At 46.0% G+C, this 1153433-nt stretch overlaps 5 protein-coding genes, 1 long non-coding RNA gene, 3 other non-coding genes and 1 pseudogene across 26 annotated transcripts; 6 read left to right on the top strand and 4 right to left on the bottom strand.

Moving 5' to 3' along the window:
- Positions 1–48188: 48188 nt before the first annotated feature.
- MRGPRX2 (MAS related GPR family member X2) lies at positions 48189–54871 on the bottom strand. The gene is made up of 2 exons (XM_043452169.1): positions 54665–54871; positions 48189–50397 (listed from the first exon to the last, which is right to left on the bottom strand). The coding sequence occupies exons 1-2, from the start codon at positions 54673–54675 to the stop codon at positions 49332–49334; spliced, it is 1077 nt and encodes a 358-aa protein (XP_043308104.1). The 5' UTR covers positions 54676–54871; the 3' UTR covers positions 48189–49331.
- A 68132-nt stretch (positions 54872–123003) lies between these two features.
- ZDHHC13 (zinc finger DHHC-type palmitoyltransferase 13) lies at positions 123004–174205 on the top strand. Of its 2 annotated transcripts, none has more exons than XM_043451138.1 (17): positions 123004–123115; positions 137894–138034; positions 140937–141059; positions 143568–143645; positions 144832–144976; positions 146388–146452; positions 147863–148025; positions 148430–148555; positions 151466–151599; positions 154715–154815; positions 159735–159859; positions 160933–160995; positions 161699–161792; positions 163532–163615; positions 167931–168088; positions 171204–171301; positions 173592–174205. In XM_043451138.1, the coding sequence occupies exons 5-17, from the start codon at positions 144848–144850 to the stop codon at positions 173728–173730; spliced, it is 1479 nt and encodes a 492-aa protein (XP_043307073.1). In that variant the 5' UTR covers positions 123004–123115; positions 137894–138034; positions 140937–141059; positions 143568–143645; positions 144832–144847; the 3' UTR covers positions 173731–174205. The 2 variants fall into 2 exon arrangements, with proteins under 2 accessions (XP_043307073.1, XP_043307072.1); XM_043451137.1 differs by having other exon boundaries at positions 123010–123115; positions 137889–138034.
- A 9054-nt stretch (positions 174206–183259) lies between these two features.
- Positions 183260–203610, bottom strand: CSRP3 (cysteine and glycine rich protein 3). The gene is made up of 6 exons (XM_043451139.1): positions 203493–203610; positions 193267–193406; positions 188982–189150; positions 187111–187243; positions 185122–185215; positions 183260–183595 (listed from the first exon to the last, which is right to left on the bottom strand). The coding sequence occupies exons 2-6, from the start codon at positions 193376–193378 to the stop codon at positions 183519–183521; spliced, it is 585 nt and encodes a 194-aa protein (XP_043307074.1). The 5' UTR covers positions 193379–193406; positions 203493–203610; the 3' UTR covers positions 183260–183518.
- Positions 203611–220955: 17345 nt separating this feature from the next.
- On the top strand, positions 220956–221060 carry LOC122431522. The gene has a single exon (XR_006266542.1). It is a non-coding gene; the product is annotated as a small nucleolar RNA U13 (small nucleolar RNA).
- Positions 221061–228292: 7232 nt separating this feature from the next.
- On the bottom strand, positions 228293–246121 carry E2F8 (E2F transcription factor 8). Of its 3 annotated transcripts, none has more exons than XM_043451136.1 (13): positions 245998–246121; positions 244696–244816; positions 242770–243048; positions 242269–242425; positions 239887–240201; positions 239501–239662; positions 237448–237585; positions 235562–235765; positions 235157–235244; positions 234368–234899; positions 229928–230060; positions 229416–229810; positions 228293–229044 (listed from the first exon to the last, which is right to left on the bottom strand). In XM_043451136.1, the coding sequence occupies exons 2-13, from the start codon at positions 244708–244710 to the stop codon at positions 228862–228864; spliced, it is 2601 nt and encodes an 866-aa protein (XP_043307071.1). In that variant the 5' UTR covers positions 244711–244816; positions 245998–246121; the 3' UTR covers positions 228293–228861. The 3 variants fall into 3 exon arrangements, with proteins under 3 accessions (XP_043307071.1, XP_043307069.1, XP_043307070.1); XM_043451134.1 differs by having other exon boundaries at positions 245986–246115; XM_043451135.1 differs by lacking the exon at positions 245998–246121 and adding an exon at positions 245147–245569.
- Positions 245987–1120710, top strand: NAV2 (neuron navigator 2). Of its 14 annotated transcripts, none has more exons than XM_043451122.1 (40): positions 701686–703625; positions 834362–834479; positions 843878–843930; positions 870388–870460; positions 882037–882304; positions 886919–886987; positions 895806–895966; positions 943722–944823; positions 949720–949832; positions 955786–955894; positions 958271–958660; positions 992741–992863; positions 1043506–1043644; positions 1050178–1050445; positions 1051196–1051898; positions 1054864–1055331; positions 1055991–1056056; positions 1057417–1057461; positions 1059795–1059955; positions 1061296–1061484; positions 1067566–1067618; positions 1072741–1072764; positions 1072880–1072954; positions 1077516–1077599; positions 1077976–1078087; positions 1081210–1081355; positions 1083669–1083677; positions 1084076–1084248; positions 1091464–1091617; positions 1092484–1092646; positions 1093379–1093479; positions 1095519–1095614; positions 1097327–1097495; positions 1101694–1101929; positions 1104129–1104283; positions 1104435–1104506; positions 1106571–1106767; positions 1107668–1107786; positions 1114117–1114320; positions 1117228–1120710. In XM_043451122.1, the coding sequence occupies exons 1-40, from the start codon at positions 703368–703370 to the stop codon at positions 1117351–1117353; spliced, it is 7344 nt and encodes a 2447-aa protein (XP_043307057.1). In that variant the 5' UTR covers positions 701686–703367; the 3' UTR covers positions 1117354–1120710. The 14 variants fall into 14 exon arrangements, with proteins under 14 accessions (XP_043307066.1, XP_043307057.1, XP_043307054.1 ...); XM_043451119.1 differs by having other exon boundaries at positions 1050154–1050445; positions 1104129–1104280; XM_043451118.1 differs by having other exon boundaries at positions 701687–703625; positions 1050154–1050445.
- Positions 511750–517022, top strand: LOC122430529. Of its 2 annotated transcripts, none has more exons than XR_006266340.1 (3): positions 511750–512250; positions 515439–515553; positions 516217–517022. It is a non-coding gene; the product is annotated as an uncharacterized LOC122430529 (long non-coding RNA). The 2 variants fall into 2 exon arrangements; XR_006266341.1 differs by lacking the exon at positions 511750–512250 and adding an exon at positions 514538–514574.
- Positions 592571–592704, bottom strand: LOC122431507. The gene has a single exon (XR_006266531.1). It is a non-coding gene; the product is annotated as a small nucleolar RNA SNORA1 (small nucleolar RNA).
- On the top strand, positions 835992–836064 carry TRNAY-GUA. Its single transcript has one exon. It is a non-coding gene; the product is annotated as a tRNA-Tyr (tRNA).
- Positions 1120711–1126997: 6287 nt separating the features above from the next.
- LOC122431467 lies at positions 1126998–1127311 on the top strand (annotated as a pseudogene).
- The last annotated feature ends 26122 nt before the right edge of the window (positions 1127312–1153433 follow it).

Below are 1153433 nucleotides of genomic sequence, written 5' to 3'. Positions count from 1 at the left end.
TAAGCCAACTTTTTCACTCTCCTCTTTCACTTTCATCAAGAGGCTTTTTAGTTCCTCTTCACTTTCTGCCATAAGGGTGGTGTTATCTGCATATCTGAGTTTATTGATATTTCTCCCGGCAATCTTGATTCCAGCTTGTACTTCATCCAGCCCAGTGTTTCTCGTGATGTACTCTGATGCTGGGAGGGGTTGGGGGCAGGAGAAGAAGGGGACGACAGAGGATGAGATGGCTGGATGGCATCACCGACTCGATGGACATAAGTTTGGGTAAACTCCGGGAGTTGGTGATGGACAGGGAGGCCTGGCATGCTGTGATTCATGGGGTCGCAAAGAGTCGGACATGACTGAGCGACTGAAATGAAAAATATGATTAGAAAAATATGGAAAGGACAAACTAAGGATAAAAGTTGTCCTTTAAATGGACTAAATACAGTTTTATTTAATAACAGAAAATAATATCACAAATATATAACTCATTCATTTTATACTAGCTCAGATAGTTGTTAGGGAATTAAATGTCTTCATTTATATGGTGTTTAGAACACTACTAGTGATACATAGATGTTAGCTGCGATTATTATCACCATGATAATCGTCATCGTCAACATCAATTTATTGATACAACTTAGCTGTTTGCTACCTGATGAATAATGGGACAAACCCCCAGAGACACCGAAACTAAAGTTTGTTACACTAAGCAAAATTTTGTAATAGCTTATTACACATGTGAGCTGATGTGTGAAAGCCAGGGGAAAAAAATTGGAAGCAAGTGCTCACAGGACAATATAATCATGAGAACAAAAGCCCAGTGTGACTCAGAAATTGAAAGTACAGTAAAAGAGGCAGAACACCACTTAATCGATACACAGGTCTATTCCATCATCAGAAAGGTCCCTTGTACTATCCTTGTAGTCACAACTCTCCCCTTCACTTCCCCCTACCTTGTTCTAAGTAACCACAGATCTATTATCCACCTGTATAATTTTGTCATTCCAAGAACATTATATAGATGGCATCATAAATAGCCTTCTGAGATTGGCTTTAAAAATTTTATAACTAAAGTATAGTTGATGTCCAATATTATATGTTACAGGTTTACAATATAGTGGTTCACAATTTTTAAAGGTTATACTCCATTTATAGCTGTTATAGAATATTGGCTGTATTCCCTGTGTTTTACAGTATATCTTTGTAGGTTACTTTATACATAATAGTTTGTACCTCTTACCCCCTACCTCTATATTGCCCCTCCCCCTTCCCTCTCCCTTCTGATAACCATAGTTTGTTCTCTATATCGCTGTATTCATTAGTTTGTTGTTATTTTTTAGATTCCACATATAAGTGACTTCATGTAGTATTTGTCTTTCTCTGTCTGACTTATTTCACTTATCATAATATCATCCAAGTCAATCCATGTTGCTGCAGTTAGCAAAACTTCTTTCTTTTATATGGCTGAATAATATTCCATGATATATCAGATCTTCTTTATCCAATCATCTGTTGATGGGCACTTAGGTTGCTTCTCTATCTTGGCAATTATAATTAATGCTGCTAGGGACTTTGGGGTCAATGCATCTTTTTGAATTAATGTTTCTGTTTTTTTTCTGATATATACCCAGGAGTGGAATTGCTGAGTCTTATGGATAGTACTGTTTTTAGTTTTCTGAGAAACCTTCATGCTGGTTTTCACAGTGGCTGCACCAGTTTATATTCCCACCAGCAGTGTCCACGGGTTCCCTTTGTTGCACATCCTTGCCAGCATTTGTTATGTACGTTCTTTTTGAAGGTAGCCATTCTGCTAGGTGTGGAATGATATCTCATTGTGGTTTTGATTTGCAATTCCCTGATAATTAGTGATGTTGAGCATCTTCTCTTGTGCCTGTTGACTGTCTACCTTTCTTCTTTGGAAAAATGTCTATTCAGTTCTTCTACCCAATTTTTAATCCAGGTGTGTGTTTTTTTGATGTTGAGTTGTAAGAGCTGTTTATATATGTTGGCTATTAACCCTTTAATGGTCATATCATTTGCAAATATTTTTTCCCATTCAGTAGGTTGTTTTTTCATTTTTTGATGGTTTACTCTGCTGTGCAAAAGCTTTTGAGTTTACTTAGGTCCCATTTGTTTATATTTGCTTTTATTTCCTTTGCTTTAGTAGACAGGTCCAAAAAAAAAAAGTTGCTATGGTTTTTGTCAAAGTGTTCTGCCTATGTTTTCCTCTAGGAGTTTTATGCAATCCCTATCAAAATACCAATGGAATTTTTCACAGAACTAGAACAAATAATTTAAAATTTTGTGTGGAAATACAGAAGATCCTGAATAGCCAAAACAATCTTGAGGAAGAGGGATAAAGCTGGAGGAATCACATTCCCTGACTTCAGACTATAGTACAAGCTGCAGTAATCCAAACGGTATGGTTCTGACACAAAAAAGCTCCATACAGATCAGTAGAATAGAATAGAGAACCCAGAAATAACTCCAGGCACTAATGGTCAATTAGTCTATGACACAGGAGGCAAGAATATACAATGAAGAAAAGACAGTCTCTGTGATAAGTGGTGCTGGGGAAACTGGACAGCTACATAATTAGGACATTCTCTAACACTGTATACAAAAGTAAGCTCACAATAGATTAAAGACTTAAATGTAAGACTGGATACCATAAAACTGCTTGAGATTGGCTTTTCCCCCCCCAGTATAATCACATTGAAATCCATTCAAATTGTGTATATCAGTACTTTATTCTTTTTACTTCAGAGTATGGATGTACTATAGTTTGTCTAACTATTCACCCACTGAAAGACATTTGGGTTATTTCCAGTTTTTGGCTGTTATAAATATGTTGTATACATGTTCTTGTATGGTCAGAGTTTTAATTTTTGTAGGATAAATCCCCAAATGTGAAATTGCTGGATTATGTGGTAAAAGTATGCTTAGTTTATTAAGAAACTGCAACACTTTTTTCCCCTGAGTGTCAATGTATGAGAGAATGGCATTATATTTTAATTTCATATTCCAGCTGTTTGTTGATGGAATATAGAAAGGCAGTTGACTTTTTTTCTCTTTGGCCATATAGCATGTTATTTTACTGAACTCAGTTATCTCCTAATTCTGGTAGCTTGTTGGAGCTTTCTTAGGAATTTCTACCTAAATAGTCACATTGTAATAAAGAGAACTTTACTTCTTCCTTTACATTTGTATGCTATTCATTTATTTTTTCCCCCTTTCACTGGCTAGGGTCTCCAGAACATTGTTAAATTAGTCACAAGAGGGGATATTCTTGTCCCTTAAATTAGAAGTAAAAATTCATTCGGTATATCACCACAAAGTCTAGTGTTAGCTGTAGATTTTGTGTAATTGCCCTTTATTAGATTTCTTTAGTCATTTATTTATTTATGGCTGTGCTGTGTCTTTTTTGCTGTGTGAGCTCTCTCTAGTTGCAGCAAGTGGGGGCTACTCTCTAATTGTGATGCATGGGCTGCTTATTGCAGTGGCTTCTCTTGTGGAGCAGGGGCTCTAGGCTCAGTAGTTGCAGTAAACAGGCTTAGTTGCTCTGAGGCATGTGGGATTTTCCTGGACCAGGGATCAAACCTATGTTCCCTACATTGGAAGGCAGATTCTTTAACCACTGGACCACCAGGGAAACCCCCTTTATCAGATTTAGATGTTTTATTCCATTACTGTTTCTATATGCTTAATAATAAGTATATAATTATTATTATCATGAGAGGGCATTAAATTTTGTCAACTGCTCTTTCTGTATTAAGACATTTATGTGATTTTTCTCCTTTAATTTGTTAATTTGAAAATTATATTGATTAACTTAAAAGTGATTAAAATTTTAAAGACATCTTTTATATTTAATCTGCCATTTCTAATACCCTTCATCTCTCTAGATCAAAATTTCCATTTAGTGTCATAGGACTTTTATATGGACTCTGCCTGTTGACAGTGAATCATCTCAGCTTTCAATTGTTTGAGAAAAATCTTTATGTTATCTTCCTTCTTGAAAGCTGTTGTCAAAGGATGTAGAATTCACAGTTGGCTTTAAAAAGAAACTCAGTCCTTTAAAAGTGTCACTCCATTGTCTCCTGGTTCTCATAGTTTCTGAGAAGGAGTCTTATAAATTTACCTTTTGTTTTGTTTCTCTCTATATAATCTTTGTGTATTCCCTGGATGTCTTGAAGATTTTCTCTTTGTCTTTGATGTTCAACATAGTAGGTATTGGGGCTTCCCAGGTGGCTCAAGCAGTAAAGAATCCGTTTGCCGATGCAGGAGACACTGGTTGGGAAGATCCCCTGGAGAAGGATATGACAACCCACTCCAGTATTCTTGCATGGAAAATCCCATAGCCAGAGAAGCCTGGTGGCCTATAGTCCATGGGGCCCCAAAGAGTCAGACATGACTGAGCACACATGCAAACAAAAAATAGTAGGTATGAATCTGATGTCCATATGCATAAGTTGATGTCCTAACTTCCAAGGTGATTGTATTTGGAGATAGGGCTTTTTGGAGGTAATTCAAGTTAAGAGGTAAAGAGGTCATGAGAGGTGAGGGGTCTTAAGCTTAAGCCTCTGGGTTCTGCCATTCTCAAAAAGTTCTTCCCTATCAGCATGGTCTGCTCACCCTCTCTGGTGGCAAGAATGGAGGATATATAAGAATTTGCTTAAGAGTGATCTTATTTTCAAAGCTAGTGATAGTTTTTGCAATTAGTCCACATCTTTATGGCTCCACCTTGGGGTGCTGTATGTGGGGGATCATGGTGCACCCTCAGGAAGAGACAGGGAACAGGAAGCTTCCCCTCAAAAGCTTTGGGTGCTTGCAACCTTGAAACCTTGACTGGCATCAATGTCTCGATGGACATGAGTTCTGAGTAAGATCTGGGAGTTGGTGATGGCCAGGGAAGCCTGGCATGCTGCATTCCTTGGGGTCGCAAAGAGTCAGACACGACTGAGTGACTAAATTGAACCTTAACTGTGGGAGATTTGATCAGGGTTGACAGTACCTTTCTTGATTCTGGTCCCCTCTTCTATATGGTTTTGTCCTCCCCCAAGCACTCAAATCTGTGAAATGGGAACAGTGATAGACAATATTTCATACAGCAGATAACCAACTATTATTTGTGCTCATCGGGACATCAGAACATTTCTGAGCATGTGTACAACACTCTCAGGCTGGCTGACCGAATTCACATGGTGGAATGTAGGTGAGCAGGGCAGGCCTCTAAGAAGTGAGCTTGTTTCACCAAGAGAGCTCATAAAGCGCCCTTCATTGTCTCTGCCAACTGTTGGCCCTCAAGTTCTGTGATGTTCTTTCCACCCAAGGCTTCCTTCCTGTGATTGCCTTCCTGGCGGCATTTCTAGAGAGATGAGAGTCCTGGACACTGTTTTCTTTTCCCGATCACTTGCATTCACCTATTTCTGTTTCTAGCTCGAGAATTTATTGACCATTCTTCTGTGATGCATCTGAAATTTACCTTTTGGTAGATTCAACATCCTCCCTCCACTCTCTTACCCTCCCCCATGTGCTTACATACTCACACACAGACACTCATAAATACTCCAATACATACACACCATGTAACTTTTGGTTGTCTATTTTGTTTTATTGTGGACTAGAAATGATAACTTTTTCCCCTTTATGTGTAGCCTAGCTGAAGGGTTGTTGGGGAAGCAACAGAGATTCATACTGACCATCAGGGATTCTGAAGATAGGCTATTTGGCAATAAATCTGGGGTCTGAACTTAGAGCAGATCTTTTAAAATGTAATTATTTTGGGGTCTTCATTGCTGTACATGGGCTTTCTCTACTTGTGATGAGCAGGGCCTACTCTGTGTGGGCTTCTCATTGCGGTGGCTTCTTTTGTTTCGGAGCACAGGCTCTGGGTGTGCGGGCTCAGTAGTTGTGGTGTGCAGGCTTAGTTGCTCTGTAGTTTGTGGGATCTTAGTTCCCAGACCAGGGATTGAACCCATGTCCGCTGTATTGGCAGGTAGATTCTTAAGCACTGGACCACCAGGGAAGTCCCTGGGTTTTGAATTTAAAGCTTTATGACCTCAGTTAATGCTTTGTGCCTTAGTTCTTTGTCTAGAAAGAGAAGTGTTAGAAACCACCTCTTAGGATAATTGTGGACGTGAAATGAGAACCATGTACCTAGTGCCCGGCACACATTGGATGCACAGCCGTTGTTATCTATCATTATCAGCTGTGCCTTTGCCCTCTGGCTCTTGGATCTCCCTGTATTCATGATTTTCACTCATACCAACCTGGCAGTAGAGCTCAAGGCCTCGTCTAGTTGCATCACTTATTTCTCTGGGTGATGATGCGGATGAAATGTGATGACACATAGGATTCAGCTGAGAGGTAACTGTTACCATTATTTCCCCTTAAACAGATGTGTGTTCCATGATCCTTGGAGAACCTGCTTCACTAAAGCAGGGGCTGGCAAATGACAACCTGATCCAGCCCACTATCTGTATTTGTAAATAAAGTTTTATTGGAACACAGCCCCATTCCCTTTGCTTAGGTGTGGTCTGTGGCTGCTTCCATGATGTAGCGGCAGAGTTGAGTCATTTCAACAAAGATCCTGTGTCCCACAAAGCCCAAGACATTTTCTATCTGACCGTCTACAGAAAATGTTGATTCCTGCACTAGAATTAAGGATGAAGACAGGTTAAATTTAGTTTGAGGTAGAGGTGAGGGCGGAAGATTAGCTGTTACAGGTCACACCTGGCTGAACTGAGTCACGGATGCAGTGACTGCAGCTGGGAGGTTAAGGTCGGGGAAGCTGGGGAGACCAGACAAAGGAGGCTTTCAGTGGCATTCTGAGTGTGCTTTATTTGCAGTCCAGCTTGACCTTGCAAATAAAACCCATAACCAGGGGGAACCACCAAGAAAGAAAATTATGCTCAACAACAAGAGAAGTAAGTGAAGTGTATGTTCAGGAAGGGGGCTGCCTTGAGTGGAGAACAATAAGAGGAAATCTAATCTGACTTCTTGTGAGGTGGGAAGTAGTTGCCCCCTTTCCCCGGGTAAAGTGATGGGAGATTCGTTCCTTGTGGACCAAAACTCCGAGATGAGAATAGTGGGACAATTAAGCGAGGAGGCCGGGCCCTGCCCAGACCATGTATTTCTCGTTCTCGAAGTCAGGGACCCTCCCAACCACACATGTGCAGAAAGGCTCCTAGGAGGTTAAAGACGAGCGATATCAAGAGATGCTCTACCCATGTGCCTCTTCAGTACGATCCATCTTGGCTAAGAGATGCGTGGGCACACATGGGAGGATCCAGATATACCAGATGTGGACTGTGAACCAGGCAAATCTAAATGATTGGCTAGGAAACCCGGAAGAAATGCCCCATACAAGTAATTCAGACTGCCACGAGGGTGTGACTCAGAGACTGTCTCTCTGTCCGAGCCTGCCCATGTGTCTTTCCACACGTACTGTACTCTTTTTCTTCTTAGTAAATACTGCATTGGTTTCACTGCTTTCTGTCTCTGTGGAAATTCTTTTCTGCAAAGCCGCAGGGCCAGGGCCCTTGTCACTGACCACTGGTGTGGTGGTCAGGATTTGGTACTCTTACTGCCAGCTGGGAACCCAAGCCCTGCTTCAAGCCATTGCAGGCTGAGGACACTTGGATGGTAGGCAAAGAGACAGAAGGCCATAGCTGTCAACGTAAACTGAGATCTCGCTCACAGCACAGAAAACACAGAGCCATTTAATCCCCGAGTGGAAGGTACGTGGAGGCTCTGTGTTCCAAACCCCTACTTCTATGGAAGGTGATGCTGATGCCAAAGAGAGAAGGGGTGAACCCAAGTTTACACAAAGAGTTAATGTACAAGGGGCCAATATCTGATCTTTTTTCCTTTAATTCAAGTATGGTAGAATTAATGTACAATATAGTGATTCACAATTTTTACAGGCTTGCTCCATTTATAGTTATTATAACATATTGGCTATGTTTCCCAGGTTTTACAATATACCCTTGTAGCTTATTTTATATGTAAAAGAGTTTGTTCCTCTTAATCCCCTACCCTTATAGCCAATATTTGATCTTACTGCGTTTCCACTGAGCTAACCTTGAACCCTGCTCCTACTTTACCTTCGAGATGCTATTCTGGGGCTGGGCTGAGATCTTCTCCCCAGAATTTAAAGAGAGAGGCTTTAAGTTGTTCCAGCATAAACAGACAGCTGCAGTTCTCCATTGAGAAAATATATTTTTTTCTGATTTGTACTTTGGTCTGGTCCTAGTACTCTAGATTCCAGAGAGCTGTTGTTAGAAGTAACCAGTCAGTCAGTGAAAGTTGCTCAGTCATGTCTGACTCTTTGTGACCCCATGGACTATACAGTCCATGCAATTCTCTGGGCCAGAATATTGGAGTGAGTAGCCATTCCCTTCTCCAGGGGAACTTCCCAACCCAGGAATAGAACTGGGCTCTTGTGCATTGCAGGTGGATTCTTTACCAGCTGAGCTATCACAAAAGCCCCAAGTAATCAGTGAGAGGTGTGAAAAAGAATCTGACTGGCCTTTGCCTCTGGTTCCTAGGAGGCAGCATTTAAATGCTTGGAATTTCTAGTGTGATGAGAGTGAATTTACTATTCATGGTGGATCTTTCAGACTAAACTTGATAGTTTATGGTAATGAGGTGATTCATGGTAAGCCCTGGATAATTTATGCTAATTCAATGATTCAGGATAGGGGCTGGCCAAGCTAGAAAGACCCAACCATGTTATTAGAGGGTTGGGGTTTTGAGTCCTGGGGAGTGGGAGGGGTCTGGGGATTGAGTTCAACCACATAGCCAATGAGTCAATTGTTGTTGTTTAGTCCCTAAGTCGTATCCAACTCTTTGCAACCACATGGCCTGTAGCACGCCATGCTTCCCCGTCCTTCACTATTTCCTGGAGTTTGCTCAAACTCATGTCAGTTGAGTCAGTGATGCCATCCAACCATCTCATCCTCTGTCGCCCCCTTCTCCTCTTGCTCTTAATCTTTCCCAGCATCAGGGGCTTTTCTAGTGAGTCAACTCTTCGCATCAGGTGGCCAAAGTATTAGAGCTTCAGTATCAGTCCTTCCAGTGAATATTCAGGGTTGATTTCCTTTAGGACTGACTGGTTTGATTTCCTTGTTGCCCAAGGGACTCTCAAGAGCCTTCTCCAACACCACAGTTCAAAAGCATCAGTTCATCAGCCCTCAGCCTTCTTTATGGCCCAACTTTCACATGCGCACATGACTACTAGATTGACTATTTGGACCTCTGTCTGCAAAGTGATATCTCTGCTTTTTAAATGCTGTCTAGGTTTGTGATAGCTTTTCTTCCACAGAGCAAGCATCTTTTAATTTCATGCCTGCCATCACTGTCCACAGTGGTTTTGGAGCCCAAGAAAATAAAATTAATCCTGCCTACATAATGTAGCTCCAGTTAACGACTCTGCATACTGGAGCTCATGTGAGTTTCCCTAGTTGGCAACACTCTGCATATTACCACCCATTGGTGTGCCAGGATGGTGACGCATTCTTGAGGGGGATGGAAGCTTCATGTTTGAAACTGTCCCAAATGTCCTGCTACATGCTTCTCCTTTTGGCCAATTCTGATTTGTTTCCTTTTGCTATGAAAAATGTGATCATAAACATAGTATTTTCCTGAGTTTTGTGAATTATTCCAGAGAATAATCGAAGCTGAAGGGAGAGTCCAAACCACTGAATTTCTAGCCAGCTGCCTAGAAGTGAGGCTGGCCAGGGGTCCCCTGAACTTGTGGCTGGTGTCAGAAGTGAGGGCAGTCTTGTGAGGATTGTGTCCTTCACCTGTGGGGTCTGGCCTAACTCCAGATAGTTGGTGTCAGAAGTCATTGCAGAAGTTCACGTGTGTGTCTTTTGTCAAGATGCAGTTGAGAATGTTCAGTTAGGAGAGCGTCCTTGGGGCTGAGTACATCTGATCTTGGTACTAAGTACAGTTGCAGTTCCCCTGGGATGATGACCTGTATGGTATCATGAATGTGTGACGGACAAGACTTTGGTCCTGTGGGATTGGCCCAAGAGATTTGCATGATCGGCACTTCAGCCTCATTTCTGGCGTCACTTTGTTCCCAACTCTGAATGTCTTTTTTCCCCCCACATATTTCATTCATACTGCCGTGGATGAACCAGATTCATCTTGGGTCTTAAAAACCTCTGTTTCCAGATCTGGTTTATAGCTGATCTCTTTTTTCTCTAGTGTGTCTTCTTAGAGGGAGGTTCATCTAACTTGATTTACACACTCACACACACATACACACACACTACTCCCCTCTCCACCTACAACCCTACCCAAATTTATATTTGTAAGTGTGGTATAGACATCATTGAGATTTGAGGTCATGGAAAGAGGCCATACGTTATTAATATATCACACAAACAAATCATCTATGTGTAAATGTTAAAGTATCCTTTTAGCCCTCCACACTAGAGGTTTCTCACTGGTGTTTTATGCTTCCTGGTACCCAGCCAGGCATCTGCCATCTTTGTAGCCCTCCTCACCTTCCTTTCCTTTTTCTTTCCTTTTTTCTCATAAGCAAAAATAAATTCTTCACATTTTCTCAGTTGCCTGATGTGTAGGAGTCACTGAACTCACCTCTGGATTTCTCTCAGAGGGACTAGATCCTCTGTGGGAGGAGCCAGTCAGGGGCCTCCCATCTAGCTGTTTTGCCCTCAGTTGTATTTCTGTATTCTAGCAGTGGACAATCAGAAAGATGAAGTTTAAACGTTGTGTATATAATAGCATCAGGAAGCATAAACTACTAATTTGATAAAAGGTATGCAAGACTTGTATGGTAGAAACTACAAAAAGTTGGGGAGAAAAATTAAGAAAGATATATCAGATATGCCTTGTTTATGAATTTACATAATATATACCATGTTTATGAATTCAAAGACTTTATTCTGATATCATTTATGTCCAAATTAACAGATTAAACACAATCAAAATCCCATCAGGATCTTTATAGCAATTGAGTAGTTCTTCTAAAATTTATATGCAAATGCAAAGGCTGAAATAACCATCCTCCATTTCCATGGTGGCTCAAATGGTAAAGAGTCTGCCTGTGGTGTGGGAGACCAGGGTTTGATCCCTGGGTCAGGAAGATCCTCTGGAGAAGGAAATGTCAACCCACTCCAGTATTCTTGCCTGGAAAATCCCATGGGTGGAGGAGCCTGGCAGGCTACTGTCCATGGGGTCACAAAGAGTCAGATATGACTGAGCAACTTCGCTTTCACTTTCAACTTGAAGGACATATGCTACCTGATATTAAGACTTACCGCAAAGCTACAGTCATCAGAACAGTGGATGTTGGTTTAAAAATAGACCAAAAATCAGCAAATTTATTTTGGAAAGGACTAGATGGTAAATGTTTTAGTGTTTGAAGCCATATAGTCTCTCACAGTTATTCAACCCTGCTGTTTAACAGAAAAGCAGCCACAGGAAGTATGTAAATGAATAGGCATAGTTATGTTCCAATGAAACTTTATTTACAAGAAACAGAACTCAGTTGGGTTTGGCACATAGGCTGTAGTTTGCTGACTGCTGGAATAGACTAATAGAATAGATCAGAATGTCCAGAGATAGACCCTTACTTATAAGTATAATTTTTGACAGAGGAGCTAAATAATTAAATGGGGAGAGAAGAAGGTCTTTTTAAGAAACAAGTAGAACACCTGGATAACTGATGGGGAAAAATGAACCTTGATCCCTTCCTCAATCTCTGCACAGAAATTAGAATATGGAAGAGCAAAAATTATAACACCCTTAGAAGAAAACAGAATATGTGGAGAATATTTTTGTTTCCTTTGGAGTAGGCAAAGGTGTCTTAGAAAGCATAAAGCACTAAACATAAAAAGTAAAAACTGATAACTTAGATTTCATGAAAAACAAAATCCACTGCCCAATAAAAGATATTTAAAAAATAAATAGGTAAGTCCCAGACTGAGCAAAAATATTTGCAAGACATAAATTTAACAAAGGAGTTTATTTAGACTATGTGAAGAACTTGAAAAAATCAATATAAAGAGCTAAACAACCTAATAAAAATGGATAGAAAAGATACTTCGAAAGAAAAGAGAGAGAAACAAGTGATTGACAGCCATGAAAAGATGTATCCTCTTTTGGAGAAAAGGTTAGTATGTTTCAGGTATCATGGGATAGGTCTTTCCTGTTGCAGGGAAGCTTGATTTTTCTTTATTGTCTTTATTTGGAATTAACTATAGCTTAGGGAGGTGGTTATGGGTGCTGCATTGATAGCAGGTAGAGCTTGTTGGGTTTGAAGTTCAAGTGTCAGCTTGGCTAGGCTGAACAATGTTTCCCACAACTCCTTTCTCTTTATGCTTCTACTTAAAGTGGGCATCAGGAACCAGTTTGCCCAAGATGTGGTGGTTGGAAAGGAAGCAGCAGTCCTGCTGTTTGTGTGTGTGGAAGGTCGGGGCTGGGGGACCAGGACGGTCATGCGCGTTGTGGCTTCTCTCTCGGCTCATCTCATTGGCACGAGGCAGCCGCTGGGCCTCCAGCCGCTCCGCCTTCCCCTGACGCTGCTGCAGCTGCTCTGACTCCTGGACCACGTGTGTGGTTAGCTCCATAGGAAGGGAGCCAGCTTCTGCAGACTTCAGCAAAACCGCAGGTGCTGGGAGAGACGGACCCAAGTTCTGCTTGGTTCTCATGGGCTTTAGCGCATGCTCCTGAGGTCCAGCTTGTCCTGTGGGCCTCAAGCTCTAGCATCAGACAAACAGGCAACAGCCTTGTAGAAACAGTCTAACCAGAACCTACAACTGTGTCTGATCAAATACAGGTACATATTTATACAATGATATAGAGAATCTTCTCTAAGTACTACTCCTCTGACTGAACCCTGGTTAATACAGAATCACTACATGAAGCTACTGACACCTCCCTGGTTTCCTGAGGAAGGCTTCCTCCGCTTTTCTTCACCTCAGCTGTGTCATCGAAAACCCTCAGAAGAGCCAACTCGAGGGCCAGCCGCCCTGCCTCTCACGCAGGAGCCAACAAAAAAGCAAATGATGGGGTTGGCACTGCTCTGGAGGACCATCCCCAGCCTAAAACAAGGACGTACTGAAATCCTCCTGAAGCCAGTGCAGCAGAAGCCTTCGGATGCCTGAGGGGAGGCTGCCGAGGAGGACGACCAGCACCATGAACAGGGTGCAGAGCCTGGTCAGCCGCCCCTGCTGGGACCCACAGAGGATCCGGACCGGCAGGGCCAGGCTGGAACTAACAAGAGCCACCAATAAGGACATCCGTCACCCAGCGATGATGAAATCAAACATCCAACACCAAACACGGTCAAAATCCCTAACCTGGAAGCCACAGGAATTCCCTGCCGGGATACTCAGCAGCAGGGACAGGGCCCAGAGCAGGACATCCGTGACAGCTGACACGTGTTTGGGCCAGTGGCAGCCGTGCCAGATGGGGGTGCAAGGCAGACATGTAGCACTTGGGGCTCATGGCACTGAGGAAGCTCCTCTGTGTGTGTGTGTGTGTGTGTGTGTGTGTGTGTGTGTGTGTTAGTTGCTCTGTCGTGTCCAACTCTTTGCGACCCCATGGACTGTAGCCTGCCATGCTACCCTGTCCATGGGATTCTCCAGGCAAGAATACTGGAGTGGGTTGCCATTTCCTTCTCCAGAAAGCTCCTGAGAGATAGGCAAAGATAGGCTCAAAGTTGAGAACAATGGGGTTGTGACTGTGGCAGGAAGTGATGAGTGTCTCCAGGGGACTTGTAATCTGGCAGCAGAGAAAGAAAAAGTTGGCTTTCGGCCAGGCTGAGGATGTAGATGGTGAAGATAGATCATTGCGCATGTGGAAGCCCAGGAGCCAGAGCACAACCGCGTTTCCTGCCAGGCCTCCCGTGGCAGAGAGGATATTCAGCAAGAGCAGGGGCAGGGTCAGTATGTCACATTCAGAAAGGGTCTTGTCACTTCGACTCATGAGTATGAGTTCAGTCTCCCTGGCTGGGGTGATTGGATCCAAGCTCAGAAACCCTCCCCTGGTGCTCCTGGGCACACAAACAAAACGTGAGCATCTGCTGTGTGATTATCCGTTCTCACAGCCACCCTGCTAGGCGGAAGTTACTGTCCCCCTGTTACAGAGCAGGGAACTGGAGGCTTGCAGAGATTAAGATACTTACCGAGGTCCACATGGCTCAGAATCTGCCTGTGATGCAGGAGACTCAGGTTCGATCCCTGTGTTAGGAAGATTCCTCGGAGCAGGGAATGGCCACCCACTCCAATATTCTTGCCTGAAAAACCCCATGGACAGAGAGGAGCCTGGCAGGCTACAATCCATAAGGTTCACAAAAAGTCAAACACCACTGAGCAACTAACACTTTCACACCAAAGTCCACACAGCCCTGGAGACCTGGAACTTGGATTTAAAGCCAGTTCTCTCTGACTCAAATGCCTGTGTTCTCTACTACAACACGGACCCTCTGCTGACATGGGGGTGTTATGGAGGCCCACCCCCACCAGAACTCACTGTGCAGAGGTTACGCCAAGTCCCCAGAATTTCCTGAAAAGAGAAAGTAAATGGGACAGAATCTGAGAGCCCAGGAGAGGGCGAAGGGCCAGATCGTGACTTCTGTTCTGGGCCAGGAATTTCCTCCCAGGTGCGCTATGTCAGGAAGACGCAGAGATGACTGCAGGCCGCCCTCATGGCTAAGCGCGGCCCATCCACTGGGGAGAAAGAAGGCTGTGCTTTAGGGACATGTCAGCTAGGATGGGTGCGAGGGTGGCCGGGCCAGGTGGGTTAGCAGTGGCTCTGTGTCAGCTCCATGAAGACAGGAAGCTTTTCATGTCCCCGTAGTGTGTTCTTAGTAAGTATCCATTCAGTGTGTGAATGAATGAGTGAATGGAAGAGCCCAGTGAAATTGAGAATTTGGAATAAAAGTTAGTATAGATGTACAATTAAAGGCATTAGGACACACATTTGTAACACAATGAAGATCTCATTCTTGTGGAGAGTTGTGTGTTTAGAATGACATATTTCTGCCCAAATAACCTACATTGACCACTGAGGTGCCTTTGAAGTGAGGACTCCACAAGGCTTTGCTGAGCGCCTAGAATCATTTCGGTGCACAAGTTAGGGGTAGGATTTAGGGCTGAGCTGCATACAGTGGAGGAAGAATAAGTGAGGGGAGGTCAGAGGGCCCCTGAAAAGAGAAATTTGAAGTTTGTTAATTGTCTAGGGGGGACTGTGAAATGGGGTGCAGGGTGTGAGCAGCAGAAACCCACTCCATTCTCTCTCCTGGGGGAACGTTGGGAGAGTTTGCTTTGCGGGGTGAGTTTTTGTGCAGGATGAGTCTGTGAGTCTATGAGGGTAAGTGGCTTGAAATGTAGAGATGCTGCTGCAAATTTACCTGGGGAAAGAGCACTAGCTCACCTCCGGTGGGCCGCGGTGGGGGTGGGGGTAGAGTTTATCAGGTATTGTCCTTTAATCCTCACAAGAGCCCTATGAAGTAAGAGCTAGTATTGTTCCCATTGTACAGAGGATGGACTGGAGCACAGGGATGATGAGTGTTTTGCTCCTGGTCTCACACAGGGTGAATCTGAACCTGGCAGGACCCAATGCAGCCAAATAAATAAATAAAATATTTTAAAACAGTAATAAATAAAAGATCTTAAAAAAAGAAGAAATAATAGAAAACAAATCCCAGGGCTTCCCTCGTGGCTCAAACGGTAAAGAATTCGCCTGCAGTGTGGGAGACCTGGGTTCATTCCCTGGGTCGGGAAGATCCCCTGGAGGAGGAAGTGGCAACCCACTCCAGTATTCTTGCCTGGGAAATCCCATGGACAGAGGAGCCTGGTGGGCTACAGTCCATGGGGTTACAAAGAGTCAAACATGACTAAGTGACTAAGCGTGCACACAAACACACACAAATACATCTTCTGAAAAGAAGGACAGAGGGCGATTGAAACATCATATTAATACAAAACCTGAATGAGGACAACATTGTAGTACTGATCCATACATAGAACAACTTACAGTGGAAAAAGCTCAGAATTGGACACAAATGCATATGGAAATTTACTGTATGACAAAGGGTGTATGTTAAAGTAGTGGGTAAAACATACACTATTCAACGAATGGGATTGAGGCAACTGATAATCATGTGAAAATAAAGTTGACAACATACTTTGTATACCATGTTAGCATAAATCCAAGTATACAAAATACTTAAAAATAAAGAAAATGTAAAAACAGTAGATTGGGAGACTAGAGATCTCTTCAAGAAAATTAGAGATATCAAGGGAACATTTCGTGCAGAGATGGGCACAATAAGGATTGAAATGGTATGGACCTAACAGAAGCAGAAGATATTAAGAAGAGGTGGCAAGACTACACAGAAGAACTGTACAAGAAAGATCTTCACAACCCAGATAATCAAGATGGTGTGATCACTCACCTAGAGCCAGACATCCTGGAATGCGAAGTCAAGGGGGCCTTGGGAAGCATCACTATGAACAAAGCTGATGGAGGTGATGGAATTGCAGTTGAGCTATTTCAAGTTCTAAAAGATGATGCTGTGAAAGTGCTGCACTCAACCACCAAATTTGGAAAACTCAGCAGTGGCCATAGGACTGGAAAAGGTCAGTTTTCATTTCAATCCCAAGGAAAGGCAATGCCAAAGAATGCTCAAACTACCGCACAGTTGCACTCATGTCACACGCTAGCAAAGTAATGCTCAAAATTCTCTAAGTCAGGCTTCAACAGTATGTGAACTGAGAACTTCCAGATGTTCAAGCTAGATTTAGAAAAGGCAGAGGAACCAGAGATCAAACTGCCAACATGCATTGGATCATGGATAAAGCGAGAGAGCTCCAGAAAAGCATCTACTTCTGACTTATTATTGACTATGCCAAAGCCTTTGTGTGGATTGCAAAAAACTGTGGGAAATTCTTCAAGAGCTGGGAATACCAGACCGCCTGACCTGCCTCCTGAGAAATCTGTATGCAGGTCAAGAAGCAACAGTTAGAACTGGACATGGAACAACAAGTGGTTCCAAATCGAGAACGGAGTACGTCAAGGCTGTACATTGTTACCCTGCTTATTTAATTTATATGCAGAGTACATCATGAGAAATGCTGGATTGGATGAAGCACAAGCTAGAATCAAGATTTCCAGGAGAAATATCAATAACCTCAGATAGGCAGATGGCACCATCCTTATGGCATAAAGCGAAGAGGAACTAAAGAGCCTCTTAATGAAAGTGAAAGAGGAGGGTAAGAAAGTTGGCTTAAAACTCAACATTCAGAAAACTAAGATCATGGCATCTGGTTCCATCACTTCATGGCAAATAGATGGGGAAACAATGGAAACTGACAGATTTTATTTATTTATTTTCAGGCTCCAAAATCACTGTGGATGGTGACTGCAGCCATGAAATTAAAAGATGCTTGTTCCTTGGAAGAAAAGCTACTCTATCAGCTTTCACTCCCACCAGAAGCACGTGAGAGTGCCTTGTCCCCACACTATCTCTCACACGCACACTACCAAACTGTGCGGTCTTTCATATTTCAATGAGTAAAATACAACTGTGTAATTTTAATTTGCATGTTTCATTATATGTTTGATTCCTCATTCTTCTGTATGTTTAAGAGCCATTTTTATTTTCTAGATGTTGTGAATTTGCGACCCATAGTCATTTTATTATTGGGTTATCAGACCTAGAATTATAACTTTATAGAAACTTTTGCAATTAGGAGAAATTAGTTCTTCATCTTTGATATGAGTAATTAATATTTTCTCAACTTATTACTTATCTCTTGATTATGGTGGTCCATGCCATGCCAAAATTTTTCATTATGTTGTCTTCATTAATCTTTTCTTTAATATCTTCTGAATTTTCTGCCATACTTTGAAAATCTTTTCCATTTTGAGTAAAAAGGAATTTTCTGAGAGTTTATCCAGATACTATTCAGTTCAGTTTAGTCGCTCAGTCGTGTCTGACTCTGCGACCCCATGAACCGCAGCACGCCAGGCCTCCCTGTCCATCACCAACTCCCAGAGCTTGCTCAAACTCATGTCCATTGAGTCGGTGATGCCATCCAACCATCTCATCCTCTGTCATCCCCTTCTCCTCCTGCCCCCAGTCTTTCCCAGCATCAGGGTCTTTTCAAATGAGTCAGCTCTTCAAATCAGGTGGCCAAACTATTGGAGTTTCAGCTTCAGCATCAGTTCCTCCAATGAACACCCAGGACTGATCTCCTTTAGGATGGACTGGTTGGATCTCCTTGCAGTCCAGGGGACTCTCAAGAGTCTTCTCCAACACCACAGTTCAAAAGCAGCAATTCTTCTGCGCTCAGCTTTCTTTATAGTCCAACTCTCACATCCATACATGACCACTGGAAAAACCATAGCTTTGACTAGACAGACCTTTGTTGGCAAAGTAATGTCTCTGTTTTTTAATATGCTGTCTAGATTGGTCATATCTTTGCTTCCAAGGAGCAAGAGTCTTTTAATTTCATGGCTGCAGTCACCATCTGCAGTGATTTTGGAGCCCAGAAAAATAAAGTCAGCCATTGTTTCCACTGTTTCCCCATCTATTTGCCATGAAGTGATGGGATGGGATGCCATGATCTTAGTTTTCTGAATGTTGAGCTTTAAGCCAACTTTCTCACTCTCCTCTTTCACTTTCATCAAGAGGCTCTTTAGTTCCTTTGCTTTATGCCATAAGGGTGGTGTCATCTGCCTATCTGAGGTTATTGATATTTCTCCTGGCAATCTTGATTCCAGCTTGTGCTTCCTCCAGCCCAGCGTTCCTCATGATGTACTCTGTATATAAGTTAAATAAGAAGAGTGACAATATATAGCCTTGATGTACTCCTTTTCCTATTTGGAACCAGTCTTTTGTTCCATGTCCAGTTCTAACTGTTGCTTCCTGACCTGTATACAGTTTCTCAAGAGGCAGGTCAGGTGGTCTGGTATTCCCATCTCTTTCAGAATTTTCCACTAATAACCACTAATTTACACAGTATTGATGGCCATTTTGGCTGTTGCCCATCTTTTTTATTGCTTAAAGATGGGAAACAGCCAAAACGGCCATTAGTACTGTGTAAATTAGTGGTTATTAGTCCATCCATACAATGGAATACTGTATAGCTGTATAAAAAGAACAAAGCTGATATGGAAGGACTTCCAAGAAATATCAAGTTACAAAAAAAGACAGTGTGCAGAACAATATGTATATGTATGAAAAGGAAGAAGTACATATATTATACATATATGTACATATAATGCATGTATTATATATACTATTCCTTCTCATAAAAATATATACACTTGTTTTAACATTAAATATCTATGGAAAGATTGAAAAGACTAATGACCATAATAACCATATTTGTCTTCTCCATTTGGGGAAGACACAGATGCCTAAAGGCCTGGAATGGAATGACTGATTTCAATGAATGCTTTAAAAAAATTTTAAGCTACAAATGTATTGCTATTTCAAAAATAAAATTTTAGAACAAGGAAAATAAATAATATAGCCAAGAGGGTGAGACAGAGATGTGAAGAGGGAGGTAAGAGAAGAAGAGGAAATGGAGGAGGAGAAGGAGGAGAGAGAGGAGGAGAGAGACTGAGAAATAGATTGAGAAAAGAGATTCGCCATAAAGGTAAGCAGAGAGAGCAAGCTGTGGATGGAGGGGGAATGGAGACCTGGTGGTCTTTAAGTTAGGAGATGGAAGACCATATTTGTGGTTGTGGAGATGATCCAGGAGAGAAGGATCATTGCAGAAGCAGGTGGAGAGGTAACCACTGTCTACACTGTTTCTGTGTAGGGGAGGGGTGGGAGCTAGCACACTAGTAGAAAAGATGGCTTAGGATAGGAGTGTGTAGAACTATTCCCTGGCATGGCAGGAAAGGCAGAGAAATGAGCTCAGAGGCAGACTGGCTGGTAGATTTGGTGTGAGGAAATGGAGAAGTTTTCAGCAGAGCATCATCTATGAGTGTTAGAAGAGTGAAGAGGAGGTTTCAGGGCAGAGATGGTGTGAAATGTTTCCCTTGGAGAAAGGTGATTATGGAAACGTTACATAATCACTCAGCAGAGCCAAGTGGATACCTGAGGTGAGTGGACCCACATTGAAAGTGAAACCTCTGGGTGTAGTTGGATGTTGTTCTTCATCCATACTCAGCTCCCTGGCAACAGGCATGGTGTTAGTGGGAGTCAGATTCAGCCAGGGCAAAAGACTTGGCACATCACATGGAAGGCAGGTAAATACATGAAAAGATGTTCAGCATTTCTCACCATTAGGAAATGCAAATTAAAACCATAATGCCACCACACACTACACACTTCTTAGAATGGCTAAAATAAAAAAAAAAACAGTGATAGTTTCAGATATTGATAAAGATTTGAGAAACTGAATCTTTCATATCATATGTTGCTGATGGGAATGTAAAATGGTACAGTCTCACTGGAAAACTCTTTTGCGTTTTCTTAAAAAATTGAACATACACTTAACCATATAACCCAGCAATCTATTCCTGGCATTTGTCCTAGAAAATGCAAAACTTATGTTCACATAGAAACCTATATACAAATGTTCATGACAGGTTTATTTATAATAGGAAACTGAAAACAAACTAGATATCCTTCCACTTGTGAATACTTAAACCAAATGTAGTACATCCATACCATGGAATACTATTCAAAAATGAAAAAAAACAACATCAAACTATTGAAACATGCAACCACTTGGGTTGAGGACATATGCTTAGTGAAAAAAACCCAAATCAAATGGTTTGACATTGTACAATTCCATTTATATAACATTTCTGAAATGACAGAACTATCAAGATGGGGAATGGATCAGTGGTTGCTGGTTGCTAGGGGTTTGAGAAGGGGGATGGAGTGGGTGTGACTATAAATATAGAGCTGAAGGGAGTTTTTTGGTGGTGAAGACTTTCATATCATGAAAGTGTTGGTGGTTATACAATAGAAGATGTGATAAAATGCCCTAGAATTATATATATTGGCATGAAAAATGAGTGCATGCAAAAGTGGGTGAAATCTAAGTGAGATCTGTAATGTTGATAGTTGTATCATACTATGATCAATTTCTTGGTTTTGATAATATACTTTATGAGGATGTTACTGTTGGCAGAGACTTGGTGATGGATAAAAAGGACTCTTTGTACTATTTTTTTGCAACTCATTAGTCGATAATTAATTCAGAAAAGTGAAAAAACTAAAAGGTTAGTTTGTTGGATTGACTCCCTACGTGGATGCTGAAGACACAGTGAGGCCAGGGTTATGCTCCAGAGAAGTCTATAAACCAAGTGTACAGCTAGAAGATGATGTAATAAGCATTCACATACCCACTGTTAAAATTAAGCATATATTTAAAATTTTGTCATATTTTTTCCAATTTCTTCTTAAAAATGAATAAAATGTTACAGATACAACTAGAGGTTCAAACCTGTATCTCTTCTTTCATTGATCTCTTCAGAACTTCCGAAGATGACATACGTTATTCTTTCGTGTGTGTAACAGGATATTAAAACAGAAGTTTTGCTCTAAATATCAAGATACTATGTTGTTGTTGTTCAGTCACCCAGTCGTGTCCGACTCTGCAACCCCATGGACTGCAGCACACCAGGCCTCACCATCTCCTGGAGTTTGCCCAAGTTTATGTCCATTGCATTGGTGATGCCATCCAGTTATCTCATCCTCCGATGCCCTCTTCTTCTGCCCTCAATCTTTCCTGGCATCAGGGTCTTTTCCAATGAGTTGGCTGTTCACATCAGGTGGTCAAAATACTGAAGCTTCAGATTCAGCATCAGTCTTTCCAATGAGTATTCAGGGTTGATTTCCCGTAAGATTGACTGGTTTGATCTCCTTGCAGTCCAAGGGACTCTCAAGAGTCTTCTCCAACACCACAGTTCAAAGGCATCAATTCTTTGACGCTCTGCCTTCTTTACGGTTCAGCTCTCACAACCGTACATGACCTCTGGGAAGACCATAGTGTTGACTATACAGACCTTTGTTGACAGAGTAATGTCTCTGCTTTTCAACACACTGTCTAGGTTTGTCATAGCTTTCCTGCCAAAAAGCAATCATCTTCTGATTTCATAGTTGCAATCACCATCCATAGTGATTTTAGAGCCCAAGAAGAGGAAATCCCTTCACAGATCACTGCCTTGTCATGGTGAAGGGGCTGCATAACTCAATGAAGCTATGAGCCATGCTATGTAGGGCCACCCAAGACAAGTCATAGTGGAGAGTTCTAGCAAAATATGATCCACTGGAGGAGAGAATGGCAAGCCACCTGAATATACTTGCTGTGAGAACTCATGAACTGTATAAAAAGACAAGATATACTACATTTTGAAAAATGGGGCTTCCCTGTGGCTCAGATAGTAAAGCATCTGCCTATAATGCAGGAGACCTGGGTTCGATCCCTGGGTCTGGAAGATCCCCTGGAGAAGGAAATGGCAACCCACTCCAGTATTCTTGCTAGGAAAATTCCATGGACGGAGGAGCCTGGTATGTTACAGTCCATGGGGTTGCAAAGAGTTGGACACGACTAAGCAACTTCACTTGCTTGCACAGGATAATATGCAGAATTTAGGTAGAAATTTTCTGATAATTGCTTACCAACTCATACATCATCATCCATGTCAAAGTTGTTAAAATTTTTAGCGTTGAATTTTTATGTGAGGAATAAAACATCAAATTCAATTTAAAAATGAACCATCTCTCCTGCTCCCAATTTGATTTTTGCTGGTGAAAAGACTGCAGCAGAGAAACGGGTACTCTCTTTCCCTCCCCCACTTTCTCCTTGTTTTACCTTCCTACTGTTTCTAGTTGTGATTTCTGACCCTGGAGGATTGGACATATTCCAGGGAGGAAGATCAGGAGAGGAGGACTCGCTTTTTATGATTTATCCTGTTGGGGTAACTTTGTTGGCTCTTTCTGGACTTGACAATATTATAGAGTTGATTCCAACTGATTGTGAAAAACTTATGCCAACCTTTATCCCTTCAGGATCATGAGAAGCACTGCTCATTGCTCATAGCAGTCTGGTGTTAAGAGGGATCTAGCAACCAAGACCAAATACTTGGGGTGTCACAGGGAATAAAACTTGTTTACATACTGACCACCATTCTCTAAACAACCTCTGTGCTTTTATTAGTAATGCCACTATGAACTGCTTTTTCTCCCATTTTCATCTGTCTAGATCCTATTGATCTTTCCTTCCCAACCTTAAAGATTGGTGTGGTTGGCAAAAGTGACACAGGTTACTTGCTTGGTAAGTTGTAGAATCATCAACTGTAACTCCAAGTATTTTAAGAAGCCTTCCCTGATCTGCTTACCACCATGTACATACTTATTAATGAGATCATATCTCTCTCTGTGTTCATATCCTGGAAGAATTCAGAGCCAGTCATAACAATATGTTAGGTATGTATAGGAGCCCTTCTTCCACATTCTAAGCTCCCGGAGAACAAGAATCAAATCTCATCTGTTTGTATAGCTAGCATTGGTAAACACTGACAATATTGGTGCCTAATACCCACCCTACCATCATACAGAAAGAGCATCAGGCAACCTTCCTGAATTCCAAAAAGTGAAATCACTCAGTCGTGTCCGACTCTGTGACCCCATGGACTGTAGCCTACCAGGCTCTTCTGTCCATGGGATTTTCCAGGCAAGAGTACTGGAGTGGGTTGCATTTCCTTCTCCAGGGGATCTTCCCAACCTAGGGATCGAACCCAGGGTTTCCCTCATTGCAGGCAGGCAGATGCTTTACTGTCTGGTCCACCAGGGAAGCCCACCAGGTAGCTGCCAAATACAGCTTCAGATGAGAATGTATGTGCTCATGATTATAGTCAGAGTACAGAGACGTGAACTTCTGAGGCCAGCTGACTTGTAACTGAAGTTACCTTCCTGTCTATGGTGAAGTCAAACCCTACTGCCTTATTCTGAAGACAGGTGCCCAACAACAAATGGCATAAAACTCAGACTGGTGCAATCCTGTTACCTCACTATCTGCTTGAGTTGCCTTGTGACCCAAGTTGCTCATGAGAATCTGGATTCCCTGACCCTAGGTCCAGTGCTTTTCCCAGCCTAGCACTTGCAGGTTCTATATTCCTGCATTTTCTTTGTTGTTTAGTTGCTAGGTCATGTCTGACTCTTTTGCAATCCCATGGACTATAGTCTGCCAGGCTTCTCTGTCCATAGATTTCCAAGGCAAGAGTACTGGAGTGGGTTGCCATTTCCTTCTCCAGGGGATCTTCCCAACCCAGGGATGGAATCCCTTGGCAGGAGGATTCTTTACCACTGAAGCCCATATTCCTGCATATCCCGGGATATTTGGATGCTGAGGTGGGCTTGGCTGGAGGCAAGGACTTCCTCTGCTGGAATATAAGGTAATGAGAATAAGTAGAGGTGCAATGCCTATGCCTTAGTACCTGCAGGGACCCTTCTTAAAAATGCTTTCTTGAATAGTGCCTGGATGTGATGTCAGAGTGTGGACTAAAGACTGCTAGAAGATTCAGCATAGTGAGTCTAGTGATTTAATCAATCGTAGACCTTTTCCTGAGGATGTTGTCAAGCATGGGAGCCACCTGGATTCATATAGCCATGCTTCACCTGGGTGGTTGGGTATGACATTCTCCTTCAGGATTGAAGCAATTTATAATGTTTTGTTATTGTATTTGCACAGTATATTTTGAAGTTAGGAAGTGTGTTGCCTCCAGATTTGTTCTACTTTCTAAATATTGCTTTGACTATTCAGAGTCTTTTTGGACCTACATGGATTTAAGAAGATTGTTTTCCTATTTCTGCAAGAAAATGCTATTTGTATTTTGATGGAGAGTGAATTGAATCTATAGATCTCCTTGAATACCATGGACATTTTAACAATATTAACTTATCTAATTCCTGAGCATAAAATGTCTTTCCTTTTATTTGGGTACTTTTAAATTTCTTCATCAATGCTTTGTAGTTTTAAGTGTACACATCTTTTACTGTCTTGATTAAGTTCATTCCTAAGTATTTTATTATTTTTGATAATAAATTATAAGTGAGAAAAAATAGAATTTTTAAGTGATCCTCTCTCTGGGGACCCTTGACTCCCAAACAACTCTGTAATAGCATGGATCACATTGTGTGACAGTCTGTCCCACACTAGGCTCCTTCCTTCCACAGACTGTAAGTTCCTTGAAGATGAATATGTTGTCTTTGAACCTCTAGTGCCTGGCACGGGGACTGGAACATTGAAGATGTTCAGTTATTATTTATGGAAAGAACAGAGGAATACTGAGTGACTCTGCTATGAGAAGCCTGTTTAGTGATATCGTTAAGAGTAGTAGTAGATGGGCTAATTGCAACAGTCTGTTAAAGGGCAATTATAAAAAAGGATACATTTGTAGTAGAAATATTTTATTTTAACCCAGAATTCATTCACCAAAATAAAGGAGCAAGAAGGACTTTCCTTTGACTATGGGTCATAAAATATAGTTCTAGTCTTCCTTGCAGAGAGCACATCCATTCAGCCTTGTCTATGATTTGCAGTTTGGATTTATTAGAGATCTTAAAACCATGTGTATAGAATTCTGCTTGATGATATTTTTCAATATTGCTAAATTTTTTTCAGTTTTGTATAGTTGTCAGGCTCATTCCTAATTAAATTACAATAATCTCGAGACTAGCTTTTATTGCCCTTTCTAAGCACTCATTAATTTTCATCAAAAATTCCCTTTCTATATTCATATTTCATTGATTTATAATGTGTTTTGATAAACTTGATAAATTAGGTAATTACATGAACAAGTCTAACTGGCATAAGAAAGGATGGAAATCGGCCCAACTGTTTCCTATGAACCAGCTAACTCAGTGCTGGAGTGTCCGGGTGTACTAGATATTCAGTGAATGGTCCGAGGACTCAGGGTTTAACTGGACATCAACCAATATATTTTCTTAGTGGAATGGACAGGCTTGGTTCAACAGATAAGAGTCTATTAACCAGAGATTTACATAAAAAGTGTTTGCTCCATAAAGAAATAGCACAGTGCTTTATCAAGTAGGTTTAGATAACGTTTGTTAAATTCATGCATGAATAAACAGTCGTAGGTGACAGCTCCCAAAAGGTGCCACGAGGGACTTTCATATCTTTTTTCTCTTCCTGAAGAAAACTCCTGAATATCAAGCATGATCCACCCTAATTACTGGTTTTGAAAAGAAGGCAGCTCATGAGCAAACCCTTTCCTTTTCCTACATTGTTCTCCCCAGCGGCAGCAAGCAGACCTGCAATGAAAGGGAAGCACCTTCTTCAGACTGACCAGCTCCAGGGGACACTCTCTGTCCTCTTGAGTGGGAGATGCCTGAAGGATACCTGGTGACTGAGCCAGTCTTTTCAAGATGCTAGACAGCCATGAGTTTCAGATGGGGAGCTGTTAATAACTGAGAATAGTCATTGGTCCAGCCCCATACATTATGGACTCAAAGGCATACTTTTTTTCCTTGAAGACCTCACAGTGTGATAAAGAAGGGACACATGCCAATGAATCATTACAGTTTATAGTATCATAAGTGCTATAATAGAGGAATGTTGGGACTGAGTGAATTCTGTGAGTTCAGGGCTGCAGGGACTGAGCTTAAGCATCCATCTCTAAGTTATCTTGCAGCCAACATGAAGAGGAAAGCCAATGGCTTCAAAATAACCAGTTGCCCACATGCAGCCCAACAGTCTTTGGTTTAAACACTACATGACATTTCTCTACAGGGTTCCTCATAATGGACATTTTCAGCCAAAACTGTACATTTGGTGAAACCACAGCTCACAGCTCACAGAGTTAGGAAGTCTAACTCTCCTCAGAACTGTCTGTCTAAATTTGTCTCATCACATCAAAGCACCCTGCTTGGTGCTTAGGCGACAAGCGCTGTCTTTCTGCTGCTTCCATCACCCTGCATCCTAGCTTGAGTAAGACCTCACATACAACCTAACCCTACTACAGCATTTGGGAAATCAAGGGACGCATCTAGGATATAGAATCAGAGGAGTGCTGGATTGGGAGACCACTGGATCTGGAGTTAGGGTACCTGAGTTCTGAGTACTGAACTGTGCTATAGAAACAAAAGATGAATCTATAAGTAAACTTGGGGGAGAACTGACATCTTAATATTAAGTCATGAACAGAGACTATCTCTCCATTTATTTAGTTCTTTGATTTCTTTCATCAGAGTTTTGTAGTTTTTCTTATATAGATCTTGTATAGATTTTATAAAATCTTATATAGATTTTACAGATAAAATAATAAAGCAGATTTTATTAGATTTATACTTAGAAATTTCATTTTGAGGGATGCTAATATAAATGTATGTAGTTGCTTAGTCATGTCCAACTCTTTGCAACCCCATGGACTGTAGCCCAACAGGCTCTTCTGTCCATGGGGATTCTCCAGGCAAGAATACTGGAGTGGATTGCCATGCCCTCCTCTAGGGGATCTTCCTGACCCAGGGATTAAACCCAGGTCTCCTGCACTGCAGGCAGATTCTTTACCATCTGAGCCACCAGGGAATATAAATAAATACTGTGTTTTTAACTTCAAGTTCCACTTGTTCATTGTTGGTATATAGGAAAACAGTTGACATTTGTATATTAACTTTGTATCCTGTAACCTTGCTATAATTGCTTCTAAGTTCCAGAGGACTTTTTTAAAAGTTCTTTTAGATTTTCTGTGTAGACATGTCTATCTGCAAACAAAGTCAGTTTTATATCTTCCTTCCTGATCTATATACATTTTACTTACTTTTCTTATTGGATTAGCAAGAACTTCAAGTGTAATGTTGAAAAGAAATGGTGAGAGGGGACATTCTTGCCTCCTACCTGATTTTAGTGGGACAGCTTCAAGTTTCTTTGTGGGAAAGTTTCAAGTATGTGTTAGTTACAGAATTTTTGTACATCTTAACAAGTTGAGAAAGTTCTCTGTTTCTAGTTTACTGAGTTTTTATCATGAATGACTGTTGTTTCATCAAATGCTTTTTCTGCATCTACAGAAATGATCATGATTTTTCTTTTTTAACTCTACTCATGTTATGAATTACATTAACTGATTTTCAAATGCTGAACCAGCCTTGCATATCTGGAATAAATTCCACATGGACATGGTACATAATTTTTAATCCCTTTTTAAGATTCTTTTTGCTAACATTTTGTTGAGGGTTTTTCATTTATGCTCATGAGAGATATCGGTCTGTAGTTTCCTTTTCTTGTAACGTCTTTGTCTGGTTTTGGTATTAGAGCAATGCTGACGTGATAGAATGAGTTAGGAAGTAGTCCCTCTTCTATCTTCTGAATAAGATTGTAGAGAATTGGTATAATTTCTTCCTTAAATGTTTGGTAGAATTCCACCAGTTAACTCATTGGAGCCTGGCGCTTTCTGTTTTGAAAGGTTATTATTACTGATATAATTTTGTTAAAAATATATATTCAGTATATATATTCACATTGTCTCTTTCTTCTGTGAGTTTTGGTAGATTGTGTATTTCAAGGAATCCATCCATTTCAGGTAGGCTATCAAATTTGTGGGCATAGGGTTGTATGGTATTCCTTTATTGTCCTGTTAATATCCATGGAGTCTGTAGTGCTATCCCTTCCTTTATTTTTGATATTAGTAATTTGTGTCCTCCTTTTGTTGCTAGTTAGCTTGACTAGAGACTTATTAATTTTATGAATCTTTTCAAAGAAACAGCTTTTAAAAATTATTTTATTCAAGTATAGTTGATTTACAATGTTATTTTCTGCTGTACGCAGAGTGATTTAGTTATACATATATATATTCATTTTCATATTCTTTTCCATTTTTGTTTACCACAGGGTATTGAACATAGTTCCTTGTGCTATGCAGTAGGACCTTGTTGTTTATCCATTCTCTATATGATAGTTTGCATCTGCTAATCTCACGCTCCCGGTCCATCTCTCCCGCTTCCCTGCTAAAGCTGGTAACCATAAGTTTGTTCTCTATGTCTGTGAGTCTGAGAAACAGCTTTTGGCTTCATTGATTTTCTCTATTGATTCTCTATTTTCAATTTCATTGATATATGCTTTAATTTTTATTACTCCTTTTCTTCTGCTTACTTTATTTTGCTTTTTTCCCCCTTCTCCAATATATGCATTCAGCATTTTAAGTTTCCCTTTAAGCACTGCTCTTTCTGAATCCTGCAAATTTTGATAAATTATATTTTCATTGAAAATATTTCAGAATTTATCTTGAGTTCTCTTCTTTGACCCATGTGTTATTTAGAAGTATATTATTTACTCTCTATGTATATTGGGATTTTCCAGTTATCTTTCTGTTAATTGATCTAGCTGAATTCCATTGTGGTCTCAGAACAGACACTGAAAGATTTTTCTTCTTTTACCTTTGTTAAGGTGTGTTTCATGGCCCAGTATGTGACCTGTCTTGATGAATATTCCATGTGAGCATGAAAAGAAGGTGTATTCTGTTATTGTTGGATGAAGTAGCCTATAGATGTCCATGATAGCAAGTTGATTTATGATGTTGTTGAGTTCAGCTATGTCTTTACTGATTTTCTGCCCACTGAATCTTTCCATTTCTGATAGAGGGGTGTGAAAGTATCCAACTGTAATAATGGTTTCTGCTATTTATCCTTCAAGTTCTATCAGTTTTTGCCTCATGTAGTTTGATGCAGTTTTTAGGCATATAGATACTAAGAATTTTTATGTCTTCTTGGAGAATTCATCCCTTTATAATAATTATGTAATGCCCTTCTTTATCTCTGAAACTTTCCTTGCTTTAAAGTCTGCTTGATCTGAAACTAATATAGCTACTCCTGCTTTTAAAAATGTGTGTTAGCATGGCATATTTTTCTCCATTTCTTTACTTTGAATCTGCATGTATCTGCATTTAAAGTGGATTTCTTACGGACAACAGATATTTGGGTCTTGTTTTTGATACAATATGAAAATCTCTTTTAATTGTGCATTTGGATCATTGATGTTCAGAGTGATAATTGATATAGTTTGATTAATATCTACCATATTTGTTACTATTTTCTATTTGTTGCCCTTATTTTTCATTCCTATTTTTGTTAACTACTTTTTCAACCTTTTATGGTTTCAGTTGAGCATTTATATGATTCTGCTTTCTTAGCATGTCAGTTAGCCTTTCTTAGCATTTTCTCTCCTTTCTTAGCATAGCAGTCATACTTTTTTCTTTCCTTTTTTAAAAAACCTTTTTAGCAGTTGCTACAGAGTTTACAATACACACTCCCAACTAATCCAAGTCCACTTTATAAAAACACTATACCACTTCACAGCTAGTTTGAATAGCTTATAATAACAAAATAATTCCAGTTCTTTAGTCCTGTCCTTGTATCATTGCTGCCATTCACTTCACTTATTTATAAGCATATATAAACATGTATGCATGATGACATATACTTATGCATACAAAATTGAACATAATGTTGTATTATTGTTTTGAATAAACTGTGATGTGTTAGAGCAATCCAGAAAAAAAAAAATAAAAGATTTTATTTTGCCTTCACTTACTCCTCTTTTTTTTTTTTTTTTTTTTTTTTATTAGTTGGAGGCTAATTACTTCACAACATTTCAGTGGGTTTTGTCATACATTGATATGAATCAGCCATAGATTTACACTTATTCCCCATCCCGATCCCCCCTCCCACCTCCCTCTCCACCCGATTCCTCTGGGTCTTCCCAGTGTACCAGGCCCGAGCACTTGTCTCATGCATCCCACCTGGGCTGGTGATCTGTTTCACCATAGATAGTATACATGCTGTTCTTTTGAAACATCCCACCCTCACCTTCTCCCACAGAGTTCAAAAGTCTGTTCTGTATTTCTGTGTCTCTTTTTCTGTTTTGCATATAGGGTTATCGTTACCATCTTTCTAAATTCCATATATATGTGTTAGTATGCTGTAATGTTCTTTATCTTTCTGGCTTACTTCACTCTGTATAATGGGCTCCAGTTTCATCCATCTCATTAGAACTGATTCAAATGAATTCCTTTTAATGGCTGAGTAATATTCCATGGTGTATATGTACCACAGCTTCCTTATCCATTCATCTGCTGATGGCATCTAGGTTGCTTCCATGTCCTGGCTATTATAAACAGTGCTGCGATGAACATTGGGGTGCACGTGTCTCTTTCAGATCTGGTTTCCTCAGTGTGTATGCCCAGAAGTGGGATTGCTGGGTCATATGGCAGTTCTATTTCCAGTTTTTTTGGGACACTGTAAAAGCAGTGCTAAGGGGAAGGTTCATAGCATTACAGGCTTACATCAAAAACAAGAAAAAAGCCAAATAAATAACCTAACTCTACACCTAAAGCAATTAGAGAAGGAAGAAATGAAGAACCCCAGGGTTAGCAGAAGGAAAGAAATCTTAAAAATTAAGGCAGAAATAAATGCAATAGAAACTAAAGAGACCATAGCAAAAATCAACAAAGCTAAAAGCTGGTTTTTTGAAAAAATAAACAAAATTGACAAACCATTAGCAAGACTCATTAAGAAACAAAGAGAGAAGAACCAAATTAACAAAATTAGAAATGAAAATGGAGAGATCACAACAGACAACACTGAAATACAAAGGATCATAAGAGACTACTACCAGCAGCTCTATGCCAATAAAATGGACAACTTGGATGAAATGGACAAATTCTTAGAAAAGTATCACTTACTCCTCTTAAGTGCTCTCCCTTTCTTTATGAAGATCCACATTTCTGACCTATATTGTTTTTCTTCTCTCCCAATAATTTCTTTTAACAAGTTAGGTTTATGGGTAAGAAACTTCCTCAGTCTCTGTTTGTCTGAGAAAGTCTATTTCTCCTTCACTTTAAAAAGATAATTTCAGAGGATGAAGAGTTCTAAGCTAGTGGTTTTTGAGGAGAAGTCAGATGTGATTGTTATCCTTGTTCTTCTGTGGTAAAGTTCTTTGTTCCTCTAGCTTCTGTCGAGATATTTATCTTTGCCTTTGATTTTTCTACAGTTTGGAAATAATATTCGCACATGTACGTTTTTGGGACATTTGTCCTGCTTACTGCTCTCTGATCTTCTTGGATCTGTGTTTTGGTGTCTGACACTAATTTGGGAGAAGTTTTCATTATTGTTTCAACGATTTCTTCTGTTCAATTCTTTATTCAACTTCTGGTATTCCCATTATGTGTGTGTTACACTTTTGCAGTTGTCCCAGAGTCTTTGGATATTCTCTCTGTGTGTATTTTGTCTTATTTCTCTTTGCTTTTTAGTTTTGGAGATTTCTATTGCTATATCAAGGGAACCCTTCGTGCAGGGATAGGCATGTTAAAGGACAGAAAGAGTAAGCACCTAACAGAAGCAGAAGATATTAAGAAGACTTGGCAAGAATACACAGAAGAACTATACAAAAAAGATCTTCATGACCCAGATAATCACGATGATGTGGTCACTCGCCTATAGCCAGACATCCTGGAATGCAAAGTCAAGTGGGCCTTAGGGAGCATCACTATGAACATAGCTAGTGGAGGTGATGGAATTCCAGCTGAGCTATTTCAAATCCTAAAAGATGATGCTGTGAAAGTGGTGTACTCAATATGTCAGGAAACTTGGAAAGCTCAGCAGTGGCCACAGGACTGGAAGAGGTTAGTTTTCATTCTAATCCCAAAGAAGGGCAAAGCCAAAGAATGTTCAAACTGCCATACAGTTGTGCTCATTTCACATGTTAGTAAGTTTATGCTCAAAATCCTTCAAGCTAGGTTTAAGCAGTATGTAAATTGAGAACTTCCAAATGTACAAGCTGGGTTTAGAAAAGGCAGAGACATCTGTTGGATTATAGAGAAAGCAAGGGAATTCCAGAAAAACATCTACTTCTGCTTCATTCACTATGCTAAAGCCTGTGACTATGAGGATCACAACAAACTGCAGAAAATTCTTAAAGAGATGGGAATACCAGACCACCTTACCTGTCTCCTGAAAAACCTGTATGCAGGTCAAGAAGCAACAGTTAGAACTAGACATGGAACAGATGACTGGTTCAAATGGGAAAAAGAGTGCATCTTGTCATCTTGCTTATTTAACTTCTATGCAGAATACATCATGTGAAATGCTGAGCTGGATGAAGCACAAGCTGGAATCAAGATTGCTGGGAGAAATATCAATAGTTTCAGATATGCAAATGATACCACTCGAATGGCGAAAAGTGAAGAGGAACTAAAGAGTCTCTTGATGAGGGTGAAAGAGGAGAGTGAGAAAGTTGGCTTAAAACTCAACATTTGAAAAACTAAGATCATGACATCTGATCCCATCATTTCATGGCAAACAGAAAGGGAAAAAGTGGAAGCAGTGACAGATTTTCTTTTCTCAGGTTCCAAAATCACTGTGGATGGTGACTGCAGCCATGAAATTAAAAGACGCTTGCTTCTTGGAAGGAAAGCTATGACAACCTAGAGAGCATAATAAAAAGCAGAGATATCACTTTGCTGACAAAGGTCAAAGCTATGGTTTCTCCAGTAGTTGTGCATGTATGTGATAACTGGGCCATAAAGAAGGCTGAGTGCTGAAGAGTTGATACTTTCAAATTGTGGTGTTGGAGAAAACTCTTGAGGGTCCTTTGGACTGCAAGGAGGGAGATCACACCAGTCAATCCTAAAGGAAATAAACCCTGAATATTCACTGGAAGGTTTGATACTGAAGCTCCAATACTTTGGCCACCTGATGCAAAGAACCAACTCATTGGAAAAGACCCTGATGCTGGGAAAGACTGAAGGCAAAAGAAGAGGGCCACAGTGGATGAGATGGTTAGATACGATACCCTCCCCGACTCAATAAACATGAATTCAAGCAAACTTCAGGAGATAGTGAAGGACAGGGAAGTCTGGTATGTTGCAGTCCATCACGTTGCAGAGTCAGACATGACTTAGTGACTGAGCAACAAGAACAAATTAATATATTCTCAAGAATCAGAGAATTTTTTCCCTCAACCATGTTCAGTGTACTAATAAACTTATCAGAGGCATTCTTCATTTCTGTTACAGTGTTTTTGATCTTGAGCATTTCTTTTTAGTTCCTTCTTAGAACTTCTGCCTCTCTGCTTACATTGTCCATCTGTTCTTATATGCTGTCTACTTTATCCATTAGAGCCCTTAGCTTATTAATCATTGTTGTTTTAAATGCCCAATTTGATAATGCCAACCTCCCTGCCATGTCTGGTTCTGATGCTTGCTTCGTCTTTTCAATTATGTTTTTTCTTTTTTCCTTTTAGTATACATTATAACTCATTTACTTTTTGGTTGCCTGACATGTTGTGCTGTAGTTCAGGTTTTTCTACCTTGGCACTGGATCTTGTGGTGTTTTTTATCCATTATTCTCTGCTCCAGGAATTCGTGACTCCCTGTATTTGCCTGTCTGTCTCTCTAATCTTGGGGGTGACTCTTTGCCCTGTGTCTGCCCGCCTCTTACTGATCAAAACAGTTGTTGATTTTTCAATTTGTTCAATGTTTACTTGTTTTTAGGATGGAGTGGTGACTTCTAAGCTCCTTATAGCCAAAACTGGAAAGTGGATGTTCTCTGGAATATCTTTTTTCATCCTTTTACTTTCAACCTATTTGTGTCTTTTGATCTGAAATGAATTTCTTATAGAAAGTGTAAAGCTGGAAAATAGCTTTTTAAAAATCCACTCTGTCAATCTCTGTCTTTTGATTGGACAGTTTAATTCATTTAAATTTAATATAGTTACTGCTAAGGAAGGGCTTGTTTCTGTCATTTTGCGTCTCTTTGCCAGCTGGAATGCAGATGTGGCAATAAAGATTGAGGCCATTAAGGACTATTAAGATGAGAGAACCTCTTGAGGGATGGAGGAGCAGCAAACTGGAAGGAGCCCTCATGTCTAAAACTGCCAAACCACCATTTATAGACTATTTTAGGGCAAATAAACTTTTCTCTTTTCACTGTTTTATTTTTATTTTTTCACTGTTTTAATGAGTTTCTGTTAGAGCAGCCAAAATAAAAAATTAGCTCATAAACCAAAAAATACCTAGAAGAACATATTTCTCTTTCCTTAATGGTTCATTTTTAAAGGTATGCATATTGATAGTGTGATCATTCCAATAAAATTATACTAAAGAGAGAAGGTGCAAAGAGATATAAATAAGACACTGGAGAGATAAAATTAGAGATTGAACATTGAGATAGAGAAAGTCCCAGGAAATACAGGCTGTGTGGTGGGTATAGGGTGATGGATGTTCTCCACTTGCCATCAAGGTCTACTTTCCATCCTTCTCTACCCTAATTTGCACTCCAGTAGGATACATCTCTCTTCCTTAACAATGAGCTCCTTTTCCCTGTGGCTGCTTGTAGATATCAGTCAAAGGTCAACACTGACAAGAAACTGGAAAAAGTCTCTTGAGAGATAAGGGGTTTTTTAATCCACCCCAGCTCTCTGCCCGCTAGACTGTGAGTTGGCAATAGCAGTTTCACTCTACTTAAGGACACAGTCCGTTTGGAGGCCCATTCCTACAGTCACAGTTACAACTAGTTATTAATACAATTTCAGCCCTCTCTGAGTTATGGTAACTCATCCTTCCCCTTGTCCTTTCAGCCTAGGATTAGTAAAAGCTCCTTTTAGTTGATCACTTTTGGAGGTCTCATCATTCCTTTAAAACTTCCCTTAACTTACCCATCATAAATAGTTCTTTAATTAAGCTCTCCTCATTTCTTCCATCTAGTTGGGCCATTTATTTTCTGCGAGGACACTGACAGATAACACAAAGGGGGAAACTTTTGAAAAGCAAAGAAATGAGTGAAATCTGGGTTGTTAACAGCACTTTAGCATTGAGATGCATAAGCATTCCCTGTCTTGCTTCTTAAATTAAGGAGGGCAGAAGATTCCTCACTATGATCGCAAATGTGAATGGTTGGGATGGAGAGGAGGACAGGAAGAGGACCCAGGAAGGGGGAGCAGCGTTGTTTTCCCAATTCAGGTCTTTCCTAGGGGAGGCTGCCAGGACTCAAAGTTGCCAGGGGGAATCTTATGTCTTTTTTCCCTGTTTCTTCTTGCTGGACCCTTTATGGTTCCCTGAATACCCCACCACTAGCTGGAATTGCATGAATGGATACAAAGAGAAAAACTCAACAGTGGAAATAAATACTTGATAAGTGTATGTTTCCTCCATTCTTCTTGCTGGAATTGACAAACTGATCTGTGATGAAGGGAAGAGCTTCCTGGGATTGATGGTCACTAGAGGGTACTTCTCTGCACCAGCAGGAGGCAGGGTGAAGCCTGGTGCCCAAGCAGGTCTTATCACGATGCTGCACAGGCCCCGTGATTTCCTGTAAAGCGACCTGCTGGCAGACGAGTGTGTGGAGTTCTCTGAGGCATGACCCCTCCTGAGATGTTCCGCAACATTTGATCCAGCTCTTCTCCTGTGTCTCAACCTCTGTCCATCCCCACCCCATTCAGTTCCAGTCCCTGCAAAGGATTGTTCTTGTGGAGCCTTATGCTGCCTGCCTGGGCAGCAAAGCCAAGCAAAATAAGCCTGCACTGGAAGGCTTTATAACTAAGAATAAAGCATACCCTACTTATCATTCAAGGGCCTCCATGGCCTGTCCTCCCCTTTTTCTTTATCATAGTTGTAATGTGTGCACATTTACAATTTCTTTCCAAACAGCACAGGAGGGTATCAAATAAAAAATGAAAGTCTTTCTGCATCTAGTTCTCCAAAAACAATACTTTGTGAGAGCTTTCATTCTTTAATCTTTCATTAGTTAGGATGATAGCTTTGAACGATAAACTTTGGTTTCTATTTTTAAAATTGATCTTTGCTCAGTCAGTTCAGTTCAGTTGCTCAGTCATGTCCGACTCTTTGCAACCCCATGGACTGCAGCACTCCAGGCTTCCCTGTCCATCACCAGCTCCTGGAGCTTGCTCAAACTCATGTCCATTGAGTCAGTGATGCCATCCAACCATCTCGTCCTCTGTTGTCTCCTTCTCCTCCCGCCTTCAATCTTTCCCAGCATCAGAGTCTTTTCCAACGAGTCAGTTCTTCATATCAGGTGGCCAAAGGATTGGAGCTTCAGCTTCAGCATCAGTCCTTCAGTGATTGTTCAGGACTGATTTCCTTTCAGATGGGCTGGTTTGATCTCCTTGCTGTCCAGGAGTCTTTTGCAACACCACAGTTCAAAAGCATCAGTTCTTTGGTGCTCGGTTTTCTTTATGATCCAACTCTTACATCCATACAATACTACTGGAAAAACCATAGCTTTGACTAGATGGACCTTTTTTGGCAAACTAATGTCTCTGATTTTTAATATGCAGTCTGGATTTGTCATAGCTTTTCTTCCAAGGAGCAAGCCTCTTTTAATTTCAAGGCTGCTGTCACCATCTGCAGTGATTTTGGAGCCCAAGAAAATAAAGTCTGTTACTCTTTCCATTGTTTCCCCATCTATTTGCCATGAAGTGATGGAACCAGATTTTATGATTTTTGTTTTTTGAATGTTGAGTTTTAAGCTAGCTTTTTCACTCTCCTCTTTCACTTTCATCAAGAGGCTCTTTACTTTTTCGCTTTCAACCGTAAGTGTGGTGTCATCTGCACATTTGAGGTTATTTATATTTCTCCCGGCAATCTTGATTCCAGCTTGTGCTTCATCCAGCCTGGGACTTCACGTGATGTACTCTGCATATAAGTTAAATAAGCAGGGTGACAATATATAGCCTTGACATACTCCTTTCCCAATTTTGAACCAGTACATCGTTCCATGTCTGGTTCTAACTGTTGCTTCTTGACCTACATGCAGATTTCTCAGGAGGCAGGTCAGGTGGTCTGGTATTCCCATCTCTTTAAGAATTATCCAGTTTGTTGTGATCCACATAGTCAAAGGTTTTGGTGTAGTCAATAAAGCAGAAGTAGATTTTTTTTGGAACTTTCTTGGTTTTTTGATGATCCAACAGATGTTGGCAGTTTGATCTTTGGTTCCTCTGCCTTTTCTAAATCCAGCTTAAACATATGTAAGTTCTTGGTTCACATATTGTTGAAGCTTGGCTTGAAGAATTTTGAGCATTACGTTGCTAGTGTGTGAGAGGAGTGCAGTTGTTCAGTAGTTTGAACATTCTTTGGCACTGTCTTTCTTTGGGATTGATTTGTGCTAAGTTGGATAAATTTAATTTCCTTTCAAATGTAAAGAAGTTAGCCCATATACCAACCATACTTAGGTCTCTAGGAGAAGATCTCTATGGAGTGAGTGAGAGATGGATTTAACCAGAATCGGGTTTTGTCTGACAGGTGTGGCCAAGGGAAGTGTGACAAGGACCAGGGGGGTGTGTGCAAAGTAGTGATTGTAGCAACAGGTCATGGAATCTCAACATGGCAAGAATGGAAGTGAGGGCCTGAGGACACGGTGGGCAATGATATGTTTTGAGTCAACTGACGGAAGGTCAGGGTAGTATTTGCCAGTCGTTGGATTTGGGGTATTAGGGAAAATAAACAGGGCAGATCAGAAGTGAGGGGTAAGCAGTGCAAACTTGAAACGTATTTTGGAGGTAATGCTATTGTGGGTGATGGCAAGATCCAGGACTGGATGATTAAAAAGCATAGGAGACAAGATTAAATGAAGGATGTGTTTAGAAAACTGAGAGGTTATAATGTTGGATTGACCCTATTCAAATCTCCAGGAGTGAGGATGAAGTGGTACTGGAGATGACTATAAACCAGGCACTTAAACCAGAAAATGATAAACATACCCACCTCAACAGTCAAGCGTTTATTGAAATTTTATTATATTTGCCAATCTCTTTAAAAATGAATAAATAAAACTAAAGATACAACTATGGCTCAACACTGCAGCTCACTTTGATCTGTCACCCTTCAGTTCTTCTGAAATTGATGTGTGTTATTCTCTCATATGCATAATAGGATGTCAAAATTGAAGGTTATATCTAAATATTCAGATACTGCACAAAATACATTTTAAAAGGGATGCAGCATGAATTATGGTTACTTTCAAATTCTGATAGCTGGTTACACAGCTCTTAAGCTGTCATCCATATCAGGGTATATAAAAATGTTTACATTTTATGTAAGGCTTAAAATGTGGAATTTAGAGGTGAGCCATCTTTCCCCCTCCCATCTTTGGCTCTCTCCACAGGGCTCTTCATGATGAGTGGAATCCTTAGCCAAAGCTGTACAGTTGATAAAGTCTCCGGACTCACAGAGCTGCCTCTGATAAGAGCCCCAGTCTAAGTTGCTGACCTGGCATCAAGGCATCCTGCCTGGTGCATAGGCTGCCAGTGCTGTCTCCCTATCTCTCCCCACCGCCCTGTGCCCCAGCCCAGGAAGCCCTCACCTACAGCCAAACCTTAATACGGTACTTGGAAATCAAGGGTTGCATGTAGAATATAGAATCACTTGGATCTGAGTTCCTAGTATTGAACTGTATTCTAGGAATAATCAATATATTTGATTGGAAAAACCGAAAACTCTGAATGGTGTTATTTTCATAGTTTCTTTGTATTGTCTCCTGCGTATCAGGAGTTTATTTGTCAACCCTCCTCTGGGGGGTAAGCCAGTCTGAGGGGGAGCCTGTTGTGTTGTCATGCCGTCTGTTGGCAGCCTGTTCCTGTCTGTCTGAGTGCCATGGGGAATGAGTAACCACTGACAGAATAGTTGAGAATTCTGTACCAAACCTAAAGTGTTTATCAGTATGATTGACCTGAATATAGAAAGTTCAGATGTTTTCAATCCTGCTCCTCCTAGGGACTGACCATGAAACTGACTAAAAGTCACAGCCAGAACGATCGGTACCAAATCTTGAGGCTACAGAGTGTTCCAAAAACAAATATCTGTAAGCTAATAATAAATGGTTTCCAGGGTAATTTCTATTTTGAAGTCTACAATGAAGTTGCAGTGGCCAAATTGGAACTGGCGGGCATATTTTTTGACTCTCCATTAATTGGAACAAAAGCTAAATAACTACTCATAAGTTCTCAAAGGTCGTGCTTTTCATTCCTAGAAACCATTGGCAAACTTGTCACCATGTCAGGGACAAATACCTCCAGAGGGCCTTTCCTAAACTTGATTTCCTGGACTGTTCTCATGCAGGCAGAATCTAACTCTAAGGATATTATTTTCCCAAAGACCAAAAAACCCAGGGAGCTCTAGACACTCATTTGTATGTTAGTTGCTCAGTCGTGTCCGACTCTTTGCAACCTCATGGTCTGTCCATGGAATTCTCTAGGCAAGAATATGGGAGTGGGTAGCCATTTCCTTCTCTAGAGGATCTTCCCGACCCAGGGGTTGAACCTGGGTCTCCTGCATTGCAGGAGGATTCTTCACCATCTGCACTAAATCATTTTGTGTGCAGAAGGCTTCCAAACGCAAGCCTAAACATGAATCTTAGGGGAACAGAGTCTCAGAGAAAAATAAGGATTCTTCTTTTTCTATATCATCAAGTAGAAAATGATTATGAACAGGGTTTTGTTATTTTAGGCAAATATTTTTTCCTATTGAAAAGAAAGTAGAAGTATAAAGCATAGAGAAGATTCAAAGAAGATAACATGAGAAATTTATTTCTAATGTACAGAGAGATACAGATATTCTGCTTTCAGCTGAGAAAAACAGAAAAGCCAGATTTAAAAAAACTTCATTTGAACACACTGGGGAGTCACTGAGACATTTCAGAGGCACGAGGCTGAGAGAAGAGTGGATGATTGCCAGGTCTGGCAGGGCAGCATCACTTCTCAGAGTCACTTCTGACTGACCAGGGAAGAGGTTCTTCACTGCCTCAGTCTGCTTCCGGACCTCTCCAGGGTTTCCTGGGGAAAGCTTCCTCCTGTTCATCCATCTCAGAAATATCCTGGAGAGCCCTTGGTAGAACCAACTTGAGGGTTTCCCATTACCGCCTCTACCTAAAGATGCCAGTGAGGAAATAAACGATGAGGTTGGCACAGCCATTAGCACAGGGCAGCACAATACCAGGGGAGGAACAAGAGAAGGAATTGTAACCAGTTTCAACCCCCCACCCAAGGAATGAGTGGATGCCAGCAAGCAGGCCACCAAAAGGTGGCGACCATTGTGCTCAGGATGGTCACATACAGCCTATTACCCCTGCATCCAGTGGGAGCCACACAGGAATATGATTAGCAGGATCAGGATGGCCCTGGAGAGAGCCACAGATAAGAATATCAGAGTGACGTCAGTACCTGTTGGCATAGGTGTGTGTCTATGTGCCTCTCTGTTTTTTTTTTTAAGTCTTTACCATTTTTATGTCTGTCAATCTACTGATTACTTTACAGTGAATGAAGCATCATATTTAATGGCAGTTTGGATGCATGAGATGGGTGCTCAGGGCTGGTGCATTGGGAAGACCCAGAGGGATGGGATGGAGAGGGAGGCGGGAGTGGGGATCGGGATGGGGAACACATGTAAATCCATGGCTGATTCATGTCAATATACAGCAAAAAGCACTACAATATTGTAAAGTAATTAGCCCCCAACGAATAAAAATAAATGGAAAAAAAAATTTTAAGTTTACTTTCCACTTCCAGTTTCTACAAAATATTTGCTATATTCCTCATGTTTACAATACATCCTTGAACCTGTCTTAGACCCATTACTTTGTACCTCCCACTCCCCCATGCCTACACTGCTTCTCCCAACCTCCCTGCTGGTAACCACTAGTTGGTTCTCTGTATCTGTGAGTCTGCTTCTTTTATGTTATATTTACTAGTTTGTTGTACTTTTAGATTCCACATCTAAGCGATATCATATAGTATTTATCTTTCTCTGTCTGACTTATTTCTCCCAGCATAATGCTCTCCAAGTCTATCCATGTTGGTGAAAATGGCAAAATTTTCATTCTTTCTTATGGGCTGAGTAATATTCCAATATACATATGCATATACACACACCACATCTTCTTTATCAGTTCATCTGCTGATGGACACATACACTGTTTCCATATCTTGGCAATTATAAATAACACTAAGAATACTGAATTGTATATATCTTTTTGACTTAGTGCTTTTGGATTTTTTTGTTTTGTTTTTTCAGATATATACCCAGGAGTGAAATTTTTTGGATATATATCCAGGAGTGGGTCATATGGTAGCTCTAGTTTTGGTTTTTGAGAAACCTCCATACTGTTTTTCACAGTGGCTGCACCAATTTATATTCCTACCAACAACATTTGAGGGTTCACTCTTCTCCACATCTTTGCCAACATTTGTTATTTGTAGACTTTTTGATTGATAGTCATTCTGACAGGTGTGAGGTGACAATACCTCATTGTGGTTTTGATTTGCGTTTTCCTGGTGATTAGTGATATTGGGCATATTTTCATGTGCCTGTTGGCTGTCTGCATTTTCTCTTGGAAAAATATCTGTTCAGTTCTTGTGCCAATTTAAAAAATCAAGTTGTTTTTTCCGTGTTGAATTGTATGAGATGTTTATGTATGTTGGATATTAACCCCTTTTTGGTCATATCATTTACAAATATTTCTCCTATTCAGTAGGTTGGATTTTCATTTTTTTCAACATTTTCCTTTGGCATGCAAATTTGCTTATGTTTGCTTTCATTTCCTTTGCTTTAGGAGGTGGGTCAGAAAATATTACTTTTATATTAAGTATTTATGTCAAAGAGTGTTCTTCCTGTGTTTTCCTCTAGAAGTTTGATAGTATCCAGTCTTACTTACTTTAGGTCTTAGGTCTTTTAGGATGTTTTGAGTTTATTTTTGTATATGGTATTAGAGAATATACTAATTTTATTTTTTTATCTGTAGCTGTCCAGTTTTGCCAGTACCACTTATTAAAGAGACAGTTTTTTTGTTGTAGATTAATTGATCATAAGTGCATGGGTTTATTTCTGGGCTTTCTGTCCTGTCCCACTGATCTTTGTGTCAGTTTTTATGTCATTATCATTCTGTTTTGATGACTGTAGCTTTGTAGTGTAGTCTGAAGTCAGGGAGTGTGATTCCTCTTTCTTTGTTCTTTTTTTTCAAGATTATTTTGGCTATTCAGGGTCTCTTGTATTTCCATACAAATTTAAAACTTTTTATTCTAGTTCTATGAAAAATGCCATTGGTATTTTGATAGGAATTGCATTGACTCTATAGATTGCCTTGGGTAGTATGGTAATTTTAACAATATTAATTCTTTTAATTCAAGATCATGATATATCTTTCCATCTATTTGTGTCATCTTCGATTTCTTTCATCAGTGTTTTCAGAGTACATGTGTTTTGCCTCCGTGGGTAAGTTTATTCCTAGGTATTTTTTTCTTCTTTTTGATGTGATGTGATGGTAAATGGGATTGCTCCTTAGTTTCTCTAATAGTTTGTTATTAATATATATAAATGCAACAGATTTCCATATATTAATTTTGTATCATACAGCTTTACCAAATTAATTGACCAACTCTAATAGTTTTCAGGTGGAATCTTTAGGATTTTCTATGTAAAGTATCATGTCATTTGCAAACAGTAGCAGTTTTATTTCTTCATTTCCAAATTGGATTTCTTTTATTTTTCTTCTCTGATTGCTGTGGCTAGGATTTCTAAAACTATGTTGAATAAAAGTGGTGAGAGTAGAAATCCCTCTTTTGTTCCTGATCTTAGAGGAAATGCTTTCAGCTTTTCAACAGTGAGTATGATGTTAGCAGTGGATTTATTATATATGGCCTTTATTATTTTGAGGTAGATTCCTTCCATGCCAACTTTCTGGAGAGTTTTTTGTTGTAAATGGATGTTGAACTTTATTAAAAGCTTTTTTTCTGTATCTATTGAGATGATCATATGATTTTTATTGTTCAATTTGTATCATTTTTTTAGATTCTGTATATAAGTGATATCATATGGTATTTGTCTGTCTGACTTACTTCCCTTAGTATGATAATCTCTAAGTCCCTCCATGTGGCTGTAGGTGGCATTATTTCATTCTTTTTAATGGCCAAGTAATATTCTATTGTATGTATGTACTTTATCTTCTTTATCCACTCATCTGTCAATGGACATTTAGGTTGCTTCCAAGTCTTGACTACTGAAAACAGTTAAGCATGCAATTAAGCCCTGCTGGCCGTCAAAGCCAAAGACTGCGAAGACTTGCCTTTCCAATGCCAGACCCCCAGACTAGGGAGCCTGACATGGGCTCAGAACTCTCACTCCTGTGCGAGAACTTCTGCAGTATAATTATTCTTCAGTTTGCGGGTCATTCACCATGGGATTAGGTTAGATCATGAGTCTACCCATCCTACACATCTCATTGTGGTCGCTTCTTTATGTCTTTAGTGGTAGAAGATCTTTTCTGGTAGGTTCCAGTCATTTTCTTTGATGGTTGTTCTGCAGACAGTTATACTTTTGGTATACCTGTGAGAGGAAGTGAACTCAGGGTCTTTCTATTTTGCCATCTTGTCCGCTCTTCACCATGTGCTTTTTATTCATGGCACTGAACAGGTAGGTTGCAGTTCTAACTTTTAAGTGTATCTCTTTTGGTTTCTTTTGTCTCCCTGTTATCAAGGCTAAATAATGCTTAGACGTGTCTGGGCTTTTTTGGTTATTATTGTTCACTAATGTATCCCCAGCATGTAGCACATGTCCCTTAGAGACTACATATTGTAATGCCCCCATTTAACACAGGACGAGGCCAAGGCTTCAAGAGTCAAAGGGTTTCTCTGAGATGACATCGTGAATAGCACGCCCAGTGCCAGTTCTGGGCTCCTCAAACCCTGCCTGAGGCTTTCCCACTCTTCTCCACCACATCATTTATTATGGGAGGAGCCCCAAGAAAAATCTTCATGTGAGCTTGCCATGTGAGAGATTCAGAGGTGCAGAAACTGAGAGTTGCTCCAAATATCCATTACTTCTATCACATAACTCTGAGAGTTTTAGGCAAGAAAAAGGATCCTTGCCCCAGCCTCCCTTAATGCTGTATGGCAGGATGTGATTAGACATTGGCCAGTGGGAGGTGAGCAGAAGTGATGTAACCAACTCCTGGGTTATGCATTTCCTCCTCCTCTTCTCTGGATGGAATGCTCATGTGTCCGGGAGCCATTCAGAACCTCAAGGATGAAGTCATCTCTCTAGGGATGGGGAGCAGCAATTTAAAAGGTATCTAACTCCTTGAAGGCATCAGTCTAGTCCTATTAATAGTAACTTCTTTCTTATTTAAGTCACTCTTTTTTTTTTTTTTGCTGCAGTGTGTGGCATGCAGTATCTTAATTCCCAGACCAGGGATTGAACCCATGTCCCTGTATTGGAAGTTCAGAGTCTTAACCACTGGACCACCAGGGAAGTCCCTGAGTCACTTTTATAATGACTTTCTTTCTAGAGAAGCCCAAATCGCAAACTTAAAATACTTTAAAAATCCTTTTTAAAAAATCTGCATTTCGTGCTTAAGGAGTTCATGATGATAGTGAGAGATTATTCTAAAGAAGTGATACCAGATAGGGATGCAAACAGGAAAGCAGTCAAAGAAACAAACCGTGTGAGATACAATGAGAGATTGATCTAGTCATGCTGAGATAGAGAAGGTTCCAGGAAATAGCAACTGTGAGGAGGCTGTAAGACTTGTCATCAAATCTCATTTCCATCTTTTGTACCCTTCTCTCTGTCCTGGGAGAAGACATCTCTGTGTTTCATGATGGCCTCCCTCTCCTTCTGGCTCCTAGATACTTTCAGTGAAAGGGAGACATTGACATGTGATTGGAGGGAAGAAAGAAAACAATCTGGGGATTTTTTTTAGCACCCTGGCTTTCTCTTGCCAGGCTGAGTCGGCAGTGGTGATGTAACTCTACTTTCAGGGATGGAGCCTCTGTCTGGTGGCCCTTTCAGACAGTCACAATGACAGCTATAGCTAGAGCCCTCCCTGAGTTCTGGTAACTTCTTCTTCCCTTGTCTTTCAAGGATAGTAAAAGCCTATTTCAAGCCTATTACTTTCCCCAGTGGAAAAAGGTCAGCGTCCCATGTAAGTTTCTCTAACCTACTCAGGTTAGTAAACTATCCCTTAATTAAGCTCTTTTTAACCATCACATATTAGGCCATCTATTGTCTGCTGAAAGCCCGGGAGCTACAGAAAGGAAAAGCATATTTGAAAGGAAGTAAAACAAATGCCTGGATTTTCCTCATAACTTTAGTTTGGGGATGCATCCATATGCTCTATCTTGCTCCCCGAATTGAGGACAGAAGCAGATTTCTCATGATGATGGCACATTTGAGTGGTTGAAAAGGAGAGGAGAATGGGGATAAGGTCTTGATTCATCAAGGGGAAGCATATTGATTCATCAGTTCAGATCTTCAAGGTCAAGACTGACAGTCTCCAAAGTGGCCAGGAGGAGGCTTCCTGTCTTCTGCCTTTTGCTGTTGACCCCACCCGCCCTGTGGCTTCCTGAATACTGCACCCCAGGTAGAGTTATGTGAATGGGCACTAAGAGGAAAAACCCAACAGTGGCTCTCGAAATAAATACTCGATAAATGTACCTTTCCTCTGTTATTCTTGCTGGAATTGCCAAGCTGGTCTGTGCTGATGGGAAAAGTCTCATGGGACTGACAGTCTCTAGAGGATGCTTCTCTGCCTTGGCGAGGTGCCAGCATGAGGAAGGGTGAAGCCTCGTACCCGAGTGAGACTTATCAAGGATGCTGCACGATCCCATGATTTCCTGTGTCGGGACCTGCTGGCAAACGAGAGTGTGGAGTTTTCTGAGTCATGACCCCTCATGAAATGTCACTCAACATTTGGTTCAATCCTTCTCCTGTCTCACAGTAATGGTTATACATTTGAAGAGTAAACTTATATTTCTAATTTTTAATTTATCAGTATTAACAATAGAATCAATTGATTCCACATATGATACCCCATATAAGATTCTCTATATAAGAATTTAGAATCTGGCTGAGATACAAGCAATTGTCAGAATGAGAGTTTAAAATAACTGTGATAAATGTTCTATGTGTTCATTTTGGAGACTGAAAAGGCATTCTGTATGATACTAAAATGGTAGATGCATGATATTCTGCATTTGTCAAACCCATTGAACTTTATAACACAAAGATTGAACCCTAATGTAAACTATGGAATTCAGTTAATACTATTGACTCATCAGTTTCAATAAATGTGCCTCATTAATGGAAAATGTTGGTAATAGGAGAAACTGTGTGGGGGAGTGGGGTAGGGAGAGGGAGTATATGGGAACCCCCTTTGCTTTCTGCAAAATTCTTCCATAAATTTAAATGTACTTTGAAATATAAAATCTATTATAGGCAAAACCACCAACTGGATAAATATTTATAATATGCATAACTCACAAAGGACTCATATTCAGCACATAGAAGCTCCTACGAATATTGAAAAAGGGAAACACTTTATGAAAATGGGCAAAAGGTAAACAGACACTTCAAAGAAAAACAAGTAGTCAATATGCACATGAAAAGATGTTCAATTTCTTAAGTCATTTGGGAAATGCAAATGAAAACATAATGAGATACCACTTCATACTCATCCGAAGGGCTGAAACTCCAAAGACTGGTAGCACCATGCTTGTGAGGAAATGTGTACAAGAACTGGAACTTCCATACATCGCTGAGGGGGAGGGGAAATAGCATAGCCACTTAAGAAGAGTTCGACAGTTTCTATAAAGTTGCTCCATGAGACCCAGCAATTTCAGTTCAGGTTATTTACCCAAGAGAAATGAAAACTTATGTCCCAAAAAGATTTGAATAAGGATGTTCACAGCAGCTTTATTCACAATAGTCAAGAGTGTAATACTCCACATGTATCTATCAATATGAAAATAAACTGTAGACACCCATCCAATGAAGGAGACAAGCTACTGGTATGGGCAATGCAATGTCGTAAGTACATCCCCCAAATGTTATGCTGAGTGAAGGAAGGCAGGAACAAGAAAGTGCATTGTATGAGTCCAAGTTCAGGCAAAAGTAATCTTTGGTGACAGAAGTAGATATGATGTTTGCCTCTGGGGCAGGAGGAATGGCTGGGAGGGACACGAGGGATCTTTCAGAGGTGATGAAAATGTGTTATGTTTTGATGGGAGCTTTTTGTTACATGGGTGCATATTTATTTATTTAAAAAAATTTTTTATTGGAGTATAGTTCATTTACAATATTGTGTTAGTTTCTGCTGTACAGAAAAGTGAATCAGTTATGCATGTATGTATAGCCCCTCTTTTTTAGATTCTTTTCACATATAGATCATTGCAGAGTATTGAGTAGAGTTTCCTATACTTATTAGTTATCTATTTTATATATATTGAAGTGTGTCTATGTCAATCACATGGGTGTGTATTTATTGCCAAAACTCATTGAACTGTATCCACTAATGATCTGTGCAATCACTCTGTCTTAATTATACTTCAGTTAAAAATTATTGAAAGATGCAACATTTAAGCTTAATATTTTATTTTTATAGAACAAGTAACAAAAATATTTTGTGTGTAACTAGCTTACTGAAGTCAGTGCTGTGAGCTCTTTGAAATAGAAGGTAAATCTGACACAGATCCTGTTCTCGGAGAACAGAGTCTAGTAAGACACGCTGGAAACGTGCATGAAGGATCAGTGAGCTCCAGGGCAATGATGAAGGAGTAGGAGTGAGAAGGTGTGCATGTCGGATTCTACTGGAGGGTATGCAGAAGGAAATCACAGGAAGATGACCCACTACAAACCTCAGATATGCTTTACTATTGATTTATCTGGTTATAAAACGTCATGCTTGAAAAAGTTGAAAATGGTGAAAGCAACAGACTTAAAGATGGGATTCAAATCTGGTAAATGGAGATTTAGCACAGGCTGGACTTAAAAATTCATCATTTTTTTTTCATTCATTAAGTCATTTATTCAATAAACATTTATTCAGTTTAGGAGTCATTCTGAGGCCTGGCAAAATCAAAGACTACTCTTTGGGGCTCAATGGAAATTGAATTCTTTTCCTTGTATAAAAACTGATAGTAAGAAAGTAACAGATTGTAATAAACTGGTCAAAAATGTCATGTTTAATCCCTAGCAAGTGCAGTGACCAAAGAAACTTAAGACCTTTTGTGCATGTGTTCAACTTCTGCTGAAGGTGGGATTCTTCATAAGTGGAAGTAGTCCTGGAACCCAGAGTTGGCGAAGCTCCCATGGGGTGGGGTGAAGACCCCTGGGTAAGACAGTCCTGAAGACAACACGCAGCGCTTGTGCGACAGGCACTGTCTCCCTTAATCCTCAGCACCCAGATGGTTTGTTTAACCGTTTTACAGTCAGGGTGGGTCCAGAGGCTGAGAGAACCTAAGAAATCCTCCCGAAGTGATAGAGAGGAAGTTGTCGCTCAAGGCCACAGTGTGTCTGACCAAGGCAGAGACCCTGAATCAGGACACCAGACCGCTTCCCGACACCAGACCGCTTCCCGACACCAGACTGCTCCCCGACCCCAGGGTTGCCCGAGGAAAGGAGCTTTCGCTTTCACCCAGTTCTGATACGTCCTCCAAGGCCTGCTGGAGCACCGCCTTGAGGGTCCGCCGCCCTCGCCCTCGCCCTCGCCTCTTTGCCTGCCTTTGCCTGAAGGAGCCCACGAAGAAGTAAATGATGGGGTTGACGGAGCTGTTGACGCAGGACAAGCCAAAGACAACCAGGCAGTGGTGACAGGGGCTGGCAAACAGATCATCCTGAATCCAGATTAAGAGGAACCAGAGGATGCCGTAGGGCAGGCCGCAGAGCAGGAAGGCCAGCACTGTGAGCACGACGGTCACATAGAGCCTGGTCAGCTGCATGCGCTGGGACTTTCGGAGGATCCTGAGCAGCAGGGCCAGGGTGGACCCCGCCAGGAGCCCACATAAGAAGATCAGCCACCCGGCAGCGATGAAATCGAACACCCGACACCAATGATGGCTGAAACTCGTTAAGAGTAAGCCACAGTACTTCCCTTCCAGGGTGCTCAGCAGCAGGGCCAGGGCCCAGAGCACCGCACACACGATGGCTGATAAGTGTGTGGGGCGGCGGCAGCGGTACCAGACGGGGCACCGGACGGACATGCAGCGCTCGGTGCTAATGGCGCTGAGCAAGCTTAGGCCTGCCAGGTAGGCGAAGGTCATCACCGTGGCGAGAAAGGCGGGGCTGGAACTGTGGCTGCAGCAGGTGATGAGGGCCTCCACGGAATCGATAACTTGGCAGCAGAGGCACAAGAAGTCGGCTGCCGCCAGGTTGAGGATGTAGACGGTGAAGGCGTTCCTGCGCGAGTGGAAGCCCAGGAGCCAGAGCACCACCGCGTTTCCTGCCAGTACCCCCAGGGCGATGACGGCCGTCAGCAGGTACAGGGTCACGGTCACCGCGTTGAAAGTTTGAGGATGGGCCTGGCCAGTGTGATTCATGGATGTGAATGCTGTCTCCCAGGCTGCGGTGGTTGGATCCAAGCTCAGAAACCCTCCGCTGGTGTTCCTGGGAACACAGAGATGTGAAAGCACCTGCTGTGTGATCATCCATTCTCAGGGCCACCCTGCTAGGTGGGAGTTACTGTCCCCCTGTCACAGAGGAGGGAACTGGGGGCTTGCAGAGATTTAGATGCTTCCTGCAGTCCACACAGCCCTGGAGACCTGGAATATTTAAACCCACTTCTCTCTGACTCAGAAACAATACCTGGAGCTATGGCTTAGATCATGAGCTCTTCATTGCAAAATTTCAGGCTTAAACTAAAGAAAGCAAAGCAAACCACTAGACCATTCAGATACGACCTAAATCAAATCCCATATCATTATTCAGTGGAGGTGATGAATAGATTCAAGGGGTCAGATCTGATAGACTGAGTGCCTGAAGAACTGTGGACGGAGGTTCGTAACAATGTACAGGAAGCAGTGACCGAAACCATCCCAAAGAAAAAGAAATGCAAGAAGGCAAAATGGTTGTCTGGAAAGGCCTTGCAAGTATCTGAGGAAAGAAGAGAAGTGAAAGGCAAGAGAGAAAGGAAGAGATATACCCAACTGAATGCAGAATTCCAGAGACTAGAAAGGAGAGATAAGGAGGCCTTCTTAAATAACATGCAAAGAAATAGAGAAAAACAATAGGATGGAAGAGATTACAGATCTCTTCAAGAAAATTAGAGTCATCAAGGGAAATTTCATGCAGGAATGGGCATGATGAAGGACAGAAACAGTAAGGACCTAACAGAAGCAGGAGAGACTAAGAAGACATGGCAGGAATACACAGAAGAACTATACAAAAAAGGACTTAATAACCTGGATAACCATGCTGGTGTGGTCACTCACCTAGAGCCAGATATCCTGGAGTGCGAAGTCAAGTGGTGCTTAGGAAGCATTACTACAAACAAAGCTAGTGGAGGTGATGGAACTCCAGCTGAGCTATTTCAAATCCTAAAAGATGATGCTGTTAAAGTGCTGCACTTAATATGCCAGCAAGTTTGGAAAACTCAGCAGTGGCCACAGGACTGGAAAATATCAGTTTTGATTCCAATCCCAAAGAAGGGCATGCCAAAGAGTGGTCAAACTACTGTACAATTGTGCTCATTTCACATGCTAGTTAGGTTATGCTCAAAATCCTTCAAGCTAGGCTTCAACAGTACATAACCGAGAACTTTCAGATGTACAAGGTTTAGAAAACACAGAGGAACCAGAGACCAAATCACCAACATTCACTGGATCATAAAGAAAACAAGGGAATTTGAGAAAAACATCTATTTCTGCTTCATTGACTACACGAAAGCATTTGACTGTGTGGATCACAACAAACTGTGGAAAATTCTTAGAGATGGGAATACCAGACTACCTTACCTGCCTCCTGAGAAACTTGTACGCAGGTCAAGAAGCAATAATTAGAACCAGACATGGAACAAGTGATTGGTTTAAAATTGAGAAAGGAGTACAATATTGTCACCTTGCTTATTTAACTTAAGCAAAGTACATCATGTGAAATGCTGGGCTGGATGAAGCACAAGCTGGAATCAAGATTGTCAGGAGAAATATCAACAACCTCAGATATGCAAATGATACCACTCTAATGGCAGAAGGTGAAGAGGACCTAAAAAACCTCTTGATGAGGGTAAAGAAGGAGAGTGAAAAAGCTGACTTAAAACTCAGCATTCAACAAACTAAGATAATAGCATCTGACCCCATCACTTCATGGCAAACAGAAGGGGAAAAAGTGGAAGCAGTAACAGAGTTTTCTTTTCTTGGGCTCCAAAATCACTGCAGATGGTGACTTCAGCCATGAAACTAAAAGATATTTGCTCCTTGGGAAAAAGCTATGACCAACCTAGTCAGCATATTAAGAAACAGAGACATCAATTTTCTGACAGAGGTCCATATACTCAAAGCTATGGTCTTTCCAGTAGTCACGTATGGATGTGAGAGTTGGACCATAAAGAAGAACTGATGCCAAAAAATTGATGCTTTTGAACTGTGGTGTTGGAGAAGACTCTTGAGAGTCTCTTGGACAGCAAGGAGATCAAACCAGTCAATCCTAAAGGAAATCAACCCTGAATATTTATTGGAAGGACTGATGCTGAAGCTGAAGCTCCAGTACTTTGGCCACCTGATGTGAAGAACTGACTCACTGGAAAGACCCTGATGCTGGGAAAGGTTGAAGACAAAAGAAGAAAGGGGTGACAGAGGATGAGCTGGTTAGATAGCAATCACCAACTCAATGGGCATGAGTTTGAGCAAACTCAGGGAGATAGTGAAGGGCAGGGAACCCTGGTGTGCTGCAGTCAATGGGGTCGCAAAGAGTTGGACACAACTTAGTGATTGAACAACAACAGCAACTCTCTGACTCGGCTCTCTCTACTGCAACACGACCCTCTAATGACATGAGAATGTCACCTCCAGTCAGCCTCCCGGGCCATGTCATGTCCTCAGAGAGGCAGGAGGAGAAAAATATGGACAAATTATGAGAGGGTGACCAAAGGACTCTAAGCTCAGCATTCCTTCTGCCTGGGACTGAGATAACCTTCTAGGGCCAGGAGGTCATGCTGTGGGGGCCATCTTTGTGACCAAGAGGACTGCACCCCTTAGGAAGAAAGGAGATCATGATTTAGGGTCATGAAGAGCTCTTGCTATGACAGGTGTGAGTGGGTCAGGAGGCCTCTTGAGCTAGAAATGGCCCCATGTGTGAGCTTTATAAGGACAGACGATGCTTTTCTCCATGCATTGGTAGGTTCCCAGAGCCTGGCTCTGTGTGGTGGACACAGTTTAAGTCATTCTTATTATGGATTTTTCTCTAGAGAAACCAAAATCGCAAACTGAAAATATTGGGTTGGCCAAAAGGTTCGTTAAGAGTTTTCCCATAAGATGGTATGGAAAACCTGAATGAGTATTTTGGTCAACTCAATACTTTTAAGTACCTGGGCTACATCAAAATTAAAACCCAATGAATACATTCTCAAGGCATTTCTGATGATGTGTGCATGCTAAGTCACTTACTCATGTCTGACTGTTTGTGACCCTGTGGATTGTAACCTGCCAGGCTCCTCTGTCTATGGAATTTTCCAGGCAAGAATCCTGGAGTGGGTTGCTGTGCCCTCCTTCCCGACCCAGGGATCAAACCCGTGTCTCTTGTGTCTCCTGCATTGGCAGGTGGATTCCTTACCGATAGCGCCACCTGGGAAGCCCATCTCTGATGACGGTGAAAGATTATTCCAAAGAAGTGACACTAGATAGAGGTGCAAGCCAACAGTCAAAGAAACAAGCTGAGGAGATACAATGAGAAACTGACCCAGTCCCAGGACTGTGAGGAGGCCTTGGAAGAGAGAGGGTTTCACCGTTGGCCGTCGTCTCCCTTCCTTCCTCTGTGCCCATCTCTGTGTTCCGGGAGGAGATGCATCAGTGCCTAGCTGATGGCCTCCCTCTCCCCCTGCCTCCCGTTTGCTTCCAGTGAAAGGGCGGCGCTAACAGGAGGCTGAAGGGTGAGGAGGCGGAAGAGAGTGATTGGGGTTTTGAGCTCCCTGGCTGCCTCCCTGCCAGGCTGTGAGTTGGTAGTTGGCAGTGTTATGCTACTTGAGGACATAGCCCCTGTCTGATGGCCCTTGCCTAAAACCACAGTGACAACTACAGCTCCAGCCAGAGCGCCCCCTGGGTTCTGGTAACTTCTTCCTTTTCCCCATCAGGCCCAGCAATAGTAACAGTTCCCTATGGAGACTTGGTCTTGGTTGGGGGTGGGGGAGGGTCGGGGTCCAACATCCTTTAGAGATTCCCCTTAGCTGTGCCCACCTGCGCTAAATTCTCCTAAATTACCATCTTAGATTATGCCCTGTATTTTCTGCTGGGACAAGGCCAGATACAAGGATACAAGAAACAAAACAAACAAAATAAAATAACATTGACTAGCAAGCAAATCGGTGACGCCTGAGGTTATCAACAGCAATTTAGCTTTTCAATGCCCGCATACCATCTCCCTCCCTAAATTAGAATTCACAAAATATTTGTCTTCATAAGCAGATTTGAATATTTGAAGAGAAGAAGAGCATATAGGGAAGTGGAACAGAAGCAGAAAGAACCTGCTTGACCCTGCTGGGCTCTCCCATAGTCCAAGCTACCAGCAGCCAAAGCTTCCATTGGGAGCTTCCTGTCTCCTGACTGTTGCTGACGAGTGCCTGCGCCCCCTGCCTGCCCTACCCCGACATGAACTCATGAGAGTGTGGACTCAAGAGGAGACAAATCTGCCTTTGATCAGAGATGGTTCTTGAGCAGACTCTTACCTTGACACCATTCTTCTTGCTGGAGGTGGTGAGTAGAAACGAAAAGAGCTTTCCTGGGATTGACAAACGGCAGAGAATGCTTTTCACCCTCTGGATGGGTGGCTGCCTGCAGGAGCAGGAGGGCAGCCTGGTGACCCAGGGAGGCTTATCGAGATGCTGAAAGGCCCTGCGATTTCCTGCAGGAGGGGGACTGGCCAATGAGAGGTCCTGGAGATGAGAGAGACAAGAAAGCTCACGAGATGGTTTTTTATGTGCCCTGACTCCAGTCACTCATCTCTGCCTCCGTACCCATCCTACCCTCTTCGGTCCCCCCTCCCTGTGAGGAAGGGCTGTCCTAAAGCCTTTTGCTGCCTGCCGTGAGCCTGTGCAGGACGCCGACCCACCAAGTAACATGAGCTTCTGTAGCTAAAGAACGGTTTGCTTGGCATTCAAGGCCCTGCATGGCCTGGCTCTCTTGATCTTTTAAAATTTGATCACAGAAGTAGTGAATGCACATTCATTTTATTTGCAATGATACCAAGGTGCATAAAATGACTAGTTTGGGTGCATTTAGGATTGTGTGGCCATAGACTAAGGTGCAAAAATGAAAAGTAACATCTCTCCTAATCTCATTTCCCAGTAGCAACCAAGGTCCAGTTGCCATTCTTAATTCTTTTAGATGTTAATATTATAGCTTTATATAGTAAAAAAAAAACCCTACATTTATATTTTTGATTTATGAATATCAGCAACAGGGTATATTGAGTTCCCTTATAAAAGATAAGGAATTTAGCATACCACCAGTACACTGTGGCACCTTTCTCCTTCTGCGTCATGATATTTGTTAGCTAGATTGTATTTCTTTTTTTATTAAAGACTTTTAAAAAAAAGCTTTCCTTATCTTTTTAGTTCTATATAGTTTATATATTTAAAAGAAATCGTTTATTTAATTTTGGCTGTGCTGTACAGGCTTTTCTCTAGTTGCGGTAAGCAGGGGCTGCTCTCGAGTTGCAGAGTGGAGGCTTCTCATCGTGGTGGTTTCTTCTGTTGCAGAGCACGGGCTCTAGGGCATGTGGGCTCCCGTAGTTGCAGCTCCCAGGCTCTAGATCTCAGGCTCAATAGCTGTGGCATGTGGGCTTAGTTGCTCCATGGCATGCAAGATCTTCCCGGACCAGGGATCGAACTCATGTCCCCGGGTTGGCAGGCAGATTCTTATCTACTGCACCACCAAGGAAATCCAGCTAGATTTTTTTAGATTGTCTAGAGCCCAAGCAGTATTTTCAGTCTTAGCTCCTATGACTTCCTTTCATGTGCCTATCCTTGCGACCATATTGAGTTACTTGTCCTTTGAAAACTTAACTATGAAGCATTTAAAGCAACCAGAGAAGTGTATTCACTCATTCATTCATTGACCCAGGACTGTTGTGTGCCAGGGCACCGTTTCAGGCATGAAGATGTGATGATGGTGACACAAGAGACTGTGCCTCTTACTTTCCAGAGGAGCTGGGGAGCTCATCCTTGGGAGTGAGTGTTCGTGGGGAAGAGGTTTGAGACTCAACACTGGGGCCTCCAGCCTCCAGAGACCCAGAAGAAGAGGAGGACTCGGCCAACACAGTAGTGAAAAGCAGCTACTGAAGGAGTAGTAAACTAGGAAAGTATCCCAGAGACAGAACAGGAAGCCGTTCTAGAAGATGTGAGTGAGCCACAGCATCAGTCCTACCCAAGAGACTGACTAAGATGAGGACTAAGAACTGACATAGGAAGTCCTGGCCGATCCTCATAGGCATGGTTCCAGTGGATGTTGAGGCTGGAAAATTGGAAGAATGTGGGTTTTGGAGAGAATGGTGTGATAGCAGACCTGGACATCCCCAGAGAGTCATTTTGAGATGCTGCCACAAAGACAGGTCACTCAGAAAGGTGACTGGTGACAAAATTACTCTACAGAAAACAGTAGCTTTCCTAGGTATGAAAAAAAGTGAGGGGGGAAAAAAAAAAAGAAAATGAAACCTTAACTACTTCTGGAGAGAAAAAGGAAGAAATGAGGACTGGTCAGCCCTACCAGATATTAGAACATGCTCGAAAGCCTCAGTGAATATAGTGAGGTGCTAACATGAAAACAGGCAGAGATAGAGGCAGCAGGACCAAGAGTCTCAGGAATACATACATGCATGTGTAATCCAGTGTATGATACAGGGGCCATTTCAAATGGGAGCGGGTAGAGATAAAATAATAAAAATAATAAATCAGTAAAGGTTATTGGGCAACTGAGAAGCTATCTAGAGTAAAATGCCTTAGGGATCATAGCTCATATTTACACCTTGTTAACTTCTTTTTTAACTGAAGGATAATTGCTTTAAAGAATTTTGCTGTTTTCTGTCAAACCTCGTCATGAATCAGCCATAGGTATACATATATCCCCTCCCTTCTGAGCCTCCCTCCCATCTCCCTCTCCATCCCACCCCTCTAGGTTGATACAGAGCTCCTATTTGAGTTCCCTGAGTTAACTTTAAAATGGATTGTGTATTTAAATATAAATAAGAGAAGCAAAAAGAGTCAGAAGAAAACATGGGAAATTCTTTTTTTTTTTTTTTTTCTGTGTTCAAAGAGTTTTATTTTAACTATAAATACTCTGGTATTCTCTGATTGGTAGGGGAGGAATAGTAATCATTTAAAAAAAATTGAATTATAGTTGATTTACAATGTTGTGCCAATCTCTTCTGTACAACAAAGTGACTCAGTTTCTTTATTTTCTTTTCCACTATGGTTTTAAACAAGGTATTGAATATAGTTCCCTATGCTGTACATTAGGACCTTGTTGTTTATCCATTCTAAATGTAATATTTTGCATCTATCAATCCCAAATTCCCAGTCCATCCCTCTCCCTTCTCCCCTCCCCCTTGGCGACCACAAGGAAATTCTTTTATAACCTTGGATTGGGGAAGATTTTCCTAAACATGACACACAAAACTCAGAAATCATAAATAAAAACATTTAACAAAAATAATTGAAAATTAAAAATAATTTTTCTTCATGGAAAAGGCCACAGTAAGCAAGTCAAACAGCAAACTGGGGAAAAGTATTTATAATGCATATTTTGGACAAAATTATCTATTGTGTATGTCTATATTTCTGACATATTACTAAGAGAGAATTTTAACAGCCTAGTAAGAAAACGACCAACTCAGTTCCTACAAAACCCATGTTTCTTCATCAAGCATGAGAAAAAATGTCACACTCATGATGAGGAAGGTTCACTGAAACTGCCGGTATATCTTCACCTTCAGATTTTCAAATATTCTGAAGTTTGATACTGAATGTTCGAGAGTGGGTAAGGAAAAGTGGCACTCCTGTGTGCTTGGCACTCCCAGGCAAAACTTGGCCCCCAAAGGGAAGCTGCTTCTAAGACTTTACAAATCCATGCTGGCTAATGGTGTGGCTGAAACCCTGGGAGCCTGGCCAACAGTCATCACAGTCACCAGCTTTGCAGGAACAGGTCTCTAAACCTTCCCATTGAAAAATATTTCTCAAAAGATGGGAGCAGAAGATGAAGTTGTTTGGTACTGCCTAGAATGTCACTGGCTTTACAGAAGATGTTTTTTTTTTTTTTTTCCTAATTTGTCTGAAAGTTTTATGCTCTATTTTCCAGGCAATTACTGTGGCTACTTAACATACTTATGCAGACTCTAAAGGCAGCCTTTAGGGTTCTGTGTCTGCAGTCACAGCCCTGCACCTGGACACAAGGGTTGACCAGCAGGTTCTGTCTTAACACTCATTCCCTCCTTTGCCCTGTTCTTTGTCTGGTGCCGTGGACAAACTGTGCAACTGTCTTTCCTCGTGAACAACACCAGGACCTTAAAAGCTTTAACCTCTATCCCCTTCCTCCCAATCAACAGTGCTCCAGTATTCCTCCCCTCCAAGACATTAAATATTTAATAAGAGTTTTAATTAGTGAGTGTTTGTTCAAATGGATCCCCATAAAACTAGTGTGTTTTTGCTCAACTTCTGAGCAAAAGAACTTCTGAGCCCTGCTGGCTCAGCAGTGAAGAATCTGCAATGCAGGAGCCCCGGGTTTGATCCCTGGGTCGGGAAGATCCCCTGTAGAACGGAATGGCTACTCACTCCAGTATTCTTGCCTGGAAAATCCCATGGACAGAATAGCTTGACGGGCTACAGACCATGAGGATGCGAAGCGTTGGACATGACTGAGTGACTCTTTCTTTCCAGTTTTGCATCTCTTATCTTCCATTCCTTGAAATACATTCTTCAGAAGTTCCTTTCGTGAGAGTCTTTGTGGGGTTAATGCCCTGGTTTTTTTCTGTCTGCAGATGTCATTTGTTTCACCCTCATTTTCTGGAGGTGGTTTTTTCAGGCTGGCATCACAGGGTGGCAGTTACTGTTCTCCAGCGCATTGGAGATCCGCTGTCTTTGGCTGCCAATGTTGTTCTTGTGAGATTGGCCATCAGTCAAGTTAACAGTCACTTTCAGTGATCTGCCTTTTTCCTTCCTAAGGGCTTTTCTTTTTTCTCTGATGTGGTTCACTGTCATCAAAATGTGTCTAGTGGCTTTCTCTTTATATCACATTTGGGGTTTATGATGTTTCCAGGATCTTAAGATTACTGTCATTTAGTATTTCTGGGTGGTTTTCTGCTATTATTTCTTCATATGTTGCATAGTGGTTGAGACCACAAACCCTGGAGCCAAGCTACTTGGCGTCTCTATGAGACCTTGGACAAATGTTGTAACTTCTCTGGGTTTCAATTTCCTCATCTGTAAAGTGGGGATGATATTACTCCTCATCTGTAAAGTGGGGATGACATTATTACCTACCTATTGGTTTTCTCGTGAACATTAGTGAGTTATTTACACAATAGTTTAGAACAGGGACACATGGTAAACACTATATACTTGCTAGCTCCTATAATCATGTTTATTATTACCTCTCTCTGGAAGTTTCATCCAACATATGTTAGTGTTTCTCTTTCTAGTCTCCACATCCCTTAACATCTCTTTCTTGTTTTCTGTCTGTCTGGCTCCTAGGTAGCTTTCTTGATAATTTCTACAGATGGATCTTCTAGGTTTCTAGTCTCTTTTCCTCTGTGTCTAATCGTCTGTTTAATTCATCCACTGAATTTTAAATGTAATTTTTATGTTATTAGTTTCTAGATAATCTGCTTGAGACTTTGTTTTGATATTTGCTTGATCAGTTTCTCGCTTTCAATGCTGATTCACATTGTCAATTCTCTTTTATGTCTTTAACCCTATTAAGCACAGCGATCTTAAAGTTCTCTATCTGAAAATTCCAATGCTGAAGTCAGTGTATGCCTGATGTTACTGTCTATTGTTTTCTCTGTCATTTTGTGATAAGCTTTGCTTCTTTGTGTATTTGTAATTTTAAACTGTTTGCTGCTTACTTCCCTTGGGACTTTATCTGTGGGAATTCTTTCAGGTCTGAATTATCATTGAGTTCCTCCAGAAAAGAACTTGTGTTTTCTCTTGCTGATGGACTGGGGGAACTTCCCAGCATGGCTCTCATCTCTCACGATGTCCCCAGAAACCTCACCTGTTGTTTGTAGCTTTAGCGAGACCACAGGTTATATGAGTTTGGACCACAGCCCTTCTTGTGGCAACAAGTTCTCCAGAGAAAATTTCTGTTTGCCTAGATCCAAGCTTGGTCAAACAAACAATTTCTTGGTGGTTTTATTTCTTACTAATGAGAAATACACTAAGGTTTAGTCTTTTGAGGTCCCAGTTTTTCATGGGGGCACCCTTGTTAAACTTCCCAACTTTGGGTTGTCTAAAAACTCTATTTTCTAGCCCTGCTGCATCATGCAGAGCTTAAAGTAGCCATAATAGGAAATATGAGTTTCCTTTTGAGAGCCAAGGGGGTTGACTTAAAGAATTTAAAGGAGGAAGTAACTTGATCAGCTCTGTGCTTCAGAAAATCCTCTCAGGCTACTGAGAGGAGAATATACAGAATATAGATGAAAGTACAAATCTCTAGTCAGACCTCTACATGGAAACAACTGCATGAATACTTTGATTCATGCACACAAAGTATCCAACTATTTATGCTGTTTTGTAACATGTAATATATTTCTAGTTTGATTCTTTTAATTGTGGAATCTGTTTTGTCCTAATCCCTTATCTGTAAAAGGAGATGCTTTCTATCTGTGATGAATCTAAAATGAAAATCTTTGGTACCTGTGGAGGTTTCTTTATGTACCCTCCTCTCTCCTTGGATTTGTTTTGTACCAGGGAAAGTGGAGGCCTCAGATGGGGATCTCGGAGAGGCCAAGCTTCATCCCGGGATGACTTGCATCCGTTAGGGCCTTAGTGTTCCTAGAAGCGCCCCTTTCCTTAACTGTGATATGCTCAGCAATCTAGGCCTCTTGCCACGGCCCCGGAGTTTGTGTTAGAATTCTTTCCGTTAGAACTGAGAATGCAGGGCAGTGTCATTTGGAGAGTCCCTATAAAGGACGGTTTTGTTGGGGAGTATGTGTTGGGGGGAGGGGTGTGTGTGTGTATGTTTGTAGCTGATTTTAGTACATGAACTTGCACAGATATACATTTTGGAAGAGGGGGGCTCTTCCCTGGATCTCATTCCACGCCATGCAGTTATTACCAGCCACTGAAAGCCAAACAGATGCAATGAAACCAGGAGAAGGGAAATATCCTGATGATGTCATTTGGACTCTGGATCCCACTGTTCCTGGAGCCAGCCTCTCTTGCCAGCTCCAGGAATAGTTATTTGAACCAATAATGTCCCATAATGAATTTCATTTGAGTCTGCCCTCTGCTCACATAGCCACAAATATGTCCATATCAAAGCTTTTATCGCAATGTACTTTAAGCATCTGGGGACATGATTCTCTCCTGTTGTACTATGAGGTCTTTGAGAAGAATGAACACAGCTTTGAGTCCCAGGGCCTGCGATAGTGCCTGACTCAACGCTCAGCAATTTTTTTTTACTAGAAGTGCATACATTTGTGCCTACAGGCATGAGTGAATTAGTGATTGAATAGACAAGTTGGAGAGATGAGAGTTGGAAAGTGATTCTGGGCAGAGACCTTTAAAGGCTTCACTGTGAGAAACATCTTACAGTGGAAGAGCAAACGAAAATGAAGGCAAAGAATATTTGACAGGCTAAACTCCACTTTAAAATGCACCCAACATGAGACTTCCCTGGTGGTCCAGTGGCTAAAACTTGCATTCCTGATACAGGCGGCCAGGGTTTGATCCCTGGTCAGGGAACTAGATCTCACATGCTGCAACTAAGACCCGGTGCTGCCAAATAAATAAATATATTAAAAATAATAAAATGTACCCAACAGTTAAGAAAAAGCCCAGCCCTGTGGGAAGTAGAATGTACCTGGAGTTGACTTAGATCAGTTTCCAAGTCCTGTACTGTTTGGGAAGCAGTGTATTGAGAGTGGAGGACCAGGCCGCCGTGAACACAGAGGATCCCAGGGACGTCCAAGAAAGTGGAAGCAGAATGTGCTGGACTTGGGGGTGGGGACAGTTTCTGGGTCCTTTCTATAAAAACCTTTTTGGAGGGTGGGCTTCGCCAGTCTTGGCTGTTTTTGACCAGGGATGGAGGACCACGAGTGCATAATCAGAATGACCCTTGATCTCTGGTGGCCCTGCCTTGGGATGCTGGATCAAGGTTGGTCTGAACTGGTTGGATCGAGGGAGAAAGAGTTGCAAGCCTTCAGCAAATGAAAGAGGCTTCGGCAAGCTGGGGAGAGCTTGAGGAGGGCAGGAGATCTGGGACTCCCTCATGAAACTGCCGTGATCCTTACATAGAGAATCACACAGCGTCTTAGACTCTTGGTAACACCAGGTAAGGCAGCCGGTGTGAAGAGCCCTTCTCCTGGGCTATCCCAGCCAGAGGACCAGAAGTCTCCTACAGAGTCAGGGGCTCCAGGAAGGGCCTCCTGCTTCAAGGCAGCTCTGAGCTGACTTTCTACTGGAGCAGAGGAGAAAGAAGGGTAACCGAATTCTTTTCTTCCCATTCCTTTGTCTTTTATGTCCTTCTGTTCTTGCTCATTCAAGGGTTAGGCTCCTCTGAAAGTCAGCAGATCATGGCTACAGGAGTCCCAGGGCTTCTGAGCAGCTGTGTGGTCAGGGAAGCCTGTGGCCAAGATCATCTGAGTGGGGAGAGCCAGTTTCTGGTTGGCTCCTTCATTCATGTCTGGTCCTTCATTCCATGTCCTTCCAGCCGTCAGCCATTCAGATCTGCTGTCAGGGAACATCGCCTGGGGACTCTAGAAATGAAAAAGCTGGGACAATCAGTGCTCTAGTTTTCCTAATTTGGAATATCTTTTTCCTCCAAGCATCATGTAAATTCATTCTCAGATATTTATTGAATTGCTGTTTTGTGCAGGGCATTGTCATGAACCCTGCTTATAAGGAGTGAGCATCACAGAGTAAAGTCCTCAGTTGTGTTCAGTTCAGTGGCTCAGTCGTGTCCAGCTCTTTGTGACCCCATGGACTGCAGCACGCCAGGCCTCCCTGTCCATCACCAACTCCTAGAGCTTGCTCAAACTCATGTCCATTGAGTCAGTGATGCCATCCAACCATCACATCCTCTGTCGTCCCCTTTTCTTCCTGCCATCAGTCTTTCCCATCAGGGTCTTCTCCAGTGAGTCACTTCTTCGCATCAAGTGGCAAAAGTATTGGAGTTTCAGCTTCAGCATCAGTCCTTCCAATGAATATTCAGGACTGATTTCCTTTCAGATTGACTGGTTTGATCTCCTTGCAGTCTGAGGAACTCTCAAGAGTCTTCTCCAACACCACAGTTCAATAGCATCAATTCTTTGGTGCTCAACTTTCTTTATGGTCCAACTCTCACATCCATACATGACTACTGGAAAAACCATAGCTTTGACTAGACTGACCTTTGTTGGCAAAGTAATGTCTCTGTTTTTTAGTATGCTGTCTAGGTTGGTCATAGCTTTTCTTCCAAGGAGTAAGTGTCTTTTAATTTATGACTGTCATGGCTGCAGTCACCATCTGCAGTGATTTTGGAGCCCAAAAAATAGTCTGTCATGGTTTCCACTGTTTCCCCATCTATTTGCCATGAATTGATGGGACCAGATGATATGATCTTTGTTTTCTGAATGTTGAGCTTTAAGCCAACTTTTTCACTCTCCTCTTTCACTTTTATCAAGAGCCTCTTTAGTTCTTCACTTTCTGCCATAAGGGTGGTATCATCAGCATATCTGAGGTCATTGATATTCCTCCCAGCAATCTTGATTCCAACTTGTGCTTCATCCAGCCCAGCATTTCACATGATGTACTCTGCATATAAGTTAAATAATCAGGGTGACAATAGACAGCCTTGACGTGCTCCTTTCCTGATTTGGAACCAGTCTGTTGTTCCATGTCCAGTTCTAATTGTTGCTTCTTGACCTGCATACAGATTTCTCAGGAGGCAGGTCAGGTGGTCTGGTATTCCCATCTCTTGAAGAATTTTCCACAGTTTGTTGTGATCCACACAGTCAAAGGCTTTGGCATGGTCAATAAAGCAGAAGTAGATGTTTTTCTGGAACTCTCTTGCTTTTTCAATGATCCAACGGATGTTGGCAATTTGATCTCTGGTTCCTCTGCCTTTTCTAAATCCAGCTTGAACATCTGAAGTTCATGGTTCACATACTTTTGAAGCCTGGCTTGGAGAATTTTGAGCATTACTTTGCTAGTGTGTGAGATGAGTGCAATTGTGCAGTAGTTTGAACATCCTTTGGCATTGCCTTTCTTTGGGATTGGAATGAAAACTGACCTTTTCCAGTCCTAGTGGCCACTGCTGAATTTCCCAAATTTTCTGGCATATTGAGTGCATCACTTTCACAGCATCATCTTTCAGGATTTGAAATAGCTCAACTGGAATTCCATCACCTCCACTAGCTTTGTTCATAGTGATGCTTCCTAAGGCCCACTTGACTTCATATTCCAGGATGTCTGGCTCTAGGTGAGTGATCACACTATCATGATTATCTGGGTCATGAAGATCCTTTTAGTATAGTTCTTCTGTGTATTCTTGCCACCTCTTCTTAATATCTTTTGCTTCTACTAGGTGCATACCATTTTTGTCCTTTATTGTGCCTAACTTTTCATGAAATGTTCCATTGGTATCTCTGATTTGCTTGAAGAGATCTCTAGTCTTCCCATTCTCTTGTTGTCCTAGTGCCTGGTATATTATGGAGACATGTGCATGCCTAGTCAGTAGGCTTGGGTTAACTCAGTGCTACTCTGGTTGATTTTTCCTGTTTGATCTGATCGTATTCAGTCGGTGACAAGAAGATTCCAATGCAGTTGTACATTTTTTGTGTGTTCTGTAGGATGCCCAGGAATGGTTAGAAGGGCCCTGACTGTGGACCCAGCCCCTCTGGGCTGCCTGAGCACTCTGGCCCTAGAGGAGTTCTCTGATGCCTTCTGCTCTAACCCCTGGGAGCTCTATAATGAGGGTTCTGTCTGATGGCTTTCCAGGGGACCTGAGCCTGGGTTCTGCTGACCAGCTCATCGTCTTAGTGGTCGAGTGGCAGATGCAGTGTGCTTCTCCATCACTGTCCTCTGCTGACGGCCTCCTCCTTTCCCATAAACCTCTCCGAGCCTTTAACCATGAAGTCTTGGATGAAAAATGTGCTCCTAGAGCTTCGCCTTGTCATCCGTGACACCTTCTTCTGCACTCTGGCCCCTGGCAGCCTCAAGCGCTGCCTCTCTGTGGTCCTCCTCTTCTGGTTACCCTGTCACTCAAGCCCGGGACTCGTTGCTGTCGCGGGTCCTGAGTGTCTGTTTCTGCTGGTGGCTGTTTTCAGTGCGGAGCAGCTGTAGTCTGCACAGCTCCCTCGCTTCTGGGTGCCCAGAGCCAGAGCTTGTGTGTGTGCGTGCGCACGTGTGTGCACGCGTGTGTGCGTGTCCAGCCTCAGCCTGATCTCTGGGGTACAGCCCAGCTCCCAGTTGTGGCTGCCTGGCAAGCTCTCTGTGGCCACGTGGCTGTGTCCCCATCTTACCTCTGTGGCCCACCCCTAGGCATGGCTGTGTTCCTTGTGTGGTGGGTGGATATTTACTGTGGTGAGAGCAGAATCTATCTTGTCTTGGGATCTTCTGTCCTGAGTAAACAAGCAGTGCCCCCTACTTCATCACGGGCTGTCTTACACCATCAATGCGGTCTATGAGATCCAATAATATGCTGTTTATGAGATATTAATTTAAAACCTAAGGATACGAAGATATTAAAAGTAAAGGAGTGGAAAAAGATTCACCGGGTAAACAATAACTGAGAGATAATGTAGTTATATTAGTCTTTATGGTTATAAGGAGCTTTTTATTATAAAATGATTATTACATTTTTATATTAGTAGAAAAATATTTAAAACATAACTTTTAAAAAGAACCGTTTATAATATAAAAAAATGTTATTAGGAATAAATATAAAGCAATGCATATACAACGCTATATGTAGAAACAAAAAAAAATTTTTTTTGAATGATGTTAAAGATTATCCAAGTAAATAAAGTTCGTGTTCATGGACAGGAAAATCTAACATTATAAAGATATGAATTCTCTTTATTTTCTCTACTATATATTCAATGCAACTCCAATAAAAAAATCTCAATAGAATTATGTGAAGCTTGATAAACTGATTTTTAAATTTAAAAAGAAACATCAAAAATAGATAATATGCTTCTGAAAAAGAAGCTTGAGGAGAGTGGACCTGCACTTTAGTATTATGAAGCTGTAGCAGTTAAGACTATATGGTACAGACCTAGAGAGAGACAGATTGATCCGTAGATTGCAAAAGACAGCCCAGAAAGATTCACTCAAATACCAAACTGAAATATAGTAGCGCTAGCATGGGAACTTAATGGGTAAAGGAGGAACTTTTTATTAAATAAAGTCAAGATAAATTGTTATTGTAGCAGAGGGGTTTTTTTGGTGTCCACCAAAAATAAATAAAAATATCTTATTCAAGGTCACACTTTACCCTTTACTTCTGTATAATCCTCATCATGTGATCTTCAAGAAGCTACTTAACTCCCTTGGGTCTGTATCTTATCATTCATAAAATCGGAATAACATGTGCCTGCAGTTATTCTTAGGGATGTTGAAGCAAGGAGAAGCAAAAAGCAATTTTTAGCATTTTGGTTTTTGAAGGATCGCATCTGATGAAGTGAAAGAAATGTGACATTCCTCACGGCGCCACTAGGTGGCAGTCGATGATTATTGTGGGGCGCGTGTTACCCCGGACCGGCCAGCAGGGGGCTCACGTCCATGAAGTCTGGAAAGAGGTCCAGATTAAATAGGATGGCAAAGGGGCTCATGTTGCTTCGGGATGGTTATTCATGGATGGCAGTGAGGACAGCTATTCCTGCCAGTTTAGGGCAGTGTCTATGAAATCAACCTCTGGAATGGTTATTCCTGGTCTCAAATCCTGGATCTAAGGATTACTGACTTAAATTTGCTACCAGTTCAGTTGCTTAACCTCACTGACCCTCAGTTTCCTCACATGTGAGATGCTTGTGTCCCCTTATAGGCTTGTTGCAAGGTCCTCAAACACAAGCGGGTGCTCAGCACAGGAGAAAAGCCCTAGGATTGTCAGGAACGTGCTCGTCTTCGTCCTCATCATCTTTATTATCCCATTCCTTTCCCACACTTCAGAGCCTCTGAAGCTTGGCCTGAAATTCAATTCCCCAAGGCCAGCAGGGTCTGGAGCTGCTTAGGCCATGTCTGCCACTGTGAGTCCTTTGGGGCAGAGCAGTGGGCCAGACCCGGCTCTTCAGGCAGAGTGTGTCTCCACCGCTGTTGCTGCGTCTCCGTTAGAGTAGATACCTCACATAAACATGGGCTGTAAAGATGTAAAGCATTGTTCTACGCTGTGCTGGGCTTAGTCGCTCAGTTGTGTCCGACTCTTTGCGACCCAATGCACTGTAGACTGCAGGGCTCCTCTGTCCACGGGGATTCTCTGGCAAGAATACAGGAGTGGGTTGCCATGCCCTCCTCCAGGGGCTCTTCCCTACCCAGGGATTGAACCCAGGTCTCCTGTATTGCAGGCAGATTCTTTACCATCTGAGCCACCAGGGAATCCCCCAAAAGGACTGTTATAGTTGATGAAATTCTCTTAGCTCTCACAGGGTCATTGGGTGAGGCACATGGCCCTTGGGTCCCCGCAGAGCTCCCTTCCATGGCTTTCTAGCTCCAGAGAACCCAAATGACTCCCCAGTCACCCTCTCCTCCCCGCATTGCTGCTGAGGCCTGGCTGCCTGCCAGTCTAGTTTTCTCTGGCTTTCCTCTGCCTCTGCTTGGACAGGGCAGGGCAGGAGAGGTACACAGTGGGATTTGTCCAGGGCGGGGTGGGTAGGGTGTGTGTGAACCCTGTGATAACAGTTTGGGCAGCCGGCCGAGGAGGAGCAGGAGGGCAAGGTGCAGGCCCGGCCTGGGCTCAGCGTCAGCCTGCAGCCCCCTGAGGGGCGGGGTTGCTGGGTGGAGGACACCTGTGGGCCCTGAACCTACAGTTCTCTGTCCTCGGCCAGCTCCTTGGATGGGGCTGGAGTTGAGAAAACCGGGGCTGCGGGGCTGGGCCCAGTTCTAGATAACTGTGCCCTTTGGGAGAATGGCGGGCAGGGCCTTGCTGGAGCAGAGTATGTTCTCGAATACAGAGATCTGTCCAGCATCAGACCTCCTTCTCGTGTGCCTTCCAAATGCTGAACCGGTGCTGCCTCTGAGACTCTGGGCCTGCAGGCCTCCTAGTGCTCTGCGCTCAGCCCTCTTCTCTGCCTCCCCAAATCACCTTTATCCTTTAGGACCGTCAAGCTCCCTTCTTGGAACATATCCCGGCTCACGGGGCGCTTTCTTTGGCTGACTCCTGCAGCTCCTGAGCACTGCCCCTAGATTGGAGAGAGTGCACCCCACTCTGCAGTAACATTCATGGTCTGTCCTCCAGGCTGGAAACCCCCCGAGAGCAGGGACGATGTCTTGCAGCCATGGGTTCATTCATCCACAAATACAGGATTGAGCACCCGTTACTTTGAGGGCCTTGTTCTGGGTGCTGGCGTTGGCACAAGGAGCCAGGCCTGAAATCCGCCCCTGACTCCCGCCTGGCCTAGTGCTCTTTCCAACAGACCCTCCCTCTTCCCACCTCCCTCAGAGCCCAGGCCCCCAGGGTGTACTTTGGGTGGGAGAGGGGCAGTGTTCAGCACCCACCATCCTCTCAGCCCCAGCAGGCAAGCCCCTGTGTTGGGGGGCTCTGGGAGGCCCCACTCCACCTTCTCTGGACACTCCCAATCAGAGAGCAATAGGGCTACATCTTTTTCCTTTTTTTTTTAAACTGTGATTTAATGTACATTTATTCTTAACATGAGGAACATGTAGTGTAAAGATTTCCTACTGAATAAGTGATACTTATTAAGCCAAAAAAGGAAAAAAAAGGAATTTTAAAATCAAGTTTTAGCTGTATTGTTTGAAATACAAATATGCAGATTTTAATCAGTGAAGAAAAAAATCTCAGTTGTGTTTCTTCACCAGGAACTTCAACTGAACCTAGAACTTTTTCACACCTTGATTAGAAAGAAAATAAAACAGAAACTCAGAAAAAAAAAATAAACTATAAGGTTGGCTGCTGAGAGAGCAAAGACTTTTTACAGAGACCTGTACAGCGTCATGCCAAGAGGGGCGATGTCTGGCAAGAGTTGAAATAGCAGTGTAAAAAGCAAGACCTGCACGGCGTGTGAACTTGTTAGCTGTAGCTGGGAGGGGGACGCACCTCTGGGGGCCCCAGGGTATACGCAGTGCATGGTGGCATATATACACGCACGTGGCAGGGCAGCCGCTGCAGCTGAAGGTTAAAACCAGTTCTGAGAGACGATCTCGGGGTTACTCATACAGGGGGACGCACATGTCCTTCCCCTTTTGGCCTCTGCAGCCTCCCGCGGTGGCCATGGAGACGGGGCCCAGGCTCGCGGGCCTGGCTGGAGCCCTGCTCGGCCGCTCCTGGCCACATGACCTCCGGCAACTCTCACCGCCTCCCTAAGCCTTGGTCGCCTCACCTCTAAAGAGGAGATAGCAAGCATATCTCCTCCCTGAGATGTTAGAATCTTCAGAGATTCCACACCTTTGAGAAATGGAAGTTCTTGTCCTCCCCGCCCCGCTCTCACCCGAGGGCTGCAGTCAGCTCCCATCCATAGCAAGTCAGGCCTCCGCTCAGCAGGCTTGGAGTGAGGAGGTCCATCTCCTTCCTCTAGCCAGGAGCCCCAGCCCCAGATGGATTAATCATAATAATAGTGGTAGTAGCAATGTCTCTCTTTTTGGTAGTCCTCACTCTGTATCAGACACTGGTATAAGCACTTCACATGTTTTAACTCACCTAATCTTCACGGCCACCATATGAAGTGAGTACCTTTATCACCCACCTTTTCCAGATGATAAATGTGAGAGAGAGAGGTTAAGCAACTTGCCCGAGATCACACAGCTAACAAGGAGCCATCAGAAAGCAAAAGATATTCCGTGCAGCTGTTATAGCCCTGATCACCTCAGCAATGCCCAAGGTAAAACAGTGAGCCTAGAATATGTGAAGCGGAGCATAAAAGGCGTCTAACATGCCTGGGCACCTTCCCAGGACACCCAGCCACCCTGTGAGCTGGGCCTATGCTGTCTCATGCTCCATTTGGGCCCACTGGGCTGTGCGGCCTGGTTTCAGAAGGGGGTGGTCTGTGACCCCTCTTTTGCATACACAGGGCTGCTGGGGGAATTCTCCCAATTTGCCTGAGCCCACAATCACTTGCTGGTCTTTGAAGTAAAAACCACAGCACTGACACACACCCCAGGGGTATATCATCAGATTCCCAAATATGTTTCCATGTGTAAATTTCCTCCAAAACATTTAACTCTAACCTCTTCCTAAACTGCTTAGGACCATTCAGAATGCCATGTCCCATCCTGCTTCTGTTCTGAGGGTCAAAGCAGAGGCAAGGTAAAAAAAAAAACAGAGGCAAGCAGCCAGAGAAATGGAGGGGCTGGGGGGGCAGTTGAGGACTACTCAGCCGCCTGGGGGGATTTCTCAAGAGCCCACAGCATCACTCCGGGCTCTTGGTCGTACAAACATAGAACCTGAAGGGCAAGGCTCATGTCTGCTGTCTCAGTGCTGAGACTCTGCGTAGGATTCCATTTGGAAGGAGGCTCTGTGTCCTAAAAATAAAATTTTGAAAGGTACTGGGCTAGGTTATTGCTAAGATCGTCATGGGCTCCCATCTTCTGGGGCTCATTTGTTCATTCTGCAAACATCTCTTAAATGACAGGAGCTCAGAGACACCGAAGATCCAGTGGTAGATAAAAATGTTATGGTCTTTGCCCTCGTGGAGGTCCAAACCCACTTGGAAAAAGACAGCAAGAAAACAATGACTACATAAAATAATTATAAAGGGTGGTGGGTACTGTGAAGGAAATCTATAGGCTGCTGGGATCTGAAGTAACCTGGGGGCTTCTTTAGGAAGTTTAAGCTGAACCCTGGAGGATAAAAGGGAACCAGACCTGGTAAGAAGCAGGGGGAAAGCATTCCTGGTGTAGGGAACCACAGGTGCCAAGGCCCTGTGGCAGAAAAGTTTAGCTTCTACTATGGCTGCAGCTGAGACAGGGAGAAGGACGGCCTGAGTGGAGTTTATGCTAAGCACACAGTCATTGAAGAGCTTAAGCAAGGGGGAGACCCTATCCATTGAAAAGATCACTTTTCTGCAGAGAGAAAAATGCCTTGCAGGAGGCAAGGAGATCCATTAGGAGCCTGCCGTAGGAGTAGAGGTGGATGGTCTGCGTCAACGCTGGCTGGATTTGCTGAAGGACCTGCCATGTGAGCAGGTGCGGGAGTGAGAATCATGTTCTGAAAGTGTACGAGGGACCTCGTTTTCCCACCTGCACGATATGGGTGTTCCCAGAGGTGTCTTCCCTGGTGGCTCAGACGGTAAAGAATCCACCTGCAATGCAGGAAACCTAGGTTCGATCCCTGTGTTGGGAAGATCCCCTGGAGGAGGGAATGGCAGCCCACTCCGGTATTCTTGCCTGGAGAATCCCCATGGATAGAGGAGCCTGGCGGTCTGCAGTCCATGGGGTGGCAAAGAGCCGGATGCGACTGAGCGACTGGGCACAGAGGTGTCTGCTCCTTCAGTCTTACCGCCTGGAGTTCTCTCTGCTCTGCATGACCTGCATTCTGGTTTCTTGTGCTCTGTGCTCAGGCGTGCCCGCAGACCTGTGCAGTGCAAGGCACACTGGCCTCCGATCTCCGCGTGGTTAGTACCTTCTTTTCATGTGGGCTTAGCTCAGCCGTCCCACCCCCTATTGTACCCCTACCCAGACCCGCTCCACCCAGACAGTGTCACCTCACCCTATTTTATGTTCTTTACTTTCATTCTCTGAGAGGAGCTTGCCCATTTATCTGCTCGTTCCTTGCCTCGCCTGCCTCCCCTGGAATGTACACTTCATGAAGGCAGCCGTCTTACCCGAGGTGCCCAGGTGGCAGCGGGCGGCCCTGCAGTGCTAGATCTCCCCACAAGAGGGCGCCTGTAAATTTCCTTTTCCCTTTCTGGCTGGAAAACTCTCCCAGGAGTGAAACTAACAGAACCTTAACTCAAATTTCAGTTTGCCTAGGATTTGTCGCATTTATGCCTACTGTCATGTATCGTGGTCTTTCGTGTCTCTGAGAGTAAAAAATAATAAAAAGTTTTTCTGTGGGATTTTGAGATATTGCCTTGAGACGGAGAAGGGAAGTGGCATGGGACCCTGTCTCCCTCCCACACCTCTTCTTGTCTGCTAAGCTTACACCAACTCTTGCTTAGGGTGTATTCTTCATATGTCTCCATTGACTGAAGCCAGAGACAGATTATCTTCAGACAGATGGTATATAAATTAACATTTTCTTGATCATAAATATGTATTTGGCTATTCCCCAGAGATTTCCTAACCGACTGGGTAAGACTAAGGAGATGTCTGTTCAGATCGATGAAGGCTGGGAAGGGTTTGACATAACAAGGGAACAGAGAGTGTTGCCTGGTAACTGATCATTGCTGTCATTAGAGGCAGCCGAGAACGTGCGCGGGGCCAAGGCAGGGTCACGGGGGTGAGCCCTGTTTTGAATCCTGGTTCTGTTGGCTTCTAGCCACTCTGTGATGGCTCTGAGCCTACTCTGTCTGTGAGAATGACAGTGCTTTGGCAGACAACGAGAGGCGCTTTGTAAACACATAGGCAGGTGATGCTGGTCGAAGGAGGCGGGATTATTAACTGCTGCTAGCACAGTCATATTTGAGACCCCTCCCCTGGGAAAGAGGGTCCCACTATGAAAGAAGGGCTCCTGTGGAGCTGAGAAGGGATGCAAGGGATGAGAGGAATGTCTGGATGTGTCACTTAAATAAGGAGGAGGGCCCAAAACAGGAACTGGGAGCTGGGGAAGGAAGGTGGGGAATCCCAGAGCTGGGAGGAGTAACCCAAGACAGGATGGGCCAGGTGGAGAGATGATTCTGGAAAAATATTTTCAATAACATTCTTTGCTGCTGACACAGGGCAGGTGTGAGCAGGCTGCATTTAATGGCCAGGGAGGGGGTGGACACGTTTCAAACGTTTTTGTATTGGAAAACACGTTGTTGGCTTCAATACAGGAAGCTGGGGAAACTTGTTCATCACAAGTTTAGAAAAAGCACTTTAGAAAAAAAAAATCTGCCTGGTCACTTTTATAGTCTCTTACTCTTTACTCACTTTTTATTTTCTTTTTACTTCTTTAAGCATGTTTAGCATAATTGTTCACTCATCTCTGTCCCAATATCTGAAGTCTCTATGGGCCAGACTCTGCAGTCCGCTGTTTCCGATGTCTCTCGCTCATGGTGGTCTGTCTCCTTGGATGCACTGAGATTTGGATGGTGAGGCCCTTTTGGAGGTGGTTTCCTACGATAACTCTGTGTGGTTTGGCTCGCGATGCATTCCTGCAGGAGGACTGTTTCCTGGCATCAGGACACACAGGAGTGACTGTTTCCTGGCATCTGGACACACAATAGACCACGGCCCACTTGAAATTTAAAGGATCATTGGAGAGGTCTTAAGGGCAGGCTGCCTTGTCATTTCAGACTCCTGCATCAAGCAAGGGGCAGCCTGTAGCTCTCAAATCTCAGAGGACAATTTTTTTTCTCCAGCTCCCCCAAATCAAGACTGACCCAGACACTCTTCCTAGGTTTTGTTCCATTTTGTTGTTGCTGCAATTCTTATCTCTCCCCAGTGTTCCTTAGGGTAGCCCTTCCTGGATCCTGGCTTTATGTGGAAGGGTCTCCAGCGTGACTCCCCAGCCTGCACGGGTACAGAATGAAGGCTGTGTATCACCCTCCTGTCTTCCTAGCACAGTTCTGTGTGTGGCAGTTCTAGGCCACGAGGTCGTGCCGGGACGCCCTGAGAATGTGACCATTTTTTCACAAGCATCCACTCAGACTTGGGTTTGGCTTCACTCCTGGCCTTAGGTTCCCCTTCCTTGATTTAAAGATGTGTTTTAAAATATTTTCTCTAACATTTTGACATGGTTCATGGGCAGGGAGTTTCAGGGAGGCCTCAGCATTACCTGGGAACTCATTAGAGGTGCAGAATTTCAGGCTCCACGCAGACCCACAGACTCAGAATCTGCGTTTTTATATAACCCTGGGATACTGGGTTGAGAAGCATGACTTTCCTCTACTCTATTACCTGAAACAGGGAGGTCAGGCACTTTGTACGGATATTCCAGGATAGGGAGAAAATGAAACTATTCTTTTCCCTCCCCCCAGCTTCTCCCTGGATCAGTGGCTCAAATGAAGAAAGGCTATGATTTGTGTGATGTCTCTGTCAGCGGCTGCCTTTCTCAGGCCCGCAGAAACCCTGGTTGGATGGACTCAGCCCTGAGCAGTTCCTGAGCTGGGTGTGACTCCTGGGGGTGGGCTCAGAGGTCCCAGAGCTGTCCCTGCCCCGTATCTGCAGGGCCAGGCAGCCCTTATGCCTACCGAGTTTTCTCCATCTGTCCCCCCGAACCCCCACTCCGGCTCCCCTCCCTGTTGTCCCATCTATACCATTGATCTTCTGCCTTGGTTTCCCCACTCTGAACAGTAGCCGGATGGAGCTGGCCCTGCACCCCAGCCTTGACCCCCTTCTACTCTTAAAGACAACACAGTGAATCTAAAGGGACAGGACTTTCCCCCTCTAGGTTCAAGGGTCTATTTCCCTGGGAAAATAAGTGGACAAAGGAAATAGCCCATGGAATCCAGGGTGAGAAACCATAGCCTTAAATAAGGTTACTTGAAATTCTGCATAATAAAATGTCCACTGAACTGCCTGAACTTGGCCTGGCGCTAACTTCTTCACATATTCAGCATCCCTAACTGTTGCAGTGTGGCTCCCACTTACTCAGAATTCATGCTGAGCGAGGCCCTGGGCTCAGCACGGTGTGCATCATCTCATTTAACCCCCACACCATCCCCGTGCAGAGGTGAGATGAGGGAGGCTCAGCCCGCCCACTGTCCAGGGACACCAGGTTGGTAAACATTTGGATTAGAACCCAGATCTTTGAGATCAAAGCCCACTTTCTCTCTCTTTTTTTAAATACTTATTTTTATTCATTTATTTATTTGGCAGCACCTGGTCTTAGTTACAGCACACGAAATCTTCCATTGTGGCAACATGGAATCTTTAAGTTGGAGCATGTGGGATCTAGTTCCCTGACTAGGGATTGAACCCAAACCCCCTGCATTGGGAATGCCATCTTAGCCACTTGACCACCTTAGCCACAAGCCCCCCCTTGCTCTTTCTAGACCTCTATTCTGCTCTCCTATGTGCAGCACCCAGCAGGGCAACTGACCCAAAGGAAGCCCTCAATACGTGTTTCTAAAATGACTGAATCTTGCCATGTAGAGACTACTGATATTGAATGCCTACTCTGTGCAAGCACGTTCTCTATGTTAGTTTGGATCTTTACAACAATCCAGAAAGGTACTGATGATTATTATCTGTTTTAAAGGTAAGTGCACAGAGGTTCAGAGAGGTCAATTAAATTTCCCAAAGTCACACAGCTGATTAGTTTTTGATCTAGGTTTTGTTCTTGAATTTTGGAAATCAAGCCTTTCTCTTTGATACCTAAAGCTATGTCCTCTTTCTTATATCATTTCATCCCCCTAATATGGGGGATTTAGTCTTGGGAAGGGGTGTCTTGGAGTTGACACAAAACCAGTGGTGCTGGAGACCCTTGAGCAGTCAGTGAGAAGCACCTGGAGGCAGACGGTGCTTGGAGGGTGTCTAACAACGTGAGGGAGTGAGTGTCCCATATCTGGAGTATTAGATGGCTCTCCCTCCAAGAGGCCCGGAGGCTGACAGAGGGCAACCTGGGTGTTCCCTTATCTCTGACAGTCTGAGGCACAGTCATCCTCTTGGTCTGCCCTGGAAATCCCTGGAGAGGATGACTCTGAGCCATCCATCTGGAGCAGGGTAATTCAGAACACAGTCCTGGTTATTCTAGTTTCTAGGAGGTATTTGGGAAAGTCTTGATTGATGAGGAAATCACCCAGAATAATTAATGACGCTTGGGTCATCTTCTTCCTCCTTTGCCGGCCTCACCCAGTGAGTGACCTTTCACAGGGGCTGTTTTTTCCCCACATGTAGAAGCAAAGAATGTGACACAGCAGGTTCTGACCTTGGGTCTCAGCTGGGAAAAAGTTGAAACCTGAAATAAATGGAACCCATTATGTTTACAGTTGAATTTCAAAGGGCTGGTCCCCTAAAGTGCCCTCTTCTAGCCAAATAATACGAGCTCAGCGCTCTGAATGCACTGAACCATCCTTCAAAGGCAGGTAATATATATTGTCCCCTGCCTGCCCTGGGTGCTAAGTTAGTCTTCCTGGAGTCTACCACCAGCCTGGGACTTCCACCCACTGCCTTTATCACACTGAAAATCTTCAAAGCTATCAGTAGGAGCAGTAATGATTTGTATTTGTATAGAAAGTGGTAGTGACAAAGTACTTCCATGTCCATTCCCATTTGAATCTCCAAAGACCCCTTTTGCAGTAAAGGGGTAAAGTGGGAAGTGTCATCTCTGTTATCGAGAACACGGGGATATCCAGGAACATGGGGCCCTGAAGGCAGAGAGCTTAAGGGACTTGAGCAAAGGTACTTGGATTCTAAGAAGCAGATCCAGGACCCCAATCTAGATTTCTTGATTCGAGATTCAGCTACAGCTATTGACCTTGCATTCTTGGGGGAGATCCATGTGCCTTGCATCAGTATAGCCTCTCAGAATAAATAATCTTACACAAGGAGAAGAGTGTAACCCTCATAACCTCGAAGGTAAAAGTCCTTCAGTGCATCATCTTAGGCTATGACTGTCCCCACCCTCTCCGTCATTCCTTCCCTGTATCACAGCAAAGCCTGCACTGGGGTTGTAGCAACATTCACGTCTCTTTTCACAAGAGAAAGCAGTGTCTCATAGTGACTGGGAGCGCGGGGTTCAAGTCTCACCTCCTCTTCAGCTGTGTGACCTTGGACAAGTTAGCTAACCTCTCTGAAACTCGATTCCTCATGGCTGACCTCACGGGCATGGTGATGATGATTGAATGAGATAAATCCTGGAGAGCTTAGCATAGTGTTCAGCACGTAAGAGGTGCTCATTAAATACAGACTGAAGATACCAGTATAAAGCAAGGACTGTCGGTCAGACCCTGGCACTGCCAGGCTCATTCTTGGATCATGTCTTCCAGCAGCATTGACTGAGCACATGCTCCATGCCAGGCGCTTCTGTGTGCATTGCTCACTGGCTCCTTACAGCACCTCTGTGAAGCAGGCATTGTTATTCCCATTTTATGCATCAGGCAACTGAGGCCTACTTGCCAGCTACTGTCTTTCATATGTGTCAGAGCTAAGATTTATACTCAGCTCTCTCTGACTCATTCCACGGCTCCTCTGTGCAATAGAAAGTGATCAGTATACAGAGATGAGAAAAGGTGCTTTATTGATTAGGAGTAGGGTGACAGGAATCCCCTAATCGGGGTCTACAGGGACTGGACCTCCTGGGCTGTGGATCTCATACTCTCTGTGCAACTTTGAGGTGGTCACCTTGCCACCCTGGGCCTCCCTGTCTTCATCTGCATACCAAGGGGGTTGGACAGATCATCTCAAAGATACTTTCCAGCCCTGGATGGCTACGATGTGCCTCAGATTTCAGAAAAATTCTAGTCTATGATCCTAGAATGGAAGAAGCATAACAATGGCCCCTGAAATCTCAGATCAGTTTAGCCTTGTGAACCCGTGTGTTTCTGCGTGAATTCAGAATCTGCCCGAGGAAAACTCTCTAATTATCCCACAGGGACTAGGCCAGCTGGTAATTACCCCTATTATTTTTAATTGTATTTTATAAGGTGCCTTTCATCCACTATCTCAAAGGGCTTCTCAAACATTCATTAGTGGAGCCCCGCCCCCTCCTCTGTGGATATGAAAGGCAGAGACAGATTTTAATGTCAGAAAGAAGAGATGGGGGAGAGAGAAGCGGACTGGGATCCCAGGATTAATTCCGCCTCTGAGTTCAAAGGAGACAAGAGCAGAAATTTTCCAGATAAAGTCCCATCTTCAGAATTTCAAGAGATACTCAGTGAAGAGTGGATGGATCAGGAAATATTCCTTATTTAAAAAAAAAAATCAGTTCCTGTGTGCCTAGGAGAGATCATTCCGTTTGGCTCAGTTCAGTTTGGCTGCTTCATTTCAGTGTAGACTTGTCCACCAGTTGTCCTTTGAGCTGGTCTACAGCAATCAGGCCTAAGCTGATGTGAAAGATAGAAGGGATGCACAGGTTTCCGAGTGCACCCACTGCAGACCTGGGCACACAGGAGTAAGCAGTAGGCCACAGGAGCCTCCCAGGAAAGTCCTGATGGATGCTTTAAACAAACGGCCAAGGCCAAAGCCAAGGTGCACCAGCATGTGGCCAGTGGCTACCCCAACACCTCCTGGGCAGTAGGAGAGGGAGAGAGGAGTTTGGGTCCATAGGCTAAGTCCAGGGACCTGATTGACAAATGACAGATGACCACTGTGAGCAGTGCATCGTGAGGCCACTCTGTTCCTTTCCTCCCCACTCCCCTGCTCCATAACCAAGACACTTGGGTACTTTTACCAAGTCTATCCCCATCCCATTGACTGGATAGAAGGGAACATGAGGGAGCATGAAAAACTCTCCCAGGGTTGGGGGAGGGGCCAGTGGTCTTTCCTGCTGGTGTGTGAGCTCCTGGAGGACAGACTGCCAGGACTGCCATTCACCACTTTCCCCATACATGTTCTGGGCTCCGAGTGGTAGACGCTCAGAACATATCTGTTGACTGTAGGCATAGATCATGAAGCTGCCACTCCGTTTCTGGCCTTGCAAGATGGTCCGATAGAGAACAGAGAAGGAGCCTTCCTCTCTTTGGCTTGGAAATGGTTGGATCCAAGGGACAGCCAGGGTCACACAGTTCCAGTGACTTCAGAATGAAGGACGTAAGTCACCGTTAAGCTAGGGGTGATGGTGCATATGGTGTGGTGACCAAGGGCCCAGGGGGAGGTGTGTGGGAAGCAGGGCCCGCAGTGCGAGGTGACAAAGAGGAGGGCTGTCCTGCCTGCTGGGAGCTTGTGCATCCTTTAGCAAGAAGGCTGGGACCCGTGGGGTAAGGCTGCCAATGCTTCTGCTGATGGGGGCTCCCAGGCCCCGAGACTGGTCCACTGGAGATGATGCAGCTTGGAAGGATGCAGAGACAGGGGGAAAGGATGAGGCCTGGCCTCGCCCACAGGGAACTGGTAGTTCTGTTTCGGAGATTAGATTTACAGACAGGGCAGTTCAGAGAACAATGCAGGGTTCGTCACTGCCTAGATTGCAAGTTTCCTGTGTGGGAAGAAAGGGTCTTATTCAGGGCAGTCTTTCTTGTTGAGTCAGACAAAGGTCTAGGTACTCTTTCTGCTCCAGATACACCAAATGATTGGCTGTCATGTCAGATGACAGGAACGTTATATGGCCGAGGTCAGAAACAGGGAGGAGTCTGGAGGTCAGGATGTTGGGGAAAGCTTCAGGTGGGAGAAGGAGCCGTGGTGGTTACTATTAAGTGACCAGTGAAAAGAATTACTGCCCCCCCCACCTTGTAAGAGGGTGAAGTCTGTGTGGTAGGGGTGATGGGGAGAAAAGTGAGAGGTTCTGAGAGGCAGAGGCACTGCCTTAGAGCTCCCCAAAAGTGAAGTTGCTCAGTCGTGTCTGACTCTTTGCGACCCCATGAACTGTAGCCTACCAGGCTCCTCCACCCATGGGATTTTCCAGGCAAGATTACTGGAGTGGGTAAACATTCCCTCCTCTAGGGGATCTTCCTGACCCAGGATCGAACCCGGGTCTCCCGCATTGTAGGCAGATGCTTTACCGTCTGAGCCACCGGGAAGTCACAGAGCTCCCCAGTGAGAGGGCATTTGAGGACTTGCCTGCTGGGGATCCGTTCTCTTTCTCCCTGCCCTCACTCTCTGTCTTTGGGGATTCTCCGGGGCTGCCATCACCTCTAGACTTTGTGGGTGGCCCAGAACTCAGACTCAGTGCTGGACCCTTCTGGCCACAGGACCTGTCCAGGAGTGGGCACCGGACCCCTGCTGAGCCAGTGAGAATCCCCGCAAGGGCTTCTTCTAGAACTCCTGGGGATAAGGCACTCTCCTCTTTGCAGCTGCCAAGCTAGAAGAATGTAAGCCAGGGGTGAGCCTGGTCACTGGATGTTGAAAGATGAAGCCAACACAGAAGAAACCAGAGCTTCAAGATAAAAAGGGACTTTTGCAAACTCTTGATAAGTTTTCAGATACAGAAATCAATGTACTTCTTTTTTTCTCTCTCTTAAGCTGTTAGATTTAAGTTTCTGTTACTTGTTAGAGAGAAAATCCTACCTCATATGCCCAGCTGATCAGTGAACCAGATCCTCAGTCTCATGATCCATCCATCCATTCACACACGTACATTTAATAAGTAAGGCAGTTGCTCAATGCATTTTTTTGGATGAATTAACAAATGACTAATTTGTCATGATGTGTTTGATGACAAAGATACATCCAGCTCCGTTTAATCCTGGTGGAGATTTGTCAACAAAGGGCAAACCTAGTTCTGAACTCAGAACTTGGAAATCAGTCAGGAATTCAGTCCCCCAGGGCAGTACTGACTTTCATCAGTGTCTTCAGCAACGCAGCCGGACATGATCTTTCCTTTGCTAAACATGATTTGGTCGTGCTGGTGCCACCGCCCACGTGGAAGGGCCCAGGATGTCACTGACCAGCGTGTGGGTTTTCCTGTTGGAGCTGATGCCAGCACTATGAGATCTGCGGTGACACCAGTGTGAATTGCCAGGGACGACTGATTTGCTTTGCCTGATGGGACCTGTTTTGCTTGTTGTACATGGTGATCACACCAAGGGCAGAACTGCCCAAGAACCTCAGAGATGGTGCCAACTCTTTTGGGATGACTGTAAAAAGAACTTGAGTCAGAGGACATAGAAGTAAACGGGTCACAGATCTCAAAACTCCTGTTTTTCCAAGGAAAACTAACTTGCAGAGAAGAAGGGGAGTGGCCAAGTGCACTAAGAGAATAAGGAGAGACCAGCTCTGGACTCCAGACTCCCAGTCTGCTGCTTTTCCTACTAAACCACTTTCCTTCCTTGGGCCACAGCCCCAAGCAAGTCCCTGCTTTGAACAGTCTCCTGTTCTCCCTGTCCTCATCCCCCTAGGAAGGGCTTCTGGAAAAATCACCTGAAAGGGAGCCAAAACTAGGCCAACTGGATGCTCCCCTCGGTTCCCTGGATGACCTCCTGAAAGGGTTTTCCCTCCCTGGGCATCCTAGAGTCCTGTTCTCCTTGGCCACAGCAGAGCTCAGGATTCATTATTAGTTTTGACAGACCCACTCCCCAAACACTCACCACTTTAATCATCTCCATCTTTGGTTCAAGAGCCCTTGGCCCCTCCCTACCTGGAGGAGAGTCTAGCCCGATATGGTTCCAGCCTACCTTTAGAGCATTTTATCTCGATGTTCACATGCAGAGAGTCTCTGCTGTGACCACAGAGTCTTCTTTTCCTTCCCTGAGTCCACCTTTAGTACTCTGGAGTTCCACATCTTTCTTTGCCCTCCTAATGCATGGCCTTACTCTTCTCACCGCCAGACATTCCCCCACCCTTCAAGGTCTAGCTGTAGCCCTGACTCTTCTGTGAAGACCCACCTCTGACCACCCATTCTATATCCTCTCTTCCAATAAGGCTCCACGGGTTCTAAAGATGGAGCCAGAGTCCCACCTCTATTTTCCGCGCCAAGCCACACACCCACCATGGGCCTGGTGCTTGATTCTCACCAGAGGTGAAAAGGCAGGTGATCCATTTGCTGGTGAAGCTGGGTCACTTGCTCCCAGACACAGCTTGTTTGTGATTGGAGGCAAGTCAGCGAGGGCCTCATCAAACCTGTTTCCCTAGCTGAGGCTCTGGCCCAGGCTTGTCCCCGTTGCCCAGGGCACCCCAGATGCCACTAGCGGGTGTTGCCTCAAATATTCAGGGAAGAGAGACAATTTCCTGACAAGACAGAAGAGTATGGGCATGCTCGGAGTAAACTGTCAGGCCCGTGAAGGGGATGCTAACTGTCTTCTGGCTGATCAGACACTCTCCAGAGTTCAGGCATTGTGTGGTTAAATGTGGGAGGGGGCTTCTCTGGTGGTCCAGTAGTTAAGACTCTGAGCTCCCTCTGCAGGGTTCAATCCCTGGTTGGGGAACTAAGATCCCACATGCTGCAAAGTAGAGCCAAAATATTTTCTTAAAAATAAAAAATAAATAAGTTAAAGGTGGGAGGTGGAGGGACTACCTGGAAGAGGAACCCATGCCAAGAGGGAAGTGGTTGTAGGAACTAGGGTGGAGTAAATTGAAGAAAAAGCTTAAGAGAATGTGACCTGTGTCTTTAAAATGGTCAAAAGGTTACTGAGACCAGCAGAGGTGGACCCATCCAGTGTGGTCCCTCAGGGCCGAAGTTGGACCAGGGCAGGGAAGTTACAGGGGAGCAGGCTTCTGCTCAGGCAGGACTGTCAATCATGGAAAGATCACAACGGGGAAGGAATAAGCGGGCTCCTCCTCAGCAGGAGTGTCCAAGCAAAGGCTCCAACCTCAGCTGACCCCTCAACTCACCTCTGTTTCTCTGCAACACTTATCTCTCCATTTCTCAAAGTGATCTTTCAAACCTCATCATGAGGGTGGGCTGCATGGAGAGTAGCATGGAAAGATATACACCCCCATATGTAAAATAGATAGTGGGAATTTTCTGTTTGACACAGGGAGCTCAACCTGGTGCTCTGTGACAATCTAGAGGGGTGGGATGGGGTGGGAGGGGAGAGGGAGGGCCAAGAGGGAGGGGACATGTATATACCTATGGCTGATTCATGCTGATGCATGGCAGAAACCAACACAGTATTGTAAAGCAGTTATCCTCCAATTAAATTAATGGAAAAAAACAAAAACAAAAACAAACACCTCATCTTCTCCTTAAGCCTCAGCACCTACTCTGGTGTAAATGTGTCAGCCCATCTCTGCTTTCCCCATTCTGGTTCCCACAGCTCTTGCAACAGTCTCATAACTAGTGCCCCAGCCAGCTGCTTAGGTTCCCACCAACCTGCCTCCATGTTGCCAGAGTGAGATTTCTAAAATGCAGATGCAAACCTTGAGGCTCCTACCCAGAGCCCTGCAGGGAATTCCTGGTGTCCTTAAGAAATGGCCAAAATTTCAAGGCCCCTCTTGGTCTGATCTTGGTAGCCTCATCCCTTGTTTTTTCCCTTAAGCACCAGCAGTTTTGGATGATTAGATCCCTGCTTCACCACACTCACTTCCACCTCTGGGCTTTTGCACATGCTATTCTCCCTCACCTGGAAGCGTTTCCTTTCTTATTACTGTGCCTAGCTCACCCACTCCACACCACCTGGCTTTCTGCAACTCATCTACTAGGGTCTCAGGTTCAGTGTCACGTCTTCCAGGAAGCACTACTTGGCTTCCAAAGTCTGGGTTAGATGTGCCTGCCATGTATTCCCTCAGCATCCTATTGGATCCTCAGCTTTTGGCATATGGTAGTGCATGTGTGAGCGCACATGTGTGTGTGTGTGTGTGTGTGTGTGTGTGTGTGTGTGTGTGTACTCCACCCCCTCCCCCAGCAGAGGGCAGAGACCATGTCTGTTTTTGTCTGTTTTGTATCAGAGACCTAGTTCCTACTCAGAATATATTGGTTGAATGAAAGAGTGTCCTTCTTTGCAAAGAGGCTGTAGAATGGATTCTTGCTTTGGGCCCTTTCCACCTCTGGGACCACCTTTCCATAAAACACACCCTCTCCTACCCTTAAGTGGTATGTTATTATGTTAACAGAAATTTTCAACATTCAATTCCTGTTTCAAACAGAAATTCACTCTAGGTGATGGTGCAAGGGGCAACAGGAGACTCCTCAGAGATCCAACATGACCAGTATTGGGTTGCATAATATGATTGCAGAAGGAAGTCTCAGTGGTGAAATGTTTGTTTCCATAGCTTCAAACTCATTCTTGGTAGCCAGGGGAGGGTGATTAATTTTCTGGAGGGACTGTTTAGACAGCCTGCCCCCCTGCATAGGATCTTACTTCCGTGGCTCCCGTAGAACTCGCTGCTGTATGTCACTTGGCAGAAACAAATAAACAGGACATTGATAGCCAACAACATCCACCTTGATCTACACCTCACACCTTCTACAAAAATAAACTAAAAATGGACCATGGAGCTAAGTGTAAAGTGTAAAACCATAAAACATTTAGAGGAAAATGTAGGAGAAAAGCTTTGTGATCTAAAATTAGGACAAGAATTCTTAGACATGGCACCAAAAGCACAATCTATGAAAGGAAAGACTAAACTATTTAGACTTCATTAAAATTGAAAACTTTTGCTCTGTGGGCGACTCAGTGAAAAAGATAAAATAATAAGTACCAGTTGGGAGAAGACATTTGAAAACTACTTGACAAAAGGCTTGTTTTCAAAATAAAGAAGTCTATACTCAACATTAAGACAAATAATGCAATGAGAAACTGAACGAAGAACTTGGACACTTTACTAAAGATACGCAGATGACAAATAAACACATGGAAAGTTGTTCACCATTGCTAGCTATTAGGGTATCACAATGAGATACCACTACACACCTATTAGAATGACTAAGATAAAAAATACTGATGAAACAAATGCTGGCAAGGAAGCAGAGAGTTTAAACTGGGTCTTACATCTGCTCTTGGTGAGCATGTGAAATGATAACAGCCGTTCTGGAAATCTGCTTAGGAATTTCATAAAGCATTAAACATATATTTGCTGTTTAATCCATGAATCACAATCTTGGGCACTTATTTTAGAGAAATGAAAACATGCTCACATAAAAATGATCATGGCACATGCTCACATAAAGTGTCCTAGATGCAAAAGTTCAGAGAAGCTCTATTTGTAGTAGCTTCAAACTGGGAAACAACTCAACTGTCCTTCAATATGTGAAGATCAGACAAACTGCAGTACATCCATCTCATGGAACACTACCCAGCAAGAAAAAGGAGTGAATTATTATTGATAAATGCAACAACTGAGATGTATCATGAGGCTATTATGGTGAGTGAAAAAATGGCAGTCTTGAAAGGTTAAATACTGTATTATTTCATTTATAAAACATCCTCAAATTGACAAAGGGGAGATGGAGAAGAGAGAAGTGCTTATGGGGGCTTGGGAAGGGGAGGGGGGTTTGATTATAAAATGGCAGCACTATAAGCTGCTTTGTGGTTCTGGGCAGTTCTGTGTCTTGATGTGGCAGTGATTATTACAGATAAATACATATACAAGCTTTATAAAAAGAGTGAGTGCATGCAGACACTGGTCAGACTGTTGTGCTGGTCAATCAGTAATGCACTGTAGGTGTATAAAATGTCACAGCTGCAGGTGGCTAGATGTCCAGTACGTGGGACATTTCTGCATTTTTTTTCTGCATTATTTTTGCATCTCCCTGTGGCTCTAAATTATTTCAAAATTAGAAGTTAAAAAGTGGACTGGAAAAAAGGAGGCAAAGGAGCCTCATACTTATTAATATTAAACATCTAACTTGTGCTAGGTGCCCTTTTGAAGGAGGTTGCCATTATCTTCATTACCTCCACCATAGGCCTCAGATCAAGCAACAGGGAGGGAACACAGCCCCATCCATCAGAACAAAACCCAGTTTCCCCCTCAGTCAGTCTCTCCCATCAGGAAGCTTCCATAAGCCCCTTGTCCTTATCCATCAGAGGGCAGACAGAATGAAAACCACGATCACAGAAAACTAACCAAACTGATCTCATGAGCCTTGTCTAGCTCAATGAAACTATGAGCCATGCTGTGTAGGGCCACCCAAGACAGACAGGTTATGGCAGAGAGTTCTGAGAAAACGTGGTCCACTGGAGAAGGGAATGGCAAACCACTCCAGTATTCTTCCCTTGAGAACCCCATGAACAGTATGAAAAGGCAAAAAGGTATGACATTGAAAGATGAACTCCCACAACATGCTATTGGAGAAGAGTTGAGCAATAACTCCAGAAAGAATGAAGAGACGGAGCCAAAGCAAAAACAATGCCCAGATGTGGATGTGACTGGTGATGGAAGTAAAGTCTGATGCTGTAAGGAGCAATATTGCGTAGGAATGTTAGGCCCGTGAATCAAAGTAAATTGGAAGTGGTCAAACAGGAGATGGCAAGAGTGAACATCAACATTTTAGGAATCAGTGAATGGAAATGGACTGCAGTGGGTGAATTTAACTCAGATGACCATAGTATCTACTACTGTGGAAAAGAATCCCGTAGAAGAAATGGAGTAGCCATCACAGTCAACAAAAGAGTCCAAAATGCAGTACTTTGATGCAATCTCAAAAATGACAGAATGATCTCTACTCATTTCCGAGGCAAACCATTCAATATCACAGTAATCCAAGTCTATGCCCCAACCAGTAATGCTGAAGAAGCTGAAGTTGAATGGTTCTATGAAGCCTTTCTAGAACTAACACCCGAAAAAGAGGTCCTCTTCATTATAGCAGACTGGAATGCAAAAGTTGGAAGTCAAGAGCTACCTGAGTAACAGGCAAATTTGGCCTTGGAGTACAAAATGAAGCAGGGCAAAGGCAAACAGAGTTTTGCCAAGAGAACGCACTGGTCATAGCTAACATCCTCTTGCAGCAACACAAGAGAAGACTCTACACATGGACATCACCAGATGGTCAATACCAAAATCAGATTGATTATATTCTTTGCAGCCAAAGATAGAGAAGCTCTATACAGTCAGCAAAAACAAGACCGGGAGCTGACCGTGGCTCAGATCATGAACTCCTTATTGCCAAATTAAGACTTAAATTGAAGAAAGTAGGGATAATCACTAGGCCATTCAGGTATGACCTAAACCAAATCCCTTATGATTATACAGTGGAAGTGAGAAATAGATTTAAGGGACTAGATCTGATAGACAGGGTGCCTGAAGAACTATGGACAGAGGTTTGTGACATTGGACAGGAGGCAGTAATAAAGACCATCCCCAAGAAAAAGAAATGCAAAAAGGAAAAATTGCTGTCTGAGGAGGCCTTACAAATAGCTGAGAAAAGAAGAGAAGTTAAAGGCAAAGGGGAAAAGGAACGATATATCTATTTGAATGCAGAGTTCCAAAGAATAGCATGGAGAGATAAGAAAGCCTTCCTCAGTAATCAATGCAAAGAAATAGAGGAACACAACAGAGTGGGAAAGACTAGAGATCTCTTGAAGAAAATTAGAGATACCAGGGGAACATTTCATGCAAAGATGAGCACAATAAAGGACAGAAATGGTATGGACTTAACAGAAGTAGAAGATATTAAGACGAGGTGGCAAGAATACACAGAAGATAGCAAAAATCAATAAAGCCAAAAGCTGGTTCTTTGAGAAGATAAATAAAATTGACAAACCATTAGCCAGATTCATCAAGAAACAAAGGGAGAAAAATCAAATCAACAAAATTAGAAATGAAAATGGAGTGATCACAACAGACAATACTGAAATACAAGGGATCATAAGAGACTACTATCAGCAACTAAATGCCAATAAAATGGGCAACTTGGAAGAAATGAACAAATTCTGATAAAAGTACAACTTTCCAAAACTGAACCAGGAAGAAATGGAAAATCTTAACAGACCCATCACAAGCATGGAAATTGAAACTGTAATCAGAAATTTTCCATCAAACAAAATCCCAGGACCAGACAGCTTCACAGCTGAATTCTACCAAAAATTTAGAGAAGAGCTAACACCTATCCTACTCAAACTCTTCCAGAAAATTGCAGAGGAAGGTAAACTTCCAAACTCGTTCTATGGGGCCACCCATCACCCTAATACCAAAACCTGACAGAGATGCCACAAAAAAAAGAAAATGACAGGCCAATATCACTGATGAACATAGATGCAAAAATCCTTAACAAAACTCTAGCAAACAGAATCCAACAACATATTTAAAAAATCATACATCATGACCAAGTGGGCTTTATCCCAGGGACGCAAGGATTCTTCAATATCCACAAATCAATCAATGTAATACACCACATTAACAAATTGAAAAATAAAACCCATATGATTATCTCAATAGATGCAGAGAAAGCCTTTGACAAAATTCAACATCTATTTATGATAAAAACCCTCCAGAAAGCAGGAATAGAAGGAACATACCTCAACATAATAAAAGCTATATATGATGAACCCACAGCAAACATTATCCTCAATGGTGAAAAATTGAAAGCATTTTCCCTAAAGTCAGGAACAAGACAAGGGTGCACACTCTCACCACTGCTGTTCAATATAGTTTCGGAAGTTTTGGCCACAGCAATCAGAGCAGAAAAAGAAATAAAAGGAATCCAGATAGGAAAAGAAGTAAAACTCTCACTGTTTGTAGATGACATGATCCTCTACATCAGTTCAGTCGCTCAGTCGTGTCCGACTCTTTGCGACCCCATGAACTGCAGCATGCCAGGCCTCCCTGTCCATCACAAACTTCCAGAGTTGACTCAGACTCATGCCCATCGAGTTGGTGATGCCATCCAGCCATCTCATCCTCTGTCATCCCCTTCTCCTCCTGGCCCCAACCCCTCCCAGCATCAGGGTCTTTTCCATAGACAACCCTAAAGACTCCACCAGAAAATTACTAGAGCTAATCAATGAATATAGTAAAGTTGTAGGATATAAAATCAACACACAGAAATCCCTTGCATTCCTATACACTAACAATGAGAAAACAGAGAAGTTAAGGAAACAATTCCATTCATCATTGCAACGAAAAGAATAAAATACTTAGGCATATATCTACCTAAAAGAAACAAAAGACCTATATATAGAAAACTATAAAACACTGGTGAAAGAAATTAAAGAGGACACAAATAGATGGTGTTCATAGATCAGAAGATTCAATATAGTGAAAATGAGTATACTACCCCAAACAATCTATAGATTCAATGCAATCTCTATCAAGCTACCAATGGTATTTTTTCACAGAACTAGAACAAATAATTTCACAATTTGTATGGAAATACAAAAAACCTCAAATAGCTGAAGCAATCTTGAGAAAGAAAAATGGAACTGGAGGAATCAACCTGCCTGACTTCAGGCTCTACTACAAAGCCACAGTCATCAAGACAGTATGGTACTGGCACAAAGACAGAAATATAGATCAATGGAACAGAATAGAAAGCCCAGAGATAAATCCACACACCTATGGTCACCTTATCTTCGACAAAGGAGGCAAGAATATGCAATGGAGAAAAGACAATCTCTTTAACAAGTGGTGCTGGGAAAACTGGTCAACCACTTGTAAAAGAATGAAACTAGAACACTTTCTAACAGCATACACAAAAATAAACTCAAAATGGATTAAAGATCTAAACTTAAGACCAGAAACTATAAAACTCCTAGAGGAAAAGATAGGCAAAACACTCTACGACATAAATCACAGAAGGATCCTCTATGACCCACCTCCAAGAATATTGGAAATAAAAACAAAAATAAACAAATGGGACCTAATTAAACTTAAAAGCTTTTGCACAACAAAGGAAACTATAAATAAGGTGAAAAGATAGCCTTCAGAATGGGAGAAAATAATAGCAAACAAAGCAACTGACAAAAAATTAATCTCAAAAATATACAAGCAACTCCTGCAGCTCAATTCCAGAAAAATAAACAACCCAATCAAAAAATAGGCCCAAGAACTAAACAGACATTTCTCCAAAGAAGACATACAGATGGCTAACAAACACATGAAAAGATGCTCAACATCACTCATTATTAGAGAAATGCAAATGAAAACCACAATGAGGTACCATTTCACGCCAGTCAGAATGGCTGCTATCCAAAAGTCTACAAGCAATAAATGCTGGAGAGGGTGTGGAGAAAAGGGAACCCTCTTACACTGTTGGTGGGAATGCAAACTAGTACAGCCACTATGGAGAACAGTGTGAAGATTCCTTACAAAACTGGAAATAGAACTGCCATATGACCCAGCAATCCCGCTGCTGGGCATACACACCGAGGAAACCAGAATTGAAAGGGACACGTGTACCCCAGTGTTCATCGCAGCACTGTTTATAATAGCCAGGACATGGAAGCAACCTAGATGTCCACCAGTAGATGAATGGATAAGAAAGCTGTGGTACATATACATAATGGAATATTACTCAACCTTTAAAAAGAATACATTTGAATCAGTTCTAATGAGGTGGATGAAACTAGAGCCTCTTATACAGACTGAAGTAAGCCAGAAGGAAAAACACCAATACAGTATACTAACGCATATATATGGAATTTAGAAAGATGATAACGATAACCCTATATGCGAGACAGCAAAAGAGACACAGATGTATAGAACAGTCTTTTGGACTCTGTGGGAGAGAGCGAGGGTGGGATGGTTTGGGAGAATGGCATTGAAACATGTGTATTATTATATGTTAAAAGAATCGCCAGTCCAGGTTTGATGCATGATACAGGGTGCTCGGGGCTTGTGCACTGGGATGACCCAGAGGGATGGGATGGGGAGGGAGGTGGGAGGGGGGTTCAGGATGGGGAACACATGTACACCTGTGGCGGATTCATGTCAATATATGGCAAAATCAGTTAGAAAGGGGGGGGGGGGGAGAATACACAGAAGAACTAGACAAAAAGAGATCTTCAGGACCGAGATAACCTTGATGGAGTTATCACTCACCTAGGATGAGTGATCACTTCCAGGATGATCAGACTTCCTGGAATTCGAAGTCAAGTGGGCCTTAGAAAACATCCCTATGAACAAAACTGGTGGAGGTGATGGAATTGCAGTTGAGCTCTTTCAAATCCTAAACGATGATTCTGTAAAAGTGCTGCACTCAATATGCCAGCAAAGCTGGAAAACTCAGCAATGGCCACAGGACTGGAAAAGGTCAGTTTTCATTCCAATTCCAAAGAAATTCGATGCCAAAGAATACTCAAACTACTGCACAATTGCACTCATCTCACATGCTAGTATAGTAATGCTCAAAATTCTCCAAGTCAGGCTTCAACAGTACATGAACCATGAACTTCGAGATGTTCAAGCTGGTTTTAGAAAAGGCAGAGGAACCAGAGATCAAATTGCCAACATCTGCTGGATCATCGAAAAAGCAAGAGAGTTCCAGAAAAACATCTACTTTTGCTTTATTGACTATGCCAAAGCCTTTGACTGTGTGGATCACAACAAACTGTGGAAAATTCTTCAAGAGATTGGAATACCAGATCACCTGACCTGCCTCCTGAGAAATCTGTATGCAGGTCAAGAGGCAACAGTTAGAACTGGACATGGAACAACAGACTGGTTCCAAATCGGAAAGTAGTACATCAAGGCTGTATATTGTCATACCCTGCTTATTTAACTTATGTGCAGAATACATCATGTAAAATGCCAGGCTGGATAAAGCACAAGCTGGAATCAAGATTGCCGGGAGAAATATCAATAACTTCAGATATTCAGATGACACCACCCTTGTGGCAGAAAGCGAAGAAGAACTAAAGAGCCTCTTGATGAAAGTGAAAGAGGAGAGTGAAAAAGCTGACTTAAAACTCAACATTCAGAAAACTAAGATCATAGCATCTGGTCCTATCACTTCAAGGCAAATAGATGGGGAAACAGAGGCAACAGTGCCAGATTTTATTTTGGGGGGCTCCAAAATCACTGCAGATAGTGACTGCAACCATGAAATTAAAAGACTCTTGCTCCTTGGAAGAAAAGCTATGACCAACCTAGACAGCATATTAAAAAGCAGAGACATTACTTTGCCAACAAAGGTCCATCTAACCAAAGCTATGGTTTTTCCATTAGGCATGTATGGATGTGAGAGTTGTACTATAAAGAAAGCTGAGCACCGAAGAATTGATGCTATTGCACTGTGGTGTTGGAGAAGACTCCTGGGAGTCCCTTGGACTGCAAGGAGATCAAACCAGTCAATCCTAAATGAAATCAGTCATGAATATTTCATTGAAAGGACTGATGCTGAATCTGAGACTCCAATACTTTGCCCACCTGATCAAAGAACCGACTCATTGGAAAAGACCTTGATGCTGGGAAAAATTGAAGGTGGGGGGAGAAGGGGATGACAGAGGATGAGATGGTTAGATGGCATCACTGACACTATGGACATGAGTTTGAGTAGGCTCCAGTAGTTGGTGATGGACAGGGAAGCCTGGCATGCTGCAGTCCATGGGGTTGCAAAGAGTCGGACACGACTGAGCAACTGAACTAAGGAGACCTTAATTTGTCCATTCATTCAATATATTTATAGGATGTCTTCTGTATACCACACGCTATGCCTGAAAATTAAAGTAAACTGCCTTTCTGATAATTACAGTCTAGCTCAGAAAGACTAAATAAATTGCCCAAGGTCACACAATGGTAATAGATGGAATTGGATTCAAAGCCAAGGCTGCCTCTAGAGTTTTTTAAGTACCATGTGGCCATAATATATTTATGCTATTGGTTTTGTCACTTAAAAAAAAAAAACTACCTGCAAAGCAATTATTTTGGGAGGTGATTTTTCATCAAATCTCTAGAGGGTATGTTTTTACTCTATTAGAGGATTTACTACAGGGTTCTTTATTTAAAAGGCATTGAGTTATTGGGAAGTTAATCAATGTGTCATACTTTTCTTAAATTATGGACTCAAAAAACACAGAGGAGAAAGGAAATGAAAAAAGGAAACTTTCTCCTCTCTGTAAATTCACTTGCTGCTGCTGCTGCTGCTGCTAAGTCGCATCAGTCGTGTCTGACTCTGTGCGACCCCATAGACAGCAGCCCACCAGGCTCCCCCGTCCCTGGGATTCTCCAGGCAAGAACACTGGAGTGGTTGCCATTTCCTTCTGCAATGCATGAAAGGAAAAGTGAAAGTGAAATTGCTCAGTCGTGTCCGACTCTTAGCGACCCCATGAACTGCATCCTACCAGGCTCCTCTGTCCATGGGATTTTCCAGGCAAGAGTACTGGAGTGGGGGTGCCATTGCCTTGGGTATCCAGTTATTTTCTGGGCTCCCCTGACCTGGATGGTTATGGGAGGATTGGTCTCTCCATTTCAGCCCCAAGAGGGTATTGCGAGGCCCCTGTACCCACTTCTGCCCACTCCCCTGGAGGTAGCAGGATTTCCAAAGGGGCAGTAGGGCTGTGGGGCTGCCTGGGGGCTAAGCACAAAGCACCAAGCCTTTGGAGCCATGTGAAGGCCCAAGGTATGCCTGGGGTGGTGTGGGGGTCACCACCTTAAAACAGATCACACACACGCTGGCCTCCCCATCAGCATCTGCAGGCTCCCTGAGGATCTACATCTCTCCTCTGAGTTCCTGGATCATGCAAGATCCAAATTTATGCACCATCACAGCAGATGGGGAGCAGCCCTCAAAATGATCAAGATTGTACCTCCTGGCCTTGCCAACCAGGCAGATGGAAGCCAAGCAGGATTTGTGTCAATTTAGAAAATTGTAAGAAGTGATGCTTCTTCCGTTTAAGTCTTGTGGTTTACACTGACTTTATGTGTGTAAATATGTGAGAGAGACAGAGAGAGAGAGAAGGAAGAAATGTGCCCCTCATGCATTTAATCCAGCACTTGCTGTACATGTCACCTTGCTGGGTCATATCAATTATGCAAAATGAGGGAACCATTGATTAGATTTTAGCACAAGTGCCCTTCTTGTGCTAAATGCTAAAATCCATACCCTCTATTTTGAATCTGTTTTTAAAATATCTGTGTTTGAGAACTTGTAGGTGGTGGAGCCAGCTTGTGCTTCAGGTCTGGCTGACCCCAGAGCCCATCACTAAGCATTAGAGTGAAGTTAATTCTCGGGGTTCTAATCCCACACTGAGAGATGCCTGCCTTTGCTCCTGATGGCAAAGGGAAGGGAAGATAGACTCTTCCTCATCCCTGCTCCATTGCACACGCCTGGGCTCCAACCTGACTCTGTTCCTTAAGCCCAGGATCCCTGTATCAGTCCCAGCTAGACTGAGTACAGTGGCTTCCGTTTGCTTTCCTTCCTTCCTTTTTTTTTTTTTTTAAAGAAAGTCTTTTTGTCTTTTTTTTTTTTTTTAGTTGGAGGCTAATTACTTCACAACATTTCAGTGGGTTTTGTCATACATTGACATGAATCAGCCATGGAGTTACATGTATTCCCCATCCCGATCCCCCCTCCCACCTCCCTCTCCACCCAATTCCTCTGGGTCTTCCCAGTGCACCAGGCCGGAGCACTTGTCTCATGCATCCCACCTGGGCTGGTGATCTGTTTCACTATAGATAATATACATGCTGTTCTTTCGAAACATCCCACCCTCACCTTCTCCCACAGAGTTCAAAAGTCTGTTCTGTACTTCTGTGAGAAAGTCTTTGTTTTTATTTTACTTCTTTATTTACCCTGGAGGAGGGCATGGCAATACCCATGTCCTGAGAAGTCCCTTGGACAGAGGCTTCACTGGGTCTCCAGTGCTGCACACAGGCTTTTCTCCAGGGGCAGCGAGAGGCAGCTACTCTCTAGTTGTGGTGTGCAGGCTTCTCTTTCGGGTGGCGTCTCTTGTTGCGGAGCAGGGACCCCCGAGTTTAGGCTCAGTAGTTGTGGTGCATGAACTTAGTTGCCCTCTGGCATGTGATATCTTCCCAGACCAGGGATCGAAACTGTGATAAGGGATTCTTATCCACTGGACCACCAGGAAGTCCCCTGTGTTTTCATATATGACCGCCTCCCTTGACAACCATTCCATAAAGAGCCCTAAGTCTTTGCCCTTTGAACTGCTGTTAAACTCCATCTCCCCAGAACATCCTGGCACAATTAATAATGCTATTGCCAAAGGCAGGACTTCAACACTGTCAGGGGTGCCTTTTCTCTGACCAACTGTCCCAGCCTTTCTAGCACTGACATAGAGTGTATTGTGGAAGGATGTTGGAATAAGAACAGATTTTTGTTTCCATTTTTTTATGCAGGACTTTGAACCACTTGATTATAATTTTAGAATTGTTATTGTAGTTGGAAGTTGGTTTTCAACAAATAGTTCTGTAAGTCAAGAATGAATAATTATTTTACAGTTTCTATGAGAACAATGTATTTATTTAAAAAATGAAGATTGTGAGGTTTTTTATGCAGGGATGTTGCCCATCTTCATGCAAGTCTGCATCTGCTGGTGTGTGACCTTTAGCAACTTGCTGTAACCTATATGAACGAGAGTAACCCGAGGTGCTCAGAATTGCTTCCCTCTATTTGCATCCTGATCTGGCTTATTCATGGAGCCCTCAACTTGCATCATCTGGGAAGGTCCACTTCTCCTCCTGAGACCTGCCTGCCTGAGCCTTGAACTTCCTTTCCCTGATAATTAAGTGTGTTGAGATGTCTGAGTGCTGACGTCAACCTGACACTCAGGATGGGGCAAAACCAAGGCGGTAAACTCATCAACACCATTAGGATTTATAACAAAATAACTCAAACAGTTCCAGTCATCAGGGGAGACAGAAAGGGTCTCCCGGGCCACCTGCCAGCATCAGCACGTTGTTTCCTTCATCCTGAAGCTTCTCTTTCCGTTTTCCTTTCCCAAGATGGTGATAGCTTTGTGGTATTTCCTGATTATAATGCAATAGACATTCTTATTTTTAAAAATGTAGAAAGGCACAAAGAAGAGATAAAAGCAACCATAATTTCACTATTGGAGTAGGAAATGGCAACCCACTGCAGTATTCTTGCCTGGAAAATTCCATGGACAGAGGAGCCTGGTGAGCTACAGTCCATAGTGTTGCAAAGTGTTGGACATGACTGAGCACACATGCAATCTCACTGTATCTTTCCTGATATTATCACTATATCCTTCCTTTTTCTAGACCTCTGTAGCAGAAGGCTTTGTATCTGATCGTATTGGGACTGTGCTTAGTGAGTTAAGGAAAAAAGAGTTGAAATAAGAAATGATAACAATAACAGGGAGAACAAGATGGCGGAGGAGTTGGTGGACGTGGAGTACGTCTCTCTCCACGGATACATCAGGAATACACCTTCAGACACAGAAGTGCATGCAGAACACCAGCTGAGAGCGGACCGGAGTATCTGACCAGTGGAAAAGAATATATAGACCCAGGCAAAACTCTGTACGAGGAAGGAACTAGGGGGAAAAATAGGTGTGTTAGTAAGACTGGATCTGCCCTTGGCAGGTGGGGGAACTGAAGCAGGGGTCCGATCCCCACATCGGGGCAATTTTCTGAGTCAGAGGAGAAACATTTAAGACTGAGAGTGAAACAGCTGATCTATGGCAGCCTAAATGGAATGAGAATCAGACAGTCCTTGCTGCAGCCATACATACCCTGGCCAGGGACACAAGGCCCCTGGAAGGCGCAGCAGCTGGGAGTTGGAGTTTAGGGAGTATAGAGCAATCCCAGGGCAAGGGCTGCTGTTGACTGTGGAGCGATGGATCGAGGTGGTGTGAGGGAGGAGATTGTCATGGGAAATGCCTGTGGAGGAAAGCAGGGCAGCCACGGAAGCAAGGTGATACTGATGAGTCATGTGTAGGGGGTGGAGCCATCACCATGCCTCTCTCCCCCTACATGCCAGCACTGGAAGCTGAACAATAGAGAGGCTGGTCCATCAAATGCCTGATGCACTTAATTACAGAGCAGGACCCCACCCAGGGTGCCCCTTTAAGTGCCTGATGTGCTGAATTACAGAGTAGAACCCCAACCAGGGGGGCCCCTCTATGTACCTGACCCACCGAGCAACAGAGAAGGACCCCAGGCAAGGGAGCCCTCTAAGTGCCTGAACAGGTGGAGCTATGGAGAAAGACTGGCCAAAATGGCTTTCTGATCACCAACTACAAGAGGGTCGAAAAAAGAATCTGATAGGGCCATAACTCCTGCAGCGGAAGCAGTCCCTGGACACTTGGCACCGCCGGGGTCCCTGCAACCCAAGCAGCTGCGCTGTCTGCATGCTCAACTCTCACTGGGGCAGAGCTGCCACAGGCAAAAATGTCTTGCGTCTATGCATGCAGGGTCGCTTTGGTAGTGTCCAACTCTTTGTGATTCTGTAGACTGTGGCCAGAAATGGTATGGGCCTAACAGAAGCAGAAGATATTAAGAAGAGGTGGCAAGAATACACAGAAGAACTAAACAAAAAAGATCTTCACGACCCAGATAATCACAGTGGTGTAATCACTCACCTAGAGTCAGACATCCTGGAATATGAAGTCAAGTGGGCCTTAGGAAGCATCACTATCTACAAAGCTACTGGAAGTGATGGAATTCCAGTTGAGCTATGTCAAATCCTGAAAGATGATGCTGTGAACGTGTTGCACTCAATATGCCAGAAAATTTGGAAAACTCAGCAGTGGCCACTAGGACTGGAAAAGGTCAGTTTTCGTTCCAGTCCCAAAGAAAGGCAATCCCAAAGAATGCTCAAACTACCACACAATTGCACTCATCTCACATGCTAGTAAAGTAATGCTCAAAATTCTCCAAGCCAGGCTTCAACAGTACATGAACCATGGACTTCCAGGTGTTCAAGCTGGATTTAGAAAAGGCAGAGGAACCAGAGATCAAATTGCCAACATCCGCTGGATCATCAAAAAAGCAAGAGAGTTCCAGAAAAACATCTGCTTTATTGACTACTCCAAATCCTTTTACTGTGTGGATCACAGCAAACTGTGGAAAATTCTGAAAGAGATGGGAGTATCAGACCACCTGACCTTCCTCTTGAGAAATCTGTATGCAGGTCAGAAGCAACAATTAGAACTGGAGATGAAACAACAGACTGGTTCCAAATCACTTGCATTTCTATATACCAACAATGAAAAATCAGAAAGAGAAATTAAGGAATCAATCCCATTCACCATTGCAACAATAAGAATTAAATATCTAGGAATAAACTTACCTAAGGAGACAAAAGAACTGTACACAGAAGATTATAAGACACTGATGAAAAAAATCAAAGATGACATAAACAGATGGAGAGATATTCCATGTTCCTGGGTAGGAAGAATAAATATTGTGAAAATGACTATAATACCAAATGCAATCTACAGATTCAGTGTGATCCCTATCAAATTAACAATAGCATTTTTCACAGAACTAGAACAAAAAAAAATTTCACAATTCATATGGAAACACAAAAGACCCTGAATAGCTAAAGAAGTCTTGAGAAAGAAGAATGGAGCTGGAGGAATTAACCTTCCTGGCTTCAGATTATACTACAAAGCTACAGTCATCAAGACAGTATGGTACTGGCACAAAAACAGAAATATAGACCAATGGAACAAAATAGAAAGCCCAGAAATATACCCATTCACCTATGGGTACCTTATTTTTGACAAAGGAGGCAAGAATATACCATGGGGCAAAGACCACCTCTTTAGTAAATGGTGCTGGGAAAACTGGACAGCAACGTGTAAAAGAATGAAATTAGAACACTTCCTAACACCATACACAAAGATAAACTCAAAATGGTAAAGACCTAAATGTAAAACCAGAAACTATAAAACTCTTAGAGGAAAACCTAGGCAGAACACTCAGTGACATAAATCAAAGCAAGATCCTCTATGACCCACCTCCTAGAGTAATAGAAATAAAAACAAGAGTAAACAAGTGGGACCTGAATAAACTAAAAGCTTTTGGACAGCAAAGGAAATTGTAAGCAAGCTGAAAAGATAACCCTCAGAATGGGGGGAAATAATAGCAAATGAAACAACTGACAAAGGATTAAGTTCCAAAATATACAAGCTGTTCATACAACTCAATGCCAGAAAACAAACAACCCAATCAGAAAGTGGGAAAAAGACCTAAACAGACGTTGCTCCAAAGAAGACATACAGATGGCTAACAAGCACATGAAAAGATGCTCAACGTAGTTCATTATTAGAGAAATGCAAATCAAAACTACAATGAGATATCACCTCACACCAGTCAGAATAGCCATCATCAAAATTCTACAAACAATAAATGCTGGAGAGGGTGTCAAGAAAAGGGAACACTCTTGCACTGTTGGTGGGAATGTAAATTGATACAGCCACTATAGAAGATGGTATGGAGATTCCTTAAAAAACTAGGAATAAAACCACCATATGACCCAGCAATCCCACTCCTAGGCATATATTCTGAGGAAACCAAAATTTAAAAAGACACATGTATCCCATTGTTTGTTGCAGCACTGTTTACAGTAGCTAGAACATGGAAGCAACCTAGATGTCCATCGACAGATGAATGGATAAAGAAGTTGTGGTACATATACACAATGGAATATTACTCAGCCATAAAAAGGAACCCATTTGAGTCAGTTCTGATGTGGTGGATGAACCTAGAACCTATTACACAGAATGAAGTGAGTCAGAAAGAGAAAGATAAATATCATATTCTAATGCACATATAAAGAATCTAGAAAAATGGTACTGAAGAATTTATTTACAGGGCAGCAATGGAAAAACAGACATAGAGAATAGACTTATGGACATGGGGAGAGGGGAGGAGAGGGTGAGATGTGTGGAAAGAGTAACATGGAAACTTACATTGCCATGTGTAAAGTAGCCAATGGGAATTTGCTGTATGTCTCAGGAAACTCAAGCAGGGGCTCTGTATCAACCTAGAGGAGTGGAATGGGAGGGAGATGGGAGGGAGGCTCAAAAGGGAGGGGGTATATGTTTACCTATGGCTGATTCATGTTGAGGTTTGACAGAAAACAGCAAAATTCTATAAAGCAGTTATCCTTCAATAAAAACATAAAAAAATAACAATAACAAATGATGTATATTCTTTAACTTTTCTATTTCACTTAAAATATATCAATGTTTTACAATAGCTTTTTATGTTACTGTTACTCTGCTAAAGGGAGTTCACCTTTGTCTTTCTTATATAGACACCAAAATATTTTACCTCCTAATTCTTGTTTTGGCTTCTTTGAAGAAGAAAGAAAAGTTAAGAATATTTGGAAGCATTCTGAGAGCAGACTTTGGAACCTTGACCATTATCCCCCTCCCCTAACCCATTATAGCTACCTCACTACAATAACACTTGCGTTCTTCAGTGCTCTCAACTTAATTTTTAAAATACATATCTCTGTGTTCACTCATTTTTCTGACTTATGTAACATTTAACTATTAATAGACTAACAAGTAAATTGGAATAAAGAGGCTAGAGAACTATAAAACTGACTCCTGCTAAACACATGAGCTGTCTGGTGGGAACACAAGTGGGTGGGCACAAAGGCACACAGCCTTCCATCCAGAACCATCAGTGGGCCTGAGCATCAGTCCTGGAGGTTTTCCAGGTAGAAGGGGTGGACTGACTCAACTGATGAGTCAGCTAGATGGTTGGATATCAATTAGGAGAGTTGACGCTGTAAGGAAATACACAAAAACACACAATACACATTAATATGATATGTTTACAAAATTTGAAATAATACTGTCCATATGGCCCATTTTTTTGTTTGTTTGTTTGCCATGTTGTTTATTTAGATGGTAATAAATATAGTCTGACATTGTCACTTTGGGTGGTTGCATAGTACTCCATTGTATGGATATGCATCTTTACCCAACCCCTTACTAAGACCTTTTAGACTTTGTTTTCTTTTTCCTTTTTCTTTTGCACTTATTTGTATTTTTATATGCTCGTTTGATTATTTCCTCAGGATAAATTTCTGGGAGTGAGACTGCTGCATCAAAGCATATCCATATTATTAAGATTTTGATACACATTGCTACCAACACTCCAGAAAATGTATACCAACATACATACCTCCAATTATATCACCCCCAGATTTTCCTATTGGCCCCGTCGCTGCTCCCCTCTTCACCCAGTCTCGGTGAGCAATGAGGACTCTCAGGAGGAAAAGGTTTGACAGATGTGAGATGAGGCTTCTCCATAGAGATGCCCAGTGGGCTGAACAGTGGTACCAAAGTGGTGAATCCATCAGAGACAGAAAATGCTCAAGGAGGGGAGGAAGTGGTGTGTGGGACTACCACTTCATTTCATGGAATCTCAGGACAGCATCGTGTATCAGAGAGCGCCAAGGATGAGACCTCCCCAAGGACCTGGTTCTGATGGATATCTTTGTCACAGGTTGTGAGATCTTTAGGCAAGTCATTTAACCTCTCTGAGCCTCAGTTTCTTCATCTATACAATAGCATTATCCTCGATTAGAGCATTTATCTCAGTCTGCCTTGCCTTACATATGGCTGGACAGGTTGCAGCCTCACTCTCACCAGGGAATTGCTGCCTTAGTGCAAGGAAGGAGATGACCTCGGACTTCCATGCTTACAACCTGGGATTTGTTTAGCTTCTAAGAGCAAGTCCTTGCTTGCTACCATGCTTAGGGTCTTCGCCTTGAATTTGATAACCACATTGCCCATATTCTTGATTCCTGTGAAGCTAGGTCCAGAAACAGCTGGAGACTGAAGTGGGGGTGAGGGGAACAGGAAGAGGGATACAAAGGCTTAGGACAATTTCATCCTGTGTGTCAATGATTACCATTAGGTTTATTTCAACACAACCTGCCTGATCTTGAACCGCAGACTGCAAGATCGCCCTTCCTGAACCTGCCTGCTCTTGGACTCCCCGTCTGGTCTCATCTGTCTCTGTCCTGCGTAGTGCACCTCATTTGACAATCCCATTTCTTTCAACTAAAGCAGTTCCTTTAAAATAACAACTCCCACTCACAGGTTGTGAGTATATATTAGATGTCAGGTACTGTGCTAACAGTTGTACGTGTATTATCCCTACTGACAGTTCCAGAAGGTAGGCATTCCCATTTTACAGGTGAAAAAACCATCTCAGCAAATTTAGCAGTTTTGCCACAATCACACAGCTAGACTGTGAATGAGCTGAGATCTAAACCCATTTATGTGGTAACCAAGCCTGTGTTGTTAGTCATTGCCAACAACCGGGAGAGGCAGGGAGGACAGTGTTCAACTCTCTTCCCATTTTATAGAGGAGCAAGTTGAGTCTCAGAGCATGTCAGAATCACACGGCTGGTCTGTAGCAGCGCCAAGCCTAAAGCCAGATCCCAGTAAAGACAACCCGGATGGAGCTGTTACTCAGAGAGGTCACTGAAATCCTGAGGGATGGTCTTCTGGTTCCTCAAGTGGGAAAAAACAGGAGATACTTTGAAATCTTGCAGAGGGATTTAAAATATTCACTTAAAGGCTTTTTGGCAGAACCCAAGAAGCATCTGTGTTGACAAGGATGAGTCGTCCCTGTCCCTGTCTACGGGAACCTTGAAATGCAAATGCAGCATGACAGAGTTGCAGATGGAGTTGGCAAGGAGCACTTCCTATTATATCGGGGAAGACTTCCTAGAGGGATGCATTTTCATTAGTCCTTGAAGGGTTGTAATTGGAACAGAGTCAGTAGTGCCCGCATACCTGGTGAGCATATAGTCCTGACTTCAGACTGACATGTACCAGATGGCTCTTGTGAGCCAAGCAAACAGTAGAGCAAATTTTACATGCTTCATAATGTTATTTTTAAAGTTATCCTTACTAATGTGTAGGCTGTGTTTGCTTGTTATGTTACTGGATGAAATAAAGAGAAGAATGATCTATGTTGGAGACTACCCTGAGCTTAAGTTTCATCATCTCCTCGCTTTAAGAGCCCTCTACATAGCTTTTTAGGCGGGGGTCTCTTCAACAGTCTTCCCATGAGTTCCTGTTGAGGACATACCTTCTTTAGTCACCTGCGTTAAGTGTTCATTAGTGCTTTCCCATCCATTATGTCATTTAATCCTTACACGGTCCTCAGGAGGAAGATGTGCAGAAAGTATTCCCATTTTACTGAAGAGGAAATTGAGGACTCAACATAGGGGTGACAAGTAGGCTTCAATTCACCTTGACTTTCTGGACCACTGCATTGAGGGTTCTGAGGGGAGATCTAGGTGTTCACTGAAAACTAATGCTGTGATCAATTAGTGATAGCTTACCGTGAACAGTGTCGGATTCCTAATCTCTGAAGAAGAAGATTTAACTTTGGGACCAGGGACCAGGATTGATCACTCAAGAGCTTTTGTATAGCAGAGTTTTATTAAAATATAAAAAGGGAGAAATCTTCTGACACAGACATCAGAAGGGGGACGGAGCGTGCCCCTCTAGTGTTAGCAAGGGAGTTATATATTTTTAAATTAGTTATTACAATAAATCAAAAGAATGTCTCAAGGTTGTAAAGATCTTACTAGATCCGCTCCCATAATTTACATTTTAAGATAACAGGATTAGCCAGAAGGTTTTCAGGAAGAAGACACTGTCCTCAAGCAGGATACATTGTTGTTATATAATCCTTAGAACAGAGTTTAACCGAGTTGTTTGTTGTGTAATCATCAGTTCTAGGCTTAAAGAAAAAAATGTTTTATGAGACTAAGACTAAGGAATGTAGAGAAAAAATTATATATATATATATTTGTCCTTTGCTCCTCCTTGAGAATTCCAGACTCGTATCTCCTCCTTGAGAGGCCCGATCCCTTTCTCCTCCTCAGGGACCCTGGACTTATCAACTTACCTAGGAATTGACTCTCTGATTAGCAATGTCTGCCCTGGACACAGATGAGGAGGCAGGCACCTATGCTGGTGAGTTAAAGGTCTTCAATTCAGTTCAGTCACTCAGTTGTGTCTGACTCTTTGTGACACCATGAATCGCAGCACGCCAGGCCTCCCTGTCCATCACAAACACCCGGAGATTACTCAAACTCATGTCCATCGAATCGGTGATGCCATCCAGCCATCTCATCCTCTGTCGTCCCCTTCTCCTCCTGCCCCCAATCCCTCCCAGCATCAGGGTCTTTTCCAATGAGTCAACTCTTCGCATCAGGTGGCCAAAGTATTGGAGTTTCAGCTTCAGCATCAGTCCCTCCAATGAACACCCAGGACTGATCTCCTTTAGGATGGACTGGTTGGATCTCTTTCAGTCCAAGGGACTCTCAAGAGTCTTCTCCAACACCGCAGTTCAAAAGCATCAATTCTTTGGCCCTCAGCTTTCTTCATAGTCCAACTCTCACATCCACACATGACCACTGGAAAAAACATAACCATGACTAGACGGACCTTTGTTGGCAAAGTAATGTCTCTGCTTTTTACTATGCTATCCAGGTTGGTCATAACTTTCCTTCCAAGGAGTAAGTGTCTTTTAATTTCATGGCTGCAGTCACCATCTGCAGTGATTTTGGAACCCAAAAAAATAAAGTCAGCTACTGTTTCCACTGTTTCCACATCTATTTGCCATGAAGTGATGGGACCAGATGCCATGATCTTAGTTTTCTGAATGTTGAACTTTAAGCCAACTTGTTCACTCTCCTCTTTCACTTTCATCAAGAGCCTCTTTAGTTCCTCTTCACTTTCTGCCATAAGGGTGGTGTTATCTGCATACCTGAGGTTATTGATATTTCTCCTGGCAATCTTGATTCCAACTTGTGCTTCTTCCAGCCCAGCATTTCTCATGGTGTACTCTGCATATAAATTAAATAAGCAGGGTGACAATATACAGCCTTGACGCACTCCTTTTCCTGTTTGGAACCCGTCTGTTGTTCCATGTCCAGTTCTAACTGTTGCTTCCTGACCTGCATATAGGTTTCTCAAGAGGCAGGTCAGGTGATCTGGTATTCCAATCTCTTGAAGAATTTTCCACAGTTTATTGTGATCCACACAGTCAAAGGCTTTGGCATAGTCAATAAAGCAGAAATGGATGTTTTTTTTGGAACTCTCTTGCTTTTTTGATGATCCAGTGGATATTGGCAATTTGATCTCTGGTTCCTCTGCCTTTTCTAAAACCAGCTTGAACATCTGGAAGTTCATGGTTCACATATTGCTGAAGCCTGGCTTGGAGAATTTTGAGCATTACTTTACTAGTGTGTGAGATGAGTGCAATTGTGCAGTAGTTTGAGCATTCTTTGGGATTGCCTTTCTTTGGGATTGGAATGAAAACTGACCTTTTCCAGTCCTGTGGCCACTGCTGAGTTTTCCAAATTTGCTGGCATACTGAATGCAGCACTTTCACAGCATCATCTTTCAGGATTTGAAATAGCTCAACTGGAATTCTATCACCTCCACTAGCTTTTGTTTGTAGTGATGCTTTCTAAGGCCCACTTGACTTCGAATTCCAGGATGTCTGACTCTAGGTGAGTGATTACACCACTGTGATTATCTGGGTCGTGAAGATCTTTTTTGTTTAGTTCTTCTGTGTATTCTTGCCACCTCTTCTTAATGTCTTCTGCTTCTGTTAGATCCATACCATTTCTGTCCTTTGTTGAACCCATCTTTGCATGAAATTTTCCCTTGGTATCTCTAATTTTCTTGAAGAGATCTCTAGTCTTTCCCATTCTGTTGTTTTCCTCTATTTCTTTGCATTGATCCCTGAGGAAGGCTTTCTTATCTCTCCTTGCTATTCTTTGGAACTCTGCTTTCAAATGGGAATATCTTTCCTTCTCTCCTTTGCTTTTAGCTTCTCTTCTTTTTACAGCTATTTGTAAGGCCTTCTCAGGCAGCCATTTTGCTTTTTTGCTTTTCTTTTTCATGGGGATGATCTTAATCCCTGTCTCCTGTACAATGTCATGAACCTCCATCCATAGTTCATCAGGCACTCTGTCTATCAGATCTAGTCCCTTAAATCTATTTCTCACTTCCACTGTATAATCATAAGGGATTTGAACAGTATGAAAAGGCAAAATGATAGGATACTGAAAGAGGAACTCCCCAGGTCGGTAGGTGCCCAATATGCTATTGGAGATCACTGGAGAAATAACTCCAGAAAGAATGAAGGGATGGAGCCACAGCAAAAACAATACCCAGTTGTGAATGTGACTGGTGATAGAAGCAAAGTCCGATGCTGTAAAGAGCAATATTGCATAGGAACCTGGAATTTTAGGTCCATGAATCAAGGCAAATTGGAAGTGGTCAAACAAGAGATGGCAAGAGTGAAGGTCAACATTCTAGGAATCAGCAAACTAAGATGGACTGGCATGGGTGAATTTAACTCAGATGACCATTATATCTACTACTGTGGACAGGAATCCCTTAGAAGAAATGAAGTGGCCATCATGGTCAACAAAAGAGTCTGAAATGCAGTACTTGGATGCAATCTCAAAAACAACAGAATGATCTCTGTTTGTTTCCAAGGCAAACCATTCAGTATCATGGTAATCCAAGCTTATGCCCCAACCAGTAATGCTGAAGAAGCTGAAGTTGAATGGTTCTATGAAGACCTACAAGACCTTTTAGAACTAACACCCAAGATGGATGTTCTTTTCATTATAGGGGACTGGAATGCAAAAGTTGGAAGTCAAGAAACACCTGCAGTAAAAGAAAAATTTGGCCTTGGAGTACAAAATGAAGCAGGGCAAAGGCTAATAGAGTTTTGCCAAGAGAACACACTGGTCATAGCAAACACCCTCTTCCAACAACACAAGAGAAGACTCTACACATGGACATCACCAGATGGTCAACACTGAAATCAGATTGATTATATTCTTTGCAGCCAAAGATGGAGAAGCTCTATACAGTCAGCAAAAATAAGACCGGGAGCTGACTATGGCTCAGATCATGAACTCCTTATTGCCAAATTCAGACTTAAATTGAAGAAAGTAGGGAAAACCACTAGATCATTCAGGTATGACCTAAAGGTCTTAGATTTCTTAATTCCTAACTGGGGGTTTTTCCCACTACATGTTCCTCATAGAGGGCTTGTTGGAGGAGATACAGGTATATACATACAGGTAGGAAATGGTACAGTGTAGATGCTCAATGTGGTAGACTAAAAATGGTCTTCCAAAAGATATCCATGTCCTAATCCCTGAAATCTATGTTACCTTATATAGCAAAAAAAAAAAAAGTGTGTGTTGGGGGTCCTTTGTGAATGTGATTAAGGATTTTGAGGTAGGGAGAGCATTCTGGATTATCCAAGTGGGCCCTAAATGCAATCATGTGTATATTCATAAGAATGGGCTAGAGAGAGATTTCACAGAGGAGAAGGCGAAGATAAGGCAAAGAGAGTTTTAGATGTTTCCACAAGCCAAGGAATGCTGATGAGAAGTTGGAAGTGACAAGGAATGGATTCTTCCTTAGGGCCTTTACAGGTTGTGCAGCCCTGCCAACACCTTGATTTTGGCCCAGTGGTGCTGACTTCAGATTTCTGGCCTCCAGAACCATGAGAGAATATATTTCTGTTTTTCAAAGCCACCAGTTTTGTGGCATATTTTTACAACAGCCACAGAAAATGGACATACTCAGTTATACATTTTTATTGAGGTATAGTTGATATGCAATACTATATGTTTCAGGTATGCAACAGTGAGTCACCATTTTTAAAGGTTATACTCTGTTTATAATCATAATAAAACATTGGCTATATTCCCTGTGATGTGTAATATACCCCTGCAACTTACTCATTTGGTACATAGGAGTTTGTACTTCTTAATTCCCTACCTCTCTCCTGCTCCTCCCCTACTCTCTCCCTGCTGGTGACCAGTGGTTTGTTTTCTATCTGTAAGTCTGTTTCTTTTTGTTACATTCACTAGTTTTAGTTTTTAGATTCCACATGTAAGTGATATCATACCACATTTGTCCTTGACTTACTTCATTAAGCATAATACCCTCCAGGTCTACCTATGATGTTGCAAATGGTAAAATTTCATTCTTTTTCTTACAGCTGAGTAATATTCCATTGTGTGTGTGTGTACCCTACATTTTCTTTATCTACTAATCCACTCATGCGCACTTAGGTTCCTCCATAGTTTGCCTTTTGTAAATAATGCTGCTATGAACTTTGTACACTCAAAGCAGTATAATTTTCCCTCTCTGCAATTTTTCTGAGTTCTGGAAAATAAAGTGCACATGTGTTGTGCAGCAAATAATATATATTTCCATATAAATCTCATTATCAATAGAAGAGACCTCTGCTATGAGTAGATATGTTTAAAGCAGAATCTAATGTCTATAAGGGTCATGCTTAGATGTTTACTGTATAAGGATATTTATTCTACATGGATACTAATTAAAAGTTAATCAGTCTGCTCCATTTTCTACTGGAACAATTATTTGTCCGACATTTTCTGCAGTTTATCTTCAATAGCCCATGGTTGGGATAATAGCTTTGTGAACAAGTGTGAGCCTTTCATTCTAAGAAAAAGGTTTGCCTCTGTATTTTAAGGGTGTTTTTTGATTGTTTTGAAGGTGTTAGGGATTTTCCTCCTTCAGGAAGAGTCTGGTAAAGAAGCAAAAATTCAGTGTGCCATGAAATTAGCACACAGGCAGGCTGAATATCCAAGGTCAGCAAACTGGAGGCAATAAATCATGTCATCTCAGCACATAGCCCATGGAGCCTAAATTAGAAAAAAACATCCATTATGAGAAATGAAATTCTTAATAATGAAATCCTATTCATGAATGGATATATGTTGGGGAGGTTATGAAATGTGACTTGGAAGAGGTTTGGAATGTTAATATCTGAGATTTCAGAAGATGACTGTCATAGATAATTGCAGTGCAAATAACAAATTGTGAGTCACTGTGCCACTTTTTTTTAAATATTCTACTCATGTCACACTCAGGAGAAAACACCTGCTACAGGAAGATGTAGAAGACATGGAGCTATCAGGAAAATCACTGTCAAAAGAGCCTCAGTGAAGATTTCCCCCAGGCTGGACATCCTGGATGGGTTCTGGGTGCTTCGTTGGGCTGACAGTATTTAATCCCATCCCACCTCCATCCCCTTTCAGAGGAGCCTGAGGCGCTGAGTTCTTGTGCAGTAAAATCCTTGTCCTTGTCCTCTGCTCTTTCTTAGTGACCACACTGCTTCCCGGGACACACACCGCTGCCTTGTCAGAGCCCAGCATGGGCCTCATCTTCAGCCTCCCTTAGGCACGTGCTGAGTCAAGTTAGTCTATAACTGGTATTTATTAAGCGGAATTAGGAAACGGGTTGCTTTACCCTTGGCTGGGTAAGAACAAAGCTGTGTTTGGAGTGTGTTGATCTGGTTTCTTAGGCCCTACCTGAGTTACCCCAGGGAAACCAGGTTCAGGTTGCCTTGGGACCAGAACAGACTGGACTGAGCAGGATTTCAGCAGCCCTTTAGTTAAGCCAAATCTTCTCTGGCCTAGAGTAACCTCAAATCACTGTTGTCTTTATTTACAGAAAGCCTGGAGGAGTCCCACGTGAGCTAATCACGTAGGTTTAATCACGTAGCTATCACATCACACACTTTTCATTACTATCCAGCACCACCGAACTCTATCCTAAGGAAGTGCAATATTTAATCCCATAAACAAAACAGGTGGGTTTCCTGTTTTTGAGACTGGGTAATTTATTTTAGTAGCTGCAAAGTCCTTAAAAAAAAAGATTCCTTTCTCAGTATGGCTGTGAGAAGCCCCGTGGAAGTATAGCTGGTGAAATCCCTGCCTGCCAGCACAGCTGGTGCTGTGGTAAAGAGCCCAACTGCCAATGAAGGGTTCGATCCCTGGGTCGGGAAGATCCTCTGGAGGAGGGCATGGCAACCCACTCCAGTGTTCTGGAGCATCCCCATGGACAGAGGAGCCCCATGGGCTACAGTCCATGCGGTTGCACAGAGTCAGACATGACTCAAGTGACTTAGCACACGCAGGCAGACTAAAACCTACTGAGCTTCCATGTCTCGTCAGAGGCAATTCAGCTAGTGATTGGCAAGTAAAGACTTGAAAGCTGTACCTCTTGACTCTTCATCCAGCTCCTCACACTGTCTGTCCCACATGTCCCCTTCAAGGCTGCCCCGCGTCAGCGCTGGTGGAGGAGGAAGCTGAAACAGGGAGCGATGGGGCTCTTGCCTCAGACCCTCTGTGGGGCTGATCACAGCTGGAGGCCTGGCCTCTGGTGCCCTGGATCCAGTCACAGGTCTCAATTCTCCTTTCTGAATGAGCCCCACCCTGGGGGTATCCCAGTCCTGCGGGCAGTTTCTGCTTGAGTTATGTGCGGCCTCCGCGGCCTGAGGATAGCTGTTGGGGCCCATGCCACGGGCTACACCACTGCTCTCCACAGCAAAGGCGACCTGGGATGTGTGCTCCTAATCCCGTCCTGAGGGAGGCAGGGCACCTGTGGAATGTGGACACGAGTCATGTGATTAGCTGAAATTAGGAACCGTGGTGCCCCGGGTTAGCCTCCGATGTATCGCCTCTTCTCCTCGGTTCCTCCTTAGCCTTGTCGGCCCAGGCCTTAGGCTGGGGCTCCTGCGTGGAATCATCAAGGGGAACTGCGCGCCTGCGTGTTGTATGTTCTGTGCTGGCGCCGGGGTTGCAGCAGAGAGCAAAAATGACATGGCCCCTTCGCTCAGAGAATCGCAGACTGGAGATACGGGCAGTTACAATACGGTAAGGGAAGCGCCAACCTGTAAAGCTGTGGGGTGCGGGCAAGGACGGTCCCCCCAGCCCCGGGGTGGGAGGCGGTGTGCCGGGAGACTTTGCGGCACATGCCATCTTGCTCCTCCCATCCCCCACCTCCTCTCTCACTGAAATCCCCTGAGTGCCTGTTATTTAAGAGATGTTGTCCCAGGTGTTATGGGGAATTGCCTCCAGATTTCTGTGACCCTCGGTTCTGGACTATTTAAAACAAGTAAATCTTTTCTTCTCCCATTTCCTGATATATTTGTTTCCCCACCACCCAGGAACCCAGGTCCCTTCACTGCCTCCAGGTAGTCCAAAGTCCCTTATGATCCCACCTCCCTGGCCTCTCCCTCCAAGAAGTGCCCCCGATCTCAGCATTTCCTCCAGCTCATGTCTGCCTGTTCCCAAACCCAAACTGCTGTTTTCTCAGACAGAGGCACGGGGGTTAGATGAATTCTCTTTATTTTCCTTCTGCTGTGGGTTGAATGTGTCCCCCTGTAAGGTATGTTGAAGTCTGAACTCCTGGCACCTGTGAATGTGACTTTATTTGGAAATGGGGTCTTTGTAGATACAATCAAGTTAAGATGAGCTCATAGAATCAGGGTAAAACCTAATTCAGTGTCTTTATAAGAGGAGGGACGTTTGGACACACAAAGAGACACAGGGAGAGAATGCCATGGAGAGGCAGAGATTTATGTGCTCACAAACCAAGGAATAAGAATTGCCAGCAACCACCAGAAGCTAGGAGGAGGCAGGAAAGAATCCTCCTAGAATGCTCAGGGAGAGCATGGCCCTGCGTACACCTTGATTTAGGACTTCCTCAAAGTCCTAAATTAGGACCAGTTCTGATTTAAGACTTGCCTCTAGAATTAAATCAGACAGAGGATGAGATGGTTGGATGGCATCACCGACTCAATGGACATGAATCTGAGCAAACTCCGGGAGATGGTGAAGGGCAGGGAAGCCTGGTGTGCTGCAGTCCCTGGCGTTGCCAAGAGTCAGACACGACTGAGCAACTGAACAACAACTAGAATTAAGTCACCCAGGCTGGTGTTTTGTTATGGCAGCCCTAGGAAACCAATGCATCCTGCTGAATCTGTTTACTTGTAAGGACAAAGGCATCTCTAATTCATGGAATTTCAGGTGGTGTATGTCCCCTCCTCTGTGAATTGTCCCCACATACAGTCCTTGCTAAATCCCTTCTTGATCATGGCAAAAACAAGCTACTCCATCACCACCAACTGGTCAGAGTAGATAAGCAACCCAGAGCCATCTAAGCCCTTGAACAAGAACAACCAAATGGATTCTGTTTTTCAAAGTTCTGAAGGAAGAGGCACAGAGACGATGATAAGCAGGTAGTGGGTGCTGGGACTGTAAACTCTTAGAGAGTCAGGGCTGGAGTCAATGTCACATGCAAGCAGAAGTAGTGGGGAAGCAGGAACCATGAGAAAGCAGAGGGCCCTGCTCTACAGAGAGAAGAGAACCAATGTCCAGAGGCACAAACATGAGACAGAAAATAGTGACCATGGTTACTTTAGTTTTTGAGAGTATCTCAGTGCTTAACTCTAGTCCCACAAGACTGCAGCAGGCAGTAGGGAGCCACAGAAGATTCCAGGGAGTGGCAGGGTTTCTGTCCCTCATTTTATTTGGTATTCTGTCTCTTCTACCATGTCACCCACTGCTGCCCTAGCCAACTATCTCTACTGGTCAGATTCATCAGAAACTCAGTGGCCTTGGGAATGAACTCAGTCCCTCTTGCTTAGGAAATCCAGATTTTGTCTGGATTTACCATCCAATCAAAGCACAGTGTGGAATTTTTTCATTTAGAAACTGAGATGACAACCAGTTCAGCCTCTTATGGTCCCTTCTTCTGTATTCTTGAACAACTTGCACCAGAGCAAGCCAGCTTAGCCAGTTACCATGGACACCACTCTGTCACTATAATCAGAGCCGACAGGCAGCAGCTAACAGCAGATTTAACTAGTGTCTTGTCCTCTAGGGAAGGCACAGCTGAGGGAAATGTAGCTTTTCTCTCTAACATAAATAGTTTAGTGTGCAGAACAGGGAAGTGAAATTCTATCAAATATCACAACCCATGTCCTTTTTGAAACAAGGAGTAAATACTGGCTGGGGGAACCTTGATTGTATTTGCTGTAAAGTCAGGAATATTCCAGAGTTGGGTCATGATCATTGTTTAGGTTTTCCCTAAGTTCCTGAGTTTTCCCTACGATCTCAGGCTTTCTCAGTTTCCTGTACCTAGTAACATCCAACATTTATACAGCACTTATTATATGCACATTCCATACATTTGTTCATTTAATCCCTACAACCACTCTGTGGCATAGGTTTTATTACCAGTCCCATTTTGCAGATGAGAGTGGTAAGGTCTCTTCCATAAAGCTCTAGCCTGATGCCCCTGGGGTCAACTGGCTTTCCTCATGAAGTGATGTTTAAGTGTATTCTAGGAGCACAGAGACTAGGGGAGATGGATATATAAACCAACAAATACAGAGCTCTGATGGATGGATATAGAAGGTAGAGAAGAGGTTCTTGCTACACTAGAGTCAAGGTAGATGTATTACCTAATCCTGAGTGTTGCTGTCATGATTTGGATACAACCAGAACATTTTCCTTAGGAGCAGGTATTTAAATGTGGGATGGCAATCAGGTGACTAAGACTCAAAACAGCAACCTGCAAAATATACTTCCTGCTTCACCTTCTTTCTCTTCCTCTCTCTACCCCTCCCACCCTCCACACCCATATGAATCTGGTTAATCTGGCAAGTAAAATATAAGACGTGTACCATGTCCTCCTAACCTGGATCATATTAGCTGAGGTTTTTATAGTACCTCATCACCAGATCTTGATAAATTGTACATAAAAGGAAGTGAAAGAATCACTTTCAGTTTTTAACTGTGAAGCTTTTTCACAGATAGAAGACACGTAATTGAGCAAGACTTCTAAGCAATCCCAGTCCTGTCCCTCAACCCCCAGTCCTGAAAATCTGTGAGATTGGTGGTATTTAGAAAGCTGAAACTGCCGATGGCTGGTGAGATAGCCGTGATAGATCAGAAGAGTTGCCTTAATCCTATTTCCATCAGTAGCTTGCAGGATGATCTTGCGTAAGTCACTTCCCTCCCAAGCCCGAGTCTCCCCATTTATAAACAGAGGAAGTTAGAAAAGTCCTTTGAGCTAGTTTATGAATTATGAAAACCACCCTCTACCCTACCCTATCCCCACCCCCCACCCCCGCCCAGGCTAAAGCAGGTCCCCAGGTTATATTCTTGCTACTTTTCCTTGTTAGCACTTATCATTTTACTTCTTCTTCTTTTTTTAAAAAAATTGATTTAATTGTCTCTATCAGTACTTGACCTCTCCAAAATACTTGAACTCCAGAGAAGCAGCGATTGTACTATTCACCACTATACTCATGTATTTTAGCCTGTCTCTGGCACATATTAGGAACTCAATAAACATTTGTTGCCTGAAGTGGTCCTAGCAAATACTCCTCCTCACCCCAGCCCTGCTGGCCTCAGTACCAGAGAGCACTGGGGATTCCTAACTGGTGTCTCTGGGAATCTCTGTGCTAACAAACGTGTGGGGTTTTCTGTTTTGTTTTTTTTCTCCCCCCTGTTGTTATTGACATTGCAAAGGGTCACTTTGGTGCCAACATTGAAATGACTACAATGAGCCCCTGTTTCAAAAAAATGGCCCCTGTCCTTCGCAGGGCTATGGAAGAAACGAGGAGGCCAGGTACAAAAGTTGAGTCAGAATGAAGTCAGTTGCTGCCTGTAGTGTGACAGTGAGGATCAGCAAACCATAATGTGGAAATTTTTTTCAAAGCTAAGAATTGTTAAGCATTGTGCAGTCAGCACTTCTTAGAGTGATGTATGAAGTTGAACAACTTTTGATTTCCTTTTGAAAACCATCAGTTGAGCTGTATTCATTCATCAGTTCGTTTGTTTGGACAACACTTCTTTTTTAGCCTTTAGCATGTGCCAGATCTGGCATGTGCTAGGTGTGCCAGAAGCCCATGGCCAAGTAAAGAGTCTACCCAAGGACTGCAAGGCTGACTCTAGAAGGGCAGTGTTTGTGAATCCATTTGGTTAAAGTCTGTCTCTTGCTGCTAGACAGTAAAGCCCCAGGAAGCCAGGGGATACATTTTGGTCTTGCTCCATACTGAATCCCCAGTGCTAAACGGTGCCTAGTCTGTAGTTGTTCAGTCGCTTAGTCGTGTTTGACTCTGCAATCCCATGGACTGCTGCACGCCAGGCTTCCCTGTCCTTCACCATCTCCCTGAATTTGCTCAAACTCACATCCACTGAGTTGGTGATGCCATTCAACCATCTCATCCTCTGTCACCCCTTCTCCTCCTTCCTTCAATCTTTCCCAGCATCAGGGTCTTTTCCACTGAGTTGGTTCTTTGCATCAGATGGCCAAAGTATTGGAGTTTCTGCTTTAGAATCAGTCCTTCCAATGAGTATTCAGGACTGATTTCCTTTAGGATGGACTGGTTGGATCTCCTTGCAGTCCAAGGGACTCTCAAGAGTCTTCTCCAACACCACAGTTCAAAAGCATCAATTCTTCAGCGCTCAGCTTTCTTTATAGTCCAACTCTCGCATCCATACAACACTACTGGAAAGATCATAGTTTTGACTAGATGGACCTTTGTCAGCAAAGTGATGTCTCTGCTTTTAATATACTGTCTAGGTTTGTTATAGCTTTTCTTCCAAGGAGCAAGTGTCTTTTAATTTCATAACTGTAATTACTGTCTGCAGTGATTTTGGAGCCCAAGAAAATAAAGTCTGTCACTGTTTCCATTGTTTCCCTATCTATTTGCCATGAAGTGATGGGACCGGATGCCATGATCTCAGTTTTTTGAATGTTGAATTTTAAGTCAGCATTTACACTCTCCTCTTTTGCTTTCATCATGAGGCTCTTTAGTTCCCCTTCACTTTCTGCCATGAGGGTGGTGTCATCTGCATATCTGAGGTTGTTGATAATTCTCCTGTCAATCTTGATTCCTGCTTGTGCTTCATCCAGCCCAGCATTTCTCATGACATACTCTGCATATAAGTTAAATAAGAAGGGTGACAATATACAGCCTTGACGCACTCTTTTCCCAGTTTTGAACCAGTTTGTTGCATGTCTGGTTCTAACTGTTGCTCCTTGACCTGCATACAGGTTTCTCAGGAGGTAAGTAAAGTAGTTTGGTATTCCTATTTCTTTACGAATTTTCTGCAGTTTGTTGTCATCCACAGGGTCAAAGGCTTTAGTGTAGTCAATAAAGCAGATGTTTTTCTGGAATTCCCTTGCTTTTTCTATGATCCAACTAATGGTGGCAATTTGATCTCTGGTTCCTCTGCCTTTTCTAAATCTAGCTTATACATCTGGAAGTTCTCAGTTCATGTACTATTAAAGCCTAGCTTGAAGGATTTTGAGCATTACCTTGCTAGTATGTGAAATGGGTGTAACTGTACAGTAGTTTGAACATTCTTTAGCATTGCTCTTCTTTGGGATTGGAATGAAAACTTAACTTTTCCAGTCCTGTGGCCACTGCTGAGTTTTCCAAATTTACTGGTCTGTAGTAGGCACCCAATATATATTTGCAGAATGAGAGAAGGAGTGTCATCAAAAAGAGATTAAAGGGACCTCCCTGGTGGTCCAGTGGTTAAGAATCCACCTTCCAATGCAGGGGACACTGATTTGATCCCTGGTTGGGGAACTAAAATTCCACATGCCCTGGGGCAACTAAGCCCACAGGCTGCAACTAGAGAGAAGCCATTGCCTTCTGCAATGAAGATCTGGTATGCTGCAACAAAAAACCAACACAGCCAAAAAAAGAGAGAAAGTATCTAGCCCAGAAGGTCCCATAAGGAAATTCTACCATATACTTAAAGGAGTATATTTTAAAAATGAAAGAGATTTTAAAAACATGTTATGGGGGTTGGAGAGGTAGAGCTTAGTCTCAGCTGGAGACATCACCTGATCAAAACCTTGCGGGGGAGGGGGGACTGTCAAAATTAGGGTTAATGTTCCCACTGTTGCTCTCAGACCCATTTTATAGATGAGAAAACTGTCACAGGGAGAGGGATTTGCCCAGGGTCACACAGTGTTATTCTGTCTGCCCTCTGACTGATAAGGATAAGAGGCTTATGGAAGCTTCCTGATGGGAGAGACTGACTGTGGGGGAAACTGGGTCTTGTTCTGATGGGTGGGGCCATTCTCAGTTAATCTTTAATCCAATTTTCTGTTGATGGGCAGGGCTGTGTTCCTTTCCTGTTGTTTGACTGGAGACCAGCTATGGTGGAGGTAATGAAGGTAATGGCGACCTCCTGTAAAAAGTCCTGTGCACGCTCTGCCGCACTCAGTTCTTCCGACCCTGAGGCAGGCCACCGCTGACCCAGGCCTCTGCCGGAGACTCCTGGACACTCACAGGCAAGTCTGTGTCAGTCTCTTGTGGGGTCACTGCACCTTTCTCCTGGGTCCTGGGGCGCACAAGGTTTTGTTTGTGCCCTCCAAAACTCTGTTTCGCCAGTCCTGTGCAAGTTCTGTAATCAAATCCCACTGGCCTCCAAAGTCAAATTCCCTGAGGGTTCTCCGTCCCTTTGCCAGATCCCCAGGTTGGGAAATCTGTTGTGGGTCCTAGAACTTCCTTAACAATGCGAGAATTTGTTTGGTATAATTGTTCTGCAGTTTGTGCATCATCTGCTTGGTGGCTCTATGGTGGGGTTAATGGCAACCTCCTCCAAGAGGGTTTATGCCACACCCAGGTCTGCTGCACCCAGAGCCCCTGCCCCTGTGGCAGGCCACTGCTGACCCTTACCTCTGCAGGAGACACTCAAACCCTCAAAGGCATGTCTGGTTCAATCTCTGTGGAGTCTCCTGGTACACACAAGGTTTTGTTTGAGTCCTCTGAGCATCTCTGGCGGGTATGGTGTTCGATTCTAAACGTGATTTTTGCCCCTCCTACCATCTTGCTGGGGCTTCTCCTTTGCCCTTGGACGTGGGGTATCTTTTTTTGGTGGGATCCAACACTCTCCTGTTGATGGTTGTTCAACAACGAGTTGTAATTTTGGAGTTCTTGCAGGAGAACGTGCCTTGTCTAATTCCATGAAATTATGAGCCATGCTATGTAGGGTCACCCAAGACGGACGGGTCATGGTGGAGAGTTCTGACAAAATGTGGTCCACTGGAGAAGGCACTGGAAAACCACTTCAGTATTCTTGCCTTAAGAACCCCATGAACAGTATGAAAAGGCACAAAGATATGACACTGAAAGCTGAATTCCCCAGATTGGTGGGTGCCCAGTATGCTACCAGAGAAGAGCGGAGAAATAACACCAGAAAGAATGCAGAGATGGAGCCAAAGTGAAAACAATGCCCAGCTGTGGATGTGATTGGTGATGGAAGTTAAGTCTGATGCTGTAAAGAACAATATTGCATAAGAACCTGGAATGTTAGGTCCATGAATCAAGGCAAATTGGAAGTGGTCATACAGGAGATGGCAACAGTGAACATTGACATTTTAGGAATCACCGAACTAAAATGGACTGGAATGGGCAAATTTAACTCAGATGACCATTATATCTACTACTGAGGGCAAGAATCCCTTAGAAGAAATGGAGTAGCCATCACAGTCAACAAAAGAGTCTGAAATGCAGTACTTGGGTGCAATCTCAAAAACGACAGAATGATCTCTCTTCGTTTCCAAGGCAAACCATTCAGTATCACAGTAATCCAAGTCTATGCCCCAACCAGTAATGCTGAAGAAACTAAAGTTGAATGGTTCTATGAAGACCTACAAGACCTTCTCAAACTAACACCCAAAAAAGATGTCTTTTTCATCATAGGGGCCTGGAATGCAAAAGTAGGAAGTCAAGAGATGCCTGGAGTAACAGGCAAATTTGGCCTTGGAATACAAAATGAAACAGGGTAAAGGCTAACAGAGTTTTGCCAAGAGAATGCACTGGTCATAGCAAACACCCTCTTCCAACAACACAAGAGAAGACTCTACACATGGACATCACCAGATGGTCAATACTGAAATCAGATTGATTATATTATTTGATTAGACCCTCTGGAGATGGGAAAGGATTACCCACTCCATTATTCTGGCCTGGAGAATTCCATGGACTGTAGAGTCCATGTGGTCACAAAGAGTTGGACACAACTGAGCTACTTTCACAACATATTGTTTGGAGCCAAAGATGGAGAAGCTCTATACGTCAGCAAAAACAAGACCAGGAGCTGACTGTGGCTCAGATCATGAACTCCTTATTGCCAAATTCAGACTTAAATTGAAGAAAGTAGGGAAAACCACTAGACCATTCAGGTATGACCTAAATAAAATCCCTTACAATTATACAGTGGAAGTGACAAATAGATTCAAGGGATTAGATCTGATAGAGTGCCTGAAGAACTATGGACAGAGGTTCTGACATTGTATAGGAGGCAGTGACCAAGACCATCCTCAAGAAGAAGAAATACCAAAAGGCAAAATGGCTGTCTGAGGAGGCCTTACAAATAGCTGAGAAAAGAAGGGAAGCTAAAGGCAAAGGAGAAAAGGAAACATATACCCATTTGAATGCAGAGTTCCAAAGAATAGCAAGGAGAGATAAGAAAGCCTTCCTCAGGGATCAATGCAAAGAAATAGAGGAAAACAACAGAATGGGAAAGACTAGAGATCTCTTCAAGAAAATTAGTGATACCAAGGGAATATTTCATGCAAGGATGGGCACAATAAAGGACAGAAACAGTGTGGACCTAACAGAGGCAGAAGATATTAAGAAGAGGTGGCAAGAATACACAGAAGAACTATACAAAAAAGATCTTCATGACCCAGATAATCACGATGGTGTGATCACTCACCTAGAGCCAGGCATCTTGGAATGCGAAATCAAGTGGGCCTTAAGAAGCATCACTATGAACAAAGCTAGTGGAGGTGATGGAATTCCAGTTGAGCTATTTCAAATCCTAAAAGATGATGCTGTGAAAGTATTGCACTCAATTTGCCAGCAAATTTGGAAAACTCAGCATCATCCGGTCCCATCAATCATGGCAAATACATGGGGAAACAATGGAATCAGTGACAGACTTTATTTTTGGGGGCTTGAAAATCATTGCAGATGGTGACTGTAGCCATGAAATTAAAAGACACTTGCTCCTTGGAAGAAAAGCTATGACCAACCTAGACAGCATAGTAAAAAAGCAGAGACATTACTTTGCCAACAAAGGTCCATCTAGTCAAATCTATGGTTTTTCTAGTAGTCATGTATGGATGTGAAAGTTGGACTATAAAGAAAGCTGAGCACTGAAGAATTGATGCTTTTGAACTGTGGTGTTGGAGAAGACTCTTGAGAGTTCCTTGGACTGCAAGGAGATCAAACCAGTCCATCATAAAGGAGATCAGTCCTGAGTATTCATTGGAAGGACTGATGCTGAAGGTGAAACTCCAATACTTTGGCCATCTGATGTGAAGAACTGACTCATTGGAAGAGACCCTGATGCTGGGAAAAATTGAAGGCAGAAGGAGAAGGGGACGACAGAGGATGAGATGATTGGATGGCATCACCGACTCAATGAACATGAGTTTGAGCAAGCTCTTGGAGTGGTAATGGACAGGGAGGCCTGGCATGCTGCAGTCCATGGGGTCACAAAGAATCAGACATAATTGAGCGACTGAACTGAAAAGAACTGAACTAAACTGAACACAGTGTTATGGGCAGCATTTTGCTCCTCCCCCCACTTCATATGTTGGAGTCTTAACTCCTAGCACCATATAATGTGACTGAATTTGGAAGTAGAGTCTTAAAGAGAGAAGTTCAAATGAGGTCATTTTAGGGCCCTAATCCATTATGACTAGTGTCCTTATAAGAAGAGGAGATAGAGTGCAGATAACACGCACAGAGGGAGTGTGAAGACACGGGAAGAAGATAGCCATCTGAATCCAAGGAGAGCAGCCTTAGAAGAAACAACCCCACTGACACTGTAATCTTGGATTCTTGCCTCTAGAATTGTGAGAAAAATAAATTTCTGCTGTTTAAACCAGTCAGCCTGTGGTACTTTGTTATGGCAGCTCTAAGCCAACTAATATAGACAGTAAATAATGGCAAAGTTTGGACTGGAAGCCAGGTCTGCTGAGTGTGTGTCCTCAGCCCTTTATATGGACACCTCCAGCTGGTCGATTTGGTACTCTCTCCACCACCCACTGCTGAGGAGGACAATAACAATGACAACAATAGCTAACCCACATACAGGGCCTATCAGGTTCCATGCACTCCTCTACGTACTTTACGTACAATGGCTCATTTAATTCTCCCAACAGCCCTGTGAAGTAAGTCCTATCATTTTACCATTTTTATATTTTACAGATTAGGAAACTGAAACACAAAGAGATTGAGCAACTTGCCTAAGATCGTATGACAACTCAGTGGGGATTTAGGCCCAGGCGGTCTGCTCTAGGAACATGCCCCCTACCATTAGGATATTCTCCAGTGCTATGTCAACATGCTAAGCCAGAGGCATTTTCAAAGATGACCAGTAAGGATGGCATTTCAAGGCCTCACTGGGTTTGCTTTCCTTCAGCCATTAGCTGCAGATATACCCATCCCAATCTGAAGTAGTTCAGTAGAGGCACTTAAAAAAAAAAAGAGCAGACTTGAAAGTGAAACAACCAAATCACTTCTGCCAAATCACTTTGCAGTAAGAGACATGGGTTAGAATCCTTTCTCCACCACTTACCAGCTGAGTGATTTGGGGTTTATGGAATCAGTCTGAACCACAGTTTCTCCTTCTGGAAACATAGCAAGTGATCAATAAACAGAGCTCTTGTTAAGTGAAATGACCATGACCAAAGGCTGTCTCCTCTGTGAAACCTTGTCCAATGTCTCATCCTAGGGTGTTCAGATTGATTGCTTGCTCCACTGACTTGTCTCAAGGAAAGTTGCTTGCACTTCTATTTGCCACTTAATTTATCCTTCCTTGTATCATAGAAGTTGATGACACACCTATCCACCCACCCGTCCACTCAGTAAAATTGTACCAAGCTTTCCATGTCCCAATGCTGTGCCAGGCACCAGGAGTTCACAGGTGGATATGATAAGGCCCCAGTCTTGAAGACCTTGGGCTTTTGGGGCAACTCAGAACTGCTGCTGCTGCTAAATCACTTCAGTGGTGTCCGACTCTGTGTGACCCCATAGACGGCAGACCGCCAGGCTCCCCTGTCCCTGGGATTCTCCAGGCAAGAATACTGGAGTGGGTTGCCATTTCCTCCTCCAATCAATGAAAGTGAAAAGTGAAAATGAATTGGCTCAATCGTGTCCGACTGGTAGCAACCCCGTGGACTGCAGCCTACCAAACTCCTCCATCCATGGGATTTTCCAGGCAAGAGTACTGGAGTGGGGTGCCATTGCCTTCTCGGGACTGGATGTTCCCAATAGGTAGTGGCACTATAATAATAATAATAATAACAGTAAAGCTTTACAATTATACTGTATTACAATATTTATCACAGGAAAAACCAGCACTTTGTTTACTTTCTAGACATTTATTTTATGGTTTAGAACCATTTTAGTAGAATAGAGGAGACATAATTCTTTCAATCCTTTTCCCATTTAACTTCCAAAGGTTTGGTTTGGCAACAGATACATTAAGGAATAATTGAAAAGACTGTATTAAATGCTGGGCTAGAAGAAGCCCTAGTGTTTTCTGGAGGCTGAAGTAGGAGAGCCCCATTGCCCCAGTGGACTCCCAAGGGCAGAAGCTAAGTCTTTACCTAGCTTCATATCTGTCCTTCAGGCTGAATAGAGGTTAGGTGTCAGCTACTTCAGTGCAGTTCACAAAAGGGCATGGGGAGCGCGGATGGGGGCTCTTCCCAATCCGCCTGAGCGATGGAACTCATATATATTTTTCTTTTGCTGAGGAAACATCCCCAGAGGTGAAAGAGACTTGCCCAGGATCACAGGAACAGAGAGTGGCAAATGTTTTAATAGTTAACATTTATTGGTTCCTTCTTATGTCAAACATTGGCTAAGGAGCTTTACATGCTTTATTTCGTTTAATCCTTATGACAATTCTGTGAAATAGGTACCCTCGTCTTCTCCATTTCACAGATGTGGAAATTGAGGTAAAGCTAAGAGACGATTTCACAGAAAGGCCATTTAACTATTAAACAGCTAAGTCCCGATTTGCACTCGGCAGATGGTGGTTGACTTTGGAATAACAGCCGGATCCTGGACCTGTACTAGCGGCAGGATGAGGCGTGCGGACAGGTGGACACCTACCTGGGCGAGCAGTGCACAGCCTTGGCCGGCGGCTCTTAGCACCGGCGTGGGCGGGGCGTGGGCGTGGCCTCCGACTCGCAGTTCTCCACTAGCCTCCCTGGCAGCGCGAGAGTCCCGCCCCCAGCCGAGAGGAGGACAGGGATTGGCTTTTTCGAGGCCGATTGACGGCGCAGCGCTCGAGCCAAGGAGGCGGTGGAGGCGGAGTCACAGGAGGAAGTGGGAGTAGAGAAGGCTCGAGGCGGGCTGGCCAGCGGGCCGCCGCCGCCACTTTGTCGAGTCGCCGCCGCCACTGGGGAGATGGAGGGGCCGGGACTGGGCTCGCAGGTGAGTGCGGTTGGGCGCAAGCGTCTCCGGGGCCCGGCGGGTAGCTGAGGCGATGAAGAGACGGAGAGCTTGGGTGTGAGGTAGCTCTCAGAGGGGCCTCAGGGAGCGGAGGGGCAGGGTCCAGGGAGGGGGAAGCCTGGAAACGCCGAGAATGATGCAGGGAATTCTCTCCGAGGCGACCGGGAAGAAACGGCGAAGACATAGGGATGAGTGCCATACCGGCTCTTGCTCATCCACCTCAGGGCCGGGACCGCTGTGGGCCTGGGAGGGGAGGGAAGCCGTTCCTGGGAGAGGTGTCAGGTGACACACCTGAGTTGGACCAGCCCTTCTTGACCTTGGCCTGAAGTCTGGGAGGTTTTATTCATTTCTTTTTCGGCCGAGGCGCCTGGGAACCTGCCTTCGCCCCACCCAGCCCTGTTCCAGCTCCCTATTTCCATATCCTTGCTTACTCCTTGGAGTATCTGAGGCTGTTTGTTTAGGCCGGAGAAAGCGGGGTGGAGAGGGAGGTGCGTGATAGCTATCTGCAGAATCCCAAAGGACTCTGTGTGTGGCGGAGGTCGTGCTGGAAGCCAAATGTAGTTTCAGAAAACAGGAGGTGCTAATGGGGAGTGACAGGAGGTACATGTTAGCTCCAGGAGAACTAGATTTTTATCCTTTTTGTTTGTGGTTCTGAGCATATTATAGATGGTTACTTAGTATTTGTTGAATATATGAAAAATACTCAGGTTCAGCCAGGGTCTAGTGAGTTCTTAGCGTATATATACACCAAATGCTTTTGTGTGCATTATTTAGTTACAGAATTGAAGCATCCTTAAGGTGATAGAATCCCCATTTACAGATGAGAAAACTGAAGCTGTCTCCAGCTGGAGTGAATTGGGTAGTAGATTTTTCTGTCCCTAAGTGGGATTCAAGCAGTTTGAAATGATTGGCTTAGTTGGCCTCTCTAAAAAACATCTTTGCCATCTTGAGACTGTTGCTCATGCTCACCCTTTCCCTCCATTCTTTCACCAAGCTGATGTAAGATTAAGTGAGGAGCAAAACAGGAGGGAAATTGTCAAATGTTCTTGCATTTTGATAGAATAAAAAAGGTTTGCAAGCAGACCAGATATTACAAAAGAGTGTAGAACCTTCACATGGAAATTGTCTTGTTTGTTTTCTTCCCCCTTAGAGTTTCAAGGAAAAGTTATTATCATATCTTAATTACTACCACTTATTTACAGAAGCCTTTAAGTGCTTAAACTTCATTACCTGGTGCTTCAGGAAAGATTGCCCTGCTTGAATTCCCTGCCACATGGAGGGAGAGCATGATTCAGAGGTTGAGATTAAATGGGACAGGGTAGAGATCATTGTTGTTGTTAATAATAATTGCTATTAACTTTTTCAATAATAATGTAAAGATCTTACCTGTATACGATGCTCTACAGTTTGCAAAATACTTCTGTATTCTTAATCCTCATTGTGACTCTGTGAGGTTGGGAGGGATTGTTACTACAGTTTTAAAGATTAGAATTGAGGCTCAAAAAGTTGGGAGTCATGGAATTTCCCTGGTGGTCCAGTGGTTAAGACTTAGTGCTTTCACTACCGTGGCTCAGGTTCATTCCCTGGTTGGGGAACTGAGGATCCTGCAGGCTTTGTGGTGAGGCAAAAAAAAAAAAAAGTCGTCATTTGTTAAAAGGCTAATAGCTGCTAAGTGACAGAGCCAAGACCTCATTCCTTTTACCAGGGGTTAAGCATTGTTACAGGTGCTGGAGATTAATTGGTGAACGAAACAGACAAGAACATTCCTGCTCTGATTGAATTTGGTTCCTCTGATTCCAGCTGAAAGGTTTTTTTTTTTTTTTTTTTTTTTTTTAACCAGAATTTGCCTTTACTTTCTGGCCCCCAGTTTCCTCTCTGACCTCATTTTTTATTAATACTGCTTTCTTGCTCAATCAACCAAAGCCACTCTGGCCCCAAGGCCTTTGTACTTACTATTCACTCTATCTAGAAAACTCTTTCCTCATATGTTCACATGGCTTACTCTCTCCACTTTTGTAAGGTCTTGACACAAATGTCACGGCAATGTTGGCAGGCCCTCCCCATCATAGCCACTATCAGCAACATTCCCTAACCTCCTTCCTTCCTTTATGTTTCTTCTCAGCATTTAATGTTATTAACATACTCTGTAAATAATTGCCCAGTGAATAAACTTGGATACTTAACTCTGTTAATACAGAGTATTTGTTAATGCCATGAGAAATATTAATGGCTATCTGTCTGATCTCTCTTTGTTTTATTTGATAATCGTCAGGATTTTGAGCCTCATGAGAGTTTAAATATGGTTTTCTAGATCTTGGTTTTCTATTTAGTTAATTAACTTTAATGGTACTTATATACTATATAGAAAAAGTAATTGGATTCAAGGTATCTCCACATGAAAAATACCTCTTATATCTTAACTGTGTTCCAGTCATCTACTACTGTGTAACAAATCATCCCAAATCATAGCAGTCAGGATTTTGGCCAGGGTAAAGCAGGGATGGTTTGTTTCTGTTCCACCATGTCTGGAGCCTCTGCTGGAAAGACTTGTCCCCTGGGATGACTCAGGCTGGTATCATTTGGTGGTACCCTCAGTCACATGTCATGATGATTTTGAGCAGGGACACCTGCACGTGGCCTGGGCCTCTGGAGAGCATGGCAGCTGGGTTCCAAGAGTGACTATTTCGAGAGACAGAAAGAGGAAGCTGCTGATTTCTGAGGCCTGAGCCTGCCGAGCATCGCTGGCCGAGTGTCACTTCTGTGGTATTTTATTATTGAAGTAGTCAGAGAGCTCAGATTTGAGAGGGAAGGATGTAGATTCTTTCCTCTTGATGGAGAAGTATCAAAGAACTTGGGGACTTTGTTATAATAGTCACCACAGATGTATTCATAGCTGTCTTATAGAATTTTATAATATCTTGTTCTGCTTTTTCTGCTCCTTGTGGAGGAGAGTATTCAGCTAGCTACAAGTCTTTTTTTTGGTATCCCTGCCCCTCCTTTTCTTTTTCTTATTTTGAACTGTGTCTATTGTGTTCAGGGCCATATCAAGGTGTTTCTTGAACAGTGACTGACACACAGGAGGCATTCAAGAAACACCTGGTGAATGAATGAATGAATGGATTGTAGCAAGAATTTTGTCTTATTCATCCTTTATCCCTAAGTACCTAGTACCCTGACTGGTATATAGTAGGTGTTCTTTACATTTCCCTAAGTGAATGATTAATGAAAACTCTTATGAGTTTGCTGGTGTCTATTGCTCGATCTATTCTATTACCCTAATATTGTAGGCAGCCATATATCAGTTAGGCTTCCACTGCCACGAAGGGTGTTTGCTTATGCGGTGATGCCTTTACCAGTATACATGTCAATAATAACTACTGTAACAGCTCTTCTTAGAACTGTAAACATGGATTTGGAAATAACTTTATAGCTACATTGATGTCCTATCATTTTACAAATGTAGAAACTGAAGCCCAAAATCAGGTAGATGATTAGCTACCATCATACAGCCAACCTGAATTCTGAGACTTGGACCTTGTTCTCACGGAGATTACCTTTCAACATGGTAAAAAGGAAATAACTAGAGAAAACTTAAAAAAAAACCAGCAAGTAATTTCTAAGAAGGATGTAGGATCGCGACAAACTTTGCTCTAACTTTTGTGTTGGGACTGCATGGTGGTTTTCTGTAAACATTTTATGTGACTGTCCTGAAGTTAACCTCCCCGCAAAGCAGGTCATTTCCTTTCTCACCTGTAGCTCTTACGGCAGAATGTTGAGAGTGAGTGATATCTAGAGCAAAGAACATAGCTTACAGCTGTGTCCTCTAAGCTTTTTGATCATGCAGTCCTATCAGTAAAGCAGCTTTGGGCTTGCACCCCTAGAGTAAACCACCTGCAATGTGAAAAGCAGGAATTAAAGTTTTCCTTATTGTACGATGACCTGTATTGTGAGATTAAGGGAATGATGAAAGGCACGTGCACTGCATGCTGGCTGGAAGCTGAGGCCTCCAGCTGCACAGTCAAGATCATCCAGATACTACTGACCACAGTTCGTTGTCCCTTGTTGGCCCCTGACCAGTTAACTTACGTGTTAACAGGGATGATCCTGGGGCATGTGGTGAGCTGGGACGTAAAAAGTTCAGCTCCTCTGATGTACCCGGGGCCTGGGAGAAGGAGCCAGTCTCCAAATCCATATCATCATGTTATTACCGGATTTGACAGTGTGTTTCTCAATTGTACCCGTAAGTGAATAGCTCAGTATATACTCATGGTAAGGTTTTGAGTTAAAAATACTGAATATAAGTCTGCTTCAGATCAGCCTTTTTGATAATTTGAACATTTGTTTGGAGGGAGGCTGGCCTTCTGTTAGATCAGATCAGACCTTCTCTGTTGCACTTGTGGCCAGTGAAGAGCACCCGTTACGACAAGTGTCAGCTCTGCCGTCTTCTTGTTTGCTTGACCTTGTATCAATACTACTGTTATTTCAGTTTATCGTTTCTTTGGAGTAATCAGTGTAAGCCACTTGCTTATTTTGGGAAGGATAGTTTTAAAATTAGTTAGTAGTTAAAATTAGGTAATATACCTTGAGAATTAGCCTGATGAATGCCGCAATATGGTGAAGGTCCCATTGTAACCCCTCTGGGTGTGGACCTTTACGCTGCCCCCAAGTTACCTTGTAAACAGACCATGAGGAGTGACCTGCTGGATATACAGATCGCATGAGTCCTCCAGGACTAAAAACTCATAAAGATTAAAGAAGACAAATTTATAAACTTTTGTGGCTTTCCCTCCCCCCTTTGTAAAACATACAGAAGTCATTATAACAGCAACTTTAACATTTTCTTCTGTTCCCGAATGGGTTACTGAGTGCTTGGCCTGGAGTGCACTTGCCTCGCTTTGGAGACTGTTGGCTTTGACGCCGGCTTTGAGTTTATGTAATCACTTTTAGCTTTTACTCTGATTTGGATTTAGGCAAAAACGACATGAACACAAGGTACCTCCTGTTGTCTACTCTTGATCACCAATTTTTGCCGTTCCATCACATACTGCTTCAGTTACCACTTGAAGTATCTCTTTGTCTCTGACTCAGCTGCCCTGGTAGACTTAGCTCCTAGAGGATATGCACTGATGTCTTGTGTTCTAGCATAATGCTTTGCATGTCATAAAAACACAGTAATTAATTGCTGAATAAACTGTTGATAATAAATAAATGCTCTTTATATTGAAATGTGTAATCCTCTTCAACTTTCTGCATGAAAAATGAAACTGATGTCCTTAAAGCCCTGAGGCATAATGAGAAGTAATACATTTTTTTTTTTTGAAGTAATACATTTTTATCTATATAATATACAACATTTATTTGTGATGAAAAATCTGTATATAAAGAAAGGCTTAATCTTCTTAATGTATAAATGGAAGAAAGATACATAATCCACTAGAAAAACAGACTATGAAAAGGCAACCCACAAAGAGAAAATATGAGACAATAAACAATAAACAACTAGGGGCCCGTGAAATGCAAAGCAGGATGCCATGTTTTTTAGCCATCAGATTGGAAAGATTGTAAAAAGATTGGTAATATTCAGTTATGGGGAGGTTTTGGGAAAAAGAACACTTATACTTGCTGCTGGGAATGTGAATTAGGGAAGATAATTGGTCAGTATCTGTTTATGTTTAAAATACATATATATTTTTTTGACCCAGCAGTTCTGTGTTGGTGAATCAATGTTAGAGAATGTATACGATGTTAATTATAGGGTTGTTTAGAGAGTGAATGCTAAAATCAGCTTGCATGTCTAACGTCTAATTATGCTAGATCTTTACAATGGAATAATATTCCATTGTAAACAACTAACAACTGTAAACAGTTGTTTATTTATTGTAGACAAACAAACAACTATTGTTTACTGACCCCAGGGCTGTACATGATATATTGTTAGGTGAGACAGGCAAGTTGATGAATAATTATATAATCAAATCCCATGTTTGAAGATGTTTTGTTAAATATAAGAAGAAAATCATAAAAACCTGTGTAAACTCTATGATGTTATATATATATTAAAGTATATACAGATAGTGAGGAAGGATATATACCAAACTGTTAATAATAGTATCTCTACTGGTACAAGATTGGGAGGGAAAGAGTACAGAATATCAGCTAAAGTGCTCAGGTCTGTAATTGCTGGAGCTTTAAAATGAGTGTGAATTACTTTATGATTTAAAAAATTTTAAGTTTTATATAAAAAGCAGACTGATTTCTCTGTTATCTATATCTGCTGTTTATTGAGACTGAAGAAATTCTGAGTAGAGTTTAACTCTTTCCTTGATCTCTGTCTTCTTTTAGTTGGAGGTAGTTATAATTACTGTGATGTGGTGAAGAGAATCCTGATGTCCTTTTGATGTTTTAATCTCATTACGTATATGTTTATATTTATCTATGTGAGGGTGTGCATGTAAATAAGAGTGTCATGCAGTGAGGTTGAATTTACCAGAGAAGTCAGAACTTGTGTATTCAAAAAACATTTGTGATTCTAGCTCTGGCTAAGGAGCAAAGAACCCTCCAACATGTCTGTCCCCTTGAATGGACTGGATAGAATAGAATGCTCTTTAAGGATTCGCAGAAGAAAATTGTAGCAGGCAGAGCAGGGGGAAAGACCAGAATTTGAAAAACCACTGAACCAGGAGCTAGTTTGCCTTTTTCCCATCTGAGTCCCCTCCTCTCCTCCACCCCCAACCCTGGGACTTGAACTCTGGCAGTGAGCATCCCTGCAGACAGGAGTGCTCGTGGAGAAGTCCTCTAGTTCAGGTTCAGGAAGCAGGAAAGTGGTCTCCTGGCAGCACAAGCACCTGAAACTCCGAGGGAGGAGAACTTCCTCTCTGAGCAGAGGAGTTGTGGTCCCAAGGCAGTGGTTGTTAGAAGTGACAGCAGAGGCATGATCCATGAAAGAAAAAAAAAATCGCTATATTATACTTCATTGAATTAAAAATGTTTGCTGTATGAAAGAGACTTAAGAAATGGGAAGATAAGCTACAGATGGGTAGAATATATTTACAAATCACATATCTGACAAAGGACTTACTTATGTCTAGCGTGTGTAATGTAAGGAACTCTCAAAACTTAGCAGTGAGAAAATAGCCCAATTGAAAAAATGAGTAAAAAGACAGTTCACCAAAGAAGATATACAGATAGCAAATAGCACATGAAATGACACTCAGCCCCCGTTAGCCATTAGGGATATTCAGTCTGAGGCCTGATGAAACACTACTACACATCTATTATACTGACGAGAGAGTATCCGTGCCAGAGGTTGCAGAGCAAGTGGAACTCTCGTAATTGCTAATGGCAATGCAAAGTGGTCCAGCCACTCCGGAAAACGATTTGGCAATTCCTTATAAATTTAACGTCTACTTACCAGATGGTCAAGTAAATTTCACTGTTAGAGAAGCAAAACATATGTTCGCACAAAATGTATGTTTATAGCAGCTCCATTTATAATTGCCAGAAGCTGGAAACAACCCAGGTGGGTTGTTTAAATGGATAAACTGTGATACATTCATGTAATGGAATACTATATAGCAGGAAAGGAACTATTAATAACATACAGTAACTTGGATGAGTCTCAGCATTATGCTGAGTGCAAGAAGCCAGTCTTAGAAGATTATATTCTGCATTATTCCATTGTTTGACAGTCTGGGAAAGAAAAAAGTGAGTAATGAAGAACATATCCATGGTTGCCAGGAGCTGAGGTAGTTGAGCTAGAGATGTGGCTTAAAAGGAATATCCCAAGGGTGTCTCTTGAGGTGTTGGACCTGTTCTGGATCCTGATTTTGGTAGTGATTACAAGACTCCACATGTGTTAAAACCCACAGAACTATACACCAAGAGGTCACTTTAACTGTAAGATAACTTAGAACAAAAGTACTGATCACTTAATGAGTAACCTCTTGAGGGATTGTGAACTTCTTTCAGTAAATCTATCATTTCTTTAATCTCTTTTGGAACTCCTGGAGAATTGATGTAAGCACATTTCACGTATCTTCAGTTTTCTGTTCCTGATGTGTATTCATCCTTTCAGAGTTGTTTTTAAACAATGAGACTTCCCTGGTAGCTCAGGTGGTAAAGCGTTCTACCTACAGTGCGGGAGACCTGGATTCGATCCCTGGCTCAGGAAGGTCTCCTGGAGAAGCGAATGGCAACCCACTCGGGTATTCTTGCCCACCCCCGCCCCCACCCCCCAAAAAAGGGGCTCAAGGGGACATGGACTTCCCTGGTGGCTCAGATGGTAAGGCGTCTGCCTACAATGCGGGAGACCCAGGTTTGATCCCTAGGTTGGGAAAGATCCTCTGGAGAAGGAAATGGCAGCCCACTCCAGTACTCTTGCCTGGAAAATCCCATGGACGGAGGAGCCTGGTGGGCTATACAGTCCATGGGGTCGCAAAGAGTCAGACACGACTGAGCGACTTCACTTTAAACAATGAGAAGTTGTTCAGAGACAGGTCTGGTGAGTAAGATGGATAAAAGTCTGGTAACAGCTTTATGGTATCTTTACCATAGATGAGATTATAAAATAAAAAGCCAGTTTGGATTTCCAGGAATGATTTGCTAGATATTTGGTGTGAACCTCTCCCTTAAATGCAACTAAACATGCTGGATACAGTAGAAAGTCTTTTTAAGTATTTTATATTGTATATGCTATTGTAAATTTTGAAAAAGATCCCTTCGGGTTTTCTGTGTGTATGATCATGTCTGCAGATAAAGGTGGATTTGCTTCTTTTCTAACCTGTATGCACTTTTTCTTTCCTTTGCTCTTGCTCTGGCCAGGACTTCATTACACTGTTGATGACAAGTGGTGATAGTGGGCATTCTTGTTTCGTCTCAGTCTTTACACTTAAAGCATTCAGTCTTTTACTGTTAAGTGTGTGGTAGCTGTAGATTTTTAAAAAATGATTCATTTATTTTTGGCTGTTCCGGGTCTTTGTTGCCGCGTGCGGGCCTTTCTCTAGTTGTGGAGGGCAGGGAACGGCTCTCTGTTGCAGCACGTGGGCTTCTTGTACGGTGACTTCTCATTGCATTTAGGCTTCAGTAGTCAGGCTGCATGGGCGCAGTAGCTGTGGTTCCTGGACTCGAGAGCACAGGCGCAGTAGCTGTGGTGCGTGGGCCTAGCTGCTGGCAGCATGTGGGATCTTCCCAGACCAGGGGTCGTACCCGTGTCTCCTGCATTGACATGTGCGTTCTTTACCATTGAGCTGCCAGGGAAGCCCTGTAGATTTCTTATAAATGCTCTTTATCAGGTTGAGGAAATCCCCTTCTTTCCCTAGTGTGGGAAGAGTGTTTGTCATGCATGGGTGTTGCATTCTGTCAAAGGCTTTTGTTCTGCTGAATTGAGTATCTTTATTTTGTGAAGATGATGGATTATACTGATTCCTTTTGAAATGTTTAAGCTTGGTTGTAATGTATATTATGCTTTTTATATTTGAATCACTGAATACAATTTTGCTGACATTTCATTAGGATCTTTACATGTATATTCATGAAGGGTATTAAGTCTGTAGTTTTTGTTACTGAGAATGTCTGTTGGTTTTTTTATTTTCGGGATCATGCTGCCTCCTAAAATGAGCTAGGAAGCAATCCCTCTGTATTCTGAAGGAGTTGGTATCATTTCTTCCCTGAATGTTTTCCTAATGTTTGCTGGTTAAAAGTTACGTGGGCCTGGAGTTGTTTTGTTTTTGTTCGATGGGAAGTTTTTGTTTGTTTAATACTTTTATTTATTTACTTGGCCACGCCAGGTCTTCACTGTGGGATGTGAACCCTTCGGTGTGGCGTGTGGGGTCTAGTTCCCTGACTAGGGATCAAACCTGGGCCCCCTGCATTGGGCGCACAGAGTCTTAGCCACTGGACTATGGGGAAGTCCCTACTGGGAAGTTTTACAATTATGAACTCAATTTCTTTAATAGATAGAGTGCTACTCATTTCTTTTTAATTCCATTTTGATAACTTGTGTGTTCTGAGAAAATTTTTTGCATTTCATTAGGTCATTGAATTTAATGGCATAAACATGATCACAAAAGTCCCTTATTACCCTTTTAGTGTTTGCAGAATCTTATAACAGTGTCCTCTTTTTTAAACCTACTATATGTCATTGACATCTTTATTTTTGGTCAGTCTGGAGGTTTATCAATTTTATTGATTTATTATTTCCAAAGAACCAGCTTTTTAAAGAAAAACTTTACACTCTATGTTTTTCTTTTCTTTTTTTAGTAATTTTTATTTATTTATTTATTTTCGTTGCCCTAGGTCGTCATTGCTTTGGCGGGCTTCTGAATTTCAGCAATCAGGGGCTACTCTTCATTGCAGTGTGTGGGCTTCTCATTACAGTGGCTTCTCTTGCTGTGGAACACAGGCTTAAGGTGTGTGGGCCTCAGTAGCTGTGGCTTGTGGGCTCTAGAGCGTGGGCTCAGTAGTTGTGTCACACAGGCCCAGCTGCGCTATGGCCCATGTAATCTCTCGACCACAGATGGAACCATGGGCAGATTCCCATCTACTGCACTACCAGGGAAGTCCCAAGAACAGCTTTTGGTTTCAGTGATTCTGCATTTTTTTTTCTTTTTTGTATTTCATGGATTTCCCTATCCTTATTGTTTCATTCATTCTACTTTGGGTTTACTTTCCTTCTCTAGATTCTTAAGGCAAAAACTTAGGTCATTTGTTTTAGTTTCTTCTTTTTTTCCCACTCAGTTCAGTTTAGTTGCTCAGTCATGTCTGACTCTTTGTGACCCCATGGACTGCAGCACACCAGCCTCCCTGTCCATCACCAACTCCTGGAGCTTACTCAAACTCATGATCATTGAGTCGATGATGCCATCCAACCATCTCATCCTCTATTGTCCCCTTCTCCTCCTGCCTTCAATCTTTCCCAGCATCAGGGTCTTTTCCAATGAGTTGGTTCCTCGAATCAGGTGGCCAAAGTATTGGAGTTTCAGCTTCAGCATCAGTCTTTCCAATGAATATTCAGGACTGATTTCCTTTAGGATGGACTGGTTGGATCTCCTTGCAGTCCAAAGGACTCTCAAGAGTCTTTTTCCCATTATAAGGATTTAAAGCTAAACATTTACTGTATTTACAACTGTGTTGTTTAGTTTCCAAATATTCTACATATCCTTTCATTATTTATTTTTAATTTAATTCCAGCTGTGGCCAGAGAACATACTCTGTGTGAATTCAACCCATATAAGTTTATTGAGACTTGTTTTATGGCCCAGTATATTATCTGTCTTGGTGAATAGTCCATGTGTACTTGGAACACATATCTATTCTGTTGTTGGGTGGGATTTTATGAAAACGTCAGTTGGATCCAATTGGTGGGTAGTGTTACGTCTTCTTGGTGGTGCAGCGGTAAAGAATTGCCTGCCAGTGCAGGAGACAGGGTAGACGCGAGTTTGATCCCTGGGTCAGGAAGATCCCCTGGAGTAGGAAATGGCAACCCACTCCAGTATTCTTACCTGGAGAATCCCATGGACAGAGGAGCCTGGTGGGCTACAGTTCATGGGGTCCCAAAGAGTCGGACACAGCTGAGCGACTGAACACACACACATGCATCTGTTTCTGATTTCTCTCCTTTTCTAGTAGCTGAAAGATGTACTAAAATACTCAACTCTAATAATGAATTTTCCTGTTTTTCTTTTTTGCCTCATGAATTTTGAAGTTCCTTTTGGGTGCACATGTGTTTAAGATTGTTATATCTTCTTGATAAATTGCCTTCTTTAATATTTTGAAATGTCCCTCCTTATCTCTGCTAATATTTCCTGTGCTGATGTCTACTTTGTCTTATATTAATAGAACCATTGAATTCCTTATGCTTATTTTGTTTTTGCATGGCATATCTCTTTCTATCCTTTATTTTTTTTTTTTCTATCCTTTATTTTTAACCTATGTATGTTTTTGTATTTAATGTGAGTTTCATGTAGAGGACGTGTAGTTTTCTTGGTGCTTGCTTTTTTAAAAATCCAGTCTAACAAACTGTCTTTCATTTGGTTTTCTTTAGACCATGAGTATTTAATGTGATTATAAACATAGTTTAGTATAAATGTATTACCTTATATGTTTTATTCCTTCTCTGTTCTTTGTTCATTTTCCCTCTACTTTTCCTGCAGTTTGAAAGATACTGAGTATGTTTTAAGTGTTTTATTTTATTTCTGCTATTGGCTTATTGCATGACTTTATTTATTTAGAAGTTGCTCTTGGGTTTACTTACAACTGTTTATCTGCAAATACTGTTTTAAGAATCTCCTGTAACAATATACTTCTGTTTATTGTCATCAAGAAATTTTAAAATGTGAAAAGTCTGTTATGTTGACCCAAGTAATTATACGTATTTACCCATGTAGTTCTGTCACTCTTTATTTCTTTGTATTGATTCAGATTTCTGTCTGGTATTATTTTCCTTTAGCCTGAAAAACATCCTTTTTTATTTCTTGTAAGATAGTGTCTGTTGGCAGTTTTCTTAGCTTTGATTTGTTTGAAAAAAGTGTTTCTTTCATTCCTATTTTTCAAGAATATTTTTGTTAGTGTTTGCAGGTTGTTTTTTCCTTTAGATTTTAAAGACTGTCTTGCTTTTGTCTTCTGGCTAGTACTTACTGCTAAGAAGTCTGAGTTCATTCTCATCTTTGTTTTTTTGAACATGATGTGTTTTTTTCCTTGGACTGCTATCTTTATCATTGATTTTGAGTGGTTTGATTATTATATGCCTTGGTGTAATATTATGAGCTTGGTGTTGCTTTGGTTTGTTGAGCTTGTAGGAGCCATGGGTTTATAATTTTCACCAAATTTGGAAGATTTTTGGCTGTTGTTTAGTCAAATATTTGAAAGTATTTCCTCTTCCTCTTCTGGGATTTCATTTATACATTGGGATATAGCCTTAGGGTGTATTCGCCGTGACTTCCTGAAGCAGACGCCTGGTGACCTTCCTGCTGTCAAGAACCATGACCCTCCACCTATTACAAGTAACAGGATACTTTGGTGTCTTTTGCAGATGGCCTTTGTTTTATGACAGAAATATTTGGTTGGTGCAAATGTTATTGCAGTTTCAGACCATGAGTGTTATATCATTATAACTAGGTTCAAGCACATCTTTATTAATCAAAATATGAACCATTATAGTCAACATGTTTTTGCCAACAAGAATAAGTTTGTTTATTCCTGTAGTATAAAAATCTGTGCTTTGCAATTCAACAAACTCTTGAAAAACATTTTCTGTCTCCTGCTGGTTTTGGAAGGGTTTTCCCTGCAAAAAGTTGTCGAGATGCTTGAAGAAGTGATAGTCATTTGGTGCAGGGCAGGTGACTATGAGGGCTTCCCTGGTGGCTCAGATGGTAAAGAATCTGCCTGCAATGCAGGAGACCCAGGTTCAATCCCTGGGTTGGGAAGATCCCCTGGAGAAGAGAATAGCTACCCACTCCAGTATTCTTGCCTGGAGAATTCCATGGACAGAGGAGCCTGGTGGACTAGAGTCCATGGAGTTGCAAAGAGTCAGACACAACTGAGCAACTAACACTTTCACTTCAGGTGAATATGGTGGATGAGGCAAAACTTTGTAGCCCACTTTGTTCAACTTTTGAAGCGTTGCTTGTGCAGCGTGTGGTCGGGCATTGTCATGGAGAAGAATTGGGCCCTTCGTGTTGACCAATGCCAGCTGCAGGGGTTGCAGTTTCCTGTTCATCTCATCAATTTGCTGAGCACACTTCTCCGATGTAATGGTTTCACAGGGGTTCAGAATGCTCTAGTGGATCAGACTGGCAGCAGACCACCAGACTGACCATGACCTTTTATTCTGATGCAAGTTTGGCTTTGGGAAGTGCTTTGGAGCTTTTTCTCAGTCCAACCACTGAGCTGATTGTCACCCTGGGTTGTATGGAATCCGCTTTTTGTCGCATATCACAATCACAATAAAAAAATGGTTTGTTGTTGTTGTGTAGAATAAGAGAAGATGACACTTCGAAACGATTTTTTTGATTTGCAGTCAGCTCATGAAACACCCACTTATTGAGCTTTTTCAGCTTTCCAGTTTGCTTCAAATGCTGGATGACCATAGACTGGTCGATGTTGGGTTCTTCAGCACCTTCTGTAGTTGTAAGAGGAGTAGCTTGATGATGGCTCTCTGTTGGTCGTTGTCAACTTTCAACAGCTGTCCACTGCACTCTTCGTCTTCAAGGCTCTCGTCTCCTTTGCAAAACTTCCTGAAGCACCACTGCACATACTGTTTGTTAGCAGTTTCTGAGCCAAGTGCGCTGTTGATGTTGCAAGTTGTCTCTGCTGCTTTATGATCCATTTTGAACTTGAATTAAAAAGTAACTGGAATTTACTTTTTGTCTAACATCATTTCATAGTCTAAGATAAATATAAACATCAGGTAATAAGTCATTAGCAACAAAACCAAGTGAGAAGTATGCATTAAAGTGATGTATAACATAACCACATTTATTTGAGAATGTATTCCAGTGTTGAAAGGTAGAGTTCAACAGTGCAAAACCACAATTACTTTTGCACCAACCTAATACCTAATTTGGAATTTTCTAATATTAAGCATCTAATCCTAGTGAATAGAATTAAAAGGAAAATCTTCTGTAGGCTATACCTCTAAGAATGAAAAACAAATCATTTAACTGATAGATATTGTTGATAGTACCAGATGCTTTATGATGCAGTTGATTGTGACATTGATTCTCTTGCTGTGCCTCGTCAAGTTACTCTTTCTCTTCAGTGCAGGAATCACAGCCATGGCCCCTACCCTCCAGGATTTGGCCGACATGGAGTCTGTGCGCATGAAAACAAAGAACTTGCCAAGGCGAGAGAAGCTCTTCCTCTTATAGAGGATTCTAGTAACTGTGACATTGTAAAAGCTACTCAGTAAGTCTGCCTAATGCTTTGCTTTATCCTTAGTTTCTGTTGAGTTACAATAACCTATGTGCAGTTCATGGCACTCCCGTGTACACCTTCCTCCCTTCATACTCCAGTGATATATGTTTGTCATACCAGCATCGGAGCATTTGATACAGTGCACCTTAGTTTTTTATTAATGGTCTCTTCCATTAGATTGTGAACTTCTGAGCAAAAGCATGTCTTTTCCATCTTTGTAACCCCAGTGCTTTTGCACAGTTTCTGTATTGTATTAGGTTCTCAATAAGTGTTCATTGAGTGAGCAGATGGTTTTAAATGACACTCATGCTAGACTCTGAGTTTGAAATACACATCTTAGGCTTTTAAACTATACTACAACCTAAATATGAAGATGAGATGAATACAACTCACACATTTATGGGTATTTTAAACATTTATTGATTACTTTCTATGTAGCTATTTTGTTGGGTGCACTAGAAGAAAGTCAGTAAAATAGAAACAGGTTTTCTGACCACTTGAAACTATAGTTTCGGACCACTTGAAACATAGTTGGTTGTTTTGCTTTCACTGAAAATGAAATAATGTTTCGAGTTTCTCCTTAAGATTTCCACCTGTGAGTATTTGCCTTAAATCATTTCCAACATTTTCACCCTCATGGATCTCACTGATTGTTAACATCTACCACATCTCTTGCCATTGAATATGTTTTGAAATATTTTGCCTGTCAGATTATGTTAACTAGTAGGCCACTTTATCAGTAATCAAATATAGGCCTGCCTGTCAGAGCTTCTAATCTGCATGAAAGAAACCAATGTTACTGCACAAACTTGATATAGTTTCTGTCAAAAGTGAAGATGTTTGGTGATTAGTTAACCTGTTTGGCTTTAAACAGACTAATATATTGCTTATGTTTGTTAAAAAGTAATTGACAATTATTTTAATATTCTAATTACTAATTTACATGAATTCTGGAGGCCCTGGGAACCACTACTTTAGTTGAATATTATTTGAGAATGTTTTTATTGTTATATTTATATGAAGATGACAGTGTTCTTAAGGTAAATAGATATTTGCTTTAATTAAAATGGAAACATTTATATGTTTCACTGCTTTCAGTAAAGCTCTGTTATAATAAGTGTGAAAAATTAGGCTACATCATAGGGAATCTCAATAAAAACTCATATCTTTCCTAAAATTTTCTTCAGGTCTTGGACTTTCTTAAGTGATTGTGAGAAGATATTTAGGTAGTATTTGGGAAGGGTGAAAAAAGCTAGTTAGGATAGGTATTTTTGTATTTTTTAAATCATAATGTCCTTAAATAATTTGTACTCTTTATGTTTCTCATGTAAAGGGAGTATCTCTCTTTTTTTGATTCCCAATTATTTTTTATTAATTAATTTTTTTTAATTGGTGGAAAATTGGTTTACAATTTTGTGTTGGCTTCTGCTATACAGCAAGACGAATCAATCATAATTATATATATATATATATATATATATATATATATCCCTTCTGTCCTGAACCTCCTTCCTCTCCCCATCCCACCCCTCTAGATCATCACAGAGGAGTATTTCTTTTCCAATAAAATGTTAAAGTTGATATTTAAAAGATGGAGAATGTAAATATATATATGTATCATTATCAACAACTCATTTTCTCTAATATCTTCACTTCTTGTTGTCAGATGGGTATCTATCTTTTAAAAAATGCCATAAAGACAGGCATGTACACATTTTGATGAGGTGGAAGTTATTTAATAGTGTGGGAAACAGACATTCTGCCATTTGTTTTGATTTTGACCCTTGAAGGCACAGTAAAACATTCAGGTCCCTCTAAATAAAAGTAAGTTTCAAAGAAACTGAATGGTCTAGTAGGACTTAATAGTTTCTATTGAAAAGAAATAGAGCTAATGAATGATTTTGAAAATTATTTTAGCATTAAAAAGAGATATTTCTCTCCTGCTTTTCATTCTGATAGTTAAATAGGTCTCTGAATTATCCCTTCAATCGTCCCCTCCTTTCCATTCTTTTCCCTGAGGCTCCCTTTGCTGATCACCTGTCCCTAATACAAGAGCCTCTAAACTGGTCTCTCAGTCTTCACCTCAAGTTAGCTTCCATATTGCACTAATGTGATCTTTCTTACAGCCCAAAGCCTGAGTGCTTTCTTCTTTAAAACCTGCACTGGCTTCCCCTTGAGCCATAAAGACTAAATTTCACAGCATGGCAGAGAAGGATCATGCAGGCTTTGCCTGCCTCTCCTAGCCTCATCTCCTGCCATTGCCTTTCTTATGCTTTATGCTTCTGCAGTGCTAAATTGCTTATTATTTTTCCAAACATCTGGGTAGTTTCATATCTCTGGTTTTCGTACATGCTGTTACCTCTGCCTGAAATGTCTTCCCTTCATAGCTTGTACATCATGTTCCATCTACTTCAGGAAGAGCTAATCATTCCTTCCTTTTCTGTACCTACACCATGTCCATGTTTTATTGTTGAATTTATCCTGTTCCAGTTTGCTTTTAGTCTCGCTCCCTTATTGTGAGATCATCGCTTGGGCTTTGTTTGATTTGGGGATAAGATTATTGTCCAAAATCAGCGCCATGTATTCCTGGTGCATAGTGGAAGATCCAGTGAAACTTATTGAAAGAGGAAAACTATGAATGTTAAAAGTTTATTTCAGAAAATCAGGTTCAAGTCCAAAAAGATTTATCTGTCTGATCAGCTAGTAGCCAGGTTTACTTCTGTTGTTTGGGTTTACATCCCATCCACTTTATGAATATCTTTGCTAATTGTTATATTTATGTGTTGGCTGAAAGACACACCGGATAAAGACATGGTAAAAGAAAAAGACATTTTGATAGCTGAAATTATGTTAATGGTATCAGTTATGCCTTTTATTTTCCATCTTGTTGCAGATACGGCATTTTTGAGCGATGTAAAGAGTTGGTAGAAGCAGGATATGATGTCAGGCAACCAGACAAAGAAAATGTGTCTCTTCTTCACTGGGCTGCCATTAATAACAGGCTGGATCTTGTAAAGTAAGATGGGATATATGTGTGTTAATTAAGTGTGTGTTTTATAATTCTAAACCTTTCCTTCATTTGTCTTTTCTCTTTTCAAGTGCAAGTGTGTATGTTGAGCCACCTCTAATCCTTTATTATAAATGAATCTTTGAACTTTGTGCCATGCACAGTGGTTATCATAGTACTGAAAAGGACCTCAGAGATCATCTGGACCAGGACTCTCGTTGGCCAGAAATAAAAATTAAAAATGAAGTCACAGTTCAGGCAATGAATTTGAACATTTTTGGACATGGAACAATGGGCTGATTCAAAACTGGGAAAGGAGTACATCAAAGCTATATATTGTCATTCTGCTTATTTAACTTATATGCAGAGTACATCATGCAAAATGCTGGGCTGGATGAAGCACAAGCTGGAGTCAACATTGCTGGTAGAAATATCAGTAACCTCAGATATGCAGATGATACCACCCTTACGGCAGAAAGCAAAGAGGAACTAAAGAGTCTCTTGATGAAGGTGAAAGAGGAGAGTGAAAAAGCTGACTTAAAACTCAGCATTCAAAAAACTAAGATCGTAGCATCTGTTCCCATCACTTCATGGCAAATAGATGGGGAAACAATGGAAACAGTGACAGACTTTATTTTCTTGGACTCCAAAATCACTGAGGATGGTGATGCAACCTTGAAAGTTTTAAAAGACACTTGCTCCTTGGAAGAAAAGCTATGACAAACCTAGACAGTGTATTAAAAAGTAGAGACATTACTTTGCTGACAAAGGTCCGTATAGTCCAAGCTATGTTTTTTGCAGTAGTCATGTATGGATGTGAGAGTTGGATCATAAAGAAGGCTGAGCACTGAAGAACTGATGCTTTTGAACTGTGGTGCTGGAGAAGACTCGAGAGTCCCTTGGATGGCAAGGAGATCAAAGCAGTCAGTTCTTAAGGAAATCAACCCTAAATATTCATTGGAAGGACTGGTGCTGAAGCTGAAACTCCAGTACTTTGGCCACCTGATGTGAAGAACTGTCTCAGTGGAAAAGACCCTGATGCTGGGAAAGATTGAAGGCAGGAGAAGGGGATGACAGAGGAAGAGATGGTTGGATGGTATCACCGATTCAATGAACATGAGTTTGAGCAAGCTCCAGGAGATGATGAAGGACAAGGAAGCCTGGCATGCTGCAGTCCATGGGGTCACACAGAGTAGGACATGATTGAGTGATTGAACAATAACAACACATTTTTCACAATAGAATGGATAGTTTCACCAAGTTTAAAAGAATCACTGAAATTGTTATATTGTAATGATGCCAGGAGGAATGGATGGGTAGGGGAATAATTTAATAGCAAAATTAAATATGGAATGCATTTTAGATTAGGCATGTATTGGATTGTATAAAATTATTTCCGTACATAAAGCGCTACTGTGTTTTGTTTGTTTTTATATCTTTAGCATGTAAAATGTGTATTGTGTACATGAATGTGTATATGTTTTGTATTATACACATTTAAAATCCTGTGGTTTAAGAAAGTAAAAATATACTGAAGGTTAGAATAATGAGATATACTCACAGCCATACTCCTTTTCTGTGGAAATAAACTGGTGTTTTTACATAATATATGTGAAGCACAACTTTAAAATAATGAGACTAATTCCTGTAAGCCACAGAAGAAAATAAGTCTCTTTACCTTATAGTTTAACTTTATACAATGTGTCCCATCTATGCCTCCAAAATAGAGTGAAATACTCAAAATGTCTAACTTCTCTGGAAAAATTTTGAATTATTTTTTTGCTAGCTGCTTTTAGCATCATTATTTCCACATAGTAATTCTAACTTTAAGCTGTTAATTGTGACATAGTTTCACCTTTCTTCTTGCAAGTTAAATAGATCATCTGTAATAGAAACCTTCCAACCAGTCCATCCTAAAGGAGATCAGTCCTGGGTGTTCACTGGAAGGACTGATACTGAAGCTGAAACTCCAGTACTTTGGCCACCTCATGCGAAGAGTTGACTCATTGGAAAAGACCCTGATGCTGGGAGGGATTGGGGGCAGGAGGAGAAGGGGACGACAGAGGATGAGATGGCTGGATGGCATCACCGACTCGATGGGCATGAGTTTGAGTAAACTCCAGGAGTTGGTGATGGACAGGGAGGCCTGGCGTACTGTGATTCATGGGGTCGCAAAACTGAGTGACTGAACTGAACTGAACTGAAATATAAACCATTTCAGGAGTTTTGTGGTTAGAATCAGCAGAGAGTAGTTATTATGTGTTTAGTGTATAGTTGTAAAGGGATACTCATGACAGCAGGAGTAATTACTTACATGATGAGAATATTTCACCAGGGATCTGTTTGATGCTGTTATGTGAGTCTTTCAGACTTCTGCAGATCTGAGTGTTTTAGAGAGGGGCATTATTATAATTTCTGTTTTCAAATACATTTATTACTAAGAAAAATGGATGTTTTATTTCTTAGTATGAATTTTAAGTTTTAAATCTTATTTTCATTTATGTCTGCTCTTAACAGGTTTTATATTTCAAAAGGCGCTGTGGTAGATCAGTTGGGTGGAGATTTAAACTCAACTCCTCTTCATTGGGCCATCAGGTAAAGGTTTCTTTAAATACTGAAATTGCTATTCAGAATCAAAACTGATTTACGTATGTTCTGAACATTACAGACCAGCACTTTGCCACAGAATTTTCTGTGAAGATGGAAATGTTTGTGCTGTCCCATAAGGTAGCGCCACTAGCCACATGTGAAATGTAAAGTGTGGCTAATGCCACTAAGGAATTGAGTTTTTAATTTTAGTTAATTTTAGCTAATTTGCATTTAAATAACTATATATGGCTAGTAGTTCATACTAGAATTGCAGTTACAGACCACTTAAAAGACTCTTTTGTTTTTACCGCTTCATTAAAAAAAAAATACCATTTTAAAGAGTTTGTGTAGATGATGTGTTTGTGTTTAATTGAGGGCCCAAACTAAGTTGTATGTATTATATTTTATAATTAAAGTAAATGTTTTTAATATTTGATCATATGGACAAATGTGGTAGTTTAGTGAGTGTAAACTCCATCAGTTCTTTTCCCTGGTATGTGTTGGCATCTGAAGCTGGAGTTAGTAAGTGTCTGCTTGGATACGTAGCAACTTCTTCATCTTTCAATTTAACTCCATTCTCTCTGATGGGTGGAACTGAAACAAACCTGAAAGTGAAGTGGATAATTGTTCATTTAAGGCAAGGAGTTCAGTCTTTTCTCTGGAGTCAAGAATTTTGAAGAATCTGGGGTTAGCTCATCCCCGTAAGCTACAGTGCTTTACATGGAAATGAGCTGTATTCAAAGAGAAATATGTAGCTCCTAAGAACAGTATTATCACCTGTGGTCTGGGAATTGTTACCCTACATTCAACATAACCTGTTTCATGATTATTTTTTGTTTTTAAAATAGCAATGGCAAAGTCCAAGTGATTTTTAATTTCCGTTTTTATTGTTAGTTATGTAAAATTATTTATACATGGTAGTAGTCTTACACATAAGATTTAAGGTAGATTGGGAGGTTATTACTAATAAGCTTATTACCTGCACTCAAGGACTGTCCAGATAGTTCTAAGTTTGGAATGTCTACGTAAAAGATATTTAGAGAAGCTCCAGTGTTTTAAAAATCTGTACACTGTTAAGAAATACTCTATATATAACCACAGTCCCTCATGTCTTAGGAATATTAGTTTCTCCCTGAATTTTTCTCTTTTGCACTATAGGGTACAGTATAATTTTTGTTCTCTCTTTTTCCAGACAAGGGCATTTACCTATGGTCATATTATTACTGCAGTATGGTGCAGACCCCGCTCTCATTGATGGAGAGGGATTCTGCGGCATCCACCTGGCCGTGTTATTTCAGCACATGCCCATTATAGCATATCTCATCTCTAAAGGACAGGTATGTTTTGAGACATATTTTGTATTCTAGCTGTTGTAAATCTGAAAGGACTCAGAGAGGATCATTAGTAATAGTCCTCATTTTTAAGGTATAAAAATCATTTTTACAGATACCTGAATGTTCAAATACTAGCCTCAGTAAGTCTAGCTATTGAATACTGCTTTTTCCAGCGTCACTGGAGCAAAAAGGATAGGTCATTTAGCTCAGTAACATATAATAGTTGTTTCTGAAACTGGTAAGCTTATAATAGTTTTTCTTGTGATCCCAGTAATTTGCAGAGTTTTTCAAAAACATGACTTCAATGCCTGTATTTTTCTTTTGGTTGAATGTGGAAATGGTAGTCAAATCACTAAATTAACCCATCTTTTGCTTTCATTATTTGAGTCCAAATGGAGATCAGTTTGAATGTATGTTTCTTATTGTTCCCTGAAGTAATCCCATGAAAAATGACTTGCCTTAAGAGACATTCATTTATGGCACTGGTTAAATTATGGGTTGTTGGCAGTGGGAGTTTCACTGTCAGTTCTGCTTTCCTGGGATATGCTTTCTGGTAGCAACTAGTTTATATATCAGTAGTTTCGTCTGTAGCAGGCATGGAAACATGTTTGCACGAATGCTGTTGGAATGACTGTATTCTCTTTAAATTAGCACTTTCTGTTAGACTTAGCAATTCAAGTAGAATAATTATAACCTCTTGGTTCTCATTTTGGAAAGCTGTATGAAGAGTCATCTTTTCTACTTCACTTTGGGCTTCTTCCTCCAAGGCCTGTAAGAATATTCAGTCACTGACTTTTTTGGGGGGTTGGGGGCCCTTGGTTGAGGTATTGTATACCTCAACTCTGGACCCATTTTTTTAAGTGGACCGTATCTTCTTGGAGCTATGATTTCCCTTTTATTTCCTATATTCTCAAAAATAGAAAAGAATTTTTCATGTTTTACTCTTTGAAACATAGTAAATTCAAAAATACAATTTATTTTGTATTCTTGCCTCAGAAGGTAGAGTTAACTCTTACTGAAAGTGTTTAAGTAGAGACTGGATGACTTTGTCCAAGAGGTGATAGTTTGAATTAATGTGTCTGTTAAAGTCTAAACTAGATAACTTCTAAGGTTTCTACTGTCTCATATTTGATGGTGATTATCAACATTTTTCTGTCCCTTTGTCTTCTTCCACTCACAACATACAACATTTAAAATCATATATTCAGATTTTTCCCTTTAAAAATATTTTGTAGGAATCAGTGGATTTTTACCCTATGGATGTGAAACAGAACATTATTTATTCAAATGATATCTGAACCCTTGTAGACACACTGGTGGTGTTGAATGTATTAAAGAGATACTTCTACTAAGAGAGGAAGCAGAAACTTGACTGTGTTTACAGTTAGGCTGATCAACTCTTCTTTTTTAACAGAGTGTGAACACGATAGATGTAAACGGGCAGACACCTCTCATGTTATCAGCTAACAAAGTACTTGGGTAAGTAAGTTTAATTGAATTGCCTTATTCTGACTCTTGATTCCAGCAATTTAAGTATCTTATTCTATGTGAGGTGACACAGCATTCTGAAGAAAGTAAGATTTTCCATCTTGTGTCTGTGACATGCACTTTTAATGTAGTTGTAGTTAGAAAAACAGCTTTGAAATAAATTTTCTCTTTTCTGATAGCTTTGTGGAAAAGTTTGAAAGCTACCAATAAGAAAAAAATTCTCTTACAGAACACCTGGAGATTCCAGAGCATATACTTAATTAACAGAATTTGCATTTCTTAGTTCACGTTTCTCAAGAATGGCTACAGGTTTAAATGCTCCCATAATTTGAAATCTAGATGATAAATATGCATTTCAAAAAACAATAAATTTGAGGGTTCTCTGACATTGTTGACTACTCTGAAAATATTAATTGTAATTGAAAATTGCAGTTATGAAGATAGCATGTTTATATGTTCATATCAGTTACTTAGATATTTAAGTTTTTGTGTGTTTTATCATTACTACTTGTGATTACTGGTCACCATATTGTCCAACTTCTGTTATTCTTCTGCTCAAATACATGCTATACTTTGTCCTTTATCAATTTTGTTTCCAGTGTTGTACTTAGTTTCTGAGTCTGCTCTTACTTAGGCTGTCACTCCTAGGAACTGAGTTAGTTCTGATGCTATTTCCTTTTAGTTCATAGACTGGTAGGGCTCGAATTTGGGGTAGAATTTTGTCAAAAAGCATTTTGTCATCTTTGCTGGTAACTCTGAGGTCATGTATAATGTTTTAAAATCTTGAATAGAATGAGTAAAATAAATTATTATTGTATTAAAGGAATCTCTTGAGTAGTCATGAAAGAAGTAAAAGTGTTGAACATGAAGTAAAAAAATAATTGAATTCTGCTTTCAAGTCCATAACTTTCTTTGATAAATGATTTAGGGCATTTTTATACCACTTTACGTAATAAGTGGTTGGAGGGAGAATGTGAAGTTAGCTTTTGGTTTGTCTCCTCAAATATGATATTGTATGTTTAATTTTTTTTTTGTATGTTTAATTTTTTAACTGGATAAATAACATAGCATTTAATGTTGGCCGAAGTAAAAAAAAAAAAAAAAGTTAATCATTAGAACAGTAACATGAAAATAAAAATTTGAAAAACAAAAGCAATTATTCCATTGTATTGTTGTTAAAATTACATTATGTAGCAGACAATTAATAGATTTCTCTCGGGGCAGCAACTTGGGCCTCACAGTATTAACACCTAGAGTAGAATTCTGCACAGAGAAGTTCTGCAGTTTTCGGAATACTTACTGATTGGTTCATTGATATATTATCAAACAGGTTCATTATTTACATTTACCCTTCAAATCATTCTAATAAATGATCCTTGGTGTTTTATTGTTTTGAGACAGGCCAGAACCAACTGGATTTCTTTTAAAGTTTAATCCTTCTCTCAATATAGTTGATAAAATACATCAAAACACTCCACTTCACTGGGCAGTTGCAGCAGGAAATGTTAATGCTGTTGATAAGCTCTTGGAAGCTGGTTCTAGCCTGGATGTCCGAAATGTTAAGGTATGGCCAGGTGTTTATCTCTCTTAGCTTATTACGTCTTCAGTTACCACACGATACATATAAACAATCATAGTTGGCTACCCTTGGAATAAATACATTGAATCTATGATTCTCATGAGTTTGTAAAACTTGTTTAGCATTGGGGCTTCCCTGGTGGCTCAGTGGCTAAGATTCCACGCTCCTAATGCAGGGAATCTGGGTTTAATCCCTGGTCAGGGAACTAGGCCCCACATACCCCAACTAAGAGTTCGCACACCACAGCTATAAAAGATCCTGCATGTGCAACTAAAGATCGCATGTGCCGCAACCATGATGTGGCTCAGTCAAATAAATAAATATTAAAAAAAAGTTTAGCACTTATGCTCTATCAAAAATAAAATTGAACTTTTTCTTTCTTTTTTTAGGGAGAAACCCCTCTTGACATGGCCCTGCAAAGCAAAAATCGGCTCATTATTCACATGCTAAAAACGGAGGCCAAAACTCGAGCCAACAAAAATTTCAGACTTTGGAGATGGCTGCAGAAATGCGAGGTATTTTCATACAGGGCCTATCCTGTGGGCTCAAAGAACTGTTTTGTCCATTTGTTTTTGCATTTGAAGGCATCAGGGAAAACCAAGGAGTTGGCCTACTGCTGCATTGTATCTGCAGGTTATATCTTTCCCATACATCCCATAACCCAAAGTTGGAAATTTGGCACTTTTACTGCCAATTTATTGTTGGTTCTCAGCTAGATGGCTCTACAGCTCCATGTTACCTTGTGAATACCATAGCATATTTCCATGTTTATTTCATGAGTGAATTGAAACACAAATGGTTTAGATTCTTAGAGAAGCAAAAGGAAAAATCATTGTTGCAAGGAATTTATTGGAGTTATTCTTAAAGAACTTGTTCCTCTTAAAATTTTTTTCAAAGGGGAAATAATAACATTCAAAATGTTTTCTTAGAATCAGGAAGAGTTAAACTTAAAAAATTACAATGTTGCAAGCTTCAGGCATTTGATGTCACTTCATAAAATCAAAAGCATTCACAATTTTGAGAGATGAAACTGAACCTTTATTCTTTTTTTAACTTGGCAGTTCTTCTGAGTGGTGGTCTTCTAAAGTTAAAAATGAACAACAATAATGAAAAAGTGAATGGAATGATAGAAAAAATTAGAATGGTCAGCTTGCTCTTATGTCCAGCAAAATCTAAGTTGTAATAGAGAATGTAATTAAGATTGTTAAAATGGATATTGAATTGATTTTACTGTTTAATGTCTTCACATACGATAGTGTTGTCTTCAGAATGTATAGAATTCCTTCATATTCTGGATTAACAGGCATGAGGTTTCTATGCAGAGGATCCCCACAAATACTACACCAATTTTGCATTTAAGTATGGGAAGGGAGAAAAAAAGAAATAACAGTTACTCCGTAGTCTCCTTTGCCATCTCCTCTGCTCCCTCCCCTGCTTTATTAGCAGAGTGTCCCAGGGTCTTGTCCTTGGACCTCTTTTCTGTCTAGTCATTCCCTTGGTGGTTTCATGTGCTTCCATGGTTTTAAATGCCGTCTACATGTTGACAACTCCCAAATGTATCTCTAATTCAGACCTATCCAGTTACCTACTTGATTAATCCATTCACCATCCAAAAGGCATCATCAGTATAACATCCAAAACTGAGCTTCTGATCTCTCCTCCCCACTGCCCCTAACTATTCAGTCTAGAGCTTCCCCATCTCAGCAGATGGCAACTTACTCTCCGGTTACCTTTGCCTCTTTTGTCATATCACGTAACCAGTCCATCAGAAAAGCATATTGGCTAGTTCAGCCCTCAGTGTATATCCAGCATCTGACCCTTCTCACCACTTTACCATGACATTTTGGTCCAGCCACCATTATTTTTTATATGAATTCCTGCAGCTCTCTGACATTTTTCTGCCTCCACTCACCTCTGGTCTCTTCTCCATAGAGCAATCAGATAAATTTTACAATGTAAGTCAGATCCTATCATTCATCTGCTCAGAATACTGTGATGTCTCCCCCTTTCTCCCCGAATAAAAGCCAAAAACCTTAAAAAGCTTCCATCCAGCTTTCTATATACTAAGAAATTCACTTAGTACATTTGTCTGTCTTCCCCTACTAGAATTTAGGCTTCATGAGAGAAGGACTTTAAATTCATTGATGTGTTCCCAAGTGCCTAGAACAGTGCCTAGCACATGATGTACACTGGGACATTTGCTGAGCAAGGAAATAGTGTGGCTCACCCGTGAGTGTTATATCTGCGATTAAAATTGTGAGATTCACATTTAATTGTTATTTCTGTTCTGAGATTATATTGCATGTAGATTCTAAGTTTACCTTAAAAAAAAACCCCTAGACTTGCTCATTATGTGTTATCATGCAAATTAGAATTGGAAGCATATTAAAGGCTTCTTATCATTTGAAATTATCCATCCCCAGAACATGGTTTAGAGGAATAAAGATTGAAGAAGATAGAGCAGAATATAAAGGTCATGCATACTGCAGTTAAGGGACTGCATTGCACAGATGTGGTGTCCGGCTTTAATACAGACAGCCACAGTGTTGCTTCCTTCTTTTAACTTTGTGGAATAAACTCATATTATTAGCATCCTGATGATGTGTTTCAGACTTTGACCTCCATGTGACATATAACACTGAGAACTACTCTCTTCTTGAAACTCCCTTCCCTGGCTTGACTGGAACATTTCTTGCGGTCCTCATCCTGCCTTTCTGGTCATACCGGTCATACTTCCCTACTTACCTTTTGGGACTTAGCTTTTTTCCCCTTGAATGTTTCTGTTGGCCAAGCTTCTGCCCTATTCACCTGCACACAGTCCTCAGGATGCTTTTCATTCCTGTCTTTCCACTCGGTGTACTGATTAAACACTAAGTTTTGTCCTGTATGGTAGATCTGCTTTTCTGACTGACTCCTGGCTGTCTCCTAGATGTCTACAATTCCACATGCCCTAAATGAAAGTCATCTTTTCTGCAAACTTGTTCCTTCTGACCTTCTTTATTAGGGCATGGCACCATGCAATGCCTAGATTGGAACTTTTGTACTTTCTTCATTGAATCTTGGGTATATTGATTTTTGTGTGGTCTTTTTGTCCAGCTTTATGCCTTCTGACATATAATACTGTTTGAAAATTATTTTTTTAAATGTCAGCTATCATTAACACATTTCTAGAAGATCAACATTTCTTGGAGTGGAAGACAGCAAAACTAAACATGTTTAAGCAACATTTTATTAACGCAAGGTTTTAAAAGATTGCTTTCAAGCAAGGTCAGATTTATCTATCAGCAATTTTGAAGAAAAACTGTTTTGTGCTGTTGTATTAACTTACTATATATTTAGGAAATAGTTTTTCTTTTGAACTAACTATTATTAGGTGCTTAGGAGGTAAAATCCATTAAATTCTAAAATTCTGAATCTCTTAATAGGTCTTCCTGCTACTGCTACTTTCTGTGATTACCATGTGGGCTGTTGGATACATATTGGACTTCGATTCAGATTCTTGGCTTCTAAAAGGATTTCTTTTAATAATATTGTTTTTTCTGATGTCTTTGTTTCCAAGGTGTGTATTAGTCTTTGCAAAGCTGGTTATTGCATTTCCAATTTGAGTACTCTTTTTTTTTACTGTTACTAGCTGGAGCCACAGATTTTTATTGAACTATCAATGTTACTTATCACATAGAATGATCCTCAAGGTGGGAGGGCAGGGCTTTGGTGGTATATGATTTGACTGATAGCAAATCAGTCAATCCAATAATTTAATTGCATTGACAATTGGCAGAAAATAAATATACTAGCTCACTTTTTTTGCCTAGGTCACTTTTTGAATTGTTAATGAATAATGGAAAGATTTTTGTAACTATTTTGCATCTTGAAGCATTTTTGCCCATTTTTCGGAAATCGTTTTTTTCTATTTTAAATCTAAATTTATTTTAAGCTAGTTGTTTTTAGTTCTTAATGTTTTTTAGGTAAGAAGCAACCTAAGTAAATTATAAGAAGTTATAAAATAGTAACTGTGGTATAGTTCTATTTTTAATAAAATATTCACGCATTATATATATGTATATATGTAGTCGCTAGTTAAGAGTCAGATTGCCTGGGTTCAAGTCACGCTTTACCACATGACAGTCTGACCTTGAGCAAGTTGGCTTCCCTCTCTGTGCCTCGATTTCTTCATCTCTAAGATGAGGGTGATGTTTATGGCGATGCCTGCCTTGTGGTTAACACAAATACAATGGTTAAAACCGTGACTGACGCCCAGTACTCAGTCATCAGTAGCCAGCGCTTCTTTTCGTCTCCCTTTCCCAGTGGAGTGGCATCCAGTTTCTCACAAGAATAATGGGCCCCGTCCTCGATTACTGCCCCCCACTGTTCTTCCCTGCTCCTCACCCCCCACACCCAGTGCCCTCCCAGTCCTCCCTGCCCTGCCCCAGCTGGCCTGCGCTCGCCCTCTCCTCAGCTGGCTTCTTAGGCCAGGCCTCCTCACTGACCTCCTGGCTCCAGCTCCTACCCCCCTGTAGTTCCTCCTCACTCAGCAATCAAGGGTGGGCTTTAAAAAAAAACCAGTTTCTGTCTTCTCTCCCTGCATAAAGCCCTCCCCGCATAAAGCATATCATTCCTCTCAGAATGATATCCAGACTCCTTGCTTGTGAGGTGCTATGTCATCACCCCTTCCCCTCTGGCATTATCTCTTACTTCCACTGCCCTCCAGCCTTCTTTCTGTTTCTAGAACACAACAAGCTCGTACCCACCTGGGGCCTTGGCTCTTGCTCGTGTGTCTTTCTGGAGGGCTCTGTTCTGTGCCGTGTTGTTAGTAGCGGGAGACGTCTCATGGACCTCAGCTCCCAGCGTCCCCTCCTTAGCCAAGCCGTGTCTGACTGGCTCTGCTGTATCCTCCCCTTGTATTTTCTTCATGGCGCTTAATTACTGTTTCCTGGAATGTAAGGCCCATACAAGCAGGACATTTGTCTCTCCTGTCGAACATTTTCAGTCACTGAAGGAAAGGAAAACGTAACGATGATGATCTATAGGAGAGAATCTAAAAGAAAGTGCATGTTGCTGTCTTCAGGGTGTGATTATGAGTGTTCCTATGTCCTTTGTCTGCTTACCAGCATTTTGTGGAATAAGCATGAGTTGCTTTTGTTATTTAAAAAGGAAAGCATTAGCACATTTTACCACTTAGTCATTCAAGAGCAGGACAGTAGGCTGGAAATGAATTTAAAAGCTCAAGTTTCTGAAAAATAGTAAAATGCCTGAAATTGCTTGCTATGCAGAAAATTTGTAAGTTAGAGATATTCATTCATTTCCCACTAATTGGATTGACTTGGTTTTCAAATAAATTTTAAGCCAAATTGCAATCACTGTTTTTCTTTTTTCCAGAGAGAAAGCAAAGGCTGGCAATATCTACTCACCTAGGATAGGGGCATTTGAGATTTTGTGTTAATAGAGACTCATGTTATAAAATATTTATATGGAAACTGTGAGTCGAGGGCTTCATATGCTATGCTTAGTTAGCATATGGACACTGTTCAAATGGGAGGCAAATGCATATGGCAGCTTTGTCCATTCTACTTTTATTTCTTCCACTCTTTAGAGTCCCAATTTCACGGAGTAAGAGGCTATAAACTTCCACTATTACTAGGCTCCACAGGAGGTTGTTTGTTGATCCAGGCTGCTATGTGATACCTGTCAGAAGTAGACAGGTCGTAGTAGCAGGCTGTTACAAATAAGATAGTTCGCTGCATCACTTAATTAGGTCAAACAAATTTTGCTGCAGACAAGCCATGCCATGAAGGTTATGTGGGCTCCAGTTGGCCTATTCTGGCAGCGTATTGGGGGCCTGAGGTGTGGGATCTTTATTTGTTGCCAAGTGTTATTTTATCATAGTTGTGCTTAGGATCTTGATAGCTTTTTAAAAACCCTTTAATATGTGTGTTCAATCATTGTTGTTTTATGATATAAATTTTAAAATAGATCTAGGTAAACTATATTCATGTCTAGATTTACTGTATTGAATATTTAATGTAAAAGATTTTTTCTTCTTTTGAAACTGTAATAGTAAACATTTGAGTAAGTTTTATGTGGATTTCCATTTTGCTTGTGATCCAAGCAAGATGGCTGGGGCTTGATGACTAGTGCCACCGTTAACCTGAATGTATCTTTTTGTGTTACGTGTCTGCTTCACAAGCTGATTATAGGATAGAAATGCTCAAGGTTGTGTGCCTCTGTGTGTTTCAAAAATACACTGCTAGCCTCGCATTTAGCTTGTTAAATGTGAAGATGACTCTCCAGGGATTTAAATTTTTGCATTTTGAAAATATAACGTGTATTTGAAAATACAACATGCCAAAAATACAAATATGTGTTTCAATAAAAAAGATTAATTGAAAATATAGTGTTATTGGGGGTGGAATAATGTGTAAGTTAGTTACAGGAACTAGAACATTTACTTTTTGAGAGTCCCAGTGTTTCAGTTTTCTCCCATGTAAAATGAAGCGATGGTGGTGTGTAGCTCTTATCACATGGAAAGTGGCACATAGCACTTAGTGAAAGCTGTTGTTATCTGAGGTCTTCTTTATTCTCACTATTATTATTATATAAGGGAATTTAGAACTGAAATGAATATGATTCATACTTACTTTCACTAATACCTTATGTTTACGCTTTTTTTCTTTTAGGTTCTTGCTCGGGTACAAGAGCCTTATATACTTACCAACAGTCTTTCTGCTGAGTTCCATATTTTGGATGTTTATGACTTGGTTCATCTTATTCTTTCCTGATATCCTTCAAGTTTACACTTAAATGCATATCTCATTTAGCTTTTAAAAATGACTAAAATTTAGATACTAGATGAGATCCAGGGAATGTAAATCAAATTTATATTAATTTAATGGTCCTGATTGAAGGTGTTTAATGTTGGAAATCTGCTGAATTCTGGACATGATCTCAGGGTACACTATGGAAACAGAAGGTGTTTAGTATTAATTACACATAGGAAGGAAACAGTTTAACAATATATTAAAACAGTGAATGAATTATAAATTATTTAGATCCATAAAAAGTACTGTATTGCCTTGAGGTTCTCTTTAAGGTCAGATGGTTCTTTTAACTTGGTCAGCAGTTATAATTGATTAATAAATCTGGGTACCAAGATTACCTGTATAGGTGGAACATTGAAGGAAATGTGTCCTCCTCAGCAGTGGTCAGTGCGGTGTTATTGTCCAAGGCAGTGATTTTCAGTGCACAGTAAAATTTGCATTGCCACCCAAAATATATGTGAGACAAAAGCACATCCTAATATGTGCTTTACTCTAACATTTTTGTATTTTATTCTATTTCCTTTTTTGAAAATGTGAGTCATAGGCCACTTAAATCTTTCATGACCTACTAGTGGATGGCAACTTGTAGTTTAAAAAAACAACAGGTCATCTAAGAGATTGGTTTATCACTTGAGGAGCAGGGCCCAGGCCAAATCCAGTCACCTGAAAGTGAGGATAGGGGTTACTTCTTAGTTTATAGCTATTTATAGCTCCCATCAGGAAGGATGCATTTTCTCCAATTTTCAGAGTTCCCACCTCTTTCCAGGCTCCTTTCTCTCCCTCAAAGGGCCCTAGGAAGCCATTAAAAGCCTTGCTTTCCTTACAGGCCAGAAGAAGAAGGGATGTGGTGGATAGACGTGTACCTTTAAGCATATTCCTTTAACTCTCTGTTATTCCTCTTTCTGGGAGTGATACACTTGAAAAGAAAGAATGCTGCTTATAAGAGAGATGCGTTCACTCATTTTTTTCATTGGAATAAATGTAAAGTGAGAGAGGCATATGAGTTCTGAGTACATTTGTCACCCTTCATTATAGCATGTTTTTACTTTAATGATGCTCTTTATTTCTGAGCGTTATCTCTAGTACTTTTCGGATTCCTTTAAATAAATGACACAGTATACCATGGGGGTCATTTTGACTTTTCAAAAGATTTTATTGCATTAACTTTCATCTCAATTATTGATTTGAGGGCAGCTTTTTAAGCACTGGCTTTATGACCACCGCTTAATAAAGGCTTGGGTGATGTCATTATGTGATACAAAAATACTTTATCACTTATAGAAGTCCCAAGGCTTGTAAAAGCTTTGGTAATTGACGTAGTACTGAAAGGGCTGGCTGATATTTTTATTTACCAATTCATATGCAGTGGAGTAAACATAGTTTAAAAATTGTGTTTCTTGATGCCTTTTTAAAATGTGGGTAACTCATGCTCTTTCAGATTTTGCACCAAAGAAGTTTGGTAGTTTTTACATTGAATTATTTCAAATTTGCAGTGTAAGTATTAACAAAAATGTTACTCCACCATAGCTTGAAAACCTCAATTACAGAGGTAGTTAGTTAGTATTCAGCTGGGTTTACTGCTGTTCAGTATTTGTGAAGATGTCATAACATGAGAAGGACTGATTCAATTTCCATAGCTGGGACAGTCTTAAAGGATGGTGGAGTTGACAGGAAGGGCCAGATCAGTCAGTAGGTGGCGCCATCAGATCAGTGTTTTCCAAGCTGAATGCTAAATGCTATCTGAACTGCCTTGAGTGTGAACCGAGGTGCTTCCCTGGAAAGACCCCATCCTGAGGGTGTAGACTAGTCGTGTTGCCGTGTCTGCATTGCATGGGGCCTCCACTCCCACAGCCACTTTGCCCATCACGGGAAGAGAGCCTGGGAACATTGTGGAAGGAGTGTGGTCTCTGGAATCAGACAGAGTGAATTGGAGTTCTGGCTTTTTTTTTTTTTTTCTTACTAGTTATTATGTGAAGTGAAGTGAAAGTTGTTCATTTGTGTCCGACTCTTTGGGACCCCATAGACTGTAGCCCACCAGGCTCCTCTGTCCATGGACTTCTCCAGGCAAGAATACTGGAGTTGTGTTGCCATTCCCTTCTCTAGGGGATCTTCCCAACCCAGGGATCGAACCCAGGCCTCCCACATTGCAGGCGGATTCTTTACCTGCTGAGCCATGGTACCAGTGGGCAAATAATTTCACTGAATATCAGTTTTCCTGTAAATTAGGGATAACAGTACCAAGTTCATCAGGTGGCTGCAAGTATTGCTATGTTAGGATGTCTATAAAATGCTGCCCCTAGTCCCCATTCTGTAAATAATAGCTATTATTATTATCAATTACTCTTATGAACAAAATCTGTGTGGAAGGTTTTACGTTGGAATTTTAAGAGCAGCTCTAGGTTAGCTCTTGAGAGGAACACTTTCTTTTAGTGCCTTTTGTGTGTACTTGTGGCTTTTATGAGGCAGGTTTGAGAGAAGGAGAGAAGGCCTTACTGATAAGTTTGGAAGTAAGATTAAGATTTAGCAAAGAGATGGTGAACCTCTGAACATGACGTTTCGGATTCCAGCTATAGCTAAGTTAAGTTTAAGAGGGATAAATATGTGAAGTCCTGATACTGAGTTTCAGAGAATCAGCGTGATACAAGTACACATCGTGGTGAGAATGACACAGCTTCAGAGCAAATGAAGAAGAACCAGGAGCTTTGACTAGAAGCCTGGTATGTGTAGTGATGCGACTTTCGAGGAAACCAGTGTATTGTCTAGTAGTATTAGGAGGATGTGAGTGTCCAAGCAAAAGACATCAGCATCTCACTGTCTACTGCACTGGTCAGAACACACCTGAGATGTGTTTGCTCTGTTTCAAATTCTGTTCTTTTGAAAAGAGACAGTGGCGAACAGAGGAACATATGCAGGAAAGCGTGTTGTACGAGCAGTGATATTGCTGCTTATCCTGGAGGTGTAAGCTCTGCCTTCCAATTTCAAGTGCCTGAAAGTCTGCCATTTGGAAGCCAGTGCATTGTACAGAATGAGCACTCAATAAAAATGTTGGAAGCAGCTCCTGTAGCATCTGCCTATAGGGCAACTATAGTGTGGATCTACAGTCTAGATATAAAGGAGCTAAAGAATGAAAACCAGTTAATCCAAGTTATAAAATGGCAGATCTCAGATTGATGTTGAGAAGTATTTTAGCTGCAAAAGGGTCACAAGCTAACTGGGGAGGCTAAATTGTCTACAGATAACTATAATCCAGGGCTGAGTGCCATAGAATTAACATTCTTGGGTTCAGGGAAGGGAGAGAATCCTTTTCCACAGGGAAAGACCTCAAGTGAAAGGAAGGCTATAAGTCAGGTCTTGAAGGCAGTTAGGACTTGGACATCCTAAAAGTATGATTTTAGAAGTAGATGGGGGAAGTGGGGAACACTTGAGAACAGTGAGCCATACAAAGCAAGGGCATGGGAACAAGGAATGCTTGGCTTTCATGTGAGGGAATAGTGAAGGGATCCTTTTATTTGGAAGGAGAGGATCCATCCATTTTTGCAGGATTTGTCTTTAAGATTATTCAGAACAGGAGCCCCATATTTGTTCCACTCAGTATGTGAGATTATCCTGTGATTCAGTTGGAGGTTTTTGAGACTGTGTCATGTATGTTGATCAGGATTTTAGGGGAATTCAATTTCAATTTCACACAGCTTTTTCTAAAAAAAATTTTTGGATCCTGTCTTTTTCATAAAGCCAGGCCCATCTGCAGATAAACTAATAAACTAAACCAACAAGATCCATTCCTGCCTACCAGAACCAGATGTGGTACTGCTTGTTTTTTGTGGGTAAGAGCAGTGCTTCTCAAACTATAATGTGCGTGTGCATCCCCTAGGGATCTTGGTAAACTCCAGAGTCTGCTTCTGCAGGTCTGGGGTGAGGTCTGGAGCTCAAGCGTTCTAATAAGCTCCCAGGTAAAGCCATTGCTATGGGTCCACAGACCACACTTTGAGAAGCAAGAGTTTAGAGTTTGTTCTATGGCTACGTTTTTCCACTCTGAAGTTTAGCACCAGGCAGCTTGGCAATACCTTGGAAGGCAGATACGGTTACCGTGTCAATATAATGATTTTAATTGGACAAGGAGAACTGGCTTACTGCTGGTTTATTGGTTCATTATTGCACATTCATTTATCCTTCCCTGGAGCAAAATTTTCCTTTTTGATACAAAGGATTTGAACCACTTTAAAAGCACTTGAAAGTGGGTAATGTCTATCTTTGAAACACTTTATCTTAACTTATCCATAGTATCTGCCTTTCCAAATAGTATCTAATTTGTAACCACTTTGCAAGGAGAGCAATTTGTTTGTTTCTGAATTAACTCAGCCTAATACTACTAGGAGAAGAATTACATTATTAAACTTCGGTGTAAGAAATGTTTGCTAGCATTAATCTAATATATAGAGGAATATTTTTAATTAGAAGCTCTGAATTCAGTGATTTGTTTCTTTGAATAGTTTTGTTAAAATTTATTGGATGATCAGAAAATACCATTTTAGATGCACACAAGAGAGCCACAGTTACACCATTAGATATTAATTTGTTTGGATCTGGAAGGTTTTTCAGTATTTAGGAGGTTCTTCATATACCGCAACTATTCCTCTCATGAATTTCACCTAATGAGAAGAGATAATTATTAGCCAACTATGAGCAAATTCGTATAGGAGTAGAACATAGGATGGGACCAGGTTTTAGGGTTAGTCTACATAGTGGTATGTGTGTGTAGGAAAGGTAAGGGTAGAGTGCAGAGTAAAGAGACTTTTGAGCACCAGTGATGAAATGTGCCTACATCACAGTTAGGCTCTTCTTCCTGGAAGTCTGATATGTTCCTTAACTCAGCTTTCACATGTCGCAGGCACACCTTTATATTTCCTTTTCATTATCAGCATAGTAGCCTTCCTCTATTTTTTCTACAAGACTTGGGCAACTGACCCAGGGTTCACTAAGGCTTCAGAAGAAGAAAAGAAAATGGTGAGTCTTCTCTGTAACGTTACTGATTTGTTTTACAGAAGGGCATGTAAACTATGTCAGTTTTTACTGTGATTGCATCTCTAATGCCTCGCAGCTAATCACTGTGTTAGTCGCTTCAGTCGTGACAAACTCTTTGTGACCCCATGGACTGTCGCCACCAGGCTTCTCTGCCCATGGGATTCTCCAGGCAAGATTACTGAAGTGAATTACCATTCCCTTCCCCAAGGGATCTTCCCAACCCAGGGATCGAACTCGAGTCTCCTCATTACAGCCGAATTGTTTACCATCTGAGCCACCAGGGAAGCCTGGCGCATAAAAGATACAGCGTAAATGTGGAATAATTAAATCAGCAAACAGATTTCTTCACTGTCATTTATTTATATGAAAGTTTAAAAAATGTTTTTATTTTCCATTACAGTAATACACCACCAAGACTTTTTCAGATATAATTTCTGTCAGTAGATATGAGCTCCTACTTCTTTATAATAATATTTAGGTAATGATAATACAACTTAAATTCCCCTATTAAATATATGGAGAGTATCTAGGATGGGGCCAAGGGGAGTCCTTCTTCTTACTGGCTGAGGAGATGCCCTTTCTTGTCCTCAGACTGAAATTGTCAGGAGTCATGGTATGTCTCCCATTGCTCGTGAGTGTTAGAAGTTGGGGAGACTGTTGTCTTCTTTGTTACCCAAAGCCAGTATTCCTGAAAGACTGCCTTTGACACTTATAACCATCAATTCTGATGTATAGGTGGTTTTTGTTCCTTTTTTATGAGTGTATAATGTGTGTGTTTATTTTTCTCTAGCATATTATAACTGAAAGATCATTGCCATTCATGGAATACAGGGAGGAGGTGCGGTTTTTATGCATTCTAATTTATTGACTGTGGTTGAAAATGCAGCCTTGAAAAGTCACATATTTCAGGCACAGAATGATATGGTGGCAGGTCTTCTAAATTGCTTTTCTAGCTATTGCAGTTTGGAGAGAGAACTGTGAGAATGGGATATAACCATGCATCATCCATTCCCCCAGTAAAAAGCAAACGTAAGGTCAAACTTAATGTCTTTCAGAGTATCATCACCCTTGCAGAGACCGGCTGCCTGGACTTCAGAACATTTTGTACATCCTGTCTTGTGAGTGAGTCTTTTCATCTATAATTCTTTTCCCATAGTAAAAGCAAATTCTTTGTTACAATGCCCATGTAAGCATTTTTCACATCTTCCTGGTATATTTATACACCTTTCTTTTTACCAGGTATAAAATTGGTTTTTATAAATTTCGCATTGCTGTCAGAAAAATTTTCTGCCTTGAACATATAAGAGAATGATGTTCATAATCTCTTGAAGTTGCCTATGGTTAAATCTCTTTATGTGTTTGGTTAGCTTTTTCCTGCCACGAAGCATATGTTAGAACTGACTTGGAGTCTCAGGATCATGGTGACCCTAGAAACCACCTAGTGAAACCTTTGATTTAGCAACTGAAGATTCATGGCCTAAAGGAGGAAGTAACTTTCCCCAAATTACTGACAGAGCCAGAAATGTAACTCGTGTTCGCTTTTTCTTAGTCCGATACTCATCCTGTGTGGTGCTGCCTCATTTGCCCTTTGTCAGTGTCAGAAGGCTCTGGACTTCGAATCCCCCTTAGTGATGGCCTAATTAAAGTAGACATCTGGAAGTAAGAGTAACAAGGCCTTCCAGAGCCTAAGTGAATTGATGATCAACATAGGATTATTTGTGCCAGTGTGTCTTTATAATTTAGAAAGAAGATTTTGCTTTTGGTTTGTTACCGCTTTGGGATTCTGATACCTGCTTTTCGCTCTCGTAATTGTCGCCTTAGATGAGGAAGCCCTTAAGGTCACTGCATTGCCACGTGTGCAACTCCTGTGTGGCTCGCTACGACCAACACTGCCTGTGGACCGGACGGTGCATAGGTGAGTGTCAGGTTTCCATCTGAAGTTCAGCTCTCTTTTCATCAATGCGTGTGGCTCAGAAAAAGCAGGAAGCATTAGAGGATCTAAGCATCTGTAGCTCTTGCTTGTCAGAGGATCAGCCCTGTGGTCTAATACTTTTGGAACACTGATTGTTGAGGTTGATAATAATTTATAAAGCACCTTTATAGATCGTATCCTATTTGATCATCAGAGGTTGGTATTACTATCTTCATTTTAGAGTTGGAAAAAATACTAAAGGTCAAATTATTTGCTTGAGTTCACTTTAGTAGTATCAGTTTTCCACTCCAGATAGCATGTTCTTTCCATAATTTGTATCTTATCCCTTTTATTCACCTTTTCTCCTTGCCTCCCAGGCTCAGGTAGGCACCAGAGCCAGAGATGGCAGAGTTCTGGGGTCTGCCTTCCCTGGGAGTATTCATTGTCCTGATCTGCAGCCCTGGGTTTCCTCTGAGCCATCACAGTAAAAGGCAGGGCTTTATTATGAGGAACTTCAGTCTCATGAGTCTTCAAGGGGAAGCTGTGCTTGTAGAATCTTGATGAACAAAAGACACCTTTCCGTGGTGCATTTTGATGTTCTCTACTATCAGGGAGATCCCCTGGAGAAGGAAATGGCAACCTACTCTAATATTCTCACCTGGAGAATCCCATGGACAGAGCCTGGTGGGGTACAGTCCATGGGGTCACAAAGAGTCGGACATGACTGAGTGACTTAACACTTCTGTGAGCTTTTGTGTCTACAGAACAGGTGAAGAGGTCATTTCTGTGTTCCCAGGCTTTGTGGACCCCATCCCACCATAGAGATGAGATGAATGGCATTAATGACAGGCAGCTTTGAATGGCAGTGGGAAAACAATAGTATAAGCCCACATGTTTATCACACCACGTTTGTGTAGTATTTTCATTTATATCATCCTCTTTGGTTGCCACAGGCTTATGAAGTAGACAGAAGAGATACTTTCCTCATGTTATGAGAACACTGAATCAGAAGTTAAATGACCTACCTATAGTTACACAACTTGTCATTTGTAAATCAGGGTCTCCTGATTCCAGTGGGTGTTGTTCCTTCTGCTGGGCTTTGAGAAGCTGGGAACATGATGGTGGCTAAGGAGCTTTGTTGTCATTAGCTGTCAAAATGCTGCCTTTTCCAGCATGGGGAGGGGGCCGCACATGCCACAGTGGGGCTGGGATACCTGGCACCCTCCCCCTTTTCTTGCCTCTGTAGACCTTTCTCAGGTATCACAGGTTGCCCCTCTTCTGCTGTATCCAGTTCCCTGCAAGATATCTGTTGCCCCTGTTTGTTTTCTGGGTTCCCCTGATTGAGTCAGCCCTTGATGTCCAGAAATTGTACTTGTGTAAACTCATTACATGGAAGGAAGGAAGAGACAGGATATGATTTGCCCCAAGTCCTGCCCACTCACCTGCCACCAGCACTGTAGAGGCCATCCTGGGGCTGTATAGGATTTACTTAGTAAGCTTTGTTCTGTCCAAAAAAAAGTATCTTCTTTAATGAATAAATATTAGTTCAGTTGATGTGGACATTTGAACAGGACATATCAAAGCTGTTTGGTTTGGGTTTAATGGCATTTAAAAGCAAAACAACAGCTTAGTTCTTTTTTACTTTAGTGAAAGCTTTTGACAGGAAAGTGTTTAATAAGACCTTGTTCTGGAAGATCATTGTAAGAAAGTGTTAAGTATGTTGTTTTTCTTTTTTGATGTAGGTTTTGGCAACCATCACTATTACATATTCTTCTTATTTTTCCTTTCCATCGTGTGTGACTGGATTATATATGAATCTTTCATCTGTAAGTATACATTTTTCTTATAGCAGACTTACACACCCACACTCAATACGCTGTTTCTCGTGAACTCTTTTATATCACATTGTGGCTGGATGACTATAAACCATACCCTAATAAAAGTGAAACAAATGCCCTTAAGACTCTCTCAGCATCGGGAATCTGTAAGAAATGCTAGGAGAGGTTAGTTGTCAGTAGTTTGGAAGAGATTGAACTCTGAAGTGACCTTGATAAGTTTGAGAAGTGGTCAAAAATAGACTCATTTAAGTGCAGATTTATCCCTCAGTGAGATGAGTAAAAATCAGTCGCTCAAATACAAAGCAAGGGGAAGTGATAAGTAAATAAAATAGGGGGGAAAGTTGGTGGTAGAGAGGCTGAGGGAGTGGGTTGGAGGTGGTCATGGTACTTAAGCCACAGGACTCTGAAAGCTTGTGCCATTTGATATAAATATCAAGTCAGGACTTAGAACTGATGGGAAAACAGTGACAGTGATTGAAAGGTTGGAAATAATAACTTGGAAGAAAACAGCAGATCACTTATTCTGCTTCCCTGAGAAAGGAAAACAACTTTTCAGTAGCCATGTAGGAGGTCATCGGGGGCTGGTGGGGGTGGGGGGGGGCTCGTGTAGGGAGTGACGTCCAGTTGTTCCAACGTGATCGAATAAGAAGAGGGTTTAAATTGAAGCAAGAAGGGTTTTGATTAGCTCTTAAGAATTGCATGACTATGCTTTTCAGACCTAAGAATAGGCTACCTAACTGGAAAAACTTACAGAGCTTATAGTTTATTTTGATTTTATTGGTTTAACTGTTTATTATTTATTTATTCTGAAGGTTTTAGGAGCATTTGGTTCTAGAGGCAGAGGCTTTACTGCTGATCTGTTTCCATCCACACTCCCATTATATTCATGCTCAAGTCTTGGATTTTGCCAGTAGGATACAAGTCTGTTGCTTGAGCTAAAATGTGGAATGATTCTAGCAGATGTGGAAAATTTATTCCTACATTTTTTCTTTTCCTCTTTAGAATCCCACGTTCTCCACTCCTTACTCTCCCCACCCCACTCACCAGCTGGCTTTCTCTAGGTTAAATTTTGTTTAGTTTTTGGAAGGTCATTTTTCAGTGTGCTGTCCGCAGCCTCTCAGATATCCTTCCAGAACCATCCAGTATTACAAGTTGTGTTCTGTTGTTGTTCAGTCACTCAGCCGTGTCAGTTGTTTGCGACCCCATGAACTGCAGCACACCTGGCTTCCCTGTCCTTCACTATCTCCTGGAGTTTGCTCAAACTCATGTCTATTGAGTCAGTGATGTTACCTAACGATCTGATCCTCTGCAACCCCTTTATCCTTTTGCCTTCAGTCTTTCCCAGCATCAGGGTCTTTTCCAATGAGTCAGTTCTTCACATATCATGTGGCCAAAGTATTGGAGCTTCATCTTCAGCTTCAGTCCTTCTAACGAATATTCAGGGCTGATTTCCTTTAGGATGGACTGGTTTGATCTCCTTGCAGTCCAAAGGACTCTCTAGAGTCCCTTTTGTTTTGTTTAGAGATTGTTAATTGATATTCATGAAATGGTCTGTTTTTAGCCCTGCCATAGGCATGGAGAAGACCTCAGTTGCCTTGACAGCCCTGTTTCTACCAGACATCTTTGGTGTCTCTGATCACTAGGGGATGCTTTTGGAGCTTAGCGTGACCGCCACCATCTCAAATGGAGCTGAGTCAGTAGGTTGTGATCCCTGACCTCAGTTCTTGTCAAAGACCATCAGTAATCCTGAGCATTAAAAGTATAAAACTGCATAGATTATTATGTCCTGTGGTATAAGAAATTAAAGATTTTTTTTTTAATGCTTCTTTCTGTTGAAAGAGCTGCCCTTTTAAAGGCCTGAAAATAAAGCATATTCCTGGAAAACCTTTTGTAGCTGGGCCCCTGGACCAGCTTGTCCCTTGGACTTGATCCTCAGGGAGAAGAGCCAGATTTTATGCCACACTTGTCTCTCTGCACTCTCTCTTGTCACTAAAAATAGTCCCCTTTGTGCGGTGGCTGTGTCCAGCATAAGACTGTATTGATAAGGACAGAAGTAATTTTCCATCACATTCATTCTTTCCAAGTTGCTTCCGTATTACATTCATTTGGTTCTTCCCTCCTCTTTGTCTTTATTCTCTGGCTCCAAACCAGTTTTTGTATTACATTTTTTGTTTCTTAGAAACAATCCCACCTTACATTCCCTAACAACTGTGTAGACTAGCTGAACGTGTTTTGTTACTTTAATTTATTGTTTTGCTATTTTGTGATGGTCACAGTATTTCTTTATACTGGATGAGAGCATCGTGTCCGTTTATTATTATTTCACAGACAGCAAAAGTGAACTTTCACTCCATTTTTCTAACAAGGCCTCATTGTCATCCCACCTTCTTTATCATTAACACTCCTGGTGCTAGAACATTGCTGTGTACCCTCCTCCTCATGGGATCCAGTTCTAGCTACTCTGGTTTTGAGCAATCTCCATGCGTTTTCCCTTTTGTGAGGTCTGTTTTCAGGGTGGACAGTAAGTCACTCAAAGTGTCAACATCCTATGAGCTACAGGGACAAAGATTTTTAGATCATTGTTAGAAAGAACACCATAACTGTCAGAACTATTTAAAGATGAAAATGATTGATCTGGAGCAATATGAGTTCCCTGTTATTAGCCAGTGGCCACCTGATAAAAATGTATTATTAGTACATATTAAAGTGTTGTACTGCATAACATAATGTATGTGGCTGTTTGCAGCCATATCTTTGATAAATCTGAAATCAGTCCTCTGAAAATTCCTGTTCAAAGTCATGCTGTGTTATCAAAAAATTCCCAGAAGGGAGCAGTAGACATTCATAAGCAGAAAGAGAGTAGATACTCTTTCCCGCTCAGCAGCTGTTTCCTAAGCCTGCTGTTGGAAATTATATACATATTTTTTTGTTCTTGTATCAGGTAAGTATGTGGAATGTATCTTTGTTTGCTGTCCTAATGAGCAGCTTTAAAGAGAGTGTAATTTGCCTTAAAGTTTTTTTTAACCTTGATTGTTGCTCTGTGATGATTGCCCTTAGAATGCTTCTGGCATATATTCATGAAAGATTGTTGGAAATCAAACTCAGAAAAGAAAAATTTTTTTTCAGGACTAAAATGGTCAGACAGTTGATAGTTAAGTCATGGACTCATTTGTTTATGTCCCAGGAGCTCTTAAGTGCTGCTTTGGGAAAATGTCTGAAACTACTTCTCAAATTATCAGAGGCATTTATAAAACCTCAGGGTGCACATCTACACAATTCTTATTTCCTTGTCCTTTGTGAATGCTCGTGATGCCTGTTTGAAGTCACTGGTTTTTACATTGGGCTTCCCCGGTGGCTCAGTAAAGGATTGCCTGCAATGTGGGAGACCTGGGTTTGATCCCTGGGTTGGGAAGATCCCCTGGAGAAGGGAACAGCTACTCATTCCAGTACCCTTGCCTGGAGAATCCCATGGACAGAGGAGCCTGGCAGGCTACAGTCCATGGGGTCGCAGAGTCGGACATGACTGAGTGACTTTCACTTTCACTACCTGGAAGATCTGTTCCTTTTTTTCTGCCTATTCCTGCCTGTGTTCTCCCTACTGATGCTCTTGGCTTCCTGGGTTAGGGGGTCAGTATCATGGAGACCTCACTTTTGATTGACATATGAATAGATGTTCCTGGGGAGAAACTGAGTTGCTGACTCGTGAGTTCTCTCACCTGGCTTTTCTCCCACTGTGGGATTAATTATGGTCCCAAAGCACAAGTACAGTCAGTAACTACATGCTCTAGGTTGTGTTACAGTGACACCCAGGTGCTTATAGGATTTTTTGTGTCCTCAACAATGGCCTGTTGAGCTGAGCCCTTAATAAGAATTTATGTTCAATTCTGTAACAGACCCTTGTCTTGCTGTAACACAGATAAGATAGAGAATTTTCTCAGACAAGTACTTATTGAATATATAATCATTCTCAGTTATCAAGTCCTTGAATAACTTCTGGCCAGTCTATTTCATGCTGAATATGCTGATTTCAGTGATGGTTTTGTAAAGGTTTTGGCTTTTATTCCTTCACTGCCAACTACCAATGCAGTATTGTCATAGCCTTAACAACACCATTTAAAAAAAAACTTTGTTAAGCTGACATTTATTTGGAAGATAAAATCTTTAAGTTGAGTTCTGATCTGTGCCATTATGTGTTACTTTCTCTTCTCCCTAAATAGAACTGCAGCGATTTTTTTCTTCTTGAAGAATGACCACTAGCTTGTTACCTTTTTAAATAATGGACCCCTCTTTTGTGAATTCACAGATTGGTCAAATCATTGTACCACAACTTTCAAAGAAGATGGACTGTGGACCTACCTCAATCAGACTGTGACCTGTTCCCCTTGGGTCATGTATATCTTCATGTTAGCAAGTTTTCATTTCTCATGGTCAATGTTTTTATTAATAAATCAACTTTTTCAGGTATTTATTTTCTTATAATGCATATCCAGTAACACATAGTGAGGTAGAAGGACTTAAATTTCAAGTCAGAAGACTTAGATTTGAGTTCTACCTCTGTCATTTATGCTGTGGGTCTGGGCATGTCATTTGACCCCTGAATTGCAATTTCCTGTAAAATGGGGGGGATAGTAATTGCTGTCAACTCTAACAGAATCGTTTAAAGGTTAGAGTAATAAGGTGTTAGTATAGTCATAAGAGTTATCTAAGCTGACCTCTTTAACAGATAGAGGTCAGGGAGGTGAACTGAACTGCTCAAGGTCACCCACTGAATGGCAAAAATCAGAACTGGTAACAGGTCTTCTGACAATTCCATTCGAGGGCTTTTTCCATCCTATAATTAAACTATGTGGTGTGTAAAAGCATGTTATAAACTGTAAAGCATTGGGCAGACGTGAGATGATTATGTTCCCTCCCTTTTCCTAGCCCTGTTTGTTATCCTTGTTATTATGTGGTCCTTAAGGGCATGGAAGTGGGGAAGAAATGAAAGATGGGCATGGTAATTATACTTGCAGAGAAGGTCATGACCATTAGAAAGGTCATGCTCCAGGGCAGTAGCCACCACCTTCAGCTTTCTGTGAAGCTTCTGTTTCTTCCCTGCTGCGTGCCTGCCTTTAAGAGCGTAACCTAATTCCCATTGTTGCTACGGCCTCCCTCATGGAATGGACAGCCATGATCAGTCTGAGCCGATTACTGCCAGACGTCAGATAATTGGAGCATTACTCAACAAAAGCAAAATGTATTCCATTTTTATGAGGAAGTAACCAATTCTGCAATAATAGTAAAAAGTAAAAGACGAAAAGGGGGGGAAATGCTGAAGAAAAGAATTAAGGTTATCATACTGACTGAATTGAGGTTTCTGAATATTTGTCCTAATCTCCTATCCACCATCTATAGACTCGGACAGTAGGAATGGATATTAGCAGGACTTCCCTGTTGGTCCAGTGGTTAAGACTCCTTGCTTCCACTACACGGGGTGTGGGTTCGATCCCTGGTATGGGAACTAAGATCCCGAATGCCATGTGGTGTGGCCAAAAAATAATTTAAAAAAAGAATGAATATTAGCATCAATGATTATTGATATTATAATAATCATTTATAATGTGTGTATGCTCAGTCATGTCCAACTCTTTGTGGCCCCATGGGCTGTAGCCCACCAGGTTCCTCTGTCCATGGAATTTTCCAGGCAAGAATACTGGAGTGGGTTGTCATTTTCTACTCCAGGGGATCTTCCTGAAAGGGATCAAACCCTTGTCTCTTGTGTCTCCTGCATTGGCAGGTGGATTCTTTACCACTCACACGACCTGGGAAGCCATAATCATTTATAAGTTTGTTCTAAGAGTCCAGGAAAGGAGAAAGAAAATTAGAACTGATGTCTCAAATCCTAGGTTCTGCCTCTAACTCCACCTCTGATTAAGTAAATGTGTTGGTCACTCAGTCATGTCTGATTCTTGGTGACCCCATGGACTTCAGCCCACCATGCTTCTCTGTCCATGGGATTTTCCAGGCAAGAATACTGGAGTGGGTTGCCATGCCTTCCTCCAGGGGCTCTTCCCAACCCAGAGATTGAACCTGGGTCTCCTGCATTACAGGCAGATTCTTTAACATCTGAGCCACCAGGGAAGCCCAGCCATAAGCAAGGCACTCAGCATCTCTTAGGCTTAGCTTTCTCATCCATAAAATGGACACACAACTTCGGCACAGTCTCCATCTCAAATGTTTGTGAGCCCATTGATGAGAAGGTGCTTTGGAATATGTAAAGCATATATAAATATTAGGAGCATATATAAATATTAGGTATTATTAATGCAAATTATTATTTATATATGTTTTCAGTATTCCAAAGCACTTTCCTGTCAGTGGCCTCACAAACATTTGAGATGGAGACTGTGCCAAAGTCATGTGTCCATTTTATGGATGAGAAAGATAAGCCTAAGAGATGTTGAGTACCTTACTTATGGCCATAGGGCTCAGTTAGAGGCAAAACCTAAGATTTTGAGACATCAGTTCTAATTTTCTTTCTTTCTGTCTGGGCTCTTAAAAGAAGTACAAGTATTTGAGGATATAATATCTTTGCTTTTTAAAAGAAAGTTTGTTTATACTCTCTAAGGCAGGAAAGTGGGCTCAAAGTTTTGGATAGTTTTCAAATACGAGAATTCAGAGTAAAGTTGTTTTCTTAATAAAGAAAATAGTCTAATTAGTTGAAGTCTTTCATTTCCTAAGTGCTCTGGTGAGTCATGGTTTTGACTGTAGCAAGTCAAACTGAGAGTGTAGACTGCTGACAGGGACCATGGACTTTATTCTCAGGCTGACTGAGGTGTCCATCCCAGTTCTGTCATTTTCTAAGCTGTGTGGCCTTGGACCAGTTGCTTCACCTCTATCAACCTCTGCACTAGATCATTTTAAACATACTATCGCAAGTCCTTAGACAAGCTGAAGTGGGTGCTGTGATAATCTGTGTTTTACAGATAAGGAACTTGATGTTTGAGTTGTTTTGAGGATTGGATGAGATATCTCAGTGAATAATATTGGTTTTAATGCTTCGAGAATTTTTAAAGTTTCTTTAATTCTTACCCTTCCCCAAATTTATGGCTGTCCTTATAAAGGATGATTTTAAAATATCCTTCATTTCAGATTAACTTTATTTGACCCTTTTCAAAGAGATACTGAGAAGCATATAGAGGTTGAGATAATTGCATTAATACTGATATTATGTTGTTTGATTCATCTGAAATTTGAATGCTGAATGTGTTGAGAATCTATAAACACGGCCATAAGCCACATCATTTCACGACTATCAGTCAATGCCCTCTGCTTTCTTGAAGGTTAATAAAAAGCAGACAATCCAAAAAAAAAAAGCCCAGCTACTAGATGTACATAGGTGAGTCTGGTGTCGAGCTGTCAAGTCCTTGCCCTTATCACGATCCTTGGTTAGAAGGCTTGGTGATGTTGTCTTTGGGGCGAAGAGCTGATTGTTTATCAGTGTGCTGTTGATGCTCTGCCAAGAGTGATGAGCCTCAGTGTGGTGGCGTGTTTTGTTTTTTTTTTTTTTTGCATACCTTCCAATATTCTTTTTCAGATTGCTTTTCTGGGCCTGACCTCCTATGAGAGAACCAGCCTGCTGAAGCAGAGCAAGCACATGAAACAGACGTTGTCCCTCAGGAGGACCCCGTACAAGTAAGTGAAACCTGTCCCTCCTGCCGGGCCTGTGGAAGGGGCCGGCCTCGCCATCACCACCCGTGGCCCTGCTGCCATGGCTTTCTGATGGAGTCGAACCTGTTCTTTCTTGGAAGCCTTAATGACAGCAGATGAGTGGTAAGGTCATGAGCCCCAAGGTGGTAAGAATTTGGGATTTAGTCTCCTGGACTGAGCACAAACGGTAAGTGACTTTGAAGTTTTGCCAAGCCGGGGGATCTTTTCAGTCAAGCCACATGGTCACAAGGTTGCATATTGCTGGCATGAAGTCAGTGTGAGATAAGTGAGCACGTGGCTGAGAAAGCCAGGCACAAGGCTCTCTGCCGAAAGCGTTAGATTGCAAGCTTTGCCAGGGTTTTCAACCTGACTTTCTATCACCAGTAATTCTTTTAGTCCTATGGTTTAATGAGCCCACCCGTGTCAAAGAAAAGCTACTTTTTCAGGTTTGGGATATGTTCTCCCCAGAGGACCAGCTGTATGGAACTCGTCCTCCGTCAAAAATGAGGGTGTCTGTAGGAAGGCCATCCTCTTATGATGTGAACGATCAGGCTTTGAAGCTTATCTCCTTGTCACATATATCGGGATCTGGAGGCTGGGAGCACTGCAGAGGTGACCCAGGGCCCTCCAGGGATTTGAACGCTTACTGCATATCTCATGAGCAGTCTATTTTAAAGCACACTCATGGTACAAGATGAAATTGTTAGGCTGTTAGACAGGGAAATCAGAGCCTGTAATATGACTGTGATGTGTGTTTAGAGGAGAGAAATTGACTTAATTGGGAAGAGGGGACCAAAGTGATGGAGAGTAGAGAGTGGTGTTAAGCTTGTGTTGATTGCTTGAGACTGGCAGTGGTAATAAATCCCTTTCTCAGGGATGTAACCAGAGGAATAAATATTTAGTCCACCGAAGTATGGACCTCTTTGTGATAGAGGTGGAATTTTAAGCTGAGCCTTGAAAGACATGGGGTTGGAGACAAGGAAGGAAGGGCATTCTAAGCCCCGGAGAAGAGTGAATAAAGGGCCAGAGGTGAACGAGCTGGAGCATGACAAGTAATGGCAGCATCCCTGGAGGAACTAATGGTAAAGCCTTGGAGCCACTTTGAATCTGGCTTCCAAATGCTGCTCAACCCAAAGATCTGTCTTAGTTGTCCTCCCTAAGTTAGTTTTACTCATAGCCAGCTCCTGAGCTGGGCCCTGTCGATCTCCAGCGTGCCTTCCCGCTTTTACCCCGTCAGTCCCACGTGGACAGTGCTCTGCCTGGGAAGCTGCCTGCTCAGCAGCCTTGGAACTCCTCCTGATGGCCCTCACTCATCCTCACTCGCTCGTCCTCACTCTCTCATCCTCACTCACAGAGGTGTTCTCACGTAAGACGGGGCACATGCATAAAAGTGAATATTCATGCTAACTGGAACAGATAGTAGCATTCAGGAATTTAGTGGAGGAAAATAAAGATGCTGAAGATATATGCAGTCAGGACAGCCCCAAAGGCGAACTGGGCCTTGCCCTGGGCCTTGAGAACTGGTAGGACTTACGAGGATGAGGGTGTTACCTGATACAAGATTAGGGAAATGTGGGTTCCAGGGCAGTAGAATGGCCCATGCAGTTGTGATCACGGGGAAAGTAAAGCCAGGGTAGCTATCACAAAATGTATGTTTGGAAGCATCGAAACCCAAGCAGTCCTGGGGCTTTATTGTGTAGGGCTGTGAGTACAAAGATGAGGAATTTGGATTTGAGCCTCTGGGCAGAGGAATGTCTTTAAAGGGTTTTGATTGGGAGGTGAGGAGCTATTATGTGTCATGTTTTTGGAGGCCCAGTCTCTAGTATGTAAGATGAATTAGAAGGGGAGTTGAGACAGAAACATTTAGAGAGTTCCTTAGAAGAATCCCATCTTATTTATTGTGTGTGTGTGTGTGGTGGTGTTGTTGTTGTTTTCTGGCCTGTCTGGCCTTTGAGATAGTCCAGGTCTGAATTAGAGCAGTGGGAATGAAAAAACAAAAACTTAATAGTGGTGGTGACTCTTCCAGTGAGTGAGGATCCAAAATGAACTTAAGTTGCCAGGAATCTCAAAATAGGGATTCACATTCAGAAATGGAGCCAGGCTTCAGTTTTAAGGGCTACAGATTCAAGGAACTGTCTGGTTCACCTCTGGATTTCTTTGGGATCTTAGAAGGATGTGTATTGTAAGTTCTCAGTGCACATTTAAGGTTTGAAGGAATGTTTATCGAGTGCTAACAGGAAATGTAGTAAGACATGTTCTGTTCCTTTCTTGGCAGCCTTGGGTTCACACAGAACCTCGCAGATTTCTTCCAGTGCGGCTGCTTTGGCTTGGTCAAGCCCTGTGCAGTAGACTGGACTTCACAGTACACCATGGTCTTTCACCCGGCTAAAGAGAAAGTTCTTCGCTCAGTATGAAGAAGAGCAGCCCGTAACTCTCACTTTGATTTGTTTGTACTTATGTCAATGCTCTGTGGTCTGCAAGTGAAATGAAGATTTAGAGTTCACCTAAGCCCAAAGGAAAGCACAGGTGGCTTTTAAAGCCATTTGGTAAAAACAGAAGTTATCAAGAAAGCATTTACAGTTTTTCAGGTTTAGTAAGACGGACTGCTCCTGAACAATCTTAGCCAACGTCTAAAAAGAACTTTTATATTTTTCACGAGAAAATGCAAGTTCCTTCTTTTTTTTTTGGCGATAATATTCACCAATTATGGAGAAAGTGTGGTATTTTCAGATACTTTATTGGCTGTTTCAAAGTAGTACTATTCTTTAAACTTGTAATTTTTGATAAATTATTTGTCTTTGTTTTATCTATAAATATGTAAAAAAATATTTAAATAGATGTACCTGTTTTGCTTTCACATGTAATAAAACAGTTTTTTTTTGTAGCTGAGACTTAGTTTCTGAAACTTGACACTTCTTGAATCTTAAATTAAGAAAAGGTGTATTTAGGACTGAAGAAACATTCCCAGTTCCAGGAATGAGGTGAGATCATTGTTAATACAAATAAGCAATTTTTTATTTTGTTTTCTGTTATACTTAGAAAATTGAACTTTGGAAGTATTAAAGACTAATTAGAATTTTTACTTAGTACCTTCAAAATATTAGATGGATGTGATTATAAATGCTAATTTCCCCCTTCTGGAGGAAATGCTAGTTCAACTTTAACTCTTGGTGTTATTTATATACATATATGTATACACACACACACACACACTTACATATATACACACACACACACAGATACATATACATCCCTGGACATGACACCTACCTGCTGAAAACCCTTCCTTAGCTTCCCGTTGCTCTGGGGGTAAAAGCTAAAATTCCCACCATGTCCTGCTGACCCTGTACTGTTGTTGTTGTTGTTTAGTCGCTAAGTCATGTCCAACAGCTTTGCACCCCATGGACTGTAGCCCACCAGTCTCCTCCATCTGTGGGATTTCCCAGGCAAGAATACTGGAGTGGGCTGCCATTTCCTTCTCAAGATAGCCTTGCATGATAGAGCCTTATTTTGTTTACCATCTTACTTTGGACCACACTTTATCCTCTAACCACATAGATCTTTCAGTTCCTCAACGATCTGTTCTCATTTTTTTCTACAGAGCCTTTGAGATAAGGAAAGTAAAGCCTAAAGAAGTTTGCATGTTCTCCAAGGTCACATGGATACTAACCAGGCTCCCCACTCTAGAGTGCTGGCCTCCTAGAATACTGCCTGACACGTATGTGTTCAGTAAATATTTGAGTTAACTTGTTAAATGTGTGGTTTTAAAGCAAGAAATGATGTGACCAGAATTGTGCCTGAAGGCTGATTCTCATTTGAGAGGCAGAATGACATTTTTCAGGCTATATCCTCTCTCCATTCCTTTCCTATCAACTCCTGCCAAGTAAATATTCTCAAATTGTGATCCATAGACCGTTTAGATCAGAACCACAGGGATAGGGCAGGGACCTGGAGCTCACTTGTTTATGATTCAGATTCCCAGAGCCACTGTAGTCTAGCACATCTAATTGATATGTAACATGGAAAGCACATTTCAAGATCAGACGAGATCGGGCGCGTTCAGGGTGGTATGGCCGTAGACGGAAAGCACATTTCATTCATTTTAAAATTACCCCCCCCACACACAAAAATAAAATAAAATAAAATTACCCCACAAATACTTATGAAGCACCATGGTAGGTATTCTAGGCCAGAAAACATTTAGTTGGGCATACTAATCTTGGCATTTACAGTCTAGAGGGGAAGCTAAGATAAATGAAACTATAGTATAATGTAGAAACTACTAAAAGCCATAAGAGGGATACAAATAAAATATTGTTAGAGTTTAGAGGTTAGGGAGAGCCTTAGTGGTGTGATCAGGGACGTGTTTATGGATGACAGGGCATTAGAAAGTATCACAGTCTTCTGTGATACTGAGTTTGAAAGTAGATGGTTGGAATTGAAAGGCATTCTCATGGAGAGAACTTTGAGTAAAGACAACAGAAAACTCTCTAGTCAGAATGATGACACCCTGGGCCCATAGAGTATTGGAAGTGGGGAGCTTGGTTAATAAGTTGGAAAGGTATACAGGAGCTATTAGGAGATCACCAGGGGTCTTGAATGTTAATTTAAGGAGTTATAAGATTAAAGTGAGCAATAAGGAGCTATTTCTTTATATATATACACACACACACATGTTTGTCTGCACAGGTCTTAGTTGTGACATGCAGGATGTTTAGTTGCAGCATCGGGGGTCTAGTTCCCTGACTAGGTATCGAACACGGGCCCCCTGCGTTGGGAGCTTGGACTTTTAGACACTGGACTACTAGGGAAGTCCCAAGGAGCTGTTTCTTTACTCTCATGTCAGTAAAAGTTCTTGAAAACCTTGTCACCATCTCCCGGTTCTCTCTCCCATCCTCCTCCTAACCCATCTGCAGGCAGGCTTTGACCTCCAGTACTTCATGGAAGCTGCTCTTGTCCAGTGCTCCGTGTTAATTCAGCGTTAGCTCCAAGCCCATCGTACAGAACCCACAGCAGCATCTGACAGCACCTCACCCAGCCTCCAGAAGCGAGCACTCCTGAGTTTCCTCCTCATCTCACTGGTTGCTCTCGAGAGCCTAACATCTCCTTGCTGTTTTTCCGCCCCTACCATTTCATGCTGGAATGTCCCAGAGGCGAGTCCTTGATCTCCTTGCTCTTTATCTAAACTCGCTTCCTCCTCCTTGATAATCTCATCTGATTTCGTGGTGACATACACCCCAGGTTATTAACTCCAGTTCAGACTTCCTTCTCAGACTCCAAACTGTGTACCTGATGTATCCACTTCAACATCTAATAGTAGACATATTAAAATTTACTTGTCCAAATTGAAACTCAACTTCTGATTTCTATCCTAGCTCCACCTGCACAACATAGATTTTTAAAAATAGATAAAAATAGAACATATTTTAAAATAAGTGAATAAAAAGTAAACAACCTTATTTCCTACCCTCAGTGTTCTTTGTACCCATTGATCAGAAATTTAATCCTTTCCATTACTGAGGCCAAAACTTCAGAATTTTTTCTTGATCACTTTTTCCCATAATACCGCATAGTCATTCCTTTGAGAAATCCTACTGGCTCTGTCTTCAGAATATATCCAGAAGTGACTTGTGGCCACCGAGTTACATCACTTCTTGCCTGCATTACTACAGCCCTCTTATTTGCTCTCCTGTTTTCCACCCTCACCCAGTTACAAGCAGTGGAGTAATCCCTGTACAAGGCAGATTGAATCACAGCACTCCTGGTCTCAGGAGTCCTCCAGTGTCTCAACATGTCACCAGGGGAAGAGGCGAAGCCCTGACTGGCCTGCAGGATCGGGCTGGCCGCTTGCCCTGCTTCCCCCTTGATCATCCCACACACCCTGCACACTTCTGCCTCAGGCCTTTCCCCGCCTGTTCTCTCTGCCGCGACTGCTGTAACCCCAGAAATCTACAGCGCCTTTCCTCCCAGCTTTCTTTGAAATGTCCACTTCTCAATGAGGCCTGCCTTCATCCACGTTTTGAAAGTTGTAACATCCTTTTCTTGCCCCTTTCCTCCTCTTTGCCCCACACTACATTTTTTCCCCCTAGCACTTACCGCCTTCAAACATACCATGTTATTTACTCATTGTGTCTACTGCATACTGCCTCCCTCTCCACCCCATTAGAATATAAGGTCCATGAGGGCTCTTTGTTCTGTTCACTGATGTATCCTAAGCACCTAGAATGCTGTCTAGCACGTAGTATATATTCAGTAAGTATTTGAATGAATCTGTTGAATGGAATTGAAGGGATTTTGAGTAGAACATGATATCATCCGAGTTGTGTTTGAGGACCGATTTTCAGTTTGGGGGTAGGTGGACTTTTTCAAGTTATATCCTCTCTGCTTCACTCACCAACCCCTGCCAAGTTCGTGTTCTCAAATGGTGGTCCACAGACTGTGTTCACATCAGAATAAGGGGCTGGGGTGGGAGGAAGGGTTAGCGTCCAGGGATAGTGTGTTGAAAATTCAGATTTCTCATCTCAGACCTTTTAAGTCAGTCTCTGAGAGAGTGTCCTGAAATCTGAATTTTTGTCAGGTTCCCCAGGCGATTCTCACATAGACATGCTACAGTTTGAGAATCATTTGCTTAAGGAATCTTACATCCATTATTCTATTTTGGCGTCTCCCTCAGGTATACATGGGTGTGAAAGTTACAAAAAAGCTTGGGCATCTGTTTTATACTGGGCGCCCTGGGTTTGTATCCTGAGTATGTCAGTTGTAAGTTACTTTCGTCTCTTTGGGCACATGTGTTCCTAGTGCCTCAGTTTCCTTGTTTGTATTCTGATTAGTTATAGTACAGTGCATACCTCCAAGTGTTACTATGAACACCTCCAAGTGTTATGGTGAGGATTATCGGAGTTGATCATATAAAGTGCTTAGAATTGTCATTGACACATAGTAAGGGCTCAATCAATGCTGGCTATTCAGAAATCCTTGTAAAGAGAGAAGCTATTGGTAAGGAAATGTGCCCAGTCTACCTCTCTCCTCTACATCATGCATCCACGTTTGGACTCTGAAAATGATCATCTCTTTGCCAGCCGACTTTGTGTTAAGTTCTGCCAGTAGGCTAGAAGGAGGAGGGGAGAAGGGACTGACTCCATTCTGCTCACCAGCTGTTCCCCTCAGTGTTGCTCAAACAATGGCCCTTCACCCCAGTGATGACAGCTGGAGGCAGTGTCTAACTTGAGCTCCGTGGTGCCCCTTGGAAGCAACAACCGTCTGCAGACCGAGCGCTCTCCTCAGAGATCTGACTCCAAGCCCCTGGGAGAGCTGTCCTTGAGGCGTGTAGATGAGGGTACCACCATCTCTTCTTTGTTTCCCAGCCCCAGGGTTGGTGGAGCTGTGTCCTGTATCTCTGTGTTAAGTCAGTGTGTACCTTGTTAATTTTTCAAATGTTTTAGCACCCGTTTAGCCAATTTCTGCTATTATTTTCTCTCTTTTTAAAAAAAATAGTGTGGTTTGTTTTTCTGACTGGACCCGGACAGATAAAAATTTTTAGAGAGAAACTTTTAATTGTGGTCTAGGCAACAAATAATAAAGGAGCAGGAGAGATCTGGCCAGCTGCATTACTGATTAAATGTGGGTAGAAGAGGAGGAGACAAAGATGGCTTTGCAGTGTTGAATCCAGTGAATGGGGGGGGGGGGGGGGGGTGCAATTTTGAGAAGTAAGGAAAACTGTGAAGAGACTGGGGGGTGAGTTTGGTAGTTGGGTCTGTTTGAGGTACTTGTAAACCATCCACTGGAAGAAGTAAAAGACAGCTGGAACTCAGCCAGGGCATGCATGGGAGTCACCAGTGCTGATGAGTGAGATTGTCACAGGAGAGACAGAAAAATGAGAGGAAAATAAAAAGAGAGTTGCCCTCCCAAAACGGGAAGGTCAGTTCTAAAAATGGACCAAAGATGAAAACCAACGAAAACAAAAAGAAAAGAGAAGGGCAGGACCTTGACCTTAGGGAATATGGATCTAGGGAGCTGGAGAAGAAGGGGTGGGCTGAGAGGAGGTTGGGTAGGAGGGTAATCAGGAGACAGTCATAGCATTCAAGGCGGGGGAACTACCTTCAAAGAGAGAGCAGTTGTCAGGAGCTAAGGCGAGGCTGAGAAGAACAATTGAGGCAAGACCAGAGAGTTTGTGATCAGTGCTGAGGGGAGTATTGGAAACCAAATACTGAGATGCTAAGGAATAAATGAGTCTTAGTCTTAATGGTTTGGCTCTGAAAATGAGGAGAAGGCGGTGGGTGAATAGCAAGGCTTTGTTTTTGTTTGGTTTTAACACCAAAGCAAGCCCAATCATGTGACTCTTATGCTATCTTCCCATAGCTTCATTCCTTTTCCCAAATGCCCGTATAGTCACATTGGAGATGACACATCTGAATCATTTTCACAAATGTTAGGCAAAATCCTGATGATGCTCCCTGTGACCTAAATGGATGAGATGGACACTTGACAGTGAATGTCTTGGATGCAGCACATCCAATATTTTAGGTACGTATTAGTCAAGGGAGTTAACACTATAATAAATATCCCCAAATCTCAGCGGCCTCACACAACATCAGGTTTGTGTCTCCCTCTTGTCACAGTATTTAGAACTAGCAGGTGTTCTATGCTGGGACCCACGCTGCTTCCCAGCTAATGGTGCCACCATCTCCTAGGGCCTCAGTGTCCACCAGACTTTCTGTATCCACAGATGTGCGAAGGGAGAGTGGAGACTGCCCTGGGGGTCTTGGGGGCTGGGCCTCCATTGGCCAACTCCGTCATGTGTCCTAGTCGCTGACTGGGAGCCTGGGAAATTCAGTAGAACCACATGCCCAGGAAGCAGAGGAGAAACACAAACGCTGCCTAACCACAATAAAGTTCTTGCTTTTTTTTTTCATTTCCAAGCTCCTTTGCTCCCATGTATAATGATACCTTCTTCTAAATTTTAGCAGAATTCACTTTTAGTTCAGCCTACAGTCTCTCACGCATCACTCACTCCATACATGTTTATTAAATGCCTGCTGTTTTTTAAGCACTGTGAATGCAAGTGTGTTACATTCTAACAAGAAGGCAGATCAAAGTTTAAAAATTCAAGGCAGTGAGACAAATGCTATGTTCATTATATACCGGCTGTGGGAACACAGAGGTGGATTAATTGACATTGGATCTGTGGCTTGATTTCTAGGAGTTCGGCAGGCTAAGGAGTTGGGAGTGGGTTCCATGTTCTTGGCATTCCAGAATAACATTTGCAAAAGCATGATGAGGTGCGGGAGTTGGTGTATTCAGAAAGCTTTGCATCTTTGAGTGTAGCTGGGCTCACATGGAAGAGATGGTCTAAAGCTAAGTTGAATGAGTTAAGTCCGAGGCAGTTTGTGTCCTTTCTATGACATACTGTTACAAACACAACTGTGCTCCCCACCCTGCCCCCCAAATTCTGTGTTCAGGTCCTAACCCTCAGTATCTCAGAATGTGATGTATTTGGAGTTGGAATCTTACAGAAATAAATTTAAATAGGATCATTCAGGTGGTCCCTAATTCGAAATGACTTGTGTCCTTATAAGAAGAGGTAGTTATGATAATTAGAAAACACACACACACAAAGGGAAGGCCATGTGAAGACACAGGGAGAAGATAGCCATCTACAAGCCAGGGAGAGAGACTTCAGAAGACAGCAACTCTGCTGACACCTTAATCTCAGACTTCTAGGCTCTGGAACTGCGAAAAACAATTTCTGTGATTTAAGCCATCTATTCCACGGTACTTTGCAACTGTAGCCCCAGCCGACTGATACACATATCAAAGAATGGGGATAGAGGGGGTATATTCTAGGGACATTTTGAAGTAGAATCAGGGAGGCTTGGGGAATGAGGCAAGGAAGGATGTCTGAGAGGGCAGAGCTAAGGATGACCGAAGTTTTTAGCTCTCAGTCTCCCAGGTGGATGGATAGTGACGCTGGTAGCTACACTGCAGTGGAGGAGAAGGTTGCATTCATTGTCTGGTGATCATTTCCTATGTGTGTCACCCCTCAGCAAACCTGGAAGTCCCTGGTATGGGGGACCTCCTAGTGAAGGGCCAAGTTAGTGTATAGCTTTTAAAGTCACTTCAGATTAAAGAGAACTTGGTTGAATTAATTCAGTTCACTACTGGCATTATTGTTTGATTGACAATGATAGGAACTCTGGAAAAAAGTTTACAAATCAAAAATACACTGTCCTGGGCTTCCTTCCCAGAGAATTTGGAATGTACAATATTTCTATCCTCAGGCTATTTGAGAGGAACTCAGTGGTTGAATCACCCCAGCAAGAATCTCTGGGTGAGTGAAGCATACTTGTATATTACTTGTTTGAAAGTGTAATGGGACACAACCCTGGCCAGCTGTTTTTCTTTTTTTCCTGAACCATTCTTTTTATGCCAATCAAACAAAATGGTTAAATGTATTTGCATTTTGAACATCAGAAAATAATAAATAGGTAAATAGTGAAGTCAGTATTATGAAAAGCTGGCTTAAAACTCAACGTTCAAAAAACTTAAGATCATGGCACCCAGTCCCGTCACTTCATAGATGGGGAAACAATGGAAATAGTGACAGACTTTATTTTTTGGACTCCAGAATCACTGCAGATGGTGACTTCAGCCATGAAATTAAAAGATGCCTACTCCTTGGAAGAAAAGCCATGACTAGCCTAGACAGCATAATAAAGAAGCAGAGACATTACTTTGTCAACAAAGGTCCATCTAGTCAAAGCTATGGTTTTTCCAGTAGTCATGTATGGATGTGAGAGTTGGCCTATAAAGAAAGCTGAGTGCTGAAGAATTGATGCTTTTGAACTGTGGTGTTGGAGAAGACTCTTGAGAGTCCCTTGGACTGCAAGGAGATCCAACCAGGTAATCCTAAAGGAAATCAGTCCTGAATATTATTGGAAGGACTGATGCTGAAGCTGAAACTCCAATACTTTGGCCCACCTGATGCGAAGAACTGACTCATTTGAAAAGACCCTGATGCTGGGAAAGATCGAAGGCAGGAGGAGAAGGAGACAACAGAGGATGAGATGGTTGGATGGCATCACCGACTCGATGGACATGAGTTTGAGCGAGCTCTGGGAGTTGGTGATGGACGTGCTGCAGTCCATGGGGTCGCAAAGAGTCGGACATGACTGAGCGACTGAACTGACCTGAATGAACTCGGTGCAGGGCCTTGTCTGTGACAGCAAGTATGCAGCCCCGGACAAATGCTCATTTTAAAAACATCTCCTTGGGTCTTGGAGCACAGAAAGCCCCACAGTTTAGTCTCGTGTTTCATAATTTTTGTCAATAGATTTTCATTTGCTGCAAAGAATTGAGAATTGCATGGTAGTGGGAGAAATGCTGTGATTGTTAGAAGCAGAGGTGAGAAAACACACCCTCTTGAGCCGCCAAGGTCTTGCTGAGGAGGCAGACCTCCTCAGCTGCATTTTCATTTGTGAGGCTGGCTTTCATTTGTGAGGCTGGCAGTTTGACAGAGAAGTTTTAAGAAAATTGCTAAACCTTAGGGAATCGCCCCGGAATGAAAGAAAATCATGCTCAGTTGTGTTTACCACAGAAGCAGACTTCACATTTTGTTGCCATGTCTGAGTCTTCACGAAATGTGTAATATTGCAAAGCCCGTGGTAAGGAGAAAAGGATGAGGTCTTCAGCAGTTTGATTAGTTTGATATTCCTTTTAGAATTTGCTGCCACGTTGTTTCCTCAGAGATCCCCTGCTTTCTTCTCCATTTGTGCTAAATAGAAAGAAGCTTAGCCGACAGATTCTAGAAGACTGCTTCCCTCTGCCTGTTGCCTCCTCCCCCTCCTCACCTCAGCTGACACCAAAATCCATTACGTGCTCTGCACAACTTGTTAAAAAACTTTTTTTTTTAATGTCCCCCTATTTGAAAGAAAAGATACAGAGACATACAAGGTGTCACTTAAATTTTATTTCTGGTCTGTCTCACCCCGGGTATCATAAATAATAAAGCATTTTGTTTTGGACTTGACTGTTAGTAATTTTCTTCCAAAGAGCTCTTCTAACTTCGGGTAAAGACTGTGATCACTTCTGAGGAGAGATACTGTTCAGCTCCCAATGAGAGGAGGTTGGGGAGGGGTTTCCATCTGGGCAGGATTACTTGGGAAATGCTTTAGGCTGGTGAGAGACCTGAGACACGGTGCTCGTTTCAATCTTTCTTTTCCACTTGGTGTGTGAGGCCCCCAAACCCAATACCTGTAGGGCCAAAGTTTTTGGCATAGCACACTGTGGATGAGAGAGAAGAGAACGGGGGAGAGGATGGGTTCAGTCAGCACCATTATCTCAGTTCCCTCCATCTGAGCACAGTTATTTTACCTGGGTCAAGCATCCTTTTTTTTTTTTTTTTTTCAGGCATCCTTTTGATAAATGTGTTTATAAGTTACCTTTTAAGTTGAACTGTATTTTATATCTGTCTATAAAACTGTTTAGGCTTCTTTGCACCCTCCTAAGTGTGTTCAGAGACGTTTTCTCTGAGTCACCATAATCTGGCTGCCAGTTGCTTGCCCAGCCCCATCCCTTCCTGCCTCCTGCCTCCCTCCCTGCCCTCCAGGTACACACAGCTACTTGCAGTGCTTAAAATGAGCCACGATGTCCCAGCTTCGGTGACTTGGCACTCACTGACCCCTGTTCCTGGGACACCCCCTCCCAAAGCCAGAGGAAGCTTCTCTTCTAAGAAAATTTTCTGAATCACTTTCCATGCCCTGCATTGTGTGGCATCCTCTACTAGAGCTTGCAGCACTTGGGAATGCAGTTATTAATACTTCCCTGCAGGTTGATCTCCCTACCAGCTGCCGCAGCAGCCTAGAGTCTTCTGGCCCGTGAATGCTGAGGACCCTCTGTATCCTCTCCTACCGGGAGCAGGCAGTCCCTGTCAGATACTGCATCAGCTTCCACCCGGTCCCAGCCTGGGAGCAGCTGGGCCACCTGCGGTCTTGGTTAGTAATATCCTCCCTCTCACTCCTCCCCGGCTCTAACACACACTTTCGGAGATCCTAAACACCATCACTGAGTGGAAAGGGTGGGAGGACCCTGCGGAGAAACAGAATAGGGCTGGGAGAGGCTCTGAGGATCAGACACACTGCCATGGCCCTAAAGCATCCCTTCTTCTCGGTGTCAGGAAGGAGCTAAGCCTCTCTTCCTCTCCGCAAGACAGAGGGATGATGGAGGCAGTTTGGGGCAGACCTGTGAGGACCAACCAGAAGGCAAACCAGCTTGTCAGTTCTGTGTGATCACTAAGTGACGTGCAACTTCAGAACCGGACATGTCAGGAAGGAAGGAGGGAGGGAGGAGACAGGTGTGTCTTGATAAATTCATCAGAGGCCAAACGGAGTTCATCCTCCCCAACCTCCCATCACCCCTATCTGCCAGTCACGTACACAGAGCATTCAGGTTTTTGGAAGGGACTGTGATGTTTTTGCCCAGACCTGAGGCCCCTTCCAAGGCCAGTCAGGACTCTGCTGCCTCCTTGGCCTCCCTCTCGCCAGGTGCCCAGCTGCCCTGAACTTCCCTGAGCATCTATTAAGTATCAGGTCCCTCCACGTGCTTCTATGGAGGGGGCCAGAAGTGGGTCAAGCAGGAGGTTACTTTCCCTTCGGTGGCTGGCTTTGCCCTGCATCCTGGGAGCCCAAACCCGGGTCAGGCTGAGAAGCTATGCCTCTAGGCAGGCACAGGCCTCTCAGCAGGGACACAGCTTTCCCTCCCAAAGACCCTCCCTGGGAAAACATCTCAGGAGAGTCTCTGGAACCACTCACCTTTGCAGTAAAGTTCCCCATCTTTGTCAGTGACGTTTGTGGACTCTAGACTCTTCCCACAGATGGCGCAGCGAAAACAGGTCTTGTGCCAAGGCTGTGGGGCACAGGAGAGCAGGGTAGTTGGATATTTAATAGGGCAGGCAGAACATTTGCTTCCTTGTTAAGTCCCCTGACCAGCAGCATATAAAGGAGTGCCCTTGTCCTAATCATTGACCCACCTGATTGGCTCCCAGAATCATTTTTCCAGGGGTTTGAGGAAAATGGCTTGACTAGCGATTCTTAGGACCCCTGAAACTGGATTTATCAAAGTGATTTCCATATATATCCCTTCAGAACAGACTAAATAGAAGAAGGATTCCTCTTTCTAGAAGATCAAGAAATAAACTGGAGAGAGGGGAACTTGGACTTGAGGCAGTGGGTAACATGTTGAATATAAAATGAAAAAAGAAAGGTGAAGAAACGGGCCATCATCTAGGGAATTCAGGCTCATTTTCAACTCTCTGTATCTCTTTGTTTTACTGAAGCAAGTTGATTTACAGTGTTGGGTTCACGTATGCAGCAAAGTGATACATGTATGTGTGTGTGTGTGTATTCTTTTTCAGATTCTTTTCCATTATAAGTTATGAGATATGGAATATAGTTCCTTTGTTTATACAGGTAGGTCCTTGTTATTTATCTGTTTTATATATAGTAGTGCGTGTCTGTTAACCACAAACTCCTAATTTATCCCTTCACACCCTTCCCCTTTGGTAACCAGAAGTTCCTTTTCTGTGTCTGTGAGTCTATTTCTGTTTTGTAAATAAGTTCGTTTGTGACATTGTTTTAGATTCCACATGTAAGTGATATCCTGTGATACTTGCCTGTCTCTTTCTGACTTAGTATGATAATCTCTAGGTCTATCCATGTTACTGCAAATGGCATCATTTCATTAGATGTCTGAGTAATATTCCATTGTGTATGTGTGTACATTTGTTATCCATTCCTGTGTTGGTAGACATTTATGTTGCTTCTGTGTCTTAGCTCTTATAAATAGTGCTGCAATAAACTTTGGGGTGGATGTATCTTTTCAAATTAAGAGTTTTCATCTTTTCTGACATATGCCCAGGAGTGGGATTGTGGGGTCATATGATAACTCTATTTTTAGTTTTTTACGGAACTTCCCTACAGTTTCCCTTAGTGGCTGTACCAATTTACATTCCCACCAACAGTGTTTGGGAGGGTTCCCTTCTCACCACACCCCCTCTAGCATTTGTTATTTGTAGTCTTTTTGGCACTCTCCTTGTATTTCTGATGGAAGAAAGTTGTGTGGCTTAAGATGATCCAGAAGATTGCCTGCCTTCTGGGTATCTGCATGTCCCCCATGCACAGCCCAGGGTCCTCACCTATATTTAAATGGCCCGTCCTGGGGTGGAGACAGTCCCTATATTTGGAGTAAGACACTCTCTGTGGCCTTCCTCCCCCTGTTTAGTATAAACAGGATCTTTGTCTGTCTTCAGGCGCAAATCCTTGGGTGAATCCCTGGCTTCAGGACTGGAACTGGAGCTTGTGGACAGGTGTGCGTTACTGTCTCAGAGGTCGAGGACTCTTCCCTGTTGCCACAGCGTTTCTGAGTGAGGATACTTCTAGCTGCTGTGGGGTGTTTGCTGTGTGCAGTGTGGTGCACAGGCTGAATTATGCAGTGGCCTCAGCTTCCAGAACTGACACTTTCTGAAACGATTGTGGACACTGAAGACAAGGGAGCTTGTGTATCTTTGTATCTCTAGAGCTCCTAGCTAGGTGCCTTCCCTTTAGTGAGTTAATGCATATTGCATCAAATTCCACTAGTTCCGGTTTCCTAGGGCACTGCAGGGTGACCGTCACAGTCCAGGAAGGCAGGTGAGGATGAGTGGCTCCTGGGACCTAAGAAGGGTCTGCCTCCTTCTATCATTCCTCCCAACCCAAGGGGTGGAGGTAGACACGTCCCCATCTGGCTCCTGTGGAAGTCCTTACCTTACCACCTCCCATCACCTTCTCAGCAGCATAGACTGACTTTCCGCATCGAGGGCACTTCTCTGATTCTCCAAACTTGGCGAACTTGGAAGGGTTGCTGCTGGTGGTGGCTGAACGTGCCTGCTTTGGGGACCTGGTCGAAATAGACAAATGAATGAAACCTAGAGACTTCCCTTGGCAAATAGTACTAGCTGTGTGACCTTGAGCCAGTCACTAAACTTCCCTGTGCCTTAGACTCCTCATCTGAGAGTGGGAATAGTTACAGTGCCTTCCCGGCTGTAACCTTCCTCACTGTTGAGAAGGTTAAATGAGGCCAGGTAACTAGAGGCACTTGGAGCAGCACCTGCCTGGCATGCTGTAAGGCCTAATGGATGTTAGCAGGAATTCATTTACGTCTTTCCTTTCCGTTGTAAAGCACTTAGCAAGTGTTCCATGTATGTAGCTTGTATTATTGCTGTTGTTGTGTTATTATCCTGATTGCACATTTAGGGTTTATCTGTACCATCTGGAAACCCACAGGTCTGCTTTCCAAAATGAGTAAAAATATTACGAGGCAAGATGGCATCTGGACAGTTGATACTGAACAAACCATAGTCCAGTGAGCTGATGCATGCCTCGTCACAATTCAGATCGTCACCCTGCATCCAAAGGTCACCTGCCCTCTTGAGAGCCATGTCTAAGATAGAGGCACAGTAATAACCCTGCGTTTCCTTATCTTTTGGTGTTTCCTTGTACATTTATCGTTTGAGTCTCATCATAACCCTCTAAAGTAGGTAGGAGTAGCTGGAGAGTAAGGGCCAGAGGGGTAACTGCCCAAGGTGTCAGCAGCTCATAACTGGTGGAGCTGGGATGAAAGCCAGGTCTCCAGACTCTCTTTCTGTCTGTGCAGCACCTCAGAAAAGTCCTAGCATAGAACAGTGAGCTTTGGGTAATGTGAAGCAGAGATTGCAGCTGGTAGCATCTTTCTTTTTTAAATAGCATCTCCAGTTGGAGTTGAGTGATGAGAAAAATTTAAATGACAAATCACACATCCCTGCACTTTTACAGGCTCTACCATGGGCTGTGCTCTTTGAAAGGGACCAGATGACTCTTCAGATGCTCTCATTGATCTCTGGGGGACGCTGCCTCCACTGGGTTGGGCCTTTCTGCCAGTCCCACTGCAGAGCTGAGCCCGGGTACCAGCTGGCCAGACAGCAGCTGCAGGCCAGTGACTTTCAGTCTGTATACTCAGTTTTGGGCTGGAGGTCAGCACGATCATCAAGTAGAACAGACTGGTAGATGGAGGTGGCACAGTGTGAAATCCCTGCTTCCCTAGGATAATGCTAGGGAAACCTCAACACTGTCCTGGTAACAGACAGGGCAGCCAGGAGACCCGAAGAACAGTCAGAATTGATTGTTTACTCAGCACAGTCCATCCCCCCGGACCCACTCCCCCCTACAATGTAGACATTAGTCATCTTACAATCCGAGGGGAGAGATCTTCCAGTGACACACACACAGAGAAGGGCCATTGCGTCCCTGCCGTCTATATGTAATTTACACAGAAATGCTCAAAGGGGAAGGAAAGAGACTCCATGTAGTTTTGCAAAGGTCAAACAATAGGACATCTGTACATTCTGGGTTTTCTCTTGACATGCAAACCAAGAGCCATGGTGTAAAAGTGATTGCCCTTTAGAAAGGCAGATAATTTAAAGAGAGTCTTCAGAGAGATGACACATTGTTAGAACTTGGTCAGACTGAGTATTCCTGTTGTTGGCAAGTCAACAATGGGGTCCATTCTCCCATCTCCAGAAGACGTTGCCATGGGAACAGAATGAACTACCCTGAGAGCTGGGGCTTTCCTGGCAGGGAGAAGCGGGGCAGTAACTCACTGTTGGAACTGGAGGCCCAGGTGTTCGCCTGTGTCCGTGCTGAGGCAGCCAGCGCCTTGTCCGTACCCGATCCCCTTGGGGCCGTACCTGCGCCCGTAGCAGACCTTACAGTAGATCTCTGACTCGTGAGCTGCCACCGTGGTGCTGTCCAGCGCCTTCCTGCAGGCCACTGCCGGGGAAGGGAGGGTCAGGGAGTTAGGGCTGCGGTTCTTTCCTCCTTCCGTGAACAACTAGTGCAAGGGCCCCCTTGCCAAGGACCAAGGGGCCCAGCACAAGGGCCCCCCAAGCCAAGCACACAACTTTGATTCCTGACCTGTGCATCTGTCTTGAGACAGATTTCCAAGACAGTCCTGTTTCACAGATGAGGAAATGAGGGCACAGAGAAGGGAAGTAGTGTTTTCAGCGGTGCCCAGCTGGAAAGAGGTGGCAACCAGGACTGGAACCCAGTGTGTGGTCTCAGACCGGCTAAGAATAGCTGTCCTTGAGCATGGACAACCTGCATTTCTGAGTGTCTCACCCCAAATGACTTCGGAAAGTGTGAGTGTATATGTGTGGGGGTAGGCAGGGGGTGAGGCAGGGGAGGAACTTTTTTTTTTTTTTTAATCACATCAGAATCAGCAGTGAGCAGTTTCTCTATTTAAAATGGACTTTGAAGAGCACTGTGATTATTCAGGGAGATAATTACTGCTGAGACTACTTTTGATCCAGTTCTGGAAGCAGGGGAAGTAATGAAAGGGTAGACCTGCTCTTAGGCTTCCATTGACTCAAGTCACTGTGTATCACCTAATGTAAAGTGTGGGTGATATTAGACATTAGTATAGTTATTACATAGATTATACATATTACATAAGACTATTTTTCCAAAAAGAAGTTTCATAGAAAATCTATTAAAATTTTCAATTGATAGAAAAAAATTTTTGCCAACTTGAATAAATAAATGTTTAAGGATAAAATGAAGGTGTCAAATACCCACTTATAATATCTAATAATATAAATAAAAAATATGTTGCTTTGGAGACATTACCTTTTTTCTAATCTAACACAAATTCAGGAAACAAATTGCATCCAAATTATTTCTCTGCAGCTTCAACTTCAACATCTCCCTTCTCAAGTGTCTTCCTGGGGCAGCTGACCCAGCTCCCCAGAGCAGCTCATCCCCATGTCTGTCTGTATCTGAGAGGCAACCCTGTCTCCTTGAGCAGGAGGCTGTCACCTTGAAATCTGTGTCTCAACGAGAAGTACCTAATAACAATAATATTAGGGCAGCTTTAAAAGTATGTAGGATTTCTACAGCTTAATACCTTGCTGTATCACATTGTAATGATGAGCCTTAAAGACTGTTTATGGTGATAAGCAGTGCTTATAATAGTGAGGTCATATTCCCAGGAATAATAATACATGTGCATTCAATTTGTTTGCCTCCATTTTAGAAAACCAGTTCCATTAAGTGACCTCTGTAAGCAATCCAACATTTAATGACATTGTTTCAAGCTAATATGCCTTTCTCAAATGGTAATTTATTTTTTTTCAAAAAGTAAGTAATTGAATACAAGAGAGAGAGAAGATAAGGTTGTAGAAGAGGTGGGGTTGGCCAGAGGTCAGTGTTTATGTGGCTGGAGAAACAGGCATATGGGAGTTCATTAAACAATCATGTCAATATTATGTGTGTTAAATTTTCTGATTAAAAAAGTTTAAATAAACTGAGAGACCATCCTGTAGCATGAAAGACTTTATAAGGCTTTGAAGCCAAGGTGAACCCTTTTTGTGAGGAATAATCTGGGGGGGGAAGTGCCTTATATTTCAGCGTATTAAGTATATACCTATCTCTGCCCTTCTTGTCACTGTCATTCCTAATCTCCAGAACAACTTGTTGAATATTTATTGATGTTATAGACTGAGTTCTTTGAGGGGAAAACTGTGTTAATATCCCCAGAACACAGCACAGAGCCTAGTCCAAAGTCAGTCCTCTGTAAACATTTGTTGAGTGAATGAGTGAGTGAATTGATGCATGCATGCATCAGTGACTTGTCCGTGATTTTACAGCAGTAAATTGCAGAGCCAGCCTCAGATCCCGTTGACCCTACACCAGTGCTCATTCCCATCACTCCGGGACTTCCTGGACCCTGTCTTGTCCTAAATAGTTCTGTAGCCACTCCCTGACTTCTGACCAACTTTCACACCCAGGCGCAGCAGAGCTGTGCTGTGTAATACCGTAGCCACTTGCCCACCACATGAGGTAATAATGTGTGTATTGGTGACACATTGAAATTATTATTTTTTATATGTTGGGTTGAATGTTTAAAATTTTCACCTGTTTCTTTTTATGTTTTTAAAAATAGAGTTACTGGAAAAATTTTCTATATGTGGCTTGCATTATATTTTTTTTGTACAGCGCTGGTAGGAAGGATTAAGATTTGTCTAGAAGTTTGGAGAACACTGGCCAAAAGACAAACTAAGGTATTCTGCCCCTATTTCCAGCAATTACAGGGTGACGTGTGGACAGATCAGTCTTGTGATGGAACTATAGAAAAGCATGCTCTGCTCCAGAATGCTTCTGTCCACCACTGCTGAAACCTGCTCAGACCCCCATCCCACCCGCGAGTTCTAAGAATATCCAAGGGTTGAAAGGGATGTAAATGCTCACATCCTTTCTACATGGTCCATTAAATAGGGCATCTTCCTGCTTCCTGGAAAAGACAAGACACCCCTCACCATGGAAAGCATTGCTATCATTGCCTGCTCCCACTCAGATATCCAAGTTGATGAAAGGAAAATAAAGGCCTAGAGAACTGGACTTCAGGCGAAGAACCCCAGCTTTCTTCTTATAACAACTAGTGTGGCAGGTATAACCATCTCTGTTTTATAAATGGGGAAATTGAGGCTCACCATGGTGAAATGACTTCCATGGTCACACAGTTATAGTGCATGGCAGGGTTCAAACTCAAACCCTAGTCATTTTTACTCCAATTCCAATGTTCTTTCCAGTATTTCTTATCCCTACTCTTTTAAAAGAACACTCGCTATTTTGGGACAGAAGTCAGAGGGTTATGGAATAAATCCTTTTGAGCAACAACTTCTGGATAATTGTGGTGATAATGGTGAATCTGATGGATGTATGATGACTTAAAATTAATTACCCATCATTAAAACCTAAAGCATTGGTAAATTCACCAATCCAATCACTCAAAGCAGCGTTTTCCCCTGTTGCTCGGTGAGAATTATATTTGTTGTGGGAGGTATCCTGGAAACAGGATAGTGGAAACTTCTGCAGCAGATAAAACATTACTGTTACCAGAGGATGAAGGGTCTCCATGCCCTAACAGATGGAGCCCGACCCTTGCAGTTCTGTTTGAAACAGTTTGAGGCAGCGTGATGCCTTGCGGCTGCTGGGTAAGACATGAGGGTGGATGGAGCACTAGGCAGGGAGAGCGTCTGCCAAATGTCCGGTAAGACTAACCCTTAAGCCAGACCTACTGGAGGGAAGCAAAGAAGGTAAGTGCCCAAAACAGAACTGCTCTGCTAAAATAGGAATAAGCTGCTAGGAGACTAGAAGGCAGTCGGGTTGAGGAGACTAGACTGGGAGTCTGAAGGTACAGACTCTGCTCCTGGCTCTGTTGCAGATGCCTGTGACCCAGGCTTAGAGATGAGAAATGACTTGTCCAGAGTCACATGAGTTGGGCAGAGCCTGGCTCCCGGGTGGACCACAGGGTCTTAAATGTCCCCCTAGTTTTGACATTTGTGAAACTGTGTCCAGCAGGGGACAGTAAAGATTCCCCTTGTCAAGTTGATGGTGCCCCAAACTCTTCCCTTTCTGACCCTTCCAGAATCGGCCCCTGCTGTCCCCTCGCCTGACACCGGCTTTTTCTTAGGAAAGACCCATTGCAGCTGGCTTCAGCGACCGCTGGCCTGTGGGAACAACCCACTGAGCCAAGTCCACCCTGGCTGCAGATAAGTGATGGCTTCCTTTCTCTGCCAAGTCACACTTTGTAAATGTCGCCACGGGGTCAAGGTTTTCACCACTGGGAGCTTGTTCTGATTCTGAGCTGCAGGGAAACTGCCTTTGAGCCGGGCACGTGGTTGGAGAGGGGGTGCTCAGGAGAGCACCGTCCCTTCTTTAGGCGGTGCCCCAGCGTGAAAGTCCTAACAAGGTCCCCGGGGATGCTGATGCCGTGGGTCCCGGGGCCATCTGCTGAGAACAGCTGATCATAGTATCTGTGGCTAAGGGTGAGCTTTGGTGTGCCCTTGGTACGCTCAGGGACTGTCATGGTGTTCACATCCAACTCACTGCAGTGGAAGCAGGTCTTGTGGAAACTCCTCCCGTTGCACTGGATTTCCTCCGCGTGGTAGACAGTCTTCTCACAGGCTCCGCATTTCGCTCCTCCACCCCAGTTAGGCATCTTGAAGACGCTCTGATCAAGGTCAAGTCTAGCAGGATATAAAGCAAATACCCTCAATTTAGGTGGCCTCCAGAGTGAACCAATCATGGTCGACATATACACAGTACTGTATATAAAATAGATAGCTAATAAGGACCTACTGAATAACACAGGGAACACCACTCGATACTCTGTAATGACCTGTATGGGAAAAGAATATTAAAAAGAGTGGATATATTTATAATGGATTCATTTTCCTGTGCAGAAGAAAGTAACACAACATTGTGAATCAACTATACTTCAATAAGAAAAAAAAAGAAAATGAACCAACCCTTGGTAATGCGATGGTCTGCAGACCAGGGGCAAGCCCCAGTTTGTTGGTGGCTCATTCATTCATTCAGCAAATGGTTACTGTGTGTAAGTCGACGGATAAGCTCAGACACTCAGAGCAAGCTCTGAGCCAGTCACTTTGCTACTGTGGGTCTCAGTTTCCTCTTTTGTTAAAAATTGATAGTCACTGCTCCTGTGTACCTCACAGGGTTTTCAGAAAGAATGGATAAACCGGTTTTGTGTATCTGAAATTGTATGCAAATATTCAGTATTGTTATTTTCTTCCATGTAGGTGTTTTTAAAACTGTTCCTTCAGAAGTGGAAAGAACCTATGATGATGGTATTCTTTTCTAGCTAAGTGTTTCCTGAGTCCCCTTGGATCTTGCTAAGATGCAGATTCTGCTTTGGTTGATTTGAGGAGGGGAGGAAGTTCTGCATGTCTCAGACTCCAGGATGGGCTGATGCTGCTAGGAGTGAACCATCCTTTGGTTAGCAAAGCCTTCGCCAATCTTGCGTGTGTGCTGAGTCACTTCAGTTGTATCCGACTCTGTGAGATCCCATGGACTGTAGCCTGCCAGGCTTCTCTGTCCATGGGATTCACCAGGCAAGAAGACTGGAGTGGGTTGCCCTCCTCCAGGGGATCTTCCCCACCCAGGGATTGAACCCACATCTCTTAGGTCTCCTGCACTGGTAAGCAGGTTCTTTATCACTAGTGCCACCTGGGAAGCCCTGATAAAAATATATATACATATGTAATATTTTAAAACTCTCTTCAGATTCATTTCATCTACCCATTAATTCCTTTTTAAGAAATATCATTGCCCAGGCAATGAGCTATGTTGGCATCATACTAGATCAGTGGTTTGGAAACCTACCTCCTGCCTTTAGGGCTACCGGCAACTTGCCGTGTGCATGGAAATGAACTTCATAGTGTCTCTTTACATCTGTTTTCCTACCTGTGCTATGAAGAGAGTCCTTCTTTTCTTTGCTGCTTCACAGAGTTGTTTAGAGGATGTGCAGGAAGGTGCTTATCACTGCTCTCAGGGACAGTGTGATTCCAGGAGCCAGGTGATGTTCCTGTGAGTCTGCCCACATCCTTTAAGCACCTTCTGTTGCCAGGAGCTGCTGACAGCCAGCCCCAGGCCACCCTTGTCCCCTTACTAGAGAACTGTGTTTAAGAGATATCAGGCTAGGAAAGGCATCATTCCTCTTTCCTTCTGTGTCTGTGTATAAGAATGAATCCAGTTTTCCATTTCCCCAGAGGAGCTCTAAAATAAGCTATCAATGCTCAGTGAAATCTCTGAAATCCTGTCACTCCCAGGGGGCTGAGTTTTCTCTGGGGTCCTTTGGTTTGTAAGAAGCCTGGTGTGTCATCTTGTCATTGGCACCAAGTGCTATCAGACCATTCCAAGTGGCTGCTTCGACTTTCTCCTTCCCTTCCAGGAAGCCAGTCACCTTCTTATAATAGTTGGCGATTAACACTAAGCCTCCTGGGTCACCTGGTATGGACTGTGTCTTCCAGCCTCATAACAGAGACAGGTTTTGCTAAGAAACAGAAGGTAAACAGCAAACAAATCATGGGACCCAACACTAGCACAAAAGGGAAACTCTCCATCTACATGCTTTACAAAGAGCTTTCCTTGCTTCCAAAAATGGGTTAGGTTGGCTGGAAACATCCTACCCTTCCTCTCAGAGAAACAGGCTCTTCTTTTCATCCAGTAAAATCTTAGAAAATATAACCACACCATGAGGCTTGTGGGATCTGAGTTCCCCAACCAAGGATTGAACCCTGAGCCCTTAGCAATGAAAGCGCCAAGTCCTAACCACTGGCATGCATGCGTGTTCAGTTGCTTTAGACGTGCCTGACTCTTTGTGACCCCATGGACTGGTAGCCCTGCCAGGCTCCTCTCTCCGTGGGATCCTCCAGGCAAGAATACTGGAGTGGGTTGCCTTGCCCTCCTCCAAGGGATCTTCCCAACCTGGGGACTGAACCCACATCTCCTTTGTCTCCTGCATTGCAGGTGGATTCTTTACCCACTGAGCCACCTGGGAAGCCCCCTAACCACTCCTCCAGGAAATTCCCTAAAACGTTTTTTTAAAAAGGAAACCTTTAGTGCTATTTCTATAGTTCAGGTTGTTTAATAGAGTGGCAAGAGTAATGGATTTTTAATTGAAAGGCTTGGGGTCAAGTCTGCATTCATTCATTCATTCATTTAATCACCATGCATTTAGGGCCACCTATCATGTGTCATGTATTGGGCTTCCCTAATAACTCAGTTGGTAAAGAATCCACCTGCGATGCAGGAGACCCGGTTCAATTCCTGGGTCGGGAAGATCCTCTGGAGAAGGATAGGCTACCCTCTCCAGTATTCTTGGGCTTCCCTTGTGGCTCAGCTGCTAAAGAATCCACCTGCGATGCAGGAGACCTGGGTTTGATCTCTGGGTTGGGATGATCCCTTGGAGAAGGGAAAGGCCACCCACTCCATTACTCTGGCCTGGAGAATTCCAAGGGCTGTATAGTCCATGGGGTCGCAAAGAGTCGGACCATGGGGTCGCAAAGAGTCGGACACGACTGAGCGACTTCACTTTTACCTTTCACGTTCTGTCGTGTGTCAGACACTGCTCTAATTTCTTGGTGAGAGAATCGAGGAGGAGAAAGCTTATAAAGATGGATACTTTGTGTCCCATCCCCTAGCCTTGAGAAGCCTACATTCTAGGAAGATATCTAGGAAGATAGGCAAGAACCAGAATACTCTGTACCAGAGAAGAGTCTTTGGGGATGTGCTATGCAAATTTAGAGGAGGAAATGACTTACCCAATTACCTACATTTAGATTGGGGAAGAAAGCAGTGAGTTGTTAGAGGATCACAGAAAACATCACGTCTAAATGGGGATTGGAAGGTGGATAAGAGTTTACAGGACAGAGAAAAGGAAAAAGAGCATTTCAGGCACAGAAAAGAGCACATAGAGAGGCTTGGTGATCTTAAAACACCCAGAAGAGCTCAAATTGTTTATATTTACTTTCAGGGGCAGATTAGATTTTTAATATTGTGACCTCATGTACACACAAGATGAAGCATGAAAAGTAGACATTTGGGGGTAATATTTTAGCCAACTTCTTTTTCGAAGATCCATCCTTCTCTAACTAAAGATGATACATTTTTGGAAAAGGGTAGAATCATGTAATTTTGCTCGTGTTCATTTTGATCCTGAGTTTCAACATAATATAAAATAGAGAAGAAATGTCACACATATCTAGAAATGTGACTTGTGAAATTAATGACATGAAAATTTTCAATGAAAACAACCCCAGGTCAAATTTCTCATTTCACGTCTTCAATGGAGATTTCATTGGCATGTCTTGCAATTTAATGGGAGACAGAGATGCCTCTTAGGGGGATTGTGCGTGTGTGTTCAGCAGTTGTCTACACATGGTACTTTTCAAAGTAAGTATAAGATTACAGATAATAGCTATTCACAAGGTAATGGAGCCTGCACAGGTTGTTTTTAAGTGATCATAAATATCTGACATACATTTATCAAGACATCAGGACACAAAATAGAAATCCATAAGCATTCAATTAAACAGGTGCTCTGTTCCACTTCTAAAGATGGCAGCATAGCTATGGGGGCTTAACGCAAGAGATGTCTCTGATTTCTTCTTTGGATGCTCAATGGCCAAAAGGCAGAGTGTGTTGTAAAGCAGCCTGAATGGGAAGACACAGGTTTTAATCTTGACCTTGCGGCCTTGAAAGTGGTTGAAAAATGACAAGGTTATGTCCTGCACTTTCCTCACAGGATCCTTGTGAAGGTCATGGAAAGATGATGGAATTTAAAGCAGCATTGAGAAGCTGTTCAACGGTAAGTCATTGTTAACTCACTTTATTTCAGGTTATTCAAATAGAACCCATTTGCTAATTAAGTCCCTATGATTTGAAAGAACCTTTAGGTCTTGGCTTACATACCTAACCTTCTCAGCCTCTCGCGTGGCTTTGGAATTCCTCCTGTGTCTCAACATTCCCCGAGCCAGGCCGGGAGTGCAAGTTTACTCTGGCAAGGTACAAGGGATGGGCCACTTGTTTATCAGCGTTGCCTGGCACAGGCAAGGGTCACTGAAGGTGGGACACCAAATATAGGCTTGCCCGTCACTCAGCTCCATCTGTCACCTGGATCAGAGTCTCCATCACATCACCTGGCGCTACTCCCTGGGCCAGGCCCAGAGATGGTCTTGTCTGTGAGTCAGGATTAAAACAGGGGACAGTCTGGGATTTAGGAGGATGAAAGAGAATGCCAGACCCTGCCGTGTCAACTAGGGAGAGGGTGGACTCCAGACTGCTGAACACCCAGGTCCCAGTGAGAGCTACCTGGGTGGATTTCTTAATGAATAATGCTGTGGAAGAGATTATACTGGGAATGCGCTATTGTGGGGACTGAAGACAGTAAACAAGATGTAGGAGGCCAGAGTTCTAGTTCTGCCTGGCCTTTTCGAAGCTGTGTGATCTGGGAAAACCATGCAGGCTCTCTGAACTTCAATCTCTCTCTCTAAAATAGGCATAAGAGTCTCATCTATTTCACTATTTTTGGGAGGATGGTAGTTGTTTGAGTGAGTGAAATTGCAGAGTATTATAAAATGTAAAAGCTGATGAGTCCTGCAATAACTCTAAGTTGTCACACATCTGTCTTAATTTTAAAAAATATTACTGTACTGTGTATTTTGGACACATTCTTCCTAATTCAATACTTTTTCTTTTTTAAACTACCAACTATAGAGCTGAAAGGTAATACCTTAGGGCAAAAGTGGGTGAGGTAGATAACATGGGTGCTCAGTGATTCTGCTTTTTCTTTATTAGGGGTCCATTAAAGACCCAGGGAGGGAATCCTTAGGCCATGGGCTTTGAGCAGACACCGCCAGCGACAATGCTGTTTTCATCTCAGTGTTGGTTGTTCTGTTAGAGGCCTGATTCCACATAGTGAGTTAAATTGTCTACACTGGCTGAAGCAAAGATTTTGGATCATAGAAACACATATCTGGAATCTAAGTGGTAATCAGTACTAATATAGTCATGTTGTTATTGAGTCAAATTGTCTGGAGCCTGGCCCTTGGACCAGGCCCTGTGGCAAATCTCATTTAATCTTCACAGCCACGCTTCAAGATAGGTGCTTACAACATTCACTTTAGAGACAGAAGCAAGGAATCTGAGGGAAATTACATTGCTCAGGTGGCTAGTGGTTCCGGCCATACTTGGATAGTTTGTGTCCTATGGCTAGGGTGGGACTTAGGTGGCTCTAAGTCCAAAGCTGTGTGCTTCTGTTAACCTTAGCTACTATTTATTGTTTACCGAGTGTCAGTTGCTCTATATACGCTACTTTTAATACAACAGCCCTGTAGAGCAAATGTTGTGATTCCCATTTTGTAGATGAGAAAACCGAGGCACAGAAAGCTAAAGCTAAAGTCTGAGGTCCCGTAGCCAGTAAGCAGCAGAACCATAATGCAAGCCCCAGTTAAGCTGGTTCTGTGTCCCACGTCCCTGGAGAGGGGTCCAGGGTTGGCAACTCCTTTAACCAACCTTCACAGGTGGCAGGAACTGGGGTCTTACTGACCTGTCATCTCTCCGTGGGGCGGAGAGAGTACTCACTGGTGGGAGTAATGGGGCAGCAGAATTCAATTCAGTAAAATAAAGGACTTTCTTAGAGTCAGTGCTCCTCACACATGGAAAGAGCTCCTTTAGGACTGGAGAGTTCTTTCTCCCTCTTGACTTAGCTTGGGATGGATGGCCAAGTGTCTGCAATGTAGTGAAGCCCTTTCAAGGGTGCTTCAAGCCCTGATACAGATTTAGGGATCTGATTGGTGATTGGAGCCTCACCTAGCAGAGAAGCTGCCCAGAGGTGTTTGTTCTTAAATACTGCCTCTTTAGTTTCTTCATCCAGGTAAAACAGATAATGTGGGAAAGCAAGGGCTTTGGAAAGAACCAAACCAGGGTTCAAGAAACACTATCTATTCAACTGTGGGCAAATTACTCAAAATCTTTGAGCTCAGTGTCATCATGTACATAAAGAGAGGATGAGAAGGCTTTTCTTAGAAGGTTGTTTTTGGTTAAATAAGACAGCAGTAATAGCGAAGATACTATATATAAATGCTTACACATAGCAGGTGTTTAATAATTTTAGTTGCTTTCATTATTACTGTTAGTGTTTTTAATCTCCAGTTTTAAAATCCATTTTCTTTTCTTTTTTAAAAATGTATTTACTAGGCTGAGCCAGATCTTCGATCTTTGTTGCAGCATGCAAAATCTTTAGTTATGGCATGTGGGATCTAGTTCCTCAACCAGGGGTTGAACCTGGGCCCCCTGCATTGGGAGCACAGAATCTTAGCCACTGGGCCACCAGGAAAGTCCCTAAAATCCATTTTCTTAAATAAATCTTTCCCACTCCTTCTCCATGGCTGTTCTGTTCAGACTGTGAACCCACTCTGTTTTTCAGCCTTCAGAGTGTGCTGTACCCAAGAACAGATGAAGCCTCCTTGGGGGGCAGGGGGATAGGGGTCAGGATGCCTGGCACCAGGGACAGCACATTGGCAGGGTCCTGAGCCTGTGCCCCGGGTCACCCACTTCCTCACTTTGGCAGTTCTGGTGCCTAATACCCGCTGACCTTGCTGGTGCTCTGGACTTGGAAGGGAAGCAGTGAACCCAAACAGCGTCCCTGTGGCCCAGGGAGACTGGGGCTCCCCCTGGGTAGGACATTCAAGGTCAGCAGCTTCCTGCTAAGCTTCTGAAGAAATACATGAAGTCCCCCTTCCAGAGGCCCTTTCTCAAAGCCCGGGGAGCATAGGTCACTTAATCCTAGTACAAAAATAAACCCAGCTCTTTTAAAATTCAGACAGAGTAGACACACCTGCCCCTCACACTAAGGCTGTAGCGCACGGGTCATATTCTATCTTTTCTGAAATCGTCTCTGAGATGTGGCTGACTGTTACTGACAGAAACTCACTTGGTTCTCTCTTGGCCCTTATAATTTGTTTTTAAAGACCATGTTGCACTCTAGTTTGCATGCTGATTCAGCCACTTCCTAGCCGTGTGCCCCTGAGTGATTACTTTGCTTCTTTGAACTTTCGTTACTTCCTCTGAAGAATGATGTCTTGCAGAACTTTTGGTGACACTTAAATAGGCTAACTTTGTTCACAGGGCAGTAAACAACCAACAATTCATGATCCTCCCCCTTTCCCATGATCAGGTCCCTGGTCAGGCTCAGGGAAGCTTCTGTCTTTTTTGGCCCCAATAAGAAGACAATGATTGTCTCTTCTCCTGCTTTCCTTCATTGTGATGAATAACTGTGATTCTTCACAGTTGAAGGCATCCCATTTCTCTTTGGCTGTGAAGTCCTGCTCTTGGATATAGTACTCCCAAAAATCTGAGCGGCACACTTCTAATTGGAAGTCTGCCTGTTTCCTGTCTGTGTCCTTCCTCTTGTAAAACAGGTTAATCATCTAACTCTTGGTCAGCTTGTTATTTGCTTCGACTTCTATCATCACACTTGTAGTGGCTCAGATGGTAAAGAATCTGCCTGCACATGCAGGAGACCCGGGTTCGATTTTGCCTTTTCTCTGAGGCCTTGACTATTTGTCCAGTTTTACTAAGCTTACAGACTAGTTTCTCATACTTTATTCCATTTGTTTCTAACAAATGCCCTTGGGATAGGTGTCCTAACTTTAATTTTTACTGTTCAGAAATGGAAACTCAGAGAAGTGACATTCAAAGCTAGAATTTGAACTGCCTCTATGGCTGAGGCTCTTCATTTGTTTCTATTTCCTTCCCAGAATTTCTTTCTTTTTTTTTTAAGCATGAACTTTTTTTTTTTTTTAGCTGCACTGGGTCTTCTTTGCAGTGTGCAGGCTGGTACAAAGTCTTAGTTGCCCTATGGCATGTGGGATCTTAGATCCCCAGTGAAAGAAAGTGAAAGTTGCTCAGTCGTGTCTGACTCTTTGCGACCCCATAGACTCTACAGTCCATGGGATTCTCCAGGCCAGAATACTGGAGTGGGTAGCCTATTCCTTCTCCAGGGGATCTTGCCCACCCAGGGATCAAACCCAGGTCTCCCGCATGGCAGGCGCGTTCTTTACCAGCTAAGCCACAAGGGAAGCCCAAGAATACTGGAGTGGGTAGCCTATCCCTTCTCCAGGGGATCTTGCCCACCCAGGAATTAAAGCAGGGTCTTTAGCATTGCAGGCAGATTCTTTACCAACTGAGAGATCAGGGAAGTCCAGCCAGGGATCAAACCCACATTCCCTGCATTGGAAAGTGGATTCTTAACCACTGGGCCACCAAGGAAGCCCCCCAGGATTTCTGAATTTGTATTCTCCCAAGAGTCTGTCTCCACTTTTTCCAAGAGGATGGTAGTGATTCGTCTGTTGAAAGATCCTGCTCACTCTTTCCTTCTCTTTCTCTGTCCCCCAACCCCCTACCTCCTCCATCTCCAGTGGATGGCTTGTGTGGGGGGCTGCGGAGCAGCTGTCTGCCCGTTTGAGAGGGTGCTGAGCCTGGGGGTCACCTGTGCCCCTACCAAAAGGCAGGGCTCATTTTAAGGACTGAGTTGTTCAGAATGGAACCGAAGTCAAGCCAGAAGAATCTCTAACATTTTCTGGGTCATAAAGAAGTTTTATATACATTGTGATGAATTGAATGTACCCAGCGTTGCAGTTCAGTCCCCAAAATATTATAAACTGAGGACACAGGTTTTCCCCATTTTCTTGCCCTTTTTGTATTGATGCCCATCCTTCCTTGCATTCAGGAGACAGTCAGTACAAGCTCATCGATGGCAATGAATTGTAAATTGTACTGCAGAGACAGGGGTCCTCAGACCTGTTCACCATCACCTTGGCTCAGTGAAGGGAACAGGAATTAGAGGCTCTGATCCTTGGGCAGCATTTTCACTTGTTTCTCATTCTCAGCCACACTCATGCCTGTCATTCCCTGGGATATAACAACAACAGCAACAGCAAAATCCTGTACTGAAATCTAGAGGAAACAATGGGAATCACCCCTCAAGCCCCAGCTAGGAATTATCTTCCCAGGAAACAGAAATTTTAATGGATTTTCAACAGAGCCATGTCTTTTTGGGGGAGTTTGTTTCAATTAGTTTCAAATGACTAAGAGCAAGCCTGTTGCTGAACATCCTTGGGATATAAAATCAGTTTTAAAATCAATGCCTCTTGAGTTTTACTGAAGTACAAGACAGGATAAGGTGAACTGTAGAAATCCGAGTCACTCACTCACACCTTTTGAAAAAGAACAAATCCTTGTATTTTAAGCATTGGAAAGGTGGCTTCTGCTGTATCATGTCTATTGTAACCACTTTGCGCAGTGCTTCACAGTTTAGGAAAATGTCAGCTCATTTATATTGATCCTGGCAGGGGGGACCAAGACCCTGAGGGCAGGAACTTTCTCAAAGTCACACATCATTCTTTACGTGATCCTAGGACTAGAATGCACGTCTTTTGACTAAGACAATAAGAAACATTATTCCATCAAAATAGTTTTAGACCAAAAATGATCCCAGACTCATTCTCTGTGAGCTTTCCTTGCACCCTCAAATTCTAATCACCCTTTTAGGAGTGTTCTAGACAACTGGGTCCACCCCAGAGTCGAGCATAACTTGAGCCTCCTCACACAGAACCAGAGTGGCTGGTGGCACTTGAAAGAAATACACACTTACTCTGTGAAACACACCCTTACTCTACAGGACCCCTCCTAGTCCCAACGGGCCCCCAGGCCAGCCCACCTCCAGGCCTGATGCCCTTCGCTCCACTCACCTGTCTGTGATCTCTGTCGGCTCAGCTGCATAAGGGGGCTCACGTCCTCTTTAAATAGGGGGGGCCGTCACCAGCCTTGGCCCGCGGTTCAGGGAAGGGGAGGGAGGCTGAGGGGAGGGGGTGAATGAGACATGAGTAACACAACTGCTATCAGAGGCTGAAAATAGCTTGTGACCAAAGCCCTGAGTGTCGTTCCCCCCACACCAGCTGCGAGGCCCTTGGAGAACTGTATCGCCTGGGTTTTGTTGTATTTGCCAATCACCTTTGGCATGCAGGGATCAATTTGTGGAGTATGCATTTCTGATCAAGTGGGGGGAACAGGAACAAAACCAAGGAAGGATATTACACCTAAAATCATTTTTCCAGGCTCCCACTCCCCTGACCTTCCTGGAAATCAATGCAAAGTACCTGCACATGAATCATGAACCATATCTGGGCACCCTCTGGAACTCTAAGACACAGGTCACTGTTCTTGTGAAGGAAACTCAGAGCTAAAAATAAGAGTGATGGGTGTCTGGAATGATACTTAGATAATCTCTTCAAAGCAGCTTGGGAAAATAAGGTCAGCTAATCATTAAAGTCCTGTCACTTCATGGCTTGCTATCCTATGAGGAAAAGTTTTGTCTCCAAAGTTTTCAGTTACTTTGTTATCTTTTTTGATTTAAGAATTTAACATGGCTGTGCATCCTATTAAAGTAAGTCTTGACAAATCTCTGTAAACCCACATTTTTTTTCTGAGGTCTAATTTCTCGCTGCCTGAAGTGCAAATGTGTTTTGATCAAGCACCAAGGACTTAATGAATTATAGAATTTGATAGCTGACAAGAAGTTCAGAGGTTTAATAGACAAATTACTTTCTTTTTTACAAATTTTATATACATATATATAATATATACATTTATTTATTTGGCTGTACCAGGTCTTAGTTGCAGCATATGGGATCTAGTTCCTTGTCCAGTGATTGAACCTGGGCCCCCTGCATTGGGAGCACAGAGTGTTAGCCAATTTGACCACCAAGGAAGTCCCAATAGACCAAGTCTTTATGTTATGGCTAAAGAAACAGGTGCCTAACTTGTTCAAGGCCAGACCATGAGGTCTGGCCATGAGGTCAAGGCCAGATCTAGGACTTGAGTTCAGCTCAGTTGTGTCTGACTCTTTGCGACTCCATGGACTGCAGCACGCCAGGCTTCCCTGTCCATCACCAACTCCCAGAGTTTACTCAAACTCATGTCCATTGAGTTGGTGATGCCATCCAACCATCTCATCCTCTGTCGTCCCCTTTTCCTCCCACCTTCAATCTTTCCCAGCATCAGGGTCTTTTCAAATGAGTCAGCTCTTCCCATCAAGTGGCCAAAGTATTGGAGTTTCAGCTTCAGCATCAGGCCTTCCAATGAATATTCAGGACTGATTTCCTTTAGGATGGACTGGTTGGATCTGCTTGCAGTCCAAGGGACTCTCAAGAGTCTTCTCCAACACCACAATTCAAAAGCATCAATTCTTCTGTGCTCAGCTTTCTTTATAGTCCAACTCTCACATCCATACATGACTATTGGAAAAACCATAGCCTTGATTAGACGGACCTTTGTTGGCAAAGTAATGTCTCTGCTTCTTTATTATGCTGTCTAGTTTGGTCATAACTTTCCTTCCAAGGAGTAAGCGACTTTTAATTTCATGGCTGCAATCACCATTTGCAGTGATTTTGGAGCCCAAAAAAATAAATTCTGCCACTGTTTCCACTGTTTCCCCATCTATTTGCCATAAAGTGATGGGACTGGATGCCATAATCTTAGTTTTCTGAATGGTAAGCTTTAAGCCAACTTTTTTGCTCTCCTCTTTCACTTTCATCAAGAGGCTCTTTAGTTCTTCTTCACTTTCTGCCGTAAGAGTGGTGTCATCTGCATATCTGAGATTATTGATATTTCTCCCAGCAATCTTGATTCCAGCTTGTGCTTCTTCCAGCCCAGCATTTCTCCTGATGTACTCTGCTTATAAGTTAAATAAGCAGGGTGACAATATACAGCCTTGACATGCTTCTTTCTCAATCTGGAACCAGTCTGTTGTTCCATGTCCAGTTCTAACTGTTGCTTCCTGACCTGCATATAGGTTTCTCAGGAGGCAGGTCTGGTATTCCTATCTCTTTCAGAATTTTCCACAGTTTACTGTGATCTACACAGTCAAAGGCTTTGGCATGGTCAATAAAGCAGAGGGAGATGTTTTTCTGGAACTCTCTTGCTTTTTCAATGATCCCCCAGATGTTGACAATTAGATCTCTGATTCCTCTGCCTTTTCTAAAACCAGCTTGAACATCTGGAAGTTCACAGTTCACATATTGTTGAAGCCTGGCTTGGAGAATTTTGAGCATTACTTGATTAGCGTGTGAGATGAGTATAGTTGTGCGGTAGTTTTGGCATTCTTTGGGATTTTAATGAAAACTGACCTTTTCCAGTCCTGTGGCCACTGCTGAGTTTTCCAAATTTGCTGGCATATTGAGTGCAGCACTTTCACACATCATCTTTTAGGATTTGAAATAGCTCAACTGGAATTCCATCACCTCCACTAGCTTTGTTCATAGTGATGCTTTGTAAGGCCCACTTGACTTCACATTCCAGGATGCCTGGCTCTAGGTGAGTGATCACACCATCGTGATTATCTGGGTTGTGAAGATCTTTTTTTGCACAGTTCTTCTGTGTATCTAGGACTTGGCAGGTCCTAGATCAAAATTCAAGTTATCTGTTTCTTAGGGAAAGGTACTTTCCACTAGTGTTGATCTGGATGTTGAGATTAGGTGTGGGTAATACCCAACCAAGAGTTGTGTGAAATCCAGCCCTCCAAATCAGTCGTATTAGCCTGTTAATCACATGACCCAAAGCTGTTGGTTAACTGATGGAATACCTCACTGTAAAGAAGCTTGCGATAATTTCACAAATATGAATACAGCAAAACCCAATATGAGATTTCCCTAGTCTGTGTTTTCATACAAAAATGTGTTTGTTATTGAAATGGTAAGTACTCTAGGATGTTCAAGTTAGAAGGAACTTAGAAGTCATCTAGGGAAAGCAGCTTCCAGACTTTGGTGTGTCTTTTTTAGAATTATAATACTATTTTCTATAAATAGTGTTAAATGGGACACAAATATAGCGAGTGAGTGAAAGTTGCTCAGTCGTATCTGACTCTTTGCAACCCCATAGACTGTATAGATCATAAAATTCTTTAGGCCAGAATACTGGACTGGGTAGCCTTTCCCTCCTCCAGGGGATCTTCCTAACCCAGGGATTGAACCCAGGTCTCCCACATTGCAGGCAGATTCTTTACCAACTGAGCCACAAGCAAAGCCCAAGAATACTGGAGTGGGTAACCTATTCCTTCTCCAGGGGATCTTCCCAACCCAGGGATTGAACCAGGGTCTCCCGTACTGCAGGCAGATTTTTTTTACCAACTAAGCTATCAGAGAAGCCTCATTGGGACATAAATATATAAATCAAATAAAATAGGAACTTCACTGCTCGAAAAACGTAGGTGATCTACTTACATAGCCTTTCTCTGAACCTTTAAAGTAGCTTCTAAAATATCTCTTTGAGACAAAATTTGAAAGTCACATATGTAGCCCACAACTTTCATTTTATCAGTCCAAATATTAAGGCCTAAAGAAGAGATTTAGTTTGCTCAAGGGGAAATGCAGTGTGTACAGTAGAGTAATTTCTGGAGCCAGAAAATCTAGGTTTGACTCTAATGTTTCTGATCTTAAAATAAAAATGTCTTCTAATGACACAAGTAACACAAGAATGTATTTTTATTGTGAAAGACTAAATGGTAAAGATGTACTTGGGATAAATCGTAAAAGTGCCCTCCCAGGACTTCTCTGGTGGTCCAGTGGTTCAAACCCTGTGTTTCCACTGCAGGGGGCACAGATTCTACCTCTGGTCCAGAAACTAAGATCCCACAAACTGTATTTGTGGGACAAAAGCCAAGAATGTGCCCTCCCACAATCCTACTCTCTTTCCCAGAGTTAACCCATGACAGTATTTTGGGTTTTACACATAATTGAAAATTATGTTTGCTAGAACTGCTGTAACAGACATACACTGGGTGGCTTAAACAACAGAAATTAATTTTCTCACAATTCTGGAGCTAGAAGTCCAAGATCAAGTTGTCAGTAGGGCTGGTTTCTTCTGAGGCCTTTCCGCTTGGCTTGTTGATGGCCATCTTTCTCACATGTTTGCAGATGGTCTTCCCCCTTGTGTGTCTATGTTCTAATCTTCTCTTTTTAAAAGGATACCAGTCATGTTGGATTTAGGGCCCAGTAGTCATAGGACCTCATTTTATTTTTAAATGCCTTATCTTCAAATACAGTCTCATTCTGAGGTTCCAGGGGTTAGGTCTTCGACAGAAATTTGGGAGGAACAATTCAGCCCATAACAGGGTCAATTTTGCCTGTACCTGAATGCTAGCTCAGCAGTCTCCAGAATTGTACTGTCCAATACAGTAGCCAATAGTCACCTGCAGCTGAATTGAAATTATTTAAAATTAAACAAAATGAAAAATTCAGTTCCGCAGTCACAGTAGCCATAGTCCAAGCCCTTACTGCCCACGTGTGGCTCCTGCCTACACCTTGGACAGTGCAGCTGTAGCGTGTTTCCATCAGCGCAGAAGTTCTATTAACTAGCACTGCTCTAGAGTTTCTTCTACTGAAAAATGAAGCAAATGCCTTTTGGATTCTACAAGGACTAGATAATATTAAGCATGCACTGGACACATGGCAGGGTGTCTAATCAATGCTAGCTGAGTGTTGACTCAACAGTGAGTAAATAGTAATACTAGGATCAGAACCCACTGTTCCCGCCCCATTGTTCCCCCAGAATAGTCACAAATGAGTCACTTGTGAAACATAGAACACAAATAAGATCAGGCAAGAGGGTGAGATGGGATGATGATTTTAAATACACGCCTGAAAACAGTCTTTATACCCAGATCAGAATAAGCTGTATTTTATTTAATTCTCTCAATGACTTTGTAAAGAAGATATTTCTGTACCCATTACTATACCCATGAGTGAGGAATGAAATAAATACAGCTCTTGAAAGCTAGGTAACTCCCTCAAGGCCATACAGCAGAGTCAACAGTGAGTCAGTAGCAATATCAGGACTAGAATCACTGTTTCCTCCCTTCCGTTCACCTAGGATAACCAAAAATTGAGAAGTCACTGGGAAACACAGATCTCTAAGGAGACAGGAAATTCAAACCCAGATAGAATTTCAAATCCCTTTTACAACATTGGTTCCCAGATTCATTGAATCATTGACCCCTCAGTAAACATTTTTGTTTATATCCTTACACACACATATATATGTAAATTATAGATGTATTACTATAATATACAATATAAAACACACTCCATGAAAAAGTGTTAATCAGTCAGTAACATCCTACTCTTTGAGACCCCATGGACTTTGGCCCACCAGGCTCCTCTGTTCCTGGAATTCATCAGGCAAGAATGCTGGAGTGGGTGGCCATTCCTGGTCTTCCTGATCCAGGGATCAAACCCAAGTCTCTTACCTTGCAGGCAGATTCTTTACCTTCTGAGCCACGGGGGAAGCCCCAACGTATTACTGTCATATATACTATAAAACACACTCCATACCATGCACTAAAAAGCATAAAAATAAATGTTCTAATTCTTTTTCTCATGCTCTAGTATTTCACATGCTGTCTAGGATGCTGGCCTCCCTTCCATTTTGAAAACCACTGTTCTAAACCATGTCAGACACAGAGAAAATGTGCAGTGGGAGAACTTACAGGCCTGGGAATCTTAGCTTCCATCCGCTCCTCCAAACCACTCTGAAAAGAAACATAATTGGACTATAATGTATTCAACGTCAGCTGCATTCTTAGAGTAAATAGGGCTTTTCACTATTTCTCCTGCACCAGTGGTCTGACATTTGTCATTGGCTCTTATTTCCAAGAGAGAGTTAATTTAAAACTACCATTCAAAGGTTGCCCCTGGCCATGTGGTTCTTTCATGAAAGGCAGAGAAATGGGCAAAGCAACAAGCACCAAAATGGTTCCTTTTCCCCAAGATATATATATATATATATATAGTCATCCTCACTGCAATGAAGTGAGACTTGGAGAAACAAATAATTGATGTACTTGCATCGTTCAGATTTTTTTTTTTTACTGGCCTCTTTGTTTTTATGACCATATATCCCTGCTGATTGTAGTGATGACAGGGTTCCTTACATAACCCCTTTATTTTAAAGGCATCATCGAGCGTTTGATTCTCTCTCAGATGTGATTCTCCTCTCTCTGTCCCTTTCTGTTTCTCAAGCAATGGGAGGGTATAGATAGGTGTTATTATTCCCTTTCTCTTTTTAAAAATATTTATTTTTATTTATTATTTGTGCTGTGTCTTAGTTGCGGCATGCAAGATTTTTGATCTTTGTGGCGGCATGCAAAGTCTTAGTTGCATCATGTGGAATCTAGTTCCGTGACCAGGGATTGAACCTGGGCCCCTGCATTGGGAGTGAAGACTTTTAACCACTGGATCACCAGAGAAGTCTGTATTATTTCCGCCCCCCCCCCCCTTTTATTTTTTTAACAGATGAAGAACCTGATTTGAGAGGTAAGGTCATATAGCCAGTAAATGGTAAAGTGAGAACCTGCTCCAGTTCTCTGCCTCAGAGCCAATGCCCTGAGGGAAGTTTCAGCTGATCTGATCTCACTGTGTAGTTGGGAGAGAGGACAGTGCAGGGGCAGGCCCCTGCAGGTCAGAACAACCCTGCCGTTAAAGCAGCAACTCAACTTCACCTTGCCCTGAGAGATTAGCAGGGCTTAATTTGCATCAATGTTCCCTGGGGTTCAGTAGAGGCTGTTTTTATATTCACTGTTCAGCCAGGGTAAAGCCTCTAGGAGGAGCCCGAAGCAGTGCAAACCCTTAGGTGGGTCTCACAGGGCCAGCAAATTGACAGATGGAGATTAACACAAGGAGGTTCAGAAGAGCATCAGTGGGATCATTTTAGGAGTGATTGCTATGGCTTGAGTGGCATCTATCACTGCTCACATATATCAACAATTTGCTGTTGCTAAGTCGTGTCCGACACTTTTGCAACCCTATGGACTGTAGCCCACCCAGGCTCCTCTGTCCATGGAATTCTCCAGGCAAGAATACTGGAGTGGGTTACCATTTCCTTCTCCAGGGGATCTTCCCGACCCAGGGATCAAACCTGCATCTCTAGCACTGTAGACAGATTCTTTACCACTGAGCCAGCAGCGAAGCCCTCATATCAACTATAGAAATGCTTTTGAATCCAGTCTTTCTTTTTATCCCTGCTTCTCTTACTGTCTTAGTTCAGATGTCTTGCCTAGATTTTTTTGGGAAGCTTCCTGCTCAGTTTTCCCCACCTCTCTTCCATCTCTCACGCTGCTACAAGAATGTCTGTCTTTGGAAACACATATCTGAGGATGGGAGCTTTCAAAAAGACCCCTGCCCCCATTAACACCCCATTAGTATGCAGTCATATTAAAAACTTTGACATAGCATTTTTGTTTCTTCTTCTAGCCGCAGATTAGCATTCCAACCTTTTCTCCCACCACCCTACTTTCCTTTATTCCTATCTTCCAGCCTCTCCAAGCTAATCACTATTCTCTAAAAATAGCCAGCCCTCTATCGTGCCTCTCTGCTCTGCTCACACTCCATCCTCTGCCTGGAATGTCCTCCCCTCCTTACCTACCCCCTCGGGTGAAATCTTCCTTGGCCTTCCATGAGCAGTTCAAATGCCACCTCTTCAGTGCAGGCCTCCTCACCTGCCCCTTTCCAGGTGGGATATGCCACTCTGTGTGCTGGCCCACAAACACTCCTTTCACATGCCTCCTTCAAGGAATTTTGGCTAATTTGTCATATGTCATTTTGGCTCATGAGATAGTGAACTCCTTAGGGGAACAGAGAGCATCATATTTATCTTTGTGTCCTCTGTGTTGGCACCTGCAGGCATTTGAAAAATTTTGGTTGAATTTATTCATCTAACTGAGTGGTTTTGAGAAGTCTTGAAAGGGCTAAATTCCTTCCAGATCTTAGATAAACAGCAAAAGAGACAGCACAAAATCAGCAAGAAGAAGTTCCTTATTTAAGCATGTAACCACTCCATACAGCCTGAAGTAGAAATAGCACCAGGTTGGAATGGACAGAAATGGGTTTCTAGTCTTACCTCTGCCATGAACTGAGCTGTGTGCCCTTTGGCAAGTCAGTCTCCCTTTCGGATTTCCTTATTTACAAAATGTTCATGCTGGGAATTCCCTGGCAATTCAGTGGTTGGGTCTCCATGCTTTCACTATCGAGGGCGAGTGTTCAATCTCTAGTCGGGGCACTAGGATCCTGAAAGTTGCACAGCACAGCCAAAAGTTCATGCTGGACCAAATGACTTTAAGGTGTCTTCTAGTTCTAAAATGTGAATATTGTTATTTTCTAGTTAGGGAAAGTAAGTCTCTATTTCCTTTTGTGTGTGATGGTCCCTTAGCAAAAAGAGCAGGCATTCTATATTGTCATAGAAACACCATTCTCCTACTGTGGCCCTATTACATAAAATGTATGTATTAGAGATAGTACCAAATATTTTATGAAGCAAGAGTTTTTGATATAGGGTAAAAAAAAAAAAGCAAAATTAACTAACAAGAAAACTCCTTACTGACAAAATGTTAGGGCTTTGGTCCTTTAAAGTTGAAAGGCCATGCATAAGGCCAAGAAAAAGACCTCAGAAAGATTAGTTGATCTGATGGTTTCAGAAAGATGGAGGAGAGAATAAAGGGGTCGGGTGGTACACGAAGATGGTTTGGAGGAGAAGGAGAAGATGCTTGGAGGTGGGGCTTTAAACTCAAGTCTTTGAGGAATGCAGTCTACAGTATGTCACAGGGGCAAAGAGAATTGGAAATCCTCAAGGTGTTGAGTGAAGTGATGTCACAGCACCTAACAATTTCCTTTTGTGTACAGGAAACTTGAAAGTCTTCTAGTATTCTGAAATGCTATTTTTTAAAACTAGGCTTTATTTCTTAGAGGAATTTTAGGTTCATGGTAATGTCGTGTGGAAGGTACTGAGAATTTTCATATACATGCACAGCCTCTTCTGATATGTGTCCTGCACAGAAGTGGTGCATTTGACTGAATCAATGGACCTGCGCTGCACATCATTATCATCCTAATTCCATAGTTTTACATTAGGGTTCACTCTGGGTGTTTTATAGTCTATGCGTTTTGACAAATGTGTAAGGACATGTTCCCACAGTCATATTTTCATACAGAATAGTTTCGATGTCCTATAAATTCTGTGTGCTGTGTCTATTCAATCTCTTTCACTCACTAACTTCTGGAGCTTTTTATTGCCTCCATGGTTTCGCCTTTTCTGGAATGTTATGTGGTTGGAATCACATAGTATGTAGCCTTTTCTGATTGGATTCTTTTACTTCATAATATGCATTTAAGCTTCCTTCATGTCTTTTCATGGCTTGATAGCTTTTTCTTTTTTTTTTTTAGTGTTTAGTATTATTCCATTGTCTGGATGTACCACAGTTTATTAGCCATTCTTCCACTGAAGGACATCTTGAGTGCTTCTAAGTTTTGGCAGTTATGAATAAAACCGCTATAAACATCCATGTGCAGGTTTTTAACGTCTTCAGTTCTTTTGGGTACATACTAAGGAGTGCAATTGCTGAAGCATATGGTAAAAATACGTTTAATTTTATAAGAAACTGCCAAACCATCTTCCAAAATGGCTGTATTATTTTGCATTCCCACCAGCAATTAATGAAAGTTCTTGTTGTTCTATATCCTTGTCAGCATTTGCTGTTGTCAGTTTTCTGGATTTTGGCCATTCTAAAAGGTGTATTGTGTTGATTTTCAGTTCCCTAATGACATATGATATTGAGCATCTGTTCATCTATTTATTTGCCATCTGCATGTCTTTATGGTGAGGTGTCTGATCAGGGCTTTTGCCCATCTTTTATTTGGGTTGTTCATTTTCTTCCTGTTAAGTTTTAAGAGTTCTTTGTATATTTTGGATAACAGTCCTTTATCAGATATGTCTTTTGCAAATGTTTTCTTCCATCTGTGACTTGTATCCTTATTCTGTTTTCACTGCATGAATTCCCAGCATGAACATTTTGTAAATAAAGAAATCCAAAAGGGGGACTGACTTGCCAAAGGGCACACAGCTCAGTTCATGGCAGAGGTAAGACTAGAAACCCATTTCTGTGGATCCGGTCTCATTTTTAATAGATCTTTTCAAGCAAAATTCTACTTTTAAATTGTTTAGCAGAAATCCTTGTTATCCAGAAATTTCTTTCTAACCTATAGAAATAGACTATTTTCATTTGTATTTCCTTGATTTAAGAGTTATAAATAGAAGTTGGGGAAATCATCTGTCATCAGATTTGAGTTATAACTTGCAGGATGTGTTTCAAAGATCCATTGAGGGGATGACTTGGGGTTGGGAGACTTCAAGCCAATTTCTTTTTCTAGAAGATTGTATTTATTTATTTTTAATTGATGATTGCTTTGTAATATTGGTTTGATTTCTGTCAGACATTAACATGAATTAGCAATAAATGTATTTATGTCCCCTGTCTCCCACCTCCTACACTTTCTGACATCTCTAGGTTATTACAGAGCCCTGGTTTCAGTTCAGTTCAGTTCAGTCGCTCAGTCGTGTCCGACTCTTTGCGACTCCGTGGACTGCAGCACACCAGGCCTCCCTGTCCATCACCAACTCCCCGGGTCCACCCAAACTCATGTCAATTGAGTCAGTGATGTCATCAAACCATCTCATCCTCTGTCGTCCCCTTCTCCGCCTGCCCTCAATCTTTCCCAGCATCAGGGTCTTTTCAAATGAGTCAGCTCTTCTCATCAGGTGGCCAAGCCAAAGTATTGGGGTTTCAGCTTCAACATCAGAGCCCTGGTTTGAGTTCCCTGAATCATATAGCAAATTTCCATTGACTATCTCTTTTACATACGTTAGTGTGTATGCTTCCATCCTACTCTCTCCATTCATCTCACCCTCTCCTTCCTCTCTCCTGCCCTTGTCCATAAGTCTGTTCTCTATGTTTGTGTCTCCATTGCTGCCCTGAGAATAGGTTTATCAGTGCCATCTTTCTAGATTCCATATATGTGTGTTAATATGCGATATTTGTTTTTCTCTTTTTTACTTACTCCACTCTGTATAATAGGCTCTAGGTTCATTCACCTCATTAGAACCGATTCAAATGTGTTCCTTTTTATGGCTGAGCAATATTCCATTGTATATATGTACAACAGCTTCTTTATCCACTCATCTGTCGATGGATAGCTAGATTGCTTCTATGTCCCGGCTATTGTAAATAATGCTGCAATGAACATTGGAGTACCTGTGTCTTTTTCAGTTTTGGCTTCCTCAGAATATATCCCTAGAAGTGGTATTGCTGGGTCATATGGTGGTTTTATTCCTATTTTTTTTAAAGAATATCCATACTGTCTTCCATAGTGGCTATAGCAATTTACATTTTCACCAGCAGTGCAAGAGGGTTCCCTTTTTCTCCATACCCTCTCCAGCACTAGTTGTTTGTGGACTTTTTGATGATGGCCATTCTGATCAGTGTGAGGTGATATCTCATTGTAGTTTTGACTTGCATTTCTCTAATAATGAGTGATGTTGAGCATCTTTTCATATATTTGTTAGCCATCTGTATGTCTTCTTTGGAGACATGTCTATTTAGGTCTCTTGCCCACTTTTTGATTGGGTTGTTTATTTTTCTGGTAATGAGTTGTATGAGCTGCTTGTGTATTTTGGAAATTAATCCTTTGTCAGTTGTTTTATTTGGTATTATTTTCTCCCATTCTGAGAGTTGTCTTTTCACCTTATTTATAGTTTCCTTTGCTATGCAAAAGCTTTTAAGTTTAATTAGGTTCCACTTGTTTATTTTTGTTTTTATTTCCATTATTCTAGGAGGTGGGTCATAAAGGATCTTGCTATGATTTATGTCATACAGTGTTCTGCTTGTGTTTTCTTCTAAGAATTTTAAAGTTTCTGGTCTTACATTTAGGTCTGTAATCCATTTTGAGCTTATCTTTTTGTATGGTGTTAGGAAGTGTTCTAATTTCATTCTTTTATGCTTAGTTGTCCAGTTCTCCCAGCAGCACTTATTGAAGAGACTGTCTTTTTCCCATTGTATATTCTTGCCCCCTTTGTCAAAAATAATCTGGTATCCATAGGTGTGTGAGTTAATTTCTTAAATCCATTTTTGTTATATCTGAGGTCATAGACCAAGGGATTTAAACTAATGTCCCCCAAACCCACAGTAGATAAAATTTATTTCTGACTACGTATATATAATATTATGGCAACGTCTGTCAGCTGGAATGTGGGTTAAGTAGACGGTGAGTTGATGTGAGTGAGGAACAGTTTCCTAAGAGGATTAGCTGGAACCCAAGAAAGGTCTGTTTCCTGGATGAGAGGAGAGCTTTGCCCCATGAGTATTTGAAAGAAAGGGGTCAGAGCAATAAGGAGCTCTAGTTACAGAATGCCACGGTGGTGGAGGGTGGCCAAGTATATGGTGTGACAACTGTGGATCTTTTTATAGATGTGGGTACTTTTATAGATGCTGAGATATGCTGCTGGTGGTTGTGCTGTAGTTATTGTTGACTTGCTTGGTGATATTTTGAGTCTATGAATTCCTTCTAGTGAGTTGTCTCCAAATGCTAGAATTTGAAAGTGCTCCAAGAACTCGTAGAGGCCACAGAGCCAGTACAGTTAAACCACAAAACTCGAACATCATGAGACACTGTAGTATTTTCAGTCTGCAAAGAAAGATTGCAGTTTTCACTTTCTGATGGATATGGGAAGGTAGATAGCAGGGGACCAACTTCAGTAAAAAATGTTTTCCTTATAGATCCTACGCTAGCTGAAAATTGAATACCATATTCTGGAGATTGGGAAGGAATACTGAAAATAAAAATCATGTTCCAGGAGGTAATAAAGAATCTTAGAATATGCCGTGTGAGGAACAGCCCAAGGAACCAGAAAAGAACTGGTGATGGTGGGAGCAGGAAAACCTATAGCAAATCTTCAAATACCTGATGAGCTTCAATATATATAAGGAAACAATACATTTGTTTCAAGGAAAAATTAGGACCAATAAGAATAGACATTATAGATAGGCTGATATTGTTTCAATGTATAAAAAATCCTTTTAACAGTGCATCCTTTTTAACTTTATGGCAATTATAGAAAATGAAAGAATTTTTACAGCTCATTGTAGAAAAGAGTGGTTCAGTGACTCCTGCCTGCCTGAGGGCTGAGATGTTTAATATCTTGACAATCTGTAATCCATTCACAGCATATTTATGGGGAAATTCTTTAATAATATGATCAGTGGTCTCTGAAAAAAGTAAATTCCTCATCATAGGCAACCTTCAGGCAGAGTTTGGAAACAATCTAGATGGGCTGCTATAATGGCAATTAAAAAAATTATTTAAAATGTATGAACTTTTCATTGTATTGTTTTATGAATTCTGACAAATGCATGGACCCCTACAACTACCACAACAATCAAGATACAGAATCATCACCATCCTCCAAAATTATTTTGTGCTTCCCCATTGTAGTCAAATCAACACCCATCCCTTAGCACTGGCAACCACTGACCTGTTCTCTACCGTAAAGTTTTTACTTTCCCAGTGAAAGTGGAAGCCGCTCAATTGTGTCCAACTCTTTGAGACCCCATGGACAAGACAGTCCATGGAATTCTCCAGGCCAGAATACTGGAGTGGGTAGCCTTTCTCTTCTCCAAGGGATCTTCCCAACACAAGGATTGTACCAGGGTCTCCTGTGTTACAGTTGGATTCTTCACCAACTGAGCTATCAGGAAAGCCTGGGACTTTCCTAGAATGCCATGTAAATGAATGTATATACTATCCAGCCTTTTGGAACATGTTTCTTTCACTCAGCATAGTATGTTTGAGATTCACCCATATCGTTGACTCATCCAGGGTTTGTTCCTTTTTACTGCTGAGTAGTACTCCGTTGTACAGATATAACACATTGTCCCTCCATTCACCAGTTGAAGAAAATCTAAGTGACTTCTGGTTTCTAGTGTGGCATGTAAGGAGCTTGGAAGTCATGTCTCCATCCTAACAACAATTTAAAAGCTGAACAAATTGAAAATCAACAACTTTTCTTATATTCATCAGAGAATTGCGATTACAGGAAAGACTACTGCTCCTGAAATTGAAGAGAGAGATAGGTGGATACAGAGAAGCACAATTTATTGGAACAGAAACCTACAAGTAGGTTCTGAGAATCTCATGAGAATGATTACTGGGTTTCTTTTATGCAGTACGTCATATCCCGCTTTCAACAAAAATTACAAAGTATGTCAACAGGCAACAAACAGAGTTTGAGGAGACAAAGCCAAACTTAGATATGGCAAGAATGTTAGAACTGTCAGTCCAGGAATTTAAAACAACTATGGCTCAGTGGCTCAGTGAGAAAGAATCTGCCTGCAATACAGGAGATGCAGGTTCAACCCCTGGGTTGGGAAGATCCCCTGTGGAGGAGAGCATGACAACCCACTCCAGTATTACTGCCTGGAGAACTCCATGGACAGAGAAGCCTGGTGGGGTTACAGTCCATAGGGATGCAAATATTAGGGCGTGACTAAAGTGACTGAGCACACGTGATTAATATGCTAAAAGTTTTAATGATAAAAGTAGACAACATGCAAGAACAGATAGGTGGAAATCCAGAGATGGAAATCCCAAGAAAGAATCGAGAAGAAATGCTAGAAATCAAAAATACCAAAATAGAAATGAAGAATGCCTTTAATGGGCTCATTACTAGACTGGACACAACTGAGGAAAGAATCAGTGAGCATGAGAACATGCTAACAGAAATTTCCAAAACTAAAGCAAAGAGAAAAAAGATGGAAAAAAGCTGGAACAGAATATCCAAGAACTGTGGGATAACTACAAAAGGTATAATGTACCAGAAGAGAGGAAGGAACAGAAAAAAATATATTTGAAGCAATAATAACTGAGAATTTCCCAAAATTAATGCCAGACACCAAACCATGGATCTAGGAATCTCAGAGAACACCAATTAGGATAAATTTCAAGAATGTTTGGGTTGTTTCCAGTTTAGAATGAATAAACTACTAATACTACAAACATTAGCAGCATATAGGTTTTTGTGTGAACGTAACTCTTCATTTTTTGAAGTAAATAAACCAAGGAGAATTTCTGGTCATAAAGTAACTCCATATTTAATTTTATAAGAAACTGCCCAATTGTTTCCCAAAATCTGTATGATTTTGCATTCCCATCAGCAATAAATGAGAACTCCATATTCTATATCCTTACCAGTATTTGGTATGATCAGTTTCTTGATTTTAAAATTTTAGTCATTCTAATAATGGTATTTTAATCAGTTATTCTAATAAGTGGTTTTAATTTGCATTTCCTCAGTGAATAATGATGTTGAAAATCTTTTCATGTGCCATCCATATATTTTCTTTGGTAAACTGTTCAAATCTTTTGCCTATTTAAAAAATTGGATTATTTTCTTGTTGTTGAGTTTTGAGAGTTCTTTATATATTCTGGATACAAGTTCCTTATCAGTTATGTGATTTTCAAATATTTTTGCCCAGTCTGTGATGTTCTTTTCATTTTAAAAACATTTTTAAAGCCTTTTATGAATGTGTGTGTGTGCTCATTTGCTCAATCGTGTCCAGCTCTTTGTGACACCATAGACTGTAGCTTCTCTGTCCATGGGACTGTCCAGGCAAGAATACTAGAGTGGGTTGCCATTTCCTCCTCCAGGAGATCTTCCTAACCCATGGATCAAACCCTCGTCTCCTGCATTGCAGGTGAATTCTTTACTGCTGAGCCATGGGGGAAAGACTTTTTTCTTTTTTTTTTGGTCTCGAAAGCCTTTTATGACTCCGTATTTTTCATTTTGATGGAGTCCAGGTTAATAATAATGTCTTTTGTTACTTATGGATGTTTTGGAGGTTGTATTTAAGAACTTTTCCTGACTCAAAATAACAAAGATTTTCTCCAATGGTTCCTTCAAGATGTTTGATAGGTTTATACTTTATATTTGGGCATATTACCCATAATGAGTTTATTTTTGTATATGGCATAGGGTGTATGTTGAGGTTGACTCTTGTGGGTATGGATGTCTAACTGTTCCGTCACTACTTGCTGAAATGACTATTCTTTCTCCATTAAAACTTTTTTGCACTTTTATAAAAAAATTATATTGAGTTAATTGACCATATTTGTATGGGTCTATTTCTGATCTCTGTTGATTCTGGGTACCTCTAAAATCTCTGGAGAATGTTAGTTTTTATTTGTGTTATTGAGCCACCCAGTGAATTTTCTGTTTCAGAAGCTCTATTTTAAGGGTCTAAAATTTCCACTTTGTTCTTATCTATAATTTCTGTTTTTTTTTTTTTTCTGGTGAAAACAGCTATATTTCCATTCATTTCAAGAGTGTCCAACATCATGGATCATGGTTATAGTCATCGCTTTAAAATCTTTATAATTCCAGCACCTGGATTGTCTTGGGTTTGGCATCTGATGATGCTCTTTTCCTTTGAGAATTGTGCAGATTTTCTCTTTTCTTTGTTGCATTTTTTGTGAGTCGAGTAATTTTGAATTGTATTCTGGAATTTTGAATATTAGGTTGTGAGATTCTGGGTTGTATTAAAATCCTCTGGAGATCATTAATTTTTGTTTGTTTATTTTAGTAGACAATGTACCTGGTTAGGCTCGTACCCCAAGCTGTGTCTTGCCTTCTGAGAGGGGTGGTTCCAACGTCAGTTCAGTTCTCAAAGCTTCTGCTGTGCTTGTGTGTCTGCCCAGCGCATGCACCATTCAGGTGTTTATCTGTTCCTTGGGCAGTGACTTACATCATAACTGAGTTTCCAAAACCTTCTCCATTATTCTCTGGGTCTGTGTTGCGCAGTGTGTAACCCAGGAGTGAGTCTGAGACTGGTAATAGTTCGTATTCGGAACTAATGGATTTCCTTCTCCAACTTTCTCATCCTTGGACTTTCCCTGACTCTCTCTGGCTCTCAAGGGCCCTTTTTGGCAGTCTTCTGGCTAGAAACCCACTGTTTCTCCCAGAATTTTAGCCCGTGCACTTTCTGAGCACCTGTGGTGCTTCCTAGGCAACATGAAGAGGAAGAAGAGAGAAAGATAACAGGAATCCTCCCACACTCTTCAGGCCATTGGGACTTCCTCTCCCAATTTTGTGTAAACTGAGAGATGGTTGTTTGAGTTTTAGGTGCCCACACCTCTGCGGCCACCATCATGACAGTGAAGCTTTAGGACTTTGGCTGGCATTGAGGTCTGGGAGGGAAAGAAAAAGAAAAAGAGATTCTCTCCCATCTTCTTTGCTTGGCAAGCCCACTTTCCTGATCCTCCAGTTAGAAAAGGGGGTTTCTGATCCTTTTGTAGTTCATGAGCATGATGACTGGGTGCTCACGCTGCTGCGTGACATGTGCCTCCCTCCAAACCTTGTTACGACATCGGCACATTACCTGTCTGACGTAAAAATAAAAAAATTAAAAAAAAAGAAAGAAAAGGGGGTTTCCTTTTGATTTGTTGTTGCAGTCTATACTTGGTGAACAGTTGCAGGCCTTAGCCCATCCTTGGATCAAAGCCAAGAGATACAGGAAAGAAAAACCAAGTCATCTCACTGCCACACCAGTTGCTCTTCAGATTTTGACTTCCCTTCTCAATCTACTTGCTACTGTTCATTTTTCAGAGTCCTCAGCTAGTTGCTATTGTGTTCTCTCCAGAGGTTTTAGTTATAATCAATGGGAGAGAGAGGCTATAATGGGCTCGCTCTGTCTTGATCAGCACCAGAAATTCTGTAATGACAAGTTAAATGCCAAATGATGGTTCTTGCAGAGAGTTATTCTCAAACCTAGCAACAAATTTGATTAGCTGGCAAGCTTAAGAAAAAGAAAATTCCAGAGACACAGACATAGAGAACAAATGTATGGATACCAAGGGGGAAACGGAAGATTGGGATTGATACTATTGCTACTATGTATAAAACTGATAACTTATGAGAACCTACTGTTCCGCACAGGGAACTCTACTGTGCTCTGTGGTGACCTAAATGGAAAGGAAATCCAAAAAGGAGGGACTATATGCAAACGTATAGCTGATTCACTTTGCTGTATAGTAGAAACTAACTCCAATAAAAATGAAAAAAAAAAAAAATTCCCAGACTCATCTCTTGAAGATGGAAATCTAAGAATTTGTAGAAGATGCTTCTCAGTTTCTGATATAGCCAACCTGGCACCAGTTTTGGGGGCGGGGCACTCAGACTTAAGATCTGAGCTGGAAGTGTGAGAAGCCCTGGATGAGATGATTTCTAAGGTCCTTTTCAACCATGAGTCCTCAGGCTCTATGTTGAGACTATTCCATTCAGAAAGCTGCTTGTTAAGGGAGGTGCCTGTCTATACATTTCCTTCAAATATGTAACTGTTGCTCTGGATCACATAGGTCGTCTCAAATAATGCCACAGAGCAGACCAAAAATATATAGAACTGATAGGCAAAATCAAATAGTAATACCAACAGGGAAACGAACAGAGTTTCAACCTGTAAGATGAGTTTCATTGGAAATGAGAACTTCTTGTAATAACAGCAGTGACAAATTCTCAATCTGCTTTATGTGGTGTTAGCCAGGAGGGGAGACTATGTATTTTCAGGTCTGAGGATTAGTGGTTTCATTAAGTGGCTCCTTTTCTCTCTAGGATTATCCCTTTCCCATATATTTGACAAACTTCTTTTGGTTGAGTGCAGTTTCTGCTATGTGCTAGGAATCACTAGGGACTTTAAATTTGCTTTTCATAACATGCTTTCAAAATTTATTTCTAAGGGACCTCAGAAATCATTTCCTTGGGCTTACACCTCTAATGATACAAGAGGAAACCAGGCCTGCACAGTTATGTGTCTTAATTAGGGGGTCAGAGCTGGGGCCAGAAGCCAGCCGTTGGCTCCCAAGCCACATATTTTCTGTCTGACTGAGCTGAGGCAGGTGAGATTTCGGATGCAAAGTCTCCTGGCATCGTAACTGAGCCGGGTCAGATGCTGCAGTGGGTGCGCAGTGACTAAGTTACATGCAGCGCATTTGTAAAGGACACGTTGACCTAAAAATGCTTTAGCTCCTGGATTTGCAGTTACGAAAATCTTGGCAACCAAAATGACCCACAACTTATAAAGTGCCAACATATTGGCACATCCTATTCTCTGCACACTGGGCACTAGACAGCCCTTGGTCACCTCTGGAGCTCCACCGACCCCATTTCCTTTTAAATGTGCTGCATAGTGTTTTATAGTCAGGGTTAAATCAGAGAAGCAGAACCTCGATAAGGGATATATTATATATATATACACACACACACACATATATATATATATATATTTTTTTTTTTACAGGAATTATACCTTGCACCATTGTAGGAGGAGCTGGGCGAGTAAAGGTTTGAAAGGGTGAAATGGAGAATCAGGGCTGGCACCAACCTGTCAGTCCAAGGAGCCAAGCACTCCTCTTTTGGTGAACTCAGAAGCACAGCCATTACACGAAGGGGTTTTTGTGAAATGGTGTTTTGGCTTAAGCAACTTGATACCACATTAATCACTATAGGTAGGGAGCCTAAAATAGAAATAGCTGTCATGCTTTGAGAGTAATGTTCCTGGCTCTGTTCTCATTTGTCATGAACAATCTGGAATCAGCCTGTTTCACCACAGTCTGAAAACGTGTGACAGCTTTAGTGTGACGGAGCTCTGGGATGTGGGATATTTTGGCATCAGAATAGCTTTGTTGCCAGGCTGATCTGCACATGCATGCTGGCTTTGTACACTTACTGTGGGATTGGAGCTATACTTTCTGAAAAGCTACATATTTGCTTTCTCATTCGTAAATGGGGCCAGTCGTAATCAGACCATAATACTGATTTGGAGTAGGTATACTAGTAGATGCTCTAATAAAAATGATTCCTTTTATTTATCTAGTTCCACCCTTTCTCCTAGTACATCTAAGACATGTACTATTTCTCAGAATATCTCCGTGTAGGAATGCTCTTATTGTCTAAGTATTGGATTTTGATCATGAGTCTAGGTATGTAATTTATATTCAGCAATCCTGGCACTCCATCATGTCCCAGATTCCTAGTATCAACAATTTTGGATTTGTATCGACAGTGAAAGGACCACTATTTGGCAAGAGAAACATCTGATGAAGCTCATGGACTTGACCCCACAGGAGAGAAATAGAGTGCTCTGTCAGTAGTTAGGAATCTATTGACTTGGCTTATTTATTTTTGAACTTTTTATTTTGTATTGGGGTATAGCCAGTTAACAATGTTGTGATAGTTTCAGGTGACCAACAAAGGAACTCAGACATACATATACATGTGTCCATTCTGCCCCAAACTCCCCTCCCGTCCAGGCTGCCTCATAACATTGAGCTGAGTTCCATGTGCTATATAATAGGTGCTTGTTGGTTATCTGTTTTAAATATAGTAGTGTGTACATGACCATTCCAAACTCCCTAACTATCCCTTCCCCCTGGCAACCATAAGTTCATTTTCTAAGTCCGTGAATCTCTTTCTGTTTTGTAAATTAGTTCATTTGTATCATTTCTTTTTAGATTCCACATATAAGGGATGTCATATGATATTTCTCTGTCTCTGTCTGACTTACATCATTCAGTATGACACTCAGTTCATCCATGTTGCTGCAAATGGCATTATTTCATTCTTTTTGATGGCTGAGTAATATTCCACTGTATATATGTGCCGCATCTTTATCCATCCCTCTGTATTGACTTGGTTTATAAAGGTGAGTGAGGTGACATCAGCTCTCCTGGAATCCTTCCATATTCCTAGGTTAGGAGAGAGATTCATTAATCATGAAGTTAGAAGAAAGAGGCAAGTTGAAGCTGATATCAAAATTGGAGAAAGAGAAGCAGAAGAACAGAACTTGAAAAGCATAATTATTCTGTAGCCATTAATTTTAGGAGGATACAGACCTATATATTTGATAGCCCTTGGGGACATTACTCTATTATAGATGCCCAAAATTGTTTGTTGAATTTGAATTTAATAAAATAATGCTCATGAACCTCTGAAACATGAAGAAAAGTTATATTTTATAAAAGTTATATTTTAGTTATATTCACAGTACTCTGTTTAGGAATCTGGAAAGCTATATTATCATTTTAGAAAGACTTTAATTAGTAGTAACTAAAATGAAAAATTTATGAAGGATAAACTTTTAGAAGAGTCACAGAGGATATTTTATTATCAAAAGTAGGATAATTGGCATTGTTTTACCATAACAATGCTGAGCATATGGTAAAAATTGAATAAATGCTTTTTTTTGGGGGGGGGAATGAAACCTGAGATTGAACTAAAATAATGCTTTTAAAATAGAAATCAGATTATGCAGGGCAGATTGGACTCTGAACTTAACTCATGGAATATGGAAGATTCTCTTGAAATCTCTCAGAAATGTAGTCAATTACCTGACTGTTGAAGGACACTGATAATATATTCTCTACCTACTTTTCTACAAATTGTTGACAATCACAATAAATCTAATTTAGTTACTGATCCAACTGAGCAAGTAATTGACCTGAATGCCCTCAACAGAACTTTGCGATATAAAATCACTCTAAGTTGATTAAAAGGTTGATACTTTTTTTTTTCAACCTAGAATAATGATAATTTTCTTTCCAGCTTATCTCTTCTTTTAGGTTCTCAAGATTTAAAAACTACCAGTCAGTGGTAAACACAGTAAAGAATCTGCAGTCAACCCACACTCTTCTGTATAATTAATAGGATTGCTCAGGCAGCTTATCTGCTTAAATTCTGAAAATCTCTTTATCCTTTATCTGCAGAAACACTAATCGCTTGAAAAGGACAAGGCTGAGGAAAACTTGTTTTAAAGCTGGGTTTAAACAATTTTTTTTTTTTTCTGCAGCAAATTCTGATGCTCTAATTCCCTGGGTTACTTGCATCTCTTCTTCGTACTATCACTACCCTTCTAGGTATTTTGAATAGCATGTTGCATTCATTTGAGCATATGTGAGTTGCTTACGTTTTCTGGTGAGATAAGCATTTCTTAAAGTGAAAGTGTAATTGCTCAGTTGTGTCCACCTCTTTGCACCCCTATGGACTGTTGCCTGCCAGGCTCCTCTGTCCATCAAATTCTCCAGGCAAGAATCCTAAAGTAGGTTGTCATTACTTTCTCCAGGGGATCTTCCCAACCTAGGGATTGAACCTGGGTTTCATGCATTGCAGGCAGATTCTTTACCCTCTGAGCCACCAGGGAAGCTCAAGCATTTCTTTCTTTTTTTTTTTTTAATTTTAATTTTTTTAAATTTTTAATTGGAGGATAATTGCTTTACAATATTGTGCTAGTTTCTGTTGTACAACAACATGAATCAGCTACTGCTGTTGTTTAGTAACTAAGTTGTGTCTCACTCTTTGCAATCCCTGAGACTGTAGCAAGCCAGGCTCCTTTGTCCTCCACAATCTCCCAGTTTGCTCAGATTCATGATCACTGAGTCAGTGATGCTATCTAACCATCTCATCCTGTTGCCCCCTTCTCCTTTAGCCTTTAGTCCTTCCCAGCCTCAGAGTCTTTTCTGATCAAAGTCAGCTCTTTGCATCAGATGGGCCAGAGTTTTAGAGCTTCAGCATCAGTCCTTCCAATGAACCTTCAGGGTTGATTTCCTTTAGGATTTACTGGTTTGATCTCCTTGCAGTCCAAGGGACTCTCAACAGTCTTCTCCAGTCATCTCAATTCGAAAGCATAAATTCTTCAGCGCTCAGACTTCTTTCTAGCCTGATTCTCACATCTGTACACAACTAGTGGAAAAACCATATCTTTGACTTTACAGACCTTTTGTCACCAAGCATTTCTTAAGGTCTCTTCTATTCAGCCTTTGGGTGGATTTCACCAGGCCCAGGGAACAGAGTCCGGGAGCTGGGAAACCTTGGCTCTGAGTTTCACTCTGTGATCTGGTAAGGGTCCTTTGTTTGCCAGTCACAGGTGTGATCAGCCGCTTGCCGCAAAGGACATTTCTTGGAAGGATAGCTAAGATGTGCAGCGTCAGCAGAGACTGAAAATCACGCTTGAACTCCGGCAGGTGTCATGGCTTTTCCAGAGGCTGGGAAGCAGGAACCCCAGCAAGTCTTGCCGTGGGGACAGAGTAGTAAGAATGCTACTGCAAGGATGAAATGAATATCAAATTCCAGGGAGGTTGGTTTAGACTGGATGACAAGCCCCCTTTTACTTGATATGGGTTGGGAACCCCAGTTACATTCCGCTGGGCTCCACCTAGTAATTCCTTAAGAGGAAATTCAGGAGGCAGTTTGAGGAAGAAATTTCGTGCTGGGCAGGTAACTTTGTCCACTCTACTATCTGGCATCTTTAAAGTTGCTTCCAGCTTTAAAAATGGAGTGATTCTCCCATGAAACCCTTTGGGGCTTCTGTGTCTCAGTGATGTTTGTTTCTATGAATGCCTATAAAACCAGTGAACAATAATAAGATAAACTGGAAAAAGACATCTATGAAGACCAGTGGGTTATGTAGCTGTGTTGGTTATTGCATGACAATATCACTGCAAACTTAGTGTCTTCAAACAGTGTGAATTTATTATCTCTTAGTTTCTGTGGGTCAGGAGTCTGCGAATGGCTTAGATGGGTTTTCTTATAAGGCTGTAGTCAAGGTGTCACGGCTGAATATTCATTGGAAGGAATGAAAGAGTTGGACATGACTTAGCAACTGAACAACAATGCGTATGTAAAACTGATACACTTTGCTATACACCTGAAACTAACACAACATTGGAGGTCAACTATACTTCAATAAAAATTTAAAAAAATGCAAGAAAATCTGCCCTCTTAGCTGTACTTGGTTGTTCAAACCAAATGTATTTGAAAGGGGTGAGTTTATAAACATTCAGATTACCCTGAAATGATGTGCCTGGTTCTCCTAGAGCTGCTGGGCACGCATCTGGAGACAGATGGGTAATAAATGGATAAAGACATGGGTTAAGTCCTTGCATAAACTCGCAGTGTGACCCTGGACTTGCTGCTTGAATCTCTGGAAGCCTCAGTGACCTTGTCATACTAGCTTGTAGAGGTAATGCCTTTAGAATGTGTAAGGTGATGCCTGGCACTTAGTAAACATGCAGGAAATAGATATTATGATGATCCTTTAAGAACCCCAACCAGAGAAGGCACGTGTCAATTCTTAAGGTACAATTCATCACATAACCAGAGGATCAAGAAAATGCATGCTGAACACATTGTAGCTCATTCCTTCTCTTGAAGCTCATGGAGGGTTTGATGCGGTAATTCCTTGTGTGTATAGGATTCGAAATCAGAATCCTATTTGCCCATCCCTGGAGCTGGGCCATTTGGAAGGAGGACTGTAACTGCAGCCCCTCTTCTATTGACAGTGGGAGGCCTGGGGTGGATGCTGGCCATGCTAGGGTAGGGCAGGGAGCACCCCGACCCCCACCTCTCATTTCCAACCTCCCAGGGTGTGGTGGAAAGCACACAGGACTAAGCTGGTTGTCCTTGGCCAAGCAGCGGCTTCTCTGAAGCCATTCTCACTTCTGTAAAAGTGGAGCCATATACAGGATCAAAAGAGGGGAAGAACATAGGTGATAAGCTTGGCATATCTAAGGGGAACCAGGATGCATGCTCCATACCAAGACTTTCTTCCAACAGGCCAAATGAAGATGTTAAATACATTTTAGAAAAGTTTTAATTTGAACAACTTATGATTAAAAATACATTTTATAAATAATTTTTCCATAGACTTGATTAAGGATTGTTGCGAACTTTACAAAAAGACATACTGCAACAACAGCGGAAAGAAATTACAAAAAAATATAGCTACAGTTCTCCCATTTAAAAATACATTATACATCACAGCGTTTTCTTTGTGCAAAGTTGAAGAGAGCGCTGTGTTAGGCCTGTCACAGGTTCACCCAAAGGGAAGTAACACAGTTACTTGGCATAATAGGATAGGCACAGCTGAAAAAAATGAACCCCTTCCCCCAGAAGTTAATATACCTTAGTTCAACATTTTATTTTGTAGGACTGATGGCTGAACTTAGCTTAATACAAATATATATTTATATGTCTGTGTGGATATATATATATTTAAGTATGAAAATAAGTGTCGGTTTTGCAATTAAGTAAACCCTCAACGTATTTACAGTATTTTCAGAGAACGTGTTCTCCAAATCAGTCTGAGGTCATCTTCTCTGTTAAACAACTCTTCAGAAGATTAAACGAAGCCAAATATGTCAATTAATGGACATCCTCCGTTGAGACTTCCAGTTTTCGCTGTGGGATGAAGAGAGTTCCTACAGAGGTGTGACTAGCACCATCAAAATCCATGCAGGTGGAGCCTGTTGGCTTTGTTGGTCCACCTGGAGTACGGAAGAAGCTTTCGGCCACTGGCTGGGACCCTTTGGGTGTCACAGGAACAGGCTGATTAGAAAGAAGAATGGGGAAAAGTCAGACCCAAACAGACAAGTACATGTCCCGGCAAACTCAGCAAAGTGGACTGGAAGGACGTGTCACATGATGGGAACCTCGAATGCTCCGAAATCTGCTAAGTGAGTCTGCCTGAGTTTCACACTCTCAACTATTTTTGTTAAGGGGGAAAAAAGCTCATGATAACCCCATAATCTGGACTCCTTGAGCATTCTCGCTGGATTTACAAGGAAGGCAGGCCTTTAAGCATTTCCTTCTCCCATCCTTTCCTTGTCCGAAAGCAAAAATGAGTCTCCCATGATACTGATATTTGGGACCTAATAACTGAAAGAGAAAAAAACATCAATGAATGGACACACTCTCACCTGTTGTGCCCCTGTCCCTACAGCTGATTGTCCATTTGGTTGGTTCTGGCTCAGGATGGATGAGTCATACTTGGTGGCCCTTCCTTGCTGAACGCCTGCATGTTCGGGTGTGACACTAACAGCCTCTATTCTTGGCGACACGGCAGAGGTTCCGGGTGCGGGGCTGGCAGACACCTGCACCCCGGGGGAGATGAGGCCCAAGTGCTGCAGGGTGAAGTTTACAATGGCTGAGCTTGGGTTCTGGATGGGAACTGGGTGGCTCGAAGAGAGAGCCGGGCTGTTCCCGACAGGGACGGCTGCCATGGAAGTTGGTGAGACCATTAGCTTCAAAGGTGTTACATGAAAAGAGGGAAAATTAACAGCAGTGAGTTCAGATGATGTCACTGGAATAACACCTGGAAAGAAAAGGCAGGAGAATATCTTAAAAGCACAGGCATTTTTCCAAGAAGTATATAAGGCTCAAGTTAGCTTGAGAATGACTGTGTTTGAAAGATGTTTTTAAGTACACTCACCTGCAATCGGGGAGCTGTAGATCCTGTGATTTGGGGAAAGTGTACCTGAGTTTTCATTACTAGACAGAATGGACTCTGCCCCCAGGGTTGAGCACTGGGTGAGAGGAATTAGGTATCCTGATGGGAACAGGGTCTAGAAAACAAAGAGGAAGGGTTTATTTTACACAGGAATACAGAAAGAAACAATGGAAAAAGTGACAGACCTTATTTTCTTGGGCTTCATAATCACTGTAGATGGTGACTGCAGACATGAAATTAAAAGACGCTTGCCCCTTGGAAGAAAAGCTATGAGAAACCTAGATAGCATATTAAAAAGCAGCGACATCACTTTGCAGACAAAGGTATGTCTAGTCAAAGCTATGGTTTTCCCAGTAGTCATGTATGGATGTGAGAGCTGGACCATAAAGGCTGAGCACCAAAGAATTGATGCTTTTGAACTTTTGGTGTTGGAGCAGACTCTTGAGAGTCCCTTGAGCAGTCTTCCTGGGTTTGCAAGGAAGGCAGGCCTTTAATCACTTCACTCTTTCATCCTTTCATTCTTCCAAAGAAGGCGCTTAGCCTTCTTTGTGGTGAGACAAACAAGTCAATCTTAAAGGAAATCAATCCTGAATATTCATTAGAAGGACTGATGCTGAAGCTGAAGCTCCAATACTTTGGCCACCTGATGCAAAGAACGGGCTCATTAGAAAAGACCCTAATACTAGGAAAGGTTGAAGGCAGGAGGAGAAAGGGACAACAGAGGATGAGATGGTTGGATGGCATCACCAACTCGATGGACATGAGTTTGAGCAAGCTCTGGGAGATGGTGAAGGACAGAGAATCCTGGCGTGGCAGTCCATGGGGTTGCAAAGAGTCGGACACAAGTAAGCGACCAAACAAAAACAACAGGAAGAAAAATGACCACGTGCCTCTTCTGGGACTAATATCCCTTGGTGGTTGGTTGTCTCATCAGACCAAAGCCTTCAGTGGTATGGGCCACGGCAGGCCAGCTCTATGGCTCTTTGAAGACAGTATCCGTCCTTCCCATCCCAACGGTTGTCCTGAATAACCACATGTTTCTTAAATGCCAGCTGGGGTCTTAGGAAGTGTCCTAAAGTTAGCACTGAGTCTGCTTAAGGGCAAGATTTACCTAGCACTCCCCACCACCCTCAACATCCTAAGTCTGTTTCCAGAATTCTTGGTATGATGTGGTGCTGTCAGAACAAGCTGAATGCAGCCGATACCGTAGTGGCACTGCTGGGTTATTATGTGATTGTTCTTGAATTATGTGGGATGGTATTTCCCAGAGACTCTTCTGAGGGACTCTAGTTCTTTCTATGGGATGCAAGCAGGTACTACTTGAATCATAGTTAAATTATGTTTGGGGAAATGTTGAATTCAACAAAGGAAAATGGAATCTTTATGACATAATTTCTAAGGGACTTTCATGATGGCATACAATGTGAATCTCCAAGAGAGTGTTCATCATATAACACTTCCCAGGCTATTCAGCAACTAAATGTTTGGTAATATTGGTATTTAAGGGAAAAAAAAACATGTTAAGAAATGTTGATTTAGAGAAAGGGAATGTCAAACCACAGGCCCAAATATAGCCTCTTGGCTGTTTTTGCAAATAAAATTGTACTGGAATATAGCCATGCCCATTCATTTACATATTGTCTGCAGATGCATTCCTACTTTTTAAAAAATTTTTACAATGGCAGAGTTGAATAGGTGTAACAGAAACCTTATGGCCCACAGAGCCAAAAGCATTTACTCTCTGGCCCTTTACAGAAAGCTTCCCTTGTGGCTCAGTTGGTAGAGAATCCACCTGAAATACAAGAGACTGCCTGCAATGCAGGAGATGTGGGTTCAATCCCTGGGTCAGGAAGATCACCTGGAGATAGAAATGGCAACCTACTGCAGTATTCTTGTCTGGAGAATTCCATGGACAGAGGAGCCTGGCAGACTACAGTCCATGGGGTCGCAAAGAGTTGGACATGACTTAGTGACTAAACCACACAATCTGTACAGAAAAGTTTGCTGACTCCTGATTTGGAATAAAGGAATTATACAACTATAGATCTTTTTTCCCCCTAGTACTTTAGGTTCCAATGATACCAAGCAAACACTTGTATAATATACAAATGAAAGGGCAGGATACCAGGTTTCAAAAATGACAGATAAGAGAACTGATTAATTCATATTAGATGTCCAAATATCACGCAGAAAAAGCTTTAGGGAATAAAGTTACATTCCACACAGAAATGGCCAGAGTGTTGGGCTGTGTGTGTCTGCAGCACGCCTGCTCATCACAGTACTTTTCCAACAGAGCCTACATGGGTGGCTGAGCTGCCTGCAAAGTCTGATCGGTCTTAGCAGGAACAGGACTGGTAAAAGCGAAAAGCAGCTCTTGTAAACCAGAGGCCCACCTTTCATCTCCCTGCAGATCTTTCTTCTCACCACTGTCAAAACAACGGCCTATGTTTTGATCTAGCTGTTAATAGGTGCGGTCAGAATCCCCAGTGCTAAGGGGTACCACAAACTTTCAATTTTGTTTCTTAGATGCTTGGTTCTGTTCAATATCTTTACTAGCAGGTTCCTTGAAGGCTGCAGGAATAGAGAATTTTCAAGGGGTAGATTTAGGTGTTTTACCAACAGTTGCTCTTTGGCATCTTATAGTACAATGTTTTCTGGTTTAACTCTCTTCAAATCTCCAGCAAAACTCTAATAATAATTACTTCTCCTTTTCCTATAAACTACATTCATCACAAAATTGTTTCATCTATAATGCCAATTCCTTTTTTAAAATTAGAACTATTAAAGTAGCAGGATGAAAATAATTTGACATATTGCCACTTGTACATCTTCTCACCCAGACTATATGAGCACTCCTACCCCTCTTCCTAGGACACTATCCTCTTTTGTTTTCACTATATTTCTTATTATTCACTACCTGATATGCTTGCATTTGTTTGTATACTCTCTTCTCTCCACCCCTAGAAGTGTAGATTCTCAGTAAATGTTTGTTGAAAGAATTAACACGTGAATCTCTCCCTTTCTTTGTGCTGCTCAGTCCATGCTAAAAAGAAATGGTCAAAATGAAGTCAGAGATGAAAAGAAGAGAAGTGGGTGTGAGGAATCTATCCAGTGAAAACCCTAATCCTGAATAACTAAGTGAGCAACAGGAGACCATTATTAAATCATACCCATTGCCCCAAAGAGATTATGGACCTCCCAGAAAATCAAATCAAGCTGAAGCCTTGTGATTTTCCCCCTAGCATGTGTATTAAATGCAAAATGATACTATGCTAAGATAATGGATGTTTTGAATGGTTACTAGGAGGCCATCCTCAGGGAAGATCTGACAGACTCTAAAGCCTCCTTAACAACAACAGTTACAGATAATACCCTTCAGCTTCTATAGTGCCTTGAAAGGATCACAAACCCCTTTATGTATATCATCATGTCATAAATTCACTTAACCTCACAAAAACTGTAATAAGGCCCTGGGGCAAGTTCTCAAAAGCAATCATCCCCAAAGGCAGGTGCTGATTTGATCCGGAGCACCAGTGCTTCATACCCAGTAGACAATCAGGAAAAACTGGCAGAACAAATTCTTTATAGATGTGGGAAAACAAGACGTAGAGAAGTAAAGTAACCTGAGTTAACAGCAGGGATAAAATGAGAGATTAACTTCTGCTTCCATGTTTAGTGATGTTTGTTTATCTGGTGATGCTGTCTTTCATATACAATTGTCCCCAGAGTGGAAAATGAGATAACGTATGCAAAAGTGCTTAACACTTCTGCCATCTAGCATGTGGGTAGGCAGCCAATACATGTTCTTTCCTTCCCGAATTAAACTCCATCCAGGAAAAAACTGTCTAGAACATCAAAACATCTAGATACCAATGCATCAAATACACCTAAACCTTGCCAAGCTAAGTCTGATTTTTCTTTTTGCACAACATGGAAATTTTGGTTTAAATTTGACGAAGAAAGTAAAAACGGGGGGGAGCCATTTCTCTGCTTGGCCACAGATGCCACTTACATGACGTCAAACAAATATCAAGTAATGACTCAGAAAGCAGGAGTTAGAGGAACCCTATGCGTCCATCCATTCATTTGGGGTCACGTCTGCTTGTAAATTATTTAAGACTTTCATGGCAGGTGTTTGCATTCCAGTGGGGGACAGAGAAATGGACTTAAGGACAACCACCCACGGTGCTTTAAAAAGAGAGCAGATAATCCCTTCCTCCAAAGGTTAAAAATGCCCCTGCCGCCATCCCAGTCAGGGGATTAGCTGTCCGAGGCCTTGTTTGGATTATGGGACGCTAAGGAACAGTTCCCCTGTTTTCTGGGAGACTGCTCTTTGCTCTGGTAAATTTCACAAGCCAGCAGAGTCCCTCCTAATCAACTGGGGAGTACCTAAAGCTTTGCACAGTTCAAGGCTGTACTTACTGTGGAGACATTTTCAGGAGCTTTCGAGTCTTCTTTAAATTTCTTTTTGGAACCACTGTCCTCGAGCGCGCTCGCCCTCTTTGAGCCTTTTTCTCCAGCTGGCTCCCTCTCTCGGTTCTTTGCACCTTGTCTCTCCAGCCCGGGCGGCAAACTTCCAGGCCTGGTGGATGCACTGGACTTTGGGGAGTCACCGTCTGCATTCTCACCGGTGGCATCAGCGGAGTCTTCTGACCTCATAGTGCTAGAAGAGGTGGTGGGGCAGACCGTGGGGCTCGGGCCTGGGGGTGGCGTTAGAGTTTGGGCCTGGGCAGGCTGCAAGTAGATGGCATACGATGGGCCCGAAGGGGCCTGAGGTAGGATCACGGGCACTGCTGGTGACAACGGGCTGGGGAGGAGGGGGACCACCCCCAGGGGCTGGATGAGGGACGGTGCCGACATCTCTAGCTCGGCATTTGCTGGAGTGTCCAGAGGGGCCACAGGTTTGCAGTGCCCAGATCCTACCAGCTGTACCTTCACTTTCTTTCTGGGTTCACTAAAAGACAAGATTGAAAACATGAGACAGTGGAAACACATGTTCTCTAAAACGTTCTACCATTTTAGATTGCCCCAGATTGAAGCTACGCTTTTATGAAACTAGCAGATAGTTTCTGTCATGATTCCACATTATGAGTTAGAGACGATTCTCTCACCAGTTTCCAAGGTTATTGCCTATTCTTACATGAAATAAGTAATCCTAATGATGCAATGTAAAGTGATGCATCCTGTTACTGAAGAGCGTTGCCCACCTACCTTGATTGCTCTTCTAACTGCATTTTGCAGATAGCTGCGAGCTGAGCCATTTTACTCGGGAAAGGTGCAGAATTCTGAGAGCTCTCAGCTGGTAAAATAAAAAGAAGGTGGGGTAGGGAGTTGGTCAAAGCAAAAGAATGAATCTTCACACAAATGAAACATCACTGAGGTCAAAGGAACAGAAAAATTGCACTGCCCTCCTCCCCCAAATCACACAGTAATTAAATGATAAACCCCACAATTCACATTTTATCCTTTAATTCATATGTAAGTTGGGTTTCAAGTGTGTTTGGGACTATGGAAACAAACAATTCTCTAGCAAGTCCCGAGGAGGGATCAAGGAAGCTAAAAGTCAGATGGAGAGGGATTCTTTCAAGCAGAGCCCTGACATGATAGCAAACATACCTTTGTGGGTTTTGATAGGGCTACTGGGAGCAGAATTTATCTTTCTCCGGTCACTCTCTATGCTCTTTACCAGTTTGATGAGAGATGGGTGTCGAGTGAAGTTTGGTTTCCCACGTGTGGAAAAGAGGTTTTTGGCACAGTTGTCTTTTGAAGACCGCCTTGCTTCCAAATCAGAGGCAGCAAAAGGAAGGACTGGGCTGAGACCTGTAACAGGAAAGGGCAATGTGTTAAGACATGAGTGGTTCAGCCTCCTTCTGGGGTATGAGGTCAGTGAGTGTGCGCTTGCTCAGTTATGTCCAACTCTGTGCGACCCTATGGACTGTAGCCCGCCAGGTTCCTCTGTTCATAGGGATTCTCCAGGCAAGAACACTTGCCATTTCCTCCTCCAGGGGATCTTCCTGACTCAGGGATCGAACTGGCATCTCCTGTGTCTCCTGCATTTGTAGATGGGTTCTTTACCACTGAGCCACCTGGGAATGGTTCTAAAATGATTTCAGATTAAAGTGGCAACAGTTATGTGCCTACTATGTGCCAGATACCATTTCAAGGGCTTTACCTAAAAAAACTTGTTCATCTTATTCTGAATGAATTCTGAGATAATAATTCACTTTAACATCTCTGAAAGACTTTGTCATCTTACAGATTGTCTCTCCAGCCCGGGCGGCATACCAGCGGTATGCTCTCAGGGTGACTGTTAGTGGTTCTTATTTCTTATTGAAATATAAAACATCGGGTATCTCAGAATCAGTGGAGACTTCATCTGATGAAATAGGGTGACCCTCCCTGCTATGGACTGAATGTTCGCATCCCTTGCCCCATCCCCTCTCCCCAAATTCACATGTTGAAACCTGTTGTCCAATGTGATGGTACTGGGAGGTGGGGCCTTTGGGAGATGTTCATGAGGGTGGAACCCTCTTGAATAGGATTAGTGTTCTTATAAAAGGGACTCCACAGAGCTCTCTAGTCTTCTTCCACTATGTGAGGTTACTATGAAAAGACTAGAAAAGTCTAGAAAGCAGGTCCTCACCAGACACTGATTCTGCCAGCAACTTGATCTTGGACTTCCAAGCCTCCAGAACTATAAGAAGTAAATATATTGTTTATCAGCCACCGAGTCGATGGTACTCTGTTGTGGCAGCCTGAACAGACTAAGATACTCTCCACAACTCAGGCAGGTACTTCTCAGGAAATGCACCCTCATTTCAGAGACGTTTCAGACATTAACTAACTGTTTCGGGGTCTCTCAGCTAGAAGAACGTGGGCCTGGGATATGAACTTGATCAGTCTAGCCCAGAGCCTGTCCTCCAAACCCCTGCACTGAAGGACCTCTCATTGAGGTTATATCCAAAACCACAATAACCTCGCAAAGGCGCTGTCGTTCTTTCTACTAGGGGTGAGGAAGCAGTCTTATAGAAGTCACCTGCCCAAGGCCACACAGCTGGAATAAGTGACAGACTTGGGACTGGAACCTAAGCTTCCCCTCTGCTTCCGTGGCCTGTGTTCTTGCCATTTTCCAGAACTTCTGTGTGTGGGGTCTTGGTAGAACACAAAAGGTAAGAATCCCAGAGTTGAGATGGAGACAGAATATTCATTCTGGAGTGAATCCATTTCATATTCTCCACATGCAGAGGCTCTGTTTCAACTTTGTCAAATTCTTTTACACACAGATTTTGCCTCCTACACATGGGTGTGATGGTTATGGACCTTGAGTTACTGACGGAACCAAGGGCCAGGCTGTCCATGTTGGTGCTCATCTTTGTCTTTTCAGTCACTTATATATGCTCTTCCCATGTGGGAGTAAGGGTAGGAAGAGAAAGGAAGTATATTTCTAAATGTGCATTAATTCAAAGTAATGAAGCAATGAATAAAAGGAAATAAATACATACCACTAGGCTTTGGACTGATTTCTGGGCCTGTCCATTTAAAAGCTGGTTTTCGGCCTCTTTCCTCTGTAACATGAACTTTCTTGATAAGATCCAGGCTACTCAGAACATTAGCTATATCATACAACCTCCTAATTTTTGCTGGGGGAAAAAAGTATATATATCACTTAATGGAATAATGAAAGATCAAAGGACTTTGCTTCCTAAGGACTTCACGAGTACAGTGTACACTCAAAGAGCTATCCTAACCATCAATGTCAGAGAAAAATGTGACTTTTCTTGAGTTATTATAGTGATACTGCTTTAATTAAAACAAAAAAGTTTTAAATATTGAGACTCAATTACTGCTGATACTGGATTTTGAAACAAAAGCACACGTTGAAAAAGGAAAAATGACTCAATTGGATCACCCTATTGGGAAACATGTTACAGATTTTCTAATAAAAAGTTACCACTGCTGGGCATCTCCTAATGAGGATTCAGAATTTTAGGAACAAATAGAAATAATCAATGATAAATGTATTATTTTCCAGCTTGTGATAATTTGTGAAAATAAATGTATTTCACAAGCATGGAAAATTTTTATACCTATCAAAATTTATAAACATGTATACTGTCCATATGTATACGCAAAGCATAGATTTGCTAATTCTGTAAGTCTTACATATCATGAAAAGCTCTTCTACAGAAGTCTGCCTTTACTTTAGCTTATAGTACAAAGCTGCAGATTGAGCCCCGCCTTCACAGCCATGCAAGAAGGTTCTGAATTCCCTAGGGATTCAGCAAATTACACATGTGTAGTTCCTGGAATAGTTTCCAAGGCTGTGACTAACCAGTGAAATAAAGAGCTGAAAACTGGTGACTCAGAGAAAGCAGGCGGCCCATCGGTAGGACTGGGATGTGTTTTCTGAAATGACAAATCTCCTAAGCCAAATGCTAGCCTTACTGCCTTAATCTCTACTCATTTTGTCTTTATGGAGACACCATCAAACTGGAGGTGTCTCAATACTTTCATGGGACCAGTACAGCTTCACAGGGATGGGAAGGGGTCTGCATGACACCTCCCAGGCATTCCCTCAGCCTCTGCTATGCCTCGGGGTCACCAGTCAGCCGGTCCCCTGAGTGATCCATGTCCAGGCCAGCCTAATGCCCTGCTCGGAGGTCAGCTAATGCCTTCTACACCTTCTCTCTGCTCCTCTTTGTGTATGCATGGGACAGTTCCTGCAAAGTCTTTTCTAGAGGCAAGGGCAGAGCTGTTTTAAGACTCCAATCTATGATTTCTTCCCAACAGAGAGCAGATATTCTGGCTAAAATCATGCTTTTTTTTTTTTCCCATAGTGAAATCAAGTAGTTTTATTTAAGAATTGGAAATAATTAGTAGCCGTGAAAGAAAATCCAATATTTAAATAAACATTTCTGCTTGTAAAAAGAAGAGCAATTACTGTTAGGTAACTCCTTGCTTAAAGATGGGGCAGACTCTCAGGAGCAAGCCCTTGGGATGGCTCCTGATGGCGGTCGTCCGCACACAGGACAGAGTGTCAGGCTCTGGTTTCAGGCAGAGAGCAAGCCTTGCCTACCATGCTAGACAGGCTGGGTTGCCTGGGCCAGCCAAGTCACTATGGACTCGAACTGTCTAAGGTAGTAAGTGCAGAGCGGGGACACTGTAAAACCACTCTTTCAAAATGTCCAATCCACTGTGTTGCGGGTCACTTCTGGAGACAGTGTTAGAAGTTATTTATACCCTCAAATACGAGAGTCAGTGGAGAGAACAGAGACTTGGGTTCCAGTCCCATTTTACTGCTTATTTAGACTTCAGACGCTGTAAAATGGAGGCAGTGTTACAGTATCAAGTGAGGTAGATAAATCAAAGTGTCAGGTAAGAGTAGCTATATACATATCTTTGAATCCTACAAGCTAGCTCAAGCAGTATCTTCATGAATTCTGGGGAGAAGTGAAGATATAATAGCCTAACTAGAGATGATCTGTTTACATAGCCCATGTATTTGAAAGTAATTTAAGAGTAGGTCCAAAAGTCCACGGCAGTTGGGCCACTTACTTTTAAACTTGCTTTTATCCAAATCTTCCACATGGTCCTCCCCAATTAAAATCTTGGCAGCAATTTCCAAGCTTACTATCTGAGGCGTTGACACCAAAAACAGCATCACAAATTTTTGGCTCATCACTCTTAAAGACTTGTCTTTGCGGCTGTTTACAGAGGCTTTGGAAAAGGAAGAGGATTAGAGAATTAAAATTCATGAAGGGACAAGGGCTTTCTAAAGTAACAAAGCTAAAAATACTGCAACCTGATCCCACGGTTGACATGCAGCATTTTTTTCATATGAAAAGCAGCAGTAGCTTTGAGCTGGGTTCCCTAAGGAACCTGGTCTTTAGACCTCCAAGAGGTTCCCTTCCACCTGAGCTTTTCAATACCAGCTCTCTCACCTGCCCGAAATTCCACTCCAGGGAGTTCGACAAAACACATGTCTGGGTGTCCATTTTGGCCAGTGTTTGATTTGATGATGGGATCCTCTATACTGTAACTCTTACTAAAGTCAAACTCTTGTTCATATTCTTTCTTTTTGATCATCATAATCTGCTCGGCGTACTTGTTCTCCTCCCCGACGCTTTTCAAAGTCCCAAGGGTCTGGTTGAGGTTGTGTCGCCCGTGCCAAGTGTACCTGTTTTTGGCGAGCCGGCTCACCATATGTAGACTCTCTAGGACGTTGACAATATCATAAATGCGTCGGCGCTCAACATCTGCGGAGAACAAGCAATGGCATCTTACTAGGATCAGATATTGTAATGTGGATAGAATCGAATACCTTTCTTTTCCCCAGGGATTCTTAGTCCGTAGGTTCTGGATTAAATAACTTTAGTGGCTCAGATGGTAAAGAATCTGCCTGCAATGTGGGAGACCTGGATTCGATCTCTGGGTTGGGAAGATCCCCTGGAGGAGAGCATGGCAACCCACTCCAGTATTCTTGCCTGGAGAATCCCCATGGACCGAGCAGCTTGGTGGGCTATGGTCCATAGGGTCAAAAAGAGTCAAATACAACTAAGTGTCTGAGCATAGCACATGCTAAAGAGTATGAAGATGAGAAAGGCATGCCCCTGTTCTCAAAGGGTACAGTTAATATAAATTAGAAAGGTGACATTTATTGAGGGTCTTTGATGCATCATACAAGTTTAGGAAGATTTTACCCTAACTTGTGACGTAGGTGATTATTATCCATGCTTTTTTATTTCTTTAACAATAGTCTTTACTTTTACACAGAGCAGTACAAAATGAGGCAGTTCCTCAAAGGGAGACTTGAGCTAGAAAATCCATCCTGAGTGTGAAAGTTACTTAGTTGCTAAGTCGTGTCCAACTCTTTGGGACTCCTGTGGACCGTAGCCTGCCAGGCTCCTCTGTCCATGGGATTTCCCAGGCAAGAGCACCGGAGTGGGTTGCCATTTTGAAACTTCTCCTTATTATCCATGCTTTAATGATGAGGAGATAAGAGGGTCAGGCTGGTTAAGCTGCTCAAAGAGCAGCTAAGAGCACAGAGCTAGTAAGTGGCAAAATCAAGTCTTTAGAGCTCTAAATTCCACCCTCTACACTCCATTTCTTATATTAGTTCCCAACACACACACACAAACATGGCTGTCATATGATTGGTACAAGGTGCTGCGATTCCTTGGTTCCTGGAACTTGCCAGAGGGCCTTTGTGTGCTAGGCTGTTCCTTCCAGCTGGAATCCCTCTCCCAGATGTCCTCATGGTTCCCCACCTCTATTCTTGAGTCCTTGCTCAGATGTCACCCTCCTAACAAGGCCTGACCCAACTACTTAATTTAAAATGAAGTTTAAAATTACAGAGCACACTCTTAGCACTCTGGATTTCCATCTAGCCTGGTCTGCATTTGCTTTTCTTTAGCACACATTACCTTCTTACATCCTAATTACCCACTTATTATGTCCTTTGCATATTGTCTATTGTCTCCACTGGAAAGCAGGTTCCACAGGAGCAGGAACTTTGTTCTTTCTGTCCACTGATGTTATCCCAGCTGCTACGACATTGCCTGCCATAGTAGGTAATCCAGATACCTGCTAAATTAAATGGTACACCCTCTATAGCTATAATGAAGTGTATGTGAAGAGAGGAATCTAAATGGCATTTCTTAAAGTTGATACATATAAACATGTATTAGAAAGGCAAAACTGTCCTTCATGGGGTGATAGCTATATACTAAAATATCCTGTATATCTCTTTACAGATTCAGGTCATAGTATTTTCATGCCTCCAAAGGTATCCCACATTTGCCACGGATTCCTTTTTAAGCTCTAACTAGATTTGAGTCCATGAAGAGAGGAGGAAAAGAGGGAAGGGGGATACAGTAACTTTTGGCAAACAAAACATTCAGAAAGTGCTGAATGGCAGAGAGGGCTAAAGCTTGGCTCCCATGCCCAGAGGCTGACCCTCATGTCAACTGTGAAGAAAGCATTTGGCAGCCTGGCTCCTCAATGAGAAACAAGATGCAAGTTCAGAGTTGTAGCTGTTTGTGAAATAAGTCATAACACAATGTTGCCTTACTTTAAAGCTTCAGAGCTTTCACAGTACAGTCAGAGCAATCTCCATTGTGATTTTCTGCTTCTGTTTTAAGACTTAAATGTGACTGGGAACTACATGCTATTATTCTGAAATTAATAGGGCTTGACCAATGGATAATTTCCGTGTGGCCTTGTGTCATTACAAACACTGGCCAGAAGGAGCGTGGGTCTGAAGGACTCAGTCTGTGAGGTGCCTTTAATGACTGACCATTTCAGCGAGCTCTTTGCATACTTACTAAGTTCTTCGGCTACTTCGTCAAGACAGATGTCATTATTCACAGCAGGGTTGGGATAGTTAGGGTATCGAGCTAAAAACTTATGACACAACAATCCTAAACTTTTCTCTTTTCGACTGGGTTGGGATTTCTCATATTCATCTCCAGAGAAGTGTTCCTACAAAGAAAGATGTAAATAATGTCTTATTGAGAAAGATTTATTGGAGGCATTAGTGCTCAATGACTTACACTTATATATATAGTTTGCTTCAGTGGCTGCAAAATTGGGAAGATAAGTGGGGAGAAGTCAGGATAAACTGCTTGAAGGATCTGAAAGGGAAGAAGCTCATAAATAAGTGACAGATTCAGATTTCCCAGAGCTGTATTTGATGGGGTCCAAACCTTTCCAGTGCTCTGACTGGGATAGCGCTTTATATTGCCAGTTGCCTCCTCAACAGCCACCCCCCTTCCTAGCTCCCCAAATCCCCCAGTTTCCACCCAGTCCTCTGCAAACCAACCTACATGTAAACAATCTTTGACCTCAGGTAATCCGTTTCTGTTGTCAAACAAACCCCTTTTCTGATCCCTGTTCCGGATCTCGGGGCTCACGGCACTGATGAGCATTTTGAGGTTGGCTGTTGGGGTCCACGGTTCCCCCTGGGAGATCTCCTGGGGCTTGGTGGGTGTGGTTAAAGGGCCAAAGTCAGGCTGGATCTCTGCCAACACTATATTTGCTGCAGTGGATTCTTTCAGAGGTGTTTTCATCAGTCCCCTTTTATGTGGCTCGAAAAAGAGATTTTCCTGGTTCAAAACAAGTCAATCATTAAATCCAGTATTAAAAAAAAGATTTATCAGATAGCTTTTGACTCTAAGAATTGTATAAATAGAAATAGTACTTAGGAAACATGCTCAGTGAGGTTGTAAGAGATGATTAAATTAGCGACTATATTCCAGTGATCACTTTGACATTTGTCCATAACAGCTAAATTCCCCATTTTTAATTCTGCAACAATGCATGGATTTAAAATTTTCATCTTATGTTCCAAGAATTTAAAAAGAAATCTTTAAGACTTACTATTTAAAATTTTTTATTTTGAAATAATTTTAGATTTAGAGTTGCAAAGATCCTCCAGAGAGTTCCCATATACCTTTTACTTAACTCCTCTTGATAGGACTGATAATTTTAAGTGACCCCAAACTCCTTGGAGTGACTTGACTCATGACACTGTAATAAGTATAAGGTCTCCATGGCAGAAACCATATGCCATTCACTTATGTGTACACCTAGTACAACAGTTGCATGCAGTGGATACTCAGTAAAATACCACTGATGAAAAAAAGTCAGAGAGCCAAGGAAACAGGGTGAGGGCTAGCATGTGGTCAGACTTGTTAGCAAAATCCACTCGGGAGCAAAATCCAGAGTGGCTACAAGGAGAAAATTCTGCTCTTTGAATATTTACCCTTTTCACTTTACAGATGGAGAAAATGGAACCCAGAGAAGTAAAATTAGTTAACCCAAGACCACAAAGCTGGTTCCTGGCAGAGACTGGGCTGCCACTGAGACGTAAGAGGGTAAATTAACAGCAGTTCATACCTAAGACTGCTGCTGCTGCTGCTAAGTTGCTTTAGTCGTGTCCGACTCTTAGCGACTCCATGGACTGCAGCCTACCAGGCTCCTCCATCCATGGGATTTTCCAGGCAAGAGTACTGGAGTGGGTTGCCATTGCCTTCTCCATATACCTTAAAGACTAAAGGAGACTATGTTTCTTCTACTTTTGGCCACTGGCGACTTCACACATTCTCATCATCTGTATCTATTTTAAAGAAAATGCTTGGGATGGCAGGTAAGTGCACCGAGATAGTACACTTGAGAGGTTCTGATCCAAGAATGGGATTTTTCTCAGGGCTGCTGTCCTTTGCCTCTGACCGTCAGAAGCAACAGCAGTTCTCTTATTTGTTTACATCTAAAATTTTTAGGAAATTTGTATATTTCATTTTTTAACCCTATCAGTATTTAGACATCAATCAAGATATCCCCAGTGACAGTGGCCCCTATAGTTAAAAGAAACTGGTGATTTGGTAGAAAATTATCTTAACAAGAGATCTAATGTCAAATCATGTCAAATGCCCTTTCTGAATTCTTACAGTTTAAGAATTCTCAGAAATACCATAAAGCAGCTAACAAACTTTATTATTCTTAAAAATATCTTTTCTCTCGACTTATCTCTTTGAAACTTCCACCAAATCACTAAAAACTAGAAAGATTAATCCTGGGTAACATTTCCCCTTTTCAAAAATTAAATTTCCCTTCCTTCTAGGTTTTTATAGGGGTTAACCAAAAAAGAATGTAGCATTAGTAAGATGTTGGATACTGAAAAATTATTCAGTAAAATCAGGATAATGTTGCATTTAAAACTACAAGGATGAATACTGAAGCTAAAAAAGTACCTTTTCGTTCTCCATTCTGTAAATTCCTCATACATTTAGTTTCTTTAAAAATGAAAAATCTGGAGTTCTTTATCCTGATGGTTCAAGTAGTTCAGGTAGTCCAGTTAAGAAGTTTAATATCCTTAAAGAAAAAAAGAAAATAGAAAAAGTTAAAGAAAAATGCAGGAGATCTGTTGAAAATACCTTGACGGGACGCCAGTCTGCTGAAACAAAGGCTAAGGTAAAGAAAACTGATAAACTATACTCAACATTTTATTCCCGACCGGAGATAGCCCCACAGGGCAGAGGACGCCCATCAAACGCCCGTAAATTACTTCAGCAAGCCGATCTGCCGTCAGTAAGACTTCAAGCAACCCACAGAAATTCCAGTGACAGCCCTTGTCCACCTTAAGAGAGGGCAAAGCATTCTCCGGACCCCACCGAATGGACTCCAGCGCGCACAAGCACCCACCTGTTCACAGATCAGAGTTCCGGACTCAAGCGCATGAGCCCAGGTTCCGGCCAAGGAGCTACAACCCCGAGTATCTGGATAAAAGTCTACATCTAGATGCTTGAGTTTCTCCCTTGACACACACGTGCATGGGATCAGCAACAAAGTCTTGGGGGGAAAAGCTTGATAGGTAACTTCCAAATTCAATCCTTAAGCTCCTGGGCATTTAAAGAGCGCCTTCCGATTAAAACTTTTTTTAAGACTTCCGTAAAGTTGCGACTTAAAAAATGTACTTGCTATTCAGGTGGCCAGTTCACGCCACAATCCTGGACCCTACCATGGAAAGCTGCATTTGCTCAGCAAGGCAACCAGGTACAGTCGCCACCCGCTCCCGCGCCCGGCGCGCTTCCCCTAGCTCCAGGCCAACTCCCCTCCCCCCTGGGCCCAGTACGCGCGCCGCCAGTCAGGCAGTTCCCGGACAGCATCCTCGCGGTTTCTAGGGCAACGATTCCCAACCAATCAGAGCGTTGGCTGCAGGCCTGCGATTGGCTGGCGGCGCCAGGGGCGGGTCTGGACCTTCCGCCTTCGATTTAAAAATTTGGCGCGGAAAGCCATCCCGTGGTCGGCGCCGCCCCTTGAGCTGCGCGGGGCTAGAGCGCGGGCAAACCCGCGCCCGGAACCACGGCGTCCCCGCCCCTCCCCCTCGCTCGCCCCCTCCCCTCTGCGCGGGATCTCGGCTCCTCCCTCCACTGCCCCCGGCGGAGCGAGAGGCGGGAAACGGCCGCCGCTGCCGCTGCCTTCCCGATCCCTCTCCCGGTGCCAGTCTGGCCCTGCGCCGCGCCCCTCTGCGCCCCGCTGACCTGTCAGTTCACCTCACACTTGGAGCCGATGGGGGCTGAGCGGGGACGCCTCTGCACCCCTTCCCCGCTCAGGCCTGGGAGCCCGCGTGTCGGGCCGTCAGTCGGTCCTTAAACGCCGCGCTGAGGTGGGTGCCCGAGGGAAACGCCCGGACCGGGACTGGCGGGCCGGCGGGCGGGCAGAGTGGACGTGACCGTCCAGGAGCAGTCAAGCCCCCGATTTGAAATTAACCCGCTCCCGGCGCGAGCCGATCCCGCGGGCGGGGAGGGCCGCTCCCCTCCCCCACGCCCGCTCTTCCCGGCCCCGGACCACGCGCGCCAATCCGAGTCTCCAGACCGGAGCCGGCGGCGAATCAGGGTGCAGGCACCGCCCTCCGGTGCCGCCTTCACGGCAGAGTTGGGGGAAAAGTTCAGAAACTTTTTTTTTGGGGGGGGGGCAAACACCCCCTCCCCTTGCTCAAAGTTGGGAAATTAAATTTAGTCAGCCGAGGACACGCGGGTTGAGACGCGGACGCTCCGCTATCCCCATCCTGGGTCCGTCCCACGGCCTGCCCAGTCCCAGGTCCGCTCACCTGTGCTGGAGACCTGTGCTGGAGACCCCAGCCGGGACCATTTCCCCTTCCATCCATGGCATGCATTATTGTGCTGCCCACCATCTGCCCATGGCTTCTAAGAAACTGGGGCGTGGAGGGAGAAGCTTGGCTAACTGGTGCTCGCATTTGATGGGCGCGGGGTCTTGGCCCAAACGAGAGAACTCAGGTGTAGGAGGAGGAGGAGGAGTAAGATTGAAAACCCGCCAAGCCTGTTCCGGGCGTCCCCTGTCTTCCCTCTCCAAGTCTCCCACCGGCTCCTCCCTTCCCGCCTCTCTGTCGTCTTCCCTCGCTTTCCTCTCTTTTTCCGGTTTCCAAGCCTCGGGCAGCTCCAGCATGGAATATTTTTGACTTCTAGATTAATAAGAGTTTTGGGAGACACTCTAGTCCAATGCTCTGCTTTGCAGATGGGGAGACTGAGACGCCGCGCGGCACCGCTGCCCTTGGTTGTGCCTGGATTGTTTGCGCCCGCGTTGTCTTGCTTGGCTCTACTCGGCTTTCTAGCGCTTCCCTTTTCTGGGGACCTGTGCCGGAGTTGCGGGACCGCACGTATTGCCCAATAGCGCCCAGATCAAGGGGCCCATCTATCGACAGTTTGGTTTGAGCTCTTCCTCCTCTTTTGTAATCTCGCATCTTTTAAGCTCCAGCAAAGCCCGGGGCCGCGATCCCCTTGTCCTGTCTCGTATTCATGTGTGTCAATGACTTGCAGCGCCAGATAGTTTTATATCCCCGGTCGCGATATAAGGGCGGGGATACTCTGGTACTGAGGCCAAGGTCGCCGTGCTGTAGCTGCAGGCTGTAGGGCCGGGGGAGTCCCGGTGGCGGACCGTGGTTCTTTCTCTTCGCGGAACGCAACCTCAGGGCGCGCAGGGTGGCTGCCCCGAACTGTCAGCGTCGCGCTGGGTCGGTTCTTGCTCTCCGCCACCCGGCTTCAGGCAAGTGTCGCTCAAGAGCGCGCCGCCACCTGAAAACCGGCCTTAGGATCAGTGCCGTGCAGAAACCAGCGGTCACCTAGAGCCCTCAGATTTAAAATAAAGTGCGATCACCGGGCAGGGCCCCGCCCTAGACTGCACAGAGCAACTGTTTCTTACTGAGCCCCGTGCATCTTTTCTGGAGCAAGGTGTAAGTTTTTATATACATCAACAAAAGGTGGGCAGTTGGCGCTTCTGAGTTAGCCTTTGTTTCACAGGTTGTTCCCCTTTCCTCACCAACGTTTATAGCAGTGCGTGGTGTCCCCCTCTGCCCAGCCTACCTTAATTTTTTTATTAATGCAAGCTGGGAATCCTTTTTAAAGCGACAGTCTGATGCCGCTGTGTTCAGAACCGGTGACTGCCGTGCTCATGTCTGTGACTGCAGGGGCATTCCTTTTCCCAGGTGTCTGAATGCCACAAATAATGCTTGGGGCAGCCACCTCTCACTAGGCTGCACAGATGGCATCACATTCAGTACTCAGCATAGTTGTTAACTGTGGGTTACCATCTGGAAAGTGAAATGCCTCTTTTTTTTTTTTAATTTTAATTTTTTAATTGAAGTTTAGTTGATTTACAATGCTGTGTTAATTTCTGCTCTGCAGCAAAGTGACTCAGTTGTCCACATATGTACATTCTTCCTTATATTCTTTTCCGTTATGGTTTACCCCAGGATATTGAATATAGTTCCCTATGCTATCCAGTAGAACCTGCTGCTTATCCATTCTATATGTAATAGTTTGCCTCTACCAACCCCAAAGTAGAGCATTTTTAACTAACAAACCCCAGTCTTAAGGTAAGTGGCTGGTCTGGGATTTGAAGCCAAGTCTCTTTAACTCTTAAGGGCTTTCCACTGAAAGCCATGTTCTCCACTGTGCTTGGGTTGGGTGCTTCACAGGATAGTTGTGCCTCATTTTATAGAGAAGAAAACTGAGGCACCAAAAGGTTTAAGTGATGGCCAAGTTAGCTATAGAGTCAGGATTATAATCCAGGTCTATCTGCCCCCACTTCATATATCCCATTCCAATGCCTCAGAAAGCTCCTAAAAAAGCAGTGTTGGTGACACCTTAGACCACTCTTGTAACCACATAACCCTTCCTCTAACATAACAAAATATAGAAAAAAATGGGATCTGTAATCCTTGTTTGAATGACAGTTGTCTTACTGAAGCATGCCAAATGAAATCCAGCTCACTGACTAGAATGGAAAGTGAAAAAAGTGAAAGTTGCTCAGTCGTGTCCAACTCTTTGAGACCCCATTGACTATACAGTCCATGGAATTCTCCAGGCCAGAATTCTGGAGTGGGTAGCCTTTCCCTTCTCCAGGGGAACTTCCCAATCCAGGGATCAAACCCAGGCCTCCCGCATTGCAGGCAGATTCTTTACCAGCTGAGTCACAAGGGAAGCCCAAGAATACTGGTGTGGGTAGCCTATCCCTTCTCCAGGGGATCTTCCCGACCCAGGAATACGAACTAGGGTCTTCTGTATTGCAGGCAGATTCTTTATCAACTGAGCCATCAGGGAAGCCCGACTAGGATGGAAGGTGACCCTATTAAGAGGAAAATGATATAGTTTTAAAGTTTTAGTAACTCCTTCATGGGTTGAAAGGAAATGAAGAAAGAAACCAAGCTGAAACAATTCTACTCAACACTGTATCATGTGTCTGATTTGAAATTCAGCCTGAATGGAAAGGAAAGATACAAGACTGTTGAAAACTGATGTTTACTGCACAACCATGAAGAAAAGGTTGAAGGGACAGATTTGAAATGTTTTTCTTGTGTTACCATCAGTTGTATTTTCTAGTTATGTAGTCCAAGGGACTATTTGTGCATTTGTTTCTGGTCTTTTGTTTACCATGTTGTGTAATCTGTGTCTCGCTGAACAAGGCTTGACTTTCGATTTTCTGCTGCCACCATTATGCTAGTATAACTTGAGGGTGAGATGTTATGTAACACATTCAGCATTAAACAGTGTAAAAAAGAGATCTGCAGTAAGGGGGAAAGCTGGGGGTCACCTGATGTGTCTAGATTCAAAAGTAACATTGGGGATTTGGAATCATATCCCTTTTCATTATCACCAGAGCCTTACACACAGAGTGTGAAAAGAACAAGTTCTTCCCTGTTCACTGGGGCAGGCTAAGGGGCTAAGAAAAAGGTTGCTCTAGCCAGTGGGATCCTAGGACTTCCCCCTTGCTCTCTCACTGCCTCCACTCCCACGAGCCTCTATCACCAGCTCTACTTCCTGACCCAGTGGGGTCACCAGTTCTACTTCCTGACCCAGTAGGGGGCAGTTCGGGCTTGTGCTTTTCTGCAGCACAGGCTCTGCAAAACAGCTGTCTACAGCTTTCAATTGCACAAATCCCCATGTGCTGGGTTAGATCGCAGCTGCTCCCAAGCAAATCTCAGCCCTCCCTGGGCTTTTTAACTAGTTGGTTGCTCTTCCTGAAAATGAAGGGTGACGTGTCCACTTTGGGCAGAGTTTAAGGAGGGTTGATTTAGCAAGGGATGCAGGAGAGGGCGGGAGAGCTTGGAGTTGACTTATGCTGACCACGGGGTGGAGCCAGAATTGGTCAGAGCCGGCGGGGCTGTGTGTGAGGTTGGTTCCAACTCTCCTGTGACTTCCCGCGTGGAACTCCACTCAACTTTGACGGGGCTGTGTGTGAGGTTGGTTCCAACTCTCCTGTGACTTCCTGCGTGGAACTCCACTCAACTTTGAGCCCTGGAAGGGTATTTGCAGTTCTAGACTCAGCTGCTGCAGCAACAGTTGCTGCCATTTATTGAGCAATTATTGCACCTAAATTTTTACAATGCTTTGGGAATAACAACACAAAATACCAAGGGCCATTTTTATAGAACTGGAGTCTGAGTTCTGTCCTCATTGCCTTACTGCATCATGTGCATGCGTGCGTGGTCTCTTCAGTCCTGTCTGACTTTGTGTGACCCTACGAACTGTAGCCCTCCAGGCTGCTCTGTCCATGGGATTCTCCAGGCAAGGATACTGGGGTAGGTTGCCATTTTCTTCTCCAAGGGATCTTCCCCACCTGGGAATTGAGCCCATGTCTCCTGCATTAGCAGGCGGATTCTCTACTGCTGAGCCACCGGGGAAGCCCCCTTACTGTATCATCTGATCTTAAAACAGTGGTAAAGCTGAGGGTCTTTATGTTTAGCACTTATTTGGGATTGGAAGAGCCCATTTTCCAGGTTCCACACTATTGAAAATATATGCTGATTCCTGGGAGTAGGGGCAGGAATTATTACATGAAAAAGTCCCAGTTAATGGAAGAATCCCATAACCTCTCTGATGAGCGATGGCTACCCTTCGCTTGAGGTCTGGTAGGGAAGGGTAGCTGTGCTGGCCCCTTTTAGGTAGGTTCCTCACACCCCATCCTGACCATAATCCTGTGTGTGCGTCTCTGTTACACACACCCCACCCATACCACTGTGAGCTCCTGAATGGCAGGGAGAGGAACTTCCTTATATCTCTGTCCCCCCAGTGCTCAGCTGGATGCCTGGCCCAGAGCAGAGACTTGATAAGTGTTGGTTGATTGAATAAGCGCCATCTCACCAAGCCCAGAATATACCTTGTCTTAATCTCTATCTTCAGGGTCAAGTTCAATGCCTGGCACTTAACTTGGTGCTCAATAATGTTAGAAAGAAACGAGCTCATAATTATCATCCTTTAATTCTTCTTCTTCTTATTTTTTTTTACTTTTAGCTAAATGCTATTTCCACCTCCCCTCCCCTCCCCATGACTTCTGTTTTATCTGTTCATTCACTAAAGCATAGTATCCTGAATGCCTATTATGGCCCCAAGCCCTGACATAGGTACTTGGTGTATATAGGTGAGTGAAAGAGGCAAAGTCCTTGTCCTACTGGAATTTACAGTCAAGTAGTAAAACAGTGTTTGGCACAAAGTGTTAGCTGCTCTTATTATTGCTACTATCATCTTTTTTTTTTTCCTGTAAATGTGAGACTTCCCTGTCACCCCTCAATTACTAAATGTCTCTTTTTCTGTGTCCTACCTCTATAGTACTTTTTTCTTTTAAGTTTTCTGTAGGTATTTTTCTTCCTTAGGAACCCAAGTTCTGATTTTTCTTTCTTTCAGCTCACATGTATAGGTCTCTTGCTCTGAGCCTAGGGGGCCATGCTGGGCACCTGCTCTAGGACCCAGTGCCTGCCCTCGGATCCCAGCAACAAAACCAACCTTTCACTTCCTCACCACCATCCTTTCTCTTTCTCTCTCTGTCTTTTCCAGGGACACAGACTTCACCTGGACAACTTGTCTGCTTTTCTGAGGCTTTCAGCCTGCTGTTCCAGAGTTTCTGGAGGCAGCCCGATTTCTCCTGGAATGGTTACTGAGGTCAAATTTAAGTGGGTTAGTTAAATCCTGGCTTGCTCTTGTTTGCCAAGTCTTGGAGATGGGAGCCAGGAAGACAGGCCAAGTTGGGCTAGGGGCGTCTCCTGCACTGTGTTACAGGAAGTCACCAAGACCCTCTAAAAACCCACTTCTTCCCCTTACACATTTCTTCTAACTCACTGGCACTTGTGAATTCCCCTCAAGTCATAGTTTTTAGGTTCTGACTTGACCTAATGTACCCTGGTACCCCGACATATTATGGTTTAATGGCTCACTACCACTGCTTCATCATATAGTACAGAGATTGGATAGGATGTACATAATTAATTTTGTTGACAAAATACTTACTGCATAGCGGTCCTCTCAGCTTTAATTGCAAATGCTCAATAAAAGCTCACAATATTTTTCAGTATGGAAATTGGCTGGAGTAATTGCATATGAATGTGCCCACAAAATAAGTAGTTCTACATATGCATTTATAAATAGAGCTAAGCTTTAAAGTTTAACTCTTTCAATAAATAATAGAGCTAAGCTTTGTTTCAAATTCAGTTTTTGGAATAAAAATGTACAATTGTTTTAAAGTTAATTTGAATAATATGAAATGACATTACTTTTTATGAAAAAAGGGAAAGGTATTTGGTAATCAGAGTTTTTAGATGCTGGTTATCTTGGTATCATTGTGATATGTGTATGTGTGTGTGTGTGTGTGCTCAGTCATGTCCAACCTTTTATGACCCCGTGGACTATAGCCTGCCAGGATCCTCTGTCCATGAAATTTTCCAGGCAAGAATACTGGAGTGGGTTACCATTTCCTTCTCCAGGGGGATCTTCCTGACCCAGGGATCGAACCTGCATCTCTTGTGTCTCTTGCATTGGCGGGCAGGTTCTTTACCAGCTGAGCCACCATCATTGTGATAATTATTTCCTATCTGTAACATACCATCCGTGGCCACTTCTTAGTGAAACTCAGGGTTTGGAGGATGGAGAGGCATCTTCTAGTCAGTCATCTTCCTTGAGAGAGGATACAGTGTGGATACAAGTTAGGACTTTGGAGTGAAGTTGACTGTATAACCTTAAGCAAATTATTTAACCTCTCTGAAACTCACTTTTCCCTCCTCACTAAAACGGGGATCAAAATACCCACCTTGACGGGTTGTTGTGAGGATTGGGTGAGGTGATAACTGTTATCGAGCACGCACTTAAAGATCTCAGCACAATGTTTAACATTTTACAATAAGTACTCAATATAGTTATTGTTGTTTTTCAGTCGCTAAGTCACACCCAACATTTGCGAACTGCAGCACACCAGGCTTTCCTGTCCTTCACTATCTCCCGGAGTTTGCTCAAACTCATATCCATCGAGTCGGTGATGCCATCCAACCATCTCATCCTCTGTCGTCCCCTTCTCCTCCTGCCTTTAATCTTTCCCAGCATCAGGGTCTTTTCCAATGAGTTGGCTCTTCGTGTCAGGTGGCCAAAATATTGGAGCTTCAGCTTCAGCATCAGTCCTTCCAATGATTATTCAGGACTGATTTCCTTTAGGATTTACTGGCTTGATCTCCTTGCAGTCCAAGGGAAACTCAAGAATCTTCTCCAATGCCACAGTTCAAAAGCATCAATTCTTTGGTGCTCAGCCTTCTTTATGGTCCAACTCTCACATCCATACATGACTACTGGAAAAACCATAGCTTTGATTATACTGACCTTGGTGGGCAAAGTGATGTCTCTGCTTTTAACATGCTGTCTAGGTTGGTCATAGCTTTTCTTCGAAGGAACCAGTGTCTTTTAATTTTGTGGCTGCAGTCACCATCAATAGTGATTTTAGAGCTCAAGAAAATAAAATCTGCCATTGTTTCCACTTTTTCCCAGATCTATTTGCCATGAAGTGATAGGACCAGATGTCTTGATCTTAGTTTTTTGAATGTTGAGTTTTGAGTCAGCTTTTTCACTTCCCTCTTTCACCTTCATCAAGAGGCTCTTTAGTTTTCTTTGTTTTCTGCCATTAGAGTGGTATCATTTGCATATCTGAGTTGTTGAACAGTTATTATTACATGTTATTATAACCCAAACAAATCCAGGCAGAGCAATGTTCATTTTTTTAAAAAATTTTTCAGTTTTTCATTTTTCATGTTGTTTTTTCCCGATTTTAATCACTCTGGGGAAAGAGATTCCCAGTAACCAGATGGTTTGGCCAGGAAATTGTTTCTTTTTACCAGCAGAGTCTGCATCTTTCCACCCTATTCTTCCTCCTGCCCCTGAAGGAGGTTCTGTGCTCAGTGTCGGGGGCACACGTCCAGTGTTCTTGGAAGCCCTAGAATTTAGAGCCTTTTTTAAGTCCTTAATTTATAGAAATGCTTGAGAAAGATACTTGGAAGAGGAAAAATGCTCAAAGATAACACACTCTTATCTCTGATTAGAATCAGTAAATACATCATCATTGAAGGTTTACTGCCTAGTTTATTGGCTCTGCTAGTACATATTGGGTCTCCTCTTTGTTTTCCTGTCTGTCTGCTCCCAGCACACAAACATCTTAACGGCTCTCATCCTAGGCCTGGGCATAGAGTTTGCCAACTGGATTAGAATACAAGGACTGGGCCCTAGCCTTGGCTGTGGCACCTTCTGCCTCTGTGCCCTAGTGTAGACCCCTGAACCTCTCTAAGCCTCAGATTCCTTCTCTGGAAGGAGCTGGTAATGTTTGTGGCCTAAATTTCACTGATCGTGAGAGACCAAGCAAAGCAACATATGTAAAAAATAATTGGAAACATGCATTGTGATTTGATTACAAGAAAATGATCTTATTAGTATGAGCAAATCTCTTGTGAGCTTGTTGATTTCTGTAGTAGGAGCTACCATGCATGGTGTGATCTTAAGCAAGTCACTCAACTCCTCTGAACTGTAGTTTTGGATAGAGTGTAACCTATGATGTGGAGAGAGTGGACTTATTTACCTACATCTCCCAACGCTGTATAATTTTATGCTAATGTTGAGCGTCCTTTGGGAACTGGAAAAAGTGCAGGCTTTGAAGGCTGATAGACTGGGGTCAGTCCCCCACTTCACAGCTTGCTGTCTTTTTGTCTTTCTGGGCCCTTAAAAATTGTCTCAGAGAACTGCAGTTTGACTAGAGGGTAGGTTAGCCTGCAGGAAGACGTCAGCTGTGAGCAGTGCTCCACAGTGATGAAATGGATCAGGCCAAGGTTCAGGTCTGGAATTTCCAAAAGCCAGCGGCCCATTTGCTAGGACCAGTTTGCTTTTTTGCATGTTGAATTTTTTTTTGAATAAATAACAGTGCTCCAAGAGCTGGGATGGTTTATTGGTCCCCTTGCCATTGTTTCTTCTGCACTCAAAGAGTAACTCAAGCATTTCAAACAGGCCTGTCTCCCACCATCAACCCCCAGCCCAGGCATGTGCCTGCAGCTTGTCAGCAGGCTTCTGAAGTCCACACACCCCAGTGGATAGGTCAGCAGCCCTGGATCACCTCCATAAACTTTGTCCCAGGAAATCAGGAGAAACATGTCAAAGCTGGCTTTTTGCCCCTGAGGGGCAAGAGAAGGAAATGGTGAGGTCCCTGATGGAAAATTTCTCAGGGGAGAAATTTACCCAAAGTCAGGGTCTGGGTCCATCAGCAGGATCTGGGATTGGTGCTCACTGCCCTCCCTTCTTCAGGCTCAGAATCAGTATAGTGAGCTAGTTTATCTTTACTCTGACCTGTGCCCACCATGTGTCCGTGGAGGGATATGTGAGACTCCTGCCCAGCTCTTCCAGAAAGAGCTTCTGAATTGTCAAAACGTGAACAAGCTACGTTGAGGAGAATTTCAGGGTTATGTAGGACCTTTTATTTTTGTCTTGGCTAGTTTGAGACATTGGTTTCCTTTTTTTTTTTTCAGCGTGTAATGAGAGGTCCCCAAGGGGGCAGGCACTTTCCAGGTGTTTTACATTATCATCACATTATCTCATTTAATCTTCACCACATCCCTCAGAGGGAGGTTGTTTTTAATCCCTATTTTGCAAACGAGGCAAGCTCTAGGAGATGAAGCCCGGCTGAGGGTAACACAGCTAGCAAGCAGCTGAGCAGGGACCCTCTAATGTGGCCTCTCAAACCTGCATTCAGAACTTCTCTATGCTCCCTCCTACTGGTAGAGCTTTGCTTGGTTAATAGGCTGGGGGACTAGGAATCAATCTTGGCTTGACTAGCAAGCCTCCTTTTCTGTCCACGCTCCCCAGGTTCAAAACCTTCTGTTATCGCCTCCTCTCTATCCGTGGTCTGCATGTTCTCTTGTTCACTGAATCCTGTCAGTTTGTCCTTCTCTTGCATTTCTTTTCATTTGTATCATTACTTCGCACTTGGACTATTGCAGTAGCCATTATCACTATTCTTTCTGTTTTTCTATCCTTTTGGCTCGCCCCGCCAGGTTCATCTTCCTTTAACGCTGCTTTGTCCTGAAATGTTTTATCTAAAACATCCCAAGGATTCTTTGTGGCTCACAGGACAAAGTCGATACTCAGGCCTTGACATTAAGACCTTCCCACCCTTCCACTGCCACAATTGACCTTAAAACTCCTTCCCAGTCTTATCCGTCACTTCCTGCCATGACTTGATGTTCTGACCTTGACATCTTTGCTCACGAACATATTCTCTGCCTGAATGTCATGCATCTTTCCACCCAGCCTGTCATCCATTAAAATCTCACCATGGCCCACCTGAAAGTGGCCTGTCTTCAATGAAACTTTCCCCAGTCACCTTGCAGAAATGGTGTGCCCTTGAGCATTTTCATAACACTTAAGCAGTGTACTTCCCTGTGGCTTCACTGCTGTTATCTGTGTGCCGTTTCCTCTCTATTCCCAATGTGAGGGTGGAAACTGTGTGTGTGTGTCCCCCCATCCCACCCTCATGATCATTCTCATTAGCATAGTGTCTCACAGGAGACCCTGGTTCTATTCCTGGGACGGGAAGATCCCCTGGAGAAGGGATAGGCTACCCACTCCAGTATCCTTGGGCTTCCCTTGAGGCTCAGCTGGTAAAGAATCCGCCTGCAGTGCGGGACCTGGATTTGATCCCTGGGTTGGGAGATTCCCCCGGAGAAAGGAAAGGCTACCCACCCTAGTATTCTGACCTGGAGAAATCCATGGACTGTATGTATAGTCCACGGGGTCGCAAAGAGTCAGACACGACTGAGCGGCTTTCCATTTCACTTTTGCCCACCAGATCCTTACTTGGTTGAATGAATGATCTACTGAGTAGGGGAAACCAGAGAGTAAGAAGCAAGGTACTTATTGAGCGTGTGCTATGTGCCAGCCAGGGTTCAGGTTGTTGGTCATAACCCCTCTAATCCTTGCAACTACCTCAAGAGGTAAGTGATGTTGTTGTCCCCCTGGCAGAGATGAGGAAGCCAGGGCACAGCAAAGTAAGCCAACTTGTCAGAGGATGAGTGGTGGACCCAGGATTCAAAGCCATGCAGTCTGCCTCTAGAGCCTAGGCTTTCACTGTAGCTGCCTTTCCGGGACTCTTTGCCCCCTCCCTGAAATGTCCCAGCCGGCTGATAGATACATTCTTGTAAGAGCTGCTTGATGAGCTTAATAGGTTTATGACTTGCAACAGGTGCAGGAGAGTCTGAGAACCTTTAGGATCCAGCTTTTCTTCTGTGAGCCAGCGCACGGAGCCTGGACCACCTTGGCAATGTGCACCGGGCATATTGGCCAATGGAACCAGCCCCGAGTGCTGGGCTCCCTCAGGTGACTGGTGCTATGTAAAAGTGAAGTGTGTTTTCCATGTCCTGTGACACGTGGTAATTTCGGTGCACTCTATGCTGACAATGGGCCTGGGACTCCTGTAACACTCCACTTTTGGTGTGAGATGATTACTTGGTTAATAATCCTAATCGGCCTACTGCATGTACCCTATGTTTATCACTCCCATCTCATATCATAATTAACTTTTATATTTTCCTTAACTTTACAACTCAATCTGTGCACCGGAGTGACTGCAAACCCATATTTATCTAATTTAGCAGACATTTGCATGTGCTGCAATTAGACTCCCATGTTCTGTGATCAACGTCCTTTGCTAATTGCATAATTCCTTTTGCATTTAATCGTCGGATGGCATCCTTTTTTTTTTTTTCTGTCTCCATGGTTTGCTGCTGGTTGTCAGCTGCGTGTAGAATTCCTGGCTAAGGCACCTGCCATCACAGAACCAAAGATATTCTGGGAGGAGCTGCCTCCTTTGTTTACAGGTGAAGAAACGGAGGCCCGTGAAACTGAAGGGACTCGCCTATCCAAACAGCTTGTTATTAAGAGTTCCTGCAGACAGGAAAGGATGAATATGTCTGCAAAGAACATCTCCCAAACCATGTCAATGTGGAAATTCCATGAATAATTCAAGCTGGTCTTGACAGCATGGAGCCCGAGTCTGGGCAAGATTAGGCTGAGCCTAAAAGAAATCAGGTTAGAGGCAAGGAAGAATTTTTTATATTCTGAAGTTATAGCTCTTAGCATTTGTTTTTTAGCTTCTTCAGGCTCATTCTTGCCAGCAGATGCTTCATTGGAAGGGAGGCTGGCGAAGCTCTTCCCTTTCTTCTGCCTCTTTGTGGAAATTTTTTATTCCTCTATAAAGCTAGATTTTAGAAGCGAGTGGAGGGTTTATCTCTAAAGAATCAGAATATTAGAGTTGGGGGGGGAACTCAAAGATCTGGGCTACTCAGCTTGTTTTACAGGCCATCACAAAAGTCACAATGTTGCTTGGTCGCAGATCTGGGACTCAAGTCTGGATTTCTATCCGTGTCCAAATTTTACTCACAACGGTGCTTTGCTAATGAAGAGACCAGGAGTACAAACTGTGTCTTAACTCCCTTCCTTCCTTCCCTCCCTCACTTGGTACCTTTACACAGTGCCTAGAAGTACCAAGCCAGGGTATGAAGAAGCAGAAACTCTGAGCTTGATATTGGCTGGGATGAAAGGTCTAGGGAAGGGGATCTGCCCGCATGGAGAAGGTACCTGCTCCCCAGTGTGATTTAGAACTCAGGATTTCAGAGAACGCTGCAATGCCCAACAGAGCTAGTCCATCGTAGTAACTGTCTGGGTATTTGCAGAATGGATGTGTGTACTGGCAAGGGGATGAGGATGGGGTGATAAGGTTAGATGAATAAAAGCAAGCTAGCTGTTGCCAACCTGCAGTTTCTTTGCTTGGAAGGCAGAAGAAACCACGAGAAGCCTTTCACAGTGGACTTCATCTCTTTATATGCCTAGGGAGAAAGATGTGGTTGTTAATGCAGAAGCATTAGAAATTGTCAGGGCTGGAAAATACAGTCGAGTGGTTTGTTCGAAAAGAAGAGGCGAGTGGTTAGTGGCCTTCCCATGCTGCTGACAGCAATAGCATGCCCTGCTCTCTGAGCCTCTACTGTGGCTACCCTCCATCAGATATACACACTGAATCTCCTGGTTCCTAACAGTGTTTAGGGAATAGTAGCTGCTCAGTAAATGTATACTGAATGAACAAACGCATAGATTATACACTGTTGAAATGTATGATTCTCACCAAGTCAGCAGGGAGAAAGATGGCCAAGGTAGTATTACTATAGACAGATGAGAGCAATAAGATTAAATTTTCCTAGTGTAAGTATGGGCTTTCCTGGTAGCTCAGATGGTAAAAAGTCAGCTTGCAGTGCAGGAGACTGAGGTTCGATCTCTAGGTTGGGAAGATACCCTGGAGAAGCGAATGGCTACCCGCTCCAGTATCCTTGCCTGGAGAATCCCATGGACAGAGGGGTCTGGTTGGCTACAATGCATAGGGTCGAAAAAGAGTCAGACACAGCTGAGCAACTAAGCACAAACTCTGTAACACAAAGTCTACACTTAGTTTGAAAACGCAGTTGCCCAAATAGGGAGTAGTTGATACTCAAAGGGGTGCAATCCATATTAAAAAAGCCAATGGGGGTAGGTATTGGCGAGCCATAATTGTGATGCAGCTGCTGAAACAGGATTGGATTCCACTAGAAGAAGCCAGGTTCAGATCAATGCAGCTGAGGCTCCCAGCTGTTTGAGCTCATACAGGTCACCCAGGCATGATACTCATCTGTGGTTTCATTAATAGCCACACCTTAACCTGGTCCAGTACTTTAGTTTACACTGTTTTTCCAGGCATTATCCTGCTCACTGTGCTAAAGACAGTTTATATACCAGAAAGGGCAAGCTAATTTGCTCAAGGTCACCTGGCAAGTAGCTGACCGAACCCAGCCTTCTGACCCTTTGTCTGTATTCTTTCAACTGCACCAGGCCACTTTTTTTTTTTTTTTTGCAGAGCCCCTGCTGGGTGGCATGTAAAAGCAAGGCTGGCGTGACGCTTGTCAAGCATTGGCTGTCAAGAGTGGACACGCTCAGATGGGCACCTCGCCATCCGGCAGCCTGACAGTGATGGCTCAGAAACCACTTTTCCTGACGCGGGGCTTTGACAGGCCAGCTCACACTGCGAGCACAGTGACCCTGCCCTGTTTCAGAAACTGACAGCAGACAAACCTAGAACATCGCCTCCCCTCTGAGTGAGCCCGGGAAAGAACAAATCTCCGTCCTTAGCTCCTCACGTCCTGCTCAAGGATTTGTGAGCTGGGTTGTACAGAGGAGGAGGGAAGGGGAAAGAGCCAACACCTGGCAGGTGCCTGCCTATTGAGTGTCTGGCTCAAGACATTTCCCATTTCTTTGCATTTCCTGTTTCTCATGAAGCATCTGTCTGCAAGCTCACAGCTCACTCTGGTCAGCGCTGGACTCCTCCACCCCCTGGCACTGGGTGGTCTTGATAATCCCTCACATTCGTCTGGTCTCCTCCAAGCATCGTCTTGTTCGCTCTCCCAAAAAAAGCCTATGAGGAAAGAAAAAAAACTGCAGGCTCTTATACATGGATTCTGAAACAGTTGAATAAGTAGGAGCAGACAGTAGAACGGTATTTACTGGGGGTGGGAGGTGGGGGAAATCAGAAGCCATTGGTCAAAGGGTACAAGGTTGTTATGTGGGGTGAGTTAGTCTAGAGATCTAATGTGTGGCATGAAACTTATTCTAAGAGTTTTGTGTTGAATACTGGAAATATGCTAAGAGAATAGAATTCCGGTGCTTTCATCACAAAGGTAACTGAGATGATGTGTTAGTTAGCTTGACTGTGGTAAGCATTTCATTATGTGTATCAAATCATCATTTTTATTAAAGACAGAATAAGCCAAAAAAAATCCTGTGAGCTGAGGAGAGCAGAGATTATTTTCTTTTTTCACAATGACCCATAAGAGCATCCATCTGTTTGATCATCCATCATCCCTTCATTCATTCATTCATTCAATAAATATTTACTACACTGATATTCTAGGACATTTGCAGGTCACTAGTGAAGCAAAGGCATCTAGAAAGCTCTTAGGAGAGATATATAAACTCATACAAGAAAAGGAGGTGTCATTTTGAGGCTTTTAAGTAGAAAGCCATGTATTTGGATAATGGGGTAGTGGGGTGTTATTGCAGATTGTGAACAGTAGGTGGCACTCTGGGTCACAGGAGGCTTAGAGCCCTTTAGCCTTCCACTGCTAAGCTTTCATTTTATATTCATTAGTGTATTTAAAATCAAATTCTAAGTCTTATCCCTGAAAGGCTGTATTCAATTTGATTTTAATTCCATTTATTTGCCGTTAATTGTTCCATGCTCTTCTAAAATAGTCAAATTAAATCTACTTGTATCAGGGCTTTGTGGGTAAGTGAAGAATGTCCAAGAAATTCAGACTCCAAAATAAATGAGCACCTCCCATGAATGGTTCTAGGTCCCAAATTCCTTTCTTAGGAAATGCTAATGAAACATTAATGCTATTGGGAAAAGATCTGGAAGGATGCATTCTAAGATGTTAGTGGTAACATCTCCCAGTGGTGAGAATACCAATGGTTTGGTTTTGTTTCATATTGGTTTGTCCTTTATTCATTTTTTACAATGGGCATGTATTAGTTTTCTTGTTTGTTTATATTTAGTTTTTCATTGAAGTACAACCTACAAAAGGAAGATATGTAAATTGTAAGCAGTTTGGGTTTGTATGTTTATATACATAACCTCCACTCAGATCAAGATAAACATTACCTAAGCCCCTGACGTTTCCCTTGGATCCCTGCCCAGGGATCCCCTCTGCTGCTAGGAACCACTCTTCTATCACCATGGGTTAGTTGTGAGTATTTTGCAGCCTGGAATTATACAGGCTGTCTTCTTTCATGTCTGACTTTTGTTCAGTATTATTTAAGTTGATGTGTGTAAATACAGTAAAGACTCGCCAGTCTGTTCTGTTGTTCTGTGCAGCGGAAGTGTGTTCTTCTTCATTGGTGTGCAGTATTCCATTGTAGGAATATATTACAGGTCTGTATTTTCATAATCAGAAAAAGATTTAGTTAAAATGCTTACATATAGACACAGAAACTTGCTGGAGGCCAAGGAGACATTTCAACGGCAAGATGATCCTCACAATATGCGGGTTTAGACAGCCATCCGGGAACTGGCTCAGGCCCAGAAGCGCGTGGCATCACCAACTCAGTGGACATGGGTTTGCGCAAACTCTGGGGGATGGTGAAGGACAGGGAAGCCTGGCATGCTGCAGTCCATGGGGTCACAAAGAGTCGGGCATGGCTGAGTGACTGGACAACAGCAACAGAAGTTCAGGGTCTTTGAGTGGATGTGGACACAGGTCACTATGGGGCAGCGGATAAGGCTAGTGCTGGTTCTCCCACTGGCTGTGTACCCTTGGGGCAAGCCACTTGGTCTCACTGAGGCTCAGTCTCCTCATCTGTAAAATGGGTAATGTTACCAGGCTTAGAGGAAGAAAAGGACAGCCCCAGAACATCCAGTCAAATTTGAATTTCAGATAAACAGTAATTTCTTAGAATAAGTACCTCCTGACCATCCTAAAGAATTACTGTTTATTTCCAATTCAGATGTAATTGTGTTTTATCTGGCAAACACAGGTGTAAAACATTCCCTGCTACATGTAACACAATTGTGACAAAGTGTGGGCAGAAAGCTACGTACAGGTGAAAGAAACTAGAGAGGGCCAGAAAGGCAGGGAGGAGGACCCCTGGGTTTGGAAACTGAGCCCTGTGAGCCTCTGTAGGGCAGGGATCTTGCTCTTACCCACCCCAGCAACCCCAGCGTCCGGCCATGTGGCCGACCCTGGGAAAGAGGCGCAGACAGGTTACCTGTTGGACTAATGACTGAATGGATTTGCTTTCGAGTTCCTGCACTTACTTGATTTTGACCTTAGGTAAGCTAGTTAACCACACTGTTTCTGTTGTGCTTTTGTTTTTTTTTAACGCGTTCCTTCAACACTTCTTTCAGGGAGCCTAACTCTGCCAGGTCCTAGGCAGAGACAATGAACCAAGGAGGTTTCTGCCCTCCTGGAGTTTGTTTTATAAAGAAGGAAGAGGGAAATTAAACAGGTAAAGCACAGAGAAAAAAAGACACTTTCTGATAGCGACGAGTGCTGTGCTAGAAATAAATAGGATGTGGAACAGAGAGGGTCAGAGGTGCTATTTGGATGCGGGGGTTGGGGGAGTGGGCATCCTGAGAAGGTGATGCTGAGCAGAGACCCCCCACCCGCACCCCCCGGGGCTGATGAGGAGTCAGTCCCGGGAAGGGGCCTTCTGGGCTGAGGGAAAAGCAGGTTTTCTTACCTGCATATTGAAGATGAGAAAACCTACTTCCCACCTCACAGAACTATAAGGGGTTGAATGAAGGAAGGTTGATGTGTGAAATCTTCAAGTTCTCTATGTGTGAAAAGGATTATGAACTTTTCTCATGGAACCTCAGCCCTGCTCCCCAGGCCCCCTGGAAACTCAGGACTGTTTGATTCTTTAGCTGTGAGGGCAGACCTGCTCAGTACCGTCTGGATGGCACTGTTTCCACCAGTCTGGTGAGATATATACAAACTCTGAAAGCGTTCGAAAACTCTGACACTGTGGCGACATCCAAGTGGCGATGCTATCTTATAATTTGTTTTCATTTTATTTTTCTAATATCAGTCTGGGATGGACCGAGAAAGAAACACCCTAGTGGTCCTTCATCACAGACAGTTTGAAAAGCATTGGTGTAGGAGCTATAGGATGAGAAAAATCTGGGCTTTATTGCAGCTCAGTCGCTTACTAACTGGTTGATGTTAATTCAAGGGTATTATCTCCCGGTGCCTTGGTGCCTTTACCAATAAAATGGGCTTAATAGTGCACATCTGTTAAAGCTTGGAACGTCAGTGAAGAAACAAGTATAAAGCACGCAGTACAGTGAGTATTACCAAAATGTTCACTCCTGTTGCTATATTACTAGTATTACTACTAGTATCTGACACCAATTTGTTTCATTCATTTGATCAACAAATATTGAGTGCCTAGCATGGGTTAGGCCTTCTTTTAGGAATGGGGGGTAAAAAAGAGATAAAAATCCCCTTCTTTTAGCTTCTGTTGGGAAAGATAGCAGTAAATGAACAAGTAAAGTGAATGATAAGTCAGATGATAATGGGTAAAGAAAAATGAAGCAGAGGAGAGAGTCGAGAGATGGGTGAGGACAGGCAGAGAAAGCCTCGCTGAGCAGACAGGAAACAGGTGATGGAGAGAGCCATTGATTTGGGGGCAGGAGTTCTAGGTGGGGTGGACAGCAAGTGCCAAGGCCTTGAGGTGGGATCACACCCTGCCTGGTGCATTCAAGGAAACAGAAGGGAGGCCAGTGGGACAGAGACTAGTCAGGGAGAAGGGGCCTCGGACCCCAGGCTGTCCCAAGGGCCAAGGGTTTGGCACAGACTTGAGGAGGGCATGGTCCTTGGGAACTTTCCCCCAGAGGACAGAGCCTGGAGTCTGTGAGGGGGCAGAGGAGCCTGTGCCTGGCGTGCTGATGTTCCCCATCCCCAAATCCAAGTGGGGGGCCTTTAACTCTCCTTACTGCCATTCTCAGCCTGAAACGCCCAGTGGTTCTCACCAGGCAAGCCCTGACTCTGAGAGTCAGGTGGATCTTTTTCAGCTGAAATGGGATGCGTTCAGAAGGTACTTGTGAAATCAAGTCTGGCTCTGTGTCACCTGTCATTTTCAAGGTTCCTGTGCTTTTTAGGTTCTTAATAGACACCGTGGCTCCTCATTTTAAGTGGATTTGCAAATTTACCTCCTCCTAAAATTTGTTGTTAACCTCCAAGTCAGTGCTTGCTGGGCATTTACAGTTATTTACTGAAAAATTTGAGTCTCCATCAGACTTACTTCCAGCTGAGATGTCCTGCCTTCTCATTCCCTTATAAAGAAGTATCCTTCACGTGGCCTGCTCAGGGCCATGCGTTTTGGGGGTTTTCTGTTGGCGGTTTTTCTGTTCAAAGTGTCCCCCGCCTGCTGTGCTGTCTAGTGCTTGTAAGCACAAGAAAGCTGTGATGTGCTTCACACAGAAAATACTTGTGTTTGGTAAGCTTCACTTAGGCCTGCTTCTACTGCTGCTGACTTCAGTACTAACAAGTCAACAATATCCAGTACATTGAATGAAAGTGAAGTCAAATGTTAGTCGCTCAGTCGTGTCCAACTCTTTGCAACCCCGTGAACTGTAGCCCTCTAAAATCTCTGTCCATGGAATTCTCTAGGCAACAATACTGAAGTGGATAGCCATTTCCTTCTCCAGGGGATCTTCCTGACCCAGGGATCGAACCAGAACTCCTGCACTGGCAGGTGAATTCTTTACTGTCTGAGTCACCTGGGAAGCCCAATATTGAAAGAGAGATCTTTAAACAAAGACACACATAAAATATGTTACGTATTGATCGGTTGACAAAATTTTCATGACCAGAGGCACACAGTCACCTAACCCTGTATTCCCCCTAGGAGCTGTGGTTCAGTATTCACTAAAATTCAATGTTCGTGGTGACTTTATAAAATGTAACTATGGGGAATAGCAAGAATTGACTGAACAAGGCCAAACTTTTCCAGAGAAGTACAGTCAATGCAGCCTGTTACCAGCAGGAGGTAAAGATGTCTGTTTGACTGCACACTTGTCAGCATTTGATATTATCATTTAGAAAAAATCTTTTCTAATTTGACAGGTGAAAAGACTGTCTAATTCTAATTTGTGTTTTTTGACTCCCGGCGAGGGTGAAGATTTCTCCTGGCTTGTTAATGTCTCTTTGTGACTGTCCATCACATTTTAGGACAAATTTCCCTGAGTCCTTTGTGAGAGAAGGGGAAGGAGGGAAGTGTTTCAGGTCATCCCAAGAGCAGGAAGCTGGGACAGGGCTGAAGATGGTTAATTTTTTTTAATCACAGGATTTTCTTCAGGTTAAGGGAATCCACAGTTGATTGCATCCTTGGTGTGTACAAGCCTTATGCCAGGCTTCTCGGGGGTGGCGCAGGCAGCTCTGGGTGACCCTGGTGCTTTTGTTTAGGTATCTAGAGCAGAGCTTTGCAGTAAAACGTATCAGCAGAGAAATATCACCAAACTCCTTGCTGAGTGATACGGGCCGGTTTCTTAACCTGGACCTCGGCTGCCGCACCTGTAATAATGGAGATGATAATACTTTACCTGATAGATTTCACAGGTAGATAAATGAGTTAGTGCAGGAAGATCCCTTAGAGCAAAGCCTAGCCCCATTTAACAGCTCCATACATGTTGTCTTTGTTGTTAAATACCCTGAACTGTGGAGAGCACATAATCCTTGTCCCAGAGAAACTTGCTGAGGAAACAAGATGTGCACTAAGGGAAGAGTCAGGAATTCTGCTTCTGTTTCCCTTTTGCTGATTTCTTGGGCTAAAATCACTTCACCTCTCAACATTTTTCTGGGCTCCAAAATCACTACAGATGGTGACTGCAGCCATGAAATTAAAAGACACTTACTCCTTGGAAGGAAAGTTATGACCAACCTAGATAGCATATTAAAAAGCAGAGACATTACTTTGCCAACAAAGGTCCATCTAGTCAAAGCTATGGTTTTTCCAGTGGTCATGTATGGATGTGAGAGTTGGACTATAAAGAAAGCTAAGCGCCAAAGAATTGATGCTTTTGAACTTTGGTGTTGGAGAAGAGTCTTGAGAATCCCTTGGACTGCAAGGAGATCCAGCCAGTCCATCCTAAAGGAGATCAGTCCTGGGTGTTCATTGGAAGGACTGATGTTGAAGCTGAAACTCCAATACTTTGGCCACCTGATTCGAAGAGCTGACTCACTGGAAAAGACCCTGATGCGGGGAAAGATTGAGGGCAGGAGGAGAAGGGGATGACAGAGGATGAGATGGCTGGATGGCATCACCGACTCAATGGACATGGGCTCGGGTGAACTCCAGGAGTTGATGATGGACAGGGAGCCCTGGCGTGCTGCGATTCATGGGGTCACAAAGAGTCGGACATGACTGAGCGACTGAACTGAACTGAACTCAACCTGAGTGCCCTCACCTGTTAAAAATATAGGCACACGCCCAACCTTTCTGATGTAGTTTCACATCTCTGATAGAAGCTTCCCTACAGTCATGTTCTATCGACCTCACTTTTCCTGTATCCCTGATGAAGATCCTGCCGCTTAGAGGCTGCGGGGACTAGTAGCTAGTGAGAGGAAGCACTTTTGACTCCCAGCTTATCCTGCCATGGGGCTTCCCTGGTGACTTAGATGGTAGAGAATCTGCCTGCAATGCAGGAGCCCAGGTTCGAGTCCTGGGTCAGGAAGATCCCCTGGAGAAGGGCATGGCAATCCACCCCAGTATTCTTGCCTGGTAAATCCCATGGACAGAGGAGCCTGGTGGGCTGCAGTCCATGGGGTCGGCAAGAATCGGACATGACTGAGCGACTGACACTTTCCCTTTCATCCTGCCACATCATCGTGTCTCTTGTGGAAGATGAGGGATGGGTTTGTTTTGCAGGACGGTCTGGCCCTGCCAGCTAGAAGTCAGTGACCACTTCAAAGGAAGAGGTGTGGTTTAGGGGACCTAATTCACTTAATGGGTGCATCTTCACAACCTGTTAAATCTACATGTTCCCCTTGACGACCCCATTGCTTGAAGCTTTACCTCTTCTGAGTGTCACCTCTCTCTTCGTTTCTGCCCAATAAGTGGCTTTCCGCCACTATCTTTGCATGGGTTTGTTTTCTGGCTGGAGGCTCCTCTGCCTGCCTTTGTGAGCAGAATCAATGCACTTCTCTCTTCCCTCGTGTGCATGCCTCTCTCTGAAGTCTGTTCTGAAGCTGTGATAAATGCATCTTCCTTGGGAGTTGTTCTACACTTTGAACACTTAGGCAGGTCCCATCTTTTTATTTGCAACCACCTGGGCAACCGGCTGCAGCATGTGCTGCCTGCACCAGCCTCTCTCCCCTTGGAGAATTAACTTCCCTCCTTTGCTCCTGCTCTGATCCTTCGCAAACTGAGCTCGCCGTGGCTGACACGTTCTTGTGACATAGTCCGTACACTTTGGCAAGGTCAGACATTAGTTTGCCATTTGATACTTGCAGATCCAAGGCCCCGATTACTCTCTGGCGCAGGAATAAGTGATAAATGCGGTGTTAAGGTGTACACTTCTCACTTCACTTTCAAGTCATGCCTCTTCGATTGTCTCGAGATCCTTCAACCTAAGCCCGTGGAATTGGGAATGAGCGTTATTTGCTCCTATCACTGCCTTCCAAGTGGCGGCTCTGTAAGAATGGCCTTCTAGGCCCTGTAGCTGTCATCTTAGCCCATCCTGGGGGCCTTGGCTTGTCAGGGGAGGAAGGTTTATGGGTGGTGCCCACCCGTCCTTTTCCTGCGGTGTTTTTCTCAGTCTGGTTAATGCCTTTGCCCTTATGGCTGGTGCCAGCCTGCTCTGTCTGCTGATTTCCAGGCAAATTTAGTGCAAAAATTGTGTGTGTGTGGGGGGGGGGGCGGGTAGGGTGGAGTGGAGGATCTGAACCCTTCCAAAAAATACGGCCACTTAAAAGCCTCAGCTACATCTCCCTGTTCATTGTCAGAAAACTTCCTCCTTGGCAAACCTCCTGCCCACTGGATTGAGCAGCTGCCCATTCCTGAGCCAGCTCACAGGATTTCTCTTCCAGCGTCAATGGACACCACTTCTTTGTCCTTTTTAACTTAATTCCTCTAAGTGAGCACTTTGAACAAGCCATGCTCTTTGACAGCAATAGTCCTATAATTCATTTGACAAATACGTGCCATTCATCGTTCTAGGTTCTCGGGGATGTAGCAGTGAGACCAGGTCCCCCCACCTCACTGTGTGGATATGCTAGTGCTCTGTGTACACTGGTGCATACACACACATGCACTTGTGCAGAAATAAACACACTGGTAAATGAGAATCAGGATGTAGTTAGTGTCATTTAGCTGGTGAACCTCAACTTATCTTTCATGATACAGACTAGGGGCCCCCTCCTCCATGAAGACTTCCTGGACTGCACTGCTGCTTCAGTTCTTTGTCCTGCTTCGTGCATAGGCCTTGACCATCGCTCCTGACACGCTAGGTTGTAATATATTTCACTACAGGCTTGTTTCTCACCTGACCATGAGATCAGATACTAAGTCTTATTTTCACTTTCCTAGCATTAGAGAGAATGCTGGCACAGTGGGAGTTTAATAAATGTTTGTGAATGAACGAATGGGTGAGTGAATGAATGAAGCAGTGGGTGAGTGCTTGCCCTGTGTGTCTGGGTGAATGGCTCTGCAGCTTATTTTCTTAGTAGGCATAGCCAACTCTGAATGTCATCTATCAAATGGGTGCTGACTGCAAACACTAGAAAAGTGTAGTATGACAATGTCACTTGCTCAAACGCCATTACAAAAGGCGAGGAAACCCCAAATGTAGCAGATCGTAAACCCAAACCAGGGCAAACGGTCCTCCGGCTTGGAAGCTTAACTTAACCTATATACCTGCCATCTATTGAAATTTGACTTAACGTTGTCTCTGTGTCCCCTGGTGGGAAAGATTGAGGGCAGGAGGAGAAGGGGGGATAGAGGATGAGATGGTTGGTTGGCATCATGGATTCAATGGACATGACTTTGAGCAAACTCTGGGAGATGGTGAAGGATGGGGAAGCCTGGTGTGCTGCAGTCCATGGGGTTGGCGCAAAGAGTCAGACACGACTGAGCGACTGAACGACAACTGTGCCCCCATCATCCCTGACAAGTCAGATTTCACTTGATGAAATCATGGGAAGTTATAACAGGACTCAGACCTCTCTTTCATTCCCGAACAAAATAAGGCATTTCAAAGTATGTTCAATTCTGCTTATGTCAAGAATTCATGTCACTGCCTGCCCTCCTGAGAAGTCTGGTTATCTTATAGGTCAAATGATGTCCCTTTTGACAAATCATTACAGACACTGAGGTGGCAGGGCCATTTCTTCACTTTCAGAGGGTGAAGCTGAGACCAACCATCCTTGCCGCCTTACCAGGCATCACCAGGTGATGATGGTTAACACCTCATCATCTCAGACTCCCACTTCTACAGGAAGTGTCATTGCTTCTGGGGCACATTCATAGCTGCCATCTCATTTGGTCCCAACAATGGCCTTTGGTGCTGGGCAAGCCAGGAGATGATCCTAGCTTCTAAGATGAAGAAACAGAGGGCGAAAGAGAATAAACGACTGCCCAAGGTCACACACTCACTGGTCTGAGGGGTTAGAGGCAGGGTTCAAACTTTATTTGGGAGTCTCAGGTCAGCTTCTCTTACCTCCGTGATTCAGCTACGTGCTGTGATCGAGGCTCAAGGGGGCACCACAAGCTGCCAGCTCCCTGGTCACTGGCGTTTGCAGAATTTGGTTCCCTAAGCAATTACATCATCCCTGCATGAATCTGTACTCCAAGAAAACTGTTCAGTAGGGGACCATTTCATTGCCATGCCATCCATTCCCCACCTGTCCTTCCTTCCATTGTCAATACAAGACAACCCTTGGTTTTATAATGAAGGGCCTGGTGCAGGGCAGGGGGATGTGTGGTGGGGGAAACACCCGGTCTGCAATGTGATGCAGCCGCAGAGGTGTGGTTTACGCCCACTATCCTAAAAACTCCTTTCTGGCAGGATAGCAATGCCAGCACCCACTCTCGCCTACCCCAGCGCCTGCACTTGGGGCTGGCATTCCCTGAAGGGCCCCTGTGGACCAGGGACAATTGCAAATTGTCCATTACGCTGGCAGGAGGTTGGGCACATCTCCAGCGGTTTGTCTTTTGAGAAAGCAGAGTGCAAAAGGAGCCGAGGGCCGGGGCATCAGCAAACCCTGAATGGGAGCTTCACCCACAGTGGGAGGAGGTGGGTGAGTCATCAAAGTTCCGAATTCCCTGGAAGTCCTCAGACTGTGTGCCACTGAGTGGAATCCAGAAGGTGGGAGAGGAGCGCTAGAAGGAAAGGCTATCTCCAAGCCCTCCTCTTGGAGAAGCATCCAGTGCCTTGAACTGACAGAGATCCCAGTGTAATGGGGCTGGAAAGGCCATTAGCACATCCCCTCCTAGGTGTGACTGAGTGTCCCCTGGTGGTGTGGGAGATGATCTTAGAAGTCACATGGAGAAATATTGAGTTTTTAAAAATTGAAGTATCATTAATTTACAGTGTTGTGTTAGTTTCTGGTGTATAGCAAAGTGATTCAATGATACATTTATATACGTGTGTATGTGTGCATGCATGCTCAGGCACTTTAGTCATATCTCTCTGTGACGCTATGGACTACTTGCCTCCTCTGTCCATGGGACTCTCCAGGTAAGAAGACTGGAGTGGGTTGCCATGCTCTCCTCCAGGCGATCTTCCTGACCCAGGGATCAAACCCACGTCTCCTGTGGCTCCTGCTGGGAAACCGTTGTTTGTATATACGTATATACATTTGTTTTCATATTCTTTTCCGTTGAAGTTTATTACCACATACTGAATATAGTTCTCTGTGCTATACAATGGGTCCTTTTTATTTTATAGCTTTACATCTTACATGTCACAGTAGCTTGTGTCTGCCGATCCCTAATTCCTCCTTCACCGCTCCCTCCCTCCCTCGCCTCCCTCTTCCCCTTTGATAACCGTATGTTTGTTTTCTGTGTGAGTCTGTTTTTGTTTTGTAAGTTCATTTGTATCATATTTAGATACCATATGCTGTAAAAGTGATATCATATGGTATTTGTCTTTCTCTGTTTGACTTATTTCACTTAGTATGGTAATTTCGAGGTTCATCCATGTTGCTACAAATGGCATTATTTCCTTCTTTCCTGTGGTTGAGTAATATTCCATTGTACATGTATATATATGTATGTATATAATATATGCACCACATTCTTTATCCATTTATTGTTGATGATCATTTGGGTTGCTTCCATGTCTTGGCTGTTGTAAATAATGCTGCAATGAACATTGGGGTGCATGTGTCTTTTTGAGTTAGAGGTTTTATTCTGGATATATGCCCAGGAATGGGATTTCTGAATCATGTGGTACCTTTATTTTTAGTTTCTTAAGGAATCTACATACTGTTCTCTGTAGAGCCTGCACCAATTCCCATTCATACCAACGGCGTAGGAGGATTCCCTTTTCTCCACACCCTCTCAAGCATTTATTATTTGTAGATCTTCATTTTTGGCTGCACGACACAGCATGTGACAGTTAGTCCTGGCTAGTTCCCCAGCCAGGGATTGAACCCACATCTCCTGCAGTGGGAGTCTTAACCACTGGGCCACCAGGGAAGCCCATTTGTAGACTTTTTAAAGATGGCCATTCTGACTGCTGTGAGGTGATACCTCATTGTAGGAAATGTTGCATTTTAAGCATAATAATCATGCATTTTAATGTCTCTTCTACTTATGGCAAGCCATATAGCTTTTCAATTGAGAGCCATGAGAACAAGTTTTTAAAAAAGAAGTTGACATAAAAGTGAATTGGTTTAAAAAAAATATTCAGAGGAGTAGCTAACCGTAATAGTTAAGAAAGTGAACTCTGAAGCCAGATTTCTTGGATGGGATTCCTAGATCCACCCTTACTGTCTGAGGAGTGATGGGTGGAGACTTCACTGTGGAGCAGCTTCCTTATCTGCAAAATAGGAGCCGTTTTATAAGGGTGTTGAGATGAATACTTATAAAGCACTTAGAACATTTTCCAGCTCATACTAAGCACTGTATATGTAACTGTCAGATAAAATTAAGGGAGTTGAAGGTGGAAGGGGTGAACGGGCACAAGTCATGAGGATGGTTCAGGGAGAGCTGAAGGTTTAGGAAAGCTTGGCTCCTGCTGCCCATCCTGTGACAGACTGGGGGCCTGAGACCCAGAGGGTGGAAGGCATGTGTCCGGGGTTACAAACCAATCTGGCATGGCACAGCCAGGACGGAATCCCTGGCCACCTGGCTTGCTGTCCGCTGCTGGATGGCAGGGTGGGCACTTCTATGGAGAAAGGCGATTTGTCCCATGGTCCACTCCACAGAACAGCAAACTTGGTCTTCAAGAGAGGAGACCCAGACATTTCCTCAGAGGAGCGCTAGCCAACTCTTACCCCTTGGATGGAAACAGCTGAGATTTCTGGGTGCTGATAAGCTGACCACAGTTGTAAGGCCAGTACATTGGAGTAAGTGCCCTTTAGGCCAGGGCCAGGCCTGCAGGCTTCACTGACGGAGCCTCAGGGCCTAGCATGGAACTTGGCTGAGCTCAGAGAAGTCTCTAAGCAAATGTTTGATGAGAAAAGGAAATGATTCTCCATCATCCCCACTGCATGGATCAGCTAAGCAGAGGATAGGGGTGTACCTGTGTGTGTGGGGGGCGGGGGGTGTGTGGGTGAGGCTGTGGGTGAGGTTGTTGAGGTGAGTATCTGGAGGAGGTCCTAGCACACCACTGGATGTGTGAAACACTCAGCAATGCCCTAACATGTCATAGATATTCCCTGTGACCTTTGGGATCTCAGAGGTCACTATTTCCTAGAAGCTGGGATACAGTGAGGTCTGGGGAGTTTGGGAGAGAGACTGGGGCTGATACAGTCCTGGGACCCAGGACACAGGGGAGTCAGGAAGGATGGTGTGTATGAAGGCACTTAGCTGCCAGGGCGAGATCCTATAGGCAGGCTCAGGGTTGAATGACCATAATGAGGAGCTGACATGCATACATTGCTCTATAGTTTACCTGAAACATTGTCACATGGGATCCTCACCCACATTAGGTGAGCAGAGCAGTGGTTACAGTTGCCATTTAAAGACAAAGACCCACAGGGAACTCTATTCAATACTCTGTAGTGACCTATATAGGAAGAGAATCTAAAAAAGAGCATCTATATGTATAACCGATTCACTTTGCTATGCAGCAGAAATGAACACAACATTGTAAATCGACTATGCTCCGTTAAAAATTAATTTTAAAAAAGGTAAAGACAGCCCAGAGAGATTAAGTAACCTGTGCAAGGTCACACAGCTATCAAATGGCAAAGCTGAACTAGAACCAGCTCCTGTGATCCTGCGTCTGGTACTATCTCTACTAAACCAGACTTTCTTTTGATTATGTTTATCTGAGCACCCAACCTCAGATATGGCTTGGTGCTTGGCAGGTGATGGCCATCCCCCTACTTCTAGCATTGCTTGCTAATGAGTCAGTGACCACATGAGCAATGGGAATGAGAGGCCACAAGAGACCTTACAAGGGTGGGTGAGAAGGGTGTCAGGTGGGGCTGGGGGATACAGGAAAAAGAAAAGCCTGGAAGGAATTCTCTGAAGACAGGCTGCCTCTTTTATGACTGTGTGGTTGGTTGGTCAGGCCAGGCTTCAGCTCCCGCCTTCCCTTGCTTTTGATTTATCAGAAAATTTCTTGATTCCCTAAATACTCAGAATAAATCCACAGCCCTCACAATTGTCCACCAGGGCCACATGAACTGGTGGCCCATTTTCCCTGCTCTTGCCAATCTGCAGCCAGCCAGGTCTTACTATTGTCATTTCTAAAACATTCCAGTGTGCGTGGGCCTCAGGGCCTTTGTGCCTGCTGTTCTCTCTGCTGGAATGCCTTTCTGTTCCAATGTTACCTCCCCAGAGAGGCCCTCTCTGCCACCTTCCTCTCTGCCCTGCTTTGTCTTCATAACACTGCTCACTCCCTGGCAGTGTATCATTTATGTGTTTGTCTATCAGAAATCAAGCATCATGGGGGCAGCTATTTCGCTCCTTTGTTCATTGCTATGTGCCTCACACCAAGACTGGTGTATATCAACAACAAATTAAATTTGCTGAGTGAAAGGATGCATCTGGAAGCTTTTACTCCTCTGCAGCTTCAAGGCAGGTAACTTCAGCTTCTAAGAGGAGCAGTGGTCCCTGGCCTAGCTCGCTGGTGCCTGCCAGGCCTCAGGACTTGTACTTCTCTGGGTTCACTGGGCTCCTGGGAGCGAGGAGGCGTGCGTGGCGAGAGGCAGCCCCACCCCCACGGCCTTTGCCCACACCAGTGTCTTCTGGTCAGGGAAGAAGATTCTAGTGGGTAGGGACAGTGGAGGAAGAACCCTGAGCTTGGATAGCGGACCCGGAGACCAGAGCGGGTGAGGGCGGGCAGGGCTGAGAAAGGTCAGGTGTGAGAGAGCTGGGGTCAGGGAGCAGGGGTTTGGGGGCCGCAGGCATGGGAAGCCAGGGTGCCCCCGATGACCAGCATGTCTGACGTGATAGTGGGGTGTCAGTTCACATGGCTTCCTGTAGGCACTACAGGGCTTCCCATCGGGCCCTGCTGGGGCCAGAAGTTCCATTTCCTGGAGGAAATCAATGACAACAACAATATTGAAATATATCAGGGGTCTTTATACCTATTACCTCATAACCATTCCTTTATTCAGTTCATTCACTTCACTGAACAAGGCACTGTAGTCACTGCCTTAGTCATTACAGCAAACCTCCATATTTACAGGGTTAGCACTCCTTCAACGAAATTGATCAATTATTTATTAAAACACACCATCTCCTTTATCATCAGTGCTAAGAATAGCACAGAGCAGTGCTCAAGTGCTATTTTTGAATTGCTGGATTAATATATAGGTTAATCAGTTTCATTACTTAATAAACAAGGAAATATCCGAGAAAAATCAGATTTGGAGGTCTCCAGGTTGAAGAGCTCTGATTTAAAAGCAGAGGTGCTAGGACTTTGGGGTTTCACAGACTGGTCAATTTCTAAACGAAAAGTGCCCCAAAATGTTACAGTTGGCCAGTTGTTCATTTTCTAGGTACAGAGAGGGGGAACAATATGACCAATGCTCATTATTTCACGAAAGGATGTTTTGAACACTCCAATTGTGTGAAAGATGATCTTAGAATTTTTAAAAACTGGGGCGTGTTTTGGCTTGGTGGGAAAGCTACTGCATTGTTTTGATAGATCTCATTTTGCTGAGGATTGGCGAAAACATCACTGGTTGCCTTGAAAGAGACAGGTTGGGATTCAGGTGGGAGCCTCTGGCCTGGAAGAACCCATCCTTCAAATTCTTGCCCCCATCTTTCTCTGACTCTCCAGTTCCTCTCAACTTCTCCCTTTCTCTCCTTTTACCAACACACGCACACACACGTGCGCACATGCATGTGTACACACAAACACAAACACACACATGCACGCACACACGTGCAATGTGTACCTGCACACGTACACACGCAAACACGCACGCGCGCACACGTGCACACATGCACACATGTGCACACATGCATGTGTACACACATGCAAACACAGGCGCTCACACACGCACATGCAGACACACACGTTTCAAAGCTCCAAAGAGGTGTGCTATGTATCAGAATTGGGTCTTGGGCAGAAAAGAAAGGCAATTTCTCCTATTCCAAGTATGGAGTCCCTAACTCTGAAAGGAGAAGGAGAGAGGGGGTGGATTACGGGAGAATCTTTCCTGCGTCCCCACCGACCCTCTTTATTATATTCTCAGTATTTGTTTATGATTCCTATTAATCACATGGAATAACCCTCCCAATTATCCAATGATAGAGACATGCATTCCTTCAAACAGGATAATTATTTGCTAAAATGAATTAACATGTAGAAAAGCCTTAGTTCTGTGGAGGCTGGAACTTAGCATAATGAGTTTATCAGGCTTAAAAAGAAGCCCAGACAGGCATTTTTTGGGCAAAATAAATACACTGATTACAGCGAGATTCATCCGTGCTGGCATCATGCCATTGGTTATTTCTTTAGTAAACACAGCTCGAGTTGATCGTCTGTTTTCAATATAATTTATTGAGGCTCCCCTTCATAATTAACAGCCGTAGTGGGGGTGGGGACGGGGAGAACGTGTTCTTACCAGCCTCCTGCTGCAGGTCCCCAAAGTTGCTCACTTGGGGCGCTCTTTGTGACTTAATAGGCCTGCCCGTCAGTGGGCCTGGTGGATGGACCGGATCTTGCTGACAGCATACTTGTCCCTGGGAGAAGCAGCTCCAGGCGATCAGCCCGAGCTGTGGGTGGGGCTCAGCGAAGGGGAAGTAATTATGCAAATGTAAACTCTCTGAGCCCCTCCCCGGAACTGGCAAGGGCATCACGGTCAGCCTTCTGTCCCTTTCTCTACCAGCAACGGACCCTCTTGCCACGTATCTTCCGGAGAGATCCCTAGGTTATTTAAGCATCGTCAAGTTGGCCTCATGGACACATGGTTGGGAAACAGGATTTATGGGCAATTAGAACTGAAAAATCTTAATTGCCCATGGTACCCTCGAAGCCACTCAGTCTATTAAATTTATTTTTAATAGTGATAGTGTTGAGTGTTCACCAAGGGACATTCAGATCATTCATTCATTCATCCATTCATTTAATGAGTATGCATTCTACAGTGCAGTGCCGGGAGTACACAGAGCTTGGAGTATACTTTGTTCATTCATTCAAATATATATGTTGAGTATCTACTATGCGTCAGTCCCTAGGGTGGGGAGGTGAACAGAGCAGATGAAGTACTTGCTGTCATGGACCTTAGCTCTGGGATGGCAGCTGTGACTCCTGCTGGTCCCAGCCCTGTGTGATTCCCAACTCTTCTTCAGTGTGGCTGGCCTAGCAACTCACTTCAAAAAAAGAGAACACAGCCAAAGTGGTGGGATGTCACTTCTGATTAGGTCACAAAAGACTAACTTCCATCTTGCTAACGCTCTCTCTCTCTCTGTCACTCTCTTGCTCACTCCAGTGAAGGGAGCCATCAATGCCATGAGATGCTCTATGGAGAGACCTCCACTGCAGGAAATGAGGGTGGACTCCAGCTAGCAGCTCCTGAGAAACTGAGACCTCAGTCTCTCACTGTGAGGAACGGAGTCCTGCTAGCGACTGCATACTGGAGCCAGAAAGTGGACCCACCCTATTGAGCCTTGAGGGGTCTGCAGCCCCAGCCAATACCTTGATTGCAACCAGTGAAGCTCAGAGCCAGAGGACCCTGCTGCCCCTGGATTCTCAAGCCACAGAAACAGATAGTAAATGCTGTTCTTAAGCCGCTGAGTTTGGGGACAGTTTGTTATGCAGTAAACGAAGATAATAAGGGGAAAGAACTTATAAACTAGTAAATGAAGAAGAAAATCTCAGCTAGTGTTAGGCAGTGCTGAATATTAGTGAAGGGTGACAGGCTGAAGAGGGGCTTCCCTGGTGGCTTAGAGAGTAAAGGATCCACCTGCTATGTGGGAGACCTTAATTCGATCCCTGGGTTGGGAAGATCCCCTGGAGAAGGGAGAGGCTACTCACTCCAGTATTCTGGCCTGGGGAATTCCATGGACGTCCATGGAGAAGGGAAATGCTACTCCAGTATTCTTGCCTGGAGAATTCCAATGACAGAGGAGCCTGGTGGGCTACAGTCCATGGGGTTACAAAGGGTGGTTGGTGAGAATTGGTGTCTCAGGGTGGAATGGACCCTAAAAGTCCTTTGGTCCAGTGCCCCAGGTGAAGATTCTGTGTGCTCTGCATGTCCCTTCCAGGAGGCATCCAGCCTGGGGTCAAATAAGCCCCAGGGATGGGAAATATGTACCTTTCCAGTTACTCTGTCACATCTTTGGATATGAAAAAATATTTGCTTCTGCGCTGAAATCTGCATCCCCCTCCCTCTGGTTTATCTCCCAGGTCCTGGCTCTTCCTGTGGAGCCCACATGCCTGTCCGTGTGTTGTGAGCCCCTCTGTCCTGGACGATTGGCTAGCTCTTCCCTTGCTGCCCTCTCCTTCCCCAAGCTGGCTCTCTGTCCTTCCTTTCCCAGACTCCTGGCTTCACCTTTTTTGATCTGGATTTTGACTTTTATGATTTGACTGGCTTCCCAGCTCCCCTCCCTCTCCTCCCTGGTCTCGGTCCTGCGGTCTTGGTGTCCCTGCAGCTTTAGTAGGAAACCCTACACGCCTGGGACAGGTTGACTGCCCTCAGATGCATCATGCCAGACCAGGCGCTCACAGGGGAGGTCCTTCCCTTAGCTGAATGTGGTGCTCTCCTGGCCAGGAAGCTTGCTCCTTGGTGTCCCACCTCCTCCAGGGTGACTTCCTCCCTGCCTCTTGCCTCCCCCAGCCTCAATGATCACTTCTGCAGATGACTCACTGAAGGATGGCTTCTGTCTCGCCAGCTACCTGCTGGACAGTTTCCTGTGGCCATCCTTCTGGTCTCTCAGGCTCAGCATGCCTTCCCTGCCCTCCTACCACAACCACGTGCTGAGTTCTCACGCTGGGCCCGTGCGCCTCTGGTCAGCATCTCCTGCCCTCTGCTACCTGCTGGGCCAGAGCCTCCTGCACCTTCCGGCGTCCCAGGCTCTGAACTCAGGAACAGCCTGGCCTCTTTCTCCTCCCTCCCCCCTCCATACCAAATCTGTCATCTGGCCCATCCATTTTTTTCCTTCTTGGGTCTTTTTCATCTGCCCCTTCCTTCTGCCACCCCTGAGACCTAGGTGCTCACTCCTGGATTATAATAATCCCTGCCCTCCAACTGTGAGCACAGTGGTGGGCAAAGCGGACTTGGGGTCTGTCCTCCTGAAGCTTACAGTTTAGTGTGTTCATCCGTGCATCCGATCGAATAATTTCTGAGCACCTACCGTGTTGACTGTGTCAAGTTGACCCAGATTGTTGATGGTTGGAGGTAATTTCCCTTCAGCTTAGTTGGATGAGGGGGACAGTTTCCAATAAACAGCTTGACAACTGCTTTGGTAGTTGGTGGCAGTAAATGAGAAGGACTGTCTGGAGAGACAGGCAGACTGTCCTTCTCCACTCCAGGAAACCTGGTTCTGAGAGTTTCTTGGCTGGAGCCTCACCCATGGGTTGGCCTGATGATGAGAGCCCCATAGTGACTTCCCAGTGAAGGCCAGGGCTGGGAAGGCACCCTCAGGAACTGCCTTTACATCCTCTGTTCCCTTATCCCAACCCATCTCCTTCCCAACACCTTTAGTCGATCCACTTCCAGGACCTGCCTCATCCCAGGTAGCCTGGCCATTGGGGAGAGGGGTGTCCTGCCTGCTGGGTGGGGACCAGGCAGCAGTGGAGAGATCTGTGTCCAGATAGCTGCCTGCAGAATCTCAGGGAAGGGCTCCAGGCTAGAAGGCTGAGGGAGGCAGTGGGGAATGACCTGATGCAACTGCAGGCTGTGGGGTGGGTGTGTTCATGCCCCAAAGACCAAGAATGGTGTCAAGGTGAAGAATATGCAGACCTTAGGGGTCCCAGAGCCTTGACTACTAGTTTGTTGGTAAAGTGGGTTTGTGCTCTTGGACTAGTGATTTGATTTCTCCAAGTGGCATGTATTTCATCTTAAATGGGACCAATGGTACCAACCTCAGAGGATTGTTGGAGGTTTCCATGGGATAATGTGACGAAGGGCCTGGCATGGAAGGGGCACCAATGGTAGCTACTCTTTATTAGTGTGGTTAGGCATGTGTTGAGTGGGGGTTGAGCAGAAAGAACCAGGAAATGGGAAGGAACCGGAGTCCTCAGCGTTTAAGTTCAAGCTGGGGAAACCGAGATCCTTCTACAAATGTGAAGAGCAGGTACCGAGATAAAGCGGGACAAAACTCAGGGCGGGAGCAAGCGGGAGGGCAGGGATGTGGGGAAAGCCCTACGCAGTTGCCAGGGATTTTTCAGGATTCTCTGCATCTGCCTTTATTAGCTATCTACTGGGGAGGCCAGACAGAGTAGGCGGCAAGTGGGGCATCTAAATTACTCTTCCCCTGGCTTAGGCCAGAATTGCTTCCAGAGAGGAGCCGAAACTCCAAATGACTGTCAGATGGCCAATAGATCAGGGGCTGCAGGGATGTGGGGCAGGCACCCAGGAAGGCCCATCCACACCTGGCTCACATTGGGGGTGCACATGGAAGCCTCGCATTTTCTCTGCTATGGTCCCAACTGTTCAGGGCCATACACATCTCATCTCTTTTGAGAATGCTCCTCAGACATCTTTAGCCCCATCTTGCTGCTGCTGCTGAGTCATTCAGTTGTGTCTGACCCTCTGCGACTCTCTGTGCTCCCCTGTCCTTGGGATTCTCCAGGCAAGAATGCTGGTGTGGGTAGCCATTTCCTCCTCCATCGAGCCCCCATAGTGACCCCTACGCCCAGTCTGCTCACAGCAATTTCCCTTTTTCCCACAGTATTGGAATAGTTGCTTTATATACACATGGTGGCATTTATGCCTCAAAGCGTCCACATGAGGTAAATGTTGTTCCCATTCTACAGAGAGGAAAAGTAAGGCTCAGACTGATTAAGTAACTGGCAGCTTCTCACAACTGGGAAAGGGCAGGGTGGGGATTTAAAAACAGGTCTTCCTGGCTCTAAAAACCCAAATTCTGCTCAGGAGACTAAGGTATTCCAGTTATTATGACTGTGTAACAGATTTCTCCAAAACACAATGGCATAATCAGTTCAGTTCACTCAGTCATGTCTGACTCTTTGCGACCCATGGACTGCAGCATGCCAGGCTTCCCTGTCTATCACCAACTCCCGGAGCTTGCTTAAACTCGTCCATAGAGTCAGTGATGCCATCCAACCATCTCATTCTCTGTTGTCCCCTTCTCCTCCTGCCTTCAGTCTTTCCCAGCATCAGGGTCTTTTCCAATGAGCCAATTCTTTGCATCAGGTGGCCAAATACTGGAGCTTCAGCTTTAGCATCAGTCCTTCTAATGAATACTCAGGGTTGATTTCCTTTAGGATGGACTGATTTGATCTCCTTGCAGTCCAAGGGACTCTCAAGTGAGTTCTCCAACACCACAGTTCAAAAGCATCAGTTCTTCAGCGCTCAGCTTTCCTCATGGTCCAACTCTTACATCCATACATGACCACTGGAAAAATCATAGCTTTGACTAGACAGACCTTTGTTGGCAAAGTAGCGTCTCTGCTTTTTAATATGCTGTCTAGGTTTGTCATAGTGGCATAATACAACCATTTACTGGACTCACGTATAAATTCAAAGAGGACACCTCAGGGATGGCTTATTTCTGCTCCACGGTGACCAGAACCTCAGCTGGAAGACATGCAGGCTGGGGTTATGCTCATTGAAAGGCGTTATATTCCCACATCTGCCAACTGAGGCTGGCTTGAGGCTGGGGGCCTCAGTTCCCCTCCATGTGGGCCTCTCCATGACCTCTGTCCCCATGGACTAGTTTGGGTTTTGTCACAACGTGGTGGCATCACCTCCCCCAACCCATGAGTGAGGGTCCAGAAAAGAGATGGAGAACCAGGATGAAGTCACAGCAGTTTTTATGACCTACCCCCAAGAATGGGTGGTGTCGGTTCTGCAGGATTCTACTTGTCAAGGCTGTCGCAAAGGCCCATCTGGACCCAAAGGGAGAAGAAATAGACTCCACTTTTTGATGGAAGACTGGCAAGGTTTGGAAAGGAAATGTTAAAGAATATAATTAGCCACACGAAGGAACTGGAAGGAACACATCCTTGCAATGGTGACCTCGCCAGGGCTGATCTTGTCTTCATCTCTGTAACCCTCATAGACAAGGTCCATGTAGACACACAGGGTACCTGTTTGTTGAGTTAAATGAATAAGTCCAAAATATCCAAGTCAAGCTATTTTGAGGAGTTTTGTTATTATTCTTCTCATTTCCTGTTTACTGCTTTCTCTTTTACCTCTGCGGCTGAAAGTTTCCATTTCAGAGTTGTTTTGCTTCAAGGTTTGTTTCTTCAACCAGAGATTCACCAGGATGCCATTTCATTATAGGCACCTGCTCATGCCTTGTGGGAGCCTCTGGAAGAAAGCTCAAAACACAAACTTCCATCAGAACCTTTGACTCTTAGGAGAGTATCACCCTTCTGTTTTGCCTGGCTAGGCTCAAAGGCGGTTTGTTTTTTTGTTTTTCCCCCGTTGAACTTTCCGTAGACTGTGCCTGGAGGTGACAGGGGACCCTGAAACCATGGTCTTGAGGTTTGTCATGGGACTAGTTTAGGCTTGAATAGATATAGGGACAGTGCGGGTAAGACTTGAGTATGATCTTTTGCCCACGTTTGCTTTTTCTTGCTCGTCTGTCTTCCTTTGCTTCCTCCCTCTCTCCTTCCAGGCCCCTCCTTTCTTCCTATCTTGACCACAGTGCAAGTCTGATTTTGTTTGTAGCTCAGTACTCCCCAGATGGATCCTAAATTCTGTGAAAAATCACACCTCTGTTTTGGTCTTGTGGAACAGTGTGCTGCCAGTGAGAGCTGCTGCAGAGGGAAGTTTGGCCTGTCTGCCTACCTCACTAGGAAGAGCGTGGCATTACGTATCAAGAGACCTGGGTTAAGATCTTCACCGCTCAGCCTCATCTCACTTTCTTCATCTGTAAGATGGGGAAATAGCATGACCTTTCTCCCCACCAAGGGCTCTTGTGAAGATCGAGGAGACCCTGGATAGAAGAGAGTTTTGCAAACTGGGGCTTCCCTGGTGGCTCAGATGGTAAAGAATCTGCCTGCAGTGCGGGAGACCTGGGTTCGATCCCTGGGTTGGGAAGATCCCCTGGAGAAGGGAATGGCTACCCACTCCAGTATTCTGGCCTGGAAAATTCCATGGATCCATGAGGGTTGCAAAAAGTCAGACACAACTGAGTGACTTTCACTTTCTTTTGCAAACTACTCAGAGCTGTATAAAATTCTGTGGTTACTCTTTTGAGTCAGAGCTTCTAACGGCCCGTTGAGGTGAAGGATGGAGAAAATTCTTGGCCCAAACCTTAACTTTGCAGCAGTTGACTGATCACTGGGCCTTTCAGAACTAGGATAATTAAGTGGGTGGATGTCAGCGAGAGAGGAAGTTCCCTCAATCCATGAGGCAGCTCTTTGCCAATGCAGACACTAACATCAGGACTGGAGTCCAACACAAGTAGAGAAGGCAGTTGCTTATGGAATATTTGGGGGTTCTCCAGGCTCCCTTCTGACCGAGTCTTCTTTGCTGGCTGTAGCATTCTGAAGGTAGAGGTTGAAAACTCAAATAATTCCGCAGCCAGATACCATCCATGGGTGTAGCAGGCTTGGTAGGGACTGGAGAACTCAGGTGCCTGCCTCTTTCCAAAGTGTGCAGGCCCCCGCTCAGCCACAGCCACGTGCTGTCATGTAGGAGGACAAGCAGCTGGGGTTTTCCCCAAAGAAGCCAGATTTCACCTTTTAATTTTTTTTTATTTATTTTTGGTTGCACTGGGTCTTCGTTGCTGCGTGTGGGCTTTCTCTAATTGCAGTGAGTGGGGCCCACTCCTCACTGTAGAGCACGGGCTTCTCATCGTGGCGGCTTCCCTTGCTGTGGAGCATGGGCTCTAGGGCGCACGGGTTTCAGGAGTCGCAGTCCTCAGGCTCAGTGGCTACTGCATGTGGACCCTAGAGCTATGGCTCAGTAGTCGTGGCGCACGGCTTAGCTGCTCGACAGCCTGTGGAATCTCCCCGACAAGGGATCAAACCCATGTCCCCTGCACTGGCAGGCAGATTCTTATCCACTGCACCACCAGGGAGGTCCCCACCTTTTAAGGTGAAAATTTGAAATACAGAGAGTCAAAAGGAGAAAATAAGTGCTCAAAAAATTTCTGATCATAATTCCAGAAATATTTATATATGTGTGCATATATATATATAAATATTTATATACATACACACACAGAGTTAGAAAGTATTTTAAACAAAATAGATACAGCTTATACTTTATAAACTGGTAACTGACTTCCTACACCTTGCCACCCCCATCGCCATATTTTCATCAATAAACATTTTCCTTTGACATCCACTTGGAAGGGTGATTAGTCATTTTATTGGTGTACCATAGTTTATTTTACCAATTCGTAAAATAAATTTAGGAATTTATACAGGTTCCTTTTTTCTGTTAGAGCTAACAGCATGGTGAACATTCTAACAGATAGTTGTTTTCAAACAGCTCTTATTCTTTAGTGTGTATTTCTGAAAGTGATGTAAACCATCACTCACACTTGGTATTTTCCAAACAAACACTATAAAGGTTTTACAGACATCATGTCAACCAGCCACTCACTGACCTTATGAGATGATTATCATCCTCATTTTACAGATGGGAAAATTGAGGACCGAAGGGACAAAGTACCTTGCTTAATTAAGGTTATGCAGCGGGAAATAGCAGAGCTGGGATTCGAGCACAGCTCAGGCTCCCCCAAAGCTCCTGCTCATATTCTTATGCTACCCCTCCAGCCACTGGCACATTCATAAAAATTGATGTCTTAAGAAGTACCTGATTGTTTTGACTACCAGGCTTAGTGTTCCTGTCTCTTTTGGCTGCTGTTTCCATGGACTGCAGAGGCTCTGAATGACTAGGAACCGTTTTTGATTAATTAGATTTTTGTTGCCAAGCAATTAATTTGCCCCCCCCCGCCTTTCTTGCTCAAAAAGCACACAAGAAAATGATTTCAGCAGCAGGGATACTTGAACGGAATGCAAATATTTTAGGGTTTTCATTGTTCTCCAAGAGTGGAAAGGAAAGAGTGAAACAGGCCTCAGCAGACATTAGAAGGGAGCAGGCTCCAAGCTGGGAACCTCATTCCCTTTCTGCAGATGTCCTCTGACAGTCTCAAAGGGAAGCCAGGATTATAATGGGAGGGCTGGGGCCCACTGGAACACCTAGGTGGGCTCACGCAGATAGGAGAGGCCCAGCGGACAAGGGAGAAGCCAAGTCTTTCCTTCTTTGTGGCACTTTCTTTGCCTGGGTGTGGTAGTTTTTCTGACGAGTGCACATATATGTCAGCCCTGTTGCAGGGATACACCTGTGGGTTTAAACGTGAGAAGCTGCGGGAGATACCTGTTCAAAGGCAGGGAGGAAGGAGTGTGTCACAAGGGGACCTCTCCCATCAGAGGTCCAGGTTGAAATCGTTTCATTCCTCTTGACTTGTCTTAAACTTTTCTGATTTACTCATTTCATTTTGCTTGAACATCTCTTAGTACTTCCTGGGAAAGGAGTCAGGAAGATAAATTGTCTTCACTTTTGCAAACCTCAATATTCCATTATTCTGCTCTCATCACGATTGATAGCTTGGGGCTCACTTCTGGGCTGACACCTCAAATCTTAAATGCATTTCTTCTACTGCTTTGCTGCTTAAAGTGGGGTCTGTGTACGAGTGTCATTCTGAAAATTATTTGTCATTCATTTGGGATGAAATGAATGCAGAAATTGAGAGTAAGCATTCTAAAACATTTATACTGATTTGACTGTATCTTTATATATTTATCAAAGCTGATAATAAGTGTTGGTGGATTTTAATTTGTATGTCTTTTTTGAATTTCTTTTTCCTACTAGTTCTTTTCTACTCAATTTTATAAAAGTGGCAGTCAATGACAGATTGAAATAAAGTCCTTCACCTCATATTTTGAGAAGCACTGTTGTAGTATACTATATTCTTGAGAAGTCCTTTGTCAGTCTGCTGCTGAAATTTTCTAAGTAATCTCTTTTTCTTTCTGACACGTTTTGGGTTTTCTCTTTATTCTTAGGGTTCAGAATTTCAGCACATGAAGACTTAATGAGAACTTTTGTCACTCATTGCACTGGGCGCACAATGGGTCCTTCAGCCTGGAGACTCATTCATTCATATGTCTTCCCTCTCTTTTTCCTCTGTTCTCTTTTTCTGGATTCCTCAGCAGGTGAATTTTGGGCCTCCTGCTTCATATGTTGGATCTTATATTCTGTCTCTACATTTTCAGTCCCTTTCCTTTTTTCTACCTCATATAAGATTCTTTAATTTTTTCTTCCAACTCTATCATTTATTTATGTAGACTATCACTTATTTATGTATACTATTATGTTTTTAATTTCAAAATCTTATGATTACTTCTTTCCTGTAATCTCTTATTTTTTTGTATGCAGTATCAGTTTTTCTTTTTTCAGGGAACTGACTAATTGTACTTTTGTTTTTTTTAACTGAATCTTTACTTCCTGGGTTATATTGATGTTTCCTTTTTTCTGTTGATTGAATTTGGCCTCTCTTCACGTTGATAATTCTCATCAGAGATCCTGGTAGGGTGGTCCATTCCTATCTAATAATAGGATTAAAAAGCTGATGGGGGGCTCTGTGTATGAGTATGGATGTAGGGGTTTGTCATTTGGTAAATTTCACTCCTGTGATGGGGTGGCAGGTGGCACTTGGGGAAAAGCCAAATATCAGGATGTGACATTCTTTTCTTTGGGGCTGTTCAGATTATCGAGAGAAGAACCTCCTGATATCCTCCCCAGGGAAGGGTGGTGATGCGTGAGGGCTGTGTGCCTATCTAGTTGCTGATGTCCTGCATGCTGCATGCGTGCTAAGTCACTTCAGTCGTGTCCGACTCTTTGTGACCCTATGGACTGTAGCCCGCCAGGCTCCTCAGTCCATGGGATTTCCCAGGCAAAAATACTGGAGTGGGTTGCCATTTCCTTCTCTAGGGCATCTTCCTGACCCAGGGATTGAACCTGCATCTCCTGTATCTCTTGCATTGGCAGGCAGGTTCTTTACCTTTAGAGCCATCTGGTGTTCTGTGTAGCTGGTGGGAAAGAAAGACTAGGGATCCCAGTGTTCCGATACAGATGGCCTACAGCTCTGTACTGCCCCTGCCCCTCTCCTTGGCAGTTTGGGTCAAGTCTTGGGCATCTCCAAGGTTCTGGAAGGCAAACTGGAAATCTTTTTGCCTTCACCTCCTCTGCAAACATTTTATTTCTTAAGTTTTATTTTTTTAAAAATTTTTTTGATGTGGGCTATTTTAAAACTTTTTATTAAATTTGTTATAACATTGCTTCTGTTTTATGTTTTTGGCTTTTTGGCCACGAAGAATGTGGGATCTTAGTTTCCTGACCAGGTATTGAACCCATACCCGCTGCATTGAAAGGCGAAGTCTTAACCACTGGACCACCAGGGAAGTCACTGCAAGCGTTTTAATTTGTGCCTTTCTCTGCCCTGCCACAGCATTCATCAACTCTTTCAAAAGTTTTTCTTCTTAAAATTTGCTGAAATCTCTCATTCACTGATGGCTCTGTTCCTCATTCTCTTTGCTTGAGAGGGAAAGGAGATGTGTCTGTGATCCATTGACAACTTTTAACTAGAACTCTACAACCTGTGCTATTAGAGTTGTGCAATGTTCAACATTTATTCATATTCAGTTTCTTTTCATTGGCTTCAGCCCATTTTAGACTCCATTGTGTGATGCATGCAATATAGTCAGGCATATAGTCACGCCTTTCATATCTTCACCTACTTAGTGATGTTGAACGGAATAGGATCAAGGGGCTAGCCGGTGGCATATTCCCAAAGACCTCCACACAAGTACACATACACTGTGTCTGTCTTGCTTACTGCCATTGCCCTGGTATGAGAATTTAGTTGTCGTGTAATAAATATTTGTTGAATGTAAGCATCCTATCAAAGAAAGAAATGAGGGTGACCCTGTGAGATTTGTTCCTAGCAACCCCTGCTGGTTGTCATGCTCACCATTTCCCTCTTGCTCGTGAAATGTTATTATTTGCTTATTCCTTATAGGATTTTTCTAGGGACTGATATTCATGGGTTGCGGCTTTTGGAATATGCCTCTTTAGCTTTTCTGAAAAGAGCACCATTACCTTTTCTGGCTCCTCTCTCGGTCTCACAGATTCCAGTTCATTATCACACTAGTCTCAGATGCCTCCCACCCTGGATTTATTGGTGTGGGCTTGGCTCATCCATCCAAAATAGCTTAAGACTGTCTTGCTAGTTCTCATTGCCTTGTGTTTCATTGTCTTTCTAAACATGTTTATTCTATGTTTTCTAGTTTGAAGATTGTTGTCCTTGACAGACCTAAAGAAGTTAAGGAGTTCTTTTTTCTTTTGAACATAGCCCTGAAGTATCCAGCCAGTCACTTCTTATTCTTCTTGGTCTGAGCACTGATTTTAAGAAAGAGGGATGCTAAGAAGACTGATCAGGTGCCTAAAATCCCTTAGTTGCCTGAATTTACTTTAATCTGTTTTCTGTTGGCTCCAGTGAAAAGTTTTTTTTTTCTCCCCCTTGGAAGGGGGGACCTGTTCCATCTACCTTTAGAATACCTCCAGGACTAGCTATACCTCATGGAATCAGGGGAGCCGAGGAAGGTCCAGGGCCTGGGAGTGCCCAGGTGAGGTTACAATGAGATTCAGGACTGCTGGATGGTGGCAGAAGGTGAGGTCAGGGTGAGGCCGTGTGGTTCAGAAGGCCCTGCCTGCCTCCACCCTGGACCACCTCTTCAGCCTCATCTCAGACCATACTCTCCCCTATTCACTATGTTCTAACTAGACAAGCCTTTCTGTTCCTCGAACCCACGAGGCCTGTTCCAGCCACTGGGCTTTCTGTTTGCCTTGTCTCCACCTGCTAGCCTACTTTTTGCCCAGGTCGATGCATTTATAGCTGCTTCTCTTCATTCCAGTGTGAGCTCAGAAGCACCTGCCTCAGCGGCCTTCCCTGACCTCCTCATCCCCTCTCCCACCAAGGAAAGCATTACCTGTATTTGTCATCTTTATGTCACTCATCGTTACCAGGAAGTTTGTTTTTTGTTTCCTGGCTTAGGATGTCCTCCTCTGTCAAATGACTTGATTTGCTTTTCTACTTCTGATTCACAGGGTTTCAGCCAGAGCCTGACTCACTGAAGGAATGAAACCCATGTCTATTAATAAGAAGTGAGTTTGAGAACAACTTGGCCAACTTTCCAGTTCTCCTGAGTGGAGGAGATCCTTGACTCTTTCAGAGGCACTTGAGGATTCTCAGGCTACACTTTAGAGCAAGGGTCTGTGAACTATGGCCATGGGTCAAACCTAGCCCGCCACCTGCTTTTATTTCCTTGTTTGTTTTTGGCTATACTGGGTCTTGGTTGCTGCAAGAGCTTTTCTCTAGTTGTGTCTGGCAGGGGTCACTCTCTCGTTGCAGTGCAAGCTTCTCATTGCAGTGGCCTCTCGTGCTGAGACGCATAGGCTCTAGGGCACCAGACTTCAGTATGTGCAGCATGCGGGCTCAGTAGTTGGGTCTCCTGGGCTCTAGAGCACAGGCTCAATAGCTATGGTGCAGGGACTCAGCTGCCCCGCGGCACGTGGGGTCCTCCCGGATCAGGAATCAAACCCGTGTCTCCTGAATTGGCAGGTGGATTCTTTCCCACTGAGCCGCCAGGGAAGCCCCTACCACCTGTTTTTAGAAATAAAGTTTTATTGGAACACAGCCATGCTCATTCCTTTCCTGATTACCTACGGCTGCTTTTTATCTCACAGCGGTCGTTGAGCAGTTGAGACAAAGATCACGTGGCCTGCAAAGCTGAACCACTTTTGCTGTCTGGCCCTTGACAGAGAAGATCGCTAACTGCTGCTCCAAAGGGAAGGTTCCTGGGATTACGTCAAACCTGCCTCTCACGTGAATTGACGCCGTGATGGCAAGAGGCTTTGTTGCTTCCCAGCTCAGGGGCCTCTTTCATGCCAGTGTCTTTAGAGATGGGACTAAATCTTCCTGTTCATGAAATTGTTGGCCTTGGCAATCCGCTTAATTCAGGTGGAAAACTACTTTGACCTGAATTATCTGGAGAGCAGCCATTGGTGTGTTTTTTCTAATTGTTAATTATCAGGGTGACACATGGTGTGAGCCGCCACTCTGCCTGTCTGCCTTTTTATCTAGAGGAAAGGTTTAGCAACGTGCCTCGGTGGCATGAAAGATAGACTTCAACTGTAAGATTTTATTATTTTTATTATTTCCCTTTGCTTAGATCTCTATAAGAATCATGATGTTTCCAAGGCAACACATGGCTTGGGGAAATTGGAGAGAATACTCTCGATGCAAAGGGATAACATCGCAGCTACCACAACAATGCTACCGGCGTGCAAATGTCAGGCATTCAGAGGGACCAGGTCATCTTGATTAGAATCTAGGCGGCATGAGTTTCAAAGAGGCATAACCACGCTTACGTTCTGTCAATTTGCAAACCCTCCTTACAGTGCAGTGGAGAAGGGAACCCTCTTAAAACAATGCTTGGGACTTGACTCTTAGATGATTGTCAGGGAGCATTTTATCACCTAGCCAGGATGAAGTAGATGCTTTTGAATCCCTTTTCTGTTGTACCCGTCTATTGGGAACACAAATTTCTTTTTCTTAACCACCCAGAATATTAGAAAGATTTTCAAATTGTCAGATAATTTCCCCTGAAATGACCCTCATTTCTTTAAAAAAATTCTTAAAATACTTTTTAGAAATGAACATGTTTATTGTAGAAAAAACATAACATACAGTTATTTAAAAATAAGGAAGCAAAATATCAAACTACTGCCCTGAGATAACCAGTGTTAATATTTTACTATAAACGCTTCCAGACTTTCCCTTGTGGTCTAAAACATAGATATGTTGAAAATACTATACACACTAACCTGTAACCTGATTTCTTTATAATGAATGCTATGTAATGAAGATTTTTACACTTTGTTAAGAGTCAGAATAGTGTGGTGTCAACATTGTGTGCTCTGCACCCTGACTACCTTGTTTCCAATACTGACTTGATCAATTACTTGAAAGTGAAAGTGAACGTCACTCAGTCGTGTCTGACTCTTTGCGACCCCATGGACTATACAGTCCATGGAATTCTCCAGGCCAGAATACTGGGGCGGGTAGCCTTTCCCTTCTCCAGGGGATCTTCCCAACCCAGGGACTAAACCCAGGTCTCCCACATTGCAGGCAGATTCTTTGCCAGCTGAGCCACAAGGGAAGCCCATTAGTAACACGACCTTGGACCAGTTAATATAACCTCTCTGGTACCTCAGTTTCCTCATCTTTAAAATGAACAGAATAGTGATGGAATCTACTGCACAGAGTTGTGAGAATTAAATATGTTAATACAGAAAAGCTCGTATTATAGTGCCTGGTGCATGAGAACCTCTCATTAAATGTTAGCTATTATTATCTCTCCATGTCAGTTCATGTATTTCTACATCATAGCTCTACTATTGCATATTAATATCACATCAATGTAGAATATATAATATTAATTATTAATAATATAATATTACAATATTACACTGGAATGTGGGCACTCTTTTCTGCTTTTGGTTTTGTGGTTGTGTGTATGTGCTTTCATACAATGCATGAATTATTACTGTGTTTTTATATACCATGGGGTTGGAATTGTACAGTGCATCTGAGCAGAGAGCATTGAGGATCTGTTAGCCCTTTTGCTGGATGAGATCTTGACAATATTAGTGGAAGGAGAGAATATGGAAGACTTTTTAGTTATGGTGTCCAGTAGATAAGAGGTGATGCAAAGACTGGACTTCCCTGGTGGCTCAGCGGTAAAGAATCGCAATGCAGAAGATGCAGGAGATGTGGGTTCGATCTCTGGGTTGGGAAGATCCCCTGGAGGAGGGCATGGTAATCCACTCCAGTACTCTTGCTTGGAGAATCCCTTGGACAGAGGAGCATGGCAGGCTACAGCCCATGGGGTCACAGAGTTGGACACGACTGAAGAGACTTAGCCCGCACGCACACGATGCAAAGACTACACATGAACTTTATGGTCTCTGGTCTTAGATCCACTACTTTCTGAACATCATAAGCAGGCTACTTAACATCTCTAAACCTTAATTTCCACATCTTTAAAATTAAAATTCTTTTGGCATCTACACTCGTGTTTTTATGAGTGCTAGATTAGATTGCTGATGTGGAGAGCTTAGTACTTGCCTCATACCTGGCAACCTCCTAGTAAATATTAGATATAGCTATTAGAAATCAGGAGCCTCCAGCAAATATGACATATATTCAGAGATGCTTATTTCATCCATACACTCACACGTGTGAGTACAATCAAACAGTCTATCTATGGATAATCAGTCGGTAAATTATAAATTCATATTTCTACTTATGTTTCTATTGTTAGGCTATTGGGTCTCAGATTCACACCTACTTGCTTTGTGATTCTGGGTTTGGGGCTGGGTCTGCAAAGCTCTATCTTCTTTGCCAGCTGGCTGCATTTTAGGCTTCGCCAGTAGGGAGTGCTAGGTGGAGACTGGAAGGCTAGAGCAGGGAAAGAAGATGTACTTCTGCCTATTTGATTTCAGTTTCTGAAAGGCTACCCACTTCAGTGTTCTGGCCTAGAGAATTCCATGGACTGAATAGTCCATGGGGTTGCAAAGAGTCGGACACGACTGAGCAACTTTCACTTCACTTTCTGCCAGCATCACCTGACTTACCTAGGCAGTGGCAGCTGATTTCAATATGGCAGCTGACTCTGGTTTTCCTTTTTTTCCTCACTCTTAAAACTAACCTCATTGTCCCTTCTTGGAGATCCCAGCCCTGGCTCTTTGGCATGCCTTCCTTGGAGGCCTGGTTTCCATCTCTGTAGGGGTCTCCTCAGTGTTTCTAGGTCCTAGCAGCCCCAAAGTCTTCCCTTCATTCCTTCCTCCAGCCATGGTGCAATAGCTGCTTCCTGCATGCAGGAATCTCTATATTCTCTCTTTGCAGTTTTAGTTCTCTAGCTCTTGGTACACAAAACCTATATAAGACTGTTTAAGGCTAAGGTACAAGGGACTTCCCAGGTGGCACAGTGGTAAAGAATCCGCTTGCCAATGCAGGGGATGCAAGAGATGCGGTTTCAATCCCTGAGTCAGGAAGATCCCCTGGAGAAGTAAATGGCATCCCACTCCAGTATTCTTGCCTGGAAAATTCCATGGACAGAGGAGCCAGGGGAACTACAGTCCAGGGGGTCACAGAGAGTCAGACATGACTGAACACACAGCACACACAAGGTGTACAATGTAGTATTTGATATATATATATAGTGACTTGATTCCCACAATATATTGTGAACGATTATACTACATTGTCTCTGCTAAAATTACTGACCTGGGTTCTGCTTTCTGACCAGACCCTGTCCGACCCTGTCCAACACTGCATACAACCCCACTTTCTCTGAAGTCATTTGATGAATGGAGGTGTCAGCGTCTCTCTGGATGAAGGATGCTGGGATTCTGGTCTTTACCCGGATGCCCTGTGCAGACTCTGCAGAAGCACCTCGGGGGGTGGGGGAGGGCCACCTGGGCCCTGCCTGTGACTGTGGGCAGGGTTGTCCCCCCTTCCCCACAGTGGGGGTGGCTGGGGGAGGGCTAAGGCTTCAGTGTGAGTGGCTGCATTGGGGAAGAAGAATAATCCCTGAAACCAGGCCGAGAGGAGAAGGAGGAGGAAAGGAAAGTCTGCTAGAGGAAGGAGCGTGGAGAGGGGTCATGGGTGCTGACAGAGGCTGGGGGTGGGGCGCGCAGGGAAACAAGAGACCATTAGTCCCTAGGAGGATGGGTCAGCCTTTCATTTATTCACACACAGTGAAAACGGTCTGCACAATAGCTTGGTCAACACCACTTTCCTGCTTCATTGGTTTCCAAAAGGACTCGCTGCGCCCCTGCTGAGAGATTCTTTCCTGGAGCCTGTTTCAGGTCACTCACCCTAACCCCCTCCTCATTGCTCGGTTCAGTTTGTCTCCCTGTCTGTCTCTTATTCTTGCGTATGCACACACATGCACACACACTTTGTTGCAGGGAGTCCTGGAAATACCCAGGCCTCAGAGGGGGCACCCCTCCCCACCCTCCCGCCCAGCAGTGGTCCTGCCCAGAGCCCATCTAACCAGCGGGGCTTCAAGAGAGCAGTGGCCGAGGCTGCCGGTGTCCTCTGCCCCTTAGCTGTCCGGGTCCATCCGTGACCAGGATGCCTTCACTGAGTTCAGGCTGCGGCTGGTGCTGCTGATGGGGAAAAGGCTCTAGTGGGGGAAGGGTTGGATGACTCGCCCCTCCAGGCTGCCCAGTGTAGGGTGTTGTGAGTCAAAGTGGGGAAGTTCTTGCCCTTGGCTTGGAAATTAAGTCTTGGCTAAAAAATGAAATACACTCTTTACTTCTTAGGAGAAGATTCAATAGGAGGAACAAAAGCACCTAGAGCCTTCACTAAGATAAAAACAAACAAACAAACAAAAAAACCCCCCAAACTTTATTTTGAAATGATTTCAGTGTTACAGAAAAGTTGCAAAGATGGTACAAAGAGTTTTCATCTCCTCCTCTCCTCATTTTCCCCCTTGGTCACATCTTACATCGCTGTGCTACTTTCATCAAAACTAAGGTATTGGCAATGGTACATCACTGTTGCTAATGAAACTTCAGTCTTTTTGCAGATTTTACTAGTTTTTCCACCAATGTTCTTTTTCTGTTGCAGAATCCCACTCAGGATGTCATATTGTATTTAGTTGTTGTGTCTCTTTAGTCTCCTCTGGTCTGGGACAATTTCTCAGTCTTGCCCCTCCTTTGTTTTGATGACCTTGACAGTTTTGAGGAGTACCGGTATTTAACAGAATGTTCCCCAGGTTGGGTTTGTCTGATGTTTTTCTCACGGTGAGACTAGGGTTCTGGGTTTTGGGGAGAAAGACCACCAAGGTACCCTCCCCCCTCCAAATTCCCTCATGCTCCTTTGTCCTCACTCCTTTCCCCTATCCCAGCCCCTGGCAACTGTTGATTTTTTTTTCTTTGCCTCTCTTTTGCCTTTTTCAGAATATCATATAAATTGAATCATATGGTATGTAGCTTTTCTTTTTTTCAGTTTAAGAAGCAGCAGTGTTGAGCTATATAACTGACATACAATGTACTGTACATACTGAAAATATACAATTTGAAAAGTTTTGACATATAGACATATAATATATACTGGTGATATCATCAATATACACTCAAGATGGGGCACATAGCCATCACCCTAAAAGTGTTCTCATGCTCTTCGTGATCTTTCTCTTCCTTCTCTGATCCTAATGTATTTATACACACAGCCTCCCAACGTCTCGCTTATTTACTTGTACAACACCACTTGTGTCTTACTGTCCTGAGGTGAGGTGGCCCAGCGGTTGGCAGCATGGTCTCTGGGTTGAATCCCTGGGTTCATATGTTAACCTTAAGCTCCAACTTACGCTCTCCATGCCTCATCTTTCTTATCTTTAAGATTGGGAAGATGATAGCACCTGCTGCATAGGGTTGTTGTGAGGATTAGCTGGATTTATCTACAAAAAGCACTTAAAAAAGAAATTTTTATACAGAGAGCACTTAATAAATGTCAGCTCTCATCATCAGCATCATTGTTGTTGAGAGCCCTTGAAGGGCGGAAAGTAAAGCTCTTACCATGTTTACATGACCATGGTGCCCAGTACAGTGGTAGGCATATGGAAGGGGTTTGGATATTTGCTGGATTTTTGACCCAGTAACCACCTCGGTGAGTAAAAAGTTTCCCTGCTTAACATACTACATGCTTGCTTGGATCTGTTGTTAGACCAAAACAAACCAGACTCCCAAACCGAAAAGCTGAGACAGTTTTGTCTGGGTAAATATAGCCATGACATGTCTGTTTCCATGGTTTAGAATATCACCAGTGGAAATCTACAGTGGAAAATTGAGTACAAGACTTACATCACATGATTTGTTTTGCTTGTATTTGGATATGCCCTGGCTTAGGAGCCAGGCAGCTGACCCCACACAGGGAGGAGCATGTTCATAATGCATTTAACACAGAAGGCAAGCATTTAGTGAGCATCTACTTCAGTGGTGTGCTAGAGCTGACTTCTTTGGTCAGTTTTCAGGAGTTTTCAGTTCAGTTCAGTCGCTCAGTCGTGTCTGACTCTTTGCGACCCCATGAATTGCAGCACTCCAAGCCTCCCTGTCCATCACAAACTCCTGGAGTTTACTCAAACCCATGTCTGTTGAGTCAGTGATGCCATCCAACCATCTCATCCTCTGTCGTCCCCTTCTCCTCCTGCCCCCAACCCCTCCCAGCATCAGGGTCTTTTCTAATGAGTCAACTCTTCGCATGAGGTGGCCAAAGTATTGGAGTTTCAGCTTCAGCATCAGTCCTTCCAATGAATACCCAGGACTGATCTCCTTTAGAATGGACTGGGTGGATCTCCTTGCAGTCCAAGGGACCCTCAAGAGTCTTCTCCAATACCATAGTTCAAAAGCATCAATTTTTTGGCGCTCAGCTTTCCTCACAGTCCAACTCTCACATCTATACATGACCACTGGAAAAACCATAGCCTTGACCAGACGGACCTTTGTTGGCAAAGTAATGTCTCTGCTTTTTAATATGCTATCCAGGTTGGTCATAACTTTCCTTCCAAGGAGTAAGCGTCTTTTAATTTCATGGCTGCAATCACCATCTGCAGTGATTTTGGAGCCCAAAAAATTAAAGTCTGACATTGTTTCCACTGTCTCCCCGTCTATTTCCCATGAAGTGATGGGACCAGATGCCATGATCTTAGTTTTCTGAATTTTACAAGCTAGTTATTAAATGCAACCATTGTAGAAAAAATTATATAGACTTTGTTGTTGTTGTTTAGTTGCTAAATCGTGTCTTAGCAACTAGAGACCAACTCTTTTGTGACCTCAGGGACTGTAGCCTGCCAGACTCCTCTGTCCATGGGATTTCCCAGGCAAGAACACTGGAGTGGGCTGCCATTTTTTTCTCCAGGGCATCTTCCCGACCCAGGGATAGAACCTGTGTCTCCTGCATTCGCAGGCAGATTCTTTACCACTGAGACACCAGGGAAGCCCAATATTATGTAGACTTTACAGCTTAGACTTACTGCTAAATCAGTTCAGTCGCTCAGTCATGTCCAACTGTTTGCAACCCCATGGACTGCAGCATGCCAGGCTTTCCTGTCCGTCACCCACTCCTGGAGCTTGCTCAAACTCATGTCCATCGAGTCGGTGATGCCATCCAACCATCTCATCCTCTGTCATCCCCTTCTCCTGCCTTCAGTCTTTCCCAGCATCAGGGTCTTTTCCAGTGAGTCAGTTCTTTTCATCAGATGGCTAAAATATTGGAGCTGCAGCTGCTGCATCAGTCCATCCAATGAATATTCTGGGCTGATTTCCTTTAGGATAGACTTTCTTTATTTACAGCTAAATAAATTATGTTAGAAACAAAGATAACAAATACTCAATTGTACTCACATTGAGCATACATAATGAACTAATTATTTTACTGCTATCTAAGTTCTTTAGGTTATTTACATTGATTGTATATGTGTAGTGAAAATACTATAATGGCGCACGGATCTTCCCATCTCTGTTCAGTGATGTCACGTTGGTAGCTTAAAAATGGCCATGATAGGAGTATTTTATACCACATGTATTGGCAAGCACTTCAAGTTGGGGCTTTTTATCCCCAGAGAGTTTGTTAATCATTTACCAGCCCACCACTAATACTACTTACCAGGCATGACAGTTGCATGGTTTTGCTTGCAAGAAGCAGGGGTCCACTTAGGTTAGTTCAACTAAGGTGAAGAAGGGTTTATGCTAAGGGTACTTATGAGAAAAGGGAGACAGAGTATCATGAAGATTCAAGAATAGGCTCTATCCCAAGTCTTTGTGGAGCTGGGGTCTTAGAGGGTGGTTCTGGATCCAAGGCTATGCTAGTGATCCCAGAACATGGCCTTCGGCTCTAAGCCCTGGTTCGTGCTATTCTCATAATACCTGCTTCTTTCTGGCTGGCTTCCCCGCTGGCTTCCCCGTTTCAGCTGGCTTCCCCGCTGCCCCCACGCCAACCCTGGCCCTGTATTATCTATCACTTCTGCTTCTTATAATTTCTCATATCTTTGGCTTGTTTCGACTTACCATAGCTATTCCCACTTTTCATTATTTGCTCCCTTTGGAGACTGTGTTATTCTCTTTTCTTTTGTTGCTTTAATTTCTAAGCAAGGACATCTGCTTGGTCCAGTTCATCTGTTTCATGCAAAGTGATATCAGTTGGTAGTTGGTCTATAGTTTACCTTACTTATGGTCAAATGGTTGTATTTGACCACCATTGGCCAGACTGGAAGGTGGGGTCATGTAATACAAATTTTGACCTAGTACATGAAGGATAAAAAGATGAATTGGCTAAAGTGAAATAAGCCAGATAGAGAAAGACAAATACCGTGTGACATCACTTGTATGTGGAATCTTAATAAAATCAAACTCATAGAAACAGAGAATAGAAAAACGGTTGCCAGCGGTTAGATGGTGGGAGAAATAAAAGGGTACAAACTTTCAGCTATAAGATGAGTTAGATCTGAGGATCTAATGTGTTGATATGTGGCGATTATAGTTGGTAACACTGAATTGTGTAATTGAAATTTGCTAAGAGTCCCACTTCTTGATGTCCTTGTCCCTTCTCCAAAGAGCCCATTTGAAAATTACTAGTGTCTCAGATCAAGGGTTGGCAACCTTTGCCAGTAATGCACCAGACTGTAAATATTTAACGCTTTCCAGTTCATATGGTCTCCATTTGCATCTACTCAGCTCTGCTGTCATAGCTCCAAAGCAGCTATAAATAATACAAAACAAACAGCCTGGTTGGGGGCCTATCAAACTTTATGGACACTTCCAGTTTTTACATCATAACGTATTATTCTTCTGTTTAAAATGTAAAAATTATTCTTAGCTCATGGGCTGTGCAAAAAAGGCAATGCACTGAATTTAGCCCACAGACTATAGTTTTCCAACCCCTGTCTTAAATAATAACATCGGACTTGTGGAAGTCTTCTTAAGATTTAAAATCCCCAGAACCTGAGGATTGGAGAGGACCACAGAGGAGAATATAGGCTTCCTTGATGGCTCAGTGGTCAAGAATCCACCTGCCAACGCAGGAGGTACAAGAGACGTGAGTTAGATCCCCGGGTCAGGAAGATCCCCTGGAGGAGGAAATGGCAACTGACTCCAGTATCCTTGCCTAGAAAATGCCATGGACAGAGGAGCCATGGGATCGCAAAGAGTCTGACACGACTGAGCGACTGAACACCCACCCACGCACAGAGGCGAATAGGCCTTAATTCCCACGATCATATCCACTTGCCATCAACGCCTCACTGAGTTATCATCCGGTGCCTTCTTGAACTCCTGCAGCTGCAGGGGGCCCCACCTCCTGGGCCAGCTCATTCTGCCTCCCAGACAGTACTGATTGCTAGAGTTCTTCCCCACGCAGAGTGGCACCTGTCTCCAGTGAGAGCGTCTACAGGATGCAGTTGGAACTGTGAAGCACAATATTAACACATCAGGTTAATTTCATGCTCTACTTGTCTTGGGCTGATATTAACGAAAATTAAATTTTGCGCTAATCAGCCTTAGTGTTCAGCATGCACGACGCAAATTTGTGATTTCTGGCAAGGGTGGTTAAATCATATTTATGCTATTTGTGTGGTACCTGAATAAGAGGGGAATGCTATTATCAACAATTAAACTCCTAGGTTGACAGATGTCACCATGAGCAGACACAGCCCGGTGCAAGTGGAGATTCTTCTTAGCAAGTTGCAGGCAGGAAGAACACCAACCAGGGAACCAAAGTTAATTTTCAATTTCCTCCTTTCCTTTGGGTGTGTAGTTTTGCATGTTTGACCAGTACAAATGGTTTTACTCTGTGCCTTGCTTTTTCTCCTTTTCCTCCTTTTTTGGGGGGGGCTTTGAAAAGTACATTTTAAGAGACAAACAAGAAGGAATATTTTTTTTCTTCCCTGGGTACCACAGATACAGGTCTTTTGGGCACCTGAAAAGTATTCTTGTTAGTTGCAGCTGGCTTATTGGGTGAGAGCAGTTGAGAGCTTAGGGGGTGGTCTTGTGTTGATCTGCTGGACTGGAGACAGGAGGAGTGGATGAGTGAAACTGGTCAAGTGTCTTCCCTCTATGGTGGAGAGATGCTTGCCCAGCCCATGGCCAGGGCATCTGGCATTTGAGCTGTGTCTTTGCCTTTTAATACGCTGTCTAAGGTATGTCATAGCTTTCCATCCAAGAAGCAGTTGTCTTGGTAAGGCCATACTGGTTGTGAAAAGAGTGAAAGGTTTTAACATTGGTTGATTAGAGAGCCAGTGTCCTGAGGCTCTGGAGGTCCCTCCCCTTTTCCTCTCCCCCACCACTTGCTGCCTTGGCCACCTGCCCTTTCACCCACAGACCTCAGGTTCTCTGCCATTCAGCAACCACAGGGACCAGGCCTGGCACAGAGGTGCCACCAGGGCTCTTCTGTTGGATCTGCTTTGAAATATCAGCACTTTTCAGGCTTACATGATGTGCTATCCCCAAAGCCCTAGCTGTGACCTCACCCTTTCTCTCCCACCGGGAAGGCATATCCGAATGCCTGTGGCAAATACGACATATTTGGTGTTTGTATATGGAGACGTCTATCATTCACTCCTTTACTGGTAGTAGCAAGTAATAATGTGAACAAACCCATTTATAGTGTTCTAGACATTTAACATGAGCTACTTCATCCCAGCAGCCCTATGGGGTGCATGTTACTATTTTCCCCATTTTACAGTTGGGGAAATTAAGACATGGACAGGTTACATAATTTATGTAATTTGCCTAAATTTACACTGCCTGTGAGTAGGTATTAAGTAGAAGTGGTCAGAGACAGCCTCTCAGGGGCCTCACAAGCTCACACAGAGCACGAACAGTGGAACGTGGGTCTGGGGGCCAGGCAGGGAGACCTGGTAGGCCTTGGGCCAAGGCCCCTGGAGCAGACATTCTTGTGAACAGCCAGCCAGAGACCATCAGGGCCTGGGGACATCCCGGTGGGAACAGTGGGATCGGTGGTGATTGAGACCAGCCACTTCTTTCCCCCATGTCTTGAGGCCCTCCTACAAACCACAGTAAAATGAAACAAATGAAAAACATAGAGGAGAAGAGAAACTCCAGATGGAATAAAATTTCCCTGACTTTAGGTTTCTGCCTCTCTGGTGTGGAGGAACACAGGTTATATTTCTTGTAACAATTTCTACTGACTCTCCCCTTCTGTGCAGGGTCTGGGAGGGAAAAACCCAGCTTACCCTGAAGTAAGCCCCAGGGTCTCTGCTTTCAGATGCCTGACCTGTCTTGCCCCTGGGGCCTGGCCTGGGGCCAGGATCGGGGTGGCCAGGATCATGTATCGGGGTGGGTAGACAGGGCACAGGCCCCCTTCTCAGAGATCCCCCCTCATCTGCGCTCCCTGCTTTCCTTCTCTGTTCTCACAATGGTGTGTGGAATGATCCCGCCTGCAGAGTGGTAAGGAGTGCCTCGGACTGGTCACATTTTCTTCCGGACCTGTCATTTACAGCATAAACTTTACAACCTGACTTCTGTAGGACTCAGACATCTGACATTCAAAAGCCCAGATCTTGTAACTTAAGAGCCTTGAAGGCTTTGAGACGTTGAACACTGTGGTTCTGGCCCTATGATTCATCTTTGGCCTGCTGTCATCACCCGACCAGGAGGCAACAGGTATCTTGTGGTCCAGTTTTGCTGCTTCAAGGGAGTGATCAAAAATCATGGGGGAGTTACATCAGTTAATATCCACATGCTCACTTACTTGCCATTCCAAGGCTCAGTAATACTTACAAATCTTAACCTACTGAGACTTTATCTTTAGTAAATTTCCTAATAAAATAGCTAATATATTTCAAGAACAGAAGCCCAGTGCTGCGTTATCGCAACTATTATGTACCCAGACCGACTGGAGAAAGCTGACGCAGAAGCAGGCACAGAGCAGGAAGTTTTGGTCGACGTCTTCCTGGCTGCAGGGCCCAGCTCTTGAGCTCCAACCCCCAAGAGGTAAAACAAGCTTCATCTTGTGCACAAACTCTGATCAATGACTGGGACTGTCTGCCTGGTGTGCAGATGTGTTAAGAAGGATGCTGAGGTTCTGTTCTCAGGAAGAAATGAAGTGATTGGATGATAATGCTTGACATCAGTCCTAGAATACAGAGAGGAAAAGGCCACAGTCCTGCTAGTTTCTTGCAGACCATGTTGAAATTCAGCATCTCTGGCGAATGTATTGAAGACCCTCCCAGTAGGTAAAGCATGGCCTGGTTTCCCCTTCATTTCAAAGCCTCAGATTACAGGGTCACCTGAGCCGTTAGCATCCCAAAGCAGCCAAGCATGGCAGGCCGGACTGGCTCTGGAGCCCATGTCTATAAGTCTCCAGAGGTTTTTGTTCATTAATTTTGTTTTGTTTTTTAACTACTAGGAGTAGCCTTTTTATCATCACCCAGTGGAAGGTGTAGCCCTGTGGACCAAGCTGCCCAGTGGCTGTTTAGGCTCTAAGCCAAAAGGGGGCAGCAGAGAGCAGAGAAGAGCCCACCTGGCTTGGGCAGCCCCAGAACCAGGTCAACTCCCCCAGTCTTCTTCCGCTCCCTGGCTAAGTGTGAGTCCCGACTCACACTAACTGGTAAGACACGTTGTGCACACAAGTGGTGTGCTTCAAGAGCAGAGTGTGAAAGGCCAGAGGGCAGGGGGCTTTCTGGGGTTCAGGTAGAGAAAAGCTGTTGTTGGATGCCAAGCTGCTCTGAGAATAGGAAAGAAGAGAAAGAATGAGAAAGAAAAAGAGCAATAGTTACCATTTACCCACTCCTCATAGATCTTCCCAACCCAGGGATCGAACCTGAGTCTCCTGCATTGCAGGCAGATTCTTTACTGTCTGAGTCGCCAGGGAAGCCCCCTATAGAGGGCCAGGCCCCCGTGAATGTGTATTCTTTTCATTCTATCAAAGACAGCTTGAGGTAGACAAACCCCTCCTTACAGATGAGGAACCCAGGGGCCCAGAGTGGTTAAGTAACTTGCCCAGGATCACATGACTGAGGAGAGGCTGAACTAAAATTTGGACTCTTGTCTGCCCAGGCCTCCATGTTACGGCACCCTTCCAGGGAAAGAGGTAGAAAGTGTATCTGGCATTAGATGTCCCGGGGAAGTTCTGTGGTCCCAAGAGAAGGCCAAGGGCCTTTTTGGTACAACTTCCTCTTTCTTGATGGCTGTGAATGCCCCACCATAGTTAGCCAATTCACTGGCTCATGGGTTCATGTGCCATCCCAGGCAGGGCCAGGGTGAGGAGCTGGACTGCTAGATATGGAGATGACACCACCCTTATGACAGATAGTGAAGAGGAACTAAAAAGCCTTTTGATGAAAGTGAAAGAGCAGAGTGAAAAAGTTGGCTTAAAGTTCAACATTCAGAAAACTAAGATCATGGCATCTGGTCCCATCACTTCATGGGAAATAGATGGGGAAACAGTGGCTGACTTTATTTTTTGGGCTCCAAAATCACTGCAGATGGTGATTTCAGCCATGAAATTAAAAGACGCTTACTCCTTGGAAGGAAAGTTATGACCAACCTAAATAGCATATTAAAAAGCAGAGACATTACTTTGCCAAAGGTCCATCTAGTCAAGGCTATGGTTTTTCCAGTGGTCATGTATGGATGTGAGAGTTGAACTGTGAAGAAAGCTGAGTGCAGAGGAATTGATGCTTTTGAACTGTGGTGTTGGAGAAGACTCTTGAGAGTTCCTTGGATTGCAAGGAGATCCAATCAGTCCATCCTAAAGGAGATCAGTCCTGGGTGTTCATTGGAAGGACTGATGTTGAAGCTGAAACTCCAATACTTTGGCCACCTCATGCAAAGAGTTGACTCATTGGAAAAGACCCTGATGCTGGGATAGATTGGGGGCAGGAGGAGAAGGGGATGACAGAGGATGAGATGGCTGGATGGCATCCATCACTGACTCGATGGACATGAGTTTGAGTGGACTCTGGGAGTTTGTGATGGACAGGGAGGCCTGGTGTGCTGCGGTTCATGGGTTTGCAAAGAGTCAGACACGACTGAGCAACTGAACTGAACTGATGAATAGTGGTATGGAGATTGTGTTCTCATGGAATCTACTCAGGGGAACCCTCCAGCTGGGTGAGTTGGGGGAGCAGAGTGCAAGCTTGCAGGCAGGCCCAAGAAAGCACTCAGCCTCCAGCCAGCCATCTCTTAGGCCCCTTATAACCTCTGCCCTGTTGGAGGCTCTTATTTGCTCTCTTGTATCCTTCATCCTGTGTATCCATTTATTCTACACTCAGTGATTTAAATCACGCATCTGCTAAATGTAGACCAGAATCATGGCAAAGCACAGCCTCAAGAAAGGACAGGGAGAATGATTGCAGAAAGTTGTGTGGAACTTTCAAAGCTCATCATGGAAGTCATTGATTTAACCATGACACGTTTCTGCCTTCTCTTGCCAGTGTTTCTCCCCCACCCAGAAGTAGGATACCTGCCCTTCCGTCTGCCAACAGAGCCATGTGGCTGAATCCCAACCGAGGTCCACGTTGTGAACCAACTTCAGTTCTTAATTCAATCACTTTTTTTGGTTGCTGCTTTTTTTTTAAACTGTTTTTTTCTTCTTTCCTGATCACAAATATAGTAAATATTTATTTTTTAGAAAATGCATTAAAATCTAAAGAAGAAAACAAGTCTCTCCCATCTTTCCTCCTTTCTTGAATCATTTCTCTTGACTGTGCTTACTACCATCTGACACCCTGTGTCTTCGCCTTATTTATGTGATTATTGTCTGTCTCCCCCTCCAGAAAAGGAGCTCACCAAGAGGAGGGACTTTCATATTTTGTCCATTGCTAGTTTCTTAGTGCCTGGAACAGTGCCTGGCACCTTTGTAGAATAAGTGACTTAATTCATAATGCCATGAACTCAGATCTGACTTTATTTAACATTGGAGAGGGAGCATTTTTCAATGTCTGTAATATTTTTCAAAACCATCATTTTATGTGGCTGGGTAATAATTTCCGTATGAACACATAAGCATGTGTTGACTATTGCTGTGGATTTGGACATTGAAGGATTACACGGGTTCAAGGGATCCTCCATTTATCAAGCGATGACAGGGCCAGGTTCTGCTTTGTGGTGTGGCTTCTTGGTTCCTTGTTTCTGGTTGAATGAGCAGATGTGAAGGTCTGGTGTCTTGTGGAGGATTCCTGTCTCTGCTCTCTTTAACCGGGCATAGCACGGTGGCACCTCCCTTCAGACTTCTGAGTGAGCAGCTGACTGGGCTCTGTGTCCCAAGGGAAGGCACCCCGGGGTAAGCCGAATGAACAGCTGTTCTCACGGTAGCCGCCCATGTGGCCTCCAGCTTGGAACCTCACCTGTGTTCGTGTCCTCCGTAAGATGCTGGTTACACCTCCCAAGGGTTTCCCAGGAGCAAATAAGAAAGCTGGATGTGAAAACATTTTAAAAATGACTCAGAAATCTTCCACCCCCATTCTCTTTCATCTTCACTTATTCCAGAACAGTCCTTTCCAAGAGCAAAGAATTAAGTGCCCAAGTGGGAAACACTGAAGATTGGTGCCAGGTTCAGTATAAAAAGTACTTTTGAGCTTATTTGGTGAGATGTGACCTGAGAGGAGCACAGGGACTTGATTCCCCATGGAGTCTCCCAACTTTGGACCTGTGCTCTGGCTGGCCCCTCGGTCTGGACTGCCCATCCCTCCATGTCGGCCTTGAAAGATCCTTGCCTTCAGGACCAGGCTTGCAAGAAACCTTTTTGGAACTCTCGTCAAGTTGGAATGAAACTTCTTCTTGGGCACTGCACATGATTGTGGCCTTCACCATGGACAACTCTTCTTGGGGGCTCTTTTGGCCTTTGAGCCATGTAGCTTTTGATTCCATGTTTGCATTGTATTCTCAGCCCTGGCTGCATGCTAGATGCACCTAGCCACGGGGAAACCAGTGTCAGGATAGTTTCCAAGCTCTCCAGGGGATGCACATGTGTGGCCACGGGTGGGAGCCATGGGGGAGACTTCCTTCCACCCTCAGAGGGAAGGTTTCTTGCAGTCTGTTCCTGCAACCCACAGCCCCCAGGGGGGTGTTTCCACTAAATGGCCTTCCTCCGTAAGAGGCATAACTGAATGGTTTTTCTGAGTCCCAGGGGCACAGCTGACTTGGCTCGAGACCACACTGCTCGCTGTGACTTTGTGTGATCCCAGCAGAGAAGGAGCTGAGGTCCAGCCCAGGCCCCCCCAGCGGGGCCTCCACTGTGGTCACCATGGTGGATCCTTTGAACAGATGCTGGGCTATGTGGCATTAACTCTGGCTAGGGTGGAAGCTTGGACAACAGATGGGCTTCTGACTTTAAGTCCAAGACCTTGGAGGTCCCCTTCTCCATCAAGGACAAAGATGGGACCTGTGGCCAGGGGTGCTGTCCTTCCTTGCACCCAAGACCAGACCTTCTAGCTGTGTATTCAGGACCTCAGAACAAGGCTCCCTTGAGTCCCATCTCCCTTGCCCACCTCTCTCAGGCAGATGGCCCTGGGAAGACCCTGCATGTACACCTTCCCCCTCACACCCTCTCTCCCATGGATGCTGTGCCTTCTCCCAACCTCCATCATTTCCTGCTCCTTGACTGGGATGTTCTTCTCATTGCTTTCTGAACCAAACCCAACCACCTCCCAGTTATTCCACTATCTCTTTCATATACTTAGAAGTTGTGAGGCAGATCTCAAGGGAAATGTCTTTGGGGCACAGGTGAATTTAAGGCCAGACTTCCTGGTCAGGATTCTGCACTTTGGCATTTGACATACCTGGGATTGGGCTTCCCTGGTGGCTCAGATGGTAAAGAATGCAGGAGACCCGAGTTCGAACCCTGGGTCAGAAAGATACCCTGGGAAAGGGAATAGCTACCCACTCCAGTGTTCTTACCTAGAGAATTCCAAGACCGAGGAGCCTGACGGGCTATAGTCATTGCAAAGGGTCATACACGACTGAGTGACTAACATTTATGCCCGTGTACATGCTAAGTTGCTTCAGTTGTGTCCGACTGTTTGCAACCCCATGGACTGTAGCCTGCCAGACTCCTCTGTCCTTGGAATTCTCCACGCAAGAATACTGGAGTGGGTTGCCATGTCCTCCTCCAGGGGATCTTCCTGACCCAGGGATCGAAACTGCATCTACTGCACCTCCTGCATTGCAGATGGATTCCTTACTGCTGGCCCACCCAGGAAGCCCAACACTTATACCTGGGATCTAAATCCAGTTCTTCCACTCTCTGGCTGAGTGACCTTGCGCAGGAACTTCTTTTGTCCCAGCCCTAATTTCTTCTATGAAATGTAGGTACTGGCTGACTCCTGGACTGTGGAGAGAATTAAGAGATGTCAAATGTAAATAGCATCTTGGGGCTGTAGCCAGCCCTTAATAAATGAAGTTCATTTGAATGTCTTCTTGAAGAGCCAAGTCTTCCACTTCGGAGGATTTATGTGTCCAGGACCCCATCTGCTTAGGACTTCCAAAGATGCTGGGATGTCATCGATGCCCTAACTGTCCTAGCATCATGTCATGGAAAGCATGTGGGGATTATGGTGTGATGCTTACCCACTTTGGGGAAATTGGGGGTGGAGACACGTGAGTTTAGAAGTCAGGCAGACCTGGCATCCTACCCTGCGCTGGTGTCTACCCTCTAAATGGTGGTTGGATGTGTGAGCTCTGTCCCCTGATTTATACAATGGGAGAGCAGTACCTATTGATGCTGGTGTGGACACTAAATGAGTGAGCTGTCACACCTTAGACACACCTTAGACACACCTTAGACACACCTGGCCTGATCCTAGAAGGAGACTGCCTGGGTTCAAATTCCAGCTCTTTCAATTACTGGCTCTGTCGTTTTAAGCAAGTTAATCACCTTTTGGTTTGAGTTACTCTAATGGAAAAGTAAGGCTATATTAGTAGCTATCTCATAGTGCTGATAAAAATATGTTTTCATAAGGAAAATACTCAAAATATAGTTTGATAATAGGTAAATACTTAATAAATAATAAGTATTTTATTTTAAAATAGATCTTGAAACACCTGTTTCAAGATGGTAAGACCATCTGGTACAGTACTTGGCATATATTACACTGTTCAATGATGAACTTCCCTTCATTCCCTTCCTGACCCCCAGAGGGATTATGGTGCCTGAGATTCCACCAGAGTTAGGGGTTCTGATTGCCCAGAGTCTGAGAACCATATGGAAATATCCTAATTTGGAGATAGTAATAACCTGTGTATTATTCAGTTCTGTGTGTGCTGTGCTTAATCACTCTGTTGTGTCCAACTCTTTGTGACCCCATGGACTATAGCCCACCAGGATCCTCTGTCCACAGGGTTCTCCAGGCAAGAATACTGGAGTGGGTTGCCATGCTGTCCCTCAGGGGATCTTCCCAACCCAGGGATTGAACCCAGGTCTCCTGCCTTGCAGGCAGATTCTTTACTGTCTGAGCCACCATTATTCAGTTCAGTTCCATAATACTTGACTGTTCTGTGCCAAGTGCCACGCTCATCAGTGATGTGGACTTGACTGAGATGTGATCCCTGCCTTGGGCTCACAGCTTAGCACAGATCCATCCATTTGTCCTTCTGTCACTTGCACCTTTGTTTAGAGCTCACCACAAGCCTGAGATAATCGTGCACACGTGTGCAGAGCGCAAGAGGTGTCCTGATCAAAGCTGTGGAGGCCCGGGGGAAGGGGCAAGGGGAAGGGGCAGAGAAGTTTTCCTTTGAGGTGGTATTTGAACTGAGCCTTGACATCTGAACTAGAGATGACTGGGTCTGGGCAAGTTAATAACAGCAACGGTGGAAAGGACACGCTGAAAAGCAGTAAAATTGGAACAAAAGACTTGGAAGTGCAAGTCCTCCACTCGATGTCATTTATCAAGTGACTGTCATGCGCTGGTGCAGAGCTAGGTACCAGACACAGGAAGAATGTAAGAGCCCATCTCTGCTCTTCCAAGACTCACCTTCTGCTGGGGGACGTTCTCAGTTTACAGGCCAGAAGGCCGTGCATCTCCCTGTGACCTCCATGGTCCCTCTCAAGTCTATCAAGTGGAGTCAGATGGTGTGTTTGGTGTTGACTGGCCCACCGTCACCAAGGATGGGTTTGGGGGCACCTGTGACATTCAGGGTAATCATTAGGTGTGGGAAGCAAAGGTCATTGTGCAGAAAGAGGGATCAAATGGAAGGATCTGGAGGTTTGTGCCAGCCTTGCCCAGAGAAGCTGAGCACACACAGTAGGACTTCTCTTGTTTCAGTGGGGTTTTGGTGGGGGTCGCTGATGCCATTCATGGGCCTGGAGGGAGCCATCTGTCCGCCGACCTGCACTTAGCTTGTGAACCCAAAGAGAGTCCCACCTCCAGACCCATCCCTTCTGACTCAACACACCGGGCTTTGGAGAGGAATTAGAAAACCCATGTCAGCCACCAGTCCCAACCAGCCTGTGTCTTCATTTAGAATCAGGGAAAGACAAGAGCACATCAGAAAGACAAGGAAAATCAACAGCTCAAAGAAGGGGATCAGGCTAAGGACCTAGAGCAAATATTTCTGACTGAAACAGAATTAATGTAGGAAACAAAAGAAAAAAAACTGTATGTCTAAAGTCTCAGAAGCATTTTTAGATTTTTTTTAAAGATGATTTTTAGAGGTATTTAAAAGATATTGAGTAAATAAGAGAAGAATGACCCCAAATAGAGAAAATCAGACAGCTCTTAGAAAAGAGTTCTAAGGAAAAAACAAAAGAAATAAGGGGCAAAAAAATCAACAGTGACTAGTAGAAGGGACTCTGGCTGAAAGTGGGAGTGGTGAATTGGAAGATAACTTTGAGGAACTTTCCAGAATGCAGAACACAAAGATAAGACATGGAAATTATGAGGATAGATGATAAAAATATGTATAAAATAGAGCTATCAGGTCTATCAGCTCCAGGTTTCACAAAATAATACTGAAGTACAGAACAGAGTGAATGAAGAAGAAACAATAATCAAGGAAACATTAAAAAAGTTCTCCTAGTAGAAGAAATACATGAATCCAGATTAAAAGTGTCAGTTTCATCAAGGCACAAACGTATATTCATCAGAACTTTTGGAATTCTAACCAAGAGGAATATCCTACAACCGTTTAAACAGGAAAAGTAAACCAACTATAAAGAAGAAAGGGTCATACATTATTGGCTTTCTCATCTGCAACATTAAATGCTAGAATATGAGTTAGAGGAGAAAAGACAGACACTCTAATATAAATTATTATTCTTATGTGAAGGCATAAGAAATATGAGAATGCATGAACCCCTGTGATCATCACAACACTATTTACTATAGCCAACACATGAGAACAACCGAAATGTCCATCCACAGAGGAGTGGATACAGATGCACATATATACAATGGAATATCACCCAGCCTTGAGGAGAATGAAATAATACCATTTGCAGCAACACGTATGGACCTAGAGAGTGTCATACTGAGTGAAATAAGTCAGAGAAAGAGAAATACCATATGATATCCCTTCTATGCAGACTCTAAAAAGAAAAGATACAAGCGAATTTACTTACCAAACAGAAACAGACTCACAGACTTAGAAAACAAACTTATGGTTGTCGGGGGGAAGGAATAGTTAGGGAGTTTGGGATGAACATGTACACACTACTCCATTTAAAATGCATAATCAACAAGGTCCTACTACATAGCACAGGGAATTCTGCTTAGTGTCATGTGGCAGCGGAGATGGGAGGGGACTTTGGGGACGAATGGATACATACATATATGTATGGCTGAATCACTTCTGTCTACTTGAAATTATCACAACATTGTTAATCAGCTATCCTTTTGTATTTGGGATTAAGAGGGCAAGGTGTGACCCTCTCTCATATTTAAATGCTCAGCTGTGTCTGACTCTGCGACACTTTGGACTCTACCCACTCTACCAAGTTCCTTTGTCTGTGAGATTTTCCAGGCAAGAATACTGGAGTGGGTTGCCATTTCCTTCTCCAGGGGATCTTCCTGAACCAGGGATCGAACTCAGTCTCCTATATTTCCTGAACTTCAGGGAGATTCTTTACCCACTGCGCCACCAGGGAAATGCCAGTATAAAATAAAAAAGTTTAAAAAAAGTCTCTACTGCTGATAAGATAAGGTCCCTGTTCTAAATGGTCCTTTTATTTCAGTAGGGGGGTAGACTAAAGAAAAAACAAGTAAATAAGTTTAAAAGCAAGATACTTTCAGAACGTTCTAAATTCTAAAAGTGGGGAGCGCTAAGGTGACCGTGAAGGCCTCTCTGGATGTGATATTTGAGTTGTGAGATTAATGAAGTCTAGGAGCCACCCATGGGAGACTGAGGGAACAGCAGTTCAGGCAGAGGAAGAGCAAGGAAAAAGGCCCTGAGGTGGGAATGAGTTTGGTTTACCCAAGTTGCACCAAGATCGGTTTGGAGACTTGAGTGAGAAGGTAGTAGCATCACAAGTAGGAGATGGCCGAGTAACGTAGGGCCCTACAGATGAAGTAAAGGGGTTTGTTTTTTGTCCTATGTGTGATGAGACATCAAGATATCACAGTTTCAGGGGAATCTGCACAGTGATACCACTTGCTTCATCCTATAGGAAAAAAAGAGGCCATGCAAGCAGGTTTCCCCCAGTGTTATTGATACATTATTGACATACAGCATGTATAAGTTTAAGAGGTACAACATAATAATTTGACTTACATATATTGTGAAATGACTACTAACTAAACAATAAGTTTAGTTAATACTCATTATCTCAGATAGCTACAAAAACAAGAAAAAAAGGCTTTTTTTTTTTTTTCTGGATGAGAACTCCTAGTATTTACTCTCTTAACAGCTTTCAAACATACCATACAGCCGCGCTAAATAGTCATCATGTCATACATCACATCTCCAATACTTATTTATCTTATAACGGGGAGTTTGTGCCTTTTGACCACCTTCATTCAGCTCCTCATCCCCCACTCTGTGCCTAGTCTGATCTCTTTTTCTAGATCAGAGGTTTTTTAGGTTTAGATTTTTAGAGTTTTCGGTTTTTTAGAGTTTTTTAAGATTCCACAAATAAGCATCTGTACAGTATTTATCTCTCTTTATCTAACTTCACTTAGCATAATATCCTACAAGTTCATCCGTATCACAAATGGCAGGATTTCCTTTTTTTAATTACTGCGTAGTATTCCATTGTTTCAGTGTGTGTGCATGTGTATTTACATATGTACGTACACACCCATGCGCACATATGACATTTTCTTTTTCTTTTTTTCATTTATTTTTATTAGTTGGAGGCTAATTACTTTACAATATTGAAGTGGGTTTTGTCATACATTGACATGAATCAGCCATAGAGTTACATGTATTCCCCATCCCGATCCCCCCTCCCACCTCCCTCTCCACCCGATTCCCCTGGGTCTTCCCAGTGCACCAGCCCTGAGCACTTGTCTCATGCATCCAACCTGGGCTGGTGATCTGTTTCACTTTTTTTTTTTTCTTTCATTTTCTTTATCCACTCATCTGTTGATGGACATTTAGGTTTCCTGTTGTGGCTTTTGTGACTGGTGCTGCTATGAACATGGGGATTCTCTTTGGCACTGTGTTTGCATTTCCTTCAGATAAATACCCGGAAGTGGGATTGTTGGATCATCTGGTAGTTCTGTTTTTAATTTTTTGAGGAAACTCCATACTGTTTTCCACAGTGGTTGTGCAGATTTATATTCCCACCAATGGTGCACAAGGGCGCCCTTTTTCCCACATTTACGGCAGCATTTGTTACTTCTTGTCTTTTTGATCCTAGCCATTCTAACAAGCATGAGGTGGTATCTCATTGTGGTTTTGATTTGCATTTCCTTAACGATTTGTGATATTTAGCACCTTTTCATGTACCTGTTGGCTATTCATATGTCTTCTTTGCAAAAAACCTAACAGATTTGGAAAACGCTCTCTGAAGGCCTTTTTGAACCAATCTGTGTTCCTTCTCCACCTGGTTTTTGGGCTGAGCTTTGCTGACTAAAGTCATTTAACAAGATTGCAGCGGAGTGCAGTGTGTAAATGTTATGCAGAATGAATTACAGGTCTGTAGACATTCATTTCATTACCCTAGCTTCTATTAACAAAGTTCGCTTTATGAGCAGCCACAGTGATTTATCTTATGTGAGCTTCTTAAGAAATGCTTCAAGTCCTGGGCACTGTAAGTGGCTGTTGAAATTGTAAGAACTGTGCCTTTTGGTGACCAGGAGGTCTAGTTGTGATTATGGAAAAGTGCCATTGATTAGTCATGAAAATGCAAACCAGACCGGTCGACAGAGCCCTGAACACAGTGCTGGTGGAGTAAGGCAGGTATCGGTCCCCAGAGAGTCCTCTCTCCCTGGGCAGGATTTGGAGGTGCTCCAGGAGGATGGAGCTGTATCCCAACACCTGTAACCCACCTGGCCCATGACGGGCACTTGGTCAATATCTACGAAGGACTGAATGGGGGAATGTGAGATTTTTTGGACTTTAACCACATTTTCACACATAATAGACCATCCTTCTATGTGGAACTCTTAGTTTGACATGTTTCTTCAGGAAAGTGTAAGTCCCTGGACTGGACCAAGGAGAAGGGCTGCTGGCATAGCACCAGGTACCTGACTGAGCTGGTGCTGCTGCCCACACTTCTGACCTCCACTCCATCCTCTAGCTTCACCCTCTGCCACTCCCACCCCCAGGGCCATGCAGGAGCCCTTCCTCTTCATGAAAAGGCCCCATCTGTACCCCCACTCTCCTCTTACTGATCAGTCTCTTTAACTCCTACTTAACCTTCAAACCCCAGTTCAGATGCCTCTTCCTCCAGGAAGTTCTCTGACTGGCCCTTTTCCCCTCATAACTTTATCAGTTTCTGCTGCCATGCACTCTTGTGTGCTATTTTTCAGAGTGATTATCATATGTTAGAGTATTATTTTTATGGAAGCATAGTTGATTTGCAATGTTGTACTAGTTTCATGTATACAAAAAAATGATTCTGTTATATATATATGTATGTGTTTGTGTATATATATTCTTTTTAAGATTATTTTCCATTATAGATTATTACAAGATATTGAATATAGTTCCCTGTGGTATTCAGTAGGTCCTTGCTTATCTATTTTATGTATAGTGGTTGGTATCTGCTAATCTCAGGCTGCTAATTTATCCCTTCCTCCTTTCCCGTTTGGTAACCATAATTTGTTTTCTACGTCTGCGAGTCATAGTATTTTTTTGTAATTATTTTTAGATAGTATTGTGTTGTGATTAAGAGCAGGGATGAATTTTTGCTGAACTTAGATATCAGCTCTGCCATCTGCAAGCTGTAGGAACCTGTGCAAAGTATTTTCACCTTTCTACATCTGCTTCCTCACCCAAAGGAAGAGGATGATCACAGTAGTACCTGCTTTTAGGGTAGTTGTGAGCATTTAACTTCCCAGTAGATGTACATGGCACTTAAAGTTCCGTTCAGTTGCTCAGTCATGTCCAACACTTTGTAACCTCACGGACTGCACCACACCAGGCTTCCCTGTCTATCACCAACTCCTGGAGCGTGTTCAAACTCAAGTCCATTGAGTCGGTGATGCCATCCAACCATCTCATTCTCTGTCATCCCCTTCTCCTCCTGCCTTCAATCTTTCCCAGCAACAGGGTCTTTTCTAATGAGTCAGTTATAGTTATTTGACAACTATAGTTATTATTATAGATAACTTATACTTAGTATTATTTATTATTATAAAGTTGGCTACAGTTATTTGATTATAAAGTTAGCTATAGTTGTTTGACGACTGTGTGTCTACCCCATTAGACTGTAAGCTCCTTGAGGCTAGGGGTTGAGTCATTACTTCACTCACCTTGTGTCCCCCATGCTTAGCAGTGTCTGGCCTCTGATAGACTGCCAATAACTTGTCATGAAAAGAATAAATGAAAATACATGGAACTTTTCTCCACCAAGCAGGTGCAATGCTAGAGGGGGCGTCCACCTTCAGTCTGGCCTCTTCCGTTAGCAGAAGAATGATGAAGCCTCCTCTACGGGCCCGTGGGGAGGGGGCTCAGAAAGAACGGAGACCCAGTTTCCCTCTGACCATCCTTCCGCCCTCCTTGCCGTTGTTGATGCCTCTAAACCACAAGGTTGTTGGGAAAGAAAGCCTTTTCAAAGTAAACAGAGCACCTGCCATGGCACAGACTCTGAACAGCGTCTAGCCCTGGCCTGGCAGGTCCTCCCAGCCAGTGATTTTCTTTAAACACATACAAGTGGCTCTAATAAAATATGTCAGAATAAAAGTGCTCCGGACTGAGTGGCGGGATTTGCTCACACAGATGCTGGCCCCACCCCCGGAGTTTCTGTTCCAGTAGTTCTGGGTTGTGGTTCAAGAGCTGGCATTTCTTAGGGAAATGCTCTCAACAACATTTTTGTAACAGAAAAACATTACATTTCCATTCATGTATCAAAAATAGCCTCAAAGACCCCACATCAAACAAAACAAAACAAAACAACAAAACACTTTTTTGGCCACACCACATGACTTGTGAGAACTTAGTTCCCTGACAAGGGATCAAACCCAGGCCCACAGCAGTGGAAGCACTGAATCCTAACCACTGGACCGCCAAAAAATTCCCGAGGAAGTTACTGTTTAGTGGGACAAAACTTCAGTTTCAGATGATGAAAAAATCCCGGAGATCGATGATGGTGATGGCTGCACAACATCAATGTACATAATGCCACTAAACTCTACACTTAAAAAAGGTTAGAATGGTAAATTTTGTTGCATATATTTTATCACAATTGTTTAAAGGACCAAAAAAAAAAAAACCCAAACAAACCCCAAATACCTGGCTTTTCTAACAAGACCTAGGTGCAGCTGACCCTGTTGGTCTCAGGTCTACATTTTGAGAACCACTGAAATTGAGGTCTGTTCTCTAAGTGACAGGAGAGACAGGATGATGGAATTTGGCTCTGGGAGAGTGGTCACAGAGGCTGTGATATTTGTACAGGGCCTGGACGTTTGAGCAGGATTTTGCAGTATGGGGAAGGGTATGCAGAGAGAATGGCGTGAGTGAGGTATGGAGAAATGAGAATGCATGGTGGCAAGTGACCCACCGTGGGACGTCTGGGGTGGGGGTACAGGGGCTGCTGCATAGCTGCGCTGCTGCTTATTCTTCTCTGTTCTTGGTCAGCATGGGGAGAGGCAGCCTGGGGAGGAAACAAACCCAGGAGAGGCCAGGAGAGTTTAAGCTCTCCAGTTTTAGAGTTCGACCTTAGATTTGGACCTTAATGCACCTCTCTTAGCCTCAGTTTCTTCATCTGTGAAATGGGACTGCTTGTAATCGTAGCTGCTTCAGAGAGTTCTTGTGGGTGAAACGAGCTGATGGATGTGAGGAGGGTGGCTCATGTCTGGCCCCTGGTGGATACCCAAGCATGGGAGACCCCATCAGTAGGTGACTCTAACGCAGAAGAGGCACACCATAACTGTTTATCTACACGCCTCCCACTCCAGGCTGGGTCCCTGTGGGCATACTCTGTGACATTTTCATCTGGGTCCTCCCACCCCTAACAGAGCCAGAACCGGGTTGGGGCCCAGATGCTCAGGACATGGAACTTTGGGAAGTGATCGCCGTTTCCCTGCAGGGCTCAGCAGACACTTGGAAAAGGAATAGGATAGGGGAGGCAGGTGAGCTGGAGGCGGCCTCCACCTGGGCCATCACATGATCTCAACAGATAGCCCAGCCTTGAGGGGCTAGAAGCCCCAGCCCAGCTGCAGGCTGGGTGGACCCCTCTCTCACTGGGCCCTGAAGTGAAGAGGGCTTACGGTGATGTCCTTGTCACAGCTTCCCCAGACCAACGGGGCCTTGGCCTGGGTGGTTATGACCTGTGGTCCTAAAGGAGCAGGTGTCAGGACTTCCCTGGTGGTCCAGTGGTTAAGAATCCACCTGCCAATGCAGGGGACACGGGTTCAGTCCCTGGTCAGGGAACTAAGACCCCACATGCCACAGGGCAACTAAGCCTCCACAACTCCTGAGCCTGTGCACCGAGACGCGAGACTCCACATGACCCAGGGAAGACCCTGCCTGCCACAACTAAGGCTGAACACAGCCAAATAAAAAATATTTTTTTTAGAAAAAGAGAGGAGGTGTCATACGATAAGCACTGTCCTTGGAGTCAGAGGGTTTGGGTCCGAGTGCCTTTCACCCCCACTCCCTGTGACCTTGCTTGTGTGACCTGGTTGGTTAACTTCTCTGGGCCTGAGGCCTCAACCGTTAGGTGAAGATGATAATGTCTTTTCTCTTGGAATGCTGAAGGCTGGGTCACATCTTTAGGTGAAAGGACCAGCCCTGGGGGACAGGGTTTGGAAATAAAGAAGAGTCATCTTTCCATCCTCGCTTCCTCCCTCTTTTCCTCCTGCTGGTGGAGGAGGAGGTGATTCCACCATTTATTGTGCCGGAAAGCATGCTTGGTGCAGTGGACAGAGCGGTGAGCAGGACACAGTGTTTTGAAGGTATGGTGTTTAATCTAGGTGGATTAGAGGTCAAGAAAGCTGTGCCATGTAAGAAATCAGCTTCATATTCAAGGAGATCATCGGTAATTATACTAAGACTTCCCAAAGTCTGGGAAGGATTAGACATGACCACAGCCCAGGCACAGTGCAGTGTAAGAATACAGTATTACTTTGAAGATGTGAGTTAAAAAGTCCCTCTGCCCCTTTATTGACTCCACAACTGCTGAGTGAAAGCCTGCTGTAACCAGGCACAATTCTAGGCCCTGGGGATTCAGGATGAATCAGTAAACAAGCAAAGTGCTATCCTCCTGAAGTTTACATTTAGTGTGGGAAGACAGCAGATCAGCAAATACTGATGTAATGCGTCAGGTGGTGATGAGAGCTCTGAAGATAACTAAGGTGGGGACAGGGTGGGAGCCACATCTTCCTTCCTCTTGCCCCCACCCCCACGTCGGGGGAGGACCCACCCTTGCAGAACACTCCTCTAGGGATGGGGTGCTGATTCACCTTTGGTGATTTGGGGATGAAGAGTGGGGAGTGTGAAGTCCTACTCATCCACCTTCCTTTCTGCTGGGCATAAGCCTGCTCTCTGCAAGTGCCGGCCTGCTCTTTCCTCCAGCCTTACTTGTTAGGGGCCCCTGCTGTCTGGCCCTGCAAAGCCAGGGTCTGTCTTCCTCATCTACAGGTCAGTTCCCAGAGGCCCACTTGCCCACAGATATAAGCCTCATTTCCCAATGTTGGTTCTACTGAAAATAATGGTAGCATTTTGTTTTCCCATCTGCCCTTTTCTTTTCTTTTCTTATTTTGCTGTTGGATTAGAGCTAATGTGGAGTAGGAGGGTACTTTTCAATGGACCCTTAAACTTCCAGCAGAGAGTAAAAGAGTGAGGCATGCATGTCTGACTCTTTGTGACCCTATGGACTTTAGCCTGCCAGGCTCCTCTGTCCATGGAATTCTTCGGGCAAGAATACCTGGAGAATTCTGGGGTGGGGTGCCCTGCCCTCCTCCAGGGGAACTTCCTAACCCAGGGATCACTTCTCCTGCGTTGGCAGGGGTTCTTTACCACTAGCGCCACCTGGGAAGCCCAAAAAAAGTGATAGGAGGTGCTATTTTAGATGAGAGGGGTGAGGAGGACCTCTCTGATGAAGTGAGAGAAGAGCATTCAAAGGAGACGAAACAGCTTGTGCAAAGGTCTCAGGCAGGCATTTGTTTAGAGTATGTATACGTGAACCAGCAAGGGAGCTGGTATGGCTGAAGCGTGGTGACAATAGAAGAGACTCAAGGATGCCTGGCTTTCTGCCTCAGACAGTTATTTTTCTGGATTGGATAAAAGCAGCAACTAAAGGACCCAGTACAGCTCAAATAATGAATCTGTGCTTCATTCTGAACCCCACAGGCTATTGTTCTGACCAACCTGCAAATCTCTTCCATCCTTGCTCAGTGCCAGGACTCCTCTTTGAGTGCCAAGGGCTGGAGATATGTGCCAGGGACCAGCCTGAAAGATGCATGAAGTCTCTTGGGAGAGACGGGCTGGAAGATTCACAAGACAGAAAACAGAGGCGACCCTCAAGTTGGAAGGCTTGAACCTAGCTGGGTGATTGATTACCAGGAGACCGCCCTGATTTTGTTCTCTAATTACGGTGTTTATTTGATGCATCATATTGGGTCTGAAACCCTTAATACCAGCCAGTGCTGTTCATTGTTGCAATGTCCTAATTAAGCTTTGATTTATATGCTAATTTTATTCCAAGTGTGTTCAAAAGGGGGAAAGTTATTAGACTTTATTTTGAGATTACATTTTAATCCTGGGGTCTGCCGGGTGAGCACCATGTTTATTCTGTCAGCTATTGTGTCCAGGATGTTGGTGGCAATTATGATTATTTCCTTGGAGGGGAAAGATGATGAAGTGGTAAGGAGCTGTTTAGAGTCGGTGGGGCTTCTGCTAATTGGAATTATGTAACCTCTTGCCTTTGTCTTGACAGTTTTGCAATGAGGCTTGCTTTGACTGCCCAGCTGGTTAGGAGGGACAACTGGGGTGTGCCTTGGGGATGTCACACAATGGTAAACACTTGGAAGGAAGTCCATGACATGAGGGAGTGATTGGATTTTGGTGTGAGTGGAAATTGGGCTTTACCACATGTAAGGGTCACACAAAAACAGTGGTAAGGGGAGCCGCTTGTCTTTGCTATAGAAAGGAAGCATTGTGTGTGTGTGTATGTGTTTACATGATAATTTTTCCTAAGTAGATATCATTTGAATTTTCCTATTCAAGGATTAAAAAGTCATGCCACAACTGTAGGTCTGTTTATTTCTGGCCCTTAGGAAGTTCGTGCAACTTTATAAATACCCTGAAATAATATAAAATAGTGTACATGCCTGGACTGGTGCATTTTGCTGGTCAGGGCCCAACGTATTCATCAAACTTTCAGGAATATCTGTATTCTCAAATGTCAGGAATTACAGGTTTGGGAAACATTAGACTTAGGTCTGGTATTAAATTTCCTGAGATTGACTGTGTGGTTTAAAGAAACCAGTTACCCAGATTAACAGATACAAACTACTATACATGAAATAGGCAAGCAATAAGGATTTACTGTATAGCACAGGGAACTATATTCAATATCTTGTAGTAACCTATAATGGAAAAGAATCTGAGAAACTAATATGTTTTGTTGTCATTTGGTCGCTTAGCTGTGTCCAACTCTATGGACTGCAGCATGCCAGGCTTCCCTGTCCTTCACCATCTCCTGGAATTTACTCAAACTCATGTCTATTGAATCAGTGATGCCATCCAACCATCTCATCCTCTGTTGTCCCTTTCGCCTCCTGCCTTCAATCTTTTCCAGCATCAGGGTCTTTTCCAATGAGTCAGTTCTTCACATCAGGTGGCCGAAGTATTGGAGTTTCAGCTTCAGCATCAGTCCTTCCAATGAATATTCAAGGTTGATTTCCTTTAGGATTGACTGGTTTGATCTCCTTGCAGTCCAAGGGAATCTCAAAAGTTTTCTTTAACACCATAGTTAGAAAGCATCAATTCTTTGGCTCTTCGCCTTCTTTATGGTCCAGCTCACATCTGTACATTACTACTGGAAAAACCATATATATAACTAAATCAGTTTGGTATACATCTGAAACTAACACAATATTATAAATCAACAATACTTTAAAAAAAAATCCAATTATCCAGTGGCCCATTCTCTTTGCTCATCTAAATCCTGTCTGCCCAAGTCCAGGATGTTGCCCTGGGTGAGCGAGCCATGGGGCCATGTTGAATTGGAAGGGATGTTTACTTGACTTTGTTCCTCACTGAGGGCATGGCAAGGACCCAGACTCTTTGCTCTGAGTCACCTGGAAGTCCTTTTGGGCTCAACTCTAGAGAACAGAGTTGCTTATTAATAGATGAGGGCTTCTGAGTGAACACTTAGGGATATCTGTTATTCAAAACCTTTTGTAACCTGGAACATGCCAGATTTCCCACAGTGTTTCAGTAAATGGTCCTCCGTTGGGTCTTCGGTTCTTCCGATTGGGTTTTACGGTTCTTTCATCCCTCTTTCTCACCCTGCCAGCCAACAGTGACCATCAGAAACATTTCACAGGAGTGTGTTCATCTCACATTCTTCCATTGTGCCTAGTACACTGTCCGTGGTTCATTTGACACCTTTATTTGAAAAAATTAAGCTTAAGGATTCTGATTTCAAAAATAATTATAGCAGCTAAGATTCATCAAGCAATAGTGTCCTAAGCATTTTATCAGCCTTATCTTAGCTCCTACTCCCCCATATCCTTGAGGCTAGGTCTATTATTACCATCTCTATATACAGATGGAGAGACTGAGGCTCAAAGAGGTTAAGGGCCATATTGGGGGTCACATATCTCGTATGTGGTTAGCTGGCCTCAGTCTGGGTCTGCCAGGCTCCAAGTCCATGCTTGGGATCGCTATGCTGGGTCATATTACTTTTTAAGTGTCTGTGTTTCAAAATTTTCTATAGAGAACATTCATCCATCCCTGTGGGAATGAAGACATGGAGTATGGTTCAGCTCCTCTTGCCCAGGATCATCTTTCAAGAAGATACCAAGGACCAGTTTGTGGGAGAGCAGGACTGTGTTTCTAAGCTCAGAGGGGAGACAATTCCCATATTGGACAATCTGCCCTCATATTCTCTAGATGCTTTGACCTCACACCCCTACTCAGCCTGGTGTAATCAAAGCCTTCCATCCGACCTAGTTTAATTATGATGTGGCTTCAGGAAGATTCTAACACTTGCTTCTCATGCTTGTATCTTAGCACCTCTGCTATTCTCTGCTGCTTGCCTGTATTTTTAACTTTACACCTTGGGTTCTGTCAACTTTCCATATAGTGAAAATGTCCCCATTCACTTGGTACTGCTCCAGAGGAAGGATCTTTACCATTTTACACAGATGGTGACCCTGGGGTGGAGGAGATGTCTGATTTAGCAAGGCTCCCAGGTGACCCCTAAGAGTTCCCTTTGAAGACGTTTACAAAGTCATATATTCTCTCTATTTTATTATAAAGAATTTTTCTCCTATTCCTCTCCTTGTCTTTATCTACATGTACACAAATTTTACTTAGTTATGATGATGGCATACATTCATTTCATGTTCATACTTAATATAGTGAGTAGGAATTTCACAAGTTATGTATTCAAATCTGGAAAGACAATCATTTTATTTTTCTGTAGCTTAAAATTCATTTTGAACTACCTTTATAGCTGATGGCTACAATGAAGAAACAGACCCCCCCCAAAAAATTCTATCCAATTTAGTCAATCATCCAAAGTTTTTTTTTTTTTTATGATGTATTTCCATTATTTTTTATTTTATTTTATTTTATTTTTTTTATTATTAGTTGGAGGCTAATTACTTCACAACATTTCAGTGGGTTTTGTCATACATTGATATGAATCAGCCATAGATTTACACGTATTCCCCATCCTGATCCCCCCTCCCCCAAAGTTTTCCTAACACTTTTTTGGGGTAAATTTGGCTAATTCAGGATGTCCAACCTCCCTCCTTTCCCCTGGGATTGTGATAAATTCCCAGGGGTCTCACATAGCATCAAGACTTCAGTTGGGAGTGAGGGAGACTTCTGTTCCAGATTAGTGAAAGTCCAGTTAGGAAAACAGAAGCCAAATGTAAGACAGGAAATTTGGCACATCAGTTATGGAAGGAATTAGAGACCAAACAGGGAACAGCGATGAGCTGCCAGGAAGCGATTATCACTGTTAGGGTTGGGGGGCGTGAGTGAGATGGCAGTGTTGTAAAGCCCAGGAGCCAGAACCGTCTAGCTAGAACCATGGCAAAGTCTTCCTGGATGGAGCTATAGGGCTGACTAGGAGCGGCCATTTGGCAGAAGCTAGAATCAAAGGGGATGGCCACCAAAGGAACCTGTGCTTCACCTGAGGCGGGCGGACTGAGAGAGGATGAACTAGCCCGGCTTCTCTCCTGCTCCTTACTTCAGCCTTCCCCCAGTGCCTCTCATTGGCCAAACCAGTTGGCAAAGGAGACTGGGAAATGTAGTTGCCTGCGGCAGAGAGCAGAGATGGGGTTCTCTTAGGGTGGGGAATGGATCTGAGAATAAACGTGACTAGGCCTGACATCATCTGGCTTACGCTGGCATCCACTGAGGAAGAACCAAGTCCCTCTTGCCCTTAGGTGGCTAGCATCCTTCACGCCACCCTCCTCCAAGATATCCAAGGCCAGATGCAGCCTCTGGTCATTGTTGAACAGACTTTTTACTTCCTTGTCCTCTCCATCCCCCAGACATGTTGTCAGATCCATTGGACCACTCTCAACACTTGGACACCCCCCTTGGAGGTTATGGCAAACTTTGGAAAGTTCATCGTGTTTGTGGCTGCACAAGGGGATACACAAGGGGTCACTACAGTCTTGTTCTGTCTAGCACTGTCCTGCCACCATTCCTATTCCATGGCATGAGATCATGCTGGGGTGGGGCTGGCTGGGAACAATCTTCCTGATCCTCCCTAAGGAAGCAAAGTGTGGATCTCCTCACCTCTCAAATTCCTGTAACCATATTTTATTTATTTACTTTGACATCATTACAAGTTGTTATTGGTACTAGAAGGATAATAAGGAAATATTGTAGACAACTTTATGTCAACTATATGAAAAAAGAAATAGACAAATTTTTAAAAGATCAAGCTACCAAAGCTTGAACTGTGGTGTTGCAGAAGACTCTAAAAGAGGTCAATGCTGAATATTCATTGGAAGGACTGATGCTGAAGCTGAAGCTCCAATACTTTGGCCATCTGATGTGAAGAGCTGACTCACTGGAAAAGACCCTGATGTTGGGAAAGATTGAAGGCAGGAGAAGGGGATGATAGAGGATGAGAGAGTTGGATGGCATCACCGACTCGATGGACATGAGTCTGAGCAAATTTCAGGAGATGGTGAAGGACAGGGAAGTCTGGCATGCTGCAGTCCATGGAGTTGCAAAGAGTCAGGACTGAAGGACTGAACAACAACACCGAAGCTTACTCAAGAATAAATAGATAATTAAATAGCATAGTCCTAACTCTAGTAAAGAAATTGAGATTATAGTTAAACATCCTTCCTCCACACAAAACAAAAATTCTGCAACCCTATTTTAAAAAATTATTTCCACTCCTCCCAAGACTTGACCTTGGGGATGAAATGAGGGGAAGGATGGTATAGGTAAGACCATGACACTTCCTTCTCCAAGTATCCACCAGTACCTAACATTCTTCCCTAACACTTCCAAGAATTATGAAAAAGGAATAAAACTTTAGCTAATATCTCAAATTGCTATCTGGCTATATTTGTATCAGTTCAGTTCAGTCGCTCAGTCATGTCTGACTCTTTGCAACTCCATGGACTGCAGCACACCAGGCTTCCCTGTCCTTCACCAACGCCCAGAGCTTACTCAAACTCATGTCCATTGAGTCAGTGATGCCATCCAACCATCTCATCCTCTTCCTTCTTCTCCTTCTTCTCCCGCCTTCAATCTTTCCCAACATCAGGGTCTTTTCCAATGAGTCCATTCTTGGCATCAGGTGGCCAAAGTATTGGAGTTTCAGCTTTAACATCAGTCCTTCCAATGAGTATTCAGGACTAATTTCCTTTAGGATTGACTGGTTTGATCTCTTTGAAGTCCAAGGGACTCGGAAGAGTCTTCTCCAACACCACAGTTCAAAAGTATCAGTTCTTTGGTGCTCAGCTTTCTTTATAGTCCAACTCTCACATCCATACATGACCACTGGAAAAACCATAGCTTTGACTAGACAGATCTTTGTTGGCAAAATAATGTCTCTGCTTTTTAATATGCTGTCTAGGTTGGCCATAACTTTCCTTACAAGGAGCAAGTGTCTTAATTTCATGGCTGCAGTCACCATCTGCAGTGATTTGGGAGCCCCCCAAAATAAAGTCTGTCACTGTTTCCATTGTTCCCCCATCTGTTTGCCATGAAGTGATGGGACCAGTTTCCATGATCTTAGTTTTTTTAATGTTGAGTTTTAAGCCAGCTTTTTCACTCTCTTTCACTTTCATCAAAAGGCTCTTTAGTTCTTCCTTGCTTTCTGCCATAAGGGTGGTGTCATCTGCGTATCTGAGATTACTGATATTTCTCCTGGCAATTTTGATTCCAGCTTGTGCTTCATCCGTCCCAGCATTTCACATAATGTACTCTGCATATAAGTTAGATAAGCAGGGTGACAATGTACAGCCTTGACGTACTCCTTTCCCTATTTGGAACCAGTCTGTTCCGTGTCCAGTTCTAACTGTTGCTTCTTGACCTGCATACAGATTTCTCAGGAGGCAGGTAAGGTGGTCTGGTATTCCCATCTCTTGAAGAATTTTCCACAGTTTGTTGTGATCTACACAGTCAAAGGCTTTGGAGTAATCAGTAAAGCAGAAGTAGATGTTTTCCTGAAATTCTTTTGCTTTTTTAATGATCCAGCGGATGTTAGCAATTTGATCTCTGGTTCCTCTGCCTTTTCTAAATTCATCTTGAACATCTGGAAGTTCACCATTTACGTACTGTTGAAGCCTGGCTTGGAGATTTTGAACATTACTTTGCTAGCGTATGAGATGAATGCAGTTGAGCGGTAGTTTGATTATTCTTTGGCATTGCCTTTCTTTGGGATTGGAATGAAAACTGACCTTTTCCAGGCCTGTGGCCACTGCTGAGTTTTCCAAATTTGCTGGCATATTGAGTGCAGCACTTTAACAGAACCATCTTTTAGGATTTGAAATAGCTCAACTGGAATGGCTAAGTATTAAAAGAACCTTAACTGGCTTAATCATTCCCTTGTTGGGTATTTGGATGGTATTTTGATGTCTTACTTGGAGACAGAAATGACAACCTTCTCCAGTCTTCTTGCCTAGAGAATTCCATTGACAGAGGAGCCTGGCAGGCTACAGTCCATGGGATCACAAGGAGTCGGACATGATTGAGTGATTAACATTTATATCTTACTACTGATTCATGGTGGATGTATTTTAAGAAGCTGGCAGAAGCTGCCCACCTGACCCTGTGCCTTTATCCCCTGCTGACCCTCTGATGTACCTTAGAGCCAGAAGAAAGAGGAGTTTGATGTGCTTTAGCCCTTTTCATGACAAAAGGTGGTCCTTCTGCTCCTTGGCCTCATTTTGTGCTTCCTCTTCCTCCCTCTGCTCTCGGCTTTGCCTCTGCTCCACCCGAGATCCTGGCTGGAGATGGGGCATCTTCTTTTCAGTGCTGGGCCTGGTCTCACTGCACCTCTTTGCCTCTTGCCCTCTGGTTGTGCTGCTCTCGGTCATCCTGGGTCACTCCCACAGAGCGAGGAAGGACCTAAGATGTGGGCTTTAATTTCCAAGGTTTGTGTTCCAACCCCAACCTATGAATGATCTCTCCAATGTTGATTTTTTAAATTATGTTTAATTTTAAAGTAATTTTTAAAAGGAATATCTCATCAGTTTAGAAGGCATGGAGACAACAAATGGAAAAAATTAAAGTTACCCCAAAGTCTACCACTCAAAAATAACCACCACAGATCCCACAGGGGAAAGGACCTGGCTGATCTTATTCTTTCTGTTTAACTCCAGGACCCAGACATGTAGTAGGTGCTCAGCGCATGCATGTTGAGTTGCTCAGTCATGTTCGACTCTTTGTGACCCCATGGGTTGTAGTCTGCCAGGCTCCTCTGTCCCTGGGGATTCTCCAAGCAAGAATACTGGAGTGGGTTGCCATTCCCTTCTCCAGGGGATCTTCCCAACCCAGGGATCGAACCCCTGGTCTCCTGCATTGCAGATGGATACTTTATTACCTGAGCCACCAGGGACATGCTCAGTAAATATTGTTAAATCAATGATAACCTTTCATTTAATTTTTCCATCTATTTTATACAAATAGAATCATATTCTACCTAAAACTTTTGTAATTTTTTTGTGTGTAGCAAAATATCATTAACATTTTCCCCAAATCAATAAATGTTCTTTTACATTATTTTAATAGTAGTATGGTATTCAGTTGTAAAAGTGGACTATAATTAATTTGACTAGTAACTTAATGTAATATGTTTAGGTTTTTTTCCTAAGTTTTTTACTCTTGCAAACAACTTTATTGTCTTACATGTATGTAGGTGCATGATTGTTCCGAAGGGCATGTACACATATTTTTAAGGCTTTTGATGCATTCTGCCGTCTGAGAGGCACGCACTGTTTCAGCACAATGAATGACACTAGAATGTACATTTCATGAGGCAAGGATTTTGTCCATTTATTATACTACGACTCTAGCCGACAGCAATGCCTAACATGGATTATGTTCTCAACAAACTGTTGAATTTGTTTCTCAGTGCCCTCATCAATAGCATTTACTATTACTTTAATAAGTCTTTTTTTCAGTCTGATGGCAACCACAACAGTTTTCCCATTTAAAAATCATAAGCTCATCCCATCCTTGATCACAACATACTTAATAAGTCTGTTGGAGTTGGACCTGGGACACGTGGTTCAGTGATAAAGAATACACCTTCCAATTCAGGAGATGCGGGTTCCATCCCTGGGTCCGGAAGGTCCCCTGGAGGAGGAAGTAGCAACCTACTCCAGTATTCTTACCTGGAAAATCCCATGGACAGAGGAGCCTGGTGGGCTATAGTCCATGGGGTCACAAAGAGTCAACCAGGAATCAGCAACTGAGCTTGCATGCACACAGAGTTGGACCTAAACATTTAAAAATTATTTTCAGAACAAAAGTTACTCAGAAATAGAGCTGAAGTCTCTGGATTTAGACTCTGAAACTCAGGTGCTTTTGCCTGAACCTGCTTACAACTCACATGGAGCCAAGCACCCCATCTCCAGGGGAGATTTCTGCAGGTAAAGGAAGGCAAAGAGATTCATGGCAGCAGCACTCACACTGATAGATTTCTTCATGAAGGATTCATCTTTGTTTTTTGGTGTTTTGTTTTAAACACAAAGCTAACCTACTGACCCAGAAAGAAGAGAGTTTTTAAAATATTCTTTGAGGATTTGGACTATGTAGGCTTCCCTCTCTCAACCCCGGGGGAGAAGACAATGGCATAGTGTGGTGACATCACCAGACTTCAGAGGTACCTTAAGAAGCCCTTAGGGGTGGACCCTGAGGGCTTACTGTGCGTGTGCCTATGTGCATGTGTGTGTATGAGCACTAGTTAGGAGGCAGCCAGGGATCCATCCAATAGAACTGAAGTGGGGTTTTTCTTCTTTATATCCTTGCTCAGCCTGTTGGACTTTGAGTAGTTAGACCACTGGACACATTGCGGGATGAAAGGAATTTGCATTGATTTCCGGGCCACTTTCATCTGATGCCACAGGACAAAAAAAAAAAAAATCTAATGGGGCTCCCTTTCTATGGAGAAACAAGACTTTGGAAATGCAAATGCTCCCAGTGTGCTATGCAAAGTAGCCAAGCCAGGGGCCCCACACCTGCCCTCCCAGGGAAGGTCGTGATCCACACACAGGAAGCTAGGGTGGGTGGCTTCATCATCAAAGCCAAGAGTCTTCCCTTTGAAGAATCCAGCAAAACAAAATGTCAATGGAGAGTCACACACCCATGAAACAAACACTATTCAGTTATGGGATAACTGAAACTTTTACTCAGAATCTAGGAGGACACACCCATTCTCTTTTAGACAGTAGAGTTGCTCTAGACTTGAATGCAGGGGGACCTGGGATTCCCCACATTGTCTTGGCGACACAGCTAAACAACATCTGCCATTGCCTGAGTCCGTATCCTCACCCTCTCTTGCTTCCTGAGCTGTAGCTGCCTCCTGTCTCTCTGCTACAGTCTTCCCTGCTTTAGTCCATTCTTCACGCTGGTCACCAGAGATATTTCTCTAAATAGCTCACCTGACTACATCACTCCCCCTTTTCCAGCTTAAAATTCCTCCCTGGTACTCCCTTTGGGTTTTGGAAGGAAGCATGGTGCCTGAGGGTCATCCTCTGTGGCTCAGAGGTAAAGAATTCACCTGCAATGGAGGAGACACCGGAGACTTGGGTTCGATCCCTGGGTTGGGAAGATCCCCTGGAGGAGGGCATGGCAATCCACTCCAGTATGCTTGCCTGGAGAATCCGCACGGACAGAGGAGCCTGGTTCGAAGAGCCCCAAGCGATCCATGGGGTTGCAAAGAATTGGACACGACTGAAGTGATTGAGTGTGCATGTACGCGTGGCGCCTGAGACCACCACTTCCACACCACTGACTTGCCATTCATCTTACTTCTCCAGGACACAGTTTTCCTTCCTAAATCCCCCAGACCCCTTCTTCCTCTAATGCTCCTTGGTTCTTGGCTTCCAAAGAATCTCATTCTTACATTCATGGGACATAGATACTCAATAAATATTCATTGGGTTTGTTTTAAATTTTTAGTTTCAACTCCATTTCTAGTATGTATATGCCCCCACTTTCTTAAGATACCTTGAAAACCAAAACTACTAGGATCAACTTCCAGCTTGAATCTTGTTACCCATTCCAGCCTCCCTAGGATGTTCCACTCTGAGCCCTCTTCTCTCCGTTTGACTGCTCCACAATCCAACTGATGTGCTCATGCTGCTCACGTGGGTGTCTCTTGGCAGGCCAGTTTTTATAGCATCCTCCTATGTTTGCAGAAGTGCCAGCCACCGGGGGCTGGGGAGCCAGAGCCAGTCCACCCCCTGCTTCCACCCCCTTGCTGGCTGACAATAAACTCCCTCCCCGCTACTGTCTATTTCAGACAATAGGGCATTGTCTCAGCCCACTCTGTTGGGAAAACAGACTCCTTCCGTCTGCTCGAGCTGCTCAGTCGTGGTGGTGTTGAGTGAAGGATGATGAAGGAAGAGTCTGAGGAGAAACTGGCAGGGGCAGGAGGGAGAACCAGAAGGTCAGAGCCCATCCCTCTCTTCCTCCCTACCACCCCCACAATGACCATTCTGCAATGAGGAGGATGAAGTGGCTCCCGATAAGTGACCCTTTGAAGTTGCAGAAGGGACAACACAAAATGAGGACCGTGGGCTGCCCCAGGAATGGGCTCAGTAGAGGTGCGGGTCATGAATTTTCTTCAAACATGAATTGCAGACTTTACTACAATCTGGCACTTCTTTTTTTCAAGAGTAAAACTTTTTCAAGAGCTGCTTCCAAAAAATCCAGAACAAGAGTCATATTTTAATAGAATCACAGCAAATTGATTGTTTTCAAAACAGCAGAATAGACTCATCAGATCTTCATGCTGCACTGCTCTGAGGACAGGGTCTGTGCCTGGCCTGTTCTTCACTGTATGTCTGGTTGCTGGTACAATTCCTGGGACAAATTTCTTGGATGAGTGAGCCCTGAGCCCTTACTTTGAGAGCTTACTGTATCCCCAGATTTATGTTAAATGTTAAGAGGAATAAAAAAAAAAAGAAGAAAGAAATATTGCTTATTCTGTCTTTCATCTTTTGATTTGGGCTCACTAAACCCCGTGAGCCTGTTTTCTTTTCTCCTTCAAAAAACAGGGATGCTAGCAGTCCCAACTTTTAGCGATGCTGTGGGGTTTGAATGAAGTCAAGTATTTAAAGCAAGTGGCACATCTTAGAGTTGTTCAATAAATTGTAATTAATAGTTCAATCAGTGTCAAATACTGGCTGTCCAGAACTCACGTCATTTTTGACAGCTGAACTTTCCTAGAAGCCCTGGGTTTGTCCATTAAATTCTGTTTAGCCAATCTGTATGAAAAGCTTTCTAGCATACTAAGATCTTCCTTGTCTTATAAGACCTTTGTTGGATTCAGAGTCAGCATTATGAGGGATCCATGTAATTTAATGAATGGATGAGATGTTTGAGATTGATTGTCCGTTTACTAAATGGTCCCAGATTGCCCAGACCTTTTGCTTTGGTTTTCGTAGACTTAATGGTTTCTTCTCTTGCTGACAGATGGTCTTCTCTTACTTCTTAGAGTTGTCAGTTTGCCAACTGTAGGGATCAATGCCTTCCTCTGACTTGCTGTGAGCCTGGGAATGGAGTAACCAGTCCCATTAAAAATGTGAGTAAACCAAGAGCAGAGAGGCTTTGAATGAGGACTAGTGATATAGGTTTCCTTTATCACAAACCTTTGCGTCATCTCTTGACTTCTCAGAGATCTTCTGACTCTTTGTGTGTCCTAATCAATGAGTTCATATGGCACAAGCATATCAGTTCTTGGTATATGTGGTCATTCAATAAGACTTATCAACTCAGTGAATGAAGGAGTTAGAAAACATAATCATACAGATATAATATACCCTAAACTTAAGGGGTATGTATGGAGGGAAAGGACGAGGTAAAGGAGCATAGAGTGAGATTAGTTTGCTATGTTGGAAGAGACAAATTGAGCTAAGTCTCAGAAAAAGGGACCTCCCTGGTGGCTCAGATGGTAAAGCGTCTGCCTACAATGTGGGAGACCCGGGTTCGATCCCTGGGTCGGGAAGATCCTCTGGAGAAGGAAATGGCAGCCCACTACAGTACTCTTGCCTGGAAAATCCCATGGGAGGAGCCTGGTAGTCTACAATCCATGGGGTCACAAAGAGTCAGACACAACTGAGCGACTAAACTTTCACTCCAGCCTTTCACTTTCACTCAGAAAAAGGGGAATATGGTGGGTGAGGGTCAAGCTGGTATCATGCAGAGGTACAGAAAAGAGGGGTGGATGCTTCCCTGTTCCTGCTACCTCCTGAGGCTTGTTTTTCCCCTGGATGGCTGTGAGCACTCTGCTCTAGTCACCCTAACCTTCTCTTTGCCCCACGAACGTGCCATGTTGGTTAGTTTGCCATCTGCCTCATGGCCTTTGCACTAGGAGCTGCCTCTGTCTGGAATGTTCTTCCTCCTGATCCTTGTGTGGCTGTATCGTTCTTACAACTCAGATCTCAGTTTAAATTTCTTCTCAAAGAAGTCACCTACTGCTACCCACCTAGTCATTCTCTGTTACACCATCCTATTTTTATTCCCCATAGAGGCCTAATGATTTTCTCAAATAACCTTGACTAAATGTTTCTTTCTTTTCCATCTTCTTCCTCTCTCACCACAAGAGCAAGGACTTTTCCTACTTTGTTCACTGCTGTATCTCAGAATCTTTATTGGCAATAAAATCTGTTGCAGGATTGAGTAAAGGATGAATGCACGAATGACTAGTTAGGGAGAAAAACGTGAAAGGGAATGATTATGGTGCGGTGTGGAAGACGCTAGAAAAGAAAAGAGTACAAAGTGCTATGAGATGCCCAAAAAGAGAACAACCAATTCTGACCAGGGCTTTAGGGGAAAATTCTTAGAACTGGGTCCCCAAAGATGATGAAAGTTCACCAATCCAAAAAGATAAGGTGGAAAGGGACATTTTCCAACTTCTTTACCACTCTGGGGGCCAAGTGGCCCTGAGTTCAATTCACAGACAACGAAAGACACAAGACCTAAGATGCCACCTCTGTCTGATGTCACACATGTTAAGACTGTCTGCAATGAATCTACCAGGCCTGCCTGCTTACTAGAGGCCTAAGACCAGAGTCTTCTTGAAACTGGATGAAAGGTATTACTCAATTTATAGAAAAATAGAACCTATTTTAATTTCCGAAAGAGCCTCACAAGTCACTTGTTTAGGGGTTCCATAGCTCTTGCCAGAGAGGGCAACATGGGAACTCTTGAAGACAAGCAAATAGGGGTGCGGGGGTCAGCATTACGACTCAGAAGCTGAGTTAAGTAAGTACCTTGGCATGTCCTCCTCTCACTGTGTGCTACAAATGTCTGACATTGTCCAATGATTGAAAGATTTCTTTTGCATTTGCTACTGCTGATTGACTTCTGATCTGACCCAAAGGTCAGTGACCAATGAGATTCTGTCATGAGAATTTGAACAAAGTCCCAGCGGGTATTGGGTATTTGCACTGAGAGATCCCGATAGAGACACTGGGACTGGCAGCCGTGTTAGGCCACCAGGAAGGTGAGTGAGCAAAAAGGGAGACAAAAGAAGAGGCAGCCCCTTCCTGAAGGTGTCAGGGGAGCAGCTGGATCCCTAGGCTTGCAGTTCTAGTCCCTGGGAGACCCGGTTATACTGCAGTTCTTGTTTATCTGCATTGGTGAAATAGAAATAACCCCCTCCTCAGGCGATGGGGCAGATTTGGGGCTAGGACCCTAAATGGGTGACTAGATGTAATTTTTTAAACTTTATGTATTCTTAATAAAGGCAAAAATGGGTCTTGCAATTGGTAGAAGTTGTTAAGGCATTTGCTGCAACTCTCATTTGGGATTCCATTGTGTGTGTGTGTGTGTGTGTGTGCATGCATCTGTGTGTGTAAGAGAGAGAGGAAGGTTGGTCAGATAGAATCTCCCTAAAACCAACTCTATCCCCTTGGATCCTAGTGTGCAGGTGGGGACTGGGTAGCAGGCATGGTGGCAGGACAGAAAGGGAGCTAGTTTAGAAAAATGTTCCCCCAGATGTCCACCTCTAGTAGGTGAAAGGCTCTTGTGTAGACTGGTGGATCAAAACCATCTGTGAAAATAAGTCAAAGCCTACTTGACCCAGACTTGGGGAAACACATCAACAACTTGTTGGCTTATGATCAGGCTACAAATCTGGCCACTTGGTTGTTTGCTGTCTTTGGATTTGCCTGGCAAACCCTCATCATTCTAGGGAGGGGCTGTATTAGTCACAGTTCTCCAGAGAAACAGGACCAACAGGATATGTGTATATTTATGTATCTGTCTACATTATATAGTTCTTTCTCTTCTCCTTTCTGATAGATATGGATTTGTTTGAAGGAATTGGCTCATGTATTTGTAGGGGTCTGTCCAATTCAAAATCTGGAGGGCAGGATGGCAGGCTGGAGAGCCAGGGAAGAGTTGATGTTGCAGTTGTGAGTCCAGAGCTAATCTGGAGGCAGAGTTCCTTTTTCCTTAGGGGGACCTCAGTCTTTTCTTTTAAGGTCTTTGATTAAATGAATGTGGCTGAGGCCCATCCATAGTATAGAAGGTGACCTGTTTTGTTCAAAGTCTTCTGAGTTAAATGTTAATAATCATTTTGTAGCAACATCTAGAGTGGTATCTGACCAAAAACTGGGTACCACAGTCTAGCCAAGCTGACACATAAAATTAAACATCACATGGGAAAACTGGGTTTATTGTAAAAGCCCTTCTCTTCTGCAAGGTACATTCTTGCTTACAAAGCATATACTCATCTATGATCACACCTGATCCTCATAACTTCTCTGTCGGGAGGAATAATAACTTTTCTGTTTTATAGTTGAGGAAATGGAGATTCAGAGATAAGATTGTATATCTGATAAATAGCAGAGAGAGGATTCCAGCCCCAGCTGTCTGACTCAGACCTGTGTGTGCTTCTGACCATCATACTCCCTACAACTGGGTACACAGTGTTACTTTCCTATCATTCCCCTGCTGGTCGTATTCCTTGTATGACCTCAGAGAAACCCACAGGAATTGGCTAAGAAAGTGGCACAGTTTTCATTTTTCAGTTCTGTCTTGTGACCATTCTCAATGGACTCTGCTGGGGAAGGATCCAGGCGTGTAATGTGTGTCTCTGTTGGAGGGATCAGGAGCCCTAGGTGCCATTCCATCTCAGCTGCAACTGCCTCACCCCTGCCATCTTGCAGCTGGGCCCTCTGCTCTCAGTAGGAGGCTTCCGCCCCCATCTTACCACCACACCTGGGGAGTGCCACCCTGTTCCTGAGCCAGAATCTCCTCCCAGACCTCGAACAGGGACCCAGCAGCAGGACTTACCTTCTGCTTCAGCTTGTGCACTGAGCTCTGGGTCTATAGCACCCTGAGAATGCTGGGCCCCCATGGTCCTCACCAGAGGTGGTGCAGCAAAACCCGCTTGTGACTGTGGACAGGCCTGCAGCCTGGGGGCATCCAGGCTTTGGAAGGGCCAGGCCACTCTCCTGCCAGAACCAGTAGGACCCCATGCCTTCTCATATTGGATGCCCATATGAAGGAGTAAGTTTTGACTGGAGGTTTAAATAGGAAATAAGAAGTCTTCAGAGATGGAGGTGACCACCCTAGTCCGCTTTCTGGACATGCCTGTCTCTCCTCTTACTCCATATTTGGGGAACTGACCTGGGTTTAAGAGATGAGAAAATGTTCATTTTCTCCACTTCAGGTCCGTTTTGCAAATAGTGCTAAGATGCTGAGATTCCTCCCACTTGGGCATTGTATCCCAGACTGACACCTGAAAGAGGGGTGGAGGGGCAGGGATGAACATGAGCCTCTGTTATTTCTAAATGGCCCTGGGAAAAGACGAAAGATGAATGGAGAGCCTCCTGAAGAAGGGTCACCTGGGGAACAGGATGTGTGGTCTAGTTTCTGAAGGCCTGTTAGGTAGCCAGGGAACCTTTTTTTCTGCAGGTCCAAGAGAGCAGACCCGGGTCTTGGTCAGGGGGCAGGATCAGTTCTGTGTCAGAAAGAACTTGCTCCGAGTTAGAGCTCCAAAAGGAAGAAGGCATTAAGCATTGCCTTGGGAAAAGGCGAGCGCTCCATCCAGAGAGGTGCTCAGGGCTGGACAGCTCCCTGTCTGAAGGAATTCTGGTTTTAGTGGAAGGCTGAATGAAGTAGGTGCCCTGGGCATTTTCAGACTGCAAGTTCTCCAGTCTTGTGACTGTTTTTAAAAGTGCCAGGTACTATGTCCCACAGAAGAATGGTCCCCGCGGAGAAACCAGATGACTCTCTCTGGCCCCGGGGACCCCACCTTTTAGTAGCAGCAGCTCTAATGAGAGCCCTGCCTCCGGGTCTGGTCCCTTAGCTTGGGAAGGGGCTCCGGACCCTGGAAGAGGACCGGAATTCCGAGATCACCCATTGGCCTAGAGGCGCCATGTGAACGGTGCTGGTTGGTTGGCGGGAGGGAGGGAGGCGGTTTCCCGGGTAACGGGAGGGCAAGGAGCGGCTGCAGCGGCAGCGGCCGCGACTGAGAAGCGCGGGCCGGAGCGCGGTGAGAGACCGGCTGGAGGCGGCGGCTCCGCCAAGCCGCGTGGGCGCAGGTAGGAGCTCCCCGCGCCATCCCTCGGGGGCCGGGCTGGACCAGGCTGCCCGCGCCTGGACCTGCCGGGCGAAAGTTTGCCGCGCAACGGGACGAGCGGGGAGAGGACTTGGGGATGCTCTGTGCTAGGCTCCGGGGGCCGGGAAGGGCGGGGACTGCCGGCAGCGAGAGGGCTGGCCCCGCGCGGAGCGGCGTGGGGGCCACACCTCCACTCCGGGACCCTGTCGAAGGACCCAGGCCTCCTTGGACGCGTGGTTGCAGCACGGAGACCCGGCCGGCGGACGCAGACGGCCGGTGGTCCCTTGTTCAGAGATGTGCTGGCAAAGTCTTACCCGGCAGATGCTGGCTGGGGCGCACGGCGAGGTGCTCCGTCCGAGGCGGTTCTGCGAGCGAGCTCCAGGAGCACTTTCCCCGGCCTCCGGCTACGCTGCCTACGCCCCCATGCGGAGTGGGTGTGTGTCCCTCTGGGTGTGCGTGCCTGAGGCTGGGTGTATCTTCTTGTGCGTGTTCTTGTGTTTCTGATGTCTTCTGTGTGTGTGTTTCTGTGCGTGATTCCCCCCTTGGCGTGATTGGATCTCTGGGTGTATCCTCACGTCTGGGCCGCTCCGTGTGTGCTCTCGGCGTGGGTGTCTTTGAACGCCCTCTCCGGGTGCTTCTGTCTGAGTATCGCTGTGTGTGGATCCCTCTGTCATCATCTCCGTGTATTTTCGGGTTTTGTGTATGTCTCTTTCCTCTGTGTGCCTGTCTGTGTATCTTGCGTGTGTGTGCGTGTTTTCTGTCTGTGCCTCTGTTTTATAGACCCCTCTGCCTCTCCATGTCTAGTACCTGTCTGCGCGTGTCCCTCTCTGGGTGGGTGTGCACCCTCGTGTGTGTGATCTGAGCTTCGGTAGGTGTGTGTGTGTGTGTGTGTGAGTCTGCGTGTATGTCTGGACCTCTGCGAGTGTCTGCTATGCCTGTGTTAGACTATGTCTGAGTCTCTTTTCTGTGTCTGTCCATATCCGTGTGTGTGTGTGTGTGTGTGTGTGTGTGTGTGTGTGTGTATCGAAGCCCGGTAAAGGAGGCCAGGCCTCCGGTTTCCCTGGCGCTCTCTCCCACGCTCGGGGTAGCAGCCGGCGGCGGCTAGGGCGAGGGCGTGGGCAGCGGGCAGGGAGGGGGCGCCCCAGCGCCGGGAGCCAAGGCGCCTCCCGGGTGTGCGCTCCGCTGAGCCGGCTCCTTTCTTGCCGGCAAAGGAACCCTGGTGGTGGTGGCAGCAGCAGCCCGCGCCGCCCAGCTGGGGCCCTAGTGACTTATTTTTGTGTGCGATCCTTTCTTTTCTTCAGGGAAGAGGCGGGAGCACGCTCCACTCCCTAGTCGTGCGCAAATAAAGGCTCCGGGGTTGGCGGCTGGGTCAGCCCTCCTCGGCAGCTTAGCAAAGTGGCCGACTTGGCCAGGCTCCCTTTGGTTGCATTTAAAAAAAAAAAGGCGCCCCCAAATAATAATAATAATTAAAAAAAAACCAGCCCGGAAACCACCATGCCTCCTTGGCTCTCTTTCTTACATCTTATGTAACTTATTTATTGATTGATTAATGAAAGGTTTGATTGCCAAGAAGCTCCTCCGTTTCCCCTATTGGCACCAAAGACTAATTAAAAATGCTGTGTTGGTGGTGAGTGTTAATTAGACCATTCCAGAGGCGATGCACCCTTGTTTCAGAAACCTAACTCCAGTTAGAAGATGAAATAGGTCAGGCTGCCCTTTCTCACCCCACTAACCCTTAATCCAGGTTTAAAACCAGTTTCCCCAATCTTGGAGCTATCTGGGGACAGGAGCAACTGGGGAGAGGGAAGGGGTGAAGAGAAAGCCAAAAGGGCTATGTCCAATTTTGAAAGCTTCGGAGAATAAGAAGGATGCTTTACCAAAGCATATGAAATGGGTCCACAATGCCAGCACCCAGGCAGAAGGAAGGAGTGTGTTGTATGTGGGAGGGGTTGGCCTGTGGCTTGCCTGGCACCTGGCATTCCAAATCGGCATTTCCTGGTGAGTGACACCTCCCTGGGTTTTTTGAAAGGATGTCTGTGCATCGGAGGCTAGACCCTGGCTTGGCTCCCCAAGTCCTGGGTTGTGCTTCCAAACCAGTCTTTAAAAAAACTTTCTCCTGGGGGTTACCCAGAAGGCAGAGGGGATTGGGTGTATGTGGAGTGGGACGTTGAAGGCTTTCAGAGACTGGGTTTGACTAAGCAGGAGGAAGCCCTGGCAGTGTGTTTGGGGATGTCTTCAGGATGGCTGGTCTTGTCTTCTGGACTTTAAGGAGGAGCTGAGCTTGCCTATGATGCTCCCCGATCCCTCTTATGGTCCAGTTTTCTTCCTTCCCTTTCCCTTGCACTTCTCCTGGCTGACTTAGGGAATGGAGAGGAGAAGCTGCTGCTATGTTGCTGCATTTAGGGATCAATCCAGCAAACATATTGACTTCTCAACCATCCGGTGAAATGGCCCGTTAGTCCTGCCTTTCAGCTCTCTCTCTCTCTCTCTTTTTTTAATTCAAGTATGTTTGAAAACTTCCTGAGATTTCTCTGGGCAGTAAGAAATCAGAGCTTATACATCAGGGTTTGCTGTCTTGAAGTCCTCCCCCATCAGGAAACTGATGGGATGTGGCAGCCAGCCGAGAGCAGCATCCTCACTTCTCCCCTTTCTTGGGTATCCCCTCCCTACCCTGGCTCTAGCACAAGGACAGTGACAGCCCCAGAACTGGTGGAGACTGACTCCCAGGAGGAAAAAAAAAAAGGTTCACAGGAGGTATTGAACCTCCTCCCACTCCCCACCAACGGGGAGGTTTTTCTGTGGCGAGGACGTCTGTGCCCATGTGCACTTGGGGCGTGTGCACCGGCTGGCATGATGGGATGTGACAGGGTCTCACCCGGGAGAGAGCCAGGGTCTGGTGCTCAGCCCAGAGCTGTTCTCAGAAACAAGGGCTGAGGACGCCGCGGGCCCCCTGGAGAAGGCCTGTCCAAGTAGGAGACCCTTTGGGCGGGGCCTTTTTTTCTTTTATTATTATTCATGAGGAGAGCCAGAAGCAGTGAGAAGTGTGGCCTCTGGACTCAGGCCGCTTGTGAAAAGCCAGCTAACAGCAATCCTGCCAGAGAGGCGCGGCTGTGAGCAAGGATTTTGCACTCAGACATGGGTTCACTTCCCAGCCCGACTTTCTGGCTGTATGACTTTCAGCAGGTTACTTCCTTTCTCCCCAGCAGTTGTCTCATCTCTAACCCAAGGCTGAAAGTGAAAGTTGCTCAGTCGTGTCCGACTCTTTGCGACCCCATGGGCTATACAGTCCATGGAATTCTCCAGGCCAGAATACTGGAGTGTGTAGCCTTTCCCTTCTCCAGGGGATCTTCTTAACCCAGGGATTGAACCCAGGTCTCCCACATTGCAGGCAGATTCTTTACCAGCTGAGCCACCAGGGAAGCCAAGGACCTTGGAGCAAGATAATTGACACAGAGATTTGTTGAATGAATGAGTATGCAAAGCAGAAGAGAGCTCCTGACGTAGAGCAAGCATTTAGCATTCCATCACCTACCCTGTCAACAGGGGATTCTGACCTTCCCACTCCCATGTTCTGTCGTTATCCCCACTTTACAGATGAGAACACTGAGACCCAGAGAGCTTAAGTTCCTTGCTCGGAGAAACACAGTGAATGAAGTTTCAGAGTTGAGATTCAAACCTAGATCTGGCTGAATCCTCTAGTTTGAGGTCTCAGTTTAGATTCAGAAAAGGGTAATAATACTCAGAGCCCATTTGCAAGAGTTTTTGCATTGTGATCTGGAGCTAAAAAGAACAGAATCTGAAAGGTTTCACCTCTGCCAGGGATCCCTTGAAGGGGTTGTGGAGATGGTGGTGGGCAACCAAGGGCTTTCTCTGGAAGCTCAGCTATTTCCTAGGCCAGCAGAGGGCTTCTTAGTTCTAACACCCGTGGGTGTGTAAGATGCTTGTCTTTTGGATACATTAAGCTCTCATGGATGGATTCTTGCCAAATTCAGAACATTTTTGACCTGGGCATTCACTTGGAGAAATCTGCTCTTGCTGAGTGTTTCAGGTGGAATAGGACAAGCCTTCAACCTTTCTGTAGCTTCTCTTCCAGGAGAAGCTGTTCTCTTCCTCCTTGCAAGCCCTCCATGTCTGAGTCTCTCATTTGCCTTTTAACCTGCTTTGGCGCTGAGCCGTGCGGAAGCCTTTTGTGACAGAGGGTGGTTTCGGCCTCATTCCAAAGTAGCCACCGGTCAGGACAGCTGCAAGGGAGGGTCTGAGGGCTTCTGTCTGATGCCCGCTGTGGCCGGATCTGGCCACAGCTCTCCCGGAGGCTGGCGCAGCCTGAATTGTAGAATGGCTAGAGTGTTGATTAGAAATGCTGGCAAGAGATGAGTGCCTTTTGGTAAGAGCTTTGCCCCCCAGCTTTTTAAATTTCTTTCCTGGTGGTGCTGGTGCTACGGGAAAAGGCATTCATAGTTATTTATTGGTGCTTCTTCGTGGGGATTCTCCAATATGTTCCCTCCCCTTAGATGTTCATGGAAGGTGCATCCCATGCAAAATGCTTTCCTTGGCGGAGGTCCCTCCTCTCCTCCCTCCCTCCCTGTCCCTCTGAGCTCTGTGACGTCAGCCTGGAGGTGACTGGGTGCCTTCTCTGCCTGCAGGTTCCGAGGCAGGGAACGCGGCTCTGGGGCACAGTCGCCTTGCCGCCTTCGGATGATCTAGACTGCTCTTTTCAGTTCCCCAGTGGACCCTGTTGTCTCGCCTGCCGCATGCTGCCTCCGCAGCTGTAATTAGGGGAGAAATGTTGATGCCTTTTTGCTTCACAGACCATTGCTTCCCTGTCTTATCATATCTGGGTGCTTTATTCCTACGATGACGATGCACCCCACATAGGTTGGAGAAAGAATTCATTTCTGTCTCCGGTGTGCGTGTTTGGAGAACAGGGTCTTCTGTGTGTCTTTTCCCGGCGGGAGTGGGGAACCCAGGTGGCCCCCAGGTGCTCGTCCAGGGATGTGCTCGGAGGATGGCGAGGCTCAGAGGAAGATCACTGCTGGCTGCTGGGTGTGGACTTCAGATGGTGGGCAAGGAAGCTCACACTTGTCCTCCTCTGCACAAGGCGATTCTGACCGTTGAACCTTTTCTCCTCAGGTATGGGTCTTACTCCACGGAGGAAGATGAACAGCCCGGGAAGGGAGCAGCCTCAGCGATGAGCACTCGCAGGAACTGTGAGGGGAGGCTTTGCGAGCAGCTTTGTGGTGATTTATGGGAGTCGGGGGCTGCTGGAGAGGGATGTGGGTGCTATCAGCTCGGTGGATTAAATGCCCATTTACATTGTTATTGACATATAAATTATCAGTGCCAAGGAGACAGTGAGGGAAAGGATTTCTGGGGCAGTGATGTGGCACATGCCCCAGGATATGGACTCGTCTCTGCCCAGATCTGTCCTCTGGGCACTCAGGAAGCCAGCACTGGAACTGAAGTAAAAGTCCCAAATCCCAGCTCTCACGATGCCAGAGCAGCCGCCCTCATTGCTAAGGCAGTGATGGCAAGAGAGGTCCCTGAGTGGGTTTTAAGAAGCCAGGGAGACCTTTGAGACGGTCGTGTGGATTTCCTCGGCTGGCAGGAACCGTGTCTGGCCGCCTGCATGCATCACTTTTGCCTGGGTTCTTTTATTCCACTGTGGATTTGGAAGCACCGCTGAAGAAGAGAGGGGATTTTATTCCTGGGAAATGGAATCGGTTTCTGAGTCCAGCCAGCAGCAGAAGAGAAAACTGGTTACCCACGGACTGGAAGATCAAAAGAGGGTAAGAGAGAATTTTGTTGCTTGGTTTATGGCACCGGAATTGCTAAGCAGGATTCAGGTCACCCAGGTGGTCGTCCTCGTTGTTGCTGTCGTGTCTTTGATTTTGCTGGTTTGTCTTTCTCTGGTTGAGGATGCAGGATGGTGGCTCTTGACTTGCCAGGTCCTACTGCTGAACTTGAAGTTTTGGCTTGTTGGTGGGCAAGGGGAGAGAGAAAGGACAAAAATCAGAAAGACAAAGATGCATAAGCCTTAGCCCCGGGAGTTAACAGTGTTGGTGTTCTCTAAGTCAAATATGAGCTTATTTTGTACTGAAGCCCTCTTTGGGATTCATACACTGTTAGCACCATTTGGAAATGGTACTCTTGGCAGTGGTGGTTTCATGTGAGTTATTCGCCCTGAGGTCTGCTGGTTCTTGTGTTTATGGATCAAAAACATATTCTACTCCGCTCTTTGGCCCCATCTGTGAGAATGTCAAAGTCATTTAAAAAGGCCCATTGAGTGTAGGTCATTTGCTGTCATCAGTCTGAAAGCCGCAGTCACCCAGGACTTGTGTCTACCAGTTAAAGTTCAACTTGTCTTCAAAAGCCTTCGAGAGTCACGGCTGGTTGTTCAGGAAGAAAGTCGAAGCTGTGCTTCCTCACTCCCAGGGGAATTGGTAGGACCAGGGGGTGGCCAGGGTTAAATACAGCTTGAGCGGAGCCGGAGTCTGTGCTAACCTGAAAATAATTTCTGATATTTCCTTTGAAATGTTGTGGATGGTTGAAGAAAACCTTCTGCTATTCTCTCCATGTGGGGTGGAGCATCCCTTCTCTTCATGAGTCTAAAAAAAAAAAATCATCTCGTGTGAAATACCCATGGAGGTGAAAACTAGCCTTAAAATTCTTCCCTATAATTTTCAATGGCTGTGCATGTGTTTGAAAAGGATTTAGTATGGGGCTTTGCTCTGACCTTAAAAAAGTAAAGATAAATGGAAACAAACTATATTTTTAAAACACTGATAGTAACACTACCCCTGAAAAAAAAGAAAGTTTCCATTCCTGAAGCTGCACTCACCATAAAGCAGAAAGAGTGCCTACTATCTTAGGCACCTAGATAAATGAAATTTGTTTTGTGGCCTTTGATTTACTCAGTGAATAACCAGCCTATGAGACCTTTCTGCTCCTGTTTCTGCGGGAGCTTTCTGAGAGATGCGAGGAAACCCGGTAACTGTTGTGAACAGGTCCTGGGATTAACTGTGTTTTACTAAGTGTGAGCCAGGTTTGATATCCAGACACTTCAGCAGAGGAACATTTGGGACCTCTGACACTGTAGAAAATTTTAATTGGGCTGGTACACCGAGCTAATGTGCAATTATGACAGCCTCTCCTTGGCTAGGTGTGTTGTCTGCATTTCCCATCTGTCCCTGCGTCGGGTCCACATGTACTGTGGAGCCTTTGGAAGCAGACTGTAACCCCAAGTGAGGCTCCGCGGCAGCTGGGGTAACATCAATTGGTCATGCTCAGCTGACATTCATTTTAACTTGAACTCTAGCCGTCATGGCGATTATTAAATTTATAATGATATATGTAAGATCCATTTTAATGACTGTCTGTGCTTGAGTGAGCTCTCACTTGTGCTGGCAAAATAAGGCTTAATAGAGTATTACATTTCATCTCCTACTGAATTTTCCAGGCAGTGGTTGGAACCTGGCTGAGGCGGAATTAGATTGCGTCCTCTGATAGGCACCGCGATATAGTTCCATATTGCTCGAGTACAGATTTGGGTAATTCTCGTAGAAATACCGCCACCGCAACAGCTTCTGTTGGTGTGTGCACGTGTGTGTTTGTGGGTAAACACACACACCATTTGTGTCAAGTGTGAAGCTAAACAAACTTCTGGGCACGCAGCCCAGAATGTCTTGTCCATGGAGCTGAAAAGGGGCTCTCCTGTGTTTTGGCTCAGATATCTCGGGTGAACTGGGAACCTCTCTTCAGGGGGGATTGGCTGAAAGTCCAGCACAGGCACAATCGAGGCATCTGTTGGGGAGCTGGGAGGTCCCCACCAGCTTGCTTACGTTACCACACATTCGCGGGCACGAGGTAGATCCTTGTGGCATTGCTGTCAGAGAGTATGTGTGTGTGTGTGTGTGTGTGTGTGATTCAGGGAAGGACAGTTGTGGAGGGCTGAGGAGGCAAGGCAGCGGGAGACTGGCTAGTGTCATTTTGCTGTGTTTCCTACTGTCCCGAGGAGCGAAAGCCGTTTTCTTTAAGGTTCGGTAGGGTTCATGCTCCTTGCTGTAACTTGGCCCTCTTCTGGTTTCCATAGGGATAGAGCTCCGGGTTGTGGGCTCCTCTAGGATTAGGCTTTTTCTGGGGGGTGAGGGGTTCGCTTGTGCTTCCTGCGAGTGTGCCGTGAGCTGTAGAACCAGAGAGCTGAGTTCAGATTCCAGTTGTGCTGTGCGTTAGCTGGGTGACTCTGAGAAAGCTACTTGAGCTCTCTGATTGTTAGTCTACATTTTCTACAGAGGAAAATAGTATTTAACTATACGGACATTGTTAAGATTAACTGAAGCAAAGCTGGTAAGGAGTTTGGCACTTGGTAATCATTTAAGAAATGTTTTGTATATTCTTGGGACAGTTTGCAATGTGGGATTTCTTGCTTTCTTTTTGGTCTTAAAGAGCTGCATGTGATTTTGTTCTAAATCTTAAAATACAAAAACAACTCTGGTAAAGCACTCATTACACTTTCAAACATTACAGAAGAATTCGGAGTGTAAATTTTTCTTTTCTCTAATTCTATTCAGCAGTAACTGCTATTAACAGTATGATGTATAGCATTCCTGACTACTCTTGTGTTTCTTAATAAAAGGAAGTCACACTGTACGTATTTTTAAGAACCTAATTTTTTTCACTTAACATGGTGTGGATGTCTGTCTGAGTCATTACATACACATCTACCTCACACCTTTTAATGACTAGAGAGAGTTCCACAATAGAATGTGCCAACGTTTATTTAACTAATCCCTTGTGTGTACCATTAGGATGTTTCCAGGTTTGGGTTTTTGCTCCATGATTTTTTTGGTATTACAAAATTCCTTTGTTCATCTATTCAGCAAGTATTTATGAAGTACCTTCCATGTGCCTAGCTCTGTTCTTGGAGCTAGGAATCAACTAGACAGACATGATGGCTTTCTTCCTGAAACTTACATTCTAGCCCAGCACAACTTTCTGTGATGATTGAAATGTTCCATTCATGAACTGTATGTGTCAGTAGCCACCATTCGTATCTGGCCATGGAGCACTTGAAATGTGGCTAGTATGACTGAGGACCTTCATTTTAAATCTCGTTTAGTTTAAGTTGAGAATTCCTTGGCGGTTCAGTGGTTGGGACTCTGTGCTTCTACTACAGGAGGCATGGGTTCGATCCCTGGTTGGGGAACTAAAATCTTGCCTGCTGCATGGCTCAGCCAAAAAAAAAAAAAAAGGTTTTCATTTAGTTTAAACTAATTTAAGCTTCAATAGACACATGACTAATTGGTTACAGTGTCAGACAGTGCCTCTCTCCATAGCTATCTATTTGCAGACAATGGTCTATGTGCTAAAGAAAATAAATAGGGCTGGGTAGTGTCGTGGGCTCTGGAAGGGTGTATTTCACACTTGTAATTATTTTTTAATTTCCTTTTAATTGAGGTGTAACTTACATTCAGTAAAGTGCATGCTTCTTAAATTCATAACTCGATTTTTAAAAAAATTTTTAGTACACCTGTGCAGCCACCACTCAGAGCAGGATATAGACCCTTCCTTGCCCCTGCAGGAGTGCATCATAGCTGGTAGAAGGGAGGTCCCCCTTGGGGAAGTGGAGACCCCGGTGATGAGCAGCAGCTGGCTGTGGGAAGATCAGATGGCAGACTTCAGATGCGAACGTGCCCACTCATACCCTGCAGCAGGGAGGGCTGCCCGTCAGAACTCCCTTTTGGGTGACTTATCTTGGCACCACTTATGGACAGTAGCTTCCCGTGCATCCCTAGCATCTTGCCTAATTCAAATTCTGTGCTGAAGTCAGGAAAAATCCAGAGAGGCATGGGCTGCAAATTGCCACGAAGAGAAATTCAGCGAGGTATAAGTATTGTTCAGTGCTGTAAGGACCCACTTAACTAGCACAGATGGGAGAAGTAAAATTTCCCTGACAGACACCTATTGATCAGTCAAGGGAATGACTGTTTGATTGATTTTTTTTCTCTGCTCTTCCTTAGAAGTTTGTCCTTCACAGACGGAGCTTTCCCACAGAGGGTGAACACTGTAAAATAAGAATTGTTCAGGGGTTTTCAAGATACTTGATGGCTGAGTGGTGACAGAGATGGTTTGGTTTGAATATTCTCCTGGCTGTCAGCTTCTCAGCATGAAAGACACCTGGAGAAAGTGTTTTGAAATGACTTTGGAGAGGGTAAATTTGAGTTTTGTGTAATTAAAATTTCCAGGGTTGGCTGAACTGTTCTGGGTTGCCAAATGCTGACCGACAAAGGGGTAGATATTTTCATACTTGTCCCAGCAGCCTCTCCTCTCCTTTTTATTCCTGGCACCCCTGACTTCCTCATCACCTCAGCGTCATTTGACTTTACCCCGCCACGCATTCCCTAAGTCCACTACTTTTTCATCCTGTCCTCCGAAGGCTGGCTCCTGTGGCATGGTATATCTGCCCACTGTCTCTTCTGTCTGGTCTCCCTGCCTCCACCCTCATCTCAGGTCTAGGAATTCTTGTTTGGCATAGCCTATGTGGATGGCTGTCTTGTCTCCATGCCTCCTCCACTCCTGGCCAGATTCCTCTTCTTTAGAGTCTTCCTGAAGTGTTGTCATTCTATTTAGAGATTTCCTGCTGTGTCCTCGGACTTCCCTGTTGGCTCAGATGGTAAAGAATCTGCCTGCAATGCAGGAAATCCAGGTTCAATCCCTGGGTCGGGAAGGAAGATCCCCTGGAGAAGGGAATGGCTATCCACTCCAGTATTCTTGCCTGGAGAATCCCATGGACAGAGGAGCCTGGCAGGCTACACTCCATAGGTTTGCAAAGAGTCAGACACAATTGAGCAACTTTAACGTTTTCTGCTGGGTCCTCACCCTCCCCAGCCCCTGGCACTTTACACTGTGCCCAACTTCTAGGGTATAATGGGTAAAAGCTCAACTCTTGTAGGAGTCTTGTAGACCTCAGCTTCAACCCTGAAAAAGTTCTGTAATGTCCCTGAGCTGTTTTTTTTTTTCTCCCAGTGGTTTCTATTCATAGCTTATAAGATGCTTAGCACTGTTCCTGGAACATGGTAAATAATCAGCAAATGAGAATTGCTGTGATGATTATAATCTCTGTCTCTTTTACCCAGATATTCTATACCAAACTCTCTTTTCTGTTTCATGAACAATGCTCACGTTTCCCCCATCTCTGAGCCTTTGCTTATTCATGTGTCCACCTGTCTGCCTTGAGACCCCTCATCTGTCCTCCATGAAGAGTACATCCCCCTCCTGTTTCTATTAATAATACCTTATTCAAGTGCAGGTGGGACAGCAGTTCATGGCATTCTCCTCTTGGCCCAGATGTTTTTTCCATATATCACACTCGGTACCAGATTATTGGCTTATTGAAGAAGGAACTAATTTTGTCCATCTCTTCATCCCCTGGCACACAATAGGCACCAGTGTATACTGGCTGAATGAATGAATAAACATTACTTGATGCTTTGAGATTTCTCTTTCCCTGTGGTCCTTAAGCTGAATGTGACCTTCCAAAAGGACGGGTTTAATATGTTGTCCACGCTTAGAGAGAGAAGAGGGAGAAGCAGGATTCAAGGAGATGGTTAGGAGTTCTCTGCAATGATTGAATACTTTTGATTAGGGAGGCTAGATTGGGTCTGGTGAGTGGAATAGAAAGTAGGGATATTTTGAAGGAAAGAGGAGGAAAATTTGGGTTAGTGACTAGACTAGTCACTAGGCAGAGAGGTATAAACCTAAGATGTTGCCAAGTTTTTGGTACGTCCGCAGCTGGAGAGGGCTTGTAGCCCTTTGGACGAAGCGAGTTGAGGTAATGATACCTTCTAATGCTTCTCAGGGCAAAATGCTGTCTTACTTGCTTTGCACCAGTGGAAGCAGAGCAGCTGTTACTTCTTTTCACGCAAAGAAGGAATCAAGACACATATTTTAAGATAATTTTCTCAAGTACACATGATTTAGATTTAGTGATTCTTTCAGAAAGGATTAAGAAATAGCTGAAGACAGGGAAAATAACTAACATGTAGAACAATTGCACTGTGCCAGAGAATGTCCTAGGCACTCATTTGATCTCATTTAGATCTTGCCCATGCTCTTGTTGTAGGTATTACTAACCCCTTGCACAGATGCAAAGGCTATGATTTCTCCAAGTTTCTGCAACTTATTTTGTCTGCTGCTGCTAAGTCACTTCAGTCGTGTCCAACTCTGTGTGACCCCATCCCTGGGATTCTCCAGGCAAGAACACTGGAGTGGGTTGCCATTTCCTTCTCCAGTGCATAAAAGTGAAAAGTGAAAGCGAAGTCGCTCAGTCATGTCTGACTCTTCACGACCCCATGGACTGCAGCCCACCATGCTCCTCCATCCATGGGATTTTCCAGGCAAGAGTACTGGAGTGGGATGCCATTGCCTTCTCCATATTTTGTCTGCTAGACTCCTGCATTTCACTGTAGCTTCCCCTCACCATTAGGATTAGATCTCTAAAATTTTAAAACTGGAATTTACTTTAAAAGTAGTTCCTTCTAACTATTTACTTAGTTGTATACCTGTACATACACGAAGCACACAGCACATGTGTGAGTCATGCATACTGCATAGCAGGGTTGGCCTGTGTGGCATCTCACAGCTGTTTGTTCATCTAGGTCTTATGTCCACATCATTCCTCAAATCAGAGCTCCGTGTCATCACCTCTCCTGGCCAGGGTGAGGCTGAGCTGCTGTAGAGAAACTCTCCTCCTAGTGATCTGAGCTCTGAGAGGCCGACCGTGCAGTCAGCGCTCTGGACAGTGAGCGCTCTGCTCACACGTCAAAGATGCAGCTCTAGCCCCAGCTCCCCGAGCTCTTTCCAGATGAGCTGAGGTGCTTGCTCCGGGCCTGGGCCCGGGTGCTGCTGCCGGCCCTTTGCAGCCCACCGTGGCAGCAGTTACAAGTTGATCAGCCTTCTGACAGTGCTCTGCCTGCGTGGCCCGCCTGTCTGCCAGGCATGAATGGAGGGGGTGTGAACCAAATGCTCGGGGGATGGACACTGAGGCCTTAGCACAGCACACTGCACATGTCATTGAGGGATGGAAAGAGACCGTAGCCGGATGCAACTCTATTCAGTAAGTTTGGAGCTTCTGTTCAGGTGTAGGGGGAGAGAGGCCAGCAAAGGGGCCAGGGCGATGCCCTGTTTTCATTTCAGTGTGGAGAAGATCAGACAGCATAGGATCAGTCTCATTTATGCTTTCATTCTTCCCACATTTATTTATTAAGCCCCTACTGTATGCTGGCCTGCCACAGCGTGAGGCTCTGGGGTCATAATGATGAGCTTAGAGACTGTCCCTTGGTACTTCCGTTGTCTTGAAGGAGTCAGTCAGTTTAACCAGCAGGAACAGTGACATCAGATAAGTGTCTGTCGGTTTGGAGAGGTTGGCAGGGGTGGGAAGGTGGGCAGAGAGTGCCTGCCTGGAGGAGGAGGAGCTTGAGCTCTGCCTGTGAGAGGCGGAGTGAGAAGCACGCTGGGGGAGGGCTGAGGGAGCAGCTCACAGCAGGGACTGAATTGTCCCCTGCCCCAAATTCGTATGTTGAAGCAGATCTCAGAATGTGACTGTGTTCAGAGATAGGCCCTTCAAGGCAATAGTTAAGGTTAAATAAGGTCATGAGGGTGGGACGCTAAGCTGATATGACTTATGAGAAGAGGAAGGGTCACCAAGGGTGTGTGTACAGAGGAAAGGCCGCTTGAGGATGGAGTGAGAAGGGAAGGGAAGCCTCAGGAGAATGCATACCTGCTGACATCTGGATTGTGGACTTCAAGCCTCCAGAACTGTGAGAAAACGAACTTCTGTTTTTTAAGCCACCCAGTCCATGGTATTCTGCTGTGGCGGCCCTAGCAGACACTAGCCCACAGAAAGAGAGAGAGTTGGCTGAAGGCATTTTACTTTAAACTGTCCTGACTGTAAGCTCCCTGAGGGAAGATGCCACTTCAGTTCCCCAGCATCCAACGCAGTGCCTGATGCCTGGCAGGTCTTCAGCAAATATTTGTTGAATGAGGAAATCCATGGATGAAAAGGATGAGGACAGAGAATGGAGAAACTGGACTTACCAAGTGGACAGTTGAGATGTTGTCCTATAGGCCCTGAGAAACCGCTGGGGGTGTTGGAATGAGGGGATGCCCAGAATGTGGTTCTGGGGAAGATTCTGGAATAAACCGGGGTGGCTAGGAAGGGGTGAGCATAGTAATGCAGGCAACAGAGCCTGGAATCAAAGAGACCAGAAAGAGGACCCCCGTAGTGGTCTAGGCATTCATGATAAGCTTCTGTTCCAGGGCTGACAAAGAAAGCAGAAATGAGCAGATATAAGAAATAGAATCTGAGGAGCAGAAACTGGCCAGCCACTGGATATGGCTGACTCACGTGCCAGGTGGCATGAGTCCCAGGGGTCTCCGAGGTTCAGAACCTCCCCCGTACCTATTAGTATGCGGTCCGATAGCCCAGGGGCACGTTCACTCCTGACTGATGTACCCAGGGTGCACCATGATCTTTTGCACTGGTCATAGCAGAGCAGACACTGTCTCCATTTGGTGGATGAAGTAAGTGAGGCATGGACAGGAAAAGTGACCGGCCGCATGTCACACACCTTGTCAATAACTAGATGGCGGTGAAGATCCCTATTCTCTTTATCCGCCAGTTAGGATCACTTTCCAGGGAATAAAACTGCCTTCCTCAATCAGCAGAAATAAATATTGATATTTTGTTATTTTAGCTTAATTTTCAGTGGGGGAGAAAATGGCCTTTTAGGGACCCTACTTTAAAGATACTGAAAAAGTTATTTTTGGTCCTAAAGGTGCTAGTAGCTCAGTTGTGTCTGACTCTCTGAGGTCCCATGGACTGTTGCCTGCCAGGCTCCTCGGTCCATGGAATTTTCCTGGCAAGAATGCTGGAGTGGGTTGTCATTTCCTACTCCAGGGGATCTTCCTGACTCAGGGATCGAACCCAATCTCTTGAGTCTCCTGCATTGGCAGGTGGAGTCTTCACCACTAGTGCCACCTGGGAAGCAGGTAGAAGTTGACCAATAACTTGGGCACCTCAGAGGTGGCCTCTCCCCATTTGTTTGAAAGGTACACATAAACTGCACAAGGATAGCTCTGCACTAATTAAATGAATTGACATTGGCCTTCCAACTCTGTCCCAACTTGCTTCCAGGAACCAAATTACTGTGTCCTGAGCACGAAAGAGGGCTGAAATTTAGTAAGTAGTAAGCAGTGCCAACTCTCCAGCTGGCCTCCAGTGTAAGGTTGGCATGTTTGTTAAAGCCTTTTACTTACCTGATCCCTTTAGACTTTAACTTTTCCCCTTGGTCTGCCCTGTTCCATCATTCCTGTCTTGAACTATGTAGAGTGTGGTCATATACTGGAGGGAAAGAGTGTCAATGTCATCTAAGCTATTCGGTGTCTGTTAAGAACACAACTTTGGAACCTTGTTACTTTGGATAATTTATTTATCCTTTCTGGCCTCTACTTCTTCATCTAGAAAATTAGGATGAACAATAAAACCTTTGGGGAGGACTATGAGATATAATATACTTGAAGTATTTAATCCAGTAGTTAGTACACAGTTAAGTATTAAATGGTATCTATTATAATTCTTACCTTATGTTTCCCTTCCCTGGCTTGGCAAAATACTCCAAGAAGTATATTTGGGGAATAAAATGGTAGGGGGCTGGGTGACTGCTGCTAATTCATGTGAGTTTCCTTTTCTGGTTAACTGAAGGTCATATATGATTATTTCTAATTTAAACTTTGTTACTGCAAGTCTTCCTCAAAGAAAGTCTGTTTTTATGCTCTACAAGCACAGTCAACAAAAACAGTCAATTCTTCCTTCATGTAGCAATCTTCTAGGAACTTTGTTGACCTCATCATTCTGCATGTTAATTGACAATTTACAGGGCTCTATTATGTAGCTGCTGCTGCTCAGATGCTGAGTCCTGTCCAACTTTTTGTGACCCCATGAACTGTAGCCCACCAGGCTCCTCTGTCCATGGGATTCTCCAGGCAAGAATATTAGAGTGGGATGCCATTTCCTCCTCCAGGGAATCTTCCTGACCCAGGGATCAAACCCATGTCTCTTATGTCTCCTGCTTTGGCAGGTGAATTCTTTACCGGGAGTGCCACTTGGGAAGCTCCTGTTATATAGTAGATGAGTCTAAACCTTTTGTGTAATTCCAACATCCCCCCGCCTACCACAAGTTGCATTTTTGATTGAATATGTTTTATGAATTTCATTTATTACACTTTGTAGCATCCCCTAAAACTGCAGTACCAAGGAAAAAAGTCTGGTTACCTGGAGGTGAATTCCAATTAATCAATGCTTTCCAAATCTTGTCCTAGATGAGATTCACTTTGCTTCTAAAGCTTAGATCAGATTCCTCCATGTCTGCAGTTTGAATCAAAATACTGACATCTCTGACTCCTATCCTCAGGGCATTAATTTTTAATCTTCCTTCTCTTTGGGATAATTAGAAAGGGATGTGGGGGTTGGGGAGAGAAAAGAGAAGAGATGCGGTTGGCAGAGCAGGAGTGGTTTTTTTTTTTTTTTTTTTTAATAATGCAGCCTCTTCTGGGAAGTGGGAACATCTGAAATCTTGCATCTGTATTCCCAGTTTGCTTGAGCAAGATAAAGCAAGGGTTGGAATTGGGGCTGTGGCTGATGGAGCCAGATCAGGGTGGTTCCTGATGTGGGAATGGGAGGTCATTTGGGGAAGGAGCCAGAGTTGTGTAACTGTGTGTGTCAGCAAAGAAGGTCGAGAAATCCACTTGGGTGTATGTGGGGATTTCTCTCTTGGCTAAGCTGAGTAAATACAGACAAGGTTACTTAAAGCCTTGTCTGTTTCCTGCATCTGTGCTTCTTGGACCTCTGAGAATCACAGCGGGATGTGAAGGACAGGAGTCAGAACCTTGATTACAACTAGCAAGATCTTATGTCCTTCATCTCTTGTGAAGCTGTCACAGAGGTACCAATCTGGACACCTGGGAACAGGGTACCTTTCTTTATGCTCACAATCCAGGCTTTTTGCTAGCTTCTTACATAGTTGAGTTAGGTTTCTTCAGCAACAACCCCTGCCTTCAAAAAGTAGATTATATATGAGGCTCCCCCAGACTGCTTGGTTCTGTTTGAAATATATTTCTCTCCTTTTCCACTGATATCATTAAAAAAGGCAACAAGCAAAAGTCCTCAATGACATGGGCAAATCTTTATGGGAAAATGGCATGTTCTGAAAAGAACAAACAGTTATTGTTGTTGCTTCTTGTACATCTCCCTGTGTTAATTTCCAATCAATAGCTGAAAATCTCTTCACTAATCTTTTGGTTTCTTGTTAATTTTGAGATTCCTAACTCCACATTGTTTGGCATGTAGTCGATGATCAGTGCATATTTGTTGAATGAATGAATGAGAGTCAACATTCTGAATGGGTTGAGGGTTGAAAGAGAGAATCAGGTCTGTCCTTTGACTCTCTGAGCTACACTCTAGGTGGCATCGAGCAGTAGCATCTTAGAAAGGAGGGTTTAATATGACCCAGCAATCCCACTGCTGGGCATACACACCAAGGAAACGAGAATTGAAAGAGACACGTGTACCCCCAATGTTCATCGCAGCACTGTTTATAATAGCCAGGACATGGAAGCAACTTAGATGTCCGTCAGCAGATGAATGGATAAGAAAGCTGTGGTACATATACACAATGGAGTATTACTCAGCCATGAAAAAGAATACAGTTCTAATGAGGTGGATGAATCTGGAGCCTATTCTACAGAGTGAAGTAAGCCAGAAAGAAAAATACCAATACAGTATACTAACGCATATATGTGGAATTTAGAAAGATGGTAATGATAACCCTGTATGCAAGACAGCAAAAGAGACACAGATGTATAGAACAGTCTTTTGGACTCTGTGGGAGAGGGCGAGGGTGGGATGGTTTGGGAGAATGACATTGAAACATGTATATTATCATATGTGAAACGGATTGCCAGTCCAGGTTTGATGCATGATACAGGGTGCTTGGGGCTGGTGCACTGGGATGACCCAGAGGGATGGGATGGGGAGGGAGGTGGGAGGGGGGTTCAGGATGGGGAACACATGTACACCCATGGAGGATTCATGTCAATGTATGGCAAAACCAATACAATACTGTAAAGTAATTAGGCTCCAATTAAAATAAATAAATTTATATTAAAAAATAAAAAGTTCAAAAAAAATAGAAAGGAGGGTTTAATCATCTTTGATTTTGTGGTGGGAGAAAGAAGGCCTGGGAGGGCTGCTTAGAGCCGCATATCCTGCACTTGTACATCTTTGTGTACGTGGGGTTTCTTAGCTGTGAAGACCCAGTTTTTTGTTTTTGTTTTTGTTTTAATTGTGAATCTATTATTTCCTACCTGCCCTGGCAGAGATGTTCCTTTTTCCTTTGAGTTTCCATGGGTCCTTGGTGACGGGTAACCTGGAAGTTTCTTTCATTGATATCTATATGAGCTGGTCATTTAAAGGCGAGACAGCAGCTGAGATGTACCCAAAAGGGGATGTACTGAATAAATCAGTGCAAAATGTGCCCGTATGTGTTGTAGCACAATGGGAGAAATGATGAGGGCAAGGAAGAGGAGTCAAGGAAAGAGAGTGTCCTGTCAGGGCCCACGGAATGTTCTGCAATGGAGGTAAATGATGTAGCCATTGACTGGAGATGGGGGAAGCTTCTTTTTTATTTATCTCTTAAGTTTGTTTTTAATTGGAGGACAACTGCTTTGCGACATTGTGTTGGTGTCTGCCATACAACAACATGAATCAGCCCTAAGTGTACACACGTCCCCTCCCTCCTGATCCTCTCTCCCCCTCCCCTCCCTACCCCATCCCACCCCTCTGGGATGTCACAGAGCCCCGCCTTGAGCTCTCTGCTTCCCATGCAGCTTCCCATTGGCTCTCTATTTCACACGTGGTAACGTATATGTCTCAGGGCTCCTCTTTCGGTTCCTCCCACCCTCTCCTTCCCGCAAATCTGCTATGTCTGCATCTGAGAGAAGCTTCTTAATGTCTCTGAGCTTCCCTTCCTCATCTATGAAATGTGGGTACCGGTCGTTTACACCTTGTAGGGTTCTATTAAGAGAGATAATGTATGTCAAGTACGTAGCACAGTACCTGGTGTATTGAATTGGTGCTGATCAAAAGTGAACTTTCCTTTACCTGTCTCTGAGCTCACGTTAAGCCATGAGAAACTGCACTTTGTTATTGAGGTGTTAGCGGGTCTACTTTGGGACCACTCTCCCTTACCTACAGAAGCGTGAGGAAAAGTCACACGGTGGAGAGGTCTTGGGTGACAACCCCAGTTCATCGCCGGGCGTGGCAGCTGCGACTGGGGAGTCCTGTCCTTCCCTGGGCCTCAGCTCCTTCCTGCTGGATTTGTATGACGTTCTCCGACTCCTTGGTCTGGCCCTTTGCTAGTATTTGGCAATGGAGTGGCTGTAGGAGGGGATCTTCTGGTTGGAAGGCTGGGCAGAGTTCCCAGCTGTAAAGTGTCTTCATCCCTGGCAGCTTTCTATCATCCAGGGGCCGTTGCACCAAGCCCAGGGAGCCAGCTCGCTGTGCCGATTGAAATTGAGGGCGCTTGGAAACAGGAGCCCTGGTGCGTGTGTGCTCTTCTCTCGTGGCCATCAATCACTGGCAGGGCCCGGGCAGGACTGTGAGGAGGGAAACGGCAAATAAGCAGTTTGCATTACTAGAACAACATGAAGCCCTTTCCTACAATAATTGAAAAAAAATCTAATTTCTGCCTGTGTCCCTGGAGTATCTTCCTATACAGATTCCTATGGAGTCCCCAAATCTTATTATCAACACAACTGAGGAGGCAGAAGGGATTTGCCTGCTGGAGAAAGGTTGAGAGGAGAATCCCTGGGCCTCCAGAATGGTGCCTGGAGATCCCAGATCTCAGTGAGTTTAAGCGGGATGAAGTGGAGGTGATGGGGAAAGACTTAGTGAGGGCAGTTCAGATGCCTGACTTGGAGGTGGCCTGGAGGGTAGAGAAGTGATTCCTGGCATCTGGTGGTGCTGGGATTTTAGTGGCTTGTCATCTTAGGTAGCACTGGTGTTCCCACTTTACAGATAGGGAAATAAAGGCTCCGAGAAGCTAGTAGCTTTCCCATGGTTCTAACAGCTGGAAGCAGTAGCCCCTCAGTCTTGAAGCCAACTCTGCATGACTCCAAAGCCTATGCCCTTTTTCATCAGGTACCATGATCAGACTCTGATGTACCACTGACTTCATTTCTGCTATATTATTATTATTGCTCCATATCTGTTTTAAAACTGACTCACTTAAAAAGATTAGCCTTGTCACAGGAATATTATCAATGAATTTCCAGATTTGATGTGCTACTTATTTTTCTTTCTGATTACTCATTAAAATAAAATCATGGGTATAAACCTTTAAACAATTTTAATTGATATATATAAAATATACCATGTGGATATACAGGCCTCAGTTTGGAAACACTTCCCTGTATATCAGTAACAATATGGCAACAGCAATAACATTGACTAATTACTGAATATTTACCACATGCCAAGCCCTCTACAAAGCAATATAGTAGATAGAACCTGGGCTCAGTAGTCAAACCTGGTTTTAAAACTGTAATCTGCCACTTCCTTGATGTGTGACCTTCAACAACTTAAGTTATCTTCTCTGTGCCTTGGTTTCCTCATCTATAAAATAGGAATAATAATAGTAATATCTACCTTCTAGAACATTAAACATTGAACATTAGACAAGTGAGTAACACAGATAAGTGCCTTGACATATTAAGTGCTGTGTTAAGTATTAGATATTATTCATTCATTCATTCATTTGATGATTAATTATTGTTTGAGCATGTTCTGTATACTGGACATCATCCTATAATCTTTACAATAGTCTGATGTTGGTATTAGCTACATTTTATAGACGAAAAAGCTTAGGTTGAGCAGTTTCCCCAAAGTTCCCAGCCTAAAATGTGATGAAACTGAAATTCAAATCCAGGTATGTCTGAAGGTCTACTGCTATGAATTTTACAGAACACTTCTGAACACAAAATGTGTGTATTCTGTGTGTTTGTATGTGTTTTCCACATAGGCCAGTTTTTCAACAGCAGCTGGGTGTCCTACAATGCAATTCAATTAGCTTCTGACACTATCTACCTGGGGAGAGGGTCAGATCCCGCAAGTTAAGGACTCAATCCCATAAACCTGCTCCCCGTTCAGATGCCAATGCAAGTCCAGACCACCTGTACTTCTGACCAGCCATCGCAGGTTCCCACTACCTGCTCCTTGGGGTTTGCTAGAATGGAACGTAAGAAAAGAATTTACTTACTATTACTGGTTTATTATAAAGGCTACAGCAACCAAATGGAAGAGGTCTGTATGGCATGGCATGTGGAAGGGGACGTGGAGCTTCTTTGTCCTCTGGGCATGCCACTCCTCTGGCACCTCAATGTGTTTGCCAACTTTTTTTTTTTATTAGTTGGAGGCTAATTACTTCACAACATTTCAGTGGGTTTTGTCATACATTGATATGAATCAGCCATAATTTAAGAGTTTTTAGCAGAAGATCCATTATGTGGGCATGATTGATTAGATCTTTGGCCATTGGTGATTAACTCAATTTCCGACCCCTCTCCCCTCCCTGGAGGTCAGAGGATGTGGGTAATGGGGCTGAAAGTTCCAATCTTCTAATCACGGTTGGTTCCTCTGGTAACCAGCCCCCATCCTGAAGCCCCTATCGAGAGTCATCTTATTAGCTTAAACTCTGGAAAAACAGAAGACGAAGCTCTCCTCTCACCCCTATCACTCAGGAAATTCCAAGGATTTTAGAAGCTCTGTGCCAGAACTGGAGATGAAGACTAAATATGTATCTGTTAATATGTCACAGTATCACAGAAGCCAGAGTTGGTCCTCTTATCTACTCTGCCGTTACTGCCTCCCCATGAAAGGAAGACTCACTTCCTGACAGAGGGATGCCCACCCACTTATTTCTCAGACACGTGGTCAGACTATCCTCTTGGGCCAACGGAACCTCCTTGGCTGGTTTTTGGAAAGCAGCCAATGTCGCCCTGTCTGTCCATCTTCCAGCTTTGACTCTAGTTATGTGGGATGAGTCTTCAGCTCCCGTTAACCTGTTGTGAGATCTCTGTGCCCCCTACAGTGTCGGTCCAGAGCCCCAGAGATCCTGCAGGCAGTGGGCAGTCAGCACGTGTTAGAATGCGGGACTGGGAGGCAGGGGGCACAGTGACCTGGAGCAGACAGACACCACCATGGCAGCAGCAGCAACAACAGCATCTGCACACAAGCATCTTGTTTTGCAAGGTGCAGGAGTCAAGGACCTGTTTCCCATCATATAAAATAATGGTGGTCAGCATTACTGATGTCTTTGCAGAGTTCCTTTCTTTAGAGAACTTTAGAAAATGGTGATTGCTTGTTACTGTTTGTGAATTTGTTCACTATGCAAAGCTTGGTTTTCCCACATGATGTTTTGACTTTTGTCATTTTCTACCTTCCTTAGCAAGATCTCTGGGCCAAATGTTATCGTTAAGGGCAGCTGAGCTTCATTCTGAGGGCACCTCTCCCTCTTTGGACAAGGATGAGCTAGAAATAATGATCCTATCTGGTGTACTTTTGCAGATGTGTTGAGAGCCAAAGTTGCATGTACATTGGATGAGAGGATGAGGAGACAATGGCTTGTGTCTGGGCCATCTCAGGCAGGACTAGCTGTCCTCCCAGAAACTGGCAGTGTCTGTCCATCTTCACCTTATTCTCCCCTTTCCTCCAACCAGCCAGCCTGGACCACTCTTCAAGACTGATTCTCCCTTTCCTATCCAGTTGAAACCTTCCCTATCTCTTCTCTCTTCTTCCTTCTCTAACTCTCTCTCTCTGTTTCCTACCTGGTATATTATTTCATTGAATCTCATGAGTGAAGAGCATGAGCTGTGGAGTTGAAGGATGAAGCTCCCAGCTCTGTGACTTTCAGAAAATCCCTTCCCCTCTCTGTGCCCCTGTTCCCTTTATTGTTCAAAGGGAAAAACAGTAGCTGCTCTATCCTGGTCGTCTTATGAGAATTAAATGAGATAATACAAGTACTTAGGAGGTACTTAGTAGATGGTAGAAAGTGTTAGGCACTCAGTCCTATCTGGCTCTTTGCGACCCCATGGACTGTAGCCCACCAGGCTCCTCTGTCCATGGAATTCTCCAGGAAAGAATACTGAAGTGGGTTTCCATTTCCTTCTCCAAGTAGATGGTAACTATTCTGTAAATACTGTCAGAGAACAGTGTTGGTGGCAGCAATGGTGCTGTGTTCCTAATTAGAGTGTAAGATGCTAGAGGCTGGAGACTGAGTCTCGAGTTTGTTTTGTATACTCCAGAGTGGATCGTGGTGCTAAAGTCATAGAAGCACTCCATAAATACCCAGGGGATTTAAGGAGGGTTCATGCTTTCTCCTCTGTCTGCTTTATTAGAATTACATTTAAGTAACCTTAATGCTTGGCTGGTCCTTAGACCCATTTTATAGAGTGTGTGTCAGTGATTAAATAAAGGGTTTTTTCATAACTGTTTATTTGCCTAAAGTGAAACTCCCTCAGTCAAACCTTGTCCTTTTATGACTCCTGCCCTTGGCCAACTAATATGGTGAGGAGCGGAAGCCCCAGGGGAGAGCCAGGCTTGCTCTTTTAGTGTGAAGTGAAAGCTGGTCTGACTCTAGAAATGGCCAGAGAGGGAGAATTAGGAGGAGCTCTGAGAATGGGAAGTCCTGTGGGAGATGTCAATAGCCAAAATTATCTCTCATTTCAGCAGCCACTAAAAAGAACCCCACCTGGCCCCTTCCCCGGGGGGGCGACCTCTCCTCTGAGCCGGCAGGATGAGCCAGGCGGGGGCAGGAGGGGGCAGCCATCAGGGGTCAGGTTACCAGTGGGCATGACGTCAGGGTGGCTCCTTGGAGCCTGTGCTGGCCTGGTGGGGAGGCAGCAGCTGCGCCCAGAGTACCCTCCCCACCCTCCTCTGCTCCGGAGCCCATCTCTCTGAAGCTCCGTGTGCATGGAGGGAGGGAGCCAGGGCTGCGCTTCCTGCTCAGTCCTCTGGGCACAGTCCCCTTTCTGCAACTTTCCCTGCAAGGCCTGTTTGCCAAGGAGGGGAGCCAGGAGCCCCTAGATGGGCAAGGATACAGGTGTTTGGGTTGAGAGAAGGCTCCAAGTCTCTGGGCTGGGCCTGCTAGAGCTGCCAGTGGTGGATGGGAAGCAGAGGGATGTCCTGGGAAGAAGTGGGTCTGCAATCAGCTCCCAGAGGAAATCTTGGATCCAGCCCTTATGATGGGACCATAGGAAAATTGTTTCTCCTCTCTGACCGTCGGCTCCTTGTCTGTACAATGGGAAGGATAACGCTCTTCGGAAATATTTTCCCTCTTTGGAAAAGAGAACGTTGAGACTGCCAGGTGTGTAGTGAGAACTTGATAAGTGGCAGCTCTCTGCTCCCTGCCTTCCCATCCCACCACTCCCAAATGTTAGACAGCCAGCTAGATTCTCATAGCAAACCTGTAGTTGCTGCTAGAACACTCCACTGATGACTCAGGTCAGCTCTTCACTTTTTGTGTGGATGGGGCCCCATCTAGATAGAGCAGATTTTTAAATATCTGGGTCGATTCTCCCTTCGCTACCCGAGTCTTTAAATACAGAGCCATGATGGTTCAGACAAGGAGACTGAGGCCCAGAGTTGTCGGACCCAGAGAGGTAGAACCAGGCCCTGGTCCTCAGTTGAGGTTGTTCGGCAGTGTTTGTTATCTCCTGCCCCTCAGGGTCTCCTCATAGCCTCTGAGCATTGGCACGCGCTCCTTCCTCTGCCAAGAACAAGGGCTGCATTGACTGTGCCGAGCTGTTTGTCTTCCTTGAAGACTCAGGTCAAAAGTCTCCTCCTCTGAGTTTTCCCTCAGCCCCACCTCCTGGCTGGTATGGGGACCCCTCCTCTGTGCTTTCAGAGCCCCTGGAGCAGACCTCTGTGGTGGGCTTCTCATACTCCATTGTGGGGTATGATGTCCTATCTCTCTTCCCTACTTGACAACGAGCTTTTCAAAGATTTAGGTCAAGTCTCGCTTATTCTTTTATTTCTGCTGTCATGTCAGGCACCTTGTAGGTGCTCCGAGATGACCTCTTCGTGCAGTGAATGAATGGGTGAATGAACAGATAGCAAGGAGATAAGGAGGTGCTCATGGCTGTAGAATTTCCAGAAAGGTTTCCACTGGCTCTGTTAAACAAGATGGCAGACCTCCAGGCCTTTTGCAGGTGGAGACTTCTCTGGGAGGCTCTGCTTCCCAGTGGCCCAGAGTGCAGCCACCCATTACCTGAGCTGTATGTCCATCCTTGCGGGTTGCAAGGACCAGAAACTCTCCCAAAGTGAGGCCTAGAGAAGCTGTTATTTGGGGTCTTTGTTTCAGACAGCCCCGGCCGCTTTCTTGTGACTCTGTCCTTGGCTGACATCTTCACAGAGGCTGAGTTCCCAGAAGATGTGTTAATGGAGACATCACTATATTGCCCTCCAGAGCTTAGTGTAAATAACCCTGGCGTGCATTCATTCATTCGCTCACGCATTCATTCAATGCCTTCCTCCTTCCATTAGGGCATATAGTCAGAAAGTGACTGTATATGACTTTATCACTCACCCGGCCTCAGTGTCACTCAGAGCAGTCAATTAGATTTCTCCCAAAGGCCAGATTTAGGGGTCAGGAGGGCAGGCTGATGGAGCATTGACAAGTACTCTGATGTCAGCTTTAAAACATGCAATAGACTCCTGAGGTCATACGCCCCCTCCCCCATTTATACACACGTCCCCAACATCATCCGGTAGCAGGTTTGGAGATACATCTGCTCTCTTCTCTTCCCCAGGGCAGGGAACAGCCACTAGACCCGGAGTCCCTGCAGGATCTGAAATCCTCAGTGGTGGCCGCACTGATGTTTGCTCTCATGCAGACACAAACAAGCAAACTTCTTTCTGACCTCCCTGTTCATCTCTGGGTGAAGTCAAGAAACCCGGGGAACATTGAATGGGACCAAGCACCCCCATGATTATCAGGAAGTGGACAGTGCCTGTGTGTGACGGTCGGAAGAGTCATTTCACTATTTGAGTCTTCTTTTTCTCTTCTTAATCTCAGCTCTTTCTCATATGCTTGTTGTGAGGATTAAATGAGGTCATGTTTGGGAAAATGAAAATAGCTAACAGATAATGTTCCTTGGGTATATCCCTGATACTTTTATAGTTATTTTATAAATAAAGGACCCAGAGACTAGGGAAGTTAAGTGCTTTGCTAAATGTCACAGAGGAAATAAGTGAGCTCAGTTCAGTTCAGTTCAGTCGCTCAGTCGTTGTCCGAGAGCCTGGTATTTGTCATCTGTCCGACCCCAGAGTCTAAGCTTTTCATCACTGTACCATATACTGTTTCAGATTTGAGCTGTGTGACATCGGACAAGTGACTTCCCTCTCTGGTCTTCTGCGGTACCATCTGAAAATGAGAGACTTGGCATGGATTAATGCTAAGGTCCCTTTCAGCTCCAAATTCCTGGTAGTATTTTAATAAAGGATACGTACACCCACCGCCTGACAGCACTTCCTTCCTCCAAGTTTGGTCTTCTTTGAACATGGGATGACTTGACCATTTGCAGCCTCTAGCTGAGAGAGCGTGCTGGAGGAGCAGGCAGATTGTAATGCACATCTAAATAGCAGAGCCGAGCCTGCCTAAGTGGGAAATGGATGTTGTAATACAAAGGCAGTTACCCGGGTCCTTGGAGGTTTCAGCAGGATGTAATTATGGTTCTTTAAAAAAAGGCTCGCATATGTTTTTGAGCAAACTTAACAGATGCCCGGATGTCATGTCTACTCTTTAGGGAGTCTAGGATGACTGATTTTCTACAGCAAGTTTGCATAGCACATGGGAACAACCCATTGCAAATCAATTCCTAGGGTGCAACTTAATGAAAGCTTTCATTGGTGATTCAGATTAGTAATCTAAAAAACTTAATAGAATGACCACAACTTCATCACTGCCTGATCTACCCTGTGTTTGATAAACTAGATGGATAGTCCTCTCTGAAGTTAGAGCTTGATGGGATTCCTTTAAAAAGAAATCCTTAGCCATGCCTGTTGATAGGGATTGAGGGTTTTAATGCTGTGTGCTTCATTTCTGGTTCATCATCCTTTGCAAACTTCCATGACTTCCTTAGAGATTTTCTTTGAGCTGTGCACTGTAGGGAGACCTCCTGGATGGTTTACTACTAGTTTGTTGTAGAATTAAATGCACATTGGGAATCAATGTCCAGTTAAGGCAGTTTGGGTGACATTTCTGTACCCCAGCACACTCTATCTGGAAAAGTCTCTTGGAAACACATGTCCTCCCGAAGCTGTTGAGAATATTGAGCAATTGCATAAGGAAATCAAAAGATAACAAGCCTAGTTTCCTTTGGTGGGCACCTTGACATCTCTTTTCTTGCTGGAGCTCTAAGCCACCTGATACATTTCCAGCTGAATCTTCCACACCAAGTGACTCTTGTTCCTAAGACCTAGGTGCAGGCTTCTGGATTCAGTTCTCTGTACTGGCTGCCTCGGGACCAAGAAGTCTTCCTCTTAATAACAGTTGAAGACAGTTGAAGATGGAAGCCTTGCACATGTCTGGTTTGGGCAGAATGTCAGCCTTTCAGTTGCCTCCAACTATTCATAACCCTCCATAATTTCATAGCCATTGATTTCTGCTCCTCCCCTGCACACTCTCGTTGGCCTGTTGCCCACATCCCGTAATTGTACCAGTCACCCCCATGACCTTTCCTTTGCTGAGTCTGATTAGTAATGTACTCAACACATTTCCCTGTTGCATCAAATACCAATTTGGCCTGAATGGGTGAAAGAATGGCTAATGAGGAGAAGGTTAAGTCTTCTTATTGGACAAACCTTTGCACTGAACTGGTGTAAGGTGGGGGAAGAAGGGAAGATGCCTTATAACATTTTGCTCAGCACATTTTTCTCAAACTCTGTAGCAGAGTCTGATTCTAATTACCCAGATGTATCAGTTTGTGTGCAGGAGAGGGTGTGTCACCTGATATTGGGAGACTCTGAGCAGTAAAAGGCCTCATATGACCGAGCTTTGTGGCAGGTGTTCGCACACTCCTAAAATGTTTCGGCTAAATATTTTGGACTGAGAGGAGAGTAATTACAACATGGAGTAGAATATTTATTTAGGCGGGGAGGGGGAGGGAGGAGTAAACCATCCAGAAGTCCCGTCTTTCTGCAACTTTCTTTGTGTCCTGAAATGGCCCGGGTGTGTGCTCAGTCAGAGGATGGACTTGGGTAACCGCAGAGGAGACCATGGTGCCCGTGCTTCTGGCTCCCCACCACGGACAGATACAGCACTTGGGGTTGCTTCAAAGGCCAGGTTTGCCCACAGTTAATGTTAAGGGGACCTGCGCCAGCGATGCAGCTTCCAAGCTGTGTGACAGCAGACAGCTGGGCTCTCCAACTCTGAGTTTTGGGAAGATCCCATGATTCTCTGGGATGAGGCATCTCCTTGAGACTCCAGTAGCCTCACAGAACGTCAGAGGTAGAGGTTCCTTGAGGCCATCTATTTCATGCCCCGATTTTACAGATGGAAAAACTTGGGCATCTCAAGTAGACGGTTAACCTCTATAAGTCTTGCCATCAATGGGAAAGAATTGCAGAAAGGTGAAAGCAGCTGCATAAACCAAGTTTTATTAAACATCTATCATGTGCTATTCTGTATTATTCTGTACTGAAACTTCTACACGTGTTTTACGTAATCTTCAGAAAAATCCTGAGAGGAAGGTACTGTTCATTATCTCTGACTGATGGTGCAATGCAGTGTGGAGAGGAGAAGTAACTTTGAGGGGAGCCAGCGCTCAAATCCTCACCGTCTGACGTCAGCCTGTTTTGTGAACCACTTGTGTTCTCCCACCTTCTGCCTGAGTGTAATCTACCATGATCCTAGAAGAAGGTTGGTATTGTTAGGTGAGGTAATTGAAGGATAGGGCGGTTAATAGTAACTTATCTAGTGTTGGATGTGTGTGTGTTAGTCACTCAGTCATGTCCGACTCTTTGTGACCCCCATGGACTGTAGCCCGCCAGGCTCCTTTGTCCATGGGATTCTCCAGGCAACAATACTGGAGTGGGGTTGTCATTTCCTTCTCCAGGGAATCTTTCTGACCCAGGGATTGAACCCGGGTCTCTTGCATTGCAGGCAGATTCTTTCCCATCTGAGCTATAGGGAAGTAGTGATGGATATCAGAATTTAAATGAAAGATTTGAAATTTGACTGTCTTAATTCTACTTTGTGAGGCCTGATGTCTCAGAATCCTATCCACACCCATTTGTGCATCTCATTTAATCCTCCTATTAATGCTGTAGGCAACACTTGAGAAACCTGAATACAATTCTAACTCTGCCACTAAATACACTGTGCATTCTTTGGCCAGTCACTTCTGTGTGCCTCAGTTTCCTTATTGGTAAAAGAGGATTGTTGTTGTTCAGTCACTGAGTCGTGTCCAACTCTTTATGACCCCATGAACTGCAGCATGTCCGGCTTCCCTGTCCTTCACCATCTCCCGGAGTTTGCTCAAACTCATGTCCATTGAGTCAGTGATGCTTTTCAACCAAAAGAGGGCAGGCATCCTTGTTTATACTACAGGGTCTTGTGAGATAATAAATGTGCATGTTCTTTACTAGTGGAAAAGGGCTGAACAGAGGATTATTCCGGTTCTTTCCATGAAGTCCCTTTATCCATTGAGGTCTGGAAGCTTCCTCTGTTGCTTCATCCCTTCAGATCACCACTGGAGGGTCCACATTTGTTGTGAGTTAGATGACAGCTGGGTTTGTATTTGATTTGGATGGAGTGTGGCCTGGGTATTAAATGGCTGTCAGCAAGACCTCTCTTCTAGCTGGCTCGGGGAAACAACAGAGCTGCTTCCTCCAGATGTCTGGGGACGCCCGCAGAAGGGAGCTGTGGGACCTCCAACACGGAGTCCCCACGCCATCATGCTTGAAGTACATAGAAAATGCTGGTTCCAAATGGAAGCAGGATGAGCCCTGTTTCAGCATCCAGCCCCAACTTGTGTGAGACGGCAGAGGAGATCAGGTGTGAGAGGTTTGGGTAATAAGTGATGCTGAGAAATGGCTACAGAAGCCAGATTTCAGGGCCTTCTGGCCTCATCAGCCTTGGATTCTGATCATTTCACAGCATTTGGCCATTTGGGCTGTGGGGGTTTCTAGGAAAAATTCATTTTGACCTTAACCAGCCTTATTGTGTTCTTTCTTATAGGGATGGGGAATAGTGTTCCTTTTTCCAGGCCACACTGATTTCTTCCTTATTTGAAACCCTGCAGTGCATAATTCTCTCTGAAACCAAGGGGAAGCAAACAACATTTTTGAGAGCCAGCCCTGATGGACTTTATGCTGAGACTTTTATACACATTACTGTGTATCGTTACTACAAAACAGGTCCTTCTCTCCTTGCAAGGCTTATGCTCTCTTGCTTTTTCTCCTATATAAATGATTTTGTCTTTTCAATCTGCTGGCTTTTCTGAATGTCAGGTGCCTGGGCTCAGTCTTTTGTCCTTTTCTCTCTTCTCTAGGCCTTTGCAGGGGGTCTTATCCAGCCTTTTGGTTTACTTTCCATTTCTATGCTGCTGACTCCCACGTTTCTGTCTTTAGGTCCAACTGTGCATCTGCGCTCCAGACTCATGCAGCCTGCTTGGACGTCTCCCAGGAAGGCCGCCTCTCTGCCCCTTCCTTTTATTTCCCCTTTAGCCTCAGTGAGCTTCATGCCGTTCCCTGAACCTGTCAGCGTATTCTCACCTCAGAGTATTTGCACCTACTGCTCCCTCTGCCTGGAAAAGGGTTCCCCTGAAATTCACTTGGCGGCTTCACTCTTCATCAGGGCTCTTCCTCTGACCACATCATCTAAACCAGCCCCACCTCCCGCTCTCTCTGCCCTTATCCTGCTGTTTTGGTCACAGCACTTATCCTACCTGAAATGACATTGCAGGCTTAGTTACATTTTTGTTTATTGTTTGTCCCTTCTCCTGAGTTTTAAAATCCACATCACATCCAGGGGCAGATGTGCTTTCATGTTCATTGATGTAGCACTAGCATCAAGGATGTGGCTGCAAGTGGCTGGAGCCCAGTGAATGCTGAATGGAAGAATACTTTTAGTGGTAGGTATTATTTCTCCCATTTTTTAGGGGAGGAAGTAGAGGCTAAAATGCCCCACATCACAGGCCATTTTTCCCTTCAGAAAAGGTGTGATAACTTTAATCAAGATCACTTACATGAAAGCAATGCATTCATTTTGACAGAAATTTATAAAACTTATAACAAGGATAGAGTTTTCTGAGTTTCTGTCTTAGATAATAAAACTCAGTATGTGCATTTCACAGCAATTCCAAACATGTATCATGACCACAGTTCACCACATGTATGACCAGTCTGCTCCCCTCCACCCCAAACACACACTTTTCTGACTTTGCACCTAACCTTGCTGTCTTGTTATTTATTATGTTTAACAGTAACTTGGCACCATAGCTCCCTGTCAGTTCCAGTAGATGACTATGTGAAGATCAAAATACTCAGTGCATCCAAGGAGAATTTTTCTTCAAAGATTAAAATAATTGTCTGTTTCAAAGAACCCCTTATCACCATCCTCACTAAAGGGTGCTTCGTGGTGTCTGGTGCAGGATGATGGGTGAGCCGCTGTCTACTGCTGGCCGCAGGGTACCACGGTGCGTTCTCCAGGGACTCACGGTTTGGAGAGCCTGTCACTCGTGCTTTATCTGAAGTCAGTTGTTTTGAGCCTTTACATTGCAGTCGTGTGGTGGATTTTACATAGCCATTCCTTCATCTGTGGAAGAGGAAGGAAGACCAAGAGAATCTAACCAGAAGCCATTGAGCTAGATCAGCTCCGTACTTTTTGAAAAAAATATTTTCTCTTTTTGATTTTGAGAAGCCTTAACTCTGAAAGTATTATGAATCCAGCACAGTTCAGAATCTGGACATTCAGGAGGCATGACCCTCCTTCCACCTTGTTCCCCGACTGTTTGGCGCACCCAGCAGTTTGGTGCTCATTGTATCATCCAATTCCCGGGCAAGGCTTTTTCCTCTCTGTGGATCAGATGCCTGACCCTGTCTCTTTATCAGAACTGTGCTCCACTCGCCTTGATTGGCCTGCCTTTAGGCACACAAAGACCGACTTTGATTGTTATCTGTCCCTTCTGGTAGGTTGGAGGCTGCCTGCCTGGCTTGCTCTGCCTCAAGTTCAGGACTTGGACCCTGATGTCCTCCTCTGTAGCCATACTGAAATCTCCTCCTGGACAATGACAGTTTGCTCTTCTTCTAGGTTGCTTCCAAATCCTAGCCCAATCCTGGCCACCTGGAGCTACTCCATAGAGACTCTTTTGTCTAGCTTCTTGGTTTGTGGCAGCCAGTTGTTCTCTCCACGATCCTCTCAAGGGAGGAGCTATTATTGCATACCTCTGGGTAGACTCTGTCTTCCGTGCGGTTATGGCGGGACACGTCCGCAGGAGCTCTGCTTCCCCACTGCAGTCGCTCAAAATCCGGTGTATCTGACTTCATCCCAGGGGAGGGCTGGGCGCAGATCAGGCAGCGAGAGACTGCTCATGGAGAAAGTGGGGCAAGGCCTTGGTGCTCTCTTCCCTCCTATTCCAGCAAAATTCTTCCTGGGCTTGTTTGTTTCCTAGTGCTTGAGTTTTAATATCTACCTCCTCCTCATTTCAGTATCTACCTCCTTCTAACCAAGTACAGCTTCTGCTCTATATCAGTCTGAATTTACTGTTCTCCCAGCCACTCCTTCCTATTAAGTTAGATATTAGAACTGCCCATCAATGGGAGCTGTTCAGGAGTAGAGTTGGTTGTCTGTGTGTGAGTGCTGTGGCTTGGGTGGACCTGGATTTTTCTGCAGAATTACAGCCAAGCCCTGTGCTTTCACCTGTTCAGGTCCCATTGTCTACCTCAGAAAACACTAAACTCCCCTGGAAGGTCTCAATAGAAGAATCCCACGTTATTATCCCTTGGCATTGCTATAGCTCTTTATGTCTTATCTTCTGGTGGTGATGCTGGGAGTGTGTGTGTTTATGATCATTTTATTAGCCTTTCCTCAAAAGACTCAGTTTTATTAAAAACACAAATATCACTAGAAATATCTTGGTAGGTTGACTGAAGGGGATTTCAGGAAAAACGAGGCAAGAAGATTAAACATCTATAGTTTTAACCTGTTGCTTAAATGAATGACTATAATATAACTGTGGACTTTTTTCTTACAAGTAGCCTTTATCAGTTCTCCTTCAGATAAGATGTGACAGCCAAGAGCTTGCTGGTTTAAAGACAGGCCAAGGGAGAAAGGCAAGTTTGTGGAGATTACTTTAAGAAAAATCTTGTGTTTAGAAAAATCATGTTCTCTACTTCTACAATTATTTCCTTCTCAAAAATTTCTTATTAGTGTGTTTCTGATGGGTCAATACATTCCTTTGTTGTTTAAGCTAAGATCAAATGGATTTTCTTTTGCTTGCTGTCCAAGCATTTTAATTGTAAACAGAGGTAACATACTCACAACATTGGGTAGTTGACAGAATACCTTCAGGTTGATGGACATTTAAATCTCCTGACAGCCTTGACATTTAGATTTCCCTACTACAGTAGGGAGAACTGAGGTTCTGTGGGAATGAGAGACTTATCCAAGGTCACATTGCTGAGCGGCAGAGCTGGACTTGAACTCAAGTCTTTCTATTTCAAGTTCCTTCAACAATCTCACACTGCCTCTCAAAGAAACAGATTTATTCATTCATTCAATTTTCTATTTATCCATCTATCCATCCAGCCATTCATCCATCCATCCATCCATCCATATCCATATCCATCCACAACTATTCACTGAGAACCTATTATGTACCAGATACTGTCTGGAACTCCCAGTTTGGCAGGGAAGACAGTAAACATATAATTACATTGGTGTGACAGTTGCTCGAGCATTAGCACCAAGGCTCTGGAAAAACACAGGAGGAACACCTTGGCCTGGGGCAGTGGTCAGGGAAAGCTTCCTGGAGGGAGTGATGCTAAAGCTGAATTTTGATAGGCATGTGTATTAACAATCACTTGTTTCCCTGAGTGCTACTGGCTTCCACTATGCTGCCCACCACTTATATCACTCTTACTTGGGCTCAGTTGTCAGGAAAGCAGTGGGGTGGAGCTAGTTCAAGAAGAAAGAGCGTTTCCATTGAGGGGACTTTGAGTGATAAGGGGTCTGGAGAAGGCTGGGAACACATAGGATGGGGAAAGTGCCCTAGAGGAGAACCAGAAGATCTGGTATGGAACCTGAGAAAACTCTCTTTTTCCCAGGTCTTGCTTTCTCATCAGTGATACAAAGGGATTGCATCTGAAAAGAGCTTAAAGGTGCTGATTGTATGGCTCCAAGCAAGCACAAGAACAGGGCAAATGAGAATGTTGCAGCGAGCATGGAAGGGCATATTGCACGCCTCCTGTAGCCCCAGGCCTTTGTACTAGCTCTGCCTTCTGCCTGGAAAGCTTTTGCTCATATTGTCCATCCATTAACTTCAGTTCCTCTTGTTTCTTCTTCCAGTTCCCAGACAGATGTAATGACCCTTCTTCTCAAACCCAGGAGAGCCCTGGGCTATAACTCCCCACTCCTTGCATTTGGGTGTTTGTATTGGCCATGCATTCCTTGAGGGAGGGACTGTGACCTGGCATCTCTATGTTCCCAGACCACAAGCCCTGTGCCTGGCACGACACATATGTCAAAGAATGGTGGAAGGCGGTGGACTTAGTTTGATCATAGGTCTTTGAGTTGGCTCATAGGTCTTCCAAAATTGACTTGGGTATTCAGAAAAAAACTACTTTCAGGCCCATTCTACAGAAAAGACTCTTTAGGCCCTGGGAGGTTAAAAGACTTATTGGGAAGGACAAGCCAGGTCTCCTCTTCCTAGGGTAATGATTCTACCATTTCCCACAAGACTTCCAAGATTTGAATTTCATTTCAGTTCTTTGGGAAAATGGAAGAGACATTTTCTCTGGTGTAAGTAAGTTAAAGGAGCCGGGAGTTGGGGTGTAACAGCCTAAGGAAAGGAGTGATATGAAGTGTGTGAAGGTTCATTTGGGTAACAGCCTTTTGAATAGATTAAGACGGTGAGGCTTGGAGGAGGCAGGTGGAGGATCAGAGGAGACAGCATTTGACAAGGCGGAGCTGTCTGGGCCCTGAACAAACAGCTCATCTCCGGGGAGAGAAGAGAAGGGTTTCAGAGAGCGTGTGCATGAGACAAGCTCCATGTGCAGTGAAGTGATGCGTGTGGCAAACACACTTCTCCCCCTCTGCTGGGGCTGTCACCGCCCCAGCCCCTCTACACATGTCATTTATCTTTCCACTTCCAAGTTGCAGTGGACTCTTTCAGGCCATCTGAAAATGGAGGCTGGGCATTTTGGGGAGGGACCTGCTTCATTTTCACGTCTCACCTTCATCGCTTTGGGATATTGTTTCTGTCTTCTTTGTTTCTCCCCCCAGAGTTTATTCCTTGGCAACACGCCTCTGGCTCGGTGGGGGCCCTGATGCATCCTCCCGTGCTGCTGCTTGTCAGAACCCAACGAGAGGCACCTTATCAGTTCTCTGGCAGGCGCAGGGTGGTGGCGCCGCGTGCACGCACTGAATCACTGATAGACGCCACTCGGAATCAGCATGCACCTTTAATAAAGAGCACCGCCTAGCTATTGGCTATGATAGGGCTGGTTGTAATAAAAGCATCTCTTTCCTATTGGCTTTTGAAATGGCAGATGGGGAGCTGGGTGGGGGTAGGGCAGGGAGTCACTTACTGAGGAAGAGACAGTGTCTTTTATACAATAAGCCAACTTCGTCTCCGTCAAAACCTCCAGGATAGGTTTGATGACACCTTTGATTGTGTTTTTCTGCTCTGAAGGGATAGATGATCAAAACACACCTCCCAGATGCTGCTAAGGGGGTTCTGTCTTCTGATCAGCATCCTGACCAGCCTCTGAGCTACTTGGGGCTTTGTTGATTTTCCTGGCACAGCCCCCGCCCCCCACACCCCAGGATCAGTGTGTCTGTGGAAGCCCCTGGGCCTGAGTTCCAGCATCACCCCTCGTTTGCTGTGTGATCTTGGGCAAATTTCTCAGCCTCTGTTCAACTTCTTCCTCAGTGTGATACAGGGGTCAAGGCAGAGATATTTCCTGGAGATGCTGTTGCTGAGGCTGAGTCTTGAAGGAGTGGGGGGCAAGGCTTCTGGGGGACGCTTGGTGGGCAAGTGAGGTCTGCTTGTAGCTGGCGGTGAGAATGTCTGGGAACTTGTAGTCTGGTTCAAGGTCAGAAAGGCTAAATGGAGTACGAGTGGGGAACAGGGACAGTGAAGTCCTAGTGACTGGGGGGAGAAGCCCAGGGGGCCGGGGGAGATCTGGTAAGAGAGTGGGAGCGCCAGGGCCTGTTACCGGAGAGGAAGGGGTGGGTAGGTGGGATGGGATGCTGCGAAGCCTTGACGGCGGACGGGAAAACTCCAAGTGAGAGTTGGAAGAAAGAAGTCACGCCCATACTTCACACTTGATTCACCAGAAAATGCCTGTCTTCTCTTCATTCCCCTGTTATGTCCTGAATCAGACTCCCAAATGGCTGATGTAGAGCAAAGGAAAGAGATGGGAGGGCACGAGAGGGTGGCAATGGCCTCAGGCCCCCAATACCTGCCGGGCAAGGCCGCTGCCTCTGCCCTGAGTCTGCTCTTTCAGCATCACTTCAATCTTCCCTTGGCTCTGGAGAGCTGACCGGAGCCCCACATAGGCTTCTCCGAGGTTTTTTATTCTTTTCTCTGTTTTCACTTCAAACTGCCTGCTTTGCCCGGTACTCCTTCGAGACTCCCCCCTGCCCCACACCCGCCCCCACATGCCTTCCTTCTTACTGCTTAGCTGTCTGTATGCAGAACTCCATCATGGCAGCCCTCTGCTCTCCAGCCCTCCATGTCCTCCCAAGAGGCACCTCCTGCTTCCACCAGCACCAGGAATTGAACCAGCTCCTCCAAGTCACCAACATGCCATTTTGAAAAACAGATTTAGTTAATATTTTGGATAGCTAGGGTGCCTGTAATTATAGATGTATGTAATAAAGTTATATAATTAATATCTTGTACTCCATACAGTTACAGACAGGATAAATACTGTCATGATGGTTTTTACCTTCTAGGCTCTCCCGCCAAGCTTTCCATGGGTCTGTTCCTCCTCACCCCCTGCGTGTTGTGTTACTTGCAATTAACCATGTAAGTGGAATCTTTTTATGCAAACAAACAAAAGTAATAAATAATAGAGCACATCTTCTCTCCGTTCTGGCAGCAATCTAGTTGGCCTTAATGAGGTTTGAAAACAGCGCAGTGATGTTGATCTCCATCAAGCTTGTTGCCGTGGGAGTCTCTCCATGTTGGATTTCCTTAGGGTGCTGCCGCTCCCTTGCGTTAGATATATCATCCCCGTGGCTCTAAAAGTCCAGAACGCACTAGCTAGAAAATCTACAGCTCTGGGAAAATCCTGGCATGTTTGAACCGTCTCTGGAATTTCCATGTTCTGTGATTTCACGGGTTGCCCAGGAAGTGGAGTGCCTCTGAGTAGGTAACCATGAAGTGTATGGGGGTGTGGGAGGAAGGAACGCCCATCTCCAGCAATCTGCCGTGACGTCCTCCGTGACAGCAGGCCGGGGGGAGTGGCAGAGGCTTCAGTGTCATGGCAAAGCATGGGTGGTCAGTGCACGCCGAGCATCATGAATGGCTGATGTGCCGTGGAGATCTTCACAGAGGAGCATGCACTGTTCGGATGGCAGAAGTGGCTGGAGCGGGTTTTCTGAATCAATTATAAAGACAGATCTGATCATGTCACTTGCATGCTTATGATCCTCTGTAGACTCCTTGTCACCTTTGCAAAATGTCTAAGCTTCTCAGCCCGCCAAAGAGTTCCTTGACTAGGGTGACCAACTGCCTGGCTTGGCCCAGGACTGAGTGGGCTTCCTGGGATGTGGGACTTTCAGTGCTAAAACGGGGAAGTCAGGGCCAATTGGGCTGAGCTGACCACCCTGTAACCATGACCTAGGCCCACTCATTCTTCTGCAGCCCCAGCTCCCACCCCTGTCTTGAGAAATAAGCTCTAGTGGTTCTAAATGAGTTATAATGGTTCCCTGCTGTTTCTTTTTTAAAAAATTGAAGTAAAGTTGATTTACAATATCATATTAGTTTCAGGTATACAACATAGTGATTCAATATTTTTATAGATTATGCTCCATCTCCCCTGCTGTTTCCTGCCTCTTTGCCTGCACCTCTACTGTCTCAGCCGCCTGCTAGGTTGCCCTGGCTCCCCTTTGTTTAACTAGCTCTTCTCACATGTTAAGCCTCTGTGACGCATTGCCTCACGGGGAAGCCTTTGTGACCCCCAGGTTGGGGGAGCTTTTCTCCCCTGTGCTTACCGCTTGTCCCAGTCCTCACTCTGTCCATTCAGTATGTTTCCTTATCTCTCTTCCTCACTGGACTGGGAGCTTTGTGAAGACACGAATATGACCTATTAGACTTTTTATCCCTAGCACCTATACAGTGACTGAACATAGGCATTCGTGAAATATTTTATTTACAGATTTATTTAATGATTTAAATATTTAAGTGACTGAATGAATTAAAGGTAGACGATAAGATATAGCCCTGGTGTTGATGACCTTTCAAAACTTGTGTGCATGTGTCTTGTTGAAAAACATATACAGAGGTTCATGAAAGATGGTGGTGGGGGGGATCCTGACTTTCTGGGGATGAAGAAGGGGAGTGTGGTGGTTCAGGGTCACTAAAGTTCCTGCCCAGGGAAAAGGGGACTGCAGATGAGGAGGGGCTGTGGGGTGAGGGTGAGGCAGGTGGGGCTCTGAAGAACAAGTTGGTGTCCTGGGAGCTTGGGGTGGGAGAGGCAGAAGTGAACCAAATGCAATAGCTGGGCAAATGCAGGCTCATTGGTCAATTGATCATTTGGCTCTTGGGTGATAAAGAGATATTCTTTTTTATTTAGGTTTTATGGTGAAGAAGGCTGAGCATTTTCTTTTTCTACCTCCAGTTTTATTGACATATATCTCTGTATAAATTTAAGACATATAGGTGAATGGTTTGACTTACATACATAATGAAAGAATGACCACAATAAGTCTAGTTAGCATCCATCATCTCATAGATACAAAAAAGAGAGAAAGCAGAAAAAGGGAGAATTTTTTCTTTCTTATTTTTTCTTATGATGACTCTATCAACTTTCGTATTTACTCTCTAACAACTTTCATAGACACACACAGTGGTGCTGACTTTAGTCATCATTGTACAATACATCCCTAGTACTTATTTATCTTCTAACTGGAAGTTGGTACCTTTTAACCACTTTCCTCCAACCTACCTGCTACCCCCAACTCTTGTAACCATAAATCTGATCTCCAAAGAAATATTCTTGATTAAGATGCCTACCCAAATGGGGGTGGGTCAAGGAGAGAGAGGTGGGACATCCAGGCAGGTGACTGGGACACAGAGCTTAGGAGATTTCTTTCAGGGAGGCCCTGCTGGGCTTCTGAGGGCAGAGGGGAGCTGTGAAGGTGGAGGCCAGGCAGGTATGAGCAGTGTGTTCTAGGCCAGCCTGCTGGGTGGTGACCAGGACCAGCGCACAGGCTGCTCCGTGGGCTCGTCACTACCTGGGCCCCTTGTGGGCTCGCTGCCAGCAAGTCCCCTGAGCTTCCAAGGGAGGGTGCCCCGTGCACTGGAATCTGTCGGCAGGATGAATATTTCAGAAAGGCAGCTGGGAAAGGCAGTGCCTTTTTAATCTAAGCTGAATAGAGCCCGAGGGGGCCAGGGCACGGCATCCCCAGGAGTGGAATAATGTGCTTGCGACACCGTGTTCCCTGTGTACAATAGGACTGGACGTGAGCGCAGGCGACGGCTCTGGTTATAGAATTCTCTCCCTCTTGGCCCATCCTGAATCAGAGCCTGGGATTGTCGCCGGTGACCTTTGACAGCAGCCCACGGGGCAGCAATTGTGCCGACCTTGATGAATTAGAGCCCGTGGAGGCGACTCGCGGTGCCTGCCGCCCATGGAGCTGCTCATTCTGGCCAGATGCTCGCTGTGCTTTCCATAACTAATTTCCCTTCATCGCCGCAACAGCCCTGTGGCAAGTGATTCTCTCTCCACTTTACGGGGGAGGAAACTGTGGCCCAAAGGAGTTCAATAACTTCAAAGCACTAAGTGCAATGCCCGCACACCATCCCGACAATAAGAGCTAAAATTTAGATCAGGTTTGGTCTGTGCCAGACATTGTGCTAAGTGCTTTAATAGGTACTACACATTCAATCCTTACCACTGTGGAGGGTACAGGACTTGGGCTCCATTATTTGCCTCATTTTACCGATGAGGAACTGGAACACAGTGAGGTTAAGAACGTGCCCAAGGCCACACAGCTAGTAAGTGACAGACCCAAAACTTAAAAAAAAATTGTATTGACATATAGTTGGTTTCATTTCAGGTGTACAGCCTGGCGATTCAGTTAAACACACACACATACACACATATATTTGTTTTTAGATTAGTTTCCATTATAGATTATTATAAGGTATTGAGTGGAGTTCCCTGTGTTACACAGTAGGTCCTTGTTGATTACCTATTTTATATACAGTCGTGTGTATATGCTAATCCTAAACTTCTAATTGCCCCCTCCCCGACTTTCCCCTTTGGTAGCCATAAATTTGTTTTCTATGTCTGTGAATCTATTTCTATCTGGAAAATAAGTTCATTTGTATCATTTTTAAAGAGTCTACATATAAGGGATATCATGATATTTGTCTTTCTGCACAGAGCCAAAACTTGAACATAGCTAGTTTGACTCCAAAGTTTAAGGATTTAACCATTTACAATACCCCCTCGTATAGAGAGAGACCTGAAAACTGTTAGCTACTGTTACTCTGACTCCTTACAAAGGTGCACAGCTTGTGAGGGCAGAATTGGGATTGAACACAGGATGTCTGTCTCTAAGATACCTGCACTGAACTTGTACCCTAGGCTAAGTGAGGGATTCATGGCTTTTTCTAGTTAGCTGAGGGTTAGGAAAACCTAGTCGCCTTCAACCCAGTAACAAAGACTGCAGGAGTCCCTGGTACCTATGCACTCTTCCTTCTGGGCTCACAGCCTCGCTACAAGTTCCTGCTTCCTTTGTAGTGAAGTCTGGCCACATCAGTGAATTCTAGCCAATGGAATATGAACAGAAGGGATGTATGCCGCTTGCAAGCTTGTCCTGGTGCCCTCCTCCAAAATAACCCTTCCATTCGTGATCCCAGAGGACTTAAAGGAGGGTCACTGATGGAAGGAGCCTGGGGACCTGAATGGCTGCCTGGAGCAAAGCCCACAATCCCTGCCCCCACACTGGCCTGTGATGCAAGCAAGAAATCATATTTCTTGGGTTAAATCACTTAGATATCGATGTTATTATGATTGGAGCTCCCCCTACCCCCCAAAATATAGTGACTTTTAAAAAAAGCCCTTTGAAGTGTCCGAGTCTACTTCCCTGTCACAGTAAACAGAGGCCAAGAGAACAGAGTCTGGAAATAGCACAGGCCTTAGGGTCAGACCAGCTCCTCACTTAGTAGCCTCATACCTCAACCTCACGGAGCTGCCGAGGTCTCCTCTGTTCAATCCAGGCATGGCCCGTGCTGGGTTGTTGCAAGGAGTTGGAGGTGATGCAGCTAAAGCCCCTAGCACAGCGCCTGCTTCATACTTGCCTCAATAAATGTTCAAGGTTTTTCCTTTCAGTGAGATGGCCATTGTCTGCTGTGTCAAAACCTAAAATGCTTACATGGCTCTTAAACCAGCAATTCTATTTCCAGGAACTTATTTTAAGAAAATAATCTTGGATGCTCAAAGATGTAGTTATTAAAATGTTTACCCTAATATTGCACTTGAGTGAAAAATTGGAAACAAGCTAAATTTTCAACAATTTGTTGTTGTTCAGTTGCTCAGTTGTGTCCAACTCTTTGTGACCCCATGGACTGCAGCATGCCAGGCCTCCCTGTCCTTCACTATCTCCCGAAGGTTGCTCAAATTCATGTCCACTGAGTCCGTGATGCTGTCTAACCATCTCATCTTCTGCCTAGCCCTTCTCCTTTTGCCTTCAATCTTTCCCAGCATCAGGATCTTTTTCAATGAGTTAGCTCTTCACATCAGGTGGCCAAAGTATTGGAGCTTCAGCTTCAGCATCGGTCCTTCCAATGATCAGTCCTTTCAACAATAGGAAATTGGTTAAATAAACCATGGTGCTTCTGTTCAACTGAGAACCATCCAACCATTAAACAGACGTAATAGAAGGTCATGTAAGATAACTAACCAGGACCAACTGTGCAGCACAGGGAACTCTGCTTAAGGTTATCTGGCGGCCTGGATGGGAGGGGAGCTGGGGGGAGAATGGATACATGGATGTGTATGCCTGAGTCACTCTGCATTTCACCGGACACCATCACAACTTTGTTAATTGGCAGTCGGCAGCAGCAGTTTAGTCGCTCAGCTGTGTCCGACTCTTTAGACCCCACGGACTGTAGCCTGCCAGGCTCTTCTGTCCATGGGATTCTCAAGGCAAGAATACTGGAGTGGGTTGCCATTTCCTTCTCCAGTTACTTGGCAATATTCTGATCTAAAGTTACAAGAAAGAGAAGCCATGCAATGACATGAAAAAATATTTACGGCAAAATGGTAGAAACAGCAGGATGTAAAACAGTATGTATTCCATGAGATCATTTTAAAAAATAAAAATACAAGAAGATATATGCAGAAGAGAAAGAGTAAAAGGATATACCCTCAAATATTAAAATGTTTATCTCTGGTAAGTGGGGGTTTGTGAGGTTCTTCTTTCCCTTGCTTATCTGTGTTTTCTAAATTTTCTATCTTAAATAGGAATTATTTAGTTAAAAAGGAAAAAAAAAAAACTATGTAAACTCTTTTTGGGAGCTTTGCCTGCATTAGCTGTGACATTGAACATCTCTCATCACCCTGTGTGGATGTTGACTTGGACAGTGTGAGGGACAAAGACAAATGTGAGTTGACACAGGGTGTCTGTGGGAATATCTCGTATAAAGTTGTATTGCTGTCATTCATGGTTTAGGTGGACGCTGGTTGTTGGATGTTTATTATTGTGGGTATTATTCGTGTGGACACGCGAGCTCACGGGCATCTCCTCTCCTCCCTTCCCTGCAAAAGTGCTGCTGCCGAGGAGAATCTTGTCTTTCACAGGACTAGGTGTCCCATGACACTCTCCAGGTGCCCAGCACATAAGAGCATCTCTGAACAGACTGAGGACCACAAGATGAACGGTAACAACTCCCAGCCTTAATATAACAAGGCATCTGGCACAACAGCCTTCGCTGGAGCAGCCTTCTCTGGGCTGGTACACTCACCACAGGCTTTCTTCTCCCCGGAGCCAGGGACCTAATGAGTGTGAGTGAGTTTGCTTCAGGTTTATTAAAATAAGCATGCTTTTGCAAGAATAAGTCAGCCACAGACTGGAAGAAAGTATTCACAATGCATATATCTGACGAAGGACTCCCACCCAGAATATATAAAGACTTTTTACGAGTGGACAATTAAAAAGACAGCTCAATAAAAAATGGGCAAAAGATTTGAACGAGAACTTCACAAAAGAAGATCTAGGAGTGGCTAATAAGCCCATAAAAAGGAGTTCCACATCATTAGTCATAAGGAACATGCAATTTAAAGCTACAATGAAATACCATTTCATACCTATTAGAATGGCTAAAATAAAAAAGTCTGATGACTCCCGAAGTTGGTAAGGGTGTGGGACAACTAGGTTCTCAGTTTATTGCTATTATGGGGTCAGTTTAAATTCTGTTCAAAATGATTTGAGTTATGTGATTAAATGGTTTCTGGATAAATATATTTCTTCATTCATGCACTAATCCAACCATTATGTAATTATGTCATGATGGGTAAAACAAAGTTCATGCCTTCAAGGGGAATGTAGACAGTTTTTGAAATGAAGCTTTGTTGAGTCAGTCACCATGTAGTTATTTACCATATCTTCTTCATTCTCAGACACATGTGTTATCTTCGACCAATTTCAAAGTAAGTGTGAAAGCTGAAAAACATGTTTTTGCACCAAAAATAAGAGTCTCGAGGTTCTGGCTTAAACAGGAAAAAGATAATTTTTCTCCTTTTACCTTTTGCCTCTCCATGCTAGTTCTTTGAAAAGAAATGCATAGGAATAGAGGGTATTAATAATGATCTTGTTGCATTTGTTGAAACGTATTCCCCTCTATCTCTTTTTAAATATAGCTGCATTTTGATCTCTCAGTGTAAGAAAATTATCTTAAGTTAATAGAGTCTTAAGCCGTAAGTTGCTGTGGCTTTGTTTACTTGCCCAAAGGCAAAAGTTAAATCAATTCAACAAATATTTATTTTGTGCCAAGCATTTAACCAGGCATGGTGCAGTAACACAGAAGGAGCAGTTCCAATGTGAGAAACTGATTCTCTTTTATAATGAAAAGAGTTCTGGCTTTGAAGTTAGGGCACTGTTTGGACTATGGCCCCATGATATCTCATCTATGTCATTTTGGGAAAGTCCCCAGAGTTTAATTTTCTGAACCTCTGTTTTCTCCTGGGTGAAATGGCTATAATCATTCCTATCTCATATTATTGATTTAATGGATCATGTGAAAAAAAACATCTTGGCATGTGATAGGTGCTCAGTGAATGCTTGTCGAATCTGGCTCTCAGTGGAGACACAAGACGTGTTTGAGGAGGGTCTCAGCATTAACATAAGGCAGTGGGGAGCCTGGATTGTTAAGTTCAAGATGGAGATGGTACAGTTCTTAGAATAACTTTCAGCATTTTCCAGCACCGTTCGGTGTACTGTAATAGAACATCCGGAAAGTTTGTCTGTAACTTTGACCTCGGTTTGGTAGAGAGCAGATGTGACTTGGCAAACCTGAACTCCATTAGTCTTATAGTTTGGGGTTAGAGAGCTTCCCAGGTGGTGCTAGTGGTAAAGAACCCACCTGCCAGTGAAGGAGATGCAGGTTTGATCCTTGGGTCTGAAAGATCCCCTGGAGGAGGAAATGGCAATCCACTCCATTATTCTTGTCTGGAGAATTCCATGGACAGAGGAGCCTGGTGGGCTACAGTCCATGGGGTCACAAAGAATCAGACACAATTGAAGCAACTTAGCAGACATGCACACATATTATCTCCATGACTCAAAGGGGCAGCAGGTAGAGAGTAAAAAAAGAGTGATAGGCAGGGGCATGGTGTTGAGAAATGATGTCCTGGAAAAGAATCAGATATGAGAAGGACTGGGAGTAAAAGTAGGAAAGAGAGAGAAGGAAGGTGAACGGAAGCTGTCCACCCCGTGGGAAGATAGCAGGCTCTTCTTTGGGGTGAAGTGTAGGCAAAGAGGTGTGAGGTGTGATGGGAGTGAGTTCCCGAGGCCACACAGGTGGTTACACCTGATTCAGGACCAGAAATTCACGCTTCGTCCTCCAGATATCCTTTTTTGTCCCATTGCACATTTTTTTTCAATGATATCACTTTCTCATTCTCTCATTTACTAGGTGAGGGCATGCATGCACACACAACACACACATAACACACACTCACATTGGCAGGTCCTTTCTGGGGAGCAAGAGGCCAGATCATCTATATGTGTTTCTAGTTTAAAATCTTCCTTGTTCCTTTGGATGTGCTTTAAGCACTTGCGATCCAGGTCAGCCAGGTGCCCTGGGACGAGGTGGCTGAAGGAGGAGCCGCCGCCATGGGGAATGCTGGCTCAGTGGCCCAGAGCTTTCCGGAGCTGAGATTTGAGAATGAGAAAGAGCCCCTGAGCACGTGAAGAAAGGGAGGTTGTCAGGGTGGGGGGCGTTGTGAGGAGAAAGGCCTGGGAACTGAGTAGCGTGTAGTGTTTTAGGAACGGCCTGTGGCCAAGGCCAGAGTGTGGACTGGGAGCTGGGATGCGGAGAGAAGCTTCCGAGCCCCACAGAGCTTTCCCTCCAGGGCATGTCATCTTTTCTACTTTTGCCAACCACATGGAACAGAGCAGTATTTTCTTCCTCTCATGAAGTGACAGGGAGGGGTTGGGTAGTGGGTGGGTGTTGAGTGAGGCTGTGAGGTCGTGGAAAGCAGGGGGCTCCGGCTGTCCAGGGAAGGGGTGGACCCTGGGGGTCTGGCCCCAGAGAGTCCTGGAGACTGTGAGTAGGAGACAGGAGGCTTTCTAACGCCATGAGATGGATGAAACTGGTTCACAGTAGCTGCAGAGAAGTCATTCATTTGCTTTAAATCCTGCTCTTTGCTGTAATTTGATTTAAATAGACTTCTTTAATATTCAAGCCTCATTTAAGAGCTCCATTCTTAGGGGAAAAAAGCTCAGTGGAGAGGAAGAACTTGCTGACATTTGTCTCCCTTTGATGGACCCTGGGCGGGTGGCAGGCACCCACTAGGGTCCTCATGTGGCTCTCCATGCCAAGTGTGTGATTAGCATCCACGGCCTGGGCTGGGAGCTTGTTAGAAATGGAGAATCCCAGGCCCCTTCCCATACCGACTGAATTGGAATCTGCATTTCCACAAGGTCCTCAGGTGACTCAAATGCACATGATGGAAATGTAAGAAATAAATGACAATGATGAAGAGCGTCACCCGCTTTCTGGGAGGCGAAACCTTGAAAACTCCAAACCAAAATATCTTCCAGTTTTGGAATGGAAGGAAAAGGGGTTAAGGATTTTCAAAATTAATGTGTAAATCTCTGTATGTTTTAGGGTACTTTAGAAAACATTGGGTTGTATGTTGCATGTTGGAGTTTCTCAGGCTAATGGGACACGTGTGACTCTCCTCGCAAGCACATCACTTACCTCTGCCAGACTTTGCGACAGGCCCCCTTTCTTCAGCTGCTCCCCATCCTGGAAAAACCAGCTTTACAGCCCAGGACCTGAGTCTGGCTTCTTCAAGGTCGAGCCTCAGTGGAGACGTTGAAAATTTGCCTGCTGATTCTCTGTCTCGTTCTGAAGATTTAATTGCTAGGTATTAAAAACACCCGTGTAATATATATTCCATCTGAGAGTCTGTTTTTCTAAACTTCCTGTAATGTCATCTGCAGGGAAAGATTGAACTATAGATGGATGGGGGTTTTGCTGCTGGGAGGAGGTCGGGGGAGTGGGTGGTGGGATGGATGTGGGTGGGTTTGATGAACATCTGCTTTCTTGTGACTTATTATGAAATAGATGTTAGTAGTGTGGACACACTGGGCAAAATGGAACCTATGAATTCTTATGATTCTGTCATTGCCCTCACATTCATAGTTTACTGAATACTTACTGTGATTGTGTATATTCTGATAACAACTCCAGAGGCAGGTGGCCCTGTCCTCTCTGACAGATGAGGAAACCATGCTTCAGAAAGGATAAGTACCTGATTTAAGGGCACAGCACTGGCTGGGAAGCTGGATCTGAACTCAGGTCCTTTTTAATACCAGAGCTGGGCTCTTTCTGCTCTGCCCTCAAATTTCCACGAGAGCCAGACTCACTTTTTTTGCCCTGAGATTCTGCTTTGCTTGCCAAGGAACCCACCGGCCTGCTTCCTCAATTGGTGGAAGCAAATCTCATAGACTTGTTCGTCTGTGAACAAGAAGAGGGTGAGCAGTGACATGGCCTGCTGCTTGGTCACAATCAATCCACCAGGCAGTCAACTCCACCCACGCTGGATCCATGGCTCCTAGGCATAAGGCAGGGTTCTAGACCGCAGAGAGATAAAAGGTATGAAGACAGGACCTGTAGTCTAGTGGAGCTGGGCAATAAACACTCTCACCACTCACCTGCGTATGTTAAGCTGCATATTGGCGACACAATGCACTTTTACAAAGTGTCTTGCATTTTAAGAGGCTACTGTAACCTGTCAGATAGGGTATAGATTATGCTCTCAAAGTGCCTGGGTTTGAATCTTGTTCTCCCACCCACCAGATTTGTGATGCTAAGCCGATCCTTTTTCCTCTCTTGAGTCTCAGATTCCTCACCTGGACCATGAAGATCCAGGACAGCCATGTCATAGAGCTGTTGCGGGGTTAAATGCCAGAATGAATGGGAACTGGCCAGTGCCTGGCACACAGGAGTGACTTTAAAGACATTTATGAAACTCTGAGTCTTCATTGCTTTACTGTTTTCAAAGTCTGCTCTTTCCAAACATCTCATCTGTGCTTCTGTGGCATACACAGTTTGACCTGAGACACTTGAGCTTCCTTGAGAGCCTCCCGTCCTTTAGGCCTAAGCTCCCAGCAGAGATACTATCATATCACCTATCTATTGCAAGCTGGTCAGACCAGACAGACTTGTGGCCTAGGGTCAGAGGTAGAATTCCTGCCCTCTCTTCAACGATCCAGGCTGCTCTGTGACCTTGGCCACATGTGATGTTTTTATCCTTTGGCCAGAGTTTCATAATCTGCACCATTTGTGCAAACATTCCGGGGAACAATTATTTGTACAGGCTCGTAAGTTTGTGAGACAGTTTATATATGGGGCCTCATTAAACGATAACCTCTGACCCTCAGAGCCCATTCTGTGTTCCTCACTCTGGTCTTCCCTTTCTGTTGAGCTTAGCTATGCAGTTGCTGGTGTGCTGAGACTGTGATGATCCTGCTCTGGCCCTCTTGTCTTTTTCCCTCCAACCCCTCTCTGTGGCTTTTCCTGATGGATGGCCCAAGTCCCATAATTTTCTGTCTCTCGAGACTCCCCACACATGAGCTGATCATCCCCCTGCCCCAGCATTTGATCCTTGGTGGGTAGCTCTCAGATCTGCCCTGAATGGCTAATCCTGCTTCCTGCCTACAAAGTTATAATCAATATGAATTCCATCCTTCTGCAAACATCTATTGAGTTCCTCCTGTGTGCTGGCAGGGCGAACCAGTTGGTTAAAGCCCTGGTGAGAAGCAATATACAAGTAAAACAAAGAAATAAATCATAAAGTTTCAGTTAGGAGGGGAAGGAAGCAGCAAAGAAAATGGTCAGGGAGACCGGACTGATGAATTGTCTCATCACTGAGGACAAATGAGCAGCAGCTCCTGCTTGCCAGCCGTGAGGAAAGTCAGGTAGGGTGAAGGGTAGGGAGGGAAGTGGTGAGGAAAGGCCTCTTTAGGGAGAAAATCTCCAAGCAGACCCTACAGGCTGAGAAGGAGCTGCAGGATCTGGGGAAAAGGAGGCAAATGTACAAGAGGCCCTGAACAGGCAGTGAGTAGGATGAGTTTTAGGAGCGGTCGCTATTTATTGTGTAGTGACTCCAAGCCAGGCACCGTCCTTAACATGTCATATCTTAACTGATCCCATGTAGACAGTGATAACCTCGTCACTTCCAATTACTCGAGATGTAGAAGCTACTCCAGTCTCCATGGAGGATACAGACACTGAGAGGTGGAGAGGCTGAGAAACATGTCCACGGGCGTCCCAGACCATGTAAGTGGTGGAGCTGGCATCTCACCAGCCTCGCTGTGTCCCTAGGCCTTTGTTCTGTAGGACGCGCTGCACACACTGCCTCCTTTCAGCCCCCCTCACATTCTGATTGAACCCCACGTCTTGCCTTCATTACAGCTGACTTCCAAGGAAGCACCGTGTCTGTACCTTACCCTTGAGAATCCCTTCCAGGCTGTCTCTGGCTTGTCTTCCTGCCTTACTCTCAGCACCTAGTCAGCGCTTCCTCAGCCTTTTCACCTCTGTCCCTTCCCAGCTGTCATCTCATCCGTTCCCAAAGCCCTCAGCCTGGTCCCTGCCTGTTCTGTCCACACACCTTTGGCAGAATTGTCCTCACCCAGCACTTTCTCACCGTCTTCAAGTTAAACCTTCAGTGAATATTGTTGCTCTGAATTTCGGAGGTGATCAGGTTATCTGAAACCTTATTATGACTTTAAGAATGACCCCTTGACTTGCCAGCCTCCATAATCTCATGAGCCATCTCTTTAGATTAAACCTCTCTCTTAACATATACACACTACCTCTCTCTTAACATATACGCACTACTATACAAAAAACAGGAAACCAACAAGGCCCTACTTTATAGCACAGAGAACTATATTCAATATCTTGTAATAACCTATATAATGGAAAAGAATCTGAAAAAGAATATATATATATATATCACTCTGCTATACACTTGAAACTAACACAACATTGTAAATCAACTATACTTCAATTAAAAACAGAATGACCCCTTGAATTTGAGGAGGACCTTCCGGTGAAGAAGATAGTCACTGTTACTGTCTGTCTTGAAAAGAGTCCTGTGCGTTTAAGTAGCAGAAACAGTGGGGGATGATTTTGAATTTAGATGTTGCTAATGGCATCACAGTAAGAAAGTAATAGAGATTTTAACACTTATCAGTGGGGTGTGGGCCAGTGGGTGAGGAGCAAGAACTGGAGAGGAAGAGGGATTTTATATGGTGTCGTAATAGACATTGGAGTTCAATCTAACTGCAACTTTCCTTTTTTGTCTATTCTGTTTTGTTTAGAAAAATAGCGAGCACAGTGCTGTGCACATAGAGGATGCTAATAAAATGTTGGTTCCCTCCCATGTCCCCGTCTATATCCCCAAGAAGATAATATTTAAATGAGGCAAAAAAATCGTGATACCAAATCATGGTAAAGGAGGGAATATGTTTAACTCTTGACCAGAATGCTCAGGGAATAGAAAGTCTGGATTTGTGTTTTCTGGCAACTACAGATTAATCTGACTCTGTTTAAGCCTTTGAGTTGATGATGGAGAATCAGGCTGGGAAGGTAGTATGGAATAGTGGTTTTGACTATAAGCCTTGCCAGCTGGGTTCAAGTCCTGATTGCCAGTTGCTCGCTGTGTGAGGCGTGTGACTTTATCTCTCCAAGCCTCAATTTTTCATCTGTTAAATGGGTATAATAAGAATTTGTTCCAGGAATCTATTATTACATAGCAAATCATCCCAACACAATGATTTAAAGAAATGGTTACATTTATCTTGCTCACAAATCTATGACTGGGGCAGGTTCAGTGGAGATAGTTTTCTTTTTTCCATTCAGCATCAACTAAGGTGGCTTGAAGCTGGAATCGCCTGAAGGCTCCCTCACTGTCACTCACATATGTGGTAGTTGGTGCTGGTAATCATCTAGGGGCCTAGCCGGGCTACATGCAGCCTCTCGTGGGACCTGGGCTTCCTCACCACATGATAGCTGAATGCAAGGGTGAGCATCCTAAGGTAAGGGGATGGGGAGAGAGTGATGAGGAGGGGAGGGGAGAGGGAGAGGGAGGGAGAGGACCAGGCATGTATTGCCTTTAAGGACCTAGCCTCAGAATTCACTCTGTATCACTTCTGCTACATTCTGTCCATTAGATATGAGTCTAGACATCTGATCCATATAAAAGGAGGGAAATTAGAGTCTACTTTTTGACGGGAGGAGTGGAAAACCATCTGTAGCACGGCTTAAAACCGCCACATAGTTCCTACATGACAGATGTAGTGAGAATTGAATGTGATCTTGCAGGAAAGCCGGGCACCGTGCCTGGCACAAAGGTATAATGACAACATCCTTGTGAAGCATGTCACATTTCCAGTCTGCAGTGAAAGCCGTGGAGGCTCCGAGAGGTGAGATGACTTGCTCAGATTCCCAGCGGCAATCTTTGCCACAGCAGAGATTTGAACTGTTCCTCTCAGGACTCTCTGTGGCTCCTCCAGAGGCTAGCAAATGGCCCTGATGTCGCTCAGCATCGTCTACACGTGGGGCCAGGTGTTAGCGAGAACAGATCTGTGAATTGGGTGACCTACCCTCCGCAGCCTGAACTCATCCTGCCTTCTTTCCCAGATTGTCTGTCCCTCTTTTCTTTTGAAAAGGGACTTGGGATTTGATTAGGTGGGCACTGGACTATTTTGCTTTATACCCTGTGCATCCTGCTGTGGGAATGACACTGAGACCATCAATTTCTTCTTTCTTGGGTTGTTGTCCAGAAGGCCATGGATAAAGGTGCCAGACAGGCCTTCAGTCATGTTTCCCCACTGTGTCCAGTCCCCATTGGACCTTGGCAGGGATCTAGCATCTGCTGGCTTGTCCTGGAAACCTCTGCTCTTTACTACAGCCGATAACTACTTAGGCTGGTTTGTAGCTTTAAAGCACTTTCATCCCACCCCATTTGTTGTGCTGCATTGACTTAGAGGGGAAGGTGTGGATCCCTTTGTCTGTTTACAGGGATTATAAAATATGAGCTGTATCTGTAGCCTGAAATTATCTGTGTGTCAATAAAATACAGTTAAAGAAAAAACATCTGACAAATGTGTTTTAATTTTGCAATGAAAATCCCATCAGCTGTCAATTTCAAATGTAATCCTTCTTGGAATGAAAAGTATCTTTTGTAGACAAAAACCTGAGGAAGAAGGAAATAGAATTGGACTGCTACCTCCAGGCTTTTTAATTTGGATTTTTTCCCTTTGTTCTCCCCTATACACTTGGTTATTTTTCTTTCCCAGTGGTAATTTGCTTGTTTTAAACTTGAAATGTACTGCTTTGAGAGCCATTTTTGCTCTACTTTATTATTCTGCCTTAAAAAGAATTTATAACCTAGGGTTTTTGAAGTAAGATCTCACGAAAGGGTGGAACTCACGGAGACTGTTGTATCAGGAATTTCTCTTTCCATTTGGACTGTGAACCCTGAGCATTTTTGGAGGCAGTGAAATTGAAGACTTGCTTTACTCAGGGGTGGGTGGTGGGAGGTTGAAGGACACATCCTGGGTCTCTTCTGGAAGTTACACTCTAAACTGGCCAGGATGCTCCCCCTCCCTTTGGCCAGATCACAGCCAGGAAAGGAGCCGCGTCTCCCAGTGTTCTCGGTGCTTTGTGCAATGGACCGCATGGAGACTTTCCCTCACGGGCAGGTGTGTGTGCCCAGGTCCTGGCTCAGCAAGCACCATGGTTGCAGGAGCAGGAAGCAGCTGGTGACTCACTGGGCAGACGGCTGAGCCCCCAAAGTCCAGCTGACAGCCCCCCACCCCATGCTCTTGAGCCCGCCGCGGGTTCCTAGATGTGGTGTGGAGGCAATCCCGGCACACCGATTGCTCTGGTGTTTGTTTCAGCCTCCCTCTTCCTGTCCCTCCCTTTTGGTCCTGTCCTATTCCTGCCTTTCCTCTGCCCCCACACCCCTGAGCGTTCCTGTAACAGAACCCTCTCATTTCCCACCCGTGCCAGCCCTGGCACCCAAATCCCAGCTTGACGAAGTTTGTAGTTGGGAGAGTTCTGCGTTGCACTCAGGCAGGAATGATGAGTGTCCTCAACTGCACAATGGGTAAAAGTGCCCCCTCCTGGAGTTCGGTGAGGATCAGCTGGGGAGATGCATGTAAGGTGCCCAGAGCGCTGCCTGGCATGTCCCTAACACATTCTTAGGAGGTGATATTGGTTATTAAGAATAGCCTGTCTCAGCAGCTTAGAGGGTGTAAGGGGGAGTGAGTGCCTTTTCCCCACGAGTGTTTGCTAAGCACCTGCTATTATGGCTAGCTCACATTTGACTATGTTATACATGCTAGATGGGCATTGGACAGAACAGGCGGTTATTACCCAAGATCCCACAGCAAGGAAGCGTGGAAGGTGAAAGTGCAAGTCGCCCAGTCGTGTCTGATTCTTGGCGACCCCATGAACCCATGGAAGCGTGGAGGCAGAGATAAACCCAGCAGTGGCCCCACAGTGGGCACGTTGCCTTTATGAGACCAGGGCCCAGCTCCAGTGCGTGTGTGTTAGGTTGACGTGTAATGTGTTACTGCAGCCCGTGAAGGTGTCCACTTAGTGCATTTTCTGTGACGAATACCATTTATTCAGAATGTGCAATGGCTGTTTTTCTGCTCCTGTCCTGGGCTTACTCGCAGCCACATGGTGAGATCCATGAAGTCAGAGGGTCTCCAGAAGGAAGCTGTGTTCCGCCCTTCCTGGGCCCCTCACCTGGCAGGAGGCGCCACGGGGTGTCACTTCTCAGGCTGCACTCTACGCCGGCGCCTCCCTTCTCAGGGGTTCATCAACGAGGAGAGTGTGGCTAACATTAGGTGAGCGGATGGCCTCGGAGTGGGATCCAAACACTAGTGTGGCAGTGAGTCCTGTGTGATACAACACTTATTACTTAAACTCCAGTGAAGCTCTTCGTTAAAGCTGGATCTTCAGTTTCCAAAAGAATTCAAATCATCCCAGCAAATCTTCCTTTGTTAATGGTTGGGCTCCTACACTGGGATTTAGGGACACTGGATTCTCTTAAATCCAGCGAGGCTCACGTCTTCACTGGAGGCTGCTGCCTCGCTCTGCGGGGAATGGTGATGGGTGAGGGAGTAATGAATGTTTCGTCTGTGCAGCCCTGTGTGGCTCAGGGCCTTGGTGAAGCTCCTGAGTGGCAGGTGATCCTGACTGCATCCTGACAGGACCACTGAACCAGTGACGGTTGGCATGGTGATGAGAAGCCTTCGAGCGCAGTGGGTTCTGCTTTTAATTACTTGAAGGCCACCATAAAAAAGGAAGCAGATATGTTTCGGGTTGTCAAAAGGGTTAAACTAGGGCGATGGGTAGACAAGTTTCTGTTCAATTAAAGGAGGAGCTCTCTGACCACCAGAGTTATGGAAAAGTGGACAGGATGCTTCCAGAGGTAATGAACTTCCTTGGTCCTGTAGGTACATGAGTCAAGGCTTATTGATCCCTTGGCAGGACTGCTGTAGACAAGGTTGCATTCTTGAGGGGTGTGTGTGTCTTGTGTGTGTTGGAACTCCTCATATCTGCGTTCTGAAAGGGAGCTGTAAACTCCCGACCTCTCACATGTAGAATGGTTACCCCTGGTGTGTGTGTTTGTGAGTGGGTGAGGGAGCTCATCATTTCTATGTCTTACGAGTATTTTTGCAAGTATATTTAAATTTGTTACAACAAGCAGGTATTGATTTTACAATAAAAAATGGGTTAAATTGCACCTTGAATCAAAATTAACTCCAAATTATATGTCACCAAATAAAGATCAGTGGGCTGCAAGTCAGGAGACCTTGGATCTAGTCTTACCCTGGCTGCTCTTTCTCTGTATGACCGGGGAAGGTATATCATTTGCATTCTGGGCCTCAGTTTGCCCATCTGTAAAATGGGAAGACTTGACTAAATATGCTAAGCATGGGCCCAAATAGCTCTGATACTCAGGCTGGGCTGCAGTGGGAGCTGGGGAGGGAGAAAAAGAGAAGGGCAATGTCTGTGCCTCTGTGATCAGGCTGGTGGTGGTAGAGGGATATGTGTCCCCGGGCCACATCCTCTCTGTCAGTCCTGCTCGATTCCTGACTGTCCTTGGAACCCTCGGTCTGGGAGATGTGTCAGAGGGGCTGACTGCATCCCTGGTGTCCCAGAAGCTCCGTGATGCCTAGAGGGCTGGCTCTTGAAGAGGCATGCCTGGAGAGAGCACTGCTGGTTTCTCCTTCTGTCGGCCAGTCTCTGTCCCTTTAAACACCGCTGGCTTTCCCACGCATCAAGCCTCTGCCGCCACGGTGACCCTGTGAGACTAGCCTTGCTTTTTCGCTGGCTTGTTCTTCCTCTGAGGCCCCTCTGTACTCCACTTGCCTCTCTGCTTTCCTATCCCTGAACTTCACACCCCTGCCTCCATTCTTCAACCTCTTGGGGGTCCTTCTCCTGGCTTACTAAACCCAGCATCCCTTTTGACACTCAGTTCTACCCAGCCCCTTAATTCTGGCCGGATGCACAGTTTGGGGATTAAGAGGCGCCCTACTAGTCTCAGCTGCAGGAAATCCCCCATCCTGTGCAGAAGCCTGCCTCAGGCCCCCTCTGACACCCCCACTCCCACCAGCAAAGAAGGATGTGGACCGCTCCTTCACTCACAGACAGGATCACCATTGGGGTGTGAACAGTGCTTTTGGACACAGCCTCAGGCTCTGGCAAACACTTTTCCTGAACCCCAGGTCATTGTTGCTTAAGTCACAGCTGGAAGCTGGCTTCAGAACACACTGATTTCTCCCTGGGCTTCAACAACCCCCAGCTTCAGTTTGCCTGTTGGCTCTTTCATAACGTCTCAGCCTCATAAAATGGTCACTTTCGGTTAAAAGATCTTATTACTACAAAAAGAGATGTTGAATCACACATTGAAGGTCGCTGGTGAAATGTGATCCTTGAGACTCATTGGCCCTGGTCCAGGGCGTGGGGAAGTGGATATTAAGAAGATAAATTAGAAGTCAAAACACAGTTCTGTTTTCCCCTGTGTCTTAGGCTGACTGTCTGTGATGAATTTTGCAAGGAAAAAAAATCAGAACTCTCTCCCCGCGCCACCTTCAGAAGTCAGATTCCAACCTGGAGAGACGGTCAGCAGCTCTTTATTTCAGCCCTGACATTACCAGAATGGTAATTTCTCTGGGTGGTAACACAGAAGGTTTCTTTTTTCTGCAAGTCCCTGAAGTTGGTTTTACCTCGCAGCCCAGATATTTTTTAATTCCATGCAGTTCAGCAAATCCTTGTTAATGGGCTTTCTCTGGGCCAGGTGAAGTGGATGTGGGTGGGGGACACAGAAGGATGTGCCAAGACTCCTGTCCTTGGAGCCTTAGTAGCCTTAGTCTCTGTGGGGTGAGGATAGTTGGGAGTAGGGGGAATAGACGGATGTGGTTGGTATGCCACTGGGATAGGATGGCAGACCCTTTCTTTCTCTGACCCTAAACTGCAAGCACTATGATCAACTCCATTTACGGTGAGGAAACGGAGGCTTAGAGAGGTTAAAATGTCCAGGGCTAATGGTGGAGCTGAGCTTGGGGCCAGGTATTACTGACTCCAAAGTCAGCTAGCCCTTTACCCCAGATATGGTTCTGCCCTTCCTGGCGCCCATGAGAGCCCCAGGTTCAGTGGCCAGAATATAGAGAAGCATCTTTTTTGTTTATGCCACAGACACTCTTGGAAGCCATTTCCATTTCCCCAGACCATCCCGTGAACAGTTCTGAGGAGCAGGTGAATGCTCTCAGATGACAGATTCTTGTTTTCAGATGTGGAAGGTCAGTCTGCATTGCGGCTTCATTCTGCGGTTGGGGCAGGAAGGTGCTGTGCCTTTTATCTAAAGGGTGTGATGGAGGAAATCACTGGGTAAGTCCAGTGACAGCTGTGAATTCAGGTCAAGTCAGCATTCAGGAGGATAGGGAGCTATCCCAAAGACCCACCTTCTCCCACCCCTACCCTAGCCTCACTTCCTTTGTTTTTCTTCCCCTTCATCCCTCTAGTAAACACAGGTGGTGGCCACATAGAGCCGGTGTCCCCAAGGCTGACCTGCTCTTTGTTGTGCTGGTGTGGCTAGGCTTTCCCATTGGTGGGATGGCAGAGGAATGGGGAGAAGAGGTCATTTCACCCTCCAGAAGCCATGGACTAAACCTTCAGGCCTCCAGGACTGTCTCTTATGGGGCATGCATGCCCCAGAGACCCACCATTGCAGCATTTCACCTCTTTGCAAAGAAAACTCTGGATAAGGGCTCTGTAATAAAACCAGAGATTCCTCAGGGTAACTATCCAAACTGTTTAAAGACAACCTCTGGGGAAAGTGCCAGGTCCTTCCTACTCACCACTGGGAGAAGGCACAGGATGGATGGGACCATGAGTGTGGTCTGCTGGGTGTTTCTAAAGCTCGTAAGGCTACTTAGGACTTGGCGGTATCCTTGGCTAGTTTCCTGGGGCTCTGAGAATCTTCCTCTTTCCCATTTGTTCATTGGGAAATGACCTGTGGCACCTCTCCTTGGCACTGTCCTAGGAGAGTGGGGATACACTGGTGAGCAAATCAGACAAGTCTTGTCCAGCTGGAGCTTACACTCTGGTGAGGAGAGGGAATAACCAAAATAATGAACATCAAATGAGTAAAACATGGAGCCTGTCAGATGGTTATAAATGTAGTGAACAAAAATGAAGCTGAGTACACGGAATGGAAATATGGCAACAGGGTGCTGATAGCATGTTGCACACGCTGGTCTGGGAGGACCTCAACAACGTGTTCACGTTTCAGCAGTCCTGAGGCTAGGGAATGAGGCAGGAGGGTATCTGAAGAAGAGAAAATAGCAAATGCAAAGACCTTGCAAGGAGAATATGTCTGGCATTTCTAAGGATGAATGGCAGTGATGTTGCCAAAGAAACTAAGAATCAGGGGAGAAAAGTGATGCTTGGGCCTTATAGTTGGTCATAAGGACTTTGGTTTTTCCATTGTGGGAAGTAAAACCCAGCAGGGGGTTTTGAGCAAGAGGAAAGACAGCATCAGGCTTACATTTTAAAGAATGCACTTGTTTGGGGCTTCTGTGTGGAGGATGGCTGGAAGAGGAGAGAGGACAGGAGAAGTAAGAGCAGGTAGGAGGCGATGGCAATAATCCCTGTGGGTAATGAAGGCAACTTGCACAGTGGCTGTAGTCATGGAGGTGGAGAGAAGTGGATTGATTCTAGATACACCGAATATACAACAAACAATTTTTGCTGATGGATTACTTCTGGGTTATGAGAGGAAAGGAAGAGTTAAGGAAGCCTTAAGTTTTTGGCTTGAGCCAGTGGAAGAATGGAGTTGCTATTTAATGAATCAGAGAAGGCAGCAGAAGAAGCAGGTGTGGGAAGAAGAAAATATGGAGACTGGGTGTTGGACATATTAACAGTGAGATGCTTATCAGACCCCCAAGTAGAAGTGTTGAATAGGCGGTTGGACATGAGTCTGAGGTTCACAGGAGAAGTCTAGTTTATGTTATATACATTTGGAAATCATCAGAGAATAGATGGTGTTTAAGGTCATGACTCTGGGAATAAGTGTGGATGGAAAAGAGACCTGAGGACTCATCTCTAGGGTGCTCACTCCAACATTAAGCTTTCAGGAAGATGAAGAGCATTGGTGAAGGAGAAAGAAAGAACAGCTGGTGTGGTAAGAAGAGAAAAAGAGAGGTGTCCCAGTGTGATCAACATTAGAAAAATATGGTTCCGTACCAATCTCTAATTCTTCCATCCTTTTCAGGCCTCTTACTTTGAGCTTTGCCTGCAGAAGTAGCAGTCCCTTAAGACCATGTCACATCAGACTCAGAGATGCAGAGTCTTGGTTCCATCATATGTTCCAAGTGGGTTTCTAAAAGGATCCATTTGTCTTCAGCTAGGAAGAATTAAGACTACATTTCAGTTGGCAAGCAGCCTTAGACAAGTCCTGTAGTTAAGATGGACAGAGGTTTTTTTTGTTTTTTTCTGAATGGAAGGAAAGACTGAGATTTTTTAAAATGTTGAATTGCAAAGCAAGAACATCTGGACATCTTTCAGTTTGAAGCCTGTAATGGAGGTCTGATCTTGGCATAAATAGACAAACCTGGTGATATTTCTGGGGAGTAATTATGGAACCATTTCTTTAGCAGCTGTTGGCTATTAGAAACGGAACTGCTGTGGGTTCAAAAGAAAATGTCGGAAGGAAGAGATCATCATTTTGCTTGAGATCAAGATGCAGTCTGGTGTCTTAGAAGGAGCAAGAGACCTGAACTTGATTCAGTTTCCAGATCTGCCCCTGATTAATTGTCCAACTGCAGGCCAGTTACTGAAGAATTCTGAGTGTCAGTTTTTTCATCTGTAACATGGGCATCATTTCTTCCTATCTGCAGTGACATTGTGAGGATTCACTATGCACTTGTTCGATATAGGCTTTAGTTAGGACTGGTTGGCTTTATTTGCTTTCTTCTAGTGAGGAAGAGGTGGATCTGCTTAGGGAGGTTAAATAGTATATAATATGGGCATATGCATGTGCCTCCAAGGGACTTCCTTGGTAACTCAGCTGGTAAAGAACCTGCCTGCAATGCAGGAGACCCCAGTTTGATTCCTAGGTCAAGAAGATGCCCTGGAGAAGGGATAGGCTACCCACTCCAGTATTCTTGGGCTTCCCAGGTGGCTCAGACGATAAAGAATCTGCCTGCAATGAAGGAGACTTGGATTCAATTCCCGGGTTGGGAAGATCTGCTGGAGGAGGGCATGGCAACCCACTCTAGTATTCTTGCCTGGAGAATCCCCATGGACTGAGGAGCCTGGTGGGCTATAGTCCATGGGGTTGCAAAGACTCAGACACGAATGAGAGACTCAGCACAGCACAGCATATGTGCCTCCAACTCTCCAAGAACAGACCTGTCCCTCAGGAAGGCTTTAATCCACTTGAAAACACAAAGCTGCTTCTGCGAGCCCATGTGGTGTGAGACAGTCTGAGGGGAGAGGGAAGGCTTCAAGGTGATGCTTGAGCTGGGCTGAGCCCAGATGGACAGTGTGGATGGGTAACTTGGAGCGGGGGTGGCAGCTCTGAGTTGAGTTCTGACTTGTCCAGAGGGGAGAGAGCTGAATGAAAATCCAGTTAAGTTGAACTCATTTAAATCATCATCAGCTATTCTAGAGAAAGTCCTGGAGAAGTTCATGTCTCCCAAGCACTCCCAGGCCTGCAGGATGTTGGAGAAGTAATAGACATTCATGATATGGAGTGGTGAGTTCTCTACAGGAGACCTCTTCTGCAAGAGACAAACCTTAGAAGCTAGGGTTTAATTCAGTGAGAGCTTTGGAGAATCTGATGACTGTGAGTCATCAGGAATCACAAGGGAGAGGGAGATAAGTTGGTTTCATCAATGGCATGGAGATCTCCTCGTCACTGATCCAGGTGGAGCTTCTGCTGAGGGGCTTTGTTTGCTTGGAAGGTCCTATCCTGGGTGACCAGGAAGGAATGCTCTGGATTTCCCATCTGTTCTAGCTGCTATCTTCCTTCAATCTCTTGGAGTCACACTGGTCCCTCTCATCAGCCAGCTTGTATGTTGTGCAGGGTAGTGCAGGATTTGAAGTCAGGAGAGCTAGGTTTGAATCTCAGCATCCACTCTGGCTACCTGTATGGCTGTAGTAAGTCAGTTACCTGCCTGAGTCCATTTCTCCAAATATAGAATGGGGATATGACCCCTAACTCACAGGTCCCTGGGGGATGAGGCTATCACTTGCTTGTATAGTGGTTGTGTGTGAGAGAGAATTAGAAGATGGTACCCTACCCTCTGAGGCTTCCTTGGTGGCTCAGTGGTAAAGAATCCACCTGCAATGAAGGAGACATGAGTTTTGATCCTGGGGTCAGGAAGATCCCCTGGAGAAGAAAATGGTAAGCCACTTCAGTATTCTTGCCTGGGAAATCCCAGAGGAGTGTAATGGGCTGCAGTCCGTGGGGTTGCAAAGAGTTGGACACCACTTAGTGACTAGACAACGGCAACTCCTTCCTCCAGACATTTTACATCCTCTTCCATGGTCTGATTGGTTCCCCTAGGGTAGACAGGATATACATCATCCACTGTATAAACCATAGCCACTACTATTGTAATCATTATTATCACCTTGATGGAAAATAGCTCCAATCTGACCTTTTGACAGGTTATTTGGATTAGCCTGATGCCTGGTTACTCAGATTTCATTACAGAAGAACAGCTCTCCTTTGACCAGCAAATATATAATCTGACAATAGGCAGGGGTGTGCCAAGAGCCATGTGTTCTTATTCGACCTTCTTTAGAACTCAGTGTCAAAAGCTGAGGGTCGTCAAAATGTTGGCCATCTCTAAATCATTGTGCTGCCAAACTAATTCCTACCACAGAGCAGACTGTCTCCAGCCATCAGAGACCAAAATAGAGCCTAATGGATTTAGGAAGCAATCAATGCTTCTAAAGACATTTGTGGGTTGTAGGTCATAAAATATTAATTCTTTCTGTTTGTCTTTAAGAATATATTTTATATGTTAATGCATTATTGAAAGGTGCTTGTAATGTTAAGTGACTTAAGACTGGGGCATTGAATGGCCGAATTTAATTTTTTTAGAAATCTAAATATAAAATAACAAGACAAAACCAAATCCCACTGACCATGCTGGTAAGCCATGAGTTGACAGCCATGGAATCAAACTGTACCCTTGTACAATGAAGTTGTTTTATTCACATTTTGATGGGCAAATAAATAACTTATGTATGGCATTTCTCACCTAATAAAATGTTTTATTGTCAGATTTACTGGACACATTTATGAAATCACAACTATGCAGCTCAGCTTTATTTGACCTTAATAACATTAGGGCTGAGAAGAGTTTTGCATGGGTCTTCAGTGTACAGAAGGACACAGGTGAAGGAGGAGGGGTTGAAAATCAAAGGAAGCAGGGACAATTGGGGAAGGTACAGAGAAAACTGTTTAAGATGAACTCATAATTCATCTTCTGAACAGAAAGTATTGTAGACATTTGGGTTCTTCTGAGAGTGGGCATGTATACACAATACAGAAGTACACAAGTATATTTCACGGGACTCTACCTTCTAGAAGGAATGCTTGAATGCACTTTTTTAGGGGGCCACAGATCACTCTGAAAATTTAAACTATGGTGCCACAGTTAAGAAACATGCTCGGGACTTGCCTGGTGGTCCAGTGACTAAGACTCCACCCTCCTAATGCAGGGGGGCCTGGGTTCAATCCCTGGCTGGGGAACTGGATCCCACATACCACAACTGAGACCTGGCATAGCCAAATAAATACTATAAGTAAAAATGAAAGAAAAGAAACATGGCCACATTTACATGTACACAAAATTCTTCACATGATTTCTGAGGGTCCTTCACCCCTGACAGAAGACGACTGTCAGGCTTTGATCTGGTCCAGCAGTCTTGTTTTTCGCACTAGAACATTGAAACCCAAAGAGGTGGTGGCCTGCCTACGGTCACACAGCCCTTGATACCTCATCCCAGTACCACCTGTCCGTGTGGTAGAAGGTATAAACGAGGCACGAAGGAGTGTAGACTGCAGCAAGTGAGCCTTGCTTCATACCCTAGTTTTGTTACTTACTATTGGTTTGACCTTGAGCAAGTTATTTCTCTTTTTGTGCCTAAAATGTCCTCATGTTTAAAGTGAAGATAACAGTAGCTTCCACTATACAGTCTTGTTATGAATATTAAATAGACTGATCTATTCAGAGCTTGGTGCTTGAAACACAGTGTGCACTTCATAAGTATTTGTTTTCATTGTTGTGTGTCTAGATCAAAGTCCCCTGCGTTATGCTCTCATCACTCTTTGTGTGTTTTCTTCTCAGTCTGGTTTTGTTTTTTTTCCTCCTTTGTTGTGCTTATAATGTAATTTATATGACTTTGAAACTATCTTGACTCTGTTTGCTTATTTATCTTTGGTATGTTTGGGTGTAAATAGATAATGCTTCATCCTCGGCACCTACAATGGTTCCTGACACATATTAAGCCATCAGTAGTCATTCATTAGGGCTTCCCTTGTGGCTCAGATGGTAAAGAATCTGCCTGCAGTGCAGGAGACCTGGGTTTGATCCCTGGGTTGGGAAGATCCCCTGGAGGAGGGCATGGCAACCCACTCCAGTATTCTTGCCTGGAGAATCCCATTGACGGAGGAGCCTGGTGGGCTACAGTCCATAAGGTCACAAAGAGTCAGACTTGACAGGGCAATTAAGCGCAGCAGCACAGCTAACCTCTCTGTGCCTCTGTTTACCTATCTGACATATGGAGTGATATTAGCTCCTGCCAAATAGGGTTGATAAGAAGAAGATGAGTTAATCTAAAGCTTAGACAGTGACAGGCAAATAGTAAATGCTTAGTAGACATCAACTATGATGATCCTTTATTTGCTAATTTTCAGCAAACCTTTACAGAGTATTGATTATTTTCCAGGGCCTTGCTGGGTGCTTAAGATATAGTTGGTACTTGAGAAAAAACAATATACCTCTTCCATGAGGAGGGGTGGAATTCAGCATCTCCTAGGGGAGCAAGAGAAACTCATCCACAGTTCCATGCTGGTGCGCCAGAAGGAGCTGGCATGGGCCAGAGAGCTCACCAATTTTGGGCCTAAGGGGCAGGGACAAGGGCCTTCCCAGAGAAGGGGCATTAAAGAAAAGCAGGGGTTAGCATCGTAGTATTAATGGGAAGGGGACTTCACTGGTGGTCTTGTGGTTAAGAATGCGCCTTGCAATGCAGGGAACTTGGGTTCGATCCCTGGTCAGGAACTAAGATTCCACATGCAGAAGAGCATTAAACCCAAGCGCTGCTACTAGAGAATCCATGCTCCAAAACAAGAGATCCGGCATGACGTGACGAAGATCCTGAGAGCGGCAACTGAGACCCGACACAGTCAAATAAATAAATATTTTTTAAAAAAGAAATGGGAGGAAGGGCATTCCATGTGTGAATGGAACAGCATGTTCCAAGATAGAGAGGTGGACGCAGAGCTATGTTTGTGGAATGGCAAACATCAGGATGCTGTTCATCCGTTTAATTCATTCTATTAGTATCCATTGAGTCCCAACAATGTGTGTGCTAGGCATTGTTCTGTGTGCTGAGGATAGTGCAAAGAACAAACTGGACAAAGGCCCTGGTGCTGTGAGGCTTCAACCCTAGCATGAGAAGACACAGAATGAACAGGTATGGATATAATGTTTTGGATGGTTAGAAACATTATGGGAAAAACAAAGCAAAGTCAGGAATATAGGCTGTGTGGTTAGGAGAAGGGGTGTTGTTTGAGATGGGATAATCAGGGGAGGCCTCTTTGATAAGTGACATTTGTACAGAACCTGAAGGAAGTGAAGGAGGAAACGTGGGACTCCCTAAGGAGACACCATTTAGCCCAGGTAGTGAAGCAGTCATGCGCAAAGGCCCTGAGGTAGGAGCAGGCTGTACCTGTTGCAGATAGAGTGAAGAGGTCAGTTTGAGGAGTGAGCAAGGGCAGAATGGGAGGAGATCAGGCAAAGGGCTGGCCAGATGCCCCTGGGCCTTGTGGAGACAAATCCAGACCTTGAGACCTTGAGCGTGGGTAGGAAGGAAGACAGAGAGGTTGAGGGGCCTTACTGCTCAGGGCCATAGCATAAACTCTGCCAAGAGATTGAGCTTTCTTTTTGAGAGCCTTTCTTGTTGGGGAAGCATGGAAAAGTTTTAATCAAGAGTGATGTGGTCACATTGTATTTGACAATGATAACTCTAGCTTGAGAGTTTAATGAAATAGAAGGGAGTCAAGTGGGGTTCAAGTTCAGGGGGTCACCTAGGGAAAGAGGAGGGAGGTCTGAACTGGGCAAGCTGATTGCACCCATATCTGTCTCCTTCACTGCCTGCAAGTTCCCCTCTCTCCATGGGCCTTGCCAGCACCTCACTTGAAATCCACCTTACCCTCTGAATTGAACTGTAGGCAGGAAAGATCAGAATTCAGTTGTCTGAGCCCATGAGGCTCAAGAGTGAGAAAGCAACTTTCAGCTTTCTGTGGGTACAGATAATATTTCTGCAGCTTGAAGCCTAGGTTTAGAACAGTGAGACATTTTTATGTTGTTACACTGCATTGCAAATCAGATTATTTTTTAAAAAATTAATGGCATCTATCATTTAAAAGAATTTTAAAATGCGTCTTTGTCTCCACTCTCAGAAAACACTAACTCTTAGTTTTTATGCTAAATCGAGTGATCACAACCCAAGAACTCAGCAGTTTTGCACTTTAAACATTTACTCCACGATTTATTTCCTTCCAATGAATTCATGATTAAATTTTAAACCCACACGCCTATTCAGCAAGGAATCAGAGAACAGAGAGTAAAACGACTTTTTTCTTTCTTCTTTTAAGTTTTAATTTGGAAGTGCTCTCTCTTTGGTCTTCAAAACTCATCACTGAGCTTCTGCCTCCCCTCCCCCCACACCATCCACCTGGAACTCGGGTTCCCCAGGGCAGTGGACAAGGAGGGTGGACCAAGGACAGAGGCAAACGGCAGCTGACTTGTCCATCCTAGCTAGTTTGTCCCTTGGCTCTGGAAGGTAGGAATTGGTATTTATTGTCCTAGAAGGAGCCCAGAATCCTGATGTCTGAATGTTCATGAATAAGAAGGAAAATACTCACTGACGTGTGTGCTTAACACTGCTGGTCTGAGACCACCAGGTCCCCCCAAATAAACAGGTAAGCAGATGTTTGGGAGGTGCCTTCCAGGATACTGATAGTTTTTCACCCAAATTCTGACACTGGACTGACTCCCTCCCCTTCTTCCTTCCCACCTGGGTCTCCATCTCCCTCGCTGTTAAAGGATCCCTTCCCTTTAGTAGCGGTTGTTTTTCCTCTCCTCTCCACAGAGTTCTTTCTGTAGCCAGCGCTGTTTCCCCCTGTGTGAAGGAGTGGTGTTTGTGTTGTTTAGTTACTAAGTCGTGTCTGACTCTTGTGACCCCTGTGGACTGTAGCCCGCCAGGCTCCTCTGTCCATGGGGTTTTCCAGGCAAGAATACTGAAATGGATTGCCATTTCCTTCTCCAGGGGATCTTCCCGACCCAGGGATTGATCCATGTCTCCTGCATTAGCGGTGGATTCTTTATCACTGAGCCACCTGGGAAGCCCTTGAAGAAATGATAAGAAGACTATTAAAAGTGTTTGCTTGTCCTCCTCTCCCTCTGCACGAACCACTCTGCATCCCCTCGGCTCTTCCCACCCACCCCCGACATACCCACAGGTGCTTGAAAACCCCTTGACACAGTGGAAAAAGCTGTGTATGAGACATAGCCCTGGGCTGGGAGCTTTACACTGCCACTTCCTACCTGTAACATTGAATGTATTATTAAATCTTTCCAGGCTTCAGTCTCCTCATCTGTAAAATGGGATCAGCAGTACCTGTTGATTAATATCTGTGCATGCCCAGCAGAGAGCAGGTGCATCAGGGAACAGTGACATTTTCTCTATTGTATTCGGCCTTTGGGTGAAGACATTGGGTCTCCAAAAAGAACCCTTTAAAAATGCAAAAGGGTTATCTCAGAGAGATGCCATAATTACCCAGGTATGGATTGCTCGATCAATAAACACGACAGGACCACTGGAATAAAGGAGAAGCATGGCCTTGGGCAATGGAGTGGGGTATGCAGTTTGGTGCTGGGTACAGAGGAACAAATCCCAGGAAAGAGCTACAAGGTGCCTGGCGGGGTGAGCAGAGGCGGAACACATTTTGCCAACTTCTGGCTGTCAGCCCAAGCTGGCTTGGCTTCTGTGTTCTTGCTTTGTGGCTCATGAAGTTGGGCCCCCTGGCGGCCTGCTGGACTTAGGGGAGGGCACTATTTGAATCTGAGTGTGGTCACCCACTAGCTTGGTGAGCTGGGACAGGTGACTCATTTTTTTGATCCTCAGTTTCCTCATCTGCTAAATGAGGGGCTTATCTAACAGGTGGAAGATTCTGTGGCAAAAATGGTGAAAGCATTGTTTTCGGCAAGAGGACCAGGAAAGACAGAGGCAGCAGACCACTTGTCACAGAGCAGACAGAACCAGGGCTGCAGGTCTCTCTTCTCCAGGCTGGCCTGCTCAGATGCTTCCTGATACCTCTCCAGGTAGCCCCTAGAATTAGCCATTCCCTCAGGATGGGCTCATGTCAGTTCAGTTCAGTTCAGTCACTCAGTCATGTCTGACTCTTTGCAACCCCATGGACTACGGCACGCCAGGCTTCCCTGTCCATCATCAACTCCCAGAGCTTGAAACTCATGTCCATCACATCGGTGATGCCATCCAACCATCTCATCCTCTGTCATCCCCTTCACCTCCTGCCTTCAATCTTTCAAAAGACACAGCATCAGGGTCTTTTCAAATGAGTCAGCTCTTCGCATCAGGTGGCCAAAGTATTGGACCTTCAGCATCAGTCCTTCCAGTGAATATTCAGGACTGATTTACTTTAGGATTGACTGGTTGGATCTCCTTGTAGTCCAAGGGACTCTCAAAAGTCTTCTCCAACACCACAGTTCAAAAGCATCAATTCAGCGCCCAGCTTTCTTTATAGTCTAACTCTCACATCCATACATGACAACTGGAAAAACCATAGCCTTGACTAGACAGATCTTTGTTGGCAAAGTAATGTCTCTGCTTTTTAATATGCTGTCTAGGTTGGTCATAGCTTTTCTTCCAACGAGCAAGCATCTTTTGATTTCATGGTTGTGATCACCATCTGCAGTGATTTTGGAGCCCATGAAAATAAAGTCTGTCACTGTCTCTATCGTTTCCCCGCCTATTTGCCATGAAGTAATGGGACCGGATGCCATGATCTTAGTTTTGTGGCTTTGAATCTATTTCTCTTCACCCCACCTTGTTCTTCTTCTTCTCTCTCTCTCTCTTTTTTGCAGTTAACCAAGCTTAGTTTTCTCTTGAAATGTCTACTGTCACCACTGCCTTGTATAGGATCTGGGCCTCACTAGCCAATCACCCCATAGCCAAGAGAGTGATTTGTTCTTGGCTTGTAAAACATACCCATAAAAGGAGCAGCATGGACTCATAACTATTTGGGGAAATTCATTGAAATCACCTCTTTCCCAATATGCTCCTGATTCTCTGTACCCTCTCTCACCTCTCTGGCCCCAAACTTCTGTCTCATATACCAAATTCCATATCTTCCTCTGCTCCCCTGTTTGGGAGTAACTTCCAAGTTGGGAGTAACTTCCACTGCCTCCTAGGGATTTTGTTTCTGATGTCATAGATGGTTTCCAACTTTGTTAACTCATTTGCTCACTGTTTCCCAGTGCCAGGTGGAGGCTTACTTGGATGGGGGCGGTAGGGGAGATGGAGTCCTGACCTGACCTTGACAGAGCATGTGGCTTACCTAGCATGGCTGCCTACTGCCGGTGTGCGGGTTGTTTCTCTGCTTTCTTACTCATTCATCTTACAGACAGTTTTGGGTATCTACTCTGAGCCACGCGTGGTGCAGGGGACTGGAAATATTAATACCACACACAAGACAGACTCTGCCCCCACCGAGCTGATAGTCTAGAGACAAGTAACAAGGAGGCATCAACAATACCATTGAACGGGGCTGTGCTGTGAGAGGCTGGGGAGGAGCACTAAATTCCAATTTAATGGTGGTCAGGGAAGACTTCCTGGAGGAAGCCCATCTCATCTGAGATATGAAGGGTGACTAGGAGTTAGCCAGTTAAAGGAGTGCAGAAAAGAGTATTGCCAGATAGCAAATGGCGTGTGCGAAGGCCTGCAGACATCTGAATGAATGCAGGAGGGCAAGAATGTGGGATAGGGTGGAGGAGTCGGGGTTGAGGTATGAGCAGAATGTGGAAGGGTTTGCAGGTGTGCTAGGGACTTTGGGCTTTCTCCTGTGGACAATGGGGAGCCAGGCGATGCTTGTAAACATCAGATCTGCATTCTGGGGAGAGTCCTGTGCTGCTGTGTGGAGGACAGAGCTAGCCACCAAGACTGTGGTAGTGATAAATGACTTTAGCCCTTGGAACTTGTGCTCTTTAGAGAACCCCACCCACCCACAGCCATCCCACGTGCTCCCTTTCCCAGCTCGCCACTTGAAATCTCCAGCCTCTCTTGCCTTCCACGCTTGGCGTGCAGTATGTCCAGGCTTTATCCAATCAGCACTGGCTGGCTGAGTGCCTCGCTTGTTCCGGCTGGGGCCCGATAATGCGTGTCCTCCTTTGTTTCATTGTGCAAATATGTGTCTGCGATGTGGTTGGGACTGATAAGTAAAGAAAATTGTGTAGCTTAACGGCAGACATTTCATGACCTCGGGAGTCTCCCAAGATGCATGCTCCCAGCAAATTGTCGGCAAGCCCATTTATCACAGCGCTGACCTGGGACTCTGTGCGCATTTCCCTATGAAAATGGCCCGGCGCCGTCAGTTCCCATCTGCCCCAACGCCACCATAATGAAGCGAGCTTTAACTAACCCTGGTGCCCACTGAGCGGTCCCATCACAAATGGCTTTCGGGATGCAGACACCTGCATGTGGAATGCATCATCTTCCTAACGGTGGATTTGTGTGGAAATCCAATACACCCTTGAAGCTTTATTTATTTTTGGCTTAGGTAATTGGATACCATTAATTATTTATATTTTGTGTTGCAAGCGGGCAGGAAAAGGGCAGAAAAGGGGGAGGTTGGGAGAAAGACAGCTTACCAATTGTGATCCTGGCAAGCAGCTAAAATATTCTGAACCTTGGTTACGTATGGGATGATTGTGTGCAGCCACCCCAAATAAATTTTGCTAGAAATATTGTATGTGATTTCCCAGAAACTACTTGGTGACTCCTTCAGGCAAAAATGACATTTTATCGGTGTTTGTGAAGTCCTTGGTAGTCAGATTCCTGCTACCCCAAAACTCATCACACTACATAGCTATGACTTTAATGATAAGAGCAAACTGCAAACTTTTACCGGGCAGGTACCACGTGCCAGGCACAGCACTTTCAGTACAAATGTTACAGGCATTTGAAACTGACAACGACCCCATGAACTATCCGTTTAATTATTATCCCTGTTTTACAGATAAGGGAACTGAGGTTTAAAAGGTGATCTTGCCCAAGGTCACAGCTAGTGAATGACAGAGCTAGGATTTGAACCTGGGCCTGGGTGACTTAGAGTCTGGAGCCCCTTTTTTTTGGAGGATATGAACACTTTAAACTGAAGACAGGCACTCCCCCTGCCCCCCGAGCCCTTGAGTCCCACTGGGGTCTTAAGCTGCCTGGTAGGATCAAGAAAGAGAAGCGGATAGAGCCCCTGCTTTCATACTTGGCTTTCTTTACGAGTTGTGAAGCTAAAGGTTACTCTGTTAATTAAAAGGGGAGAAAAGGGGGCTGTTGGAGGATCAGTGGCAAAGTGACTCCAATTAAACCTTTAATGAGTATATTAAGCCATGTAAATCACACGCCTTTTTTTTCCCCTTTGGGAACGTCAGCTTCCCTTGGCGAGCAAACCATTGGCCTGCCCCGTGTCGGCTGGGGTCTCTGGAAGCTAGAGAGATGGGGGGTTTGTTCCGCAAGTGCAAAAGCTGAATGATGCTAGAGGGTTTAAAAAAAGAGAAAGTAAAGAAGGATCCCCTCTTTAATCAGTGGTCTTTTACTAAATGTGACTTCCAGAGTTAACAAAGCATGCAGACAAATTTAGGCATTGCTTTTCCTGATCTTTCATTACCAGCTCTTGATTTTCTTTGAAGCTTCAGATCGCTCCCAGTCACCTGCTGAGCTCTCAGCTTCATTCTTGGGTGGTGGGTGGGATCTTGGAACACTCCCCCGTCTTCTCATCACTTAGGTAAATAGCCCTGGACTGCCTAGAGGGACCTTGGCAAGGTTGAAAGGGGAAGTGATCCGGTGCTGTGGTCTCTCCTTTCAATGGAATGGTGGAAGCCATGAGCCATCTGGGTCTCGGACTCAGTTTTATGTGATCATTCATTCATTCAGCAAATCTTTACAGAGCTTCTGAGCTCATGCTCCAAGATTTACCTTTGCTATTTAACTTAGTTTTCTCAAAAACACTTGGAGGTGGATTTATTATTGCACCCCCATTCTAAAGATGAGGAAACTGAGACTCAGGGTCGTTACTTAATCAAAGTCAAACAGATACTCTTACAGAGCTAGGATTTGAGCCCAAGTCTAGTTGACTCCAAAGTTTGGGATCCTATTCAACCCTAGATGGAGGGAAATGACTGAATGTTCTGGGTTGAGCCAAGGGCTTGGGATTCAATGGGAAGGGGTGGGAACCCAGGGCCAGACCAGGGACTAGGAGTTTCTCTGGGAGGCTGCCTAGAGCTGCTGGGCACAAGAGACTGGTCTCCGCAGAGATAGTCCAGGGTGTCCACAGACCTATGTGCACCAGCATCCTCTGTGGGGTGTTCCCCCATCTCCCGACCCAACTCTGGTCCAAGGGGTGCAGACAGAAGGGGGACCTTTCTGACAGCTGAGACCTTCCCAAGAGCCACACAACAGTCGGGGGCAGCCTTGGCTGGATTATAAAGGCGACACACATTTTGTTTCAGACAACTCCTGCCCCCCATCGGGGCCCTTTCCTTCTCTTCATCCACTCACATGGAACCTCATTCTGACCCTCTGCTGATTTCCATCTAATCCCTGCCTGATTCATGTTTTCAACACATACTTCAATAATGTTAAATGTGCCAGACACTATTCTAAGCACTTTATACACACTGATTCACTTAATCTCCATAACAACTCTTCTAAGTAGATCTTATTATCCTATTTTACTAATAAGGACATAGGCAGGGAAAGGTTAAGTAACTTGCCCAAGGCCACACAGAATGTGGCTAAGCTGGGATTTCCTAAGCCAAGAGGGGCTTCCCTCATAGCTCAGTTGGTAAAGAATCTGCCTGCAGTGCAGGAGACCCCAGTTCAATTCCTAGGTCAGGAAGATCCCCTGGAGAAGGGATAGGCTAACCACTCCAGTATTCTGGCCTGGAGAATTCCATGACTAACTCCATGGTCGCAAAGAGTCGGACACGTCTGTGTGACTTTCACTTTCAAGCTGGGATTTAAACCCAGAGAATCTGGCTCCAGCATCTGTGCTCCTGACTGCTACCTTGTGCTAATGTTTCTGATAGCTCCCCAAAGGGATATTTTTATTTCAAAGGAAAAAAAAAGCCCACTTTCAGACATAAATAATCAAGGTGTGGGCTTCCCCTGTGGCTCAGCAGTAAAGAATCTGCCTGCAATGCAGGAGATACAGGAGATGTAGGTTGGATCCCTGGGTCAGGAAGATCCCCTGGAGGAGGGCATGGCAACCACTCCAGTATTCTTGCCCGGAGAATCCCATGGACAGAGGAGCCTGGTGGGCTACGGTCCATGGGGTCGCAAAGAGTCGGACGTGATTGAAACGACTGAGCACGCAGATGGTGAAGGTGTAATGGGTGGATCACCATGCAGTCTGGCTGATTTGGGGGTGGGCAGGGCTTTGTGTACCAATCTTCACATCATGCTTCAGATGGGATGAGGAGAGCAGACTTCACTTTGGGGCAGGGTTCCTTGACACAAAGAAGGGCTCCTTCCTTTCATTAATCATTAAACAGATATTTTCTGATCACCTAGTTTATGCTGGCCAACTAGTATATGCTGTGCTTGGGGAGGTAAGAATTTAAATGAAAAAAACAAAAAACAAACCCTTTACTTAGGAATGTTAGGGTGTACAGGGGACAGAGAAGAGTGTGTGGTGAGGGTTGGGGTGGACAGTCAGGAGAGCATCTGGATAAGAGAACAGGATTTGGTGCCCTTCTGACCTGGGTTCAAGCTGGCTCTACCACATGCCAGCTGAGCCTCAGTTTCCTTATCTGTAAAGTGGGAATGACAATATATTATTATGTAGCTCTCAGTTCTCTTTTAAACCTGGCCCATCTCTCAGTAAATGAGAGCTGAGATGCTGTTTCTGCTATGCCAAATAGAGACGAACACTGATGGAACATTATGGGTTTCCAAAGACCCTGAGAGAGGGAGTAGAAGGCCAGATTTCTAGAGAAGAATTAGTGTTCTTAGGAGGCATGGCCAAGGGTGAGCTGAGATGCCTTGGCACCGGCAGACTCCATTTAATAATTTTCCCAGGCAGCCAGAAATGTCCTGTTGGCCAGTCATAAATTCCCCCTACGTTGTTGAGGGGACCACCCATCCAAAGGGGACCTGGCTGTCTTCCTTGTCATCCACAGTTTTCAGAGTGCTAATTGTTTCTGAGAGCTGTTGGTCTTTTGCATCAAATTGTTCTTTAGAAATACAGGTCCTCTGTCATTTGACCAGGTGCCCTTTATTACCTAACTGACCTTTACTCATTCCCCCACACCCAGAGGGGATGTCTCCCTGATGGAGGAGCCTTCCCTACCTGACTTGAGTGAGTCATGCACAGTGCACTGTCCCTAAAGCTCTGCTGAAGTGCTGTAATTGTCAGCATGCACATGTAACCCTGAGAAGGCGACCGGAGCACGTGGTCCAGCTTGGGAGCATTAGTGTATCCAAGGACTAACAATCAAAATGAAAAACTTAAAGTAATTACATTCAAATAAAAAACTAACTAAAGTCCATGTCATGGAGACACCAAAGATGCTCACCTAACCTACCATGCTCCTTGGTAAAACTCCCTTTTCCCTCTTCTCCAATTTCCTTACACCCTACAGTTCCTCTCAATCTGTCTCTCTTCCCCTAAGCCCAAATCTCACTACATATAATGTGAAAGGGTCTTCTGTCCCTTTCTTCCCTCCATATCTTCTCTATTCCTTTCATTTTGCTATAGAATTTGTCCCCCTTCTAACAAGTGTGAAACTTTTCTCCTTAAGAGAGGGAAGTGAAAACCCAAAGGCAATACAGAATTCTCCTTAGCAGGTGGAGGCAAATATAAACCCTCAAACACCTAAAAGTCAACACATTTTTATCCATCACTCACAGTCTTCCCTCCTCTTGATTGTGAGACTGTCTAGATTGAATATGGACTGAGAGATTTATCCCTGTAGCCACTGTTTCCAGAGGTAATGGGGGAGGAAGAAGGTCAGGCAGGCATAATTATTTGTTTGCTTTTAAGCCTCTATTCTCAAGGCTCTGCTTGAGTTCCAGGATCAATTTTTTTGGTGGTGAAGGGACGTAAGGACATGTGCAGAGAACAACTTGGCATCAGGTCCTCCTTTGGTCAGTCTGAAATACACGGAAGCCTGTGTTGGTGGTGCCAGAGGCAACATCCCTGTACCTTCCAGTTGCTGTCCTATCTCCATTCTTCATCTACCCAAGTAGCACTGTAGTGCTCAACCTTGGTGTCGGCAGAATCTCCTGGAGGGCTTGCTCAGGCCCTTGACAGAAATGATTCATTGAGGCTGAGTCAGCTTTATTGACTACACCAAAGCCTTTGACTGTGTGGACCACAACAAACTGGAAAATTCTTAAAGAGATGGGAATACCAGATCACCTGACCTGCCTCCTGATAAATCTATATGCAGGTCAAGAAGCAACAGTTAGAACTGGACATGGAACAACAGACTGGTTCCAAATTGGGAAAGGAGTATGTCAAGGCTGTATATTGTCACCCTGCTTATTTAACTTATATGCAGAGTACATCATGAGAAACACTGGGCTGGAAGAAGCGCAAGCTGGAATCAAGATTGCCGGGAGAAATATCAATAACCTCAGATATGCAGATGACACCATCCTTATGGCAGAAAGCAAAGAGGAGCTAAAGAGCATCTGGATGAAAGTGAAAGAGGAGAGCGAAAGACCTGGCTTAAAACTCAACATTCAGAAAACTAAGATCATGGCATCTGGTCCCATCACTTCATGGCAAATAGATGGGGAAACAGTGGAAACACTGACAGACTTTACTTTTTTGGGTTCCAAAATCACTGCAGATGGTGACTGCAGCCATGAAATTAAAAGATTCTTGCTCCTTGGAAGAAAAGTTATGACCGACCTAGGCAGCATATTAAAAAGCAGAGACATTATTTTGCCAACAAAGATCCATCTAGTCAAAGCTGTGGTTTCCCCAGTAGTCATGTATGGATATGAGCGTTGGACTATAAAGAAAGCTAAGTGCCGAAGAATTGATGCTTTTAAACTGTTGTGTTGGAGAAGACTCTTGAGGGTCCCTTACACAGCAAGGAGATCCAACCAGTCCATCCTAAAGGAAATCAGCCCTGAATATTCATTGGAAGGACTGATGCTGAAGCTGAAATTCCAATACTTTGGCCACCTAATGCGAAGAACTGACTCATTGGAAAAGACCCTGATGCTGGGAAAGATTGAAGGAGGGAGGAGAAGGGGACGACAGAGGATGAGATGGTTGGATGGCATCACCGACTCAGTGGACATGAGTCTGAGTAAACTCTGGGAGTTGATGATGGACAGGGAAGCCTGGCGTGCTGCAGTCCATGGGGTCACGAAGAGTCGGACACAACTGAGCGACTGAACTGAACTGAGGCCTGAGAATCTGAACTTTAGGAAGTTCCCAGGTGGCGCTGCTGCCGCTGTTGCTCTGGGATCTGTGCTTTGAAAACCGCTGCATTAGTAGACAAAGGACTCTCTCCTGGACCAGGCTGTCATCTAACTCGAGCCTGTGAAGGAATTGAAAGCCACCCGCTTATGGGACATCCAAAGGACTTTCTGCTACTCAGAATGCATTTTCTACCCACATGCCATCAATAACGTTTCCTTCCCTTTCCCATAAGTATTTAGGGTTTTTCTCCTTCATTATAAGACCCCAGAGACATGGAGGACTGGGAGCTGTTTTGTGTGTGTGGCTAGCGTGTTTTTCTTCTGTCTCTTATAAATCTCTTTTGGCTTTCCCCTTTCTCATTGTGTCCTATTTATTATTTAGTAAGAGGCTCTTAGCTCAATCCCACAGTGCCCAGAGAATGTACTTCGGGATAAAGAATGGGGAGAGGGTACGTTCCTTTCTACTTAGATGAGAAGATGACCAGAGTTGGGAATACATTATTTAGAGCATGCGTGCATGCTTAGTCCTCAGTCGTGTTTGCGATCCTGTGGACTGTAGCCCACCAGGCTCCTCTGTCCTTGGCAAGAATACTGGAGTGGGTTGCCATTTTCTTCTCTAGGGGATCCTCCTGACCCAGGCATCGAACCTGGGTCTCTTGCATTGCAGGCAGATTCTTTACCATCTGAGCCACCAGGGAAGCTATAATGAATTCTATTAGGTTGGTACAAAAGTAATTGCAGTTTTGGACTGTGAATTTTAAATCATTATAGCTAGGCTCTAACACATCTTTATTAATCAAAATAGGAGCCATTACAACCAACACATTTTTGACAATGGCAGCTAGGTATGCTTATTTCATTTTTTGGTTCAACATCAGTGAGACAGGATGGATAGGTATTATATCATGAATGTAAAGATGAAGACCCTGAGGCTCAGAGATGTGAAGTCACCTGCCCAAGGACAAACAGACTAAAGTTTGGAAAGAAACCCAGGTGTCTCTTTTAAAACCTTCTCTGACCTTCTAACAGGAAGTTCAGTGCTTGCGATGAATAAGTCAGTCTATCTCTCCATCCACCAATGTTTATCAAGAGTCTCCTATTTGGGAGGCTGCCTGCTAGGAACTGAAGTTCCTCAATAGTGAAAGTCTGAATGTGCCTGCTCTGAGGGAGTCTACAGTCTAGGAGGGAGGCTGGACATGGAGAGGAGAATCAATGGGTTGAAAGTGAAAGTCACTCAGTCATGTCTGACTCTTTGGGACCCCATGGACTATACAGTCCATGGAATTCTCCAGACCAGAATACTGGAGTGGATAGCCTTTTCCTTCTCCAGGCGATCTTCCCAACCCAGGGATCAAACCCAGTTATCCCACATTCCAGGCGGATTCTTTACCAGCTGAGCCACCAGGGAAGCCCGTGAATGGGTCGAGTATCCCCCAAAGGAAATGTGCTGGTGCTGGGGCCTTAACAGCAAGGGATTTCCTCATTGTGGGCTCAGACAAGTGTTCACTGAAGACTGAAGCTGAAACTCTTATTCTAGGATGAAGTGGGGTGACCAAGGAGATAAAGCACAGGGAAAAGGCATATTCCAAGAAGAGACCAGCATCTGTAAATGTCTGCTTTTAGGGAAGAGTAAGAGCATATTTAGGGAAAGACTTGTGCATTTGGAACAAAATAAGTCCGAGAAGGGACTGAGATGAGGCTGAAAAGGCAGGTAGCAAGCAGCCAGATCATGGAGGGCCTTACAGGTCAACAGAAAGGCTTGGAGCATTTCTCTAAGCACCATTGAAAGCCTTTGGAGGGCGAGGTGATCAGATTTGCATCTGTTATGTGGTTGGAGGGTCTGAGTAGAGGGAGGGAGACCAGTTAGGAGGGCTGGTGTGGGAATCCAGGTAGGGGGATGATGATGGACTGGCCTCAGATGGTGGCAATGAGGAGTGAGAGCAGGGGATGGATTCCAGAGCTAGAGGGATTGTACAACTTGGTACTTAATGGTGGTTGGGAGGTAAGGGAGGGGGAGGAGGTAAGGGTAACACCCAGCCACTGAATGCACATAATAGGAGCTCAGAGAGTATTTATGGACCTGGACACATCTACTGGCAGGCACATGCCTTGAATGCTGGAACTGAGTCCTGGAGGTTTGGGGATCAATATTACTGGGGGTGGAGTAGTGGCACTGCTTTGGAGTTTGAAGTGTCTTGCACGTCTTTCATGGCTCCTGCCTGCAAGCTGCTCACCTCCTCTGAACTATATTCTGCTCATCTTTGTTGTTGAAATGCTGACAATTATTTGCTTTTTATAAAACATTTAGGTTTCCTGCTATCTTTAGAGAAAAAGCACTGCAGATGAGCCTCATTAAAAACATAGTAGCATTCCATCATTAACCAATTAGAACACTTGGGAGACTGATATGGAAGGGTCTCATGAATAAGATTCTCCCGGGAACTTTGGCAGAACTTGTTGCCCAGCTGTTTGCATCCATCAGCATGACTGAGAAAGGAAGCTGGTGCGACAATCACCTGCTTTTTCTCTTTGCAGTTTGGTTGGTATGCTGAAGGGAACATGGTAGGCGAAGCTCCAAGACCTGGTCTCATTCTTAGTCCAATGAGGAGAAATGAGGAATGATAGAAATAAATACTCCAAATTCTTTGCCAGAATTCTCAGGCAAAAATTCCCAGTTTATTTGTCAAATGTGTCTTACCAGTACTATGTACTGGGCTTAGCAATAGATGATTTGGGAATGACAGAGTTGAGAGAGGCCTTTGCCTTCTAGTAACTCAGAGTGTAGAGAGGTGTGTATAGAATAAGACATTTGCCTAGATGGAGAGTTTCTTCAGAGCAGGAATTGTTCCTGATTTGTTTCTGTAACCCCAGAAGCTGGTATCGGGACTGACACAGTAGGTGTTCAATAAATGCTCAGTGACTAAAAGGATGGGAGGATGGTTGAATGGATGGATAGATAAATGGCTTATTGGTTGGATGCATGAATGAATGGATGTTTAGCTGCTCTTTAGGTGTATGAAGTCCTGAATAATAAAATGTGTTTGTTGAGCACATTTTTGTCATTTCAACGGCCAAGCTGTAACCTCTGTTCCCTTTTAGTCTTGCTGAATCTCTGTCATCTCCAACAGCTGAGTATTCACAAAGATTCTGCTTCATTTGGCATTTGAGTCACCAGCTGAGCTTGGCTCAGTTTCCTTTTAAAACTGAGCAAGTCTCTTCCACTTGTTTAAATTCTTAGGGAGTAAACCAGTCATATACTCAGAAATGAATTTTCTGCCATATTTAAACTGTAAGAAACATCAGAGATCATGCAGTTCTATACCTTCTTCTTAAAAATGGGGAGCAAATTATATGTCAGTAAATATCAGTATAAATGGGGAGTCAGTATAACTTCAGTGAAAGAATGTTAGACTGGAATCGGAATTTTGTCTCTGGTCCTTGCTTGGCAATTTGTGTAAGCTCTGGAGAATAATTCCTTCCTGCCTACCTTTATCTGTTTGTCCTGAGAGTCAGATGAATGCATGAGGGCTTCAGGAGGGGTTTGGTAAAGACTGTAGCAATTCTTTCCTAATGGCATCAGGTTAGTTGCTGGAGAGCCAGCATTAGTGCTAGGTCTTCTGAGTCAGGGTCTAAGCAATGTCTGCTATGCCACATTGCTTCCTAGAAACAACAAGCACCTATGGGCTTCCTGTGCTGTTTGGACAAAACCAAAATATGGTTTTGGGATAAAATCATCAGAATGGCTGAAGTTAAAAGGATTTTTAAAAATATCAATGGTTGGCAAGGATGGGGAGCAACTAAAACTCTCATACATTGCTGGTGAGAGTAGATATTTGTGTAACTGCTCTGGAAAACTGTTAGTATCCACTCAACTTGAACATGTACATTCACTATGACTGAATGCTTTCCTTTCTAGGTATATACCCAAGAGAAAAGAAGACAAAAGTCACGTGCTGGAATGTTTATAGCTGTTATTCATAACAGCCCCAAACCGAGCCCTACCCAAATACCCATTAGGAGTAGATGAATAAATTTTAGTATATTTATACAACAGACTGTTATATACCAACGAGAGTGAACAAACTGAACCTATATATAATAATATGGATGAATCTTGCACAGATAATGTTGAACCAAAGAAGCCAGACATAAGATGACATAGGTATGTTTTCATTTATATAAAGCTCACAATAGGTAAAACCAACCTCTGATATTAGGAACTAGGATAGTGTCCACCCTTGGGACAAGAAACCAACTAGAAGGGAGCATTAGAAGGCTTCTAGGATGAAGCTGATGTTATATTTCTTTATCTGGGTACTAAGTGCATAGGTGTATTCAGTTACTGACAATTTATTGAGCTCTGCATTTGTGATTTGTGTATTTTTCTGTATTATGTTTTGCTTCAGTGAAAGGCTAACAAGCAAAACAAACTTAAGGGTGAGTTCCACTATATGTGGCAGGATGCTTGCCCCACCTCCCCCCACCATGAAGAGACCCCCGAGGATGCTGTTGCCCTAAAGGCCCCGGCCAGCTGCTCTCCCTAGCCTCACGCCATGGGGAGCAGGGCTTGGGTTTGACGTGTGGCTGCTGGTGGAAGGGTTCACTACCCAGTGGGACTCTGCCCTTTGCTGCTCTCCATCTCTTCGGGCTCACCAGTCTCCTGCCCCAGGCACTCCAGCTGGAAACCACTCTTGGATTCCCAGAGATCAACTTCCAGCTCCTTTGCCTGACGGTTGCGGTCCAGTTTCGCATCACACAGCTGCCTCTTGCCAGTCCGGCATCCGCTGTGGAGAACTAGACCACACAGCTGCAATTGACACAGGTCCAGTACACACACACAGCTCCATGCTTGGGGAATGGGGCAAAGACTTACAGAGCAAGAGCTGAATGCAAGCTTGGAGGTCCCTGAGCCCCCCAAACAAAGACTCTCTTGCCTCCGATGGGATGCTCCTAGGTGTCACCTAGATGAACAGTTTGTAACTTAATTCTCAATGCATTTTGTTGTGTATTGGGAAATAATATAATCAAAGCATTGGTCTCTTGATTTCATGGATATTATTGCTTAGAATGATGTTGAGTTAAAAAAAAAGTCACTGATTTAAAGACAAACATTAAGTATTAGTACATGTGATATAAGGATATGGCAAAAATCATAGAAGTGGAAGTTTGGGCAACACTAATCTGGCTCCCTTGGGTCACAGTGAGCGACCTAAAACCTGAGACTGGGGTCGGGGAGGGGAGGAATAACGTAGTGATCTTCACTCCTGACGTTGATACAGCACTTGAGAGCCCATCAGTGCCTTAAGAGACAGGTTTTCTCAAGAGGTACATTTGCCCCAGCATGGGAGGTTAAGATAATGACCATCATCCATTACCAAGAGTGAAGGAGCAGGGTCCCTGACAGGGCAACGGTGAGCACATAGGCTTCAAAGTCATATCCCGCCTGGAATCACGTCCCAACTCCCCATTTTTCTTGCTGTGTGACACTGTACTGGTCGTTTAACCCCTCTGAGATGCAGGCTCCTTAGCTGTAATGAAAAACTTTATACCTGTATCACAGGGTTCTTACAAAGAGATGATCCAGTCCCAAGCTGAAGTTGGTTAGTTGTTGGTTCCTAGAGAGAGGAGAAGATTCACATAAAATGGTTCACGCAGACCTGGAACCCGGGGCTCTTTGCTCTCGGTCCTGTTCTCTTTCCTCTGAGGAGCCATCCCTCCTCCAGTTGGTTTTTCAAACCCTTGCTCCGGTGGCCCAGGGCCAGCTGGGAGAAGAGCGTGGCGTGGTTTCCCCAGATCTCTGCTGGGCTGGCCCAACTTCCCGTGGCTGGAGCACCTGATGTGAAGGGGATTTCACGAGTGAGCCTGGGGTTCAGTGAGCTGGGTCTCACCAGCCGTATGGAGAGCAACTAGGGGCCGCTGTATTGGGAAGCAGGGCCCCTGGGAGGCCAACCCCAACAGAGGGTGGCCACCCACACAGGACCCTAGGATGTGCCTGTGCTGGAGAGCGCCGTTCTGCCTCCAACGGGAAACCATCCATGTGGTCTTCTGGGGTAAAGCGCAAAGCAGAGGCTGGCCCCTTGGCATTTTACACACTGGCTATGGGGAACTACAGGTTTAGAGACCAGCCAGGTCCCTACAGCAGGAATTGTGAGGAAGATTAAATAGGAAAGATCTGGCCTTGTAGGAATTACCCAGACAGTTATGTTGAGGAACGTCTGTCCTCCTCATTCCTTTCTTCTCTCCCTCTCTTCTTTTTTTTTTTTTTTCTTTTTTTGGTAATTTTTTTTCTAATTTATTAAATTGGAGGATAACTGCTTTACAGTGTTGTGCTGATTTATGCTATACAGCAATATGAGTCAGCTGTAAGTATACATATGTCCCCTTCCTCATGAGCCTCTCTCTCTCCTTCTGCCTGCTCTTTTTCCCCTTCCCTCTCCCCTCCTGTCAGCCACTCACTCATTTATTCAAGAGGCGCAGCAGCCCATCAGGGACTTGGAGGCAGAAAGGTCTGAGTTGGAGCCCTGGCTTTCCCTTTTAAGATCAGGTTGATCCGTTTGAAATGGCCTTTGCAGTCAGTCTAAAATGGTTCAGAACTGTGGGTAAAATGCGTAACCCTTCTGAGCCTCTCTTTCCATATCTGTAGTTTCTCTTGTTTCACGGTATTGTAATGCTGAAGTTTTAATGCATGTAGGGTGTTTAGCTCAGTACCTGACATATAGTAAATACTCATTCGCATTTTTTGAAGGTGATTTCCTGTGGTTGACCTATTGTTTGTGTAATGTCTGCAAGATTGCCATGCCAAATCTCTTGGAGTGTTTGTATCCTTAACTGTAGAACTGAGGCAGTATCCACCTTCAAGAGTTGTATAGATTCAATGAACTAATGTGTGTAAGGGCTTCCTAGGTGGCGCTAGTGGTAAAGAACTCACCTGTCAATCAGGAGATTTAAGAGATACAGGTTCCATCCTTGGGTCAGGAAGATCCCCTGGAGAAGGGCATGGCAACCCACTCCAGTATTCTCGCCTGGAGAATCCCCATGGACAGAAGAGCCTGACAGGCTACAGTCCATAGGATCACAAAGGCATGTGTGCTTAGTCGTGTCCAACTCTTTGTGACCGCATGGACTGTAGCCCGCCACGCTCCTCTGTCCATGGGGATTCTCCAGGCGTGAATACTGGAATAGTTGCCATGCCCTCCTCCAGGGGGTCTTCCTGACCCAGGGATGGAACCCACATCTCTTGCGTCTCCTGCATTGGCAGGCAGATTCTTTATCAGCTGAGCTACCGGAAAAGCCCAAAGAGTCAGACACAACTGCAAGTGACTTAACACAATGTGTGTGAAGTGCTAGAGGCCGGCACCCAACAGCTAGTGATGTTTTTCTTCCATTCTTCCAGTCATTTGTTCTACATACGTTTCCAGCTGAGATCTGTGTGCCAGGCTTTATGACAGGTGCTGGGAACACAGAATTGAATGAGGTATATCTCTCCTTCAAGAGATAGACTTGTCCAGTAGATTCAACCGGCAAGAGGTTTGTGGATACTTTATGATGAAATAAATGGAGCTGGGAGCTGCTGGATTGAAGTTTGGGGTTTTGTGTTCAGTGCAGGGAGGGGGGAGGGTGTATTCACTGAGCATCTGCTCTGTACCACGTGCAACATTCACATTATCTCGTGTGCTGCTGCTGCTGCTAAGTCACTTCAGTCGTGTCCGACTCTGTGCGACCCCATAGACGGCAGCCCACCAGGCTCCCCCGTCCCTGGGATTCTCCAGGCAAGAACACTGGAGTGGGTTGCCATTTCCTTCTCCAGCGCATAAAAGTGAAAGTGAAGTCGCTCAGTCGTGTCCGACTCTTGGCGATCTCATGGACTGCAGCCTACCAGGCTCCTCTGTCCATGGGATTTTCCAGGCAAGATTACTGGAGTGGGATGCCATTGCCTTCTCCGTTATCTCATGTAGCTCTTGACAGAATGCTGTAAGGTAGGTATTATGTAGTAATACCTATATGGTAGTGAAGAACTGTGGCTCAGAGGTGGAAGTTGCTTGCTGATGTCTGTCTGACTCCAGTGTTCATTATCTCTCTATTGGGTTGGCCAAAAAACTCGTTTGGGTTAAGAAAAGATGTTATGGAAAAACCCAAATGAACTTTTTGGCCAACCCAATACTTCTGGTGGCTACCTGTAAGGAGCAGAGTCAGGGGAGCAGAGTGACTGGGACCTGGGAGGTAGGAGTCATCTTGACCTGACCTGCCATGGTTTCCTCCCTCCGAGTTTCTCCTGAGTTTGCAGAGGGACTTGGGGTCGAGGAAACTTCTGGTAGGTTTCTCCATGGATGGGCCATTTGTGGTTCTGAAATAACTGGGCATGTCCCTGGGGGCTGAAGCTCAAGCTGAGAATCATAAAATAGCATCACGCTATTTTGGGATCTAATTCTCCTCCCCAAAGTCGACATGTTAATTGTGGACCCAGAAAGCCAGAGAGCCCCCATTTCCTGTGAAAAGGGTGATCTGACATGGAGTTTTATGTTGAAATGCGATAAACTAATGCTCTTAAAATTTTAGCTATTCATTGTATGAGCTGCTTTGGCAGGGAAATTATACATGCAGAATGTTGAGCTCTGGTCTTATTCAATTTTTAATTAATTTTTGTGTAATATTCTGTAAGCACATTAATATCAATGAGATACTTTCTGCAGTGTGGCTAATATACAGCTTTAAGGAGCCATGGGTATTGTTTTCCCCTTTATTTGTGTTGAGCAAAGATTACTGGTTCCGTAAGTATTATTTTCTTGTTCTTAGGAGGTGAGGCTGTAAGAGAGAAATTAAATTTTCCCAGCAGGCTTGGGCTGAAATGTTGTCACAGATGTGTATTTAAGAGCAGCGATGAGAAGAACTCTAGGTGTGGTGCTCATCGAACATTTGACTGTCAGAAATTAAAGGTTCTTTAAGAAGTGCTCCATGGTGGGATCGATCCATAACTAAATTAGAATTTGAAATGGGATTATTCCAGTTTTTAAATAAGATATAAGCAAGAATTTCAAGATAAAAGTATTTAAAGTATTTAGGTTAACTAGAGCAGTTTTGTTCAGATATTATGGGATTCCATTCATTCACCCCACAGTAATTTGAACACCTACTGTGCAGGAAATATTCTTCTAGGCATTATCAAGTATACAAATATGTATTCAGTCTGTGTCTGGGATACTATGAAAGTGAAAGTGAAGTCACTCGGCGTGTCTGACTCTTTGCCACCCCATGGACTCTAGCCAGTCAGGCTCCTCTGTCCATGGGATTTTTCAGGCAAGGATACTGGAGTGGGTCGCCATTTCCTTCTCCAGGGGATCTTCCCCACCCAGAGATGGACCCTGGGTCTCCTGCACTTCAGGCAGACTCTTTACCATCTGAGCCACCAGGGAAGCTGGTGACACTATGGGTATCAGGGACTAGTTGACGGGAAGCAGGGACACTCTGGGTATGTACTATTTTAGTATAAGACAAAGTGACAAGTGTCATCATAGAAGTGCAAACTAGTGCTGTAATAGTCCAATGAAGAGCTTATTTGTAATAGAAAGATTATGGAGATGACTTTTGAACTGGACCTTTAAGTTTGCACAGAATTTAGACACATGCAAAAGAAAGGAAAAGCCATTTTTGGAGAAGGGAACAGCCAATCCATATAGAAGAGCAGGGATAAGGTCCCCAGATCCAAGGGAAAGAACAGCGTGCTTTACCACTGATGTGCCTTTCACTACGCTCTCCCCTTCTTCTAGAGTACATTTTCCTTCTTCCAACTGGGTAGGTCCTCTGTGCCCTGCTGGTCTCTTTTTCCTCCCAGTAAGGTCAGCCTGTGCTAATTCAACCGACTTATCTTTCAGATAAGGAAGCTCAGAGTCAGACAATTAGAAGGACGAATCCCAGCTGGTTACAGTCTTGGCTTGAACTGGATCTCCTGTGGTTTAGTGTTCTGTGCATTTTATGTAATTCTGATCCATTATGTCTCAGAATAATGGTCAAGAAACCTGCCCCCTGCAATGGGAAGTTACAGTGCCACTGCCATTAAGTGCTAAACTTAGGGATAGGGATGGAGGCTTAGCCAGAAAACCCTTTTGGTTTCAACCCTTGTTCTGAGTTCTTTTGATATTCTACTAGACAGAGTATAAGGCTCATATCAAATTCTTTTTTTTTTTTTTTTTTGATGATTGAGGATATTAAAGGACCCCCAAGTCTGTAATTCTGAACATCACTTCTTATGACTCTTTATTCTTCAGGTCAAGCCAAGATATCTACTAAACATTATTGCCCAAAGCCCTGAAGTAAGATTGTTTTCTTATCTTTTGCCTTTTTGTTTTAATGACAGAGGGAAAGAGGAATCTAGACAGCTTTTGTGTTATTGGGGCTCTGATACAAGAAAGTTTGATTAACTGAAGTTGCACTATTTCAGAGAAATGCACAATTTTGACAACTCTAGCTCAGTGATTCTGAGTAATGGTGAAGGGAAACTCAAGTTTGGGTTTAGAGAGACTCTGAGAATGGTTTGGAAAGGTTCTGGGAATGTGGTTTTTTGCAAAATTTGACAGCTTCCTGCCCACCCTCTCCCTTTCTCAGTGGTTTTAATCAGTGTTCAGAGCATCCCACAAAATCCATTTGCATCACAGCTCTAGATATATAGAGTTTTGTCTTCCCCAAAGAAGGGCTCTGATGGCTCCCAAGGGAGGTTTCTGGGATGGAGAGGTGCTGCTGGCAGGCTCCAAAGGAACTCAGCTTTCCCAGGCCTTGAATGACTTTCTTCCTCATCACTCTTCTCTGGGAATTTTTGCCATCACAACCTGATACTCCATGAAGGACTCTGTGAAGAAATAAATCAGGGATGCGCCTTGGTTACAGAAAAAATATTGGCCTTTTCACTCTAATCCCTGGTTTCCAAAGATATCCCTTTGCCAAGGATAACAACATCTACCCACAAGTAGTTCCATTAACGGGGAAGGACAGGTCAGCAAGAATCCTAGTGTCTCTCATGGTGAACTTGCCAAGAGAGGCATATGATTCAGGCTACGGGAAGAGGGAAATCAAGTACTATAGGCTGTAACCAGTGAGAATGTCTCCACTGTCTCAGGGTGCAGAGTCTTTTTCTTTTTGTTGTTGTTGAGAGTTACGTTTTATTTGGCGGGAAGTTTTAGGACCTCAAGCCCAGGGGCAGCATCTCAAGTAACCCTGTGAGAACTGCTCTGAGGAGGCAAGGGTCGGGGGCCAGATTAGGTGAGGTGCCTAGGGAAGGAGAGATCTCAGTGAGCAGAGCACAGCGTCTTGTCATTGTTTGTTTTCTAGTGAATTGATTGACTCCTCCCCCAGCTGCTCTACTAGCAGGAAATTCGTGCCCCTCTTGAGGTCCTGTCTGACCCTCCCCACCCCCACCACATTGTCCAGGAACCTGATGATTTATGCAGTGCAAAGGTCAGTGGTGTGCTTTCTCACTAATCAGAGGAAGCGATGGCATTTGAGGGGTTCACCACTGCTCTTTTCTTTACCCAGAGCAGCCTGTAAGACTGGTCTTGGCACCTCTCTCACTGAAGAGGAGGATTAAAGCAAAACACTAATGAAAGCCCTGGGATGGCCCCCTGCCATGGCTCAGCAGCTGACCGGGGCACCCGTAGCTTCTGGGGTTCCTTTCACTCATTCAACCAAGATGACCCATGTCAAACTTAGCTTCTCCTCCACTTGGACCCACGCTGTGGCTCCTTCATTCAGCCCCTCCCTGCACACATCTGTCAAAGAAGGTCAGGTCCCGTGGCTACACTGTTTCCTTCTCTACAAAAAGAAGATTGCTATGCTCTTGGGCTTGTTGTGGGGAAGAAATGAGATGATAGGTGTGTAGTGCACAGTGAGTGTGTATGAATGCACAGTAAGTTTGCAATGGTGCTAGACTTTTGCCTTCCCTCCTGCTGCTGCTTCTCCTTCTTTCTCTCTCGTAATAAAAGAAATAGAAGAACACATGCAGCTCAAAATTACTGAGGAAACCCTTCTATTTTTCACCAGAACCTTTGCCTAATTATCGAAGTGCAGCATGTTCAAGTTAAATGCTGAATCGTATCCAGACAAGATTCTTGTTTCCATCTTCAGGATCCAGGTACGAAACTCCCAAGGCCATCTAGTCACTGGGACATGTGATTAAAAGTCAGATGGTTTCTGGCCTGCAGTGGAAAATTGTTGTTGTTGTTTAATTTTCTGGAAGAGGAGTTGCAATCTTCCTCAGTGCTGCCAATGGTGGCTATAATCATGGTCTTGGATATTTGCCATTCCAGGATGTGAAAAATGGCATCTGGGTATAATTTAGCTTGGTTTAAAAAAAAAATATGAGTAGAGTTGAACATCTTTTCTATATTTAGAAATACAAGCCACTTGTATTTCACTGTCTGTGAACTGTCAGTTTATGTCATTTGCTTGTTTCTTACTGGGTTGTTGATCTTTTACTTATTGATTTCTTGAAGTCTCTGTATATCAGAGTGATTATAATACCCGTGTAATATGAGTTGCAGTTTCTACCTTCAGTTTGTTGTTTGTCTTTCTGACTTTGTTTATTGTGTTTTTGATTTTTATATACTCAAATTTATCAATTATTTCCTTTATAACTTCTGGATTCTGGGTCCAAAGTGGAAAAGCATTCTTTATAAAAGAATTCTCCAATGATTTCTTCTTCTATTATAATAGTTTCCTTATTTGTATTTAAATCTTTCAGATATTCCAAGTTTTAATAAAACCCAGAAGTCAGGGTTTTTTGTTAAGTATTCCAATATTTAATATTGGCAACTAATACGAACAACACGCATGCACATTGTATTGGCCTAACAAAGCACATGCATGGGCTAGATTTGATCTGCTGACCCTTGATTTACAATCTCTGGTTTAAGACCTGACCATCTTCCTGTGTAAAAACATTACATAATTGGGCAGCTAGAGGTCTGCTGTTTCTAGAATACATCTTCATCCTTATAGTTTCGTTCCCATCCTTCCCCAGTTTGTCCTGAAGCCTTTGCCCTCTGTCTACCAGGGCCTGGAAGCAGTTGTCCCCTGACCAGTCCTTCAGTCCTGAGCTTTCAGAGCCCTTGAAGGTTTTGCCAGCTGCAGATCTGGGCTGATCCGATTAGCCGTCACTGAGAATTCTTTCGTTGACACATTCGAGCCGCAGTACTGCCTTGGCTGTATTTAATTGGTTTTGTGCCCAAAGACATTAAGTGCTTATCCCCAGTAGTACTTACACGGACTCTGAATTCAGATTTGGATTACCTGATGTTTAAAAAAATGCAGTTCATGTCATTCTTTCTGAGTGCTTTGAGATCACTGGATGAATGGTGCTACTTGAATGTGAAGTTTAATACCCTACACCCTAGCCAGGAACTAAACCTTGAGCTCAATTCACTTTTCTATCTTCAGGGAAGCCCTGTGCCTTACAGGCACCTTTCCTCGTGTTCACTTGGAGTTACCTTCCTGTTGTAAACACCTATAGGCAGAGAATCAGAGTGGAAAGAGAAGGGTTGATTGGCCAGAATGTTAAATTATGAAACAAGCAGAGCTGATTGTTGGCAAATGCTTTCTCCAGTGATCTTTTCTTCATCCATGTCAAAAAAGCTCTTGCCTAGAAACCTTGACTTATGTGCAGTGTAGTAAGGTCCTTAGAGGCCAAAGCAAGGTCAGAGAGGACTTTCTGCCAGCCTGACAACAGAGCTGGGGAGGTCAAAGTTGAACCGTAAAAGACAGGTGGCCTGGTGAGATGGGGACAGGGGAGAATCCTGGGTGGACCTCCATCATTTTCCATCCACTGCACAAGCTCGTGAACCTCTCTGTGCCGCCTTTCTGGAATCTCCAAGGTATATTCACAGTCTTCTGCCTCCCTTGTTAGGTTGGGAGCTCAGTGAGTACAGAGAGGATGGTCTCCAGATCCATATCGAGCTCCACTCACAGTTCTGGGGACAGGGTTGATGCCTGAGGAAGGTTTGCTGGGTGAATGAAACCTTGTATTCACACATCCATTTATGTGGCAGTTCTAGGCACTGCTAAGGGCACCAGGTCAATCAACAGACATTTCAACCAACCAATCTGTGGACCTTCACTGAACTATTATGGAAATGCCCAGGGGCATGGTAGAAAGAAGACTGGCTTTGGGGTCAGATTTGGGTCTGGATTTTGACTCTGCTGTGAATCCACTGGGTGACTCCAGGCAGCTTGACTCAAGCTTCTCTGAACCTCAGTTTAGTCATAAGTAACGTGAGGATATTAGACCACGGCTTTCCACAGTCTCTCAGCTCTGCTGTTGTAGAAGTCTGCTGGCTCAGAGATTATAGGGAGGGACCCCTGTCAGCGATGGCAGACATTGGCTGGGCACTCCCAAGTGCTAGATGCTTCATACATTGACATAAACGCTTTAATCTCAATCTTCAAGACTCATCTGGAAGGTGAGCCTTGTTATCGCCATGTTACAGATGAGGAATCTAAGGCTTAGGAAGACTAAGTTCTGAGAGTCCCCAACCAGCCTCTCTAGTGGCCTGGACTCAGTAGGTCCCTTCGCTTCTCTGTCACTTGCTGACGTTCATAGTTCCCACATTTTCAGTCATGAAGAAAGAAGAGGAGGAAGGGGTGAGGGGAAGAGGAAGGAGGAGGGGAGGGGCGGACAGAAGAGGTCGCATCTCATCTTGAGTTATTTGAACATTGAGTCCAATTCAAATGGAAAACCATCACCTGCCCTTGAGGGGAAAACGTTATCCCTCCCGTCAGGTCCACCTGATCTGGCCCTCAGGGAGCAACACTGAGAGGGAGACCACCCTCTGCCCTTCATTCTCCTTGTTCCGTGTTCCAGCTGCCCCCACCCCCCACCTTTCTTTCCCCCATTCTGGCTGCTGAGGGTTGGGCTGGGCAGGAAGCATGGGGCAGGGGCTTTCTCGGGCAGCTGACGCTCTTTGCATTTCTTGCTCAGCAATCCAGTCACCTGAGTCAGAGCAGTTCCTCGAAGCTGGCTCTGCCATGGAGCCTCTGGGGGGTCCTCTGCAGTGCCCCGTCCCCTAGCGTGGACTGTGCCCCTCAGCCCAGCTGGTCTCCTTGGTTCTGCTCCCCTCCTCCCGTCCCCTCTCTCACAGCCTTCTTCAGGCCGTTGAGACAGTCCAAGCTCAGTTCTCCAGGGTTCTCTATCCCATGGGTACAGTGCCTTCTTGCAGCAGAAAGGCCAGTGAACAGCCAACGCCACTGCTGACCTCCATCCCCTTGCCCTGCGATCATGGCAGCCCCAGTGCCTGGGCCGCCCTGTTCATTTCACATATACTTCAAACTCCTGGAGGCACGCTGAGTTCCCAAGAACTTTCTCACTTCTGTCTACTCCATGTATACCAGGGAGTTCTTTTTTTTTTTTTTTTTCTGCAAGTTTTAGGAACTGGGCACAATTAAGGAGTGAGAAGCCTCCTGAATGGATCCTCAGTCTCTGGACAGTTCTTCTGGGGCCCCCTCACTCGGCCAGTGAGGGTTGAGGGTGTAAATCTCTTCCCTCTTGTTCCTCCACGGATGTCCTTAGGAGGACCTGCTCCTCAGAGAAGTCCCAGCTTCCTCTGACACAACCTGAATGGAGAAGGGGGGTCTCAGAACTAGCTTTGCCATCTTCCAAGAAGTGTTGCTGGGATGTGTCAAGCCACCCTCCACAACACCCGTGGCGTGCATGCATGCTAAGTCACTTCAGTCATGTCTGACTCTTTTGAGACTCCATGGACTGCAGCCCGCCAGGCTCCTCTGTCCATGGGATTCTCCAGGCAAGAATACTGGAGCGGGTTGCCGTGTCCTCCTCCAGGAGATCTTCCCAACCCAGGGATCAAACTTGCATCTCCTATGTCTCCTGCGTTGGCAGGTGGGTTCTTTACTACTAGCGCCACCTGTTGTTACCCATTAACTTTCATTTAAGGCTTCAGCCAAGGTTTGCGTACAATACAAAAAGCCCCTTCCATAGCCTCTTAAGTCTTTACAAGGCGCAGATGTCCTATTTTAGTTTTCAAGGTAACGTAGAAGTGCCCATGGAGGGGCATCTCATTTCCTGCCTGGAAGCTGACAACAGCCAGTTTCACCCGCTGTCCCTCTGCCCATGGTGGACTCACAGGGCCGGGGATAAACAGCTCGTCCCTTGCAGCTGTGCTGAATGAATGCTGTTTAAAGCCTGAAGTGGGAAGCAGTGTAGCAGGCTGCTGCTCCCTGGAGCTGGGAGGTCAGAAGTCATGTTCCAGCTCTTTGCCACATTTAATGACTATGGGACCTGCAGTGGGGAGATGGAGTGTACCCGTTGGCTTCTGCTTGCCCCAGTAGGAGGCCTGGAGGATTGTGCAAGCCCTGAATCTCCACGCAGTGAACAATGAGACCATCCACTGAGTCTGGGAGCCCAGGAAAGGCCTAGCCTCTGGTTTTCAAATTTTATTTTTGTTTCAGAAACCATTGTTTCAACCAACTCTTACTTGAAATTTTATTGCATTAAAATCAATTTGTCTGGCCAAAGCAGAGCTGGGTTTGGGTGCTGACTTTAACCCTCTCATTCTGCTGCTTCTCTTTATGGTTCTGATCAGGATTACAAAGCAAAGATTATAAAGGTTGGTGTCAGAAGAATGCATTTGGATTAAGAGACAACTTGCAGGTTTGGACCTTGAGCAAAATCTACCAAGATGAATGTAAGAGGTGAAGATTTGTGCGTACAGTTATTTGGGGGAGAGGAGAGGCTTAGCAGCAGCTGGTAAAAGCCAAACTTTGGGGAAATGTGACTGTCAAACGTGTTGACAGCCTGGAATTCCCTGGTGGTCCAGTGGTTGGGACTTGGCCTTCCAGTGCAGAGGGTGGGGGTTCGATCCCTAGTTGGGGAGCTAAGGTCTCACGTGACTCCTGGCCAAAACACCAAAACATAAAACAGAAACAATATTGTAACAAATTCAATAAAGATTTTAAAAGTGGTTCATATTAAAAAAAAAAAAAGTATTGACAAGCCTGGAGTTGTGCATGTGGCTTAAAATAAGGCAAGCCAGCACAGGCCCATCTTACTAAAGACCCTCACAGAATTCTTTCTGCAGAAATTGCCCCTGTCATATCCTGTGGGCCACCCCTCTCATTTTTGTTGATGGATCAGAGGAGAGTATTTGAACTCATCTGTAGGCTGGCCAGAGGCTGACAGGATGACCTCCTGCTAAAACTTGGCATGATTAGGTGGATGGTGATTAACTGGAAATATCAAGTTCTCTCCCTGTGGCAGGGTTGAATGTAAGTCATCGAGAATATTTTGGGAAAAGACCACGGACCACACACTCACAGGGGAGGCAGGCAGGAGAAGCCAGAGGCATGATGGACACCAGGAGGTATCAGCCAGGAGTAAGCAGACACTAGAAAGACGGGAGGAATGGAGGGCGAGGGCCTGGTGGGTGGGATCCGGAGCAGCAGAGGTGGAGCCAGGGCCCCTGAGGGGCTGCTGAGGCATCCCTGCTGTTAGCACTGCTTTGGATCCTGAATTACCCTGTGGTGCTAATCCATCCATTTCAGGGTTTCCATGAGACCCAAGTTCTTGCTTCCTTATCCCCATGTTAATCTTACCAGTAAAGCTTCCTGGAGCTGAGGAGAGCCTTGCTGGCCTCAGATGCAATCCAAAGAGCTCAAATCACTGGAAACATTAATGTCCTAAACACAGTGAATGGTAACCCCATTCCCCTCTGTATTTGTTAGACATGTAACTGGCTCCTGGCACTTGAGTTTTCACAGGACGTTGATGAACTGGAGTATGTTCCGCGGAAGGGCCCTAGAAATTACACTATTTGGTGAAGAGAGGACTTTGGTACAGAAATTACAAGAAGACCAATGTTCAGCCTTCAGTTCTGTGTTCAAATGCCTGAAGGATCCATACGTATAGATGGGATTGTATTTATGGTGGGGGGAGGTGGTACCTTTAAAGGTCAGATGCAAGACAGAGGATGAGATGGTTGGATGGTATCATCAACTCAATGGACATGAGTTTGAGCAAACTCTGGGAGATGGTGAAGGACAGGGAAACCTGGTGTGCTGCAGTTCATAGCGTCACAAAGATACAACTGAGTATCTGAGTAACAACAACAGCGGGACTAAAGAATGGAATTTTTGTGGAGGCCATTTCAGTTCTCTAATTACAGTGCTCTTCAACACTAGACTGAGCTACTTCATCAAGTGGTGAGCTCCCCATCAAAGAGGGCAAGCAAGCACATGTTGGCTGCTCCATCTGGAATGGTCCAGAAATCACTATGTGCAGTCCTAAGAACTCAAGGCAACTTCTATACCTTGAGAGTTTATTTTAGAAATGTTGACCTAAGTAATTCTGAACCTCTTTTAGTTCTTTTATAATTTAAAAATAATTTTCTTATTATCAAATGAATATATGCTTCTAGAAAGATTAGAGATTACAAGTAATCCTGAAGTTTTCTGCATTGATAAGGCAGTGACAAGGGAAGGGCCAAGAGCCCTGCAAGCCCACCACACTTGGAGCCTTCATTTCTGCACTTTTCAATAGTAAACAGAGGTCTGGTCCTGCTGACCTGCCTGAAGGGAGGAATTGAAACTTGCTGACTATTTGTTGCCTTTTAAAACTGATTTTGGAAGTGGGCAAAAACAAATCTATTTTCAGAGCAGCAAATGCCAGCACAATTTATGTCAAAACCCCCATCTGCTCAACTGAAAGGCGATGGTACGCAGCATGCATTTTGCGAGCTGGTAACATACTTGTTTATCGAAGAGTGTTTGCTCCACCAGGACTGCCCAGTTAGGCCCCTGAATCTAATTGGGACCTTTATATTAGCTCCTTGATGTTGTGAGCGTCCTTGACAAGTTGCATTTCCCTCTGACTTGAAGGCAGATCATTGCTTTTCAAAAAATCTCAGGTCCAGTTGAATCATTTAAGCTGTCCCATGCACAAATAAAATCTGCATTAGAAAAGAGTTTTCAGAAATATGTTAATATGTTAAAGTAAGTAATGCTAGCTGCTATAACAAGTAAAGCTTAAAATTTCAAGGGCTTAACTGAACTGAATACAATCAAAAGGATGTTTCTTACTCATGCCATGGTTTCAGATGGGTTAGCATGGGACTCTGCTCCACAAAAACATTCAAGGACCCAGTTTCTTTCATCTCTGGGCTCTCCCATCATACATCACCCAGGGCCTCCATGCCCTATAACAACTGTTGACATTATGGACCATCCTCCCTACAGCAGTCCAGGAGATCTTTTAGCATCTGGCCAATAGACAAAAGAAGAGAGAGCATGAAGTGTTACACAGGAGGTTTAGATGCCAGGCCTGGAAGAGGTCTTGGTCACCTTGCCCACACCCCTTTGGGTAAACTAAACTGATCACATGGCTTCCCTTGGATGACAGAGAACTAAGAAATATGCCAAAGAAGAGAGGATAACATGGATAGTCTTCAAAGCAGCCTCTACTCTCTCTACATGGATGACTTTCCATGTCTCAAGAGCTGGATACTCCAAGTCTGTCCATGACTTTGGCGCCAGGCATCTGATTTTATGCATCGAAGGTGACCAGTGGCTGTTGGTGACATGGACATTGAAGACAGTGAGGTGTCTTTGTTTCGGAGAGAGGACGTATGTTAGGGGTCATCTCTGTGCCACTTAGTGATGGAGAAATGAGACATTTTTCAGAGAATTAGTATGTCAAAATGGCCAATGTTTTATTACTGATAATTAGAAAACGAAGGAATTAAGAGATTAGAGAGAAACAAGGGAAGTGAGGAGTTTTGTAGCACAGCCTCCAGAAGAAGGAAGCTGAGTTCCATCAGAAGCATGGAATCCAGAACTGAGTGAGCCTTCCTGGACTTGACATGAAGTTCCCATGAATGGATCCACAGTAGCACACCCCCAGGTTTGTAGCATATTTATTCTTTAGCTCCTTTAGAAGCCCAGTACCATTTGAACAGTTCTTGAGGTATTTTCCTACCTTGGATGATCAAACTACTCTAGACGGGTTTGTTATAGATGAGCCATCCAGCTTAAAAAAGATGTTACTGACATGGGTGTGTCAGTCACCATTTGAGTTCTGCTTTCATAGTCAAAAGAAGCACAGGAAAGAAGCTAAAAGCTGTGGGAGATTTTTGCTAAGGTTCTTCTCAGAAAAGTTGAGAAGGTTCTTCACGTTTCCCAAATCTGTCTTCACTTGTGATATTGGTCCCCAGCTCTCCTCAATCTTGATGGTACCAATCTGTTGATAGTGTAATTAGGTTGGTGAGAGTATAAAAGGGGCAGCAGTGGTATTGCAGAGCATGGGATTTTTTTACAGAGAAGACAATGAACACTTATGAGATGAAGCTATTACCATCTCCCAACTCTCATTTAACTGGGATGTCTAAGTTTCATAAGTTCTAGTTACTTGAGGCTAACTAAGTAGAAAAATCTTGTTTTCAATCCTTGCAAATTTGTCTCAAAATCTACTTTGTTTTCCAAACATATGTGGTAAATATAATACCTTTGCCTGATGACTGAAGATTTCACAGTATCTTGAATCATCCTTCTGAATATTTACTGTTATCAGGATTGGCCCTGTGTATAAACTGTAAATGATACAATTTTTGCTTTAACGTCACCCTACACTCTGTCTCCTGTCTCTCTTTTCCATCCTTCCCTTCTCTCCCCTTTGCAGTCTCATTTTCCAGCAAAATTAACTCTGGGAAATATTGGAGACATAAATATTGGGGACATAAAGGAGAACAGCCCTTTATACTTTAGAGTAAATTCCTTCTTTAGGCAGTTAAAACTCACAAATGGATCATATACCAAATGTCTATTTGTGAGTTATGGTGTTTCATCAAATCTCAGATGCCATTGGTTATAAAATTCACTGTGATTTTATGTACCACTCAGGGAAAATATGACTGCCAATTAAACTATGACACAATGAATTCTCATCACTTAGAATTTTTCTACTTATCAGAAGAGTTCTCTTATACTTAATTAGGCATGACTTTCTATCATATCACTTGTGCATGCATAAAAAAGACTCCAGCAAAATAAATCGAGTAAGGTATTGCTAAAATGTCTCTAATTAGAGCTTGAGATTTCTGAATCACTTTTTGAGTCATTGATATGGATGTTTTCCCACATAGTATCATTTTCTGTCAATGCCAATGTAAGCATTGGTGATTTAGTGATTCTGAAATGATTTTTTAAAAGAATAAGAAGTTACTGGTGCTGGGCCCCTAGAAGCCTTGCGTTTATATAAAGTGAGCCTATATGACTTCCTGCTTTCCTTGGTTTCTGGTTCATCACTGCCCTGTCCCTTGTCTTATAACCATTTGATCAAAAGGGCTAAAAGAATCCTTCTCTGTAGTATTATTGTACCTTAGTGCATCTTGTCCCCCACCCAACATGGATTATCTCATTGATCCTTACAGAATCCCTATGAGGTAAGTACTATTTGTCACCCCAGTTTACCAGTGAAGCTGAGATTTCCAAAGGTTCAGTAACATGTCTGAGATACAGGGTGCGGTAAGTAAGAGTTTGACTCTCCTTTGTCTGTATGACACCACCCTTATGGCAGAAAGTGAAGAGGAACTGAAGAGCCTCTTGATGAAAGTGAAAGAGGAGAGTGAAAAAGTTAGCTTAAAGCTCAAGATTCAGAAAAGTAAGATCATGGCTTTCGGTCCCATCACTTCATGGCAAATAGATGAGGAAATAGTGGAAACAGTGGCTGACTTTATTTTTTGGGGCTCCAAAATCGCTGCAGATGGTGATTGCAGCCATGAAATTAAAAGACGCTTACTCCTTGGAAGGAAAGTTATGACCAACGTAGATAGCATATTAAAAAGCAGAGACATTACTTTGTCAACAAAGGTCTGTGTAGTCAAGGCTATTGTTTTTCCAGTGGTCATGTATGGATATGAGAGTTGGACTATAAAGAAAGCTGGGCACAGGGGAATTGATGCTTTTGAACTGTGGTGTTGGAGAAGACCCTTGAGAGTCCCTTGGACTGCAAGGAGATCCAACCAGTCCATCCTAAAGGAGATCAGTCCTGTGTGTTCACTGGAAGGACTGATGTTGAAGCTGAAACTCCAACACTTTGGCCACCTAATGCGAAGAGCTGACTCATTTGAAAAGACCCTGATGCTGGGAGGGATTGGGGGCAGGAGGAGAAGGGGACGACAGAGTTTGAGATGGTTGGATGGCATCACCGACTCAATGGACATGGGTTTAGGTGGACTCTGGGAGTTGGTGATGGACAGGGAGGCCTGGCGTGCTGTGGTTCATGGGGTCGCAAAGAGTCGGACATGACTGAGCAACTGAATTGAATTGAATGGAATTGTCTGTTTGCTTGTACCCTCCATGCTGTGTTAGCATTGTGGATATTATTACCAGTCTCCCCACGTCATCTCAGTCATGATGTGTAGAAATCAGGAAGCTAAAGGAAGCACAGGTCTACCTTCAAGCAGACTTAAACTCAAACCCTGTCTCTTGCCCTTATCACCTATGTGCTCCTAGGAAAATTACACAATTTCTCCAAGTCTGTTTTCCCAGCTATGAAAGTGACAGTGATAATATTGACCTCACAGAGAGGTTGTGAGGTTTAAGTGGCTAATCAATGTAACACGCCCAACATGGCGCCATGTTTGCTTTCTGCCCCCTACATGTGCTCATTCACGTCTCTGGCCCTTAATCATTCACACACTACATGATCAAGAAATGTATTTTTGTGAATGAATTCTGTGATGGGTGTAATTTCCTAGGTAACTGAGGGTTAATTAGAAATTCTCTTTTGTTCCAACCCTTGTTAAAAATCCTTAGACAATGTCAGAATCTATTTTTCTTACATGTGGTGAACATGATTTAATCTTTGATTCATTCTGAACATCATTCCTCATTACTCCAGCCTGCAGGTGTAGTCAAGAATGATGTAGAATATTGAGAATAACATGCAAATTGGTTTAAAAATTAATTCCAAATGTGAACTTAAAAAAAGTAATTTACCTTTTTGCTCAGAGCTTCAGTAAAATGCCCATGTATTTGAAGTTACATAATTGAAGGCAAGAAATTAGAAGCATTCTGCCTTCATATGCAATTTCTACCCAAGTATTTTTACAATCACTTGCTTGAAAAAATTCATTCAGAGTCTACTATGTGCCAGGAAAGGGGCTTGTATACAAGATAGATTAAGCTACTGTCTAGGAGGGAACAGAGATAATTAACTGGGGGAGTCCTGGGAGCTATGAGAAGCCATGGCAGGAATCTCTACCAAGTCTGGGTTTAGCACCTGTTGAGGGTGAAGGTTAGGGTTAGGTCATCAAAGCTATGGTTTTTCCACTGGTCATGGATGGATGTGAGAGTTGGACTATAAAGAAAGCTGAGTGCCGAAGAATTGATGCTTTTGAAGTGTGGTGTTGGAGAAGGTTCTTGAGAGTCCCTTGGACAGCTAGGAGATCCAACCAGTCAATCCTAAAGGAAATCGTTCCTGAGTATTCACTGAAGGACTGATGCTGAAGCTGAAACTCCAATACTTTGGCCACCTGATGCGAAGTACTGACTCATTTGAAAAGACCCTGATGCTGGGAAAGATTGAAGGCAGGAGGAGAAGGGGACGACAGAGGATGAGATGGCTGGATGGCATTACTTGATGGACATGAGTCTGAGCAAGCTCCAGGTGTTGGTGATGGACAGGGAAGCCTGGCGTGCTGCAGTCCATGGGGTCGAAAGAGTCGGACACGACTGAGCGACTGAACTGAACTCAGGGTGAAGGTGGTGATGGTCAGGACAGGGAAGGCATTCTGGGGGAAGTGGCGCTTACACTACAAACTGCAAGATGAGCTTGAGTCAGACAAAGGGAAAAGTTTTCGTGTAAGAGATGCAGTCTGTGCAAGTGCACACTCAGTGTTGTCCAAAGTGCTGGGGTCAGAGAGTGGGGATCCCAGGGGGACTGGGGAGTGGGGAGGGAAAGGGGTCAGCTCATGGTCTTGATTATGTGGCTCCACTATTCATTCTTGCCTTCTTTCGTTGTCCATGTATTAGGTACCAGGAGGGTGTGAGGCACTGTCTTGGGCACTGGGTAGGCACAGTCAGCAAAAATTAGCCTGGCCCTCAGGGTGCAGTGCAGTGGGTACAGTCAGTGGAGAAGATACTCGGGGCGGTCAACATGGGAGAGGCTGAGAGATGGGTACCAATCAGAAAGAAAGGAGCAGTACATCACTTGGGAGGTGAAAGGCTCAAGAATGACTCCAGAGCGGACAGGTCACATGAACTGTGCCTTGTGTATGGTCCACACCTATCTTGTTAACTACCAGATCCTGTTTGCCCAGCCAAGACATCTCCTGGCATCAGACTGAGTGAATGAATGAAGAAATGGTTTAACCCTCCCTACTCAATAGCTTTCAGCTTATTTTCTTTAGTCTGTGCTGCATACATGTCCGGAAATACCTCTGTTCTATTGCACTGCAGGCCAGTCCTCCTACACAGTGTTCTTGAAATCAGAAAAAAATGCAACTTGACCTTGCTGTCATGGAGCTTGCAATAGAATGAGGAAGACAGGCATTAAATAACTAACCACACAGATAATTATGTAATTAAAATGGTGACACCCAATACAAAGAGGATATACAGGGGGATGTAAGAGTACATAAAGGGGCCAAGGAAAGTGTTCTTAGAAATGGCTGCGTTTTTTCGGTGTTAGTGATGCTTAAAACGAAACAAAGGTATCTGCTTATCCTAAACTCTATACTGTCTGGTGTTCTTTTGTTTTGTTTCTGTGGAGAACTCTCTCTTTAATAGAAAATACTTTGGAATCTGTGTTCTGGTGTAATCTAGAATTAATTAATTTAAGAAAAGCATATAAGCACATTTGAGACATGTAAAGAAGGGGCAACAGGGATAAAAAATGGTTCCTCTAAAGGAGAAGGTGAACTGGTAGCTCAATGGAGAGAAAACCTGAAGTGGAAAAGAATAAAGATTGAAGTGATTCAAAAGAACACACTTGATATCGAGGATAGAAAATAGAGCTCAGCTCAGAGCTACAAGTGTTTTCAGAGAAGAAACTGAAACAACTTGAGGGAAGTCATAGTCAAAACTCTCCCAACAGAGAAACTGCTTACACTGAAAAGGAAAAGAAAAAAATTTGAATCTCTAGGTCAAAATATATTGCTTTGGGAAAAAACACTAGGTTTCTTTTATTGAAATATAGTTGACTTACAATGTTGTGTTAAGTTCTGCTATACAACAAAGTGATTGTTTTATCAATTCATATATATATATATATTATATATATATATATATGTATTCTTTTTTGTGTTCTTTTCCATTATGGTTTATCACGGGATATTGAATGCAGTTCCCTATGCTATACAGTAGGACATGGTTGTTTATCCATTCTGTACATGATAGTTTGCATTTGCTAACCCCTCATCCTTCCCCCCTGACAACCACAAATCTGTTCTCTGTGTCCTTGAGTCTGTTTCTATTTCGTAGATAGGTTCACTTGTGCCATATTTTAGATTCCTCACATAAGTGATATTGTATGGTATTTGTCTTTTTCTTTCTGACTTAACTTCATATGATAATCTCATGTGGCTGAAAATGGTATTATTTCATTTTTTTATAGCTGAGTAGTATTGCACTGTATATATGTACCACATCTTCTTTATCCATTCATCTGCCAGTGGACATTTAGGTTGTTCCCATGTCTTGGCTATTGTGAATAGTGCTTCTGCAAACATGGGAGTGCATATATCCTTTTAGAAATAATTTTTATCTTGTCTTTTAAAAATATTTATTTTTTTCTGTGTTGGGTCTTGGGTCTTGCGGCATGCGGGGTATTTTCATTGCAACACAGGGGCTTCTCTCTAGTTGTGATGTGCAGGCTTAGTGATCCCGTGGCCTGTGGGGTCTCTGTTCTCATACTGGGGATTGAACCCGCTTCCCCTGCATTGCAAGGTGGATTCTTACCCCTGGGCCACCAGGGAAGTCCCTACATGTGTCTTTTTGAATTGGAGTTTTGTCCAGATATATGCCCAGGAGTGGGATTGCTGTATCATATGGCAACTCTATTTTCATTTTATAAAGGAAACTCCATACTGTTTTCTGTAGTGGCTGTACCAGTTTACATTCCCACCAACAGTGCAGGAGGGTTCCCTTTTCTCCACACCGTCTTCAGCATTTCCATCTTTATAATGATAGCCATTCTGACTGGGTGTGAGATAGTGCCTCACCATAGTTTTGATTTGCATTCCTCTAAGAATCAGTGATGTTGAACATCTTTTCATGTGCCTGTTTGTGCATCTGGAAAAATACTTAGTTTTAATGATGATTAGGTACAAAATCATGATCTTTTTATATTTTAATATGGGTGAGCCAGTGAACTGATAGCAAATATTCCATTAAACCAGTTGAGGCAGAATTATTAGAGCACTTGAGCAATCAGTCTTTCCGAAAAGAAAGAAGGAGTCATGGCAAATGTCAAATGAAAAAAAAAGAAATGACTGCTTGTACTAGGTACTGAAGGGGCAAAAGGAGGTGAGAAGAACGGCTCAGGCAGCGGGAATAGCAGGTGCAAAGGCCCTGAGGCAGGGAGGAGCAGAGGGTGCTCAAGGACATGATAAGGGGCCAGTGTGGCTGGACCCCGGCAACTCACCGGGGTTGTGGTTGAAGGTGGGGCTGGGGCCCAAGCAGGGGCTTCTCACGTGAAGCCTCACAGTCACTTGAAAGATTTTGGTCTTTGGTATAAGAGTACACCATTGTAGTCTTTTTTTTTTTTTTCCCCAGCCATTGAAAGGTTTTAAAACTAGGGGGGAGACATGATCAATCACATGAGCTGCTAAGACAAGAATGGATTGGAAGGGAGCCAGAAGGGACCCTGGGGGACACACACTCACGTGCTCACACACACAACACACACAGCCTCCAAACAGCTGGTAATGCCCTGTATACAGAAAGCCACAGGAACATGAAACTCCTTGTTTCATCTCCACAGTATTTCTTGCTTGTTTTTCTGATACAACTCACCCCTTTATCCTGCATTACAGCTGACATTGCTCGTTATTTATTTTTTAAGCAATTCTGTGAAACAGCAGACACGACACTTCCCTTACTGTCCTTCTCGGGGAGAGGATGTGGGTCATGGCAGATAATGTGCTTTTATCAGAGCCCATTTTCTCCCTCGGTTTCATGGGGCTGGGGCTGGGGGTGCTGAAGTTGGGCAGGAGTGGAATTCATCCTTCTGTCAGGGTTGGGCTGAAAGTGAGCATTAGCACGTGTATTCAATTTGGTCTAGGATCTCCCCTTGGACACGGAACCTGGTCTTTATCTCATTTTTCCTATTAATAATGAGCTGTTAAATCACATTGCTCATGCCATTTGTGGAGATAGCGATGTGCTGGCCTAATTGTAGCCACCCTGATGCCCCATCATTTTCTTAATCCTCTTCCTCATGGCTTGGCAGGGGGAGTGGGACAGCTTGGAAATACTGGTTTGGGCTTGACTCTACTCCTTGCAAGGAATCTTCAGTTTCAGAAACGGGGACCATTTTGGCTAAAACTGATGGAACGCCAGGGGAGGGCCTTGGGGAGAGGCCTGCACATGTTCCCATCAGTGTGCCCCCTCCTCCCCGCCCCCCCAGAGACCCTCTCCGGAATGCTAACGGGTTGAGGAAAGGCGGCTGGGTGGGCGGCAGGCCCTCCATTCAGAGCCTGCAAGCAGAGCCCCCCACTCCTATCTGGTTTTTGCAGGCAGTGTGGGCAAGCTGCTGACTTCTTGGGATAAGGTAAGGTTATAAACCAGGATAATGATGTCTGTGGGTTTGGAATCCCTTACAACCAAAGGTGAAATGATTCATCCTACAGGAGGGCTTTCCCTATAGAAATGACCCTGTACCTGTGGTAGGCATGGCTAGAAAAGAAGTGCATTTCTCAACCGTGGGGAGAGTTTTTCTCCTCTTGCTGGGGGAGTCCAGGCATTGGAGAGCTGGCCAGAATTAGGGTTAAGGGTGGTCTACACTTGATCTTAGCCAAAAGGCCGAGAAGCAATAAGCGTGGTCTGCAAAAGCCTGCAGAGATGTTGGGAGAGGGTGGCATCATTGAAAAGGCTCAGAACTCTGGTCCCACCCAGTCACCCACTGGCTGAGTGAACTGAGAGGGAACTCCCTCCCAGTGCTGTGAAATTGCTAAAAGTGGGCCTCAGTTTCTAAAACAGGTGTGGCAGTGAGCTCAAAGGTGTCACCCTCACCCTCTCAGCCACCATCATCAGGGGTGTGGCCCCTTTTCTTGCCCAAAGGAGCTGCTGCATGGGTGGACTGTCCTGGGTTCCTAGTGTTTTGATTTCAGCTGCTCCTTCCAGTGTGGAGAGAAAGGTGGTCCCTTACAGGATGAGATCTGAGGGGCACTCCTGCCCGAAGAAGTCTCCCTTTCTCCCCCCATCCAAGGACCTGGAACTCCCAGAGTCTGCATCTGCTTTGAGAGGGAGCTGGGTAAGGTGGTGGAAAGAGCGTGGGCTTTGGTGCTGAGACAGGAGCCTCAGGCATTTCTCGGGTTACTCAGAGCACCTCCTTCTTGCTGAAGGCACTCCTGCCTCCTCGTCTTGCTGCCGCCCACAGTTGGACCGTCCAAGCTGAGGGGCTGGGCCGGCGTGGCCTGCATGCCCTCTGCGCTGGCCCTTGCCCTTGCTGCACTGTCCTCACTGTGAGACATGGGTGGGAGGCAGTGTGTTGTCTCTGGCCTCCCCAGGGCCCACCAGGGGCCAAACCATACCACCTACAAGTGTAGGGAGCCAACCTTCTGTAGACTTGGACCAACAGGAAGGAATAAGCCTGGGGGAGATCAGCCCATTCCCCTCTTCTTCCTCCCTGCCAGGGACCGCTCTGAGGCCTCGTCCTTACAGATTTTTTGGAGAAAGCGCCACATGCTAAGCAAACACACCTGCTGATCACCTGCTGTGTTATATATAGCAGCTTGTGGTAAAGCAGTGATCCCCCCGCCCCGTGAGGCGGCGCTTCGCATCCCTCTTCCCCTTTCCTGGCCTCTTTTCCTCCCTCTCACTGCCATATGCACCAGGCTCTGTGCTAAGTACTTGATGTAAGTACTTGCACAAGCACTTGCTAAGTACTTGGGCTTCATCTAAGAGTGTCTGCACTTGAATTCCCGCTGAAGCTCTGCTGTCTAGAGGACCCAGACTGAGACATCTGGTTTGTTGCTTGATAGTCCGCTCACCAGCTGTGTGAGTCTTGAAACCCTTCCTCTCCTAAAATGCCAGTTTTCTTCTCTGTAAAATAGAGATAATAATATTCATCTTTCAGAGTGTGAGAAGTACGTATGATATACATCAAGTACTTAGCACAGAGCCTGGTGCATATGCATAGCAAGTGCTCAATTAAGGGTAACTCTTTTTTTATTATTATCTTTCTTATTATTGCTGCTGTTATTATTTATGACAGGAATGGCTGGCTGTCACCAAAGATGACTGCACCCCTTCCACAATAAAGAGTTACTGCCCAGCCATGGGCTTCCCTCCTCCGCCTAACTAGTAACTTGGGAAAGTCATGTGACTGAGTTCTGGCCAATGGAATGTGGGTAGAAATGATTTAAAGCTTCATTCCAGCCTGGCTTATAAAATCTTCTCACTGCAATGTAACGGTGTGCCAAAGACAGCAGAGTATCCATCAGCCCAGAGCCCTGGCTGGCTGCAGGGCAAAGGTCCCCTGGTCACCAGTTCATTCCTTCATTCCACCACTGAGTGTTATACAAATATGAGATCAATTCTTTTTGTGTTGAGATGCCAAACTTTTAGATTCAAACTGTCATTGCAGCTGGTATTACCATAATTGTCACATCGTTATTACCCTTGTGGCTATAACTTATTATTCAGAGTAAGACCTTTTCTAAGTTAAGGCTTTTCAAAGGGCTCAGCATGTGGACTCTGGAATTAGAAGGATATGAATTCCAGCTCCATCACCTTACTAGCTTGTGACTTCTGTTGCTGAATTACTTAACCAAAAAATGGGTCACATGGGAATTACAAGAATGGGATTAAGAAACCTATGTAAAGAGAAGGGCAGTGTCTGGTACAGAATGAGCTCAAGAAAAGTTAACTACCACTGCCCCCATCGTCTTCATCGTCATCAGCTCATCGTTATATCAGAGAAGAATTGGGCACAGGCTGAATAGGAGGTGAAACTGTGGTGTAGCTCTGGGGTTGAAGCGGGCATGGAAGATTCTCAGAACATGGTGTGCAGGTTTGAGAAAGGCAGCCAAGCAGTGGGTCAATGAGGTGATGCAGTGATGGAGATAGACTTGGCCCATCTCACAATCGATGTAGCAGGGCAGGCTACATTTCTCTGGAAGTTGGCCTCAGTCCTACTGGCCAACAAGCAGCTTCAGAGAGCATTGTGTGGACAGGGCACTGCCCTGGCACTGTGGGAGACGCAGTAAGAAGGGGCAGGGGATGGCAAAGGATGCTGAGCACGTGGGACACATCAAGCATGAGGCTGGACCCTGGACGCCTGTGAACTTGTTGAAACTTCACCACAAACCTGTGAAGTCACTACAAATTCCATTTTATAGATGAGGAAGCTAATACATAGGACTCAGGGAACTTGTCCAGAATCACATAGTCAATTGTACAGTGGGGGCCTGAACCTTCACTGGGTGCTGACCCTATTGTCTCTGGAACCATGTTTATTCATCAAGACTAGTTCAGCAGAATGTCAGGACGTAACTGGGAAAAGGTCAGTAGACAGATACTTGCCCTGCCTTTACCACTAGCTGACTTTGTGGGTTTTGGCAGGTCACTTTATTGTCTCTGATGCTTAAAAAAAAAAAAAACGATAGGGAAAGGGGGATAGAAGAAAGCCACATGTGCCAGGTACCAAACCGGAGTCTTTCAATAGAACAACTAACTCATGTACTCTTTTCGGTAGTATACAAGGTAGGTGATGTTACAGAAAACTGAGGCCCAGAGACTCAGTCGCTGGTCCCAAATCTCTGTGGTATATCCCATCTCTTGGGTATGTGTGTCAACAATGTTTTTGTGGCATAAAGTCCCAGGTCCCTGTGCCTTAGCACAGTAGGTGCCCTCAAGACTTCTTCCAGCTTTTAACTTACTCAATCTCATTTCTGTAAAATTTCTTCAGGGAAGCAACTCAAGGAAAATGGCACCTTGAATATCTTGCTCTATATCATCTGCTCTCTTCCCAGCCTAAGTTAATGGAGATGGAGCCAAGTAAAGGTGCATCGTGAGCACAGAATCTTGGTCCTCCTGGTTTCGAACTCCTTTCTTCCTCCTCTTCCTCTCCCCGCTCTCCTCCATCAAAGCTGTGAGCTCCTAGCTTCTTCCATTTTTTTCCAAAGATGGGGAGGAGCAATATAAATGCTATTTTCGCATCCAGCACAGGGAGCACCCCGGGATTGTTTGGGTTTAAATGAAAGTTGACACAACTTGGGGTTTATCGGCTTCCCCGGGCAGCTCTGCGGGAATGGAGTCTTGGGACCATGAGGAGGGAGTTTTCTCCCTTTTAATGAGCTGCTCGCAGCCTGCCAGGTGATAGCAGGGGGTTAGCGATCGCTTTAGGGTATTTGATAATAAGAGTAAGGACTGCCATCTCAGACAGAGTGCCGCCTGCCTGCTAGAGTCATCATTAATGCGAACCACTGAATTGTCGAACGAACAGCTCAGAGCTCTTCTGGGTGGGAGCCAGAGAGAAAATCGGGCCATCACAAGGGCTGTGCCCCTTGAATTCTGTCCATCTACATCTACTCACCGAAGGGCCGGAGACTCCCAAGCCTGTGTCTGTGTGGGCAGCTGTGTGGAACAGATGTTGATATATCCTGGGTGCGATGGAGAGTCAGTGTCAGCCCAGGCCCTCAAGTGCTGGAAGAGTCCTGCAGGCGCGTGTGAGTCAAGTTCTCTCCAAGGAGAGGGAATCAATGGATAACCTGGCATGAGCCAGTGAGGTCATGGAACCTGAAATGGCCCTGAAGGGGGTCCCGTGTGTTTTCCTCCCCAGAACCTAGAAAGTTTTGCACCCACTCATTGTGTCATCTGGGATACTGACACCCACTGTTGCCCAGCAGGCCTGTGCTAAGGAGGGTCATTTCCCTTCTAGCCCTAACCTGAAGCTTTCCCCAAATTCGTTGGAAATAAAACGCTGGCTGTCTCTTTCTAGCTTACTCGTGGCTTTCCTGAAATTGAGCAGGATGGTTCTCTGCAAGATTTAACTCATAGATTCTCCATCAGATTGTCATGTAGATGCAAATAACCATGGACATCTGTACCTTGCTTTTCAAAGCACTTCCACTCAAATTTGAGCAGGTTGTGTGGGGCAAGGGGTGCAAAGTCTAGGCTGTGGAGTTTGATAGAGTAGGTTCAAAGCCCAGCTCTCTCACCTCCCAGGTAAGATCCCAGGACAAAAGTGCTTCACCTCTGCTTTCTGACCAATGAAGAGGAGACAGTCATTCCTACCTCACAGAAGTTTTGGGGAAATGAGCTGAGAGGATGTATTTTCAGCACTATGTCAGGTCTAGCATTTAGTTAGCTGTTCTTATCATTATTAATAATTCTTCTGGCATTACGAGTTATGAAGTCATAATCTATGAATTATTAGATGAAATATGAAGCATCTCCAAATTTGCATATAAGCTTCCCTCCTGGCCAAAGGGACCACACTTGCTTTCATATATTAGACTAAGCCACAGAAGGTTGATTTCTGAAATCAACTAGGAACTTGATTTGTAACAACATCCCAGGAAGGGTGACTCCTTATCGTTGAGCTTCCATGAACTGGTCCTTCTGCTGGATTGTTGAAGAGAGACCGAAGTACCATCAGAATGTGTGAATCTGGACGAGCCTAAGTTCTTTCTCTCTTGTGACCCAACACCCTGGCACCTTGAGCTGTTGCCAGTCAGTTCAGTTCAGCTCTGTTCAGTCTCTCAGTCATGTCCGACTCTTTGTGACCCCATGGACTGCAGCCCACCAGGCTTCCCTGTCCATCACCAACTCCCAGGGCTTGCTCAAACTCATGTCCATCGAGTTGGTGATGCCATCCAACCAGCTCATCCTCTGTCATCCCCTTCTCCTCCCGCCTTCAGTCTTTCCCATCATCAGGGTCTTTTCAAATGAGTCAGTTCTTCACATCAGGTGGCCAAAGTAATTGGAGTTTCAACTTCAGCATCTGTCCTCCCAATGAATATTCAGGGCTGATTTCCTTTAGAATGGACTGGTTAGATCTCCTTGGGGTCCAAGAGACTGTCAAGAGTCTTCTCCAATACCAGAGTTCAAAAGCATCAATTCATTGGCGCTCAGCTTTCTTTATAGTCCAGCTCTCTCATCTGTTGCCAATCGGAAGGGGTTAAAAAAAAAGAAAAATAGTTAAAGGCAGTCAGTATGGCCTGGGTGCTACTTCAGCATCCCCAGCAGGCCTGGCTGTCTCATTGCATGAATTGGAATATAAAGCAATGTCTTCAGGTGGCAACTGTCTCCCTCCTCCCCAGGGAGGTTGATGGCAAGGGCACCCAGGACCAGGACATCCCCTGGGAGTTCTGGATCCCTCCCCAGTCCCAAGTCCATTTTACACTGGGATTGAGTACACGGTTCTCCTTGGGGAGGCCATACAATATTTGGATATTTAGTTTTGTGGGACATTTTGTTAGGCACTTTTTTCTGTACGCTGAGCTATGACTATTAGTTACGTGAACTCGAATAAGTTACCTAACCTCTCTGATCCTGTTTCTTCATCTACTGAATGAGACAACAATCCTCACTTCATACTATAAGCGTTAAATGCAGTCATGTGTGTTATTATTTAATGATGTTGTTAATATTATCATTTGCATGCTGCCTATTACCTAGCACATAGTAAGCCCTCAGTAGATACCATCTGTTTTCTGTTTTGTTCACATAGTGATTAGCTGTGTAAATAAAGCCTCTTTGGCAATGAAATTACGATCTGTGGAGGAGGGAGCAAGGGGAATCAGAGAGTCAATCTGCTCTCTGCGAGTGATGGCTAAGGAAATAGAGCTGTTTAGAGCACGGTTATTTATTTGTAAAATAAACCACCCAGGATTGTATACAGTGTGGGATTATTTTTTTTTCAAACTGTGAAATGCAATTTGTATAACATGATCTATGGATTATTAAATTCACTTAGCCTCGAGCAAGCCTGAAATTGAGCGATTATTTTTACTTCTCCCCACCCGCTCCTTCTCAGCCCCAGCTCCTGGATCTGCTGAGCCATCCAGACTTTGCCTTCAGTTTGGGGAGCTTGCCCAGCAAGGTGGGCTGTCTGCTGAGGAAGGATACACACACAGCTTTGTCCACAGTGTTGTAAGTGGAGGAGGGGGCTCTTGAAACACTCTCCAAAAGAGGTTCTGAGGAATGTGGAGGCCTGGTTTGAAGTGCAGGAGTGGAGAAGTAACAGTCTCAGGCAGAATGTGTGGTTACCAGCCCCCTAGGCAGGGCTGCGAGCTCCCGAAAGCTCCCCTATTGACTGTCTCTACCTCTCCAGGCAGGGACTGCCACCTCCCAGGGCTGACCCTCCTTGCCCTTGACTGAAAGCAAAGGCAGAAGTAAGGCAGACCCTGGAGGGGTGAGGAGTGGTCGGGACTAGGGGCACGGAGCCGGTGCTTCTGTAGATCCCTTATTTTTACAGTCTGTTTTCCCGTCTGCCTCCCCTGCCAGCTTGTGTGACCCTGGAGGGCAGGGCTGGGCCTGGCAGTGCTTTCTATGTCTCCAGTGCCTGGCCCAGGGTCCACTCCAGAACAAGTTCGTGGTTGTGCTAAGAAAACAGTTGTGGGCTCCAGTGAGCCCTCTTCCTTTTGGAATCTTCTCTCACAGCCTGCCCTCAAGATTTGTGGCTTCATTCTGTCATGATGAGAACTAAGCAGATATCCAGAGCAGAGGGCAGTGAGGCACCTTATTTGCTCTTCCAGGGGAAGGCATGACAGGAGACAGGCTGACTTGCAAATTCTATCATCTTCAATTCATCAGGTGACTCTCCATAAAAGAAAAAGTAACTGCCTGAGTGTTTGGAAAGGGGGAGAAGACCTTCTGTGACAATAGTGAGGTCTGGCTGGGGAATTTAGAAGTCCATTTACTACATTGGAGCTGCAGGGGTGAGTGGCAGTGTGGTATATATGGGTCTTTAAAGATCCCCTTCTGAGGCACGTTGAACTAATTTCCCTGCACAGCCTAGGATGATTCGACTCCTTGATGACAGAGGGTCACTTGTAATCAGCAGCATTCAGAGCTGCACTGTCACCTAATTTCCTTCCCTTTCATTGTCCCCTTTATCAGTGTCTAAAGACCAGTTTCTCTGAGTCATGGAGCACTGGAGGAAAACCATTTGGTGGTAAGAAAATGATTTGGTCCATCATTCTCAAGGCAGAGACAGCCTGGGCAAATCACTTGTTCTAATCCCTGAGGTCATTTGTTAGGTCCTGTAGCATAAATGGCAAAAAAAAAAAAAAAAAAAAGCAACAAACTTTCTTAATCCATTAATGCCTTATTCAAAGTAGCACGTGATTTGGAACCTTTGCTATTTCCCAGCCAACAACAACAGCAACAAAAAAGCCCTGTTAATAAAAATATCAGAAACTGGCACATTTGTATTCTTGTTTTGACTTTTGAGTGAATGTCTTGTTTCCTGAGGTTTGAATTAATGTGGTACCCTGTCTAATCTATAACTTTGTCATTCACAACAAACCATGTGTCTGGATTGGCTGAATGGCTTTGGTGTGAGGCAGGGACATGGTTCTGTACAGTTTCCAGCAAGTGACATGGATTCTTCTCCAGGGTCGGATGTGTGTTAGGCCTGTGCTGAGTATGTCTGACGCTTCCCAGGCTAGGCCATGGGAGCCCCTGGGTACCAGCTGATGTGTGATGGTTTGGGCCTGCTGGGTGAGCAGAGGTCTGTGGCAATTTCTGAATAAGGTATGGACTGATGGCCTGAGAGGGCTTCCCTGGTGGCTCGGGGTAAAGAATCCCCCTGCCAGTGCAGGAGACGCAGGTTCGATCCCTAGGTCAGGAAGATCCCCTGGAGGAGGGCATGACAACCCACTCCAGTATTCGTGCTTGAAAAATCCCATGGACAGAGGAACCTGGCGGGCTGCAGTCCATAGGGTTGCAAAGAGTCAGACATGATTTAACCAACTAAACAAACAATGGTCTGAGAGGATAGGATAACTTGGAGGCTTCTGATAAGGAGTAGCCGGTTAGTTAACAACCACGCAGTAGGGACTTCTCCAGCTGCCCTCCTAGGATATACAGGGATAGAGCGTCCGGCTCCCCCAAATGAACTCTGCCCTGGAACATGGAAGAAGCTGCTTGGACAAAGGTTCTGTCTGCCCCTTAATCACATCTGCAGCCCTCTCTCCCTCGTGTTCTGGATCTGAGTCCCCAGGCTGCCACCTGTATTGCTTCTGCCTCCCCTCATTTCCCTCCCCCTCCCCGAGTCTCTTCATCTATGACTCACAGATATTCCTAGAGATCCAGTCTTCTCTTCTAAGCAGCATCCATGCTGACCCCATCACCCCATAGAAAGGGAAGCGTATCCCCGTCTGATGGACTCAGTGTCCATCTGCACCTCTCCCCAAATGATATGTGTTCTCTCCTTTCCCCTCCCTGTCTCTTCTTCCCTTCCTTCCTTCCAAAAAGTATTTTTTGAGGACCTGCTGGTAGTCAGCTCTGGGCTGCGCTCCAAGCATACGGCAGTGGAGCTCCCAGTCTGGAGGGAGAGAGAGGAAACAGCCCCCTGTGCAAATACTGAGGTACTCGCAGGTGACCCGAGGGCTGCAAAGGCAACTGCAGGATGCTAGGAGAGCAGGGTGCGGCGAGGCTGTGCTGGGGACCCAACAGGCTTCCCTGCTATGAGGGCGTTTCAACCGAGACTGAAGGATAAGCTGGAGTTTCCTAGAAGGAAGGAAGGGAGCGGGAGAGAGTCCTGGAGGAGGGAACGCCTCTCAGCTGGTTCAAAGTCCCTGAGGCAGGAAGGAATGGGGTAGAGTCATGGATTTGGAGGTGGAAGAGGCTGGCTGGGGCCTGCAGGTGGAGAGGGGCAGGCAGGGACCAGAGCAGCAGGACCTTGCAGGCCAGGCGGAGGGCGAGGCCTGGATCCAATCCAGATGGGCTGGTGAGGAGGGCTGAGCAAGGCAATGTGACCGTCACTGCGGTGTCTGCTGTCCCATCCTCACTCCACGGTGCATATCACCCTGGGATGTGGTGATTAAATCAGTCTATTAGATTAAAAATTAAAGTGTAAGTGTGTGTGTGAGCAAGCAGGAGAGAGAAAGAACAGCAATTCTGTTATCTTCATTTCCCATCTATTATTTTCATTTAAGTAGGTAACCCTTAAAAAATTCAGTCTTACGTTGCAGGCTGGGGGCTGAAGAATTGGTGCTTTCGAACAGTGGTGTTGGAGAAGACTCTTGAGAGTCCCTTGGACAGCAAGATCCAACCAGTTCATCCTAAAGGAAATCAACCCTGAATATTCATTGGAAGGACTGATACTGAAGCTGAAACTCCAATACTTTGGCCACCTGATGCGAAGAACTGACTCATTGGAAAAGACCCTGATGCTGGGAAAGATTGAAGGTGGGAGGAGAAGGGGATGACAGAGGATGAGATGGTTGGATGGCATCACCGACTCAATGGACATGAGTTTGAATAAACTCTGATAGTTGGTGATGGACAGGGAGGCCTGGCGTGCTGCAGTCCATGGGGTCGCAAAGAGTTGGACACGACTGAGAGACGAACTGACCTGAACCTTGCAGGCAAATATAGGGAAATCCTTTTTGAAAACTCACAGATATCCTCTAAATAGTCACTGAGCGCCTCGGGTGCTCCAGGTACTGGGCTGGACACTGAGATATGAAAAAAGAGCAGGCTGGGAGAATGACCATCATGAAACGCCCATGCCTTCCCTATCATCCCCAAATGTCACCTCTTCTCCCTTGGGCAGGTTCCTTTCTTGGTCCCAGACTCCCACCCACCCCACCCCACACCCTGCCCCCACCGTCTGGAGAAGAAATGCTTTCTTTCTTTCAAAGTCCTGTATTTCCACTTTCACCGTGACAATAGGATAGCCAACAATGAGAATGCGGTGAGATAAATAGTGGCTGATATATGTAAAATCTTTTTACATGTGTTAATCCTCAAAAACTACTCTATGGTAAAGGCCCTTATTGTCTCCATTTTATAGATGTTGAAACCGAGGCACAGAGAAGTTAAGTCATTTGATCAATATCACATACATTCAAAGTCACAGGGCTGATAAGTGCCAGAGCTGGGGTTTGACTCCAGGTAGGCAGTCTGACTCCAGAGACTGGGGTCCTAACTGTGACAGTTTATTGCCCACGTTTAACTGTTCACTGCTGTGAATTCTCTAGATTTTTTTTTTTTTTTAACAGCCGACACTATATCTGTTTTGTTCCCTCTGGATCCCCAGTGCTTAGGTCTGTGCTTGACACTTCACAGGGTTCAAAATAAGCATGCAGAGACTGGTTGATTGCAGATAAAGACAAAGGAAAATTTGGGACAACAGGTGTGAGGTCTGATGATGGAGTAAGCCTCTTGAATTGAAAGACCCTGAGAGGGAGCACAGGTCCTTCAGGAAGGCTATGATCCAGAGCCTAACAAAGCTGGGTGAGATTTACATCATTAGAGGAAACTGACCTTTATTCTTAAACCGGGTGATAGAAACGTGTGTGGAAGGTCCCTGACCATGCTAACACTTTTTGGTAGGTGGGTCTCTCCCCAAGGCAGACATCCTCCCGTGGGCGGCCTGGGTCAGCCTGTAGTGCACGTCGTCTCTAAGGAAGCCTGTGTCCTGTCCGAGTGGTCTGGGAGCTCCGTCATTGCTGATTCCACCAACCAGGCTCATCAACGTGACCATTCTGTCTGCTGACCGCGGGGACTCAGCTCAGAAGGCACCTCGCTCTTCAACCTGACCCCAGGCATCTGCCCTCTCCACCTCCCCCAGAGCATCACGGCGGAGGGCAGTGGTGTGGTGGCGGGGGGGCGGGTGGCGGGGAGGATAGCGCCAGCTTCCTGTGGGACTGCCAAGCCCTGTCTCTTCTAAAGAACCAGAAGCAGTTCCCCATTCCCCTTGCACCGTCAGCCATGCTGACTTGCTTTGAAGACCCTTGGCAGTCATTCGAAAGCTGCCTTGACTCTCCTCAGATTGCCTAGAGGGGCTCCCCGAGTGACTGTCCTGTGTTTGGCTGGGACCCCATGGGGCCATCAGCCCGTCCTAGTTCTGCTCTGGTACTGCCAGGGCGAGGGGAGCATCTGACCTGTCCTGGGGTCAGCGGACCCAATCCATAGGACCCCTGCGCTTCTCCTCCTGAAATCCTTCCAGCCTTGAATTGAAACCCTTCACGGATAAACCTTTATCCTTTTAAATGACTCCTTTAAGGTTTGGTCTCCTGCTCAAGGCCAGAGTCAGCCCTTTAGAAAAGGGAGGAGAGAGCCCTTCTGGAGCTATCCATTTGCCTCACTGTCACTATTGTGCCTTAAGTGAACCCCTTTATGCGGGGAGAGGCCATTATGATCATTTTTGGTTATTAATTGCCCATCCGTTTGTGCCTCTGAATAGCCTTCACGGGCGGTTTTGGACTCCATTCTCTGCTGCTGCCTTGGACACAGAATTCTTTTCACAGAGAGATGCTAGCTCCAATACAACAATGGGGCTTAAAGTCAGCGCTCCTTGCCTTGGAGGTGATGCCACTTCAGAGCACAGAGCAGGCTGAGGGCTAGGGTCAGACTGCAGAACCAAGGAGGTAGGGGGACTGGAGAAGCTGGATGAAGGCTACATCTCCACAAGATGAAGCATCAACTCTGGGGGGGTCGACACAAAGACACTGGAGTGGGCGGGCGTCTGCAGAGGGAACGCAGTCCACCTGGTTTCCTAGGGTGGGGGCCAACACCAGCTGTGAACAGCTGCCTCAGTGCATGCAGGCCAAGAATGTCAGTCTCAGGGAACTTTAAGGACACGGCCTCTCTCTGGCTCCTGTTTCAGGCGGATGGACATCTCCTTCAGGCGTGTTACCCTGAGGGTGGGAGGTTGTCAGTGATAATTGTCATTTATTGTGTGCTAAGCCTGGTGCTTAGAGCTTTGCAAGGACTAGCCTAGGCTGGACGTGCCTGAGGCAGGGAGCCTGTCCTTTATTCAGCGCAAATGTGCTTACTGACAGCTCATCCTTGGCCAGCACTGCTGAGCCGGTAGACAAAATGGCCAGCCTTTCACTTGCACTTTCACTCCTGCAGCTTACAGGAGAAAGGGTGGGCATAGTGATAGGAAAAGACCGGGACTGCTGTCACGAATTAAAACAGCAAAGGAGGCAGATACACGAGAATAACATTTCTGAGGAAGTGGCTGTTAATATGGGAAGGAGCTGTCGACTTAAAAAACAGTCACAACATAAAAGTTGAGCGGTATGTTTTATTTGGTGGGAATTTTTAGGACTTCAAGCCTGGGAGACACCATCTCAAGTAAGAGAGAACTGCTTCGAGGGGGTAGGGGTGGGGTGGTGGGTGGCAAGGGTAGGAGCATGGGAGGGTAGGTAGGGGTGAAGGAGTCAGGCTAGGTAGAAGTTTGCCACAAAGGGCAGGTAGTCTGAACATCAAAAGATTATTGTCAATTAAGGAAAACCAGGTATCTCCCATTGAGGGATTTAGCTTGCTATTTTGTGTATGGAAAGATGCAAGAGCCTGTGCTTACTGAAATCACTCCTTTCATATGCATCTCAGCTATCTGGGGCCAGTATCCACTGTTCTTCACATCCCTCTTCCCCCAGGTCCTCAATGCTCAAGGATGGCTGCCCAATTGCAGGTATTGTTTTTCCTGGGCACCCTCCGGGCTCAGAAATTCACGTTTGGAGGGCCAGAATCACTGATGACACCCTTGTCTGCGGATATGGCAAGAAATACTCCATTCCTCAGCACCAACCAGGAGGAGAGTTGGGGCGTTCTTGACAGAGGGATAGGCGTGTGCAAAGGTCTTGAGGTGGGACAAACCTTAGCGTCTTCAGGGAACAACACGAAGGCCAAGTGGCTGGAGTAGTTCTCGGAATGGATGTCTAGTGGATCCCAGCGTCACCAGAGAACAAGTTAGCAATGCACATTCTCAGCCGCCCCCCCCAAGATCTACGGAGTCACAGACCTTGGAGTGAGGGGCCCAGCAAGGTTTCCAGATGTTTCTGATCTATATTAGAATCAGAGAACCACTGGACTTGAGCGTAGTGTGCAGGGGGCCGGGGTTGTCTGAGATGAGCTGTGGAGCTCGGTAGGGCCTGGGAAGGTGCAATAGCCAGTTAAGATTTTAAGTGCAATTGAAATCACTGAAGATTTTTATCAGGCTTCCCAGGTAACTCAGCTGGAAAAGAATCCACCTGCAATGCAGGAGACCCCAGTTTGATTCCTGGGTTGGGAAGATCCCCTGGAGAAGGGATCGGCTACCCACTCCAGTATTCTGGCCTGGAGAATCCCCATGGACAGAGGAATCTGGCCAGCTACAGTCCATGCGGTTGCAAAGAATTGGACACAACTGAGCAGCTAAGCAAACACACAAAGGATTTTCAGCACTTGGGTGGGATGATTGATTTTTCATTTTGAAATATTCCTGGCTGCTCTGTGGAGAAGTGATGGATGGGGAGGGGGTCAATAATGGAAGATGGAAGCCCAGTTGGGAAGCTCCTTAGCACCTAGAACTACAAGAAGTGATAGTAGATGTTCAGTAAATATTTACTGAAAGAATGATCACATTTCAGACTGTTATCTGTTCTCAAAGCACCCTGTAGACTCCATCCATAGCATTTGCCACATGTGAAATTCAGTGAATCGTGCATAATCGTTGGTATGTCTCTTGCACCCTGCTATGATTTCTAAAGGCAGGAACTAGTGCCAGGCACAACGCCTGCCACGTGGGGCTTCAAGGATTATTTGTTGAATGAATAATTGAATGTAATCATAGCTTCTCTATGAATGGGAACTGTTATTATTCCCACTGTACGGCAGACGAAGCATTATAAGAGGTAAGTAAGTTGTCTTTCTAGGAATCACTGGGGCTGGAATCAGAACTCAAGCTCTCTGGGACGATGCTCACCCCCCCACCCCTTGCCATTTTACCTTTGTGCTATTTAAGAAAAATCACCAGTAGGATTCCAGAGTCTTGTCTGTGCCTGTGAAACAGTCCCCTGAGAATGGTTGCCAGCCGTGAGCAATGCATGAGAACCCAAGGCATCAAAAGGCTTGATATTTTGGGGCCTGCCGGGTTGCCATGGTGTCTGACCTAGAGAAGGCAGAGACGTCCTCCTCTGCCAGGCTGAGGCCTGAGTATGCATATTCATGGCAGGCCAGCCCTGCCGAGGGGGAGGGGAGGAGGCCAAGCAGGCAGCACTGGCTGCTCCTGTTGTTCAGGGTCTGGGCACCTTGGCGGTGTGGTGGCGTCATCCAAGCCTCCCGGATTGCTCCCGCCAGCTCCTCCCAACCAGGTGAGGACCCAGCTCCAAGAAGCATCATCAGAAGGCTTTGCTTTTCAGGTAGAAAAAAGGAAAGTACAGGAACGTGTATTTAAAAATACCCGTGATAGCCTAGGTTCTCCTAATGTGACCTGCAAGTCATGGTCAGTTACAAGCACCTGTGATGTGCCAGGTGCCATGGTAGACTGACAGGCACTATTTCATTGAATCCTCACACACCTCTCTGAGATAGAAATAATGATTATTAATAAGTATTAGTAACATCTAGTGTGTGGACAGGGCTCCCCAGCTGGCCCAGTGGTAAAGAATCCGCCTGCCAATGCAGGAGACACAGGAGATGCAGGTTCGGGAGATCCTGGGTTGGGAAGCTCCGCTGGAGTAGGAAATGGCAACCAGCTCCAGTATTCTTGCCTGGAAAATTCCATACACAGAGGAGCCTGGCAGGCTACAGTCCATGGGGTCTCAGAGAGTCAGATAGGACTGAACAATGAGCTCGCATGCACAGCCCAGTGTGTGGAATAACCCTACAAGGTAACTGTTAACCGGGTGAGATCACTGAGGTTTGGAGAGAAAAGAAATAGCTTGCACAACCTCCCAAGCAGATGTGTCAGAGATGTGACTTGAACCTAGGTCTGTCTGACTTCAGAGCTCACTCCCCGCCCCATCCCAGGCTTTGCCCTTGGAGCAGTCTTCTGAGGATGGCTTAAATGTCCCTTCCCAGGACTGGACTCTGTTTACAGGTGACCTTTACCATTGTGCAGAGTGATGGGCGAGGTGAGGTGAATCAGAGACAAACTCAAAGCCCTTCAGATGAAAAGTCCCCAAAGTCCCACCCTCTGATGTGCCCTTTCCCTTGTCACCTCCCCAGGACTCAGCTCTTCTGTAAAATGCGGTCTAGGTAGGAGAGGGATCAGGTGACTTATTAGGTCAAAAGTTTATTCAAACATAGTTATTAAGCTTCTACTATGTACCAGACTCTGTTCAAGGCTCTGGGGACAGAGGGCGACATGGATCAGACAGTATCTCCACTGTCATGGAGTGTATATTCTAATGGGGGAGGAAAAGTATAAGCAATATTTAAATCAGACAGGGAAGAAAGAAAACAGTACCATCACTAATGCCTCTTAGGGAGCACTGGTAAATGCTGTGGAGAAACTGAAATAAAATGATGCAGTAGAAAAGGGAGGGTGGGGTGAGTAGCCTAATTCAGACTGGGTGGTCCGGAAATGCGGCTCGAGGACATTGACTTGGAGGCGAGAAGAAACCAGTTGTGTGAAAATGAACGGACCAGGGTGCCAGGTCGAGGGAAGAAAACGATGGTCTGATGGCAGGCATCACTGGGAAGAGGAAGGGAGCGGGTGGACAGAGCCAGTGCATGGAGGGCCTTGTTGGCTGTGGTAAGGAGTTTAGGTTTCCTTTTAATTAGGATGGGAGGCATTTTTGCGAGATTTAAGCAGGAAGTGACACCTTCTGATTTGCATTTCTAAAAGGTCACTTGGGCTGCCACAGGAAGGAGGAATGGCAGGGGGCTGGAGAGAGGGGGAGCAGGAGGGCCGGCCCTGTCTTCAGGAGCTGCTGGTCTGAGGTGCCACTGGCAAAGCAGGGGAAAGCAGGCAGATTTTGTAACAAGTTGGGGGGCAGGTCTGCACCGGTCAGAGGGGAGAACCGGGGTGTATGGGACAAGCCCCTGCCCTGAAGGATCTAACAGCCACTTGCAAACTCCCACCCCCCACGAAGTAATTATAGAGCATTGAAGAGAAGAGCTGGGTGTGGGGCACAGAATGGTCCGCAGGAGCACAGGCTGGGAGTCGGAGTTGGAAGGAGGAGGGGGTCTCCCTTCCAGGATCTTCTCTGGTCCCGCCGCCTCCCTCTGGCCCCTTGTCTCCGGGTGGTTTGGGGACAGGCTTGGTTCCCATGTGCCAGGCATCCTGCTCTCACCCAGACTGCCAACCCAGCCAGCTGAGAGCATCTGGGAGGCGGCAGCTTTGCGGGCGAAAGAGGCCCCACGGTGGGCATTGGGCCTGGTGCCCATAGCTGCCATTCAGTTAGTGGCTCACGCCTTGTTGTGGACCAGAGGTCAGCCCAGTGACAGGCACATTCAGCTGGGAGCAGACAGGGCCTGTGCTGGGAGGTAAGGGGGATGGAGGCCAGGGTGACCAGCCCGATGTGGCTGCCCCCAGGGCCCCTTCCCACAGGTGTCTGGTGTGAAGGGAGATGAAGAGTTTGATGGGGGGACCCTCCACGAGTGCACAGGATTCACCAAGGCCTTTCTGTCTCTAAGGCACACATTTGTATGAAATACGATAAAGGCCCCACTCATGTCCCTGAAACCTGCCCAGAAACATTCCATGGCTCCTTGTCCCCTGCAGATTAACAGTGATAGTAGCTAGCTAAGCTTTCCGTTGACCTACCATGGGTCAAGCACTTTCTGAGTGCAGTATCTTTGTTAACTTTTTAAATCCTTTGTTAGCTTATTTGATCCTTCAAGGTAGGATCTACTATCACCACCATGGGATAGATCAGGAAGCCAAAATATAGAGGGGTCCAAGTGTTGCAGCTAGTGAGAGGCAGAGTCAAGATTTGAAGCCAAGAAGTCTGGTTCCTAGGCCCTGTGTTTTAACAGTTTTCTATACACAGTAAATAAAGAATAGAGTCCAGAGGCCTCTCCTGGCATGTGGTACTCCTTGCTCCATCATCCCACCTTCCAGATATGCCTCCCACCTTTGAGAGGCCATCTCCCATGGTGGTTATGCATTTAAACCCTGAGATGGGTGAGTTCAATTCAGTTCAGTCACTCAGTCGTGTCTGACTCTTTGCAACCCTATGGACTGCAGCACGCCAGGCTTCCCTGTCCATCACCAACTCCTGGAGCTTGCTCAAACTCATGTCCATCAAGTCAGTGATATCATCCATCCAACCATCTCATCCTCTGTTGTCCCCTTCTCCTCCTTCCTTCAGTCTTTCCCAGCATCAGGATCTTTTCCAATGAGTCAGTTCTTCGCATCAGGTGACCAAAGTATTAGAGCTTCAGCTTCAGCATCAGTCCTTCCAATGAATATTCAGGACTGATTTCCCTTAGGATTGACGGGTTTGGTCTCCTTGCTGTCCAAGGGACTCTCAAGAGTCTTCTCCAACACCACAGTTCAAAAGCATCAATTCTTCGGCGCTCAGTTTTCTTTATAGTCCAACTCTCACATCCATACATGACTACTGGAGAAACCATAGTTTTGACTAGACAGAACTTTGTTGGCAAGGTAATCTCTGCTTTTTAATATGCTGTCTAGGTTGGTCATAGTTTTTCTTCCAAGGAGCAAGTGTCTTTTAATTTCATGGCAGCATTTAATTTCACCATCTGCAGTGATTTTGGAGCCCCCCAAAAGAAAGTCTGTCACTGTTTCCATTGTTTCCCCATCTATTTGCCATGAAGTGCTGGGACTGGATGCCATGATCTTAGTTTTTTTGAATGTTGAGCTTTAAGCCAACTTTTTCACTCTCCTCTTTCACTTTCATCAAGAGGCTCTTTAGTTCTTCACTTTCTGCTATAAGGGTGGTGTCATCTGCATATCTGAGGTTATTGATATTTCTCCTGGCAATCTTGATTCCAACTTGTGCTTCATCCAGTCCGGCATTTTGCGTGATGTACTCTGCATATAAGTTAAATAAGCAGGGTGACAATATACAGCCTTGACGTACTCCTTTTCCAATCTGGAACCAGTCCATTGTTCCATATCCAGTTATAACTGTTGCTTCTTGACCTGCATACAGAGTTGCATACAAATCTTGACCTGCATACATGAGATGGGTGAGTGGGAATTCCAGTCTGATCTAGCATCAACTAGCTTTGTGACTAGGGCCAAGTAACTTAGGCAGAGAGCAGCATGGACCATGGCAGGAAGACTTGAGTGTGTGAGCATAGGTGATGACACAGGTGGGCGGAGCGGAGGGGAAGTGGTAGGAGATGAGCTTGGAAATGGAGTCTGAGGTCCTGACTGCTCAGGGCTTCAAGGTCCCTTAGGAAACTGAATCTCATGCGGAAGACAGGAAAGTGCTACATCAATTAAAGTTTCTAATCATAAGGAGACTGCCAGGTTCAAGTGGTAAGAAAGCCCAACCCAAACTCGCTTAGGCATTAGAAGAAATGTATTAGCTTATGTCACAGAATCGTCTGCAGATGAAGAAGTTTCAGGCCAGACTTGATCCAGAAATGATACATCATGTCATTAAGAGTTTTTTGCCTCTCTCCTCTCTACCCTGCATTCTCCCCTCTGGTGGCACACCGACTACCAATGTCCTTACAGTTCAGTTCCCCCCAAACAGTGAACGCTTTTGCCTGAGCCAAGATCCTGAGATTAGCTCGGAGTAGATTGATTGTCCTGGCCCAGGTTACTTGCCCACACCGAAGTAATCTTGGTAGTCTGAGGGGTGCGGCGCTCCAATTGTCCAGGAGTGGTCACAAGCTCACCCCAAGGGGGATAATCATGTCTGTTACCAGAAGACGGGCAAGTGATGGCAGTGATGTAACAGATGTCTCCTTAGAGCTGTGCTCAAGCAAAGGGGTGGTGTAATCAAGCAACAGTTTAGGAAGAATGTGTTGGTGCTGATATGGAGGATAGACTGGGCCAGGGAGATGTGGGAGGTCTCTTTGTGTTTGAAAAGCAGTATTGCAAATAGACACTGGACAGACTACTTGGATCTGAACTAAGGAGATCCTGAAGTCAGGCTGAGACTTTATTCTTTAGGTACTTGGGAGCCATAGAATGTTTTAGAGCAAGAGAGGGCTCTAGCCTGTTTCATAATGACTAGTGCCGCAGTAACTTAGAAGTGGTCTGAAGTGGAAAGAAGCCCTTCCAAGATTCTAGTCAGCATGCAGTAGTGAAGAAACAAGAGGTTTCGACTTGGAGAGAAAAAATCTGGCTCTTCCATTTTTAATGGTGTGACCCTGGGCAAGATACATCACCTTTCTCTACTTCAGTTTTCTCATCTGGAAAAGGGGATAATAATCTTGATCTGAAAGATTGTGACTTAGAAAATTTCTGTAACACACCTAGCCAATTGTGCACTTCGCACTGTTAGTACGCAACAAATCCTGGTTTCTTTTCTTCTTCCTTCCTCTTCTCCCTCTCTCTGGGGACCCAATTCAGCTGAGTTTGAAGAAGTAGGCTCCGACTGATAAAGAATGTGGGCTTGGAAGCCAGAAAGTGAACAGTGAAAGAGTAAGTTGCTTAGTTGTATATGATTCTTTGCAACCCCGTGGACTGTAGCCTGCCTGGCTCCTCTGTCCATGGGATTCTCCAGGTAAGAATACTAGAGTTGGCAGTCATTCCCTTCTCCAGGGGATCTTCCGGACCCAGGGATTGAACCCAGGTCTCCTGCATTGCAGGCAGATTACTGTCTGAGCCACAAGGGAAGGCCTAGGAGGCAGAGACCTGGGTCAAATCTAACCTCCCTGTTTAACAGCTCTATGACCTTGGACAGTCTGAGTTTCTGTTCTCTTCTGAAAATTTTCATTTACAATCCTACTTGACCCAACAGATGAAGTTCAGCATGTCACCTGCTGGCACATACTGAGTAACCTCCAAAGAGTACGTATTAGAAATCATAACTAAAAAGTCCTGGTTGTGAGGGTTGATGAACTTTCTAGATAGGTGAATCTCACCTAGCAATCCTGGGAGAGAGGTTCCCCCTCGCTTGGTGGGTGGGGTTTTATACTCCTCATTTCCTTCCGCATGCAGTAAAGGGAGTTGAGACTTACAGCGTACTTCTGATGGGATTCATCGTTTCAGGTCCTTAGCATTAAATGCAGGTCTGATTTTCCAGGAGGGGGCGATTAGCACTGCAGCAGCTTCCGTCTGCAGAGTTCAGGTGCTGTGGTTGTAATTTGTAACCAGCACCTTCCCATTTGGCTCCTTTGCGGCCATCTGGTCCCCTTAGCAGAGATCTGTTTTGTTGGCAACGACAGTGTTGAGTAAATGCCACGGGAAAGTTGAAATTTACCCATCAGAGCTCAGCGCACCATAGAGACTCCCTTCTCAGCCCTCACAGAATGATCATCTCTGACCCCGCCTCCCCTCTCACTCGTCTGTTGCCAGCACACCTCCATGGGGATTTTCTAGCACTATGATTATTTTATTGCCAAGAATCAGAGTAATTATAACTTTCCCAGGGATTTCCTAGGGAAAGATGAACTTGGATTTATGCATAAGCACATTCAAAAAAAGAGGTTTGGGACTTGTGCGTTTTATGTGGTTTGAAACATTAACATGAGTTTCATTTCACGAAAATACTTAATAAGTTTCTGCCTGCTGCATAGTGAGTTGATGATGATGATGAAAGCTACCATTAATTTGAAAACCCAGTATGCCTTAGGCAGTGTGATAGGTATTTTATAAACTTGTCTTCTGATCAGCCCAATCTGGAAGGGACTGCTTAGGTCACTGTTTCTTTCAAAACCATAGCTTGTGATACATTACTTGGTCATGAAATCAATTTGATGAGTTGAAAACAGCATTTAAAAAAGGGAATGGTGGAGACTGGAATGAGATGGAATGGAATAGATTGGGATGAAATGAAGTGGTATGGGATGGAGTGGGATGGAATGGTTTGAAGTGGATTGATATGGGGTAGAATGATGTGAACTGGAGTGGAATGGAATGGCATGGCATATTAAATATCAGAGAGCATTGCAAGAAGCCAAAGAAAGAATGTTTCATGAAAGTATGTCTCAGTTACCAACATAATATGTGTGAGTACTAGGTTGTAATGAAAAGTAAATTTCCTACATTGGGTGGTGGAGAAAAAAGCTGGAAATTCACTGGCCTAACTCTGAGGTTCCCAAGCTTTACTGCATCAGAGTCTCCTGGAAGGCATATTAAAGCACAGGGTGCCAGCCCTTGTCCCCAGAGTTTCTGGCTCAGTAGGTCTGAGTCAGGCCTGAAAGTTTGCTCACAAGCTCCCAGGTGCAGTGATGCTGCTGTTCCAAACCATGCTTGAAAACCACTGACCAAATGACCCCATCTCATAGGTGAAGAGACTGAGATTCAGAGAGAAAGTAATACACCTCCCAGCTGGTATGATTAAGAGCTAGGATACAGACTCAATCTGTCTGACCCCAAAACTGTAAACCGTGTTATACTCAGTTTAGTTTTGGAAATAATCCATCTTCAACAAGTGACTCTGGCATCTCTCCATATATTTTGTGTTTGTTACTATATTTTTTTCTCCACCGTCTATATAAATTGTCTGAGATAGGAGAAACATTGACACTGACAAGCCCAACCCCCTTATTACTTAGATGGGTACTTAGTCCCTGGAAGGGAAGAGAAACACAGACTTGGTGAGAAGTTGGACGGCATCCTTAGCCTTCATCAGTCTTTACAAGCCTGCCTCACCTCCTTCTCTCAACAACTCCATACCTGGGTCTTAACTGGAGTCTTGACAAGTGTGTGGCTTGGTCTCATGAAGATCCCACACTGAGGGAAAGCCTCTTTGCCCAGGAATTTTCTCTGTATCAACTCTGATTCCTGAAGAACCCTAATAGTGACTCACATATAGCACTTCCTAGCCTGGGACATTGAGTATAGTATTCAGAGGATGTTTTTATTTCTTCTACATGTAGCTAAGTGGAAAGAGCAATAGCTATGGGATTAGACAGACCCAAATCCTGGGTCTATTACCATGTGATCCTGAGCCATCTACCTGCTTAATTCATGTCTTGATTTGACATCTTTTGTGAAAGTGGAAGTTGCTTAGTCGTGTCTGACTCTTTTGCAACCTCAAGGACTGTAGGCTGCCAGGCTCCTCTGTCCATAGGATTTTCCAGGCAAGAATACAGCAGTGGGTTTCCAGTTCCTCCTCTGGGAGTCTTCCAACCCAGGAATCAAACCCAGGCCTCCTGCATTGCAGGCAGATTCTTTACCGTCTGAGCCATGTCTTGATTTGACATCTTTTGTACAGGACTAGAAATACCTATAACCTCATAGGCACTTTCTGAATATTAAATAACATATCTAAAACACTTAGCATGACACTTGGTACCAAAGGAACCCTCAGTAAATAGCAGATAGTATACTCCTTGTTCATTCATGCACAAATATTAATTGAGTACCTACTTTATTTCAGGCACTGTGCTATGCTTACCAAAGCTACAAAGACAGTAAAGAATCCACCTGCGATGCTGGAGGCCCAGGCTCAACCTGGGTGGGGAAGATCCCCTGGAGAAGAGAATGGCTACCCACTCCAGTATTCTTGCCTGGAGAATCCCATGGTGGGGTTGCCAAGAGTTGGACACAGCTGAACGACTAAGCATACACACACACTGGCCCTGCCTTTAGGCAGCTCACATTCTATTGCTCAACTGAACTACCTGTCCCCACTCTCTAATCTCATGCCCTTGGCAGACATGGCTACTTGACTGTTTTGTATCATTTCATACTGAGCTCAATATGCACTTTAACTTGCCTCTCCACATGGCAGTTCAGGCAGTGTGGCCCAGCAGATGGAGTGACTGTAAACCACTGACTTCTCTGCTTTCCTTAGTTTAGTGGCTGGGACTTAGAAATGGACAATTACTGTGGTATGTGGTAAATGCCATGATAGGGGAAAATAGAGATCCTCAGATTCTGTGTGAGGGTTGCTTCATTCCCTGAGAGAGTATGTTGTATAAGGCTTCCAGAAGGAGCTGAGTCTGGAAGGACAGGTATGGAGTTACTTAGATGTAAAGGAGAGTTGGTAATCAGGGAGATGGGGGAACAGCACGTATACATGCAGACATACAAGACAGATAGACGAGCAAATAGGCAGGCCTCTCTTTTTCTCTCTCTCCATCTCCATCCCTCTCTTCACCTCCTTCCCTACCCCCATCCGCATCTCCATCTCTCTCTCCCTCTCTTTCTCTCCATCTCCATCTCTCTCTCTCTCTCTCCACATCCCTCCCTACCCCCATCTGCATCTCCATCTTTCTCTCCATCTCCTCCTGTGTGTTCTGGAGGCAAGAGGGAGCAATGGGGGCATTTGGGGAACTGTAAGGAGGACCGGGTGTAGGGAAAGGCTGTATTGAGACTGCAGCAGTAAGGAGCGGCCTTTCTGGCCGTGCTGAAGTCAGGGGACCATCACTGTGCCCCTGGGAGCAGGCAGGCGGCACTGCCTGAGTGGAGAGAAAGCTGAACTGATGCAGATTAACCTGGAGAAAAGAAGCCAACAGGCAAGCAATGTCTCTCCTTGGTATGAAAACCCCTGAATTCAGTGGAAAGATTTAAGGGCTAATGGACGCATTTCTCTGTTTCATACGGTAGTAATCCAGGTCCCTCAGGATCTAGCACAGAACCTGATTAGTGCTGGGCCAAAACCGCCCAGAGCGCCCGTTTCCATCACGAGCTGACTACAGGCTACACTCTAATGGGATTGTTTGTTTGAAAAAAAAAAAAAATGCCATCCCTGCTTTAAAAGTATGTCCTTCTCACTGAACCCGAGCCCTGTTGCTATTGTGAGGGGGATTGGGGGCCTGGCAAAAATATTTAAGGTCCTGCTTTCGGGGGTGATTGGCTTTGAATTTTGGCTGCGGAACTTTCAGCGTTAGAATTGAGGGATCTAGGGAACTAGCCTGCTGGTTGAAAGAGGCAGAGGCAGCACACCTCTGAGAGAGGGTCTGGCATTCAGATTTGGCTCATGCCTGGGTGACCTTGAGTAAGACCCTTCCCCTTTCCGGGCCTCAGTTTTCTCACTTGCAGGATGGAGACGTTGGAGTTGTACAATCTAAATGTCCTTCCATCTGTAATATTTCTTGTGTAAACAGCAATCACTTGGGAGATTTGGTTTGTAAGGAGTTTGATCAGCAAATTGCCAGACTGTCTGTTCTCATCCATCAGAGGGATAAACACTGCTAATGTGCTTTATCCAAATTTGCTGCTGTGATCAGAGGCAAGCTATTTGGTGCAAAAAAGTTAGGCTTTGTTGGCAGATCCCCGCAGCGTGTGCTGTGTCCCTACAGTTGGCTTTTACGTTTCTTGTGTCAAACTCCAAATGTGCATTCCAGGGAATATTTAATTTGGGGATAACTTTCTTGGCCAATCCACAAAAACCCTGTTTGGCCCTTAATGAAACTAAAGTAATTTTGGTTTTACGGGACTAGGCTGATACTAGTACTATTTTTAAAGAATATCTTGGAGTTGGGCCCTTCCATGAGCTAGCCTGGAACAGTAGTTCTATGATGAGGCTCCCGTGGAACAGTCCTATTGCTTTAGTTTGAAATAGTGTTGATTTTGACAGGTTAACTTGAAATGAAACTATTTAACTTGGAATGAAACTTGGTGAGCCTGGGAAACTATCTGTAGAACAGCATTGTCCAGTTGTCTGAGGATAAGAGGACGCTGAGGGCGTGTATCTTCTCTTGCAATTGCATCAACCATGTGTGGGAAGGTGTGCTCCTGATTGTGCAAGAAAAAAGGGAGCCCCCTGCTGGAGGGAGGACTGCCCTGCTGTGGTAGCCACAAGTATATCAAGATTAGTCTGTATTTATAGGTAGAGTAGAATCAAAAGTCTTCATTTTTAAAAAAATAAAGGTGCTTTCTCTGGTATTAAATGATCGTTATTTCTCCAGAAGATTTTAATTATTTTAATTGCTGTCAAATAAATCAAATTCAATTAACTAGCTCCCCAAAAAAGCCTCTAAAATTTCATAATGAAAGATTAAGAATGAAATGCTGGGCATTTTGTGTGTTGGAAGGTTGTAGAGAGGGGAACTGGAGAAAAGATTCTCCGTTTAGGGCTTTTGTGAAAGTTTACAGCTGAACCCTGAGAATGGAAGATGATATAACATTAATCACATTTATTTGAGGAGTCACTATAGTTTACACTTTATGTCTCACTTGATCCTCAAACATATGGTAGACATTTTACAGTTGGGGAAATTGAGGTTCAGCTCATTAGTGGGGGAGCTGCAGTTAGAACCCAGGTACCCAAATTCCTTTACTTTTTCTAATATTTTAGGATTAGAAATAGTCTTTTCCCAAGAGGTGAACCCCAAAAGTAATCAGTAGAGAGGAAATTAAACAGTTAAAGTTCTGATGGTAAAGCACCAACTGGTCCCAATAATGTATGATGCTTTCTGGGGAGACACAGGGGTCTAGAAATACACATAAATGTGAGCTTCATTAAAATGCAGTTTACAAGAGAGAGTTCAGTTAGCAGAATTTCTTGTTTCCATGAGAGAGTGATGATGATAGTAATTTGGTGCTGTGTGTGTTTGGTATTTCATTTAAATTTTTATAGCACCATGCCAGATGGGAAGACAGACAGCATTTGTAAAAGCCTTGTAGCTGCACTGGGTGATGGGCCAAAGTAACAGGTCAGACTTACCATTTTGTCTGTATCGGTGGGATTTCTCCTCCTGTGACCTCACTGTGGAAAATCCATTTGCACCTGCCCGCAGCTCCTTATTTCTTCCACCAAATGCCCCTATTGGGCCTGTCCCTGAGATGTGACTGGCGGCGACACCCTTGGCAAGAGGGATCATTTCCAGTTCGGGGGTGAATGGGCTTGCCTGCCATCCCTCTTCGCTTTTATGTCTGAAGGTCTGGGAACAAGGTAAGAGGTGTGCAGGTGCTGGAGCCAGCTGCTGCTCAGAGCAGATGAGCGTTTCTTGGAACTAGTCCCAGACGATGAATTGCTTTTGTGGTACAGAGAGATGCACCGGAAAATTGTCCATTCACCATGCCCACTCTTTGACTCTTGAATGCACTGACGCTTGCTTATTCTCAGCTCCACGTGGCTTGGGAGTGAGCTGCACAGAAGGCTCTGAATGAGCCATGGGTGGAGCCCAGAAGAGGCTGGCAGTTAGGCAGGGAGGGGAAAGGGAGACGTTCAGGACACTTCACTGGGCAGAGATGGCCTCCACCCCGCTTCCTTATAAAACTCTTACCGGTAAGCACTGTGGGGAACTTGGAAAATACCAAGTTGTAATCACTGTAGGGAACTTGGAAAATACAAAGTTACAAGGAAAAAATAATTATTTCTAGACTTGTTACCGAGAAGAAAAGCATATTTTAGATATATCTCCTGTAAATTTGAGAATGTCTCTCTCTCTTCCTATCCCCCATGATCCATACCTCCCCCCTCCCTCCCTTCCCTCCTACTTTCCTCCCTTCCTCTCTCCCTTCCCTCCCCTCATCTCCTCTCTCTTTCCTTCTCTCCCTTTCTTCCCTTCTATCTGCATCTAAGTTGGGATCATGTTGTATGTATACTTTTGTGACTTGATTTTTAAATTGTATTCACATGCTTCCATGATAAGATGTTCTTTTCAGATTAACATTTTTAATAGCTCAGGGATAATTTTTTTTAGAAGAACCATAACTTACCTAACCAACAAGGCATAACACTGTGTTATACCATATCTAACCCATTATCTATCATTGGACATTTAGGCTGTTTTCAGTTTTATTCAAAATAATAAATACTATATTTATACTACAATAAATGAAAATAATAAGCATCTTTGAACATAAATCTTACCTGGAATTTCTGATCAGAAATGGATCTCTGATCCATCTCTAGAAGTGGGTAAGAGCTACGAACTTAAACAAGACAAAAAAACTACTTGTGATGCTCATGGCTGGCTTGCTTTCCAGGAATTTTTATACCAATTTACATTTCCTTTGGTGGTCAGAAGCTTGTTCCCTTACACCCTGGATGGACAGATTTTCCTTGAGAAACATCATAAAATGGAGAGTAAGTTAAAAGGAGAGACCTGACATCCAATGTTGCCAAAAGAAGCATCAGGAAATATCTTTTTTCTCATGCGGATCTGTGGATTCTCAGATATGCGGGTGAATCAGAATGACCTCTTGTTGCTGGGATCAGTGTCCTGTCCCTGGGACGGGCTGTCTGAAGGTGGATGGTAAATCTGTGGTAAATCTCAAAAACTGGAAACTATTTTTATGGAGATGTTTCTAGGTCCTTTCATTCCAAGGTAGCTGCTTGTACCCTATTTTTTGGAAGAGGAAATTGAAGTGCCAAGAGGTTATATGAAATACAGATGACATAACTGTTGAGTGCAGAGATTTTGAAAATGAAGATCTGATATTTGAGTTCCTGCATGCTGTGTCTGGAACCTTGGACCTGTATAATAGGGACAACCCAACTTAACTCGTGGGACTGTCATATGAATTCTCATGAGGATTAAATGAGGGAATTTCATGCAGTGCTCCTGGCATTGTACCTGGTGGATGGAAAGTATTCAAAAACTTGTAGGCATTTTGCCCAAGTGGCAGAGTTGGAAGCAAACCCCAGACAGCGTGACACCCAAATCCCCACCCTTTCCAGGGAACACAGTGCCCCCCAAAGATGGAGGCTGCTCCCCTGGCTCCACTTCTGGCTCCAAGAATGCCCATGAATCAAGAATAAGCTGCGGCAGGCCACCAGGGTGAGGCAGAAGTGGTGGGAAGGCCATCTCTTTAGACTATGACCTTTGGCCTTTGCCATCAGTTCTGTGGGATGGGACAGAGGATAGCAAGGGCCTTAAAAGATTGGCCTCTGGTGACCAGAGGATCATGTATTCTCTGCCAGACTGAACAGAAAAAGACCTACCTTTCCTAGAGCCCAATTCTGCCAACCCTGCAATTAAGCCATCTGGTCTACCAGAGCCATATCCCCATATAGTCTGTGCTGTTAGTTGCTGTGTTCCTCATCTCTAGCATTCCATCACGGCCTCTAGCATCACCTCACCAGGTACACTCTTACCTGTTTGCAGGATCCCGGCAGGCTTTTCCTTGGCAAATCTGGCAGGAGTTGGAAAGAGCAAGGTCGGAAGGGAAGAGGAACCATTGAAATCCAAAAATTATATTCTTTATCTGGCTTCATTTGTTTCTGGCTGTACTGCAGTTTCTACCTATTTCTGTATTTTCTTTCTGCACTTCTTTCAGTTTTGTTTTTTTCCCTCGTTGTATTGAATTTTTCCAGCCAGGCAACTCTGGCCAGTTGTACTAAAGCCCCAAGAGAGGCTCTCCCTTTGTGTCTCTGTCTTCTTAAAAGGAGGCAAGAATGCAAAATAAGGCTACCCTTAAGTCTCTTCTGTCACCTCTGCCTCTTTATTAACACCACGAAAGGAGGGTTGCCAGTCCTGGAGATCACTGGCACTGAACTTGCCCTTGGCTAGGGGGTCAATCCAGACCTTGCCAGGCAGCCCTTACACTGACTCGTGGGAGTTTGTTTCTGCAAAGATTCCCTGTCTCTCTGGGGCTGAAGGAGGTTGGAAAACCCTGAAGAACTAGTGAATCAGTGCTGGCTGAGCCACAGGGCTTCGGGGAGCTGTTGACTACCCTGAGAACTCACGAAAGGTGTCGGGAGTGTTCCCTAGACAGCCTCCAGGAGAATCAGAATGACTCAAGTGACATTTCTGTACCATAAGCTCCCTGGAACCCTATAACCCAGATGAGGGTTCTGGTAGGGGTTTCACCAAAAAGTACTGGTTGAAGAGAGCTTAATCAGGGGACTATTTACAAGTGCATGGGCAGGGTTAAAGGAACCGATAGGAAAAGCAGGAGCGCTGCCAAGCCCCAGGCTTGAGGGCTGAGGGGAGAAAGCTGTAGCCTTGGACAAGGGGCTCCCCGACAGCAGCCTTGGCCTCAAGGTGAAGAATGAGACAGTTTGGCAGGGAGGGAGCTGGGGAATTAGCCCCTCCCCCAACCCCTCTTTCTTCTTTATCCCTTCTCGTGTCAGGCAGGGCCTCATGTTGGCCTGGAGGGCAAGGGGGTCTAGAGTCAGCCTCTGAGCCAGAGCGGGCAGAGAAGTGTGGAGAATGGTAGGGCTAAGGGAGAAAACCAGACCCCTCCGAATTCTCTCATTTTAATGAAGGTCATTTGCATTTGCATTGAAATTTGCCTTCTGTGTCTCTCCCCCACCTCCCTTTTCTGGTGACTTTCCCGGCACCGTTGGCTATGTCCTCATTTATCAGTACCATTCTAAACACTGCACACGGAGAGAGAGAGGGCTCCATGTAAATCGCTCACATTAAGAAGTCAGTTGCTTCCCTGGTGCAAATTACTTAATCCTTCCAAGTCTCCATTTGCTCATCTGTGAATTGGATATAATACACCCACCACAGCCGGTGGGTGAGTGAGAAAAATGATTATAATGCCCTGAATCAGGGCACAGGGTCGGTGCCCAGCTAGTCACAGCTAGCTTCTTGTTGCTAAATAAGAAGCAAGAGCAACAACTGTTTCTTGAGTGCTTACTCTGTGCTTGATGTGTGTTATGCCCTTTCGGACTGTCTGCGGATTTAGTTCTCGCCAGTAGATGAGACATGCTGCTCATCATGGTTTTATCAGGGCAAGACCCGAGGGGTAGAGAAATTAAGCAATTGTCTGTAGTCACACCAAGAGCCAATGATGAAGCAGACCCAGGAGTCCTCGTTCTAACCATGACCCTCTATGACTTCTCAGTGGTGATTACCTCACCATCGCCCTCTTCATTTGGTATTCGCTTTCAATTTCCAGCTAGTAAACATGAAGAGGGCATTGCTTAGCCCGATCAGTCTGGTAGAATTCCACCCTCTGTGGTGCTTGACTGTGGCTGCCTGGCCACCCACCTAGCTTCCGGAGCCCCTAGAGCCTTCCATGCCACTGCCCAGCTTCACTCGGTTCCTCTTCCCACAAATGCTGCCCTCACATCCTCTGCTGGGGCCTTCACCACAGCTAGAGCCACCAGCTTGCTGTGAACCACAGATCTGTTGAAATTTAAAAAAAAAAAAAAAAAAAAAGAGGCTCAGGGTGAAAAGTACCTTGTTTTAAACTTAGTGATGAATTTTGGCTCATTTCTTCCATCTTGGTTCTGCTCCAAGCATTGTTGCTCTCGTCTGTGTGTTATTGGTCAAGTATCATGTCATCTCTGGGTCTCAGTTTGCCCATCTGTAGAATGGGGAGATTAGACTATGTTCTCCATAATCCCTTTGAACTCCATTATTCTGTAGCAAGCTGACTGTGTCAGGACAAATACAAGGCAGTGAACCCAGAGGACATGTGGAGAAGGACATGGATTCCATAACAAAGCTATTCATTCAAATCCCAGTTCCAACTTTTACTTGCTGTATGACTTTGGCCAATTATTTAACCACTCTGTGTCTTAGTTTCCTCATCCATAAATTGGGGATAATTAGAAGATTTACCCTACAGAGTCGTCCTGAGAATTCAGTAGTGGATTTTTGCAAAATGCTGAGAACAATGTCTCAATATAGATATGACATGGAAATGAGAGTTATTAATATTATTAGTAGTAATGCTATTACTTGGTGGCTCAGTGGTAAAGAATCTGCCTACAATACAGGAGCCGCAGGAGACTCTGGCTGCATCCCTCGATCAGGAAGATCCCTCGGAGAAGGGAATGGCAACCCACTCCGGTATTCTTGCCTAGAGAATCCCATGGACAGAGGAGCCTGGTGAGCTTCAGTCCATGGGGTCACAGATAGTCGGATACAACTGAAGCAGCTTAGCATGCGCGCAGTAATGCTATTATTATTGAATCCTGGTGCCACACAGGGCTAGTCTGAAACAATTGTGTCAATTGCTTCAGCAACTTCAGCTTCAGCTGAAGCAACTAGGTCAGCCCAAGCAATTGTGTTCAGTTTGGGTCCCGATTTCCTTATCAGTAGCTAGACTAAGGGCTTGCAGGTTGTCGGGAAGATCAAATCAGGTGATGTTTGTAAGCGCCTGGCTCATCCTAGGCCCTCAGAAAGTGTTACTGCCTTCCTCCCTGGAGCTGTTTCTCCGCGGCCCTTGTCTCCTGGTTGATTCAGGCTGTGCTGTAAATAAACTCAGTGGTGCCTGCTGAGAAGATGATGCTCTGCCCGAAGTTTTGATAATAAAACCATCATTTACTCAGCAACGGCAGCCAAGCCTGATGCTGCCTGCCCTCCTAGGTGGGGTCCTCAGCAGCTCAGCTGTGTGACCCACAGAAGCACCATGATTCACTGGAGGCTGTTCCAGCTCTGGGTGAAGAGCCCCCTCTGTGCCACAGGCCGGCAGGTTTTCCAGATGAGAAGACAGAGGACCCATAGGAATCTTCCCAGGGCTCCCAAGAAAGCAGCCAAGTTGGGATTGGAGCCAAGGTTTCTGAGTTTAGAGTTCTGGCTTAGACTCATAGAGCTTCGTTGGTCCCAGTTGTTCTTTGAGGTGCGAGCCAGCTGAAGCCAGGAGCTGGAGCTAACATGACTTGCATTCATGCGCTCAGTCACTTCAGTCGTGTCTGACTCTTTGTGACTCTATGGACTCCAGCCTGCCAGGCTTCTCTGTCCATGGGATTCTCCAGGCAAGAATACTGAAGTGGGTTGCCATGCCCTCCTCCAAAGGATCTTCCTGATCCAGGAATTGAATCTGCATCTCCTGCATCTCCTGCATTGCAGGGGGATTCTTTACCACTGAGCCATCGGGGAAGCCCAATATAGCTTGGTGGGGGGATCTGTTTGGGTCTGTTTCCTGCCAAGTTAGGCTTGCTTTGTTCCATGCATCTGACAGAATCCTTACCCATTGCTAGAACCCTTACAAATAGGTCGGAAATGGGCCCAGGTTAGATGGCTCAGTACAAAGTCATTTTCATGAAATGAAATGCTCATATTCTGAGGTAGCAGGATAAATTCACACAGATGTGGGTAAGGGGGAAGAGGCCTGGTAGCACCCTGGCCACTCAATTTATTTGAAAATGCATGTCCAATCATGTGATACACTAGTCAGTATATTTGTTCAGCTGTTTTTCAGAGAAACTTCAAATACAGTTGATCTAAATACCACTGAAGTTAATTATTCTCTCCTGCAGGAGTCTGAGATGATCCCGCTATGGCTGAGCCTAGAAGTTACTCATGTTAGTGCAGGTCCCATTGGTCAGAAGCCCATCACGTGCACTTAGCTGGGGGGAGCCTGGGAGAGGGAGTCCCTCTTCCAGAAGTGGGTGCAGCAGATACCCTGCTACATGACCGAGATCCCTCTTCGGGGCTGACATCCCATCCCCAGCTCTGGGAATATCGGTGACTGAGCACACCATTGTGGCTCTCTCTGGCCACTGCCCAGAGCCACAGGGAACCACCTTGCCTAGGATCACACCCCCTTCCAGAAGGAGGCCATTTTTGCCAGTACCTGGCTTATGCAGGCAGAAAAATTCCTGGCCCCCTTGATCAATTTGGGACAGCTCTGAAGTGGCATTCCAGCTCCACTCCAGAGGTCCTCCAGGGGCCCACTGGGGCCTGGTTGGAAGAGCACTGCAGGCCCAGTGTGCCTTCCTCACTTGCTTGTAGGTGGCCCTCCTGAGATCTCTCCCCAGTAAACCTCTGTCTGCACACTCTACGCCAGAGACGGGTTCAGGGAACCTAAACTGAGAAATCTGGGTTCTCTATCACAGAAGAAGTGAGAGGATGTCGGGAACAAACAGTACGTGTCGCCTACTGCAATCCCATTTTTCACATCGGCTCTGAAAAGATACTCACAGTTGTGCCCCAGGAAGCAGGCTTGGGCTGCTCTGGCCCTGCAGAGTGTAAGAGTGCAAACACTGAACAGCTAAGTGAACCGTGGTGTGGCCAAACCGTGGAGCATGGTAAGAAGACTGCGAAAGTTCTAGATTGGCAGTATTCCATATTCTCCAAGAGCTTATTGACTGCAAAAAGGAACTTGTAGAAAGATATAGACAATATGATTACCATTTTATTAAAAAGGGGCAAAAACTACAAACATGCATAGCTGTTAAAATAGTATGTAAGTGATGCATAGCCATTAAAATAGTATGTAAGTGTTCAGAAAAATAGCAGAAGGTTGATGTGGAAGCTGCTTCCAGGGGCTACCTTTGGGTGAGGGGATGAGAGACTTGGGGTGTGGGTATCGGGAAGGGGTGAGGACTGGAGCAGAATGGTCTGAGGAGCTTGAAGCCTTACCTGTAACATTTTGTAAAAAGAACATATTGGAATACGTTCGTGGATGATTTGTTCTGTTAGAAATTTACATTAAAAAAGAAAAATGAAAATCCATTTTCAGTCATGGAAATCAAAATCAAAGTCATCTTCTGAGGCCAGATGAAAAAAAGTCAACTTTGCTTTCCAAAGAGAATCCTTTATTTTTCCTTTCAAGAGACTTTGAGCCCTCGGGCAGTTCACTCTGTCTCTGTAGGCCTCGGTTTCCCCATCTGTGATATGATAGTCACAGATCCCTTCCCATCTGTTGTGAGGTTGAGCTGAGGGATAGCTTCTGAAGCGGTTAGCCCCATGCTGGGCACACTGTGAAAAAAGTGGTGGGTGGACTTCAGGGAAGCCCCCCCCCCCCCGCCCCGCCCCCTGCTTCTAGAGAAGACAGCCTGGCAGCCTGGTCAGGGCTCAAGCTAGTCCAGTGAACAACTGGCCCAGCCTGACCTGCCAGCAGCCAGCACTTCCAATCACCTTTAGGTGGGCCTGGGTCAAGCCCCCGGGAAGGGGGAGATCTCCATTCCCTGGTCACAGCCCACAGCTGTGAGGGCCAAGACAGACTGTTCCAGAACTTTCCAAGTGTTCTGAGGCCGTCTCTGTTTCTGGGAGATGAGCAGCCGTGTGTGTAGCTGCCGAGGATGTTTTGCATTATGTCAAAGCGTTTGGGTGGCTTTTCTGTCCTCTTCTTTCTCAGGATGAAGAGGACAAAGCCTCCCTTTCAGGGCAGCCCGGCAGACCAGAAAGGCTTTGAGATCATGAAATGCAAATCCCCGGCCGCTTTTGAACCGCGTTGGAAGGCGGAGCTGCTGAATTAAATTAACATGGCCCATAAATACAGAGGTTAAAAAATGGGAAACCAAGTGTTCAGAGGCTTTTGTCCAAAGGAAAAATAATCACGGGACAATGGTCTATTTTGTTTGGATTACAGGCTGGGCTGATATCTAGCCCAAACCTGGCAATATTTATGTTGAAAACGGCTGTTTGCAGAGCACTGTTGTCCTAATTCATCTCTGCGGGGAGTCCCTCAGAGCAGAGCAAACTGGCCAAGGGAAACCTCTGCCTCCTGCTGACCCGCCTGGTACTGCCCTTGATTGCCGGACAGCGCTAGTGTTCAGCCGTCTGAGGAGAGGAGCAGACGTGGATGAAAGAGAAGGGTCTAGCACACACAGACCAGGGACCCACTGACAAAATTCAGCCTGCAAAAATATATTTTTAGAAATATTTAAATCCATCCTGCTTCTCTTCAGAAATCAAAAGAGCTGATACCATTTGACCTGTACATTCATAGAAATCACAGGGGCTGAGGAGTGGCTGCCCCTGTAGCCAGAGCACTCTGTTAGCCCCAGTCCACACCACTCCCTTTTGCTCCCAAACCCTGAGACTGAATGTCAGTTGCCATTAAGAGTATATCTGTTGATTGCCAGTCCAGGTTGGATGCATGAGACAAGCGCTCAGGGCTGGTGCACTGGGAAGACCCAGAGGGATGGGATGGGGAGGGAGGTGGGAGGGGGGTTTAGGATGGGGAACACATGTACACCCATGGCTGATTCATGTCAATATATGGCAAAAACCACTACAATATTGTAAAGTAATTAGCCTCCAACTAATAAAAATAATTGGGAAAAAAAAAGAGTATATCTGTTACTATTTAGTTGCAAGTCATGTCTGACTCTTGCAACTCCATGGACTGCAGCCTGCCAGGCTCCTCTGTGCATGGGATTTCCTAGGCAAGAATACTGGAGTGGGTTGCCATTCCCTTCTCCAACAAGTGTGTGTGTATATGTATATATATATATCACACTTGTGCTATATATACTCTGGAGTGGGTTGCCTTTTCCTTCTCCAGGGGATCTTCCCAACCCAGGGATTGAACCTGGGTCTCCCGCATTGCAGGCAGATGCTTTTACTGTCTGAGATATACTTTTGATGGAGTCAAATGAAAGTGAAAGTCTCTCAGTCCTTTCTGACTCTTTGTGACCCCATGGGCTAGTTCTCCAGGCCAGAATACTGGAGTAGGTAGCTTTTTCCCTTCTCCAGTGGATCTTTCCAACCCAGGAATTGAATCAGGGTCTCCTGCATTGCAGGCAGATTCTTTACCAACTGAGCTATCAGGGAAACCCCAACTCTTGTGCTATTATTTATCTAATAGGCAAAACAATTGCCCAAACTCATGACATATTAAAATATAAGAAGATGTGAGCTAAATCATCCAGAGACTTTTTTGTTTGCTTCCTTAGAGCTGCGCTGCTTTTCTCCTATGGGTACTTTTGTTTCCAATCACTGGGCTATTGCTGAAACTTCTAGGCCCAGATATTGGCCTTGGTGTTTGACCCCCACTTTTGCCCCCAGTGTCCTTCTATGTGAAAAGAAAGGATGTTATCTCTCCAACTGTGTTTCGGATGACATTAGCTCCACGGGACATGAATAGGGTTCACTGGAAGGCACCTTTAGACACAGTCAAGTCGACCCCCATACACAGGCCTTTCCAGGGCCCTTGATGAACTGACATGCATCTGCTTCTCAAATGGATTTACCAGGGAAGTGATTTTCATGGAGCATCTTGGGGCACTGGTGTTGTCTGGCCTGGATTTGGGGAAATGAAGTATGACACCCACGTTCCCAGCCAGGAGGAAGACTCAGAGCTGGAGTGTAGCCCACCCCATCCTCACCCTGGGTCAGGGCATCCTGCACAGTACCAGCAGGCACAATTGTGGACCTTCCTTCTGTCCTTGCTCCAGTTTGCCCCTCCTTGCCAAGCATGGGGCATCCAGGGAGGTTTGAAGTTGAGGAATGATCACTCACCGCCCCCCATCATATCATGTTCCCTGGGGGGTCCTTTGCCCCCAAACTGGGCCACAGGAAGATAAGTCTAGCCAGTCTTGAGTCAGGCAAAATGATCTTTTGGGATAAGAATATGAAAACACTTGTCAGGGTGAACCAGCCATTCAGCCCTCCATCGGTGTTGGCAGAGGAACACTGATGAGGGCCTTGCTAAGAAAAGATTGCTAAACCCCGTAAAACCTGTCATGTTTATGGCCCTTTTATGTCAGACTGCTGTTCTCTGTCTCCTGAAATGTTTGCTGCTTGCATTACACCAAAAACTCCTAGAGGGCAGGGAGCTGCATCGATTTATTTGCATTATTTATTATATCGTATGCATTCAAACGGTTAATCAAGAAGGATTTATTGAGTAGGGTTGCTGTCCCCTGAGATGTCGGTTCCTCCCTTAGAGTCATAAATAACCCAATGCCCACCGTGTGGCAGAGTGGAAACTCCACAGTTGGATGGAAACTGGGACTGAATGGCCTGGGTGGCCTTGGTTATATCACTTCTCTCTGAGCCTCGCTTTTTCTCATCTTAAACTGGGGACCATACGAGGAAACTCACAGCCTTCATGAGGATTCCCAGCAGAGCCTGGCACAGAGCAGGCTGCAGCAAATTACTGTTATTATGATGCCTGAAGGTTTACAGGGCTTCTTTTTTAATTCATCATCTCATTTCATTCCTGTGGCCTCTCCCTGAGTTAGATAAGGCTGGGGTCAAGACCAACTACATTTTACAAATCTGGAAACAGAAGCTCAGAGAGGTGGAGGGCCTTGCCTGAAGTTTCTCAGCCAGGAGGAGGGGAGCCAGGATTTAAAGTTTGAGCCTTGGAGTCTACATTCTGGGTGGCCTCCAGCACAGCCCTGATTCCCCTGTGACGGCGCTCTGCCAAGTGCAAACACCATCCAGTACAAAGGCTAATGCATAGCTATCATGACAAATTCAGCATTTATTGCTCCAAGTAACAACTTTTCCTGGAAAGATGTTCTAAAGCCTTCAAAGAGCCCTTAGGAGGATAATAAAGGCTGTCTATTAAAAAGAGTTTTATCAGGTAGAAAATGATCCGGGTCAATTAGAGAAAGTGTGGGTGTCAGGGGAGAGAGGCAGGGCGCAGCGCACAAGCTCCCCCTGAGGCGTGAGGGAGGAGGGTTCATAGAGGGACAGCAGCAGAGAAGGACAGAGGAAACCACAAACTCCGTGTCAGCAAAGAAAGGGAAGCCTGGGTCACTGGGTGTGGTTGGACAGGCAGGTCCAGGGCCAGAGGCCTGCAGGGATCCCTGATAGAGGGCTTCCGGTGTGAGGGGGTGGGAGAAGAAAGTAGGGTTTCCAAGAGACAACATCAGAGCAGCCAGCTTGAAGTTCACCAAGGGGGAACACAACGAGGGCCTAACAGACCAGAGTGGAAGAAAAAGGAGGGGGAATAGTTGTTGTTGTTCAATTGCTAAGTCTTGTCTGACTCTTTGCAACCCCATGGACTGTAGTACGCCAGGCTTCCCTGTCCTCCTCTATCTCCTGGAGTTTGCTCAAACTCATGTCCATTGAGTCAATGCTGCTATCCAAACATCTCACCCTCTGTTGCTCCCTTCTCCTCCTGCCCTTCCATCTTTCTCAGCATCAAAGTTTTTTCCTGTGAGTTGGCTCTTTGCATCAGGTGGCCAAAGTATTGGAGTTTCAGCTTCAGCATCAGTCCTTCCAATGAATATTCAGGATTGACTTCTTTTAGGATTGACTGGTTTGATCTCCTTGCTGTTCAACAGACTCTCAAGAGTCTTCTCCAGCACCACAGTTTGAAAGCATCAATTCTTCGGCGCTTAGCCTTCCTTATGGTCCAACTCTCACGTCCATCCATGACTACTGGAAAAACCATGTTTTTTTTTTTTTTTTTTTTAAACCATGGTTTTGACTGTATAAACCTTTGTCAGCAAAGTGATGTCTCTGCTTTTTAATGTGCTTCTAGGTTTGTTAATTTATCAAATGTTTCAATTGATCAGTCAGTGATAATATATTGAGGACCTACCATGTGTTAGGGTTAGCACTTGCTTCTGCAAGTATAAACATAGTACAAGAAGAAGACAGGACTCAACTTAAGCTTGGACCAAACAAGAAAAAAACCAAGGTCTTGCCTGCTGCCCTAGCCTGTATGCTGTGCACGCACACACATGCTCACTCATGCATGCACACACATATGCAAACATGCACACACACGTGGCTGTCATTCCCATCTCCTTTTCCTCATGGTTACCATTACCCCTAGCCGGCATCTCTCCTCCTCTGTCCCAAGGCAAGGCTCCTTTGCTTGTCAGCTCAAAAATTCTGATACACAAGCATTGTCTACTTTAGAAACAAGCCCCCCCCCCAATAATGAGATCATTAAAAATGAGGCTTTGCCAGACATCCGAGGAACTGTTTTTTGTTACATTAGATGGGCACACACTTTTAGCATAGCTCCCAGCTCCCCAAGGTCTCCCGTGACGTTGGCCATCTGGACAGGGCTTGTGGAGGTGGGGTGGCCTCTCTCACCAAGTTGCCTGAGCCAGCTGCGTGGGGCTGAGTCTGGAGGGTGGCCGTGAGTTGAGCCGCAGTTCATTTGGTGGCCTGGTCACTGTGTTGGGTATAATTAACTGAGCTGAAAGGAAGCTAAAGAAACTTCTCTGACAGAGAGGTCAGGGAGGATGAACTCTGATGGGAAATTAATGATGAGAGTCTGGAAACTCCACGAGAGGGCTTTGCTACCACGGCTCTGGTGATACACTGGTGGCTGGTCTCCCCACTCCTTACCTAACAGAATGCAGGCGCCCAAGGGGCTTTTCAGAGACTGTTTCTTCAGGGTGTTTCAAAGAACACTCCACTGCTTATTATTAATAATAATAATAATAATGATCCTCAACAACATGGTAATTGAGCATTTATGTGACAGTTGCTGTGGCAAGTGATTTATGGATAGTCTTACAGTAAATTGTCATGTTGAATACCCCACCCACCCACCCATCCATCTATGTGCCAGGAGCTGTAACAGAGCTCATTTACCCAAGGATTCAAAATTACTGCCCAATGGAACTGGGGTTTAGACCTGACCTTCTACCCATTTCACTTTTTGACCTGTTAGTAAGTTTTGCATAGAAAAGAAGGTTGGGGGCTGCAGTAGTTCATGATCTAGGGCAAAGATTGACCCACTATGGCTCACAGCTATGTTTCTAAATAAAGTCTTATGGGAGTACACCTTTCTGTTTGCCTTTTGTCTAGGGCTGGTCTCACTCTACAGTTATAGAGTTGAGTGGTTGTATTAGTAACTGTATGATCTGCCAAACCTGAAATATTTACTGTCTGACCCTGTACAGAAAAAGTTTGCCAACCCTGATCTAAGAAATCCCAGGGTTAAACAAGATTCAACAGGGGTTTCTTTGCTGCAAAACTCTTTACAGCCTTCGCTTTACTAATGTGCATTGTGGAGGGCCCAGAGAAGGATCTGGTCTGTGGGACAGCCTCACATATTTGGTTACAAGACCCCCTTTCATGAGGCATCCTTAGGTGAGCTTTGGGGAGCACTGCAAGAGTCCAATGTCTCTCATTTGGCCAAAAGGAAGATGAGCTCAGAGAGGGAAGAGTGACTCACCACTGGCCATGCGGCTTGCAAAGGGCTCAGCCAGCACTTCCCAAGGCCGTGCTATAGTGTCTGCTCTTTGCCAGCCTCAGCGAGAGTAATTGGTGCTATTCCCGTAGCTCCTTCTCCGGAGGGATCGTCCGTGGCAATGGCCAGAGCCGCCCTTTCTTCATTCACTTGCCCATTCACGATGGTGTTCTACAACCCCGTCTTTATGGGGCCTGTTTGTTCAAGTCCAAGAAGAGAGGGAAAAATCATCATACTAATAATGAATGTCAGTTTTAATCAGCTTCATCTGACGTTATGAGAATTGAATTTCTACCTTTCACTGCATACATTAAATATGGGGCTTTATCTCCTCATGCAGAATTGATTTGCCGTAATTCTCTCCTTTGGTCCTTGTCATGTAAATCGTGGTATTTCTCCCACATTGACTGCACGATGCATAATCTGCAGAAGTAGATTAGAGGTGAGAATCCAGCCTCCCTGAGCAGCTGCTGCTGGGAGCTTTGTCTATCTGTCTCTTCCCGCTCATGCTTTCCTTCTCTGGACTCTCTCTTTGGGGCTGCTCACTGGCCCATCGTGCCCTCTGCAGATGGAGACTGGACAAGAGGGAGAGCAGATGATGGTCTGGGGAGATGAGCAGTCAGCCTTTGGAGGAACTCTGGAGGCCTCTGTATGGGACTCTCTGGCTCCTGCAGTGTGGGCCGGTGACTGCGGGATAGTTTATAGGGTTGGCTCTTAGGGCCACTTGCAATTCTTGGTCCACTACAGTGTCAGAGCACCAGTATCCCCAAGAGTGCCATACCCTTAAGTACTCCCCCAGGGGCCCCCAGAGAATCTCCAGCTTTTGGCATCTGTGCTGGATGGACAAGGATAAAGGTAGCCTCCGGTTGGCCAGATAAGGGTCTAGCCTTGTGGCTGGGCCTATGAACTGTGGCTTGGAGACTAGTCCCAGGGCTCTGTGGGAGGGAACAAGGTTTTGGAAGACCTGTCTCAGACACATAGGCTGTGTCATTCAGTGAGACCCCCAACTGGAGACATCTATATCCATGCTCTGTAAAGCTCTTAAGCCTCACTTTTGTCTTGTAACTATGTCCTGACACCTACCTGAGCAATGTTTAAGAGATGGGGTTCTGGAGGCAGAAAGACTTGTGATCAAATCCTGGCTCTTTGGCTTACTAATTATGTGATCTTGGACAGATGACCCCTTGAAATTTCTGCTTTACCCCTCTGTAAAATTGGGACAATAGTAATAGCCATGCCTGTGAGATTGTTTGGAAGATTGAAATAATCCCTATGAAGTATTTAGTGCAAGCTCAGCTCTTAATGGTAAATGTGTAGTAAATGGTCAATACCTCAAGGCTACTCTTCTGACTGTTAAACTTCCATTCTACAATGATGGTGTCTTGAGACACGCGTTTTGGTAGACTGTGTTGACATAGTAGGTAGACCAACGTGCTTTAAAAGGCCATTGAATATCTACAGTGTGTCTCAGGGATGGCCCACAAAGATGGGGAAGCGCAAGAAGGGATCTATCCCTCACCACTTACTTTTAATAGTAAATGATCAATGACAGCTGGTTTCCATACTGTCACTCACAGGTTGCCCTTAGCATTAACTGTCAAAGACAGCATCTAGGCAAATAAACAGGAGGTCTGGCTCAGGTGAGAAATTCCTAATGCTTTTCATAAAGAAAAATGAAAAGAAAGGAAATTACAAATTACATTTGCCAACATTTGATGGATCATGGAGAAAACAAGGGAATTACAGAAAAACTTCTGCCTATTGACTATGCTAAAGCTTTTGACTGTGTGGATCACAACAAAGTGGGAAATTCTTTAAGAGATGGGAGTACGGGACTACCTTATAATTGTCTCCTGAGAAACCTGTATGCGGGTCAAGAAGCAACAGTTAGAATTGGACATAGAATGATGGACTGGTTTAAAATTGGGAAAGGAGTACAACAAAGCTGTATGTTGTCACCCTGCTTATTTAATTTATATGCAGAGTACATCATGTGAAATGCCTGGCTGGATGACTCACAAGCTGGAATCAAGATTGCTTGGAGAAATAACAGCCTCAGATATGCAGATGATACTGCTCTAGTGACAGAAAGTGAAGAGGAACTAAAGAGCCTCTTGATGAGCGTGAAAGAGGGGAGTCAAAAAGCTGGCTTAAAACTCAACATTAAAAAAAATAAGATCATGGCATCCCTATCACTTCATGGCAAATAGAAGGGGAAAAGGTAGAAACAATGACAGACTTTACTTTCTTGGGCTCCAAAATCACTGTGAATGGTGACTGCAGCCAAGAAATTAAAAGATGCTTGCTTCTTGGAAAAAAGGCTATGACAAACCTAAAAGCAGAGACATCACTTTGCCGACAAAGGTCCAGATAATCAAAGCCATGGTTTTTCCAGTAGTCACGTACAGATGTGAGAGCTGGACCATAAAGAAGGCAGAGGGCCGAAGAATTGATGGTTTTGAATTGTGGTGTTGGAGAAGACTCTTGAGAGTCCCTTGGACAGCAAGATCAAACTAGTCAATCCTAAAGGAAATCAACCCTCAATATCTTTTTTGAAAGGACTGATGATGAAGCTGAAACTCCAATACTTTAGCTACCTTATTCGAAAAACTTACTCATTGGAAAAGACTCTGATGCTGGGAAAGATTGAGGGCAGGAGGAGAAGGGGCGGCTGAGGATGAGATGGTTGGATGACAATATCGACTCAATGGACGTGAGTTTGAGCAAACGCCAGGAGATAGTGGAGGACAGAGGAGCCTGGCGTGGTACAGTCCATGGGGGTCACAAAAAGCTGAATATGACTTAGCGACTGAACAACAGCAACAGATTTTAAATGTATTATCCACTTATTGAGAAAGTGCTATGTGCAAGCACTATGCCCAGAACTTTATGTTTACTGTAATCTAATTACATTTCATGGCAACCCCAAAAAGTAGTGCCGTTTTTATTCCCATTTTACAGATGGTAAAACTAAAGGGCACCTATGTAGTCACTGGAAAGAGGAAGACCTCTGCTCCAGAATCCACACCCAGATGAATTTCCCTTGGACCCCGGGGTAATTATCAAATGAAAAGAGGGCAGTTTTCTTTGAGTGAGGACGTGGCCCAATCAATGCTCGAGGATAGTATAAACTGACTGTCAGTGGAGGTGGCCTGTTGACGCTGATGACAGGACGGTCAGGTCTCAGTGGAGTTGGCGGGAACCTCTCTGACTGCTCGGCACTGTCCTCCCCAGCAGCTTTTGCAAGTCAAAGCAGTCGGCATGGATCCAGTGAGGTCCTGAAAGGCTAAGAAGGCAGCCTGAGCTGGCTGGGGCGGGGCAGTGACGTGGAGGAGAATCCATGTCAGGACCACCTTAGCAATTCTCAGCACAGCTTAGCACTGCTTATCGCAGGGGTAAATGAGGTACTCTTCAAGGTAGGTGGGATAACTTTCAGCCTTGCCCTGAGTGCCGTTCCGCTGGTGAGTTACAGAGACTCTGCAGTCACATACACATGTATACCTGTGTGTGGTGGGGGAAGCTTTTTGGGAAGGGCTGGAGCTGGCACAGCAGCTAATGCCCCCCACCCCATGTCTCTTGTCGCTGTGTGCCACTGTCCAGGGCCATGCTCCTATGCTCTCACAAATGCCAGCTTTCACTTATGGAGCCTAGCTTCCCCGGTGCCAGGCATTGTGCAAGCCCTCTAGCCTGTCCTTTGCTCTGATCAGATCCTACAAGCCTTAGTTGTAGGTAAGTCAGTGGAACTGTGAGCTTACTTGGTTTTCAGGAGGAAAGATGGAAGAACAGAGAGGCAAAGTAATTTGCCCAGGAAGTGGCAGAGTTAGAATTCAGACCATAGTCTCTTGATTCTAAAGCCCAAATGTTTAATTCAGAAGGGTTCATCCTCAGGGTCCTGCCCACCCTGGGTGTCACAGATCGTGGTGAGATGGGCCTCAAGCGCCGTGTTGCTATAAGGTATTATGTCTTCTGTCTCTTGAGTCTGGCAATGCAGGTTTCTCTCTTCTTTATGCCCTTGGATTTGTGACTGTTCTCACACACACACAGAGGCTCCCCAGGCCCTCAGAGAATGAATATGCTAATTAAAGGCTGGCTCTCTTTGCACTGTGCTGCCTTTTGCTTTGGGAGGTTGAAGGTGCCTGGGGGTTGGTCATCTCTGCAGCATCCTCAGTTACTGATTCAACCACTTCTCATACACCCTCCGATGACAGGGAGATTGCTTCTGGTTCCATTATTGCAAAGCCTGGCTATTAGCAAGTATCTCTTTCTCAGGAATTGTAACAGTCCCCAGGTAAATCCTGCCCCAGATGAGCAGCTCAGCTAACTGTGTGGGGTGTTTTTGTCTAGATAAAGGGACTCTTTAGCTGTTGACTCTGAGAGGCCTTCACCTGGCCCCTGAGGTCTGTAATCCTAGACTCTGGGCTATGATTGTTCCCTGTTCCCAGGATTGGACCTTCCTAGGGAAGGTCTGGTTTTCTTTCTTTCCCAGAGGAAGATGGCTCTAGGCTTTGTTCACTCTGACCCCAACCCTTCTGTTATCAGCCTGCCAGCCCACAACCTTTTCAGCCTCACTGGCACTGGCTACTAGAATCAGGCAAGAAAAGGGCTGATGGATGGGCCAGCAGGTGCAAGAGAAACCTCCCAGTGTTGAGTCTCTGGCAGCTGGCATGGGACTTTCATCTGCCTGCCCTCACCCCTGGCCCAGCAGGCACTCAGCCAGACAGAGCTAGGGAGGACTTCCATATAAGGTGATGGAACAGCTTTATCCCCAAGGCCAGGAGAAATCCCAGTTTCTGGATATGTCTTCGGTCCTTCCTGCTCACTGGAGGCTCAGGCTGCAGACTCTGTTGCACCTTGGTCCTGCCCTGAAACTTACCACAAGCACCTCCCTTGGACCTGCCCTCTGGAAATCAACAAGGTGTGGAAATGAACAAGGTGCCAAGGACAAAGTACAGACCTGGGAGTCTGGAGTCACCAGCTCCTCAGCAGGCTATAAACTCGCTGTGTGACCTTAGGCCAGCCACTTGCCTGGCTTAAGTGCTGATCTTCCCACCCAAAAGGGCATGTGTGGGTTTCTGGAGGGTCTTGAGGTCAGATGATATTATCCAAGGCTCTTCCTATCTGTGACTTTTCATCCCAGAACCCTATAACTTGAGATTTCCTCTGGGTTTCAAGTCCAAGTAGGAGGTGGTAGAGTGGAGAAGAGGAAGGGAAGGGTCACTTACTTCTTTCATCTTTATCCTCCCTTCCTGCCTGGGATCAGACTACCAGGAAGTCCCCAGCATACAGGGCTTGATTTGGGAGACATTGAAAGGCCCATCTACCCCCAAACATCCTCTCTGCCTCTGTTAATTCAACAGTTGCAGTCACTCCTTGGGGGACACATGGTCTCCAGAAGTCACCTGTGAATATTTAAATATGGCACCTGGGAATCAAGCTGAATACATTCATTCTTATCCTGTAACTTGCATTACATTCTATACAGTCCATGGAATTCCCTAGGCCAGAATACTGGAGTGGGTAGCGGTTCCCTTCTCCTGGGGAATCTTCCCAACCCACGGGTTGAACCCAGGTCTCCTGCATTGCAGGCAGATTCTTTACCCACTGAGCCACCAGGGAAGCCCACGAAGTGACAAAGTGACCAAAAGCTCCTGTAAATAGTGATGCTGTCCCCAAGTTTACTAGACCAGTCACATTTCCATACACGTGAGGATTCGTCAACCCTTTCATGGATTTAATCTGTAGGTGTTAACCAGGCAGGGAATGGCTGTGCACAGAGTGTATTCTCCTTGAGACTATCTCAGGCAGGCCATTTTGGATCTTGCTGATGTACAGGTGGTGAAGGAAGATTAGGGGAGGGCGAGGATGCTGGAGTCAGATGGCCTTGGGTTCACATCCCAGGCCTGCCCCTTCCCAGCTGTGCGCCTTCAGTGCTTTTTTTCATAAGACCAGTTTCTTCACCTCTGAACTGGCGACTGGGGGGTCGTAACACCCCACAGTGTGGTTATAAGAATTAAATTAGACAGTGAACAGAACATACTGTGCTTAGCACCTAGTTAGTTCTCAATAGTGGCACCTAAAAATAACTCTAGTAAACAAACATTTATCATTGTATCATTACTGACATGTACCAAGCTGCCATTTGTTGAGTGTGTCTATGTGCAAGGCAGGGGCTTCCCCTGTGGTGCAGAGGCAAAGAATCTGCCTGCCAGTGCAGGAGATGTGGGTTCAGTCCCTGAATCCGGAAGATCCCCTGGAGGAGGAAATGGCAATCCACTCCAGTATTCTTACCTGGGAAATTCCACAGATGGAGGAGCCTGGTGGGCTGCAGTCATGGGGTCGCAAAAGAGTTGGACACAACTTAGCGACTGAACAACAAATGTGAAAGGCATGGGGACAAATTCTTGGTGCAGTGTTTCAGATGCCAACCAGTAGAGCTTCCAGTCTGCAGGGTGGCCCTGCCTGTCCTGTCTTTGAAGAAAAGCAGACAGTTTTCTCCACTGGGATACTATGAGTCACTTGGACAGGCCAGTCTATCGGAGGACACTGGGGTGTCTGCTCTCAGGAGCCTGTTGTGTAGTCAGTACTGTCCCGGACACGGCATCTCTATTGTTCTCCAAGGGTCTGCTTCTCCCTGGACAGGGCAGGCAGTGTCCAGGAGGCTCTCTCACCCCATCAGGAGAGGTAGTGAGACTGTCTCAGCCAAAGGAGTCCCTGGGACTGTGAAGGCCCAAGGCCCTCATCCATTTCCCAGAGACCACACCTGCACTGAAGCCCCACATGCACCTCAATTCTGGACTCCACAGTGGTGTCTTAAGCCCCTACAGAGGTGGGGAGGGGGAGGAAGGGGCTTCTATAGTCTGACATTGTGGTACATTTTTCTCTCTGCTCTCACTTCTAACACTATGCTTCCTTGAGGGAAGGGGCACTCTGCATTATCACAGGGAGAAGACAGAGATTTTGGTTTCAGACAGAAAGTGAAAGTCACTCAGTGATGTCCGACTCATTGCGACCCCATGGACTATATACTCCATGGAATTCTCCAGGTCAGAATACTGGAGTGGGTAGCCTTTCCCTTCTCCAGGGGATCTTCTTGACCCAGGGATCGAACCCAGGTCTCCTGCATTGCGGGCAGATTCTTTACCCTGCTGAGCCACAAGGGAAGCCTGAAAACATTAGACAAACTGTCCAGGAGGCCTCACATTTCAATTACAGTACGTCTGGATCTTCCCAACCCAGGGATCGAACCCAGGTCTCCCGCATTGCAGGCAGATTCTTTACCAGCTGAGCCACCAGGGAAACCCAAGAATACTGGAGTGGGTAGCCTATTCCTTTTCCAGCAGATCTTCCCAACCCAGGAATTGAACCTGCGTCTCCTGCATTGCAGGCGGATTCTTTACCAACTGAGCTATAAGGGAAGCTGTTTCAGATGCAGTAGTGCTTAATTCTAGCTTCACTATTTATGGCTGATGTGAACAACTTGTATCACTTTGCTACATTCAATTCTTCATCAGTGAAATGGGGGTCACAGTTCCTTCCTTGCAGGAGGTCATCTTGTGAGGCAAAGCGGAGGCCTGGATGTCTGACGTCAGAATGAAATGCACAGAGTAGGTACTCGGTATGTAAGAGAGAATCATCTAGGCTTGATTTTCAGCTCTCTCCTGTGAGATCAGAGAGGACATATGAGCACTAGCTTGCAGTGTTGGGGCATACTCTGTACCGGATAAATGCTAACTATCATGATTATAATGTTTTTATGGAGATAGCTTTTCCTTGCCCAAATTATGCCTGACCTTCAGGCCCAATGCTTTCCTACTGCCTAGATCTACAGGGGGACTGGAACATACATTTTTTTTTCTTCCATTGTCCCAAAACTCCAATATTAAGCTAGATGCATATGGATGCTGCTAAACACTATACTTCCCAGCTTCCCTTGTAGCTAAATGTGGATATTTTGCTAAGTTTACTAAGTTCTTTATCAGCAGACAAAGAGGAGCCACGTCCTTCTTTGTTACTTCCTCCATCTGGCTGTGTGGAATTTTGATATGATGGCTGTAGCTCTCACAGTCATCATGGACTATGAAAATAAAATCATACTCCAGGGAAGGAAGAGGATAAACTGAAAGGAGCCTGATCAGCTCACATATCTCCATATAAGGTCCCTCTATGGGACTCCCCTAGCAGTCCAGTGGTTAAGACTCCATGCTTCCAACGCAGGGGACTCGGGTTCAATCCTTGTTTGGGAGCTAAGATCCCATATGCCACATGACATGGCCAAAAGATAAATTGAAAAAGTCTTTCTATAAGAATAAAGCTCTGTTTGGGTTAGAGATTAGATGTAACATGGTTGCATGATAGAAAAGTGGTTAAGCGTTTAGGATGTGGAGTCTGGAGTTAGAGAGACTGGATTTAAGCCTCACCTTGGCCCCTTACCGACCCTGGAACTGGAACCACTTTTTCTTTATCCCTCTGAACTGTAGTTTCATCATCTATAAAAGTAGGCTGCTAATAATAGCACAGGTCTAAAAAAGAAGAAAAAATAAAAGAAGAAAATAGTGCACAGGTCTGTGATGTTTTCATCAGGATAGAATAAAACAAGGCATGTAAAGCCGTTAGCACAGTGCCCAGCTCAGGGTAATCCCTGGGTGAGATCTAGCAATACTCTTCTCCTCCCCCACCTCCTCTCCCTTCCGAGTTTCCTCTCCCCATTTCCTTCTCCTCCAATGGGACACTGTCCTGGAATGAAACATATCTGTGCCATCATCACTAGTACTGTCATGACAGAGATAATCAAAAGATATTTCAGTGGAAATTAGCACATGGCACACACATATTTGTACACTGTGGTTCTCTGTGTGTGTCTATCTGTAGAGAAGTCGGAAGGAAAAAACTCATTGGCAGTGCTTCTCTCTCAGATGTGGGTTGTAGTGATTTTATTTTCTTCTTTTAAGCCTCTCTGTAATGTCTGCATGAATGCAATGGACATGAAATAGTATCCTAATTTAGAATTAAATATGACTTGCTATTTACCTATTAGAAGAAAGCTAGGTTTGTCTGAATGATCCCAAGTCTTGAAGGGGCTGGCTCTATAGGGAGCTTGTGAACAGGAATCCCCCAGCTGGCTGACTCAGCCCTCTCTGGCAAGATGGATCCTTCAGGGTGGGGCAGGTGGCAGGAGAGGTTGAAGTGACAAGTCTCCTTTTAAATCTGTCTGAGAGAATGGCTATATTCACCACCATTCTTCCTGAGCATTCCCTTCCAGCATCTTCTCTGACCAGAGTAAAGGTCCTGGTGTTGAAAAAATGCCAGCCAGAGGGTAGAATTCAATTCTCTGTCCTCTAGAGGAAGAGAAATTATTTTGCCTCAAAAGAAAAGAAAAGAGGAAGGCAGTAAAGAAAGCAAGACATCAGCCCAGAAGCTGCATATGCTTAGTTAATGTGCTATTTCGCAAATCCTCTTAGCAAGAGATTGGTTTATCTCTCCTCTGGCAGGGCCCACGGCTGTGGTGCAGACAGAAGCTGGCCTGGCCCCTGCAGACCAGGCTGAGCTCCGCAGAGCGGTGGCCTTGGGGACACGGGCCCCTCACAGATGAGCAGCTGGCCTAGGGGCTGTGGTGTGGAAGCCGGGCCTTTGACTCTCCTGGAGAAGGGGCCGTCCTCCTTGGAAGAGGTGACGAGGCAGGTGGGAGAGGTGGGATGAGGGAGGCAGAGGAGCCCAGTCAGGCTACTGTGGGCAGGAGCAGCCCCCGGCTTGGGGCTTCCTGGTACTAATAGTTACTCACTTAGTTGTCCTGGGACTCAGATCAGGGTTCTCTTGGGTTCTTGGTTCATAGGTGACAACAGTTTGGTCCACAGGTTCTTTTTTTCTGGCTGGTCCATGTGGCTTACAGAATCTTAGTTCCTCGACCAGGGGTTGAACCAGGCCATGGCAGTGAAAACTTTGAGTCAGTCCTAACCACTGGACAGTCAGGGAATCCCCAAAGCCCATAGATTCTTATTCTTCCTAGGCCCCCAACTTTTCTTCTTTGAGCCACCCATTTACTAGTGCTTACTGCACACTTAATAAATGCATAACTCATTGCTAAGCAATGTCTATATGTCATTTAATCCTCAAACCTCCCTGTAGAGTTGCCCCCATTTTACAGATGATGAGGGTAAGGCTCAGAGAGTTATTGCCACACAGATCGTTAGTTGCTGAGCTAGGGCTTGAGCCTGGATGTGTCTGTTGCAAAGCTTGTGCTCCAAAGTTCTTGACTCACGTCATACTTCAGACTCACCTGTAATGATGTTGGGGCTCCGGACCAAGACTGCTGTACCCATTCCTCCCTCTGCCCCTGCTGGACTTCATCTCTGTCCCTCAAGGGAGAGTCCTGGGAACAGATAAGGGGCCACCTGACAGGCAGGCCTGCTAGGGCCGGTCTCCAGGGGACTGGGGGGTAACTCTGTGGCTGGACAGTTGGGAGGGGTCAGCCCCTCAGGTCACAGCGGGAACTCAACTGTCTGATCAGCCTGTGACAGTTAAGTGCCCTTGGGAAAGCTGTTTCCTATGCATCTGTTCTGTCCTTATCTCACCTTGGCTGTTTCTTTCATTCACTTGAGCACCAGGCTCTTGGTTAGAGCAGCCAGAAGTGAGGCAGGGCCCAGATGCACAGGCTCAAATGGGAATGACAGGCTCTCAACAGGCCACCACCGGATGCTGTGTTTCCGGCTGTGAGAGCCCAGAAGGAATCACGGTTAAGACTGGGGAAAGGAAGACTGCGCGGAGGAGGTGACACTGACCGGTAACATACAGCCTGTGAAATATACTGAGTAACATTTCTAGACTGCGGACATATAGGAGCACTTGAACATGAAAAAGCTCTCATTTATTCACTCAGCAAACATCCACTGAGGGGCGAGTTGCGTTCTAGGAACTGTATCTATGTTCTCATAAAACCTAAATGCATGCATGGGAGGGAAGACAATAAACAACCATATATATGTATTTAGTTGTTGTTGTTCAGTCATTAAGTTGTGTCCAACTCTTCTGAGATTCCATGGTAGCCTGCCAGGCTCTTCTGCTCATGGGATTTCCCAGGCAAGAGTACTGGAGTGGGTTGCCATTTCCTTCTCCAGGGGATCTTCCTGATCCAGAGATCAAACCTACATCTACTACATTGGCAGGCAGATTCCTTACCACTAAGCCACCAGTGTGTGTGTGTGTGTGTGTGTGTGTGTGTGTGTGTGTGTGTGTGTGTGTGTGTGTGTGTGTGTGTGTGTGTGTGTGTGTGTGTGTGTGTGTGTGTGTGTGACGCAATAAGACTTATAGAGAAAAAAAATTAACCTGGGAAGGAGGATGGCAGTGCTGGAGTCAGGGGGAGTGGCAGATGTTGCTCCCAGGGCTTCTCTGGTTAAGTGATATTTCAGCATAGGTAAGGAGGGCCACTGAGGACAGGAGAGAGGACAGAGGACTAAGAATGGAGGATGCAGGTATGCTGTTGGATTTAGAGATCACATTGTCCCAAACTGGTCATCTAACACAGTGAATACCGCTGAGACCCCAAAAGAAAAGGTTTCTAAGAATAGAAAGTCTGAAGAGAAGGAAATTCTACACAAACTAGGGCTATAGAGAGCCTGAGGGCTATGGAAGCAGGTGAGAATCAGAGTCAGAGTGTGATTGTTATTTTCCAAATAGACTATTGAGACACATTCTCAGGACTTTTCCGATTTTAAAAAAATTACCTTCAAAGGGTTAAAAAAAGTTCATGTTTAGATACGTAATTTGTTTTCTCTTGTGTAATGAACTACCCCCAAATTTAGTGGACTAAAACAATAAACATTTATCATCTCAGAGTTTCTGGGAGTCAGGCATCTGGAAGCAGCTTGGCTGGGTGGGTCTGGCTCCGGGTCTCTCAGAAGATTGCGGTGCAGATGTCAGGCAGGACAGTGTTCATCTGAAGGCTCCAAGGGGGCTGGAGGACCCACTTCTAAGACATCCACTCAGATCCCTGACAAATTAGTGCTCATGGTGTGAGGGGCTTCAGTTTCTCGTAGGTTTGCCTCTCCAAAGGGCTGCTTGAGTATCCTTACAACATGGCAGATACCTCCTCTAAAGCCAGTAACTCGAGGAAGAGCAAGGCAGAAGCCCCAGTGTGTCTTGTCGTCTAGCCTCGGAAGCCACACATTGCTAGATCTGCAGCATCCAATCTGTCACACGTGTCGGTCTGGTACAGGGTGGGAGAGGGCTTTGCAAGGGCACGGTTACAGGGCAAGGATTGCCTGGGCCATCTTCAGTTCAGTTGAGTTCAGTTGCTCAGTCGTGTCCGACTCTTTGCGACCCCATGGACTGCAGCACGTCAGGCCTCCCTGTCCATAAGCAACTCCCGGAGTTAACTCAAACTCATGTCCATTGAATCTGTGATGCCATCCAACCATCTCATCCTCTGTCATCCCTTTCTCCTCCCACTTTCAATCTTTCCCAGCATCAGGGTCTTTTCCAATGAGTCAGTTCTTCACATCAGGTGGCCAAAGTTTTGGAGTTTCAGCTTCAGCATCAGTCCTTCCAATGAATATTCAGGACTGATTTCCTTAGGATGGACTGGTTGGATCTCCTTGCAGGCCAAGGGACTCTCAAGAGTCTTCTCCAACACCACAGTTCAAAAGCATCAATCCTTTGGCACTCAGCTTTCTTTATAGTCCAACTCTTAAATCGAAACATAACTACTGGGAAAACCATAGCTTTGACTAGATAGTCCTTTGTTGGTAAAGTAATGTCTCTGCTTTTTAATATGCTGTCTAGGTTGGTCATAACTTTTCTTCCAAGGAGCAAGCGTCTTTTAATTTCATGGCTGCAATCACCATCTGCAGTGATTTTGGAGCCCAAAAAGATAGAGTCTGTCACTGTTTCCCCATCTATATGCCATGAAGTGATGGGACCAGATGCTATGATCTTAGTTTTTTGAATGTTGAGTTTTAAGTCAACTTTTTCACTCTCTTCTTTCACTTTCATCAAGAGGCGCTTTAGTTCTTCTTCTCTTTCTGCCATAAGGGTAAGTGTCATCTGCATATCTGAGGTTATTGATATTTCTCCTGGCAATCTTGATTCCAGCTTGTGCTTCCTCCAGCCAGCATTTCTCATGATGTACTCTGCATATAAGTTAAATAAGCAGGGTGACAATATACAGCCTTGACCTACTCCTTTCCCTATTTGGAACCAGTCTGTTGTTCCATGTCCAGTTCTAACTGTTACTTCCTGACCCGTATACAGATCTCTCAAGAGGAAGGTCAGGTGGTCTGGTATTCCCATCTGTTTAAGAATTTTTCACAGTTTGTTGTGATCCACACAGTCAAAGGCTTTGGCATAGTCAATAAAGCAGAAGTAGATGTTTTTCTGGAGTTCTCTTGCTTTTTCTATGATCCAACAGATGTTGGCAATTTGATTTCTGGTTCCTCTGCCTTTTCTAAAACCAACTCGAACATCTGGAAGTTCATGGTTCATATACTGTTGAAGCCTGGCTTGGAGAATTTTGAACATTACTTTGCTAGCATGTGAGATGAGTACAATTGTGTGGTAGTTTGAACATTCTTTGGCATTGTCCTTCTTTGGGATTGGAATGAAAACTGACCTGTGGCAGTCCTGTGGCCACTGCTGAGTTTTCCACATTTGCTGGCATATTGAGTGCAACACTTTCACAGCATCATCTTTTAGGATTTGAAGTAGCTCAACTGGAATTCCATCACCTCCACTAGCTTTGTTTTTAGTGATGCTTCCTAAGGCCCATTTGACTTCGAATTCCAGTATGTCTGGCTCTAGGTGAGTGATCACACCATCATGACTATCTGGGTCATGAAGATCGTTTCTGTATAGTTCTGTGTATTCTTGCCACCTCTTCTTAGTATCTTCTGCTTCTATTAGGTCCATACCATTTCTGTCCTTTATTGTACCCATCTTTGCATGAAATATTCCCTTGGTATCTCTAATTTTCTTGAAGAGATCTCTAGTCTTTCCCATTCTATTGCTTTCCTCTATTTCTTTGCATTGATCACTGAGGAAGGCTTTCTTATCTCTCCTTGCAATTGATATATCTTTCCTTTTCTCCCTTGCCTTTCACTTCTCTTATTTTTTCAGCTATTTGTAAGGCCTCCTCAGGCAACCATTTTGCCTTTTTGCATTTCTTTTTCTTGGGGATGGTCTTGATCCCTGCCTCCTGTACAATGTCATGAACCTCCGTCCATAGTTCTTCAGGAACTCTGACTATCAGGTGTAATCCCTTGAATCAAGTTCTCACTTCTACTGTATAATTGTAAGGGATTTGATTTAGGTCTTACCTGACTGGTCTAGTGGTTTTCCCTACTTTCTTCAACTTAAGTCTGAATTTGGCAATAAGAAGTTCATGATCTGAACCACAGTCAGCTCCCAGTCTTGATTTTGCTGACTGTGTAGAGCTTCTCCATCTTTGGCTGCAAAGAATGTAATCAATCTGATTTCGGTATTGACCATCTGGTGATGTCTGTGTGTAGAGTCGTCTCTTGTGTCTCGGGCCATCTTGGAGACAGGCTACCATAACAGGCCACTAATGAAAATCTGTTTTTAAAATGACATGAAATTAGTGTTATTTCAGAAAATTTGTGATGTGATTACTTTTAAGAAAAAGTCTGCTGAACTATTTTTAAGATCAGGTCAGCTCCTCAAAGGAGGGCATCCCAGGCTCTGCATTCATTCCAGACCTGGGGTTAATTAACTCAGAATTTCACTGGCTGTGCTTTGACATATTACTTATCTTGCTATGCCTCTGATTGCTCACTGCAAAATGGAGAGTAGTAACAGCCACCATCCTGGATGATCTTAAGGGTAAAGATGAACACCGTCCATTCCAGCTGGTACTCACTCCAAAGTGTAGCAGTGAAGGTGTTGAATCCTGGTTTTACCAGATGTTGGCTTCTTGACTTTGAGCAAGTTTCTTCACCTTTCTGTGCCTGTCTGCGTCTGTAAAATGGCAATAATAATAGCCTTTACCTTGTAGGATGGTGATGACGATTGAATGAATGAATTTTTATAAAGTGCTTAGCACTGCATCTGGCATATCCTAAGTGCTATGTAGGTATTTGTGAAATAAAACATAGTTGATGGATATAGGATGTTTAATAATGGAGAGTGTTTACACTCTGTCCAGGCTTGCACCCCATGACAAAGATTGAAGATATCAGAACATACTGGAAAAAATACCCTTTAGAATGTGGGAGTCTTCCTGGATGGTCTGTTTGCTATTCCTTGGCCTTTCACAGCCCCGGATTCAGCCAGGTTCCCTTCCTAATTTTAAATTTTGTCCTTCCTTTTCCATGGTCGGGCTTCCCTGGTGGCTCAGCGGGTAAAGTGTCTGCCTGCAATGTGGGAGACCTGGGTTCGATCCCTGGGTTTGGAAGAGCCCCTGGAGAAGGAAATGGCAACCTACTCTGGTACTCTTGCCCGGAAAATCCCATGGATGGAGAAACCTGTAGGCTACAGTCTATGGTAGGCTACAGTATATGGGGTTGCAAAGAGCTGGACACGACTGAATGACTTCACTTTCCATGGTTAGATGAGTAGCTGCAGCTCCCGCCCCCAAGTCCCTGAGGCTCTGAGTGTTTATGTCGTTCATCATTGGGTGGGAATGAGTGAATTTTGCTAACCAAAAGGTGAGCCCACCACCTGAACTTGTGACCTGAAAACTGCAGAGAGAAAATGCAATTCCCTTTCAGAATGCCTCTGTTAGCCCAGCTCTTGCTCCCAAACATCAACTGGCAAAAAGGCCTCCACGAGGCCCTTTCTGCTCAAGCACTGTGCTGAGTTGGGGGTTGCCGGATTTGAAGCAGCGAGCAACAAAAAGGATCTTAGAGCAGCTGATTCAGGGAACGGTCACTAACGTCCACGACTGGCTTATTCTGAGCCAGAGCCTGGTCACCCCGAAGTCATTTTGTCATTGTCTTAATTTTACAGATAAGGAATTGGAGCTCCAAAGAAGTTAACTAACTGGCCCAAGAACATGCGCTTGGGGAGTGATGGAGCCAGGATTCAAACACAGGCAGCCTGGCTCCAGAGCCCAGCCCCCGGCTCTGCATACACCACCATGGTGACGTCAGTGTCTCCAGGCTGTCCCCAGCCCCCGTGTGGCCCCTCTAGAGACGAGGACAACAGATCTTAGTAGCTCCCCAGTTCTTTTTTCCACACAACCTGCTGATGGATGTGGTCATATCACATGCTTCTCCCTGCCTCAGTTTCCTCAGCTATTAAACCAGGTCCCTGAAAGTCCTCCTGACTCCTGGTGGAACTGGCAGACCAGTTCCCTTATGTAACCTCTGTGAGCCTCAGCATCCCTTTCTACAAACGAGATGATTAAAGCAACTCCAGAGAGGTACAATTAGAAGTGAGAAAAGGGAAAAGGAGGTGCATAAATTAGGAATTTGGGATTACATATACACATTTTGTTGTTGTTTAGTCACCAAGTTGTGTCTGATTCTTTGCAACCCTAGGGGCTGTGGCCTGCCAGGTTTCTCTGTCCGTGGGATTTCCCAGGCAAGAATACTGGAGTAAGTTGCCATTCCCTTCTCCAGGGTGATCTTCCTGACCCAGCGATCAAACCCGTGTCTCCTGCATTGGCAGGTGGGTTCTTTATCACTGAGCCAATTGGGAAGCCCCATATACACACTACTTTATGCAAAATAGATAAATAATAAGGACCTACATTATATCACAGGGAATTATATTTAATATTTTATATAGCCTATAAGGGAAAAGGATCTGAAAAAGAATATATAGATACACATACATGTATGTATGTATAACTGAATCACTTTGCTATATACCTGAATCTAACATAACATTGTAAATCAGCTACAGTTCAGTAATAAAAAATTTTAATTATAATTCTGCAAAAAGGCATATTAAATCCAGATTCATTGTTTTCAAAAAAGAATTAAATAAGAAAATATATGTATCATGCTGACACATAGGAAGTACTGAATAAGTGTTTTCTCCCTGTTCCTACCCACTTTTGTAAACAGTGTGAAACGTTAATCAAGAAAATCACAAATCCATTTATTTGTTCCATAGACATTTACTCTTCCCTGTTCATCTTCATTTTATCCAGTTACATTCATTCATGTATCCTTCTGCCTGTCCATGCATCCTTCTGTCCATCTGTTCACTCATCCACACATTCATTCACCCAAATATTGATTGAGCTACTGCTGTCTGCCGTGTTCTGAAGATGGAAAGCTAGGGTCCTTGCTCTCAAGTAGCTCATAATCCAGGTTCAGCATATGCTCTTGAGTGTCACGTTGCATGCAGATGTACAAAGCTTTGCTCATCCAGATTTCATACAGTAGGTTGACAGCTCTGTCATTAAAGGAGCTTTCCCCCAAGGTTTTTCTTGACTTAGTAGCAAGGTACTATGATTAAGCCATTAGTTGAATCTCTCATCATGTTCATTTCTGTTTTGTTGAAATGAATCCACAGTTAACATCTGTCTATAGTCCATCCATTTCATGTGAGCCATATAGCCCAGCCAACCTGCTCAGACCACCTCTGGGTTGTTTTATTTCTCAGCGGGCAGAGCCAGCCCCCTAGGCAGACAAGGCTGCACTTACCACCTGGGTAGGGCGATTTCTCCAGGACTGCTAACCTCATCTAATTGGCCTCAACAGTGAGCAACTAATGACGTGGAACCACTCTGAAAGCACCATAAATAAAAGGCCAGGAACCTGAGATTGAAGCGAACCAGAGGTTACAGTAATGATGATGAATTGTTTTTCCTGGAGGGTTTTTGTTGTTGCTGGTTTTTCTTTCTTTTTTTTTTTTTAAGGAGCTAGTTAGGATCTCTCAACCATGATGACCCCACACTGGGGTGAAGGTGGGAGAGGGTAGGGATTCTGTTTGCAGTTGGTGAGGTCTGATAGATGCTGGGTGGGAGAAGTGTCATGAGTCACTTCTAAGGAGCTGTGCTGCGCCCTGAAATAGCTGTTGAGTCAATGAAGGAGTGATTTCCAGAGTGGAGCAGAATGAATCTGGGCTTGGGATGAGCTGTAGCTCAGTATCCTGAACCTGGGCATGTACACAGCTTCACCTTCTCAGCCTTGATGTCTCCATCTACTGAATAGGGAAGAGCATAGTGCCTACCTTTCAGGGCTATTGTGTGGAGTAAATGAGACAACATACTGTTTACATTTTATCCCCAGTTATTGGCCTGGGCCTAAACTTGTGGAAGCATATCATACACTGTCCCTTTGCCCCCTAAACAGTCATTTTAGACATTCTATTACAATGTAACATTCTATTACAATTCTATTACAATGCATAAGATAGGTTATGTTTATTTCCATGTCCCCTAGATGAATTACTGGCTTACAGTAGGTACTCATCACCTGGGAAGCCCCATATACACACTGCTGCTGCTGCTGCTAAGTCGCTTCAGTTGTGTCTGACTCTGTGCGACCCCATAGACGGTAGCCCACCAGGCTCCCCTATCCCTGGGATTCTCCAGGCAAGAATACTGGAGTGGGTTGCCATTTCCTTCTCCGATGCATGAAAGTGAAAAGTGAAAGTGAAGTTGCTCAGTCGTGTCCGACTCTTCGCGACCCCATGGACTGCAGCCTACCAGGCGCCTCCATCCATGGGATTTTCCGGGCGAGAGTACTGGAGTGGGGTGCCATTGCCTTCTCTGCATATACACACTACTTTATGTAAAATAGATAACCAACACAGACCTACTGTATATCACAGAGAACTATACTTAATATTTTGAATAACCTATAAGGGAAAAGAATCTAAAAAAGAATATACATATACACATATATGTATGTATGTATGTATGACTGAATTGGGCTTCCCTGATAGCTCATAGCTGATAGCTGATAAAGAATCTGCCTGCAATGCAAGAGAAACCAGCTTGATCCTTGGGTTGGGAAGATCCCCTGGAGAAGGGATAGGCTACCCACTCCAGTAATCTTAGGCTTTCCTGGTGCCTCAGATGGTAAAGAATCCACCTGCAGAGCAGGAGACCTGGCTTCAATCCCTGGGCTGGGAAGATCCCCTGGAGGAGGGCATGGCAACCTGCTTCAGTATTCTGGTCTGGAGAATCCCAATGGACCGAAGAGCCTGGCAGGCTACAGTCCATGGGGTCACAAAGAATCGGACTTGACTGGGCGACTAAGCGCAGCACAGCATAACTGAATCACTTTGCTGTATATCTGAAACTAACACAACATTGTAAATCAGCTACACCTCAATAATAAAAAAAATTTAAATTATAATTCTGATAAAAGCATGTTAAATCCAGATCCATTGTTTAAAACAATATAAATGAGAAAATATATGTATCATGTTGACATAAATCACAAACCAAGGTGACACCATTTTCTCTGCTTTTCTTCTCTGTGGTAGATTAACTGTATTGATGACCTCAATTCTTCACACACACACACAGACACACACACACACACACAGAGACACACACACACACACTGTATCTGTGTCCTTTGCCACAAGTCTTTGTATTTTCTTTTACTAAAGAACCACTCAGGGGCTTCCTAGGTGGCTCAGCGGTAATCCGCCTGTCAGTGCAGGAGACACAAGAGACAAGGGTTCTGACCTGACCCAAGGATCAGGAAGATCCCTTGGAGTAGGAAATGGCAACCCGCTCCAGTATTCTTGCCTGGAAAATTCCATGGATAGAGGAGGCTCGTGGGCTGCAGTCTATCAGGTCATAAAGAGTCAGACACAACTGAGCAACACCCAAAAAACTACTTACTTGCTTCTAAGGCTGGACCCATGCCATGTTTTGGACGTTAGATGTGACACATGCAGAGACTTGACTAGATAACCCCACTCATGCTCTTGCTTCTATCCCATTGCCATGAGAAGATGCTCAGGCTAGCCTGGTGGAGGGTGAGAGAGATGTGGAGAAGAGTTGGGTCACCCAGCCATCATCCACCCATCATGAGAGTGAGCCAGACTACTGCCAGCACTGCCCAGCCAAGCCCAGCCTAAATCATAGACCCACAGACGCCTCAGTGAAATGAGTGCTTATTGTTTTCAGCAATGGACAGTTAAGGTGCGTTATTACATAGCATCGCTGTGGCTGTAATGGCTATAAATAGTGATACGTCCCTCCCCAGTTAATATCTGGGATGGATCTTAAAAAATGGCCAGGAGAAATGATGACATACTTGTCATTTTTTTTTCCCTTTTTATCACCTCTGGGAAAATATTTGATCAGAGGGTAACTACCATTAAATGATTATTGCTTAAATGATTTGAAGCACTATGAAATGGAAAGTCTCAGCTACCTCTATTGAACTGTCTCTCCTAGATGAAGTACAGTCAGCTGAAATAATAATATTAATAATAGTAAAATGTTACCTCCACATCACTTTAATACTTTAAAAAACTTCCAGATGTTTTCTCTAAATTACTCTGATACTCTCAGTAACACTGTTCCTGATAGGTGAGGTGACTCAGGCAGGGTCACACAGCTAGCAAGTGGTAGAGAGAATTCTTGATAGGTGGCATATTCACTTTCTGTGACTGCTGTAACAAATTAATACAAACTTAGTGGCTAAAGACTCTGATGCTGGGAAAGATTGAAGACAGGAGCAGAAGGGGATGACAAAGGATGAAATGGTTGGATGACATCCCCGACTCCATGGACATGAGTTTGAGTAAGCTCCGGGAATTGGTGATGGACAGGGAAGCCTGGCGTGCTACAGTCCATGGGGCTGCAAAGAGTTGGATATGACTGAACGACTGAACTGAACTGAACTAGTGGCTTAAAACCTCACAAATGTATGGTTTTACAGTTCTATAGGTTAGAAGTCTAGGAGTCTCAAAATCAAGGTGTCAAGAGGGCTGTGTGTTTTCCTGGAGGGTCTAGAGGCTAATCTGTTTCCTAGTCACTCCAGTTTTTGGATGCTGCCCATGTTCCTTGATTTGGGGCCCTGTGCCTCCATCTTTCAGGCCAGCAACATTGCACCTCTCTGGTCATTCATTTGTAGTCATGTCTTTCTGACTGACTACAGTCGGGAAAGTACCTCCACTTTGAAGGAGTCACAGAGTTAGATTGGGCTCACCTGGAAATCCAGGACTCTCACATGTTGAGGTCCTTCACCTTAATCACATTTGCAGAGTCCCTTCTGCATGTGAAGTAGCGTATTCACAAGCTGCAGCAAATAGAATGTGAACATCTTTGCAGGACCACTGTTTTGCCTGCCATGCAAAGGGGTTATCTACACTTCCAGTAACTCATTTCATGAGGATTTGGCAGGCTACTGGCCAACCCATCTCTCGACAATGATGCAGTAGCTATAGTTCCACAATTCCACTGGCTGTAAAATCTCAACATTTGGTCAAGTGGGAAAAAAAAAATGGTAAGCACTCCCCAAAACAGATCTTGAGACAGGGTTGTCTTTGAGTACTTGGAGTTCGAGATATTTTATATTCCTATAAAATCGCTTAGTGTTAGCTACAGACATGTTTCTGATTAAAATGGTCCAAAGGGTGTGTTCCTTCTGCATATATTGCTTACTCATCTCTCTTGGTGTAAAGGGACCAGATCTTGTAGGAGAAATGGATTTATTTTATGGTGGGACAGCAGCAGCAGAAATTACTTCATGCAAATGAAGCTTGGCAGTGTGACTTCATGAATAAGAAATGAGCCGGTGCTTCCTCTCCCCACAGGCGATGGTGCGCGCTGGGAAATTAATTGTGGCGTTCGTTGGGTGGCCTGACTTCTCTGTCAGGGTTTCAGGCAGATGCAAAGATGCTTCCCTTCACCCAATTGGATATCAAGCATTTATGTACTTTATAGCTTTGCTTTGTCTTGCAAGTGAACCCCGGGTGGGTCTCAAGTCTCCCAGAAGCTTCTGGAGATCTTTCAAAATTAAGAACTCATGGTGGGAGCCAACATGGCACTGAGCCACACATAATGGCCATGAGTTCAGATCATCTCTGAGTAAGAGATTTAAGATATTCTGACTTTTTTGAATAACAGTATGCCTCAGTACTTAAGTACATGGTCTCAGGAGCCAAAATATCTGGGCTCAAATTCCTGCTGTGCTCCTCTCTAGCTACATGACATTTGGCAAGTTACCCAGTCACTCTATGCCTCAGTTTCCATATCTACAAATTAGAGATTATAGTAGCACTTACTGCATAGGGTTGTTTTGTGGATTAAACTTGGAAATGGGGATAAAGCACTTAGAATTTCACTGATATCAGGCTTTGGAAGTGCAGTAACGTCATTCAGTTCCTCAGTGTGTCCGACTCTTTGAGACCCCGTGGACTGCGGCACAACAGGCTTCACTGTCCATCACCCACTCCTGGAGTTTATGCAAACTCATGTCCATTGAGTCAGTGATGCCATCCAACCGTCTCATCCTCTGTCGTCCTCTTCTCCTCTTGCCTTCAATCTTTCCCAGCATCAGGGTCTTTTCCAATGAGTCAGGTCTTTGCATCAGGTGGTCAAAGTATTGGAGCCTCAGCTTCAGCATCAGTCCTTCCAGTGAATATTCAGGATTGATTTCCTTTAGGATTGACTGGCTGGATCTCCTTGCAGTCTAAGGGACTCTCTCAAGAGTCTTCTCCAACACCACAACTCAAAAGCATCAATTCTTCGGAACTCAGCTTTCTTTATATTCCAACTCTCACATCCATACATGACTACTGGAAAAACCATAGCTTTGACTAGATGGACTTTTGTAGGTCAAGTAATGTCTCTGCTTTTTAATATGCTGTCTAGGTTGGTCATAACTTTTCTTCCAAGGAGAAAGCGTCTTTTAATTTCATGACTTCATTCACCATCTGCAGTGATTTTGGAGCTCAAAAAGATAAAGGCTGTCATTGCTCCATTGTTTCCCCATCTATTTGCCATGAAGTGATGGGACCAGATGCCATGATCTTCATTTTTTGAATGTTGAGTTTTAAGCCAGCCTTTTCACTCTTCTCTTTGACTTTCATCAAGGTGTTCTTTAGTTCCTCATCACTTTCTGCCATAAGGGAGGTGTCATCTGTGTATCTGAGGTTAATGATATTTCTCCCAGCAATCTTGATTCCAGCTTATTCTTCATCTAGCCTGGCATTTCACATGATGTACTCTGCATATAAGTTATATAAGCACAGTGACAATATACAGCTTTGATGTATCCCTTTCCCAATTTGGAACTACTCTATTGTTCCATGTCCAGTTCTAACTGTTGCTTCTCGACCTGCATACAGATTTCTCAGGAGGCAGGTAAGGTGGTCTGGTATTCCATCTCTTTAAAAATTTTTCACACTTTGCTCTGATCCACACAGTCAAAGGCTTTGGCATAGTCAATAAAGCAGAAGTAGATGTTTTTCTGGAGTTCTCTTGCTTTTTTGATGATCCAGTGGATGTTGGCAACTTGATCTCTGGTTCCTCTGCCTTTTCTAAATCCAGCTTGAACATCTGGAAGTTCACGGTTCACATACTGTAGAAGCCTGGCTTAGAGAATTTTGAACATTACTTTGCTAGCATGTGAGATGAGTACAATTGTGCAGTAGTTTGAACATTCTTTGGCATTGTCCTTCTTTGGGATTGGAATGAAAACTGACCTGTTGCAGTCCCTTGGCCACTACTGAGTTTTCCAAATTTGCTGGCATATAGAGTGTAGCACTTTCACAGCATCATCCTTTAGGATTTGAAATAGCTCAACTGGAATTCCATCACCTCCACTAGCTTTGTTTTGGGCTTCTTAAGGCCCACTTGACTTTGCATTCTAGGATGTCTGGTTCTAGGTGAGTGATCACACCATCATGGTTATCTTGGTCATGAAGACCTCTTTTGTATAGTTCTTTTGTGTATTCTTGCCACCTCTGCTTAATATCTTCTGCTTCTGTTAGGTCCATACCATTTCTGTCCTTTTTTGTGCCCATCTTTGCATGAAATATTCCCTTGGTATCTCTTATTTTCTTGAAGAGATCTCCAATCTTTCCCATTCTATTGTTTTCCTCTATTTCTTTGCATTGATCACTGAGGAAGACTTTCTTATATCTCCTGCTATTCTTTGGAACTCTGATTCAAATGGCTATATCTTTCCTTTTCTCCTTTGCCTTTTGCTTCTCTTCTTTTCTCAGCTATTCATAAGGCCTCCTCAGACCATTTTGCCTTTTTGCATTTTTTTCCCCTTGGGAATGGTCTTGATCCCTGCCTCCTGTACAATGTCACGAACCTCCGTTCATAGTTCTTCAGGAACTCTATCAGATCTAATCCCTTAAATCTATTTCTCACTTCCACTGTATAATCATAAGGGATTTGATTTAGGTCTTACCTGAATGGTCTAGTGGTTTCTGTTACTTTCTTCAATTTAAGTCTGAATTTGGCAATAAGGAGTTCATGATCTGAGCCACAGTCAGCTCCCGGACTTGTTTTTGCTGACTGTATACAGCTTCTCCATCTTTGGCTGCAAAGAATGTAATCAATCTGATTTTGGTATTGACCATCTGGTGATGTTCATGTGCAGAGTCTTCTCTTGTGTTGTTGGAAGAGGGTGTTTGCTGTGACCAGTGTGTTCTCTTAGCAAAACTCTATTAGCCTTGCCCTGCTTCATTCCATACTCCAAGGCCAAATTTGCCTGTTACTCCAGGTGTTTCTTGACTTCCTGCTTTTGCATTCCAGTCCCCTCTAATGAAAATGACATCTTTTTTGGATGTTAGTTCTAGAATGTCTTGTAGGTCTTTATAGGACCATTCAACTTCAACTTCTTCAGCATTAGTGGTTGGGGCATAGACTTAGATTACTGTGATATTGAATGGTTTGCCTTGGAAACGAGCAGAGATCATTCTGTCATTTTTAAGATTGCACCCAAGTACTGCATTTTGGACTCTTTTGTTGACCATGATGGCTACTCCATGTCTTCTAAGGGATTCTTGCCCACAGTAGTAGGTATAATGGTCATCTGAGTTAAATTCACCCATTCCAGTCCATTTTAGTTCACTGATTCCTAAAATATCAGCATTCACTCTTGCCACCTCCTGTTTGACCACTTCCAATTTACCTTGATTCACGGACCTAACATTCCAGCTTCCTATGCAGTATTGCTCTTTACACCATCGGACCTTGCATCTATCACAGCCACATCCACAGCTGGGTGTTGTTTTTGCTTTGGCTCCATCTCTTCATTCTTTGTGGAGTTATTTCTCCGCTCTTCTCCAGTAGCACATTGGGCACCTACTGACCTGGGGAGTTCATATTTAAGTGTCATATCTTTTTGCCTTTTCATACTGTTCATGGGGTTCTCACGGCAAAAATGCTGAAGTGGTTTGCCATTCCCTTCTCCAGTGGACCATGTTTTGTCAGAACTCTCCACCGTGATGTTACTTGAGCTAAAATTAAAATGAATGATGAGTGCTCATTGCTGCTGATGATTATATGTATTCATAATTTCATCAAGATGAGGTAGAAAATAGGACCGAGATTGAGAAGTCTTGGGTTCCAGCCCAACTTGTTGGTGCCCCATTGTCTGAACAATTCATTTACATCGCTCAGGTCCTGTTTCTTCATCTGTTGGATGAGGTGATGATTGTTCCAGTTATATCTTATTGCATAACAAATCACCTCAAAATTTAGTAACTTAAATCCTTCAATAAAAAATAAATTAATTTAAAAAATTTAGTAACTTAAAATAACAACCATTTTATTATAACTTACAATCTTGTGGGTCAAGGTTTCAGATAGGTCTCTGCTGAGCGAGTCTTCTGCTCCACGTGGCTTTAACTAAGGCCAATCACAGAATTCAATCAGTGATGAGCTGGCTGGGCAGGTACAAGATAGGTTCACTCACATGTATGGTGCTTTAGCAGGATGGATGACTTGAAAGCTGGGCTCAGTTGGTTCTGTAAACTGGAGCATCTTCTTGTGGCTGCATCAGCACAGTGGTCTCAGGGTCTGATGTCCAGTGTTCTCTGAGACAGTGTTCCAGATGATACTGTGTATATTGCCTGCTATGTGCCAGGTACCACACTCAACTGGGTAACTAATATTATTTCTAATCTGGAAGATGGGTAGGTACCAGGAGCTCATCTCACAGTTGAGAACACTAAGGCTCAGAGAGATTCAGTGACTTTCCCAAGGTCACACAGTACTTGAGACACAAATCTTGCAACTCTTCCCAAAGGTTCTTCTCAAAGGCTAATGCCGGGCTTGACTTGGACCCAGGTGGTTCTGCCATTACTAGTCCCAGGAGTGCAGGCCCCTCCCATCCACATGCCCAGAGTTTTGGGCTCTTCTGATCTATTCCAGACTTGGATGAGACACCTTCCAGCCTGGTGTGGGAACGGACATCCTGGGAGGCTGCCAACAGGACGTGAGCATGCAACCTTGAAGTGAGGACAAGCTGGCTCCCCGCTGGGCATACTGACCAGTGGGAAATCGGGGTTGAGAGGAAGCTGGGCACAGACATCTCCTCTTCCCCTCCCTCCGTGGACTACTTCTGCCATTTGCAATCAAGGGAAGCCCACCTAGAATGGTATATTCCCACTGAAGGGAACTAGAATGCAGCAGTGGGAAGAGGCTGAGTGTGAGAGCCTGATAGACTTGAGTTTGAACCTGGAACTCCATCACTTTCTAGCTCTGGGCCATGAGGAGTAATTGAACCTCTCAGTTTCCTCAGGTAAGAAATCAGGGGAATAATGCCACATTTCAAGGAAAATATAAGGATCTAATGAGGTAAAACAAGCTGAGCACTGACCCCCATCTCCCCACCTCCCACCCCATATCTGCTCAAAATGCTCATTCCTTTTTCCTTGTCTCCATGTTGGTGGCAGGGACTATCTGTGGAGGCAGATTTTGCTTCAGCCCCCAAGCCCTGTTGGGTTTGGTCAGAAAGCACCATTAGTCACTCTGAATTGTCCTCATCCTGGGCACTTTGGACTGAGAAACCAATACCTAGAGGCCTACCCCAGAAATAAAGATTCATAAATTCTCATCCCTGAAGCAGAACTCATACATAACATAGCTCCAATTTTCATACAGACTTCTTTGAAAATCTTTAAGAAGTGGTTATTCAGTTTGGACTGAATACCTCTAGTAACAGGGAATTCACTCCCTCACAAAGGGAGCATGTTTCATTTTTACATAGCTCTGACCTGAACAAAATATTTAGTTTGCTTCTCCAATCAGGCTGGGAATCTTTGACAGGTGGGACGCCCCAGATTTCTACCATGTAGTATGATGAAAGCCTTTAAAGCTCCTGGATGTATGTCACCATTGTGCACCTAGAAGAGATCTTAGAAAAAGACAGGATGTAACTCACTTTAACAGGTACCATATTTACATAGTACTTTGTATTCACACCTCATGATCATAAGAACAGGATCACTGAGGAGATTAAAGATCACAAATCCTCTGGCAAACCTCCCATCCAGAGGTGAAGTCTAGGACCCAATCTGGGAAGGCTCTATGTCTTCTCTGACCAATAGAATACGGCAGAAGTGATACAGTGCCACTCTGCAGAGTCAGGCTCTATGAAGCTGGAAGATCACATCCCCTGGATGTGTGTTCAAACTCAAGTCTATCAGGCTCTCACACTCAGCCTCTTCCCACTGCTGCATTCTAGTTCCCTTCAGTGGGAATATACCATTCTAGGTGGGCTTCCCTTGATTGCAAATGGCAGAAGTAGTCCACGGAGGGAGGGGAAGAGGAGATGTCTGTGCCCAGCTTCCTCTCAACCCCGATTTCCCACTGGTCAGTATGCCCAGCGGGGAGCCAGCTTGTCCTCACTTCAAGGTTGCATGCTCACGTCCTGTTGGCAGCCTCCCAGGATGTCCGTTCCCACACCAGGCTGGAAGGTGTCTCATCCAAGTCTGGAATAGATCAGAAGAGCCCAAAACTCTGGGCATGTGGATGGGAGGGGCCTGCACTCCTGGGACTAGTAATGGCAGAACCACCTGGGTCCAAGTCAAGCCCGGCATTAGCCTTTGAGAAGAACCTTTGGGAAGAGTTGCAAGATTTGTGTCTCAAGTACTGTGTGACCTTGGGAAAGTCACTGAATCTCTCTGAGCCTTAGTGTTCTCAACTGTGAGATGAGCTCCTGGTACCTACCCACCTTCCAGATCAGAAATAATATTAGTTACCCAGTTGAGTGTGGTACCTGGCACATAGCAGGCAATATACACAGAGCAATTATTATTTGTAGGGTTATGAGTGACTCAGTTTGGGTTATATTGGCATGGCTGCATTCTCTGAGGGAAGACTATGGAGTTTTGATGACAACTCTTGAACTAGAGCACTGAATGGATGGGCAGATCTGGGAAGGAGGCATAAAAAGGGAGAAAAACGCTATCTAGGAAGGAAAAGCACAGAATGCCTTTCCATCCCTTGCTTCTCACCCAGGACCTGCTGCACAATTTGTGCGGCTGTTGCAAAATGGACACGTGAGACGCCTAGTTCAAAGGTGATTGAGTATTTCAAGGTGGTGTCAGCAAGAGCATTAAACCAAGCGTGGGCCATTTCTGAGTGCAGGGCCCTTTGCTGCTATTCCAGTCGCATGCCCATGACACCCGTCATGTCCCCACACTTCCACACTGCCAGTGAAGCAAGCGCTGCTTGGGCCAGAGCTTGGCAATGTTCCCTTTTCCCTAGCAACCTTTCTCCCTTCCCCGTACACAGCTTGATGGGGTGCTTGGAAATATCAAAGGAGGGGAAGGGATCTTGAAGCTGATTGAAAACACCTCTACCTGAGCCCCGATGGTGTCATCGGCAAGTCAACGTGTAACATAGCGATTTAGGGCAATTATAGAACATATATGTATATATAAATTTTTTCTGTTGACACGATTCCATGTACTTACAGGAGTGTTGCCATGGTGATTGGCAGGGCCAGCTGTTGTTTCATTTCCCCAAAGAATTGTGTGGTAATGATGGTTCCCTGGAGAGTTCTCCTGGGGCAAGGAATGATATTAAAAATCTGCAAATCAATGAACAGGTAGTGGATGGGACCTCGTTCTCATTAGTTGTAATTAACAGGATTTTACAGCACTTTGATGAGAAGTGGCTAATTTGGGAGAGGAATGTAGAGAGGGGGACTGCTTTTGGAGCCTGAGTTTGAATCTTCTCTCTGTCACTTAAGAGCCGTGTCACTTAATTCCTCTGAGCCTCAGTTTCCTCATTTAGGAAATGGGGGATCATTATACTAAACTTATGAGAACATTCAAAATAAACTATGTGGAACACTTAACTCAGTATCTGAAACATTCCCTTGTGTCTCAGCTAGTAAACAATATGCCTGCAATGCCAGAGACCTGGGTTTGATCTCTGCGTTGGGAAGATACCCTGGAGATTCCCTGGAGAAGGGAAAGACTACCCACTCCAGTTTTCTGGCCTGGAGAATTCCATGGACTGTATAGTTCATGGGGTCACAAAGAGTCGGACACGACTAAGTGACTCTCACTTTCACTTTACATATATAAGCATAAACATTCCTCAAGGAAACCTTCCTTCAGGTCTTCAGGGAAGTCTTCTGAGATGACTGCCCCCCTCCCCCCTCCCCCAGGCTCTGTTAAGTCCCCATATTATACACTCCTCCAGCTGCCTGTCTGCCTTTTGTATCACTTATTAGAATTTTAATCAAATAATTAGCAGTGTAATGGTTTGTTTAAGATATGTCTCTCTCAATAACTGTTTTACTCACCACTGTATCCCCAAATGCTTGAAATAATGGCTAACTGAATTTGTTGAATAAACAGATGAAGGAATAAAGCCTCCAAAAGTGCTCCCTGCCACCCCCTACCCACAGCTGCACTTGGTGGGAAGCTTGTGTCTTGCAAGGTTAGAGCTTCATGGCTTTCCCAGCTTCCTTGATATTCCTTGATCGATTGTGGTCCCACTAAGTGTTCAGGGAAAAGCAAATGAAACACCGTTACACATCAGGGCAACATGAGAAGAAAGGGAAGAAGTAAAATTACTAATCTTCTACCACATTTCAGGGCCTATGTCTCTCATTTAGTCCTCAGAACCCCTGCCCTGTAGGCAAAATGATTTGCACTTTGCAAATGAGGAAACAAAAAAGAGGACAGAGTGTTAATTAGGGCAAGTTGACCCTTGTTGTGGACCCCAGTTCTATAGAATGAGGGTGGGACAGGTGGCTGGACAACCCTGAAGATCCCTTTCAACATGGTCCTTCTCTGACTGAGGTTCAGTCCTCTGTTGTTCACCAGTGTGTGTGCATGTGTGTGCAAGTACACAAAATCCTCTGGGACTGGGACACAGTCATTAGCATGAGTGCTGGGCTTCAAACTCTCAAAGGAGCACCCGGCCTTGGCTAATTACATCTCAGAGTTTGCGCAGAAGTGTCTGTCCTCACACCCTGGGAATGCCGGTCGATCTTGTTCAGCTTTTACACTCTTCCATAGGAAGGATTATAAGGGGATTAGATGCAAATATATTTAAGCTTTGACTGCATCAGGCTTGTATTCTCAGCTCGATAGTTGGGATAGTTATTCAATCCAGGATCACAGGATGCTTTTCCCAGCCTTTTCTTGCTGAGCTGAAATAAATGAGAATGTCATCAGCAGAGGCAAGATGGGAAGATAATCGGTTGCCCCACCTTCTTTTTGCTAGTTTTTTGGATTTCATCACTGTTTGCCTCTTCAAGCCACAGATTTGTTGCCCCTAGAACTCTAAGGAAGAAATGGATTTTTATCCTGGGGGCCGGGCATTTGAGCTTCTGACATTTGCTGGAAATGCTTTAATCTTGCCTCGAACAGCTAGCCAGAAAGAAATGTATGAGCTGAATCTTGTAAGCAGGGACCCACCTCCAAGGTCTGGGGGTGCTTTTCCTCATTCCCGGGGGAGTTCTTCCTCTGGGCATTAGCATTTTTCCAGGAGGAACTATCTAGTGGTTTTAGTTCTTCGACTTTTGTGGGTATAAACAGATGGATAAATGGGGATAGAAACCAGAAGCTACTTTACAATTTGAAAAACTATCAGAAGGACTTTTAAGACAGGAAACAGGGACTCAAGGTTTGCAGAGAAAAAGTGAAAGGAAAACACCCAGGAGCTATTGCTGATCTGTGAGAGAATTAGGGAAACCATCTCAGGAAGTAATATAATAAATCCTTCCATAGCTCTCTGTGTCAGGCACTATTTTAAACACACTATGTGTATGAACTCATTGACCCTCACAGTTGCACTGAGTCTGGTACTATGTTCATATCTATGTTCCCTTGTGGAAACTGAGGCACAGAGAGAAGGTGGAGCCTGGCCTCAAACCACCAAACTCAAACCAAACCATCAAACTCAAACCATCAAACCAAGATGCTGTAGCATCTTCTGTCTTTAAACCCACGTTCTCTTCTGAAATACATGAATGTTCCCAGAGCTACTACAACAATAGATAAAGCGATGGTTAAGCTGAGGGCGACGTGACCAGGAGGAGGTCCAGGCACCGGTCTTCACAGAAGTGGATGTGGGCTCTTTGGGGAGTGGGTGGTGAACATTGACTGTGGTGACAGTTTTATAACTCTATGAATATACTTCAATCCATGTGGGAGCCTGTACTTTTCACCAATACCGTATCCCCGTCTCTGATAACAGAAATAATAGTTACAACCAAGACTGGGAGCTATGGCTGCAATTTATCTTGACCACTAGCCCAGCTCTGTGCTAAGCCCGTGTCTCAGGTATTCCTAGCACACAACTCATGAGGTTGTAACTATTTTTATTTTGAGTTATACGGGTGAGGAAACGGGAGAGGAGGTTAGTTGGGCTGCCAGAGGTGACACAACCAAGGCAGTTCTAAAGGCTAGGACTGTCCCAGCCCGAAGTCTGGGCTCTTGGTCATCACCCATGCACTGTGTGTGTTGCAGCCTGCCCAGCCAGGACTGATCATTTTGGTTCTCACCCAGGAGCCCTGGTAAGTGGTCAGTTCTTCTTTTCCTGGCTTCTTGGGGCAGCATCTCTTGAGTTATCCCTGGCAGTTGTGTCATAGGGACAGAAAGAAAAGAACATAGAGGAATAGAGGTGGGAGGGGAGAACATAGAGAAGAAGACCAGCTCTTTGCTTCTGTTTACAAACTCAAGACGGAGATGGGAAAGTGCTGTGTTTATTTTCATCTGGCTTTATGATATACGCTGTGTGTGTTCACATGCCCCGTCTTGTGTGACCCTCACAACAAGGCTGGGAAGTAGATTTATTTATTATTCTTGATTTGCGGCTGAAAACTGGATCCAGGAGGTTTAAGTGGTCTTTCAGAGTCCCAGAGCTGGTAAATGGCAGCATCTATCTTTGAACCCATATTTCCTGCCTCCACATCTGTGGGTCTTTTCAGCCCATGGTTGTCGTTGCAAAGAACAGCCAGAAGGCTTGGCACACATGCTTGAGTGCTAAGTTGCTTCATTCATGTCCAACTGTGTGCGACCCTGTGGACCACATCCCACCAGGCTCCTCTGTCTGTGGGATTCTCCAGGCAAGAATATTGGAGTGGGTTGCCATGCCCTTCTTCAGGCGAATTTTTCCAACCCAGGGATCCAACCCATATCTCTTGCATCTCCTACACTGGCAGGCGAGTCTTTTACCACTAGCCCCACCTGGGAATCACAGGGACTCACCGAGAAAAGGCATGAACGCAGGAGTCGGTGAATGTTTTGGACCTGCTGCCTTATCCATCGGCACAGGTAACCCAGCCAGGGGCCATGGTCCCCAGCAGACACACAAGTCCCAGGAGGCTTAAACTGGGCTCCAGTGGGGCCTAAGAGGTAAGTATGGTATGATCCCATTTATATGCAATGTCCAGAATGGGCAAATACAGAGACAAAATAATAGATTCATGTTTGCCTAGGTTTGGAGAAGAGTGAAAAGAAAGGGCGGTGATTACTAATAGATGGATGTTTTAGAGATAAACAATCTTTTTGAGATGTTTCAGCTCTTTTTAAAAAATCAGATCAGTCAGCTGGTGGAGTGGTTAATAGTTCCTGTTCCTCATTAACTTCCTTGACAGAAATCTTACTATTTCTGAGGTTCTCCTAGATCATTTTCTATATTGCAGGTCAGATTTCTGGATAATGGTGTATTATTTCTCCTTTTTAAAATTCACGTTCTCTTCTGAAGTATACAAATGCTCCCAGAGCTTCCAGGAGAGCTGATAAAGCGAGGGTTAAGCAGAGGGTGATGTGACCGGGAGGTGGTCCAGGCGCTGCATCCTCACAGAAGTGGGTTCGGGTTAGTTGGGGGAAAGGGTGGAAATTGATTGTGCCGATGGTTACACAACTCTGAATATACTAAAAAACCACTGGGTTCTATACTCTAACAGTGAAAGTGTTAGTCACTCAGTCCTGTCCAACTCTTTGCAACCCCAGGGACTATAGCCCACCAGGCCCCTCTGTTCATGGAATTCTACAAGCAAGAATATTGCAGTGGGCTGCCATTTCCTCCTCCAGGGGAATCTTCCTGACCCAGGGATCAAACCTGGGTCTCCTGCATTGGCAGGCAGTTTCTTTACCATCTGAGCCACCAGGGAAGCCCCTGAATACTTTAAATAGATGAATTATATGAGAATAAGCCATCAACAGAGCTGCTACTATTCAAAAAAAAAAAAAAAGGCAGGAAAGGTGTCTGGAGGCATGGGACAGGGAGGGTGGGGTCAGGATGCATAGAAATGCCAGGACCGGAAGTGGGAGCTTTCTCATAAAGCCTTTCTGGCTCATAAAGCCTCTGGAAGCAGATGCTGTTGACTTCTCAGTGAACAATCGTCTCTCTGCTGCTCTCCATCACTCTCCTGTTCAAGCCTGGGAGGTGACGCTGGAGGGAAGGGCCAGAAACGGAGAACACTGCCCTTGTCTCCCAGCCTCGGTGCGCTAGCGATGACTCTGCTAGGCCTGGGCCACCGCTGGGACCCTGGCGAACTCTGCAGTCTCTCTCAGCCTCATGCCCTGCCATCTGGCATGGACACCAGCCTTTCCCTCTGACCCAGGACGCTTGGCACATCGAGCCCAGACTGAAAAACATTATCCTGTCCAAAAGCTGCATTTGCCAATAGGAATGGCTGTAGCCAGTAACAACATGTTCTGGAGTCTGATGGCCAGAATTCTGCACACTGTCCTCTGGGGTCCCTGCCTAATGCCTTTTGTACCCCAGCCCAGTCTTTGACATTGCTCTACCTGGATAGACTCCAAGGGAAATAGATACATTGTTTCCCTTCCCATCAGGAAACCGCCCTGTTCGCTGGGGACTCTCTCCTTGGTAGGTTCTGTTGGGACCCTTTGGTGGCCTTCCTGAGGGGTGGGAAGAGGGCAGGGTGTCTGGTCAAAGCTGAGAGCTGGAGGCCACAGGGAGAGGGTGCGTGGAAGTCTGAAGATGCCTCTGACTTTGTCTCTGGAGAAAATAGCCTCTTTCATTAGCTGTAAATGAAACCCAGAGCTGGCAGCTTCCTTCCTGGGGCAGCCACTGAGCTCGGAGGCTGGGGCTTAGAGACCGAGGCTGGGATGGGTTCTCTGGGAGATTCGTCTGGGGAAGGTAGCAGGCTGTAGGAAGTGGTACGGAGGTGCCAAGCCAAGTAGCTGTATAGAGGGAAGAGGAAAGAAGGAAAAAGAAGGAGTCCTATCCCCCAAGGGAAGCCAAAACTCGCAAGGGAACTGTCATGCATTCACACTGTATTTTAGGTTCTTAAGAGTGAAAGTGCAGTTCATTAGCAAGGGGTGAAGTGGCTAGTTTGCCTTTCTAAAGAACTCAGAGTTAGAGAGAAACCACTATTATGTTTTAAGCCTTGGAGAAAAGAAGGTTGGAAATCCCTTGGTCCCCTTCCTCCTCATCAGTCCTGGAGATGTTTTCCCAGCAGCTCGCCCCAGTCCCTATGCCCCTCACACATCCCTTCCTTCCCAAACACGTACCAGATTGAGATCTGATCAACAAGTTAGGCTCGTTTTTGCAATAACAGATTATAGGGACTGTTTACACTGGTTTGGGTGATGCTACGAAAAAGGGGAATATAACCTGCTGTGGATAAGAAGTAGAAAGTTAATTCTTAGATCGACTTGAAAGATGGGAGAACTTTACTTGGAACATAGGGGACCACAGAAAGGGCAATAATTATCTCTACTTATACAGTGACTCAAGCTGAGATGGGATGGTGTGGATGGTGTGGAGAGGTGGCTGGCCCCTTGTGAGCTCCAAGGATGCTTCTACAGGCCCTGTGTGATAACCCAGCAATTTTATAGAAAAGGTGAGACTTGATTCTGCTTGTAGCAGAGAACGTGCTGTTAGCGCTGACTTGGTGTCTCACATCTTTTCATCCCTTCTGGTGTGTCGTCCACAGTTTTTGTATCTGAAGGGGTGTTATTCTTCACACACACACACAAAAGTTGAGACCTATTGGTGTCAGGGAGCAAATGGAATGTTTAATGATCCTGATCATTGTACTGGCTGTTTGTGTGGAATATTGCAGTGGGGGCCAGTGTCCCCAAGGGAAGGTCTGCTGGATGTCCACTCCAGTCCCACCCTAGGTGGCTGCTGTATTCCTGTCATTGAACAGAAGTCATAGGGAATCTCCATGGGGGTGTGGACCCATGTGCCTGAACCAGGGTCCAGCGCCGGGCCCAGTGATGAATACAGATGCACCCGTGCCCCCAAGCCAGTGCAGTGATTCTTGGCACATTTATATGCACCCTCCCCACTCTCTGATGCTCTCATTTTTGAGAGCATCATTTGTGGCCAACTGTTATGGGTTGAAGGCATCCCCCCCAAAAATACATCAAAGTCCTAACTCCCAGTATCTCAGAACGCAGCCTTATTTGGAAATAGGGTCATGGCAGATGTATTTAGTTAGGATGAGGTCTCACTGGAATAGAATGGGCCCTTCATTCCATATGACTTGTGTCCTTATAAGGAGAGAGGAGCACACCCAGGGAAGAGGACTCCATGTGATGAAGGAGGCAGAGTCTGGAGGGATGTGGCTGCAAGCCAAGGAATGCCAAGGATTGCTGGCCACCACCAGAAGCTGGGAAGAGGCAAGGAAGAAGGCTTCCCAGAGTCCCAGAGGGAACGCTGAAACCTTGATTTTGGATTTCCAGCCTCCAGAACTGTGAGACAATAAACATCTGCTGTCTTAAACCACACTGTGTGTGGTGTTTGGTTCTAACAGCCCTAGAATACTGGTACACCAACTTCTGCCCTGCCCCACCGTTTCAGCCTGACCTATATTTTTTCCTTTAAAAATGCTAGTACCTGCACTAAGGTTAGCATCCAGGCCCAAATGCCTGAGAGCCATTCTGTCTCAAGACGCCTTGGCATCATTCCGCTCCTGTCCATGTTGTGTTTGTCATGTAGGGTGCCTATCGCTGGAAAGTCTTCAGTTGCCCAATTGCAGGCTGGGAGTTGGGACTGTTGTCCTCAGAACTAGAACAATTCAGTTCTCCCAGCATTTCACTTACATTCTCATCAGATCTTTCAACAGCACTGTAACATTGCTGTCCTTCTGAGGTTATTTTTACAGACATTTTAGATGAATCTGTCAACTCCGTAGCCCATTTCTACCCTCAGGCCATGGGAATCCCTCAGGAGGCCACATGTTCCTTCACCCACAGTCTGGAAGCAGCCGATGGGACTAGAGTTTACTTTCTCATCACCCAGAGAGCTCAGTCCACCAGCCTTTTATCCCAGGGTGTTTGACATTTTACCCGAGGAAAGTGGAAGTGTTAGTTGCTCAGTCCTGTCTTTTTGCTACCTCATAGACTGTAGCCCGCCAGGCCCCTCTGTCCATGGGATTCTCCAGGAAAGAATACTGGAGTGGGTAGCCACCTGCTTCTCCAGGGGATCTTCCTGACCCAGGGATCAAACCCGCATCTCCTGCACTGGCAGGCAGATTCTTTACCATGTGAGCCACCATAGATGCCCTAGGAGATGCTTCTAAATCAGTGATGCTTTACTGCCTGACAGGGGACCACATAGGAGAGGGTTCTGGGTAGGAGGTCAGGCTGCCCTAGGTGGGGAGAATCTCCCACCTCCCAGGCTGGTTGGTCTTCCCCTGGTGGCAGGCCCTGGATCTCTTAAAGCTTGCCCACGGCAGCTGCTTTCTTTATGAGGGGACATTTGGACTCTTGAGTCCTACCGGAGGAAATGGCCTGGCCCAGGCAGGCCCAGGATGTGTGCTGAGCTGAGAAGTATTTGGGGGTGGGGGGCCTCTGAGCTGTTTCATTCTGCTTGTCACCTTCCATTTTCAAATGGGACAAGCTGGCTGAGGAGTTTTAGAAACCTTGGTTCTCCACTCCTGCATTAATTTATGGCTTTTAAAGTAAAAACAAAACAAAATAAAACAAAGTTAACAGTGTGGACTTTGGGGTTTGAACATCAGCTTTGAAGCTGACCAGCCGTATTATTCTGGCAAGTTCTATGACTCCCATAAGCCTCAGTTTCCTTAGCTGTAGAATGGGGTGGAGTAGGGCAGGGGGATGCCTAGCCTAAGACAGCTAGTGTGAAGAATGAATATTATCTTCTTTGTAAACCATGTTGTACTGTGTCTGGCATCTTGGAATACGTGAACCAGGCATTATTATTGTAGCAACTCACCATGCATCTCTGGGCCTCTCTTCATCTGGGAAATGAGGGCTCACAGGACAAGTGCTCGCATGTTCTCTGGCAGAGAGGGGATCTGTAGCCTTCCCCTCCTCTTCATCAACCACACACTGTCTCTGCTTTTATATTCTGTCTTTTCCCCCATCATTTTATCTTTTTTTAAGTAGCATATTTTCCCAATAATGAAACTTCATTTTTTAAAAAATTGAAAATATAAACAAACAGAAAAAGGAACTCAAAAGTCCTATAACTTTGGAACCCAGACAACATTTTTTAATATAACTTTCCAGTTTATGGGCTCCCCCGGTGACTCTGTTGGTAAAGAATCCGCCTGGAATGCAGGAGACTTGGGTTTGCTCTCTGGGTCAGAAAGATCCCCTGGAAGAGGAAATGGCAACCCACTTGAGTATTCTTGCCTGGAGAGTTCCATGGACAGGGGAGCCTGGTGGGCTACAGACCATGGGGTCTCAGAGTCGGACATGACTGAGTGACTAACACTTTCCAGTTTATATGTATTCTTTCTTTGTATCTGCAATTTCCAGTACAATTTTCCCAGGCAACTGTTGATTGTTCTTCAGCATTGTCTTAAATAGCCATTTGATCATCCAGAATATGGAAATCTTAAAAATTATTCTATGAAGCTTATATTGTTGGATGTTAATTTCTAGTTTCTCCTTGGTACAAATAACACTGTGTGTTAGGGGACTATCGCAGAATTCAGAGAGTGATGTTGGAGGCAAGGGAGTGGCCAGGAATGGTCACACTGGGGTACGTTTGGAAGGTAGAGCCAGCAGGATTTGCTGATCAATTGGAGGCATGAGGGGGAAAGAAAGGCATCAAGAATGACTCCAAGGGTTTCAGCCTGAGCAACTTGATGGATAGTCTTGCCCTTGACTGAGACAGAAAGCTTCCCATGGAGCAAATTTGGAAAAGAAGAGTAGGAATTTGTTTTTTAAAACATGAATCTGGAGATTTCTTTTAGACATGCAGGTGGAGATGTCAAGTCGGCAGTTGGATATATGAACATGGAACTCAGGGAAGATGTCCTGGCTGGAGATAGAAAGTTGGATGTTACCCATGTGTGTCCAGTCCATGGGTTTAAAGACTGAGATCATATGGGTCGTATGAGATCTCTAAGGGAGCTGCAGAACTCAGAGTGGCTGCCATCACATTGCTGGGGACCTTTCTTCTTTTTGCTGCAGAGAAAAAGGTGGAATGCCTTCTCCTTTCTCCTTAGCCAGTGATATGGTGTCACGGTTTGAGCTGCATGATGCCAAACAAACTTCTGCCTTTGCTAACAACTCCCCAGAGTCCAGAAATTGCTATCCTTGTCAATAACACCTTGGGCAGAAAACCAAACAAGCTGTTCTTGGTTGTGGATGAAAGAGTTCATGAAAGTTGGGGACTCTTTTGTGGCTGTTTTCTTTTCAGCCTGTAGGTTTTGCTAATTTGCACACCTGGTTTAATCCTGCTCCACCACAGCTCATCCCAGTGTGAAAAGCAAATCAAGCACATCTGAGTACTGTTTTGTTTTCCCTTGGCTGATGTTGTGGGGCAGGGGGAGCAGAGAAGGTGATGGAGTCCACTTGTAGTCTTGGCTGCTCCCATTTTGGTCCCTCTGACTGTTCGTCAGCGACCTGTGGAGGAAGAGGGAAGGACAAATGGGGACTGAGAAAAAACTCAATGGCCACCTGCTGACCTGGCATATTTACACTCAGGTAACAACATTAGGCTCAGAGAGGATGGAAAGCAGGCCCAGGTCACCCCTCATCATGCCCCAAGTATATCTGTTAACAGTGGAGTTCATCGGTAAATGCTAGAAATTCCAGTGTGTAAAGGAGAGGGATGCAGTGATGGGTGAAGTTATCTGTTTGAAAGGTGAAAGTTCCAGTGGGTTTTTGCAGAAGACAATAAATTGGGATCGGTGAGAAAATGACAGAAGGACTCACGGCTAATAATTCTCTGCCTCTGGCCCCCACACTCCGCTTTCTCTGCTGCCCGTGGATGTTGTGTGGTCACCACAGAGCTGCATGTCACCGCCACCCTCGCACTGAACTAAGTGTGAACCAAGTGGGAGTGTGCCCTGGCCCAGGGCTCTTCTGTGGAGTCTGCTCTGATTCAGGGCTTTCTGGTTCTGGCCCTGAGCACTCACATGTCCTTGGGCACATCACCAGATCTCTTCAAGGCTCAGTGTCTCCATCTTTTAAATGGGAATAATGATACCTGCTTGCAGGATTTCTGAGAGCAGCAAGTAAAACAGTGCCCCACAAGTCACCCATCAGTGCCCGGCACTTAGATCAGTATTATGTACTCCAAAATCACCTGTGTCATGCCTGCCAACAAGCAGTTGAATTACCTTTAACCCCGCAAGGAGGAGGTGACTGAGCACCGGAGGACTGGGAATTGTCCCAGGATTCCAGGCCAAGCCCGCAGAGGTGGGTGAGGCTCTTGACCACTTATTCCGATGGTACGCCAAACAGCTAGAGAGGAAAGCTAAAAGGTGGTTCTCAACCATGGTTCTGTGTCCACCACTCTGGTAGCCCAGCACCCTTCACAGGTGACAAAACCAATTAGGATCAGTGGGTAAAAGTAATTTTAGTATTGCTGATGGTAGACCCAGCATTTGAACCCTAATCATGTAGTTCTTGAATCCTCACTAATCCCCATTATACCCTGCTGTCTCTCTTAACAGAGAGTGGGCAGTCCATAAGTAACTGCTGAACAAATGAAGAAATGCAAGAATGACCCCCTTCCTGGTCTGGCATTCAGAAAGGCTTTCCCTGTCTGGGGTCGGGAAGATCCCCTGGAGAAGGAAATGGCAACCCACTCCAGTATTCTTGTCTGGATAATGCCATGGACAGAGGAGCCTGGCTGGCTACAGTCCATGAGGTCACAAAGAGTTGGACCTGACTGAATGACTAACACATCCATGTTCCCTAGCTGCACCTGTCTTATCTGTGAGCCAGCCTAGCACATCCATGCCCCATGTCATCCCTCCCAACTCATTTAACCAGACCGAGCAAAGAGTCAGACACGACTGAGCGACTAAACACAGCACAGCACAGCATAGCCAGGCCACGGGAGTTTGCTGAGGATCAGACCTGGAGGAGATTATCCTTTAGCAAATAGCTCCTCAGAGGCAATGAGGAAAACTGCATGAGCACAAGACAAGTGATGATTCTCACACACACCGGCCGGGCTTTCTCTGGGGATGCAGAAGCAGGATGCACTTCGGATAGTTCAGCTGCAGCATGAACGTGCTAATGAGGGTTGTGTTTTTGTTTTGTGCTCCATAAAGCAGATTTGATGAACTGAGCCAGGCAGAAGCATCTAGAGGGAATAGCACTTTCTCCATGGCTGAGACTTTTTTCAGCTCTTCTCTTTGGCCTAAGGGCCCTGAAGTCCTTTCTTGGATGGATCTGAGGAGGCAGTGGGTTTCTGGAAGGGGAGCTAAAAGAGTTAGGGTTCCTCCACACTCAGGCAGCCCCTATTCTCAGGGACCACAGGAAGGATATGACTGCCTCTAATCCTCTTCCCAGTGATGGGCCCATAAACAAACACGCCTGGGCATTTTACCAGACTGTGGCCTGGAAGCCAGCATCAGCCTGTTTTCAGGCAAGTGTGACCATCTATGAATGAGGACAAGATGCTGCTGAAATCTAGGAAGGCATCAAAGGACTTGACTGTGCAGAAGGGTAGAAGCCATGAGATGCTGACCCTCTGGCAAAATCTTCCCCATCACTAATGGGAACCCCCTGATGGTCTCTGCCCACTCTGTCCAGCCCTTTCCCAGTCCACACACCTCACTCTGTACTCCAGACACACCATCTTGCTTTTCTTTCCAAAATAGTTCCTTTCTGCCCAGAGGTCCTTGCAGACATTGATTTTTTTTTTTCTGTCACCTCTCCTTCCACCTTTCTGCTCCCTGGGGCCCCCCCTCCCATGCTTCTCCCTGCTTTTGGAGATTCTAAGCACAGGCCTCTTGCAGAGAACATGAGCTTCTCAGTAACATCAAAGACAGTCTGGGTTTCAGGAAGGAGGAGCAGGAGAAACCAGTGGGTTGTCTCCAGGTATTCCGGGTACCAGGCGCCCTCCGATCTCTGTCCACACTCACGGGAGGTGTGGCCTTGGGAGAGCTGAGCCTGCTGCCAGCCGCCACAGCCACTTCATTACTCATCTGCTAATTGTGGCAAATGGGGATTTTACGCCTCCCCCGGCCCTCATTGTAGCCGCGGCATTGCTTTGATGGAAGGGAAAGGGAGGCCGGCCAAGAAATCCCTTCAAGGGGTCCATGTGCCCGCGCACTGGTGCATTTGGACCCCGCAAACCCAAGTCTGGGTCCTACACCCACTTAGTCATGAGGCAGGGAGAAGTGATGGGCCTGGGACCTACGACCCAACTGAATCCTGCTTCTCCCCGTGTCCTAACGAAGTCCTCAGCTTGGATCAGTCATATGGGGTGATCAGTGGTGGCCACTGGGTTAAAAGGAGTGGTTGAGTCATGTGCAGCTGCTGACTGACCTGGGAAGACAACATGAGGGCTGAAGTTAGAGACAAGACTTCCTTCTGGAACCTTCTGGGACCCAGAGGCCAGTGTCCAGGTCCTGGGCAGCTGTGGGGAGGGGCAGTGAACCAGAGCAGCAGGGAGCAGAGCTCTGAAGAACAGTGCTCTGGAGCCTAACAAGGAGGAGTTGGTTGACCTGGTGACAGGTTATTGAGTCTCTGAGCCTCAGCATCCTCACCTGTAACATGGGAGGGTAATACTCACCCCTCTGGGCTGTGAGGAAGATGAAATTAGTTATTGTACAGAAGTGCTTAGCAGTAAAGGATCACTTCTGAGAACAGTTGTCAGGCAGTTGTCAGGAGAGTCTCACCCTGTGCAGCTCACAGTTCTGTTCTTAGTTTATCTTATGCATAGTGGGGATACTTGAGGAGCCCCCATCCTATCTGTTGGGCTTCTCAGGTGGCGCTAGTGGTCTCCTGCCAATGCAGGAGACATAAGAGATTAAGGTTCAATCTCTGGGTTGGAAGATCCCCTGGAGGAGGGCATGGCAACCCATTCCAGTATTCTTGCCTGGAGAATCCAATGGACAGAGGAACCTGGCAGGCTGTGGTCCATAGGGTCACAGAGTCGGACAGGACTGAAGCAACTTAGCATACATGCACACATCCTGTCTGTGTGAGTCAGCGCTGCCATCAGTGAGCATTTACGGAAGGCCATGGCTTAAATGTCATACTGGGTGATCTTTACATCCTGATCTTTACATCCATCCTGCAAGTAGGTCCCTCCTGCCCTGATCCGTTCTCCAGATGAGGAGGTAGGAATCAGTGAGGCTAAGAAACTTGCCTGAGGTCACTAGGGGAGATGCAAACCCAGGACTGACCCTCTGCCTGACTTGGGGCCAGGGGTCAGCTGGATCCTACTTTTCCTTTGGCCAGTGTCACTTAGCCCCTTTTCTGAAGAGCTTTAGCCAACTCTCATCTCTCCCACCCTCTGCTCTGAGAGGCAGAATGCAGATTAAAACCAGGGTTTTGCAGATCCGACTAAGGGGGGGGGCGGGGGGGCAGAGGTTGGATCCAGCCTGACTGGTCACTTACTGTGTGGCTTGGACAAGTCATCTGCCCTCTTTAGGTCACATTTCTCTATTTGTAGAGTGAAGATGAGGTCTGCTTCACAGACAGGTCGTGAGGGAGTAGAGTTGCTCCAGGGTGTGCAGGTGCCCGGGGAGATGCCAGATCCTTCTCTCCTTCCTCGGGGGCAGCTGTGCAGCTTGGAAGCCTCACAGAGCCTCCTCCAGAACAATGAGAGGGAGGGGGCCCACCACCGCATCCTTTTTAACAGAGGAGTGGTCCAGAGAGGGCCCTGTTTCTATGGCTACAGGAGTGTGGCCTCCAGAGGCTCCTGATTTGGTGATAAATGGCTGAAGGGATACCACCTCACACCTTCCAAAGGCTCGCATAGTTGGCAGTAAGGGGCCAGCAGTGGTGACTCCACGCTTCTTCCCTTTCTCACCAGCCGGGAGTGTCTGAGCCCCCCGGACCCCAGCAGGAGCCCATAAGCCCCTTCTAAGGCTCCTTGTGGTGTGCATCCAGCCTTCAGACAGTCATTCGGACCCCCACTGGTATTTCAAGACCAGCATTTGCAGTTGTTGAAAGGGCCTTTCTTCACTGTGATGCAGTTTTCCTATGTAGGAAAAAAATCAGGAAACTTCTGAAGAAGGGAGCTGCTGTGTTATCCTGTAGAAGAGGAGGCAAGGCTCTAAGTCATCATGTCAGCTGCACTTAAAACCTTTCTGTGCAATAACTCAATGTCAACAAGATCAAAAGTGCTTTCCGAGCTAGTGCTCAAAGATCCCCATGTACTGACCCCAGCCTACTTCCAGGATCTTACTAACGTTGTTATTGAGAGTAATAATGACCATTGATTAAAACAATCATTCATGTTTGAGGCCGCGCAAGGCTGGAGGCTATATCCCGAGCAGCTGCACTATCTCACTGAATTCCGATGACAGCCGCAGGAGGTAGATGTGAGGTCCCCTTTTTCCAGTTAGGAAACTGAGGCCAAGAGAGTGTGCGTCATTGAGACTCCAAAGCTCAAGCCTGGGCTGCTCTGGGAGACCATCACCCATATACCCAAGGCCCCAGTGTCCTCCTTCACACAGCTCTCTCCTCCTGATTGGTCCCCAATGTGCCTTCCTTTTATCTCCCCGCATGCTGGCTCATGCTGTTCCTTCTTCCAGGAAGACCTTGGGAAGTGGCATGGATAGGGTCCAAAGTCAAGCACACCAGAGGTCAGAATCCCGGCCACACCACTTGCCAGCCACCAAACTATTTAAGCTCCCTGGGTCTCAGTCTCCTCACCTGAACAATGGGAGGATAGCGTGGCCTCATCAATTCGATGAGTCAGTTGTACAAAGTGCTGGCTCCTAATGCTGACTCACCTGACCAAGTTCTATCTGAAACTGGAGGCCCAGCTCTGGCTTCCTCGACAACAAGATCTTCCCTAACTCAGTCAGCTGCCATTTCTTCTTCTTCCAAACCACTTTGAGCCACTTCCTATGTCCCTGGCTCATGTCCCTTGAGGGCAGGGCCCCGCATTGACTTAGTTCTATTCCTTGTACAGTGCAAAAGCCTAGTCAATGTTTGCAGAGTAATCGTGCTTCGGGGCTACTCTCCATCTGCCCACATCTCCCTCTCTGGCAGTCTCACTCTGTCCCCTCACTGCCTTCCCCTCCTCCTTCACACACTTGGGCTCTCCCCAGCTCCCCATGCTTCTTCAGACATCTCTGTTCTCTTTTACCTCTATCTGCAGTCCCTCTGTCTGCAATGCCCTCCTGCATTCTTTTCATGGATTATTTCTGCTCCTTCTTTACAATTTGGCTCAAGTAAACAGTGGAAACAGTGGCAGCCTTTATTTTATTGGGCTCCAAAATCACTGCAGATGGTGACTGCAGCCATGAAATTAAAAGACGCTTGCTCCTTGAAAGGAAAGTTATGACCAACCTAGACAGCATATTAAAAAGCAGAGATATTACTTTGCCAACAAAGGTCCGTCTAGTCAAGGCTATGGTTTTTCCAGTAGTCATGTATGGATGTGAGAGTTGGACTGTAAAGAAAGCTAAATACCAAAGAATTGATGCTTTTCGAACTGTTGGAGAAAACTCTTGAGAGTCCCTTGGACTGCCAGGAGATTCAACCAGTCCATCCTAAAGGAGATCAGTCCTGGGTGTTCATTGGAAGGACTGATGTTGAAGCTGAAACTCCAATACTTTGGCCACCTGATGCAAAGAGCTACTCATTTGAAAAGACCCTGATACTGGGAAAGATTGAGGGCAGGAGGAGAAGGGGACGACAGAGGATGAGATGGTTGGATGGCATCACCGATTCAAAGGACATGAGTTTGAGTAAACTCCAGGAGTTGGTGATGGACAGGGAGGCCTGGCGTGCTGCAGTCCCTGGGGTTGCAAGGAGTCAGACACGACTGAGCGACTGAACTGAACTGAACTGATTCTCTCCTCCTCCAGGAAGTCTTCCTTGATACTCTGAGCCCTCCTCCGTGTTCCCCTAGCCCCCAGACTGACCTCTGTCCCAGCTCTTGCCACCATGTGTTTGCTGTTTTTGTCCAGCTGTCTATCTTCCCGCTAGGCTGTCATTCCCTGGCAGCAGGGACTGAGCCACTGTCAACCCTAGAGTCTTGTCATTTGGCACAGTGTCCACCACAAAGTCAGTGATGGCTGATGGAGAGATGGATGAATGGATGAAGGAGCGCCTGTTTGAAAAATTCCCAACACTTGCAGCTTGGAGAACCTGCCATTGGGTTATGCATTGTGTGTGACCCGTGATGTGACTCGGCCACCTCAACCTCTGCATCCTGGAGACTGCCAGGCTATTAGGAGACAGGACCAGTATCTGGGAACTGTGTCTAAATCTGCATATGCATTCTGTGCCTCCAATCCAAACCTTGTTCATTAGCAGAGCAATTAACAGCAGCGCCTAATGACAGATGGTCCGGCAGTGAGCCTGAACCCCTGGCTCCACGGCAGGCTTGGAGTGGAGCAGACACGTCTGGCAAGGTTGATGTTTTCATTGATCCAGCAAGTCAGAGCTCCCAGCGCTGCTGGCTGTGGGTGAGCTGATGTCAGCTCCGGCGTGGTGGGGGCTGGGCCTAAAAGGGCCAGGCCTTGGAAACCAGCTCTTGGAAAGGTCAGGGAAAATGTCCAGCCTCCATTCTACTCCTGGAATTTTTTACTTAAAGATCTGAATTTCATATTGGGAAGCCCCAGCACACCACCCCCAAATTTTCTTAAGCCCCTTGAACTCTAGCAACTTCTCCAGGAGATGGTACCTCTTCCTGTTAATGCCTTAAAGGCTTCTACATGTTCTATGATTTTTATTTAGAATTGTAGTGTCCAGGCCTGTTGGCCTCAGCTAACAGACATGAAGAGTTTAGTGTTTAGCTTGTGTAAAACCAGAATTATGTAAATTTTTTTTTACTTATATTTATACTTATATTTAAGAAAGTTTGGAGTGACATTTTCTTTTTCTTCCTGTTATCCTTGGTTTGAATCAGCTCATTGGTTACTACCCTGGAAATGATAGTCACTTCTCCAAAACAAGAAACATCAAATTGACATTCAAATGGCTGTCTGGTCCTAGAGTCAAGCCAGAGAGCAGCATCCTAAACCAGGGTGAATTTCTCAGAACTAGAGTTGCATCAGAGCTAGAAAGGATCTTCCTGTCCAAACCTCTATCACTGACAGCGACACTGGCGTCCAGAGGGGTTCAATGATTTTTCTGAGGACACACAGCGAGCTCATCTTCCAGGTGGAATCTCTTCCCTACAGCGTGTCTCAGATCATCAGAAACATTCAGGCTTTGCCAAGTATACCAACCCCAAACCACTCTAGCAGAAATGGAATATGCTTCCTTCACGGCCTGTCAACAGTCAGGCTGAGTGAAACAGAAGAGAGGGTGCAGGCTGAGCAAGCGAGGCCTGTGATCTGTTGTTAGTCATGCGGAAACCATGCATCTTGTTTTGAGAGGTGTTGACAATGAGCCACGCTGGAGAAGAATGTTAGCTGAGGTTGAGGAGTCCCTGTAGTGGGAGACCTTTGTGATGTGGGCCTTTCTCTGAAACATGGGGGTATGGAATCGGGAGTCTACTTCCCACTAATACTGGTGGAAGAAACATGCACCGTATAAAAGCCTGCACCTTCTTACCCCATGGACAAGACCCCTGAAGACAACCTTCCTCCCCTCCCTGTGTTAGGAAGTTTCACTGGCATGAAGTCCCAGATGTTTGACTAACATTTGTCTAAGGGTGCTGTGAGGAGGAGCTCTGGTTCAGAAAACCAGGCTTCAGGCTACATGGCAGCTGGTCGCCAGGGGAGGCAGGAGATCAGATACCCTGGGGTGAATGTCTCAGAGTGAAGGCCCAGGTCTCAGCGCCCCTCTGGGCTGGTCCCACCCGACAATGTTCCCTGCCTCCCTGCTGGGGGCGCTCAGGTGGGCGTTGCGACATGCTGGCTGGGAGGAGCCTCACTTCTCAGCTCTGTGCAGAGAGAGTGTCCCACTGAGGCTGACCTGTCCATTCTCTTTGCTGTCTTTTTTAATTCTCTCAGAGGACATGCAGCTGAAGGAGGATTCAGGCATACGGGCCCCTCTTCTGACACAAAAACACCATCAAAATGTATTCAATCTCAGGGACATTTTCTTATTTTCCTCTTGTGAGACAACTTTTTATTGAAATATAAAGATAACAAGAGGAAATGTCAATGGGAAAATTCTCTCTCCTCTAAACCCCTCACCTTGTATAGTCCTTTACCCTTCCAAATTATGCATGGATGGGCATATATTTTGCACATAATTCTTAGCTTAGTATAAATGTAACTCTTCTGGTATTTAAACATTCAGAATATTCATTTAACATGCTCCATGAGGGCTTAAAATAAGTCTTTGTTACTTTGTGTAACAAAGAGAGCCTAAAACCAATGGTTAAAACAAAACAGTAGTTGATATTCCTCTTTTACTTGAGAGTCCAGCCTCTACAGCTACTACGAACTAGTCATTACTATTTCCCTACCACTCCACCAATGCTAGCTGACATGCGTTGAGTAGCTACTGTGTACCCCCGTAAAATGTGCTCTGTGCTTCCAATATGATCATTCTTCTAATTCTGACATTGTTCTTAAGAGGATTATTGTACCCATTTTGCAGGTGAGAAAAAGCCGTTCTCCCAAGGTCTCTTAGACAACATGTGACAGCGACAGGTGTGACTTCACATGCTCTTTCTCATAACCATTGTGTAACATGGTCACCGAGACCAGAAGGGCATGAGTCGGGATGCGGGGCGAGTCATTTGGCCAAATGTTCCAACCCGAAGAAATATGAGATTCTGAGTCTCTAGGTGGAAACAAGCAAGGAAGATGCCAGGGATGCTGGGGCAGGACTTGAGGCTGGCTTTGCCTACTGGTTTAAAGGACCAGGGAAAAGAGGACATATTAGTCAGGGTTCCTGATTCCAAGAAACAGAAAGCACTTTCTGTTGCAATGAGGAAATGAATTCATGGAGAGGATTTGAGGCAGCTCAAAAGAGCATGTGAAGTCACACCTGTCTCTGTCACCTGTTGTCTAAGAGACCTTGGGAGAACAGCTTTTCCTCATCTGCAAAATGGGTACAATAATCCTCTTAAGGATAATGTCAGAATTAGAAGAACAATCACGTTTGAAGCACAGAGCACATTACCTGGTACACAGTGGTTAAAGTGCATGAGAAGGCTGGAGGCCAAGACTTAGCGACAGGCAGGAGGGTGGCCAGGACCCACCTGGAACCTGCCAAAGCTAAGCCTCAGCGCCCGGCAGCTGAGGACGCCATACCGCCCCCACCCCACCATGCCAGCTTGTCCCGCCACCTCCCACTAGCAGCATGGCCACGGCCACCCCTGGACACTGGTGTGGCTTCTGCTGCCTCTGCCACACAGGTGGAACACTCCTCCTGGGTCCTGGTTTCCTGCGTCCTTTCCTCAAGCACAAGTCTTGGGATGAACAGAGTGACTGCATTTTTGTTTCTCACTGAAATTTTCCTCCTGTCCCCAAATGAAAACTCAAAAAGTTCTGATGAGTCTTCCACTCACTGTTGGCAATATATCTTGTCACCTGAAGTCACCGAGCACAGTCTTGGTTCCATGAGAACGCTCAGTCGTGTGTGTCAAGTCCAACCCTGCCTTTGATTTAGAGGTAAATCTCCTCCACGTTCCCTTCCAGGGCCAGCTTCAGGGCTGGCCTTGTATTAGACAGTGGGTAGAACTGTGCTTTTCTTTCTCTCTTCTTCCTTTGCCCTCGGATTACCGAGAGCAGCTCCAGGGCTAGGCAAGGAGAAGGAGAAGGGACAGTAGGAATGGAAAGGTCTTCGTAAATTGCCCTCACAGCCAGCCTGCACTCGGTGGGGGGCAGGCACTGAAAGCCCATTAGGCAGCAGGCCTCTTTCACACTTTCTTAGAGACCCAGTCATTATGGGGGTGGGGTGGGGGGGGGAGTCATGGGCAGGGGGGAGGGGGGAGAAGGTGTCTGGCTCACCTGCTGATTGCAATCAAGCCTGAGGTCACCACTGGCTGGGTGGCCCCATAGGAAGCCTGAAGCTTCCTTACTGCTGAAGTCCATCATTCTGCACCTGCTCTCTTCAGAGGGGTCCTCATCTGGAAAAGGCCATCGCTGTACCCACAAAGCCTAGGAATAAGACCCACACACTCTTCTTTGTCCCCACTTGTCCCCCATGGCCACTGCCCCTCTAGAAGTCCCTGAGTTTCAGGTCCCCTTAGCCTCTGCTCAGAAGGGAGCGACGGGTTTTTTTCTACATGCAACAGTCTCTCTCCTCTCTCTCTGCTGGCAGCCACACTCCCTCTCCGTTAACTTTCTCAGGCCTCTGTCAGGCACTAGCCTGACGGGCCTCCAAGGACCAGGGGACTTAGGTCAAACTCTCCAGCGCACTGAAACCACGTTCTGTAGGCTTGAAGCGATCGCCCTCCATCCCCGCTGCAGCTCTTTCCAGATTCAAGCTCCCTTTCCTGAATTTCTTTGACACTGACGGTGAACATCTGCATCTCGGTTTCTCTCTGCACCGTGTCAAGTATCTGATATCTCTTTGTCTGACTGAGAGTCTTGGCTCCAGTGAACTCTTTCCCAGGCTCCTGATTCGCCGTCCGGAGAGGCCCCTCCTGATTGGCGGAGCCCGGCTCCCACCGAACCCCTGCCGCGGGGAATCTCACAGACTCCCCGAGTCCCCTTGAGGGGCTGAGGATGCAGACAGAGCAGCCAAGTCACAAGGAGAGAATTCCCTCCTCCCTCCCCCAGTCCTGGGAATCAGGCTGCAGTTGTTTCTCTTAACGCACGGTGGGGACCTGAGAGGTGGAGGGGGGAAGTTCCCCAGGAGCCCTGTTACAGCAAACCACCTTTCGGCTCTGTGATAGGGCAGCAAGCATGAAGAGGAAAAAATTTGCATTACGGAAACATAATAGACCCAGTGCCTCTCCCTCACCCTGATTACATCTTCTAACCCTGGAGAGGGCCAGAGGGTTCAAAGGGGAATGAAAAACCAACCATGACCCCCCCCCCCCACCCACCCAGAACCACCACCAAAAGAAGGTGGTTTCAGGAAGACCTTCTGTATCAGCCCTGGTGGCCGCTTCTCATGACCTTCCGGTCCTCGCATCCCAGCTTTCTGGCAGTCTGCAACAGTAATGAGTATTTTTCAGTTTGGGGAGCCCTGTTGAGTAAACAGTGCCCAAGATCACATCTTTTTTTTTTTTCCCCCTCACCCATCTGAGACCATGGATGACTGTATTTCTCACATGTACTGTCTGACTTCTGGACAACTGAAACCCCATCATCCCACCACCCCCGCCCCAAGCCAGGGCATCTGGCCAGTACACAGAGGCACTGGGGTGGAACCTGCCATCTCCCTCCTACAACTAAGCCTGTTCCCTCGAACCTTTAGGCTGCCAAGAAGAAAGACTATGAAAACAGTGGTTCCCAGGTCTTTGGAGCTTACAGACCAAAACTATGTTTTAAGAATGATCAGAAAGCTATTTTCAGGGTAAAGATACTGAAGACAAAAGAAACCTAAAAAATGAACATCTCCTCGACCATCATTTCATGAAGGAAAGGACATTTTAGCATACACACACATGTACACACACACACATACAAAATAAGAAGGAAACTAATCTTGGAGTGAGTGAGTGAAAGTCACTAGTCGTGTCTGAGTCTTTGCGACCCCATGGACTGTATAGTATAGAATTCTCTAGGCCAGAATACTGGAGTGGGTAGCCTTTCCCTTCTTCAGGGGATCTTCCCAGCCTAAGGATCGGACCCAGGTCTCCCGCGTTGCAAGTGGATTTTTTACCAGCTGAGCTATCAGGGAAGCCGTTGGATTAAATGGTAGCCCCTTAAACTAAATACGTTAGATTTTTATATGAAAACTACGAATATTGTCCTTACTTTTCTCATTTTCTTGGCGTCCCATGGAAACCCCACTGTAGCCTGTTCCTTGGATTAGAGCTCGGAAAGCGAGAGCTCAGGTTACTGAGTCAGTCACAAGGTAAAGAGAGGCTCATATACGCAAACAGCTACATCTCACTGCTTTTACTAACACTCGTGCCTGGGGGCCTAGTTCTTGCTGGACACTACGTATTTTTGGGGGTACACATCGCTCTCTGACTTCAAGGGATTATATACTTGAGTGAAAGATATGGAAAATGTCACCTCCTCAAAGAGGTCCTCCCAGATCACCCCATCTAAAGTGGCAGCAAAGACATGCCTCATAACCCCGTCCCTTGGACCCCGTCAGTAATTCTCTAACATGTCACCTTTTCTTTTTCTTCTGTAATCTAATCTTAAATGGAAATTACTCAGCTTCTATCTTTGCATCCTCCTTTGTGGTCCATCTCACCCTTCTAGAATGTAGGCCCCAAGGCTGCAGGAACCTTTTCAGCCTTACTCACCACTGGAGATTCCACACAAAGGTACAGAGGGCTCCCCAGGGCAGTGTGGGAGTGGGACACAGCCACCCATTGTCCTAGGCTTCTCACACTATATGCAACCTCTTCAGATCTCTTAGTGATCAGGTGACATGATTGGAGGCGTCTTACTATGAATGACTGTTCTGACTTCTGAATTAATGGAGTTAAGAAAATAAAATGGAACAGCAGTGATTCTTTAAAGGAGAAAACTAAGTCTGCTTTCTACCATTTACCTCCTTTGCTGAAGGCATGGAGATTGCTGGAAGGTCATGGGGAATATTTAGAACTGAAACTTCAAAGGCTCCTCATTGCCCTTCCCCAGCAGAAATCAGCAGTCCCCATAAATCACGCTCGCTGGTGGCAGCAGGAGGCTCTCAAATCCCCTCACCGGGTCGCCCCTGGAAATGGCAGGGGAGGTCCCGGGCAGGACCAGGGCCTGACGTTAACATCCCAGTGCTTGGCCAGGAGGCAGGTGCAGGGCTCACTCTGCGTGGGGCTGGGAGCTGTGTAATTGCTTCTCAGGAGGTCCCGGCAGCTTCAGGAAAGTAGTTGTGGGCTCTCTCCACTGTGTGTAGCTTCAGGAAGGCAGGCCAGGGCGAAGCTCAGCACAGCTCCCTGGATGTCAGGAGCCAGGGAGTGAGCTCTGCATTTGGGGGAGAAGCTAGTCATATGATTAATATGTCAAGTTAACCTTAGCAAATGTGCTTTGAATTTCCCATGTGCTGTGTGCGTGCATCAGAAATGCTCATAACGGTTGTGTGAAATAGATGTCATTACCTCGTCTTCACGCATGAGAACACTAGAGCTCAGAGGGGTTAGGTGGCTTGCCCGAGGTCACACTGCTGACATATGATGTCGCCAGGACTTGCATCCAGGTCTGCCCCGCCCCCAGCACACACACGCCTCTGTGCTTCTGCCCCGAGCGCACCTTGCATTCACTAAAACGCGCTGTGGTTTGGAGACAAGCCCCAGAGCTCCATGGCCAAATCCAGAGGTTGGAGTGACAATAGTAATAAATGGCAGCCTCTCAGCTCTGCTATGGGTCAGGCGCCGTGCAGGACCTTTCTGCACATCAACTCAGTTAATCCTCACAACTCTGAAGGGCTTCCCAGGTGGCGCTAGTGGTAAAGAACATGCCTGCCAATGCAGCAGATATAAGAGATGAAGGTTCAGTCCCTGGGTTGGGAAGATCCCCTGGAGAAGGGAATGGTTACCCACTCCAGTATTCTTGCCTGGAGAATCCCATGGACAGAGGAGCCTGGAGGGCTACAGTCCATGTGGTCGCAAAGAATGGGACATAACTAAAGCAACTTAGCACACACCCACATACAACTCTGAAAGGTGGGCTGTTATTATATCTTTGCCATTATGCTGATGAGAAACAGGCTCAGAGAGTTTAAATGAACCTCCCAGGTCCCATAGTCATGAAGCAATGGATTCACAATTTGGACCCAGCTTTGCCTAACCTGAAGTTACCATAGCTCAGACAGTAAAGAATCTGCCTGCAATGTGGGAGACCTGGGTTCAATCCCTGGGTAAGGAAGATCCCCTTGGAGAAGGGAATGGCAATCCACTCCAGTATCCTTTCCTAGAGAGTTCCATGGGCAGAGGAGCCTGGTGGGCTACACAGTCCCTGGGGTTGCAAAGAGTCAGACACGACTAAGCGACTACACTTTGCCTGACTTCAGTGCTCCCTTGAAAGCATCGTCCTGTGGGACACAATTCATTCAACAAGTACTTATGGAACACCTGTTCTATGCCAGGCACTGTTCTAGAAGGTAGGGATTAGCACTAAATGGGGGAGACAAAGCCCTTGCCTTCATGGGGCTCATATTCTGGTGGAGGAAACAGACCATAAACATAGAAAGAAATATGTGTTTTTTTGGCTATAAGTTATTAAAGACAAGAGGGTCTGTTTGGACCCTGGCCCCCTCTGAGTGGAGACTGTAGGTGAGCAGAGCAGCAGGGGACAAGTTAAGAAGTGATGGCAATAATCCAGGTAAAGTACAAGGAAGGATTGGATCAGGATGGTGGTAGTGGATCAGCAGGGGATGTTTTCATTCCCTTTGAGGCCAATCAGCAAAACTGGTTGATAGATTGGATGTAGATTGGGAAAGAAATCAAGGAGTCAAGGGTGATGCCAAGATTTCCGCCTGAACAGCTGGAGAGATGGAATTACCCGTTGCTGAGATGGAGAAGATGGGAAGGTCAGGAATTCAATTTTATTATTTGTGTTTGAGATGTTTATTCCCCATCCAAGGAGAGATGTTGAAAATCCATTGTGATTTATGAGCGTGGAACTGAAGGGGTGTTCTGTGCTAAAAATGTATCATATTTCATCAAATAGAAGATGTCATTGACTGTAAGACCATCATTTTTTTTAAGGTACTACTAAGAAAGAGTGCTATCTTAGTTTATTAGTGTGTCCTAATTAGTGCATCCTATTAGTGTGTCCCACCTTCAGAGATATTAAAATATGTGTTTTAAAATCAATGGGATGTAGTCGGTTTGGGAGCTGCTACTGTATAGATGATAGTGAAGGTGGTGAGAGGTGATCACCATGGCAATGATAGAGGAGAGAAGAGAAAGGGCAATATAAGGACTGAGCTCTTGAATAGCAAAGCAGGGATGCTCACCACCCAGTTCCAGACAAAAGCAATGTCAGGAAGTTAATGTTCTTTTTCAGAGGCAGATGTCATGATGTGCCTCCCTGTGGGGCTTCAGTCTGAGGATTCAGAATTCAGGGGTGGCTGCTGGCATTGCAAGCACATCACCTGGCCCTGCTACATGGTGTTGTTCAAAAGGGCCAAACCTTTGGGCTCATCTGGGTTCAAATCTGAACTCAGTTTCTTCATCAGTAATATGTGCATATAATGTCTGTTACATCACTTTGCCAACAAAGGTCTATATAGTCAAAGCTATGGTTTTTCCAGTGGTCATGTATGGCTCTGAGAGTTGGACCGTAAAGAAGGCTGAGCACTGAAGAAATGATGCTTTCAAACTGTGGTGCTGGAGAATACTCTTGAGAGTCCCTTGGACTGCAAGAAGATCCAACCAGTTCATCCTAAAGTAAATCAATCCTGAATGTTAATTGGAGGGACTGATGCTAAAGCTGAAGCTCCAATACTTTGGCCAACTGATGCGAGAAGCTGACTCATTAGAAAAGACCCTGATGCTGGGAAAGATTGAAGGCAGGAGGAGAAGGGGACGACAGAGGATGAGATGGTTGGATGGCATCACCGACTCAATGGACATGAGTTTGGGTAAACTCCAGGAGATGGTGAAGGACCGGGAAACCTGGTGTCCTGCAGTCCGTGGGATCGCCAAGAGTTGGACATGACGGAGCGACTAAACAGCTACTCCCTTCAAGACCCAGAAAACAGACCAATCTCTTCTTTCTCTGGGCCACAGTTTCTTCATCTATAAAATTAAGAGTATCAATAGGGTAATCTTTAAGCCCTCTTCTAACTCAGGCATTATGATAATAATACTGACTGCAGTACTTTGAACATCTACAGGGTGATTTATGTAATCATTAATCAATATAAGCAACCATGTGGGTACTATTATTCCCATTTTATTTCCACTCCCAAATGAGGCAACTGAGACCAAAAAGGGGACAGGCCATTCACAGTGGTGGAGCCAGACTGCAAAGCAGGGTGTTTAAGGCCACGGGCACTGGATTCCACCAAGCCCCCTGACTCTTCCTGCTGGGACTGATGTGTGGTTCTTAGTGGCATCATCACCAGAGACCAAGGGCCACCCCTCTGCATAATATGACAAGGGTCATTCAGGGTGTTGCCCCCCATAAACAGGAAATGTGATTTGTCTCAGTAGCTCTCATGTGCTCATGGAAATGGAATGGCTCCTGGAAAGATTGCTAGAAAGAGGGGCACCTGATGTCGAGTGTAGAGGTGACTCATACCCAACCAACCCTGTGGACTTGGCGTCCAGTGTTCTTTCAGACCACATTTTTGCAAGTCAAGGGTGAGTATCCAAGTATCACAAAAACTGGTGCTGAATGGGCCTCCTGTGACTGGGGAGGGGGCTGGCGAAAGCTGCCCAGCCGTCTCTGGTATCAGGAGAAAGTTTCCTGAGCAGAAAGTGGGAGGAAAAAGGTGGATTTGAGTGGGTTTGAGTGATGGGACAGAGTTGGCTCTTGGCCAAGGCCTAATCATGGAGCTGACTGGTCAATTGCTATCAACCTTTCAATAGGATTATAGTGTAGACCAGGGTTTCATAACTTCAGTAGTATTGGCATTTTGACCCGATGAATGTCCATGATAGGGAACTGTCTATGTCTTGCAGGGTGTTTAGCAGCATCGGAGGCTGCTACCCACTAATGCTAGTGTCAGCCTCCCAAGCCCAGGAATGTGTGTGTGTGCTCATTCATGTCCAGCTCTTTGTGAACCCATGTTCCCTGCTGTATCTGCAGCGCCAGCTTTGGTGCGTGGCTAATGGTTGGTTGAGTGACTTTGGTGAGCAGTTGTGCCAGTTGCTGTGCTGGGGCTGAGGATGCCACGGTAAATAGCACGGTCCCTGACTCCTGGGAACTCGGTGCCTCATGAGGGAGACCAGCGGAGGAGGTGAGGATGGGGAAGTAGGGGAGCAGAGAAAGGAAGCAGGTGAGGAAAGCAGGTGGTTAGGGGAAAGGTGGAGTGCACAGCATCTCTTAGAGGCATGAACATCTAGGGGATCAGGGATGAGCCCAGTGGATGGGGAAGGAGCATGGCACAAAGCTTGGTGCTGCAGGAGCACCAGGGCTCCATCTGAAGCAGCAGGAGATGATGGTGGCGGAGTAGAGGCCAACTCTGAGTGGGCCTGAGTCCCGTGCGATGAGACACCATCTCTTTGGGTTGTTGTGATCGTGATTGCAGGCTTAGTACAATGCTTGGCACATAGTAAGTACTCCGTGAAGCATCACTATTCCTATTGGTGTGGTGAACAAGGAGCTGTTGGAGGTTTTTGAGACAAATGAGGGATGTGATAGATTAGCATTTTAGCGAGATCATTGGGGCAGTGGTGTAGAGGGCGGCTTGGCGGTGGCCTTGGAAAAAGCAGATGAAAAGGAATCGGGAGGACAGTTCAGAGGCTGCTAGAATGAAAAGGGAGTCAGGGGGCATGGGTCCCAGGATCTGGGGCGTGTGCTGTGGTGGGAAATGTGGCCATACTTTGCTCCTCCAAGCAAGGTCGCAGGGGCTGGAGGAGGAGCCGCCAAGACTGACAGTCAGGTGGGCCGGGGGGCAGTGCGGCTCAGCCTGACCCGGTTCACTCAGCAACTCACAGCGCCCCTGGAAGATGCAGCCAACTCTGCATTTCAGACAGCTCTCGGGGTGAGGAGGAGGGCTTGCCATTTGTATCGGGTGATATACTTTTAATTAAAATCATAATCATTTGAGCATTCTCTAAAGTTTTCCTTTGGGAATTTGCCTTCTTACAAGCTCTGCCCTAATTAGTATTCTCTTTATCCCTTATTAATAAATTATATATTAACAGTTTCATCTACCTCCTTTGATCACAGAATCTCATGATTCCTGAGTCAGATTCCTCTCTCTGTTGACATTTTGGGTGAAGTGGGGCCAACCAGGCCTATATGGAGGGTTGAGAATTAGAATTCTCAGTTAATTTCCAGTAACACAGGGATCCATCTTCTTCCTGCTCACCTGAGATCCTAGCGAGCACACAACATACGCGTCTTCTGAGGTCAAGATTACGGGACCCCTTAGGGGCAGACCTTTGGAGGAAGCCCCTGGAATTAGGTAGACAAGCCTGAGGCAGTGGTCACACATGTATTAATACCCGGAACCATAATTGGGAAAATAGAAGTGGAAAAGCTGATGGGTTAGCCCACAGACTTCACCCCAGGCTCAGAAAGATTAAGTAACTTGATTATAGTCACAAATTCAGGTCAGTAAAGCTTAGGGAGTCAATGGGGACTAACGTTTATTGGGCAGTTAATATGTGCTAAATTCTATGTGAGGTGCTTTATGTGCCTGGTACCTGTTAATATTCCAAGCCAGCTAATGAGGTGTAGGCAGTTTGATCTCCCATCTCTGGAAGAGAAAAGCAACTCAGTGAAGTTAACCAGCTTCTGTCCATCCACCCGCTAGAAAGAGACCCAGCTGGTATTCAGGTAAAGGTCTGTTCATTTTCAAAAACCTCTCTCTGCTGACTGCACTATCTGGATTACAACCAAGGCATACCAGCTTGAGGCCCGCTGCCTTTTTGTCTGAGGCCCCCTCTGGAGGGTGTGTTAAGCCCTTGCTATTCAAACTATAGTCCAGGGATCAGTGGCAGCAGCTCACTTGGGTTTAAGTTATAAATGCAGAATCTTAGGCCTCAGTTCACATATACAAATCAGAATCTGCACTTTTACAAGATTCCCAGGACATGACAATATCCATTAAATTTGGGAAACAAAATGGAATTTGATGTTTGTTTAGCATCATCTACTAATCCTCATGAACTTTCCAAGGTCAATGCTACTCCTCATAAATAGATATAGAGACGTTAAGTGACTTGTCCCAAGTCTTTTACCCAATTAGTAGCAGAATCCAGTTATAGTCCCTAGCCTTGACCCTGAACTGGAGTTCTAGGAGCTGAGGTTCCATAGCCTCAGGTTGGTGTTCTTGGGTTTCAGGAAGATAATAATGGAGATTGGGAGCCATTATTAGCATTCCCTAAAACCCAGTGTGTATCTTCTACTTCATCCCAGTCAGACCACAGGGACATGAACTTGGACACAAGCATCTTTGCTTTCGGCAAGAATTATAATTGGCCTGCGTGCAAACTAGTTATTTTCTGGAGAGCAAGGGTTTGGACTGGCAATGATATGTGACTTAGATTAATGTAGATAGTAGAGTTTAAAATATGTAATAGTCAGTCCTAAAGGCAATCATCCCTGAATATTCACTGGAAGGACTGATGCTGAAGCTGAAGCTCCAGTACTTTGGCTACTGATGCCAAGAGCCAACTCACTGGAAAAGACCCTGATGCTGGGAAAGATTGAAGGCAGGAGGAGAAGGGGATGACAGAGGATGAGATGGTTGGATGGCATCACCGACTCAATGGACATGAGTTTGAGCAGACTCTGGAAGTTGGTGATGGACAGGGAAGCCTGGTGTGTTGCAGTCCATGGGGTTGTAAACAGTCGGACAGGATTGAGTGACTGAACAACGACAACAAATATAATATAGAAACATTAATTACCTTTCAAAAATTCAACTTGTTTAGGAGGCAATGGCTTTCACTTTGTTAGTCCATGGTGGAAAGGAGATTACAAAAGGGGTCCCTTTGAGTCTAATAACTTCTCATTTGTGTTGAAGAAATCCAGAGGAACAACATCAATAATCATCAGAGAAATACAAATCAAAATAGCAATGGCATATCACATCCTACCCATTAGCATGTTTTTGTTGTTGTTGATCAGTTGCTAAGTTGTGTCCAACTCTTTATTGGTCTTTGATCAACAACCAAGTGGGCTTTGTCTTTTCCTCCTGCTCTTAATGCTTTCCAGATATGATCACCTTACTGTCCATTTCCAGAGTCACTTTTCCTAGTTCTGGACATAAGCTCACAGGTATATCAGATCTAGTCCAAGTGTCTTTTCAAGTCAAGCAGACCTGGGTTCAGGTCCTGGCTCTGCCACTTTCTGTGTGATCTGAGTTATTTAATCTTCCTAAGCTTCAATTTCTATATCCATGAGGTGAACCTGCCTTGTAGGTGGTTGTGAAGATAGATAGGTGAAATATATATGGAGGAATTGGTCTAGAGATTACATTTTGTAGGAAAAGCACCTGAGTTCTAGAGGAATGAGCAGTGTGCCCTGGTAATAAGGGTGCAGGGAGCAGGAGGGCCAGAACCCAGCCCTGGGTCCCTTGCCTCACTGCATCTTCTGGAACACCTGTGCTCTAGGTGTGATGAGCAAATGCCACATGGAAAGCAGCTCAGACCAGTAGAATCTCTCAGTTTGCTTTTTGTTCCCTTATCTTTAAATATCATTGACACTGGAAGGGCTGTGATGAGGTCCAATAACCTGGCCAATCTCTAGAGTGGCCTGGCCCAGAAGGCTGTCATCATCATTTAGCTGCAACATGATCTCTTCCGAGAGGCCTCCCCTGACCAATCAACTTTGGAAGATCTCTGCTCATATTCTTGTACATCCCTCTGTTTTGTTTTCAAATTATAACTCATCTTTTGTGCTTTCATGCCATGCTCTGTGTAAGTTTGTATTTTACTTATCTACATATCTTTTTGAAATTAACCCTTTTATTTATTTTGCTGGAGTATAGGTGCTTTACAATGTTGTGTTTTAAAAAAAAAAACTTACTTATTTTTTTGCCTGTGCGGGGTCTTCGTTGCTATGCAGGCTTTTCTCTGGTTGCGGTGGTCAGGAGCCAGTCTCCAGTTGTGGTGCTTGGGCTTCTCATTGTGGTGCCTTCTCTTGTTGTGGAGCACAGCCTCTAGGGTGTGAGGGCTTCAGTAGTGCATTGCATGCGTTCAGTAGTTGTGGCTCCTTCGTGGTTCTAGAGTGCAGGGCTTAATAGTTGTGGTACACAGGCCTAGTTGCTCCAAGGCATCTGGGATCTTCCCAGATAGGGGATCAAACCCATGTCTCCTGCATTGGCAGGTGAATTCTTCACCACCACTTTTATTTAAGAGTAATTATAGATTTACATAAGATATAATACAGGGGGATCCTTTGTACTCTTCATCCAGTTTCCCCCGTGGTAATATCTTTCAAAACTGTAGTGCAGTATAACAACCAAGACATTGACATTGTTTATCTTTAAAATTTTCTTTTTACTAGAAATTCAATTCAGTTCAGTCACTCAGTCATGTCCGACTCTTTGCAGCCCCATCGACTGCAGCACGTCAGGCCTCCCTGTCCATCACCAACTCCCGGAGCTTACTCAAACTCATGTCCATAGAGTTGGTGATGCCATCCAACCATCTCATCCTCTGTCATCCCCTTCTCCTCACGCCTTCAATCTTTCCCAGCATCAGGGTCTTTTCCAATGAGTCAGTTCTTCACATGAGGTGGCCAAAGTATTGGAGTTTCAGCTTCAGCATCAGTCCATCCAATGAATATTCAGGACTGATCTCCTTTAGGATGGACTGGTTGGATCTCTTTGCAGTCCAAGGGACTCTCAAGAGTCTTCTCCAACAACGTAGTTAAGAAACATCAATTCTTCGGTGCTCAGCTTTCTTTATAGTCCAACTCTCACGTCCATGCATGACTACTGGAAAAACCACAGCTTTGACTAGACAGACCTTTGTTGGCAAAGTAATGTCTCTTGCTTTTTAATATGCTATCTAGGTTGGTCATAATGACCACTAAATCAGGAGCTTTGTCTCATTTGACACAAAATTCCCAATATCTAGAATAGTGCCTAGGATGTAGTAGGTGGTTAATTACTGTTTGCTAAGTGTGTGAGTAAAAATTGTAGTGCAAGAACTGCTAAGTGTGTGAGTAAAAATTGTAGTGCAAGAACCTGGTGTCATTTTCCATTGCTTCCCCTCCTTGCAATCTCTAAATAGCTCTGTGATGCCCAGGCAGCTTTCACTCTGCAAAGCCATGGTTTTCTCCAAATTCTGTGAACTGAATCTCATTAAATCACTTAGAGCAATGGTTTTTAAACTAGGAGTACGTGAAGATTTTCCCAGGGGTATGTATGCATGAACAGTTTGAAAGGAATCAATTTTTAGACACTCAACTTGTTTTCCAACAACTTTCCAGTATTGATCTGCCCCAAAAGTTCTACCCAATGAAAGTTCAAAGGCTCTTCTTCCATTTAATGAGAAGGAGACCTCTCCCTTATATCAGATCTTACTAGGATGATTTGCCCTGGGATTTTAAACCATCCAAATGTCAAAGGGATAAATTGAAATATTAATTTGAAGTAAGCCACCTTTAATGATTAAATGACTGAGGTACTAAGGTACATAAATGACTAAGTGACTAAGCCACCTTCAATAACTAAGGTACCTTAAACACACAGGGCATCCTATCTTTTCCCAAATTGTGCATATTTCTGTTACAGACAAAGGTTGGCACAGGGCTTCCCTGGTAGCTCAGATGGCAGAGAATCTGCTTGCAGTGTGGGAGACCTGGTTTCGATCCCTGGGTTGGGAAGATCCCCTGGAGGAGGGCATGGCAACCCACTTCAGTATTCCTTCCTGGAGAATCCCCATGGACAGGGGAGCCTAGTAGGCTACAGTTCATGGGGTTGCAAAGAGTCAGACATGACTGAGTGACTAAGCGAAGCACAGGGCTTGTGTTGGGATGCTCTGAATCCAAAACAGACAAAGCTGCATAGGTTGATGATGTTAATCTTCTTAAGGTGCTTAGAATATTTTTCAGGACTACCATTTTTTTCCAAGGGATTTTCCAGGTGGCTCAGTAGTAAAGAATACGTCTGCCGATGCAGGAGGCGTAGGTTCAGTCCCTGGGTTGGAAAGATCCCCTGGAGAAGGAAATGGCAACCCCATCCAGTATTCTTGCCTGGGAAATCCCATGGACAGAGGAGCTTAGAGTCCATGGAGTCGCAAAAGAGTCAGACATGACTTAGTGACTAAACAACATTTTTTTTCAAGCTATATTGGTAAAAACCCATGGATAAAATTTATATGTGATCTCTTTCTGATTTGATGTGCTTTATTCCATTCATTATTTTTAAGTCACACCAAGAGGTTTTATTCAAATTGTACTTAATCCTAATTTTATTTAATCTTATGAAATGTATGCTATTTTGTGCTTCTTATTAACATAGAGTAAATATTGTGCATGCATGACGACAACTTTTAGATGATCAGTTTAACAAGGAGCCCGTGTCTTTTCAACCTTCTTTTGTGGGGATAGGAACAAGAAGATTGAAGATGACTGAGACAACACAGCCATTTGGAAAGCCATTATCAGCTGCCATTTTGATTCAGGATCTAATGTCATGGGCATTTTGAAGCCTTTTCATTGCATCCCAAATCTGATGCTGTCTACTCCCTGAAAAGTTATCAAGAGGCAGCCAGGCTACAAATGCTCAGGGTTGAATAGTTCTCTTGAAAGAGGCCTCACTGTGTCCAGCTGATAATCAAACGAATGGCTGCCCTGAGATAGGTCGCCGATGGGGACCCACGGCTCCCCCATCCCTTATCCAAGCTGGGCTCTGTTTCCCTCCCGATAGGGGCACATAATCCCATCAGCGCCAATGGGAGTTATGTGCCTGCTTTGCCAGAGACAATAGGCTGTCTGAGAGGGACAATTGTTCCCAGCAACTGAGGGGGTAAACACGATTGGCTGTTCCCAGACACTATCCAGGAAGGGTCCGGCTGAGCCCCCAAAGCCCTTTCTTTGTTAGGTTGCCGAGCCAGAGGACTCAGCCTGCCTCTTCTCCCTCAGCTCAGTTTCAGTTCAGTCCTGTCCAGCTCTTTGTGACCCCATGGACTGCAGCACACCACGCTCCCCTGTCCCTCACCAACTCCCGGAACTCGCTCAAACTCATGTCCGTCGAGTCAGTGATGCCATCCACCATCTCATCCTCTGTTGTCCCCTTCTCCCTCAGAGGCTGCCATTCCCCACCTTCAGAGACAACCCATCCCTGGGGCATCTCCCAACGGCCCCAGCCAGACTGCTTGCAGAGGCCTTCCCGGCTTCTCTCCTCCCTCCTTCTAAAGATAGGCCCAAGGACCCTTGTCTAGTTCATTCTTCACAAGGAAATCATAACAGTATCAGAAATAAGAATTGTATTTATTGAGCATTTATTATTTCCCTAGGCTGCAAGTGCTTTAGACACATTGGTACATTTAACTATGAGTCTTCATGGCAATACTGCAGGATAAATATAATCATTCCCATTAATTAAAGCAAAAAGAGCCTCAAGGAAGTCAGACATCTAGTAAATTGCAGAACCTGGATTCAATCCCACAGGCTCTATCAGGCTTTGGAGCTCAGGGTTTGGTTTCCCAAACCAGTGTTTGGGAATGCCAGTGTTTCCCAAAATGTGCCTGCTTCAGGATACTCTGAGATAAAGCCTGGGAAAGGCTCTAAAGTATTTCTGCTCACTGCACCCCAGTCCCTTTCTTGGAGAATCCCAATGCACTTTAGTTTATCACCAATTCTGGTGTGTCCTACAGGAAGTGAACTTGCTTACTTGTTTAATTCAATATTTCCCAAGTGGTTGTCCTTTTTTGCACAAGACAGATTATACTTTGCTAAATGCTAAACTATATTATAAAGATAGGGGGAGGGGGTTCCCTGATGGCACAGTGATAGCGAATCCACCTGTCAATGTAGGAGATGCAAGAGACACAAGCTTGATCCCTATATCAGGAAGGTCCCCTGGAGGAGGAAATGGCAACCCACCCCCGTATTCTTGCCTGGAAAATCCCATGGACTGAGGAGCCTGGTGGGCTACCGTCCATGGGGTCACAAAGAGTGGGACACAGCTGAGCTACTGAGCCCACATGATAATGATGAGGGGAGGAGCCAGCTAGAGGAAGTTAGAAATACAACTGGCTCTTTCACCCAGAGCCCCTTAAGCTAGCAATAGGGGAAGAGATGTCAACTGCCGCTTTGGATTTCAGGGGCTGACAAGGGAATCATAGCCAAGTTTTTTCTCTCTCTTTCTCTTATTTTAATTTTTATTGGGATATAGTTGATTTACAACATTTGTTAGTTTCAGGTGTGCGGCAGCTTGAATCAGTTATAGATACAGCTACTTTAGATTCTAAATATAGTTACTTTAGATTCTTTCCCATATAGGCCATTACAGAGTGTTGAGTAGAGTTCCCTGTGGTGTGCAGTCGGTCCTTGCATGCATGCATGCTGAGTCACACAGTTGTATCTGACTCTTTGCGATCCTGTGGACTGGCTCCTCTGTCCGTGGGATTTTTCAGGTGAGAATACTGGAGTGGGTTGCTATTTCCTTCTCTGGGCGATCTTCCCGACCCTGGAATCGAGCCTGTGTCTCCTGCATTGGCAGGTGGATGCCTTACCCGCTGGGCCATCAGAGAGGCCTGTAGTAGGTCCTTATCACTTATTTATTACAGGGTCCTGGAAGCACCACAGAGATCCATCATCCAGCATCTACTATTCCACCTTTTAAACAGAAAATGTGACCTGCTTTCCCATGGCAGGAGAAATAGATCGTTCCAGAATCCAGGGAAGGAGACATACATAGGCTGTATGAGACTATACTGCCCTGGGATGGAGCTGAAACTCAGCAGGGCAAGGCTTTTACTATAGATAAAGCTGCGTGTCCATCTTTGGGGACTGGCTGTCCCCGGGGTTCTCTACAGCAGCCGGCTGAGGCCAGGACTCCTCCACTGTGCCGGGGGCTCCTCCTCCACTCTCGGGGTGTACTCACAGCTGAGGCCCCTCATCTCTTTGTCCCACCGGAGCCGAAGGACAGGGCCTCAGGCGTCAGGCAGAGCATGAGGCCCAGGCTGACGTGGGACAAGCCAAAATGACATGTCATGGGGATTTGTGGGCCTCACTGGAGCCATTTCCTCCAGGGGGTCATTTTATTTAGTTCCAATTGGACCCTGAGATTGGTCTCAGCCCTGGGCCACCTGGTGTCCTGGCTCCATATGGCAACAGCTAGGGAGATGCCATTTTTCAATTGAAATATGCTTCTGCCTTACTGTGGATCAGTATGTAATTACCTTTGGCTGGAAAGGGGCTTTGATTTTTAAAAACTAAGCTGGGAAGTAATTTCTCCACTTCTGATTTGCTGGCCTGACGGGGCAGTGTCTTCTCTATTAACTCAAACAAAGTCGCAGCGTCAGAGTGACAGGACACGTCGGTCTAATGGGTCAGCAGGGCCTACCACTGACCTCATGTGGGAATCCCTTCCTCCCACCCTGGACAGATGGTCCTTTAGCCTGAGCACTGCCACAGACTGGGAGCTCCCTCCCTCACTCAGGTAGGTGTAGACCTATCTGCTGTTGGCCAGCTCTTAGTAAGTTTCACCCCATAGGGAGGTAACAATGGGTAGCCTTTCAGGAATGATCACCACCCGCCAGACTAGGCTAGGCAACTGATAAGCATGTCTTATTTAATCTTCATCATAACCCTCTAAGGTCAATAATCTTATTACCCCCATTTTGCAGAATGAGTGAAACAAGCCACAGAGGGTTAAGGAACTTATTCAGCATCCCACAGGCAGTAAGTGGTGGAGCTGATGAGTTCTGGAAGGGTCACTCCAGCGCCCAAGCTCTTAAGCCCTGAGCACTTAGCCTTGAGTAAGAGCAGTTGTTGTTTATGAAACGTTTATTAGGAGCCAGGCTCTCTGCCGAGGGTTCCATCTCATTTCATTGTAGCAAGATGAGAAGGGGTTCTTAGGATGCCTGTTTTAGAGATAAGTACCCAAGGGATTTAGCCAAGAACACCAGCAAAGCTGTGACTCTAATCGAGGCCTTTTTGACCCAAAGTGCACAGTCCATCCGAAGCCAGAATGCTGCCATTCTACAGGTGGAAAAACTGAGATTCAGAAAATTTGGGAGTTTATCCCAGCTAGAACTGGCAGAGTTAGGAGATCAGCCTGACTCAGACCCAGAGCTCTATATTGGTCTCCTACTCACCTCTAGTCCTGCCTCTGCTCCTAGAGGGCTCGCCCCTCTGATGATGGGTGAATCTGTCTCTGTCCTTCTCAGTAGCTCTAATAAAGTTTCTGTGTAGCTGGTCAAGCATGAGTCTAATCACGTAAGTTTGAGAGCCCACGATTAGAGAAAGCTCATGTTCTCTTCCAAATTCTGAGGTTCTAAGACTTCCTTCATCCGTCCTCGGTCACCTCAAGAATAGGGTCATGGAAAGCAATGCAAATCTGAAAGTCAGAAAGACGTGGGTTAAAACCCTGCTCTGCCGTTTTCTCTTTGTGTGATTTTAAGCAGATTGAATACACTCCGAGGGGCTCAGTTTCCCTGTCTCTGACCAGAGATGTGAATGACTACCTTATATGTTTGTTGCCGGTCTCTTTTGAAAGCAGGAGCTTCCTCTCAGAAGTGCTTTCTAAACGTATCTCTGACATGCTGGGACCGTGGCTTGAGCTGTTGATGACGTGTTGCTGGCCAGCGTATCAGCATTCACTGCTGCCTTCAGTGAAATGTCATTGTGTTTATCACGTTTACTTGCACAGCCCTCCATCTGGTCCTTTGCCTTTATCCTCACAGCAAACCCCACCTAATCCAACTGATGCAGTCTCTCCAATTTGTACTCCCCCTTTGAGAACGGTTTAGTCTGGTGGAGGACTTAAAATCCAGGGACTGTGGAGTCAGCTGTCTTGCCATTTTTGACAGTGTGATCTTGTACAAGTCAGCTAACTGAGCTGAGCCTGACTTCCCTTGTCTATAAAGAGGTTGTGAATATACCTGGCTCCCCACTCTAGAGTAGTCCAAGGTGACAGAGATACTCAGAGTAGATTTTCAAGCATTATTTCTCTTTCTATTCCCTGTCCTCTCCTCTCTCACTTGGCCAACTCTGAAGTCGACCTCTCAGCAACACCAAATGCTACTCATCACCTCCCCTTCCTTTTGTATTTCCAGGCTCGTGGAGCATAATCTGTCAAGTGTTACAATGGATTATACTTTATTGCTTAATGAAAAGGATCATTCCAATGTAAACCCCCTTCTTTTGCCATCTTGATCCAAGCTTATGGATGTCCTTAGTACAGCAATAGGACTTGCACTGTATGCATCCATTTAAATATTATTTCTTGAGCATCTTGTAGGTGTGCAATGCTTATTATTCTATCTGGCATGTAGTAAGTGTTCAATAAACATTTTCCAAATGAACGAGTGAATGCATGGATTAGTACTTCTTCAAGGAAGCAGTGATGTGGGCAGAGCTGGCTGCCATCTAAACCAGGTGACTTAAGGGGTGTGAGAAGGAGATGGACTTGGTCCCAGGCCCTCCAACTCTTGAGTTCTTTCTACTATTAGTCTCCAATATGAGCAGAATGAGATCCACACTCTGAGCCAGCCACAGGTTTCAGGGGCAGCAACAGAGACAGAGGTCACTGTCAAGACCAAGGTCACATCTCTCATCCTCAAGACTTGCTGGTTCCCAGGCTCTAGTGAGTCAGAGTCGGTAACCCCATGTTCTCAGCAGCCATCAAGACCTGAGCTGGGTTCGGTCTCCCTGGAGTCCACACTCCACGATGAGAAATTAAAGCCAGGCAGGGGCTAGGTGGGCCGTGTTTCACTCTGGGACACTGATCTACATTGGTGGCTTGGAGGTGGGGAGGAAATCCACTTTGGGGAGACAGTGGGGTTTACTGTGCAACCTCTTCCTAGTTCCTCACCCCTCTGGCGGCTCACCTGGCTGTCTTATCCTCCTGGGGACAGCGAGAAGAAAGCTTGGGCAGGCAGAGGGAGGGATTAGGGGGTGCAGCAGAATGAGCTCTGGCTTGGGAGCCAGGCTGAGCTGGAGTGAGCCTGGCTCTGCCCTCTGCTAGCTGTAAGATCACAGGTAAATCTCCCAGCTCTCCCTCAGCCTTAATCCTTGCCACTTAAAGCAAAGGAATGAGAATGGGAATCCTAAGACCCTCCTCACTGCAACAGTGTAAGGATGGCTCAGGTCCCCATGTGCAGAGTGCCCGGCGGGCCCATGATCAAGTGTGTGCCTGATGTTGGGTGCTCCCTTCCCATCCTGCTTTCAGCCCAGGAGGCAGTAAAGCCAATTCAGAGCCATTTTCATGTTCAGAGACCCTCTCCCCTTCCAGAAACTGCTCTGAGCTTTGTGGTCCTCATCCATCTACTCATCCTTTCTTGTGTGTGGGCCAGAGACCCCCTCACCAAGGTGAGTATTTATTATGGGGAGCTCCCAGGAGATCACCACCCACAATGCAGGAGATGCAGGAAATGCAGGTTCGATCTCTGGGTCAGGAAGATCCCCTGGAGGAGGGCATGGCAACCCACTCCAGTATTCTTGCCTGGAGAATCCCATGGACAGAGGAGCCCAGCGAGCTACAGTCCGCGGGGTCGCAAAGAGCCGGACATGCCTGAGCGACTGAGCATGCGCACATGCACAGGCGGGCTAAGCCGCTACCCAGACCTGACTGGTGCCGAGCTTTCCTAAGTGGGCAGACGTGTGTCTCAACACTGCCTCCAGGGAGTTTGGTCTGGGTGTGGTGGCCAACTGGATTATTCACTCCATGTGTGCTCACCTCCATCTCTCTCCCTTGGAGGCTGTTTGGTTTAAAGACTGAGGCTGGTGCTGGATGTGGCCTCCAGGGAGAGTTCCTTTCCAGGGGACCTCTGAACCACCAGCATGTGGATGGTCAAAGGAAGATGGTCCTGGCTGGGGGATGCCCGCTTTGAAGGGAGCTCCCACCAGGAGGCCCACTCCCTGGGAGGCTGGCATTGAGCTGCTGGGAGTCAGTTGCTCATTGGACAATTTAGCATGATGTGAAAGGTCAGAGAAGTAGGCAGTGGTGCCGTTTTATTTTCCTGAGGGTACTAAACATTTGGGGAAATGATCTCATTGCTTCCACCTTTTTTAGTAGAGGAACTTTTCTGTCGTTTGTCTTCAAGTAAAATGTGAAGCAGTTTTAGTATATAAAGCAGTTATAATGCGAGGGCAGAGGGTCTCCAAGTGGAGTTGGGGTCTCCTTCCCCCCCCCCCCGAAGGAAGTTTCCATTGGGTGCTTCTGGGGAACCGTGCAATTCCAAGGGGTTCTGTTTTAAAACCAAGGAGACTCATTCTCCAGCAAGCCACACCAAATTCTCTTCAAGCAGGCAGCGAAAGCAAATAGATGTTCATGAAAAAGAATCTCACCCCTGTTCCATCTTGATTGGGAGTCTCTCATGAGGCCTGACTGGTTTTTGAAGAGCAGATGACGGGAGGGTGAACCCCCACTGCAGAGATGCTGTCCTCCTCTCCCCAGCCTGGCTGTCATGTATCCAAGGCTGTGCCAAGGACTGGACTGACAGACCTCTGGGGGTCTGGCCACCGTGACTAATGGAAGCCCCATGGTGGTCATGCTGGGGGCCTGGGTGGAAAAGATTGAGTGACTGGGGGCAGGTAGGAAAACAGCCTGGCAGCTGGGCAATGGAGACGGCTGGACTGTCTCTTCTCAGAAACCCAGGCTCTCCAAAGCCACCTGCGCGGTGGGGTGACTTCATGGAGAATAGGGGGAGGGGTTATATACAGAAGGAGGGGCCGGTTGCCATGGTAACCACCCTCAGTGGTCCAAACTCCAGAGAGGCCCTCTTGGAGGTGGTTCTCTCATTTAAATTGCCTTGGGAATTGTCACAAAGACGATTTTATTTCCCAGGTTTTGAGCTAATTCTCTCTTTTTTTTAACTTTCTCTAAAGTATGATCATTTTAGACTTCTTTTCTCCACTTTTTTCCTTGCGATAGGAAGCTACATCCCTAAGACATAGCACTTTCTAACCCCCAGGTGCAGAAGGCATCCCAGCTATATAACCAGTGACTCATTTTTTAGATCAAATCTGGGAGAAAGAAATGGCAACCCACTTCAGTACTCTTGCCTGGAAAACCCCATGGATGGAGGAGTCTGGTAGGCTATAGTCCATGGGGTTGCAAAGAGTCAGACATGACTGAGTGACTTCTCTTGGGAGAAAATCAGTTGAAGTTTAGGCCATAGTCAACACCTGGGTTCTAGGAACTCAGCTGTAGCCTGTGTGCCTCCCTTTTGAATGGCAGGTGAAGAATTAGGGGTGGGTGCACATGCGGCCATGGGGGCCCCCAACATTGATACGGGGATCCCTGCATACCCACTTCCAACATCGGCTTCCCCAGCCCCGCACGCGGGCACTGCCGCTGCCTGGAAGTTAATGACCTTACGGTAACTTCGGAGGCCGGCTCCCTGGGTCGGAGAGCAGTTGTTAATTAAGGTCAAGGCTGTCTGCAGAGCCCAACCCAGAAGTCAAGCCCTACATACAGAGGGCTTGAAAGATGCTGGAAATACCTGAGTTCCTCTCACCCACCCCCACCAAATGGAATGCCAAATCAAAGCCGTACTTTACCTTGAAACACAAAACTGCTGACATGAAAATAGCTTCTTTCTGGCTTTTCTACTTGCAGACCCTGGAAGCTGATTTTACTATCCTTTCATCACTCCTTCTTCCAGGCCTTCCTTGCTCCCAGGTCCGTAAAGTGCATTCTTGCTCTGAGGTGCTCAGTCGCTCAGTCATGGCTGACTCTTTGCGACCCCATGGACTATAGCCGGCCAAAGTCTTCTGTCCATGGAATTTTCCGGGCAAGAATACTGGAGTGGGTTGCCATGTCCCTCTCCAAAGCTCTAGTGGTAGTCACTCAGTCTTTGTGACCCCGTGGACTATAGCCCACCGGGCTCCTCTGTCCATGGACTTCTTCAGGCAAGAATACTGGAGTGAGTTGCCATTCCCTTCCCCAGAGGATCTTCCTGACCCAAGGTTCTTCCTGACTGAATCCATGTCTCCTGCATTGCCTGCAGATTTTTTTTTTAACCATCTGAGCCACCAGGGAATCCCACGTTCTTTGCACACCAGTTATTGGGTGTCGAGAGGCAGCTACTGTCTTCCAGCTACAGTTTTCTCCACTTCTTTTGGCCTCTCACATTTGTCTTTCATCTTCCCTTTCCTTGGGACCATTTACTAAAGAAAAAGTGGGGACTAAGAGGTTCGGGGAGATGGAGGATCCCACTCCATACTCTCCTTTGCAAGTCTTGCCCTTCCTTGTTTTGAGTAGTCACAGTAATGCTAATGATAGTTGCGTGATGGTGATGATAATGGTGATGATAATAAACGGTCTGAGAACTCACTTTCACTACAAGGAATGGGCTGGCTTCTGGAGATGTTTCTGGGCTCTGATTACCTGCTAATTAAAGCAAAGCATTTATAGTCTGGATAGTAACATTTCAGTGTTTGCAACTTGGTGGGCTCAAAGGCAGTAAATGTGAGCTTGGTCAGGCTCCTGAGCTGAGACTGGGTGTCCACACTTTTTGAAGAGTAGATTAAGGTGAAGTAAATGTGAGCTGGTGAGGAAAGGGGTTGATTCAGACTCAGGGAGCCTGACCCCATGGTCACCATTGTTCCTCCCTGGGAATCGCTGTTCACCGATGAGGTTAGTTGTGGCATCTGTTATTGATAATTTCATGATGGACAGAAAGGAAAGAATCTTAAGGACAGGGTATAATAATAAACAGCAAAGATGTGAGTGATCAAAGGGAGTCAGGTGACGGGGGTGGGGTTCAGCTACGACTATTCACTCCCAACCACACACATTCTGCAGTACATACTGTGTGTGCCGGGGCTAATGCTAAGTGACATGGCCTCCTGAGCCCTTGGAAGGAAGACCTGTTCTTGTCTCCATTTTACAGATGCAACAACTGAGGCAGCAAGATATCATTTACCCAAGAACACATAGTAGACGAGCAGGGGGTTTATGAGCTCAGACTATCTAGGTCTACAATTTGCCTTTGTAACCAAAGAGTTTGCCCTTCACTAATATCTTACCAACCACAAGCCATAGAAGATTTCAGAACATTCTAAAGGTCTGTGTTTAAACATGAGTTGCTCAAAAATGAGATAATTTGTATTAAGCAGAGGTCCCTGACTTCCTGCATGTCCTCCTTTCTGTCTGAGCTGGGGTTACAGACGAGAAAGATGAGACCACATCTCTTTCAAATGGCTGCTTCCCTGATCGAGAAGGGCCTCGGAAGTCATCTAGGTCAGTATCTCAGTCTCTGGGAGCAAAAGTCATTCTCCTCTTTTGTGACAGGAAATGAAAATGGACACTTCTTGTTGTCTTGGGGTTTGGCCAAGGCTCCTGAGCTGAGACTGGTTGTCCACACTTTCTGAGGATAAGGGCTGGGTCATCCTCATTGAACTGGCTAAGAGGTGACCAAGACCAGCCCCAGGGCTCCTACTTCCAGAGTGAATAAAGGAAGCCTAGGGGTGGGTTGGAAGGGAGATGCTTCTGGAATCACTTAGATCAAGGCTGCCTTCGAGAAGAGAGGCTGGGATCTTATTCTCAGCTGGATGCTTGCTCAGTTCAGTTCAGTTCAGTCACTCAATTGTGTCCTACTCTTGGTAACCCCATGGACTACAGCATGCCAAGCTTCCCTGTCCATCCACCACCAACTCCCAAAGCTAGCTCAAACTCATGTCCATAAAGTTGGTGATGCCCTCCAATCATTTCATCCTCTGTCATCCCCTTCTCCTCTGCCTTCAATCTTTCCCAGCATCAGGGTCTTTTCCAATGAGTCACCTCTTCACATCAGGTGGTCAAAATATTGGAGCTTCAGCTCCAGCATCAGTCCTTCCAGTGAATATTCAGGACTGATTTCCTTTAGGATGGACTGGTTGGATCTTCTTGCAGTCCAAGGGACTCTCAAGAGTCTTCTCCAATACCGCTGTTCAAAAGCATCAATTCTTCGCTGCTTGCTAGTCCTCGTGGAAACTCACAGGACAGGCGTGCCCCCTTCTCCACCTTGTGCTGTCTCTTGGGATTGAGAAACAAGTGTCTCTAAGAGTGTGGGGGCTCACCTGGTGAAGAGAGACCCTGGTTGGAAGAGATGCCCCTGACTGCAGAGCAAGGAGGGCAGGTCCTAAGAGAACGGGACCTTTCCACCAGCAGCCTGGCAGGCGACGGCAAACCGGGACCAGGTTGAGCCATTTTGAAAGGCCCCCACTCGGGAGGACTGCTACTGGGAAGTGGGGCTCCAGCAGCAGATTACGTGGGAGTGCTGTGCCGGGAGTCAGGCTCTGAGGAGGAGGGAGAGGTCCCTCACTCGGTCCCCGCCAAGTCATGAGTGACACAGTGTGGAGGGCCCAGGAGGCATCGCTCAAGGGCCCAAACTGTCCCCCTGAGCAGTCAGTCATCTGCCCGCCAAGGGCATCATCGCCAGATGACAATAACAGTCACGTCAGCATCTCTCCTTTCCCTGCGGCTTTCATCCTCCTCCCCCAGCTCTGGAGGGGCCAGAAACAGGAGAACAGGTGGAGAGGAGATGGGGCAAGGACAGAGAACTAGCAGACCCCGCTCCCCGCCTCCGCTGGTCTGCGGCCCTGCCGCCCACACGGCAGTCAGGGAGAGCGGACACTGTGGAGTCGGAAAAGAGAGGCGAGTTTTGATTTAGATTGCATCGGACTTTTGATTACCTGAAAATGCGATTGTTCCAGTACCCAGAGGCAGCCAGCTCTGGGACCTGCTAGAGATATTACCTAAGGATGTGGAAGGGAAATCTGACAGGACAATATCTGAAAGGAGAGAACCAAGCCATTTCCCGATGCTTGTTTGATAAAGAAGATCCCTGGCTGAGAAACTCCCAGTTTCCTTCCAGGTCCCCTCAATGCCCCTGTCTGCTGATGAGGAAAGAGAAAGGAGCACATTTATTAAGCACTTACTGAATGCAGGCCCTGTGCTAGCACCCTCATACCTAAAGCATCCCTAAATCCTCCCAACAATCCCGTGACTTTGGGATTCAGGACTTCTGTTTCACAGATGAGGAAACTGAGACCCATGGGGGTTGGGTGGCTTGCCGGAGGGCAGGTGCGTGTGAGCTGGTGGAGACGGTGAGCCTCCTGAGGGCAGGGGCTGGGTCTGTGTGCTCACTTCTGCAGCTTCAGAGCCTGGCACGGAACACGGGCTTGGTAAATATTTGCCTGATTGACACCAGCCAAGCCCACCCCTTCCCAACTGTGCCTACGGCTTCTCTTGGGGACAGATACCAGTTCACTGCTGTCGCTTTCTTTCTGCAACTTATACAGGAATGCATGCAGGTTAGCCGAGTTTAATGTGTCACTGGGATCAAGTGTCATTGGGATCAGTCAGAGCTGCTTTCTAGAAAGCCCCCCAAACCTTTTCTCTGACTGCAAATACCCACCAGGGCAGGGATCATGTGTTCTTTTCACTGAGGAAGGGGTTGGAGGCCAGGCTGAGCCTCAGAGAGGTCACGCGACTGATCGGAGGGGCCCGGCGTGTCCTCCTAGCTGAGTGGTGACCCCACCAACTGCTCCTCTCCAACCCTCCCCCGCCCCCTCCAGCCCCTCCCCCCCACCCCCCACCCCCGCCCACCCGCCGGGTGCTCGCACTGTCAGCTTCCCCTTATGTTGCAGAACATTGAAATTGGCAAAGCTGACAGAGGCTCCACACTGCAGAGGTTCAGAATAGTAGCTTAAGCAGATGTCTTGTCAAAACAGAATAAGAAACTGTGAAGAAATAGTCTGTGAAAGCCCAGCCGCGTCCTGCTTCCTCTCATTTCTGGGGTAAAATAGCAGTGGAAAAGAAACCCCGTTTCTCAGTTCTGTCGGAATAGTGCATTTCACGCGTGAAGGCTGCGTGACTTCTAGAATGGCTATTCCGGATCAGATTCATCCTGCTTCCTTTTCTCACCCGGCCTTTTCCCTGCTCCCCTCCCTGGCCCGCGCTGCCCAAGCTCCCTCCCCTTCCCCTCCTCGATCCTTCCCCCACCTCTCCCCACCTCTCCCCTCCTCTCCCCTGGGTTCTGGGGCTTCTGAGGCCGGCACACTCCCCTTCTCTTTGTCTGAGGAGCAGAGGGGAGGCTGTGAATTATTGATGAAGTGCTGCTGAGCCTGGGGTGGCCCTGGCCCCTGGAGTGGGCAGCGAGATTGATCAATTTGGGAGCCCATGGGGGGCAGGGGGCAGTTCGGGAGGGTTGGGGGGAAGCACTTGTCACCCATGCTTTTCTCTTTGCCAGGCTTGGGGCTGGAGGAGCCATTGCTGGGGTGACTGGGAATCTGCAGGCAGACGGAGCTGGGAGAGGGGAGGCGTGTGCCACGCGTCTGCAGGGAATTCCCAGTTTCCAGTCACTGGGTATTCAGCCCCCTCTCTGCCCCTCCTCTGCTTCTCTGGGTCAATTCCCAGGAGCCCAGGGCAGCACCGTCATGGCTGGGGCATCTTGCTGGGCCCTGGGCTGCCGTGCTCAAGAGCTACTGCACCCCGGCTTCCCCACCTCAGCCCCCAGCAGGCGGAACCTCCCCAGCCAGATCCCATCTGGGTCAAAGAACACAAGACGAGGCTCTGTTTGTCCCAAGGCCGTGGAACAACCTTAAGTGGAACCACTTGGTGACCTGAGGACAGGCAGAACTGTAAATTATCCAGTCTTGCAGATATGATGGGCATTTTGGAGAGAAAGTGAAAAAAAAAAAAAAGAGTATTTCAGCGCTGTAGTCTGAAAGAGCTGAATCACAGTCATTGGCCTGCATGCTGCAAGGATTTTCTGCCTAAAGTAGCTTTCTCTGAGGAGCTGTTTCCTGGGCAGCAGTGCTCTCCATGGAAGAATTTGCTTACTCCTTGAGCAATAGTATTGACATTGCAGTGTGTGTGTGTGTGTGTGTGTGTGTGTGTGTGTGTGTGTGTGAGAGAGACGGGGGCGGGGGGTGGCGAGAGAGACCCACGCAAGACAGTGAGATTAACGTGTAAGCAGAAATCCTTCTCCTTGTCCACTGCTTCAGTGGGATGAAGAAGAAGGCAGATTTCAGAGCCCTGTCTCTGCCCTCAGCATGGCTGTATGGGGTGCTCTGTGGACACATTCGCACAGGAGAAGTCACCTGGTGAGGGGGTCTGTCCCTGTCGCCTGGCAGAGCCCTGCATGGACAGATTGTTGGGAGGGGCTCTCTCTTCCAGGGCATGGTTCTGGCTCCAAGCCTGGAGGTCCTTCAGCCAGAGCTGCTTTCTAGAAAGACCCGAAAACCTTTGCTCTGTCTCCAGAATCCGAGATACAGGAAATCAACATACCTTCCCAACCCCCAACTTTGTTACTGTCACTGACTTGAGTGGGACTCTGTGCTCCCAGGGGCGGGCGTGAGGGTCCAGGGTTTGTTCAGATTTCCTGTGGGAAGAGGAAGAAAGTGTGGGGTATCACCCTGCTTCATCCATCTCCCTCCTGTGCCTCCACCCAGGGCTCAGGAGCATCATTGCACACAGATGCAGACAAAGTGTGTGTGTGCATATGCACACACACACATGCACGCGCGCACACGCCTGTCTCTCCTCTCTCCTTCTCCTCCCCCCACCCCCAGGGTGACTGAGCGAAGACATTGGCCACCAGACTGTCAAATGACTAGGAAACGGAGAGCTGAGGCTGCTGGTGGCCTTGGTCTGGTTTGAATCTCCACCTCCAGCCTGTATTGTTTGTAACAAATGGATGTATTTAACAGAAGAGCCCATTCAAGTATGCTTTGGCATGGCAAATTGAATCCAGCTCTGGCTGCTGCAGACCTAAAGGTCTGGCCATTCTGTTCCTGGAGACACGTGCCACAGCCGCCGGGCTCCAGGGAAAGAGAGGTTCGGAGGCTGGACCAAGCTCTCTGGGAGCCGGTACAACAGTCAGACCGTGGAGGCCGCGTGGGTGGCAAATCCGCCGGGACTTTTGGCAGAGTGGTGCTGCCCTCTGCTGGCAAGTCAGAGCGAAGTCACGGCTTGGGCCACGTAGGTTCTCAGGCTGCGCGGGGTTCAGAGAGTGGCTGGGTTCTTGCCTCTGGGAGTGACAGAAGGCGAAAGGGCATTTGATTTATTTTCATCCTGAAAATGTGTGAGAGTTCTCTCTTTGGGGAAATACTATGCACTACACCCAGGAGATAATGCAGAGTAAAGGAGGGAATTGAGGCTCAATTAGAGCCTTCTAAGGACCTGGAGAAGGAAATGGCAACCCACTCCAGTATTCTTGCCTGGAGAATCCCCATGGACAGAGGAGCCTGGCGGACTGCAGTCCATGGGGTCACAAAGAGTCAGACGTGACTAAGCGACTAAGCACAAGACCTGGAAGGGCTATGAAATCAATTAATATATTGAGGCTTTTCTCTTCGTCAGAAAACAACTCTGAGAAATTATTAGAATTTTAAATTTACAGATGAGGCAAGTATAGCTCAGAGAGGTAAATAACCTGTCCTGGAGACACACAGCTAGCAAGCAGCAGAGCCAGGATTGACTGTGTGTTGGCAGGGCCCACACTAGGATCCCCACATGGGTTAGGATTTCTCTCTGGGTGTGAGAGCGAGGGCAGGGGAGATGCCTAACTCTTTGGGGGGACACTGAGCTTCAGGGCCCTGCTTCTCCCCACTCATGGAATCAACTTTTGTCTAGATAATGGGTTACCTTGAGCCCAGGGCTAGTGAGAGGGTGTCTTGAGGACTGGAGACACTACTAGTACTGGCTTTGAATTCTAGCTCTGACGTTTACGAGCAGTGTGAGTTTCAAGTGACTTGTCCTCTGGGGTTGTTTTCCATCCATCAAATGAGGGGGATAGGTGAGGATCGGGAGTAGATGTCCCAAAGATCTTTTTAAAAATGGTTTCCTGCCTCATGGATACCATGTTCTGAAAAAATTTTAATCCACTGTAGTATGTTGTAATGATTTCTTTCTTCTCTGAAACAAAGATATGTAACTGTCTCAGATTGGGTTCCCGAGAAATGGATTCTAAGGTGAGATAGACCTGCAGGAGTTTGGGGGTGCCCTGGCAAGCCTTCTGCGAGGGAGAGAGGGAAGGAGACTGGAGCGGGCAGATGGAGAGGTTGGACCTCTTTGCATTCACAACAAAGGCCTCAGCCCCTCTCTGGGCAGCGCTGGAGCTGGAATGAGCCGCAGAATTGTCTTGGTTGGGGGAGGCGGGGTGCCAGGCCTGAAGTATCCCCACATCCATCAGTCAGGGGCCACCACTGTGGGTGAGGCAGCTGCCTTTGGCTGCCAGCATGGTTCCTGGGGAGGGACCGAGCTGTGAACAGCAGCTGATGCTCCCAGAGCCCAGGATGGAGGGCCTCTGTCCTGGAGCAGAATCTGGAGGGGGAGGTACACCCCAGCAGCTGCTATGATAACTCTCTGCTACCAGGGAACAGTCAACAGTGATGACCTTCAATATGTACATTTGAGGCCTTATTGAGGGAATGTGTTCATTTTTATATGTTTTGGGAGAAAAACACTTTATGACCTCATTTTTTTTTTTTTTTTTTTTTTGCATTCCCAGATCCTAGAGGTCTAGGAACTCCAGGTTGAAAATGTGGTCCCTCCTTTCTAGCTTTCTCTAATGGCATGGTTTTTATGTCCTGGAAACCTCAAGAGGCTTCCCTGGTAGCTCAGCTGGTAAAGAATCCGCCTGCAATGCAGGAGACCCCGGTTCGATTCCTGGGTTGGGAAGATCCCCTGAAGAAGGGATTGGCTACCCACTCCAGTATTCTTGGGCTTCCCTTGTGGCTCAGACACTAAAGAATCCACCTGCAATGCGGGAGACCTGGGCTCGATCCCTGGGTTGGGAAGATCCCCTGGAGAAGGGAATGGGTACGCACTCCAGTATTCTGGCCTGGAGAATTCCATGGACAGAGGATCTTTGGGGTCACTAAGACTCACACAGGACTGAGCGACTTTCACTTTTAACCTCAAGGAGATGCAGCCACCAGGGGGCAGTGGTGGGTTCCTCAGCGGTCCTGCTTCTATTCCCATGAAGCCTTTGGGAGAAGGTGCCTTCCTGTGGGCTGCCAGCCCCAATCAGAGTGCATTGCTTTGTAGCAGAGATGGACTTCGTAGCAGGGATGGCCCACACTTATCACCCGGGTTGGGTACCCTTGAGCAGGATACAGACTGCACAGCTGCCCATGGTGGCCACATCCTCCCGTTCATCTTTCTGGCTCCTCTGCCTCCCTTTCAGAGCCTTCTCTCTTTCTTTATCCTGAATGTCAGTCCATTCAGGTCTCCAGGAATCAGGGAGGGGGTTAGAGGGTTGAAAATATTCACTCTGCCACTGCTGGGAATCCCACCTAAGGAAATAATCTAAGATATGGAGGATCCGTTATGCAGGAAGATGCCCATCCCGATGTCATTTATAAAAGTGATAGATTCAAACCATTTCTAAATGGCAAAGCATAGGGGAACAGTGAATTATGGTGTGTCAACCAAATGGACTATTCTGCCACCCTTAAAAATTATGTGTGTAGGAACCAGCACGAGAACATGTTTATGGTTAGTTAACGATGCAGACTACAAAATTGTATTATACAACCTGATCACAGCAATAGGAGATACATAGACAGTTAGGACAGGGCTGGGGGCAAGGAATCAGGAACTGTTCATGGGCTTGGGCGGAGGCGCCACAGCAGGTGGATCTTAACCCTTTTTGTACAATAAAAATCCCTTTTTGGCTGTTTGGTGAGCCTGTGGACCCCCTTCTCAGCATGCTATTAATGCATGAAATATAAAACATAGAACTTCAAAGGAAACCAATGGTATTGAAATATGGGTATCAGAACAAATTTGCAGTGTAGTAGTGTGTATGCTTTTTTAAAATACCTTAAATAACAAGAATTACCTAGCAGGAGGTCAAATTACTTTACCTATGAAAGGGTGATAAACACAAACAGTATTTCAAAATATCTGCAAAAACTAAAACATGATACAACAACGTCTGAGATTTCTGTCGGTGACAAAGTTGCTTGTACTACAACTAAGATTCTGTGATTTGTTGCCTGTATTTATAATGGATCAAAATGTAGAATTTTAGTTAAAACCTCGTGAAATCAGTGTGTTATTTTTCGCATTCAAGTTCAAACAACCTATGAATTTCTTACAGGTCCTCTAGGGGTTCATGAACCCTGATTTAAAACCCTGCATTAGAGTCTCCCCCTTTTTCTTTCTTTCCTCCTTCCCTCCCTCCCGCTCCCTCTCCCTCCCCCTCCTTCCCTTTCTCTTTCTTTCTTTCCAAATTTTGTGTAATAGACATGCATTACTTCCACAATGTAAAATAAGCAGGGGACTTTAAAATTAATTAAGCAAATAGACAAAGTAAATACGATTCAAGTTTCTTTGATTACTTGCATTCTCAAACATTATATCATTGAATTCTCAGGTTAATTCTGTGAGAGAGATGCTGTTAGTGTAACCATTTTGCAGATGAAAACATTGAAGCTGAGAGAGGTTAAGAGACTTTTCCAAGGTCACACAGCCAGTAAATGATGGAGCCAGGATTCAAATCCAGGTCTGTCTTTCCAAGAGCCCAGTCTTCACTTGTTTCAGCCTCAGTTCAGTTCAGTCACTCAGTTGTATCAGACTCTTTGCAACCCCATGGACTGCAGCACGCCAGCCCTTCATTGTCTCTTTCATTGTCTGTGCTTCATTGTCTCCCAGAGTTTGCTCAAATTCATGCCCATCGAGTCAGTGATGCCATCCAACCATCGCATGGTTCCCAGCATCAGGGTCTTTTCCAATGAGTCAGTTCTTTGCATCAGGTGGTCAAAGTATTTGAGTTTCAGCTTCAGCATCAGTTCCAGTCTAATGATGAGTAATTTGAATGTTGTGTTTGGATGTTTGATTTATTGTAGCTACTGTGAAGCAATCTCAACATTTTTCTTGCTGAAGTACAGTTGCCTCTATTTAATGCTGTCTGTGCTATTCTTGGGAAATTGATGGTACCCTGGCCCCAGAATAAGAAAACAGAGAGTTCCCCGAGATGCTCTCTCGGTTCTCCTGTGGGGTCTGGAGGCACTTCAGCTTGAGTTTCAAGTGGGAGGCTTTCCCCTAGCAGTGAGCATCGCCAGGGCTGGCTGAACTGAGACCCAAACAGAACAGCAGGGACTGCAGTTCCAGCTGGGACGCGTGGGGTGGTGTTATCCCTGGAGGAAAGACAGACCCAGATCCCCAGATTGCTTCCTGCAGCCTGGAGATGTGTCACTGGTGAATAGGAGACTGCTTGGGCAGTCACGGCCACTGGAGGGCAGCATCGAGTCAGGATTGCACGGGGCTCTGCGTCTGGTTTATTGTCAAGCGAGCGAGTCTATGGGAGTTTGCTTTTGGAGGGCTGGTGGCCCCTCTGGGACTGCGCTGGGGAGGGACAATCCCTTCAGTGACTCTGAAAGGTGTGTCCTTTTACAAAGGGACAGTATCATGAGGTGCTTACAAATGCAGATTCTGGGGTCGACTTGCTTGTATTTGAAACCAGCTCTGTCATTTATTGGCTACGTAACTTTGGGCAAGTTTAAGCTTTCTGTGCCTCAGTTTCTCCATGGGGCTGATAAAAAGACTAAATGAATTAATACAAATTATGTACGGTTTCAGTTTTCTATGGCTGCAAGGCATATCACCCCAAAATGAACACTCTTTCTTTTGCTCATGATTCTGCAATTAAAGCACTGCTCCATGAGGAAGGCTTTTCTTCTCCATTGGATATTGGCTGGCATAGTTCAGATGAAGCTGGTTGACCCAAGGAGTTGTCCTCAAATGTACGGTGGCTCAGCTGAGGGCCGACTGGACCCCCTTCTCCAGCAGGTAGTCAGGATGTTTTTACGTGATGACTCAGGACTCCAAGAGAATAAGTATAAAATCTCCCAGTCTCTTAAGGCCTAGACTAGGAGCTGGCACAGCATTTCTCCCATCACATTCTATAAGTCAAAGCAAGATACAAGGCCAGCCCAGCTTCAAGGAGCAAAGGAAGAGAAAGAATCTCTACTTCTTGACGGGAGTAATGACGCACTCAATAGGTGGCCGTCTTTGCTGACAATCCATCATGGGTACTTAGAACAGAGCTCAGCTGATAGGAGTTACCACTTAGAGAGGGTTTCGGAGCAGACCAAGGCTGAGACACTACAGATATTGTCCACAGATCACACAGCTGGTAAGGTTAGAGCTGGAATTTAAACCCAAGTCTTTCTGAATCCAAAGCACTTTCACTCATCGCATCATCATTACAAGCTGTGTGCTCTTGGTCAAGTCATTTAACCTCTCTGAGCCTTTCTTTCTTCATGTGATGTCTGGTGGATATAATAAAGACAACTCCTGCGTAGAATTATTTTGCAGATGAAGTAAGGAAACGCCCCAGAAACTATCTTATCACCTATGAAGCATTATGGGAGCATGAATTATTTTGAGATATTTATTTGAACATCATTCTTTCAGAATTTGTCTCTTGCTGGTGGAATCCAGACTCACGTTTACCTCCTCTGACACTAGTGGTGCACTGGGGCGGCTAAGGGTAGCTGAGAGGAGGCAAGGAGGGCACAGTAGTGATTTCCAAGTGTTTGGGGAACATAAGCTCCCATGAGTGTTAGTTACAAGCCATTCTTGTCTATTCACTAAGGAAATTTCCAAGAACCTTTGTCTATGAAAGATGAATCTGAGGGCAGGAAGCTGCTTTCTTTTGAGGTCTCTGGCCCTCTCCCTTTCCGAGGGCCAGTCTGGTGTTTGGGCTGTCCCCTCTGGTGAGTCTCCAGAGCCCCCTCTCAGTAGAGCATGCCATGCTGGGAGTCCTTCAGTCCTTCGGAGGGCAGACAGACAGACAGACAGCTCTCCAACCCCGCCTGCTCTACCTGGAGTCTCCAGCTCTTCAGTTACCTCTCTGTTAGCCATTCCCCTCACGTGCCTGATCAGCTCTAGCTGCAGGGACCAGAAGCTGTGCTTTTATTAAATTTCATCCTCATCAAGATTGCATTTGGTGGTTTTCCAAGTTATGACTTCCTAATTAGCTCTTTGTTGAAGCTGTTTTTTATTGCTTTGCTCAGAATCAGTGGTAAAATAGCCCCTGTTTTTTTTTTGATGGTTTGGCCTCCTTTGGTTATTCTCCACCCCCTCCTCCCCCTCCCCCCTAAAGAAGAAGGATGTGCTTCCTGAATCTTCGGATATCTAATCACAAGCTTTAGAGCACCCTGAGAGTCCCAGATTACCAGCTATGCAGACATCTGCTTCCTGCTGCAGGAAAACAACCTCTCCTTGGGCTGGGGGAGATGGGGAATGTGGGCTTCAGAGTGAAACTTTCTGGGTTCAGACATTGGCCCTGCTCTTTGGCAGCTGTGTGATCTCAGGCTCAAGAATCAGGTTCTCTGAGCCTCAGCATCTTGAGCTTCACGATGTGAAGGATAAATATGCAATACGGAGGTCTTGCTGTGAAACTCCATAGAGATCACGAATATGCCCTCAACAACATCATCGGCTGTTACTATATTCTGAGGATAAAACGAGATACTGTGAAAGAATGGGAGTGTACAGAAGCCTATAAATTGCTAGACAAATACCAATTTATATTATTATTAAGAATAGTTTACTCAATGGCCTTGGGTAAGTCCCCTTATCTGTACTGAAGAATGGGTTGCAAACTTAGATGCCTTCAGGAGCCAGAAAAAAGAGTACGGAAAAAATATACAGTGGATAGAATAAATGTTACATTAATAGGTTTAAAAAAAAATAGTGCATTGAAAGGAGGGTCCAAAGTTAAATAAGTTTGGAAAATTAGCTTAAACAAAATTAAGTAGGTCTCTTTCTGCAGGACTGCTCAGTGCCTTTTAAATGCCATCTGCACAGTGAATTTCTAAGGGAAGGACAGCGTATGTGGATGGTGGTGGTGGTTAAGTCGCTAAGTCACGTCCGACTCTTACAACCCCATGGGCTGTAGCCCTCCAGGCTCCTCTGTGCATGAGATTCTCCAGGCAAGATACTGGAGTCGGTTGCCATTCTCTTCTCCAGGGGGTCTTCCTGACCCAGGAATCAAACCTGGGTCTCCTGTACTGCAGGCAGATTCTTTGCCATCTGAGCCACCAGCAAAGCCCCATAGGTGGGTAGCATCTCCAAACCTCTGACTACAGACCCCTGTTTTCTACAAAGAGCAGTGTTCTGCTGAAGGTACCTGGCAAATGATGATCTCATCAACTATCGCTTCCACTTCTGAAATTTAGCCTTCGATTCTGCTTGGTTCTCTACACTTAGGAGGAATTTCTGAGATGATCAAAGACAGCAAGTGTGTGTGTGTGTGTGTGTGTGTGTGTGTGTGTGTGTGTGTGTGTGTGTTTTCCTTTTAAGTGTTGATTTTCACCAAAATTGTGACAAATTCTATCCCTGTGACAACTCAGCATGGTCAGCTGTCAGTGAGACACACGGCTGGGTGTCACTAGTCCTACCCGAGCCAAACTTTGACGAGAGGCAGTCAGTGATGGGGCAGTCAGAGGCCAGGGAAGGAGGACAGTGCTGGGACTCACCTGTTATTTAGGGAAAACCAGAAAATTGTCTGCACCTAGACTTGAGCACAACATCTGTGTGAGGTTCTGAAATCCAAGTCTGGCAGCAAAGGCCATTTGAGGCTGCCCTTCACTTTGGTGAGCTCAATACCTTGAATGAGTTTCTGCCCTTCAGTGCGGGAGAGAGGTAAAATCAGGAACACTTTATGAGCACCTACTATTACTAGTGAAAGTATTAGTCGCTCAGTCGTGACTGACTCTTTGCAACCCCATGGACTGTAGCCTGCCAGCCTCTTCTGTCCATGTACTTCTCCAGGCAAGAATACTGGAGTGGGTAGCCAGCCATTCTCTTCTCCAGGGGATCTCCCTAACCCAGGGATTGAAGTTGGGTCTCCCGCATTGCAGGCAGATACTTTACCATCTGAGCCACCAGGCAAGCCCAGGGGCTTACAGGTAAAGAATCTGCCTGCAATGCGGGAGATGCAGGAGGCACAAGTTCGATTCCTGGATTGGGAAGATTCCCTGGAAGAGGAAATGACAGTCCACTATTTAGGGCTTCCTCAGTGGCTCAGCGCTGAAGAGTCCGCCTGCAATGCAGGAAACTCAGGAGATGCGGGTTCGATCCCTGTGTCAGGAAGATCCCCTGGAGGAATAAATGGCAACCCACTTCATTATTCTTGCCTGGAAAATTCCATGGACAGAGGAGTCCATGGGCTCGCAAAGAGTCAGACACAACTTAGCGACTGAACAACAAAAACTATTACCAGGTCCCTGTAAGTTACTTAATCATCTTCATCAACCTGTTTAATTTACATATATGTTGGGGGACTCTCCAAGATCTCAGTTAAATTGCCATGAACCCCAAATCCCATAGTCTGTGGGTAACTAAAGCCCTTCATAAGGTTTCTGCTTCTTATCCTTTTGGGCACTGAGTCCCGTAAGTGAGACCTCTGCCCTGAACCTTCTGTGGACTCCCTTGGGTCTCAGAGAAGGTTGGTGACTCTGTTAAGATCACACAGCCAGTAAGTTTGGCTCCGTCAGGGTTGGTAATTATCCCTACCTGACTCAAGCTCCCCATAAGCCTTTGCGACATCTGGGGATCAAAGTATCCTCAAGGGTAGGACAAAACCTTTCTAATAGCCACCTTCTTTGAGATGTGGGTTGGGTTTTCATGTAACCTCTTCAACCCTTACTGAATTATTGCTTCTTTTTCAATTTCAAGTTTTGGTGGCCCTGGAGCTTGGGTGGGGTTTGGGCACTAAATCAGCAGCAGGATAGAACTCTAAGATGTTTGGCTAGGGATTAGGACTGCGCAGAGCTGACTGATCTAATAAATCAAAATCCGGGAAGGAGGGGACTGTGTGAAGCAAAATCCAATGCCTCATTTACAAAGAGGGGAAAGGAGGCCCAGGGCTGTTAGGGATTCACCCAGTAACAGCAGGAGTTCTGGGCTTAGAGCTTGGGTTGTTCCTCTCTCGGTCTATTGATCTGCTGTATTCAGAGCCAGCAAGACAGAGCTGCTTCATAATCAAGTTGTCACTAAGAGCTGACCATACACACTGGTGGTGGGATGATGGGATGTCAAGGAATCACTGACCTTCCATCTGTTCTCTGGCCATCTGTCTAATCCTGTGAGTTTGCCCTGAGTCCTGAAGCAGCATCACCCTTAAAACTTGGAGTAGGACCTGCAAAGATGTCTTACCTAGCCGGGGGAAGGTATTAACAGCAAAGCCCTAATTAACTAAACATCTGGACCCATCAGAGACATTGGGCTGCTAACTGATCGCTTTGAGAACTGGAAGGGAGCCAAAAGAAATACAAAAGTCTGGAGTATAAGCACACAGAATTTTTAAAACTGAGAGAACATCTCAAATCTTTCCCTTGCTTAGATGGATAAACCAACACCAGGAGAAGAAGTGACTTTTCCAAGAGCACCCAACTGTCAGGCAGGGTCCACCCAGCTTTCTATCACTTCCCTGGGCTCCCCCGTCACGGGCAGCTCTCCTGGTGTAGTGCCGAGCTCAGCTCCAGGACTCTGGGTAGATTGTACATCACAGTCTGGGTAGCTTTTACAAATAACTCAGAGGCTGATGGTGGAGTTTTGTCACTGTCCTCTTTGACACTGAGGGACCTTTACAGATCATTTCCTGACTGTGACAACCAGAAATTAAAACGACCACTTTGGTTGACATTTGAGCCCTTAGATGGGGATGCAGCCTAGTGTCCTGCAGTGTATCTTGAAGTAGGATCCATGGAGCAGCTACTCAGAATTCACCAACTGTAGTTGTTAAAATGCAGATTCCTGGGTCTTGCACAAAGCCCAGTGAATCCAGATCTATGGGAGCCCGGCCCTAGAACCTGCCTTTTGACATTCATTCTAGGTAATTTGCATGCACCCTGACATTGGAGAACCATCACAACAATGGAACACAAGCCTTGGAGTCAGGCTTCCCTGGGTTCGAACCCCAGCTCTGCCAGTTACCAAATACATGACCTCAGCATGCCTGAGCATTGGATTTCTCATCTGTAACATGGGGAGACCAATAATAATAACAATAACAACAACTCCCTCACAGGGTTACTGAGAGAGAGGTAAAGTGCTTGTGTGTGTGAGTTTGTGTGTGTGTGTGCGCGCGCGCACGTGGGCATGCTCAGTTGCTCAGTCATGTGTAACTCTTTGGGACCCCCATGGGCTGTAACCCGCCGGGCTCCTCTGTCCACGGAATTCTCCAGGCAAGAAGACTGGAGTGGGTTGCCATTCCCTTCTACAGGGGATCTTCCCACTCAGGGATCCAACGTGGGTCTCCTGCATTGCAAGCAGATTCTTTACCATCTAAGCCACCAGGAGCCCCTGGGAAGGCCCCAAAGTGCTTGGCATCTGCTGCTGCATATTAGCAGCTACTCTGATACCGCTCTTTAGAGACAGTGTCTGTTTTCAGCTGTCCCCTTGGCCCGTACTCGTCCGGTAAGTCCGGGGAGTAAATGACACCCTGGGGTGCGGTCCAGTTCCGCTGGCAGGAGCCCATGGACACTGTGGGCGGGGCCGGCGGTCAGAACACGGAGGCCGGCGGGCTCCTCCTTCACGGGGGCGGGGCTCTATGTAGAAGCCCTTCCCCTTCCCAGCCAGGCCGGAACCCCACTGGACCCTCTTCCATCCCAAGATCAGCCCAATTAGCTCCCTCCTCCGGCTCCGTCCAGCCCGTTCTAATCAAACCATTAGCCCCCTTCTCTAGGCTTCCCTGGTGGCTCAGATGGTAAAGAATCTGCCTGCAATGCAGGAGACCCGGGTTCGATCCTTAGTTCGAGAAGATCTCCTGGAGAAGGAAATGGCAACCCACTCCAGCATTCTTACCTGGAGAATCCCATGAACAGAGGAGTTTGGTGGGCTACAGTCCATGGGGTCCCAAAGAGTCGGACACTACTGAGTGACAACAACATTGGAGGCCACGTGGGTGCTCGAGAGGTCCTGGGAGCCCTGAGAGGTCCCGGCTCTAACCTGCCCCGCCCCCACCTCCCAGGGATGTAAAGAAAGTGAAGTCGCTCAGTCGGCTTTGCAACCCCATGGCCTGTAGCCCACCAGGCTCCTCCATCTATGGGATTCTCAAGGCAAAAGTACTGGAGTGGGTTGCCATTTCCTTCTCCAGGGGATATTCCCGACCCAGGGATCGAACCTGGTCTCCCGCGTTGCGGGCAGACGCTTCGCCATCTGAGCCAGCAGGGAAGCTCAAGGGGGGATGTTCTGCTGCAGAAAGGCGGGCCCACCCACTGTGCCGGGTCCCGGCAGCTGCAGGGACAGCGGCCACCTGCAGGGGGAGACATACACACATTTCAGAGCGCAGTCCGCGGGGCTCGGAGAGGCTGGGGGGAGCGCTCTGCTGGGAGCCGGCTGGGGCTTGGGATCCGCGTTTGTTCTCGAATCTTCCTCCCACTGTGGAGAGGACTGTCTGGGAATGTTCACAGGACAGAGTGCTGCTTTTCCTCTTGTTGCTGGAAAACCGAGGCCCCGAGCTGGCTTGATGCCCGAGGCCTCAGAAAGCGCCTGGTTAGCCGCTGGTTTTATTTTCGCCACCCGGCCTGGCCCTGGCAGGCCTTCAGAAGGCTGCCCGTGGTGCCTTTCTAGGAGACTCTCGGCCGGCGGGACCTGAGCCTCCTGCGCCTTTTCCATCTGAAGGAGCAGAGCTGTGTGAGGAGGCGCCCTCGGCCAGCTTTCCTCCCCTCGGAGTCGGGGTGAGGTGCTCGGACCTGCCCTCTGATCCTGACCCAAGAGTCCGTTCCCAGGCTGCCATCCTCTGTGAGCTGAGGGCTGAGGAAGCCTACCGCCGCTGCTTGAGCACCTGCTCTGAGCTATTTTGTAGCTCAGGCGCATTCTACAGAGGTGAAAGTGAGGCTCAGAGAGGTCAGGTGACTTCCCTAGAGTCACACAGCTAGTGAGCAAAGAGAACAGCGCCACGGCCACACGCTGAGGCCCTAAACGTTGCCAGGTTTGATGGCCGTGGTATCACATATACCAATCCTATAGCAGCCACATCTGGAAATCTCAGTGTCTGACCCTAAAGCCCACCCTTGCCCCTCAAAACCTGTGGACTACTCTATTTTCTCAGTCTTTCAAATTATTAAAATTTCCATTTGTCCCCAAAGTTCTCTCTTCCCTCTTAATCCCAGAGTACTTTGGTAAGAACTACAGTAGTGGATTAATCATATTCCCAATTTTAGATTTGCTTGAAATTCCTAGCCTTGAAAATACCAATTCCTTGCTTAACCCTGCTCCTAGAAGCATATGAGTCAGAACATCTCTTTGCTGGAGAAGCCCATTCCCCTGCACATTGCCTTCACAGCTATCTGGCGAGGGCTCACATTTGATTTATTTTCACTGCAGTGAGAAATTGACAACCCTCCATTTTATCACAGAAATTAATGCCAGTAAAATGACTGCCTCAGTCCACTCGCTGCTTTGACACCACCAATAAAATAAACCACGTCTGTGTGCAAACACGCATGCCTTTGTGCAGAGTTGATGAGATGTGCTTTTCAGAGGTGCTGTAGTGCAATGTACATGACACCAACGTGAAGATGTTTCCGTTTTCCTCTGGGCTGACTCTCCCTCCACCGACAAAATGCCAGCTGTGGCCAGATGTCTAACGGCAGCTGGAGGAAAAGAACTTGGGGCTTCGTGTTTCTTCTTCTGAAGCACTGGGTTTGCTCCAAATCACGGTGAATTCTGGGGTGGGTGGTCCATGAATGCTGCTTCCAGAAATATGTGGACACCAGGCTGCATCCCCATCTAAGGGCTCACCACGGTGGTCGTTTTCATTTACAGTTGTTACAGGAAGGAGAATGGACTCTGGTCCTGCAGAGATCCCTCTGAATCAAGAGGGCACCATGGCTGAATTCCGCCAGAAGCCTCGGGTTTATCTGCAAACTTGATTCAGTGAACACCATTTGGCTCAGTCATGAGATTCTTCCTATCACTAGGGCAGCCACCTCTGGGCCTGGAAGACAGGGAGCCCAGGCAACTTGTGGCAAACGGCCAAGTCTGGGTACTGCCTGGGGTTGAGGTATTTCCGAGCTGCTGGTCTTATAGGAAGTTCATGTGGCGGGCAGGAAGAAGAGCAGGAGAAAGGGAATCTACACACACTGAGCACCCAGACATTATCCTGGGTTCCTGCCATCTGTACAGTCACATTGTGAAAATATAAACTCCATCCAGTCTAGGATCCAAGGAAGAGAAGCAAGGTAACTGGGTCCCTGGTCACCCAAGTAGCACAGAAAGGTTCTGGGAGCAAACTCAGGTAGGTCCAGCTCAGATCCATGCATTTTCACACTCATCTCTGAGAGCAAAGTTCACAAGTATCACAGAGGTGCCTTTATTTGTTTTATTTGGGGTCCACACTTTTTGCTACTGTCTTTGCTCCAGGCAGTGAGAACACCATCCTAGTGAGGGAACTCTACATCAGACCAGAGACTGGACAACGGAAGGTTGTTTCTGTAATATTTATCCCTGCAAAGTAAATATTTCTGTCTTCATCGTAGTCCAGAACGTCCCTGTCGACAGCTTCATAGATTCTTCTTTTTCTCCTCTCTTGAACATTGGGTCATTGCCGGGAACAAGATGGCCAAGCACAACTGGTTTTTTTCACTTTTGACTGTTGCTGTCTCTCAGTCAAAGGAAGAAAGGCGGGCTGGTGATCTGCTGGGGAGGGCGGGGACCTGCCAGGGTGGGCTGGGACCTGCTGGCGGGGCTGGGGCCAGGGCAGTGGAGGAAGGCGGCAGGCGGGGTCCCAAATGGTGGTGGTCCTGGGGAAAGACCTGACCCCCACCCTCCCCCACCCCACCACCAGAGAGCAAGGCTGGGGCTTTCTGTGCCGTTTGGGACCAAGATGTATGGTTTTCCGAAGTCATCATGCAGATTTATTTCCTTCCCTTCTCTCTCTTTCTACTAGCACCTCTCAGAGAGGTTGAATAACCTGCCCAAGGTCATACACTAGTAAGTTCTGGCTCCTGCCTCCTGGTTGCAGGCTCATCACTGCTCTGTAACTGGAAGAGCCTTCACGAAGCAGGCCTGCCTGTGTCACCTGCCCATGTCTCAGGCACCTCACTCTGGCCGTTTTGCTCTGACCCCTTCCATGTACGTATTCTTCCTGGTCTTTAGAGCTTTGCATGACTGTTCCTGTTGCCCAGGACTCTTTTTTCACTTTAGTTAGCCTTTCTCTCTCTCTCCAAAAAAATAAAATAAAATAAAATGTCCTCAGGGAACCTACTCACAGTCATGCTCGGCTGAAAGGTCCCCTCTCCCAAGGGGTCTCCTATCCTTGGTCTCCTTCTGCTCCCCCAGTGCTTGGTTGGGGGCTCCCCACAGCCCCCGTCTAACACTGCCCATGCTGTGGTCTAACTTTGGAGTTCATTTTCTGCGTTCCCCAATCATGAGGTCTGGGCACCTCTGCAGGGCTGCCACCCCAGCTGCTGAGAAAGCGCCTAAGTTATAGTAGGTGTTCAATAAACGTGGAGTGGATGAAAGCCTGAGTGAGGCCCTCAAGCCTCCCTGAGCTCATGTGCCCTCCTCAGGCCCGGCTCTTGCCTTGGCCACTGCCTTCCTTGGGGCACCACATCTCTGAATTCCAGGAGGCCGCTGGCTCTGTCTTTGGGGCTCAGGGGTCTCAGATCAGGCCAGGACCCTGATCCTGGGGAGTCCCTGCGGTGCCCAGACCCTGGAGCGACCCTCCAGACAGGGGCCAGATGAGGAGTGGAGTGGATGGGAAGGAGGTGGGGGTGGGAGTACTCAGGGGAATCGGGGCAGGTAGAGTTGGATAGAGCAGGTGCATCCGGCCCCATGGCATTTGTGAATCCTGGGTGGCTGGGTCTTTAAAGTGGCAACTTGACCCAGAATTCCGAGGCATGTTAGGTTCTTCTACTGAACCCTAGTGAAGTGAAGTGAAGTGAAATTCACTCGTTTGTGCCTGACTCTTTGCAACCCCATGGACCATACAGTCCGTGGAATTCTCCAGATTACTGGAGGGAGTAGCCTTTTCCTTCTCCAGGACATCTTCCCAACCCAGGGATCAAACCCAGGTCTCCAGGGGGAGGAGCCAAGATGGCGGAGGAGTAGGACAGGGAGACCACTTTCTCTCCTACAAATTCATCAAAAGAATAACTGAACGCAGAGCAAACTTCCCAAACCCAGGTCTCCCACATTGCAGGCAGATTCTTTACCAGCTGAGCCACAAGGGAAGCCCATTGAACCCCAACTGCAGGTTAAATCTTGCTAAGCACTTCACATACTTGATCTCATTTACTCTTACAAAAACACCTCCAAGATAGGCCTGGTCCCTGCTTCCTGCATCAGCTGATGAGGGGTCAGAGGAGCAGGGAAGATGAGCACTTGCCCCAGGTCAGGGGTCCGTCAGGCAGAGCCAGGTCTCAGGGCCCAAGTCTGTGCTTTGACATGTGGCGTCTTCCCGAGGTAGCCTCCCCACCCCCAGCCGCACCCTGGGAATGCAAAGGGGGAGCTCTGGCTTTAATTCCAGTCTAAGTGGATCTGATTAGCAGAATGGAGTTGAGCCAAAGTCATTAACTTTCATTTCAGATACACTGCCTTGGGTCCCCATGTGCCTTCGTCTTGACAGGCGGCTCTGGGGAAAGCAAGTCTCTGGTCCATGTAACACAGGCTTTCCGGATGCTGAGCGAGGCATCCTTGGGCTCTGCAGTTCAGAGAAGAAAAGTGGTTTCAGCTTCTCCATGGTCATGACATTAATGATTTTCTCTGGGTGATGGAATTATGGGTGGGTTTTTGTGTGTGTGTGTGTGTATTTTTAAAATTTATCAGTAAAATAATCACAGAAAATCATTTTTTACTAATAAACAAACAAGCAAGCAAATGTACCTGCAAGATGCCAAGGAGTTGTCATAGTTCTCTGCCCTTGCTTGTGCATTTCTTTTAGTCTGGAATGCTCTCCCTTCTGTGGTATAAGAAATATATTGGGTCTTGGTCTCTGATTCCTGGTGCAGTGTTCCTAGAATCCTTGGAATTTTCTGATTGATTGAAATCTCTTTTATTCCTCATAGGGGATCCTTTTGACCACACCTGAGTTTATGCTGAGGTGATGACTTAGAGTGGGGAATGGAGACAGCTTCAGCATGGACTGGTCACCAGGAGGACCTAGAGGGTTGGAACTTTCAGCCCCCCAGCAACCTCTGAGGAGGGGAAGAAGGGGGCTGCAGATGAAGCTCTGTATAAAAACGCTTAACAGGAAGATTCAACAGGCTTCTAAATTGGTGAATGAATCCACATGGTAGATGTGTGTGGGGAGGGGTGTACCCCCATTCCATGAGGATAGAAGTTTTCCAATGCTTGGGACCCTTCTGATCTTCATCCTAAGTGCCTCTTCATCTGATTGTTCATTTGTGTCCTTTATGATAGCCTTGACAGCCTTTATGATAAACTGGCAAACATAAGTTAAGTGTTTCTCTGAGTTCTGTGGGCCACTCTGGCAAACTAATTGAACCTGAGGAGGGAGTCATGGGATTTTTTTATTTATAGCCAGCTGGTCAGAAGCACAGGTGACAAACTGGACTGAAGTGGGGGCAGTCTTGTGGGACTGAGCCCTTAACCTGTGGGTTCTGATGCCATCTCCACGTGGACAGTGTCAGGATTGAGGTAAATTTGTAGGACCAGCACTAGCCCCTGAAAACTGGAGAATTGCTTGGTGCTGTTGGGAAAGACACCTCAGACTTTCCCCCTCCACATTATTAGCATCTCACCCATTTTGCAGGGCCCAGCTCAAATGCTGCCTCATCTGATCCCTTGCCAAGCCAAATAAACCACTTCTAGGATGCCTTGTCTGTTGTCTCTCTTACCGACTAGGATGAAAGCTCCTTGTCTGTTCACTGCTTTATCCTCAGGATCTAAAGGAATGATGGGCACATAGGGAAAATCCGTACGAATTTTTGTAGCGAATAAATGGATATTCTCGACCTTATTCTGGATATCCATCTCCTTCTGTCCTGTGGTCCGTTCTGTGTTGCGCCGGGGCAGCCGCTGCTCTCTCCCTTCTCCGCTGGCCTGAGAGCCAGTGAAGTGCTGCTTTCTGTGCCCCCACAGCACAGAGCTTGGCTCACTCTAAGTGTGTGTGTGTGTGTCAGCCGCTCAGTCGTGTCTGACTCTTTGTGACCCTGTGGACTGTAGCCCACCAGGCTCCTCTGTCCTAGGGATTCTCCAGGCAGGAATACTGGAGTGGGTTGCCATGCCCTTCTCCAGGGGATCTTCTAGACCCAGGAATCGAACCTAGATCTCCCACATACAGGCATATTCTTTACCATCTGAGCCACCAGGGAAGCCCCTTGGCTCACCATAGGCCTCAGTAAATGAGTATGTGTTGTGAACTTGAAGGCCCGGAGTTGGGCCCTGAGGATCCACAGGGCTACCTCTCTCCTCTTTTCTGGAGAATGAACTGGGTGGTCAGGAGCTGATGGCCAGGAATGCTAGCTTCCCGGGGACAAAGAGTTATCCCTAACCACCCTGGGACCATAAAGAAGGCTGAGCATTGAAGAATTGATGCTTTGGAATTGTGGTGTTGGAAGAAGACTCTTGAGAGTCCCCTGGACTGCAAGGAGATCAAACCAGTCAATACTAAAGGAAATCAACTCTGAATATTCATTAGAAGGACTGGTGCTGAAGCTGAAGCTCCAATACTTTGGCCACCTGATGTGAAGAGTTGGCTCATTGGAAAATAACCTGATGCTGGGAAAGATTGACAGCAAAAGGAGAAGGGGACAGCAGAGGATGAGATAGTTAGATAGCACCACTGACTCAATGGACATGAATCTGAGCAAACTCTGGGAGATAGAGAAGGACAAGGGAGCCTGCTGTGCTGCAGTCTATGGGATCGCAAAAAGTCAGACTCGGCTTAGTGACTGAACAACAACCAGCCTGGGAAGGGGAATTAGGAAATCTATGGCTCAAAGAGCTTGTCTCACTACCTTGGAATTGCTGCTTTATAAGAAAGGAAAATCCAAAATTCACAAGATCTACTCAAAGACAGACTGGGAGATGTACAGATGAGTTTTCCCTTGGATTTGACCTGGTTGCTGGTTTTCACCTGGGTCTTCCTCCCAGGATGTGGAATTACTCCTTGAGCTATCAGGTGAAAATCTGCATCCCTTTGTTCCTTCCCTCTTAGCATTTAGTTTGTGAAATATCTACATTGTTGAAGATGGTGGAATAAGGACAGCAGGAGAGTAAACGTGGAGAGCATGAATGATGTGGATCTGGGACTCCAAGGTTGAATACACAGGTTCAAACCTTGCCTCTTCCCTGCCCTGGCTGTGTGTCCTTGGACTGGTGACCTATACATCCCGACCCTCAGTTTTGTCATTTCTAAGACGGGGTGTTTATGATGATGGTATCTACCTCAGAGAGTGTCAGGGAGATTAAATGTAAAAGAAAAAACACTTTACACAAGTCTCTTAAGATAAAACATAGAGGTAAATTGTCATAACCTTGGATTTGGCAAAGGATTGTTAAATTTGAGACTAAAAGCACAAGCAACAAAAGAAAAAATAGATAAACTGGACTTCATCAAAAGTAACACTTTTGCAGTTAAATGACAACCCTATAGAATGGAAGAAATTGTTTGCAAATCTTATTTATATTTGACAAGAGTCGAGTATGCAAAAACATATAAAGAAATTCAAGAGAATGCATAAAGAGCTCAACAATAAGAAGATAAATAATCCAATTAAAAAGTGGGCAAAACACTTCACTAGACACTTTTCCAGAGAAGATATACAAACAGTCACCGAACATATTAATAGATGCTCAGGATCACTAATCGTTAGGGAAATGGAAATCAAAACCACAATGAGATACAATTCATACATACTAGGGTGGCTATATTTTAAAAAGGAAAAACAAGTGTTGGTGAGGTTATAAATTGGGACCCTCATACCGTGCTGGTAGGAACTGAAAATTGTGCAGTGCTGTGGAAAACAGTTTGACAGGTCCTGAAAAAGTTAATCATAGAATTACCATCTTATCCAGCAATTTCACTGCCAGGTGTATACCTCAAAAAACTGAAAACAAGCATTAAAAAAATAAAAAGTTTGTGCATGGATGTTCATAACAGCACTAGTTACAATAATCAAAAGGTGTGGGAACAGCCCAGTGTCCATCTATAGATGAATGGATAGAAACCAAATGTATTGTATTCATTAAAGGAATATTATTAAGCCATAAAGAGGAGTGGAGTCATGATAAATGCTACCTGAATCAACCTTGTACACATGCTAAGTGAAAGAAGCCAGATACAAAAGATCATATATTGTATGATGCCATTTATATGAAATATGCAGAATGAGAGACAGGAAGCAGATTAGTGGTTTTAAGGGATAGGGGAAAGGAGAATGGGAGTGACTCCTTTGGGGTCAGATTTCCTTTTAGAGTCATGAAACTATTTGGAACTATATAGAAGTGATGGTTGAACAGCGCTGAGAATGTACTGTCACGGAACTGTACACTTTAAAATGGTTAATTTTCTGTTATATGAATTTGGGGCTTCCCTGGTAGCTCAGCTGGTGAAGAATCCGCCTGCAATGCAAGAGACCCCAGTTGAATTCCTGGGTCGGGAAGATCCGCTGGAGAAGGGATAGGCTGCCCACTCCAGTATTCATGGGCTTCCCCGGTGGCTCAGCTGGTAAAGAATCTGCCTGCGATGTGGGAAACCTGGGTGATTTTACCTCTATTAAAGAAAAACATAGCTCAGAGAAGGCAGTCAGTAAATGGTGCCCTTATCATCCCTTATCATTAATATGTCCCCTTCTCTCCCCAGCCAGAAATCAGCTTTCTGCAAAGACTGAGTGATGTGAAGCTACCAGACAGGAAGAGCAGAGATTGGGGACAGGGACAAAGTGGGGACTAGCCACAGATTTGTCCTTTCCCGACCCTTTGAACCCTCAGTACCTTAGGGTCGCCCTATGGCAAATACCTGGCGGGCAGAGACCCATCCCTGCTTCCTGGGTGAGACCACGGGACGGCGCTGGCATTCACGAGGCAGTCAGTTGAGGCGGGTGTTTGCTGACACCCACGAGGCAGTCAGTGGAGCGGATGTTCCTTTGGCCCAGACCGTGGGCCTGGGGGCTGTGGCTGCTCCTCCCCCTGCCCGGCAGCACGGCCAGCTCCCCTAGGCTGCTGCCTTCTGTGTGTCAGCTCCCAAGTGTGCTCTATGGCTTGGGTCAGGGTCAGGGTTAGGGTCTGTGTCTCTGAGCCTTATGATCATGGGCCGGAAGAGATTCTAGAGCCTTCCGTCACTTCTTATTTCGCAGACAGGGAAACTGAGACTTGGGCAAGTGGTGCCAGCTTGCTTTTCTCCTTGCTCAGCCACTCTCCTCTGCAATCAGATTAGTTCAGTCGCTCAGTCGTGTCCGACTCTTTGCCACCCCATGGACTGCAGCATGCCAGGCTTCCCTGTCCATCACCAACTCCCGGAGCTTACTCAGACTTGCAATAGAGACTAGAATTTCGAATCATCCCTTTGCTGTGCAAAGTGCTTTTTCTTTAAGATTTTGCATCTTTGAATTGAGTCATGTCAAAAGATTAAATGGGCAGGTCTGCACCCTTCATCCAGGGGGAGCAGTGTGGCTTGTGGTATTGAGTGAGAAAGCTTGAATGGCCCAGGGCAATCTCTTCTTGCTAATAGCGACAACCACTTGTGTGATTTGAGATTGTTAGCATGGTGGTCAAAGCATAGATGCCAGAGCCAGGCTGCCTGCATTTGAACCTCAGCTCCTCCACTTAAAAGTCAGGCAAGTTTGGTTAAAGGCTTGCTCTCTCTGTGCCTCAGTTTCCTCATCTGTAAAATGGGAATAGTAACAGTGCACATCAAAATTTCCAGAGCTGTGCCTGGCACATGGCAAGGGCTTAATAAATGACAGTGATTGTAATTCTTCCTGCTAATGTTAATTAGTATCATCACCTAGGGAAACCTATATTAACATGCTGGTGCTTGCCAAGGACAACTTCCCAGAAACTACAAACCATTAAACCAAGAGTGGACCACATCATTCCCCCTTTGAAAAACTGGCCACAAACTGCATTCTTATAAAATCTAATTTTCTCGTTGATTTCCTGTTTGGGAAAAGCTTTGTCTTTGAAATCTAGTGAAGGCTCTGCCTCGGCATTTGAGAACTGTTTGCTCTGCCTGGAACATTGGCCCCCTTCGCCAGTTCCTTCAGTTTCTGCTTAGAAGTAAAATACTCAGTGAGCCTGTCTCTGACCACCCTCTCCAGAATTCCAGCGACCCCATCTCCCTACACTTCCTATCTACCTTCTCAGCTTTGCTTTTTCCTTCTTAGCACCTTATCTGAGATATCTCATTCATGTATTTGTTGATCACCCCCTCTCCTTCTGCAGCCCCCAACCAGAAGGTAAAGGCTTTGAGGTCAGAGATTTGGACCATTCTCTTCACTGTCTTTTCTCCAGGGCCGTGGGCATGCGCAGTGCATGACCTCACCAGTGTGTGTCGCATGTGTGAGTATACAGGTGGGAAGGAGAATTTGCAGGCTGGTTCTGAATGTAGAATTCATCAACAGGGGATCTGTGCTCCGTAGAGAGCTCCCTCTCTGAGACAGCCTTGGGCAGTGCTTGGCATATGTCATTTCTTCTTTATGACAGCCTTATGAATGGGAGAGTGAGGGCTCAGAGAGATGAAGAGACTCATAGGTCACATGGTTTATGGGTGTGACAGGGCCTAAGGACCAGACCCTCCCTTCCCAGACAGCCCGTGAAACCTCTGCTCTCCCCTGCACCCCAGCCTGTGGAGCGGGCCTCACTGGGTGGTTTCTGAGCTGGCTGCTTTGCAAGGCCAGGAGGCCCATCCCTCCTCACCTGCCCGCCCGTGTAGGCGGCTCTCGGCATGTGTGCTGAGTCAGGCGGCCCAAGCAGCTTTCCACGCTCAGAGGTGGCGAGCTAATTAGGGGCTCCAGAGCTGCCAGCGGATGTGCTAGTAGACGTTGTCTGAGAAGTTTGCCCAGAGCCATGGCCTGGTGCGGGGCTCGCCCCACCTCGGTCCCCAGGAGGCTGGGGTGCCAAGGGCCAAGACCACCCATCATGCGTGTGAAGGGTGTTATATCAGACAGGAATTAGAACCCAGTTAGACCTGGGTTCTTAAAGCCTGGCTCTGCCACTGGCTTGAGAGTTTCCCAAACACCCTGACTCTCCCTGCTGATAAAATCATAGCAGTAATCAATGCCTGCCTCCAAAATTTGTGGGGATGATGCATAAGACTATATGTGACATGCTGACCCCAGGTACAAAATAAATGTTCTTTTATATTTATTCATTATGAACTACCACCCACTTATCTGTAAAATGAGAGGTTTCTTGCAGTAGACATGGTCTGGCACACAGAAGTGGCTGGATAGAGGTTCGTCCTTTCCCTTCCTTCAGCCCCAAGTGCTAGGCATCTCTTGTCCCTGGGGATGGAAGACCCCTGGCCCTGCCCTGGAGGTTTTCCGTAGGCTGGTGATTCTTGAGCCACCTTCCTAGAGAAGTCGGGCTTGGGGCTGGGTTTCATTTGGGAACTATTGTGTTAGAAGCTCCATGCCCCCTCTCTTCCTTTCCTTGGACTATTACTCAGTGATAAAAAAGAACAAATTTGAGTAAGTTCTAGTGTGGTTACCTGTTACAACAGAACCTGTTACACAGAATGAAGTCAGAAAGAGAAAAACAAATATCATATATTAACACATATATATGGAATCTAGAAAAATGGTATTAATGAACCTAGTTGGAGGGAAGGAACGGAGACGGATACAGAGAACGGACTTGTGGACACAGCTGGGGAAGGAAAGAGTGGGATGAACGGAGAAAGTAGCACAGATATATATACACTGGTGCTCAGCCATTCAGTTGTGTCTGACTCTTTGCAACCCCACAGACTGTAGCCCGCCAGGCTCCTCTGTCCATGGGATTCTCCAGTCAAGAATACTGAAGTGGGCTGCCATTTCCTTCTCCAGGGGATCTTCCTGACCCAGGGATCAAACCTGCACCTCTTGTGTCTCTTGCATTGGCAGGCAGGTTCTTTACCACTAGCCCACCTGGGAAGCCCCATATATACGCTACCATGTGTAAAGTAGATAGCTGGTGAGAAGTTGCTATATCCAATTCACTTTTATTAAGTACCTGAAGGTGCGACTCTTAAAGCTAAGAGTGAGGGCTTTCAAGAAGATCATATGGGGTGGTTCCAAAAGGTCAGGTGCTGTGGAAGACATGGTAACTAGAGCTGTGAGTAGAACAAGATGCCTGTTCTCATGAAACTTAAGTCTGGCTGGAGTCAGGAAGGGAGGAAGAAAATAAACATATATCAGAAAGAGAAGAGAAGCCCTGTGAAAGCAGAGAATAGGATCACCTAATGGGAGGTGATGGAGGGAAGTAGTAATGTTATGTTAGATGGGAAGCCAGGAAAAGTAACAGGCAGGAAGCAGTATCTGAACCAAGACTTGAAATATCAGGAGAGACCAACTGTGTTCAACACTGGGAGAAGGAGTGATAGGCTGTAGGAACAGCACATGCAAAGGCCCTGGGGTGAGATGGACCTTAACTAGTGCCCACACACTCTTTGGTGGGAGCAGTGGGCCCCCCAAATGAAGCCAAAGCTCTGCTCCTCCAGCCCAGACAAGGCAGGCAGGCAGGCTTCCTCTTCAACACTTGGCTGCCCTTAAGATCCTGGGGGCTCCCAGGATATCCTTTCTGCAATTAATTTTCTGCAACGGGCAGAGGTTAATCATACCTGTGTTCCTCAGGACCCATGCCAAAGCAGCCCTTCTCACAGATGCTGGTTTAAATTAGAGGGCTTGTTTGCTGAAGACTAGATTGGGCAGATTCCAAACTGTTCCTACTCTGAGCTCTCCTGATGGGCAGGTGAAAGAATGCTGGGGTAGGCTGGCATCTTGCACAGGTGAAGATGCCTGGTCCTACCAGTCTAGGGAGAGGCAGGTCAGACCCCATTAGCCTCCTGCTCAACCTGTCTGGGCTCCCCAGACAGAATGCCACCCAGACCTGCTCCTCTTCCATGAGAGGTGCTCCACGCTTGGCCCCCACCTTCCTCTTGTCTCCCCCACTCTCTGTGTTCCCCTGCCCAACTCCTGTCTTAGCTGCCTTACTTCCTGGCCCCATGGGGGAAGTTTAATTCCTTCTTCCAGGCTCTGCACAAATTCTGCCTTTTATCCAAGCCCCTGGGGGAATCCTCTTCTCCTTCCTCATTCTCCTAGTTTCTCTTAAGCCTTTTAAGTCCTTGTTCATAGTGTACATTCTGTTGGGGAGACTGAATTCCAGCAAAGTGTGAGCTCCTTGAGGGTAGAGGGGATAGACAGCTGCAGCTCCAGGGCCTAGCGAAAGCTTGCACGTCATTCATTCATTCATTCATCCATTCAGCAGATGTTTATGGAAGGTCCACTCTGTACCAGACTCCATGAGAGGCCAAGGGAAACAGCTATGAGGCGCTGTGTTCCTTGCTCTAAGTTGCTCCTAGCCTGGTGCCGGGGACAGGCCACAAAGAGACCATTGTATAACAGGGGGCTGAGCAGATCGGGGTGCAGAGTCTAATGAGGGGTGTCCAGTTCAGGCTGAGGCAGTCCAGCTGGCCCAAGATCTCACGTCTCACATGGCAGTGAACCCTCAAACCCAGGCCTTCATCAGTGCCCAGTGCACACAGTCATTTGTGGGGTGGGTTCCCCTCCATCTATACACTCCCCTCCTCAAGTTAGCACACACCTTTCTGATCCAGCCTCCCAGAGGAAGGAGGAAAAGGATCAGACCCACTGAGCCTGAGCCTGAGCCGCCTTGCCACATTCTGCTGCAAAATCTCCTACTGTCAGGCTACTTCAACCTTTTGATGACCCACCAGGTCCTTGGAGTCACAGAGACTGTCAGCAGAATCCGAGGCCAGTGAAGAGACTTCCCATCACAGGCTATAGGAGGACAGCTTTCTTTTTACTCACTTTTGCTTTTTTTTCCCCTCCCTATTTAGAAGATAATGCATAATAATTGTAGCAAATCTGAGGAGAAAATACAAATCACCAATAATTCCACTACTGGGAAAAAAACAATCTTAACATTTTGGTGTACAGAGATAGTTATTTTGGGATATTATTCAGAAAGTGCTATAATATATAATTACTGTTTATTAATTTATGCAAATGTGTGACTATGATTAACTTTATATATTTAGCTTGTAAAGACTTGTGTACTCTAGTGCCTGGAAGCCTCAAAGAAAGAGAGGAGAGGGAAAGGACTAGATTTATTGAGACAGTCGTTGTATTGATAATGCAAGAAGCAAGCTTATGTGATAAAACGTTTATCTTGATGATGACCCCATCAAATGGATATTGTTCTCATTTCCAGTTTTATTTAAATCATATAACCAAGGGCACAGAGCTAAGATGCAGTGGGTGACCTTGGGATTGAACTTGGTCTGTCTTACTCTCCAAATGCATATTCCTTCCATATTATCTTGTGATTTCTGTGGCCTTACCTGGGACCTCAGAGAGAAGCATTTGTGTTGCCCTTGGAGATGGTCAAGCAGAGATGGCCACTGGCCACCCACTGGGTGCTAGCGTTGTATCCTTATCAAGACGTCTGATGGGCTCAGCCCTGGGTGAGCCACTAGGACCACTCACAGGAGCAGGCCCATCCCTGTTTCCAGGATGCTTTTCTGGTCTCCGCAAGACTCAGAGGAGGGAAAGGCCTTCAGAGTATCAGTCACGGGAATGAAAAGGAAGGATGACTTTCAGAAACTGCAGATACATCTTTCCACAGTGTAGTAGAAAATGCAAAGCTGAGGAGGGAAAAATTCAACTGTCTGCTCATCAAAGAGCAGAGCCTATGTTGCTTGAGTCATCCTTTTAACATCAAAATACTTGCCCCAGATGAAGCTTCGATGGGAGATCCATATGCAAACACATTAAACCTGAAGGGGTTTTGGCAGATTGATCTGGGTCCCAGATCTCTGCACGTTGGGATGTCCCATGACTCCTTCCTCCATTTGGGAGCAGACGTTTAGCTGCTCACACTGGTATAACCATCCCTCTAAACTAGTGGGTCTCTAGGCATTTCCCTGAGTCCTCTCTCTGCCCCCTGCCCAACATCCTCAAACCATCTAGCCCCTACCACTTCTGCCTTTGACTTCTCAACAGTCCAGAAACGAATAGGAAGGGCCCAGCTCACAGAAGAGCTCTGGAACTCTGTTCTCCAGCCGTGGCTACAGCGCCTTCACTGTTTGGTCGCTGCCGTACCAGCTGAGTTGGGTGTCACCTGCCTTTGTGGCTTGCATACCAGCCATACCCAACTATGAATATTTTCCTCACAAACATCATGCAGATTCTTCTTTCTTGTGGGAATGCCTTCCTCTCCTCACTCTGCATGGTCAACTCCTACACATCCTTTGAGACCCACCTCTGTCACCTCCTTCGTGAGGCCCTCCCTGCTATTTCCAGGGAGTGTTCATGGTTCCCTCTTAAACCTAACTCCGTTATGTTCCTTTCAATGCTGAGTGACAGACACCTGTTTACCTGCCTTTTTTTCCCCACCAGGCTGTGTGTTTCAAAAAGGCAGACTGAGCCCAAGTCATTCCCTCCCCAGCACATAGCCTGTATTAGGCACTCAGTCAGGTGGGATAAATGTCTCTAGGGCCCGTCAGTTCAGCTGCTTAAGGGTGAGCCGTGCTGGTTCTATATTTCTAAGGAGCACATTCTCTACAGAATTAAAGTTTCTTAGAGGAGGGCTTTGTCTAACTCATCAAGGTCCCCCCTAGTTCCCAGGACAGAGCCTGGCACACAGGATGCCCTCCACCCATGTTTATAGCAGGCAGAATGTCCTGAATCATGCTGCTTTGGTAAATAGTATGCATGTGTTATTACCACAGCCCTGTGATATGGGCCAAACACTATACTTATTTGTCTCCTGAGGCTATCACACGAGGCTGAGAGGTGTTAAGTGGCTTGTCCAAGGTCACTGGTAGTAACTGGGACTTGAACTCCAAAACACAAATTCTGGCTCAGCTCTGCCCTGCACTCTGCTCTCTTCATGGGCCTGTACGTCTGATGTGTGTGTATACAAGTTGCTCAGTAGTGTCCGACTCTTAGCGAGCCCATGGACTGTAACTCACCAGGCTCCTCTGTCCATGGAATTCTCCAGGCAAGAATACTGGAGTGGGTTGCCATTTCCTTCTCCAGGGAATCTTCCCGACCCAGGGATTGAACCCGGGTCTCCAGCATTGCAGGCAGATTCTTTACCCTCTGAGCCACCAGGGAAGCAGGTCTGATACCCATCCTTAGATATCCATCCTCCAGAAGAACTTGTCAGGGTACCCTCCTTCAGGGCCTTGAGGCCAGGTGCCATAGCGCAGGACGGGGGCCACTGACAGAGAGGGAAGACTGGCCATTTGGGCCTTGCCCTCCGTGCGGCTGTCTGGGCCTCTGGGCCGCTAGGCTCTGCCCCAGCTATTTCTGGGTCCCCCTTCTCGTCACAGTCCACCCCTTGTCCCTCCGTGTCCTTCACCCCCCTATCTTTTTCACAGCTCTATTTCCCCTCTTGTCAACAGATCGCTCGACAAAATGTTTTCCATCATTGCCGGCTAATTTTAGCCCTTTATCGGAGTTATTTCCTTTGGTAAATAGCTTCCTGGCACGGGGTGGGCAGCCTAGCTCAGGCGCCAGTGAGTGCACGGCGGGAGCAGGAGGTGTGGGGCGGTGGGTGGGCACTGGGGAGCCAGGGAAGAATCCAGCGACTCGGGCCAGGCCTGGCCTGTGGGGACCGCTTTCCGCTCTGAGGACAGGCGGCGGCATTAGCAGCAAGATGCTCATTCAGTCCCCGTTTCAATTTGTTCAACTCGTGCTTTGAGAAGGCGGCGGCGTGTGCCGAGGGGCCTCGGAAGCAGACAATCAGAGGCGGGCGCCCGAAATAGTCTCAAGAAATCAGCAGCGTTTTTGCTTTGCTCCCGGCTTTTTTTCGTGCCTGTGAGGGGAGGAAAGAAAGGATCCAGAGCATTTTCTGCGTCCAAACACACATCTCTTTTACAATAAGACAAATGACTTGTATCCCTGCTATTAAATCCAGCAGCGTCCCCTCCCCAGCCCGCCGCCCCTTCTCCCAAGACCTCGCCAACATTTCCTTTTGTGGCTGCGAGAGGAGAAAATAGCAGCAGCGGGTCTCTGCCTCCAACGGCTCTGCCGGCAAGCTCGGCTTTTACAAGCCGGGATTTTAATAAATTAACGCCACGCGTGCTGCTGCAGCTGCTGTAATGGCTTTCCAGAAGGTGCTGTGAGACAGCCAGGCTCTGCTGGAGAGAAATGAGCCAGTGGTTTGCTGGTGGAAGCTTCCTGGCCCCCAACAGAGGTTAAGCCAGGCCTCTGCAGGGGCCCTGAGTTTCTCTCTGAGTGCTGCCTGCTAACCCCGAGCCTCCAACAGGGCGGCAGGACCAGCCTCTGTTCCTGGAGGAGATTCCCTGATGGCCAGGGAGGCCGCATGTGCCAAGGGGGAGCCCCAAGGGGACAGCAGGAGACCTGGACTCTGGTCCCAGCCCTGTCTGACTCAGAACCGCTTCATCCAAGCTGCCAACCCCCTTGAGACTGGTTCCTGGGAGGAATAAACTCTCAGAGAAGGGTGATCCCTCTTCTTTATAGCTCATACCCAATGAGAGCTTAACACTTACTTGTGGAATATTTTGACCATCTCTTTTCAGGGGTCAGCACACTTAGGCCTGTGGACCAACTCTGCTCCTTTGCATCCATTCATAGCTTCAGCTGCTTTCACATTGCATTGGCAGAGTTGAGAGGTTGCCATGCGGGAACAGGATGGACCCCAAAGCCTAACATATTTTTCCCTCTGGCTCTTCATTGGAAAAAGTTCATCAACAGCTGGTCTAGGTGGTTAAGTTCTATGCGAGCAGAAACTGTGTCCCCTGTGAGACATTTAGGGACATTCTCAAGGTTACTCAGCTAGTAAGTGGCCTAAAAGTAGATGTGCCCGTGGAAGGCTCAACGTCCAGGGCTGTCAGAAAAGTTATCAATTAAATGTGCACAAATGGAAGAGAACTTGACAAAAAAATAAATCTCTCCCAAGAGTAAAAGTCATGTAACACGTTGAGGGGTAAGGTCAGATCTGGGATAAGCCTTCTGAGCAGGGACTCTGCTTGGGCACACTCACCACCACTTTCTAACCACGTGGCCTTGGGCAAGTATATACTGGAGCTCTTCAAGCCTCAGTGGCTTCAGCTGTAGAATGGGTACAGTAATCCTTACTCTGCAGGACTACTATGAGGATTTAGCATGATAACCCAAGCAAAGCGTTAGCATAGAGTCTCTTAAATATTGAGGGCTCTTTTCAGGATTTGTTCCCCTTATTGGTCTTGCTTTTCACCTGAGCCTCCCCTGATAATGACCCTCCCCTGGCCTCCATCTATACGTCCTTCCCAAAACAGCTTATGTGGTTGGATGGAGTCGGAGTGAGGGCCCTGGGTTCCTGAGTGGTAACAGGATGCAGAGGCTGACCTATTTAAGAATCACTGGACCTGGGTTCTGACATTGGCCTTGCCCTTCACTGAGCCATTTTATCTTGAGCTTGGTACATTGACCTCTCCAAGCCTCACTTTCCTCATCTGGAAGATGGAGGAAAATAGACCCTTCCTTGTAGGTGAGAAATAAAGGTTGGATGCAATTATGTGTGCTATCTGTTTGGAACACTCAAGAATAATAGATAGTAACCACTTAGTTTATACTCCCTTCCCAGATGAGTTGGCTTAGGTAGATTCTAGTTTTGTCCGAGTTGTCACAGGAAGGAGTAGTTTTGGGTATCTCTAGGCCCCTTGTGGACCACACCTTGGGGGTAAAAGGCTCTGAGAAGTCTTCTGTCCTGTTTCACTGAAGTGGAAAGTTTCATAAAACCCAGAGGCACAGCACGCCAAACCAGCTCAGCTATACTCCTGGCACGTAGACCAACCAGTGACTTTGAAAATGTGTGTTTTCCTGGATAAAACCTCTAATTGGACAATTGTAGGTCTTCTGGCTTTATGTCGACTTTATGACTCTGAAAGCTCTTAAGCTGGGGTGAGGGAAAATTTATGAATGGGATTTCTCCATTTCTGTAGCACTCTGACTCACGCTGTTGACCCCACAGCGGGGCTGGGCTCCCGTGACTTCTTAATTTCTCTTTGCCAGGTGGTCCTTATTCTGCCTGCTCCCTCACTAGAACCCAGGCCAAGGGTTTCTGGCTGCTTAAAAAATTGTCCTGTGCCCAGATTGATTTCCCAGGTGAAGGGATGTGGTGCTTGGGAATTTTTCAGGGAAGCTTTATAGTTTTCTCTCAAATTTTGAAAGCTTGTTTTACCAGAGTTTTAAAGTTCTTCTCATAGAAAACTCTCAAAATCCGTGTTAAAGTCTTAGAGGAAAGGCTAATTTCTGGGTGATAAACATTTTCTTTGAGTCTCTGCATCCAAGAATGTTTTGAAGGTAGGCAACAGAGCTACAGAGATGTGTCTGGACCAGTGTGGCAATGAGACTGACTTCACTCAAAAATTGTGTTAGTTAGGGTAGTGTAACCTTCTATAACAAAAAGACCCAAAATATATAAAGGCTGGACACAATAGAAATATATTTCTTGTTCACATAATAGTTCAAGGCTGACTTTTCTGGTCAGTGAGTGACTTTTCCTCTATCCAGTGATTCAGGAACTCAGGCTCCTTCATCCTATGGCTTCACCATTGCCTCTAGCCAGTGGAAGGTGGAAAAAGAATGTGGAAAAGGCTCACCAGCCTCATAAAAGCCTCAGCCTGGAAATGACTCTCATCACCTCTTATGTTTCATCAATGAGGTCACGTGGCCACACCTAGATATAAAGGGGGCTGTGAGCAATGCAGTTGCTCCATGGGAAGTCCCTTCCCATGGATAACTGTACACTATGGAAGGAAGAATATGATTTTTAGGGGAAAATAATTCCATAAAGAATTAAATACAGCTAGGGTGCCATTGGGTCTAGCACCTGGTCGACAGTATCACTACCTTTGTCTGAATCCCTAGCTCTTAGAGCAATAGCCAGTATGTAGTAGATGCTCAGTAAATTCTGGAGCAAAGAGTGAATGGATGAATCTATGAATATTCTCTCAGCTCTATTCCTTTTGTCCCTGGTTTGGATCTCTTAGTAAAAAGACCAGTTTCCTGGCCAACTGTTTCAGGCCACCTGGAAAGTACACCTGTTGGGCCAGACTCCAAGAGTTGATCAAATGTGCCCCCTCAAAGAATCCGGACACTTGTAGTTACTTATCCAATTTACAAACTGCTTTTGTTGAAGAGAGTAAAAGTTATCCAAATTTAGGGTCATCCCGAATAATCTACTGTATGGATGTTAAACCTAAGCATCTGCAGGATTTCTGATTAGAAGCTCCCCGGTGGGCATCTAGGCTCCCAGCTGTAAAAGTGACCCAACTTACAAGCCCACCCACTTGACTGTGGCTGTCCAGTATTGGCTTCTGAGAGAGAATGTGCTGGGATTGAGAAGATGCTCCATTGGCAAGGGGAAGGAAATGGTTAAGCAAGTCCCATGTTCTTGAGAGACGATATCAATCTATAAAATACAGATTCCTATATTTTAAATAGAAAAGAGATGTGGAAAGCCCCTGCCATGGAAGATGTAGGCTGGACAGCCTAGATCAGGGGGTGATTGGAGCCAGGGACTAACTAGATGAGGACAATCAGAAGAGGGTGCGCTGGAAAATTCTCTTGGAAATTGACATAGCTAAGGGCAAGGGACTGTCAGTTACCAAGGCTACTTCTGAGAGAGGGAAGTGGAAGCAGAGCATGGCGTGGGGGTGGGATGGGGAGTCTGAGACCGACGTGACTCCTTCTGAGCTTGGTCAGCTTCAGTGGGATGTTAGGGGCCAAATTATGTTCCGCCCTAATTCCTATGCCTGAGTCCTAACAACCAGTACTTCACAATGTGACTGTTTCTGGAGGGAAGGTCTTTAAAGAGGTCATTAAATTAAAATTAAAGTGGGCCCTAATCTGAAATGACTCGAATCGCTATAAAAATAAATTAGGACATAGACACACACACAGAGGGAAGACCAGGTGAAGGCATGGAGAAGATGGTTGTCTATAAGCCAAGGGAAGAGGCCTCAGAATAAAAGAACCCCGCGGACACCTTGATCTTGGACTTTTAGCTTCTAAAGTTGTGAGAAAATAAACTTCTGTTAGGCTTCCCTGGGGGCTCAGACAGTGAAGAATCCACCTGCAATGCAGGAGACCTGGGTTCGATCCCTGGGTCAGGAAGATCCCCTGGAAGAGGGCATGGCAACCCACTCCAGTATTCTTGCCTGGAGAATCCCCATGGACAGAGGAGCCTGGCGGGCTACAGTCCATGCAGTCACAAAGAGTCCCACATGACTTGCCAACTAAGCACTCAAACTTCTGTTGCTTAAGCCACCAGTGAGTGGTAGTGCTTTGCTGTGGCAGCTCTAGAAAGCTAACGGAGGGAAATGAAGTCTGGGACTCTCACCCCGGCCTCTCTCCAGGGCTTATGTCATGAAGTGGCTGCATGAACTTGGAGAGTGGGTAAAAAGGGCAGGAGGTTCTCCTGGGTCTCGAGGATGCCTTGACGCCTACAGACGCACAGGCCTCCCGTGATGACCTGGGCACCAAGGGTGCCTTCTGGCCTGTGAACACCATGACCGCCACCTCCTGGTCCCTTCTCTGTGCCTCCCTGTGTTGGCTCCTGGGGGTCCTGAGACTCTTGGGTCATGGCCTCCCATCCAGGACTGAGCTCAGTCCAGAGGGAGCCAGAAGTCCTGTGTCTCCAGGATCCTAAGATGACATCGCTTACAATACACTGTCCATTCAGTAACAGTGTTCCAGGAGGCAAGAAATCCTCCGACTCCAAAGCATGGGTTGTAAGAACAACCCTGATTTTAATCAAGGGAAAATGGGAGACCTTCCTGTCTTCAAATCAAAGCAGTGAAGCTAGTTGATGGTGCTAGCGCAAGGCTGTGTGCTGTGACAGGGAGGTTCCTGGGAGAGAGTGGGTGACTCTGCCCTGGGCAGGGGGAGGTCAGGACCCTTGAGAGGACATACATGAGGGGGGAGAAGGCCAGGCCGACAGGGCAGGAAGGGTATCCTTGGCAGAGGGAGCAGCATAGACAAAGGAACAAGATGTATGCATATCCGCATTAGCAAAAGAGTATGCAGCGGAAAAGATGGAGGTGAGATGAGACAGACAGACAGTGAGGGGCCTGGGCTGCAGGTCCTCAACTGCATCTAGAGCAGAGGGTGGGAACTGAGGCTACCGGCCAGGAGAGCACCCCAGGCACATTCAAAAGAGGCGCTCCAAAGCAGATCTCTCATCACAGCTCCATCTCCTTCAGAGGCTCCCTTCATGAGAGCACAGATGCCTGGTAACCAAGGGATGGTCTATTTAAAGCTGCTTGCGAGTTTGTTCTAGGAAGTATACCGCAGGCTGGAGAGGGAGGAGGGAAGGAGCGCCATCAGGAGGAAGAAGGGCCTGAGAGGGAAGGTCTGCCCTGAGCCCTCCGTGTGATCTAGGGCCAGTCCCTGCCTCTCCCTGGACCTCACATCATCTGTACCTTGTGGTGGAAAATTATTCAGGCCCAGGGGCCAGTTGCATGCGTTCAAAGCCGGGCTCCATCACTTGCAGTGTGCATGCTTTGGCAAATTACTTAAGCGCTGGGCCTAAGTTTTCTCCTACGTTAAGGGGATGATAGTGGTGCCTACCTTTCAAAGGTGCTGTGAGTATTAAATGAGATAATGCACATAAAGTGCTTTTAACAGTGTCTGGCAAATGCAAAACACTCAAAATCAACTATTGTAAAATATGATGAGATGGTGATGATGATGACGGACTAGCTTTGTGGGCTTTAAACCCTAAACAGTATTTTTTTCCAACAGAATTGGAACTTGAATGTGTAGGAAAGGTTACTTTGAGCTCTTCTGGTTGATGCAGGTGGAGACCCTGAGCCCAGGCCCTCAGCACCCCTCCATCCACAGGGCTGTCTCCCACCCCATCCAAGACACATCTACAGAACTCTCAGGCTCCAAAAGCTCAGGTTGAAAGCGATTGTCTCAGAAGATTGCTGAGGCCTCTCGGCTGCTCTTTTTAACCTAAGTTTTCCTTCCGAAACCTGAATATACATCTGGAATAGCTACCCTTTACAGCACAAAACCATTTCCAAAAGTATCAGCTGAGCCAGGACTCAGGGACAGTCTGGGAAAGGCAAACCAAAGTGGACACAGGGAGGTGAGAAAGTTATTTGAACAAAAATCCTGATTGCAAAGACCCACAGACAACCGAATACTACCTCCTCGTTTTTTTAAGCCAGTACCTTTTTAGTTAAGGAATTTCGCATGTTGTAATTCATTCCAGAGCCCATCAAAGTCACCATAGTTCCCCCAAAACTTGAGTCAAAGCTTATCCTCAAGACAGGCCTTTTTAAGAGATCCCACACTTCACCCACAGTTGTTCTGTCAGTCAGCCTGGTAGCAATTTTCTTAGTTCAGTTTCTTTTATCTCCACTTGAATAAGGATATACTGATGACATGCTTCAAAAAGTATCCCACCTAGAATCTATGGGATCTAGTTTTTCAAATAATTTACTTTAGGGCTCTAGAAGATGAACTGTAATAAGTACCTTGCTATATTGGCTAACGATCTGAAACATATTATTCCTTAACACATTTTTCGTGTTACAGATGTGGTAGTTTTCACTCGTGACCTTAGCCAAAATATGAGCAGTCTCATTAGCACTATTGCAATGAATTTACTGTGATGTAAGCAGAACCTGTGTCTCAATTTAGCCCCATTAACAAATTCTGGACAATATGACCCAGGGTGTCCTTCTCACTAAGACTGAGGTTTTTTTCACCTTCACAATTTTTATTAAGGTTTAGTAGATTTATCAGATTATGTAAGATTCAGGTGTACAATGTAGTGATGCATAGTTTTGAAAGGCTATACTCCATTTATAGTTATTATAAAATACTGGCTATACTCCTCGTGTTGCACAATATATTCTTGTAGCTTATTTATTTTGTGCATGGTAGTTTGTACCTCTTAATATCCTACTCCTGTCTTTTCCCCTTCCCCTTTCTCTCTCCCCACGGATAATCACTGTTCTTTATATCTGTGAATCTGTTTCTTTTTTGTTATAGTCACTAGTTTGTTGTATTTTTCAGATAAGTGACATCATACAGTATTTGTCTTCCTCTGCCTGACTAATTTCACTTAGCACAATACCTGCCAAGTCCATCCATTTGTTGCAAATGGCAAGATTTCATTCTTTTCCGTGGCTGAGTAGTATTTCACTGTATGTATATACCACACCTTCTTTATCCATGTATCTGTTGAGGGACACTTAGTTTGCTTCCATATCTTGCCTATTGTAAATAATGCTGCTATGAACACTGAAGTGCATGAATCTTTTCAAATTAGTGCTTTCATTTTCTTTGGATATATACCCGGGAGTGGAAGTAAAATTAAATATAGAATGGCAGTTCTGTTTTTAATTTTTGAGGAATCTTCATATTGTTTTCCACAGTAGCTCTAGGAGCACATTTTTTCAAAGTTGTGCGGATGTGACCATCTCCACCAGTCACAGTCCAGGGTACTTTCTCATCCCTTTGTCTCTGGGTGGTTGGCACTACCGTTGCCCTGTGCTTGGCGCCCTAGCCTTGGCTCTTCTCCACTGTAGGGCTGCATCTTGTTCTTTCACCTCCAGTACTAGCATAGGGTCTATTTTAGCTGGCACCCAACAGATGGTGTCTTCCAGGTGGCACAGTGGTAGAGAATCCTCCTGCCAGTGCGAGAGATGCAAGAGACTTGGGTTTGATCCCTGGGTCGGGAAGATCCCCTGGAGGAGGAAATGGCAACCCACCCTAGTATTCTTGCCTGGAGAATCCCAGGGACAGAGGAGCTAGGCAGGCTGCAGTCCCTGGGGTCGCAGAGTCAGACACAACTGAGCGACTGAGCATGCATGCATGCAATAAATAGATATTGGATTGACTGAATGGAATTGAATATGGAACCTTTACGTGGCTGACTCCAAGCTGCATTCAACAATGACCCAGAGAGACCTGGATCCTGCTTGCATGGAGGTTATTGATGGGGTGGGGAAATTACTAAGTATCATTATGGCAGAAAGTGAAGAGGAACTAAAAAGCCTCTTGATGAAAGTGAAAGAGGAGGGTGAAAAAGTTGGCTTAAAGCTCAACATTCAGAAAACTAAGATCATGTCATCTGGTCCCATCACTTTGTGGCAAATAGATGGGGAAACAGTGGAAACAGTGTCAGACTTTATTTTTTTGGGCTCCAAAATCACTGCAGATGGTGACTGCAGCCATGAAATTAAAAGACGCTTACTCCTTGGAAGGAAAGTTATGACCAACCTAGATAGCATATTAAGAAGCAGAGAGATTACTTTGCCAACAAAGGTCCATCTAATCAACGCTATTGTTTTTCCAGTGGTCATGTATGGATGTGAGAGTTGGACTGTGAAGAAAGCTGAGCACCGAAAAATTGATGCTTTTGAACTGTGGTGTTAGACAAGACTCTTGAGAGTCCCTTGGACTGCAAGGAGATCCAACCAGTCCATCCTAAGGGAGATCAGTCCTGAGTGTTCATTGGAAGGACTGATGCTGAAGCTGAAACTCCAATACTTTGGCCACCTCTTGCGAAGAGTTGATTCATTGGGAAAGACCCTGATGCTGGGAGGGATTGGGGGCAGGAGGAGAAGGGGATGACAGAGGATGAGATGGCTGGATGGCATCACCGACTCGATGGACATGGGTTTGGGTAGACTCCGGGAGTTGGTGATGGACAGGGAGGCCTGGCGTGCTGCAATTCATGGGGTCGCAGAGTCAGACACGACTGAACGACTGAACTGATCTGAACTGGGCTGTTATGATAGGTCTCATGGCTTTACTGTTGAAAGATAAAAGTCCAAAGCCCAATCCCGATCCCCCCTCCCCCCTCCCTCTCCACCCGATTCCTCTGGGTCTTCCCAGTGCACCCACTGGGAAAAAAAAAAAAAAAAGTCCAAAGCCCATGACGGACAGGGGCTTGCCTTCAGGATCTGCTAGGGCAGGGACCCTGGAACATATCACAGGAAGTCCTGAAATGGAAGATCTCCTTGCTTCCTGGGACCTGAGAACCCATTGCAGAGCTCTTCCCAGCGTTTTCAGCATGAACAGATGCCTACAATCCATTTCAGCTGATGCCTTGTCATGCCCTGTTTTCAGAGCGCATACACTTTAGACTTTGGCCTTGTGGCTTCCAGAGCACACTCCAGTTTGCAAGCCAGGATGAGCAACAGCTGGCAGAACGAGTCCAGTCCCCAGGCCTTTCTCACCAACTGCCCTCTGCTTATCTTCTTTTGCATCTGCCTCTGTCACACGATAGCTGCTTCAGACACCTTGGGTTTGTCACTGTTCTCCAAGCTCTCTCATGCCTTAGCGGTCAAGTTCTCTCTACCTGGAATGCCCTTTCCTGCACCTCTACCCCTTCTATATCTACTGAGTTCCTACTCATTCTTTAAAACAATTGCAAATGCCACCTCTTCTAGGAAGCCTTCCTAAATCTCGCTAGTTGGAATTTCTACCTTTTCATTCTCCCATCCTTCCATAGAATTTATACAGCATGTATGGTATTCTGCTTGGGTTTGTCTTATATCTCTTACTTCTGTTACTATCTTATAAACTCAGTGAGGGCAAAAGATTTTTATTTTACTGTGTACTTGCATATATGTGAGAAGTCCTTGGATTTGAATTTTAATCCCTAGGTCTTTATGAATATGTAAATTTAGGCAAGTTATCTAATGTGTCTGTGTCTGAGTCTTAGTATTCCAATCTGTAAAATGGAGGCTAAAAACCCTTTTTTCATAAGCTTATTGTGAATGTTAAATAAGATGAAGTAACAATAAAAATGAAATAATAATGAGAGCTAATATTGATTAAGTGCTCACTTAGGCACTGATCTTTAAACTCTTACAAATTCATTTAAAATTATTCATTCATTTTTTAAATTTTAGAAATAATTATCGATTTGAAGGAAATTGCAAAATTGTGTGGAGAGATCCTTTGTACATTTTACCCAGCTTTCTCCAAATCTTACATGATAATAGTATATGGTTAAATGTTACATGATTAAAGCACAGTATCAAAAACAGAAGCTGACATTGGCATGACGGTGTGCAAGTACAGTTCTGCATCCCCTTATGTAGATTTGTGTGACCACCACCACAATCAAGACATGGGTCTATGTCCACAAAAATCTCCCTTATGCTATTTCTTTGTAGTACCAGCAACCCTTCTCCCTTCTTCCATGCTTGACTCCTGCTTATTAGTGTCCTTTCCATCTGCATACTTTAGTCACAATCAACAAGTTATTTGATTGGAATGACACAGTGTGTGACCTTGCAAGTTTAACCTTTTTCACTTAGCATAATCCATCCAAGTTGTTTTATGGGCCAATAGTTCATTCAGTTGTTGTTGCTGAGTAATATTCCATGGTGTGGATGTACCATGGTTTAGCCATCAAAGGACCTCTGGGTTGTTTCTAGTTTGGGCTTATTAAAAATAAATCTGCTACAAGCATTTACTTATAGGTTTTTATACAAATCTAAGTCTTCACTTCTCTGAGACAAATGCCCAGGAGTATAATTGTTGGGTTACATGGTAAGCGTATGTTCAATATTTTTAAGAAAAGTCAGCTGTTTCCTAGAGTAACTGTACCATATTTACTTCCCACCAGCAATGTGAGAATGGTTCAGCTTCTCCACATCTTTGTCAGCATTTGTGTAATCGCTATTTTTAATTTTAACTCTTCTGATAAGTATGTTGTGACATCTCACCATGGTCTTACTTGCATTTCCCCAGCAGTTAATGATGCAGAGCCTCTTTTCACATGCCTGTTTACCACCTGTATATCATCTTTGGTAAAATGGCTCTTCACATCACTTGTTCATTTTGTAATTGGATTGTCTGGTGTTTTATTGTGGAGTTTTGAGAGTTCTTTATGCTAGCTATGAGTCCTTGGTCAGATATATGCTTTGCACAGTTAGCTCAGTTAATCTGCAAAACAATCCATGAGAAAGATGCTAAGGTGATCCCAAGGTACTGGATGAGGAAGCTGAGGCTCTGAGGTCAGCACCCTGCCTGGCAAGCAGCGGATGGGCAGTGAATAATCCCCATGAGCTATGCAGATGGAGCTCAGAGCGTGGTTAGGTGCAGCTCACAAGACTTTGGTGGAAATGGTGAGACTGCTGGAGATAAGGATGGGAAGGTAAAAGTTGAAGCCAGCAGTGAGCCATGGTGGTTTTGTCACTAAGTCATGTCTGACTCTTGCGACCCCATGGGCTGTAGGCCACCAGGCTCCTCTGTCCATGGGATTTTCCAGGCAAGAATACTGGAGTGGGTTGCCATTTCCTTCTCCAGGGGATCTTCCCAACCCAGGGACTGAACCCGGGTCTCCTGCATTGCAGGCAGATTCTTTCCCAACTAAGCTACGGTGTTGCTAAAGAACCAAGGCAGCTGGATGTAAGAGATGCGAGTTCAATCCCCAGGTCGGGAAGATCCCCTGGAGGAGGGCACAGTGACCCACTCCAGTAGTCTTGCCTGGAGAGTCCCTGTGGCCAGAAGAGCCTGGCGGGCTGCAGTCCATAGGGTGGCACAGAGTCGGGCACGGCTGAAGCAACTTCGCACGCATGCACGTATCGGCCTCGTTTAACAGGCTGAGAAGCTGGGGCACAAGCCGTAGAACAGAGGCCTGTCTGGGAATCCCAGTAAACCTGCTGGAGTCGTCATTTCCTTTCATCCACATCTTACATCTCTCCTGTGCCATAGGTTTGATGAAGAGCTGCCAGTTTCATGCAGACATTTTTCTAAGGGAAGGGGTTTTCTCCCGCGCCTGCCTTTTCCAGGGCACTGGGAAGCAGCCTGATGTCATTGGAAGCAGAGGGCCAGGAGCCACAATGCCAGGTGCTGGGCCCAGCCAGACAGTGAGTAGTGTTGGAATTGAGCTCTTTGACATCTCCACATCTATAAATTGGGAGTAACAACAATAGTTAACTGGCAGGGTGGTTGTGTGGGTTACATAGAGAGCAGAGGGTGAAACAAGGCCTTGGTGACACACATGGGTTCAGAATGGAGTGCTCTCTTTTCTATCTATATGACCTTGAACAAGGCACTTAGCTTTTCTAAGCCTCAAATTTCCCTACCTGGAAAATGGAGACAATCATAGTTCCTCCCTTATAGGGATGGGGTGAAGATTGAGACGATGCATGTACAGATTGGGACGAAGCATTTGCACAGATCCTGTCTCCAAGGGAACATGATTCATACATGAAGCACTTCTTCATGCCCGCATCTGCTTGTCTTACGTTGTTGTTGTTCAGTCCCCAAGTCATGTCTGACTCTTTGTGACCACATGGACTGCAGTATACCAGGCCTCCCTGTCCCTCACCATCTCCCAGAGCTTGCCCATGTTTGTGTCCATTGAATCGGTGATGCCATCCAACCATTTCATCCTCTGTTGCCCTCTTCTCCTTCTGCCTTCAATCTTTCCCAGCATCGGGGTCTTTTCCAGTGAGTTAGCCTTTCACAAATGAGGCACCAAGACAAGAATATAGGTGCAAGAAGTTTACTTGGGAGCGGATTCCAGGAAACAGAGAGAGAGAGGAAGGGAGACAGGAAGGGAGCTGCTCTGTTTGCATCTGGGGCTCAGAGAGATGGTGGCGGACACACCCCAGAATCATTGCGCTGAGCAACGAGGAGGCTGCAGTGCTTACCCACCATCTCCCAGTCCTCCTAGGCTGAGGGTCACTCCTGGGGCAATAACTCTGCCCTGCTTTTTTACCTGCCTTGCGCTTGAACTAAGCATATTCCTACAACCAGAAAGAGAAAGAGAGAGAGATTCAGGAAGGCATGTATGGAGAGCCTGAACTCTCTCCAAGGGGACTTGGGTGGGTGCTGGCAGCCTCTGTTACAGTGCATTAAGCACTTAAAACATTAACCCATTCAATCCCTACAACTACTTTAAGAAATGAGCACCGTTTCCTTCCCCATTACAATCCAGCTCCCAAACAGTCACAGACACATTAAGAAATGAAACTTCCACAATACCAATCCTTGCTCTGTGCAATGCACACTGAAATTTTCTGTATTTTTTATCACGTTATTTTAAAAATGCTATTTGTCACCCACTAAGCTGTTTTCATTACCCAGGAACGGGCTGCAATCCACAGTTTTGGAAAAAAGAAAATGGTGCCCTAACATTTGATTTAATAGGACAATGTTGATGATAGTGATGATGTCATACGGCTGGCACCTAGCCTGGTGCCCAGAAGGTGCCCAGAGAATGTTGGTTTCCTTGCTTGCCCCTTCTTGGCAAACCAGAGCCCATGAGCAGCTGCCTCCCAGGCTTACAGACAGAGGCTGGGGCTGGCCCAGCCTGTCTGCTGCTCTGACCCAGACTTGCCCCAGTGGGGTCTGCTTAGCCTCCTCCAGGGGGATGGGCACCCTCTTGGGCTGTGACCTCCAAGTCACCAGCTCCCCAGAAGCCAGCCCCTCCTTGGGAGATGAGGTTATGCCCTGTCCCCACGACGCTGTCACTTCCTTCCCCTGAGTCTTTCTGAGTGAGGATTGTTCCCCTAATCAGGATGGAGACGCAGCTCATTACAAGCTGGTGAGGCAACGGCTCTGTGCTCCAGGCCCGAGACAGGCTGTCTGGGAGCTTGGCCAGCTTCCCGCTGCCCTGGACACCAGGGCAGTGGCCTCAGAGCAGAGCCAGCCCTATGGGTTGGTTTGCCCCCTTCCCAGGGGACACAGGCAGACAGACACTCTGTGGAGACTTCCACGGCTTCCACTATTGCAAAATCTCAGGCGTCTTCCGACAATGAATTTCTTCCGACCCTCCGTGCTACATCGAGAGCGTCTCAATAGCATCTTTAACAATAACTGGCATTTAGCAGGCACTTATCCTTCACTGAGCACCACGCTGCACGCTTTATGTGCAGCGTGTGAAGTATGCGGTCTTATTTATAGCAGACTCACTAGATAGGCATGATCATTCCCGCTCCACAGATGCAGAAACTGAGGCGTGGGATGTTTTGGTAACTTGATAAGTTCATCAGGCAGATAGCAGCTGTCCCCGGAGTCCACACCTGCTTTACACATCACCAGGCTGCCTGCAGGAACGTCACCCAAAGTCCCCCTTCCTCCTGGTTTGCAGCCCTGGCTTCACTCTGAGTGACGGCCAGGCGGGTTCCCTCAGGTGACTTCACCTCTGGGAGCCCAGCTGCCCTTATCGTTCCTAATGGCACCCACTTCCTTCCTCAGGCTGTTAGGAGGAGTAAATGAAATAATGTGTGTAGATGAATCTCTGACAGCTCCTGGTGCGATCGCAGCGTCGCAATAAATCTACTTATAAAAGAGTCAATTCAGCTGTTTTCCCACTGACTTGATAGCATCCTGCAGCCATTTCCCACAGGCATGATGTCACCATCCCCGGGGGGATGACAGCTGATCTAGAAACCTCCCTGTGCTCGTGAGCTTCTCACTCATGCCTTGTCTCACCCTGCCGCCTGGCCACACTGACTTCCCCCGGGGAAGAAATCTCCAGCATGACTGCTGTCTCTTGAAGGGCTATGAAGAAACCGTTTATTTCCTCCAATGTCAGACCCCTCTGCCCGGGCCAGGGGGAATCGTTGTGTGGTGGCGGGAGAGCCTGGTGCCGAAATCCTCATTAGCCGCATTTTAATTGCTGCCCGCAGTATAGGTTTATAATAACAGTAAGTTTCAATTAGTTGCTTGTTACTTGAGGAACAATGATAGTGGCTCTTTTGTCTTTGCCCTCGTTATGGCTTGATTGCCAAGCTGGAGGAGTCTAAATGGAAACGTTGGGGTTCTGGGGGTGCATGTGGAATATTTGCACCGTGGGTTGAGCTGGGCTGTGTGTGTCCGTCCGAGATGCGCAGAGGCATGGCAGTGGGCAGTTTTCCCCCGCCAAAGAGGCTCTGCAGAGAAAAGCCCAGGGCCTTGATCCTGAGTGGATGATGAAGATGCCTCTGCTCTCAAGGCAAGTGGGTCGGAGACATGCCACCCTCTGCCCAGACAGATCACACTGTGAACCGTGCCTGTGAGCTGCCCCTCCGCTGCCCTGGGCCGGCGGGAGGGGTGGTGAATGGGCAGGTAGCCCTGCCCACGAGCCACGGCAGCGACAGGCATAGCCGGACGGCTGAGTTACTTTCCCTGGCGAGGAGGGGGTGTGCCGTTTCCCCCGTGAGGACAGAGCCCCGGTCTCGGCCACGCCTCTGATCCACAGTCTAAGGGGGCCTTCGTGCCATACCAAGGAGAACTGGGGCACGTGGAGACCCCCGGCTTCCCCAGCACGGGAGGCATGCTCAGCGACCGGCCGTCTGTGCTCCATGTGGGATGCGCTCAGGTAAGGCCATCCATGACTTTGTTCCCGTCTCCTAGCTTCAGGGCATTCTTGTCTGCTGTGAACCTGCTTTCATGCTGCCTGGCCTTTTCAACTTTTCTTCTCTTGCACCTGTGAGAATATTGTAGTGCTGAGGAGCTATTGTCTTTGGAAGTCATGTAGTAATTAGAGCTAACATGCGTTGGGTGCTTAACTATCTGGCAGACACTTCGTTAGGTGCTTTAGACATATGTACTCATGGTCATCCTCACAGACAACTCTCTCAAGTAAGTACAGTTCTTATCATCAGTCCGGATTTGCAGATGGGGAAACTGAGGCTCAGAAAGGTTGCGTGATTTGCCGAGCTCACCCACCCCATCAGTGGTGTAGCTGGGGATTCCTTCCCAGGCAGTTTGGCTCCACGGCCAAGCTTTTGACAGCTAGGTAATCCTGCCTCTTATTGGAAGAACTTGAACCCTTAGCAAACTGGGTGCCTCACAAGACAACTATGCTGGCTGATTTTTCTTTAATCAGCTCTGAATAGTATGTTCTTTCATGGTTAGCTTTCTTTTCTTTTTTTTTTTTTTTTACAAAAATTCTTGGATTGTTCTCCATTCCAAATGTGTTCTCTTAAAGCTTCTCCCCCTGTGGACCCTCACGGGGGGCTCTGGCCAGATGCCCTCTCCTTTCACTGCTCCTGCAGCTTCAGGGGTGAAGGAGGTGGGTGGGGAATCTTTGGGGCCTGGCCCCCAAGGGCTGTGACTCGGGCCACCCACATTTCGAGGTGACCAAGCCCTCTTTCCCACCATGCTGGCCAGCTGTCAGCCCTGTCCCAGGCATCCTGTCCCTCTTCCTTCATGACCAACTTGTCAAGGCAAAAAGCCACACTGCTGAGACTGTAACTTGCTTTTTTCCTCCCAAGTTCTTTGGTCTCTTTCCCCATGAGGATCCTTTCCAATGAAATTGCAAACTATTTGGCTGGAGGAAGCCACTGAAAATTCATCCTTTCTCATGTTTTCCCTCTTGCCTCCTGTTCATTTCATCCGTCGGCCCCAAACACGATGCTGTCACACTGTCAATCATCTGGGCTCGTCTGTGTTTGGTGTTCATTTGGAAAATCGGTTCTAGGAGGCAGAAATGCTCCACTCCATCCCAGACACAAAGGGGCCCTTTGAAGGTGCAGAGGGTGTGGGATTAAGTAAGTAAGCAAACAAACGTGGCCTTGGAGGGAGAGGAGTGTGGGAGGGTGAGGAGGAAAAGAAAACGGCTTCGTAAAACTGTGCCTCAGTTTATTTAGACAAAGGGAGCTTATTTATGTTTATTCTGTGCTCACATCCCAGAGCTTCAAGGAATGCCCCTGGAATCTACTCCAGAGGCATGGGGGTTCTGGCCAAAAGTCCCCTGAAGGCTGGTCTTTCTGGAGAGTCAGGTGAAATGTGGGTTCGGGGGCTGTCCTATTCGAGAGCCCACATAAGGGGGACCTGGTGCGTTTCCCCACTTCCCGGCCCTTTGTCTCTTCCGTGCAATGGCTTGCTTGGAAGCCTCTCCATTCCCCAGCTTTTCACCTAGCTACATGTGTCCAGAAAAATCTCAAGCCTCATGGGTAATAGCTCTTCTCTTCCTCTCTCCCCCAACTGACTTGCACCCCTGTCCTAGTCTGGATCCTCCTAGACTGACCCTGAGGGAAGGATTGCAATGCACATAGATTGTTCGGGAAGTGATTCCAAGCAGCATTGTGAGAGTGGGGGTGGGTAAGGGAGAGAGAGGAGGAGGTCAATAAAAGGGGCCTTGTGGGTGGGTAACTGTTGTCAGAATCTGGGGCTCAGTCCTGTTGGGGACCCTCTGAGGGACACCTCAGAATTGGCCCACTGATGGGATATTTATATACCAACTCACAGGCCTTGTTGGTTGAGAGGTGCTCCTGGGGTGTGAGCACCCCAGCACCTCTGGCCTGCCGTGTTTGGTGGCCAGGGATCTCTCAGAGAAGGAATGGTCCTGTGCAGAGTGGCACTGTCTCTCTCTGCAGGTGAACTCTAGGCTCGCCGATGGTGATGCCAGGGTGCCAACAGCATCCGCTAAAGCAAACAAATGCTCAAACATCATGAGTGTTGGACCAAACAATAACCATGGGTAATATTCACCTCTAACCAGTGTCATGTATATTAATCTTAATGGTTTGCCAAACTTGGAGGTAGGGCCGCTGTCATTGTCTACAGTATAGCATTGCAGCTGAGAACACGGACTCTGGAGCAGGAATAACTGGGTTCAAATCTCATCTCTTCTGCTGAGAAGTTGTGTGAATGAATGACTCAGCCTTGTGGAGCCTCAGTTTCCACATCTGCAAAATGGGAGTAACAGTAGTACCTATTTGATAGGGTGGTTTTGAAGACTAAAATAGTTAATACATATAAAAGCTCTACAAAGTAGCTGCCGTCCAGAAGGGATTCAGTGAACACTAGACAGTCATCGTTCGACAGATGAGGACGTCAAAGTTGAGGGGTTATCATGAGCTACATGGGGGATGCAAAACCTTAAGTCAGGCTTTTTGCAGCCACAACCACCCTTTTCCTACTGTACCACAGGACTTTGTAATCATTAATTCATGAGAAAGCACTTTGGAAACTGTAAAATGCTTCACAAATACTTTGGTTATGACTATTTCCTGGTCCTTGTAACAGCAGATACAGTGTTGTTCTCTTGAGAGCTCCAGTCTAGCCTTTGAATTCTGCTCTCCGTCGTTGCTGTCGAGCTGGCACTGGGCACAGCGCCTGGGTGGATGTCGATTAAGTGGGTAAGTGACCCACGGGTCCACGACGGGCCCCACTGACACTTCCCATCAGAGTTCCCTCCTTGGAACTTCCACTTGAGTCCAGCCTTATCTCCATCGCACACCCACAAGCCCCGCTCAAAAGTGCTCCCTGCTCCGCCTGCCTTCTGCCTCCTGCAGCCGTGACTGTCACCCACACACGACCTCACCACTTTCTGCTTCCCCTGGCTTTTCCCAGCAGCCCTCCCTGACCAGCCCCCTGGCTCAGAGCTGCTTTCTGCTTACTCCTACGTTGACCCCAATATCTGCCTCATCTCATGTCCCTGCGGTGTGTGCGAGAGGGGGCCCCCAAATCTGCCTGGAAGCTCCTGTGGGCAGAGCCGAGGGGCCTCCATCCTTTATTCAGCTACTTAAACACTGTGGTCCCAGACACCATACCTCAGTGGGTAATTAATTGGGAAATCCAGACACAGAGGATGAGCTTGGTCCATGGCTGGAGGAGCTCAGTCTCAGGGGAGAATAGCATGCAAACATCCCTAATGATGACAGTGAATCTTGGTGGGGACACAGAGCTGAGAGTTCCCAGAGCCTAGGATCATCTCTCTCCATGTGCTGCAATCAGGGAAGCTCTTAGAGGAGCTGAGCTGAGCTCTGAGCTTAGGGTTGATTGAGTTTCAAGGAGAAGACACCTTGACTAAGAAAAACCAGGTCGAGACAAAGGGGAGGGAGGCTGAATATTAGAGGAATACAAGGAAACTTTTGGAAGCAAAGAGCACGACCGTCCCTGGGATCAGGGGCATCGTCAGGACCCCTGCCCTCTGTCAGTGTCTGCCCTGCCCCTCTTTATGCAGCTTCCTCTCCCCACATGACCCAACACGACTCAACCCTGAGCCTATATGTCATCCCGCCCTCGTCCCTTGTCCTCACTATATACTTCCCAGTACCTGTGGCACTTACCAGCCCATCCCAGCTCTGTTCAACTTTGGCCAGGGATGCAGCGGCATCTTTACAAAAAGGCCACCTCAGCCCCCCACCCTGCCACAGTGCTGGCAGGGGAGGACTGCATCTCTGCAATGGTTTTGAAGGGGACTGTGTTACTTTTTTGTGGCTGCTATTACAAATCACCATAAACTTGATGGCTTAAAACAACAGAAATTTATCCTCTCACCATTCCAGAGGCCGGAAGTCCAAAGTCAAAGTGTTGTCAGGATTGTGCCCCCTCCAAAGGCTCTGGGGAGACCTCTGGTTTTGCCTCTTCTGGCTTCTGGTGGCCCCCGGCATCCCTGGGCTTGTGGCAGCATCACTCTAGCCTTTGTCTCCATCTTCACGTGGCCGTCTCCTCTGGGTCTTCTCCCTTCTTCTTTCCTTGTGAGGACACTTGTCACTGGATTTAGGGCTCAACCTAATCCGTGAGCCTCTCAGTGTGAGATCCTTAAGTCAGTTACAACTGCAAAGACCCTTTTTCTAAATAAAAGTCATATTCACAGACTCTGAATGAATGTATCATTTGGGGCCAGCATTCAGGCCCTCACAGTGAAAGTCTGACAGAGAAGGGAAAGGAGGGTGTCCCAAGCTGGGGAACAGCACAAGCTAAGGATCATTGCTCAGGGAACCATGACATTACAGCTGCAGGGCTTGCTGATGGCAGCACAGGGGCCTGAGGTTAGGTGGGACCAGGCCACAGAAGGCTTTCTGAGCGTCATAGGAGCTTTGTCCTGTCGCAAAGAGGGGGCCACGGATGGTTCTTGAGCAGTGAAGGAGCATCATAAAATGTGTGGTGGGCAGATCATCCTGGCCACCGCCTGCAGCTGTCTTAGAGGCAGAAAAGAATGGAAGGAGGGAGGTAGTCATTCAGTAAATAGCGACAAAGCACCTACTATGTGCTTTGTCTTATGAGACTTGGAGAATAGCAATGGAGAAAAAGAGCTAAACTGCTGCTGCTCTATTGGGTCTTAAAACTAAAGGAAGGAAAGGAGGGGGAAAAAAAGAAACAAAGATTTATCAAATTGCGTGCGTGCGTGCGTGCGTGCTAAGTCGCTTCAGTCGTGTCTGACTGTAGCCATTCTCCAGGCAAGAATACTGGAGTGGGTTGCCATGCCCTTCTCCAATTAACTAGTGATAAAAGCTGCAAAGGAAAATAAAGCAGGAATGGGTATAGTGAGGGATGGAAGTTTCCTATACAGGAGATTCAAGGATGACCTCTCTGGTGAGGTGATGTTTGAGCAAAGCTTGAAGGAAGTGATGGAGGGAGCCATCAGGTTTCTGAGGAAACCGTGTCCTAGGCAGAGGGAATGGAAAGTGCAAATGTCCTGCGGCAGGAACATTCTTGGCAGGTTCAAGGAACGGCAAGGAAGAGAGTGTAGCTAGAGGAGAGTGAGAAGGCAGAAGCCGTCAGTGACAGCGTCAGAGAGGAAGTGGGGTCAGATCACACGGGACCTTGGAGGCTCTGGGGAAAACCTGGCTTTTACTCTGAGTAAGATGGAGAGACTTCGGAGGATTTTAAGCTGAGAAACATCATTGGTGGACTTAAATGTTTTGTGTTTTTTTTTAAAAATAGACTGCTCTAGACGTGTGTGGAGGGGTGATTAGGGGCAGGGGAGAGTGTAGTGGAGGGGTACTGTGATGGTAAGGATGAAGGATGACATTGGCTTGAAACGGGTTGTTAGTGGCGGGGTAGTGAGAAGCAACCAGATTCTGAATGTATTTTAATGGGTTTTTAAATTTTTATTTATTTTTGGCTGGGCTGGGTCTTCCTTGCTGCATGGGGGCTTTCTCTAGTTGCCGCAAGCAGGGGCTGCGGTTCATGGCAGTGCACGGGCTTTTCACTGTGAGGCTTCTCTTGCGGCAGAGCGCAGGCTTCAGTAGCGGCAGCTCGCAGGCTCTAGAGGGTGGGCTTGGTAGTTGTGGCGCATGGACTCAGTTGCCCCATGGCATACGGGATCTTCCGGAACCAGGGGTCAAACCCATATCCCCTATATCGGCAGGTGGATTCTTAACCACTAGATCACCAGGGAAGTCCCTGAATATATTTTAATTGTAGAGTTGACGCAACTTTCAGATGGGTTGCCTGTAGAGAATAACAGAGAAAGAGGAATTTTTAAAAAATGACTCCAAGTTTAGGCTTGAGCAACTGGCGGGGTGGGGCTGTCATTTTCCCAAGGACTAGGGAGGGGTTGAGAGGTTGGGGACATACTAGTAGTTGGTGGTTTGGGAAATACTAAGCTATTGAATCTTGCTTTGTGCCAAGTGCTGTTCTAAACCCCTCAGAGTTATTGGTTCCTTTGAAACTCACAGCCACCCCATGAAATGGGCACTATAACCACCCCACTTACAGGTGAAGATGTTAAGGTACTGACAAGTTAATTAACTCACCCAAGGTTCCCAGTTAGTGAGTTGCTGAGCTGGGATTAAGTCCAGGCATGTTCCTGACAGCTCCACAGGACTCCCACCAGTTTTTTGAGAGGTCAGAGGGGAGGGGGTGGACAAAGGATATTTATTTAGGAAAAAAACACCCAGAGGAGATACTGACTTGCCTCTGCCCAGCCTCCCCTCGGCTCCCACACTCATCTGGATCTTTTGGCCTTTGGGAGGAACTCTTAATCCTCCAGCCCAGCTCCATCTAAGATCCTCTTGCCAGGAGGGTAAAGGAGCAGTCCTCTATGCTGATTTTAAGTGTATTTACCATTTCTTCTTATCCTGTTTGTGAAATGCTGGCTTTGTGTTTCTATCTGCTTCAAAAAATACACTGCAGGAAAAAAAAAATGACTCGGTGGAAATGTTTAAGTTTCTGGGCCCCAAACCATTTCTAAATATTATTTTTTAAAAAAGAAAAATAATAATAATGAAGAGTGGCCTAAGCTCTGCATAGCTGAGAAGGCCTGTCGAACAGGGTGAGTGAGCATGGGCTCAGGGGGGGCAGGAAGAGGGGGAGGGGCAGATGGCCCGTCTTGCAGCCCCTTCCTGATAGCGGCTGCCGGCTGCATCCTTTGCTTCATTTGTCTGCCTGGAAAGCATTCATGTCAGAGGCTGACTGTCTCTAAGGGCCTCTAGCAAGGACCCTGCAAAATGGGTCATTTCTTTTCTTAGCTTTATCAGATTTCAGATTTGGAAGGCCTTTGGGATTCAAGGCCCAGGGCCCAGGCAGTGTAGCCTCCCCAGGCTGCCCTGTTCCTCTGCGCTGTGATCCCCCACCCCTGCCCCCCAGCAGCCTTCTGCTCATCTTGGAGTCTGTTCCAGGAGAGAGCTGGCCGATGATTTCAGGAAGTCTGCAGGCCTGGGGAATCACATCCATTCACACTGAAGCGAAAGGTTAGTGGGAATGAGTGAGAGGCCTGCATTCAGGACTGATTTTAAATTCTACAATTTTATCTGTTTGAGTTCCATTTAAGTACTTAGAGGAAGTTCAGCAGAGATCTGGGGTGGTGGTGGCGGGGGTTGGGGGGGGGGTGGCGCTCTCTTGATTAAAGCGTTGGGGATAATTTGTGACCAGCTTCTTGTCAGCACAGCCAAGCTCCTTTGTTTGGCCATCAAGACCCTGCACAGGCTAAGCCTGCTTATTCACTTTTTATTTCCAAATGTCTAGGATCCTGGATGCTATTATGGGCCAGATAATACTCCGGTTACTTTCACATTCGTTGCTTTATTTAATCCCCACCCTAATCCTGAAGCCTAAATGTTATCACACTCACAGATGAGGAAACTGAGGCTCAGACAGGTCATCCTGCCCCGGGTTCCCAACGAGGGCTCTGTGCCCAGTGCTCATCGGTGACCCCACCTCAGCACGGCCGTCTCCAGCTGCCTCGGCCAAGGCTCTGCTCTGCCCCAGTCTTGCGTCTGTGCTCCGGGGGCTGCTCCGCTCAGGCTCTGGCCGTCAGTCAAATCCAAACCCCAAGCCCTGCCCCAGGCCCCACTTTATCCTCCAAGAAGAGAGGCCACGAGGAAGCCAGAGCGCATCGGATCCCTTCTGCGGAGAGAGGAGGCGTCCCGAACACCATGGGAGTCGGGAGTGAGGTCTCGGGCAAGGCTCTATTCTTATCTTGAAGTCATCGTTTATTTTTACACTTTCTCAGACTAACTGCAAACCCTAGGTGGGTGGACAGCACAGCCTTCACCACCTGAGGAGGTGACAGGGGGTAGACTCTTAGGCCTCACTCCAGATCCACTGATCAGATGATGCATTTTAGCAAGACCTCCAGCTGGTTCAGAGCGCATGCACCGACCTCAGAGGTGCGCTGCTCCAGCTGGTGGGACCCGTGCGTGCCCGCGGCTGGCTTCCCGGCCCGGAGTGGGGTCTTGCCCATAGTTCTGTCTCTCAGGAAGAGAATGACCCCTGCTACTCAGGAGGTGACCCCAAGCTGCACAGTGGGCCCTTCAGCTTCTGCTCAGATAGGCCCCCCCAGCTCAGTTCAGTCGCTCAGTCGTGTCTGACTCTTTGCAACCCCATGAACTGCAGCACGCCAGGCTTTCCTGTCCATCACCAACTCCCAGAGCTTGCTCAAACTCATCTCCATTGAGTTGGTGATGCCATCCAACCACCTCATTCTCTGTCGTCCCCTTCTCCTCCTGCCTTCAGTCTTTCCCAGCATCAGGGTCTTTTCCAATGAGTCAGCTCTTCGCATCAGGTGGCCAAAGTATTGGAGTTTCAGCTTCAACATCAGTCCTTCCAATGAACACTCAGGACTGATCTCCTTTAGGATAGACTGGTTGGATCTCCTTGCAGTCAAAGGCACTCACCCCCCACCAGATCCTGACTTCTTTCCCAGATCTCCCCCTTGTCTGCCCTTGGCACTGAGAGCCCTCTCGGCCCAGAGCAGGGTCGAGATGTTTTGTTTAAACTTCCTGCTCAACTAGGTGTGGGGCTCTGCCCTTCTAAGCAGTGTGAGGGCAGCCGTCACATGAGGTCGCAGCTGGAAGTTCACCGACTCTGCGTTTCAGCCTATATGGCTGTACTTGACCCTAGACAGCGGCTTCCGTGTACAGTACTCCTGGCCCCAAAGGCGCAAGTAAACAGGTACCTCTCCCTCACAGCTCAGCTCTTTCCCTTATCAGCCTCGGAGCCCCTAATGAATGGCTATGGCTGGGCTGAGTTCACGGCTGAGGGATGGGAAAGAAAGCATGTCCACCGAGCAGGAAGCGAGATGGGAGTGGAGATTACCAGCTTCTTAATCACCACACGGAAGAGAAGCTTCGTGCCTAAAGGGAGCCAAGGATAAAAAAATAATTTGTGTCTTTGGAAAACTTTCAGCAGAGGTTCCTCTAATGAGATAATTGGCCACAGAACCCTAGTCTGATTTCTTTTTTTTTTTTTCGCCCCACCCCCGCCTAGTCTGATTTCTTTATGATCTTTCATGTTCATTTTTTGTGCTTATCAGGAGCCTAAGTGCCAGAGCTCTCACATCCCGCTCTGAGAGGTACCTCTCTCCAGAGATTGTGCAGTGCCCATAAATGCATTATCCCCTTGTGTATCCAGAACCACTGTATTATCCCATTTTGCAGATGAAGAAAAGAACAGTACCAACCCCAGGGACCACAGCCAGTAGGAACCAGTATGCAAAGGTGCAGTTTTCTGCATCACCGTGTTCTACTACATCCCAGCACTGCAAATGGGCCATTTAAAGACTTTCCAGAGCTCCATTTGTCAAAAACATGGCGTCAGTCCTTCTAGGAGAACTTGTGTGTTAACTGTAAAAGCAGAAGTGCATTTCTAAACAGTAAAATGCCAGGGCGACGCTGCCTCTCCTTGGGCTTCTGCTCCCACCTCCACCGCCCTTCTGGCCTCTTGTGCCCAGTGCCCGGGCTGCCCCCTGAAGACCAGCAGATGTCACTGTGGGGAGAGAGCCTGAGAAGAGCAAAGCCAACTGCCTTGCAGTGCTTACTGGTGCGTGAACACAATGACGCTCTTGATGCTTTTTCAGAGGAAGGGGTGTGCAGGCCAAGTCCATGAGGCATGTGAGCTAGACTCCACCACACAAAGGTCCAACTGAGATGAGAGCATCCATTTCTTCTAGGGAAACTTGTCCTGTGTCAACCATGATCTGGGGGAGGAAAGATACCATATGCATATGGGCAATTCCAATCTCTCTCTGTCTCTCTCTCTCTCTCACACACACATACATACACACACACTCACAAAACCTGGCTATCCTGACACTAAGCAGTAAGAACTCTCTTGTGAGAAACAAGAGTTTCCATCTCTCATAAAGCCAGCAGTGTTAGCTTCCAATTGCTCCTGTAACAAATTACCACTAACTCTGTGGCTTAAAACAACACAAATTTATTATCTTCTGGAGGTCAGTCTAAAATCCAAGATGTCAGCAGGGTTTCTGGAGGCTATAGGGGAGACTTTTTCCTTGTCTTTTCCAGTTTCTTTCTTTCTTTGCCTCTCAGTCTGTTGGATCATACATAGTTCCCTGACCAGGGACTGAATCCAGCCGCTTGGCACTGAACACACAGAGTCCTAACCACTGGACTGCCAGGGAATTCCCACCCAGTTTTCAGAGGGTTCCCGCACTCCCCGTCTGGTGGCCCCCAACTGGCCATCAATCCCATCACTCTGACCTCTGTTTTCACCGTCCCATTTCCTTCTCCCCCTCTTCGGCCTCTCTTCTGTCTTTAAGGGCCCTTTATGATTACATTGGGTCCACCTGGGCAATCTGGGCTAATCTCCCTGTTTTAAGATCCTTATTTTAATCACATCTACCAAATTACTTTTGTTGTATAAAGGAACGTATTCACAGATTCCAGGGCCTCTAGAGGGCTATGAGTCTGCTTACCGCAATAGCATAGACCTTTGTAAAAGCAGATAACACATGAGATTTATTCATTAGTAACCACAGACATGTTTTTAGTCATTTACATTACTCCAAAAGAAAAGGAGGAAATTCCAAGTATAAAAACTGGTACAAAAATTGAAGGTAAATGTTGACAGAAAGGAAAGGAGGGGAGGGGAAAAAATGCAAAATATATCAAGACTAGGTATGCAGAAAGACAAGGAAGACTTGGAGAAAGAGAGTATGGGAGGAGAAGGAGTGGGAGGTGGGGTGGAGAGGAGAGATATGTGAAGAGAGACTGGAGGGGAGGAAAGGTGTTACAAGTGGAGGGAACAACAAGAACAAAGACCTAAGGACAAGATGGAGCCACAGATGCTTCATTCCTCCTGCTGCTGTGGCTAGTGGTTTGCAGATCAGTCTCCTTTGGTGGACACTGAGCTCTTTGAGAGCAGGGACTGTGTCTTCCCTTCTGGATACCCCTGAGGGCTTAGCAGGAGGCCTGAGCCTTGCAAGCCTCACCCAGCCTCCTACCCATTCAACATCCATTCATCATCCATCCATCATCCATGCATCCACTTATCCATCTAATGGGGATCTTTACCATTGTGTCTAAGATCCCTTGAACAATTGATTCTTAGCCTTCTGAGCCTCTGTGTCCTCAAAGATCCTATTCCCACTACCCTTAAAAGCTGAGAGGAAGGGAGAAGGCACCACTCAGGCTGTCCACAGGGGCTCTAGTGCAAAGATTTAAACTCAAGTTTTTTGTTGTTCAGTCGCCCAGTCGTGCCCGACTCTGCGACCCCATGAACTGCAGCACACCAGGCCTCCCTGTCCCTCACCATTTCCCAGAATATGCCCAAGTTCATGTTCATTGCGTTGGTGGTGCCATCCAGCCGTCTCTTCCTCCAACGCCGTCTTCTCCTTTTGCCCTTGATCTTTCCCCAGCATCAGGGACTTTTCTGATAAGTTGTGATTTGGCCCTTTAAGAAGCAACTGTCAGACCTGATTTGGGGCATCTGAAGGGGAGACCCCAGCTACAGTGCCCTGTAAAATGGGGGTTTATCAGTTCCTGGCCTGCAGGACTGCTGGAGGATGTGTGGGGAGAACTCAGTGGTGTTAGCTGTTATTCGCTGGTAGGTTTAAATTATGCATGAGATAAACTGAGTTTGGCCTTTTATGTATAAATGGCCTTCATGATTCAACTTTATTCCAAAAAGGATTTGAGGAAGCTTAAAATATATAAGCTAATGTAAGATGATAACCTATAGGTAGTCAAGGAAGTCAGAGTAAAGTAGTAAATAGAGAGGGGAAATCAGATTATATCCAGGGCAATGAGGCCCACAGGCTCACGTATGCTACCTGGATGTGGTCTACCACTGTGACTCTGAGCTTTCTATAAAATGAATTCCCTTCAAAGTTTTAGAAGTCTCCTTTTGCTTTATGATATGCACATAACATGAATAACCTCTCACAGGGAAAATGTCTCATTGCTTGGAGAGCTTTGTCACAGCCTGCCCACACCCAGTTCTCACACAGTGGCCTTCAGTCTTTGGGAGGAAGCCCAGGGGTCAATCAGCTTAAGAAGAGCTGAATGTGGGCACTTATTCTTTGTAGTCCCAGCAGATGGATGGATGGATAGATAGATGGATGAATGATGGTTGGATGATAGATGGTGGATAGATGGATAAATGGATGGATGGATGATGAATGGATGTTGAATGGGTAGGTAGATGGATGACAGCGGTGGAAAGAACCTGAACCTACCTGCCTATGTGCCTGGACATCACGCACCAGCTTGTCTCCATCCAGAATCAGGCCAGCCCCCTCCTGGATCACAGGGACCCAGCTGTCAAAGTTCTACAAGTGTCTGGGGTCCACCAAGTGTTTGGTGCTGAGGATGTGGGTGGAATGGGAGGCCTTAGGAAGAGAGATCATGTTTTTAATCTTGCTTTAAAAATTATTGTTCTGAGTATGCCTTCTTGTTTTCTTTCCTGCCTCCACCTGTACATCAGACAGGCCCTGGATATGGGTGGATCTCTCAGGCAATTCTGCTGCTGGCCTCCAGGCTGGGAGTGTCCTGTTGTTTGCTAGGTGATGGGGAACCAGCCATCCCATGCCCTGCCCAGAAGTCTGCCCACTAATGAAGACTTAATGAGGTAGAAGGGCAGCTGAGCTGTGCTTGGGATCTGAGCCTCCCCAGGACTTGGAGAGGTCACTACAACTCTCCCAGCCCAGGTTTCTCTGAGTCTGAAACAAATTTTCATGGTGAATAAGAGCCAAACTGCCAGAGTTGGAATCTCTGCTGTTTACTAACTGTGTGACCTTCAGCAAGTTAGCAAACTTCTTGGTGCCCCAGTTTTCATCAATAAGCGTATCACTTACCTCCAAGATTTTTAATGACGATCAAATTAGTTGATTCATTTGCAGCAACAAAGTACCTGATCCACTGTAAGCACCTCAATGAAAGTAATGTTAAGATGGGTAAAACCAGAATTGCCTTGCTCATTCTTAGGTTTGTGGTAATACTCATTCATTCACGCAATAGATTATTGAGCACTTTCTACACCCCCCACCTCGAACTAGGACCTGAAGGTGAGCTGCCTGTCTTTGGAGCCCTTTTGTGAAAGGACTTTGCAAACTGCAAGCTTGTACAGATAAGAGGAAGGACTGTGGTCTCAACTGTGCTTGAGCCCCTGAAACAGATGTCTTTAAAACACGACCAGCAGCACAATCTTCTTCAACCAGAGTTTAGGCAGCGCCCCAGTTCATAAAGTGGTGGAAGCAGGGCGGCTCTGGCAGGATAGATGGGGATGTAGCAGGAGGCAAATCCTGCTGGTCTGCTGGCTCTGTTCCTCTCTGCTCCAGCTCCCGCACCTGGTGGCCCATAAGGCACCTTCCAGAAACCCCTTGGCTGCTCCAAGCACAGATGAAACCCTCTGATTTGGAGTGGTTTGTGTCTTTCTTTTGGCCCGCACAGATCTCTCTCTCTAATGAATATATCTTTTGAGCATTTTTCTGTTGACACCAAAATAATGGCACAGTACAGAGTTCTCATATACCCCCATGTCCCCCACCTCCAACCTCACAACCTCTCGTGTGACCAGCATCCGGCCCAGGTGGTGCATTTGTTACAATGCCTGCACTGATACAATGTGATCACCCCAAATTTCTAGTTTACAATCGGGTTCGCTCTCTTTTAAATGCACTCTCTTGTCCGCTTCCTGATAGCTCAGTTGGTAAAGAATCTGCCTGCAACGCAGGAGACCCTGGTTCGATTGCTGGATCAGGAAGATCCACCAGAGAAGAGAAACGCTACCCACTCCGTTATTCTTGGACTTTCCTTGTGGCTCAGCTGGTAAAGAATCCACCTGCATGCAGCTCACCTGGGTTGGATCCCTCGGTTGGGAAGATTCCCTGGAGAAGGGAAAGGCTACCCACTCTAGTATTCTGGCCTGGAGAATTCCATGGACTATACAGTCCATGGGGTTGCAAAGAGTTGGACATAACTGAGCGACTTTCACTTCATTTGTCAGCTTGGTGGGTGCATGTCTGGATGCTGGCGTCTAGCGGCACGCAGCTCCATGGCTGGGCGGCAGAGGTCATGCTGAGTGGGGGTGCCTTCCCTGTTCTCCTCAGAGTCTCCATCTGGAACCTCCCCTGGCACCTTCTATACAGGGGACGCTCAAGCCCATCAGGCCACAGTGAGGACTATGGTCAGGACTTCTCCCAATCCCTATGTGCCCTCTGTTTTCCGAAACTTCTCCTTAAAGACCCTTCTGGCCATTATAAAATTTTCATTTTTAATATCCAACATGATCTTCTCCTTTGTGACTTCTGGGCCACCTCCCGTTCCATTCCTTCATCCTCAAAATACTGCCCAGAGGAGAGACAGACTGTGGTGGAGGCGCCAGATGGCTGTGCGCTCTCAACCGAGGCAAGCTCTGAATGGGCAATTCATAGTCATCGTCTGAGACGCTGGGGCTGCTAGTGCCCACTTGACTGCTCTGGCTGACTTCCCTCGACAGTAAATATATACAACAAGCTCACACACACACACATATACCCTGAGTTTTTCAGCATTTAAATGGATTTGCACTCATATTTGCACTCCACTGTTTAAGTCCTCCCTGCCTCTATTTCCTCATCTGTAAAATGGGTACAATCATAGTACCTCCTCATAGGGCTGTCATGAAAGTCAAATAAGATAATACAGGTAAAGCACTTAGGACAATGCAGGGCACTGCATGACTCTTCAGTTAGTGATGGCTGTTGTTTTTGCACTTACTGTTATTACAAATGCAATATTTATATATATATATATTATAATATATATGTATTTTATATAATATAGCATATATCTATAATACTGTATTATATTAAAATTTTCTGAGACAAACAGTGCTATAATGAATCAGCTCTAAAAGGGGCAGCATTGAAAGTGGCAATGGAATGATTCACATAACTATTACCCATAAGCCTAATTACAACAGTTTTCATGTACTGAGTCCCTGAGATGTGCCAGGCGATGTGCTTTGAATATTATTCCACTGCATCTTGGCAAAGCGACCATTAGAGTAGGCTTGGTTTTCTGTTTCGCCTTTCAGGAAACTAAACCCATAGGCCCTTCAGCTGGAGGCTCCAGCTACCTCCGTAACAGCTGTTGGGGGACCCTGTCCTCTGCCAGCCCCAGCCCAGCCCCGTCAGCAGAACGCTGGCTTCTCCGCCAGCATGTTCTCTGAGCTGTTTGCTTTTACACTCCCCACTTTATCTGACAGCCCACACACAGCTCCACAGCTCGGGGGGCGTCTCCCCAGGCTACAGAATTTTTACAAGCAGCGCACAGTGGAAACATTGGCAGGCTTCCCCCCTTTTTATTTTCCAAAATACAGCCCTGCACCCTGTGTGTGTGTCCACAGTTAGGCCTATGTGTCCTTGGTGTTCAGAACCTCAGAGCCTGTGGCATCTGGCTGTTTATGTGTGTGTATTTTAGTGTGAGCCCACCTCTATTTACCAGTATGCAAAGAGAACCATTTCTGCCTTTTGGGGTGTGTGTGTGAGTGTGTGTGTGTGTGTGTGTGTGTGGTGTTTGTGGATCTCTGGGCTGCCCTGACTCCCCCAGACAGAGTCCAGAGGCTCACTTTCCCTGCGCGTGTGTGTTTGTGAGCCTGTTTACATGCTTGCGTCTCTCCCCAGGGTGTCAACCATCCTTCACTCGTGTTGTTGAGACTCTCCTAGGATACTTTGGCCCGGCCGAGCAGGGAGAGCTGGGCATGGGAGTGTTTAGTCTGGAAGGCAGGCGGGCGGGCAGCGGAGACTCCCGGTGGAGCACCCAGGCGGCGAGCCGGACCCCAGGGCCCCTCCAGGGCTCTGGATGATGGGGTGGGGATGGGAGACGTGTTCCAGGGCCATGTCTGGGATCCAGGGTGCTGGGTGTTCCTGCTTGGGCAGCGCTGGGCTCAGGACAGTTCCTCTGGCCTGAGGACTGAGCCGGCTCTCGGCCAACCCCAGCCTCGTGGAGACAGGTTTCTTATTGTTCTTGTTTTCCTTTTCTTGTTTTTTTTTCCAGTCCTCAGAAGAATAGATTTTCATGCTGAATTGAAGCTGGATTAGCATGGGCATATAGAAAGAGCGAAGTCGTGTCTGACTCTTTTGTGACCACGTGCTCTGTAGCCTGCCAGGCTCCTCTGTCCATGGAATTTCCCATGGACACTCCCAATACTGGAGTGGGTTGCCATTTCCTTCTCCATTAGATCTTCCCTACCCAGGGATCGAACTCATGTCTCCTGCGTTGCAGGCAGAATCTTTACTGTGGAGGCACTGAGGAAGCCTGTATAGAAAGAGCATGAGGTTTGGTGTCCTGGTTCTGTCATACGCTGATTGTATACTATTGAGGCAGAACAGTTACTGAACTTCTGCCTCAGTTTCCTCACCTATGAAGTAAGTATAATAATGTTACACTGCAGGCTTTTTCAGGAGCCTAAACCATAAAATCTGTGGAGACAACCGCACAGGTTCTCTGTCCCTTTTCAGTCTTGTCTCTGTGGAATCTTCTGGATAACAGCTTAATGACGGGAATAGCAATGCAATCTTCTGAATTTCTAGGAACAACGCCTTTTATTTTATGACCCAGTTGAGGGGCAGAGAGGAGGGCTTAGCTTCCCAAATGTTTTCTTTTTGCTGGCTTAAACCTTCATATTTCACATTAGTCAGTGTTCGAGGGCATTTAAGGCAACTGGAGGAGGGGGAGGATGGAATTTCTGCAGAAAGCATGTACCTGCCTTCCCAACAGGAGCAGGTTCATGAGCGGAGATCCCATCCCGGGCACATCAGCTATTAGCAGGCTGGCCATGGGGGAAACAGGTTGCTTCATTCCCTGCATGATGCTTGGACACTATTCTAGGCAGTGTAGCTGAGAACTCCTGAGTCAAGCTGGGGAGAATAAGGATCTGAGGGTAGGTACCTGGGTGACCCTGAGGATGATGAGAAATCTGAGAAGGGTCGAGTTAGGGGTGGGAGAGAGACAGAGATGAGTGGTGTGAGGAAGAAGTCCTCTCTGGGATACAGGAGGAGAGAGACCTATCTTAGCTAAAACTAAGGGGTTGGGAAAGGATGGAAAGATCTGCCAATACCAACACACACACCCAGACACACGTGCCCACATTCTTATCATGTGGTCCCAGGTGTCCATGCACAGAAGCACAGTGATGCTTCTCACAGACCTGAGTTCATATTCATCTCTGCTCCTTACTCACTGTGTATTCTGGGGTAAGCTACTTAACAGATCTGTGCCCTGTCTCTGATCCAAGGCAAAATATTCCTTACCTCACAAGAGTATTGTCAGGGTGATAACTTAATTATTAAACACATTGGCTTTGGAATTGAGTCCAAATTCAAATTCTGGTTTCAGTTTTTATGAGCTGTGTGTCCTTTGGAAAGTGACTTAACCTCTCTGATCCTCAGTTACCTTATTTGCAAAACGAGACTGACATCAACCTTATAATAGAGTCACGGCGATGAAATGAGACAGTCAATGAAGAGTAGAATACATGCTGTGTAAGACCTGAAAGGACTCAGCACAAGGCCCGGCACATAGTAGGTCCTCACATGCAAAAGGGGTGCATGAAGAAAGCGAGACTGGCTGAAGTGTGTAGGATCAGCTAAGGACCAAAAGACTCGTGTGTGTGCTGGACCAGGGCTCTGTCAGCTTCGGGTCCATGCTGGCCATGGGAGTGGAAGGTTTTCTGTGGTGAAGTTCCCTGGTCACGGGCCATAGGAGGTGCAGTTCTGACCTCGTCAGAATCAGAGAAAGGAGGCAACTTGTGCAGAGGACAGGGTACCCTGGACTTTTATGCAAGGCCTTGGCCCGAGTGGAGGGTTAATCATAATTGTCTCCAAGGCCCTTTGCCATAGTGACAGCCCACCTGTTTCCAGGGCTTTCAAGAGGGTAACTGGGAGCAGAAGGAAGCCTGAGAGTTGGGGGGGGGGGCTCCTCCTGGGGTGAGGAGGAGTCTCCCCTCAGTCTTCTGTCTGTGTCCTGAGGATGACGGCCAGATGGACGGCTTGTCCTGCCTACAGGGTGACAGCTTGTGCTCTGGAGCCAGGGAACCGAGGTTCCCATCCCCCCACTGCCTGTGCCATCTGAGACAGGTCCCTTAACCCGAGCCTCTTTCCTCTTCTGCAAATGAGATAACAGTAACTTGTGGCTACGGAGGCCATGGGGAGGTGGAAATGAGTTTACTCCTGTGAAAAGCTCTGCATGGGGCTGGCACAGGGCAAACGCCATGAAAATGAACGAGGGTTCCTTTCATCATGCCTGGGGAGGGTCTCCTGTTGCTGACACCCTTAGAGCCGGTGCATCTCCCTCCCACTCTGCCCCGGGGGTTTTGGCTCCCTGGATGCTTGCTGTCCTGGTCAGGAAGTGCCTTGCAGCCCGAGGCAGCCGGGGAGTTGGACTCGTCAGGCGGGAGAGGCGCCAGTGGACATTATGTTCCTTCCCAGGAATGGGAAATCGGGAATGTTCCTGGGCAAGGAACAGGGCTTTGGGGCGAGCATGCCGGGAACATCCACTCCCCCTCCCGTGCTGCCCTGAACCTCGCTGGCCCTGCTGGGCCCTGTCGGGGAGGAAGACTCGTCACAGGGGCGGCCAGGCCTGCATGGGGCCCCTGGTACATCTGTGCACACCTTTGCAGAGTATACAGTCCCACACATTCACAAATAACCCCACAGCCCTGCACACACACAGTGATACATTGACAGGCAACCTCAGATATGTGTTCACAGGCCCACACCCCCATGGCCACACGCTCATTTCGATTCATTTGTACACATGTAACCCACAGGTGCTGAAGTTCCAGCCCATGTGCACTCACTGGCATATATACACAGGATATAATAACTTAATCATCTCCATCCTTTACCCATACTCATGGCTTCCCAGGTGGCTCAGTGGTAAAGAATCCACCTGCTGATGCAGGAGACACAAAAGACATGGGTTTGATCCCTGGGTCAGGAAGATCCTCTGGAGTAAGAAACGGCAACCCACTCCAGTATTCTTGGGACGGAGGAACCTGATGGGCTACAGTCCACGGACTCGCAAAGAGTCAGACACGACTTAGCGACTGAGTACGCACTCATACTCAAAACTGCACACCCTGTTACCTGCACAATCATATGGCTGTTGATACCCATGAACACACAGGAGACTGTGCATACTATAAACGTGCACACACATGTAATTCCACACACAGCCATGTACACCAAAGTCCCCTAGCCGTTTGGCCTTCTGGCAGCATCCATTACTATACTCTCCAAATACAACGGCTCAAGCCCTATCACTGCCACTGACCAGCACCCTCTCCCCAGCATCGCCAGCATCAGCTGCTCCCTCCACAGTGCACCCATCTTCCTGGCCTTACCCCCAAGCACCTGAGGCTAGGACTCTCCTTCCAGTGCCCCTCTTCATCCCCAAATGTCACTGCCATGGGATCTCATGGCCACCGGGCTTTTGTGGAAAATAAGAGTGGGCATAAAACAGGTCTTTTTACCCAGAAACTAAGTGACAATTCTCTGTCTCCACAGAGCACCCTCCCTGCCTGTTTGGATTCTGTTTTCATTGCCTTGGCGCACCCCTCTTTCTCATCACTCTGCGTCCTTTCCCCCCAGCTCAGCCCCCCGGCCTGCACTCATCAGACCTCTGCAGCTCTCGGGGATCTAAGCCCGAATGTCCCTTTAGACAGAGTCATTTAGTCCTCTCTTGTTTCTCCTTCCCCTCTCGGGCCAGGAACCAAAGAGGCCCATTAAGACATTTTCCTAGACAACAACCACAACAACTACTACTGCTAACAATGTTAGTAATAAAGCTATGTCAGGAAAAGCTCCTCTGAGTCAGTTGTGCCTCTCTCCTAAAAGGCAGAGTAGCTTCTGTGTTTGATGCTAATGGCATTTTTTTCTTACGTGAACATCACACTCACATACACACAAACACATATTCCCAGCCTTGAGGAATTAATTTCCATTTTCCTGCTCTACCCCCCACGTCTCCCTCCCATCATCAGGACAGTTGTTGGAAAGGCGGAAACTGAGCCCCCGAAGAGACCCCAGAATGGGAAGGGCGGGGGGTGGGGTGGGGAGGGGAGGATGGAAAGCTCCTGGTAGGAAGCGGGGCAGAGGAGAGCCTGGACTGGTCTCAGTTTTGGAAGGCCCCGTGTGCTCAGTGAATCGGACCCTGCACTCCCTGTCTCTCTGCCTTCTCTCTGCACTCTGGTTTGTGGGGCGATCCTGGCGCCCCTGTCGGTCTCCCCAGCTCTTTGGAAATTAGGGCCCATGTTTTCCCAACTTTGGGTCTCAAATATACCCATACAGCTTAGTGCAAAGAATGCTCAATAAATTACATATCTTTATCTTTAGCTCTCTGCATCTACGTATCATTAATATTTATATCATCTATATCTATCTGCGTAGTAGTTTAGAGCAGAAAAAAAAGCTGCCTGGCCCAGCCAAAAATCCTTGGCCTGAACAGCAGAAAGCCTGATTTCTGGTTCTGCCTCTACCACTCCCTGGCTTTTTGACACTGAATAGATCATTTAGTTTCTCCAGATCTCTCATTTTTCGTGTGCGAGGAGTTGAACGAGAACGGTGGTTTCCAGGCTGGATTCCACGGAACCCTAGGGTTCCAGGAAGCTGCCCTGGTAGGAGCAGGGCAGGAAGAGAAGAGGACAGAGGCTGATGGGCGGGCTGTCACTCCTGGGAGTGCAACTCCTCCTGGCTCTTTGTTATCTACTAAGTTTTCTCTCAAGATTGCATTTAAACAAAGGGTCCTATTGTTTACAAAAGAAAGAGTTTATAAAACACTGGCCTAGATGCTCTCTGAGGGCTTTTCCAGCTTCCAGGAGATAGGATTTCTTGTCTATTTCACCCCAGAAAGTGCCCTTGTAAGGAGAAAGCAAAACCAGTTCTTTGTCTCTGGGTTTAGGGCTAGCTTTCCTTTAGTTTTTGGAGTCACCACCCATCATTCAGCTCCCCAGTAAGACTAGGGTGTTCATATAACACCCTCTCTTACCTCTACTTCCTCAGACAGCAAATGAGGACCCTCCCAGCACTAAACTCTCAGGGTTTTAACAAGATACTTGTATTCAACAAGTGGCGAATGCAAAGCCCTAGCATAGGAGGTGGTATCTGAACAGTGGCCTCTGAACGGTGGCTTTGGTGACGGCCAGTGTCCCAGGAGACGGCTATGTCCCTGGGCATCATGCCTAGCTCGTCGCTGGGGATGGCAAGCTGGGGGTGCAGATTGCTCTGTGCCGAGGAATCAGTATGCTGTGAGGCATCTAATTAGCCATCATCTTCCCAGGAGACAGCTCAGTTGTGTAATTTTTATTCTATATTTTACACACCCTCCATCAGCAAGAGAGACTCGGGCCAACCTTTCACCAGCTTCATTGTTTGCTTGCCTTCCCGCTGTGCCAATTACCCCCTTCTCATCTTTTCACGGTTCCCACCCACCAGGGAACATGCCTGCTGGTGGGCAGGGTAGGGGTACAGGAAAAAGCTTTTGCACGTTTCTTTAAAGACCCATCTCCAAGACCAGCACACTGAGAACAACTGTGTTGGCTGGATCTCTTGTCTGGCTCAGAGGTGGGGGTTGTCTGTGACGGCATACCCTCCATTTACCATCTGTTTTTAGGCAGAGACATGGTGTGGTGTGAAAGATACTAGGTTTGCCATCAAACAGGAGCCATCATTTTCTAGCAATTTAATTTACCTCTCTAAGCTTTGGCTTCCTTATCAGTTAAATCAAGACCCGAATACCTTGTATCATGAGGCTGTTGCAAGCATCTATCCTTCAACACATATTTATTGGGTTCCCCTGGATGAAAGAATGTTTGTGGTAGAGCTTTGCAAACTGAAAAGTGCTGTCTAGATAGGAGTTATTTTCATCATTGCAGTCTGTCGTTGATTATCTGAGGAGTTTTTATCAGGTTTAGATTATCCAGACTCATTATTGTGAGATTATCAGACTAGCCAACCTCTCCCTGCCTGCTGTTGCCTGTTTTTGTGGTTTTCATCTTGGTCAGTCAGAGAGGCTGATTCCTTGGAGGAAGCCCAGTAGGGAGAGACTACATCCTGAAGCTATTATTGATGGCAGTTTTTTCTGTTCCATTAGGATATGCATTTGACCTCTTTCTTACTTAGAAAATAGAATGGGCAGTGTTAGGCTAGAAACCAGGGGTACTGTAAAGAAATACAAGCCCAGGTCCCTGACTTCCACACAATGTCCACGTGCTGTTTAGCAAGCCCCATTTCTATGAGCAAGGTACTTTGCTAAGTATAACCCATATCCTTCTCATCCAAACCCATTAAGTGGATATTATTAGCCCCACTTTGCACATGAGAAAACTGAGGCCCAGAGATGTTGTCACTTGTCCAAGGCCACACAGCTAGTAAATTGCATAGCCCGAAGAAGCTGCCTGCCTTTGACACTGGAGTATGTGCCCTGTGTCCACCTCCTGCTCTAGACTCTGAGCTCCTTGTGGGCAGAAGCGGTCCCTATATCTGCTCATTACCATGCCTGGCAGAGGCCCCTCCTGAGATGCTGGCCCCTGAGCTAGCTCATTCTGTACCCCCGACTCCTCCCAGCCTCTCCCCACACACCTCGCCTGCTCGTCACATCCCAGAAGGACTTTGCCTTCCTGATCTCCCTGCCAGCAGTTCAGGGCCCTCTGCTCAGCTGCCAGGTTGCTGAGGCAAGCAAAGGCTCTGACCGGGGCCTGGGGCTCCTGGCTGTACTCCTGGGTCTGTCTCTGTCTCCCCAGACAGAAGGGGCGGTCCCTGGCATCCAGGACCCTGGGCCCTCACCTGCCAGCAGGGCTGGGGGGTGCTCAGCCCGCCAAGCAGCCGTGCCGTGGCGCTCACAGCTGCCAGTGAAGATGGAGCCCGGGAGGCCTGGTCAGCGGTTGCCTGGGAGTTGAGAAATGTGCTGGCTCCAGCCTGGCTCCCTCATCTGAGAAATCAGGGGAACCTGACCCAACAGCCCGCTGTTTTGTTTCCGCACTGTCTGGGGCAGCTGCGCAAATCAGGCCTGCCTGACAGAGCCGGGGCCAGGGAAAAGCAGACTGTTCCTTCCTTCTCCGCTGAGGTCCGTGTTCAAGAGATCGCTGCCAGGGGAAGCATTCTGAGTGCTCTGCTCGGGCCAGGGCCGATGTGCAGGGTCCACGCCTCAGGCGTCATGGAGTAACCAGGCATGTCTGGCTTCGGCCTTTATCCCCCTGAGATACATCAGGAGGATCCCTGCTCAGAAATCGGGTGGGTCTGGTTTGGATTCCCGCCCTGTTGCTTGCAGCTGTGTGCCCTTGGACAAGTCCCTTGACTTCTCTGAGCCAAATGTGGATGATAACAGCAAACTTAGAGCGTGGTTGTCAAGATAGACTCACTGCGATAATATATTTAAGTTGCCCAGCACATAGTAGATGCTTCATAAAAGTTTATTCCTTTTTCCTTCCTCACCAGGTTTCCTAACTTTCCCTGGTCCCTCACCTGTGTCTACAGCACAACCAAGAACCCAAAGCTCTGGCTTCTGTATCGACCACTGTCCAGAAGTCTTGCCTTGTAGGTTTTCCTACGACCTGGGCTGCTGCCCACGTTGTCCCACATTTTCCTCAGCACACATGTGAGGAAGGCAGCGTTATGTAAACATACAGGTTACGATCACAAATCTATATGTGATCATTCACAAATCTATGTGTTAACTCACTCCATTGATTCATCCATTTATTAAAAAACAAAAAACAACCTTCACTCAACTTTTCCTCTGAGAAAGGCCCTATCCTACACCCCAGGAATAAGACACAGTCCCTGCCCAGGGTCTACTAGCTGGAAGAGTTGAATAAGTGAAGAGAGAAAGAAATTCCACAGGCTGGATACAGCAGCAGAAGCAAGGCACTGAATTCTAGGACACTTCAGAGATGAGTCCTCACTCAGCTTGAAGAACTAAGGTAGTCCTCCCAGAAGAGGTGGTGTCAGAGTACTGGAGGATGATGAGAGGTTTTCTAGGCAGAAAATTAAGGGAAATTTTCAGGGAGAATTATTACAGGGAGAGAGAGTACGCACACACAGGCCTATTGGCTAAGAGAACGTGCCCATTTGTTAGAGTTCATGAAGTGCTACAAAGAATTTTCAAAATTTCAGTGATTTCATACAAGGAAAGAATGTTTCTTGCTAATGCAATGGTCCAGCACTGGTATTCCTGGTCAGATGGTTCTAGATGGCTCTCTTTTGTGCAGTGATTCAGGGATGCAAACACTATCCATTTCTGATTCTGCCATCCTTTATAGCCTTAGAATCAGCCACTTGTAGCCATGAGCCCAGGAGGGAAATGAAATGGCTTTTGGTGAGTACATAGTAGTACCTCTGTCATCCTGCATGAAGAATTTCTAGGGGTTAAAGAAAGTTGGAACAAAAGCTGAGCGACAGGGAGTGGTGAGACGTGGCTGAACTTCAGACAAGACCAGAATGTGTGGGTGATATAGACAAGCTCAGGAGTTTTGATTTTTATCCTCAAAGTTGTGCAACATCATCAGAAATGTTTAAATGGGGAACTGCCATCATCAGATTTGCTTTTTTAGATGAACGACTCCAGCTGCAGGGTGGAGGATAGACTGGAGGGAGAGAGACTGGAGGCAGTCGAACCAGTCAGAAAAGCATTCTGGTAACCCAGGCCATCTTCCGTAAGGATGGGTGAGCAGTGGCGATGGGGAGGGAGAGAGAGCAGTGTTGTCCTGAGAGGCAGTCTGGGTCATGGATTGGAGTCTGCTTTGCAGCAAAGCTTCAAATAGCTTTTGGGTTCATGTCTAGTGCAATAGCTAATTGAACCTCATGCTCATGAAATTACAGTCAATACAAAGCAGCTTATTTGAGCTCTGTGTTTCCACAAGCCTGAATCTCATCCATTAGAGATCTGGTCAATAGATTTGGTCAGTGCAATTGCTAGTTTTCAGAGAAATTAGAAATGGTGGTGGTATCCTCCGAACATCTATGTGTTTCTGCTTTGCACTCTTTTCTCGATGTCCACTTCTCCACACATTTGTCTCCCTTAGAGAAGCAAGGATGTCCCTAAGTATTCATGGGAAAATGGAGATTTCCTTACCCTTGGAAAGGGGCCCTGGGTGTGTGGCTCTCTATGTTCCCCGTCTTCCCGATGGCCCCACATATAACTCAGGGTGTCCAGGAAAGGACCCTACTGGCCACATGGTCTTGGGCCCAGGGGACTGCCAGCTTGCCTTACACTGTGAGAGACAAGAGATTCAAGCCTCTGCAGGCAATTCTTTGCTTGGAATCTTAGGTAGTGAGTTCTATGGTCTTTAAGTCTTCTTTCACTTACTCTGAAGGATACTGGAACTTCGGCTACCACACACCTTGCAGGTTAATATACACAATCTAGTTGGTCCAGATACACTTGGTACATAGACCCACACCTCATGAAATGTGGCAGTGAGTTTCCTCCTAAAGGGAGCTTCAGTGCCAGAAGTTGAAAATGTTTAACGGGGCCAGATGCACTCCCAGTGCAGCACATCAGTTCCAAGTTAAGACTTCCATGACGGAGCTAATGAAAGTACCTTTGGATCTCTTTTTCTGCTCCATTCAAGAGTTGTGGTGTGGTCTCCGGCCGTTTGAAGGACCACCAACTTCTTCCTGGCCTGACCACTAGTCTCTGTGTTCCCTGACTGCTGGCCTTGTCTCTACGTTGAGGCTCTGCACGCTCTCTTCAGCCCCAGTTTGCCTCTGTGCTTGCAAACCCCTGACGCCTACCCTCCTCAACATTTCCTGCCGGTGCTAACACATGTGAAATGTTTTCAGGTCCTTCATAGGTAGTGACGGTTTTCTCCTCTTGGTTTCTGGTGACTTCTTAGGTTAGACTAATAAACTGGCTTTTCGATCAGATACAGATTTCTGACTAAGTCATTATTTCTGTAATTTACTGAACACTTACACAAGCATTCTGTATATGTTGTCTTATTGGATCCTTAGAATAACTGGAGGAGGTGCACTTGTAACAGACACTTACAGGATTGTCCGCCTGAAGCCTCTTTTTCTAGGAATCCCTTTCACAAATCCATATGATTTCAGTAGAACCTACTAGATTTCTATCTGGCCCCTTCCCTTCAGGCCCATGTGATTGATCCCAGGGTGAGCACTTGTCAAAGGATGGAACAATCATTCCTATTGGTGGGAAGTTTGGTGCTGGGACTGGAAGAAGGGAATCCATTTCTCTCGCAGAGTCTGAACAGTAATAAGCAAAACAACGGGCCCTTCATAGCCATGCTTTCTACCACATGAACCAAAACAGCAAGCTTTGAGCTTGAGAAAGCAGAACTGGGCAGAAGCAATAATGCGGTATAGAAAAACAGATATGGTGGAGAAAGGCCAGAATTCAAAGGCTCAATTTGCCAATTACTAGCCATGTCGTTTAGATCAATAATACAATACTAATGCTATCCAATATTATTGAGTCTTTACTATGTATCAGACACCATTCCAAACATTTTATGTGTAGGCTTATCTGTCCTCACAAAAACATAAGATAGTTTCTGTTATTAATCCTACTTTTTTCCCATGAGGACACTGAGGCCCAGCATGATTTATAATTTGCCCAAACATACACAAGTGGTTGGGTGCATCTCTTGAGCCTCAACTTACTTATCTGGAAATACAGTACTGGCCTTTGTATAGAAAAGCGTTAACATAGCAGTCTGAGACTGCCATCCTTAGCAAGTTCTGTTCACAAGGATGGCCCTTGTCTGCTGGATTTCCAGAGGGTTCCTACCATTCCCCAATCAGGATGGTACACTATGCCTGAAATGTTTGTGGAAACAATAGGCTTTTGCTTGAGGCCCCCTTGACACAGCTCTCCCTCACGTCTGTTATATGGAGCAGAGGATGAAGTAGACTCAGTACTTTGAAGAGGGTTTGGTCACAGGAGCACCTGTGAAACGCTTCATCCCTCTGTGAGCAGCCCCACACGTAGGGCACAGCCTCTGTAGCCCCATGTGAGGCCCCTGGAGCCCTTCCACCACCACCGCCGTTCCTATTTTTAATCCTCCAACAATTGCACTTTAGGATTGGCAGCCTATGAAGAATGGCAAAATATTTCTAGATGTCTCATCAACAAAGGAAGTATTTATTTCGAGAGGTTTTTCCAGTTTTTAATAAGGTTGTGCATGGGGAGCACACTTTCCGTTGCTATATTTTTAGGTTAATTCTCTGGGAAACTGCCACAGGCCCGGTGACGTGGAGGTGGCTCAAACAAACCCACTACCGGCAACAGAGGCCTTAACGCTCTCCTGCTTCCTTTGACAGTGTGGGAAATGGAGGTTTGGGCGAAAGTGATTCCCTGGGTGTCTCCCAGGAGGCCCAGGGTCACCTTCCTTCACCTGTGCCAGTGAAGCTAGGTGACTCCCCCACTTACTGGCCTTTTATGTGATCAGGATCAGGAGTGGGCCATGGGGAAAACGTGGAGAAAAGACTCAACCTTTGGGATCACCTCCTAGGAACCAGCAACAGGGTGTAAACATTCAATTCCATTCAGACCTGGTTGGCAGCCAAGGGATGGCTTGTCTGAGTTCAGCAGGGCGGCGGGGGAAGAAGGAAAGTAACTAACGGCCTCCTGCTCACTTGCCAAAACCCGTGTGTGTATGTAGATGAAGCCAGGTCTGTAAGTGCCAATAAGAAAAACAGAATCCATTAAGCAGGTAATTGAATTCAAAAACACCATTTGGGCTTTAAAACATCTAAATGGTTCAGGGCAAAGTGGGACTTGGGGGCTTAAGTTAGACAGATAACAAATTCCATCTCATAACTCAGTCATCTGGAATGGTATTCCCTAAAGCAGAGCTATTAATAGTAGATGTTCCGGGAATAAAGATTGCTTTGGTCAATAAGTTTAGGTAATGTCCTAGTCAACCAAACTGAATGGATATCTTTACTCTAGGACTTCTCAGACAGAGCCTGCTCATGCATATCATGAAACTCCAAGAGAAGATTATAGTATAGTATTTTAATATAGTGTATACATATATGTTTCATATATACATATATTTGTATATATATACACACACACATAATACTTTACATTATTATACACAGCATTCCACACTTCTTCACCTGAAGATTCCTCTTCCCATGCAGTATCTGATGGGATCATCATTTCAGAGCCTGCTTTGGGAAACACAGCTCTGGATAGAGTCACCCATTCCCTAGGCCTAAGAGAATATTTTTAGGATAGAAAGATCGTTCTGTAAGGGAAAAGGTAAGACTGAAGGGACAGAGTCAAGTTTTGTCCAGTCCAGTTTTCTGGGCCAGGTGGCTGTAAGCTAAGCAGTACAAACATGGAGCTCAGGAAAGATGGCATCTTGACATCTGGTCCCTCGGGGATTCTCTGAACCTGGATGTGTTACAGTCCAGGACCCACACCCAGGTGCTGACCTTATGAAGGGACACTGTGACAATGGTGTCACTCCAGGTGGCCCTGAGCAACTGTAGACACCAGGAATGTTTGGCCTGGAAAAAAAATCACGCAAGACACCTTTAGCACTGCCCACAGTTCTCTAAAGTCCCCCACCCCCCCCAATGGAGGGGGGCTTGCCATGCCTCATGACCCTAAGGGAGGAAGATAGCCAGGACCAGAGTTGAGTGCTTTGGAGAGGCAGTGTTCAGCACCACCCAAAAGAGAGCTCTCCAGGGATTGTTGCTGTCTCTCAGGCCATGGGCAGGCTGGATCCTGTGCTCATTGATACCATCGTCTGGAAGCAGGGGCTGATGACCTCCCGGTGGGGGCAGGGAGCTAATGGGAACTCTGGATGAGAAGTGATTTTGAAGGTCTCTCCCAACCCTGGGATGTTTGACTCTAGGTAATTCTTTATCATATTGCCAGATGACAGCATTCTCCAGGCTCCTTACCGTCTACATTCAAGTTATCAGCAGGGCCATCTCTTCTACCTACAATCCGATCTCCAATCCATCTATTACTCTCCACCTCCACCACCACTTCCCTAGTTACCTTCTGCCCAGACCACTCTAGGAGCTCTAGGAGCCACTTAGCAGGTCTCTCCGCGTCTAGTCTTGTCCCCTTTTAACCTGTCTTACACAGCAGTCAGTGAGTTAAGACTCTTGGAAGAAGGGCTAACTCCTCACCGTGACTCACAAGACCCTTCCTGAGCTGGCCTAAGACCGCCGGTCCATCTCAGCTTGTCCTGCTCTCCCTTTTGCTTACCAGGCTGCAGCCTCATTAGCCTCCCACGAATGCAGCAGGCTCTCACCTTCTGACCATGTCTGAAATAACATGTTTAAAATGCGGGTTTCTCTGCTCTTTCCCTGGCTGCTTCCTACTCGTCCTCCAGGTCTGGGCTCAAATGTCACTTCATAGAGGCTTCTGTGTTCACCCTAAACGAATATAGCATCCTCACCGCCTCTGCTCACTTCTCTTTCACAGCACTTTGTCTATTTCTTTCCTGGCAATTATAACAATCTGAAGTCTAATTTTTATTTCCTTTCCTGATGTATCTTCCTCATCCCTTCTTTCCACGTCCATCTCAAATGCAAGCTCCCTGGGGGCAGAAACCTGGTTTTGTGACATGCATTCCCAACTGGAACAGTGCTTGGTGAATTGCAGGTACTAACAAACCTTGGCTGAATTAATGACTGAATCAGTAACCACTTTATGTTTGTTGGGGGGGTGGATGGGGTGGCAGGGAGAAGGGTCCTCTCAACTTACTTTAGGTAAAGGTCTCACTTTAGGTGAAGGATGTAAGCAGTGAGTAATCCCACTGGGTCTCCCTCATCTCCACATTCCCACGAGGGGCTGGCCCCTCCAGACTTGCTTCTCTGCCCCTTCCCTGCACGGTTCAGCCCCTCCTTGTAACACTCTAGGGAGGTGGCCACAGTCTGAGTAAGCTCTAGAGTGTTTCATCAGACCTGCACCAGAAAGTCCTCTCCTAAGTATGAGAATTGTTCGATAGAGTGTTAAGAAGTCTTCCTCCCTGGAGTGCTTTTTTTTAAGCAGGCTGATTTTCACCTTTCTGGGGCTGCCTTGAGTGACTTCCATCTGGAGGTGAAAAGTGAGACCAATTTGGGACTTGAATGACCTCAGGACTCCCTCCCTGATCCTGATACCTCCATTCTTGTCAGACCTGGAGTTCCACCGCTGGGTTCTCGCTGTCTCCTCAATTATCTGCTTTGACTTCTTCCTCTCCACCTGGGCTCTGGATGCACTAAGGCGCCGTGCACGGAGTCGACGGCTTTGATTAAGCAGCTTTGATCTCTGTTGAGCATCTCGGAATAATATCTTTGCTCTCAGCATCTGTGCCAATTCCCGAAATAGTTTAGCCCAGCCAAGCAGGAGGGGGGCTGGATTGCAAAGTGTATTATAGGAGAGATTTAAAAAGAAAAGGCAGCTGCAAACAGTCAGGGGTACGTGTGTGTGTGTGAGAGAGAGAGACATACTCCTGTAAATGTGAGCACCCAAGGCCCCTGGGAAATGATTACCATGCTCTCAGCATGCTCCAGCCCTGTATTCACAGAGGCCACCTGCTGCGAGAGTGGGCAGCTTGCAGCAGTCGGCTCCTGAGTCAGGTGGAGGTCCTGTGGCAGAAACAGAAACATCCAAGGCCTTCGCGTCAGTGTGCTTGGCTTTCCTTGTTTTCACCAAGGCATTCGGAGATGGTGTGCCCGGTTGGGTTCTGCACGGCTGTCCCCCTGGTGTGGGCGGCGGTGTGTGTGGGGGTCGGGGGCGGGCGGGAATTACTGCAGTTTTGAGGTACTGATCAGAGATGCCATTACTAATATATGTTTGCCCAGGGTGGAGGTGGCAGGGCTTCTCAATACACGTGTTAGGTCTGGGCACGTGTTTGCCATGAAGTTGGTATTTAGCATTAGTCGCTCAGTCGTGTCCAGCTCTTTGCGACCCCATGGACTGTAGCCGGCCAGGCTCCTCTGTCCACGGAACTTTCCAGGCAAGAATCCTGCAGTGGGTTTCCACTCCCTTCTCCAGGGGATCTTCCTCTCCCAGGGATCGAACCTGGCTCTCCCGCACTGTGGGCAGGTTCTTTACAGTCGGAGCCACCAAGTAGCTTATTTAACTACCTCCGTGTAGTTAAACACGTATGTGTCTACCTGTCTCGGGTTGGTAAGCCGTCCCCTGTGTCTGTGCGCTGTGATGCCCGCCTGAGTGCTTTCCCATCACAGAGGTGAGCATCCTGATGCTTGGGTATATGTGTGTGCATGCATATGTCCATGGACTGACACACCCATGTGTACATGGCGTTCTTTGGGTCGGGCTGTCCCGGAGGGGTTGGCATGTGCGCAAGCAGAAGGCTGCCTGTGTGGTTACATTTGCATGGGGTGAACTCCAGAAGTGGATGCCGCCTAGAAGGTGTTTGATGTCAGGGCACTTTGAACAATGAGTCACTTTGTCCTCCCCTTCGGAGCCATCCCCTGGGAGCCTGTCCTTGTCTACAGCTCCTCCGCAATCAGAAGTAGAGGAGAAGCATCTCTATTTGGAACCATTTGTTCCCCCATAGGAAGCAGTCCTTGGTGCTGGGTGTTGCTACAAGAAGCCTTTGTTCCTCTGGTGGCCACAGACTGGTGGATATGAATGTATGCATCTCCTATAACCCCTTGTGGTGAGGGCCTTTGTACTGAGGCTGGGGAAAGTGGGAACTGGGAGGCAGACTGTGGTCTCTCATCCTTTCTGATCCAGCCCTTCATGTGGGTTCCTTTTCTCAGAGGATCTGCCAGCCATGGGTCACGGGACAGCTGCGGAAGCCAGACCCTTGCCAGAGCTGGGAGAATAAAGCTTTGGGAAGGAGAAGTCTGTTTTCTAGGGCCATTAAGTCCAGAGCTGGCTGGGGTGTGGACCTCAGCTTGTTGGGTTTCCAGAAAAAAAGGGAAATCAGTAGCAGAGCTGGGACCCGGGAAGGTCCCACATCAGGACCGATGGGCCATCAGGTCAGGGCGGGCTGCAATCAGAGCCCTGGGTGATGAACAGTCTTTGGCATTCTGTGTGGCCCAGGGGGGCCTTGGCGGAAGGTCGCATCTGGTATTTCTCAGTGGTGGCTGCCTGGAGCGCTATATTGAAAAGAATTCTCAGGCCAAGTGGATTCTTCTGGGGGAAAGATGATGAGTGTATTAGTTTCCTATTGCTGATGTAACAAATTATAAAAATTTGGTGACTTAAAATGGCATGCATTTATCCTCTTACAATTCTGGAGGCCAGATGCCCAACACAGGCCTCCCTGGGGTAAAATCCAGGTGTCCAGAGGGCTGTATCCCTTCTAGAGGCTCTAGAAGAGCATCCATTGCCTCGCTCTTTTCAGATTCTGGCAGCAGCCGTCTTCCTTGGTGTGTGACCCCTTCTTTCATCTTCAAAGTCGGTCAGGTCTTCCTCACACCAGCTCTCTGAGCCTGACTCTCCTGTCTCTGTCTTACAAGGACAAGCGTGATTCCATCGGGCCCACCCAGATCACCCAGCATCATCTCCCCAGGTCAGGTTCATTAATAATCACATCTGCAAAGTCACTTTAGCCACAACACATCACACATTCACAGGTTTCAGAGCTGTGGATCTTTGAGGGTGTAATTCTGCCTGCCATAGTAGGGATAGATTAGTAGTAACATCTGCCAAAGCACTGGGAGGCGCAGTTTGGGGTGATAAGAATGCCGGATAATGACCATCTCTATTCTGGGAAGCAACGACAGGTAGAGTTAGACAAGGGATGTCAACAGACTGGGGAGGGATGAACGGAAAAGGAAGCTAAGATGTTCTGAGCCTTCACTGTGTGCCAGGCACTGACTGTAGTTCAAAGGCATGTCTCATTTCATTATCACCATGTCTCTTTGATCGGGTGAAAAGGTGACTGGTATTCTATGGTGGGGAAAACTGAAGCCCAGAGAAGTTATGGGACTCATCCAAAGTTACCCAGCTGGTAAATGACACGGTAGAAATTCAGACCAAGTCCAAAACTAGCCCACGGCTGAAGCAGAGAACCGGGGCAGCTTCTGACATGGCCATGATGTCCTTTCAAGTCAAACGGACTGCCAGAGGCAGCAGTGTCATCCGGGGTCGATGACAGCGCCTGACGCAGAGGTTTTCTCTGGAGCCATGCCCACCTTGCAGATTATCCCCCGGCTTTGCAAGTAGGGTTGAGCGAGAGGCCAGGGCTGGGGGCTTCGGCCCCATCAGCAGAAATGCTAATGGCCTCCCGAGCAAATGTCAGAAAATGCACAGCCAGCATCTCTGAGTGTGACTTTACGTGGACGTGGTTTGCGTTCCAATTGTCTGTCATTACCGACCTCGAGGGGCTGCAGAGGGAAGCCAGCTAGGGAAAAAAATTGGAGGTATGGGGTGGGAGCTGTTCCTTGTGATATAAATATTCTAATCGACACATCAGGATTATTTGAAATGGGGCAGAGGAGGCTGGCAAGCCTGCTTCCTCCTGCGTTTTGTCTTTTGTGCAGACAAGTGTTGGGCAGCTGCCGATGGCAGGCAGTGAAGTGGATTTATCACCATGTCTGAGCTGAAGTCCTGCGGTGGTATGTGCCACGTGCCACAAGCTGCTGGAGGTCAGAGGGCAGAAGGGAGGGTGGGCTCAGAAGAGTTAGGGTGTAGGGCCTGGGGAGCTTGCCCAGGGTGGGATATGTTGGAGTGCATGTTAGGATTGGTGGTGCTAGCCAGAGAAAGATGCCAAGAGATGCTTATTTAGACAGAATCAGACAATTTTCAAATAGCAGTTATGCTCCAGCTACTATACTAAATGCTTTAACTATAAAATTCTTAATCCTATCAACAACACTTTGAGGTCAGTATTTCCCAAATTTATAGGTATGGATGATGTGGCCCAGAGAGGTTACGTAACTTACACAAAATCACACAGCTTGAATGTGGCAGAACCAGGCCTTGAACACAGGTTTAACTTACAGCACAGTCCACATCCCTTCAAGCACTGCGAGAGGACACTGCCCCTGGCCATCAATAGTTAGCCTCCAGAATTCCTGAAGAGTCTGCTGCAGGCAGGAGGCAGGTGTGCTGTGAAATGCCAGGCCTTCCTGCACCAAGCAAAGGTCAGGTAAGAGATGGCAGTTTCCCTCTGGGTGGCTGGCTTGAGCTGCTCTAGCTTGCCATCCTTGGGTCTATAGTCAGCAATGGCCAGGCACGTTTCCCTTGGAGAGCAGGCCTCAGCACACAGAAAACCACAGTCCTCCTGCAGACGAGGCTGAGCACACTCAGGCTTGCACCTGCATGTGTCTGCCCACTGTTGTGGATCTCACAGGCTGACGGGCTCCCAGTAGGCATGGAGAGGCTGGCATTGCTGATGTCACTATGGGAGAGTGCAGTACAGGCCTCTGGTCAGACCTAGGGGTAAAACTCTCCCTGTCCTCCTATACCCCCAAGCCCAGAAATTCACAACCGAGCTGCAGTACAAAACCAGCATCTGCGAGGATGGGTGTCTGCCTCCACCAACGGCAGCGCCAGCGCCAACCCCCATCGTCATTATGACTGCGGGACAGGCTGCTTGGCCCCCTTCTACAGATGAGGAAACCGAGGCTCAGGAAAACTAAATGACTTGTGAAGCTTCTGCAGCAAACAAGGGGCAGTGCTCTCGTTTGCATTCATTTGTCCCAGCTCTCGATCCTGTACCCCCACCCACCCTTTGCCGTCTTTGTGGCTAGTCACACTTAGGTGATGATGGATGTGGAATGGATGCAGAGAGTCAGATCTCCTGACCCACCCTTTCCTGGAAATGACGGGGGAGAGAAGAGGTGGGAACTAACTGGATTGGCAGAGGGTGGGGCTAGCAGTGCCTCTGGCTTGCTCTCTTGACAGTACCAGCGTTAGAGAATGTTTGGTCACTCAGCACCTATTGTGTGCCAGACACAGTGCTAGGACTTTTACATCGCTCCTCCCCACTGTTGTGAATTAGGCAGTACTAGACTCATAGGAAAATGAGAATGCTGAAAGGCTCAGTTTAATAGTTTCCTTGTGTATGCATGAGTCAGGGCCTCTCCACCAGGCCGGGCACCCTAATTGGCAGTGATATGCTAGAGTTGGCTAGATACCTTGCACAAGAGCCAGGTATTAATTTTCAGCAATTTTGTGAGCTCCTTGTTAAAAAATAGTCATTATTAAAAATCAAATTATATAACCTGACAATGAAGTGCATTGTATTATAAATGAAGGTAATAAATACTCAAAACTCATCACTTCTTAATACCTTTACTGCTTCCGTGCTCTTAAAGTTATTTATGTCTACTGTTTCAGGGTCATGGAAGTGCTATTGAAAATACTATGGAATGGTTTGCTGTGCTCAGCTCTTCCCAGTGCTACATCCAATGATGTCATATCAGTAGCCAGCAATCAGCCATGGGGGTGGTATTTACACCACAGAAATTGGCAAGCATGCCAAATCAGGGCTGGTTTTAGTTCTCCTGGAGACCCAGCTTTTAAACATTTACCTGCATCCCACTATGTGATAGGCCTCAACTGTGTCAGGTTCTAGGGTGGGTCTGATAATCCAGAGGAGGGGCCAGGGTCCTGGGTCTCTGGGTAGCCCAGCCCCCATGGTGGCTCTTTGCCTGGCTGAATGTTGGTTTGGTCCCACTATCACTGCTGATGGAAGCTAAGGTGTGTTAGGCAGCACCAGTGCCCCCAAAATCACAAGGGTGTTTTCTTTCTACTCTGCTGTAGCCAGCCTTCAGGATAACAAAGCTAATATTAAATGTTTGTCTTTTGAAAATCATGCCCTGGAAGTAACATAATTCAACCCTTATATAATTATTAACTAAGGGTAGAGAAACAACAGCCTATGTATAAGTCAAGAGCAAATTAAAATTACCCAAATTTTAACCCACCTGCCAATGCAGGTTCAGTCCCTGGGTTTGGAGGATCCCCTTGGAGGAGGAAATGACACCTGACTCCAGGATTCTTGCCTGGAAAATTCCATGGACAGAGGAGCCTGGTGGACTATTGTCCATGGAGCTGCAGAGTCGGATACGAATGAGCAACTGAGCACCCCACCACCTAGAAACAATTACTGTTAATATTTTGGTGTACTTTCCACCTGATACTTTTCTATGCCTTTTGTGAATACTTTTGGAAGGATAATATTACAGATGATACTATATTACTGGCTTTTTTCATCAACATTATAAGCATCTTTCCATGTTAATGTGTATAGCATCTGTTTTAGTGTATCTATAGTATTCTATCACTTAGACTTACAATATCTTCTGTTTGGGGGCATTTAGATTAATTCCAGCTTTTCTCAAATATAAACTGTGTTAGGAAGTGTATTCTTGTCATGAAATTGTATATGTCCTCAGGATAAATTCTCTAGAGTAAGAGTGCTATGTTAAAGGACATCATACAATTCAGTATTTATATCTGGTCAGTGCATTAAACATTCCCATCAGTTTGACTGTTCAGTCTGATATCAAACCACGGAGGTCTAAGGGACTTGAGAAATGAGACTATCACTCCAGGTTTCCACATGGTCTGGAAAGAATATATTATAAAGGCCACTTATAACTCAATAAGAAGTAAACAATTCAATTAAAAACTGGACAAAATATTTGAACAAACGCTTGCCCAAATAAGATGGATGGCAGATACACACAGAAAAAGACACTCGGCATCACTGACAGTCAGGGAAATGCAAAATAAAACCATAACAAGAGACCTCTACACACCCGTTAGCATGTACAAACACAGGAGTATGACAAATACCAAGTGCTGGCAAAGATTTGAAGCAACTTGGAAGTTTCCTATATTGTTGTTGAGAATGTAAAGTGATGCCACTACTTTAGAAAACAGTTTAGTGGTTCTTATAAAACTGAACACCTACTTACCATACGTTATGGGTCAAATTGTATCCTCATCAGAAAGAGATGTTGAAGTCCTAAACCCGGGTACCTGTGCATGTAACCTTTTTGGCATATGTGGTCAAGTGAAGATGAGGTCTTTTGGGTGGGCCCTACTCCAACATGACTGATATCCATGTGAGAAGGGGAAAATCCAAACCCAGACACGCAGAAGAGAACCCTCCATGAAGACACAGACATAGAGGGAAGAGGGCTGTGTGAAAATGGAGGCAGAGATTGGAGTTAGACTGCTGTAAGTCAAGGACCGGGGCTAGAGCTGCCAGACCCTGGATAAGGCAAGAAAGAATCGCTGCCTAGATGCGTCTGAGGGGGCGTGGCCCTGCCAACACCTTGATTTCAGACTTCCAACCTGCAGCACTAAGAGACAGTAAGTTTTTGTTGTTTTGAGCCACCCAGTTTGTGGCGCTTTGCATGGTGGCCCTAGGAAACCAACACACCCACGTGACCTGGAACTTCCATGCCTCAGTATTTAACCAAGAGAAATGAAACTGTGGAGTTACACAGAAGACTTGTTTACTTATGATCACAGCAGCTTTATTCATAACAGCCCCACACTGGAAACCATCCAAATATTCAACAAATAATGGCTATGCAAACTGTATTAGATTCATATGATAATCCCACCAATTAAGAGGAATGAACTACTACTGGTCCATGCACCAACATGAATGAGTCTCAAAAACATGCTGAGTGATAGAAGCCAAGCAAAAGAGACCACATACAGAATGATTCCAGCTGTATAAGATGCCAGGAAAAGACAGATCTAATCTCTAGTGATTGAAAGCAGGAAGTGGAGCTTTTGGAGTGATGGAATGGTCTGTACAGTCATCCCCCACCTTATCCACAGTTTCACTTTCCACAGGTTCAGTTAGGCACAGTCTGAAAATGTTAAACGGAAGATTCCAGAAACAAACACATCATAAGTTTTAAATTGTGTGCCATTCTCAGTAGTGTGATGAAGTCTCACGCCATCCCGCTCTGTCCTGGCTGGGATCCACAACCACTGACATGATCGGCTTCTGATGTCCAGCTGACAACATGGTCATGGCTTGAGGATCCAAGATCATACTAAGCACGTGATCTTCCTTCTGACACAGCATCAGAGGGTCATAGCCTAACGTTATGTGACAATGTCTACCTCATTCATCTCGCTTTGCCTCATTGTGTAGACATTTTATTATCTCCCTTCATCACAAGAGTGATAAGGATGATTACGGTACAGTAAGATATTTTGAGAGAGAAAGACCTCATTTACATGACTTCTGTCACAGTACATGCATGTTTGCATGCTAAGTCACTTCAGTCACGTCTGACCCTTTGCGGCCCCACGGACTGTAACCCTCCAGGCTCCTCTGTCCATGGGATTCTCCAGGCAAGAATACTGGAGTGTGTTGCCATGCCCTCCTCCAGGGGAATCTTCTGACCCAGGGATCAAACTCATGATCAGACTCACTTATGTCTCCTGTGTTGGCAGGTGGGTTCTTCACCACTAGCACCACCTGGAAAGCCCAGCTTTTATTACAGTATGTTGTTATAATTGTTATATTATTTTATCAGATATTGGTATTAATCTCTTCAGTGCCTAATTTTTAAGTTAAACATTATCATAGGTATGTATGTATAAGAAAAATATTAATCTCTTAAGTGCCTAATTTTTAAGTTAAACATTATCATCAGTATGTATGTATAAAAAAAAACATAGCAAATACAGGATTCAGTACTAGCTGTGGTTTCAGGGTTTTGGAATGTGTCCCCCATGGAGAAGACCAGGACACATTGTATCTTGATGTGGTGATGGTTACCGCACCATCAACGAGTGCCACATTATAAAGACTCATTGAACAGTTTAAATGGGTGCACTCTGTGTAAGTTTTTTGTGAGTAAACTAGGCCTAAAGAGGCCAGGGTCATGTAGTTCTGATGGCCAAGGCTAAACCTGAACCCCATCATCCGAGTCTTAATGCAAGAGAGCTCTTGAGAAAAAAAAAAAAAAACCCACCCAATCCACAGTACAGAACCATGAGGTTTGCTGTGAGACCCTCTTGACGCACTTGAAGAGCCTTTCCCTGGAAGGCATTCTTCACAGCTCGCCCCCAGGGAGGATGTCTTTTCTCAAGGGTCCTCTAAGAGCACAGAGATCAAGTAAGAGCTTGACTGAAGCATTTTCAACCTGCCCGGCCCCATCGGGGAGCAGAGCCCCAGTGCACTTCCCGTGGGACAGAGAGACGGCGATGTCTGGAGCCTGTGGTGTGCAGCGGGGCACATAACATGGCACGCACAGAGGTCACACTCACAGCACACCCCAGCAGGCTGCCATGGCCGCAGAGGCGCCCACACCTCTGTGAGCTCCGGCTGAAGAGGGTGCCTTGGGGAGGCAGGACTGCCTAGAGGTCAGGAAGCCCCCTGCACGTAATGCTCATTGGGCCTCAGTTTCCTCATCTGTAAAGGGAGCACATGATACTTTGAAATTTCAGTGTGAGAAACGAGAGAGGAAATATGTGACGCTCTTGGCTCCATGTTATTTTTTTTTATTTAGTGGCTCAGTCGTGTCCAACTCTTTTGCAACCCCATGGATGGTAGTCCGCCAGGCTCTTCTGTCCATGGGATTGCCCAGACTAGAAAACTGGAGCGGGTTGCCCTTTCCTTCTTCAGGGATTCTTCATTCCTGACCCAAGGATCGAACCTGTGACTCCTGAATTGGCAGGTGGATTCTTTACCACCGAGCCACCTGGGAAGCCCTTAGCACCGTGTGGTCTGAGGCAGAAGATCAGTGCATGGGAGCTTGCTTTATCACTTGAATTATTATCGCCAACCCTGCTTCACTAAAGAGCCTATCTTTGATCCAAGTGCAAAAACGAGGCAGGTAGACCAGCTGGTCATCCCCTTTGGCCTTCTTAGCCAAGGCAGGGCAGATGGCAGGCTTGACAGATGGCATCTGTTTCTAAAAACCATTTCTGGCAAGAGGAATCACAAAGCTTAATAGGATATGCTTCCCTTCTCATCTAGAAGGTTGGATATCTAGTTAGGACAGACCCTGGAGGACCCTGCATGCGGGCATAAGGACTTTGTATTGTATACCATGTATTGCATTGAAATGTTGGGACAGAGAGTACCCTGGAGAAAGGAGTGACCTGATAAAGATGGATCTAGGATGTTAACGAATTAAATGAAGCCTATTGGGGAAAAAATGTCATTTGTGCCCTCTGTGATCCCAGCTGATAGGAACCTTCATTCAGGGTCTGTACCCGGATGCTCTGGGAGGGAGTGCTTGGTGGGATCTTGGCTTACCACCAGCACGCTCGGGACCAGCTTCCTCCCAGGGCCCTTCTGGCCTGAAGGAAGCACAGCTGAGCCGCAGTGTGAGTACTGGCAGGGTGCTTGGTCAAAGAAGCCCCAATCCCAACCCTTCTGCAGATGTGCAAAGAAGCATGTCATTGATTGGCATTGAGGTGTAAATGTCTGGACAAATCTCTGAGTCCATGGTAATATGGAGTGATAAAGCAAAGCTTCCTCCAGACCCTGAGCATTCTTGATTGGATGAGCTTGGGTGTGCGGACAGAGAAATATTTGTGTTCCCCCTCCTTTCTCCCCCCCCACTTTTTTCTCCTTTAACCTCCCAGGTAATGCACATGTGAAACAATAACATAGAAATATATGTGGTACTTCTATGAAAGCATGATTTCAACCTCCTGCCTGCCCTGAATGTACTTCCCCCTGCCTGGAGGTAACCACTGTGAACAGTTCATGCATTTACATGCATATATGTCCATATACGACTACAGAGCTTTTTTCACATAAATGGAACCATCCCGTACATGGCTTTCTCCCCCGCTTTTTCACTTGGCAGCTTTCCATGGCAGTGCATATAAATTCACTTCTTTCCTTCTAATGGATGCAAAGTACTCTATACTTTGCATGGACTATAATTTCTTTAGCTCCCTGTTGATAATTATTTGGGTATTTTCCACCTTTTTTGAGACTATAAAGCTTTTTTTTTTTAAATTTATAAACCTCCAAGGAAGGCAGAAGTTTGCCCAGCATTGAACCCTAGCTCTGCACAGTCAGCTTCTCAATCACCATGCTTTTTCCCGGCTCCACTTAAGGCCCCCCTAAGGCTCCCCCTATGTCTCCGCCTCTCCTGCCCTCGGCCTTAATAACATGTGACATTTGGCACAAGAACCACAGAGCCACGGAGAAGCTCCACTGTCTCGCTGATGCGCTGTGTTTCTTTAAGAGTTCTTGTTAATGTTTCATGATGGATGGCGACGAAACCTGGGAAATGTACCAGCCTGGATACTTATAAAGTATCTGCTCGAACTAACTTAATATATTCATTTATTCAGTGTGACAGTAAAGAGGGGGAAAAAAAGACTGTGAATGTAGAACAAGCTCTGAAGGGAGCTAAAGGAGGACAAGAGGGAGGGAACTAACCTTTATTAGGCCCCAGCTAAGTGCCAGGCATTTTCCATTTGTGTACTCATGAATCCTCCTCATGTACCCACAAGGTTACTATTAATATCCTCATTGTGCAGATGAGAAAACTGAGGTGAAGTCACTCATTCAAAGACATGGAGACAGAGAGAGCTGAGATTCAAACGCAGATGTGCCTGGCATCAAAACCTCACCCTCGTTCCATCTAACTCTGCCACTGCGGTTGCCGTGTTACTGGAAGATACCAGAGATAGTGAGGCATGACAATAATAACTAACAGTATTGGGCGCTTGCTGTGTGCCAGGTCCCATTCTGAACACATTGTCCCTATGAATACGTTTATAACCATGTGAGGTAGCGAACCGCTGCTGCAAGCATTTTACAGACAAGGAACGCCAGGCTTAGAGAGCTGACATAGCTTGCCCTTGGTTGCAGGATCCTGGTTGGCAGAGCTGGGACTTGAACCTCTGCTTTCCACCTTCCACCTGGATGACCTGTCAGGCTAGAGCTTTAGGGGTGACTGAAAGGATCAAAACGGCAGCCTGGCACACCTCTGGAGCCCTGATTGGAGGAGGAAGATTGTCCAGCTGTTCTCTTGGTTTCCAGGGAGACAGATGTCCAATGAGGGGCAGGGGGACCATTTGCTGGGCATTTGCCTTTAGAAGACCTTCCTGTGCCACGTCCAGCGGCCTTGCGGGACTATGGTTAGCTCATGTCACAGCTTCAAGCCGAGTTTCCCCCTGAACAGCAAACAGAATGACAAAATGCAGAGCAGTGAGTGACAGCACGCAGAGACCTCCATTGCCCAGGGGTGGGGGGGGGGGGGGGGTTAGACTGTCTGTAGGAGGAGCCCCAGGTCCATCCTCGGTGGCGAGGGCCCATCCCCCATCTCACGAGGGAATCCATCTCACTTGTTGTCACGGAGCTTCCTGCTGTAACTGGACTCACCAGCTGAGAATTCTTGGGGCAGAGGGACCAGGAAATGCAAAGCCTCTGAGAAGGGAGGCAGCCTGTGCGTATGGTGTGTTTGAGGGATAGAGAGAAGGCCATCCTGGAGAAATGCAGTGAGCGCCTGAGAGATGCTAGCAATTGAGCTTGGGGAAGGAGCCCTGAGCCAGGTTGTGCTGAGATTTGCGGGTCGGGTTGACATTTTGGATTTAACTCCCTGTTGGAAGGGAAGTTGTTGGGGGTGGGGGCAGTGGTTGGTTGAGTAGGGGAGTGATTTGATCTGATTTTCGTTTTGTAGGATTCCTCTAGCTACTGAGGAGAAGGTGGGCAAGAGCAGAAGGTAAACTCAGAAGAACTGACAACATCTGCATCACCTGGGAACATGCTAGAAATGCAGACCCCCAGGGCTTGCCCCACATACTCAGAATCCGCAGGCTCAAGTGATTCCTAGGAGCAGCACTGCTCTCAAGACAGAAATGATGGTCACCTGACCGGGGGTGACAGTGGAGAATCGAAGATATGATGGGTTGGGGATATAAATCTGGGCATTTAATTCATGGGAACTTCGATTGAGTATGACTAGGAAGGACAGATGCTGAAGCTGAAACTCCAATGCTTTGGCCACCTGATGTGAAGAACTGACTCATTTGAAAAGACCCTGATGCTGGGAAAGATTGAAGGCGGGAGGAGAAGGGGATGACAGAGGATGAGATGGTTGGATAGCATCACCAATTCAATGGACATGAGTTTGAGTAAACTCTGGGAGTTGGTAATGGACAAGGAGGCCTGGCATGCTGCAGTCCGTGGGGTGGCAGAGAGTCGGACACAACTGAGCAACTGAACTGAACTGAACTAAGAGAAGATTAAGACCAAGGGCTCATGCTGGCCCTCCAATATTCCAAGTTGGAAAAAGCAGGAGAGTCTAGGGTAGACTAGGAAAGCTACCATCACGGTCATCTCTTTTTGAGCATCCAGTTTGTGGCGAGTACCTATATGTGGTTTTCGTCTTTCTTTCTCAATGCAACTACACAGATAAGAGTTACTTTGTACATCTAATATACCAAAAAAAAAAAAAAAAAAGCTGTGGTTCAGAGAGGATAGGTTTGCAGCTGAGAATCTGAACTCCAATCAATTTTCCACATCCATTTCCTTTTGTTTTTATGGCATGCCCAAGGCTGATCTTCAAGTGGGTTCTGAATACCAGGGAAATATGTCTACATCTGAGTTCCTGCCCATTTCCCATCACCCTTAGGCTCCCTGAAACCACGCCACCCTATATCCTGATGCAGCCAGCAATATGTGGGTCATTGACAGCAGGCAGGGTAGACCAGACAGGGGGGCCTTGACTAGAAGCCTGTGCTAATGTCCCTCAGCCCCCAAGCAAGGCTTGTTGGCTGTCCTGGGGCTCTGGAGCCCTGCACAAGCAGAAAGTGGGACAGGGAGTTCTGAAGAAGGGCTGGGTGTCCTGAGAGGTGTGATAACAAGTTGGAGTGATGAGACCTTGCCAAAGAGGAGCCTGCAGGGACAGATGGGAGCAGCTTTCTGAACACATCAGGGACAGAGGCATGGGGTGATAGAAACTCAAATACTACATCTGGGACACAGGTGGAGACTTGGACTGGGGAACACAGCCCAGGATCAGGTATTATTAATAAGAAAGTTGCTTTCATCAAGCACTTACCATGTATCAGACACTGTGCTAAGGATTTTTATATTTACTACTATCGTTTAATGCCAAATAATAATAGTTTTTATTCTATGCTATGATTCTGTGTTCACTGCCTAATTAATTTTCACGACTCTGTGAGGCAAGTACTATAATTATTTTATATCTTAAGAAACTGAAGCACAGAGAGGTTAAGTAACTTGCCTAAGGTCACAAAGCCAATAAGTGGCAGAACTGAGATTTGAACCCAAGCTGTCTGACTTCAGAGTTCAGGCTTTTCTAATCACTATTCTATAGTGAACACTTAACACATAGAAACTCATGTAATCGGTCTGACAACCATATAGGGACCATTATTATCTCCACTTTACAGAGGAGAAAGTGAACCTTAGAAAGCTGTGCTATTTATCAAGTGTCACATAGCTTAAACGCAAGGAGCTGGATTACATACCCTACTGTCTGAACTTTGAACCACCAGCCATGGCACCCCATCCATGCCACCTAATCATAAGTGGGGCTGGCAGAGAGGGGACTTTGAGGCATACCCTTTGAGCATGGAAGTCAAACTCCTTAAACCCCCTTACCAAGGATAAGAGGGACTCTGGGCCTGGATGAGCCTAGCAGTGTGCTGGAGCAGGCTCATCCTGGTTCATAAAAGCTAACTGCATGCATTTCTTCCCAAGTCTGCAGTCTCGGATGTCACAGTAATTGCTTGAAATCAGTTACAGTAGGAGTCTTCACACCATGGAAATCAGCAAGGGCTACAAATCAGGGATTATTTTTTCCTGGAGAGCCAAGGTACCAGTGCACCACTGATTAGACTTGAACTGACATTTAGAATCACAAACGCTCCACTGGGGCCAGAGGAAGGCTGTGGAGTCAGGAAACCAGGTCCATCTCTGCACTGGTCCTGGGGAAGATGGAAATCAGCAAAAACATCCTGCAAATGGATACTTAGCAGTTCAAGTGCGCTGTGTTGTCATAACACCAGGCTCTGGAAATACATCAATGACTTCAATAGATGTGTCCTTGATCTTGTGACACTTAGAGCCCAGTGGGGAAGATGGATAAAAATAAAGAGGTGGAAAAAAAATAAATAAAGAGGTGGAAGTGTACATTTTCAAGTTGTGATATTGTGGAGAAAACAGAGGAGAATCTGGTTGTACAAGGAGTCAGGGAAAGTGGTTGTCAAGAGTTGACATTTACATCAGAGACCTCTGGGATGAAAAGGAGACAGCAAGGCCCAGGTAATAGGAGGAGAGTGTGTGTGTGAAGGTGAAATACTGGGAAGAGCGTGGCAAATGTTGGAGGCCAGGTCAGGTGGAGTGGGTAGTGGGCAAAGGAAGCATAAGATATGGCCAGATGGTGTGTGTGTTGGGGGTGGGATGGGAGGGGTGACCTGCTCTGATTTCTGACAATGAAAGATGACTTTGGTTCATGTGTGGCCAGTGGGCCGGGAGGAGTATGGTCAGAGTAGAGCAGGGAGATCTCTTAATAAGAAATTACAGGAACTCGGGCAAGAGAAGCTGGTGGCCTAAACAATACGGGAACACATTTGAGATGTATTTAGGAGGGACAAGCTGATGGATTGATATGGGTTGCAAAGCAAGAAAGAGGGTGGAATCAAGGAGAGTTCCCTTGTCTGGACCTCAGTTTCCTTGACATGTTAAAGATGAGAGCCCGAAGCAGATTTTATGAGTTCACATCGTGACCTTAGCCCTTGTTAGCAATGTTGCCCTTTACAAGTGACTCAGTCACTGAGGGCCTCAGTTTCCCAATCAATAAAATGGAACTCATAATCCGCAGAGTTCTTGCAAAATTTCAATGAGTTATTATTCTGTGTCCGGTGCTTAGTGTAACATCCAATTTAGTTAACCTTGCCAAAAAAGCAGTGATTACTCTTCTGATCATTCTGTTGATTGTTTATCTGCCTGCCATTAAGAAACTGAGCCTTTCAAGGCAAGCAGCTCTTGTTTGGAAAGAAAACATTCTGAAGAGGAGGACCACGGACATCCCTTCTTTCTCTGCTTGTGTTCCCTGCCCTAGCATGAATGTGGCAGGCGAAGCTGTTCGAAGTAAACACAGTGCTCTCAGATAACATCGGGTTAGACAGCACAGCAAAGGCCAGACAAACAGCACTTCTGGACAGGGGGAAACAGGCTGGCTTCATGCTGACCTCACCAGGCCATGACGTGCCAGGGGCTGCCCAGCGGGGCTGGACCTCCCTGGTGTGTGGGTGGGGCCTCCATCCGGGAGCCCATCACCTGTGCTTGTCTGATCCCTTTTCTGGCGTGGCTTGGGATGAGTCACCACTATCAGTCACCGCCTCCCAGCCTGGACGCAATGATTCACCGGCTCCTGAAAGTGACATCCAGGGGGCAGCAAGAGGTGGGGGCCAGAAGAAAAGAAGGATGAACAGCAGTACTAGACAGGGTTGGGGGAGACTGGAGGGGTACAGGGCACTGGGGAGGGGGAGGCGGCCAGCGGATTCTAACAGAAGCCAGAGGTGACCAACCACCCCCAGCTTCATACCTGACTCAGGGTTTCTCAACTCTCGGACTCCATGTCCGCCCAGTCTGGAAGGTTTAGACAAGGTGTATCACAAAAGTGATAGGTAACTCTGGTTTCTAAATGTAAAACTTCAACGTTGGATATGTTTCTAACACATAGCCAGAGTTGTTTCTGCCACTCTGAGATTCTGATGTGTGATGGTGTAGCCCTGCTAGAGAATGGAGAATAATTAACCCCTTCTAATTATAATAGCTGTGCCATCCTAAGTCACTTCAGTCGTGTCTGACTCTTTGAGACCCGGTGGACCATAGCCCACCACCCTCTCTGTCCATGAGATTTTCCAGGCAAGAAGACTGAAGTGGGTTGCTGTGCCCTCCTCCAGGGGATCTTCCCGACTCAGGGATCAAACCTGCATCTGGTTCTTTACCATGAGTGCCGCCTGGGAAGCCCAATTATAATAGTATGGTAGTAGTAATAATAGCCTTTATCTGTGAAAACACTAACTGAGGGGAAGCAGAGCTTTGGGGCAGTGTCACTTTTTAAAATTGTGGTGAGATGTACATAACCTGTACATACATGACAGTGGTCATGTATGCATGTGAGAGTTGGACTATAAAGAAAGCTGAGCACCGAAGAATTGATGCTTTTGAACTGTGGTATTGGAGAAGACTCTTGAGAGTCCCTTGGACTGCAAAGAGATCCAACCAGTCCATCCTAAAGGAGATCAGTCCTGAGTGTTCATTGGAAGGACTGATGCTGAAGCTGAAACTCCAATACTTTGGCCACCTGATGTGGAGAGCTGACTCATTTGAAAACACCCTGACATTGGGAAAGATTGAGGGCAGGAGGAGAAGGGGACAACAGGATGAGATGGCTGGATGGCATCACTGATTAAACGGACATGGGTTTGGGTGGACTCCGGGAGTTGATGATGGACAGGGAGGCCTGGCGTGCTGCGGTTCATGGGGTTGCAAAGAGTCGGACACAACTGAGCAACTGAACTGAACTGATACACAACCTGAAATTTACCATTTTATCCATTTTTAAGAGTACCGTTCAGTGGCGTTAAGTATATTCACATTGTTGTGTAACCATCATCACCAGCCCCCTCCAGGACTTTTTCATCTTCTCAAACTGACACCCTCTACCCACTAAACAATAAACTTTCTACCCGCTACCTGTAACCCCCAACCTCTGGCAACCACCATTCTGCTGTCTGTTTCTATGATTTTGACCACTCTCGGTATTCTTGCCTGGAGAATCGCATGGACAGAGGAGCCTGGCGGGCTACAGTCCATGGGGGTCACAAGAGTCAGACACGACTGAGCAGCTAAACTGCCACCACCACCAGCTACCTCATAGAAATGTAATCATAGTGTTTTTCTTTTTGTGTCTGGCTTATTTCACTTATCACAGTGTATTCAAGGTTCATCTATGTCATAGCATGTGTCAGAATTTCATTCCTTTTTGAGACGGAATAACGTCCCATTGTACGGACATAGCCCATTTTGCTTACCCATTCATCCGATGTATGCCTGGGTTGCTTCCATTTTTTTGGATTGCTATTGGGTGTGTTGAAATGATTCAAAGTCAAAAATACTGTATAGTGAGATACATGGGTCTCTTCTGTTTTTTACGGTGTTGTTAACTTGTCAGAGGGCTTTTGAAACTCAGGTGTGTAGGTAAGAATAGGAGTTCAATGGCCAGACAGGCCTGGATTACAATCTTGGCTTTGTCCCTTTACTAGTTGTGTGGCTTGGAATGAGTTTCTTAGATGTAGCATGGCACAGTGTCCTTATTGGAGAAGAAGTGAGGACATTATGCCCAGTGTGGACAGTTATTATAATTCTAAATAAGAGAACAAGTGTGAAAATGTTGAGTGGTTTGACATTTAATACTCAATGGATTTCATTGTTAATTGTGTTACTTCATTCACATGAGAATCTGTGGTTACGTAGGATATGAAATATTTGTCTCCTATAATGGATAAGGGGACTAAAGCACTCAATGAATTAACGGTCAAGGTCAGATTAGAACCCAGGTCTCCTGAATTTCAGGTGAGGGAGGATTGGGAAGGATCACGTTTAACTTACGTGCCAACCCCAATCACTTGCCAGTGGCTGCCTGGAATGCAGTAGAGGAGTGCTGTGTTCGATTAGCAATGTCTGCCATGGGTGTGGGAATGGGAAGTAGGGTCTCAGCAGCCACGTATGTGCCCTCTCTGGCCTGGATTATAGTTTATAGCATCTTTTACCTTAAGAAAAAAAACAGTTTCAAAGAGAAGGATTCGCTGCTGTGTGTGTGTTTTAGAACAGGTTCATTGCAGAGACAATAGGGGGAAAAAAATGACTGAATGAATGTTAGATTTCTAGTTTTCCTACCATCAAAGACCAGAAGGTCGTTGTCCAAAGCAGTTAAGAACAATATTAAGCTTGCCAGCTGATCCCACACCAGAAGACTGCTTGCTGTGGTCAGAGTCCATCTGGGTCTCAGAGTAAAGCAGCAGAATGCCCAAGGAGGCCTCACTGTCCGCAGAGGGCTGAGACAGGGAGCCAGGCTGTGGAATCATCGGATCAACACTGGCTGGCGAGACCGATTCAATGTATGACCTGCTCACTGTGTCCTCAGGGAGAGAATGGCAATTGTTCCTTCTACCCGCCTTCCAACCTTTCAAAGTCCAAGTGGGTCTCATGGCCCTGACTGTCCTCCCATCCGTGCCAACCACCATGTGCCAGGCAGCCGGAGGGACAGTTGTGTGGCCCTGCAGGGTCAGCACCCCAGTGGCACCAGTCAGGCCTGCCCTGGAGGCTTCTTTCCATTCAGGCACTGTCCTATGGTGAAGCTGTGCCTGTTAGCTCCAGGATTCAGGTAGAAGCACAGAACTGCCCATGGGAGCACCCACCAGTCTCACCCATGCCTGAGACACTCAGGCCCCAGGTCCAGTGACGGGTGAACTATGCCTTATGCCTTCATTCTCCAGCCTGGTGTAACTTCCCCTTGCCACACTGCTGCCTGATTTCATGTACATGTGACCTGATGCCAGCTAGGGCCCTCCTCCTGACTCAGGGGGCCATTTATACTTAGCTTGAGCCCCTCACTCTGTGCCCTGTAGAGGTCCAAGGCTCTCCCCAATTTCAGTCAAGTCCCAGTGGGTTCCCAGTAAGAGATCCGTCTGCTCAGTCCCCTTAAGTTCCCCCTCTCTCAGCTCTTAGTTTAATGGTCCTTTTCCCACTCTGTCCCTGTTGACTCTGCACCACATTTTCTGGGTTAGAAACCCAATCTTTTTCACACAAAGTGATGTGTATGTGTGTAAAGTATACCAATGATTTGCTGGCGAGACAAAGAGTGGGGTATGTATTTCAGAAATGCTTGTAACTTTTCATATCAAATATTAGGTACTGTTTGGGGGCGAGAAACAAAAAGAACAAAAGCTGATGTTTTCTGAGTGCTTATTATATGGTAGGCAATGTACTAAGCACTTTATGTGCATGATCTGATTTGATTGGCCCTACAGTGCTTGGAATTAGGCACTATTGTTATGTCCAGTGTATAGATTAAACTCAGGTTTAGAGATGTGTCTGAGGTTACGTAGCTGGGAAGTAGCAGAGCTGAGGAAGTGAACTCGGGCAGTCTGACTTGAGAGCCATCACCCAAACAGCTCCTGGGCTCTTCTGCCTTCCCCTGCGACCCCTGACTGGTTTGGATTTTTCCTTGTCTGCTTCATCCAGCACCCTACCCCGCAACCCACTCCCTCCCCAACAGTCCCCGATCCTGGTAACATATTCTCTTTCCTTCCCACTCTCATTTCTTATCTTCCTCTCTTTCCTTCTGGTTAAGTGTAGAAACTCCAATACTTTCTGCTTCTGTTATGAAGAACAGTTCGAGTCTCCTCAGCCCTTGGCTCCTAACCTTTTCTCAGATTCCATCGAGGTTCTCAGCAAAGCAAAAAGCCTCTCATATAGTAACATCCACACACCGTTGATGTTAGGCGTGTGGACGCAGAACTGTGCAGGTTTTCTGCTCTTGACAGAGAGGACAAGTGTGTGGCATGTGGCTGCCCCTCCCACTCCCATGGCAGGCATCACTAATTGATGACAGCAATCCTTCCTGCAGAGCCCAGACACAGCCCAGAGCTCCAGAAAGCCACTGATGACTGAGCCAGGCTGTTGCATGGAATGAAACCTTCTTTCTTCCCTCCCACAGGGCAAGGCCTTGACAGTACAGGAAGGGGACCAGACCATCCTTTACGGGGAGAGGCGAAGCCTGATCCCCATCACTGAAGGAGACCAGGCCTGAAAGGCAGGCCCTCCACCAGCCCTTGACTCCTTCTCTGGGCCTCATTCTTTTAGCCTAGACTTTCTGTTGAAGGCTCTTTTGAGTGAGAGAAGATTAATCCTTTGTCACAAGGATGTTGGTCCCACAGCTGAGCATAGAGGCAGCTCCTGGGGATCCCAAACTGTAGACAAATCAGGTTTGTCAGTTTCTTGGCCCTGCCTGTGTTTCCTCATTGCTTTCCCTGAGTCTTTGGTAGTCTTGTTGCATATCTCAGACCGTGGCTGGGCTGCAGGCTGTTAATGGAGAGGCCATGAGTCCAAGATTCATTTAGAGCTGCTTAGAGAAGCACTCCCTCCCACCAGTCCAAAGGATAGTTACAAGATTGACCAGAGAAATGAGTCTTCTAGAATAGGGAAGTGAGGCTGCCATCCTTAGAGCTTCTGGCAAACTTTGAGAAGGGGTGGGTGGTAGAGCTCTGAATTTCAGAAACAGAGAGCAAGATATCACTCAAATCTCAAGGCTCAGCCTGGTTGAATCTAAACCAGCAGCTACATCCTGAGGGCTTCAAGATGCCAAGAGGCTCTTGCCAAGGAGGAGACTGTTGAACGCCACCTGCCCAAGGAAGAAGAGGGAGCAGATGAACATTTATTGAGCACCTACTAGATGCTTGCAATGTATAAGAGATATTTATATGTGGTCTCATGTTCAATTCTCAGAGCAGTTTGTGAGGACCCTCTCCTCTTCACAGAAGAGAAATCTAAACTCAGAAAAATTAAATAATTTGCTTAAGTCACACAGCTATTGAGTAGAAGAATTGGAATTCAGACCTAGGTGTTATGCAACTTGAAAGCCAAGGAGCTTATCACCTGTGCTGTATTTCCTGAGGGTAAGGACTCAGGGGAGAGGAGCCCCAGGCCTGGGAGGCTGAGCAGAGAGAAAGCCATTGCGGAGACCATCACCATGTTAAGAGAGCAAAAATGAGAAAATGACAAAACTGAGAAGTCAAGAGGTGTGCGTACTTGTGCCCACTCCAGGGACAGCAGCGTCTACCCTGTGGCTCCTGGACTGTCTGGGCTGCTGACAACTAGTCAGGGTCCTCTTTTCCTCCCCAGCTCACTGTTACCCTGCACTCCTTTCAGGCCTTTGTAGCTGATGCTATTCCTGAGGCTGAGAAGCAGGTGGGGCATTGTTGGGTGCAGGGCGGTGCTTGCCTGACACCCCTGCGCATGGCTGCCTGCAGCTTATAAGCCTCTCATTGCATGGCAGCTCCATTCAGGAAGCTCAAGGAAGAGACTTGTGGCTTTTTTTCTCTAAGTATCTGGCTCTTCTGCAAAATGGAGATATTAATATTTACCTGAGAAGGTTGTTGCTTATATTAAAATCAATATGTGTAAAAGCCTTAAGAGCTCTGAAACACACATCATCATTGCTCTTATGATCTGCTCATCTCTGACTCATAGGATACAGATTTGAGGACTAACAATATCTCAAACTTCACATCATTCAAAGTGTTTATCATCTTTTCTTGGAAGAGCAGAAAAGCATTATAGAATCAATTTAATAATGAAACATTTGGCAGAGTGTTCTTAGCAATCTTCTCATAAAGAACTTTTTTAATCAACCAAAGTCTAAAATGTGAATATGGTATGTGTGATCAATTACAATCATACTTTGATTATTTCATTCTAGAATTGTGACTCACAGTGTAACTTCAAAGAAAAAAATAACATCATCATTACCATCATTACCACACCATCATCATCACAATCTTATGTCACAGTCAGTCAGACTCCCCTCCCCCAAATACATTGCTAATCTCAAATCCCCCACATGCCTACCAGGGAGGTATTATAAATCTCCTTCTGCAAATATACCACTGAGCTTCCAAGAGGTTAAATATCTGTGTTAATTCAAGTAACAAAGTTTCAGGGCCAGAATTTGAACCTAGTTTTCTCTGGCGTTAAAAAAAATTCCCATGCCCTTTCCTCTATATTAATCGACTGCTAGGATTTCTCCTGGGTTTTCCCCCTTCACTAGCCAGGGATTCCGATTCAGTTAATCTGGGGTGGCATCCAACATGTATAATGGAAGCCAGATTCCCTGAATTAATATCTCAGTTCAGTTCAGTTCACTCAGTCATGTCTGACTCTTTGCAACCCCATGAATTGCAGCACACCAGACTTCCCTGTCCATCACCAACTCCCAGAGCTTGCTCAAATTCATGTCCATCAAGTTGGTGATGTCATCCAACCATCTCATCCTCTGTCACCCCCTTCTCCTTCCATCTTCAATTGTTTCCAGCATCAGGGTCTTTTCCAAGGAGTCAGTTCTTTGCATCAGGTGGCCAAAGTATTGGAGTTTCAGCTCCAGCATCAGTCCTTCCAATGAATATTCAGGACTGATTTCCTTTAGGATTGACTGATTTGATCTCTTTGCAGTCCAAGGGACTCTCAAAATTCTTCTCTAACACCACAGTTCAAAAGCATCAATTCTTTGGTGCTCAGCTTTATTTATGGTCCAACTCTCACATCCATACATGACTACTGGAAAAACCATAGCTTTAACTAGATGGATCTTTGTTGGCAAGTTAATATCTCTGCTTTTTAATATGTTATCTAGGTTGGTCATAGCTTTCTTCCAAGGAGCAAACATCTTTTAATTTCATGGCTACAGTCACCATCTGCAGTGATTTTGGAGCCCAAGAAAATAAAGTCTATCACTGTTTCCATTGTTTCCCCATCTATTTGCCATGAAGTGATAGGACCAGATGCCCTGATCTTAGTTTTTTGAATGTTGAGTTAAAACCAGCATTTTCACTCTCATCTTTCACTTTCATCAAGAGGCTCCTCAGTTCCTCTTTGCTTTCTTCCATAAGGGTGGTGTCATCTGCATATCTGAGGTTATTGATATTTCTCCTGGCAATCTTGATTCCAGCTTGTGTTTCATCCAGCCTGTCATTTCGCATGATGTACTCTGCATAGAAGTTAAATAAGCACAGTGACAATATACAGCCTTGATGTACTCCTTTCTCGATTTGGAACCAGTTCGTTGTTCCATGTCCAGTTATAACTGTTGCTTCTTGACCTGCATACAGATTTCTCAGGAGGCAGGTAAGGTGGTCTGGTGTTCCTGTCTCTTGAAGAATTTTCCACAGTTTGTTGTGATCCACACAGTCAAAGGCTTTGGCATAGTTAATAAAGCAGAAGTATATGTTTTTCTGGAACTCTCTTGCTTTTTCTATGATCCAACAGATGTTGGCAATTTGATCTATGGTTCCTCTGCCTTTTCTAAATCCAGCTTGAACATCTGGAAGTTCATGGTTCTCGTACTGTTGAAGCCTGGCTTGGAGAATTTTAAGCATTACTTTGCTAGTGTGTGAAATGTGTGCAATTGTGCATTAGTTTGAACACTCTTTGCCATTGCCTTTCTTAGGGCTTGGAATGAAAACTGACCTTTCCCAGTCCTGTGGCCACTGCTGAGTTTTCCAAATTTGCTGGCATATTGAGTGCAGCACTTTCACAGCATCATCTTTTAGGATTTGAAATAGCTCATCTGGAATTCCTTCACCTCCACTAGCTTTGTTCGTACTGATGCTTCCTAAGGCCCATTTGACTTTGCATTCCAGGATGTCTTGGCTCTAGGTGAGTGATCACACCATCGTGGTTATCTGCGTCATGAAGATCTCCTTTGTGTAGTTCTTCTGTGTATTCTTGCAACCTTTTCTTTATATTTTCTGCTTATTTTAGATCCATACCATTTCTGTCCTTTATTGTGCCCATCTTTGCATGAAATGTTCCCTTGGTATCTCTAATTTTCTTGACAAGATCTCTAGTCTTTTCCATTCTATTGTTTTCCTCTATTTCTTTGCATTGATCACTGAGGAAGGCTTTCTTATCTCTCTCTGCTATTCTTTGGAACTCTGCATTCAGATGGGTATAGCTTTCCTTTTCTCCTTTGACTTTAGCTTCAGTATCTTGCTATACTAGCTTCAGTATACCAGTATATTGCTGGTATAAAAGACCGCAGCAAGCCTGTGCAGAAACCAGTGGGAGCTCCCAGTGCCAGCATAGTCCTTACCTGTCTAGATGTTTTCACAGCTCCTCCTCCAGCAGCCTGTCCGCAGCAGGGAATAACACCACTCAGTATGGCTATCATCAAGGGAGATTTGAGGTAATGACCTCGCACATGGGTGATGACCTCGCACATGGGTAGCCCTGGATGTTCGCTTTTCCCCTGGAATCGAGTAGGTAGGCTCCCAGGCAGCTTCTAGAGCTTGTGACATCCTGATGTGAACTCAGTGGGCACTGACGGCTGGCTCTGCGATGATGCCTTCTCTCCCTGTCTTCCCCTCTGCCTTACTGTATTTCTTTTAGTTCCTAGGCTATACCAGGCTCTTTTCCAGTTCAGAACTTTTACACATGCTAGTGAGGAATATTCTTACCCACCCCACCCCTCGACCTCCACCTCTGCCTTCACCCAGCTTGATGAGACTCCACCCTGGCCTCTCACACTAGAATCATTTTGCGTGTGTGTTAGTCACTCAGTCGTGGCTAACTCTGTGTGACCCCATGGAGTGTAGCCCACCAGGCTCCTCTGTCCTTGGGATTCTCCAGGCAATACTGGAGTGGTTTGTCATGCTCTCCTCCAGGAGGTCTTCCTGACCCAGGAATCGGACTTGCATTTCTTATGTCTCCTGCTTTGGCAGGCAGGTTTTTTTTTTACCACTAGCACTACCTGGGAAGCCCTAGAATCATTTTAGGAAGTTAAAATAAAAAGAGAGACTGTTCAGGCCTCACCCCAAGTCAAACACATCAGAATTTCTGGGGGTGAGGCATTTCACCAGTAATTTTATATCATTCTCCAGATTGCTTTTATATGTCACCAGCGCTGAAAACTGCTTATTGTAGTTAGTTCCTACTTGATTTAAATGTCACTTTCCTCTAGAAAGCCCTCCCCAGCCTGTCTCTCCACCCCAACGTCCCCACCCCTAGACTGGGCTCGCCCCTTCTGCTGTCTGCTCCTGTTGTCAGGGTCCCAAGAAGCCACTGGCTTTCATGCACAGTGACCGTGTCTGCCATGTTCACGAGCTGGGCCTCAGAGTCAATGCCTTGCACGTAGGATGTGCCTGCTCCACTTTGCTGGCTGATAGAATGAGAACCAACAGATATTTTCAAAATTCCACAGTTACCCACTGATGCCTGCTCTGTGCCAGACGCTGTGCTGGGCTCTGGGGATTTAAAGCTCCGTAAGGCGTGGCCTTTGACCTTGTGATGTTCATAGTCAGGCAGGGAGGACCAAAGTGTGCACAAATAATTTCAATGTGGCATCTGACTTGAGGCACAGGGGGAAGGTTGGCAACTTCTTCAGGCCTGAGGACACCAGTCAAGATGGCCAATACCCACTGCTGAGCTTTGAGGCACACCAGGAGATGGGGGGAAAAGAGTGAAGATGAGAAGACAGCTTGATTGGTGGGTGGTAGTACACAGGTCTGGGGCTGGGAGGCTGGAGGAGGAACCATTCTGGGTATCCTGTGCCCAGAACAGGTCCTAGATCATGCTAGGTGCTTGTTAACAGCTTCTTGAGTGAATCAGTGAATCAATGATGGGACGAGACAAGTCAATGCCTAGTCTCTGAGAAATTAGAGAACCCATTGGGCAAGGATCAATGTGTGTTTTATAGGTTTCTTTGTCATGAGCATATAATGAACAAGCAGTGACCTACGGGCTTTAGATCCAGAGCCTTGTCATAGCTAAAAGAACACAGTGCAGAAACCAAAAGGGATTTCAACATAGCTCAAGTCCTTTGTTTGTGTTTCTCAAACACCATGAAAGTGACTCAAAATCCATAGTCATGCATCTCAAGGTGCTTGCTTGCTTACAGTTTCCACACCCCCATCCATTGACCTTGTAACTCTCAGTTCCCTTGGAGCCTGTCTTAGCCGAAGCCTCCCAGATTCCCCCAGGGGTGAGCCCTAGGGGCACCAGGTGGGAAGAGAGAGTGAAGATGAGGAGACAGCTCATTTTTTGGGTTGTAGTTCCCAGACCTGAGTACCAGGAGCTGGGGGAGGTCCCATGCTGGATCCCCTGTGCCCACTGAATGTCTCTCCTTCATCTGTCCTCCCAGGTCCAAGGGGACCCCTCCAGGGAGGAGGAAGGACAGAGGAGGCAGGGAATCTGAGCAGGCAGAACAGGAAGGGAACTGTTTGGGAATGTATAAAAGACAACATTAAAGAAATCGCATATAAACAAGATTTGCACTTCCTGAAATGCTACTTCCATCAATGACCTTGAAAAGTAACCTTGGTTCTTTCTATAGGCCAGTGGTGTGAAGTGTGTTTACAGTTTAACGCTGGTCTTTTTTTTGTTGTTGTTGTTTTCCCAATTATTTTTATTAACACTGATCTTGAATCATCTCAATCCAGGTAGGATACTCCCTCTCTGTCCCTTCTTATTTCAGGCCCGTCACATTCCCCTGTTTCCAAGCTCAGCTGAGGAAGGAGACACTGAGCTACCTTGCCCTGTGCCCAAGCTGTGGCTGCCCAGAATTCTAGTGCTTTCCCATCAAGTCATCTGTTCATGGAGTCAGAGGTGAGACTGCCAACTCCCTGGCTGTCTCTTCTTGGCTATTAAGTAGGCTTCTGTTGAGACAGAACACTCAAAACTGAGAATAATGTCCCTTTTCATTCTTAAGAAATGATTCCCTCTACTTTGCAGGCCTATGGGAGATGATTAGAAGACCTTGGGTCTTTATCTATTGTCCATCCTCTTCAAGTACCAGTAAAATGAAGGATAAGCAGATGGATAGATGGACAAATGGAGGGATGGGCAAGTGACTGACCACATGGCAATTAAAAGAGATGAGAGCTCTGGCTGATACACCCGCAGCACAGAGGGTACATCTGGCAGCTAAGGTTTATCGAGCTCCTTGATGTCAGAAGCCACACTGCGCCTTTCTGTGAAATAGGTCATTTAATTGCACAAGACATCTACAAAATGCCTACATTCACTGCCATCACCTTGGTCTCTTCAGCTGCATTTCGTCTCACTTTCTTCCCCCTAAGCCCCGCATGACCTTTCTGTTCTATTCTTCCTTACCTCACACATTCATTTTACGTGGCTCTACTATTTACTTGCTGCACAGCCTCAGGCGAGTTACTTACCCTCTCTGGGCCTTTCTGTGGGCATCTGTAAAATGTAGGTAACAATAACACTTCTCTCATAGAGCCTAGGGATGACGGGATGAGTTAGTATATGCAAAGCACGATGCCTGATGCACGGTATGCATTACTGCAAGTGCTAACTCTTTAGATCACCTACTCAGTGCCGGGAGTGGGGGGCCGTGCTGTTCACAGCCTTTCTCGCCTTCCTCCACTGGAGACACCTGCCTGTGATGTGAGTCCTTGTGAGCAAGGGGCTTTGAGCCAGAGGTACCTAGCTGCGTGGTGTGAGCTTGGCCAGAGGGTCCTACCGTGTCCCATTCCCTTTGCTCTTAGAAAACCCTAGGTCATTCAACTGCCTTTTGAGGCCAGGTTCCCACAGGGGGACCCAACTTGCCCATGATGGCCCACGGTGGATGGGACTCCTTCCTGCCTAGTCCTGGGTGATGCCTAGTGGGTCAGAAAGGGACTCCCACTTGGCATCCAGATTGCAAGTTTCTCTAATATGCTAATCTAATCGTGCCTCTCCCCAGCATATCATACCCACTGATGCTCTGGGAAGAAGTCCTTCTGCTTTCAACTTGGCACAAAGTCCCATGTGATCTGGCTGCTGACCACAAAGATCCAAGACCGGATCTCATCATGCCCACCTTGCACTCTGACTCAGCCTTTCTAAACCTCAGTCCCCTCAATATGCTCACATCTCTGGCCTCTGCTATCACTCTGCCTGGAATGCTCTCCACGCACACCTCCACACTCCCCTCCAGTAGCTGCCCCTGACCCATTAGATCTCTGCTTAGCTCCCAGCTCCCCTAGCTATTCTCAATCCCGAAGTCTGGGTATGCTGCCCCCTCGCCTAACCCTGAACTCCCCAGAGGTCTCGGCCTTGCTGGGTTCCCTGTGAGGTCCAGGAGAAGGGCCCAGGCCTCTCCTTGTCCCTGCTGGGTCTCCACACACCGTGTCCATGCCCGGTGTCCCTGCTGGGTCTCCACACACCGTGTCCATGCCCGGTGTCTCTCTGCTGGGTCTCCACACACCGTAAGCTCCTGCCCAGGTGCCTGCCTCTGCTTGGGGAGCTCTGGAAGCAGGGGGACCTGTGCTTTCCCCTGCCTGGTTCCAAGGAGAAGGCTCAGCTTCTCTGCAGCTCCTCACCCAGGGTGTCTGGAGTCCTCAGGAGCCAGGCTGGCAGAAAGGGGCTGCTGACCAAGCACGTCTCTGACTCACTGGGCAGAAGAGGCAGGAGGCGGGTGCTAATTGCCTGGTCCCTCCACATGCAAAGAAAAGCCCAGGCTTTGAAGCTGCAGCTGAGTCTCGGAGTGGGCGGGAGAGGCTGATGAGGTGATGCCGTGGCTGTGGGCACCTCTGAGCCCACAGGAAATTATTAATAAAGAAATAACAACCGCGGAGCACTTTGTGTGGATAAATAATGACACCCTGTCTTCTCCGGCAGCGTGGCCTAAGCACTTCCCAGCCACAATCTGGTTCATCTGGCCGCCTTGGAATGTCAAGGCAGTTAATGGAGAGGCCCAGTGCATCCTTCCAGCCCCACTCCCACCACAATGCTGCCCACCTGTCTAGGCCAGCCCTCCTGGCCCCTCTCCTCAAAGCTCCTGTTATACCAGGAGTTTGGGGACTCCATCGAGTCCAAAATGACAAGTTGATTACATGTACTTCAACTCCAAATGGGCAAAGTGAGTGGGGCTGGATTCTAGGTGGAGAGGCAATTGAAGCTACATCCAAGCCTCTCATGAAAGAGGTGGTGATCAGTTAGTGCTGTTTGCTATGTTTCTCTGACCCAGTTCTCACAGTTTGTCTCAGTCGGACTGTTTGGCCCCTTTCTCGTCTCCCCAACAACCCATATGTCCTTTAAAAACTCATTACGTTTAATGAACAGGTTCTAGCACGCACGTGCATGGGCTCAGTCACCCCTCCATGATGGACGGTGTGATTTCTCCGGTATTGTCTTCTTTATACGGGGCCTCTCATTTCACTGAACTTTTGTGTGCGATCCTTCAGCTGGGAGTGCCTCCTATTTATAGTGACTACGGAAATCCTCCTCACCCTTTGAACTCAGCTGCCGCCATGAAATCTGTCTGGAGCATCCCCTGTTCCAACAGCATCTGGCGTTATTTACTCTCTCCCTGTACCTGTGACTCCTGTCTTCTCCTGCAGCCAGATAAGCTTCTTGGGGTCAGCCTGAACCCCGCTCATCCCACTAGCTGCCCCACCCCACCTGCCCCTCAAGGCTTAGTTGCAACACTTAGAACAAGGGTTGGCACACTTTTTCTGCATAATCCCCAGGGAGTAAATACTTTAGGCTTTGTAGACCCACAGTGTGGTCTCTGTTGCATACTTCTGCTTTTGTGTTGTTTACAACCCTTGAAAAATGTAAACAGCATTTCATCTCAGGGACCATCCAAGAATAGGCCAAAGGCTGGATTTGGCCCATGGCCTTAGCTTGCCAACTCCTGATTTAGGTAAACAGAAGCCTGAGGAACCTGTGCTGTGTGCTTGGTGGGATTCTAGGTGTGGGAAGGACAAAGATGTACAAAACGCATCCACGTCCGCAGGGCATGTCCTGACTGGAGGGAGAGACATTCACAAACAGGCCATTACAATGAGGTGATGGGGGCCCCCAAGAGACCTGTGGGAATGTCGATTTCCTGAGAATGGTGTCTGATCTGAGCCTGAGCATCCAGGAATGAGATGGAAGAGGGGAGGGGTGCGATCTAGGCAGAGGGGACAGCAGAGTAAGAGCAGGCAGGGATGGACCAGCACTGGGTGTTCTGGGCTCTCCAGGTGGAGGGTACTTAGCACAGTCCCCTGCAGAGAGTACCAGCGCAGGGCTTGAGCAGCTTCCATCACAGTCCCCCGGCCAATGCCAGATCCTGAGTCAGCACTCAAGAAGTCTTTGAGATTTGTGTGGTTGCTTAATTTCTTCTCCATGTTTATTTAATTCTCGTAAAGGCACAGAGCCTGAATCCAACCCTTAGCAGTGAGACGGGCCCACTAGGGAATGGGTGCTGGTCACAGTGACCTTTGACACATTTCCCTTGACGCGGGTTGTATTCCTGCCTCTGTCTCTACCTGACCTCGATGAAGTAAGTTATTCTGTTTCTCCAAGTGTTAAGTCTCTCCCCATAAAACAGGCAGAATGATGGGACCTGCCTCTTAGAGGGGCCTTTGGGACTCAGTGAGTCCTTGGCAAATGCCCCGTGATGGTGACCGGCAGGAGCACGTTCCCCTGTGCGGCCCCAGGACACGGAGGGCGTTAGGGGTGCGCTGAGGGTGATTGGCACAGACTGAGCGGCAGACGGAGGGTGTGAGGAAGAATCCCGACAGAAGCTGAGAGCGTACACATCCCACCTAGACCAGCTTGGGCTCTGGACCGGCCGGCAGGGAGGCAGAGTGCCCTTCATCTCTGAGTCGTTCAAGGACCAGGGACCATGCAGCTCTCAGCCGGCAGCTTGTGGCACCTTCCAGACAAAGAGGATTTGGGTCTTAGAGAGTCAGGCAGAGACACAGGGCAGAGTTCCTGAGGCACAAAATGTAGACTTGTTGTGTGAGTCTGTTCTTTACTGGCTCCCGGTCTTTCTCCAGTGGAAATTTGAGACAGATGGCAAGAAACATGCTTACAAGAGGGTTGCTAGAAAGAGAAGTCGGAACCAACTGTACCCCAAGAGCTGGATTAGACATTGGATCTGGTTCTGAACCTCTCAGAGGCTGAGGCATAAGCAGAGGCCAGGGAGAGAAAGAGAAAGGGACTGATACTGAAAGAGCACCATTATCTTTGAAGGTATTCTCACACGGCAGCCCTCTGATGATAAACATTATTTCCACTCACAGGACCAAGAAGTTAGAGGAGCTACATTGTGTTTTATAATCGTGTTTATGCACAACTGTATTTATTGAGCATCTACTATGTAGCAGGCACTGTGCCCTATGCCTTATACACAGAATTTTAATTCTAACAATTCTCAGGAGTAAATATTATTATTATCCTCATTTAACAATAATCCTCATTCAACAACAATCCTCATTTAACCAATAAAAATCAGAGATGTTAACCGATTGCCTTAAAGTCACACAGCTAGTATTTAAATCCAGAGGAATTTGATTCTAAACCTCTTCTCCCACCACCCTCTTAACCCAACTTCTCTGACAATAGGCTCCTTCACACTAAGTCCTATAAGAAATTTCTCATATGGAGTCTTAATTGGAGGGATAAGGGGACACTAATTGACATAATAGTCAGTTATAAAGAAATCCCAGAATTGGTTTTAAAGGAAGAATTAAAAGTTTTTAATACATTATCTTTTTTAAAAAATTAACTAAATAACTAATTAGGCTGAGCTGGGTCCTAGTTGCGGTATGTGGGATTTTTTTTTTTTTTTAAGTTATGGCATGTGGGATCTAGGTCCCTGACCAGGGATTGGACCCAGGCACCCTGCATTGGGAGCGCAGAGTCTTAGCCAGTGGACCACCAGGGAAGCCACCATGCATTATCTTTTGCTTTGATGAAATAACACACAGGCACCAAAGCTCTTTGTCTTCCCAGGACCTGTTCACTTCCTTCCCTGATGGGCTAGGCCTGGGCACAGCAGGACTCAGGGGCTGGGACCCAGCCTCCTTCCAGGACAGGATGGGCCGGGGCTGTTAGAAACAACACATCCATTATGATTTGAATTTCCCGCCCTGCCCTGCCCTTTCCCCTTCTCGGGGCTGTGTTTTTATGGCACTCCGTTTGCTGCTTCTTGGGGCCAGGCACCTCCTCCGAGCTGAGCCAGCCTTTTATGGCCATGGAGCTAATTAAGTAAGAGCAACTCAGGGGCACTTGGAGAGCGGCTCTGGTCCTCGTCAGGCCTGGGCTGAGCGGCCAAGTGCCTCTGGCCCGGGAAGTGGAAGGAGCTCTTGGCTGAGCATCAAGCTCTTCCTCTCTCCCGCTGGTCCCACTCACCTTCTCTGTTCCCTCTGATCACAAATGCTTGCAGTCCCTTCTTCCCCAAGCTACCTAGGGGACCTTCGGAGACCGGCCTAACGATCACCATGTCCCAAGTCTTCTTTTCCTTTCCACTCTGGAGGGATTTTTGCACAAGAGGGCTGTGAGCGCGAACTCTCAGAAGGCACACATGTGTCCGTCTTCCTTTCTGGGAAGACAGCCCTTGTGCGTGCCGCCCTTGACAGGCAGGAATGGCAGCAGCTCCCAGGCAGCAGTTTTTCTCAATGGAAGGTTACCAGCAACCAGCCCTGCGGGTTGAATTCCTCTGCTCCCTTCTCCCAGCGTCAGAAGGGGGAGTCTGTTCTCCCAGGATTGTTATCCTGGGCCAGGCTTCCATCCTTCAAAGAAAAAGGAGACAGTCCCAGAAAGGAACCTCAATGGCCGTGTGGTGACAGCTGTAAGTTTCTGTGGGTGAGGTCACCCAGAGAGCAGGTTTCCCTGAGTCTTGGGCTTCCTGGGTATTCCTTCACTTCTCCGCTTGGCATGGCAGGCTTTCTACCCTCGGCCTTCACACTCAGGCCCGGTGCCCGACTTCACAACTTCTCTCCTGGCCTCTTTGAAACACGCCACCTGGTCACAGTGAGATGCAGCGGCCACTGGAAGGGGAAAGAGCCAGCCTACTTGGGCTTGAATCTGGTGTCGAACTTGGCCAATCCTCGGTTTCCTCATCTGTAAAATGGGGCCATTGTGGGACCACACTGTGAAGTTTGAGTGAGGATTAAAGTAGGGAACTCATGAAAAGGGATGAGCAGGGATCCTGGCACAGAATAAGAACTCAAAATAAAGGGTGGCTCGCCCTCTAGCCTCATGGCTACTAGCCTAACTCTCCTAGGGCCTCTGTAGACCTCTAGTCACATCCCTCACACACACAGCAGCTTCCTTTTCTTGTCTTAACTACAGGAAACCTCCATCATCCTTAGCATAATATGGAAGACCCTACGCAGCCTGACCCCAGCCCTCTTTTCCATTTCTTCTCTCATCCTACCCACTCCTCCAGCCCCCCTGCCCCCGCCCAGCTCCACACTGTGCTTATGCACTTGAAACTCTAATTGTATGTTCCCCAGACTCCCTGAGATCTTTGTAGCTAGTGTTTCCTTCTCCACCTCTGCCATCTGCCACATTGTTGTTGTTTAGTTGCTAAGTCATGTCTGACTCCTTTGCAACCCCATGGATTTTATAGCCCCCCAGGCTTCTCTGTCTGTGGGATTTCCCAGGCAAGAATACTGGAGTGGGTTGCCATTTCCTTCTCCAAGGGATCTTCCAGACCCAGGGATCGAACCCACATCTCCTGCGTTGGCAGGTGGATTCTGCACCACTGTACCACCTGGGAAGCCCGTCTCGCACATCTCCCTTGACAAACTTCTATGTACCTTTTAAGGCTTAGTTTAAATGCCCCCTTTCATGAAGAAGTCTTCCCTGCCCACCATCTCTCTCACACACACACACACACACACACACTCTCTCTCTCTCTCTCTCTTTCTCTCTCTCTCCTGTAGGGATCTTCCCCTGCACACCCATTGTACATGCCCCCCTAGAGGAGGCGACACTCTGAGTGAACATCCAGTGTGCTGGCCCCTGTCTCTTCTTCACAGTCTGAGAGGTTCTGGAGAGCAGAGACCATGTCATATTTCTGTATTCCTCTTGGCACAAGGCGTGGTCTACACGAGGTGCTCAGTAAGAACTAAGGCGTGTGGGACCAACGCGTGCATCGGTGTTCTCCTTGAGGGATGCACGGTGGGAAGTGTCCCATCCCCCGGTAAATCAGGGCCTCTGTGTATAGTCATGTGGCTTGCGGGGGGGGGCGGGGGGTGGGTTGCCCCATGCACAGCCATTTCCAGGGTCCCTCGATTAGATTAGCCCCAAGTTCCCCTTAAGTTAGTTGATATTTGCACAGCAATTCATAACTGATAGGTTTCTTTTCACAAATAGCATAATTAATGGTGACAGCAATAGCCAGAATGCGTACGTTTACTGCGTGCTTACTCTGTGTCACACATGTGACGTGGATTATTTTACTTAATCTTTATAAAAACCCTATGAGGCAGGTAAGCTTATTATGCCCATTTTTACAAATGTGGAAACTGAGGCTCAAACTGAAAGTAGGGACAGTGGACCTTAACCTCAGGCCCTTCCCTGCCAAATCCTGTGACCCTTCCATTCCCCCTGAGAGCCTGGAGAGCCTGGTGTGCGCTTGCACATTGGAAGCTACCGGGGACCTCACGCCTCAGCTCCCTCCTTTCTTTTTAATTTTTGGCTGCTCCGGCACCGGGCTTCCCTGGTGGCTCAGAGGTTAACAGCATCCGCCAGCAATGCGGGAGACCTGGGTTCGATCCCTGGGCTGGGAAGGTCCCCTGGAGAAGGAAATGGTAACCCACTCCAGTATTCTTGCCTGGAGGATCCCATGGACGGAGGAGCCTGGTAGGCTACAGTCCACGGGGTGGCAAAGAGTCAGACACGACTGAGCAACTTCACTTTCACTTTCACTAGAGGCACCATGGGAAATATTAGTTCCCCAACCAGGCATCGAACCTGCTCCTCCTGTGGTGGAAGTACAGAATCTTAACCACTGGACCGCCAGGGAAGTTCCGTCCACTCTCTCATTTCTGATTTAGCTCCTTCCCTGTCCCCTTGCTCCTCTCTCCCACCCCTCGCTCCAGAGCCACAATGATAAGAATAATCTGGATTGTATAATCTCCCACACCCCGGTGTGTACATTGAAAAGGAAACAAGCCCTAGAGTTTGACAATCTTGGGTTCCAAGCTGCTCTGCCACCTTCCGTTTGGGTGTCTGTGGGCAGGTGTCCTAGCTGCTCTGTGCTTCCATATTTTCATTTGCAAAATGGAGATGTTACCACCAAACCCAGTGGTTTACTATGAGGACTTAGAACCTAGTTCAATGCCTGGATTATAGTAAACATTGAAATAAATGTTTCCCCCCTTATGTCTCCCTGAAAAAAATAAAAAAACAGAAACCTTATTTTTTTTTTAGAAAGCGATTTCTATGGCATTACGCTCAAGGAAACCATAGCAACCAGTTTCCTGCAGCTTGCTTTCCGGCCTTCCCCAGCTGTACAATGGTGCTAGGACACAGCCTTTGTTATCCCAATACCCCAGGGAAGATGGGAAGTCACGCGCTCTGTGGGGTGGAGGCATCTGCTAGGGAGAATTGCCTAGGCTGATGGTCATGTCATTGCCATTGGCACCTCAACTCCTGATGAACTGAGCCTGGCCCTGTCCTGTCTCTCAGCGGTCAGGTCACAAGGGTGCCGTGGTTCCCCACTGCTGACTCAATTCATCTTCTAAGGCCTGCCTTGTTATGGGTCAGGCTGGAGCAGCTGGTTTTCTTTTTTATGGGGATAAAAGCAGCATTTGGTTGGGTCTGGAGAGCTTCCTGACTCTCCTTAGATCTTTAAGACATTTCCTAGGACGTAAAGACACAGGGTGATTGTGTGTGTGTGTGTGTGTGTGTTTGCACGTGTGTATGCATGTGTGTGTGCCTAGGAAGCACACCAGGAGAGGAGGTGGTACGTCTGAAGAGCAGAGTGAAGGCTTCCAGCTACAAAGAGGCTCTAAGATCGGCCTCATAGAGCAGGGAACTCTGTGACCCTACTGGCCTCCTAGGCACGCCGTGGTCTGGCCTAGTCCATGGTGACGCCACACCCAGCCGGCCCTGCTACTGGTGCTCTGCAGAGAAGCTGCCCTGGGTACTTGGCGTAGTCAGACGTGAACTGTGCCACTCTAGCTATGGAAGGAGTTCCCAGCAAGTCATTTGGATCAGAGCAACCTGGTTGCATTGCAGTGTGGGGCTGAACATCGACCAGGCCCTCGGGGACAGATTACAGGGGTCCCAGGCAGTGGGGAGGAGGGCAGCGAGGGGTACAAGGCAGCATCTGAGGGTGCTCTGGGTGCCTGAGTGTCTGTGACTTGTTTAGTCGCTCAGTTGTGTCCAACTCCTTTGCGACCCCGTGGACTGTAGCTCGCCAGGTTCCTCTGTCCATGGGATTTTCCAGGCAAGAATATTGGAGTGCATAGTCATTTCCTTCTCCAGGGAATCTTCCCAACCTAGGGATCAAACCCGCATCTCCTGCATTGGCAGGCATATTCTTACCACTGAGCCACTAGTACATGACTTACTCTGTAGCAAACTCAGGGCCTGCCTAACCCAAAGTCTCCCCCTGGGCACGTGGTCCGGACCTGATGGTCGATGCAGCTCCTTTGCTTTACAGAGGAGAGAACTGATCCGCAGAGAACAGAGTTGCCCAATGTCACACAGCTTACCAAGCACAGAGGTATTGCACTTTAGAGACAGAATGGCTCTTAAACATGATCTGTCTTAATCTCCTCAATAGATAGATGAGGACTCTGAGCTTTCAGGGCAAGAAAGGAGCTTCTCAGGAGTACAGAGCAGAGAAAACCCATAGACCCTGACTCCATGAGGGTGTAACTGGTCTACCCAAGGGTCCAGCAAGCCTGGCCCTTGGGCCAAGTCTGGCTTGCCACCTGTTTTTGTAAGTAAAGTTTTATTGGCACGTAACCATGACCTTTCATTCCTACATTGTCCACCGCTGCTTCTGTGCTACTAGCACATTGGGTAGTGATGGCAGAGACCACATGGTCTGCAAAGCCTGAAATAGCTCCTCTCTGTACTCTGTAATGGCCTATATGGGAGAAGAGTCTGAGGAGGAGTGGATATATGTACATGTATGTGTGTAACTGATTCATTTTGCTGTACATGTGAAGCTAACCCAACGTTATAAATCAACTATACTCCAATAAAAATGTTTTAATTAAAGAAAGAGTTAATGAATAACAGTCTCGTGTGTTAAAAAGTAAATAAAGTAAAGTATTTCCTATGCAGTATTTCCCTTTGCAGAAAAAGTTTGCCCACCCCTTGCCTAATTCACTGGGGTTTTCCAAAGGCCTGGAAACTGCTGGCCATACTCCCAGTATCCTCCTCCTTTGAGAACAGACTCCACTCCCACTCCACTCCCACTGTCAGAATCAGGTGCCAGCCTGAGACCCCTCTCTCCAGGGCGAGACTGTGCCCCCGGAGGAGAGGGAGAACTGACAAAGAGGAATGCCTCCTTCAGAGGGGAGTTGAGGATATAAGATGATTGGATGGTAAGAGGAAAAACAGTAGCTACCAGTTGTGATGGTGTGACAGGGTCTCTTAGAAGGTCTTTTGGTGTAGGATTGAACCTCATAGCATCCTGGAGAGATAGATATAGTTAGTGTGATCACTTTGCACAAGAGAAGTTGAAAGCTGGAGAGATTTAGGAACTTGCAGAGCCTGCTAAGTAGTGGAACCAGGTGTGAACCAAGGGAAAGCTTCCTCTGGGGCCCCTGTCCTCCGCCTGCCGCAGGATCTGGGTTGGGAGAAGGGGGAGGGCATATCACTTGAATTAGGAGAGGTCAAGCTGTGACCCTGTATTTTCCTCCTCTGTCCCTTTGTCAAATGCTTAGTGACCACTTTTTGAGCAAGAGTCACCGTGGAGCTGTGCTGGGTTCTGTGAGTCAGAAGGAGAGAGGAGGAGAGAGAGAAATGTCAGGTGTGAAGCCTGTATCAGAGGAGCCCACCCCTGAGGCGAGAAGGCAGCTACGCGATTAATGACTGTCTATGTTAGAAATTGGCAGTGTCAAACGAGAAGTGCGGATAAGATGCCAGGGGATTCAGGGTGCTTCATGGTCTAGAATATGACATAACCACACGAATGTTCAGTATCAGGGGCTCCGATGCCAGAGCCTGGACCAGCCAGGCATGCGAAGTAAACAAAGGAGCAGATCTCACTCATATTTAACACAAGGAAAGGTGGCCCTGGGGAGAAAAAGCTCCCATAGTCCACAGCGCTAGGTGTGCAAGTGCAGAATTTGAACACGAGCCAAACAGAGCTTCTCTCGGGGGCAGATAAGTCATGACCTCTATATTATGTTGACTGGTATATACTGACATGAAAAGATTCCATGTTGCTAAATGTGAAAAGCAGACCACAGAACAGATTAACATCTTTCAGTACTTTTTTTTAAATGTGTATGTCTACACACATAGAAATACGCAGAGGGAAGGCTAGCAGGAATTACTCCAAAATTTTGACGGGATTTACAGAGACTGTTATTTTGCTTCTCTGGGTTTTTTCCTCCACTCCCCCCCCCACCCCGCCTTTTTTTTTTTGGTCAAAAAACTTCTATTACTTGCCTGAATTTTTATTTTTGAGAGTTTAGGAGACAGATTATTTTATATGCTTTCCAACCCACCATCTCCTAATTTCTACATTGCAAGATTCAACTCAAACATCCCCTCCTCCAGGAAGCCTCCCCTGCTTCCCAGAGTGGGTTTACCCATATCAGAAGTCTTCTTTTGTGGAGATTACTCTCCATTTATGTGTATACATCTGGTTCCTCACTGAAGGGGATACAGGATGTGAGCTTCCAGAAAACGGAGACTGCTTTGTATTTCCATCTTTGTATTTCCAGCAATTACCATGGAATTTAGTATACTATGTGCTCTCCAAATATTTGAGGAACCAAGGCCTGAATTTAGAGCTGAAGGCAGGAGAGGAGGCCCAGTGAAGACGAGGTAAACAGTGGACCCAAGGGCTGGGAGGGAGCAACAGGCAAGAACATTCCAGGCACTAAAGGGAGCAAGAGGGCATCCGAGGGATGGTGGATCATCCCATTTGACTGGAGTGTGCAGTGTTTGAGTGAGAATAGAAAGAAGTCAGGCTGAGAAAGATGGGGGAGGCTATGGACAGGGGCAGGAACGTCCGACTTGGGAGTTCAGATGTTGTTCCAGAAGCCAGGGCAAGTCTGGTCCCTCCCTTACAAAGCATCTCTTGCTCCAGGTCATCATTCCTTTCATCTCCTGCTCTACGCACCATGACCACCCCCTCTAGGCCCCCTGGCCAGAGCTCTTTCCTGCCTTTCTGGCACTGGACGCAGTGCTGGCTTCTGTCCCGAGCAGCGTGACCTGCTGCCCATGAGTCAGGGGCTCAGCCGTTCCTCAGTGACTAAGTCTGTTGCTTCCCGCCAGTTTCCCGTAACCGCCTGAGTTAAGACTCAGTCTGAATCACCGTTTATTGTTTTTAGAGTTGTTTTTTTTTTTTCTTTTCTCCCTACCCTCCAGTTTTTTAAATATCAACTGCCTCAGCCAGCCCAGTGGAGCTGAATGATGCTGAGGAGCTGGTCAGCACACCCACACCCACAAAAGAGACCCAGAGCCCCACTCTGCTGAGGTAAGCGAGGCAGCTGTGGCTGTGAAGCCAGACAGACTGGCGTTCAGTCCTGCTTCTGTCCCTGCCCACTGGGCTCCCCCGAGTAAGCTACCTCACCTCTCTAAACCTCAACTTCCTTATCTGTGAAATGGGGATGCATACGTGAGTGGCGAATCGTCTCAGTCGTGTCCGACTCTTTTTCACCCCGTGGACTGTACCCCACCAGGCTCCTCTATCCATGAGATTTTCCAGGCAAGAATACTGGAGTGGGTTGCCATGCCCTCCTCCAGGGGATCTTCCCTACCCAGGGATCAAACCTATATCTCTTGTGTTTCCTGTACTGGTAGGCGGGTTCTTTACCACTAGCATCACCTGAAGAGCCACAAAATGGGGATAATAATGCCTATTTTAGAGGGCTATCATAAGGATCGGGGGTAAAATCTGTAAAGCGGCTGGCACATGGCAGGCATCCTAGGAGTGGCAATTGTTATCAGAAACTGGAGTTCCTTCGCTTGGGAAGGAACTGATGCAGGAGAAAGCTGTGGGTCTCATGCCTTCTGCCCATCTGTCATTTCAGAAAGGCAGAGCGATAATGAGCTTCCTAAAATTCACATTTGAGGAGTTCATTTTAGGCTGATGAGAAATCATTTAGTTCTATTATGAGTAGCCAACATTTATTGAGCATTTACTATGTGCCAGGCACTGTTCTAAGTACTTTAAAAACTTAGCCATCATAAGCTCATTGAGGTAGGTACTATTATTATCTCCATTCACAGATAGAGAAACTGAGGCACAGAAAGGTTAACTAGCTTAGCAGAGAGAGAGGCCGAGTCAGGATCTGAATTCAAATGATCTGCTTTCAGGGGACTGTGTCATGCACAGCAGCTAGAGTCTCTCAGGGATGTCCCTGGCCTGGTTGTTCTATGCTTTTAACGGGGTCATCATTAAATAATGGCAGTGTGCCATGCACTAAACTAAGCAGTCATCAACTTTCAGTTTAATTTTCACAGTGTTTATTAACGATAGGGTTGATAGTCCTCATTTTCCAGATGAGGAAATTGAGGCTTTTTGAGTAGAACCATAGTTAGTGGCAAAGTTAGCATTTGAACTCAGTTCTCTCCTTCTCAAAGTCTGGGGTGGTTCCAACACTCCCCGTGAAATGGCTGACTGGGTTGGCAGCAGGCTGACTTTGGTCCTTTTGAAGCTCATTGACCTGATTCTTTGACAATAATGCCCCACTGGTCTGCCTAAATCCTCCAGAACAGGAGACCAGATTGTTGGAGTCTAGTGATGGATTCCCATCTTGGGAAGACCATCCTTTGCACTGTTGATGGTCTGTGACTCTGAGGACCTGGGCAGCCCCTGGCAAGTCAGGGTTTGAGGTCCAGGAATTCTGTCCACAACAGCGCATGTCTAGTGTCCAGAGATTCACATGGATGCCCACTGAGCACTTCCTCCAGCCAAATGGTCAGGAAGCCACCTGGGGAATCTACACATACAGGTGGAATTCCTGCGGGTCTGGAAAGGGTCAGGTGACAGCCAGCCTCAGGAGGCTGCATGGTGCATTCACAGACGATTTAGGACAGCTCCACCTGATGGAGCGTCCCTGTGGTTCAGAGGGTGGAGAATCCACCTGCAGTGCGGGAGACCTGGGTTCGATCCCTGGGCTGGGAAGATCCCCTGGGGGACAGCATGGCAACCCACTTCAGTATTCTTGCCTGGTGGGCTACAGTCCATGGGGTCGCAAAGAGTCTGACATGACTGGGTGACTAAGCACAGCACAGTACCTGATAGAAGAAACTGAGAAGGGAATTAAATAGATTTCCAGATCACTGGGACAGCTGGGTTGGCCATGAAACCCCAACCGAGCTTCTCAGGAAGGGGCGAGCCATGGTGTGGACTTCACCGCCCGGGGCTCCAGGGCTGCAGACCACCGCCAGAGCCTCAGGCAGGGACAGAGCCCATTGACAAGTACTCCTTTCCTTTATCTGAATTGAGAAGAGGGAGGAGAGGAAGACAGAGAAGGGGCTGATAATGCTAATGTGCTAGTAGCAATTGCTTCCATGTACTGCTTGTTGATGTGCTAGGCACTGGGCTAAACTTTTACATAGAGGCATTAGCTCCTGTAATCCAATTATTATCCCCACTTAACAGATGGAACCACTGAGCCTTAAAGAAGTTAGTAAGCTGCCCAAAAGGAACTATGGGCTGGGCACAGAATGGACAACATGGCCTAGTTAATCCCTGAGGGATCCCTGGAGACTGGTATGTATTTTGCATGTTTTCGGTTGAAAACATTGAAGTTCAGAGAAGTGCAGGTTCACCCATGGTCTTCCAGTTAGGATGAGGGAGGACTAGACTCCAACCTAAGTTCCTCTGTGGTTTGTAAATTATGCCACCCTGGCCCCGGCTAAGAGTTAGAAGACCTGGGTTTTAGTAGCTGCTTTCTTTGCCTTTTATACACAGAATGGGAGTAATTGGATTAAATTATCCTTTAAGTTCATTGCAGTGTTAATATTTTGTGATTCTCTGAGGCAAGAATGCCCTGGATTTGGGGGAACCATAGGTGGTCTTGTTCTGAGATCCGTCTAAGCCCATTGACCAGGGACAGCTAGCGAGAGAGAATGGTTTGGTGCAGGGTGTCCAGGAAGCAGAAAGCCTCATAGCAACAGCTGGGGGATGAAGGTTCAAAAATGTGTTTTCCTAAAAGAGAAAAGAGAGATATTGGGCTTCACCCTAGAGGCTTGCAAGCACTGTACTTGCCCAGCATCAAGATGGAAGCAGAAGCCTGGAGTCAGGGACAGAGATAGCAATGGTTTGATGGATGGGGAACCTTACATGTCTGAAGCAAGGTCCTGGAGCAACACCTCACTGTTTGCAGCAGATGGCGAGCAGGACGTGGCAGTTGTCTTCGCTTCCAGCGGGGAGGGTGGATGAAGGAGTTACCAGTTATAGGGGGAACTGACAGCAGATTGGCTGTCAGTTACCAGGGAAACCAGTAGAGAAGCACGCCCCTCACTGCCCTTTTGATAAGCTATCAAACTGGAGATGTTGTGATCTAAAGATTAGAACAGTCACTAGCTGGGGCCTGGGGGCAAGTATGTAGGCATTTACTGATTAGGTTCCATGATGAGGAGGGAAGGTCAGTCATATGAGTCGGGTGTCGGTGAAGCCTGGGACTGGCCGAGCAGGGGATATATGGACAGCAAGAGAACCAGCATCTTGCATGGCCTGACCATATCAGAGACGTGGGCTGCCTTCTTCTTTAGCTGCTTGTGTCCTGGCAAGGTCTGGATTGTTAGGTGCCCTACTTGGTGCAGAGGAAGCCACACAGTGCTGAGCTCAGCAAACTCCTCCACGCTGGCGTTACTTGTTGATTTCTCAGCCCAATGGTTGAGCTCATCCAAGAGTCCAGTGGGCAGGACAGTCAGACAAGGCCCTGGAGCACCCCAGAAAGCATCTGTACGTCCCCTCTGCCCTGAACACAGGGGAGCACAGCCAGTTCTGCCTCTTTTTGGCTAAGTGAGTCACTCAGTCCCTGGGAATCCCAACTGGACTCCACAAATCACCACAAGTACAGGGCCACCTCTCACAGGTCTTCAAGGAAGTGAGACAGATAAGGATATTCAATTAAATCTTCAACCCTATAACTCTATTAAGTTTAAAAGACCAGCCTCTACACTCATTTGCTTATCTGCTTCATTGTTGATCAGGTCCTTTCTTTTACCTGAAAAACAATAGTGAATGGAGACTTTAGCAATTTGAAGGTTTTAAATTTCCTAATTAAGGAATACTAAATAAAAGTGAGCAAGCCATGTGTGCTCCTCCAGTGTTTTTCAACTTGCTCATTTGTGAAATCTAAAAGCTGGAGATCCCTCAGAATATTAGTTTCTTCGTCTATAAAGTGGGGATAAGAATTAGCTCTGTTTCCCTTAAAGGGTTACTGCAGTGAAAAAAAAAAAAAAGTGAGGTAATAGATAATCTGTATGTCCCTAAACTCAGTTCAAGATAGAGTTACATTTCCTTTGATGTCAACCATTGTGGTCTGAGTTACTTTATTGGACATTAGCCCTTAGGGCAGTGCCCCCCGCCCCCCACTATTTCTGAGGGGTTCTCCAGTGTATTGCTTTACATGTGGTCCAGAGGGAATCTCAGGGGTCCTTCCATCCCATGGTACCCTTTTGTCTCCACACCACAGGCTGGGTAATTTTTTTGTTAATTTTTTTGGCCATGCAGTACGGCATGCTGGATCTTCATTCCCTGACTAGTGAATTTAGTTCACTCCCCCTGCAGTGGAATCCCAGAGTCTCAACTGCTGGACTCCCAAGGAAGTCCTTCACAGTCTGGGTTATTCTTGCCCTGTGTGAGGTCATTAACTGCTTGGCTGGCTCAGCTATCATCCCCCCTGGCCATCTCTGAGAGCCCAGGGGCAAAGAGGAAGTGCTTGCCTCAACGCAAGGGAAGTCTAGGTTGCTCCCACTTCTCGGAGGAGAGGCAGATACTCAGTCGTGACCCCTTGAGCATCACATAAATGTTGATTAGCACCAAAACTTGCTGTTTCCTTGAGCTGCTGCTGCTTCCACCATGGTAAACAGCGGTGGCAAGGTGCTCTCTGGCTCCTGGATGGTGTCCATGGAGCTGAGGGCAGCCCACTGACCCCCAGGCCCCTCATGGCCTCTCCATACAGCAGGTCTGAGGCAGTTTTCCATGGTGAAGAACACCTCTCCTTCATCCCTCAGCCAGTCCAGAGCCTCATCGCATCTCCTGCACCTCCAGTGTGATCAGCTATGGGAATATCCCTTCCCTTCAAGGGAAGAGGCCTCCCTACACTCCCAGGCTGGTCTTGTCCCCTGTGGCCTAAAAAGCCACTGGTTGACACCTTGCCTCACACTGGGCCATTATACCCCATGGTCCCCCAGCACAGTGCCTGGTATATGGCAGGTGGTCACTGGGTGTTAATTTCCGATCCTAAGTCCTTCACTCCGTAAGTGCAGATTCAAGCAAGGCCAGGACCTGGAAATTCATTTCTCAGAGAAGGCCAAAGATTCTTCCTGTGGTCAAATTGGAATTGCAAAGGAGAAGGGGGCAAGGCGCAAATGCTGACCCCAGTCTGAACCCTCAGAGGAGGCCCAGCTGTGAATTCCACCCTGGGCCCTGCTTCCACAGCAACCCCAACACCTTCATCCCTGAAGGGCCAGCCAACTTCTCAGCTTGGTGTGTTTGGATGACTTGTCCTGCCCTCTCTGTTTGGAAGCTCTGCCGTCTGACTTTGAATCACCTTAATTTCCCGCTTGGCAGGAGTTTTCCTCTTATTTCAAAGGCCCATGATATCATCCATCTGGGGGGACCAGCTGAGGAAGAATTCTTGGGAATGTCCAGACCCAGCCATAGATAGGGGTGAGGAAGCTGGCTCCAGCCTGGAATCGTGCCCATGGCCACACTCCTTCCCAGTCTCTGCTTGAACAGGTCTGCAGATGCAGCCAGGCTGAGGTTGGGCCCCAAGATACTGTAAATGAAGAGGGAGGAAGAATTGAGTGACTGGGGAGCAGATCCAGGGCCCCCATAAAAGGCCATGCACGTAAACGCCTACATTCTGCAAAGATGTGTTTTGTGTCTCTAGACCTAGGACATGTTCTGACCTACTTAAGAGCCCATTGATCTGTTTGGGGTTAAAAGACTTTCATGCAAATGAGTGAGACCTCCATGCAAGTCAGGGATGACTGTGGGTGCAGCAGGGACTGGGCCTGGAGACAGGGGAAGCAGACCTATCTCTGCCTCTGAGTTGCTGTGTGACCCTTGGCAAGTCACTGTCCCTCTCTGGTCCTCGGTTTCCCCATCTGTCCAGTGAAGATGCTGCGGCCCCTAAGGGGCCCTGCTGCTCCGGCCATGGGAATTGTATGATGCTATAGGATCCCACCCTGTACCCGTTGGTGTCTTTGGACCTGGGCTCACTCTCAGAGCTCCTTTCCAAAGAGCAAATCTCATTATATCACTTCCCAGCTTGGAACCCTGTGGTGGCTTCTCACATCCCTTAGGATAAAATCCACAGTTCCCAGCATGGCTGAGGAGGTCTTACGTACTCCCCTGGCTTCCTGTGCTTTGACTACACCGGCCCCTTTATTGTTCTGTTCCCTGTGACGTGCCCACCTCACCCCAGCGCCTCACCATAGGCTCTTTCCAGGCTCTTCCTTTCTCTTAGGTCCCCTTCTTGCCTTTGTATAACCCATCTCATGCTTGTCATCACCATCATTTGGTGTCTCTCCACCCACCGTCTCCCAGACTGTGAGCTCCAGGAAGGCAGGACCCTCTTTGTTCCCCAGGTTGTCCCCAGCCATGTCGCCTGTGCCCTTAAGGAGGCACCAGACTGACAGTCCTTGTCATTGTCACATCCTGGCTCTGTGACCTTCGACAAGGTCCTCCCTTCCCTAGGTCTTACTCTTCTCACATAAAGTGAGGGGGTTGGACTGGATTATAACATATAGTCATTAATGGGTGCTTATATTTTTGCAGGCCCTGGGCAAAACCCTTTATATGCAGTACAGGTAATTCCTACAGCAATCAACACTGTCATTAGCCCCATTTTACAGATGCAGAAATTGAAGATTAGCAAGTTCATATCATTTTCCCAAGGTTACATGGCTCCCAAGTGGCAGAGTCAGAGTTTCAACACAGCTTTATCTGTCTGCCTCCAAACGCTTAGGTCCCCTGCTTCTCCTTTGCATAACCCACCTCTTGTCATCACCATAGTTTGGTGTGTCTCAGACTGTGAGCTCACAACCACCTTGCCTCTCATCTAAGGACCTCCTCACCATATTCCAGGAGAGTGAGTCTGCCCAGAATCTTAGAAGGGGCAGCGTGAAATTAAAGACTACTATGACCTCAATACAGGTTTCTTCATGGAAGCAGGGAGACAGTGCCGGCCTTCAGCCTCACATCTTTGAAACTGTGGCAGCTCCAGCAGCCCAATAGCAACTGTATTAATAGGTGAGAACCAGAAAAAAGAGCTGGAGAGATTTCTTGTCCAGACAGCAGGTCTCCAGTTAAAGGCTTCCCTCTCACCCTATGCTTGTTTTCAAATTTAAACTTCCAGTGAAGTAGCACACGCATTCAGAAGAGAGCACGCATTATACATATAGAGGCAAATGAATCATCTCAAAATGAACACACCCAGGTAATCACCACCCAGGTCAAGACACACAACATTATCAGCAACCAGAGTCCCCACCAAGCCCCCTCCTAATCATTACCTTCCAGGACCTGTGTGTTTTGATCTGAGGATATTTCCTGGAGCTATTGAGAAAGACTGGGAAAATAAGTTAATTTTTAAATTATCCTTTCATCTCCAGGGAAATTGTAAGTCTGCTGGAAGGAGGTAGAGGAGGGGAGGAAGGAATTCAACACAAGATGTACTAAATCCTCAGACATGACAAGTGGCTGCAGGTTCCAGAGAAAAAGGAGGAGTGACTTGATGTTCCTGGACCAGACTTTGTGTGTGTGTGTGTGTGTGTGTGTGTGTGTGTGTGTGCACGTGCTGTGTAAGTGGGTAGGACCTTGCTAGATGGGAGGGATGATGGGAGGACTGTGAGATCACAAAGAGGAGAGCCTTGCCCTCGCTGCAGGGTTAGATCAGGTCTCGCTGAGGAAGTCAGAGTCAGCAGAATCTAGGAGATTTGACCCAGAGCCTCTGTGCCCCAGGCTGCCCCTCAGCCTCCATTCAGATGAGACTGCTGGGGACTTCAGCACTCCAGATGTGACTGCTGGGGGAGCTGCCTCCTGGTTTCTGCAGAAACCATGGAATGGGATGAAAGGGAGGGATGGGACCCACATAAACACCCCGCATTTGAGGAGGGTCTACTGCAGAGGTGGTCTATTGTCAAGCTCAAGCATCTCTACGTAAGGGGAAAAAAATATCCCACCTAGGACTTTGAGCTATGTGATCATGAAGCCCCAAGACCCTTGCATGGGGGAGATTATTGGCCTTATATTTGTCATATGTAGAGGAACAGCTTGAAGGCAGAAGAAGAAGAGGGAGGCAGAGGATGAGACGGTTGGATGGCATCACCGACTCAATGGATATGAACTCGGGCAAACTCTGGGAGATGGTGAGGGACAGGGAAGCCTGGCGTGTTGCAGTCCAATGGGTCGTGAAGAGTCAGACACAACTTGGTGACTGAACAGCAACAAAAGAGGATCAGAAGACTCAGTACAGGGGAAGGTCAAGTGCTTAGAGCCAGCACAGACACTGATCTAGACCTTGATCTGTAGAATTCTCATTCATCCCCACAAACACTTTGGACATGGTGAGTTTAAGTGGTTTTGTGGCCACCCTCCTCCCCATACCAGGTGTGAGACTGTTGTGCTTCTCAGATGACACTGCAGAACTAGGGGCCACACAAAGCCACAGGGTAAACCCGCAGCTAGCGTCCTCCTGGGCATCAATTTCACTTTAAATTTTGAGAATAGAATCTATAGGTATTTTTCAAAAGACAAAATAAGGATATATTATTAAATAGAATGTCAAAATGTATCTACCTTTCCAAGACTTCAAAGAAAAGAGCTGCTGTCAGGAAGGTTTAGGTGGTTCCATTGTAGACTGCATCAGTCACCTGGTAAATACATCAGTCATTAGGGTTACTTTTTGTGAACAAGTCTCAGTGAGACTCACCAAAGGAAGCATTGGTACAGTGTGTACAATATAGGGAGATAGTTATCACCAGGCTGTATCACTGAGAAGGAAGTTGGGCTCTGAGTAAGGGTACTTTATAAAGTCCCCCAGTTAGTCTGGGACAGTCCCAGCTTATGCCTGTGGTCCAGGCGTGATTGTTAATAGCATCAATTTCCACTGCCAAAGGAACCCAACTTAGATGAAAAATCATATAGTCATTCTAGCTATGCAAACCTAGCAAGATTATGGGAGGAGGCCTGGAGGCTCAGTCCCTGGATGGGAGTAACTCAGCAGAGGGGAAGCCTTGTATGTCCCCATAAGGTGTTCCCAGAGGCTCTGGGAATCTGTTAGCAGAATCCTGATGTGGTCCCAATGATCCACTCTTGGTCCCTGCCCACCCCAACCCCAGCCAAAGCAAACCTGCTGTGGACACAGATCATGTGACGATGCCAGGTCAGAGTCGAGGAGAGCAGGCTGAGCCAGCCTCAGCCGGTTTCTGGAGCAGCCAAAGAGGAATCATCTACCGGAACAATGTAAATTCTAGTCTGAGAGGGTGGCATGCCAAAGTCAAGGTGCTGTGTCAGTTCCAAGGGGTGAGGACAAAGGCATCATCAGGAAATGAGGCAAGAAGCCTGGAACCAGGAATAGGAGAAAAGTTTAGGAAGAGTTGTGCCAGGTAGAAGCAAGAGCTGGGAGTAGGGCTCAGGGCAAAGGCTGTGACACTGGAGGCTGAGAGCTGGTGCAAGAAGGGCTGTGTTGGGTGGGAGACATCAGCCAGGCTGGACAAGCCTGTCCCAGACTGCATTCACAATCGGCCAACGAAACTGCCTTTTGATGTCTGGCTACGGTGGCCTTGCTATGATTATCTTATGAGTAATTATTTTTACTACTCATAAAAAATTTTATTCATGAGAGAAGAGAGGGATCTTTAAAAAGGAAAGGGCTGGTTTTAGCATTAACCCTTTTCTAATTATTTCCTTGGGGACAAATTAATCAGCCCGCCCCATCCATTTTAACTAGCCTTGTCAGAATGTGTGGGTACTGGGTATCGATGTCAGCGTGGCAACCGGACAGAAAGTCTTTCCCAGGAGACGTCTGTCATGTGGGTGCTGAGTTCAAAGAAAAAGATTGTCGTGGTTGCCAATGTATGATATGGACCATCACATGGGAATCAGGCAAAGGCTGCAGAAGAACCTGAAGTTTGGCATTGCAGGTTGACTTGATTCACTTGTATCAGTTGTAACACTTTCCTTTTTCCTCCCTATTTCTGCCACCTAACAGTCTTAGGCTACCTCTCTGGGCCTTTCCTCTCCTGGCCAGTCAATGACTTCGTGGCCAAAGCCAGGGAACCCTGAGTCAGGGTCAACACCCCTATGCTGAATGCTTGCTCCTTGCATGGAGCAAGAATATGGCTCCCTGGCACTTCTGTCTTGTTCCCCTCAATCCTCTGTTATGGGCTGGGAGGCCAAGGGGACAACTAACAATGGTGCAGCCTCCGGGGTTTTGGTTTCAGCAGTGTCAAGGGAAAATTCTGAACCCTGGAAGCCAAAAGCAAATGTGGCAAGTTGAAAAGAGGCATCCTGGCAGATTGGGGGCTGAAAAAATTGTGTAAGAGTTTCAGAGCAGCCCCAGAAGGAGTTTATTGTTTTGATTAAGAATGAGAAGTTGAGTTTACCTAGAATGAAATCCAGAATTGACCACTTACCAGGTGTTTGATCTTGAGCAATTTAATTAACTTCTCTGTGCTTTAATTGATATGTTTACATATAAGTTATAGTGAGACCTTCTTCGTGGGATCATTGCAAGAGTTAAGTGAGACAACACGTGTAAAGTATTTAGAATCAGTCCCAGCACAGAGTAATTGCTCAATACTATACTGTAACAACGGAGAAAGCAATGGCACCCCACTCCAGTACTCTTACCTAGAAAATCCCATGGATGGACGAGCCTGGTAGGCTGCAGTCCATGGGGTCGCTAAGAGTCGGACACGACTGAGCGACTTCACTTTCACTTCTCACTTTGATGCACTGGAGAAGGAAATGGCAACCCACTCCAGTGTTCTTGCCTGGAGAATCTCAGGGACCGGGGAGCCTGGTGGGCTGCCGTCTATGGGGTCGCACAGAGTCGGACACAACTGAAGTGACTTAGCAGCAGCAGCAGCATACTGTAACAAAAAATTAATTAAATTTCTCAGGGCTCAAAAGAGAATATACTAGAACATACGAAAACGTATATAATCAACTCAACACCGTATGTGACTGTTTTGAGTGGAACGGATGCAAAAGCCAAAGAGAAAGCCAAACTTTCCCTCGGGTCTAGAAAAATGATACTGATGAACCTATTTGCAAGGCAGGAATAGAGACATGGACATTAGAGAACAGACTTGTGGACACAGTGGGGGGAGGAGAGTAGTGTTGAAACATACATTACCGTATGTAAAGTAGCTAGCAAGTAGGAAGTTACTCAGCCTGGTGCTCTGTGATGACTGAGGAGGGTAGGAGGGAGGTTCAAGAGGGAGCGGATATATGTATACATATAGCTGATTCCTGTTGTCGTAGGTCAGAAATCAACACAGCATTGTAAAGCAGTTACCCTCCAAATAAAAATATTTGTTTAAGTTACAAAAAAGAAATTTTCCCTGGGGTTTGTCTGGGAACCTTTGCGAAAGAAGCAGATTCCAGTCACACCAGCCAGTATGAGGGAAAGTTCCTGGGTGGGCTCTATTCCAAGTTCTTCATTTGCCGGTTGAGGAACAGGCCCCAGAGAGGGGCGGTGACCTAACCAAGGTCACACAGCCGTTTCTAGGCAGCATGGGACATAGGAGCCAGATCTCATGACCTCGAAACTAGGGCTCCTGTCACAACACTGCAGAGACCAGAGTTTTCTTTCTTGGGGGTCTGTTCCTCCATCAAAGCTGACCTTCACCCATGGGGAAGCCAGGAGTCCTACAGAATGGCCTAGGCCAGAGCTTCTCAGATTTTAACATGCAAATGCTTCTCCTGGGAATCTTGTTCAAAATGCAGGTCTGGGTGGACCTACAAATCTGCATTTCTGAAAGCTCCCAGGTGATGCTGCTAATTGGGATCAGACTTGGCCTAACAGGGCTCTAGGCCAGCGCGATCCAATAGAAATATCATATGAGCTGCATATGTCATTCTCAATTCTCTAGTAGCAACATTAAAAAAGAAACAGATGTCACTCATTTTCATACATATATTTCACCCCATATATACAAAATATTCTCATTTCAACATATAATCAGTATAAACATTATTAATGAGATATTTTACATTTTTTCATACAAAATCTTCAAAACTCAGGGTGTGTTTTACCCTTAGAGCACATCTCCATTCAAATTTGCTGTATTTTAAGCATGAAGTTGCCACGTGTAGCTATTAGCTACAGGGTAGTTATAAGTAATCCCTCTGTGGGTCCAGCCCTTTGCACCAGCTGACAGTGACCACCTTCTTAGATCTTCCTCTGGCTTTTGCCACTTTGGCAGGCCCACCTAGCCCACTCTTTTACCTTTTTCGTGGGTGAGGACAGCCCTAAGCCTTGAAGAATAGCAGTCCAGGGACCCACCAGCCCAGCTTCCTGTGAATACAGTAGCCTATGCATGCTAGGTTGCTTCAGTGGTGTCCAACTCTTTGCAACCCCAAGGACTGTAGCCCATCAGGCACCTCTGTCCATGGAATTCTCCAAGCAAGAATACTGGAGTGGGTTGCCATGCCTTCCTCCAGAGGATCTTCCCAATCTGGGGATCGAACGCGTGTCTGCCTGCATCTCCTGCATTGGCAGGTGGATTCTTTACCCACTGAGTCACCTGGGAAGCCAAGTAAGGAAGGCCAAAACTCACCTTCCCTCCTTCATCTGTGGGTAACCCTGGGTTTATCTGGACCCAAAGACCTCTGTGTGACAGGCACAGTGGTGTCGGAATATACAATTAAATGCTTGAGAGTCTGTGTGCTGTGTTTTCAATTAGAAGAGCCCAACTGAGAATCCTTTCCATGCGGCTCAGGCCCTGCCACTGTCTGGCCTGGTGGTTGGAAGGTTTTTCTGTGGGGCCAACCATGACGGTGAGAGACCCAGGCTGTGATTCCATGGCAGAGCGCCAGTGTGACATCTGTGGGCCCTCTGTGACTTCGGGCGTGGTTCTCCTCCTGCCAAAGAGACATCAGTGGATCATCCGACAGCTCTGACCATGCTCACACACTGGCTGGGAGGAATCCCCGCACCGGCCCGGGGCCTCGCTGGGGGCGGTTTTGGGTCTTGTCTGAGCCAGAAGGAAAGCTACAAGCGTCTTCCCCAATCTGTGACTTGCAGGTGACTCACCAGGCCCTTCTGTTCACACGTACCCCACTGGAAACCCATGTCTGAGAAGCTAGGGCATTTGGCTCCTTGACCAAATGTTTGAATTTTCTTGCTTTTGTCTGAGAAAGCTCATAGTTTGGTGCTATCTAATTCTAAACATATTAATATCTGGGAACATCTAAATACGCTGTGTGCTCTACAGACAAAACATCTACAGAGGGATGTTCTGATGAATGGAGTTTTTCAGTAAAGCAGAAACTGTTCCTTGTTTCATTCCTTATGGTTGCAAAGCCTTCTAAACCTGAATTGACTTTTCCTCTTCCTCAGAAAGTGGAGTCTAATGAGCAAAATCTGATTTTATCTAATCGTTGGCTATCATTATTGCCTCCACAGGAATTTCTGCTTCTTGACCATATAGGCCATTTTATTTCATTCATTCAATCGACAAATACATATCGAGTACCTGCCATTGTTCTAGGTTCTGGGGATACATCAGAAAGAAATCCCCACTCTTTTGGAACTTGAATCCACGTGTGTGCCTGTGTTGAGGTGAGGGGAAGAAGGACAGGGATGAACAAGGAATGAGCAAATGACATATAAGCTTGGTAAGGAAGTATTCTCGGTGCTGGTGCGCACTTGACGGGCCCCGCACTGAGACCACTGGGCAGCTAAGACTCCCCAGCAGTGCGCTGACCCCCACTCAGGACAGGTTTTGTTCCTTGCCCAGGGTCCCTGCTGCCTGGGGACCTGACCGATACCTTCTCTCCAAGCTCAACAGCTCCCTGGTTACTTTTGGCTGAGATTTGCCAATTAAGCAGATCATTTGATGCCCGCCTGCTCCGATATTTTCAGGTTCATTTTCTCTGTCGCTTGTCTGCCACCAGCCCATCTCTGCCTGGCTCTAGGTTTCCTCTGTGATTGAAGCCATGCCTGTGTGTGATGCTCAGCCTCCATAGGGTCCCCTCGTGACGGGAGGCGAGGCTGTGTTTGGGGTGAGATAGCAGATGGGTTATTTGTACCATAAACTTTCCCCATTGTCATGAGGCTGGAGCAGTGATAGCTAGAGGAAATATAAACAACAGTTTTCCCTGTACTTTTTATGTCTCTGTCAGTCAGGTGTGCCACGCTGACATGAACACAGGAGTCATTTGTTCTGTGTTTGAAGCTGAAATGTGCCATAAATACACCATAGCCCTTCAAAGAGTTGGTTCACAACAGCCTGCTTTAAGAGGCCACCAAAGTCATCTTTTCAGGAAAATAAAACAAAAATATGTTTACAAAACATTGCCCTTGGGAAAAGTTGAAAACATTTTTCCTATTTATGATCTGGTCTTTTTCCACTTGACAGATATTGATTGCTCTCTCCCAGCCACACCCCTGCCCTTCCTCCTGTTTTAGGTGGGGTCCCAATTCACGTGGGCTTCTGGTGAAATAACAAGTGTATTTGTACCTAGCCCAGGAGAGCCCAAAAGCCAGCTACTGAGGGGACATTCGAGGCTAGTCCTATTCTAGGACGGGGATAGAACAGGGAGAAAAGACAGTTTTGGGAATCCACCAGAACAGGCTGTGATCTTCATTAGAAAAATTTTGTCATTGTAGCTAGTGAGAGAATGTTAGGAGACTGGATCTATTATTAAATATCATTAGATCGATCCATATGAAGTTACCATTTGGGAGTCAAAAATAGTGATTATTGGTGATTTCATCTGGTTCCATCTGAAAATGAACAATAGCTACTAGTTATTGATTCCTGCTTGTGTGCCAGGCATTGAACTAAGCACTTTCCGGCAATGATGTCATTTCATCTTCACAGTAACCCCAAAGCATGGTGTCTTCTCCAGAGGCAGACTGTAAGATGAGGATTTGTGATTTACTTTAAAAAGCACTCCCAGGAAAAAAGCAGGACAGGGACAGGGATGAAGCCAAGTGAGGTTATGTGTTTTGGGCAAAGTCTCAGCTCGAGCTGCGGAGCTACAGTTAACCTTCCGTTTGTCCCATCTCAAGACAAGAGGGCTGGGCTTGTGTGTGCCCACAGGCCGTCACTGGTAATGGGTGCCCCAGGAGCCCACGCTCAGACTCACTGGACTCTTACACACCTAGGTGAAGGGGCTCCAATAAACCTTCTGGCAGCCTGTGAGCAAGGTCACAGGCAACCGCCCAAAGAGGCAAAGCACCTGGAATCCGAGGTGGGGAGGGCCACAGAAACAGTAAGGGGGCCCTGGCCTCCAGGCAGAACACCTTCAGAGTCCTCTGGAGGTGGGAGTTCATTTTATTGCCCTTTCACATATGAAGCCATTGAGGTTTAGAAGGATAAAAGTAACTCAGCTCTGGCCAATGAAGAGGTAGGACCAGAACTCTGCTGTCCTGAATTGGCCACTGTCATCCTCTCAGGGGCAGTTCCAATGTCTTGGGTCACTGGGATCAAGCTGGTGGCACCTGGCTCGTCCTTCCCTTAGACGGAGATTTCAGAATCTACTTGCCTCATTCGGATGGATTTGGATAGCAGGGATAGTGCACGGGGGGCTCACACCACTGTCCGACAGCCATAGCCCGTCAAAGTCCTTTAAGTAGGGAGCTGGACTTTTCATCACATTAGCGCTCCCGTGTGCCTCTCTAGGTGGGCAAAAGGGCTCTGTGAGATCCGCTCTCAGGTCTCCTTCCAGAGGCCCTAGAGGCTGTCCTCCCATTCACGGGTGCCCTGGCACAGGCAAGGGCAGCTCTCCACAGCCATGGCTGATGGCAAAGTGCTGTCCAAGGTCACTGCCCGAGAAGGCGATCGCTGCTGTAATCAAGAGTTCACTCCAAGCTGAGTCAGGCCAAGGGACACATGGGCACCAGAGCACCTGGTGAGGGCATCCCCTCCAGCTGTTGCCTCCGCCCACCCTCCCCCGGCCAGGTGTGGTCACTTGCCCACAGTGGCCTTCCCCCAGGAAGCTGAGTCAGAGCTTTCCAGCCCAGAAGTGGGAGGACACAGTCTGGAGGCTGGATTGGAGTTCATAACCCCTGTTCATCCCCTTACTAACTGGAGTGGTTTTTTGACTTCCTACCTCCATGCTGTCATTTATAAACAGGAAATGGCAATATTCTACCCTGCAAAGAACAAATAAGATGTTATCAGGCAGTGCCTCGCACGGATTGGGCATCTGAGACATGTTTGGTCCCAGCCTTTTTTCCTTGGTTTTGCTGGCACTGCTTCCTGTCCCATTACCTGTCTTAACTTTGGGTCACTGTGTGCGTTTTAATTCAGTCCAGCTGCCCTGGTCTTGCTCGGGTGCAGGGTACAAGCCAGAGAAATGTGTCCTTTATTTGAAAGGTTTTGTCCCTTCTGGGTTACTGTCTGAGTGCTGTCCAAGAACACAAATGGCCTGCTTTTTTTCCTCCATTGATCTTGACAAATGCCGAGCTAGCACCTGGCCCTCTCCACTGAATTCCATTATACTCCATATGCTGATAGCTCCTCAGATGAACCCTCTTGGATGGCACATTGCAAGAGAAAAAGCGAAACAGTACAAGACACTGAGATGCTGGGTCCTGCCCCACTCCAACCTTCTCCCCCGTACATAGAAATGCTGTCCTAGTTTTCAGCAGCCTAATTGAACATCCATCACATAAGGAAAAAAAAAAAACCCTGGCTTGCCACCCACGCCATTGTGCTAAGAATGACTTCTCTCCCAGCAGTAGAGCTGGTCAGAGTCACTTCCTAGTGTTTCCATCTGGAATTAGGTGTGAGGATTCAGAAAGCGCATTTGTCCATTTTGAGTCTGAAGCTGGCATGGGCCCTGAAACTTGGAAGTCTGACAAAAAACCAAGAAACCTAGAGTAAACATCCAAACACTTAAGTACCCGAAAATCTGTCTCCTGTTGAAAGTCTTTTTTTCCCTTTTGTGTGTTGTTTGGATCTCATTGAGTCTGTTCTTCCTCGTTTGTCCAGGGGTCCGTTTTAAATATTGACTTTATTTACTGAGACGGGGTTCAGTTGAGCTCAGCATCTCAACAGCTGAGTTCCCAAGCAGCAGGACGTCTCGATGACCAGGAGCATGGGTTTACTGGTTTCAGGTTGAAATCGGCTTTCTGGAGTGATTGCACGCCTGGCTTTGGGGAAAGGATCATTTGTCCTTTAATCTTCCAAATAAATAGAATCATTCATTCATTCAAAATCGATTCCCAGAAGGCCAGTTTTGTACCAGACACTGTGTTACTTAAGCACCAAGGCCGTGAAATACGCACAGTAAGATATCCTTCTCTACTCTGTTGGAGACTGGAGTCTGATACCAGGGATTCCCTAACTCTGGCAGCATGGTGGACTCATCCAGAAGCTTTTTTCTGGGAAAAAAAAATTATTTATTTTTGGCTGTGATGGGTCTTTGCTGCTGCACGGGCTTGTTGTGAAAAGCAGGGGCTACTCTTTGTTGAGGAGCACAGGCTCTAGAGCACCCCAGTTTCAGTAGCTGCTGCACACGGGCTCAATGATTGAGGTTCCCAGACTCTCGAGTGCAGACTCAGTAATCTGGTGCATGGGCTTAATTGCCCCGGAGGCAGGTGGGATCTCCCCAGATCAGGAATCAAACTCTTGTCTCCTGCGTTGGCAGGCAGATTCTTCACCACTGACTGAGCCACCAGGGAAGCCCTGGGAGCTTTTTTAAAAAAAAGAAAAAAAAAAAAAAGCTACTTTATGCGTGTGTTTTCTCAATCCTTACAATAATCTTCCAAAATACTGCTACTGTCGTCATCTTGAAGATGTGGAAACCGAGGCAGAGTTGGGGGAGTCACTTGCCCAGGGATATTTAGCGTCTCGGAAATGGCATAGGACCCCAGGCGCTCTGCCTCCGGAGAGCTGCGCTTACCACTGAGTCGTCCTGCCTCTTCATACATGGAAGCGTGAGAGGGACTGGCAGGCCTGGGTGGCGGGGGCAAGTGGCGAAAGAGAAACTAGCAAGGGGAAGCTGGAGAGGTGGGTGAGGGCAGGGCAGGAAGGGCCTCGGGCGCCCAGACTAGAAGACAGGATTTTATCCAGTGGATGAGCAGAAGAGCTGCCACCTATACCAATGAGAGCAAGAAGCCATTAGCTAGGGGGCGTGGGGTACATTTCTACATGACAGAAAGTAGGTCAGTGTTTTGGAAGGGAGCGCGGAGGTGCAGGCGCTGGGTGATGACAATCAGCTCTGACAGCAGCTCCGTGCTGAGTGGGGAGGAATGTGAGAAGGGCCTCCCGCTCCTTCTCCCCACTGAACTCTTGCTTCGACATGTTATCTGGACCTCACAGGTCAGCCCCAGAGCAGCTGGCTCCGAGCCTTCCTTCCCTGGAAGCCGCATGACCTCCCCAGCGCCGGTGCCCACCATAGCCTTCCCACGCAGTTGCCCGATGCCAGCTCATCAGAGCACAGGGGTGAGTGCAGTGGGGCAGCCAAGGAAGAACCAGAAGCCCGCGCCCCTGCCCTTGATGAAGGCCAGGAGAGAGGCTGTCTAGCCCCTCGGAAGCAGTAGGTGGTAACAGTTACACACGTGAGCCTGGGTTTGAATCCCAGCTCTGGTGTTTAACTGCGTGATTTGGGGGCAAGTCCCTTAACTGCTGTGAAGATCAGTTTTCCCATCTGTAAAATGGGTCACCATTCCTACCTTGCAAGTGTGTTTTAAAAATTGGAGCTATCATGCATGACACCTTAGTGCCTAAGGGTCTGAGCAAATGACAGGTCTTATTATGCCTGGTTAACTGCCATGACCGTATCCTAAGCCCCTGTGGGTCTTGAGAGCCCAGAATGAGAGCCCCTTATTTTGCAGCTGAGAAAACAGAGGCCTGAAAGGGATCCATGGCTTTTCCAGGGTCACCTGGAATATGAACAGCAGAACCGGGAGCAGGGGATACCTTTGAGAGGCCTCACCAAGCAGGGGTGAGAAGTTCAACTCAGGCTTGGCCTCGGCCACTCCTAGCCTTTGCTCTTTCTCCCTCCATGATGGCACAGATACAACCTTTCTGGAAGGGCTGTGTGGACAAATAAGCTGTCATTCCAAAGTGCTGAAAAGCACTCCACAGGTGCCAAACCATGACTCTCCATGGATTTCAACACCTCGGCTGGCATGCCTTTCTGCCAGATGCACGCTGCCTGAGGACTGCGTGTGTGTGTGTGTGTATCTGTGTGTGTATGTATGTCTGTGTGCCTTTGTGTTTGTGTGTGTGTGTATCTGTGTGTGTATGTATGTATGTGTGCCTTTGTGTGTGTGTGTCTGTGTGTTTGTGTTTGTGTGTGTCTGTGTGTTTGTGTATGTCTGTGTGTGTCTTGAGGATAAGGAGAGGAGCACACAGAAGATTCCCGATTGTCCAGAACCTCTCTTTATACCTGAGCCCCATACACTCTGGCTTAGCCCCTGCCCTGTCGCTCAGACAGAAGTGCCCTCGTTCTGCCCAGCTTCTCTGCAGCCTGCTTTCAGTCACCCGCTGCAGGAAGGTGTGAGCCACCTTGCTGAGCGGCAGTGATTAGCCCAGCCTTCAGTCAACAGAGTCAGGGACTCAGTCCCAGGTGGCTCTTGTCAAATAGGGTGTCATGGAAAAGGTGGCATTTGGGATCAGACAATAAAGATTTGAATCCCAGTTCTACTGCTTCTTGTGTGACCTTGAAAAATTACTATTGCACCTTAGTTTCTTCATCTGTAAAAAGGGAGAAATGTTGCATTATTTGAAGACATTAAATGAGAGGACTACTCTGGCATAACTGTTTCATTCCCACCCCAAACCCTGCTCCCATCTCAGTGGCTTTCCTCACCTGGACTACCGAGGTGCCCTGGGCTGATACTATGTGTTGATCTGAATTGTGGATTGGGAAGTCAGAGAGATACCAGGATGAAGAGGTGGTTGTTGAAAGCAAAACCTGCCTCTCCCAAAGAGGCATCTTCGTGGCGAGGATGGCCTCGGCACTCCAGGCTTTTGGGAGGAAAGCAGCCATGGCAGGGACACCCACATTTGACACCCTGTGGCAGAAGAATGGCGCAGCACCCTGAATGGATGTCCTGGATAGAACACATGTGCCCATAGCCTGATTGTGTACCTCTCAACTGACGGAGTTTGGCAAGAGGCCAGGTGGGGAGGGGGCAGATGTGAGCTGGGGCTGCAGTGAGACATGCTAGACCTCCCTGAGCTTCTCCCGGTCTGCAGAACTGCAAGGCAGATGTTTGCAGACAGGTTCCATGACCTCTCTCTAGCTTCTTTTCCCTGCCTGGTCCATTCTATGTGTCCCAGATCTGGGGATACAGATCCCTCTCCCGGTGACGGTGGATGGGGTCCATGAACCTCTCTCGGAGAGGTCGGGGTCCCTACTGAACCCTAGCCTCAGGATCTGGGTCTTCACTCGGTGTCTTATCAATGGAGATGTCCACATACTCAGATACAACCACAAGGTGTCATTGGTGACTCCAGGGTAGGTGGGAAAGATCTGTGGCTTAAACTTCCTGTATGCCAGGAAAAACCATCATCATAACGGTGGTGGCAGTGACCATGATCACTGATGAGTGCTTTACACATATCAGTTCATTTAATCCTTCTAGCAAGCAACTATAGGAGGGAGGTCCTCTTATAAACCCCATTTTACAGATGAGAAAGCTGAGGCATTAAGTGGTTAAATAACTCATCAAAGGTTACATGGTTGGTAAGTGGCAGAGCTCAAACCATGTGGTCAAACGCATGCAGTCTAATTCCAAAGTTATCCTCTTTTCAACCACTGTACCCACCTCTATTGCCTCTCTTCTTAATCTTGCTCCAGAGGCCCAGGAGGTAGGTGTCACCTCCTGTCATAGATGGCATATTGTTGTTGTTGTTTAGTCACTGAGTCAGGTCTGACTCTTTCTGACCCCATGCGCTGTAGCACTCCAGGCTCCCCTGTCCTTTATTGTCTCCCACTTCAGCTCAGTTCAGTTCAGTCACTCAGTCGTGTCTGACTCTCTGCGACCCCGTGGACTACAGCACGCCAGGCCTCCCTGTCCATCACCAGCTCCCAGAGTTTATTCAAACCTGTGTCCATTGAGTCGGTGATGCCATCCAACCATCTCATCCTCTGTCGTCCCCTTCTCTTCCTGCCTTCAATCTTTCCCAGCATCAGGGTCTTTTCAAATGAGTCAGTTCTTCGCATCAGGTGGCCAAAGTATTGGAGTTTCAACTTCAGCATCAATCTTTCCAATGAATATTCAGGACTGATTTCCTTTAGGATGGACTGGTTTGATATTCTTGCAGTCCAAAGGACTCTCAAGAGTCTTTTCCAGCACCAAAATTAGAAAGCATCCATTCTTTGGCACTCAGCCTTCTTTATGGTCCAGCTCTCATCGATGAAACAACTGAGACTCAGAGAGGTGCAGTGATGAGGCCAGGTCATCTGTGGGGCTCTTTTCACTTCACTGAAGGACTTCTAGGAGAGCAAGCGAAACCTTGACATCATCTCTTACCTTATGGGTAAGAGGGAGGAGTATGTGTTGGGGGCACCCAGGTCTTTGCTCACTGCCCAACCCTCCACCTCAAGCACACCAGCAGGAAGGAATGAAAGCCCCAACCCTGCCTCTTTGCCTTTCAGACCTCACCCCAGCATCACCCCCACGTCACTTCTCCAGGAGCCGTGACGGCCTCGACAGTCTAGGTTCTTTCCTGCTAACATAGCACTTGCCTCACTTGGTCATTATATATCCATGTGATTGTGTAACTATTGTCCATTTTCCTGATTACATTGTAAGTTCTATGACCAAAAAAACCTTAGTTCTTATTAACATTTTATCACTAGTGATTAGCATGTGGTCTGGCATTCAGTGGCACTGAACTATGATTTAAGTAAATGAATGAATGAAGAGAGTACCTACAAGATTCTAGACTTACACCAGGCCCTCTGCTCCCATTATCCCACATCCTTGCAACAACCCAGTGAGCTAGTTAGCATCATTCCCATTTTCCTGATGAACAAACTGAGGGCCAGAGATGAAGGGACCCTTGCTCAGTCAATAGGAAGTGAAATCAACATTCACATACGGGTTTGCCTGACTCCAGCCCAGTCTTTTCGATTCTTCTCGTCACTCAGAGAAGAACCCGGAAACAAGAAGCAGTGATAAGGCGGGAATTCCTTGGCTGTCCAGAGGTTAGGACTTTTCCCTAGGACTTTCACTTCCAAGGGTGTGGTTTCAATCTCTGGGTGGGGAACCAAGATCCCACAAGCCACATGGTGTGGGCAAAAAAAAAAGAAGAAAAAAAAATAGCAGTGATAAATAGCCCAAGCTTCTGCTCTAGGGAAAGCAGAAGAAAATGGGTTTGTGGGTACCAGACAGGATTGAAAGTCAAAAATAAAGGACCAAAGTCAAAGAAAGAGCTAAAATGGTCATGGGAGGAGATTCTAGAAACCTGTGTTTGATAATTCAGGAGGAAGTCACCCACGAAGACCCCAGGTGCCTTGGAAGACTGGATTTTCCATTCTCCAAACTCAGCTTTTCAGGGTCTTTCCTTCTACCTTGGGAAGGATAAAACCTTAAGAAGCAAATGACTGTGAGTAGGAATTCATTCGCCATCCCCAAATTTGAAGACAGTCTGTGTGGAAACAAGGAAGCCAGGGTGATATGCTTGACAGTCTGCTTTCCAGCCTTAGGGAGTCTGAGTGTGTTAGATTCATATTTGATGCATGTCCAGACTGCCTTGAGGAAAAAATTTTGATAAATATATCAGTGCATGTCTAAAATTCTTGCACAATGTGGATCTTCAAGAAAGATGCCAATTTTTTTTTTAAAGACTGAATGGTGTCTTGCCCCATTGTTTGTAAAACCATCTTTCTAAGCCAAATAATAATAATAATAAAATCCTTGTATATTTTGTTCTTTTCCACCCTTCAAGCTCTGAGGTTTTATTTGCCTTGGGTTGGGAGAGCGAGTGGAAATCAACACAGCTGTTTATGTTTAGTGGCTTCCAATGATCTCAGGGCGCAAAAGATCCTCACGGGTGTCTCTGCTTTGTTGACAGTTTTGAGACCAGCTTTGAGCTCAGCCAAGGGATAGTGTGAACGAGAATTCCTTTTTACATGTGCCCAGCAGGGTTCATTTCAAGCATACTGGGACCTACTTTCCTCTCCATCTTCTCTCCTTCTGCGAGATCAGGACTGTCTTCAGGCTAGCATCATGGCTTATAGAGACAGTTTGGTAGGTCAGTCAGAAAAGGATGGATTTCCTAGTCCCTCTGCTCAGGGGTGGTCTTGGCATTTCTGCAGAGGAGGGTTCTATTAGGAGCTGCTTCCCTGGAAGAAAAGGAAAACAGGGAGGGTGTCTGGAGTAACTGTTCCTGGCTGTCTTAGAAGGAGGGAACCCTGCTTGTCAGTGACTTTATATAGACACTCCTCCCTCAGCAAATGCAGGGGATTAGTTCCAGGATGCTCTTGGATTCCAAAATCTGCAGGGTGTTCAAAGCCCTTATATAAAATGGCGTAGTATTTGCATATAACCTACACACACCCTCCTAAGTAAGTCATCTCTGGGTTACTTACAATACCTAATACAATGTAAATGCTATGTAAATACTATGTAAATAGTTGCTAGGGCATGGTAAATTCAAGTTCTGCTTTTTTGGAACTTTCTGGAATTTTTTTTTTTTTCCATCTGCTGTTGGTTGTATCTGTGGATGCAGAACCCATGGATACAGATGGCCAACTGTATATAGATCTTATATATTTATATATATATAACTAAACTGGATTTAATTGAACTAGATTTGAACTAAAATTGGATTTTAATCTTTCTTTGAGACCTAACAAAGTTTCTGTCTGTTTGGGAGATGACTCAATTCCTCTACCTGAAAAAGCAGAGGGCAGAGGTGGATGTAAGCCAACTAACTTCCCTATTTGGCACAAGGCTTGGCTCCTTATAGCTCAGTTGGTAAAGAATCCACCTTCAGTGCAGGAGGCCCCAGTTTGATTCCTGGGTCGGGAAGATTTGCTGGAGAAGGATAGGCTACCCACTCCAGTATTCTTGGGCTTCCCTTGGGGCTCAACTGGTAAAGAATCTGACTGCAATGTGGGAGATCTGGGTTTGATTCCTGGGTTGGGAAGATCCTCTAGAGACAGGAAAGGCTACCCAGTCCAGTATTCTGGCCTGGAGAATTCCATGGACTGCGTAGACCATGGGGTTGCAAAGAGTTGGACACAACTGAGCGACTTTCACTTCACTTTGGTTCTCTGTAGAGGATAATGAGCGTTCCTTGAATAAATAAAAGATTCGAACAAGTAAAGATGTTTATTTGAAAAAAATGCAGAAAAATCCCATGGAAAAGTAAGTTGAAATCAATTATAATTCCAACCCTTTAAAACAGTGATAGAAAAATAAGAAATGACTAGTCCCCTAACTTGCTCCTCAAAAAATAACTACTATTAGTCGTGTGATGTGATGCCTTCCTTCTCTTTTCTCTTAATAAACATATGTATCTATACATTGTAAACACACAAAAACATGAGCAAATTTTAATGGTAGCCAAAGTGAAGTCCAATTCTTTGTGACCCCATGGACTGTAGCCTACCAGGCTCCTTCGTCCATGTGATTTTCCAGGCAAGAATACTGGAGTGGGTTGCCATTTCCTTCTTTCCGACCCAGGGACTGAACCTGGGTGTCCTGCATTGTAGGCAGATGCTTTACCGTCTGAGCCACCAGGGAAGTCAAACATGTATGTAAATAGCAGCCAAACATGTATGTAGATGATAAGATAAATATCCCCATGACATATACATTTTAAATAAAGGAGAAAGAATGACAAAATACATACTGAAGGGCTACATGATTGTTTTCTTAGTATCCACTGTTGAGATTTTTTTCATGCCAGCATACGTTTTTCTGAGCATAGACTGTAAAGAGTTAACCGTGCTCCAAGCTCTCCTTTGAGAGCCCTGAACCCTGGGCACCACCACCCACCTCTCCGGGGGCCAGGAGCTCCTCTGCAGCAGATGCTCACCAGGCTCTGAGCCTGGGGCAGAGGCAGAGGGAGGCAGGAAGGCTCACAGGAGAAATAGTAACTGAAAGAGGAAATGCGGTGGAGGAAGCGGCCAGAGCATCCTCACTCCTTGCCTGGGGGCCCGCAGTGACCAGCGGTCAGGCTTCTTGATGCCGTCTGCATGGCTGACTCTCAGGCAGCATTTGGGCAATTACCCGGCTGCTCTGGGGCTGCACCGGCAGCTAGACTGGCTGTGTGTCTCTCTCTCAAAAAACAAACCTGGCACAGAAAGTAACAGAAGGCCTAGGTTTTTCCAGATTGGCCGTTCACATTGATTGAAACTGTCCAGGTTTTTGCCTCAGTCACCCCCCACTGTAAAATGTTGAGGGAGCAGTCTTTGTAGCATTTCTTGCAGTGGCACTTTTCCATTTCCCTGTAGCCAGGAGCTATGTGTGCGCGTGCCTATTGTCACTTCAGTCGTGTCCAACTCTTTGCGGCTCCATGAATTGTAGCCTGTCGGGCTCCTCTGTCCTTGGGATTCTCCAGGCAAGAATACTGGAGTGGGTTACCATACCTTCCTCCAGGGGATCTTCCTGACCCAGAGATCAAACCCACATCTCCTGCATCTCCTGCATTGCACGCGGGTTCTTTACCCATTGAGTCACCTGGGTAGCACCACCCAGGAGCTTTACTAAAAGAAAAATGCTTGGGCCCCATCCCCAGAGTCTGATTTTATCGGTCCAGGGTGGGGCCTAGGCAACCCTGTTTTTTTTTCAGTTCTGCAGGTGACTGTCATGGACAGCCAAGGCTGCGAAGTCAAGTGTGAGAACCCACAGATTCAAAGTCATCTGAGTTCTTGCTTACAAGACAGATATACAGATTCAGAATTCTAGGTCTGTTAGGGGTGTGTGATTAGGGTTCTGTTCCATTAACCCTCAGTGATTCTTAGGCTTTTATTGGCGTGTAAGATCTACTATTTGTCATTTATTTCCCTGTTTGCTTGCCCTGTTCTCTCAATTTTTCAGCTGTTGAAAAGGGCAACCCTCAGGCTAGAAACAGTGGTTGCATCATCCTTTGAATCTTGAGAGTAGGGGCTAAGCACTTAAGTTTTATTTGTTCCCTACCATAATGCCCAGACCCTGGCATATCTCTCAACAATTTACTGTTGCCTCTCAACAATTTATTCATTGATGTCTCTCAACAATTTATTCATTAATGATTGAGGCATACTATAGCCGATAAGTGAAAGTACACGTTGCTCAGTCGTGTCTGACTCTTTGCGACCCCATGGACTATACAGTCCATGGAATTCTCCAGGCCAGATACTGGAATGGGTAGCCTATCCCTTCTCCAGGGAATCTTCCCAACCCAGGAATCAAACCCAGGTCTCCTGCATTGCAGGTGGATTGTTTACCAGTTGAGCCACCAGGGAAGCCCATAGCCAACAAACCAATAGTTTACTAAATATTTGTTTGACATTTAATCAGGGCTATTGCCTTGGGCTTCCCAGGTGTCTCAGTGGTAAAGAATGTGCCTGCCAATGCAGGAGATGCAGGTTCAATCCCTGGTTTGGGAAGATTCCCTGGAGAAGGAAATGGCAACCCACTCCAGTATTCTTGCCTGAGAAATCCCATGGACAGAGGAGCCTTGTGGATTATAGTTCACGGGGTCACAAAAGACTTGGACACAACTTAGCGGCTAAAACAACAACAATTGTCTCAAACCCTTGTAAACATGCACACATTCACACATACTCCTTACACACCAGCCCTGCTAGTGGGAAAACCCACAGTTATCAGTTCTCAAAATACAACCCAGGGATCACTGCTGGGCATACAGATCTGCACACATCCATCTATGGAAGAAGGTAGATTAGAAGCAAGTTCAGGGAGTGGTGAGCAGACTTTCTAAACAGCTCTTCTAAGGTTCTTACCCCAGTTTTCCTGCAGTCTGAGATGGGTGAGCTCTCAATTCAGCCATAACCAAAAGATCAGCATTTTGGGCCAGCAAGAGATACTATTGTAAGTTGCCAACCCGTGTCATAGAAAACTAAGGGAAAGTGCATATTTGAGATTAAGCCTTTCTAACTTTTTTTTACTCCCCAATAAACTCAAGAATGCTTTGCTTTTTATATTATTCTGGAGACTTGCAATATATCCCTTCATAATTTATAGTAGGGGTCTCCAAGAGCCTTTTGATTCTTTCCCCAGGTCCCTGCTTTTTTTTTTTTTTTTTTTGGTGGTAGGCTGTGGTTTAGATGTTTCAGTCTCTCCTACGACTGTCTTCTTGGGAGGTAAGTGCAGCCAGGGGTCTTTAACACAGATAAAGGGTGGGTTGATGGGGTTGATCACTTGCAGATCAGCCCTAAAGACCAATTTACACTCAACTAATCACCAGTGTAGCTGGCAGTGTAGCTGACACATCCTGACCTAAGGATGGTTCTTACAGCCAGAGAGGTGCCAAACTCTTCAGATTCTGATTCAGTGGTCCTGGGAGCTTTGGCAATATGTTTCAAATTGGGTGGTTTTGAAAGTTGAGAGGCTGACAGAAGAAAAAGAGAAGGGTTGTCAAGGTTGGGATTTAAAATAGTGGGCTATCCATGATATATATCATTTTTTAAAAATAGCAGTAAAAAGAAACTTGGATAGTGTGTTCTTTCCAAAGCAGTTTACTGCATCCTAAACCAGTGACTCCTGTAGCTACCAGTGCTTGTCAAACTTATTGATTTCAAATGACTTCATTCATGTTAACACAGCATCTATGTGGAAGGAGTAACTTTATAGGACATTTTCATAATTTGTGATGATCTTATTTAAGGCGGAATCTTGCAATTATCTCTTTTGCCTCAGGGAAAAAAGAGCTTTTCCTCCCATGTCTTGCTATAATGACAAAATTATTTTGCTGTAAAGAAAGAAAATGAGGGGAAGACAGGAAAAATATAAAGGGAGATGAAAACTGTTCCAGGAAAGAGCAAATAAAATTATTAAAGGGATGTGGAGGCTGAGAAAGAATTTGGAAATAGACTAAAAGATTCACTTGTTTTCCATCAAGAAAGATGAGAAGTCATTGGACCTTAAGTTAAATAAATCACACAAGTTAAGGTGTATGGTCCTATATTTACCAACTCCTAGAGTATTTGGAAAAGATACTTTTTAAAAAAGAATGCACTGTTTTTCAGATTAGTACATATTTGAGGGTCTCAGAATCCAAAAGAATGACCTTGGTGCAAATATGATTTAAATGGGAAATCCAAGATGGCAAATACATAGTATATACATCACTATGCCCATCCATTTCTGTACCCATGACAGACATTATTAATTGATCACACTGCTGTTTCCAACTTAACTAAACTTTGGAATTCCGTTCAGCACAGGGTGACAGAAAGTCAGTTAGCTAGAGATGGCCCTTGAGATGAACCCATTTTGCTACCCATGATTTAGTTTACTACACAAAGTGTGAGCTCCAGACCACCAGCATGGATGTCACATGGGAGCTTATTCTGAAATCAGAGTCTCAGCCCCATTCCAGACCTACTGAATGGAATCTGTATTTTAGCAAGATCTCCAGTAATTCTTATGTATATTAAGGTATACTACATATATTAAGCAGAGACATCACTTTGCCAACAAAGGTCCTATTATAGTCAAAGCTATGGGTTTTCCAGTAGTCATATGGATGTGGGAGCTGGACCATAAAGAAGGCTGAGTGCTGAAAAATTGATGCTTTCAAATAGTGGTGCTGTAGAAGACTTTTGAGTGTTCCTTGGACTGCAGGGAGATCAAACCAGTCAATACTAAAGGAAATCAACCCTGAATATTCACTAGAAGGACTGATGCTGAAACTGAAACTCCAATACTTTGGCCACCTGATGTGAAGAGCCAACTCATTGGAAAAGACCCTGATGCTGGAAAAGGCTGAAGGCAAGAGGAGAAGGGGACGACAGATGATGAGATTGTTGGATGGCATCACTGACTCAATGGACATGAGTTTGAGCAAACTCGGGGAGATAGTGAAGGACAGGGAAGCCTGACAAGCTGCAGTCCATGGGGTCACAAAGAGTTTGACTCAACTTAGTGACTGAACAACAACAATATATTAAAGTTTAAACAGCCCTGAAAGAGCACTGAATGCCTGATGCATTCATCAGAATCACTTGATTAAACACTTGGTAAACCTAGATCCTTGGGCCCCAACTTCAGGACTTTTGGTTTATCAGATCTGGGGTGGGGCTTATCAAACAAGCTTCCAGGTGTTGATGCTGCTGGTGGTGATCTGGGGACCACATTTTGAGAAAAACTACATTAAGGCCATGGAAATACTTAGGAATATCTCCATAATCTTTAAAGTCAAAGACTGCAATATATTTCCATAACTCTTGCTACATCTGGCAGAACCAGAATTCTGGATAGGAGAGGCTCCAAGTTTTAACAGAGCATAGCATCTCTATGACTTTATGTACCTGGATCTAAAGGCTCTCCCTCTGGTTAATTGCCACTGGCATCATGCACTCATCTATCTGATAACAATCTGGGTAGCTATTCTGTCCACAGCATTATATTCAGTGCTGAGAGAATCTAATGCAGGTTAAAAACACATTCCTGACTTCAAGAGGCCTTCTCTTTCAGAAGAAAATAAACATGAAGCAATAAACAACAAGGTAGCATCAGATAGAAAAGGGCTGAGTGCTAAGTAAGTGACACGGCAGACTACGTGTAATTTAGAGGGAGGAATGCCTGCAATTGCATTCAAGACCGTGTGCAGTTCAGCCTCATTAGAGAAGAAAGTTGCTGCATAGAATGGATGGAGATAAGATGGGAAAGGGAGCAGGCCAGGGTTAAGAGGCACCTTCTTATTTCTTAATACTGTTTTAAGAGACTATCTTAAAACTTTGAAGTTTCCTACTGTCAGGATAACAACAAATCAATGCTATCAACATTGAAAATTAGGCTACAGGGTGGGCATACTGTGAAAAACCTGTATCTCAGAGACAGAGAAGTGAAACAACTTTACGTACAGATGACTGGAGGGTGGCGTGGGGGATGCGAGTAGCAGTAATTTAATAATAGGAATAATAATACCCAACTTCTACCGGTCTTTCACATTGCCAAGGTACCCGTGCTACAAGACTGTAATGAACTATCTCATTATCCAAACAATAGCAACCCCCCTCGGCAGCCCCCCTCCTTACTCCCAGTAAGAACCGAAGCTTTGTAAGGGTGTATCTAAGTCAAAAAAACTTCCCCGATTTAAATCCAGGAAGTTCTGTGGAGGCGGGGACGGGGGCGGGGGTCCCTCATCTACGAATCGCGAGGGGTCTGGCCTGCCTGTGCCCTCTCTTCCAGCTCTCTGCGAAGAACCCACAGAGCACCTGGGACAGGAGAGAAATCCTCGAGCGAACTGAAGTCGAGGAACCTGTGGGGTCAGTGCGTCCGAGGCGCAGACAGGGAGGGGCTCCTATCTGAAACGCAGCAAAATTTTAGCCAGAGCCCGGCCGGGGTCCTGGAGCTTCTCCGGGCTTCCTCCGGCCACTCTAATTACAGTATGTGGTAGGTTGCGAGGAGGAACCGTCTGAGGTCGGCAGGCTTCGCGGGGGTATTGTATTTGCCTATAAATACTTCACATAGTTAAGTGAAATGTGCAGCCTTTGAAAGCTGGAGAGGAAGCCATTCGGAGGCCCCCCGGCCCGCCTGGAGGAGCTGGCAGAAAAGAGAAGAAATGGCTGGCGTGTCCTTCACGCGGGAGCCTAAGGAACCGCCCTGCCCAGACCAGATGGGGGGCCGCGAGGCTGCAGGCGCGACTCCGGAAGCCTCAGACCGTTAAGGTGACCAGAACAATTTAAAAAAGGAAACAAACTTCCCCGGAGCCTTCCCCGCGGGGCCCCGAGGCGGGCGCTTGCGTTCGAAACGGCATTTTTCAAAAGGATTTCAGGACGCGGGGGGTGTGGGCCCGCGGGGGAGCGCGCGGCCACAGCCGCGCTGCAGAGCGGCCACCAGCCGGCTTTGTACTTGCGGCCAAGCGCGGCCCCAGAGTTTCGGCGGCGGCCCGGGGAGTTGAGGCCACGCCCCCTTTGCAGGGAGAGCCGCGGCCGCCGATTGGCCCGCCGCGGACCAATCGGCGCGTTGAGGCGGCCCGGGCTGTCAGCGCGCGCCGCAGCCGCGCGGGTCGCAGCCTGTCCTCCCCTGCGCAGAGCCCCGCAGCCAGCGCAGCCTTCCCGGGAAGCGCGGCTGCAGCTCTCGAGCGCTGCCTTGCCCTGCCCTGCCCAGCCCAGCCCGCCAGCCGCGCGTCCGGGTGCCCGCGCCCCGCGGCCACAGCCTTGCTGCGCTATAGCGCACGGAGCATGTGCAGACCCTCAGGCGCCGAAGTGCTCTCTGCCCCGGGGGGCTTCTGGCTGCGGTGACTGACTGTCACACCTAAAGAGACCTTTCGGGGGCTCTCGTCGCGCCTCTGCGTCGCGGGGGGACACTGCGGTGCTTGCGACCAGAGCGACAGCTGCCTCTCACTGAAGACGTCTTGGGCTGCGTGCGCCCTCCCTCTCTTCCTCGTATCGCTCCTTCCCTCCCCTTCGCGGTTGCTAGCCCCTTAGCTCGCCGGCTCACACCCGCAGCCTCCCCGGAGCGGGAGGCGTGGGTCCCCGCCACCCCTCTTCGAGCGGGGCATCCTCACTTCGGAGATGCAATGACAAGTTAATATGGGCGTCCAAGCCTCGGGGTCCCAGGAGGAGAATCGCAAGAGGCAACAGCTCCCGAGCACCCAGAACCCTTGAACAGGCCACCCAGGAGGGGCGTGAAACCCGGCGGCAGCATCAGTCCAGGTGGGACCCGCTGAGCGCAGCGCGATCAGTCCTCCGTCCGGTTCCCGCACTGCGAAGGCCAGCTCACCCGATTTCTCCGAGATCCCCGACCCGGGGAATTTTTTTTTTTTTCTTTCCCTCGGCTGGTGGTGGGCGCCTCTCGGGCCGAAGCCCGGCGCCTGCTCTGCTGCCCGCGCTGCCTTTAGCGGTCGCCTCCGCCGCCGCTTCCAGGGACGTGCTGGGAAAGCCGAAGCCCCGGGAGAAGATGCCGGCCATCCTGGTGGCCTCCAAAATGAAGTCGGGACTGCCCAAACCCGTGCACAGCGCCGCGCCCATCCTGCACGTGCCCCCAGCCCGGGCGGGCCCCCAGCCTTGCTATCTCAAGTTGGGAAGCAAGGTGGAGGTGAGCAAGACCTCCTACCCTAGCCAGATCCCCCTGAAATCGCAGGGGCTGCAGGAACCAGCGGGGGAGGGGCTCCCGCTGCGGATGAGCGGCTCGGTGGAAAACGGGTTCGATACCCAGGTGAGAGGTGCTGTGTGCCGGGGGCACTGTTCTGATGGGAAGGGTGAATACTTTTTTGAGGGTGGAGGTTGACACTGCTGGAGAGGGGAAAGGGCTACCCTGTGGGCTGAGAAGGGGACCGTTCCACTTAGGCCAGCAGATTGGGGGTTGCGCTCGGAGAGTGGGCTGGCCAGTGGGTGTGGCCCGGGTGACCGAGGTTTGCCTTAAGGAGCTCTGCGAGATCGGGCTGCGGGCTGCCTGCGGCTTCCTTCTGGGGGCGCGGTGGGGTGGGGCACGATCAGGGTGTCCTCTAAAAACCATGTGCCACACTTGAAATGTCAGGTTCTGCATGTCGAGGGGCTTGGCCCCAAGAAGACAGCGTCTGCTGCAGCGACTGTGTGTCTGTCGGTTCTGCAGGGATTCTGTCCGTGCCGAGGAATTGTCCAAGACCTCGTTGGGCTCCACGCCCCTCTGGCCTGGCTGCAACATCCAGGAAGAGAGGGCTAGGGGTGGCAGTGTACCTGCTCCCCTGGGCTTGGAGATACCCGGGCCTGCCCCATCCTTTGGGCTGACAGCATTCCAGGCACGGTGCTGGGACTGCAGTAGGAGAGCCCGGTGCACCGGCGGAGGCAGGCAACTGGAGACTCCTAGCGTCTCGGCTGGCTGTAGCGATGGGGCGGGGGTGGCTGCCTCGGAATGGCGGCCCGAAGCTAAGCCCCTCCTTCCTGGGTAGTGGATCCCGGTGCCGGTAGCCCGGGTGACTGGGGGATGCGGGTGTGAGGGTGGCTTGAAAAGAATTGATGACTTCTACCGTTCCAGAGCGAGCTCGCATCACCCCATTCGGCTGGGTGACAGGCCCTAGCCATGCCATCTCTTTTAAGGAAATCAGCAAAGGCCAATCCGGTTCTTCTGGCTTCCTGCCCTCGCTGCTCCTTTTTTCCGCCCCCCTCCCTTCTCCTGGTAGGAGGGAGCACGGGCACGCTGTATTTTCTTGGCAGTTAGTCAGCAGGGACTTTTGGGGACAGGCCGACCTGACGGATGTGACTGTCCCAGTCAGGAGAGGCGGAAAGCCAGCGGGGGAGGTAGTGTGGGGCTGGTGTCAGGGAAGTGGCAACAGACCAGCTGACCTTTTTGGCACTTAATCTCTGCTGACCCTGTCTCCACCTTCTCCCAGAGCTTTCTCTGATCAGAGGCTAGAACTCAACACATTCCTAGCCTTTCTGATGGAGGAACTGAAGCTGGAAGCTAATTGTAAGCAGACTTTTGGAACTCTGGGCTGGAGAAGGCCCTCAAAGCAGATTACGTTCCCACACCAGGCTGATAAGCGTGCCCCTTGCTGCTGCACTTGCTAAACATTTTTAGAAGCTGACAGGTTTGAGTGATGGCGTGTGGGAGGAAGGCAAGATTTCCCCCCTATGCTCCTGGGCCTGTCTCTGCTATAGGGTTCTGTGCTCTGAGCTCTTTTTCTGCCATTCATCACAGGATTTGTTCAGTGGTCTCTGAAACAGGAGTGAGCCTGGGGGGTGCGTTCTTATGAGGGTGTCCCTCCATCCTTGGACGGGGGGCTGATGGGATGTGGTGGGGTGCGATGGAGTGAAGGCGGGAGGCCAGAGCGGTGACTCGGGGATGTGACACACACACCCTCCAGCCTGGTGAGGAGGGCCCGAGGAATGAGGGCAAAGTGGACTCTGTGATCATTGCGACCAGGCAGCTGTCCTACCACTGTCCATTTGACCTTTCACTTAACACACAGGGTTGGAGGGCTTTCGATGGGCAGGCTCTGAAAAGGTGATTCATCACCCTCTTTCCTGGAAAAATGATCTTCAGCTGCTGCCAGAGGGGCTTGTGTGGTCTGGTTCCCTCAAGGCTTTCCTTCTCTCCCCCACCCTTGGCCCACAGTCCCTTGTCTGCCCCCACCCCGCCTCCCTTGCCCTCAAGAGGGCCCTGTGTACTGACCAGGAGGGGGGTTTGGATGGACTTTCCAGTGGGCTACCTGGTTTTGACAGCCTGCCCTTTTTTTTTCTACATTCATGGCCAGGCTTCCTGGCAGTTCTTTGTGGCAGGTGCAGATCCTTGTTCTCATGGCCTCGCCCTGGCATCAGAGAATCATTGGCAAAAGGGGCTTTCCTCTTTGGACAAGTCTTCTCCCCCTGGGCCTGACACCGTGCACGTGCACCATCCAGGAAAGCCTGCCCATGCAGCTCGAGGACAGGGTCAGGCTTGGTAGTCCCAGATTCAAAACCTGATATTTGTCACTAGAAGATGCTCCGGGGATGAGAGTTAAGTGGCAAATTATATTTTGGGGCATTTGACTCCCTTTTTCACTCAGGGGCTTTTACTAGGCTGTGCTGTGCAGTGGTCAGTAGCACAGGCTTTAAAGTCAGGTGGATAGCCCAGGTGTCCTGCCTCCACCATGTACAAGCTGGTGACCTAGTCCATTAACCTCTCTGGGCCTCAGTGTTCCCATCTGTAACAATGGGCATTTAACAACCACACAAATTGTGAGAGGCTTAAGAAAAATAACATTTGTAAAGTGTCACATACACCTGTCTCTATATACACATCTACATACATCATAGATACATATTTATATACATATATAAGTAAGATATGTAAAGCCCAGTGTCTGGCAAATAGAAAACACTTAATAAAATGAGCCATTTATATTGCTAAACCAAGAGATGGGGTATTGTTGAACGTAGATCTAATAGCCTCTCAGTGAGAAAAGGCCTAACTTACTCTGTCAAACCCTTGAGAAGGTATCGTTCAGTTCACAAGGGTTTACAGAACATCTGTCACATACCTAATGCAGTACCAGGCATGGTGGGAAGATGAGGGAAGTGCCTGACGTGCCAGACTGTCTTGTATGATCTCGTTTCATCCTCACAGTAACACTGAAAGCAGATGTGACTTCCTATGACAATAATTTCATATAACATCTTCTTCAACGACAGTAATATAATAATGGCAAGTCATCACATAGCACTTCCGACGTGCCAGGAATTGTTCTAAAAGACCTCATTTGATTCTTACAACAATCCAATGAGATATGTGTTATTATTCTCATTTTACACTTGGGAAACTGAGGCAAAGACTGGGTTAGTGACCCCATGAATAGCAGGAGTAGAATTAGAACTTGGACAGCCTGGTTCTGGTCTCCCTGTTCTTAACCAGCATGCTATAGAGAAAAGATCATAGGGACTTTCCTGTTACTCACGGGCCCTGACTTATGAGACCACTGCTCTAGCCGCTGAGCTGGATGAGTAAACAGGATTCAGCAAGGTTGAGTGACTCTCTCCAGGTCATCCTGCTCCAGGGTGGCAAGTAGGGAGTCCAGCTCTGGGTGGTCTGGCTTGCAGGGTGATGGTCTTCCCTGTCTTCATAGCTGCCTCCCTCTTTCATGTTCTGGTGGAGGTACAGGGTACATTAGACATGGTCTGGGCCTCGGAGGTCTTACAATCTAGGTGGGAGGCATAACTGATGCACTGAAGACCTCAGGGCACAACACATAAAGGGCTGAGAGGGCTATTTGGGGCTGGAAGGAAGGAAAAGGCCGTTATGGCTGGAGAAGTCCAGAGAGCCTCACAGAGGGGGCTGGTGATGGTGGGTCCCAGAGATGGGCAGGCATAGCTGGGTGGGGAGGAGAAGGGGTGAGATGAACGTGTGGGGAAGGGGGCGGGGCAGGGCATGCAGTGGTGCAGAGCAGGAGTGGGTGTAGCCACAGGGAAGCCACACCTTCACATAGCAGGTGATGACTTCGTATTTAGCATCTTCCTTTCGAAAGGTGAGCATGAGCAAAGAACAAAGGCTTCTCGCAGTTGAAAAATTGGAATTGCCTGTTGCCTTCCTGGTTGGTAGCGATCCTGAGCATGCGGGTAGTTATGGAGAGATAGTGTCCATAAAAGAGCTGGCTCATAGCAGACCCTTGGGAAATGACAGTGATTATTATTATTAGCTTAAGGTTCAGAATCTCTGACATGGTGTGATACGGGGAAAGGAGACAGTTCTCATGGCTTATATTAGGCAGCAACTTATTTCAGCCAGTGATGGCCCATTCTCCCCCAAGCCTGTTCTCTATCTCCATCAAGTGTGAAAAGACCTGATGTAGCCAGCAACTAGCTTTTAGGTGCAGCGCCACTGTCAGCTCGCCAAGCCCCTCACCTTGAATCTCTCCTGCAAACCTATAGCTGGGGCTTGACCGCCAGAGAGAGGAACTGTTCTGCAGCCACACATCCCTCCCAAGTCCCCCTCCTGGTGCTGGGATACCTGGGCCTCCCCGCAAGAATGAACATTTATAGCATCTGCTTTGTTAACATGGTGTATAAATTATGACCATGTGCAAAGAATTGTTCTAGAGACCTGCTCTGTGTTAGTTAAGAAACCCTGTCCGACCGACCTTCAGATAAGGAATGCTTATGAGCTGTTTGAGGAGAGGTTAGCCTATTTTTAAGAAGCAGTTGCAGAAAAAGAAAAAAATAAAAATAAAAAAATATATATATATATAATGTAATACTTTGATATTTCCTGTTTTTAGGAGACTGGTGTTCAACTTGCAGCTCACTTCTTTAAAAAAGTAATTAGAAGTGATGGAAATCCTCTGTGGGTGTTTTAGATTTTTTAAAAAAAAAAAGCACAGAGGAGGCCCCCTGGGAAGAGAATGCAGCTTCAAGGTTGCAACCTGTTGCAACTTTGCCCCATTGTGTTTTGATTAGAATCCTTGCTCCATCATCAAAGTTGATTATGGATTTGATTAGTGCATTTTTCTGCTATTGTGTTATTCCCTTTCTTCTCTTCCTCAGTTCTTGGAGGAGAATGTGTAGTATGGTTATCTGCCAACATGCAAGAATGTTTATAGTTCACGTATTATTGCTTATTTCATGGGTTAATTTTCTGAAAACACTTTAAGGGTGGGACTGGTGGCTCATTTAAAGTATCATTACGTGTGTATATATGTGTGTGTATAAATACATCAACTTCTGGATATGTGTATATACACAAATACACACACATATACAAATATATACACATGGAACAGCTTAAAGTAATAAGCACATGTAAGCATACACACATCAAAGGCCAGACTGGAGGAATTACAGCCCAATTTCCAGCTTTCAAAGTAGCTTGATTTGCTCCCCACTTCTCGTACTCCCTTCCTCTGTGACCAAGATGGAAGAACCAAATCTTGCTGTCCCTTTTATTCATTTATAAGATGTAAGAATGTAGCCTTGAGAGAGGTGTTTTAATTAGGCCTTAGTGAAGCTGTTGAAGCCAGTCTGCAAAAGCCGAAACACCTAGTGAGATTTTGGACATTTGGGTCCAAATGTCCCAGAGGGTCAGAGATTCTTAAAATCAGTCTCAGCAGCAAGGAAGGGAACAGTTATGGGGCATCTGCTATAAGCCAGGTAGTACGCTGCAGGGATTATATAATATATATATTATGTATATAAAATTTGGTATGAGGCACAAGAAACTGGGTAAAATGTAAAGTGGCCCATGAATTTCATAGAAGAAGATGAAGCCAAGGGAAGTTACCACTTGGAGGCAGTTTTTGTTCATGTTTATTGCTTTATTAATATTTGTCTGCTCCGGGACTTAGTTGTAGCGTGTGGGATCTTTAGTTATGGCATGCAAACTCTTAATTGTGGCACGTGGGATATAGTTTCCTGACTGGGGATCGAACTTGTGCCCCCTGCATTGGGAGCATGGCGTCTTAGCCGCTGGAACACCAGAGAAGTCCCTTGGAGGCAGTTATAAAATGGTCAATTAGGCTTAATTGCGAGACAGACCTGGGTTCAAATCTAGGCTTTGGGCAAGTTAACATCTCTAAATATAAGTGTCTTTATCTGTAAAGCAGAAATCATGATTCTTATACGTTGTCCGTAAGGATCCAATGAGATAATACTGGGAGGTTGCTGACACAGGGCCTGGTTTGTAATAAGCAAAGAATATGTGATATTGCCTATTTTTATTACCCAAGGTCAGAGCCAAGTTTGGAAACCAGATCTGCCTCATTCCAAGCTCGTGTTCTTTCTACCCTACCTCTACCTCTCAAGTGCATGGTTAATTATATGGAGAACAGTTGGCTTGCACTGTGAAAGCAGAGAGCATAGCAGGGCTTTGGTTAGATGAATGGGCAGCAAGAGTAAGTTAAGAACAGTGTCCTCTAACTGAGTCATGTCCAGAGCTGTGAAGTGAAATCTTCACATTTTGGTTCCAAATGTGCCATTTCTATAGCACTAACCAAGCTGAGGGATCTGCTGCAAACCAAACTTATGGGAAGCCTCCTTTGAACACCCAATCTGAACTGGCACAGTCAAGGTGGTTGAATGGAACTGGCCAATCTGATTGCACTGCCCGGGACCAAGAATGGAACAGTCCCATTGATTTGGCTTCTGAATGGCTTCTCCTTGTTCTGAAGGCAGAAGGAAAGCCCTCTTCCCTTAGGGCTGGCATGATTGTGGTGGGAGCTAAGCCTTGTGATCAGGTTGGTCATTAAGGTGCCCCAAGGCATGGCCGGCTGCCCAATGGTGTTTTACTAATAGCCACAGGGCCACTTTCAATGGTGACTCTGTCTCTTGGTCACATTGTTCAAAGAGACGGACAATGTGTTCCTGGAATGTCTTGGGCAGAATGGCTCATGTGATTTTGGGAACAAAACTGGGTCAGGCTTTTGTGCTTCACTCCACACAAGTCAGTAGTGAGTGACAGCTGAAAGTTTTCGCAGGAACCCCAAGTCACCCACACAGAACCTAAAGAATGATTCATGACTTAGTGCTCCATTTCCCAAGGAAAACAGACCCTCTCTTGTGTTTTGCAAACAATGGCCCCACAGCCTCAGAATATTTTCTCTCTCCAAGTGAAATTTCAGTACCTTCAGGAAATTTTGGTTTGTAGGTGTGGGGGCTGGGTCAAGATAATGGGGAGGTTCTTTTGGAGCCTTGGAACCAAATCAAATACTCATGAGAACATGATTATAATCATGGGAACTGACACTGACAGCGTGTGGCGCTGGACATGCATCATTTCATTTAATCCTCACAATACCCCGTTAGATAGAAGCTACTTCCCCAGGAGAACAGAAATGACAGCTCTGGGAATCAGCAACTCTGGTTCTTTGGATACTTTGCTGCATGCCCTTCGGTAAGTTACATTTTCTTTTGAGCCTCAGTTGCCTCATCTATAAAATGGGTAGAATGGTAGTTGCTCTACTCTTTTTCTTTGAAGAGTTTTTGTGACGCTTAATAGAGGTGATTATTATGCAAGAGACACTGGCCTCATCATCTTCCACCATTCATACCCTTCAAGGAAACCAAGGGTGGGAGAGGTTAAACTACTTTTCTAAGTAGCATAGCTGGTTAAGTGGTAGACCAGGACTTGAACCCTTAACTGTTTGACCTCAAAGTCAAGGCTCTGAAATAGCAAGTGTGAAAGCACTTAAAAAAAAAAAAAAAAAAACCCTGAAAAGGCGTTGTTAATATGGAATCAAAGTAAACTGCTATAAAAATTTCCTTTGGCGTGGTATATATAATATCTGGCTCCTCCCCTCTGCCCCAGAGTTTAGAAATATTGAAAATATTCATTCAATATTAAATAAATATTAGCTGCTTCATCATGTCAGTTAACCTCTCTGGGGGTTGTAAAATTCCAAGTGCTCTCATGCCCTGAGGTCCAGTCAAGTGTAATCACTGTGTAACTGGCAGGGCTGATTCTGGACAGAAGAAGGAAAAATGGGGTATTTGATAAATTGTTGGCCTGCAGAAGCAATCAGATAAATTCAGATTATAGATCATTCTTTAGGACAATGAGCCTGGGATCTACCTAACGGACAATGTCATGAAAAACAAACAGGAAGAATATTAAAAGGTAGATGTAGAACTATTCTAGAAAAGGAGATTAAAAGGACATGACAACCAAATCCAATCAGAGACCCTTGCCAAGCAAAGCCATAAATGCTAGAAAGGTCATTTTGGAGACAATGGGAGACACTTGAATGCAGATTGTATATTAGATAGTATCACTCCACTGCGGCTTCCACTGGCTCTGTGGTAAAGAACCCACCTACAATGTGGGAAGATGTGGGAAACGTGGGTTTGATCCCTGGGTTGGGAAGATCTCCTGGAGGAGGGCATGGCAACTCACTCCAGTATTCTTGACTGGACAGTTCCATGGACAGAAGAGCCTGATGGGCTACAGTCCATGGGGTCACAAAGAGTTGGACACAACTGAGCGACTGAGCATGATTACTCCATTGTTGCTAATGGTTTGGAAATCATGTAAGAAAATGTCCATTTTCTTGGAAGATACATGCTGTATTTAGAGGTGAGGTATCTGGGTGTCAGCAACTAACTCCCAAATGGGTTCAGGACATCAAAAAAAAAAAAGGTGAGTATATGTGCAGATAGAAGGAGAAAGCAAATGTTGTAAAATGTTTAAAACTGGTGAATCTAGATACATGTGCAACTCTTTCAACTTTTGTTTGAAATTTTTCAAAATAAAATGTTGGGAAACAAAAAGAAAGCCTTGGCAAAAGAGTATACATTAGCAATCCCCTTGACATCTGTGGTATATCCATGAGAACATATATGAGGTAGGAGTGTGTGAAGTAAGAGTGTATGTGTGTGTATGTGTGTGTGTGCATTCACAATAAAGAGCCTGGCCAAGTTTGTTTCTCTGGGATCTGGACTTCTTATCGCCATTCTGGTGATAGCGTGAGAATCTTGGCTTAATTCCTCTTTTTTATGAGAATGGTTGCGGAAATTTTATGGAAATCATAAGATCCAAGTTTATTCGATAACCTCTTGTAAAAATCTAAGAAACGTTTCCAAGGTTGAAAGTACAAAAGAGAGTCTTTTTAATGAAGAAATTTTTTAAAATATGAAAACACCAGGTTGAATTTTACTCATCGAGGCATGGAGAAGGCAAGGAGTCTGAACAGAAGCAAGGTCCTTCCTCGGCTTTAACCCGCTTTCTCTCCTCACTACTTAGAATTCCTTTGCCTGGCTCTACCCTTCTCATCCGTTACCCATGCAAGTTCAGGCTTGGTGTCACCTCCTCCAGGAAGCCCTTTGCCACCACCATGGTCTGAAGGCAGTCTGTCTCCTATGTGCTCCCATAGCCTGCTCTGAGCTCCTGTAACTTGAACTATGATTGCTTATTTAGCCAGACTGCAACGTCCATGAGGTCGGGGTGTGACTCTCATGATCTCTGCTGGTACTACATCAGCAGGACTACATCAACACATAGTAAGTTCTTGGTTCATATTCCAGAAGGAAAGAAGGAAGGGAGGGGGACAGATTAAAGGAAGAACTGAAAAACAGGGCTGGGTGGCTGTTGAGCACCAGCTGTGTTCACGAGGCTGTGGCTCAGCCATATGGCTCCTGGGGAACTGTCAGTCGGTCTATGAGCTGAAATGAGCGCATGGTGGTGGGTGGCCAAGCATAGGAGACAGAGGGTGAAGCCGGTGTCCAAGCTTTCCAACACTGGGTCTTGGGAAAACTTACCTGGCTGGGTAGCAGGAAGAGGCAGATTCCTTTACACAAGTTTCCTTTACATGAGGATGTCTACAGCATCCTCACTGTCTGATTGCTCCACTGGAAGGTCTGTCTGGATGTGATCATGGTGGTACAATAGACTGGAAGGTTTGCGCGGGGAGGACCCTGTGGGCTCTGGAGGGCTTTGGCAGATCTCCCCCCACCCCACCAACAACTTTGAAAGGGGGACTGAGAAGTGTTCTGGAGGATTTTAGTTGGTTAAGAAAAGAGGATAGGACCAGCCTTCTAGGAATAAGGGTGACAGCAGCCACTTATGTGCCATTTCCATACATAATCTCACTTAATCTTCACGCTCACTTTCTGAGCCTGATTTATCAGGAAGGAAGAAAGCGAGGAGCCAGTGGGGAGATGCCTGAGAGGGGTCATGGAACTTTTTCAGGTCACACAGCTGGTGTGAACAGTAGCAGGATTCCTACCTGGTGTTTCTGCGTCCAAAATCTGTGCTCTTAACCCCTGCCTTCTTCTGCCAGTAACTGGAAGAGGCCTGAGTCCCATACTGGGGTGCTGCTTTAAAAAAAATAATCAAATCCCCAAGCCCTCTGCTCCTTGGAGCCTGCTCCCCATTTCCCTGGCCTTGGCCTCCCTGCTGTCTCCTTCTTGTCGGGGCCTCTGTGCCTGTCCCAGCCTGTTGCTAGAGGTTCTGCCTTTACCAAGTGAGGAGCTCCACTGGCCCTGGCTCGCATCTTGCTGCGGTCTGGGCACAGTCTCCTCACTGCCTGCTGTCCCCCAGGTCACCCCCGTGCTGCTCGACCCAGCAGGTCCATGTGCCTGACAGCTGGCAGGACCTCTTTCCTGTCCTCCTGTGGCAGCTCTGCAGACAGTTCCCATTGCATGCTGATTTGCTTTGATTATTTTCAGACCTGGGAGTGACGCATGTTGACGTCAAAGTATGTGGGCCACAAAGCATCCCCGACTGTCAGACCTTCCAGTGTGTGAACTTTGCTTGTTAACTATCTCTGGACAGAGGAAACCCTGGAGGGAAAAATACCATTTAGGCGACGAAACCAGATTTATAAGAATCAGGCTCACTCAGGATGTCAGCTTGGTGATCTGTGCCTCTGTGGACTAGATATTTGGGATGTCTGAGCCAGTGCGGACCTTAGAGGCCATCTATTCCCACAGCTTCATTGCCAGTGGTGAAACAGCCTAGAGAGGGGTGTGAGTTGCCCATGGTCACCCAGCTCTGACGGCAGAACAAAAACCTGGGATCCAGGCCCCCTGTCTCCTGGCCCAGTGTTCTCCCCACCTCACTCATGGCAATCAGATGTTCTGCTCTGAAGGGCCTGATGGCTTAAAGAATTGGAACCAGCCCTAAGCTATGTTCTTTCCTTCTCCATCCACTGAGTAGTTAAGATAAGTATTCTTTTTCTAAAAAATTACTTTATTGAAGTACAGCTGATTTATAATCTTGTGCTAATTTCTGCTGTCCAGCAAAGTGATTCAGTTATATATATATCTTCTTTTTCATATTCTTTTCTGTTATGGTTTATTGCCATATATATAAAAATATACATTTATTGAATACAGTTCCTTGTGCTTGTTGGATCTTGTTGTTTATCCACTCTATATGTAATAGTTTGCTTTGCTGATGGCAAACTCCCAGTCCATTTTTCTCCCAGCCCCATCCCCCTCGGCAACCACCAGAGAACACTCTTCATTCTTTCATATTTGAAAGCATTTGCATTTGGCTCAGTGGATCACAAAACTAGGACTTCTTTGTGGATGGTGTGAATGTGGCAGCAGAGCACCATGCAACACCTCCCATGGGCCAGACACTCTCCATACATCATCTCACTGAAGCCTCGCCACAGTGAGATAAGGCTGGTGGCATTTCATCTGTTTCATTTTTGAGGCTCAGAGAAGGTCAGTAACGTGACAGACCACGTGGAGTCAGCTTTGAAACTCTCTACTTTCACATCCCTGCTTTTTCTGCCCAGCATCTTAGACCCTTTCCCCTAGGCTGGAAGTCAGAGAGACCCAGGTTAAGATCCTACCTCCCCATTTATTTACCAAGCATCTAACTTCCCTAGTGCTGGTGTAGGGCCCGGGATACTGTAAGTCCTCAGTAAATAGTTGTTGAACTGCAACTTGGACAAGTCAGTCCCAGCAAGCCTCAGTTGCCCGAGGGAAAGTATAGCATTTCAACGTGCCATGCAGATCAAATCAATACTGTGTGTAAAACTGTCTGGTGTGGGGTAGATAAGATCTACTGTTACTTACTGAGTTCTTGCTACGTGCTGGTCATTCTTAGCACTCAGTATGGATTTTCCCATTTAATTATTATAAAAGCAATCATCTCTGAGGTAGGCACTTTGGTTATTATCTCCATTTTACAAGTGAACCAGGGCAGGTAGAGCATAAGCAACTTGCCCAAGGTCACCTGCCTCCAAGTGGAGGAAACAGGCCTGAAACTCAGCAACGCTGGCTGAGCCTACATCCTCCCCCGTGGCGTGGTCCTTTCTCTGTGCCTCTCCTAACTCTAGTTGAGGGTGGGGAGGAGAGACGAGAGCACAGAGATGGAAAACAACTCGTTTAAGGTTCTTTAGCCTGAGAGGTAGTAAAACCCAGCTAAGACTTGCCTTCCTAAAGTAGCCTGGGGCTTTGTTCTTTAAAAGGTGCTGGTTTCCTTGGTGGCTCAGTAGGTGAAGAGAATGCTTGCAATGCAGGAGACCTGGGTTCAATCCCTGGGTTGGGAAAATGCCCTGGAGGAGGGCATGGCAACCCCACTCCAGTACTCTTGCCTGGAGAATCCCATGCACAGAGGAGTCTGGTGGGCTACAGTCCATGGGGTCGCAAAGAGTAGGACATAACTGAAGTGACTTAGCTAGCACACACACAACTCTAGTGGGAAAGGACAAACTATTTTGTCCTGGGAAGCTCTCACAAACTGGAGATGGTCACTAGGAATTAGTGACTTCCAATTGCCCGGGGCATCTGTGTGGCTTTCCCCTTGGGTCCCTGCTTCTCACTCATTTGGAATCATTTCTTCTCTGGATTGCAGAACAGAAACCAATATAAATTTGACCTAGTCCCTAGAAATGTTTACCTGACTAAAAATATGCTGGCTTTGTTACATTTTTAGCCAAATTTAGATTTGAAGTATATGCATTGCCCACACCCATGTATTAGGCATGAACTGTTGGTACATTTTGTAACAGGAAGCTGCTGGTTTTCCATTCCAGAGAACTGGAATTCGGTCAGAAATTTGTCATTTGCAAATGCCAGCTCTCACCACATTCCATTGCTGTTTTTAAGAACGTCTCGTCACCTGGAGTTGGAGGAAGCAGGCCATGGGTGAGGCCAGGCTGGCCAGGCTGTCTTGGTGTCTTTTCTCTGGGCCTGGTGCCTTCCAAGCGACCTCCGCCTGGCTCTCCCCAGGCCCACGCCATCTGTACTGTGTTGCCTTTGGATTAGTATATGGGCAGACAGGGTGCTTATTTTAGAACTGGAAGGAGAGGAGATGTATCAATAAAAAATAAAAGCTGGGAAGGAAAAAATCCATTCAGTGGTTTTAAAATATCTCTCCCTTAACAGGACAGATTATTTTTGTTTCTTAAAAACAACTAGGTGATTTGCTCCTAGAAACAGAGTTGGAAAGACTGTAAAAAAGGAGGAGGCTGTCGAGGTGGCCTGGAGGTTTCACCACCCTGGCCCATCTGCATAGCACAGGTCATTTCCCCCCACCTCCAAAGCCCCTCCTGCTCCTGAGTGGAAGACTCTGGAACCTCAGAACTATGTCACAAAGACCCTGTTGCCTTACCTCTTTATTTTATAGATACTGAAGCTGAGCCTCAGGGCCCTTGCACCTGCTGTCTGGAATGTCTTCCCCAGATATTGACGTAGCTCCTTCCCTCCTCTGCTCAGATCCCCTTTTATCAAAGGCCCTTTTTCTGACCATCCTATATAAAACAACAATCCGTCCTTTTATATCTTCTTGCTCTGCTTTATTTTTCTCCAGAACCAGAGCAGTCTACCGTAGACAAGTTATGTATTTACTATCTTGAGTCTTCCTCTATTAGACTTTCAGCTCCTTGAGAACTAGGGCTTCACCTCTTTCGTTCACAGCTATCTCCTCCACACCTAGAACAATGTCCAGCACTTAATAGGTGATTACTAAATATTTAGTAAATAAACAATAGGGACTTGTGCAAGATTTCAGGCAGAGCTGGGACTAGCATCTAGGTCTGACTCCAAATCCAAGATTCTTACTTACACCTATTTCTCTAGATGCTACTAAGAAATCTACAGTGTATCTCTTAAGATAGGAATGGGTTAAAATGTTCTCCCTTTGACAGTTTTGCATCTTTTGTAAGGACTCTCACTGCAAAGGATGGATGAGTATCTTAGCACAAAGATCATTGTCTTAACCCCAAGATGTAGGTGAATTAGGTTGGCTGGGAAAAGGCAATATTTTTGATCAGGTTGGGGAAATCTTACCCTATGAGCAGACTCTTCCTTGGTCCAAGTTTAGGGCTGGATCCACAGTAGGAGATAGAGCTGAGAATTGGATTTGCCAACATACACTGCTTCCGTTTTGTCTTCTGTTTTGCTTCTTTCTCTTCTCCTCTCCTCCACCCCTTCTTCCCCTCTCCCTCCCTCCTTCCTTCTTTCCTTTCTTTGTTCTGGCTCCTTTCTGTACTTTAACCCTTGTTAATAAAAACTATGACCTCTGGACTAGCTATAATAGCATCTCCTAGAGGCTTGGTAGAAACGCAGAATCCTGGGCTTAGCCTCAGACCTTCTGAATCACAATTTGCATATGAACCAGAACTCAAGATATTTCAGAGGCAAATTAAAGTTTAAGGAGCAGAAAAGCAATTATGCCCTCACCTCCTCAGAAGTGCTGAAGAGAAACCTCCTTCCTTTAAATACTCAGTTTCCTCTTCTGTGTGGAGGCATGGACCCCATTGCCTCTACTAACCCCTCCGATTAGGGGTGGGAGGGATGGACAGGACACCCCCTGGAAGAGGGTATCAGAAAAGAAACTTCTAGAATCTGCAGCCGATGCATATCTTACATTGCTGTGTCTTATGGAATTCTCCAGGCAAGAATACTGGCGCGGGTAGCCATTCCCTTCTCCAGGGGATCTTCCCGACCCAGGGATTGAACCTGGGTCTCCTGCATTGCAGGTGGATTCTTTACCATCTGGGCCATCAAGGAAGCCCTTACTAACTGGGCTTTGTGGCTAATGCTTGGTCAGCGTGATGGAAGGCTGGCATCTGTCTGGTAGCTGCAGAAGGACGGGAAGTCCTGTTTTTGACCTGGGCATTGAAGATTAGAGGACCTCAGCTGTCCTCTTTGCAGTGAGCTCTGGGCTGGTTGAGATAGCATCTGCCAGCAGCTGGAGGCAGTTCCATCGCAGCCCTTCTCACCATCAGCTGGGGAGTCTGCTCTAGCCCCTTCAGGAAAGGAAGGACGGCCCTTCCCTCAGTCTGGATAGAGCCCAGCTCCCAGGATCCTTTGCTGTGTGGAAGTTGCCTTCTAGTTCTCCTTGAATTGCAGTGGGAAGTTGCGTTGCATGATGCCAGCATGTTGTGAAGGAGGGTGCCCCGGAGTACCAAGGGGCGGGGCTGGCTCTGGTGGTCATGCTGGGCTCTCTATCCCCGCTTAGAGAAGCCCTGTCAATGGGCAGGTGGCGTGCAAATGTAATCTGTCTCCCTGCTGAGGCGTTTCTTTCAGTCATGCTGCGGTTGGGTCCCAATTTGCAGAAAGCCCATTGATAAGAGCGGAGCAGATTAATTGAGCCCCTGAATCAGGCTGTTTGGTGAAATCATTGTCTAATGCCTTTAGAGGTGTGAGCTTTTTTTTTGTTTTTTTTTTTTTTTTCAGCTCGTTCTGTGTAAATCAGAGCTACTTAAAAGCCGCTTACATGGTCCCTGGTACCATAGAAACCAGCCATCCCTGCGCACGCTCCTGGCCCAGTCGGGCAGGGGCCACTGCTTGTATAGGAAGAGGACTTGGTGGGCTTGCTCCAGAGTCCACAGGAAGGAGAAGGCGCTGGAGGAGGTCAAGGGGGGCTTTCTGTTCCTTCCCCAGCTCCCCTAGACTTGACTCATTTAACCCCATCCAAGTCGCCTGGAGGAGGGACATCCCCCACCCCCTCAAGTCCACACTGAGCCCTGATGGAACAGAGAATCTGTCCTGTGACTGAAAGGTGATGAGTCTGATGCTGAGATGTTTGTGGGTGTGTGTGTATGTGTATGGGGATGTGTGCATGCGCAGGCATGCATGGGCATGAGTGCGTGCGTGTGTGTGTGTGTCCAGATGTTCCTAGAGGGGCTGGAGAAAATCCATTCCAACCACTGGCCACACCAGAGCATGTGAACAGTGGGAGGAGGCTGCAAGAGCACTGTTCTTGGAGTCAAGAAGCTTGAGTTTTCTCTCTAGACCCTCCTTGAACAAGCCACGTGACCTGGGCACATGGCCAGTCATTCTTTGCCAGGACCACGCAGAGCTGTCAAAAACAGAACACATGTCCAGACATCTCCCTTCAAGACACAGGCCTGGGCTGAGGCTTCTGCACCTGTATTTCTTAGGGCTCTGCAGGGGATTCCGATGCATGGTCTGGGATGGGAACCCTTGGATTTGAGACCAGTGTTCAGAGAAGTCAGGATCATGAAGTAGGTAAGAGAAAGTGGTCCTGACCACACAGATCGGAGCTGTAGACTCCAGGTAAGGTGAATGGCTGATGCGCTTGTCTGTTCTTCCTCATCTGCTCTAGAGGCATGAACGGCTCAGCCTCACAGAGCTGCCCTGAACGTTCCGGTGCAGGAAGCATGCGGCCGATGCCTGGCATATGTGTTCTCTGTAAATGTTGGTCTCAGGTGCGTGCGTGCGTGCATGTGTCTGTGTGTGTATTTTCCGCTGTATTCTCATATATGGATAGAAACCTCTCAAGGAAGTCCAAGGAGAATGCAATTGGGAAATGAGATGGCAGAGCTCAGTTATATTAATGTATTTGGCAATAAGGAAACCAATTAATTCATTCTTTCAGACACTTATTAACAGGAAACGGGAGTGTGCTAAGAAAGGTCCTGTGGGACCAGAGAGAGGTGCCAAGTGTGCCTCTCTCCCTCCATGACAGTGCTTCTTAAACTTCACTGTGCATCCTTACCACCCAGGTCCTTGTTAAATATGCGGAATCCTGGGCCTTGGCATCAGAGACGCTGATTTTGCAGATCTGGGTGAGGCCCAAGAATTTATATTTTGGGCAAGTATGATTAAGTGAATTTGCAGAAGATGGCCCACAGCCGCCACTCTCTGACAAAGGCTGGTCCAGAGGGAAATATCAACTTGGATGATTAAAGAGAAGGAGGGAGCTGGGTGAGTTGGGGCAGGCAAGGATGGGAGCCCAGATGAGGTGAGAGGAGCTAGGTTTGAATGTGTGCATGCAAGATGCAGAGAAAATGGCAACGACTTCAGGATTTTGGTGTGCTGAGCGCAGGGGGATGGGCTCTGGTGGAAGGGGAGTCCTGGCTCCTGTTCTTGCAGCCAGGGGCTGGAGTTGCTGTGGAGGGTGGGCATCACACCGGATGTCAGCCCCTGGAAAGCATTCACCAGGGCTCCTGGTGAAGGACCGTGACCCCAGGGCATGTGTCCCTTCGCCCTTTGCTTAAGGCCCAAGCTGGCTGCCTGTAGGTTGCCTGGCAGTGCCCGTGGAGTTCAGCATCTGTCCCTCTATTGGCTCATTCAGAAATCAGAGCTTAGGAGCAGTCTGGGATAGGGAAACCTGGAAGGTAAAGTAGTCGTGAGATCCTCAGGACCCCAGGGTGGGGTGGCAGAAGGAGCACTGCACTGAGGGGAGGAGCTGTGTTTGAGCTTCCCTGTGAGCAGAGAGGGGCCTTAGTAAGCATCCCAGCCCTCCAAGGGGCCTGGTGTCCCCTCGTTAAAGCCTGAACCTAGATAGCTCCCAGGAGTGGCCTTTGTGTCTTTGTGTCACCAAAGAGCACATTTCCTGCGTCTCCAGCAGGCTAGAAAGAGCTAGAAATAAGAAGGGATGGAGGGGAACCCCGACTATGTGCCGGGTTCCGTGCTTGCCTGCTCACATTTTGCCTCCTTTAGTCTCCACCTTGGAGGTAGATACCAGGAGTCTCCTTTTAGAGATGGAGAAAGGCTCAGAGAGGTAAAGCAACTTGCCTAATCCCACACAGCTAGGACTGGGCAAAGCCGGGGCTGGGACTCACTCTGTCTGCTTCCAGTTAATCGCCTCGAGAGCCTCAGCGAATGGAGGGGAGGCCCTGCGGCTCTGCCCTCAGGTACGGGCCCCTCGGAAGCCCCGCTGCCCCGGCTGGGGGCCGGGGACACAGTGAGGGCAGGGCGCCCCGGGGTCCCGTGACGTGTGGGACATTTCTGTGCCCTCCGTCAACAATCCAGTCTTCAGTAACGTTGCCCCTGGCTGCCAACTGCTTTCGCCACAGCCAGATGCCACACCCCCCCACAGCCACCCACACAGGCGAAGGCTGCGGCCAAGGGCACCCCGGAGGGGGAGGGGGGAGTGCCCTCCCGAGGGGCCTCTGCAGAGCCCCTGAATGGCCCCATTGAGGCGCAGGCAGGATGACAATGGCCGGCTGGGGCCCCCAGTCTGGGTCCGCTGAGGTGAGAGGGCTGGGACCGGGCAAGCGGTGCTGGCTCGAAGGCCAGATGCTGGCTTCCAGGGCCGGGAGCCAGCGCCTCTGACGCGCTCTGAAATGCCAGCTCTGCTTAACGGGGAGCAGCCTGGGCGGGCCCCACGCCCCTCCCCGTGCCGGGAGGACTGGGAACCCGGCTCCCAGCCACCACAGGCCAGCTCTCAGCCTCCGTCTGTGCCCAGGGCTGGGCCCTGCTCCCTCCACACTGGGGACTGCGGAGGGCCTTTCCAGAATCCCCTTGGTCCTCATGGTCATCATTCTCAGATCGTTTGGAGAAATAAGCCCCCTCCAACAACTTAGGTGGGGTGGCTAGGTAAAACACAAGGCACCCAGTCCTATTTGACTTTCAGATGAATAGTGAATAATCTAAAAATTGTGTTTAAGTGTATGTGTGTGCTCAGTTGCTCTGTTGTGTCCAACTCTTTGCAACCTCATGGATGGTAGACCAGCAGGCTGCTCTGTCCATGGGGATTTTCCATACAAGAATACTGGAGTGGGTTGCCATGCCCTCCCCCAGGGGATCTTCCCAACCCAGGGGTCGAACCCCGGTCTCCCGCACTGCAGGCAGATTCTTTACCAGCTGAGCCATCAGGGAAACCCATTTTAAGTACATAACAAATATTAAAATAATTAGCCTCCAACTAATAAAAATAAATGGAAAAAAATAATAAAGATGGAACCAAGATTTGGGTCCATTTGTTGTGTCATGGGACACATTTAAGCTGGAAAATTATTGGTTGTTTATCTGAAATTCACATTTAACAGTGTGTCCTCTGTTTTCAGTTGTTAAGTCTGACAGTCCTATCTCAGGGAGCCGTGATGGGTACATGTGTGGGGGTACCAGGGCTTGGCTATATTTCCCTCTGTGCTACTGAGGGGGCCACGTGGAGGAGGCGTCTCCTCCACACACTCTCCACCTCCTGCTCCCACACCTGGGGTGCTGGAGGCTGCACATAGTAGGTGCTTTACTGAAAGGCGGCCACTGCCCAGTTCTCTTCCTCACCCCTGCTTCCACAAGCTGTGTCTTTCTCCCTCAAATCCCACAGTGGAAAGGGAAGCTTTGGGGTGCATTTTGAGTGGGGGACTATTTGCTGAGCACCTCCCTGTCACACTGGGCTAAACCCTGGAGACTCAATGGTGAACAAGCCAGATGTGGTCTCTGCCCTCAAAGGAGCTTATAGGCTAGAAGGGGAGGTGTGCAATGAACAAAAGAGCAACCGTGATTCAGCAAGCCATGAACACTGAGGGTGGTGGAGGGAGGCACAGATAGACTCTCGACCCCAGGAGGGCATCTCACCCAGGCTGACGCAAAGACTAGGGGCCTTGGAGTTAGAAATCCTGGGTCATATTGCATGACTGACTAACTGTGTGGCCCTGGATAAGTCACTGAACCTCACTGAGCCTCAGTTTTCCTCATCTGTCAAGTGGGAACAACACATGTTGCCTCTGGGACTGGTGTGAGATTCCAAGTAAAATGGTGAATGTGAACATGTACTGCCAATGCGGGGTTCTAGACGGAGTCTGTGTGTGTGTGTGTGTTGGGGTGTAGAATGTAGGCGTGGAAGGAGAGGGGCATTAAGGAGGGGCCAGGAATGCTTGGCCCCCTGCCTGCTCCATGACTCTCTGTCCTTAGCCCCTCAGCATGCTGGTTCTCTATCTGGCATTGTTATTGTCAGTCTTTTATCTGATTCTCCTTCTGTCCCAGAGGAATAGCAGTGACCCCAGATGTTTATGTGGTATTTTACAGTTTGCAAAGCATAATGATTAAGAGCAGGAGCTGAGGATTCAAACAGGCCTGGGTTCAAGCCTTGTCTCCATTGTGACCTCACAGAAGTACTCAGCCTCCCTGCGCTTAGCCTCCTCTGTCAGATGGAGCCTCACGGGCATGATGGAGAGGATGGAAAGAGACCAGTCACATAAAGCACTTGGCGTGGAGCCTGGCACACAGCAAGGACCCAGAAGTGAGCAGCTCCTACAGGCTATTGTCTGAGTATTGAGACAGCCTTGTGAGGTGGTATTGTGAGGTGGAGGAATGATGGTCAGGGAGGTTAGGTAACCAGCCTAAAGAGGCGTGGCCGGAAGACGGGCTGTGAGACTGCACCCCTGCCTTCTCCGGAGGCCTTTTTGGTCACCTGGTCTTCAGGGGCCTCTGCTTCTAGCTCTCATCCGGACGCCCCTCTGGGGACTAGCCTCCTGTCCGGCTTCAGGCCCTCCTTGCCCGTTGTGGTCTGGTCCAGACACCTGGCTGTCTCCCTAAGATCTTGGCATGCCCACCTGTGCTGGGCTCTGCCCTGCCCAGCCTCCTGCCAGGCGGAGAGAAAGAGCATCCTCTAGGAATCTGAGGGCTTATGTGCCTCATGACATCCATTCTTCCTTTGCCGGGCTCGAAGTCTGAGATATGGGCGTTTTTATTACCCTCTTAAACCTTTTGTCAGCCGATACCCGCACAATTATGCTGTTGGCAGGGACGCTGCTTTTATTGTCTTGAACACAAAAGCAGCTTTGAAAAGAGGGGGCACTTCTGGGGAGCGGGTGGGGGTGGGCTGTCACAGGAGAGGCCTCTCCACCGACTGCGTCACCCTCCCGTGGGAGCAGACGGATGGCATTGCTCCTGTAGGTGGTACTGTGGTTCCCAATAGAATGATGATCCATAGCCCATGGTTGTTGAGGGGAAGGGAGAGCTTGCTGTGTGCATAGCACTGGCGTGCGCCTCTGGCCTACACTAGGTTATGTTCCCCAACTACCCTCCAGGGTGAGACCTTAGACCCATTTTGCAGATGAGAAAAATGAGCTGGAGAGGCTAGCTGATTTGATCTAGGTCAAGTGACTGGTAAATGGTAGCACCAGCTTTTGAGCTCAGGAGTGTTTGGCTCTGGAGCCCATGACTGGCTGTCTCGTACCCACACACGGGTCTGCGTGCAGCATCTTGGAGGTGCCAGCGGGGGACCTGGGGTGCTCCTCCTAGCTCACAGTGGACATTAAGCCACTCAGTGCCGTTCAGGGCCCAGCTTCAGGACAGAGGACCCAGGCTTCTAAGGGAGGTAGGACAAGAGCTGGTTTCTGATCTCCCCCTCTTTCCTTAAAGGAGTAAAGGAATTTGGATACGTGGAGGGAGGGGGAAGGAGAGTTTTCCAAAGGCCAGAAAAGCCTGTGCAAGGTCTGGAGGCAGCAATGATCATGGCTGCTGTGCCCGACGGATGACAGTGAAGAGACCTGCTTAGACCAGATATTTATATGGGAAGGTGGTGTTCAAGGCAGTCTGGGGAATGAGGGCCTTGGAGGCCAGTCAGGGACATTTGGTCTCAGTCCCAGAGAATGGGGAGCCATACTGGGATTCTCCGTAAGGGAGGGCAGGCTGAAAATAGTGTCTAAGGGGGTTCATCTCAGGACACCAAGATGAAAAAGATGGAGACTAGAGGCCTGACTCGGGATTGTCAGCAGTCTTGGGACTACTGTTGATGATGGCAATGGTGATAGTGCACATTGCTCACATTTATTGCTTACTGTGGGCTAGATGCTATTCCAAGAATTTTACCTGTATTAACTTGTTAAAAGATTGCAGTGGACTTACAGGGAAGGCACTATTATTAGCCCCATTTTACAGATGAGGAAGCTGGCACAGAGAGGCAGTAAAGGCCTGGAACAGGGCTGGGCAGTGGGGCTGGAGAGGAACGAGTAGATCTAAGAGTCACCAGAGGAAACACAAGCTCAGGACTTGGCACCCCGTCTTGAGGAATGAACGAAGGAGGGGAGGCTTCTGACGGAAGCTGTTGCTTCTTGATAGGAGCCAGTTCCCCGGTTGGTAGTTATGGGTGAGGTGACCACCCAGCCAGCTGAGGCAAGGTAGCCTAAGTGCATGAGATAAAACGTAAATACAGTATTTGAAAGGCAGAATATAATACACCAATGCCAGACACGGAGGTCTCAGCGTGGATGACGTCAGCGGCTTCAGGGCAGGGACGATGGCATAAGACAAGGGCGCCGGGGATGGAGTCTTGTGCCAGCGATTTCCTTCCATGAGGGAAGCATGCTGCCTCAAAACGTGACTTCCTGGGCCCCTTCTTCTTGAACACTCTGCCCTTCCTTCCCACTCACACCCAGTCTGATGCAAAGCAATTCATGCTCAAGCATTTCTTCCAGCTGAGTGAAGTATCCCTCCCTCTAAGTCTCACGATGGCATTTTAACAGATCTTCAGAAGCTTGGCTGATGGAGGTGGGGAAGTGAGGAAATCCCTGTGGGCTGGGCAGGGCCAGGATGGGCTCACATATCCCCCCACCCCCAAAAAATGTACAGTGAGAGGGCTGGAGTCTCTGACTGTGCCTGGAATCCACAGGGCTTCCCTGGTGGCTCAGACGGTAAAGAATCCACCTGCAATGCAGGAGACCTGGGTTCGATCCCTGGGTGGGGAAGATCCCCTGGAGGAGGGCACAGTAGTACAGGAGCAAACCGCATGCTCTCCAGGTCTGCCCTGGAGGCCTGGGCCAGGCCCTCGAGCCTTCTCTCGGGCTGGGAGTGCGGGAGACTGCCCTCGGCCCTCCAGCCCCATCTCGGTGGTATGTAGTCATGGTGAGCATGGAATTTCCCGTTAACTGGGCCAGAGTTGGGTCCTGACCTCATGCTTCCTTCTGTGTGACCTTACTTTCCTCATTTGTAACATGTAGATAATAATAGTATCTTCCTAGTAACATTGATGAGGGACTAAATCAGAGAAGGCCTGTAACATGTTTATCCCAGGACCCGGCACATAGTAAGTGCTCACTAAATATAAGCTGCAGTTGTCGTCCCAGCCCCACCCTGAACTTCTCCAGGACTGAAGACTTCTTCATGGGTGCTGAGACTAAGCCAGCTAAGCTGGCAGCTCGGTGCCCCTGGTGTCAAGGAGCTCAGCCTGGGCCCCTGCCCACTCTCCCCGGCTCCCCCGGCCAAACACATGGGTGGTTTGGGGGTGAGTGTTGCTCTGGGAGCAGCCCTGTCCCCTGGCATCCTAAACAGACTTCCTTTCCAGCCCTGCAGAGGTTTCCATCCGAGATAATAATAGTTCTAGGGGCTTCCCTGGTGGCTTAGTGGTGAAGAATCTGCCTTCCAAGCGGGAGATGTGAGTTTGATCCCTGAGTCGAGAAGATCTCCTGGAGAAGGAAATGGCAACCCAATCCAGGATTCTTGCCTGAAGAATCCCCACGGATAGAGGAGCCTGGTGGGCTACAGGGGTCGCAAAGAGTCAGACACGACTAAGCAGCTAAACAGCAATGATAGGTCTAGCCAATACTTACAGACCACCTAGGGTGTGCCAGGCATTGGGCTGATTAATTCAATCCTCACAGCTCGTCACAAAATGCTGTTGTTAGCATAGGAGGAGACCGAGGCACAGCAAGCCAAGGTCAGGTGCTTGCGCCGGGACTCATACATCCAAAGCCAGAGGCAGGACTCGAATGCCTCACTTCGGTGCCTTCTGAACAAAGGAGTCTGAAGCCTTTTCCTCTACACTACGCATGAGATTTTAATCACCTCCCAGCAGCCCGGAGGTTTTGCTATTTCTCCGATCGCAGGGGACCAGAGCCATCTGTTGGGTGCTTTTTTGAGGGAGCTGGTGTGACTTGTTTCAGGGTAAAATGCAGAGAAATAGCATCACTTTTCTTTTTTTTTTTCCCCCCGCATGGTAAAAATAAGCTGCAGGGATGGGAAGAACAAACTGAGGTTGGGAGGCTGACACTGGGGAGGAGGGAGCTTGAGGGCTGGGCGCTGCCCACCTGGGTGCCATCTGCCGCCATCTGCCCAATTTGGGGCCTGCATCAGCCTGACCTGCCAGCACCTGTCTGGCCGCCAGCATCCGCCATCAGAAACGGAGCACCTTTCCAAAGAGTCTTTGGCTCAAAGCAGTTCAAGGGGCAGAGAGAGGTCCCTGGGAGGTGGTGGCAGTTCAAAACACATTGTCCGTTAGATGCAGCAGTGTCCCTGTCGCAGCCTCTCTGTATCAGCCAGCCCCAAACATACTGGGCATGGCTTTTGATCATGAAACACTTTTTTTTTTAAATGAAAAACTAGAAGTCGTTGGTGAGGTTGAGATTATGTTAATGTATGCAGTTTCCACTGCTGCTAAGATTAAAAATAGCTTCCTCTTAGGAAAACTAGAGCTACTCACTGTCAGTCTGCCTTCTAGGCCACCTCTTGTTGGGTTCCAGGGCTGCTGGGCACAATTCTGAGGACCTTCTTGGCTGTCCCAGGCCCCGGAGATTTGCTGAAGCAGAAGATAAAGAGACAAGGGCAGAGTCTTTCCCAGTATGTTAAATAGAATGTGATCTGAGCTTCAGTGAGAACTCCTGTCAGCATTAAACACCCAGGGAATATTCTAGTCCTTCTCAGGAATGCCCTGGGGCACCTAGCATCTGTGCTAGGTTTGTGCTAAGCAAACATACTGATTGATTTGGAGGTTGGTTTCAAATTCAATAACCGTCATTTGTTGAATGCCTACCATGGGCTAAGTGATTTTTATACATAAGATTTCTCATGTCTGCTCATAATACACTTACATGGTAATTACAATTGTTGGTATATCCATTTCACAGAAGGGATACCTGGGAGTTACTCTGTATATTTGTCTTGATCAGAGAACTAATTGGTGGCAGAACCAGAATTTGGACTAGGTGTCTGCACTCACCGTCAGTTTGCCAGCCTGCCTTCCCGAGCCACCTGGATTCAGGCAACAAAATGCAAGTGCGCTTTTGACCCTTGAACTGTATGGGTCTACTTACATGCAGATGTTTTTCAATAGTGTTGATAAATACTGCAGTACTTCACGATCCATGGGTGGTTGAATTCCCAGATATAGAGGAACTGCATGTACAGAGGGGCAACTACAAGTTACACTAGGATTTCCCACTCTGTGGAGGGTCAGTGCCCCTAACTCTGCCTTGTTTAAGGGTCAACTATAATTTGGGAAGATTTGGGGACCTCTACATAAACTCACAAAGCTCCTATCCGAATTGCTTACACTCACAAGAAAGAGGAAGGGAACTTGCCCCAGGTCGCTCAGCCAGCAAAATGGCAGAGCTAGATTCAAACTCACACCTGCCACCTCCAAAGCCCAGATTCAGTGACATCTTCTCCCCCAGCTCTGCTGATCTGGGTGTTGATCACAGCTACCCTTGGTGTTCACTTTAGTCAGATTTCATCAATAAAAACACTGGTGGAGCCTTCCTTTAGAGATAGCTTAGGCAAAGCCTCTCCTAGGCTTTAGAGGGCCCGACAAATATTTTTTAAGGGGCTCTTGTCTAATATACAAAGAAAATTTCTTGCCAGAAGCCAACGTGCCAGCACCGTCTGGACAGACCAACCTCACATAATTCCATGAAAGAACTTCAGCCCCAGATAGAAGGATACACGCTCTTGCTTTCCTAGAATTGGGGCCCAGCTCTGGAGCCCAAGATATCATTGGGGTAACTGCTGGAGCTCCTTGGGACATCTGGTCATCTCTGCGAGTGGGTAGAAGTTCAGAGGGCTCCCTGAAAGGAGAACTGGGAACAGGGAGCCCCACGATTCCAGGTGGTAGTTAGGGTACACTGGCTGGTGTCAGGCCCTGGACGGAGTCTGTGACAATTTCTAAGAAGACACTCAAAAGGCTACTTTAAAAGACAATAGTGAGCACAGAGATAAGAAATTATGGGGGAAAGAAAGAAAGAAGGGGGTCTGTTTATTAAACATCTTCTATGTGCCAGTTGTAGTGTTCGGTAGAGTGGGGAAGGGAAGACCAGAGTAAGGTGAACAAGGAGGGCAGAATCCATGCTTTCCTGGATCTTACAGCCTGGTGAGGAAAACAGGCGTGAATCACATCATTACAAGGAGGAGGGCAGGGAACGAGGAAGGAGGCAAGGGACCATCTGTCTAGTAGATAATTCCAAAGCACAGTAATATGGTGAAAGGTGGAATATCATGATCATAGACTTTGGGGTCAAAAAGGCTGGACTCAAGAGCCTCCCTTGCTCCTTCCTATCTCTGTGCCTCTGTACGAGACACTTCAACTCCCAGCTTAGTTTGTTCTGAAAAATGGGGATAACGGTTCCTGCCTCCCAGAGTGCTTAAGAAGGTTCAGTGAAATCATGCACAGAGGGAAAGCCCTTAGGAGGAAATCTGACCCACATAGAGTGCTGACTGAATGGTGGCTCTTACTAGTTATTATCCGACTTCTTAGACTTAAGTAGATCCAAAGCAAGTGGGTAGGAGGTCTGGGGTAAGTGGACGCTCTGACCGTCCATTCAGCAGCTGGCAGTAAAATCGCACAGGAAGAGGGGACTGAAAAATCCACTGTTTTCTCAGCCCTTAGGGAAATTAATGATGGTTGTGATGCTCCTTGAGCCACGAGGAAAGGTAAACTTCTCTCTAATGTCTTCTGCCTTTTGAGAAGGTGAGGACATATAATACAGAACTTCCGAGGGGGATAAAAGGGACTAAAACATGAGTTTAGATGCTGGTTATGTTTTCCCTGTCATGTGACTGGGCCAGGCAAAGCAGGGGCCCTAGATGTGTGTGTGCTGAGGCTCTGTCTGGAGCCTGTCAGCCTTGTCCGGGCTGGATTTCCAGTTTTGGAGTTGTAGATCTTAAATATGGGTGACAGATGTGGGAGAGGCGTATCCAGGAGATGAAAAGACAGCTCCATCTGCTTGGTTCTGGAGAAAGTAGAGAAACTGTGATCAGTGGGTGGTGGCTTTTCCTAGTGAGGAACTTGGGGATGAGTTCTCAAGGGGGAGGCAGTGTTTACAGCCAACATAGACACCTAAACTGGATAGCCTGACCCCTGGCGTGGCAGCTACCATTGGCAGAAGGGCTTATTGGTAAGGAGAGACCAGGGAGGACAGTTCCTGGCCACAGAGAGGGAACATCCCAGCCTCTCCCCAGAGAGGAGGTCACATGGGTTTTGGTGCATGGGCAGAGACAGCAGTTCTCTGAAGGTGTCTTAACTACTGCAACGGGAAACTTCTGCTGCTATGCTGTTTGGCTGCCTCTAGCAATGCAGGGCTCTATGCTAGAGCCCAGAGCCATCCTTGGAGCACAAGAAGTTAGGTTCTGTCCCCTGGGCCACACATTGTACCCGTTGGAGAAGCTCAGTTGCTGGAGAGAACACACAGCTTATACCACAAGGTACAATGTAATTAGAAACATAAACAGATCGTCCCCTCTCCCTCTTGGTCAGTAACATTTAAAATCATTTACATATATTGGACTTCCCTGGTGGTCTAGTGGTTTAGAATCCACCTGCCAATGCAGAGGACACTGGTTCAATCCCTGGTCAGGGAAGATCCCACATGCCACAGGGCAACTCAGCCCATGCACAACTGCTGAGCCCACACACCTACAGCCTGTGCTCTGCAACGAGAGAAGCCCCTGCAATGAGAAGCCAAGCGCCAAAACTAGAGAGTAGCCCCTGCTTGCTGCAACTAGAGAAAGCCCATGTGCAGCCACAAAGACTCAGCACAGCCAAACATGGATTAAAAATGTTTTAAAAATAGTTTACATGTATCAGGTTCTATGTTAGTCTGTTCATGTATGTTTTCTCATTTAATCATAGCAGCCCCATGAGACAGAGTCTCACTTTATTCCCATGTGAATGTTGAGAAAATGGGTAAAGAGAGGGTAGAGTGTTCAAGGTCACAGATCGGAAATGCCAGAGTAGGAATTCAAACTCTGGTCTGCCCACCTTAAGAATTACATCAGAGGTCATACTGAGGACCCTGAATCCATCTGTTTTGAGGATCGACGGCAAATTTTTAAGGTCAAGTTTGCAAGCTGATGGCCCTTAGGCTGCATTAGGTCTGGGGATACCTTTGCTTGTTTGGCAAAACTTTTTGGAATAACTACAGGTAGCGTTCTCGGTTTACCACGGTCCCCACCACTCCCAGCTGTCTCACACCCAGCCGGCTGCATGGCCCCTTTAGTAATGCGAGTTTACTCTTCTTGACTAAATCTTTCTTTTGCTTGAGTAACTGTTCGAGTCAGAAGGATTGACAGAGTCCTGCGGGGGGAGATGCCCTCTTTTCCCCTCTTAGTAGGAAAGAAGGCCTGGCAGCTCCAGACTTGGCCGAGCTGGGCTGAGAAGTTTCTCAAGGCCTTGGGTTTTCAGCTCGAAATTCAGCTTGCGGGAATTTAAGTTTCATGGTGTATCCAAAGAGGACCATGGTGAGGCAAATGCTCTATCCAGTCCTTGCAGGGGAGAAGGAAGACTCTTCCACACTTATCAGTGCTCCCAGCAGGCACACCTGGGAGGGTGGGCATTCAGTCCATGGTGAGGGGGCATTTGTGCCGTGCCCTTTGGGGGCACCCCGCTATGAACAAAGTGCTGCGGGAAGTGCTGGGCGGGATGACTGCCTGCAAGCATTGAGGAGCAATAAAACTTATTTACAGATGCATTACAGGCAAACTGTACTAATTGTTGGTGGCCCTTGACATTTGGAGGGTATTTTCTCAAAAGAAATAGGGTATGTGGTGATCCATGTGCATCACGAGCAGAGGCGTGGAGGTCGGAAAACACAGGAGACTCAGGGAAGGAGACGTGCTGATGTTCGGGAGATGCAGAAGAAAGAAGGCCAGGAGAACAGAACCACAGCAATCCTTGCTTTGGTAGCTCAGTCAATAATATTAATAAACATTTATTGAGTACCTACTGTATATCCAGGGTGGGTTAAAAGCACATTTTATATATATATATATATATATATATCAGCTCCTCTGATGCTCACAATAAGCCAGTGGGAGAGATGCTGTTTCTATCATTAGAATCATGTTTGCAGAGCAGGAAACTGATGCAAAGACCTCAGGGTCACCCTCAAGGTTATCTAGGAAACCCAGGTGTCTGACTTCAGAGCCGACACCCCGACCTTTGCCCCGTGCTGCTCCTGGTAGCAGCCAGCAGGGATGTGACACCATGGCAAGAAGCGAAGACAGTGATTTAGATCCATAATGGCACCATTTTCAAACACTGGAGTCAGGACCCTTTCCAGAATGGCCTCAGACCCCATGGACTTTAGCCCACCAAGCTCCTGGGTCCATGGGATCTTCCTGGCAAAAATAGTGGAGTGGGTAGCCATGCCCTTCTCCAGGGGATATTCCCAACCGAGGGATTGAACCCACTTCTCCCGCATTGCAGGCGGATTCTTTCCCATCTGAGCCACCGGGGAAGCCTAACAATACTGGAGTGGGTGGCCTATCCCTTCTCTAGCAGGTCTTCCCGACCCAGGAATCGAACCGGAGTCTCCTGCATTGCAGGTGGATCTTTTACCAGCTGAGCTCCCAGGGAATCTGAATGGCCTCAGCCTCCCCTAACTGTTTATCTTCTCCTACTTAGCCCTCCCAAGGCCCTTATACTCCAGTCCAGCCAAACCCCTTTGGAAGAACATGAGCTGGGGAGTTACATGGGCTTAGGGCAGATTCTGGATTACCACTGCCTGCCTCTGGTGATTCTAGGCAAGTTACTTTACCTCCTCTGGCCTCATTTCCCTCATCCGTAAAACACAGGTGATAATAGCTCCTGCCCTCCCGGCTTGTTGTGAGAACTGAAGGAGGTAAGTACAAGGCATTTAACACGGGGTCTGGCACATAGTTGGTTACCCAATAAACAGCTGCTTTGAAGACAGAATTAATTTCACATGTGGTCAGCGCCTAGGTCCAGGACTGGCAAGGGTGTGCATGTGCTTTGCGGCGTGGACTCACGGCCTCTGTGCTGCCCTCCGCCTGGGGTATTCCAGGTAGGACCTGGCGGCTGACAGTGGATGCGTTCTTGTTCTGCCCAATGCCTGTATCCTGGGGCACGGGTGCCAGGAAGGTTTCCGGAGCTGGTTCCCCTCCACTGGGGCCTGGCCTGGTGTCAGCCCTGCCTGCCTCTAGATAGTGGGAGTAATGATACTTCAGTCCTGGTGTCCAGACAGCAGAGAATCGAGAGACACCCGTGCCCTGATCCAGACAAATTCACCACGGGCAGGCCACACCCCTGCCCTGATCCAGACCGGTTCCCCCACCGGCGGCTGAGGAGCCAAAGTTCCCCACCAGGGCCTGGGAAGCCGTGGCTGCTGTTGCCCTCTGGTGGTAGTTTGCGTTAATGCAGGTGTTGAGACTTCAGCAATACCGTATAGGCAACAGAGCTCCTAGCGTTCTAAGGCGGTGAAGGTCCGCTTCAACGTGCTCATGATACAGGGGGCAGAACCGAGATCCAGAGAGGGGAAACAGGTGAAGTTTCGGAGAAACAGCACAGTGAGAGGAGTCCTATGGCCTGGTTCAAATTCCACTCCCCTCATTGGGATTTCAGACAAATGACTGAACTTCTGTGAGTCTGTGTCTTATCTAAGATGTAGTGAAAACCCTTCATCTACTCAAAACCATCGTGAGGCTCCGAAGAAAGGCTTTATAAACTGCAGAGGCTTCTGTAAGTGGGCGAGGCAGTGGTTATGAGGTTGCAGCAGCAAAGCGACGTCGGTGCTTCTGAACTTGTGTGTCTTCCCCCAGCTGGAGTCTCCCCATGTACACTCCCCCCTACAGAGCTCTGGCTCTCGTTTCCCTCTCTCGACACGGGGATCAAATGCTCTCTCTTTTACTGCTTTATTGCAGGCTATCCAATGTCTATTGATGCTACCCAGTTGATTGGCTATGGCCCTCCTGCTGAACATTTCGGCTTGTTCTTTTTTAAAAACAACAACAACAAACCATCTTAAACAGTGTGCTCATTATACCTTTATCTTTGCACAGTTGCACAGGAAGAACTGGAAGATGGATTCCTGAAAGCAGAATTGCTGGGTCAGAGTACATACTGTTTAGATTCTTGCTAAATTTGTGTTGCCAGATGGCTCTCCGGAAAGTTTGTGCCCAGTTATACTCCCACCAATAGTGGGAGTAGAAAGTATCTCCACCTGGAGAATGAGTCCCGGGATCAGGTTGGACAGCAGCTTAGAAGACATGATTCCAGTGGCAGCCAGGAACTCTCCTCCCTGCCCCCACTCAGGACTCTCTTCTGTCCAGCCATGGTGTCAGGAATTCCTAGTCATTCCTTGACCTGGGCATTGTCTCTGGAAGATTCTGATGTTTAGGAACAGACATCAGGCCCAGAGGAACAAGTCTGGGCCCTGGAAAAGGTCAGAAGGGAAGCCCATTTGCATTTGTTAGCAACTTTGTTGGGGCTGTATTATGACTCAAAGGGGCTCTCGGCACTCTTGCCTTTGTGGACCCTTCCTCCATCAAAAAGAGATATTAAAAAAGTGGATTTTATGACCTCACTGGTATAAAACAAGTATAATTCAGGAAAGATTGTATGCATTTTTTTCTTCTGATTGCAAAAAATAAAATATTTCCATGGTCTCAGGCACTATGCCTAACGGGTAAGTTGGTAAGTGAGGCCTCCACACACCTGCTTCCCTCCTGTTATCCTTCTCCCTGACCCTGGCTTTTGACACTGGAAAGGAATGAAATTCAGGTCATCTGAATATAGCTGGCCATCACATAAAGCACTGGGGTACTTTTGGGCAAACACTAAGAACAGTGGAAATTTGCAGTTTCCAAGAGTGTTTTCACCAACATGGTCATCCTAAAATATTATGCCCATTTTACAGATGAAGAAATAGAGACATTGACCCAGAGAGAAGAGAAATGACTTGTCTAAAACATATGGCCAGTAGGAAATAGAATTGTAGAGTCGGCTGCAGTCTTGGCTCCCTTCACACACTCCTGTAGGTCCAGCTCTGCTGCCCAGCTTCAACCCAGATCTCATGATACGCTTTGGTTCTCTGAACATAGTCAAGAGCGCGGCTACAGAAGGCAAGGCAATGACTGCCACAGCCTGTCAGGCGCGCCAGCGGAGCTCCACATATTTGGATGACATATGGAAGCCAAGTGCTTCTCAAATCTCTCCCTAAATAACTGACTTTAGTTTGTGAATGTGTGTGTGTGTGGTTTTTTTTTTTTTTAGCTAGGGTAAAATTGATTGTCGTACGTGCCTAGAATCTCATTTTAATGTAAGTAGAGCATGATTAGAAATTCGGAATTAGATGGCTCAGCATTAATTACCTCTCCACTATAAATTTTTTTATTTATGGAGTGTGTTTACTGTCGTTAAGTAGGAGAATGCTGGAAAAGCATGGAAGGAGGATTGTTCAAGAGAAGGCAGATTTAATAGGAGCTGCGGATGGCAAAATTAGAAGTGTTTAATATAAATTTTGTCTGATTTCCACATTCTTTTCACTCATCTAACCTCTTTGCCACGTGTCCCCTCCATTTCTCTTTTAGGAACCCTGCTCTTCCTCCCCTCTTGTTGCCCCGTGCAGAGCGTCCGTCAGTCATATCTACCTTCTAGAACATTCTCCAGCCCTGAGAAGAGCCATAGGACTAAGCTTCATAAAGCTAGACTTTCATTATGTCCCTTTTAAAAAAGCAGTGATGATTATCATCATTATCGTCTACCTTTTATTGAATACTTATTATGTCCTCACTCATATTATTTTACCTGTCAGTGATACTTTGGGGTAGGAATAATTATACCCAGCATATAGATGTGAAACTTGAGACTCAAGCGAGGTGGAGTCAGTAATTTGAAGTCATGCAGCACAGATGAAGGGCTCAGATTTACCACCTTCCATCACTCTGTGCCCTTCTCACGAAGGATGCCAGTCAGAAAGGGCTGAGTCAGGCCAGCTCACTAGAAAGCCGGGAGTGGACAGGACCTGGGACACGGGCTGGCTGTTCCTGCTCAGATCATCCAGTGTCTGAGCTGCCTGACTCTCTCCAGGCAGTGGTATTGATCTGGTTTCAAGTTGTTTGGTTTTTGTTAAAACTAAAACTCAAGTAGAGTTGGGGTAGGCTGTTCACTTAATGCGTCGCCTCAGCAGTAATTTCGCTTCCAGGAAATAGCTGGTATCGCTTTCCCTCCTGACAGTGATCCCATCTGGAAACCAAGAACTCTCTGCCCAGGTGAAGACCTGGGAGGGCCTGGAAGACTCAGCCGGCCTGCCAGGGCCCCTGCCCGCTGCCACCAGGGTCCCCCTGACCGGGTGGCAGGGAGCTCGCACACAGCCCAGGAAACCCGAGCACGTGGGCTACTGAGCGCAGCATCTGCGGGATGTGCTGGGCATGTAATGAGACCTTCTGGAGGCTTTGTGGGAAGGTTCCGATGTGCACTGAGGCCTGGAGCAGGGCTGACCAGTGCGGTGGTGGAGCCAGGGAGATTGAATTTCCTGCGGAGGGTGTGGCCTCCAAGTTACATTTGGCTCCAGCTTGCTCAGAGGCCCTTCCAGATGCCCATGTGTACCCCGGGGTCTTCATATCCTCCCCAAGAGCCAGCGATGCAGATCTGTTTCTGTGCATTTTACAGAGTAGGTCGCCGGGGGTTGTGGAGTTCAGCTAAGCCAGCCTTGGTTATTGAACAACTCCGAGAAAGACAGGGAGGTGGGTACTAAAAACCTGGAACCCATCTCCAAGGAGTCTGGACAGTGGGAGTGAAAGAGCATGGGCTGGGGCTGAATCGCACCTCTGCTGCTTCCCACTATTCAGCCTTTTCCGAGCCTCAGTCTCCTCACCTGGAAACTGGGTATAATATCACTTGTACCACGAGCTCCTTGAAGACAAGAGCTGTGCCTGCCCTGTTGTCCGTCTTATCCCAAGCACCTGGCATGGTGCCTGGTACAGAGTAAGTGCTGGATAAACACCTGTTCAGTGAGCGAACATTGTTGTGCGTATTCAGTGTAACGATGTGGGCGAAATGCTTCAGGGATCAAGGGAAGCACTTGTGGATGGGGGCTTTAAAACTCCCTGGTGGGCTGAGCACCACTACTGTAGAGAACTGCAGACCAAGGAGAAGCAGGCTCAGAGGAGAACAGGGCATCTCAGCTGGGCTCCCAACACAGATCATGATGCTGAAAAGACAAAAATGTGGGTCAACGCCATCGAGGATACTGACAGGCAGAGATGGGGGAAGGACTGACCATACTACAAGGCTGGTACCTGGCCAAAGACAGGATCAGAGATTCTGACTCTCAGACTGTCACGCCTGGACTCTTCCGAGGTCTTCTTTTACTCTTTTAATTTTCACCGACAGATTGTTTAGGCATCCGCTGTAAGATGCTCTTAGAATTTCAAATGAACTTTTATTTTTAGCAGCATCTCCCTGAGTGTTTGACAATGATTGATTCATTTCTCAATTTATTTTTAATAAGCTTAAAGGCTACAGTTGATAATCATTTATGGACACAGTTAATGCAGGATTTATAGTTCCTGACTCCACAGGCCTGAGACTCATTGTATCATCATTAAAATGATGAAACCGGGAGGTGAGAGGGGGTGGGGGCTCATCATCGCCTCTTTAAACATCTACTTCTCCACTCCAGTCACTGGCTGCCGCCACTGAGTTCCTGGTTTGACTAAACTGTCATTACGTTTTATTACAACTTTATTCTTTCTGTCCTAAGCTGGTTGATGAGGACCGGGAGGCAGCCAGTAATTAAGCTCACCTGTCAAGAGTTTGGCTCCAATCAGAATGGAGTACATTCTGCAACTTCCCCCTTTCAATTCCCTGAATGTCAAGGCATCAGAATTAAGCTTCTTAGGGGAACAATACCTGACCCCAAAATGTTAGAACAGGGATTACTGAGATGGAAATTCAGTTAAGTTACCTACTTGTCACGATTTAGAAGAGCGGCAAGTTCTCGGGGCTGCTTGAGAAAACTATTCGTTTGTGAGGGAAATTGAGTTCCAAACCATAATAGCCAGTGGAAAGCAATTTCTGGGATCACAGCATTCAGACTTGATATTCATTTGTCCCCCAGAGAAGAAATTCAGGCGAGTCCAGAGACTTTGACGAAGAAAAGTGCAAAGTCCACAAAATATTTCAGGGCGGCTTGTCATCTGCGGGGAGGCCTGCCTCATGTCTGTGGCTTTGGGGGAGCCATGTCAGAGACTTTGTTCCTTCTGCTGGGCCGTGCAAGCCAAAGGCTAGATGCAGCTTTGTTCTTGACTCTGGAAAATTACAGTCTGATGTACTTCAAAGGGATTCTAATGAGGACATTGGAGGCCCAAAGAACTCCGCTTTGCAGACTCTGTCTTCAAGGCGATGAAGTTTGGCACTGCTGATGTCTGTAGCTAAGCTCTTGTTCTTTCTGCCTTCCTTGTGCCTGGTGGGGATCATCTTAAAGGGTGTCTTCATTCTCACCTTCCTTTTTTAATTTATTTGGCTGCGCCTAGGCAATGGCACCCCACTCCAGTACTCTTGCCTGGAAAACCCCATGGACGGAGGAGCCTGGTGGGCTGCAGTCCATGGGGTCGTGAAGAGTTGGACACGACTGAGGGACTTTACTTTCACTTTTCACTTTCCTGCATTGGAGAAGGAAATGGCAACCCACTCCAGTGTTCTTGCCTGGAGAATCCCAGGGACGGGAGCCTGGTGGGCTGCCCTCTATGGGGTCGCACAGAGTCGGACATGACTGAAGCGACTTAGCAGCAGCAGCAGCCTTAGTTTCAACACTTGGGGTCTTTTTTGATGCCTCGGGGGTCTTTGTTGCAGTCTGCGGGCTCTCAGTTGCGGCATGCGGGATCTAGTTCCCTGACCAGGGGTCGAACCTGCACCCCTTGCGTTGGGAGTGTGAAGTCTTAACCACTGGACCACCAGGGAAATCCCTGTTCTCACCTTTCTTTTTCCCTCTTCGCTTCTGATTCGCTCATCTCACCCAAGTGCTTCCTCAACAGCTCCTTTCTGAATTCTCTTCTCTCTTTACAGACAAGGTCTGGCAGAAATAGCCTCCCTTTCAACATGTTTATTAAAGGTGTTTTCCGAAAGCCCATCAACCCCGAACTTACTTATACAAATGTTCCTTTTCTCTCAGCATGGTTGTAGGTCTCATTGTTGGTTTTTCTGTTTTTTTCTTTCATATATTTTTCTCTCACTTCCATTGGCCTTTTGAACAATTCTTTAGTCTTTCCCAGGAAAGACCTTGCTATCCCAGGCTCTGCACACACTTGCTACCTCTGTCCCAGTAGCTTGCAATATTGATGAGAATCTAGCAAACTTCCCCATGCCGCCTTGGTAGCCTTCAGCCACTCATTCTTTCAATGCTGTTTCCAGAATAGTCCCCAAAGTAGGAAGCTGCAAAATGTCCAGTCTGGAAGGGACTTTAACAAGAGCTCTATCCCTCGCTTCAGGTAGAATGACTGGAAGCCCAGAGAGGGAAAGCCAATTGCCCAAAGCCACGCAGAGGCATAGACCAGAAGGGTGGGACTTCCCTGGTGGTCCAGTGGTTAAGACTCTGCACTTCAACTTCAGAGAGTGAGGGTTTGATCCCTGGTCTGGGAACTAAGATCCCACATGCTGTGCAGTGCAGCTAAAAAAAAAAAAAAAAAAAAAGAAGAGGGTCCCAGTCTTCTTCTTGGCCTTTTTTACCTTCAGGAATCATTTCTACCTACAAGTGCTGGACCAGAATCAATATCCTCACTGAGTACAAATTGTACTTCTCATCTATAGAGTATTAACTATGTGCCATGCATTATGGTAAGTGCTTTTAACATGTATGTTGTGTGTGTGTGTGTGTGTGTATGTGTGTGCTCAGTCATGTCTGACCCTTTGCAACCCTATGGACTGTAGCCCACCAGCCTCCTCTGACCATGGGATTTTCCAGGCAAGAATACTGGAGTGGGTTGCCATTTCCTTCTCCAGGGGATCTTCCCATCCCAGGGATCGAACCCGCCTCTCCTGTGTTTCCTGCATTGGCAGGGGGATCCTTTACCACTGATCCACCTGGGAGTCCCTGCTTTTAACATATACCTCATCTAATTCTCAGCAAGTACTCTGTGAGGTGAGATCCATTTTACAGATGGAGGGACTGAGGCGATGGTATGCTGGACCTGGCAGGCACTGGCTCTTGAGAACTGAATGTGTGTCTCTTCTCAATTCTGTGTTCAGTGATTCCATGCTGCCAACTGAAATGGCAGTACATACACCTCAGAAATGGGTGAATGCTACAAACTAGGGCTTTTCTCCATCCCCTGTGCCCTTTCCCCCAGGAAATCCTCTGTACCAGTGCACCCCTGGACTTCATAAAAGCTAAGCAGCTTTACACAGCGAGGCTGTGACAGCAACTCAACCATTACCCCGTATAGTTAACAGGTCCCGGTTTTCAGACTCGTTCCTCTTGGGCAGAGGTGGAGGGAGACACCTCCCGTGTCTGGTCCACAGGATGGCGGCGGGGTGTGAGGTGCCCCCGTGCAGAGGTGCGTATCTAATTGGCTGGATCTGGCGGTCCTGGGAGCATTGCCCAGGTTCACTAGCTCCAGCCACCTTGGCTTCCTTGTCTTCTTGGGGTTTTTCCAAACTCGTTCCTGACTCAGGGCCTTCGTCGTCACCGTTCCCACCTCCTTAAATGCTTTTCCACAGATCAGCACAGAGCCTGCTCCCTCCCTTCCTTCTTGTCTGTGCTTTTCCCTCAGCAGCTCATCACAAAAGCACCTCAGCAGTCTCTGTTCACTTCCTTCAGTTTATGTTCATGCTTCTCATCACAGCCTGTCTTCATAGCACACAAGCATGAGCCTTTTGTTTTTCTCTCCCGGGTCCGGAAGATGTGTCCTGTTCACCATCCTGGCTCTGGAGTGCAGACTGAGGAGCGGTCAGGCAGAGGACTTAATGATGAATCCATCCCGCTGCCTCTGTTCTTAGGGTAGCCTCAGGCAGTCAAGTGCTAGCTCAGATTCACTGGGAGAGGTGAAGGGCTTCTCCACGCCTCTGTGATCTCATGGGATCTTTGCTGTCTACCACTATCATCATCCTCTCTCCACCCTGGAGCTCTGTTACTTTCATTTTCCCACCTTTCTCCCTCAAACAGGCCAAGAGCCACATTTGTCAATGCTGATTTGCTAAAAATAATTAATCAAACATTTTAAGATGGAACCTTTGACCTCAAGAACTGATTACATTCCCATCTTAGAAGGTGAGTATGTGGCTGTGTCCTTTAACTCTTTAAGAGGATGATTGGGGCTGATTGAGTGTGACCTTTACAGAGGTAAATACAAGATTCAGGTAACAGCCAGCGATGGAGCAGCTCCAGGGATCCTGAGCTGGGGGCCTGTTCACTCATTCTGACCCAAGGGTCACACTGAAACTGTCTCCCACTTTTCCTGGGTCATGCCTGGCAGTAAACACATTTTCTCTCTCTCTCTCTCTGTCACACACACACACACACACACACACCCCTTCCTTTCTGATTTCAAACATTTTACAAGTCTATTGCAGAAAATTTAGAACACATGAGTACAGAGTAAATGAATAGTTAAAAAATTACTTCACCCCTGAGACAACAACTGAATATTTTGGTCAGTTTCCTTTCAGTCTTTTTTTTTTCCCCTAGTAATTAGCATCTATGTATTTTCTGACCTGCATTTTAAGAAACTTAATATGTCATGGACATCTCAACTTAATACGTCATGGACATCTCTCCATGTGACTAAATATGCCTATGCACAATCACCTTTATTAGCTGGAGAGTATTTAGTATATGCAGGTACCATACTTCATTAATCACATTTGGACGGTTCTATTTTGTCTCCAACTCTAGATTATCACAGATGTGATAGAATTTCTCCTTGGTATATCTTAGGCCAACAGGGATTATTCTCATGGTTATTAACTTCAATTACTACAACTGAATGCTGCGGTCTGAATGTTTATGTTGTTCTCAGCAGCCCCCACCCCCAGCCCTTCCAAAATCATATGTTGATTCCCTAATCCTCTAGGTTAGGGATTAGGAGAGGGGGCTTTGGGGAGCTTATTTTGATTAGATGAGGTCACAAGGGTAAACCCTCTATGATAGCATCAGTGTCCTTAAAAAGGAGATGAACGAACCAGGAGCCTGCCTGCCCCCGCCCCTTCCCCATGTGAGAAGACAGCTCCATGTGGACCAGGAGCGCCCTCACCATGAACCCCGCCCTGCTGGCCCCCAGCCTCCAGAACTATGAGGAATAAATGTCGTTTAAGTTACCCCGTCTTTGGTGCTCTGCTACGGCAGCCACCTCACTGAGACCCCTTACTGGCTAGAATGGTACCTACATGGCAACCTCTGGGCCTTTGCATGTTCTGTTACTTCTGCTTTGATAGCCCTTTGCCAGCTTTCCCCTCGGGCTTTTCCACCTGCTTGTCATAGGTTTTTTTTTCTCCTCCAAGTCAGACATTTCCTTACATTTTAATATTTCTGAAATGACCATGACCGTAACAGCCAGTGTGTGCATTTGTGATGGGAGTGAGTCGTGGACTTTGAGAAATATCATTATTCTTCATCATCCCTCAAGACTCAGCTGAGCGAGTAATCCCCTGGGTTGAGGTAGTCATGACCCCTGGGGCTGTCACTCTGGTGCTCACACTGCCCTGCACTTGCCTGCTGGTTTGTTTCCCCTTGCACGGGATCTCCTTGAGAACGGCAAGATGTATTTTTCATTCCTGTGCCTCCACCTTCCCGCGGTTTGGTAGCCTGGGCTTCAGAACAGGTGCCAAGGGCCAGGGTGGGAAGGTGGGAAGGTGGGAAGGCTGAATAGGTAAATGGAATGATTTCCTTGTTCCAGGCCATTGTGAGCTCCTTTACTGAGCCCTTTGGGGGTGGATCAGAGTGCTTCACCTTTGTGGTTAATGCCCATTGCAGGCCACGGTGGATATATTTATTTGCTTTGGGTAAGGGCAGGGAGAAAACTCAGCAGATGGAGGTTTTGGTAATTCGTGTCCATGTGGCTATCGAGAGCTTCCAAGAAACCACACTACCACCAGAGCCATTGTTTTCACTGGGCGTCAGAATGACACTCCAGAATCAGGGGACACGCTTGAATTTCAGCTTTACAAAAGGCTCGGCCTGTGATATCACCTTTCGGCTCTGTCCCTCTCACCTAGCCCAGGTACAGTGACCGTGAATGAAGTTGGCCATCCGAGATCTTCAGGGCCCCTTCCTCCCAATTTCCTCCCCTCCCCCACTCCCTTCTCTTTGGCCCGAGTTCACCTTCCCTTATCTGCCTCTGCACGACTTTTTGTCTCATTCTTCATTGATTAACTCCAGAAAGAATACAGTATCTGTTATATGGGAACACAGGCTGCGCAAAGGTGGGAGGAGAGAGATGGTCCCTTTCCAGCTGGGCAGGTGAGTGAAGGTTTCACGGGAAGGCATCCTTGAAGAATGGGGAGGATTTGAGTGGGTGAGGAAGTGATAGAGGAACAGAAGTCATTCCAGGTTCAGATAGGAGTAAGGCGTGGTCAGGAAGGTGAGGACTGAGGCTGAAGCAGACATTCACGTGTAATGTTCATAAAGTGCCTGCTGCTTGCGTGTGTGGGTGATGCCCCCTGGGTCTCTAGCTTATGTGTCAATATGGGCTTCCCTCATTTTTCCCCTGTGACAACCCAGCCTTCCAACTTGGTACCTCTCCAAGTTCAAACAGAAAAAACTCCACGAGCATGACAATGTTGGTACCCCGTACTAGTCTTTACTGGGTATTTTGTCAGGGAGGTGGGGGGATGAGTTTATCTTGTATTCAGTTCAATCACTCAGTTGTGTCCAACCCTTTGCAATCCCGTGGACTGCAGCACACCAGGCTTCCCGTCCATCACCAACTCCCAGAACTTCTCAAACTCATGCTCACTCCATCGAGTCAGTGATGCCATCCAACCATCTCATCCTCTGTCATCCACTTCTCCTCCTACCTTCAATCTTTCCCAGCATCAGGGTCTTTTCCAATGAGTCAGTTCTTCATATCAGGTGGCCAAAGTATTGGAGCTTCAGCTTCAGTATCAGTCCTTCCAATGTCACAAACAACTGAAAATACCCAGTAGACATTTCTATTTGTTCCAGAAGCCCTCCTTAGCCAGACCATGATATAGAAGGGAGAGGAAGGGTTGCTCCCTCCTTCCCCCACTGTTGCTGGCCCTTTTTATCTCTTGAATTCTTCTTCCCCCTTTACATTCCTCTGCCTTTATCAGTCAGTTCTTACCACCCAACCTACATGCTACAAATCCCTCATGTTAATCAACAGCCCTTCCCACCCCCACCCCCAATTTCTTGACCCAAGCCCTTGAGATCCACCCTCCTGCTTTCTTTTCCAAGCAAATGTAATACCTTCCCCAGGAGAAGTTCTGGTGGCTATATAGTATCCCTCCTCTTATATGTCTGTTTTCTCATTCCAACTCTTATGACAGCCCTTCTGTTATCTTCGTTTTATAGATTAGACAACTGAAAATAAGAGAAGTGTATTGCTTTGCCCAAAGTCACATAGCAGGCAAAATGGCAGAGGTGAGACCTGAATTCTGGTATTTAAAGAAAAATGTATAACAGTCTCCTGTATGTGAAGTGTCAGGAAGATGACTTTGATGGGAGAAGGACTAAACATGCACGTAGGGACCTGTATTAGTTTCCTAGAACTGCCATAAAAAAATATCCCACAGCAGGGTGGCTTGAGATGCCACAAATTGCTTCTGTCCCAGTTCCGGAAGCTAGAAGTCAGAAATCAAGATGTCAGCAGGGTTGGCTCCTTCTGGCAGGTCTGAGGGACAATCTACTTTACCTGTCTTCCAGCTTCCGGTGGTTGCTGGCAATTCTGGGCCTTCTTTGACTTAGAGACTCATCATCCCAATCTTTGTCTTTGTTTTCACATGGTGTTCTTCTCCATGGGTGTCTCTGTGTCTTCATGATCTCGTGATAAGGACACCCATCACTGGACTTAAGGCCCACCCTAATCCAGTACTTCTCTGGTGGGGCTTCCCTGGTGGCTCAGTTGGGAAAGAATCCGCCTGCAATGCAGGAGATCTGGGTTCAATCCCTGGGTCAGGAGGATCCCCTGGAGAAGGAAATGGCTACCCATTTCAGTATTCTTGCCTGAGAAATCCCCTGGACAGAGGAGCCTGTTGGGCTACAGTCCATGGGGTTGCAAGTTAAGTGACTAAACCACCAGCATCTAAGCCAGTACTAACTACATCTGCGAAGACCCTATTTCCAAGTAAGGTCACGTTCTGTGGTTCCAGGAGAACATGAAGCTTTGGTCAGACACCATTCAGCCCAGTGCAGGACCAGTTCATGAAATTCCCGGAAGGTAATGGTAGGGCGTTTGGACTGTGAGCAAGGAACAATCATGAAGGGCTTTTGAGGAGGATGACAGGATCCAAGCATATTTCCACCCATGAACACCCCTGCCCCCTGCCTACTTCATATCTGACTGGTTCTGAGTAATTGTCTTCACGGCTGCCTGCGCCTGGTTGCTTTGTTAACGAGTTTAAACGGGGTGGGCTGCCCTCTGCAGGTGGGTGTTTCCGAAATTTATTCCTTCATTTCCTTTCGGAGACATTGTTCTTTGGGAAACTTTGCCTTGCTGTGCCCCATGAAACTGGCCGAAGCCTAATGCATTAGTCACAACAAATCTGCTCCCACTGGATGCTGAAGAGACTGAACGGGGCAGCAGTGTCTTTCCAGGGAGTGCAATACGGCTCTCTTTCTTCAGCCCCTTGAGTTCCCTGGACTTGTGCCCAGAGTCCCTTTCCTGAATTGTCCCCAGTGTAGGAAGAACTGCCAGGGCCTGGTCAGGCCACCTCTGAAAACCTTTCCAAGGACAGGAGCCAGGGGCCGAGTCAGAACAGGCAACCCCTCCCGGCCCCCCATCCGCCGTCCCCCAGAGAGTCTGATCAGCCAGGCTGATCCTTGGGCAAGATCCTGCCGCCCGGTGAACTCACATGCCAGCTGCAAATAGACGGCAGAGCCCTGAGTGACCCATCCAGTGCCCCTCTCTGACCCACCCCCAGCCAGTGCTGGGCTATTTTAAAGTTACTTTGAAGCTGAGTGAGCACTGGAACTTCAGGCCTGCTCTAGTGAGCGAAGCCACAGGCTCCATCTGCCTCTGTGGCTTTGCCAAGCCCTCAGCTGGCCTGGGAGGGTACGGGCCTGCGAGAGACGCACTTGGCCCCAGCGGGTGTGCAAGAGCCTAGGGCTTCTGCTTATTTGGAACAAGAGCTCAAGCAGCATGGCAGGGCTTCTCCAGGGTGCGCGCAGCACGATGTCTTCAGCTTCTGGGGCTGTAGGTGGGGTGAGGGTGCAAACGTAGTGTGGAGACCACAAGAGAGTTTGAATTCCTGATTCAGAGGCTTTCCCCTGCTTCTGGCTAGCTGTGGGATCTCAGGCAAACTCCTTGACCTCTCTGAGCATCCATTTTTTGCAGCTATGAAATAAAGTGGATAATTCCTAGTCCTCACAGGGTTTCAGAAGCAAGAGCTGAGAGAATTCATGTCAGTGCTAAAGGCTGTGTAGTATATAAGGAGAGGGCATAATGAGAAATGTGTAGCCCTCTATGGCTTCCCAGGTGGTACTAAAGAACTTGCCTGCCAATGCAGGAGATGTAAAAGATGCAGGCTCAATCCCTGGGTCAGGAAGATCCCCTGGAGAAGGGCATACCCACTGCAGTATTCTTGTCTAGAGAATCCCATGGACAGAGGAGCCTGGTAGGTTATGGTCCTTAGGGTCACAAAGAGTGGGACACAGCAGAAGCAACTTAGCATGCACACACGCATATCTGTACATAAGAATAACTTACTTTTATTGAGCGTATTGTTCCTGCTAGACATTATCCTGAATACTTTTCATGGATTGTAGGATTTAATCCCCATGGACTGTAGCCCGCCAGGCTCTTCTGTCTATGGAATTCTCCAGGCAAGAATACTGGAGTGGGTAGCCATTCCCTTTCCCAGCGTATCTTCCCGATCCAGGGATCAAACCCTGGTTGCCTGCATTACAGGCAGATTCTTTATCGTCTGAGCTACCAGCGAAGCCCAATATTTGATGCACAGTGGCCCTCAGGGTTTGTGTTATTTCTATCTCTGTTTTACAGGTGAGGAAACTTTGGCTTAGAGAAGTTAAGTAATTTGCTGAAAGTCAAATAGCTAGTTGTAAAGGCCAAATTCAGGCTTAGTAGCCTGTAGATTTCACCCCCAGTGTATGCTTCTTCTCTCAGTGAATCATAATGATTTAAAAGCTGGGTATTGGGACCGATTCTTAGACAAAACCTGAAAATACACTGCCTCTGATTCTCACAGCAGCCCTGTGATATAAATATTATCACCTTCGCTTTAGAGATGAGGAAATTTGAGATGAAAGATTTTGTTCACTCCAGTTATTGCATACCTTCTGTTTGTTTGAGCAACAGTGAACAAAAGGGGGAGACTCCTGCCTTCATAGAATTTATATTTTTGTGCCAGGGAGACAGGGCATGAAATACATAGACAAAACAATTTCAAATCATGGTGAGGGCGATGAAGAAGATAAACATGGTTAAGTGGCAGAGTGATCAGCCGTCTGGGAAGGCATGAGACCTGAAGGTTAGAAAGAAGCAGCTGTGTGAACTGCATAGGGGAAGAGCTGTCTCAGGTGGGGAACAGCAGAGGTCTGTAGGGAACAGCAGAGGTCTGTAGGGAACAGAGAGGTCTGTAGGGAACAGCAGAGGTCTGTAGGGAACAGCAGAGGTCTGTAGGGAACAGAGAGGTCTGTAGGGAACAGCAGAGGTCTGTAGGGAACAGAGAGATCTGTAGGGAACAGCAGAGGTCTGTAGGGAACAGAGAGGTCTGTAGGGAACAGAGAAGTCTGTAGGGAACAGCAGAGGTCTGTAGGGAACAGCAGAGGTCTGTAGGGAACAGAGAGGTCTGTAGGGAACAGCAGAGGTCTGTAGGGAACAGCAGAGGTCTGTAGGGAACAGAGAGGTCTGTAGGGAACAGCAGAGGTCTGTAGGGAACAGAGAGGTCTGTAGGGAACAGAGAGGTCTGTAGGGAACAGCAGAGGTCTATAGGGAACAGCAGAGGTCTGTAGGGAACAGCAGAGGTCTGTAGGGAACAGAGAGGTCTGTAGGGAACAGCAGAGGTCTGTAGGGAACAGAGAGGTCTGTAGGGAACAGAGAGGTCTGTAGGGAACAGCAGAGGTCTGTAGAGAACAGAGAGGAGGTAGCTAGAAGGAGTGGAGACAGGAACTCAGCAAGTAAGAGCAAGGGTGATGGGGGTCAGAACAGGAGACAGTGGCCATGGTGGAAAGCCAGGTGACTCCTGTAAGAGGCAGCGTGGAGCAGGGGCCCCTTCCTGCTGAAGCTGATTCTGAGGGCGATTGTGCTGCCATGTCATTGGTCACGTGTCCAGTGAGGGATGGTGTCCAGACCTAGCCAGGGCAGGGTGGGCTGGTGGGCAAGCTCCTCGGTGGGTGGGTAGGTGGGAGCCCAGACCACCCCAGGAAGGCAGAGCAGCTTCCTTTGGTCACCTTCACACAGGCCCCAGGAGACTGTGTGTCTTCATTTACTACAGACTTTCTAGGAACCCAGAATCCCGTGGACAGAGGAGCCTGGCAGGCTACAGTCCATGGGGTCACAAAGAGTCGGATATGACTGCAACAACTTAGCACACATGCACCATCTGCAGAGAATTGCTGGTGGGTGTTCTAAAGAACCTAATGAGATTTTTTTTTTCCCCTCTTGAGACGAAGCAGATGCTTTGTGTGATTGATCAGAATGAAATCGTAGAACTTTGGCCCCAAAGATACAATCTCGTTCAACACGCTCATTTAGAAGAAAAGACGAAGGCTCAGGTGTTCTTTATTTAGTGTAATAAAAAATTGCTGGTGAGTCTTTCCAGGGGAAAAATTTAAAAAACAAATACACCTTCTCTGATTTAGTAAACAGAGTAAAATAGACCCTTTGATTGAAGAGAGGCTAGCATCAGAGCAGAGCGGGGCTGCTGGTATGAGATAAGGGGTTGGTTCCCACACCTGGTATTTACTGGCTGTATGTTCTGGGGCAAAGTGATATAATGTCTCAGTTTCCTAACTGGTAAAATACGGATAATAATGGACACAGTTCATGAGGACTGAATAAAGTACCATATATAAAGTGCCCTTCTCATAGTGAGTATTCAGTGAATGGCTGCTGCTGTTTGCCATTGGGGTGGGGGCAGATGTACTAGACGGAGGTGACTTAGGGAGGCACAGCATAGGAAAATGCCCAGCGATGGCAAGATGGTCTACAAATGTGATTGTCTTGAGCTCAGCCCTCCGTGGCATCCCTCACAGTTGATTTTGATTAATTCCCCTCCAAAAGGTTGTTGTCTTATCATCTGCCTCTACTTCCTGAAAGGCCATTTCTAAGAGAAGTAGTGCCCATGAAGCAAGAGTTCCGGCATATGAATCAGAAGTTTGGAACAGAGGTCAGTCTTTTTCCTTTCAAGTGTAGCCCCAGGGACTTCCCTGGCAGTCCACTGGTTAATACTTCGCCTTCCAGTGCAAGGGGTTCAATGCATGGTGGGGTGCTGGTTTGATTCCTGGTTGGGGAGCAAAGATTCCACATGCTTCATGCCCCAAAAACCAAAAACATAAAACAGAAGCAATATTGTAACAGATTAAATACTTTAAAAATGGTCCACATTAAAAAAGAAAAGATCAACCCCAACACTTAATGCCAGTGTGTGAGCCTTGACATGGCTCCATAGACAGACAGGCTGAAGAAAGAGGTGTCCAGCCTAGCCTAGCTGTAATAGAGCCTGTCCTTTGTCCTGTCGCAACTCAATCCTGCGGCAACGCGGTAAGGTGTATTGTACGGTAGTGAAAGTTGCTCAGCCGTGTCCAACTCTTTGCAACCCCATGGACTATACAGTCCATGGAATTCTCCAGGCCAGAAGACTGGAGTGGGTAGCTTTTCCCTTCTCCAGGGGATCTTCCCAACCCAGGGATCGAACTCAGGTCTCCTGCATTGCAGGCAGACTCTTGTATGGTTAAGGGGATGGTTTCTCTTATCTCACCAGTTCCGTGCTATGGTTTCATTTGAAATCATCATTTGACAGGTATGTCTGTTCTTAGTCATTTCCCTCCCGGCTTCAGAGAGACTGTAGGATCAGAAGATCCATACACAACAGCCTTTGACGCACAGGCTCTGATAACTGACCATCCACTGGTGACTTAGCAGCAGCTCCTTCCTTTGATGGGCTCTGCAGGGGCTGGGCTGAGGCTTGCCATGCCGTTTCTTTCTCCTCTGCAGAATGCAGTCCCCATCTTGCTGTTATGAAAACAGCATCTTTTCAAAATAAAATTCAAACAGTGAGAAGAATTGAGAGCCCTTTGCCAGATAGAATTTAGCTGAGAGGACCAAATCCTGTCCAATATCTCGGGTTAAAAAGAACCAGTTATGAAGCACAAATGCAGTTGACTTTGGCCCTGAGATCTATAGGGAAAACTAGGGGAGAAAAGCCACGAATCAGCAGCATGAGCCGTATTTGCTGTGTGCTCTCCCAGTCATGGGCGTTGAGTATTTCTGTCCCAGGATCCTATTGAGTTTGGTTTGTGCCTTGAGGTGTGGAGTTTGGAAAGGTACCAACGCTGGTGGTTCTTCTGCTTTGGAAAAGAAATCAAAGGAAATCCCTATGAGAGTTCTGTTTCTTGGAAACCCGCTGCTCACCTGAGCCCTGTGTTCAGGAGGCCAGAGTGAAGTCTGAAGGACCTTGTGCAGAATCTGCCCACAGGGGCTGCTCTTCTGGGCCAAGGCCCACAGCCAGGGCCAGTGTGACGTCAGAGATCACCCAGGTGAGGGGTGGCTTTGGTCTTTGTTGTTGTTTTTCAGTTGCTCAGTTGTGTCCAACTCTGTGACCCCATGAACTGCAGCACACAGTGCTTCCCTGTCCTTCACTATCTCCCAGAGTTTGCTCAAACTCATGTCCATTGAGTCGGTGATGCCATCCAACCATCCCATCCTCTGTCACCCGCTTCTCCTCCTGCCCTCAGTCTTTCCCAGCATCAGGGTCTTTTCCAGTGAGTCAGCTCTTCTCATCAGGTGGCCAAAGTATTGGAGCTTCAGCTCCAGCATCAGTCCTTCCAGTGAATATTCATTGTTGATTTCCTTTAGAATCGACTGGTTTGATCTCCTTGCTGTCCAAGGCACTCTCAAGAGTCTTCTCCAACACCACAGTTCAAAAGCGTCAGTTCTTCAGTGCTCAGCCTTCTTTATGGTCCATCTCGCACATCTATAGATGACTACTGGAAAACCCATAGCTTTGACTAGATGGACCTTTGTCACCAAAGTGATGTCTGCTTTTTGTCTTGTGGGGAGATACAGACAGAACACAAGTAAACAAATGTGTTAATACGTTTATTAGTAAGAGAGTGATAAATTCTGCGAAAACTAGAAAGGGTGATGTGTTCAAGAGTGGTTCAGTGCAGACCAGTCTGGGGAGGCAGCTTTAGAATTGAAGCACTAATGTGATGAAGAGCCAGGAGCCTTCTTCAGGCAGTAGAATCCCCAACACAAAGGGTCTGAACAGGGACAGGCTTGGCTTGTTCAATGAACTTAACAGTGGCCAGCGTCCCTAGAGCATCTTGAATTAGTGGCTTGTTTCAGCCTTATACCTGGCATACTATTACCCCAACTGGAATATCCAGGAGTATCTAGAACTACTCTGGGGACAAGCAGAAATGACTGGTCAGAGGACTAATCCTGCAGTCCTTCCCACCTTCACATTTAACCTACCATCAAGTTCTGTTGGTTCATGCTCCCTGTTTTCTCTTAGGTAAATCTACTTCTCTTCATGTCCATGACCTTCACCCTCATTCAAACCACCATCCTGCCTCCCCACATCTACTGAAGAAACTCCTAAAGCATATTCCTCACATGAAATCTTGCCCAGATCTAGTCCACACACCATGTTCAGAATATTTTAAAACCTCAAATCTGATCATGTGTCTCACACACACACACACACACACACACACACACACACCCTCCTTGGTACTTGTTCATGACACCTCTTGCTCTCCTATAATGATTTACAAAGCCCATCTATGCAGCTTCCCTATTTCTTCCCCTAGACTTGTTTGTAGCCAGGCGTCACTTTCCACGTTCTGGCTGCACAGTCTCTGATCCAGTTCCACCATTATGCTCTACTAGTTCTAACCTCAGGGTCTTTGCACAAGCCTCAATGGTTCCCGCTGTGTTCTCCTTCCATGCATCTTGGCCTCAGCAACTTTTCAGGTCTTTCAGCATAGCTGGTCCTTCAGCAGGGATAGCTTCCTCATTCTTCCACACTGTGATACTACATAGGCTCTTTTAGTTTTCTGGTCCCACTAGCACTTCACATTTTGTTTTTATACCTCTCAGCACACTTGTATTTACTTGTGATGTCTCTTTCCTGTACTAGTCCAGGAGCTCCAGAAGGGCAGGAACCATACCTGCCTTGTTCATTGCTGTGTCCTCCGCACTTCGGAAGTGTCTGGAGCACAGTGGTCACTTCAGATGTATTCGTTGAAGTGATAAAGGGGTGGATTGCTCACAAAGACCTTGAATCTGAAATGTTCTGCTTGAATGTGCTACTTGCTTTCAACAGAACGAAATAACAGGAGACTGTATTTTCTGTTCCCTTTCTCTACCCTATAGAGATGGTGATTGATATCTGGAGTTGAAGAATAAGCATAGCGAGCAGGAATTCTGGCAGATGCACAACCTGCTTAGGAAGTCTGTTCTTGCCTTCGACTATCAGAACAGTGTTATTTTCTTTGGCTAGAAGGAGTCTAAGACTGTGTGTACTCAGGGAAATGGTATAGACCCACGGTGTGGAGTCGGGGCCAGGGGTGAGACTCCAATAATAATCAAGTGAAAGAGGGTTGTGTGAAGCCTGGTGGGAGACATTGCCTTTCTCAGCGGCTGAGGAATTGGAACATTCCCCCTTGTGTCAATGTGGAAGTGAATGAATTAAGCTCCGTTTTTTTTTTTTTTGCCTCGCCTGGAAAAATACCAGTGCTGTACTTACAGAGTTCCTGAAAGCAAAGCCCACATGCCACTCAGTCTCAGCTCTGTGAGAGACTGTTATAGGAAAAGAGAGTCAACATTCACAGACCATGGGAAGTATCACTGAAGTGAAAAAAGATTAGAGCCATGGATTTCGACACTTTTGAGGTTACACACCCTTTTGAAAATCTGACAAAAGCAGTGGACCTCCCCTCCAGGCCCCTTCTTCCTCTGCAAAATGTATATTCATATAACATTCTCCCATCCATGTAGACCAAGGAGGGCCATAGCCTCAGGTTAAAAATTCCAGTTAGTGGATCTGATTGGAAATTGAGCAGAAATAAAGCTAAGAGATGACAATGAAGCACAACTTAGGCAGTGTTTAGTCTGAAGAATAAAATAGAAAGTGAAAGTGAAGTCGCTCAGTCATGTCTGACTCTTTGCAACCCCATGGACTGTAGCCTAATAGGCTCCTCTGTCCATGGGATTTTCCAGGCAAGAATACTAGAGTGGGTTGCCATTTCCTTCCCCAGAATAAAATAGAAATGCTCCATAGTTAGATTTTTCCATTCCTGAAGTTCTTTACTTTTTAGAAGTTGGTTGATGCAAGGTGACTCTGTATCAGAGTGAAAGGTAGACCTCTAGGACCTGAGGGCAAGCCATGCTGAGTGGCTCCCAGATCTAACTCCCCACGGTGATCCAGTCACAGAAAAGTGAGCCTCTTGAGCTCAGGGTTTTGGTCTGTTACCTTCACTGCTGGTCCCTGGTGTCTGACTCAGCGCCTAGCACTTAACAGATGCTCAGGAAATATTTACTGAATGCATGAATCAGTCTATCCTAGGTTGCCCCCACTCATGCTATCTTCCTCTCCTTTAGTTTCATTCTGAATTTATCAGATTCCTTGGTTTTGATTTATTTAAGAACTATTTACTGAGCACCCGCTCACTTCATGGTGGATCATCACTGTTCTCTAGAATAGAATAACATAAGACTGAAGAGCTTCTGCTCTGGGTTAAAGTCTCAGTTCTGCTGCTTAAGAGGGATGGAAACCTCAGTTTCCTCTGCTGTAAAATGGTGTGAGAATCAGCCAAGGTGGTGCACCTCAAGCACTTCACACAATTCTTGACACACATCTTTGTGTTGTATTAAAAAATGTCAGTCTTTTTATTATCATTTATTACCTGGAGCCTTTACCATCTACTTTGTTGACTCTTCTCAGGCCCTCTTTACTTTCTGAGCCGACATTTCTGAACCCCAGAAGTTAATTGTTATCTATAGAGCAGATAATGTGTATGCAGCCTTTAAAAAGCTCCAGAATATTCAATCATGAGTATATTTAAATGTTGGGCACTCTTCTTATTTTTTCTTCTTCTTTATTTTTCTGTATTTTCAATTTTAATTAATAAGCGTGTATCATTTTCATCAGTTAAAAAGTATAAGAAAAAGTATTATAATGAAAAAATATACATTCTCAATTTTAATAAGTTGAGAGGTAGAAAACAAGAATATTTTATTCAATCTGGACTAGAGAATCAAATCAGGAACTCAGTTTGTCCTTGATGTCATCCGAATGAAAATGCCCAGACACAAACACCAGAAAAGGAAGAGTGCCCCCCTGAGCAGTCACGGCTGTGTTCAGTTTAGTGGATGTGGGGTGAGGAACTTGGACTCTTGACTTTGTGTCCCAGCTCTACCACCGCTGAACTGCACGTACAACTAACTCTAAAGAAACTGTTTAACTCTTTAAGCCTCCGTTTTCTCAGTCAATCAGGGATTCCCTGGTGGCTCATGTGGTAAAGAGTCTGCCTGCAATTCAGAAGACCTGGGTTCGATTCCTGGGTTGGAAAGATCCCCTGGAAGAGGGTATGGCAACCCACACCAGTGTTCTGGCCTGGAGAATTTCATGGACAGAGGAGCCTGGTGGGCTACAGTCCATGGGGTCGCAAAGAGTCAGACGTGACTGAGGGATTTCACTTTTCACTTTGACTTTTCTCATCAATGAAAGAGACAAATGGAGAACATTTTCCTTGTAGATTGTTATGTGCGTGACTATCTTATTTCACACAAAAGTCTTTAGTATATTCTTTTTTCCAACTACATCAGTAACATCATCATTTTTTACATTTTATGTGACATTTGTCACAACAGGCATTCCAGAACTGAGGCATTTGAGGTGGCAGATACTAAATGATCATCTGGATCAATATTGCCTTAATAGGACACTTGCACATTCTTAACAGTTGTAAAGTCTCCTTCCCCTTCATTTTGGTGATCAACAATACTAATGTAAATGTATTTGGTTTTTTGAAGTTCGCAGGGTATTAATATGCTGTAGCACTATGTAAATTTAAAGAAGTCATACATAGCATTTATTATCTTGGTATAAGAAAATGACATTGTATATATTTTGTCCATGTATGGCTTCCTCAGTGGCTCAGTGGTAAAGAATCTGCCTGTCAATGCAGGAGACTCAGGTTCGATCCCTGGGTTGGGAAGATGCCCTGGAGAAGGAAATGGCAACCTGCTCCAGTATTCCTACCTGGAGAATCCCATGGACAGAGGAGCCCTGTGGGCTACAGTCCATGGGGTCTCAAAGAGTCAGACATGACTTAGCAACTAGACAGTGTTTATACATATCTCCACTTCGATATCTGATCATCATCTTAAACTGATCATGGCCAAACCTGAACTTTGGATTTCTCACACCTGTCTTACCAACTGCTTTCCTTCCGCATGTCAGTAAATGAAACCAACATTTCATTACATCATCAGTTGCTCAAGCTAAAAGCCTGAGTCATCCTTCATGCCTCTCTTTCCCTCACATCTCATATTCAATTGATGACACAAATTATGTTTCCAAATTGAACCCTTCTCCTACACTGTTGCTGGAAATGTAAATTGATATAGTCATTATGGAGAACAGTATGGAGATTCCTTTAAAAATTAAAAATAAAGCTACAATATGATCCAGTGATCCCACTCCTGGGCATACCCTGGGAGAAAACCATAATTCAAAAAGATACGTGCATCTCAATGTTCTTTGCAGCACTATTTACAATAGCTAGGACATGCAAGCAACCTGAATGTCCATCCACAGAGCAGTGGATAAGGAAGATGTGGTACATATACACAATGGAATATTACTCAGCCATAAAAAACAATGAAATAATGCCATTTGCACCAACATGGATGAACCTAGAGATTGCTGTACTGAGTGGGGTAAGTCAGACAGAGAAAGACAAATATCACATGATATTGCTTATATGTGAAATCTAAAAAATGGAGGGGGTACAAATGAACTTATCTACAAAGTGGAAAGAGAGTTGCAGATGTAGAAAATAACTTACACTTACCAGGGAGCAAGGTGCTGTGATGTGCTGAGTCGCTTCAGCCGTGTCCGATTCTTTGTGATGCCATGGACTACAGCCTGACAGGCCCCTCTGTCCATGAAGACACTCCAGGCAAGAAAACTGGAGTGGGTTGCCATGCCTTCCTCCAGGGGATCTTCCCAACCCAGGAATTGAACCCAGATCTCCTGCATTGCAGGTGGATTCTTTACCATCTGAACCACAAGGGAAGGCCAGCAGTGGGTAGCCTATTCCTTCTCCAGGCCCCAGGAAGTAAGGTGGGGAGGGATAAATTGGGAAATTGGTGTTGATATATACACACTACTATACACAAAATAGGTAACTAATAGGAACCTGCTGGTTAGCACAGGGAACTCTACTCAATACTCCGTAATGACCTACATGGGAGAAGAATCTGAGGAATCATAGATATATTTATATGTATATCGGATTCACTTTACTATACCCGTGAAAATAGCTCAACACTGTCAATCAGCTCTACTCCAATAAAAATAAAACAAAAACTCCCCCCAAGCCGAATCCTCACCACAGCCCCCAGGAGCATCGCAGACACAGCCACCGTCCTCTCAGTCCGGGTGGGTGTGGCGGCAGCTCCCGGAGCCCTTTTCTGGGTTTTCCTGCGGTGGGGCCGGAGGAAGCGCTGACAATAGACCTCAGGCCATACCATTGGCTTGTGCAGGGCCCCCGGCATCTGCTGCCCGGTGACTCCCCACAGTACTGGAAATGAAGCCCAGACCGCTTAGTGGCCTTCAGATCTCAGTCTGAGGGGATAACTAAACTTCTGCAAAGCTCCAGACAGAAACTGGTTTAGGTTTTGTGGGCCACATAGGCTGTGTCACAAAATCACCTCCTTCTTCCTTGCCTTCATCTTTCTGTCTGTTTCTCTCTCCATCTGTCTCCTCCTCCTCCTCCTAACTCTTTACAAATGTTGTAACGGTTTCCTATGTCTGTGAGCCTATTTCTGTTTTGTAAATGAGTTCCTTTGGACCTTTTATTTTTTTTTTTAGATTCCACATATAAGTGATATCATATGATATTTGTCTTTGTCTGACTTACTTTGCTTACTATGATACTCTCTAGGCCCACACATGTTGCTGCAAATGGCACTATTTCATTTTTTTTAAATGACTGAGTGGTAGTCCATTGTATATGTATACCACATCTTCAGTTACGGTTACCAAAGAGAAAGGCGAGGGAGGGTAGTGAATTAGGCACTTGGGGTTAACACATGAACACTAGACTACTATACATAAAATAGATAAACAAGGACCCACTGTATAGCATAGGAAACTATATTCAATATCTTGTAGTAATGTATAATGGAAAAGAATCTGGGAAAGAATGTATGTGTGTGTGTGTGTGTGTAATTGAATCTCACCCACCTCTCACCCTCTGCCTTGCTCACTCTGCTGTAGCCTCAGTGGCCTGCAGGCTGCCCGTGAGCACAACCACCACCCTCTGCTAAGGGCCGGGCACGCTCCAGACCTGTTTCCTCAAGTCACTTCATGGCTCACTTCCTTCCTTTGTTCAAGTCCCCGCCGGCAGGTGTCTCCTTGGCACTCGCCCCTCCCCCGCAGGCACCCTGCCCCTCACCCGGCTGTACCCTTTTTTTGTATCACATCCTATACATTCACCCCTTTGTCAGTTCTGCCACTGCAGAATGTCAGCCCCTCGATGTCAGGCTGTCTGTCTTGCTCCCCACTCTCTCGCCAACACCCAGAAAAGAACCTGGCGCTTAGTGGTCATTCAAAAATTACTTGCTGGATAAGTTAATAAATGTAAAAAAAAAAAGTTCTGTTGCCAGATAGTTTTCAGCCCCTGTAATATCCTTCATGCACAGCAAGGCGGCCCTTCTTTATAACCACTCAGCCCTGTGGGCTCTGGCTAGTAAAGACAGACCAGGTGAAGACACCACGCTGTGCTCTGGGTGACAGCAAGGACTGTGAGAAGCCAGCTCTATGTGCCGTGGGGTCTGAAGGTGAATCCAAGTGTGAACAGGGGAGGAGCAGCGGGAGGAGGGGAGCGAAGCCGGGCTTTGAAGGGAGGGGAACTGTCCAGCTCTCAGGAAGCTGATGTCACTGGAGCATCCTTGGCTGATAAGTGCTCAGTGGAGCCGATTCCTGATGTCTCTTGAGGATGGAGAGAAGCATCTCTTGGAGCCACAGGAAGAGCACTGAGATAAACTGTCCCTCCCTGGAATATACAGCTAAACCAGCCTTCGATCCTGTTAGCAGAGACATTGAAGAGATGGTGCTTATCAGGTCCAGATGGGACATGGTGGAAAGATCTAGTATTTCTGGAGCCACTGAATAGGACATAGTGACTCCCAGCCCCAGGCACAAACACCCCAAAACCTCTTCCGAGGGGTCCCTTTGGATTGGCAAGTGAGGGGGGTACATCTAGAGCAGGCAGATATACCCTTCTCCCACCCTACACCCCTACCCGGCCTTGTTCCAGTCCAGATGTCATTGCAAAAGAGAGGCTGGGCCCCTTCCACCCAGGGGGTGGATGGGATGCTGCATAGGTGGTCCTATGGAGGACTCCCAGGCAACTTGGTGCCAACATCCTCAAGTTCTGGCTCAGGGTCAGACAGTGAGCCTTGGATCAAGCAGTGAGATTGGCTATAAACTGACTCATACACCACTCAAACCCACCCCTGCCCCAGGAGCCAAGTCGGGAAGTGAAAAGATATAGGCATCTCTTCCTTGGATGCCCCTTAGAATAGAAACTGGGGAGTGTAGGACAGGGGAGCCTGTTTACTGTCGAGATTGTAGAATTTTATGTCCAAGATCAAGAGTCTAGCTCTTGATTTTAGAAAATAAGACAGGTATAGAACATGGGGGAAATTGCAGTGGTATTACAAATCAGACTGTCCATCACAGCCGTGCCTCAGGTGCTGTAAGCAGGAGGTCAGATGGTTTGGGATCTGATGACTGGTCTGCTGTGTGACTTTGGACTAGTTACTTGACTCTTCTGGCCTTTGGTGTTTTCACTTGTACAACGGTAGCGGTAAGTCTTGACATCATTATCTCATTGAGTTATTAGGATCACCAAGGAATTAAGAAAGTCTTTGCAAAGTTAAAAAGGCTCTAGTTATGTGTAATTTGATCCCTAATCAAGTTGTGTGAAATAGTAATACCAATAGAAACAAGAAACATCCAATGAGCACTGACCATGTGCCAGGCACCATGCCCAGTGTTCATATGCGTGTCACATGTGGTCCTCAACGGCAACCTTGAAAGAGGGCGCTCCATATATATGTCCCCATGAGCAGATGAGATCATAGGCCTCACAAGAAGTTAAATAACTTGCCCCAGGTCACACAGCTAGCCAGGGTGGACCAAAGTCTGAATTTAAGCAGTTTGTTTCCGGAGGATGTCCTGGGACCATGGGGCCTAGAGCCCCGATCTCCAGGCTGCCGGTCCAGCCTCTGCCTTGGCTTCCTTGGAGAAGATAACCACAGTCTGTCCAGAGAAGACCAATTCATCACTATCTCATCTCTGCAGAAGGGTTCAATCCCTGCCAACTGCAGAGAGGCTGTGGGGCCTTGACGTAGCCTGATGTCTATCAACTCTGACAGCCGAGGGTTCCAACAGGTTGCTATATCCCCCCAGTCCTGGGACACTGGAGAGATGCAGGAAAGAGGAGCTCCTCCAGGTTATGGGGGCGGGGGTGGGGGCAGCTGAGTGGGGCAGCACTTTCTCACTGGTGAGCCTCCCTCCTCGCACGTGGAGTGAGTCTCAGAAAAACATTTCCTTGAGAAAGCAGAACGGAGGCAATCTCTGAAGGGCAGGGCTGTCGTTTTCCATGTTCTCAGCAGGAAGAAGAGAAGGAAAAGCAGTCAGCACTCCGTCCCCTCGGCCCCTCCATCAGGAAGGGGTCTGGGCAGCCCCCCTGCAGGACACCACAGCACAGGAAGGCGCCGCTGCGGGGCAGGGCTCTTTACTCAGACAGCCTGGTATTACTCCGTGTGGTGGAGGTTGGTGAGTTCGGCCAACAGGAAGTGGCAGATAAGAGCTTCCGGGTGCAAGCCTTTTCAGGTGGCCCAGGGTGGCGAAAGGACATGAAAACAGGTAGAAGAGGAATTCTTGAAAGAGCTGTGGCCTTAGTCCTAGACCAGAGAGGACCCAGGAAGCCTGGGCTTGTCAAACATCTGGGGGCTGCCTGGAGGCAGGTGAGTTTGAAATGGCCCCCATGGAGTTGAGGAAGGAGAGGCAGGGACTAGTGTAAGGAAACACGCAGGAATCTCATAGAAGGCAAGCGTAATGTAACAGGCAGAAGCTTCCAGAAGGGAGAAGAACCACCCTGCAGGCAGTGAGCGCTCCGTCACTGCAGGCGGTTCAAGCAGAGGCTCTGGTAGGATGAGAACTCAGGAATCCTTGAGGACCGCACTGCCCTGAGAGTCTGTGGTTGTGAGAAGAGGGAAGGTGGGAAGTGGGATGGAATGGGATGGGAGTGGTGGCATATTCCCAGGTCTGGCTGCCCTGGCCTTTTCCTGCCCTCAAGCTGGACCTCAGCTCTCCCTCCCCATTCTATCTTGGCCTTAGTGTCCCGGGACCACCGAGCTCACTATTTTCCTCCCCACAATAACTACTAATCCCTCAGTCCTGACCTCATGCACCCTGCTTGTTGCTGCGTGATGCTACTAGATAGTGACTCATTCTGGCTGGCTGTGTTACCTTTCTCAGGTAATATGATGCCATCACCTGGTACAAAGCCCTTGTTCCTGGAGCAATGGTTCTCAATCATTAGTGGGCCTCAGAATGAACTGCAGGGCTTGTAAGAAAACACAAGTTGCTGTCATTGGAAGGACTGATGCTGAAGCTGAAGCTCCAATACTTTGGCCACCTGATGCAAGGATTCGACTCATTGGAAAAGACCCTGATGCTGGGAAAGATTGAAGGCAGGAGGAGAAGGGGATGACAGAGGATGAGATGGTTGGATGGCATCACCAACTTAATGGACATGAGTTTGAGCAAGCTCCAGGAGGTGATGAAGGACAGGGAAGCCTGACAAGCTGCAGTCTATGGGGTTGCAAAGAGTCAGACGTGACTGAGTAACTAAACCACAGCAACAACCAGAGTTTCTCATTCAGTAGGCCTGGCATGGTACCCAGAAACTGGCATATCTAAAAAGTATCCAGGTATTGATGATGCTGCTTGTCTGAAAACCACTCTTTGAGGATCATTGCTCTAGACAACCTGAAAGGCCTGAAATCTTAGGTCCAAGGCTATGGATTCAGGCAAACCCATGTTGGAATCCCAGTTACACTATTTATGAGCTATATGATGATTGACAATTTACCTAACATCTCTGTGCTTCCATTACCGGCTCTGTAAAATGTTGATGGTACCACTTTCAAAGAGTTATTGTGAGGATGGAAGATGATGATTAGCTTAGACAGTGTTGGGGACATGCTAAGTAGGCAAGTGGGGATTTTAGACACCCCATCTCCACCTCCATGTGATAGTGGTGTCAGAGCAGAGAAAGGCATGCATTCTCGTCCAACTACACCCCGTGTGTTGGGCTCGTCCCATGTTATGCTTTCCCCATATACTCTGTGCGTCCTAGAAGAATGGGGATTCATCAGCAGTGGGGCCAGCCTTCAAATCTTGGTTTTATGTCAGAGGCCAGCCACACATTCTGAGTGACTAGTCCTTGGGGTGATTCTGCAGGAGGAGCCAGCTTGCATGTAGGACACACGAATTAGAATGGGATCATCTAAGGTCTCTTGCCCCTTTTCTGTTAGAGTCCCAGAGCCCCTCTTACTTGTAACTCATATCCTGTTATAAAGATATAACTGATAGTTATAATAATTGAAGTGCAGACTTAAGCCTCTTGCTGCAAAATCTCAAAGTGAGAGAATCTAGGGGTGACTTCAGATGGCCTGGAGCTGTTCTGAATGTTGCTGAAGAAAGGGTTCCTCTGGGAAAACACATGCCAGCTTCCACTCTGTGGGAGACAAATCGTGAAGTGGGTTACTTGGAATTACAGCTGGAGAGATGCTTCCTCCAAAGAGTTCTATAGTCAACTTTGGGAAGTACTCCATTTCTGGTTTCCTACTTGAGCTCCAGGATGCTCACTAGCATATTTAAGCCTCCTAGGAGTCCTGCAGTTAAGAGACATATGCAAACTATTGAACAAAGTAAACTTTGCTTACTACCAATTTTGGGAAACTAGTTCTAGGAATTTACAGCTTCTGGGTGCCTTCATACATAGTATCCCACCTGATTTTCAAAACAACTCTGAGAGGTAAATATAATCATACCCATTTTATAGAAGAGGAGACAGATTTATAACTTGCCCCAGGTCACAGAGCTATTGAAAAACGGCCTACCATTGCATGATCTGAGAAAGAATTTGGTGCATTTGATGGAATTTTATTTGTAGTAACAACAATCATAAAAACCAAGCAAAAACAAGCCAAAAACCAAAACAAAACCCCACTAAATGGGAATGGTACCTATTTTATCAAAACCCTTTCAGTGGACTACATTTATAGTAATTTTTCATGTTAGACTCACATTATATTATGATGTTGCCACAAAGAGAGATGGAACAGCACAGGTTAAGGGCGTAGATTCTGCATCTTAACAGAGTTTAATTCCAAGAGATGTCTGTTGACAGTTCTGTGAACTTGGGTGAGTTATTTCACTTTTCTATCCTGATTCACCCTCTGTAATTTTCAAATCTATTTCATAAGGTTTCACATGAGGTTTTACAATGCAAAGTTCTCAGAATGGTATCTAACACATAGAAATTCACTGGTGAAAGCATCAATTATTATTACTGCTATTGCTTTTGTTAATAATACTCTTATTACGTAAAATCCACTTGTCTTGAGAACCCATGAGAGTGGATTTGGATAGCAGCCAATAAGATCTAAGTCCTAGCTTGGCCCTCTCATTAAACAGCTGTGTAACTTTGGACAGTTGACTTAACCCCTTTTTGCCTCAGTGTCCCCTTGGAAAATCATGCCAGCCATCCAACGTAGTTCATAAATCGTTCTAAAAATTGTTCTCTGGGTAACTGATGAGAAAGTGCTTTCATAAACATAATACCAGGTCATCTCGTGTTCTTGATGTTCACATTTAACTGGGGCATGACCAGAGACAAAGCTGTGAAAGGGGGCTGGCTTGAAAGTACCTCTCTACTCTTAGTCTAGGATCTGAGAAATGGCCTCAACTGCTGAGGCCCTTTGATCAACAGCAGCAGTAATTATGACCAGAGTAATTTCATGGGCCTACACGGAAGCCAGAAGGGAGTTGTTAGTGGTGCTGGGAGTTTTCCTCTGCTAAACAATAGCGCCCTCATTCTGGGATTTCCCGGGCTGTCCTCTGTTGACGTTGGACGAGAGGGTGATTGTGTACACACACTGTCTCAGCTGGTGCATCTCAGACATCTGTTTCCTCCTGTGTTTCCTCATCTCAGACCCTGTGGACTGGATCCAGAGTGCCAGCCCCGATCCTGTCCTCAGGGGCCTTCATCATGGTCACCCTTTCCTGGGGGTGGGGGTAGGGGAGGGAGGAGCCTTGTTGGTGGATTGTGTACACGGCTGTGTGTGTGTGTGGCCATCTCCTGTGAGATCAGGATGCCTAATAAGAGTGGAATCAATTTACCTACCGTTTTTGTTCCAAGGGGAAAAAAAAACCCACCGGGGAATAATTTTTAGCCCACTTGTAGGATATTTGTGTCCCTTTAATCGTTCCATCATGTAACTTTTCCGTGAAAATCAATTGCACTCCCAAGAGCAGAGTTATTAGTGAGGCGCTTGGTTCCTCAACAGTCCCCAGGAAGTGTAGACCACGGCCCCTTGGGAAAGATACTGCCTCTTAAATTGCTAACCTTAATCCTTGGTGACCAGCACTGGCCCAGAATGAAAGGGCTGATCCCACAGGGAAAATAAAATAAACAAAACCACACCACCCTCTCCCCCACCAAACCACAACCACCGAAAACCAAACAAAGCAAAACCCGGCGACCCAGCACACCCCAGTGAGTCTGAGAGCAGATCTGTTCCAAACTGTTTCTCTGAATCACTCAGATGCAAAACCAGAACAGAGGACAAAAATTAGAAGCCACTGAACTTTCTTAAGTGCTTTGACAATAGCTGTCCATATTTCTGTGCCCGCAGTTTTGTGGCAGAATTTTTTTTTTAATTTTTTTCTTTTTTTTTTTTGCTCAAGTCATTTATTTCACCTTATGTGAACCCCTAGCCCAACTGAGTAGGCTAGATAAGCCCCAAATAAGTCTTTAAGTCACTTCCCAAAACATCTTTGGGTCCCCACGCCCTGACACCTCCTTCGGGTTAGAGCTGGAGACGGTGCTCTTCAGAGGGTGGGAGTTAGAGGGAGGATGGGCTGGGTGGAGGCCCTTCAAAAGGGGGTCAGAGGTCACCCGAGGATTGTGCAGTTTCTACCCTTTATCAGCTTCATTGAGGCGGTGGGAGGGGGAGGGGCTGGAGGAGGAGCCCCCAGGCCTGGGGTGTTGAGTAGAGCAAATAAATACCAGGGGCACCTGGCAACCTCGGATACGAGGGATAAACAAGCTCACTCTTCAGAGAGGTGTCCTCTGTTGTCTGGGACCAGTTCGGCTGCCCTGTGGAAGTCAAAACCTCTTGCCCTGGAGCTTTGAAGTTAGCCTTTACTTCCTTATTTGTTCACCCTGATTTTTTTACCCCGTGCCCCTTACATGTTCGGCAGTGTTTAGGTTGACTATAGAGAAATATAAGGCAGAATTTAAAAAGCTCTCCTTCTAGTAACCTTTAAAAGGAAATATCAGATATCCAGATTCTCAGCAAACACATGACTCTTTAGTCTGAGTAACCGTGGACTTCTGATTTCTTCCCAGGGGTCTGCCCAAGATGCCATCTCTGGTGCTTCCGGCCTCCCAATTCGGTTGGGTTTATTTTTCACACATTTTGCACGTTCTAGTGGAAGGAGTTATATACAGGGATTCTTCTGGAAGACGGGGGGAAGGGGAACTGGATGATCTTTCTGCCCCCTATAGCCCTGACATTCTGAATTTGTCAATTGTGTTTCATTATACCAATGATAAGCCAAGCACTATTCTGCCTGTACAAAGATGACTAAAATAGAGCATGGATTTCTAAGCAACTTATGGTCTAGTGGTAATAATATTAATATCAATACTAATATTCATACCAGCAAATAAAATGTACCAACCCTAACTCCAAAAGAGGATGGGCTGTTTTATAAAGGCTGTCAAGAAGATAGAAATAGACTACTGGGGACCACAGAGGAGGGTGTGTTCTGATGGGGCAGGGATTTAAGAGAAGTTCACCCACGGCATTAGTCTTGCTCAGGGTCCTGAAAGGACAACATTCTTTCAGGATATCATGCAGCAGAGAATGGAGGGACAAGCACTTGCAACCTGAGGGAACAGCCCAGCCAAGGGTGTGGTGGTGTGCCCGTGGGTGGCCTAGTCCAGAGGGGGTGGACAGACCACTGGGACGTTGGGAGGAGCGACTGGGGACCCTGTTCCACCCAGAAATCCTCTATCACCACCTGACCCCTGTCGCCGGAAGAAAGAAAGAAAATTGTGTGCCAGGAAGCAACCGATTAAACCCTGTTCATGGAACACATGACAGGCAGTGGCACTTTATATGCTGGGAGATGCCTTTACATAATTCTCTATCTTAAGAAAAAAGGGGAGAGGCCAGAGTGGAGAGAAGTCCTTTGCTAGCCCAGCCAGCCCAGCCCTTTCTAGGGGCGTATTCATTCATTCATTTGTAGATTGTCACTGTGACAAGGTGTCTGCCCCCTTGAAAGTCATGTGGCTTACTCTCAAACCCTCCAATCATTTCTGCAAGACCCCCTGCAGACCCCGGTGTTCCCAGGCTGACCTTCAGGTTACTCAGGCTGGCAGAGGGGAGACGGGACCTCCCGTGCTCAGACCTTCCTTGTCCCTGACTTTCGGCAAGAATTTGTTTCTTCAGGAAGGATTAGTGCTTTTCTAAAATTGGGTGCTCAAGTCTGGAAAGCCTGCCAGCTGAGTACTTCCTCAAACCTTTTATTTTAATTTTTATACACCTTCTTTCCCCATAGCCAAGACCATAGGGCCCTTCCAGAGTGGTACAGAGACTTCAAATAAGCCTGAGAGCCCCTGGCAAAAATTTCTGCTCACAAGTCCTCTTCATTATCCCAGGGATGGCATTTCTGGGCTTTCATTTCCTGTATGTAGTTTGACAATAATACAGACATTGCAGAGATAGGGGGTCAGGCAGACTGACCTGTCTGGGGTGTCTGAGTTGGTTGAATAGAGTCAATCACTCTCCCTCTCTGACCTTTCTTAGCAGGGCTGTGATGAATAAGTAAGTGAAAGTTGATCTGTGCCATGCTTAATAAATAGCTGCTAATATGGCTAGAATTTTCATTTGACAGGTGATGCTAAGCTTTTCTGTGGTCCTTTGCTATTTGATGTTGGTTATTCATGGGGGTGGGGTGGGGAGGAACAGTGGACTCCCCATGTCTAGCTAACTAGCTTATCCCTCACTCTGTGGTGCACACTGCTTCTGGTTGAAACTTTGTCAGCCTTGGGCCAACCACATAAAAGCTGGCATCTCCCCACTGTCCGCCTTATGTGTGGGTGGAAAGGCACCAGCCCACATTCAGGCCCGTCTAGAGAGCCCGTGTTGTCTGCCGCTCCCCGGGCCAGCCTCCACGGCGTCTGAACTTTACCCCATTAGTCACTGCTTTGGCTGGAAGAGTGGAAGACCCCTGTTAAACTGAAATCCGTTATCTGGGAAACACATTAAGCCATTTACAGCTGGACACAAATTGGTTTATCAGACAGGAGCTGGACTTGCAGGAGTTAGGAGTGAGAAGGAGCTTGAGAGATCATCAGGTATGGGCGAGGAAAAGAAAGTTCATGGAGGAGCCAGTCTCTGATATTCTAAACCTCAAACTGTGCTTTCTGGATTCTTCTTTCCTCCTCATTCTGCCTTGAGGAGCAAGATGGACTCCCCCACTTTCATTCATGAGATATGTATTATGTGTCCACCGAAGCTTGGGCTGCAATTCCGAGTAGAGAGGAGAGTCTACGGCCATACTACCCTGAACGCACCCGATCTCGTCTGATCTCGGAAGCTAAGCAGGGTCGGGCCTGGTTAGTACTTGGATGGGAGACCGAGTAGAGAGGAGGGAAGACAGATGTGGGAATGAGCCAGTGCTGGATGGTATGAGATGGATCTCTTGGATGCTGGGGATGGAAAGATCTAGAACACAGGACACTCTTGGCAAAGGGCAGAGCTCAGCCTCTCGGGCTTCAGCACCACTAGGGGTTGCCCAACACTGGGACCTGGAGTCCTGCCTCATGGCTACTGTGAGAGTGGAAGAGAGGCCACCCTCAAGGAGCTGGGCTAAGCTGAGAGTGTCACCTCCTGTGAGGGTCAGCGCTGAATTGTCAGGCCCAGGGGAGAGGTCAGAAGGCCAGAGCCTGAAAAAAGAAGCCAACAGCTGGGAGGAAGCAGACCCCACTTCAGGGCAGACCCTCACAAGCCTTGTTCCCACCAGCTTAGTCTTATGTGATTCACACGCAGAGAGGCTGATCTCTTTCTCTGAATTCACATCAAGGGCTTTGGTGGCAGAAGACAGAAATGGGAGGAAGAAGAAGAAAAGTTCTGGGAGAGGCACCTGGTGAATGAGAAACAGCTCTCCAAGGGATAGGAGGCTTAAGGCACCATGTCTGTCTCTGAAAATCTGCAGGGTCCTGACACCTGGTGAACGCACAGCCATTACCCCTTGGAGTCACTCAGGGCGTCTGTGGATTGCTGTGACATCAGTCTCCTTTTTCACACACCACTCCTCATTCAGGTCCTTATTCTGTCTCCCCTCTGTGATTTCAACAGCCTTCCAACTGGTCTCCCTCCCTCCAGCCTCTACCTTGTCAAAGCCATCCTCTTGCTATTTAATAGAGGTCCACCTATAAAACGGGAACTTGGTCAAATCACTCTCCCAGTTCGTAAGAATTGAACGCAGAGTCTCCTTCATAAGGACCTAGCCTGCTCCAGCCTGACACATTGCCCCACTTCCTGCCACTGCATCTTCACATTCTGACCACACAGAACCTACCATGCTTTTTCAGTCCTTTGTACCCTTGAAACGTGCTATTCTTTTTTTTTTTTTTTATTCTATCTTCTTGGGATGCATGCCTCCTCTCTTCAGCCTGCCTTCATCCTTCCAGATGGAGGCCAGTGTCACCTCCCTGAATTTCTTCCAGTCTTGCTCATAACTTTTTTCTTTCTGGCCCAGCCATATATAGCCGTGTATAGCCCTCTTTTGAAGCACTTGTTACATTGCACTGCAACTAGTAATATATGTGTCCATCTTCCAGTAGAATGTATATGTGCATGGTAGGGGTGTGTACACACACACCCTCTGTTGATTCCCAATACCCAGCACAGAGCTGGGCAAGTGAGTCATGGTAGGTGATCAAGGAGTGTTTGCTAAAGAAGCTAGCATACCTGTGGTCTGATGGGTGTGAGATCTGAAAGCCAAGGCCATGGGATTTATTCTCTTTAATTAAAGCTGGGGCAGGTGCCCTCTCAAAAGGCACCCCTACCAGGTCCTCCGTGCACCATGAGTGGTGTTTTCTATCTTTGACCAGTCAGATTTTGACTGGGGACCAAATGCTCAGTGGCTTCCTAGAGACATGTGGCTTTTTAATGTTCTAAGTATCCTAGAGAATGTGATAAAACTGTAGATGCTTCCCCAGAAAACATACAAACACCCAGTCTCATAATATTTTCTTACAACCAGAAGGTCTCTGGACTCCAAGAAACTCCAGCTTAAAGCAGCTGCAATAGAGAGCTTGTGTTTTGCTCTCTTGGTCAATAAGCTTTTGTCCAGATTTATTTTCAGGAAAAAAAGTTATTTTAGAATTTTTCCAAACACATAAGCATATTTTAATGTGGAATATGCTTTTTAAATGCCACCTGCTCTCCCCTTTCTATGTTTCCCTAGGATGTGCCCCTTCCCTGGAGGAGCAAAGATGACTGTCTGTGTTTCACTGTCCAGAAATATATGTGGAGATATACACTGAAGGGTCCCTTGCAGACGTTCAGTCTAGGTCAGGGCCTCCAGCAGGATGTGGGACGTGGGCTGTGCTGCCGGGGTCTGGCTCAGTCCTCATTGCAGAGGAAGTTGCATGAACTTAGAAAAGGTCAGTTGTCAACAGTTTTCATTTCCTTCAGCTCCCACTCTGCACCAAACACAGTTCCAGGCACTTTGGGGGAACAAAACAGGCAAGGTCTCTGCTTTTGTGGAGTTTCTAATCTAATGGGATGAGGCAGAAAACAGACAAGAATACAGGTGGGTTAAACTCACAAAGTGAGTAGACCAAGGAAGGAAAGATGACAGTCCTGGGGTAGAAGAGTGTGGGAAGGAGAAGGTCGCTACCTGAAAAGTCAAAAGTCCCTTTGAGAAGGCGATGTGAAAATAAGACCATGGATAGGTCTAGGGGAAACCGGGACTCAGGAGAGGAACCATCAGGTGCAAAGGTTCTGAGGTGAGAAGGATTTCCACATGTGTGAGAAAAAGAAAGAAGGCCAGTGTTGTTGGAGTGCAGAAGTCAGGGGGAGAGGCTGGGAAACGAAGCTGCAAGTCACAGAAACAGGATTTTTCAACTCTGAAGGGAAAGCAAATCCTGAAAAATGTCGTGAGGTAAGGCAGCATTTTGATCTAGTTGCATGTTTTAAAGATCAATTTGAGAAGACCAGTACCGATTTTATCACCTCCCCTCATTGGGAACGGTTTTGACTTCCTGAAATGAATGCATAATCAAGCAGTTGCATGAGTTCTCTATCAGCAGGACAGAACCAGAATTTCCATCCCAAGATGTCAGTGCAGCCCGAATCAGATACAGCCCTGAGGTCTGGATGGCACGTGCCACCTTGCCATGGCGAGCAAAAGGATTCCTGAGCCTTTGCAGGGTACTGAAAATTGCTAGGGAGCCTTGGAGGGTCAGTGCTAGATTAAGGGACCCAAGCCAAGGGTTGAACAGGAAGGTGAAGAGATGCCAGCCACGCAAACTCTCAGAGGCAGGCACAGGGTGGAGGGGACCGGTCCCCAGGCTGCGGCAGGTGGAGGAGGCAGAAGGGGAAACCAAAGGCCACATTGCGTTCTCCTCGGTCCGCCTGTCCTCGTCTGTCCCCGCCCCCTCCACGGAGGTCCTTTCTCTGGCAGCAGCAGCCAGGTGTGTTTGAAAACACACCGCGTCCTTCACGTAGCAGGAAATAAATGATACTGGCGGAGCGGCGTGTGGGCTGGGGTGGGGAGTGTGTGTGTGTGTGTGTGTGTGTGTGTAGTGGGGGGCTGTCAGGGGGCGGGGAGGGTAGCAATGGTATATGCACCTCCAGTTGCTCCTGGGAAGCGTGTGTGTGTGTGTGTGTGTGTGTGTGTGTGTGTGTGTGTGGGCGTGGAGGGGGGTGACAGGGAGCGGAGAAGGTAGCGATGGTATATATCCACCTCCAGTTGCTCTTGGGGGGCGGCGGCCCCAGAGTGACCACTGTCGGACAACTTGAGTGAGTTCGGTGCAGAAACAAAATGCAGACGGAGCTGAGCGCACGTGGAGAGGGGCGCGGGCCGTGTCGGGGCTCCGGACCCGCGAGAACCGGGCAGCCACCGACTGCGCTCGGGTAGCCCCTGGGTTCCCGCCCCCGCGCCCCTCCGGACCTTCCCAAGTGCTGCCTGGCTGCCCCGCCCACCCACCCACACCCTCCGGGAGAGGCTGAAGAACCTCCCCTCCGCAACCACCTCTGCCCCTTCCCCTCCTCGAGCCCCCTTCCCCTCTCCCGCCGCTTCCGCGGCGGGGGTCCGGCCCGTAGAAGCGCCGGGGGCCGCGCGGGGCAGCCCGCGGGCCGGCGAGGAGGCGGAGAGCCCGCCGGCCCCGACCCCCCTCCGCCGCGGCCCCAGCGGCCCCCGCGCTGCGAGGCGCGGGCGCTCGGACGCAGGGGGAGCTGTTTGATTTGGCGGAGGCGGGGAGCGAGCGAGGGAGGCCCGAGAGCCGGGCAGCGCGGGCGCCGTGCTCCCGGGGAGGGTCCCAGCGCGCGGTGGCGGCCCCGGACGCCGGGGATGCCCGGAGGGGCCGGGGGCGGAGAGAACGACTCCGGACGGGGCGGCCCAACCTGCCGGCCGCGCGGGCAGGTGCTTCGGCCCCCTCCCCCTCTGTTTTTTTTTCTTTTTCCTCTTTTCCTTCCCTCCTTGCCTTGAAGTAAGATGAGCGTGATGCTGTGGCGCTGGGACCAGAATAACACCACCATGAAGCTGGTAAGGGTGGCTTGCAGCCCTCACTCCCAGGGCACTGCTCTGCTTTTTATTCCCCACCAGTCTCCCCCACCCCCACCCCTCCCATACCCATCAGGGCTGTCTCCCACGATGGAAAGCCCCTGAAGGGCGTCCCGTTCTTGGTATTTCCCTTATTGTTTTCAAAATAGATTTCAGGTGGTGTTTCCTTTTAAACTAGGAAAGTCGATGTGCATACGTATGTGTGAGCGATTGAAGGCGGGTGGGATGGGCTGCATATCTCCCAGACCCTTCCACCCAGGAATTCCTGGGGCTCTCTAGGGTTGCCCAAGCCGGGGATTGTCTCCTGCGCGTAGGTCCGTGCTCTCAAGGCGGGTCCTGGCTCAGCGTGGTCTGTCCCCCTCTCTCCACCCCGCCCTCATTGTGTTTTGATAGTTTGGGGTGCTAGCGAGTGTTGGTTTCTATTGAGGGTTGGCTTGTTTGGACAAATAAGCGTTGAGCCCAGCTTGAATATGCACCGCGACCTCTTCTGCCGCCTCTCACAATGCCTTCGTTTTCTTTCAAGCTTTTGAGAACCATCTAGGCTGCAGGTACTTTTTCCCTCCTCCGATTTCAAAAATAACCGCCCATCACTCTGGGGACGACTGCAGAGAGCGGCGTTTTTTCCTCTCTGCTCTAGGAAGCCTGAATGGTTTCTCCATAACAAGGGTAAAAAGGGATCGGGAGGCTCTTCTTTGGGTTTTGCTTTTGTGACTTCTTTATCTAATGGTTTCAGCTGGCGGGGACCTTAATTCCCCATGGAAGTCAGGCAGTACTGAGGCCAGGTCAGTTACCCCCTTGAATATCAGTTTCCTCCTCACTACATTGGGGCAAGTTTTCACCTTGTTGAGCGGACTGTGAGCATAAGAAATCATATTTGTAGGTTTCTGACCGAAACTAAGGGCTCAGTAGGGAATAGGTATTATTAATAAACTGGAATTAATACTTTTGGGGGTGAATTCTTTAAAGATGCTGCCCCCCCCAAAAAAAAAAATTCACAGCGGCTGCATTGGATACTAAGACGCTCAGTCAACCTAAGCTCGTTCTTCGTATAATGAACTTATTTGTTGGAAAAACGGCACCTTGCTTTTCATACTTCTTGTGTTATGTTTGGCCTGTCTCACTTTCAGCTACTATTTTACAACTTCGTTTAATGTGCTGTAACATGAGCGGACATTATGCACCTTCACTGCACTGTGTCAGGACTCCAGCTCCCTAATCCTTGCCTGGAATCTTTCTCCAGCCAGACTGCTGTGGGTGAGCCCAGAGTTTCACACATTTCCCCTCCAAGTTACACCTGAGATGCTGCTCTAAGATCCAGCGCGGGAAGTTTGGGTCCTGGTCTGGGCTGGGTAGTGACGGACAACCAGACCTAAAAGTTCTCAAGAGAGAAAGAAGTTATTTTCCAGGCAGGGAAAATGTGGCGCGTGGCAGGGGATGGTTTCTACAGCTTTGGTAGCAGGTGGCCACGGTAAGGGCTGGCATGTCCTCACGGCTCCAAAACAGCTGCCCCGTTTTAGCTTGTGGAGGGAGCGTTCCCCCACATGGGTCAAAGGTCAGCCTTTATTGGGTCTGTCTTGGGTCTTCAGATCTGAGGCTCACTTTTCAAATGAACTGTGAGGACCACCCAAGGTAGCTGTGGTCCAACCCAAGTACTCCTGTGCCAGGTGGGGGAGGGGCTGGAGGAGCTCGAACTGGGTGAGGCAACAGCTACTGTCCCAGGCAGGAGGAGCCACGGACTGCACCTTGACATTCAGAGAGCCTCTGCTACCCTCAAGGATGGGCCTCAGCTTTCTGCAGAATCCTCATGAAACCATGGCCACGTCATTAAGTGACACCTCGTTAGTTTGTTTCCTGTTTCATCCTTTGCTGATTGATTTACCTGTTTGTTAGGTGTTGACACTGTGCAGAGAGTCCTTTCACGGTGGGAGGCTGTGCTCCTCGGAAAAGACTTTGCTCTTAGGTGATTCTTGGTTGGAATTCTAGCCTTATCGCTTACTAATCTCAGAATCAGTTTTCTTCTTCTGTAAAAGAGTTTTATAGCCCTTTCCCCAGGCTGTGAACAGATGAAGTGAGAATATAGAAACAGGATCTGGCACTAAGGTCTGATATGTGCTGTGTGCTTTGTCAGTTGTGTCTGACTCTTTGCGACCCCATGGACTATAGTCCACCAGGCTCCTCTGTCCACGGGGATTCTCCAGGCAAGAATACTGGAGTGGATTGCCATGCCCTCCTCCAGGGGATCTTCCCAACCCAGTGGTTGAACCCAGGTCTCCCACATTGCAGGCAGATTCTTTACCATCTGAGTCACCGAGGAAGTCAAAGAATACTGAAGTGGGTAGCCTGTCCCTTCTCCAGGGGATCCAGGGGACCTTCTCAACCCAGGAATCAAACCGGGGTCTCTTGCATTGCCTGCGGATTCTTTACCAGCTGAGCGGGAAGCCCCAAGTCTGATATTTGGGTGTCTAAAAATGGGAACAATGGTTGTTTTTATTGTTATTTTCTTCAAAGGTAAATGTTCTGCTCTCCATTGTGTTGTTGGGTGAATGGTTTTTTTCTCCTAATGAGCTTGAAGAAAACAAACCTTTTTTTTTTTTTGTTTAAACCTTTGAGTCATTAGTGGTCCTCTGTAGGAAGGAACTCTCTAAGAAGTCAATTGTGTGTGAATAACCATCCCAGAATGGGGCCTGGGGCCAGAGGTGGGTGCCTGAACTTTTATCACTGGTGCAGTTCAATAAACATGAAGTCAGTTAACCCTTAGCTTGCAAGCTCACCGTTCTGATTGAGCAGTGGAACCAAAGGTTTTGCTTCATGTTCTATTTTAAGGTTAATTGGATGAAAATAAGGCTAAGAGTAATTAGAGGCAAAACCTGCATCTTTATGTATTATCTCTGCAGGGGGATGTCAGAAAGGCACCTGCCCACCTCGGGTAGAAGCCAGTAGCTGGTAGAGTCTTCTCTGTCCAAATCCCATCTGACAGGGTCATGGAGCCTTTGATGAAAGTGAGAGGAGGTGACTGACTGTTCAGACCTGAAGCACCCCTGGGAGGGGTAAGCCCAGGCCTAGAGCGTGATGTGGGTGGTTCTGACATCCTTATTGTTGCCTACCAACCCCCCCCGCCCACCCCACTTTCTTTCTCTGAGATTCTTTCAACTTGGGCAGGGCAGGGAGAAGAAAATGATGCCACTTCTGGAGCAGCTTGTGTCCTCTGAGAAGTGGCCGCGTCAAAGAATGAGGAGAGGAAAAGCACAAGGAGGTGGGGAGCGGCCTCGCTGCCTGTCCTCAGGCAGAGAGGTGGGCGCTCCAGCTAGAGAGGCCCCCGGCCACAGCTCTTCAGGAACTGCTGGCCTTGGGACCTGGTTGCAGCCTCTGTGGCCTTGCTATGTGCATCTGTAAACAGGTATCACATTTGCCAACAAAGGTCTGTCTAGTAAAAGCTATGGTTTTTCCAGTAGTCGTGTATGGATGTGAGAGTTGGACTATAAAGAAAGCTGTGCGCTGAAGAATTGATGCTTTTGAACTGTGGTGTTGGAGAAGACTCTTGAGAGTCCCTTGGACTGCAAGGAGATACAACCAGTCCATGCTAAAGGAAATCAGTCCTGAATATTCATTGGAAGGACTGATGCTGAAGCTGAAACGCCAATACTTTGGCCACCTGATGCGAAGAACTGACTCATCGGATGCTGGGCAAGATTGAAGTTGGGAGGAGAAGGGGATGACGGAGGTGAGATGGTTAGATGGCTTCACCGACTCAATGGACATGAGTTTGAGTAAACTCCGGGAGTTGGCGATGGACAGGGAGGCCTGGCATGCTGCAGTCCATGGGGTCGCAAAGAGTCAGACACAACTGAGCGACTGAACTGAACTGGGTATCACAGTGCCTCACAGAGTTACCATGAGAATTAGAAAGAAGTGTGTGTCAGATTTTGAACTCAGGGCCTGATGAGTTGACAAGCAGTTGTTTCTGCAATTACAAGATGATCCCATAGCGTGTGTGTGTGTCTCTCTGCACAGAGGAAATACTGAACAGAAATAGTCACACTTGTTACCAGTGCCCAGTTTTGGGGGTAGATTATCAAGGATTTTTTTTTTGGTCTATACTTTTCCTTATGTTTTAGTTTTTGTGCAATGACCATTATTTACATTTATCATCAAGGAAATACAGAAAATCGCACTGCTAAAATAATCATAGAATTAATTAACGTTCAGCCTATTAATAGCTAACATGCATTGATCCTTTACTTTGAGCTTTATTCCGTTTCATCCTTGCCATAGTACTGTGCAAGAGAAACTGTTATCCCCATTGTTGAGATGAGGAAATTACAGTTTGGTGGGGTAAGTGACTTGCCTAAGATTCCAAGGTTAGTTACACCCATGGCTGATTCGTGTCAACGTATGGCAAAACCACCACAATATTGTAAAGTAACTAGCCTCCAATTAAAATAAATTAATTGAAAAATAAAGATTCCAAGGTTAGTAACTCATACAACCTCTGTCTTGTCTGATGGCAAAGGCCTTGCCTTGAACTGCTCTGCCATAACACTGTGAGTGGGTCCTGGGGAGCAGCGAGGCCTTCTGCTGAGCTGGGTATGTGTGAGTGTGCTGTGGACAGACCTGGGCTCACTGCTGGGGTTTCTTCCTGCGGGGGCCTCTCTGTGAATTTCTACCTACTATTAACCTCTTTGGTCAGGGAGATGCAGTGAGTGAGGCAGGGACGAAAGGAAACAGAGTGTGCAGGGCTGGGTTGGGTCATCACCCTTCAGTGTCCTGGAAAATGCTTACAGGGCCTTCCCTCAAAAGTGGGGAGAAAGTGGCTCTGAATGAAGAATAATTGAGAATAATGATGATGAGGGACTGTGCCTCTGACCTCTGACCTTTCCCCAGAGAGGCATTGATCACAGGCCCCCTGGTCCTGCCCACAGCCAGGGTAACAAGCAGATTAAAAGAGGTCAGTGGGTTAAAGGGCCCCGTCTGCTTTTCTGCAGTTACACTGCCCCCTCCCAAAGGCCAGGATGCCATGGATGCTGCAGAGCCTGTGAGCAACCAGGTTCTGTGTTTAAAACGCAATGATCCTCCAGCTCTTATTCATCTTTCTGTGTGTGGACTGATCTTGTAGTGATAACTTTTGCTTCTTTCCTGGATAGAGCTGGTTGACCACTAATCTGAAGGTATTCCTCTCTTCTGCTGGAAAATAGCAGCAATTTCAGCTCTCAGAAACTTTTAGAACTTTTTCCTGCTTTCCACTAATTGTAACTGGCATAGATTTTACCATTTCCCAGGTACTGAAATCATCCTGTCCATTTTCTGCTAATTTCAAAAATCTCTAGAGCAAGAAATTCTATCCTTTCCTGGAGAAACCAGGAACATTTTCATGTGTATTTCTGCTGTGAGTAATGAGCCATCATGACCTTGATATGCTTTTCAGAATTGAAACCAATGCATGTAAGGAGGGTTTTGACTCTAATTACTGGGAAAATCAAGAAATGAATATCAGGAGAGGAGGAAAAAAAACACTTGAAATTAGTAAGTGACTTCCTTAGGGTAACTTTTTTTCCCCTTAAGGTAACTTTTTAAGGTACACATTTTCCTTCATTTTTGTGTTGATATGGTTGTTGAGATTTATAATTGGTCCCTCTGGTGACCCCACAGTGCTCACATTACTTCTGCAATTATTTTTGTGTGGAGCCAGCAAAAAAACACATATCAGTTCAAGTCAGTCGCTCAGCTGTGTCCGACTCTTTGCTCCCCCATGGTCTGCAGCATACCAGGCCTCCCTGTCCATCACCAACTCCCGGAGTTTACCCATACTCATGCCCATCAAGTCAGTGATGCCATTCAACCATCTCATCCTCTGTCATCCCCTTTTCCTTCTGCCTTCAGTCTTTCTCAGCATCAGGCTCTTTTCCAATGAGTCAGTTCTTTGCATCTGTGTGTATCTATGTGTGTGTGTGTGTGTGTGTATGTAGAAGATACATGATGCAAGGTTCTTCGCATATGTGTGTGTGTGTATATATATGTGTGTGTATGTGTAGAAGATATATGATGCAAAGAGCTCACTCATTGGAAAAGACCCTGGTGCTGGGAAAAATTGAGGACAAGGGGAGAAGGGGACAACAGAGGATGAGATGGTTGGATGGCATCACCGACTTGATGGGCATGAGCTTGAGCAAGCTCTGGGAGTTGGTGACAAACAGGGAAGCCTGGCGAGCTTCAGTCCGTGGGGTCGAAAAGAGTTGGACACAACCTAGCAACTGAAGAAGAAGAAGAACAACAACAACCTATATGTTTTGTTTCTGGCTTCTGTTATAAATGTCAGTCACCCAGAAAGCATGTGGCTAAGCTTTTCTTCAGGATGTCTAGGCTGTCCAGGATATATGGACCAGGTTGCCATCATCCATCTAGCTATGAGCCTAGGGCTACTGACCAGGTGACACAGTGGCTGTTCCCAAGGGTTGTTCATTTTGATCCAGATGTTGCAGATGTGTTGGCTCACGTTATAAAGTAGCAGCCAAGGAGGTGGAGAGGCTGTGAAAAGAGGGGATAGAATGAGTAGATAGATATTGTTTAAACAGTGTAATAAGAAGGTATTATGGAGATGTATGGGATGGCTGGGAGGATAGGAGAGGATGGTCCTTGCCACCACGGACACTAATTGCATCCATTCAGAACCCTGTGGAGTGGGACAAGCAGTATACGTTATCTTTGTCGTGGCAGAGAAGGGATGCATGCTCATAGGAATATGTTAGGACCCAAAACACAAACAAATCTATGGGGAGGAAGGTGCTTTAATCAGAGATTTACCAGCTCACATGTGTGCCCTGGATGTGTATCTGCAGAGGGTCCAGGGGGTGTCCTGGTTCACAGCTGAAGCTCCTGCCAGCTTCTCTGGCCTTGTTACTGTTGTGAAGTTTCAGGAATCCAGACTGCCCACTACATCATTCCTGGTAGGAAAGCTCTTGTATATAGGATCCTGCTTCCTAGTGAATGCTTACTTACTCCTTCATGGCATTCAAGGCCCTCTAGGTGATGGCCGTGTTTTAAATCTTGCTCTGCAGGGCCTCCAGATAGAAGCTGTTTGTTCTAATCAGCATGGTCAGCCCTGTGATTTTCCGCTTTCACTGCTCCCTGGGACTAAATGCTTCTTCCATCTGTCCATATTCTATTGTCTTCCAAAGCTCAAATCAAGTCTCCTTTCTTCTAAGAAGCCCTGCCTGACCACACTCCCTCTGGGATCTCTGACAGGCAGTAGTGCTAACCTTCCTTTGATTGCACACTGCCCTGAGGCCTTGTGCTGTGTGTGTGTGTGAGCGCTGTCTCTGCTCCCAGACTTAGAGTGGCGTTTGGGGTGTAGGTGGTCAGCATCACTTCCCTCCCAACTCTGCCATCAGTGGTCTGTGTGTCCTTGGCGACTATTACATCATCTCTCTGAGGCTCTGTTTCTTCTCTATAAAGTGATGAAGGTAACTGTTCCAAACTTGAGGAGTTTGATTTTTTTGAGCAAGGGACTTCCCAGGGGGCACTAGTGGTAAAGAATCTGCCTGCCAGTGTAGAACTCAAGAGATGCAGGTTCAGTCCCTGGGTCAGGAAGGTACCCTGAAGTAGGAAATGGCAACCCGCTCCAGTATTCCTGCTTGGATAATTCCATGGACAGAGGAGCCTGGCGGGCTACACTCCATGAAGTCGCAGAGAGTCAGACTTGACAGCATACACACAGACACACACACACACACCAGGTTTTGAGCAGAACAAAGCACTTAGTAACTGCTTGAGAAGTGTTTGCTTTTGTTCCAATGACAATAACGTGTTTCTTTTTTTGTTTTGTTTTGTTTTTTTTTTTAATAACGTGTTTCTTTACTCAACAGGTATTTATGAAACATCTACTACAAACTGGGAGATATACTAGTAAACAAAAAGCTATTTTGCCTGTGTGGAGCTTATATTGTAGTGGAGATGATAAGCAAAATCTACTTTTTTTTATGTTGATGAATGCTGTGGAGAAAAATACAGCAAAGTAAGCAGAAGGATAGGGAGGCTGGGAGAGGTTTCTCTCTTCAGAGTGGTTATGCAGTGGTTTACTGCATATGTGACATGGTTGTGTAATAATAACAATTATCATTATTATCACCCCTCATTGTAATAGGCATTGTAAGTAGGTGACTGGATAATTTATCATCCAAGCTAAGACATTTCTGAAAGTAAAAAGGGTACGTGAAGAATTGTCCAGGGATACAGGTGTAAATCAAGTCCTGTCCTGGGCAAAGTGAGAGGCTTTCCTGTGTATACTTGGCTATTCCAAGTATCAAGGTTGGCTGAAACACAGTATCATGTCAGGCAGGCCTAGTTTAAATCCTGGGTTCTGCCACTTTCTAGCTGTGAGATCTTGGCCAAATCATTTAATCTCTTTGCGTCTCAGTTCCCTCCTATGTTATGTATATGCAAGAGGGGTTTTGTGAGAATTAAATGAGATGATGCAAGTAAAGTATTCAGTGCAGGACCTGAAACCTCAGAAGCAGTCAATAACAATTCATTACCGTGATCATCACCAGATCGAGGGCCCAGATGGTTCTCTTTCATATCTCTACCTGTGCCTGGGAAGCAGTTGAGGACATGTAAGGCAGATGAATGTCAGCATTGACTATTTGGCTGAGCAGTGGACTTGGGAGATGAACTGAGTCAATCTGCCAGGTAATTGTCTCCGTCCCTACTCAGAGAATGGAAGACTCACAGGGTGTTCGGGTGCTGGACTCGAAGGCTGGCTGGGGGACGTTGTGCCAAGGCAACCACAGGAAGAGCTGGACAGTGGAGTCCAGGACTGACTATCTTGGGATGTTAGCTCAGGAAAGGGCCCCCTGACTAGTAGCCCCCAACCATCCACCTCACAAAGGCAGATGCAGGGACCCAGGCAGATGAAACGAACTGCCCCAAGGCCTCATAGCTTATCACCAGTTTTAATGCATCTGCTAATACTCGTCATGCAAACTGGTGCAACAAAGATTATAAAGAGAAGAGAGAGCACTTAGAATTCCACCTGGAAAAGCCATGTTTCTTTGGAAATGGGCCGCAGATGACGTAACCCTGCCATATCCCGTTACCCGGTACTTGGCGAATCTCTGTATGAAACTTGTTTTGGTGAAACTTGAGTCTGGAGAAGCCAACTAAAGTATATTACTTTCTCACTGTTGAATGCCTCCTAGACTTGGGCTAACATTTAATCTAAAGAGTAAGGTGATATTTCCTGAGATAACAATGAGTTCATGTTTTGAAATGAAGTGAACTGGGTTTATTGCATTGATTGGCTGTTTTTTCAGGTTCTAACTGCAGTAGTAAATGTGCTCTCCACAAAGTAATGTCTGGCTGCCGTAGGGGGAAAAGTGAGGAGCTGTAGACACAGTAGTGTTCAGTCTTCGGAAGTTGTCCCACTGCCTGTCTAGTGAGGGGACTATTCCAGATTGAACTAGGGTTTGGTTTCAAGAGGCCCGTATTTGAAAACACGGATTTCTGACGCATGACGATGTGGGGACAGCTAGGTTTGTGTTACTTTGTATTTCCTGCATCTGTGGTGCGTGCCCTCTGCCCTCTCTCCTCCTCAAGTTGCTTCTCACTCAGAGACGGTTGGCGGCATATCTTCTTTATGCAAGGTAAAGAGGAGAAGAGTTCTCAGATAGCAAATTAGTCAAAAAAGAGAAAGCATGTATATAATCAGATAATGCTAGGAATCTGGAGGTTGGTGTGTGTGTGTGTGTGTGTGTGTTCAGTTGCATCCAACTCTTTGTGACCCCAGTGACTGTAGCCCTCCAGGTGCCTCTGTCCATGGGATTCTCCAGGAAAGAATACTGGAGCAGGTTGCCATTTCCTACTCCAGGGGATCCTACTGACCCAGGGACTGAACCCATATCTTTTGCGTGTCCTGCATTGGCAGGCGGGTTCTTGACCATGGCATCACCTGGGAAGTTTGGTGCATTATCCTTTCACTTAGTTCCTGGAAGTGTTCTATATTATAAGAATGTACAGACTGATATACAGCTACAGACATTTTTGAGGAGAAAAATTGAGGTTTCGAGGCTGTGTATGGTGCAGTTCCAAGATGTTTCAGCTAATAAGCGTTATTGATTATATCTCCAGAGTAGCCACTGTGGATGAAGACACTGTGGATAAAGAATCCCTTTCTCATGCCCCCACCTTGCTTTTGGCTTGCCTGGACTCTACAGAGGCTTGCAGGATGCCTGCAGTTGAGGCTTCAGCATCTTTGCCTTCCCCACAACCGGCATGGCATCTGGCACACAAACCTGTTCAATGAATGGGGCAACTGTGAAGTCCCCAGGTTTTGTTTTTTCTTTTTAATCATAATGCAGTGGTTTGCTTTTTTAGTTTAAAAATTCTGTTTTATAGTGGATTTCTTCTGTACAGCAGAGTGATTCACGTATACGTATATACATTCTTTTTCATATCCTTTTTCATTATGGTTTCTAAGATGTTGAATATAGTTCCCTGTGCTATGCAGTAGGACCTTGTTTATCTGTTCTACATGTAATAGTTTGCATCTTCTAATCCCAAACTCCCAGTCCTTCCCTCCCCCCGTAAAGCAATGCTGAATCACATGAAATGTAGTGTGTGTGCTGTCAGGTTAGTGAAATAACTGCAGGGGATCCGAGCCGCAGCTGGTGGGGGTTCCTGGGTTCTCTCTGGTGGTTCCCAGTGAGTCTGGGTCCTGGCTGCAGTTCCGTTTCCTGCCACTTGAGGTCCCCTCCAGGTTCACTGTGGGCTGAATGTTTTGGGGTGCTGTAGCTGCTTAGGTGGAGAAGGCAATGGCACCCCACTCCAGTACTTTTGCCTGGAAAATCCCATGGATGGAGGAGCCTGGTGGGCTGCAGTCCATGGGGTCGCGAAGAGTCGGACACGACTGAGCGACTTCACTTTTCACTTTCATGCACTGGAGAAGGAAACAGCAACCCACTTCGGTGTTCTTGCCTGGAGAATCCCAGGGACGGCGGAGCCTGGTGGGCTGCCGTCTATGGGGTCGCACAGAGTCAGACATGACTGAAGCGACGCAGCAGCAGCAGCTGCTTAGGAGGACCAAGAGAGTGGCCATTATTCCAGGAGGTTTCTGATATCATGGCTCCCAGTGGCTCCCCAAGCATATTGGGCCTGGAAAGTGTGAGGGGTGTGGATACGGGGCTCTGGCTTGGCCTCCCCGGCAGGTGGTCCTTTCCCCATCTCCTTCCTTCCCCTCCATCCTCTTCCTTATACACGTGCACAAAAGATGAGACCTTTACCTACCTTGTTGGAGAATAGAGTTCTGGACTGAAGCCTGGAGCAAATCACCAGGCTCTTTAAATGGGAATTCAAGTCATCCTGAGGTTCAGTTATCTCATGGTTTTACTGTGTGTCCCAGCTGGGAGTTGGTGGTTCTGGGGCTCAGCTCTTTGAAGTGGAGTTCATTCACCTTGTACTGTCTGTGGGGTGTAGTTTCGCTCTGGGAGTAGAGGGGCTGTAGGTTCGGAAGAGGCCCTTTTGATTTTGCTCCTTGGTGTCACCTGTGCAAGAAGACAAGCTGCAGGTCGTGCCTCCTGGCCCTCTGAATTTCCCTGGCCCAAGACTGTGAGCTGGAACCGTGGTCCTACACTTGCTCCAGGTCGTGAACATGCTCTCTGTCCCAGGGGCCACACTCTCTTCTGGTGAAGACAAAGATGATGGTGACATCATGGCTTTGGTACCAGGGTTGTTTTTTTTTTTTTTTTTTTTTTTTTTATTAGTTGGAGGTTAATTTACTTACAATATTGTAGTGGTTTTTGATATTGACATGAATCAGCCATGGATTTACATGTGTTCCCCATCCCATCCCTCCTCCGCCCCCTCCCATCCCATCCCTCTGTCTTCCCAGTGCACCAGCCCTGAGCACTTGTCTCATGCATCCAACCTGGGCTGGTGATCTGTTCACCCTTGATAGTATACTTGTTTCAATGCTATTCTCTCGAACATCCCACCCTCGCCTTCTCCCACAGAGTCCAAAAGTCTGTTCTGTACATCTGTGTCTCTTTTTCTGTTTTGCATATAGGGTTATCGTTACCATCTTTTTAAATTCCATATATATGCATTAGTATACTGTATTGGTCTTTATCTTTCTGGCTTACTTCACTGTGTATAATGGGCTCCAGTTTCATCCATCTCATTAGAACTGATTCAAATGAATTCTTTTTGATGGCTGAGTAATATTCCATAGTGTATATGTACCACAGCTTTCTTATCCATTCATCTGCTGATGGGCATCTAGGTTGCTTCCATGTCCTGGCAATTATAAACAGTGCTGTGATGAACTTTGGGGTGCATGTGTCTCTTTCAGATCTAGTTTCCTTGGTGTGTATGCCTAGGAGTGGGATTGCTGGGTCATATGGCAGTTCTATTTCCAGTTTTTTAAGGAATCTCCATACTGTTCTCCATAGTGGCTGGATTAGTTTGCATTCCCACTGGTCCCAGGGTTTATGCTTTGATGAGCTCTCAGTAGAGTGAGTGAAAGCTCAAAATAGTGGCCGGGGAAAGGCATTCTTTGGGTGGGAGTATTATTCCGGAGCAAGACTGACAGGGCTGGCCAGCTGGTTGTCAGAAGAAGGGGAGTTTAAAGACTTCTGAGGCTTTTATCCTGGGAAAGCCAGGCTGTTGTACTGTCACCGAGTGAAATCAGGATCTCAGGAAGGGGAGCAGGTCAGAGAGGGAGGGGAATGGGATGGGATGGATTGGCTTGGTTGCGCCATATTGGAGTTATTTGTATCATTTTTTGAATTTTTATTGAATTCTTACATAAACTGTGGCCCAAATTATGCAAGGGGGATGGATGTGAATGCAACTTAAATCAAGGCTGTGTCCTCCCTCATCTTCCCTCCCTAGGGACAAAGACAGGTGACCTTTATTAACCTGGACAAAGATGGGTAGCCTTTGCTAACCTGGGTAAGCACTTTCTGGTATGCCTCCACTTTTTAAAAATTTATTTTTATTTATTTTTTGGTCAGGCTGTGTAGCATGTGGGATCTGAGTTCCTTGACCAGGGGTTAAACCATTGCTCCCCTGCAATGGTAGCACAGAGTCTTAACCACTGGAGCACCAGGGAAGTCCCTGGTGTGCCCCATTTAAGTCCCCAAATCCAAGATTTCTGATAAATTGTGAAGATCATGACATAGACCTGAGACCAGAGGAAGGCTTCCTGCCTTGTCTTCTGTGAATTGGCCACAGAGTTGATCTAACTGGACTCCCAGGTGGAGACACTGAGCAGAGAAAACGGGCCCGAGGTGCCTGTACCCCAAAAGTAAAAGAGACTGCATGGAGTAAACTCCTGCCTTAAAACACAGTTCCTCACCCTCCACCCACCAGTAACCTGGGACCCTGAAGCGCGCCGGTCTCTGCCAGGTCAGCTTAGACACAGCGTGTCCCGTGGGTGTGCAGACGGCAGCCAGAAATACTACTGGTGCTCCCTTCTTTGGGGGATCTGGTGGGATCTTGGGAAAAAGAAAAAAGGGGAGCATTTCTGTTCCTCCCCAACATGCTTCCCTGCTGTCACGCTCTCAGTTGACCACCCGGAAAGGCCAGGCTCACACAGGGCTCACGTGCTTCTACAAAGGCTCAGGCACGAGCTATGTGCCAGCCCCTCATAGGAGAGCTGTGGTCTGAAACAGGACTCCGTCATCATCCTGAGGCTGTAGACTAGGTGCTCTAGGAGATGAGAGGGAGGCAGCCTGTCTGGTGCATTGATACAGGTACCAGGTATCGCACATTCGGTGGCCTGTCACCATCAACTTGGTCCAGAGGTTACTTGTCTGAGCCTCAGTTTCTCTATCTGGAAGATGGGTAGAATCCTTTCCTCCAAGGGATGTGAGAAATCTTGAGGAGATACGTGGATAGTGGCAGGATGGCATACGTAGAGAGGTGCAGGACCCAGCAGGTGCCAGAGAAGTCAGACCCCGCTGAACTCAGACACAGCAAGGATGGGTACTGCAGGGAAACCTTGGAAACCTAGGTCTTGGCACTGAGCTTGCAGAATAGGCAGAACTGGGGGCGGAAGAAAGGAAGGTGAGTGCAAACAGGGTGAGTGGCAAGTCTTAAGAGACTCCCAGTTTTAAAAAATTCTTTTCCAAATTATAGAGTATTGAGCAGAGTTTCCTGTACTATACAATAGGTTCTCGTTGGGTATCAATTTTAAACACAGAAGTGCATGCATGTCGGCCCCACACTCCCGATCTGTACTTCTGAGACTGTTGGTTTTTGATTTTATGAAATTTCTTTCATAATTTAGCAGCAGAGAGGATCGTGAGTAGGACCACTGGGTTTCTGGAGACCAGGGAGAGAGGACTCACGTTCTCTCCTCCTCCAAGGATTGCCTGCTTGCCAGTCCTGCTTTTTACTTTCTTCATTTCTAAGCAGTGTGGTTCCAAGGACAATTTAACATGAGTATTTCCAATTTAATATGTCCCAGATGTGGCATTAAGTAACCCCCTCACACTGTCTCCTCTCCTCACTCCTCACTTCTGAAAGTTGGCCTTCCTTATCCTTGGCACTATAGACATTTGGGGCTAGAGAATTATTTAACTTTAATTTATAGCAGCATCCCTGGCTTCTACCTATGCTAGAATGTTTAGTAGCGGACCCCTCCCCCTGACCAAGTCATGACAGTCAAAAATGTCTCCGTAAATTTCCAGATGTGCTCTAGGAAGCAAAATCACCATTGATTGAGAATCATCAAACTTACTGATTGCAGTAAATGGTCCTCCTTTACCAGAGGCTCCAGCCACTGAGGAGTCATCCTGTTGTCCTCCTCTCTTGCACGCCTTCATCCCAAGAGCAAGTACTTCTGCTTGAAGCTTGCCAACAGATCTAAAATCTAACCACTTCTCGTTTTCTCATGTGGCACCATCATCTTTCATGCAGAGAACTGCAGTGGTCTCCTAACGAGTATCCGAAGTGTCACCGTTGCCTACATACAGCCCATTCTCCGTATAGCACCAGAGTGGTACCAAAAGCAACTTCCTTCTCTTGCGTCAAGTACACTTCAGTGCCTTCCCTTTGCACAAAGAATAGAATCCAAACGTATCACCTTGGCTTAGAGGCGCCTGCACTGAGCGCTCTGCCTACCTCCCCATCTCTTGTCTCTCCCTCCTTTGACGGCTCACCGGGCTCCTGCACCATCCTACCTTGAACTCACCAAGTCTTTCCCACCTGAGGGTGGGGGCAGGGGCGGTTCACCTATGGTTCCCTTGACCTGGAATGCTCTTCTCCCCACTTTCTCCATGACTGACTCTTTCTCATCATTCAGGACTCAACCTAAATGGAGACCTGACCTTCCCTGATCTATCTGTCTTATGCAGGTATTCCCTTCAAAATCTCAGTCCCTTGTTTTTTTTCCTCCATCACATCTATTGCAGTTACTAATTGGCTGCCTCCTTAATTAGATGGCTGGCCTCCATGAAGGCAAGAATCATGCTTGACTGCTTCTTAGCCTATCTCTAGTACCAGGCACAAGATAGATGCCCAATATGAGTTGACTGAATGAATGAATTAATCTTATCATCCTTGAAGAAGAGAGACACCATTACTCTAGTTTAAAATTGGTAGCCGCGGACCTCTGGAATTAGACTTCCAATAAAATAAGTAATATACCAGTTTTCTTCTTTGAACCTCTCAGGACTGTTAGCACATTGCCTAACAAAGAGCAGCTGCCCTAGGAATAATTGTTGAATGGATGAATGACTCAATCTTCTGTAGTAAGAATTTATATAATACATATTATATGAATATTTAATGAATAAAATAAGCAGACTTTAACCGAATAGTTGAAATTCCAAAACCATTCTTTGATCTCCTCACATAGGGATGGTTTGATTACTCCCCCACCCCCAACTCCAGCCTTGAGACACTGATGCTATTTTCAGTGATTATTGTTATGTAGTTTTTCGAAGTAGTTGGAATGTAATACAAATGACATGCTGCCTGGCCCATAGTAGCGTTCAGAACATGTTTGTTGACTTGAGTTCAGTCAGGTCACTTGAAAAAAGAGAATTAGGAAGGTCAGTGTACAGGCAAGTGAATTTGGGTCTCGTCTTGGGAATGTTTCAGCAAATCTACAGGTTATGATTAGAGAGAGAGAGAAATTTCGAAGCCTTTAAGAATTTACTGTCCGGTGGGAGAGATGAAGACTTTGAAGAACTGGATAGCATATAATTATACTAAACAGCATAGTACGTTTTGAATATCTTCTGAGTTGCTTTGATTTAGTATTGGGGTTTTTTTCCTCCTCTTTCTGGACCAGACTCAGCTGTAAGAAGCATGGAGAAGTAATGAAGATTCTTGACATTCTCAGACTGCTTTCTGGGAATCCTGCAAAGTCCCGACTTCTCTGATGACTCTTCTCATGGCTGAGTTCAAGAGCGTTTTGCAAACCCGGACTTTGAATCTGGGAAAATGCTTTATGACCATTTTTATGACCTCAAAGCAACCCTCGAAGGCGAGTTATTTCCCTGTCTTTGCCAAAGGGGAAAAACCAAGGGCCTGGTAAATTGCCCAGGATCTCCCAGACTCAGATACTCGCTCGTGGGCGGCTCTTGTGCTCCGGCCTCATGCCGTCTCCTTCCGTTAGATGTGCCTTGGCTGCCCTGAGGAGGGCCTGTCGGCAAGCTCAGCTCCCAGCTCTGTGGACTTCATGGTCTTCCCCAGGAAGGAGGAAGGCCCATTTCAGAGAACCAAATACTGTTAGAGCTGTGAGATTTCGGTACAAACTACTAGTCCACTCCAATCCTTTTATACTTGGGCCAGCTGACATCCATAGAAGGAAAGTGATTTGCTTCCACTCACACCCTAACATCTCCAAGCTCCAGCCCATTGTGTTTTTTTGATTCCAACACAGTTGTCTCTGATTTAAAAAGTGTCCTCAGGACTCATGAGATTTCATTTTTTTAGAGGCAGGGTAGTGCTGTGGGCAGAGCAAGGAGGTTTTGTTTTTTTTTTCTTTTTTCTTTTTGAGAGATAAAGCAATGGTTAAAGTAAGTCCCCTGGAGCCAACCCACCTTGGCTCTTGTTCCAGCCCAGCTGTCCGCTGTATGACCTTGTTTAACCTGTCTGGGCCTCAGTTATTCTCATCTGTGAAGTGGGGATAGTCGTAGTACCTGGGGTGTATTGAGGATTACATCAGTCAATGTGTGTAAAGATCTCAGAATAATACCTGGAACAGCAGAAGGACTATGAAAATGTTGCTCTAGTTTTTATTATTATGTGATTTCAGCTTCTCCTCCCCGGCAGGGTGATTCTGGGTGAGTTGTTTGACATCTCTGAGCTTCGGCTTCCTCCTCTGTGGGAATAATTCTGTCCTCGCAGGATTGTTGAATAGATCAGAAGACATGCATTTGAGGCACCTGCCTATAAGTAGGTGTTGAGTGAATGGCCAGCTCTTTTACTGCTTCTGAAGATTTGAGAATGTTGTGTTTGGGAGGCAGTCAGACCCAGCATCTACCACCAGGTTGATGCTTAAGTTGTTCCTCTCTCTTTCCGTTTCCAGAAGGCAGGACTCTCAGGGTTGAATCTGCTGCCCCTTCCAGGGAAGAACTGCAGTTGCAGTGGCTTACTTTAAAAGAACATTGCTTTTATTTTTTATTAAGCATCTATTGAGTACTTGCTGGGTGGCAAGCCCTGTTTGCACACATTGTCTCATTTAATCTGCACAATAGCCCTATAGCATAAGTGCTATGCTTACCCCCATTTATGCCTAAGGAAACTAAGTCTCAGAGGATAACTTACCCTGAGCCACATAGTTAGTGACAGAAGGAGCCACACTATTGAATCCAAATCAAGCTGGCTTGAAAAGTCTGTACCCTTAACCAGTCACTGCTGGGGACTGTGCCAGGCCCCGGCTGCAGGTGAGTCCTGCGGGGCGGGTGGTGACATCACTCACACCAAGGACACCAGAGGAAGATGGAGCACTCTCCCAGGTTAACGATTACCACCTCGCCAGCTGCCAGGTGACAAGCGGGCAGAGCAGAGGAGTCTAGGACTCCTCCCCTTGCCCTCCTGCCCAGCCCAGGCCCTGCGGCGTGCACCAATCTGCTGTAGCCTGGGAGCGCGCCCAGCCCGCCAAGTTCCCCTTCCCGCCCAGGTGCGGAGCCCGTGGGGAGCGATCTGCAGGCCCGGGGCTGGGCAGGAAGAGCCTGAGAGCTGTTCTAAGACACATCTTAACCTGCTGAGGAGAGAGACCCTGTCCCATGGCTGGGGGTGAATACCCCCAGTAGGAGAGTTAGGGCGCTTTGAGCTCTTGCCTCGAGAAGTTCACAGGTGAGGACATCTGGGACTGATCGCCTTCCCTAAAGTAGGTAAGAGTCGGGGGCAAGCTGCGTGCTTGGGATGGAAGCCCGGGCTGCAGCCCTCCGAAGGGCAGGCGCTCAGTCACCCCGGGAGAGTGCGGCTGGGCTGAGGGTGCCGGCCGGTAGGGATGGAAAGCACATGGGACTTGGGATTGACTCATTCCGACTTCAGCCCTGCTGCCCACTGGTTACATGACCGCTGGCCTCGTTGACTCCCCTCTCTTACAAAGGCGGTCATGCCTCCCCATCGAAGACGATTTCTAGCAGGGCTGTGTGGTGCGCCGATGTGAGGAGAGGAGCCAGGCACCCAAGAGATGCCTGGCAGATGTTCCCCTTCTTCTGCCAACTCTGTGCATCCCCACTGCTGGGCCCCCAGGAGGGAGCGACCACTCTGGGCCTGCCAGAGTACTTGTTCTTCGCACGCACCGCTCATCTATACCCCTGAGTGGTAGTGCTGTGTGCTTAGTCGTCCAGTCCCGTCGGACTCTGTGTGATCCCATGGACTGTAGCCTGCCAGGCTCCTCTGTCCATGGGGGGTTCTCCAGGCAAGAATACTAGAGTGGGTTGCCATGCCCTCCTCCAGGGGATCTTCCCAACCCAGGGGACGAACCCAGTTCACCCGCATTGCAGGTGTATTCTTTACCGTCTGAGCCACCAGATAGTGGGAGGTGATTAAGTTCAAAAACTGAAAGGAGAATCATACTTGTTGCTTGTTTCCATAACAAACACAATCTAAGTCCAGGTCACTGACTTTAGGAACTCCTGTGCCAGTGATATTCATGGGTCCCTTAGCCTCTGCACTTTCCCTCATAAGGTTTTCTGGAAGTCAAAGCCCTTAACTACCAGGGGGATTTGAGTCTAAGTAGTGGAAAGCATGGCCCCTTCTTGGTGTCCAGCCCAGCTGCGAGGACTGGACTGTGTCCAGTCCAGGGCGAGCACTCCTTGGGAAGAAGCACCATCCTCTAGGACTGCTGGTGACCCACGTTCTGACTGGCACGCACAGTAGGCTTCCAGAGGGATGAAAGAAAAAGCTCTTCCTCCCTACTGCCACCCCTTCGCTGCTCTGTGAGGAAGGCTGGAGGCAAAGGTCTTCTCTGCAAAGTTGCCAGCAGTGATGGAACTCAGCCTCTGGCCGGGTGCAGGCTCTTCTTTCTTCAGGACTTCGCGACTTCCGGCTCCCTTAATAGGTACCCTTAATTCTCTTATCTCCACCTGCCTTCTGGGTTTACTGAAGCATAATGCTAAACCATATTCTTCCTTGGAAGTTACAGTTCGTTCCGGGGAGGTTTTGGGCTCTTAACTTTGAGACTGCAGAGTGAGAATTGGCTCGGATCGTGGGGGCAGGTAGGAGGCAGTGGAAGACAGACAGGGAGCTCCTGACAGCCCAGTTTTGAATGAGCCGTTTTTTTCTTTACTCTGGATGGAAATGCTGCCCTGAGCTTGTGTTGATGCCTCCTTTATCTAACAGCGATTGATTGTTGTTCAGTTTGAAGAGGTTTGCCGCCCATCTCGGACTTAGAACTGGTGCCTGGGTGTATGACGGACAATTTTAGAAAAGCCAGTCAAATCAGGTAAAACTTCAGCCAAGTCATCATTTATCCATCCAGGAAGCTTTGATTTGGTGCCGAAGTCTGCCGAATCTTTTTCAGTTACTTTTCCCCACTTCCTTCAGTCTCTGCTCCCGTCCCCTGGCCTAAGCTTCTTGCACCTGGACTGTTCCATCAGTCAGGTAACTAGACTCCCTGCTTCCAGTCCTGACCCCACCTCTCTGTCCATTCCTCTCACGAGGGCCAGAGTGACCTTTTGAAAACTTAGATCCTTTTGCTCCCTGTTTAAACTTTCCTATGGCTGCCGGTTGAGGGTTGAATAAAATCCGCCCCCCACTATTGTGACTTGTGGGGTCCTGTGTCATTCGCCCCTGCCTGCTTCCTGAAATCACCCCCACGTTACCCTTTTCTATTTGAGAGCAGGCACTAGGGATAATTTGCTGTTCTTCTCATAATTTCCAGCTCTTTCCCACCTCTGGACCTTTGTCTTGGCTGTTCCCTTGCCCAGAATATTCTTTTAATTTTTCCATAGAGACAAGATTTATAGAGCACTGTTTCCATGATTTTACCTTCTGGAATATTAAAAGTATTCATTCCAATGCCTTTCCCCCTTATTTATTTTTCCAAAATTATTTTTTAACTTTTTAAAAAATGTACTTACTTTTAATTGAAGGGTAATTGCTCTACTGTATTGTGTTGGTTTCTGCCACATATCAACATGGGTCAGCCATAGGTATACATATGTCCCCTCCCTCCCACCAGCCTCCCACCTCCCACCCCGCTCGGTTGTCACAGAGCCCTGGTTTGAGTCCCCTGAGCCATGCAGCAAATTCCCATTGGCCTTCTATATTTTGTATGATAGTGTATATGCTTCCATGTTACTCTCTCCATTCATCCCTCTCCTCCTTCCTCCCCCTGCCCATGTCCATAAGTCTGTTCTCTATGTCTCTGTCTCCACTGTAGCCCTGTAATTAGGTTCATCAGGACCATCTTCCTAGGTTCCATGTATACGTGTTAATATACAATATTTGTTTTTCTCTTTCTGACTTACTTCACTCTGTATAATAGGCTCTAGGTTCATCCACCTCATTAGAACTGACTCAAATGTGTTTCTTTTTATTGGCTGAATGATATTCCATTGTATATATATATATACTATGGTTTCTTTATTCACTCATCTCATGATGGACATCTGGGTTACCTCCTTGTCCTAGCTATTGTAAATAGTGCTGCAGTGAACATTGGGGTACATGTGCCTTTTTCAATTTTGTTTTCCTCAGGGTATATGCCTAGGAGTGGGACCGCTGGGTCATATGGTAGTTCTACTCCCAGTTTTTTGAGGAATCTCCATACTGTCTTCCATAGTGACTGTTCCAATTTACATTCCCACCAGCAGTTGCAAAAGGGTTCCCTTTTCTCCACACCCTCTCCAGCATTTATTGTTTGTGGATTTCTTGATGATAGCCATTCTGACTGGTGTGAGGCGATATCTCTATATACTTTTGACTTGCATTTCTCTAATAATAAGCCATGTTGAGCATCTTTTCATGTGTTTATTAGCCATTTGTATGTCTTCTTTGGAGAAATGTCTACTTAGGTCTTTTGCCCACTTGATTGGGTTGTTTGTTTTTCCGGTATGCAGAAAACTGCATGAGCTGCTTGAGCTGCTTGTATATTTTGAAAATTAATCCTTTGTCCGTTGTTTCATTTGCTATTATTTTCTCCCATTCTGAGGGTTGTCTTTTTATCTTGTTTATAGTTTCCTTTGCTGTGCAAAAGCTTTTAAGTTTAATTAGGTCCATTTGTTTGTTTTTATTTCCATCACTGTTCCCTTGCCTAGAATATTCCTGCCTGGCTCTTCACATGATGCTTGCTTCTCCTTTTATTCTCAGAAGTCTGCCACGCTCCCCACCACACTCCATCACAGTGGTGCCCCCTGCAATCACTACCCCTGTCACTCTCTTTCCTTCCCTTGTAACACACCACGTGCACTGACATTATCTTCTTTATTAATGTGTTAACTTATCATCTATCTCACCCAATTTATTAGGTAAGTTTCATGAGTTCAGGGACATATCTGTCTGGTTTTCTGCTGAGTTTCTGATACCTTGCACAATATCTGGCTCAAAGGTGGAAGCCAATTAATATTTGTTAAATGAACAAATGGCCAAACGAATGTGCAAAGTACTTCTCAGGGTCCTCCGAAAAGGAACGTCTGTATGTGGCGTTGTAAGGAGGCTTCCTTTTCACCTCACCTGAGCCAGCCAGCGTTCCTCTTCCCGCTAGCCATCGTTAGGATCCCACATCAAATACACTGCTGTTGTGTGTGTGTGCGTGATCAGTTGCTCAGTTGTGTCCAGCTGTTTGCGACTGTATGAAGTGTAGCCCGCCAGGCTCCTATGTCCATGGGTTTCTCCAGGCAAGAATACTGGAGTGGGTTGCCATGCACTCCTCCAGGGGATCTTTCCGATCCAGGGATCAAACCCATGTCTCTTGCATCTCCTGTATTGGCAGGCAGATTCTTTACACTGAGCCACCTGGGAAGCCCTGTGTACTATTGTTACAAGGGTTACTTTGCATGTGGAGTCTTACACTGCATTTCTCACGTCCTCTCTGAGGTCCTAGTCTTGTGGACAAGCTGTAGCTGGCCAAGAACCCAACCTCGCTGCCTTATGCAGTGAATATGACCTCAGTCCGCCTAAACTGTCACGGGCCAATGTGTTAGTTACAGTGACTATCACAAACATTTTCCCAGAAAACTTTTTCCTTATCAGACGTGTTCTAGGATGTTCTATGTGACATCTCTGCTAAAAATGACCGTGGTAGGCCCACAGGGAATTTAGACTTACCCTGCCCAATTAGTGGTGCGTTACTTCCTTGGCCTTATTCTCAACCTTTACTCCTATGTCCTCTCACAGTGGGTTTTGGGGAACTCTTAAGTGCCAGTAGCATTTCTGTGGGATGGCTAGGGAGAAAATCACCCACCTCCTTTCCCTGTCTTAATAGTGAATCTATATCCTGGGGTTACCTTAGCTTTCAGCCATAGCTCTATGGCTGAGGGAGTCAGCCACAGCCAAGCGTTGCTTTTATTTGGCACCAACTGTATGCCAACACATTGTTTCTTGACTTTTTTAGAAGCCAACTTCTCAGAGGAGAACTGGTGTGTTTGTATCCCACTGAGGGCGTTTGACCCCTTGTGGCCACACCTGCTGCAGTTTCAGGAAGGGGGCCATCCTGTCAGAAGAGGAGAAACCTGTGACCCTGAGTATTGCTTCGGAACCCTTATCTCCCTGTTTACACTGGCTGCAAAGGAGGGGAGGTAGACTGTTCATTCTAGCTTCAGGATCATTTATGTTCATGAATATTCACAAGGTGCCAAAATAAACAAGTATTTTTCAAAAGGGTATATCCAGATACTAACCTTTCCCTCCATTAACATTCATTTCCTAGAATTATTTATTGCAAACCTTTCTCCTCCAACCCTAGGATTATATGTATTGAAAATTGTATTTAGATAAATCAGTTCAACTAAAAACAATCATTGAAGTTAATGATTTCACTTAGTAGGCGTAGCTGCATCTTTCTGTCGTCCTCAGCACCCTGTGGAGTGAAGAGGCCCCTTCAGTGGCTTCCCTTCCCAGGCACAGGAGTGAGGTAAACAGGCTTGAATAACCTGCCCAGGACCACAGTCTGCAAAAGACTGTTGACATTCCTGATGCCATCAGACAGTCTTCCTGGAAGACCAGATTATTTCCAAAACCCTGAGAAGTGGGGCAGAATGTTATGTAAAATGAATTATGAACATTCTCAGAGTCATCTCATATTATCCTGATAAGATCATTTGAAATTCCCCAGAAAATTTATTTGTAAGATTGGATTTAAGTCAATGTCACCCAAGCTTAGTCATTCTGATGCCATCTTTATAGTTTTGCCATATTTGTCTATCACTTGTCTTGCTTATTTACTTACCATCTTCCTTCATGGTGACTACTTAATTTAAAGCAATTTGTTTAAAGAGCAAATGATATATTCCATCTACAAGTACAAAAGCAGAAACATTGGGTGTAATAGAAAGTAATCAGAAAAATAAGTACATGGCTTAAAATAAGAGATTCACCAGTGTGCAGTCTAAAATTTTACAAAACTTACCCCCAGGGGTTCATCTACTGCACTGGTGAAATACAGACTTATAAAGCAAATCTCTTATTGACCAGAGAGAAAGGAAGACAGACCAGGGAAAGAAGGAGGAACTATTAAAGCTCACAGAATGGTCAGAAGACTTTAATCCCTTAGTGCTGAGTTTACCACCTCATAAATGTGAAAATTTGTCTGAGGGACAGGTCTGCTTTTGTCATCCAGATTTACTTTGGGACAAATGTTTGCAGTTATTTCTTTTTCCCAGCATATGATTTTGTATATAGCTGGAGCCCTTCTTGGCTGTGGGCTCTGTTGGGTAATATACACTCTTGTCTGTCAATTCCACAGGATGGAGGCTTTGAGAGGTACTGTGGGAAGGTGCCTACTTAGGCTGAGTCGGCTACAGGGATGAAAATAAATTCGGATCTCTGGACTCATGTAGTGAGTAGCTCCTACAACCAGAGCTAAGCGTTAAATTACATCTAGATCATGTGATAATTACTGAGCTTGGGAAGCTGAAGAGTGAACTGGGGACTTAATAAGTTGGCATCAGTTCAGAAACTAGGAACTGTACTAGGTAACTCAAGCAGGAAGAGATTTAATATAGGGAATTGGTAACATACAAAATTGTTAGGAAGGACAAGAGTTAGGAGGGTGCAATTGGGCTCGTCAAGACCAAACCATCACAACTGTGACTTAAAGTGCTTGTTATATTCTAGAGCTGTTATACTCCACCCTCCTACCTCTGACTCCCATAAAACTGACTACCAGATACGGAAACCTGGAGTCTGACTCCACAATCACTCCCATTTGTTATAATTTGCCTGCCAGCCCCCTCTGCCTCACGCCTGCCTTCCAGACCTCATGCAGGTACAAATCATTGGGCAGAACTTAAATCACAACCAGAACCCCAGCTGCAAGGGAGTCTGAGTGACGCTTTCAAACTCTGCAGTGTGGAGGTGGAAGAGAATGTAGCAGGGGCAGAAATGAATGCCAGTAAGCAACATAACCATGGAAGAGTAAGGCAAGTAACTAACCAGGGTAAAGTGCAAATCCCGGTAACATAGTGACAAGCAGTACCAGCAAGGTCACAAGTAAGAGAGTCCGGTATTGACTTTAACTGGACCTTGCAGAATTCTGGTCAGGGTGTGCAGGCGGATATGGTAGAGAGGTTGTAGATCAAGGAAAGTCAGAGGTGGGGCAGTGCAATGCTCCCAACCTATGTCCTGGCATGAAGGCTTAAAAATCGACAGTATCTTTCTTTCTTGACTGGGCCCTAGGTTCCATGCATTACACTGGATACATTTTACATGGAGTATTTCTGTTTTTCCTTTGTTGTTTTTCTCCTGTTAGCCTCAGAGATCCTTCATAACTCACCATTAGACATTGCACATCTATCAGACAGCTGAGCCCTGATGTTAACCACGTGAGACTGACTCTGAGACCCGCGTGCCTGGTGACAGCCGCACTGCCTCTCTCTGGAGGGAAGGGGGGCTGAAGCAGAGACTGTGGCCAGGTTATCATGAGCCATGAATGCCAGGCTTTGGACTCTGGACTTGATCTTAAATGATAAGTGTGGTCACTAACAGGCAGTTTGGGAGGGAGCCGGATGTGGTGGGGTTGCCCCATGGACCTAGAGGAAGAATGTGGGCTTGATCCGCATGAGAAAAGGCCAGAGGTGGCAGTAGATAAGCTTTTGTTCCTCCAGGTTTTTCCCTTCTTCATCACTAGTTTTGCAAAGAGGGTGAATTCTTTACCTAGCCGCTCCTGCACCCTAGGTGATAGTAGGTTTTCATTTTGGTGGTGAAGCAGATTCCTTCTAAAGAGCGTTTTCCCTTCACTCACTGATAGTTCTGATCTTAGACAATGATTCAGGATCAACATTCCAATACAAGCTGTTCTCTTTCTCTCGTACTTTTTTTTTTCTTAATGCTCTGACAATGACATTGATGATTTGATTTAACTTCCTACCTGAGCTTCTGTGATCATGGTAGTCAGTGGGAGTGGGCCAGCCTCTGTGGAAATGGGCCCTGAGGTGTGACGGTTCTAGTTGAAAGGAGCCAGTGCTTGGACAGTGGATGTATTTTCAGTTCAGAAATACTTGGTTTAAATTCCTGCTCTGCTCCTCTGTTTGGGAGTTATAGGACTTTGGGCCCCTTCAGCTCCCCTGAGCACCGGCCTCCTCTACAGAGTAGGGATACAGTGCAGCCCCTCATCCGGTGGTCAGAAGGACTCAGTGAAGTCATGTGTGTGGTTAGTGTATATATGGCAGGGGTTCTGGAAAGTAGGGCTCACCTTCCCTTTTCTACTTTTTGGGAATGGTGGGAGGTGCTGCTGACCAGCTGTGGTCATGGTGTATACCTGGTCCTAATGACTTAGCCTTCTAGGGTTTTCTCTCCTAGTGGCCCTGGTCTGACCCCCTCCCTCTGGTCCCCAACAGCCTCAGGGTAGACAGACACACATTCCAGACCCTACCCAGGAGAAGGGCCAGTGAGCCAACCCGGGTCACGGTTGCCTCCTGGTGAATAAAAGCCCTCACCGAGCTCTACGGGCTGGAGTTTGAGTTCATCTCACAGCTGCAGTGCTCCCCACCCAGTCCTGAAGACGCGTCTCTGCTTCGCCCTCATAGATGGAGTACACCGCTCCTCAGTCAGCGAAACCCTCTGACGCAAGCCCCTCCACAACTCCCACTTCTCTGCCGGTGCAGGGAAGCTCGAGGCTTTTGCAATTCTCCAAGCATCTGGCCCATCTTATCCAGATGACATTTGGAATTTTAATCTTCTAGTTATGAGTTTTCATAAATCTGGTTTGAAATCTCATTGCCAGTCTCCTCTGCTGTGGGAAAATGGTTTTAGAGAGATATGGGCAGAGGATGGTTCGTGCATGTGTGGGGGTAACTATAAAGTGAAGGGAGCTTCTTGCAAGGAGCTTTGGGGTCCAGAACGCACTGTGTCCTAGCACTGTGTTGGGTGCTTTAAAGGTTATCCTGAAGCTCATTTCACATGATGCCCATTGCACATATAGAAGACAAACTGAGATTCAGATATATTAAGCGACTTGCCTGAGGTTACCGACTGAATGGTAGAAGTAGATTTTCAAGTCTAGGTTTAACTGACTTCAAAGCCTATAGCTTTTCCAGTACCCGTGACTGCCTCCCATTTAACTATGGGTTCCTGGAAGTGAAATCCCCAAATCCATGGATCTGAAGTCCTGGGACTACCCTTGGTGGTGTTCTTTTAATCCCTCCAGCACTCGCTCATCTCCTCCAGACTGGAGAGGTGAGCACAGGCTTGGGCCCCTGAAAGACTTGGCCAAGGTCACACAAGAGCTGGGACTTCCTGTTCGGGCCATGGGGTGAGATTGAACCTCTTGGAAGGGAAATGACATGGATCAACTTGAGCCATTATTGAAGGCCCACCCTGTTGCAAATGGGACAGTCTTATCCTCTTTCTCTTGGTTGATTGGAAACATTCTTATGCTCTTGTGAACTCTCAGAGCGCCTACTGTTACACCTTCAAGAACCTCGGGAATCCTTGGCCCCCCTATTTGGGGAAACCAGAGGAGAACATTTTTATAGGACTTAGTGGTGAGGGGGAGAGTAAAGAGAGAGCCCTCTGGGTTACGTATCTTCACTGAATCCATTCTACAAACACTCCGTGTTCGGTCCCTGTCACCAAAACTGCTAAGCAGCAGCAATCCCAGGTGAGTAGAGCAAATCCTACAAGGGGTCCCAGCGTGGGCAGAAGCTTAGGATTTCGCATCAGTTGCCCTGCCCAGTCTCTGAAGACCAGTCAAGCTAGGTGGCGCGCTGCAGCTGCCCGGACATCTGAACTGGTGTGAGGGACACGGGGAACTGGGCATCCCCTGGAGTTTCAGCAGGTCTGTCTCTTGCCTTTGCCAGGACGCCCAGCATTTGCTTTTTCCTCCTGCAGAGCATCTGAAAACTGTTAAGGGAGCACAGTCCTAGACACACCGGTAGCAGGAAGAGAGCAGGTTGTGGGTGCCTTTCAGACCCTTTCTCTGTCTCCTCCTTGCCTTGTTCCACATATATTGATGAAGGCCCCAGAGCCCTGAGAGACTTGACTTCATGTGGACTCAAGTGTGTGGACGGAGCAGTCAAGAGAAGGCTGGAACACGCTTCTTTTCAGGAAAGTAACTTGATGGAGAAATTGTTTGAACTGCTCGCCCCTGGGTTTCTGCCCAGGACCTCAGACTTGGATAGAAGACTTGGCGGCTTTTCGGAGCACAGGGGAGCCCCTCATCTTGTACTGAATTGACACACTTTGATTGATGCAGAGGTGACACAGGTGATGGTTTTAGAGTGTCCCCACCCCAGCACCCTCGCCTTCACCCTGCTGCTCCTCCGTCCTCCCCACAGCCGGACCCAAGTTCCTCTCGGCCAGAATTGAGTGTGTTGTGCTCGCTGGAGGTTCTGTTCAGACAGTGGTGCCAGGCCCACTTTGGATAAGCCCACCGGGGTTTTGCGGGGTCCTCTGGATGTCCCAGCACTTAGTGGATGGCCCACAGCCTCACAAAAGGAAAGAGAGCTCCAGCTTGCTGCCCCCTCCTAGACACATCTTAGGGATCTTCGCTATTCTTAAATCCCCAGGGTTTGAGAAGCAAGGAATGTCCCCATTTCCTCCATCATATGGAGGATCTATATGATGCTCCAGGGGATCTTCCTGACCCAGGGATCAAACCCATGTCTCCTGCATTGGCAGGCAGATTCTTTAATGACTGAGCCATGAGGGAAGAAGCCCCAGGTTTAACTTTAGGCAAGGCATTCTGCCCTTGACATGGCTAAATCCATAGTCTGTCCATGGGTGTTTCAAAATTCAATTTTACCTCTGAACCATCAGGGAAGCCCAATCTTAACATTAGTGTAGGTTTGTGTGTATGTGCATGCATAGGTAGGTGTATATGTGTATGTATTTTCTTTGGAACTTCTTTGTGCTTCCATTGTACTGTGATTAAAACGTAAGGCTGTGTGGAAGCAGAGTTGGAATCTACAAACACCTGGGATCCCAGCCTGAACTCTAGTCTTGGGTCATTTCTGTAAGCTCGCAGCTGCAAAATATTCCCCCATCCTGGACAAAGCTTGAGGCCAGATGAACGCTGGGATCTTACTTCAGAACCCAAAGTATTCTTTAGTTAGTGTCCAGTACGTTTCTTCATGGAGTTCTTAGGTCTGAGAATTTCAGAAGCACCAGAAAGAACTTTATTTTTTCAGGGAGGCTTTGAGTTTTAACCACTGAAGTAAGCTTCCAGTTTATTTTTCCTTGTCCGATTGCAGTCTCCCAAGTTGCTGACAGTTCGCCTTTGAAATGAGTCGGCTTTGATCAGCGATATGGCAGCCAGACGGATCATCTTTGCTGTCTGTGACTTAGTCCAACCAGTGTGGCAACAGCAGGGTCCCACCCAGCGTGGAGGGTAGAGAAAGGCGGACACAAAGGCGGCTGTGATGAGGGAGCTTGCCCCTGACCCTGGACAGCACCCTGGCCCTTTGCTCCCTGCACCTGTTGGGTCTCCCAGCAAGCAGCTTTCCTGCCAGCCACCCCCTGCTGTGGGGGAGACGGCTCTTGCTCCCACCCTCTCCCTTTGCTGAGACCTTTGCTGAGCCTCCTCCAAGCATCCCTCCAGATTGTTACATGGTAAACAGGTTGTCTTCACCGCCTCCCGCTTTCCTGTTCCTCTTCCCCCTTATGCCTTCCCTCTTCCCAGGTAGGGTGCTGCTGTGGCTGCTCGGAATCTTTGTCTTTCCCAGTAGAGAAAACTGGCTTCAGGCTCCCCTCACGGCAGTATGACGTCAGTAGCCCACATCATGGACCACTGGAAGGATGTGGCCGGGCTGGCGCCCTCTTTGGACGTGAGGACAGAGGGCAGTGAGTCTGTCCAAATGTGAATCCTGACCCCATTCTTTACTTAACTGTATGGCCTTGGGCAAGTTATGTCACCTGTTGAGTTTCAGTTTCTTCAAAATGGACAGAATAATAGTCCCAAACTGTTGCCACTGTGAGGATTTCAGCCTAAGTGCCTGTAAAGCGCATTGTAGAGTGTTATGTCATAGTAGGGCTGAGTAGATGAGAGTTAAGATAATTGCTTTTTTTAAAATAATCATCGTCATCTTTATCCATCGTCACCCTCTGTCTGGAGAACAGCCAAGTGGGGAAGGACTGCAGCTTTGTTCCACAGACTGTTTAGGGGAAGTTGAAACACTTTCATTATATGTAGACTCACAGAAGACTTATTATGCCACCTTCTTTCCTTGAAGGGCTGGAAGGATTCATCTCTGGGCTTCTCCCCCAGCAAGCAAAACCAAAATTGAATTTAACAAAAGGAAGAGCTGTCTAAGGTAGTGTCAAATAGCCTCCTTAGGAGTTGAGAGTTTGGGGAAACTTGGCAGTGACTTGATTCGGGGATTTTTGTATCAAGGCAGAGGGAGATCAGGCAAGAGGGCTTCCAACCCTACGATTGTCTGATTCTGCTTCCAGTTCCGGGAGGCCCTGTGCTGTTTGTGTTTTGAGAAAGGCCACCTAGCACGGAAGATGTCACACTTCCCATGTTTACAGCAACTTGATGGCATTGCTGAGGCCTCCCCTGACCCCCGTGATCTGTAGACTGATTTCTTAAATATATTTCTTAAATATAATAATATCTTTTAAATTAAGGCTATGTCCATGCTTTAATTTTGGTTTGAATGAATGATTTATTCAGGATACTTAACAAAGCAGTTAGGCCTCATTGTGCCAGCCTAGTGTGTGTTCATCCCGGGGAATGCTTTTGTGGGGACAAGAGAGGGTTGGTGGACTGTTGCAGGACTTTTGCACTCCCACACTAATAAGCCTGCTGGGAAGGCCTGGGTTGCACAAATTTAGTACATGTCTTCCTCTGATAGAAGCTAGTAAGCCTGACTGGGGAACACAGACAGAGGTGAGCAGGCCTGTCCTCTCTCGGTTCTAAACAGTCATTTTGATCGCAGCGAATGGCATCCTTTCCACTTCTCTCCAGGTCTGTCATGTCCTTGTACAAAGACAGTTGTGCATTCCAGACTGGGGTTTGTTTTAACCAGCAATACAGATGTTTCTGCTCTGGTGCACGATTTCATTAAAGCTCAGCCAGCGGTTTACTGTGGCAGGAGACTGCCAAGGTTAATATTTCTGCAGTACATTCCCTTCTGTTGGTTCTTGGCACCAGCCAGCTCCCAGGTGGGCATCTATCACAGCTCTGCAGTGGAATCGCGAGTATATCTGTTGAACTCGGATGGAACCGCTGACTTCACATAGTGCCTTATCTTTGCCTCGAGAACCAAGCAGGGGCCCGTGTCCTCTGGTGAGCATTAGCTCACCCCTTCATGCCCCTCCCTAGTTGTAGAGGTCGCCCCAGCAGCTCAGTTTGGGATGGGGGCAGAGGACAAGGGAGCACTTGGCAGTGAGAACAGTGGGAGCATAGCTTTCTGATGAGGACGGATGTGGATCCAAATCCCATTCAGCTCAGGTGAGCCACTTACACCTCAGTGTCTGTGTCCTTCTGTGCACCAGGGGTAGTAATCCCTGCCTCAGAAGATGCAGCGAGGACTCACTGAGGTGCTGCCTATAATTAGCTGAGAGGAAGCAGAGCACCCTGGCTTCCCAGATGGCGCATGGTAAAGAACCCGCCTGCCAATGCAGGAGACTCAGGAGACGCAGGTTCAATCCCTGGGTTGGGAAGATCCCCTGGAGGAGGAAATGGCAACCCACTCCAGTATCCTTGCCAGGAAGATCCCATGGACCCAGGAACCTAGTGGACTCGGTCCATGGGGTCACAAAAAATCGGACACAGCTGAGCACACACACAGAGTGCCCTGGCTCAGGAAAGTGCCCGATGTGAGCAAAAGCTGCCCGATGACTACTTGGGAACACCCTAGTGGTGGAGGACCACAGGCCCAGGAAGCCCAGAGTGCTTCTCCTGGCTTTGGCAATGGAGAAAGTGTATACAGCAGAACCGGTTCTTCTGCCTGCAGGCACCAAGGAGCCAAGTTAAAAATAATAGCAGCCCAACTGGTTTGGCATGTGTTTCCTCTGCCTCTCCCCATCTGTGGCTGGTGGAATTGGGAAATGGTCAAACAAGCATGGGCCTCGTCTAGGAACATTTGGCAAAGGTCAGGAGAACTTGGAGGAGGGGACGGGGGGATGAAGTGCGAGACAAGGGTGAGATGTTTTAATGTCATCTGTGGCCAGGTGCTTAATGACTTTCACTGTTGATGTTCTGAGTTCAGGTCTGCTGGTCGGGTCTGAGGGGAGGAGCCAGACATGCACTTCGGGGTGATGTGGGCTGGTGGATTTCTTCACCTCTCTGCTGCTTTGTAGGGTCATCTGGTAGAAAGTTTGTAATGGTCATCCTAGCTTTGTAAGACTCTAGTGAAGAAGGGATTGTCGAAAAAACACTTATTTTTAATTACGGTTTCAGCCAACTTATGTCTAATTGTCTAGGATTCTTTTTTTATCAGTGTTGTGCAAACCATCTCTCTCACACCTCAGCGCAGTGGCCATTGAGATTCCTAAGCCTGAGTCTTGCAAGATATCCAGGTGCTTTGTGAGTCATCAAAAAATGACAGTCTTGTTTATTCCATTTGAAATGCAAGGTAGATTTTATGCCCATCTTGAGGTAATCAATTGATGCTTTTGAACTGTGGTGTTGGAGAAGACTCTTGAGAGTCCCTTGGACTGCAAGGAGATCCAACCAGTCCATGCTAAAGGAAATCAGTCCTGAATATTTATTGGAAGGACTGATGCTGAAGCTGAAACTCCAATACTTTGGCCACCTGATGTGAAGAACTGACTCATTGGAAAAAAGACCCTGATGCTGGGAAGGATTGAGGACGGGAGGAGAAGGGGATGACAGAGGATGAGATGGTTTGATGGCATCATTGACTCAATGGACGTGAGTTTGAGTAAACTCCAGGAGTTAGTGATGGAGGGAGTGAGTGAGGGAGGCCTGGCATGCTTCAGTCAATGGGGTCGTAAAGAGTCGGACATGACTGAGTGTCTGAACTGAACTGAGGTAGTCAATTACCAGTGGTCAAATCTGTGAACAGTAGTCAAGAAGGGAAGCACTTCCTTAATCAGAATATTGTGTTAATCAGGACATTCCATTTCTTGGCAAATGACTGAGTGACAAATGACATTGTGGACAAATGGCCATCATGTTCCCTCCCGTTCATGTTCTTCATCCATCAGTTCCATTTTTCCTTCTGTCCTTTCATCCATCCACTCATCTATCCAACAAAAACTTATTGGCACTCAACATGCAAGAAAATATGGAGATAAAAATCATAACTCCTGCCCTCAGAGACCTTCAAATGTAAAATAGGAGTCAAGACCCTTAAGAACCTAGATGGAAAGCCTAGGGAAAATTTTTAGGGGGATGAGTGGTATTTGAACCAACTGTTCTTTGAGAAATGCACAGGATTCCAATGTGTGAAGCCTGTGCATTCCTGCTGCAGGACCAAGGACCCAGAGGCTGGAAAGAGGTGGTTCTCTATAAGAAATTGCCAGTGGTGGCACTGGGCTAAAGTCAAGGGGGAAGACTGGAAAATCAGGAGCAGAGGCTTAAGTAACAGTCCTTAAAAGTCAAATTCAGACTTTGAGAGTTGACTCTGTAGGCACTAGAGAGGGTTTTCAATGGCAGGTGTGGTCAAGGGCAAACTTTCTGGCCCTCCTTGAACATGCTGATAGATTTCAAGAGGGCTTCCACTTTTTAACAGGTGCTGGCTGAGAGATGGTGGGGGGCGGGGGGGCAAGTCTCACGAAGGGTCGTGGCTGATTTAGCAGCTCCAGGCTTACGTAGCATCACCCACTATTCCTCCTCTCATGGCTGCTGCTTTCTTTCCAAACCTCTCCTTCCTTTTCAGTTTTTCTCACTCTTATGGATAATTTCCCACTGTGTTCAGACGTTCCTGTAAGACCTGCTCTCCAGCCTCACCTCTCAGTCCTCTAGGAATTTGGGAGTTCGGAGAAGGGGTTTCAGCCTCCATGACCTCTTCTATCTTTGGAATCTGTCCCTTGGCTATAAATAAGGCTGTTGCTTAGTGCCAGTATTGATGGTATTTGCAGCTGTCCTCTGGGAGACGGACTCAGACGAATAACCCATTTTCAAGAGGACATGGCCATTAGGTGACAGCTATTTATGGTTCCTATTGACTAGACCCAAACCTGAACTGTTGCTGGCATTAAAATTTCACGTGCCAGGAACCGCCTTTCCTTATCTGGTTGTCTCTGTCCATTTATCTGAAACATCTAACTGTGTTTAGCTAGATTCTTCAGAAAGAGGAGCTGCAGAATGTTGAGGGAGTTCTGTGTTCTGGTGGGTGTGACTTTCCCCAGGGGACCTCTCATTCCCCAGCAGCCCTCTAAACTGGGGTGTTCGCACCTCCATTTCACAGAAGAGAACCCTGAGTGTCTCAAGGTAAATTGCTTGCCCAGAGCCACCAGGTCAGTCGGTAAGCGACAGAGCCAGAATTCAAACCGACTTCTGCCTGGCTTCAAAGCCTGGATAATTTCCATGAAGCCATGCGTGTCTGATTTCTGAACTGGGAGTGTCACTCCGGAGGGTTTTATTTATTTATTTTGTCCCCTGATAGTTCAGTCGCTTGGAGTTAAGTACTTGATTGAACATGCGAATTTTAAAAGCATGTCCATGCTGAATTTGCCTGGGTAGTCACAGCGTTCCATCTTCATGGAGTTTCTTTCCCACACCCTTAGATGAAAATAAACAAGGCCCTAAAATGTCAGGCGAGATTCCTTCTGGCTTTATAACCTAGTGTGTTCTGTAGATGGCTGAATTCTCCAGTGAACTTCTCATTGGAAAAAATTCCTTTCCTGAATGCTGTTTCTCCATCAAAGGGATATTACATGGTTTGTGATAACTCTTTCTTCGTGGCCGTGACATTGAAGTGCTGTGGAGGAAATGGTCCTGCCCCAGTCACTTCTGGTGTCATCACATCTTCTTCATCCCAAGTACCTGTACATCTTTACTCTTAACATTGAAAGATGATCAGGCCTGGGACCAGGGGAGAAGAACATCTTGATTGCTATAACATATTAATGGCGACTCTTAGAAGGAGGAAGGTATAGTGGTTAAGTACCTGGCCTAGATAGCATATTAAAAAGCAGAGACATTACTTTGCCAACAAAGGTTCGTATGGTCAAGGCTATGGTTTTTCCAGTGGTCATGTATGGATGTGAGAGTTGGACTGTGAAGAAAGCCGAGCACTGAAAAATTGATGCTTTTGAACTGTGGTGTTGGAGAAGACTCTTGAGAGTCCCTTGGACTGCTAGGAAATCCAACCAGTCCATCCTAAAGGAGATCAGTCCTGGGTGTTCATTGGAAGGACTGATGCTGAAGCTGAAACTCCAATACTTTGGCCTCCTCATGCGAAGAGTTGACTCACTGGGAGAAGACCCTGATGCTGGGAGGGATTGGGGGGCAGGAGGAGAAGGGGACGACAGAGGATGAGATGGCTGGATGGCATCACCGATTCGATGGACATGAGTTTGAGTAAACTCCGGGAGTTTGTGATGGACAGGGAGGCCTGGCATGCTGCGGTTCATGGGGTCGCAAAGAGTCGGACACAACTGAGCAACTGAACTGACTGACTGACTGACCTGGTCTTTGAAAGTGGAAGACCTAAGTTGAGTTTCAGCCTTGCTTCTTGTTAACTGCTGAACCTTAAGCAAATAACATCTCTGTATCTCTGTTCTCTGATATTTAAAGTGAAGATTCATTTCTGGGAAGAGGATGGAGAATTGATTTTCATATCTTTTCTTTTTTCTGGCAACAGTGAATTCTATTTGCATCATTTGGAATAAACTTAATTAGCTAAACTTAGTTAGCAGAGGGCATTCTGTCCTTGAAAAAGCCTTTCAGGCTTTATCAAAGAAAAGTGTAGTTGTTTATCTGTGGGGTTAGAAGTTAGGATGCCTCAGTGGGTAAAAAATCTGCCTGCAATACAGGAGATATAGGAGACTTGGGTTCAATCCCTAGGTTGGGAAGATCCCCTGGAAGAGGAAATGGCAACCCAATCCAGTATTGTTGCCTCAAAAATCCCATGGACCGAGGAGCCTGGTGGGCTGCAGTCCATGGGATAACAAAGAGTTGGACACAACTGAGCGATCAAGCACACAGAAATTAGGATAAGGGTTGAGGGTGGTTAGTAACAGAGGGAAAAGGAAGGAGCTTCAGGGACCCATCATCTGTTGTGATTCTTATTCTGGGGATAGCCTTAAAGCATCTTCATCTTGTAAAAATGTGTTCCAGAGCTTAAAACTTGCTTTGATTGCTTTTCTGCATATGTTATATATGACAATATATTTTTAAAAATAGAAGTCAGTAACCCCAGGCTCCCAGTCCTTCTCTCCCCTACCTCCCTCATATTGTTTTTGTATGCTACCACTTGCTAATATTTTGAGATGAGAAAAAGCAGTGTTAGAAACCTTCTTTTGTGGGACATACTTAATAACCATGTTGCCCTACTCACTGAATAATGCAGATTTTCTGAATATTAAGAAGTAACTTGGGTGTTGATGAAATGCTCTTCTATCTTCCTTTCAGAGGTAATCTGTATGTAAAGCATGATCTGGTAGTTCTCAGTCCTGCCAGGGCATCAGAACTCTCTAGAGAACTTTGAAAAGAAAGGCAGGTGTTTGGATCATTCAAACCTACTGAATCACTCTTTGGAGGTGGGACATGGGCATCTGTGTCTTTTTAAAAACTCCCCAGGAGACTCTGCACCACTCATGTAACCAGCATATTGGATAAATATCATGTGTGGATTGTGGACAAAGCCTGTGAGTTTCTTTTTTTTTTTTCCCTTCCATGGGATGAAGACTGTCATAGCCCGTGACCATTCTGTTCATTTTTACAGACAGTCCTGTGGTCAAATAATTTGCAAAGATAGTCTCAAATGAGAAATTAGAATACCCCATCTAATATTTTTTAATGTATTTATTTTTAACTGGAGGATAGTTGATTTACAATATTGTGTTTATTTCTGCCATACATCAACATGAATCAGTCATAGGTATACATATGTCCCCTCCCTCTTGGGCCTCCCTCCCACCCCATCCCACCTCTCTAGGTTGTCATAGAGCACTGGGTTTGAACTCCCTGCATCATACAGCCAATTCTCACTGTCTATTTTACACATGATAATGTGTGTGTTTCCATGCCATTTCCTCCATTTGTCCACCACTCATTCCCCGCCTTTGTGTCCACAAGCCTATTCTCTATGTCTGTGTCTCCATTGCTACCCTGCAAATAGGTTCGTCAGTACCATCTTTCTAGATTCCATATATATACATTAATATACCATATTTGTTTTTCTCTTTCTGACTTACTTCATGCTGTATAGTAGGCTCTAGGTTCATTGACCTCATTGGAACTGACTCAAATGTGTTCCTTTTTATGGCTGAGTAATATTCCATTGTATATATGTACCACAACTTCTTTATCCCAATATTAATCAAAGCCTGAACTTGATTCAGGCCCTTGCAGAGGAAGAGTGAAAGCAGTCCACCCTCCTCCACCCCTCGGGAGCTAGGCAGAGAAGAAACGTCCTTACTCCATGGGTCCTTTGGTCCTTTCTGAGCTCACTTCCTGCTCTTGAAAGCTGTGTTTTTCTTTTGTGGAGCACTTCAAGGGCCATTACGTAGGACCCCAGATGAACACTTCTGTGTGCTTCCTCCAAAAAAACACCAAATCCCTTGTCCCAGCAGTGGGTGAACATGATAAGTGTTAACTGCTCAGTAATATTCTACGCTTTGAAACCCCATGGACTCTCTGTGGAATTCTCCAGGCAAGAATACTGGAGTGCATTGCCATTTCCTTCTCTAGAGGATCTTCCCAACCCAGGGATTGAACCCAGGTCTCCTGAATTGTAGGCAGCCGCTTTACCATCTGAGCCACCAGGGAAGCCCCTTGTCATGCCAAGCAACCTGCATAGTAGCCTGTGGAATGGGCTGTCAGATCTCACAGGCTCTGTTTTGAGACCTTGAATAAGTGTGTTGGCCTCTCCGAACTGCAGGTGCCTCATGAATTGCTCGCTCAGATCGTGAGGATTAAATGACAAATGCCTGTCAAGGCCTCAGTGCCTGACGTACAGGAAGTGCTCCCTGGTGCCCGTTCTCCAGTTTAGTGCCGCTGAAACTCCGTCCATCTCGGCTGCCCTGTTTAAAGCTTCATTTGCTGATGGGCAGCCAGCTGGTGGGGGGCTCTGTCACTGCTGCTTCTTGGAGAAGCACTTCTCTGGCTCAGCCAATTCCTTGTCTAGAAGCTTCCAGGGATGGTCCCATTAAGAACTGCTCACAAAAACAGGGTCACCAGAGCTAACAGAATTAAGCAAGTTATCAGGCGGTAGAAAATGCAGTTAGATTTGCATCTGTGAAGCAGATGGCCAGCACAACATGATTGAATTAGTTGTATTATGTTGGGGGAAATTAATTTGTCACTTTATTTTTTTTTCTTTTGTTTTTTTAAAAAAAGAGAGAGATGTGATTTTGTTATCTCTGGCAGAAGTGATTTGTAGAAAGAGTTTATCCTTTAATGGAAAACATGGGATCTGCAGTAGGACCTTGAAAAACCCTTGTCTTATAATTGTTAGTTGGTACAATTATGTAGAATGTAGTCCAGAAAAACAGAAATGCTGCCACCTACTGCTGGTGAAAGCTGGCTTATGTTTCCAATCATAGGAAGGATGGTCCCCCCCCCCCTTAAAAATCTCAAATCATGGGGCCACTGTGAATTAAATGCACTTTGAAGACGTTTTTTACTTACTGAAGATCTTAGGATATGGTGTATTCTAATTTACGCTGTTTATTACAATGTCTCACATCATATTTTGATCTGGTAAACTTGAGAGAACCTCAGGCATTTTGATTCCTCCTTTTAAAGGTGAGAAAGAATCAAATGCAGAATCTTTTTTTAAGAACAAATGGGATCTTTTGAGTTGGGGCCCAGGGTTGTTAACTGGGAAATTCCCAACACATTCTTTGGGCACAAATAGCTCTTTCATGGCCCTTTTGAAAGGATCAAAGCAAAACCTGGAGTTTCGAATGGCCCCCCTTTTTTTGTTAAGTCCTTTTGTCCTTAAGAGTTACTAATGAGCATTCTAGGAAATTCACCCTTGCAGAAAGTTTCTTGTATATGATATGGAGAGTATAGACTTTATATACATGGCATACATCTATACATGTATAGTGTGTGAGTGTGTATAAATTATGTTTCTGAAATTTTGTGATTCTAAGTGTAACTTTGTGGTTTAGTCGCTAAGTAGCCTGTTATGCTCCTTTATCCATGGGATTCTCCAGGCAAGAATACTGGAGTGGGTTGCCATTTCCTTCTCCAGGGGATCTTCCTCATCCAGGGATCAAGCCCAGGTCTCCTACACTGCAGGCAGATTCTTTACCGACTGAGTTAGGAGGGAAGAAGCCCCAGGTTTAACTTTAGGCAACGTATTCTGCCCTTGACATGGCTAAATCCATAGTCTATCCATGGGTGTTTCAAAGTTCAGTTTTCAAACCTGGCTGCATACTATAGTCAGTTGTGGAGCCTTGTATTTTATCTTCTTACATAAACTTTTAAAGTAGATTTTAATTTTCAGAAAAGCTGGGAAGATAGTATGGCAACTTGCCATATACTCCACACCCAGTTTCTCCTGCTGTTAACAATATATCACTATAGTACATTTGCCGCAATTAATGAACCAATATTAAAACACTATCACTAACTAAAGTCTGTATTTTATTCAGATTTCTCAAAATTATTATTATTATTATTTTTTTAATTTGATGTCCTTTATCTGTTTCAGGACCCCATCCAGAACACCTTATTACATTTAGTTGCCATGTCTCCTTAGGCTTTTCTTGGCTGTGACACTTGCTCAAACTTTCCTTGTTTTGGGTGACCCTGACAGTTTTGAGGAGTACTGGTGAAATACTTTGTAAAGGGGCCCCTCCCAGTTGAGATCATTCTGATGCTTTTCTCATGATGAGACCCAGACTGTGGGTTTTGGGGAGAAAGACCACAGAGGTCAAGCGCCACCCTCACCACCCTGAGTCAGGGTACCTGCTGTCCACAGGACTCACGGGTGTAGATGTTGACCTTGATCACCCTTCTGGATTGGTCTTTGTCAGGTTTTCCAGAAAGTTACTCTTCCCCACCCTTTCCATATTATTCTCTTTGTGCAGCCCACACTTAAAAGGAGTGGCAGTTCCTGTTGCACCCCCTTGAGAACAGAATATTGACATAAATTATTTGTAATTCTCTTTGCAGGGGAGATTTTTCTCTTCTCTCCATTCATTCATTTATTTATCCAGTCTTTTATTTCTCAGGCTTCCCTGGTGCCTCAGATGGTAAAGAATCTGCCTGCAATGTGAGGGGCCTGAGTTCAATCCCTGGGTCTAGAAGATCCCCTGGAGAAGGGAATGGCTACCCACTCCAGTATCCTTGCCTGGAAAATTCCATGGACACACGCGTGTGGACTCATGTATATTTGTTTATTATTTTGTGTTTTAATCCAATACTCCCTTACTCTTGTTGGTCAGTTGTTCCATCACTGGCCATTAGGTGCTTTCCTTTAGCTTCCGAGTCCTGGTGACAAACCCCATCCGTGTGTTTCTGGTGCAGGGGCCTATCCTTCCTTTCTGGCACTATAATATCCTCCATGCCTACCTTGAATATTTTCTATTGCATTCCAAGATAATCAGCCATTTCTCCAAGGAACCCTGGCTCCTTATATTGTAGGTAAACGGTATTAGAAACCAAGATATGGACACTGTATGTGCTTGTTGCTATTGGGATATCGTTGGTTTTAGATCCTGTAGAAAGAAGGAAATAAATGTGTGCCTACTAACCCATGTGTCTTTAGATACCGTATCTAAGTTAAGATAAACATTAGTTTATAACAACATATTACTGATATATAGGTGAGTATGCAGTTGTATTTTTTTAATTGAAATTAATTTATTTATTTTAATTGGAGGCTAATTACTTTACAGTATTGTAGTGGTTTTGCCATACATTGACATAAATCAGCCATGGGTGGACATGTGTCCCCCATCCTGAATCCCCCTCCCACCTCCCTCCCCATCCCATCCTTCATGGTCATCCCAGTGCACCAGCCCTGAGCACCCTGTCTCATGCATCGAACCTGGGCTTGCGATCTCTTTCACTTATGATAATATACATGTTTCAATGCTGTTCTCTCAAATCATCCCACCCTCGCCTTCTCTCACAGAGTCCAAAAGACTTCTTTACATCTGTGTCTCTTTTGCTGTCTCGCATACAGGGTCATCATTACCATCTTTCTAAATTCCATATATATGCGTTAGTATACTGTATTGGTGTTTTTCTTTCTGACTTACTTCACTCTGTAAAATAGGCTCCAGTTTCATCCACCTTATTAGAACTGAATGAAATATACTTTTTTAATGGCTGAGTAATATTCCATTGTGTATATGTGCCACAGTTTTTTTATCCATTCGTCTGCCAGTGGACATCTCGGTTGCTTCCATGTCCTGGCTATTGTAAACAGATGCAGTTGTACTGAAACTCTAAACTGTTACTTAGTTTATAAACTAAAAATAGTTTATAATTTATATAGAGCTTCCAATTCAAATCAATTACCGCATGGATCATTTTAGCCTTCCTCCCTTGCTTATCTGAAACCTCCCACTTCAGCAGTGAGAAATCCTTGTGAAACTTATTAAACACACCTGTGCCTGGGCCCCGTGCCCTGAGGTTGATTTAGATGCCTACCTGGGAGCCAGGCATCTGTATTTTAATAAACTGTAGACAGGTCGAATTTTTCCATTATAGGCTCATGTGCCATGCACTCATCTTTATAGCATTTGCCACAAGTACCCTCTGAATCTTTTTATTTTTAGTTGACATCTTTATTTGATTAATGCCTGTCACTCCCTCAAGACAAGCTCCAATGTCCGTTTTGATCGTCACTCTATCCCCAGTGTGTGTGTATATATATAATACATTATATATATATATGTATATATATATATATAAGTGATGCGTTAAGTCACTTCAGTCACGTCCAACTCTTTCCGACCCTATGGAGTGTAGCCTGCTAGATTCCTCTGTCCGTGGGTTTCTCCAGGCAAGAGTACTATAGTGGGTCTTTGATAAATATTTGTTGAATGAATAAAATTACATACAGCATGATTGAGGAGGGAGGAGAAAAAGAAGTGATTTATTGAACCCTTCCTACATGCCAAATGCCTTTCTAGGTGCTTTAGAAATATAGTTCAGTTTGGAGACTTGAAGTGGGTCTGACTGAATCGGAACCACGCCCTTTCTGTCGAGGAATCCCTGCCGTAGGAAGTGCCTCGGCTCCTGCTTTGCTTGTCTCTGGAGCTCCCATTGGCCTGCATGCAGCTGTGTGGGTGGCCCGGGAGGAGGCCAGAGGGGGGGAAAGGCAGCACCCATTTAGAGCCTCACCAGTTCTCCATTAGGAAATTGACTCCTATTTGGTTTGGGGAGGGGGTGTTTTTTCCTGCCTTTTCATGCTTACAATGAAGGTGACATTGATTTACAATTCAGTGGGTTGAAGCAGGGAAGGGAGACTTCCATGGGTGGAAAAGATCAATTAAATGATTATCCCAGCTGCCACACACTAATGCCTTTCTTACTGAAATTTAGAATCCAGGAAGCAGAAGGCCGCCGCATTTAGCCTTTTACAGGAAATCTAATTGCCAACTTTGTGATGCCAAGGTTTATTAAATTGGGAAGAGTTGATCTTAGCAGCTGGCATTTCAGGCATTACGGAAAGCTTCCCACTGGCCACCTGGAATTCTAAATGACTTCCTCTATTTCTTTTTAAGTGCTTTCACTGAAGTTTTAGGAATTTAACACTTTTGTGATTTATATCTTTCTGTTATTTGGGGGTGGGGGTGTTCCAGGGTGCTGGGGCTTAAAACTCAGCAAGAAGTCAAAAATAGTGAATTCCTACTATGCGCTAGGCACTGGGCTGGTGGCTGGGGATTCCAGCCAGGGGCAAAACCACCGATTTCTGTCTTTTTAGAGTTCTCCACCTGGAATGCTCATCCTCTAGATCAGTGGGTCCCAAACCACAGTTGCATGAGAATCACCTGGAGAGCTTGTTCAAGTCCAGACCGCTGGGGCCCAACCTCAGCATCTCTGACTCAGGCGGCCTGGAGTGGGCCCTGAGAAGCTGCATTTCTGACAGGTTCCCAGGTGTTGCTGATACTGCTGGTCTGGGACAACTGCTGCCCTGAGTCTTTGCAGGATAGCTGCCGTTTTGCCGTTAGGTCTTTATTTCAACGTCTGTTCCTTAGAGAGGCCATTCCTGAGTTCCCGGCTGTCTCGTCACTCCATCTGTCACCATTTGGTCTCTATTGCATTTTATTTTTTCTGGCTGCGCCTTGAGGCTTGCTGGATCTTAGTTCTCAGACCAGAGATTGAACCCATGCCCCTAGCAATGGAAATACAAAGTCCTCCCCACTGGACTCTCAGGGAATTCCCATCGCTGTGTTTTCTTTATAGCATTCTTTATAGCGTTGTTCTCTGATATCAACTTGCTGATTAGTTTATTGTCGTGTGTCTCTCCCAGTTCTTGTCCTCGGTAGAATAAAGCCCCATAGAGCATTCTTACTGCTGCCTCCTCCCAACCTAGAGGGGTACCGCTGCAGAGTATGTGCTCAGTACGTACTTGAATGAAGTAATTATCCAATATAAGCATAGTGAGTCTTCGGAAAGGGGGGTATAGGACACCATGGGAGTATAACAGGTAGCCCCTCAGGCAGGGAGACATTGCACTGCGTCCTACACAGAGCAGTTTCTGGGCATGGCCTTAATGTCTGCTTCAGACACTGCACGCCAACATTTTGCTGCAAAGTTGTAGGCTGTGGGGTCAGGTGGAAGACTGGTAGGCCACTCTAGGTTTGCTTATTTTTCCGTAGCTTTTCTACGGTCCTGTCCCCATTGAAAACAGGTGATCTGAAGAGCAGATCAGGATTGAGTCTAGCAGGCAGTCTGAGCACAGAAGGTTTGGTGAGTTCCCAGGTCTCAATTGCTGAACTTAGCAGGAAGTGAGCCGTGCCTGAAAAACTTCTAGGGACCTTCCACCTGAAGCCTCTGCTTGTTGAAATCTGGAATCCGGGGGCCCTGCACGTGCCCAATAGCCTTTTCAAAACCTCTGCAAAATTGAATGAAGGCTCACACTTTTCCTTTGCAGGAGCAAGACCTCTGGGTAGAAACATGCAGATTTTGGTCCATCAGCCTTTTAGAAGAGATGGAAAGGCAGGCACACTTGTGCCTCCTTTGACAAAAACAATGTCAGCGAGAAGACAATACACCTGAGGGTACCACGCAACTAATGGTTTAGATAAAGGTTTTCGAAACCCCTCTGCAAAAGCTGAAGCATCAGGCTTCTTCCCTTGTGCTGCCCAGGTCAAGTGAAGTTCTCAGCCCTCGGCCTTTGCCAGACCTGAGTGAGAGGGGAGCGAGTCTCCGGGTTTGTGTGTCTGGGGCAGCAAAAGGAACTGTGATCTCTTTCCCTTGAGTGTGTCATGAAAATTGAAGCACATTTTGATAACTTTGGAGGGCAAAGTGCATGCGGTGGGGGAACTGGAGAGGGGAGAATGGCCGCAGGATGGGGCTGAGGGCCAGCGGGCGGCCCAGAGCGTTGGGGTAACACAAGTGGCCGCTATTCAGGAGGTGGCCTGTGTAAGAAAATCTGACCACAGCAGGAGCGTGACTTCAGCTAAAATTAACCTTCGAGGCTTCACGTGCCTCCGCAGTGCTTTGAACTAGACACCCTGGGCGGGCGCAGGCCCTGGACTGCAGGGACTGCGGGCTGTGGGTCGAGCCATGCCTATAAGCATCAGCTTGTGGGTTCCTGCCCGGGGCCAGAGTCGGGAGTCCTGCGACCATTATAAAGTGGTAAGCACCAGGAGGACCACTGGCAGGGGCCCTGGGGAGAGGTGATGAAGTCTGTTTGGATCTGGGCTTGTGTTTAGAGACAGTTCTAGTTTATTTTTTGTGCCAGTTGGGACCAGGAGGCTTTCATCTGCAGCTTTGCTGAGCTAACCGCTACCTTGTTGTCACCTTTTGCTTCCTGTGTCCTCACAGGGTGAGAACCCAGGGGTCTATTTTTAGAGCAGGTGGGGAAGAATCTGTCTAGAAGTTGTTGAAGGCCTGAAAAAGATACAATTGCCTAAACCAAAGGCAACAGTCAGGGGGTTGGCGGGGGCGGGGGGCGGGGGGGGGGCGAGGTTGAAGATGCTAACAGGTGTTCCGGGCCTAGGTCTGTTTTCTCACTTGTGGACCTCAGCAGGTGCAAACCGGGAGTGAGATTCACCTCTGTTAAGTGGCTGAGGAGGTATACAGGAGTACTCAGCGGCTTTCCTGGAGAAAGGATCCATCTGGGAAGCGATCACTCATTCTGTGAGTGTGGGAACAGCTCAGGCGGGAAACCTGGACAGGCTCTTTCAAGCCAGGTGGCACTTGCCTTCTGTGACTTTCCGCTGATCATGGGGACTCCATTTGGGAACTTGCAACACAGAGCAAAAAAGCAAAATGTACTTCTTTTCCTTTCTGCCTCCTTCACCCTTAGACCATTAGTGTGACCCGTGGGCTGATGGCCACCCCTGATGCTTGTGGCCGAGGGGCTCTAGGGGTGGATAATCAGACTGGTCTCTTTGCTGTGTTTCCTCTACCCTGCAAACAATGGTGCAGTTTACTGTCCTCTCCCCCGACCCAGCTTTCTAGGCAACCTTATGTTATAAGGTTTAGTAAGGACTTATTTCCTGGGAAAGAGTGTGTTTTCCGTATTTGTTTAATGATTACTCTGTGTAACTGACCTTGGAATGCCTGATTGTAACATGTTTAAGTCCCCAACATGTTTGCTTAGGTCAGCAGGTAGTCTGTACCTTCCTTTACGTGCAAGGGTATGAATGAAGTTGGCATGAACGATGGAGGAAAAAAATCTCCCTGCATGAAGCTATCTTCTGATGCAACTTTGAGGCCATTTTCTGTATGAGCTGCTCTGTGGAGCCCTCCAGGTATCTTTTAGCTCCTTCCATGGCCTCCTTCCTCCAGGCGTGTTGGCTCATTAGAGGCTGAGTCCTGCTGGTACATTGGACACCATTGTGTCTTTTGCTTTAGAGGCCTAACCACACCCAGGCCATGCGTGATTGATGGGAGTGTCTTTGGATTATTATTTTTATTGTGACTTTTCAGCTCCAGGACCTAGGCTTACTGCCCCAGGGAAGAGATTTCCTTTGAGGTAGGATGTTAAAAATAGACATTTCCGTAGGAGGAAGCTGTGGTATGTGGTTCTGAGCATCAGTGAACCCTTCTCACGTGTTGCATGGGGATTTCCATCTCCTGCTGAGTCTGGAAGACAGACACGGAATTTGAATCCTGATTTTCTTAGGAACAGGATTCCCTCCCCTTCCATCCTAGAACTTCCTCCCATCATAGCCAGCCAATGACCTGGCCTGGTGGGTGGTCTTGTCGAGCTACAGCTCGATGGCTGGGCTGAGTGAGAACACCTGGGCCGCCATGCTGGTGCTCCACTTTGATTGGCTCAGCTCTCCTGTTCCTCATCTATGAAGTGGGGGGAAGCAATGGGGCTATCTCCCCTTTTCCCCAGAAATGTGGGGTGGCTCAGGTTAGATTGTCTCTCCAGAAGAGCTTTCTAAACTGTAAGCACCGCAGGTGGGAGGCAGTGACTGAGCTGTAATTAGGACTTTATTCTTCTTCTTGAGATGAATCAACTGAGACTTTCTTTTAGGACTTTGTAGGATAAATAGTATCTTTGTGCAAATCATTCTTTTGTGCTCTGGGCCAGGTTGGCCCTTTCTTTCCTGGGGGCCAGCTTGGTATCTGGTAGTCTTCCTAGTGAAAGCCTATTGTAGAAATCCAAAACACAGAAACCCCAAGATTCCCCCGGCCTGCGAGCTCTGACATCTGGGCTGGAGAGGAGCCCGGGGCACAACGACCACTTCCACTGTGGCCAAGTCTCTTGGCCATGGGGTTGCTCAGAAAGGAAGGAGACGCCTACTAAATTGAGACTGCGCAGGGCAGCGTGTCCTGGGCCAGAGCAATGCCAGCCACTGCTGGGAACTGCCTGCCTCCAGAGATTTTTAAAGCCTTTGTCACGCAACTTTCCCACAAGTGGCACCGCGCTGTCTTTGCCAGGCCTAGTGCCTCTCTGCCCAATGGGATGCCGCTCTCTGATAGTTTTTGAGGATGCCAGACCTTCTAAGGTTCCCCTTTGAGCACCGAGATCTTCTTTGAGAAGCATCATCATCCCTCCTTGGATACTTGTGTGTATGGGCTCGGGGAGCGGGGTGGGGGTGGGGGGGCGGTGCATATTTTTTCTCATCAGTTCTTAATATAAGTTCGGGAGACCTGCATTCGATCCCTGGGTTGGGAAGATCCCCTGGAGGAGGGCATGGCAACCCACTCCAGTATTCTTGCCTGGAGAATTCCCACTGACAGAGGAGCCTTGGCAGACTACAGTCCATAGGGTCACAAAAAGTCGGACTCGACTGAGTGACTAAGCGCGCACACACATGCGCTTGGTCCCACTGTCTCCATTTTATTGATGAAGAAACAAACCTAGTTTGCGTTTAAGTAACTTGCCTAGATTTGGATATGTTCAGAGGTGCAGCCAGGATTTGCTTTCAGATCTGGCCTCATCCTCGTAACCACAGCACATCATTTTCTCCTTGTCACGAACACAAAATTAAAAAAATTTGTGGATGTTGTCTTTCTCCTCTGCCAACCATAAACCTGCTTGGAAGTGAGGGAGAGCAAGGAGATGTGGTATCCCACTTATTTTCCAGGGCCGCTCAGCTAGTCCCCTGCCTCCTTTCTCTAGGTGGAACCAGAGGAGAACCCATCACCTTCCTTTGTCCTCTTCTCCAGTCACAGCCCCTGATGCAAGAAAGGGCCACCCCCATGCATGGGGTCTTTTCTGGATCTGCTTTTCCCTGATGAATCAGTGTGCTTTGGCTCTTGAATCTCAAGAAATCTGACCTAGGGGAAATCCTTCAACTATCATCCCCTGCTCAGGTTTCCAGGGTAAAGGAGCATCCTTAAATAATTACCAAGAATGCACACAGTTTGTCCTGAGGGTTGTGAATTTTAATGAACAATGTATTGTTTATATAAGCCGCTCACCTGCAGTGATCTGATTGGTCCTGAAAAATCTTTTTAACATTTAAAGAAAACCTCTCTCCCAAACTTGCCAGTGTGATTGCCTTTCCCTGTATCCATATCCTGATAGTAAAGCATTGATGACTCCATTGGGAATGTAAATGTTAGCTGGGAACAGTGATTCACCAGGCCATCCCTGGCAGAGTTGCATACCCGGGACCTTGGAAGCCTGGTGAAATGGAATGGGAACACTAGTCAGGTGAGTTTTGATCACCAGGGTCAGGCTTCGACAGGGCCAGGGCCCAGTGCCTGGGTACCGGGAGCTTTGTGAGCTGAGCCAGTTGGGACACCTTGGTGGGTGGTGAAGTCAGTGTGGGGAGGAGGAAGGGGCGGGGCAGCTTGTGGACCATAAATATTTGGGAGACCAAAGCCAGCATCCAAGAGACTATTGTGCAGGAGAGGATGAGGCAGCCAAGAGGGCCTGTCAGCCAGCATTCCTGGAGTGAGTGCCTTTCCACGAACACCCTGTTCCGTGCTGCATAGGGATACGGAGAGCTGGCCATCCACCCATTTGGGCCTGTGGATAAAGCTCGTCACTTTTTTTTTTTTTTGCTCATCACTCTTGAATGCAAGTAACCTAACTGTGGCTGTCTCCTGTCCTGTCACCCACTGAGACACAGGACTTGGATCTCTACGCCTTCCTAAGAAGGATTCCACCTGCCCTAGAAAGCACTGGTAAGAATATAGATTTTATTGAAGATTTCAAAGGGGAGAGTTTAGATCATGTACAGCTTTGTCAGATGCCCCCTTGATCTCCTTCCCAGGGCTTCTCCCCTCCTCCTGCCCACGCAGCTTCCCTGCTTCCCAGTCTGTCCAGCTGCAGACCTCTTCTCTCTCTCTCTCCCTGAATTCTTTCTTTCTGATGCTAAACTTTTTAGCACTCACCTAAATTTGCACACTCATACCCATTATTTTACGTAACAAAAAAACCCTCTTCCTTTGTGTGGGGTGAAGGGGAGAGGGGAAAATAATGAATAGCCCCCGCTGCCTGTGTGTGCCTCGTGGTGGTCAACGGTGCATTCACAATCGAGAGGTAGCACTCGCCGCTTTCCGAGGTCAGTCCTCCTACGGAGACTGACCTCAGTCTGCCAAACACAGCGTCTCTGAATTGAGTTGGCAAGTTGTTTTTCAGTGGCTCAGTCATGTCTAACTCTGTGTGACCATGGACTGCAGCACACCGGGCTCCTGTCCTTCATTATCTCCCGGAGTTTGCTCAAACTCGTGTCCATTGAGTCAGTGATGTGAGCCAATCATCTCATCCTCTGTCGCCCCTTTCTCCTCCTGTTCTCAGTATTTCCCAGCAAGAGATGTGCATGATACCGTTTCCCTCATCTGGGTATAATAGATGTAAATCACCTTAAGCATAAAAAATAGTGAAATGTAGAAAGATAAATGGAAAGTGATGAGTTTTGAGTCTGACCACCTTTAAAAGTTTAATTGTAAGTTTATATAATTTAATTTTAAAGTATATAAAAATACTACGTACAGGTCAGAAAGCCTGAGTGAATCTGTGATGACATACAGCGGATCTGTGTTAACCTCACGCCAGTGGTGTAGTGATGGATGGATTACAAAGGGTTGCAAGGAAATTCTTGGGGTTGGTGGAAATGTTTGTTATCTTGACTGTAGTGATGGTTTCATGGGTCTGTATAGGTCAGAACTCATCAAATTGTACAGTTTAAATATATGCATGTCATTATATGTAAATTAAATCTCAGTAAAATTAGACAAATAATTTTAAATTAAACAATTTTAGATATTTTCTTTTTTCAAGATGTTTCATTTTCTAAGTTCAGCTTTATCATACAAAGTACGTTTTTATTTGCTTCATGTATATTTTATTGTGATCTCATGGCTGATTTGACTGTATATTTTTAGGTCCATACAGGGCCGTATATTTAAATTTGGGGATAACATAAGAGGGATTTAACTTAAATTATCCTCACTTTCTTCAGCTATAAATTTAGAGTTAGATCACTGGAGGTTCTTCTGTCACTGAAATGCTGTAGTTGTGATTATGGATGAATTAATTGGTCTCTTGGGATTCAGAATCACCTCATAAGACAGCACTGTAGTGGGATCAGGAATATCTACCGATGGAGATCCGGAATGTCACATCATCCATCCTTTCAGAGAATGTTTTGAATAAATTTCAAGCTAATCTGGTAATGCAAAGTTGGACAACCAGAAAACGTTGTGGCCCAAAGGTGAAAACTCAGTCTTTGGTATCTTACTTTTGATGCAATTGTAAATGGGATTGTTTTCTCAAATTTCTCTTTCTGATAGTTCCTTTTTCACTAATGGCTAGTTAACAGTCAACTCACAGGTTTCCTGAAAGTTTAACCAGTCATCTCTCCTGAGCTAGTGCAAGCCTGCTCTACCATATTATGTGTGTGTGTCTCTTTTTAAATAGCACTTTAATATCCATGGTCAAGTGGATCCTGCTACTATGTTGCTGGAAGTTCTCAGAGGGAAGTATTACTTAACCAGTGCCCATTCTATATCTTGTGCTAAGACTGGTCTGAAAGATACATGAAGCATCATCTTGACTTAAGGGGCTTTATGTTATAGGCAGTGAAGGAGAACACATTCATTCATTCATCCCCTGTATTCATCCGCCTGTCCATCTGAACATTCACCAGTCCACCCCTCCATTTCTCTTCCATCCATCCACCCACTGACCCTGCAGTAAATCCGTAAGTACTTCTTTATTGAGGTCCTGGCATTGTGCTAGAGCTTCAGAGGTGTGGAGAACTTGTTCTCTACCCCCGGAGAAGACCCTGTTGGACATGTGAATGGTTATAGTAGCCATGATGAAGACATGTGCAGAGTGCTTTTGGAGCCAGAGAAGAGGGAACAAAGAATTTCCTGATGGGAGTGAGACAGTGAGTTGGGAATGGCTTTACAGGGATTGACATTTGACCGGGCTCATAAGATGCCAAATAAGCATTTGCAAGGTGGTGGGGAAGAGATGGCATTGCTGGGGAGAGGATGGTGTGGGCAGAGGCACAAGGGCTGGGACCTGGTACATGGGTATATTTAATTGTCGGTGCACTCGGAGTTCAGAGGAAGGAGAGAAGTCCGGCAGTCAGGGCTGGTATCTAGAAAAGAGGATCCTGCTAAACGGAGGGATATGGAAGAACACACCGGTCCAGAAAACCCACGAGCGGGGACTGAAGTTTAACATGGCAGAGCCCATGTGTGAGTGGTGTACCAGAGGGATATATGGGTGGGGGGCATGGAGACAAGGCAGGAAAGGAAGCTCACGTTTAAAGGTTCCATCTATGTGCCAGGCACTGTGCTAAGCCCTTTATAAACATTTTCATTTAGTTCTCACAATAGTCCTCACCATAGATAATCATCCCATATTACAGGTATAGAAACTGAGGCTCAGAAAGTGGTTTGCTCAAGTCACAAAGCGTTGGCATATTGTCCAAATAGGTGAGGTCCTTAGATCCAACATTTCACTTTATGCACTCAGCAATCCTGTGAAAAGGAAACGGAGACTCAGAGAGGTTAAGCAACCTGCCAGAAGTTGCCTAGGACTCCAAGGTAACTGGACCCAGTGGAGCCAAAATCCTGGGGAGCCTGTGCTTAGGAAGCTAAACTGAGGCACTCTGGCAGGACAGAGGGCAACCGAGAAACAATGGTCGGCATCCCCTTTACCCGCAGGTGAGGGGGACTGTGCGGGCTTGGAGGACTGGAAGGAGGCTGATATTTAGAAGGTCATTTCATGACCAGACAGGAGGGAGGCCTGTATCTTTACCCAGGTTCTCGCCAGCCCCTCAGGTGTGGCCACCCTGCCAGCCAGCTCTCAAAAGCTCGTGCTGAGTTTGGGAACGTTCACTCTCCAAGAGTGTGCTCAGCAGCTCCCCCTGCCGGCAGCCCCATCTCCTCCTCCCCACCTGCCAGGCCTGCCTGGAGGGACCTGGTTCCCATCACAGACGTAGGGGAAGCACTTAAAGTATCTCTAATCAGTCAGTAACTAATGAACACAGAAAGGGAGAGAAAATACTGGAGAAGTTTCAAGTGGGCTCTGACATTTGACTTTCTTGGAGATGCTAGACACCCTGGTCAAAAGTTACTCAGATCTTCTAAGGTTGGAGTGGGTGAGAGGGAGTACAGTGGGGGGTTTTATTTTGAAGCCTCTGGTGATAGGTCTTCATCCTTACGTGGCCTTGTTTGACTTTCCAGGGAGGCCCTTGGGAGATCTGGGTGCACATTTGAGGTGAGAGCTGGTAGCCGTAGGACCAGGCGGCCTGGGTCAAATGGAGCATTGCCTTTTATTAGCTGTGTGATCCTGTGTACGTTTCTTAACCTTTTAGAGCCTCTGTTTTCCAGCCTGTAAAATGGGGATGATTCATTTAGTCCACAGGTATTTAGTGAGTCCCTACTGTGTGCCAGGCACCATATTGGATGTTTTGGGAAAGTTCAGTGAGCAAAACAAGATGAGAATTTCTCTTCTCCTGCCGCTGTCTCTCTGGGGTGGGAAGACGTTGTAGATGACAGGTACACAACGCCTGGCACTCAGCAGGTTCTCACCAGCAGCCCGGCTCCCCTTGTGCGCAGGTGGTGGCGATCAGCCGGGAAATGAACGGGAAAGGACTGTGTGACCTGTCCAGAGTGGTGCAGGGCAGAGCCCATCCCAGGAGGACAGGGCACAAGCAAGCCAGGGCCATCCCAGGCATCAGAGGTGACTCAGCCTAAGGTGTGGGGTGAGCAGGCACCTGTGTGCTCCTCCTCAAGATCTCGCCAGTGCCTCCCAACACGTTTGCCAGCCTGGTGTATTTTTCTAGAGGCACAGTTTCAAAACCTCCGGAGTTGCTGTGCACGCCCACCTGTGACTGGTAGGTGTTCCCACAAGACAATGCCACCATTGTGTGGCTGTGGGCCCTTCCCCCGAAGCCCTGGCTCACTTCAGGCTGGAGGAACTGGGCGACTTTACTCCCATCTGGATACTGCCCAGCCCTGGTAACCCGTGTTGTATTGGCCTTTTTATTTTTGTGATAGTGACACTGCTATGATGTTGGCTTTGTGCTTTGGTGACGTGGGAAAGTGTCAGCCCCTCCTCTTGGGTCCATTAGGCATGAGTGACAAGCAGCCAGCTCTGTTCCCAGGGGCAGGAGCCAGGGACACTGAGGTGGCTGTTGTGCAATGAGCCTTGCTCTCTCTGACTGCTTTTCCCACGCAGCCTTGACACTCACCCATCTGTGGCCAGCGGTTCCTGCATGGGCCTCTGAGGAGCTGTTGGCCTCTTTAGGAGCCAGAGTCTCTGCTTTCAAAGGCTGCATTCTTGTGTGTGAAATTGGGAAAGTCATTTCCCCTCTCAGCCTCTGTTTCCTCATCTGTAAAATGGGGGAGATGATACCTGCCTCACAGTGAGTTGGGAACTAAAGGAATCCTCTGTCGGGCAAGAGCTCACAGTGCGTGGCATCGTCCCCATGGTATTACTGAGTGGCACCAACATGCTGTGTGCCCTTGCTATGCGCAGGGCATTATTAGATGACCTCTTTGCAGTCTCACAAGAACCTGAATAGGGGGTTGATCCATTTTACAGATGAGGAAATGGAGGCCCAGCTATAGTTTAAGGAACTTGCCCGCGATAACTCTTGCAGGAAGTGGTTGAGGCATGTCTGAAACATAAGCAGTCTGACTCTAAAAGGTGCTCTCTTTTATCAACTCACTGTAGAATTTGGCTGATGGTAGTTAGCATCCTATACAAGAACGAGATCTAGCATAGGCAGCTGCTCTGGGAGAGTTTGCTTAATGCACTGTGGCATGCATGTGGCTCTGAGCAACTTATCTTGACTTGATATCATTCAGGGGTAAAGTAGAAAGAAAGGTGTTGTGGAGGTGGGGGAAGGAAGGGGGTGGAAATTCAAATTAGTGATAAGCCCTGCCCCTCCTCTACTTACTTGCTGTGTGTGTGTTGACACGTGTGTGTATCCCTTTGGAACAAGAGTATACCTGTGGGCTGGTGTCAGGGGGCATCTTTGGTGGTTGTGCAGACAAGTAGGTTAGAAATCTCTTTAAGAAAATTGAAGATATCAAGGGAACATCTCATGCAAGGATGGGCACAATAAAGGACAGAAACAGTAAGGACCTAAGGAGCAGAAGAGATGAAGAAGCAGTGGCAAGAATACACAGAAGAACTATACAAGAAAGGTCATCAAGAGCCGGATAACCGTTCTGGTATGATCACTCACCTAGAGCCAGACAGACATCCTGGAGTGTGAAGTCACGTGGGCCTTAGGGAGCATGCATCACGATGAACAAAGCTAGTGGAGGTGACAGAATTCCAGAGGAGCCATTTAAAATCCTTAAGAAAATGGTGCTGTTAAAGTGTTGCACCCAGTATGTCAGCAAATTTGGAAAACTCAGCAGTGGCCAGAGGTTACTGCCAGTTAGAAAGGGGGAAACCAGCAGTGGGCTCCTCCCTCTGCCTGCTACTGTGTTCTGGGTCCAGACAGGGAAATGTACTCCTTGGTATAAACAAGTTCCTGTGAATCAGGTTCCAAAATGTATATTGAGCGTGGGGACTGGCAGTACCATTCGGCACATGCTCGGGTTGGAGATACAGACCCTGGTCACATCTTGGTGCTCCAGGATCTCAGCTTTCTAGCAGCCTCACTGTCTAGAGACAAGCTAAGAGCCAACAGGCCTTCCCTTATGACCTTCGGAGCATCAGAGGGGTACCACGAAAGTCTGCACACTTAGATGTGTTCTCTTCAGTGGAAAAGTCCCATCAAGGCCCTGGCTTGAATGGCGCTTCTTTTACTCTGCACCCAATTTTAAAGGACTCTGGGGTCTTAAAGACAGTCCAGTAACTCTGCAGCCTTACGGGCATCCTTGAATGCATCAAAATGCTATTCATAGTGATATCCATGGGTCATCAAGAAAACATGGAATTGGGTTAATTTAAAAAGCATGAATCATGATAATCTTGGGAAAGTGTTCCAGTGACATAGTTAAAACAGTGGCTTTCAAAAGAGGAAGCTCTCAGCAATTTAGAATGACATATTCCCGTGAAACTTACATTAATTTGAATATGAATGTGTGTGTGTGTGTGTGTGCGCGCGCGCGCGTGCTAAGTCGCTTCAGTCGTGTCCGACTCTTTGCGGCCCCATGGACCATAGCCCATCAGGCTCCTCTTTCCATGGGATTCACCAGTCAAGAATATTGGAGTGGGTAGCCATTCCCTTCTCCACTTGAACATGAGTAACAACTATTTATTCAGTGTTGTGCTCCAGACGCTGTGTTAACCACTGACATACATACTCTCATTGTGTCTGTGAGGCAAACCTGCATATCACCACCATGTAAGTGAGGGCCCCCCTGACTCACCGTGGGCCACCTGGCTGGATGGCAAAGATGTGGATGGAGGAGTCACTGCCCTCCAGGGTGAGTAGGTAGTAAGAATCAAGGACACCAAGCAGAACTGGATTCTTCCTTTGAGAAAACAGGGAGCAGCCCCAGTGTTTGGGCTCAGCCCTGGCTGTACTCTGTGGCCTTGAGCCAAAGATTGGCTGCTCTGGGCTCCCTGTCTCTTTCCAGCGTATAGGGCTGGGGCATCATTTGCCCATTTGAATGTTTATTTCAAGGCAGTGGTTTTAATCAAGGCAGGGTCTACCTTGAGAGAGAATATCTTAGACTCTGATAGGGAGAGCGGGAACATGGAAAAAAGCCACCAGCTAATAACTTCAGGCCCCTCACTTTACCCCAGGCAGTTGAAATGATCTGTGGACATGTGAGCACGCCACACCTGTGGGGTAGGTACCAGACTTCTTGCTAGATGCTAGGGATGCAGAAGTGAATGTGTTAACTAGCTTTGCCCTTAATAACAAATGGTGTATTTTGATTTTCTTAAAACTGTGACTAATTGAATAATCGTTCTTTGTGTATTCAGGTGCTGGGTGGACACTGCACTATTGTTGCAATGTCATTTTTGTACTTCGGGACAATCAGAACTAAGCCGTTTTAACCACACACTGCACAGTCATGGAAATGATATGATGTTGGAGATATCCCTGAAGTCTACAGTGAGACCTTGAATGGAGGCCAGACAATAGGTTCTCTTTGCAACTGATTGGCTGGAAACCACCTCAGATGCTATTAATAAATGACTAGTGTATCTTGAATCTCCACTCTGGCATTTCCTGCTAAGAGATTCATTTGCACCCTTTTCCTCCCCTGACCGCTGTGCTAATTCTATCTGCTGCCTTTTGGATCCATCAGGCAACCCAACATGTTGGTCTGGACTTAAGAGTTGTTAGGGCAACGACTTTAGGTGCAGTTATTTTATAGAATTTGGGGAGGTTTCTTCCTTCTAATGCTACCCATCCCCCTTCACTGGAGAGCTAATTGCAGTATAAACTTGGCACCTTCCCCATGGGCTTAACAACAGTGCAATTTTTATCAGTTTTCTTGTTACAACTAATAATCAGGTTCTTTACTTCACTTGATCTGTCAAGACTTTCCCTCTTTGATTTCAGCCTGTTTGATACGAAATGAGGTGGAGTTGTAAGCAAACAAATGACACACTCCTTGAAACCCTGTCAAGGCTCATAAAGTGAATCAAAACGAATTCGCTCTCAGCTGTCATTGTCTTCCTTCCCCTTTTTTCTTTTCGAGCTTTGACAGAACTCCTTTCCCTCACCAAGTGCTTCTGTAGCACCGATGAGGTCTCCTGCCAGAGCTGGTGGCGAGAGTGATGAACTCAGTGAGATGAGTCAGAGTGGGAAAGACTCCTGTGGATACTAGTGGGAGACGATTCTAGGGCCTGTTCTTCTAGAATTTTTACTCTGGAATGATGTGATAATTTGGATTTGGGTGTGGCGATGATGATTTTACTCTTTCCCAGAACTGTGCGGTTCTTGCCCTTTTCTACTGAAAGTCCACCCATCAGGGATTGGTGGGCTCCAGGGAGCCCGCCTGGAGCAGCAGCAGTTCTAAGTCTCTAGAACCCTGGGGAAGGAGAGGTTCTGGAGAAGTTGATTTTGGATGTCTGAGGCTCAGAGAGGATGCCCTGCATGCCGTAGCTCTTGCTTAATATTTCAGACACACTCTCTTCCATTTTTTGTTGAGTTTCTGAACCTGATGAAGTCCTTAATGACTAAGGAATGTGTGAGTTTATTTTCCAAAGATACTTCTAGGAAGAATGGTAGTTATTGCATGGGCTACTGAAACAGTAGTTGAGGGGGAGGGCCCTGACCTGTGTCAGTTTTTAGCATGACCCATGAAAACTGTATTTCTTAAAATAAATCTAGGCATTTCTCTGTGACTCATTTCTTCAGAAAGTTGAGAGCTAGGGAGGGGAAACTCCAGATAAATTAATGATTCTTGTTTGGATCCTGATTAGTGAGCGTGCACTATGGAGTGATTTATTTTCTCTATTCCTTCCTCTTTTCAATCAGTAAAGAGACTTGAGATCCTGGCTTGAGTATTTGCTGAGAGCTCATATTAAGTCACCAATGTAATCAGTTTCTGGGATTTGCCCTTTTGCTGTCTGTTCAGCTCAACTCCACAACCACTTACCAAGCCCCTGCTGTGCCCCCTTCTTGAGAGGCACGTCTGGGCCCAGAGATGGGCAGGACACCGTCTTTGCCCCCAACCTGCGAGTGGGGGTGAGGTGATGGTGCCGGCGTATAGGTTCCCTGCTTCGTATGCAGCTTTGGATGCAGTCGGGAAATCAAGAGTGAACTTCATGGAGGACCAGCCTAGGGATGCTGGGTGGTCCCGGTGGAGGCCCTCAGGTGGGTGGGGTGGCAGGAGTTCAGACATGGGGGAAGTGTGAGGTCCAGTTTCCCTGCGGTAATAATAATCATAATTATTCCTGAGCATTTGTTCAGTGTAGGCATATTAATCATTCAGTGCCTATGACACAGACTGGCTACTTTTTTCTGTAAAGAACCGGACAGTAAATATTTGAGGACTTGTGGGCCAAAAGTCTGTATCACAATTATTCAGCTGTACCATTGTGGTATGAAAGCAGCTACAGATGGCAAATGGATGTGGCTGGGTTTCCGTAGTGTTTTGTTTACAGAAGCAGGTGGCCCATTGGGTTTGGCCTGTGTACAGTTGGCCGGTCCCTGGCCTTATTGTATATTTGGTATGATCCCCATTTTATGGAGGATAAAACTGAGGTACAGAGAGGTGAATAGAAATTCACTTGCCAAGGGCCAGCTTGACTTGGCAAGTGCCCAAGCCCATGCTCTTAACTTTCACACGCACCACCTCCCCCGCAAGGTCGAACACCAGCTGGGGAAGAGTGGGTGGGTGTGAAGACTTGCCTTGAGTTGCAGTGTGAAAAGTCTGTCTTTAGTTCAATGGGAAGCCATTGATGATTTTTGGAGCAGGTGACAGGATTAGAGGTGTGCTGTTGGAACATGAAGTTGGCAGTGGTGTGTAGGTAGATTCAAGTTGGGAGAAGAAGAGCTCTTGTTTTACACAGCTTCTAGTAGAGAGGCTCACCTCTCTTGCAGAGCCATTGCTGACCACTGTAGAATTAAGTTCTCCCTGGTATACCAGATACCTGCGTGGCCTCACCAGGACTCCACACTGTGTGTGTGTAGGTACCCCTGGATTTGCTGAAAGAAGCTTGCTTAACCTTGGTTTCCTGCTGATTTGTGCTGATACATGGAGGGCTAGCTTTAGACAGAGTATGTCTATTTTAAAATACCCTTAATCACCTAGCAAGGGAATAAGCGGAGGAACCTGAGTTGCTGCCCACTCAGCGGTGTTCTTGCCCATGGCCTGTTCTCACCTCAGCTGGCGGTTGTGGGGCGGACGGCTTTAAGCTTTGGGATGTTCTCTTGGTCTCTGGCAACCCACCTCAGTGTTCTTGCCTGGAGAATCCCAGGGACGGAGGAGCCTGGTGGGCCGCCATCTGTTGGGTCGCACAGAGTCGGACACGACTGAAGTGACTTAGCAGCAGCAGCTTGGTCCCTCAGACCCTCAGCTGGTAGGATCCCTCCAGGGCTTGAGACATCCCTGGGGGTGTATCTCTTGCTTGGGGGTGGATGCCTCGCTCTCCATTCCAGCCTGGCCGGTTTCTGGCCTGCTTGTCTTTTCCCATCTACCCTGGTTCGTGATTGCAGAGGGAGTGCTCCAGACTCTTGAAATTGTATCTTGTGGCAAAAGAGAAGGGGAGTGCGTTCTTGAGTCATTTGTGTCCTGGAGGTTCCGGGTAGAGGCTGTGGCTGGGTTTCTTCTGGCCCATTTTATAATGCTGGGAGTCACCTTTCTCATAATTCCTTTTATTTACTGGACACTTAGCAAGTCTCAGATTCTGTGTTCTTTATGTATATGGACTTGTTTCACCCTCATAATCACCTGATGATGGGTATGTATTGTTATTTCCCTCGTGAGCACACCCAGGCCAAAGGTCACAGGTGTACTAGGCAGCCTGGCAGCTAATGTTTAAAGCTCTGCTCATGCCAAAGTCCTCCTCATGACCACCCACTGCCTCTGCTTCCCGAGCCCCGTGTGGGTCAGGCCAGGGCCTTCCAGATGGCGCTTCACTGAGTTCTTCACAACCACCTTCTGAAGTAGGCCTGGCTGTGCCCATTTACATCTGGATAAACTGAAGCCCAGGAAAGTCAAGTGACAGCATGGGGTCGATTTGGAGCTTTTATCTATATGTAAGCAATTTTTTCAGTGTGAACATAACTGAATCGAGGAATGAGTCTCCTCAGTAGGAGGGTGTCGTGGAGGGGGTGAGTGATTTGAATCATTTATACTCATTCAGAGAAGCAGTGTTGAGCGCATCTAAGGGATTCTAGAGCCAGTCAGCCTGGATTCAAATTCTGGGCTCTGCCACTTCCCGGTGACCTTGGACAAGTTCCTTTACCTCCCTGCACTTCAAATTTCTCTTCTGAAGCATGGACGCAGTACTAGCATCTATCACACAGAATGAGGATGCAATGAGTTAATAATATGTGTTAAGTGTTTGTACTAGTGTAGGGCGTGTGTTAGGGTCTGTGTTAGTTGTTAGTCAGCTCCTACTCTGTATAAGCCACTATTTAAAAAAAATATGTTATATCACCCCTCATAAGAACTGACAAATACACAGTATTGATCATATATTGCAGATAGGAAAACCTCGGCTCAGAGAGCTAAGGTGCTCAGCTGAGGTCAGACACCCACTCCTCCACAGCTACACACCGGGAAGTTCTAACGTGCCTCATGCTGTTGTAGGTCCTTGGGCTACATCATTGAACAAAACAACCCCAAACCCCCACCCTGGGGAGCCTCCAGAGTTGGGACTTGAACCCTGGTCTTTCTTTTCTTTTGAAAGTTGTTCCCCTTCCCTGTCTCCCTCTTAACAGTTTCATCCAGTGATCATTGACCTTTCAGACTGGCCATTGTGGAGACCAAGATGGCGCTCCACTTCCTTAGATTCCTCAGGGCTTGTGAAATTGAAAAATGATCTTGCTGTACTAAATTTTTGACCTGACAACTCGGGAGTCTTGAGGGAAGAAAGTAATGGACAGGAGTTTTCTGTTCTCAGCTCTTGATGAAGTAGAAAGGGCACGTCCGCCTTGTCCACTCTTGAGATGAGGCCTTCACTGGTCCCTGTTTGAGTGGTCAGAGGTGCCCCTCCCTGGAAGGGCCCTGCTTTGCAAGTCCAGACCCTGGCCCTTGAACCCACATTTTGGGAGTTTTGAAGAGCAGTACCCCATGGTGTGAGACTCCTCTGATGAGCACGGTGTGGGGAAGAAGAGGGTGGAGGGAGGGCTGGGGCAGGGGCAGGGTTTCCGCTGTGAGTCACGCAAGATCTCAGAGCAGGCCGGCTGATGGAGCTGCAGTGATGGGCTTCATCGTTTCGGTGGAAACCTCCCATGGGTTAGTACATGAGCTGCAGCCGCTGACATGGCCCAGCCGAGATGGGACACTTCTCTTTCTGAGCAGCCATATGTTCATATCCTTCCTGGGGCGGTGGGGGAAGGTTCTGATAGACACCTTTATGTTCCCCAACAAATTCGTAAGTCCACATAGGAAACTTAGCCCACAGAACTGATGAGGAGGTTTTCAATTTTGTTTTCAGCTTGTGTCATTGTGGGAGAAAGTTTTCAGGCGAGAGTCTTCCTGGTTTGTCAGCCTGTTGGAAGAAAATACTCTCTGCGCCCGGGGCTCTGTGACTGGGAGGGGCGGGTCTGTGTGTCCCCCAGAAGGGTCTGCTTTCCTGATCCCATGGCAGCCCAGCCTGTCCCTTCCAGGTGCTATGTTCACCAACACAGTGCTTAAATGTGTTGGAATTTGCTGGGGTTTTTATTTTTGTTGTTGTTGTTTCTGTTCACAGAATCCCAACAGTGAAAATGATGCTGGGCTTTTAAATTAAGCTGATTAAATTTGAGATGATTGTGAGGCCATTAATAACTCCACTCACACAAGAGTAATTGAAGGGCTCTGTGTTTTGGTACTTGGCTCCCTTACAAGGCACCCAAGCTCCTGAGAACTCCTTTCCCTGAAATGGCCCATGAAAAGATTGCCTGATGGGTGGTAACCTCCCCATCCGTTTTCTCAATAAAGAGAAAAAGATGGGCCGGGGCCGGGTCGGGCGGTGGGGTGGGGGAGACCGCGCCTGCATTTAGAGCCTCAGCCTCTCACAGCCGTCTGGTGCAGACTGTTTAGTTCCGTGTCCCCTGTCCCATTCAGACCTCTGCATGTTTTGAGGCTTTCTTTAGCTTTCTCCTGAGCCTTTGACGGCAGATCTCTCAATAGGTGAAAGCCCGGCTCTGGCCAGCTGAATGCCCCACGGGCATAATGCACTGCATGTTAATGGAGAGGGCTGGCCCCAGACAGCTCGCTGGCGGGACCGTGGCTGCTATGCTGGCCCTGCAGCTGCTCGGAACGCTGAGATGGGATCTGACCGGGTTCCTAAAGTTGCCCGTGTGCTTTCTTGCAGATCTACACGGACTGGGCCAATCACTATCTAGCCAAGTCGGGCCACAAGCGTCTCATTAAGGATCTCCAGCAAGATGTGACGGACGGCGTCCTCCTGGCCCAGATTATCCAGGTTGTAGGTAAGAGCAGATTTGACCTCAGCGGGGTGGGGTGGAGGGGGATGGGTGGGTGAGTTACCGTGGAGACCAATCCACCAGGGGTCGATTCTGGCGAGTGGGGATGGAACCCTGACATCATCTGAAAAGGCAGTGTTTGTGTCCTGTGTGCTGACAGTTTATTTGACTCTGTTTTGTGCTGGAGGAGGCTGGGTACCAGCTCGTTTTGCCTGATAAGATCACCTACAGGTCAATCTCATCTTGATTTCTCCAGGAAGAAAGACTGGCCATGGCTGGTGGGAAATGCTTGTGGTTTATGGAGGGGCTCTCTGTCCCCCTTCTTCCGTCCTATCATCTTTCTGGCTCTCTCATTGCCCCTGCCTCCCCTGCCCCAATGATGTGCTTTTTTGTGGATTATTCTGGAAAGATTTCCAGAAAAAGAAAAGGCAATATGAGGCTGGTTCTTCCTTGCGAACTTTAATTGGGTCTGAGAAATCAAAGGCTCAGTCTCTGCAGAGGGCTGGTTCTGGTTTTAATACTGGGGGCAGGGAACTGGGGCAGCGGGATTTTTAATGCCTTGGCCTGTGTGCTGGAGGAGAAGAGGAGTTATTCTGGGCAGGCACGTGGGCGGAGGCTGTGCACAGCTTTGCCTTGGGTCTTCGGGGAAGCACCCCAGTGGTCCTGCCTGAGAACTTGGAGCCGACCGTGGAGGCGGGAGGTCAATTAGATGGCATTAGGCTGATTGTTGTCGCTGAAAGCCTCAGCAGCCAACTGATGCCAAGGGAGAAGAAAGAAGAAAAAGGACAGAAGCCCCAGCCCCTCGGGCGTGTTGTTATGGAAAAGTTGCTTATCCTTCAAGTATGAGAGGCAGCCGTGTCTAGTTGTAGCTCTGCTCAGGTCTGTGTAGATCGTTCCTACAAATACAGGCGAGTTGGCCTAAGGTGAAACTTTCAGAGTGCCATTTAGAGAGAAAGATGCTTCCTTGCTGTCCTAAGATTGGCTGAAGACCAGCTTCCATTGGCCCTTCTTTTTCTCTCTCTCCTGTGTTAGTTTGCTGTTGCTATATAACAGACTGTCACAAATGTAATGACGTAAAAGAAAGTCTGTTCACTACCTCACAATTTCTGTGCATCGGGGTGCATACACAGCTTATCTGGGTGACTGCAAGGACAGAGTCAAGGTGCTGGCCAGGCTGGAGTTCTCATCTGGAGTTGACTGGGTAGGGGGGTCAAGCTTGCTCAGACTGTTGAGGCCACCCCCATCTCCTAGAAGATGCTCTCAGTTCTTTGAGACATGGGTCTCTGAACAGGAACTCTGCTACCTGTTTCCCTGTCTTTAAAATGGGCACACAGAATTCCCTTGTGGTCCAGTGGTTAGGACTCTGTGATTCCACTGCGGGGAGCATGAGTGCAATCCTTAGTTGGGGAACTAAGATCCCGAATACTACATGGTGCAGCCAAAGGGGGAAAAATGATTTTAAAAAAGCAGTTAAAACAAGTGAAATAAAATAGGCACAGCCATGCCTGCTTTGGGGCTTCCCTGATAGCTCAGTTGGTAAAGAATCTGCCTGTAATGCAGGAGACCCCAGTTCGATTCCTGGGTCAGGAAGATCCACTGGAGAAGGGATAGGCTACCTGCTCCAGTATTCTTGGGCTTCCTTTGTGGCTCAGCTGGTAAAGAAGCTGCCTGCATTGTGGGAGACCTGGGTTCGATCCCTGGGTTGGAAAGATCCCCTGGAGAAGGGAAAGGCTACCCACTCCAGTAATCTGGCCTGGAGAATTCCATGGACTATATAGTCCGTGAGGTTGCAAAGAGTCAGACATGACTGAGCAACTTTCACTTTCATGCCTGCTTTGTCTGATCTTGTGGCAATCTTGTGAAGTGTACAGTAGGCATCAGATGTGAGATGAGCTTGGATACTCTGAAGTGTTTCTGGAGAGCGCTTGGTAGCCACTGCCTCGAAAGGTATGTGTAGAAAGATGAAGAGGCCTTAGAATCAATGTCAGAGTGTGTCATGATAGATTAGTTATGTCTGTTGGGTCCCAGAGTTGGTGAATATGTATGGCAAACTTACTAAGCATAGTGCTATGGAAATATAAGCTACTACAGTTTTTATCATTGCTCAGGAGGATGCTTCCCTTAATCTATTCTGATGAGATGAACTCCCAAGATGGTGACCTCTCTGAGCCTGAGCTACTAGTCTGTGATTTCAAAGGCTCAAGTTAGTACCACCAATTCCCAGAATTGGATTCCTCGAGACTCCGTCTTGTGCCAAACAGAAGTCCAGTGGTTACAGTTGCTCTTTGGCTGGAGACCTCCTACTCATTCTTGAAAAGTCGGTTTCCCTCTGATCCCCTTCCTAGCTCCCTCCCAGATAGAGCTGGAGGGGACCCTCCTCTATCATCCCACTGACTGCTGTCTTGGGCCTGGCCCTCCATAGGTCTGGCTCTGAGTCATCTTCCTTTCTGGGTTCACAGCACTGAACGTGGTGTCTGGTGTGCGGTGATGTTCACAAGAAGTTGAGTTGATTAGTTTAGGGATGAGAATGTTGCTCACTGCAGCAGTCGCTTCCCTAAGCCTGCGTTGGATTGTTTCCTACAGGTGGCCTGAATGTCTCCCCTTCTCAGCGTGTAGTATTCTCCTGAGTGTTCCTCTCAACTGTATGTCACCCTCCTCCTTTCCAGGATGGCGCTGCAACTCTAAGGTTTGGAAAGGACCTTTTAAAAGCCTCAACCTGATGTATGAATTGCTTCTAGGAAAAGTAGTCAGCAGACTCTATTAAATGCTTCTTAGGATGGGCAACTAACTACCTCCACAGTTAGTTCTAATGATGGAGAGTTAGAATCTTTTAAAAGCTCTTCTTTCATGAAGTCAAAATCTGCCCCTTGATGGTAGTATCTCCCTGCAAGTACTAGTTCTACACTCCAGGGCTATAAGGAGCAATCTGATCTGAGACAACTGGAGTATCAATATAACTGAGGACCATTGTGGATTATACCCATGGAATAAAATAGGAGTATACAAATCTATATGCTGATAGATAAATAAATAGATGATATATCAATGGGAGAGAAGAGAGGCCTCAGCTGAACAGGAGAATGCTGACTGATGAATGCAGAAGGATTTGTAGCTGTGATGGTAAACATTAGTTAAGGCAAGAATCATCAGTGGATGCTGAAATCTAGGGGAGAACATTGGATGGAGGGCAGCTGTGTACATAGTCTCAAAGTGGCTCTTCACTGATGGTGTATTCATTGCAAAGGGAAATATAGTTACCACATGGGAGAGTCAGGTGTCATGACCAGGTGATCAAACTGTGAGAAGCAGCTGGATGTCATGTGCTTCCTGATAGGGTACCTTGAAAAGAATGCAACATCATTTCATGTTGTATTGCACTCAGGGGTTGGAAAGCCTGAAACTCATCACGAGGACTCTCAGATAAACCCAAATTATGGAACATTCTATTGAAAAAAAAAACAAACAAACACCTGAATTGTTCCAAAATGTCAGTGCTGTGAAAGACAAAAAAATATGGCTGAGAAATTGTTTAAGAAGAAAGGACACTAAAGAGACCCAACAGCTCAATGCGCTTCGTGATTCTGGACTGGATCCCATTCAGGGGAATAAAACACTATAAAGGACATTTTTGAGTCAATTAACTAAGTTGGAATATTGGAATTAGAGCAATGTTAGATTTTCTGAAATTTAATATTGTACCACGATATAATATCCTTGTCCTTTGGAAGTACACACCAAAAAGAAGTGATATGACCCATGGAGCCTGCACTAGGGCTTCCCCGGTGTGTGTGTCAGTCACTTCGGTTGTGTGCGACTCTCTGCAACCCCTTGGACGAGAGCTCTCCTACAGAGCAAAGGGGATGGGACAGATGTGTGGATGTTGCTCTGCCTTTCCCCGTGAGTGTGGGGCCCTCCCTACGGCCCCAGGCTCCAGGGGAAATTGCCACTGAAAAATGACCTCCAGTGTAGCCCGCCAGGCTCCTCTGTCCATGGAATTCTCCAGGCAAGAAAACTGGAGTGGGTAGTCATTCCCTTCTCCAGGGGATTTTGGAGAAAATCCCTTCTCCAGGGGATCAACCCAGGGATCAAACCGGGGTCTTTTGCACTGCAGGCAGATTCTTTACTGTCTGAGCCACCAGGGCTTCCCAGATGGCTTAGATGGTAAAGAATGCCTGCTGATGCAGGAGACACAATGGATGTGGGTTTGGTCCCTGGGAAGATCTCCTGGAGTAGGAAATGGCAACCCATTCCAGATTTCTTGCCTGGAAAATTCCATGGACAGAGGAGGAGCCTGGTGAGCTCCAGTCCACAGGGTTGCAAAGGAGTCAGACACAACTGAGCCTACACTAAAATAATTCAGGAAAAATAATGTCTACTGATAGAAAGAGGGTGTGAAAAAAAAAAAAAAAGAAAGAAAGAGGGTGTGAGAGAGGAAGGGAGAAGATGAGAATGGTTGATGTGTGGAAATTCTCTATACTCTTCCTGTAACTTTTCTGAAGGTTCGAAGTTATTTTAAAATAGTTGGAAAGACCTCATCTAAATGAAGGTCCATCAAAACTTGCAGGCAGAGAGATTGTCCTTTTAAGTCACAACCACTTCCTAGATCTGGGAGAGAGGAAGATTGTGCATAATGATAAAGGGCTCATGTGCTGTGAGGCCTGACCCATGATTGGGAAAGGAGATACTGGATTAGCAAGGAGGGAATCAAGGAACATTTCCTCAAGGAATTTATCTGTAAACCAAGACCTCAAACTGGGAGCTAGCTGGGTGAAGTGGTTAGGGAGGGCTTTCCTGGTAGAGGGAATAGTGTGCAGAGATACTGGAGGGTAGAGAGCCAGAGACAACAAGGCAAATAAGGCAAGGTACAGGGCTAACCCAGGAACAAAGCCAGGGGTTGACTTGACTTTCAGGTTGGGGAATCTAACCATCTTCGCAGCTAGTTCTAGTGATGGAGAGTTGGAATCCTTTGAAAGCTAAGATGATTTATGTGAAGGAAAACCCTAAATGCTCTTCACAGATGCTACTCCTCACTAAGTCTTCATCGAGCCCAGATAGGTCCGAGGCTCTAGCCTTCTGTTTATCCATCCACCGTCTTCCCACATAGTGGGATAACTTGGGGCCCACGTTCTTGCGTCACTGCCGTCTGCCCACTGGGCAGAACATGAACCCTGTTCTGCCGCCTCTTGGTGCCCTTGCTGTGGTGACTGAGGCTTGAATGTCTGTGTTCAGCCGCTTATTAGTATGATTATCTTCTTGAGTCCTGAGCTGCCCAAAGCCGGCAGTTGCCTGCCAGCCCATCAATGGTGCCATGTCCGTGAGTTATTAGAAAGGTTTACGAGGCCAGGATCAACAGCATGAATCAAGAGGGAGAGACAGGCCTCCCTCCCTCTGCTTACATTGCTGTCACTCAGGGAGGATGCCAGAAGGGGTTGGAGTGAGCGAAGAAGAGAAGGGGGCGGGAGGAAGAGAGGACAGAGGAGAGAGAGGGGGCGGGAAACAGGGCAAACAAGAGAGGCTTGGAGAGAAGGAGGAAGCCAAGACAGAGGAAGAGATTCCCACTGTGGGTGACGAGGGCTGATAGCAGCTCATTCTCTCCCACTATTTGGGCTGCCTCTGAGCACAACCAGGAAATTCACACAACCCGTGGGACTCTGCTTTCTTTTGACGACCTGCTACCATGGCATGACCTTGGGTAAGTCATATGCCTTTCAGTGAGGGCAGGCAGTTTCTCTTTCTGGACAGTGGCAGCATGGCCAACTGTACTGCACATACATAGGTGCCAAGCATAGATGCTTGGGCTTTTGAAATGCTCTGAACTCTTCCCAGGAGGTCTGTTGAGAAGTGTTGAGAAGTGACAAGCTTGATTCAATACTTCTTAAAGTGCATTGATGCTTTCCAATGACTAACTTGTCACCTTGCGTGCAGATAGGTCCGCACATTAGAGTTTGCTGGAATGAATACCACTGGCCCTTCAGGATGCCAGTTTTAATGACTTTAATGAGGACTTTATGGGACATGGCTTTGCTTCTTTGGTTTTCTATTTTGGGGCTGTAGCCAAAGACCTCCTACCCCAAGTTAGTAAATTCAGCTCTGAAGACCAAGCTCTTCTTAGCAGCAGAATGAGAGCTTCTATTATTGCTTTAAGTATTTATGACAACCACAGAAATTCTTGATGGGCTTCTCTGGTGGGTGGCTCAGCTGGTAAAGAATCTACCTGCAATGCCGGAGAGCTGGGTTCCATCCCTGGGTTGGAAAGATCCCTTGGGGAAGGGAAAGGCTACCCACTCTAGTATTCTGGCCTGGAGATTTCCACGGACTGTATAGTCCATGAGGTTGAAAAGATTCGGACTTGACTGAGCAACTTCCACACTTTCACTTTCACAGAAATTCTTGAGAATTTAAGTTAAAGGAGAAGTATTTATATTACATGAAATTGGTAACTAGGAGGTCCAAACTTTTTTGCATTTTTATTAAGCATTTGTTTTGAGTTTGGGTTGAGTCATTTGATCTCTTCCCATGTCTTCTTTAGGGCTCCACCCCATTGATTTATTTTGCATATTATAAAAGGGCAGCTTTAGCCTGATAGGAGCCCAATGAACTCAACGAATACCTGACTGTGGTTTAAGTGACAGACCGTGAAAAGGAACTACAGGGATAATTAGACTCAATCCCTTGGTATCATTTATCCAGAAGGTATATAAATGATCTTTAAAATGACTTCTCAGGATTACAGCTATCCATCCTTCACTTTAATGAGCATCAACGAGCTGGGTATTGATCGGAACCCAGTGACTTATGACTTTGGCCATCACAAGTATCCATTTGGAAGATACCGGGAGTGGCCTTGTTTCTCAAAAGCCATATTTATTCTTCCAGTATTGTATATCAAAATCCAAGGTCAGAGTGCTAGCCTTCCATAATTTCCAATGTATGAAGGAGTGCCAGGTGTCAAGGATCTTTCTTTTTTTTTCCACCTTCAGGACATACATTTATATATACACAAGTGAAAGGGCAGCTGCCTCAGAATAGGCAGTAAAACTTTGATTCATTGAAATATTAAGAACAGTCCTTAGTTCCCCTCAACAAATACATGTTGAGTGGCTACTGTGTGTCAGGCATTGCATTAGGCTCTGGGGTTATAGTAGAAAACAAAGCAGATGAAAGTCCTTGGTTTTGTGGGACTTACATGCTAGTGATACCTTCTGGCTAATTGTATTTTCTGGTGAACTGAATAACAAATACCTGTGAGTCATTCCATTCACTGAGCATCTTTTACGTGCTTTTTAAAGGCTTTATGGCACCTCTTTGGGGAGTAGGGAAAAGCAGGTAGAAAAAGCTTCCTAAAATGCCTATCCCAGTGTTCTTAAGAGTTGAGAAAACTCAGGTGGCTCCTGGAAGACCGAAGTCTTCCCAGATGGGTCATAGGCCTGAATGTCTATTACTCTGAGCAAATTCTAAAGAAGGTGTAGATGAGGCTGAGTGTATACTAACCAGCCTGTCTCTGGTAGTTAGATTTTTAAATAATGTCCTGCCACTAGCTTGCCTTCTTATTTTTCACTTCTCTCTCAAGGTAGAAATGCTGGAGGAAAAAATAAACCCATTGGAGGTAACAGTGAGCTATATTTAAGTACAGGTGTTCTAAAACCTTAGTGTCATGGGAAACTGTTTCTGTTATCCTTTTCAGATTCTTTTTTTTATGTCTTTTCATGGACGTTTTAGATGTTACAGTCATTAAAATCGGATGTGATATATATATAATTTTGCAAGCACTTACTGAGCTGTAAGGATACAAGTGTGGAAAACAAAATCTACATGTCTGCATAGCTGGGGGAGGCTAGAAAAGGAGTTACACATTAGGTGGCTAAAAGCAATTCAGAGGCAGTTTCCAGGGTGCTGGTAGACCAGAGAGACCTAGTCGGCCTTATCTTTTGAGAGTGGTGACATGTAAGGGGATGTGGGATTGGGAAGAAATCTTAAAAAGTCTTCAGAGAAGGCGAATCTGTAGTCCTTTACTGTGAAGTCCTAGCTAGGTTTCTGGGTTAAACTCAGATCAAAAAAGGAAATTTTATTTTATATATTTTTACATAGATGATAAAGAATATGTATAATTGGATTAATGATTGCTACCATACAAAGAGGGCTTCCCAGGTGGCTCAGAGGTAAAGAATTCAACTCTCAATGCAGGAGACCTGGGTTCGGTCCCTGGGTTGGGAAGATCCCCCGGAGAAGGAAATGGCAACTCACTCCAGTATTCTTGCCTGAGAAATGCCATGGACAGAGAGGAGCCTGGTGGGCAGCAGTCCATGGGGTCGCAAAGAGTCAGACACAACTGAGCAACTAAACAACAACCATACATAGAACTCTCACTGTGTGCTAGGTACTGCACTAAGCCTTTTACTAGCATCATATAATCTTCTTTTCATAGCTCCTCCTGTAAAGTACATGGTATTAGCTCAATTTTGCAGATGAGCCAACTCAATTTTATAGGTGAGGCAATGCAACAGAGAGGTTGTGTTACATGGCTAAGATCACACAGCTCAGAAGCTGTAGATTTGGGCTTCAAACTGGAGTATCTTTGCCTCCAAGCCACTATACCTACTGCCTTTCTTGTAGCACTGCAGTTGCAAACTCAGATGCTCTAGCCTATATCTTACAAGGGTTCCTTTAGACTGAGGATGAAATACATTCACCATGGGCAGCTGGGCCTTTCTTTCTTGTTTTCATTTGATTTCCAGCTTATGCAGTTCAGTCTCTTTCTATCACTTCTCTAAGTAGGTCGGCGCTCTTTTGACTTCAATAGAGTATGTTCCAGATTTAATTTGGACTCACTAAATGGCACAGGTATGTCATTTTTAAAGTCTCACTCTCTTGGTTTTCCATTGGGAATAGGATCCCAATGGGAATAAGATCCACTTTGGGAATAGTATCAGGACAGGCAAAAGCAACCTTAATATTTCTGGCTAAAAATGGAGTGAGGTGCTACCATCTGTGGCTTTTGTCCCCAGGAACTGCACTGTGGCTACATGGATCTCACTCTGAAGCACCCCATCTTTTGTGGGGAAGTTGTGGTTGCCTTTTCAGAGCCTAGAGCACAGTCACAGCTCAGCCCATTTCCCAGTGTGCAAACATTTCCACCCTGCCCCATCACTCCAAGACTGTCGCCAGTGCAGTTGTCTCTGCCTTAGATGACGGCGACCTTGCCCCAGCTGTCCCTGGAGGACAACAGCTCGATGAGTTAAGTCCTGAAGACTGCTAGAAGCGTCTCAGTATTTCACATGCCTGTGCTGGTTGGACAAACCCCAGAATGGGCCTTAGGATTTGCTTGGCCTCAAGGGTCTTGAACATCACTGCTTGCGGTGTCTGTGATGATTATTTGTTTTTCTGACCCGTGTTTCTTTTTTCAGCAAATGAGAAGATCGAAGACATCAATGGCTGTCCAAAGAACAGATCTCAAATGGTAAGTGATACATGAGCAGTGAGTGTCTGTGTTAGCTTAGTAAGCCCCGCCTCTAAATGATAGTGCCTGTCTTGAAAACTTTCACACCATGAGCTTTACTCTGGGGGATTATATTAATAAACTAACAGCCATTTCCAAATAGCCATGGTTTGCCTCTCTGACATTTGTTGGCGTTTGCTGAAAAATAACTGTGATTTTTACGTAGGTCGTGAGACAAGGAAAATGAAATACTGTCCTTGCTCTTAGAAACAAGTTATGCAGAACTGGTGCAGACATATCCTTGTTTAGAACTTGGGCTGCTAGGACTCTGCTTTTTTCTCAAGGACCTACAACCATTTCTGTTTGTGTGTGGTGCTGGGGCACAGACGGAGTGTTGGTATCATACGACCCAGAAACTGGGGCATGTGTTCTGATTGCCTTTAAAGGTTAGAATGATGTGAAATCAGAACTGTGACAGGCAATGTGAAATGTTTGATTGCATCCAGACCAAGCACAACATGACCATGACAAGTGACATTCCCTCTGGTGTGATATGCTTACGCTCTGATATGATAGCTTTAAAAAATCTTTTGAAATCTATTTTATTCTTGTTTCATGTTCTACACATAAATCTTTGACTTAAAATTCATGATCACTGTTGAGTTCAGAGACCATTGAATGGTGATACTCTGAGTACTCAAGTTTTTCCCTTTGCAGTGCTTTACAAATGCATTTCCACACAAAAAAAACTGTATTCACAAAAGTCTTTTAAGATGACACTGTGATACTTGTTTAAAATATGAAGGTGGCAACTGAAGGACAGATTTTTTTTTTTTCCCTGGATCTTAATTTGCTTCCAGAAATCTTAAAAACAAACAAAAAAAAGACATAATTTGTTTTTCTAACCTCACCCTGCTCCCATTGAGTGGGCACGATTGGACAGTTTCATTCCAGAATACACTGAAGTGATTGGCATTCCTTGGGTTTACTTTTCTGAATTGTTATCCCAATGAGTAGACCGATAGCCTTTCCAGTCAACCTTTTTTTTTTTTTTTTCACACACACAGTTTCTTGTTATAAAGAGGAGTGATTGTCCCTGGCGGGGGTGGAGGGAAGGGCTGTCATTTTTCATGTTAAATTCTAAAACAAGTTTCTCTTTTTCTGTTGTTCTACTGGAGACTGTGCTTCTTCTTGTTTGGCCCAGAGAGCAGCCAGTCCTCACGTAGGAAAGTCCCCGTGCAGACATCTCATGGCTGTTTTGTCTTGTGGGAAAGCTTGGCTGCTATTTTTGCTAAAGCTACTGCAGCTGTCTGGTGTATTAATAATTGAGAAAATTTGGAAGATAGAAGACTTAATTTTAGTGCAGGCATTTTACATATGCAGTCATAGCATTACATGACAGAGATGTAGTTATTTCCTTCTGGGATAGAAATGGATGCCTTTGTTCCAGTCCTTTATAATGCAGATGTAGACCTGACAGGTGAACATAGTGAACCTTTTCTTGTGTTTGGTACATCTGTATTTTCTGTCCCTTCTAGTTGAGATGTTTGTTGTTAAAGTCTACTTTGAAGCTTAAGAGGTAATACCCATCACCTCGGATTCTTCTGTGCCAACTTAGTAAATATGTATCAATGCCACATAGCACCCGCAGTTTTGTGGTTTCTCTATGACTCTTTCAGCTATGGAAATCTTGGGATTTTTTTTTTCATGGGCTGTCGGTTTTTTTTTTTTTTTAGAACACTGAAATATGAAATTCTAAAATTGTCTATGATAATTAGTTCCAGCTTAGAGGCGGGGTGGCAGACCAGGTCTGGTGGTGAAAGTGGCAGAGGATAGTTCAGCAGACAGGATGCAAGTCTAGGGAACCGTCAGTACCTCTGCCACAGTCCCTCCGTCTTGTGGGAAGTGAGGAAGATGAGGATAGGGCTACAGGGACCCTGTCCTTTCACCTACATCACAGACAGTGACAGATCCCACAGGCAGCACTCGCTTCGGGCACACGGCCCGCGCTGCTTACACACAAGCATGGGTGTTGTTCCGGCCCATAGGACGCTGTGTCTACACCTGTGTGGGCGCGTGCATCCTGCTCGTGGGAAGCATCACTGGGGGATATGGCAGAGTGGACGAGCCACCATTTCTAGATTCCTAGAAGGCCAAGCTCCCAGTTAGGGCAGTCGGTGATAAAGATTTGTTGTTAGCTAGATGTTGCCTATTTGGAGGAGACCAGAAGGCACTGCATACAGAGAGCCTCATGTTAACAAAAGGAAGATGACACGGTGAGGGGAGGTTTGGGGAGCGTACCTGCCGGGAAGGTAGCTGTGACTCCTTGGAGCTAATGTTCTTCCACCCTAAGAGAGCAGAGCGTCTTCAGGGGCCTTAAATAATGGAGACAGAAACAGGTTTGCTTCAGAGCAGGGGGAATGGGTGCTATTTCAGTTTTCAAAGTGAAAGTGAAGTCGATCAGTCATGTCTGACTCTTTGCAACCGCATGGACTGTAGCCTACCAGGCTCCTCTGTCCATGGGATTTTCCAAGCAAGAATACTGGAGTGGGTTGCCATCTCCTTCAGTTTTCAAGGGGCAAATTATTTCATTAACTAATTGGTGGGCCGGCACGAGAGCTTCGATTTTGCAGGTGGGCCACCTCCTCCTCTTCTCCATATTCCCTTCCTCCTGACCCCACCAGGCTACCCAGCGCTCCACTGTTGAACTCCTGCCCTTCAGGTTCGGCCTCAAGTTCTGCTGTCTCCCCAGAGAATGTGGAAGTGAAAGTGCATAGCTGTGGCCTGTGGTCTAGAGAATGCCAGGGGGCCTTGGTGCATAAACATTGTGGGTGTGACACTGTGTGCTTTTAGCCCGTCAGTCAGCCGAGGCTCACCAATGCCAGGCCCTGGGCTAGGCCTCCTGAGTGCCCAGGTGAAGGAGATGGGATCCCTTTCCTCAGGGAGCTCAGTGATGAGTGGGCAGGAGACCAGAAAACAATTTGAACACTAGAATAGTGCAGCTGTTCCCATAGACATCTATGCATGGCACATGGGGGGACCGTTCCACTCCAGGACAAGGGGAGCTCTAGGAATAACTGCCCAGGGGTGAGTCTTGAAAGGTGAGAGGGTTCACCATGGGGAATAAGGAGTGGAAGAGGATTCCTTTTTCTGGCTGTTCACCGAGGGTGTCATGGGCCCTGCAGAGGCAGGTTTTGCAGCCTTTGCTCAGGGATGCTACCACGTGCCATCAGCTCTGTCTGGTGAGACTCTTGTGGGCTTTTACCAAGGTCAGCCCTTTGTCTGTTGTGTCTGAGGTGACGGATGGGGCCTGGAAGAGCCCAAACTAAGACAAACCCGTAGACATGGCGGTCTTTTCAGGCCTGGACCAAATCTTCTGTAGTTATCGTCACTCCCCAGGTGGCAGTGTTTCAGGGAATAGCTCCATCTGACCTGGAGTGAAGTTTTCTAAAGGAAAATACCCATGGTAATCAACCCCTGTGGATGGAAGTTCAACCGTGGGGTGTGGGGAATGGAGGTTAATATCAGCACTCACTTGTATCCATGCAGTGCTTTAAGACCTTTCACACTCACAGGAAAGCATATCACTTCCCAGTTCTTTGTAAAGACCCTGGTGCTGGGAGCAGAGGGCTGTCCTCAGAGACAGGCAGAGCCAGGGCCATCGGAATCTCTTGTCACTCTCATAGCTCTCCTAAGACAGGGCTGCGTCTGCAAGCGAGATGCCGGGAGCATGATGGTGGCTTCCCTTTCCTGAGCAAGCCCAGCCTCAGCTTGTGTTGAAGGAGTCCTTTGCTCTCTTTCAGTCCGACCTAGATGCTTTGGGGGCCAAATCCTCGGAGATGGAGCTGTAGAAACAACACTCCCCCCCGCCCCGCCCCACCCCTCAATCTATCCTTTTGGCCCTTAAATAGGTTTGTGTCTGTGTGTCAGAGCTGGTTGAAATGTTTTGTCTGTTTAGCATTGCCATGGCAGCCCTTGGGGCATCTTTTTGGCTTTCAAGTGGTGTGCTGAGCGGAGTTCTGTGTGTGTTTGGAAGGAGAAACATTGCTTGGAGCGCAGCCAGCCGGCGCTGGGTCTGCCAGAGCCTCGCGCCTTGAACCCACTCTACTCCAAGATTCTGCCTCACTTTGGAGCCCAGGAGAGGACGCCACAGGGGGTGACTTTCTGTTTTCATCTGTATTATTTTAAGTAGTTTGGCTTTGTGTTGTTGATTCAGAGAGGTGCAAAGTTAGCAAAGCTGCGGGTCCTTTCAGGCCCTTTCAGCGGAAAGTCCCGGCCTATTTTCCCCTTTGGCTCTGGCCTGGGGTCATCTGGGGCCTCCCAGTCCTGCCTTGCCCGCTCACCTCCTCCTGGGCCCTCGGGGAGTCTGGCCCGCTTCCCTCAGCCCTTCTAGACCTGGGGCCTGCCTGGGCTTGGGAACCAGATAGGCCACCTTCCGATTCCTTCTCTGCTGTCTGTGGCCTTGAGCTAGTTATTTAACCTCTGGAAGCCTCTATTTCCTGTCCTTTAAAGTGGGCTTGATAATAATACGAACCTCATAAAGTTTTTGTGAGGACTAACGAGGCCATGAAAGTGATAATAATAGATGACAGTAATAACAGTGGAAATAAACTCTAAGGCCCATCAGAGTGTTTGCAGTGCGCCAGGCTCCTAAGCACTTCACAGATACCCTCCCAGCAGCCCTCTGTGGTGGGTGACCTCATTGCCCCCGTTCTCCTGAGCACCTGGTCAGCACTCAGTCAAGGGTGTTTCTCCAGTCATGATGATGCTATTAGTCATTCGTGAACAGGGGGACAGAAACGCTTTAGGAAATTGGAGACCTACTGGCCCTGTCCTTCCTGGATCACTCACGCCCTGGGATTTTGCATACGGCGTGAGCCACTCAAGGATCACAAAGGCCTCTGGGGCTCCACAGACCCCACATTTGATGACCCTGCTGCTTAGGGCACAGGTCTGCTCCTCACTCTGTCCTTTCAGGCCCCTATGGACAGAAGTCAGCACCTAAGTTCCCAAAACAAGAGGAATTTGCCCCTAACTCACTCCAGTTTTCTTGACTGGAGAATTCCATGGACAGAGGAGCCTGGGGGACTGCAGTCCATGGGGTCGCACAGAGTCGGACACGATTGAGCAACTAATTTATTTATAGAAGGATAGCATATTGGCTTTCAAACTTCTGTTCCATGAGCAGAACCCCTCCCATTCCCCCCAAAATAAAATGATATGTGGTACCCCACGTATAAAAGTAATAAAAAACTGAATGACTGCTTTACATGGAATTAGGCAGCTCAGGGCAGGACCCTCATAGATCTCCCTTTGACCTGCCTTTTCCCTCCCATTCCCCACTGTCACGTTTGCCCCTGAAGCCCTCTTTCAGAAGACCAGCTCCTGAAAATACCCAGTGTGATGAAGCCTAGGGCCCCCTACCAGGTTCCAGCTCTGGTTAGGTCTAGCCCATCCTGTGGGCCTCCTAACTCTCCTCTAGGAAAAGAAATCATTAACTAGACCATGTTCACCTCTGACTTGTGGAGGTTACAAGGCATCCATCCGGGCCAAAAGCAGGGATCCTGGAGGCCTGCTGCTCCTGGCCTAGGACATGGTCCTCAGGCTCCCAGGGGACAAGTCTCTCTAACAGGGTGGTTTTTAGGGGACTCATCTCTCTAACAGGGTGGTTTTAAGATGTGCATGAGACGATCTGTATGATGTGCCCACGTGCTGTTGGGCACAGAGGAAGCATGCAGCCAATGTTAGCTCTTAATAGGGTGATGTTTTTTCAAGATACCTCAGTATTTTTGCCTGGAGAATTCCATGGACAGAGGAACCTGGCGGGCTATGGTCCATGGGGTTGCAAAGAGTCAGACACGAGGAAGCATCTGAGCATCAGTATTTTTAAAGAAATAGATATTTTAAGAATGGCCTGCTTTGGGTGAAGGGTTGGCTAAACAGTGTGGCCCTGGGCCATCCACTTGGCCTTTCAGCACTGCTCATCCTCCCCCAGGAAATGTGGGCAATAATAACAGCTTTATGATTAGAGGCAATAAACAAATGATTATTGTTTATGTTTTGCACATCGAGATCAAACTTTAGAAGGTTAATTTTTTGCCTCAGATCACTCACCTAGGAGGCAGAGTAGGAGTTCAAACCCAAGACTGTCTGTTTTGAGAGCCTATGATGGTCATTTCTGCAACAGAGGACAGAGGAGGGATGTAATAGTCTCCACCTCCCAGTCCCTGTTCTCCTTGTTCTCATTGGTGGACACCGTAGAACCAGCTGGATTTAGCCGGGAGTTAGCGAGAAGACAGGAGAGTATTTCTGGAGAAGGCCTGAGTTGACCTGTTGATGGAACTCAAGAGCTGGAAAAAGGGGTAAGTGGCCCCCAGCGAAAGGCAGTCTCTTGAGACGCCCAGGGAGAGCCCTGGCGCCAGGTAGCTCCAGCTGCGTTCTCCATGGAGCTTCCTGGGCCAGGGCAAGACTGTCTGCAGCGAGATCAGGTTTCCAGCCCCAGTGACCTTGAGCCTTCCCAACAGCTGTCAGAAAGCCAGCCACATGCCTGGGGAGTGTCTGAGATGCTTGGGCAGCTGAGTTGCCTCATCCCTGGGCCCTTGGACCTATTTTTACATGGCCCTAAGGCCACACACGTTACAGAACCAAGAAGGAATAAAGAAAAGTCCACAGGTCCCCTAGAACTTAAAGCGGAGGGTTGGAGAATCCAGGGCAAAGATGGGCAGGAAGCACCCACTGCTTCCTTTTCAAATGGCACAGCCAGTATCTGTGTTATGGCCGGCATTCTCTTTCAAAGATGATGGCCATCTCCACGTCTGTCTCTTACTTCTTTGGTCGCTTCTCTGCTCAAAACCATCATTAGCTCCCCACTGACCTTTGCATCCTCTTGACTACACAAAGAAGGGCCTTCACGATCTAGTTACTGCTGTCTCCTGCCCCTTGGCCACTCAGACTGTATCCTTAGCCACACTGGAACCTGGAGTGCCCCACGGAGGCCCTGTACTCTCATGCCTTCCACTTTGATGCAAGATGTCCAGTCTGATGACTGTTCCACCTGGGTAGTGTGACCTTTAATATTGAGGTCAGCTGTTAAGTAATTGAGATCATTAGGTGTCTTCTGCCCCTGTGTCCCCAGATGTCCTGTGCCTGCATGTGTCATAACTTGCTCTTTGTGGTTATCATTGAATTGTCTCCTTAAAGGAGATGCTATGTCTTTCACCTGAGGATCTAACCATCTATCACTTAAAATACTAGCATATATTAGGTATTTAATAAATGGATGGATGGATGGACAGATGGAAAGACCAAAGAAGGAGCTGGCTTGGATGTGTCCATGGGGTTAGAGGATTATAATACACTGTTATTCTCGTATCATTATCTACTGTTGACTAGTGATTTGCGTGTTCACTTGGAAGTTCTTCATGCAGTTTAAGAAATGGATATTTAGCACTATTCTAGAAGTGTCTTTCCTTCTCTTAATTCTTTTCTCCCTTAGTTTATTCAGAAGATCCAAATAGGACCTTGTAGCTAATTTTTCATTTTCTGAGTTATTTTATGTTGCTTGAGCTAAGAGTTTTGAGGCATCCTTACAACTACCAGAGATGGTTAACATTGATAATAAAAGTGAAGGTAATCACTGTTCTAAGTGCTTTACGTATGTTAGTTCACTTTATTCTCATAACAACCCTATGGAGTGAAGAACATATCTTGTTCGTTCCACTAAAGGGTATGGAGAACTTGGACCATGATGCCATTTACTGTGCTGTGCCAGGGGCCAAATGTGAGTCATGTTAAAGAAACTTTTGGCCATTCCCCCTCATTCTGTAGAGCCTAGGGTTTCTGCCTTTGTCCCTGATTCTCTCAGGGTTTTGTATTATCATATCGTTACTCGCTCAGTCGTGTCCTACTCTTCGAGACCCAGTGGACTGTAGCCCACCAGGCTCCTCTGTCCATGGGACTCTCCAGGCAAGAATACTGGAGTGGGTTGCCGTTTCCTCCTCCAGGAGATCTTCCTGACCCAGGGATAGAACCTGGTCTCCTGCATTGGCAGGCAGATTCTTTACCATCTGAGCCACCAGGGAAGCTATTATATTAATAGCAAATCCTTATACACAAAAGTGGAACAATGTTCTAGACATTTTATTTTCATTATAAAGGATTTTTTTTATCTTCATAAAACTCTCTGAGAGCAGATACCTTTATTATTTCCATTTCACAGATGAGGAAACTGAGGCAGAAAGGGGTTTAGTAACTTACCTTAGATCACATAGCTAATAAGTGACAAGCTGAGGTTTGAACCCTGGAAGCCTGACTTTATTTCCTTTAGTCTTATACTAGTCTACATATAAGGAAATAGATTGAAGATGGAAAAAAAAACCTGATGTGGAGGTACAAAAATTAGATTTGTGATGCTATCTCCTTGTGTAAGGAAGGGCAGAGTTTGGGGATGAGGCATTCCATCAGAGAAGAAGATTTGGGATGTGGAAGAATAAGCCTGGACCCCGGAATCAGAAAGACCTGGGTCTCACATACTGGGCAGGTGTGCTGGGCAAGTTGCTGAAAACCTGAATCTTTTTCCTCATCTGTAAAAGGTAGATAATTATGGACGCTACCTCTAGGGTGGCCAGAGATGAGTGAGAGGTGGTAATAAAAGCACCTGGCATCATCCTGGTTCATGAAGAGAGCATATGAGACTGTCATTCCCTTCCCTGTTTACAAGTTCCATCTTTCCCAACTATTGACTTGTGCTTTAAAAAGGTTTTTCCAATTCAAAAAGTAGGTACTGGTGTGGTAGGCTGAACAATGGGCCCCCAAAGATGTCTACATTCTAATCCTTGGAACCTGTGAATATGTTCTTTTAAATGATAAAGGGGACTTTCAGAGGTGACTAAATTAGGGATTTGGAGATAGGAGGATTATCCTGGATTAAATGAGCCGGCCCAGTGTGATCACTGGGGTCCTTCTAAGACAGGAGGCAGGAAGGTGAGAGGGAGAAGATGTGACCATGAAACATAGAAGCAGGGTCAGAGGAAAGAGAGGAGGAGAGGAAGGAAAAATGAGAGGCAGGGGGAAGGGCAGAGGGAGAGAATGAATGAGAGAGAATGAGGTTGGAAGATCCTGTTGCGTGGACTTTGAAGATGGAAGAATGGGGCATGAGCCAAGGAATACAGGTGGCCTCCAAAAGCTAAAAAAGACAAAGACGGATTCTCCCCTAGAACCTCCAGCATAAGCGCAGCCCTGCTGACTCCTTGATTTTAGCCACTAAAACTGATTCTGGACTTCTGACCTTCCAGAATTGTAATAAATGTATGTTGTTTTAAGTTATGAAGTTTGTTGTTGTTTGTTAAAGCAGCAGTAAGAAACTAGTACACTATGGGATTGAAGCAAAGTCACTGACTGTATTAGGAAGCTATTTAGGTTTATAGCAGAGGCTCGTTTTACCACTGTGAGCCCCTTGGTTTCTGAGTTGATTGGAAGCTACTTCCCTTCATGGATCACTTCAGAATGGAGATTTGCACATCTGTACACTTACCACAGATGTTCAAGCAGGATTTAGAAAAGGCAGAGGAACCAGAGATCAAATTGCCTACATCCTCTGGATCATCGAAAAAGCAAGAGAGTTCCAGAAAAACATCTATTTCTGCTCTATTGACTATGCCAAAGCCTTTGACTGTGTGGATCACAATAAACTGGAAAATTCTGAAAGAGATGGGAATAGCAGACCACCTGACCTGCCTCTTGAGAAACCTATATGCAGGTCAGGAAGCAACAGTTGGAACTGGACATGGAACAACAGACTGGTTCCAAATAGGAAAAGGAGTATGTCAAGGCTGTATATTGTCACCCTGCTTATTTAACTTATATGCAGAGTGCATCATGAGAAACGCTGGGCTGGAAGAAGCACAAGCTGGAATCAAGATTTCCGGGAGAAATATCAATAACCTGAAATATGCAGATGACACCACCCTTATGGCAGAAAGTGAAGAGGAACTAAAGAGCCTCTTGATGAAAGTGAAAAAGGAGAGTGAAAACGTTGGCTTAAAGCTCAACATCCAGAAAACTAAGATCATGGCATCTGGTCCCATCACTTCATGGGAAATAGGTGGGGAAACAATGCAAACAGTGTCAGACTTTATTTTTTGGGGCTCCAAAGTCATTGAAGATGGTGATTGCAGCCATGAAATTAAAAGACGCTTACTCCTTGGAAGGAAAGTTATGACCAACCTAAAGAGCATATTAAAAAGCAGAGACATATTAAAAAGACGGACCAACAAAGGTCCGTCTAATCAAGGCTATGGTTTTTCCAGTGGTCATGTGTGGATGTGAGAGTTGGATTGTGAAGAAAGCTGAGCGCCGAAGAATTGATGCTTTTGAACTGTGGTGTTGGAGAAGACTCTTGAGAGTCCCTTGGACTGCAAAGAGATCCAACCAGTCCATCCTAAAGGAGATCAGTCCTGGGTGTTCATTGGAAGGACTGATGTTGAAGCTGAAACTCCAATCCTTTGGCCACTGATGCGAAGAGTTGACTCATTGGAAAAGACCCTGATGCTGGGAGGGATTGGGAGCAGGAGGAGAAGGGGATGACAGAGGATGAGATGGCTGGATGGCATCACCAACACAATGGACATGGGTTTGGGTAAACTCCGGGAGTTGGTGATGGACAGGGAGGCCTGGCGTGCTGCGATTCATGGGGTTGCAAAGAGTCGGACACGACTGAGCGACTGAACTGAACTAAACTGAACACTTACTACAGGTCATTGCAGGAAAGTGTGGGACGGTGAAGGCCCACATTTAGTCTCCAGCACTGTGACCATGTTGTGGACCACCTCAGATACTGAGCTGTCACGGGAATGGCAAGTGCCATTTAATCTACTATTTAGAAGCAGATACACAGTATTCTTGATGCTAAGTAGGTACTATGCTCCTCAGCTAATGTGCCTTTGTCTTGTAGTCAATATGACATTTAAGCACACTTTATGAGAGACATATTTTATAAGCTAGGTAGTCCCATCAAAGCTTTGTAGTACATATAGTGTGTGTGTGTTTTTTTTTTAATCTTTTAGTTCAATGAAAAGTTCCATATTTGCAGCTTGGTATATGGAAAGTGCTCAGATAATGTTTGTCAGATGAGTGAGCTAAACAATAAGCGGTCCAGATCTCTGGGAGCTTTCCAGAGAGTGGGACGATGGTATCTGTCAAGTTTTAATATGTGAAATATACTATGAACTTTTAAATGCTATCAAGAAACTTGAGTCATCCTAAGCCCCCAAATTTTCAAATCCAGTCTTTTCTGTCTCAGTTTTTAATTTTAACTTTGTTATAAAGGTGTGTGGAAACGACGCCACGATTGGAGGTTTAGCAAAGCCTCTTGTGCCCTGCTGCTCCAACTTTAGCGAACAGGGGGATCATCTGGAGGACTTGTTAAAATAGTGCTGGGCCCCACCCCTAGAGTTTCCGATGCAGTAGGTCTGGGAAGGAGCTGGATAATTTGCATCTGTAACAAGCCAAGCTCTTGGGTGATGTAAAAAAGTTCTTTTTGGGGATATGACTGCAAACATGCATTTCAACATCTATCGGTTTGCAAAGTTCTTTAAAAATTTAAAAGTTAATCTATCTAAAGGTTAATTTTAACTAATTTTTTTAGGAACATTATGTATTTTTCTTCTTTCTTAAATTTTTTGATATTATTTTTTAACACCAAAAACATTTTGCACTGGGGTATAGCCAAGTAACAGTGTTTTGATAGTTTCAAGTGAGCAGCGAAGGAACTCAGCCATACGAATACACGTATTCATTCTCCCGCAAACTCCCCTCCCATCCACGCTGCCACATAACCTTGAGCAGAGTTCCATGGGCTGTACAATAGGTCTTTGTTGGTTATCCATTTTAAGTATAGCAAACACTGTGTATTTTTGATTGAGATATAAATGACATGTAACGTCACATTCATATCAGGTGTACAAACATAATGATTCAGCATTTGTGTATATTGTGAAATGATCACCACAGCAAGGTCTAACTAAATATTTTGAATGAACCAATCACTTTACTTTTGAAACAATGCGGATGCATTAGACATCCTCCTGTCTGAGAACAATGGTAAGTTCTAAGTCGGTAGGATCTGAACTGTACTCGTGGCTGTGGTCTTGGAGTTTGCAAGTGTCTTCTCTACTTTCCAGCTCACCTAAGCTCTGTGACCCTTGGTTTCCTCCATTGCAAACCCAGGTGATAATCCTTTAGCACGTTGTCCTTAACTGCCTGGCATTAACTTCTTTGAGGGTGAGGTCCCTGTCATCTGCCCATACCATAGCCTGGCATCTGCTGGATGCTCAGAGAATATTAACTGAAGAAATTCCCATTACACCTACTTTGAAACTGAGGCATTTTAAGTGTCAACATGTGGTGCTCAATACGGTTAAAGAGCTTAGCAAATGTGAGACGGAGAAGGTGGGGAGAGGCGAGCTTCAGATCATCCTGAGCTGAAGGAGAAACTGGATGGTGATTTATAACCGTGTGGACTGTGCTTTATATAAAAGCCATCTGGCTTCATGCTTAGATCTATCTCCCTGTGCATGTCTTCATGGGCTTCTTATGTTTAAGCCTAGCCCCAAAGGGGTGTTTTTCCTGTATTCATCTTTGTATTTTGTTTGTTTATTTTTCTATGAACCAGAACTTAGTGAGAAATTCCTGTTGGCCCTTTGGTAAGGCATAGTTAGCCTGTGGTGCCTGCACTGGGAACTGGTCAGTAGAGGATTGCCAATGTGCTCACTTAAGCAAAGAGTAGAGAACAGTGGCCAGCAAGCTGACTTCAGGTTCCAGAAGCCCTTTTATAAGAAGAACGAAATGACTGCCAACAGTTAGATAAAAATCAATATACTTCACAAGCAGTGATCTTCCAACTTTTCTTAGGGGAAAAAAAATTGGCAGTCCTAGACTGATACTCCACAGGTAAAACTTGACTAAAACTGGATATCAGCTGCCTCCTTTAGGTATATGTAGACTGCAAGGAGATCAACCCAGTCAATCTGAAAGGAAATTAGTCCTGAATATTCATTGGAAGGATTGATGCTGAAGCTGGGGCTCTAATACTTTGGCCACTTGATTTGAAGAGCCAACGCATTGAAAGAGACCCTGATGCTGGAAAAGATTGAAGGCAAAAGGAGACGAGGGGGGCAAAGGATGAGATGGTTAGATAGCATCACCAACTCAGTGAACGTGAGTTTGAGCAAACTCTGGGAAATAGTGAAGGACAGGGAAGCCTGGCATGCTACAATATGTGGGGTCACAAAGAGCTGGACACAACTTAGCGACTGAATAACAACAGCAACACGCTGCATTAGCCATACTCCCCACTATTCCCTATTGTCTTACACCCAGGCTTTTTACCTTAGTTTTTGCCTACCTGCTTCTTGCACACATTTGAGGTTTTTTTTTTGTTTTTTTTTTTTCCCTCAAACTGTTATGTTCTCATAAGTTATAATTCCTGAACTTTCTTAGGAGATCTAAACTCTGGCATATGGTGGTTTAAAAAATTCCTGATTGGGGAGCATTTTGACATCAAAATAATGCCTGTAATCTTTATATTGATTTAAATAATTCCTGCCCTAGAAGATTTCAAAACACTATAAAAGAACATCAATATCGTCCACAAAACCACTCCCTCCTCTGTGAAGTGCTCTTCGTCTTTCTGATGTAAAGATTGGGCTTAGTTTGGATGGATTAATTATTTGCCTGTCTTTCTCCAAGCAAATGAATGACAAAACTGGGTGATTATTCTTCTCCGCAGTGATACTGAACTCCTGCTTTTGGTTGTTAATGCCCATGTGAATAGGCTTCATAGCTTACAAAACATCGAGTAAGTGTTCACATTCCAACCCTGCCATTTAATAACCGTGATTTTAGGAAGGCATTTAAACACTCTATGCCTACATTTCCCCATATGAAAAGTGATGATAATACCTACCTTATCTAGTGGGGAAAATTAGTTGAAATAATAATGTATGGAGAAGAATCTAGTCCAGTGTTTCATGTTTTCTATGAGTATAAATATTAGTTTCTTGGGAGGAGTCTATAAGGCTTTCAAGAAAGGGATAATTATCTCCATTTTACTAAAAGGAAAACTGAGGCTTGGGGAAATTAAGTACTTTGCTCAAAGGGAGCCACAAACCTCTGAGAAATCTGTGGTTCCTCAGATTTTACCTCTGGTCCTGAGAACTCCTTGACTCCCATCTCTTAGCACCAATGCCGTCACGATGCCAGTGATGACCCCATGGCATGAGTTGGCTTTTCCTGCCTAGTAGATTCCCACATTGGTGTGAACGTGGGAACAGTCATGTAGAGTTGAATAGGAGGGCAGAACCTGACCAGAACTTCTTCTTTCTCACACTTTCCCCTGAAGGAACATGAAGGCGAGAGGAGAGGACCTGTGACCTGGGCTTCCCTTCACTATTGCGAAGGGTAACTAGTGCTCACCTTCTGTGGGAAGTTCCGAGATGAATCAACTTGAAATGAAAGTCTTACCCTGGCCCCAATCTGCTTCTCTAAGGGGAGAGTGCAGAAAAAATTCTTAGAACCAGAGCAAAGGGCCTTTAAGGGGTTAGCTTATGGATGCTGTATTTTTTCTTTGTGTATATATAAATCAAGATGTATCATCATCAGTCTTGTGAAACTCCTTGGAGAGACACTTGCAGAGATTTGATTCTGAGTCTCAGAATTTATAGATTCTTTGTCAGTGGCCACTGACAAAGCACTGATGAAGCACTGAATTTTCATGATCACCTGGCAATATAATTTTAGCTTTTAGGGGGAATCATCTTCCTAACATGTTGATAACAGAGAGAACCATATGAAATAGCCAGTATTTAACCATTTTCTACCTACAGAGATGGCAGTTTTATCTGGTTCAGTTAAATACTTGACAAGGATGGAAATAGTAACAGAGTAGCATTATATGACAAGTTAAGGATGGACACTATTCCTTCACAGATGCACTAGCAGTCTTGTGGCCTTGGGAAACTTGAGGATGTCCTGTAATAGAAACCTTCTTCCTGTCATTTGTTCTCCTCTTTCAGTGACTTTGCCCACACCTCAGACATTCTGGCAGTGACAGTAAATAGAATTAATTCTTGATTATATTCTTAATTACTTTTAATCTCATATACTTTTTGATTGGTTGACAGGTAGCTCTTTGCCTTGATCACAGATTTTGAAACTTGAAACTATTGACCAGATCTAGTTTCTTGGTGTACTACTTGCAAAATCTCCCAAATTCTTTATTAATGTTCACTAGGAAGCCATAACAGCTTGTGAATAAAAAAATGGATTTAAGTGTAATGTATGTGAAAGGTCCTAGTATTATGCCTGGCATGTGATAATAGTATTATGCCTAGCAGCATCTGAAATTGGAGTGGGCACAATGGTGATTTTTTTTTTTTTTTTTTGGCCACACCTCACGGCTGGTAGAATCTTATTCCCCAACCAGGGATTGAACCCAGACCCTCACAGTGAAGGCACAGAGTCCTAACCACTGAATTGCAAGGAAATCCCCAAATATGCCATTTCTTGTTTTTCTTAATGGCGATTTTTAAATTACATCTTCTGCAGAAATTAATACTACAGGTGATGTGTATTAAAACAAGAAGAGGATGACAGGGCAGTTGGCTTCCCTTCCTTCCAGTTTTCAACACAGTGAGAGTGCAAAGTCTTGCAGGATTCTGAATTGGGTATTAAAGCATTTAACTGTAACTGCTTGGCTTTGCTTCCCTGGTTATCTGTGCTACCAGGATACATCTTGCACTCATTTATTAATATGTCATGCTAGCCTTGGAATTGTGGGGCAGGAATCCATGGATCAGCTTTGCTGTTGTTTAGCTGTGTCCGGCTCTTTTGCAACCCCATGGACTGTAGCCCACCAGTCTCCTCTATCCATGGGATTTTTCTGGGCAAGATTACCGGAGTGGGTTGCTATTTCCTCCTCCAGGGGATCTTCCTGACCCAGGGATTGAACCTGTGTCTCTGTATCTCCTGCACTGTCCTCCTCTTTACCACTGAGCCACTGAGGAAGCCCAGTCCATGGGTCAGATACTCATGAACAACCCACAAGGACCATAAACAATGGACGTTGGCCAGTTGGCTGAGCCACAAAACTGAGTTTTTCAGGTTAGCATGAGGCAACTGGTCACCAAGCTGGCCTTCATCTACAAATTAATTATCCCATGACTCTGTTCTTTTGTTATGTGTTGGCTTTGTGGGTGATATGATAGATTCTAGCGGTATCTCCACAACTGAGGATTTACTGCACTCTTGGGGTATATCAAGGATCTACTGTTTTGCTTTGTTTTGCATTTATGGTCTGCTGCCTCTTGAAGACTTTGTGGTGTCTTATGAGTTTAAGCGTGGGAATATGACAAAAATTGGAGAAGGCAGTGGCAACCCTCTCCAGTATTCTTGCCTGGAAAATTCCATGGACGGAGGAGCCTGGTGGGCTATATCCATGGGGTCACAAAGAGTCAGACACGACTGGGTACACACACAAACATACACACACATGCATGACAAAAAGACAAAACAATCCCAGGCTTTCTAGAAAAAGCCCAGGGGTTCAGTGACAGACTTTCCAGCAGGTGAGCTAATAGGTCTAAATTAGCCTGTATCACCTTTGTTTAGTGGGCGTGATATTTGCTTAAAGTCTGCTCTTGCTCGGGAAGCTGTCTTTCCCAGAAAGGAAGGACCACACTGTCTCATCACCTCTGTTTTGCCCTTTCCCTGGAGCAGGGCCTGGGAGAGAGTAAATACTCAGTCATCACTTTTCCAGGAATGAATGAGGCTGCCAGGTTCCAGTTTGTCCCTGGGTGAAATTCGCCAACAAGTACTGCTCTTCCCCATTCATTTGAGAGGCAGCCATGGGGTCTAGAAGTTGGAATCTAAGTCTGTATTCTTCTCTGTAGGTAAATTCAAGTTTTTATGCAAAAAAAAAAAAATTCATTCTTCTTCACAAACTACTTGCGTAAGGCTTAGGACTTTCCACGTAGCTTAACAGAGGAGACTTTGACCTGAGAACTTTTTGGATAGAAAACACTGATTCCAACAGGGTCAAAGGGAATTTTTGCTTCAAGGAGCCCATTCGTAGAGAGGCCACGCTGTCATATAATTTAGCAGATCTCAGAATGTCTCACAACCCCAAATGATCTTTCACTTTTGGAAGATGACTTGAGTGTCTGGTACTCTGCCATTATAGGATTGTATAAACAGCATTTTTAAAGGTCTGTGTAAGGTCATTTCAGTTCAGTCGCTCAGTCGTGTCCGACTCTTTGCGACCCCATGGACTGCAGCCCGGCAGGCTTCGAGCTTGCCTAAGCTCATGTCCATCGAGTCAGTGATGCCATCCAATCATCTCATCGTCTGTCGTCCCCTTCTCCTGCCTTCAATTTCCCAGCATCAGGGTCTTTTCCAGAGAGTCAGTTCTTCCCATCAGCTTCAACATCAGACAGAATGAAAACCACAATCACAGAAAACTAATCAAACTGATCACATGGACCACAGCCTTGTCTAACTCAATGAAACTATGAGCCATGCCGTGTAGGGCCACCCAAGACGAACGGGTCATAGTGGAGAGTTCTGACAAATGTGGTCCACTGGAGAAGGGAATGGCAAACCACTTCAGTATTCTTGCCTTGAGAACCCCATGAACACTATGGAAGGTACCGGACCCTTGACTTATGTCAGTCCATGGACTCAACAGTACTGCTACGAGATAATTATTAATATCAGCATTCCTGTGCTACAGATAATGACTTTGAGACTTGATGCAGTTAACAGTTTTCTTAGGTTTTTATGAGTAGTTTCTCAGGGAACTTGAATCTAGTGTAGAGTTCAATATCTGTATCAATAGATCCTATCCCCTAATAATTGTGATGGAATGCAAGTCCCTCCAGGAGAGGGGATAGGTAGGGGGACAGTAGCAGGCCCTTCTGTCTTGGCGTGAGGGGGTTTATCAACATCTTTGTTAAAAGACAGTTACACATCAGGTGATGGAGAGGGAAAACTCAGGAGGAGGAATGGAAGGCAGACCAGTTAAGCTTGTCTGATTCTCTCTGTTTTGCCAGAGGCCGACTCCAGACACAGCACTGGGCGTGTATGGCCTGAGTGCTGTTGCCAAGGGACATTGGTATCAGAAGTGACAACACGCTAACAGTAAACCCAGTTACTGGGTACCACATACACACATCCTCGCATATAATCACCACCGCCCTGTGTGACTGGTGTAACGCCCATTTTACAGATCGGGTCATTGAGGTTAAATTGCTGCCGATCATAATTCAGTAAATGGCAGAATCAGGATTTGCACCCAGATTTGTCTGACCCCAAAGCTTGTGATACCACTCTATGACAGAAACTGAAGAGGAATTAAAGAGCCTCTTGATGAAGGTGAAAGAGGAGAGTGAAGAAGCTGGCTTAAAACTCAACGTGCAATAAACTTAGATCATGACATCTGGTCCCATCTCTTCCTGGCAAATAGATGGGGAAAAAGTGTAAACAGTGCATATTTTATTTTCTTGGGCTTGAAAATCATTGCAAATGGTGACTGGAGCCATGTAATTAAAAGATGCTTGCTCCTTGGAAGAAAAGCTATGATAAACCTCGATAACATATTAAAAAGCAGAGACTTCACTTTGCTGACAAAATCCCTATTATCAAAGCTATGGTTTTTCCAGGGATCATGTATGGATATAAGAGTTGGTCCATAAAGAAGGCTGAGCGCTGAATTGATACTTTTGAATTGTGGAGCTGGAGAAGACTCGAGAGTCCCTTGGACAGCATGGAGATCAAACCAGTCAATTCTAAAGGAAATCAACCCTGAATATTCATTGGAAGGACTGATGATAAAGCTGAAGCTCCAATACTTTGGCTACCTGATGTGAAGAGCTGACTCACTGGGAAAAACCCTGATGCTAGGAAAGACTGAGGGCAGGAGGAGAAGGGGACGACAGAGGATGAGAAGGTTAGGTGGCATCACTGACTCAATGGACATGAGTTTGAGCTAACTCTGGGAGTTGGTGATGGACAGGGAAGCCTGGTGTGCTGTAGTCCATGGGGTCACAAAGAGTCAGACGTGACTTGACTGAACAAGAGCAACAAAGCCTGTGTTTTATCCTGTAAATATCACTCCTTAAGCCCTCATCACTCTCCTTTTAGCATCTATGTCAGCTCTTGACAGAGACCTCCACTTGGAATAATCCCTTTTGGGAGTGCTAGGAGGTTAGGGATCGTTACTCTGACAGTGTAGCAGAAGAAATGTGCAGAATGCCGTCCTGAAGGAACACACACAGAGGCGTCCTCTGGGCCTCTCCTATGATGCTGACCCCCTGGGGCACTTTCGCCTTCAGGAGGACCACTGAGTCTGGAGGCAGACACACTGCAGAGCTCAACTCTAACCGTCTGATCTGGGGCCTCCAGATCAGACGAGGGCTGACTTGGAGAACTTAGCCATGGTGCCCCTTCCAGGTCTCTCTGTTTCAAGGGAAAAATCGAGAAGTCAGAAAATAATCAGGCAATGAAACAATTCTAGGCAGTTGGAAGCAAAGTGGAAAAAGATAGCTACTGGAGGAATTCGAGATTCTTGTTTTCAATTTTCTTCTCTTCTCGAGAGAGTTTTTTTTCGTTTCCATATGGACTTACCCATTTGCTGTAACAGCAGAGAGGCTCCTATAAAATTTTGTTAAAAAGGAATTCTTGACAACATCTTAGAAAGCCCAAGTTATAAATATCTTAAAAGATAAGGAGGATACCATTGCCAAATTCAAGGAAGGAACTGGGCAAGGCATTAAAGCAGCACAGAAACAGTCTGACAGAAACGCTCAAGCCCCATCCAGCCCGAGTCCCTCATACTGAAGCTTTCTCTTTCAAAGCCACCAAGAGAGCTAGAGATGAATTTCTGAAAGCTTTGAAGCTTGAATGGCCAGAGTTGAGACAGAAGGTATGAAACGCTGTAGCCCAAGATGGCCTTATGTGTCTGCCAAGCACGTAGCAGCTTGTGGGTCTTACAAGGGAGATACTCCTGAATGTTTCCCCACCTGGGAGAATATGAACCCCGAGCATACCTTCCTTCTTTCTGGGGTTCCCTTCTAAAATTAGGACTGCTTTGTCCAGGCCCTGCTACTGCGTCCTGTGGTGGTGTACACCCCCAGGACCGCACTGTGGCCCATGACCACATGACCATTTGAGGCTACTGAACACTGACATTGGTGGAGAAAACTGTGAAACTGGGCAATCACGCATCAGGTCATGGTCCCCAGGAATGCAGAGCCAAAAGACGACACTGGTGAGACAGGCATTCAGGAGGGCAGTCTCCCAGAGTACTTTTGGGTCTGGTTTCATGGTTGGATTTCTTTTCTTTTTTTCCTTCTATTTTTGTTTTTGGAAACTGGCAAGAGGAAGGAGTGTCAGGAAAGCATGGAGGCCTGGTAGATAGGAAACAGACCTTCCCAGTAAATGTGACCACAGGCGCGGCCCTGCCCTTCCACCCCTCCCCCTCTCCGTGCCCAGCCCGGATGTCACTGGAACCCCACCTTGAAGGCACTGCTCGATCCATCCCTGACATAGCACAGCTCATCCATCCTGAGGCTTTCAGACCAGCCTGGAAGGGCTTGGCCTGGCTGCTGTTGCCATGGTAATGGAGTGCAAGGCTTCCCTAAGAACAAGAAGGACCCCTGCCTTTTCTCCGTTTCCGCTTCTGCTCCTGAGTGTGGCCCAGTGCTCTGCTTTTCCTCTGGGTCCTCTCTCTCTGCTCTTCTCCATTGCGTCCTGGCCTCTAGCCATTTTGACTCTCTTTTGGGTCCCAGAGTGTGCGAGGCTGAGTCCTGCATGAAGACTGTCCGCCTTTAGGTCCCCTGTGATCGGCGTGTTCTTCTCTTCCCCATCTCGGTGCCTGGCTCACTCTTACGTCTCAGCTCAGATTTACCTTCAACAAACATTCTTGAGTACGTACATTGCGCCCTATGCTCTTCTGGGTGCTTGGGGTTACATCAATGAAGAGATCAGACAAAGTCCTAATTTCTGTGGATCAACTTTCTGTCTCTTCCTTGAATTCTCACCTGACCCCCCATCCTTCCAGGCTTGATCAAGTCCTTTAGTACATGACAAAGGCTATCGGTGTTCTGTTTGTTTAATGCCAGTTCCCCTACATTAGACTCTAGGTTCTACAAGGTCAGGAATTATGTCTCTAATTCACCACTGTATACCCAGTACCAACACACTGCCTAACACCCTGAAGGGGCTTAGTAGATATGGGTGAAGAAATGGATAAATAGATGGATGAATGATAATTGTTTTTGTTGACAAGTAGCAGTATCAGGTGTGAGGATCACACACACTTCTGGAAGGAAGTTGTTTGTGCTAAGAGGCTCAAGAAGCAGCTACACTGTGCTTTTCAAGTCCGTGGAACTTATAGCTTCTTGCTCAGCCTTGCCTGAGGTCCAGGTGTCCCACTACTTAAGCTCTAGGCTTTTCATGTTAGGTTTTTCTTTATTGACTATGACCAAGCCTGACTCTAAAGCAGCATCTGTTTGCCTTCCTTGTCAATTTCATCTTCTCGAGATGGAGACCTCCAAGGGGCTTGGTGAGGAACTAAACTCGTCAAAACTAGCACTGCATTCACTCAGTCTGCTTGGAACCCTACCTTCCCCTGGGCTGCGGCAGAGATGCTCTTCATCTGGATTAATCAGTTTCATACACTTTGCAGTCAGCTATGCTGGCATTCAGAGTAAAATGCTACCATGACAACTGCCACAACAGATGGTATTTGATCAGTCTCTAAGCTACAGAGGAGATATACAGCAGTGCTTCTGAGGTTTGCATATTTTAAGTTATCATGAGACCCGGTCCAGCCTTAACCATGACTGAAATGTAAAGTTTTCCATTTGCCTCCAAGCCCCCTCCCTTCTCTTTCCAGTTGTTTGCCATTTGTTTTGATTTTCCTTGCTCTCTGCCTGGCCTGAATGTAGATGTATTTCTGCATGTGGGAGAGCTAGGCTACCACGTACTTGGTCCATGGAAGTTGCCCTGCAGGTCTAATGTTTAGAGACTGTTGAGAAGCTACTCAACTATGGGATGGAGATCCTGGCAGAGAATGGGGGGAAAGGCTTAAAATTGCCAGCCTTTCTCTCTTGGATGTTCATGGACCACAGAGGGTGGAGGCCACGTATGGCCCCAAAGCAAGGGAAACCCTGGGAAGTGCATCCTGGTCTCACTGTGTCCCCTTACTCTGCCCTCTCTTTCATCCAGCTCCTTTCTCCTCCCAAGGTCTCTGGTGTTGTGGTCCCATTTCTCAGCTTCCTGTCTCCACCCCGGCTAGCGTTGCAAACTCCAGGAGCTTGATCCCAGAGCTCCTGGACCCATTTCCATGTCTACAGCCGCAGCAGCCTTCTCACCCAGCGCCCCTCCCCACCCCCTCAGCAACACTGGAATGTCAGACTTTGCACAGATATTTTTTTCAGCTAATTTTGGAAAGCAGTTTATATTGGCCGCTATGTGTTAATGAACAACTTCGGTTCTATTTACATACTTTGCTGGTGAAGAGTCTTTTCCTTCGCTCTGCCTCTCAACTTTAACAGGACCCGCATCCCACACTAGATGTCTGGATCCCATATGAGCCACGAGGCTCTTTAAAGATGGGCAGGCACCTCACTGTGCTGTGATGGGAACCCCAGGGGCTGCCCCTGGCCAGTCCCCTCCGGGGATGCTGTGGTGGGAGTTTGCAGCCTCAGTCATATAGGAGGCTGGATTATTTACCTGAACAGTGTTTATAAGAAAACTGTAAGGTGATTTTGAATCACTAGAGAGCCTGGATCAAAGAAACAGTCTCCCCTTCTGATCTCATTCCAAGTGAAGCGGGAGGTTGGAATCCACATCTGACCTTGCTCCCCAGCCCCATGCCCTTCCTGGGGTACAGATGAAAAGAGTGTGGGTCTCCGCCGCCTTGTCAGGCACAAGTTTTAAGCTTAATGGAACATCATTAAAGAATGGATTTGAAACTTGAGGAATGTGTTTTGAACTCCTCCTGTGAGCAGAGAATTCATGGTGGGGGGGAAAAAAATTCAGGGCGCTTGACGGGCTTATGAATCGTCTTTTAAATGATGAACCAAGTTCTTATTTTTAGGTTTTACGTTTTCTGGGAGTGCAGCTCAGCCATCTGGATAGTGTTCCCGTTTCATCTCCTCTTTAGGAGAAAGCATTCCTGGTGCCCTGGGGCCTCCTCTCTTCACCTAATGGAGGGAGATCCTAATGTTTCCCTTGTTTATTAGATGCTCTGATTCTCCTGGAAACGGAGGGGAGTCGGGGTGTGTGTGGACCCTAAAGAGGAGGATTGTGTAAGTGTGGACTCCTGGACTGGGAGGAGAGCTCTGGACCAACTCTCACAAAAGGATGGAGCATAGTACCTGGCACAGAGCAGGCATCACATAATTACCTTGATTGAATGAGTGATTAAAAGAATCATCTCAGATTTCTCATCCTTGGCACTGCTGACATGTGGGGTTGGATAATTCCTTATTGGGAGGGATCTGTGTTAGTAGCAAATGTAGCCTCTGAACACTAGATGTCAGTTCCCTTCAGGGTTGTGACAACCCCGAATGTGACCAGATGTGGCCAGATGCCCCCCGGAGTGGGGGTGCACAAAACCCTCCTTTCTTCGTCTCCTTCACTCAGTGAAGAACTACTGATCAAAATTATGAAATTCACTGACAGAGTGATAGGGCTGTAAGAAAAAAAAAAAAGAATCAATGAGAGATGAAGTATTCTAGGTAACCCATGTATATTATTCCTCCCCTTAACAGAATTTAGGACTTCCCTGGTAGCTCAGAGGATAAAGCGTCTGCCTGCAATGTGGGAGACCCAGGTTCGATCCCTGGGTTGGGAAGATCCCCTGGAGAAGGAAATGGCAACCCACTCCAGTATTCTTGCCTGGAGAATCCCATGGACAGAGGAGCCTGGGTCGCAAAGAGTTGGACATGACTGAGCGACTTCACACACTAACAGAATTTAACATTTAAAAAGAAAACCCGTGGATCAGTTGAAATGTACCAAGGCTAGCCTTGCAAGAAGAAATTACCATGGACTTTAAATGATGGCACATACATCAAATGCTCCATAAATGTGCTCCTTGGAAGGGAAGTTCTGTAGAATTGCCACGTTGTAAGAGAGCAGAGCTTTTCCTGACTATGTTGGTAGGCGTCCTTTTTTCTGTGTCCAGTGTCACATTGCCACAGTATTGGTGAAAAACACTTAAACCTACCCATCTCAGCCCACCCACGTGACACCTCCCAGGGTAAATAACAAGCATACTATTTTTGATTTTTCATTATCAGGTTCCGGGGCTGCAGCTTTTTTCTGCTTCTCATTTTCCACAGGGACATAATTGCCAAAGCCTCCCTTTGGAGCTGTGCACCACGAGATAGTAAAAAGAAGTAGGTTTGGGTCCTGTATAGCACAGGGAACTGTATTCAGTGTCCTCTGATAAACTATAAGGAAAAGGATATGGAAAAGAATGTATATATAACTGAATCACTTTACAGATTAACACAACTTTGTAAATCGACTATACCTCAATAAAATTAATTTAAAAATTAAAAAATAAACACATACCGCCCCCCCCCCCCCAAAAAAGTGGATAGGATTATAGGAAGAGACAAGTGGTAGCAGGAGAATTTTGTAATTTTACCGTGATTTCAGGTGAGTGGTTTTGGCCTGTTCCCACTGTGTACAATAGCATGAATTCTCAAAAGCACGGTTTTGTAATAGAGTGCAGTCACATTTAGAGAGAGGATTTTTATTTCACTTCTACACAGAAGCTGGCTGCTCTGAAACACCTTGCACAGAATCCTCCCAGCCATTCTCTTCCTTCTCTGTTCACCCCTTTCCTCCCCCGGCTTCCCTCCAAGATGGTAGCACCTGGTCGTCACTGTCGGTCACCCTGCACTGGAGAGAAGAAAGGAGTGCTTAAAGCCATCTCATTTTTCCTCCCGCTTTGTAAGATACGACTTTCTGCCATGGTGGCAGGCAAAACCCATAGCATCAGCATTTATTTTATTTGTGGGAAATTGCATTCTATCCCTTTTCCTAGAGATGAAAGAGTGCCTCCCAGATGAAGACCCTGGAAGCTGGGAAAGAGATGGGAACCTGAGCTAAAAAAAAAAAAAAAAAAAATGCGAGGATGGAGCAGATTCTTTTTCAGTGGATGCAGTTTTATTCAGGTGTCCCCAAGCTTAACATGTTTAGAAGCTGCGAAGACTGAGAGCGGAGAATGCCAGACATCAGGGGAGGGTGGACATGAACTTGAAGAAGACTGCCTTGGAGCCAGACTGTACTCAAATGAGAGCTCGTAAAATGGAGACACTTTACTCTGTGGCTATGACGGAGCCATCAGGATGTTGCTTGGGGGAGGAGAGGAGGATGGTCACAAGCACAGTGTGATAGACAGTCATTTATGGGTTCAGAACAAACCCCTGGGGTCAAATACTGGTTTGAACTCATAAGCATGTGGCTGGAGCCTGGGAAGTCGGGCGAGGGCTGGGGGGTTGTAGAGGTAAGGACGAAGTGAAATGCAAACTCTGTGAAGTCCAAAGTTCCCTCTGTCAAGTCCAAAGCAATTTCTTTTATTTATGGTTACCATTGACATGAATCAAGCCTGAACATTTTCCTGTAGACCTAAAAGTAATTAACCCTGACAACTGAAGTCAAATTAGACCTTTGGGAATGACCTAATTGCTCTTCCTGCCGTGGGGGGGTGGGGGCGGTGGAGGGGGAACGGGAGCTTGCCCTTGGCTGTAGCATCCACCCTGGAAAGCCTGGAAGGCCTCTCAGGCTCTGGCGGGGTCGGGTCCCTTCTTGCTACAGAGGACACAAACGACAGAGGTTGGGTGAGTTGGCAGCTCTCCTCGGTCCTCTGCGATGCCTGCCATCCTGAGAATTTCGTGAGTCAACACTACCCAGATTCCTGCTGAAATTCCCATTCACTCTTTTTATATTTGACTGCTTGCCTCCTCGGGGGCTGGAAACCTCTCCCAGCTGCTGCTGGGGGGCGGGGGGGCGGGGTGCGTCTCCTAACCTCATCTCCACCTCCATGTTTCTGGCAGCTGCTCAAGTGTTCAGGATAGCACTGGTGACAGTGATCAACACGAGAACTCCCATTTCACCCTGGTTATTTTTGGCAGCCGTGAGCAATCCAAGGCCTCGACTCTTGGCACTGTGTGTGGTTAGGATATTAGGTAACGTTTTCCTGTGCAAGGACAGACAAAGGAGAGTCCTGACCTGCATCCATCCATCCGTCCATTCGGCATTTTCATGTCATTTTTTTCCTCTTCGAGAAACTTAGCAAATGCACAATGGACCCTCTCTCTGGCATAGCCTCTTGTTCCTAATAAGAGATGGCTCTGGAGAAGGCTAAACATTGATTGAGTGTATATTGTGTTTTTTTCCTCCTAGATTGAAAACATAGATGCCTGCTTGAATTTCCTGGCAGCTAAGGGAATAAACATCCAAGGACTCTCTGCAGAAGGTGAGTGAGCGCTTGTCATGAAGTTGCGCTTTCACTGTTTGAAATGCCCAGCTGTTGCTTATTGATGACATTTGTAGAGTTAAGCCAGTGGGTCCTGGTAGACCCTTCCAATCTTGTTTCTTTCTGGTTTTGAGACTGCTCAATGCTTGTCTACACTTGCGGATGCCAGTTTTTTTGACAACCTGAAGAATCACTCCGAGAGTGCCGATCCAACCATGCCAGCCTCGTCTGCCTGGCGCAGAGGGAGCAGTGAAGACGGAGCTGGTTCTCTCTGAGAAGGGTTTCATCACACAATGCCGATTTGATTCACATGGCCAGCGAGTCAGTTAATTATCAAGCCAGGCCTTATCTGTGGGAGAGAGAACACTTAACCACAGAACATATTTAAATCGTACAAGTTCCCAGGGAAAAATGCCTAATCCTTATCTCTTACTTTTGTTAGAAGAAGCAGCACTTTTCCTAGCTCCAAAAAAAAAAAAGCACGTGATTTATTAATGAGACTCTCCATTCTGACATCCTGATTAGTTTTTAATTAACTCCAATTTGGTGGCTAATTAACACATTAATGTTTGCTGGTGGTTTGCTGTTCAATTAAGTGTTGGTCTGGAGATGGCTGCTCTGAATTCTTAGCCTCCTCAGGCAACGTCTCACTGTGGAAACTCGCCGTCTCTCTCTCTCTCCTGTTTGTAAATATAAGCAGCTGCCAGTTCCAAGGCTGCCACAGGCCCCGGCATCCTCCCAAACTCATTAGGCTGCACCTGCCTCCAGTTTTCCCAGAACAGGTAGAGCCGTGTGGGCTTCAGATGACACCACCCTAGCATGCTTGTGTTTCGCAAAGTTGCCTGTTAGCGTGGACTCTGGGGGTTAGGGTGGGGAGGCGGGGAGCGCTGAGGAACGACGCAGCCCGTGGAGCAGGTAAGTTTGCAAACATGAACCTTTTGGGCCCTGTTCCTTACCTTTGCCCTGCTGCGTGGCGAAAGCTCGGTTGTCCTGGCTGGGTTTCTGGACTGTAGTCTCTCTCTTGGTTTTGGAGGTGGGCGGCCGCTATTGGTGTCTTGTGTCTCTGATCGCGATTCCCCAAGTGGGACCTCTAATAGGCTGGGGCTGTCCCGGGTCAGGCACGGTCACACTGCTTCCAGAAGTCTCTGAGCGAGCTCCTGGTGATCAGCCTTCATCTCAGCTCAGAGAGAAGGGTCCACAGAGGATTGTTTGGTCTGGGCTATGGGCCCTTGGTGGGCCCTTCTCCACCGGGGATGAGACCTAGGCTGAATGGCATGTGGCATGCAGCTTGCTGGGGCGTGGGGGGTTGTTGGTGGTATTTCCATGGAGACGTAGGCAGATGCAAATTTCTGTTCCAAGGAGCACATGACTTCTTCCTGGAAGAGAGTGCTGGTGTAGGTGGTGGGCACGCTTTCGTTCTAGTTCCTGGGTATGATTAGATCCCGGGCGTGTGCCCTTACAGCAGAGCATCAGCAGGGGCTTCTACAAGTTATGTGCAGCAGAAGGAGCTCCAGAGGATGTAGACTGTAGGCCAGCTTCATCTCATGTGGTCTGAAGGGGACCTTAGCCACCGTGCCATCCATCTACCCATTGTCCTGCCTTCTGCCTGCCCTGTCTCTCCCCCGCCCCCACCTGCCCCATCTTCTCTATACCTTAAGGCATAGAGAGTCTACTCAACAAATGTTTGTTGAATGAATAAGTACCAACTGCACCCAGGTGGCTTAGTGGAATCCACCTGCCTATGCAGGAGATGCAAGAGACCTGGGTCCGATCCCTGAGTCAGGAAGATCCCCTGGAGGGGAAATGACAATCCACTCCAGTATTCTTGCTTGGAAGATTCCACAGACAGAGGAGCCTGGTGAGCTACAGTCCGTGGGATCGCAAAAGAGTCAGATACGACTGAGCACACACGCATGTGCTTTGAAAGCTTTTATCCACATCAGCCCCAGCGCTCACAACAGGTGTTGGAATTTACAATAGACCGAGTTTACAGACGAGGAAATTTTGCCTTAATGAAGTTGTGAAGCCTCTAGTGAGTGAGTGGCAGGGCAAGGTGTTGAACCCAAGTGATTTCAGAGCTCACATTCATGGTGTCTTTGGGGACAGCAACAGCAGGTGGATAAAATGCAAGCATGCCATGTACAGATGAAGCCAAAACAGGTGTAGAGCCTTTGTTCTAGTGGACACTGTCTCAGAAGATGCTGGGCAGCTCCCAAAGGGCCCATCCTGCAGAGGGACCAGCCCCGGCCCCCAGCCAGTGGTGGGGTGTGGCCCCTGTGAGTCTCTGAGCAGAGAAGAACTAGAACCAGTGGGTTGAGAATCAGTCACTGGGGTAAAACCAGGAAGTGAGCTTTTCAGGAACTGCCCCCAGCTGTGCTATGCTAACCCCCATCTTTCCTGCTGGGTCGAGGCTCATTTAATATCTGGGCCAGAACCTATTTCTCTTCAGTCTTGCACAGTTATTGGGAGATGCAAGAGACATGGGTTCCATCCCTGGGTCGGGAAGATCCCCTGGAGGAGGAAATGGCAACCCCCTCCATTATTCCTGCATGGGAAACTCCATGGACACAGGAGCCTGGTGAGCTCCAGTTCATGGAGTCGTGAAAGATTCAGACACAGCTGAGCAGGCACGTGTGCATGCACGTGCTTTTAAGGCTTTATGTCTTAAATTTAAGGATAGATTTATGTCAGTATTTAAGACTCAGTCTTGTTCATTTTTAAGCTTCAATCTCAAACTCAAAGCCTTTTCCTGGTGTCCCCCCCAGAGCAGCTGGCTGTGGAAGACTGAAGTGGGGTGGGGCATGATGCCTTCCTTCCCCTTCCCTCGTCTCCATGCCCGAGTAGCCAGGATCGGGGCCAGAGCAGAGAGGCAGAGTTCTGCCAGGGATGAAGTTGCTGTCCTTCTCTCGGATGACTGTCATTGCCACTGTCCCTGGGTGGGGGTCTCTGTGTGCCCTGCTGACTGGGCACTCACTCCCACGCTGCTTCCAGGGTCTGGTGGTCTTGGTGGTCTGGTGGGAGATTTGACCAGTTTTTCCGCTGGTAGCATTCACCTCCCATCCCCCTGATTAGGACTCCTTCTCTCTGTCCCTACACTGAGGTGGTCCCGGTAAGGCCGTAGACCTCAGCCTCATGATCCCTGCGTTACCCACCATAGAGCGGCAGGAATGTGTGGGCTCTGTCCTCCGCCTGTAGTGGTGGAACAGACCTGCTGGCACCTGGATGTCCCCAGCATATGGTCTCTGTCGAGCTGTTTCCAGCTTAGGAGGCCCACAGGCAGCTCTGCCAAGTCTCTTCTAAGCAGGGGTCCCCACAGGGCCCTGGGGTACCAGCCCCACCACTTGGAGTAATTCTCTTGGGGCCTCCACTCCCTTGACTTGAAGAAGCACATGGACCCCACCTCCTTGCTCCTTGGGTAAGGGGAGGGGATATCCTGTCTCTCAGATCATCAGTCATGACCGCCTTTGCTCACCCCAGTGCCATTCTCTCATCTGGATCTTCTCCTGACTTGGGGTTGGGTGGGTCGAAGTGGGTGATGCTGGTCTTTGATGGTAAGACTGATTCTGGACTAGTACAGGCTTGTGGGGGTGAGGGGAGTGGGTGACTGGCCCCAAGTTTTGTCAGTTCCTTGAACTTACAAATCAAGAGTACTGAGAGCATTTTATCCTCAAATGAGTCTTAGTCACAATTTCAGGGTTACAGGAAATATCTTCGTTGGACATACTGTTCAGTTATAGGAAAGGAAATCATATATTGAGAACCCACCGTGGGCCATCACTGGGCTGAGAGCTGTACACAATTTTTACCTTATTTGATCCCCCAGGAACCTTCTGAGGTCAGTATTTATATTACCCCATCTTACAGATGAGGAAACTGAGGCCCAAAGTGATTGTTACATGTAACAAAAGGGCGGCCCACAGATAAGCATTGATCAAGCTACTCACAGCTGTAGATTTAAAGACCTTGTGTTTTCTACTGCTTACCACTACGCACACTTCCAACCACTTGCATAACTACTAGAAAATCATTATGGTGTTTAAAGAATAATGTCATATTAATGCTTTCTGTTTTGCTTTTGAAGATGATTGAGCACCCCAAGGTTCCTCCTCTGATGGAAAAAAAAAAAAAATCAGTGGTTGGAAAGCCCCACAGGCACATCGCCACCCTTTCCCAGTGACTTAAGCAGGTTTGGAACCCAGGAGGGTGTATGCACCTGTCCTTGAAGCATTTCAGCAGCTCAGGCCCTGCCCTGACCTGCCTATGAGAGAGCCACAGGGAACCTTTGTCCCAGAGCAAGACTGCCAATGCCTGTGAGCCGAGGCTGCAGGCCAAGGTGAGCCCTGCGGAGACGCTGCACGTTGGTGGCTTCTCCCACCTCCTCGATGTTCCCAGAGGTTGGACCCATCCACTTGCTCCTGGAGACTGGCCAGAGGCCTGTGAGCTTGTGTCTCACCCTGCCCTGGGTGACTGTCTAGATCCCTTCAGCCCCTTTCCTACCACACTTCTGTCGCCACCATCTGTAAACCTGTCCCTGGGAGGGAGGCCTCTATTCCTGGGGGTGTTTTTTTTTTTTTTTCCCTGTTGCAATGAGAACTCTTTGGATTTATTCTCTTAACAACTTTCATATATAACATACAGCAGTGTTAATTATCTTATCATGTTATACATTACATGCCTAGTTCTTATTTATCTTAAAACTGGAAGTTGGTACTTTATTGACTGCCTTCATCCAATTCCCCCACCCCCACCTTTGGTAACCACAAATCTAATCTCTTTTTTTTTAAGAAAAACAATTGTTCACTGATTAAAAACAAAGTTTATCTTCAGAGTTCATAAAGAGATCCTAAAAACTCAATAGAAAAGTAGTTATATCAATACAACAAGTTATTCTCTGAAGAGGAAATGCAAATGGCCATTAAACATAGGAAGAAGTGCTTCACCTCACTAACATTCTGAAAACTACTAAAGTAACCTGGTACACCTATTGTCATGTATTGGATGATTAAAAATTGAAAGATCTGATAATAGCAAGTGATTGAGAGGTAGGTACTCTTTCCTTGTGGGAAAGAAAGGTACCACCTTGTGGGAAGGAAAGGTACCACTTTCCTTGTGGGAATACAATTTAGACTACTGGCAATCAGATTCCATTAAAAATCTGAAGTATTTGTTACTCATGTATTCCACGTTTCCATATCTCTCTTTGAGATTATAGCTGGGAGTTTTGAGAACACCTGGCATTTGCGCTGCCTGGCCCTAAGCCCATTCTCCCATGATGGGGAAGCAGAGGTCTGGAGGGGAAGGCTTTTCTCATTCAGCACACATTTGCCGGGCACTTCCTGTATACCAGGTGCAGTGCTAGGCACCAGGGTACACGGAGAGTCATGTCAGTCGTACAAAACTAGCTTCAATTCCAATTAATACGAGAGTTGTGCTGGTGGGATGTACAGGATCCAGTCAGTGGTACCCAAAGAAAGGTAACAGTCAGCTCTACCTGGGCCATCAGGGGACTTCACAAAGACAGTGATGCTTCCCTTGTGTTTTACAAGATGACTAGGCTTTCACCAATTGGAAAGGGAAGGTGGAGGGAATTTTAGATAGAAGTTAGGGCATAGTAATGTGATGGGCACAGAAGACTTGCTTTTATCAGTCTTGCAGGTTGCAGGCAGGGTGATGCTTCTAGGCACCTCTGACAAGGAGTATAGGCTTTTGGCATGAAATCGATCCCTGGGTCAAGAAGATCCCCTGAAGGGAAGGGAAGATCCCCCCTGAAAGGAATCTTCTCCAGGCAGTGCAAATCCCAGGTTGCTGACTTGATTAGTTCAAACCTGGGTTTGTGGCCCTGATGCTGAGCTCTCCTCCTCTGATCCCGAGCCTGGAAACAGGAGGTTTTTCTGGACCGGTCAGGTAAAAGCAGCAGGCAGATTGTCTTCATTGTCCTGCTACAGCGTCTCTGGAGTCCTGCGGTGGGCGGGACCGTTTCTGTCCTTTGCCAGCAGGGGGCGCGGTGGGCTCTGCTCCCACCTTCTCATCCACTTCCCCTGTGGGCACTGATGGGCTTGAGAAACAGAAGAGCTGCTGCAGTGGGATTACGTAGATGGCAGAGCTAGGATCCACAGCCCCAAATGAGCTCATTTGTAAGTGTACCTTACACCGTGGCTTAAGGGGATTGAATAGGAATCCTGAGTCTGCAGTCTAGGCAGCCTTACCTCTGGCTCCCAATCCCTTCCCTACGAAGCAGCTTTCTTTGTATTAGATTATTCCAATGCTTGTGCCTTAGTAAATCAGACTTGAGGTTTCTTTTAAATAATGTTGAAAGAAAATAACTCTATTATTCTCCCATCTTGCCCAAAATGTCCTACAGCATTTATGCAGATTAGGAGCAGTGAGTGGGAGTAGAGATCAGTCAGAACCCAAGGAGATTGAGTCAAGGCAATACTAAATTCTAGTGGGAATTAGACTATGGTCTTTATAGTTTATTCTTCAGTTTATGTGCAGGTGGCTATAGGAGAGAAAACAGAACAGGGTTTTCGTGCTGGTTTCGACGCCCTGCTAGCTCATGTCTCCTTAGACAAGCCATCTCTCTCTCTCTCTCTCTCTGTAGGCAAGAATACTGGAGTGGGTTGCCCTTCCCTTCTCCAGGGCATCTTCTTTACCAAGGAATCGAACCCAGGTCTCCCACATTGCAGGCGGATTCTTTACCATCTAAGCCACCAGGGAAGCCCATCTCTCTCTAGTTCTACTTTTTTTTTTTTCCTTTCTGATCAAGAGTGTGAGGATAGTTGATCAGAAATAAAATGATGCTCTTTTTCCAAAGCCTCAGGAAATGTCATAGGGGCAACATTTTTGTGGGCTGGTGGATTTTGTTTTTAGAGAGCCTGTGTAGCCAGCTTACCAGGCCTTGTGGCACACAGACAAATGCCAATTTAGCTATTTTGGATACTGTCTGTTAAAGACCACCCATGGCATGAACTGTGTGTCTCTTAACTCCAAACAGACCATTCACTATGGTTGAGTCCTGTGTTCTGAAATGGATAAAATGTGGTCTATCCATATAACAGGATAATGCCTCCCAATATAAAGAAACGAACTAATGATAATGTTCTCACCCAGATGAACCTTAAAAACATGCTCCATGGAAGAATGAAAGTGTAGTTGCTCAGTCGTGTCCAACTCTTTTCGACCCTATGGACTGTAGCCCACCAGTCTCCTCTGTCCATGGAATTCTCCAGGCAAGAATACTGGAGTGCGTTGCCATTCCCTTCTCCAGGGGATCTTCCTGACCCAGGGATTGAACCCAGGTCTCCTGCATTCTTCCATGGAAGAAGTCAGATGCAAAAGACTACAGGTCACATGATTCCACTTACAGGAAATTGGCCCAGAATAGGCCAATCAATGAAAACAAGATTAGAATTTGCCTGAGGGGATGGGTTTGGGACTTGATTACAGATGAGCGCTTTTCAGGGTGATGGAAATAGTCTAAAACTAGAATTTACTAAATTTACTAAAGATCATTATACACTTGATTTTGTGGTTGTAAATTATACCTCAGTAGAGCTGATTTCTTTTTTAAAAAGAGATGCCTACTGAGTTTTCTCTAAAATGAGATGATCATGGTTGGTTTTCTTCCCTGAGGCCTATGGCTGTCTGGAGGGGATATGCAGGAAGGAGGGACAGCTCCTTAGGCTTCTTGTAGGTGAAGAGCCTGTGCTGAGTTCTCCAAAGGCGGCAGGTACAACTTTATTTTCTGAACCAGACAAGGAAGTACAAAGACAGGCTGCATGGCTTTTCTTCTCTCATCTAATCCTGTTAATCTCCATAGCATCCCTATGGGGAAGGGTGGCACACATACGCCCATTTTAAAGAAGAAAACTGAGGCTCAGAGAGGTTAACTCTTGGAAAAACTTTGAAGTCTTCAAAGGATGGACTTGAGAAATGCAAACCCCGTTCTTTGCGGCTCTAACAATCAGTGATCCGTATAGTAAACGTGCTTCTTACTAAGAAACAGTGTATTCGTGGGAGCACTGGGCCCTTTCACAAATAAAAAGAGGTTTTCAGGGAGAATAGAACAGTTCTGAGCAATAAATGACTGAACGTCACAGGGAGAGATGATGACAAAGCGGCTCCGCTCCTCTGCCCTGGGCTGGGCAGGTAGATTGTGAGGGAGCCAATGTGGACATACCTACTGTTTGCAGGAGCAACCCCCGATCCTCTGGCTTTGCTCTGGAATTCTTAGTTTCTCCTGTTTTTCTTGCATGGTTTTTTAAAAAATGTATTATGGGATGTTTGACACATTCCATAATAAAAGAACACTTCTATTATAGAAGGAGAATAAAGAATATTTTTTGTGTCCATGAGCTAACTTAATAAGGAAAACACTATCTGGCGTGCTTTTAAATTCATGACATGTGATGGGGATGTAAGTAAGCCAAGTTATACCATGTTGGGTGACTGAGATCATGTATGTGAAAAGCTTCACTTGGTATATGCTAATTAGTAGTAGCTCTATAAAAGACACTGAAATCTTACATAGATTTCATCTAGCATGATTATAGCTCTATTTTCATCATCCAGGGAATTCTATTTTGAGAGGAAGTTGTTTTCCCGAGTTCCTTAACAGGTCCTGCCCTGCCTGCCAGCCCTTGATTCTGGCTTTGCCCCCTGTCATTGTTCAGCTGAGTTAACCAGGGGGGACGTCACTTTACTCTCCACCTTCCCACGAGGAAAATGCCCATTTTCAAGAAGAACACGGAGACTCAGAGGTTGCATCTTAGAAAAATTCAGTCTATAGATTGAATCGTCCCATCCAGGGCTCACATCCTATGACGTTGGTGTCCTTGTCAAAATATTTAGAAGCAGCAGCAGAACAGACCATGGATGTGTCCTGCTTTGGTTTCCTTAGGACGGAGAAGGAAGCAGGGGTGAAGGGTTAAAGCTGAGCTTACCCAAAGAAACAGGGGAGGGGGGAATTTTCCCACGTTTGGGGAACTCTCTGTGTTCCCTGCATTGCACACAGTGGTTTATAAGCATCTTGACTTGTCCAGGTGAGCCCTGGCTTACACCTGTTGTCCTAATGAAGTTAAGAATGTCTCCCTCTCCCTCTCAAAAATGGCATATGGTAAGATGTCACATAGTCAAAAACCATAATTTTTCTAAAAACAAAAGGGACGTGTTATATTGTTATATGCTGATTATAAGTCAGCCATTTTATTATTTTTAAAATTTTTAATTGGAGGATAACTGCTTTGCAATGCTGTGTTAGTTTCTGGTGTACAACAAAATCAATCAGCTAAAAGTATACATATATCCCCTCCCTCCCACCGCACCCCTACCCCACCCCTCTGGGTCATCACGGAGCTCGGAGCGGAGCTCCCAGCGTTATACAGAAGCTTCCCGCTAGCTCTCTGTTTTACACATGGTAGTGTGTATACATGTCAGTGCTACTTTCTCAGTTCATCCCACCCTCTCCATCCCCCACTGGGTCCACAAGTCTGTTCTCTGCAAAAACCATCATTTTTAAGGCGTGTCGCTGGAGCTGTTTGGGAAGCACCTCCAGGATCCTGGGGCTGTGGTTGTCATACAGGACCCAGGACCGGTGAGAGACGTGACTGTTTACAGATGTGCCTTCACCTCTCTGCTCAGATTTGATTTGCAAAACCACCTTGGCGGCAGGGCAAGCTGGCAGTCTTGTCAGGTGGGGCCCAGAGAGACTCAGTGACTTGCACAAGCCAGCAAGTGGTAGAAGACAGACTGGAATTCAAGCCCGGCTTTTCCAAAAGCCAAGCTGCTGATGGTTTTCTCCCACAATCAGCACAGGCTAGCTCCCAAAGCAGAGTGAAAGTTGGATTCTAGTAGTCTGTATTGTCAGTTTCTTCAAGAGCCTGGAAAGAGGAGCTCTCCAACAGGAAGTAATTCAGCCTCACCTAGTCAGCAATCACACCCCGGGGCACTGGCAGGCTAACGGGGTAGGGCTTGCTCCTCAGAGAACCCCATTCATGGCTCTGCCCTTCAGCTGGTCATTGGAGGAAACAGTTCCTTTATTAGCGTCCTCTTGCCAAGCTTGGGGTAACCTGAAGATGTGTGTTACCCGCACCGGGGGTGGGGGCTTCCCTTCCTCCAGCCCGCTCTCTTTAACTCCCTTCCCACTTCAGAAACCTTCAGCCTAAGGGTGGAAGTAGAGAAAAGCGGACACATTACTTTGCTGACAAAGGTCTGTATGGTTTTTCCAGTAGTCATGCATGTGTGGATGTGAGAGTTGGACCATAAAGAAAGCTGAGTGCTGAAGAATTGAAGCTTTTGAACTGTGGTGTTGGAGAAGACTCTTGAGATTCCCTTGGCCAGCAAGGAGATCCAACCAGTCCATCCTAAAGGAAATCAGTCCTGAGTATTCACTGGAAGGACTGATGCTGAAGCTGAGGTGGCCAATACTTTGGCCACCTGATGCGAAGAACTGACTCATTGGAAAAGACCCTGATGCTGGCAAAGACTGAAGGCAGGAGGAGAAGGGGACAACAGAAGATGAGATGGTTGGATGGCATCACCGACTCAGTGGACATGAGTTTAAGCAGGCTCTGGGAGTTGGTGATGGACAGGGAAGCCTGGCTTGCTGCAGTCCATGGGGTTGCAAAAAGTCAGACATGACTGAACAGAACTGAAGGGTGGAAGTGAAGCAGAGGGAGCCCCCAGGTTCCCCCTTCTCTGTCCCACATGCTGGGTCCCATAGTGTTTTACCCTCAGGGTCAGTTTAGACCCTGGCCGTCAGCATCTGGTGTTAAAAGAACTGTAGAAAAGGAAGGATTGCCCAAGGAGATACACCACTGCATCCATAGCTCCTGCCTGGGAATAAATATTTTATTCCTTCTCTGAAGCTCTTTATGCATGCCTTGAGGCAAATAGATTTTAAAATCTGAAAAATTCCATCTGGAATGAAAAATTTTCTTAGCCCTACTCTGCACACATTTTTTTTTTTTTTAATATAGGGGGGAAAAATGTTTTTAATGTAAGTTCTTTGTGGAAGCAAGCCCCATAGCTTATCCCCACACCCACCCCAAACTCAAGTTATTTATTTGATGGACAGGAGACAGCCATGTATCTGAGGGCAGAATGATAGGGCAAAGCTAGGTGAGGATTTTGGAGTGGGCTGGCAGCTACTTGGCGCGCTCTGGGTGGCTTGAAGCATGGAACAGGGATTTGGGGGTGCTGTGTAGACACCAGTGAGTCTCCCCGGGTGCCTCCATCCCTAGATCCCTTCCTCTGTGTCCTGGACAAGCACAGTCTTGCTCGGGACTCTGTCTTTTTCGGTTGTGTCCTTACTGAGAACTTCCTCCTGGTGCTCGCCAGACATCCCAGTTGCAACTTGCCTCGAGTACCCACTCTAATCCCAGTGGGGAGAAACTGGCTAATTTCTCTGTGGTTTAGGCCGGATTTTAATTGAGTGTGATACCAGTTAAGTGTTCAGGAAATCTGTCCTAGAGGAATTAAAACTCACGCGGGGGCTGAAACCGCCTCCTAAAAGGGTGCGAGACAGGGCTCCCCAGAAGGGCTTCCTCCTTAACCAGAATCTCCCCGTTGTCTTGCAGAGATCAGGAATGGAAACCTCAAGGCCATCCTAGGCCTCTTCTTCAGCCTTTCCCGGTACAAGCAGCAGCAGCAGCAGCCGCCGCCGCCCCAGAAGCCGCACCTCCCCTCGCCACTGCCGCCTGCCGGGTCCCAGGCGGCAGGGGCCCCCTCCCAGTGCCAGGCTGGCCCTCCTCAGCAACAGGTGCCAGCCACCCCCCAAGCCCCGTGCCAGCCTCACCAGCCGGCGCCACATCAGCCGTCAAAAGCACAAGCCGAGATGCAGTCCAGGTGGGTGCTCCTTGTCAACTGATAATTCGGCTTTTCTCAAGGTCTTCCATCACACTGACCCCGTTCTAGCCTGCACCCCACGTGGTTCGCGTTTGCGCTTCTGCAGGGCTGAGAACTGCCAGTGGTTCCTGGGGAATCAGCATGACCTTGAAATGGATGTGCCTGGCAGAGATGAGGGCTGTTAGAGATCAGAGTCGCCAGCCGCTCCCTCCTTAAACTCTGGCCTGTTAACACACACGTGCTCATAGGCAATAAACAGCCCCTAAAATAGACTTCAAACTTCTTCTGCGTGTCAGCCTACAGGCTGGGTGTTCAGTGTTATACGTACAAAGCAGTTTCGCTTAGTGGAGGCAGAAGCTCTCCAGCAGATACCTCTGGTTTGCCAGAAGAGAAATCCCGAGAACCCAGAAGAAAGATAGCACGTGGTTTTTAGCAGGACGAGAGGCGGCCCCCTTCTCCGAGTGGGCCAGCATCTCCTGATGGGGAGGCGTTCCCAGTCAGTGTGCCTGGGTTTTGTTGACTTTGGAGACCGAGGAGCAGTGTCAGCTATGACCCTCCGCTGTTTGGATCAGGACTGAGTTTTTGTTGGTGTTTCCAGAGAAACTTGCAAGCAATGGTATACCAGCAGAATGCCAGAACAGTTACCGTCTACTGTGTTCACGTGCTAATAGCTGCATTCCTAAACAACACCGCAAAAAAACACCTCATAAAACACTTAATGAGGGGAAAAAAATAGAGGAGGGGATTAGGAACTAGAAAGTTTTTGACTCATAGTAAAGTTTTGGAGAAAACATTTTTTTTTAAGACATAAAACTTTAGCTATCAAACCTAAATGCCACCACTCAAGTTGATTGCTTGATTTCATTGAATATGTGCGACAGAGTGATGGCTTTTTCTTTCCAGTCCCCCAAAGCACCAGCACTAATAATCATAGGTTTTCTCATACACCGTCATACCCTTGGGAGCCATTTGTAGTTGGGCGAAGTACAAAGTGGTTGAAGCAAAGCAGCTGCCCTCGAGATGGTTAATGGTCACAGCTGCTTTTCCCCAGGAGAAATGCTGTTTCCCAGTTGTGATCGTGTTAAAACTAGCAGTGACAGATGTGATGTAAATCAGAACCCCTAATTAATTATCTAATTATATCCAATTTTCATTGTGAAAATCTATGGGCTAGTAGGGATGCCTGGACTAGCAATGAGGACTGGACAGCCAGGCAGCAAGCCTCTGCACCTCTGCCCTGAAGGGCCCCCTGGGTGGAAGTCATTCTGTGATTCTTAGTGGGGTCAGGATGATAACATGATCTGGGCATCATTTCCCACACTGCATGCTGCAGAGTGCTTATTCCCTGGATAGCAACTTGCAGGGGAAGGGTTCTATGGGGGAAAATTTGGTGCCTGCTCCCTACATCCTACTGAAGGAGGCAGGCAAAAGTGGGAAGAGAAATATCAGAAGTGATAGTACAATAAGATAATGGGATTCAGGAGGATTGGGTTCATAATTTAAGTTGGGTTAATAGGTTTCTCTGAGGGCTTGACACTGAAGTAGAAATAGGAATGACAGGGGGCTAGCCATGCAGGTGTGGAATAGATCAGGGAGCGGGAGCAGCTGGTCCAAAGGCCCTGTGGTAGGAGTAAGCTTGGCAGGTTGGAGGAGCCGAGAAAAGGCCAGTGTGGCTGGAGCTCCGTGGGCAAAGGGGAGTGTGAAGTGAAAAGCAGCCTTATAAGCAAAGAGAGCTGCCACCATTGACATGAAAGGCAGTGTGACCGGTCACCCCTGGAGCTGTGTAGTCCCATAGCCCTGAAGCAAGGTCACAGTGACAGCTTTAAGGCTGAGGAGTTGGTATTTCATTCTAAAGGTAACAAGCCATTGGACAGTCTGGAGCAGGAAGGAGAGTTAATTTACAGTTGTTATTTTAAAATCACTTTTGTTTCTCTCTAGAGAATAAGACTGTGGAAGGGTCAAGAATAGAAGGAAAGACCCCAGCTAAGAGGCTTTGTCATCCTCTAGGTCAGGGGTCTGCAACCTTCTTGGTACCGGGGACCAGTTTCGTGGAAGACAATTTTTCCATGGACCAGGGCAGGGTGGTGGTGGTTTCAGGATGACTCAAGCACACTACATTTGTTGCGCACTTTATTTCTATTACTATTATATCAGCTCCACCTCGGATCATCAGGCATTAGATCTCAGAGGCTGGGGAATCCCTGCTCTAGGTGACAGTGGCTTCGATCAAGGTGTAGAGCAAGTGTGGACATGGACCAGTTCAGGGTATTTTAGAGGATGGGCCAACAGAACTACAGGTAGGTTGACCGTCTGGAGTGAGGGAGGGAGGGAGGAATCACAGATAAGTCCTTGATTTCTGACTTGAGTGGTTAGGCACGTGGTGGCATTTATTGAGATAAGGAACCTGGGGGGAGTAGGGGGAAGGACATGTGTACCCTGGGAATCTTCAGAAGAAGGTGTAGAAAGCCTTCTCAAACTGAGCCACGAAACTCTTCTTATAAGAGTGTCTCATTGCGAAGGGTTCCAAGGAACATGTGTTGAAAACCGCTGGGCTTGTGTCGTTGAGCTTTGATAGCCTGAGACATCCATCGCCACAGTAAGCTTTTGTCTTCTCAAAAGAACCAGATGTCCCAGTCAGGAAACCCATCTCCCAATAAGAAAAAGCATCCTACTGTTAATAAATGCTTTACCTAGGGGGACTTCCCTGGCAGTGCAGTAGTTGAGGCTTCGCACTTCCACTGCAGGGCACACGGGTTCCACTCCTAGTTAGGGAAAAAGCATCCCGCAAGCCGTGTGGTGTGGTCAAAAAACCACAAGAGTGAAAAGTAGATGCTTTACCTAAAGACCAGCCACACTCACTTAAGCCAGGTTTTTAATGTCCATTTTTTCCCGAGTGGTTCCTGCCCTCATGCCCCCCGACCCTACAATGTGGTGATGATACAGGTCGAGTTCTGAACTGTTCTGTGTCCTCCTTCACCCTTTGTTTGGCCCCCTTCACCCTTTATTTGGCCCGTATTGGGTTACTTTAGCAGATGATTGGTTTTATCCATGACATACTGATGCTTTCTAGTTTTCCTTTTGGAGGATAATCTTGTTCTCAAAGTCTAGAGATGTGATACTCCATACTCATGCACTGACTGTAACTTTAAAAACAGTAAAGTCACTTCTCTGGCTTAGTTCCATTGTATTTCTATCCCCAAATTCTGATAGCCCAGATCCCAAGGGTAATGGTTCAGACCCTTGATCATTAACGTCAAATGTTGATATAACCCCCAAATACCAGGTTTATGTTGATCCTTCCTCAGAGCTCCACTGGGCACAAACATGCCTAAACACCGTGCCTCTCAAGATAGCAAATGCTAAAACTTGACAACTTTTCCATAATGTTTGTTAATTAAAAAAAAAAAAAAAAAGAGTTGTGGAAGCTGAGCAAGGAAAATTGAGATACTGGCATGAAGGAGAACGCAATTCCTCCATGGTGACTAAATGGAGACTCACTTTTACTTCTTCTCATCAGCTTTTCTCATTAATTTACATGATGGCTGAGAAGTCGATCCACTTTTCACCTCCTGAAGTTCCTCTCTATCTGTGTCTCCTTTACATCGTATCAATATTTAGCTTTTTAGGAAAAAAAATAACAAAGAATTGCTTTTTAAAAAATTCATTCTCTTCTGTCTTCCTTCACATCCTAGGTTTTGTGACACCAACATTGTATTTCTCACCTCAGATCCTTTTATGAACATGTTATCAGTGGTATGAATGCAAGAAAGATAAATATTTCTCTCTTTCATAAGGCAGTAAATAAGTTGAACCATTCATTAAGTCCATCCATGATTCTTCATATTCATAAGTTTATGGTTCAAAGCCCAGAACATAGCAAGTTCAGAAGATTTGAAAGGGTCATTGCTGATACCATGGAGAGCAAACATTCCCAAGACCAGCAAAACTTGAAAACATCTCCACCCTTATTTGGGCTTCCCGGGTGGCTCAGCTGGTAAAGAATCTGCCTGCCAATGCAGGAGACACAAGAGATGTGGGTTGGATCCCTGGGTCAGGAAGCTTCCCTGGAGAAAGGAAATGGCAACCCACTCCACTCTTCTTGCCTGGAAAATTCCATGGACAGAGGGGATTGGTGGGCTGCAATCCACATGGTCGCAGAGAGTCAGACATGACTGAGCACGCATGCCACCCTTATTTAGGGTCAATTTAATGGGATATTCAAGACGTTCCTCCAAAGAGCATTCCAGTAGAATAAGCGTGTGGAATAGATAAAGATCTGAGTACTTGAGAAAGGTACAAAATTTACTTGTCAGAGACCCCTGGCTTTAGGGTCTCATTGTGGAGGAAGACCGTGTAGCGACTGATGGCAGAAAAGAGATTTGGAGTTATGAAAAAGAAGATCACAAATGTTCTTAGATAATCTTGCACAGCAGTTTCCTTATGTTGGAATTTTATCAAATTAGACCTAAGAAAAAGGCTGCATGTTGTAGAAAAATCGGGCAGAGGGAAACCCGGGGGCTTTTGCTGTGTCTCGGGACTCCTGTTGGTAATTTGTCTAACGCGTCTTCTCTCCTCTCACTCATCTCTTCCACTTTTTTCTTTCCTGTCATGCAGTGCATCTTCCAAGGACTCATCACAAAGCAAAATCATCCGCTTCACTCTGGGTCAGAAAAAGATCTCTAGGTTAGAACTTGTCCACGTCCCGCAAAGCATGGTTTCAACCCAGCCCCTCGACCCCTTTGTCCTGGCTGCTTCCTTTGGTCCTCCGCCCCCTGACATGTTTGCAGTTTGGGAAAACCAAACATGCTTTGGCTGATGACCAAGTGTTGAGTGTTAGAGACTTGAGAGTGGCCCTGGGGTGGAAGGGGGTGTGTGTGTGTGTGTGTGTGTGTGTGTGTGTGTGTGTGTGTGTGTGTGTGTGTGTGTGTGTGTGTGTGTGTGTGTGTGTGTGTGTGTGTGTGTGTGTGTGTGTGTGATGCTTGTGAGGTTTAGTTGTACTTAATGTTTCTGCATCTCATTGAGTTTTTTTGTCTTTGATTGCTTGGACATCAAAGTCCATTCTGGTTTAGAGAGGTGAGTTTTTAGATGGTTTTCTATAGTAATTTTATGATGAGTTTGACGCCCTGCTCTATCCTGGCCCTGATCCCACCTCACCTGCATCTTGTTTATGTGTGTTATGCTTTTTGTTATTGGTGCTATCCTAAAATGACTAACGTGGGATTGGTTTTCTCCTGAGTGTTAAAGACCTGAAGCATGAATCTAATTGTTCAGCGGAGACAAAGCCACAAGGCAGCTATGTCTCATTTTTATTTCTGGATGCTCTCATGTACATGGATGGATCACCTCAGTTCCCTGAAAATAAAAACTAGGCCTGCTCACTAGTTAATTCTCTTGACTCAGCTTGGCGTCTACCACGTCCTGTGAGGACCCATGCCAGGATACAGGAAACGCCAGTTATATCCTTGTACCTACTGTGTGTTAAAGGTATCAACAGCTAACATTTATTGAATGTGTATTAGGCGCCAATATGAATGCATTATCTTAATCTTCAAGTCAGTCTTCTTGCGGTAGGTCATGTTGTTATCCCCATTTTACAGATGAGGAAACTAAAATTTAGGAAGTTCGGTAAGTTATCAAAGTCACACAGAAAGCAGAACCAGGACTTGAGCCCAGGTGATCTAACCGCAGAACCCTCACTGTAACCACCGCGTTACACCTCTCCTCTCCACCTCCTCCTCCGTGAATTCTGGTACGCGGCTTAGCATAGCACACAGGCATGTGGTGGTTGATACTGGTTTTTAAAATCTTACGTTTCAACCATTCCTCCTGGCCTTTTGCCTCGTGATGTCCTTGTAGCATCCTGACAGGAATGGAATCTCATCCTCATTATGTTCAGCTAGTATTTTTTTTCATTGAATCTGCCTTCAAACTAAAGGGATGCCCAGACTGTGTATCTCTCCGTATTCAGGTAACCCATGGCTGCAGAAGGTCTGCTTGCTGCCCCCTACTCTCTTAGGCTCTGGCTGAGTGCCTTTTCTAGTAGTTAACTTTTCTAAAAAGCTTACACATGGGGAGGCCCAACTCAGGATCCAGCTGGCTGTGGGGAGAAGCCACAGGGCAGCTGCTTTTCTGTTGAAAAAGTCAGCCTGTTAGCCAGACTTGGTACTGGGGGACCTGCCGTCATCACTGCCTCTCATAGCTGTGTGTCTTAGTCTGCGCATGCTGTTATGATGCATCACTGTAGACTGGGTGATTCAACACAGGTTTATTGCTCACAGCTCTGGAGGCTGGCAAATCCAGGATCAGGGTGCCAACACCGCCGGGTTGGTGAGAGCCCAGTTCCTGCTTTACAGAGGGTTGTGTGTTTTCTGTGTCCTCACATGGCAGAGAGCAGAGAATAAGCAAGCTCTCCTGTCTCTTCTGAGGCTGCTCCACCTTTGTCTTGCTGATTGCTGAACCTAGGGTAGGCAAGGCGTGAGTGGGGACGCTGAAAGAAAATGAGAGGAGCTATAGGAACTGCAGGCACGCTCCATTCCGCTGTGACTGCCGCAGCGGATGCACAGGCTGTGTCAGGTGGTGTTTATGTAGGTATACGTGAGCAGAGGTGGCACGTGGCCAAGTGAGTACGTCATGATACTTGTGCGCATTGCTCTAAATGATCTTAGCTGTTACATAACCATGCCAAGTCATTGTTTACAGGATGTGGGGCCAGAGAGCCTGACCATCGCCATCTTGGCTAACTGCTATTCCCCTGTAACCTTCATGACCTCATTACCTCCCAAAGACCCCTCTCCAGATCCGTCACACGGGCATGACAATGTATGCATCTGGGGAGAAGGGAACACAAACATGCAGTCTTAGCCCTGGACTACGGTGTGACTGCTTTCCCTAAAAGCATGAGGCCCAAGTCAGGTAGATGCCCACTGCTCCCCCCCCCCCCCCACGCAGTGAACTGGGATCCCATTGTGTGTGTGTATCATGCAAAGTCCATTCACAGGAAAGGAAGCGGGTGGGGAGCGTGGAGGAAACCTGAAATCTAGTGCTTGTTCCCACGATGTGCTTAGCTCTGAGAGAGAGAAGACGGGAGCTAGCTGGGAAAGAATCTAATTGAAAGCACATGCGCATCTCCTGAACGACGTCTTATCAGTCCCAGATGACATGACTGGAAGGAGGTGGAGTTGCAGGGAGGGGTGGGAAGAGAGGAAGAGCTGAATAATGGGCTTGTCTGCCCTGCCCTGAAGGCGTGCTGGGCACAGGACTTCCAGATTGACCCAAAGCCAAGGTCTGGCTTTCTATCAGAGGCCTGGTGCTCATGGTCAGTTGCTCAGTCCTGTCTGACTCTTTGTGACCCTATGGACTGTAGCCCGCCAGGCTCCTCTATCCGTGGGATTTTCCCAGCAAGAACACTGGAATGGATTGACATTTCCTCCTCCAGGGGATCTTCCTAACCCAGGAATCAAACCCTCGTCTCCTGCATCTCCTGCATGGCAGGCCATTCTCTACCTCTGAGCCACCTGCATCTCCTGCATGGCAGGCCATTCTCTACCTCTGAGCCACCAGGCAAGCCCAATCCCTCACCTAGATTTCCTTTTGGATGCATTTTGTTTCTGATGAGCCTGACAAAGGGATTGTTGTTGTTCAGTCACTCAGTCGTGTCTGACACTTTGCAACCCCATGGACTGCAGCACACCAGGCTTCCCTGTCTTTCACTAGCTCCTGGAGTCTGCTCAAACTCATGTCCATTGAGTGGGTGATAAATAATGATCACCTGAATTAAATTCACCCATTCCAGTCCATTTTAGTTCACTGATTCCTCAAATGTCGATGTTCACTCTTGTCATCTCCTGCTTGACCAAAGGGATCTTCTTTTATTATTTGCCTGACACTCCTTGCCTTCCCCTCACCCCCACTTTCCCACCACTAGCCTTGAGCCCAATCTTAATAAAGATTTTAGCTGATCAGGCACCGCCAGGGGTTGCAGTAAAGTTTGCTTGCCAAAAGAAAACAGCCCTGCCTACCCCTCTGGGTGAGTTGGACACCTCTTCCAGAGCTCTGGAAATAAGTCTCTTTTCAGGTGCAAATACCTGCCAGAGCCAGACACCTAGACAGGCACCAGGGGTGTTGAGCAGGGAGGGGAGCCTCACCTTGAGTCTACAGGGAAGGAACTGAAGGAGGGAACTGGTACAGGGATGAAGAATTTCCATGAATTTCCACCTCTGACCACTGTGTTGTGTTGGTAAGAGATCTTGGGGTCCCTGGTGAGCCTCAGGTATTTAGGCTTCTTCTATCTGTGGGAGGCACAGAAGCCTGGTGACTTTGCAGTCAAACCTGGCAAACCCTGTGTTCATCACTTACGATGTTACCTGGGCCAATTAGTTAATCTCCATGAGTTGGTGTTTCCTTGTTGGTAAAAAGTAGTCCTGTCTCACTCATAGTGCTGTGTGGAGTAAATAAAATCATTGCCAGTCCTTTGCTACCTGGCATGTAATCAGTGCACGGTAACTAGCTGATTAGGGTACTGTTGGTGGTTTCAGCTGATCTGGTCCAGCTCTGGGGTATCCCACAGAGTTGATCTCTACACGACCATCTGGTGGAGAGGAATCAGCGTGGCTAGTAGTTCAGTCCTCTCCACCCAGCTGCTGAAAAGCAGATGCTGTGGAGTTGAGAGACTTAGCATTTAATCATCTTGTCTAGCAAAAAGCATCTCCGATTATGACCCCTGCCCTCCAAGGTCTTTAGCATGGGCACACAAGCTGCCATCTTTCCCGGGAGAGCTGGGGGCGGGTGGGGCATCTTCTGCTCCTGGCCATTGAAGTGGTTTTTGGGAGAACCACTTTCTTCTCATTAGCACATGCAGCAAGTGGAGCCAGAACTCACACGCAAGTTATGTGCCAGGAATGACAGTCTTACTGCCCTGCCCGCTCGGCTGTGCACATACCTGTTGGAGAAATTGACCACGGGCTCCCAGAGCAGCAGGGATTTCCTTCTGCTTCTTTGTTACACCTCTTCCCTCAAACATCATTTTTTCAAAAAGCGCCATGTGTGTTTCAGAGAACCCATTTGTGTCCTCCTATTTTGTAACTTGTCTGGACCCGGAATGGTCACAGGAAGCAGAGTCCCTCTTGCAAAGGAGCTGTTGGAACCTTCCGGCACTCTGAATGAGGCAGGTTGTGGATGATTTGAGGTTTACTTGCCGCAGTCTCTGCTTGTTCTGATGAGTCGGGCACTGCGGGGCAGCATCTGTTCTGGTACCTGCCGCTGTTCTCCATGAGCAAGACCCAGCTCTGCTTTGGAAGGATGCTAAATGGACAGACAGCAGCTGCTCCCAGGCCAGGAGAGAAGTGCTCCTGATGCGCAAGGATGTTAACAAGAATCAGCTTCAAAAGGTTGGCCGGCGGCCTGTATCATTGGACACTGGAAGCTACTCTGCTTTCCAGCTCTAGCTTTGCTCTCAGCCTCTAGGATGACTGTCGCCTTGCTGGAGGACCGGACCAAGTCCAACGTTCATGGTGTGACACTGAGGCTGGCCCAACCTGCTTTTCCAGCTTCGTTTCCTCCCACGCTGCCCCCCAAGCCCCAGCATACACCAGCCCTTTCTTTCCTCTGTGCTTTTCTATAAGCCCCCCTCTGCATGAGCCCTCTGCTCCTTATCTTCTTGCCCCTTACTCACATTTCAGACACTGATTCTTTCTCTGGGGTCGCTTTTGTTCCTGACCATCTTCCCTGACCATCCACCAACTTTCAAGGTCATTATTTTCCTTCTCAGAATTACTTCTGACCTTTCATATTCTTTTATCAATACATATGTAATTTAGATGTCAGCTAGAGTCTATCAGCCACTTAAGATCTAAATAAGACTGAGCTAGAACCCTGTGATGGTCTTTTGGGGCTGCCATAATAAAGCAGCACAGATTGGGTGACTTAAAAACAGCAGAAACTTACTGCTCACAGTTCTGGAGACTGGAAGCCCAAGGTTGAGGTGCCAGCCTGGTTGGATGCTGGTAAAGGCCCTCTTCAGGTTGTGGGCCGCTGACTTCTTGCTACGACCTTGCATGGTGGAAGAGGTGAACTAGTGCTCTGAGTCCTCATTTATAAGGGCATTGATCTCATTCATGAGGCTCTGCCTAACGACCTCATCATCTCCCTAATACCATCACATTGGGCATTATGATTTCAACATACGAATTGGGGTAAGGAAGGACTCAGGAACACGGACATAGCGTAGCCCTTCTTCAGTTTGTGAAGTCCAGTGCCCTCACGCAGATGGCTCAGGTATCTTAGGATCTCATGGGCACCTTTGGCTTTGAAATCCTGCGCTTTCAATTCAGTCTGAATGAATTCAGTTTGTGGATTGACTCATCCCAAGGGATGTTTTGGTTCCCTCCTGGGTGGACCCAAATGAAGCTCTTTTCCTTATTTCCCACCCACCACACATTCACTCATGGCCTTTTTTTGTGGGGCAGACTCTGCTGAAAGTTTCAGAGGCATGGAGGGGCTTGCTTTGGAGCAAGCAGCTGTCCCACCCCATTCACAACAGAACCCAAGTTTTAAAGCACCGGTGTTCACAGGGATTCCTTCTGACACTCGGAAGAAGTTACTTGGTATCCATCCAGTTTTCCCATTTGATCAAGTTAAGGGTGTTCTTGCTAGGGTGTGATGGTGGTGAGGTAGAGAGTGATGTGTTGGCTTGAGCTTGATGGTGGCTTTTGATGGCTTGGTAGGTGCTGCCCATCTTTATTTGCCATGTCAGCTGCCCTCAAGGGCTTCCAGACCTCCTCTTCCAGGTCTCAGAAAACTTGGCACAACCTGCAGCCTTTAAAGGATGTGTCTGCCTGTGTAGCACCTCTAGGTTCTGACTCAAGGAAGAGATGATGGTGACCGCACCTTGGGAAACCAGAGCTGTCTCAGTTAATCCAAGACTGAGGATGTCTCAGTCTGGGGAGTGGAGCTCACAGATGGCCAAGAGGCACCCCAAGTGTAAGGTCTTTGTCACAAATACTTGAATGAAGGAGTTGTTCCTCTCTGTTGTTCCTTGGGGAAATGATGAATCCTATTTGCCAAAGCCTGTCATGCCTCTTTGGAAATGTTGATCTCCAACTCTTTGTGTGTTGATTTTTGTCCAGCTCTCTTCTGCTTCTTTAACTTAGATCTATTTCCTTCTTTATTTGTTCGATTCTTTTTTTATACCATAGCATGTTTTCTTTATGACTGTGTCCGATTCCTTTAGGAATCTATGCTCAGCAGAGAGGAGGAGAAGGGGAACCAACCTGCATTGAGTACTTGCTGGACATTAAGTCCCATTTCAAGTTTACAGTTATCCCATGGGGGTACTTTACTCTTATTCAAAAGTGACAAATAAAGAACATGAATCTCAGATTATAACAGTGGCCCAATATCATGTCTATATTTGAAAGGGAAAAGCTCATTTTATCCACTATATCACACTGCTTCACAGAGGACCAGGTTGCCCACTTCATTCAGAGATGTGGCCATCCCATCCATTACTGATTTCTTGCCTCCATAAAGGCCCTGTGCTGCCCTGAAAAATCTGTGGTCCAATCCCAGGTTAGAGCAGGGAGGCCTCTCTGGCAACTCTGAAAGGAACACATCTTTTCCCTCCTTGATGCTTTTTGCTTCCCTGTTTGCCAATTCCACACTGGAGTAGAATGCCGTGGCCTGTGTTACCCTGCACCACTTAAAACTGTTGCTATGACATCATCTTGGAACAAGTCCATTATCCTTTTCCAGGCCTCTCTGTGGGCATAAAAACTCCTGCCAAGTCCAGCCTGGAGGAGCCCCGCAGCAGCTCCACCGCTGGCTGTGAGTCCTCAGATAACACTGTCCATCTTAGAGGCTTTACAGGATGCTGTTTGCACTGGAATCAGAACCTAGAGGTACCAAGATCCCTTTGCTGGACCTCTTCTGATCGGTTAAGGTGGCCACTTCTGGTCCCCAAACACAGGCACTGATATTGCTGGTTTTGCATCCCACTCTGTGCCTGTCTTCATGGGGTGACTGTCTTCTCCAAACAAGATGGGGTAGCTTAACAGAGGGGTAAATCCTCCTAGTGTAGTGAGAAGTGAGGCCTTCCCTCCGCCGCTTTTTGGGGGAAAAAACTCACCCCCTTCCTTCTCTCCTAGCTCCCAGTTGAGGAACTGGGCCAGCTTTTTCTTGACTGTATGAATTTTACAGTCCTCTCACACCAGCTCATGTTCCCTGTTTACTCTACAACCATCTTTCTTGCTTAGCCAACAAGAATAAGTTTAAAGTGTTTGCCTGCTTCTATCTAAAATGCTTCCAGACTGCAGACTTCTTTGGTGCTTACAGATTTGTGTGGAAAGAGAAGGCTGAAAGCTTTATGAGTTGAAAATTCAGACTTATCACTAGATCTAATGCTGATCGGCTGTGGTTCCAGTGGCTTTTAAACACTGCTAAGTGGGTTTTAGCTGAAAGATATTATTAAATATTTCATCATTTATTCATCTTTCAACTCTAATGTTTGGAAACAGTCTGCCTAGTAGTCCCTGAACAAAAATTCTGATTTGGGGAGTCTTAGCCTTAACTCTTTGGGGAATGGGCCGTAATATCTTTAGACACATTACTAAAGATTAGTCTGCTGATTTTATTTCCCAAACCACCCCAAAAATGAAGTGTTTTATTTAAAGGGAAAGTGTGTGTTTGTCTTTAGGCTAACAGATTCCTGCTCATTTTACAGAAGGAATATATGATTTTATCTATCTACTTAAGAGAAGCTGGGCTTCAGTCTCAGAGTAATGTCTACGCGGTTGTCAGGTGTTGAAGAAAAATGTATGTCTGAACAAATGTTTCCATCCAGGCCATAAGTTTTCATTGCAGGTGTGTTAGGTTCTGAAGTAGCAGTTCCCTTTATGTCCATCATGTTATGTCTTTCTTGATACTTACATCCCTATATTATGGCAAAAAAAAAAAACCCACACCATTTTCAATACCTATCAGAAGAGATGCACACATAAGGTACAACAGTTTAATGTCTTAACAGGGCTTTATGTTGCACTCTTGATAGAATTTGAGATGGTTTGGTCCTCTTGAAAATTAAAATTACTCATCCAGGAGAAAAAGGAAGATGAGCTTTGTTTTATTATTATTATTGGTCATCCCGTGTGGCTTGTGGGATCTTAGTTCCCTGACTAGGGATTGAACTTGGGCATGGCATTGAAAGCCCAGAATCCTGACCACTGGGCCACCAGCGAACTCCTCAGCTTCGTATTTCCAGTCAGCAAACATAGTCATATATTTCTCTTTCTGTGCTCAAAGGAAAACAGCTCATACTTTGCCTTTGGCCTGGGGTTGTTAGAGCCTAGATGTCTGTGGTGGTTCCACTGAGTCCTTGGACTGGCAAGCCAGCACAGATCCGATGTCTTGAATAGTTTCTTTTACCCCTTGCATGGCTGTAGTTCCTTCTTCTGAGATTCTGCAGTTTTCCCGAGACTGAAGCCATTACTCTGCTGCTTTTGCATTTTAGACTTCCAGGTCCTACCGCGAGGGTATCCGCTGCAGGCAGCGAGGCCAAGACACGCGGAGGGTCAGCCACTGCTAACAACCGACGGAGCCAGAGCTTTAACAACTATGACAAGTCTAAACCGGTCACTTCCCCACCCCCACCATCAAGCAGCCACGAGAAAGGTAAGCCACTTTCTTGGGGGTTCCTTTCTGACATCTTTATAGCAGATCCAGTTCCTTGGGGTAAGTGTTGGATTGCAAATACAGTGAGGGGAATTGCTCAGATGAACATACTTGGTTGGCAGAAACTTTGTTAGCAGAGGTATTAATAAGGCGGGGAAAATACTACATTTTCACAGTTTCCAGCAGGAATAGCTATGTTTGTCTGGGTAGGGCCCAGAAGACACATAGAAGCAATATAAGAGTGTGCAATTTGAAAATAAATTTTCATAGAACATGCTCTATAGAGTAGATGATTTTCTAGAAATGAAGCTTTGTGAGCTGATAGGTTTTTACCCATCAGAAGTGATATGAGGGCAATTAGAAACAAGAGGATTCTCACCCTTTAAAAAAGTCAGAAATGTAGGTTGGGTAAATGAATGTCTTGGCTACACATAAGGAGTAGGCAGCATTCCTCTTGGCATTCTGATAATATAACTCTTACCAAAAAAGGATATGATTTTTTTTTATTTTGACCATGCATAGTTCTGAAGTTTTAGGTAATGGGGAAAAGGTAAACAGCCCCGTGGGGACTCTTGCGTAGAAGTTAATAAGACAGACCTTTGCTTGCTGCAGTCTCTGTCTCATGAGACAGTGGAGAAATGGGGAAATTGAGACAGCTTTGAAGATTCTTTAGTAACAGGCAGCTGCTGCTGCTGCTAAGTCGCTTCAGTCGTGTCCAACTCTATGTGACCCCACAGACGGCAGCCCACCAGGCTCCCCCGTCCCTGGGATTCTCCAGGCAAGAATACTAGAGTGGGTTGCCATTTCCTTGTCCATTGCATGAAAGTGAAAAGTGAAAAGTGAAAGTGAAGTTACTCAGTCGTGCCCAACTCTTAGCGACCCCATGGACTGCAGCCCACCAGGCTCCTCCATCCATGGGATTTTCCAGGCAAGAGTACTGGAGTGGGGCGTCACTGCCTTCTCCAGTACCAGCCAGAGCCCTCCTTTATTCCTCCCAGACAAAGTGGTCTGGACTTCTTGGGGGGCCTTCCCAGGCCCCTTGGAAGCACTTCTGCCTGGTAGGGTGGAATCATTCCAGGGCTTGTCCTGAGTGCCCCCTCTTCCCCTGGGACCCAGGAGAGCTACCTCCTGCTCCCTAAAGTATTTCTGGAGACTGGCAGCCCTTCCACCATGAGTGAGATCAGAAACCCTGCACTCACCCCTCCAGCCCACCGTAACTTGGTCCAGGAGGCCCTGGGCTTCCCCCTACACCCACCCCCACCTGGAACACTGGAGGAAACATGAAGGAAATCTATGTAGGGCTGAGGTATACAAGGCTGAAGGTTTCCCCAACAAGGCAAGGGGAACTCTGCACCGGGCCCTAAAGCTATAGTCAGGTCTCAACCAGTGATGACTCTGATCCAGTCCTCCACTTTTGCCTCAGGCAAACCATTTCTCTTTTCTTTTTCTTTTTCCACCTCCCTTCCTCCTCTTCCTTTCCTTTTCTTTACCATACCCAAGTATATTCTTGTTAAAAGTCTGTGTAAATTACAAAAACAATATATGCTTGTAAAATGGTACAAGTTTATAGCAAATAAAATTTCTTGTCTATGTGTTCCCTGAAGTTTATACACCAGTATAAACTATTTTGTGCATAACCTTCCAGATACATTTATATACATACATAAGATAGAAGAGAACTGATTTTGTTGAGCTCCTACTGTGTGCCTCATTGAATTCCCCCAAGTTGTGTTGTTATGCCCACTTACAAAGGATGGAACCAAGGGAAAGAGAGGTTACGTACTTGCTGGGGTCACAGCAGACAGTGAGAGGTGGAGTTGGAACTGAACTCAGGTACTTTGGTTCCAGAATCACAGTTAATACTGTGCTTTTCCTGAAAGTAGAAAGGAAATGCTCTAAGCCTTGCTCGTTGAGAGTTGGTTAGAGGCGTGCAGGTTGAAGGAGGTGGGGAGAATGGAGAAGATCATCCTGCTAGACCGGCCTATCCTTGTTCCATAATTCTTTGGGGAGAAGAGACATAAAAAAAGTTTAAAGGATGGATATGAGGCCAGTGTCCAAAAAATTGAGAAAATAAGGAAAAGGTTCGCCGTGGAGGGAACACACGCGGGAGGGTGCAGGGTTGGTGGCCAGACCTCTATCCCAGGGCCCACACGATGCAGAGTCACTCAGGCAGCCCAGCCGGGGGTCCCCTCTGACCCTGGGGCAGCCGCCAGTCTGCTTCTGTCCTGGGTGGGGGTTGCCGTGTGTGCCCCAAGCGAGCAGACAGCCGGGAGGCCTTCTGCAGGACAGTGGCTGTGGATTCTGACAGAAGCATTGTCCAGGGAAAGACTTCAATGTCAAAGGAAGGAAAGTCATATTTACTTGTGGAGCACGTAATATTTGCCAGGGACTTTGATTTTCACCATGTTACTTGATCTTCACAAACATTCCATGAGGTAAATATTAACTCGGTTTTACTGATAAAGAAAATGAAGCTAAATGAGATTAGTGACTTTCCCTGGCAGGTGGTTGAGTGCTGGAGTTCATGTCTGCGTCTCGCTCCTAGAATTGAACTCCGGCTCTGTCCTGTCCCCTGGGATGTCTGTGAGGAGCGTCAAGTGAGGGAATACGCCTGAGAATGTTCTGGAAGCTATAACATACTCACAATCCTGTAAGGACTTGTAGTGATAAAAAGTTACTGCTGGAGGGTCAGGTGCACGCCAGGTACATTTATTAGCCCTCTCCTGCCCCGAGGAGCTGAGGGAGAGCAAGGTTGGGACAGGCCTGGGTACTTTTTATTACTTTTTCACTGTCCTGAGGTAACGAGTTATGGAATTTTACCTTCAGAGACTGTCATTGTTTCCTCCTCCTTTCTTCGTGGTCCCTGTGTTCTCCCTTGAATCTGACCTCGAAGACTGAAGTTGGCGACTTACATGCAAAATATAGTTTGTGTCAGGGAACAGAAATAACTCAGCCACCTGGCCATGTGTAGCACACAGCAGGTACTTAGGTGCATAAGATATCATTCTTCACCTGGAGCAAGCTTGGAGAGAGAAACTCTCATGAGCAGATAAATTGCCGTTCAGTGTGGTTGCAGCTATAGTTGAGGTGTGGACTGCTTTCCAGTGAGGTCAAGTCCAGGACAGAATCTCATTACCTGTCCTTCCATGAAGCTTTCTTGTGGGTCAGTCAGACCTGGACAGCACTGTGCTCTGGCTTCTCACGCTCAGATGAAGCAAGTCATCTGCTTTTCTATGTGACCCACTGACCTAGGAATTCCAATCCTAGAGTTTGCTCTTATCATATCAGTAAGTTCATTATTCTGTCAATAAATGACAAAAATATTTCAACATTTAGTCCCAGTTTTAAAAAAGGATTAAGAGGAATAAAAGGAAATTGTAATGAGCAATTTTTCAAAAACCCCAGAGCACTTTATACTTTGCGCTAAAGCATTCCTCTTAAAATCTTGTCCAAAGATACAAACTCCTCTTTTGTCATCATCACTGAATTAGTTCTGATTATATTGAGCAATCAACTGAGATGTAAAATAGAAGAAAACTAGCAGGTAGTACTTCTGAGTTAGGGAAAAAACCTCAGGACTCACACAGTTCATTACTTTGTCCCTTAGAGTGGCCAAGAACATAGTTGATACCCGAAAACCAGAAATTTTCTGTACAGCAACATATCCTATTCGTTTTCCTAGAGATTTAGGTTTCAGATTTTGCGGCTTTGGAAGACAGTTTGCAGAGCTTTGGGCTTTAGAAAACCTGCTAGTTGTCCATTGCATCATTACCACGCTCATGGTTTAGGTCTACCTTTGGATTTACACTCCTGCAGGCAACAACCAGGCCGAGCCTTGCCTGGCCTGAATGTGTCAGGAGGACCCTGCAGAATGTGTCTGCAGCATTGGCTGTGAAACATCTGTCAAGGGATGGCTGGGATTTAGGGTGGTCCTTTACTTCCTCTTTTGGCTCTGAGCGACTTTAGGGCTCCAGGCCAGAATTTCAGATTTTGAGGGGAGATGAAATGTCCCCCCACCAACATTTGTGGCATGATCTCTTTTCTCTTCCTTCCATTCCCTCACTTACATCCTCTGAATGGGTAACACTGCCAGAAATTTAATACATTTCTAAAATATTTAGTCCATCATATAAATTTGGAATGCTTAGACTGAATTCTATGCATATGGAGAATGTTCTTTTCTGAATAATAATGTTTTCTTCATTTTATGGAAAGCATATCTTTATTTTCAATACAAAAATAATTATATTAAAATATTCAGGCAGCACAAATTTATTAAAAGAAAAAAAATCCCTATGTAATCCCACTTCCCAAACAAAGCTACTGTTTACCATTTAATTCGTATTCCTCTTTGGCTTCCCCAGTGGCTCAGTGGTAAAGGATCCCCCGACAATATAGGCGATGCAAGAGACATGGGTTCGATCCCTGGGTCAAGGAGATGGCAGCCCGCTCTAGTATCCTTGCCTGGAAAATCCCATAGACAGAGGAGCCTGGTGGGCTACAGTCCATGGGGTCACAAAAATGTTGGACAGAACTGAATGACTAAACATTTTTTTCATGCATATGCTATCACATTTTTTGTTTTTATTTTTAAGTTTTCTGTATTTCCTTATTTTAAATCATAGTTAAATGTATATACTGTAACATTTTGATAAATTTTTCCTAATGTTTACTCTTTGCCAGGAACTATTTGAAATGCTTTATATAGGACACATCAAGTCTTATAAATAAAATCAACAAATCACGGACAGACATTTTTTTAATGGATCATTCGTTTTCTTTCTTCATAAATTTGTTGCATGGTATTCCATTGTATGAACTTACTTTAATATTTTCAGTCACTCTCATTTAGATTGCTTCTAATTTTTTGATGTTATAAATAGTTTTGAGGTTAATGTCCTTATGTGTCTTTTTTGCATGTATACAACTGTTTCAATGAAATTGCTTATTGAAGGGTATGTGCACATTTTACATTTGTTTTAACAGTGCCAAATTTTGCTCCCAAAAAGTTATCCCTATTTATAATTTCCAGCAATAGTGTGTGAGAGGATTAGTTTCTCTCCACATTTAACACTTTTATTTTCATTCTCTTGGGAAAAAAATATTTTGTCTTAGAAATGAAGCAAATTATTTTAAGATGCTGAAATATATAACAAGATCGTTTGCTAAAAATTGATTTTTGTACTTTGCTGAGAGTCACAACTGGTGACCGTGGCATAGAGCCAAAGCACCTGGGTTTGAGATCAAGCTCACTCCTGCCTGGCACTCAGACACTTCTCCAGGCCTCAGCTTTCCCTTCTGTAAAGTGGGCCTAAAGTTCTCTGTCACTGAGTCACTGTGAAGCATGAATGAATTCTTTACTTTTAACTCGCTGTTTGGCTCCATCAGCGCTTTCTAGTGGGTTCCTTTCGCAGGTCTTCATTCTCTGTGTCACTTTCTTCTTCCTTGTTCACTTCTGCCTGTCCTGGGCAGACAAGGAGAGCCAGACATGGCTGGAGATAAGATTTCAACAGCATTTAGCACAATGTCATGTCTGAATAACATTGGAGCCATTGATTTAGAATCTGTGTGGTGGAGTACAAAGATATGCGCTCATCTTCTCCTGCAAGACTTCCAAAATTACAACTCGCTTCTGGACAACCATCGGCAGGATAATGTTAGTTCCCACCAAAAAAAGATACCCCATGTCCAAGGGCAAAGGAGAAGCCCGAGCAAGATGGTAGGAGGGGAGAAATTGCATTTAAAATCAAACCCCATACCCACCAGAGATCCTCGGAGGGCTAAAACAAAACCTTGTGCACACCAGGAGACCCCACAGAGACCGAGCCAGACCTGCCTTTGAGGGTTTGAGTGTCTCCTGCGGAGGTAAGGATCAGCACTGGCCTGTCTCAGGGGCAGGGGCTCTGGGTGCAGCAGACCTGGGTGTGGCATAAGCCTTCTAGGAGGAGGTCACCATGAACCCCACCATAGAGCCCCAGAACACAGGACTGGGGAAAGACTCTTGGAGGGCACAAACAAAACCTTGTGTCTACCAGGATCCAGGAGAAAGGAGCAGTGACCCCACAAGAGACTGATCCAGACTTGCTTGTGAGTGTCTAAAAGTCTCTGGCAGAGGCATGGGGCGGCGGTGGCCTGTTGCAGGGTCGGGGGCATTGAGTGAGGCAGTGCGTGCATGGGACCTTTTGAAGGAGATGACCATTATCTTCATTACCTCCACCATAGTTTGGCCTCAGGTCAAACAACAGGGAGGGAACACAGTCCTGCCCATCAATAGAAAATTGTATTAAAGATTTACCGAGCATGGCCCCGCCCTTCAGAACAAGACCCAGATTCCCCCACAGTCTCTCCCAGCAGGAAGCTTCCATAAGCCTCTTATCTTTATCCATCAGAGGGCAGACAGAATGAAAACCACAATCACAGAAAACTAATCAAACTGATCCCATGGACCACAGCCTTGTCTAACTCAATGAAACTATGAGCAATGCTGCTTAGGGCCACCTAAGATGGAGGGGTCGTGGTGGAGTGTTCTAACAAAACGCGGTCCACTGGAGAAGGGAATGGCAAACCACTTCAGTATTCTTGCCTTGAGAACTCCATGAACAGTCTGAAAAGGCAAAAAGATAGGACACTGAAAGAGGAACTCCCCAGTTCGGTAGGTGCCCAATATGCTACTGGAGAAGAGTGGAGAAATAACTCCAGGAAGAATGAAAGGATGGAGCCAAAGCGAAAACAACACCTAGCTGTGGATGTGACTGGTGATGGAATTGAAGTCCGATGCTATAAAGAACAATATTGCGTAGGAACCTGGCATGTTAGGTCCATGAATCAAAGTAAATTGGAAGTGGTCAAACAGGAGATGGCAAGAGTGAACACTGACATTTTAGGAATCAGTGAACTAAAATGGCCCAGAATCAATTCAGTTCAGTTCAGTCACTCAGTCATGTCTGACTCATTGCAACCCCATGGACTGCAGCATGTCAGGCCTCCCTGTCCATCACCAACTCCCAGGGTTTACTCAAACTCATGTCCAATGATGCCATCCAACCATCTCATTCTCTGTCGTCCCCATCTCCTCCCACCTTCAATCTCTCCCAGCATTAGGGTCTTTGGATGGCATCACTGACTCTATGGATATGAGTTTGAGCAAGCTCTGGGGGTTGGTGATGGACAGGGAGGCCTGGCATGCTGCAGTCCATGGAGTCGCAAAGAGACACGACTGAGCGACTGAACTGAACTGATAAACTTGTCAACTTTGTGGTTTGCAAGGCAAGCTCTTTATCAGGCTTAGTGAATGGGAGAGGGAAGCATGAAAAAGTTGCCCATGTTCTGCTGTTAATCAAGATACTGACCTAAAATTACAGTTTAGATGAAGCTGATTCAGTGGTCCAGGTCATGCAAAAGAGCTTATGGCTGGGGTGCCCATGTTTCATGTCGCCTTTGTTCATCACCATTTGTGCTCAACTTTGGGCTGGAGGTTGTGACAGTGAGGACTGGGTGCTGGACAGCTTGGGGGAGGGGTGGTGTTTACTGTTGTTGTTCAGTTGCTAAGTCGTGTCTGACTCTTGAACTGCATGAATTGCAGCACACCAGGCTTGTGCATGAATTGCAGCACACCAGGCTTGTCTGTCCATCACTATCTCCTGGAGCTTACTCAAAGTCACGTCCATAGAGTCAGTGATGCCATCCAACCATCTCATCCTCTGTCGTCCCCTTCTCCCCCTGCCCTCAATCTTTCCTAGCATCAGGGTCTTTTCCAATGAGTCAACTCTTCGCATCAGGTGGTCAAAGTATTGGAGCTTCAGCTTCAGCATCAGTCCTTCCAATGAATATTCAGGGTTGATTTCCTTTAGAATCGACTGGTTTGATCTCCTTGCAGTCCAAGGGACTCTCAAGAGTCTTCTCCAACCCCACAGTTCCTTGTGGTATAATAGGGATGTGCTCAGAGTCGTGAAGAAGAAGGCTGAGGAAGACGTCAGAGAGGCAATATCATTTGTCCTGATTTCCATCTGAAGATTTTTCCTGAGAGCAAAGGAAGGGGAGTTTGGAAAGGAAGGACGCATCAACCCTTCCGGTCGGGAGGACCTGTGTGGGCTCAGGTATTAGTAGCCTCATGTTTTGTGAAGGTCCTGCAGAGGGAAACTTCTGCAAGATCATTTCAGTGTTGGGATAGGGATCATCAGGGGACCCCTGCCATTCCAGAGCTGTCACCCCAGGCAAGGGGAGAGCTTGGGTACCTGTCTGTACTCATGGGTGATAGTCACCTCAGTTTGGGAATCACATGTGACATCACCATGACCCTTCAGCCTGAAGCCATCATTGTCTGAGCCATCTCAAAGGTTTGAACCAGGGTATCATTGTGTTTAAAGAAGTCTCTCATGTTACCTAATGAGTCAGGTCCCACTGCTCGCTGCTTTACAAAATCAGTTCTCACAGACGTTGATAGAAAGGAAAGGTACCTTTAAGCAGAATGCCAGCAATCTGGGGAGATGGTGGACTTACCGGTCCCCCAAAACCCACCTCTGAAGATTCTGCTCAGCCTGGAAAGCTTTTAGAGGGAAACAGGAAGTAACCTGAGTGAATCACTGAGATGGGGGCCAGAGTCCTCACCATCCCCCCACGTGCAGACTTGTATGCAGCCTTGGCCACGCCTTGTGATCTTCCTCTAGATGTTATCTTGGTCACACAGTTATTTCTGAAGGTTACTGAAGGGGAAGCTAGGGCAGAGATCTGCTCCTCTGTTAATTACTTATTCTTCATTTCTACTTCTTTGATCAAGAGAAACCACGGACAAGTTAGGCAGGGTATTATCTATCTATCAATAGATCTGAAAAATGTGTTTGGGCCAGAGATGAGCAGGTCATGGGGGTGCTTGGTTGAAAAGTTAGTTACAATGTTGCTAGTGACGAGAAAAGGGGCTTCCTGCTGAGGGCAGTTTCATGCAAAGAGCTGGGAGACCATCTAGCAGTGGAGCTCAGTGACTCAGCTGTTAGGGTGTGCAGGCAGGATGAAATAGATGCTTCCAAATCTAGGGCACTCACGTGGCACTGGAAGGGAAAATCACATCCGGCAGGGCCTTGTACCAGCTGCCCCAGACTCTTGGGCCAGGATACAGTTATCTCAGGAGAAGAGTTCTGGGCCCTGTAATTAAACAGAAACTGTTTCCCTTGAAGGCAGCCAACTGACTTTGAGTTCTGGCCCTGTCACCTCCCAGGAGTGTGGCTTTGGGCAAGGGTAATGCTCACCGGGACACGTGCTCAGGGTCTCACTGAGACCGTCACAGGCTACACCTGGCACCCTTCCACTCCACCAGGGACTGTCAGGAAGGTTGTTAGCAGGGCAGTGTGGGCATTTCTGTTCCATGGGAGTGGTCCACACAGCATCCAGGGCCCATCACTGCCCCGTCCCACCTCGGGTGACAGCTCAGGAGTGAAGCAATAAGACCCACACAGGGCAGGTGTAGGAGTCCCTCTAGCTTAAAAGCTGCATGGAGCTCATTACTCACAGGAGCCAGTCTTTCCTGTGACATCTCCACGTGCCTGACTTCTAGGGTTCCTGCAAGACTTGGGCCCGATCGGTAGTCATAACACTCAGAGAAGTCCAAAATGATGGTGGTGTCCAACAGGTATTTATTCTTCATTTACAGCTGTTGTCGGTCCAGTTGTGGTGTAACTATCCAGGGTCATTTTTATCATGAGCAGTGTTGCTTAGTAACATAGCTGACATTCTATCTTTATCAAGTTTCCAGGGGACCAGAGATAGGAGGTCAAGCGGAGGTCAGATTCTCATGCAGAAAGGGAAAGGTTTTGTTAATCCTTTCCCAACATCAGGTCACCTCACTTGGCAGAGATTCGATGTGTTCATCCGTGCGGCAGCAACAGGCTGCCCCAGCCCTGGTGATGGGAGAACGTCAGGTATAAAGCATTTGTTTCTTGCCTTTTTGTAGAGTTCAGTTCAGGTTTTCTGTCCTTGTCTCCTCTGTTGGTTGAAGACATTTCTATGCAGGGTATGACTTGTTTCCTAATAGCTGGAGTTTATTATCGTGGCTGTCGTTTACGTGGCTTTGAAACAGTTAATGCCTTCTGATCTTTCTCAATGTTGTGTGGTCCGTTGGTTTGCTGTTAATGGTACCCTTTCACAGGTCAGAAGGTGGAGGTTATGGCTCCTACGGTAAAGGCGGGTTTCATTTTTCTAGTTTGCATTTCACACCCTGGTTCCCTCTTGTTCTAAACAAATTATTGACCTTGTCTAATTGAAGAGATGAAAAGTCCTGAAACACATGGTACCTCTCCAAAATAGTGCCTCCACTGTGACATTTTTTACGCTCCAACATATGTATGCAGATTGCCCCCGTGAGATGGAAGAGGCACCAAGTTCCACGTGGTCTCTCTGTTAAGTCTGAGGTGAACAGCTCACGTCCCACGGTCTGGTGGGACCATGAATTCAAGACTCCATCATTTCTCAAGGTCTGATGAGTGAGTGGGCCTCCGACACCAGCATCCTTTGAGGTCATTGCTTACGAGAGAAATTCTGAAGCTTTACAAACCTAGTCCTTCTAGTTCAGATTTCTGAGTTAGAGTCTGAAAGTCTGGATTTTACACCCTTTTCCTTCTTACATCACTGAAGTTTGAGAACCTCTCCCCTAGAAGGAATTCATGGTCCCCTTTCGTAGGGCAATTAAAGAGCTACCTTCTAACTGCCCTGCAATTCTCAGCAACTACTATGTTGTGTGTTGTTAATAGGTACTAGAGATGAACACGGGAAGATGCCCAGACTAACACCTGGCATATAGCAGGAGCTCAGTTCGTAGGGAACCATTTATATTGACACATCCATGCTTTTTATTGTACACACACATTTATAGTTGGTCTCAAGAGTCAGCAACTTGTGTTCGGTACACTTACCTACTTGCACAGGGTCTTGGGATCTGATTTCTTGCTATTGCCTCACTAATCTCTCTCGAAGTTCTTCATTTAAGAAAAAAAAAAATCACTCAATGCTACCTTGTTTCAGTTGAGCTAATGAAAAATAAGGAGATGGATTTGGATCCTGTACTTCGGTTGGAAATATAAAAAGGAGAGTTGCCCCTGTGGAGTCTAGATACAGTCATAGAGGGAACAGTGCAAGGAGACGGTCACAGGGAGCCGTTGGCTCAGCCGCTCTCTGAGTGGAGAATCATCTGCTGGCTCTTTCTCTACCTGCACTTGGAGAGTTTGCTGTTACTTGATGAGTGTAAGAGCACTTTCCTTTTGAGAGGAAGGGTGAGTGCCAGCAGGCCCACCTGGAGAGGAGCCTTTGGGGTGCTCCTTCCTTCGCACGCTCCATCCTCACTTCTGTCCTTAACCTCCAGCATGAAACTAAAGTCAGACCTGAAGGTGAAAGGACTCTGTCTGGCCACCTTCGGGAGCTATTTTCTTGATCTACAGTGTAATTCAGAAGAGCTTTCAGAGGAGGAGACGCATCAGTCCCTCCAAAGTGTCAGACTAATAACCTTTCATACTAGAGCCATCGTTTTTGCAGGGAGAAGAATAAGAGGGATGTAACCATGTTTGTTTTCCTCCAAATATGGATGTGTTTCAAAGCCATGTGTGAGCTCATGGTTCTGCTATATATCCTTCCTCGCAAATACAGTCAACCTGGATTTTTGTAACAGAATGAATGAGTTGAGAAAAAGAAAAAAACATTTAGGAAGATGAAAGATCTATTTGATTAGTCTTGTGTCAGGAACCGAAAATGACTAGTGGATGTTCATCTGATCTTTGGGTGATGAATTTCAGTATTTCTTTTGCTTCCATCTGCTGTATGAAAAGTGTCACACATACACGAATTCAATTTAATTTCAAGGATCATTGGTAAGGGAAAGTATTTATGTTTCTGAGGGCTCCCCTAGTCATTTTTATCCAGGTGTCATCTGCAGCCAGGGCTTAGTTTAGTTGTTCATTTAATGTTCTTTTTTTTTTTTTTAATATTTTCCTTCACAAAGTTAGGTATTTGACAGTGTTTATTAACATGAAAAGATAAATATGAGTAGGGATAAATGAGATTAACTTTTCTAAGAGCATATGGGGACCGTATTCACAATGTAAAGTATAAGAAGAGAATGCTGGTTAGAACAGGGATTGTTTCTGACCAGTAAAACTTTGACAGCTTGGGTCTTTCTTGGTGGTCCGATGGCTAAGACTCCGTGCTTCCAATGCAGAGGGCCCAGGTTCCATCCCTGGTCAGAGAACTAGATCCCACATGCCGCAGCTAAAAAGATCCCATGTGCTGTAACTAACGCTGGCACAGCCAAATAAATACATATTAAAAACAAAAGGCTTGACAGCTCGTGTAGCAGCACCAACTGCGTGAGGAGTTCCTTGTAAACACATGTGGCTGCCTCTGTGCTGAGGACGTGGCATCCTCAGGCCTAAATGAACCTGACAGATAAAATGCCTGTTTCCTAGCAGCAGCTTGCCGTCTGCTTCCGAGTCTGTGCATTTCATTAGGATTCCATCACATGTCAGAGAACCGTCTTCTGATGAGGGTGTCAACTGAGGATAACTGAGAACATTTGTCTCCAGCATAATGGTCACCGTCCATCTCTGCTGTGGTGGAAGCGATGCATGGGCCATCAGCGGGTGCCCCCCCTGGAGATAAATGGTTGTGCCGCACAGTGGCTTATGCCAAGGCATTGTGGGCACAATTTATATTCTTGGTGTCCCAGGAGCTCCTGCCATCAACGGTGGCAGCTGTGTTGATTCATGGGATTGGCGAGGCTCCCCAGACTTGGTGGAGATTCGAGAGATCTTACCAGCAAGATCTCTTATTCAAGATTTCCATCAGCGGCCTGGCCTACTTCCTTCATAAGAGCAAAGGTCAAGAAGGCCTCTCTGTACCTGAGGCTCCCTCTGCCTTTTGCAAAATGGGAGAATCAGAGCATTTTTATGAAAGATGAAAAGGAGTAGGGAATCAGGGACCCTTAATAGCTCACCTTGAATAAAGCAAGGATACCAAAAAAAGTCCTTTGGCTCAGAGTAGGCCAGGACAGTGAGTCTCTGCTGCCCCCTACTGCCCAGGTTTTGCATCGTGTTCGAGTGGAGGGTTGGTTTTTGCAGCCTGACATTCTCAGGGCAGTCTGGGAGGGTGACTATAGACTGTCTCAACATTTTCTGCCAGAGTCTTCCAACCAGTTGTTCTCACAGTTTTGTAGAATGTATGTGGACTGAAGAAAACCCACATGGTGGGCATGATCAGGTTCATGTGGTAAGGGGGGAAAGCTTCCTCTCCAGTGGTCGGAACTGACAGCAGAGCAGCACTGAAGTCGGTCTGCACAAGGATGTGCACGCTCTCCCTTCCGCGGGCCAGCATCTGGTGGACTCAAGAATCAGGATTCGCCCTAAGGATAAGGGTCTTTGAAGGTACTTGCTGCTTTTTGCTGCAAGAAAAGTTATGCTAGATTTGGCTCCAGTTTTAAGAGCTAGGGAATTCCAACCAGACTGTACAGTATGGAGTAATAGTCTCCCCCTTCTTATTTGGCTGCATGTTTGTGTACTTGAAACTCTTCCATCTATTCAGCACGTGTTCAGGTGCCTCCTCTGTCTTGGGCATCACACTAGTAACAAAATTTGAAAGTGAAAAAAAGCAGACAATGATGCTTGCCCTCATGGAACTGACATGCTGGTGGAAGAGACACCTGTTACACACAGCACAGGTGACCTCATCACACCGTGTCATACCAGCTCTTGAGAAGAGAAGAGCTATGAGGAAGAGTGTAGGAAGAATAAACCTAAGTCTCTGGATTAGGTAGAACCTCATCAGAGTGTGAGACCCAGAGAGACATTTGCAGAGGTCTGCTTTGCTCAGAACATCCATTTGCCTACTCAATGGTTAGGAACAAAGATGTTTTAGGGAACAGTCTCATGGAGATGGACCGCTTTTATGGAGTGAGACCGGTTTCCTTTTAGAAATGAAGGTCTGTATCCTGGCCTGCTTTTTTTCTCCCTCTAGTCACAGAGGCCCAGGCTTCCCTGGTGGCTTAGCCGCTGAAGAATCTGCCTACAATGTAGGAGATTCGTGTTCGATCCCTGGGTCAGGAGGATCCCCTGGAGAAGGAAATGGAACCCACTGCAGTATGCTTGCCTGGGAAATCCCATGGACAGAGGAGCCTGGCGGATTACAGTCCACAGAGTCGCAGAGTCAGACACGACTGAGCAAGTAACACATACACACACACACAGCCACAGAGGGCAGAACTAAAAAATGACAAGGAGGCAAACTTTGGCTTCATTTTAAAAAAGAAAAGAGTTTCTCGCTCTTGTCTTCTCACAGTTGAAAAGGCTGTCTGGGGTGTAGGGAGTTCCCTGACTTAAGGGAAACAGACCCGGAGGCTAAGTCATCGCTCGCTAAGGTTCCTAAGGAGGGTTCCTTACATTAGCAGGTAGATTAGAACAGATCCTCCCTAAGATCCCTTGCAAAGAGAGGATTTGATGATCTCAGGCAAAGGGTAAAGTTGGTGTGATTTTAGTAGGTCCTGGAGGGGCCTGGTAGTGACACGTGCTCCCCCGCAGTTTGTTGGGGTTTCCCAAAGCCCCACCTTTGGATTGGTTCCATTGAAGGTCTCCATTCATTCCAACCATGTGGTTTATTCTTCATGCTGCTTACCCTTTAGGGTTCATTACTGACCAAAAGTTGCATTTCATGCGGATAACAGCCTGTATGCGATTTGCGATGACTTCCTTTACTCTATTCACATACTTGGGGAAGATTTCTCCCTTAACTTCAGATAAGTTGGCCAAACTCATGTTCTGAGGTCATCAGAGAGGCCACAGACAAGGATCCCTGCCAGACGGAAATAGCTGTGACCACTGAGGGAGAAGTTACGGGTGCCTGGTTTTAGCCACCTAACACTGAACTCATTTCCGTTTCCTTGCCCTCTGCTGAGACGAGCCAGATAGAAGGTGTCCCTGCAGAATTGGTTTTTAAAGCCTATTTCACGTATGTGCTGTAGGGGGCAGCATTCATTAGGGAAAGCCAGGGGGAGAGTCTACCTTCTGGGAAGATCCTGAGCCCTGAGATCTGTGCCCCTGAGACTCATCCTGTCCTCCTGTTCATGCACAAATGATGCTCTGGCCCTTTGGTAATAAACCTCCTTAGCCAGCCAGGATTACTTTGCTTCATACTAAATTCATCTGGTCTCAAGTGAGTACCCTTGTGGGCAGAGTGACTTTTCCACGTAGGACTCAAGTGCTCGGATGAGGATTCTAACTCGGATTGCCTGACTCCAAGCTTTTGCTCTTTTAGCCAAGTTCTGAGCAATTTTGGTCTCAAAACCCTCCCATCAGAAATAGTGATTATTTCCCCAAGCATCTTCAAATGCTTGTGGGATCTAAACCTTGTGAGAGTGAACCTTTTTCTGAAGTTTAGCCTTGATCAGGTTGGTGAAGCAGGTTCTGACTGGTTGGACTCCTATCTCTTCTGGCCCTAAAAGTTCTGGTTTCAAATAATAGCTATTATTGCTTACAAGCCTATAGGTAGATGGGTCAGCTCTGTTGAGGTGTATTAGGCTCTGGTAATCCTGGTGGGGCTTGCTCCTGCATCTTAGGTCACCTGGGTGGTGTGTGGGGTGCTGGCTGGTCTTTACTGGCCTCAACTGAGCCAAACCAACTTTCTCTGCTGGTCTCTCATCCTTCATCAGGCTGTCCTGGTTGTTCCATGATGGTCGGCAAGTTCTGAGATAGGGTTGACGTGTGCAAGGCCCTTTGATGCCTAAGCTCTGAAAAACAACCTCAGTTCTCTTCTGCTTCACACTGTTGGCCAAAGCAGGTCACCCAGTCTACCCAGGTGCACGAAGGAGGGAAATGCTCTGAAATTATATTGCAAAACATACAGGATCCAGAGAGGAGTGGAGACCTAAGGCTGTCTTTGCAGTCAGTCTCCCACACTATAGAAGTTGAACCCAGTATATGTATGTATTTATCTATATTGATTGGATTGATTTGACTTGTTGAGGTAATAGTATATTTATACTGCAATCACATGACAATGAGAATACAATGAGTTCATTAAAGGTAAGCTGGGAGCACGCAGTTCTGTGAACTCAGTGGGGAGAATGGCTGAAGCATCCTTGGTTATTCAGTCCCATGGAAATTCTCTCTGACCAGCAGACACAAGCCATTCACTGCAAGGATGAAAGTTGCCTTACTTTATGAGACCCCCTTTGCCCAAAGTAGGAACTACCTGTGAAGTAACAGCCTAAGCCTGTTCTCAGGCCTCTGGGATCCCTGATTTTCAGATCCCCTTGCTCCTCTGCTTTCTCTTTTCCATACCAACCGGCACAAGTTGCCATGTAAGGAAGATGGTCTAAATGTCAGCCTGGGATGCAAGACACTGGGAGTCTGGCCCTAGCAAATCCTCTTGATGGCTGTGTGACTTTGATGTCTTCTTCAACATCTCTGAGCTTCCAATTCCTCAGCTCTAAGATGGAAGGGAGAATGGCACCAACTGCAAAATTATTGAGAGGATTACTAGAGCTGAAACATAGGTGGGAAAAACACCCTGAATTATGGATATAATGTTTACTGAATGTGTGAAGTCATGAAAGTCACAAATGACTACAAGGGGCAGAATGATGGCAGCATCTGAACTGAGAACTCCAGGGAGCCGGTTCTTCACGCCTGGTCTGTTGCTTAGGATCAAAAATCTAAAGCCCCCTCGTAGAACCACCTCTTCCTGCTTAGCTACATCTCCATGGTGAAGGATGTTTTTGAAAACCAAGGGACCAAGAAACACACAGTGCCCTTCCCTGAAAGAACAGCTTGTTAGCAAATGAACTCTTGTCATAGCTTGGTGAATATTCACCTGGTTCTCTTTTGCTCCTGGTATCTTAGAAATTAGCCTATTGATTCTTTAAATCCCCCCACTGCCACTCATTGAAGGAGGGGCAATTCAAGACAAAATTATTGATTTAGACAAGCAGGCATATTGGAAGAACCATTCGTTAGGTTGCCTGTTTCTTTCTTTCTTTCTTTCTTTTTTAATAAACTGACTACTAGGAAAGAAGATACATCTTTCAGCAGAGTTTTAAGCAAAAGGACATTAGCCAACTTAATAATACTCCTCTAAAACAACTTTAAAGGTCATGATGGATGATTTTTGCACAGTGTTTTGGAACAAAGGACCCTTGGATCAGTAAAGGATTTCTTTCTGAAGGTGATTCTGTTTTTCCTTTTGTTTGTCCATCATTCCTTATTCTGGGCCATCTGATCATCTAAAACCGCAGTTTGAAATAACCTGCTGCCCTGCTCCTGGGAGCCAGTGACTGAGACATCTTTGGAGAAGAAGAAGAAAGACATTATAGCTTAACTAGTGTCAACCCGAGGAGAGGAGTGGAGCTCAGAACCTGGGCTGCCTTCTGTCCGGGCATGCCAAGGTTCCATGGCTCTAGCCTTGGGGTATCCGTCAGCCTTAGCGGTCACGTCTTGGCAACCAAAGTAGCCGCTGCTGGCCGGAAATTGATCAGGACTGTTCAGTCTCATTAAGGAGTCCCTCAGTTCAGCCCCTGGCATGAAACGCTTCAGAAATCATCAAACGGCTGAGGTAGAAGCTGGATTCCTTGAAGCGCTTCCAAAGGCTTTGGCGTATCTGCCTTTTGGATGAACTTCACTAAACAGAAAGCTTTTCAGGTCTGGGTGCTGGCCGGGGGAGCTCCCTGGGCACCCAGCATAACACGGAGGTGGTGGGGGAACGTGTGAGGAGGAGGTTGGCTCTTCCTGGCACACCACTCTCTCCCCGCCTCCCTTCCCAACTCCTCCTCATATTCCTCCCCCTGCCCGGCGCCCCACCACTGCCACCCCGCCTCCCTTACCTCTTTCTCGCCTTCACTCTCCATCTGCAAAGATAACTTTTCAACGCTTGAAGAAACAAGCATTTCGGAGACAGTGGGTTAAGGAGCAGATACCTGGCTGTCCTTGGTGTTAGCACTGTCCAACAGAACTCTCTGCGGGGATGGTGGTATTTCACATCTGTGCTGTCTCATGTGATAGCCACTAGCTACAGGGGGCTATTAAGCACTTGAACTGTGGCTGGTGAGAATTGAGGAACTGAAGTTTTGGTATATGCACTGTTAATCATTTGGATGGCCACATGTGGTTAGCAGCTACACTACTGGACAGCACCTCTCTGGGTACAGTTCACGGAGCCACCAGAGGGTCTGCTGCTAAAGTGCATCATGAGAGAACGGCTTCCTAGCCTCAGAAGGCCATCGTATGAGTCCAGCTATGTGAAATGTCCAGGGGAGGCAGATCTATAGTGACAGAAAGTGCTTTGTGTCTGCCAGGGCTTAGGGGTCAGGGTGGAGGCCAACAGGGGGGTGTGGGGAGTGACCATTCATAGATTCAGAGTTCCTTTTTGCTTAATAAAATGTTTCAAGATTAGTTGCATGACTTCATAAGTATACCAAAAACTAGTGACTTACATGCTTTTAGTGGGTGAATATAAAGATCATGAATTATATTTCTAAGGGATAGGCTACCCACTCCAGTTTTCATGGGCTTCCCTGGTGGCTCAGACGGTTAAGAATCCACCTGCAATGCAGGAGACTTGGGTCTGATCCCTGGGTTGGGATGATCCCCTGGACGAGGGCATGGCAACCCACTCCAGTATTCTTGCCTGGAGAATCCCCATGGACAGAGGAGTCTGGAGGACTACAGTCCCTGGGGTTGCAGAGTTGGACACAACTGAGCGACTAAGCTCCCAAAGTGGCTTTTTAAAAAATGGCGTCCTTTCTCGTCCACATTCGAGTAGATGTTCTGACCACAGCTCTGCTCCTGTTCGGTGGTTGTGGTTAAGTACCTTCCCCTTCCTGGCCTCAGCTTGCCTCAATAAAATAAGGGTATTGCCTTTGCTACCAGGGTAAAGCAGAAGGGGTTTCCCAGTCCTCTTTTCCCTGTATCTATTTAACTTTAATCCAGGTCAGAGGGGCTGATCCCTGGGACAGAGAATGAGTCCCCATCTTCTAGGAATCCAATTCCTGAAGCTCCCCCAGTTCCAGGAGAGCCCCAGACTGAGCCAAGCTTTGAGGTGGGTCACAGAACACCCTGCTCTGTCTCCTCTCTCTGGAACCACAATGTAGAAAGCTTTTGGTGCCGGAGTAGGAATTTTAAGTCACGGCTGAGATATTTATCTTTTTGCCTTTGATCCAGATAAAAGCCAGTGGTAACTTTTGAGTCGTCATTTGATCTAATACACAGGAACAGGTACCCTTGGCGAGTGCACAGATTCCCCGGGGGCGAGGAGAGATTCCTGGTTGTGAAATGCCCTGCAGCTTTCTGTGGTCTGTGGTTAGGGGGGCCTGGGGCGTCTCTGGGAAGTCCGTTTCTTCAGGAGCAGGCTTGTGCTGGTCTTTTTCTTCTCCCACCTCTCGTGTGGGCTTTTGTAAAACAGGCCTGTCAAAATGTCTAAAATCAGAGACAGGAGAGGAAGTAATTGTTATCCTCCTCCCCCTCCTCCTCATTGCTGTCAGAAAGCCTTACCTGTGTGTCAGCAAGCAGCTGTTACAAAGGCCTGCCTTATAAATAACTCCGGGGCCTGCTTTTAGTGTCGGTGAGACGGTGGACTGTGAACAGAAAAGGACCTCTTAACAATTGTCATGAAGATAACAGGGCAGCTGCTGGGTTTTCAGGTTTTCTTACGTGCCTGCAAGTGTTTTAGGAACTTTGCATGCATAGCTTCATTCAGTCTCTCACAACACTACCAGGGAGTGTCAGTATCTGATCCATTTCACAGATACAGACACAGAGGCTCAGAGTGGTGGGATAAATTGCCTATGTCATGCAGCTGGTAAGGGCCAGAGTGAAGATTTGAACTAGGATCTGCTTGATTTCAAAGCTGGTATTTTTCCTTTAACTACCATGCTCTCATATAATCTAGCTTTGACTAAATTCACCAATCAATGAGACCCTTTTTGTGTCAGGTACTGTGCAAATTGACTCAGACGGTAAAAGAATCTGCCTGCAATGCAGAAGACCTGGGTTTGATCCTTGGCTTGAGAAGATCCCCTGGAGGGGGACATGGCAACCCACTCCAGTATTCTTGCCTGGAGAATCCCCATGGACAGAGGAGCCTGGTGGGCTACAGTCCATGGGGTTGCAAAGAGTCAGACACAACTGAGCGACTTAGCACTTAGCACACACATAGCTGCTGCTATGACCAAAAATAGCACATGTCAGATGAGTTAACCACATAGGAGAAAGCATTCTAGACAGTTGTTGTTTAGTCACTAAGCTGTGTCCAACTCTTTGAGACCCATGGACTGCAGCACCAGGCTTCCCTGTCCTTCACCATCTCCCAGAGCCTGCTCAAACTCATGTCCATCGAGTTGGTGACGCCATCCAACCATCTCATCCTCTGCTGCCCTTTTCTCCTCCTGCCCTCAGTCTTCCCAGCATCAGGGTCTTTTCCAGTGAGTTGGCTCTTCTTATCAGGGGGCCAAAGTATTGGAGCTTCAGCTTCAGCATCAGTCCTTCCAATGAATATTCAGCACCGATTTCCTTTAGGATTGACTGGTTTTATCTTGCTGTCCAAGGGACTCTCAAGAATCTTCTCTACCTAGGCAGAGGGAACAGCCTGTGGAGGTGGGGAGGGTGGAGTGGGTGAGAGAGAATGACAGAATCAAGGGAACAGAAGTTGAGAGCTTTCTGCGTGTTTCTATCTGAAGCAGGAACAGTGACCTTAATTCTACCCAGCAGATCAGTGCTAGACTCTTGTGTTCTATGGAGGCAGGGAACTTGCCTCGTGTTCAAGAAATCCTTGCTGAGAGAACAGATAGTGGTGGAAATGGGATCAGAACCCAGGTTTCCTGAATCTGTTTAGTGTTCTGGGCAGTCTTCTTACTCTTGGAGAACTCTTGGACAATTCCAAACTGGCCGTAGACAGTGAGTGACTATGATACTGTGATTTATAATAAGAAATATTTATTTGGTCTTCTTTCCTATTTCTGGCACAGAGCTCCTAAAACCCTTGGAATTTCCCAAGTTCTGAGACTGTTGAAGGTGACTTTTGTTATGTTAATGAGATGACTAAGGCTGAGTTGGAACTTTCAGTCCTACTCCTTGGCCTCCGGGGAGGGGAGGGGACTGAAGACTGATTTTAAGCACCAGTGGCCAAGGATTTAATCAATCATGTCTCTGTAATGAAGCCACCATAAAAACCCAACAGAACAGGGTTTGGATAGCTTCCAGGCTGGTAACCCAATAGAGATATGGGGAGAAAGGAGGTCATGGAAGCTCCTGGTCTTTTCCTGGTGTCTTCCTTGCTCTAGGTGTCTCTTCTACCTGGCTGTTATATCCTTTTATAATAATAAGCCAGTGATCTTGTAAGTAAAATGTTTCTCTTGAGTTCTGTGAGCTGCTTTAGCCAATTAGTTGAATCCAAGGAGGACATCGTGGGAGCCTTCAGTCTAGCCGGCCAGTCAGAAATGCAGGCTTGTGGCCGAAGCTTGAGGTTGGTAGACGGCTTGGAGTGGGAAGCAGTCTGGTGGGGTTGAACCTTTAACCTGTGGACTCCATCACTAACTCCAGGTGGATAGTATTAGAATTGAGTTAAATTGTAGGACACCAAGCTGGTGTCAGAGAATTGGTGGGAGGTGAGGTGAATCCCCCCCTCCTCAAACACACACACACTCACTCACACTGAAATTAGTATTCAAATCCTTTTAATGACCTAGTATACTACTTACTTGGGCCAGTCAGGACAGAAATCAATTTTTATAACATTGTTGCCTAAGAAATCCCAGCATGAGGGCAGAGCTGCCCAAGGAGTTTTGCTGACCTGATGAGCTTTCAGTGAAAGAGAAGGCATGTTGTGGTCCAGTGATAGTTTTATGTGTGGACATGAGGAATGTGACCGAGCTGGGTGGTGATGAAGTCCCAGGCCAGCTAAATCCCAGTGAGTTTCAGTGTCTGCAGACACGTGTGATGGCTTCTGCAGCCATCGTGGCGGTCCTGATGGGTGAGATGATGGGTTGCAGGGTTTCATCAGTGAATTTCTACTCAGTGGGATCTCAACCAAAGAGATTCTTTAGTGCCTGCATTCTAATTTCTGAGCAAAATGTCCAAGTTTGAGGAGAAACAAAGATGAGTTAACTGTCAAAAGCAAGATGAGCTAGGGCCAATGCTTTTGAGATAAAAAAAGTAGAAGCAAAATTTATATCTGGATTCTAGGACATGTTGGCCTCTTTGTTTGCAAAAATGTGATGCTCATGCATTTCTGTATCTCTTGGAAAAGGCTATTCTGCTTTCAAATGCCCACAGCATGGAGCAGATCCTTATATTCCCCTTAAACATATGTGGATTTCAGTGTCTATACTGCTACTAAAGTGTTAAGTAAAACAGAAAAAGTGTGTTTAAATGTAGTATTTTAAAATGCATCTTTATCCACCCCAAGTTGGTCACTGTTGATGTTTGTGTTCCTATAACCTGGCACAGAAGATACTCATTAAATGAATTACTGTGTCTTGCAGAGTTCATTTTATTTTATTTTTAATTGAAGTATAGTTGATTTAGAGTATTGTGTTTGTTTCAGGTGTATGACAAAGTGATTCAGTTATATGTATGCATATGTGTGTGTGTGGTTGTTGAGTTGCTAAGTTGTGTCCAACTCTGCGCCCCATGGACTGTAGTTCACCAGGCTCTCCTGTCCATGGGATTTCCCAGTCAAGAATACTGGACTGGATTGCCATTTCCTTCTCCAGGGGATCTTCTCAACCCAGGGGTCGAACCTGCATTTCCTGCATTAAGATATTTAATATAGTTCTCTATGCTCTACAGTAGAACCTTGTTGTTTATTTTATGTACAGTAACGTGTATCTGTTAATCCCATACTCTGGATTTAGCCCTCCCCCAACATTTCCTCTTTGGTAACCATAAGCTTGTTTTCTGTGAGTCTGTTTCTGTTTTGTAAATTAATTTATTTGTATTATTTTTTAGATTCTACATATAAGTGATATCATATAATATTTGTGTTTCTCTGTATGACTTACTTTACTTAGTGTGGTATTCTCAAGGTTCATGTATGTTGCTGCCAGTGACAATATTTCATTCTTTTTTATGACTCAGTAATATTCCATTGTATGTATATACCACATCTTCTTTATCCCTTCATCTATTGATACATACTTAGGTTGCGTCCATGTCTTGGTTATAGTGAGTAGTGCTGCTCTGAACATTGGGGGTTGTGTGTATCTTTTCAAGTTAGAGTTTTCCAGATAAGTTTTCCAGATAAAACTTTCCCAGATATTTGGCCAGAAGTGGAATTGCTGGATCATATGGTAGCTGTATTTTTAGTTTTCTAAGGAACCTCTATACTATTTTCTGTAGTGACTGCATCAGTTGACATTCCCACCAACAGTGTAGGAGGGTTTCCTTTCTGGAGAGTCCACTTTAAATGCCCATCCTCATGAACACCATCCCGTTAGTTTAGCTGGAAATCCTCCCCCTTGGGAACATGACCCTGTGGCTGTGTCTCTTCCTAAACCCTAGGATGGTTTTCTGGGGACCCAGCCTGTGTCTTCCTTCTCTCTGTACCCTGCCCGCCTTTGCAAGGACCATCACTTTGTTCATTTGCTCACCCAGCATGTTTGCCTCCAGACTGGCTTCCATGAGCTGAAAATTTATTGGCATCTCAGAGGGAAACTTAGATGAAGCAGACACTTTTGAGTGCATAGTTTTATTTAAGACAGGGACAAGGCATGTAATTTGAGTTGTCCAAGGGAAACCATGCATTCCTGGCTGCTATTTTAAGACCCTCCTCCTAAACTGATATCCTTCAGGTTTATTTGGTTTAACTCCTGCTCTGGAAGTTGGCTTGTTTCTGCGCATCAGAGTTGTCATGAAAGCAGCTCCTCCAGGATTCTCCCGGACAGCTGTGGAATAGCTGGCATTTTTCTCTCCTTCATTCTGTATTGACAGCAGGTTTGAATCACTCAGCCCTGTTTTCTGTAACATAACCAGGTCAGAAATCATTTGAAAAACATTGACGATGCCTAATTTGATCTTCTTTTCAATAAGAGGGTGACATTGTCTGGTACATTGTATGTTTTTGTGATTGGCGGATGTATTAAGACAAAAGGACCTCCTTTTCTACTCTTCCTGTTTCCTGCTGACCAGCATGGGAATGAGGAGGGATCCTTTCACAATTGGGAAAAGAATTGGGGAATTCCTGTCCACCCTCTGCTTCCACCCACCTCCTTGGAAATTCTTGGAGAACTCTGTCTGCTCCAAGCTTTGCTGCTGGCCACCCTAGTTGGGTCTTTGCTTCCTGGATCTCTTAAACTCACCCAGGTCCCTGGGAGAGCTCTTCCTCTTCATCTAGAGAGTCAGAAGTTCTCCAAAGGATAATAAGCTAGTGAAATGTAAAAATTTAGCCAGACCTGCCCGTGTTTGCCCCTGCCCCGTTGCAAACCCAACTCATGCCTGCCTTTCCCTGAGAAGAGGACTTTGAAGCACAGAGGAGAGGGAGGCAGGCAACCCTAGCTCCAGTTCAAGGTCAGCTAACTAACTTGACGAGTAACCTTGAGCAGTAATCAGTCATGCGCACTAGACCTTAGGTTCTTCCTCTTTCAAAAAGGGCATCACCCCAGTTGATTGAGCGCTGCCTTTCAACTCGAATAGACATTGATCACATGATGCCTCCGTCTGTGCCTTTCTTACCCTTGGCCTTCCTTACCCTCCTGTAGGTATTGCCTAGTCTCCCAAAGCTAATAATGCTCTGGATAAGACTTTTTCCTATCAAAGCCAAAGCAAGGACTTCACCCATGGGAACTGCCATTTAACCTGGATACCAGCTGTGTGGGCATGATGAGCCAACTGGTACCCATGCAGGAGGGCCGGCTTTGTTAGGACTCTTGCAAGTCTGTCTGTTAACTGCCATGTCAGTAGCTTGGTAGCTGCCACGATGGGAGTATTTAATACTGCAGAGAGCAGCACACACTGCAAATCAGAATTTTTTGGTCTTCTTCCAGAGTTGTTAGATATTCACTAGCCTACCACAGAGATTCAGATGAAATTGATTTGCCAGCTCACAGGTGGAAGAAGACCCAGAGTCCTTCGTCATCTTTCTGGAAGTGTTAGGTTTTGCTGACTGCGTTTTGTTGGGATGAAGGTGGGGTTACATTACTGTCAGTCAGTAGTGTTTCTCCTAAGTTCCTGTTTTGCTGACATACTAGAGCTTGTAGATCACGAGTCTTCCCATCCTATGTTCAGTATCCTTCTCTCCGCACTGGAACCACCCCCAACTCATTTTGTCTTCAAGAGTGACATAAGGCTTTGGGTCTAGATTTTCTTTCCGAAAGTTTAGGGCCATGGAGGGGTTCAGTCAGTTCAGTCAGTCAGTTGAGTCGCTCACTCGTGTCTGACTCTTTGCGACCCCATGAACCGCAGCACGCCAGACCTCCCTGTCCATCATCAACTCCCAGAGTCTACCCAGACCTATGTCCATCGAGTTGGTGATGCCATCCAGCCATCTCATCTTCTGTTGTCCCCTTTTCCTCCTGCCCCCAATCCTTCCCAGCATCAGGGTCTTTTCCAATGAGTCAGCTCTTTGCATCAGGTGGCCAAAGTATTGAAGTTTCAGCTTCAACATCAATCCTTCCAATGAACACCCAGGACTGATCTCCTTTAGGATGGACTGGTTGGATGGAGGGGTTATGGTGTTGCAATAGAAACAAACACCTTCAAATTGAAAACTGGATGTTCCTGTTCTTAAAAAGTCCTTCGGCTTCCCTGCCACTGGGAATTTTCAGTGAGCATGTTTTGTTTTGTTTTTAAGGCTCTAACTTCCTACTGTCTCATTCAGCTGTCCTCCTCCTCTCCTGTGCTGAGAGCGCATCTCTGTTTTCTTGTCTCCTTCCAGACCGTACCCCAGAGCCTCATTGTCCCTACTCAGGGTGGCCCATAGCCAACATATTTCCTAAACAAAGTTTCTAAGAGGAGCTCTGGTACCAGCTGTTAAAATCCTTCTGTTTTTTTTCACATTCCTCCATCTCCAAAGCCTGGGAGCTAACCACCTCCAGTTAATAATTCATTTTGGCCTCTCACCTTCCGAGATGGCCCACATTCTGTGAAGTGTGTGTCTCCCAGGGCTTTTCTTGCCTTTTGAGACAGACCGCATTCTGTCTATGGAATGTATATCTCTAAATAATCCATTTCTTTTCTTAAAAAATAAAAATAATTCATTTTAACACTAAGTGGGTGCACAGCTTTGCTGTGCCAATTTAGGGCATTCATTTGGTGCATGTGTTGAGTATTGCCTTTCTAACCAGCCATTATGGTTTCATGAAATCCATCGAGGACTTAGTTTGTGGTGGGAGGGAGTCCAAGATCACAAGTTATCTGATTTTCATAAAGAAGGAAATGACTTGTGTTGAGAAGGGGGGACTTGTAAGTGAAATCTGGAAGACTACATTACCGTTTCTCCCCTATGTTTTATTGTTTAGAGGGAGCTAGCCTGCCATCTCACTTGAAGCTTCTGCATGTGGAGTAGTTAGCGGTTTCATGCAGGGGCTTTTATTGCTCAAGTAGGCAGCCTTTGTCAGCACTGCTTTCTGCCCTCCTCATTCTCACTCTTTCCCCACCCCCACCTATTTCACCTTTTAGGTTTCAGCTCAGACTTTGTTTCCTCTAGAAAGCCTTTCCTAAGACAGGAAAACAAGCCTTCCCCTTCCCTGTGTTCCCACAGCATTCTCCATCGTCTTCATCAGTGACCATGTTTTGTTTTGTTTTAAGACTCTAACTTCCTACTGTATTGTTCAGTGGTCATCATGCTTTATGGTTATCTTGTCCATCCTTCATTTGCACATGGGGACTCAGCCTCATTCTCTTTTCTGTCCATTGCCATCACATAACTTGGTGTCCAGAGACTTTAGATAGATATTTGTTCATAGAGTAAATGAATGAATTCATGACTCAACTATAGAATAATTATTTACAACTCAGACACTGGAACCAGTAGATGTGTACCTCTCCTTTGACGTTGGACCAGCTATGTAATCTTTCCAAGCCTCAGTTCTCTCATCTATAAAATAGGGATGTAGCAGGATCTACTGCCTCAGGTTTTTGTGAGGGGTAAATTAGACAATGAAAATCAATTACTTAGAATAGTGCCTTTTATACAGTATATGTTAAATAAATTATTGAGCTGGATTTTTAAAATATTTATTTATTTTGTTGCACCAGGTCTTAGTTGCGACATATGAAATCTTTTTAGTTGTGGCATATGGGATCTAGTTCCTTGATCAGGGATTGAACCTGGGCCCCCTGCATTGGGGGCACTTAGTCTTAGCCACTGGACCACCAGGGAAGTCCCTATTGAGCTATTTTAATGACTAAATCATGAAGCATTAAATGATAAGGAAGTAAAGTGATATTTTTTGGTATATGTAACAAAATGCAATAACTTTCAGCATTTAACTGGAAGGCAAGTTATCCTCTTTCCAGATAACATTTAAAGCTATATCTGTGATTCTTCAGTAATAGATACTGATGTTTAGAAGCACAGCTTGAAGCATCACGTGGAGCTTTCAGTTAGACCCAAGTTCTCAGGAAGAGAAATGGGATAACATGCTTTTGACGAAAAACCAAATCAATAAGCACTGAAACATAAAAGTCTCTGTTTCTGCTGTCAACTGGCTTAACTAGTAAATACAGTTAGCTAGAAAATCTCTCTTCAGTTATTTAAAGCATTTCTAATTAGCATCTTTGCAGTAACAACCTAATGATGTTTATCTAATCCTTACGCATGCCTTCAACCACTTGATCAAGCAACATTTATCCTGTATCTGGTACTAGGGATAAGAAGATGAGTGAAACAGAGCCCCTGGCCTTGAGGAATTAACATTCTAGGGCAAGGTCAGCAAACCATATCTTAAATGGCCAGATAGTAAATATGTGGGACTTTATGGGACATGGGATTTCTGTTGCAAATACTTAGTCCTGTCGTTGTAGTGAGGGAGCAGCCATAGACAATATGTAAAAGATTGAGCATGGCTGTGTTTCAGTAAAGCTTTATTTACAAAGTTGTAGGCATCAACAACAAGGACCTATTGTATAGCACGGTAAACTATTCAGTATCTTGTAATAATCTATAATGGAAAAGAATTTGAAAAAGACTGTATATATATAATGGAATCACTTTGCTGTACCTGAAACTAATATAGCATTGTAAATCAACTGTACTTTAATTAAAAAAATAAAAGATTTGGCCATCAGGCGCTGGTTTGCTGCCCTCTGTCCTAGAGGAGATAGGTACTTAGATTGAGGTGAGTCTGGATGAGGCGAGGTCAGTACCAAGCGCTACAACCCGTGAAGGATGGGGAGATGAGAAGAGGGTGATCTGAGCTGTGACCCTCCCAGGGAGCCATGGGTTAGCGAAGTGGGAGTCTGGGTGAGTAAAGCAGAGCGAACCAAGACCAGGAGGAGGTGCTGCGTGGCTTGATGCCGAAGTGGGCGATGCTGGGGTAACTAGGGGTCAGCTGTCCCAGCTGACCAGCGCAGATACAGGTAGAGGCCTTCCCGCTCTCAAGAGAGCTGATGGAACCTCCTGAAACCCACCTGAGGACTTCTGTGAGTTCCCGGGGACTGCACCAGCTGCTCCCTGGGGAGGCTATCTCTGTTTTACCTCCACCCTCAACACTGAAGCCTGTTCCCTTGCTGGCTTCCAAGAAATACCTACTCAGAGCAAACATTTCCAGTTTTTAGGCTTTTCTGGCAGTTTATGGTAATGCCACGAGGAATGACATGCTGACATCACGTGTCCCTTAGCTTGCTTGTCCTACCCACTTCATTTCCCTCTTTTTCTCTTTTTTATGGAACCAAGCAATTATTTATCTTCTGCAACATATACAGGTTCCCTTAGGACTTCAGCCTCTGGCCCAGGTAGCTTGTTAAGGAATCTCCCTACAGATACAGTCTCCTCTTCTAACAAAAATTCTGGTGTTCCCATTACCCTAACAGACAGCAGCTTCCAGAAATATGCACTACCCACTGTTTATCCCACACCCACCCTTGACTCCATAGCTTTGGACCCAGGTCTATTAATTTTTCAAAGGTGAGTGATGGGGGACTTGCCTGGTGGCCTGGTGGTTAAGAATCTGCCTTGCAATGCAGGGTATGTGGGTTCGATTCCTGGTCAGGGAACTAAGATACCACAGGCAGCAGAGCAACTAATCCCTTGCCCCAGAGCTACTGAGCCCATGCACCACAACTTGAGAGTCCATGCACCGCAATCAAAGATCTCACCTGATGCAACTAAAGTCCAACGAAGCAAATAAAAGAAATAAATTAATTACACTATTTAAAAAGAGAGAGAGAGAGTGAGGGCAGGGCCGCCAGCTATAGCGTTGCATTTGCCTGTTTTCAGGCCAGTGACTTGACCTCCCTGAGCCTGATTTGTTGTTCTGTGAAATAGACTTGACACTGCTCTCCTCGTTATGAAAATTTAGGGGTAAAAAAAAGAAAATTTAGGGGAAAAAAACTCATTGCCAAGCTTCGTCCTAGTTGGATGGAGCTAATGCTAGTTGTTTGTTCCTGCCTTCATTTCCTCTCTTAAGTCCCAAATGGGGTGTATAAATTTGCACTTGGGTCTCTGTCACTCGTTTACGTCTTTGTTATTGTGCTACGTGTCTCTTGATAGAGGAGTTTAGCCATCTGCCTTGAACTTGTGGCTTCTGGACTGACAGTTGGGAGGGACTTGATCAGTCATCGGTTTGAGATTATTTGAGACCATCAGCTCTGTTTTGGCTTCTCAGCCAAATTTCGGTAAGAATGGGCATGGTGTCTGCATGTCTGCTTTTTTTCCAGCTCGGATGGGGAAATGACTTGTAAGGAACCTTCACTGTGGAAATAAATTCAGTATGTGCGCCAAATGAAGGCAGTACGTGCGTGATGGGTGAGCAGAGAGGAATAACATTCTGATTGAGTTATATGTCCCATTTTTCATTATGCCTGGAGGCAATGGCTATGCCCTCGGAACTCCTGCTTGTAATTAGTATCATGAGTGCATTTGGCTGACCAGATTTTACCTTGATCACGTGAAGAATCTATATATTTTAATTTTAATCATTTGGTTTGGGTGCCTGGACACTTTATTTCTTTTTAATACTTTGTAAAGAATTAAGTTCTACAGGTTCCATGCAGGGCCTTCCCTGGTGATACAGTGGATGAGAATCCGCCCGCCCGTGCAGGGAATACGGGTTTGATCCCTGGTCTGGGAAGATTCCACATGCCTCAAAACAACCAAGCCTATGCACCACAACGACCGAAGCCCATGTGCCTCGAGCCTGTGGTCCACAAGAGAAGCCACCACAATAAGAAGCCCGCGCACTGCAGCAAAGAGTAGCCCCTGCTAGGCGCAACTAGAGAAAGCTCGTGCAAAGGACTGAGACCCGGCACAACCAAAAATAAGTTTAAAAATTTAAAGATGTGGGGAGAAAATTAAAGTTCTGTGCAAGGGTGACAAACCATGGTTTGAATGACTTCCGGGACTCCCTCTTGCTCCCAGACTGAGTGAAGTAACCCACTCTACCATCCAGCGTTCTATAAACATTCCCCTGTCACAGTGACTTCACACTTTGTTGTTACTTCTGCTTTATGGTCTGGTTCACCCATAAGACTTAGAACCCCTTAAAGGCATGGATTTTATGTCCCTTGCTTTATCTCTAGCACCTGGGAAATGACCTGGACTAGAAGAGTCAGAAACGTTAGAGGGATGGGATGGGATCAAATGGATGGAGGAACAGATACTACATGTTGTGGTTGTTTTAGGATTCCAAGTAGAAACATCACCAAATAACTTTGAGCCTCAGTCACATCCCTGGTTACTGTACTTCCAGAATTCGTTATTCAAGATGACAAAGATCCCCTGGAACAACCTTTAATAAGCTTTGGCATGTGTAAGTGTGTGCTAAAACCTCCAAGCCAGTTCGTGAGCGAGCCTGGTTTCCACATTATATATCATAGCTCTGCACGCGGGTAAGAAGCCTCTTGAATCCTTTCACCGTCATTCACGTGAAGAGCCTTTTGAGTCTTACAGAAACAGAGAACATGTTGCCAGGAGTGTCTGAGTCATCGCGGAAGACAGTGAGAGCTGTGTATTAACTGGGTTGTCTCCAGCGAGCCTGGGGAGATGGACGACGTACACAGGCCAAGGCCTGCCTTGCACGGGGCCCTGGTTCGGAGAGATCAGAAGGAGCTTGCCAGCAGTCTGCAGTCAGCCTGGATGGGGCCAGGGGAAGATTCTTGCCATCCCTGGGTGCTTTGGAATGCACAGGGCCCAGGAAGTGAAGTTTTTCCTCCCCCTATGAAATTGGGTCAGGGAGAGCTTTTAGGGTGCCCCCTGGTCCTGCTCTGCTTGTAGAAGACAGTGATTCCACCAGTACTGGGTACATCTGTCCCCGACTTCAAGAAAGCCCAATATTAGTAGGGGGATAAAAGTGAATATGTATATAGGTATTTTTGCAAAATGTTTTCCCATCATTACTCCTTTGCTCCTCATAGTGAAGGAAGAGAGCTTCGGTCACCATCTCTGTTTAGTGAAGTGAACGGGTTAAGAGCATGAACTTTAGTGTTCAGATTCTTGCTCGGTCACTTCCTAGCCATGTTAGCAAGTTGCTAACATCTCTGAGCTGCAATAAACCTGCTTCATAAGATGCTTGTGTGTGAATCAAAGAAATCGTTAATTAAATGAATTAGGTAAATGAATGAATTAGGTAAATGAAATTATTGGGTGGGCTCTCAAAGTTTTGATTCTCAGGGTGCTGTTGAGTAGCACAGAGCAGAATAAAACAACTACCTTGCCATTCTTTCCATCGCATCATGATTCTCTTGTTCTGAAAAAATGTCTCAATTTTACAGCAGCGTTACTAGATTTATCTAAATGAGTGCTCCACTTACAAAAACTGAAGTCTGTACCCCTAACTTGTCCCAGTTAGACCTGCTTATAGAACTAAATAGACACCTGGAGGAAATCACTTCCTGATTTGGGTGAATAAAGCTGATGATCAGTCTTTAGGGACATTTTCTGCCTCCACAGATGTCTTTTTTTTTTTTTTCCAGAAGAAAAAAATCTGTTTTTCCATTAAGAAGGCAACTGTCAGGTGCAAAGGCTCAGAAGTCTGGTAGAGCTGGGAGTAGATCAGTGACAGTCATGGAGCCCCGGAATTATTTGATCTATCTGATACCACATGTCTGCATACTTGGCAGAATCAGGATAAATGACTGCTTTTTTCCCCCTCCTGTTCCTACACGTGGGGCATATACAATCATAGATAGTGAATAATAGTCCAATTTAGCTCTCAGTTTCTGCATTGATTCCCTTGGAGAAATACAATAAGTTAGCCCTTTGGTTGTCAGCTGGTTTTGATTGGCAGAAAAAATAACAGCAAAAAGATTACATTTTGCCAACATCCTAAATTCTGAAGAACAAAAACCATACTTAAGTTATTGCCCAGCTGTTTGACATTCCCATTTAAAAAAAAAAAAAAGAACCTCCTAGAGAGAAAAATTCTCTTTTTCCTCTGGGAAGGAGTTAAAGGTCAGAGAATTTCCATGTAGCATTTCTGAGAGCTGTTGACAGAAGAGTTGATGAAAATACCACTGTCTTATACCCAAAAAGGAGCATGTACTTTGAGAGTCCAGTTTAGGATCTCATGTTCAGGCAGGTAGACTGGGAGTGTAGCCCAAAGGTGTGAACTTTGAAATAAAATTGCCTGGCACTAATCTGTTTGATCTTGAGGCACTGAACACCTTGTACCTCAGTTTATCCATTGGCAAAGTGGGATTGTTATCACCTATCTCATTGGATTTTTAAGGTAAATGAAAAAAGTCAATACAATAAAAATGCTTTCTAGCATGGTGTCTGAGTAAAGGGCAGACCCTGTCGGTGTTGGCTGTTATTCTTATTAATATAGGATTATTAACATTGTTAAAGGGTTTTTTTCCCCATGGAAACCTTTCGTCAAATAAAATCTTACACGTAAAGAGAGCTGCTCTGGTAGAAGTGGAGCAGAGAACATATAAAAGCAGGTTGGCTCAACTCCCCTTTTCCGCAGTTGCGGGGAACACTCCCTCCCCCGTCAGCCCCCCTCCTTGGCTATGGAGCCCCGAGGGCCCCCACTTTCCAGGCTCTCTGGGTCCTTGACCTCTCACTGTCCACAGAGCAGACCTGAGTCCCAGACCTGCCCTGATTGGCGTTGCTGTAACCCTTTCTGATGGTTTGCTGTCAGTGGGCCAGAAAATCAAAAAGAAAAGAAGCTACCTTAGTAAGGTGTTCCCCATTTCTGCCTTTTCCCGGATCCTCTGTTCTCCAGGCTGAACGTCTCCATCATTTTGGCCACTCCTTGCTGAAAATGGTTCACGGTCATCCTCAGATTCTAGTCCTTATCCTGGGCAAGTTAAAAATTCCAGCATGCTGTAGTAAGGCGAATTCTTTAATAGCTGGATGACCGTCACCTTGGGGAGCTACTGTTAGGCCTTCAGCCGTTTGGAAGGGTCTCTCCTCAGAGATTCTGAACTGGGAGGTTTGGGGTAGGGACAGCAAAGCTGCTTAATTTAACAAGCCCCAGAGTCCTAAGTTCAATACCAGCTGTACTGTTTACTGATTGGGAGACCTCAGATAAGTCATTACCTGACCACAGATGTGTTCCTTTTTGCAGAAATGAGTGACTGAAGGTAGTGATCTCTAAGAAGCCTGTCCAGGTCCCAAATCTAAAGTTTTCCCTATTCTAGCTCTGGTCTGAGCTGTGCCCAGCTGGGCGAGACCCTTACCTCCTCTGCTCTGAATGCCCTCCCTGTGTTAATACAAGCCGAGATCGCATCAGTTTTTGTGGCTGCCCTGTGTCAGGACTGAGCCATAGTGAGCCTGTGGATAGAAATCTTTTCTGATGTCCCCCTTCACAGCCATGAGGCTGCTTCCTGTTTTCATGTAGCCTTTTGACTTTAGTGCAGAGCCTTATCCTAATCCTTTTGAAGTGAAAGGAACAGGTACATTATTAAGGGTGTTTAGTGTTCAAAAATGCATGTCACTGCACAAATCTCATGATCGCATGAGAGCATTTTGCAATCTACTAGATTATAGCTTCCCAGTGGGTATGAAGGTGCCTCTTCTCCCTTTGTTGCATAGCTCTCCTGGTTAGTGACTGTTACCTCTTGGACTGCTGTCTTGTCTGATTTGGGTTATGTGCCTGTTTTCTGCCCCCCTCCATTAGGGCAGTTTACCAGAATACATCCTGTGATAGGCTATTATTCCTTTAAGCTATCCCATAAGATCAGTTCTATGACAAAAATACATATAGGATTCATACTATCCCGTACCATTTTGGATATCCCCAGGGCAAGTGGGCATATTAAAGGCTCTGAGAAGCCCTGAGACAAGAACATTGATTACTCTTTAGCCATCTGTTTTCTAAACTTAACCTAAGCCAAGAGCCCCTGTCTCTGTTGCTGCCTGTTTGTATTGTCCAGTAGAAAGCATTCTGGTTTAAAACTGGTTTACAGGCCCCTGTTTTAAAGAGCCCATCCCTTGCTCCAAGAAAAACCAAGAAGACTGGACTAGCATCTTAGGCGAGGAGAGCTGTAACATTCCTTAACCAGCTCTGTCTTGGGGGGCAGGGGCGGGGGGTGTATTTATAATAGCATACAACCATTGCGTTCTGCCAAAGAGCTGTTAGCTGTGGACAGTGACCTGCGAGAATGAGATTTGCCCCCATAAAGCGTTTATCGTCTCTGTGAAATTTCACACACCCTTAAAGCGAGGGAGAAGGTTTTCTACGGCCAGTTTTGTATGTTCTTATAGCCATATATGGTACAAGATAGAGAAATGGCTTGACAAATTAAAACAAAAGCTTTCTCCTGAAACAGACTCCTTGGGATTTTGAACAAATAAGTTCAAGAGAGGGAAAAGAGTTGTTTTGAGGGTGACATGGCTTTAAGACATGAAAGATAAAAAATAGGACCACTTTTTATTTTTAAAGATTTCTTCCTTTGAGTGTCAGCAGTCAAATGATTTGTCTCCTTACCCAGTGGAGTGGGAGGATTTACAAATATGCCTGGGACATCTTTTGATGTAAAGCGTATATGGGAGGGAGAGAAGAGTATATTTAAGAGTTTATTTAAGAGTTTATTCTCTTTCTAAGATGTTATTACCAGGTCAACCATAAGCCGAGCTGTATGTTAGTATTTCCAGCAAGTTAACTTTTGTTTAGTTTTCCAGTTCTTTATGGCAGTAAGTAGGATTTGAAAATGTGCCTTGTGAAACTGGAGAAAATGTGGTGATGGCTATGTAGGAAAATGGTACTCTCTTATAAGAAAATAAGACTCCTTTTAGCTCCATTTAGGGAAGCAAATGACCTCTTTACCCATTTGGCACTAGTGGTAAAAAAAAAAACCCTCCTGCCAGTGCAGGAGACTTGAGAGACATGAGTTCGATCCCTGGGTCGGGAAGATCCCCTGGAAGAGGAAATGGCAGCCCACTCCAGTATTCTTGCCTGGAGCATCCCATGGACAGAAGAGCCTGGTGGGCTACAGTCCATAGGGTTGCAAAGAGTCGGACACAACTGAAGTGACTTGGCATGCACGCGTGCGTGCACGCACACCCATAGTTTCACTTGGTTTTATCCAAAATAAGCCACTGAAGAGGAAGAATTACCTTGTCATACATTAAAATAAAACATAACTGTAATGGTGCGAACTGTCAAGGGCCTCTTCTATTTCTTCTGGAGGGAGAGTCCCAGAGGTGAACTGGGAACAGAGTTGGCTTCAGGTCACTAGGATAATGCATTTTTACCTTCCACACATTTATTTTTGGTTACACCCTCATAAGGTACTGGTGTATTTGAACATGATCTTTTTGGTGACCTGATATAGCAAAATTTTCACCATTCATAGGAGGAAAAGCATCACCAAGGATTCTAGTCTTCTGAATCCCCTTCGCTGTAAAGAGAACAACTGGCAGGATTAGCCAAGAGGGCCAACCTAGGCATACCTGATTTTTAACTTGGAGCCATATGGAGGGATTCAGTGTGGGTAATCATTGTTGTTTGTTTATTAATATCTGGGCACCCATCACTGTATCACTTATGCTAAGTGAAACAGGTCAGTCATAAAAGGGGCCAAGGCATGAATTTCCAACAAGCATTTCTGGGGCCTGGCACATCAGTTATTCTTGTAAGCCAAGTGTGACTATTCACAGCAACATGGGGCAGCAAGGGTTAGGACCCCAGAGAAGGCCTGGCAGACCTTCTGCACCTTTAGATGAAAAGAGATGGCTTCTGGTTTCTGGAGGTTTCCTAGAAGAAATAGGCTGGGGGGGTGGGGGGCGGATATGTCTAGGTAGGGATATGAGGCAGTGAAGGGGGGCAGGGAAGTACTGCAATCAGAAGCTTGACCAAGCAGTCAGTGATGGCCAGTGTAAGGAGGAAAAAGCCTAGTGGTGTAATTTGCTTCCCTGCTACCGTTTCTTCAGAAGGATCATTCTTCCTTTGAAGTAGATGTTATTTTTTCAAGGTAGAATAAAATAATACTTGTAAGGCAATCAAAATTATGTAATTTCGTGTGATGCGTTAACCATCAAACTGACAGAGAAACTTTAACAAATATTTATTGAGCTCTTATTGGGTGCCAGGACTGGGAAGCCTGGCATGCTGCAGTCCACAGGATCACAGAGAGCTGGACATGTCTGAGCCACTGAGCAACAAATTGCGTGCAGACCTTGTACTAAACCACTGGAAGTAAACGGAGCCAACCCCTCACCTGTTTAGTCTGTGGTGATCAGAATTCTGTTACTTACACCCAATTGCCATCTTCTTTTTTTTTTCATTGTGAAAATTCCTGCCTTCTCCCTAGCCCCTAAACACCTTTCTACTTACTGTCTCTATGAATTCAGCTTTTCAAGGGCCTCTTATAAGTAGAATCAAATGATATTTGCCTTCTGTGACTTGCTTATTTCACTTAGCGTAATGTCTTCAAGGTTAGGGTTAATTCAGTTCAGTCACTCAGTCATGTCTGACTCCTTGCATGACCCATGGACTGCAGCACTCCAGGCTTCCCTGTCCATCACCAACTCCCAAAGCTTGCTCAAAATCACGTCCATTGAGTTGGTGATAACATCCGTCCGATCTTCTGTCGTCCCCTTCTCCTGCCTTCAATCTTTCCCAACATCAGGGTCTTTTCCATTGAGTCAATTATTCAAGTGAGGTGGCCAGAGTTACGGAGCTTCCGCTTCAGCATCAGTCTTTCCAATGAACATTCAGGATGGATTCCTTTAGGATTGACTGGTTGGATCTCTTTGCAGTCCAAGGGACTCTCGAGTCTTCACTAACACTACACAGAGTTCAAAAGCATCAGTTCTTCGGCGCTCAGCTTTCTTTATGGTCTTCGTCTCACATCCATACATGACTACTGGAAAAACCATAGCTTTGACGAGACAGACCTTTGTTGGCAAAACAATGTCTCTGCTTTTCTCTACTTCTGCCCTGAGGCTGAATGTTTCTGAATACGGAAGGGAGTTAAAGGGATTGGCGTGGAGGAAGGGAAGCCCAGGTGGAAGATTGCCTGGTTTGATCTTCTTGCTATCCAAGGGATTCTCAAGAGTCTTCTCCAACACCACAGTTTTCCAAATTTGCTGGCATATTGAGTGCAGCACTTTCACAGCATCATCTTTTAGGATTCGAAATAGCTCAGCTGAAATTCCATCGCCTCCACTAGCTTTGTTTGTAGTGATACTTCCTAAGGCCCACTTGAATTTGCACTCCAGAATGTTCTGGTTCTACATGAGTGGTCACACCATCGTGATTATCTGGGTCATTAAGATATTTTTTGTATAGTTTTTCTGTGTATTCTTACCACCTCTTCTTAATATCTTCTGCTTCTGTTAGGTCCATACCATTTCTGTCCTCTATTGTGCCTATCTTTGCATGAAATACTCCCTTGGTATTTCTAATTTTCTTGAAGAGATCTCTAATCTTTCCCATTCTATTGTTTTCCTCTATTTCTTTGCCTGATCATTAAGGAAGGCTCTCTTATCTCTCCTTGTTATTCTTTGGAACTCTGCATTCAGATGGATACATCTTTCCTTTTCTTCTTTGCCTTTCACTTCTCTTCTTTTCCCAGACAACCATTTTGCCTTTTTGCATTTCTCTTTCTTGGGGATGGTCTTGATCACTGCCTCCTGTACAACATCCCGAATCTCCATCCATGGTTCTTCAGGTACTCTTGTCTATCAGATCTAGTCCCTTGAATCCATTTGTCACTTCCAGTGTATAATCGTAAGGGATTTGATTTAGGTTATACCTGAATGGTCTAGTGGTTTTCCCTACTTTCTTCAATTGAAGTCTGAATTTGGCAATAAGGAGTTCATGATCTGAGCCACAGGCAGCTCCCGGTCTTGTTTTTGCTGACTGTGTAGAGCTTCTCCATCTTTGGCTGCAAAGAATATAATCAATCTGATTTCAGTATTGACCATCTGGTGATGTCCATGTGTAGAGTCTTCTCTTGTGTTGTTGGAAGAGGATGTTTGCTATAACCAGTGTGTTTTCTTGGCAAAAGTCTGTTAACCTTTGCTCCAGGTAGCTCTTGAGTTCCTGCTTTTGCATTCTAGTTACCTATGATGAAAAGGACATCTTTTTTTTTTTTTTGGTGTTACTTCTAGAAGTTCTTGTTGGTTTTCAAAGAACCATTCAACTTCAACTTCTTCAGCACTAGTGGTTGGGGCATAGACTTGGATTATTTTGATATTGAATGGTTTGCCTTAGAAACGAACCGAGATCATTCTGTCATTTATGAGATTGCACCCAAGTACTGCATTTTGGACTCTTCTGTTGACTATGAGGGCTACTCCATTTATTCTAAGGGATTCTTACCCACAGTAGCAGATATAATGGTCATCTGAATTAAATCCACTCATTCCAATCCATTTTCGTTTACTGATTCCTAAAATGTTGATGTTCACTCTTGTCATCTCCTGTTTGACCACTTCCAATTTACCTTGATTCACGGGCCTAACATTTCAGGTTCCTATGCAATATTGTTCTTTACAGCATCGGACTTTACTTTCATCACCAGTCACATCCACAACTGGGTGGTGTTTTTGCTTTGGCTCTGTCTCTTCCTTCTTTCTGGAGCTATTTCTCTAATCTTCTCCAGTAGCATATTGAGCACCTACCGACCTGGGGAATTAATCTTTCAGTGTCATATCTTTTGGCCTTTTATTACTGTTCATGAGGTTCTCAAGGCAAGAATACAGAAGTGGTTTGCCATTCCCTTCTCCAGTGGACCACGTTTTGTCAGAACTCTTCACCATGACCCGTCCATCTTGGATGGCCCTACACAGCATGCTCATAGTTTCATTGAGTTAGATAAGGCTGTGATCCATGTGATCAGTTTGGTTAGTTTTCTATAATTGTGGTTTCCATTCTGTCTGCCCTCTGATGATTAAGGATAAGGGGCTTGTGGAAGCTTCCTAATGGAGGGGACATCCCTATTATTGCAGGTGTCAGAATTTCCTTCCTTTTGAAGGCTGAATTAATACTCCATTGTGTATATGTGTGGGTGTATAGAGAAAGAGACATAGATATATCTCACGCTTAGGTTATTCATTCATTCATCCAAACAGTATCCATTGTTTATACATTGATAGACATTTGGGTTGCTTCTGCCTTTTGACTATTGTGAATAATGTTGCTATGAACCTGGGTGTACACATATCTGTTTAAGTTCCTACTTTCACCTCGTTCAGTTATATTCTCAGGAGTGGAACTGGTAGGACACAATCTATGTTTAATTTTTTGAGGAACTGCCGTTGTGTTTTCCACAATGGCTGCACCATCTTCCATTCTCACAGTAATGCACAAGAGTTCCAATTTCTCAACATCCTCAGAAACACTTGTTGTTTTCTTTTTTAAAAAAATAATAGCCATCTTAATTGGTATGGAGTGGTATCCTATTGTGGTTTTGGTTTGTATTCCCTGATGACTCGTGATGTTGAACATCTTTCTGTATGTGTATTGGTCAATTGTATATATTCTTTGGAGAAATGTCTATTTAAGTCCTTTACCCATTTTTATATCATGTTGTTGTTGAGTTATATGAGTTCTCTATATATTCTGGATATCAGATGTATGCTTTGCAGTTATTACCCCTCAAAGGTTGTTTTTGCATTCTGTTGATTATGTCCTTTAATGCAGAAAAGTTTTTTTTAACTTTGATGAAGTTCAGCTTGCTTGTTTTTTTGCTCATGCTTTTTGTGTCATATCCAAGAAATCACTGCCAAAATTAATGTCATGAAGTTTTTGCCCTGTGTTTTTCCCGTAAGAGTTTTATAGTTTTAACTCATACATTTAGGTCATTGATCCATCTTAGGTTAATTTTTTATATGGTATAAGGTATGAATCTAGCTTCATTTTTTTGCATGTGAACATCTAGTTTTCCCAGAAAATATGTTGAAAAGATGATCTTTACCCCATTGAATATTCTTGAAAATTATTTGACCATATATGCAAAGGTTTATACTTGGTGTCTCTTGTGCATTGGTCTATATGACTGCCTTTGTCAGTATTACACTGATGGCTTTGTAAAAAGGCTTGAAATCAGAAAGTATGAGACCTCCAACTTTGTTCTTTTTCAGAATTACTTTGTCTATTCAGAGTCCCTTGAGATTCCACATGAATTTTTGTATGGATTTTTCTATTTTAACAAAAACATCATTGGGATTTTTATTAGGGACTAACTTAACAGAGCAACTTTAAAGAAAATATTTGTTTATATAAATCATCATTCTTATTCTAACTTGGATGTTGGGAGCCTATGGAATTATAGACACAAAATGATCCTTAGAAAATATGGATTCAGAGCCCAGGTCCTTCTACTCCATGCCTTTCCCCTTTCTGACCACTTTTGTTGGCAATTCTCTTGACCCTTTTCTCCATCTTTCTGTACCTCCAAGGCTGCTCTCCAGGGAGGAGTTGGAGAGCAACTCCATTTGAGCCCATGCCTTTAATATTAGACATTGATCACAGCAGTATTGAGACGGCTTCTCAGGCCAGGCTGCAGAAATCCTGCAGAACCACTAAGTGGATTGAGCGAGATCCACTTGTGTGCCCCTCTGTGGTCTGGTGGCTAACATGGTTGTAGAGAAACTAACCAGAGCAACTCTGGAAATAATCTCCAGCCTGTGTGGCTAGAGTCGATGCACTTACAACAAACTAGCAAACAAACAAACAAAAACAAAACAAAACAAAACTGATTTCAGTTATCCTAACAAATTTGTATATTCAAGATTGACCCCTTAACAAATTATAGGAAATTGTATAGGCCCAATGTATAGGCCCAATGATCAGACCTTTTCCTGCAGATTTAGGCTAGACCCATCCTCTGGGCAGGTTTAAAATCACAGTAGGGTGACAGAAACTAAAATCAGCTGGTCTAGATCGTGCTCCCTGGATGCCTGTTCCCCGACCAGACCACCAACGTCTCCCTAACTAGGAAGCTGAAGATGGAAGGGACCAGGGGCCACTGCTGGTCCTCGTGGAAGAAGAGAGGAAGAAATGCTTGTTTATCTGCCTTGGACAGTATTTTCATTTAGAAAGTATTTTGGTTACTGTCAGGGAAGGTTAAAGGCTGGTTGCCAGAAAAACCAAGCTTTTTCCTTCCCCACAGGAGGATTAATGCTCTCCTTAAACTCTTTTTTTTTTTTTTTGTAAGCCTTTTCTCTTCTTCAAAGGCCTCCTGTTTCTGCAGCATTTCAAATGAGACTTTTCCTTTTTGCGGCGGTTTGTCAGTTGGTGGTGGGTGAGCCTGGTGAGCTGGCTTTTTAAAGCTGAGCTCTGTCCATGGGCGTGGTTCTCCAGTGGTTCATAAACTCTGTTCGGGGGCCCTATGATCAGCATTCTCAAGTACAAACTAGGGGACTTCCCTGGTGGTCCAGTGGCTAAGACTTCATGTTGCTAATATAGGGGGCCTGGGTTCGATCCCTGGTCAGGGAACTGGATCCTACATGCCACAACTAAGAGTTCTGCTGTAACTAAGACCTGATATAGCAAAAAATAAAATAAAACACAAACTAGGGCAGAATTTACCAACATCTACTACATATAATAAGTCATGAAATTTTTTAAATTTTGCATACGGACATTTAAGATGTTTATTGGGCATGATGTAATGTATTATTCTTATTATGTTTAGTAGTCTGAAACTTAAGACCATTATCCTTAGAATTACCTTTAGCTAAACAAAGACCTGATTATGTTCCCAGATCTGACCAATTCCCAGCGAAATGTCATGCTAAACAAATACATATAAATAAATAAATCTCTGAAAGTAGCCATTTCAGATTAGTTTTGAACCTAGTCCTTTTGGGAGCCTTCTGATTTAATTTCTCTTTGATTGATTGCATTTATCAAAAGAATAGATTGAATATAAAATAAATATTTTAAAAATACTTATTATATATTTTACACATAAAATAAGTATTGCTGATTTAATGGAACAGTGTTACCCCAACTTTAGTCTTTCACAAACTTTCTGTGTGGGTTTTGCCAAATCAGTAAACCACTTGTGTTTTTGTTTCATATATTTCCTTAAATCAACTCAAATTAAATCTACATCTGAACCGTCCCATGAAACTGTTGATTTACATGTGAACTGCTTGTCTTTTATGATATGCAGCAGAAAAATAGGTAACTTTTAAAATATAAAGATGTTTATCCATGTGACATCAAAAGTGTTCATCTCGCCTCCTTCCGTGGACCACATATCATTGTTGGGAGAATACTGGTGGTCAGGGCATTTCTTTTGTGCTTTCCTCCTTTCTCTCTCTAGAGTTATTACAGAGAGAAGTGTTCTTAATTTTAAAGGACTTACCCACCCCCCTTCGCTTGTCTTCATGGAATACCAGACTTTAATTCACTAGCAGCTCATCCAAGGTTGAGTATTCCTTGGTCCTTTCCTGGCGGTCCAATGGTCCAGCACACAGGGGCATGGGTTTGATACCTGGTCAGGAAACTAAGATCCGGCATGCCACATGGCCAAAATAAGTAAATAAAAGTTTGAGTGTACCTTGAGCCAGCACATTTTCTGCATTTACTGGTAAGGGAAATGACTGAAGTTAAAGAAACACCTGTGTGTCATAGCACACGGTAACCATAGAACTCAGCAAGTGAACTTAGCTGCGTTCTTGGGGTCCAGCCTCTTCAGGCCTCTGGGAGACTCACTGAGGTTTGAATGGAAGCAGGGTTGAAAGGACTCCAGAGAAAAGCCTACCCTCTTACAAATGGGGAGACAGAGGGGCAGAGTGGTATACCTCAGATGGTACTTTCAGCTGGAATCACACTGGCCACATTGCCTGCCTCCCCAGACTTCTGCTGCATTTATCACACACCCTCAGAAGCCTGGTAAGGCAGGTCTCCTGCTAGGAATCACAGAAGCCTGATGTTAGAAATGGCTGCTTTCGACCTCAGCCAAGGTCTGAGATCACTGGTGTGACACCCCAGGAATGACAGAAATGTGTCCAGTTCACATACACAAGACCACTCGTGACCTGGAGCCCCTTCACTGCTTAGGGGAAGAGATGGTGATGGACAGGGCCGTCTGGCATACCGCTGTCCGTGGCGTCACAGAGAGTCGGACACGACTGAGCGGCTGAACGGCAACAGCAGCTGGCTATGACATAATTCTAAAGTACTGAGGGTCTGATGGTGCTCTGATGCCCAGTAGCCCTGCTCAGGGAGCTTCTGTTCTAGAAAGCAAATTCAGAATCATACCCACGGACTACCTCTTAGAGCTATAATGAGTAGCCTTGAAATGTCCCCATGATCCTATAACAAGGGGAACCCAGGCAAAACGCCAGGTGCAAATTCTGAAGCTCTGAGTCCTAATCTTGAGTTTGGACTGAAAGGTTTTAATAAAACCCTAATGACTGATCACACATTTTGAGTCTCTCTTGCCTTAAATGTGACTTGCAAATGTCACAACTACCAACCAACAATTCAGAAACCATTTAGTGTTTTCTATGCTCTGGCAGGCTTAGGGAAACAAGGATAAATGGGGGCGGGGGGTGGTCTCTGCTCTGGAGGGATTCACACACCAGTGGAACATGCCAACCCATAGCACCTCTTCCATGAAGCTCTCCCAGACTCTCTGGGGAGAATCAGGAGATCCCAATCCTTGGGTCTCCTGGGAGCATGCACCGCCGTCTACAGCCTTGACATTGCTTCTGTGCTGTGTTTTGAGGTCTGCTGGCTCTTTGAACAGTGAGTTCCTAAAGGGCAGGGGCTATATTCCCAGTGCCTGGTGTAAGTAGGTGGCCCTCCAAATGCTTTTATAAAAGGGGAAGTTTGGACAGTGTCCTGGGGAAGCAGAGTAGGTAAAAATACCAGGTGATGAGATGCAAACTGGGTAGTTCATTCAGCCCGAGTGTCTCAGGGAGCTTGACAAAGGATGAAGGCATTTGAGCTGGGGTTTGAAAGACAGGAGTTTCTGGGAGCCATCTGGGGACAGCCTGGGAAGTGATTATGTATCCATCACGCGTAGAGCGTGTGAGCCCCTTCTTGCACCTGACAACTTTCCTGAAGGAAACACACATCTTTGATTGGCCTACATATTTCTCTTAGACAAGTCAGGTGTCTGGCTAACTCTGGATCAGTCCCTAACTGGTTAGTAACAACTGATTTCTAGCTGTCCATGTTAAGATTTAAAATTACACAGAAATGCTAGGCAGGGGTATTTCTTGTCCAAATTATTTCAGGCGAGCTTTATAAGAGTTCCAGGGAATGTGTGGGAGCAGAGAAGTCACACTGATGCATGTGCTTCTGCTCAGTAGGGAGTAGTTCTGAAACTTCTTTAGAAAAGAAGAGCAAACCTCTGATCCGGATTTTGCTATAGCTCCTATAAGGACATTGTTGCAATCTGCCCCGCCCCACTCAAAGCCCCTTTTCTTTAGGACTTCTTTTCTACCAAGAGATAAAATGTATGCATTAATTATATTATTATCTGTTCCTCCCTGCTAGAGTGTAACCTCCATGAAGGCAGGGATCTTGGTGGTGTCATTGATGTATCCCAGTGCCTGGAACAATGTGTGGCATATAGTAGGCACTCATAAAATTGGTTTTTAATTTTTAAAAAATAATTATTTTTGGCTGCTCTGGGTCTTCATTGTGACACATGGGCTCTTCATTGCTGTCCTCAGGCTCTCTGGTTGTGGCAAATGGGGGATACTCTCTAGTTGCGGTGTGAGGGCGTCTCATTGCAGTGTCTTCTCATGTTGCGGAGCAGGAGGCCTGGGGCCTGGGGGCTTCAGAAGTGTGGCAGGAGGGCTCTCTAGCTGTGGCTCGAGTTCAGTTGCCCCACCACATGTGGAATCTTAGTTCCCAGACCACGGAGGGAACCCGTGTCCCCTGCATTGGCAGAGGGATTCTTAACTACTGGGCCACCAGGGACGACCCATCTTTGAATGTTGATATGAATGAATATACTGAATGTATGAATACATATACTGAATGTACGAATGCATGAATACTTCTGCCCCAGATCTGAGGACAGCGGTCCTGAGAGAGTGGAACTCGCGATTGGAGGGTCACTGCTGCCCTCCAGGGAGCTGGCCTCCATGGCATAGGCTGCCTTCTCCCTGTGGTTGGGCTGATTTGTCCCCCGCCATGGACATCATGAGTATACTCAAGCAGTAGAAGAGGTAGATGCCCTGAAGTCCTCTGGTCATCTAAGTGGCTGTCGTTTAAATGTGTTCTTTATCACAGGAGTTAGCTGGGATGCAGTCCCAGAGACCACCGTGTCGGGAGACCTGAGTCCAAATCCCACACTGGACCGTCTCCAGTGGTGTGATGGAGGGTCAGTCATTAGCTCTCTCCAAGCCTCAGTCTCCCCACTTGTCAGACAGGGGCAGTGAGCCTCTCTTCTTAGCGTGCCTAGCAGGATACCTCCTGACGCCCAGGAGGCCCTCCACGAGCAGCGTGTCCCGCCCGAGGAGACCCTCCAAGGGGCGGGCAGTGTGGGTGGGTTCCGTGAGCCCATTTCCCAGCCAGTCCCCAGCTCTCCCCAGGAAAAGATCCAGCAGCGCGCCGTGCGTTTTGTAAGGGAGGATCATACAGCAGCCCCCGCTCCTAAACCCGAATCCCCGGGAAGTCAGGAAGATGTATGTGTTTTAAAACATTGGGAGGTCTGCGTTGGATCACCCCGGAGCTGTGGCTTCCCCCCGCACCCCCCCACCCCCCACCCCCCCGGAGCAGCTGAGAGGGAAGAGCCCAGTTCGTCTGCCGGGAGTGCTCCCGGCTCGTGTCCCACAAGGGGCTGCCTTCGCTCGGTTTGGCGGCCGTTGACTTTTAAATCATAAAAAGCCGCTCTTATATACAGTTTACTCTGCTGCTCAAAGGCAGTGGAACGTAGGTATTTAAAAAGGGAAAAAAAAAAAAAAAAAGGCAGAAGAAGCAGCCGTTAATCCCGCCAGGCTTCTGGCCACTGGAGCAGTTGCGGATGACAAAAGTTAATTAGAAACATGAGCAGTTTAACCGAAAACACTTGTGACAATCGGAAGGACAGCCTCTCGGGTTGGAGAAGTTTTCCTAGGGAATCGTTGCGGGAGAAAGTGACTGTAGCCGGGTAAGTCATGTCCCTGTGACTTTGCGGTGGGGGGGGACAGGCTCTTTGGGGGCCGAGGTGCTGCACCCCGTCTGCGCTGGGCGGGTGTGGTCGTGGGTGGGCGCGGGGATGGGCTCGCAGCCGTGTCCCGGCCCCCTTCCCTCTGACAGCTGCCCCGACGTGGAGGATGGCGCTGTGTGGCTCTGCCTGCCGCCTGAGCAAGGGAGCTCTGGCGTTCGGGTCATCAATCTGGGCTGCCTCAGTGCCTAGCAGAGGGCCAGTTTGGAACCCGCCCGTCTCAGAATAATTCCAGTTCTAATTTGGAAATATTTTGAGGCTTTTCTGAGAAAAGGGGCTGGCTGGGGAACTACACCCTGTGTGCCAAGGGGGAAGCCTTGACTTTCAGATAACCTGCGTGTTTTCCTGCTGACGGTGAAGCCTCCTGCTCAGTTCATACTCTTAAGCTCGAAAGCCTTTTTTAAAACTCCAGCCTGCATCACGTTCGTAAAAGTGCCAACATAGGGAAAACGTATATGCTTTGATGGGATTTAGCAATTTCTGTGGGTAATTACGTCTGTCAAGATTATCCTTGGTTTCTCTTTTTTCTGGATTATTATTTTTTTTTTTTTTTTGGAATCTGTTCTGTGTTCATGTCTCTGGTACATTGTTTACTTAAAGTTGGATAATCCTCGATTGTTTGTCTCTGCTACATTGTTTTCTTAAAGTTGGATAATCCTCCCTTGTTTCCCTTTAGTTGGAAAACCAGATTATGGGTTGAATCATTCAAGACCGGAGATATTTCTTGTATCATTCCGGGACAATCACAGCTGGTGGTGTGGATTTTTGTTTGTTTTCCGGTGAAGTGTGTGCCTAATTGTGCCACGTGCGTGTGGATGTTAAGGTCGGTGTGCATTCACATAGCATATGCCAAAATGTGCGGGGGTGGGGTGGGGGTGTGGGGGAGGATGTGAACAGCGCCTGATGGAGAGTAGGAGAAAGCCAAGGTGGAATTTAAATTGAGACACAGGTAGTGGAGCTGCGTGGCATCCGCGTTGGAGCGATTGGCCGTGGAGCCCTGGCCGATGCCCCCTCGTGACGAGTGCTGGTCCATGCATGAAACTCAGGTCTCCCTCTCTTTCCCATCTCCGCAGAGCCTTTGGCGAGCCCGGCATCCTCCCACCCCGCAATGAGCGAAGATGCACCCGCTGCTTTGGAGGGAGGCGGCGGCTGTGGCCCTGCTAGCTGCGTTGCCTCCTCGGCCATCCCCCAGCCCGGCTCGGCCTCCAAGCCCTGGCGCAGCAAGTCGGTCAGCGTGAAGCACAGCGCCGCGGCCGCCGCGCTCTCCGCCAAGCCGCCCACGCCCGAGCCCCCCCGGCCCGCCCCCGAAGCCCTGAAGCCGGCCCCCAACAATCAGAGGTCCATGCTGGAGAAACTAAAACTTTTCAACAGCAAGGGGGCTTCCAAGGCGGGCGAGGGCCCGGGGTCGCGGGACACGAGCTGCGAGCGGCTGGAGATCCTGCCCAGCTTCGAGGAGAGCGAAGAGATGGAGGCGGGCGGCCGCCCGCTGTCCGTGGCCGGCCCCCCGTCCAACAGCCCCAAGATCGCCCTCAAGGGCATCGCCCAGAGGACTTTCAGCCGGGCGCTGACCAACAAGAAGAGCTCCCCGAAAGGCAGCGAGAAGGAAAAGGAGAAACAACAGCGCGAGAAGGAGAAGGAAAAAAGCAAGGACCTCACCAAGAGAGCCTCGGTGACGGAGAGGCCGGACCTCAAAGAGGGCCCGAGAGAAGACCCCAGCGGGGCCGCCGTGACCGAGATGCCCAAAAAGTCCTCCAAGATCGCCAGCTTCATCCCCAAAGGGGGGAAGCTCAACAGTGCCAAGAAGGAGGCCCCGGCCCCTTCCCACAGCGGGATACCAAAACCAGGGATGAAGAGCGTGCCCGGGAAATCCCCAAGTGCCCCCACGCCTTCCAAGGACGGGGAGCGGGCCCGGGGTGGGAAGCCGAGCTCGGGGCTCCCCCAGCAGAAGCCCCCGCTGGACGGCAAGCACTCCAGCTCCTCCTCCAGCCTGGCGTCCTCGGAAGGCAAAGGCCCCGGAGGGACCGGCCTGAACCACAGCATCAGCAGCCAGACTGTCGGTGCGTCCGTGGGGACCACCCAGACCACGGGAAGCAATACTGTCAGTGTCCAGCTACCTCAGCCCCAGCAGCAATACAGCCACCCCAACACGGCCACCGTGGCGCCTTTCCTGTACAGGTAGGAGCGGCCGCCCGCCTCCCCGGTCCTGCCCGGCGCTGGGCAAGGGGCCTTGGGGGGCAGGGCTTGGGACTGCCCTCCGGGAGCATTAAGGCAGACAGCTCAGGGGCCATGTGATCAGCTCCTAATAGGGATGTTGGCGGTGTGCTTGAGGGACAGTTAATTCAGCGCTGCTGGAGCGTGGGGGTAGGTCAGAAAGGTAAAGAGTGGAAGGGCAATATGAGTGATCCTAAGATGCAGAGGCATGGCCCTGGCACATGGGGACCCAGGGGCTTGGCAGAAGCAGCCTCAACAGTAGCTAGGAAGGTGGTTTGGTTTCACTCGACAGGCTCCAAGGTCAGTCCTAAAGCATCCTGAGTGTACTTTAAACAATGAAACACAAAACCACCTTGCTGAGCAACTGAGACTTCTCATAGAGAAGCTTATCTTGAACTTCCAGATCCTCATGGTTTGTTACCCCATTGCACATATTTTTTTTCTTTTCTTCTAAAACATTTTCTTTTATTTTTATTTTTTGGCCACACTGTGTGGATTTGCAGGTTCCCCCACCGGGGATTAAATCCAGGCCACAGCAGTGAAAGCTCGGAATTCTAACCACTAGGCAACCAGGGGACTCAAATATTTTTTCAGTCCCTGCTATGTGCTGGGATTTTTCAGAGGGGAGAACAGGATGAGGGAGAAGGGTAGCAATAAGGAAGGAATAGTTCTAGAAAAACCGAAGAACCTGGGTTGTATTTGGAGTGACAAGCCTGAGTGTTTCCACTATCAGTCCCTCTGCCTGTCGCTGATGGCACATCCTGGGGACCACAGGGAGCCAGCTGCTGTTGTTCTGGGTGGTTGTGGCCTGTGAGAGCCTCTGGTTACACCCCACAGCTGTACAGGATGGGGGTCATGGGCTCTGTATGATGCTTGGTTCTTGCGATGAGTCCTGTCTGGGCAGGTGGAAGCCACCCAGCCCTGCTCTTGGGGGGTCCCAGAGCCCTGCTCACAGTGCTCAGCTCGATCCTGTGCTTGAGACCTGCCGGGCAACGGGCCACTCTGCACAGCTGAGTGATAACTAAGACCCGTCCACAGCACCAAGGGGACCAGTGGTTCAGTGTCACAGTCCAGCCACCTACTCTACAGCCTCTACCCTAAGTATATACATGTACACACAGAAGCATGCATCCACGGGTGTGAGTGCACACAGACAGTCACACGTAAGTAAGGACACAAGACCACATTCATACATGCAATGTGAATGCACCTATGCATGTATTCACACACATGTTTACATACGTGGTCATATGCACAGGCTCGTGCCCATACTTTCCGCTTCCTCAGTCTACATGGTTCCCCAGGGAATTAGATGTTTCCTCTCTGTCTGCCGGAGGTGAGTTCTAGTTCTGTTACCATTCCTGCCAAGAGCTGATAGGAAGACTGGTTCAAGCGATTGATTTCAGAGTCAAGCCCATAGCATCCAGCCGGTGAGGGAAAGTCAGGCTTCTGAGGAGAAGCTCTTTCCTTTTCCTTGTTCACTCTCCCCTTCAGGGAGGGTCACACCAGACCTTTTTAAATGGGAGACGGTCATCTTTGCATTAAATTAAGTCAGCTCAGCTAACAGTCCTGAGAAGGGTGCCAAGGCTTAGATAATGATTCAGCACTGATCTCCATGTTCAACTTTTAATACAACTGCTTTCTGAACCGTGGAGACAACTGAATTGCTTGCTGTGAAATTTTTATCATTGTGGTCACATGGATAGTCTTGAGGTCAGGCATATTCAGGCTACTGTTTCCAGATTCTTGATTTGCATTTTTATTAAATATGTGACAATCTGATCATGGTCAATTCCACTCTCTCCTTTTTTTTTTCCGGGCTGTAATCACTTGAAAGATTCTAAAACTTTTAACCTCTGTTTTTTTTTTTTTTTTTTTTTTAATTTTTCTATGAGAGGAAAAACTCTTAATGGTAAAGAGCTAAAGTCCAACAGATGGGAGGGAGAAAGCATCCCGTGTGTTGAATTGCGCTCTAGTGTTTGTGTTCACCCCGTGTGATGTCCTTGTTGCTCTTCTGAGGTGCCTTTCCTCTGGGTGAGCCCGGGAGGAGGCCAGAGAGAAGAGCCCTGGGATAGGAATCAGGTTGCCTGACTCGGTCTTTTATTCGCTCATGCATCCCTGTGTGGCCTTGGGACCTGGCTGCAGACACCGCTGCTGAGTGTCCACCACGTGTGTGCAGAAACCCAGATCATTGGGTTCTCACAACTCCATAAGCTGGCTACCTTTTTTATCCCCATTCTTCCGATGAGCAAGCTGAGGCCTAGAATAATTAAATAACTTGCTCTACATCAAAGAGCTGGTGGTCAGAAGAGCGCGTGTTTATAGCCAGGTCTCTCTACCTCGAGGGCCCAAGTGCTTAGCCATGAAATAGTCTTGACTCTAAATCACTGCCTTTTGCTGAGCCTCGTCTGTAAGTTGAGGAGACAGGGCTAGACCAGAGGATTTTAGAAAGTGGTTTAGACTCCGTTTATGCTCTAGGTTCTCTCTTTCAAGTTTATGGCTCACTGTTACTTAACAGTGCTCCCCCTGGAACCTCTCATGTTAGTGATGTTACCAAGAGAAAAAGGAAAATAAATCATTTTTTAAAAAAATCACTCGGAATGAACTATAGTCACCAGTTCAGAAGACACGCGGGACACCTCTGTTGCTTTATACTTCGCTGAGTGCGTTTGTGTGGTCTCGCCTGTGGTTTTCGTAGCAGCCAGGGGAGGTCGCTGTTGTAACCCTGTGTCCACATAAGGGCCCAGCTGCTTACAAGGTGCATTGATTTACTGAGATGTGCGTGGCTGCAGACTCCAGCCAGCTCAGACCTCCAAGTCCAATGCTCCCTTCTCCCACCCAGAATCCTTGTAGACTTAAAAACTCATTTATCCATTCAGCACACCCTACCTGAGTGCCTGCTTAGCATGTGAATTGGAACAGTGTTCTTAACTGCACACATCAAAAGAGCCAGTCTTAGCCTTCAGAGAGCTCTTAATCTAGTGTAGGAAAGGTTTGTTAATTAGATCTTATTGTAATAAATAGACATCAGGAGAACAGAAACGCACAAGAGGTGGAGCCATTCACCTCCGCTGGCCAAGAATTGGGGAAAGCCTCCAAACCAAGATGACACGGGGACGGTGCCTTCAAGGCAGATCAGGAGGAAACTAAGGAAGAAAGAGAAAAAGAGCCTTCAGTCAAAGGGCACAGTGATTACAAAGACAAAATTGTGAAGGGCTGGGTACGAGCTGGGACTGGAGAGAAGCTACGTGTGGGTGGAGCACAGGGTTGAGCTGTGTGTAAAGGCAGGAGTGTCAGGAGACGGGCTGGAAATGAGGGAGGAAGAATCCTGTGATGCAGGGCATCTTCTGTCACAATAAGGACTTTAGATCTTGTTCTGCACACAACGGAAAACCATTAGAGGCCTTTAATCAAAACATGAAAGATCACATCAGGGTCACCGAGGTCAGTGGAGAATAGAATGGGGAGTGGACAAGACCTGGAAACAGTCTAAAACAGAGATCACAGTTCAGGTGCCTGCTTGGGCCCGCAAAGGTGATACCACAGAAGTAGCACCCTGAGTGGTTCAGGGTGACTGGGACTCCGGGAAAGGGAACCTCACGCCTCCCCAGAGGGGACCGCCATCACATTTCACCAGCAGGTGGCGCCCTGCAAGAACATGAGCTCAGTCCTTCCAGACTTGTTTTTACTGAGAAAAAGACAGAAATCCAGATTTTTTGGTGACCTCTCTCCAGTTTGAAATGTGGATATGAATTCAAAAGCTTTAAAAGATACTAGGCAGACCAGTAAGAATCAATCCGTGGGCTGGCTTCTGTACCTGGCTGTCATTTGTAAGCTCTATGGCTGGAGGCCGTATACCTTTTCACCGGCCTGGGCAGAGATGGCACAAGCTTGGATTCTGGTCAAAGGAAAGAGAGGAGCACAGATAGCGTGGAAATCCTTTAAATTCAGAGATGATGGGAATGGGGAACCGATGGCGTCAGTAGGAAGGCAAAGGTGGGGGGAGTATAGATGGATGGTATGGGGGTTATCGGTACATCCCCCACAGTCTGTTTTAGGCAGTTCACATTCTTGGCAAACACTTCCTTCATAGAGAGTGAAATCTGGTTGAATTAGCTGAGGATGCCGATGAATTAATAACATTACACCCAGGGTTATGTCTGCGAATGTAATTATATTTGCCTGGCACGCCTGAATAAGCAGAGGTAATTGTGGCTAGAGCACATTGCTTGATTGTCTCGATTTGCTTGACAAATAAGGGCATGGAGAAGGTTTGGGGAAGTACGGATTTCAGTCAAGTGTTGAAATAATGATCAGTGAGACCTTTCATCTCAGGAGATCTGAGCTCTGAATCAGACCTGGAGGGCAAACACACCTGCTTGGCACCCACTCCACCTCTCCAGAGACAGCCGCGTCAGGAGGATCTGGGGAGGGGTTGGCGCACAGGGGCTGCCAATGGAATCATCTTCATGCTTGGCTTGCTGGCATCGCTGGTTACTTAGAAGTGGCTCTTTGGCACAGGTTAAATGATCCAAACCACCGGGTACTTGCCAGCCTTTTGCTGGTTAGATCTAGCTCCCCAAAGGGGACACAGAGACGCGTTCCCCAGTGAAGGATTGCAGACCCTCCATTTGGGTCACGAATATTTCATCTTTTACACTTCGGTGGCTCTCTCTGTTTCTGGGACATCGCTCCACGTGCCCCGGTGAATTATTTAGTGTCCGTCTGCTGGTCTGCTCTGTTTTAAAGCTTCTCACCGAAGGAAGGGCTCGTGGGGGCTGTGATTGGAGCACGGTGCTCCAGATGGGATAGTTACCACTTGTGACAAGTGTGTCTGTCTGCTCTGCTTTGTGTGTGAAGGTCCCAGACAGACACCGAAGGGAATGTTACTGCCGAATCCAGCTCAGGGGGTGTGACCGTGGAGCCCAGCCACTACACCAAGAGTGGACAGCCCGCCCTGGAGGAACTCACTGGTGAGTACGGAGCCCTGGAACCCCCCTGTCTCTGGGAGGTGAGGCCTCCCAAGCAACCACCGCTGGAAGGGCCGAACCCAGCTGGACGTGAAGTTGCTTCGCTGTTGCTTTGATTGATGAGCCAGACTGATTTCCGTCTTCCTGCTTCCTTCTCTTTTTTTCCCTCTTCTCTCTCACGGTCTGTTCTCTCCTTCCAGGACTATAAAAAGTCTTTTACCTGTTGGTGAGTTCTGCTTTAAGCCATACTCCACCCCACTCATGTAGGGGCTCTGGGCTCGGGACACTTCACTTAGATTCTCCTTGTTCACTCTTCAGATAGAGTTGCTTTCCAAAAAGAGTTAGAACTCTAAAATGTATTGGCTTTTTTCAAATTTCCTTTCTAGAAGCACTGATTGAAAATTGTTCTGAGCATCCTCAGACAGTTGGACAGAAGATTTCAGCATATTTATTTTACCAAAAACAAAAGTCTAAATTTTATTTAAATGTAACCTAGACAAGGAGCGGTTTCCCTGATCACTCAGACGGTGTTAAGGAATCTGCCTGCAATGTGCGAGACCGGGGTTTGATCCCCAGTTCAGGAAGATCCCCTGGAGAAGGGAATGGCAACCCACTCCAGTATTCTTGCTTGGAGAATCCCATGAACAGAGGAGCCTGGCGGGCTAGTCCATAGGGTCGCAAAGAATCAGACACAAGTGAGCGACTAACACTTTCACTAGACAGGAATGATGATTAAAGGATGCCATATCATATAAAAACATAAAATTTGCAATTGTCATGCAGTTAATTCCACAAATGTTTATTGGTGTTATATCATCACAGTGTTCACTTAAAGAAACAGAAGAAGCATCAGAATTGAATTCCTGCTGCAGTGCGTTCTGGGCCGCCACTTTCTCCATGCCTTATCCCTGTTCCCAGCTCTGTGCCCTGGGTTCCAGCAACTTCTAATCAGGGAAGTGAGTGGTAAGCCACATATTTAGCAGTGGCTGTGTTATTCTTCGCATATCATACCACTTCCCGGGTTGGGTTAAAAACTGACTCCATGTTTGAAATCCATTTATTAGACTGAGTATCTGTGACCACACCATTTTAATAGCCATGGCACAGCAGTGGAGTTGGTATGCAGCCCATATGATCGACTCATCCACCCATTTGATCATTAACTCTGAGTGTTCATTTCAGAGGATCTGAGAGGTTAAGCTCTTTCCCTCTGGCTCTGCTGGCTGGGCACGTTGAGGAGACAGAGAAGTTTCCAGCCATTTGTAAGTGATCCATCTTGCAGTGGTTTGGGGCCCCACATTTGGGATTGATTTTACGTTTCCTTCTCTCTCAGGTTTTAGCTCCCTTGCATGTGAGAACCTGGATGGTGCGGGAAAAGGGTCAGCTCTCAGGAGAAGGGTATGGAGGTTAATCACTCCTCAGGTCTCCACACACATTCCAGATCGTGTTCATATGTGCACACATCAAAAGAGCCAGGCCAGTGATCCAGCAGCTGGCATGGGTCAGATGTATGTCTTGTGGAGGAGTATGGATTCATGTCAGACCCAGGGGCTCGGTGAAATTTACATCTGAGAAGCGAAAGCGGCAGCCGGAGACCGTTCCACATAACACTTAAATTTCAGAGGGACGGATGGCAGCCTGTGATCTTTTCGGTCCTTTTTCTTTCTTCCCCATGTCTCCTGAGCATCAGGACAGTAACCAAGTGAGACCTCAGAAAGCCTGAGATGCTCTTAGTGGGCTTGGGTACCAGAACTGTGCAGCCAGTCTTGGCTAATCAAGCACTGTTCAGTGTGAAGTCGAAGGGTTTTAGTTGCTAAGGAAACTTTCTGAATCAAGATGACTTTTCTTTACATTTAAGCAGTGAAACCCACACGTGTGGCTGTGTTTTGTGTGAATAGTTTTATGCCGACACTGCACAGTACCGTGTGTGTATGAGGTTGAATCCAGCTTATCTGCAGCCGATCCCTTGAAATGACAACAAATGTGTTGTCTAGGAGTTGCCACTTAGAAGACTCTGCGATCAATTGCTTAGTTCTTTCTCCTCACTCATGCAAGTAGGTGGATTGTCCCATGGTGCTCTGTCATTCACACACAGTTACAGGTGAGACGTGCACCTCGGATTGTAGCGTCGGAAGGAACCACATCCACTTATTATCCAGTCCGTGAATCCCTTCTGTCACTCACTGATGAGTTGTCTTTCAGTCTCTGCTGGAATACTTCTTGTGATGGAAAAGCTATTCCTTCATGAGGCAGCCCTTCTATACCTATTTGGTTTTAACTGCTAATGGAGTCTTTTATCCTTCCATTTCTAAATCACTGGACATAATCCAGCCTCTGAAGCTCACGGACAGTTTCCATTCCTTTCCTGCTAGGTGTCCCCTAGCTTCCCTCTTCCAAGTAAAAACTCCCAGTTCCATCCGTGCTCCTCATGTTAACACCCTGCCATCCTCGCGTCTGCCCTGTGTGATCAGAATGTGGTGTTCTGTCCATCAGCGCCTGGCTTGCAGGAGGGCTGCCCTGGGCAGGTGAGGAGAGTCACAGGTAAACATGGAATAGTTCATAGTATATGGTCTTCAGGGGCCAGTCGTTTCCCCTGGGGCACGCTGTGTGTTTATTTTGTTCAGACAGTGAATTGGGACGGAGATCTTCTACTCCTAAGCCCATCTTCCAGCATGCAGAATGGGCAGTTTAGAACTTCATCACCTGAGCAAGGCAGGTGGATTACTGGTCTGTACTTCTACATTGCCCTTGAATTTTCGAGGGGAGCAAACACTTCCCAGTGGGACTCCTCAGGGGAAACAGGGCATTCAGATTCAATGAGCCCTACATTTAAGCAGTGAAACTCAGGTGTGTGGTTGTATCATGTGTGTGACTGTTCAGTGAATAATAATTATGGGAACACTACGTAGTAGCTTGTATGTATTAGGTTGAATCCAGCTTATCTATAGCCGATTCCTTGAAATGACAACAAATGGGTGTATTTAGGGATGGATGTTTATGGGACTATTTGATCAATTGCTTAGGGATATCATGTGTCATCTCATCTGATCCTTCTAACCTAAGGGAACGGCTTTTATCCCTATTTTACAGATGACATTCAGAGAGGATAAGTGATTTGACCAAGATCAAGTGGCTAATAAGTGGCAATGCCACTGTGCAAACCTTTATCTGTTGGAGTGAAAAATCTATCCTTTCTCTTTCACCCTATGCCGACCAAACATTTTTGGGGCAATAAATATTTCTTGAGCATATCTAGATTTGTGTGGGGGTTACCAAGAATAAAGGTGAGTTACCACTCTGTGTCAAAGACCTTTGTCTTAGGAGACTTAACACAGGTAAATGTGTCATTAAGATGTCATTAGAGACGTGGACATATACAGACCTGCCTCAGAGACATTGCCAGTTTGGTTCCAGACCAATTGGCTCCTGCCAATGCGGGAGATGGAGGTTCGATCCCAGGCATGATGCCCTGGAGAAGGAAATGGCTACCCACTCTAGTATTCTTGCCTGGGAAATCCCATGGACGGAACTGCCTGGCTGGCCGCAGTCCACAGGGTCGCAAAAGAGTCGGACACGACTGAGCAACTAAACAACAGAACATGAAAAGCTATGTTTACACTATATGGTAGTCTATTAAGTATGCAGTAACATTATGTCCAAAAAAAAACAATGTACTTTTTTGAACAACGTACCTAATTGAAAAATACTTCATTGCTAAAAAATGCCAACCATTGTCTGAACCTTCAGTGAGTCATAGTCTTTTTGCTGGTGGAGGGGTGGAAATATTGGCAGAATTACCGAAGTGTGACACAGAGACAGAAATGAGTGAGTGCCGTTGGAAAAATAGAGCCGACACACTTGGTCGAAGCAGGGTTGCCACAAACCTTCAGTTTGTAAAGATCACAATATCAGCAGAGCACAATAGAACAAGATATGCCTGTAAATATAGTTATTATACTGTTGTGCATGATTAAGTTAATTAATGAAGGTAATTTGAAAACTGGTGCCTAGACTTAGCTTCATAATAAATGTTCCCTGCAGGGCCTGGAGCCATCCAAAGGATCAGTACCTTTTTTTGGCAGCCTTTACACAGATAAAATGTGGCCAAACTGGCAGTGAAAGATATTTAATTGATGGCCCTGTGGATAGATGCAATTACGTTCCTCCAAAGCCATTAGGGGAAGGTAAAGCAGACATTCATCACTGCTTTCGTTTAAAAACATGGACGTTCATATGTACTTTAAAGAACTGGGTGGGAAATGCAGGTCTGACTACTTTTCAGATAAGGGAAAAATGCCTTTCAAATTTCTCTTGGTTAGGAGTGGGGAGAAAATTGAAAACACTGACGTTTTCAAGGCCAGAGAGTTTGCTATAGCAAATTTCTTCCATAGAATCAATCATTGAATCCAGCCTCCAGGCACCACCGTGCTAAGAATAACCTGGTCATCTGTCTCAGGAGGAAAGTTCATTCTATGCCTTTTCTTAGCTGCCTCTTGCCCTGTTAATGACACTTGCTGGAAGTTCGACTTGGTGTCTGCTGTAAATCCCACTTGCTGGTGCCCATGTGTACCGTGTTCTGTATGGAGCTTAATTTAGAAATATTGCTCAGTACTTGAAATAGTCATCAGTTTTAAAAGACCCGTGATGGTGGTCTTCTCAGCCCTCCTGAAATTACTCTGAGGAAAGGATGTGTGATTCCTCTCATCACTATTGTAGTTATTCAGCTTTTCCTCTCCCCCCCATAAGCCCAAACAAGACAGAATGGTCAGACACCCCCCGAGCAAGGCTTCTCTGAGAGGGGGTGTGGCTTCCCAGCTTGTATGTGGCCTCTTTCTCCTGGGATGTTTGTGCGCGCTTCACCTCTCCAGGCCAGGTATTTAGCGGGAAATGTCGCCCAGGAATGGAAGTCCCTTGTCCCCCAGAGAGAGGCCTGACTTTTCTCGAACGTTCCCCACTCTGCAGCACCAGCTGGCGTGATTAGGTGCTTTTGGCGGGTGCTGCACTTAGGGATCTTCATTGAGTCCCACGACAGTCCATTGAGACGGGCATGTCACTGTCTTCGATCAGGACCGTCGCATCTGAAGGGCAGAGAGGGTCAGCACTTCCCTCGTGACCACTCAGCCAGGGAGGAGAGGAGCCAGCATCCGAGATGACATATAACAAATGTGGCCAGGAAGGCAAACCTCTCTCTGTAGAAATGTTGATGGTCAATAGGCGCAGATCTTTCAGCCACTCCCAATGAGCCATCTATAATGTTGCCATCAGGGCTTCCCTGGGGGCTCAGTGCTAAAGAATCTGCCTGCAGTGCAGGAGACACGGGTCTGATCCCTTCCCAGAGGAGGATCCCACCTGCCTCGGAGCAACGAAGCCCAGGAACCACAGCTCCTGAAGCCTGTGCTCCACAATAAGAGAAGTCACAGCAGTGAGAAGCCTGCCCAGCACAACGAAGAGTAACCCCTGCTCACCACACCTAGAGAAAGCCCGAGCCACAGTGAAGACCCAGCACAGCCAAAAACACATAAATAAGTAAAATAACGTGGGGTCAGTAGGCAGCAGCACCTGTCTATGGAGGAGAAAGCAAAAGGCCTTTCCCACTTCTGGATCATTGGGAAATGATTCCTGGGCAGGACTCAGACCTAACATGTGCGTGTCTTTATGAGAGACAGTGTGGAAATGTGTTTACTGTCTCAGACTCTGTCTTTGTCTCACAGGCTAGACCTCACCTATTGCTGAAGGGACCTGCAGGGAGAAGACAGACTTCTCTATTTCGGTGTAACACCTTTCTTCGGGTATTCCTCCATCCATCCATCCATTCATTCTCAAACCCTTCTTGAGGATGTGTGATGAGCCAGCTCCCAAGCAGGCAACATGGTTATGGTCATGGACACGACTGCTGTTCCCTTGAATCTCCCCATCCACCTGAGAACTTAAACAGTCTTCGCCTTTGTCTCTCCAGGGGAGGATCCCGAGGCTCGGCGACTGCGGACGGTGAAGAACATTGCTGATCTGCGGCAGAATTTGGAGGAGACCATGTCCAGTTTACGGGGAACTCAGGTTACACACAGGTACCTGGAGCGTGAATCACTTTCCTGAACCAGCTGGTAACTTGATTATCACATGGCTGCTCCTGCCATGGTGTGTTCCCACCCTAGCCACGTTCGTGATTTAGTTAATAATGGAATAAATAACCTGATTGCTAATGTGCTGAAATTCACCGAGCATACCAGATGGCATGCAGAAGTGTCAGGAGCAAAAATCTATAGAGACGGATTCCTTCCCAAAGCAGAACGTTGCTCAATCCATTCCACAGAGGATGTGGCAGACCAGCTGCATTGAAATTTCCCTTTGCTTGCATTTTCCAAAATGATATTGGGCTGTTAAAATGAGCAGGTGAACTGTACTTGACCTGTGTGATAAAATGAATAACTCACATTCCTGCCCTCTCTTCTGATCCCAGCACTCTGTAACGTTGTTAGTCATGCACGTGTATAAAACACGTACAGAAATATTTATAAAAACGGAGGATCATGTTTAAACCACGGTTTCGTTGGATGAACTCTAGGATTACATTGGAAACATTTATCAGCTTCTTTTCATTGTTGAGCGAGAAGGTGAAGAGGATGCAGCCCTGGGCATCCTTCATGATTTGGGCAGAACCAGGTTTTACAGTTTGTGTTTGGCCTTGATGATCAAGGTAAAGGCCTGGTTACCCCTGTGAGCTCCCAGGTCAAGGAGGTCTCCTTTGCTTCTCCGGTTTCAGTCTTTTTGATAAATGAACACAACAGGAGATTGCTGGGCTCCCCCTCTGCCAGCAGCTTTGGCAGAACAGGGTTGAGCACCATGGGTTCTTAAAGGAGACCAGGGCCTAAACCTTGCATGCATGTGAAGTCGTTTCTGTCTTGTCCAACTCTTTGCTATCCCACGGACTGTAGCCCACCAGGCTCCGCTGTCCATGGAAAGAATACTGGAGTGGGTTGCCCTTCCTTCCTCCAGGAGATCTTCCTGACCAGGGATCGAATCCACGTCTCTTACGTCTCCTGCAGTGGCAGGCAGGTTCTTTACCACTAGCGCCACCTGGGAAACCCACCTAAACCTTGGGGGTTCCCAATATGAGAAAAGTCAGGCAGGATGCTTCCTGGATCAGAGGGAAGCAAAAGCAGCTGAGGCACCTAATTGGTTCCTTCCAGAGGCGAGTACCCTGGGGTGGGATGGTGCTGGCAAGGAGCCAGGGGCTGGACTGCCCCTCTGTGATGGGATAAGTCACCTCCATCCTTCCCCCATCATCACTGAAACAGACTTAATGTCGGTTCCAGCAGTTTGGTGGATTTCTTGGCTCAGGCTAAGATGGTGATCATGAGAGGAGGGAAAGCCTCCATGCTTTCTCCTGCAGGAAAGACTCTCACTCTCTCTGCTTAGTTAACATATTATTGACTGGGGGATTTTTGCAGAAACTAGCACCTGTGGCCAGCGATTTGCTCCATCAGTGAATATCGAAATACTCCCATCAATAACATTTGGGTAACAAAAGACGTATTCATACCTCCCTGGTCAATAAGTTGTTAAGAGACCCCTGTGTTTCTCATCTTGATGGTGTGGCAAGATCTGGGACGAGCTCAGTCCCCTGGCAGATTCAGACCCATCTAGTTTCATGCGTCACCAGCCCAGGCATTCATCTTTCATTTCTGGTCTTTTGCTCCCGAAGTTTAATCGTCATTTTGGACAAAAGAGGGGAGAAGCAAATGTGTGGAGGAAATGCATGTTACAGAGTGAGAAAGTCAGGACCCTCCTCACCTGCTTGGTCTGGAGAGAGCTGAGGACGTGAAATGTCTTAGGACCCCGGGGGAGGACGGGTGCCTCCCGCCTTTAGGAAGGAAGAGATGAAAGGCAGCATCCAAGGACAAGCAGGCAGGCGCTGTGTCCCATCGTTACCAGTCCAGCCTTGTCTACTTACCTTCCTGGCTTACAAAGAAGACGAGTTAAGATCATTTCTTTAAAGTAACTGGGGGTCTGCCCTGGTGGTCCAGTGACTAAGACTCCATGTTGCCAACGCAGGGGGCTCAGGTTTGATCCCTGGTCAGGAAACTAGATTCCACACGGCGCCACTAAAGATCCCACGTGCTGCAGCTGAGACTCGGCACTGGCAAATAAGTAAACAAAAGTGAATATTAGAAAATGAACTAACTGGTCGTGGGTATCTTGTACCATGTTTTAGGGGAAAAGTCTCCACTGGGCTTTTCACAATGTCACTTGGACATGCAGCTTCATCTTTTCATTTGTAACAGCAGAACTGCACTAGGTGGTATGTTGGTACCTTATTTTGTGATCCTGTTTTGTATATGGGAAGTATTTCATAGTTCTAAAAAAGAAATTAAAGAGGATGTAAACCGCAAAGACCACTGGGCCCGTCAGGATCTAACGCAAGGCCGGTTTTGTGTCTCTAGCACGTTGGAAACCACGTTTGACACCAACGTCACCACGGAGATCAGCGGGCGCAGTATCCTCAGCTTGACGGGCAGGCCCACTCCCCTGGCCTGGAGGCTTGGCCAGTCCAGCCCCCGGCTGCAGGCGGGAGACGCCCCCTCGATGGGCAACGGGTACCCTCCCCGAGCCAACGCCAGCCGCTTCATCAACACCGAGTCAGGCCGTTACGTGTACTCTGCCCCCCTGCGGAGGCAGCTGGCCTCCAGGGGCAGCAGCGTCTGCCACGTGGACGTCTCGGACAAGGCGGGAGACGAGATGGACCTGGAGGCCATCAGCATGGACGCGCCTGGCTACATGAGCGACGGGGACGTGCTGAGCAAGAACATGCGGGCGGACGACATCACCAGCGGGTGAGTACCTGGGCCTCCGGGAGCAGGGGAACGGCCCCTGCCTTCTCTTCTGCGGGACTGCCTGACGTTCTCTGGAGTGAGGTGTTCATCACTCAGTCGTGTCTGACTCTTTGCGACCCCATGGACTGTAACCCTCCAGGCTCCTCTGTGGAATTCTCCAGGCAAGAGTACTGGAGTGGGTTGCCATTTCCTTCACCAGGGGATCTTTCTGATGCAGGGATCGAACCCAGGTCTCCTGCACTGCAGGCAGATTCTTTACCGTCTGAGCCCCCAGGGAAGCCCAGAGTTCTCTGGGGAGAGCAAACTACCTTCCTCATGTCCTGTCTGTGTCGAAGGCTGTGTGCTGTGGAGGGGAACCTTCTGGGCCGAGAGACACAAGACCTGGGCTGCAGTCCAGGCCTGGCGGTAACTCGCTGGGCAATCCCAGCCAGGCTCCACCGGCAGCCAGAGTGACACTTGACAGTGAACCGTACCGTGTCAGCCCTTTACCAAACCTTATGGGTAGAAGCCGGACCCCTGAGCCTGGCGTATCTGGCCCTTACCTGCCCCCTAGAGCTGCTTGTTCTCCATTCTCCTTGCTTCTGCTGCTGCAGCGGGTTTTTGTGTTCTGTCTCATCAAGTCTTCCCCGCCTCAGGTCTTTGCACTGTTTCTCTGCCTCGGTCCTGTTGCCCAGACCTCTATACTGGTTCCTTCTGGCAGCTCTGCCGGCATCTCTTTGAAGGGTCTTCCTTGACACTTCAACTTGAAGTCTTGTATGTGACCTGTCCTAGGGCTGTTCTCCATCACTGTGTTTATACTCATTTGGAAGCTTATCAGTGTTAAAAATTATCCTGGGTGTGTGTTACTCACTCGTTTCTGATTCTTTGCGACGCCATGGGGTGTAGCCCGCCAGGCTCCTTCGTCCATGTGATTATTCTGAGGATGGGTTTGTATTGTATTGTCTCTCTGCCTGCTCCTGCTTACAGAGGTAAGTGCCGTGATGTAGCAGGACAATCCGGCTTGCCCATCACTGAATCCCCAGTGCCTTGTACATGTAGGAGTGTATAAACTTTGCTGAACTGGTGAACACGCAGCTGCATGGGTGAAGAAGCAAGCCCAACCTCTCTGTAACATGTGAAGATGAGGGGAGCGATGCGATGATGTCTGAGCCGGGCCGTGACCCTGTGTGGCCCGAGGCTTGGCTTCCTGCATTTGCCCCGTTACAGATCCCCATGGAAGCTGAACAAGCATCCGTTTACCCCACTTGCCCGTGATCCCTTCATCTGTTAATCTGGCTTGCCCAGAAGTCCTTCAAGATCTTTTCCTCCTCTAACATTCTAAGGTAAAATTACAGATGATAAAAATCAGGCATGATGATCATGCCATTCATTTTCCTGAACGTAGTGATCAAGAGCCCCGTGGGTGAGACAGTATTTTGTTAATAATAGCTCGTTCTCCCACTATGTGCCAAGCGTTGTGCTAGGTGCTTTATATATATTATCTTCCCTCACAGCAATCCTTTGAAGTAGGTAATATCATAAATCCCCATCTTATGGAGGAGTAAACTGAAGCTCAGGAAGGTTAAATCACTTGCCCAAGTCGAGTAGCTAAGAGGCAGGGCTCAGGGCTAGTGCTCCTGAGCACAGCGCCTTAACCAGTGTCCCGGCCCATCGTCTCCAGGATTTCATTTCTGTGTTGAAATAGCACAGCTTCTTGGGTTTATTTCAAAATTGACTTGCTTAGTTCTACCTATCTGTCCAGAAGTGTTCTTTTATTTAAAGCTTAGAGATAGAGGTACTTTGCCCTTCTGCCTGTTACTTTTAGAACCATCCCATTGTGAAATATTGGAAGACAGGAGCCACCAAACCCTCATAGTGTAACAACTTTCTGCTACCCTCATGGCTGGGAAAGTTAATGGTCTGGTAAATCAAATGATTCCGTTAACTTAGAGCATCATTTTGTGTCTCTAGTTTTCCATGAACATGAAAACAGTGCGTGTATGCATGCTGTCACTTCAGTCGTGTCCAACTTCAGTCCTACGGACTGTAGCCCTCCAGGCTCCTTTGTCCGTGGGATTTTTCAGACAAGAATACTAGAGTGTGTTGCCAGGCCCTCCTCCAGGGGGATCTTCCCAACCCAGGGATCGACCCATGTCTGTTTTGTCTCATGTGTTGGCAGGTGAGTTCTTTACTACTAGCGCCACCTAGGAAGCCCGTGAAAACAGTAACATATGTGTATTACTAAAATTGCATATAATGTAATCTTTTAAATTATTTTAATAATTTATAATTAAATTTTTATTGAAATTAAAAATTAAAATAATTTATAATTAAATTTAATAATTAAATTTATTTAATAGTTATTTTAAATGTTATTATTTAGAAGACCATTGGTATTCAGCATGGTGTCAAGGTTATCTTTATCACTTCCCACTGTGATATACAACCAAACATTTTGGGATTATTTTGAGATTTTCTTACTTTGTAAGAAACATTTATTCTCTTGCCAGGTCAGTCTTTTAATAAATGAAGGTGTGTTTATTTTCATGTACTACCAACAGTTTCCACAAGGTGGCGACATTGAAACACCCTAAACTGAACCTTAGTGATGTTACAGTGAGACATTCCTAGTCTCTTATAGCTATTCAAACCAGAGCCGTTACCCCCTGCTAAAAAGCACAAATGTTTACATTTCACTTCCTGTTTTGTGAAGCTTACATTTTTAGCAAGTGAGATAGCGCTTAGAGCACGTGTAGATAAAAGTGTGGAAAATGTAAGCAAACCACCCAATTATTGAAATTGGAGCACTCTGGTCTGTTTCCAACTCCCTCCCGAACCCCCCGCCCCCACCCCCCCACCCCGGTTACTTTCAATGTAGAAACTTACCTGCACGGTGAAGAGAGGCAGCCCAGATGGCATCTAACACTCCTCCTGGTTGTGACATTCTGGAGCACTGGTTAAGCACGACTCCACTCTCTGGAAGTGCATGTCAGTTTCTGCTTTGAGGGTCAGTCACCAGCTTGCCTTTATATGCAGAGTTCAGGGCACACCATTTAACATCCTTTGCTTTCAGTTCTTTTTCCTTTTATAAACACGACAAGGTTGTAGATATTGAAGGACTGGGTCCTTTGGTCTGTGCTTCAGAATCTGCCCCGTAAGTCATATTGCTGCGGCATTGGAGTAATGGAAGAAAACAGACAAATAGCAGATAAGGTTGAATCCCTCCCCGCCACTACTGAGCTCTGTGACATTTAAGCACGTTATTTAACTTCCCGAAACCTTGAAGCACTACAATTAATTTGGTTTTTAACCTTCTACAGTTAGATTTCTCTTTGAGGTTTTATCTAATTAATGGCAGACATCTGATGAAGACACGCAGTTTCAGGCAATGTTCAGATGTCTTATCAACCTCAAAGATCCCAGCACTTGGGAACAATGAAATGATTACAGTTTTCATCGAGATGTTTGTTTGACTTAGTGGAAGCAGCCTTGATGTATGCTGCTGCTGCTAAGTCACTTCAGTCGTGTCCGACCCTGTGTGACCCCATAGACGACAGCCCACCAGGCTCCCCTGTCCCTGGGATTCTCCAGGCAAGAACACTGGAGTGGGTTGCCATTTCCTTCTCCAATGCATGAAAGTGAAAAATGAAAGTGAAGTCACTCAGTCGTGTCCGACCCTTAGCGACCCCATGGACTGCAGCCTACCAGGCTCCTCCATCCATGGGATTTTCCAGGCAAGAGTACTGGAGTGGGGAGCCATTGCCTTCTCCCCTTGATGTATGAGGATTATATAAATCAGTGTGGAGCCTCTTTGAGGAAAGTTCTTGTAAAAGTTTACAGCAAGCTTGTTTAGTAAGACTGATGTGGAAGTAAATTCTAGTTTCGGAAAACCCATGGCCTTTATTTTTAAAACGATGCTGGACCTCAGCTTGGTTAAATAGCTGTTTTGTGATGTCTCCAGCTCCTTGTTGCTCCTGGATATGAACGCATGTGCGCCTCGTGTACCATTAGGTTCTCCCTAAGGTGGGACTGGCGTTCCTTGATTTCCATGGAGTTTAGCTCAGGAACTAATGGCACATGCCTTTGGTCTCCGTGTGTGTACTTAGTACTTAGCATGTGGCAAGCATGTCTGAGTACTTTACAAGAAATCGCCTGACCTCACCACTTCATTTTATTAGACTGATAAATTGGATTTCAGCTGTAGCTAGTGGAAAAGGAGTTAAAGTAGCAGACGGAGATGTCTCTTACTAAGATTTGATCTGTGAAGTCGATCCGTGTACTCATCTTCCAAAACTTCAGAGCACCATATGGTATAGAGTGACATTAAAGGGACAGACTTAGAGTCCATATGTTTGGAAAGATTTTTTTTCTTTTCAAAGGAGGCACTGAGTTGTTGTAATAATGTTCCATACTACGAATATACCTCCCTTCCTAGGCGGGGGAAGGCGGGGGGAGACCATTTAAATTTAGCATCAGAAATTTCTCTGAGAGCCCTTGATGGCTTCCCATTGCCTGTGGGAACAAATGTCAGCTTCTTCACAGGGAGGCTGCTTATGGCCTCTCCCTCAGCCGCCCTCCCAGCCTCCGCCCTGGCCCTGGCCCTCCTCAGCGCCCTTGACTTCTGCCATCTGTTACCCAGGGTCGTTTCCTGCATTCACAACGCTTTGTGCCGTAGGACCTGCCTCTGTCTCCCTGGAATTTCTTTCCCCTGAGGCTTATCTAACATTAAAAAAAAAAAACCTCCTCTGTGATGCCCTCCTAGATTCCCTCAGTCAGAGTTAGCTCTGTCTCATTTCTGGTGCCCTCGATCCACACCCGAGCTGGTGTGTGAACCTTTTGCTTGGCACAGGAAGTGTTTGAGGGAGACTCTGTTGAGGAGAGAGTGTGGTCTTAAGAGGCAGGCAGATTTGAGATTTAATCTTGCCTCTGCCGAATGAGGGCTTCCCTCATAGCTCAATTGGTAAAGAATCTGCCTGCAAGGCAGGAGACCCTGGTTTGATTCCTGGGTCAGAAAGTTGCCCCGGAGAAGGGATAGGCTACCCACTCCAATATTCTTGGCCTTCCCTTGTGGCTCAGCTGGTAAAGAATCCACCTGCAATGTGCGAGACCTGGGTTCAATCCCTGGGTTGGGACGATCCCCTGGAGAAGGGAAAGGCTCCCCACTCCAGTATTCTGGCCTAGAGGATTTGGGAATCCAGTATTCTGGAATCTGGAATACAGAATCCAGTATTCTGGCCTGGAGAATGCAGGAGACCTGGGTTCAAACCCTGGGTTGGGAATATCCCCTGGAGAAGAGAAAGGCTACCCACTCCAGTAATCTGGTCTGGAGAATTCCATGGACTGTATAGTCCATGGGGTCACAAAGAGTCAGACACGACTGAGTGGCTTTCACTTCTGCCAAATGAACTCAGAACAAGTTTTCATTTGAGAATTAGACATAGACCTTGAGGATCACCTGGAAGAGTCCGGGATACTCAAGAAACATCATGTACAATGTCCTCCAGCAAACACAGAACTCCCAGAAGGCAGATGGTGCCCATTATTTGTTTCAGATTCTAGCACAAGTAGGAATGTAACAAATATTTTGTGAATGGTCTGTCTTTCATGCCTACCCTCACGGGACCCTGGGCTTATATAACTTGCCACCACCAGCTGTGAAAGGCAGTCATTCTATTTACAGAATACTTAAGAGAAAATCAGTTTAGCCTCTGGTATTTCTTTTCGGTGCAATGCGTAGCTCCATATAGTGGTGCATACAGGGTGTGATGCTGTGGATTTGATTGCTTCTAACTCAAAGAATCATTTTATTGGTGTAAGACTCAGAGCTGGTGTTATTCAAGACTGAGAAAGTGGGGATTGTAGTGGTTGGCTCATCTTTGAATGTGGCCTGGCCAGAAGTCTAGTGCAGGAGAGAACATGGGGCTGTGAGCAAGCAGGTCCTCAGAGTTGGCTTTTCGATGATGGCAGTCTTCCCTGTGAGGTGTCAGGGGTTACTCCATCAACAGATGCCACACTTGCCTGCTGGGAGACTTCACCGCTCTGAGGCTGAGGAACCCATCCTCACTGAATTCCTTATACCTCCATGGAAATGTCATGGCATGTCTTCCCTCCAGCTGCAAGGACAAAATACCACAGGCTGAGTGACTTCAATAACAGACACCTACTTCTCATAGTTCTGGAGGCTGGAAGTTCATGATCAAGGTACCAGCCTGGTCATGTTCTGGTGAGCACCCTTTGCTGGCTTGCTGTGGTCCTCCCAAAGCAGAGAGAAGCAGGTCTGGAGTGTCTTCCTCTTCTTCTAGGGCATTAATCCCATTTTGGGGGCCCCATCCTCATGACCTCTTCAAACCCATTTAACTTCCAGAGGCCTCACCTCCTAATACCATCACATTGGTGACTAGGGCTTCATCGTATGATTTTTCCGGGGTGGGGGGAAACACAGACATTTAACCACAGCAGGGTATTTTATGCGTCCATGCATCCTTCTCATGTACAACACCCTGTGTTGCCTTTCCCATCATTGCTTGCCAGGTCACCTCCTGCAGGAAGCCTTCCCTGATTCTATCCAAGCAGAGCCGGTGATTCTTTGTTCTGGGCTCTGATAGTCTTTGACATAACCTGTAATGGCACTGACAGCATCGTACCAGAATTATTACAAATATATAATGTGTGTATAAAATTAAACCAGTCATCCACACGGAACATCTTTTCAGATTGTTTCGGTACATTGATCATGAGAAACGGACAGAGCCCATGCCTGTTACCAGCTCTTAAAGGTCGAAGTCCAGTCTGTCTTAGGGGCTCCCCTGTCTTCATTGGCTAGCACAGTGCCTGTTCCATAGTAAGTAACCAATCTGTACTCACTGACTAAAGGCTACAGCAGACCTTCAGTAAAACAAGAGCGGTCACAGGCCTCTGAAAGAAGATGTGCCTCAGGTTGAAGCCCCTTGAACTTGACACCCTGGCCACATGGTCTTCCTTTCTGTGGCTCTGTTTATTCCAAACCTGTGCCACCCTCAGCCCCAGCGAGCTGGACATCAACCGTGCAAGGGAAAGAAAGTGCCAAGACCATACGCCATGGGGGTGGGAGCGAAGGTGCCCTGTTCCTCTATTCCTTCCTTCAGAGACCATCATGGGACAAATGAGGGAAGCGTTTCTCATCAAGTCAGCATAGGATACAGCTGGGCTCTTTCTTCTCTTCTAAATGTTTCTCTTGGTCTTTCCAGGCCAGACCTGAAGTCACCTTGACAGGCTGTTGTTCCTGGCAAACTGATAGGAAAGGAAGCCAAAATACTCCTTTTGGCCAAAATGCACGCCACAGCCAAGATAAACAGTTTTAGGTGAGGCTGTCCTGAAAGGCACCATCATGATAGGGTCCCTCCGGATGTGGCAGGTACCTCTGAGACTTGAAAAAGGTGGGCTCTTGTTTCTCCAGGTTGATCCCTCTGAAGTGATCTTGGTTTTGGGGTTCCTGGAAGGCTTGGGAGTTCCAGGTCTCCCATCGGCTACTGGTCAGGTCTCAGTGATATTCGGGAGGCTGAACTGCCATGGAAAGGTGGAGCCTGTTCTCGAGACAGATCTGTAGGGCCTTGGGCAAACCACTTGTCCCTAATGCCCTGCATTCCTTTTACACATCCTCCCACGCCAAAAATCCAGGGAGTTCCCTGGCGGGCCAGTGGTTAGGACTCTTTACTTTCAGTGGGGAGAGCACAGGTTCAGTCCCTGGTTAGGGAACTGAGATTTTGCAAGTCATGTGATGTAAAAAAAAAAAAAAAAATGCAGTGGTGCTCCAGCGTGAAGCCATGGGCCCGGGGCCGCCCCGTGTGTTGGTGGAACTGGGCCAGGTCCCCAGTCTTTCAGCCTCTCTGTTCCTCGCCGCTTCCCTTGGTGATTTGTACAAGTCTTAGTAGTGTATGAATTCACAGAAACCAGGAATACTTGGCCCCTTCTGATTTTTTCCTTGGTGTTAAACATCATAGGCAAACCCCGTGACCCCTGTTTCCCTGGGCAGAGTGAGCGAGCACATGGGGTCGTGCAGCGGGCAGGATTCATTTCCCGACGTGTCGCTGAGCAAATGCCAGCTTTCCTCACCTGGCTGTGATGTCATCTGACCCGGTGGTGCTGCGGATTGATGGCTCTGGCTACCAAGATGAGTTGTCTGTCCCCAGTGGCTGGGGCGGCATCGCTTTTGAGCACGTCGTCTTCCCCACAGCGCAGACTTGCTTGATGTACTGAGTGTGGGCAATCACTCAGCCCTTGTAGGCAGCTGAGCAGGCAGCTTAATCAGAGGAGAAAGAACAATTGAGCTCAGGGCAGGGTGAAAGAAGAGAAATTCTCCAGCTTCCCAAGCCTGCTTGCGCCACTGTTGGTGTCAGTGACGATAGATCTAGCAGGCAGAGAACAGAATGCAAAAAAGATTTCCTGGAGAACAGCCCTGCGGAGAAATGAAGTGTGGTCCAACTTTGACATGGGCAGCTCAGACCGTTACTCATATGAGCAAATGTTGGCTTAGTAATTTATGGAGAAGAGAGGGGGGAAAGGGTGGGAGAGGGGTGCCTTGTCTTCTCAGGAAACTGGACCCTGACTGCTTGGGAAATTCCTAGCTTGCTTTGAGATTTGATCCCTTCCCACTCCCACCCCCAACCACAGAATCCTGCAGGGAAGGAAGGGGAGAAGTGAACGAAAGTGGGTGCTTTGGGGAGAGGAAAACCTTCTGAAGGGGCCACCCACCACCTGCTTGCCCATCCTCAGCGACATCCTCCCACGCACGGGTTCCCCCAAACCTGGAAACCCTTCCTGGGGCCTGCCTTCTGGGGAGGCTCCAGGCAAAAGGCAGTAAAATTCCGTTTAGAAAGTGTTTCTGGAGTTTGTTGTGTACCAGAGACTGTGCCAAAGATAGGAAGGCCGAGGGAAATGAATGAGACGCAGAGCATCCCTGAGGATGCTCATAGAACAGGCAGGTGACAGGTCAGTGTCAGGGCGGGGAGCTCTAGAGAAGGAAAGCAGTGGTGCCTTCCAACAGGACAGTGAGTGCAGACGAAGGTGTGCTGTGAGCTGGGGGCCATGGCAAGAAGACCAGCCTGGCTGCTCTGCTCTGGGCTCGGTGCCCCGGAGCACGCTCCCGGGCCCGTCTCAGAGCTCTTGTGTGGCTTCAGTGAGTTCATGCCCGTGAACTTGGCCCAGAGTCTGCCGGCTACATGGACAGAGCGCTCAGCACTGCCTGTGTTCCCACCAGCAGCAGCCCCCCTTCAGGACCTGTGAGCTGAGCCTTGAAGGATAAGCAAGCGGCCAGGCAGACCGAGGTCAAGAACAAAGGCGTGAAGACATATGGGTGCGGAGCGTAGTTCTGTAAGAATGGTGCCTTATTTGGGGATGGGTTGGCTGGAGATTCAACACGGGTGGGAGTGGGCTAAGGCCAGGAGCTCTCAGAGTCCAGGGAGGGGTGATGCAGCTCTGGGTAAGGCCAAGGTCCCGGGAATGGGCACATGGGGTCAGAGAGACTCTCTCCTAAAACTCCGCCTGACCTAGGGGCATGGAGGCGCCGGAGAGTCAAGGCCAGCTCCCAGGCTGCGGCCTGCGCTGCACCATCTGAAATAGCTGATGTCTGTCCATCCTTTGCCAGTTGCCCTCTTGCCTCTTGGCACCGCTCACTGCCCTTAGACTGTCTCAGGCCTCCAGGCCACCCCCGGACCAGGGCCGGCTGAATGTTTCAGCAGAGTATGTGGCAGCCTCTGGAATGTAATTCCTGGGCTTTAGGAAAACCCCACTCCCACAGCCTTCCAATTCCTGCCCTGGGGAAGCTCTGGGCCCAGAGGGGAGGCTGACCTGTGCTCAATAGTTAAGTCTAACCCAAGACAGATGGTGGTAAATGTTCACATTGGGAGGCAAGACGTGGGGGGTCTGACAATAGGGCAGGCCCCGAGGGGACCTCTTCTGTTTCACTTTCTTCTCTGGGGAGCGGGCTTCCCTCATCTACAGGTGAGAATATTAACGCCTGGAGTTGCAGTGACCGATTGAATGAGGTGACATGCGCAATGCTGCTAGACCCTTCCACATCCTTCTCATAATAGTGATGGTGTTGCCCAGATTAAATGGGATAGGATGCACGTATAATACCCAGTTCAGAGCCTGATGCGGGGTAACAGTACACACTCTATCCCATTCCCTTCTACCCTTCTGTTGGAACAGACTTCCTGCCCTTCACAGGGCTCTTCATCGGTGAGCATCATCAATGCAGCCGCTTTGGCCTTATTCACATCAGCCCCACATATCCAACCAAGAGAAAGTCTCCATTAATCTGTGCGCCAAAGAGATTGCATTTTAATTATTTCAAGTCAACAAATTTTTAACAAGAATCTCCTCCATCCCAGGCTTTGCTCTGGGGTGTCTGACTGACAGGATCAGTTCTCAGGCTGACCATTTGGTGCTCCTTCTTTTGCGATCTCACTTTTGACCAATATAGGTCCTTGTCAGGATAAAGCAGGGACTATGAGCTCACAGTTACCAAAGGATGCTTACACATGCAGGAAAAACATATGCCAGCTCTGCAGCTCTCGATGGATGATGGAGTAGGGGCTAATGTATATCACACATCTTCTGTGTGCCTGGTACTATATATAACCCTTGAACTTTATAGGATGTTTTCATAATAAGAAAAATGAAGAGCCAAGAGGCTTGTCGTTAACTTCATTGATTCTAAGCCCATGAGCGAGATTTGTAAGCGATGGCTGCCCTCCTCTTCTTTCCCTTTGAGTGCCGGCATTTCACCGTGACCTTGGTTCCCCTGTTTGTTCTGGTGGAGTATTTTCTGCTTTCTTCAGGACTGCCTTCTCAGGTAGAGTCTCAGGCTCCTCTTTCTCTCCTCAGTGCTTTGCAAAGGTTCCTTTTTTTTAAAAAAAAATTGTTCATTTGTTTGCTTATTTTTGGCCTTGCTGGGTTGTTGCTGCTGTGTGCGGACTTTCTCCAGTTGCGGTGAGCAGGGCCTCCTCTCTAGTTGTGATGCACGGGCTTCTCATTGTGGTGGCTTTTCTTGTTGGGGAGCACAGGCTCTACAGTGAGCCGGCTTCAGTAGTTGCAGCACGTGGGCTCGGGAGTTGCGGCTCACGGGCTCCAGAGGGCGGGCTCAGTAGTTGTGGCACATGGACCGACTTGCCCTGTATATGTGGAATCTTTGCAGACTAGGGATCGAACCCGTGTCCCCTGCATTGGCAGGCAGATTCTTGAACAATGGACCACCAGGGAGATCTGCAAATATACCCTGAGTGGCGAGATCTATGTCACAGGTAGACCTGAAGGTCCTCTGTTTTTCCTGTTAAGTCTTTGCATGGCTCTCATCTAGAAAACCCAATCTTATTTATCTTTGTCTTCAGCTTATAGAGCACTGAATGCACCCTTTCCAGCTATTTTTCAAGGGCCAGCAGCCACAGAGTGGCTCTACAGATTTATGATGGCAAGGTTGGAGGACACCAAGTTCGAGTTGAGGTAAAGATGAAAAGAACCATTTGGATGAGGTTGGGAGTATTTTGGCCCTAAAATAGACCGTATGTGCCTGAACTGAGATCAAGATAAGAAATTGAAGTTTTGCTGGGAACGCATGATCCTCTCTCACCATGCTGCTCTGGAGACATGGTTGAATGGAAGAAACTTTAGATTCGTGGTCAGAAGATCTGACTTTCATATTCCGTGCTTGCCAGCTATATGAACTTGGCGAATTGGCTTCCTTTTCTAAGCCTGTTTCCCACTTATTCAGTGATAGCCTGCGTCTTCAGTGTACAGAAAGACAGAAAGGAGATAGTGTTTCGAAAGTGTTTGGCACATGTGGAATGGTCGTTCCTTTTGGGGTTTTGGAATCGTTGCCTCTATTTGCTTTCCTGCTCTTTTATCCTACTTAGAACATTAATTAAGATGAGGTAATACCATTTCTTATTCTTGAGCACAATAACCAGATATCTGCTAAGAGGGTGAGAGTCTGTCTGTGTATTAGGGTTCGTCAGAGGGAAAAATGGTGTTGCATCTCAAGCCCAAAGACAGCCTAGAGGTGGAATTTCCTCTTCCCTGGGAACATCTGTCTTTTATTCTCTTTTGACTTTCAACGGATTAGATGAAGCCCACCCATATTTTGGAGCATAATCTGCTCTATTCAAAATTTACTAGTTTAAATGTTGATCCCCTCTAAAAAGCAGCTTCACAGCAGTATCTAGGCTAATATTTCCCCAAGTGTCTACGTATCACAGCCTAGCCAAGTTGACCCATAAAATTAGCCATTACAGTCTGCCAGCAGGCTGTGTAGTGTGATCAGTAGGAATGAGTCATCTGGGTCAGGAGGCAGCTTACCTGTGGTCTAGAGACAAAGAGCAACACAGCTTGTAGAAACACCTGTGAGGGCTCGAGGCTAATACATCCTACCTTGGATATGACCACAAATCACGAGTCTGTGCATGTCTTGGAAAATCATCACGCCCCCTCCAGAATTCCCAGGTCCTCATAAGAAATCTCCCTGAGAAGTAGAGGTTTTGATCTTTCCTCTTAATCCTGACATGGGCACCTCTGGAGGGCTGATGTTTTTTTGAGACTCCAGAATAAAATAAGATTCAGCATCTAAGGAGAGGCCCACGTCTGTCTCCAGGATCTTCCAGCTATAAATCAAGCCCATATTCACCTTGTGATCTTGTAACAAACTGGAGACGGGGGTCTGTGTTTCTCTCTGCTGCATCATTGGAGTCTGTGTCCCAGTTCCCAGAACTTTGTACTTGGTCATTGCCCAGGCATCTGCTTTGAAATGAGAAATCTCACATACTTGAACAATGAAGTTTAAAGGGTAAAGTCAGTTCAAGTTGTTAGAAACGTGAGACAGAATAAATGTGGCGTTGGCTCTGCTGAGATGGGAAAAGGCCACATAGAAGTCAACTAGCAGCGCCTGCTAGCGTGTGTCTGTTTGCCTGTCCTGCAGCAGTGGTCCTGGAATTCACAATGGCTAAGCTGCTTTGGGGTCTCGCTCATGGGCTGGCCACTCAGTGGAGCTCGTTACCCGCATTATCTCACTTGTCCTTTACATCAGTTTTTTGAGATTGATGACTGAGGACACCAAGCTCAGAGAAGTTAAGTCACTTGACTAGGTCACACAGCTGGTAATGTTACTCAGTCCAGACTTGTACCACTCTGCACAACAGCCTGATAAATTGAGGGATGAGTTGTTGGGTAAAGGAATGGCAGCTTTATTTAGAAAGCCAGCAGATGGAGAAGACAGTGGACTAGTGTCCCAAAGAACCCTCTTATCCAAATCAGAATTCAGGCTTTGTTTACACCAAAAGAGAGGGCCTGTGATTGTTTGTTGCAGACTTTTTAAGGTCCGAATCCTTAGGTCTGCAGCAGCCCACTGTCAGTCAGATACTATGTTCCTGTAATCCTCAAGAAGACACATGTTATTCTACAGCTGTTTTTCTCTATATGAATGGAAAAGTGACCTTTAAAGGTCAGAGCCTTGAGAACTATCCTGTCTACTTCAGGCTATAGACAACATTCTGGACTTGTAGCAGAAGTAATAGAACAGGAAGCAAAAGAAACCGATCCAATATGGAGTCTGATGTGTTCTTCCCAGTTACGGTAAGTGATGGGATCAAGTGTTTAACCAGGCTGAATTCAGAGCCTGTGCTCCAGAACTCTGTAGTACGGCTTCCTGCTATAGCTCTAATTATATGGAAAGCAAGACTAAAAAGGAGGAGTGGGCATCTGTGAACATTGCAAACCCTTGGTTTTCCCTGTGCCATATTAGGGAGCATTAAAACCATATAAACAGATGGAGGGTGATGTTCCAAGGGTAAGGCTTGGAGGGTTGAGGTGCATACAAACTTTCACTTGGCGAATGCTTGTGGAAAGACCAAAGAGGCTGGCTGAGGTGGGGGCAAAAACGGATACTTTTGTTTGCCTCAAAAGCATTATTTTGCATTTCATTTCAATTAAATGGCTCAGGTTTTGCTATAGCATTAGAAACACTTGTATCAACATTCTCCAGGTGCTGGCGGGCAGACAGTGAGTGGGGGCAAAACTGATGTGTGTGTTTTGGAAACAAAAACCAATGAGATGGTCAGAGTCAGGAAGGTTCAGAGTTTGAGCCCCTCATGCATGGTGATTTCTTGAAGCACCTCACTGCAATGTGGCTTCAGGCCATGAAGTCTCATCAAAGTGGGCATTTTAGTCTGCGGCAGTTTCCAGCCTTTGTCCCTGTGATACGTGAACTTCTCTGAGGAAATTGTAGTCGTGTACCTCCCACCCACTGCAAACCCAAACAAAACACACAATTACAAGCCCAGCGCCACCCGGAGACCCCAGAACCGTGCACGGCACGTTAGAGCTTTATTAATCGAGTGACTTTTGCCTTACACTGTGGGAGCTGTTAATTAAAACCACTCAACCGTTGAGTTGGAAGAGAGGGAGGGAGACAGAGAGATTGAAGACGGCTAACAGCCGGGCTTCCCTCCCGCCTTGGCAGGCTGGCGCAGCTATTTTAGAGGTGGACACAGGCTTTATGGTTGAATAAACCCTTCTCCATAGGTGTGTGTGAGGTTTCCTGGGGACGGCTTTCATTTAATTCCCTGCAGCCAGGCCTCCTGCACACAAAGCTTCTGACCAAGTATGCAGAACCGCTAACAATAAGGACCATGGTGATAAAAATAGCAGCTACCCCGTATTAGTGTTTAGAGAGCATTTCTAAATGCCTGGCATGGTGCGCGGTGCTTTATACACCTTGTCTCTTGTCAGCCTCACTGTCGTCTATGTGGTCGTCTGCTCCTCCCAGCGGGGATGCAGGACTCACAGGACATCAGTATCTTGCCCAAGGTCACAGAGCTGGTGAGTTAGGGAGCCGGGACTCCAATGCAGACTGACTGCAAAGCAGAAGGGCACCCACCGTGTCTCTGGGTGTTTACCGAGAACCCTGTAATCTGCGTAAACATGTTAAAAATCTAGCCCCTCTTCTCCCCCTAAACCTGCTTCTCCTCCTGTGTTTCCATATCCATTTCTCTTCCACAGCCAGAAAATCGGAAAGAATCTCAGACTTCCGTTCCATTGTTCCTGGAAGGCTGGTCACCAGGGTCAATGGATTCTCTCTCTTCACTGTCTCTTACACGGTTTCTTCCAATCTTTCTGCTCGTGTTTCTCCCCCAGATGATTGCATTTGCCCCTTTCTTACTTTCTTCACCTCTGGCCCCAGTGCTTATCCAACAAGTCCATCCTACTCTTGGGTGAGAAAGCTCTTCCTAGAGTATTAATCTGATTACATGATCACCTGCTTATCTTTTCTCAGTGGCTCTACCTTGCCTGGCAGGTAAACTCTTGAGTTTCTGTGGCTGTATAATAAATGACTCCAAAATCTGGCAGCTTGAAAGCAGTGTTTGATGATGCTCACAGCTCTCTGTCTCAGGATTGGGACAAGGTTGCAGCCGAGACGGCCTGTGTGTGCTCCCCACGTTTGGAGTCTCATTGGGGAGACCCCCAGGGCTGAAGCTGGCTTAATAGTGGGGGTCCATGCCTTTCCAAAGCTTGTTCACTCACACGTCTGACACTCAGGCTGGGACGACTTGAAGGTGAGGACGCCCGTACCTCTCTCTGTGGCTTGGCTTCCTTAGAACCTGGAAGCCTCCAAGTCCCAAGGACACGTGTTACCATGAGCAAAGCAAAGGTGGCCTTTTCTCCTCTACCTTGGAAGTCACAGAGTGTCACTTTCACCCAACCGTGTTGGCCAAAGCAGTCACAGGTCTCCAGATTCACTAGAGGGAGCATCGATTCCCACCTCTCAGGGGACAGGGCACCTTGGAGAAGACCATTCGGGATGGCGATGTTGTGGAGTCGTCTTTGGGAAGTACATCTGCCCCATCCTACCCTGCGCCTTGTCCAGCATGCTGAGGGACAGGGCCCTCCATGGTCCTCCGCTGGAGGGTAAGTTTTGTGGAGACAGAGCTTGTCTGTCTCACTGACCACGTATCTCCTGTGCCCAGCACAGTGCTTGGCACAAAGGAAGCCCTCCTTTTCACTGGGGAACTAATGAGGGATCTGCTTGCCCAGCCCCGTATCTTGTCCTCTCCACCATCCCCAAACGCCCATTCCTCCCCCACTGGCTTTCTGGTCCCGCCACTCTGGGCCACTGACGTTTTCTTTGATGGACGTACCACGCTCTCAGACCTGTCTGCCTTTTGCAGGTGGTTGCCCTCTCTCTGTCCGTAAATCCCTCCCTGCTCCATTCCCACCCACCTGCTGCAGTCCTTTAAGAATCTGCTGAAGCTGGGAAGCCTTCCCTGACAACACCAGCAGACGTCGGCTTCCCTCCGGTGGGTCCCAAACAGCTGGTAATGCCTCCCAGCTGGCTCATCTCAGTTCCTTTTGCTTTGTCTCTTTGTGTGACTGTCTGTCCCCTGGATTAGGATATCTGTGAGCAGAGGGATTGTGTCTTTTTATACCTCCGTTTCGAACATCTTCTGCCAGACCTGCTGTATATGCTTAATGATGTGCTTGGAATGAAGGGAGAGAGAAAGAGGGTAACTATAATAGTGGTACCACTGGGCTGATGCTACTGCTGGTGCTGATAATAACGGCACCCAGTATGGGTGGAGTACTTTTAATGTGGCAGGTGCTTTTCAGGTATTATTGAATTCTTAGAGAAATCCTAGGAGGCCAATAACACTGTTATTATCCCCATTTTATACACATGGAAACTGTGGATAAAAGAGGCCACTTGTTCGAAGTCATCCAGCTACTAAGGGATGCAGCCAGTTTCAGGAAGCTTGAGGACTTGGTGTTGCCACCTGCTGGGTTTTAGGTTATAAAGATTTATTTTTATAAAGATATAAATCCTACCTTCAAGTGGATTAGTAGGTTAATAATGTGGGAGGTGACAGAGTATCTGCTGGCTAGACAATGTCTGTTTTGTTCCTGGTGCCAGGTTTGAAGAGGTTCAGAGTCAGGCAAGGGTTGGTTTAGCGAAGGGTGACGAGCAAGGAAAAGGGTTTGAATGTCACAGAAATGTTCATAGAAGCTAGATCTGCTTGATAGGGAAAATGCTTAGAAGAGCAGTAGGTTTAAAAGGACCAAACTGAAACTGTAGGTTAGACTTCCATTTTTTTATTTCCTAAACACGAAGGTGACCATTAAAAAACATGCTGAAAATCAAAGCTGTCCAAAGCGGGCTGGGCTCATTGTAAGAATGTAAGCCTCCTACTTGGGAGAGTAATCAAGCAGAATCTGGAAACCTGTTTCCACACGTTGCAGAAGGAATTCTTCCATGAGATGAGAAGCTGAGAGAAGGGACCTGTAAAAGTTCTTCCCAGTGTAAGATTCAGGGCGTTCGGTTCCCATGGAAATCACTGAGGTTCTAATAAGGATGGAGCAGAGCTGGGTGTTGGGCTCAGAAGAAGGTCTCTTTGACAAGCCAGGTTTCTGAAGTTCACACCAGCCTGCGGGGGGTAGCCAGGCACCAAAGCTATTCCTTCTGAAAATGGTCTCACCCAAGCCCCCTTCAGATAAGCGCAAAAATCAGACCCGCCTGCTTCCCCAGCTGCAGGTTCTGGACTGGCGGCTTTCGGAGAGGCTGTAGAGAATCCCTGTCAGCTCAGCGACTGCACATCCGCCCAGATGTTCCTGAGAGTCACACTGTCAGTTGTGTAATGAAATCAGTAGGTTTTTAAAGTGTGAAAAGGTTACAGTATGGAGTAAGCTCGCTCTAAGGATGCAAGGTTGGGGGTCTCTGCGTTGCCCCTGCTCGGTTTGAATGACTGTTTCAGCCAATCCATCTCTCAGTCTTATGAAAGTAGAAACCTTTGAACAAGTGGAAGCCGGAGAAAGCCAGGGATCCCGTCCCTTTGTCTGTGCAGCTGTCCTGACTGCAGCTCCCATAGCCGTGATAGAAGGTAATTTGAGTATCCTGCAGACAACCAGCTTTCGCTTGATGCCTGCTCCGGAGGTCCCTGCCCGGGCTCCGGCTCCCTCCCAGCCCGCCCTTCCCGCCAGCGCGTCCAGCTGCCCAGGGCCGCCCTGCCCCGCGCTCCGCTCCGTCTGGCCCCAGGCTGGCCCGTTTGCCTGGATGCTGGGCTCCTGGGCATCTCCTGCCCAAGCGAGCGCCTGCGCTCCAGCAGCGGCCTCGCTGGGGGAAGAGGCGCACCCGTCCTCCGTGCAAACGCGCCTGTGGCTCCGTCCAGGTCCATACGTGTTGAATTCGAGGGGTCGTTTTTGCCTTTCCAGCCGAAGTCCCCGCTCTGCTGGTTTCACGTTTTACTCCTTTTTAGGAAAACCTCAGACAATGGGAATTCGGCCTCGGGACAACACTACTGCCTTCAGCTCAGGTTCAGGAGTCGCTGAGAGTGGCGCTGACTTTGTTCCCTACACGGGGGACTCTGTTCATGCCATGCTGTGCCTTGAATGGGACCTGTGACCCCTCCTTCCAAGCCTTTTCTTACTAGCTTTCCCTGCATGGGGGGCCCCCAACGTCCTAGAAGTCTTCCTTGAAGCCCTTAGCTAACATAGTCTGTGAATATATTTAACTTTTCTATATTCTAAGTAGATGCAAGGATGTCTCACTTCTTTTGTATTCTCTAAATCCTTAAGACACATATTTATATTAAAACAACTTAATTCTGGGTTATTACTTATTCTTTCATTTAGTCCACCAAGAACATTTGTTAGGTACCTATCTCAAGAGTTCTAATCACAATCTAGGGACTGCGGGCAGTGAAGCAAAAATACAAGCTCAAAAACAATAAATATGATAATCATAATTATAATAGTACTGGTCCTGCATTTATTGGACTTTTCGAGAGACTGGAACACAAGGAGATAAATAGATGAAACAGTTATAACAAAATGGAAAATAAGGGAACCCGACTTCAGTTTTATCATAAAAGATTTGCTGAACATGATTTATTGAGCACAAAAATATATTAAAACGAAGACACAGCGGTGACTACTTCCTACTTGTGTTTCCTTGAGTAAATCACATAAACTTTGAGTGTCAGTTCCTCATCTGCGAAATGCTCAAACCAAGTAATCTTGGGGACCTCCCCCCAACTCCTGATCTGATATTCTGTCGTTTTGTAAGACTGTGTATTACTGGTTTTCTTCTTAATGCCTGGTTGCATTTAAAGTTTTAGAGGTACAACCTTTTCAGGTTGGTATCCTAAGTGGGAGGTGGGGAAGATGATTTTTAAAAAAACATCTGATATTTCAACTCGAAGATGATAGAGAAGGCAGAGTATGGAGAAATGAGACCACTGCATGTCAATGTAGAGATGAACACAGGAGTTTTTTTAAAATTCTTTTCCATTATGGTTTATCACGATATTGAATACAGTTCCCTGTGCTGTAGAGTAGGGCCGTTGTTTATCCATTCTGCATGTAGTAGTTTGCATCTACTGTCCCCAAACTACCTAGCCATCCTTCCCCCGCGCCCCTCCTCCTTGGCAACCAGAAGTCTGTTCTCTGTCACCATGAGTCTGTTTCTGTAGATAAGTTTAATGTGTCATATTTTAAATGACGCATACAGATGTTATCACATGGTATTTGTCTTTCTCTTTCTGACTTACTCCGCTTAGTATGATAATGTCTAGTTTCACCTGTGTTGCTGTGAATGGCTTTATTTCATTCTCTTTTATGGCTGAGCAGTATCCCATCATGTATATGTACCATGGCTTCTTTATCCATTCCTCTATTGACGGACGTTTAGGTTGCTTCCACGTCTTGGCTATTGTAAATAGTGCTGCAGTGAACATAGGGGTGCACGTGTCTTTTTGAATTATGGTTTTCTCCAGATAAATGCCCAGGAGTAGGAATGCTGAATCATATGGCAACTCAAGCATGGTGTTTTCGTCACTGAGAAGCACATCATTTGGCTTTTGGAGTTTGTACCATGTTGGACCCCACGGGCACATTTTGGAGTAGGAGGGACTTTGACGAACTTTGGTAGCAAAAGACATTTTTCTATGGCTCAGCGACTCAGGTATTATCTGGGTATGCCCAGTGGCCCTTGGTTTGTACATGAAGCCTTTTCACTTTAGGATTTTCTTGTGTTTTTAAGGTTTTTGAGAATTTCAGCATGCCCTGTTTAAGTGATTTACCCAAGGAAAGGATTATGCAGTGCAGCTTTTTGGGGGGACAGGGTGGCACCCCAAAGAGGTAGCCATGAGGTCTGCCTGCCATGGCTTAGGGCATGGGCTGGTTCCCTTCACGTGAAATGTGTCCGGGGCTACTGCTGAAACTGTGCAACGCATCTTTGGATAACCTCACTTAACATGGAGGGCTGGTGCCTACGTAGTTCAGTCTGAACTCTCCAGAAGGAAAATGACTGGTTCCCCTCCTCACAAAACTTTAACTCGGTGTTTTTCAGATGTTTAATTAAAAAAAAAAAAATCGAATATCCGTTAATGTAAAGGCATCACACTCTGAATTGGGAGGAGAGAGGGTGTGAGAATAAGAATAGGTGTGTCTTTAGAGAATTAATGTCTCTTTAGTAGTTCCACATGAACCAAAATTCTGTCAAACTTTATAGAATACCTTATAATAAACCTTGGGCCTTTTTAGTTGTTTGTTTAAAATGGTAGATTTATAACATCAAATGTGCTTTTTCAAAGTCCTGCCCCTCGCCCGCTGTGGGCCCACTCCCATGGAGAACCGCCGTTCCAGGCTGCCCGTGTCTTGTTTCTGAAGGTGACCGGTGTTCACGGGCAAATGGAAAAGTGCACAGGGTCAGACACCCTGGGTTGTCAGCTGTTGTGTCTACTGAGCTTGCCGGATTTAGTGGCAGGTAATTCGAGTATCCTTGTGGACACTCAGTTTTGGCTTAATCCCTGTGTTTGAAGGCCAGAGGCCTATAGGCATATTTCTTTGTGGTTGGAAATATATTTATTGAATTCCATTTCGAGTGAGTGCCCAGAATAATGAGTTTCTTAGTGAAAATGTTACCTGGTAGAAATGTATCATCTAAGACCGCACAGTGAATCACTGTACATTTTACTTACTTTTTAAAAATACTTGTCTATTTTTGGCAGCGTCGCATCTTACTTTGTGGCATGCATGGGTTCTCTTCCGTTGTGGTGCATGGACTTTTCTCTAGTTGTGGCACGTGGGGCTCAGTTGCCCCACCACATGTGGCCTCTTAATTCCCCAACCAGGGATGGAACCTGTGTCCCCTGCATTGGAAGGCGGATCCTTAACCACTGGACTGCCAAGGAAGAACCCCCTATACGTTTTAGATCCTTTGTATTGGCACATGTAGGTCTGTGTGAACTAATTTACTTGCCCCAACCCAAGGCTTCCTGGCAGGTACCTTCTCATCTCTCAAGTTGCCACCGGAGGGTTCTTTCCTCTGAGAGAAGCCTTTTCTGGCCCCACTCCCTGGTCTGGCTCTTGCTGAAGCCCATGCATAGATTCACATGTCTGTTTCCCCCACCCAAACACTGAGCCCCTCAGGGTCAAGGAGTGGATCTGATTCTTGTATCCCCAGCACCCAGGCCGGTGCCAGCCTCTCAGCAGGGGCTGCATAAATATTTATTAAACAAATGACACCAGCTCAAAAGCGGGACCCTCTCTAGGACAGCAGCCTGCATGTGGCTCTAGTGTGGCGCTTCCTGCATCCCCGCAGCTGTTTGCAGAAATCTTTGCTGAGGCTGGGTGTATGCCTCAGACTGCAGGAGAGCTTGCCTCCCAGTTACGTTAGTCACCTTGGTCCTCCTCCTAGTATCAGTGAAAGTGGAAGTCGCTCAGTTGTGTTCGACTCTTTGTGACTCCATGGACTATAGAGTCCATGGACTTCTCCAGGCCAGAATACTAGAGTGGGTAACTGTTCCCTTCTCCAGGGGATCTTCCCAATCCAGGGATCAGACCCAGGTCCCCCGCATTGCAGGCAGATTCTTTACTATCTGAGCCACCAGGCAAACCCCTGCCTGTTCTCAGTACCGCTGGGCATTGCTTTCAGGTGGGGTCTAGGGGAGACCAGTGCCAGCTGGCTTCTCCCCAGTTTGCTAGTGACTCTGGTTATTACCAAGGGGTGTCTACCAGGAACCAAAAGGGAAGGAGACTCTGGATGTCTGATTCCCACCGCCGGGAGCTCTAGTCATCTTGGAAAGGAAACACACCATCCTGAATGCTGGCACAGATTCTGCCAACTTAAAGCGACAAGTGAACTTGCGTTGTAGGGTCGGGAGTCATGTCAGAAATCACGGGTGTGATAAAGCGTAGCAGCATCCAGAAGATTGGCAAGCATGTCCCAGTGCGTAAGAAGTGTCTAGGAGGACAGACAGGTTCTCATGACCAAGCAGAAGGCTGTTTCAGGGTAAGGGCATCTAGTTATGATGCCCCTGCGAAGCCTTCACAGATGGCCCTGGTACGCTATGTTCTCTCCTCTCCCTTCCCAGTCTGGGCTTCCACAGTCGGACTTAGGCCTGAAAGTCCACAACCAAGTGATAATATTTTAGAAGGGCCGTAAAGTTCTAAAAACTCTTGTCAGGCATCGATCTGAGATGGAGAGGCCATTAGGAATCAGGAATCGGGTACTCTTGCTATGCACGTTGCTCCCGTAATATACAGGGCCAAGACTAGTTACCGTGAGGATTAGAGATTTAAGTTACTGTTACACTATAGTCCCGTTTTGGTGACTCTTGAACTCTTTGGGAAACTGAGGTTGGTCTAGCTCACCAGGGTTCCTGGTTTAAGGCAGCATTTCTGAAAGCTTGGTCCTGACTACAAGAAAATTATTTAACAGAGAAAGAAAGTAAGTATGGAAGGGAGGAAGGGAGAGAAGGAGGGATGGGGAGAGGGAGAGAAATTTACTTACATGTCTGTTAAAAATACAGGTTTGAGGGAAGGGATGAATGGGGGAGACAGGACATCTTTAAGCCAATAAAACATTATGTGTATGAGACTGTGACAATGGATACATACCATTATGCATTTGTCAGAACCTTTAGAGCACAATGTAATGTAAACTATGGACTTTGGTTAATAATGCACTGATATGATGGATAATAATGTTAGTTGTGAGTATCAAATAATAATTAGTATCAAATAGTAATGTGTCAGTATTAGTTTATCAGTTTTAATAAATATACCACATTGATACAAGATGTTAGGGGAAACTGGTAGTAGGGGGGAAGGAGTTTAATAACTCTGTATTTTCCTCGGAAATTTCTCTGTAAACCTCAGCATGCTCTTAAAATATAAGGTCTATTTAAAAATGCAGGGTTTGGGCCCCACTAATGGCATTCTGCATCTGTGAAGCTGGGGCCTTGAAGTCTGCATTTTTCTCAGGTTCCCCAGATGATTTGGGTATATTCTCAGGTTTGAGAATTCCTGGGTATCAGTCAATCTCCTTTCACCATCTGTTTCATTCCAAGAAAGAGCTTAAAGGGGCTTTGTCTAGAGAGCTGTCTCCTGTGTGCTAGAATGTGTTTCATCTTTCAGTAGGTGGACAAAAAGCTTCCTGCTCGTGCTAGAAATACTTGCTGCAATCCCACACTGACAGTTGAACCACAATAAAGAGAATTCTGGCCAGACCAAATTCCAGACATGGGGACTGTCAAATTTCCAAAGCACGCAGCCTTTCTTCAGAAGGGTGCCCTGCCAACGCCCATTTTAAACAAGCGTAGTTACAGGTTGTAATGAAAAATTTATGTGTGTGTATTTATTTCAATGGGCTTCCCTAGTGGTTCAGTTGTAAAGAATCTGTCTGCCAGTGCAAGAGACTTGGGTTTGATCCCTGGGTCAGAAAGATCCCCTGGAGAAGGAAATGGCAACCCACTCCAGTATTCTTGCCTGGGAAATCCCTTGGACAGAGGAGCCTAGTGGCTACAGTCCATGGGGTTTCAAAGAGTCAGACACGACTTAACGACTAAACAACAAAAATTTATTTCAATAGGAGTGATAAATAAGGGTTAATTGTTGTAATCCTGGGCTCTCTGTGTGATTGTATATTTTATTAGTACAGTTACAGGTTCTTAAAAATATATGTATAGATCCTTAGGCAAGTTAAACCAAAATGCTCTGGCAATCAACGCTAGATGGAATTTCATTAAGCTTGTGAAAATCCATGTTGCATTTTGCAGAAGATGCAAGAACCGTAACAGCTTGTTTCATCACCACGCAGGAACTTTACCACTTGCTCACTCTCTCCTCTGCTGGAAGTTTGGTGGGGGCAAGCCCAAACCCACAGCAGTGATAAACTCGAGTCCGTATGCTAAAATTCGAGGTGACTTGTGAGTTATAGCAATGCTATGTGCCACAGCTGCGTCCATTTCCAGCAAATACTTTGCTATTTGTAAACTGTATATGTTGAAGGGACAGACCCAGCCAGGATCCACTTCTGCCCTAACTCCACAGAGGGGCCACTAACATGGGGCCAGGTTGGGGTAGGTGAGGGTGGTAGACTGTGAACTAACTAGAACTGGATACTCATTTTGTCCATATGTGAGGTTGACCTCCATGGCTTTCACCGGTTTCTCTAAGGAATCCACAACTCAAGAAGATTTAGAAATTTCTGCTTTAGATAATGATCTCTAGACTATTTTTGGTTGTGTCAAAAAAGAGCTTGTTCCTCTGTTAGAGGTTGTATTTGTCTTTTAAACATATATGTGCTTTCTCACTGAAATACTGTGTATACTGTAATACCTGCCTCCACCCAGGATTTACAAGTGACATGATAAGAAATAAAACAGGAGCATTTTAGTTTTCATCACTGTGGGTCATCTTATGCCCCCCACTAGGGAGACCACTGCCTGAGGTCGTTGCTTTCCATTCTTTCATGCACATTAGAACCTCCTAGAGTCCTTGTTGAACTGCAGAGTCTGATTCAGGAGGACTAGGGTACCATACTTCTAGTAAGTTGCCAAGTGATGCTGAAGCTACTGGTTCAGTGGTAGGTAGAGGGTGAGGCAAGTGTTGATGTTTGTGGCATGACCCCCAGAACATGCCTTTTTCTCTCTCCAAGCAGCTTTGCAGCAGCTAGCTTTTGGAAATGAAGTCTGTGACATCACTTTCCCCAGTGACATTTAACAGGGCCCCTGGGGCCCTCTGCCTCCTCCTCCTCTCAGGCCTGCATTTTCCTGCTCTTACCTGTGTCCCCGTTGCCTGCCAGGGTTGAGCTCTTGCCTGACTAGCTTAGCAACATCATTGCAGCGCTCCCCAGAGAGGTGCGCTCTGGTGACGAAGTAGCCAGCGTAGGCTTCAGACCTCCTGAGGCCGGCTCACTTCGGTCACAGGCTCGCTTTCCGGCTGCACCAGGGTCAGAGAATTGAGCCCGGACTTCTGGCTCCCTTCACAGCCAGGACTGACTCAGTAAGATGGAGTGAGATGCAGATGAGCCGTGGAAGGAGCGGGTGCCCCTGGAGCTGTGGATGCTCCAGGTGGGCGGCTCCTGGCCATTGAAGGAACTTTCCTGCAGTGAAAGTGACGTCTATCTGCCATGGCCCTGTTCTGTGCTCTGAGCCAAGGTGGGTGTTCTAGGAGTGAGCGAAATAATGGCAGATTCTGCTAGAGAGGAAAACTTAAGTCTCATATCCTCCTTAAAAGAGCAAGATACCAGCTTGGGGATTTCCTGGAGAAGGGGCTGTCTTAGAGCACAGCGGGAGGTGGTGCCCCATCCCTGCACCAGGCAGACAGGTAGGAAACTGGTCCTGTGGGTCTGCACCTCCTCCTCTCCCTCTGCCGGCAGGATTGTTGGAGGAGTCTCCCAAAAGACATGAACACCATAGAAATGTTTCTTGATTATTCGTGTTGCCGATCTGGATTATTTATGCATCAAGTCTTATCATTGCAGGGAAACCTAACCAAGAAAGACACTCGGACCTTAGACTTTCTCTCCAGAGGCTGCTTGTGGGTTTTGTTTCATTGCATGTCAGTTTGGGATGATCCATGATAGGGCTTCCCTGGTGGTTCAGATGGTAAGGGATCTGCCTGCAATGCCAGAGACCTGGTTTCGATACCTGGGTCAGGAAGATCCCCTGGAGAAGGGAATGGCAACCCACTCCAGTATTCTTGCGTGGAGAATTCCATGAACAGAGAAGCCTAGAGGGCTACAGTCTGTGGGGTCGCAAACAGTCAGATGCAGCTGAGCAACTAACACTCACACACACAGACACACACAGGCTAGAGAAGGAGCAGCACCATGTTCTTTGATTAGGATTCACCTTTATTTGGTTTTTGTGTTAAAGCTGTGTAGTGGGTAAGATAGAATTGCTCTGTGATATGTTTCTTGTCATTGAAGGTGGAGGCAGCAGGGGGTGGCTTGGTAAATGAAATGTGTGGTATTTGTCTCAGCTTTTATGCCTAAAAACTGAGCGCAAAGTGGTTCCCATAGTAAAATCTTAAGTGCTTGAATTTTAGTGCTTCAGTCTTCTTCTTCTTCTTATTTTGCTAGAGCAGAAAACTGAACTCTCATAAGTCTCCCAAAAAGAACACTGAAAACTTTAAAAAATCTGTTTTCTTCCCCCAACCATATTTTTGCATTTCAAATGTGTCTTCTCAGCTTAAGCTAAACGTAGCAGATTGTTTTCTGTCACTAAGATCGACTTTCTTCAAAAGGATTCCGGCAGCTTTGTTAGACCCACTTGTGTCCTTCTATGACCCAGAGTGGAGTTTATTCATCGCACTTCTAAGAGGCTCTGAATTAAAGGGATCCTTTTACAGGTTTGTCTAGAAACTCAATTTACATCCTAATAAACTTCAAATATAAATGTCAGGCCTATTGTCATGGAGTGAAGAGCACTGTGAAAGCATTTGTTGTTTGAGGACTTGGCTGCTGCTGAAACTCAAATGCAAGGACTTTTCAGCAGCCCACATCATTTTCTTTAACCTTATACGACAAAGTATGTGTTGATATATATGTTCATATATTTATATTGATGTTGGCAGGGAATAGCTTCTATGTATGCAATTCTTTTATTCCATTTTTCTTTGCTACGTTCACATTTAAACCAAAAGTGTGTCCAAAAAACACAGACATGCTGCCATGTCTTTGAAGAAAAGTAATCACTTAGGCTTGATTTTTTTTTTCTGTTTGTATTGCTTTCGTTTTTTGCATCTGAGAGTTTTTCGTTTTTTTATGTTGTGCTCTAATAGGAATACACTGGACTCTGTCAATGTACAAATTGCTTTCCCTTCCCTTCTTACCTCCCCCAATTCTTGACAAAAGGTGATTTGCTTTGCGATTATTGAGAGCCTCTTTGTGTTCCTTATGCTCTACGTTGGGAAATTTGGGAACAAGGGGTCCTCTGTCCCCCTTCTGAAGGTGACTCATGCCAATTTCACTTGTTCGACATTGGTGCCTCACCACACACATTTCAAGGAGATGAGATCTGTCGACAGCACTGGACTCAGAATCTAGCGTGTTTGTTCTGACAGGTCCTATGAGATTCCAGAGCTTTTTCATAGCTCCTGTCAGTTACTCAGGATGCATCTATCCTGTTGAGAAAGTTCCTTGTCCTAGGCCTGTTGCCTTCATAGGTCTCCTTTAGTTGGAGGGATGGTGAGGTCTACTCTGCAAGTCTGATCATTCCCCGAAGGTCTGGGGTGCCTCAGATGGGATCCAGACCAGTAGTATGTTATGGAAAATCTACAGGAGGAAATATCAGTGAGACATTGCTCACCAAAAATAGAGTGTTGAATGGTGGAGGTATCGAAAAGTCAGTGTTCTCTTTCAAACGAAAGCCAGAGCCTGTTATTCATGGGCTTACTACCTTCATAGCTTACCCAGCTTCCAGACAAAGGTCTCAGCCCCTCCTGGCCTCCAAGCCCTTCCTGACTGGGCCCCCGTCCCCTTGCAGCCCATCTCCTGTCTTTGTTCCTGCTGTTCTGGCAACAATGAACTACTTCCCATCCTCTTACTTTCCTCTTGGCTTTTGTACATGTCATCTATGTGCCTAGGTGGATCCTCCTTCTTTGACTGGCAAACTCCTGTGCACCCTTCAAAGGCCAACTTAAATCGCATCCCTCTGTGACCTCCGTCTCCTGTGTGTGCAGAGCCCGTCGTCCATCTATCTGTACCGTACATCTGTCTCCTACCAGTCATCATGTAGGAGAGCTGCCTACTTACATGTCTGAGAGCCTTGTCAATGTTGAGCTTCACCAGGGCAGGGCAGGAACGAGGTCTCTAATCCCAGCCTGGCATAGAGCCTGGTACACAATCTTTGTGGAACTGGAAGGGGAGGAGGGACTGCAGTGTCACTACTGAGTGACACAGGCCATCACTGCTTCTTATAGTGACAGTTGTTGTTCAATCGCTAAGTCATGTCCGACTCTTTACAACCCCATGAACTGCAGCACACCAGGCTTCCCTGTCCTTCACTATCTCCTAGAGTTTGCTCAAACTCATGTCCGTTGAGTTGGTGATGTCATCCAAGCATCTCATCCTTTGTCGCCCCCTTCTCCCCCTGCCTTCCCTCTTTCCCAGCATCAGGGTCTTTTCCAGTGAGTTGGTTCTTTGCATCAGGTGGTCAAAGTATCCGAGCTTTAGCTTCAGCATCAGTCCTTCCAATGAATATTCAGGGTTGATCTCCTAAAGGGCTCCTGAGGTGGCAGACCCTCGGCATTATAATGTCTCAGTCAACCCACCATGGCCCTATGAGATTAATCAGTAGTTTCAACTATCCTGCAGATGAGGAAGCTGAAACCTGGAGAAATTATCCGCCCCCAAAAGTGACAAAGCTGGAATTTGAACCCATCTACCTGCGCAGTGATCTTGACCTGTTTCATTGTCTTCCTCTAAAAAATAGAGATAAAAGTAACACTTGATTAGGCTCTTTTGAAGATGTCAGGATTTCTGTGAGGCACTTCGCACAACATCCAGCCAGCATCAGTAACCCTTAGTACTTGCTAACAACGATGCACACAAGGGCCCTCAGCTAGTGTGAGGCTGGGAAGACTGAACCCAGGACTCACTGATGACACAGCCATGCTCCTAATTCAGATGCTCATGAGCCTCCCCAGCCTTGAAAAGCAAGAAAAACACCCACAGACACCCTGGCTCTTTAACAGAGGCTCCTGCTGTCCATCCAGGGGCCTCTGGGGAAGCAACGGAAAGTGGAGGATAGTGTTGAAATTGTGCAGGTGCTTGGTGGCTTAGCCAGGACCCCAGCAAGCAAACATTAGGATGTTGCCAGCACCTCATTAGGCTCCAGCACTAATGATTTATTTCTCTAAGGAGAAGAAAAGTGCGGCCCTGGTGCTCAGGGATTTGGTCCCTAGATCAGCTGGTTACTTTCCTTGTGACCTCAGGCAACTCGCTGCATCTCCACCCAAGGCAAGTTTCTGATAAAGCTCGCAAGATGGGACCCAGCCATCCCACCCAGCCTCGGAGCCTTCAGGACCACAAACCTTTTCATCCTTCTGCTCACAGGCTAGTGCAACACACCAGTGACTGCTTCATCTCTAAATAATGCTTCCTTAAACTGAACTGATGGACGTTTATATTAATGTATTCAGTAGCCAATTCCTACGAAATTTGGGTTGAACCAAAGTATGTGTATCTTTCTTTGAGACCAGAAGAGTTATTTAAAGATATAGTCAGGGCTTTTTATACTGTATTTGGTAGAATAATAATTATAGAAATAAGAAATTTAAGTTCTTGAGTGTGAGGCTAGTTCAAGTGACAACCGTATTCAGTGTTGTACTGTCTTGCAGTGAGAGGACACAGAATTTATTTTGAATATTATTTTTTAAATTATGATTTAATACATTTTTACAAACCTATGGAGGAAAAGGTAAACTCTCTCTTTTCCTTAACCACTTCCTCCTGACTCCTCCCTTCCCCCACCTCTCTCTCTCACACACACACACATACATACATGCATAAAATGAATGGACTAGATTTGTAAGGAAATTGGATCGTGTCACGCTGGTAGCATTCAGCTCTGGCTTTCAGTCTTTGGTCCATTTGAGAAGGCAGAGGATCCTGATTTATCCTTCACTCCTCCACCACCAGCCCATCTCTCTGCCTAAACAAAATCAGAATTCCCAGTAGCAGCTGACAAGCTAAGTTAGACTATCCAGTCACACAGTCACATCTCTCCAAGGCCCCCCACCTTCATCAGTGGTCAGTTTTTGACACCTTGCACCTGGCAATACCAGGCTGCAGCACATCTCAGCATTCCAGCTCTGGAAGCTCACCAACCTCTACTCTTGGCCTTCACAGAAAGCCAGGGCTGTATATGTGTGGGCCTCCATCTACATGCCCAGGTACGTGTAATTGCCCAACCGTGTGTGTTGTTTCACCAGCAGTAAAAAAAAAAAAAAAAATCCAGCAGGGAAACGAATGCTTTAATTAGTTTGTTTGTCCTTTGACAAGATCTCCCCAGTCGAAAGATTTTTGTTTATCTCAATGGCTGAGTGGGCTTTGCTAAAATCGAAATTAACTGCCTTGCTTAATGGTGCAGCAGACTGTTTTGAACAGCTTCCACGGAAGTCTCCTTGAAAGGACATTTGATCTAGAAAGTCTGGCCTCTGGCAGAGTTACTGCATTTTGGTGTAGGTCTTTTTTTCCTCCTTATGCTAATTGTAGGATGCACACATGGAGCTCGCCACTGGATCCTGGATGGCTGTATCTATTGGGTGAGTGGGTGGAAGGATGGACAGATGGGTTGACTGGCAGGTGCTCGGTCATGTCTGAACCTTTGTGGCACCATGGACTGGAGCCCATCAGACTCTTCTATCCATGGGATTTTCCAGGCAAGAAAACTGGAGTGGTTGCCACTTCCTCCTCCAGGGGATCTTCCTGACCCAGGGATCTTCCCGACCCAGGGATCGAACCCACACCTCCTACATTGGCAGGCAGACTCTTTACCACTAGTGCTGCATGGGAAGCCCCTGATTGGCAGGTAGACAGTTTAATTGCCATATGACTTAGATGTCAAATTTTCTGACGTTTCAGAGGAAGAAAAACCTGTAATTGGTTTCCTCCCAACATGTTCTTGCTAAACTTCACCCTATGACCGTGTCTTTGGATTTCATTCAACAAAAACAATAGTTGTTAAGCGCTTAGGATGTGTTAGAACATGGAATATAGATTTGAACAAAATAAAATAGTCCCTTCTCAAAGAGCTTGCTATCTAGTGTGGAGAACCAAGAATCAAAAAGTCATACACGGGGTTTTCCTGGTGGCTCAGTGGGAAAGAATCCGCCTGCCAATGCAGGAGATACATGTTCAATCTCTGACCCTGGAAGATCTCACAACTGTGGAGCAACTAAGCCCTTATACCACAACTACTGAAGCCTGAGTCCCAGAGCCTACGCTCTGCAACGAGAGAAGCCGCTGCAATGAGAAGCCTTCACATCACAGCTAGAGAAAAACCCTTGCAGTAGCAAAGACCCAGCACAGCCAACAATAAATAAATAAAAAATTTTAAAGTCATTGCTGCTGCTACTAAGTCACTTCAGTTGTGTCCAACTCTGTGCAAACCTATAGACGGCAGCCCACTAGGCTCCCTGGTCCCTGGGATTCTCCAGGCAAGAACACTGGAGTGGGTTGCCATTTCCTTGTCCATTGCCTGAAAGTGAAAAGTGAAAGTGAAGTCGCTGAGTCGTGTCCGACTCTTAGCGACCCCATGGACTGCAGCCACCAGGCTCACCAGGCTCCTCTGTCCATGGGATTTTCCAGGCAAGAGGACTGGAGTGGGATGCCATTGCCCTCTGCATTACACAGATAATTATTTAACTATAGCTATGATGGCTGAACTCCAATATTTTGGCCACCTCATGCGAAGAGTTGACTCATTGGAAAAGACCCTGATGCTGGGAGAGGTTGGGGGCAGGAGGAGAAGGGGATGACGGAGGATGAGATGGCTGGATGGCATCACCGACTCGATGGACATGAGTTTGAGTAGATTCCAGGAGTTGGTGATGGACAGGGAGGCCTGGCGTGCTGCGATTCATGGGGTCGCAAAAAGTCGGACACGACTGAGCGACTGAACTGAACTGAACTGAGTGATGGCTGGAATTTTTTGATTTTTCTTTTTTCTTCTTTATTGAGGCCTAAGTCAAATACCATAAAATTCTTTTTATTTTTTTTAATTTTTAAAATTTTTATTTATTTATTCTTGGCTGCACTGGGTCTTTGTTGCTGCGCGTGGGTTTTCTCTAGTTACGGAGAGGAAGAACGGCTCTCTGTGGCGTGCAGGCTGCTGTTTATTGTGGTGGCTTCTTTTGTCCCAGAGCTTGGGCTGTAGAGTGCAGGCGCAGTAGTTGGGCCTCAGCGTAGATCTTCCCAGACAGGGGTCACACCCGGGTCCCCTGCATTGGCAAGTGGATTCTTATCCACTAGACCACCACAAGTCCCTAAGATTCATCATTTTAAAATGTACAATTCAGCCACAAACAACTGGTTTGACTGACTTCGACAGATATTCCATTATGTTGGCTTTGTGATCATTAATGTCACAAATAGGGGGTGAAAGGGGCCACCAGAGAAGTCAGCTCAGATGTGGTATCCTGGAAGTTGCCCTGAGGGAGAGTTCTTCTGACCCAAAGCAGAAGCTCCTCACCCAAGACAGCTCCCGTGAGAACTTTCTTCTGTGACCCTACTGGTTCTGGAAAACTTCCACAGCATCCTATAAGTCCATTTTTCTAAGAATATATTCCAAGAAGTTCCTAAGCTAGACATAGAAGAATCTCAAGTATTGAGAACCCTCAGGATCTACCCCATATATTCTAAAGCCAAGATACCAAAGGCAGTGAAACATTCCATGATGTACTAATAGCTCAGCTGACTGTTGCAGCAAAATAATCACTCATTCATTGATCTTCTCACGCCCTGTTATTGGACTTGAAAAGTAAATCACTTGCATTTTCAGATGCGTTGCAAGTCTGATGGGGCCCACAGGGGAATTAAAGGGCTCTGAGTTTGATTTCTGGCTCTGCTAAAGTTCTGCTTTGCATTCTCCTCTGGAGATGGGGATGATGGCACAAGCAGTCTCCTCTGAGGGGTGTCTTGGAGTAACCAGAGTGGGTGAAGTAAAGCTGCTTTGGACTTGAAGTACTTCATCGTGCGTGCATGCATGCATGCTTAGCCTCTCAGTCACGTGCGGTTCTTTGAGACCCCATGGACTGTAGCCCGCCAGGCTCCTCTGTCCATGGGATTTCTCATTTCCTCCTGGGAGGAACGGGTTGCCATTTCCTCCTCCAGTGGATCTTCTTGACCCAGGGATCGAAACCATGTCTCTTTCATCTCCTGCAGGCAGATTCTTTACCACTGAACCACCTGGGAAGCCAAACTACTTGCTACTGGTAGCCAGTCTTTCAGGAGCTGATCTGATTGATGGATAGTCAGCTATCTATACAGAAAGTCTCAGGGGTCTTCCCTTCCTATGACAACACTGATTTCATAGGAAGATAGCTCTGTGGCATCAACTTGAAGTTTAGATAAGTAACATTACTGTTATTCAGAGAGCTTGGGACACCCCCTAAGACATCAGTATCAAAGGTGAAATTTACCATTACACATACTTTAAGATAATCACTATCTTAATGACATCTTCTGTTTATGTGATCTTATACAAATTATAGAGCACTTTGATATTCCTTATCTCTCTAATTCCCATGCCCATCTGGTGATGCAGGAAGAATGTGATATTCACAGAGTTTAGATGAAAAAATCCAGGACTTGCCCATGATGACAAAGCTGGTTCTTGTATCCTCCATCTTTTCTTACCACCCTTAAAATCTTGCCTACTTTTTCCCCTGCGCTGTTCTGTAATATTTTCCCCTATGATTTGCCAGTGACTTGTCAGTTCCCTTCACAGTACTTAGGTAAAACACCTGCTTGTATAATTGCTGACATTAACAAGAATGTCATGAATGCATCTGACAGTTAATTTTTTCACTAGTTCCCTTCTGCTCCATAGATCCCTGTGAGTTTGGGTTAATTAATCTGAGTTTTATTTTTGCTAGCAAGCTGGTGATCCTTTGGGTTGAATCAGCTGAGTTATCTCTAGGCTGTGATCAGTGACAGAACCTCCGGAAAGCCTTGGTTCCTTCCATCTTAGGGCACAGGATGGCCATGCCGGGCTTCTCGATATGAATGGCAAGATGGTCCATGACTTGTCCTTAACCAGATATTTGCATCATCCCTTTCTCCTTTCAAAGGTACATGACCGATGGTGGACTTGGCCTCTACACCCGCCGCCTGAACCGGCTCCCTGATGGGATGGCTGTGGTGCGGGAGACCCTGCAAAGAAACACCTCCCTGGGCCTCGGAGACGCTGACAGGTAAGCCTGCTCCACTTGGGGTGGCCCAGAAGTGGAGGTGACTCCAGGGGGGCCTGAGAAATGAGGGCGGTCATAGTGAGAGCCAATGCGTGCTGCTTTAAGCCACCAGAGGCTGGGAGGCCTTGAAGCCAGGCCTGAGGTTAGGAGCTGGCTCAGCAGGTGGAAGGGGGGCCTGACCAGCTCTTGCATCCTGCTTCTGGGTGTCGGTTGGTGGTTCTCATAGCAAGAACCCAGGGAGTTCGGGCTGGGAAGGTTTTTGTTGTTGTTTTACTGTTGCTACTGCATCTTTATCAGTTCAGCAGGCCCTGGGGATCTGCTCTGCTTCCTCCACTAGCCAGCTTTCTAGGTATTGCATCTTGGAAGGAGCAGAGTCCCTGGTGACGCCCAGAAGGTCTGTGTGCAGAAGAGAGCTCCCCTGGCCGTGGCTGAGCAGGCTTCCCCATAACTCTCTGTTGCCTGGTGGCAAGAGGCAGGGCTTAACCATTTAGTTTTTACCTGCATGCTGAGTAGTTGTCATGATTAGGCTTGACCAGTCTTCATTGCTTCGAAGACAAAGAAGAGCTCCAGAAAACTCTATAATAAAGAAGAATATTTGGCCTACAAGTTTCTAGTCTTTGACACAAGCCGATTCTGTGACCATGAACTATCTGTTAAGGAAGGGGTTTGGGCTGTATGGTTTCCAATATCCCTTCCAGCTCTGATGTGCCATATTTCTGGATTTCAATACCCTTTAATGATCTGATTGTTGAAGAATTTTTTCTGGCATACTTGACCTCTTGCCACATCTGGGTTGATGAGACAGAACATGGAATTTTGATGTGAGCAGTTTGAAATCTCTCTGTTCTTTTTGGAGGCAAAGTCTCATGTGTCAGAAGGCCAAATATTTGTTGCACCAAACCAGTTTCTTGCGTTTCTCTTAGCAGGACATAGTTTCTAACAGAGAGTGAGATGACTTCTGTAGTTCCCTGGCTTCAGAGAAATAGGGCAGCAGTATTAAAGAGACAGACCCTGAAGTTTCCCCCGGATATGGAATTTGCTGAAAAGGAATCTTCACCTTCTCTTGGGAAAGGCTTGGAGGCTTGGGCTGGTGTGAAGAGTGCTGAATTAGCTGTCAGGAACTTGGCACCTGCCCAAGGCCTAGACTTAGCCACCAACTCAGCTGTGTCCTTCTCAGAGTCCTCTCAGCCTCCAAGGTAGTGATTTATACCAGGGAGGACTAAAGACTTACCACTGAGGTGCCAATTCAAGTCAGCTTTTTTCCTGTGATTTTATTTAAAGTATTGGTTTAAAAATTCTATAGTAAGACAAACCGTTTGAGAACTACTCTAAGGCTAAAACGCTTTATGACCAAAATCTTTAGAGTAAATATCAGCAAAAGAAAAATCAGTTGTTATAACACCCCCATTGGAGCGTTCACAGCTTATTAAATTATTTTGTTTATTGGTATTCTCTTGTAAACATGGAATTGCTCAGTAAATCTATTAACATAAAGTGATGGCCTTACAAGGTACATTTCCCTTTGTTGCAGAAGCAGTGTCTGCACTAGGCAGTTTAATTTAATGCTTCAGTGCAGGGTTAATGGAATGATTATAGATCACAGCTGAGCTTGCTTTTGCTTTTGGAGGTGGGAGATTTGGGTTTGGGCTGGAAAGATGGGTGGCATTTGTTTTGTTGTTCCAGCTCAGTCTCCACATGTAACAAAACAGAAAACAGTGTCTTCTGGTTTTCCCCAAACTGGAATGGCTCAGGTGTGATCATTTAAGACTAAATGGATAATGAGCCAACTTTTAAAGAAAGAATTCAGGTGGCTTAAAAAAAAAAGATTTAATAATGCTCATAAATTTTCTATTTCATGTAAGTTTGGACCTGTAGGCAGTGAGATATTCTCTATTACTCTTTTTTTTTTAATACTATGCTGTCATTTATTTATTATTTTTATTTATTTATTTTTGGCTGTGCTGGGTCTTCATTGCTCCACACGGGTTTTCTCTAGTTGCAATGAGTAGGGGCTATTCTGTAGTTGAGATGTGTGGGCTTCTCATTGCGGCGGCTTCCCTTGTTGCAGAGCATGAGGCTCTAGAGCTCGTGGGCTTCAGTAGCTGTGGCGCATGGGCTTAGTGGCTCTGCAGCGTGTGGGATCTTCCTGGACCAGAGATCGAGTCTGTGTCCCCTGCCTTGGCAGGCAGATTCTTAACCCCTGGACCACCAGGGAAGCTCCCATATTATTCTTGGATATGTTAAATTACTTTTTTCAAAATTAGTGTAAACAGGCCATAATAATGCTTTATCTTTGGCTCAGTTGAAAGAGTAGTAGATTGGTTTCTTTCGAGTTCTTCATGTAAGCGTGCATACTAAGTTGCTTCAGTAATGTCCAACTCCTTGTGACCCTGTGAACTGTAGCCTGCCAGGCTCCTCTATCCATGGGATTCTCCAGGCAAGATAGTGGAGTGGGTTGCCATGCCCTCCTCCAGGAGATCTTCCAACCCAGGGATCTAACCCGAGTCTCTTAGGTCTCTTACATTGGCAGATGGGCTCTTTACCATTAGCGTCACCTGGGAGGCCCTGTTCTTGTAAATCTTCCCAAAACTATGTTGTAAATGAGTGTTCCACAAAGTGCAAGGCTAACATTATTGGTACAGAAATAATTTTAGATGGTAGACAGGGAAGTACTTCTTTTTAACAATTATATTTTAATTAAAAAAAAAATTCTTGCCTCTAGCATTTCTCAAACTCATGATTTTACACACACTTCTTAGGGTCAGGATAGTGTAGACTTGAAACAACTTAATGTGAAATATCGAGGAATAATATCACAGATGGTGTGCAGATATATTAAAAAATAAAAAGTACTATGTACATGGCTGCAGGCTAGGTAATCCTTTTCCTATCCCTGTAACTAGAAATAAATTGTTTAAGTAATTTAGACAAGTGAAAAAAAAATGCAAAGAACCTTTCCAGAAGTCTTCCCTTCTAACCTGAAAAAAGAGCTAAAATACTTCCATGATTTTTTTTTTTTTTTAAATAAAAAGCCCAGTCCTTAAGGATTCACACGCAAGCAGTAAATTACATGAGTTCTACAAAAGAAATAGGAAACAAACTGAGAGATGATTTCTGATGAGACCTCAGCAAAGGGATGGCCAGCCCAAGGGCGGATCACCTCACTATGCAAGCAGGAACATCACTGACCTTGGCCTTTCATCCCTAGAGGACAGCTCTCCCAGGGGAGGCTGAAGGACACCCACCCACCCACTCCCCAGGCAGGCTGAGGCTGTTGGCGGCAGGATGTGGCTGGGTTATCTTCAGGGTTATTGAAAGTAACTGATAGGAATGTGCACCTTCGGAGCCTGGGAGACAGAGCCCATGTCTGCTGGTGAGTCTCGTATGTCACCAGCTGGCTTCTGAGAAATAATAAATGACGATCGTAAATTCAGGATGCCAGGCCTGCCCTTGATCTCCTGTCACTCTTTAGGATTGCCACCCATGGGCTCTTGTTTTTACCTGATAGTCATCGGGGCGACTTTCAGCAAACGAGGGCCAGCCGGCTCTGAAGGAAGGATCAAAAGGGGCAAGCGGAGGTGGCTTATTACAAGCTCTTGGCCCCAGATGACAGACATGTAAAGAGACCTGTGACATGGAGGTCTAGCAGGCTGGGAGGAGGAAGGGATACAGCAAGGAGGGCCCAGGGGCTGAGCTCACAGCCACAGGGTTTGTGGAACTCCGGCCGCTTGCAGGCACTGCTGTCTCCTGGGACCCCATCGGAAAGTTGAGTGCTTTCAAAGATTAAAGCTCAGCTCTGGGAAAGTTTCCACTCTCGGTCCCTTTCTCTGTCCCTTGAAAGCACGCCGTGGCCCTTTCCCGAACGCGTGGTGCTATAGTGTGCAGTGGGTTGAGGCAGTTAGATGCTCCCGCCAAGGTCACGTACCTGTCCTGAGAGCACTTGGAGGGTAGAAGCCAGGCTCCTGTGCATGTGGGTCCCGAGCAAGACTTTGCAGTTACTTGATAACTTTCTTCTCAACCCTTAAAACACCAATTGCTTTTGTTAATTTGGTTTAGTCGCTAAGTCATGTCTGACTCTTGTGACCTCATGGACTGTAGCCTGCCGGGTTTGTCTGTCCATGGGATTTTCCAGGCAAGAATATTAGAGTGGGTTGTTATTTTCTTCTCCTGTGAATCTTCCTGACCCAGGAGTTGAACCCAGGTCTCCTGCATTGCAGGTGGATTCTTGACTGACTGAGCTACGATTTAGGTAGTAAGAAAAATAGAAAAAAAGCAAACTAATGCCACGTGATAAAACATCAGCCTGAGACTTGAACAAAAATGAAAATTGCCCTCTAACATCACCAAACATAAAGGAGAAACTTTTTTTTTCCCTTGTTAAATTACAAGATTTTCTTTGCCCTCCAAATTCTGTACAGTTTACTTATGGAGATGGCTTTTCAGTTGGGCTTCAGTCATCGTACAACTTGACTGTCTGCATTTGGGACCCAGGCCTCAGTGCTCGGAGCTATCCCAGCTTCAGCTTGAACAGGGAGTCCTGCAGTGTGAGGATGTAACTATGCAACCTGGTATCTGACCAGCGTGCCAAGCCAGGCCCTCCTCCCTTACCGGGAGTGTCGCAAGATCTTCCAGCTCAGGACACTGCTTGGCTTTGTGATTTGTGTGGGACAGTTTGGCCTTCTGGCATCCAGCAATGCATTCACAGATTCGGGCCCGACTTGGAGGAGCTGAATCCGAGACAGAGCTCCCCATCCAGCAGCTGGAATTGGTAGGCACCCTCATCATGTGAGGTGAGCTCTTTCTTAGGCATCGCCCCTGCTGGGATATACAGACTGGAGGGAATACAGAGGGGAACTTCTCCCACTGTCTTCCCTTTCAAATCTGGGATAGGGAGAAAAACAGCCCCCTCAGAGACATCCATGACCTAATCCCAGCACTTGTGAATATTTTATGACTTGTGGCCAAGGGAGTGAGTTTGCTTCGTGCATGCTCAGTCATGTCCGACTCTGTGTGACCCCATGGACTGTAGCCTGCCAGGCTCCTCTGTCCATAGGATTCTCCAGTCAAGAATACAAGAGTGAGTTGCCAATTCCTCCTCCAGGGGATCTTCCCGACCCAGAGATCGAACTCGTTGTGTCTTGTGTTGCAGGTGGATTCTTTACCCCTGAGCCATCTGGGAAGCCCAGTAAGGTTGCTTATCAGCTGACGTTTAGATGGACTGCCCTGGGTTATCCAGGTCGGCCACTGTAATCACAGGTCCTTAAAAGTGGAACAGGCAGGAGCAGAAGGCAGACTGATGAGATGTGAGAGAGACACCATCCGCCCTGGTTAGCTTTGAAGATTAGGGAAGGGACCACAATCAAAGAACTCAGGTCGGGTGGCCTCTATACAGAGAAGGCAAAGGAGCAGATGTTCCCTGAAGCCTCCAGAAATGACCTTAGCTCTGCTGACACTATGAGTTCATTCCTTGGCACTCAATTCAGATGAAAAACTGTAAGATAGTACCGATAGTATTATTTTAACCCCCCAAGTTTATTATAATTTGTTACAGCAACAATGGAAAATAAATACAAACTTTTATTAGAAAATAATAAAAACAGGTATAGTTGCCATTTCCTGACGGAGCACTATATGCCAGGAACTGTGTCCAGCACCTTACAAATATTTGGTCATTAATTTTTAACCTTGACCCTTTGAAAGGAGTTATCCTAGTTTCATAGACTTGAGTCTGTGAGAGGGTCCGTAAACTCACTGCAGGTTCCATGCACACCTAACTGGCTGGTGTCCAAGCTGGGACTGAATTCCAGGCCCAGCAGACCCATCCACTGCCAGAGGCTCTAGCCACCTGCCGACTGGCCCACTCATCTGCTTGCTCAGGGAGCCCTCTGTGCATGGATTCCTATTTAGCTCCAGCTATTCTCTTATTGAATGAGGTGACATCTTATTGAATGAGGTGTCATCTTATTGAATGAGGTGTCATCTTATTGAATGAGGCCCTGCTCACTAAAAATCTAAGCAGTGCCCAGATGGCTGGAAGGGCGAACCCCAGCCTTCAGGGACAATGGACAACAGTTTGCATCAGGACAATGGACAACAGTTTTCATTAGAGGGAAGAGGGGATGTTTCTTGCCTCCTGTCCCTGCATCCCAGCGTCCCAGGGATGCTGCAGATGGGCTGACCCTCATCGTTTATCCTGTCATGATCTCAGGCCTCAAGGAGAAGGCCCTTTTGTTATTTATTGGAGGATAATTGCTTTAAAATGTCGTGTTGGTTTCTGCCATCAGTTCAGTCACTCAGTCGTGTCTGACTCTTTGTGACCCCAAGGACTGCAGCACACCAGACTTTCCTGTCCATCACCAACTCCCGGAGCTTACTCAAACTCATGTCCATCAAGTCAGTGATGTTGTCCCCTCCTCTCGTCTTCAATCTTTCCCAGCATCAGGGTCTTTTCAAATGAGTCAGTTCTTTGCATCAGGTGGCCAAAGTGTTGGAGCTTTAGCTTTAGCATCAGTCCTTCCAGTGAATATTCAGGACTAATTTCCTTGAGAATTGACTGGTTTAATCTCATTAAAATCCAAGGGACTCTGAAGAGTCTTTTCCAACACAACAATTCAAAAGCATCAGTTCTTTGGTGCTCAGCTTTCTTTATAGTCCAACTCTCACATCCATACATGACTACTGGAAAAACCACAGCTTTGACTAGATGGATCTTTGTTGGCAAAGTAATGTCTCTGCTTTTTAATATGCTATCTAGGTTGTTCATAGCTTTTCTTCCAAGGAGCAAGCGTCTTTTAATTTCATGGCTGCAGTCACCATCTGCAGTGATTTTGGAGCCCAAAAAAATAGTCTGCCACTGTTTCCACTGTTTCCCCATCTGTTTGCCAAGAAGTGATGGGACCGGATTTCATGATCTTAGTTTTCTGAATGTTGAGCTTTAAGCCAACTTTTTCACTCTCCTCTTTCACTTTCATCAAGAGGCTCTTTAGTTCCTCTTCGCTTTCTGCCACAAGGGTGGTGTCATCTGCATATCTGAGGTTATTGATATTCCTCCTGTCAGTCTTGATTCCAGCTTGTGCTTCATCCAGCCAGGCATTTCATATGATGTACTCTGCATGTAAGTTAAATAAGCAGGGTGACAATATACAGCCTTGATGTACTCCTTTTCTTATTTGCAACCAGTCTTTTGTTCCATGTCCAGTTCTAACTGTTGCTTCTTGACCTGCATACAGATTTATCAGGAGGCAGGTAAGATGTTCTAGTGTTTCCATCTCTTTCAGAATTTTCCAGTTTGTTGTGATCCACACAGTCAAAGCCTCTGACATAGTCAATAAAGCAGAAGTAGATGTTTTTCTGGAACTCTGTTGCTTTTTTGATGATCCAGTGGATGTTGGCAATTTGATCTCTGGTTCCTCTGCCTTCTCTAAATTCAACTTGAATGTCTGCAAGTTCATGGTTCACGTACTGTTGAAACCTGGCTTGGAGGATTTTGAGGGTTATTTTACTAGCATGTGAGATGAGTGCAGTTGTGCGGTAGTTTGAATACTCTTTGGCATTGCCTTTCTTTGGGATTGGAATGAAAACTGACCTTTTCCAGTCCTGTGGCCACTGCTGAGGTTTCCAAATTTGCTGACATACTGAGTGTAGCACTTTCACAGCATCATCTTTTAGGATTTGAAATAGCTCAACTGGAATTCATTCCATCACCTCCACTAGCTTTGATTGTAGTGATGCTTCCTATGGCCCACTTGAATTCACATTCCAGGATGTCTGGCTCTAGGTGAGTGATCACACCATCGTGGTTATCTGGGTCATGAAAACCTTTTTTATATAGTTTTTCTTTGTATTCTTGCCACCTCTTCTTAATATCTTCTGCTTCTGTTAGGTCCATACCATTTCTGTCCTTTATTGTGCTCATCTTTGCATGAAATGTTCCCTTGGTATCTCTAATTTTCTTGAATCTCTAGTCTTTCTCATTCTTTTGTTTTCCTCTATTTCTTTGCATTGATCACTGAGAAGGTTTTCTTATCTCTCTTTTCTATTCTTTGAAACTCTGCATTCAAATGGGTATATCTTTCCTTTTCTCCTTTGCCTTTAGCTTCTCTTCTTTTCTCAGTTATTTGTAAGGCCTCCTCAGACAACCATTTAGCCTTTTTGCATTTCTTTTTCTTGGGGATGGTCTTGACCCCTTGCCTCCTGTACAGTGTCACAAACCTCTGTCCATAGTTCTTCAGACACTTTGTCTATCAGATCTAATCCCTTGAATCTATTTGTCACTTCCACTGTATAATCATAAGGGACTTGATTTAGGTCATGCTTGAATGGTCTAGTGGTTTTCCCTACTTTCTTCAATTTAAGTCTGAATTTGGCAATAAGAAGTTCATGATCTGTGCCACAGTCAGTTCCCAGTCTTGTTTTTGCTGACTGTATAGAGCTTCTCCATCTTTGGCTGCAAAGAATATAATCAATCTGATTTCTGTATTGACCGTCTGATGATGTCCATGTGTAGAGTCTTCTCCTGTGTTGTTGGAAGAGGGTGCTTGCTATGACCAGTGCGTTCTCTTGGGTTTCTGCCATGAAACAACTCAAATCAGTTCTAACTGTCTGTGTGTGTGTGTGTGTGTGTATGTGTATCCCATCCTTCTTGAACCTCCCATGCACCTTTCCATCCCACCACTGTATGTGGCCACAGAACACCAGGCTAGCTCCCTGCATTAAACAGCTTCCTACTAGCTATCTGTTTTACGCACGGTACTGTGTATATGTCAATGCTACTATGTCAGTTCATCCCACCCTCTCCTTCCCCCACTGTGTCCACAAGTCCGTTCTCTACGTCTGCCTCTCCATTTGAGAAGGCTTGCTCTTATACAGTGCTGGACCAGTTTACCCCTTGGGCTCCTTGCAGGTTTGGAGGAAGGATGCCTGTTTATGGATTCAGACCTGCTGCCAACTTGTGCCGTTTGTCAGAGTCCACAATTTCATGATTCGAGGCCAGACTCATCCTTCCCTTGAGTGATCCCAGAAATCAGGGCCCCCAGAATCTACAGAGAATCTTCAGTCATTCGCAGAATTCTCCCTGCTCCTGACTTACCACTGTAGTCCCTGAGGCATGGCTGGAGTTTGTCTGCACAGAGTTTGGGGGTCTGCAGGGGTGCGTGGCTGGAGCCATGGTTTAAGGAGGGCTCCCCTGAAATGTTCCCTCCCTTCCCCTCACTCTCTACCGTCTGTGTCTTTTGTGAGCTGTCATTTCCTAATCTTCCCATTGTCACCAAGTCAGGCAGAGGGGCAGAGTTTCGCCTTATTTTATCTAATCACATTTCATGCCGTCTCTGGCTATTTCCCCACATCCAAGTGGTGGGAGTGAGAGACTCAAGACCTGCTCAGCCCCCCTGCCCAGCTGGGCTCTCAAGCCCTGGGGAGGGTGTGGCCACGCAGCATAAAATAATCCAATTTAGAAGTCAGTTGCTTGGTCACATGAGCCACATTTCAAGTACTCCCAGGTCCCACATGGTTCAGGGCTACCCCGTTGGAGAACGCAGACACTCTTCACTAGGTAGGCAGCAGTTTCATCACTGCAGAGGATTCTTTTGGGTCGTGCTGCTATAAACCAGATTGGAGAAGGAAATGGCAACCCACTCCAGTGTCCTTGCCTGGAGAATCCCAGGGACGGGGGAGCCTGGTGGGCTGCCATCTATGGGGTCGCACAGAGTCGGACACGACTGAAGTGACTTAGCAGCAGCAGCAGCTATAAACCAGCTCATTGCTGTTTCTAAAGGCAGCTGTGGGGTTTGCTGTGGAGGGACCAAGGGGCTAGACAGTACCTCTGAGTTTCATGGTTTTGTCTCTAAAATGAGAACAGTGTTCACATGCAGGGGTCCCCAACCTCCAGACCACGGACTAATACCTCCTGTCAGATCAATGGCAGCATTATGTTAGAAATAAAGTGCACAATAAATGTAATGCGCTTAAACCATCCCCCCTCACCCCCAATCCATGGGAAAGTTGTCTTCTACGAAATTGGTCCCTAGTGCCAAGTAAGTTGGGGACCACTGTGGTATGTGCATCACAAGACTGTTGTAAGGAGGGCCTGAGGTGAAGGTGGGAAGAGACCTTTATAAAGTACCAGACAAAGATAAATGCACTGATTATTCCTCAGTCCTGCAAGCCGTTCAGGGCAATCTGGGCTCCAACCCTCTGCCGTTCTCTTTCCTGTATATTTAATTAATTAATAGTTAAGCTCTCTTTTTTCTATGACAGCTTAGAGTAGTGATGTATAGTGAAAGAACAATCATAAATTAAAATAATGAAGCATCAGGATGGGGCGGGGGAGTATAGGTGAGAATATGACATGTAGAAAAGGGAGAAAATTGAGAATACAGATGTATATAAGGTCCTACATGGTTGCATATTTTCGTGGTGATTCACCACGGAGTTTCCTACCAGCCTAAGTGAAATGAACTTTGCCTTGTTCCACCACCACCTTTCCGACTGTTCCCGTACTATTGAGGCTTCATCTTGTCTTGCTGGGCACAGTCAGTTGATCCCTCTGTGTCCTTCTCCATGGCTCTGTCACCCCAGCCCTTCCCCCCTCTCCTCTCTCATTCTGCTGGCCTGCTCCTTCTCACTGCCTTAAAACTGCCTATTGTATCCACTAGTGCCCCCAGCATTTTCCTCGTCTTGCATTCCAGGGTTATACTCAGTTTCCTGGTAAAAGAAGATGCCTCTAGCACAGGGCCCAGCATCAGTGATCTCCATTGTGTTTGCGTTCCATCCCTTTCCCCTTTCTCTTGCCTGTGAGTAGCAAGAGAACAGAAACTAGGAGAGAGTGAAAGTCATTTTAATCTGAAATCTCTTAAAGGAGCCTTAGAGGCAAACCTGTATTTCCGTGGTCACAGGGTAATAATTACTGCACTGGCCTTTCCCCAGTGCCTCTTTTCTGCTGGTACCACTGACTTCCTTTTTAAGTAAGAGTGTCTGCTTGTGGAATGGGTGGGTAGAGGCCACGTGTGCTGAACAGGGGGCTAGTGCTGACAGGAAGCAAGCCATCTGCACCTTAAGCTAGAAAGGAATTCTCCCAGGGGGTTGTAAAGAGAAGAGAAAGAATTCATCAAGTGTCTGTGGAGTGTCATTTCTCAGGTATGCTGTGTTTTCACTTTGGGAAAAAAAAAAAAAAAAAAGCTGTATAGTGGCCCCACAAGAACCTTTCACTCCCTAATGTTGCTCAACTTCATAGCTTTGTTCCAGGTTACACCATAGAAGAAGCACAGTGGAGAGTGTGTGTTGGGGGATGGAAAGGACAGTTGCTTCCCCAAAGTACTTTTTCCAAAAGTGGTTCCTTTCCAATAGTTGCTTAAAGGTAATTTGGAGACTTGATAGTTCCTCTAAATATGGATGAGATGATATCTAGCAATATGAAAGCAAGAGAGGTCAAAGAAAAAAGTCCAAACAGAGCATCTTTTTCTGTGCTTCCTCCCCCAGCAACCCAAAGTGTAGGCCCCCCACCCAGGTCAGAATCTGACTACACCTGTGCTCTGAAACAGGAAATAATATGTTTCCATCCGAGTACCTAGACAAGTCTTTACATCAGTCAGTGTAGGCTAGATTGTGTCCTGTAACAAGCAACTCCCCAAACCTACCCTCAGTATCTGGCCATTGCATGTCAGTGGGAGACTGTAACGTACATCATTCTTACCCTAGGACCCAGAGTGCCAGAGAGACGACTGTTTAGAGGACTGACAATCCCCATGGCAAAGAGAAGACATGCTGTCTCTTACAAGCTCCTACCTGGGAATGGCCTCTGTAACTTCCACTCATTTGTCTTTGGTCAAAGGAAGTCACAGGGCTACAGTGAAATTCAGAGATCAAGAGAAATACATTTTTGCTGGGGACCTGAGAGAATAGCAAATACATGGAGAACGGCTTAGTGACCATCACTGTTTTATTACATGTAAGTGGCAGTCTGAGCCTAATGCCACCCCCACCCCACCATTATGTAAGCAGCTCTGAATCTTGCAGTTCATAACATATTTACCACATACCTATCAGGTGCTGGGCACCATGCTGTCTAGTCTGGTTGATGGCCTTGACTATCAACCAGATTGGAGAGCGTGAGCACATAGATGAGGAACACATTACTGAATTGGCTGATGAATGTTAAGCAATGCTATGAGTCAGTTGTATTTCAGCAAAGTATTTGGACTATGTCTTGATATATGACAGTTCATAGAAAATGCTGATGGTTGTTTAATATTGGTAAAGCATCTCCCATGCACTAGGCCCTGGGGATCCAAAGGGAAGTCAGATCATCATCTCTGCTCCCTGCCCTCAAGAAGCTTGCAGTCAAATTGAGGAGAGCAGAACCTCAATAAGCCACATGCTAAGTGCCAAAGAGATTTATGGGACCTGGAAGGACTGGGGTAGCCCCGGGGGGCTAAATGTCATCCTATGATGGGAACTTGTTGTTACTGTAATAAGCTACAAGAGGTTTCTTTTTCTGTCAGTGATGATTTGAGAGATCCTTTAGAAATACTACCCAAGTGTCAAAATAGGTCTGCTTATTTCTTTATCTATTTGGGATTTTCCTTTTGTTTCCTTGAATATCTTTGTCATGTTTGAAGAGCAGCCTTGCTGTGATTTCTGTTACTGAAATATAAGAGCTGATGAAATAAGCCTGGTGTGGAAGGAGTTCTGGTTAAGTGTAGCCTTTAGGCTGGTCATGCTGGACACTGTGCCAGCCCAGAGTTTCTGTTCTAGGTTACCTGGCATTCTAATGTATTTTCCCAGCACTGCCTCTTGGAAGAGAAGCTTACCATGCAAGGTGGCGTGAGAAGGTCCCCACTGCAGCCCCCTCACTTTGCCAGTGAGGAAATCAAGGCCTGGGGAGGTTGTTAGAGGTCCAGTGACCACTCTGTCCTCCAGGCACTGGGGAGCAAAGCTGCCTCGGCGAGAGTTTGGAGAGCATGAACGAGTCAGCGATGAAAGCGCACGTTAGCTCTTAGGTGAAGATGACTGCAGTCCATGCAGGAAGGGACGGAGTGCACTGGGAATCACGAGTGCTTGTCCTGGATCTCCTCCGCCATCACTGAGCATCTTGAGTAAGATGCTGCCCCTCCCTGCACCCCTGTTCCTTCATCCATGTGGTCTGACCTGCCGATGTTTAAAGTCCTTGAGCTCCCAGACTTGGTGTTCTTGTTTGTCACTTGAAGGACAGAGTCCAGGATGGCTCAGGACTGTGACCATCCACGCAGGGCCGGGACCCCACCAACCTCTGGGCTCTGATGGTCTCGCTGACAGCTGTTGTGTGATGGCATTTCGAGTAAGAGTGCAGTGCTCGCCCCTGGCCCCTGGTGTGTAGACCCCTCTTCTGCATGTAGCAGACCTCCTCCAGAGGAGAGAAAGCCTCAGGGTCCATCCTCACTGTGCTTCAAGGCTAAGCCGAGAGGCACTTAGCAAGGGAGGCGGGTAGCAGTGTTACTGATGGCAGGCACGGGCGGAAGGAGCGAATGACATCTTGCAAAAGGGGAAGGCAGGGCGGACAGAGCTGTGACCAGAAGTGGTGGGGGCCTGTACCTTCCTGACACTTCGGAGAAAATCCATTCATTATACGTGATAATGGGTTTTGCTCTATCTTGGAGCTTCACCAAAACTATATTAGGAGCTGAAAGTTCATGGGACCGTCCTCTTGTTTTCATCGAGATAAAATTCCAAGTGACTGATAAGCCATGAATTGTATTTATTTTGGTGGATGTTTTGACTCAGAACTTAATTAGACTTGGAAGGACATTGTTCCCTAAATCAGCACTAGCAGGGGGCTCTGCCTGTCTGGAGGGGAGCGGGCTGCCTTGGGGATGAGCCATTGAGGGGGCGGGGGGACTTCCTGCACTGTGATTTTTCATGCAGTTGGCAGGTTTTGTATGGTCTACCAGCGTCCTGGAGAGCAAAACTCGGAATGGATTTGGACCAAGACCATGAGCTTTACAGATAAGGAGATAGGCTCTGAAAGGTGACATTCCTTCCCAAAGCCACATTGCCGTAAGGGGCAAGGGTAGGGTTTGAATTCGGAAGCCTTTGCTTTCCATCATCGATCTTGCCTCCCTGCTTATTCAAAGGCTCGATGCCATCCTTCCAGAAGGTGACCCTCACTGGAAGCTCCATGAGTGAGGGGTGATCGTCTCCTTAGGACCTTACACCAGGCGAGGGTGCTTGCATAGGTGACAGCCTGGGGACCTTTGAGACAGTCGTCTTTTCAGTCTGGTTTTCTCCACCTGGAGGCTCAGGCATAAGAATGCCTGAGGGTGTGGCCCAAGCCAAACTCTCCTGCTGCCCAGGAAACTCTAGCCCTTCCCTCAGAGTTTAGGGATGCCTGAAGCTATGGGAGTAATATTTTCCTCCTAAGGACATCTGACTTCTTTGGTTCCAGAGCTTCCAGCAGAGGTTTCAGAGCTGCCTTAGTCCTGCTGGTCACACCTGGTGGCCCTCAGGGTCTGTCTCCTGCGGGAGTGGCCTCTGCCGTCAGCCCCCGTGGCTTTTGTCTCAGGATGCCAGGAAGAGGAGGCCGGCTTTGTCCGCGCCAGCTTCAGCCCTGTTGCTTTCCCTCATCCTCTGCACACTTTGATTTATCTCCCTCATTAATCCGTGGTGCTCAGTCCTGTAAAATTGCCTGAAATGAGATCTGAAGAGGGACTCTGATGTTTTGAGGGACGTTGCAAGATTGTGTGGCGGAGATTGAACGGGGACTGAGGGAAATGAGGTGGTTGCATGGCTCTGTGGGCTCAGGGCCCCTGAGTCGAGGATTTCTGTCGCCGCCTCTCCGTTTAAACTTTTACCCTGAGATTTGGGGAGAGGGACTCACAAACCCTTGGGTGGCAAAATGAGGCTTAAAAAAAAAATCCTCCCTGGCTGCCTCTGTGGGCTTCCAGGACCCGAGCCATGGGTCCCTCAACGAGGGTGCGGTGGCTTAAGCCCTAGAGGAAACGAGCAGGAGACCCGCAGGGCATCTGGGCTTGGGCAGGACTCTGGGGTGCCGTCCTGTGCATGTACACAGGTAACTCCAGAGGGTGAGTCCTCCTGGGCGTCCTCCTGTCAGCCCGAGGCCATGCGGGCATACGTGAGTGGATCTCCAGGTACCCTCTGCCTTGTTCTGTAGGAGCTCCTGCGGGAAGAAATGATTGTTTCTCGATTTTTGGTGTGGGTGCAGCTCACGAGGGCTCTGGGGACACCAGGGATAGACGTCCCCTGGGAGGCTGTCACGGCTCCTCCCTAGGACTCTGGGTAGTTTGCAGTCTGTGGCTCTGGCCTCTGAGCCTCATTGTCAACAATGGCTGTGAATCCACTTCTAGGGATTCTCCCCTTAAATGCTTTAACCTCCCAGAGGACCCAGTGGGGAGTTTGTCCCGTTTCACAGATGAGTCCTGGGTCAGTGGATCTAAGTGACTTGCCCAGGGGCACATGGGCAGTGAGTGGCAGAAGAGCTGAGACTCTAACCCCATCTAACTCCAACCCCATCTTCTCCCTGGGGTACTGTGCTGCCCGCCCCTAAAGGAGGAGGGTATGCCGGTGCTGAGTAGTCATGGATTCAGCTGGGTCTTGGAATTTTCAGGAATGACCTCCTGGCTTCCCTTACCTGCATAATCGCCACTCATGCTCCAGGATTGGCCCCATACCTGCCTTTCCTAGGAAGCCTCCTTGCCCCCTCCTCTCCTTCTCTAACCCCAGACAGGGTCCTCCAGGGACCTCTCCTCCATCCAGGGTCTGATGGTAACCTATGTTTTGCTCTCTGGTAGCATTTAACATGCCTTGGGAATTGTCTGCTCCTAGGTGTGGTCTGTGTTTTCCCGGTGTCTCGGTGCAATATAGGAGACACAGGAGATGTTGTATTGGAAAGATGTTTGATCCCTGGATTGGAAAGATCCCCTGGAGGAGGAAATGACAACCCACTCCAGTATTCTTGCTGGAAAAAATTCCATGGACAGAGGAGCCTGGTGGGCCACAGTCCATAGGGTCCCATGAAGTCAAGCACAGCTGAGTGACTGAGCGCGCATGGGTGTGGTATCCCCCGCTAAACTAAAGGGAGGAACCGGAATGCTGTCTGACTCTACTTAGCATTCCTGGACTCTGCAGAGGCCTGGCATATACAGTAGTAGATGTTTGCTGTGTAATTAATTAGTTAATTAGTACTATCCTAAGAATGATTATTAAGACTTACTGAATCTTTAGGTTTCCTCTCTTTCTCATCTAGTTTATGGGTGAGTCTTGGGCATGGTCCCTTCAAGTGGTCTCTCAAATTGCTCTGCTTCTTGCTGTCTCGTCTGCCATCACATGGGTCCAGGCTGCCATGGTTTTTCTTTGAATGCCCACTCTGGCCTCCTGACTGGATTCACTGTCTCCTCCATGACCTTCATGTAGTGCTTTCTCCACCCAGCAGCCATTGTGATCTTCATAACACGGATCCCACTACCCCTGCCTATAACTACCTCAGTGGATTTCCCCTGCACATAGAATGGAATCCAGACTTTTTACCATGGTCTCCAGAGTAAGGCATGTTCTGTTGTTGTTCCATTGCATGCATGCTCAGTTGTGTCCAACTCTTTGCAACCCTTTGGACTGTAGCCTGCCAGGCTCCTATCCATGGGACTTTTCAGGCAAGAATACTGGAGTGGGTTGCCATTTCCTCCTGCAGTGGATCTTCCCGACCCAGAGATCAAACCTGCATCTCCTGAGTCTCCTGCATGGCAGGCAGATTCTTTACCTGTTGAACCATAGGAAAGCCCAGCCCCTGCCATCTCTCTGGCCTCATTCCACTTTTCTCTCCCCTACTCAAGCCCTGGAATTTGCCAAGTATCTCCTTTCAGAACCTTTGCATATGCAATTCTTTCTGCCTGGAATGTGCTTCTCACCTTCCCCCCTTTTTATAAGGCTGGCTCATTCTTATCCTTCAGGTCTAAACTCAAATAGTTCACCCTCCTCTCAGAAATGATTCCTGACCACTCTCTTAAGAAGGTCTCAGCTGTTAGTGTCTTTTGCAGCATCCAGTTGATTTCACATCCCTTATTGGCATTTGTGTTCATTTTTCTTTATTTGTCTGCTATGTCTTCCTACTAGGCTGTATGTATCAGGAAAACAGAAACTAGGTTAGTTCTGTCGGCAAGTGAATCTCCTACCTAGCACAGTGCCTGACTCAGAAGGGTGCTCATTATATATGTTTGTGAATGACTGACTGGCTGGCTCTGTGATGCAGGGCCAATATGCAAAATACTTAAAACCAGTGAGATGCAGGCACCAACTGACCAGAGCAGGCACTGATCAATCAGAATGAGGCATCGGTGGCAGTCAACAGCTCTTAACTGCTGACACAAATCAATGCTGGTGCTGTGGCTTATAGTGATCCATCCCACACAGCCTTGTCCAGCCTTCAGTTAACCACAGCCCTAAACTGGACTCAGATTTGGGTTTGTTAGTGTCCAGGAGCTTCTCTGGTGGGAGACTGAATGGTTTGACCTAGCCTACTATGTTTCTTGGAAAAAGATTTAAAACCTATGACCCCCTGACATGTTTAGACTCCAGCTTTGCCACCTCCCAGCCACATGACAGAGATCAGTTAACCATCCTGAGCCCCTGTGCTCTCGTCTGTAGAATGAAAATATGAGCCCACTTCATTGAGTTGTCGTGCAGAGGTAATGTTAGCACAGTGCCTGAGTCCAGTTAAACCCCCTCCATAAACAGCAGCCGGTTTGTAAAGGATTCGAGTGCCAATCGCACACACGAGGAAGGAGAGACGCAGGTTGTTGAAGTGCCGAAACCGCGAATCCAGGATGTAAGTGTGGGTCCTGCTGGCCCACCCCCAGCACCGTGACCACCTGCCCCCATCACCTCCCTGCTACAGAATACCCTTCTCTTTGTGATTCTGCTTTGGGGCAGTCTCACTCCGCTCCTGTCTCCCTGCTTCTCCTATCCTGGGGCAACTCTGGCAGGAGGAAAAGCAGAAGATATCATTTAAGGCCTGAGCCCCGCCATGGGAAATTGACACAAGCCGAAGTAGTCAGCACGTCCTGACACGAGGTCTCCCTCTTGAAACTGGCAGACTCAGCACGGTAGAACAACAGCAGAGGTGCAAACCTGTTCAGATCTTCAGCAAAGGTCTTGAAACAGAACTTGAAAGGGTTTATGACCCTGGGGATTTAAATGTCTCTCTAAGCCAAGCTATAATTCCAGCTCTGCTTTTAGAAGTAAAGATCAGAGCCATAATTTGAGGAGGGCCTTAGAACACACTGATTATGTTTCAAGACAAGCTGTGGGCCCTAGGTGCCGTGGGTGGGAGGGCCTGGGGTCCAGACCAGGCAGGGCGCGTGGAGGGGAGGGGACCAGGGAGTGAGGCAGGGTGTCGAGCTGAGGCAATTAAATGCCCTTGCTTCTCACTTTAAACAAAGGCCCTGAGATAGCCTCCCAGAGGGCTGTGCTCTTAATGATCTGGAATAAAAGGCTAGAGGGCAAAGCCAGCAAGCTGGTGGAGCTAATGCAGGCGCTGGCCTTGAATGTCCCTGCAGGAAGTCTGGAGCTGGAGCCCAGGGCCTCTGTCCACAAGCTATGCTTATCATGCTAATGACCAGCCACTCCGTCCCTAGCACCTCCCTCCCCCACGCCAATCCTAGACTTCAGATCTGAGCTCCACTGGAGCCAGAGAGCCGGGCCCCTTTCTCCACAACCCCCACCCAACCGCTTCATGGCATGGTCTCCCGTGCTCTGCTTCCTGGCACTGTCCCTCAGCTCTCACGGCCACTGTGCTGTGACTGCACACATCAGCCCCAGCACAGCCTCAGTGATCTGCCCGAAGGCAGATCTGATCGTGTGCCCCACTCACCTGCTGCGAAGCGCCTGGAGTGGTTCATCCAGCCTCCGCCCCAGCTGCCACGCCAGCCTCGTAACCCGCAGCCCCAAACCCTTCAGAGCCACCCACGCACTCCACGATGTTCCAGGTCTGTGTGCCTTTGGCCATGGGATGCCCTCTGCTGAGAATGCCCTCTGCTGAGAATGCCCTCTCTGACCCCACTTTGCCAGGCTAACACATACATGTCTTCCAGCATTCGGTTCCAATGTTTCCTTACTTGGCACCTCAGACTTAGTAAGTTTCCTTCCAAGGAGCTCCCAAAGGGCCCTGTGCAATTCTTTAACTTCTGACAAAATCTTGGCTTTTTTTTTTAATGTACTGAACTTGAAAAGCAGGGATTATCTTGGTTATTGCTGAGTTTCTTAGACCTGGTAATACAGTGTCTGGCATGCAGTAGGTGCTCAGTCAACATTTATTGGACTTTTAATCAGATGAGTTCCGTCTCCCCAGCAGGAGATCTCAGCTTTTCACCCTGGACACGGTCGTTTCTCTTGTTCCCTGGTGCTGGTTCAGCCCTTAGCAGCATGGGTGGCGCAGAGTAGGTCTTCACCAAAGATCAGGTGCCAGTCTGATTGAGATGACTCAGGCATGGCCCCTTCCATCCAGTGGAGCACTCACTAGGGAGCTTCTGGGGTGCTGGGCTGACCCTGTGGGTACCCAGGGGTCTGGAGTGGTGCCTTCTTTAAAAATACGAAAGCCTTCTCCATTATCTCAAGGACCAGCTCATGAAAGGATGATGCAAGCAGGGGATTGTTGATGCTTTCTGATTCAGATGTCAGAAGGAGAGCGCTAGAGCAGGATTCCTGGAGAGGGGACATTTAGGTGGATCTTGGAAAACAAGTAGGGTATCTGAGTGGTGAGGACGATAAAGAGCCGTCTAGATTTGGCAGGGAGGGAAATGGGACGCAGGGAAAGGAAGTCCCGTCTCGTCTCTGCAGGCTGACTGTGTGTTTTCCAGGCTGGCCAGTGCTTTACTTCGGTACAGAAAGCCTCGCCTCTGGTAGCCATGTCCCCCTGGGACTTTCAGAAGTCACCTCCCCCAGCTCCAGGCTGCAACACAGAGGTCATCTCTGTGCCCTTTGAGAGGAGCCTTCTGAAAACAGACGCTGATAGACTGAGGCAATAGCTGACTTATCTGCAGATGCCCTGGGGCTCACCGTATTAGAACTGACCACCTCCTAATGATTAAACACTACACAAACACCCAGTGACCAGGCTGTCCTGCCATAAATGGGCTGTAAACCCAGGACCGGGGTGGGGGTAGGGGGGAACAACAGCTGTTGTCCCACCAACTGGAGGAAAGGAGGTTGCAGAAATGCTTTCTGCCCTAAGCAACGAGCCCTGGGGCAGGTACCCAGAGAACAGACCCAGAACTTCACTTGCCACCAGGAGGGAGGTGGGGTTCAGAGGTCACTGAGAGTGGAGAATAACAAGTGCCTCCCTCCCCTCTGTGTGGTAGGGGCACTAGTGTGCATTAGTGTGCATCGCAGCCTGGTGGTGAGTGCCTATTGCAGATGGGGAAATAGAGCTGATAACCCATGGGGCTGGATTCAAATGAGGTCTTAGGTTATATTCATCTGCATACCCATTATGAGGGGAAAACTATCACCACCACCTTCGAGTTCGATGATACAGCTGACTCAGAGAGACTAAGTCATTTGTCTGGATTCACACAGCAAGCAGGACTAGTCCCAGGTCATCTGACCTGCGTGCACAAGCCCTCTCCATTATCTCAAATGACCACACACACTGCCCCGAGCCACTCTTCGGAGGGGGTCAAGGGACTCAAAGGGCCAGGTGTGGGAAATTGCCTCTCCTATCTGTAACCACTGCTTACCATCTCTAGGTTACCACTTGAGTCCAGCAGGTAAAAGAATCACACCTGTACCTGTCTCTGCCTTTTGCCTCTCCAGGATGGAGGCCACTGGGCCTTCCTGGTGGGAAAAGTTGGGGGTTCACGCCCAACCCCCTGTGTACACGTGTCCTAGTGGTTTAGAAGGGCCAGACCAGGGCTGTAGGCCTGAAACCTCTTGAGAGCTGGGGATGAGAATGAAGCCCTCTCCACAAGCCCCCTTGTCACCAGTCGTCTTGACTTATTAGGATCCACTGTTCCCATTCTTCAATGAGTAAAACTACCTTTCCATTTGTGGGATTTGGCGTTTTTAGCTTCTGGTTTTGTTATATTGTTAATAACAATAATGCTAATAGTATCTAGTGGGTACTAAGCCCATAGAGAACTCGTGTGGAGTTAAAAGATATTTGAAAAGAAAACATCTAGAATTGCATCCAGTCTGGGTGAGCTTCCAGCCTCACCTGCTGGCAAATCCCAGAAGCCCTGAAAGTGTATTCTCAACGGGTATGGGCTCTGCACCCCAGGGGCGAGCCGCCTGCTGGCTCTCCAGGATCTCAGCTGGGTTCCCAGCAGCAGTGGTTACTATGCCGACCCTACTTTCTCCCCGACAGCACCTCAGAGCTTAATCTGTTCCTATGGTGTGTCAGAGGGTGAGCCCAGCAGGCTTCTGTGTCCTTCAGAGGACCCGTGTTTCCAGGGTAAACCACTCCCCCTTTGTGCTCTGCTTTCCCTTCTGTGAAATGGGCACGTAACGTCCTGGGGTCTCCTCTACCATGCAGCTCACCAAGCAGGGCTCCGGCCAGAGCAGCCGGGACCCTCCCTGCTGCCAATGAACTAATGGAACATGAAGTGATGTGCTCGGGGGCTGGCAGTGTTGCTGCTCTGATCAGGTTACAGTTAATTCTCTCAGAATCTCCTTCCATGGGAGGCACAGTCTTACTATTACTAGTCTCATGAATTCCCTTTCCCTGACCCAGGGCCTGAGTGTAACTTGAAGTGGTGCTGAAAGAAGATAGCATCTAAATCCGCTGCACTGCTTCACAGGCTGTAAGCTTTAGCTCCCGCCTCCCCAAACTTGCATTGGCCCCACTCTTATTCCAGGTGCCATCTGATGGGCTTTGGGGAGTCAGAGTTCCTCACTCGCCTCTCTTTTTCTCTCATGCGTCTTTGGATTCAAGACCTCAAACCTGAGGCAAAATGCAGTGGTTAAGAGCAGAGGAAAATAGCCTGTCACCCAAATAATTTGGTCGGCATAGCCCAACCCCTGCTCAGCCACTTACTGACTAACCAAATGACTTAGAGTAACTTACTACAGGTAATTAGAGGCCCTTCTTAATGGAATTGGTGTGAGACCCACCGGTGAGAACCCCAATAATGGAGAGCATTTATTCAGAAGGATCAGCTCCAAGGCAAGGTAGGAAAGAACGTCCCTTCTGTTGTATGTTCGCTAGACTGTGAGCCTCTGACCGTAAAGACCCTCTGTGTCTGTCTGAACACTTTAGCAACCAGTTCCTGGGAGGTAAATGTCACACTCTAGAAGCCCCATCCATGTCTGTGAATAATTTCAATGCCAAGTGGCTCTGCTTATTTTTTTTTTATTGTTTTATTTTATTTATTGGACACACACCTGGTTAGTTCCCCAACCAGGGATAGAACCCATGCTCCCTCCATTGGGAACTCAGTGGTTAAAAACCACTAGACCACGAGGGAATCCCCGCTTATTTTTTTAAATTTAATTTACTTTATTAACATTTTCTCCATCACTTCCGAAGACAAACCAATAAACAAAACAAGAAACCAAATCCTGAATTGTAGAGTTTGCCAATTTCTGTGATGTAAAATATCCCACCATGGATGCTTTTGTGTTACAAAAGCAGAGCAGGGGGAAGTGGGTCCTGTCTGGACTGAGAGCTGTTCACTTCAGCGAGGAACACAGCAAAGGGAACTGACATTTCTGAGCATTTCCTCTGTGCCTCGTAGCCGGCTAAAGGCTCCAGGTCTCAGCTTGTTTCATCCTGCCAAACTCCTCCCCACAAAGTCAGTGTGATCTTTACTTTCACGTCAGGAAACTTAAATGAGGTGGAGAGAGGTGAACTTACGTGAGGTCAGACAGCTGGAGGAGCTGGGTTAATCATGTTATAGTAGCAGCAGTAATATTAGTAGAAGTAATAGCAGCAGCTAACATTTATGTCGTACTTACTATGAGCCAGGGGCTTTACTGAAATCTCCTCACATAATCCTCAATGAGGTATGCTTGAGGTATGCTTATTTTGCAGAGGAGGAAACTAAGGTACAAAGATGCTAAATAATCTGCATGTGGTTGGAGATGGAGATGAGACTGGAACCCTGGTCTCCATAGACCATTTTTCTTCTTGTTTTCGAGAAAGCGCTAGCAAGGACTTTGTAGGATACAGAAGAATGAGATTATTAAGGAAAATGGTGGCCCTGCCTTTCCTAGAGACCTTTAGAATGAGGCTTGTTGTCCACATGCCCAGTGTGTGAAGGGAATTTTCCTGGAGGTGTAGGGCAGGGGTGCAGGGGCCTGTGAGTCCAGGTGGCACTAGTGGTAAAGAACCCCCCTGCCAATGCAGGTAGATGCCGGAGAGAAGGGCTCAGGTCAGGAAGATCCCCTGGAGGAAGAAGTGGCAACCCACACCAGTATTCTTGCCTGGAGAATCCCATGGACAGAGGAGCCTGGCCGGCAGGCTATAATCCACGGGGTCACAAAGAGTCAGACACGAGTAAAGTGCCTTCGCTCACTCATAGGGCAAGAGTGCTGGAACCCTTGAGCTCCCCTGGGGCCTAGCCACATCTCTCCAACGCCGATGGGGCTGGCAGTGTTATTGTCACTGAAGAAGCAGATCTGCCCTTCTTTGGAGTGAATGACAGGTTAGAAAAGGCTCTCAAAGTCTAAATTTAGGCAGCAGAGTGTATTCATGGTATTCATGGTCACCAGGAAAAGATAGGTTTGACAGGTTGGCTGGAGGACAAAAGCCAGTCCTTGAAGAAATCAGTTCTAAGTCAGGTTCAGTATTTATCTCCATTGATCCATGTGAGCCTGTGGATCAGAGGCTGCAGCAGGAGCGCTGGGTACCAGGAGGCAGAGCCGCCTCCTCTGTGGGGCTTCTGCCGGGGTCGTCTGCCCGATCAGCCAGTATTAGGGTATCTGCCTACTCCACCCAGCCCCGCACTTTGGATCTTGGCTTTGTGGTGCTACTGAGAATTTGTCAAAATGTTTTCTGTCCACAGAATGGGAGAAGAGCATCATTGTGCTTTACTCCTTGCTCTGGTCTTACGAGAATGTATCAGTGCTGGAGCCCTCTTTCGTGGAGGTAGAAGGTGGTGGTGGCTTAGTCGCTAAGTTATGTCCAACTCTTATGACCCATGGACTATAGCCTACCAGGCTGCTCTGTCCATGGGATTCTCCAGGCAAGAATGCTGGAGTGGGTTGCCATTTCCTTCTCCAGGGAACCTTCCAGACCCAGGGGTCAAACCCAGGTCTGCATTGCAGGCAGATTCTTTGCCACCTGAGCTACGAGCGAAGCCCAGCGGCAGGAAGGAGAGCAGAACCCAGGTGTTTCAGAAATCTTAGTCTGTGTATTTTAAGCTTCACTCAATTAATCTGCCTTTGCATTACTAGGTAGGCCTCCTTATTTAAATGTGTATTAAAATGTTCAGGTTTCTCTCATAGTGAATTTTCATTTTACTAAAGTTTGTGTGTCTGTCTTCATTTGTCTCTCACCTTTATTGTCCTTTCTTCAGCTATTTCTTGAGGTACAAAACCTTCCAGAGCTTTCCCTGCCCCTTGACAGCCAGCAGAGATTTCAGGGACCACAAGCAAAGCATGCTTGCAAATTAGCACCGTCAGTACTGCCCATCGGACTCTGCTCAGGCAAAGACAGAGGCTCAGATGAAAATCATTCACACCACACCATGTCCACGGGGCGGCCAGCACACTCTGGAAAAGAGGTTCAGTGCTGTGGAGATGACTAAATTTAGATTTGTGTATTTATTTTTCTGCTGCTTGTGTCTTTGATCTCCTTGGCAGTTGAAAATTGAAGTTCCTCAGATCTTTTTTCCCCTGGTTATTTTCTAGATAAACCATTTGCACAGAGCTGTGTGTGTCTGCACATGCTTAATTTCCCTGGCATCTGATAAATGTTTTGAAATACAGTAATGCTGGAAGCTCTTTTCATTACCTTAAAGTGCTTTGAGTAAATAGAATTGATTCTTTTCCTCGACTGCTGTGGTGTTGCTGCTTTTTTTTTTTTTTAATGGATAAGATCACTCTTAACTAGCTTCCCTTCTTATCGCTTCCATCCTGTTCAGCCATCTTTTCTGCTCCTTCCTGCAACATTTGCTGGCAAATGAGATTTCATGGCCCCGCTTGGCTGCACAGGTGTCTGTGAGACCTCCCTAACTGTGGGATGGGAATTGGGAATCCCTGGTAAGAAGAGAGTTATGGGGTGGGGAGGAGTAAAGCAGAATGTGGGTTGGGGGCTAGAGATCTGAGATCTCACCTTGGATCTGTCACTAAACTCTGTGAGCCCGGGCAAGTCTTCCTCTCTGCCTGAACTCACCCCTAAAGTGAGAGAACTGAGCCACATGGCACCTAAGTTTCATTTCAGATCTGAACTTCTAGGGTGACCTCATTTAATCAGATAGCCAACCCTGTGTAAGATTTGGAGTCTGGTGATTGCAGATGAATTGCATGGAGGTGGGTGCTTGTTGAACTCAGCAAAGTCTGAACAAAATTCTCCAGAACTTAAAACAGATGAGCTGTGAGATCCTGGTGTGACTTGGAGTTCTCATGGGCTGGACATAATAATTTTTAAATACTGAGCTTGAAAAAAAAATTACATAAAATGCAAGTCACCGAAGGAGATTTCTGAACTGGGAAGCAGAGCTGGGTAACTTTCCATTGGTATATCTGAATCCCTGCTTCCCAGAGATTTTCCAGAAGCAGTGAAGGTGTCTGAGCTTCCCAGTCCCCGTCGGGGTAAAGTTCAAACTCTGTTACTGGGCTTACTGTGAGCCTCAGCTCCTGTTATTTACTGCCCCTTCACCGCTCCCCTCGGCATCCACATTGAACTGGTTGCCATTCTCTGAAAATGATCCTTTCTTGCTTTGCAGAGGCTGTTCCCTCCGTCTCTGCCCCACACCCACAACTTGGTTCTTATCCTTCAAGACTCGCATTAAGTGTCACCTCCTCCAGGAAGCCTTCCTTAACTACCCCAACTCCCAAGGCCAGATTAGCTGACCCTCCTATTTGCTTCCATAGTATCCTGGAACTCTGCCGTATCAGAGCACTAAACACAGCTTATTATTAGTGTCTGCTACCCTGTCACCTCACCTGCACTCCAAGCATCTTGAGGGCCAGACCTGACTTACCGTCATACCCTCATTGCCCAAATGAGAGACTGCCCACCCAGGTAGTCAAGTGCAGCTCACCCAGCTCAGCTTGTTCATGGAGCCAGAAATCAATCCCAGGGCTGCCCGTCTCCAAACCCCACCTCTTTTCTGCTCTAAGACTTCTCACCTAGACCCCCTCTTCCCCTGCCTCTCTTGAGACGTCTTCTGTGATCTCATAAGAAACAAATTGTTGAGAAAAAATGGAATTTGTGTCTCAGACGTTTGATTTAGAGCCTCACGAGACTCTGCCCCATGTGTAAGACTGGACCCAAGGAAACTTAACATTGATTGACTTGAACAGCACAGGGCCCATCGTGCTAACAGGGCTCAGTAATAGGCTCTTATCCCCCAGAGTTTGCCGTGACCTTCCCATCCTAGATGTGTTTGTGGGATAAGTGTATTAGGTACTTTTTTGGCTGGGGTGTATGTACACGCGCACTTTGGATTCCAACACCATTTTTGGTTGGTTGGTTGGTTGGGGTGGGTGTGTGTGTGTGTGTACGCACATTTTGGATTCCAGCACCAATTTTGGTTGGTTGAAGTGTGTGTGTGTGTGTGTGTACATGTGTTTTGGATTCCAGCACCATTTTTGGTTGGTTGGTTGGTTGGTTGGGGTGGGTGTGTGTGTGTGTGTACACACATTTTGGATTCCAGCACACATTTTGGATTCCAGAACCATTTTTGGATTCCAGCACCAATTTTGGTTGGTTGAGGTGTGTGTGTGTGTGTGTGTGTGTGTGTGTGTGTACACACGTTTTGGATTCCAGCACCAATTTTGGTTGGTTCAGGGGGGGGGGTGTGTGTGTGTGTGTACACACAGTTTGGATTCCAGCACCAATTTTGGTTGGTTGAGGTGTGTGTGTGTGTGTGTACATGCGTTTTGGATTCCAGCACCATTTTTGGTTGGTTGGTTGGTTGGTTGGGGTGTGTGTGTGTGTGTACACACATTTTGGATTCCAGCACCAATTTTGGTTGGTTGAGGTGTGTGTGTGTGTACACGCGTTTTGGATTCCAGCACCATTTTTGGTTGGTTGGTTGGTTGGTTGGTTGGGGTGTGTGTGTGTGTGTGTGTGCACATTTTGGATTCCAGCAGCTTTATTTATCTATTTTGGGCTGTGCTGGGTCTTGGCTGCCGCGCGGGCTTTTCTCTAGTTGCGGCGAGCAGGGACTCCTCTCTCGTGGTACGCGGGCTTCTCATTGCCGTGGCTTCTCTTGTGGGGGAGCACAGGCTATAGGACGTCAGGACTTCAGTAATTGTGGCTCACAGGCTTAGTTGCCCCAGAGCACATCATTGGCAGGCAGATCCTTAACCACTGGGCCACCAGGGAAGTCCCTGCGGCGGCTGTGAGTGCCCTTGGACCTTGTAGGAAGGGACCCAAGTCTGTAATATGTGTGCAGCCGCGGCTCTTATCAGAACACAGACGTACCTCTCATTACTGCTAATTGCAGTTCTCCACCGAGTGAGCTGGACTCAGACTTCCTTGTCTGTGACTAGTAACCTGTGTTATAACATTGGCTACATACGATATATTACAGTATCTTCCAGGCAGCTGCTCTTTAGGTAAATTAATACCTGGGGCTCTTTTGCCTTTTCTAGGAATCTCTAAGGCCTGTAACAGGCTTTCATTTAAGGCTGTGCAAGGCTTATTTCACCAGATTGCTATTTGGAAGTTCTAACAAAACACCTTTATGAATAGCGGCTGTAATACCTTTAATCCTCTAAACTTCCTGATGTTTTAAACTAAGTGGATTGCTAAGAATGAAACCAGGCTTTCCTGTCTCTCTGGTCTCTTCCTCTCCCCAGCTCTGCCTGTGCGTCTTCAGGACCAAGGTGCTGGGGTGCAAATTCTTTCTTGTTATTAAGGCACTGAACTAGAAAAGACCAGGAAACACCATGCGGTTTCTCCAGACTCCAGGTTTTGTAATTACCTGGCCTGACCTACAGCTTTTTTAAAAAAACACATTTGGGTGAGGTTTCTGTTTCTCATTAAAGATCAGGATTTTTTTTTTAAATTAAATGTGACTTTCTTCCTTACTAAAGAAAAAAATAAACATGTTTTATTATGGAAAAATAGAAAATACAGACAAGCAAGCAGTAGAGGGGAAGGCGAAATGTCATCATAACATAGAGAGGCAGCCCCAGCACCTTGATGACTTTTAGACTTTTTTTCTGCACTTGTAAGCAGCTTACTCATCTTTTGCTGTGCTGTGCTTAGTCACTGTATGTCTGACTCGTTATGATCCCATGGACTGTAGCCCACCAGGCTCCTCTATCCATGGAATTCTTCAGGCAAGAATACTGGAGTGGGTTGTCATGCTGGCTTCTAGGGGATCTTCCCAACCCAGGAATGGAACCCAGGTCTCCCTCATTGCAGGCGGATTCTTTACCATCTCAGCCACCAAGGAAGCCCTTATTCATCTTATTTTGGGGGAAGAAAAGACTGAATTTTCTTGAGCACTTGCTGTGAGCCAGGCACCATTCTATACTCTTTACTTATATCGGTTCACTTTATTTTTACAGTAACTCTAGGAGTAGGAGTTATGTTGCTTAAGCTAAATGTCCACTATATGTTGCTTAAGCAATATGTCCAAAGTCAGGGAGCTAGAAGTGGCCTGGGGTTATAACTCTAGTGCTTAATTTTAACTGCTGTACTATATAACAACTAAAAAATGAAAAGAGTTTTATCATCTACTTATGTAGCTTGGGGCTTCCCTGGTGGGTCAGAGGTTAAAGCGCCTGCCTGCAATGCAGGAGACCTGGGTTCGATCCCTGGGTCGGGAAGATTCCCTGGAGAAGGAAATGGCAACCCACTCCAGTATTCTTGCCTGGAGAATCCCATGGACGGAGGAGCCTGGTGGGCTACAGTCCATGGGGTCGCAAAGAGTTGGACACGACTGAGCGACTTCACTTTTGTAGCTTGACACTACCGTGTAAACATCTTTTTGTATCAGGATCCATCGGCATCATTTTTGACAGCTTTCCATTCTAGAGTGGAGCCATACTTAGATGAACTCGTTCCCCACTGAGGGTTTTTCAGGGTGCCCCACTCCTTTTGTCGTCACAAAGAACAATGCAGAGGCCATTCTTGGACCTAAATGTTTGCATGCTACTGTAAGCTGCAAATAAAGACTGTATTCTATATTTTCCTTATAATTCTGACATTTGTGCATGCAGATGACACTCTTGGGCATTGTTAGAAGAACATAATCTTAAGTATGTTCTGGCTACTGGTGATGGGGCTGCCCTGAACCATTCACACACTTTCGTCCCTGCATCCCATTGTTCCTGGTACCGTGTTTGGGAAAAGGTTGGCTGAAGAATGGAGTTTCTGTCTGGGTGCAGCTAGCTGTGTGCAGCTGAACCTACAGATTTAGTGTCAGTCTGCACTGTGCTCTGAATTGAATGAGAGTTTTTGTTTTTCTCTCTAAACTTCAAGAAAAGTACAGAACTGGGATCTCCTATGATGCTACCTACCCTTGGAGCCAACTACTCCTATAGGAAGGAAAAGAGGAAGGGGAGAAAATACAGGGCCCATCGGTATACGTTGTTATCAGTGTACTTAATATTCAACGGGCGAAGTGGCTATTGGTGATGAGGAAAATTGTCCCCAGTGTGCCAAGTACCAGGCTCAAGGCCAAAATTTAGAGGTGACCAGGGTGGTTTCAATCACGGCCTCTGCTTAATAGGGTCTTAGCAGCAGTGGGCCCTTGGGCAAGTTACTTACCCCACTGCTTCTCAACATCCTTATGTATATTAGGGATAATAATTCCTAGTACATAGGGGATAATACCTACTGATTAGGGAATGTCAGAAGAATAAGATAAGATTGGAGAATTTAGCACCTAACTGCCATTATAAGAATTCAATAGAAATGAAAGCTTAAAAAGAAATCCCAAGAACATACTGATTTAGGAATCTGGCCAAGCTGTTCTTTAGCACTGATTAGCTTTGTGACCTTCCATAGCTTATCTCACGTTGCAGAGTTGTAGACCGTCTGTGAATTGGGGATAATAATAATAAAAAATCTATCTTACTAGACTATTTTGAGTATTGATATCAAGAGTGCACATCTGTGGCGCATAGTTGGTTTTCAGTACCTGTAGCAAAATTTGTAAACACTTACTATGTGCCAGTAACTGTTTTATTTCTCTTCCTTCACTCAAAACAGTTTTCCTCTGAGAGACTGATGGTCAAGTGGAAAGCATGTAATTCTTAACCACTCTAACTTTTTAGCTACTCTCTCTACTAGGCAAATACCTAGAATGAGGTTGGGCTCTTGGCCAAACTTTTTTTTCCCTTTGACTTAGACAAGATTGTGGTTCAGAGATTGTGAACCTATTTTTTACTCCCTATAAACTCAGAAGGGAAACAATGAAACACCAAACTAAGGGCCACGGCAGCTTTTCTTACAAGAAACTCAAGGTTGTGAGGTTCTATGGGCTGAGATATTTACAGCATTGAGGACAACACCTGACACCTAGAGAGTCTGCAGTCCATTCAGGGGCTGTCCCCAGCAGGACACAGGGGGAGCACAAAGCCACAAGGCGAATGAATTTTCTCTTGCAAAGCAATTTCAGCAGGAGATCGAGGGGTGTAGACTTGCAAAAGCATTCGTGCTTAGAGGGATCTTAGAGAACATCTGGGGTGGCGGTCAGCTCACTGAACGGGCCAGCAGTCTGAAGGCCACCATCAGGCAGCGAATGAGCTGCACTCAGCCTTGGTTAGTGTTTTCGCCGCTGCTCTGCGGGACCCCTCCAGCCTGAGAGCTGAGTGACCTGGGGCCAGAGGGAGCGCCTTGGGTGTGTGGAGTAACATAAGACTATAGTCTCCCAACCGATCGCTGGCTTAAATCCCAGCCGCTCAAGGCTGCCCGTGATTAGCCCCTACATGTTCCCTTTCCAGCTTCTTTCCCCGTCCCCGACTCATTATCTCACCCTACACCGGACACACTCAAGGATGTCCTTGCAGCTGGAGCCACGTGTTAAAAAAAGGCCAGAGTGGCTTTGAAATATTTTATTTGTTACCCATCCATCTTCATAGAGATAATACTTCAGCTGAAAAAGAAATATTTGAACTCTTGGGGTGTCCCCTATGCATCTAACCCCTTATGGCCAATGGTATTGTTTTCAATTTCCTTTAATGTTTTCTTTTTTAAAAGACCAAATTGCCAAGTGGATTTGCTTCTTGGCTTTCTTTTTTTTCTTTTAAGTAACCAGATTTATTACCATGACCACAGATGCAGGAAGGCCTAACTCTGAATTATTCCCTAAACACCAGACGCACTAACCTTACAGTCTGCTGTTAATCCTTATTGGCTGTGGGGACAATGGCAGGAATCTTTGTGGCTGTTATTGTTAGCCTAGGGTGTTTGGCATGGGGTTTTATGGGATGATCTAGATTTTATTATGTGGAAAGCTATAAATAGGCACAAATTTAAAATGTTGCACCAAATTGTCAACTTTCAGCATTGCACAGCATTCCTGTACAGGCAGCCTAGGCACAGATTTATTCTGAGTTTATAAGCAGTAATCTCTTTTCACCTCTGATGTGCTCCACAGCTTACTATGCTTTTCTTTCATGTCATGGATCATGGCTTGCAATTAAATGCATTTGTTTTTTTTTATTTGAGTGTCTGAAATCCCCACAAACACCGCACTATAACCTCCGAGAAGGAGTGAGACCATTTCTCTTTTGCATACTGCTGTTTCCCCAGCACAATGCCTGATACATAAAGGTCAGCACCCAGCCAATATTTTAAGGAGAATAGCTTAAATATCGCTTCCAGAGATGCCTTTTCTGACCACTCTATTTAAAGGAAGTGCCTCCAGTGACTCTCTTCCTATACCCTGTTTATTTTCCTTATCACTTTTCCCATAGCATCCAGAATGACCTTCCTTGTAGAAACCATGATGTCATAGCATTTGGTAAAAGTCTAAATTGGGCCAAGTCCAACAATATTAGAAGCAGCTAAAGGACTCTAGGTAACCTGTTAACAGTGGCCCTGACCCACTGAATGTCGTAGTGGCATCTGTTGGCACGTGACCTGGAAATGTTTGCTACTCTGAGCACGTGGGGTCATGGAAAATGGGCAGGATTTGTCCTCTGAGGCTGTGGGTCCCTTATAGTTTTTTGACTGTGAGCAAGACAACTAGGTTATCTGAGTTCCAGTTTGTTTTTCTATGACATAAAGATAATAATGAATGTGTCCACCCAGTTGTGAGAATTGAGATGTATAGACAGTAAAGTGTATAAGTCTGAATTGTTGTTTATCATTGAAAATAGCTTTGACCTCATGTGTCTTTTGTTGGAAGTGCTCCCATTTGGGAGTTGGTTTGCTGTCGATTGGCACCCTGTTAGAAAAGGCATCTCTGATGTTGTATTGAGGATGAAAAGTCTAGGTTTATGATTTTAGGCCAAAGATGCTGGCACCTGGGATCATGTTCTCTAGCCTCCCCTGTCCAAGGTTTTGTTAACAAGCCTATAGTTTCAGATTCAGAATGGGAGGGAGGTAAACACAGATAACAGAGTAGGTACTCTTCCTGGTGAATGAAGCCCTTTGTTTAGAGACAGAGGAGTGTGTGTGTGCTTTCATGTGTGAGGACCCACAAGTGTGAGCTCCAGACGAACCCCAAGAATCAGCCAATTGAAGGTAACAGAAATTGCAGCCCCTCAAGATAAAACATCCAACGCAGAAATGTGGCTCATTCTGTCTTTATAGCAAGATTGAAGAACGGTATCACCTCCTCCCTGGAAAAGAAGGGCAGGACCACTGTCTGTAAATGCAGAGGATAAGCCAGAGATTCTGCATGAAACCCTCAGCAGGAAACGGAGATTTTTCACTTATCCGATAGGTTCTGAGCCCCAGCAAAGAACGGGGGAATGGAGGAGTTAAGACACAATGACAACATCTTCACCAATATGGCCCCAGGATCACCTGTTACTAATGGGTAACATCTTGTCCTAGCTTAAAGATCAGTGCCCATGGCCCTAGGAGGAGATCTCTCAGAACAAAAGCAGGAGCCTTTTACACTCAAGGAGCTTACTGGGTTTTTTTTTCCTTTGAAAATAAACAAAGAGCGCGCTGACTGGGTTAAGTACCATGAAGTGTTATGGGGTGGAAAGTAACTGGGCCAGAGTCTACAGGTAACCCCTGAGGAGGTGACATTCCGTCCACGACCTGAACCAGGAGACAGAGGCGAACGTGGGGAGGCGTGGACGGAGAGCGTCACAGGCAAGTGGAGCTCAGCGCAGGGCCTGTGGAACAGAAAGAGGCCTAGTGTGTGCCGAGGCCCCTGTGGACCCTGTACTTGAACTTAATGAAGGAGAGGCGCAGAGCGGCAGGGGGAGGAGGGGGGAGTCAGATCCCTTTTCAGCCGAGGGAATGAATTCGGATTTTATCCTAATGAATTTGGATTTTATTCTAAGTTCCCCGGGAAGCTGCTGGAGGGTTTTAGGCAGAAAGGCAACCTGACCCGATGTCTCCTTGAGTAAGATCCTTATCACTGCCGTGTGGGTGAGGGATCTCAGCAGAGCAAGAGGGAAGGTCAAGCCATCAGGGAGATGGTTGTTGAAGGAGAGAGACAGTGGTAGCTTGGACCAAGATTATCTTACTGTAGATGCAGAAGAGTGATCAGGTTCAAGGTGTACTGGAGAGGTATAAGCAAGAGAACTTGCTGGGGACTTTATAGGAGGCATGAAGGAAATACTGATTAATAGATGACTGGGAAGGGGAGGATTCCAAATGGAATGGAATTCCATCCCATTCGGGAGTGGAATGCACACAAATTAGAAGTTGGAAGCAGTTGTTTTATCTGAGATGTTTTGCGTGCACCCAAGGGGGTCAGGATAGAGGAGCAAACTTCAGAGTTGTCTGTGCCTCGTCTTTGAAGCTGTGGATGAGATCACCTAGGGAAAGACTAGATAGGAAAGAGCAGGGGACAAGAGACAGAGCCGGAGGGGTCTGGAAAGGAGGAGCTTGAGCAGAAGGACAGGGAGGCACAGCCAGTGAGGGAGGAAGAGAGCAGGTGCCGATGATGGCCTGGAAACATGGGAAGAGACCCATTCCAGAAGGAGGAAGCCGCCAACCTGCCTACATGCTGCTGAACGCTTAGGTAGCAGAAGGATCACTGGCAAAAATTAAACCATGGGTGTTCTTGGGAGAAACAAAAACAGTTTCAGTGGGGTGATGGGAACACCAGTCTGCCTGGCAGGTTGAGGAAACCATGGACTGTAGAAGCTGGAGTGTAGACAGCTTCTTTGACGTGTTCTGCTGTGACATAGTCATGGAGGAGAATATGGACATAGGGTTAAAGAAAATTTTGTTTTATTTGATGAAATAGGTGATATATTTCCTTGGCCAGTTAGTGGGAAAGAGTCAGTAAAAAGGGCAAAAACTGATGATGTTGAAGAAGGAAAAAAGTAGACTCGTTAGTATTATTTTAATAAAAGTATTCATAGAAATGAGTGGACATCTTTTTTAGATTCATTTCAGTGGTTTTATGTTTTCTGTAATTACCTGCTGTATTCTAAGAATGCAGTTTTATTCTGCTCTTTGATACCTGGGTAGAGTTGATCAGCTGCATTTTGGTTTAAAAAATAGCTCTGTAAGTTAACCTGAGAACCTTGACATCATTGATAACATTGTTTCTGTGGAGAAAAATGTTATGTGTCCTAGAAGGTCTTTGGAATCTGGCCTGTTTGGCAACCAGGGTCAGAAATGACAGGGGAAGACTGGCTCTTTGAAAAGAGCCAAAGGGCATCTGCTCCCACAGGGTTGGCTGACCTGCCTTCCTTTCTTATCTCCTCCTGTTGCTGGAACTTTTAGCTATAGTGTGTGTTGCCTTACAGAGCATGGGAAAGCCCTACCTAAACCTTACCCTGCAGATGCAGAGAATTCAGAGCATTTCGTATTAAAGATGGGATCTTTTAATAGCAGGGAGGGGACCGAGACCCTTTTAAACTGCCTTGTCAAAAAAAAAAATAAAAAATAAACTGCCTTGTCTCGTGTAATAAAGTCGCCCTTGAGAAAGTTGTGCATAATTGAGATTATATATTTAGTGCTGGAGATTTACAGAAACTTGTACATGAGAGGGAGTTCCTTTATTCCCCTGCCAGTGCGTCCTTTCTCAGAGGAAAAGCCACGATGCTTACAGCGACTTGCCAGGCTCTCTTCAGGGACCCTCCTCCCTCCCTTTAACCCTCTGACCTGACCGCATTGGTTTCCTTTGCTTCACTGCTCACTCTGCTCCAACCACACGTGGTTCTTGAATGTGTAAGTTGTATCCTGTCTCAGGACCTTTGCACTGACCTCTCCCTCTCTCGGAAGGCTCTTACCTCCAGATAGTCACCTAACCAGCTACCCCACCTCTTTCAGATCTGCAGGACTCATCCGTTCAGGAGACATTCCCTAGCTACCCTGTGTAAAATTTCAGACACCCTCCTTGACAAATCACAGCCTCTTTCCTACATTACTTTTTCTCCTTAGCACTGATCACTATAACATACTCCATAATTTACATTTTGTCTCATTTATTGTATAGTTCTATCACTGAACAGTAAGTTCCATTAGAGTAAGGAATATTTTGTCTATTTTGTTGACTTGTATAGCAGGGGCTCGGTAGTATCAGTTAAATGAATAAATCCCTTAGTTACCTTGGCAATTAATGTGGATGTTTACATATTATATTAGCTTATAACAAAGAACAACTGCAGCAAACAGTGGAAATTTGTGCGTGTGTATGTATATGTGTCTTTCTGTATGTATGTCTCCATATATGTATGTCTCATTCCACCTAAAGTAACCCAGAGGTCAGCCAGATTCTCAAATAAGTCATGTTGTAAAGATAAATTCAGTTTCAGAGACAGTGTCGAAGGTAAGAGGGATGGTTTAAAGAATCTTTGTCAGCCAGAGTTTGGGTCCATCCTGACTTTGTCTCAGTAAATCTGGGCTACACCGCCCTCCCCTGAACTCACCCCTCCCCATCACGGCCTCAGCCTTCCACTGCAGAGACTGGCTCTGGCCACAGATTTTCAGCTGGGGGAGGTCCCTAAGGGATGAGAGGTGGATGATTAACTTTGGTTGAGACTCCTTCAAGATTAAAATCTCGGCTCCTGGACACACTTGCTTTTTCTTTCACCTGGGAAGCCCCACTAGACCCTCACTTCCTTTCTGAGCTGACCTTTTATTGTCCCCCTTTGGGGGCAGGGGTGGCTCTTCATTCCCCCTTTGAAAGGCTTTTGTTTGCTGAGCAAACGTTGACCACCCTGAGACCTTGCTCTGGGCCAGTTACTGCTTCCTTGCCTACCCTCCTCCCCCCACCCCACCCAGACACACACACACAGAACCCCCACCCTCCTCCCAAGCCTGCCCACCCTAAACTCTGATTGGAGAGGCAGCCTAGGCCAGAGGGAGAGTCTTTCTCTGAGAAAGCCTTTGAAAGCTGCCGGGAGCCAACTGGTAGGATATTTGGAGAAGGAATAGGGCTTTTGGAGAGCATCTTAGTCCTCCTTCATTTTAAAATAAAGGCTTGTGGCTCTGACATTATTTTGCTTTTGAGTTTTCACTAGTAAAACAGTTGTTCATTGTTCTCAGCATCTGTTTACATAGTTTCTCCTGAATTCCTTGATTACAGGTTTTAATAGGGATTAGTCGGTGCAACCCCTTCCCATCCCAGAACTGGGACACTCTCCCATCCCACCTCCCCTCCCAGCTTGTATACCATAATGTTTAAAGTAGGCATGCATACACCGAGCTTCCTTTAAAAAAAAACAAAAACCAAGAAATTAATGCATATTTTTGTTGGCACCGCCTCAAAATTGACATCACCAGAAATAATCTGCGTCATTATTAACTGTACAAATAGGTCTCTTCCTTCCCAGGTTCAGCAGGTATCTCTGTAGGCTAATCATTTCTATCAAATGCTCCTCATTCAGTTGTGGGTGGAATTAGTTAAGAAATGTTACTGTCAGCGATTTCTGTGTCATCGTTAACAGCCGCAGCATTGGCGGAAAGACTTTTCCCAACATTTTAGCACAGTCCACGGGTGTTAAGAGTATCCTTTCACATCTAGATTTTATTCAGCTTGACGAACTGTTCCTGGCTCCCTTGGGACCGTATGAGGGCCCTTCCACTAGGTGCTTTACGGTAACAGTTTCCAAGTTTGGTGTTAGCTTTTGCTTTGCTGAAACTTTTCACAGCTGACTTGATACCAGCACTCTGGCCTGACCTCTCGCTCCTTCGGCACTTTAGGGGTTAAGTTTGTCGGTGGATCCGGTTTCTTTCCTGGGCAGGGGAATGGAGATCCCCTTGTAGCTGGTACTTTAAGTAGCCGATTGCTGGTGCCTGGGATTCCCTGGCCCGGTGCGGGCTGGCTCGGCTGCCTGGCTGGCTGACTGGCTGGCTGGCTGGCTGGCTGACGGAATTGCCATCGTGAGATTCATTCAGCTTCTTTGTCTGCTTTCTCCAAGGATCACAATGTAGAATGCTCTGGCCTAGGAACCTGACCAGGTAGGAGGATATTCTGAACCTTCTAGGGCCTGGGGCAGGGTGTGGCGCTTGAGCTGCCCTAGGTGGAACTGGAGAGCCCCGCGGAGCAGCCGGCGGTACAGCTGCCAAAATTGCCGTGGGCTACGTGGTTGGGGGGGGGTGGGGGTCACAGGTCTGGAAACTCATCATCCTTTTCCTTCTCACCCCCATCCCTTTTTATTTTAACCTTAATAGTCCTAAAGGCAGCTGGAGCAAATGTCCTTGCTTCACCTGGACGTTTGGGTAATGTGAGTATATTCCAGACCATCTTATCAAATGAGGCTGCTGAGACCAAAACACTGGCTCTCTTAGGTCCTTATTTCAGCTTTTAGGGGGAGACCTTTGAGCCTGGGGTGGGGTAGGGTGGGAGAACTAGAGAGAGGCAACGTTGGTCCTGGGGCAAGGACTGCTGGTGGTGCAGAGGGCTCTGATTAAAACGACTTGCAGTTGGTTTGTTTGGAATCTAAGAAGCCGGGTGAACTTGTGGTTGTGTTTACTAATACTGCAAATTACTGGGTGGGTTTTTGTTTTTTTTTTTTTTTCTGGAAACTAGGCTCCAGGAGAGATGACATAGATTTAAGTAGGAGCCCTTTTCTTGCTTGTTAGGACTGCTCTAAAGCTGCCCAAAGAGGAACATTTCTATTTTTAAGCTGGACAAGGGGGAGAGGAAACAATGTTCATTGCCACCTACTACTGGCCAGGTATCTAACAGACATTGTCTCATTTAATTTTTCTTGCAAAGCTGACAATATTATTTTTAATTTGAGTTGAGGCAGTGGGAGCCAGGAGAGGCTAAGGAATGCACTCAAGGTCACACAGACACTACGAAAAGCTGGGACTGGCCACCACTCTGCCTTCCTTGTTGGGCTTGGCAGATGGCTCAGGATGGTTTTATCTGTAAGTTTAAATGTGGGTTCAGCTGGATGAAGGGCACTTTTTATTGTGGAGGACTCGCCAAAGTGCACATGATCCTTGCAAGCATGGCCTGCCTGGGCCTCTCAGATTCGGCTCATTTCGGGAGAGGGGTGGCATTAAAAGGAACTGCACTTCGGCAGCAAGACCTACCTGAGAGTTCGCTAATCTCTTTGAGGCTTTTGGACTCTAGATGAATCTGTGACTGGATTGGATTTGTACGCGGTTGAGGGAGGAGGTGGAAGCCCAAGTGAAAGTCAAACGTGGGAAGGTCGGTAGCCTTGAAGTTGGCCTGGGGCTGCTGGAGTCCCGGAGTCCCCACCCCGGCGTGTTAAGGCTGACCCAGGCTTGGCGGTAGTAGCTCACATGTGTGCCTGGGGTGGCTAGTTTCCTAGGGTGAAACTGTTTTCGGGTCCCAGAGCTGATTCAGAGTGTTTGTTTCCTGACCTGGGCTTCCTTCCCTTCCCATCCCAATGGCCTAGAAGGGGTAGCTGAAGGGCAGGCCCCTGACAAGCTGCCCTGAGTGAGGCAATTGTTGTTCTGTTCTGGGCATTCAGGTTTCCAGACTCCTAAGATGTATTGGGAGGTGACTGGGAGTATGTGTGGGTGGGTGGATGGTGTTAATGGAAGTGTCGAGACCCCCACATCTTCCTCCACTCTAGACCTAGGGCAACCAGTCAGCGCCCTGTGTGGGATTTCCTCCCCACCCCAGCTTTTCTGCAATTATATGGAGAATACTTTGATTCCATTAAAAGGTGTCCTCGGTTTGGGGAGGGCAGTTTGGAGGGAGAATGAATACATACATATGTGTATGGCTGAGTTCACTTGAAACTATAACAACTTTATTCATCAGCTATACTCCAAGACAAAATAAATTTTTCTTTTTAAAAAAAAAAAAAACAGATGTCCTGGGCTTTTTGCATAGCTGTTGGGAGTTCTGAGTTCTTATTTGACTGTAATTTCTTGGCATCTCTTTGCTTTCTGCTCTTACGTTGAATGAGAGCTTGGGTTTTAGAACTGTGCAGATCTAGCTTCAAATCCAGCTCAATTTATTATCTCTGGCACTGTGGGCAGGTCACCATAGCCTCTGTAAGCCTCAGTTTCCACATCTGTAAAAGGGAACATTAATAGTTTGTGCCTTATAGTCTAATAGAAGTGTGTGGGATAATGAATGTAAAGTGCTTTAAGCAAAATCCCTGGAGCCCACTGTTAAAGCTTTTCAGCTTGGGTTCACCAGTATTTTCATGAGCTATATGATAGGCTGAGCTGTATATGATACACTGAATTCTGTTGATGTTTAGGGTACTCTTATCTCCTGGTAAACAGAACAGCAGAATGACTTTGCTGCAATCTTTGGCAAAAGCCAGGCGGCTGTGGACCAAGTTTCAGCAGCTTTCTCTGGTGGAGCCTTGGAGGAGAGAGGCCTTTGTGCAGCTGAGGCCAGCAGACATGCTGGTGCCTATGCTAACAATGAGGGTAGAGGGCATCCGGACCAGAGCTCTGGGCTTGGTAGCTCAACCAGCCCCTGGAGCCAAAGGAGGAATTTCACGCTTACTCAGGGGACCACCTACTTGTTGAGGGAATGAGTTACCAAAATGGGACAAAGGTGCCGTGGGGTGAAACTCAACCCCTGACGTTCTGAGTGCTGCTAAATCCCCTCGGAGCCTTCTTTACGGGGCTCCTGTTTCCCTCTCCCCACCTCAAACGATTGGCCCTGCACCTGGCCCCGTCTGTAGAAGCTGCTTCTCCCCCGGGACCCTGCCCATTTATGGCAGCGAGCTCTTGCACTAGAACTTCATCATCTTTTTCATACTGTGGGCCTGCCTCTCCTTCCTGCGGTCTTTGCAGAGTCCCTGGATCCCCCCCTACAGCTGACGGGAGCTGGTTATCTCCTCTGTGCCTGGAGTTCTGGTTTGGTCCCCACGAAAGGCTTCAGGGGCCTGGGTGTTGATCAGCACCAGGTCATAGAGGAGGAAGTCTGGGTCTTCTGGAGATGAAGATACTGACAAAGTAAATGGCAGGGCCAGGGTTCAAACTGAGATCTGTTAGATGGGTCAGAAAGTTAATTTGGATTTTTCCAAAGCATCTTACAGAACAACCCAAACTTCTTGGCCAGCCCAATATTTTGCCTTTTTTTTTTTTTCCTTCAGAGCATGTGCTGCCTCCATCTAGAGCTTCAGAGGTTTATGGTACCCTGGCCCACTGCTGGATGAAACTTAATTTATTTGGATTAGTATCTAACTCTGTCCTGGGTTTTCATTCGAACTCAGGTTCTGGGTTATTTTGTACCGCAACGGCAAACTGTGTAGGCTGATCACAGGGGCAAAACCTAGAAGGGTGACTTGCTTGCTCATAGCTTTTTTTCAAGTACCTCTCTTATTTATTTATTTTTTTTCATGTAAGAAACTTGAACGCCCTTCTAATACACATGACAAGTTTTCATGAAAATGTGTCAGTTGAATAGATAAACAAGATGTTGCACATTCTTGGATCTGTATGTGAATTCTAGCTTCAACAGTTCTAAGTTGTATGACCTTTGGGCCTTTCTTTCCAAGGGTCTGTTGTCTCATCTCTCGAATGGGTATAGAATTAGTCTCCATCTCACGGTACCCAGGAGAAAATATAGGTAAGCCCTCAATACTAGTTATTATTTTTATCACAGAGTTGGGCAGATTAAATGAAAGAATGCAGGTAATATAATTAGCATGGGGTCTGGCGCAGCTTTAAACTTCAATTAAAGTTGGCTCTTATCATTCTCAGATAGGCAGCAAAAGGAGTTTGCAGGAGTCCTGTTGCATTCTTTGAAGGTGGATTTTCTTAATGGGCTCCTGCAGTGTTTAGAGGAGGTGATGCTCCTGAGAAAAGCTCCTGGGGAGGAAATAGTTAACATACCTGTCTGGTGGGAAATGTAGGTAGCCAAACCCTTTCCCTTCCCCGGGGGTTACTGCTAAGCCCTGGTTGGACTTGCTCACTCATCCACACCAAAGGATCTCATTCCGCTGGGCCCTGGGGTTTCACAGGAACAATTGCCTTGAACAATAGCCAGAAAACTAGTTCCACCAGTCTGGGCTTTTGCAAGTGAATGCAGCTGTCTGGCAGGGAGCACTGGGCCCGGGAAATGGGCTATGCCTTGATTCTGGAGCAGAACTGGAAAAGTGAGCAGGTAAGGCCGCGACCCAGCCCTGGGTGGCTCTACAGTGCGAGTTTAGTCACCAGGAGAGGGGCAGACAGGAGGGCGGGGACTGGCCAAGACAGTTCCTGAGAAGGGCCTTCTGGACTAGACCCAGTCTTTGGGTGGGGGGTTTGGGTGGAGGCTGATTAAGATCCCTTGCTTAGTGAGGGCTGCTTTTGAAGACCAGAATTACAGTACTTCATCTCTTCTAACCTGTTGTGGTTTATTGGTGAGCAGGGAACGAATATTTCTCTACGAGCTGATTTTTTTTTTTTTAACAACATCATTTAAGCATGTCTTTCCCTTGCATAAACAACATTATCTCACAGGGAGTCCATTTGGAAAGTCTAATGACCCTCCAGATCCTTCAGTAACTCCTCTTCTCAGAGTCAGAGTCTTTTGCTGAAAGCCAGGATTCCTCATGCCTGGGCGTGTAAATCCTAGTGGAAAAATCTGTTTAATCATCCTTCTAACCTTGGGGTTCGGTTTTGCCTTTTTACTTCATGGAAGATGAAGTTGTAAATATAGTATCACATGAATTCAGAACCATTGCAGATTCCTGCTGTTGAGATGAAGTTGTAAGTACAATACCACATTAATTCAGAACCATTACAGATTCCTGATGTATCTAGAGACTCCCCAGAAGAGCTCAATATTAAAAATTTGTCCAGATTAGAGATGATTTCTCAGGGGAGCCTGGTGAAAGCAGGTACTATGGAATGCTAACTCCCCACAACAGTGAGGAAAACAGGGAGTGTGAGAGGCTGGAATAATTTACGATTCTTTCACCTGCGTTTTTCATAGCTGATAGCTTGTGTTTGAGCTGTTAAAATTGTGCTTTAAGCCCTCTGAGTGGCATTTGAATTCCTGACACAGTGATGTCAGCATCTCTTGTAAGACTCTGAAACTGGATCTCCTTGTTTTATGGGCCTTTCCATTTTTGAATAGATTTTCTGGTCCCTTTCGAGAGCCTTGACTCTGGTTAAAATGCTGTGTCTTGGCCCACACAGGGTCTCTTTGATATTATGCTTGTTTGCAGTCAGTCAGTGGAGGTTCTTTTAAGATGAGGCTGGTTAGCAGACAGAGATTTCGAAGCTGACCTCTGTGTACCCTCCCTCTGATGAGTCATTAGATGACTCCTAAACGCATACATACCATGCGTAGTACAGTGCCTGGCATTTGGTAAACACTGCCAATGGTGGCTTTATCCATTAGGTAAGATTGCATCTTGTTCCTTTGTGGATAAATAGTGTGGTCATGCGGAACCTTTCTTGTGGATTGGGTTGTAATGCCCTCTGTATTACGGGGTCAATCAGGTAGCCTTGTTGTTCAGTCGCTCAGTCGTGTCCACTCTTTGCGACCCCGTGGACTGCAGTACACCAGACTTCTCTGTGCTTCACCATCTCCCGGAGCTTGCTCAAACTCAGGTAGCCTATATGAGTACAAAGGCTCAGGTGGGGATGGTGTCAAATAGGAAAGCTCAGCTCTGTCTAAAGAGGGCAGTTTCAACTCAGCGCTAAGTAATCTCCTGTGTGTAAGATATTGACACCTATATTGAAAAGACTCAGTGTGGGCTTCAAAAAGAGTCACTAAGGGATGAAGTCAGCAGTGAGGAAACCCAGAGACTAGAAAGCATAGTGACCTCTTTGGCACCTTTTACTGAACGGAAGGAGATGCTCCAATCAGTGGGGACCTTCAGTGCCCTTTGCCTCTGCTCGCTTTTCTCTGAGCTTAAACCCCCAGGATGCTGGTTAGAAAGCACCCTCTGGGATGGCTGTATCCAGCTCCCTCACTGGAGACAGAGAATTAGAGAGTGAGCGAGGTGTCTGAAGCCTTCTAGGAGGCCGTTCTGGGGAGGGCTGGGGCCAGGGCCTGGCTCTGCTGCCTCCTTGCCTTTGCCGCTTGCAAGCCTTAAGGAGAGAGCGGCTCAGCAGAGCATTGGTGGGCCTGGGCTTTGGGACGCTGCCGACTGGTGCCTCATGCTGGCACTTGGCTGGTGGTTTGAGAGGCTGTTGAAATCTGTAGAAATGTCAGAAACCAGTGCAGTTTCCACTTGGTGTCCTTTGCCTACCTTCCTGTTTCACGTTTTCCTCTGTGTCTGAGCTCTGCGTTCTTGTCTGTCACATCTCCCGGCTTTGTGATCAAGGGTAGGGGCCACTTAGTCATCATTGTATCCCTGATACCTTGCATGGTGCCCGGCGCGTAGAGGGTGCTGGCTGACAGGGTGAGATGAACAAAATGAATTCAAGGTCCCTGGCTCAGGATTCTAAAGCATTGGAGTTTAGGAGTCTCGAAGGAAAATAGCAAATGTCTGATGGAATTCTTTCCACCCACCCATTGGCAAAAATAGGTGAAGGTCATTTTCCAGTCTGATCACTTACACCTGCAGTTGTGCCATGACATGACCACCAGTGGAGGACTTCTCATTGAGCAGAGAAAAAAGGATGTGGCTGTGATCTGGGTAGGAAATGATGCTTTTTGTTGATGGTTCTGAGAAGTCAACAGAAGCATCTTCTTGCCATTTCTCTAGATGTCCCAGCCAAAGAATTTATAGGGCTTAAACATCATATGCTGTTTCGAAAAAAAAAAAAAAAGACAGGGAAACCAGCCAAGCTGTGGGCCCTATGCCTCTTTTAGTTTCCTGTTACAGAACCTGGAGAGGAGGAGGCCCTCGGGTTCTTCTGCCTGTTTCCCAAGGCTGCTGAACACAGTGCTGTTTCCACCAACACTTTTGGAGCAGTTTTGGGGTAGTCTTGTCAGCCTTACAGTGTAGAGTGAAGGTGAAGTGGAACAGGAAAAAGTGGTAAAGAGAATAGATCTAGCTTGTGTTCATTTATTCTCCTGGTCATTCATATAAAAATCATTCATTCACTCACAAAATGAAATCTGCTTTAATATTTTTCTCAGTGTCTGAGGAACACTTTTGTACCCAAAAAGAGTGTCTTAGAATTAATTAGGTTTTACTATTCAATTTATTGAAGCTTTAATTTTAAACCTGTTTTCTTACAAATCTTATCTGTAAGTCAAGTATTTTGCATAAAGTAAGAATGTTTCCACCTATTATTTTGATTAGTGCTTTATTTATTCAAACTTAACAAATTGTATTTGACTAATTAGTACTATTTGTGAATCTGGATAAATTTCCTGAAATATTTTAGATCACATTTGTAAACTTAACATACCTGGCTTCCTCAAGTTCTTCAAATGTTGGATTAGATAGACTTTAGTAGCCTAACAAGCAAAATCTTTCTAAGCACTTAAACAGCCTTTGCAAATCAAATAACTTATGACATTTGTAACTTCAGTTTGTCCAAAACACTTCAATTCTTTTTACAGTCTGAATCCAATTCTTAAATCTTTCATCTTAAAAATTTCAAATGAAAAATCAGTACTCATTTAGATTTGAAGTACAAGACATTTTTAGATTCTGTAACATGCCATATATTTTTAAAAATAGTATAAATTATATAGATTATCCCAATGATCACCAAGCTTTTACTCTATAAAATTAAGCATTAATATCAGGATTTATTTCATTATTTCCCTTCATCTTTTTAAACCGTTCCAAGGATTTAAAATCACTTTACTCCCCACTGAGGGGAGGAAGTTCATCCTGTCGAGTGGGCTCAAAACCATCACGTAATTTTTCACAATCAGATTCAAGAGCAGGGTGCAGAAATGGCCAAACCATATTCCAGAATGATTCTTCTGGGGTCATGGCTGAGTGCACTGTAGTTCTTTCCGTCTCTTGATCCTGTTCACTGAAATTTTGTGTCACTACACTGCAAACCCAAACCCTCTTGAGTTTCTTTCAAATTTCAGTCATAATCAGGTTTTGTAACCTCTTTCAACATTTATCGCCTGACTTGGGGCAACAGGCTTGTACCCCGTCCCACGTTGTACCTAATTTCCTTTGCCACTTGATTGGATTCAACTAATGTTCTTACTGCCTGAATGAATTCTGCATGCTTTCCACATTTTTCCCATCTGACTCTCAGCCTCATGTCTGGAGTCATTTTACAAACAAATTGCAATCCCCCATTAGTTAGCACCAGTGTACCAAGTGACAAAAGCATAAGCAAGCTAGTTTTGAGTAAAAGAAAGAAATTTATTAGATCTCACTGTTCGGTCTCCCAGAGGTGGCTTCTGACTTCTGATCTGGCTGGATGCAGGAGCTCATGTGATGTCATTGCTCTTGCTTCTGCTTCCCTCCCTCCCTGCTAGCTGCCTTCTTAGGCAGCCGAGGATGAAGGGCCCAGCGGCAGCTTTAGGCTTCCTTTGCTTTTCTTCCAGAGTGTGTGTTATTCTCAGCATCTCCCATGTGAGGAGTGCTCTTTTAGGCAATGTTAAAGAGATCATGCCAGCACTTTAGAAGAAGTTCATGGGCAACTTGAATCTCTGAGAGGGGGCTGGCATACCATACATTCTCTTGCTGGGACCACGTTGTTATCACAGAGCATCTTATGGGACTAGTTTTCCTTAGGATGCTCCTTGGAACTCCCTAACCAAGGAGTGATCTTGGTGGCCCAGGAACATTTAGAATATCCTGAATTTTAGGGAAGGGACAAGTTAGAGCTAAATGATTTTACATCTAGAGAGATTCACCTGTGTCCCCAAAGAGCCAGAAGTGAGGGAGACATGGCTAGTTTTCTGAGCTCGGGGACAGCTGTTGTTTCTGGTGCACAGACAGCACTGGGGACCCCAAGGCAGCTCATGCTCAGCATAGACTTCTCTCGTGTCCTTGTTCCTTCATCCTCCTCCTCGGTCTCCCCACGCCCACTTTTCTGTGGGGTAGATCCTTGATTTGCCCCTTCCGGGCTGACTCAGTTGCTAGGACCCCTATCAACTCAGGGTGGCCCCATGATGCTCTGTGCACAGATATGGGAAGAATCATGTGTGTGAGAAGTACCACATGTCCGTCTTCAACAGTATCTCAGTGTTCGGAGGGCACAGAGGAAGAGCGGGTACAATTTCCAAGCAAGAGAATCTGGAGCTTGGATTCGTGGGCGTCTGTTACTAACTTCCCTCCTTCCTCCTCTCCAGCCACGCTCCTCTTCTGCACGTCTTCTTTCTTCATCCTTGGATTATAGGAAATTTCAGATACATTAAATGGCTAACCCCGGAGAGCAGATGCAATTAAAGACACGGGATTTTCTTCTCATCATGAGAGTGGTCGGAGTCTTTTTCCATCTGTGATGTCACCCTTTCCCCAGCAGAGCCTTACACGATTGCCAGCCTAGGTCGTGTCATCCACATCCGCGTGTCACCCATAAAGCGACTGAGGCACAGAGGTTATGTGACATGTCAGAGGGCAGGGTGGGAGGGAACCGGGCTCAGAATCCGCGGCTGGGGCTGCCTTTGCATCAGAACTTGTTCAGTAAACACAGGCCGTGTGCCTGGAGATGGGGATGGGGAGGCTGGCATTGCTGCTGTGCCACTGCCCTGGAGGTGGTGGTGGGGAGGGTGGGCAGCGGGGTCGGGGAGAGTTTCCCGGCCAGCCCTGCCCTGCACTTGCTGAGAGCCCTGGACGGCACTCTCAAAGCCTGTGTCCTCATTAGCAAGCAAAGCCACTTATGAGGGAATAGGAACGTGGCTGAGAGTACGTGCAGGTACAGAAGAGTGGGCACGTGGCCAGTGCTCAACGAGTGGCCGGGTGATGCAGGCCAGAGGGAGCACACGTTCTGAAATTAGACAGTTCTGCCTTAAACCCAATTCCAACGTGGACTGAAGCAGGGCACTGGGCAAGATACTCCTTCTTTCAGCCTTGGTCCCTTCACCCGTCAACTGGGGAGGAGGACGGGTCCCTTGCAGGTGTGATGTGCAGAGCGGAGGTAGAAACGACATATCGGAAGCACCTGGCATGACGCCTGGCACACGAGATGCACTGCTTACTGTCACCAGGCAGGTCCCTGCAGGTGCTTGGAAAGTAGGACAGGCCGTCACAGAGAGAACAACTGGAAAACTGCAAGGGTGTACAGAATGAACCCAAATGCGGAAGACTGTGAATTCAGAGGAGGGGATTCTCAGGGTGGGCCGGAATGTTTGGAGAAGGCCTTAAAGGAGGATTTGGAACCGGATGGAGGCTGGGCCAAGCCAGTGGAATCACAGGCAGGAAGTTGGTTAAGACCTGGAACTGCAGTTCCCTGTGAATTCATCCTTAGTAAGCCTCTTCATGAGCCCTCACACTGCCTCCCTTTATCCTCCCCGCTTGAGAACCACCTTCACGTGTTTCCCCTGCACTTGTGTGGGACCCTCCAGGTGGGCTTTGGAAGCCAAATTGGTGGGCTGAAGGGAAAGGTGATGAAAACAGGTTTCCACTAAGCTTCGTCTTCCTGCCTGATCAGCAGAGCTCAGACAGGCATCCTATGAGCTGGTGGAACAAACTAGAACTTCCTTTTCATTACTTGGGAGTGTTGGTTTGGGGTGCTTCTGACTTTCTAAATCTCAGACAGGGGCATTTCTTTTTGTTTGTGTATGTGTGTATATATGCATATATATATAATGTATGCCACAGTTTTTAAAGATTATACTCCATTTATAGTTATTATTCAATGTTGGCTGTGTTCCCTGTGCTGTACAATATATCCTTGTAGTTTATGTATTTTATACATAGTTTGTACCTCTTAATCCCCCACCCCCATCGTGCGCCTTCTCCTACTCCCCTCTCCTCACTGGTGACCACTCATTTGTTCTGTGAGTCTATTCCTGTTTTGTTACATTCAACACTTTGCTGTATTTTGTTAGATTCCACATGTAAGAGATATTATATATTATTTGTCTTTCTCTGTCTGACTTATTTCACTAAACATAATGCCCTCCAAGCCCATCCATGTTGTTGCAAATCGCAAATTTTCATTCTTTTTTTATGGCTGAGTAATATTCCCTTGTGTATATATACCACATCTTCTTTATCCATTGATCTGTTGATGGACACTTAGGTTGCTTCCGTATCTTGACAGTTATAAATAATGCAGCCTTATTGGGATGCATGTATCTTTTCGCATTACTATGTTTGTTTTTCTGGATGTATACGCAGGAGTGGAGTTGTTGTGACACTGGCATTCTGAGGCGTCAGAGTGCCATTGTGCGGGCCTTTTGGTGAGGGATGGCTCCCTGTGGAGGGCTGAGTGGTGGAGAAATGTGGTAAAGTCAGCACTTTGTCATCACACAGCCCCGGACGTAGGTATTGGCCCTGCCCCTCCTGCTCCGTGACACACCAGCCTCCCGAGCCTGGCCTTCCTCCTGGGGAAGCGGGCCATGTCGTGTGCCCGTGTGCACTGAAAATGGACGTAATAGAGAGCCGTGTGTCATCACAGGAAAGAGGGTGCGTCTGGAGTCGGGGCAGCTGGATTCAGGTCCTGCCCGTCTTGCTGTCTGACCTTGGGTGAGGTGTCGTAGCTTTCTCAGCCTTGGTTTCTCTACGTGTACCCTGGAAACATGGTTAATACTTACTCCTCTCTGGCAAGTAGAGGATTGTCACAGTTTATGCTGGAAGCTTACTTTATAGGTTCCTCAGCTTCCCACTCTGTGTGTCTCAATCAGCAGGTATTTATTGAGCACCTGCTGTGTATCTATCACCCTGCAACCAGGCTTGATGCCGGGGATCGGGAGAGGGTGGGAGGAGGGGGCACTATGGATAGAGGGACCAGGGAAGGCCTTTCTGGGGAGGTGAGTCTTCAGATGAGGAGGGGGGACGGGTGTTCAGGAAGAGGTACGGTAAATGCGAAGCCTTGAAGGCGAAAACCCAGAGCTGGTGAGCGATAAAGCCGGGCGGCCTTGCAGGATTGACTGGAGGAAGGGCTGGATCACAGGGTCTTGAGGCCCAGAGTAAGGAGTCCTGAGAAGCCCTGAGGGATTTGAAGCAGCGGCGCAATAGATCTGACTTGTGTTTCCCAGAGACCGTTCTGGCTGCTGCGGGGAGACTAGATGGTTGGGGACCAGAAGAGGAGCCCGGAGCCCAGCTGGCCTGTTGGCAGTCCCCAGGCAGGGCAGAAGCAGCCAGAACCTCAGGGCGCAGGGGCGGGGAGAGCCGTGAACACTGGGAGAGACTCTGCGAGAGAGGCAGGGGGACCGGGGCAGCCCGAATGTCTTGGCCTTGGGAAGCAGGAGGTGGTAGAAGGAAAAAGAAGAATCATTGCTTGGAGATTTGACTTGAGTGGTGGGGGATGAGGGTCTTGATGGGTTTGAGGATTGAGGAATGAAGGATGCAGAAATGAAGGAAGAAATTTTTGATGCATCTTGAGGTATTATTAGAGTTGTGTGTGTTGTGTTAGCTGCTCAGTCATGTCCGACTCTTTGCGACCCCACGGACTATAGCCCGCCAGGCTTCTCTGCCCATGGGATTCTCCAGGCAAGAATACTGGAGTGGATTGCCATTCCCGTCTCCAGTTATTAGAACTGCCAATAGAGTTGGTGGGTTTCTGCTGATTTTTGCACTTCCCTTCTCTTGGCCAGGACTGGGGTCCAGAGAATCCCGACAGCAGCTCTTCTTCCCCCTCCGAGTCGCAGGGAGGACACTCCTGATGATTCATTCCCTGCCCACTTTCTGCTCCAGTCCCCAAACCCCCTGTTCCTCCCCTGTCTCTGGAGGTAGCCCTTGGCTTTTGAAAGCTCCCCAGGTGATGTTGAGGATGGGGTAGGTAGTGTGTATGTGTTTAGTCACCTCTGCTCAGGAAAGCACCACCTTTTAGGGGAAGACACCTATCAACCACTTCCCCAGCTGCCAGACGGAAACAGTTGGATGTCCCCCTTGAAGATGAGTCACGTTAGAGGCGAAGGAGCTGTGTCTGGGGCTTTGTGCACCAGGAGCCCTCGGGGGCGGTGCGCGTCTGTCTGTGTCGTCAGGCTGAGCTGGTGCGGCGTGACGTGCTCAGGGTGTCTTTGTCTTGGCAGCTGGGATGACAGCAGCTCCGTCAGCAGCGGGATCAGTGACACCATAGACAACCTCAGCACGGATGACATCAACACCAGCTCCTCCATCAGCTCCTATGCCAACACGCCTGCCTCCTCGCGCAAGAACCTGGACGTGCAGGTGAGGAACGGGGCCTCCCAGGCTCCTCCCAAGGCCCCTGCCAGTGGAGAGCCTTGGGCTTGTGGGCCAAGCGAGCCATTTAGGGCGGGCAGAGTCCCCAGCTCCGTGAGATGAGGCCCAGCCTCCTGCTCACTGCCTGTTCTCTTGTCTCCTGACTGTGTCTTCTCCCTGCAGGGCGAGGGGGGTGGGCAGTGGGGTGCTCGGAATAGGAGAGGGGGGGACGCGCTGCTCTCATGGTGGTGGCCTTGGCAAAAATCACCTTTCCTTCCTGGAACTCACTTCTATCATCTGTTTAGAAAACAACAACAACAACAGGAATATTGGGCTCCATTGGCCATTCTTAGCATGGAATGTATGTCCACAGCACAGGTATGGGCCTCGAGAGCCACGGGGTGGGAGCAGGGTTACAGCCCTGGCCCCAGAAGACCAGTACGTACCAACCAGAGGTTGGGAACTGTTGATCTGTGGGTCCTATCCTGCCAGTGTGTTTTATTTGGCCCACAGTATCTCTCAAGTTCTTGTAAGTTCATTATTTCACATAAAAAGTGAGCTTCTGATTTCTCTTGAAAAATCAGACAGTATTGCCCCTTTGAGTCTGCATTCTCCACAACCAGCAAGTGTCCAAGTGTCCCCCCTACCCCCCCCCCCACGCACTTTGGACAGGGCGCCCGTGCCCCAGGGTGTCGGCCAGCTGCACCCTACCTAACTGTGCCGAGTCACGGAGGCTTCATCCCTGCAGAGGCAGTGCTTCCAGAGCAGTTTTGTGTGGGCGTGTGTGTTTGCGTTCACAGCATCCCTTCGCGGTCAGAGGGGTTGGTTCTAATAAGCCCATTTTACTAGTGGACAAGCGAAGTTACCATCCTCACGCCTGGTCGCTCGCGTTGGGACTGACCGGCCGGGGTGACATGGGAACGCAGGGGCTGGAATCCTTTTCATGATGAGTCCCTCCCACCTGTGGGGGCTGCGGCCTCAGGGGAACCCCTGTGAAGGTCCGGTGGGGACAGAGTCTCCCCGAGGGGCCTTGTGAGGGCAGGGCTGGCACGTCCCCCCTTCTTTCGCTCCCTTCCTTTCATATCCACTTCCTTTCTCTGCTGTTTCTCCCTCTGGACAGATAGGAGCCTCTTTCAGAGTCTCTCTGCTTTCAAAGGTATCTTTTTCTTTGAGGACAAGGCTAAATAAAGGATGTGTCAGAGTGTGGGAGTAATTCTGTCCCACAGAAGTGTAAACATAGACCGCCTGATGAAATCTGTGAGGTGTTGCTTCTGGGATTGCCTATGGCTTCTTGAGTTTTCATTTTTGGCCTGAGTTTCTAATTATTGTTGGTGAACGAGGGAGGCTTATAGTGGTTGTTAAGGAAAAAAAAAAAAAGCTGCCTAAATGAAAGGAAGCATAAAGGTTTGGGGAGGCAGTGCTGAAATGTTCCATGTCTTAATCTGAGTGGTCCTTATGTAAATATGTTAGTTTCATAAAATTTCTTCAAGTTATATACTTAAGATGTGTACATTTAGTGTATGAATGGTATACCTCAATTTTAAAAAGTTGATTAAAAAAACCTAGCCATACCACCCAAGTGATGAATGTTTAATTAGTTATTAGATACAGATTAAAGACACCAAGCTAGACTGTGTTCCTACCACTTGCCAAATGTTATAATACCTACCCTTTTCCTTCCTTTGTGGACACTAAATGATTTTTTTGAGACTCCTTCTAGTTTCAAGGTAATCACAATCAAGCTTCTAGACTGTCCTTAGATACTGAGCTGTGGAACTGAGAGAGAAGGAAAGACAGACAGAGACAGAGAGAGAAAAAGATTTGTAAAATAGATTTGCTCACTTGCAAAGCAGGAAGAAGCTTGCTCCTGAGATGTTCACTGAGCCAACAAAACACAGTCAGAACAATCTCCTTGTCTTTGTTCCCTTCCCACAGAGCTGGAATTAGAATCTATTTTCCACACTGACACAGAGTAAACATCTGGGGTTTACAAACGATGCATTTGAATTTGGTTAATGCCAAGGCCCCCTCCTCTCTGACCAGCTCTTTGCTTTCATCTAGCAAAGGTTATGTCAGAAAAGCTTCAAGAATATGACACAAGCATATCTTTTGATCAAGAGCAGAAAGTTAATGTCAAGGGCTTTTAAGGTGTTTACTATTCATTGGACTGGTTTATTTATTTATTTTTTGCTGTAAAACAACCTGAGTTTAAAATAGTTGAATAAAATTAAGTAGATACCAGAATAAAATGTAGACTTGCACCCATAGTTACTACAATTCCTATTGAGCTGGTTTATTTGGTATCCCTTTGTTCCTGTCCAGGGCGCATCCCTGAGTATGTGATCCACATAGATTGCCTCCTTCTCTCCTCCTCCCCTGTACCACTCTCAGGATGGCTGAGGATCACTGCTCCTCTCCAGGCAGCGTCAGGCAGTGGGAAAGTGTGTGCTACCATCCTCCCAGGGCTCATTCAGGTTCCCGTCAGGTTCCAGGGCAGCACAGACCGTCCCCGGCAAGACACACAGAGGCAGGGAGAAGTGGTCCGATGTGTCGGGAAAGCAGGTTGAGGACAGGTTGGCCTGCCTAGGTTTTCATGTATGAAAAGCCTCTGAGGACCAGCCAACATCTAAGGAACAGGGAAGCTATCACCTGGAAGCCTAAGCGGCAGCCTCGTTTAGCTGTGTGAGAGAGGAGCCGGGTACCGGAGGAGCGATCCTCGGGGATGGAAGTCCCCTTTGTCTGTGTTTCCTCCAGGGTGCTCAGGAGCACTGGGACGGTCTTTGATGGGGGCCCACATGTCCCCACACGATGGGGACACCCAGCACTGACCTCTGCTCCCCGCTCCTCAGTGTGCTAGGCAGAGAATCCCCTGGCCTGAGCTCTGACCGCCTCTTGATCGACTTTCTCCAGGAAAGGTGGGGAGGCTGCTTGTGGTGACGGGAAAAAACATGGGCTTGAAGTCAGGGTTGAGCTCCCAGCTCTGTGACATCCTTGGATGAGCTCAACCTCTCCAAGCCTCTGCCTCCTCGTCCATAAAAAAATCACAGTAATTAAGACTTATCTTGAAAGTTGAGTGTGAGAGAGATACAGACATACTTTATCTGAACATGCTTTTTTAGAGACAGACTTAATAATAGAAAGACAAATTCCCTATTTACCTTCATGCAAGACTAAAATAGGTTAAATGTTAAAGTGCTGGAGATTTTCAGAGGCAGGACACTTGGTGATGGAAAGCTACTCTTGGTCCTCCACACTGAGCTTGTGCCAACCACTGTCAGCTCTCTGAGATGCCTGTCTGACTACCATCCCTGTTGCATGCACAAGATTGCAATCTCAGAGAAGTTTGGCCACTTCCTCCAGGGTCACACACCGCACAGGACGGGCAGTAGCTAGTCCTTGAACAAGTCTGTCAGAGCCCAAGGCCCTGTTTCCCCCCCACGGCTGTACCTCACTCCCCAGTGCTTGGGTTCCACTCTCTCACTCAGGAGACTGACCCCATCCCCGCAGTCCCTGAGGAGCCCAGGCTCTCGGGAAGAACTCTCCCATCTTCCAGGCCCTCTTCCTCCTTGAATGTGACTGTCTCTCCGCTTCCCTCTTGACTATTGAATGAGTAAGTGGACTTGCAGGTCGGGGCAGTAGGGAAATCTACAGAAAGGGGGTACCGTTGGAGAAGAGAACAGTTGGCAAACGGAGAGTGCATCCCCACGTGGCCGTCTTGCTGGCCCTCCTGTGTTAAGCTCTGGCACAGAGAGGCTGGCCCTTCTTCATCTTTTTATCCCTCCTGGTGCCACCACGTGATCTGGCCCAGAGCTCAGGAGGGGATGTGAACTCAAAGCCAGCGTAGTGTCCCGGGGCACGTGCTGCAGTGCAGAGAGCACCTGGGATAGCTTCTGCCCTGGACCGTGTTGTTGGGGCTGTGATGGTTGGATGATTGTTCTTTCCAGAGGGGTATTCAAGCTGTAGTCAGACTGGGCGTGTGTGCACTCTCTCTGCCATTGGTAGGGAATCAGAATTCTGGGGGTCCCACCCAGCGGCGGGAGCTGCTCGAGAATCAGACTTGGGGAACCACTGACCAACCAGGATGGAAAGAAAATTTTTTTCAGAGTAGGTATTGTATTAGGCGCCCTGACCATGCAGCATCCTCTCGTCCTTGGGCTTATCCTTTGTGAAGGCAGCATAGCTTGGTGGCTAAAATATGGGCTCTGCACGCAGGCTCCCCAGAATCCTTGCACTGTGTGGTCTTGGGCAGTCTTCTTTTCCACTCTGTGCCTCAGCTTTCTCATGAACTGAAACTTCCTCACAGGTTTTTTTTGGTGAAGATTAAATGATACATGTAAAGCACTTTAGCCCAGTGCTAGCACACAGTAAATGCGTAATAAATTTTAATTGTTATTGCTACTGCTATTAGCATCACTGCAATTTGATCAGGAAAAATAAGGTATAGGAACATTAAAAGAATAATTAATGCAGTACCCCCAGGATGTAGTTTGTGCTAAGTTTTCAGTACCTCTTAGTGTATAAAAGAATGTGTTAGAATGTATTTGAACATAAGCTCCAGGAGGTTAATGATTTGTACTTTGTTCTCATTAAGTATAGTATTTCTGGTACCTAAAAACTTGCTTGATACATAGTGGTATCAAGTAAATATTTGTTGAGTGAATGTTTCCAAAGCCAAGATATTTTCTGCCTCAGGACCTTTGCATGTACTCTTCCCCCTACCTGGCATGCCCTTCCCTTTAACTCTTCTCTCAGTAAGTTTCTGTTCATTCTTTAGGACACATCTTCAAAAAGGCCCTACCAAACTACCATTCCCTATCCCCATCGTCATAATCTAAATTACATCAGTGCTTGTAATTCTCTCTCAGACTCTTTGTCCTTTTCCATTTATTTATCGTATATTTCCAAGCCCTGCCTCTTTCACTGGATCATAAGCTTCAGAAGAGATGAGATCCAATCTTACTCACAGACCTTCAGACCCACCATGGTGCCTGGCAAACCACGGGTATGGAGGAAATTCTGGTTGAATGAATACACTGGAAGGTTGAGGGGAAGGACCACAGGCCGGGGTGCTTGGGACATGGAGCAAGTCCCATGAGTTTCTGCTCCTCTGTAAAACTGATGAAGATGAAGACAGTCCTATAATACTTACCTGCTTACCCTCCTTGACCAGGTGGAGGTCGGGATTAGATGAGGTCATTTTGTTAAAGCATGCGATCGCTCGAGAAGCGTGTGTTCACTGATTTCGCTCATTTAATCATCAAGCCTTGATCGAGCTCATCTGCTGTGGGCACACCTCTGTCTGTGTCCCTTGCCACAGCTGAATGACGAGCTTCTTACAGCCCAGGAATGTGTCTGTCCTCCTCTCTCTCTGCCTCGTACCGAGCGAGAACTTCAGCACGTTTAAAGAATGGTCGAGTAACCGGAGGCACCCGGGAGATGGCAGAGGGAGAGAGGTGGTTGAACTTGGGCTGCTTGTCTGTATGGAGCTTTGTTCCCATTCAGCCAGTGTGTTCCCTGGAGGATCAGTACCGATCTCGAGTGACAGGCATCAGGCCAGATTCTGGCCAGGGGGTCATTTAGATTTCCTTCCCTGCAGATGTTGCCCGCTCTTGGTTGTGAAGTATGGCACGTATGGGACTTGTTTCTCAGGGGAGCCACCCCCAGTGTTGCTGACCTCCGCTCCCTACCCTGGTCGGTGCCCTGCTTTTCTCCCTGCTGAAATCTGCTCGGGCTGGTCCCAACCCCGAGGCAGGCCCCCAGAGCTTTCTTTCTGGTTAGCAAGTTACGCCTTTTAACTGCAGCAAATCATTAACATCACACTTCTGTCCCCTCCTGGGCTCCATGGCCAGGAGGTCAGGCCTCTTCCAAAGAAAGCTGGCTAATTATATCCCCTGTCCGCACAGAATCCCACAAGAGGAGCAAGCCGTGGCAGATGGATGGAGCTGGGCTGGGAGCAGGCACCCTCTGCCTTTTAGCACCCTGGGATGTGACTTCTCAGCCCCTCTCTGTCCCTTATTTGAGGGGAGCTAGCAGCCTCAGTCTCTCCTCGCTGTCTGTGTTAGACTCTCCGTGTGTTAGACTCGCCATGTGATAGACTGTGGTGCTCAGGAGCCGGCAGAACAAAGGAGACCTGGGCTGCGGGGCTGGGAGCTGCAGAGAGCTCGGGCTGCCAGAGTGAGAGGAGGCATGTCGCCAAGGAGCAGAGCTGGGGGGCTGAATTCTTGCCACAGCCCTGTCTCCTGGTTCTCCTGCATGGCAATCTTTCCCTCTTTTTCCTCTGCCTCCTTTTCCTCTCCTCCCTCACTCCCTTCTTGGACATTTTCGTATTCTTCACTTTCCTTGGACCCAACAAATCAGGCTTCCTAACAAGATAACCAGTATAAAGGCTTAAATATTTTAAAGTGGGCATCTGTTATTTTTCCCCTCACTTGTCCAGGGCATGGGCCTTTTTGCTCCAGAGTGAGGGGCTCCGTAGCCCGGGGTTTGAGAAAGACTGATTCAGAGGGTGTCCTTCACAGACTGACGCCGAGAAACACTCACAGGTGGAGAGGAGTTCCCTGTGGTCCAGCGAGGATGTCAAGAAGTCAGATGGGGGCTCAGACAGCGGCATAAAGATGGAGCCAGGGTCGAAGTGGAGGCGGAATCCGTCTGACGTGTCTGATGAGTCTGACAAAAGCACGTCAGGCAAGAAGAACCCCGTCATCTCACAGACAGGTTCGTGGCGGCGAGGCATGACGGCTCAGGTTGGCATCACCATGCCGAGGACGAAGCCAGCTGCCCCGGCAGGCACACTCAAGACCCCCGGAACTGGTGAGTCAGAGGCGCGCGCTGTCTTGCATGTACACTTGTCAGTTTCAAAACCGGAAAAGCAGTCACGCTAGCAGGGCTTGACGTTTTCAAGTCCCTGTAAATGCTCAGGTATTACTTCTTGGGGTTTAGACTCTGCTCTTAGCCAGCTTTCAGAAAGATTCATATCTTTGCCTTTATCCAAGTGAAAATTTGTGAGCATGAGAGCCTCTTAAAGTCTGAAGACGGTTCAGCTGCCGAGACATGTTCAATTGGTTGAAGCATGGGCAGGCTCCGAGTTAACATACCCAGTGAAGACTATTCAAGGGCACGTGGTTATGAGCTGTTGATATGCTGAGTCGATATTGCCCGTGATTTAAGGATATGTATAAACAAGGGCAGAGTTTTTGCAGGAAGGTAGGATACCCACTGAAAATGTTAGGGACAGCTTTTTAGTGGATAGAGGGAGAATGGTCAGTAAAAGACAAGGTGTCCTTCCCAGACGTGTCAGTGATTGGCTGGCTTTGCTCTATTCTGGGTAAATGTAGACTGCTTTGCAAATAAGGAAAATCACTGACATCTCTAAAGACCCATGGTGACAGTAGTAGATGAGATTATCTTTATAAAAAGCTCTCTCCTCTGTCTCCCAAGGGGACTGCTTCCCCCCAGGAGAAAGCAAAGTAGTTCTTTGGAGTAGGGGAGAATTTTAAATAGTCTGAGTTGACTGAGCTGGCTTCTTAATTTGCAGGCTAACTTTGCTGATTTCTGTCGTAGGAAAAACAGACGATGCAAAAGTGTCCGAGAAAGGAAGGCTGTCGCCCAAAGCTGCCCAGGTGAAGCGCTCCCCATCAGATGCCGGCCGCAGCAGTGGTGATGAATCCAAGAAGCCCCTCCCCAGCAGCTCCAGAACGCCCGCCGCCAACACCAACAGCTTTGGGTTCAAGAAGCAGAGTGGCTCTGCCGCTGGTCTGGCCATGATCACAGCCAGCGGGGCCACTGTCACCAGCCGGTCGGCCACACTGGGCAAAATCCCAAAGTCATCCGCGCTTGTCGGTCGGTCCACCGGTCGGAAGACAAGCATGGATGGGGCTCAGAATCAGGACGATGGGTATCTGTCTCTCAGCTCCCGGACGAACTTACAGTACCGGAGTCTGCCAAGGCCCAGTAAGTCCACCAGCCGGAACGGGGCCGGGAACAGGTCTAGTACCAGCAGCATAGATTCCAACATCAGCAGCAAGTCAGCAGGCCTGCCGGTGCCCAAGCTGAGGGAGCCTTCCAAAACAGCCCTGGGCAGCTCCCTGCCAGGTCTGGTCAACCAGACCGATAAGGAGAAAGGCATCTCTTCCGACAACGAGAGCGTGGCTTCCTGTAACTCGGTGAAGGTGAACCCGGCACCCCAGCCTGTGTCTGGTGCAGCTCAGGCCACTCTCCAGCCAGGGGCCAAGTACCCTGATGTGGCCTCTCCCACGCTCCGCAGGTAAGTGGGTAAACGGCATTGAGTGGAACTGGAATATGTGATGTGGAATGGCATCCTGGATTCATAATTTCCGGTTTCTTAACTGAAAGCATCTCTGGTTTTCTTTGCTTCAGTCCTCGAATAAAGCTGGTCGAATGCTCCCAGCAGTTTTGCAGTCAGCTGAGTGTTTTCCTGTGTTGGTGTGAAAAACACAAGCCTCTGAAATCAATCATCCTGCGTTTGAATCCTAGGTCCACCTTATGTAGCCACCATGTAACCCCTCTTAATACTTCTGCCTCCATTTCCTCATCTGTAAAATGGGGATGATGATACCCACCTGCGACCATTAATCTATGTAGCCATATATAGCCCATAGTAAGTACCCATAGTAAGTACTAACTAAGTAAAAGTTAGTTACCATCGAAGATTAGTTCCTAATACACCCTTAGATCTAGATGAGGGGCTCAAGGAAAATAGGTTTTTTTTTTTAAAGCTGTAACTCAGATTCCTCATCATTATGCCAGATAGTGATCTTGGCCTGATCTTTTCCCCAAATAATCCAGTATCCCCCCCACTTTTTTTTATACTGCGTGCATGATTCCAAATTAGTCTCTGCAATGTTAGCTTCCTTTATAGAAAAGAAAAAAACAATTCTTAAAGCAGAAGTGTTTCTGAAAAATAGAATTTCCTTTCAGTTTATACAACTTTTTGCCTCATTATAATATACAGTGGGCCATCTTTAAAACTGCAGCCACATAGGGCACGGTTCATCCTACCTTTTCAGGAAAGAGTAAGTCCCGAGGATAGAAAATTTAGCAGTGGAAAAATAAAACTTACGTGCACATGTACATATTTGGGAATGGATAGGAATGTTTGCAAAGCCTTTCAGAAGAAGCATTCCACATGAAAGGTATAATGAAGCAGTTCACTGTTCTTTGTCTAGACTTGATTATTAGAATTTCAGTAATGATTATTTTTTCAGGGGAAGGTCCTATTGGGCTGTTCTTTGTTGTTTTAACAGGTTGCCTTGTAAATGAAAATTTTCTCTGCTTCTTGCCTCAAGTATTATATGTAATATTCGCTCTTTGGTATTATAGATTTCCTTTAGTAGCTACAAAGGCATTTTACTAGACCCTGAGGCTAGTGTAATAGAATACTTGAAAATGCATGCAGCTTCTTAGGCTCTGAACTGAGCACCTTTCAGCCCATTCCTAGCAATTACATTTTTCCTAAATTATTAAGGTGTTCTGAATTCTTTCATTGTGCATTAATGTGAAGGAGAGGAGTCTTAGGTGAAGTGTGATAGCTCTCTTCAAATGGTGTGAAGGACTAGCAGAAAAAAGATTGAACTTTTTCTGTGTAGTTACATATAGTAGGATTAGGAGCAATGCGTACAAATCAGGAAAAGGTGGATTAGATTTTGGTTTTGTAACAACTGGACGTGCTTGGCAGTGAAGCCAGTTAGCCTTTGGAGTGGAGTAGTGAGGCCCCTGTCACTGCAGGTATGTAAGCACTCCAAAGCCAAGGTTCTGCAACAGAATAGTTCTTTTCTCTGTCACCAGGCAGAAAGTGTTCTTCTTCTGTCACCAGACATCGTAGTGAGGGTTGATTGTGTTTATTTATTTCTATAGTAATTGAGATTTGTAAGGGCTGTTTAGGCTTCCCAAGTGGCTTAGTGGTAAAAAATCCGCCTGCCAAGCAGGAGACGCAGGTTCAATCCCTGAGGTGGGAAGATTCCCTGAAGAAGGAAATGGCAACCCACTCCAGTATTCTTACCTGGAAGATACAGGGGCAAAGGAGTGTGGTGGGCTACAGTCCAAGGGGTCGCAAAAGATTTGGACACGACTTTGCAACTAAACAATAACAAGGACCGTTTAGAGAGGATGGTAGTGGTGGTTTAGTTGCTAAATTGTGTCCAACTCTTGCAACCCTGTGGACTGTAGCCTGCCAGCCTCCTCTGTCCATGGGATTCTCCAGGCAAGAATAATGGAGTGGGTTGTCATTTCCTTCTCCATTAGAGAAGATAGAAGGTCAAATTTACATGACTTTGACTAGCTGGGTGAAAGGCAACCTGTCATCGTAATATGTAGTGGGTATCATTTCTTTTCTGAGATACCTGTTTCATAAGAGTTTTAGTGGATGGAATAAAGCCATTGTTATAAGAGCACAGACTGTCCTTTGACTTTTAAGGTAGTTTCTCCATCCTACCAGAGAACTCTCTGCCAACGAAAGAGAGGAGTATTTGCCGTCCCCTCTGTCCTTGGCAGCACTTTTTTGGTCGTGAGCAGTGGGGGAGATGATGTGCAAGGGCGTTTCTGTGTGTCTGTCACAGAGACACCGTTCATACCTGGCGTGTCTTCACATCTTGTGAACCCTGCAAGGGTTTGTGCATATCACTGGGCAACACTCGCTCTCTGGCCCTAAAAGACACCTCCTTCAGGCCGGGCTTTCATGCGAGAATTAATCTGAAGGATACGTTGCCCAGGTCGCCTCCACATCTAGACTCCGGTTCCTGATGCTGCATGTTTGCTCAGAGATCAGAGAAACCAAATCCTTGGGAGCTGAACTGTCATAAACGAGGGCCTGCTCTGTGCCTGGGGTCACAGATACAACGGTGATTAAGACAGCTCTTTTCCCGTCTAGATGTTTCCTGGACAGGGGCAGTTTTCTAGTTACTCTATTTATGTAAAGAAAGAGAAGCAAGATCTTGAAGTAGCGAAGGATAGGCTGGTAGAAGATTACTGCCCGTCTCCCTTTCGCTCAGATCCAGGGTCTCAGCGGCAGCCTAGAACTTGAAGGTGGAGCCTTTGCTCCGCCAGCACCTGACCCGTTGCCCCTTTCCCAGGGGGACTGCCTCAAGCCCTGGGAAGGACCCCGCCTCCCTCCCCAGGGACTGTCACTGGCTCCGGTGCCCCAGCCTCCTCTGACAGCCCAGCGCCCCCTGGCCTTGTGTGTTCAACCCACACAACCCTTTGTCTCTTCGCAGACTCTTTGGTGGGAAGCCTACCAAGCAAGTGCCCATCGCCACAGCTGAAAACATGAAAAACTCGGTGGTCATCTCCAATCCTCATGCCACCCTGAGCCAGCAGGGTAACTTAGAGTCCCCTTCGGGCAGCGGCGTCCTGAGCAGCGGGAGCAGCAGCCCTCTCTACAGTAAGACCGTGGACAGCACCCAGTCCCCGCTGGCCTCCAGCCCCAGCTCTGCCCACTCGGGCCCCTCCAACAGCCTCACCTGGGGCACCAATGCGAGCAGCTCCTCGGCCGTGAGCAAGGACGGCCTGGGCTTCCAGTCGGTCAGCAGCCTCCACACCAGCTGCGAGTCCATTGACATCTCCCTGGGCAGTGGAGGGGCGCTGAGTCACAACTCCTCCACGGGCCTCATCGCTGCCTCCAAGGACGACGCCCTCACCCCCTTTGTCAGAACCAACAGTGTGAAGACCACACTGTCGGAAAGGTTGGTGCTGTGCGTTTGGCTGCCTTCATCTCCCCGAGAGATGCCCCTCCGAGAGTCCAGACATTATGTTAGGAAGCCCAGGCGGTGTTTACCTTTGCTGGGCGATCTCTGTCTTTCCGATCACTGGTGTCTCTCCGGGGGAAAGCCAGATTGGGTTGGAGTCAGCCGGGCTCTGCTTCCTGTTATCTTTCTCACTGTGGTTACTCTCAGTGCGTGGAGTTGCTGCAAGTCTCCTGGGGGCAGATTTCATGCTTCCTTTTTAAAACAGCATTCCACCTGCGAGGTCCTTCCTTTTTATCCTGTTTGTTCATCACCTGCTTCTTTCCCTGCCCTGGTAATGGTGTGGGCCGAATTGGTGGCGGCTGCGTCCCCGGAGTGCGTGGTGGGGTGCTCCTTAAGCAGCTGAGTCGACGTGGCAAACACCCTCCTACCGAAGGGCTGCGGGGCAGAGTGATAGGAAATCACGCACCCAGAGTCTTCCTCAGAGCTTCGAATCTCACTGTAGCAGTGATAACATATGTGCCTTCTCCACATGGGAAAGAAAGCCAGTATCAGCCCTGGGAATGAGGAAAATGTTCTAGTCATTGTGTGTGACGCCCTGCGCCCTTCCTTCCCATCTAATGCTCCTTCTCTTGTTTTCCACCTGCCTGGCCTTCTAGCCCTCTCTCTTCCCCCGCCGCTAGCCCTAAGTTCTGCAGAAGTACTCTGCCCCGGAAACAGGACAGGTAATGACACCGTAGGCCGGGGGCCCCACCGAGCCTCTAGCGTCTCCTCTGCCCCACCCTGTGTCGAGCCGGATGTTTTGTGTGAGGCTGTTGGCCTGCGGCTTCCGCTTGTGTTCGTGGCCCCGGTGTAGTCTGTGACCCCCACCCCAACCCGAGACATGCCGGTGAGGGTCAGTTCCGCTGTCCACACAGCTCTGGTGGAGGTGCACTGGGCTGGCCCCTCCCCTCCCAGCTTGGGGAGGGTCCTCAAACCTGCCACCTGAAAAGGGGCGGCGGAAGCTCTCACTGGCATGTCAGCTTTCCCCGTGGCATGCTCCTTGCTCCCTGGCTTCCCGCCCTTTTGCCTCCCTCCCTTCCTGCTCCAGGCCCAGACGTGACCTACCACCCACCACGCAGCTTGGCCCTCACCTCTGTCTCCCCACCACCCCCACTCCCCACGCAGCTGGCTCTTTGCCCTCTCCAAGGCCTCTGCCGCAGTTTGTGTCTCGCGGGCTGTTGTGTTCTGGATCCCCATTTTCTGTAAAGATAAGAAGAACATGGGGAGTGTTGTTGGCCCCCATCTGCCCTGTGGGTGGGCCTCAGAGATGGATTATTGACCTTGAATTTGTGGGGGGAGCCGTGGCTTGGCCAAACATAATAAGCAGATGTTGTTTCATGCTAGGGGGAAAAAAAATTAGCGAAAACCCTCTTCACTGTGTCAACAGCAAAAACTTTGCTTTGGTCGAACTTACAGACCAAGCCTTTAAACCTCAGTCTTTGGAAATCCGAATGCTGTGACTTTGTCAGCCAGCAAGTTGTAACATGCCCCAGCTCTGCCCAAGGCTCAGCTTCTAGCTCCACGCAATGAGGGCCTCGAAAGCTGAGAGGGATCCGGAATCCACTTGTTACAGATGAATTCCAAATATGCAGACTGCTGGCCTCTTGAAACCGTCCAACAAGTCCCTTCTTTCACTTGAAGTCATCACCGGAGGCATCTAGGGGTGGGCCAGAGTGCTTACGGGTGCAGGGAGCCCTGAGCGCAGGCGGTACCGATGGGCGACGGGCCGGGGCAGGCCTGGGCGCTGCTTCAAGGTGGGGGCAGCCCCTGGGTACGGCTCTGAACCCGGGGAAGAGGAAGGAGCAGTTGGGGCCGAGCGGCTCGGGCCCCCCGATGCCGGGGTTGGAGGCGCCCAGGTGTGAGCACAGGCCTCGGTTTCCTTTGTCCCCGTGGCTGTGGCTGTGTTGCATGCAATGGACTTCTCCCCGGTGAAGTGAGTCTCTTCCTCCGGATCTCTTGGCCCCCCGAGCCTTTCCCACCTCACGTTGCCTGCTCTCCTTGTGCTTCCCTGAGGGTCTCATGTTTGTTTTAACTTTCCTACAGTGACCCGCACCTTGATAGGAACACTTTGCCTAAAAAAGGACTCAGGTATCTGTGTTTCCTCCTTGCATCCGTGCCATCTGCTGTGGCTCTGGGGCTTGGCTGTGTGACTCGCTCATGGCTGATCGGGGTGCGGGTGGGCTGGGGGTCCCCGCTTGGGCCCACATGGCAGGACCCTGTGGACGACGGCTCTCCGCGCAACCCTCCTGTTCTCATCGCTCCATTTGTCGGCTTCTTTTGCTTGAGCAGGGACTGTGCTCTTTCAGGCTCACTGTGGTCAAACCATCTCATGACAGCCATCCCTGAGCAAACCCGGAGAGCAGTTACGGCTACCTCTGGGGCCAGTGGGTTTAATTGCTGATCACTTCGCCATGACCATTCCATCCACGGGCTGTCTTCCGAGAGAAAGGATGTGACTTGTAGCATGTTGATTTGTCAGCCAGGACATGAGCAAAGAGAAATATTCCCCTCCCTCCCCACCCCCAGTCTGAGGATTTTTTACTTTTCGGCCCATAGAAAGTTGCTAAGGACAGGTGCTTTGCACTTGTCTGAATATTCTGATCGAAAATTGGGCCGGTTTTCAATGCCTCACAAGATATGAGGCGATCATTTTTTTTTTTTTTTTTTTAACGTAAAGAAAGAAAAGACTTTCCTAGAGGGAGTGTCCTCTCATTCACTATAAGTGATGGCTCATTTTTGACTCTGGTCCTGGTGTAACAAGATGCTATAAGTCACCATTGCTCACACCATTCACCTCACTTTGCCACCCAGAAGAACTTCAGTCCTACCGCCTGTCCCGTGATCTTAATGTCATGTGGTTGCAGCTATCATTTCTCTCGCTCTCTAAACACCTCGTCCTTTGTAGCATCCGCTTCACCCTGCACTAAGCATTAAGAGCTTTCGCAAAACATGGAAGTTGGAATGAAATGTTTCGTTGCTGTCGTGTATGTCGGTAGTTAATAGCCAGCAGCTCTTAAATCTGAGAGCATTTTGACCGGTAATGGAAGGTAGGTATCAATGCTTCCTTTCAACAGGAGCTCCGAGTGCAGCCAAATCTAAGAAGTATTGAAAAACCCCCAGCAGACCTCCCGAGGGAGGACGTTCAGCCTTGTGGCCTTCCAGGGGGGAGTTGGCAAGGCCTGTTGTATTTAACAGTTTTCATCATGCCTGTGAGAGCTGCTTGTTGGCACTCAGGCCAGTGTTTAAATCATACCCACTCTTCAGTGAGTTTGACCTTGATGCCCCACTGTCGCTTCATGTGGAAGCTCACTTCTGAATATTAGCATTTCATAATCCTGTGTATATTTCCGGAGCAGATCTATCCTATGAAAATTATGTGACTCTAGCTTTTAAAAATTGTGTTTTTTTGTTTTTTAATTCAGAATGGAGATATGTGACATGGTCTCCTCAGCCAATTAATGGGACCTGGAAAGTCCAATTCTAGTAAAAACATTAAGGAAGAACCATGTCTATATTCCGAATTCTCACTGTGGTTCTCTTTCTGGCTCACCTGCTCTGTACACACACATATCTGGTAGTCACCCCACCAGAATCTGTTTATAAGTCCAAAGTACTCTGGTCACTTGGGCACTTTAGAAATTTGAGATGCTGCCTGTGGGCATGATGAGGAGAGCATGGATTTGGGGATCAGGCGCATATGGATTGAAACTTCGGTAAAATGGGAGTGACAGCACCTACATTGCTGGGAGAGTCTGAGGCTTCAGCGAGATAAAGTCTGTGAAGGCACCTGGCGTGTTGGAGACATTCAGTAAATCATTGCCAGATTCGTATCAGAATCGACGAGGAGGTGGGCCTCGTGTGAGACCCAGTGATTTGGGGTCCCCTCTGAAGACTGGTTTCTGCCAGACTACAGCCACGGCTGTCAGCCTTGGTCTCCTCACACCTTCTGTTACGTGTCTGGTTTCTGATACTCTGTGATTCACGGCCGCTTATTTGCACTTCAGAATGCAGATGCCAGGAGCTATCTAATTAAAACTTCCTCAGAGCTCTGACAACAGCTTGTTTCATTGCCTCAGTCCTGTCAAGGTGGGGGCTTTGAAATGACACCGTCATGAATCAACATGTTACAGATACGCCCAGGGCCGGCTCTTTGAGCATTTACCAATCTCGTTCCCTTTATGTAGTTCCCTTTAAACTGAAAGGAATTGCAGTTTTCCCCAAAGACAGCCAAGTAGCCAAAAAGGTTTTGAGAACATTTGTGAGTTGCAGAATGTGTAGCAACCTGATTTTTCAAACATCAGACTTTCTTCCTATATGTTTGGATATATATTTTCTTTTTATATGTTTATTATCCGCTCCAGGGTGCTCATTCTCATAAACGTTGTTCCTAGTTAATCCCAGCCCGATTTCTGTCTGTCCAGGTATACCCCCACCTCCCAGCTCCGCACGCAAGAAGACGCAAAAGAATGGTTACGGTCCCACTCTGCAGGAGGCCTGCAGGACACCGCCGCCAACTCTCCTTTCTCCTCTGGCTCCAGTGTAACTTCTCCTTCTGGAACAAGATTCAACTTTTCTCAGCTGGGTGAGTAGCCACTTGGCATTTAACGATGTTGATCGGCACCTTGGGGCAGAAATTATCTTGCATTTTGAAAGAGACATGTGGTCATGTAGTTCTCAGTATCTGATCTGCCCTCAGCAGTGAAGTTTGATTACAGGCTATTGATAGCAAAAGGAAAGAGAAAGGTTTCTCGGTTCTCTACCGGTAATTTTCTCTACATGGCTAATGTAGGTAGTGCAAACTATCCGTGGAATGAGAAGCATGTATTCTAAGATCTCTGAAGAAGTACGTTCTACAACATATCCCACATTTGGTCATCCTCCTTGCTTTATTAAACCAGAAATAAAGATCAAGTTTTGATTGAATAAGTGTTCTTAGAAGTGCCTACTGGTGACATAAGGCTTTGACTGGCACAATGAGGAAAGGAAAAGAATTTGTAACACAGTCCCTGCTGGCATGTCAACGGGTGCTTTTTCAGAGAGACAAACCCCCACACAGACTAATCAACAGGTAAACGAGAATAGTTCAAAGCTTTATGTGAAATCGTGTAAAAACTGAATGTGATCCAATAGCAAGTATTATACACAGAGAAAGGCAAGACTAGTCCTAGCTTGAATGACTGGGGAAGGTTACATGGAGGTGGCGGGATGAGAGCTGAGCCTTCCAAGATGGATACAGAGGGAAGCATTTTTTCCAGTCTCATCGCATTCTTCAGAGAGGCAGCCTTTTCTGATTATTGTGAATAAGAAACTTGGTCTTAAAGGACTTCTAATCAAGGAAGGCTTAACTCTTCATTTTTAATGAACCGACTGCACTTCTGAACTATTTTACATTACTGAAGTGGACAGGAGTTTAATAAGAAAGCCAGTTTCAGCTAAAGTACACGCTCCCCCTTTGCACGAAGCTCTGCAGGCACCACTAAAATCTCCCCATCAGAGACAGTGAGACCTGTGTTCCTGTTGTGCTTCCTCAGCTGTAACTCTGAGGCAAGAGTTTTTTGTCATGCACAAATGCTTCCCATCTGATCAAAAGCCCGGCTGAACTATTTTGGGCTTTTGGCTTTAGAGAGAATTGTCCCAGATGAGCCCAGAGAGTAATTAGCTCATGCCTGGAAGGTGATACTAGCTTGTCTGAACGTGCCAAGTGGGAAAGCTGGGGCCCGGAGCCTCGCTTTGGAACTGACCCACCTTTCCTCCCTTATTTTTAGCTCTAAGTGTGTTTCTCAAATGCTGATGTGACTACCTTTGAGAAAACAAAGGGAGAGGAGTTGACAGGCCTGGAGATGGCTGATCGTCCGCAGCCTCCTCTCCATCCCCTTCAGGGCCGTGAGCCTCCAACCCTTTGACTGACTTCTTTCCTTGCAGCGAGTCCCACCACCGTCACCCAGATGAGCTTGTCCAACCCGACCATGCTGAGGACCCACAGCCTCTCCAATGCCGACGGGCAGTATGACCCGTACACCGACACCCGCTTCCGCAACAGCTCCATGTCCCTGGACGAGAAGAGCAGAACCATGAGCCGCTCGGGCTCATTCCGGGATGGGTTTGAGGAAGGTAAGCGAGCCAGGAGATTCACCCTCTCTCCCAGCATGCAGAGTGGTTAGCAGTCCTCTAGACTGAAATCACGTCATCAGTACAAGAGCCCACCTGCCTGAGTTTCCAAGTCACCCGCTTGCGCTGGGGAGCTCTCAACAGTAGGGTCTGACTCTCAGTTAACCTTGCAGGTCTTGAGGGAAGAGGCTGCTGACAAAACACTGGTGAGCCCTGGAGTTGGCTGAGTTCCACTGTGAGGCTCAGCTGCTGGTGCACCATCTTGGCAACACCAGTTACGAGAAAGTTCACTTTTCTGTGCCGCTGTACCTCGATCACTTTGGGGGTCTGTAGGCCGCCATGCTTCTCCACGTTGCTCCAGAATCTTCTATCTTTTTTCTCAAGCACCAGTTTTTTGGTTTGTTTTTTTTTTTAAGTTAGTTGCATTCAGTTTTGCCCTTTTCCTTCTTTGCTTGCTAATTGGGAATATTTGGGGTAGGATTTTTATGTTTTCTTTGTTTTAATCAGAATTTGGGGGAGAAAACTACTGTGGGCATCTTCCTCAGCCATCTTCCTACCTCAATTCATTTCTTCTTCTTCCTTCAGGCAAAGTGTGAGTTAGGGGAGCCAGCAGTTAAAATGTCAGGCACATCCCCCTACCCCCCTCCCCAAAAGCAAAGATAAAGTGGATAATATACTGGTGTCTTATCATCACTGGTTAAGGATATGGGGTCATACTACTGGGGTTTGAATTCCAGCTCCACTACTTCTTAGGTATATGATCTTGGACAAGTTAACTTCACCTGTCTGTTTGGTGCCTTTGTATTTTCACTGATAAGAATAGGAGTACCTGGGTTCTGAAATTATGAGAATTAAACCAGATAATATATGTAAATGTTAATCCAATAATGCTAGTACCTGTCGTAGCCTGAACTCTCAGCTTCAGCATTGATGTCCTGGCAGCTGGAAATCCGCAGCCAGAGGAGGGAGGACTCTTGGGGCAACTGAGGCTGAGAGCCCTAGCCCTAGCCCTACCTTCTTTGCTAGTGACAGAATAGAATAGGGGTGTAGAGGGGAGTCATAGGCACGTCCCTCTGTTCCTAGTCCCCGTGAGACAGGGAAAATGTGCCCAGTGTCCTCCTGGTAGAACAAACGAAGTTGTGATGGTTGAGGAAATCCCTAAATAAGTCCAGAGGGGGAGAAATGCAGGCTGTTGGTTTCTGCTCTGCCCAGTGTTCTTTTTAACAAAAGTTTTAGTTTAGTTACAGAGCAGTTGCCCCGTGGCTAATCTTCCTTCATTCTCTCCACTCTGGTTGTATCATTTGCATCCAGTGGCATCCAGGGAGCAGACACTAGTCTGTAAATCCATATATGGGAACCCGCTGGGATGGTGGATTAAAGAGGGGTGGAGCCTGAGTTACTGAGAATGTTTTGCTGGATTTAAGGGCTAGAAATCAGTGTTTTAACCACTCAGAGCAGTAATAGAGGAGGGCATGTTGATCCTAAGGTGAAGGAGTAGGTCGTTTGTCTTGAACTTTTTTCTGCTCAGTGGGCGAGCAGAGCATGGCCATGAAGCATTTCCCCGCACTCTTGATGATGACTTGAGTCTGTACTGTGCCCCGTTCATCTGCTCTGTCCCGGGTGTACCTGAGTGAACGGTGTTCCATCCTGCAGCTTGTCCAAACAAGCACACTTCGCCTCGTAAAGGTCCAGGACCATTACAGTATCATCATCAGATGGCTTTTATTTATTCCATCTGGAATCAAGCTGTCAGGCAGCATAACTGTGGGCTATCTGGGATGTTAAAGTGACATTGATAAAAAGGACTTGCCCACAAGCAGTGTCTAGACTTTTGTAAACCCTGATGATTCATGGTGATGTGGAACTCACTGCAGAGGTAAAATCAAATTCAGGGAGAAGGAGTAGGGGCTGTTGTCGATGTATCAGTACTAAGAAACATGTTATGTCTTCATCTTTTGGGAAATTTGGTATCAGATTGTTTTATTTCTTCCAAAGCTGTTACATTACAAAAGCGAAATAGGGCTTGTGCAGTTAGGTGTTTTTAATTCCACTGGCTGAAGACTCCCCCTGCCCCGCTGTTGAATATATAAACTCCTGGTGTTGCAGAAACAGCTGGGAAAAAAATTCATATTTCATGTTTGGGCCAAATAGAACCTCCTCATAAGAGGCAGTGAGGTCTATCATATGCCAGAAAGCAAATATTAATAGAAATTTAGGAAGAATTAGCCCAAGTCCTTGTGTGAGGTTTTTGTGGGATTTAATTAGCACTTTGCCTTTTGAAGGAAATAAAAGTTATAAATATGTAGATGAGTACAAGCATGGCCCAGGTGCAACCTTTCAAAGTTATTTCAGGTAAATTAATTTCCATCAGGCACATTATGCGATCTGTAAGTCAGCTTTAATAGCGTACTTTAGAGAGATGCTTGAGGCATTTTTCAAATGAATGTCTTTGGAGTAAAAATGAAATTCAGGACTTTACCAATCATCCCTAAGAAGTGGTGCAGTCTAAACCAGTTTATCTGGAGCCCACAGAAACGAAGCCGCTTATTAGTAAATAAATCCTGTATTGCAGCTCTCGGGTGCTTCTTCCCCCTGAGTTACACTTGGATTCAAGTCCTGGTACCTCCACTGTTAGCATGGTGACTTTGGGTAAGGGCCTTGCCTTGGTCAGCCTATTTCCTGTTCACTAAAATGTGGAAAATAATTGTACCTACTTCAAAGGACTGGCATGAAGATTAGGTGAGATAAATCCTGGAAGGCATTTAGTAGAATGACTTTGAAAGGGGTTTATAGTAAGTACTCAATCAGTGGTAGCTGTTGTAACAGTTGTATGTTTTGTTTTATCCTTCTCCCCATGGGCTATTTCAACCCCATTTTGTTTATGGCAAAATTGAACAGAAGAAGTGACTTGGGGACTTTTTGCAGCCAGGACTGCTAGGTCCTGAACTCCTGGACTCTCAGCCCTCTGTTTTCTCTGCTCAATCCTACTTTACACGTTTCCTTGGCCATAGCTGGGCTCTCTTACATGAACCTTCATCAGTGTGGTCTCCGTCTTCAGTTACGTTTTCTTAGCTGGTTGAGAGGGTGGCCCAGTAGCCACGAGAACCGCATCTCATCTCCCTGACTCCTTTCACAGCCCCCAGTAGCAGAGGGGGATCTAGAGTGCGATGCCCAGATTCACCTTCTCTTTCCACTCCTGACCACCTGTGTGTGCCTGACCACATCCCTTAACCCCTGTGGACCTTCATTTACTCCTGTGTTCGTTAGGGGTGGAAATTGCTGCCCTACTGGGAATGTTGCCTACACATTCTCTGTGATGTTGAGGATCACTGCAAACAGTAGTATAAGTGAGAAAGTGCTTTGATTAGTATGAAGCTGAATATGTACATTATATATATATAATATATATATATTATATATATATGATGCCCCAGTGTGCCAGCAGAGGCACTTGTTTGCTTTGTTGGCTAGACTATGCCCAGTTGTCATTCCATCATGTGATTTCACCCCTGCCTGTTCTTTAGGTTGGGGTGAAGTCACATTCTTCTCAAACACACACTGTATGCTTGCTTGGTCCCAGCTTGTGCCTGTGTAGATTGAATGAGGGCTTTAGGAAACCATTCTAAATATACCAGAAGACTTTACCAAAAACAAACAAAAGTAGACCTCAGAAACCAGTAAGTAAATCTCAGTAAGTGAGATCACTCAAGGGCAAAGCCATCTCCTGATTTCTGGTCTGCAGATCCTGTTCCTGAATGCTGTAGGACCTTATGCAGGTCACTTAACCTCTCTGGGTTTCAGAGAGTCGGTGGCAGAGGTGGCCTAGGTATTCTCTGGTTCCTGTACCTTCAAATTTGGGAAAGTATAGGGAAGAAGCTGAAGGGCACACTCCTGCTGCTCTGGGCTTTGTAAGTCTTGTGTGCGTTTTGTTGTCCAGAAGCATCCCCGCCGCATAACCCAGGCTCTGCCTTGGCTCAGCGTACTTGAAGGAGGGCCAGCTGCAGTGGTTCAGGCAGCCACATTCAGCTCGGGGTTGATCTGGAAAGCAAGGACTCTTCCTTTGGACCACAGCCTTGCTGTTGCTAGTTATGAGTAAGAGGAGTTAATTACAGAGAAAAATAATTACCTCCACCCGAAGCCTGCCAGATGTGCCTCTCTCTGCGTGCGGCCCCAGGCTTGCCCTGAGATGTTGCTGAAGGTGGTGTCAGTGAATCCATGTGTATGAGGTAGAGAAATAAGAGACAGACTTCCCATTTTCAGCAGCCAAAGTCCACACAGAAGCCCTGTGCAGGCCTCCAGAGCCGGCGTCTGGCAGGGCAGTGTGATAGAGGGGCGGCTCCATGCTACTCACATCTCTTCCTCCAACTTGGCCTCCACTATAATTTCCCCCGTAGTGTCTGTGTTGTGGGGCCAAAGTAACTTACTAACCCTTTGGATCGTTAGACCACTAGGTTAGGGCATGAGACACTTATTTTAACGTGTGGACATATTAACACTGAAAGCCATTATTGGCCATTAACACCTTCAGTTGACTTTTTATGGGCACAGGCCAGGTGAGTGATGGGTGGAGGAAGACTAGAGGGAAAGATCTAGAACCCCAGGCATTGCTGAGGAGGGTGGATATAAGTGACAATGCAGTGACAGCCTCAGGGCAGCTGGCAGCTTCTGAGAGGAGAGGACCAGAAGTGCAAGCCCAGGATCTGTGTGGACAGAGGAGAGAGGAAGCTGCTCTGGTGGCCATCTGGGAAATGAGGTCGGGTTCCTGGAGAAGATGACGTTTGAGCTGATCCCGCTGGTGATCTGAATGGGCAGGGATGGGAAACGTCCTAAACCAAGGGAGCTGCACCGGAAGAGACTCTCAGATGGCAAAGAACTTCGCAGGTCACGCGTGAGAGAGCTGGGCAGGATTCAGAGCGTGAAAGGAGCGCCTGAAGGAAGGCTGGGGTTCGGGACGTTTATTGGGAATACGGTGTGGAGGCACCAGGGAGGTTGGTGCAGCCGTGGGTGGGACATCTGTGGGCAGGTAGCTTCTGCCGACCGCTGATCTGAGTCAAGTTCACTCCTTGGGTGGTAAGTGAAAGCTGTTTGGTGCATTTGTATTCCTCCCCAGCTTCCTACTCTCAGATCACAGGTGAGCATGTGGTGTGGTGGGAAGGGTAGGGCCATTTTACTCCTGGTCAGGGAGGCTGTGACCTATCAAAAGATCTGTGAGGTCTCCACAGGCATATTTCTATCTTTCAAGCAGTTTTTTTGAGAGATTACTAGGAAAATGTCATTAAAGAATCTGGTTTCCAAGAAGAGAAGTCAGCCAGAGTACCTAGTCCTGACAAAGACCGTGGCTTAAAGTGACACGAAGACAGATAATAAAACATCTCCATGGCTTGGGGAGGTGAGGGAGGAAAGTACAGGATGATTCTAAGTCCCAAAGTCCAGTCACAACCAGGGGAGAGGACATTGTGTAAACATGGCAAAAATCAGACAAAGAACCTCAGTTTCAGTGGATATATTTTCTAACCAATGTTCTGCTACATGATCATCTTGAATGAATGTACTGTAGCCAACAGCCAGCCTCTTGTGTTCAGAATAATCAGCTCATCATTTTTTGCATGTACAAAGGACAGATGCTAGCAAAATATAAAATACATTTGCAACACAAATTTCACTTTAAGGGACACATAAGAAAAAAAGAAAGGAATAAAATCTGCTGGAACAAAGCAGGTAGCACTTGCCTCTGGGTAGTAGAACTATGAGTCACACAATTGATGGCCGTGAATATGCTTCTTAACACTTCTCTGTACTTGAAACATTTAACTTATTAATTATGTATTATTTTGGTAGTCGGAGGGGGGAAATATTTAGAAGGTTGTAGGAAATAAAATGTGGCAACAGAAAAATGACTCCCGTAGAAAATGATTCCTTATTTGACTTTGACCTGTCACCGAACCAGACAAGGTTGGGTCACGGTGAGGTTGTTGCTCCAAGCCTGGTAGTGTCCTCTGATGCCGAGTTTCTCTTTCCTTTCCCCTTTTGGGCTGCCTGGTAGCCAGCTATACAAGTGACCTTTTCTTTTTCTTTTTTTCATAGTTCATGGATCCTCACTCTCCTTGGTTTCCAGCACGTCATCAATTTATTCTACAGTGAGTATAAATCAATGTTGTATGGCTGTGTGTGTCAAAAATAAAATATAAGCATATCTGCTAGAGAAAGTATTTCCATCATAAGGGGATCAATTAGTTAGGGAACACAATTTGAAGTTTACAAACAGCTATTGATTATAATGTACCAACCAATAAATCAGGAGCTGACTTTTGTTAAGGTGGCATTGCGCTTCGGGTAGTAACTGGTTAGAATGTATGAGATGCCTTTCACTGTTTTTTCTTTAATTAAAAAAAAATATTAACTCATTTATTTGACTGCATGGGGTCTTAGTTATGGCATGCATCATTCAGGATCTTTCGTTGTGGCACATGGACTCTCTAGTTGTGGCACACAGTCATAGTTGCTCCGTGGCATGTGAGATCCCAGTTCCCCAGCCAGGGATCGAACCTGCTTCTCCTGCATTGGAAGGCAGATTCTTTAACTATTGGACTACCAAGGAAGTGCTGAGATGGCTTTTTCAACTTTGTATCTCCCTGTTTCTTTGTCTGTGAAGTAGAAAGAAGTCCCTACTTTGTGGAGTTGTACTGAGAATTAAATTTATGAAGATTTCTATTCACTGCAACATAAATTGTCCTGGAGGACAAGGACTTTTTTCTGGTTTTATTCCTAGTGCCTAGAACTGGGCCTGGCACATGGTGTTCAAATAACAGGTTTGAGTGAAATAAGAAGATGCGGGTAAAGCAGTGAACAGAATGCACACAGCACAGAGGAAGCTCTTGTAAATGAAAGCTGTCAGCCGTGAGAGGGCTACTGAAAAAAAAGCCACATGTAACCAAGTATAGTACTGGATTTGTTCAGGATGCTTTCTACAGCTATGTGCATAATTATTTATCTTAAAAACTTTCATTCGGGAATGCATATAAGGAAAAAACCACTTGATTAATTGTAAACCGGAGGTTCTTTATCCTTCATTCCATGAAGGACAGATGTTTAAATAACTCAGTTTTTGGTAATGCCAGGTATCTGGGCCATGTCGTGGGACAAACTGTAGATAGCCCCTTGTAAGTTAAAGGCCATCCCAGAATCAAGTTAAAGAGCCTAGGGCCTGACTGTTCCTTCTTGGGCGTATACCGAGCAGACGGACGTCAGCGGTTATTGACGTGGTCTGAGCTGAAGGACCTAGAAACATTCTCTTCTGTTCCTACCACCTTGTCCCTCCAGCTCCAAAATAACCTCTTGCCTCTGCTATGTCAACTTGTCTGAAATGTTATCAGAGTCTGGGCTGTCATCCTAAAGGCTTTATATATACTGACTTTGGGAAGGAGTCATTCAAGCCTTTATCCAGGAAAGCACAAGGATGGCCTTCTAACTGTCAGCAGTTGAGGCCTCTGAGTGCCCCGCTGTAGAATGAAGCTCTGTGACTTGGGTACCAGAGGGGATACTTGCAGACCTAGAGTCACTTCCTCCACAGTATTTACTGGTACCAAGTACATGCCGGGCTCTGGGCTGAGCCCTGAGGACATGGTTTAGGTGGGGAGAGGATCCTGCTGCGGAAAGCAGAATCCAGAGTCATGGAAGGCACGGGGTGGGGACGTGGGACTCGAGTTCCGCAGGGCTGGTGCGGTGTTGCCACAGCAGACATTTCAGTGCCCAAGCCCCAAATTTTCCCAGGCAGTTCCCAGGGTTTCCTGTCCAGATGTTTTTCACTCAGAAAAGCAACAATTGGGGGCTGGCCTGCATCAGCCAGCCTCAGAGGGAAAGGACAGGAGCTCTTCACCTGTAAGAATTCGGTGGCAGGAAGCTATCACGTGCAGTTCCCAGCTGCTTCCCCTTCGTGCCATTCATGCCAACCCCGGGGAGTTCTTGCAGCCACAGGCTCTCCGTCAGTAGCTCTTGTTCTGGTGTGTGGACTTGAAGCTGGTATTTTCATGAAATTTGAAATTGTCCTTTCTGAGTTGATGTAAATTCACAAATTACCAAAGACCTAATACTACTAATACTTTTAAATTCCATGTGTATCTGGATAGCAAGAGACCTGAAGCCTACTCCTAGTTTTTTCCCTTACTGTATGATTTTGGACAAATTACCTCCTTATTCTACATATTACCCTTGGCCTCAGGGAGCTAGGCCAGGTGGTCTGAGGTCAGTGAATCAAGGGTTCCCATGTACTGTCCTTTACATGAGCCTTCTCTGAGAATATAAGTTGCTTTTGCAGACTTTAAAAAAAAATAGTCTAACCTTTGAATGTTTTCATTAATGGAGTGGGATGCTCATTCCAAGGAAAACGTCAAGTCTGACCAGACTGCTACCACCAAACAGTGGTGTGTGGTCCCTTATCTATTATTAGCTCCTTGATGATGATGAAATTCTGAAACAGATGCTTAGGCGCCTTTGCAAATGTTAAGGTAAACAAGTTCGTATTTGTTGTCTAGAAAGAGGTCTTTGGAGTCTCTTATGTTGCCACCAACTCAGACCAAAGGGTCTGTTTAATACCCCGGTGTTTTAAAGGCTCTTATTGGGTGATAACATGCTTTCTCTACCCCCACTCCCGAAATCTCTGTAATTCTTAGATACTCAAGAATGTTCATTTTGGCTGAAATTTGCCTGTAATTTTAATTACAAAGAAAAGACAGCCTGACGCTAAACAAATGGCGTGGAGAGGTCATGGCCAGCTCTCGGAATAGAAAAAAATTGCAGAGGGCACATCTGGCATCAGACTTGCTTTCTTGGTCAGTAGGGAGCGGCAGCTGAGTTCCCGGGGGAACTGCCCAGTGGAAGCTTCGAGGCCCAGAGCTTCACTCAGAGTTCCCAGATGTGCAGAAGTGCGGCAGCAGCTGGGGGCAAGATACAAAACGCACGATTTCTCCAGGCTGCTATTGAGAACCCTGGGCCCAGCCCCGGAGACAGGTGGGCCCAGGGACAGACAGTGGTAGCAGCCTAAGTAAAGAGCATTAGTCCTGCTGATAGAAGTGCTTAGAAGTAGGGCTGGTTCTCTGTGGATGGTTCAGCCTGCTAACAGACCTCCCACTCGCCTCCCAAATGTTAGATAGCTGTGACGTTATCACCATTCACTTTTCTCCTTTGGATCAGACTCAGAAGCCAGGAACTTATTTCTGGAAGGCCTCCAGGAGAATGTCACTGCAGTCAAAGAGCCAGGAGTATGTGCTGGTTAAGATCATAGGCTCTGGAGCCAGACTACCTTGGATCCAATCCCAGTTCTACCACTTATCAGCTGTCACCATGGGCAAATTATATTAGTACCTTCTCAAAGGGTTGTTATGAGGATTCAATGAATAATAAATGTCAAGTGCTTGGAACTGCCTTTGCCATGTAGTAAGTGTTTAATAAAATGCTACTTATTATTACCAGAATGTAAACAACATGAGATATGAGGGTCTTGGTCATGTTCATAGCTGTAGCCCAGATTATTAAAACGGTGCTTGACACGTAGTTGGAAATCAATAAATATTTGATAGGTAGTGGCGGTGGGGATGAATTGATGGACAGGCAGACGGACAGATAAAGAGGGATGGCTGAGTAGTATCAGAGAGGGAAGAGTAAGCAGTGAGGACATCTCCCAACCTTCTGAACGCATGTCTTAGATAAGGAGATTGTCCAGCTGTGTGACTTTAGGCAAGATACCTAACCTCTCTGAACCTCAAAAGGAATACCACCCTACTTTGTGGAGTTACTGTAAGGATTAACTAACTTGGTCACAGTGTACCTAAAAATGAGTTTCTGCTGTTAGGAATCATCCTGGGGAGAGGGCCTTCTGGGGCAAGATCACAAGTGGAGAGCAAGGTGTGAGGGGCGGTCAGACCGGTTACCCTCTTACCCCAGCTGACGGGTATTAGGAACTGCAGGACCCCTCTGCGTTCTAACTGAGAGGAGGAGACGCCAGAGTCAGATGCTGATCTTTCAAAGTAATGGGTTTGCCACTAGTGAACTGGATTAGGACACACACAGAGGAGTCAGGACAAAATAGAGTCTTTACTGATCTTCACTCACCTACCTGGCTGCTCCACCCGAAGGAGGTACAAATGGTTTGGTGTGGAGAGAAGGCCATTGGGCACTTCCAACATTTTCAAGAAAGTGTATGTTGGAGGTTGTGGGTTTCTTCTTATATGGGCCCCTACAGGAACTCCAGAAGAGAGAAAGAATGGTTCCCCCTGCAATAGGTTCCCCCCAGCCCACGTGGGCTCCCCCTATGGGAAGAGATAAGTAGTTTGTAGTCTCTGGCCGGTTGATTGCTGTGTCACCACAGACCCAGGGCCCCGGGTGGAAGGTTTTTCCAGTAAGAGAGTCTACAGGCTTCGTCCTTACTCCCCAGGGTCACAGGTAACGAGGGCCTCCAGATGGAGCAGCAGGAACGTGCCGGCCATCTTCCTTCTTATAAGCTGGGGAGTCACCAGGCTGGCTGATGGGGCCTCCCAGTCCCCTTCGCTTCTGTAACCTTCCCGCTCTGCTGCTGTTTCTGCTTCAGTGCCCTAGGGAGATGAGAGGGAGGGATAAAATGGGGCAGAATTAACCTATGAGCTGTCTTCCCTGCCTCCCAGGTAGGGTTGCCAGACTAAATATAAGTGAGTGAGTGAAGTCACTTAGTCGTGTCCAACTCTTTGCGACCCCATGGACTGTAGCCTGCTAGGCTCCTCCAGCCATGGGATTCTCCAGGCAAGAGTACTGGAGTGGGTTGCCATAAATATAGAATGCCCAATTAAATTTGAAATTCAGATAGACAACAAATAATTTTTTAGTATAAGTGTGTTCTTACTGTTGCATGGAACATACTTAAACTAAAAGAAAAAAAAAAATCTAACTGGGTGCCCTGTTCTTTTTTTTTTTTAATTTGTAAATCTGGCAACTCTTCCCCTGGCTTATCCCCTTCTCATAACCCCTTCTCCCTGTCATCATCTCCACGTGGGAGCAGGGGGCTCCTCACAACCAACATAGCTAGAGTATTTCCTAATTCTTCCTAATTTCTCAAAAGAATACATTATTTATATTTGGCCTTTCTGATTGGTCACATGAATTGAACCGGTTTATTTAGAGAAGTCCGTCGGAAAAGAAACTAATAAATCTTTAAGACTGCAGCAAGTGTCCAAACATGGCCCTCCAGTTGTTCCTCAAGTGGTCTAATTTCTTCTGTGTTTTTCTTTACAGCCAGAAGAAAAATGCCAGTCAGAGGTAAGGAACACTTTGCTTGTTGGATTTTTGTCTTTCACCATGGTCAGTTCTTTCTCCCAGCTCATCCTGGAAGTGGACTGCCAAAGCAAGTAACTCTGTCCCTTGTCATCTTTAGATTCGCAAACTACGGCGGGAACTGGATGCCTCCCAGGAAAAAGTTTCTGCTTTGACCACCCAGCTGACAGCAAATGTGAGTATAGACCCAGAGCAGTAGCCATTGCTGCCTCTGAGCATTATAGAGGCAGAGTGGTGTAACGAAAGAGACACAGGTTTTGGTATCAAGGGTGTGAGCGTCAGCTCTGACACTTCCTGGCTCTGTGCTTTGGACGGAGTCTTTCGCTTCTGAGCGTGCCTTTGCGCCTCAGTGCGCTGGGAGATGATAACACTTAGCTCTCAGGGGCGTCATGTGATCAGTACCTGGAATAGATTAAGTGCTCAGAACAGTTTATTTTCCTTTCTCTTTCTGGAAATTTTCATCTTAAAAGAAAAAAAAAAAAGAAGAAGAAAATCTAAGACTCCACAATAAATGGCTGACTGCTCTGTAATTATTATATAATATACACAATTACGTGTTCAGGAGCCACTGCCAACTGGCATTCAATTCAGCAACTGTTTAAGTGCCAACTATGCCCCGGGCACTATGGGTTCAGCAGCAAAGCAAACATACTCACTGTCCTCTTAGTGTTCTTTCTGCGGAACAGCAGAGAGACAAAACAGTTTTGCTATGACATGATAGCTGTTATGATAGCAATAAAGGGGGATGGTTGTGGGAATACCTAAGAGGAACGCCTAGATCAGTTTTGATGGGGCTGGGAGAAGTCAGGAAAGGCTTCCTGGAGGAGGTTGCATCTTATGATTGCTGGGTAGGGGAGGATGCATGGGAAGCACAGCATTCTAACCAAAGAGAGTAATTTGTGCAAAAGCCCAAGGTGGAGATGTTGCCGCATTTGGAAACTGTAAGAAGCTCAGTGTGATTGGAATCTATGGCGTGGATGTGGAGGAAGAGGGCTGGGGTGGAAGGGGGAAGGAAGTGGGAATGAGGGCAGCATCGAAGAAAAGCAAGGGTCAGGTCACATCATGAGCACATGCATCTGTTAGGTGGTTAAGTTAACTTCCTGTGGTGTGGTTACGGGATTTGCGGGGTCAGAGTGGAGGCAGAGATCTCCTACCACATCAGACCAGTCGGTAAAGGTACCCTGCCGCAGGGCCGTGAGTCTGAGGGCTGCGGCTCAGAGGCAGAGCCGGAGGTTTTGGAAGGTGCTGAGATGCCTCAGAGGCAGGGCTTCCTGCATGGGACCGTAGATCGTGAGTGTGAGCCTGTCAGGAAGCCTCCTGCGTGATCCCAGCATGCTGTTAAAATGAAAAGCAAAAAGCTTGTCTTCCTTGGACCAGGACCATAATTAGTAAATATCTGGAGCTTTTGCCCATGTAATTCCCGGTTTGAGCCTGAGTCTACTCGAGGAAACTTTCCATTTCATTTTAAAGTCTGCACATGAACTACCTAGCAGAATGCTTGACCTTAATTATAGGCTCAGTAATTGCTAACTACTCTGAACTATTCATTCTCCCGTGCTCTCTTACGTTTCTGGAAATCTTTTGCTTTTTTTTTTTTTTTTCCCAAAATGCTAGTATACTAGGCTACTGTGTGTTTGTTTAATCCTTCTTTATTTTCTTAACTTTTTCCTCTATTACTGTATCCTAAAAGATCAGAAATTTGGAACTTCCCTGGTGGTCCAGTGGCTAAGCCTCCATGCTCCCAATGCAGGTGGCCCAGGTTCAATCCCTGGTCAGGAAACCAAACTAGATCTTGCATGCTGCAACTAAGACCTGGTGAAGCCAAATAAATAAATAAATACAAAAAAAAAAGAAGATCAGAAATTGATGTTAGATCTGAAATTTGAGGTTTAGAGTCTTCATCTCGATAATTAGATGCATGCCTTTGAATCCAGAACCAGTGAGCCAGTGGTCTCCTTGAAACACATGAGGTTTGACAGCAGGTGATTTGGAACCACTGCCCTTATTAAGAACTGTAGCTATCAATGACTGCCCCTTACTAATGGAAAAATAGTCATTTATTTATCAATGAACTTGATTAATTCCTCCAATCAACTCATGCTGCCCCCAAGGGACCTTTCATTGGGCCATTTGGAACTCTCCTGTCTGGTCCAGAAGAGTAGGAGTGAGATCCCTCACGTTACTATTATTTCACAAATCCGTTTTGCTCTTCATAAAAGCCACTGAATCCCATATTGTTTTAAAGTAAATATTTAGTCTTGCCACACACCACCGGCAGTGCTAACGTGTTTTACTGTCTGCCATCTTTCTTGCAGGCCAAGCCATGTTTGTTTTTTCTAGACAAACTACTCAAAGCCACCTTCTCTGGGTGTTTTTATACCACTTGTGTTTGTTTTCCCTGGGAATGTGAGAATGCTGCTTGCTGAGAAGTCTGTTGTGCGGCTCTGAACCAGCCTCTTAGCCCGTGTTTTCATAATTGAGATCATGACTCAGTCCTTTTGGTCACCAGCAAAATGCGATCCTCTGGTTCTTTGGAGCACATGTGGTTTCTTCTTGAGTTTGCAAAAACAGTCTCTTGATAAGCAGTCTTTGTGGGGTCAGGGTTTTGCTTTTGTTTTTAAATGAATAGAAAGTTTTCATGCCCACAAATAGAATCTTGGGTAGCAATCAAACGAGGAATAGAAATAAATGGAAATTCAGTCATTTAAATTTGACCTTGTCATTCCTTTGAAGTGCCAGGGTAGCAGTCAAGTTGTTCACCTCCATGCCCTGGCTTCATTTACTATGTGACTGTCTCCAATTTGGTTGGCTTTTGTCCTGCCACATTCTCCAGGGCAGACTAAAGCATATCACTTTATTTTAAAATGTAAAGGCATTTTCTCAGTTTTTCATAAGAGAGGGCATGCAATCAGAAAGAAGCTGGCCAGTCCATTTAACATTTGTATCACAAGTGCCCCTGTCCCCTGCCAGCTCCTACAGCCAGTGGGAAAGAGGCTCAGCAGTTGATCCCAGAGTCTCCCTGTTTCATGAAGTCCAGTAACAGAGGCCTCCCACTCACCCCTCAAGTTTCTCCTCCCTAATCAGAAATGTCTGCTGACCCTGACCCTCCTTATAGCCCAGGGTGATGGCTCCTCTCCCACCCTTTTCTCCTTCACTCTATGCATCTATCATGTTTGTCTCGAGAATTTTCCAGAACCATTAGGTCTCACTTCTCCCAAGACTCAGGTACCTTGCCGGTCCTTCTGGTTCCTCCTGTGACCTTCTGTGTATCTACCCACCCCACTCCTTGAACTTTTTCTTCATCTCTCTACACCTGTGTTCTCAGAATATCTGTTCCCAAACCCCTTCTGTTTGCCACAGTCCCTAGTCATGCCTGTGTTTTGCAATTCCTTAACAGCTTATAGATCATTTTCAACCACGTTGTTTCACTAAATGCTCAGAATCACCCTGGGAGGAACATAGATACGGCTCCCATTTTATAGATGAAGAAACTGAGGCCTGCAGGGTTAGATGACTTATCCATTCTTTATCCTTGGTTTTAACAATATTATCAGGATCCTCAGTCAGCTAACTGCCCTCTCACCTACTGCTCTGTGGAAGAAGGTTTAGTGTTGGGACACAGAGTTGCATCTTGCCCTTAAAGAGGGTTGCAGAGAAAGGGGCAGACAAGGAAACATCACATCTCTTAATTCTAAGATACACATTTTTTTTTCGTGTTTCTAACATCTCTCAAAATTGGATGCATATTTCAACTATAATTGGCAGCATTTTTAAAGCTGTCTTTGTAATATAGGATAATGGCGTGTCTGATGCTGTCTTCTACAGAGATATATAAAAGTGGAGGGGAGCCCCAGGGAAGGTCCTCACTCCAGGGGGAACGTTCTCTGAGGTGGTAGCAGATGGGCCTTTTGGTGGCTTTTTATTAACCACGATTATAACAGGCAACATCTGCCAAGCACTTTGTTCGTCCGTTCTGTAAACATGCCCAACATGAGCCTCTACTGCGAGCCTGGTGCCTGGGGAACGAAAGGTATCCTGCAGTGTAGTAGAGACTGGCGTAAATTAGTGATCACAAGTGTGTGTGTGTGTGTGTGTGTGTGTGTGTGTTGACTGTGATCCCACAAAGTACACAGCAGACCAGTGTGCTTGTGTGAGTGAATCGGAGGGAAATAGCAGGTCTCATGAAGACATGTGCTGAGCTCTCTCTCGAGAAGTATGTGTAAAAATCAGCTGGGAAGGCAGCGAGGGAAAGGGCATTCTGGGCAGAGGGGAAAATATGCAGAAAGGCCCTGAGGTGGGAAGAGGCACGGGACATTGGAGAACATGAAAGGCTAGAGTAACCAGATCCCAGAGAGTGGTGGGGAGTGGGGGCTCAAGAGACTGAAGAAGTCGACAGGGGCTCACCCACGTGGCCCCATTAAGATTTCTGTCTTTAAGACCCAGCACCCTTTAGGCACGCCTGCCTTGCAAGGTGGGTTTCCCAGCTGGCTCAGTGGTAAAGAATCAGCCTGCCAAACAGGAGACATGGGTTTGATCCCTGGGTCAGGAAGACCGCTGGGAGGAGGAAATGGCAACTTGCTCCAGTATTCTTGCCTGGAAAAAGCCCATAGACAGAGGAGCCTGACAGGCTATAGTCCATGGGGTCGCAAAGAGTTGGACACGAGCTAGCAACTAAACAGCAACAGCAAACCTTGCAAGATAATGTAACTGCAAGGAAATGTGTCTTTCCCCTCTAGGCTCACCTCGTGGCAGCCTTTGAGCAGAGTCTTGGAAACATGACCATCAGGCTCCAGAGCTTAACCATGACGGCTGAGCAGAAGGTAAAACAGGAACTTCTTCCCTCCCTGCTTAGAATTAAGAAACCTAAATACATGATCCTGTTTTACTCCAGGAAATTGTATAGATTGTAGTGTGCTTATTGGACTATTGGAATTGAATCTGAAGGAACAGAATTTATTGAGTGAAAATATGACTTGGAGTGAGTGGTGGTAACTGCATTGGCAACAGATCTTAGTCCTCTTGGCTTTCCTGTGCTCACAAACGCCTGTTGAAAACTGATCCAGGCTAATGTTTGTGACAAAGGTTTCCTGTGGCTCCTTCATTCTCTCCTCTCCTCTAAGCTGATGCTAAGTTGACTTCAGTGGAACTCAGTACAGAATGATTTGGGGATGACGGGTCTTTTTTTCTGCTCCTCAGGATTCAGAACTGAATGAGTTAAGAAAAACCATTGAGTTGCTGAAGAAACAGAACGCAGCTGCCCAGGCTGCCATTAATGGAGTAATTAACACCCCGGAGCTCAACTGCAAAGGTAAGCAGGAGACACAGCTTTCAGTCTGGCGACCCGCCTGCCCTTAGGAGCCCTCCCCTGACAGCATATGATGCAACCGCCCTTCCAGAGGGCGGGAGTCTGTGTCAGTTGGACAAGTCTTAGAAGACACTTCATCCAGTTAATTACTGCTTCTAGGAAGAGAGCTGCTCTGGCTTGTCCTCTTCTCTGATGTATCTCAAAGTGGAAGAGGATGTGTCTCTATTGACCAAGAATCAGTATTTCACAGCCTCAATTTCACTACTAATGCTTTGATATTTACAGACTGACATGTTGTTGTTGGTCAGTTGCTCAGTCCTGTCCGACTCTTTGCGACCACATGGACTGCAGCACGCCAGGCTTCCCTGTCCTTTATTTACCATCTCTCGGAGTTTGCTCAAGCTCCTGTCCATTGAGTCAGTGATGCCATCCAACCATCTCATCCTCTTTAGTCCCCTTCTCCTCCTGCCTTCAATCTTTCCCAGCATCAGGGTCTTTTCCAATGAGTTGGCTCTTTGCATCAGGTGGCCAAAGGATTAGAGCTTCAGCATCAGTCCTTCCAATGAATATTGAGGACTAATTCTCTTTAGGATTGACTGGTTTGATCTCCTTGCTGTCCAAGGGAATCTCAAGAGTCTTCTCTAGCACCACAGTTCGAAGGCATTAGTTCTTTGGCACTCAGCCTTTTTTTATTGTCCAGCTCTCACATCTGTACATGACTACTGGAAAAACCATAACTTTGATTATATGGACCTTTGTCAGCAAAGTAATGTCTCTGCTTTTTAATACACTGTCTAGGTTTGTCATTGCTTTTCTTCCAAGGAGCAAGTGTCTTTTAATTTCTTGACTGCAGTCACCGTCTGCAGTGATTTTGGAGCTCAAGAAAATAAAGTCTGTCATTGTTTCCATTGTTTTCCCATCTATTTGCCATGATGTGATGGGACCAGATGCCATGATCTTCATTTTTTTATGTTGAATTTTAAGTCAGCTTTTTCACCCTCTTCTTTCATTTTCATCAAGAGGCTCTTCAGTTCCTCTTCACTTTCTGCCATAAGGGTGGTGTCATCTGCATATCTGAGATTATTGCTATTTCTTCTAGCAATCTTAATTCCAGTTTGTGCTTCATCTAGCCCGGCATTTTGCATGATGTGTTCTGCATATAAGTTAAATAAGCAGGGTGACAATATACAGCCCTCACATACTGCTTTCCCAATTTTGAATCAGTCTGTTGTTCCATGTCCTATTCTAATTGTTGCTTCTTGATCTGCATACAGATTTCTCAGGAGGCAGGTAAGGTGGTCTGGTATTCCCGTCTCTTTAACAGTTTTCTACAGTTTGTTGTGATCTACACAGTCAAAGACTTTAGCATAGTCAATGAAGCAGAAGTAGATGTTTTTCTGGAATTCTCTTGCTTTTTCTATGATCCATCGGATGTTGGCAATTTGATCTCTGATTCCTCTGCCTTTCCTAAATCCAGCCTGTACATCTGGAAGTTCTTGGTTCACATACTGTTGAAGCCTAGCTTGAAGGATTTTGAGCATTACTTTGCTAGCATGTGAAATGAGCTCAATTGTGCGGTAGTTTGAGCATTCTTTGGCATCGCCTTTCTTTGGGATTGGAATGAAAACTGACCTTTTCCAGTCCTGTGGCCACTGCTGAGTTTTCCAAATTTTCTGGCATATTGAGTGCTGCACTTTCACAGCATCATCTTTTAGAATTTGCAATAACTCAGCTGGAATTTCATCACCTCCGCTTGCTTTGCTTGTAGTGATGCTTCCTATGGCCCACTTGACTTCGCATTCCAGAATGTCTGGCTCCATGTGAGTGATCACACCATCATGGTTATCTCGGTCATGAAGGTCTTTTTTGTGTAGTTCTGTGTAGTCTTGCTACCTCTTCTTAATATCTCCTGCTTCTGTTAGGTCCACATCATTTCTGTCCTTTATTGTGCCCATCTTTGCATAAATGTTCCCTTGGTATCTCTCATTTTCTTGGAGAGATCTCTAGTCTTTCCCATCCTACTGTTTTCCTCTATTTCTTTGCATTGTTCACTTAAGAAAGCTTTCTTCTCTCTCCTTGCTATTCTTTGGTACTGTGCCTGCTGATGTGGGGCCGCCTGAAATGGGTTCATCCCTCATTTGTCCCGGGAAACATTTTGGAAGGAATTGCTTTGTCCTTACGTATGTTGCTTGGGGTGGTGGGGGAGAATGTGGGCATGAGGAGTTACATCAAAAATGAAATGAAGAGTACTGATAGGTGATAGAACTGACACTTATAGAACATTCACTGTGTTCTAAGCACTAAACTCAGTGTTTGAATGATTTCATTAACCTGTTTTCTGTCCACAACATGCTTATGAGGGCAATGCTGTTCCTCCCTCCACATGGTACTGAGGGGAATATTGAATTTTAGAGCGATGTTCACATCCTTAGGTCACTGAATATAACAGAAATGGGACGAGAACCCACATCTGCCCCTGAAACCAGTGCTCTAAAGACAGGGCTGTTGGTGTCGTCTTGTGCTTGTAGGGAACACGGTCTGCAAGGTTTATTTTGGTCTCACTGCTTTTGGGGGCAGTGTTATCTCTGGTACCACTGTCAGCTCAGATGGCAAGCCTCCTGGAAAAGTGAGGCTAGGGGTGACGTGAGAAAGATTGATAAGAGCTGGCCAGGCCGAACAGAGGGAGAAGAGCATCCCAGGAAGAAAGAATAGTAGCTGTCAGGCGGTGAAAGGACGTGGGCATGGCATGTCCATCCAAGGGCATGAAAAAGCTGGAGCAGGAGCAGAGACAGCCAAGGAGGGGGCGCTCACAACACAATTGACTATTGCCGCAACTCGGGGACACATTGTTGCGTCTAAAGCTCAAGAGAGCAGGTGTCGGGGAGTTCTCCCTGGGCCTCCCCTGACTTCTGTTGGGCACAATGAGAAGAGTTCTCCTTTAATTAGTCAAAGAGGGCGTGGCCCCCACCTACTCAAGGACCTCGAAGCCAGCATCCGGGAACAGCAGGTGAGGTTGAATGGGAAATAGCTACGAGTCCTTGGGTGTGTAAATTTGGGTGTAAGTCCTAGGGCAGAGGAAGGGGCAAAGTCAGCAGCTCCTGACGTCTTGGATCTTGGGTCTCCAGGGAACGGAACCTCCCAGGCCACAGACCTCCGCATCCGCAGGCAGCACTCGTCCGACAGCGTCTCGAGCATCAATAGCGCCACCAGCCACTCCAGCGTGGGCAGCAACGTAGAGACCGACTCAAAGAAGAAGAAGAGGAAGAACTGGGTGAGTGTGCCTCCAAAGACTCTCGTGCTGAATGACAGAGTTGATCTCGGAAACAACGTGCCCCGGATATGAAGCTCTTAACTTCACAACGTAGACCCTTGGGAGTCAATCCAGTGAAGGGGCTTGTGGACAGGTTTCTGTTAAAGTCAGTATTGTGCCCAGCCAAGCACTAGGATTTATGAAATAACCACCTCCTTGTAGTTTTACTGTCTCACGAGACTTTATGTAAAGCACGCGTCTTTCATTTCATGTGCGTCATTTCTTCCTCATCATAGGCTGGCCACAAAGTTCCAGATACTAGACCAGGGTTACTATTAAGTGGTTTTTTCCCCTTAGTTCCAAAGTATTTTTTGGAGTGTGTATTGCTGGCCATCCCATCGTTAACCATAGTCCTTATCTACTTATTTACATGATTGCCCATGAGAGCATTAAATCACCCACCCTTGTCTTTAAAATATCTTTGACCCTTTGCTGAAAGTAAAAGTTTCATGAAGTGGTTGTCAGCAATTAGTGAGTGGTTCTGAATTGGGAGGGGGGCGGAGGTCATAACTCAAAACAGCAAATTTAATAGAGGCAGTCTCCCACATAGTGTTTCTCCATGTTTCCTAATTCCCTCCGGCAACTCGACTTTCTGTACAATGGCCTCTTGAACAATTTTTCCCATTCTTCATGGAAAATGCCACTGTCCTCTCCCCACTCAATTTTCAGTTCTGCTGACCGGCTGTGGAGTTCTGAATGACATTCACTGCTCCCAGCTTCAGTGCGGGGACACCCCGGGTTGATCTGAACTTGGCCAGGACTCACACAGCCCCATTTGTCAATGCTTGTAGCATCATGTGTTCATAGTAGCTTCAGTGTCCGCATTCATTCCATACACTTCTCATTCATTTTGTGTTATCTTGGATGGGTGGCGAGGTCCAGTGATGGAGGAGTTGAGGATGTAGTCATTTTGATTATCGATGACTTACTTGCATTGGAGGCAAGCGGAAAGGCCAGTTCCGGGTGATTCTCTCATCTTTCTGATTAAATCTTTCCTTGCATTACTGATGGCTTTTAGTCAACTCATTTGCTGTGACTTAAGTAAAATTAACTCATGTTTTGTTTCTAATACGTTGTTGCTAAATATGATCTGATTTGATTATCAAAGTGATGAGAGAATTATTTTCTGTGAAAAAATGTGACTATCCTTTTTCCTTAATTAAGGAAATAAAACTTAAAAGTTTTAAAGACAGCTTTTGGTTATCAGTGCCATTGGGGAGGATGGACAATTAGCATCCTCAGTTCATCCCAAAGGTCAATGTTGTCTGATCTTTGTACGCTCCTCCTTTATCTGGCATCTTACCAGAGGTTGAGCAAGGATTTAGGTTGATGTGTACAGATCCTTCTGTTTCTCTGACTACTCTCTGGAAATATGACTGGAAGTAGGAAATGGGAGAGAAATGGGATCCAGACTTGACCGCAAGCTGGATATGCAGTTTGTTATGGGTGAAACTTTGATAGGAGAAAATTCTCATTATTTCTGAATGGCCCGTTTTCTGAATTTCACAGTGGTTACGGAAACTCCCAGAATGTGTTTTCAGAAGAAAAAAAAAAAAACTTGAAGAAATTTACTTTCTAAAAGAATGTTTTTAAGATGAAGCTGTATTTTTTGGTCCTAGAAAAGTATGTGCTTATCATGGCTTTCAGAGAAAACATCATACTTTTAATTTTTTTATGTTCTCAAAATTTTCAGATCCATTTCATGGTTTGGGGAATTTGTGATATGCCAGTTCCTTTTTCCCAATATGGTTAATAGATTTCTTTAAAATGTCATTTTTTTTGGAGCAAGGAGCGACATGGCTAATTTTCTGCTTTTATTATGTGTTCAGAAGGACAGTAGGAGCTCCTAAGTACATATGTCAGAGAGCTATGCAGCCCTGTTAGGACTGGTGCAGGAGTGAAGCTACCCTTGCTGAAAAAAGAAGTCATGCTTAAAAAAGAAAAAAAAGACTTACAGATGACTGATTAGAGGCGGGAAAGAATGAGGAGTGTAGGAAGATGGGGCAGTCATTTCAGCCAAACAAAGCAGCCTGTAGAGCTTAGATTGTAGGCACCTCCAGACACACTCTTCCTCTCCTTCCATAATTGGAGAAGATAGCTCTTAAGCTTTGAAAGATCGCTGGTCCTACCAGACACCTCCTCTCTGTATGGTGTTTATTATGAGCCATGCCATGTCTGAAAAGTCCGAAGCTTTCCCTGTCTCTGGCTTTCTCTGTTAAAAATGTGTCTTTTTTCCTCCCCCTTCCCCATTTTTGCTTGCGTTTTCTCTGGCAGGTCAATGAGGTAAGCAAGACCCACGTGAATATCAGATACCAAGCTAACCCATCCATTGATATGACTAACCTCACCCGCATCCGTCACCGTGTCTGAGCAACCCGCTTTGTTGCTATGTCACCCCCTCCTCCCCACATCATCTGCTGAGCCAGGCTCTGTCTTGCTGTTGGCATCTATTCTTGACCCAAGAGTAGGCATGGAATGTCACCCACAGGACCAGTCCCCTGAGCTGTCAACACCAGATAACTCTTCTTCCCTTAATGCACTGATTCAAGAGAGCTGTGGGGGACCTTTTCCATGGCCGGGAGGAGAGCACGGGAGAAGTAATTTGCTCTTCTGCATGTCTGTTTGCTGAGGCCTGAGGGGTGGGCCGGGCCTCTGCCAGCCTGACAGTCTCGTGTGTTCAGTTACGCAGTTCCTTCAAGCAAGCCTTCGGGAAGAAGAAGTCCCCCAAGTCGGCGTCCTCCCATTCAGACATTGAGGAGATGACGGATTCTTCTCTGCCTTCCTCTCCGAAGCTACCGCACAATGGATCCACGGGCTCCACTCCCCTGCTGCGAAACTCTCACTCCAATTCTCTGTAAGTCTGTCTGCTGGGGTCGCTTTGGTCATCTTTGGCCCCTGAGAGCTCTCTCTAACAGGAATGGCTAGGAGTCCTGTTATGCTCTCTGCTTCTTGGGGTCCTTTGTGTCTTGCATTCCCGGGACTCTGCATGTTCTTTCCATGTTTCAGGACTAGAAAGTTTTTTGTTCTGCTGGCATCGGTGTGGATAATTAGCTGGCTGGTCTTGGGCAAGTGGCTTAACCTCTGTTTCCATTTTTCTCTCAAATTGAGACAGTGGTTGTCTCCTTATCCTGCCCTAAGCATTGAACAAATAGGTAGATGTGAAAAGCTGCAGCCTGTATGCTCTGTCGGGGAGACGATGGTATAAGTGTTGGCAGTTTGGGGTGAAATTCTGGTTCATTTGGGTGGCAGGGCTGAGAGAGATTACCCTTTTCTTCTTGGGTCAAAATTTAGTGTTGACTCTTTCTCTCAGATCAGCACTCAAAAGCTAGAAGTTTAAAAAATAGAGTGATTCAGTGACCACTCTCTTTACCAAAGGGTTTTATATTTCGTAGCATGATTCAACACCCTGAACTCTCCCCGTTGATTGTAAGTGAGTCAGTTTGAACAGAGCTCTTTGGGAACACAGGTGGTTGAGTGAGACAGGCGATTGCTCATTTGGCCTTGGCTTAGGTGCCGTTCCCCTTGACACCGAGTTACATAGAAAGGGAGAGTCATCTGCTCTTGCCCAGCCAAGCGTCCATGGTTTCCACTGAGCACCAACTGGTCATTGTTCCATCAGCACACAGGGAGACAGTCCTGTGCCCCATCTCAAAACACGAGACCTAGACTCTGGAGGCAAGAAGCTCAGTCAGGAATGGCTTGGGACTGACAGGCAGAGACCCGGGTATCTGCTCAGAATGCAGTTCAGCTGACTCCCTGCAGCAGTGAGTGAGAGAGATTGCCCCTGCCCCAAAGGACTAAGTTCCATCAGAGCCTTTAGTATCACCAGGCAAGAAGTGGAAGAAGAACCAGAGCTCCAGTGGGCTGCAAGGGCAGTTCCCATGAGATGAGACAGCGCCTGGGAAAAGAGGACCACTGCGTCTGGGGTCAGATCAGCCAGCAGCTAGGGTTGGACAGGGGAGTTGGGGTGGTGGACACCTCAGTTCCCTCACTGGTGAAAGTGGGGTGAGTTCCATCTACATCACTGGATTCTCGTTGGGGGGGGCGGTCAGATCCCGTGCATGCAGGGCTGCCTCCTTCCTGTCTCAGGAGGCCAGGGCTGTGGGGCCACCCCCAAGCCCACTCAGCCAGCCTGCCCGCCCACAGAACACAGCGGCCTGCACCAGCATCCCAAGTCCAGCTCACCAGACGGGTGCAGGGAATGCAGGTGAGAGGGTGAGCCAGGACTAGCCCATCGCCTGCTCGGACCACACGGAAGACAGGCAGTGGGAGTGAGGACGCAGAGTTTAGGGCCCTGACTTTTATTTTATGAACCCACCCTCCAGTGAAGCATGGTCTCCATTTTACATAAATCAGCGGCTCCTCTTCTCTTGTGGGGGTTGCCCTGGGAAGAATGGCAAGAATGGGCACATCTGTTCTGGGCGAAGGTGTAAGCCCGAATGGTGGGAGGGAGAGGAGCGCTAATGGCTGACTGAGGTTCCTGCCCAGCACCCTGGGTGCTGGCGTGAGGGTTAAACCAGTTCTCTGGACCACGAGTCCCGTCTGACCTGCAGGGTGCTTGGGAGGTAAATAAAGGGCCAGCTGCCCGTGGCTCACCTGCCGTCATCCCAGAGCATCCCAGTCCAGTTGTTTCCTGACCAGGAGAATAGGAGACCCCTCATCTGTTCTTTATGGATTGATACAGGCTTCTCATATGTCAGCCTGTGTGAGCAGGACACTGTTCGAGATGGTTCTGGAGACATCAAAGAGGATGGTAACCCGATTCCCACCCCCGGGGACTAGGGCCCGTGGGGACATGACACAATGGAGCTGATTCCACTCCTGGGGTCTGCTCTGTGCCAGGCACCATTCTTGGCTCCGGCGACAACAGTGTATAAGAGTCAAGTCCCCACTCCGTTGTAGACCCCATATGCCGGGGAGAGATGGTTGTTAAACATAAAATTGGATAAATGAGAAGAATCAGACAGTGCTAAGGGTTCATGCTGGGAACTGAAACAGTGTGTTGGGATGCAGAGTACCTTGACAGCAGCTGCAGACAGGGTGGCCCAGAAAGGCCCCTCTGAGGGGAGGTGATGTTTCAGCCAAGATCTGTGTGCCAGGAGCGATCCCTGATTAGTTCTTGTCGGTAATGCTTTGACAGGCTCAGTCCCAAAGCTCAGAGGCTTCACCCGTGGCTGTTGATCGCTGCTTCCCCCCAGACCTAGCACAGACATCCCTCGTGAGCAGGTGGCCTGCCACGTGGTGATGCTGGCACCCAGGCTCCGCCTGTTCTGTGGGCCTGTGTCCTCTGTGTGTCCAGCCAGCAGGCAGGGAGGGGACAGAGTGGGAATCCTGCAGGCGGCCGTGATGGACCGGGCCTCTTCCCATTGACCACTGAGCAGGGCTATGACCTGGGAGGGGAGAAGGGAAATAAGTGTGCCCTTTGGGGTGGGGATGGGGGACCTCAGTGAACACGTGGCGAGCAGGCAGCTTTCCTGGGGGGACCTGGAATCAGGCCTGGTGTGTCTGAGAAAGCTGGGTAGGGCCAGTGTGGCTGCCGCATCGTGGGCACATGGAAAGTGGTGGGAAGAGGCAGCACCAGTCTAGAACATGTGGGACTTTGAAGTGAGTTTGCATCTGATTTCCCGTGTGATGGGTAGGCCTTGGAGAGTTTTCAGCAGGAACGTGAGATCGTCTGAATTAGCGTCTCACAAGTGGAGTGTGAGGAGGGCGACCGCAGCAGAGGCTGACAACACAGTCCCCTCACGCCCCAGCCCCCGCCACCCCCAGGAGCTCTGGCCTGTTTCCTGTTCTTTGGACTCGTCACTCACAGTCACCGTCCCGGGGCCTTTGCCCTGTCTGTGCCCTCTGCCTGGCACAAGCTGCTCGGCCTAGGCACCTTGCATGAAACCACATCCGCCACCAGCCAGCACTCCCAACCATCCCCTTCCATGTTTTATTTTTTCACCATTGCAGATATCACCACCTGTTACGGAGCACCTCCTTGGTTATTTCTTCTTTGCCCCAATTCTCCAGGCTTCAGGTGAAGCTGCATGTAGTTAGGGACCCTTTTGGTTTTGGTAGCATTCAGATATTAGGTGGAGTGAGTAATTGATGCTAATGGTGAGTCCTGGGTGGATTTAGGATATATTACAAAAGGAAAGCTGATAGCACCTGGTGATGGGGCGTGTGGAGGGAAGAGAAGAAGAAATATTGAATATTCCTAGATTTGCAACTTGAGGACTTGGGGGTGTGGAGGTATTGTTTCTGGGATGGGTGGGAGACACACTCTGGGCCAGGAGGAGACCAGGAGCTGTGGTTTGACCGTGTGAGGTTTGAGATGCCCAGGAGACATCCCTGTGGAGAGGCCAGCCGGCCTGGAGTTCCTGGAGGTCGAGATTTGGGTAATATGAGCTCACAGGTGGTTCAAAAGCTGGGAAGCTGGAGGGATCCTCTAAGGAATTGAATAGACGTCGGGGAGAGGCAGAGGCACAAGGACCGAGTTCTGGGACTCTCTGATATTTGACGCTCAGGAGGAGAAAGTAGAGCAGTCAGGGAGAGTGGAAACCCAGGGGCAGAGAGAAGAGTCCCTTTGGAGGTGGGAGGAGTAACTGGGCCAGAAGCTGCCAGGCGGCCAAGCGCGTTGAGACGAGAGTGGCAGTGATGCGCTCAGCCTGTAGGGCTCCCGGAGCCCAGAGCCAGAGCGCTCCCTCCAAACCCAAACCACTTTCCCCAGAGGGACTGGGCGGGGCCCACTCTTGGCTTGGTAGCCCTTTCCTGACATTCCACAGCATCCGCACACACTGGAGATGTTTCTTTTGGGTCTGGTTTTCCAAAGGATGGGCAGAGAGCAAATGGTTCTTTCCAGCCTTGAGGGGTTTGTAAGAATGTGCAGATCTAGACATGAGAGGGCGTTCAAAGAAGATACCAAAGGCAGAGAGTCGGAGCTCGGGAAAGTTCCTACGACGTGGGCGGAAGGAATGGCCATGTGGGAAGGCAGCGTTTCCCACACTTGGGGTGTGTAAAATTAGGTACGCCCCCCAGCCCCACTTCTTGGGCAAGACAGCAGGAATATGCTGGCATTAAGTGTTAGGGGCAGAGTAGGAAAAATTAATATCAGGTTGCTTTAGTAAGCGGTTCACGGAGGGGACGAGTGTATGTTGAGTGCCCGCAGGATATAGTTCTGGAGCATTGCCCTGGGGTTGAGCAGACCCACCAGATTTCTTTGTGCTTCTGACATCGTTAATAGGCATGTCAATTTCTTTATGCCTCAGCCTCCCTCCTCTTAAAACAGAGATACCTGTAGCACCTCTTTCTGAAGTTGAAGTATACGTAGTACATTAAATAGTACACTGCAGATGCCCAGGGCAGTGGTCCGTGCATTCAGTAGCTGTTATGTGGGGATCAGTGTGATCAGATGCAACAGATGAGAACCCTGGTCCTAGAGGAGTCAGCAGTCATGTAAGGAGTGATTATCGATGACACAGCAGAAGTCTAGGGCAGGCAGGAACCAGGGGAAAAGTCTGGCATGGGCAGTAGGCACAGGGACTGACTCTTAGTTGGGGCTCATTTTCAGCATCATCTCTGAGTTGTAGTTCACCCCTCCTGGGCAGTCTTGCCATACTGTGTTTCTGAGAAGTGACCGATTTGGGGGCGGTGGAGTGGGGGGCTCATGGGGGGGTCCTTGAACTCTTGGTAGGGTTACCCGGAACAGACTTTCTTCCTTTTAGTTTGCTTCCCTTTGTAAAGTCATTGTGTGGTCAAGTTTCACAGAGTAATGCATGTGATAAATTCCACAAAGCGGGTGCCAAGGAAATGTTGTCTCTCTCTGCTGAGAAAGCTTTCTGGGGAAAAGCACAGACCATGTGAAGGAGACTGGAGCAAAATGCCTTGCCATGTAACAGACAGTGTGAACCAAAGCCGATTGTTCTTTGCAGTGACCTGGAATCTTCAAGTTTGGATGAGACAGGGTTTGGCTAAGACCAGAGTGTCACAGTGGAATTTTGTTCAGACTTTACACTCCATTTAAACCAGGAAACCATAGTCCTCTCCCAAGAATGAAGCAGTTTTTCCAAGTTCCCCTTGAAAACCTCCCAAACCAAAAAAAAATATATGTATATTATATATATGTGACTATATAGTTAAACCCTACAAACCACAGTCAAAGAGAGCTGGGAGAGGGTAGCAGTGGGCGGAAGGAGGTTATGATTTCTAAAGACATTACTGTCTCTCTAACCCAAATTTGTCTTAGTCCTAAATCTGTTGGCCCCAAATCTGTTTCTCACAGATATGAAACGGGAATTTTTAGGAGATTTTCAAGGGTCTGTTGGAGGTCTCAGAAGATTTTGAAGTGAAGTTTTATTGGCTGCTGACAACTTTTTAAAATAGGAGGTGGTTTCGTATCTCTCAAAACAGTTCAGGGTGCAGGTCAAGAAAACAACCACAAAAAGATTTGCCCGTTCACGTGTTAAATTTTTCTTCTAGTCCTTTCTGTCCCCCAAATACAATTGCGTCTCTTTTAACAGTGATCACGAGTCTCCTTTGGCAATTAACATGTCCACTCCCTCTCCCAGTTTCACAGGTCAGGTTTGGTTTGATCTCACATCCAGTGCTTGGGTCCTAGAGAGAGGGCTTACATGATTATTTCTGCAGACCACATGCTCACCATGTCATTCAGAGATAATCAGCTTCAGCTTTGTGACTTTTGAACTTGGACTTCTTTTTGTCTTTCTTTCTTTTTTGTTTTTGGTCCAAGAAATGTCCCAGCTTTCTCTTCTGGATCACCCCGCACCTCAGCTCCTATCATTGAAATCAACAGAACCTTTTCTAAATTGAGCTGTCTTTTCTAACATTGCAGTTCATCAGTACTCTTATGATCTTCCAGTTTGTGCTGATTTGCCAGGTAGCAGAAGGACAGACCTCAGTAATCAAATAAGGAACCCAGCCTGGAAGGACCTCTCTTAAAACAGAGGGACTCACGGGGCCCACAGTCCCCTGATCTGGTGTCTAGCCGGGGTAGGATGTCTCACCACAGTGTTGCATGTTTTCAGATAAAATTTTGGTTTTCATGTCATACCGACCTCTCTGCTAACGAGCTGAGATGTTTTTCTTCCTTGCCATGGGCTTATTAAGCAGTGTGGGGTGGGGGAATGAGAGAATGTTTCTCTCTCTGAACACCTTTAAAGGCATGGGCTTTAGAACATGACCAGAGACAGACTAACATCGCCCACCTGTATCTGTTAGTTTTTCCCCCTTTTTGGCAAATAAAAATCACCCTCAGCTATCTGCACCTGGAGTGTCTAATCTTTAAAACAGACAGTTGACCTTGTTTCTCTGAGTAGGTTTTGATATCAAGGGCTATATAGTGTCATTATAGGGACCCAGCTGTGTATACGTCACAGAGGATGTCAAACCCCCAAGTTACTATTCTCTTTGGCCGGCTCCCGTTTATCCCTGAACCAAGGGAATGTGGCTAAAGGGTGTACCATTCAGACCGCCGGAACTCTGCAAAGAAATAGTGTAGAGAAGCAATGAAATCTGTGAATTTCAGGTGCTTTTGCTATTGTCACTTCCAGGAAGCTATTGTCACTTCCGGGAAGCTTCTGTCATAGCTCAGCTGGTAAAGAATCCACCTGCAATGCAGGAGACTCTGGTTCGATTCCTGGGTCAGGAAGACCCGCTGGAGAAGGGATATGCCACCCATTCCAGTATTCTTGGGCTTCCCTGGCGGCTCAGCTGGTAAAGAATCCACCTGCAATGCGGGAGACCTGGGTTCGATCCCTGGGTCAGGAAGATCCCCTGGAGAAGGGAAAGGCTACCCACTCCAGTATTCTGGCCTGGAGAATTCCATGGACTGTGTAGACCATGGGGTTGCAAAGAGTTGGACACAACTGAGCAACTTGCACTTTCCCTTCCGGGAAGCACCAGGGAGTTTTGGATATACGGGGTCCTTTGCCGTCTGAGCCGCCAGGGAAGCCCCTTTCATACACGATTACTCCTGAACAAACCTGATGATGGAGTAGTGGTCGGGGGCGACTCAGAGGAGCTGCACTCAGAGCTGCCTTGGTCAGCAACACTCCTCTTTCCCTAGCATTTCGGAGTGCATGGACAGTGAAGCCGAGACGGTCATGCAGCTCCGGAACGAGCTGAGAGACAAGGAGATGAAGCTGACCGACATCCGCCTGGAAGCCCTCAGCTCTGCCCACCAGCTGGACCAGCTGCGGGAGGCCATGAACAGGATGCAGGTGAGAGTGGGGGGCAACACGGAGCCCTAGGCTGCAGGGGAGGAGCTGTTCCCGCCACGCTCCCGCCCCCTGCCGGACAGCCTTCTGCACTTCCGGGTTGGACCCTTTGTCCAAGGCTCAGCCTGACGCCTCTTCCTCCGCCAAGCCCTTTCAAGTCCTGCAGCTGGGAGTATTAGTTTGGTGCCCTCTTCTGAGTCCCTGTAGAGTTGTTCTGTCCCCGGCTCCTCTCACCTTCTGATGCAGACCGAAGGCATCTGGGTCTTCTGAGCCGTCTCTTCTGCATCCCCTCTTCTGGATGTGTGAGCACCAGTGCTTAACACACAGTAGGTCCTTCAAATATACAGAGTAAAAGACCCACTGCCGGTTCTACCAAATCAGACCTCAACTGGAGAGCAGTGTTTCCCAAAGGGAGGTTCTGTGGAACACTCATTCCACGAGAGGCTCTGTGAAAAGAAAGCTCTTTGATCAGATTTGTTTGAGAGATGCTGCACCTCTCAGATTCATAATGCATACCAGCTCATTAAAGGCTCTGAGAAGTCAAGTCCTGCAGTAAAGGCCTGGGTTGAGAAAGCCAGAGGTTTTCAGACTTCTTAGATACAAATTCTTCCATGTACCACCCATACTCTGGGAAATATTTCTGAGGTCTTTGTCAAAGAAGGCCAGCTCTTGAACCTTTCCCTGCCAGAGAGGCCTTCTGTATACAGCAAAGGAACCACGTTGAACAATGTCTCTGAGGGTATAATTTACTCTGCCTCGGCCGGGATGCACGTTTGATCCCTGCAGAGACCTTTCAAATTCCTCCTCCAGAAAAGGCTTGGTCACAGAATATCTGCCCAGTAAGTGAGTTTCTGCCTTCCCCTTCACAGAGTGAAATAGAGAAGCTGAAGGCTGAGAATGACCGGCTGAAGTCAGAGTCCCAAGGCAGTGGCTGCAGCCGGGCGCCCTCCCAGGTGTCCCTGTCCGCCTCCCCCAGGCAGTCCCTGGGGCTCTCCCAGCACAGCCTGAACCTCGCCGAGTCCAGCAGCCTGGGTGAGTGGCGTCACAGGGCCTGCAGTTGGCCCTGTGGTCTCTAAGCAGGAGCCCCGAGATGAGCAGATGAGCAGATCACATGGAGAAGCAGAGGCGTGTGTGCGCTTAGGGTGTGTGTCTGTGTGTGGGTGTGTATGTGGGTGTGCGTCTGCTACCAACATGAGCCCAGCCGTTAGACTGCTGTCATGCTTTGCTTCAGTGCCCTGAGATCTCCAGGCCGTGAGCTTGGATCCCCTCGCCCACCATGCTGAGTTCTGTTTGATCCATTTTAAGAGGCTGACCTGCAAGCTGTATGCTGCCTACCACCCCCTCATGGTAACCGGTCCCACTTGGGATGATGGCTTGGTTTATGACCTTCCTACCTTGGGGCTGGATTCCAGGCTGGCTGGATAATTAGCGAGCGCCATCTAGGTTTTCTTTGTAAGCCTACCGAGGCTGATGCTTTTGATTTCTTATCCATGAGGCTGCTCTTGCTATCGTTCTGGTTGAGTCTCCCTCACACTTCCATTCGGCAGGGTACATCGTCAGCCCGCTGGCTCCTTGGTTGGCCTGCTGTTGGTTTCTGTGGTTGCATTCTCCATTCTGCCCCTCCCCTGTCCCCACCCCCATCCCCCTGCCCCTGCACGGCGACACCTGGTCTGTCCTGCTGCTGTGCCGACCAGCAGCGGGGGTGTCGGGAGGCCAGCTTTGCTGTCCCATGTGCCTAAGGCTGTCGATGTTTTCCATTCGCAGACATGTTGCTGGATGACGCTGGTGAATGCTCGGCTCGGAAGGAAGGAGGCAGGCATGTTAAGATAGTTGTCAGCTTTCAGGAGGAAATGAAGTGGAAGGAGGTTAGTTGGATCCCTTACCCTGTGCAGCCTGCCCCTTCCCCAGGTAGAACTGCCTAGCATAGCGATTCCATCATCACACCCATCATCTCGGAGCCTGGGGTGACTCAGAAATAGTACTAACGCTTCCCCTAACTAACCCTAAATCCCCAGCAGCATTTTGATGCCACAGATGTGAACAAATGGCCTTTTCCTATTTCTCGTGTTTGGAAAAATCTATAAAGAGTCCTTAAAATTGGTCCAGGTTTCAAGTATCTAACTAAACATTAATATCAGTCAGAAATGGCTTTTCCGAATTTAATATGTTCCCAAAACTCTTCAAAGGCAGCTGAGCACATTTAGCACGGAAGGTACAGAAATAAGCTGACCAAACTCGGCTGACCAAGAACACCAGTTTTATCCAGTCATCAGAGGTTGCTGACCACGTAGACACTGGGAGACAGGTGGCCGAGCCCAGGAGCACACAGGTGCTAGCAGTGAAGATGGTAGGGCATCCTGATTTGCTGAAGCTCGGCCATCTGAGTTTTATGTTCTCTTCCAGGGTCCAGAGGTCATATCCTCATCAGACTGTTTTAGGGTGGGGGGCAGGGGTTGACAATTTAAGTTGACTTTTAGTTATTGATTAAATCCAAATGATGCTGAGAATGACCACCTCTCACACAAGTGAGAGGCCTCATGAGCCTCTAATGTAAATCCGTTGAAGTTTTTGCTTGCTTTTTATTTCTGAGTATTTTAGCCAACATGCTATTAAAGGCTCTGAGATCTTGGGAGCCCAAAGTGGCCATCAGAACACAGCGTCTCTAGCCAGACTTCTCTGCCAGAGGATTCCACGTGTGGCCAGCCATCTAGTCTCACTGAAGAGGAGAGCTGCTAGAGGGGTCTGAGCAACATCTAGTTTAGAAAGATCCAATAAATAGCTCCATTTTCAGAGCTCGGCTGGTAGAGTGATAGATTACCAAGGGGGAAGTCATTCTTATAACTTATGATACCTGTGAATGCCTTTTATTCTAATGATCATCAACATAAACAGATAGATATAACACTTTATAAAACTTTGTCCCTTTCCAAAATGGTGTTGTTCTGGATCACCACAACATCCAGATGAGGTTGGCTGCCCAGATTTTATCATCTCCATTTTACAGTTGAGAAACCCAGGACCCCAGCATCACTTACCTAAGGCTGTAAGGCAAGTGGTGGGGCCAGATCATCTCACTGCAAGACAGGCGGTTTCTTCTCTGCTGATGTTGCTGAGCTGGCAAATATACCCCCAGCTCTCCCCAATTCTCTCTACCCTCCTAATTATATATTCTTATCAGCATGTCAGATATTTTAAAACCAAACAGAATGGAATGTTTCCTTTAGTGTGATCAGTTAGCCCCTACTATGTAGAGCTCTGTGGGCAGAGAGGCAAAAGAAGTAGAAAAAGATTATTTTTGTGTGTGAACTTCCGAGAGTCTTACTGGTTTTCAGAATTGAGCATGTTTAAAATTTTAATTAGAAGAAATCAGTATCATTTAAAAAAAAAAAAAATCCCAAAGGAATTTAAGATCTAACAAGGAGACAAACTTGATAGACAAAGAAGACAAAAACCTCAGAATAAGCAAGTACAAAATATATCATCATATAAGTTCTGTACAGAACTCTTGAAGCAGTGTGAGTGCTGAGCTTGGTGGGTTAATCGTTGAAGGCTTCCTGGAAGAGGTGAGTTCATAAGCAAAGGGAAAGGGAGAGATGGCAGAAAGGGGAGAGGAGAGCATTCCCCACAGGGGATACTTGATCTACATCCACGTGAGGTACACCTTCAGTAAGAGGGTCTAGATTCTAGAGGGGAGACCCTCTCTTCCTGACCCATGGGTTGCGATAGAGGAGGAAAGTGTTTAAGACAGTTGCACTTAATCCAAGTTATATCTGGTGTTAAAGCAAATAGGACTTGTGAGCCCCTCTGTAGCCACTGGTGGAGTTCTAAGACAATCCGAGTCCTCTGCTAACCTGAGTCAGCAAGGATCCACCTGTTTTTTCACCTGTGGACATCTCACCCTTAGGATTCCAGACCACACCTCTTCCTCATCGGCTGCATTGGAGTTAGTGGCAAGACGAAGTGGGACGTGCTTGATGGGGTGGTTAGACGGCTCTTCAAAGTAAGTGGTTCGTGGAGACAGCCATCCAAGCGGGGGCCTGGGCCTTGGGAAGGGAAAGGGTGGTTTGTGTCCTGAGCCTGGTCATTTCTTGGGCTGTGTCCCCTCTCCCACATCTTTCCATTGCTGGGACTTATCACTTGGTTGTCAAGGGAATAGAAGGAGGATGGTATGTACAGACTGGCGACAGGACCAACTCTTCTCGTCCGCCCTTTGCAGTGGTCGGCCAGCCAGAGAGGGGCGTTCCCCCAGCCTTGAACCATTCCACGAGCCTCTCAAAGTGAACTGCTAATGTTCACATTCTGTCTTCACCTTAGAATGTCCTGTTGGGTTTGTCTTACACCGTGTGTTCTGGGGCCGGGGCCAAGACATCACATTTCCACCCCTCATTTTGGTGAGGGGATCTAATCCACCTTGCCCAGTGTCCTGTGCCAACATTTCAGAGTCTGTGGTTTGTGCTATGTGTGACATTGACTTCTGACCCATGGCTAGTGTCAAGGATGTTGGCACAGTTACTTTTCCGTTCATTCTAATCACATCATTGGAGTGGGTGTTTGCCACAGCAGAAATAACTAATGAGCATCTAGGTGAACCTTGATGTGTTGGTGATTTGAAAGACGCTTTTGGTACATTTTTTGGTCTATTGTCCTAGAGTAGGTCAGTGACCAGAAGTGTTCATTCATCACATCCCCAAGTACTAATAATAGCCCACATTTTTTGTGTGTCAGAGACCATATTGGTCCAGTTGTTGGTCTGATTTCGAAATCTGACTTTTAACCTAGTACGCTCTAGTTTCCCAGCATCTAGACTGAGGTGGCTTCACACAGAGAAAATTCTGTCCTTGGACCCAAGCTTGCTTCCCGTCTTGGCAGACCAGTCTGCAGAAGTGAGATGGGGTAAAAGGCAGAAATGGCTTAGGGCAGACCAAGCCTGCTGCCCCGGCTGGAACCTTGCCTTTGTTTGTGGGCAGTTGGGACATCCTTGGATTAGAATGACCACAGATCAGGCTGAAAAGAGCCAAGGAGGTGTCACACGTGAGAAGTGAGACCATTAAAGGCAGCAGCTTGTTATCAGGATTCCATCTCAGTTGTTTGGCTTCCACGGAGCCCGTGGACTTTGTTCCAAGGTCATTGACCTAAAACCTCTCAGTCACTCATCTAATTTGGAACACTTTCCAAATTAAACACACGTTTGTTTATGTAAAACTCTAAAGCTGCTTTTTTTAAATTTTTTTTTTAGCAGCCCAGAGTTTTGTTCCCTTTGTCATTTAGTCTGGCCCTTGACCTGAGCCAAAAGAAGGGGCTGGTGGAGAGATTTCTTATCAGAATTTTCATGAATTTCATGTACATTTTCATGCATTTTCCAGCACCATTCACAGGCCCTCGTGTCTTTAAAACTTCAACTGAACTTAGAGGAAAAGCACCATAACTTCCCTGCTTGCTTTATCCAGACTACACGTTCACCATCTTGTTAGGGCTTCGCACCCTCCCATCACTAACCACATAAATCTGTGCTTTAAGGGGCCTGTGATATGAGGACACCGCCCCTTCCATTGAAAGTCAGCTCTTCTGCCCCCCATTCCACAAGTCAGTTTCAACTCAGGCATCAGCTAGGGAAGAGGAGAAGATGATCATAAATCACCCAATGAAAACGTGAGTCTTGCACAGATTTTTTTCCCCACATCTTTGACGGGGTCTTTATTTGATTTTTTCCAGGAATACATCATTCACATTGATCCAGTGAGTCAGCTGGGGCTGAACTCAGACAGTGTCCTTGGCTACAGCATCGGGGACGTCAAGCGCAGCAACACCTCTGAGACCCCCGAGCTGCTTCCCTGCGGCTACCTGGTGGGGGAGAACACGACCATCTCCGTGGCGGTCAAAGGTAATCCAGCCCCTTGCAGAGGGGAGCTTCCAGAATTGCACTTTTTGTTCTGTGACTTGGCATAGGAACCCGTGGCTAGGATTTCATTTGTGTGTGTGAATGTGGGTTGTATTTTTTTTCCCCCTGCCACCACAGTTACACTTACCTAAGCAACAGTCTTCAGCATTTTCAACCACCGTTGGAAACAAACAATTTTAGTTTATTGCTGAAATTACATAACAAGAGGTCCCATTAGCCTTATGACTCTGAAATAATGGAATCTTAATGTTGAAATGGGGCTCCGCTGATACCTATGAGTTACTCTTGCTGGCGAGCCTTGAACGCGGTCCCATTCTACAGATGGGAGACACGGTGCACTGTGGGCCAGGGAGGAGTCACTCAGAACAGCCTGAAGAAACTGAAGCTCCTGCCCATGCAAGATGCTGCTCAAGCCTCCGATTGCCTCATCACCCAGAGAGGCTACACCTCAGGCCAAAGTGTAATCTCTGGAACTTTAGACTCACAGAGTATCTGGTGGGGGGGAATGTCACGGCCAAATAATTATTCCCATCTGAGTTTGGGGATGGGGAACGGGAGCATATGGGTTCTCTAAAGCCTCTGTCCTTCAATGTCCTGGGGCTTCCCTGGTGCCTCAGACAATACAGAATCCGCCTACAATGGAGGAGACCCAGGTTCTATCCCTGGCTTGGGAAGATCCCCAGAGAAGGAAATGGCTACCCACTCCAGTATTCTTGCCTGGAAAATTCCATGGACAGAAGAGCCTGGTAGGCTACAGTCCATGGGATCATAAAGAGCGGGACACGACTGAGCGACTAACACGTAACACTTTAATGTCCTGACTCTTAAACTGTTACAAAGGCTGAGTGATCCAATCTTAAACAAATGGATATGACTGCAAAACCCCTTTTTGCTATATTTTATGAACCACCTAAAGAAGAGATCGCTAAACACTGTTCTAAGCTCAACTTTCACAGCATCTTCTATCTTCCCCATAAGGCATTGATCTTGACTGTAGTTTGGGGGCTGTTTGATGCAAACTTTGTTTCCTGGTTGGGAGGTTTTCCAAAAGCACCCAGCGTTCTTCATCAGCAGGAAGGAAGGTCTTGCTTCTCTGGTGACAAGGAGCATGTTCCTGTTTGAGCCACATACACAGCCTTATTTGTTAGCATTCATTCCGCAATTGTGGCCTTGGGCTGTAGGTGACAGAAACCTACTCAAAACTAGCTTTAGCCAAAAGGAAACACACAGGCTCAGGTACTTGGAAAATCCAGGCATGGACTTCCAGCACAACTGGAACCAGGAGCTCCAGCAATGCCGTCAGGACCAGCCTTACCTCAGCTTTGCTTATTTATTGAGCTTTCTGCACATGGCTGATCAATGGCCCTGACTCATCCTTCTAAGCTTAGGAAGCTTTTAAAAGAGGACAAGTGTAACAGGAAATTCTTAGGGGTGATTCTGGCCCGTGTGTGCATACTAAGTCGCTTAGTCATGTCCAACTCTTTGCAATCCCATGAACTGTAACCCACCAGGCTCCTCTATCCATGGGATTCTCCAGGCAAGAATACTATAGTTGGATAGGCATGCCCTCCTCCAGGGGATCTTCCCAACCCAGTAATTGAAACTGCGTCTCTTAACATCTCCTGCATTGGCAGGCAGATTCCTTACTACTAGCACTACCTGGGATTCTGGCCCACTGTGAATCAAATACTCATCACATCACCAAATCAGTCACAGGGACCAGAGAGGCCTTGGCTCAGCCTGCCGCCACCTTTGGTAGATGCAGGTGCTGGTCAGCCCTGCTTGGACAGCTGGAATGAACTCCCTTCAAGAAAGAAGAGCCCCACTGCAAGGAGAGGAGGGAGGGCTGCCAGGCACACCCTAACAACATCTGTCCACCCCAAGAACCCTTTAAGGAAAGCCTGATATGCCATGACCTTAAATTGCCTTTCGTCCACGCTGGCGAGCAGGTGAACACTGCAAACGCTGACAGGTAAAAGGAGTGACCCGTTACGTAGATCAGACCAAACCTCTGTAGAGACAGTGGCAGGATTATCTGCCTCCAAAACGGGCCACCCCACCATGGAGTTGCAGCTGACACGGCTGTCAGCACATGAGGTTGTTTCAGCATCTCCAGGGGTCAGCTCGGGTTTGTTTATATATAAGTGATACCTGACTCTTCAGTTTCCCTCTAGTGCTTGACACTTAGGCCTTCATGGCACTAAAAACCACTGAAGGATTTGAGCGGAGAGAGATCCGTGAGCTGCAGATGATTCACTCCAGTGGTACTGGGGCAGGGCCTGTGGCTATATGTGCTCTGCAGTGAGTTCGTCTGCAAAGTACTCACTCCTGTGGAGTTTATGGCAAGAGGCTGAAACAGCACCGAAGAGCAGAGAGAGGGGTTTCAGTATGTTTTAATCCCTGCCCTGTGTCTGTTGTTAAGTTTAGACAGGAGACCCCACCCCTTCCCCCATACTTTGCATCAAGCTTTGAGCCAGTGTAGGCTCTATTGAGACCAGTTTTAGGAACGTTTTAGACCTGTACCCAGATGTCATTTGGGATCCTTCATCAGGGTGATTTGTTTTTTGTTTTGTCGCTAAGTTCTGTCCAACTCTTTTTGAGACCCCATGGACCGTGGCCCACCAGGCTCCTCTATCCATGGGATTTCCCCAGGCAAGAATACTAGAGTGAAAAAGGAATACTGGAGTGGGTTGCCATTTCCTTCTCAGGGGATCTTCCCGGTCCAGGGATCAAACTTGTATCTCTTGTGTTTCCTGCATTGCAGGTGGATTCTTTACCACTGGGCCACCAGGGAAGCCATTTCTAGAATAGTCACTGCATTTAGCTGCTGTCCTTGGTTGAGGAGGATTGGAAACAAGCATATAATTGCATTATGGGGGTCTGTTTGTAGTGAATTAATTATGTAGATGGAAAATGCTATTATAAAACAGAATAAGTTCTTTTCAACTTATTTTTTGCCTATATACACTGGTTTCTTGAGGTACTTCGAAAAAAATTAATTATGAAAGTATGATAACACATTTACAGGAGACTTGGAAATACAGAACAAAGTTACATATAGTTCTATTATATATTGCAATTATTTTTTAATCAGATAAATTGAGACTTTTAGTTGGAGTTTCAATATCAAACTCTCAAAAATTAATAGAATGAATAGGCAGAGAAGTAGAAGGCTATAGTAGACTTGAAAAACACCATGAACCAATTCAACATAATTAAGATTTATACAGTTTTCACACAACAGCAGGATATAAATTCTGATATTTCCTATAAACCAGGAAACAATGGAACATATCTAGGGACATAATAAAACAAGGTGCAAAAATTTCATGGTCTAAAGGAATTGAAATCACAGAGTCTGTTCTCTTATCCCTATAGAATTATGTTAGAGATCAGTATCAAAAGATATTTGAAAATAACCCACATATTTTCAAGTGCAATGCGACATTTACCAAAAGAGATCTTTGACTCAGCCATTGAAAGTTGAGGTGCTTTTTTAATAGAATTACCTGAGGTTCTGGACAAGTAACCTTGGCTGGATCCTCTCTTGAGAATAATATCAAGAAAACAACTCTTAGAAAGCCAACAACCCTGAGTTGTTGTTGTTCCACGAGAGGTGGGGGAGAGATGTATTTCCTCTTGCTGTGGGAGAGGCTCAGAGCAGGTCTGCCAGTATTTACATTCCCCAAATCAAGTGGTCCCAGCTTGCCTTTTTCCTCATTTTAATAATAAAAGTGTTGATACCTTCATGGTATACCTCAGTGTAGGCAGCTGAGGCATCTGGCACGCACGAGAAACAGGGTGAAGAGTCAGCCCAAGGGTCCAGCTAGACACGGGAGATTCACGATAGATCCGAACGAGCACCGCCGCTAATGGTAAATCCCGACAAACGATCAAAGCCCAGAGTCTTAGGAATTCTGCAGAGGACAGATGAGAACCAAGGGTCCAGATACGAAAGGCAAACCTGAGTCTGGAACCAGCAGCCCAGCCAGGGGCCAAAGCACAGGCTGCTGGTGAACAGGAAGCCTGCTGGTGAGCAGGAAGCCTGCCGTGTCCCTGGGTGGGCTGGGGTCCCCGATGAGGCGGCTGCCCAGGAAAGGGATAGCCTGGGGTTTTGGCAGGCACAGAGAGCCACCCTCTCTGCCAGGCTGTGAACACTTCCTGCCTCTCTCAAACACAGGGCTCGCGGAAAACAGCCTGGACTCGCTGGTGTTCGAGTCCCTGATCCCCAAGCCCATCCTGCAGCGCTACGTGTCCCTGCTGGTGGAGCACCGGCGGATCATCCTCTCGGGGCCCAGCGGCACCGGGAAAACCTACCTGGCCAACCGGCTGTCAGAGTACCTCGTGCTCCGGGAAGGGCGGGAGCTGACCGACGGGGTCATCGCCACCTTCAACGTGGACCACAAGTCCAGCAAGGTGAGGAGGTTGTTCGGAGGCTGATGCTTGGCGCTTTCAGAACTACTGAGGCCACCACCACCCTGATGGCAAAGCAGCATTTCCTACAGTGCTCACCTGTGCTGGTTATAAAAGCCTGGGGAAGGAGGTCACAATGGATCTAGCAGAAAGGAAGGCTCTGACCCCAGACTCACCAGCAAGGAGTTCCATGTGTAAGTCGATATATTGGGTTGGCCAAAAAATTCATTCGGGTTTCCTGTATGAATTTATGGGTTTTCCGTACATTTCAGGTTTTACAGAAAAACCTGAATGAATTTTTTGCCCAACCCAATAGTTTATTTCTTACTTCCCTGCTATGAGTTGGGTATGATGCTCTATGCTGATAGTTCTTTAAGCCAGATGCTTCCATTTCAGTTTACCAAGAATTCATCACATGCCTACTAGATTCTCCTTTTTTTCCAAAATGAAACCTCCTTTTGTGGAGCAACAATAACAATATGAACAACAGCTGTCATTTACAGGCCCCTGTAAGGGGCCTCCCCACAGCAGGACCTTCAAGGAAGTAGTTGTCATGATCCCATTTTATAGAGGAGGAAACTGAGGCTTGAGGCCGATGGCCACGCACGTAAGGCTACTCATTTGGTACTGAGCAGCTCAAGTCAATGTCTTAAACCCGAGTCAGCAGACAGGCTTGATTCTGCCTCTTGGGGAGCAGTGGAAATGCTTGGACAGTCTGCCTTAGTCCCAGCCTGGGTTATGAGGTGTCTTCTCAACCCTGTTTATTATCCATGCAGTGGTTGTTGCTGGGTATTTCACTGACTGCCTCTTTGCAAAGGGGCTGGGGGATCAAAGGTGAATTCGAAGTGACTCTTCCACCTTAAGCATCACTTGGCATCCTTGAAGATGCAAGGCCCAGAACTCATTCCCAGATGATCTGTTTCAGTAGGTTGTGTGGGGCTGGGACTCTATGCCATTCTCAAGTTCCCAAAGTGACGTGGCTACAAGGGCAGGGCTAAGGGAAGTGGTCAGAGGCCCCTGAACCAAGACCCTCTAAGAATAAGCTCAGGGAAGGCACCCTCTCCTGGGACCAGCGAGAGAGGATCCCAGGCACATGGCGGGGGCTGTCGGGCCAGCCTTGATTTCAGCGCCCACTCTCCCTCCCCTCGGTCGGCCCCCAGCTGTACCCGGTAAGCCTGAATACGGGAGGGAGTGCTCCGAGCCTCAGGAGCTAAAAGAAGGGAAAATAGCTAGTAACTTTAAAAACTGGGCTTCTTCTATTGCTGAAAGCCACATTTTGACTTAAAAGGGAGGCCTAGCCCTGCTCACCACCCTCTGTGCGGTCTCAGGTGGGTCACTTGACTGAGGCATGCCTCAGCTTCCCATCTGTAATACGGAGATGGTCATAGCACCCACCCACAGGAGTTTGTATGTGTGAGACCCCCGAGCCATGCCTGGCGCTAGGTCACGCCCATCGTCACTGTGACACTAATACCATCAGATAGTGGTTCTGGTTTCAGTGGCTGGTCCTTAGCTCACTGTTTCGGCCTTTCCCCATTGCATGTTCTTCTTTTTCTTCCTTTTCTGATGTGCCCCTTGCTCCAGCCGAGCTGGGGTGTTCTACTCCCAGCTCCAGACACTGCCCTGCCCATTCTTCACAGTGAAGACCAAAGATACCCTTTTACCCAGACCTTTCAAGACCCCCTGTGCACAGAGATGGCCTCCCCTGCACCTGTTCATTGTCTGTTTGCCCCAACACTGATCAGCAGGTCATGGCAGGGAGGCATCCTTTGCCTTGGTGATTCATCAAGGGCTTCCCTGTAAGCACCTCTCAGGCAATGCTGTGGATGTACAAAAATGCATGAGGCGCCTGCCCTCAGGAGCTTCCTGGGAGGCTGGAATAGTAGGAAATACCAAGAAAAGGGGTAGCACTTTCAGAGAGTGATATATCATGTACAGAACTGTGCCTGGGCACCTTCACAGTGCCTGCCCTTGGCTGGGTTTCCTGTTGCCTGGAGAATTCCAGAAGGCAGAGCTGAGACTTCCCCAGCCTGCATTCCTCTGCACCCAGACTGAAGCCTTGTAGCACTTCAAGGATCAGCACGTGATCCCCGAGTGGCCTCAGGAAGGGCCCCTCTGCCGGTACCGGACCAGGCGACGCCCGGAGCATCTTCCGGGGGGCGTTCACGGGCTCCTTCCCCCTCACTCCCCTGGCCTCCACAGGAATTGCGCCAGTACCTGTCCAACCTCGCTGACCAGTGCGCCAGCGAGAACAATGCCGTGGACATGCCTCTCGTCATCATCCTGGACAATCTGCATCACGTCAGCTCCCTGGGCGAGATTTTCAACGGGCTGCTCAACTGCAAGGACCACAGGTGGTAAGGGCGGCTCTGGACCTCTCGGCCCCGTGGGGCGGGGCTTGTGGGAGGGGCGGAGCTTGTGGGAGGGGCAGCCCGCAGCCAGTAGCCATGTGCTTAGGTGCACCGGGACCCTCTTCTCCAGCTCTGTCATCCTTCATTTCCCCCACAGCCCTTACATAATTGGCACGATGAACCAGGCTACCTCTTCTACTCCCAACCTGCAGCTTCATCACAACTTCAGGTAAGGTGCCCCTTTTCGAGTACCTGTTACATGCCTGGAAGGATGCTCATTTTTCCCAGCTTAGTTCACTGGACTCTCACAAAAGCCTCAAGTCATTAAATTTATCCTTCTCAGTTTACAAATGGGGAGATTAGGTGACTTGCTGAGGTCACACAGCCGGTCAGTGGCAGAGCCCGGGTCTCTTGGATGCTATGTCCTTGGATGCTATATCCGTAGGGATGCTATGCTCCCTACCCGGGAGGCAGCTCTAATCAGGGGCTGTAGGCAGGCGGACTGCACATCACCAGTGGCTCATCTCTCTGACCCAAGTGACGCAGAGCAGTGAGAGCTCCTTAGAGTGTCTCCACTGGGCGGGGTCTCTGGCCTTCAAGCTTCAGTCGCTGGGAACCCTTTGCCCCAGCCCCGTCCTGAGCTCCCCCACTGCTATAGGGTGGGAGGTCTGTTATGCTCAGCTGTGACTGCTTGCCTTTGCCATTGCAAAATGCCCTTTGCCCTGACACCTAGCTGGCTCCATATACGCCTCTCTCGCCTGGACCCTTAGATAAGGTTGAAGAGCTATCACTCGGGATGAGATTCCTTCCCCCAGATCATTTTCATGGCCACTCTGCTGGCATCTCTGTTGAAAGTAGATCTGAATTGTGATTATCCAAGAAATACAAACTCCTTCAGGTCACTAAGATCATGGCTCATCTCTGCATCCAGGACACCCTGGTCTCGTCCACGCTTTCTCTTGAATGTCCTTCAAGATCATTCTCTACCTCCCCCCTCCCCACCCTTCTTCCCCTGTCACTGCCACACCATCTCCCAGCACACTGTTTTAGTCATTTTCTAACCAGTATGCCTGCCTGGACCTTGGGCCACCTGCAGGCCATCCCCTGTATCAGTGACAGCCAGAGTGAACATTCTAGAATTCAAACCTGACCCTAAACCCTAATGCAAGAAGTCCTTGAATGGCTCCCCAGAATGAAAGCCAAGCCCCTTTGGGTTGGCAGGTCAAGTCTAAACTCTGGTTACCCTGAACCTCTGGCAGTTTTCCCAGATGTCCCACGCTGTTGTTCACACCCCTGCCGATGCTGCAGCGTGCGTCCACCCACCCCACCACCACCCCACGCCTGCTCCTCCTTCCGCTACCCCCTTGCTTTGTGGAGCAGCTCCACTCGGCCCCTCTGGTCTCAGCTCAGACGTCCCCTCCTCTGAGGAGCCTTCCCTGATTCCCCAGGTTTCGTCAGGTCTCATTCCTTTTATCTCCCTCCTCCGCTAGACTGTGAGCTCCTGAGGAACAGGGACTGTGTCTCTGTCGTTGGTCACAACCCCACAGCCCAGCCCTGGGCCTGGTACAGCACCCGAGGCAGTCGGCTAAGTGGTCAGAGCTCAGCCTCTGGAGTTGGACTGTCTTGGTTCTAACCTTAGCTCTTCTAAGATTGTTGACTAGCTGTTTGATCTTGGACAAGTGAGATTTTTCCATCTGTGCCTTGGAATTTCTATCTGTAAAATGGGTAGGGATCATATCCATGGCGCGGGGTTGCTATGAGGAATCATGAGTTACTATACATATAGTGGGGACTTCTCTGATGGTCCAGGGCTTAAGATTTTGTGCTTTCAATGCAGGGGACATGGGTTCAATCCCTGGTCGGGGAACTAAGATCCCACATGCTGCAGAGAGGGTGAGAGGTATGAAGAGAGTAACATGGAAACTTAACATCACCATATGTAAACTAGAGAGCCAGTGGGAATTTGCTCTATGACTAAGGGAACTCAAACCAGGGCTCTGTGACGACCTCAAGGGATGGGATGGGGTGGGAGATGGGAGGGAGGTTCAGGAGGGAGGGGACATGGGTATATACCTATGGCTGATCCATGTTTTGTTGGCAGAAAACAACAAAATTCTGTAAGGTAATTATCCTTCAATTAAAAAAATAAACTGAAAATAAATAAAAATGTATATGTGCAGTGTTCAGAAGTGTCCGATTTCAGTATTAGCATACTCACCTTCCAGCTCTAACGAGCTTTGATTCATGAAGTTGACCACGGGCTTTGTCGTGGAAAATCTGTGACTCCTTCCAGGTGGGTGCTTTGCGCCAACCACACGGAGCCCGTGAAGGGTTTCCTGGGTCGGTTCCTGCGGCGGAAGCTCATGGAGACGGAGATCAGTGGGCGGATGCGGAACATGGAGCTGGTGAAAATCATCGACTGGATTCCCAAGGTCTGGCATCACCTCAACCGCTTCCTGGAGGCACACAGCTCCTCGGACGTCACCATAGGTAGGGGGAGGGCAGGCGGGCAGGCTGGGGCTGGAACTGCTGCTCTTGGAGCCCTGGCCTCCTCGGATGGCTGGCCCTGGGCCCTGGCCGCTGGCCGCTGCACCAGCCACACAGATAAAGAAGGGGACATAGGATAGCTGCAGCCTAGACAGACCCCAGACTGTCAGTCACCCACATCCTGGGACTGTCTCCGCCCTTCCCTCTCGCCCAACTCTCTGCACTGATGAGCGGCAGAGAGAAGTGTCCAGCTCCAGGCTGGTGTAAACTTCTAGGCTAGGTGAGGGGCCCCCACCCCGGGGCTCCCCCAGATGGAAACCACCCCGTAGGATTGGCTTTGCTTTATGAATAATGTTATTAACATTCCTGAAGCTTAGGCTTCAGAGAAAAGAAAAAAAAAAAAAATCACCGGTCATCCCACCATCCTGACATAATCCTTGTAATTTGAGCTTATTTTTTCTGTCCTTGTCCATACATGTTTTATGTAGTTGCAATCATAGTGTACATACAATGCGTTCTTTTTGTTTTCCATTTCACCTGGTCTCATGAGTATTCTTTGTTGCTCTGCAAAATACTTACTCTGTGAAATAATCAGATGTGAGTATGCCATCACTTCCTTAATCACTCCTATTCTCATGGACATCTACCGTGCTTCCATTTTCAAAGGTTAGACAATACCACAATGACCATATTTCTCTAGAAAGTCTCCCCTTCCCTTGGGGTGATTCCCACCAGGAGCGAGATCCCAGGGTAGGGTTAGAGAGCCCAGGTGCCCACTACATGGCAGCTGGCATTTCTGCTGTCACTCAGAAAATGCAGGGTCCTTCCTGTGAGGGGATCGTGGGCTGGCTTCTCCTGCTCCCCCTGCATTTTAATTTGACCGATGTTCCCTATGGTCCCCAGGCCCCCGGCTCTTCCTGTCGTGTCCCATCGACGTGGATGGTTCCAGGGTGTGGTTCACCGACCTGTGGAACTACTCAATCATCCCCTACCTCCTGGAAGCCGTCAGAGAAGGACTCCAGGTGAGACCACACTGCCCGCTGACCTCCTCAGTTCCAGGGACTGTTCTCGTGACCAGCACTCTTGTCTTTATCTCCCCCCGCCCCAGAAACTGACCAATGTGAGGTGGCAGCTCCTCACCTGCGAGGCCATCCTCTAGCACGGCATAGAATGCACTGGGCTGCAAATCCTGCCTCTGCCATTGTTAGCAGTGTGACCCTAAGCAAAACTCTCTGTGCCACAGTGCCCTCATCCCCGGAAGAGACAGCGATCACACCCCGCCACAAAGAGTGCTGCCAGGGTTCAGCGACATCACGGCCAGCGAGTGCTCAGCGTCATGAGTGCACAAGAAATGAAATATGTCGCACTTCACAGTTTGCTTAAGTAGTCTCATATCTGCTATTTGGTTCAGGCTCAGCATTTATCCTGGGGCTTGGGCAAAGTTGTTTTTTTTTTTTTTTTTTTAAATCTCCATTTTTTAAGAGAAAATTTTGACTCAGAGTGAATAAGTGACTTGCCCCAAGGTCAGGAAGTGAAACTTTAAGAATCTAGGATTTGGCGTTCTCTGCCCGACACCAGGACCCCTTATAGATAGATGACCCTGCTGCCCACCTGACTGTCCATCCCTCCTGCCCGGTTGCAGCTGGGAAACTCAGACCCTGCACTTCTCACTCAGCCCAGGGGTTAATGCTGGGGGCTTAGAGGTAAATCGAAGCTTGCAGTAGTTGTATTGTTGAGTCTGGAGGTAGCCTGGGGAGGTTGTCAGCTTTTAGGACCACTCTGAGAAGTTAGCAGGCGTCATACACGGCTGAATAATCCAGAAACCAGCTTAGCCAGGTTCCTAAGGGCTGTGTTTGCTTGGTACTGGGCAGTGGGAGACACATGCTGCTATTAAAGGACCCATTTCGGGGGATGGTGCTGTGTGCACACCCGTGTGTACACGTGTGATGGGACACATAGGGCTTGCACACCTGCATCCATGTGGGTGACCGCGCACTTTAGTGGGGTTTGTCATTTGTGTATATTTAGCTGAGCCTGGCAAAATGTCATTTGCTTTGTATCCCTGTAACATGTAACAGCACTGATGGTCTCTTCAGAGACACTCAGGACAACCAGAGCTCGAAACAGAAGATGGTGTGCCTCTGGTCACTGGTATTTCATTGGCCTGGAGCATGTATGCTACAAATTCAAGCCACAAGTGGTTGTTAAGGCAGAGGGTAGCAAGAAATTGGGCAGTCCCTTAACCAGGCCCAAATCAGTTTCCAGTGTTTGAATATCATTAATCAATGGCAGCATTTTTTATTTTTTTTAATTGTAATTGACATATTCAAGTATACAATATAGTGATTTGTTGTTTTTATGCATTATGAAATTACACCATGGTAAATCTCATTACCATCTGTCACCAGGCAGAGTTGTTACCATATTATTGACTAGACTTATTTACTTCACAACTAGAAGTTTGTATTCCCTTCAGCTATTTCTCTCATTGATGGCAGCATTTCTATTTTGTTGAAAGTGGATTTTATGGGGGGGAAAAGTAAGATTTCAGATCTGTGCAGTGTAATCTGTCTAGGTAGATAAATTCACTGGCCTGTGTTAAGTAACTATCATGTATTCTTTACTCAAATGGATTTGTTAGGACCACAAACCCAAACAGCCACCCCATCACTCCTGTTTTGGGGGGCCAGTGGAAGCATTCCCCGCCCCTGCTGGAAACTTGGAGTCTTTTTCATTCCAGAAGCCTCTCTAAGTTCCCATCAGGGGCTTCCAGGGACTATAGTAGGCAGGCACCTCTGGGAAACTCACACTGCTGGAAAGAAGCGGGAGGAACTGCCCCAGAGGAAGCAGCAGTTTCCTTCTATTTCTGACTCACCACTTACTTCTCCCCTTTGCTTCTTTGCCCAAATATATTCTCTGGTGCAGGACCTAGAGTGTGCTTGGAAAAACTCATGGGAGCTGTTGAATAAAGGTTTCTTGCAGAAAGAGGTGCTAATGAGGACGCAGAAGCTCAGTCTGTGCTCCAGCCGTGAGCTAAGTTAGAGGCCCCTCGGTCCTCACCAAGGCTGGATAGTGTTAATGCCTTGCTGCTTGGACCTCAGCTTCAAAGAAGGCCTTGTGGGCACAGCTATAAAAGCACAGTGAGATCTTCCCTGCCTATCCTGGAGAGGTTGCTGATGAGTTGGTTATAAGGGCAGTCGTTTTCTTTCCTACAAAGATCAAAGAGTCTGCAGGTGAAAGGGCTTCAGGATGGCTATGAGAGAGCCCGTTTAGGACAAGGAGCAGAAACATGCTGCCACCTCAGGAGACCCACTGATTCTCTGTGAGGTGAGAGAAGTCATCCGCTCCTTGTGCTGTTGAGGTCATTTGAAGGACAGTCTTGCAGGAACATGAGCACAACCAGGGGAGGCAGCCAGAGTGAGCGTTACACCACGTTGCTCAAAAGTGAGCCCTCCTGCCCCAAACCTGTGACTGCATGCTGTTCTTTAGTCCGGGAGACCCCACAGAATCTGCAGATTCATGAGGAACCTTGGGATGTTCTCTGTGTCTCTAGTTTTGAAGGAAAGTTTGCTGACATTTATTGAGTGGCTGCTGCCTGCCAGACACTGTGCCAGGGGCCCAACAGGCATGATCCCATTTAGTTTTCACACCCAATATGCACCTCATAGACAGGAAACCAAGGCTCACGGGAGTTTTTGACCCTTCCCCAGTTCACTTGCTGGGGTGTGGATGAGCCAGCATCATAGCCCATAGCTAACTTCTCAGTTACTTCCAAGATTTTCCAGGCTGTTCTAAGACCCCTGCGCTATACCTTAGATGCTTCAGGTGGCTCACGGAACCAGGTATTATGTTTCATAGCATGAAAGTTCTACGTAAGATTTCACTTGACAAAAAAGACTCTCCTGTTTTAAAAAAATTCAAAACTCCTCACGCTGCTTGTTGCCTTGAGTCCCATGCTTATTGGGTGCTGGGCACTGGTGGGCCATTTACTCCTCCCTGACCCTGTGAGGTGAGTGATGTAGCCACGAGGTGAGTGCACTGTGGTTCAAAGCAGGCAAGCCCTTGGCCAAGGTCATATGCTGAGAAGGGGTGGAGTCCCCAGACTGGGCTTAGGCAGGGCTGCCCCTGGTGGTAGATAGCGCAGAGCCCCCGCTGCAATCAGGTCTCACCATGGGCTTCCAGTCAGCCCCTCAATGGGCACAACCTTGCCCAGAGGAGATATGGCATTGCCCCCTAGTGGATACTAGATATCATTGCAGGTTTTGACTCCTAATTCTTTTTCCCAGTCAAATTGTTTGTGTGCACGTGTGTGTGCGCACATGCATGCATGCGTGCAGTTGCTTGGAGGTTCCTGCAGAATCTGTACCTCGAGGCCCTCATGTGTGATAAACATGTGCATTCACAGAGTCATAAATCAGAGTCAGTGGCTGAGGTTTCAGTTTCCAGTGTCTTGGATCTCTATTCCTAACCCAGTAGTCATGCCAAGCTCCTCCCTGCCTTGGGGAAAGTGAATGTCCTGTCTGTCTGTCTGTCTGTACAGCTGTCTGCTATTTCCCAGAGCTGCCTCAGGGCTCTGCAGTGGGACCAAGGAGCTTTGTGATACATCCTTTGCTTGCCACGGTACTTACCCAGCCATTCACCACTTGGACTTGAACATGTCTAGCAGCAAGTGGGGAGACTTGTAAAAATATTCCTTGTTCTTGCAAATGACGTGAGATGCTCCTTGAGTGCTTTTGTCTTATGACTTAGCCCCCAGCCCTGTTCCCCTTTAGAGCTGTCAATGTAAACACTTGCCAAAGTGTCTAAAGCCTGCAGAGTCATTCAAAAGACCTCTGTCCCCCTGTTGGAAGCGGGAAGGGTTGTGGTTGTTGATCAGATGACCCAACCTGCTCTGAGACCCTGGGTAGACCTCCCTACTCTATACCTCAGATTTCTCAACTGTAACCTGAAAAGTGTGGCCCAGGAGAGTTTTTTCAGCCTGGCTGTCCAGAACCACGAAGTTCCTCAAACTACCTAGTAGTAGGGTCAGAGGAGCAGAGCAAAAATTTAAAAGCCATGGGGCCAGACTCTATGAACTTGCTGAGCGTGGGTTCTAGCCTCTGTTACTCCGCAGTTCTCAGCGTCTCCTCTTCAGGCTGGAGGATGGAGACAGAAGCAGGAGCTGTCGGAAACGACGTTTGGTTCAACCTCCCACATGTGAAATCTGGCATGGGAAAGTCAGCTGAGTTCTGTAGGGAAAGTCCTTGGAGGGAGAAGCTGAAAGTTGCAGGCATATTTCTAATCTGCCAAGACTTCTTCAGTTCTGGAAATCCCCAAGTGCTTATGTTTCTCTCCTCCCTGACCCACACGTGTGCACACATGCTCCTTCATGTGATCCCTTCCCGCACAGACTGTGAATCGCCTTTCGAATGCCAGACTGAATTCTCCGGCCTCGGAGTCACCACAGCCCCAGGTTAAGAACGATTTCACAGTAAACAGGGCTGGAGGGTGCTAGACAGGAGGGGCCCTGGTGTCTGAGAGCCATGAGCTCATAGGAGGCTGTGTGTCTGGAGCAGAGGAGGCGGCGGCTGTGGATGAAGAGAGGTGGGGGGCCCGTCTGCAGCGTGGGCAGGGTGGGCGCTTCCCGGAGAGATCGGAGGTGGCTTAGCAGTGGTGAGATGGCCAGAGGGACGGTGGGTCCAGCCCAGGTGACGTGTCCTCGTCGGGCGGACACCCGGCCTGCATCTCCCGGCGCTGGTTTTGGCCGAGCCACACGAGTCTTGTTGATACCGCCAGGTGGTTCAGAGTGGAGTTCATCAGGAGGAGTGGAGAAAGGAAAGGCTCAGACAAGGATGCTGGGGTCCTAGCTTCGAATCCAGCTCTGCTCTGAAACCTTTTACAACTGGGTCTTCTCTTTAAGTCCCAAGAAATTTTCTGTCCAGTAGATGAAGGAGCTGGGATAGGTGACCCCAGTTCCTTCCAGCTGTGTTAGCCTGGAAAAAGACAGGGTTTTAGCGGTCAAAGCTCAGCTCTGCTGTACTGTCAGCCCTCTCTCCCCGTACTCCCCCCTGCCTCAACTGTAAGAGTCCTGGAAGGACAGACAGATAGGCTACCGTCCACATGTAATTCCACTCCCGAGCTCCCTGCAGCCATTGTGGTCCAGAGGGCTTTGGTCTTTGTACCCCATGGTCCGCTACAGAGGGGGTGCCCTTCCAGAGCCACAGAGGGGGCACTGTCCTGGGTGGGCACATCTTGTCCTGGCTATGAGCACAACTTTGCCACGTCTGCTCAGGCTCCAGCGGTTCACACGCTTGGACAGACTCAGATTCCAGTTCTGCTTCCCCTCCTTCTGGAGCCTGCTCGGGTAGTGATACTTTCTCTCGGAGTCACGTGGTGGTAAAACAAGATATTTGTCAAGTGTTTCTCACAGTCCCTGGCGCGCAGTGAGCTGTAAGGCATGGTGGAGGGGGTAGCCTTGAAGAGGAAGGCTACAGAGAGGGCCTGTCTGTGTGATGTGCCGAGCCGAGCCTTGGAAAGTGGTGCAGCCTAGGTTTTCAGTTTTTTAAACAGTGTCTACATTGCTTGTAATTGCCAGGAGAAGTCACTGAAGGCATTGTATTATTAGGTATTTCTGACTTAAGAAAAGGTGCTTGGAGGCATGGCACTGGTCTTACACAATTTTGTGTTAATTCTTTTTTTGTTGTTGTTGTTAATTCTTTTTTAAGAGGAAATCAGTTGTTGTGGACAATTCTGAGAAATACATGAGGGAGGAGAAACGCTTGCAATCCCAGGACTCACATGGAGCCCCTTTAACAATTTCCTGTTCTGAAAGTGACCAGTACCTCTTCAGAGGGCCCCTGAGAGTCAGACTCCCTTCAGGAAATGGGGTTTTATTGAGCCAGGGCCATTGTGGCCTCCAGTTGTGGTCCTAATGCCCAGCATCCCCAGCTGTGTGCCATGGCAGGGGGGGCCTCCTCATGGGATGATAGCACCTCTTTCCAGCTCCACGTTCCGTGATGTCACATTGATAAGTGACTGGCCACAGTGAGAGTATTTATACCATGGAAATTGGCAAACGCTTCAAATCAGATGCCTGTTTTTCACGTTGGATCCACAAGGCTCAGAGTTTAGGGTGACACAGAGAGTCAGTGGCAGAGGTGAGAGGTGCCTCCAGTGTTCTTACTCTCTGGGTCACACCACCTTTGATCTTAGCACCTTGGATGATTTCCTTAGGATAGAATCCTGCAAGTGGAATTACTCCATCAAGGGAAGCCTAATGCTGGGTTTGGAGAGTTTTTCAGAAAGCTGCAAAACCAGGACTGCAGAGGGGTCTCAGCCCACCTCCTGACTGTTCTTTCTTTGTCTGTTTCCAGCTATATGGAAGGCGGGCCCCCTGGGAGGACCCCGCCAAGTGGGTGATGGACACCTATCCTTGGGCAGCCAGCCCACAGCAGCAAGAGTGGCCCCCTCTCCTGCAGCTCCGGCCCGAGGATGTTGGTTTCGACGGCTACTCCATGCCTCGGGAGGGGTCAACCAGCAAGCAGATGCCCCCCAGTGATGCTGAAGGAGACCCGCTGGTGAGTTCTCTGCTTCCAGAGCAGCTTGGCATTCACTGAGCACTCACTGTGTATTGAGTGTGATATAGGGCACGCTGGAAATTTGGAGGTGACCGAGCCCTGGTCTTGCTTAGCAAGGTTAGACCCATCCCAAGGTTTGGGACATTTCGGCCAATATTTTCTTCCTTGTTTTTGGTTTTTCACTAGTGCCTTTAACCCCTGTGACAGTTTTCAGGTGAAAGGTTAAGAATTTGGTTTTTCCCCCTAAATGTCTATACCACTCTCTGCCCTCTGCTCTGAGCTCACCATTACCATGTCTGGTCCTGTCCCATCACCCCCTCCCACTAGTAACTGAGCCGAGGTAGAGCATGCTAAGGGCAGAAGTTCGAGCCAGCGTGTCCAGGGCTCAGGCAGAGGGAGGTCTGAGGACAGGAGGGGCTCGTGGAAGCAAGGCCAGGGGAGCCTGAGTGTGGGTCCCCAGGCCAGTGAGATGAGTTAAGTCCTTAACGCTGCCTGAGCATCTTTATTCCACAGATGCTAAAGCAGTAAAGGCCCTTTAAGAAGAACCTGGGCCAGAGGCTGTAACCCTACAATTCTAGTACTCCCTGCCAATGTGAGACCCATGCGTAGGCATACTGTGAAATTAGACCGAATGCATCAGAAGACCTATAAAAGAAAGTGGAAGCACATATACCAGAACCTTGCATGGTTAAGTGACCATAGTCATGCTATAAATTCAGCCCTGAGCTCTCTTAGCAGCTTAGGCAAGAGGAAAAACACGGCAAAGACCACAGCTTGCGCTACCTAATGAACAAACACGTTCATAAGAGATGGCAACAGAATTCAAAGACAGCTGACTTGCTGTGCCCTCCCTGGTGACTAACTGATTTGCTAGATAAAAAAATAATCATCATAATAAGTGCCTTAGGGTTGTTTGCCACTCCTGACTGGTGGAATGCAGCTGCAGTCCTATTGAGACTTTTTAGAGAGGAACTTTATTTTAAATGTATTTAGGGCTTGTGTTACTACCCAGCTTGATTTGCAGTGTTTACAGCAGTAATTTTCCAGAGGAAAGGGTCAGCCTATAAAAAACCATTGCTAATGTTGTTGTTGTGTTAGTCACTCAGAAAAGAGACCCCATGGATGTAGCCCACCAGGCTCCTCTACCCTTGGGATTTTCCAGGCAAGAATACTGGAGTGGGTTGCCATTTCCTTCTCCAAGAGATCTTTCCAACCCAGGGATCGAACCTGCATCTGCTGCACTTCAGGCAGATTCTTTACTGCTGAGCCACTGGGAAACCATTATTAAAAGCCAAAGTCATAGAACTATTTCTGTGGGTTCAAGCTGATAGACTCTGAGTCTCATAAAAATGGAATTTGGGGTATCTAGAGGACAGAATGGTCAGCTCATCCCTGGACTGTCTTTTCTTAACCAGAAATATTTGTGTCACTAACTAAACACAGAGAGCATTTAGGTAAGACCCAGGGTTCTTGGAATAGTTACATAGAATTCTCCTGGCAACCTCTGGCCCCCAGAGGTCATCTGTGCCAGCCCAGCTACCCCTACACATCAAGTTAGCTACTTGGTGCTTCGCCCGAGTCCTGTTATCTCTGCCCAGGGCCACAGATCTCGGCTATAAATAGCCCTCTTGTTTACTGACCTCTTGCCCTCCTGAGACCAAGGACTCCAGGAGGACAGGACTGTGTTGTGTTCACTCCAGACCATATACTGTGGGTACACAGGGGATGTTTGATGAGTGAATGAATAATCCTGGCTGTGAAGGAGTTTCCTTCATGTTTCTGCCCCACCCCTTCGTGGCTGTGGCCGTGCAGATGGACACCAGCCCGTGGTGCTTCTGTGGTTGGCTCACCCAGGCGTACTCTGCTAGGCGTCCTGAGGGGCAGCTGGCCAGGGAGCAGCCAGGTTTCATGCCCGGCTGCAGGAAATCTGATGATAGCTCAGAGAGATGCTATCTTCCTAATTTTGTGAGATCAAACGTAAAAGATATACACACACAATTTATAGTTGTAAATAAGAGTCACTTTCGGTTCCCCATCTCCACTTCAACACAGATGACCAACAGACTGTGGACCAAGGGAGATACAAGAACACTGCCTTTGAACTCTTAAGATAGGTGATGATGATGGTGATAGCAGATATATCACATTTATTGCACAGTTACTGTGTGCCAGACCCTATTCTAAGGGTTTAGCATACATCTTATCATTTGTTCCTTCCTTCAGCCCTATGGGATGGGCACTGCTATTCTCTCTAGTCTATAGATAAGGAACTGACGAATGAGATCTATTAAATAATTTCCCAGAGGTTACCTGTGTGCTCTGAGGCTCCGCTTGTAGCTAGTGCTGTCCCCCCTGCCCATGGAAGCCTTGACGGGAGCTGGAAGCGCAGGTGACTCTAGGGAGCCCTCTGGCCAGAACCAGGGGTGCAGACGGGCTGGATGCTCACTGGAGGGGAGCCATGGGCCTAGAGGTCAGCAGTGCCGCTGTTCGTGTTCCAGAAGCTGGGGCACTTGGCTGGCATCTCACCCAGGCCGAGGGATACACTGGGGTGAGGTGCTGTTCCCAAGTGTGAAAATAAATATAGAGGACTTTGTATTTTCTGTCCTATGTGTCCGTTCATCCACAGCATAAGGTGATAGAGTAGGTATAATTATTCACATGTGACCAGTGAAGGAACTGAGGTGTAGGGGTTAAGTCACGTGCCCCAGTCATTCAGCTGGGGGTGGTGGACCTGAGATTTGAACCCTGGAAGTCTGGCCCCAGAGCCCATGCTCACGTCCACCATCTCCACGGTGGGCCACAGCCCCAAGATGAGTCTAGAGAGGGGGGCCTGAGCTTCGGAGAGGCCGGAGGTGGTCGGCTCTGCACGGACCGGGAGCCTGCTCATGCCCCTCGCTCTTTCCCCAGATGAACATGCTCATGAGGCTTCAGGAGGCTGCCAACTACTCCAGCCCCCAGAGCTACGACAGCGACTCCAATAGCACCAGCCACCAGGACGACATCCTGGACTCGTCCCTGGAGTCCACTCTGTGACGGGGGCCGGGACCCGGAGCCCGCCCTCCTCCCTGTCCAAACGCCCCCATCCTCCTCGCCCTGCACCAGCCTCCCCCGCGCCCCCTGAAGACGCCCTCCTGAGCCAGCCCCCGGCCGCTGTGTGAGCGCTGCGGGGAGCCCCACGCCCCTCCTTGTCCTCCAGCCTTGACCTGGGTGCGGGCGCCCCGGGCCGGCTGCCTGGGGCCCACGTCCTTCACAGCGAAAACTGCACTATCTACCGTTTTCATTACGGTTCTGCCTTGTTGCCGTGACCTCCCTAAGACACGGAAAGGTACTTCTCGGGAAAGGACCATCACCGTTGGAACGAGAGGGTGAAAAAACAGCAACAACAAACCCACTTGAAGCTCTGAGACCAAGCAGCCTCCTTGCCCTGAGCTGCCCGGAGACGGAAGAGACCGGGGCAGAGTTGGAAATGCAGACAGCATGGCTTTTCCCGAGCAGACCCTGCAGCCCGGTCCACCCTGCCCACCCTACCCCGCCGATGCCATTCCACCCTGCCGACGCCCTTCCACCCCGCCAGCCCCAGAGAGACCTGGTGCCGGCCGGGATCCTTGCTCTGGACACCCTCAGCAAACCGCAGAGCCACGTCACAGGGAGACCTTAGGAACAACAAATCGTGCTTTCTCTTCTGTTTGTTTTCGAAATGGTGCTCTCCTTACCCGAGAGGTATCCTGCCTGTCCCAGTTCACCCCCACCTCTCAGACCCATCAGCCTCCGGTTCATCCTCCAGCGAGAGTGCGCGGCCGAGTGGACGCGGCTGTAAAGGCCGATCTGCATGTGTCCGAGTCCTTCTCCTGCGGAAACGCGTCTGGTCTTGTTCCTGCTAACACTGTGTCCAGTGAGAACTGGTCTACCTTGGCGAACCCATCACCTCCTTTGAAAATGAGGTCAACTTCTTCCTTTCTGACTCTTGATTTTGAAGGTTTTTTTTTTCCCCCTCTCCTCCCCCTCGTGGTCAGAATCCATCCTTTGGTGAACGTGAGAACCGCAGGAGTTGGCTTTCGGTTGGGTCCTGCTGAGTTTTGGTTTTCAGTTGTCCATCTTCACGGTTCTACACACTCGCTGCCTCCTGCCGGGGCTGCGGTCGCTGCGCTCTTGAAGGTGGGGCCAGCGCCCCATCCACAGCACGTGGGTGAGCGGGACCTTGCCTTTCCTCCTCGTCCCCGAGGCTACAGGACGCATGTCGACACCTCCAGCGTGCCAGCCCCCAGCCTCAGGGCCGGGGTGGGAGGTCACCTCGCAAAACACTTGCACTTTCCCCAGTACCAACGGGACATCACACAAGTCCACAGGCGGAGGTGGCCGCCCCCTTCCAGAAGCCGCAGCCTCCGGTGATGAGTCTTGCCTGACCTCTTCGGTGCTGACCTTCCCAAAGCGATGCCTTACTGGTTTTGTATTCACCGTGATCATTGTTGAGTGTCGTGCCTGCCTGGGGTCTGTTTTTCTGTTTTCCACGTCCAAGCAAACAGGGCTAACAAGTCATCGATTCACTCGGAGAACTCAGTTAATGTGACTTCTCTCATCTGAAAGACTCTTTCGTGTGGATGCGTGACTATGGAAAATGAAAAAGGAGGAAAAAAAAAAATCCTTGTGTTTTTAGGTTCTTATCAGCTAACACCCTGACTAGACGGCAATCTCGTCTCGTGCAGGAAAGGGCAGAAGTTCTGCCCTGTTACGTGACGTTGCCGAGTCATGCTCTGCTGGTACATGTCTTCAACGTCCTGGTATTTTCTCTACAGAGTGTGGTCAATCTTTGAGTCACTTGTTTCTGTTTTATTTTTATCAGACCCCCAGGGGGGGTATCTCTGTTAATGATTTTCAGGGTTTTTACTCCATTTTTTTTTTTAAACATTTCTGTTTCCAAACATCCCTCTCTCAATATCTGTTCTTTTCTTCCCACAAGAGCTTGACCTGAAGCCACTCACGTGACATTGGATGACACCATTTATTTCCTCTTTAAAACGAAAAGTGGACTGTGTCCCACTAACAGGTGAATGGCAAACCTCTCGACGTGCTGTTTTCTTTCATCCTAATTTAAAAAAAATCTTAGCAGACTGTGTTCTGCTGAGCCTTTCTGAGTCATCTGGGTGCGTGAGTGTGTCTTCCTCTGTTTTGTTTTTCATCAGACGTTCAAAGCCTGTATTTTAGCCTGTGACCTCGGGGCCGCCACCCTGAGCCTTCTGTGTAAACCTGAAGAACAGTCCTCCTCAGTCTTGTCTCCCAGCGATGACCTTATACGCTCATACTGTGAATTTGGGAGGAGGCACAATGGACTACTCCTCCTTGTGGGCAGTTTTCCCAGTCACCTGTGAGTAGACACCTACCAATATCCTCTGACACATTTCTTTTGACAACTCCCTCTTCACTCTTTCTTTCTTCCCTGACCCCACAGACTTCCCTCCCACCGGGTCCAGGCCCAGCGCCGAGACCTCTGTCCCTGGTGCTGCCTGGCAACCGAATGGTGGTGTCCAGGAGCGGAGCCTTGCACGATTCACAGCTCGGCGTCTTTCCTAATGTTTTGGGAAGCAGGGTTGTCTGATATGCACATTTCTTACTTTGGTCCTGTTTTCTTTGTGTCACTCACCTTTGACAAAGTGACTTTGTGCTCATTTAGGGCTCTGTCCGAAATGCTTCCATTTTTGCCTTTTTCTACAGTTAGGCTAATTTTGAAAAAATGTATGAAATTCTATGCAACATTTGTGTTGAGTTACCGATGGAAGCCAAAACTTTTCTTCCCAAACTGCCAAGAATTTTACAGGCCATAAATGAGATGGGAATTCCTTTTAATTTAAGGAGGTGGGTGGGACAGGGGTGGGACACGGAATGAGACTTACCTAGATCTTTGTTGTAATCTTGGGGACAGTTTTTATTTTATTGTTGATGCTTAAACTTCAAAATTCTGTGTATTCAGATTTGATCGTGGCGAATCTCCTTCAAAAGAAAAAAAAATAATCCAACTTTGTGGATATGACATGAAAGGTTTGCTGTTTTGATCTAGTTGTTTCCAGTGGAGCAGTTTATGAAATATGTTCTATAAGATGTACATTTTTTCATTGTAACATAGAAATTGTAAATAATTGATTAAAGTGCTGCATTTTGATGAATTTTTTCTAGCCATTTTTAAAGAGAAAACTAGGAATTGAGTATTTTGTGTACGGTATGTTTCCTTCCTCCCACCCTCCCTCCCTCCCTATTTAATTTTCATTTATCATGAGGTTTTTGGATTTGCCAATGATCTGCTGGAGATCATGCCCCACGTCATAGAGAATAAAGATGATGATTGTACCAGTCTTAAATTATTCATGATTCAATAAAATTGATGCTTATTTATTCAGATGAGTGGTTTGACTTTTCTGTGCTCGATAACATTCTCATCAGAGTTCAGGTTCATGCCAGGGAGAAGTCATCCTTCTTTGGATGCAGCAAACACAGGAGCAGCTCCCCAAATCTGCAAACCCGTCTTTGCCGCTGTGTCATCAGCGTCCTGCCTCTTCTCAATCCCTCACCTCGGTTATTGCTTGCGTGGAGCTTATGAACAATGCAGGCCTTCGGGTTCCTCGCAAGCCCTGAGTCACTGAGGACCTTGTGGAGATGCAGATCCCGATTCAGCAGGTCCAGGGTGGGGCCTGTGATTCTCCGTTTCTAACAAGCTCCTGGGTGATGCTCACACTCGGGTCTTACACTACACTTTGAGGCGAGCTCTATCAGTATCCAGCTGCCCCACCCGCCCCCCAGTTGACCCCTGGGCACAGGAGAGATTTCTTTTTAATGACTTTATTCATGTATTATTTGTGGCTGCGCTGGGCCTGTGTTGCTGCGTGGGCTTTTCTCTGGTTGTGAGCAGGGGCTGCTTTTTGTTGCAGTGTGCAGGCTTCTCACTGGTGGCCTCTCTTGTGGTGGAGCACAGCCTCAGGAGTTGGGGCGCACGGGCTTATTTGCTCCTCGGCATGTGGGATCTTCCCTGACCAGGGATTGAACCTGTGTCTCTCACACTGGCAGTCGGATTCTTTACCACTGAGCTACTAGGGAAGCCCCAGGAAAGATTTTTTTTTTTAATGTATTGGGTACCTACAAATTGCCAGATGCTTTTCCCAAATGCTCCAATATAATCTGCAAAATGACCCAGAGGAGGTAAAATACTTACTCCTATTTTATAAGTGAAGGAAAAAAATAAAAGATAAATGGCTCAGAGAAAACAACTTGCCGAGGGTCCTGTAAGCTAAGAAGTGAGAGAGTTGGAGTTTCAGCCCCCTATTCCAACCCCAAATCCTGCTTCTCATCTTAGGGGCCATTCCACACTGCAGGTGATACCCATCGCAGAGCACGGGCAGTGGGAGATGTTATCACATCTTAGCCTTCACTTCTACCAGCAACAACAAGAATTGTAAAGGCTTGACTTGAAGTGAGGCATGTGGGGTTGTTGGGAAATGGAGCCTACCCAGTGGGTTCAACTGCTGGTGACGTGAAATGTCCAACTCACTGTAACCCACAGCAGTGGCCCAACTTGGGGTGGGAGGAATAAATAGTCTACATGTTGAGAGTAGGCAGTTTGTAATAGCTGTCAAAATGAAGGGGAGCTGGTACGATGGTGTGGCAACCAGATAGCCTAAGTTTCCAAGGTTTTCTATGTCAGATATTCTACCCCTGCATATATAAAATGGGATATTATTCAGCCATAAAAAAAGGAATGAAATTGCACCATTTGCAGAGAGGTGGATAAACCTGTCATACAGAGTGAGGTAAGTCAGAAAGAGAAAAACAAATATAATATCACTTCCATGTGGAATCTAGAAAAAATGGTAAGAATGAACTTACTTGAAAAGCAAAGGTAAAGACACATATGTCGAGAACAAGCTTATGGATACCAAGGGGGAGAAGGGAGGGTGGGATGAACTGGGAGGTTGGAACTGACATGTATACACACTACTATTTATACTATATAGATGACTGATGAGAACCTGCCATATAGCACAGGGAACTCTACCCAGTGCTCTGTTGACCTAAATGAGAAGGCAGACTCAAAAAGAAGGGATATAGGTATACATATAACTCACTTTGCATCAGAAACTAACACGACATTGTAAAGCAACTGCGCTCCAATTAAAAATGTAAAAAAAAAAAAAAAAAAAATGCACCCCCTGCCTACACAATATACTCTGACGTTATCCAGGAAATATAATGAGCATATTTAAGAGCCACAGTGGGCTAGATGACTTTGTCAAATGGGTGGGACGGGAGCTAGGCAGTGAAGTACTTATCCTGTGTGCCAGACCCTGCACTGAGATGTCACTTCCTCCCATGTAATCACAGCATCTCTAAGAGGTGGAAGGTGGATGGTTATCTCATTTCCAGGGAGAAAACAGGCTGAGTGATGATAAGTAACTTACTCTGTAGAAGAACTGGAACTCTGTTTATCTGATTCTAAAACCCATGCTTTTTCTGCCACACAATGCTGCAGTCACGTTAGGTTGGACTTTGCGGGGAAAATTATACATCCTTCTGCGTGAGTTATCTATTGCTAGTGTGTGACAAATTACCCCCATATTTAGCAGCTTAAAACAATGAACATCTCTCAGTTTGCATGGATCAGGTTGGTGGGGTTGGGTCCTCTGGCTCAGAGTTTCTCACAAGGCTGCGATTGACATATCTCAAATATTTATAAGAAATATTTAAAGCAAAAACTTTAGAAAGCATTATATTTAATGGTAAAATGTTGACTGTGTTCCTTTCAGATTAGGAGACAGATAAAGATGACTCCTTTCACCACGTAACATCATAGAAACCCCAGTCAGTGCAGAGAAGCGAGAGAAGTAAATCCTGAAGATTGGAAAGCAAGAACCTGGACTGATTTTACTCATAGAGAGCATTCGGTACTTAGGTCACCCAAAAGAATTCACAGATAAATGATTAGAAGTAATAAGCTGAAAAAAATTGCTGGATACAAAGTCAGTGTAAATTTATTTAATATCTATATGCACCTAAATTTAAAAATAAAAATCTTTAAAATACCAATTTAAGAGCATCAAAAATATCAATTACCTAGGACAAAAGAGTCTGAAATGCAGTACTTAGGTGCAATCTCAAAAACAACAGAAAGATCTCAGTTTGTTTCCAAGGCAAACCATTCACTACCACAGTAATCCAAGTCTGTGCCCCAACCACTAATGCTGAAGAAGCTAAAAGAGACGACTCCACATGGACATCACCGGATGGTCAATACTGAAATCAGATTGATTATACTCTTTGCAGTCAACGATGGACAAGCTCTAAACAGTTAGCAAAAACAAGACCAGGAACTGACTGTGGCTCAGATTATGAACTCCGTATTGCAAAATTCAGACTTAAATTGAAGAAAGTAGGGAAAACCACTAGGCCACTTAGGAATGACCTAAATCAAATCCCTTATGATTATACAGTGGAAGTGACAAACAGATTCAAGCGATTAGATCTGATAGAGTGTCTGAAGAACTATGGACAGAGGTTCATGACATTGTTCAGGAGGCAGTGGTCAAAACCATTCCCAAGAAAAGAAATGCAAAAAGGCAAAATGGTTGTTGGAGGAGGCCTCACAAATAGCTGAGAAAAGAAGAGAAGCAAAAGGCAAAGGAAGAAAGGAAAGAGATCCATCTGAATACAGAGTTCCAAAGAATAGCAAGGAGAGATGAGAAAGCTTTTTCAAGTGAACAATGCAAAGAAATAGAGGAAAACAATAGAATGGGAAAGACTAGAGATCTCTTCAAGAGAATTAGAGATACCAGGGGAACATTTCATGCAAAGATGGGCACAATAAAGGACAGAAACAGTGTGGACCTAACAAAAGCAAAAGATATTAAGAAGAGGTGGCAAGAATACATAGATGAACTATACAAAAAAGATTATAATGACCCAGATGACCACAATGATGTGATCACTCACCTAGAGCCAGACATCCTGGAGTGTAAAGTCAAGTGGGTCTTAGAAAGCATCCCTATGGACAAAGCTAGTGGAGGTGATGGAATTCCAGCTGAGCTATTTCAAATCCTAAAAGATGATACTGTTAAAGTGCTACACTCAGTATGTCAGCAAATTTGGAAAACTCAGCAGTGGCCACAGGACTAGAAAAGGTCAGTTTGCATTCCAATCCCAAAAAAGGGCAATGCCAAAGGATATTCAAGCTACTGCACAATTGTGCTCATTTCACATGCTAGCAAGGTCATGCTCAAAATCCTCCAAGCTTCAACAGTATGTGAACCAAGAGCTTCCAGATGTACAAGCTAGATTTAGAAAAGGCAGAGGAGCCAGGGATCAAATCGCCAACATCCATTAGATCATAAAAAAAGCAAGGGAATTCCAGAAAAACATCTGCTTCATTGACTACACTAAAACTTTTGACTGTGTGGATCACAACAAACTGGAAAATTCTTTAAGAGATGGGAATAATAGACCACCTTTCCTACCAAACAGTTAGAACCAGACATGGAACAATGGACTGATTCCAAATTGGGAAAGGAGTATGTCAAGGCTGTATATTGACACCCTGCTTATTTAACTTGTATACAGAGTACATCATGCAAAATGCCATGTTGGATGAAGCACAAACTGGAATCAAGATTGCCAAGAGAAATATCAATAGTCTCAGATATGCAGATGACACCACCCTTATGGCAGAAAGCAAAGAGGAACTAAAGAGCCTCTTGATGAAGATGAAAGAGGAGAGTGAATTAAAACTCAACATTACAAAAGGGAAAATCATGACATCCGGTCCCATCACTTCATGGCAAATAGATGGGGAAACAATGGAAACGGTGACAGACTTTATTTTGGGGGGTTCCAAAATCACTGGGAATCGTGACTGCAGCCATGAAATTAAGACACTTGCTCCTTGGAAGAAAAGCTATGACAAACCTAGGCAGCATATTAAAGAGCAGAGACGTTACTTTGCCAACAAAGGTCCATCTAGTCAAAGCTATGGTTTTTCCAATAGTCATATATGGATGTGAGAGTTGGACCATAAAGAAGGCTGAGTATCAAAGAACTGATGCTTTTGAACTGTGGTGCTGGAGAAAGACTTGAGAGTCCCTTGGACTGCAAGGAGATCAAACCAATCAGTTCTAAGTGAAATCAGTACTGAATAATCATTGGAAGGACTGATGCTGAAGCTGGAACTCTGATACTTTGGCCACCTGATGTGAAGAGCCAACTCACTGGAAAAGACCCTGGTGCTGGGAAAGATTGAGGGCGGGAGAAGGGGACGACAGAGGATGAGATGGTTGGATGGCATCACTCACTTGATGGACATGAGTTTGAGCAAGCTCCAGGAGATGGTGAAGGACAGAGAAGCCTGGCGTGCTGCAGTCCACTGGGTCACAAAGAGTTGGACACAACTGAGTGACTGAACAACAATGTGATATGTATGGATTAGATGGCTCAATGGTGTGGAGATGTCTATAGACCAAAATGGTCTATAGAGCTGATGCAAGCCTGCTAAAAAAATCAACATAATTTTTATGGAATTGACAAGATAGTTTTATAATGTATATTGAAATGCAAAAGATGAAGCATAGCCAATGAGGAAGAAGACGAAGAGAGAGTTCTCTACAAGAGAACAGGACTTTCAAAGATCATGAAGTCAGTGTGGTATTGGTGCAAGAACTCACAGGTCATTCAAGGAAACAGAATAGACCTTCCCCAAATAAACCCAGCACATCCTTGCTTTACTGCATGAAATAGTGAATAACATCTCAGACCAAAGGACCTAATTTATGGAGACCTCGTTGTAGTTTTGATTTGCATTTCTCTGATAATTAAAGATGTTATGCATCTTTTCATGTGCCTGTGGGCCATCTGCATGTCCTCTCTGGAGAAGCATCACAAGGCATGAGCTGGAGCAGACACTGTCGATGCCTTGATCCACAGCCCTGGGTTGACCTGAGTCCACAGTGGACAACTGATGCCAACAGCATCCCACTGCAAGGCTCTGCATCTGAGACCTTTATCTGGTGCCGCAGAAGCGTGTCCACTCAAGTGCAAAGCAGCTCACAGGGGATTTATGCTCTTGGGGACAACCTGCAACCACTGAGATACAGTTTCCCATCCCTCTGTGGGACGAGTGGGAGGTACATTCTACAGAGCTCTGTGAAAAGTGAAAGTGTCAGCCACTCAGTCATGTCTGATTCTTTGTAACCCCATGGACTGTAGCCCATCAGGTTCCTCATCCATGGAATTCTCAGGCAAGAATGCTGGAGTGGGTAGCTTTTCCCTTCTCCAGGGGATCTTCCCAACCCAGGGATCGAACCCAGGTCTCCCACATTGCAGGCAGATTCCCTTACCTTCTGAGCCACTGGGGAAGTGCCATAGAGCTCTTTAGAGGCTCCCCAAATGGGGTTGATTGATCCCGGTTGCCCACAGCAGCAGTCAAGGAACAATTTATTGGCTTTCTCTCTTATCACCTTGCTGGTGTACTGGTGAGACCACTAGAATGAGTCCAGCCTAAATTCTGTGCCCCAGACACCTCCCCTGCCTCAAAAGTGCTTCTCTCACAGATTAACAATCTACACTCAAGTCCTTTCTTGGGATCTGATAAGACAATCAGCAACTGCAGTCTGAGTTGTAATTAAGGATTGAATTATGTTCCCTAAAATCACATGTTGAGCAACAGCGACACAAGATGGCAGCCACCATGGGCTCGGACAATTTATGAGAACCAAATATACAGCCTTAAGATAGAACCTGGACCTAGATATCCAGAAGAAGCCCCTTGTAAGATCTGTAACAAAATTTAATCTGAATGGAGTTAATAATTCTAATGGAGTGGTGGACCCAAGAGCCATATCAGTGCTAGGAAAGTGGCAGAATTCATATAGCATCAGAGTTGTCCTTCAAGAGCTCCGGCCCCTAATGATGTCTAAAAATATGAAAACTCTTCGGCCACCCTAAAGGACAGTATTACAGCAGTTAATCAAAAAGAAAAACCATAGGCCTCCCCTACCTCCATTCGATTTAAGCAGTCTCCATTTTCCACAGTAGTAAGTTTTCTAGAAATGGAGTATAGACCTCAAAGTACAGGAAAGGGACCTCCCAATCAAAGGCAGCTTAAGATACTGTTGTTGTTGTTTGGTTGTAACTGATACTAATTTTTTGTCCACTTGAAGTATATGTTGTACTATAACAACGACAACAAAAAAAAATGTTAAAACCCTAACCCCCAGTACCTCAGAATGTGACCTGATTTAGAAACAGGGTCTTTGCAGGTGTAATTAATGAAGAAGAGGTTCTGCTGCAGTAGGGTGACCCTCAGTGCACTGTGCCTACTGTCCGTATACGAAGATAACAGAAGGATATGAGGGACAAGGGCCGCGTGAAGATGGAGACAGAGACAGGAGTGGGGCAGCTGCAAACCAAGGAACACGGGGATGGCTGCTGCCCGCTTCCACCAGAAGCTGGGAAGAGGCAGGAGAGGATTCCACCCAGAATCTTAGAGGGAGCACAGCCCTGCCAACACCTAGTTTCAGACGTACAGCCTCCAGAACTGAGAAGGAATAGCTTTCTGTGGTTTACAGCCACCCAGTTTGAGAGACTGAGTTACAGAAGCTCTCGGAAAGAAGTACACTTAGATACCCAACAGAAATACATGAATACAGATGTTGTTATTGTTCAGTCGCCCAGTCGTGTCCAACTCTTTGCACACCAGGCCTCACTGTCCCTCACCATCTCCCAGAGTCTGCCCGAGTTCACGTCCATTGCATCATGGACATGGTGATGCCGTCCAGCCATCTCATCCTCTGACGCCCTCTTCTCCTTCCGCCTTCAATCATTCCCAGCATCAGGGACTTTTCCAATGAGTCGGCTGTTCCCATCAGGTGACCAAAATACTGGAGCTTCAGCTTTAGCATCAGTCCTTCCAACGAATATTTAGGATTGACATCCCTTAATATTAACTGGTAGCATACTGGACACCTTCAGACCTGGGGGACTCATCTTCTGGTGTCATATCTTTTTGACCTTTTTTTATACAGTTCATGAGGTTCTCACGGCAAGTATACTGGAGTGGTTTGCCATTCCCGCCTCCAGTGGATCACGTTTTGTCAGAACTCGCCATTATGACCTGTCTGTCTTGGGTGACCCTGAACGGCATGGCTCATAGCTTCATTGAGTTATGCAAGCCCCTTTGCCATGACAAGGCAGAGATTCATGAAGGGGTGAATACATATATGAACCAAGAAATATATACAGAAATGTTCAGAGCAGTTATCATGGTCAGTACAAGAAGACCTGGAAACAGTTCCCACATCTGCTGACAAAATTGTGATGTCAGTGTCCTCCAGCTGTGAAAATATTTGTGGGTGGGTGCTGAGTGAATGCTGAGTGAGAGCAGTAAGAACAAAATGATGCTCAATGTGATTCCATTTACATAAGTTCACACTACCGTCAGGCGTGGGCACACGTGTAGGTTCGTAACACTACTGGGTCAGCCAAAAAGTTTGTCCAGGTTTTTCATAACATCTTTTTGGCCAACCCAATACAAAGAAAAGCAAGAAGGACGGGGACAGCGGTCAGGAAAGGTAAGAGGCTCTGGGTTGCTGGCGGCATCCTTTTTTGGTGACTTGGGTGGTGGTTTTATAAGCTGCTGCTTTTGAAATAGATCATGGAATTATGCATCTTTGGGTACTTTTTCCTGTGAGTGTGATACTTCACAATAAGTTTGTACAAAGTAGATGCTACCCCAGGTGCCCACGTGGCCACGGCACCCAGTGAGTGCCCCAGGGCAGCGGGGAATGGTGCTCCTGGTCATGAGCAGACTGAAGTTCCCAAATCCAGAACTGAAGGGCACTCGCTGTGTCCACCTTGACACTAACCCATGTGTGAGTTTGCACAAGGTAATGTCAGTTCCCTCCACCTCAACCCCCTTGGAGGTTATGTGAGACTAACCACACCTGTCTTTTGGGATTCAGGAAGGAGATGCATCCGGGGATGCTGGATGCTGCAAAGAACTTACTCTGCCTTCCTCGTCCTCCCAGCTGCAGCTCCCCTGGCCCTGCCATCTCTGCAGTGTGCCAGGGAACGGAGCGCCTCATGCCTCATCTCATCTGCCGTCAGATGGCAGAACTGGATCCAGTAAGGGAGGAGGCAGAGAGGCCTGTCTGGAGCCCAGACAAGGGGAAATGTCCTGAAGGCCGGGAGTAGGGACCAGGCTGCTTTTAAAGACAGTAAGTGCCCCACCACCATGGGAGCAAGCACAGGCTGGGGGACCCCCTGACACAGCAGCGGAGGGATCCCAGCCCTGGTTGGCAGATGAGTTCTGGGAGGTCTCTGGAGCTTACTTGGCAAGATCGCTTCAGACAGGGCACAGTGGAAAGAGCATTGCTGTCTAGAGCCCTGAATTCCTGGCTCCTATCCTGGTGCCTCCCTCGGATAAGGACCACCTATTCTCAAGGCCATAGTTTTCCCATCTATTTAATGGACTAGCTCAGTGTTTCCTGACTACCCCTAGCCCAGGAACCACATGGCCTCCCTTTAGTGAGCGGGGAATCAGAGTGTGTGGACGGCAAGGCCTTTCCCAGTTCCTGCCATTCCAGGCAGCAATTAGGGGGAGCCTTTTCTACTCAAGGGGCTTCCCTGGTGGCTCAGACGGTAAAGAATGTGCCTGCAATGCAGGAGACCTGGGTTCGATCCCTGGGTTAGGAAGATCCCCTGGAGAAAGGAAATGGCAACCTACTCCAGTATTCTTGCCTGGAGAATCCCATGGACAGAGGAACCTGGCAGGCTACAGTCCATGGGGTCACAAAAAGTCTGACACGACTATCACTTTCACTTTCTACTCACAATGGCCACGAGGGGGCAGCAAAGCCCAAGCAATGCCAATTCGCCATTGGAATGGAGTTGCCTTCTTGGCAAAATTTTCTTTTTTCTCTAAAGAATCTATTTTTTTTTAAATTATTCATTTATTTATTTGGCTGCGTTAGGCCTTAGCTCCAGCACATAGGATCTTTGTTGTGTCGGGTGGATCTTTTGCCGTGGTTCACGGACTGTAGTTGTGGCATCCGGTCTTAGTAGTTACAGCTTGTGGCCTTAGTTGCACTGCAGCAAAATTTTCTCCCCCTTCTTCCTCCTTCCCTCTCCCTCTCTCATAAAACAAAAACAAAAACAAACCCCACTGGATATTATCCTCAGAAAATTGAGTGTAGTATTTTCCCTGTACCCTATGCTTGGAGGATGAAGCTGCATTCCCTATAAAGAGAACGAGAAAAGAAATTATTGTGTGTTAGACACCTTATTAAGCCAAATAATTTGCCTTCATAGATTTCTGTGGCCTAACAATTGTGCGACTTGGTATCATCATCCCCACTCTATAGAATGTTTTAAGGGACTTCTGCAGTCTCACTAATAAGGATCTGAACTCACGGCCAGTCAGATTCCAGAGCTTAGCGCCTCTCCTAACCACAAGGCACCCTCCCCCTGCAGCTGCTGAAACACTCACATCCAGAACCTCATTGCTGTCCACCCTAGTCCCGCATGTTAGGCCCGGAAGACGCTGTTGCACTCAGAGGAGGAAACTGCAGCTCAGAGAGGGGAGGGAAATTGTCCCAGGACAAATCCTGAGCTCATGGTGCCACAGGAACAAGAACCCAGGTGTCCTGGCTTCCTTTCCTGGGCAAGTAGGGAAGAAGGCAGGCACACGAGCTCTGGAGTGGGACAGAACAGGTTTAAATCCCAGCTGCCCCGTTTGTAAGCTGTAACGCTGAGGAAGCCAGCACTCCCCGAGCCTCAGTCTGCTCATCTGTAAAATGGCCATGAAATACCCGCCTGTGGATGCTGTGTCCCGTCTCAGCACCCATCTCCCTCCCCTTCCTAACTACACCCTGATACTGCGCAAGCATCTACCCCGCCCCCCACAAGGTCATGTGATCCAAGGAGCCTGACTCCCATCCCATGGGGGAGTCATGGTCTAATGTAAAGACCCCGGTCCATTTCCTAGGGCGTGGGTCAGAAATGGGCCTAGGATGCAGTTTGTGGGAAAGTCTTTGGGGAAGGGGTCACTTATGAGAGAGTTTCTTATCTCTTAAGAAAGATCCTCGGGGAAGAAGAGCTTCCTCTTCCTCTGACTGTCATCATGTCTGAAAGGTGACCCCCCAATCTGCTGCACTCATCTTGTGGACCCCCGAGGATGAAGTGGTGTGGAGGGAGCAGAGCCGAGACGGAACTGGGTCCTGTGGTCCAGCCACTGACTCCTCCGTGGCAGGAGTCCCCCGTCTCTCTGGACGCCCAGTTAAATGAGATAATCCACGGAGTCCGAGGAATCCAGGTTTCTGTAAGTAGACACTGGGAGGAGGCCTGGCAGAGGCTTGAGGGAGGTCCACCCGCTGTGACGAGTCCTGTAAACCGCCGAGTATAGCGCCTGGTGGCCGCAAGCAATAAACCCATGGGAGCTGCTTCTCCACTGGGGGTTGCTTGTCCACCGCGGGGCAACACCGCCAAATACTCTGGTGTGGAGTGCTGGCCAAGACCCTCTGCCCTGCATTGGCCTACCTGGGTCTAAACTCCAGTTCTGACACTTACATCAGAGGTGTGTGACCTTGGGCCAGTCATTTAATAGTTCAGTGCCTCAGTTTCCCCACCTGTGACATGGAAATGACAGTAATGGTACCTGCTTCATAGGGTTACTGCAAGGGTTGAATGAGCTGAGATCTGTGAGGCTCCCGGAAGCGTGTGGCACTGTTGTAAGCACCCAAAAGTTAGCTGCTATCGTCAGAGCTGTTCTGAAAAGGTTACCAAGACCTTGGCAGGCTGGAATTTATTTTGACCTCCTGCCTAGTGATGATGAATGTAGTTTATGATAGCTCAATTGGTAAAGAATCTGCTTGCAATGCAGGAGACCCCGATTCGATTCCTGATTCAGGAAGATCGGCTGGAGAAGGGATAGGCTACCCTCTCCAGTATTCTTGGGATTCCCTTGTGGCTCAGCTGCTAAAGAATCTGCCTGCAATGCGGGAGACCTGGCTTCAATCCCTGGGTTGGGAAGATCATCTGGAGAAGGGAAAGGCTACCCACTCCAGTGTTCTGGCCTGGAGAATTTCATGGACTGTATATCCATGGGGTCACAAAGAGGCAGACATGACTGAGTGACTGTCACTTTCACCTGCGATGGCAGTGCTCCTAGTGTCACCAGAAAGGGGACCCCTTTCAAGGTCCAAGAAAGCTTTTTTCTTTTTAATTTAAACTTTTTATTTTGTATCGGATTACAGCCGATTAGTTCTCCCCTGGTAGGTCAGTTGGTAAAAAGTCTGCCTGCAGTGCAGGAGACCAGGGTTTAATCCCTGGGTCAGGAAGATCCCTGGAGAAGGAAATGGCAACCCAGTATTCTTGCCTGGAAAATCCTATGGACGGGGAGCCTGGCGGGCTACAGTCCTTGGGGTCACAAGAGTCGGACACAGCTGAGCAACTAAACCACCACCATAGCTGATTAACAGTGTTGTGATAATTTCAGATGAACAGCGAAGGGACTGAGCCATACATGTATAAGAGTGAGCTCGTCTAACACTTAGAAATGAATTGTCCCAGGAGATACTCATACTGACAAAGCAAAAGACTTTACTGGGAAGCGGCGCCAGGGTGGAGACCTGGGGTGAAGGAGCCAAGGAGACCTGCTCTGCCATGCAGCTCACAGTCTTGTGATTCACGGTGATGGGGTTAGCTTTCTGGGTTGTCTCTGGCCATGCATCTTGCCTGTGCCATGTTTGGTCTGACTCAGGTCCTTTCTGGTGGCGTACGCATCTCTCAGTTGCCCTGGATTCCAGCATGAGGGTTTCTAGGAGGTTGGTAGGACATATTATGGGCTGGAGTCTCCTCCCTCCTTTTGGCCCCTCCTGAATTCTCCAACTAGTGTGTTCTTTATCTGGACCTCCTGTTGTGAGACAACTCATGCGAGGTGTTATTATCATGCCTGGCCAGGGTGGGCAATTTCAGCTAATAGTTCCCTAACTCTAGGAGACCTGGGTTCCAGTTCGGACACTGCCAGGTACTTGCTGTGTGACCTTTATAGAAACATTTCCATCTCTGGGCTCAGTATGGTCAGATATGTAAGAAAGGGGCCATGCCCTTGAGAGCTCTTCAACTGCTGACCTCTTTCATTGCTCCCTCGGCATGTCTTTGCTCTGTGTCCAGATGTGAGTGGGCCCTAGACCCCCACTCAGGTACCAGGACGGTGGAGGAGCTTGGCAGGTGTCTGTGGGTTAGAATCCTTCCTCCTGCTCCTGTTGGGAGCTGACTGAGCAAGTCCTGGGTCCACAGTGAGGTGCAGGCTGTTTTAACGCAGCTGTCATCTTGAAATTCTTCCTAAATTTTGAACAAAGGGCCCTGCCCTTTCAAGTTGCACTGGGCCTTGCTGATGATGTAGTGGGCCCTGGTTTCGGTTCATGAGCCTGAGTCCTGTGTCCACTCACTGAGCTGGGTGTGGGGGTTAACCAGCCATGCCGACCAAGAGAGGGGGAAAACTGGCTTGGCAAAGGCAAATAGAAGTGCTCTAACCAAGAGGAGGGGATGATGCCTCATGGGCAAAGTTAGACAGATGCCCACATCAGTATGGAAGTGAGAAAGTTCCAGGGAGGGTGGAAACTCTGTGCCAGTCTAATTCCTCCTTACCTTGAACCTCCATAGTGTGTGAGTTTTTGTGGAGAGCATCACACAACCGTGATACTCAACCCTTTCCCATGCCAGGCACTGTGCTAAGCATATAATAGGCACTATCCCATTTCATCCTCACCGCGACCCCATGCCATGAGTTTATTAACCCAGTGCTAACGATAAGTATTATCAAGTTAATACTTAATAAGTTAATAGTAAATATTATTCACTTAATGTTAAGAGACATTGTCTCTTCATCCCAACAGGACAATCAGCTAAGGAGTGCCACCCACAAGCCCGTGATGGGCACAGCAGGGTGAGAAGCTCCCTGTGTGTTCCCGGCATCCTCTGCTCCCGCCCCACGTGGTCCCCTCACTCCATTGTGATGGCCGGTTACCTACGTCTCCTCCACAGACGGTGAGCTGAAGGTATGCTGGATACCATGGGGTTCTAGGACCGGGCACAGAACTTGGCTCCCATCAGTAAAGGCGATAGGAACAGAGAATAAAGAAAGAAAGGAAAGGAAGATGTTTAAAGGACTCCACGTCAGGCAGAAAAATGAGAAGGAAACGGGGAGGAAGTGAGATAGAAGGAAGCCAGGTGCAAGGAAGGTCAGAAGGTAAACTCAATAGGTGTGCTCGGGAGATAAAGTTACATCAGCAAGGATGGAAAAACAGCTTACAAATGATGACCAGCAAAAGCAAGCAGTCCTAACAGTGCATCAGACTGATAATAGAAATTTGTACAATTTAGTGGAATATAATATAATCTTGAATTGACTTGTAGGCGTGCTGATGGTTCTGATACTGATATTATCATTCCAATACTGTTTTGTGAGTAATGCATGTAGGTTAAAGCAAATATATTGTGTGGGGTAACAATCATTCTCACACATTGTGAGAGAAGAGAGATTAAAAATATGCAGTAGGGAACCCTGTGCTGCTGTAGATTATCAATATGATTTCTCTGTCTCTCTGTCTCTCTCTCTCTCTCCTGAAAGGGCAATGTTGATTTAGAAGGCAAGGAGGAATTAGAAGCAATGATATTACAGTACAAATCAACACATTAAGCCACCAGATCTTGATATCTAAATACCGTTTCCCATTTTAAAAAATAATCCTGAGCTTCTTGGAGCAGTGGCTGATTCCAGGTACGGGGAAGAAAAATTACAAGGTGAGCTTGGAAGCTGGTTGTCCCAGAAAGCATGGAGGTGCCCAAGAGCTACTGGAGACATATCTGAGGGTCACAGAGGCCAGCTTAAAGGGATTCCCATTGGCTGAGTCTGAGATCATTGAGTGTCAAAAAAAACAATGATGGTGATGCATCATAACATAATTTAATAAAACAAACATCCCTGGATCCATGGAGATAGCCAAAGGTTAAGAGTGCTGCCACTCAGGGGTGTGGTGTTTGGCCTCAGGCCTCCTTCTGTTGCCAAGCAGGCATAAAGAGACCATCGGGAGGAATCTGGGGAAACAAAGGTTAGGAACAGTTCTACATACATAATATCATGACGTAGAGACTCCAATACTTTGGCGACCTGATGCAAAGAGCCAACTCATTGGAGAAGACCCTGATGCTGGGAAAGATTGAAGGCAGGAGGAGAAGGGGATGACAGAGGATGAGATGGTTGGATGGCATCACCAACTCAATGGACAAGAATTTGAGCAAACTCCAGGAGATAGTAAAAGACAGGGAAGCCTGGCGTGCTGCAGTCCATGGGGTGGCAAAGAGTTGGACACAACTTAGTGACTAAACAATAACAACAACAGCAAAGAGACTTTATGGTGAAAGTGAAGTGAAGAGAAAATCGCTCAGTCGTGTCTGACTCTTTGTGACCCCATGGACTATACAGTCCATGGAATTCTCCAGGCCAGAATACAGGAGTGGGTAGCCTTTCCCTTCTCCAGGGGATCTTCCCAACCCAGGGATTGAACCTAGGGTCTCCCACATTGCAGGCAGATTCTTTACCAGCTGAGCCACAAGGGAAGCCCGCTTCAGGGCGAGAGAGGAGGCATTTGCTCACCTATGTTTTAAATGGGAAATTGCACTTAAGTTCCAGATTTCCTGCTTCCCCCAGGCAATCTGATCCCATTCCCACAAGGAAACAATCAGTTGGAAAGAGCAGCAGACTTTGGGATGGGCTCTGAGTCCTGCAGCTCATCAGTCCTCGTGCCCTTCACTTTGTGTCACCTGCCTGATCCCCGAAGTCATCAGTAGTTATGACCACTAGTTAAAACTGTGCCTCTGAGAGTTAGTGTCTGCATTAGAAGTCAGAGTCCAACCACTCTTTAGCCCCCATTCTGGGCAGAGGGAAATTAGCATATGAAACAGGGGGAGAAGTAGATTGAACCGGAGACTACTCCCTACAGATAAGGAGTAGGATTTTCCAAAAAAATTCAGTGGGAGGCTTCCTGATTAATATATGAAGAGGGAGGCTTTTTTGGGGGGTGGGGGAGGAGGGGAGGCTCTTTTGAAGGGAGGCCAAATATAATGATGGGACGGAACTGAGGTATAGTGTTAGGAAGCAGGTAAATGATTTAAGTTCTTAAATGCTGCAGAACACATTGGTGGTTGTCCACCCAATAATTACCCTACTCTTCTGACTCACAGAACCCCAACTTCATTCAGGCAACAGTGTACCGCATCACAGAAAGTGAACCATGATTCAGTTCAGTTCAGTTCAGTCGCTCAGTCGTATCCGACTCTTTGCGACCCCATGGACTGCAGCACACCAGGCCTCCCTGTCCATCACCAGCTCCCAGAGCTTACTCAAACTCATGGCCATCGAGTCACTGATGCCATCCAGCCATCTCATCCTCTGTCATCCCCTTCTCCTCCCACCTTCAATCTTTCCCAGCAGCAGGGTCTTTTCAAATGAGTCAGTTCTTCGCATCAGGTGACCAAAGTACTGGAGTTTCAGCTTCAGCATCAGTCCTTCCAATGAATATTCAGGGCTGATTTCCTTTAGGATGGACTGGTTTGATCTCCTTGCAGTCCAAGGGACTTTCAAGAGTCTTCTCCAACACCACAGTTCAAAAGCCAAAATGGTAGCTCCTTTGTTAGTGATGGCTTTGGGCATGGCCCTGGATCCAGTTCTGTCCAATGAGACAGAGACAGAATATGTGGAGGCTGTTATGTGAAGAGGTGATGATTGGAAATACAATATATATCTTGCCACCACTGGGGAAAAAAACAAAAACTCAAAAGCCAACGTGCTAAGGAAGGTTGAATAAAAGGATGAAAAGAGCATGGTACTGATGATGTGTTGATGTACAAACCAAGTCTAGGCTGCCCTTTATCCTGTTCCCATGGACTAGGGGAAACATTATGTTTGGTGTACAGCTACTGTCTTCTCTTTAATGCTTCCAGGCTTCAAAAAGCATGGTGGAGGTGGAGAATCTACACATTAGGCAATGAGGAAAGTGTGGCCTGGTCCATGGAGAAGTGGCAGCATCCTGTTGAGAAGAGGGACACAAGAGTCCTAAGTGATGATGAGCAATAAAGATGAGCGGTCACCCTCAGGACTGCTGGAAGGGGTTGAGTCATGATAGCTCCAGAAACACTGCCAAACAGACAACTTGGAAAGAATTTAAGAGGAAAACCTCTTCTTTTCCAGTGGGAGGTGACCTTGAAACGAGAGAGAGGGAGGCTGATGATTCAAGGTGGTAAGAAAGTATAAAGTTATTAGCATGCAATGCTCTACCTATGGAGCCTGATAAGCCATGCCAGAGAACCTAAGTTTCAGGCATGATCACCTGATGAAGAAACATAATGTTTGATCAAAGGCCATTTTCGTCAAAAGTTCACACCCTAGATGAGCTACCTGGTGACTTGTTGGTGTTGTCACTACCAGAGATGGTATAAACTAGTAAAGGTTGAGGATATGGCTTCTGCAACGAGAAGGTTTGAAACTTTGCTCTGTCACTTGCTGGTTGTGTGACCTCCTGCAAGTTTCTTAATACTTTGAGCCTCAGTTTCATCCAGACAAGAATACCGAAGTGGGTTGCCATTTCCTCCTCCAGGGGATCTTCCTAACCCAGGGATTGAACCCATGTCTCTTACATCTCCTGCTTTGGTAGGCAGGTTCTTTACCACTAGTACCACCTGGGAAGCCCATCAGTAAGTGTAAAATTAAGTTTATTACAGAATCTACCTTATAATGTTGTTATTAGAAATAACTTAGGCAATAAATAGGTTATTTGTAGACTAGTACCTAGTAAGCAGATTTTAAATGTTATTACTCTGTCTACCTGTAAACTTGACCTTGAATAAGAGAAGTCCACCTTCATATCCCAGTCTCTGCCTCTAGACTGGAATCCAAAGCAGTGTGCCCATCTTCCCTTTAGCAAAACCCACTCCGTCTTTGTCCCCACTCCCCTTCTGCGGGAAATCACATTTTCCCTAATATCCCCTCGCTCCTTGGCCCCATTCAGCATCTATCCCTGAGTTCACCCCCAAGGTTCATTCACCCAGAGAAAGCTTCACCACCTAGATTACTCCTAGTCCTTGTCTTTTACCTGAACTCCAGAAGCACCTGTTGTCAGAGCCCTGTCCTGCCTGCCTGTTTGCCAACTTGCTCAGTGGCTGCTTTGTCACATCACAAAGACAGTTAGCCCTGGCATGGGGTGCCAGGCATGGGAACATGTCCCGTGTCTTTCTCTGCATCCTCCCCCACCACACACACACCTGATCTGTGCCCATCAGAGCCTGCTAGATGTGTGACTGACATCATTCAATCATGCACCTCCCTCTCATCTTCACTCCCACCCCCACTCTAGTCCTAATCACCAAACTCTTTTTGTCTCTCTCTCTTTTTTGCGGGGTGGAGTGGGGTGGGGGTAGGGGTTGTGCAATGCAGCTTGCTGCAGTGGAAGCACAGAGTCCTAACCACTGACCTGCAAGGGAATTCCCTCCTCCTCTCCTGATGTATCTTTTGTCAACCCACAAACATACTCCAGAGTCTGCAGACTTAAAAAACAAAGGAAAAGGCAAACCAAGAACCTCCCTTAACAACACATCCCTTTTCCAACAGCTGTTCCATTGCTCTGCTTTTTTCTATAGCCAACCTGATTGAAAAACTTGACTATACTTGTCTCCTGGGACTTTCAGACTTTTTGATCATGACCCATAGTAAGAAACACATTTTACAAAACAACCTCTGTCCTTTACACACTCACACAATCACCCACACTCACACACATGTACTAGGACACATACAGTCACACAAATACACATATGAAATAGAAACAAACATTTCATAAAATATTACTCATGGAAAATACACTGAGACTTTCTGTTCCATTCAATGCTATGTTATGCCATTTCAATTAAAAAAAAAACAAAAAACTGACTGCTATAGACTGACTGTGTCCCCCCATCCTACCTGCTGCCACCAAATCCACATGTGAGACCTGGTCCCCATGGTGACGATATTTGGAGGTGGAGCCTTGGGAAGGTGATGAGGTCATGAGGGTGGAGCCCTCATGAATGGGATTAGTGCCTTTATAGCAGAGGCTTGAGAGAGCTCCTTCACTCCTTCCTCCAGGTGCAGAAGGCATCCTCTCCATTTGAGAAGACGACTGTATACCTGGAGGTGGTCCTCACAAGACACTGACTCTGCCAGCACCTTCATCTCAGACGTCCAGCCTCCAGAACTGTGAGAAATAACTGCTGTTGTTTATAAGCTACCCAGTCAATGGCATTTTTGTTTTAACATCCTGAACAGACTAAGACACTGCCTAAACTGTGGCTGTACTCCCTTTCTCCTATTAACATTTTGACATTGAGAAATGTTTAAATATATTTAAGGTCAAAGGACAGTACAATCAACTTTGTTTTTACAACTGAGAATTTACAAATGTTAACAGAGGATGAGATGGCTGGATGGCATCACCTACTCGATGGACATGAGTTTTAGTAAACTCTGGGAGTTGGTGATGGACAGGGAGGCCTGGCATGCTGTGATTCATGGGCTCGCAAAGAGTCAGACATGACTGAGTGACTGAACTGAACTGAACACTGTTATGTGTCCTTCCGATTTAAAAACATGTTCCCTACACTTCGTCCACCCAGCTCCCGTTTCCCTTTCACCTTCTTTGGAGGCAGGAATTGAGCTTGTATTCTGGCTGTGTTCTTAAACTTCTACTAAATCTATGTGCATCTACAACAAGATATTTTTCTAAGTATTTGAAATTTTTGTACTTCACATTTAAGTTTTGGGTTTTCAATTCACGTCACTTTTTACATAAGATGTGAGCTCAGGATCAAAAGGTACACAGAATTTTGGACACAGTTGTCCCAACATCTTTCATCAAAGTACATACTCTCTCTCCATTGAATGAAATGCCTTCTGTATCACACAGCGAGGTTTTGTGTATTGGCTCTGTTTCAGGGGCATTTCTTCTTTAATTCACTTCCATCTGGCTTACATCACCATCTCTTGACTAAACCCAGTCTTCTCAGCGTCCCTGATGTTTGTCTGTCTAGTCAAGTAGTTTCTATTTTCATCTTTACTGCTCTTTGAGAAGTTTTGGGAGAACTGGCATCCCCATACTCTTTGCCTATAGGACAACCTACTTCTCCTGGTTCTCCTCCTGCCAAGAGGGCTGCCCCCTTCCCATCTCCTTTGCAGGTGCCTTCTGCTCTACCCAGTCCCAGCACTCTTCCTTCTGCAACCCCTCTTTGCTTAAAAAAAAAAACAAAAGACTCAAATATGTTTCCAAAGTAGAGAAATGAAGCCAGGCATAACCAAAAGAGGAACATAACACATCCCTTTTTATTACCCATCACCTGCTTCCCTACAGGCTTCCCTTGTGGCGCAGCTGGTAAAGAATCCACCTGCAATGCGGGAGACCTGGATTCGATCCCTGGGTTGAGAAGGTTCCCTGGAGAAGGGAAAAGCTACCCACTCCAGTATTCTGGCCTGGAGAATTCCATGGACTGTAGAGTACATGGGGTCGCAAAGAGTCAGACACGGCTGAGCCACTTTCACTTTCACTTTCTTCTTCCCTAAAGAGACACGTGGACTATTGGGTGGGGGGGGGTGCAGAGCAGGTGAGTTGCCCCCGCCCCCATCCATTCTCCCCTTTATCTTCTGTAATCGAACTGCTCAGAAGTTAGATTAGGAAACACAAAGCATTGACCAGCTTAAACTGGTTTTGCTTCCTTAAAAATAGGTTGTTGAAACACATGAAAAGATGCTCAACATCACTCATTATTAGAGAAATGCAAATCAAAACCACAATGAGGTACCATTACACGCCAGTCAGGATGGCTGCTATCCAAAAGTCTACAAGCAATAAATGCTGGAGAGGGTGTGGAGAAAAGGGAACCCTCTTACACTGTTGGTGGGAATGCAAACTAGTACAGCCACTATGGAGAACAGTGTGGAGATTTCTTAAAAAACTGGAAATAGACCTGCCATATGACCCAGCAATCCCACTTCTGGGCATACACACTGAGGAAACCAGATCTGAAAGAGACACGTGCACCCCAATGTTCATCGCAGCACTGTTTATAATAGCCAGGACACGGAAGCAACCTAGATGCCCATCAGCAGATGAATGGATAAGGAAGCTGTGGTACATATACACCATGGAATATTACTCAGCTGTTAAAAAGAATTCATTTGAACCAGTCCTAATGAGATGGATGAAACTGGAGCCCCTTATACAGAGTGAAGTAAGCCAGAAAGATAAAGAACATTACAGCATACTAACACATATATATGGAATTTAGAAAGATGGTAACGATAACCCTATATGCAAAACAGAAAAAGAGACACAGAATACAGAACAGACTTTTGAACTCTGTGGGAGAAGGTGAGGGTGGGATATTTCAAAAGAACAGCATGTATACTATCTATGGTGAAACAGATCACCAGCCCAGGTGGGATGCCTGAGACAAGTGCTTGGGCCTGGTGCACTGGGAAGACCCAGAGGAATCGGGTGGAGAGGGAGGTGGGAGGGGGGATCGGGGTGGGGAATACGTGTAAATCTATGGCTGATTCATATCAATGTATGACAAAACCCACTGAAATGTTGTGAAGTAATTAGCCTCCAACTAATAAAAAAAAAAAAAAAAAAAGGTTGTTGATTAATCAGACCTGGAGTCACTTCGGAGCTAGCACTGCACATGTGCAAGATAACCGGGCCCCCCAGGTCTCCAGGATGATTCCAGAACCAAGAATCCTCTGTCTAGGGAACTCAAAGAATAGAAATGTTGCCACCCGAGTTCTTTGGCAAGCAAGAAGTCCTTCCAATATAAAAAAAGTCCCGTTTCGAAGCAGCACAAGTAGCTCTGTTACCATAGGTGGACTGATTCCAGACTAGCCAATCAGCTTCCAAGTTTGAAATTCACCTAACCCTGGATAAGGCAGACAGCTTTGATCCAGCCTCCTGTCTGCTGTCAGTCGACCTCCTAATCAAGCTTTTTCTTTTCTCAGAAGCCAATGCCATGGTATTGGCTTCTGTGCGTGTTAGGCAGCAAGCCCCTGCTAGGTAACGTTTCCCTCCCACAGCTGTCTGCAGCTGTGTGGCTGCGTTCCGGCTTGAGATGGAGAAGCGGAATTGGTGTGTGCAACTGCAGAGATACTCCCTCAAAGAAAAAGACCTACCCTTCTCCTGTTTGCTCCTTTCAGCAATTTGGTTGCCAGAATAGCCGCCTTGTTCTGTCACTCAGACATGGCCTACTCTTTGCGACCCCTTGGACTGCAGCACACCAGGCTTCCCTGTCCTTCACCATCTCCTGGAGCTTGCTCAAACTCATGTCCATGGAGTTGGTCATGCCATCCAGCCATCTCCTCCTCTGTTGTTCCCCTTCTCCGCCTGCCTTCAACCTTACCTAATATCAGGGTCTTTTCTAATGAGCTGACTTTTCTCATCAGGTGGTCGAAGTATTGGAACTTCAGCTGCAGCATCAGTACTTCCAATGAGTATTCAGGACTGATCTCCTTTAGAATGGACTGGTTTGATATCCTTGCAGTCCAAGGAACTCTCAAGAGTCTTCTCCAGCACCACAGTTCAAAACCATCAGTTCTTTGCCTGGGACCCTCCAATATGGGGGAGTGTTTTTCCATACCAAGTAACTCTGTGATGCCAGCTGAGAGTCCTTCAATTCAACTCAGTGCTGATGCTATTCACATGGCGATATATCAGCGGCCAGGAGCAAGTCTCAGGCCCACAAGATTTCAGGTGCCAATTTAAAGTGCAGGTCTTCAGCTGTGTTTCTGACCAAGCAGCTGTAAATCAGAGGTCCCCATCTTGCCCTCCTTGATTTCCATTGATTTGCTGGAGTGGCTCACAGAACTTAGGAAACCAGTTTGCTTATTAGAGTGTGTGTGTGCTCATTTGTGTCTGACTCTTTGTGACCCCATGGACTGTAGCCCTTCAGGCTCCTCTGTCCATGGAATTTTCCAGGCAAGAATACTGAAACAGATTGCCATTTCCTACTCCAGGAGATCTTACCTACACAGGGATCAAACCTGAGTCTCATGCATAGGCAGGCCGATTCTTTACTACTGCACCACTTGGGAAGCCCCACTTACTAGATTATTGACTTACTGTAAAATAATACAATTCAGGAACAGCCAGATGGAAGAGATACAAACAGACTAAGGTATGTAAAAAGGGGTGTGGATCTCCTAGGCTTTGTCTGAGTCAGTCTTCCAGCACCACCATGTGTTTGCCAACCTAGAAACTTTCCGAACCCCTTCCTTTTGGGCTTTTATGCAGGCTTTGTTATGTAAGTTGGTTGATTAAATCATTGGCTACTGGTAATTGAACTCAATCTCCAGCCCCTCTCCCCTCCCCAAAGGTGGGAGTGGGACTGAAAGCTCCTACCTGTTAAATGCCATGGTTGGTTCCTGTGGTCCCATTCTTATGTATTTTCCAGAAGTCACTTTATTAACATAAACTCGGATGTGGTTGAAAGGTGTTTGTTATAGATATCAAGACACTGTCTTAGCACTTAGGAAATTGTGGGGGTTTTGGGTACTCTGTGTCAGAAAGGGGGACAAAGAACAAATATATACTTCTTACTATAAGTCATTATATCACAGACCCTAAAGTGGGAGCTGCCCACTAAGGGAGATAGGAAGACCGAGAAGGCCTGAGATGCTGTTCCAACCCCATAGAACTTGTATACAGGAGAGGAATATGCATACTCTTGATGAATAGTTTCAAGGGATTAGATCGGGTAGGCAGAGTGCCTGAAAAACTATGGGCGGAGGTTCACAACATTGTACAGGAGGCAGTGAAACCTTTGTTATTTGGGATTTTTCTCACATCCAAAATTGACCTAACTCAAGCTAGATATCCTTTTGGATTCTTTATTAACACCTGTATATTTCTGTCCCATAAATGTATGTATGAGTCTGTGGCTGTTTTTTTCTTCACTAAACAATACAGTTCACTCCTTCGTCCTCATCACCTTCCATACTTCATTCATTCCTACAATTTGTGGATCCTTTTGGCCCTCACCCTCTCTGTCACCCCCCTAGTCCAAGTCACCCTTGTTGTTGTTCGGTCACTAAGTCTTGTCCAACTCTTTGTGACCCCATGGACTGCAGCATGCCAGGCTTCCCTGGCCTTCACTGTCTCTCAGAGTTTGCTCAAACGCATGTCTATTGAGTCAGTGATACCATCCAACCATCTCATCCTCTGTCATCCCCTTCTCCTCCTGCCTTTAATCTTTCCCAACATCAGGGTCTTTTCCAATGAGTTGGCTTTTCATATCAGGTGGCCAAAGTATCAGAGTATTGGAGCTTCAGCTTCAGTATCAGTCCTTCCAAAGAATATTCAGGGTTGATTTCCTTTAGGATTGACTGGTTTGATCTTTTTGCAGTCCAAGGGCCTCTCAAGAGTCTTCTCCAGCACCACAGTTTCTTTCTTTCCTATTTTTAATGAGTAGGCAGGGCTAAATTTTTTTGTTGTTGTCATTGTTTTGCTGTTGCCATTGCTTTGGGCCCTGAGGCTTGCTAGATCTTAGTTCCTTGACCAGGGATTGAACCCACAACCTCAGCAGTGAAGGCTTCAAGGTTTCACCACTAGACCTCCAGGGAATTCCCCCACCATAATTTCTAAGTTTTGCCAACTTATCATTCTGCTTCCACTCTTGCCTAGAGGTAGAACCAACTTATTCTTCGATCCATTTTTCACCTAGTGTTCAGTATGATTTTTTAAAAAAAACATAAGTCAAGGCATGTCAGTCTGTGTTAAAAATGCTTCAGTACTTTCCTGCCTTGTGTAGCATGAAATTGAAGCCCTTTAACAAGCCTACAAAGCTGAGGGGGAGTCACTCTGCCCATCCTCTGACTCCATTTCTTTTTCACCACTGCATGTCTCTTGATTCCTTTCTCCATCGTCAAGCCCTTTGCTGTCTCTGTCATATGTCATCTGGAGCCTCCTTCCCACAATATGTGCCCCACTGGTACTTGCTAAAATGTCACCTCCTTACAGAGGCTTTCCCTTAGCTGGCTTTGCACTCTATTTCCCTTATAACCCTCATTACAATTTGTAATTATATCTACATCTGTTCAGTGACTTGGTCAGTCTCTTCCTCTCCTGCTGGTTCCAGAACCAAGGACCATGCTTGTTTCAAGTATCACTCCATCCTCAGGAGCAACCAGAGATCCAGACACACAGAAGGAACTCAGGAAATACCTGTCAAATGAAAGAACCCCGATTTAGAGTTAACAGACTTTGGTTCAAGTACCATATTTACTGCTTACAGGCTGTGCCACCTTGGGGAAATCAATCAACTTTCTGAGCCTATGGGGAACATGTGGAAAATGAAACCTGCCCTGATTATCTCATAGGATTGAAGTGAAAATCAAATTGGATGAGGTAAGGTCAAATTTTTAAACTATGAACAAATGTGAAGGGTTAATTTGCTGTGGAGGTGAAGGAAACATGATGTGAGAACTTAGACTGAGAACCTACTTTCTCAAATACCTGTATGTAAACTAGGCCTCTGTAAACTGGTCTGTCCAAGGCCTTGTTAATAATAACTGTTGATTCCTGGTCATTTCCTCCCATTATAGAGCTGTAAATGCAGGGTTTTCTTGGCATACAAACTTTAGCGCTACTTACACCATCAGTTCCAGTAAATGAGTCCTTTTGAATTAAGAATGAGGAGTTTAGTGGCAGCTGCTAGCTGAAATGAAAGTTTTTTGCTAAGAACAATAAAACCTTCCCTCCCTTGCCCCTTGATCTGCTTTGCTTAGTTTGCTGGTGATTGCGGGGGTGTGGTATTTACAGAAAAGTTAAGAGAAGTGCAGGAGGTGGCCTGCTCCTTTGCACTGGGTGCCTAGGTGGTGTAAATAATCCTCTTTTAATCACAGTCTAAACATGGTCCTAAAACAAGATGTTTGTGCCAAAAAGAATTCCAGGAGGCATTACTCTGATGGTGGGGGGCTTGGAAGGGGGAGTAGGGATGAGTGGGTTAAATAATAGAATCATCAGCCTCACTGGGTTTGGGCAGGGGGGTGGGGTACACACTTTTGTTGTGTGGATTACCAAAGAAAAGAATTGAAACTTCGCTTTTCCTTTTAATAATCACCTCACTCTAATAGTACTTCTGCTGTTTAAACTGTAAAGAATGTGGTCCTGTTGTCTCCTTCACAACACACCTATACAAACACATTTGGATTTTTTTCAAGAAATACTTTATTGGTGGATAATTTTAGATTTCTACAAAGTTGCAGGAATAGTACAAAGAGTTCCTGTATCATTACTTATCTTCCCTAATGTCAACATCTTACTATGGTACATTTGTCACAGTTAAAAATCGATATTGGTATATTATTACTATTATCAACTAAAATCAATATTCAGATTGTTTTAGTTTTTACCTGCTGTCCTTTTTCTGTCCTGGGATCACATTTGATTGGAAATGTTTTGCTTGTTTGTTGTTTAAATGTTTTCTAAAATTTTTATTTTATATGAAAGTATTGTTAATTTACAATGTTGTGTTAGTTTCAGGTGTTTAGCAAAGTGATTTAGTTATATTTATACATATGTCTATTCTTTTTCAAATTGTTTTCCCATTTAGGTTATTAGAGAATATTGAGTTTCCTGTGCTATACAGTAGGTCCTTGTTGATTATATATTTTAAATATAGTAGCATGTGTATATATAAATATAGTAGTACGGGCTTCCCCGGTAAGTCAGATGGTAAAGAATCTGCCTGCAATTCAGGAGACCTGGGTTTGATCCCTGGATTAGGAAGATCCCCTGGAGGAGGGCATGGCAACCCACTCCAGTATTCTTGCCTGGAGAATCCCTATGGACAGAGGAGCCTGGTGGGCTGCAGCCCATGGGGTCGCAGAGAGCAGAGAGCGGGACACAACTGAGCGACTAAGCGTGAGTGTATGTCAGTTCCAAACTCCCAGTTTATCCCTCCTCCCCATCTTTCCCCTGGTTGGGATTGTTTTTGCATCAACATTAAAGTCATTTAAAAAAACAAACACAAATGTAAAAACAGGGAAACCATTTTTTTTTTTTTTTTTTGAGAGCATAAGTTTGCAGGCTTACAGGTCTTTGCCAGGAAAACCATTTCTTTTTTGTTTTTTAAGCCATACCATACAACATGCAGGGATCTTAGTTCCCCAACTAGGGATCGAACCTGTGCCCCCTGCATTGGGAGCGTGGAGTCTTAACCACTGGACAGCCAGGTAAGTCCCATAAAAATCTTTTTTTTTTTTAAATTTATTTGTTTTTAATTGGAAGATAATAGAAAAACCTTTTTATAGTTATTTAATATCATCTTTCCAAATTCGGACTGTGGGTCTCCAGCTAAAGACACTTTTTAAAAGAAAGCATGAATATCTACCCAAAGGACCCGATGTAGAGGCTGCGATTGGTAGTGAAGTGAGGAGAAGGAGCGGAGACTTGCGTTCTATGGTGCCTCTGCCCCTGGTGGAAAGAGATTGTGCTGGAATCTCTGCCATCTCAGTAATTAGGTAAAAGTTATGCACACTCAGTTTCTTGTTTTATTGCATGCAGGTATTGACGCTTCCATGGAGGGTTTTAGTAAAGGTTAGTTGCAAAGTAAATGAAAGCTTTAGCAATGTGCCCTGCATACTGGGACTCAGTAGCCATTACAGTTATTCTTTTATATTTAAAGGAAGGGAGCAAGGCATTTTGGAAATGTTTTACTTAGGGACGGCTTGTTTCAATTCACTGCCACTGAATAAAAACACCTTAACGTCACTGACCACAAACACACTCAGCCACATTCTTCCCCCTATATGGTTTCCTCTTCCTACGCCATAAAAATCATACCATACTTAAAGACTTAGGGCAAATTTCTCCACAGAACATTCTCAGATGCTCTCAATGCTGGGAAAAGGGGATAACCAGGAAGATCTATGAGTCTGTTCCCTCATCTGTAAAGTAGGATTTAAAATAGTCATGGTGGATTAAAGGAAATAATGTACATAAAATGCTAATCACCACATCTAGCACAGAGGATGATCTTCTGAAATAATCAACAGTAACAGCGACAATAATAATAGCTTTTCTTTAAGACAGAGGCAGTGAGAATGGAAGGAACAGTAGAAAATCTCTTAAGGACTTACCTACCAGGACAGACCTTAGAGGTTGATCCCTTGTATGGAATGGATGAGAGGAAGAGATCAGGAATGGCACATGTCTCTAATTTTTGAGCAAGAGAAATGAAGGCATTCTTGGAGTTAGGGGCAAGAGTTTGGTGAAGTTTTTTTAATTGTTCTTTTGCAGGGGGTTGTTTTGTTTTTGCTTTGTTTGAATGGAGTATTACAACTAGAAGATATGCCCATGGCCCTGGGCATGGTGGCATTTAATAGGTTCTTAGGATACCTGAGGGTTGGTATCCAAAGACTGCTGACTATCTGGTTCTGGAGCTGAGGAGAGAGATGTCTGAGTGCCAGGTTGGGGTGTGATAGCTTATGGTGAAAGATGTCAGATTCGTGATCTCCAAAGAAGAAGATTTAGCTTTGGGACCAGGGACCAGGCTTGATCACACAGGAGCTTTTATGTAGCAGAGTTTTATTAAAGTGAAAAAGGGACAGAGGAAGCTTCTGATATAGACATCAGAGGGGGATGGATAGTGCCCCCCTCGCTAGTCTTAGCAAGGGAGCTGTATGCTTTTTAACTGGTTTTACATAAATCAAGAGAATGTCTCAAGGTTGTAAAGATCTTGCTAGACCCATTCTCACAATTTACATTTTAAGATGACAGGATTAGTCAGAAGTTTCTTATTAAGGAGAAACATGTCCTCGAGCAAGATACATTCTTATATTGACTAAGACAAAGCAATGAAGAAAAAAAGGTGCTTTTCTCCTCCTTGAGAACTCCAGACCCCTATCTCCTCCTGGGGAACCCCGGACTTCTTATCAGCCTGCCTAGGAATTGACTCTCAGGAGCACCATCAAACCAGAGAGAGGGGGAGATCACTGGAGTAACTCATCAAGGACTAAGGAGAAAACCTTGAGAAACATCTACGTTAAGAGAAATACAGAGGGTGACAAGTCCAAGGATGCGGCTTCTCCAGCTTGAGGGGCTGAGAGACATCCGGCAGTAGTAGCTAGAAGGGATCAGAAGAGGAACGAGATTTTTCAGGGCACATTGCGGGGAAGGTCTCGCATCTATGCTGATAGGAAGGTGCTAGTGAGAAAGTGCTAGCTGAAGTTGGATAGAGAAGGATTCCTGGAGGGACGGGAAAAATTGACAGAGGAGTGAGCGAACCGAGGACCTGTGGAAGGCACAGGGTGGGGTTGCAGCTAAGTTTTTAAGTCGGGGTGGCTTGAGCTTGGCCAAATATTAGGTTGGCCAAAAATTTCATTTGGGTTTTTCTGTAAGATCTTATAGGAAAGCCCAAACTAACTTTTCGACCCCACCCAGTAGCTTCCTTCCATCTCTCCTCTAGTAAAACACTTTGTATGTTTAAAGGATGGACTCTCAAAGTGTGATGGGGGTCCCTTGGAAGTCCCCAAGATCCTCCCATAGCTCTACAGTGGGATTTTCTGTACAATAGAGGCTGCATGTGCCATGGTGTCTCCTTCCCATGAAGTCTTATGTTTCTCAGAATTTTCTAAGGCGATGAATTTAGATTTATGTACATTTTTAGTGATTAACTTAGTTTTTTTCTCAGTACTTCTTTGCAGCTGTCTTCAGTTATACCTGCTATGACATCTGTAACCTTATTATCATCCAGTAAATTGCTATCTTGAAATTCCCATATTTTCCTTGCATCTGTACAGAAACATAAGAAATATAGGTGGTTGTCTTGTTTAGCAATAATATTTTTAAATTTTTGGAAAATGTTCCACTCTGTAAGATTTTGCCAAAAACTACTATTATTTTATAATTTTATATTTAATTTTAAAACAAAAGAAAATGTGCAATATATTTTTCTTATGTTTAAGGGTGAATTGTTGACTTTTGAAATGGAGACTAAAAGAGTCACGTTCTCAATCCATAGCTGCACTGTCTACTTCTAAAGATGCTAAAACAGATAAAAATGACGTGTCAGAGTTCCAGAAAGGCAGGAATATACTACTCCCATCCCCACAAAAACAAAAATGAAAATTGGATGAAACAGTAAAAAAAAGAAAGAAAATATGGTAAAAGTTAATTTTGTAATATTTTACCTTTCTTGTCTTATACAACAGACCATTTGGGAATAGTATTATGGTTCCAATTAAATTGTACATCATTCTGAGATCAATCATTCAGAATGTATAGAAAGGAACTGAATTGTGTTTTTAAAACAAAAACAAAAGACACTGTTTAAAAATGTAAAAAGTTTGTTACAGATTTTCAGACTAGAAGTGGAAAGGCCACTGAAGTAACTCACTGAATAAGTCAGCGTCTTGCACTAGCTAAGGAATCACACTGTGCAGCTGAGTGACTAAAACCCTGTAAAGCCAACAATGCGGAACACCTGCTGGATGAACAGTCAGTAAAAGAAATCATGATGCTGCCACTTTCCAATGATAGAGTAACTCATCAAAGACGGAGTTAACGAATCATCTGCAAAACTGTACTTTCGTTTTGAAAATGGACAGATCTGCACAAAAGCCCAGACATCCTATTCTGTATTTACTTAGTAGTCAAAACAGATAATCATCAAATAATATTTGGAAATGCTTGACAACAGACATAAATGTTGCTGAAATATTTAAAGTATTGAATACCGTTTTGAATCTTAGGTTTTATTCAACTACCACCTTGACGTTTTTAGTGATAGTGCAAAGCTGGTCGTTGGTACAACTGCTGGCACCTTGGCACAAATCGAGGCAGGGGTGCTAAACTACACCAGTGGTCATTGCTTTCTCTGCTGACTTTTGCTCAAAGACAGCTAGTTTCACTTAAGAATGTGCTTGGTGGGGCAGGAAAAATTATTAATGTTATCAAATTCCAATGCTTATAATCCTTTTAGTGCCTTGTATGATGACAGGGGAAGTGTCATCAAGTGCATGAAGCACTTCTGCTGCATCCCAAAATGTGATGGTTATTTAAGGAAGAGCACTTGTGCAATTGAACTAGCCACATTTTTCATCAGACTCCATTTTTTAAAAATATTTATTTTTATTTATTTGGCTGTACTGGGTCTTAGTTGTGGCATGTGGGATCTAGTTCTCTGACCAGGGATCGAACTCGGGCCCCCTGCTTTGAGAGCATGGAGTCCTAGCCACTGGACCACCCAGAAGTCCCCAGGACTCCATTTTTTAAAAGATTTTCTATTTTTGGCTGTGCTGGGTCTTCATTGCTGTGCACAGGCTTTCTCCAGCTGCTGGGAGAGGGGCTGCTCTCTAGTTGCAGTGCGCAGGCCTCTCATCACGATGGCTTTTCTTGTGGAGCGCAGGCTCAGTAGTTGTGGCAGAAGAGCTTAAGTTGCTCCACAGCATGTGGGATCTTCGTGGACCAGGGATCAAACCCATGTCCCCTGCAGGCAGATTTGTATCCACTGTACCACCAGGGAAATCCCAAAAGGGATTTGAGTTTCAAACTGCTACTAACCTTTAAAAAATACCACTTCTCCAGTTTTGCTGTTATTGTATCAAAGAAGAGCCACAATCACATAAGGTTGATCCAATACTTCTCCTTTTCCAACTGGGTATTTGTATGAAGCCAAGTTTTCTTCCTATTGCAACAGATTGTAGAAATAGATAAGAGAATTCAGCTGTCTCCTATTAAGCCAATCATTAAAGAGTTTTGCAGAAATATAAAGTGCCACTCTTCCAACTTTTTTGTTTTGTATATATCAATATTGACCTTTTGTAACATATGGTGTTTATATGAATATGTAACAAAATTTGTTTTAAAATTAAGTAATAAGCATTTATTACTTCCATTTGTTACTCCAAGATCCCCTGGAGGAAGGCCCGGCAACACACACCAGTATTCTTACCTGGAGAATCTCATGGGCAGAGGAGCCTGGTGGGCTACAGTCCATAGGGGCGCAGAGTTGGTCACAGCTGAAGTGACTTAACACAGCATGCACAATAAGCATTTAAATTTTTTCTCAGTCTTAATTTCTTACACCAAGAGTATTAATAGATAAAACACACAGAAACAAGCAAACAAAAAATCTGTTAGATGTTCAACAATTTTTAACAGTGTAGAGGGATGCGTGAGGCACTGCAGTTTGAGGATTACTGGTTTGGGCCCCAGGGAGCAGAGCTAGTGATGAGAGAGATTCAGGTGGATAAGAAAAGTTTTTAAATAGCTGTTAATTTTTTTTCGTATAACTTCAGAATGTTAAAAAGCCGAAAACTCTATTAAGTGTACCTGTTGGTTGGAGTTTGGTTAAATGGGTTTTTCCAGTTTAGTCAAGGAAGCAGGATGGTGTATTAAGGTTATAGGCACCTGAATTTGGATTCTGGCTGAGGTAAGCAGGGGGAAATTATCAAAACGCCTTGCCTCAGTTTGTCCATCTGTAATGTGGGATAACAATTTCTACCTTAGACGGGTTACTGTGAGGATAAAACTTCTTGTAAATCTTTGGTGAAGTGTGATCTGTGGACTAACAAGGGTGAGTGAAAGTTGCTCAGTCGTGTCTGACTCTTTGCGACCCCATGGGCTATACAGTCCTTGGAATTTTCCAGGCCAGAATACTGGAGTGGGTAGCCTTCTTCAGGGGCTCTTCCCAACCCAGGGATCGAACCCAAGTCTCCCATATTACGGGCAGATTCTTTACCGGTTGAGCCACCAGGGAAGCCCAAGAATACTCGAGTGGGTAGCCTATCCCTTCTCCAGTGGATCTTCCCAACCTAGGAATCGAACTGGGCTTTTCTTCAAGGCAGGCAGATTCTTTACCAACTGAGCTGTCAGGTAAGCCCCTAACAAGGGTTAGCAATGCTAAATACTCTGAATCATGATCTGTATTTTAATGAGATCCCCAGGTGATCTTATGCTCCTTAGAGTTTGAGAAGCACTAATGTTTAAGGCCCCTAGAAGAATGCATGCCGGTCA

This window comes from Cervus canadensis, chromosome 29 (assembly GCF_019320065.1).
Source record: "Cervus canadensis isolate Bull #8, Minnesota chromosome 29, ASM1932006v1, whole genome shotgun sequence".
In the NCBI taxonomy this organism is placed as follows: domain Eukaryota; kingdom Metazoa; phylum Chordata; class Mammalia; order Artiodactyla; family Cervidae; genus Cervus; species Cervus canadensis.
This window is presented reverse-complemented; position numbering and strand designations above follow the sequence as displayed.

What these genes read in the sequence shown, in the direction of transcription:
- ZDHHC13 (XM_043451137.1), top strand. Translation starts at nt 123,089, where the DNA reads ATGGAGGGGCCGGGACTGGGCTCGCAG. An exon ending in TCAGCTAACAAAGTACTTGG is followed by an intron (nt 146,453 to 147,862) that starts GTAAGTAAGTTT and finishes GTTTTGAGACAG; the next exon opens with GCCAGAACCAACTGGATTTC. An exon ending in GTTCATCTTATTCTTTCCTG is followed by an intron (nt 154,816 to 159,734) that starts ATATCCTTCAAG and finishes CTCAGCTTTCAC; the next exon opens with ATGTCGCAGGCACACCTTTA.
- CSRP3 (XM_043451139.1), bottom strand. Translation starts at nt 193,378, where the DNA reads ATGCCTAACTGGGGTGGAGGAGCGAAATGCGGAGCCTGTGAGAAGACT. An exon ending in CAAGACCTGCTTCCACTGCA is followed by an intron (nt 189,151 to 193,266) that starts GTGAGTTGGATG and finishes CTTCCCCGGCAG; the next exon opens with TGGCCTGCAGGAAGGCGCTG. An exon ending in AGGTGATGGGAGGTGGTAAG is followed by an intron (nt 185,216 to 187,110) that starts GTAAGGACTTCC and finishes TGTGCCCCACAG; the next exon opens with CCTTGGCACAAGACCTGTTT.
- E2F8 (XM_043451136.1), bottom strand. An exon ending in CTACAGCTCCCCGATTGCAG is followed by an intron (nt 229,811 to 229,927) that starts GTGAGTGTACTT and finishes TTTTCTTTCCAG; the next exon opens with GTGTTATTCCAGTGACATCA. An exon ending in TAGGGACAGGGGCACAACAG is followed by an intron (nt 229,045 to 229,415) that starts GTGAGAGTGTGT and finishes CTTTCTAATCAG; the next exon opens with CCTGTTCCTGTGACACCCAA.
- NAV2 (XM_043451118.1), top strand. Translation starts at nt 703,368, where the DNA reads ATGCCGGCCATCCTGGTGGCCTCCAAAATGAAGTCGGGACTGCCCAAA. An exon ending in AAGACCACACTGTCGGAAAG is followed by an intron (nt 1,055,332 to 1,055,990) that starts GTTGGTGCTGTG and finishes CTGGCCTTCTAG; the next exon opens with CCCTCTCTCTTCCCCCGCCG. An exon ending in TGGTTAGACGGCTCTTCAAA is followed by an intron (nt 1,095,615 to 1,097,326) that starts GTAAGTGGTTCG and finishes GATTTTTTCCAG; the next exon opens with GAATACATCATTCACATTGA.